Source organism: Lepidochelys kempii, chromosome 6, assembly GCF_965140285.1.
Source record: "Lepidochelys kempii isolate rLepKem1 chromosome 6, rLepKem1.hap1, whole genome shotgun sequence".
NCBI lineage: Eukaryota > Metazoa > Chordata > Testudines > Cheloniidae > Lepidochelys > Lepidochelys kempii.
This window is the reverse complement of record NC_136385.1, coordinates 95,266,809-96,403,728: the sequence shown is the minus strand read 5'-3', so window position 1 is coordinate 96,403,728 and position 1,136,920 is coordinate 95,266,809. Positions and strand designations below refer to the sequence as shown.

The 1,136,920-nt window shown below is 42.9% G+C and overlaps 5 protein-coding genes, 1 long non-coding RNA gene and 1 other non-coding gene across 14 annotated transcripts in view; 5 read left to right on the top strand and 2 right to left on the bottom strand.

Annotated features, from left to right (window-relative positions):
• STON2 (stonin 2) overlaps positions 1-57,627 on the top strand; it is a 112,639-nt gene extending 55,012 nt beyond the window's left edge. Inside the window, exons 5-7 of the mRNA XM_073349345.2 lie at positions 39,188-41,026; positions 50,274-50,476; positions 52,534-57,627. Coding sequence (XP_073205446.1) covers positions 39,188-41,026; positions 50,274-50,476; positions 52,534-52,617 — 2,126 coding nt within the window. The 3' untranslated portion in view covers positions 52,618-57,627. The remainder of the gene's footprint in view (positions 1-39,187; positions 41,027-50,273; positions 50,477-52,533) is intronic.
• Positions 57,628-70,911: 13,284 nt separating this feature from the next.
• LOC140913268 (uncharacterized) lies at positions 70,912-79,972 on the bottom strand. Its single transcript, XR_012159511.2, has 2 exons — positions 79,603-79,972; positions 70,912-71,714 (listed from the first exon to the last, which is right to left on the bottom strand). It is a non-coding gene; the product is annotated as an uncharacterized LOC140913268 (long non-coding RNA).
• Positions 78,567-114,006, top strand: GTF2A1 (general transcription factor IIA subunit 1). The gene is made up of 9 exons (XM_073349348.2): positions 78,567-78,835; positions 85,635-85,736; positions 88,156-88,357; positions 89,907-89,971; positions 95,943-96,018; positions 99,565-99,698; positions 100,148-100,465; positions 104,691-104,780; positions 109,408-114,006. The coding sequence occupies exons 1-9, from the start codon at positions 78,806-78,808 to the stop codon at positions 109,513-109,515; spliced, it is 1,125 nt and encodes a 374-aa protein (XP_073205449.1). The 5' UTR covers positions 78,567-78,805; the 3' UTR covers positions 109,516-114,006.
• LOC140913964 (small nucleolar RNA SNORA79) lies at positions 89,464-89,604 on the top strand. The gene has a single exon (XR_012159725.1). It is a non-coding gene; the product is annotated as a small nucleolar RNA SNORA79 (small nucleolar RNA).
• Positions 114,007-162,859: 48,853 nt separating the features above from the next.
• On the bottom strand, positions 162,860-371,279 carry TSHR (thyroid stimulating hormone receptor). The gene is made up of 11 exons (XM_073349347.1): positions 371,129-371,279; positions 370,240-370,580; positions 297,251-297,322; positions 269,835-269,909; positions 230,717-230,791; positions 226,321-226,395; positions 223,438-223,515; positions 209,701-209,769; positions 187,247-187,324; positions 166,034-166,222; positions 162,860-164,601 (listed from the first exon to the last, which is right to left on the bottom strand). Exons 2-11 carry the CDS (start codon positions 370,413-370,415, stop codon positions 163,200-163,202), a joined length of 2,289 nt encoding a protein of 762 aa, XP_073205448.1. The 5' UTR covers positions 370,416-370,580; positions 371,129-371,279; the 3' UTR covers positions 162,860-163,199.
• Positions 371,280-385,679: 14,400 nt separating this feature from the next.
• Positions 385,680-831,952, top strand: CEP128 (centrosomal protein 128). 7 transcript variants are annotated; one of them, XR_012159510.1, is made up of 25 exons: positions 385,680-385,857; positions 404,157-404,317; positions 406,803-406,889; positions 415,062-415,188; positions 415,872-415,993; positions 418,685-418,776; positions 419,937-420,009; positions 435,557-435,673; positions 457,183-457,269; positions 459,429-459,503; positions 462,721-462,853; positions 465,720-465,880; positions 522,440-522,790; positions 535,472-536,122; positions 540,504-540,668; positions 562,059-562,235; positions 567,127-567,186; positions 577,794-577,986; positions 733,389-733,438; positions 760,644-760,667; positions 790,572-790,649; positions 797,579-797,692; positions 804,614-804,722; positions 818,410-818,727; positions 831,238-831,952. XR_012159510.1 is itself a non-coding variant. In XM_073349335.1 (24 exons), exons 2-24 carry the CDS (start codon positions 404,171-404,173, stop codon positions 818,514-818,516), a joined length of 3,300 nt encoding a protein of 1,099 aa, XP_073205436.1. In that variant the 5' UTR covers positions 385,680-385,857; positions 404,157-404,170; the 3' UTR covers positions 818,517-818,753. The 7 variants fall into 7 exon arrangements, 6 of the variants coding, with proteins under 6 accessions (XP_073205436.1, XP_073205435.1, XP_073205440.1 ...); XM_073349335.1 differs by lacking the exon at positions 831,238-831,952 and having other exon boundaries at positions 818,410-818,753; XM_073349334.2 differs by lacking the exons at positions 818,410-818,727; positions 831,238-831,952 and adding an exon at positions 805,500-805,645.
• A 157,986-nt stretch (positions 831,953-989,938) lies between these two features.
• On the top strand, positions 989,939-1,007,218 carry DIO2 (iodothyronine deiodinase 2). 2 transcript variants are annotated; one of them, XM_073349329.2, is made up of 2 exons: positions 989,939-990,697; positions 1,001,354-1,007,218. In XM_073349329.2, exons 1-2 carry the CDS (start codon positions 990,476-990,478, stop codon positions 1,001,936-1,001,938), a joined length of 807 nt encoding a protein of 268 aa, XP_073205430.1. In that variant the 5' UTR covers positions 989,939-990,475; the 3' UTR covers positions 1,001,939-1,007,218. The 2 variants fall into 2 exon arrangements, with proteins under 2 accessions (XP_073205430.1, XP_073205431.1); XM_073349330.1 differs by having other exon boundaries at positions 1,001,354-1,001,926.
• The last annotated feature ends 129,702 nt before the right edge of the window (positions 1,007,219-1,136,920 follow it).

The window sequence follows — 1,136,920 nt, the reverse complement described above, 5'->3', positions numbered from 1 at the left end:
CTGTCCCTAACGCAGACTTGCTGGTGCGCTGATCATTACACCTCCTGCAAGATGTACTTACAACAAGCCACTGTATCCTGTATCAAACAGGTTGCCATTATGAACGCCTATTGTCCCTAGCCCTGTTCTCCATCCTTCCCCCAGGCTCTTTTCTGCTGATGGAGGGAAGTGGGGAAGGGAGAGGGAGTGCTGGGGCGGGGTGGGGGGGGGTTGTTCTGTGCAGTGACATGATTGACAGTCCAGCTGCATCCACAGAACAAAACCAGTTTGTCTTGCATATCTAAACAACCAAAGGCTGAACTAATGGAACAAACAGGTGTGAGGAGGGGAAGGAAGGGGGTGTCACGCTCAGCCAATAGCTCCCTGTCTATGCTGGTAAAAAAGAAAATCAGGTCAGTTTGAACTGACACATTCCTCACAAAGTGGGAGGGAGAGAAGCTGTTGGAGGCCTTCTTCAGTGAGGGAAGGTATTTAAGATTAACCCCTACCTTAAAAGTGGATTCCAAGTCAGATGCCATGTGACCAGATTCACTGCAGTCTTTCTGGCATGCACCTGGAAACCTCAGCACAGACGCCTTTTGATTTCTGCTTCAGCAAAGGGAGGAAATGAGAGGCAAGGCAATGAGAGTGTGGACAGGTAGGATACATTCTTTTTTCACGGTGCGCTGAAGTGGATGCAACAAATGGCTTTGTCACAGCTGACATCATGCTTATCCCTCTGTCCTACAGAAGAGTCATAAAATCGAGGTTGTGAGCATGGTGGCTTTTAAAGATCACATGGTGCTTTTTGGAGAATAAGGGTTCTAAGCAATGGCTTCCCAGTGAAATTCCATTTCAGATAGTTGCATAGGATACTCTCTTCCTAAAAGCCCTGGTAGTTTCATTTGGATTGAGGGGAAATGTGTTTTTCACTCACTGTCCTGTGCTATTGCATGTGCTGTTAAACAGCTCCTGCATTCTGTCCCAGAGGTGGCCGCATTTCAGTAGCGGGTATAGTGATCTGTTTGTGATTCAAACAGGGATGTGCCGAGGGATGTGCATGCTGCCACTTCCCGCAGCCCCCATTGGCCTGGAACAGCGAACCGCGGCCAGTGGGAGCTGCGATCGGCTGAACCTGCGGACGCAGCAGGTAAACAAACCAGCCTGGACTGCTAGGGGGCTTACCTTGGTGGGCTGTGTGCCGAAGGTTGCTGATCCCTGAATTAAAGGGATACTATCAAGATAAAAAAACTATATGCTGTTTATATTGTGACAGGGTCAGGCCAGATGGCTACAGGAGAGTAATAGAAGGCAGATATATTAGCCCCAGGTTAAGTAGGTCCCTTTTCCCTGGGTAAGGTAACAGGGAAGGTTCCAGAACAATCAGGAACCTTCTGGAGACAATTAAGACAGACAGGCTGATTAGAACACCTGCAGCCAATCAAGAAGCTGCTAGAATCAATTAAGGCAGGCTAATCAGGGCACCTGGGTTTAAAAAGGAGCTCACTTCAGTTTGTGGTGTGCGTGTAAGGCGCTGGGAGCAAGAGGCGCTAGGAGCTAAGAGTGAGAACGCAGACAGTTGGAGGACTGAGGAGTACAAGCATTATTAGACACCAGGAGGAAGGTCCTATGGTGAGGATAAAGAAGGTGTTGGGAGGAGGGCATGGGGAAGTAGCCCAGGGAGTTGTAGCTGTCGCACAGCTGTTCCAGGAGGCACTCTAGACAGCTGCATTCCACAGGGCCCTGGGCTGGAACCCGGAGTAGACGGCGGCCCGGGTTCCCCCCAAATCCTCCCAACTCCTGGTCAGACACAGGAGCTATCGACCTGGACTGTGGGCTCACAAAAATGGCCAAACTGAGGGCTGCTGTGAAGCTCCAAGGCGAGTAAATCCTCCAATAAGCGCAAGACACACCAAGGCAGAGGAGGAACTTTGTCACAATATTAATAAAACAACTTTTGCTACCGAAATGGAAAGAGTACAAAAATGTAATTTAATTTTCACCACTCGTGATATATTTTTGCACTTCACTGAAGGATGCAATTAGGCTGGCAATTTTTTAGTCAGTCACACTGTCTAGTTTTTGTGCTCTAGCCTAAAACAATTTGAGTGTTGTGTCTGGGTTTCCAGCACTTCAGGAGGACACTGTTTTACATTTAAAAATAAGTAATAAGAATAGTCATTGTCTTTTCTTATTTTTTAAACCATTACATCAATTCTGTTACCAAACCTTCTGTTCTACAAACCCTAATGGCACGATTCTAATCCGACTGAAACTGGTGTGAATTTGGAGTAACTCCATTGAAGTCGATGGAATTATATTGGATGTAATTGAGCTCAGAATCAGGCCCTAAATGTTGTGATTAAAGTGCTTCACAGAGCTCCTTCAGCAGGGCACAGAGAATATTACTAAGATTGCTGAAATTGCACCAAAAATTTAGCAACGCTGAAGTTGAGGCCTAGAGTGGGCTATTGTACCATTTCTAATCTTAACCCATTGAAGTCATGGGGAGGTAGATAATCCTCACTCTTTCACTACCACCTCCTCAAAGAGCTGAGAATGCCAAACATCATCTATGTGCCCGTGGATTTTGTTTTGAGATGGACACTATCTACTTGAAAATCACATACAGTATCTGTCTGGAAAATTTTATGTACTGTAATTGAGTAAGTTTACGTGGTACATTTAAGAGTATTTTGTGTGGGTCAGTCAGTTTTGCCTGTTTGTGTCAGTCTGTAGCATGACAACAGAGAAAACTAGCACATTAAAAGACAGGAAAATATGATTGTGAATGCACAAAAATTGTTGGGGGGAAGGAGGGGTTCTAATGCATAGGTGTCATATATGGCTGCTCTTTTAAATTTTGAATTGACTTTCAAGTTGACACCCCTATAATGTGATGGGAATGGAGGTCAATGTTTGCTTAATACGCTGATTCTGATGAAGGAGGAGAATTAACTTTCAAGAGAGTGAAGGCACTGGACTAAGATTCTGGATATTCAGATTCTGTTTCCTGCTCTGCCACAGACTACCTTTGTGATGATGGGCAGATCATTTAATCTCTCAGTTCCCCATCTGTAAATTGGGGATGATAATAATTCCCTAGCCTTTGAGACTATTGTGAGGATACAGTCATTCATCTTTGGGAGCTGCTCTGATGCCATGCTGATGTGCGCCATAGAAAAGCCTGTAAAATAAATAACACGTCAGCCCGTAGCTTCTGCTGCAGAAGTTTCTGTGTTGAAGTAGTAGCACAGGAGGGGCTGCAGCTTTGTGAACGCTTGGGAACATGGGGGATTCCTTTATCCATCAATTTTATGATGCCTCTCTCATCTCTCAACAAATTTGTTAACCTGCTTATGAATTTTAAAGTGCATCAAACATAGTCTGGGTTTGAAATTGTCATCCACTATGTCCCTCCTGAAAAATCAGAACTGCCCCTCCTTTTCAAGAGCTGGGGAGCACTTTGTTAATAAGCTTGACTGAACAAGTCTTTATTAAACTGTTCATCTTGCCAGGTTGGGGGATTTATTTGTCCCCATCCTCCATTCAGACCATGACCTGGATGAATCAACTGTAGTGCCTGAGATCTGAAAAGCTTTTGTTTGGTCTCTATAGTCCTAACTGCAATTAGCAGCTCAGCAGCTTGTTTCCTGGGGCAGGAGAAGGCCGTGGGGGTCTTCCAGTGTGTAACCACAGCTCTAAATGTCATTCACTATGAACGTCAGTCAGGTGATTCAGCAGCATGTGATTTAGCCAGTAAATCCCCAGTCCCATGAAAATCAATGAAAGTTTAGGATGGTACCTGGGGCATCGTGTTCACTGTGCCATCTCAGTAACCTGTGGTCTCTCTGTGGCACCTCTTTACAAACTGATACCACAGCCTCTGTGTCTATGGCTGTCACTCACATTACTTTTACCTACGTACTACAAGAGAGCAGGGACAAGTAGTGGGCCAAAATCTCATCTCTCATTGGTGTAAAGGGGTCAGCTGTGGTCCAGGGAAGAAACTTAGTTTCTCTCAGCTGCTAGCATTAGCATTCTTGCAGAAACTCTTGTCCAGATATAGTTCATCTCTCTTTTGATTTGGGTGACACAATTACAAGGGGCATGTGTTCCCACTAGAACATGTTAGGCTATATATTAGCCTTTGATAAAAAGTAATCTCCAAATTGAAGTTAAAGAAACACACCAATTATTTTACCTAGTATCAAAACAAAACATGAAATTGCAGTCTAGGTGATGCATCTTCCTTTCCTTTATTCTCTTCAAACTGGCTAAACAAGATTTCAAGCTTATTTCTTGTAGATTCACACCTGTCTTGCTGTGCAGTGCACTAACTCACCACGTAGACAAGCCCTTAATTCAGCAGTGACCATGGAGAGTGCCTGATATTGCTTAAGAGAAAACCTCTATGTAAACTGATCAAGAAGCAGTGTTCATAGCCTCTGAATGGAGTTTGGTCCAGGTCTCCCCTTCTGCAAGGATGGTGGCTGTTACATAAAGAATTGTGAGCAGGGCCTAAATCAGGTGTGAATGAGAATGAGGGTGTTCTGATGGAGCATGGAGGATACTAGGTTGGGAATGAGTTTATGAAAATTTGGAGAGCTCAAGGAAACCCTCAGCAAACCTTTCCTGCTACTGAGAATCCACTAGGCTGTGGAGTAGTCTCCCAAGGAAAGTGATGAAAGCTCCATCACCACGGATATTTAAAGCTAGATCGGAAAAAGCAATAGGGAACATGTAGACCAATCCTGTGCTGGCCCATAGTGGGGGTGGACTAGATACCCAATAGCTCTCCTTCATCTCCAATTGTGTACTTCTAAAATTTTTGACAAATGTCTCCTCTTCAAGGGGTGAAAGGGTTAATACAATCTGGGTGAAAATCTCTGCTTCCTATGAAGTGAGTTTGCCAGGGCCTGTCAGAGACATCCCTGCACCTAAGGGGAGTGTCATAAAAATAAAGGGAAGTAACCTTTAGGGAAATAAAATAAAATATAAAGGGAAATAACCACCTTTCTGTATACAGTGCTATAAAATCCCTCCTGGCCAGAGCAAAACCTCTAAAGGGTTAAGAAGCTAGGATAACCTCGCTGGCACCTGACCAAAATGACCAATGAGAAGACAAGATACTTTCAAAGCTGGAGGGGGGGAAACAAAGAGTCTGTCCGTGTGATGCTTTTGCCGGGAACAGATCAGGAATACAGTCTCAGAACTTCTGTTAGTTAGTAAGTAATCTAGCTAGAAATGCATTAGATTTCCTTTCGTTTAGTGGCTGGTAAAATAAGCTGTGCTGAATGGAATGTACATTCCTGTTTTTGTGTCTTTTTGTAATTTAAGGTTTTGCCTAGAGGGATTCTCTATGTTTTGAATCTGATTACCCTGTAAGGTATTTACCATCCTGATCTTACAGAGGTGATTCTTTTACCTTTTCTTTCATTAAAATACTTCTTTTAAGAACCTGATTGCTTTTTCGTTGTTTTTAAGATCCAAGGGCTTGGGTCTGTGTTCACCTATGCAAATTGGTGAGGATTTTTATCAAGCCTTCCCCAGGAAAGGGGGTGTAGGGCTTGGGGGAATTGTGGTTTTCTGTCTAACTCTCGGGTGTAAAGTTAGTTAAAAACAGAGAGGCTAGGATGACAGAAACCAAGGCACAACACAAACTGGAGTTAACCAGACTGGAGGCAGGGAAAGAGGCAGAAAAACCCCAAGAGGCTGCCCACCAGAGAGCTATGGAGGCAGAAAAAGCCCAAGAGTTTCCCCACAGAAGAGCTATGGAGGCAGCGGAGGTGGCAGAAAAAGCCCAGGAGGCTGCCCACAGGAGAGCTATGGAGGCAAGAGAAAAAGAACTGGAGGAGAAGGAAAAAGAGAGGAAGCATGCACTGGAGATGGAGAAGGCAAAGGCTCAGCAGAATATACCGGATAACCCTAACTATCCTCACCCAACAATCCACAAATGGGAGCAACTATGTCCACAGAATGATGAATCCAGTGATATTGCTGAATATTTTCTCACCGTTGAGAGACTGTGAACACTCCATAAAATTCCTGAAGCTCACAAGATGACCACATTGGTTGCAAAATTGACTGGAAGAGCTCTGGACATATTCAATAAGATGCCTATTGATGAGGTTTCTGACTATAATCAATTCAAGGATCTGGTTTTAAAGCAATTTCAAGTTGCACCTGAAACTTACAGAGTAAAATTTAGAGCCCTTAAGAGAGGACCTGGACTAAGTAATGTGGCTTATATAAACCAGATGAAGGATCTGTTAGATAAATGGATCAGAGGAAGGGGTGTAACTAGCTTTGAAGGAATGTGTGATTTGATGACTCAGGAGCAATTCCTGAATATGTCCAAGGAGGATATAAAACAGTGTTTATGGGATAAGAAAATGGACTCAGCAGAAAGTCTTGCTTCTTATTCTGATCAATATGAGCAGTCCCAGACCACCAGAGAGTGGGGCAAACCAGGAGATCCAGGGTATGCTACAGATGGGTGTAATCTGCCCCTCTGGCAGTGCATGGGCATCTCCAGTGGTTCTAGTTCCCAAACCAGATGGGGAGATATGTTTTTGCGTGGACTACTGTAAGATAAATGCTGTAACTCACCCAGACAACTATCCAATGCCACACACAGATGAACTATTGGAGAAACTGGGACGGGCCCAGATCATCTCTACCTTGGACTTAACCAAGGAGTATGGCAGGTACCACTAGATGAATCCACCAAGGAAAGGTCAGCCTTCACCACATATGTCGGGCTGTATGAATTTAATGTGCTCCCTTTCAGGCTGCGGAAGGCATCCGCCACCTTCCAAAGACTTGTAGATGGTCTCCTAGCGGGATTGGGAGAATATGCAGTTGCCTACCTTGACGATGTGGCCATATTTTTGGATTCCTGTCCCAAAGTCAAAGAAACAGGTCCAATCCTTCTTAGGTGTGGCCAGATATTACAGGCGATTTGTACTGCAATACAGCCAAATCGCCACCCCACTGACAGACCTAACCAAAAAGACACAAAAACAGGAATGTACATTCCATTCAGCACAGCTTATTTTACCAGCCATTAAACAAAAGGAAATCTAATGCATTTCTAGCTAGATTACTTACTAACTAACAGAAGTTCTGAGACTGCATTCCTGCCTGATCTGTTCCCGGCAAAAGCATCACACAGGCAGACCTTTTGTTTCCCCCCCTCCAGCTTTGAAAGTATCTTGTCTTCTCATTGGTCATTTTGGTCAGATGCCAGCGAGGTTATCTTAGCTTCTTGACCCTTTACAGGTGAAAGGGTTTTGCCTCTGGCCAGGAGGGATTTTATAGCACTGTATACAGAAAGGTGGTTGCCCTTCCCTTTATTTTTATGACGGGGGGAGGGGCTTAGTCACAATGGCCAAATTAATTATGAGCTCTAATTGGGGAGAAGAAACAAAGGAAAGAGGCTTGGGGAAGCTGATCTCATCTCTCTGGCCTCCTTGCTTTGCTGTTTCAGCCATAAAGATGAGAACCAGGGACAACAGGCAGAAAATTCTATCAAAAGGCTTTTTGTGGGTGGGTGGAGGGTTGGGCAGGGTATGGAAGGGGGTGAAGGGGCAGGATGGAGAGAGTGAGAAATGGATTGGTTACGTTTGTTTAGGAAGTCAGGGCTTCAGGCTGGAATTTTCATCCTTCCCAGCGACAGGGTTGGTTTAAGCCTCAGACTTGTCTCTAAAAGTTTTGTTTAAGCAATTTGTCCTCTGGTTGATCCTCTATCTTGTTCTGCCCTGACCTCAACCTGCCACAAGCTGGTTATTGTCTCTGTTATATAGGAGACTGTTTTTCTTCTAGCACTTATGGGTAGAGAAAATCCAGTCTGCTACATGAAGTTGATTGCTGAGGTAAATGTGGTTGAGAAGGGACTAAGAAGAGGTGTGCATAAGGGGTCTTGTGGTTAAGAGACAGACCTGAGAGTTAGGAAATGTAAATCCCAGCTCTGCTACTGACTCACTGTGTAATCCTGGCCAAGTCACTTAGGCTCAAATTTTCAAAAGACTAATTCTAGGTACCTCAGTTTTTGATTGCCCAACTTGAGAAACCAGGAGCTTGATTTTCAGGGGTGTGGAACTGAAATTGGTGGGAGCTGAAGGTTCTCGGCACCTTTGCAAATTGGGCTGTAAGATGTCTCAAACTGGACTCCCAAAATTCATAAACACTTTTGAAAATGTTGGTTTTAACCTCTCTCTGCTTTTTACTTCCCTACGTCAGAGGGTTAATTAATTTTGTAAACCCTTCTCATCACCCATGTCCTACTCATTGTTGCTTTATCTGGTCCATCTCATTGTTGGACCCAGAATCCCAAGGACCATGGCTCAGTCTTTCCTTGTGGTTTCCACATTTGGTCAGTCTGCACCATCCAGACCCTAATTCCACTTACCATGTGTACAACAAATTCATTTAAAATTATTTCGCTTTTTTGACAACTTTACTGTATCAGCGGAAAGTGGAAAATCAGTGAGATCTTTGCAAGCCAGGCACTTTCCTACATGGCCTTAAAGTCTTCCAAATAGCTCGTCTTGAAATCTCTGTTATCGTTCCTGATGCTTCAAGCTCAGTACATTCTGTCTCTCCATAACAAGGAGTGGGGAAGTGAGGAAACCCTCAGTAGCCTTTGAAATGTTATGTGAGTAGAATGATGCTGTTTTTTCTCCGGGGACACTGACAGAGGTTTTGTCCCCGTGGTCTTGAGATTGTATACCAAATTGGATTTTATATCCAAACTGTTTCAGGGGGACATCACAAGATGGGAGATTTGGAATGATCAGGGGCATGTTTTGCATCAAAGGCATTATGTTCTGTTTCATTCTAGGTACAATTAAATGGTATCAGGCTATCTTTCCCCAGTGCGCATGGCCTTTAGCTTGACAGGGACTAGGGAATGTTTATACATTTCCATCAGGGAGCGAAACAATAGCGAGGAATGGATTTTTGAAAGTGTGATGAATACCGTGAATTTAAAACGTTGATTCCTGTTTTGCCTGGTCTGGAAATAAATTCAAACTAGTTCACTTGGGAGGGGAAGAAGAATGTATCAGGCAACAGGGCTCGTATGTGAAGAGTTAACGTCAGAAAGAGATTCAGCTGCTGGCATTGGGAGGAGGCTGCTGGGCTCTAGCGCAAGGTGATCAGTTGAAATGCTTCTTGCCAGAACAAGGAGGTGTATGTATTTCCCCCATTCAAATAAATAAAAGCTTCACTTAACAAATATCCGCCTAACTTGAAATCTCCAACCACCCCCTGTCTGCTCCTGCCAAACTCTCTGCCTGTTCCCTGCCCCCTCTCTGCCTATCTCCCGCCCCTTGTCTTTCTGGGTGTGCCTGATCGCAAAGTAACCTGCAAATTTTTTTCTATCTGCCCTTCCCACACGAACAAGACGGGCCGATTGGCAGGCATGCAAACAGCCACGGGTCCTGCTCAAGCATGCAAAGTGCATACCTCCCTACACCACTGCCACACGGACGCAGCTTCTGTCTCTCTCTCTCTATCTCGCACACACACACACACACACGCCCGGCGAGCCTGAAAGCCATGGGTTGGCACAGAGGAAATTGCTGAAGTGCTCTGCCCTTCCCCCAATCCCCCTCCCCTCCGGGTAAGTGCAACAAGTGAGAGGAATAAATTCATCTGAGTGATCTGTTTCTGTTTTGTTTTAATTCCGGGGGATACAGAAGCTGCCGTGGGAGAAAGGACAACAATGATGAGGTCACTAAAGTGGAGAGATGAATGGGTAGATTGTAAAAAAGCCAGTTGCTCTGCAGAGAGAGGGAGCAGTTCGAAGAAATGTCTTAGCTGCTGAAGTCTGTGTGAACTTGTAACTGGATAGTATTGGCTTGGGAAAGGAGAGAGAGAGAGGCTGATGCTGTGAAACTGGTTAGGATGAGGCAGGATTGCCCTTTGGCCCTACAGAAGTTAACTGGAAAGCTTTTGATACCGTGTTTGTGGAAGGTGCAGCCTGCATAATGACATCAGCTTGCAGTGTTTTCCCAGGCTGAAATGCTATTTTGCCTGTTGCTGTTTTTATAATGACTTTCTTGCACTATTATGGATGTCCCAGTTTAAAAATTAAGAGGATGATGATGGGGGTGGGGGGGAAGGTTGATGCGTTAACTGTTTGTTGTGGGAGGTGATTTCTTTTCTGATGGGAGACCCCATCATCAGGCAAAGTAGATGGGATTGTACCTTGCCTGATAAAAGCTTTTAGCTGTTTCTCTGCAGTGTGAGATGAGGAAACTGAAACAAACAAAAATGAATGTATTAATTTGCTCCATGTATTGTTGAGGGGAGAATGGAAATCTGTGTGTAATACCATCTAGAAACCTTACAGGGTGTCTCCAGGAAAGAGGCAGAGGTTTCTAAACAAGTTTTGCCATGAGATTAACAGCTCAGAGGAGTTCTTTGTAGAAATTCAGTGGGTGAGTGAGCAATTCAGATTAATCAAGTGCTGCATTGTTTGGTGATTTCTGTGTTTCAACATTTGTTCTAAACACAAGAAATTCATTGCACTGGTGTGTACAGGAGTAAATAACTGAATTTACAAACAACCACAACTTTTGGGATGGGGTCCTGAAATGCAGAAAGCAAAGGTCTGTTAAAGGCAAGTTCTATGGGGAGGATAATTTGATCCCGGCTACTTTTTTTACATGCATGTTATTTTTAAACAGTGGGTTGAATTGCAACCTGATTATATTTAAGAGCATGAAATATCTGTGCAGTGCATTTCTAGACATGAGGATGGGTGAAAAAATTCACACAAATATTGATGATTCTGTGCCTGATGCACACCATCCAGGCTTTCACTTCCTTATAACTCTCGAAAATTCTTAATTCAGCAGCAACTTTCCATGCTTGATCTTGGCACAGTGGTGAATTTTTGCAGGGAAGTTGCAGCAAAATCCATCCAGCTATTTTTGAGTTAACCAAGCTTGGGGGTGGAAATTTGTTTCTGTCTTTATACAATAATTGAAGCTGTTTTTTTCTGTGCACAGGAATTGCAAATGGCTGGACTTGAAACATTTTAAAATTTACCATAATTCATTGATTTTAAGACCAGAAGGGACCATTGGCTGAGGGAACTGGGCTTATTTAGTCTGCAGAAGAGAAGGGTGAGGGGGGATTTGATAGCAGCCTTCAACTCCCTGAAGGGGGGTTCCATAGAGGATGGAGCTAGGCTGTTCTCAGTGGTGGCAGATGACAAAACAAGGAGCAATCGTCTCAAGTTGCAGTGGGGGAGGTCTAGGTTGGATATTAGGAAAAACTATTTCACTAGGAGGGTGGTGAAGCACTGGAATGGGTTACCTAGGAAGGGGGTGGAATCTCCATCCTTAGAGGTTTTTAAGGCCTGGCTTGACAAAACCCTGGCTGGGATAATTTAGTTGGGGTTGGTCCTGCTTTGAGGAAGGGGTTGGACTAGATGACCTTGTGAGATTTCTTCCAACCCTAATCTTCTATGATTCTATGACTGTGATCATTCTGTCTCACCTGTATAACACAGACCACAGGAATTCCTTGAATTAATTCCTGTTTTGAATGAGAGCCTATCTTTTAGAAAAATATGCAGTGTTGATTTTAAAATAGCCAGTAATGGAAAATCTACCATAACCCTTGGTGAATTGTTCCAATGATTACTTACCCTCACTATTAAAAATTTGTGCCTTATTTTCACTCCGATTTAACTAGCTTAACTTCCAGCCATTGGATTTTATTATATCTTTGTCTGCTACAGGGAAGAGCCCTCTGTTATCAAATTCCTGTTCCCCATGTAGATACATATAGACTGTGATCAAGTCACCTCTTAACCTTCTCTTTGATAAGCTAAATATATTGAGATCCTTGTAACTTTCACTTTAAGGCATATTTTCCAATCCTTCAATCATTCTAGTGGCTCTGCTCTGAACCGTATCCAGTTTTGAATCATGTACACTAGAACTGGACATGGTGTTTCAGTAAGGATCACACCAGTGTCAGAGACAGAGGTAATATAACCTTCCTACCTGATATTCCCTGTTTATATATCCTAGGATCACATTAGCCCTTTTGACCAGTGTTGCACTGGGCATCATGTTTCGCTGTTTGTCCACCAATACCTGTGCCCCAAAGTATTTTTCACAGTCACTGTTTTCCACGTAGAATCCCTCATTCTGTCTTTCTGGCCTACATGTATTTTGTTCCTAGATGTAAGACTTTATATTAGGCTGTATTGAAATGCATACTGTTTGCTTGTGCCCAGCTTACCACACAATCGCAATTGCTCTGTATCAGTAACCTGTTCTCATTATTTACCATTCCCCCCATCTTTGTATCTTTATTGGTAACGATTTTATGTTTTTTCCACGTCACTGCTAAAAATGTTAAGTGACATAGAGCCAAGAACTGATCCCTGTGGGACTGCACTAGTAATGCACCCACTTCATGATGATTCCCTGTTTACAATTATGTTTTGAGACCTATCATGTGAATATGGTCCTCAATGTGAATGAGTTTCCTGGCTAAAACCAAAATTTTCAAATGTACATGGTTAAATTTAGCCACTTATACGCCCACCTATGTATGGATATAAGTGTCTGAATATGAATATTGGTGCCTAAATTTAGGTGGTGTTGACATTTTTGAAAATTCTGGTTTAAATCTTTTAATAGAATATGTATACCTATAAATATATAATACACATACATAATTATAAGCTTAAATATATATAAGCTTAAACTGTAGAGCGTCATGGTTCTAACTATGGAGGTCCTGAATTCATTGTCCTAAGTGGATCATGCAAAGGAAAAGCAATTTGAGCATCTGTTTGAACCCTTCTTGGTGTTCACAGCATGAGGTGCTATCTGTTTTGCATCCTCTTGCTTTGCCCACTGCTCAGAATCTGTGGACATAGATCTCCTGACAACATTGCTGTATTCAAGACCATATTCATGACTTCTAGGTGGCCTAATATTTTGATAGTACAAATCTTAACTTCCCCCACAAGCTGTATGGTCCATCTATCCTTGCTTGAGCCACATTCAGGTATTATTCACATATTGACATTGTAGTATCTTTGGCAGTTCTGATGCCCTTATATTAGTGGTCACTGTTGGTTATTCACATTCTGAAATAATTGAATTGTTTTACAAACCTGTTGTGAACTATAAATACGCCAAAGAGAAATGACAACTTTGTGTTCATATTCAAGCGTAAGTTTAATGTGATTCTCCTTAGTATGGAAAGAGGCATGTACCCATATCACTGTATTCGTACTACTATATATATGGTTCATAGTAAAGTACATTTAACGACCAAAGATCTGTAAAGTTACTTCCAGCTGAACACAGGTCCTACTGATTTGATCCAAGGGGAGAGGCTCCCTTTTGTCTCGCCCAGAAAAGTTGCTGCCTACAAAAATGCGAGGACCTTGCTTTATATCCCATCTGTAGTAGCATGCAGGATGCACAGAACCAAACACCTACGGAGTGTTTCTACCATAGGCTCCAACTCCCTGGGTGCTCTGAGGCTCAAGGACCCACTAAAAAAATAGGAGGTACTCAGCACCTGCAGGGCTGGATTAATCTTTTGTGGACCCTGGCACCTGGAAAATGGCCCCACCCACTGCTCTGCCTGTGCTCCACCCCAAGGCCCTGCTCCCACTCAGCCTCTTTCCCCTGAGGCCCTACCCCTGCTCAGTCTCTTCCCCCTCCCCCCAAGGCCCTGTCCACATTCTGCGCCGAGGCCCCGCCCCCACCCAGCCTCTTCCCCACAAGACCCTGCCCTCCGCTCCCACAGGAGGGAGACGGGGGAGAAGAGCACCCACTGGCAAAAACAAAAGTCCGTGCCTGTGGTCTCTACTAAGTGATTAACTCTGCTCTGGCATCTGGCCACCAACTGGCAAATACAGCAATCCTTTTTCCAGGTGGTCCCTTGATAGGAAATGGGAAAAACAATGTAGCAAAAGGAACCAACTGAACTTTCTCCTCCCCAAATTTAAACTGAACCCCAAATCTTTTAAGAAGCTGGAAACTGTTCAGTTATCTTTGCTTTATTGCCTTGTTTGCAGCTGCTGCAGCATATACAGGTTCCAGCTGGGACCAGACAGAGAAACACTGAAATGTCAGGAATGCTGATCCAGCAGTATTTCTGTCCTGACCTGAAGTGCTGGAACTCTCATGAACGAGTCTATTCTCGTGAGGTTTCCACAGTGATTTCTAGACCTAAAAAGTTTAGAGAAACTTCCAAACTTTGTTGTGTTTTTCTGAACCGAGTTTTCAAACCATTTGTGTAGAGAGATAGGCTTGAACCAGAACTCTAGTTCTTCCAGTTGAACCAAAAAGAACTCTTCCCCTGTCTGAGATGGGAGCTATGTTTGCTTCTCCTGGAAGTTGCTCCTTCCACCTTTTATGAACCATAGATTTAGAGTAAACGAGGATCAGACTGACTAATGGTGGAAAGTAAAACAAGTACTATTGATCTAAGTCAGTGGTCACCAACCCATAGATCGTGATCGACTGGTCGATCCTGGAGCCTCTGCCAGTTGATCAAGATCTCTGGTCACTAAAAGTCCAGCAGGGTAGTGGGGCTAAGGCAGGCTCCCTACCTGCCCCGGGCCCACACCACTCCTCGAAGCAGACAGCACACCCCTGTGGAGGATGGGGTAGGGGTCTCCATGCATGATGCTCCTGCCTGCAAGCACCGCCCCCGCAGCTCCCATTGGCCGGAAACAGGGAATTGCGGCCAGTGGAGGCTGCAGGGGCAGTGCTTGCAGGCAGGAGCAGCATATGAAGCCTTTTTCCCCCCCCTCCCCAGAAGCTGCAGGGTCATGCTGGCTGCTTCCGGGAGTGGCATGGAGCTGGGGCAGGCAGGGAGACTGCCTTAGCCCCTCTGAGCTGCCAACCGGGAGCCGCCCAAGGTAAGTGCCGCCTGGCGGGAGCCCGCACCCCTTCCGCACCCCAACCCCAGCCCTGAGTCCCCTCCTGCATCCCAACACTCTGCCCCAGGAAAGCCCTCTCCTGTGTCCAAACTTTCCCCCATACCCTGCACCCCTTCCTGAACCCCAACACTGTGTCCTAGCCCAGAGGCCCCTCCTGCACCCAAACTCCCTCCCAGAGCTTGCATCCTCACCACCTCCTGCACCCCAACCTCCTGCCCCAGGCTCAGCAAGGAGCCACCTCCCACACTCCGAAGCCCCCAGCCCAGAGCCAGCACCCCAATCCCGAGCCCCAACCCGCTGAAAGTGAGTGAGGGTGGGGGAGAGCGAGCGACGGAGGGAGCAGGGGATGGAGTGAGCGGAGCGAGGTCTCAGGGAAGGGGCGGGGTAGATCCTGGATTGCACTTAAATTCAAAAAGTGATCTTGTGCATAAAAAGGTTGGAGACCACTCAGTTAAGATTCTTTTCTTCCTCTAAGAGTATCTGTATTAAGGTTGGATATCTTTTTAAAAGATTATGCTGTAGCTCAACCAGAAGTTATGGGCTTGATGCAGGAACTACTTGATGAAAGTCTACAGCAGGTATCGGCAACCTTTGGCATGCGGCCCACCAGGGTAAGCCCCTGGCAGGCCGGGCTGGTTTGTTTACCTGCCGCATCTGCAGGTTTGGCCGATCGCAGCTCCCACTGGCCGTGGTTCGCCGTTCCAGGCCAATGGGGGCCGCAGGAAGTGGCAGCCAGCACATCCCTTGGCCCGCGCCGCTTCCCCTAGCTCCCATTGGTCTGGAGCGGTGAACTGCGGCAGGTGGGAATTGCCAGGGGACTTACCCTGGCGGGCCGGGTGCCAAAGGTTGCCAGTCCCTGGTCTATGGTGTATATTTACGCACATCAGACTGGATGACCGCAATGGTCCTTTCTGGCCTTCAGAATTTATCGTGCTATGTGCGCCATGCCTGCATCCACTGCTTGAGACACTGCACCCAGGGTCAGGTTCATTAAATCCAGTGGAGCTCTGCCTCCCGCTGAATGGGCTGAATTTACCTGGAATGCCAGTGTGGGCTATATTTATGTTCGGGAAATGTTAACTTGGGTAATTGAATTGACTTGTCATTAACACTGAAGAATATGCTATTTTAATTGTGACTTTACATTAAAAGTGTACAGCAACTACTGGGCATTTTTAATCCACCTGGAAACCTGGCAATTCTGAGAACATTTTGAATTTTCTCCCCTTTGTTTATTTAATTGCTTCTGATGGACCCAAAAGGAAGGCAGTTCCAAACCAGTTCTGTAACAACCCCACCAGCTTCTGTTGCCCTTTGTTGGTAGTGTGCAGTAAAGAGTTAACACTTCTGCCTGCTCCTTAAGAGCTGTGCACAGCCTGTGGGCTAGGCAGTGTAGCAGGGATTTGGAATGGACATGTTCACTCACCACCACCCCATAGCCGTGGCTGCAATAATGTTGCCAGTGAATCACATTCTCCCTGCTGCTATAGCAACAGGTTGAAAATTCTTCTGTCTGAGCTGTCGTTGCCTTCGTTTAGAAATGCCTGGTTTGCAGACAGCTTTATTGTCTGTAGGACAGTTGTCTTCCCATGAACTTTCCATGAAGTAGCTTCCCCAGGACAAAGAGCCCAACACAAAGCAGGGGCTAAATGTAATGGGGAGGTTTAAAGGGGAGTCTCCCTTGATTTATGTTTTAATTGTAGGGGAGAGATGGGCAAAAGTGTTCAGACTCCTCACAAAGAGGGGAGGGAGGGTGGTTGGTTTTGCAGAGGCTTGCTAATTACCTACTGATGCCTCATGGGAATAAGATTGTACATGAGAGGACTGGTTGATTTAGAGGCTTCGTTAATGGGTGGCATAGTCTTTCATCTTTAGGCAACCATTCAAGTCAAGTCGTTACCATCTGATGGCTGTTCAGAGGCTTGTGTTAAATGAGTTTGGTGGGTCTCAGTCCAATTCATGTTGGACCAGTGTCTACATCACAAAAAAACATCACCCAAGATGTTTCTAGTGGGCAGCTTTAGTCAGTCACAACAGAGGGGCCAAACACAGAATGAGGCACGTCGTTAGAAGGTAGTTCATATTCCTCAAAGATGTTCCTTCAGTTTACTTCAGGTCAAGGATAAAGCACAGTGATGGTGCAATCGGGGAGAAACATCCTGTGTCTGTCAGTGGGTAAATAACTTAATCTCCAGGGCTGTCAGCCTTTCAGGAACCCTAAAATTCGTACACACTTGTCTCCAGTGCAGTCTACTTCCTTGACACAAACAGATATACATCTTAATTACACCTACCATTGCCCCAGTGACGTAGGTGGAGTTGAACCTGAGTAAGTGAGGGCAGAATCTGGCTTGATGAAATCAGGTGAGGAATAAGCACGTCCATCAGCAAATTATATGTGAAATGTTACTTCTAAATTAAATATTTAATTCAAAGTTTTACATGAAGAATATGTGCCTTGTCTAGTTGGCTGGCCCTTTCATGTTCCTTCTTTTGACCTTATTGTCACAGAGATGTCATTGTGAACCTATGAACTCCTGGAGTCATAGCTCTAGAGATCAAAAACTACACTGCATGCTCATATCCTGTAAGAAGTCCCTTATGGGAACAGCATTCTAAGAATACCCAGTTCAGACCTTCCTAATGGTTCAGTTTAATGTGGTCTCTGTTTCTGGCTACTTTTCTATACCTGAATGTCTCAGAGTCAAGAGAGGGGGGGAAATCACCTCCATAATGTACTGAGACAACTGTGCAATATTACTTCATGAGAGAAATTTCTTCTTGTCCCCAACCAGTGATCAGCTTATACACTGAAACATGAGACTATATTGTTGCCCTAGTCAATATAACTGCAGATGCTGTTCTTGTTCATAGAACCCTTATCCTCTTCAGAACCTTTCAATTTCCGTCAGTAATATCCTGCAACAGTGAGTTCCACAGCTTCATTATACATGGTTTTAACAAGCATTTCCTTTTACCTGTTCAATGGTTGTTGACTATTTCATTCCTGAATGGCCTTTTGATATTTTTGTATGGATAAAGAGAAATACACAACTGACTTTTTCATTCATTTTGTTCTGCCTTTACTCTTCTTTCCAAACTGAATAGTCCCAGTCCTTTTAATATCTTGTCATCTGGAATCCCCTCAGTTCTCTAATCATTGATCATAGAAGATTAGGGTTGTAAGAGACCTCAGGAGGTCATCTAGTCCAACCCCCGCTCAAAGCTGGACCACCCCCAACTAAATTATCCCAGCCAGGGTTTTGTCAAGCCAGGCCTTAAAAACCTCTAAGGATGGAGATTCCACCCCCTTCCTAGGTAACCCATTCCAGTGCTTCACCACCCTCCTAGTGAAATAGTTTTTCCTAATATCCAACCTAGACCTCCCCCACTGCAACTTGAGACGATTGCTCCTTGTTTTGTCATCTGCCACCACTGAGAACAGCCTAGCTCCATCCTCTATGGAACCCCCCTTCAGGGAGTTGAAGGCTGCTATCAAATCCCCCCTCACTCTTCTCTTCTGCAGACTAAATCAAATCCTCCCTCACTCTTCAGTTCTGCAGACTGTTTCCTGAAACTGATGTTTCCTTTCAGAGACTTCAGTTCTTTCAAGGCTCTGCTGCTAAATCGCACATGGCCCTTTAGAAAAGTTGTACTTTGTTTACAGGACAGAGGCAGCTGCTGCCCCGGTTTGTTGTCTTTCATGCCATTCACATTCTGTCCTCTACTATCTCTTCTTTCAGCCAGCCAGCCAGCAAGCTGCTCTTAGATGTCCATCAGAGTGGGGGAGGGCTACAGAACATTAAAGAAACCACTTTCCATATTAGGTAAGAGAGAAAGGTTTATTAGCACAACCTCTTCCTCAATGTAATTACTTCCCTCTCTTGTCATTCTGTCATCCTGCACCCTGAAGATGTGATAGGTCTTTTCCATTTCTGTGCACTATTATCCTATATATGTGCTAAATATTCCATCTTTTTGATCTTTTCTCTTCCCTCAATAAACATTCCTTTCCATTTGGAGTCTGTCACACGCAATGTAGGCGTTTCTATAATGCAACAGAACATTGTTCCATCCTCTCCCAGTATTCTACCTCCCTAGTAGTGACCTATAAAAGATATTCAATGACAGAAGTTCTCATCCTTCTTTTATCAACTCCCTTCGGGTTGCAGATTTCACTCCTCACCTCTTATACATGGCAATAAGCTGACTTAATGCTCCTATCAGCCTGATCTGGCTGATGTTCAGGCCCCCTGATTAATTCCCCCACAAGGCTATTTTAGTGTTCTCTGCTCCTCTTACCATTTCGCAAAGGGACATAGGACTGTTGAATGAAGCTCCTAGGTGAATTCCTGTCTCTTTGCCCAGAGTACAGAGCACCATTTGCAGGGGAAGGGGAAGACCCAGAAGACTGTAGGGCACCGAGACCAAAGCTTGGTGGAGGAAGGTGAGGATAAAAAAGAGCAGAAATCAGAACTGATATACACAACAAAGGTCTAGCAAAAGGGAACCTGGCTATTTTGGCATCATACATCTTGTGTTTAGACCACAGGCAGAAACCAAAACTGTAAGGTGTGTCAAGGTCTCCATGCCTGATGGAAATGTGACAATGTTTGTGCTGAGAGGAGAGGAAGGAAGTCTGGATTTCCTCTTCACTTCTTGCCACACAATCCCAGGGTAATAAAAAAATATTTTTATTGTATCACGGGTCACCTATTTCTGTCCTTCATCCTTGGCTATGTGGCACCATCATGGATCAGCCTCTCATTTCATACTGAGGTTTGTGCCTATTTGTCCTTTGTAAATGCTTTCCCACACAGCCCATGTGAAAGATGAGTGAGAGAGAGGAAGCTGTGGCTTGCTGGATCATTCCTGAATGGCTGCTTCTGTGGAGTGACCCCTAATAACCCTGTGTGCTGTGGCAACTCCACACACACATATATAGGAAAAAACAAAACTCCAAATGACAGAAGAAAGATAACAGCCCAGTATTTGGTTCTGTTGATTTCCTGCAATTGTGAGCAGTTGCATAGCAGCTGGGCTTTTATGACGGGGCCTGCACTGTTTGTGTGCTTGAAGGAAATGGCTGTGCTAGAGGAGTTCCAAGCCAGGAGCAAAAGGATGACTGGTCAAATCATTCTGGGTGATGAACCAGAAAAAGCAAGCTCCTGTCATCTGTCGTCCTGACCTTCTGTGTCTTTTTTTGCAAACATCCCAATGACTAGGGATGAGAAGTGAGATAGTGTTATGGGATGATAAGTCGTCTGACCTGCAATTAAACACCCACAGTTGGCCCATGCCAGGTGACTTGGGCTTGTGAGGCTAACGCTAAGGGGCTGTTTAATTACAGTGTAGCTGTTTGGGCTTGGGATGCAGCCTGAGCTTTGGGACCTTCCCACCTCACAGGGTTTCTAAGTGCAGACATACCCAAAACTGCTCTTTAAAGCCAGGCAGTCAACTCATGCTCGCTTTGACACCCACACATTCAGTTGGACCCCAGTTACCTTCAGAAACCTTTTCATCATCTGCATTTGGAAAGCAAGCAGGTGCAACTCCATCTGTCTGGGAAATGGACTGTGTTCTGAACCATCTTCAGCACTGCGTTGCTGCCAGGATGGGCAGGGTAAACCTTTATAAAATAGTGATTGGGAGAAACAACATTCTCATGACATTTAAAAAAAATAAATTGTGTCCTACCCATGGTCGCTGGCACAGCCATGCTGTCAAGAACACTTACTGTGTAGCTGAAAATGCTTTCGGACCAGGGCTATAATTTCCTGGTGTGGAAAGAGATACAGAACCCTGGCTGTCACAAAGAACTTGTAAACTTCTAGCATTTTTACCACCATGTCAGTTAACACTGCTGTTTTAATAGGCACAGTGGAAAAAATCAGACTCCATCAGAGTTGTGTCTACACTACAACTCCTACTAGTGTGGTTTATTTACAGTGTAAGCTCTTCAGGTCAGTGACTCTATCTTACTCTGTTTGTACTCTGCTTAGGACAATACAGCCCAACTTTTGGAAGGAGGCTCTTAGCGTTAGCATAATACAAGTAACGATTAAAGCTGAACTGGTGCTGCTGGTGGGAATTTTATTCTTCTTAGTCCATGGTCCCGTAGCAAATCTTGCTCAACACAGTGCTGAAACGTGACTGGAGCTTTAATATCTGCATCCTGGAAAAAGACAACAATAGGAAAACTGGTAACAACTCTTAAACAGGCTTAGAAAGAGAGTCAGGAAAAACTGGTATAAGCAGATCAAATAGAGTCTTGTATTTATACTGATATAATGAGAATATATTCCAGTATCTATTCAACCTAGGCATTTATTTCTGAAAATCTTGGTGTACTACTGAGAAGTCTAACAGTTTCTCAGTTGGGGTTTCTCTAGTAACTCTCATTCTGTGCAGAGCTTTCCTTAATTGGGTTCTATGAGCAACCTCCTATGACTTATTTTTATAGTCCCATTCCTATCTGGGTGAATACCTGCATCTCCCAGGTGCAGGTTCTGTAAGAAAGGGTGCAAACAGCCACCTCCAAGCTTATATAATCAATACTAGATGTAGAGGGCAAGCCTGCTTTCTAAGGTAAAAATCTTGGAAAAACTCCCAAATCTCTTCCTAAACTACCAAACCAATTGTCTTCCCTCCCCTATTACTTCAACAAGGGCAACAAAGTCTCTCTACTCTGCTTTTTCCTCTAGGTTACACACACTCTCGCTCCAAACCCTTTCTTTGTCCCAGTCCTGTGCCCTCTCCTTCCGTCAAGATCAGGGGTAGACAAGCTGGTAAACACGACTGTTCCCACCTAAATAATGCAGAATATTTAATTATAATCCTTTGTTCAGCTCTGGTTTGTTACAATATTACCAACTCTTCATTTTGGTCCATCAGTAAATTATGGACAAGGCAAACAGATTCAGATAAGACCAGCTCTGTAATCAATACTTCAGCTCACAATTTCCATGATAATAAGCCTGTTGGTAATGTTGCTTGATTAGGGCGTGCTGTGGAATAAACAATACTGGTTACACCATGTGTGTCTTGAAGGCTGCCACTCATAATCATGTTGTCCGTATTCAGCTTGGCCAGACTGCTACCTGGTGATTCTGTCCGTGGTGAAAAATGGTGAAAGACATGCCTTCCAGGTACCTGTAGTGAATCTTTCATCCAGCAGATTATTGTTTTAGTCAGCACAAGGAATCCTGGGACACTGAAATTGTAAAAAAGAGAATCTTGCCAGTCTAGGCAGTCTTTGTTATTGCTGTGATGTCAGTTTAGAGGAAGTTCTGCTATTGCTAAATGATACTCAGAACTTTTCATCCATAGGTCTCAAAGTTATTTATTAAAGAGAGTATTTTTGCGCCTTTTGGCTCAAACACATTAGCCATTATTCTAGGCCTTGATGGGATTCTTCCATTAGGTGGAGAAATGGATGATACAAGTCAGGGATTTCTTTGATGCAGTCCTGTTTGATTACAAAGAATGTACAAAGTCCCGTTTCCATGAACACAGCAGGAACAAACAACAGCAGGACAAATTCCTTGCTTGCAATTTTCAAGCCTGCTTTCCGGCCAGTCCTGGGCCTCAAGGAGCTCTATCTCTTCTCCCTCTCAGGGCTATGCTCAAGACTGTATTTCTGGCTTTCTCATGCTTTCTGGTTACAAACACACAGCTTTAATCAATCAATGCCCCACCCACTGCATTTACAACCAGTCTTCAGAGAAATCCCCCAGCTTCCATAGCTTAGCTTCTTCTCAGTCTGGCAATCTTGAGTGGTGGCTTCTGTTGTCTAAGCTGTGTTACTCCATAAAGGATCTTAATTGCTTCTTAAAGATAATAAAATACCGAATATATCAGTAGAGCTCAAAGCACATAACAAGAAAAGTCAGTATCATTATCTCTATTTTACAGATGGGAAAACTGAAGCACAGAGCAGTGACACAACTGGCACCAGGTCACCCAGGAACAGAACCAAGGTCTCAAAAGTCCCAGTGCTGTATCCACTAGGCCAAACTGCCTCCTCCTGTTTTGCCTGAATGAAGGATGGCTAATACACCCTGTGATGGCTTACCCCCCACCTTCGGGGTGCTACCTGATGTACTGGGGTACCACTGAGTCTGCCCATTCCACCAGCCTGGGCTCCCTTACACTGCCCCGCTGAGCCAGGCCCTCAAGCCTTCTCTAGCACACACACATGTAGGGACACACCCAGCTGCAGAAAGACACAGAAACTGAAATCAGTACTGCATGGGAAGGCTTTCAGCTAAGGAATTGCCCCGCACTCAAGTGCGTACACCCTCTGGAGTGTAAACCCAAAATTATATTGTCTTGCACTGCACAGAAAACTGTACAGTGTAAGCTCATGAAATTCGCTCCCTTCCTCAATGTGGAGGAAGATAGGCACAACTTTTTCCCAGTTATGGATTCCCAAACTGGGCTTAGAGAAAACAAAAACAAGTTTATTAACTACACAAGATAGATTTTTAAGTCATTATAAGGGATAGCAAACAGGTCAAAGCAGATTACTGAGCCAATAAAACAAATCACGCAAACTAAGCTTAATAAAGCAACTGGTTACAAGTAATAATTTCTCACTGTAAATCTTGTTTTTGGGCAGATTGCAGAGGTTCGTGAAAGCAAACTGCTCTCTCTTGCAGCTTAAAACTCCAGGTATTTCTCTTACAGGCCAGACACCTTTTCCAGCCTGAATTCAGTCCTTTCCTCCCCTTTGTCTTTGTTTCTTAGATGTTTTCAGCCATCATCCTGGACGGGGATTCAGTGAAGAAAGAACCAAGATTAACTCACTTCCCTGTCTTAAATAGGATTTACATATGGCGAGTATCCTTTGTTTCCCAGTTTGATTCCCACTCCCTATTAGTGGAAAAATACTAGTAATCCAAGATGAAATCCAGTACCAGATAACATGATCACATGACCCTGCAGTGTCAAAGCAGCCATGAGACAAGGTTGTTTGCAGCATCCCAGGAAACTACTTATGAAGATTAGCATCTTCAAAGTCCTATTGTTCTTCCTAATGGCCCATCCACGCTGATTGCATTCTGTCTGGTGGGCATTCCCCAGTTGTAAACGCACTTGTAATTGTTACATAGTCAATATTCCTAACTTCAGATACAGAAATGATACAGGCATACAAATAGGATAATCCGTAAATTATAACCTTTCCAATGATTCCTCACATGACCCATCTTGCATAAAACACATTTTAGGTATGCCGTATTCATATCATAACAATATCTCTATGAAGAATATGGGCGTAGTGTCACATGCCCATCAATTTTAATGAAGTCTGCGATTGCCTATAGATCAAAGACTTGCTTGATGGCAGCCGTTAGCACTTTGCAGTGTAACAGTATTGTCTCTGTATTACAGAAAGGGAAACTGCAGAACTGAGGTCAGTGATTTGGTCAAGGTTCCACTGACAGTGGTAGAACTGGGATTAGAACTCATGTTTTAAATCCTAATCCACTAGCCACTAGATCATTCTGCTTCTCTGATACTAATGTCACAGTATCCTTATTGTTATTGCATTTGTTGGGAGGCTGTATTTGGTGCTTATGCAAGAGAGGGACTACTAGCAGTCTGCAATGTGGGATGGCGTGGGCAGGTGCTAATCAAGCTACACACACGCACACACACAACTGAAACAAAATCTGTGTAGATCCACTGGTAGCATATAGATCATTCCCTCCAAGATTCCCTCTTTCCCTTCTCACCCCCATCTCCAACCAATCATTTAACCCTTGTGCCATGTACTACAAAGCTCCTGAAAGAATTTGAGGCAAATATTAGCTCCCTCTAGGTCATTGTGGAAGCAAGGTTCTGGTAAGGCCCCCATCACCATAATACTGAGCACCTCACAAACATTAACTTCTTCTCCCAACACCCTACAGGTCCCTGGTCCTTGGAGATGTCCTACTGCATAGAGAGCTGGGAGAAAGGAATGGCCATGCTGTTTGCAGAGGCATAGTTAAGGGGTTCTTCTACACTTGGGAAAAATGCGTATGGGACTAGTTACAGGAAAACAAAGGCATGCCAGCCTGGGCCACTAGCAAAATTGAAATGCTGTTAGCTGCTTTGATTACTAATCAAGTATTCGCAAAAAGAAAAGGAGTACTTGTGGCACCTTAGAGACTAACCAATTTATTTGAGCATGAGCTTTCGTGAGCTACAGCTCACTTCATCGAATGCATACCGTGGAAACTGCAGCAGACTTTATATATACACAGAGAATATGAAACAATACCTCCTCCCACCCCACTGTCCTGCTGGTAATAGCTTATCGTGAAGCTATTACCAGCAGGACAGTGGGGTGGGAGGAGGTATTGTTTCATATTCTCTGTGTATATATAAAGTCTGCTGCAGTTTCCACGGTATGCATCCGATGAAGTGAGCTGTAGCTCACGAAAGCTCATGCTCAAATAAATTGGTTAGTCTCTAAGGTGCCACAAGTACTCCTTTTCTTTTTGCGAATACAGACTAACACGGCTGTTACTCTGAAACTAATCAAGTATTAACTGTTGAATATGGACCCAAACCATATTTAGAGCCAACCATGTCACTAACTTAGTTACAAACTTAGCTAAAGTTCTAGTGTACACATAGATTTAAGCTAGACATTAGGAAACAGGTTCTGTAGTTGTTTTAACAGTAAGACCACTGCTCAGTGGCTCTATCTTGTAAATTACTTTGGGATCCTTGGGTTGAAAGGTACTTTATAAATATGAGATGATTATTTCTGTAATCAGCTGTAAAAGGAGAGACCATCCTTTAAGTGTTTTCGTTTCCCAAAGAAAACGGTTTCTAACACACCTCCCCATCCCTCAGACCGCTCTTGTGTGCGCAGACACAGTGAGATTTAGCAGATAGAATTTGAGCCACTGACTGTGTATGAGATAAAACTTAATTCTTGGAAATGCCCTGGGTTCAGGAAGCAGGAAGTCAGTGTTACTATTTTAAAGTGCTGTAGGGAACCAGTAAGTGTTAGGCATGTGCTGCATGCAGGTTTGCTGCATGTTTGAAAATAGAAATGTTTGTTCTTTTTCCCCCCTTTCCCTTATCTGAAGCTCTGTATTCCAGGATATAAATGTTTTACCCAAGACTGTGTTCATATATACATATAAATCTCAATTGTCAGTGTCAGTCATCAAACATGGATGCTCCCTTTTCTACTGTTCTGCCCTCCCAACTGAAGTACAGCTGTGTAATTCTTTCGAATGCTAAATAACTGACTGAGCCTCAGCAGTCAGAGAGAATTTTTTATTATTATTACTAGTGAATTCAGCTCTTGCGCCAGCCTATTTGACTATCCTGGGGACGGAATTTTCTCTTTATCCACACAACAGATACAGCATGGACAGTTGACCACAGCAATACAACTTCCCCTGCACCCCTCCCACTGCTAGGGTGCCTTGTGCTCTAGGGAGTAAGAGGCAGACGGCCCACTCAATCTCTGGACTCTCTGCTGGCATTGCCATGTAGAGCAGGGATCTCAAACACAAATCACCATGAGGGCCACATTAGGACTAGTACATTGGCCCGAGGGCCGCATCACTGACACCTTTTCAAATAAAGATACAAAAGCCCCACCCTGCCCCCACTCCATCCCCTCCATAAGGCCCCGTCCCTGACCCACCTCTTCCCACCCCTGACCCGCCCCCATTCCAATCCCTTCCCCAAAGTCCCGCCCCTGCCCGCCTCTTCTCTGCCTCCTCCCCTAAGTGTGTGCCTCCCCACTCCTCCCCCCCTCCAGCTGTTTGGCAGCGGGAAGCGCCTGGAGGTTAGCAGAGGAGCAGGGATGCGGCGCCCTGGGGGGAGGGGGGACAGTGGGTGGGGGAGCTTGGCGGCTGCAGGAAATAACCCTGTAAGCCGCGTGTTTGAGACCCCTGGCTGAAACTTTCTCCCGATGTCTGCTATTAAAGTATCTGCTAATGCAGCAGCCAGAAGGGAGCAATGAACCTCATATCTATAGCTGATTAGAATCAGACAGGAGGTGGATATTAAGCTCTTTGTGCATATGAGCTAAGTCCAAAGTCCCTGCAAAAAGGCATCCTGCATTCTTCATTTGCCTTGATAAAATATAACCTGTTTGGATCAGCTGTTTTAATGCAAGAATTGTAACATCTGTCATCCATGTTCATCTCCTTTTCCCCTTCTTGGAGTGGCTGCACAGAGACCTCCTTCCCTCCTGAATTACTTGGCATTTTCTTTTGCTTCCACCTCTGTTAGGAACAGGAGCAGCAGCTTTTGCAGTCATCAGCACTTCCTTGTCCCCATGCCCTGCAAGGGTCTTGTCAACTGTAGCAATATTAAGACCCGTAATTCAGCACCTGTGCTCCACTGATAATAGTAACAGCTGAAGCTGTAGTGCAGACTTGGTGCAGCTTTTAAAACCAGTTTGTGCAGACATGCTTAGAGCAGAGCTGGATAACATAGTGGTAAAAACCCCTGAGCCGGGGGGGGGGGCGGAGTTGGTCCCCAGAGTGAGGGGCCAGGGCACAGTAGGGGATGGGGGTCAGTCACCCTCGAGCAAGGGGCCGGGGCACAGCGGGGTGGGAGATAGGGGTCAGTCACCCAGGAGTGAGGGGCTGGACCACAGCGGGGTGGGAGATAGGGGTCAGTCACCCAGGAGTGAGGGGCCGGACCACAGCGGGGTGGTGGTGGTGTTGGGGTTGTCCCCAGAGCGAGGGGCTGGGGCAGGGGCACAGTAGGGTGGGGGCGGGGGCACAAAGGATTCCCCGCTCCCAGGCGGTGGCAGCACTGGTACCTATCTCTCTGCCAGAGAGGCTGGAGCTGGGTCTGGGAGCCAGTCACTCACTTCTCTCCCTCAGCAGATGAGCAGAGAGCAGCTCTTCCAGGCTCCAGCAGCAGCTGCTGTTCTTCCTGCCCTCTCAGCCTGGAGCCTGATTGCAGTTGCTCCAGTACTGGTGATTGGAAACTGTCTGGTCCCCTTTTCTACTGGACTTTCCGGTCGAAAAACGGACACCTGGCAACCCTAGGCCTGCCTAGGTACCATCAGGGCCTTTAGGTCAGCTAGACATGTGTGTCTCTAAATGCTTTGTTCCCAAGCACAGTGGATTCACGGGCTAGTCTGAGTGGGAGAATTGTGGAATTCTGTCCCAGGAGAGGTAAAGGCATGATGCTTGACACCTGAAGGGGTGTCCAATTCAGGGAATTGGTCCTGCTTTGAGCAGGGGGTTGGACTAGATGACCTTCTGGGGTCCCTTCCAACCCTGATATTCTATGATTCCTCAGAGAACCCAGGAAGGAGACAGAGATGCAGCTAGCCCTGTAACCCTGACGGCTTCCACCTGTGTTGAATTACAAGTCCCACTCTTGCCAGTGTAGATGCAGCAGAATGAAAGATACCTATCACTAATTAATGTCCACCCTGAGGTACAACTGATGCCATGCTAAGACAGCACCATAGAAATGAGAGGATAGGAGGGCTTTGCTTTGCTTTTTCTCTTCTGTCAGGGCCTATCAGTCATGTTCCCTCAGAGCAGCTTTCTGCCCCCACACAGTGTGAAAGCCCCAGGAAGGCTTTTGCTCAGTGACAGGCTGCAGATCCTGCACTCATAGGAGGCCCTGGTTGGGAAAGACACTCACAGGTCAATGGAGAGTATCCTCCTCTTCCTCCAAACTGCCTGTAGGATCACCGCAAAGCGAGGACAGATCGGAATGCCATTCAGTCCTGGGCTCAGCCATCCAGATTTCCAGACTGATCAGGTCTTTTAAGCTGTAACTTATGTGTCTGCAGGGAGCAGCAGTGGACAGTTGACTCTTCTTCCATCAAGGCCCATTTATGTATTTTTCTTTATCCTTGGCTCAGAGGAAAGAGAGGATTGTGCCAGCACAGAGTGCTGCCTGCTGCCTAGACCTCTGCTGCTGTCTGAATCCCCAGGAAGAACCCCAGAGTAAGGCTCCTGGCTAGAGGGAGCTAGGGCAGATGATCTCTGCTATTCTGCTATCCCTCGACCAGTGCAAAGAGAGAGAGAGAGGTGATTCCCAGTTATGGCTGGGGGAGGGGCATATGCAGGGCTTCTCCCTTCCCAAAGGGCACAGCCCTTGCCCACTCTACTTCTGCTCCCACCCTTCTTCTCTCTGGGCACTTTCTCCGTCCTTCTACCTTCCTGCCAGGACTGCTCCCCTGCCTCTAGTCAGAGTTTCTTCTGATCCTGAATCCATCCCCCCTGCCCTTACAAAACCTGCTACCACCACAACACAAAGATAAAAACACCCAGTGCTCACAGTCACGTCCCCTGGTGGGACTGCACTGGGGCTAGGTCAACAATGAGAAAAGTGCTAGTGTAGACAAGGCCTTAGCATAATAGCCCATTGGGAGCTTGAGTTCTCTTGCCATCACTCACCTGGGACCAGTCTAAGCCATACCTGAGACGAGTCAGTTGTCAGCAGCTGTCTTTGTGATTGCAGACTGTTGTGGGTGTCTCATTTAGTGGATTGGACTGCTGGAAATATTCTAGACCAAATTAGTCACCACAAGGCAGCATACATTTGATTTGAAGGATGAAGTCAGTTGTTTGAGAATTGGGTGCAAGTAACTTGACAGTGTTTGTAACTGGGCTACGTGAGCCCCAGTTGTATGGCATAACCCGAGTGGAAAGTGTTAGGTAACTTAGATTGTAAATTCTTTGGCCAGGGATTGGGCCTTACCTATGTTCTGTAAATTGCAGTGTACATTTACAGTTCAATATAAATGTTTTTGCAATAATCCTGAAAATTTCATTGTTACATTGGTCTTAATGTACCACCTTCTGGTCAGTTTATAGAAATGCACTGAGTTGATCTACAGAACAAACTGGATACTGTGCAATATGAGAGCCTGTGAACTGATCACTCACATTGCAAGATTAATAAAGAGAAACTAATAACTAGCCAGATTAACAGACAGACAGTTCTGCAAAGCTGTACACCTGAGGTGGAGTTCTGGTGTATGCAGGAGTCTTGATGAAGAAAAGAGGGAAAGCTGCTTTGGAATAGTTAGTGTCACTTACAGGTCCAAAAGAAATCACACTATTATTATTATTATACAATCTTGTCCCTGTTGTGGCACTTGACTTGGATACTTATGCTTGAGAGAGAAATTCTACCAGTACTTCAACCACTAGTTAATGTGCTAGCTGCAGAAATCACTGGGTGAAAATCTATGATGTGTGTTATGCAGGAGATCACATTAGATGTTCATAATGTTTCCTTATGGCCTGAAAATCTAGGAATCTTTTAAAAGCAATAACCACTTTGTCCCTGAACTGGGTGAACTGTGGGCTTGTGTACATGGTGAATTAGTGTGCACCAGAGGGATATAAATTCTACTGTGCACTCAATGCCCCTTCTGCCCCATGTGGACCCTGCTGGTGTGCACTAAAAGCTCTCCAGTATGTGTTTTAATGTAGTACTGTTTGAAATTGGACTACATTAATACACAACTAGGAAGCTTTCAGTGCATGCCACCAGGGTCTATATAGGTCAGTTAGTGGGTGACATGCTAGTGCATGCTAGAATTTACATCTCTTTGGTGTGGACTAATGCACTAGAAGACAAGTCCCCAGTCTCATTTGGAGTATGTAACTAAAATAGTAAATTGGATTAAAGTGTTTATTTGAGACTCTCCTTGCCATGTATCTTGATCTTTTGCTGCAGTCTCAGACAGACTGTTCTTCAGAATTATATTTCAAAGTAGTTTGTGTGTCTTTGCTGCATCATTTGCATTGGTTGATTAGTCATTGACCAAGAAGTTAATTATTTTAATTTGGTGGGTTTGGGGTTTTTTTGGCTTGGTTGGATGTTTCTGTTTCACTATAATCCATTTTGAGAACATTAGTGAAACCTCCATACATTTGTACAAAATTCATTATGAAATGTATTTGGAAAGAAAATTTGCTAAATATAAAAATCTCTTTTAGGTCTAGTTTGCTGGATTTTGTATCTTATAAATGACATTTTTGTAAGGCCAGTAAGGACCTCATCTGACCTCTTGCATAGCAAAGGCCATAGAGCTTTGTCTATTTCCTGCATCCAGCCCATTACCCTTATGCCCAGAGCATGCTCCCAGCAGCAATTTGAGATGAGGATCAACATGGGAGCAAGGTGAATATCATGGTTTATGGGTTACTGAGATGTTACTTTGTGCCCTCTATGGCTATTGCTGAATTTGGGGTTCTTTATCATGGCCCAAGGCGTACCGTCTCAATAAGCATAACATAATGCAAATATTCATCATTATTAAACTTAGATGTGTAGGAAAACTGTAAATTACAAAACCAGCTTTGCGTTCTGAAACCTTTTCTTTAACCATGGAAATATTCACTGGGTTGTAATCAAACTGTATTCTGCTCATTCACAAACCTTTGATTTTGTTAAATCAGTATCCCCAGCAGAACACAGACAAAACCCAAGCACCAGAAAGGAAGAGGAGGAGGAAAAGGAAAGAATCTCTGTTACTATCAGATGTGGGTGGGTGGTTGGTTGTAATGTTGTTTCAGGCCTGCAGCTGTGACAACTCCGTAAGGCAGTCTGATGTTGGTCTACTGAAGATAAGGTCAAGCTGTAATTCTGAATCAGAGATGAAGTCTAGTTGTTGGGAAGCAATTCACTTCTCTTTTCTGGTACCTACATGTGTCAGGTAAGAAGACCAAGATCCAATTTGGGACTGGCTAGAGTATGTTGGGAAAATCAAACAAACATCATGGCCTGCATTCTATAGGCTTTGATACCCGTTAGACCTGAATGTTTGAGCAGACAGAGAAAAAGAACAAAGAAGTAGCTCTATGCCTTGCATGACTGAGTCAAAGTGACTTCCATCTGAACCTGAGTCCCTCTGCAATCTGAAGAATACTCCACACAGACATATACTATACATTATTATTTCTATAAACGTTCTGGCTGCCTATCCCATAGGTAAGAGAGAAAAGATAGGTGAGGTAATATCTTTCACTGGACCAACTTCTGTTGGTGAGAGAGAGAGATAAGCTTTTGAGCCACATGGAGCTCTTCTTCAGGTCAGTAGCTGTGACGCTCGGAATATGGAGGATATATGATAGACGTCTATAAAATTATGAGTGGTATAGAGAAAGTAAATAAGGAAGTATGATGATACTCCTCATGATACAATAACAAGGGGCCACCAAATGAAATTAATGGGTAGCAGGTTTAACACAAACACAAGAAAGTATTTTTTCACTCAACGCACTGTCAACCTCTGGAATGCCTTGCCAGAGGGTGTTGTGAAGGCCAGTACTATAATGGGGGTCAAAAGGGAGCTAGACAGATTCATGGAAGATAGGTCCATCAATGGCTATTGGCCAGGATGGGCAGGAATGGTTTCCCTAGCCTCTGTTTGCCAGAAGCTGGGGCTGGGTGACAGGACATGGATCACTTGATGATAACCTGTCTGTTCATTCCCTTTGGGACACCTGCCATTGGCCACTGTCAGAGGACAGGATACTGGGCTTGATGGACCTTTGGTCTGACCCATTATGGCCGTTCTTATGTTGTTATGTAATACCTTTCCTAGACCTGAAGCTAAACTGTTCTAAATTGGGTGCCCAACTTAAGGTACCTACATTAGTGGCCTGGTTAAGCACAGTGGAGTTTCACACCAAACCTGCAGCAATTTTAATCTGAAATACTGAAGAGTCCGTTCCCTACACTGGGCTAATTATTACTTAAGCAAAGTTCCAATACATGGATTAATGTGAATTAATCATGACAATTCTCGATAGAAGTAAAATAGCCTAAATGGCTTTTCCAGATTAACATCAGCCCTGTTTCAAATACAGATGAATTTCATTTGCATTCAGTGAATTGAGCACTAACTTCCACAAGGATTGCTTCATTTCATTTTAACAGTAGACTCTAAACTGGAGACCAAATACAATTAAGCTTTGGGTCAACATCCCATTGCTAGATTGCAGCAGCTAAAACCCCAGGAATAACAAATCCTGTATCCATTTTACTATTTTATAAGGGGCAATTCTGCCTCAACCCTTACATGGCTTCAGAAGTTCCCTGACACACCAGAACTGGTGTGGTTCCACTGTACAGGATAGGGCATGTGGGTGGGACAGCATTTCAGATGCTGCAGAGATGCCCCGCCAATCGTTTACCCAGAGTAGAAGTTCTAGGCCTGCTCCAACTCCAAAGCTACAATAGTTGTCACAGAACAGACCTGCTGCTGCTCCGTGGCTCTCCTGTTGTGACAATGCTGACCTCACCTACTTCTAGGAGAGAAACTGTAAGAGATTTAAGGCCTATTGATTGTCACCCAGGAGTTTTGGGGAATGGCTTAAAACCACTTAAGCAATCCATGCAGGAAACCTGGTTTGAATTTTGTTTTGGGAACTAGATTTGTGTTGATATGTTCCTAGACTGTTTAAGAAATGATATGTTTCAAAACTGTAAAGGCATAACATATACTGAGATTTTTCAAGGTTGACTTGTTTTTAAATAACATTGAGTTAAAAGACTATGGAAACAGGACTGTCAACCGCACAGTAGCTTTCCATGAACTTATAAAAAACCCACAGGACTCTGAAGCGTGGGTTGTGGCTTTTGCTGACTTTGTTGGCACCTTGACCAGTAATGTCAATGAGAATAGAGGGAGCTCTGATTCTGAGGGGGTTCGGTCCTCTGTACAACGTTAATTGCTTGCAACCCACAGGTTGGGCACTTCTGGCACTAAACTGTGTTGCCTCCATTTGGAAGTTTACAGAACTTCCAGCTCACCTACTGGAGTGAATAACTGGGCACTCTCACTGATCATCTTAGTACATGGGACTTTGATCTGAAAAAGGTTACCCTGGGAAATAACCATCTACATGCAGCACATGAAAAGATAATCCCTGTCAGAAAATATCATAATGCCACTATATAAATCCATGGTGCATCCACGCCTTTAATACTGTGTCCACTTCTGGTTGCCCCATCTCAGAAATGATATAGTGGAACTGGAAGAGGTTCAGAGAAGGGCAACAAAGATGATCATGGATATGGAACAGCTTCCATATGAGGAGAGACTAAAGATTAGGACTCTTCTGCTTAGAAAAGAGACGATAAAGGAGGGATATAATAGAGATCTATAAAATCATGAATGGTGTGGAAAAAAATGAATTGAGAAGTGTTATGTACCCTTTTCCACAATACAAAAGCCAGAGATCACCCAGTGAAATTAATAGGCAGCAGGTTTAATACAAACAAGAGGAAGCACTTTTTCCACACAATACCCAATTAACCTGTGAAACTCATTACCATGAGATGTGATTGACAAAAGTATAACAGGGTTCAAAAAAGAACTAGATAAGTTCATGGAGGATAGGTCTATCTATAGCTATTAGCCAAGATGGTCAGGGATGTCAACCCCACGCTCAGAGCGACCCTAAACCTCTTGACAGCCAGAAGCTGGGAGGGGAAGACAGGTGTGGTTCATTGCAACTGCCCTATTCTGTTCACTCTAACTGAAGCTCTGATACTGGCCACTGTCAGTCTGACACAAGTATGAAAATTCTTATGTTCTTAGGCCAAACTCAAACAAATGCCCAACAATCTAATGATAGATTTCACCCCGCTCCTCTTTATCTGTACTTTTTCCCTGTCATTGCTTATGGGTAAATAGAAGCTGTCATCATTGTAACTGGCTTCCTCAATACTGAGTTGATTCACTAAGGCCAGATTTACACTAGATTTTTTCTCACTGTAATGTCAGTTAAGCGTGTGATTTTGTTTGTTTGTTTTACAACATTTCTATACTGGCAAATGCCCAAGAGTGGACATACTTATACCAGCAAAAACCAAAAAAAAAGTGTTTTTCCCAGTGTAGCTTATTTTGTTTCAGGAACTGGCATATAACTATACCAGGAAACCTTTTCTACTTTAGACTAAGCCTAAGTGATCTCCAAACCCAGCACCAATGTTCAAGGCATCCATGAGAAGCATATATTGCCATCCAAGTTTTCCAAAGCAGTCTATAGTTCCCTTGTGTATGGTACTGGCACTTAAGTTGTTTGTTATAGGCAATGAAAATCCAAGCTTTTACATTGGATTTTTTTTCAGAGCAATAATCCTATTCAGAACACTCTTCACTTCAGGTGATTTAATGCCTTCAAGAGCTTCTTCCTACCTATGTGACACTAGTGCTACCAAATCCGTGAAGAGCCGTGAAGGCATCAATTCCTCAAGCTCCTGCGAGGCAGTTATTTTTCCGAGGTAGAGGTAACATGACACTTCGTGGCTTCTAAAAGAAGAGAGTTCAGGCCCCCAAAAAATTAAAGAGAAAAATTATAAATGAAGCAATAAAGCAAATCAATGACTCCATTCCCATGTAGTGAATTATAAGAGGCTTGGCGGACACAGCGAGATGTTCCATTTGCCATCTGCTTTATTGTTTAGTACCGTGCTTAGTTTATAATGCTGAAATGTGAAACCTTTTGCTGCTGCTATTTGCTGACCTTGTAGAGTCAGTGCAATGGTAAGAAACTCGTGGAAGGTGCAGTAATACAGCAAGGGCCCTCTACCTGGACATTTAATAGCACAGTAGAGGCTTTCCCCTAGTCTGCCCAGATTTTTTAGTGGAATGGCAAGGATGTTCTACCTGGATGTATCTAGCAATATTTGGCAGCTGGGCTGGAGCTATGGCAGGATGCCTTCTGGCAAGGGAATTCAAGCAGTTAAGACATTTTAATTTTGGCTAAAGATACACCTATAAAAGTAATTTGCTTTGCAGAAACAAAGCACATTAAGCAAGAGAGACAAAGGGGCTTGATTACTTTATTTTGACTGCTTTTTATTTTCTTTAGTGCAGAACTAACCCTTCTCCTTTTGGATTCATTCTCTGTCAGGTCTTCTGCTCTCTGTCAGCAAGTCTTGATATATTTTGTGCAGTGGAAATATTAACGTGCTTAAATCAAATCCAGCTATTCCTGCAGGGTGGTTAAGTGCTGTTCTTATCTGTTCAGCGAATAGGATACTCTTTTAGCCACACCTCTCAAAGTGTCACTGTATTGATGGGTCTCTCTCATTTTCAATTTAGAAATGCTGATGTTTTGTAACTTGGAGTGAAAAAATTCCCTTTGTGTTCAAAAAAAATAGTCACACTGATTCATAAATTAATCTAAATCAGAAATGGAGACAATCCCATTCAGTCCCAACTACCCCATCCTTTGGCCTGTTCAAGGTTGTTCCCACAATATATTGGTCTAATGACTCTAGTCTAATTGTAAATGGCCCATGTACTGGAGCTTCCACACTACTTCTGTTGGGAGTCTGTTCTGCAGGCTGGCACATCCAGTTCTCAGGAAGCTTTTCCTGATATTAATCCTACCTTATCTTTTTCTTAATATTATCCCCCTCCGCTTAGTTATAACCATAGAGACCAAGCTAAACAATTTCTCTCCCTGGCCCATGTTTACATCAAATATTTGAAGACAGTGATAATATTCCCCCACCCTTTAGTCCTTATTAGCCAAGCTATGCCTGTTTAGCTCTCCTCATCAGTGTAATTCTTCCAGCCCTTAAACAATATTCATCATTCTTCTCTGAACTCCCTCCAGTTTGGCAACTGAACACTGTATTTAATTTGATTTCAGTGTAGGATAAAGACGGTTTATTGCCTCCCCTCTCCATGATGTGATCTCTTTACAGATGACCGGAATCAAATACTAATTTGCTCTGGTTTTCACCTAAAATAAAATAAACAATGAAGTCACTTAAAGTTATAAAACTACCATTTTTTAAAAAAATAATTTTTGGCTGCATTTTTAGGCTCCTGTATCACAAAAGCAGCTTTGATTTTAAAAAGGCCTGCTTATACCCTGTGGGAAAACTCTGACAGATCTTCTTTTTAGTGGGAATGCTGCCTGTATTTCTTTCGTATGAAATCAGGATCTCTGTTTGTCTACCACTCTCCACCCACCTGAAGTCCTAATCCTCTGTGGCATCACAGTTGGTTTCTGCAAGTTGATGGCTGTGATACCACAAAGGATGGATTATGACCTTAGATGAGAAATAAACCTCAGGACCAGGTGAGCTCTTTGCTCTTTCTCCAAGCAGCTATATGCTTGCTGGCTAGCCACTGAGGAGAGAAGCTACTTCGAGAGAGGTTTAGCAGTGTGGGGATGGGGACTAGAGAGCAGAAGGCCAGTTCCCAATGAGTTCAGTTTTGTACTTGGTAATTTAAAAAAAAAATGCTTTGGAGCTGGTTTGGGGGAAGGGTGTGGAAGTGAAAGTCACTCTCTCCCCCCTGTCCCCCAATTCATGTATAGACCTGGGGTGGAAGTTTATTGAGTGGGCATGCAGGATCTACCACCCTTCCCAGGAGCAGGAACTGTGGTTAGTATTTGTACAAAAGTTGCATCTTATGTGCAAATCTAAGACTAAGACCTGGTTGAGTGTGCAGGGTGAGGAGGAAATCTGATAAACTGAGATAGTGACTCTTTCTTTTATAAAGCACTTCAAGATGTATGGAAGAAAAACGTATTATTATTATTATAATTTTATTATTAAATTGGGATCTGAAAAGTTAGTTGGATACTTTCTTCTTCATACACAATCACCAGTGATCACGATAATAATGCTATATAACATGTTCCATATGTAGATCTCAAAGTATTTTACAAGGTTGGGTAAGTGTCATTATCCCTTTATACCGATGGCATAACAGAGGCCCAGAAATGTGAAGTGACCCAGGGTCACATAGTCGCACAGCCAGAACTAAAACCCAGGTCTCCTGACTTGTGTGTTCAGTTTAGTAGACAACAGTTGGAATCTGAATTTAGCTCTCAGATTTTGCTGATGTGGGTGAGGCAGATGGGAATCAAGCTCTCTCCTCCAAGGGGATGACTGCACTATAAATGCTTGTGTTTGTCTATGCAATAAGCAGATGTGACACAGCAGTTGCCCAGAGTGCAAACATAGGCGGCACATAAGTGTGGTTTTTACAGTCTCTTTTCTTGCACTTCAGAGCAATGAGTTTTGCAAAGTACATAATCTGCATTTTGATGCAAATTTAAGAGGTAAGGATGTTGACATTTCTGTATGTTAAGTATGGTGAACTCATGGTGCAGCAGCAGGTTATAATTCCAGACAGGATGCCCATTTTTGGGAGCAGCTTCTGTGATCCTGCTCTCCAAGCCAATGGAGATTAAACGCTTCAGCCTCAGAACATTCCCAGTTGTGTGTGTTCTGTATATAAACACCACCACACAATTCACCACCACTGGGAGCCTCTACTTGGGAAACATCCAGGACTGGAATAGCAGGGGGTAGTGCAGGTCCGGACTGAAGTGCATTGGCAGAGCTGTGTATGGGGACCCCAGGTCTAGAAAAATAGAAGCTGTTACAGGTGAAGAATGGTGTGCTAGACTAAGAGACTGTGGGGAAAACTTGCACAATACAGGCCTGGAATATATCTTTCTTTACCCATTCCTGCATCATTAGTTCTCAGCTTCCCTGAGAAGTATTTCACAGACCTCTTAGGGCTGACTGATAATTCTCCACAAGGCAGGCCAAGTAAACAGCCTTATTGAATGTCTCCTGTGCAATGCATGTCATTCAGGCACCTTTTCCAGTGCTTATGCTCTTTCCCCATGTGCTTTAATGCTAACAGCAATAGAGCAGCCAAAGCACATGGAGATGGAGTGGGAGTGGCAGAAAAAAGAGCTTCCACCACTTTCACTCCCTCTTCCCATTGGATTCAACAACCCAAAAGCACATGGGGGAGAGGGAGCAGAAGGGAAAGAACAGAAAGAGAAGGAACAAGAGAGAAAGGAGGAAGAGAAGGAACAAAAGAGGAAAAAGGAGAGAGAAAGAATGAAAGGAGAGAGGGAGTAAAGAAGAAAGCTGCAAGGAAAAAAAATTACAGAAAAAAATGACTGCAATATGGTAGGTGTTTGTTTTCTCCTTTTTAGTTTTTGTTTTGTTTGGGAGAGAGGAGGAAGGTACAATCCCTGCTATCATTCCTCTTTTCTTCATTTGTCTCCTGCTGCTTCTTTGTACCTTTGTTTCTCTGTCCCTTTGGAGGTGACTGGCCGGTACCGGGTCCCGCAGTAATTCTTATCAGACTCTTTGGCCTTTCAGCCAAGTTGTTTGACCAGTTGCCTTGCACAGCATGCGAATTAGCTCATTTTGTGCATGCAAACTACGGTGCCCACAAAGTTTCTCCTTTAGAGAAAAGAACTAGTTGATTTCAGACTAATGGACTGAAATTTCCCTTTTCTCTCTCTTTTTCTCTCTTTAAAGACAATTCCTCGTCTTTCCAGGAAGATGAAGAGGTAGATATGGAGGCTGTCAACTGGCAGCTGAACAGCACCCCCATGAATGGGCACTCTCCTACCCCAACCACTGCTCGTTTCCCCAGCTGGGTGACTTTCGATGACAATGAAGTCAGCTCTGCTTCCCTACAGAAGCTTTCTCCCTTGAAACCAGACACCCCACCAATAGCAACGCAGACTGCAGATGTTAACTGTAACCTTGCTGCATCCTTTAAGAAGAGGGAGCGCCCCAGGAGCACGTTGGTGGACCTCACTAAAGTTCAAAAGCTAGATCTTTCCTCCTTAAATAGGCTGCCTTCTGTTGGAACACCCCCCTGGAGTGCTACTAACCCCTTCCTGGATGAGTCTCTGAGGGATGTCCAACCCTCACCCATCAACCCGTTCAGCTCATTCTTAGAGGAACGAGATAGGCGTTCCCACAGCTCCTCTCTCTCCAGTGCTCCAGGCCAAAGCCAAAGAGACTCCCTTATTATCCTCTACCAAGAACCTGACACCATCAGCTTCGATGAGTCAAGCAAAAACTTAACCCACACAGATGCTGTCGAGCAGCTCAAGCAGCTCCGGATTGGGGATCCAGATCACCTGAGCAGCCCAACTCTACCTGATGATGACCCCCTGATGCCATTTGAGGTGGATGGCACATTGTTGAACTTGGCCTCATCTCAGCCCAAGGATGGCTGGCCAATGATGCTCAGAATACCAGAGAAGAAGAACATCATGTCATCTAGGCATTGGGGGCCAATCTACATCAAACTGACAGCGAGCGGGTATCTACAGCTTTTTTATGAGAAGGGTCTGGAGAGGCCCTTCAAGGAATTCAAACTTGAGATCAATCATGAGATTTCAGAGCCCAAACTCCAAAACTATGATGAGAATGGAAGGATACACAGTGTGCGGATAGACCGCACCATCTACAAGGAGAAAAGGAAGTATCAGCCTAAACCAGCAATCAGCCATGCAGCAGAAAGGGAACAAGTGATAAAGCTAGGCACTACTGATTATGAAGACTTCCTTAGTTTCATCAGCGCAGTTCAGGATATACTAATGGACTTGCCAGCCTCATCAACAGATCTGAGCACAGTAGGATTAAACTATCAAGAGGAAGAAATCATTGTTGATGTCAAAGATGAGTTTCATGGCATTTTGGCCAAAGGAGACCATAGGATTCTCCAGCACAGTGTGCTGACACATGTACATGTTCTCAGCTTCCTTTCTGGCCTCGCAGAATGCAGGCTGGGCCTTAATGACATACTTATAAAAGGGAATGAAATCATTGCACGGCAGGATATTATGCCTACCACTACCACGAAGTGGATTAAGTTGTATAACTGCCGGTTCCATTCATGTGTGGATGAGGAAATGTTTAACAGCTCCCAAGTTATCCAGTTTAATCCCTTGGATGCCTGCCGATTCGAGCTGATGCGGTTCAGGACTGTGTTTTCTGAGAAGACTTTGCCTTTCACTCTGAGAACAGCAGCCACTGTCAAAGGTGCTGAAGTGGAGGTCCAGAGCTGGCTGATGATGTCCACTGGGTTCTCCTCCAACTGCGACCCTCTAACTCAGGTCCCCTGTGAAAACGTGATGGTCCGCTACCCAGTGCCAAATGAGTGGGTGAAAAACTTCCGCAGGGAAAGTGTCCTGGGAGAAAAGTCTTTGAAAGCCAAGGTGAACAAGGGTGCCAGTTTTGGATCAACCAGCGTGTCTGGTTCTGAGCCGGTAATGAGAGTAACTTTGGGAACTGCCAAATATGAGCATGCCTTTAATTCCATTGTATGGAGGATAAACCGACTGCCTGACAAAAACTCAGGTGAGTAGAGAGTACTGTGTCTGAGTGGATAAACTTAAAGAAAAGGTATATTTTGGGGGCTGGGGGACATAGGAGTTACACGGTACAGTGGATAAACCGTTGTCCTTTTGGAAGGTTCAAAGGGGCATCAGTTGCATGAAATGGCTGGTTGTCTTACTCTCCCTAACAGTGATTTAATGTGTCTCACAAAGAAACACTGTTTTTGACAAAACCATTTTGGTGTAGCCACATGCAGATATGCCTTCCAACCATGATTTTTTTCAGTGCATTCTGGGACTCTTGCCTAAGCTTTCCTATAATGCACTACACTGTTTCTGAGAACAGGTACTTTTTGGGTAACTTCCAAATGTAAGGCACTGTATTGTGTGATATAAGGGGGGCCAGCTGAATCACTGTAGCTCCAGCCCTTGTGACTTCCTATCCACAATGTTGTAAATTGCACTGGTTCAGGAAGACCTGAGACAAAGATCTCACTGCATTTGTTGCAGCCAGAGTTCATACACGTACGAGGTATGGTGGTTGTGTGTGGACAAAGGGCACTGTGTAGACATTACAAGCTAAAAGTATTCCATGCAACAACTTGTGGCTACATCTTTCAACTAGTGCGGACAGGGACTAAGACCTGATTAAACATTTAAAGGGACACTGTCAAGGTAAATCATATAACTTAAAAATCTGTCCTGCCCTGTATTTTTATAGTTATACCTTTAATTATTAACATTCAAGTAATCCGTGAAATCTAATTTACTTTTTACCACCCTTACCATTTCTTCACTTTCTGCCCTTCACCCAGCTTGGGCAGTAAAATCTGACCAATCTAGTTCACTTTCTGTTTATAGTAAATTACCTTTTCTGGTTCCCATGCCCTTGGCTAATGGAGTTCTATGCATAAATGCTGTTTAAAACACTGACTTGTTCCTGTACCTGCCTCACTGGGCAGGTTTCTGCCTGTACGTTTTCCCTACAAGAAAAGTTCAATGATGCTCCAGAGCTGGTCCTTTCTGAGAACATCTGTTCTCATTTGGCAGGAGGGAAGGAAAGCATTGAACTAGGTGTTTCTCACCTTTTGGATCACTTTTTAGCTCAATAAGGCCAACACCTTAGAATACACCACAGAGTACAAACCTGGATAGACATCAGTCTGACAACAAATGAGGCTTGGAGAGTTTACTTTGGAGGAAAGACTAGAAGCAAAGAGTAGGGGGAATAAAAAGAAACATCAGGATGAAAGACTAATCTCATGTCAATAGCAGCATGCCTGGAAAAAGCCATACTGTCAGCCTGACCCTACACGCAAATAATTATGTGCTTGCTAGGAAAATCCCACTGTGCCGCCTGCATGACCCCCCAGGTCAGATTCCAGAATTCTTGACTTTTTTGCCTGCTCAAGCCATTAGCGATGCTCTCTAACCCACTTTCTTTCACCTTCTGTGAAATGTTAACCCAAGTTTCCAGTTTTGTCCTGGTCTCTGTCTGTGACCTTACATCTGCCTCCCAGAAGGGGAGGATGAAGCTGAGATGCACTCCCTGCTGTTGGAGAGTCGTCCCACACAGTACTGAGCAGTAGCGACACATGTCTGATACACCTGGGAGGAAGAGAGGTGCCCTGGCTGGAGACAGCCCCTCCTGTCAGGTCACAGTGTGATTTGAGGGAAAAGAGAGGGGAGCAAGCATTATGACATGGCCACTATATCTGTGGGAGGTGGTGTGGGAGGGAATCCTAGAGTATTGGTGGAGGCAGGCCTAGTATAGTTTGAATCCATCCCTGCCTCTCAGGGGCTATTTATATTTCTTGACAGCACTTATCCCATGCCTCTAGATGCTCAGAATATACAACAAATTTTAAAAAAATACACAGTTGCCTGAATGAAGCCACCCACAATAGTCACCCAAAATATAATAATAGAGACCCACACATCTAGCCACCCACAAACTTCAGCCCTTATCAAAGGGTGGGCTTTTTTGCATGCCCTGAATGTTGACAAATCCAAGCTCTGGTAAACCAAAAAGGGAGGGCAAATTCCACTTTCAAGGACCCCCATGGAAAATACTGTGCAGCAGCTCCCTCCAGTTTAAATTAAGGGGGATCTAGCTGCCTGTCCTTACTGACTGCCACTGAAGGTGGTATTGGGGGGAGAGAGTGGTGGGTCACTAAGGTAACCAAGTCCTAAACCATTTAACCCAGTGCTCACTTGCAGATCATAAAATCCAAGCACCAGTCTCTAAGAATTATTTCTGTAGCTTCACTGCCTTATCCTGACTTCTTGTCTTTGTGGTTCCTGATATGAACAGGCCCTATGCTCTCCAGCTTTACAACCTGCCACCAGGACCATCTGCGAAAGTGTCTGGGCCATTTGCTTGTGGCTACAAATTCAAAAGCATATGACTGAATCAATCCATGTATTTAGCCTGTGTTTTTCTCTTGGAGGCAACTAATGGCAAGATTCCACAGAGTATGTTGCTGAGCTTCTTCCCAGTACAGTTTGGTAAAGTCTATTGCTCTTCTCTGATTCACAATGAACATGTTGACACTGGCTGATAAAGGAAGCCTGTTTATAGGCCCCATGGAGCCTCAGTCACAACTGGATGTGATCCAGTACAAGAGAACTAGCATGTGTTTTTACCCTCTAAGCAGTGGAACAAAAGAATGTTAAAAAAATATCCATACAGAGGCTTCATGATAGTGGGGAAAAAGCTGTACAAACAAAGCAGAGGTGTGACCCAAACCAGAATCTTGGATCTAGATATCCTGAACTGTGGAGCAATTTGGCTATGGATCCAGTCCCAAGCATGCTGGCTGGCCCTACCTGTAAAGTGGGCCAAATTAAAACCCTAGATCTCACCACCTCTGAACTTCAGAGACAGTTGAACCAGGTCCCTTCCGAACATGGCAGCTCAAGCCCATTTCTGAAACACAGATAATTTTCAACATGGACTTTATTGTGAGGAGTGAGTCATTGAAAGTGAGAATGAGGTGTTTGTTCCTTAGGGAGGCAGGAAACCAAGAAGAGGATGAATCTGTCTGATGTCTTCTCGGTTTTACTACAAACTTTATCCTCTTTCAGACTGAGGGGTCTGATTGGGTGTGGCGGGGGAAATAAAAGTATAATGTTCTATTTTGTGACCCCTGGTCAATTAATAACTGCATGGCTTCCATGTATGTCATTATAACTTTGTGTATTTTTTGCATTCACAGACATTTCACTTAGTTAACATAAGTGCCAGACATTTGAGTGGGCACCAACAGTAAATGTTTCAGTTATGTGCACAGTGAAATCTGCATGTACTGTTACTCATTACTACTACTAGAATTGATTAAATAGTTTAAAAATAAATGACACCTTCCCCACATAATTTATGGCTCAGTTCAGTTGTGCAGAGTTCAACTGACTACAGTTCATGGGGTCATGTTATGTGTAAACCAACATAATTTAGGCTAATTTAGGGACTGATCCTGCTGTCTTTGAAGTCAGTGGGAGTTTTACCATTGACTTTGGTGGGAGTTGGCTGAGGCTCTTAGATTGCAAGTTTTTCACAGCAGACCATATTTGTTTTGTCTCAAGTGCATCAGTGGCACTCTATAAACAATCAGAAACAGTAAGTTCAAATAAATAAACATTAGGTTTGTTGTGATAGTTAAAGGCCTTGCTTATTTGTCCTGTGTTGTCAGACAAGTAGATTCAATATTTAGTTTCATTCTTATGACGCTATGCAGTGTCCAAGGTGTTTTTTGTATTATATGTGGGGCTAGTTGCACCACCTATCATTTAAATTGCTTGACATTTTCTATTACAAGACCTTGTTTTGACAAACTTTAACTGTTTGGGCTTAAATTTTTACATACCAGGCATCTTCCTCTGGCTTTTTTTTAAACTTCAGCCAGAGAGGAATCAGAGAAGGAGGCTAGGGACACATCCGTTGTTTAGCCCATGTTACAAAATTCTTGATATCTTTCTTCTGAAATGCTCTAGTGACCCCATGCTTTGAAGCAGGGATTTCAAAGTTGGCAAGGGGTGGTCTTTGTGTCAGGGATGTGCCATTTACTGTTCACATGAAAATCCACCAAAATTTGGCCAACTTATAAACCTTTGAAAAGTTGCATGCTCCATATAGATTTGTTAGAGTTTAACAGCAAAAATCTCTGACGAGCCCATCCTCACTGAGCATGCTCGAGCCTCTTACAGCTGTTAGTGCATAACAGACTGTCAGAGAAGAATAAAATGTGTTCCTTTCTCTTAGTTCCAGTGCCTGGGCCCACCCCAGCCTGGAGCAGCCATTGCATGGAAAGTGCTTCTGAGCCTGGTAGTCCTGGGCTAAAGAATGCTCAGTGGCTCTGTTTCAGTCCAAATAGTTAAAGGTTGTCAAAGTTATAAGCAACTGAAAATAGGGTCTTATAATGGGAAATGTTGGGCAACTTTAATAAGCAGTGCTCCCAGCCTTGCCTGTAACTGGTGGAACTGTCTTTCCCAGGAGGTATTATTGGCTCTTGACAGCATTTAATGTGCATGCTCATAGCTCTACTGCAGCTTAGGAAATGCCCACTTTGATAGGCAGCCAAGATCTATTTTTAAACACAGGATCAGGAGCCAGGAATTCCTGACTTTGTGTCCCAGTTCTGACACTGTAATTTTCTCTGTGGCCTTTGGCAAGTCACAGGTCTGCATTGGAGTTGGTACACAGCCATACTCTTCCCCAAGCCCCACACTCCAAGGTAGCTCCACAATGGATTGTGCCTCAAGGAGTTCCCTTGTGCCCAGGGGTAATGTACCTATTACACCATTCCTCCAGATGGTTCAGCATGCTCTGCTTTCTCTGGCTGGACAGCTCCACTGGCCATTGGAGGTGTGGATATAATGCTGCCCCCTATCCATGTTAGTCCCCCTTTCTGGGGTGTTTCTGTTGACAGAGGTTCTAGGAGAATACAGTCTCTGTGCTTAAAGGAGACTGTAATTGTACCCAGCCACGACATATATAATGTTGGGAAAGATTCCTTGTGCTCCCTCCCCTTGTGCATCCATGCTGTAGTCAGACACAGTTTGGTCCTTAACCTCTCTGTGTTTCAGTTTCCTGCACCCAAAACAGGAGAATACTTCCTTACCACACAGTGGTGGTCTGCAGATTAAATATAGATATTGGGTACAATTTTCAAAGCATTAAGTCCTGTTTTCAAAAGTCAATGGGACTTAGCCTCATGACAAAAGGCCCAGATTTTGAAATGTATTTAAAATGTATTTACATATGATTTTTATTAAGTAAAATGGTACTTAGGGTATGTGTCTACACTGCAATAGGGAGGTGTGTTTGCAGCCAGTGTAGACATACCTGAGCTACTTTGTCAAAGATAGTTTGAGTAACAATAGCAGTGAAGCCATGGCAGCACCAGCACTTGAGTATGTACTCAGGGTCTCAGGCAGGCAAGGCTATCTCATGAAGCCGGTCATGCTGCCATAGCTTCACTGCTACTGTTACTCGAGCTAGCTGTGACCTATCTGGATCAGAGCTAGTTTGGATATGTCTATGTGATGGGTTGGATCACAGAAACCCCTTTGGGGCTGCAGCTGATGTGCCAAGACTACTTCTGCCCCTGCTTTCCCAGCCCTCCCAGCTTGGGACTTCAGTGCCCTGCTTGGTTTGAGCCAGACCCGCTAGCCTGCTGCAAACCCAGACCCAGATCTGAACCACATCCCCTAACAGCTGTAGGCTTAAACTGAAAGCAGCGTAAGAATTGTTCCTGTCTTTAACACTCAGATGCTCAAGTCCCAATGGGGTCCAAACCCCAAGTAAATCCGTTTTACCCTGTATAAAGCTTATACAGGGTAAACTCATAAATTGTTCGCCCTCTATAGCACTATAGAGAGAGATGCACAGCTGTTCCCCCCCCCCCCCCGGTATTAATACATACTCTGGGTTAATTAATAAGTAAAAAGTGATTTTATTAAATACAGAAAGTAGGATTTAAGTGGTTCCAAGTAGAAACAGACAGAACAAAGTGAATTACCAAGCAAATTAAAATAGAACACACAAGTCTATGTCTAATACAGTAAGAAAACTGAATACAGATAAAACCTCACCCTCAGAGGAGTTCCAGTAAGCTTCCCTTTACAGACTAGTCTCCTTCTAGTCTGGGTCCAGCAATCACTTACACCGCTGTAGTTACTGTCCTTTGTTCCAGTTTCTTTCAGGTATCTTTGGGGGTGGAGAGGCTATCTCTTGAGCCACCTGAAGACACAATAGAGGGGTCTCCCATGGGCTTAAATAGACTTTCTCTTGCAGGTGAAGACCCCCATCCTCTCTCCTATGCAAAGTCCAGCTCCAAGCTGGAGTTTTGGAGTCACATGGGCAAGTCACATCTCCATGCATGACTCAGAACTTACAGGTAGCAGCCATGGTTCATATGCTACCTTGAACGTCCTCATGTAGACTTCTTATGTGGATTGGAGCCTTCCAAGATCCATTGTCTGTTAAGTGCTTCTTGATTGGTAACTTAATTTGCACATTCCTTTCTCAGGAAGCTGACCAAATGCATTACTAAGGCTGCTTAAAAATCAAGCAAGTACACAGCCAATATTCATAACCTCGAATACAAAAATGATACATGCATACAAATAGGATGAGTAGATTCAGTAGATCATAACCTTTACAGAGATATGTTACATGGCATATGTAGCATAAAACATATTCCAGTTATGTCATATATACATTCATAAGCATATTTCCATAAAGCCTTATGGGGTGCAATGTCACAGTCTACACTAGCTACAGTCACACCTGTGGATTGCAATGTCGACATGCCCGTAGGCTACATCTACACTGCAGCTGGGAGGTGTAGTTCCCCTCTCAGGTAGATGTATATGCGCTACTCTGATCAAGCTAGTGCACTAAAAGTAGCAACGTGGCCATGGCGGTACAGGCAGCAGCTTGGGCTCACCGTCCAAGTACATACCTGAGATCTTGGACAGGGTGGTACTTAGGCAGTAAGCCCAAGCTGCCACAATTACACTGCTGTTTTTAGCACACTAACACAAGCACGGCTCTCCGACCTGGGAATCACACCTCCCAGCTGTAGTGTAGATGTAGCCGGAGTCTCCTAAGTCATTTAGATGCTTTTTTAAAATTGTCTGTGAAATGTTTTGAAGATGAAAAGCCAGAATTAAAGTGCAGCAGTGTTTAAATTATTTATTTATTTATTTATTTTAAGTCCATTTACTGGAGAAAATAAAGTCATACTATCCTTTTCTTTGCAACACAAGGAACAAATGAGTACCATATTATTTTAACATTTTGGGGGGTTCTGTGTGCTCTTTTAAATTAAACCTTTTCCTCCTTCTCTTGAAGCATGTCTTTGATAGGCTCTTGACTTAATATGCATGGAGAAGGCACAGCCCTTAAACCTTGTGCTCAAGATGTAGACAACTGGAGTTTTCTTGGAAACCTGCTTCCAGTTGCTTTTCCATTATGGAAGAACAAAGCCATTCTGATAAGGGTCCTTGAACCTTGGTCCAAAACCTCTGTCAAGGTGTATTTGAAGTCTGTAAACGTTTAGTTAACTCCCTTGTTTTTCGTGTCTGCATACCCCCATCCAACTAAAAATGGGAACACCAATGCATTCTGAAGAGCCTGTTTGTGCAGTATTTACTCTACATTTATACAGTCCTTAGCACAATGGGACCCCAACCTTGCTGAAGCCTGTAGCCAGCAATATACAATATTTGTTATTAATAATAATATTATTATTTCTGGCCTGACCAGAAGCAGCGTTGACCTTAAACTTCATTAGGAAGCCTTTGTGCATGATTTGAGTAGTGTTTGTGAAGTGCTTTGAAAATACCAAGTGTTCTGCTGATGAAATTCACCCCTCTGAAGAAGCACTTGCACAAGGCCTATAAATCCCATTTAAGCTCTATTTTGAGGGCTGAAGTGGGACTCAGAGGTGCTTAGGCGTTGTCTAGTGCTGGCTCTCTGCACAGGGGTGAATTTCACCCTGTCAATGCTAAGAGTTAGTACTATCTTTGAAGAGACCCTGCCTTGCTTTGCAGGCTCAGGGGGCTGGATATTTTGGAATGAACTCTGGGTGTGCTCATTGTTTGGGTACTGCTGGTCTTCCAGGGCCCAATCCTGCAAGCCCATCATGTATGGTACTCCCATTCTGCTCCATGTGGAGGGCTTACAGGCTTCTTTCCACTCTTACTTCCCAAACCCAACCTCCTGCATTCCTTTTTAGCTTCTCAGTGTGCATCTTGCTAACTTGTATAAAAGGCAAATGCTCCCATAGTGACTGCAAAATGGATAGTCAGAAATTAAATATCATCATGCACAACCAGATGGCCAGAGCCTTGTTGTGTCATGCACGGATTTGTTTTACTTAGACAAAATGTAAGGATAATAATCATGCATAGGATTGATCTAACACCCTTCAGCCAAGGTTCTCAAAGCGCTTTTGAAAGATACTATCCTCATTTTGCAGAAGGAAAAATTGAGGCACGAATAGGTTAAGTGACTTGCCCAAGGTCACAATGAGTTGATGACAGCCAGGAATAGAACCCATATGTCCTGATGGTCAGCCTGTGCTCTAATGACTAGAGCACACAGCTTTCCAACAGGGCAAAGGGGACAAAAAACAAAACATAATGCTCACAGATCACTGCAATTTTAAACTATCACTTACATTGCCCTTTTTAAGGAGTGAGTATTGTGTAAGGGGATGGAATAATGAACTAGAAGTTGGAATTCCTGGGTTCTGTTCCTAGCTTTGCCATTGACTTGCTGTGTGACCTTAAAGAAATCATTTAATTTTTTTTATTTTATTTTCCTATCTATAAAATGGTTATAATACCTAGCTGAAAGTGTGATGTGATCCTCAGATGAAAGACATCATTGGACTGTGTACTGCAAGATCCTGCCTTTGGCTGTGCCCAATACCTGATGCATCAGAGGAAGTAAAAAACTGCCTTCAGTACACCAGTGCTGTACATGGAAATAGGTTGGAGAATTCCTTCCTGATCCCTGTGGTGACTGGTTTATACCCAGAATTCTCATTCACTGAAGCCAGTCTAGAATGATCAACTATCATCCCTGCAGCTTGTTTACTTTAGTCATCTCTGGAAGCTGCAGCTGCAATGTAGCTATTATGAGCTCATAAATTACTCTAGCAGATTCTCTGTTTACTCCTATTTTAAGATGCTTCTTTGTAGGTGTTGCCCTCGTTGATCCTCACAACAGTTTTAAGTTTCACCTTCTCTATTCCCAGCTTCCGGCCATCCCCACTGCTTCTTTTGCCACCTGGAGCTTGGCTCTGACCAGGAAGTGCCTTCCAGTTTCGTCCGCTATGTAGACGTGGAGTTTGACATGCCCACCACTTCGGCGTCCAAAGCCACTGTTCGGTCCATTTCTGTAGAGGACAAGACTGATGTCAGGAAATGGGTTAACTATTCAGCACACTATAGTTACAAGGTAAAGTGGGCAGCTGGCAGTCACTGTGGCTAGCATAGCTATTGCATGATTCATTTTTCTTTAGATGTATTTAATGCTGGTGAAAGAGATGATTTATCAAGGTGACACAGAGTCAGAGATGGGAGCAGAACTCTTGACTCCCGGCCCTGTGCTTAGACAACCCTAACTCATCGCACTTTGAATTCCTGTATCCATCACTGCCAAACAAGTAACTGTTGAGCGACACGGGGTTTCTTCATGCTTTTCTGTAGGAGTAGTACACACCTTTCTTTCTAGCTTCAGCAATTTTGCAGGTATTCTCTTTAGAAGTAAATATTTCAGTACTTTTAAATTGTGATGGGCTAATTTCTGAGCTGGCATAAATCAGCATAGCTCTACTTGTTTCAGTGGAACTACACCAGTTTGCACCAGCTAAAGATGTAGGGTAAAATCTTCAAAAATGCCTAAGTCCTGTTTTAGAAATGACTTTCAATGAGACTTAGGCTCCTAAAGGCCAGATTTTTGAAGGTATTTTGGCACCTAAGTATAGTTGATCGGGAATTTCTCAACACTTTATTTTTTCTTTGGCGGGGTGGGGTGGGGAGAACGGGGCAGATTTGTCAAAACCACAACTTTTTGTAGAAATGTACCAGTTTTGACACATCTTTCGTCTGGAAGTTTTCATGGGTCCAGGATGGAATTTCTGGTCAAAACTAGGAGAGATTCCAGAATTGAACCTAGGTTTTCCACATCCCAGGCAACTGCCATAACCACTGACCTATAGAGACAGAATCTGTTTGTCTTTGTTTCAAAGTAGGGAGGGACTAGAGCTTCCCCGTTAAATGGCTGTAAGACTTCTTGTTATGGGCAAAACAACATATTTTTCTATAACCTTGTTTTCAGAAATGAAAAAAATTTAACCATTTTTGCTGAAATTTTCTAAAACAAATTCAGCCTGAGGCAGATACTTGGCATGTAAGATTTCAGACAAAATGGTTACATTTAGGCAAAGTTGCAAGCAGCGGAAAATAGGGTTCTATAATGGAAAATGTTGGACAACCTTAACTAAGGTGGTGCTACCAGCTCTGCCCGTAATAAGCCAAGACGGAGTAGAAAGCTACTGGTCTCTATCATCACTACTTCTGAGAACCTAAGGGAATGGACAGCTAGAGTCTTGAGCATCCAGGACTTTACTGTTGTTTTACATCATTTTGCTGGTGCCCAGATACTACAGTGTTTGGTAAATCAGAAATACTTAGAGAGTAGGCTGTGGTGTGCCACAGAATTAGGTTTTCAAACATGTTTTAAAAGGGCTTTTTTCTCCCAAGGGTGTTCAGCCCAGCATGACTTTATTTATGACTAGACAGAGATTGAGTGTTTATACACAGATGGATCTGAATTGTTTTTATTTTACTCTTGAATGTTTTTAATGTGTTAAGATGTATATGTTTCATTGTAAAATTTCTGGGATACTGTTGTAGATTGGTGCTATTTAGAAATACAGTTACTAATTAGCAGTTATTAATTAACAATATCAGATATGATCAAAACAAGAATCTCTAATCTAAACCCCTTTGAATTTCAGGGTGGCTTGGCTTCAGATTTTATGATCAAAGTCAGCTTCTGCAATTTTAGATGATGGGTTTGGATCTAAAACCAGAAGGGGGATGATACCAGTATCAGTTTGACTGTATTCAGAGTCACTCACGGACAGTTCTTTTCATGACATTTTGATCCCAAGTTGTGAAAAATGTTACAAAATTGCTGTCCGTTTGGATGAAATGACTGAGATCTGCTGAAAAGATTAAAGCATTGTTTAATCTCTAAACTCTAGCCCTCATGTGACCTCAAACCTGAAATTGAAAACCCTGTACTAAACCTAATCCAGATCCAGAGTCCCTTCCTCATCCCATATCTAATTATAACCTGTGAGAGCAAGTAATTTCCCAGCCTCTGCGATAATCCAAAAGTTTGTGTCCTGAGGAGAACATAAAATCAGAAGCTGGTTAGAGCTTCTTGTTCTTTTCCTTCCTTTTTCAATACAGATGTTCCCCCTGTTTTTTTTTTTTTCTTGTCAGGTGGAAATAGAACAAAAAAAGAACTTGAATCTTGATCTGAAGGGAGCAGAAATTGAAAATGCCAGGGAATGTGCTGTGCAGTGAAGGAAGACTTGTCTGCAAGACCCGTGGGAGGAGCAGTAATGTCAACAGATCCAGCTAAAGAGAACTGCAACACCTAGCTTCAGCTGTAAGAAGTACAAAGCAGTACTTTTTAAAAAAATGCTCTTCAGTGTGACTGTGTCTTGAGTTTCCTGGCTCATTATGATCTGTATTTTGGCAGGAGGTTCGTTGACAGTTTGTTTAGAAGACCTTAGGGATTTGCTGGAACATTTTAAATTCATCCAGTGTATTGACAGAAAGACTTACACTACATTCAAGCCTGCCTTCATTTCTGCTTCTTCACCATTTACCTTTATGCACTGAAGTATGTTATGTCGACAACTGCAGCCAAAACAAAAAGCAACCCTGACCTCGCTTACAGTCTTCTCCTATCATTTGAATGTTTTCTTGTAAGCTGGTGGTTTGGTCATCAGCAGAGCCTTTCCTTGTGATCTGCAGAATAAAACCTTTTGAGAGCTAAGCATTGGGGGAACTGGGGAACAGCAAGGGGAAAAGTGGTACGTGAAAAGATCTTTCTTTTATGAAATAGTCTACAGAGTAAAAATTTCCCTGCATCCAGAACATAGTGAATGCCAAGGAAATGGGTGGGTGAGATTCTGTAGCCTGCCTTGTGCAGGAGGTCAGACTAGATGATCATAATGGTCCCTTCTGACCATGAATCTATGAAATAAACAACAAATAATATAGATGATTATCTGACTCTTCCCAGTCACCTTTTCTTCTCTCATCCTCTAAACCAGAACACTAAAGTAATGCACATTTTAATAGGATCTTGACTAGTCATGAGAAAAATTAATTTGTTTTTAAGGTTTTCACTTGCTGGTCAGGTTTATGCCATTAGCTTGACTGAACATGTGACAGCTGCTTGTAATAGAAAGTGTGCAGTGTATAGCAGGGGTAGAGAAGGGGCATTACTGAGATTAGACCATTCCTGCCTAGAAAGATATCTGAGGGAAATAGATTTTATTTTAACATTTTCCTGAATGGTTAAGTAGACTGATTACTGGTTCATGTTGTTTGGACAGGAGGATCTTATGTTCAGGATACTTTGGAAGGCATTATAAGAAGTAAATGCTGTGTGTTCCTGTCCTTGCAATACAATGTTGCTTTCAGATTCCATCCTAACAGTACTTCTTGTTTCAAGAAAGCCTACAGTGTAACAAATGTGTGTACTGTAGACACAATTATCTTTTAAATCACACACTAACTGGGACTAAAAACCTCTAAAAACACTTCTATCACAGTGAACTAAAGAAACCTCCTCTTAGCTGAAAATAGTAGCAAGTCCCCCCCTTATCTTTTTCCTAGACTAGACTGTAGAAGGCAAAATCACTCACTCAATACACATTGCAGTTGAGTTGTAAAATGTTTACAATACCTAATTTTTACAGTTGTGTATCTGACCTGTTTGCTCCCCTGCCCAAAAGTAATAGTTTTTGATAAAAGAATTGTAATTTGTTAAACCATTTATCTTTTTAAAGGGATACTGTTGACTTAAATATACATTTTAAAAAATCCTTATGGTATTATTAACAACATGCTAATTCATTAAAACAGAGAGACTTTTAAAATTCTAAATTTATTTTTCATTATTTGTGTGTTTTTTACATATTGCATTTCACTCCGTGTGGGTCATGACAAATAGACTTTCATTTTGGTTCCTGGTTACTTTCACTGTGACTTCCATGAACAGTGTTGCTGTGTTCAGGTTCCAAATGCCACACTGGATTATTTACATTTGGACTAAAAATTGTTTTAATTAAAATTTTTAAAAAATCATGAGACCCCTTTTAAGGCCCTCTTTTTATATACACCTAAATGTTAAGCCTACAGTAATCTGATGATGTCCTTTTAAATCAAAATTAAAAAAGAAAGGCTCATCTTTTTCTTTAGGCAGCAATAAGGCTACAGCATCTATGGCAAAAGCACATTTCAAAAAAATATTTCAGGGCCCAATCCTTCAAAGACTTATTACTGGGCACGGAGCTTTCAACTGCAGGTAGTCCTCGTGAAGCCCAAGGGACAGCTCCAGGCACTTCATTTCATAGTAAGTATTTGCAGGATCTATCTGTAAATGGGAACACTCATACCCACCTTCGTAAAGCATTTTGGGAGCTGTGGATAAAAAGCACTGTTGAAGTGCTAAGTATTTATGACATAGGGTTGCATAAAGTTAGAGAGTTGTGCCTGAACCATCCAAACAGCCCCTGACTCTGGGGTGAAGAAAAATTCAAAATCTGAACCCAGATCCAAATTTCTTGATTGACCCTTTACAATGGGCTGGCTAGGAACTTGAATTTGTGGCTCAGATCCATCTCTGTATAAAATAAGAATTTCCTCCCACTGTTCCAAAACTCAAAACAAACTGTTGTTCAAAAAAGTTTACATAACTTTTGTTCCCCTTATTTTCTATTTTCACTGTTGCCTCTAGAACACCAGTTTCTGGTAGGGTGACCAGATGTCCTGATTTTATAGGGACAGTTCAGATATTCGGGGCTTTGCCTTATATAGGTGCCTATTACCCCATGCCCCCTGTCCTGATTTTTCACACTTGCTATCTAGTCATCCTAGTTTCTGATAAGGCACAAAAAGAGAAGTAACAAAATACAAGAAGTGAATGTGTTCTCAGGATGTTATTGAGGAACTATCAGAAAGCTCATGTGAAAGAGGCTGTTCTTATTAAATTTCTAGCCCAGATTTGCAGACCCAAGACGTTTGGCTAGCTTAGATCAGTATATGAACTTTTGCATGCTTTTCCCAACCTCTGAAGATTTGGAAATGCATCCTAGTGACAGTTAAATATAAGAAATAATTAAGCAACAAGATATGACATGCCTTAAACAGTGAGGGAACTCAAACACACTTCCCCTTCTCTATTTTATTTTAAGAAGTTTAACGTGTATGGCAGTCCAGCCACAGGACAGATCCTTTCCAACAAACGGGATGATGGAGACTCAGAGGTTTCTGTTGTTGCTTCATTTCTGTCCCTCTTGCTCTCTCTTTTTAATTCAAAATAAGTTAATGAAAATAACACTATGAGACTGATTCTGATCTCACTCATACCAGTATAACTCAGGAGTAGCTCCTCAGAAGCCAATTGGAGTTCAGTGGATGAAATTGGGTCGTCTGTTCTTGAAAAACTATTTTAATCCCCTTTTGATTTCTGCAGAGCATCCTTGATACTTTTATATTTATGCAGTCGGATTTTCCAAAGTTCAGTACCAACTATCAAGGCCAGATTTTCAGAGCAACTTGCCTCCCTATTAGGCACCAGAATAAATGACCAGATTTTCAAAAGAGCATTGGGTGCTGGGCTTTTTTGAAAATCTGGCTATAAGTGTTGCAAATTGGGGGGGCTTCTAGATGGTGGGAACTCTTTAAAATCTAGCCCCATGCCTGACGGTTGAGCACTTGAACATCTGGCCTTTAGTGCCTTCAGAGGGCTACGCTGTCCTTGGGTGATGTGGCCAGTGTCAGCTTTCCTCAATGGCAGTCTGTCTTTCGATCTCATTCTTTCTGCTAGTGTGCAGTTATGCATGGACCATGTTCTCCATTTACATGGCACACAGCAGTAATTAGGATAAAGTACTGGTTGGGGGCGGGAATCAAAAATTTCATCAGACTTTAGAACAGCAGAAAGGATTTAGATGCAAGAGGTTTGTATGATAGGAATAGTTATTCCGCCTCTAGGAAGAGGTCCCTTTAAATGCCTTCCATTAGGTACACCCTTTGTGAGTGACACAGTCTCTGCCCTTTGAAGTGCTTATAGTTCTGGAGTGCAACATGCAAAAAAAGTGCCTTCCGTGCACCTGTACATTTATTTCCTGAAGCTATTTCCACTCTGACCCTCCTGTTTTCTTTTTCAGTTTCATTTTTGGAGAGTAGTGGTACTTGGGGTGCAGTGTGGTTGGTAATGTTTTTTTGGGGAAAATCCACACCACGTTTTAGAGAAACAGACAACATTTGATCAGAGTGATTGGACTAAAGTCTTCCCCTTAAAGCTAAACTCCTCTTACTGATACATATTATATTTAATAACTCTAGATATTTTGCTGATAAGAACAAAGAAAAAAAGGCAAATTCATCTGAAAAATACTCCAACAGTTTGATGATACCTGCTGCATTTGAAAATTATTCAAGATTAAAATGATAATCCTCACTAAAGACTGGGGAAATTATAGGGCTCTTCACTGCATGCTGTCATCTGAGCAGTGCTGAGATATCATGTCATTGTGACATACATTATCTTCTGGCAGGGAGTTGCCTGGAATACCTACTTGACAAGACGGTCCAAGAGTTAGAGGAGCCACGTCCTCTTGACTCACGAGCTGCCAAGAGTCCCTCCTGATTATCTCACTACTGATGAAAGGATCAGTTTCATTGCAAAAGGTCCTGAAAGTGAAAGAAGGGGCACCAGAACCAGTAACGTCCATCTCTGGAGCCCAATTACTCTGTCAGTCGCTTGCAGGAAACTCTCATTGATTTCAGTGGCACTTAGCATACAATGGCACTTGGCCCTGATGTGTTACCTTTATTCTGGGGGTTGGCAGATTTTAAAAGATGACACCGCCTAGGTCAGCTTTTACAGATTTAGCCTACATGGTTTTCATCAGTCTAGGAATTAATGGAAGTCACTGATCAGTTGTTGAAGAAATATACACCATCTGCTGCCATTTAGCCTAAAGCAACCTGCTGTGAGCCTTGAAGCCTTCTGGGACAACAAAATTTCAGTTGTTCCTAACCTTCCTTTTGCCTCATCCATCCACACAGTTCATAACCTCTTGCACTATTGTGATGGACTGATCTGATTATTTTGTAACATGTTCCTCTCTTTTTGTTTTGTAAAATAAGAAAGTCTACACACTGGCTAACTCTGTAGAGGTGGTTTAATTATGTTGTGATGTTGGGTTTTTTTTAGCAGCTCTGGAGTGGGATATAATTTTTGTTTGAACTGTGGGAAAGCTGTTAAATAAATGTAAACACAAAACAAAATCCTCACATTTTGATCGTGAAATTGAAGTTGTGTCCTGTATCTTCCATATCCTGCTGCTCTCAGCACACTGTGCTATCAACCAAGGGCTCCTTCTAGGAGAACTGTTTTGAGAGGTACAAGAGGCAACATAACCTGGAAATAATGGGGTGATACAAAGAAAGGGAATATTTCAGCTGAATAATCAATGAGATTGGTTAAACTGTGGGATAGTATCCAAGGGAAATGCTAGGCGATGTATCACTTGAGCCTTTTAATGGATGCACAAAGCTGTAATGATATACGGGAGAATCCTGCATTTGTGGGTGCAATCAGGACCGGCTGACCTGTTCTAAGTAGGTCTTTTCCATCTCTAATTTAGAAGCTGCAAATGAGTCAATATCAGATTGCCATTTCCCACACAGTGGGCTCCAGGAATTTCTAGCCCCTATAAGTAGCAAGGGCATAAATAAACATGAGGGCAGCATCTGCCTATCCAGTCCCCAGCATATTTTTAAGTGACATGAGGAGGACTGGAGGGAAGGCATGGAGGAAAGGAGTGCCTTAATCAGAACATTTGAAGCTGTAATTGAGAGTAAAGTCCTGTTTACAAAGGCCTCTGCCATAATTCTTGGGATTTTTCCAAATTTGGAGAAGCCGTATCAGTTGAGTGCTCTGCAGCTTCTGCCAAGGTCACTGCAGCTGGTGCCCCTGGCTGCCTCTCATTCCAGGTACTTCCTACATCAGACTGAAGACCTTGGCTGTTTTATAAGCCAAAGAAAACTAGTCTTCCCTCGTAAGGGCTGTTCAGCCACAAGGCAGATTTGTTGTCATCCTTCCCAGTTCCTCCAAGTATGCTGTGGTAAAATTGGGGGGGATTAAATCAATGATTTTCTAGTGTAGTGCAATAGAACCACATGTGGAATGATTCTGCACAGCTGCTCTTCAAGCAGCAAACAAGCCATTAGATGAAGTCCCGTTAGCAGGCAACAAGATGGAACGTTGGAATCAGAAAGTTCCATGGCAGTTGGAATGGCAGTTTACTTATTTATTTAGAGTTACAAAGACAGTTGGAAGTGGTAGTTTTGGGTCAGATGGTTGGCATTGGACATGGACAGGTAAGCATGGCATCCTAGTAACACGCAGGAACAATAATAAAAGAGAGAGAGAGAGACTCACAATTAGAAATGTGTGGACAGTTTTAGATGAGGCAGTGGGAAGCATAGGGAGTAATAGGCCCCTGTAACAGAGCTTTTAATAGACAGTTGAGACATGCTGAAATATCACCGTACTGGACATATTTATACAAGAGCATCATCACATCATGTGTCCAGGCAGGAGCCTATATGTAACCGGAGTGGAGCAGTGAAGTCCATAGCTGGTGAGGGAGTACAAAAAAAGCTATACCATTATCAGTAATCCTAGTTCCCTGGATCCTGGCCACATCACCTGCCTCAGCTATTTAAGATTCTGAATAAGATAAAGAACAGAAAAGGATCAAAAGCTAAATTCCAGCATCTTGTCTTGGACCCCTGTTAAATCCAAGCTGCAGTCCTGTGTCTAGGAGATTTGTCTTAGCATGATTTGACTAGCATCATTCTCAGAAAAATACCACTGTCTACTGGTCAGGGAAACTGCTATAAGTCTCTAATAGCCATTGCCATGTTTAAATGTGGTAATTGCTGGCAAGGTTTCAATTATCAGGTGCAAAAATAGCCTTATGCAATCCCAATCTGTGGTGCAGCAAAGCAGGAGGCAGGTATGCCATTGGCTGCAGATGCCCTGGTATGTTAAAATGGAGCGATAAGCACCGCAGGAATACTGGGATGCACAAATGCAAAATTTCTTTTCTGGATGTGGAGGAGGGTTCAGAGACCTTTAGTGCTTCAGGGGCCTCGCAACTGCTGCAGCCAATGACATAAGGGCTGGGAATCTACTGCTAGACTAGCAGAACCAACAGCCCTCCCTAAAGAGCTTCTGTGATGACTCTCTTCCAGCTGTAGGTCGAACTGGAAGGAGAAGTTGAAAATTGCCAAAGGCATAAGACAGTGAAAAGCAATTTTTGAGGAGAAATCCTTTGCAAAAGATTCCTCTCTCACAGAGGAAACATCCACTTGCCTCTATGGAGGTAGAGACTTGTTAGGGCATGGTCAGTTTGTCAACTATACCAACAGGGAGAATGCTCTGGTTAAAAAAATAAATAACATAACACAAATGAATTCTCTCTCCAGACTTGACAGAAATACCCATGAGTTCTGACTTCTGCCCAGAGCAGTAGATCCACTGCAGGAGAAATCAAAACTGCAGACAAGAAAACTAATGTTGACTTTCAACCTTAATGTGAATTGATCTTAACAGGACAAATATGGCTTCCTACTTGTCTGTCTCCCTGCCTTTTGAAAAAGTTTTGTTTGAATCAGACTGCCGAAAGCAGGAATAAAACCTTTTTTTTCCCAGGCGGCTAGCTATCTTTTTCACAGGAGGAGAAAATAAATGTTGGAACCCCAAGTTTTCATGGTAGTTGGGAAAGCTGTTCTGAGAGAGTGATTTAGGGGGTTTGTGGTGGCAGGGGAGTAAAGAAGAGGAAAACATGCCAGCATACTTTGAAAAAAGAAAAGGAGTACTTCTGGCACCTTAGAGACTAACATACTTTGAGGTTATAATCTCATCAGAGAAATTTGATATTGTTTCACAAAGTCCTATGACCAGGCCAGAGACTGAGTGCCCTGGAAAATGTGACTGAAGGAGCTGCAGAATCTGCCTGTCACTCAGGGATTGACACTGGGAATGAAGGACAAAGCAAGTGAAAATTCAGGGCAAAAACTACAACAAACTTGAGGATTTGTATACCAGTATGGAGTTGGACCTGCACCACATAGCCAAGACTGATTCTCGGATACTACAGTGATAACATCCCTAAAAGATATTTTAGATAGACCCAGATCCAACTTTGAGGGTTTCCAGATTCAGGGGAGTTTATCTCTGTGTTGTATAGAATGGGTTTGGAGACTGAGTACTAATTAGCAAAGGGAAAAGAAAATTAGAGTAACAGCGTTTAAATGTGTTTTTATTTTGTGTGTGTTACCCTGGGGGACCAAGGAATTGCTCCTGAGCATGAGACTGTGTGTTGGGATTCTAATCTTCAACCTACCACTTACTCAGTGAGCCAAATTCTAAGATGATTTTGCACCCTTTGATGGGGTTTCAGGAAGTATACATTAGTGCAGAATTTGGTCCTCTGTGAGACCTTGAATGTCAACTGGGCCCAAATTTTCAAAAGTGGGCATTAAATTTGGGTTACACTAACAGCCATAATGAGAAGGTTATCCTTACTAGATAAAATGGTTGAGATCATTTGGTCATAGGTCCTGGTAGGAATGCTACAATATATATTAGAAACAAATTCATTCCTGTACTGGGCATGGTTTGTTTCTGAACTATCCATCTGAGATCTCCTCCTGACACCTTGTGGCCAGATTCTAAAACTGACATTCCCTCAATGTGGAAAAGAAATGGTATTGTTATGAAGCCACAGTGAAGGTTGTAACTAGCTTCCCGTTATTAGTAGATAAATCTTTTGTGTATGATTTGCTGCCTAGAGAAGAGCTTCATTTTTATTTAAAGTTGGAGGTAATTGAACAAGACAATCCCATAATATGTCAGTTTGATACATCAGTGGTAAATCACATCTGATTGCATTTTCCTAATTGTTCTTGACAAGTGTGCGTCCTGACTTGAAGCCACATCTACTGATTCTCAGCTGTGTCCTTTAGCCACAAGATCATATTTTCCCCGCAAGGTCCCCAGCAGACTTTATAAAATTTGCAGTGGCCTTCGCATTCTTTACTCTCTGAATGTCTCTGCTCATTGGCCTTGGAGGTCTCTGCTCCTTAGCAGTCTCTGTTGACATCAAGATGAGATTTGCATGTTGGGACATGTTGTGTCTATAAGGACACATGTATTGTTTCTTTAAATTGGTAGCAGAAAGCTAGGCAGGAGGGTGCTGGGGAAAGTTCTAGGCAGACACTTTACAGAGAAGTACAGAGTGAGTACAGTACCTTGAAAAATAATGCTGTTGTGCTTATTCTAATAAGGTTCTTATTCAGGATTGGAAGAAAGTGACTCTTTCTGTGATTCTTCATAATTGTCACATGGCCGTGTCCTCCAGCCTCACTTCCACAGTCAGGTGGCTTTAGCATTGGGCAAAGGGACATGCTTTGGCCAACCTTGGTTTCATACAACTGGTTGAATGATGCAGGCAGAGACATTATCACTTCCCGTTTTAAAGGCAACTTCTGCTGCTTCACATATAAGATGTTAACCTTCTGGTCCTCTGGCAGGCAGCAGTTAAAACACTGAATGCAGCCAAGCCAGGCCCAATGTACGCATACACATTTAGATGCTGCCTGGGATATCAGTGATGGAAATGAATGCAGTTCAGGTAAAGGCACTACTAATACCTCAGAGTTATTTTCTACTGAACAGAACATCAAGGCAATACAGGTGACAAGGTTTCCAGCAGCCAGACAAATGCCAAGGCATTTATTGAAAAGAAAGGAAACTGTGGTAAGATTTTCTCCTCCCCTCACAAAGAAGTTCAGGAGGCCCAGCATGCAGCCTGTGGGGGCGGAGATAAAAAAGTGACTTTAATCTGCCTTTGCACTACCATTATTTTGGAACAGCCTGTACCTGCCCAGACCTTAATGTAACTTAGGCTGCTCTGATTTATGATCTGTATCCCAGGGTCTCCTGTGTGCCTTGGGAAGCCCAGAATAGTGATACTGTGGTGTGCATGCAGCATGTTCTCACTACATGCTCTCGCTCTCTTTCCCCTTCCTTGGCCTTCCCCTGACATACAGTCTATCCTGAAGCAAGGAGGAGGATTAATGAAGAGTCCTTATGCCAGAAAGCCCCCCATGGAAGGTTTATTCTTAGTTACTGCCCCCTTTAAGGTCCCTTTGTACGGCCAGAGCAATGTAAATGAGAACCAGACCCTATGATGACGTGATTTAGTTGGGTTTCTCCTCTTTTGAGCAGGGGGTTGGACTAGATGACCTCCTGAGGTCTCTTCCAACCCTAATCTTCTTTGATCATATGATTCTATATATGGACGCATGCCTGGGGAAACTAATAATTCTAGCAGATCATAAGTCAATTAGCTAACACTCTGTAGTGTGGCTAACACATTTGTAAATGCGGGTCTAAGCGTTCCAGAACACAAACAATTATGGAGTGTCTAAACTAGCATTTACAAAGATTTTAGTTAACTTGAGTTAACTGGAAATCAATTAAACTTGAGTGATGACAGGACCACAAACTTTAGTCTAGATTTAGCACATGAGGAATCCTGACTCATCTGGCAAGGTCCTTGTGGCAGACACATGTGGCAGACACACAAATTCAAAGGTGATGTGTAAGAGAAGGTGTAAGTTACATTTAAATAAGTAAGGACCAGATACTTCACTCACTGATGCTAGTGTAAATCAGGAGAAACTCTATAGAAGTAAATAAATTATACAGATGGCAAAAGCCTAAAGGCCCTGAGTAAATACATGTAAAGGAGCCTAAGGGCTTGTCTAGACTAGAGAAATTTGCACTGGTGTAATTACATTGTAACATCACTGCAAACCTCTAATGTACAGATGCTGAACAGAAGCAAAACAAGGCTTGCACCAATGTGATTTACCCTGGTAACTTACACTGGTGCTGCACATCTACACTGGAGATTTGCCCTGTTTAGTTACACCTAGGCAAAAATCCCAGTATAACCAGGACCTAAACAAATCTTAAGGGAATCTCAGCTGGGAAAGGATTGGTTGATTGTAACACCGATGTAACTCACTCTGCACTCTCTTAGGGCATGTCTAAACTACAAAGTTAAATCGACTTAATTTAAGTCGACATCCAGCTGCCACAGTAATTAAGTTGATTGGGCGGGTCTACACCACGCTCATTGTGTCAGTGGAGTGCATCCTCCTAGCAGCACTTGCATCGATGCAGAGAGCAGTGTGCCCTGGGCAGCTATCCCACAGTGCAACTAGCAGCAGGGGTTTTGGGGAAGGGCTTGCAATGCCTCATGGAACCAAAACATTGTTGGGGGGGAATGGGAACATAGCTTCAACCTCCCATGATGCAGTTTACTTCCTCCCTCCCTCCCCTGATATCAACAGCAAACAACCCATACTTTTTCAGGCCTTTTTTCAAAAGGCTGGCTTAGCTGCATGTACACAATACCCCAAAAAGTGAGGACCCCGCTCAGCTGTGCACTCTTGTTGTGAGCATTACAAACACCTTGCACCTTATCCTGAAGTATTTCCAGAGCCGAGACGGGAGCCACCACGTGAAACGTGATATCATTCGAGCAGCCCTCTTGCAAGCCAGAGAACAAAACAATTCCCAGTTGCTGCTGGCAGTCACGCAGCAGCTGAACACAGTGGAGTGTCATTTCTGGTCCTGGGAAACAAGCACTGACTGGTGGGATCGCAGTTATGGGATGATGAGCAATGGCTGCAGAACTTTCAAATGTGGAAGGCCACTTCCCAGGAGCTTTCCCCAGCAATACTAAAAGGAGACCTGCTCTGACAGTGGAAAAGCGAGTGGCGATCGCTGTTTGGAAGCTTGGAATGCCAGATTGCTACCGGTCAGTGGGGAATCAATCTGGAGTTGGTAAATCCACTGTGGGAGCTGTTATGGTCCAAGTGGCAGGACCATTAATCGACTTCTGCTAAGAAGAATAGTGACTCCGGGCAATGTGCAGGACATAGTGGATGGTTTTGCAATGATGGGGTTCCCTAACTGCAGTGGGGCACAGACCACCTTGGCGCCAGACCACCTTGCCAAAGAATACATAGAGTGCCAGAGGTGTTCAATATTTTGTTGAACATGTCATTGTGTTTTCTCTTTGTCCGTTTTCTAATCTGCAAAAACCTCTCCACTGGTGTGAAGGATAAGCTGAAGGCCAAGCTTTCCACTGTAAGGCATGCGCAGCACAAGGCAACCATTGTCAGTGCATACCCTGGGTCTAGTACAAAATTGCTATTTAAAAATCACTCCCCTTATTTCACTGAAGTGCAAGACGGAATATAATCAGTATCCCTAGCTGTTCAATGAACCGGTTTGCCGTTCCAGCCATGGTGAGTATGGCCCAGGGACATGGGTGATGGGCCTTGTGCTGCAACTTGTGGGCAACCTGCATGAGAAGTACATGTGGGCAGGTAGACAATGCCCCCTCCCCTTAGCAACATGGATGGTTCACAGAGACTGGGGACCAGTGTTAAGCCTCCAAAAATGCGATCTGTGGCCGAGGCAACTCTGGGGTGGGGGGTGGGGGAGAGTTTGCGGCCACAAGAGAACACAGAACCCCCCTTCCCCTTCCCTTGACACTGCTGGTAACAGTCGCCCTGGGCTTGCAGATTCTTAGGTCAATGTCGTTCCCTGCCACTCAAACCACAAGCATGTTAGGGAAACCGTGGTTGAGGGACCCGGAAATCACCATGGGTGGGAGAATGACATGCTCTGTTGTTTGTGGTACAAGCACTTGTAATGAAAACTTCCACCATTTCCTCTAGGTGATCCTATGTGATATCAGCCTCTTGAGGGTAACGGAGGTGACAGGGGAGCAGATGCTGCAAGTGTCCGGGTACAGACCTGGCCCTCATGCTGCTATGCTGTGTACCTCAGTGATGCTTCCAGAATTAATACTAGACTGACGTGAGAAAGTGGCCTACCATGGTGGAAGAAATAACAAATCTTCTGCAAAAGATTGCAGAGTACCTTCAGAAAAGTTTCCTTGAGACCTCTATGGAGGATTCCTGGGCCATCCCAGTGCACATAAACAGTCTTGTCTGAGGGGCATCCTCTGTGTAGCTGGAGCGGCCACTGGGAATCAGATACCCACTGCACCTCACTTTTTCTTCATATTAAACATAAAATATATGAGCATGTAACTCCTACAGTTTGATTGGAACAGCATACTCATCAGAGGTGCCTTCCTCAGCAACACGCTTGACCACAATGCTAGTCGTGGCTCTCAGGGAGAATGGATCCCCCTCTCGCCTGTCTCCCATTCTCCTCCTCTTCCTTGTCTAAAATCTCCTCCTCATTGTTGCCTGAGGTGGCCCAGGACTCAGACTCCTGTGAGGTATCCACGATGCATGTGGGGGTAATGGTGGGGTCGCCGCCAAGAATCACTTGCAGCTCATTGTAGAAGCAGCATGTTTATGGTGGAGAACCAGAATAACTGTTTGCCTCCCTTGTCTTCTGGTATGTCTGCCAAAATTCTTTGATTTTCACATGGCACTGCTGTGTGGCCTGGGTGTAGCCCTTCTCCTCTATGCCCCGCGCGATCTTTTTATAGATGTCTATGTTTCTACAGCTGGATCGGAGCTGTGCTTGCATACTCTTCTCCCCAGAGACAGATAAGATTCACCACCTCCTGTGTACTCAAGGCTGGAGTATGTTTGTGGCACTGAGTCGCCATGATCATAGAATCATAGAATATCAGGGTTGGAAGGGACCCCAGAAGGTCATCTAGTCCAACCCCCTGCTCGAAGCAGGACCAATTCCCAGTTAAATCATCCCAGCCAGGGCTTTGTCAAGCCTGACCTTAAAAACCTCTAAGGAAGGAGATTCTACCACCTCCCTAGGTAATGCATTCCAGTGTTTCACCACCCTCTTAGTGAAAAAGTTTTTCCTAATATCCAATCTAAACCTCCCCCACTGCAACTTGAGACCATTACTCCTCGTCCTGTCATCTGCTACCATTGAGAACAGTCTAGAGCCATCCTCTTTGGAACCCCCTTTCAGGTAGTTGAAAGCAGCTATCAAATCCCCCCTCATTCTTCTCTTCTGCAGGCTAAACAATCCCAGCTCCCTCAGCCTCTCCTCATAAGTCATGTGTTCTAGACCCCTAATCATTTTTGTTGCCCTTCGCTGGACTCTCTCCAATTTATCCACATCCTTCTTGTAGTGTGGGGCCCAAAACTGGACACAGTACTCCAGATGAGGCCTCACCAATGTCGAATAGAGGGGAACGATCACGTCCCTCGATCTGCTCGCTATGCCCCTACTTATACATCCCAAAATGCCATTGGCCTTCTTGGCAACAAGGGCACACTGCTGGCTCATATCCAGCTTCTCGTCCACTGTCACCCCTAGGTCCTTTTCCGCAGAACTGCTGCCTAGCCATTCGGTCCCTAGTCTGTAGCGGTGCATTGGATTCTTCCATCCTAAGTGCAGGACCCTGCACTTATCCTTATCAGATTTCTTTTGATCTGATGATCAGTTGGGCTGGTGAGCTCTCCACACTGATCAAACAGGAAATGGGAATTGAAAAGTTCCCAGGGCTTTTACAGCAGAGGGGCTATTTCTTGTGTACCTGGCTGCTGTGCAGCGGAGTTGAAAACAATCATCAGAGTGCTCACAGTGGAGTATTGTGTGACACCTCCTGGAGGCCATTTCAGCTTCAGTCGACTTATACAACACTGCATCTATATTGCCTCTCTGTCAGCCCGTCAACATTGAATTAAGCGCTACACTTCTCGCAGAGGTGGAGTAACTAAGTCAACGTAACAGGTGAGTTAGGGCAGCGATACTGTAGATGCAAACATTATTAGATCAACATAAGGCAGCTTCCATCAAACTAAGTTTATAGTAGAACTGTCAAGTGATTGAAAAAATTAATTGTGATTAATCACAGTTTTAATTGCACTGTTAAACAATAACAGAATACCAATTGAAATTTATTATAAATATTTTGGATGTTTTTCTACAATTTTCAAATATATTGATTTCAATTACAACACAGAATACAAAGTTTACAGTGCTTACTTGATATTATTTTTGATTAAAATATTTACACTGGAAAAAGATAAATAAAAAGTTGTATTTTTCAATCACAAGCACTGTAGTGCGATCTTTTTATCGTGAAAGTCAACTTACAACTTTTTTTTGTTATATAACTGCACTCAGAAACAAAACAATGTAAAAATTTTAGAGCCTACAAGTCTACTCCACCCTACTTCTTGTTCAGCCAAACACCAAAACAAACAAGTTTGTTTCCATTATGATTTATGGGAGATAATGCTGCCTGCTTCTTATTTACAATGTCACCTGAAAGACAGGCATTCGCCAGGCACTTTTGTAGCTGGCATTGCAAGGTATTTATGGGCCAGATATGCTAAACATGTTGGAGGTGATCACTCAAAATGAAGTGGGCAATTGAGGGTTACATGCATTGCCCCGTCTGTTTAACAATCTGTCCCAATTTGTATTTAGCTCAGCTGCTCAGACACTGCTTCCTTCCTGAGACCTGAAGAAGAGCTCTGTGTAGCTCGAAAGCTTGTCCCTTACACCAATAGAAGTTGGTCCAATAAAAGATATTACCTCACCCACCTTGTTTCTTTCATATTCTGGGACCAACACAACTACAACAACACTGCAAACTACTGTTAGTTCATACATGTTGGCTAAAATGTGCTAGCATCACACTTTAAACCCTCATCAAGCCAAGGCCTAAACTGGAGTTCCCTGCATGTTCATCTTTACTCAGATGAGTAGGCCTGTTGATTTCAGTGGGACTGAATGAGTAAGGGTGTCAGAATGGGGCCCTGAAATCCTTACTCCATTTTTACTCAGGCAAAATAGGAGTCACTGGGAATTTTGCTGAAGTATAGACTGTCAAAGTCTGTCAAACTCTGAGTATAACTTTAGGATTTTCCCCTATCTGAACAAGAATCAATTGATCCACCACTCAGATGTAGACACCACCTGTCATTATGCAAACTAAAATGCAAGAAGGACCTGCTTTTTGGGCCAGTGACCATCTTTTCATTGTGTACATGTACAGTGGCTAACACAATGGATCCTCTAGGGGTTACCGTAATACAAATAAACAATCATTCTAATTATTGTATGTGATTTCTGGATAGTGGTGGGGAGAATTCTAAAATTCTGATGGTGAAGAGCCTGCCTGTGAATGTGTGTCCTACTCCATCAGCAGCAACTCCATGACAGCACATTCCTTCGATACTGCCCAGCCTTTGTGCTGTTTAAGTGACAGAAGATTTGTCAAACACTCAGCCTCCAACTGTTCTGAATCATCACTGTTCAACTGATGATGGGGTTATGGCAACAGACAAAACGTCATTGGCTGTGATCCATGAACCCCAGCAATGAGAAACCCAGGTAATAAAATAACTGCATTTAAAAAGCAGTTAAGACTCTCACCACACACAAGACCCTGCATCAGTCGATCTGAGAAAGGATTTTGAGCTGAACAGCATGCTGATAAATGGCCTTCACTGATTACTCCAGGATGTTTCAGCCAGCAGCTACTTTATTCAGCTGTCCAAATGAGCAATCAATATGTTAGCTATTCTTAATGCATCTAACAGTGGTTTCCAGAGTTAAGGGAATATATCATGTTCCTCAAAACATCACACAGACTTCATTGGGTAACTTCACTATATGGTGGAAAGATGATGCTCTCTAAACATTGTAATCTGATCCTGTGGTTTGGTATTGGTTTCTCTTAGTTTATATAAACCCTCTGGATTTATTGTCCATTCTTCACTTTTGCAGGATGGCAAATGAGAGTAAAAGCGCTGAAAATAAAGCTTTTTTTAAAAAGGGAAATTAAAATTGAAGATAATTTAAGAGGGAGACTCTGACTTATGCCATGTTTACACTCCAAAATTATGTCAACCTAAAAAATGTCGACATACAGCCACCAGTTATTGTACTGCTTGTGTGCGGGCACACTACACTTCTTGTGTCGGCGGTGCGCATCCTCACCAGGAGCGCTTGTATCGATGCAAAATGCAGTGCACCATGGGTAACTATCCCACTGTGCAACTCACCACCATCTAGGGTGCTGTGGGAAGTTTACACAATGCCTTCTGGGGCTGGAATGAGTCATGCAGGGGTGACTGGGAGCATGAGTTCAACTTCCCACAATGCAGTGTTCTCCACCCCATAATTTCATCTGCATCCCATAATATTTGATGCCTCTTTTCAAAATCCCCACAAACCTGTGTGTCCTTCCTTGCTGTCCATCATTGCTGACAGAAGCATGGAGCCTGCACAGCTCTGCACTATTGTCATGAGCATTTCAAGCACAGGGCATCTGATCCTGCAGTGTTGCAGAGCTGCAAGAGGAGCCATAGGGAACATGACAATTTCTTGGAGGGTTGATTGCTGTGAGCCACAGAAAGAAACAATTCAAGGTTGTTGGCAGCATTCATGGAGCAGCTGTAGACAGTGGAGTGCCAGTTCTGGGCCCAAGAGACAAGCACCGACTGGTGGGATTGCAGTGTGATGCAGGTTTGGGATAACAAGCAGTGGCTGCAGAACTTTCAAATGCACAAGGCCATATTCCTGGATCTGTATGCCAAACTCCCTCAACCCTCCAGCATAGGGTCACCAAAATGAGAGCCACACTGACAGCTGAAAAGTGAGTGGCGATTGCACTGTAGAAACTTGCAATGCCAGATTGTTACCGGACAGTTGAGAATCAATTTGGAGTCGGGAAATCCACTGCAGGGGAGGCTGTCATGGAAGTGTGCTAGGCCATTAATTGACTGCTGCCATGCAGGATTGTGACTCTGGGCAATGTGCAGGGCATAGTGGATGGTTTTTCAGCAATGGGGTTCCCAAACTACATGGGGTGCTAGATGGTACACATATCCCTATTTTACCACCAGACCATCTTGCCACAGAGTATATCAACAGAAAGGGCTACTTTTCCATGGTAATACAAGTGCTGGTGGACCACCACGGATACATTACTGACATCAGTGTGGACTGGTCAGGGGCGGTGTATGACGTGCACATCTTTAAGAACCCAGGAATGTTCAGAAATCTGCAAGCAGGGACTTTCTTTCCTGACCAGCGGGGACTTTCTTTCCCCCCAGCATACCCCTAGCTCCCATGGCTCATGAAGCTGTACACCGGCAACCTCGACAGCACCAAGGAAAAATTCAACTACCAGCTCAGCAGGTGCAGCATGACAGTTGAATGTGCCTTTGGCATTATTTACTCACAAGATTAGACTTCACTGAGAAAAATATCCCAATGGTTATATCTGCCTGCTGTGTTCTGCATAATATCTGTGATGCAAAGGGGGGAAAGTTTTGCTGGGATGCAGGGCAGAGGTGGAGCAGCTGTCAGCCAGACACAAGGTTTATTCAAAGAGCTCAATGTGGAGCTATACAGCTCAGGGAGGCTTTGAAAGAACATTTTAATAGTGAGCCAGAGTAGTGTGTGGTGCTGTAGTGTGCTCTAACAAGCCTTGCTCTTTTGCAGCCCAGTATGAATCTTGCAGTGAGTGCTACGTGTAGGAATATAACACTGACAATGCACCTGTTAATACTGTCTGAGATTGATGTTATGTGTTCTGTGATAAAATAAAGTAACAGGAAATTGGTTGATGTCAGCCCTGCTCAGCACCAGTCAGCATATGTTGTGAATTAATAAAGATGACTTATGTTCCAAAAAATAGAATTGTATTCTGTAACATGAGCCAGGAAAATAAAACAACTATTTAGCACTTTATAAATCATAAAAAATTAAGGGACCAGAAATTATGAAGGGGAAAGAACAGTCATTTCCATTTCAGATACACATACACCAACCATGTCTTTCACAGGTCAGTGAATGTGCACTTGTGATTGTCTTTAATGTTCCTCGGGGTGGAGTGGTAGGGTAGTGCAGCAGCTCTTAATGGCATATGGACGCTGAGGGGAGGTGTAGGGAGGTCCGGACATTGAGTTGTCTATGGGCTGCAGAGGGAGGCCAGCACAGGACACTTGAGCGCAGGTCTACCAGAGTCTGCAGCATCTCTGTTTGCTGCCTGAGAAGCCCCATTATGTCCTGGTGCATCTCCCTCTTCTTTTCCAGCTTGGATTCCTGGCCTTCCTTCTCTCCACTCTTGCCTTCTGCATGCTGTCTGCAAGGGTCATCCTCCAGGCCCTGGTGTCATTCTCTGATGCAACACTGGCTTGCAGCATCTCCTAGAACATGTCATCCCAAGTCCTCTTCTTTCTCCTCCTTATCTGCCTCAGATGTTCCATGGGTGTGGAGGGGGAGACCCTCAAGGCCACAATGGCATCAGCTGCAGATACAACACAGAAAAGTGCCATTGTCGATGTTTTCACTACAGAAATTGAAACGTAGGATACTGAACTCACTCCCCTTGATCCCAGAAAGTTATAAGTGCTACATTCTCACTTCCCCTTGGAATTGATATAGTATGGTGCTAGAGTTGCCAGGCATCCCGGTTTTCAACCGGAATGCCTGGTCGAAAAGGGACTGTGGCAGTTCTGGTCAGCACCACTGACTGGGCCGCTAAAAGTCCGGTCAGCAGCACAGCAGCAGAGCTAAGGTAGGCTCCCTGCCTACCGTGGCTCCATTCGGCTCCCAGAAGCAGCAGCATGTCCGAGGAATTATGGCCAATGGAAGTTGCGGGGGCGGCGCCTATGGATGGGGACAGCACACAGAGCTGCCTGGCCACACCTTTGCCTAGGAGACACCCAGAGGGACATGCTGCTACTTCTGGGAGCTGCCTGAGGTAAGTACCCCAACCTCCTGCCCATCCTTGAGCCCCCTCCTGCACCCAACTCCCTCCTGGAGGCCACACCCACTCCTGCACTCCGAACCCCTCAGCCCAACCCTGGAGCCTGCACCCCCAGCCGAGAGTCCCCTCCTGCACCCAAACCCCTCATCCCTGGCCCCACCCCAGAGCTTGCACCCCCAGCCACAGCCCTCATCCCCTCCCGCACTCCAACCCCCTGCCTCAGCCTGGTGAAAATGCGCAAGTGGGGGTGGAGGAGAGTGAGCAATGGAGGGAGGGGGGAATGGAGTGAGCAGGGGGCCCTCAGAGAAGGGGTGGGGCAGGGCAAGGGTGTTTGGTTTTCTGCTGTTAGAAAGTTGGTAACTCTACCTTGGCAGTGCCAGTCACAGCACCAACCATGCTGAGTATAGTCCTCAGGTGTGGGGGTGGGAAAATGAGGGTGGAGGAATAATTCAGGCCTGGTCTACAGTGGGGGGGGATCGATCTAAGATACGCAACTTCAGCTACGAGAATAGTGTAGCTGAAGTCGACATATCTTAGATCGACTTAGAATCACTTACTTTGCGTCCTCGCGGCGCAGGATCAATGGCCGCTCCCCCGTCGACTCCACTTCTGCCTCTCGCTGTGATGTAGTTTCGGAGTCGACAGGAGAGCAATCAGGGATCGATTTATCACGTCTACTCTAGACATGATAAATCGATCCCCAATAGCTCGATGACTACTTGCCGATCCAGCGGGTAGTGTAGACAAGGCCTCAGAGGCATGAGTATATGCGTATAGAGCAGTAGAGCTGAATACTGACACCGTTTTCCACAGGCAGTGCTGATTTTAGCTGATATCTTACTCCTGAAGGTAACAAAGCCAGAGAGAGCACAGCTGCTGCTGGCATCCCGATGCTGCCTGGGCCCGTATGCTGCTAGTCTGTGTACTGCAGTGGTCCCTGCTGAAGTAATCGCTAAATGGCACAGGAAAGTGTCTTACCATAGAGGAAGAAATAAGGCAGCCCTCCCCAGTAACCTTTGGCAGAGGATTGCAGAGTACCTCCATGAAAGCTTAACTGAGATCTTTTTGGAGGATTCACAGGACATCCCGGTGCACATAAACAAACTGGTCCGCATTGCCCCCCTTCTCCGCCCCCTCCCCACCACCTAACTCTAGAGGGGAATGAAAAACAGATAGCAATTCAACCTCTCTTCGTTGTTTCACTACTTCTTCTAGCACAAGTAAAAAAGAGTAAATCAACAGATGTGTCCTGCTACTTTGGGCGTTCCATCCCTGTAATTTACAGTGAAGCCAAAAACACATCCTGGCTTGCTGTGCAGCTGTATCACCAGTAGCCTGTTCCCCATGCTCCTCATCCACCTCCTCCTCCTCACTGTTCATAGTAGGGGCCTGTGTCTCAGGCTTCTCCGAAGTATCCATGAGGCTTTGGGGATGATGGCGGGGTCTCCACTGAGGGTGGCATGCAGTTCTTTGTAAAAGCAGCAGGTCTGCAGCTCTGCACCAGATCAATTGTTGGCCTCCCTTGCCTTTTGGTATGCCTGCCACAGCTCCTTAGCTTTCACATGGCACTGTTGTTGGTCCCTGTTGTAGCCTTTCTCCCGCATGCCCAGAGCAATCTGCTTGTAGATGTCCACATTTGTATGGCTGGATCGGAACTGTGTATGTACAGCCTCTTCTCGCCACAGACCCAAGAGACCCAACCAACACCTCCTGTGCACTCCAGGCAGGAGCACGTCTGCAAGTGTAGGTGGCATGGTCAGCTGGGCAGTTGCATACAACAATGGAGAATTGCTAGGTATGCTTGCCAAGTTGAGCATCAAAGAAAAGGAATTTCAAAAATTCACAAGGCTTTAAAGGGGAGAGGCCTCTGGTCAGTGGAGTTCACAATGATGATCAGAGTGGTCACTGTGGGGCATTGTGGGACAGCTTCTGGAGGCCAGTAACAGTCGATGAAAGTAATACGGTGTCTACGCTGACACTGTGTAAACCTAAGTACATTGCCTTTGACTCCAGGCCTCTTGGGGGAGTGGTGTTGAAAAAAATCACAGTTTATAAGTACATACAACTAAAAACACAAAAAGATTAGGACTTCAATCTGAGCCACACTAATTTGCCTCCACATTCCATTGACTAATTAGTAGTGATGGGCCCAAACAAATTCTAGTCACCTCCAGCTGAACATACCGGCTAGCTCCTGTCTCCATAATGGGTCAAACTAAGACCCTGGATCAGACCACCTGAATTTTGGAAAATTTGGTTCTCATCAGATAATGATTAATTTCACACACAATTATAGCGTGCTCTGCTACAGTTAAGATTAAGAAAACGTTTGTTTAAAGGATGTTTCTTCTACATACATCTGCACTTTGCAGCTTGGGCCTAACTCTATCATATGAATATGACAAAGTTGTTAATACAGACTATCTCTATAATATTAATATGATAGAGTTGTTAATACAGAGTAAATATTAATATAAAGTATGGGCAATTTACTGATAGAATCTTACCTTTTTCATTTCCGAACTTTTTTGTGTTTAATTTTGCCATGTTAATCTTACTTTAACAAAGAAACAAGATTGACAGTTCATAATAAAACATACTTTAATATCACTTTTAATCTACTTATCCCAAGTTATAAATGCTGATTAAGAATTACAGTTTCTTCTCCTCTGTATTATACTCTTTCTACAGATGGAAAAACGCAGGCTTGGAGCTATTTTGTGACTTAATCAAGACAAAGATCCCAGTGTAGATTAGCAGCCAGAAACCACTGTGCATTAGACACATATAGTTGTATATATTGAGAGGCACTATAATCTCCTTGTGGATAGGTACTGGCCTGGATTTCAGGTGGGCCAGTTCTGTTCCTAGCTCTACTGACCTCTTGTGTAACCTTGGGCAAGTCAAATCACCTCTCTGTGCTTGTTTCCCCTCCCTCCCGTTTTGTGTCTTGTCTATTATAGCAGGGAACTTGCCACTGCTGTAGTTATAATTAATTAAGTTAAAGACAAGCTCTAAAATATGCATGGTTATTCAAATTGCCTTGAAATTTTGTGTGCCTCATGGAGGTGAGGGTTACTGATCCAGATTTGGGATCACTTAACCAAGGGGTCCCCAAGATGTAGCCCACTAACATAACTAAAGTGGTGCAATCACGCCAGGCATCATGAGGTTATCGGGGCCCAGTTAGAATATGATTTCAATTTAGAACCCATGAGGACAGAGAGACAACAGGAATGGGGGTGCCATCCCCTGTCTGGAGATGTAAGGGAACTGCACCCCTGGTTGGTGCAGTGTGTAGGACCCAAGCATCCCGGTGCCTGTATACCCACTGCCTCGAAATCTAACAGGAGTGTATACACAGATTATCCCCAGTAGATAGAACCCAGGGGTCTGGCAATCAGAACAGGGGATGGGCTGTTTGTGCTGGTGGTACAAAGGGCTGCTAGCCATGGAGGGCTCTCGGATCTAGCTACACACACGTATCCCCCTTCATGCCACTGCCAGTCCAGCAGAAGATGAGCTGTGTTGCACCACAGCAGACGGGGCTGCCAGGAGAAGTGTGCTGGCCCCCCAGGGCAGAGGGGGCTGGGCTGAGGGGCCCCTGTAGCTGGGGCAACCCTGGGCCCCAGTTGTGAGTAGCCAGCAAGGGTGTGTGGAGAAGGCACGGGGAGATCATAGTGCTGGGGAATGCATGGGAACATGGTAGAGTAGAGACAGGAAACACAGCCCCCCTAGAGACAGAGTTTAAGGCAAAAGCTTTGGCTGCTTTGTATGGAGTGGAGGAGCAGGGGGAACTGGGAGGGATTGAGGGAGAGGGAGTTTGGGGTGGAGAGGATGGAGCAGAAGTGGGTAGAGCCGGGGGGAGGGATCAGAGATGTTGAGGGTGGGAGAAGTGGGTTGGAGCACCCTTGGGGGATTTAGATCAGAGATGGGAGGATGGGGGAGTGGGGGGAGTTGGAACAGAGCTGGAGGGAACTGAGAGGAGGTCTAGGGGACGGCTTGTGGGGGCTTAAAACAGGGCTAAAAGAGTGGATCAGGAAAGGGGGGCAGGAGAGGTACTAGATTGGAGCTGGGGGACTCAAAGAGGCTGAACGGGTGTTAGGGAGACCTGAGGGGGCTGGATCAGAACTGGAGGAGAATGAGGGGGGCTGTGGGGATCTGGGGAAGCCCTGTCCTGGGTGGGGAGCTCAGAACAGGCATACGGAGAGCCATGTGTCAAGAACACACTGCTGAGATGGGGATGAAGAGTTGGGAGTGGTCATGCTTGATGTATATCCCATGCTCTCAAGCTTTCAGGAATGGGGATGGGACACCCATTGATATGAAGGGAGAAGTTCACACATCTCAGAGCTATTGTTTCAAGGTGTATTCATCTCCATGGAATGTTCTGATTCAGCAGAGACCATCACATTCAGATGAATGGGCCACTTCACATCTCTGAGCTTCCTATGTTTTCAGGATCATCCTGTGCTGGGGATCCGTATGCAATAAAGCAGTGGATAATTATTAATTTCATACACAGATATAGCAGAGCACCAGCTCTGCTACAGTTAAGATTGAGAAAACTTTTGTTATGTTTCTTCTACATACTCTTTTAATTAATTCTTCATTTTAATTTGCATGCATGCCTGGATTGTCTTGAAATGTGCTGTGACTCTGCGAGGGGGTGGGGTGGGAAGGAGGCTGGAGTTAGTGGTCTACATTTGGGATAATTTGAGCAAGAGCTTACTGAGATATAGCCCCATCCCGTCCCCCAAAGAAAAACAGATGGTGACAGGTTCTACCAACAATATTTGTGCATACCTGACTTCTAAAGTTTTAATGGGTCGGGAAGGGGAGGGTGAGACGGAAATTGTGGCAGGAAGAGAGGGGCTATATGTGGTGGTGGATGGTGGGAAGAGAGACACCAGTCTTCTCTCAGGTGCTGTTACTGTAATCAATATGACAGGTTTCAGAGTAACAGCCGTGTTAGTCTGTATTCGCAAAAAGAAAAGGAGTACTTGTGGCACCTTAGAGACTAACCAATTTATTTGAGCATGAGCTTTTGTGAGCTACAGCTCACTTCATCGGATGCATACCGTGGAAACTGCAGAAGACATTATATACACACAGAGACCATGAAACAATACCTCCTCCCACCCCACTGTCCTGCTGATCACTTTAGATAAGCTATTACCAGCAGGACAGTGGGGTGGGAGGAGGTATTGTTTCATGGTCTCTGTGTGTATATAATGTCTTCTGCAGTTTCCACGGTATGCATCCGATGAAGTGAGCTGTAGCTCACGAAAGCTCATGCTCAAATAAATTGGTTAGTCGCTAAGGTGCCACAAGTCCTCCTTTTCTTTTTGTAATCAATATGTAATAAAACTGTCAAGTTCTTGGGATACAGACCACGTCTAAGATTTCTTTCACTAGTCCTGTTAGCAACTACATGCTCCAAACATTTCAAGACATGATCATTATCCCCATTCCAGGATAATATTATTTTTTATTTGTATAACTGTAGCACTGAAGAGAACTAGTCCTGGCCCAGGACCCCACTGTACAAACAAAGAGCAAAAAAGAGCAAAAAGTCCCTGGCCCAAGGAGCTCACAAACTAAATATAAGACATGAGACAAGACATATGTTTATATCCCTTTATTGTTATCCTCTACAGAGTAACAATAAATAGCCTTGTTAACTTCTTTTTAAATCTCATTTTGCTCATAGCTTCAATAACATGTTCCGGAAGTTACATCTGTGGGTTAATTATGCCTTGTGTAAAAATGTATTTCCTCTTATCAGGTTTTTTTTTAATTTACCCCCACTCATTCTCATATAAAGAACAGGAGTACTTGTGGCACCTTAGAAACTAACCAATTTATTTGAGCATGAGCTTAATTCTCATATGTTGTTCCTATGCACTGTGGAGACAGATGTCTCAGACAAGCTAGATCCATAGATCAGCTGCTGCCTGCTGGCAGATTCTAATAGATACTGTCATGTGAGAGACGATGCTAACAATATTCAGTGTCACAGTCACAGTCAAGTCAACAGGACAGCCCCGGTTCTCTAGTGTGTTGGACTGTGTATACCTCTCGAGCTCTGCCCCGGACAACGGCAGGCCGACTCGCTGTGCGTGTCCGGAGGTCGTGGGGGGCCGGGGCTGTCCCGGATTCACCGGTAGTTCCATCTTGACCGGGCAGAGGCACTAAGAGGGCAGGAGAACCTTCCCTTCCGCCTCGGTAGGTCTGAGCGCGGGAGCATATTACGTGACCCCTCCGCCACTTCCGCCTCAGTAGGTGTCATGGCGGCGGAGCAAGCCTCACACGTGACCTCGGGCGGGCGGAGCTCTGTCCCACACGCTCTCGCGCGCAGCCTCGCTTCTCCCCCGCCCGCGTCCCCCTCTCGCCCTGGCCGCTCGCGCAGCTGCTCGGCTCTTGCTATATAAAGGGGCGAAGCGGGCAGAGCGGGCGGCTGGTGGCGGCGGCTGCAGCCCGAGGGTCGGCGAACGAGGCCGGGCCAGGCCGCGGGGCTCCCCGTGTGCCGGGGCGGGACGCGCGGGGCTCGGGGGGGACGCGCCGGGCAGGTTTATTGTTTTAGGGGCGACTCCGCCGTGGTGGGGGTGTCCCGGGGGGCTCGGGACATGGCGAGCTCGGCTAACACAAACCCCGTGGTAAGGACCGGGCCGGGGGGAAAGGGGGGCCCTGGGCGGCGACACAGGCGGGGCTCAAAGCCCCCCGCCATCCCTGGCTGGGAACGGTCGGCCTGGCCGGGGCAGCGCCCCCAGCCAGGCGCCAACTTCTGCTGATGCTCCGGTGGAGGCGAGCGCAGCCCCGAGCCGGCGGGGAGAGGCGCCGGGACCCGCCGGAGTGGGACGGGGGCTGGGGGCGGCGGCGTAGAGCCGAGCGGCGGGCAGGCAGCGTCTCTGCCAGCGAGGAGCCCCGAGGCGGGCCGAGCCTGGGGCGGGGGGAGCCGGGTAGCTCCGCCATCGGGCTGGGGGGATGGCTGGGGAGGGGGCGAGCCTCCTCGGGGGAGGCGAGGGGAGATGCTGCTGTAGAAGCTAGGCGCTGCCTCCCGCGTCGGGGTGCGGGGCGAGGTGGCGGGTTGGTGGCATGTGTGGAACCCAGCCTGGCACTGCTGGAGCCATTTTATGTAGCGTTATAAGAAAGAGGCGATGGTTGAAAAGCACTTGTCCCAGCCCTGCAGACTCGGCTGACGGAGGAGAAACCCCCCTCCAGCCTCTCCCAGTGGCAAGGAAATAATTAAAAAACAACTCACCCCTTCCTCCCCCTTGTGCTTTCTGCACTCTCAGGTGGCTTGTTTTACTTGTATTCACATAGGTGTGCAATAAGCAGTCACATAAATCTGTGTAGCCACCAAGCCCCACCGATCACTTCTTTCCCTTCCCCTCTGAAAAGAATAAACCATCCACAAGCCTACCCCCAAAAAGCTGCTGACAAACCCCGAGTCCGGGCGGTTACGGTGCAGGCTTGGCCCCCTTGTTTGTGTCTCTGTGAGATCCATCATGGCTTCCCCTGCCTTTCTGTCTCCCTGCTCCTTGTGTTCCTCCTCCCTGTGGCTGCCCTGTTTATATAGAGCCATTGCCGCTCTCTAATATAGACTCTGCCAGGATGGGAAGGTGCTTTCCAGCCCCACGTCACCGCCTCTCCATTTAAACACCACATCAGCCTTTAAATAGGGAGAGAGCTGCTGGGAGGTGCATGCACCAGAGGCAGAGACTGAAAGAGAGACAGACACGGTCTCTTTGTCACTCAGTCCCTGCTTTTTCTGCTTAGCTGTTAGCTAGAGTCCCCTCTGCACTAGTCTGCTGCTCTTAAACCCAATTACTGGAGTTGTGGGATTTGTAAACTAGCAGTTGCTTATTTCTGTTAGGTTATTTAGGGGGATGTTCCCCTCATAGATTTAATAATCTGCTGAATTAAATAGCTTTCTTTCCTTTTTTGTGTGTGTTGCTTAGGGAAAGACAACCAGTCCCCCAACCCCATTTTGAAAGTATTCTGGAGTCCTTAGCTATTGAATGTCATGCAGCAAATATCTAGTATATACATATGTCTGTCCTATTAAGTGCCTTTTTTGCTGGGGTAAAGTGGTAGTTGAACTAAAATAGTTCTTATCCAGTATTGTATAGAGAGAAGATGGGATACCTATTTTATGATACTTTGCAAAAGTTTATTTAAGGGTGGACAGACTACAGCTGTGAAGCTATACATATTTAAAATGTTTAATTTTTGGCAATAGATTGTAGGCTGGACTTCTGTAGCACTAAAATATCTGTTCTAGGTGATAAAGCTGATGGCTATACACACATGTTATTACCCTCCAGGAAGGGCTAGAATTTTTTAAAAGTTTTTCATAATTTTTGTGGAAGTAATATCAACACCAGTATTATAGGCAAATTTAAAAAAATTCATTGCTTCAAATGTTAAGTGCCAGGTAGCCCTTTATATTATAACAGAACCAGTCTTATATAAGCGTAAAGTGATTTCTGTTGCCTTCGTATTTTCTTTTTATTTTGGTTTCAGTCACTTAAGTTAGTCACTAATTCTGGACATTGCAGTTTATTGTGTGTCCCGTAAGCTGCATGCAGTGTCTGCATATGAGGATCTGAATATAAATGTCAGCAGACCCTTCAAAAAGCACAGACTGTCCTCTGATAGTTTTAGTTTTTTTTATTTTGTTACTATATAACTGAAGTAGGCCTTTTTGTATGTGTGGTGTTTCATCTCACTATATAATAAATAGGAAGCAGTATAGGAAAAATGGTATTTATTCTGAAGCATCTCTAAACTGCTTTGCAAGCCTCACTAAACTTGAATTCTCCGTTGTACAAAGATAGTTAGCTGCACCTGTCTACTAAAACAATACAGCTTTTGAAAGTTGTTAGAAAACAACCGTGTCTGGAAAGTTCAGTTTGTAGCAATAAAAGATTAATCAAATAAAACCTTAAAATGTATCTGATTGAGGTGCAGGCTAAAAAGGGGTAAAGGGCAAGTTCTCTGTTGGATTTTATTTTTTATTTAAGACTTGACCACTAAAGAGAGTTTAGACCCTGATGCAGTTAACTTTGTGGAGTTCAGGTCTGAGTCTGGTAATGGAGCCAGATATTTTAACCTTATCTAGCATACTAATATGAACAGAAATATTCTCAAAGAACATGACCAGTTTATAGCTTTAATATGTCAGTTTGGGGGCCTAAACTATTACTGTACAATAGTTTTTAATGTTTCACTGTAATTAAATCACCACTAACAGTTTTCTTTCTGCTAAAGAGAAAATACAACATTTTGGCTTACATAAACAAGCAAGGATTTGATAGTAGATTGTTATAGCTAATTTGTAATAAAAGGAATCCAACAACTTAAAACTTGGTCATTAAAAACAAACAAACTTAAATGTAGTTTCAAGTACTGTTTCTCTCCATGCACCACCTGCCAGTTCCTGTGGTTTTACAATTACATTTTACTATTTATTTTAAAAGATGTTATTTCTCTCTCCCGTTCTTAAGTAAAAGAGCCACACAGATAGGGGATATGAATTCACGAACTTCTTTTCGTATAGGAGAAATTGTGAAAGCAGCTATACGCAACATGCAGTCAAATGCACAAAGTATACAAACAAACTTGTAATTTTCTAGTTACAGGAATCTTAGTTGTTGCAAAAATAAGTGCTAAAGAAATTTTAGGTGTAATAAAGAGCATCCCTTTTAAAGTAAAAAAGTAATTTAAGAAATTTAAGGTCAAATGACTTGTAGCATTTAAAACAATTTGGTGGTATTTGTTCTTTGGATTCTAAAATGTAGCATGTGCATCCATAGCTTTCTTTTCAAATCAATTTCTGTCCCAAAGTGTGGGGGTAGAAGGGGGTTAAAATTTCTCTTACAATCAATTAGTTCCATTCCCAGCAGAGGGAGCACTAGTTTGTAAATCTTCATATAAAGTTGTGGTTATATCATCAGTTCTCATACCCAAATAAGTAAATGAGAAAATCTGAGTGGTGTTTAGTTTTTCTTAATCTGTATGTGGCAGTTAAGACTGAGCTTGTTAAACACTTGTTTATCATTCTTGTGTTTTGGGTCTGCATTCACCTATAAATGTCTGAGATTCATTATAATACAATAGTATGTTAGAAGGGAGGTACTTTCATCAATACAAAGTGGGTGAAAGCATTCTAATTTTAATTGCCAACTTGTAAGTTTCTGTTGCAAGCCATGTTTCTTTGTCTGGATTTCTCAAACTTTGTCAAGTAGTGGGACTTGCATATATATATCTAAATCATTAGTTACCCCTGTAAAAATAATGAATAATACTGTGGCAGCTGGCTGTTCCAGCAAATTACTATGGTAGAGTAGTCAGATCATTGATTTGGAGGTAAAGATACATTTTTGTGAGCTTTATAATCCATCTCTTCCTTTTTATACATACGAGTCAATTTACATAATTTAGGTCCTCTCTTGAGAATGTGTGCATCTTTATTGTTGGCATTATGCCTAACATGTATAGTCAAAGAAAAGGATGTGCATGAGAGAAGTTCTTTACAACCTGCAATCACATTTGGGACCTGAACTGGAAAGAGCAACTGAAAGGAAACAGATTTCTGTTCAAGTGTTATGTTTCCATTATCTTTCTAACTGAGCATGACAATTCAAAAAAGTTAGAAAGGGTTCTGGATGAGTAAAATTCTGTCCAGGTCTGTTCAGTACTACTATATCCAGGATTGACTTCTGAGTGAGCAAGCAGTTTTTGGAAGGAATTTTCAGATGTAATTAAAATCTGGGAATTAAAATCATGTGTACGTACACAAATGAAAATTAAGAACTCTATAAACATTTTAATTGCTAAGAGTAACTTGTTAATTTTCATACACAATGCTGATTTGAAATTAAGTTCATATTCTATGCTTCTCTGTACAGGTCAGAAGTTGAGGCTGTTGTGGATATCCTGGTCTTTAGGTTTAAAGTATTGAAGGGAACGCTTTGTGGTGTTCCTGAATGCCCCAGTATGGACAGCTCTTAAAACAGTTACTGCTGCTCTAGAGGGAATTACATTCTTCTGAGCTGGACAGTTAACAGGGTATATGCAGTGGTACTGGCACAATTTTTATTGTGGGGGTGCTGAAGGCAGAACCCATATATTTGAGTTGTTTTTACTACTTCAGGGCGGGGGTGCGGCGGCACCACCAGCACACCTAGTTCCAGTACTTATGGGTATATGTAGTGGGGACACCCCGATGAGTCCAGAGCAGTTTTTTGAATTGTTAGTGCAATGTTGAAAAATTCATGTGTCAAGGGCATGACAAAATATACAGGGGAAAACCTAAGATAACTCTTCAAAAACTATTATTTATGGTAAAGGAAGAAAATACATATTAAAACATTCCCAAGTAGGGATTGGGCTGTGAAGTTGCTGGCTATATCTGAGCATTGATGTTTTAACACATAACATTACAAAGGTTATATTTATAAAACTTCTTCAGACTTGTTAGGAGACTAAGCTGCGGGAGAAGGAGAAAATGCTGTTTAGGGCTTTCTTCTTGTCATCACCAAAGCTAATCATTTAAAGTACTCTGTTGATAGGATCAGCTATTCATTTTGTCCACTCTGAACAAGATATTTATGCCCCAGTTCTGCAACTAGTTACGTATGTTTTAACTTCAAGTGTGTCGTTAGTCCCATTGACTTAAGTGAGATTATTCATGTGCTTAAAGTTATATATGTGCATAACTGTTTGCTGGAGTGTGCCAATGTCATCTTCCAAAAAGTGACACCTCTAATATACTTAGTAATGATGTGCAGAATTGATCAAGTAGCACATCTGCACAGCTGAGATTGTCATAAGGTGAGTCCAGTTAGCTTATTGCAGAAAATGTATCTCTAATTTTTTATTATTAAATGGGATGTTTTGCTTTCCATCTGTTATGAACTAAGTCTCAAAGTAAACACAAGATCCCATTAACAGTGCTTGACATTTTTACTTGTTTTAAATTGCACACTGCTTAGAACTAAAGTACTAATGCTGTACAGTTACCTAAATTTTCAAGGTCTGTTTCAAACATTCATGTGCATAAATACATTTAACTAATATGTTAGCCTTCAGCAAAGTATAAGTACACAAGGCTCTTCAACCTTTAAAAAAAAAAAAAAAGTAGAGAAGATGACTTTAGAAGATGCTTTGGTACATATGGCATGTATCAGAGATGGAATACTGAGCTTTAAACTCATTTGCTATAAACTGGGTCTCCCAGGGCAATACAAGACAAGCTTATCCCAGTATTTCAGATCAAAACAGAGATAGGAGTAACAGAATGGTGGATTGTCATTTCTCCGCTGCTTGGTTTATAGCAATATATTTTAATATTGAAAAATGATAAATAGATGGCAAAAATATCTTTGAAATTGAAGATAGAATTAGGTGTTGATAGAATGACACTGGTGCAGCATCTTAAGAAATTAGGTGAAGAATCTTTCTCTGCAACTTCTCCCATATCCACTTAATTTTGACTTGCACCATTCCTGTCTCCGTTACTAGACATCAGCAAAGCAAAAACTGTTTATGTGGAAGTTTTGTGATATGGACAGGGAGGGATTTACTAGATCACTTATGTCACTTGAGACTGAATATAATCTGAAACTAGATCTCCATAGGTGAATTATGCATTTGTTGTAAAGAAACATGCTGTAAAACTTCAGTACAGCTTTTCCTAGTTTTTTCCCTGCATATATTAAGTGACCAAACATAGTATATCTTTTTAAATTTTTCTTTGTATTTGATCTTTGTTATGAATTAAAAGTATTGGAGTCTGTTTTTCAAAACACTTTTCCCCTTTGGTTTTTAAAGAACAGTAAATGCAGTAGAAGTTCTTTTGTACATACTATATCGTCTTCTAGCCTTCAGCTTGCACAAGGAGGCTTTTGTGCGTGTGTTTGAACATTGATCACTTAAAAGAAATCCTAGCTGACCGTTATTAATCAAAACTATGTAGTAGTGTTGGATATCTTGATGGGGATCCTCTCAAGTAGCTAATATAACCTGTTTACAGTACTGTGCTGAGCAAATATTGCAAATAAGTGTCTAAACCATAAATATATCTTTAAAAAATTAGGAGACGTTAGCACTCATAAAGGTGCCGGTTTGGAGCCTGATGTAGTCATTCTGTAAATGAAAAGAGGCCAATGCACTTAGTGGTAGTGTAGACTTCGTCCCATTGACTTGGCAGTGTGGTTCAGCCTTGAATTGGCAGTAACACCTTTGAGGATAAGAGACAGTAGTTCATCTCTTTGCTCTGTCCATCTTATGGCTTTTCTAGTAAGACTGGCTTCAAGGGTTGTTATGGTATCTGGCCTTTTGAAAGCATTCCTTCAGAGGAGTTTTTTAAAAAAATCTGTTTAGTTGCGTTAATACTAGACTATTAAGTCTCTTACGGTACAAGCAACCCTTACTAATAACTTTTTAAAGCCTAAACTGTACAGGTCCGTAATCGAAGATGTCATCAATGATGTCCGAGAAGTTTTTTTGGATGAAGGAGTAGATGAACAAGTCCTTCTGGAACTCAAAACAGTAAGTTGTAGTTGGACTCAGAGTATTTACAGCTCCATAACATACTAACCAGCCTATGACGTAGTGCTTACTGCTCCATATAGTAAAAAATTAGTGAATTTTCATTGTCTAAGCAAAGCACTCATCCCCTTGATATAGGAGTTGAGATGCTGCTATGCATGGTATAATCTTCCTCCGTACATCTTATATGTACAGCAAATTTGCTCTTTTCTCCACCTTCCTACATTATGCACTTTGCTGTATTCGTTGCACGTCAACTTATATATCAAGTTTACAATAGGGATCATGTTTCAGTGTGGGCTTTGTGGGTATTTTAAGTATCTAAGTTGTTTAAAAAGGTAAGGTCATGTGTTTGTTGTCCTCTAGCCAAGAGGTAAAGTTTTCCATGATGGTTCAGTTAGGGATCAGGTGAATTGATTTAAATCTGAATTATTGAAATTGCAGATTTTAATCATGATTTAAATCCGCAAATGGGAATGAGTTAAATAATAAATTTTAATCTTGCTTTGCATTTAATCTTTTTGGTTCTTTTCCTAAAGAAAAGTTGATTCTTAATGGTTGGTAACCATTAAAGCATGTTGATTTGTAACTAAATTCTTTAAGCTAAATTTGGTGCTTCTTTTTGCTAACCAGGAGAATACACTGTATCTATGCACATGTATTTACACAGTTATATATAGCTAATCTTACATTTATTCAGATTCTTAGTTTTTTCATATTTTATTATGTTAGAAAATGTGTGAATGATGCATTTGTAAAATACTAGACGATTAATTTTTATTTGTGATTTATGTCAAGCTATATTTGGATGAAAATTCAAATTAAATTAAAAATGCATAAACCCAGCATTTTAACATGTTGTTTATTGGTTAAATAAAACTACCTTAAATGTGTTGAATACATAAGAAAAAAAGTTTATTAAAACACTTTGCATTTAAAAATAACTGCTTTATTAAACAAAGGAAATATTATCTGTAGTTAGTGATTTTAATTAATTGCTTCTGGTTACCATGTCTTTCAAGAGTTTAGAGCTCGTTGATCTCATCCACTTATATTGAATTTTTATTCATAGATTGGCAGAGGAACACAGGCTTTCCTGCTTTTTTAATTCCCATTTTGTTAACTTTGAATGAACTAGTCATTGAACAGAACTAGTCAAATAAACGGAAATGAAGAAGATAGCCTTTTCTGCAGGTGCAGAGAGAATATCATTGTGAAAAGTTGGTTTAACACATAACATACTCTGGTTCCAGTTGCTTAGCCAGTGACTTCCACAAGTTCTGGGATTTGACTTTTCTAAAAAGCTTGGCAAGAAACGTAATGCTTGAATTTTTTAATTTAATTTAAATTATTTTAATAAATTATAATAAGTTTAAGCCTAATAAGTGGTCCTAACTTCAAATTTAATATTAAATAGGTTTATTTAAAAATAAATCTGTAATGAATTTAAATACAAAAATCCAAATATTTGTAACTATCTTTTTTTAATTCATCCTGAATAGGGGATGCTTTTCTTGTGGAAGTAATATCCACAAGAAAATAGAGTGCTCCACTTTTCCAAATCTAATGACTTTTGCTTTGCAAAAATATCCCATTTTCTGATATGGCATGTGATAAATTGCATTGTACACATCTGAGAAGGAGAATTCTGAGGGACCATCACTTCACCAGAATGCAAACTGTGTCCCGTGAACCAAAATTGTGACATGGGTTTGCTACCAGAATAAAGGATATTTTGTCTGATGCTTTTCTTGATGCCTTCTCAAATACTTTCCTGAACAAGACAAGTCCTGAGACATCAAAACAGAGAAAAGGACAGTAAAAATGGAGGAAACAGTGAAAAGCAGGGGATGGTAGAACAAGAGGCCTGAGAGACAAAGCTTTTAGATACTATGGGGATATAAATAATTAAATTGCTATATAAAACCACAATCCTCTGCACTAATGGGAGCTTCTGGTGAAGATAATGAATCTTCCTTGAGACTCTTTTTATCTGTAGAAATTCTAGAAAGAAAAATGTTGAGAGAGCTGTGGTGAAGACTACATGCTTCTGGTGAGAGGAAACTAAAATGGAGGTAGAGGGGGTGGGAACTGAAGGATAGGAGCTACCATTTTATCTCTGCCTCCCTGCTTCCGATATGTGGAGTTATAAGGATGATCTTTTACCTGTGGGAGAAGAAAGGAATGTCCATGAAAGTTAAATTTAGAATTCCCTTGGAGTATTTTTTTCTTCTGTTGCTGTGTGGTGCCTTAGGAGAGGGGCATATACCCAACCTACATATGCCCAAAGATTTTGTGACAAAGTAGAATGTACAGGATAAATAAGGACCAAGTTGAATTGCATTATTTGTAATAATTCCAATCCTACAACATTAAAATGACACCTGGAGATACCACCTTTTCTTTCTCTCAAACGCAGCTGTGGGAGAACAAGCTGATGCAGTCCAAGGCTGTAGATGGGTTTCATTCAGAAGAACAGCAACTTTTGTTGCAGGTTCAGCAGCAGCAACAGCAGCAGCAGCAGCATCACCACCACCACCATCATCATCATTCACAACCACAGCAGACTGTGCAGCAGCAATCCCAGACACAACAAGTCCTTATTCCTGCATCCCAGCAAGGTTAGACTGATTCTCTAACGTGACTACATGAAACTCTCTATGGTTTCAGCAGTTTTCGGTTAAAAAAGTAAATTCAGGAGAATTTGAGTCTTTCAAATTTAAGGTGCCCTGGTTGGTAGATCAAACTTTGGGTCTATTAACTTCTCTTTTATATATTATTTGTCTAGTCCCACATAACTTATTTTTCCAAAACAAATGTCTTTTTTTCTCTATAATGAAAATGTCAGTCTGCTAGTCATTAGTAGCCCTACAATAACAAATCAGTGTACGTGTTCAATTAAGAGAGAGTTTCATTAAGTAGGATGAAACAGGATTTTAAAAATTATACTAAACCTCTAGTCTCTTTTAAAATGACTGGGATGAGGATGCAAATACTATTTTACTACACATAATCTGTTAAACAGACATGTTTTTCATATTGGAATTAGTTCTGAGCCAAAAAAAAAAAATGTGATGGCTTGCTTGTGGCCCCAGCTGGTCACGCAGTATGTAAGTGAATGGGTTCAAGATGCATTGTCAAACTTACCCATACAAATAATCTTTTTTAAATGCAGTTATCACATTGTAGACTTTACCTTAAGAATTCCAAGGAAGCATTTCTAAACACTCTTGATTAAGCATTAAATAGAGGGAGCAAACATTTTCTGATTTTATAGAGTCCCTGTTGCATAAACAAAAACCCAACCTAATACCATGTCTGCATGAGTTGATGAGGGAATTGACAATGTGTTATCTTATAGTCATGACACACACTAGAATTATTATTTGTATTTTGACAATTTTTAGGAGCCCCAGTCATGGACCAGGACCCTATTGTTATAAATGCTGTACAAATGGAGAAGAAAAAAATGGTCCCTGCCCCCCAAAGAACTTACAACTTAAGATTCGAAATCCATGCATCTTTTTATATCTGCATCCCTGTATCTTTAGTTCATTAACAGAAGACTCTGCTTTGTATAGTCTTAACAAATGCTGTGATTCTAAATATGGTTGACTTACAGAGTAGTCCTGGGGACAAAACAAGGTTGGATGAGAACTTACACTTCATGATGTACTTGTTGCCTTGTCACTTTAATATCATGTGTCACCATCACTTTAGTCCTTGCTGTTGCCTGTTTTTTCTGTGGTTCGAAACTCATTTTCAGATTCTAGGTCATCACAGATTAATGCCAACTTATTCTGTTTAGAGGATGTTGGGATAGTGGGCCTATCCTCATGTTCCTTGAAATTTGCAGGGTCATACCCTTTTATTTAAATATCTAAACAAGGTTTGATTTAAGAAGCAGTGTCAGAAAGAGCAGGGAAGCTAAAGGAAACTGCTGAGGTCAAATCACTATGGATCCAGTTAGGATTGCCATATCACCTTCCAGGGATTCTAATGAAGGTCATCACTGCAGTAGAAACACACATATCTGTGGACTGCAGACATTTCAGAGTAAAGAACAGCTGGTACAACCACATGCTTTGAATCACTAGTCCTTTACCTGCTTCCTGTAATTTATTTTGTCCAGATCATATAGAATTGACGTTTTGTTTCTTTTGTTTGTAGCACCTCAGCAGCAGGTTATTGTGCCAGATTCAAAGTTGATACAGCACATGAATGCGTCAGGCATGGTAAGACTCAGAATTACAACTTTATGCAATGCTGTAATTTATTTAAATAGTGAAGATAAAAGTCTGATATGAGTCATATCAAATGCCAAAAAAACAAACCAAGAGTTACTGGCAGAAGATGGCTCCTGCCTCACTGATTGCTAGGCTGACAACACGTGAGCTGTTTATCCAGGGCTTGCTTCTGTCAACAGACCTAGGGTGTAGCTTGATCCTCTAGGTAAATATAAGTTAGACCAGTGATATTCAGACCTCAGTGGTTCAGGAGCCAAGTTAGCAATCAACATTACCCAAAAGAACCATAGTAGCATGAATTCATTGTTTCATTTACTATAGTGCTATACATATTTAAACAGTCTGACGGGAAATATTTAGAGTGTGTGTGTGTGTATGTATGTATGTGTGTGTGTGTGTATGTATATATATATATATATATATATATATATATATATATATATATATATATATATATATATATATATATATATATATATATATATACACACACACACACCCCTCTACCCCAATAGAACGCAACCCGATATAACACAGGTTCGCATACAATGCGGTAAAGTTCCATTAAGGGTGCCGGGCCGGGGCCGAGGGGTCGATAAGGGGCAGAGGGTCTTGGGGGTAGTCAGGGGCTCCTTCCTCTCCCCCCCCCCCAAGTCTGGGAGGCAAAAGTGGGGGGGGGCATTTTCGGGGTCCCGCAGTTCCAGAGTGGCCCGGGGAATTAGCAGGGGCCCAGGAGCAGCCCACTTCGGTTCCCTCGCTCCAGCCCCAGCCGTGTCGCTTGGTGGAGGGGGCTTGGGGGAAGGGATCCCCCCCGCACTCACTGGCAGTGGCGGAAGCGGAGCAGCCTGGCCCCAGCCCTTCCACTCCCCCAGCTCCCAGCTGTGGCGTTCTGCTTCTCGCTGCAGGTGAGTACAGGGGGCATCCTTTCCCCAACCTCCCTGCACTCACCAGCGGCGGGAAGCGGAGTGCTGCAGCTGGGAGGTGGCGGAGTGGAACGGGCTGGGGCCGCGTTGCTCCGCTTCCTGCCGCTGCCGGTGAGTGCCTGTCAGGGGGCGGGGTGTGTTGATAGGGGTCGGAGCAGTCGGGGGACAGGGAGCAGGGGGTGGGGTCCTGGGGGTGATTAGGGACGGGGGTCTCTGGAGGAGGTGGTCAGGGAGCAAGGAACGGTGGGGGCCAAAGCAAGTTTGATATAACGTGGTCTCACCCCTTAATGCGGTGAGATTTTTTGACTCCCGAGGACCACGTTATATTGGGGTAGAGGTGTGTATGTATACAAAAATTATTCTCGCAGTAAAATGACTGACCAAGTATTATTATTTTATCAACTGCAATTGGTTAATAATGTAGTAAAAGCATCCTGATTGGTTAATAATTAAATTATACAGTTTTTTAATATCATGTGCTGCAAAGAGCCACAGGAGACACATTAAAGAGCCACTTGTGGTTTGCAAGCCTCAGTCTGAATATTGCTGGATTAGTCTAAGTTTTTTTTGAGGGTCAGCTAATACTGATACAAATCTGTATGACAGCAATCCCAGGAAGGGATGACTTCACATGTGGAAAATACTGTTACCTGGTGCAAGCCTTATGTTATATTTACCAGATGATGAATGACATTCCTCAAATATTATAAATAATAAACTCATAAAAATGATACTGACTGTACAGGGATTTGAATCTGCCTTTCTGGTTATTTATTTCAATTAATTTGTTATTGCAAAAGTAAATTCACAACTTTTTATCCTAACCATTCATCCATTCCTTACAGTTTTGTCTTTGTAGTCTAACTTTGTCTCTCTTGCTTGACATCAAGTTTAGGCTATGGGAAAAACCTATTGTCCTGCAGCTCAAGACATCCAAAACACAATCTGTGCAAGTTAAATTTAGTTATTTATTTAGATTTAGAACTCCATGCTAAAGAATATCCTTCCAGAGTTTGATGTAAATTTAAAAGCACAATAAATAAAGTTGAACAATTAAGGCAGCAGCAGTTTATTTGCTCATTGTCTGTCAGATAGTTTGCTGATCTTCTCTTCAAAATCCTAGATGCACTGACTAAACATGATGCAACCAAAGGCTGAATGAAAACTAAAACTGACTTCTGCCTCACTTTCCTTGTAAATTCCACTGAATAGCAGCAGAAACCGGATTTTGCCTGCTTACCCTGCTGAGTTTCTTCTCTAGTTCTCATTCAATAGAGCCCAATGCTATACAGTAAAAAGAAAGTATGTGCAGCTATTTAAACATGTGCTGTTCCCAGAGTACAGCCTGAAGCTTTTTAAAAAAAACAAAACAAAAAACTACTTTAAGGAATCTGTCCAATTAGGGCTTTGTAAAAGAAATGTTTGACTAAAGAAAACTCTTAAATTTGTACTAAGAATGGATCAAGCAGACACAGCTTGTTTATTTTAAAGGCAAGAAAAAATTAAAACATGCTTTAGTACTGTCCTTTCCCCTATCTGTAAGAAGATGTGCGGCAAAGGGACAGCAGAAAAGCGCTAGTCTGCTTCTACTCAGTGTCACCCTCCAGGAGGTTCTGATTGGCGATTACATCAGTCTGCCAGCAAAGGAAGATCTGATTTCTTACAAACCAGAAACAGAGACACAAGGTTGGTGAGGTAATATCTTTTATTGGACCAACTTCTTGTGTGTCTACAATCCTGGGACTGACACGGCTATAACTACACTACATAAAACAAGAAATGTGCATTTTACCCAATAGTAAAATTTAAATCCATTTTGCACTTTAATTTTTCATCAATATGAAAAATGCAATAGTATCCTCCAGCATTTCAGGTATTACTGTTAACATTCTGCTTAAACTTAAACCTATAGTAGGGCTTGGTAGAATTGTCAAACTGCCCAAAGTTTGATTTGGAGAGACATTTGACTGCTAGTTGGAACTGTTTTTGACAGTCAGCATGGGTAAAATTAGTTCTGATGTCGTCATTACATTTTTATTTTTTGTACTAAGATGAGACACTGGGATCATATGGACTAAAATCCAAAGGTTCATTTGAGATCAATTTACAGTTCAAACCCAAGTGGATTCGTGTTAATTTGCAGACTTTAAGCTGTGCATCCTTTCTCTATGACTTACACAAACATCTTCACGTTTGGCCCAGAATACATTTTGGTCACTTAGTTTAAACTTTGAAATAATCCCCAAATGTTCTTAATGTCTATTTGATCCTTTTTGTTTACATGGTCAAGAGGATCTGTCATGAATTTGTTATAACAACTGTGTGTGTTTTGTTTAGTGTTTATATTACTGTGTTGCTTCATAGTAAAATCAAATCCAGTATAACACACACCTGTGTTGCTTGTTTAAGTTGTTAAAAATAGTGAATGCAAGGTATTGATGCAGACTCTCAGGCCTTAATTCTTTATGCAGACAATCATCGGAGTCAGCTTCCTCAGGGCTGATGCCTTTAGCCATAGACCTGCTTCTTGGCTGTATCCCAAGGCTAGCTAACTCTACGTCAGTGTAGTCATTCAGCCTCCTAAAATAAAGCTTCTCTCTAGCTGCCATGGCCTGTTGTGTTGAGGAATAATTCTGGTTTTAGATAGTCTTAAAGAATAACAACAAATTTGTCCATAGTTTTCTACAAATCAGGTTGTCTTTTAGATGCAATAAAAATAACTTCAAATCCAGAGTCACTGCAGAACTTACATTTCAGTGCTAGAATGCATTTCATTGCAATCCATTGCAAGAATTCTCTTGGCATCAAGAAAAGGTTGTACTACTAAAACTTTATCCCAATACTTCTCTGTTGCTGTTATTTTTGTGGAATGTTTCTTACCTGAGCAAATATCCATACTCTTTTGGTTTATTTAAAAAAAAAAAAAAATCAAAGTTCCGTGATTCTGTACATTTTACTTGACAATATTTTAGCCAAGGGTGCCGGAGCCCTCCCAAAAATGGGGGGGTCGGGAGACTGAGTCCCCCCTGACCAAGCCAGAGCAGGGCCAGTGAGCCCTCCTCACCCCATCCAGGAGGTGAGGGGGAAGTAGCCCCTGCCCGTGCCTCCACTCCGAGGGCTACTCACACAGGGCAGGTGGAAGGACCCAGGCTCCACACAGCTGCCCACGCAGCTCTGCCCAACCCAGCTTTGGCTGGTGGGGGGAGGCCCTTGGAGCCGCAGCACAGCCATGATAAGAGCTGGGCAGGCAGCTGTGGGAAGCCGCGGCAGACCCTCCACTTGCCCTGGGCCTGCGCTGCGGCTCCTCACAGTAGCCCGCATGGCTCTTACTGTGTCTGGCTGGGCTGCGGCTTTGATGCTCCCCCTGGTCGGAGCCAGGTCAGGGAGAGTCGCATGGGGAGTCGGCGCGGAGTTGTGGATCCTCCACCTGTGTTTGGCTGGGCAGGGAGTGAGAACACAGGCTGGGGACTGCTCTCAGCCGCCCCGCACTCCGGGCAGGTGGAGAGTTCGCCACAGCTGCCCAGGCTCCCTGGCAGGGCTCCATGCTGGCCTGGTGGGTGGGGTAGGGCCTTGGTGGGAAGAAGAGGGTAAGGGGGCGTGATCCGCCCCAGTGAAAAGTGGGAGGGCCTTTGCGTGCCCCTCTCCCGCCCCAAGTTCTGGTGCCACTGTTTTTAGCTTAAACTTATCATAGATGATCCAGGAAAAGATCACACATGAGCTATTCTACGAAATGATTTTGCCTAGAAAACAGAAATCATTTCACTATATTCATTGAGTATGGTGTCAATTATCAGGTGATTAAACTTCTTTGATCAGATATTTTGTCTCAGATCGGGGTGGCCAACCTGAGCCTGAGAAAGAGCTGGAATTTACCAATGTACATTGCCAAAGAGCCACAGTAATACGTTAGTAGCCCCCCATCACCTCCTCCCCCCCCCCCTGCTACCAGCACTTCCCACTAGCTGGCAGCCCCACTGATCAGCTGTTTCCTGGCACGCGGGGGGGGGGGAGGGCGGAATGAGGGCAAAGCAGACTCAAGGGAGAGGTCAGGAAGGGGTGGAGTGGGGGCAGGGCCTGTGGCAGAGCCAGGGGTTGAGCAGTGAGCACCCCCCAGCACACTGGAAAGTTTGTGCCTTTCGCTCCAACCCCAGAGTCAGTGCCTATACAAGGAACCGCATGTAGCTCCAGAACCACAGGTTGGCCACCCCGTCTCAGATGTAACTCATAGGAACTTACTTTCTTTTACCCTTGATATTGGCATTATTCCAGGATTTGAACAATTCACTTTAAGCCTTGAGTTTTTTTCTTTTCTATTAGTCAGATAACATATTCAGAGAGGCTGGTTAACTTTAACTCGGAGAGCTGGGAGTAGAGTCCTAATTTTTTAAATACTGTTTCACATCTTGTTTTTCTAAGACTAAAATAAGATCACTTATTAGAAGAATCATATACACTGTCTACTTAAGCCTTATTTTCTAAGAGAAAGATCAAGGCACAAACAGTAGTTGCCAAACTCCAATTTTGACTTTAAAAATCTCCCTCATTTGCTTTTTTAAATAATTTAGAGAATGATCAGATTTTTGGTTTAAAAAAAAAAAAAAAAGGAGCGAAGCTACCAGGGTCTTTTTATTAGTGTTATGCTCCGCTACCCAACAGCTGGCCAGCAGAGGGAGCACAGATGAGCAAAACTTATTCCCAGAGCTTTTCTGGCAAACCTGGAAATAAAGCAGAATCGAGTTGACTTGTGATGCACATAGAATGAAGGGAGCCCATCAAAGCAGGCAAATAGAAATCAGAAAGATTTCACTTCTATGATAGCTAATATATGCACATTATACTATTAGTCGTCTTCCTTTTAACATCACGGAAACTTGCTTATGAGTAAATGTTGGTTCACCATAGAAGCTATGGTGATTGTGTACATTTGTCCTACTTCACCTCAACAGATGCTTATTCTTTAATCCTCAGCTAGTGTGCCATGATGCAAAGCATTGGCAGTAATGCTGGCTGTTAAAAACAGGTTTCTTGTCTTTCAGAGTGCGGCTGCCACTGCAGCTACCTTGGCTTTGCCTGCTGGTGTTACTCCTGTTCAGCAGATACTTACAAATTCAGGTAATTACCTTAACATTAAATGGATTATAGACAAGCTATTTGATTTGCAAATGATTGTAATTTTTTACATTTCATGTGAAACATTTAAAAATCAGGAAGGAGTTTTGTAGTAAAGGGAATTTACCATACAGTTCTTGAGCTATATGTATTACAGTGCTACTTTACCACCATAAAACTTTAAAAGATTTTATTTAATACATTTTGAAAGGTATTGTTTTTCAGCTGTTTACTATTTGAAAATATATACATTATATTAAGAGACGGCTTTAAAGACTGCTATGTTTAATGGAAGTTTGCCTGAAATGGGAAGGTTGAGGTTTATAACGGTGTAGAAATCTGATTCAGAGCAGAGGTGAAACTTTCAGATCTTAATACAAGGAAAAAATTCCTCTCTTAGTTTTACAGGAAAACAAGTGTATACCATAGGATCAATCACAAATCATTTATGTCGTTGCCAGCAATCTTTCTCCACCTATGAAGTGCTGCCCTATAGTTAAGACTACGTTTTAGTCACAGGTATTTTTATTAAAAGTCGTGGACAGGTCACGGACAGTAAACAAAAATTCATTGGCCATGACCTGTCCATGACTTTTACTATATACCCCTAACTAAAACTTGGGGGGAGGGAGGGGGGGCACAGTCTGGAAGCACTGTGGGTGCTTCAGCGGGTGGCCTGAGACCCCACTGGTGCTGGGAGGGGGCGAGCAGCGGTGCATGGCCCGGGACCCCCGCTGGTGCTTGGGGGGAGGGTTGGCAGGGCTGTCGGGCTCCCTACCCAGCTCTGCATGTCCCTGCAGCTCCTAGGGGGAAGGGCAGCCAGCGGCTCTCCGCTCACTGTTTCCACCACAAGCGCCGGCTCCACAGCCAATGGGAGCTGCGGGGGTGGGACCTGCAGAGGTGGACAGCGCATGGAGTCCCCTGGCCCCTCTGCCTCGGAGCTACAGGGACATGGTGGTGGGAGCTAGGGAGTCCCCCACTGTGAGGTAAGTGCCACCCCGCACCCCTGCCCCTAGCTCATTCCCACACACCCAAACTGTTCAGGCAGCCCCATAGCCAGCACCGGAGTCTGTGGCCTCAGTGAGAGATACACAGTCGTACCTATAGTGTTTTCTCAAATGGATGTGGAAGGAGAAAGGGCACGGATTCCTAGGGAGATTGTGTTCCCAAGGTTGGGTTCTTTGCAGATGTAGATCCTGACCACTGAGTTTATGCTTTAGATGGAGTCAGGGAGCTAAACCTATTCTTAGCAGGAGATGATGGAGGTGAGGGTCATCTGGATATCACTTCAGTTCCTCCTTTGTCTTTCTGATAAGAAAGTGGAAGAGTTGAAGCTGGGGTATGTCTTGTCTGCAACTTTATATCTATTGCACAGAGCTGGTGACCATCTTTACACGCTTCTCTGCTGTAATGAGATGAAACATGGAACTATTGCATGTGCTCTGTGAATTAGGGATAAGGTGGTAGGACTGTGCCATGGGTAATGAAAGAGAGACTATAGAGATGGGGATAAAGAGAAACTGTATCACGGAAAGGAGGGATGGAGAAAGAGAATTACACAACAGTCAGACTGAAAAGAAAAAAAGACATAATACATGGAAAGAAAAGTAGTTTAGATATTATGGAGATCAGGGACATGCAAGAACCTAAATAACTGAAAGTGGCATTAGAGACAGGGAAAAGGAAGATGAAAGTGAACAGACATAATAAACTGTTACTTAAAGTAGTTGATGCTGACATTTTATAAAGAAAAATAAATGAAGTTAGTGGATCTTTCTTGCCTCTGGAACTTAGCCCTCTTTTCTGAGTACTAATCTGTCCTTGCTAGGCTTTTATCTACGGAGCATAAGGATATTTCTGAAAAACAGTTTAAATATTTTTTGCTTCAGAGTTTGTTCTCCACTTGCAAAGTTCATCGGTTTTGGCATCATGATAGTCTGGTTGCCTGTACTTAGATTGCAGTATTGATCCTATCTATAAATCCCCTGTGCTGTGGATTTATTCCAAAGGGCAGGCACAGTTAGTTTGCATTTTCCTCAGTCACCTTTAAAAATGTGAGCGGGTAACTATAATAAAAGCCAAATATAGAGTTTAAGTATATACCGAGTTTGAATTGCTCCCCCTCTGAGCATTTGCCCCTCTGACTCCTGGCACATGAAACCCCATTCCTAGCAGCCCATTCCAAAACAGTCAAGGACCAAGGGCTCAAGCTCTTCTTTACCCATTAGTGCCCTTGTCTAAAGCTGTCTCCTTACTCCAAATGTTAGGAGTAAATTTAAGAATGTAAGCTTAGAATATTCACATCACAACGCTGTCTAACAGCCCTGATGAGGTCTGCAAGGGACAACTCGAAAGCAACCAGGAAGTAAAAAATGGCTGGGAAAATTGGTTTTTTTGTTCGAAAACAAATCCAGTAGTTTTATCATGTAAAAAGACCAATCTAAATTGTGAAAACGTGTTTTCTGTCCGAAACAGCTTTTAGTGCTCACAGTCATGGTGCTTTTGTGGGGGAGATGCAGAGGAGAAGAATCTTTGAAATTGTTTTCTTTTGGAGTAAAGGCCTAGTATAAAAAGCCACTCATAACTGCCTTCTTATACCTTTTGTTTGTCCCAGTAACGGTTCAGCAAATTTTATCTCCCGTGTATCTGTTTTTCTGTCAAGCATAGTAAAGGTGGTGAAACTGGGAAACTGTAGAATAGCAAGAGAGACAACTATATTTTACAGTATTGTTTGCCATATATGCAAAAAACGGTATTCTACACAGTGCGACTGATCATCTTTTAAGGTAAAAATATTATTCCCTCACCACCACCACCCCCCAAAAAAAGTGGAATGGATTTTATCAAATTTCTAAAATCCTATAGAAGGAGTTGTTCTTCTACTGGCCTCATCTTGGCCTTGTCAGAGGACAGAAATTAAAGAATTAGCTATCCTTTAGAGCAGTCAGTGAAATTAGTAAACTCAGTGGAAAAAATGCTTGGACTTTTCACATGTTTTGTTAAAAAGAAAAACATAGTTTCCCAACACTGAAATGTACTCAATGCTGGAATACAGAGTCCGTTTAACAGCGGATCGAAGCCTACACAATAGGATAGAAAGTGTAGTTTCTTTGTGTATATCTATATTATTGGCTTCTGTCCTTTTAAACAGGGAACTTGCAAAAACATGAAATACACTCTTCATATGTAGGGAATGAATATTCAGAAGATTGCTGTGCTGCTTTATAGTGAGTTAATCTTTGGCCTCATGTGAGACCTTGTATCACCTGTTAGCAACCTGCCTGTTGACTCTTTTCTAAACTACTCTTGCATTATGCCCCTTGTAAACATATGGTTGGGTTTTAAAGACTTGTTGTTTTGAAGCTGTAGATGTGTGCCATGTTTAAAGTATTAAAAATAATAAAAATTCTCAACCTGTTATTGGTGGAAGTGTAAGATGAACTTTCTACCTTAATTATGCTCAGTCTTTTTCCAGGTGACCAACTTTGAAAGAGATGATAATTTTAGGTGTGGATTTTTACATTTTAAGTGGTTCTGTTTTCATTGCAGGCCAGATCCTGCAGGTAGTTAGAACTGCAAATGGAGCTCAGTATATCATTCAGCAACAGCAGCCAGTGGTTCTACAGCAACAGGTTATACCACAGATGCAGCCTGGTGGTGTACAAGCTCCTGTTATACAGCAGGTAAAGAGGGACATTTTGAATAAGTGGGCTCATACTTAAAACTAACCTGGTAGGAAGGTTTTCCAGTAGTTTGCATATTTAAGTACAAGGGTATGTGTTCTTTTGTTTGAATTGCATGCCAGTAATGGCTCTGAAAAATTGACAGTTGCATAAAGAAATGGGGATTTTAAAAACTTATTTGATGCCTTAGAAATTCCATATCTTTGGCTTCTGTGCAGGATCTTCCTACCTGATCTGCATCCAGTGTTACCAATTTTTTTTAAAGTTATCACAATATTAAAAGTGAAATTATAAAAATCGTTGTTTACTTTTCTGTGTTTGATAACTATGTTTGTGACTGTGTTCCTTGAAGTAGTATAAAGAAGTGACAGGTTTCAAATGTTTTTGGTAAGTAATTGCTCTGTTAGTATTGTGTATGCACGATTGCTAATATAAAATCCTTTTTTCAGGTTTTGGCTCCTATCCCTGGAGGGATCTCCCAGCAGACAGGAGTGATTATTCAGCCGCAGCAAATCCTATTTACAGGGAACAAAACACAGGTCATACCCACAACAGTGGCAGCTCCTACACCGGCACAAGCACAGATTACTGCTGCCAGTCAGCAGCAACCACAGCAACAGGCACAACCGCAAGCACCACTTGTACTCCAAGTTGATGGAGCTGGAGACACATCATCTGAAGAAGAAGAAGATGAGGAAGAAGATTATGATGATGATGAAGAGGAAGACAAAGAAAAAGATGGAGGTGAAGATGGCCAGGTTGAAGAGGTAAAATTTGATAAAATGTTTCTAAAAGATTAGAAAATATTGAGACTTTAATGTTGAACTTCCATTTTCATTTGATAGATTTTTGCGTGTCTGTGACCTTGGGCAGGTATACACTACCGCTTATGTTGATATAACTTACGTCACTTGGGGGTGTGAAAAAGCCACACACACACACACCGAGGGACGCAAGTTACAGCAACCTAAGTGCAGTCTATACTGAAGTTATGTTGCCTCTCACGGAGGTGGAATAATTATGCAGATGGGAGAGTTCTCTCCTGTCGGCATAGAGCGTTTTCACAGATGTGCCTCAGCAGTGCAGCTGCACCAAAGTAGCACTTCTATGTATTTAAATTAAACTATTGCAAACGGTTTCATAAACCTCTTCAGGAAAGAAGAGATTATAAAAGAAATAGTAGGGCCCAGAATCAAGTCGCAAGTGGCATCCAGTCTTAATATGAAGAGGCCAAAAGATGGAGATTCAGTCATTTCTCTTGTTCCACTGGTTAATCACCATTGCTATTAAAAAGTTTTGCATAACTTCTAATTTGAATTTTGTTTGGCTTTAACGTTCAGTTGTTAGTTCTTTTTATGCCTTTGTCTGCTAGATAAGAGCTCTTCAATACCTTTATTTTCTCTCTATGAAGGTACTTAGGCTCTGTAATCAAGACACCTTTCACTCTTCTTTTTGATAAACTAAACCGATTGAGCTCATGTGGCAGGAGATTTAAAGGTATTTTCTCTTGAGCTCAAATCATTTTTATCATTCTTTTCTGTGCCCCAATCCACTTTTTCAACATCCTTTTAAAAAGCATTCCAGTATCAGTCTCGTTGCTGTTATATACAGAGGTAAAATCCCCTCCCCCACTTCTGCTTTCCTCTCTTTATACCTCCAAGGATTGCATTAGCCCTTTTTGCCACAGCTTTGTACTGGGTGCTTGTGCTCAGTTGCTTGTCCACTGTTACCCCTAAATTCTTTTCAGAGTCATTGCTTCCCAGGATAGAGTCCCTCATCTGCAGGTACAGCCTATATTCTTTATTCCTAAATGCATAACTTTGCACCTGTCTTTCATAAAACACATTTTCTTTGAATGGACTCAGCTTACCAAATGATCCAGATTGTGCTGTGTGATTACCCAGTCTGCCAATCTTTGTCTGCAATGTCTTTGTCTTTACCACTCTGCCAGTCTTTGTCTGCAGTGTTTAACAGCAGTAACTTTATATTTCCTTCTAAATCACTAATGAAAATGTCAAATAGCACTGGGCTGCTGAACCCCACTACCCCCACTCAGTGATGATTTCCCATTGACAGCTATTTTTTGAGATCTCTTACTTGCCTGGTTGTTTATCCATTTAATGTGTGCTCTATTAATATTGTACAGTGTTAACTTTTAAATCAGAATGTCATACAGTGCTAAGTCAAATGCCTTTCAAAAGTTTTGTAGTACATCTACAGTTACCTATATCAACCATCAGGGTGGATTTGATTTAAATCACTAGCCAGGAATACTCAATTTAATCATGGTTTTCTACATAAAAGTGCATTCCTGTTGGTTGTTATAACCTTAATACATATTCTTCACAATTCAGAGGTAGATGTAGGTTTCATATTTAGAAGGTACACACTATATGTTTTGAAACAGTGATTTATATTGAAAACTTTTCAGATTAGTTTTACAGCTATATGAGAAAATGATTGTTTGATTATTTCATTTACCAAAGGTAATTGAAGCAGATAGTTCACCTCCCAATGACTTATAAATATCTCCAATTCAATAGGTTAATCATTAATATTTGGAGCATTTTCTTGCCATGCTGTATTAGGAGGAGATCACCAGACGGACATTTAAATTGTTTTATTTAACTAAAACAACAATGTTATGTAGTCTGGATTTTTTTCTTCAACAGAAAACATATAATATTTTAACAGAAGAAGCATATGTCCCTCACTTCCCACATTTATCTCCAGACTTTTTCTCCTTGTCCAGATCTATTCTGCCCCAAACAATCTTCTATTCATTGAACTTTTTGAAACTTTGCACTTTTAAAGAGAGGTAAGGAATTGACTCTGTGTACACAAATTTGCAGAGGGAAAATAGAGTTGAGGTCTGTTGTTTCTCACTTCTATATATTTATTTATTTTAAAAAAATTTTGCTGTTAACAAGCATGTTACCTCTGGAGATGCAAATCTACAGTTTGAGAACTGCAAAACTAAACATATCTGATGGTATCTTCGAGACTGAGCACTGAGTCTCATTGGGTAGATACAAAGATTAACCTAAGTAATCTATACAAAAGCCTGTGAAACCCCGTAAGATTGGGTCCCTAATCCATGAACTATTGGAACTCATTTACAAAACTTTTCTTAAACATTACATGAATATATTGTCTCACACTATAGAAGTAGAATTTATAATCCCTCTTCCATGATGAAATATCTTTATAATGTATCCTAATTAAAACCATCTTTAGACAGGATTTTTCCCTTCGTTTTTATTAAAAAAAAAATCGAATTTAAAGATTTTTTTTTAATCATTTATTTTTATCTACCCTGTCAACCATACGCCTAATCTCACCAAAGAATGAAATCAGCTTTGTTTGACAAGAACTGTTTTCCATAAATCCTTGTTGACTGGCATGAATTATGTTCCTGTCTTTTAATTCTTTATCAATTGACTCCTGTATCAGTGTTTCCATTCCCAGGATTCATGTCAGGCTCCCTGGAGTATAGTTACCTGGGTTATCCTGATTGCCTTTTTTTAATATTGGCAAAATATTAGCATTGTTCCAGTCTTCTGGAATTTCACTTATATTACAAGATTTATTAAATATAACCATCAGCAGGCCAGAGATCTTATCAGCAACATGTTGCTCTAGCCTCCTCTTTTCACTGTTATCAACCTGCTTTATAAGGAACTACTTCCAGTTCTGTGCATCAGGTAGGTCACTTTAATACACCCACCATCTGTGAGGGTGGAGGAGGTAGGGCATCCTCTGGTACAAAGAAGCGTGTTTTCCTTCTTGGATTGAAAATAATAGTATACCAGCTAATCAAGAGCTAATATCATGGTTGATGGGGATTTAAACTTGCCTTGCCCCAGTGCCTCTTATAATTAACCCATATAATGAGAAAGCAATGGCGAGGGACTGCATGAGACTTTTTTAGGAAAAGGATGTTTCATGTTTTCTGTAGTGATCTATCAACTAGTGATTTAAAACATATGCTGTTTACATACGATTATAAAAACCCATTGAAACGTCGCTGGAGTGTTCTCAGTATAGGCAAATGCCAAAGTCATTTTGGAAAATGGGACTTGGGCACAGTAACATTTGGAGCTGCCCTGGGATAATTTATGAATACGGGATAATGTACTGGTTATTGGGGTATTTACTGTATGACTGCATTGGTTTAGCTGAACAGGAATCTGTCTGATTAACACAGGCAGGAAGAAAAAGAATGGTTCAACATAAGCCACCCCTCAGCAACCACTACAGTTGTTAAGGGACCATGTCAGAAACATTGGTTCTGCGGACTCTTGTATAATCTCCTGCTGAGTCTAGAGGGCTGGTTTTAACCAGAAGGGCTTAAAGCCCAGAAACACAGAGGAACAAAAGAACTATAGCAGAGGGGTTGTTGTCGGGGAGCCAGACTGAGACACAGGTATCTGCTGGGGTATCTGGAGATGCTAGGCCTGCCTAGGTTACCATCAGGGAATGGGTAGCTTTTGGGCAAGATAAACATGCAGGTAGGCTATTTCTTTCTTAAAAGCTTTGTTCCAGTTGGTAAAATAAACAATACTTTTGGTTTAAGAAGGCTTTCTGCTCATTATATTCACCACTGGTCACTTGACTCCTAAAGGGAAAAAATACAGGTGCCCAAACTCAATCAGACCAATTAGGTAAGAACAGTTCGTATGTAGGATACGGTAGCCCAGGCATAGTCTGGGAGTGGGAGAATTGCAAACTGTCAATCAAAGATGGGTAAAGGCACCCTGACAAGTGAGGTGGTGCACTCTAGAGAGACTAGAAGAGGGGGACAGATGTCAAGCTAGCCCTGTAATTGTGACAGGCACATCAAGTTTTTACCTCAAAGCCTCGTTCTCCCCACACTGAAACCCTCATTCATGTTATAACCAGAGTTTATTTTCATGCAAAAGATCAAAATATCTATAATCTTAATAGATGGGAGTCAGTTTATCATAAACTATTTTCAAATGTTTCTTTTAGGAGCCCCTTAATAGTGAAGATGATGTGAGTGATGAGGAAGGACAAGAGCTGTTTGATACAGAGAATGTTGTCGTATGTCAGTATGATAAGGTAAAATCTCTAAAAACAGAATTTTTCTGAATGTCACGTTTATTTGTTCCTGTTTCTCTGCTTCCCATCAAATCATGAATTTAAGCTGTATTTGTGTGTGTGTATACATGGGGCTATATAAATGTCTTAATATTTAGTGTGATCTGATATTGTATAATGTTTTTGTATTCTATTTTAACATGTGAAATTAACTATGTTTTCTATTATTTCCAACTTGTGTGTCTACTTGCGTCTCAAAACTCTGTTATAAGCAAGGCTCAGTTAAAATTAGTGGTTGAACTTCTTTTTCTTCCAGACTATCTTACCAGTGTGCTTGAAAAAGGATCACTTCTTCGGGTTGGCCAGTGTCAAGGTTCCTTCCCCACGCTGAAGTCTAGGGTACAGATGTGGGGACCTGCATGAAAACCTTCTAAGCTTACTTTTACCAGCTTAGGTTAAAACTTCCCCAAAGTACAAACTATTTTACCTTTTTCCCTTGGACTTTCGCTGCCACCACCAAACGTCTAACCGGTATTATTATTAAGAAAGAGTCCATTTGGAAACATCTTTCCCCCAAAAAATTCCTGCCAAATCTTACACCCCCTTTCCTGGGGAAGGTTTGATAAAAATCCTCACCAATTTGCATAGGTGACCACAGACCCAAACCCTTGGATCTTAAGAACAATGAAAAAGCAATCAGGTTCTTAGAAGAAGAATTTTAATAGAAGAAAAAATAAAAAGAATCACCTCTGTAAAATCAGGATGGGAAATACCTTACAGGGTAATTAGATTCAAAACATAGAGAATCCCTCTAGGCAAAACCTTAAGTTACAAAAAGACACAAAAACAGGAATATCCATTCCATTCTGCACAGCTTATTTTCTCAGCCATTTAAACAAACAGAATCTAACACACATCTAGCTAGATTACTTACTAAGTTCTAAGACCATTCCTGTTCTGTCCCCGGCAAAAGCATCACAGAGAGAGAGAGAGAGAGAGAGAGAGAGTTTTGTTTCTCCCTCTCCCCAGCTTTTGAAAGTATCTTGTCTCCTCATTGGTCATTTTGGTCAGGTGCCAGCGAGGTTATCCTAGCTTCTTAACCCTTTACAAGTGAAAGGGTTTTTCCTCTGGCCAGGAGGAATTTAAAGGTGTTTACCCTTCCCTTTATATTTATGAGAGCAAGTCTGGGTATCAGTTGATGCCAGGTATGGAGGGTTTTGTATGATGTGGACAGTTGTCTACTGAGACAAGAGACTAAACAGCCGTCCGAAGAGAACAGTCTTTGGCTGCTATAACCCTGGATTGGAAATCACAACACACAGCCTTTCTTTTCTATATTCAGCTAGCAATCCCCTGGGTAACTAGGTTCCTGTATAGTGGCTAGCTTTTTTTAAGAGCCTTGGACTGGAAATATGAGATTGGACAAATAAAAAGAAAAAAATCAAAAGATGTAGAATCAGAAAACCCCAAACTCAGTGCAGGCTAGCAGTGGTGAGATGTTCAGGTGGATTTCCCTCCTTTGTTGTTTGGCTGAAGACTGGATTCATAGGACCACAGTGTATTGATTACATGAAAAAGGCCCTTTTTACAGTGCAAAGAACTGAAACTTGAATGAAAAAAAAATTTAGACTTTCCAAAAAACAGGAAAAACGCCTGAAGTTGTAATGTTCATTTACATCCAAACCCTAGACCCTGCTCTAAGTGCAGATTCAATATGAGGGTAGATAGGCTGGTTGAATTTTGTTCCTATATTTTCTGGTGTTTTGAAGTAGGTTTGTGCTTAATCTTCTCAGCAGTGTGGGTCTACTAGATATGTTCCAGTTTTGGTACTGCGCCGTTTAACAATTTCACAGGTGAACTACTGGTTTGGATAGCTTTATTAGATTCTTCAGAGGATGGGGCACACTTAATTAGACTAGAATGCAAATTCTCATAACTTGGCCAAGCAGGTTTCCACAAATTTACCTGCTGACATTTCAGTCTGGTGCATTTCACTTCAGCTGTCATCTTTAATGATTTTTGGCTAATCTTGTGTTAACATACTAACAGAATCCACCAGAAAGTCTGCCAAGTAAAATAAGCTCCTCTACCTGGCAAGTAGTAAACACTGGACTCTTTGAAAACGTGGAAACTTCACTTTCCTTTTGTGGAGGATAGTGACAAGCTAAGCTATTTGCGTGAGAGAGAAACTCTGGGGGTCTTGTATATTCACTACTCAGAGCTTGACACGCTTTCTCTTACATTACTTTTGTCAAAGAAAAAAATCCTTTGGGCAGCTGTGAATCTGGAAAATTGTGTGTTCAGGTGTTCTCTCATTTACTGTGTTGATGGGTAAAGTATTTTGAATGAATGATGAAAAGCCTATTTATCCCTAAAATTACTATGTATGTATGTTGAGCTAGTTGGGCAATTAATGTAATTTTTACCTTTTAAGATACATGTGGCTAAGCCCACTTGCATGGTACAGTTTGGCAAGTGACTGTACACTTAAATATCTGGGATGAAAATAGGCCTGCAGTAGAACATATCATTTTAATCAAATTTTTACAAGATACCAGATATCCTTTGTGTGGGCATATTTAATTAATCAAGTCAAAGTATACAAGAAATAAATGTATAGTTCGTGTAGCTTGCAGCCAGAATTGAATGATCAGTTCTTTTAGTTGTACTGTTCTTACTGTATTCTGGGAACGGCCGGGTGTTCAATTTTTTGTGATTCAGTTGATAATTAAATTCACCTAGTGACTCGTTTTGAAAACCTTTTTTTTACTGGTGTCCATAGTTACTAGTTTCTCTTGGAGAGTCCAGTTCATTCTATTTTTATTTTAGACTACTTTTGCCTTAGTTGTCTTTTTGTTGTTGTTACTGTTTACTAAGGGGAAGACTTTTTTCTAAGGCACAAAGGCCAGTCAGGCACCCAGCTCCCACTTGTCTTTGAAAATCTCCCCTTATTTGTATCCTATTAGCACCTGGAAGCCTCTGTAAAGAATCAGGTCAAGGCATGCTATACATCAGGGGTTCCCCTCCTTTTTCTTTGAGGCCCCTGACATGCTATAAAAACTCCACGGCCCACCTGTGTCACAACATCTGGTTTTCTGCATATAAAAGCCAGGGCTGGCGTTAAGGGATAGCAAGCAGGGGGCACCGCAAAGCTAAGTTTTGCAGGCTTCTCCTTCAGTCCCAGGTGGCAAGGCTCCGGGCTTCAGCCCCATGCTGTGATGCTTTGACTTTCTGCCCCAGACCCTAGAGAGTCTAATGCTGGTCCTGTTTGGCAGACTCCCTGAAACTGGCAGACCCTCCCTAGGGGGCCCTGGACCCTTGGTTGAAAACCATTGCTATACATGATGAAAAGAAGGCCCCGGACAGAGAGCTTACAATTGACATAACTTTAAAAAAACCCAAAAACCTAAAATAAAAGCAAACTAATCAGGCACTCCCAATACAGTAGAACCTCAGAGTTACAAACAGCAGAGTTATGAACTGACCAGTCAACTGCACATTTCATTTGGAACTGGAAGTACATAATCAAGCAGCAGCACAGACAAAAAAAGCAAATACAGTACAGTACTATTTTAAAGATAAACTACTAAAAAATAAAGGGAAAACAGCATTTTTCTTCATAGTAAAATATCAAAGCTGTATTAAGTCAATGTTCAGTTGTAAACTTCTAAAAGAACAACCATAATGTTTTATTCAGAGTTAGGAGCATTTCAGAGTTAAGAACAACCTCCATTCCTGAGATGTTAATAACTCTGAGGTTCTACTGTAAAACTCTTCTTAGGACAGAACAAAACTATCCACCACCACAAACAGCAGCTCCTATCGAGGCCCTTCCTCTTCAAAAGCCTGAGTAAATAGATAAGTCTAGCAGTGTGTCATGGAGGTCAGTTAACTCTGACCACTCAGACCAAGGAGAGCAGCAGCCTCCAAAGCTGAGGGCCCTTCAGAGAGAACACTAGTCTGGTGGCTCCCTCTCTTTTACATCCGGAGAAATCCAGCTCCGGTGTTTCTGACCTTAGCTGCAGCGCTGCGGCAGGGAGAAGCAAGTTCCAACCTTGTATTAGGCCTATTTCACTTTCCTCCTCTTTTTCTGCCAGAGATCTGCAAGCAAGGTGGGTTGTACGCAGAAGCGGGGTTAAACAAATGATGGTAAAGGGTCAGAGCTGTATTGCTGCCTCATTCACCTCTTTCATCCAGGGCTGGTCAGACAAATTGTCTCCTACCTCTTCAATATAGTGAGTAAAAGCTGGAATTGTGCTGCTTCCACATGGATTTCTACATTCCCAGTTCCAACAGGAAAAGGGTATTAATTCATGTTAGAGATGGATAAAGATTAAATTACCTTCCTCTCTCTACATAAAATGTGTTATGTGCCTTGGATTTCACAATTACTATGGATACAGGGTTTATTTATGGCTCCTGTGGGAACTTGCCCTTGGCTAGAAAATGAGCCACAAATGTTGCCAGATGTGCAATAACACTTTTTTTAGGTCAGATCCTGGGTTTAGATCTCCATGCATACATAATGATCAGTTATGTGACCAATCATTATCTGGATTTTCTTTTCCTAACTTGTCAGTTTAGTCCTGAATTTGCTACTTGTTTCTGATACAGAGTACTATTTCAGTATGTATATTTTGTTTTTTAGATCCATAGAAGTAAAAACAAGTGGAAGTTTCACCTCAAAGATGGCATAATGAATCTCAATGGAAGAGATTATGTATTTTCCAAAGCCATTGGAGATGCAGAATGGTGAAGTTTTTAAGACAAAACAAAAAACTAGAAAAAAAGAAAAATCAGAAAGGTTGAGACTTGGACATAAACTTCAACCAAAACTTACGTCTGCACATCAGAAAAGAACAGTACCAACAAAACTACCGCAACAAAGGTAGAGCGTGGCAACATAGACACTACTTCAAATGGGCAAGCCATGGGACTGTAGCAGCTAGCATTGTCTGGGATACCTTAATTATCAATTCTATATACAGGTACCTGCAGCTGGTAATTAGCATGTAAGGCTTTGTCTCCCTGTTCCTCCCCTTGGGTTAAGGTTTTAAAATTTCTTCCACTGAACTGAAGGAACTCTCCCCTTTTGATATACTCGTAGTCTGACAATGCTTATGTGTGTACAAATCTTTGTTTTGAACACTTCCTTTTGGTAGTGAGGGTGGTCAGAATATTGTTTGAACGGTGTGCAGGCTTTGTACAGAAGAGTAAGAATTAAGGTGATACATTTTAATTATCTTGTATAACAAAAATATTTTTAATTCTGCTATAGTCATGTATAATTTTAACTACAGTTAATTTTCTCAATTCTTCTCCCATAAACAAATTTTCATTCCTAGCAGTTACAAAATGTAAAATGATTACTTGTATTTTCGAGCCATTTCAATTTGACATGAATGACTCTTTTCAAAAGTGCTGAGCACCTGTAGCTCCTTCTGAAAACTCAAACCACTTACTTTATTTTTAAAAACATTCTTGGCATTTGAAGTGGTTCAGCCTCACGGAGCTCAGAGGACTCTGTGGTAGCTTTCCTTCACTTCTTTAAAAGATCAGTGTCTTGGAGACCTTGCAAATGAAAACTCCAGGTATTTTGATCTCTTAGTGTATGCATTCCTCCAACCACTTACTACATTTACAGCCCAGGCATCCATGAATACTGTTGGACAAATACTACAGGAATGGCTAAACTGGATAAGGGAAAGTATATATATATATACTTTAGTATATATATAGCCATTTATACCTTACCTGAAGTTCTGCTAATCAGGAAATAGAGCTTAATGGTAAAATACCCTGTAATTTTAAAGTATATTCTTATTGACAAGTTAAGATGTATTGCAGGGAACCTGTTTAAAATCTCCAAGTGACATGCAATTTTGGTGGTTTTTGTTTTTGTTCCTTTTAAAAGAAAGCATCAATGAGGAAATAGTTAATTTTGTTAGAGTAATGTAAGCAAAAAATTAAAATAGTGTGTGTCTTGGTAATGCAAAAATTAGGTCATCACATATGCTAAACCCTAACATAATTTCACTTGTCTGAAAATGACATGTCATGAATAGCAAAAAGCTTTTGCTGGTAAGGGCAAACACACCGTTTCTTCATGTGATGGTTCTGCTTGCAATCAGGCTTTCAGGAATGGAGTTCCTGCTGCAGCAGAGAAGAGGGAATTGGAATTCTAGATCAGACATTTCCAACGAAGGAGTGAGCATGCTTTATGTGGTTCCCCATTACAACTTAATGTTCTTACTAGCTACCTGAAAAGCAATGAAAAGAAGGCAGAGGAAGTCAAATGTAACTCAAATTAGGGAGAACTGCAGAAGCAGAAACTTTACCCACTACTTCTTGGCTTTTGTTCTTGCAAAATGAAACTTTTAAAATAGTTTTTAATGAAATCACAAGTGTATTTAATCAGCACTGTATATTAACTGCCTTCTGTCTCCCTTACCTGTCTTTCGTTACTGATCTCCAAATGCATTCATAGTCTCAGTAGTTTACAGGAAATGCACAGCACATTGCAAGGAAGAAATCTGAGCAGTTACATATGTTTTTGCACCTGTGGTGTCACTAAATAGAACGAAATTGTCCTTAATTCACATGTAGAGCCATATGTTTATTAGTAAACCACCTGATCTGCATACATTGTAAATGTCATTAAAGTTCAGTTTCTGGTGTTACTAACTCATAGGTAATTAATGCTCTACTCATTTAGGATGCAAATTTGGCTCTGGACTTCAAGGTATCTCATGCTGAGTGGCGTTTTCTTTTTCTCTGTACAAAGCAGAAATTTTGTGGGTTTTTTTTTTAATGTGCCACTATACTTTTAAAGCATATGTGATTACAATGAAATCAATTACTTATCAACTAATTATTACCCTTGCTTATCTTGTGTATCTTTGAGTAATGTTGATGGCTATCACGAGTAGATTCATAGCCTTTCAAATTACTTAAATATGGACTTAGAACAAATCCCATATAGTGCACAAATCAACCAATGAAACCCCTTTAGCTACAGATTCCTGTTTATACTACTGGAACCCAGATTACTGTACAAGATATTTAGTCTCTTCTTACATATAGGGTTCTTCACCCACATGTTTAGAGCAGACATTGCATAGCCTTTTTATTTATTTTAAGGGATACCACAGCTTTAAAGATGACTTAAATTTAGTTTCTCGAAGGACGTTTAGAAACCATCTGTACATGCACAGTGTCTTGCAAATTAATTATGGTATGCTTGGCAGATGAGGGTTTTGGTCTTTTAATACAAGTACCTGTGAAATCTTCTGAAAGCCAGTCAAATATAAACATACCAAACTGTGCTCTTATTGCTATGTCAAGTGTTCCTTTTTTAAATCAGAAAGCATGTTTTAATTTCATTTTATTGTAGCAGCTTGCTGTAAGAATGTAGTTTGCTTAATTTTATTATTGTACTTGAATTTTAATCATGGTTTTAATGTTGTAATTGAACAGACCATTTCATTAGATTCCATTCCTTTCAGAGGGCAAGGGATTCCCATGTTCATAGTTTTTAAATTATTAATTTTTTTTCTTGAAAGTAGAAAATAGATTTTTCATTTAAATAGTTCAGTATTATGAAGGCAATTAACGGTTTCAAGAGGGCTTATGTTTAGATTTGCACAGATAACAGAGCACCTTTTTTGACTTTAAGATGGAAAAAATAGGGACGATAACTTCATGGTTAAAATATTAACCTTCAGGGCTAATGGAAATTTACAGAGCAACTGGACAAAGTTGGGAGTCTTGTGCCTTCTCAATTTGCAGATATTCCTGCTTTGTCAGCATGATGATACTCGAGGTCTATTGGATTCCTGAGACAGTAGGTGTCCTGCAGTGCTTCAGTCATAAATAAACATTTTAGCTCTAATTATATTGGCTTTTTAGTGTGTGCAATCATTTAATAAAAACATCAAAGTTGAAAAGGAATAAAAATATGTTGTCTGCTAAGGAGATAATAGAGACTTAGTCACATAAGGAACTTTATATTGGACTATTTAAATAAAATTTATAACTTTATTCTCTCCTCCCCCAATGTTAGTGGCAAAATGTCTGAGGTTTCATCCACCTTTTTCCTGCATTGTAATTACAAGCTGCTTTTTGACCCGAGTATTTTCCTAGCAACAGATCATGACAAGTATAAAGATTGTGGTCGCAGGTTTATTCTCTAAGGGATTAGATTTGGTTCTAAAGCACAGTTGCTGGAAAAGAGCGAATAACATACTAAATGTGATCTAACAGTTTTGTATCAGTGTGGTTTTTTGTTTTTTTCTATTTTTAATGCAGTGTAAGTAAACTTTGCTGGGTTTCAGTTTTGTTTTGTGAAAGTAACTGTATCATCCATTAATACCCAAAAGCAATTATGTCACCATAAAACGCTACCAGGATAAAATTTTGTTATTCCAATGCAGGAGAAAAATGAGACCCTTTTCACTAGAGTTCACTTTGAAGTTTGTCTTCCATTTGAAAAAGTTCCTTTTTTGTTGTTTTGCAGGATGCAATAAAATGTTTAAGAATTAGACCTGTGGCTTTAGGGTACTGCACACTGTGGATTTTTATTGGGTCGCCTTATACAGCTTTGCAATTTTTTATAAAGATTTAATTCAAAGTTGTTTCAGATTTTGAGTTTAGTGGTTACAAAAGACGGGGGAAACTTGTATGTTGTTACATTTGTGTCTTTAGTCTTGATTTCCTATTGTTCTGAGTGTCTGGGGCATATGTACAAGCCAGGCCTTTTTTTCATGCAAATCAAGCTACTGTTGCCTACTCTTTTTCGTGGTTCACTTTTTTAAAATTTAGTTTGGATTGGATACTGAGGACAAAAAGGAACTTTTTTAAACAGGAAGAACTATTTTGGATTAGCTACATGTGTAGCCATCCAAAGTTCACTTGTTCCAGCGTGCATAGGGTACTAATAAAAATATGGGGAAGGGGAACGTCCTTTTCTGCTGTTCTGAGCTACTATTGTCAACTGCTGTTGTACATATACTGTTATGTGTAAGGGGGTAAATATATTTATTATGTTTGTAAAATTCATTCTGTACAATTGCAGATCAAGGTTGCTCTTCTGTGATATACAGGATATTATGTTTCAAAGGCCATGCTTGGAATACAATTAGAGAACTTAGTATTTTGATGTACTAAGACCTATTTTAAGTTTAATATTTTGCCTTTGCAAAAACTTTAATTAAAGATGTTATTTAAAAAATAAGCTTGCCATTTTATTTACTATTTTCTGATGCATTAAATAGTTACACATACACAATTGTTTTAACGTGGACAAGATTCTTTAAGTATTTTCATAATATAGTGAATTCAAAGCAAGAAAAACACAGGTGTTTCCCTTTTAATCACTGAGGTGAACTTGCTGCATAGTCTCTTCCATTTAACATGGCTCACAATGTTATGAGAAGTCAGCTTTTCATTTTGAGGTTGGAGGTTCAGATTTAACAGTCTTCTTTTGCTGGTTACCTAAGCAAGACTTACACCACGACCTTTAGCGAAGGAAAAAAGCAAATAAAATAGCCCAGTACACCTAGATACTTAGTCTGAAGAACTGGAAATGCAAGATGAGCTTTGGATGCAAAAGTTTTTTCTGAACATAAGCATCTAGCTTTGGCAAATGCATTTCACTAGTGAAGTCAGTATTTCCAACCTGACCAGATGACATATCTTTAGTCCTTGGTGAAATGTAAGTCTCTTAAGGCTAATTGTTATCTTGTATCAGCATCATTAAGTTTATTTTTAGATGATAGGACTCCACTCCAAAAGCAGTATTACTAGGGCTGTCAAGTGATTAAAAAAATTAATTGTATGATTAATTGCACTGTTAAACAATAATGGAATAATAACATTTAAATATTTTGGATGTTTTGTACATTTTCAAATATATTGATTTCAATTACAACACAGAATACAGAGTGTACAGTGCTCACTTTATTTTTGATTACAAATATTTTGCACTGTAAAAACAGAAATAGTATTTTTCAATTCACCTAATGCAAGTACTGTAGTGCAGTCTCTTTATTATGAAAGTTGAACTTACAAATGTAGAATTATATAAAAAACCTGACTGCATTCAAAAATAAAACAATGTAAAAGTGTAGAGCCTACAAGTCCACTCAGTCCTATTTCTTGTTCAGCCAATCGCTCAGACAAACAAGTTTGTTTACATTTGAAGGAGATAGTGCTGCCTGCTTCTTGTTCACAATGTCACCTGAAAGTGAGAACAGATATTTGCATGGCACTGTTGCAGCCAGCATCGCAAGATATTTACATGCCAGATGCGCTAAAGATTCATATGTCCCTTCATGCTTCATCCACCATTCCAGAGGACATGCGTCCAGGCTGATGACAGGTTCTGATCAATAACAATCCAAGGCAGTGCGGACCAATGCATTCATTTTCATAATCTGAGTCAGATGCCACCAGTAGAAGGTTGATTTTCTTTTTTGGTGGTTCGGGTTCTGTAGTTTCCACATCAGTGTGTTGCTCTTTTAATACATCTGAAAGAATTCTCCACATCTTGTCCCTCTCAGATTTTGGAAGGCACTTTAGAGCTTAAACCTTGGGTCGAGTGCTGTAGCTATCTTTACAAATCTCACAATTTGGACTTTCTTTGCATTTTGTCAAATCTGCAGTGAAAGTGTTCTTAAAATGAACAACGTGCCGAGTCATCATATGAGACTACTATAACATGAAACATATGGCAGAATGCAGGTAAAACAGAGCCAGAGACATACAATTCTCCCCCAAGGAGTTCAGTCACAAATTTTATTAACACATTTTTTTAACGAGCGTCGTCAGCATGGATGCATGTTCTCTGGAATGGCGGCTGAAGCATGAAGGGGCATATGAATGTTTAGCATATCTGGCAGGTAAATACATTGCAATGCCGGCTACAAAAGTGCCATGTGAACACCTGTTCCCACTTTCTGGTGACTTTTTAAATAAGTGGGCAGCATTATCTCCCGTAAATATAAACAAACTTGTTTGTCTTAGCGACTGGCTGAACAAGAAGTAGAATTGAGCGGACTTGTAGGCTCTAAAGTTTTACATTGTTTTGTTTTTGAGTGCAATTATGTAACAAAAAAATCTACATTTGTAAGTTGCATTTTCATGATAGAGATCACACTACAATACTTGTATGAGGTGAACTGAAAAATACCACTTTTGTTTATCATTTTTACAGTGCAGATATTTGTAATAAAAAAATATAAAGTGAGCACTGTACACTTTGTGTTGTACTCTGTGTTGTAATTGAAATAAATATATTTGAAAAAGTACAAAAACATCCAAGATATTTAATAAATTTCAATTGGTATTGTTTAACAGTGCAATTAAAATGGCAATTGTGATTTTTTTAATCATGATTAATTTTTTTTGAGTTAATCATGTGAGTTAAATGTGATTGACAGCCCTAAGTATTACATCTAGGAACAAAGAATGTACCCAATACCTAGAAAATGGGGGACTGTATCCTGGAAAGCAAGGACTTGGAAAAGGATTTATTGGTCACAGTGGACGAGCAACTGAAGATGAGCACCTAATGGAATGCTTTGGCAAAAAGAACTAATGATCCTTGGATGTATAAACAGGAACACAGTGTTGGTGAAGCCAAGAGAACATTACTATGTAGTGTATGTAGAAGTGTATGTTTCTGGCGTTCATGTTTTAAAAAAGTATGCTGAAAATTTGAGAGAGTGCAGAAAATAGTGACAAATTATTAAAAAGCTTGAACAAATACCTTTCCTTGTAAGGAAGGATAAGATTTTATAATGGTGAAAGTTTTTGTCTTCCCATTCTACCCCCCAGCCCCCAGAGTCTTCCTTCTCAGCTGCACTTTGGTGCACAGTCACAGGGAAAAGTAAAATACTGTGATGTTTGTTAAAATTCACACGTTTTGTTCTTCCAGGTGACTTTTTGCAAAATGCCTGTGCTGCCAACTCTCATCTTAGGCATTTATTCTCACTGTGCTGTTGCTGATTTGAAAGGCAGAAGGTTGAAGTAATGTAGGATAGAATATGCTTTGGGATTTCATGGGATAATACTTACCCATCTGGTTCAGCCCATCTCCAAGAGCAACTGGATACACTGTGGAGGTGGTAGAAAGATGATAGATAAAGGAACATTCTTTCCCTGAAGTCTTCCTGCTGGATGTTGCAAATTAGAAAGACACCTGTTGCTGAGCCTAATTATCTTTTCTGTCATTTATACTACTTGTTTTATAACAGTGTTAATGTTGCTGTTATATGTCCAAAGGCCTAGGATACTGGGGAGCTACAGTGGTGAAGCAGCTGAGGAAAGAAAAGTGAAATCTGAATGGTAAAAACTTGCACTTGCAGGCCAGGCTGTAGCTCTGTAAGGGCTAACTCTCCCATCAGCTTCTGCTTTAAACATTATTTAATGGATCAACCCTTTGTTCTTTTTCCCTTTGAGAGAAGAGAAGGAAGAAGAGAAGATAGTTATCAGCCATAATAAAAATAACCCAGTCTCATAAGGTGGAAAACAATCTATGCTCCAACCTGTAAGCTTGATCTGAGATAGTGAGTTTGAGTCTCATGTTCTGAAAGAGAAGGACCTTAAGTCTGAGACTACAAGGCTTGTGCTACTAAAATGACAGCCTTGGTTTATCTTTACTGACTGCTTCTGTGTAAGGAAAAACAGGCTAGTACAGAAGCATAATTACTAATCCCTATAATAAAGTAGGGAGTCATCAGCTCCCAAACAGCCCATCATCTACAATCATAGAATCATAGAATATCATGGTTGGAAGGGACCTCAGGAGGTCATCTAGTCCAACCCCCTGCTCAAAGCAGGACCAATCCCCAACTAAATCACCCCAGCCAGGGCTTTGTCAAGCCTGACCTTAAAAACTTCTAAGGAAGGAGATTCCACCACCTCCCTAGGTAACCCATTCCAGTGTTTCACCACCCTCCTAGTGAACTGTTTCAGAGTAACAGCCATGTTAGTCTGTATTCGCAAAAAGAAGCTCACGAAAGCTTATGCTCAAATAAACTGGTTAGTCTCTAAGGTGCCACAAGTCCTCCTTTTCTTTTTCCTCCTAGTGAAAAGGTTTTTCCTAATATCCAACCTAAATCTCCCCCACTGCAACTTGAGACCATTACTCCTCATTCTGTCATCCGCTACCACTGAGAATAGTCTGGATCCATCCTCTTTGGAACCTCCTTTCAGGTAGTTGAAAGCAGCTATCAAATCCCACCTCATTCTTCTCTTCTGCAGACTAAACAATCCCAGTTTCTTCAGCCTCTCCACATAACTCGTGTTCCAGGCCCCTAATAATTTTTGTTGCCCTCCGCTGGACGTTTTCCAATTTTTCCACATCCTTCTTGTAGTGTGGGGCCCAAAACTGGACACAGTACTCCAGATGAGGCCTTGCCAATGTCAAATAGAGGGGAACGATCACGTCCCTCAATCTGCTGGCAGTGCCCCTACTTAAAATGCCATTGGCCTTCTTGCAACAAGGGCACACTGTTGACTCATATCTAGCTTCTCGTCCACTGTAACCCCTAGGTCCTTTTCTGCAGAACTGCTGCCGAGCTATTCGGTCCCTAGTCTGTAGCGGTGCATGGGATTCTTCCATCCTAAGTGCAGGACTCTGCACTTGTCCTTGTTGAACCTCATCAGATTTCTTTTGGCCCAATCCTCTAATTTGTCTAGGTCCCTCTATATCCTATCCCTACCCTCCAGCGTATCTACCTCTCCTCCCAGTTTAGTGTCATCTGCAAACTTGCTGAGGGTGCCATCCACACCATCCTCCAGATCATTTATGAAGATATTGAACAAAACCGGTCTGAGGACCGACCCTTGGGGCACTCCACTTGATACCGGCTGCCAAGTAGACATGGAGCCATTGATCACTACCCATTGAGCCCGACAATCTAGCCAGCTTTCTATCCACCTTATCATCCATTCATCCAGCCCATACTTCTTTAACTTGGTGTCAAGAATACTGTGGGAGACCGTGTCAAAAGCTTTGCCCTCATCCACAGAGCCAGTTATCTCGTCATAGAAGGCGATTAGATTAGTCAGGCATGACTTGCCCTTGGTGAATCCATGCTGACTGTTCCTGCTCATTTTCCTCTCCTCTAAATGCTTCAGAATTGATTCCTTGAGGACCTGCTCCATGATTTTTCCGGGGACTGAGGTGAGGCTGACTGGCCTGTAGTTCCCAGGATCCTCCTCCTTCCCTTTTTTAAAGATGGGTACTACATTAGCCTTTTTCCAGTTGTCCGGGACCTCCCCCGATCGCCATGAGTTTTCAAAGATAATGGCCAATGGCTCTGCAATCACATCCGCCAACTCCTTTAGCACTCTCGGATGCAACGCATCCGGCCCCATGGACTTGTGCACGTCCAGCTTTTCTAAATAGTCCCGAACCACTTCTTTCTTCACAGAGGGCTGGTCACCTCCTCCCCATGCTGTGCTGCCGAGTGCAGTAGTCTGGGAGCTGACCTTGTTTGTGAAGACAGAGGCAAAAAAAGCATTGAGTACATTAGCTTTTTCCACTTCCTCTGTCACTAGGTTGCCTCCCTCATTCAGTAAGGGGCCCACACTTTCCTTGACTTTCTTCTTCTTGCTAACATACCTGAAGAAACACTTCTTGTTACTCTTAACATCTCTTGCTAGCTGCAACTCCAGTTGTGATTTGGTCTTCCTGATTTCACTCCTGCAAGCCCGAGCAATATTTTTATATTCTTCCCTGGTCATTTGTCCAATCTTCCACTTCTTGTCAGCTTCTTTTTTGTGTTTAAGATCAGCAAGGATTTCACTGTTAAGCCAAGCTGGTTGCCTGCCATATTTACTATTCTTTCTACACGTCAGGATGGTTTGTCCCTGTAACCTCAATAAGGATTCTTTAAAATGCAGCCAGCTCTCCTGGACTTCTTTCCCCCCTCATGTTATTCTCCCAGGGGATCCTGCGCATCAGTTCCCTGAGGTTGTCAAAGTCTGCTTTTCTGAAGTCCGGGGTCCGTATTCTGCTGCTCTCCTTTCTTCCTTGTGTCAGGATCCTGAACTCGACCATCTCATGGTCACTGCCTCCCAGGTTCCCATCCACTTTTGCTTCCCCTATTAATGATCATGGTCTTCAGACAACCCGTGCCAGATGGGGAGAGGGAGGAAACTTGAGTGCTGATAGAGGAGAATGGAAACACACACAGGGTGAAACATAACAAATTCCTCTAACTCTATGTTGAGACAGAATTAGAGGACAATAGAATCTTCCTATCAACCTCTACTAATCGCCAAATCAAGGGTAGTAAACTGCTTCAATCCTGAGTGCCTACAGACTGCATCAGAACACCCAGCACTAGGTACTCTGAAGAACTATCATCCTACTTTGCTGAAAAGATTGTGCATATACAGGAAGACTTCTCAAATAACATAGATCTGCTCCCCCATACCAAACCGTCTAGTTTTTTTTGGAGTTCAGTATACTGACTAATCAAGAACTATTGAATGCCTTAGGAGTATCGACACTAGAACAGTGAATCTGACCATGCTTTTCCTGACTTGTGAAAGTCATAAGCAACTGGTGGTACTCATGACAAATAGCCCACGCATCATTCATTCAAGTAAGGAATCTTCCCTTCCTCCAATCACGCAATAGTTCAACCAACATTGAAGAAACTCACCTCAAATACATCCATTCTAGTGAACTACTGCACAGTAACAAAAGCCACTTTTTCCTGAGCAAGCTTATAGAGAAGCTAGCCAAACGCCAACTCCAAGCTTATCCAACTGAAGCTAATATTCTAGACTGGGCTAGACCCGGATTCAGGGTAGGACAGACTGAAACCACTCCTATGCTGCCCAGCTGTGGAGGATCCTAGGCCTCCCTAGCAGGATGAGTGCCCAGTTCCCCAGGAAGTCTGGGTGATCAAGCACCTGGGCTGGCAAACTAGGCAGTGCAGGTGATTTCCAGGGAGCACATTTTGTGCTGGAAACACCTAAAATGTCCCTGCAATCAAATACTTCAGAATTTCAGTCCCATTTAAAAAACAAACAGGGTTTGTTTGGCTTTTTGTCCTAATTAGGATTAATTTTTTTCTGAAAGCTTTTTTTTTGGAGGGGATGGAAATTCCATTTTCCAGATAGCTCTGCTCTATAGAGTGTCAAGCCAAGAATCGGGTTAGGCTATGCAATAAAAATGTTTCTTTAACTTAGCCTGTAAATTCCCTGACACGCATTCTCTATATGTCATACAAGGCTCAACATGCTGTAAGCCCTGAAATAATAAATAGCAGTTTTATACTCAAAGTGTTATAATGACTGCGAGTAAAAGCACTTCAGCTTTATAGGGAGAGATGGAGCTGTTTATATAGCACTGAACCAGTGCTGCCAGGTGATGTGCTACTGAAGGTGCCATCGTTTGGATGAGAAATGTAACCATGCCCCTGACCACTGGGGGCCATTAAAAATCCCATAATTCTTCAAGTGATTGCACATGTCCACTCCACTGTAGGCAAGTGCGCAACTAGCCCACAGTTGAAGGAGTGGCTTAGGCACCCTCTGCTGCCACATGCTGCTGTATGCAGGTATAAATAGTGGAACCAACCCTGAATCCCACAGTTCCTTCTTGTTGGAGTGATTACAGCCTTGCTATTGCAAGTTATTCCCTCATTCCTTGTAAAATGTATCCAGTTTTTGGTTAGTGTAGTTCAGTGGTTCTCAATGTATTTACCATTGTGGGCCACAAAGTGAAGAGGCACAAGATCTCATCCAGGGACTTGGTACCTCACTCTGCAAGATCCCAGGTACAAAAGCTTTCTAAAGGCAAGCTTACCTGGGAGGGATACTGAAAGGAGACACTCCCCGAAACAGGCTTCAGCTAAAAAGGGGTTGTCAGCTCCAGAACCTGAGTGAGGTCCATTGAGACTGACCCCTGAACTATCTACTACAGTTTCTTCACGTTATCTCCTGGCACCGCAGGGATGAGTTGTGTTATCGGTACCATCAACACTGGAGGCATATGCAGCAGCTAGAGAACTGCTTAACCTTTTGGTGCCAGTTTCTCCAGCAGTGTAGGAAGTCTTTCGACCAATTCTACTCCAGCTGCCCTGAAGCTTGCGGTGCCTTTACCTTCTATGCTTTCCTGGCCTTGGCAGACTGTACCGCTAAGGGGCAAACCAGCTATGATTCCTCTGGAACCTCCATCCCTGGGCTCTAGCTGTCTCTCTCAATTACAGTCAGCTTCTGCCCATTATCAGAAATCTCAGATTCTTTGTCCTCTTCAGACTCAGAGACTGGGTTCTCTGTCCTAGCCTAGACAGGATATGCAACCTTCATTGGGAGCTTATGCCCCATGGTTCCTGCAGCAGCCTCAGCAGTGCCCACAAGATGAGGGACAATGGTCCAGTCAGGGTTGGGTCCCAGGACCGTATCAATGGCCTTTTTGGTTGCTGTGGGTTTCCCCCACAACTGCCACGCCTTCTCAGCCACCTCAGTCTGTCCCCTCAGGCACACATCAAAAGCATCAGCATAGAAGGAAATGTCTTCCTGTCATCAGTATTGGGGCCTGTGCCCAGCAGGTGGAAGCCACCCCAGCAGCTCCTCCAGCAGAGGAAATACAGCAAGCTCTGCTATATCATCCAGGTGCTTCCTCTTCCTCTTCACCAGATGAGGCGGTAGAGGCAGTGAGCAACTCTTCTCCTCCAGCTGATGATAGAGCTCACCAGGACTTGTTAAAAACAGTAGACTTGGTCCTGAATATCCAAGCTAAGGAGGTCTGTGAGAAATCCCACAAGCTAGTGGATATTTCGGTCTCAGCAGGGCCCACCAGCGTGGCTCTCCCGATTTAATGAGGCTATTACAGAGCTAACAAATTTCAGAGTAGCAGCCGTGTTAGTCTGTATCCACAAAAAGAAAAGGAGGACTTGTGGCACCTTAGAGACTAACAAATTTATTTGAGCATAAGCTTTCGTGAGCTACAGCTCACTTCATCAGATGCATGCAGCCGAAAGCTTATGCTCAAATAAATGTGTTAGTCTCTAAGGTGCCACAAGTACTCCTTTTTTTTTTTTTTTTAGAGCTGATAAAGGCATTATGGGAGATCCTGTCTCTGCCCTCCCCCAGCAAAAAGAATGGATGGAAGATACTATGTCCTGTCTAAGGGATTTGAGCATCTGCACACATCTGCACACACGTGCTCACTGGCCTTAGTAGTTGCCAGAGCTAATCAATGCAAGATGCAAGGACACCAGGTATGAACACCAAAAAGGACGGACTCTCAGAAATTGGATCTTTTTGTTCGGAAACTTATTCTACAGGGGGCCTGCAGCTCAGTATTGCAAATCACACGCACTCCTAAGTCACAATTACCTCACTTTATGGGATAATATATTGAAGTTCAAGGGAAGGGTATCAGATGACTGAAGACAGGAATTCACTGCAATGGTGGAGAAGGGCAAGCTAGTGTCCAGAACAACTCTTTAGGCCAGGTTGGATGCAGCTGATTCAGCAGCTCATGTCATGGCACCTGCCATAAAAACCCGTTACTTACCATTTGTAACTGCTGTTCTTTGAGATGTGTTGCTCATGTCCATTCCATTCTAGGTGTACATGGGCCCACATGCCCAGTCATAGGAGATTTTTGCCTTAGTGGTATCCATAGGGTCAGCAATGGTGCCCCCTTGAGTGCTGTGCTCGTGCGCTGGTATATCAGGAGCCGCTGACCTGACGTCCTGTCAGTTCCTTCTTGCTGGCAACTCTGACAGAGGGGCAGGAGGGCAGGTAATGGAATGGATATGAGCAACACATCTCGAAGAACAAGAGGTACAAAAGGTAGGTAATCGCTTTTTCTTCTTCAAGTGCTTGCTCATGTCAATTCCTTTCTAGGTGACTCACAAGCAGTGGCAATGGAGGTGGCTCAGAGTTCACGGTTTTGCAGATTGCAGCACTGCCGTGCCGAAGCCAGCATCATCCTGGGTCAGCGCATAATGGGATGTAAATGTGTGGACAGATGATCAGGTAGCAGCTCTACAGATCTCTTGGATCAGCACCTGAGCCAAGAAGGCCACCGATGACATTTGTGCTCTAGTCGAGTGCACTTTGGAGGCAGGCTTGTGAGCTCGTAGCAGTATCGGATGCAGGCTGTGATCCAGGACGAAATCCTCTGAGCTGACAATGGGCAACCTTTCATGTTGTCTGCCACCGCAACGAACAGTTGTGTTGACTTATGGAAAGGCCATGTCCTGTCGATATAAAAGGCCAGCACCCTTCGGACATCCAGTGCATGTAACCTGTGCTCCTCTTCGGAACTATGGGGCTTTGGAAAGAAGACCGGTAAGAAAATGTTCTGGCCAGCATGAAACTGGGAAACTACATTGGGCAGGAACAACGGGTGTGGCTGCAACTGGACCTTGTCCTTGTAGAACACCATATAGGGTGGTTCCAACGTAAGCGCCCTGAACTCAGACAATCTGCGGGCAGACATAATTGCCACCAGGAACACCACCTTCCAGGAGAAAAGGAGACTAGAGCAAGAAGCCAGAGGCTCAAATGGAGGTTCCATGAGCCTCAACAATATGAGGTTCAAATCCCGGGGAGGGACCGGATCCCCGAAGTGTGGGTAAAGACACTCCAAACCTGTCAGGAATTGGGCTATCATGTGGTGAGCGAAGATAGACCTGCCTTGGAATGGAGGGTGGAAAGCTGAAATAGCGGCCAGGTGAACCCTGACTGACAACAGTGACAATCACAAGCCTTGGAGCTTGAGGTGTAGGAGATAGTCCAGGATCACCTGCAGGGAGGCCTGCTTAGCCCAGATATGCTGATCCGAGGCCCAGCACGTAAACCGTTTCCACTTTGCCCGACAGGTCACTCTGATGGAGGGCTTTCTGCTACCCAGCAGGACCTGTTTCACTTGGGTTGAGCATTCCCATTCGTCTGCATTTAGCCACACAGCAGCCACACTCTCAAGCGCAGAACCTCCAGATTCGGGTGCAGGAGACTGCCGTGATTCTGAAACAGAAGGTCTGGCCAGAGAGGGAGTTGCAGTGGCTAGGCTACCGAAAGGTCCAGCAGCGTGCCAAACCAGTGCTGGTGAGGCCACTGGGGGTCTATCAGGATAAACCTTGCCCTGTCCTGCTTGATTTTCACTAGGACACTGTGGATCAATGGCACTGGTGGGAAGGCGTACATCAGGGCCCCTGATCAAGGAAGTAGGAAAGCATCTGACAGCAAACCCCTGTCTATCCCCTGGAGCGAACAGAACACACAGCATTTCATGTTCTGGCAGGTCGCAAACAAATCCACGTGGGGATTCCCCCACTTCCAGACTGACCACATAGGTACAGGCAGCCATGTGGCCCAACAATCACAGGCAGGTGTGAGCCATAGTGAGTGGGTAGCTCCTCACATGGGAGATCAGATCCAACATGGCCTGAAAACGTGCCTCCAGGAGGAAGGCTCTGGCTCTCATGGAGTAGAGAACCGCTCCAATGAACTCTATGCGTTGGACCAGCCTAAAGGTGGATTTTTTTCTCATTTATCAACAGACCAAGGTCGTGGCAGGTGCAACACACCAGATCGAGCCTTCTCTGCACGTGGTTACAGGACCTGCCCCGATAAGCCAGTCATCGAGGTAACCGAGGTGGACCCCTTGGCATGTGACGTAAGCGGCCACCAGCGCCATACATTTGGTAAAAACCCTTGGGGCTGATGAGAGGCCAAAGGGGAACACCATGAATTGGAAATGGCATTCACCCACTACAAACCAGAGCAAACGCCTATGACTTTAGAATATAGAGATGTAGGAATAGGCGTCCTTCAAGTCAAGGCTGGTGTACCAGTCTCCCAGATCCAGGGAGGGGATGATGGAGGCCAGGGAGACCATGCAAAACTTCAACTTTTTGAGAGACTCATTGAGGCTTCACAGGTCCAGAATGGGCCTGAGGCCTCCTTTTGCCTTTGGGATTAGGAAGTAGCAGAGGTAAAATCCCTTTCTCCTCATGTCTCAAGGGACCTCCTCTACTGCCCCCAGGTGCAGGAGATTCTCGACCTCCTAAATGAGGAGTTGCTTGTGAGAAGGGTCCCTGAAGAGGGATAGGAAGGAGGGGGTGTAGGTGGAAGGGTAGGGTGTGGGTGGGAGGGAGGGGTGGCTGAAAATTGCAGGGTGTAACCGTGAGACACTATGTCCAGCTCCCGATGGTTCAAGGTGACTTGGGACCAGGCCAAACAGAAGGGGCACAGATGGTTGAGGAAAGAGCTGGGTAGATCCTAGATGGTGACTGGGGTGTCGCTCTCGATCACACCCTCAAAATGAGTGCTTCTGGCCCCCGGAATGATTTGCCAGACTGGGCTGTGTGGGTGAGCGGGAGGAACGGGGCGACAGGAGCTGAAACTAGCATCTCTGTCCCTTTTTCTTGCAGGCCCCTGGTGAGACTGTCAAGGCTTAGGCGGCAGGGGCAGCCAGAACTGCCAAATTATTGGGCCAGCCCCTATGGAAGGGACTCCTTGAACTTCTGGTTTGTCACCTGAAACTGCAAACTGGCTGTCGAATAAATCTTTCTTTCAAACAGATCCAGCTGTTTTGCCTCTATTTTTGGGAGTCAAACTGGTATGCCCCTGCTTGTCTCTTTCATTGGCCACAGAGACCACCACCAGCATGCCTCGGGGAGGGTGAGTATAGAAGTACTTGAACCACTTGGCCAGGACAAAGCACTTCTTTTCAGCCCTCTTTGAGGTGGGAAGGATGGAGGGTGGAGTTTGCTAGAGACCGTTGGCAATCCTAAGGACACCGTCATGCACCGGTAGCGCGGCGTGGGTTGGGATGGAGGCTGACCAGAGGTCAGACAAGGTGTCCATCTGCTCAACTATTTTCTCGACCTCCGGGCCCAAGTTCTTGGCCACCCGATACAGCAGGGCCTGATGTTGTTTGAAATTGTCTGGTGGCTGGCCCTCGAGGGTCCCGCAACCACCTTACCCATGGATGAGGATGATGATTGCACCATCGGGGGAGGTTCCAGGGCATCTTCCACCACGGGGGAGGGAGACTTAGGGTTGGGCACTGTTCCTTTGCTCCAACCACGAGGTGTGCACCAAGCCTAGGGCCATTGGTGCCATCAGCTGCTGCTCTGAGGCTGTGGCTGATGAGCAGTGAGAAGGGGGCATCATCACAAACAGCATTCCCCATGCACCCCAATAAAGCCACTGCACCAGCCACTGGCAGTGCTGCCAAGTCAGCGCTGTTGACGTCAACGCAGCCTTGGGTGCCCATTCGTGCTTGTGCAAACTAGGTGAGGGGCTGAACTGGGCTTCTGTGCTGGAGGAATTCCCTTCCGGTGACCTCGCTGGGGCCATCAACACCTGGGTCTGCTTGTTGGCCGCTGCCCGGAGCAGGGTGATTGGTGGCTGGTATCGAGGGGACGCCTGGGACCTGTGCCTAGAAGATGATCTGCGAGAAGGTGAGTGGTCGGTAGTATGGTGACCGGCATCTTGCTCTAGGCGATCCATATTTAGATGGTGGCAACTGGGACCATAGTGCCAGTGACCGAAGATGAGCCTTAGAGTGTCCGGGCTGCGGCTCCGGCGACCTGCAGCACAGAGGTGGAGAGTGCTGCTTCATCTCTGGGGATGAGCAGTGCTCCACTGCCTCCTGAGAGATCTTAACCGCTGGCTTGCCCTCATGGGGAGCCTTTGCTGGTTCCTGGGGCACATGCTGCATCGGCGGGTGGCGGAGGCCTATGCTCTCTCAGTGCCGGAAGAGCCTGTGAAGGCGTCGGTGCCGCTAGGGTTTTGGGTCCCATGCCACTCCCGGGAGTCAGCGGTGGATGGGTCACAGGGCTAAGGGTCCTGGCTGGAGGGGTGCGCAGGTCTGGAGTGGCTGGGCAGCCCAAAGTGGGTCCTTTGCCCAATGGACCATGGCCCTTTTTGCTCAGTGCTGGGGTTTTAGACTCCATGAGGAGAACCCGAAGCCAAATATCCTGGGCGGGTCAGGTGTGCTCATTCCTTTATACCTGCACGCAGTGGCACATGGCAGCAGAGGGTGCTTGAACTGCCCTTACAGGTATTGCTCAGGGGGACAAAGAATTTCCAACAATCGTGTGCTGCCATGAACTCACCTACAGTGGAATGGCCATGGGCACACCTTTCAAAGAACAACAGCTGTGGAAAGGTAGGTAATAATTTCTTCTTTTAATAACAGTGGGTGTGTTAGCTTAGATAACCTGATTCAGCCTGTCAATCTAAATTCTTCTTACAGTGTTGACATAGCCTTATGCTTTATATTCTATCCTAATGTGTTGCTGTGTGCTGTTAAAGTTGCCACCTTCTGCCCTGAGGTGGCTGCATAGATGGATGGTATAAAATAATTTTAGGATGGATGGCACCAGATAAATGTTAGCATTAGTAAAGCTAAGGTAAATTAAAAATGACAGTTTTAAAAACAAATGTTGAATGATGAGGCTGAGAGAACATTTGACACTAAGCTGGGGGCCACAGAAAGATAGATACAAATAATATAGATGGATTTTTAAAAAGCTAAATAAAGAGAGACATTGTTAAGAAAACCTATTTGCAAGCAGAGCTAGGAGTAAGGCAGTGCATCAAGTGATTTATTAGGTTTCTATAGTGAGTGAGTAGGCTCACTCCCAGACCCACTTGGTCCCAATCCCTTGAGATCCCACTGCTTTACTTTTTTCATAAACTCTTTAATCTGGTCAGAGTAGTCAGTCAAAGCAGTAAAAGTGCCTAGAGTCAAGCTTAGGGTTTTTCAGACAACTTGATTGCTGATAATGTAATTATAACTGATAACTTTCATACCCTACCCCCTTAGCTCTCCTTACCCTATCAAAACACCATGAGCTTCTGGGCCCTCTAAAACTATTTACGAGACCCTGCTAAAAAGGTTCATTTGCCCATAAGACTGTTTCCATTTACCCACTGCATAGTGGATTGTGTCTTCCCACTGGAAAACACCCAACAGTTGTGATGCCACTGTTTAACGGTGGAAATCCAAAAGGCTATATTCAGTCAAAGGCCAATAGTCTTATTCAGTCCCTTGGCTGGAGATATTAGGATCCCCAGTAAAGGAATACACTGCATAATGGTTTGCTTTGTAACAATCAGATTTTTTCATTTTATTGGCATGTCATTAATGTTTAATCAGGTGAAGGTTAGGAGCATGCCGAAAGTAATTATTTTATTTACCACAAATTCTTGTAGGCAGCAGCACATAAACCATCTATAGTATTCTTATATTACTTACAAAACCAGAAGCAGAGCTGTTCAAATACCACAATGATCAGCTTTTGAACTCTCCTCTGTTTGGAGTATGAACTTGGTACAGTTTGGGAATCAGGCAGTGTCACAATTAAAAAAAAAAGAAAAGAAAAAGGGGATCCAGTCAGTGACAAGTCACAGTGAAGGTAATGTTCCTGGAGAAAGCCTGCAGAGATGTCAATTAACTATTACATTATTGGTTTTCATTTGTTGTCCCTGGGTACTAGCCATCAAAGTACTTGGGTGCCTAAATCCTACTTTTTTGGTAACTGTGCACCACAAAACTCCTGCTCAGCTGCTGTCTAACCCTGTAGGCGCCAAAGTTTTTGCCTCTGGACATGTGCACTGCAGTCACACTCCAGGTGTCAGGGCACCTATCTCCTGCCTGCACATGCACAATGCTATCCCACATTAGGCCTCCCCTTTCTCTTGCCTGAGCCTAGAGTTCTTCACAAACAAGGAAAGATGGGTGTTCAGCCACCGAAGTCAGGGGGTCGGGCGAGAGGGCTGATCTGGTAGGCTTGCTGAGAGATGACCCACCTGATCAGAGTAGTTCACACAAAACATTTGGGGCCAGTAAAAGAGTTAAAATGAATCTCTTGCCCCTTAGTTCGGGCACTCACTTGAAAGGTGGCTGATACTTGTTCAAATCCCTTGTGCTCCTCAGGAGGAGAGGAGTGTTGAAGCAGGATTTCCCACATCCTGGATAAGTCCCCTGTCCACCGCCACTACTGTTTTGTTTTGGTCCTACATTCAACTTAAGTGGCCAAATGCCTATCTACCCCCAATTCGTGGATCAAACTCAGAGCTAGGCATCTCCTGCAGTCTGGACTTAGGCATCTATCTACATGAGAGGGGTGAGGTTCAGCACGCATCCCTCTGGTTAGTGGTTCTCACTGGCTAGCTTAGGTGGCTCTCTTTCCTGCCCCCCTGCCCCTAGCGTACTGGCTTTGTGGATTGCAGTCTATCTCTCCCCATTCAATGTAGGGAACCTAGGTGCCTAACTCAGGCTTTATAGATTGCAGTGGTGTTCCTGTGATTTTCTAGGTGCCTAAAAATTGTGTGTCACAATGCTCAGCATCGCAACCCATAAGTCCCTTAGTGGATGTGGGCCTCTGTTCTTAAGGGTTTGATGGAACCCAAAGAGGAGAGATGCTGTTTGTAGTTTTCTTCACCCACATCACCTTTTCAAGTGAAGCCTGAGGAAAGCCTAGGCAGCTGTAGAAACTTTCCCAGCAAACTGGCTAATCCCTGGAACAACCAGCAGGCAGTTTCTTTAGCCAATTAAGTCTTTGGCATCTTTTTTGTCATTGCCATCAAATCAGTCAGACTACATATTTAGGTGTCTAAATAAGGACCTGTCTTATGTAACCATTTTTTTAAAAGAATTGGCTTATGCTCCTAGAATTAGGTTTTTTGCAGGAGTGATGGGTGAAATTCTGTGGTCTGCGTTGTGCAGGAGGTCAGACTAGATGATCATAATGGTCCCTTCTGACCTAAATATCTCTGAATCTATGAATTAGGTACGCACATTTAGACATCTTCAAGTGTAAAACAGAGATAATGATATGTCCCAGTTTACAGACAGGTGGTGAGAATTAATTTGTTTGTATGGTGCTGTTGAAGATGTAAAGTTCTATAAAATGGTCAAATATGGGGAGTGGGTTTCTAGTTTGGCATTCGGAACTCAGGTAGATGTATATGGAGACTGAGAAGGGACATAACAATTTTCAAGTAGATGAAAGGTTGTTACAAGGAGGAGGGAGGTAAATTGTTCTCCTTAACCTCTGAGGCTAGGACAAGAAGCAACGGGCTTAAATTGCAGCAAGGGCGGTTTAGGTTGGACATTAGGAAAATTTTCCTGTCAGGGTGGTTAAGCACTGGAATAAATTACCTGGGGAGGTTATGGAATCTCTGTCGTTGGAGATTTTTATGAGCAGGTTGGACAAACACCTTTCAGGGATGGTCTAAATAATACTTAGTCCTGCCATGAGTGCAGGGGTCTGCACTAGATGACCTCTCGAGGTCCCTTCCAGTCCTATGAGTCTCTATATAATTGGGACAACCTAGAGGCATGACATTTCATTGAATGAGCAGGCTAAAGACCAACAGGGAGGAGGAAACATGCTAGGGCCCTATTATGTGATGATTTTAAAGGCAGAAGAAATGGGAGAGCCTGTTGAGCTCAGGAGTCCCACAGAGGGGGGATAGATCCAAAAAGATTAAAGAGATCTTTGTTTTGAAATATTTAAGAACATCCCTGCCAGATTCCTTAGCTTCTGCTGCTTGCTATACCTGACCAATGTGGTCTGAACAACAAGGGGCATGCCACCTCTCTCTGTGAGATTGACAAGGGGCTAGGCAGACCCATATAATGCTGCCACCTTTTAAACTTTGTCTCCCACAACAAAGTAATCTATTCATTATTGTATACTGACCATGTAGTCTAGGCATCATAAAGTGACACAACCTTTGCCAAATCCAGGATATGAAGTTAGAACGTGGGAATTGTTCTAGAACCTCAGTGTCTGACAGTATCTCATTTTTAGTGGAAAAGTCTAGATCTAGGATAAGTATCTCCCCAAAATAGTCTCTGGTGAAGACTGATACAAATATATCATTTTGGTTTTCTTTAATGTCCTTACTCTTCTCAATTTCTCCTTTATCTTCACAACTGCATTTTCTTGCAGGTTTCCTACTTCAAGTTGATTTGTATAAGCTGCTAGTTATTTGCTTTCCAAGTTCACTTTCACCTCTCATTTCCATCTTATACTTTACCTGCCATAGTTCATGTTTTATATCAATTCCACTTGAGACAGATTTTCATTTTCTGAAGAATACTGTTTGAATCGTCTCTTGAGCTGAGCAATTTAACTTTTTTGTTGTTGGTTTTGCTTGTCTTCTTGTTTCTTATTTTGTTTGGGGGAGTTGCCTGCCCACTGTTGCTATGCATTCTTGCTGCAGGATATGGAAAGAGGACTTGTTCTGATCTGTGTCGGGAGGTAGAAGTTGTGATGGGTTTGGGCCCTTTGGGGTGTCACCTGATGTGCTGGGATGCCCCTGAGTCAGCCTATTCTGCCAGCCTGAGTCCCCTTTACCTGATCTTGCTGGGTTAGGCTCACAAGCCTCTTCCAGCCAAGCACACAGGCAGGGCCACACCCAGCTGCACAGAGAGACAGAGATCTGCTCTAGTGCTCACTCCCTGTAAGGGTTACAAACCCAAAGGTTTTATGAAATTTTCCCCCTCCCTCAATATGGAGGGAGATATGCACAACTTCTTGCCCCCCCCCCAGTTAGAAATTACATAAATTGGGTTATATTATAAACAAGAAATAAAATTAACCTTTTATAGTTAATAAACTTAAGTGAATATAAGAGATAACTGACAGAACAAAGTAGATTACTGAGCAAATAAACCAAAGTACGCAAGCTAAGCTCAAAATACTTAAGAAATAGGTTACAAAATGTAATTTCTTACCCTAAATGTTATTTTAGACCGGTTGCAAAGTTTCTGTAGTTCAGACTTCTTCTTTGAGTGCTGCATGGCTAACTCAATCTGAGCTGTGCTGCTCTTGCTTGGTTCAGCAGGTCCTTTTGGGTAGCAGGAAGCCCTCTACCAGGTCCACATACTTAGCCAAGCGGAAGCGTTTTTCCTGCTGGTGCGCTCAGAGTTATATGGCCCCCCCTACGGGCGTCAGTACCTATCATCTTGGACTACCTCCTGTCCTTAAAACAGCTGGGCTTCGCAATATCATCCATGAGAGTGCACCTGGCAGCTATTTCGGCTTTCCACCTGGGAGAAAACAGGTGTTCAGCCTTCTCCAATCCCATGGTCAGCAGATTTCTCAAGGGGTTGGAATGCCTGTTCCCACGAATTCGACAACCGCTCCCTACGTGGGATCTTAACTTGGTCCTCTCCAAACTCATGGGTGCCCTGTTCGAGCTGATGGCCACCTGCTCACTCCTGTACCTTTCCTGGAAGACAGCCTTCCTCACAGCTATCACCTCAGCGAGGCGTGTGTCTGAGCTCAGGGCACTCACATCAGAACCACCGTATACGGTGTTTCACAAGGACAAGGTACAGCTGCGACCCCACCCGACCTTCCTCCCTAAGGTGGTGTCTGCCTTCCATCTCAACCAGGACATCTTCCTCCCCGTCTTCTACCCAAAGCCACACACCTCTCAACGGGAACAACAGCTGCACTCCCTGGACATTCACAGGGCCCTCGCATTCTACATCGAGCGAACAAAACCTTTCAGGAAAATGTCGCAGCTGTTTGTTGCTGTGACAGACCAGATGAAGGGCCTTCTGGTCTCCTCCCAGCGCATCTCATCCTGGATCACATCATGCATCTGTGCGTGCTATGACTTGGCTGGTGTCCCAACTATGCACCTTACCGCCCACTCCACGCGGGCTCAGGCTTCAGCCTCTGCTTTCCTGGCACACATACCTATACAAGAGATATGTAGGACAGCGACTTGGTCATCAGTGCATACCTTCACCACCCACTATGCGATAATTCAGCAGTCCAGGGGTGATGCTGCATTTGGTTCAGCAGTCCTTCACTCCGCGACATCTCACTCTGACCCCACCACCTAGGTAAGGCTTGGGAGTCTCCTAACTGGAATCGATATGAGCAAGCACTCAAAGAAGAAAAGACGGTTACTCACCTTTGTAACTGTTGTTCTTCGAGATGTGTTGCTCATATCCATTCCAAACCAGCCCTCCTTCCTCTCTGTTGGAGTAGCTGGCAAGAAGGAACTGAGAGGGCGCTGGATCGGCTGGGGCATATATCTGGTGCCATGAAGGCGCCACTCCTGGGGCACCTCAGCCGATGCACTGAGTGTTGCTAGGATAAAAATCTTCCGACGATCATGCACGTGGTGCGCACGCACCTAATTGGAATGGATATGAGCAACACATCTTGAAGAACAACAGTTACAAAGGTGAGTAACCATCTGTTTGTCATATTTCTTTTCAGACTGGAACCCTGTCTCAGTCTGGACTCCCCCGCTGCCTTCCCTTCAGGTGGCTTTAGCAGTCTTTCTTCTTGAGCGGACAGGCCAGGGAGAGGAGGAGCCCCACTTGCCTTCCTCCCCACCTTAAATAGGATTTACATAAGACAGGAATCCTTTGTTTCCCAAACTTGACCCCCCTTCCCTTCCAGTGGAAAGTTTAAAGAAGTCCCAGGTAAGGTTTAGTATCAGGTGACAGGACCACCTGACTCTGTAGTATCACAGCGTCCATGAGTCAGTGGCAGCATGGAGCATCTGCAGGAAGGTCAAGCCTTTTCACAGTCCATTGTCCTCGCTGATGGGTCATCAACCTTTTCCATTGTTGTACCTGAAGTTTTTTTGCAGTGGGCATGACCCAAAATAGCATAGTTGAAACACAGACACATAGTCAATATTCCTAACTTGAGATACAGAAATGGCATGGCCATACAAATTGGATAATCACATTCAGTAAATTATAACCTTTCCAATGATATCTTACAAGACCCATCTTGCATAAAGTAAATCTCAGTTATGTCATATTCATAACAAAAGCAAGTTTTCATAAAGAATATGGAGTGAAACATCACAGAAGTACGTAGCCTTGCTAGCACCCAGTACTGAAAAAGTTGGATATAACAGATCCTGGATTTCCTCTTCATTCCAAGAATTCTTCCCAAGGAGAACATTAACCGATAATTAGAAATCTTTTCAAACAATTATAGTTAGCTTTAAAATCCCCATGTGTGAAGAATAAAAAGGATTGTTTCTATTAATCCTTGCACTGACCTTTCATTCTTGCAACTGGAAAAATGTTTTATGATGGGACTGTCACACACGAGGCCCTGAAGTCTGTAACAAGGCAAGTGCTGTAGCAGAATGATGCTGTTTCAGGATTAGCCACAGTCAATAAGATGCCTGCTGGTTCCACCATACTTCTTTTGATCAATTGGCAGCCTGTCTTGGAAGGTGGGTAGCACTTTTGTTGCACAAAAAGAACCGTTATGTACCTGACAGTAACTGGTTCTTTGAGATGCTGTAGTCCACATCAATCCCACTGTAGGTGTCCATGTCTGAAGAGGTCTGGATATATCCAAGATGTGGAGTTTTCCTCCCCTTTGTGGAATATGAATTTGAGAAGAACACAGGTAAGCTGACTGATTTCAAGTGGAACTCTGAAACATCTTTGGTGATGAATTTTGCATGAGGTCTCAAAATTATCTTGCCTTTATGAAAGGAGGTATATAGAGTCTTCTGGTCAAAGTGATGGCTGTCAGCAAAACCATTTTGAGAATAAGATGATGGATGGGGGACTTCATAAGCCTATGATGGATGATGAGATCCCATGCTGGAGTATGTTCTCTAACTGGTGACTGAATCTGCATGAGGTTCTTAAGAAATTCTGATCCTGCTGAATGAGCAAATCAAGAGCAACTGTTGGTGGATAATATGCTGAGCTTGCTTCCAGCTGAACTAAACGAGCCCAGAATGCTGTGACTCTGCAAGTAGTCCAGAATATTTGGTTTTGGGGCCTGCACAAGGTTCGGGGGTGTTGGACTGCCCATATCAAGAGCCTTTCACATTTAAGGCAGTAAGTTTTCTTCATGGATAGCTTCCTGCTCTGTGCCAGGATCTCTAAACATGTGAGTAGCAGTCTCTTTCTGTGGACTCAACCAGCCAACATCCAGGCTGTTGGCAGCAATTTCAGGTCTGGACGGAATACTTGACTTGGATGTTGCAACAAAAGGCCTGCGAGCTAAACTGGGGGCTGCATGGACATGTGCAGGAGGTCTGTCAGTCAAAACTGCCTTGGCCAGTTGGGATTTATGACAAGTCTCACCTGATCTTGTCTGGCCTTGGCAATCACCCCAGGGATTAGCCCTGATTCCACTGGAGAAGAAAGGTACCTGGCAAAACACCTGAGCTTATGCCTCCTCTGGCAAAGAAGTTTGGGCCCTGGGCATTATCCTTGATGGCAAACAGGTCTAACACTGGATGGAATACCAACCTGATGAAGGATTTTGCAGTGACCATTGGAGGGCGGTGATGGATTATCAGGATTCACAAAGCTGCTAAATTGTTGCTGAGTCCCAGGAGGTGTGGGGCTGTCTGCTCTTTCTCCTGGAGGTGGGGGAATGCTCAATTAAAATCTTCTTCATAGAAAACTAAAATAAAGGTGAAGAGAGGCTTTTCACAAGTTAATGAGTTTTGAAGCTCAAGGAACAGAAGTAGGTTGACCCAGCCCAGGTTCCATCGGCTGCCACTGTGCCACTGCCTGGGCTCTAGGACGCTGTAGGGTAGGGGAGGGTTCCAGAGCTCAGGCTCCAGCCCAAGCCCAGAAGTCTACATAGCAATGAAACAGTCCCACAGCCTGAGCCCGAGTTGGCTGGGACAACCCAGCCATACGTTTTTTCTTTGCTGTGTAGACACACCCTTAGAGCTAATTAAGAAGATAAAACTGGTTAAGCATACAGAGAAGTTGTAGGAGCTCTAGTTAATACAGACACACAATTGAAATAACAGAAAAAATCAATATACCTAAGTTTGAGAATAAGGTACAGTAGAACCTCAAAGATAAGAACACCAGAGTTAATGACTGATCAGTCAACTGGACATCATGTGAAACCAGAAGTAACTAATCAGGCAGCTGTGGAGACCAAAAAACAAACAAACAAAAAAGCAACTAGTGTACTAGGCCTGTATGGTATCTTAAAGGTAGGCATCTCTGGGCTGCCTGTCCCAATCCCAACCCCATTCCCAAGAGGGGGCAGCCACTTACAGCTAGGAGCTGAAGATGCTGGGGCGGCCAGCCCAAGACAGCTGAAGCTGGCAGAGCAGGAGCAGTGCTGGGGTCTCCGCTGCTTTCATACCTTCACTTCCCCAGCTGAGAGGGGGACGTGTTGTTTACACAAACACAGACACACACATCAGGAGTGGGACACAAGCTTGCAAACTCAGTCCGACCCAGGGACAGAAGCTGCCTGCCAGGAAGCTGCTGGCGCTGAGGAGGGAGCTCAGCAGCTGGAGCCTGAACTGCGCTTTGTTCAGAATTACGAGCATTTCAAAGTTATGGACAGCCTCCATTCCCGAGGTGTCTGTAACTCTGAGGTTCTATTGTAAGTACATTACAGTGGTTTCCTGCATTGTTCATTCTTAGTCTTACATGGTACACACTTACATCCTTATGGAAAGGCACAAGTTGTAAGCAGAGCCCCAACACATATTGGTGTTCAACAGATTCTGAGCTTGCATGCATGAGGCACATGTGCCCCTAAAGTGGCGCAAATGCTCACTACAATATCTCAGTGAAGCACCTTCCCCCTCCCCCCCCCAATGTTTATTGCTTATTAGGGCTGGGAAAATTAGCCACAGCCATTACTAGAGAGAACAGGACAGACTAAATAAAACAATTAGTGAATTTAGGGCAAAATGAGTAATTAATCATCAGACCGATTTATGTAGGGATATGGTAGATTCTCCCTTACCTGAAATCTTTAAATCAAGACTAGATATCTTGCTAAAAGATATACTCTAGCTCTCCCAGAGGTAATGGGCTTCATGTGGGAAGCAGGCTGTGAAATTCTGTGGCCTGTGTTATGCTGGAGGTCAGACTAGATAATTATGGTCCCTCTGGCCTTCAAATCTATGAAAAAAAAAAACACTTGACTCAATCAGCCTGACCTTTTGCATTTTGCAGAACACCTAGGTAGTTCCCAATAATGTTACCTAGCCTATCTAATTGTAAAATATAAATAGTCCTGGTGAAAGATGCTAGATTAATAGATGTGTGAAATGAAGTTCTCCCATCCACAGAAGAGGAAAGGAGGCTAAGCGATCTTTCTTATTCACTGCCTTTCAAGGTACCTCTGCCCTGACCATCTGTACTCTGAGAAGGTGGTAGTTTAGTCTGGTGGCTGTTGTGTAATGTAATCTACCCCTGAGGAACTAAACAGATTCACCACAATGCAATCAGTCTTTTGAGTCTTGAGTGCTACACCCCAATTGCAGATTTCAATCAGCAACCAAAGATGAAAGTGTATAGTCCTCATTAACAATGTCTTAAATTATCTAATCCTCCTTAGCTAAACCAGTTTTTCTGTAGCTGTGATGATTTTTTTGGGCCAGATCCTCATCTGCTACAAATGGGCATAGATCAGTTAGAGTCTGGGGAGCTGCTCTGACTTATACTAACTAAGAGTCTGGCTCTGGTTCTTGATCACCTGTGTGTGTGGTCAGTATGTTCTACTGCTTAAGTGTGTTGAGTAAAATAAAACAAAAATATTAGCTTTTTCTATTTCTTTTTCTTAAAAACAACCCCCTACACAGTGTTACTTTTACCTACTACATTTTTATCCAGAAAAATGTTATAGCCTGCTAAGCATTTATTACATGTAGATATGCAGTATTTCATTAAAGGTACGTATTTTCCACCATACCTGCAATAATTACCCAAGTGCTGTAAAGGGCAAAATCTACACGGCAGCATTTTGTTCTAATAATCCAAGGTGCTAGTAGCAAGATGCAATATGTGAACTTTTTTGGTGATTTGGATTTTGAAAATGTCCCTTTCATCCTTCACTGTGGTAGAGGCTGGTGCTACAAGTGGAAGGAAGAAAGATTAATAAAACTGTCCTCCTGCATAGTATTACCTAATTTTCTATTCTGTGAACTTGGCTACAGCTCTGATTTTTGTGGCAATTGAAGAGAAATCTGCCAATTATTTTCCTTGTATGGAATGTTGTTGTAGCCATGTTGCTCCCAGGATATTAGAGAGACAGGGTGGATGAGGTAAATTTTTCTGTTGGACCAACTTCTGTTGGTGAGAGACAAGCTTTCAGTGATCACTCTATACCTGACCTATCAGTCCTCAGCCTCAAAGAAAACCTGCACAACACTTCCAATTATGAGCCTGGGAGCTTAAATTTATAATTTTGCTAGATACTAAAAATCATGAACTGAATAGAGACACTGGATTTATGGCTTATTACAACAATCTATAACCCCCAAACCATGCTCACCCCCTTGTCCCTTCTTTCCCCCTATGACTGGAAGGATGTTAATTGGCCACTTCACCTTCCATGGTCCCTTGACATATGTTAACTATGTATAGTAAACAACCTATTCCACCTTATATTTAGCAGTGACGCTCTGTTAGGCTTGCTCTACACTACCAACTTATACTGGTTTAACTATGTCACTCAGGGGCGTGGAAAATCCACGCTGCCTCAGCGATGCCACAGCCTCTTGAGGAGGTGGAGTACCTATGCCTCAGGAGAAGCTCTCCGATTGTGCAGATAGAAGCTTCACTAAGTGCTATTGTGGCTGCAGCGCTGTAAATGTGGACAAGCCTTAGTTTCCCATGTATGCTCGACAGCGTGTCTCTCTCTCTCTCCCTTCTTCTTGAAAGTTGGCCCAATGAAAGATATTCCCTCACCTACCGTGTCTCTCTAATTGTTTTCCTTGTGCTTTCTAATGGGGCCTCTGTCTAGCTATAATTATGACATAGATGCTACTAAAAAAATACCCCAAAACTATCCATTCCTCTGCTTAGCACACTTTCAAGCTGTCCTCAGAACTTAGGAGTCCTTGGAAAACTCACTTGTGCTACAGAAAAGCCCAGAAATTCACAACACTGAGTTTTAAAAGAATTCTGTTCCAACAGAAAGGGTTTGGAGTGGTCACTTTACCACATGAAGAAGAAACATCCAGAAGAAAAAAATGACTGGGCATTTAAGCTTAAATGCATGTTTCTCAGATAGTAGAACTTGGGTTAAGAGAGATTCCCCAAAAAGCACAAGGAGAATGTTTTCCCAGAAGCCTTGCCTACTGTCAAATTGCTTTGTAAACTAAAAAAAAGTCCAATATTGTATGGGACTCTTTAGCTTTCCATCTTGGGACTGATTCCAATTTCCCAGCCTACAAGAGTATTTTTTCAATATGATCAGATTGGTTGCCAACAAGCCCAGGTTTTGAAAAATATAAGCTATTTTCAGTTCCCTCTCAGAATCATTGTAAGCAATATTCATTTTCTAATATTTTGCTTGGCAACTTATTGCAAATTGTCTGCTTTTCTCTTTTCTGCTAGCCAATAATGGCGTCAGCAATGTTGGTCCAGCTGTCAGTCTAGACATTGCAGCTGTCCTTGTGCTACTCCAATACAATTTTTTTAACACTCATAGAGCAGTTTGTGTCTCTCTCTCTCGCCTGCTTTCCCCCTTTGTGGATTTGCTCTCAGTTGTTACATCTCATAGAGACTGGAATGTATGACCGTAGTTGTCTAGGGGCTGGGTATAATCCTGCTATTGTGTGTTTGAATTACAAACCATGGTACTGCCAATCCATGAAAAGACTTATTTCCATGTGCCCCCCTCCCCAGGCTTGCCTCATGTATCTGCCATGCTGCCCTAACACTCTCTAACATCAGAGAACCACACCCGTAAACCTAGCCAGTTTTAAGCAACAGATTCACAGGGGCATAAAGTTTTTTTTGTTCTCCTGCTTTGGTGTGGCTTCCTGCCAGCATGAAATTTGTACAACCCTATTTTGATCCTACATCCTCGTCCATCCTCCCCGTGGAAGGAAAAGGCCTAGGTAGGGAGCGTCGAATCGTGGAAGTCAACGAATGGCTACGCAGGTGGTGTCGGAGAGAAGGCTTTGGTTTCTTTGACCATGGGATGGTGTTCCATGAAGGAGGAGTGCTGGGCAGAGATGGGCTCCATCTTACGAAGAGAGGGAAGAGCATCTTTGCCAGCAAGCTGGCTAACCTAGTGAGGAGGGCTTTAAACTAGGTTCACCGGGGGAAGGAGACCAAAGCCCTGAGGTAAGTGGGACAGCGGGATACCAGGAGGAAGCACAGGCAGGAATGTCTGTGAGGGGAGGGCTCCTGCCTCATACTGGGAATGAGGGGCGATCAACAGGTTATCTCAAGTGCTTATATACAAATGCACAAAGCCTTGGAAACAAGCAGGGAGAACTGGAGGTCCTGGTGATGTCAAAGAACTATGACGTGATCGGAATAACAGAGACTTGGTGGGATAACTCACATGACTGGAGTACTGTCATGGATGGTTATAAACTGTTCAGGAAGGACAGGCAGGGCAGAAAAGGTGGGGGAGTAGCCCTGTATGTAAGGGAGCAATATGACTGCTCAGAGCTCCGGTACGAAACTGCAGAAAAACCTGAGTGTCTCTGGATTAAGTTTAGAAGTGTGTGCAACAAGAGTGATGTAGTGGTGGGAGTCTGCTATAGACCACCAGACCAGGGGGATGAGGTAGATGAGGCTTTCTTCCGGCAGCTCACGGAAGCTACTAGATCGCATGCCCTGATTCTCATGGGTGACTTTAATTTTCCTGATATCTGCTGGGAGAGCAATACAGCGGCGCATAGACAATCCAGGAAGTTTTTGGAAAGCGTAGGGGACAATTTCCTGGCGCAAGTGCTAGAGGAGCCAACTAGGGGGGGCGCTTTTCTTGACCTGCTGCTCACAAACCGGGTAGAATTAGTGGGGGAAGCAAAAGTGGATGGGAATCTGGGAGGGAGTGACCATGAGTTGGTTGAGTTCAGGATCCTGACGCAGGGAAGAAAGGTAAGCAGCAGGATACGGACCCTGGACTTCAGGAAAGCAGACTTCGACTCCCTCAGGGAACAGATGGCCAGGATCCCCTGGGGGACTAACTTGAAGGGGAAAGGAGTCCAGGGGAGCTGGCTGTATTTCAAGGAATCCCTGTTGAGGTTACAGGGACAAACCATCCCGATGAGTCGAAAGAATAGTAAATATGGCAGGCGACCAGCTTGGCTTAATGGTGAAATCCTAGTGGATCTTAAACATAAAAAAGAAGCTTACAAGAAGTGGAAGGTTGGACATATGACCAGGGAAGAGTATAAAAATATTGCTCGGGTATGTAGGAATGATATCAGCAGGGCCAAATCGCACCTGGAGCTGCAGCTAGCCAGAGATGTCAAGAGTAACAAGAAGGGTTTCTTCAGGTATGTTGGCAACAAGAAGAAAGCCAAGGAATGTGTGGGCCCCTTACTGAATGAGGGGGGCAACCTAGTGACAGAGGATGTGGAAAAAGCTAATGTACTCAATGCTTTTTTTGCCTCTGTTTTCACTAACAAGGTCAGCTCCCAGACTGCTGTGCTGGGCATCACAAAATGGGGAATAGATGGCCAGCCCTCTGTGGAGATAGAGGTGGTTAGGGACTATTTAGAAAAGCTGGACGTGCACAAGTCCATGGGGCCGGACGAGTTGCATCCGAGAGTGCTGAAGGAATTGGCGGCTGTGATTGCAGAGCCATTGGCCATTATCTTTGAAAACTCGTGGCGAACCGGGGAAGTCCCAGATGACTGGAAAAAGGCTAATGTAGTGCCAATCTTTAAAAAAGGGAAGAAGGAGGATCCTGGGAACTACAGGCCAGTCAGCCTCACTTCAGTCCCTGGAAAAATCATGGAGCAGGTCCTCAAAGAATCAATCCTGAAGCACTTCCATGAGAGGAAAGTGATCAGGAACAGTCAGCATGGATTCACCAAGGGAAGGTCATGCCTGACTAATCTAATTGCCTTTTATAATGAGATTACTGGTTCTGTGGATGAAGGGAAAGCAGTGGATGTATTGTATCTTGACTTTAGCAAAGCTTTTGACACGGTCTCCCACAGTATTCTTGTCAGCAAGTTAAGGAAGTATGGGCTGGATGAATGCACTACAAGGTGGGTAGAAAGCTGGCTAGATTGTCGGGCTCAATGGGTAGTGATCAATGGCTCCATATCTAGTTGGCAGCCGGTATCAAGTGGAGTACCCCAAGGGTCGGTCCTGGGGCCGGGTTTGTTCAGTATCTTCATAAATGATCTGGAGGATGGTGTGGATTGCACTCTCAGCAAATTTGCGGATGATACTAAACTGGGAGGAGTGGTAGATACGCTGGAGGGGAGGGATAGGATACAGAAAGACCTAGACTAATTGGAGGATTGGGCCAAAAGAAATCTGATGAGGTTCAATAAGGATAAGTGCAGGGTCCTGCACTTAGGACGGAAGAACCCAATGCACAGCTACAGACTAGGGACCGAATGGCTAGGCAGCAGTTCTGCGGAAAAGGACCTAGGGGTGACAGTGGACGAGAAGCTGGATATGAGTCAGCAGTGTGCCCTTGTTGCCAAGAAGGCCAATGGCATTTTGGGATGTATAAGTAGGGGCATAGCGAGCAGATCGAGGGACGTGATCGTTCCCCTCTATTCGACATTGGTGAGGCCTCATCTGGAGTACTGTGTCCAGTTTTGGGCCCCACACTTCAAGAAGGATGTGGATAAATTGGAGAGAGTCCAGCGAAGGGCAACAAAAATGATTAGGGGACTGGAACACATGAGTTATGAGGAGAGGCTGAGGGAGCTGGGATTGTTTAGCCTGCAGAAGAGAAGAATGAGGGGGGATTTGATAGCTGCTTTCAACTACCTGAAAGGGGGTTCCAAAGAGGATGGCTCTAGACTGTTCTCAATGGTAGCAGATGACAGAACGAGGAGTAATGGTCTCAAGTTGCAGTGGGGAAGGTTTAGATTGGATATTAGGAAAAACTTTTTCACTAAGAGGGTGGTGAAACACTGGAATGCGTTACCTAGGGAGGTGGTAGAATCTCCTTCCTTAGAGGTTTTTAAGGTCAGGCTTGACAAAGCCCTGGCTGGGATGATTTAACTGGGAATTGGTCCTGCTTTGAGCAGGGGGTTGGACTAGATGACCTTCTGGGGTCCCTTCCAACCCTGATATTCTATGATCTGTAATAAGCAGCTTCATGACCTCTTGTAACTGTGAAAGGGAATTGGTTTTTGAGTTGGTTGCTCTGTAGGTTAGGCTCGGAAACTACCTAACATTTGGTGTCTCAATAAAACTGACCCAGTGCAGACTTCAGTGGTGAAGTCACAAAGAGCTGGCTTGGTGAGTGTTCATGAGCAACTGTATGAGCATCAAACTCAAGTTTTTAATGTGGAAGACACAGTAGAGCCACCACTACACAGTAAGTAACTCAACCCAACATGGATATTTTTGTGCCTGTTGGTTTGTGACTTTGTGGCTGGTTTGGGCTGTCCCGGTAGCAGCTGTAGCCATGAGCACTTTTTCACCCACAACTGGTTGGAAGAGGTGTATCTGTCATACTTCTTCTCTAAGTTACCACCAGAGCAGATTGCTGCAATGTGCTCAATGGTCTTCTCACTTGGCAGATTTTTCATCAAAGGGAATGTATGCCACTGGAGCACCAAAGTTTGAACTGATTTCCATTTTTGGGTGCAGTGCCATGGGAGTGGGTATTTGATGTCTAAAGCCCTAAAATGATTTTGTCCTGTGTATTTTCCCTGTGTGGTAATGTGGCAGTTCACGTTAGAGCAGGGGCTTGAGAGACTGGCAGTCTCGTGGTCTGAGGGGTCCTGATGGCTGGAATTCATTGCCCATAGCAGCATAACACAGAATCATAGAATCATAGAATATCAGGGTTGGAAGGGACCTCAGGAGGTCATCTAGTCCAACCCCCTGCTCAAAAGCAGGACCCATACCCAATTAAATCATCCCAGCCAGGGCTTTGTCAAGCCTGACCTTAAAAACTTCTAAGGAAGGAGATTCCACCACCTCCCTAGGCAACGCATTCCAGTGTTTCACCACCCTCCTAGTGAAAAAGTTTTTCCTAATATCCAACCTAAACCTCCCCCACTGCAACTTGAGACCATTACTCCTTGTCCTGTCCTCTTCCACCACTGAGAATAGTCTAGAACCATCCTCTCTGGAACTACCTCTCAGGTAGTTGAAAGCAGCTATCAAATCCCCCCTCATTCTTCTCTTCTGCAGACTAAACAATCCCACTTCCCTCAGCCTCTCCTCATAAGTCATGTGTTCTAGACCCCTAATCATTTTTGTTGCCCTTCGCTGGACTCTCTCCAATTTATCCACATCCTTCTTGTAGTGTGGGGTCCAAAACTGGACACAGTACTCCAGATGAGGCCTCACCAATGTCGAATAGAGGGGGACGATCACATCCCTCGATCTGCTCGCTATGCCCCTACTTATACATCCCAAAATGCCATTGGCCTTCTTGGCAACAAGGGCACACTGCTGGCTCATATCCAGCTTCTCGTCCACTGTCACCCCTAGGTCCTTTTCCGCAGAACTGCTGCCTAGCCATTCGGTCCCTAGTCTGTAGCTGTGCATTGGGTTCTTCCGTCCTAAGTGCAGGACCCTGCACTTATCCTTATTGAAACTCATCAGATTTCTTTTGGCCCAATCCTCCAATTTGTCTAGGTCCCTCTGTATCCTATCCCTGCCCTCCAGCGTATCTACCACTCCTCCCAGTTTAGTATCATCCACAAATTTGCTGAGAGTGCAATCCACACCATCCTCCAGATCATTTATGAAGATATTGAACAAAACCGGCCCCAGGACCGACCCCTGGGGCACTCCACTTGACACCGGCTGCCAACTAGACATGGAGCCATTGATCACTACCCGTTGAGCCTGACAATCTAGCCAACTTTCTACCCACCTTATAGTGCATTCATCCAGCCCATACTTCCTTAACTTGCTGACAAGAATACTGTGGGAGACCGTGTCAAAAGCTTTGCTAAAGTCAAGATACAATACATCCACTGCTTTCCCTTCATCCACAGAACCAGTAATCTCATCATAGAAGGCAATTAGATTAGTCAGGCATGACCTTCCGTTGGTGAATCCATACTGATTGTTCCTGATCACTTTCCTCTCATGTAAGTGCTTCACGATTGATTCTTTGAGGACCTGCTCCATGATTTTTCCGGGGACTGAAGTGAGGCTTACTGGCCTGTAGTTCCCAGGATCCTCCTTCTTCCCTTTTTTAAAGATTGGCACTATATTAGCCTTTTTCCAGTCATCCGGGACTTCCCCCGTTCGCCACGAGTTTTCAAAGATAATGGCCAATGGCTCTGCAATCACAGCCGCCAGTTCCTTTAGCACTCTCGGATGCAACTCATCCGGCCCCATGGACTTGTGCACGTCCAGTTTTTCTAAATAGTCCCTAACCACCTCTTTCTCCACAGAGGGCTGGCCATCTATTCCCCATGTTGTGATGCCCAGCACAGCAGTCTGGGAGCTGACCTTGTTCGTGAAAACAGAGGCAAAAAAAGCATTGAGTACATTAGCTTTTTCCACATCCTCCGTCACTAGGTTGCCTCCCTCATTCATTAAGGGGCCCACACTTTCCTTGGCTTTCTTCTTGTTGCCAACATACCTGAAGAAACCCTTCTTGTTACTCTTAACATCTCTCGCTAGCTGCAGCTCCAGTTGCGATTTGGCCCTCCTAATTTCATTCCTACATGCCCGAGCAATATTTTTATACTTTCCCCTGGTCATATGTCCAACCTTCCACTTCTTGTAAGCTTCTTTTTTATGCTTAAGATCTGCTAGGATTTCACCATTAAGCCAAGCTGGTCGCCTGCCATACTTACTATTTTTTCGACACATCGGGATGGTTTGTCCTGTAACCTCAACAGGGATTCCTTGAAATACAGCCAGCTCTCCTGGACTCCTTTCCCCTTCATGTTAGTCCCCCAGGGGATCCTACCCATCCGTTCCCTGAGGGAGTCGAAGTCTGCTTTCCTGAAGTCCAGGGTCCGTATCCTGCTGCTTACCTTTCTTCCCTGTGTCAGGATCCTGAACTCAACCAACTCATGGTCACTGCCTCCCAGATTCCCATCCACTTTTGCTTCCCCTACTAATTCTTCCCAGTTTGTGAGCAGCAGGTCAAGAAAAGCGCCCCCCCTAGTTGGCTCCTCTACCACTTGCACCAGGAAATTGTCCCCTACGCTTTCCAAAATCTTCCTGGATTGTCTATGCACCGCTGTACTGTTCTCCCAGCAGATATCAGGAAAATTAAAGTCACCCATGAGAACCAGGGCATGCGATCTAGTAGCTTCCGCGAGCTGCTGGAAGAAAGCCTCATCCACCTCATCCCCCTGGTCCGGTGGTCTATAGCAGACTCCCACCACTACATCACTCCTGTTGCTCACACTTCTAAACTTAATCAAGAGACACTCAGGTTTTTCTGCAGTATCGTACCGGAGCTCTGAGCAGTCATACTGCTCCCTTACATACAGTGCTACTCCCCCACCTTTTCTGCCCTGCCTGTCCTTCCTGAACAGTTTATAACCATCCATGACAGTACTCCAGTCATGTGAGTTATCCCACGAAGTCTCTGTTATTCCAATCACGTCATAATTTCTTGACATCACCAGGACCTCCAGTTCTCCCTGCTTGTTTCCAAGGCTTTGTGCATTCGTATATAAGCACTTGAGATAACCTGCTGATCGCCCCACAGCTTGCATTTGCTCATGTTCAGGGCACTAGCTGTGTTTCCAGGCTTTTGCTGGAAGGGGTAGAGTGAGTGAAGATGACTGGAGGAAAGGGGGAACAGAAGATTTCTTGGTTTTGGAGTTTTAATATGAACAGTTGAGCAATGTGAATCCTGGATCTACGATTTTGTAAAGAGGTCTGTAAGTGTGCGTCATTGACTGAGCCCACTTAACTGCCTTCTGTTCCAGGGCATGATGAGGGTCCTTTGGAGACTGAGTCCTAGCACCACAAAGCCTATATCAAAGCACAGTGCGATGCCATGTTTTCAAAGTCACTGTTGGAGGGGGAAGAGAAAGAGGTGCTTAGTACCTTGTAAGTCAAATTAGGCTCCTGCATCAGACAGTTCAGTTTCACTGTGAGCCAGTAAGCACTTGATTACTGAATGGCTTTGTCATACAGGCTAGCTGGCATCCCTTGGAAAAAACAAAGCTTAGATAGCTTTACTATACCTGATCAGCTCACAAGAATTACCTCCAAATCAACAACAGGGGACGAGGCTTCATTTTAATGTTTAAAAGTGGAGATTGGTTTATGCCAGACTCTACAGTTCATGAGCACCTTTCACAGCAGGATCTCAAAGAACCATGCAGGACCCTTAACAATTAAATTGTCCTGCAAGAAGAGAAGTGAGTTTGCATTTGATTTGTTTTTACATGCTTCTCATAAGCACCAAGCTCTAATTTTAACCTCAGCTCCTTTCTGCATCCACAAATTGCGGCGGGGAGGGGGGGGAAGGGGGGGATAGGGAATTGAGTACAAAGTCCAGCAGCTGTTTTTAAGATGGATAAATGCAATATGCAGCACAAATCTCTCATTTCACTTGCTGATCTCTTTTAAATTTACTCTCTATCCTTTTTCTAGCAAGTGGTTAAGAATCACCCTAATCATCCTCCTACCTCAAGTCCCAAAACCAGCAAAACCTCCTGCCATCATCTTAAAGGCCACACACTTTAACAGAAACAAATGTTTGCTTTAACAGAGAGAGATGCTTAGTTCTGCCTGTCAATCATCCCTGGTTGACCACAGACTGCAATACCCTCTTCCCCAAGGACTATTAAACTACATTTTCCTTTTTCCACTTCCATAAGTATTCCATGGGATCCTGTTTCTACTTAGTAAGCCTCCTCACAAGTCACCTGTGCTGAAAAAAATCCCCTGCCTATTTTATTTGAAATCTGATGAAGTTAAGAGCCGCTGTAACAGTGCTTTAAACGGGGATTCATCAAAAGGTGCTTTATATACGATAAAAAGCTTTTCTATTTTGCAGGCTGAGCATTAGGAAAGTTGTTCATCCCCAGGTGGATCTTATTTGGAAAATAGTTACAGTGCCAATTTTTCTGTGGCTGCTCTACCAGGAAGAAGGTGGTCTCTGGAAAGCAGAAGGTAAGATAGGTCAGATCAGCAGAGAAACAGGCTGAGATGCTTCTTGTGCTCTTATTGTGAGACACCTGTCCAACCCTCGGTTCCTGAACTCTGCTGTATTACTGTTTATATTATGGTACTTTCACAAGCCCCAAATCTGGATCAGGGCCCCATTGTGCTAGTCGCTGTACGACCACAAAAGATGAAATGACCCCTGCCTCAAATAGCTTCCAATCCAAATAGACAAAGGATGGAGACAATAAGGATACAGCACTCAGGGAGTACAGTTTGCAAAGATCCTTGGGTTCAGACATTCATTTGGGGTGCTAACTCTAAACCTGGCACTTTAACTTGCAGTAATGTTCGCTGCTGATCATGTCAGCAAAAAAAGCCCTTGTAACCTGCTTTTTCAACAATTTAAAACTGCTTCCTAGGGACTGCTAGGTGCCACAAGCTCTAAATGTCCCTTTGCTCAGCTGCCAAAAACCTTCTAGCTTCCCTGATGACAACTTTTACCACACAGTTTTGCATTTGCTTACAGCTAGTCTATTTCTTCAAATGAGGACTTACCAAATTCAGTTTGAGCTCATCATCCCAGGAGAGAGATAGAGGTGATTGGTCCACTTGTCTGAGAACATGGCATAACTCTTTTTTGTTTGATGTGGGTTTTTTACTTGTTCTTGACACCTTACCCAAATCATAGGATTGATGGTAGCAGTGGTCGATTGTCCTTGGTAGCTGCCAATGAAATACTAATGTGATGGAAAGCAATATGATGAAATTGAAGGAAAATTTAGGCTGAGGAACATGAAACAAGAGCTTGTTTCCTTGAGCAAGGGTAAAAGCACCATTGCTTGAGAAATTTTAAACTTAAATAGACAAAGTACTAGCGATATACTGGGGTCGGGGAAGCAGCCCCACACAGTGTTAAGGAAATAAACAAAATGGGCTATCATACATGGTCTCATCACAAATGTCTTAGATTCTATGGCCTTGACTGGAAGAAGCTGAAACAAGTTAGTAGCAAAGAAGGAAGAAACAAAAATAGAAGAGATGAGTCTCATGTCTTCTGGGGAGCAAAACAGAGCACTCACTAGTGGCGAACTATACAGAGATAGCAATTAATTTTCCGCCAGTTTCCTGGTTTCCAGGGCTAAATAGAGGAACTACATAGCCATGAACAAGCTGGAAAAAACAAAAGTTTCCTAGGGTCTTGATAGCAATTCAGCAAAAATGAGAGAGGAAAAATGCAATTTAAAACATGTTGCAAATTCAGAACATCAATTTTTAATAAAAATTCCATTGTACATAACATTACGAAGTCTTTTGAGAAAACTATTCGACATCTACAAGAATGAAGTAGACTGCCATATAATTAGGATTTGTGAAGCATACAGTACACCTCTACGCCTAGACAAAGAAAGGCAGTGAAACAGTTTTAACCCTCCCAACGAAGCTCCTTTTTGTGCTGCAAGATGCTCACAGACTTTTAGGCCAGAAGGGACCATCATGATCAGCTAGTCTGACCACCTGCACATTGCAGGCCACAGAACCTCACCCACCCAGTCCTGTAACAGACCCTTACCTGTGGGTGAGTTACTGAAGCCCTCAAATCATGATTTAAAGATGTCAAGTTCCAGAGAAGCCACCATTTACTCTATTTTATACCTCCAAGTGATGACCCCCATGCCCCAAACTACAGAAGAAAGCAAAAGGCCCCCAGGCTATATGCCAATCTGACCCAGGGGGAAATTCCTTCTCAAGCCCAAATATGGTGTCCAGTTGGACTCTGAGCATTTTAGTAAGACCCAACAGCCAGCCACATGGGAAAGAATTCTCTATACTAACTCAGAGCCCTCCCCATCTAGTGTCCTATCACCAGACATTGGGGATATTTGCTAATAGCTGTTGCACAGCAGCTACATGCCATTGTAGGCAGTCCAATCATAGTAGCCTGTCATAAACTTATCAAGCTCAACATAGGCAATAGGTAGTGAAGACAAAGATAGGCTAAGCCTCCCCTGACCCAGGCCGTGGTGCCTGCCCACTCGCCTCCCCGAGACCCTGCCCTCTCCTGCCCCCCGTACCCTTAAGTTGGCAGGGGGTGCTCAGCTCAACCTGGCGGCCCGATGCTTAGGCCCGCTGGTGGCCAGGGGCAGCCCAGGATGGCACCCGGGATGGCACTCAGGCTGGGGGTGGGCCAGTGGCCTGGGGTGGTGCTGGGGCTGGCCTGGTGCTTGGGGGGACCAGCGGCTTGGGGGAGGCAGTTGGGGGAGGGTGCTGGCTTGGCCCAGTGCTGGGGCTAACCTGGTGCAGGGGCTGGTGGCCCAGGGCAGCGCATGGGAGGGTGGTGATGCTTGGGGGTGCCAGCGGCTCGGCCTGGCACTTGGGGAGGGGCAGGCACGGCTGGGAACAGGGGCCAACCTGGCACTTGGGCAAGTGGGCTGGGGCTCCTCTGGCCGAGGGGTTTCTGGACGCCTCAGGTCAAGGAGAGGGTCTACAGGGCAGCGGGAAGAAGAGGCGGAGTCAGTGGGCTAGGTTCCCTGAAGGGAGGGTTTCACCTGTTTTCAGTGAAGCTCAGCCATGAAGCCAGTTAGCCTTTTTGTACCCTCTCCCCCGCACCCACCACTCCCCTACCTGGAAGGCTGTTCCAGAACTTCACACCTCTGATGGTTAGAAACCTTCATCTAATTTCAAGCCTAAACTTGTTGATGGCCAGTTTATATAATTTGTTCTTGTGTCAACACTGGCACTTAACTTCACTAACTCATTGCCCTCCCTGGTATTTATTCCTCTGATATATTTATAGAGATATATATTTTATATATATATTTATAGCAATTATATCTTCCCTCAGCCTTCATTTGGTTAGGCTAAACAAGCTGAGGTCTTTGAGTAGGTAGGTTTTTCAAGTTCTCTGCTCAGCCTAGTAGACCTTCGCTTCATCTGTTCCAGTTTGAATTCATCTTTCTTTAATATGGGAGCCCAGAATTACATACAATATTTCCGACGAGGTCTCACCAGTGCCTTGTATAATGATACTAACACTTTCCTATTGCTGCTGGAAATACCTTGCCTGATGCAGCCTTAGACTGCATTAGCCTTTTTCACAGCTGCATCACATAGGCAGCTCATAGTCATCCTGTAATCAAGCAATACACCTGGGTCTTTCTCCTCCTCTGTCACATCCAAATGGTAAATCCCCAGTTCATAGCAGAAATTCTTGTTAGTCCCTAACTGCATGACCTTGCACTTTGCACTATTAAATTTCATCTCATTTCTTTTATGCCAGTTTTCATAGTCTTCCAGATTTTCTTGTATGATATTCTGGTCCTCCTCCATACTGGCAATACCTCCCAACTTTGTGTCATCTGCAAATTTTATTAGCACACTCCCACTTTTTGTGCCAAGGTCATTAATAAAAATGTTAAATAAGACTGATCCCTGACAAACTGTATTAGCAACCACCTCTCTAATAATCTGGCACAAGAGTCAGAGTCTATGCTCTTTTCTGTGCTGGGATTTCAAGCCACTTATGTAACTGCACCTAAGGTAGACACAATTTACATTGGTATGGTATTATTTGCACGTGTATCTCTTAGTCCAGTGTCTAACTGGGATTGAGTTTTAAAATCTGAAGGGTTAATCCCCCCTTTTCAAGGGTGTGGCGCTAAGCAGTGAGACTGAGTTTATAAGTCAGTTGCCAAGCTAACTCCTAAGTTAAGGAAAACAGGAGCAGCCAACAGGCGATTTGGTCCCTTTTGTTTAGGTATGGCTCTGCACCAGGTAGTGAATATGGAGGATGAGCAAGCAACTGCTGTGACCTGCTTGGATGTCCAATGTGCTCCTTTTTGCTGGAAGACTGAAGAGATTTCTAGTGTGTGAAGTGCAAAACTGGTGGCCACACTGGAGGGGACGATACATGGCCTGAAAGAGCAAGTTTCGATACTGTGCAGAATCAGAGGGAAAAAAAGATTTCTCGGACAATTGAATTCATAAATTGTTGCTACAGAAGCCACAAGGGGAAGGATTAGTTTGGCAAATGTTAGGTAATGCGTCAAGTTAAATGTTATTTTATGTATGGTGTTGTGGGAAGTAAAATCAATGACTAAACATGACACAATGATTTAATATCCAAGGACTCTGTAAAAGCCTGTTTAGTTGCTAAGAGTCACCATGGAATATTTGTTCAAATATCAGTAGTGCATCAAGAACCATTAGAAGGGAGGGGTGAGGCTGGTGAGAGATGGGTTTTTTTGGGGATCTTGATAAAGTTGCCAGGACTGTACTCTCAATACACCAGAGACTAATCCAACAGGGACTGTAGGAGTCCAGGCTACCAGGAAGGTGGCACTGAGACCAAGTTCAGAGAAGAAGCAACTTCTGAGAAGAAAATCTGAACTGGGATCTGTAATAAGAATTTCCTGCATGCAAGGAGCTAGAAAGGGCACCTTTTGATGGACAATAACTGAATTCATTCATGGGTTTACTTGTAAGCAATAAAGGAAGAGTTCATTAAGTTTGGAGTGAAGCTGTTCAAAGCACTTACCATATTTATCAGCAAACAGCCTCCTTCTGGGAACAGCATCCTTGGAATAAAGGAGCAGAGTGAAAGGTGACACAATATAACATTTCCAAATGAGAAATTTGGTGGTGGCAGCAGTTATGTGATCCTGGGGTGCAGAACACCTGGGGTTGCCACAATTGGTGATAAGAGAACTGGAGAGAATAGAAACCGAAGAAACAGATTGGCAATTTATGACCAAGAGTGGAAAGCGAGCTAGGCATTCAACCTAGCTACAAGTATCAAGTACTTATCAGATACTCAGTAGGACAACTTTCAAGGAACATGTCTGTGGGAGAACAGAACAAAAAGCTGCAAGGGTGGTAACTGACAGACTAATGCCTATAGGGACAACCATCTAAAGTGTCTTCAGCAGCACTTGCCTCCAAACCATGGTACGTCTGGCAAGCTACTAGTACCTGAGAGGTTTGGTGAACCTTGGCACTAAGGGCTACAGTAATTACATTACCAAGCTCCCTATAGAAAAGGAACATTATGTACATAAGGAATAGGGACAAAGGGGTTTATTGAAGTCTAAAGATTTTTTGACAGAGAAAAATATAAAACCTTAAGCAACTCATTAGAAAGTTGCTTAGACCTTGACACCATACACTCAATCATTTATGAAGAAAGTATTTTATTGGGAAACAAACACTCCTTTTATAATAAAAATCCCATAGAAAAGCCACCACTAATGAAAATTGTACAGTATGGGAAATAGACCTTATGTTACATTTGAAAAAGCAGTTATCAAATCAGTACATACACTAGACCAAAAGAGCATCTGATGAAGTGGGTTTTAGCCCACGAAAGCTTATGCCCAAATAAATTTGTTAGTCTCTAAGGTGCAACAAGGACTCCTCGTTGTTTTGACTACATCAGTAACCTAAGAAGAATGGAGGAAGATATCTGAAATAGCATGAGCTTTTGTGACAATCTTTGGCAAGCTCTTATCTAAAATCCATAGCATAGACATTCCCTTATAGCTTTTAAATATCTTTCACCAAGTTACACCCAACTTATTGAAGAAATACAAAGCAGAAACACCGGACTTTGCATACACAGTAAGGCAGTATCACAGATCCACTTATACTGGACAAAAATAGGTGTCAAGACGAGCTACCTTTCAGGTATCCTATATGAAGGAGATTTTATATATATGTTTATTAGGAAGGATGGGATCCAAAAATCAATACATAGAAATGTACCCTATATTAGTAATTGCAAAGGAATTTATATTGGCTAACGGAACTTCTGTCTTCAAGCCCCAAACTATATTGTATGTGGATCTCTTCAATGAACCAGTATTTTCCTTTAGAACAAGTTATGTATTTTGTTTAAGTTAAGTAAAGTGATCTTTGGTATCTATATGTATTTTAAAATAACTGTTCACCCCTGTTTTCCTTTTCCTGTTGAAGATGAATATGACTTGAGATAATTTTTTTTATTTTTACAATTCCTAAAGTCTCCATATATTACACCTATGTAGTATTTCCCTTTGGACTAGATTGTCTTATCTTCTAGTTAGCTAATAAAAACACACACAAACATGCACAGACACAAAGGTTTGTCTGGGACCTAACTCCACACCCTTTGTGACACTTTGGTTGCACAAAGGGGCAGACAGCTGCCCTAACGGGTCAGCTGGTGAATCCCCTTACCGAGAGGATTTCCCAGGTAGGGTAAAGCTGGCATAGCCGACTGCACATTACCTGAGCCACATCGTGCTCCTAGCTGTGGCCAGAACATTTTACACTCAGAAGTCCTCAGTGGAGCTGCCCCCAGGGAACTACACTAACAGGCACAATATAAAACAGACTTAGGGCTTGGCTACACTTACATTTTAGAGCGCTCTAACTTGCTGGCTCAGGGGAGTGAAAAATCACCCCCCTGAGCGCAGCAAGTCAGAGAGCTTTAAAGCGCTAGTGTAAACAGGCTCCAAGCGCTGGGAGCTAGTCCCCGTATGGAGGTGGATTACCAGGAGCACTGGGAGACCCTTCTCCCAGTGCTTGCGTGAGACCACACTCGCGCTTCAAAGCGCTGCTGTGGAAGCACTCCCGCGACAGCGCTTTGAAGTTTCCAGTGTAGCCATGCCCTTAGGCTGCTCTAAATTAGGCCAGGGCAAGCCCAGGAATTAAAGGAGCAAGGAGGAAGCTATAAACCACCTTTCTTACAGTATTTCAGCAGTTCTGGTTTCCAAGCCTGGAAGAAACCAACAGGTGTAGGAGTGAGTAAAAATGAAAACAAAAAAAGAAGCCAAATTCATCGCTGCTACAGCACTATTGATTTTCATGGAGTTATAAGCACGATATTACAAAGACCTCTTTGCCTACATGAGAGTATGTCACAAATTCAGGTCACTCTGCCTGCCAGCCAAGGCAGCCATGATTTTATAATCAGGATCATGGAATTAGCCAAACTACTGGGGCTGGACTGGAATAAGGATACATACAGAATTTTGTACCTGAATAATTACAATGCTCCTTGAAAACTGAACAGGCACAGTAGTGGGAACTTTCCCTTATATATTTGAGTTGCATTGCTATTGCCTTGCTTTCACTGGTAGGTGTCCTACTTCTGTCTGCTAAAGTGAATAATCATCCCTCAGAGAAATGCCACAGAAATTCCCAGAAAGCGGGGAAAACTGACTTTAAAAATACCCATCCAAGGGCAAAGACCACCCTTTGTTTTCCCATTTGTGGAAGGGTGACCTTTCAATTACGTGGATCCCAGTGGCCCACGGAAAATCTGGGTCCAAATCCCATAGATGTCTCACATCATTGTACCATCCCTCCCAACATGGCAGCATAGCGGGCTCAGTCACAGGATTCCCCTTTGGTCCCGCATCACCACTGCACACTTCTTCTGCCTTTGAGAGAGCTAAATGTCAGGAGAGGGAGTAATGGATAAAATAAGCAGCTATCCACTTAGTAACTTCTGCTGTTTACCGAAAGAGCAGGTCAGGGCAGCTCTTGTGCCAGCACCAGTTACTTGCACTTGCCAATGCACAGTGCAGCACTAGACAGTTTGCTGGTAGCAAGGAGAAAGCTATATTAGCAACGCCCACCTATCCCAAATAGCTCCTTATCTGCACTTTTTTGTATAGTTGTCAAGTTTTGTGTAGCTCTGTAATAGTTCTGACCAATGAGAAAAAGGTCACTGATTTCCCCCATGTGGTACCCTTGAGCAATGAGAGCTATGCCTGAGTGTCAATACAGCCTTGTCGCTAAAAGTCAGCATCTGTAAATCCTCTTTTTCGGTACTTTGTTGGCACTTTTGCCGACAAAAATACTTACAGGCCCATGAGCAGCGTTAGCTTTGTCAGCAGGAGACTGCTCCTGCCGACAAAGTCGCATTCACATTGCCACTTGTGTCGGCAAAACTTTTGTCTTTTGCAGGGGGCGAGGGGTGCTTTTTAAAGTACCCATGAAAGACAAAAGTTTTGTCGACAACTTCACCGTGTAGACAAGCCCAAAGTGTCAGGGTACACACTGATGTTTGTTTTGTCAATATAACTAGCTTCCACCAGTATCCCACAATGCCTGCCGTGACCGCTCTGCTCACTGTTTTGATCTCTGCTGCCCTGCAGGCATGCGCCCCGCCCCTTTCAAAGCTCCAGAAAGTATCTGACAGCTGAGCACTCTGCTCTGTTTGGGGAACAAAGAGCAAATCATTAACGTGGAATGCTCCTGTTCTGCCATGCGCTAGGAGCACAGGGGCAGGCAGACTGCTGCTGGGGGAGTGTGTGTGTGTGTGTGTGGGGGGGGGGGTGTTCTGCTGTGCTGAATCGACATTCCTCAGCACGGAGAGCTCACAGACCTGCTCACAATCACCACTCCCGGCTGCTGAGGAGGCTGTGGGAGAACTTGGAGGAAATCACAGAACCATAGGCAGGCAGGCAGAGCGGGCTGTTTTGGGAGCTACTGCCATGCGGAGCAGAGTCGGGGCTGGCGTGCGGGGTTGGCCCCCTTCCCCAGGATAGGTCGATCAGCCTGCTGTCTCCCCCGTCCCAGACACACCACTCTCCTTTCCCTACCCCCGCACACTTCAGTTGAAAAAGCGGCTCACAATCTACAAGGATTGAGAAACCTGCCCCATGAGGCATTGCAAATCCTTCCCAAAGCACCCTGCGGCCAGTTGCATAGGGGGATAGTTACCATAGTGCACTGCTCGCTGTGTCAATGCAAGAGCTGTTAGTGTGGACATGCAACAGTGGTTTTAATTAAAGCGCTTTAATTAAAGCAGCATAACGTTTGCAGACAAATCTTTGTCGTGTAGACAAGGCCTTATTCCCATACTCAGGGGACTGTGTTAGTCTTTTACTTTGTGGTAAGAAATGTCACCGTATGGACTTCAAAATGTTGCCCCCAAGGAGGGGCTGCCCTTGACCCATGGGAGAGGTTTGGAGACGTGGGGGGAAGGGAGACAACAAAAATTTTGAATAGACGTTTCTGGTGGTCTTCCGTAGAAAATTTTGAAGTGTCCCCACTCCCCTCAAAGTCAATTTCTGTCATCATCTTCCTTCCAAACATCAATTAGCTGCTCTTACTCCTTTGTGGATTCCTGCTGCTCTACAGAGTGCCAGGATGTCCTCAGGATCTTCACTCCTGGCTGCTCATGCCAAGATCTTTACTCCCCCTCAGCTAGGAAGAACTGCGAGGAAGGAGAGTCTCAGAAAGGAGCCAAGTAGGCAGAGGAGAGGGCAGGTGGGGTGAAGCCTGAGATGAGCTCCCAAAGAAATGCTGCTGCTCGGGAGGGTCACAGCAGCGCTGTTCTGGGTATGTCAGTGAGCTATCAACAGGTCTCAAACCAGGACAGTGGGAAGAAGTGGAAGGGCTCAGCTGCCCAAGGCAATCAGAAGAGGCGAAATGGTGCCAGGTACAAGTCCTGTCATCCAAAAGTGGGACAAGGCAACAAGCACAGTATCTTAGCCCTTACCATGCCCTGTCAAGGGAGGAGGCAGAAGTACCCTCAAGCAGAAGAAAGACATAAGGTGAAGGGACACAGTGGCTCAGCCCTCTCTCAGGTAGTATGCAGGTGCAGCCAAAAGGCCTGGGTACTTCCTTTGATAGGTGTGGGACTTGGTAGGCCCTGCTCACAGCAGGCAGAGGAAACCTTCCAAGTTCAGGCTTCTCTTAGCAGGACAACGCCTCTATAAAAGTCAAGACACTCCGGATGGGAGCCAAATAGGCTTGTCCAGCAGGAATAGGGGCCCCCACCTTTGAAAATAAAAGGTCCCAATTTGGGGGCAGCTCCCCCAATAGGTAAGAGGCCAGTCCTGCTGGTCACTCTCAGAACGCAGGAAGGGAAGGGAGGGAAAAGGCCACCAGGCTCCCTCATATGACTCCAAAGATGAGTCCTGAGTTGTGCTGGGGCCCATTGTGAGCCTGGAGGGGCCTGGGACACTTCAGAAATCTTGGGAAGCTGGGGTGGGAGCACTTTGGAGTCTGGAGCAACATGAGTTCTGAGGGATCTGGGGCTGAAGTATTTGAAGGGGTGAGGAACTCTTAGGTCAGGGTCTGGGACAATGGAATCCTGAGCAGCGGGGAGGGAGGGGCAATCGGAGTCGGGGGGCAGGTCTTCACTGGGCTCTGGGCTTCCTCTGCTTGTTCCCTTGTGAGTGAAAAAGGGGCAGGCACATGCAATAACTGTACAGCTGGGAAGCTGCAGCTGTTCCTCCATCCAAACTCATTCCCTTAAAGCACCAGCACCATTTCCCTTTGGTGTCAGGCTGTTGGATCCTTCCCTCTCCCAGCTGTACTGTAAAGTATCATGCGTATCTCGCATGATTCCTGGCAGGCTTACTTTTGCTCTCCTCTAAGCGACGCTCTGCAGCTGCTATTCTAGTAGCAAGTTAGTTTCTTGCAACCCAGCCATTTGGCAGAATCATTAGGCATCTTCTGGTACCACTTACCTTTCTTCCATCAGTGTTCCAGTCTTTATTATTGCTCATGAGCCAGCCTCTCTCTCAGACACCTTTGAGCTTATCTCCCCCATGCTGTCCCCTGTGTATGGGAAATACACCCTGCTAAAATCTGTACAGCCTCCTTCTTAAAGATATGCGAGTGACACAATAAGGGGAGGAGTTGGTGGGAAGGGAGATAAGCAGCTGCTCCTCCCCACATTGCACATGCACAGTACATGCTAGCTTTCTCTGGTGGAAAGGGAGCAAGTAAAGATGGAGCAGCTGTGCCAGTGATGGACTCCTTATCCAAATCTTTGAGCCAACTGCTGACCCCAGATCCAGTATTTTAACTACCCCTGTTCCCCAGTGCACCAGATCCACTGTGCTCCTGATCCACCCAAAATTACCCAGAGCTCTTGCCTCCGACTCCTTCAACTCCCTGCACTGCTCAGTTATCTCATCCCACAAATTACTCCTGCTCCCCAGCCCCCTGAGAGCTAACCCTTGTTGTCTTCTTGCAGAAAAAAGGGAGGGCTGGTGGCCTTGTTCTCGCCCCACCTCTCCCATCTTCTTGGAGCAGCAGTTCCCTGTCACCCCATCTTCATTCTTTGGGGTTCTCCACTGCCCTCCCACCCCAATCCATACAGGGAGGGTGACCTTTCTCTTCCTGCTGGGCTGGTCCAGCCAACTCCCACACTGGGCTTGCTGAATGGTGGGTCTTTCCTTTTAAAGGCAGGGCAAAGCCCAAATATGGGTATGGGAATCCCTTACTACTGGGGCAGAAACTTTCCCAGGGCTGTGCCTATCAAAGGCTGGGCCAAACTCCCAGCTCTCCCTCCCCATCACCTGCCAAGTGAAGGAATTCCCCTACTGCCCTCAACCTTTCCCACTGCTGGGAGGGTGGGCGTTGCTACAAGGAAGTTCCTCTCCCGTCTTCTCTGCTTGCAGCTGTCCTTCTCCGGGGCTCCCCTCCTCCTGGAGTTGCTACTGTTTCTTCCCCCACTTGGGGCAAAGTGCAATAAATATTCCAGCACCTTTTCCTGCACCCCCCCAATCCCATCCAAGTGCTTTCTGTTGCCTAACAGAGTAGGTGGAACAGGGGCGGCAGCAGCAGGGCACATGGGTAGGGTGACCATATTTCCCTATGCTGAATACAGGACCCCTGGGAAAATGAGTCGTATTCAAGTGAGTTCAACAGCAATCAATCAGAACTATGCAGTACAAACGTTCAAATTAACATCAAGTTGACTGAGCGCCAGTTAAAAAGAAATACTGCATAACTGGATTCTTTTTATTTACCTTCTTATCTTTAAGGCTTTAGGGTTCACACAGGGAGAGATGACACACACACATTCCCATACACTTCTCATACGGGGGTGTGACCGACCAACCCGACTCTCCCTGCCCGGCATCTCCACCCTCCTGGTACCTGGTGCTTCCTGATGCAACGTGTGTGTGGGGGCGGGGGGCACACAGGGTCTCATGCTTAAGGGACAGAGCAGCCCTGTGCTCCCTGGGGCAGGACCCAGGGCGGGGAGGGGCGCGGCGAAGGAGGTGCTAAGCCCCTGCTTGGGTTGCTGCTTTAGAGCCTGCAGGGTCAGGGTGCAAACAGGCTGGAAATTGAATCCTGCCACCACTCCAGAGCTTAGCTGAGAGGTGGGGAGGCTTCCCAGTGCCAGCGCTGTGTGGGGCTTTGACACATGCAGGGCTCAGCTTCTCCTGGCCAGTGCCCTTGGCCGGACAGTCCTGGGCTTCCCGGGGTGCCAGCCCAGCCAGAGGCAGGGCGGGAAGGAAGGAGCCTGCCGGCCAAGCTGTTGGTGAGCTGAGCACTCCGACCAGGGGCTGGTTCTCCGCACAGCACTGGGAGTGGGATGTGCCACGCTGAGGGGGGATATGGAGGAGCTGTGGGGCTAGGTGGGGTGAAGGGGAAAAGCAGGAGAGGAGAGTAAGAGGGGGAGCACATAAAAAGCTGATGGGTGGGCAGCAGAGGTGACATGTAACCAGCCGCCGCCTGGCACCTGCCCTCACTCACCAGCCACCGCAGTTCGCAACGCACAACCAGTGCTGGCCAGAAACAGAACAGGAGGCGAGGTCCTGCTACCTGAGAGCCAGCACGCAGTGGGGGCTGTGCTGTCGGACCAGCAGCGGGCCTCATGCGCAGCAGGTTTGGCCAGCCGGCAGCCTGGCACACCCACCCCTATCATCGGCCACTGGACCCCCCCTCACTCACTGCTGGTGGGCGGGCGGCTGGCGAGCAGGGATCTGACTAGCACCAGGACCCATCAGTACTGGCTGGGGAGGTGGGGGAGGCGGAAGACAGAAAATATGGGACAATTTGCCCTTTTTTAAGATGAAGTAGGACACCTGCAGGAGTGCTTAAATATGGGAACTGTCCCTTTAAAAACGGGATGTCTGGTCACCCGAAACATGGGGAGGTAGGGAACGTAAATTGACTTTTGGGTGGCAGTAGGGAATAATTGCCTTTTGGGGGGAAAATGAGGGGGTGAAGTTTTATGTAGCTCCTTGTGTGACATTCCTCAGCAGTGAGAACATTGCCACCATTCCCAAATGACAGCTCTCCACCCTGAGCAGTGATAGTGGGACCATGTGGCAAAGAATGACAATTCTTTTTCATCTGTGATAAATATCACATGTGGAGCTGCAAAATACTTGGCAGCTATGACCCTTTCTTGCTGCTGTGTGACTGTATGCCAGAAAGAAGCAACAAAGGAACAAATCCACTACTACTTTTGCACATTCTCTTTAAAGTCACTGTGCAATGTGAGGGACTGTGGCTTGCAAATAGGCATCAGGGAGTGGCTATCATGATCACACTGCCCTATCCCATACTGCTGGAGGGCTTTTACTCTGTTTGCTAGCCCATTCTGAAGCCCATGCCACCACGTCTACACTGCTATTATTACTCATTCTGGCTAGATAAAAGCTAACACATATGCCTACCTGTGCTACAGTCACATCTTCACTTTTCAATGTAGACATATCCTAAAGTGCCAAACACTTATACTATACTCAGATGACTAGATAAAAGCCAAGCAATTTGCTTCCCCTAATGTTAATTTTTAGTATCAAAATTTCATTTGAGTTTCTTTCAGCTTCAAAAGCAAGTAACTATCACCATCCGTAAAACTGGGATCTGAACCCATTATTCTGAACAGACAGGTTTCAAAAGAAATATAAAATAAATCTCCCCCTAAACTCACCTAAAAAAGTCAGAATCCCCCCATTTGAGAGAGAGTCGGGAAGTTTTTCCCTACACACAAAGAAAAAAGAAGTTAAAGCCTTACTATCTGCTCTTTAACTTATTTTTAAAAATGGTTTTTACTGTTGTTTGACCTAGTGAGGCAACATGAGCAATGGGAAAGCCAGCTGGATTCTATTCTGCCTCACACATTTTAAACAAAATTGTAAATTAAATTCCAACTGCTGAATTTTTTTTACAAGTGATGATAATAGGAGCAGAAAGAACCCAGTTCATAAAACTGGCAATTAGAAAAACAAATAAATCTTTTGATTTAAAAAAAAAAAGCAAGCAAGCCAGCCTGACTAATCTGACCTAGAACCTGAAAAATTCATTATATAATTTTTATTTTTTTATTAACTCCACTTTAATTATAAATCTAAAAATCCTATTTTATTTGTACAAGTATCCCCTAAATTTATGCTGTCTCCCTTTCCCTTTAGCCAATTAGAGAAGAATGAACGTTTAAAATTTCATATAAATATGTTCACTTTCTGATTTATACTGAGTGTTCATATATGCTTCCAGTATTGTCATCATAACTGGCACCTTCTCTCTTACACTGACAGTAGTATAAGATTGGAGAGTCAAATGAATGGCTCACTCAAAAGAAAAATCACTACAGATGTTCCTCAAAAACAACTAGGAAAAATTGTATCTTATCACTGGATTTTTTTTTTGATCAGTAAATTACCATCTGATTGATTGCACTGCAGTTGTGATGCTTTCAGGTGCTATAACACAGTCAGCATATAGTCTTCCACAACTATTTGCTCTTGCATCGCAATTTCAGGGTGATAGTCATCATGTGGGTCATGGTAGTCCTGACCTGTCCCTCGGCTGCCTTTCTGGCCATAAGAACTACTGCTGTTTTTGGCTGAGACTGTCTGGCCCCGGTAGATTTGAGCCTGATGCTCACATATGCCAAATTTGCTGAGCAGGATGAAGACATCCCTTCGGAAAGCCTTGGTGAAAATAGCATAGAGGAAGGGGTTGGCACAAGAATTGAGTGGGTAGAACAGCACTAGCAGGATCTTGGAATTACTGACTGTTATCAAGGGCTTGTTCATAATGGCAGATAAAGCATAGAATGAGATAGGTGCCATGCATAGGAAGTCAGTGAAAATCAACACAGCCATCCTTTTAGCAATTTTGGTGTCTTTGTCTCCGGACTTGTACTCAGGGTTTCGCACAGTTATATAGATTTTTATGTAGCAGGCACAGATGATGATAAAGGCAATGATGTTCAAAATTAAAACAAAGACAATGTAGGCTTGAGCCAACAGTGTTTCGGTATCCATGGGCAGGCAGATACTGACTTTGATGTAGCTGCTGACTCCAACCAGGGGCAAGCAGGCGAGAAGAAAGCATGAGAGCCAACCACCCAGCATGATGACCAAAGCATGCCGAAGGCGAAGCTTCCTGTCCAGGCGCATAGCAAAGGTGATGGCATACCAGCGCTCCAGGGTGATCACAGTCAGTGTGTATACAGAAAGCTCACTGGCAAAGACAGTGAAAAAGCCAGCTGTGTTGCAGCCAGGCCCAGTCTGCCAGTCTATGGCATGGTTGTAGTATTCTGACCTAGTGTAGAGATCCACCGAAGCAATCAGGAGAAGGTACAGTCCCATGCAGAAATCAGCAAAAGCCAGGTTGCACATCAGAAAACGTGGTACAGTCAACTTGTAATGGCTGGTGAGAAGGATGAAGAGGACAAAAATGTTACCCGGGATAGCCAGCAGGTTCACAAACCACACCACAATCCTTAGAAATTTATAGCCCATTATGTCTTCACAGGGATTAAACTCATCAGGCTCTGGAGTGCACACAATGTCTTCACTGCCACCACAGACAGTATAGTCGTAATGGCTGTCAAACCCCTGGATGTTGTCCTCTTGAGGATTCTTGAGCTCTTGGCCAAACCCAACATCTCCATCCCCCTGCTCTTCAAAAAAAACGTAGTAGTGGGAGTTGCCATGAAAATCCCTGAATTTGGAGTTTTCAGCATACACTGTGTCAGTACGGTCTGCATCCTCTTCTGCATAGTCTTGGTAAAAAGGGCCATTGAAGGTACTGACGGATCTTTTCTTACGAAAGCTGTGACTGCTGGTCTGGTTACACATCATGTATTCCAGAATTCTGAAAGAGCACAGGTGTGAAATCATCACTGGAATTTGCAGTTCCGTTTTGTATACAACATGTATGATAAGGGAAACACTTTCATTTGAGTTTCTTTCAGCTTCAAAAGCAAGTAACTATCTGGCTGCTCCGTGTCATGATGATGGAGGAGAGGCCAGGCCAAATCTGAGTGGTGCTGCAATCTTACATGTCAGGTCAGAATAACCAGCGAGGGGAGCCAGGCTAAGCCCTGCAGGACAGGAGTCACTGAGATTGTCACTGCAGGGTTTTTTCATTTTACATGTTGTTTCTAGTTTTATTTTGTGTTATTCTGTAGTTGCGAAAAACATGGGGCTCTAATTATTACATTGCTCCACGATGCAATGCTTCTATGTAGCCCCAAATAGCATTAGCAATGTTCTGACTACAACAACATTCTGCAAATGTGTATTGAATTTGCTGACTGCTATCACCCTACACTTCCTTCAGTGTTTCTCATCCCAGCCGTCTCCCTCCCATTCACTGTCTTTCAGACTTTCACCAGATGTACTAGAGCTGCTTTTCTCAAAGGAGAATCTCATTTTGTTTCTTTCTGCCCATGTTTCTAATCTCTGTACATCCCTTTGTGGTAGTTCTCTGCCCTCAAAGATGTTTGAAACTCCTCCATGACCTAACATCATCTGTGAATTCCATTAATATACTATCTATGCCAATGTTTAAATATGATAGGTATCCTATAAATTCTATAAATAGGAATTATTTTCTTTTCATGTATCAGAGATTGGCCTGAGCAAGACCCTTGGCTCTGAACTTTGGAGAAGTTTGCATTTAAATCTAAACTTGAATTCTGAAATGACAGTCTCTCTCAAATTACATTAAAGTTTAAATTTTACTTATAGGAACATAGGTTTGCCAGACTGGATCAGATCTGCAGTCCATCTACTTCAGTACCCTGTCTCCAACTGTGGCCAGCACCTGTTCCTTCAGAAGAACAGGCAAGCAACCGTGCAGAAGACAATTATGGAATAACCTGGCCACAAAGAAAATGTCCTCCTCACCTTTTTGGTTAGAGTTAGAGTTAGTTAGAGGCTGACTGAAGCACAAGGTTTTATGCCCCTTCCAAGACTTTTGGTTATTTTAAAATCCTTACTACACCAACTCTGGATATTGTTGTTATCTATAAAAACATCTCATCCTGGGTTGAATCCTGCTCATCTCTTGGCCTCAAAAATATCTTGTGGCAATGAGTTCTACAAGCTAACTATGTATTCTGTGAAAAAGTATATCTTTTTATTAATTTGAAACCTGTCCCTCTGCACTACTATATAATTTTAAAAAATGGCTACAAAACCCATTAACTAGAATTATGACATTATTTATTATATATTAAAATATTAATTAATCCTTCTTTAATTATATGATTTATGATTTAATCGAAGTTGCTAACACTCACCCTTTGGTTTTCTTCCAGTTCTTAAAAGCACAGCAGTGGCTTGGATACGACAGGTCAGCTCGCATTAGATGAAGAAAAGTCTTTACAGGAGGTAGTTTCTTCAGTGTCCATGTATTTTTAGCCATCAGTTCTTTAAGGTTTTCCAGTCCTTTTGTTGGAAGGGCAGCAACGCTGGTCCGGGAGACATCACTGCGTAAAGAAAGAATAAAACCTCAGCAAATGAAATGATTGGAGTGAGACATTTAAGATCTTCAAAGCACTTTAGGAGTTGCACAGAAAGCTGCAGCACAAAAAACAAAACTAAAACACAACCAACAACACATGAGGGAGGTGAGGACAGGAGTTGGCATGCTGCCTGAAATGTGCCAACTGGGTATCACCAAACAGCATTCAGAGGGCACCCAGCATCATGATGCCAGACAACTAGTCTGGCTGCATGAATGCACAATGAAAGTGCAGTGAATGGGATGAATGAATCCAAGCTGGCACAGAGCCCAGGGCATTATTTTTTGTTGTTTATTTTAATTAATGATTGCACAGAGACACTGGGTACAACTTGTTTGAGATGACATAATCTCCCTAATTTATTCTTCGGTTTACAAACCTGAAAAATTGCTACAACTTTGAAAGAGCCTCTTTTTTCATAATTTTAAAACTGGTTTTCTATTTCAAACACATTTTTGCATAGACAGTGTTGTGATTGCCATTGGTGGCCCTCAGCTATGGTCTTCATAAGCCTTGCAGCAGAAGCAGTGCTCCAGCTTGCCTTTCTAATTGAAAATAAAGTCTTTAAAGATTCAATATCTGTGAGAACATGCTCATTTTGGAGAGACAATTGAAAACAGAAGCAGATATGATAGTATCATTTGCTCATCTAATTCACACAGGCCCTGATTTTGCAAAGGCTTTAAGCACACACATTACTTTACACACTTGACTCTATTCATGCACATGAAGTTAAGAGCATACTGAAGTATCTGCAGAATTGATGCCATCATTTGCTGCAGTTGCTGATGAGAGTTAGCTAGGTATAGCTATAATCTGAATTTGAGCAGGACAGGGATCGGGAACCTTTGGCACTCGGCGCATCAGGGAAATCCACTGGTGGGCCGGGACAGTTTGTTTACCTGCAGCGTCCGCAGGTTCGGCCGATCGCCGCTCCCACTGGCCGCTGTTCACCATTCCAGGCCTATGGGGGCTGCGGGATGCAGTGTGGGCCGAGAGATTTGCTGGCCACCGCTTGATCTTCTCCCTGCTCCCTTTAGCACATCTGTATACCATTTTTCCATCCTCAAGGTTTTAAAACTGATTACTTTGCTACCTCCTTGGGCAAACGATGAATGACAAAAACCTTTTAAAATAGGCTTTTAAGGCTCATAGTTCAAAACACACAAAAATTCAATAAAAATGTAGATTTAAACACACAAAGTTTCTCCTTCTGCTATTTTCCCTCTAGCTTCTAGTGGTGCTTCTTGAACCATATGCCAATTTAAGAGAAAACACTCTCATAGCTATAGCAATGTTCCTCACAAGCTCAACATGAGCTCATATTAAACCTGTATTATATTAAGAAAGATGGCAAATGTCAAGTGTTGCTATTTCAAGAGTTTTATTAACAAAGAACATGATTCTAATCATGTAAATAAAAGTGTATTTTCTGTGCACTGTATTCCCTAATTGACAGGTAAAGAACTAATAATGAGCTTTTGGAAAAGACATGTGGTGCAAAGCAACATTGCAAAATGCATCTCTTTCCCCTTCGCCAAAAACCTGTGCCCTGAGCCCTCACAAAAGATTTGTGCAGATGTCATCACTGGGAGAAGAGTGAATGGATGAGCAAGACAATGCAACCCCATTCCCATCTGGCAATACCCCACACAAGTGGCTCTCCATTGGGAAGAATGACCTTTTCTGTTTCTCCTTTTCGGATAAACAGTGGTGTTACTTTTAGCAGTTATCAGTAAAAGAACCACGCTCTTGGGATGTGCCTGCTCACTTGTTGTATCAACCAGGAAAGGTACTAACAAGCTTCAACAGGACTTTATTTTCAAAGTGGAAACCTCTTTACTAAGCTGCTGCTGCACCCTCTGTAGCTTTCTCCTAGCCTCTCAACTCCTCCCCACTCCTTCCTGTTTCCTGTCTTTTCAGACTCCCAACAGCCAGTGCTCCCAATTCTAATAATTACAAGCAACATCTAAACACCACATTCCCTTCTCTCTGAAGAAACTCTCCCAATTAAAATAAACATTATTGAACAAACATGAAACAAGACACTATACTGTTGGCAGAAATATTACACTGAAAATACTGTAGATACTAAATAACATAGTCTCTAGTCCAGACAGGTGGTCGTCTGGGTCTGACAGGCCATCTCTCAATCCCCAGTTCCAGTGCAATGTCTTGCTGTGTTGGTACTACGGTGAAGTCATCCAATGCAGCCTGGGTGTTGGCATAATCTCCTCTTGGTGCATAGGCAGGTGCAAGATAAGAAGCATTCCATACTTGCCCTTCAGAAAGTCAATAGGTGTAAGGTCCGTTCTTCTCTATGATTTTAAGAGGAGCTGTGAATTTATGGTCCCCTTTGCGTAAAATTCCTGGTTTTCATATTCTAACGAAGGAACCACACTCAAACTTTGGTTCCTTAGCACCCCGCCGCTAGTCTGTGAAAGCCTTAGACTTTGCTTGGTTCTGTTCAACTGCTTTTCTCACCTCATCCTCGTTTGGGGCATCAGGTCATGCCTTTAACAATCCAACAATGTTCAGTTTAGTGGTCATCTGTTTCCCATGCAGTAACTCTGTGGGTGATCTTTGCGTTATGGCATGTCGTGTAGCCTGGTATGCTTGCAAGAAATCAGCAGTGAAGGGTATCCACAATCACCCTTCCAGTTTAGCTGTTTGCAAACTCTCTTTCAAACTTCTGTTAAACCATTTGATTTCCCCATTGGCTTGAGGGTAATATAGGGATGACCTTCTGTGTAAAATGTTCCTTTGTGCTAGAAAAGTTTCAAATTCCAGAGAAGTAAATTGACTACCATTATCTGAAACCAGTTCTTTGGAGTTACCTTCCCTGCTAAAAACTGAAGAGAGGAACTTAATTACTGTAGCAGAAGAGATTTGCTATATAAACACTACCTCAGGCCATTTACTGAAATAGTCTATTAAAGTGATGACATAATGGCAGTCAATTGGAATAGTATCAAAGGGTCCAACAATGTCAATCACCACTTTTTCCCATGCAGATTCAGGAAGAGGAACAGGCTGTAGTGGAAAGGCACATGCCACTGCTGTCTTATCTGGAATTTGGCAAGTGACACAGGATTTTATGAGTACTTCAGTTTGAGAGTCCATCCCTGGCCACCAATACAGATCCCGTAGTCATTGTTTCATTCAGACAATTCCTTGATGAGTATTGTGTGCCAGGTGTATGAGTTTTGACTGTAATTCTTCTGGCACAAGGAGCCGGTGTGTACCTCGGAGCACACAGCCATCAAACAAAGAAAGTTTATCATGAACTCTAAAATAAGGCAGCAAAACTGGGTCAAGGTTTTTAGGGTGACTGGGCCATCTCTTTTTCAGAGATTCCCATAGTTTTTGTTGAATTGGACATGCTGAACAAGCAGCTTGAAATTCTTCTCTGGTAACTGCAGTGAGAGTGCTTGTAATAAGCGCAACCACTACATCCTCATTCTCCGGTGAACCATCTGGTGAAGGCAAAGGCAGGCAAGAAAGGCAATCAGTGACCACATTTTGGTTTCCAGGCTTATATTCCATTTCATAATTGAAAAAGAATAGTCTTGCAGACCATCGAGCAATATGGTATCCTGCTCTTCCCAGTCCTTTCGTGGTAAGCAACATCGTCAAAGGGCTGTGGTCTGTGTGCAACTTGAGCATGCGGCCCCACAGATAAGCTCTCCATTTTTCAGTAGCCCAGACACAAGCAAGTGCTTCTTTTTTGATTGTAGAATATTTTCTCTCAGCATTACTTAGTGTCCTTGAAGCAAATACAACAGTCCTCTCCGTGTTGTCCTCATGCAGTTGTGTGAGAACAGCCCCAAGTCCATAATCAGAAGCATCAGTAGTTACAATTGTGGGCAATGCAGGACTGAATAGTGCAAGTACTGGACTATGTACAATCACGTCTTTCACCATTTTGAAACTAACTTGTGCATCCGTTGTCCACACTAAGGTTGAACTTCTCCATAGTAATTCCTGTAATGGTTCAATGACAGAAGCATAATTGGTAATGAATTTTGCAAGCCAGGAGGTAAGACCCAAGAAGGAACGTAAGGTTTGCAAATCTGTTGGAGGAGGAGCATTTGAAATTGCCAGGATATGATCTGGATCAGGTTTTAGTCCAGCCTGTGAAATTGTATGCCCCAGAAAAAATGGTTACTCACTTTCTCGTAACTGTTGTTCTTCAAGATGTGTTGTTCATGTCCATTCCAAGCAGGTGTGTGCGCGCCGCGTGCACGCCAGCCGGAAGATTTTTCCCCTAGCAGAGTCTGTAGTGTTGTCCTGGGCGCCCCCTGGGGTGGTGCCTTCATGGCGCCCAATATCGAGCCCTGCCGACTCCCCACCCGCTCAGTTCCTTCTTGCCGACCATTCCGAGAGAGGGGTAGGAGGGTGGGTATTGGAATGGACATGAACAACACATCTCAAAGAACAACAGTTACGAGAAAGTGAGTAACCGTTTTTTCTTCTTCGAGTGATTGTTCATGTCCATTCCAAGCAGGTGATTCACAGAAAAGAGCACAGCTCTCCCAAAAGCCGCATCGTCCCTGGACTGTTGTGTAATTGCACAGTGCAACGTAAATGTATGTATTGAGGACCACGTGGCTGCCCTGCAGATTTCCTGAACAGGGACTTGTGCCAGGAATGCCACAGAGGAGGCCTGGGCCCTGGTAGAGTGAGCGGTTATCTGCAGAGTGGGCTCCTTTGCCAGGGTATAGCACTCCCTAATGCAGGACGTTATCCATGACTATATGCATTGACATGATACCAGAAGGCCCTTCATTCTGTCTGCCATGGCTACGAAGAGTTGGACGGATTTCAGGAACGACTTAGTTCTCTCTATGTAGAAGGCTAAGGCCCTACGCACATCCAGTGAGTGCAGCCTGTGCTCCCTATCAGAGGAGTGTGGCTTGAGTAGAGTCCAGGACCGTGCCTATGAACTCTATCCTCTGCACTGGGGACAGAGTTGATTTCTCCTCGTTCAGGAGGAGATCTAACTCGAGAAAGGTCCTCCTTATTAACTCGACCTGAGCTTCCACCTGGGCCATCGAGCAACCCTTGATCAGCCAGTCGTCGAGGTATGGGAAAACCTGTATTTGGTGCTTGTGCAGGAACGCCACAATGGCTGCCATGCATTTTGTGAATACTCGCAGGGCAGTTGACAGTCCGAGTGGGAGGACTGCAAACTAGTAGTGGCCTGTGTTCACCACGAATCTGAGGTAGCGTCTGTGATGTGGGACTATTGTGATATGAAAATACGCATCCTTCAAGTCGAGGGCGGCGTACCAGTCTCCTGGATCCAGTGAGGGGATAATGGAGGTTAGCGAGACCATGCAAAACTTGAGTTTCTTTATGTACTTGTTGAGTTGTTGCAGGTCCAGTATGGGTCTGAGGCCCCCTTTGGCCTTCGGTATTAGGAAGTACCGGGAGTAAAAACCCTTGCCCCTTAGCTCCTGAGGAACCTCCTCCACTGCCCCTACCGAGAGGAGGGACTGCACCTCTTGACACAGAAGTTGCTTGTGAGAGGGGTCCCTGAAGAGGGACGGGGAGGGCGTTGGGGGGGTGGGAGAGTACAGAATTGGATGGAATATCCCCTCTCTACCGTGCGCAGCACCAAGTGGTCTGAAATAATCTGAGACCTGGCACGGTAGAAAGGGGATAGACGGGACGAGAAAGTAAGATGGGAAGGATCCAAAGGCCGAACTGGCAAGCCGTCCTCGACTGTACCCTCAAAAGGGTGGTCTAGAGCCCTGTGGGGCCCTAGGCTGGCCCAAGTTTTGCCCAGAGGGGGGACGTTGCCTCCTCCGAGTGCTCCTGTTCCGCCTACATGGAGCGTCCTGTCGGTTCTGGGGTTGATAAGGACGAGAAGCAGGTTGAGGCATAAACGGTCTGCGCTGGGTAGCAGGCATGTGAAGCCCCAGCGAACGAAGGGTAGCCCTCGAGTTCTTCAAGCTGTGAAGTCTCTTATCCGTCTTCTTAGAGAAGAGAGCTACACCTTCGAAGGGAAGGTCTTGAATGGTCTGTTGGACGTCGTGGGAAAGACCAGAGACCTGTAGCCAGGAGCCTGTCCTCATAACCACCTCAGTGGCCAAAGTGCGAGAGGCCGCATCCGCCGTGTCCAGGGCCGCTTGTAAAGAGGCTCAGGAGACCAACTTCTCCTCCTCCACAAGTGCAGAGAACTCCCCCCGAGCTTCCTGGGGCAGAAGCTCCGTAAATTTTGCCATCGATGAACAGGTGTTATGTCCCTAGCGGCTTAGTATGGCCTGTTGATTGGCTATACAAAGCTGTAGACCTGCTGTGGAGTAGACCTTCTGGACAAACAGGTCTTGGCATCCCTGTTTTTAGAGGTGGAGCCTTGAAACCCCTGACGTTCTCTCTGATTGGCCACGTCGACCACCAAAGAGTCCGGAGGAGGGTGGGTATAAAGGCGTTCATACCCTTTAGAGGGAACAAAGTAGCGGCGCTCAGATTTCTTGGCCATAGGTGCCAGAAAAGCAGGGGTTTGCCACAAGTTCTTAGACGTTTCAGTTATTGACTTGATAAATGGCAGTGCAACCCTGGATGGGCCGGAGGGAGCCAGGATGTCTATGACCGGGTCTAACTCTTCTTCTACCTCCTCTGCCTGAATCCCCAGGCTTTGGGAGGCCCTCTTCAAAAGCTGTTGAAGAACCTGGGTGTCCTCCAAAGCTGGGGCCGGTGAAGTCCCCGTGACCGCTTCGTCGGGTGAAGACGAGGAAGAGAGAACCGGAGGTGATGAGTTCACTGCCTTCAGACCCCCCCCGCTCCGGGGTCCCTCAGCACGCGGTACTCAGTCTGAGGAACTGGCGCCGATGAAGAACTCTGCATCGCAGCCGGTGCCTGGACAGGTAAAACCGGTGGGACCGAGACCGTTGAGGTTGGTAGGGACGGAGCTGAGGCTTCCACTGGTGCCGTCAGTTGGGGAGCCTGTGCCGGTGCCAGCTGAGGCATCGGTGCTGAAATCATGTGAGTCGGTGGGGCCACTCTGGTCGAGGGTGGTGCCATTGTCATCGGTGCTAACTGTGGCACAAAGAACGCCGAGGACACCGACACCGTTCTGGAGCACGAACCATGGACCTTGCTCTCATGGTACACCCAGGGTGTCCAAAAGGGCATTGAGCAGGTGGTTGCCACTGTTATTGCCATGGTGCCGGGTCTGTTTGGCGACTGCGCTGGGACCGGGATCTTCTGCTGCACAGTCTGCTCAATCGAGCCGAGTCTACCTCCGACTCTGAGGTCTCCGAATAAGAAGACCATGGAGGAGCAACGTGGGTCACCAACAAACAACGACTCGACTCCGGGGAGTGGCGCGCTTCCTGTGTCTGTGCGGGCGGTGCCGGAGATGGAGACCGATGAGCCATCATGGTTGGCTTGCCCCTGGAGTGAAACAGGTGCCATACGGTTGCCGGAGACTTGTCTCTCCTTTGGGGGGAGGCCAGCACCGGGAGGCGCATCAGGTCCATTGCCACCTCGAACGCCTCCAGCGTTGATGGTGGTTGTATGTCCACCAGATGGTCCGGGGACCGGAGAGGGTTCGGACTTGACTGGATCCCGGCCGGGGCAGGAGTCAATGAGACCCTGGGTGGAAGCGAGGTGGACGTGGTCTGTGCCACTTGCGGATGGCATTGGGCCTTTAGGCTTCGGGGGGGTGATCGGCCCCTCACCAGCCTCTTCTTCTTTACCGGCACCGGAGATAGAGAACAGTGCCGAACTGATGCCGACGCCCTATGTCCCGAAGAGTGGTGGTGCCAGTGGGCTTTAGAGTCCTTAGTCTGGCCCGATTCGCGTGCCGTCGGCACCGGAGCACTGTGCACCGAAGAGGACGTGATCGGTGCCGGGTCGTTGGGTCCCGGGTTGGATTGCGGTCTCAGAGCCGCCTCCATGAGCAGGAGTTTCAATCTCTGCTCTCTGTCCCTAAGGGTTCTTGGGCAGAAACCCTTGCAAATGCAGCACTTGTGCTTTTGGTGAGTCTCACCAAGGCACCGCAGGCAGGACGAGTGAGGATCACTCTTGGGCATAAACTTGCCACAGGACTCACAGAGTTTAAACCCTGGAGACCCGGGCATACCCCTGGAGGGGAAACTAACTATGTACAGCTATAGAGAAAAACTATTTACACTAAGAACAAAGACACTGCTAAGGTGCTTGCTGCAAGAGCGAGCAAAGTTCCAGTTAGCCGTCACGGGCGGTAAGAAGGAATTAAGGGCATGGGGGGGTCAGCAGGGCTCGATATTGGGTGCCATGAAGGTGCCACCCCAGGAGGTGCCCAGATGCTGCTAGGGGAAAAATCTTCTGGCTGGCGTGCACGCGGCACGCACACACCTGCTTGGAATGGACATGAACAATCACTCGAAGAAGAAAGGAGAGTTCAGTTTGTCTAAATTTGCATTTGGACCTACTGAGCTGGAGGCCTGCTGTGTTGATGCAGTTTAGTACAGACTGCAGGTTATTATCATACTCCTCAGAAGTATTTCCAAACATGATAATATCATCCAGATAGCACTGAACTCCATGTTGATTCTTCAGAATCAATGACATCATTTTTCAAAAGGAACTTGGGGCAGATGTGAGACCGTATGGAACGCATTTAAAATGGAATAGTCCCTCATGTGTAATAAATGCTGTGAGGTCTCTGCTATCTTCATGCAACATAACCTGGTGGTATGCGCTCTGCAAATCAGGAGCAGAAAACATCTTTGCTCCACGGAGTTCTGCAAATACTTCTATGTGAGGAAGAGTATGGCTGCTAATCACAATAGCTCTATTGGATCCCTTAAGTCCACACAAAGGTGAATGCCTCCACCCTTCTTCTGCGTCATTACTATAGCTGAAACCCATTCCGAGGAGTCGATCTCTTCAATAATGTCCTTTTGAACAAGTTTTCTAAGTTCCTCTGAAACAGCTTCCCTGACTGAAAATGGTAAGTGCCATAACTTCTGTCATATAGGCATCACATTATTCCGCATTTTAACTTTATGCAGAAACCCATAAGCACAGCTGAGTTTCTCCTCAACCTGGTGTTGGGTCCCAGCTGAAACTGGTGTGTGTACTGCAAGAATGCTTTGCTGAGGAAGATCACTTCGTCCATTAACTACCCTGAGATTTAAAGCAGCCAATAAATCTCTGCCAAGGATAGGAGTGCCTTTATGGACAATGTAGAACTCTGCAGTTACACAGCAATCACCAAAAGTAACTATTACTGGCAGGCAGCCATGTACAGGAATATAGTTTTTCAAATAGCACACCAAGTGAAGTTTGGGTTCAGTAAGAGGCACATCTTTAAAGTAATGCAGATAGATGGAATCAGGTAGTATAGATACTGTTGAGCCAGTGTCCAACATTAGCTGAATAGAGTGTGATTTGCCTGAGGGTATGGCGGAAATGTTTACAGTGCACTTTATCTGTTCTGGAATATGTGCAGTAGTGATTTTGTCCATGCTCAGCACAGTAACATCTGGTATTGTAACTTCATGCACCTATTGATTGAACTGGCTACTGCGACATAGTTTAGCAAAATGTCCAATCTTTTTGCAATGATTGCATTGAGCTACTTTTGCCGGACATCCTGTGTAGCTTGCAAGGTGTTGTGGAGATCCACAGTGAAAGCATGCTTTTACTGTATTTTGAATTTGCTGATTCGGTGGTTTTTCATTAGTTTTCCTCTTGCAATTGTGTGTCTGCAGTGGTAGTGAACTTTTCTGTAAAGGAGTCAGAGCCTGGACTGTGCCTCCTGTATCCATGCTCATTATTTTGGCTTCAGCTGTAGCTGACTCAATCTGAGTAGCAATGGTTATTGCTTTTTCTAGTGTAAGTTGTGGTTCTAGAAGTAAGCGTTCTGTTACATGAAGCATGGTTGTTTTCTCAATGAGCTGGTCTCTAATAATCTCATCTGCCATATTCCCAAAGTCACAAATTATAATTAGACTCCTCAGGGAAGCAATATACTGCATTATAGTTTCCCCTGGTTTCTGCTCACACTGGCAAAATCTGTAGCGATTAGCTACTACATTCACTTTGGGCACAAAAAAATTCTTTAATGCAGAGTACAGTCTCAGAGGAAAAGTATAAAATATATGCTGCCCTTCTGCTCCAAGGCAGTGGATTAGAAGAGCACACTTTCTTACTTCAGAAATCTCTGTAGCACTGATTGCAAGCAGATAAGTCTCAAACATATGGATCCAGGTAGCAAAAGCAATTGGAGGCTCACTTGGGCTTTGCAGAAAGGGTGCAGGTGGGTTCAGAGGCAGAAGATCCATCCTCATCACCAAAATGTTGTATCAACCAGGCAAGGTACTAACAAGCTTCAACAGGACTTTATTTTCAAAGTGGAAACCTCTTTACCAAACTGCTGCTGCACCCTCTGTAGCTCTTTCCCAGCCTCTCAACTCCTCCCCCTCCTTCCTGTTTCCTGTCCTTTCAGACTCCCAACAGCCAGTGCTCCCAATTCTAATAATTACAACAAACATCTAAACATGACATCACTCCACACAAGCTAGTAACTATTTGGATAGGTCTAACCAGTGAGGAGCCACATAACTCCTCCCTCAAGCCATGGGATGCTCCATGTGAGTCTATATAAGGAAGCATGTCCCCCTTGCCCTCCCTCATTTCCATAATGGGGATTCCCCACTCTCCTCAGGAAAGTGAAGATTAATAGATCCCACTGTATTCAGGAAGATTAATAGATCAGGAAGATTAATAGATCCCACTGTATTCAGCCTAATTTCACATAATTCCTCGGGGTTATAACCCTGTACACCACCCTACACAATGTTTTTCTATTCTGAGAGACAGTAAAAGGAAATCGTTACAAAAGAGGGGAAAAAACTTCTTGGGATTATGTACAGGAAAACAGAGATTTTAATTGTGAATATTACCTTGGGGAGACAAAGGTCACCAATTTTTTTTTTAACAGAACAACAAAACTAATACAGAATCACTATACTCTCCAGAGGCTGCAGAAATGTATAAGAAAATAAGAGCTGGAAAGAGAAAAGCACAATAAAAGTGGATACCTAATGAAAACACAAACAAAAAGTATCTTTGTAAAAAGCAATATATTAAAACCTGAGGTGCCTATTAATGAAAAATGTTGCATAGGAAAATAAACATTATTGCCTATGTTTACTTTTGAGATTCCTAAAGGAGAAACATATATTTCAATGGGAAACATGCAATCTCATTTGTCACTTTGCACAAGCAACTAACCAGGTTTCCCCACCTAAAATATAAGAGGAATGGGGAAAAGCTAGCAGAGAGATTGAAGAACTAGGGCAGTGCTTGCTGATAAACACATTGATTTAATGTTAGGTTATTAAATTATAGCATTAAGTTACTCAGACAACAAAGATGAAGAACATAGTCATATTAGTTTTAAAATGAGAGAGAAAGAGAGGGGGAACCTCAAAAGGTTTGGAGTCTAGAGACATATAAGCATCCCAAGCTTTGGATGCTGATAGGAATCTTAAACCTGAGTCTGCAAAATTGGGCTGGAAAGCTCATGAAAGCAGACTCTTACAAGATTTCTGGCCCTTTCAGCTCTGATCCCTGCCTCCAAGAACAATATAATGATTGATGGGAAAGGAAGTGGGGAGAATAATGCCTGGTGGCTAAGGGCAATATATCTCAACATCCATTATATGTTTTCAAACCAAGGAGAAATAATTTTCTACTAAAAATTGAAACTTCCAGCCAATATAATTTAATTTTGTTGGGTGTTTGGGAATTTAGAGTAATTGTGAAAGTAATTATGTAAAAATACATTAATTTTTATATGCTTATAACAAAGTAAGAAGAATCTCCATTAAAAAAAATCACTACAAATGCAAAAGAGAAGACTGGAATACCAAAAGCCAAGGAAGTAAAAGTAAATAAAATAGAAAATGAGATTTTAGAAGTACCAAACAATATAGAACCATAGAAACGTAGGGCTGGAAGGGACCTCGAGAAGTCATGAAGTCCTGTCCCCTGTGCTCAGGCAAGACCAAGTAAACCTAGACCATCCCTTACAAGTGTTTGTTCAACCTGTTCTTAAAAACCTCCAATGACTGGGATTCTGCAACCTCCCTTAGAAGCCTATTCCAAAACGAAACCCTCATAGTTAGAAAGTTTTCCCTAATATCTAATCTAAATCTCCCTTGCTGAAGATTAAGCACGTTATTTCTTGTCCTACTTTCACTGAACATGGAGGACAATCAATCATAGTCCTATTTATAACAGCCCTTAACATATTTGAAGACTGTTACCAGGTTCTCCCCCGAGTCTTCCTTTCTCAAGACTAAACATTCCGGTTTTTTAACCTTTCCTCATAGGTCAGGTTTTCTAAACATTTTATCATTTTTGTTGCTCTCCTCTGGACCCTCTCCAATTAGTCCACATCTTTCCTAAAGTGTGGTGCCCAGAACTGGACACAGTAGTCCAGCTAAGGTCTAAAGATTGCCACATACAGTGGGAAAAATTCCTCCCATTTAACCATAAAATGAAGGGGGTGTGGGAAAACATCAAACTCAAATTAAATTTATAAATCATTTCATTTAATAAGGGAGATTAGTCCTTCACTCTTTATTCCTCAGCCTTTCCATCTGCTTTAAATTAGACTTTGTTTCCTGCACTGACCTTAAGCACATTTTTACACATGATGAAGCTTAGACAATCTCAAAACATTTTTGTGGGATTACAACACAGCTGGGATTCACAGTTTGTTTTAGTCAAATAATGAAAGAGACAAAATTGAAATAGTTTGCATTATCTAAAATGTTATGGTTCACCACAAAGCTGCTTTCACTGCAAATACTGGATCTGGTGTATAAGGAGTGGAATAAAACCAATTTTTGCTGAACTCCCTCACATGTGCATATTACCAAGGGGTGTTATTTCTAGGTTCAGAGGAATGTGGGGCCAGGAAATGTGGGGAGATGTGTACTGTTTATGCTGTACTTGTTTTGTGGATAAACAGGTGTCTTCATTCTCCAGGGCTGTCAATCTACCCGTCTTTCACCAGCAGTAAACTTATGTCAAACACCTAATTCTGAAGGCTAACATTACAGAATTTTCACAGTAAGTTTATGGCGATCTTCCTGACAGGATATACAGAAGGCATGGTGATGGGTTTTGCCCTGTTTCATTACTGCTCAATCCTAGTTTCAGAGACTACTACAAAAAATGTTTTAGAACGTGATTGGTACTTACACTGCTGACAATATCTAGAAAGGTTGTGAGATGCAACTACTGCTACTTATTTGATTTGTTTCCATTAAAATATAGTCTATATCTACAAATCACGTACACTGCTAGTCTATGGAAAAAAATACTCAATTTGAGTCACCCCGTTTTTGCCCTTCATTTATAGACTCATAGACTTCAAGGCCAGAAGGGACCATTGTGATTATAGTCTGATCTTCTGCACATTACAAGCCACAGAACCTCACCCATCCACTCCTATAATAGACCCATAACCTGTGGCTGAGTTACTGAAATCCTCAAATCATGATTTAAAGACTTCAAATGACTGAGAATCCACCTTTTACTCTAAATTAAGTGTCCCAAGCTGCAGAGGAAGATGAACCCCCCCCCCCCAGGGTCTATGCCAATCTGACCTAGGGGAAAATTTCTTCCCGACTCCAAATATGATGATCAGCTAGACTCTGAGCATGTTTGTGAGACCCATCAGAGAGACACTGGGGAAAGAACTGCCTCTAGTAAGGTAGAGTCTTCTGCATATAGTGTCCCTTTTCTGACTTTAGCAAAGCTTTTGACACGGTTTCCCACAGTATTCTTGCCAGCAAGTTAAAGAAGTATCGGCTGGATAAATGGAGTATAAGGTGGACAGAAAGCTGGCTAGATCATCGGGCTTAATGGGTAGTGATGAATAGCTCCATGTCTAGTTGGCAGCCGGTATCATGCGGAGTGCGCCAAGGGTCGCTCCTGCGGCCAGTTTTGTTCAATATCTTCATTAATGATCTGGAGGATGGCGTGGATTGTACCCTCAGCAAGTTTGCAGATGATGATAAACTGGGAGGAGTGGTAGATACACTGGAGGGAAGGGATAGGTTACAGAGGGACCCAGACAAATTAGAGGATTGGGCCAAAAGAAATCTGATGAGGTTCAACAAGGACAAGTGCAGAGTCCTGCACTTAGGACAGAAGAATCCCATGCACTGCTACAGACTAGAGACTGAGTGGCTAGGCAGCAGTTCTGCAGAAAAGGACCTAGGGGTTACAGTGGACAAGAAGCCTTGATATGAGTCAACAGTGTGCCCTTGCTGCCAAGAAGGCTAATGGCATTTTGGGCTGTTTAAGTAGGAGCATTGCCAGCAGATAGAGGGATCTGGAGTACTGTGTCCAGTTTTGGGCCCCACACTACAAGAAGGATGTGGAAAAATTGGAAAACATCCAGCGGAAGGCAACAAAAATGATTAGGGGGCTGGAACACATGAGTTATGAGGAGAGGCTGAGGGAACTGGGATTATTTAGTCTGCAGAAGAGAAGAATAAGGGGGGATTTGATAGCTGCTTTCAACTACCTGAAAGGGGGGGTCCAAAGAGGGTGGATTTAGACTGTTCTCAGTGGTAGCAGATGACAGAACGAGGCGTAATGGTGTCAAGTTGCAGTGGGGGAGGTTTAGGTTGGATATTAGGAAAAACTTTTTTATTAGGAGAGTGGTGAAGCACTGGAATGCGTTACCTAGGGAGGTGGTGGAATCTCCTTCCTTAGAGATTTTTAAGGTCACGCTTGACAAAGCCCTGGCTGGGATGATTTAAGTTGGGGATTGGTCCTGCTTTGAGCAGGGGGTTGGACTAGATAACCTCCTGAGTTCCCTTCCTACCCTGATATTCTATGATTCTCGCTGTTGGAGATATTTGTTAATTGCAGTCACAGATAGCTTACAATGGCATATGGCCCATCTCATCATACCAGCCCCTCCACATACTTATCAAGCTCAGTCTTGAAACCAGTTGGGTTTTTTGCCCTCACTGCTCCCCTTGAAAGCCTGTTCCAACCCTTCACTCCTCTGATGGTGTATCGATGCTGGTTCCGGTGGGACCCAACTGAGAGTGCCAATTCAGGACAAATTGCTTAAAGCAGGGCAGTTACAGCCCAAGGCTGGGGTTTCTAAGCATACTAAGTCCATGGCACAAGTCCATGGGGCCGGATGCGCTGCATCCGAGAGTGCTAAAGGAGTTGGCGGATGTGATTGCAGAGCCATTGGCCATTAACTTTGAAAACTCATGGCGATCGCAGGAAGTCCCGAACTACTGGAAAAAGGCTTATGTAGTGCCCATCTTTAAAAAAGGGAAGAAGGAGGATCCTGGGAACTACAGGCCTGTCAGCCTCACCTCAGTCCCTGGAAAAATCATGGAGCAGGTCCTCAAGGAATCAATTCTGAAGCACTTAGAGGAGAGGAAAGTGATCAGGAACAGTCAGCATGGATTCACCAAGGGCAAGTCATGCCTGACTAATCTAATTGCCTTCTATGACGAGATAACTGGCTCTGTGGATGAGGGAAAAGCAGTGGACGTGTCGCTCCTTGACTTTAGCAAAGCTTTTGACACGGTCTCCCACAGTATTCTTGCCAGTAAGTTAAAGAAGTATGGGCTGGACGAATGGACTATAAGGTGGATAGAAAGTTGGCTAGATTGTCGGGCTCAACGGGTAGTGATCAATGGCTCCATGTCTAGTTGGCAGCTGGTATCAAGTGGAGTGCCCCAAGGGTCGGTCCTCGGGCCTGTTTTGTTCAATATCTTCATAAATGATCTGGAGGATGGCGTGGATGGCACCCTCAGCAAGTTTGCAGATGACACTAAACTGGGAGGAGAGGTAGATATGCTGGAGGGTAGGGATAGGATACAGAGGGACCTAGACATATTAGAGGATTGGGCCAAAAGAAATCTGATGAGGTTCAACAAGGACAAGTGCAGAGTCCTGCACTTAGAACGGAAGAACCCCATGCACCGCGACAGACTAGGGACCGAATGGCTAGGCAGCAGTTCTGCAGAAAAGGACCTAGGGGTTACAGTGGACGAGAACCTAGATATGAGTCAACAGTGTGCCCTTGTTGCCAAGGAGGCCAATGGCATTTTGGGATGTATACGTAGGGGCATTGCCAGCAGATCGAGGGACGTGATCGTTCCCCTCTATTCGACATTGGCGAGGCCTCATCTGGAGTACTGTGTCCAGTTTTGGGCCCCACACTACAAGAAGGATGTGGAAAAATTGGAAAACATCCAGCGGAGGGCAACAAAAATTATTAGGAGACTGGAACACATGAGTTATGAGGAGAGGCTGAGGGAACTGGGATTGTTTAGTCTGCAGAAGAGAAGAATGAGGGGGGATTTGATAGCTGCTTTCAGCTACCTGAAAGGGGGTTCCAAAGAGCATGGATCTAGACTGTTCTCAGTGGTAGCTGATGACAGAACAAGGAGTAATGGTCTCAAGTTGCAGTGGGGGAGGTTTAGGTTGGATATTAGGAAAAACTTTTTCACTAGGAGGGTGGTGAAACACTGGAATGCGTTACCTAGGGAGGTGGTGGAATCTCCTTCCTTAGAGATTTTTAAGGTCACGCTTGACAAAGTCCTGGCTGGGATGATTTAGTTGGGGATTGGTCCTTCTTTGAGCAGGGGGTTGGACTAGATGACCTCCTGAGGTCCCTTCCAACCCTGATATTCTATGATTCTATGATACTAAGGCAAACCAAACCAGCCAGACACAGAATACTTTGGTTTTACCCCACTGGCTAACCACAAGTCACACAAGCAATTCCCTTAGACACTCCAGTTTCCCAGTGTCACTACTAGTGCCACTTGTTATGGGGACAGATGGTTATGAAAACCAATACCCCAGTAAAAGAAAAAAAGCTTCTCTCGATCCCAAAGGACCAAGCCCCAGACCCAGGTAAATATATAATTCAGATCTTACCCACAAATCACGCTGTTGCCAATCCTTTAGAATCTAAAATCTAAAGGTTTATTCATAAAAGGAAAAAGATATAGATGAGAGCTAGAATTGGTTAAATGGAATCTATTACATACAGTAATAGCAAAGTTCTTGGTTCAGGCTTGCAGCAGTGATGGAATAAACTGCAGGTTCAAATCAAGACTCTGGAGAACATCCACAGCTGGGATGGGTCTTTCAGTCCTTTGTTTAGAGCTTCTGTTTGTAGCAAAGTCCCTCCAGAGGTATGAAGCAGGACTGAAGACCAGATGGAGGAGCTGCAGCAGCTTTTTTTTATTCTCTTGACATGTGGTCTTTCTTTCTTTGTTCCAAAGACAAGCTGTCCATCACATGGCTTGGAAAAACCTCAGAGTTCTGTCCATAGGCATGTCCCCGCATACCTTGCTGAGTCACAAGATGTGCCTGCCTTCTCTCAGTGGGTCAATTGTATAGCTGATGGTCCTTAGTGGACCATCAAGCAGGCTAGGCAGAGCTGACACCAACTTGTCTGGGGTGTCACCCAGAAGCATAGCACGAGTTTGAAATACAGACAGTATAGAGCCAATACTTATATCTTTAAATACAAAAATGATACATGCATCTCCCCTTTCTCTGTATGGGGTGGTGGTGGAGGGGAGAGGGAATATAGGATTTGGAAGGTGGGGAAGCAGCCTCATAGGCTATGAGCTGCAGACAGCTGCTTCCTTGCCTTTGACATCCTATATACAGTACACATGCACACGCATTCAGATGCTCCTCCTGAGAGGCACTGTGAGATAGCTTGCTGCTGCAGATGCGGTCCAGATACAGATAAACGAGGGAGTGCAGATCGGATACAAGTTGATTCTTGCAGATGCGGATCATATGAAGATCCACTTTTTTATATCCGTGCAGGGCTCTACCAATTGTGTAAGGGTTACAGAAGGCCCTGAAGTTGTTACCCACAAATTAAACTTGACTGAACATCCTGCATTCCCAAAGTAGTTCATATGTGCGTGCAATGCCAGCAAATCGAAGGACCACATCACAGAAAAATGCTGTCAACTTTTAAAACAAGAAACTGGATTAGGAATAAACAGCAGATGGTACATTTATGATCACTTATCATGGCTCCTCTGTCTTCTTTCCTGGAGAAGCAATTCCGCCTTGTGCAATGTCTATTTAGCACCACCTCCATCTTTTGGTGGAAATGTTATTATGACCTGTCTATTGCACACATGCACAGTTTCTAAAGGAAGATGGAAAGCTGGCTGATTTGATTGAAAGACTCAAAACACATGCCAGTGTCCTGTGGATTAGTGACGGGTGGGTCAGCACAATAGACTACGGAACATGATGACAACTTCCAGTCACTTTGAGAACAAATCTAACCTGAAAACACAGGAGGAAAAGAAATGTCTTTTTATATGCCCTGAATTCTACTTTTCCACTATTGGTAACCACAACTCTACATTAATGTGATATCTATAAAATGCTATCTATCTGCAGCCTCAGTGATTTGATTGTTTATATAGGTATGTATTTTGACATAGTTAGGTCAACATATTAGACCAATATCTTTTTAGATGTCTATTAAATACACACAAAATATTCTGCCTAATATTCCCTTCCCCATCAATGAAACCATTTTGTAAATAATCTTCTGTCCTGTAAAGGTATTTGGGAAACCTTGTGCATTTAAAGGGATAGATCTCTAGCTGCACAGACACTGCCATTGCAAACTGCAGCAGAGAGAATAGACTTTAAGAATATCAGCTAAGAAAAACCGTCTTCTACCATTTGAGGTGAAGGAAGATCTCTTTTGGCTCTCAGTTAAAATATAGGTTTTATGTTCCATAAGCAGTCAGCAAAAAGAGGGAAACAACATAAGCAGACTGATAGAGAGACTCCCTACTTAATAGATTGCAGTACTGAGGCAAAAATCAAATTCTGGTGTAAGAAAAAGACTAATATTAAAGAATAAATACCCAAAAGTGTTAAACTACAACTGGAAGGTTTTATTTTTTAAACTGATGTGCTTTCTGGCTTTTTGTCTTGATTCTCCTGTTCCATATTCCACCTCCCTTTCTGAACTCGTGGTCACTATCAAGGAACCTTCTGATACAGGACTGAGGCCTCACATGTCAATACCATTTTATGGTTAATCAGATAGGGGTATGTTACCGCAAAGCTGTTACCCTGCCTGTTTTTCTGGCATCAGTCACATCCTGAGAGAAAGATCATGCCTCCTACAACCTGAATTACCTAGTCTAGCTAGGGAGGATTCTTATTGATCCTTAAGTAACCCAGTAGTCGAACATCATTTTGATGCAATGACACCGAATATGACACACAAAATAGAGAGTGAATCTGGCAACCTCATTTGGCGTGATCTGTGTGGCTGGCATCACTGCCATGATCACCAACAGACTAAACACTGCAATTCAGCTGCTATGCCGGAAGGAAGGAATTTCAGGATCTTCTGCAAGTAAATTAGAGGCTAGAGAAGTACCTGTTTGTTTTTAAACTCAGCACCCTCTCTCATTCTTCCAACATTTCTCAGCACCACCATTGTCCCCAGGATATCATCCATCCTCTACATTAAGGACTGGACAGACTCCCTTCTAAGTCTATCAAACCCTCTCCTTAAACCTAAACTGTAGAAAAACAAAGCACTGGGGTTGTGTCCATTCATTTGTATAGAAAAAATCTGTCATGCATTCTTCAAACTTTTTTCCTGTTTTTTACTTTAGAAACAGAAGAATATCAAACCTTGTCTTCCTTGCTTTTAATGGTAGCCTATTTGGAGGACCAGAAAACTGGACGGGGAGCCAAATTAAATAGGGAGTAACAAAAACAGCAGCAGCAACAACATAATTTCAAGTGTTGACTAAAAATCCCTTCCCATCTCAGTTTCCATTTCCTTATTACTTATACTATTACAATCCTACTAGTTCTCCAGTTATACAGTGTCTTTCAGGAGAAAGAAGGTAATGAGGAGTTGTATTTCTAATGTAAAACACTAACTTCTAAAACGTCTTTCAGCCCTTCTTTAATCATCACAGAGTATCAAAAATAAATATATTTCTAAAAGGCACAAACCCAACTATTTCCTTTTTACAGGTGACTTTTAATCAGCTAAAGCAGAGGTGGGCAAACTACGGCCCGCGGGCTACATCTGGCCAACGGGACCATCCTGCCCGCCCCCTGAGCTCCTGGCCCTGAAGGCTTTCCCCAGCCCCTCCCCCGCTGTACTCCCTCCCCTGCAGCCACGCCATCATGCGGGCAGCACTCTGGGCAGCGGGGCTGCGCACTCATGCAGGGCAGCACGACAGCGTGTCTGGCTGCGGCCAGGCGGCACGGCTGCCAGACATGCTGCTCTGAGTGGCATGGTAAGGACGCCAGGGCCGGAGGGTTGGATAAGGGGTAGGGGCCCCAGGGCAGCAGTCAGGGGACAGGGAGCAGGGGGCAGTTGGATGGGGCAGAAGTTCGGGGGGGGGTCCTGAATACAGGGAATGGGGGGGGTTGGATACACATGGGAGTCTGGGGGGCCTGTCAGGGGGTGGGGGTGGATGGGGGTAGGGTCCCAGGAGGAGGCAGTCAGGGGACAAGGAGCAGGGAGAGTTGGATGGGTCAGGAGTTCTGAGGGGGGCTATCAGGGGGTGGAAAGTGGGAGGGGGCAGGCTGTTTGGGGATGCACAGCCTTCCCTACCCGGCCCTCCATACAGTTTTGGAACCCCGATGTGGCCCTCAGGCCAAAAAGTTTGCCCACCCCTGAACTAAAGGAATAATTAAGCTATGTACATCTGCCACTGTCTAAACCCCAAGAAACAAAAGACTAAGAAAGACTGAGAATCAAACCCAAACCCAAGTCTCTTGCAACACAGAGCATTAACCCTAGGTAATATAGTCAGTTCCAGAATAACAGCTGTTATCACCAATGTTATTGTGTAAGCATATCACCCCCACTCTTGTTTTCTGTTGATAGTCCTGAGGATAGTGCAGTGCTATTGAACACCACTTTTAAAATGTTCTCCACCCTTTTGTCCTACTCACAGCAGGGTTGGTCCACTGTGCACTCCCCAAAATGCATCTTCTTCAATAACTTTCAGGTATTTGTTCTTGTGCAGGTAGCTGCAGAGAGAAAATGCACAATTATCTGGTGATAAAATTATATATCTCCCATGAGCTACCATATGTAAAGAGGAATATGAACACCCCAGTGAAAAAGAATAAGACTAGAAGCTATAGGAACCCTGAGTTACCACATGAGCCTTTTTTTTTTTCATGCTTTAAATAAATTTGACAAACAGCCAGCAGCTTAGTAGCTGTCAGTCCAATTTCTAATGGTACAAGTGTCCACATCACAAAAACTACCTCCTCAAGTGGCAACCTCAGTAGAGGCAACCAAGACTGAATAAGTTATGGATGCTGAACATCTTACCTAAACCTTAAGGATGGTCTCTCCAGAGCAGGGTTGAGGCACATTGGCTAAGTAACATGGAGGAAACTTGCCTTGCCACTGCACATATCATACCCATTCTGTGCAGACCAATTCTGTACAGGATTTTAGTCTTTGGTATGGTCAGTTGACACCTTTCTCTGGCATTTAAAAACTAGAAAAAGAACCTCTGCCACTGCTCATTGAACTTTACCTGTAACTTACGAGTTCATTTTCTGCTCCCATATTATTTATACTCTACCATGCAGTATTTGAGGCAGAGCTACAGTCACACCTTCATCTAGAGATAGTTACACATTGTGGAACTGATTGTATATATTGGTATTCTTTCACCAACTTATAAAAGGAGTCTCTCTTTAAAAATAAAAATTAAATATACATATTTTCATTTATTGTTATTCTGTCTTTATTCACAAATATTTTTAAGGTTACCTGGTCTTAATTCAAAATGATACCTATTCCACTTCTCTTCAGTTATGATAAGGAACGTGAGGAGGAAGGGGGAGGGGGGGAAAGAGGACTGGGCTTTGAGAAACAACCACTTCTTTTTAGCTGTGAATGCGGATGGAAGGCAACCAGGCCACAGGGAGCCACCACCATCTGGGGAGAGGAGGCGACATAATGCTTCCTCCCACCTAGTTTTACTAGGAGCAGAAAAGACATAAGTGTGAGGGATGGAAGGAGTTTTAAGTCCAGTAAAAAGCATTACAGTTCACCTGTTGAACCACATTTTTAAAAGTGGCCTCTGCATCTGCATGTCCACCTTATCTAATCAACATTTTAAGTACTATCAGTTATTTTGCTTTGCATAAAATGAGCCCAATTAACAAGTCTTAGGAAGAATGAATAAACTCAGTCTTACCATTCTGAACATTTTAATCTTTTTTCCTCAAAAAGCCAAGAAACATCCCCGTAAATAAAGTAAATCCTCCACCCCAAACACATATGCACACCATAAACACCAAACACTCCCCCTAAGAAAATCTGGGGGGGTGGGTGGGAGGAGGAGGGTTAAAGCTTTCGTATCCCCAACCTCAGATCTGAGGAGGCAAATGACATTTGTGGACACATCAGAGACCTGTAGGAAAACACTGCCCACGCTGGATTTGAGTGTGAGAATACATGTTTCAGGTGCCTAAGGTTTGCATAACCAAAACAGGGCCTCCTATGTACATGTAACAATTTAGAGATCAGACTGAAGCTCCTTGGAAAGAAGGAGAGAGAAAGAATGAACCTGAAAGAAAAAACAACCAAACTAAATCTCTACCATGATGTCATCAACAAAATCAATGTTCTAAAATTCTAGAGAAACAATTTCCCTCCATCATTCAGACACTTTCCTAAAGCCTGTAGCAATACAGCATTCTCTCATCCCTACACATGAGCCATGTAAACAAAGACAAGACCACCTTTCACTCCACATCACTCTGGCACTTGAAACACCAGAGAAAATACAGGTTTCAGAGTGACAGCCTTGTTAGTCTGTATTCGCAAAAAGAAAAGGAGTACTTGTGGCACCTTAGAGACTAACCAATTTATTTGAGCATAAGCTTTCATGAGCTACAGCTCACTTCATCGGATACAGATACAGATTGCAGTGCATATGCATTGCAGAGACAGGGTAGCACATTGTATAATTAAATAAATACCACAAAATGCTTATTGAACACTCAAGAAGTTACCATAATACAGCAATGGACTAATTAAAGCTACTCAACATTACAAAGAAAGTGACCAATCTACCCAGCCTGAGGCTACATCCTGGGTATCAATTGCATTCCACTGGCAAGTAGTAATGTAATCTGGAATTCAGTTTGATTAGGTCCAGTGTCCTTCAGGTTCCCAAAACTCTTTAGAGAACAACAGCTAGCTGTTTTATAGCACTTTTAATCTGAAGATCTCAGAGCACTTTGCAAAAGAGGTAACTTAGTAAGTATCCTTATCTCCTGAGGAAACTCAGGCAGAGAGATGAAATGACTTCCCTGCCGTCAGTGGCAGAGCTGTGAACACAACCCAAATCTCCCGAGCTCGACTGCTCTAATCATTAGACTACACTGGCTAGAACAGGCCAGCGTTTGGTGAAGAACTAAAGGTCCACAGGGGAGCACAGATCAAGTCTTTAGACTCGAGTCCTGAAAATGCAATTGAATCGGTTTAGCTGTAAAGTGTGCAAATTCATCTGCAATCCATAATGTTTGTGTCTTGAAAACTACAAAGAACCAAATCCTGTCCCCATTGACGTTATTGGCAAACTTGACCTCACTAGGCACAGGCCCATACTTCTCACTGTAGTCAAGTCAGAAGATGCAAATATTTCACTTGACCTATAAAACACAAGTGCACAGTGAGCACTGGAATATATTTCCTGCATATTATTTGTTAGGCATAACACATACCTAATTCCCTGCATGCCACCAAGAAAATCTCTCATAGCCTATCCTCTCATCTGCTGTCATGTGAAACAAACCCTAGTTCTGCTTTAACACTATATCAGGGATTAGTATCTCCCTTTATCTGATGCTTTATGGAGAAATATGAGAGCCATTCTTATAGCTTGTCAATGTAGACCCAGTGGCTTTAGTATCTTGAGCTACTGTTTCACTATTTGCTATTTCCCCCTTTCATTTCCTGTCTGCAAATCTAACACTGAGTATCTCTAAAAATCAAAAACAGAACAAGAGCTAAGGATTAACCAGAGCCTTCAACAGCTTCACTGTAGCTGTGACTGAAGCAAGAGAAAACCTCTTTGCCCTAAGCACTAGAAATCATTGTACATCTAAATAATTGCTTGTTCAATTTTGCAATATTTTTCTCTGACATTTAAGACACCCCTGGGAGTAATAAAGTTGAAAGACAACAGTTCAGATCTGCCAATAAAACTAGACAGACTCTCAAACCTACAGAGCCATCCAGAGACCAATGGCATGTTTATAATAATCCCTTAATGAGGAGGGGCTTCACTGTTGCCTGCCAGTTTGAGTGCACAAGAGTCAGGCCCATCAGAATGCAGGATTTCCTGATACTAATTTATTTCAATTGTTTAAGCCCTTTTTATTTTGTTTAATAGGTACCCATTTTAAATGGAAAAGGAATAGACTCTCCTTGTTAATTTCTGGTTTGACTGAAGGTGTTTATGTATGGCTGGCTTAGCCTCTTCCAACAGCTTTCTTGTCCTTCTTTACATTTCTTGTCAAAGTGTACACTAACTTTTTTCTCTCAAATTCATCATGACCCAAGACCAAATTAAAAATGTCAATGCCCTTGTTCAACTATTATCTTTTTTAAAATAGCTTTAAGTGAATGTTAATATCCAGATGACGTGAGGGACTGTGTCAAGGAAGCTTCTTCTCAAGCCCTCCATTCTTCCACTAATATCTGTCAATGTTGATAGCATAATCACCCTCCGAAGTCATGCCTCCCTATTATCTGGGTGTCATCCTTGACTCCACCCTCTCTACCTGTATACATTCAGGCTATGTCCAAATTATGCTTCTTCCTTCCTACCATTTCCAAGATCCAATCTTTTCTCTCTGTCCACACTGATTAAAAACTTTTGTCCAGATGCTTATGATTGCCCATCTTGATTACTGCAACCTATTCGTCTCTGGCCTTCCTGACCCCGATCTCCGGTCAATTTTGAATTACTCTTCTGACCTGCTGGTCTGAACATGTCATCCTAGAGCTGGCTAAAAAAACTGAAAAACAATTCTAAAGTTGTTTCTGTCTCAAAGGGTATGACTTTCTCCCCCATTTTTTAAAAAAAATTGTGAAATATTTTTTTCAAAATTTTGGTGTCTTGCTTCCTCCCAGTTTTTCCTCTCTGATACTGATTGCAATATCAGGAGTGATATCCAGGTTTTTTTCTCCCTTGCTTTTTATTTTTTTCCTTTTGGTACTTTGTAACTTTTCAAAACTTCAACTTTTGAAGAGCTATGGTTGGCAGAGTTAGAATCTCATTTTTCCTTTTGCCACTTCACAATTTTTCAGGAAATACTGAAAAGTGATAGAGTGGTAAAAGTAAAAATGCAAAAAGAAAAAGAAAAAAGAAAAAAGTGAAAATTCATTATATAGTATGCAGTGGCAAAACCGCAAACCCTGAAAATTCAAATTTTTAAAATTTGAAATGTAGATGAAAAACTGTAAAATGTAGAAAAACCAGAAGCATTTTACCAAAATGTTTTATTCTTAACAAGGCTATAATTCTGCTGGGGAAAAAAGTTTCAAAAACAAAATTTCAAGCAGTTCTATGCCACTTCTGAGTCCCTCCAATGGCTTCCCTTTTCCCACTGCATCTTATGCAAACCTCTAGCCCCTACTTTTATGGCTCTCCACATTTTCCCCAGCACCATCTTCTCTATAATGATGCCAGTCTCCATTGCCTGTTTATCCACTTCTCCCACAAGCACCTTCACATTTCTTCCATATTGCCCCAATGCATGCTATGCCCTCCCCAAATTAATCTGTAAAGCCATTACCTGCCCTCCTTTAAATATCTCAATATTCTCTTCTACCATGATGCCTGTAGTAAATAAGCAACTGATAATGGCTAGGTAAGTGATCAGTTAGGATTACTGATATCATTAATATCTTGTTTATACCCTAAAAAAAATTCATTAAAGAATAAAAAAAAGTTACTTACCTGTAGTTTTTTTTGAGATGTGTTGTGCATATATAAAAATTCCACTCACGGTGTGCAGGCACCCCGTGCACTCAATATCAGAGTTTTTTGGACAGCAGTGTCCATTGGGACTGTGCACATGCCCTGAATGTCCTTGTAACCTGCACTGAGGGCATATAAGGCAGAGAGCCCAACTGCCAGCCACTGAGTTCCTTCTCCACCACAGAATCCCAATGTCACAGGACTCCATAGCAAAGGGGAAGGAGTGTGTGTCACGGAATATATAATATGGATAGTACATCTCAAAGAACTCCAGTTACTGATTTTCTTTCTTTGAGTGCTTGCCCATATTTATATATTCCACTCATAGTGACTCACAAGCAGTGATTCCATGTAAGCTGATGTGAGCTCAGAATCTAAATGAATAAAGACCACAGCACAACTTTGCCAAAAGATACTTCCAAATTTGATGTTTCTACAATGGAGTAGTGTCTTGTGAAAGTATGACTTGATCCACAGGTGTCTGCCTTATAGATGCCCATAATAGAGATATTTTGTAAAGATACTGCTGAGGCTGTCTGAGCTCTAAAGGAATGAGCACTCATTGGTGTTAGGAGTGTTAGTGATGATAATGTAGTATTCAGGCCTGTATATTTGCCTGAGAAAGAATTTTGGGTCTTGTGTGTCCATTTGACTTTTGATATTTTTATATTCTTATTAACATGTGTGAACAAAGACACTGTGTGTTACATCTTCCCACAAGCAGATGGGATGAAAAGAGATGAGAGATAGAGCTACAGTGTTGCTTGGCAGAGTGGGAGTTTAATATATGAGCATACACTTGAAGGATAGTCCTGCCTCAACTCCTCTCCTTAGATAAGGTCAAGCAACCAGTTGGGAGGGGCGAGGAGGATGGCGGTCAGGAGAGAGAAGGTATAAGAAACACTTAAAGCTAAAGAAATGCCTATCCCTAAGCAAAGCACAACCTCACTCCTTACCCCTCCCATGGGACGCAAAACTATGGTTGTGTTTGCTTGATTAACCCCAATAAACATCACATTGCCTACACTTTGGACTTCTGGTCTTCTGTTTTCTGTCTGCATGACAAGAACCAGAAGAGGGTGAAGGCAAAGCCCTTAACAATTGGCAGCTGTCAAAAACTAGAGATCCTGGTACTGGATAAGTATAGAAAATTCTGTCCCTGCAAAGGAGCATGGTATTTAAAAACCAAAACCTTAACGTAGCAGGAGTTTGCCTCAAAATCTTTGCAGGTCCACAATAGCATCATTAATAGGGAGAGCTATTTTCCTAGATGTAGCTGAATGAAGTATGTCAATCAGTTTATGAGAGCATTCCTGAACCTCCTCAACAGGGGTTTGAAGACACTCAACCTCTCTCTTAAGTAAGTTTTGAAAATTTTTAAAATCAACCAGTTGCAATGGGGCAGCAGGAATTACAACTTGTCAGACAACAAGAATGATACAGGTGTAGGTCCCATCAAATCACCAGCTTGAGGTGGAACTTCTTCAGACATCTCCTCGGTTTGAGGAGGACCTTGAAAAGGCAATGTCAAGGAGCAGGCTGAGAAGCAGAAGCAGAAGGAGGATTTTTTTTCCCTGAGAGGTGGCACAGAGGTATGATGTTCTGGCCTATATGAACCCCATAGATTTCAGAAGGGCCATGCAGGCATATTGCAAAGGGAAGGCCCAACAGCAAAGGGAAGGCCCAATAGCAAAGAGGAAATCATGGGGCAAGACAGTGATAGTCACTGTAGAATCTCACATGAGAAGAGTCTCTTGAACATCTACAAGATTTGTAAGAGGCAAAAGGAGATGCCATTGAGGAATATGTAGATGACTCCTGCATCCTGTCTTGTGATCCTAAGGAAGATATAATGAAGCACTCTGCATCCAATGGTGGGGTGGAAGAAGCTGGACTAGTCATCTGTACCAGTAGACCCTGTGCAGTTGGACTTTGAAACACACTCAGTGCCGCAGATAAAGGTACCAGTATTGAAGAGGTGTTATTGAGAGAAGTAGAGAGAAGTCTCCTCCAACACCTGCAAGCCTCCCTGTACCACATACTTTGTCAGTACTAAATGGTGCAGTGGGTCAACAGGGGAGCGAGCATAGGAAAGAGTGGAGTCAACTGTGCTGATGTACTGAGCGGAGCATAGCAGTCATTGCTGGGACTGAAGGAATTATAACAGAGATCATTTGTGCCAAGGAAGCAATATTAGACAATATGGCAGGAGCCAGCACCAAAGAGGCATCCAATTTTATATACCACTGTGGTACTGAAACATCAACAGTGTGATGTTTTTGAGTTCCACAGCAGCCATACTAGACTGTCAAGTCTCTTTACACTAAGAACAGTGAAGGGAACCAGACCACCTGTTAAAGGAGACTTTCACTGGTGATCTGCCTCTAACTCTTCCAGAGCAGTGCTCCTTCTTTTTGTCAATTCTTTCTGAGACAGAAATTGCAGCCGTACATGACAGCTCTGGAGCTGGCAGACACTGAGTTAACAGGTGTACTACTGGAAACAGGAAGATCTTCCCCAGTGGGCTCAGAGATACCAGAGTTTGAGGCTGGAATCATGGATCAATCAAGCAAAGACATTTTCAGATGAGGTTCTTTGATGTTTAATGTTCTCTCTGAGAAAGACTTGCAGACTGTTCATTGACTGGGGATGTGGGACCTCCCTTGGCACTCAAAAAAAAGGCATCATGTATGGTCCTCATTTATGGGTAATGCACTCTCACAATAGAGGCAATACCTAAATCTGGAGGATTTAGGGTTTGACATATCTAAGCTGCAGTAACAGGAGAATTATGATGTATACCCAGTAAAAAGTTGAAAAAAGAAAAGAAAATCTATCAGAAGTATTTGCCAACAAGCAAAAAACCTAATACTAATCATTAACAATAAGTATGAAAGTAGGGATATATACACAAGGTTAGAAAAATCTAAGCTCATGAGAATGACAACAAGTAGTTTTGTCTTGCAGCCATGGGTGGTGAGCAGAAATGGAGTAACATTTGGGCTGCTCTACCCTGTATCTCTTTGGTGCAGGGCATGAAAACATTCAGGGCACATGCATGGCCACACTGGACACCACTGGACAAAAGACTCAGATTCTCAATCACACAGGGCACATGCAGACCATGAGTGGAATATATATGGACAAGCACTCAAAGAACTGCTAATTGTGCACATAACTACTCTCCATAATAGAGTTATGTGAATAACTGATTTTTTCCATTAGCAGGCAGTTCCAAAAAATAACAATAATAAAATAAATTCTTTTTATGTTGACCTAAAACAGAATATTTTTTGGAATTTTCAGCAAGTTGAAGCTTGTGAAAAAAATTAGCTTTGAGTCAAACAAAACATTTTATTCAACCCCAAACTAAACTTTTTAATTTGTGGCAACTTTTTAAAAAAAAAAAAAAAAAGCAAATGTCATTTATCCAGGAGTTAGATCACTCCACCCGGAATATGAAGACCCACATTTGAAACTCCACTCTAGTGCAGGAACTGAAACCCAGGTCTCCACCCTCTCAACTGCATGCCCTAACCACCAGGCTATAAGGTATTCTGTGATAGGTCTCTCAATCTCTCCTGTTGAAGCTGCTCCACTTTGTATAAATAATTAAATATTCATTGACCCAGGCACAAAATAAAAATGGCTCTCTAGCCTGGTGGTTAGGACACTCAACTGGAAGGTGTGGGACACCAGGGTTCCAGTCCCTGCTCCTTAGTGAGGATTCAAACTTAGATCTTCTATATCTTAGGTGAGTGCCCTAATCACTGAGCTACTTGTTATAAAAGGGGTGGTGACATCACCACTTCCTCTTCCTTCTCAGTTTTGTGAATGGCGCCTAAAAGTTGGAGTTAGGAACCTAAGCCCACGTGTGCTTCAAGCCCAAAATATCAACAACTTTAATGTAGAAATGAACTGTTTTGACATTTCTTTCTTTGACTGAAAATTTGTTGAAATTGACACAAATTCACAAAAACAACAAGGAGTCCGGTGGCACCTTAAATACTAACAGATTTATTTGGGCATAAGCTTTCATGGGTAAAAACCCCACTTCTTCAGATGCACAAAATGTCTTGGTTGTCCCAAATCAGCATTTTTCAGTGAAAAAAATTTAAGCCACACCTTTCACCAAGCTCTACTCCATAACCACATGCTCCTGTTTTTTTCTTTCCCTTCAGCCAACTTCTTGTAACCCTCTCCTCAATTTGTGTCAAGTTTGAGGCACATTGGATAGGCAGTGCAGGGGAAACTTACACTATTGCTGCTCATTCTGAGCCTGTTCTAGGAATAAAGAAAAGAATCTGCTAACTTCATCAATACAAAACTCATTATATGAAACATGAAAAAAAGAAATGGAAAAAGAAAAAGAACGTCAGACAACAACACAGAGCATTCTTATATAATAATTGCCCTCTGGGCTTTCTTTCTCAGAAAGGTTTTAAGATACAGTTTAATGTGTTGATTGCATTTCAATATTTTTCTCCAAAAGATCCTTTATGGTAAAACCCTTGTTGTTATCCAAGTACAGTTTTAACCAGGAACAGTTACTGAGCTTCCTCATGAAAATACATCATTGGATAAGTGTGTTTTCTTTTGATAGAATCACCAATTCTTTTTGTCTTCTAATTTTAGAGTAAGTCTACAGAGTTTAGTAAAGCAGAAAAAAATATGCCCCCATCAGCTACATTTTAAATATGACCATCAAATTATTAAATGAGTTTAGAGTTTCTACATAACATGCCATCAGTAATGAGACAACAAGCATGATACTGGCCCAGAACCTTGGTGCAGCTCCATAGTGGGTGCAAAAGTAGACTTTGCATTTCCCAGATCCTGGGGCTGGCTCCTTGCTGAGCTGGTTCCCTACTGTAACTTACAGTAACCTGAAGGCGGCTCTGAGTTATGCCAGCTGCCAGCAATTTCAATTAACAATATGGCAGCCAGGGATCAGTGGGTTGTAGGAAAGCCCCAGAGCCCTGTGCTCTGGACATTCCTTCTTTGTAGGCAGCAGGGGCAAAGGGTGGTGTAGCGGCTGCTATGCAGGTTGTATGCCACAAGAGTTTCCCCCTACACCAAAGTGATCCTCTTGTGTCTGGCTGTGCAGAGGTTTAGGGACAGAACCTCTCCTCAGTGTGGCAGAAAGAAGCTGCATTGTACCTCAGGATCTGAGCCAGCATGAATAAATTTCATGAAGGAACCACAGAAATAAATTCCTGAAAACAATGTCCAGAGCATGAATTGTGAAACAGATACTGTTTATCATTCATGCCTACAAAGTAAGTTTTAAAACAGATGTTAACATTCTGAAAATAGTGGTATTGTCTGTATCTTTGTTCTCAGTAATGTTTTCAATTATTAATGGCTTTCAGGGGATTTTCTCGCTCAGGAGATTGATATTGGAAATAGGATAATTTTACCTCTAGCGTTCAAATCTAGGCCAGTGACATTCAGTCCAGGTAATGACTGAACATCAATTATTCACTGAAATATGTCTGGCAACTTATCTGAAATGAGTTGGTGTTTTCAGTCCTCATTTCAGTGGACAAGTATCATTATTATTTATATGACAGTAGTGTCCAGCACCCCCTGTCAGGATTGCTGCCCCAGTGTGCTTGGTCCTGTAGATAGAATGACCAGTTGTCCATTTGGGCTCCCCAGCCTAGTAGGGAAGCATAGATGATGATGATAGTTTTGTCAGGAGAAGAGGGAAGAAGGGGGACTCCCATGTGTTTGTGATGTGGGTTTGTCCACCATAGGCGGGAGAACAGTACCTTGGCCAGGACTGGTTTCAGAGTAACAGCCGTGTTAGTCTGTATTCGCAAAAAGAAAAGGAGTACTTGTGGCACCTTAGAGACTAACCAATTTATTTGAGCATGAGCTTTCGTGAGCTACAGCTCACTTCATCGGATGCATACCGTGGAAACTGCAGCAGACGTTATATACACACAGAGATCATGAAACAATACCTCCTCCCACCCCACTGTCCTGCTGGTAATAGCTTATCTAAAGTGATCATGGATTTGTGCTGGAAATGGCCCAACTTGATGACCTGCTAGGACTGAGCCAAAGACAGTTTGCCAGCAAAGACTGGGGAAGCAATGAAGGAGCTCCTGGCAGGCTGAGGACCCTGAGTAGGGACTGAGCCTGGGGAGTGCTGCAGGAAGATAGTGTCTCCAGGGAGGAACCCCTGGGGATATGGCTCCATACTTTAAAGACCGCACACAACCAGAGGGGGGCACTCACAAGAGGTGGGTGCCAATCCCATTACAGAGCATCAGAAATCACAAATTCTGCGTGAAAAAATAAAATTCTGTGGGGACCATAAATTCTGTGTAAATTCTGCTTTGTGCAGTGGTGCAGAATTCTAGTAGGAGTAAAATGGCATTGTTGATCAGCAGGGCCACTCTGGCAGGGGCCACTGATACCACAATGTCCACCAGCTTGTGAGAGCTTTCACACACCTCCTCTGTCTGACTGTCAAGAACAGAGGCCACCCTTCTCAATAGATCTTGATGAGCTCTGTGGTCCTCTGGTGGTGGTGAATCTCTTGCCACCTGATCTGGTCAGATGCAACAGGATTCTGAGGTTGTGGCTGCTCTATGTCTTGTGGTGGAGAACCAGCCCGAGTGACTTCTGGATGCTCAGTACCAATCTTGGTACTGGAGAATGATGTCCACAGTGCTGATGCCCCTGGCCTGCCATTGAGGACAGTAAATGAGAAAGCGGAGGAAAGATCCTTGTGGGAGGAAAGACACCTCACAGTATCCAAAATGGCCAGTAATATGGGCCTGGAACCTTGACCGAGCCATTGCCCCTGAGCAGGAGGCCAGTGCTGTGACTGCTGCATGACCCATGGTCTCTGATGAAGTGTATGTTCCCAATCTTGGACATGACAAAGACAAACACACCTCTGAGTCTGAAGAAGAAGAGTCCGATACCTTTGACAACTGAGGGGAAGAACCAGTTTGGACTTGAGATAGGTAGCCAGAACCTGATAACAGCAGTACTGGGGATATCATTGGAGACTTCCTCTTGACTGCACCAGCTTTTGTGGAAGCTTGGGAGGTAACAGTATTGTTGGTTCCTGACATGGTGAGGTAGGAGCTGCAGGAATCAGTACCAATTGTAAGCCTTCCTGTACTGCCAGGGATACTGGCACTGAAAGGCGAAGCGGGTCCCTTGCATACTCCTCCAGGGTGACTGAGTGTGGCAACAACTGATGACCCTGATGCAATGATCTTTTGGAGGATGGTCTCGACAGACCTGGCACAGGTTCCAGAGGCAGCAGTCTCTTCTTCTTAACTGATAAGTGCTCTAGGGAGAGCCTCTCTCTCTCAAATGTCTCATAGAGTCTCTGCCTCTACCTGGCTTCTATACCAACAAACTCAATGAGTACCAAACCCTGGGAGGGTCTATGCCTTTTCTTCAGCACTGGCGAAAGGGATCGAGGAGCTGCAGATATCTCTGATGGGGCGCCTCCATACATGGGGTGCTTTCCCCATGTGATGACTCCGATAGAGTGCAAAGTGCTACCTCCATAAGTAAACACCTGAGCCTCGCTGTTCTTTCTTTCTTTGAGCTGGGCTTAAATCCTTCACAAATGTGACATCTGATGCTGATGTGGGATTCTCCCAAATATTTAAAGAAAGCCAGGTGCGGGTCACCGACTGGCACAGGCTTTCTGCAAGCCTTAAACTCCCAGTGAGTGAGGCTTCGTTCCAGTACCGATCCCAGTACTGAAAGATAAAATTTAATCAAAAAAGACCTAAAACTAAAACAAGTACTAAAAACCAGCTAAACTAACTTCAGCTAACTAATTTCTAACAGTAAGAGGGTATATATACCAAGGAGTGAGGGAAGCTCTTGCCACAACAAATTTGACTCCATTCCGACAACCTCCCGGGAGGTCAGAAAGAACTGAAGAAGGTCGGTGTGTGTCTGTGCTCCACTCTCTTATACTTACATGCTGCAGTGCATGATGGCAGAGGGCACTCAAGCTACCCTGACAGGTACTGTTGAGGAAAAAAGGTCTTAGACAATCGCGCACAATGCACACACACATGTACAGTGGAATGGACATGTGCAAGCATTCGAAGAAGAACACCTCATTATTGCTCTCCTACGAGTATATCTCTTCCTTCGCCCACCCTTGCCCCTTCCCTAACCTCCAACCCATAGGCAGACAGGATGCATGAAAAATACCAGAAATAGATTAATGTCACATGTCAAGAGCTGGAAGTCAGGGCCTGATCCAAATTCCACTAAAGTCACTTTCCATTGACTTAATTGGGCTTTAGATCAATCCCTCAGAGCACAAGGATAAGGAGTTACAGCACCGGATAGGTTTCAGAGTGGTAGCCGTGTTACTCTGAAACAGCAAAAACAACGAGGAGTCCTTGTGGCACCTTAGATACTAACAAATTTATTTGGGAATACGCTTTCATGGGCTAGAACCCACTTCATCAGATGCATTTGAAGCCAACTGCATAAGGTGTGAAGTTGCATCCATAAAAATAAGAAATTGTGACATGCTGCTCTAGTTCTGTAATAATTATATTTAAACTTCTTAACCCCAATCTTCTTTCCTATCCCTCAACACAAACCAAAGGACTCTATCTCATATTATCAAACACACATTTAGCCCCAGTGATCCAGGCCCTAGTGGCTGTCAGGTTGAATAATTACAACTCACTATACCTAGATATAAGCATTCTGACTTTACCACGGCTTTGCTTAGAAATTGAGTGCACAACTAGTACACCATTTTTCTTTCTATACCCATAGACATCGTCCCAATTCAACAATATAGCTGTACCTGAACACTGGAAGGCTAGGGGAATTGTTAATGGACACTTATCTCTATAGTTGTCAGTTTAAATACACAGGAATTACGATACCTTCGGGCACATATCAAGGGCCATGATGGAAAGGGGCCATGACTGGGACACCATACAGTGCAGGGTTAAAGTGAAGGAGCTGCGGAATGCCTACCACAAAGCCTGCAAGGCAAACGGCTGCTCTGGTGCTGCCCCCGTGACCTGCCATTTCTACAAAGAGCTGGATGCGATACTTGGGGGCAACCCCACCTCCACTCCAACGACCACCATGGACACTTCTGAGCCCAGCACAGCAAGGTGGGGGGAGGAGGAGGAGGAGGAGGAAAATGCAAGCGAGGGTGCTGAGGAGGGGGGAGACACCCCAGAATCCCTTGATGCATGCAGCCAGGAGCTCTTCTCGAGCCAGGAGGAAGGCAGCCAGTCACAGCGTCCGGTGCTTGGGGAAGGACAAACAACAGAGGAGGTTCCTGGTAGGCGTTTTTTTTTTTTCGGGAAGGAAGTTCTTTGGTGCAGGCTCTTTGGGCGAGGAGGGTTTGGGATACATGCATGCCTAGATGTGGAATAGCGCATTGATGTGCTCTCTCACACCACGGTAATCGGCATCGGTGATCTCTTCAAAAGTCTCAGACAGAACGTGGGCAATGCGCCTGCTCAGGTTTATTGGGAGAGCCAGCGTGGTTCTTGCCCCAGTCAGGCTAACGTGTCCATGCCACTGTGCCGTGAGGGGCGGGGGGACCATTACTGCACACAGTCAAGCTGTGTATGGGCCAGGGTGGAAGCCGCTTTGTAGTAGAAGACCCTCCCTTGCTTCCCCGGTCACCCTCAGCAGCGAAATATCTTCCAGGACGATCTCCTGTGGAGAATGTTGTGACAGTGTTCAGTGTAAATTTCCCCTGGAGCTGTTGGCTCTCCCCACGGCACAGAAATCCAGAAGACAGTACACCCATGAAACAATCAGTCCCCCTGGACCCTGTGCTTACTCACCATTTCTGGGGCTCCTGTGGCTTATGTGCGCTCGCTTTGGGGCAGGCAAAGTATGGTTTTGTTTGGACTGTGATTGCCCTCCTTAAGTGCGGGGGAATCATTGCTCTGTCTGGTGTATACAATGCTTCCTCTGTTAAGTGTTGCATTTTGCCTGTATAGGTGCAACCTTGAGATCTCAGCCACCAGTGTTATCACCGGCCGACAGAGTGAGAGCACTCAGGAAGAGGTCCCATAAAAGCAAAGAAGACATGCTGCAGGAAGTGATGCGGCAGTCTGTGGAAGAATCGAAAGGCACAGAAGTGGAGGGAGAGTGAAAGGAGGATCCACCAGAAGAATGAGGATCACCGGCAACAAAACGCGGTGCTCTGGCAGTAAAGCATGGATCAGCTGATTAGCATAATGGAGCGCCAACTGGACTCTATCCAGGCTCACCTCCAGCTTCACCATCCACCCACGAAAACTACAACCCTTGTCCACTGCACTCAATCCCCCTCAACATGCCTTATAGCCATCCTGAAGTGCAGCACTAAGTGCACAGCACTCCAGACAGGATTCCAGAGTATGAAATCAGGACATTCTCAAGTCTGTGAGTGAACTGGTCCCCTCCGACCCCATCCCCTTGCCGTTGTATTACTTTGTTTTTATTTCAATAAATGAATTTTCTTTTCAATAAATGAAGTTTTTCACTTTGAAAACATACTTTATTAGAGCATAAAGCAAAATATACCTTAGCTCAGGAAAGCAACAAGCACCACAATTCAGTGTACCAAAGACAGCCACTGCACTTAACTCCCGTGCAGAGCAACAGACATTACTGGTGGCTTTCAGCCTCAAATTGCTCCCTTAAGGCATCCCTAATCCTTGCAGCCCCACGCTGGGCCCCTCTAATAGCCCTGCTCTCTAGCTGTGCAAATTCAGCCTCCAGATGTTGACTCTCTGAGGCCCACGCCTGAGTGAAGCTTTCACCCTTCCCTTCACAAATATTATGGAGGGTACAGCATGCGGATATAACCGCAGGGATGCTGGCTTCGGCCAAGTCCAGCTTCCCATAAAGAGAGCGCCAGCGGCCCTTCAAATGGCCAAAAGCACACTCCACAGTCATTCAGCACTGGCTCAGCCTGTAGTTGAACCATTCCTGACTGCTGTCCAGGCTCCCTGTGTAGGGTTTCATGAGCCATGACATTAAAGGGTAAGCGGGGTCTCCAAGGATCAAAATGGGCATTTCGACTTCCCCTACAGTGATCCTCTGGTCTGGGAAAAAAGTTCCGGCTTGCAGCTTCCTGAACAGGCCAGTGTTCCGAAAGATGCATGCGTCATGCACCTTTCCGGGGCAGCCTGCGTTAATGACAATGAAACGCCCATGGTGATCCACAAGCGCCTGGAGAACCATGGAGAAATACCCCTTTCAGTTAACATACTCGGGAGGCTAGGTGGTCTGGTGCCAAAATAGGAATATGCTTCCCATCTATCGCGCCTCCGCAGTTAGGGAAACCCATTTGTTCAAAGCCAGCCACAATGTCATGCACGTTACCCGGAGTCACGGTTCTTCTGAGCAGGATGCGATTAATGGCCCTGCAAACTTGCATCAACACAATTCCAACTGTTGACTTTCTCACTCCAAACTGGTTAGCGACCGATCGGTAGTTGTCTGGAGTTGCCAGCTTCCAGATTGCAATAGCAACCTGTTTTTCCACCGGCAGGGCAGCTCTCAATCTCATGTCCTTGCACCGCAGGGTCGGGGTAAGTTCAGCACACAGTCCTATGAAAGTGGCTTTTCTCATCTGAAAGTTCTGCAGCCACTGCTCGTCATCCCACACTTGCAGAACGATGTGATCCCACCACTCAGTGCTTGTTTCCCAAGCCCAAAAGCGGCTTCCATGGTGGAGAGCATGCCCGTGAATGAGACAAGCAATTTCGTGTCATATGCATTACGTGACTCAATATTCTCGTCGGACTCCTCACTGTCCTCACTTTGGATCATAGAATCATAGAATCATAGAATATCAGGGTTGGAAGGGACCTCAGGAGGTCATCTAGTCCAACCCCCTGCTCAGAGCAGGACCAATCCCCAATTAAATCATCCCAGCCAGGGCTTTGTCAAGCCTGACCTTAAAAACTTCTAAGGAAGGAGATTCTACCACCTCCCTAGGTAACGCATTCCAGTGTTTCACCACCCTCCTAGTGAAAAAGTTTTTCCTAATATCCAATCTAAACCTCCCCCACTGCAACTTGAGACCATTACTCCTTGTCCTGTCCTCTTCTACCACTGAGAATAGTCTAGAACCATCCTCTCTGGAACTACCTCTCAGGTAGTTGAAAGCAGCTATCAAATCCCCCCTCATTCTTCTCTTCTGCAGACTAAACAATCCCAGTTCCCTCAGCCTCTCCTCATAAATCATGTGTTCCAGACCCCTAATAATTTTTGTTGCCCTTCTCTGGACTCTCTCCAATTTATCCACATCCTTCTTGTAGTGTGGGGCCCAAAACTGGACACAGTACTCCAGATGAGGCCTCACCATTGTCGAATAGAGGGGGACGATCACGTCCCTCGATCTGCTCACTATGCCCCTACTTATACATCCCAAAATGCCATTGGCCTTCTTGGCAACAAGGGCACACTGCTGACTTATATCCAGCTTCTCGTCCAGTGTCACCGCTAGGTCCTTTTCCGCAGAACTGCTGCCTAGCCATTCGGTCCCTAGTCTGTAGCGGTGCATTGGGTTCTTCTGTCCTAAGTGCAGGACCCTGCACTTATCCTTATTGAACCTCATCAGATTTCTTTTGGCCCAATCCTCCAATTTGTCTAGGTCCTTCTGTATCCTATCCCTGCCCTCCAGCATATCCACCACTCCTTCTAGTTTAGTATCATCTGCAAATTTGCTGAGGGTGCCATCCATGCCATCCTCCAGATCATTTATGAAGATATTGAACAAAACAGGCCACAGGACCGACCCCTGGGGACTCCACTTGACACTGGCTGCCAACTAGACATGGAGCCATTGATCACTACTCATTGAGCCCGACAATCTAGCCAACTTTCTATCCACCTTATAATCCATTCATCCAGCCTATACTTTTTTAACTTGCTGGCAAGAATACTGTGGGAGACCGTGTCAAAAGCTTTGCTAAAGTCAAGGAACAACACGTCCACCGCTTTCCCCTCATCCACAGAGCCAGTTATCTCGTCATAGAAGGCAATTAGATTAGTCAGGCAGGACTTGCCTTTGGTGAATCCATGCTGACTGTTCCTGCTCACTTTCCTCTCCTCTAAGTGCTTCAGAATTGATTCCTTGAGGGCCTGCTCCATGATTTTTCCAGGGACTGAGGTGAGGCTGACTGGCGTGTAGTTCCCAGGATCCTCCTTCTTCCCTTTTTTAAAGATGGGCACTACATTAGCCTTTTTCTAGTCGTCCGGGACTTCTCCGGATCGCCATGAGTTTTCAAAGATAATGGCCAATGGCTCTGCAATCACATCCGCCAACTCCTTTAGCACTCTCAGATGCAACACATCCGGCCCCATGGACTTGTGCTCGTCCAGCTTTTCTAAATAGTCCCGAACCTCTTCTTTCTCCACAGCGGGCTGGTCACCTCCTCCCCATGCTGTGCTGCCCAGTGCAGTAGTCTGGGAGCTGACCTTGTTCGTTAAGACAGAGGCAAAAAAAGCATTGAGTACATTAGCTTTTTCCACATCCTTTGTCACTAGGTTGCCTCCCTCATTCAGTAAGGGGCCCACACTTTCCTTGGCTTTCTTCTTGTTGCTAACATACCTGAAGAAACATTTCTTGTTACTCTTGACATCTCTTGCTAGCTGCAGCTCCAGGTGCGATTTGGCCCTCCTGATTTCATTAAAAATACATGCCCGAGCAATATTTTTATACTCTTCCCTGGTCATACGTTCAACCTTCCACTTCTTGTAAGCTTCTTTTTTATGTTTAAGTTCCGCTAGGATTTCACCGTTAAGCCAAGCTGGTCGCCTGCCATATTTACTATTCTTTCGACACATCGGGATGGTTTGTTCCTGTAACCTCAACAGGGATTCCTTGAAATACAGCCAGCTCTCCTGGACTCCTTTCCCCTTCATGTTAGTCCCCCAGGGGATCCTATCCATCCGTTCCCTGAGGGAGTCGAAGTCTGCTTTCCTGAAGTCCAGGGTCCGTATCCCTGCTGCTTACCTTACATCCCTTGGCCCGCGGCGCTTCCTGAAGCCCCCATTGGCCTGGGACAGTGAACTGTGGCCAGTGGGAGCTGTGATCGGCCAAACCTGCGGATGCAGCAGGTAAACAAACCGTCCCGGCCCGCCAGTGGGCTTATCCTGGTGGGCCGCGTGCCAAAAGTTGCCAATCTCTGAACTAAAGGATGTCTCAACAAGGACTGGTAGAGGTTTATGTAGCTTGTTACCTTTAGCTCAGTGGCCAAATGTGATCCAGTTCAAGAGTAAATAAAACTTTTTGGTATTGGCTGGGTGTGCAGTGGCCTGTGTGAAATGAGTGGCTGGCTTCTGTCCAGTTCCCAGCCCACATCACTAAAAATATAATTGCAATTGGCACTCCCTACCTAATTGTGAGATCAGATGGTAGAAAAGCCTATATGGGGAAGCAGCAGAAATTACATGGCCTAGACAAAGCACTAGAAAAATGCTGTAGGAAACAAATCTTAATGGGATGAACTAGATAACCTGATAAGACTTTTCTGTATCTAATTTCTAAGGGCCAGTCCTGGCACAGGGATAAATAAGCCCGTCTCTTCTGTCTTCCAAGTGGCCACAGGCGTGCAGAGCACATTTCATTAGGGTGTGTACCCAGGGAATTTTTTTTTTTAAAGGCGAACATTTAGCACACAATTTTTCACACTGAAAAAAACCCAGTAACCTAGTTAATAATAATAATTATTATTATTATTAATAGTAATAAAATCAACTAATAGAATGAAAAATGTGTGTATACTGTATATGAGATTATTATATGAAAAATGAAAATGAGTTTGCTTTGGGATTTTACAAGGCACTTATATCATTTAAACACATTTGGTACCCTGAGTAATGATAACACTTCTTGCAAATCACATAAATAGGGATCTCATGGTCCCCCTTCCTTCACCCCATTGCAAAGGCACAGGTTTTATTGCTGGCTGCCCTAGGGCTGCAGAAAACCCTATGGGCAAAACATACGGAAAGAAGAGGATCAATTTATACAGAGGGCTGAAGGGGGGCTCCCATAGTGCATTAATTAACAATAAATACATCAAAATTAAATACATTGCAGAGATAAGAACCTGTAACGACAACTTTACTTCATGAGAAGCTCCAGAGAAAGAAGACCCAGAGGGAATAATGGTAGGTGGAATCCTAGGGGACCAAAGGGGCTGGCAGAGGGAGCAGACAGAGAAAAAGGGTAGAGGCAGAGTGGCTGCAGGATTGGTCCAGTCTTCTGCATCTCCCCTGTGGGTGGAGAGACTGATCTCTCTCACTGTAAGAGGGAACAATAGAATGGAATGCCCAGAAGAATGAATGACTTGAGGACAATTTCCTGAGGGACCCATACCCTTGCAGAGCTTTTCTATCTCTGACATTTACATTTCTACATGGTTTGGCCCACAGAAATAAAAATCTACACATCTTCCATGTGTTTTTGGACCAATGGAAAAAAACAGTTACAATTCAAGTGACCTTTAAAATTTCCTATGAAACTGAGTTAACAAAATAAATGAGCTTATGAACAACCAGAAAATATACTTTTCAAGTGAAAAACTATAACTGGACTTCTTTGCAAAGAAATTGTAAGTTTTCTTACAAGAAAAGCCACAAACTGTCTGGAAAGGAAGAGCAGATTAAATTACTTGCCTCAGTGAAATTAAATATCCAGAGAATTGCTGTGCCTGTGATGATGATGACCGGGGTTTGTTCACCTGTGGCTCCACCTCCCTGTGCTTGGAGGCACAGCCGGGCATGTCTGCATCTGCAAGCAGGCCCCCTGCCTCAGGTGCACCTCCCATTGGCCTTGGTGGCCAACAGTCTGGGAGCCTCCTGGCCAATGAGGTGGGGGCGGGAGGGGGAAGGCAAAGGGGAAGATTGTAGGGAGCTTGGGAGCAGGGGAGGCAGGGGGAGGGGAGCTGTCTCTGGAGGCACAAAGGGGGGGCTCTCTGGAGAGGGGTGATGGGGGCACAGGGGGTGATGGGGATCTTCCAGGGGGGCAGCGGGTTGTGTGGGTCTCTGTGGGAAGGGGGGAAGTGATGGACAGAGCCAGCTGCAGCCTGGGCCTGGCCTGTAGGAGAAGGGAGTGTTACTATACCCCGCCCCCCAGGAAGCCCCGTCTTTAGTGTGTATTTTATGCTAGCCCTGGGGTGCCCATCGCTGCTCCTTTCTCCTGCCCCCGGCTCCATCTGTTTGTCTCCCCCACAATGCCCCCCCATCTGTGTCTGAAAGTGACAGACTCCTGCTGCTCTCTCTGCCTGCAGCTCCCTCCCACTCCCTGCTGGGGAGGCTTGGTCAGGCAGCTCAGGCACCACCCCCCCTACAGCTCCCATTGGCCAGGAACCTTGGCCAATGGGCTGGGAACCAGGTCAGCTCTGGGAGGGGGGACAGAGGCAGCGTGCGGAGCTGCCCTGCCTCTGCTGAGACTCTCCGCAGCACACAGGGACGCCAGGGAGTGGGGAGCTGCCCCCAGGTGAGAGCGCCCCACCTCACATTGCCGAACCATGGAGCATGGGCACCACAACCCATCTCGCTGCCTATGTATCCAACCCACCCTGCTCCCTGTCCCCTGACTGCCCCAGCCCCTTATCCAACCCCCCGGCCCCACTAACCATGAGGCTCCTAGCAGTGTTTGGCTCAGCACAGAGCCAGACACGCTCCCCCATGGGAGCAAGTAGCCCCGCCCCCACCGAGCTCTGCACTGTGTTAGGGTGTGCACACCTCGTGCGCACGCCTAAGCAAGTGGCCAGTCATTGCCTTTCCCCTAATATGCTGTGCTAGGAGAGATGGAAACTGAGCTGAGATTAACCACTTGTTCTAGGGATCAGTAGCGCCCCTGGTAGACATAATAAAAATTTCTACCTCATTCCCAATCCCTGTAAACCACCAAATCCTTTTATGCTTTTCTTTGAATGCTAAGTGTCAGGATGCATAAGCATATTCCAAACAGCCCATATAAGTATTGCCTATGGAGACATATCCTATAACATTTGCAGCTGCACAGGGGGTCTGGAAGGGTGCCAGTCAGTATCAGCTGTTTCCTAATCCTGACTTTTTATTTTTTGGACACATTTGTTACAGAAAGAAACACATGTTATTTTATTCTGGAGCCTCCAACGTGCAACTCCTCCCTCCATTTCCTGATGATGTGTTGTCTCTCACTTTGTCCAATTTTGGCATTTTCTCAGGCACAATTTTTAGTTTCCCATACAATAATTTCCTGGGTGAGGGGTGTTTTTAAAATCTTCTTTTATATATCTCAATCTCCCAAGCTGTCCAGCAAAGCCAGAGAGAGAGAGAGGCTGAATCCATGCTGAGAATTTTAGCCTCCGGTCATGTGCCTAGGCAGAAAAATGTTTCAGAGGTACTACTTACACAGCATCCAGCTTCGTCCCGTTGAAAGCGTGGCCTTGGACCCTAGTGAAGCCATTATTGTAGAGTTTGCTGCAAACAAATAAATGAAATTATCCATTTTTACAATGCAGTACGGGCTAGACTCCTGGAGAATTAGGCTTTATCTTTCCCTGGCCAGCAGCATATCAGATGGACTAATTTTAATCTCTTGGAAGTATAATATAATATAAGGGCTAATGGATGCTGAGCAGCATTCTTGACTACTGAGCGCAGAAGAATGCCAGGCAGCACTTGCAACTTGTACTAACTTTTACTTTCTTCCCAAGAAAGACAAGGTAGTTCTATTACCCAGCTCAGACCTGCCCAGAAACATTAAATGAGCTCCCATAGTTTCCCAGTTGAAACAATAACTTACTGTAACTGTAGTTCTTCAAGATGTGATGCAGATGTGTATTCCACTTAGGTGCATGTGCACAGAGCTCACTGGAGTGGGAGAATTTGCCTAGTAGTACTCGTAGGGGGATGGCACTGTGCCTCATGGCGATAGCACCTCCCTTGGCTTTATGAAGTGGCGCCACCCCAACCACTCTCAGTTTCTTCACACCAAATGCCCAGAGATGAAACTCTGATGCAGAGAGAACAGAGGGTGGGTCATGGAACACATGTCTGCATCATATCTCGAAGAACCACAGTTACAGTAAGTAACCGTTTCTTCTTCTTCGCGTGGATGCAGCTATGTACTCCATGTTAGAATATAGATATTCAGGCCTGTCTGCAAAGGCCTGTACTTTAAGAATTTAGGTGTATTCTTATCGCTTGGCTAGTTCTAGAGGTATAAAAGAAAGAAATCACTGTCTGCCGGTGTAAGGGCCTTCTCTTACTGTGACAGATTGAGGTCTTGTTCTTAGGCTAAGGCCTTTGGCTAAGCAGCAGAGGCAGCCATAAGCTAGGAAGCGACCGGTCACATCCTCACATTCCAAACTAGTCACATTGAAATAAGGTGCTATTGGGCTGTTAGGCACTATCAGGACAGGATTGTATTCCTATCACCTCCAGAGAAAGGGAAGTGCCTAGAAAATGTAAAAGGAAACTTAGTTTGATAGCATCCTGTCTGGCAAGAACTCACTTATCAATAGCTGGGATGTGAAATCCTCACTTCTGTGTTGTCTTGTCATTGTAGTTCCCACTTTGCTATTGTTTGTCTGTATAATCTCTGTCTGGTTCTGTGATTGTTCCTGTCTGCTGTATAATTAATTTTGCTGGGTGTAAACTAATTAAGGTGGTGGGATATAATTGGTTACACAATCATGTTACAATATGTTAGGATTGGTGAGTTAAATTTCAGGAAAATGATTGGTTAAGGTATAGCTAAGCAGAACTCAACTTTAACTATATAATCTGTAGTCAATGAGGAAGGGGGTGGGTGTGGGCATGGGCATGGGCATGTGAGTAAGGGAGATGGGAACAGGGAATGGGGGTAAGAAAATTGGAATCATGTTTTGCTAAAGGGGGAAATGGGAACAGGGAATGGGAGTAAGGAAGTTGGAATCATGTTTGGCTAAGGGTAGGAATGGGAACAGGGACACAGGTGTAAGGCTCTGTGGTGTCAGAGCTGGGAAGGAGGATACTAAGGAAGGAAACTGGAATCATGCTTGCTGGAAGTTCACCCCAATAAACAATCGAATTGTTTGCACCTTTGGACTTCGGGTATTGTTGCTCTCTGTTCATGCGAGAAGGACCAGGGAAGTAAGTGGGTGAAGGAATAAGCCCCCTAACACTCCACTTAGGTGACTCACAAGGGAGTATCCCACCCAGGAAGCGGGACTCTGAGTCTGTTTAAACAAGGATTGCAGCATCACCCTTCCCAAGGTTGTATCTGTCCTGGAAGATGCAGTAACAGCATAATGGTTCATAAATGTATGTATGCAAGACCACGTGGCAACCCTGAAAATGTTCAATATGGAAACATCACTGAGGAATGCTACTGATGTTGCTTGTGCTCTTGTTGAATGAGCTCCAACCCGCTGAGGGGGCGTAGCCAAAGCTATTTCATATGCAGTCTTGATACAGGATGTTATCTATCTAAAGATCATCTGTGAAGAAACCACGTGACCCTTTATACGATCTGCATATGACGCAAACAGTCAAGGTGAAGCACAAAATAGTTTATCCTGTCCAAATAGAAGACTATACATCAGCTGACTTCTAATGTATTGAGATACTATTCCTCCAGAGATTAATGCAGCTTAGGAAAGAATAAAGGTAAGTATACCACCTGGTTCAAATGAAACAGAGAAACCACTGTAAATTTTGGGTGTGGCCATAAATTCACCTTGTCTTTGGAGAACTGTGTATAAGGAGGCCCTGCCATCAGAGCCTGCAACTTAATCACTCTCCTTGCAGATGTTATCGCTATCAGGACCACAGTTTTCTGACACAAGAGCGGAAAGGGACAAGATGATAGGGGCTCGAACAGAGGTCCCATCAATATCACTAGTACCATGTTAAAGTCCACAGAGGAACTAGCTCTCAGACCAGAGGGTGTAAATGAAGAAGTCCTTTTAAGAATCTTGATACCAAAGGATTGGAGAAGACTGCTCAACTCTGAATAGGGGAATGAAATGCTGATATCACTGCGAAATGCATTTTCATGAACTAAATTCAACTCCTGATGACTAAAGGTGCAGCAGGAAGCCAGCATTGGTTGAATTCTGCAGGCCAATGAACACACAGAAAACCATTTCCATTTTGCCGAATAGGCCTTCAAGGCAGAAAGCTTTCTACTGTTCAGTTGAACCTGCTGAACAGCCACCGTTCGGCTCTTCCTCCTTATTCAGCCATGCAGCAGCCATGCTGTGAGATACAGGGAGCTGAGTGTGGGGTGCACGGTGCAGCATTCTTCTTCTTTCATATGGCTGGTGTAGAGCAGCAGCTACAATTTCTCCTGAAGTTGATCAAACCAGATGGCTACATCAGGAGTGGCAGAATTTATTGCAGTGATGTCTCCTTCATATTTATAATTTGGGCAGTAGGTGATATGTTTGATGGTCTGTCGTGGGAAGCCACTCTCACATGCTGGGGAGTCCTTGATTTTCCATTTGTGAATTGTCCACAGCTACCATGGTTGGTTTGAATTCGATTCAGAGTTGACCAAGATGTCCATGGAAGGTCGAAACCAGGAACCTTCTGCATGGGATTCAGCACAAGGTGTTTATATTTTAAGTCTTGTTTATCCCAATCTGCTTTCCAAACCTCCTTCTGATCATTACCTGATTGCATGAGGCTAAGCAAATGTTCCCAGAAAGGCTTGAGGGACTTAAGATGTTGGGGTTGATGAGGTCTCGGTGGATAGGAAACTATCTGTTTTCCTGGATTCGCTGCGCTTCATGGAGTATCGCAGAAGTTCAGCATATTGGCAGGGGAGCAATATTAGACAGAACAGGCAGCCATGGTGTTGGAGTCAACTAAAGGGTTCCAGTGATGCACCACATCACTGTATTCAGCTGGTTGTCACAAGTCATGTGTGGCTGGATCTGCTCCATACCAGTGCACAATACTCAGGTACCAAATATACAAGTGCCATTGCAGATGTTCGCAACACTGATGCTGATGCACCCCAGGTTGTACCTCCTAGTTTCTGAATTATGTTGGCTCTCGTTTTTATCTCAAAGTGCTCATGGAAGGTGAGGGTGTGGCAGAATTTCACTCCAAGGTAAGTTGGGGTGAAATCATGTAGCACATTTTTACCAAAAAAAGCTATTTTCAGTGTGTTTTTGGCACTCCTAGTATCAAGATGAAATGCACTTATGATTGTTTTTCTAGGGTTTGGTTTGAGCCTCCATTTTCTGGAAATATTGTTCCATAATTTGGAGGTCTTCAGTTAATGCTTTCTCAGTGTCATGGAGGTTTGGTGTTTGGATTGTCATGGCAAGATCATCTGCATATCCAAATTTTCGTGATTTAGTTGGAGGCATGTCACTTATATAAATATTAAAAAGGGTTGGCGGAAGTACAGAGCCTTGTGGTAGCCCATTGTTTATGGTACGGGGTGAACTGATCTTATTACCCTGGTACATCTGTAGGCATCTGTTACTCAGAATGGTCCACAGCAGACGAAGTGTTTGGTAGCAAGGTATAATTTTTGCAAGGTTCAGCAGTTTCAGACCCTTAATCCATACAGTGTCATACACAGACAATAGGTCAACAAACACTGCACCAGTCTTTAGTTTTTTCTGGTAGCCAGCCTCAGTGTGACTTGTGAGTGCCAGAACTTGGTTGCAACAACTACGTTTTTACCTGGAAGCCTGCCTGTTCAACATGGATAATTGGCTCAGTAAAAGTGTGTATTCTTTTGAGGATGATACGTTCAAGAAGTTTATAGGTTGTGCATAGTAGAGAAATCGGCCTACAGCTTTCCGCTTCATCAGGGGGCTTCCCAGGCTTTGGAATGGCAATTATCATTCCTCACACCATATTTCAGGGATCTGTACTGTCTTACGGTACAGGAGTACAATGTTGCTAGCCATTGGAGTCCTTTGGGACCAAGATAGTGGAGGGAATTCTGGCAGAATACTGTCAGGGCCTGCAGACTTCCCTTTTTTCATCGTGGCAAGTCCTTCTTTTACTTCCTCAATGTTGACAGTGGCAGGTTCTCCTCGGGGGACTGATGCAAGTGTCCGGTAGAGTTGTTGATACACTTCTCTTCATGTGTGTTTATTGAGTGGTCCTTTTGTATTCTCCACCAGCTTTGAGGCTATTGAGTTTAGCCAGATTTTTGGTGGCTGATACTCTGTGGGATTAGTGGCCCCAAGGCATTGCAGTAGTGTCCAGACTTGATGGCTTGAATGTGTAAAATCAAGTTTTTGCATACAGTCAAGCCAGCGCTGGCATCTTGCTGTATCACGGGAGGGTAGCAGGGCTTTTGAGGTGTGAGAGCTCCGGTTGTATTGCCTGAGCAACTCCCGTGTCTCTCACACCCAGCGGGGAGTCTGCTTTTTCTGAAAGTCTTGGGGAATGTTCTTCTTTCCTACTACTTTTATGAGCCCTATGAACTGTTGACAGAATTCCGCTCTCACTGGAACCTTGTGACAGTTTTCTCAATAGTGTGTTTGTAGGCATGACAGTCAGCTTTAGAAAAGTTCCATTGTGGTACCTGTTTCGGAAAAAACACAGGAATTTCAATGCCTATGTAGATCATTATGGGCCTGTGTTGGCTGTTTGGAAATGCCGGTAGTACTTCATGTGATGCAATGAGAGTGTTTCCACTTTTGTCTTTAGACTCGAATGTTAGGTCTTTTTTATACCCACATTGCCAGTGGCTTGAATGGAATGTTGATAGTTGTTTAAATTTGTAGATTAATTGTAAATCTTGTGCAGATATCCAGTCCATGAGATGTTTGCCGTCAGTTTCATTTGTTTTATAGCCCCACATAGCGTGGTGACTATTAAAATTGTCTGCATAGATGTATGGAATACGGGTGCTGGATAACATTGGTTTTAGCCATCTTATGCTGTGGTCTTTACAGACATTGATAATTTAGAGCTCCTCTACTTTGAGAGTTGTGGTAAATGTGGTCTCCACTTCGGCTGGTGGAATAACATTAAAATCTGTGATGGTGTCTTTGATGTATATTGCCAAGCCATATTTTGGATGATAGTGACTAGTCATTAGGTTATAGCCATAGATACAGTAGTGCCTAGTCTGTTGGTTGTTATTAACATGGGTCTCTTGCAACATGAGGATATTGATGTTGTGAGTCTTCAGCAGATTTCCAAGGTACTCGCATTTTGCCCATTAGAGTCCTTTGGCATTAAGTTGCAGGATTCTTGTTCCAGGGCCTATTTAGCATGTTGTGTGGCTCTGAGGAAAAAGTTTAGGATTTGTTGAGTGGCTGCTCTGATGACCAGAAAATCACTGAGCGATGTTCCGTCCCCAAGTTGATGTGGCCATGATTCTGAGTGAGTAGGTGGGAATGGAGAGGAAGCAGTAGGGGCAGCTGAACTGATAGCCAAAGAAGATTGGAGAGCTGGTACTGCCTTGGCCACACCAGGGCAATGAAGATGAGGTTGACCCAATCTGCCTTCAGCTTGAGGATTACCTGTAGGATGACTGGGATCAGGAGAAAGGCATAAAAGAGAGCAACTTGTCAGCTGAGATGGAAGGCATCAGACAGGGAGCCTGAACTGAGGCCCCTTCAAGAGCAAAACAGGTAACATTTCCTGTTGTCCTTCATGGTGAAGAGGTTGATCATCAGAATGCCGCAGGTTGCAAAGATAGTCCAGAGAATACTTGTCTTTAGAGACCACTCATGACTCAACAAAAAATTCCTGCTCAAATGGTTCATGAGGTGATTCTGAAACAGGGGCAAGTGGTTGGCTTTCACAGTGATACTCTCCTTGATGCAAACCAGTCACAACCTGATTGCATCTTGGGAGAGCATCCTGGAGTGTGCTCATAGGTGCCGACTCCATGAGTACTCTGGGGCTCAAACACCCAGAGGAAAAAAATAGTGGGTACTCAGCACCCATGAGCCAGAGCTTGAGTGTAAAATTTGATGAGTTCTATGTTGCTAACAACTTCTGCCCTTGGGGCAGGGAGTTTGTTTATAAACAGAGGCAGGGTGATTAAGATAACAAAAGGCTTGTCCTTAAATTAAGGATCGTTAGATGATCCTGAAAGCATTGCCAGGCAGTCCAGTTAAAAGATAGAAAACAAAGGGTAGGAATAAATGGTCCTTTTTCAGTTTGGTGGTGTCCCCCAGGGGCTTATACTAGGACCAGTGCTGTTCAACATATTCATAAATGATTTGCAAAAAGGGATAAACACTGAGGTGGCAAAATTTGCAGATGATACAAAATTACTCAAAATAGTTAAATCCAAAGCAGATTGCAAAGAGTTACAAAGGGATCTCACAAAACTGGGCGAGACTTGGCAACAAAATGTCAGATGAAATTCAATGTTAAATGCAAAGTAATGCACATGGCAAAATATAATTAGCCATACAAAATGATAGGGTCCAAATTAGCTGTTACCCATCAAGAAAGAGATCTCAGAGTCATTTGCAGTACTCCGGAAGCACTATGTTTCCAGAGTACTGCAAATTTATAAGAATCCTTCCCACTGTGCCTATATCATCCTGAACTCATTCTCCAGATTCAGAAGACTTAAAAATTATCTCCTGTCATCAATGGAACACACAACTGTATAATGTAGCTGTTCTTAACATGCATCAAGACAATACTAGGGAACTAGATGTAGATAAGATTGCTGACAGTTTCATCCAGAAAGCTACAGTAAGACATAATGTTTTTAAATTAGGACATTAGGGAAGACAGCTTGTAACTGATTGCAATGATTTTAACATACTGTAATTCACGATAATGTAATTATGTAGTTCATAACAATTTAATCATTAACATAGTAAAGATACCAATGCTAGACACATTCAATAACTAGAATATGAAAGAAGTATATAAATATGCTGAAAATAGCCTCCCTCCAAAACTGGCAGAGTGCCCCATCCTGCTCCCAGCCCCCAAACACACACACCTCTTCAAAAGCACCCACTGGCAAAAACAAAAGTCAGTGCCTATGAGTGTGCTCCTCCTTACTTGTTCACATAATACATCACAGTGGTATTGTCAGTAAATCTGTGAACCACTGAGTCCCTGACATGGATCCAAAAGGTGTGACATACATTGTAAAGGGTCTGTAGCTCCAACATGTTGATATGCAGAGAAGACTCCAGCTCCGACCTCAGACTTTGGACTTTCAGCAACCCCAAAGGTCCTCCCAATCCCAATAAGGAGGTGTCGGTGACAAAAGTCCTGCTTAGGAAGGGCCTGACGAAAGGAATGCCCTGACAAACATTCTCAAGACGCATCCACCACTGTAAGAAGTCCAGGACCAGTGGAGGAAGGTGGACCAATATGACCAAGGAGTGAAGAGTTGGATGGTAAACTGCCCTGAGCCACATTTGGAGGGGCGAAGATGCAGCCTTTTTGAACTGGATCACCTGCATGCAAGCAGACTTCATGGACATCACAGAAGGCTGAGACTGCAGACTGAGACAGAGGTGATGAGTTGCCTGAAAACAGTCAGTTGGCAGAAATGCTCTCAAACTCACAGAATCTATTAGGGCCCCAATTAACTATATTTTCTGAGTGGGAACCAAAGTTGACTTCCATGTGTTTAGGATGACACCCAGATAATGAGCAAGAACAGTGTGGTGTTGACATGAGAAAGGACTTCATCCCTGGATGTGCCCCTCAGTAACCAGTCATCCAGATACAGGAAGATGTGGATCCCTTTCTTCCTGAGATATGCCATGATGACAGCCATGCATTTGGTGAAAACCCAAGAGGTAGAAGAGAGGCCAAAAGGAAGCATCCCACACTGGAAATGGTGCTCTGATATGTTGAATCAAAGGAATTTTTAGGGGCTCGGCAAAATTGCTGCATGAAAGTAGGTGTCCTGAATGTCCAAGGCAGTAAACCAGCCATTCAGAGAAAAAAATGTGGGGGAAATAGTCAACAGAGAGACCGTTTAGAACCTCATGTACCTGACATATTTGTTGAGGCTGCAAAAGTTGAGAAAAAAAGGTTGCTAACCTTTTGTAACTGTTGTTCTTCAAGATGTGTTGCTCATATCCATACCATGTTAGGTGTGTGTGTGTGCTGCATGCACTGTTGCCGGATGTTTTTACTTTAGTGGTATCCATAGGGCCGGCTCTAGCACCTTCTGGAGTCGTGCACACATGCACCAGTATAAGAGCCGCAGTCCGCCCTGCACCCTCTCAGGTCCTTCTTGTCGGTAGCTCCGACAGAGGGGTAGGAGGGTGGGTCATAAAATGGACATGAGCAACACATCTCGAAGAACAACGGTTACAAAAGATTAATAACCATTATTTCTTCTTCAAGTGCTTGCTCATGTCCATTCCATCCTAGATGACCCATAAGCAGTACCCCAAGGAGGTGGGCTCAGAGTTCATGAACGTGCTGACTGTAACACTGCTCTCCCGAAAATGACATTGTCTTTGGCCTGTTGGGTGATGACATAGTGGGATGCGAAGGTATGAACCAATAACCAGGTTGCACCTCTGCAGATGTCCTGGATTGGTATTTGTGCGAGGAACACTGCTGATGAAGCCTGGGCTCTTGTGGAATGAGCGGTCACAATGGCCAGAGGCAGGACATTTACCTGCTTGTAGCAAGCCCGAATGCAGGTCGTTATCCAGGGTAAGATTCTTTGGGATGACACAGGTACCCTCTCATCCTTTCCACTATTGCTACAAAGAGTTGCATGGATTTGTGGAAGGGCTTAGCCCTTTTAATATAACAGGTCAGAGCACGCTTAAGGTCCAATGTATGAAGCTGACGTTCCACAGCAGACTTGTGAGGTTTTGGGAAGAAGACAGGTAAAAAAATGACCTAGTTGTGGAATTGTGGAATGGAAAAATGGTTGGTACGGAATTGTGACACCACCTTTGGTAGAAAGGCTGCATGGGGGTGCAGTTGAACCCTGTCCTTGAAGAACTTTGTGTAAGGAGGTTCCAACATAAGGGCTTTGATCTCAGAGACCCATCAGGCTGAGGTGATAGCCACCAGGAAAGCGACCTTCCAGGTGCGAAGCAGTAGAGAGCACGATGCTAACGACTTGAAGGGGAGCCCCATGAGCTTTGACAGGACCAGGTTTAAGTCCCATGGGGGAGGGGAGGCGGCTCACCAACCAGAGGATAAAGTCTTTCCAGCCCTTTTCCAGACCGCCATTTAATGAGAGAACACCAATCTGCCATTCACTGGAGGTGGAAGACTGAGATGGATGCCAAATGAACCTTAACAGAAGAGAGAGCCAGACCTTGCTGCTTTAAGTAGAGTAGGTAGTCCAAGATAGACTACAGAGAAGATTGGAATGGAGACAGATTCTGTTCGGAGGCCCAACAAGTGAAATATTTCCACTTGGCCACGTAGGTAGTCCTAGTGGAGGGCTTTCTACTACTCAGCAAGACTTGTTGAATCTGATCCAAGCAGGCCTGTTCTTTGGGGTTCAGCCACACAGCATCCATACAGTCAGATTCATGAAGGCAAGGTTTGGGAGAAATAACAGACCATGGTCTTGTGAGATCAAGTCTGGGCAGAATGGGAGCATGAGTAGCACTGCCACCAAGAGGTCCATGGAATAGAAACCCTGATGCCAGTGATCTGGTGGAACCTCCTCCACTGCTCTCAATGTGAGCAGAGAGCAAACCTGCTCAAGGAGCAGTATATTGGGAGAGGGATCCCCAAAGAGGAACTCTGAGGGGAGGCTGGAAGTAGGTATGGAGAAGAACTGGATGGCATAGCCCAGTCTGCCAGTGCTTAGGACCCAGCTGGTGGTGGTGATCGAGCCCCAAAACTGTGAAAGTGAGCCAGCCTATCCCCAAACGGAGGGGCTGGGGGGAGGAGTGGGGAGTGATGACTAGAACACTGCTCTGGACCAAGGAGTCAAAATGGGTGCTTGGGGGATACCAGGGAAGGTGTGTGGACTGTCCATACCTTGAACCCAACTACTTCCTCCTATGGGATCTATGCCCCTTTCTGGGGTAGTCCCGCAGTCTTGGGGAAAGAAAAGGCTGCCCAAACATGAGCTACAGATGATCCTATGGTGCTGAAGCAGAGAGTGGTGTCAGCTGTGGGGGGCATCAAAGAAGTTCCTGGTGCCAAGGAGGTACCTTGTGCCAAGTCCAGTACCAGCCCCATTTCTACTGAGTCTGGAAAGGAAACATTGGGGTGCAGCACTGACAGACCCATAGGTTCAGTTCAGGTTCAACAGGGCTATAAAGAACAAAGACACAGCAAAGTCCTCGACCAAGGAAGAGGTTGGGACAGAAAGGCAGAGGAGGTAGCATCGCTCTTGTCAGTACTGGACACAATGGATGCCCTAGGGCTGGAACAGGGGTCAACAGCACAGGATCTCTGATCTCCCTGTGCGGTGCTGGGGAGCATATGACGGGACCTGCTCCATCCTGCATACTGGCTTTCATCCTGGGCCGATGCACTCTCCTTCTGGAGGAGGAAGACAAATCCTCACAGGACCTGGAGTGGCCTTGGTTGGTCTTATGGGACCTTTTCCTCAACGACTCCTTCAACTCTTTTGAAAGGCGCTAGCTCCAAAACGCAAAGTGGCAGCACTCTCTGAACCCAAGGGTGACCTCTGATCTGACGAGGGCCTCGGTGCCTGAGTAGGCTGCATGGCCTGTTTAAGTAGATGCTGCTTCAGAAAAAGAGCCCTCATCACTTAAGTCCATTTTGTGAACCAATGAACTATATACACCTTGAAAAAAAGTAGCTGAATAGATGATTGTGAGGTTGAAAACTACATAGAGCTCCAACTCCAGCCAAGGGTGGTAAGAAGGAACTGAGGCATGATGGGAAGTCGCTGCCTCATATAGCCAGGGGAGGGGCTATGGCCATGAGGCATGAGCACCCCGCACCCCCCATGGGTACTGCTAGGCAAATTCTCTGGCTCTGATGGGCTGGATAGGCACACACCTAAGTAGAATACACAGCTTCAACTACTTGAAGAAGAACACCCTGTGCTCTTCTCTGTGGCTCAGACTGCATCTGTACCACAACAATGAACCATATTTGACACCCAAATATGGCTCATTCCAGACTCCTGTCCAGGACTCCTATCAACCAGTTTTCAAACTAATTGTACTCATGGTGTGTGACAGGGACAGCTGAGTTCAACCTATGTTATAGCAAAGTGTACTAGGTTTCAGAGTAGCAGCCGTGTTAGTCTGTATCCGCAAAAAGAAAAGGAGGACTGGTGGCACCTTAGAGACTAACAAATTTATTTGAGCATAAACTTTCATGAGCTACAGCTCACTTCATTGGATGCATACAGTGGAAAATACAGTGGGGAGATTTTATATACACAGAGAACATGAAACAATGGGTGTTACCATACAGACTGTAACAAGAGTGATCAGGAAAGGTGAGTTATTATCAGCAGGCGAGCGGGGGTCGGGGGGGGTGGGAGGGAACCTTTAGTAGTAATAATCAAGGTGGGCCATTTCCAGCAGTTGACAAGAATGTGTGAGGAACAGTGGGGGGGGGAGAGGGGGGAGGAATAAACATGGGGAAATAGTTTTACTTTGTGTAATGACACATCCACTCCCAGTCTTTATTCAAGCCTAAGTTAATTGTATCCAGTTTGCAAATTAATTCCAATTCAGCAGTCTCTCGTTGGAGTCTGTCACTCGATTACAGACCTAAAACTGGCAATTCTTCAACAAAAAAACTTCCTTGTTCATTTCCCCCCCTACTGTTCCTCACACGTTCTTGTCAAATGCTGGAAATGGCCAACCTTGATTATCACTACAAAAGGTTCCCCTCCACCCACCCACCCATCCTCCTGCTGGTAATAGCTCACCTTTCCTGATCACTCTTGTTACAGTCTGTATGGTAACACCCATTGTTTCATGTCCTCCCCCCTACTCTTGCACCCACTTACCCTTTCTCCATATAGAGCAGGGTGGAGACACGACAGGGCTCAGGACAGAAAGACGGGAGAGACCGCAGCTGCTGTCTCAACTTCCTGATCTTTTTAAAGGCAATGTAATGTACTTAGAGTCAGGTCAGCATACTTAAAGGGGCAATGCACATCTCTCTCTCTCTCTCTCTCCCACACACAGGGTGTGTGTCTCTGTCTCTGTCTGCCATGCTGTCTCCCCTTCCTCCATTTGTGTTGCCTTGTAGAGAGTGAGGCTACATTAACAACAATGCATTAACCCTTGAGGGCTCAGCCGAATGCTAGTTCATCATTTAGCAGTAAGGCATTCCCTGGGAAATATCCCATCCTCTTCCACCCTCTAACTTCATCACCTCAACCAAGCTTCACAATCATCATTGCTGTGTACAGTATTAAATTACTTGTTTAAAACTTATATTCTGTGTGTATGTATAAATATATATATATATATAGCTTTTTGTCTGGTGAAAAAAATTTCCCTGGAACCTAACCCCCCCTATTTACATTAATTCTTATGGGGAAATTGGATTCGCTTAACATCATTTCGCTTAAAGTTGCATTTTTCAGGAACATAACTAAACATTAAGTGAGGAGTTACTGTACTTGCATTGGCTCTCATCAAGCTAGCACACTAAAAATAGTAGTGTAGCCAGGCTAGCATGGACAGCAGCAAGCAGTGGATGGGCTAGCCTTGCTGAGTACATACCCCAGGTGTTCAGGCAGGTTTGTACTTGACATATCTAGCTAGTGCCACTGTTTGCAGCTGCCTGTGCTACCCCGCGCTACACTGTTTTTAGCATGCTAGCTCCATGACAGCTAACGCAAATATGTGTGCACTAGCTGGGAATCATACCCCTAGCTTCAAGTGTGTTACACACCCTTGACTATACCTGTGTTGCAGCTTTACCGAAGTAGTACTGCAAACCCTTTCCCTCTGTGCTCCTTTCTACAGCTCAGACCTTGCATAATTGCCTATTGCCCACTGTCTGTTTAATCACTTTCTTCTTGTTATTTCTGCTATTAAAATACTTTGGCAGTGTCAATTTAAAAATTGACATGATCCAAGTCACTGTGGCAAAGAAGAAAACTATGTAAATGAGACTATGAATAACATTTGTCTCTGGTGTTTTTCTTTTACAAACCACTATAGATTAGGGCTGAATTGTTATTTCACAAGTCACAGTGATTTGCTTCAGAGACACAGGGAATATAACAGTCATGTGAGTTAAACTGGTAGGACTTACAGTGTAAGGGATTCATTACACAGCCCATGGAACGCATTTGCAGGCACTGAAGTCATGTAAGGATTATCTGCAATTTCACTGCAAAAGGAGACAAAAGGCTTCACTTTGCAATAAAACATCTGCATAACAGAACAGACCTAGTTTGAATCTTCCATTGTTAATGATTCTCTGATATACAGCACAATAAAATGCAAAAAATACATAATAAAGGGTATAGTTCAACAAGTTATATGTTCCAAATGTGCTGGAAGACTAAAATGCTTCAGCTACCTAAGAAGTGTAGGTATCCAGAATACCAGTACCATTAATTGCTTGTATAAAATAGATGGGGTTTACATTATTAGCTAATAGTATCAGAGGGGTAGCCATGTTAGTCTGGATCTGTAAAAGCGGCAAAGAGGCCTGTGGCACCTTATAGACTAACAGACGTATTGGAGCATAAGCTTTCGTGGGTGAATACCCACTTCGGCGGATGCTGAGGAAGTGGGTATTTACCCACGAAAGCTTATGCTCCAATACTTCTGTTAGTCTATAAGGTGCTACAGGACTCTTTGCCGCTATTATTGGCTAATGTGTGCCCAGCCTGTGTGGTTCTTTTGAATAATAGCACAGCCAGGTTGCTCCTTTCACAAGTTAGGGAATTAGCAGATAAGTAAATAACAACAATCACCACAATGTTAACTAATTTATCCCAAGTAAAGTTAAAGATAAGATTCTAGTTTTTGTGAAGAATACTATGAAAGAAAAGATCACAAATAGACTAAGCTGTTCAAGATAAAAACTGTCTTCCTATGCGTCTGAACTACACCTAGTACAAAGGAAAGGATGAACAGTTAACCCTGAAATGCACAGAATCCTAGCAGCTGGAAAGGACCTCTAGTGGGTCATCTAGCCCAATGGCACATCTCAACTTAATGGCCCGATAATTGTCCCACAGTCCATCACATCCCCAAATCCTTTGCAACTACCATCTCCACAGCTCTCCTGTCTCAGAGCTAAGTGCTATTGGGGCAGGGAGGGGAGGAAGGATGAGGGAAAGGGTATAGTTTCACCATGATTGGGTTTGAAGGCAGGATCGAGCCGGGTGGTGATATGATGGGGAGGAGTAAGGGAGCTAATTGTTCCTTCCCTACTCTTCCATAGCTCCCACTGGGTTCTAGCTACCGCAAGATTCTGCAGGTTTTGATTTTCTTCAGCTAGTGGATGGTGTGCTCCAATGGACACCTCCTCATGGCCTACTTGAGAGTAATTCCCCATAGGCTGAGAAACCCTGGTATAGTCCATTCCGCTGTATGTGGCAGGAGTTGTTTCATTACCCCTTGAGGTATAAATACATGATACAAGATGCTAAAATTCAACTTTTATCACTACCACCTTCACTCCAAACTTTTTCCATTTTCTCACACAATATTTTGGGGCTGAAATTTTCCATGCCTGATCTCAGCCCCCAAAGTGATTACCCCTCTTTCTCATTATAAAATTTGTTTAAAATTGGTTCAGCTGGTTTTGAGTTATTCCAGCATGGATCTAAAATATGTTTTACCCACAGAGAGAAAATCAGAAAATCTGCGACTCAAGAATGGCTAACAGTAAAAACTGCAAACTTAGCTCAATTTTATAGCTTTCCAAAATCTAAGGTTCAAGCCAAGTTTGAAGAAAAGACTTTTAGTCCTTTTACAGTTATGAATCTTTAAATTTGGGAATCATGAACACATGGGGTAAAATGTTTCTGTTCTTTACATAGTGTTAATTAAGTGCTATTAGAATCAGAAAACTGACTAAGTAAAAGTGATATCTTTTACTCAGCAAATATGCTCATTGTCTTCTCTTCACAGAGAATAAATTATATTTAACATCAATTCTTTCATTTAGACTAGTGTTGAGTTATGGTAAAATTGATGCAACTCTCTAGAGAAGATGAACCCTGTATATTCTTGCTGAATCTGCCTACTTTAAAAAACATTACACATTTATTTTAATAAATTCCTGCTAGACCTGCAGAACCAACATAGGTACAGAAGAGTGAGCTGGATTCAATTCCACCTGGTTCATCATTTATAAAATTGTTTATTAAGTTCCAAGTGCAGAATTTTTCTTGTTGGTAGTGATGCATGAACCAGAAAGAATATCCCCAGTTGAATATGCAGGGCCATCAGATGGAAAAAAACATCTTTTTACTTCTAACCTGAGCACATTTTATCCAAAGTCTCTGAGAATTATAAACATGAGATCCATGGCATCACTTTTAAAAGTCACTTTTCAAAGTGGACCTGTACTTTCAAATAAGGCATCCCAGAATGATGTCTACAACCAACAGCACCTTAGCTTAGCAAGAGGAATCATTCCAGAAAAGACAGCAGACCTTGGTATAGGACACGTGCCGCCAAAAAAACCTGAGTTAAAGACTGCTGCCATTAGAAGACATGAAACCAAACTGCTTCAGAACAAGGAAGTTATAAGTTCCATTACCCTCTTTCCTAGCTTTGTTTGTTTGCTTTTTAAAAACATCTTGTACTTTTTCTAAATTAGAATGTGAATGTGGAGCAACCAGTCTGCATAAAATAAACTCCTTGCACTAAAAACTTTACTCAGAATGTGAACTGAGGCCAGGCTGCTATTTTCATTTATTTATTTAGTGGTTTGCAGGTGTTCAGTTAACGTTTTCCCTTTGTGTTTTCCATCTCTCCAGCTCTTGCATTTTGTGGGCTCTGGACCAGAAGAACAGAGAAAACAATGGAGGGAGACTGGTTTTGCTGGATTGCTAGGATACTTCTTTCTGGTAATTATTTGGCACCTCTCTCTAAAATGGGAGCCTCCACTGCGGAATTGTTTGGGACCTGACTGTAGCACTGTTCTAACCATATCTGCAGCGCAGACACTTACAGTAAAAAGTTCACATCAGCTGAATAGATTTTGGTGAGGTCAGGAAATATCGTAATTCCAGTGTTGAAAATTCCACTAAAACAGAGGACAAAATAGAAAAAGAGAAAGAATTAAATTTAATTAATCACTACACAAAAAAGACGCTATAGGTTCAGACCATTACACAGAGCTGGATGGAATATGTTTATTTTATACTCTCCACTGACTGTCAACTCACCTATGAACTATTTGTACCCAAATGTAGGGCTATGAACAACACATCATAAATCAGTGTGGGGTTTCAGAGAGATATTCTGTAAAGACTTTTCCACCTCTAACTACCAAGACTCTGTGATTACACAGGTTTGAACTAAGCCACTTATTATGTAGCTCCCTTCCTTTATTTAGCAGCATCAGCATTAAAAATGTTCCATGCCATCTCCTTCCAATTCTCCACAGGAGTGTCAAGAAGCACTTTTAGCAACTGGGTAGAGTTGAGGTGCTAAGGGCACAAACCTACTCCCACTGAAATCAATAGCAGTGTTGTCATTGACTCCAATGGATGCATGATTAAGCTCTAATACAGCAGTAAGACTGTCAATGTCAGGAAGATGTTGAGAAAGTCAGAAAGTCTTTAAGAGGAAAGGCAAGGTGGAGACTTGGAGCAAACAGAGGGAGCAAGCTTGTGAGGGTAGAAAGAAAAAAGGAGCAGAGAAAAGGGTCAGAGAGTAGGACCTTCATGCTTTTGGGACAGTATGTGGTACAGACACACAGAAGGGAGAGAAAGTGAGTGTGTGTTCTGAAAGCAAAAAGATGGGTCAACATTCAGAAAGAGATGACGAGAGATAGGGCTCTTGGAGATGGAGAACAGAGGGCCCAAATCTCTGTTCCAGCTGATATAGTCAGTGCAAGGAAATGGCAGGTAAGGGAAGGAAGAATAAATGTGGCTATTGGCCACATTTGTACCTCCTGATATTTTGGGCCTTGCTGGGGGCCAGGACCAGTCCCCAGAATAAATGAGAGAAGTCGCAGAACTAGGGTTGACAACCCTCCCGGATTGGCTGGGAGTCTTCCGGAATCGGCCTCAATCTCCTGGTGACTATTAAAGGCAATCTGGGAGATTTTAATAGGGCAAAGTCCAGTCAGCAGGGCTAAGGCAGGCTCCCTTCCTGCACTGGCTCTCCGCGGCTCCTAGAAGCAGCCAGCACATCTGGCTCCTAGGTGCAGAGGCGGCCAGGGAGTTTTAGTGTGCTGCCCCTGCCCCTAGTCCTGACTCCATAGCTCCCATTGGCTGGGAACTGTGGCCAATGGGAGCTTCAAGGGTGGTGCCTGCAGGCAGGGGCAGTGCACAGAGCCCCCTGACAGTCCCTGAGCCTAGAAGCCGGACATGCCAGCTGCTTCTAGGCCCAAGATAAGTGCCACCCAGCCGGAGTCCACACCCCTTGCCCCCTCCCACACCCCAACCTCCTGCCCCAGCCTTGAGCCCTCTCCTGAACCCAAACTCCCTCCCAGAACCCGCAACCCGTCCTGTACCCCAACCCCCTCCCCCAACCCTGAGCCCCCTCCCGCACCCAAACTCCCTCCCAGAGCCTGAACCCCACAGCCACTCCTGCACACCAACCCCCTGCCACAGCCCAAAGCCCCCTCCCACACTCCAAATGCCTCAGCCCCACCCCCCAGCCCAGAACCTGCACCCCCTCCCACTCTCCAACCCCCTGCTCAGCCCGGTGAAAGTGAGTGAAGGTGCGGGAGAGCAAGCAACGGAGGTTCATATTCATTCCCCATCAAAATGCCTTGTTTCAAAGCTTCCCCATGCCTTTAGTTGATGACACTTGGTGTCCCCAGGACCCAGGTAACATCCTTAATAAGTAGTTAATATTTATTTTTGCATGTGTTTTTTCCTTCTCCCTCCTATTATTTGTCATTTGTCTTCTGTGAGTGAGAGCTCTGCAGGGCTCACTGTGTTTGAAGAGCACTAACCCATTGTAGGCACTACTGTAAAGAAAAGAATGAAACAACAAGGCAGCCTTTCATTATCCAAGGAGGCCCTAGGAAAGAATCTTTGAATTACACAAACTGTGTGATCTTTAAACTACACACTCTCCCCTTCCCCAGTCTATGGAAGGAAAAATATGTCCTCCATGTTTTCTTTGCCTGAATTATGTAAACTGGGCTCCACATAATAAGCTGGTGACACTAAGAACTCTTGCATAATGACAGGTTTCAGAGTAACAGCCGTGTTAGTCTGTATTCGCAAAAAGAAAAGGAGGACTTGTGGCACCTTAGTGCCACAAGTCCTCCTTTTCTTTTTACTAAGAACTCTGCCATTCCTTGCGGCTAAGATTTGTTGTTCAAGTTCTGCTTTGAAGGAAAAAGATCTAGTTTTCCAGGTCTGCCCCAACTTTACAGGTATGCAGTTATTTTTCTTTAGCACTGATCCCTTTGAGAGTGAAAGTAAAGTACAAGAAAACACTACTCTGAGCTTAAAGGTGACCTGCAATGGAGACAAAATTGTGTTTGTGCCTATTTTTATAGCTTTATGGTATATAAACAAAGACATGAAATTCATGGTCCCTGCCTTCCTACGCCCCCAATCTCCTGCTCAAAATCACAAAGATTTTTTGTTGATATTTTTTCATTGTAATTTTGGGTCTCATCTACCTGGTTGGGTTTTTTTTGTTTTGTTTTTGTTTGTTTGTTTTTGAAGACTCTAGGGACAAATGGAGGAGAACGCCTCCAGACCCATTTCTGTCATAGAACTTACAGCAAATTGGGGCCTAATGATGAACTTGTCAGCTGTAGCTAATGTGTATTGTTATATGTAAACATATATATATAATTAAAGTAAAAACTACATATTTCTGTTGTATCTGTAACAGTGGGCTGGAGAGACTAGGGCCAAGCCAACCTTGATTACAGAATGAGATCTGAGGGGAATCAGGAAATTCCCTATGAAAAACGGAAGGTGGCTGCAGTAAAGGGGGATCCCAAGTCATGCTGATGGACTCTAGAGGGAGAAAAGAAGAGGGTTCCTGTAGGATCATTACACCAGGGAGTTTGGAGGATAAAGCCCAGTAAGCAGGAAGCCCCTAGGGAGTACATGACTGTGTTTGGGACTGGATATCAGAGCCTCAGTGAGGGAGAACTGGGAGATCAGACTGGGATGGAAGAAGAGCCCTGGGGGTGAAAGAGAATGCCAGAGCTAAGTTTGGACTTTCTTTGTGGTGTTGGACTTCCGTTTGGACCTCTGGGTTCTTGTAAACTGGTGCTGGTATTAAACTGGTGCCGAGAGGGGTAGTGTTAACAAAAGAAAGCCTCTGTGAGTTCTTGAACGGCCCTGAAGAAAGTAAAAACCGGAGGTGAAGAACTTAAAGAGGAACCCCTGGCCAGCACTGGGTGCTCAGTAAGCAGCAGTCTTTTTTACAGTATCCCTCTTCTCAATCTTTCCTATAGATTGTGTTCAGCATTTCCCTCTCTGGTAGTGGAACAGGCGGGGCACAAGTTGAGTAGGGGCAGGAAGAGGTGGGGCCTTGGAGGAAGCGGTGGAGTGGGGGCGGGGTCTGGGAAAGAGCCGGTGGTCGAGCACCCCCCTGCACTTTGGAAAGTCAGTGTCTGTGTACATGTCCTTAGTTGACTGGAGGTAACCCCTTTTCAGCTCATGGGAGGAAAAGAGCCTTTACCATTCTGTCACAATTCCTAGAAGGGACCATTCTAATAATCTACATAACACAGCCCACAAAATTTCACTCAGTAATTCATATCCAATAATTTGTGGTGCAATATTTGATTTCATTGATATTACTGAAAGTATAGAACAAGCAGCAAATAAAAGGAATAAAAAGCCCAAACTAAATTCCCTACCCCTCCTTCATGGCAACTTTAAAACACTTTTGCAAATACCCTCCCTCTCCCCCCACACCTCCATCAGTTTTCTGGAGGAGATGTCAAATAGAGTTCCTGATTAAGTGTGAGTATCTACCCCTTTCAGCAAGAGCAGTCCAAGTTTATTCTGGTGTAATTACTGTAATGAAAAAAGTAAATATGGAAAATGAATACATTTATTGTAATGAATAATGTAACAAAGAATTAGCTATCCAGGTTCTGGGATGAGGGCTGGGCTTTTGAGACTAATGAGAGCCAGAGTCTTGGCCTAATTCTAGCCTAACCCAACCTCCTACTCCAGAAACAAGACCAAAAGGGCATAGGCATTCCTGGGACTCCCTTATAAAACAGCTTGCAGCTCTTTTCTTGCTTGCAGAGCCTATAACTGGCCTTAGTTTAGTTGAATGCTTACAGTAAAAGAAAACAGGGAATAAATTTTCCATCCAGCTCTGAAGGGAAAAAGAAATTGTTACACTGTAGTAGGGCAACATCTACACTGAGAATAATCTCTGAAGATTAAGTGCCCAGTACTTACAGGTATTTTAACAGTGGGAGGTTCTTAAAGGCATCTGGATCTATGTAATGTAGATTTCTAGCATTGCGAATTTCTCTGTTAAAAAATAGATACAAATTAGCATATTAGCAAAAAAACAAACATTTTAATGTTCATATTTGAAATTTAAAATAAACAAAACAGCATAACACTAAAGTGAACTTTCAGAGAAACATAACTCCTCTGCTGAGCTCTTGCACTGGACTGCATCCCAGTAATACAACAAATTGACATCACTCAGTGGAAGTGAGCATGTTTGGTGTGCACTGCTACATTACAGCATCATCATCTGGACAGATCTGGTTTTGGACACTAATAAGCTTAAGTAATGGGGAGAAAGCACAGGGCTTTGGCTTGCTCATATGCACACACTGATTTGTTCAGGAAATGTCAATAAAGCTATTGAAATGTGTGTAAGGTTGAATGCTAATAACATTCCAAATCAAAGGGAGCATGGGAGGAGGTTTGCGTGTCTTGGAGGATTGGGTAATGGGTTGGAATTTTTAGTTTTGGATATGGAGGAAATAAAGAGAAAACTAAGATTATAAAATAGGATTTTATTTCATGTGAGGCCATTTTAGGGGCCCGTGAGTGCCAAAGTTTCTTTTGTTAATACTCTCAATTAGTTTCCACCTTCTCATTTAAATTTAGTAAGTATAATAATAAAAGTTAATCTATACAAAACTTAAAATATCTGAATTAATAAGTATACAGGAGGAAGCATCTCCATTGGGGCAGGACTGGAAGTTTGAACACCATCATTCTATTTTTGGTTCTGTCTGTGACATGCTGTGGCATCCTGCAGTTACTTACACCTCCATGCTGCAGTTTGCATGCACAGTAAACTGCGAATAAATACTACTATTTAGCATTTGTTTTCATATTCAAAGCGCTTTACAAACATTAAGCCTCATAATCTCTCCTGCTGTTACTACCTACACCATAATGTAAGAAAGATAGGGTATAAAATACAATTAGTTAAGCAACTGCTTAACTGATTACTTGTTCCACCTTTCTCGGGATTCTTTTAATTTTGATTGCTTAACTAAAGAAAAGGACTTGAGTTGAATTTAGTCTTAAAGTTTTATTAAATTTCCTAACAACAGCAACTAAGTGTATAGTATATAAGACAAAAATAGTACTGGATTATGATTTGGCAAACAGACTAGGAAATTGATTGATATAGCCATTCATTGATATAGATTGCAAGGCCAGAAGGGACCATTGTGATCACCTAATCTGATCTCCTGTATAACAGGCCACAAAACATCCCCCAAAATATTTCCTAGAGCATATCTTTTAGAAAAACATCCAATCTTGATTTAAAATATGTAAAATTTTCAGAATCAAATCACATAGCTACAACAGATAATAACACTTATACCTAATCAGTATATTGGAAAGGTATCTTTGTTTAAAGTTTTGACTAAGAGACCTTGAGAATAGAGCCTCACTTGTGCTAACTGGTTATTAACACACTAAAGCATAAGACAATTCAGTCACTTACATGCCAATTCACCAAGGTCTTCTTCTCAATGGATCTATAGTAGCCCACCCTTTTTAACCTATTTCCCCACAAATTACCTTAGACCCAGGATCTAACACTCCTAAATATCTGACATTTATGACAGACTGTACAGGCTGATTGCAGTTCAAGAGGCTTGTACACTTGGTCTGTTTTATGTTTTTAAGCACCTAGAACTTGAACCTAGACACCATGATAGATACATGTACAGTGTTCTAAAATTTTAGTTAACAACTGTAACTTGTTCAGTTTTAAAGCTCCTTTACAACTATCATGATTGTAATCTGTTACAAAACAAGGACACACACTAACTCCGTGACAATCTTTAAAGCACATACACAACATGTACATTTCCTTACTAATTCAGTTTCAGGAAATGGTCAATTGATTGATTTGGGTAATCACAGAAGAGAAACACTGTGTTCCTTATCATCAGATCTTTACTCAGCCATCAGCTTTCAGCTCAATTACTGTTCACAGCCAGAGCTGACACTGTAAACACAGGTGGAACAAAGGATGGACCTGACTATAGTCTTTCCCCAGTGTGCTAGTGGGCAACCCAAATTGCTGGAAGATAGAAAGAGACAGTTAAAGGAGTCAAATGTCAGGGGGTAGCAGTGTTAGTTAAAGGCGCCTATTCAAGATAGGTACTTTGTTACGAGACTAAAAAGATATCAGTATGAATGCACCTCCTTTCTTTACCTTACAGGATTGTCCATGAGGGAAACCCAGTCATTAAAGTTTACAATGTTTTGACCAAAGCTGTATCACTTACAGTTGACTTCCTTTTTACACACACAACTTCATTTAATGACAATATCACATTACATCCTGTTCCCCATTTTTCCCTCCACTGTATCTGGCAATCTCTCAGAATATTTTAATGTTGAATATCAATATATTCATTCAAAGACAGGGAAAAAAGAGAAGTCTCTTTAGCAGCACCAGTGGTACATTCTTGTAAAAGGCTGCAGCAACTCTGTTTCCTCTTACTATTGAAGTCTAGCTATTAGACCCTGAGATTTATTTTCTCAGTCCTGCATTCTATCTTTTCTAAAAGACCTTGATGCTTGGGCAATTCTTAGATGATAATAATATATAATTTTGGGGCCCTAGTTACTACAAAAGAGATGATGCAAGGTTTAGTTATGCAAAACAGGGCTCCTAGAAACCATTTGGTCTCAGCACTTGAGGAACATATCAGTGGCTTAAAGCCACCTTTGCCTCCCACCCTGATCTTGCACTGAGCAGAGTCCAGCCTGACCAGAGAATCTGACCCAGTTATTTCAATACTGTAAGATCTGGGTCATTGTCTAGAGTGAGAGCTGGGGTTGTTGTACCAATAAAATAAAAACCAGCAGGATCTTATTAAAGGGAAAAGGCAAAATGCCACATTTATTGTAAATATAATAAAGAAATATAAAACTCACACTGTCCTATCGTTACTTATTCCTTACTTAATTATATATATATATATATATATATATATATATATATATATATATATATATATATATATTCATTCATTCATTCATTCATTCATTCATACCAGTTCTGCATAGGGGTTTATAGTTACCAGCCTAGAGGTTGCTCGTGACAGGGTACTGGCCAGGTAACCTGTACACGAGAGTGGAGCGGAGTCCGTGTCAGATGCGCATCCGATGCTCCTGAAGGGTAGTGGCAGAACTGGAGACTCCAAGTTCTCAGCCCTTAGTGTCCATTTTTATAGGACTTTCTTCCTATGCCAGTCCGTGGAATTTGCTTTGTCATATCGTTAGTCATGACTGCTCCAGGACGGCTGTCAGGTGCTCATCAGCTTTCTTCATCCTTTGAATTGGTCGGGTGGATCCCAGTTTGCCCTCCGGTGGGGTTCTCTGGTTGTCTCCACCTGGCGTCTTCTTCGGCCAATCGATGTTAAATTCCTAGGCTGGCACTTCCCTGTTTATTCAAAACCCACCATTCATTCACATACATTCCTTACTTTAATAAAAAACACATTTCTTATTTCACCGAGTGTTGTTATTTTATTTGAGACTCCCTGTCTCTTGACATTCCTTCGGTATTGCCTTTCTTTTGTTATACAAAGGTGTTATTTATTTGAGACTCCCCGTTTTTTAACATTCCTGATCCAAACTATAGAAGGTGGGAGTCTCTATGTGACATTTCTATGAGCGCCAGCTCCAATTCGCGGTTCTTCATGGGTGTTACAAACAAGCATGTCAATCTCCATTACAAAGTGTCTGTTTGCAAAGTAGAGCCAATTGAACATAACGTGAAGTTAGTTAAGAAGCGTGTCAATCTCCATTACAATCAATGGAAAGAGAAAGCGGAGTCAATTAAGCCGTTTAGTCTTACAAGCGTCAATCTTAATAACAAGTGAGAAAGTATCAATTCAGAGTCAAATTGAGCAGTTTAGTCTTACAAGCGTCAATCTTAATAACAAGTGAGAAAGTATCAATTCAGAGTCAAATTGAGCAGTTTAGTCTTACAAGCGTCAATCTTAATAACAGGTTTCAGAGGAACAGCCGTGTTAGTGAGCTGTAGCTCACGAAAGCTCATGCTCAAATAAATTGGTTAGTCTCTAAGGTGCCACAAGTACTCCTTTTCTTTTTGTTAATCTTAATAACAAGTGAGAAAGTATCAATTCAGAGTCAAATTGAGCAGTTTAGTCTTACAAGCGTCAATCTTAATAACAAGTGAGAAAGTATCAATTCAGGGCCCAATTGAGCAGTTTAGTTTTACAAGCGCCATAACAAGTGAGAGAAAGTATCAATTTAGAGAACGCAAAGCCAATTGAGCAGTTTGCAAGGTACGGTTTGCAAGCTTTAATACAGGATTGTAAATCAATATTGCAGATTTACAATTATGTCAAATAGAAGAATTATAAATACAGATTTAATAAATATTATAAATCAATATTGCAGGTTTACAATTTCTTATGAAAATCAATATTGCAGGTTTACAATTATGTATTATAAATCAATATTGCAGGTTTACAATTTCTTATGAATAGAATCACAAATATTGGAATATGCCTACATAATCCCCCTTTTGACACTAAGATATACAGATAATCGTCAGTGTCACCTATTTTGTAGCCTGTTCAAGAAGAGGTACTGTGAGGCTATTTGACTCTGTGATTCTAATCGAGTGTACATTCTTCTTATCCAACAACCCATACCACACATTCCGATTATGCAGATACAATTTAATAATAAAACTATTATCAAGGGATGTAGTACTACTGACAGGATACCATTGGTGGTTGGGGACCATCCAGAGAATATATCATACCAGTGATAAGTTGTTATTTGTTTCTCTGCTGTGGCAATTCTTAACATGTCCCCATTGGTATGTATAATATGAATAGTTCGATTTCCCACCTGATCATTTGTTTGTTCCAGAAAATGTGTCACTTCTTTACTTCTTATTAGACTATCAGTAAGGTCATGCCATTGAATTCCAAGGTCAATGGAGAATTCAGCCAACCCCGCACTTAATGTCAGCTGGGACTTTTTTGGCTGTGGTAAATAGTATGTGTGGCTTTTGGTGAATATGGCACTTACATTGCACTTACATTCATCTACTGGAGGACTGCTAACACTCCCGTCTTCCCAGAATACTTCCTCCCAAGAATTAATACACACACATTGTCCATTATACAATACTTTGGTCTCATTATCCAATTCATCCCATATACATGATCCTAGTGATGTATCTTTACTACAAGGTTCTGGAGCAACAGGCAAGGTGAGGCACACCCACTGTTGAGGAGTCCATTCGGTACAACCTCTAGTGTCCAATAGCTTCCCTCCCTCCCCAGCCCACTGGCTCGAGGTTTGGGGTAGCCAGAAGGATCCCATGTGTAATATGGGAAGTGGGCTAACCTTCCATACCTTTGCCTCCAGGGACCGTTGGTGTGCAATTTTGACAACAATTTCCCCTATTAACAAGTCTGGTTTTACACTACTGGAAACGTACTGCATCCAGTCATATTGATAAGTGTCAAATAAAGATCTCTTTCTTTGTTTTACCAAATGCATCAAAACCTTAATATTTCCCGATATGACCCAGAACATTTCATGTTCCAATGTGGCAAGGGCAAGAATCTGCATTTCAGTGCATCCCATGGCTATGGCCGTGTGGTTTCCTATATCTAAACTTTTCTTGCGCACAAGCCATGTAGTAGTATTGAGCCATTGCCAGAGATTCCACTGCGCTTTTAAGTTGCCCAAACCAATTTGGACCAAGTCTACATTGGCATGTACTTGTTTTTGTATCAGGTTGTCCTGTAGTTGAGCCAGGGAGTTTAATTTGTTTTTAATAGTTTCCAAATCTACTGAGTTGGCAAGTCCTGCTCCGAACCCGCCTAGCATGGTATCCATAATGTTTCTTTTAGTTCTGGGGTGAGGGGTATCTGGAGGGGACAGTTTATGTGTCTTTATCCAGGCTAACAGTATGGGGAGAGAGAAAGGCATACACTTGGGCTCTACCTTTGATACATTTAGTCGTGTCCAATCCATGTCAATTCTTACTTTTACCAGCAGGGGGCTCACCAAGGCTTTTACCGGGGTAGTCTGGGTTTTAAATAAGGCTGGTTTTGCCATTTGTACCGGGGTGTTTCTTATAAACACATATTCTTTTTCCCAAGTCCATTCACACCCATCTGGGAATGTCATTGCATGTGTGTGACTTGGGCAGTAGACTACAATTACAGTTACAAGGTCCCCGGATTTTATAAACCCCTCCCATATATAAGGGAGCGAGGGGTAGTCTGAAAGTATGGTGGTATCTCCCACATATCCTGCCGTCCGTACCCCCACCATCCAATGTTTTTTCCTTCCTGCGGCGACTGAGATATTTACTTGTAGCCCCAGTTCCCCTTCTCCAATATATACATGTGTTTCCCCTAAAGTTGTTAATGTGAGATTAGTTTTTAAATCAACCCATCTTAAGTGAATGTCTGTCTCTTGTGGTGGAAGCCATGGTGTGTTGTTGGCTTGTGCATGTATTAGTAAGGCAGTGAGAATTGATTTACCTTGTCCCATGTATCCCGGAGCATGGATACCATTGTTATTGATGGGCGTGGAAGCGCCTGGGTGTTGTGTTTTCACCACTGTAAGTAGGGTTAACGCTTTGATCCAGAACGGGGGCTGCTGCGTCTGTTGTAGCTCTGGTTTCCATCTCCTTGGAGGCATTGTTTTGCCCTTTTGATAAGGATCAGAGCTGGCGGTTTTAAGCAGCAGTCTTTCGTGCCTGCAGGAATGAAAAATAAACGCACCACGTCTGCAGATCCTGGTTCACAACTGTTATCAGGGTGTTGTGTCTGAAAATACAATTACAGTTGTGAGAGGATTAAGTCATGAGAACAGCTTGAGTTGTGAAACGTGAACCCATTTTAATTTCCCATTCTTGTCTATGCGATAAATGAGAGGGCTGAGGCGATCAACTATGGAGTAAGGTCCAGTCCATTTCGACTCTAGTGTGTGATCCCTTTTGCCCAGCCTTAAGTACATTACCTGATCCCCTGGCTCCCATAATAGTGAGTCCCCAGGTTTTTTGTTATCCATTCTTGTATTCATGAGCTCAATGGCTTCGCTCACCCTATGCTGTAAGGTGGCTTTATCTTCCTGCAGCTGCTTTAGCCACTGCCAGTGCTCATGAGCTCCCAGCGGATTGTTTATCTCCGTATCTGATGTTTGCTCAGGGTTAATGACCAGCCTCATTGCCTGCCCGAAGAGGATTTGGTAAGGCTGTATTTTAGTTCTCAGCCTGTTGCTGCTGCGGATAGCTGCCAGTATTAGTGGAAGCTTCTCAGGCCAGTCTTTACCGGTGCGGTCCACAACTTTCCTGAGAGCTTCTTTAATAGTGTGGTTCATTCGTTCCACTTGTCCTGAGGACTGGGGTCTGTATGGAACATGAAGTTTGTGTGACACCCCCAAAGCTTTAAACATTAGGGTAAATATGTTTCCCACAAACGATCCTCCGTTGTCTGAATCAATAATCTCGGGAGTCCCATATCTGCAAACTACTTCAGAGAATAGTTTCTTAGCCGCGGTACGAGCACTATTGTCCCTAGTAGGGAAAGCTTCCACCCATCCTGAGAACGAATCTATGATTACTAGCAAGTACCGGAATCCTTCTTTACTTCGTGGTAATTTGTCAATGAAATCTATTTGGATCCTATGCCAGGGGCCCAGCCTTCTTTGATGTAGCAATTGAGGCTGGTATGGGGGTCGGGCTTTATCTCTGGCGCACTGAACACAGTTCCTGACCCATGTTTCTACATCATCTCTCATCCCCCTCCATTCTGCTACTTGCTTTAACCTTCCCAGCGTCCCCTCCACTCCTTCGTGCATGAATTGGTGAGCTATATTCACCAGTTCCTGCCTTTCAATTCTTCCTGGGACGTGGACTGATCCTAATACCTTCTGTTCCTGCCTTCGGGTTACTGCTGCTATCCCTTCATAGTCTCTGGCTATAGCATCCGCACGGTTATTCCAGATGGTTTCAGCTGCTGAGCCTTTCCCATGTGCCTTTACATGTTTGATTTTTAACTGATTGGGATGAGAGGTAACCCAGGCATAAATCCATTTCCATTCCTCTATATACGCTATTTCTTTACCATCCGCGGCTTTCCAGCCGTTCTTTTGCCAATCAAACATCCAATATTGCACTCCAATCACGCAATAGTTGCTGTCAGCATAGATGTATACAGTTTTGGGGCATTCTTCTGCTGCATACTGTTTTAAAACTTGATATATTGTGTGGAGTTCGGCATGTTGTGCCGAGCCCTGATCTAAATACCCTGTTAGCACCTCTTCTTCTAAATTTATGGCTGCATATCTGATTCTCTTTTTACCATGGATCACCATGGAACTGCCATCGGTGAACCAAATGTGTCTTTCCCGCCCCACTGTATCTAGTTCTTCAAGGGGGGGCGCTTGGGCTTGCATGATTCTCTGTTCTAGTGTAACTAGTGGACATTCATGCTTAGTCCCCCTTTCGATAAGAGCATGAGTCAGCATGTCAGGTTTAGCTACTGTGTCAGCCCGGACTCCTCTGTTTACCAGGGTTAGGGTCCATTGTGCCATCCTGGTATTAGATACCCTGCCTCCTATCAACTTTCCAGACAGGATGTATTTCAGAGGTGTATGTGTGCTCTGTATTGTAATTGGGGCACTGCCGGTAAGCGGCTCAAAGGATTGAACAGCCCATACTGCTGTCAGGCACTCCCGTTCGCAAGTGTCGAAATTTAATTCAGCTCCCTGCAATTTCTTAGATTCGTATGCTACGGGTACCAATCTCTGGTTCTCACTTTGTTGTAAGAGGGTAGCTGCCATGGCCACTTCATTAGCTGCTAACCGGATGACAAATGGTTTTGATTCATCCGGGAAGCGCAAAGCAGGGGCGGTTAGGGCTTTTTGTTTTAAGGTGTTTAAAGCGGTATCCTGGTCTGGACCCCATTCCCAATGTGTCTTTTTCTTAAGTAATTTCCATAAAGGAAGGGTGATCTCTGCATATTTATAGATATGGCGCCGTAAAAAGTTGAATCCCCCTAGCAAAACCCTTAAGGAGTGTACATCGGTAGGAGCTGGCATTTCAATTAATGCCCTCACCTTCCTTTGATCTACCTGCCTTCCCTCTTGGCCAATGATAATCCCTAGGTAACTGACCTGGGTTTGCACCAATTGTGCTTTTTCCAGGCTTACCTTGAATCCGGTGTCCTGGATTAGTGTGAGGACATCCTCTGTAAGCCTTTGTACTGCGCCTCCAGCTCCCCGAAAACCAAAATATCATCCACATAGGAAAAAACAAGTAGTCGATCTGCTGGACTTAATTGATCCAGCATATCTACCACATGTCTGTGGGCAATAGCTGGAGAGTCTTGGAATCCTTGGGGTAAGCGTTGAAATGTGTATTGCTGATCCCTTATGGTGAAGGCAAACTGGTCCTGTGAATCAGGGTGTAAGGGTATTGCAAAGAAACAGTTAGCCAGATCTATAACTGAAAAGTACCTGGAGGTGGCTTGTACTTTTTGGATAACTTGTGTCATATCTGCCACGATGGGAGCCATGGGGATGCTTCCTCTGTTGATCCTCCTGTAGTCAATAGTTAGTCGCCAGGACTGTCCATCTGCCTTTATGACTGGCCACACAGGGGAGTTAAAGGGAGAGTTAGTTTTCCTGATAACCCCCTGTTCTTCCAGGTCCTTGATGATCTGGATCAATTGTGCTTCAGCTTCTTTAGGGTACCTGTATTGTTTCTGGGGTGGTATTAGTTCCCCTACAATTTTGACACAAGCATTGATTTTACCACAATCTGTTTTCTTCTGGGTCCAGACCACGGGAAACTTTGCACGCCACTCCTCTTTCTGTTGGGCAGTGAGGGCTGCAATTGATCGGTCTCCTCTTTTGGAAACCATGTTGTTTTGGCTCTCTTTTGATAAAAAAGGGGGGAGGGCTTCCAGCTTCCACAGGGCGCTCCGGGGTAAATCGATTAGGATATTGTTTTTAAACAACCAATCCGTTCCTAGAATTACATCGTTAGTCATGTATTTTGTTTGAATTAAGTTTCCAGTTGTGCTATAGCATTGCACTGAGGACGGGAAACTTTGTACTGTGAAAGGGACTTGTGTCCATTCTTGTCCCATACTGGGTTTCCCCTGGAATGACTGCAGGATTACCTCCTGCCCCTTCCTGCCATTGTGGGGGGTTGCCTTAATTAAGGAGACTGAGGCTCCGGTATCTATTAGGGCTAGGGTAGGAGCTTGGTCTCCCTGCTGAATGTATATGTGGGGTCTCCCTCCTGGATCCCATGTTAACTTTCCTATGAATCTCCACTGCTGTGCTCCTATACCAGGTGGGGATTCTACATTCAGCGGGCTTCCCTAGAAGTATTCGTGATCCTCTGCAGGGGGAGGAAGCAAATCCATCGGAGGAGCGCTTGGGGTGGTTACCCCAGATACCCTCCTCTGCTGGCTTTGCAGTCTTAGCATTTCCCTCATGATATCAGCCATAGGAGCCTTGTCCCATTTTTCCCGATCCCCTCCCAGCTGCATTAACAATCTCCACATCATTCGACGCATATCTGGATCGAGCTTATCGGGGCATCCCTGAGATGGTCTATTCTCCTCAGTTATTCGAGCTCTGTGTGTTTCTGGATATAACCTCCCTCCTGCATGATAATTTCCCCGTCCTCGAGACCTCCCTCTCCAGGAACCTCCACGGGGTGCTAAAATTCCCTTTTCCCCACTTTCATTTGAATAGGTGACTGTTGGCTCCATGGCAGCCACATATGCCACTCTTTCTTTTTTTATGTTAGGTTTTGGTCCTGCATGTGTGGTAATTTGCTGCACCATCCCCCTTAATTCTTCTAAAGTAGCAGGATGCCCATCCTGCCAAACAGCCAGTTTCCCTGAATAATATGGTAGTAGTGACGCGGCACAATCTCTCAGGGAGGAGATGGGGAATGGTAAGGTATATAAATTGGCAATGCCAGCCACGGTTACTAGACCGGCCATCACCTGCATTAATGCCCATCGAGTAAGATAGTTCTCTGGGTCTTCGTTGGGACCCTGGGCTGAAGCTACAGCTTGGGCTATAAAATTTCTCCTGCCTATTTGTTCCCCGAAAATCGCCATTAGGGATAATTCATTGGTAGCTTCTTCTACCCTAATACGGTCCAGTGTGGCTCTTATTTCTGGAGCTGCGCATATCCCCATAAGTCGGTAGATCTCTGTAGTGGTTAATCTCTCCCTCCCGGCTAATAGGAAGGCATCGGTACACCACCGGGAAAAGGATTCCCTATTTAGTGTACCTAGGTGGTCAGCCATTGCTTTTAGGTCTGCTGCTGACACCGGGATAGTTGTGATTTGTTCATTACCCCCTCCCTCAGCGTCCGCCCTGGGGGTAGTAATGGTGCGCCGTTCTAAAGCAGCCACCGAGACTGAAGGACTTTCCTTTAGGTCGTCCACAATATCCTTCTCCCAAATTCCTTGGGGGTCCCAGTGATCCCAGGCTTCCCCCCCACAATCTGATCTTAGATTAAGGTTGGCAGGGTCCCATTCTCCTGAGCTAACAGCCGCAATTTGACGGGTGGCAAAGCCCAATTTCAATTTAAGCTGTTTGATAATAGATTCACAACGACTGTGGTTTACCGGAGTTCTGCCTTGTTCTAATGTTAGCTTTTTAACCATCCCTTGTAGGACCTGATTCTCTTTAATTAGGGCTTGGTTTTCTTTTTCTATTTGTTTAAATGCGGTAGTTTGCTCTGTCAGGAATCTTTCTTTGCTTTTGTATTCCTGCAGTGCCTCTTTTATTATTTCCATCTGGCTTTGTGAGTTTATTGCCACCACTTTCCAATTTTCTATCCCTTTTTCCAATTGGGTTAGTTTTTCCTGCAGAGAAATGTTATTTTCTTTACAGGTAGTTAGGCAGAGGTAACTGTTATTACATGCCTCCCATAATAGCCAAATAGCTGCTGCGTCTCTTTTGGCAGCACTAGAAGGTTTGTACATGAGGGTGTATTGAGCCAATCTATCCTCTAGGTCTGATATAGTACAGACATCTACAAGGACTTGTTCAGTCCATGGATTATGTCCATATCTTTGGAGGACTTGTTTGAAAGGTGTAATTTCTCTAATGAAAGCTGAGGGGGGAGCTCCCTCCGGTTTCATTCCTCCCTCCATACCTGCTTTACCCTGTTTTTTCTTTAACATTCTAACAAATTTTTAATTTTTCTATCACTCCTGATTTTGTTCAGTGCTTAATCTATGCTTGTTCTTCCCTGCTACCTTCTCGGAGGTCAGCAGGTCTGGTTAACCTGTTTCTCCCTGCTACCTTCTCGGAGGCCAGCAGGTCCGGTTAACCTGTTTCTCCCTGCTACCTTCTCGGAGGCCAGCAGGTCTCTTGCTACCTTCTCGGAGGCCAGCAGGTCTGGTTTAATCTGTTTTTCCTGCTACCTTCTCGGAGGCCAGCAGGTCCCCTGCTACCTTCTCGGAGGCCAGCAGGTCTGGTTTAATCTGTTTTTCCTGCTACCTTCTCGGAGGCCAGCAGGTCCCCTGCTACCTTCTCGGAGGCCAGCAGGTCTGGTTTAATCTGTTTTTCCTGCTACCTTCTCGGAGGCCAGCAGGTCCCCTGCTACCTTCTCGGAGGCCAGCAGGTCTGGTTAACCTAATAGAAATGCCTAGCTCACTGGAGCTGGCGGTGTGCACACCAATATTTACAATAACTGAGGTTTTTTACCAATATTCCCCCTTTCACAATTCTCCACCAAAATGTTGTACCAATAAAATAAAAACCAGCAGGATCTTATTAAAGGGAAAAGGCAAAATGCCACATTTATTGTAAATATAATAAAGAAATATAAAACTCACACTGTCCTATCGTTACTTATTCCTTACTTAATTATATATATATATATATATATATATATATATATATTCATTCATTCATTCATTCATACCAGTTCTGCATAGGGGTTTATAGTTACCAGCCTAGAGGTTGCTCGTGACAGGGTACTGGCTAGGTAACCTCTACACGAGAGTGGAGCGGAGTCCGTGTCAGATGCGCATCCGATGCTCCTGAAGGGTAGTGGCAGACCTGGAGACTCCAAGTTCTCAGCCCTTAGTGTCCATTTTTATAGGACTTTCTTCCTATGCCAGTCCGTGGAATTTGCTTTGTCATATCGTTAGTCATGACTGCTCCAGGACGGCTGTCAGGTGCTCATCAGCTTTCTTCATCCTTTGAATTGGTCGGGTGGATCCCAGTTTGCCCTCCGGTGGGGTTCTCTGGTTGTCTCCACCTGGCGTCTTCTTCGGCCAATCGATGTTAAATTCCTAGGCTGGCACTTCCCTGTTTATTCAAAACCCACCATTCATTCACATACATTCCTTACTTTAATAAAAAACACATTTCTTATTTCACCGAGTGTTGTTATTTTATTTGAGACTCCCTGTCTCTTGACATTCCTTCGGTATTGCCTTTCTTTTGTTATACAAAGGTGTTATTTATTTGAGACTCCCCGTTTTTTAACATTCCTGATCCAAACTATAGAAGGTGGGAGTCTCTATGTGACATTTCTATGAGCGCCAGCTCCAATTCGCGGTTCTTCATGGGTGTTACAAACAAGCATGTCAATCTCCATTACAAAGTGTCTGTTTGCAAAGTAGAGCCAATTGAACATAACGTGAAGTTAGTTAAGAAGCATGTCAATCTCCATTACAATCAATGGAAAGAGAAAGCAGAGTCAATTAAGCCGTTTAGTCTTACAAGCGTCAATCTTAATAACAAGTGAGAAAGTATCAATTCAGAGTCAAATTGAGCAGTTTAGTCTTACAAGCGTCAATCTTAATAACAAGTGAGAAAGTATCAATTCAGAGTCAAATTGAGCAGTTTAGTCTTACAAGCGTCAATCTTAATAACAAGTGAGAAAGTATCAATTCAGGGCCCAATTGAGCAGTTTAGTTTTACAAGCGCCATAACAAGTGAGAGAAAGTATCAATTTAGAGAACGCAAAGCCAATTGAGCAGTTTGCAAGGTACGGTTTGCAAGCTTTAATACAGGATTGTAAATCAATATTGCAGATTTACAATTATGTCAAATAGAAGAATTATAAATACAGATTTAATAAATATTATAAATCAATATTGCAGGTTTACAATTTCTTATGAAAATCAATATTGCAGGTTTACAATTATGTATTATAAATCAATATTGCAGGTTTACAATTTCTTATGAATAGAATCACAAATATTGGAATATGCCTACAGGGTAAAAGATAGTAATGGTATCACAATGCATTATTTGAATTCATAGGCTTCTCTGGAAAGTTCAAAATACAGCCAGGGCATCTTGCCAAGATGACACTGCCTTGTGTTCCCCTAACATATTATTACACAGTAGATGACTGTGTCTGGAAGTATGTAAAGACGGTACTCTGCTCACGGTGCCCCTGTCAGCTGCTGCCCTTGTCAGGCACGTCTTCAGTGACTCAGCCCTCTAGCCAAGTCACACACAGTCTGTGTGTGAAACAAGCAAACCCCTTCCAGGACACAGTCAAAAATGTCCCCTATGTCCTAACAGCCCTCCCTGGGCTCAGTCTTCTAAAACAGTCCAACAGGGCCGGTCATGCTACCCTTGGTTGGTGTGTCCTTTTCTGCAGCCCTCCCTGGACTCAATTTTTAACCAGTCCATCATGGCTCATCAGGGTACCCTTCCTTGGTCTGGTTGCAAGGTCCCTACTCCAGAATTGAGAAGCTCCCCAAGGACTTCTTCCCTGCAGACTCCTTGCCTCTACTTGAGTCCTCAGTGACCTCAGCCTTCCTGCTGAGCCACCCGTTGGACTCAGTTCGCTGACCACAGTTACTCAGTTCGGTAAACCCCCGAGTCAGTCCCAATAGTGCAGCCCCCTTCCCAGGGGTGCCACAGTTCAAATTCTCTTCCTTAGGACATAGCCACTTCCTCCAGTGGCTGGTGGGGGACTGGCGGTGGGGGGACCCGGTCCCCCCCACTGCTACTGGTCCCAACCCAAGGACCCTTTAAGTATAGCAGCCTGCTGCTCTGTACCGTTACTAATTTCTGTTCTATGTTTCCCTGGGCCACTTCCCTGTAGCCAGTCTTAGATAAGTCCCAGCAGCCAGACAAAAACACTTTCTTCACTCCCCTGGTCCCTGACAGTAACTACTGCTTAGTCCCAGCAGCCAACCACAAGCTATTCTCCAGCTCCCCGATCTCTGCCAGCAACTGATCTGTCCAGCCGTTTCAGCCAGCCAGGAGCACCTCTTGCTCCCCCAGTCCCTGCCAGCAGACTGAACTCACTCTGGTCCTGCAACTCCTTTTATATGAGCCTGCTTGTTAGGATATAGATATTCAGGCCTGTCAGTAAAGGCCTATATTCTAAGAATTTAGGTGTATTCTTATCACTTGGCTAGTGATAGAGGTATAAAAGAAAGAATCAAAATCACTGTCTGCTGGTGTAAGAGCCTTCTCTTACTGTGACAGTCTGAGGCCCTGTGCTTAGGCTAAGATCTTTGGCCAAGCAGCAGAGGCAGCCATAAGCTGGGAAGCGAATGGTCACATCCTCACATTCCAAACTAGTCACACTGAAAGAAGGTGCTATTGGGCTGTTAGGAATCCAATCCTGTCCTGATAATGCCAATCGCCTCCAGAGAAAGGGAAGTGCCTAGAAGATGTAAAAGGAAACTTAGTTTGATAGCATCCTGTCTGGCAAGAACTCACTTATCAATAGCTGGGATGTGAAATCCTCACTTCTGTATTGTTTTGTCATTATAGTTCCCACTCTCCTATTGTTTGTCTGTATAATCTCTGTCTGGTTCTGTGATTGTTTCTGTCTGCTGTATAATTAATTTTGCTGGGTGTAAACTAATTAAGGTGGTGGGATATAATTGGTTAAATAATCATGTTACAATATGTTAGGATTGGTGAGTTAAATTTCAGTAAAATGACTGGTTAAGGTATAGCTAAGCAGAACTCAAGTTTTACTATATAGTCTGCAGTCAACCAGGAAGTGGGTGCGTGGGTGGATGGGAGAAATGGGAACAGGGAATGGGGGTGGGGAAATTGGAATCATGTTTTGCTAAGGGGGAAATGGGAACAGGGAATGGGTATGGGGAAATTGGAATCATGTCCTCTGAGGGCAGGAATGGGAACAGGGCCACAGGTCAGGCTCTGTGGTGTCAGAGCTGGGAAGTGGGACACCAAGGAAGGAAATTGGAATCATGCTTGCTGGAAGTTCACCCCAATAAACATCGAATTGTTTGCACCTTTGGACTTCGGGTATTGTTGCTCTCTGTTCATGCGAGAAGGACCAGGGAAGTAAGTGGGTGAAGGAATAAGCCCCCTAACACTGCTGGACCCTGATTGGCTATGCCCTGCAGTCTCTTTCCTGGTTGGCTGCATCCTATGCCACCTCTCTTGGCAGCTTGGAGGACCCTCTCCACTTCCCTTTTCTGAGGCAGGGCATGGCACAGCAGCGAAGTCTCCAGCACGGGGCCTCAGGGCCTAGTCCACCCCATCACAGTGCCTCTTACAGAAGTTGACCATACTGCATACCACATTTGGGAATATTTGGTCTTTACTGGGAAAGAGTAGCAGAGGATGGATTGAAAACCTTATTTTGCTGGTGACACTAACAACATTGACAGGAGATATATGGTCTAGCTTTTCTGGAGGTAATTAAGTGGATCAAATACTTTAATCCAAAATTATACAAGCCAGAAATTCATCTGCTCTCGTGGATCCAAGAACGTGGCTTCTGCCTTCGCTCCCGTCAATAGACTAGTTCAGTTTTCAACATAATTCCTGTGCTTGGACTTCAATTAATTAAGGCCTTGTCTACACTCCCAAGTTTTGTCGCCAAAAACTGCCTTTTGGTGACAAAATAGCAAGAGCATACACTACAATGGGACTTTTGTCACAAAAAATGCTCAGTTTTGGTGACAAAGAACTTCCTCCCCTACGAGAGACTTTTGTCTTTTCCCCTCCCTTTATTGTCAACAAAGAGCCAGTGTAGACACTGCTGATTATTTGTCGACAGAACTGGCTTCCGCCAGTATCCCACAATATCTGCCCTGCTTGCTCTCCTCAATGTTTTGATCTGTGCTGCCCAGCAGGCATGCGCCCCTCCCCTTTCAAAGCTCTGGGAAGTATCTGTGTGCTGCTCCCTTTGGGGAACAAACAAAGAGCAAATCATTGGAATGCTCCTGTTCTGCCCTGCACTAGGAACACAGCAGCAGGCAGACTCCTGCTGCAGGGGGCGGGGGACAGACTGCTGTGCTACTTTGGCATTCCTCAGCATGGATAGCTTACAGAGCCACTCATGATGCTGCTCTCGGCAGCTGAGGGGGATGTGGGAGAACTCGCGCAGTGATCAGCTCTTCCTTCCCACAACACTGCACTGTAGGATACATGCCCACGGTGCATTGCTCACTCTGTTGATGATGGTGTCCCGAATGTGGACATGATCTGTCGACAGAGGAAGCAAGTGTGAACACCCTTTGGAGATTTTTGTTTTGTCGATTTTTGGGTGTCGACATAAGTTTTGTCAACAAAACTTGGTAGTGTAGACAAGCCCTAAGCAACATACTGTACAAGGAAGAAAAGGAAATTTACAGAGACTGGGCTGAAGTCTGAGGTCCTCCCTCAGCTTTCACTCTGGCCAATTCCTATTAACTCCAATGAGAGTTTTGCTTCAAAAAATACTGAGTAAAAACTAAGCAAGGATTTCATGATTTAGTCCAATCTCAGAGAAAACATCCCAAAAGTGAGATCTGCTCACTCAAAGTGAGATCTAAAACTACCAAAGAGTGAGACTGTGGCAATGTCTCATAAGGGATGTGAAAGAAATCCCATCACTAGAGACATTTAAAATTTGAACTAGACAAAGTACTGCAGAATGACAAAACAGTTACTAACCTTTCGTAACTGTTGTTCTTGTAGATGCATTGCACATATCCATTCCACTCTTGGTGTGCCTGTGCCCTATGCACACTGGCCAGAAATTTTTCCCTCAGTGGTACCCATCACAATGGCATGAACTCCCTCTGCTGCCACCACTAGTGGTGCTGGTATAAAGGGTCCAGCCGACCCCCAAGGTATGTCCATATTGCAATTAAAAACCCACAGCTGACCCATGCCAGCTGACTTGGGCTTGGGCTGAGGGGCTATTTAACTCTGATGTAGATGTTTGGGCTCAGGCTGGAGCTCAAGCTCTGGGACCCCCACGGGACCTACACCTTTCCAGGCTCTAAAAAAATCTGATTGTCATATCACAAGAGAAAACATGATGGGTATCCACACGAGGGTAGAAAGCTCATATTCTGCCAGGTGAACCTTGATAAAGAAACTGCTAAGCCTTGTTTTAGGTGCAGCAGATAGTCTAGTATATACTGGATGGACTCCAGTCTGACAAACCCAGACATAGAGCTGCTTCTGTTTCGACAGGTAGGCCGCCCTGGTGAAGGGCTTTCTGCTACTTTGTAAGATCTGGTGAACTTACTCTGAGCAAGCTTGCTCTCTGGGATTTAGCCTTTGAGCTTCTAGATCATTAGATGAAGGAACTGCAGGTTTCGGTGGAGCAGGTGATGTAGTTTTGGGGATCAAATTCAGGTGCAACGGGAGTGAGACTGGAGTAGCTATTGAGAGGTCCAGTAGGGTGGAGAACCAATGTTGGCGGGGCCACACTGGGGCTTTTAATATAGCCCAGGTGTGATCTGGCATGATCTTTAGTAACAGTCTGTGAAAAAGTGGGATTGGGGGAAAAGCAAAGTAAAACTATGCTGTCCAGGGTAGCAGGAAGGCACCTGTGATGTAGCCTGGACTGTGGCCTTGCAGGGAGCAGAACTGGTGACATTTTCTGTTGGACTTGTTTGCAGATAGGTCTATCTGGGGAATCCCCCACTGTTGGAAAATGCACGTGGCAACTCACTGAAATTAGAACCCACAAAGGTATCATGAGCACAGTGTCCAGATGATGGTGGCTTGGCGAGTATACTGAGGCCAGCTATGTCAGGAGGGGCCTGAGATGCAGCCTCATGTGCTGTACTACATATGTACACATGATCATGTGGCCCAGGAGTTCAGACAACTTCAGGCTGTTGTGATTGCATGAATCCCAAGAGAAGGAGGCAGGTGGTGGTGGTCGGGGACTCCCTCCTCAGGGGGACTGAGTCATCTATCTGCCGCCCCGACCAGGAAAACCGAGAAGTCTGTTGCTTGCTAGGAGCTAGGATTCACGATGTGACGGAGAGACTGCCGAGACTCATCAAGCCCTCGGATCGCTACCCCTTCCTACTTCTCCACGTGGGCACCAATGATACTGCCAAGAATGACCTTGAGTGGATCACTGCAGACTACGTGGCTCTGGGAAGAAGGATAAAGGAGTTTGAGGCGCAAGTGGTGTTCTCATCCATCCTCCCCATGCAAGGAAAAGGCCCGGATAGAGACCGTGGACTCATGGAAGTCAACAAATGGCTAGGCCGGTGGTGTCAGAGAGAAGGGTTTGGATTCTTTGACCATGGGATGGTGTTCCAAGAAGGAGGAGTGCTAGGCAGAGACGGGCTCCACCTAATGAAGAGAGGGAAGAGCATCTTCACAAGCAGGCTGGCTAACCTAGTGAGGAGGGCTTTAAACTAGGTTCACCAGGGAAGGAGACCAAAGCCCTGAGGTAAGTGGGGAAGTGGGATACCAGGAGGAAGCATGAGCAGGAGCACGCAAGACGGGAGGGCTCCTGCCTCATACTGAGAAAGAGGGACGATCAGCAAGTTATCTCAAGTGCCTATATACAAATGCAAGAAGCCTGGGAAACAAGCAGGGAGAACTGGAAGTCCTGGCACAGTCGAGGAATTATGATGTGATTGGAATAACAGAGACTTGGTGGGATAACTCACATGACTGGAGTACTGTCATGAATGGATATAAACTGTTCAGGAAGGACAGGCAGGGCAGAAAAGGTGGGGGAGTTGCATTGTATGTAAGAGAGCAGTATGACTGCTCAGAGCTCCGGTATGAAACTGCAGAAAAACCTGAGAGTCTCTGGATTAAGTTTAGAAGTGTGAGCAACAAGGGTGATGTTGTGGTGGGAGTCTGCTATAGACCACCAGACCGGGGGATGTGGTGGACGAGGCTTTCTTCTGGCAACTAACGGAAGTTACTAGATCGTACGCCCTGGTTCTCATGGGAGACTTCAATCACCCTGATATCTGCTGGGAGAGCAATACAGCAGTGCACAGACAATCCAAGAAGTTTTTGGAAAGTATAGGGGACAATTTCCTGGTGCAAGTGCTGGAGGAACCAACTACAGCTCTTCTTGACCGGCTGCTCACAAACCGGGAAGAATTAGTAGGGGAAGCAAAAGTGGATGGGAACCTGGGAGGCAGTTATCATGAGATGGTCGAGTTCAGGATCCTGACACAAGGAAGAAAGGAGAGCAGCAGAATATGGACCCTGGACTTCAGAAAAGCAGACTTTGACAACCTCAGGGAACTGATGGGCAGGATCCCCTGGGAGAATAACATGAGGGGGAACAGAGTCTAGGAGAGCTGGCTGTATTTTAAAGAATCCTTATTGAGGTTACAGGAAAAAACCATCCTGATGTATAGAAAGAATAGTAAATATGGCAAGCGACCAGCTTGGCTTAACAGTGAAATCCTTGTTGACCTTAAACACAAAAAAGAAGCTTACAAGAAGTGGAAGATTGGACAAATGACCAGGGAGGAGTATAAAAATATTGCTCAGGCATGCAGGAGTGAAATCAGGAAGGCCAAATCACACTTGGAGTTGCAGATAGCAAGAGAAGTTAAGAGTAACAAGAAGGGTTTCTTCAGGTATGTTAGCAACAAGAAGAAAGTCAAGGAAAGTGTGGGCCCCTTACTGAAAGAGTGAGGCAACCTAGTGACAGAGGATGTGGAAAAAGCGAAAGTATTCAATGCTTTTTTTGCCTCTGTCTTCACGAACAAGGTCAGCTTCCAGACTACAGCACTGGGCAGCACAGCAATGGGGAGGAGGCGACCAGCCCACTGTGGAGAAAGAAGTGGTTTGGGACTATTTAGAAAAGCTGGACGAGCAGAAGTCCATGGGGCCGGATGTGCTGCATCTGAGAGTGCTAAAGGAGTTGGCTGATGTGATTGCAGAGCCATTGGCCATTATCTTTGAAAACTCGTGGTGATTGGGGGAGGTCCCAGACGACTGGAAAAAGGCTAATGTAGTGCCCATCTTTAAAAAAGGGAAGAAGGAGGATCCTGGGAACTACAGACCAATCAGCCTCACCTCAGTCCCTGGAAAAATCATGGAGCAGGTCCTCAAGGAATCAATTCTGAAGCACTTAGAGGAGAGGAAAGTGATCAGGAGCAGTCAGCATGGATTCACCAAGGGCAAGTCATGCCTGACTAATCTAATTACCTTCTATGATGAGACAACTGGCTCTGTGGATGAGGGCAAAGCAATGGATGTATTGTTCCTTGACTTTAGCAAAGATTTGACATGGTCTCTCAAAGTATTCTTGCCAGCAAGTTAAAGAAGTATGGGCTGGACGAATGGACTATAAGGTGGATAGAAAGTTGGCTAGATTGTCAGGCTCAACGGGTAGTGATCATTGGCTCCATGTCTAGTTGGCAGCCGGTATCAGGCGGAGTGCCCCAAGGGTCGGTCCTGGGACTGGTTTTGTTCAATATCTTCATTAATGATCTGGAGGATGGCGTGGACTGCATCCTCAGCAAGTTTGCAGATGACACTAAACTGGGAGGAGAGGTAGATACGCTGGAGGGTAGGGATAGGATACAGAGGGACCTAGACAAATTAGAGGTTTGGGCCAAAAGAAATCTGATGAGGCTCAACAAGGACAAGTGCAGAGTCCTGCACTTAGGAAGGAAGAATCATATGCACCGCTACAAACTAGGGACCGAATGGCTAGGCAGCAGTTCTGCAGAAAAGGACCTAGGGGATACAGTGGACGAGAAGCTGGATATGAGTCAACAGTGTGTCCTTGTTTCCAAGAAGGCTAATGGCATTTTGGGCTGTATAAGTAGGGGTATTGCCAGCAGATCGAGGGACATGATCATTCCCCTCTATTCGACATTGGTGAGGCCTCACCTGGAGTACTCTGTCCAGTCTTGGGCCCCACACTACAAGAAGGATGTGAAAAAATTGGAAAGCATCCAGCGGAGGGCAACAAAAATGATTAGGGGACTGGAATACATGACTTATGAGGAGAGGCTGAGGGTACTGGGATTGTTTAGTCTGCAGAAGAGAAGAATGAGGGGGGATTTGATAGCTGCTTTCAATTACCTGAAAGGGGGTTCCAAAGAGGATGGATCTAGACTGTTCTCAGTGGTAACAGATGACAGAAGAAGGAGTAATGGTCTCAAGTTGCAGTGTGGGAGGTTTAGGTTGGATATTAGGAAAAACTTTTTCACTTGGAGGGTGGTAAAGTACTGGAATGTGTTACCTAGGGAGGTGGTGGAATTTCCTTCCTTTGAGGTTTTTAAGGTCAGGCCTGACAAAGCCCTGGCTGGGACGATTTAGTTGGGGATTGGTCCTCCTTTGAGCAGGGGGTTGGACTAAATGACCTCCTGTGGTCCCTTCCAACCCTGATATTCTATGATCCTATGAATCTTGAAGTCTGTCATGAGAGATTGAATAGACTGCAATCTTTACTCTGAAAGGAATGCTCTGGCCTGGCTAGAGTCCAACACAGCCCTATAAACTCTATCCTCTGTACATGGCAAATGGTAGACTTGTCCGTATTGAACAGTAGGCCTAGAGCTTTGAAAGTTGACTGAATGAGCTGAACACTGGATATAACCTGAGCTTTATATCAGCCCTTGACTAGCCATCCAGGTAAGGGTAGACTTGCACTCTTAGTCTCTTCAGGAATGCTGGCACCATGGCCATATCTTTTTGTGAACACCCCAGGAACTGCAGACAGGCCAAACAGAAGCACTGTGAACTGATATTACGAGTGCTTCACTGTGAACCTGATACACATTCTGTGACCTTGGTTTATCAACATATGAAAGCAAGAGGCTCTTAAATTGAGGGCAACTTGAGAAGTCTTCAGGATTCAGTGAGGGAATAATGGATGCCAGGGGGACGATGCAAAATTTTATTTTTTTGAGATCGTTGTTGAGCTGATGTAGGTCTAAAATAGCTCTGATGAAATAATGGGAATAGAAGCACTTTCCTCAAATTCTGTGGAACCTCCTCTATGGCTCCCACGTGAAGGAGAGATTGAATCTCTTGGACCAGAAGCTCTTCATGAAGAGGGACGGGGAGAAAGGGGATAAATAAACTGGAAGATGTATCCCACTTCCACAGTCCTCAAAACCCAATAGTCATATGGGACCAAGCACTGAGGAAATGGGAAAGGCAGTTTGTAAACACAGGAAAAAACAGGACCTGGCATCCTGGGAACTGGTACATCATCCTTGAGCATCCCATCAAAATGCCTGCTTAGAACCCCTGGATGTCTAGGTGGGGCAGGCACTGATGCAGAGGGCAGAGGAGGTTGTTTATGCCTATGGCCCCTATTCTTCTTCCTCTGCAGGTCATGTTGGAGCACTGAGCTAGAATAGCAGAGGGTTTGTTGAGGTCTAACATGCTTCCTGGAAGGGGCAGGCGTGTACAATCAGAGAGACTCCAGGGTTGCCCTTCAGTCTTTTAACCCATGGAGCTTAGCGTCAGCCTGCTCCAAAAAGAGCATGGCTCCCTCAGAAGGCAGATCCTGCACAGTTTGTTGAACCTCCTGCAGGAGCCTGGAGGACTGCAATCAGGAGCTCCTATGCATAACCACTGCTGAAGCCATGGATCTGGCAGCTGAGTAGCTGCATCCAGAGCAGTTTGCTGCGAGGCCTTTGTTACCGATTTTTCCCTCATCCACTAGTGAGGAAAACTCCTGCAGCATATCCTGGCAGCATATCTTTAAATTTTAGCATGGAATCCGTAGCCATACAGTAATCATAAGATAAAGGGGTAAGGAATTGATAGCAGAAACTCAAGAGACCTACAGGCCTAGTCTTATAAGAAATACTTACGCTAACTGCTTAAGCCTAAATTTGTATAGCCTGAGTAGGAGTAGTAATTCTGATAATACTGCCCTGATCTTGGGACAAGAACCTACCACATTTCAGTGTTAATTGGGGATTCTAAATCAATAATATAATCAACAAACCATCAATAGATCAGGCAACAAGCCCCATGCAGGTCACTCATGGGCATAGCCTTACTTCAGGTAATGCAGGGCTTGAAGCCTGGTGCAAAGGGATGCCTCAGTCACCAGGAATCAACCAAAATCCTCAATTGGTGTAAAAACCTAATTAATTATACTCAACAAACACTAAACTCTTTACAACAAAATACAAGAATACACAGTCCACTGAGAGAACTTGCAAAAGCAAGAAGAGCAGTTCCATGGACTGTCATGGATGGGCAGAAGGAATTGAGGGGGCTCAGGGTCAGCTGGACCCTTTCTACCAGTACACAGCAATAGAGGGCACTCATGTGGCTCCAATGGGTACCACAGAAGAAAAAATTTCTCGTGATTGCGTGCAGGATGCTCACATACCAAGAGTGGAATGCACATGTGCAATCACTCAAAGAAGAACTGTAGGGAGTAATTCTGGTCAAACCTGGGATGGGACAAACATTTACTAACATGTCACTTTCATCTCTAACATCTTCTATTGTAAAATAAAGCAGTTTTGTGACCTCTGCACAAGTAGGTGGCAAAACAAATGAACTACAGCTTTTATCTAACATCATGTAGGTGAGCTGCATAAGTTGTGCATCCAAGAGACTGTTATCAAAGACAGCTCACTCAGTAGAGAGTGAAGTTCAGGTGAGAAGTTCTTTCTATGAAACAGGCACTGAATCTCCACTTCTATTAAATTAGGTCATTGTCACGAAAAGTGCACTGCACCTCTTATTTTGCTAGGAAACAAACCTTCTCACTATTTTGCTTTGTATCTGAAAAGAGGACCTATTTGTATGGAAAAGAATGGAAAGTCATATTTTTAAAGAAACTTCATAACATATTGCATACAAAAATACCTTGTTAAAAGAATGATATTTAGTTTGCAAAAATCCAACAATCAAGAGCTCATAAAAGCCAGATTTATGACTGCTTGTGCACCAAATTAGGCAGGGATGGATATTCAAGGGATGGAAAAATGGTATGTGATCATGTAATTAAACTATCATAATGTGTATGCATAGGGGGTGGGAAGCACAAGCTAGCATAAATCTGGCATTTCCTAACTCTTTATTGACTTTGTGACCTAAATAATAACGCTCTTTCAACTTTGTTTTTTGCTTTCATGTGTAATTCCCCCGGCTGTTTTTTTAAAAGAAAAAAAACCCCAAAGTCTAATATAGATTAATAGATTCCAAGGCCAGAAGGGACCACTTGATCATCTCGACCTAGGATCATAGAATCATAGAATCATAGAATATCAGGGTTGGAAGGGACCCCAGAAGGTCATCTAGTCCAACCCCCTGCTCGAAGCAGGACCAATTCCCAGTTAAATCATACCAGCCAGGGCTTTGTCAAGCCTGACCTTAAAAACCTCTAAGGAAGGAGATTCTACCACCTCCCTAGGTAACGCATTCCAGTGTTTCACCACCCTCTTAGTGAAAAAGTTTTTCCTAATATCCAATCTAAACCTCCCCCACTGCAACTTGAGACCATTACTCCTCATTCTGTCATCTGCTACCATTGAGAACAGTCTAGAGCCATCCTCTTTGGAACCCCCTTTCAGGTAGTTGAAAGCAGCTATCAAATCCCCCCTCATTCTTCTCTTCTGCAGGCTAAACAATCCCAGCTCCCTCAGCCTCTCCTCATAAGTCATGTGTTCCAGACCCCTAATCATTTTTGTTGCCCTTCTCTGGACTCTCTCCAATTTATCCACATCCTTCTTGAAGTGTGGGGCCCAAAACTGGACACAGTACTCCAGATGAGGCCTCACCAATGTCGAATAGAGGGGAACGATCACGTCCCTCGATCTGCTTGCTAATGCCCCTACTTATACATCCCAAAATGCCATTGGCCTTCTTGGCAACAAGGACACACTGCTGACTCATATCCAGCTTCTCGTCCACTGTCACCCCTAGGTCCTTTTCCGCAGAACTGCTGCCTAGCCATTCGGTCCCTAGTCTGTAGCGGTGCATTGGATTCTTCCATCCTAAGTGTAGGACCCTGCACTTATCCTTATTGAACCTCATCAGATTTCTTTTGGCGCAATCCTCCAATTTGTCTAGGTCCTTCTGTATCCTATCCCTCCCCTCCAGCGTATCTACCACTCCTCCCAGTTTAGTATCATCCGCTAATTTGCTGAGAGTGCAATCCACACCATCCTCCAGATCATTTATGAAGATATTGAACAAAACCGGCCCCAGGACTGACCCTTGGGGCACTCCACTTGATACCGGCTGCCAACTAGACATGGAGCCATTGATCACTACCCGTTGAGCCCGACAATCTAGCCAGCTTTCTACCCACCTTATAGTGCATTCATCCAGCCCATACTTCCTTAACTTGCTGAGAAGAATCTCCTCAAAGGAACTGGAGATGCTGGAGAATGAACCCAGGACCTCATACACGTGAGGACAGAATCCCTGCCTCATTATGTATAACTATAACAAGCCCCCCCCCCATCATATATAATCAAGTATGGCTTAAACCATTAACCTGCAGCATTACAGTACAGACTGCAGTAGTATAAGGGCCCTACCATCAATCAAACCCTAACCCCGCCCCTTGACCAATTAAATCCTGCCCCGTGACCCCTTAAACCCTGCCCACCTATGACCGGAAGTCCCGCCCCATGGGGGTATTACTTCTGGGGTCAAGGTGGCCACATGACCGGAAGCAAGGTGTGTCATGTGACCCTCTAACAACTCCTCCCACTTCCCTCTACCAATAAGGATGGGTTTCATCCCAATAGGACCGCCCTGAGAGGAGATTTGACCAACCAGGGAGAGTTCCAGTGTAGGGTGACCTGTCTGGAAGTGGATCATGTGACCCCTCTAAGAACTCCTCCTACCACCCTCTACCAATCATGAGGGGTTTTGCCCCATAGGACCGCCCCAAGAGGAGATTTGACCCATTGGGGGGAGTTCCGGGGCAGGGTGACCCGTCCAGAAGTGATTTGTGTGACCCCTCTAAAAACTCCTTCCACATCCCTCTACCAATCAGAAGGGATTTCGGCCACATAGGACCTCCCTGAGAGCAGATTTGACCAAAATAGGGCAGGTTCTGAGACAGGGTGAACCACCCAGAAGAGGGTCATGTACCACTCTGCCAATCAGAGTGCAGCACCATTACCCCATAAGTCCCAGCGCTGGGCAGAAGAGGCCATCTTTTACCACGAATGCGTGTTTTAGAAATCATGGAAACATGGACTCCTTCACCCATGAGAACTTTGGACTTTGTTTTAGCCCCGAGGGTCTTCGCCAATCCGCGGAGAAAGCGCTACATCAGCAACAGTTCTGAGGAGGAGGAGGAGGGAGCAACCGAGGGGAGCCCTTTGGCCCAGCCGATGATGGATATGCCGGAACCTGAACCCGAAACCCAGCTGCTTGTGAGACACCCCGATGAGCATGGTGGCTTCTTGTCATCCACCCCCCTGGAGGAGGAAGGCGAACGTAGTTCGGGGGAGTCACCAGTGGAAAAGGTGAACAGAAAAGACATCGCTCAGGTAAATGAATGATTAAGAAGCGATGGTCGAGGGTGGGGGTGTAATGGGGCTAGGAACCAGGGATTGTGTAAATTTAAAAACAAGCAGTGGGAACTTACACTTGTTTCTTGTCTGAAAATCTCTCGACAGCTTGACGATGTCTTTCTAGGAGGACCCGGAGGTCCTGGACAGTGTTGCATCAAGCAGCGAAGATGAACCGGGCCCACCTTGTGTTTGCTCAACGTCGATATAAATTGTTGAAGAGGACTCCGAGGATGACGGCTTTGAGGAGTTTAGGAGGAGGCTAGGCATGGACCTAACTAAGCCTGTGCCACGTCGTGAGCGTAAAAAAGTTATGCTGACTATTGTACGCGTTGCTGTTTATGTTGTCCTTAACCTCTGTCTTAGGGAAAAGCTTTTTGAAGATTGTGAGGGCTGTGTCATAGATGTGCCAGCCCAACGGCACCATGACTGTGTGACTTGGACTTCAGTGGATATAAACTGCAAGTTCCGGGGCCTGTGTGCTGAGCTGTGTTTGGAAAGCTTATTAAACACTATTATTGCCATAGATTATGCTATGCAATGTCTGTGCCTAACCCAAGAACATTTAGTGCAAGGGGTGACCTTGATAAATGCTGTGCAATTCAGTGGAGACCCTGACTGTGTTTTAAAGAAAATGACCAAACTGGAAGATGCCTGCTTAGAGAGTTATATTGACCATCTGGTCCGCACAAAAAGTTACAGAACCCTGCTTAAGAAAAAGCCTATTTGTAAGAAATCTAAAAGGATTAAGTTAGAAAATGGTGAGGGGCCAAACGTGCGATATAAAACTTGGTAGCTATAAATTGTAAATTTTAAAAAAAATCCATTGAAAAGGGTTTTGTGTCTATCTGGATTTCTGTTAGAAGGTCTCTGGCCCTTAAGTGAGCTAAAAGTTTTTTAATGGAGCATATTGGTTTGTTTTCAAGGAGCTGTATGTCTTTTAAATAAAAAATAATTGTTTGTGAGAGCCTAGCTCTTGTGTCTTTTGTATAAGAGAGACCCATTTACAGCAAAAAGCTGAAATGTATGTTGGGAGGGAAAAAATATCATAAAAATGTGTTTACAATAAAACAAACAGGGATGGTTCAGACATGTAGTTGAGTACAATAGAACTGACTTATTCTGTTGAACTGAATGGGTTTAACCACACACACCCCTTACGACACAATTCGTTCCTCAGAATTACGTTGTAAGTTGAAACATTATAAGTCGAAACTGCTTTTCCCATAGGAATCAATGGTATGAAGGGGGGATTGGTTCCTGAACCAAGGCTTGATACACTATTTTCACCATAATAACCCAGATTTTTGTACTAAATGAATTATAGGTGACTAATACTGTACACTGTATTTTGCAAACAGCATTCAAATAAACGTATAAACTCACATATGCTGCTCTGAATCCAAGGGAGAAGGGCACACATGCTGAGCCTCAGCCAATCACTGTTCAAGCTTTCTGATTGACTGAGCCATGGGCCAGAAGCCAATCAAAAACAAGTGGCAACCCTACCCAGAAACAAGCCACTCTGCTGCCTTGAAGCCAATCAGAAGCGACCCCTTCCAGCTCCATACCAGTATAACGCAACCAAGAAGTGATTTCAAGAAAACTTTATGCAAATCGAGTGTCGTAAGGGTGAAACAAGCATGGTGGGGCAAACGGGGCAGTCAATTGAAAAGTGTCGTAAATCAGAGGACTCCCTGTACAACACAGAACCGGCTCAAGCCCCCACTCAGTAACCTGGTAAAATTACACACCACACCTGGGCGCCTTTGAGAGGCAATACTTCCCCAATCGCAAGCACAGAGTCTGAGTGTAGAAAAGAAACTTTTAATAAAAGGAGGGAAGTCACTCAACATTAATTAGGGAAAATTCCACAAGCAGGATTCACAATCATAAAACTGAGCAGGACACCCACTCCAGAATGTGTGGGGCAGTGTCTTCTGCCTCATGTTCTTGAGTTCTATAACCAAAAGTTCCTTTAGTGTACCACCCTCTGCTTCCTCACCACACCCCACTCACAGTGGTTATCCTTGGTCAGTGAGGTCCTAGGGTTCAGAGGTGTATCTGTGTGAGTTCACCTCCCACCCGGGGAAGAAGGCACCTTGCATGCTCTGCCATCTGAGCACTTGCTCTGTCTGGCCGCACCACCAGCTGCCATTTAGCTCTGCTGGCTGCCCTGTCAGCTGCTCGTTCTGCTCCACTGGCTGCCCCACCAGCCACTGTTCAACTCCGCTGGCTGCCCCACCAGCTGCTTGCCACTCCCACCAGCTACCACCAGCCTCTCTGCTGTGACCTCTGCAGGTCAGTCTCTTGAGATTCCACCCAACTCTTAGTGATTGTCACCTCTTAGTGGGGGAACCAGAAGCAGGCTGGGAGGAAACACTGTCCCATCACAAGTTATTTCAGCTCTATTAAGCACTTAAAATAACAAAAGGCTCCTAATGGAGCCTATTTAGCTCTATCTTTGGACAGTGGGGAAGAACAGGTTAAACCAGACTAGGGACCCTGAGGGAGAGTCCACACCTCCTGGCTGAGATATCTGTCCACCCTTATTTTCACAGGGGTCTGGCATTCATGACCCTGGCTTACTGAGTTTCTTTCAGCTGAGAGTGACCTCCTCATTCAGGACAGGTTAAGCACAGTTCTGCTCCCCTTTACTCATACAACAAAGACAACAACATTGATAATAACATTTCACTACCCCTGCATTCAGTACTAAAGTGATTTGTAACCCAACACAGACAAAGTTGATCACTTTGAGCAACACAACTCTATCTTCTGGATACCTAGGCAGAGTAGGCATGTTCATGAAAATACAGTTTGCTCCTGAAGTCTCTCCCCCTCCCAGGTAGCTGTTAGGGGAGAGCTCATTCAGACCCTGCTTACAAATATAAGCCTATATATCAAGGGTTCTAATACTTAACATGGTTTTGATAACTATCTACAAGGAATGGCCCTGTTTACCATTTCAATACTCTTCTAATATGTTTGTTTTCAGGTCACCTAGCCTGCTAGTTACTTAACCTTCTCTGACTCAGCATCACATGTAAGCAAGTTGTTTTTAGAAAAACAGTCTATTTATAGCAAGGAAATTATTGTTAAAATAAGGAAAAATAAATTAACAAAGTGTAAGCAGTGTCAGGATGAGCTCCACCCTGACATCTGGTGGTGAGGTGTGGCAAGTTGTGGAAAAGAACTTCAGGGGCCGATCTCATTTGCATAGGCACACCCACCCCGCCTAGAATGAGGCCATAGCTGCCCAAATGGTCACTTTGGCTGCTGTGGGATCCCCAGTTTCTCTGTTATTGGGGCAGGAAGAATAAATTGTTATTATCCTGATTATGAGAACTGTGCTTGGAACTGTACTTGGCCTTTTGTTATGATGGAGGGACTCACCATCAACTAAGTAGCACTCGCTAGGCAAGGGTCATGGGTTCCAAAACTCTGTGAATTGAGAGAGGTTGGGGACAAGTATTAATACTTGGTGGCATGGGCCCCTTGGTGAGGGCCTTACATGCTAATTGCACTTCCTCCTCTCTCCACTGTGGAATATCAGAGCTAATTTTGATTTCATTAGAAGTCTAGTGACAGGCTGCTGAGCTCACTTTGGGCTAATAGCGCACCAGCACTGAGGCTCCCTACTACAAGCTGAATTCACCAAAGAGGTGAACTGACTAAGAGCTGAAATCACTGAGCGTTGTGTTAAGTAGTGGGGGAGATTGAAGATATATTGTGGAGCAGTTTGTGGGATGGCTGGAGTGCCTTGTGGACAGGCTGGTGGAGCAGTTCATAGGACGGCGGGAGCTGCTGGTGGGATGCGGAGCAGTTCGTGGGACGGCGGGAGCTGCTTGTGGGCTGCAGAGTGGAGCTGAGCGAAGCAGTTCGTGGGGTGGTGAGCGGAGTGGAGCGAAGGGCTATGGAGCTGTGGAGCGGTCAGCTTCAGATCACGTAAGGTGCCTCTTACTTCCGCCCCCATCTCCACCCAGGTTGGGAGGTAAAGCTCTGTAGATAAACTTTTGAACTCTGGGGCTGTCCTGACCAGGGACAGAGACTTTTGGGTCATTGGACTTTTGGGACTTTGGGTGATTTGGAGTTGCTGGACTCAAGAACCAAAGGGAAAGGGCATGCCCCAATTTGCTTGGGGTGGGTTTTTTGCTCATGGGTTGTGTTATGAATCCTGTTGATGGTGTTTCCCCAACATAATGCCACATTGTTTCTCTCTGTTATTAAAAGGCTTTTGTTACACTCAGACTATGTGCTTGCGAGAGGGGAAGTATTGCCTCTTGGAGGCACTCAGTGGGGGTGGTATATATTTGTCCCAGGTCACTGGGTGGGGGCTTGAGCCGGTTTGCATTGTGTTATTGGAATGGATCCCCTAGATATTGAACCCAGCCCTTGTTGCTATCAACTCTGACGGGCAGAAGGGTTACAAAAGCAAAAAAAATATACCTCACACTAACTATGTACATGGTTAAAAATAAAAGAGGAACAGGGAAAAAGGAATTGAAAAAGTGAAGGAACAGTGCAGAGGGAAAGAAGAAAAGGAGACTGACTATATGTTCCAAATGTGAAAAAGAAAGTTGACAATTAGAAAGAAAAGAACAAGGGAAAAGCTAAGAGAGAGTTACTCATCTTGTACAGTAACTAAAGGTTCCTCAAGATGTGTGTCCATGTGGGTGCTCCACTTCAGGTGACAGTGCGTCCCGGCGCCATTGATCTGAGATTTTCGGTAGCAATACTCGGTCAGGCCACGCATGCACAGTAGCTGTCTTGCCGCACCGTTGAAGTCTCATGTAGCGCATGCCCTGACCCCCTCAGTTCCTTCTCTACTGTAGAGTCCTCGTATCAAACTACAAAGTAGAGGGGAAGAAGATGGGTAATGGAGCACCCACAGGGATACACATCTCAAATAACCTCAGTTACTGCACAAGGTGAGTAACCCTCTCTTCTTCTTCGAGTGCTGTCCCTGTGGGTGCTCCACGTCAGATGAATGTAGAGCAGTGGCCACTATGGGGATTTTGGAGTTACATGCATAGCGAAGGAGAGGACCATGAGGCCTAGTATGGCATCAGCCCTTGAGTCATGTATAATCACATAGTGATTGATGAAAGTATGCTCTGAGGCCCATGTAGCGGCTCTGCAGATTTCTGAAATGAGTACATTATTTAGGAATGCAATGGATGCTGCCATGGATCAGTAGAATGGGATCTGATCCCCACTGGAGTTCTGTCTTATATGTTTGATAACATAAGCGAATGCAGCTCGAGAGCCACTTAGATAGTCTCTGTTTGGATATAGCAGAGTCCTTGGATTATTCAGTCATCGAGACAAAGAGTCTTGGGGATTTGCAGAAAGATTTTGTTCTGTCCAGGTAAAAAGCTGTAGCTCGTCAAACATCCAGGGTATGCAATGCGGCATCCTGTGAGTTTTTGTGAGGTTTAGGATAGAATGTAGGGAGATGAATAGGTTGATTAGCAGATAAGTATTGCTTATGGACATACGTCTGCTGTTTAGTAACTTGTTTGACTTGTTCCAAACAAGTTAATTTGTGTCACTGGAACCATGCAGGAGCCATGCTTTCAGGTGGAGTTTCTCGAGGTTCAGATGGAGGATCTGACCGTTGGCTTGTGAGAGGAAATCCACTCTCAATGGGAGAGGTCATGGAGAGTGAACAGACATGTGTAGTAGGTACGGGTACCAGGTCTGTCTGAGCCATGCTGGGGCAATCAGTATGATTTTGGCCTTTTCATCCCATATCCTGAACAGGACCCTGGGGATTAGGAGGATCAGCTGGAATGCATACATGAGCATCCTGTCCCACATGACAAGACATGCATCCCCTAAAGATCAAGGTCCTAATCCTGCCCTGGAACAGAATAGAGGGCATTTGTGATTCTGAGCCATGGCAAATAAGTCAATGGAGGGAAACCCCCATTGGTGGAATATCTGTTGTAAGACTGAGGGATTCATTTCCCATTCGTGTTCCTGTGAGAACTTTCTGCTTAGAGTGTCTGCTGTGATGTTTTGGCATCCAGGAAGGCAGAAAGCTGAGATATCAATGTGGTGATAATACAGTCATAGAATATCAGGGTTGGAAGGAACCTCAGGAGGTCATCTAGTCCAACCCCCTGCTCAAAGCAGGACCAATCCCCAACTAAATCATCCCAGCCATGACTTTGTCAAACCTCACCACCTCTCGAGGTAACGCATTCCAGTGCTTCACCACCCTCCTAGTGAAAAAGTTTTTCCTAATATCCAACCTAAATCTCCCCCACTGCAACTTGAGACCATTACTCCTTGTTCTATCATCTGCTACCACTGAGAACAGTCTAGAGCCATCCTCTTTGGAACTCCCTTTCAGGGAACTGAAAGCAGCTATCAAATCCCCCCTCATTCTTCTCTTCTGCAGACTAAATAATCCCAGGTCCCTCAGCCTCTCGTCATAAGTCATGTGCTCCAATCACCTAATCATTTTTGTTGCCCTCTGCTGAACTCTTTACGATTTTTCCACATCCTTCGTGTAGTGTGGCGCCCAAGACTGGACACAGTATCCCAGATGAGGCCTCACCAATGAGGAATAGAGGGGAATGATCACGTCCCTCGATCTGCTGGCAATGCTGCTACTTATACAGCTCAAAATGCCATTAGCCTTCTTGGCAACAAGGGCACACTGTTGACTCATATCCAGCTTCTCATCCACTGTAACCCGTCGGTCCTTTTCTGCAGAACTGCTGCCTAGCCACCTGGTCCCTAATCTGTAGTAGTGCATGGGATTCTTCCTTTCTAAGTGCAGGACTCTGCACTTGTCCTTGTTGAACCTCCTCAGATTTCTTTTGGCCCATTCATCTAATTCCTCTAATGATGAATACACCAATCCCATAGTTTCATGGTCTCTGTGCATAAGAAGTGGGATTGTTCCCCCACCCCATGTCTGTTGATATAGAACATGCATGCGTTGTCTGTCATCAGTCATATTGTCTCATTCCTTATGAGTGGGAAAAAATGAAAGCAGGCATTCCATACCACTCTGAGTTCCAGTAAGTTTATATGTAGGTTTGTCTCCACTGGTGACCACCTGCCTTGTACTGTGTGATGATTCAGGTATGCTCCCCAATCCATCAAGGAGGCATCCATCATGATCATAATTGAGGGTGGTGTTTGATGAAAGGGAATCCCTGAACAGAGATTCTCTGGTCTTGTCCACCACTGTAGGGATTCTAGGACCTTGGGAGGTGGTGTGACCATCTTGTTTCGGCTGTGTTTGTTGGGTTTGTATACTGAACTCAGCCAGTCTTGGAGACAATGCATGTGTAGTCTGGCATGCTTTACCATGAATATGGTGGTGGTCATGTGTCCTAGTAGTTGTAGACCAGTTCTTGCCATGATTAGTGGGCAGATGGAAACAGTGTTGGTACTGTTTCCATGATACCTAGTTGTAGTAGACGATCTACTTCCAGACTTAACAGGTGCTCGTGAGAAGGGTCCCTGAAGAGGGATGGGAAGGGGGTAGGGTAGGAGGGCAAGAAGTAAAGGGGTTGGAATAGCCTGAGTATATGATTTCTAAGACCCAATGATCTTGCGTGATGTACTCCCAAGCCTGGTAGAAATTTCTCAGGCAGTGGCCAAATGGCCAAGTTGATGTTGGTGTAAGGGAGAGATCATTCAGACCCTCAACCAATCATTCAAAACTGTGGCTTGTTAGGAGCAGTTATGATGCTCCTTGCTTGAGGTTGAGGTGGCCTGTGTCATGGTGGTCTATTTCTCTGTCTACTAGACTCGTACGGTCTGGACTGAGGACGATTATATTATGTGTCCCTGGTGCAGTGGTAATGTTGTTAGCACTTTCTCTTAGTGGGCAGTGTTTAGATGCTCAGTCTGCAAAGAGCTGCCTGAGAACCCTTCATGGAATGGAGAACCTCATCGGTTTTCGATTAAAACAATTTTTATCTTTGTCAAAGGGGAGGTCCCTCCACCTTCATTTTCAGCTCTTTCAGAATACTGGTCAACATGAGCCAGGAGGCTCTGCACATCACGACTGTCCTCGTTGTGGTGTGAGCTGCTGTATCGGCCATGTCCAGGGAAGCCTGTAGAGTAGTCCTGGCAACTAGTTGCCCTTCAGTGAGCACAGTCTTAAATTGTGCTCTCATCTTCAGGAAGATCAGATGTAAACTCAAAGAGCTTCCTATAATTGTCTGGTTGATATTCTAAACGAACTGCAAATTAAGGTGAAGGATCTCCCCTTTGACAAAGATAAATTGGTTTGTTGCCTCGACCACTAGTGAGTTTGGTTGTGGAAGGGGAAAAAAGAAAGTCCATTCTCTTGGCTGGCATATAGTATTTTCTGTGAGCCCATTTGCATGTTGGAGGGATGGTGGCTGGTGTCTGCCACACCGTTTCTGCAAGTTCGAGGACTGCACCATTTATGGGCAGAGCAATTTTGGTGGATGAGGAAGGTTGCAAAATTTGTAGCAACTTGTGTTGGCTTTCCTGGACCTCCTCTAGAGGAATGTCCTGGCTAAGTGCTATGTGTTTAAAAAGTTCCTGAAATGATTTGAAGTCATCTGCCCATGTAGGTGGAAGTGGCATGATGGCCTCATTGGAGGAAGAAGAGTTGTGTGTTCGCAACACATCCTCAGGGCCTGTTTCTTCTTCTGGCTCCTCCATCATCTCCTCTGGGACTACCAATGTTGTAGCCACTGGAGATAAAGGGGGAGACTGAAGTTCACCTCTGGTTGGTGATGAGGTTGATGCATAGTGGGCTTCGTTTGTTGCCCACGGGTCCCATGTGGCCACCGCAAGGGGAATGCCATGTGGTGACACACCCATGGTTATCCATACCACGGGTAAGGTGGTTGTGTATGCTGGCCTTTAGGTCTCAGTGTACCTCAGCAAGTCTGAGTTGAGTCATGGGGAAGCACTGTGGGGAGAACACTTCTTCCTCCTAGTCCTCATTATCACTGTCGCTGGACATCGACAGTGCCGTGGGAGACATAGGCTGTGTAAAGACACTCCTCGCGGGCAATCCATCGGTGCCAAGGAGAAGTGATTGGGGCACCGATGCAACAGTAATATATTTCTGATTGAGCAATGGTTGCAGTGCCGGTGGATGTGGTGCTGAGGGTTTAGTTGTGGCAGGAAGGTGCACAGCCATCTTGTGGCTGGATTTTGTTGGGGCCGGTGGGCCCATCGCAGTGCTGTCAGTAGGTGCCAGTCAAGGGGTCGGTGCTGAGCAAAGCAGCATTGCTAAAGTCATGGTTGGCACCGGAGGTGGTTGCATGGTCGGTGCCGTATCCGTTGTGGGTGCCAGCATGGTTGGCACCATGGAGGAGACATGGCTTTGTCCATGTCTCGATTTGTCATAAATATAAAGGGAAGGGTAAACACCTTTAAAATCCCTCCTGGCCAGAGGAAAAACCCTTTCACCTGTAAAGGGTTAAGAAGCTAGGATAACCTTGCTGGCACCTGACCAAAATGACCAATGAGGAGACAAGATACTTTCAAAAGCTGGGGGGAGGGAGAAACAAAGCCTCTCTCTCTGTCTGTGGGATGCTTTTGCCAGGGACAGAACAGGAATGGAGTCTTAGAACTTAGTAAGTAATCTAGCTAGATATGCATTAGATTCTGATTTCTTTAAATGGCTGAGAAAATAAGCTGTGCTGAATGAAATGGATATTCCTGTTTTTGTGTCTTTTTGTAACTTAAGGTTTTGTCTAGAGGGATTCTCTATGTTTTTAATCTAATTACCCTGTAAGCTATTTACTATCCTGATTTTACTAAGGTGATTCTTTTTACTTTTTCTTCTATTAAAATTCTTCTTTTAAGAAACTGAGTGCTTTTTCATTGTTCTTAAGATCCAAGGGTTTGAGTCTGTGGTCACCTATGCAAATTGGTGAGGATTTTTATCAAACCTTCCCCAGAAAAGGGGGTGTAATGTTTGGGAGGATTTTGGGGGGAAAGACGTTTCCAAATGGACTCTTTCCTAGCAATATACCGGTTAGACGTTTGGTGGTGGCAGCGAAAGTCCAAGGGCAAAAGGTAAAATAGTTTATACCTTGGGGAAGTTTTAACCTAAGCTGGTAAAAGTAAGCTTAGGAGGTTTTCATGCAGGTCCCCATATCTGTACCCTAGAGTTCAGAGTGAGGAAGGAACCTTGACACGACTCCTTGCCCTTCGCTTTGGATTCATTGGCATGGCTGGTGCCAGGTACTAGGGGAGTCATATGTACTGGCTCTCAAGGTCATCTGCACCAATGATAACAACCTCACAGGGGACTGTTTCTTTATGCGGATCCTGCTGAGGAGAGGTCAATGCTTGCTTCCTCTTTTCCTGAGAGGATGGAAACGTGCTCTTGGTCGGTTCAGACTGGATTGGTAAGCACTTAGAGGAAGGCTTCTGTTGGTTCTTTTCTGACCCCGGTTGGAATGATTTCTCCATGAGGATCATTTTGAGGCGGAGATCCCAATCACGCTGGACTCTCACTTTCAAGATGTTACAATGAACGCATTTCTGTGGTATGAGCATTTCTCTCGGGCATCTCACACACAGAGAGTGCCCATGGGACCGCAGCATCGCTTCTCAGCAGGAGCTGCATCTCTTAAAGCCAGGGGAGAATGGCATTTCTGAGGGAATGGGGAAGCAGAGAAAACTTTTGTGGGTGGTGCTCCAAAGGGAGCAGGGAAGTAGAGAAAGAAAAACTATTTTTTTAACAACTAATCCTAACTAATAACTACAACAAACGTATCTAACAACTAAATTTCTATTTTTTTCCTATCTACAGGGGCAGAAGCTATCAGACTGCCCTGAACTCCATCTTCAGCCGAAGATGGCTGAGAAGGAACTGAGGGAGTTGGGCCGTGTGTGCGCTAAATGAGACTCCAACAGTGCTGCAAGACAGCTACTGCGCATGTGCGGCCTGACCGAGCACTGCTAGTGAAAATCTCCAATCAATGGCACCGGGATGCACGGTCACCTGAAGTGGAGCACCCACAGGGACAGCACTCAAAGAAGAAGCAGGAAACACCAACAGTGAGCTTCGTTTACAAAAAAACAAGGACAGGTCACAGTAAAGAAAAATAAAGTGAAGCAATGCAAACAACAAGCAAACAAAAACAAGGAATAAAAATATATAGCTCCATGCAATGGATGTGGGAAAGGAGTATAGCCGGAAAATGATGTGAGGTACAGAGAAGATGAGGGTAGAGTATGGAGGAGGAAGAAAGAGAGAGAGAAGTGGTAGTTAAACATTTAGCACCATATATGAGAGAATGAGAATTTAAACTTATTGAAAGAGTCTGTTATTCCACACGTTTCTCAAGGAAGTAAACTTATTTTTCCATTGTACTTACATATGAGTGACTTTACTTAAATTGTAGAAGGAATGGGCCTCCAGCCTTTGTAACGTAGCATCTATGGAGATATAGCTAAACATCAGGAAAACAGAAAAAGAAACAAGTCACATAGAAAGACAGGTTGTAAGCAATGACTAATGCTCATTGTGCTTGTTTTATTGTTCCTCCCCATTCTCTTCAGCCCCCAGTTTGTTTGTTTTGTCTTAAGGGAATGTCGTAAATGTTTGCAAAGTGCCAAGCACAAGTCCCTGATTCTGATTAGACCCCAAATACACACAATGTACAGTTAAATTAGAAAGACATGAAGAAAACATCAGAGAAGCAACTGGAGTTCACTTTGCTGAGCGAACTAAGCCCTAGTTCAGGTTCTTTCCCCCAATTCCGCTTGGCAATGAAGAGGGAGAGCTCTTGCATAGACTTAGCATTTTTTGCAAGTCTGGGAACAATAAGGAGGAGAGCAGGGATCGGCAACCTTTGGCACGCAGCCCATCAGGGAAATCCGCTGGCAGGCCGGGATGGTTTGTTTACCTGCAGCGTCCGCAGGTTCAGCCAATCTCACTGTGCCACAATTCACTGTGCCAGGCCAATGTGGTCTGCGGGAAGCGGCACGGGCCAAGGGATGTGCTGGCTTCGACTTCCCGCAGCCCGCATTGGCCTGACATGGCGAAGCGTGGCCAGTGGGAGCTGCAATAGGCCGAACCTGCAGACGCTGCAGATAAACAAACCATCCCAGCCCACCAGCAGATTTCCCTGATGGGCCGTGTGCCAAAGGTTGCCAATCACTGGAGTAGGGAAACAAAGATGGCCTGTGGGCTGTGACTGCAACAAACGCTCTTAAATTACATAGTAAGCAGACAATAAAGGCAGCCTACATTCAGAACAGCATTGAAAGAATCTATCTTTCTTGCATGAATATAAGAGAATTTTTAATTCCATGTTTCCCCCCACAATGACAGACACAGGTGATATGATAAGAAGGCGATGTGCTCCAGTGGCAGGTTATTAGACTGGGAGCATGGAGCACTGGATTTTGTTCTCATTTCTGCATCTGACTTACTAACGGGTGATCTTGCAAGTCACTTCCTCTCTTTATACCTCCATTTCCCCCTCTGTAAGTAATTGTAATGTTTTGTAAATGCTTTCAGATGTATGAATAAAAAGTGCAACATAAAAAATAGGTACACCAGATCCTCGCTAGAACGCGCATCTATATAGCGTGATTTTGCATATAATGCAGTCGTGGTCATGGATCCCAAATTTAATTATTTTAATTGCAATTAATTTTAACGCGGTCCCAATGTTAATGTGGTACTGAGCATGAATCCCAAATCCCACATTCTAGCGAGGGTCCAGTGTATTATTAAATCCCAGGTGAATTTGCTTTATTTCCATCTATTTCTCTGACTACACCCCTGGAAATACTAAATATGTTGTAAATATGCAACAAGAGAATATGAGTTTTTAAATTTATTTTTATTTAATTATTCCAATCACATGTTATTCTCTTAACTCTTAACTGAATGGATTCATTTTAAAATAGCATGTGCATTATAATATTTTCTTACTGTTAAAAATGTTGCTACAAACAGTAACTTTTGAAGCCACTTTATTTTGTTGGCATGTGTCACAGTCCAGGGCAACTGCATTCCCCCTCAGGCGTCCACCAACAGCACCCACTCTAGGCTCCTGGCTTCTCAGGCATCACCTCATTTGGGTGAAGACCCATGTCTTTCTTCCTCCTGACCAGAGTTTCTTCTCCCCAGGCTGCACAGTTCCCCATCTACACTATGACATCCCCAGCAAGCCAGCCTGCCTAAACAGGCTAGTGTCTACACTGCTGCTCTCTCTTCAAAGGCTATAAACAGCTGTAACAGAAGGCAGTCACAAGTTACCACATGTTCTTTATAAGCAAGAACATTTATTCTTAAGGTGAAAGCATTATAGAGAAAACAATAAAAGAACCTTACACACATGCAAATAAGCTTATCAGAGATCACCCCCAACTCCAACCAGGGCTCTAGTAGGAGTCAGTCCTTCAAACCCCACCAAGGGCTGTTTCTGTGCTTACAAGTTCATAACAGCTTTAGCTCAAAACAAGCATGCCAAAGGGCCAGATCAGCCTGTTTCTTGAATCAGTTTGGGCCTTTTTTCTCCAATCTTTGACAACAGGCAATCAGTTAACAATCACCCTTCTTGGGGGGTATAGCTTTAAAGGCTGGGTTTTTACATAATCAGGGGTGGGAATTTGCATTCACATCCCAGAGATTCCCCAGGAAAACACTTTATATTGTTTGTTCCAAAAGTCCATTCTTCTCTGGCACACTGATGAGCGTAGTCCTTTGAAGTTTATAACACTTCCCAGGATTCACATCCCATCTTGCACCCTAGAGAAGTTACATGCAATCCCAGCCCACAATAATATATAACTTCTGCATTTGCAATGGGGGCAAAAAACCTAACTGGCTTCAAGACTGAGCTTGGTAAGTTTATGGACGGGATGGTATGATGAGACTGCCTACAATGTCATGTAGCAGACCTGCAACTACTAGCAGCAAATATCTCCAGTGGTTGGTGATGGTGACACTAGATGGGGAGGGCTCTGAATTACTACAGATAATTCTCTCCCAAGTGTCTGACTAGTGGGTCTTGCCCAGGGTCTAACTGATCACCTTTTGGGGTTGGGAAGGAATCTTTCCCCGGGGTCAGATTGCCAGAGACCTTGGGTTTTTTTTTTTTTTGCCTTCTTCTGAAGCATGGGGCATGGGTCACGGGTCACTTGCAGGTTTAAATTACTGTAAATGGTGGAGTATCTGTGATTTGAAGTCTTTAAATCATAATTTGAGGATATCAGTAACTGAGCCCAGGATTAGGGGTTTATTTACAGGAGTGGGTGAGTGAGGTTCTGTGGCTTGCAATGTGCAGGAAGTCAGACTAGATCAGGGGTAGGCAACCTATGGCATGCGTGCCAAAGGCAGCACGCGAGCTGATTTTCAGTGGCACTCACACTGCCTGGGTCCTGGCCACCAGTCCCGGGGCTCCGCTGCTGGCCTGGGGTACCAGCCCTTGGCCACCTGCCAGCTGGGGTTCCGTCCATGGACCCGCTCAGCCCGTTGCCGGCCCTGGGTCCCAGCCACCGGTCTGGGGGACTCTGCTGCCAGCCTCGGGTCACAGCCGCAGTGAGGGGTGCAGACAGGGGTAAGAGGGAGCGCAGCTCAGCACCCCCACCTTAAAAATTGTTCCAGCACCATTGTACTGGGATATTTTAAAGTCCTGATTTGCTGCTTACATCACTATCACGCCACGTGGAACAGTGCACTGCATTTGACGTTGAGATTAGAACGAACATGCAAGAACTGGAATCAGAATTTTCTGACAGATTTCCAGATTTCCAGCGATTTGGCCCAATGCTTTCTTTTCTAAGTAAACCTGAAAAGTTCAGTGAAAGTGACTTGGATTTGTCTGTATTTCAGTGGATAGGTGTTGAAGATTTCGAAATGCAGCTCATACAGTTAAAAAGCTCAGAATTGTGGGCATCAAAGTTTGGAGATATGCGGAGTGCACTTGAAGCTACCGAGAGAGATCACAGGGCCTCTATTCTGACCTGCTGGACGTCCCTGCCAGTGAAATGTAACTGTTTGAAGAAAATTGCGTTTGCAATGCTTTCAGCATTTGGATCCACATACCTGTGTGAACAAGTATTTTCACACATAAAATCTGTCCTCTGTCCCTCTTGGAGCCGGTTAACAACTGATCACCCAGAAGCCTGTGTGCAGCTTAAAGTATCCAAATACATGCCAGACATTGGAAAACTCAGCAAAGAAAAGCAAGGGCAAGGATCACATTAAACTGATAAGATCCACATTTTAATTTAATTTTAAATGAAACTTCTTAAACATTTAAAAAACCTTATTTACTTTACATACAACAATAGTTTAGTTATATATTATAGACTTATAGAAAGAGACCTTCAAAAAATGCTAAAATGCATTACTGGCATGCAAAACCTTAAATTAGAGTGAATAAATGAAGACTTGGCACACCACTTCTGAAAGGTTGCCGACCCCTGGACTAGATGATCATGATGATCCTTTCTGGCCTTAAAGTCTATGAGTTTATGAGTAATCAAATGTACTTAAACTTAATTCAAGAAGGTTCTTAAAGGAAATTGCCAAATCTGTCACAAGATGGTCAAAATAAAATATAAAAAAATCAAACAACTATGAGTTAAGACAAAAAATTAAAACATATCTGCATACAGCTTTTTTCAAACGGTATATTATATGAGTACTTAGAAAAAACGTGTTAAAGCCTTGTTTCAGTCACTGACTCATACATCAACTGCTGACCCTTGGATTTTGAAATGCTTTACATGGTTGAGCCTCTGCCACTTGACTGCACTGTATTGTTAGTAGGTTGGACAGCACCAAATAGAAAGTGAACATGAGTAGTGTAATAGGGTCAGCCACCTTCTCAGCACCCCCTTGTGGCTTGAGGTCACTCTACAGTGGCCCAGTCACCCTACTTTTCAGGGTTCTCTTAATAAGACTACCAAAACAAACTTTTCTCTGGTTCAGCAACAGCTCGACTTGGGACGGGATTTATTAAAATAACAATCACTCCCAAAATAAAGTTCTCACATCTCCATCAAGTCCATGTTCCCAGTCTTTCCTGCTTAGGATGACCAGATAGCAAGTGTAAAAAATCGGGACAAGCGGTGGGGAGTAATAGGCTTGTGTTGCTGGTGACTGCAACTTCTTTGTGTTAAATTCCCTACCTGGAGAACTCAAGGCATGGCCTCTGGAAGTCTTATGAAAGGAATCTTGGGTCTTCCTCTTAGATGCCCTTGAAGTACAACTTGGAGACAGTTGAGATAGCTGACTTGTTCAGAGACTGGCACACAGGGAAGGTCTCCTGGCCTGGATCAGAGGCTGGGCAAAGCAAGCTCACCATCATGAGGATCCAAAGTTTGATCTCCTTGTTTTTTCTGGCTCTAGATTTTAATGCCAAACAGAAGTTGCACTTTGGGGTTATATGAAATTCCCTAAGGCAACAAATGCACTGGGAGAGTCTGTCACTCATTAGGATTGCCTCCTGGTATAAATGGCAACATTTGAATCCAGGAGAACCAGGCATGCCCTCCCAGTAATGTAAAGCTCCCAGGAGGGGAGAAACAATCTAACAGGCAACATTCCTTACAACTAAGAAAGATAACATATACAACATTTTTTGAAAAAAAGGTGTTTTTTTTAACTACTACTACTTGAACTAATACTAACTGCCACTAATAGTTCTTACAGTAGTTAGTTTATTATAGTTATGGGAACACAGCTGAGGTAAAAACTCAACATGGACAACTGCTAAAGCTTCGTCTCAGTCTGAGGCAGTTGAGAAGGAACTAGGGGCAGTTCACGTGTGCAGCAGTGTATACTGTAACAATGGTTCAGACTGAGTAACGCACGTGCGGGCTGAACAGACACTGCTACATGAAACCTTCAAAGGCACAGAGGGCACAAGCACAACTAGAGTGAAGCACCCATAGGCAGACTACTCGAACAACTTCTCTTTGTTACATCCTTGAATGGGAAACTGAGGCAGGCTGCAGCAGACATCTCTCGGCAGAACAAGGTGCTACACAATAGATATGTCTACTTGCAGGGATTTAGTGGAGAAAGCAAAAGTAGTGATAATGGTTATGGATAGTCTTACACAATCACACTTACTAGCAGAGGCAATGTGGGGGGCCTGTGGGGGTCACATTGCCCCCCCCCCGATTACTCGGTCAGATGGTGTGGCCAAGCCCTCTCCCTGCAGAGCAGATGAGCTGGCAAACTGCACCGGGCATGGAGAGGCAGAGCTGCAGGAGGCGCCGCTGCTTTAACTCTGCCGGGAGAAGGCAGAGGAACAGCTGAGAACTGCACAGAGGGGGCGCTGCTTTCCGGGAGGGGAAGGGGCATGACTCAATCCATTCTGGAGTTGTGTCCCCCCACTGTCAGGAGGCACGAGTTGTCTATGCTTACTAGATCACTAGGACTACAAGCTTAATGGTGAAATAATGGTACCAAGTACTCCTCATCCGTACTGAAACATTAGTGATTTTACTAGCTGAGTTCACCTAACTGGGAATCTCTGTACATTTTCACCCATGAGTACTGTTGATGGAATGAGACTACGGGCATGTGTGTGATGGTATGGCTGGTGCAGTAGTGATTTGCATTACGAATAGGAAACCTGTACAAAAGATTTAGTCACACAGAAAATGTCAAGGTTCTCTTCACCCACAGTTTCTAACAGAATGGTGAGGGTGAGTGGCCTATAAAATACCCCACTGTATGATGAAAACCAGTGCCTAGGACCAGTTAGGTGCAATAAAATGGAAGGAATATTTGGGAAGTAATGATGATACATCTAATGGGCAGATTGGTGATATGAGATGTAGAGCTTTAAATGTGTCTTAGTTTGGTATTCATCGGCAGAATGCATCCATCCTGTTGCTTTTGCAACAATTTGAATTTATAATTTATGTTTTGATTTGGCTGTTTCTAGTTATGCCCCAAGAACCCCTCAATGCCAAGTGGCAAGGGGGTTATAAGAATATCCTGATTCTGGTATGTACATTCTGTACAAAGAATGCCACGTGAGGTCATAAATGAAAGTCAGGGTCACACTTGTCATTGTTCGGGTCTATACATACATTTCACGTGTAAGGAGTTATATGTACATAGCAAAAGTATTTTAAAGTCTGTATCAAGCCAGAGCTGACAAGCAGGTTTTCTGTCATATGTTTCATAAACACAGGGATGTTTATTCACCTGTCTCTGCTGAAATGTGAATTAAGTGTTGTGTCATTCAGAATGGGTGTTCCATCACCAGTCTAAGCTAATTGCAGATGGAATGTTGTAAGAATTTCAGAAAGGAAGAGAAGGTTATTCACCTTGTGCAGTAACTGAGGTTATTTGAGATGGTTATCCCTGCGGGTGCTCCACTTTAAGTGTCTTGGTTCCCTGCGCTTGTAACTGGATATTTGTAGTAGCAGTGCCCAGTTGGCTGTGCACACGCAGCAGCCATCTCGTCCTGCTCTGATTGGTTACCTAGCATGCGCAGCCAACAGTCATAGAATCATAGAATCATAGAATATCAGGGTTGGAAGGGACCACAGAAGGTCATCTAGTCCAACCCCCTGCTCAAAGCAGGACCAATTCCCAGTTAAATCATCCCAGCCAGGGCTTTGTCAAGCCTGACCTTAAAAACCTCTAAGGAAGGAGATTCTACCACCTCCCTAGGTAACGCAAGTCCCCAGTTCCCTCTCTACCCCAGAGGTTTGGGATGAAACTCCGAAGTAGAGGGGAGGGGGGATAGTGGAGCACTCACAGGGACAACCATCTCGAAGAACCGCAGTTACTGCATGTAACGATGCTGCCTTTGGCGGGACACAACTGAGAGTATCAATTCAAGACAAATTGCTTAGAGCAGGGCAGTTACAGTCCAAAGCTGGGTGTCCTTTATTATTAAGGCATGCCAAACAAGCCAAACAGAGAGGACTTTGGTCTCACTCCCATGGCTAACCATAAGTCATAGAAGTAATTCCCTTAGACACTCCAGTTTCCCAGTATCATCACCAGTGCCACTCATTATGGGGGTGAATGGTTATGAAAACCAATGCCCCAGTAAAAGAAAAAAGGTTCTCCTGATCCCAAAAGACCAAGCCCCAAACCCAGGTCAAATGATAACAAGATCTTACCCAAAATCACGCTTATAGCAAATTCTTATTAACTAAACTAAAATTTATTAAAAAAGAAAAGAGAGAGAGAGTTGGTTGAAAGATCAATATACGTACAGACTCGAGCTCAGTTTCTTGAGGTCCAGATACATAGCAGAGATGGTGAGTTTGTAATTGCCAAAAGTTCTTTTAGAAATAGTCCATAGGTTATAGTCCAATGTCCATATTCAGGGTGACTCCAGTCAGTGACTGGGGATCTCAATTCTTATGGCTTAGGGTTTCCCCTTCTTGAAACCCAAAGCAGATCTGAGATGAAGAAGGATCGTGTCCCAGGGTTTTATACATTTCCAGCAGCCTCTTGGCCTGAGAAAACAATAGGCTTAACTTTCCGTCTCCCAAACATCATGGCAACTAGCATAGGGTAATTTATCCATTAAAGAGTTCAGATACAGGTTACCACAACCTTCAACGAGACATATAGATAATAATATTTCACTCAATTGTCTTCCTAAATTTTAATACTCCTTTTTTGATCTTTAAATCAAAGCCATAGTAATAGACAAGACTTGTTTGCTTACATCACAAGGCCTGAGCAAACAGCTACCCTTCTATCTCTAACAATGCAGGCTTGCATTTCAAAGCTCTATTCATTTACATATCTTCCTAACAAGTCTTTAAAGTTGGGCAATTGGCTATGACAGTCTGATTTAATTAACTCTTCTGGCCCTGTGTCACCTTTCAATGAGATATTATATTATACTCATAACGTCACACTGCACAAGGTGAGTAACCTTCTCTTCTTCTTCTTCTTCTTCTTTGAGGAGTGTCCCTGTGGGTGCTCCACTTTAGGTGACTGTTGAGCAGTGCCCCTCCATGGAGGGGAGGGGCTTCGGAGTTTGTTCATTGATGGTGGATAGCACCATGAGTCCAAACTGAGCGCCTGCAGCTGATTGCTGCTCTAAAGCATAGTGTTTAGTGAAGGTATGGGCAGATGCCCAGGTAGCTGCTTTGCAAATGTCTGTGATGGGTACATTATTGAGAAGGGCCACAGATGTTGAGAATGCTCTGGTGGAGTGTATGCGAACTCCCGGTGGAGCTTGCAGGTTGCTGTTTTGGTAGCACAAATGGATACATCTGGATATCCATTCAGATAGTCTGTTTTGAGATGGTTTGGCCCTTCAAATATTCTGTTATGGAAACAAATAGTCAAGATGATTTTCTGAATGTTTTTGTTCTTTCTATGTAGAAAGCTAATGCTCTGAGAATTTCCAGCTTGTGAACTGAGGCCTCCCTGCTGTCGGCACGCAGCTTCAGGAAAATACAGGTAAGTAAATGGGCTGATTTAACTGAAAAGGGGAGGCCACCCTGGGTATGAATTTGGGATGCGGTCATAGGATTACTTTATCCTTGAAGAATGTAATATAAGGTGGGTTTGCCATGAGGGCACCTAATTCTTCCACCCATCTTGCTGAGGTGATGGCAATTAGGAAAGCTACCTTCATCAATAAGTGTAACAAAGAGCAAGTTGTGAGGGATTCAAATGATTTCCCCAAGAGACTGCAGAGAATAAGGTTGAGATCCCATGTGGGAGTAGGGTTTCTTAGTGTGAGATACGTGTTTTCTATGTCTTTAAGGAAGCATTTAGTCATCAGATGAGCAAAGATAGTGACTCTGCCCACCTTGTCGGGAAAGGATGTGATGGCAGCCAGGTGTACTCTGATGGAGCTGAGTTTCTGAGAGGTTTGGCTTTAGTGCACGTACCTCCATGAGAACCTGCCCGCATAGGGTCTTTAGCTTCTCGGGAAGTCTCAGTACTGGATGTTCCTGGTGCCTCACGGTCCAGGGCTCTTAGTTAACTGGTGGCAGATTTTTCACTCGGAGATCGCTTTCTTTTAGGCTAATCTCATTGTGACGATTAGTGTGACCGCTTTGTGGCAGCCTTTTTGGGAGCAGGCTCCTTAGCAGCCATTTTTGAAGTAGATCCCCTGTCAGACACTGCCGCTGGTGACCATTGGCCAAGAGGCATCCTGGACTCGGGGTCAGAGGCTGGTCTGAGGGATTTCTCCATCATCAAAAATCTCAGTTGGAGATCCCTGGCCTTCCGTGTCCAAGCAATAAATTTTTTGCAGTGTGGACGCTTTTGAGTGATGTGTGTCTCGCCAAGGCAGTAGACACACTGTTCATGGCCATCTGAGACAAGTATCAAAAGTCTGTAGATCAGGCAGTGTTTAAAGTCAGGAGAGCCGGGCATGACTGAGAGGGTAATTGCTTTGGAGAAAGAAGAAGGATAACCCCATTTTTTCCCCCTCTCTTCTTGGTTTTTTTTTCAAAGCCAAGTACCCGCTGGAGAGGCGGGGTAAAAGGGAAGGGGGAAATCTATAAATTTTTTTTGAAGAAAAAAAAATAAAGCAAAATATAGGCTATAAAGAAAGAAATTTATAGCCAGCAGGGCTGAACAGTTAGCTATGTGGAACTGGAGCATAGCTGAAGAATAGGCTTTCTGCTGGAAAAGGTCTGGGAAAGTGTGGGCCTCTTACCGAATGAGGGAGGCAGCCTAGTGACAGACAATGTGGAAAAGGCTGAAGTACTCAATGATTTTTTTGCCTCGGTCTTCACAGACAAGGTCAGCTCCCAGACTGCTGCACTGGGTGGCACAGTATGGGGAGGAGGTGAGCAGCCCTCAATGGTGAAAGAACAGGTTAAGGACTATTTAGAAAAGCTGGACACGCACAAGTCCATGGGGACAGATTCAATGCATCCGAGGGTGCTGAGGGAGTTGGCTGATATGACTGCAGAGCCATTGGCCATTATCTCTGAAAACTCGTGGCAATCAGGGGAGGTCCTGGACGACTGGAAAAAGACAAATATAGTGCCCATCTTTTAAAAAGGGAAAAAGGAGAATCCGGGGAACTACAGATCAGTCAGCCTCACCTCAGTCCCCAGAAAAATCATGGAGCAGGTCCTCAAGGAATCCATTTTGAAGCACTTAGAGAAGAGGAAGGTGATCAAGAACAATTAGCATGGATTCACCAAGGGCAAGTCATGCCAGACCAACCTGATTGCCTTCTATGATGAGATAACTGGCTCTATGAATATGGGGAAAGCAGTGGACATGATATACCTTGACTTTAGCAAAGCTTTTGATATCGTCTCCCACAGTATTCTTGCCAGCAAGTTAAAGAAGTATGGATTGGATGAATGGACTATAAGGTGGATAGAAAGCTGGCTAGATCGTTGGGCTCAACGAGTAGTGATCAACGGCTCAATGTCTAGTTGGCAGCCGGTATCAAGCAGAGTGCCCCAAGGGTCGGTCCTGGGGCTGTTTTTTTTCAACATCTTCATTAATGATCTGGATGATGGGATGGATTGCACCCTCAGCAAGTTTGTGGATGACACTAAACTGGGGGGAGAGGTAGATATGCTGGAGGGTAGGGATAGGATACAGAGTGACCTACACAAATTGGAGGATTGGGCTAAAAGAAATCTGATGAGATTCAGCAAGGACAAGTGCAGAGTCCTGCATTTAGGAAGGAAGAATCCCATACACCGCTACAGGCTGGGGACCAATTCGCTAAGCGGCAGTTCTGCAGAAAAGGACCTGGAGATTACAGTGGACGAGAAGCTGGATATGAGTCAATAGTATGCCCTTGTTGCCAAGAAGGCTAATGGCATATTGGGCTGCATTAGTAGGAGCATTGCCAGCAGATCGAGGGAAGTGATTATTCCCCTCTATTCGGCACTAGTGAGGCCACATCTGGAGTACTGTGTCCAGTTTGGGGCCCCTCCACTACAGAAAGAGTATGGACAAATTGGAGAGAGTCCAGCAGAGGGCAAGAAAAAATATTAGAGGGCTGGGACACATGACTTATGAGGAGAGGCTGAGGGAACTGGGCTTATTTAGTCTGCAGAAAAGAAAAGTTGGGGGGGGGGATTTGATTGCAGTCCTCAACTACCTGAAGCGGGGTTCCAAAGAGGATGGAGCTAGGCTGTCCTCAGTGGTGGCAGATGACAGAACAAGGAGCAATGGTCTCAAGTTGCAGTTGGGGAGGTCTAGGTTGGTATTAGGAAACAATATTTCACTAGGAGGGTGGTGAAGCACTGAAGATGGTGGAATCTCTATCCTTTGAGGTTTTTAAGACCTGGCTTGACAAAGCCCTGGCTGGGACGATTTAGTTGGCGTTGGTCCTGCTTTGAGCAGGGGGTTGGACTACATGACCTCCTGAGGTCTCTTTCAACCCTAGTCTTCTTTGATTCTGTGAAATGATAGGGTAGCTAACTACAACTAAGCTAACACTATTAGGAATAACTAAAAACAATTGATCTATCTGAGGTAAGAGATGGCGCTGCTGTCGCTCCAACTCAAGCCAAAGGCGGTAGAGAAGGAACTGGGGGACAGTTGGCTGTGCATGCTAGATAACTGCTCAGAGTGGTGCAAGACTGCTGCCGTGCATGCGCGGCCAACTGGGCACTGCTACTACTCTCTGGTTACAAGAGCAGGGCACCAAGACACCTAAAGTGGAGCATCCACTTGAAGAAGAACTAACCGTTAGAGAAACACAGCAGGGAAGGAAAACCTCATCTTGAGATAAACCTCAAAGTCTTGCTGGATTATATGTGGGGAACAAAGAAGACCCTGTCATCCTGCACCTAGAAAGTAAATGGGCAGTGAGTTTACGTTAATGAAAACAGGATCATATCCAGCCTTGGTTGAAGATGCTTTGGGTGAGATAAGTTAACATCCTGTCTAATTAAGTTTAATAGTATGATTTTGTTGTGAGTACATAGAAACCTTTTGTTTCCATTATCCTCACTCACTGTTTCTTGAATCTTTGATAATAAATTTGTTTTCACTATAAATAAATCTCAGTGCTCTGGTATTAATCAAAGTTCTGATCCTGAGTTGAATCATACAAGCTGGTGTGTACATTGTTCCCTTGGGACCAGCAATCCTGGTATTTCTGTGACTATTGAGTGGATAAGGAGCTGGACACTACAGGGGAATGCTTCAAAGGAGATTGGGTCCCAGAATTCACTTATTGTTAACCTGCAAGGACCCCTCAAGCAGTAAGGCCCACAAGTGCAAGACAGGAAGAAGAGAAGACCACTTCAGACAGCCAGGATATAAGCTGCTACCCATGCAGAGGAAAAGGTCATATTAAGCGGGACTGCCCGTATATGGAATGAGGAGTGGGGGAATATTGTAGATGGAGTGGAGTTACTGGAAGCTCTCAGAAGAGAGTAAAAACAAGTCCTCTAAGAGCGGTCTGAAGATGAGATGGGGGTTAATGGTTCAGTGTCCCGGTGCTTGCTTGTGTGGAGCATGCTGGTTTAACCAGTCGTTTTGGGGGTAGGGGGTAGAGGACACTCTAGGCATACAGGGCATACATGGGGAGGGAACGTTATCCAGTGACAACAGTCCCATTAGGAGTAAGTGGGAGGTTCCAATAGAAAAGGGTTGGGATAATAGAAACTTTACCCCATCCTATGGTCTTAGGGACTTATTGGAACCCATTCCCTCTAAGTAGATGAAGGGAAGCCCAGTGGAAGGAACCTCAGTGGAGGGTAGAAAACAAGGAGCTAGGGTCACGTATGGAGGGATACAAGTAAATCCTAGACAGGCAACAACAAGCCAAAGAAAGTGAGACTCAAGGAGAAAATGCTGGGGCAAAGGAAAAATAGGATAGAGAGAACCTAGACAAATTCTAATAGACCAGGAGAGTGGAACCCAGGTGTTAAATACTGGGGTAGAGGTGAAGCTGGAGAAGGGAGTGAAGGAGCAAAGGGTTATCTGTACAAGGATAACCCAAATACCATCAGAGGAGAACCTGCCATACCCCATTTATGTGGCCCAGAGGACAGAGCAACCTAAGTGGGATCCAAGAGCCTCAGACTGCAAGATACTAGTTGGGAAAGAATCCCAGTGGGCTCTAAAAAGGACAGGATAGATTCAGAGCAAAAATCTGTGGGTTGTCCGAGGTGTGAGCCACAATGGAGTTGTGGGATAGGCCCCCACCTAAGAAGTGCTTCTCCTGTGGATGGAGAATGGGAAACCCTCACAGATGGAAAGTCAAATAAAGGTCCAGTTTTATCTATAACCTTCTAAAACACACATCATTGGTTATCATTTGACTTTGATCAAATCCCTGCTGGAAGGACAATGATTAATGCAGGTGCCCCTCCAACTATCTTTTCAAAAAGATTTCTGAAGAGCTCTAGCATGATCAGAATGTGCACAGTCTGAAGCTATTTGGATTAAATTGTATCTGAAGGAAAATTTCTTCTTATAGCTCTCACTGACAGCATTCTAATGGATGCAGTGGTTTCTATTTTAAATTGCATACGAGTTAATATAATTCTAAGTATAGCACTATCTGTCTCATAAGCTGTAGTTCTGTTGGTGACTACAACAAACACTTCATATTTAGTTAGCAAAATATTTAATATATTTTATCAGGTGAAAGACTTTTGCTTGGCAAAATAAAAAGTAAATACTGAGTGTGTATCAGGAGTGCCTGGAGAATTATTTAGTGTGGCAAAATTCCAGCATGATTTATTATAGAAAACCCTAAGTCAGCTATTTATTTTATATTTGATCCTAGGGATGAGAGAGAAAAAGGGAGGAAAATATTCTTCTTCATGTACAAAGGAACCCTATGAGATGCAACTGGCACTACAATATTCCTCAGAATCAATAGTTTGCCTATCTTTATAGGCTTAAAACAATACAAAGCCCAGTGACCAGTTAAGTCTCAACTCAGCTTCTAATTCGTGGAAGCAATTCTGTGTCTGCAAATGACTGCACTCACAACGTATTGTGGATGCAAATAGTAGCATTCAAACATCAAGGTATCTGTTTGCAACAATAAAGCAGGTAGTTAAATCCTAAAAGTTGACAAACTGAGCTTGCAACTGTGGGAGCAAAGTTGCACCTGCAAACTTAAAAGCCACAGATATTCCTATATCAATTAATAACATGAAAAAAGACTGAAATGAATTACTCAGATAGCTAAACTTGACTCTGAAGCAACGTCCCTACACCACACTTACTCCTTGTAGGACCATCAAATAACCTATCTCATGGAGATGTGGTATAATCTAGCTAATCAATGGACTCCACACTCAAGATAAGCTACAAGCACTGGATCTCATGAATTTCTATGGCCAAAATATTCAAAATAACTACCAAGTAATTCTTTTGGAATTTCCACCACATCAGGGATAATGAACATCACTAATGCCACTGCCAGTAGTTCTTTAAAGGGCTGGATGAATGCTGTGTTGTTCATGTCCATTCCAATCAGGTGTGTGCGTGCGTGCACATGCACGGTAGCTGGAAGATTTTTCCCATTGCAGCATCTATCAGGTTGGTTTGGGCGCCCCCTGGAGTTGTGCCTTCATGGCTCTCAATATAGAGCCCCTCAGTTCCTTCGGGAGGGTGGGTATTGGAATGGACATGAACAACACATCTCGAAGAACAACAGTTATGAGAAGGTAATCGTTTTTTGTTCTTTGAGTGCTTGTTCATGGCAATTCCAATCAGGTGACTCACAAGCCCAAGTTCAGGAGGCGGGGTCAGAGTTGTCCACTGATTGGAGCACTGCTTGTCCAAAGGCCGCATCGTCTCTGGCCTGCTGGGTAATCGCATAGTGTGTGGTGAAAGTGTGTATGGAGGATCACGTCGCCTCTCTGCAGATTTCCTGAGTGGGAACCTGAGCCAGGAATGCTGTTGATGAAGCCTGCACCCTGGTGGAGTGTGCAGTGATTGGAGGTGCAGAAACACCTGCCAGGTTGTAGCACTCACGAATACAGGACGCTATCCATGACAAGATGCATTATGACAACACAGGCTGACCTTTCATTCTGTTCACCACTGCCACAAATAACTAGACTGATTTTCTGAATGATTTAGTTCTCTCGATGTAAAAGGCCAGCACCCTGCGGACATCCAGAGAGTGGAGCCTCTGCTCCCTGCCACTGGAATGAGGCTTAGAGTTCAATACTGGGAGAAAGATGTCCTGGTTGATGTGAAACTGCGACACAACCTTCAGGAGGAAAGCTGGATGAGGCCTGATCTGAACCTTGTCCTTATAGAACACAGTGTAAGGAGGCTCTGATGTTAGGGCCCTGAGCTCAGACACCCTCCTGGCCGAAGTTATCGCTACCAGGAATGCCACCTTGTAAGAGAGGTAGAGCAGGGAACATATCACTAACATAGGGGGACCCTGAGCCTAGAAAGGACCAGGTTGTGGTCCCAGGCATGAACAGGCTGTGACGTTATTGACATGAACTCTGACCGTATAGATCATTGTTGCAACCAAGGTCCTATAGTTGCACCAAATCGTGTACGAAGGAGGTCAAGTAAGGTGTCTATGAAAAGGTTATGATTTTCTGGTTATGTTTATGCTATCTGTATGCATGTATAATTTATTATTTAAATTTAATGGTATTGGCTCTATACCTGTTTCAAATGTTGGCTCCTGGGGTAATGCCCACAAAGTAATCAGCCAGATATGCCATGTAAGATATCTGCAAAAATGGTATAATTTGCCAGATATGATAATCTTGTTTACATGTTTGTATCACCTTTGTATTATGAGTTATAGATATGTATGTATGTCTGTATTTCAAACTTGTGCTAAGCTTCTGCCTGGCCTGCTTGATGGCCCATTAAGGACCATCGGCTATACAACTGACCCATTGAGAGAAGGCAGATACACCTTATGACTCAGCAAGGCATGCAGGGACATGCCTATGGAGAGAACTCTAAGGCTTCCAAGCCATGGGCAGCTAGTGTTGGAAACAAAGGAAGCACAGGTCACATGACAAGAGACTATAAAAGGCAGCTGCATCTTCTCCATTTTGTCTTCAATCCTGCTTCTGACCTCTGGAGGAACTGCTTGAAACTGAAGCTCTGAACAAAGGACTGAATGACCCATCCAAGCGAGGATGTTTGTACTCCAGACACTTGATTGGTTTAAATCAGCAGTAATCTCATCAAGCCTGAAACAAGCCTGAACTAAGAACTTTGCAATTGTTGTATGTATTTGATTCCATTTAACCAATTTTAACTCTTGTCTATATTTCTTTCTTTTTATGAATAAACCTTTAGATGTTAGATTCTATGGGCGGAAAGGCTTATAGGAGAGAACAGTATGGGCAGAAAGGCTTATAGGAGAGAACCTCCCCAATGGAGGAGGAACACATCTGTGATTTTGAAAGGAGCAGAACTGCTGGCACTTCCTGTTGTGTCACGTGGCAAATAGGTCTATCTGGGGAAAGCCCCACCTCTGGAAGATCGAAATCGCGACATCCAAGCTGAGGGACCACTCGTGGCTGTGAAATGACCTGCTGAGGCGGTCCACCAACTTGTTCTGTACCCCGGGGAGGCACAACGCTTGCAGGTGTATTGAATGTTCTACACAGAAGTCCCAGAGCATGAGAGCTCCCTGTCATGGGGAGAGGAGTGTGCAGCCCCATTTGTTGATATAGAACATTGCTATTGTATTGTCCGTCATGACTGATACACATTGTCCAATTAAGTAAGGATGGAAGGTCTGGCATGCTAGGTGCACCGCTCTTAGCTCTCTAACATTGATGTGGAGACCCAGGTCTGCTTGAGACCTGGGGCCTTGAGTCCTGCAGTCTTCCAGATAAGCTCTCCAGCCCAAGCCTGATGCATCCGTCACCAGCAACAGAAATGGCTGTGGAGCAGCAACCCTGAGCACACCTCCTGAGGGTCGACACACCACAGGAGGGAGTCAAGGACCGGGTGAGGTAGGGTCATGATCCTGTCCAAGCTGTCCTGGGCTGGATGATATACTGACATGAGCCACGACTGAAGCAGTCGAAGCCTGAGTCTCGCATGCTGCACCACATAGGTACAGGAGGCCATGCATCCGAGAAGCTTTGGGCAGTTCCACGCTGTGGTGGTGGGAAACTGCCTGAGGCCTCGGATTATATTGTTCAGGGCCTGAAACCTTGCCTCTGTCAGGTTATGCCCTGGCTTGTGGTGAGTCCAGTACCACCCCTATGAACTCTATCCTCAGGTTGTCGAAGGTGTCTCTGATGAATCTGACCTGAGCTTCCACTTGGGTCCTGGAGTGGTCCCTGATCAGCCAGTCATCAAAGTATAGAAATACCTGTACCTGGTGCCTTCACAAGAACACAGTGACAACTGCCATGCACTTGGTGAAAACTCGAGGTCCTGCTGACAGGCCGAATGGAAGGACAGTAAATTGGTAGTGCGTACTGTTGACCACAAACCTGAGGTACTTCCTGTGGGGCTGAGTGATTGCGATATGAAAATATGCATCCTTCAAGTCGAGGGCAACATACCAGTCTGCTGGATCTAGTGAGGAAATGATGGAGGTCAAGGAGACCATGCAGAACCTGACTTTCTTCATGAACTTGTTGAATTCTCGTAGGTCCAAGATAGGCCTGAGGCTGCCTTTGGCTTTCAGTATTAGGAAATGCTGGGAATAAAAGCCCTCATCCCTGTGCTCCTGAGGAACATCCTCCACTGCCTCTAGCAATAGGAGTGACTGCACTTCCTGGATAAGGAGTTGCTTGTGAGAAGGGTCCCTGAAGTGGGACAGGGAAGGAGGGTGGTAGGGCAGGAGGGCACAGAACTGGATGGAGTATCCACTCTCTACCGTGCGGAACACCCAGCGGTCCAAAGTGATATGGGACCATGCATGGTAGAAAGGGGACAGTCAGGAGGAAAAGGTAAGGTGGGGTAGATCAAGTCTCTGGTCTGGTGCATCATCGTCGACTGCACCTTCAAAAGGCCAGTTTGGGGCCAGAAGGCAGTTTGGGCTGGCCAGAGCTCTGGCCTGAAGATGGGTGTTGTCGTCTCCAGCCACTCCTGGTCCTCCTCTAAGAACCATATTGGTGGTTCTGCTGAAAGAATCTTGGAGGAGGTAGTGGCCTGAAGTGTCTCTGCTGTGTGGCAGGAGAGTGCAGGCCCAAAGACTTGAGGGTGGCTCTTGAGTCTTTCAGGCTGCACAGCCTCTTGTCTGTCTTTTCAGAGGAGAGAGTCACACTCTCAAATGGGAGGTCCTGGATAATCTGTTGGACCTCATAAAGGAGCCCTGAGACTTGGAGCCAGGAGCCCCTTCTCATGGCCACCCCAGTAGCCATGACCCTAGTGGCGGCATCAGCACCATCCAATGCGGCCTGGAGGGAAGCCTGGGAGACTAGCTTCCCCTTCTCCACCAAGGCTGAGAACTCGGTTCGGGAGTCCGACAGGAGGAGCTCCGTAAATTTGGCCATCGCTGCACAGGTGTTATAAGAGTACCTGCTGACGATGACCTGCTGGTTCGAAAAATGGAGCTGAAGACCCTCTGTAGAACAGACCTTTCTCCTGACAAGGTCTAGTCGCTTAGCCTCCCCATTTTAGGGGAGGGCCCTGGAAACCCTGCCTCTCATGCTGGTTAGCAGCGTCCACAACAAGAGAGTCAGGAGATGGGTGGGAGTACAAATGTTCATACCCTTTGGAGGGCACAAAATAATGCCTCTTGTTGTGCTTGGCAATGGGTGGCAAGGAAGTTGGGGTCTGCCACAGGGTCTCGGTGGTGTCCACAATAGTCTTAATAAAGGTAGGGCAATACGAGAAGGTCCTGAGGGGGCGAGGATGTCCACCATGGGATCAGCCTCCTCGACTACCTCCTCAGCCTTAATGCCCAGACCCTGAGCAGCCCTTCAGCCTTAATGCCCAGACCCTGAGCAGCCCTGCTGTAGCACCCTGTTCTCCTCAAGCACCAGGTTTATGGTCGTGCCTGCCAATGCCTCTTCTGGCAAGGAGGAGGAGGAGGAAGTCCTTATAAGCAACGGATGCTCCCTGCCATGCACTCCCAAGAGGTCCTGCGATTCTCAGAGCAATGTCGATGCCGATGGAGCGCTCATCGGTGCTGGGACTGTCAACGCCAAACCCGGTGTTGGGACAGCCATCGGCAACACTGGTGGAACCGCCAATGGAGCCGGTGCCAAACCCGCTGCCTGCACTGAAAAAGGTGACAGGACCGTTGCCGCTATTGGCGCTGGGGTCGTCGGTGTCGGCACTGTAGTCAGTGTCGAGATCGATGCTGGCACCGAAGTCAAACGAGTCACTGGTGCTGAGGTCAGTGCTGAGGTCGGTGCCGGTGATGGCACTGCAGCCGAAGGCATTGGTGTGTGGGTAGGCACCATGGCAAGCTGCGCAGTTGATGGCAGGATGAACGTGGCTGAGACCACGGAAGACGCAGCGGAACGATGCCCTTGAATCCCTGTCTGGCTTTGGTGAAGGGCTCAAGGGGTCCAGAATGGCCACTGTGGTGGATTCTGCCACTGAGGTGGCTATGCCTGCGGCTCTTGCCTGTCTTTCCCTGACCTCGATCGTTGGCTCCTACTCCTACGAGAGCAGTAGAAGTCAGACTCTGACAGCGGGGTTTCAGAGACTGAAGACCATGGAGGAGCCTAGCTTTAGTGCCTCGAGCATCAAGAGCTTGGGGAGCAAGTACGCTCTCTGTCTGAGTGGGCCGGTGCCGAAGGACATGGAGAGGGGGACATCATTGCTGGCTTCCCTCTTGACTGCACCTGCGGGCGGGGTGGGACTGCCAGTGCCGAAGGTTCCTCCCTCCTAGGGGGCAAGAACGGTGCCGTAAGGTGTGGCAGGTCCCGAGCAGCTTTGAAAGCTTCTGGCATCAAAGGAAGTGGTGACCATGGGGGGCCTGGACTCAACTGCTTTGCCTGGGAAGGAGTCGACATGGCCCTAACAGGGGATCTGGAGCTGTGGCCCACCTGGAGTCTCACTTCTCTAGGTTTAGCCATAGGTGACCGAATATCCAGCTGCCTCTTCTTCTGAGCCACCGATGAGTGGGATCGGTGCCTGCTCTCCACTGGGCTTTGGGAGGTGCCGTGCCAGTGCCGAACATCCAGGGATGAGTCTTTTCTCAGCACCGAGCTTGATGACATTGCCGAGGTGCTCTGTGTCGACAAGGACATGTAGGAGCCAAGTCCCCAGAGCCTGGTGTGACATTGCACACCATATGATTTTATGAAAATATGCTAATGAGTGTAATAACTGGAATCTGCTTCATGCAAAAGGTCTCTTGTAAGGTATTGTTACAAAGCTTATAATCTACTGAGTGTGGTCATCCTTAAATATAACTCTGAGATCCTACTGTAATTATGCAAAGTGTGGGCCATTAATGGTGGTTTAGAATCTTGATGGCACCCATCAACTAGGACAATTGGTTGTAAATGGCTCTGTTTACTTGAAAGCCTTCCTGTGAATCAGGCCAGTAAGAATGAAGTCTTGGGGCCTCCCAGGACCTGTGACCATGTCACCTGGTACTGGAATCCATCTTAAACCTGGTGCTTTTCCATTTAGAAGGAGGGGTGGGGACCCAGAGAGATAAAAGATTCCTGCCTTGTGCCAAAGTTAATGAGGGGGTGGAACAGAACAAATCAAGTTCCAATCATGAAAAATCCCCTAGTTACCACCTGGGCTGGAGCTAACAAGAACTGTACCGGGGAAAGGATTGGGCCCAGACTAGGAAGGAGTCCAGTCTGTGAAAGAAGCTTACTGGAACATCTCTGGAGGTGAGATTTCATCTGTAATCTGTTCCTTAATGTATCAGGTTTAGACGTGCGTGTTTTGTTTAATTTTGATTGGTAATTTACTTTGTTCTCTGCTATTACTTGGAACCGCTTAAATCCTAGTTTTTATACTTAATAAAATCACTTTTGTTTATGAATTGACCCAGAGTAAGTAATTAATACTTGGGGGAGCAAACAGCTGTGCCTATCTCTCTATCAGTGTTATAGAGGGTGGACAATTTATGAGTATACCCTGTATAAACTTTATCTGTGTTGAAGCAGACTGGCATGTCTGGCTTGACAAGGCAGGGTTCTGGAGACCCAAACTGGCAGAGAAAACGGGCTCAGAGGTAGTCTCAGCACATCAGGTGACAGTCCCAAGGGGGTCTCTGTGACCGAACCTCTCACATCCGGGCCCGAATGGGGGCGTAGAGCTGCCTCCATGAATCATAGAATCATAGAATCATAGAATATCAGGGTTGGAAGGGACCCCAGAAGGTCATCTAGTCCAACCCCCTGCTCAAAGCAGGACCAATTCCCAGTTAAATCATCCCAGCCAGGGCTTTGTCAAGCCTGACCTTAAAAACCTCTAAGGAAGGAGATTCTACCACCTCCCTAGGTAACGCATTCCAGTGTTTCACCACCCTCTTAGTGAAAAAGTTTTTCCTAATATCCAATCTAAACCTCCCCCACTGCAACTTGAGACCATTACTCCTCATTCTGTCATCTGCTACCATTGAGAACAGTCTAGAGCCATCCTCTTTGGAACCCCCTTTCAGGTAGTTGAAAGCAGCTATCAAATCCCCCCTCATTCTTCTCTTCTGCAGGCTAAACAATCCCAGCTCCCTCAGCCTCTCCTCATAACTCATGTGTTCCAGTCCCCTAATCATTTTTGTTGCCCTTCGCTGGACTCTCTCCAATTTATCCACATCCTTCTTGAAGTGTGGGGCCCAAAACTGGACACAGTACTCCAGATGAGGCCTCACCAATGTCGAATAGAGGGGAACGATCACGTCCCTCGATCTGCTCGCTATGCCCCTACTTATACATCCCAAAATGCCATTGGCCTTCTTGGCAACAAGGGCACACTGCTGACTCATATCCAGCTTCTCGTCCACTGTCACCCCTAGGTCCTTTTCCGCAGAACTGCTGCCTAGCCATTTGGTCCCTAGTCTGTAGCTGTGCATTGGGTTCTTCCGTCCTAAGTGCAGGACCCTGCACTTATCCTTATTGAACCTCATCAGATTCCTTTTGGCCCAATCTTCCAATTGGTCTAGGTCCTTCTGTATCCTATCCCTCCCCTCCAGCGTATCTACCACTCCTCCCAGTTTAGTATCATCCGCAAATTTGCTGAGAGTGCAATCCACACCATCCTCCAGATCATTTATGAAGATATTGAATAAAACTGGCCCCAGGACCGACCCTTGGGGCACTCCACTTGATACCGGCTGCCAACTAGACATGGAGCCATTGATCACTACCCGTTGAGCCCGACAATCTAGCCAGCTTTCTACCCACCTTATAGTGCATTCATCCAGCCCATACTTCCTTAACTTGCTGACAAGAATACTATGGGAGACCGTGTCAAAAGCTTTGCTAAAGTCAAGAAACAATACATCCACTGCTTTCCCTTCATCCACAGAACCAGTAATCTCATCATAAAAGGCGATTAGATTAGTCAGGCATGACCTTCCCTTGGTGAATCCATGCTGGCTGTTCCTGATCACTTTCCTCTCATGCAAGTGCTTCAGGATTGATTCTTTGAGGACCTGCTCCATGATTTTTCCAGGGACTGAGGATCACTTTAAACTGATGCTCCCTTTCTTTAAGAGTTCTAGGGCGGAACTCACAGCAGATTTTACAGCGATCCTTTTGTTGACCCTCCCCTAGGCACCGTAAGCACGAGGAGTGCGGATTACTCTTTGGCATGCGCTTCGCGCAGACCACACAGTTTTTAAACCGGGGACAGTGGCATACCATGGCTCCAGGGAGTCGAAAATGGGGTGGGGACCCCCAACAACTCTCATCACTAACAACTAAGATAAACTAACTATATACAAGGAACTGTTGAACACGCTTGCTAAAGCAAGGGCTACGGGAAGTAAGGTGACCAGATGTCCCAATTTTATAGGCACAGTCTGGAAATTTGGGGCTTTGTCTTATATAGGTGTCTATTACCTCCCATCCCCTGTCCTGATTTTTCACACTTGCTATTTCATCACCCTAATGGGAAGTTCCAGCCTACCATCACTGGCGGTAAGAAGGAACTGAGGGGGTGGTGGGTCGGCAGGGCTCTATATTGAGCGCCATGAAGGTGCGACTCCAGGGGGCGCTCAGACCAACCCAACCCAACATATGCTGCAATGGGAAAAATCTTCCAGCTACCATGCACGTGCATGCGCACACATCTGATTGGAATTGATATGAACAAGCACTTGAAGAATAAATGTTACTATGAGATATGCAGTGTTGTTGTAGCCATGTTGGTCCCAGGATATTAGAAAGACAAGGTAGCTGACAGGTTTCAGAGTAGCAGCCGTGTTAGTCTGTATCCGCAAAAAGAAAAGGAGGACTTGTAGCACCTTAGAGACTAACCAATTTATTTGAGCATAAGCTTTCGTGAGCTACAGCTCACTCCGATGAAGTGAGCTGTAGCTCACGAAAGCTTATGCTCAAATAAATTGGTTAGTCTCTAAGGTGCCACAAGTCCTCCTTTTCTTTTTGAAGGTAGCTGAGGTAATATCTTTTATTGGACCAACCTTCATTGGTGAGAGAGACAAGCTTTCAGGCCAACAAACAGCTCTTCTTCAGCTCTGGGAAACTAAGGGCAAGTCTACACTTAAATGCTGCATCAGCACAGATGCACTGATGCGTGCTTTAATGAAGACTCTCTAAGACAAAGGGAAAGACCTCTCCCATTGGTGTAGTTAATCCACCTCCCTGAGAGGCAGTAGTTATGTCGGCAGGAGCTTTCCTACTGACATGGCGCTGTCTTCATGCAGGGGTTAGGTCAATATAACTATGTTGCTATGGGGTGTGGATTTTCCAAACCCTTGAGCAACATAGCTATATTGATATAGGCATGTAGTGTAGAGTAGACCTAACTCAAAGTGTCACTGCTAAATACAAGATTTGAACAGTTTGTTTTCCATAAACAGTTGTTACATATTTCAAGGGGCCAATCAAGGTGAAGTGGCCTGCTAACACTCCTCCAGTAATAGGGAGGAGAGTGAGGGGGAAAAGCAGATGGTGGGGGTGGGTCCTACATATGCCTATCAACATTGACACGGGTGGATTACAGATTGGATTACAGATTGTTATAATAAACCATAAATCCAGTGTCTTTGTTCAGTCCATGATTTTTAGTATCTATCAAAGTTATGAATTTAAACTCCCAGGCTCATCTTTTGAAAGTGTTGTGCAGGTTTCCTTTGAGGATGAGAACTGATCAGATATACAGCTCAGATATAGAGCAGGGGTAGTAAACAAACAGGCCAAATCTGGACTGCCAGATGTTTTTGAATGGACCCTGAAATATTTTTATTTATTTATTGTTGTCATTATCATTTTTTATTTTCTTCTCTGGAGTGTGGATCTTGACTATACCATGATCAAGAAATTTGGACCTTGACAAAAAATAATTGACTACACCTGGACATAGAGTGATCACTTTGTGAACAGTGTTCACCCACAGTTGACAGAGTTGTTGTCTTATCATTTTCCTGTGTGAGTTCATTCAAGGGCGTAGTGATTGTCTGGTTTCATCCACCTAGTTGCTATTGGAACATTTAGTGCACCGGATGAGGTACACCACATATTGTGATAGGTATATGTAGGACCCAGGGATCTTGAAAGGTATGTTGTGGGAGGCGTTGATCATTGTAGCAGTGGAGATGTGTCTGCACGTTTTACATCTGTTGTTCTGGCAGGGTCTGGTGCCACTTAGAATTGGTGTATCCTGGTCTGTGGATGGCTTGCTTCTGATGATGAGCTGGGAAGTGGGGGGTGTTTGCAGGCCAGAAGAGGGGTTCAGGAAAGATTTCTTTCAGTATGGGGTCCCCATCGAATATGGGTTGCAGTAGTTTGATGATACCCTGTATGCGTTTCAGTGTGGGGTGGGGTGTGACAACTAGGGGTGTGCTTTGTACAGAGAAAATACCCATTTTAGAAGCTCTCTTACACAGTGGGCTGCTATTTTTCTAAACCAGCTGTTACAGTTCTGTAAATAAGTTGTTTTAAAGCTGGATAATCCTTTTTTTAAAATAATATGGGCAAGATCCTGAGATGAGGCTGAGCTGGAGAGATGGCAGGTTATGTGTATGTTGTTAGTCCATCACTGACAGTGATGATGATATTGTTGCAGTTCTCATCTATGGCTACCACTGTTCCCTCTAAGCTGTGTGCGTGTGCGCACACACACAGATCTTAAACACCGTGCACACTCTGGCTTCGGTGGCGGATTTTTTTTTTCTTCAGTGGTGGCACAGAAGACATTTTTTGTGCACACAGCCTGTTAAAAATTAGAGGGAACATTGATGGCTACACATATGACTCTGAAGTCCAAACCCTGATGAACAGAGTCAGCCGCACTGAGGGCATGGGAAGTCTGTTTCTATGATGTTTGATGATGCAGCTCTCTGGCACCTTTCACGTGCAGCCTGGAGATGATTTTGTTGATCTTGCTCAAAACTGTTACATGCTGATCTTGTCAGAGACTGCCAGTGAGTCCTGTTCTGAGACATTTGCTCAAGTTTTTTGGGCAGGGCCGGTGCAAGGATATTTTGTGCCCTAGGTGAAACTTCCACCTTGCGCCTCCCCCCCACCCCGGCACATTGGTTCATTGAGGGGCAAATCCCAACGAGCCTTTATAGACCCCAGGGCCAGCCTGCCCAGGGGCCAGCTGTGCCCAGGGGCTGTCCCCAGACCAGGTTCCCCCCTCCCAGCCCCCTGAACTCCCCTGGAGGGTGCACAGCCCCCCCGGGAGCCCTCCCCTCCGCATGCCACCCCGGCGGCCCCCGCCCCGAGTCCACTCACTGGCTTTGCCAGGCTTGAGCCGCTGCAGCAGCTCGGCAGGGGTGAGCCGCCTTCTAGAGGCACCGGAGAGCCAGAGCATCCTGCTTGTGGCGGGTGCGAGCCCCAGACATGGAGGAGCCAGCGTGGCGTAGGGGGGCAGCAGCCCTGCAAAGGTGGCAGCGCCGCTAGCGGGGAGCAGCCGCACCTCCTGCCCAGGCTGCGGCCTGGCACCCAACCCCCTGGGGCTCCTGCAGGCTGCAGCAGATGCATGTGGGCGACCCCCGGCTCTCCCCTCACCTAGGGTTACCATATTTCAACAATCAAAAAAGAGGACCAGGGGGAAGAGCCCCGTCCTAGCCCTGGCCCCTTCCACTCCCTCCCACTTCCCACCCCCTGAAAAGAAAGTCTTTTGCCCTGACTCAGCTCCCCATACAAGATCTGTTTTGGGAGACGGCAGTCTTCCATTCTGATGACATGTCTGGTCCACCTAAGTTGTGCTCTCAGGAACATTTTCTGAATGCTGGTTGTGTTTGCTCTCTCAACGACAAAAGTGACTTAAAACTCATTTTAGTATTCTGCTGATCCTAGTGCAGCCTTTGTGAAGGTCCAGGCCCCACTATGCCATACTACAACAACCTGAAGACTAATTTACACTGGCTATAAATGGCCCCAGGGCACTGAAAATATAGCCCAAGACCAGCATGTTGACAAAACAGGATGGTGGTTATAATGGATGAAACCACCTTTTCATATACAATGAACTGTAAGAATAAACCCATTTATCACCTCTGTATCAGATTTATTACTTTATCTGGTATTGGTTTACATGCTTAAGAACAGCCAGTGCGGACTATACATATTAAAAAAGATGTGAAGATTGACTGAAATCCTCACAGCTAATAATGGTGCCAATTTTTGCTGTACAGACTCGTATGTACAAGGGAACTATATGGCCCTAGCCCTTAAAGTTTACCACTTATATCTTAAAGTATAGCCTTTGTAGCCTGATGTGAGAGAGAGTTACCCACAAGGAGAATTTTTGAGGGAAGGGAAAGAAGTGGTGCTTTTTAATACTTTATTAAAGTATAAAAAATAGAATACTTACATCCTGGAGATGTTGGGGAGATTAGAAAATGCACCACTTGGAATTGTTCTCAGATGAGTCTCCATAAACCTCCTGCAAAAACAAGTGTTTGTCAGCTAATGTCCTTCAATGAGAAGTGAAATGTAACAAAGCCTTGCATAACTCCAGCCCTTCCAACATCTCTGCTCTCATTTCTCTATATTCCCAGTCTGCCCATGTTTGCTTTGCATCATGGCTCCCTTCACACCGTTCTGTTCTATTTCATTTGTACACACTTCCATTCTAAAATAGGACTTGTCTTCTCCCACAGTATTTCAGGAACTCAATTACAGACCAAACAGACCTCGCAGGGACAAAAACATGGAAAGCCCAACAACTGAAATTAAAGTCTGACAGTTAAAATGTTACTATATTGGTAAAATGTGAAACCAAGTCCAACACAATAATGGTCATAATGCATCTTCTGACACTCCAGTGCATTACCAATTTCCTCTCTCATCACTGTATTGGCTCTGCAATGCTGTGAGCCTAAATTTGTGATTCTATCACATCAATAAGCTTGATTTGTGCTAGTAAAGTCAGCAGCTGTGACTCAAAGATACACAGGAAGCAGAGGTGTGAAGAAAAGGTGCCATTTGATTGTAGTTACCTTTCTCCAATGGAGAAAGGCAAAGCTTTTAAAAGGTCTCTGAAAAAATTTAAGTGAAAAATATAGACATCTTTCTGATTAGTACTGTTATATTGAATTAAGCAGTCCATCCCTTGCTCACTACTTGAAAACATATACCACCTTCCAGTTCTCATTTATAGGGCCCTACCAAATTCACAGTCTATTCTGGTCAATTTCACAGACATAGGATTTTAAAAATAGTAAATCTCATGATTTCAGCTATTTAAATCTGAAATTTCACAGTGTTGTAATTGTAGGGGTCCTGACCCAAAAAGTAGTGGGGGGGGGGGTCGTCGCAAGGTTATTTAGTGGGGGTTGTGGTACTGCTACCCTTACTTCTGCACTGCTGCTGGTAGCGGCACTGCCTTCAGAACTGGGTGGCCAGAGAGCAGCAGCTGCTGGCTGGGAGCCCTGTTTTGAAGGCAGAGCCACTGCCAGCAGCAACACAGAAGTAAGGATGGCATTGTATGTTACTGACACCTTTACTTCTGCACTGCTGTCTGCAGAGCTGGGCCCTCAGTCAGCAGTCACCACTCTCCAGCCACCCAGCTCTGAAGACAGTGCAGAAGTAAGGATGGCAATATCACAATGCCCCCTTAAATAACCTTGTGACCTCTCTGCAACTCCCTTTTGGGTCAGAAACTCCAATTTGAGAAATTCTGGTCTCCCCCATGAAATTGGTACAGTATATGGTAAAAGCACGCAGAAGTCCAGAATTCACGGGGGGAGACCAGATTTCATGATCCGTGACGCGTTTTTCATGGCTGTGGATTTGGTTGGGCCCTATTCATTCATGTTTTAAGACTACAAAACTAGGTTACTGCATCAAAGGCCACATTACGTTTTTTTGGCAGGGTCAAACCCAGTGCCAAGAGAATGGATTGAATACATGGCAGGCTGTACAGCCCCATCATTAAGTAATGACATTTACACAGACAAGATGTCTAATTCTTACATTTCAGAGAAAAAATGTTTTTATCAGAAAAACCAGATAACGTCTGGAATAAAAACAAATGTACAAGGATGGTGGACTCAATGGAAAAATCTTTGCCTTCTACACCTCCTCCTAGACAGCTCTCTGCTTACAGAGTTTCTGCTAGTAAGAAAGACTAACTTTTAATTGTCATTTGTGCTACATGCAATAGGTAGCCTTTCTCCATATATTTTAATCAAAAATACACCTCTCTGCCTCTAATTAGAAAGCAATCTGGGGCTTTGACCGGGGTCCCAGTGGGGACCAGCTGAGGTCACTCAATTAGTGTGAACTGCAAAGAATGGGGCAGACAATCCCCAAAGCTGGTGGATATTTCAATACTTAGATTTACCAAGTCAGCACAAAATAGCTTCTTTATTACCTCACTGGTTGCCCAGAAACCAACAATACAGTTCCCTTAAAGTAACCCAGCCTCAGGCCTACATCCAGGTACCCTAGTCAAATATGATGAATATTTCTGAAAATCTTATTTCATCATATAAAAGAAAAGGTTCTACCAATCCCAAAGGATCGGACACATTACATCCCAGGTTAATGAATATTCCAGATCTTACCTAAATACATGTTTGCAGCCAATTATTATTAACAAAACTAAAATTTATTAAAAAAGAAAAGAGAGAGTATGGTTAAAAGAGCAATGTATATACAGACATGAGTTCAATTCTTGAGCTTTTGATACCTAGAGTTGGTGAGCTTTGTAGTTGCAAAGAATTCTTTTAGAACTTAGTCCATAGGTTATGGTCCAATGTCCAATATCATATTCAGGGTGTTTCCAGCTGAACTGGGACCTCAATCTTGCAACTTAACTTCCCCTGATGAAGCTTAAGCAGATATGAGATAAAAAGGATTGGGACCCAAGAATCTTTTATACAATTCAGGCCTTCTTTGACAGGTTGGAGTGCCTCGGGGAACAATAGGTAATTAGAGCAACTTTGAAGTAGGTTCATCACCAGGACTTAGCTACATGAATTAACATAAGGCAATTGCCTGTTCCTCCACCATTCACAGATGATTTCCTATACATTTCAAAGAGAGATGAATATAGCAATATCCCATGTTTACAGTTCATTTAAATGCTAGGATGTTCTTTTTAGCTCTGAATTATCAGAATACAGCATAGACAGAGACTGTTGATTACATTGTTGACCACTACCCATATATATGTAAATACACAAAAACACAAACATTATCTTCCCAGGTGTCTTTGAATTTGAGTCATTCATTCTGCAGGATGTTTAACCCTTTCTGGTCATGCATCACAGGGGCCACTAATAGTGTCTGTGGCTTACAGCAGTACACTAGGGAAGGGAATATTCTTGCAGCAATGAAACCCAAAATGAGAACCAGGACAATAGCCTTTCTAAAGTATGAAGCAATAATGTAACCTTAAAGGTTTCCTGTGACTCAGTACTGAAGCAAGGCCCTGACCCTAGTTATAATGTTTGCTCATTAACTTATTAGCCCTTAATTATCTATTCCAATTAGTACAATTAATACACTTATGCTTTGTGTTATTTTGAAATCATTCAATTTTGGTTTATGCTATTGTGATGGACTAGTCCATCAGTGACACTGATAGCTAATTAACTAGTTTAGTGGGGGCCAGGAGTCAAGTATCAAGGGACAAGTCTACTAAGCTCAAAGTGTGCAGAGCTCTGACAATCAGCTGAGTACCGATCTCATCCCCTCCCCATCATTGTCCTTCAGTGTTGAGGAGATAAATAAGGCTCTTTCACTCACAAAAACCAAGAAAGCTGCAGGATGTGCTAATGTCTTTCCAGAATTTCTTTAAAATCTCAAGACCAAGGAATGGAAATGGCTGGCAGCACTGATTTCCAATATCCATTCCTCAGGGCTTGTCCCAAGAAGCTGAGACAAGACTATGGTTATTGCAATTGCTAAAACGGGATGCCAACCACTAATTCTTCATTTACCAGTCCATATTACTCCTCTGCGTGTCAAACACGCTCCTGGAGAGGATATTACTAGCAAGGATTATGTTGCTTGTAGAAGCAAAGTTATTGAATTAACAAGTGGATTTCTGACAAGTCTGAAGCTGCATCTTAGCCTTAAACACACACTGAGGTGGGGAATGTTCTTAAGATTTAAGAATGGGGCAACTTTCTTAGAACTATCTGCCACCTACAACACCATATGGAGGAACAGCCTCCTTTTGAAACCCAGCAATATTATCCCATGCAATACAACAATAAAACTCTGCTGAGACGTTCTGACCAATCACAAGTTTTGCATTTTCCACAGTGACCAGGTGAGCAGGCCATGCATTTTTAACTATAGCCTACCACAGAGATTAGTCCCAGCATGATTCTGTTTAATATCTAGAACTGCAATCATCTGCAAACATCATGGAAATTTGTCTGTACTAATGATATTGCTCTAACCACATAGGCACAGAATTTACCTACTATAGAACAAATCCTAACTAAGGACCTTTAAAATCATGGGAGAACATATATTATATTGGCAGCTAAAACAAAGCCCCACTATGACTGTCATGTCAGCATTTCATCTAAACAATCAAAAGGGTTGAGCAGAACTGCATGTGGGCTTTTGTGGTAAGCAGATAAGATAAGATCCCACCCCAAAATAGCTTGGTCTGACATTAGACTGAAGCCTCACATACCACCAACACCTGAAAAATATCCAAAACAAATATGCATATAAATCTCATTCAGAGATTGGGAGGAACTATGTGGGGAACCAGTGCAAAAACTCTACAAGACCTCTTCACTGGCCCTTGTCTACTCTCTGGCATAATACTGCTCATCAGTCGGGACACACAGCTCCTACACATCACTTGTACATTCTCAACACCATCATGTGGATCATTACAGGTACAATAAAACACCATAACCATGGCTTCCCATACTGGTGCACATCCACTCACCCCAAATTTGTTGTGATATGAAAATCCTTCAGGAGTTCCATCGTATTCAAAGACACAAGGATCTTCCAATATATGAAGACCTAAATAATACACCGAGACACCAACTGAAATCTAGAAAACCTTTTAGGCTCGCAGTGCAAGAACTCAAAAACATAGGGTTTTCCCTAAAAGATCAATGATGGGCAAGGTGGAAGGACAGCAACATCCCAAACACACACCTCAACGAGGACCTAACCAAAGAATCCAGTGGCTTTTCACTCCCATGAAAAGTATGACCCTCTCTGAATTGCATCCACACATCACATAGAAGACACACCAAGCTTCTTCATAAACGGGGACTGAGAAACGATCTTATACATGACTGTGTAAATTGACTTCAGACTAGGAAACACTTCAATCAATGTCCCAAGCAATCATATTCTGGTGGTATATCTGCATCTGCGCCACATCTCCTAAGTCAATTAGTAGGATGACTAACCTAAACTTGGATGTTGCTGTTTTTAAGACATACAAAAAGAATTAGTTTGGGGGCAGAGTAAAAATTATAAAGCTTACCCCAACATTCAGAATCAGTCTATCCTGAGCTTGGGAGAGACAGAGAATTGCTCAAGCTTTCACCAGGTTTGGGGCCAGGAAGGCATTTTCCCAGGTCAGATTGCCAGGGACCTTGGATTTTCTTCCACCTTCCATTGTAGGGGCTTCTGGCATCGGCAACACCTCAGCCTCTCCTTTTCTCTGTCTGTGGCAGGTTTTGTACCTCGTCAACCCCTTTGATTCTGGGAGGCGGGCGGGGGGGCTGAGGTTAACCCCACCTCCCGGCTTCTACGCTGGTTCTACAACCTCCCCGGTAGTCAGGGCTGTATGGCCCAATGGCCAGAGTCCCTCTAAATCTTCTTCCCCTAGTGGGAGAGTGCAGCCTAGTGGCCAGAGTCCCTGTAGTGCGCTCCTAAAGCAGCATGGCCCAATGGCCAGAGTCTCTTGAAACTCTCTTCCCCTGATGGGATAGAGTGGCCTAGAGGCTGGAGTCTCTATAGTGCATTCCTAAAACAGTGTGGCCTGAGGGCCAGAGTCCCTCTAAGTCCTCTTCTCCTTGTAGGATAGAGCAGCCCAGTGGCCAGAGTTCATCTATCTCCTTTGAGGTAAGAGAGGGGTCGGTGAACTATGTCATCACAAAAAAAGGGGAGGGACCCCTGATAGGGGAGCCCAGGACCACCTGCCTTCACCAGGTTCCAACCCAGGGCCCTGTCATTGATGGCATTATCCACTCCGGGTCAGCAGGGAATCCTACCGCAACACGCTGCCCTCAGAGTGGTGGGAGATACCACTCCCTTCCCTTTCCTGAGTCACTTCTTACCAGTTCTCCAAACATAACCATCCCTGTGGCATCAGAGTCTTCAGGTTCCTCAGCCCCTGGTGCTCCCTGGGGTTCCCACAGCTGCCAGTCTCTGGTCTCGCTTCCTGGCCCCTCGGCTCCCTCCTGTACCAGTCACCACTGCTCCTGGGCTGGAGCCTCCACTGCGCATCCTCCTTCCTCAGCCACCAGCCCTGACTGAGCAGCTCTGCAGGCTTGTATACTTGACTCCCTATTGGAGCATGCCCAGTTCAGGGGCATGGCTTCCTCTGCCAGCAGAGAAGTGTTGACCCTCTCAGTCCCAGTGCGGGGCCAGTCCACCCCGTCACAGTGGCACACAATGTTTTAAACTCCTGAGGATTCTAATGATTTAGTGTAACCAAAATCACTGGGCTCAGAATAGGGGTATCTGAGTGAAATTTAATGCCCTAAGATATACAAAAGGTCAGACTAGATGATCTAATGTTCCCTTCTGGCCTTAAATTCTATTAAATCTATACAATTTCATCCAGTGAAAGAATGCATTAGATCTTCCTTACTTTGATTTGGATAATCAGGTTGCACACACTACTAAAATCAACTGGTCACATTTCAGAAATGCAGGACATTCTGAATGTTGGTTTTATTTATTCTTAGAGGATTTTTTTCATACTATTCTAGACTCTCTTACCAAACACATTTCTTTCACGTAGCACATTACACTTTAGCTCTGTGACCATTTGCCTCAGGTTTAAAGCAGGTGGAAGCTGGAGACAGAGGGAGAAATCCTGGCTCCAATACAGTCAGTGACAAAACTTCCACTGATTTCAATGGGACTAGGAATTGGTCACCCAGAGTATTCTCAGAAAGGGGCCTTCAATTTTGGAACTCACTTTCCCCATTGGCCCAACATACCTTGTTGACCTTCAGATCATGCTACAAGCTTATCTGCACTTCCAAGCCTTTCCAGAAGTGAAAGTAGAGGTAAATGGATGCCAGATGATGATTGAGAGAGTTTTGGTTTTTAAATAGAGCTGTCTGAATAAATTGCAGTAAATAAATGGAAGAATTTTACCTCTCTGTTCAAATTATGTAGAAGCAAAATGGCAATTTTCTCAAATATATTTGCTGAACAACTTCTATCATTATTTCCTATTTTGTAGATTGTGAAGGTTCATTATCTGACATTTAAGCTGGTGATTAAACTTCTGAAATTTCCTGACTTTAGGAAGCTTGATCTCGCCACCTCAATACTGCATAAATGTTAGTTCCTTGTGTAATCAATGCAGAGGGGAGGTAAGTCAATTTACTTACTGAATCTGTGCTCCAGAATTCCTCTCTCTGACTTAAGGTATTTGCACAGACCATGAATGCCCATCAATGCAAGAGACTAGAGCTGAATTTTCTATAGGAACCTTTTGAAATACTAACGGTAAAAGTTATAATAGGATTCTATTTCTTTCTCTTCTTAGGAATCCAGTGCCAGTCTTTATGATAAAACAGTTATGCACATACAATTAATAATTTCAAATTCTTTTTTATAACTAACACTCCAAAGATAGCAGTTACAATGCCCCCTAGCTTGACTAATATCACTAACTAGAGATTTGTTATTTTTCCTTTAAAATGAAGAATATAACACAGGGCCTAAATCACAAATACTGTATATATATATATATATATATATATAAAGGAGTATTGTAAATACAGTGTATATATATATATATACACTGTATTTACAATATATACACACACTGTATATACACATATATATACACATATATATACACACACACTGTATTTACAATACTCCTTACAAAATCAATACAGGGACTGGGACTGCTGACAACTGGAGAGCTTCTGCTTTCATGTAGGCTCACACTGGGTATTATATTGACAATTAAATAAAACATTTAGTTGTACTACATAACTAGTTGTTTCAGCAGCCAAACTATTGAGCACATATACAACTTCAAATAAGAAAAAAAACCTTTACAATTACTGTAGCTGTTAGGTTCACATACTGTCTCTGGTTTAATGATGTAGTACACCTCCTGAAGACATTTGGTCTCCAGTCTGTTATTGCTCCTTTACGGTGTTTTCCCAAGCTCAATCCCACTGATTTCTGTAAAATTACAGGAAATTGTAATGAGATCCAACCTACACATCAGTCTGGGTTACCCCTGGCAGCTCTATTTACTAATTGGTAAAGGGTAACTGGCCTAGCAAGCCCTAATGCATATTTTTGCAAGTATAGCTTTTTGTAAAGTTGGGAATGCTTATATAATGCTACTAGTGTAGTCCCTGGTTACCAAATTATTGTCCCATATATTGATGGTTATAAGTCCAGTTCTGGTAAAGTTCTTTGTGACAGTCATGCTTGTTCTTTGTGACAGTCACTGTTGTGCATTCATTATGATAATGGTCTAGGTGCTTACTTTAGCTAGCAAATTATTGTCCCATATAGCAGTCCATTGAAAGTCAGTGTTTATCCTGATTTCACTTTTATACTTTGAAAGGCAATTTTTTGATTAATGTTCATGCAGCAGGCATTCTTGTGCTCTCTGTCTCTTGCTGGTCTTTCTGGGGGCTGGTTGTGGGGGACAGAGGGAAATGGGATTCTGCTGCTGGCAAAAGTATGCCTCTTAATCAAAAACTTAGTTAATTTTACTCTTGATTTTCTTCTGCTCCTGGAAGGTGACATTTGAAAACTTTTAATGGAGCAGGAATTCAACAATTTTTCATATTTCTTGGTAGAGAAAAATTTCTTGCTTCCCGAGTAGCTCACAACTGGCCACTCATTGATATACTGTTCAGTGACCAGTTCCCTATGTATCTCCTTTGCATATGTAACCAGGGTCTGAATGAGCTCTCCCCTGACATCTAGTAATGAGCTAGGGGAGAAGACTTCAGGAACTAACCTTGTTTGCATAAACACACCCACTCTGCCTAGGTGCTCAGCATGGTGGAGCTGCTTTTCCCAAATGATCACTTTTGGCTGGTGTTGGACTGCAAATCCCTTTGTTATTGGGTGCAGGGGTAATAAAGTGTCATCCTTGTGTGAATAAAGGTCAGCAGAACTGTGCTTAGCATGCCCTGATTGAGGTGACCAGACGTCCCAATATTATCGGGACAGTCCCGATTTTAACCCATTTGTCCCGCATCCTGACCACACATCGGTCGGGATGCCCTTTGTCCCGATATCGGGGACGGACCACTCACCATCACTGCCAAAGTCCCAGGGATGGCGTGGCAGCACTTCTTGGGGCAGCTCCCGGCTGCATGCACGCCTGCCAGCAGGAGCCTGCAGTGCAGGCAGCCCCTGGGCACAGAGGCGGAGGAGGTCTCTGCATGCTGCACTGGCTCCCTCCTGCCCAATCAGAGCTGCTGGGGTGGGGCTTGCAGGTGCCGGCAGCGGGCAGAAAGCCCTTCGCCACCCAACCCTATCCTAGGAGGCAGAGGGACCTGCTGGATGCTTCCTAGGAGCTGCCCCAGGTAAGCACCGCTGGGACTCCCCACCTTGCCCCCCGCCAGGTCCCGCTGGCTCTTAGGGTCATGGTGGGGGAGGCAGGGGGCTCTCTGCACACTGTCGGCACCTGCAAGCCCCACTCAGCAGCTCCGGCAGCTCCTATTGGCGCTTTTCCTGGCCAATGGGAACCACGGAGCTCATGCTTGTAGCAGGCACAGCACGTGGAGAGTCTGGAGACCCCCGTCACCGCTCTGAGCCTAGGAGCCAGACACCTCCCAGTAGGGCTGGTGAGTGCAGCCAGGGAAGGGGGCAGGGTGTGATGGATTGAGTGTCTGGGAGGTGTGTGTGGGGTGCTGGGCTGTGAGGGTGTGGAGGGCGCTGGGCAGTGGGGGAGGTTTTTGTGTTTTGAGGTGCTAGGCAGTGTGGGCCTGTTGGGGGGTGCTGGGCAGTGGGGGAGATCTTTGTGTGTCAGAGCACTGGGGGTCTGTGTGGGGCATTGTTTAGTTGTGGTGGTGGGGCTGTGGGGAAGAGCACTCGGAGGGAGGGAGGAGAAACCTGTGCCCCTGGCCCTGTGGCTTCTGCTGGGGGCTGGAGCTGGGGCCATGAGTCCTTGAGTCCTTGTCCCGTGGCTTGTGGTACGGGCTGCAGCAGGGGCCGTACACCCCTCTTGCAGCTTCCTAGGGCTGTGCGCCCCCTCTCATGGCTCCAGTCGAGGCTGTGCACCTGTGACTCTCTTCCCCACCCCCGCCCCCCCGCTCGCCCAACGTGTCCTGATATTTCACTTTTGCAATCTGGTCACCCTAGGCTTCACACTCAACTGAACTGCATTCACTAAGCAAGGGGTAGTGGTGCCAAAGCCCAGTGAAGATGAGAGAGGGTGGGGACAGGTGTCTGTGTCTGGTAGTGTGGGCTCTGCCTCAGGGCCCTAGACATAATTTGACCCTCCCCCTCTCCACTATTTAAGGACAGAGCTGATTAAGTCTCAGTTAAGAGTCTTTTGTTGTGGGGATCAGCAGAGCTGAAATCACTAATAACCAAGTCTAAGTGCTAAGCCTTAGATCTGCCAATGGAACAGTGTCTCTGATGAAACTGTTCAGCCTGCACTTTCAGTAAGCCCTGGTCTACACTAGGACTTTAGGTCGAATTTAGCAGCGTTAAATCGATTTAAACCTGCACCCGTCCACACGATGAAGCCCTTTTTTTCGACTTAAAGGGCTCTTAAAATCGATTTCCTTACTCCACCCCTGACAAGTGGATTAGTGTTTAAATCGGCCTTGCCAGGTCAAATTTGGGGTACTGTGGACACAATTTGACGGTATTGGCCTCCGGGAGCTATCCCAGAGTGCTTCATTGTGACCGCTCTGGACAGCACTCTCAACTCAGATGCACTGGCCAGGTAGACAGGAAAAGAACCGCGAACTTTTGAATCTCATTTCCGGAGACTGTGGGAACTGTGGGATAGTTACCCACAGTGCAACACTCCGGAAGTCGACGCTTGCCTCGGTACTGTGGAAGCGCTCCTCCGAGTTAATGCACTTAGAGCATTTTCTGTGGGGACACACACACTCGAATATATAAAAACGATTTCTAAAAAACTGACTTCTATAAATTCGACCTAATTTCATAGTGTAGACATACCCTAAGTCTTCCCCACTAACAGCTGAAATCACTGAGAGCTGTGTTAAGTGGCAGGACTACAAGACATCCTAGAGGCTGCAGTAGAGAGGGCAGTGATAGAGTAAATGACAACAAAGCAGCCAGCAGTGAACGATGGCGGAGCAGCAGCTGAGGCATTGCCTGATGCTTTCCCCTCCTTTCCCCACCCTGGCGTGGGAGGTGAACTCATCTGAACACACCTCTGAACTCTGGGTCATCACTGACAACAAGAACAACAACTGTGAGTAGGGTGAGATAGAAGGAGAGGGGGGTGGCGTGTTAAAGGGATATTTGTTTGGGAGACTTTCACACCACAAGGAGAGAGACTGAGGGAAAGGACACTGCCCAACATGCTCTGGCATGGATGTTTTGCTCATGGTTGCATGTTTTCAAATCATGCCTGTGGTGTTTTCCCAAATTAATGTTGGGTTTTCTTTTCCATACACAGACTCAGTGCTTGTGAGAGGGGAAGTATTGCTTCTTCAAAGCACCCAGGGGTAGTGTGTAGTTTTCCCAGATTACTGGGTGGAGGCTCGAGCTCTGTGTTATCAAAAGAAACCCCTAGATATTGAACCCAGCCCTTGTTGCTGACTACACCTGGTACAAGGGTTACAACATGCATAGATAGGATCCTCCCATTTGCCTGGAAAATTACTGCTTTTATCCATTCTGGTACTTTGTCTTTGATAAAAGTTCCTGAGACATTATTTCATCCCATCCTCCTTCATCTTCCTATTTTTTTTATATAAAACAATTTTACTTGAATCTCTCTCTTCCAATGCCAGAAGTGAGAATGTATGCCCATGAGAAATAGTGAAGGAGTACTATATATTTTAATTTTGTAGTGACTTCGCTAGTGCTTTTTACGTAGCCTGTTGTAAAACTAGGCAAATAACTAGATGCGTTCATGTACTCCCTGGGAGACCTCTGTGTACCCCTGGTTGAGAACCACTGGTCTGGGGTAGCTAGCTTCCAGAGGCAATTGCAACCCACTCTGTATTAGTATGGCCTCCTGCAGTGAAGCGTTCTAGTGCTGGAGGGTCAGAGCAAGTTTCTCTCTCAGCTCCAGGAATGTCTACTTCCTCATGTAGAATTTCTGGAGCCACTGCTCATTATCCATATCTGCAGGATGGTGTGGTCCCATCACACTGTGCTTTTTCTCCTGCACCAGAAATACAGGTCTAGAGATGGAAAATGAACAGTAATAGTGGCATTCATTCATTATGTCCAGTCTGCCGTGAGTGAGCCCCCCTCCAAGTTTCGTCACCTTTTTCTCAAATTGTTCCTGAAATGCCATCCAGCATCTCATCAAACTTCTGCTCTGCTGCACAAGCTATTCACCTGCACACAGGAGCAGCTGACAACAGATCCATGACTCATCTCTGGGTTGGAATGGACAGAAACAAGCAGCATGCATAGCACAAATGTCTCAGAAAAAAAAAAGTATTTAAAATGTGGCAGTCTGAACGCCCTTCCAAATAGGGGTTTGAGAAGGATAGACAAGTTCTCCCACAACACACAACAAACAAAGTACTACCACAGCTCCATGTGGCAAGGATGTTCAGGACCATGGAATAAACACCCATAAATTCAAACACAAAACACTGTGTAATAAGAGTCAATGTGGATGCGAGTACACAGGGTCTAGCTTGCGTGCGGCTCTGCAGCATGTACTCTGACAATGGGCAGGGCTTAACTAACACATAGACGCATGCATGTGAGCCTGGACATAGGTACACGTCCAGTGCAGACATAGCCTCAGAGTGAAGTTTGTTTGAATCAGAATTCCACTTGACAGCAGTTGAAAAAACTCCTACTACTTGTATCAATGTGCCTAAACCTTTTTCTTCCCGTATACTATTATACTGCAGGTATTTGGGGAGTGTTATATCTTCCCTTAAAGTTTTTCTTGTCCAGTAGTTGCTATCCATTGCTCTGTATACTAAGTGCTTTATGCTTTTGTAACTGGTATTCTAGTGTCCTCAGCAATACCTTGAATAAAAGCTTAAGTGCTGGGTGCTGCTGCTGCCTGCCTCCCCATTCACTTAGGAGTTCTCTATCCCTGCCGGGACATTTTGCTGCTCCAAATTCTATGAACACTTAAGTGCTAGGCTGGATGTGAGTAGCAGAGTCTACCAAGAGGCATTGGATGGTAAAACTAAAGTAAGTCTCAAACTGATACAGCCTAAAAATTGTATCACCATTGTTACTGGCTATTATATTAATTGCCCTCAATCTATCCCATTGTACAGTAGTTCAAATTTTTAGTCCATCATTTTAGGTAGAACTCGTTTGAACTCTTTTTGAGGTCTTAAATGGGGTATTATGAATGTATATCTGTCTCAAAACAATCCAAGTAAACCTATGCCAACAAGAGATGGGAAGAGCAAAACATTCTTCCTTCTTCTTGGTTTACTTAATTAACTTTCACATTCCTAATTCTTTCATCAAGCAGGAGCTCACAACTTATTTCCATTTTTGTAACTAGACTTAAAAAAAGTTGTTTACTGTACAATTGTCTCATACTTCTTCTGCCAAAACAAAAAAGGGGAACGTCCATGAACCAGCAATGCAGATACAGGTAAGTAACCATTTGCATGTTCTCTCCACAGGTACTAATGCGGAGAGTGGACCAGATGATACGTCTGACGGAAGGGAGCAGAAGGAGACTCCGCCGACTGGAAGGCATGAGATGCACTGTCCTAGGGTTGGGGGTTCCATGACCACCGCTCCCAAAAGAAGGAGGTGGGTGGTGGTGGTCAGGGACTCTCTCCTCAGGGGAACTGAGTCATCTATCTGCCGCCCCGACTAGGAAAACTGAGAAGTCTGCTGCTTTCCAGGAGCTAAGATTTGCGATGTGATGGAGAGACTGCCGAGACTCATCAAGCCCTCGCATCGCTACCCCTTCCTGCTTCTCCAGGTGGGCACCAATGATCTTGCCAAGAATGACCTTGAGCGGATCACTGCAGACTACGTGGCTCTGGGAAGAAGGATAAAGGAGTTTGAGGCGCAAGTGGTGTTCTCGTCCATCCTCCCCGTGGAAGAAAAAGGCCTGGGTAGAGACCGTCGAATCGTGGAAGTCAACAAATGGCTATGCAGGTGGTGTCGGAGAGAAGGCTTTGGATTCTTTGACCATGGGATGGTGTTCCAAGAAGCAGGAGTGCTAAGCAGAGATGGGCTCCACCTAACGAAGAGAGAGAAGAGCATCTTTGAAAGCAGGCTGGCTAACCTAGTGAGGAGGGCTTTAAACTAGGTTCACCGGGGGAATGAGACCAAAGCCCTGAGGTAAGTGGGGAAGTGGGATACCGGGAGGAAGCACAAGCAGGAGCACGTGAGAGGGGAGGGCTCTTGCCTCATACTGAGAAAGAGGGGTGATCAGCGGGTTATCTCAAGTGCCTATACACAAATGCACGAAGCCTGGGAAACAAGCAGGGAGAACTGGAAGTCCTGGCAAAGTCAAGGAATTATGATGTGATTGGAATAACAGAGACTTGGTGGGATAACGCACATGACTGGAGTACTGTCATGGATGGATATAAGCTGTTTAGGAAGGACAGGCAGGGCAGAAAAAGTGGGGGAGTTGCACTATATGTAAGAGAGCAGTATGACTGCTCAGAGCTCAAGTATGAAACTGCAGAAAAAAACTGAGAGTCTCTGGATTAAGTTTAGAAGTGTGAGCAACAAGGGTGATGTCGTGGTGGGAGTCTATTATAAACCACTGGACCAGGGGGATGAGGTGGACGAGGCTTTCTTCCGGCAACTCGCAGAAGTTACTAGATTGCAGGCCCTGGTTTTCATGAGAGACTTCAATCACCCTGATATCTGCTGGGAGAGCAATAAAGCGGTGCACAGACAATCCAGGAAGTTTTTGGAAAATATAGGGGACAATTTCCTGGTGCAAGTGCTGGAGGAACCAACCAGGGGCAGAGCTCTTCTTGACCTGCTGCTCACAAACCGTGAAGAATTAGTAGGGGAAGCAAAAGTGGATGGGAACCTGGGAGGCAGTGACCATGAGATGGTCGAGTTCAGGATCCTGACACAAGGAAGAAAGGAAAGCAGCAGAGTATGGACTCTGGACTTCAGAAACTCCCTCAGGGAACTGATGGGCAAGATCCCCTGGGAGAATAACATGAGGGGGAAAAGAGTCCAGGAGAGCTGGCTGTATTTTAAAGAATCCTTATTGAGGTTACAGGGACAAACCATCCCAATGTGTAGAAAGAATAGTAAATATGGCAAGCGACCAGCTTGGCTTAACAGTGAAATCCTTGCTGACCTTAAATACAAAAAAGAAGCTTACAAGAAGTGGAAGATTGGACAAATGACCAGGGATGAGTATAAAAATATTGCTCATGCATGCAGGAGTGAAATCAGGAAGGCCAAATCACACCTGGAGTTGCAGCTAGCAAGAGATGTTAAGAGTAACAAGAAAGGTTTCTTCAGGTATGTTAGCAACAAGAAGAAAGTCAAGGAAAGTGTGGACCCCTTGCTGAATGAGGGAGGCAACCTAGTGACAGAGGATGTGGAAAAAGCTAATGTACTCAATGCTTTTTTTGCCTCTGTCTTCACGAACAAGGTCAGCTCCCAGACTACTGCACTGGGCAGCACAGCGTGGGGAGGAGGTGACCAGCCCTCTGTGAAGAAAGAAGTGGTTCAGGACTATTTAGAAAAGCTGGACATGCACAAGTCCTTGGGCCCAGATGCGTTGTATCTGAGAGTGCTAAAGGAGTTGGTGGATGTGATTGCAGAGCCATTGGCCATTATCTTTGAAAACTCATGGCGATCGGGGGAAGTCCCAGACGACTGGAAAAAGGCTAATGTAGTGCCCATCTTTAAAAAAGGGAAGAAGGAGGATCCTGGGAACTACAGGCCAGTCAGCCTCACATCAGTCCCTGGAAAAATCATGGAGCAGGTCCTCAAGAAATCAATTCTGAAGCACTTAGAGGAGAGGAAAGTGATCAGGAACAGTCAGCATGGATTCACCAAGGGCAAGTCATGCCTGACTAATCTAATTGCCTTCTATGATGAGATAACTGGTTCTGTGGATGAAGGGAAAGCAGTGGAGGTGTTGTTCCTTGACTTTAGCAAAGCTTTTGACACTGTCTCCCACAGTATTCTTGCCAGCAAGTTAAAGTAGTATGGGCTGGACGAATGGACTATAAGGTGGATAGAAAGTTGGCTAGATTGTTGGGCTCAACGGGTACTGATCAATGGCTCCATATCTAGTTGGCAGCTGGTATCAAGTGGAGTGCCCCAAGGGTCGGTCCTGGGGCCGGTTTTGTTCAATATCTTCATAAATGATCTGGAGGATGGTGTGGATTCCATCCTCAGCAAGTTTGCAGATGACACTAAACTGGGAGGAGAGGTAGATACGCTGGAGGGTAGGGATAGGATACAGAGGGATCTAGACAAATTGGAGGATTGGGCCAAAAGAAAACTGATGAGGTTCAACAAGGAGAAGTGCAGAGTCCTGCACTTAGGACGGAAGAATCCAATGCACCGCTACAGACTAGGGACCGAATGGCTAGGCAGCAGATCTGCAGAAAAGGACCTAGGGGTGACAGTGGACGAGAAGCTGGATATGAATCAACAGTGCGCCCTTGTTGCCAAGAAGACCAATGGGATTTTGGGCTGTATAAGTAGGGGCATAGCGAGCAGATCGAGGGACGTGATCATTCCCCTCTATTCGACATTGGTGAGGCCTCATCTGGAGTACCGTGTCCAGTTTTGGGCCCCACACTACAAGAAGGATGTGAAAAAATTGGAAAGAGTTCAGCGGAGGGCAACAAAAATGATTAGGGGACTGGAACACATGAGTTATGAGGAGAGGCTGAGGGAACTGGGGATGTTTAGTCTACGGAAGAGAAGAATGAGGGGGGATTTGATAGCAGCTTTCAACTACCTGAAAGGGGGTTCCAAAAAGGATGGCTCTAGACTGTTCTCAGTGGTATTAGATGACAGAACAAGGAGTAATGGTCTCAAGTTGCAGTGGGGGAGATTTAGGTTGGATATTAGGAAAAACTTTTTCACTAGGGGGGTGGTGAAACACTGGAATGCGTTACCTAGGGAGGTGGTGGAATCTCCTTCCTTAAAAGTTTTTAAGGTCAGGCTTGACAAAGCTCTGGCTGGGATGATTTAGTTGGGGATTGGTCCTGTTTTGAGCAGGGGGTTGGACTAGATGACCTTCTGGGGTCCCTTCCAACCCTGATATTCTATGATTCTGTAGGCTGAGAATAGCTATCGAGAACATAGGTATCACATTACAGCACAAATTTTACAAACCAGATTTTTTTGTTTCTTTAACTCTTGGGTGTAAAGTTAGTTAAAAATAGAGAGGCTAGGATGACAGAATCCAAGGTGGAAAAAGCCAAAGAGGCTGCCCACAGGAGACCTATGGAGGTAAAGGAAAAAGAATGGAAGCATGCTGAGGAGGAAAGGGAGGCTACCCTCAGCAGAGAATTGAAGGCAGCGAAAGAGGCAGAAAAAACCAAGAGACTGCCCACAGGAGAGCTATGGAGGCAAGGGAAAAAGAACTGGAGGAAAAGGAAAGAGGAAGCATGCACTGGAAATGGAGAAGGCAAAGGCTCAGCAGAATATACTAACAAACCCTAGCAATCCTTCTCCAGGTACCGCTTCACATCCGAGGAAGTTCCCCACCTACAAGGCAGGCAATGATACTGAGGCCTTCTTCGAGAACTTCAAAAAGGCCTGCCTTGGATACTGCATCTCTACAGACCAATACATGATAGAGCTGAGGCCGCAGCTCAGTGGACCCTTAGCTGAGGTGGCGGCTGAAATGCCTAAGGAACACAAGAACAAGCATGAACTGTTTAAAACCCAGGCAAGAGTCAGAATGGGGCTAATACCCGAGCATTCCCGTCGGCGATTCAGAGCCTTAAGGTGGAAACCAGACATGTCATTTACCCGACATGCCTACCACATTGTGAAACACTGGGATGCCTGGATATCAGGAGCAAGTGTTAAATCTCCAGAAGAGTTGCCCTTCCGAATGCAAATGGTGCAGTTCTTAGAGGGTGTTCCTGAGGAAATGGAAAGATACATTCTAGATGGGAAGCCCACAACTGTAATCAAGGCAGGGGAGATTGGAGCCAAATGGGTGGAGGTGGCAGAAAAGAAAAAAAACTAGTAGCAGTTGGGGTGAATATCAGAAGGGGCAAACAGGAACAAAACGGATGGAGAGAGGAACAATCCTGGTCGCAGTTGGAGTGGAGACCAGAAGGGACAACCTCTGACCTCACCCCACTACTGGGGACAGCCCAAGGCCCCAACTACACACCAAGGAACACTCCAGACACTTTATCATCCTGCCATACCATTCTCCAGCAACCCACCTCGCTCCAGTGACCCGTCAGCTGGACGATGTTTTAAATAATGAGCCGGGGTATGTAAAGGCCAACTGCCCCAAGAACCCCAAAAGATTACAGTTCATTGCCCCGGAATCACAGCAGAGGTCCTCAGGCCCAGATGCCTCCCAGATACCCTTGGAGCAGAGGGAAACTGTGAATGTGGGCAGGAAGAAGGTCACCGCGTGGAGGGACACTGGAGCACAAGTGTCAGCTATCCATGCTTCCTTAGTGGACCCCAATTTAATTGACTGAGAGATCCAAGTGATGATTCAACCCTTCAAGTCAAACTCTTTTGACTTGCCTACAGCCAAGTTGCCAGTCCAGTACAAGGACTGGTCAGGAATGTGGACTTTTGCAGTCTATGATGATTATCCCATCTCCATGCTTTTGGGGGGAAGACTTGGCCAATCGTGTGAAGCTTGCCAAGAGGGTGGGAATGGTGACCTGCAGCCAGGCTAAGCAAGCTGTCACACCTAGCTCTATTCTGGAAACTTCTACCAGGACCCGGTCAGAGGTGATGGAACCGGACCCCATGCCAACGTCAGCAACAGCAGTAGTGGATCCAGTCCCAGAGACCCAGACAGAGCCAGTTTGAGAACCAGAACTGGCGGAACAACCAGCACCAAAACCAGTGCCCGCACTGAATCCAGTGCTTTCAACCCCAACACCAGAGGGCCCCACCGAACCTGCACCACCAGCAGCAGATAACCTTACGCAAGAGGCTCAGCCGGAGCCTGAACCCCAACATAGTGCGCCAGCAGAGAGCAGTTCACAATCAACGGAAACAGCCCTATCACCTGCATCGCTTCCAGGGGGACCAAGCCTAGGTCCACAATCCAATGAGGAACTGATGTCTCCAGCATCAAGGGAACAGTTCCAGACTGAACAGGAAGCAGATGAAAGCCTCCAGAGAGCTTGGACGGCAGCACAGAGCAACCCACCGCCTCTCAGCTCTTCTAATCGATCCAGGTTTGTTGTAGAAAGAGCACTTTTATACAAGGAAACTCTTTCTGGTGGACACCAGGAAGACTGGCATCCTCAGACAGTTGGTAGTTCCAACTAAGTACCGGGTAAAGCTCTTGAGCTTAGCCCACAATCATCCTAGTGGCCATGCTGGGGTGAACAGGACCAAAGACCGTTTGGGAAGGTCATTCCACTGGGAGGGAATGGGCAAGGATGTTTCTACCTATGTCTGGACTTGTGAGGTATGCCAAAGAGTGGAAAAACCCTAAGACCAGGTCAAAGCCCCTCTCCAGCCACTCCCCATCATTGAGGTTCCATTTCAGCAAGTAGCTGTGGATATTCTGGGTCCTCTTCTGAAAAAGACACCCAGAGGAAAGCAGTACATACTGACTTTCATGGATTTTGCCACCCGATGGCCGGAAGCAGTAGCCCTAAGCAACACCAGGGCTAAAAGTGTGTCCCAGGCACTAACAGACATTTTTGCCAGGGTAGGTTGGCCCTCCAACATCCTCACAGATGCAGGAACTAATTTCCTGGTAGGAACTATGGAAAGCCTTTGGGAAGCTCATGGGCCTGAATCACTTGGTTGCCACCCCTTACCATCATCAAACAAATGGCCTGGTGGAGAAATTTAATGGAACTTTGGGGGCCATGATAAGTAAATTCATAAATGAGCACTCCAATGATTGGGACCTAGTGTTGCAGCAGTTGCTTTTTGCCTACAGAGCTGCACCACATCCCAGTTTAGGGTTTTCACCATTTGAACTTGTATGTGGCCGTGAGGTTACGGGGCCATTACAGTTGGTGAAGCAGCAATGGGAGGGGTTTACACCTTCTCCAGGAACTAACATTCTGGACTTTGCAACCAACCTACAAAACACGCTCCGAACCTCTTTAGCCCTTGCTAGAGAACCTACAGGATGTGCAAAAAGAGCAAAAAGCCTGGTATGATAAACATGCCAGAGAGCGTTCCTTCAAAGTAGGGGACCAGGTCATGGTCTTAAAGGTGCTCCAGGCCCATAAAATGAAAGCGTCGTGGGAAGGGCCATTCACGGTCCAAGAGCGCCTGGGAGCTGTTAATTATCTCATAGCATTCCCCACCTCCAACCGAAAGCCTAAGGTGTACCATATTAATTCTCTAAAGCCCTTTTATTCCAGAGAATTAAAGGTTTGTCAGTTTACAGCCCAGGGAGGAGACGATGCTGAGTGGCCCGAAGGTGTCTACTACAAAGGAAAAAGTGATGGTGGCGTAGAAGAGGTGAAACTCTCCATGATCCTTGGGCGTATGCAGCGACAGCAGATCCAGGAGCTGTGCACTAGCTATGTGCCAATGTTCTCAGCCGCCCCAGACTGACTGAACGGGCATCCCACTCCATTGACACAGGTAATGCTCACCCAATTAAAGCCCAACCTTACTGGGTATCTCCTCAAGCTAAAACTGCTATAGAACGAGAGATCCAGGATATGTTACAGATGAGAGTAATCCACCCCTCTGGCAGTGCATGGGCATCTCCAGTGGTTCTAGTTCCCAAACCAGATAGGGAGATACGTTTTTGCGTGGACTACCATAAGCTAAATGCTGTGACTCGCCCAGACAACTATCCAATGCCATGCACAGATGAACTGTTGGAGAAACTGGGAAGGGCCCAGTTCATCTCTACCTTGGACTTAACCAAGGGGTACTGGCAGGTACCGCTAGATGAATCCGCCAAGGAAAGGTCAGCCTTCACCACACATGTCGGCCTGTATGAATTTAATGTGCTCCCTTTCGGGCTGTGGAACGCACCCGCCACCTTCCAAAGACTTGTAGATGGTCTCCTAGCGGGATTAGGAAAATATGCAGTTGCCTACCTTGACGATGTGGCCATATTTTCGGATTCCTGGGCAGAACATCTGGAACATCTACAAAAAGTCTTTGAGCGCATAAGGGAGGTAGGACTAACTGTTAAGGCTAAGAAGTGTCAAATAGGCCTAAACAGAGTGACTTACCTTGGACACCAGGTGGGTCAAGGAACTATCAACCCCCTACAGGCCAAAGTGGATGCTATCCAAAAGTGGCCTGTCCCAAAGTCAAAGAAACAGGTCCAATCCTTCTTAGGCTTGGCCGGATATTACAGGCGAATTGTACCGCAATACAGCCAAATCGCCGCCCCACTGACAGACCTAACCAAAAAGAAACAGCCAAATGCCATTCAGTGGACCGAAGAGTGTCTGAAGGCCTTTAACCAGCTTAAAGCGACACTCATGTCTGACCCTGTACTAAGGGCCCCAGACTTTGACAAACCGTTCCTAGTAACCACAGATGCATCCGAGCGTGGTGTGGGAGCAGTTTTAATGCAGAAAGGACCTGATCAAGAATTCCACCCTGTAGTGTTTCTCAGCAAGAAGCTGTCTGAGAGGGAAAGCAACTGATCAGTTAGTGAAAAAGAATGTTATGCCATTGTCTAAGCTCTGGAAAAGCTACACCCATATGTTTGGGGATGGCGTTTCCACCTGCAAACTGACCATGCTGCGCTACAGTGGCTTCAGACCACCACGGGAAATAACAAAAAACTTATTCGGTGGAGTTTAGCTCTCCAAGATTTTGATTTCAACATACAACACCTCTCAGGAGCTTCTAACAAAGTGGCTGATGTACTCTTCTGTGAAAGTTCCCAGAATCAACTGATTAAAATCATCCTTGAGATGTGGAAAATATTGTTAGTCTTTATACACTTGGTAGTATATTTAGAAGTGCATGTGTCTTATAACTCTGTTTTCTCCTAGAGCTCCAGGAAGAAATCACAGCCAGTGTTTCACCCGATCTGTGATTTGTGGGGCATGTCATATATATAAAGGGAAGGGTAACCACCTTTTTGTATACAGAACTATAAAATCCCTCCTGGCCACAGGCAAAACCCTTTCACCTGTAAAGGATTAAAAAGCTAAGATAACCTCGCTGGCACCTGACCAAAATGACCAATGAGGAGACAAGATACTTTCAAAGCTGGATGGGGGTGGGAAAACAAAGGGTCTGTCTGTGTGATGCTTTTGCTGGGACCAGGTCAGGAATGCTCTTTAGAACTTCTGTTAAGTTAGTAAGTAATCTAGCTAGAAATACTGTCTGGTAAAATAGCTGTGCTGAATGGAATGTACATTCCTGTTTTTGTGTCTTTCTGTAACTTAAGGTTTTGCCTAGAGGGATTCTCTTTGTTTTGAATCTGATTACCCTGTAAGGTATTTACCATCCTGATTTTACAGAGGTGATTCTTTTACTTTTTCTTTAACTAAAATTAAAAAATTCTTCTCTCAAGAACCTGATTGCTTTTTCATTGTTCTTAAGATCCAAGAGTTTGGGTCTGTGTTCACCAATGCAAACTGGTGAGGATTTTTATCAAGCCTTCACCAGGAAAGGGGGTGTAGGGCTTGGGGGGATATTTTGGGGGGAAGACGTCTCCAAGTGGGCTCTTTCCCTGTTCTTTGTTTAAAACACTTGGTGGTGGCAGCATAGGGTTGAAGGACAAGGCAAAGTTGTACCTTGAGGAAGTTTTTAACCTAAGCTGGTAAGAATAAGCTTAGGGGGTCTTTCATGCAGGTCCCCACATCTGTACCCTAGAGTTCAGAGTGAGGAAGGAACCTTGACAGCATGTGTAAAATCTATGAATCTTGAACAGTGTGTTATGGGGGTGGGGGGTTGATCATTATATCAGTAGAGATGTGTCTGCAGGTTTTGCATCTGTTCTGGCAGGTGCTGCTTTGAACCAGTGTGTCCTGTCTATGGGTGGCTAGGTTCGGACGATGAGCTTGGAGAGTGCGGGGGAGGGGGTTTCAGGAAAGATTTTTCAGCATGGGGTCCACATCGAATATTGGTTGTAGTTTGATCATACCCCATTTGGGTTCTAGTGTGGGGTGGTCGTTGACAACTAGGGGTGTCCAGTTGGTGGGGGGAGGGAGGGTATTTCTGTATTGAAACAGCTTCTCTCAGGGTATTTGGGTAGCCCATTCCAGAGAAATATTGCATCATGGTGGAATGTCCATGTTTGATGAAAGTGGTTTTGAGTGTGTTAAGGTATATATCCTGGACTTTCTCCTCAGAGCATATTCTGGGGTATCTGAGTGACTGTAGATAACAGATTTCTTGCTGTGTTGGGGTGGCTACTGGATCTATGAAGGATCTGTGGCTCTCTTGTATATGGCTGCCTGTAGGGTTCCATTGTCATCACCAGTGCCAACACTGCTCCTGTCTCTTCCTCCTGCACCTGTATCCAGACCACAAATGCCAGACACTGGTGTGGATTTGCAGAAATGGTAGCCTGCATATCCCACTCTGAGAAAGCCAAGCTGGCGGGACCATCCAGTGTAAAAGATGTGTGCTTGTAGAATCTCTCAGGAAGCTGGTGGGAGAGCTACAGGACAAGGTGGCTAGGCTGAGGAGCATCTGTGCCCATGAGGAATTCATTCAGAGTGCTCATAAGGAAACATCCAAGGCTGAGGAAGCTATCCATCTAGACAGGACTGCTGTTATGCCACCAGGGGAGGAGGATGTGGCTCTGTCACAGGGAGGACAGTGGCTTCTAGCAGCAGGCAATGTTCCATCCCTTACTCCCAACTCACCCACCACAGTGATGAAGAACCATTATGCTGCCCTGGCATCGAGCGATGAGGAATCATCCCCGAAGGTAGAGGAGGAAAACCCATGTACCCCCAAGGCTGGGAGGATTGCAGCCACCACTTCCAGGAGAAAATGTAGGATAGTGGTGACCAGTGTTCCCTCTAATTTTTCCCACCCATGTGCAGAATGAATTTTATGTGCACCAATATGGAGATTATTTGTGACACATCACCCGCATATTGGTGCTCATAACAAAGTTCATATGGTGGGATGGGGCTGAGGGGTTCAGAGTGTGGGAGGTGATCAGGGCTGGGACAGAGGGTTGGGGTGCGGAGGGTGAGGGCTCTGGCTGGGGATGCGGGCTCTGGGGTGTGGCTGGGGATGAGGAGCTCAGAGCTGGGGCAGAGGGTTGGAGTGCAGACGGGTGAGGGCTCTGGCTGGGGATGCCAGCTCTTTTGGATAGCATCCACTTTGGCCTGTAGGGGGTTGATAATTCTTTGACCCACCTGGTGTCCAAGGTAAGTCACTCTGTTTAGGCCTCTTTGACACTTCTTAGCCTTAACAGTTAGTCCTGCCTCCCTTACGCGCTCAAAGACTTTTTGTAGATGTTCCAGATGTTCTGCCCAGGAATCCGAAAATATGGCCACATTGTCAAGGCAGGCAACTGCATATTCTCCCAATCCTGCTAGGAGACCATCTACAAGTCTTTGGAAGGTGGTGGGTGCATTCCGCAGCCCAAAATTAAATTCATACAGGCCGACATGTGTGGTGAAGGCTGACCTTTCCTTGGCGGATTCATCTAGCGGTACCTGCCAGTACCCCTTGGTTAAGTCCAAGGTAGAGATGAACTGGGCCTTGTATCTCAGTGTGTTTTGACTCTGAGTAGCCTCAGTGAAGCATTTGGTCAGCTTCCTGAGAAAAGACTATTCTCAGTAGATGCCCAATCAAGAAACGCTTAACTAACAATGAACCTTGGGAGATGCCAATCCACATCTGAGCTTTCCTGGGAATATTCAAACTAACATGTAAACAATGGTGTTGGCCTGCAAACTGAGTCATGCATGGACATGTGACTCCAGACTCCATCTTGCTGCTGTGATTTCCCACAGTAAGAACAAAGTGTTAGGGGGCTTATTCCTTCACCCACTTACTTCCCTGGTCCTTCTCGCATGAACAGAGAGCAACAATACCCGAAGTCCAAAGGTGCAAACAATTTGATGTTTATTGGGGTGAACTTCCAGCAAGCATGATTCCAGTTTCCTTCCTTAGTATCCTCCTTCCCAGCTCTGACACCACAGAGCCTTACACCTGTGTCCCTGTTCCCATTCCTACCCTTAGCCAAACATGATTCCAACTTCCTTACTCCCATTCCCTGTTCCCATTTCCCCCTTTAGCAAAACATGATTGCAATTTCCTTACCCCCATTCCCTGTTCCCATCTCACACACCCACATGCCCACCCCCACCCACACTTCCTCATTGACTACAGATTATATAGTAAAACTTGAGTTCTGCTTAGCTATACCTTAACCAATCATTTTCCTGAAATTTAACTCACCAATCCTAACATATTGTAACATGATTATGTAACCAATTATATCCTACCACCTTAATTAGTTTACACCCAGCAAAAATTAATTATACAGCAGACAGGAACAATCACAGAACCAGACAGAGATTATACAGACAAACAACAGCAAAGTGGGAACTATAATGACAAGACAATACAGAAGTGAGGATTTCACATCCCAGCTATTGATAAGTGAGTTCCTGCCAGACAGGATGCCATCAAACCAAGCTTCCCTCCACATTTTCTAGGCACCTCCCCCTTTCTCTGGAGGTGATAGGAATACAATCCTATCCTGATAGTGCCTGACAGCCCAATAGCACCTTATTTCAATGTGACTAGTTTGGAATGTGAGGATGTGACTGTTCGCTTCCTAGCTTATGGCTGCCTCTGCTGCTTAGCCAAAGGCCTTAGCCTAAGAACAGGGCCTCAGACTGTCACAGTAAGAGAAGGCCCTTACACCAGCAGACAGTGGTTTTGATTCTTTCCTTTATACCTCTAGAACTAGCCAAGTGATAAGAATACACCTAAATTCTTAAAGTACAGGCCTTTGCAGACAGGCCTGAATATCTTTATCCTAACACAAAGGAGTGTCCTTCCACGGGCAGAGAATATAAAAGGCCCTGGAAACTCCTCCATCTTGTCTTCAATCCTGCTTCTGACCTCTGGAAGAACCTTGCTACAAACTGATGTGCCCAGCAGAAATGACCAGTAACTAAGATTAGAACCCAGATCTCCTGATTCCCAGTTCTGTGCCCTAACCTCTGCACCTGTTGATTTTCAATAACATTGTACCACATAGTGGGAAATCAGAACTTGTGAAAATGGTCTAGTAACTCGGAGTATCTTTCTGGGCTACCCTTAGAGTGAGTTCCCCAGCTTTTAAGGACAGATTTTCAATGTGACAGAGTCCAGTAGATAGCCTTGCTGGGCTGGAGGTGGCAATCTTTCTTAACTAAATTTGAAATTATTACTACCCTGTGTCCCCTTGATCTCTGTGACAATCCAGGCTCAGATACCCTAAAGGTCCACAGATACTTTGTACATGTCCTAGGGTAAGGGATTAATACATCTTCCTAACCTCATAGGCCTTTTCCATGTAAAATTTCTATAATTCACTATATGATAAAATAAAGCCTAATACACAACACTTTATGTATGGGCTAGCCATACATAAGCACAAAACCACAGATCCACTTTTTAAAGATGATATATTTGTATGTTTCTTGATAAATATTTGAGATTTTTTAAAAAAGGATAATATCAACCAGAAGCAGTAAAATATCCATGCTTCTGAGTATTATCTGCCTCTTCAAGGCTTTCCTTTCATTGTACATTTAAATAAAATATATAGTGTGACAGGGTCGGGCCAGATGACTACAGGAGAGTAATAGAAGGCAGATATATTAGCCCCAGGCTAAGTAGGTCCCTTTTCCCTGGGTAAGGGAGCAGGGAAGGTTCCAGAACAATCAGGAACCTTCTGGAGACAATTAAGACAGACAGGCTGATTAGAACACCTGCAGCCAATCAAGAAGCTGTTAGAATCAATTAAGGCAGGCTAATCAGGGCACCTGGGTTTAAAAAGGAGCTCACTTCAGTTTGTGGTGCACGTGTGAGGCGCTGGGAGCAAGAGGCACTAGGAGCTGAGCGTGAGAACGCGGACTGTTGGAGGACTGAGGAGTACAAGCATTATCAGACACCAGGAGGAAGGTCCTATGGTGAGAATAAAGAAGGTGTTGGGAGGAGGCCATGGGGAAGTAGCCCAGGGAATTGTAGCTGTTGCACAGCTGTTCCAGGAGGCACTCTAGACAGCTGCATTCCACAGGGCCCTGGGCTGGAACCTGGAGTAGAGGGCGGGCCCAGGTTCCCCCCAAATCCTCCCAACTCCTGGTCAGACACAGGAATCATTGACCTGGACTGTGGGTTCAGAAAAACGGCCAAGCTGAGGGCTGCCGTGAAGCTCCAAGGCAAGCAAAACTGCCAATAAGCGCAAGACCCACCAAGGTAGAGGAGGAACTTTGTCACAAGAGCTGACACATTAGGCCATCTCCTAGTGAACCCATATCCCTTCCGAATAGAGTAGGTAACAAAGTGCAGCTTTAGCGCCGTCTCATAATGCATATTCACAAGTGCAAGTCCCCTGTATAGTTAATATCTTTGTACTCATCACAGCCTTTTTCTGTCCACTAAATGAAGAATCTGATTCAGCTTCTACTTCTAGCTGCCTGCTTTAGGGCTTTTTCTTCTTCCTCTAAAGTGTCTGGTACTGGCCACTCTCAGACAAGAGATACTGGACTAGACTCGCCACTGGTCTGAAGCAGTATGGCAATTCCTCTGTTCCCCTGCCACTGACGACTGTATATTGCTCACTCAGGCCAAAATTTTCAAAACTGACTTCTGGTTTGTGTGCCCAGCTTGATACATCTCATGTCTGATTTTCAAAAATGCTAAGCACTTACATTTCCTATGAACTTCAATCAGAATTGTGGGTGTTCAGCACTTCTGAAAATCAGACCCTAGACATCTCAGAAAATTTGAAGCATCTTCTGAAAATTTTGTCTAACCTCTTCTGCTTCCATTTTTCAACCTCAGAGCAATGTTGTAAGGCATAATAAGTAGGGCTGTCAATTAATTGCAAGTTAACTCACACAGTTAACTCACATTAATTACAATTAAAAATTAATCTCAATCGCAGTTTTAATCACACTGTTAAACAATAGCATATCAATTGAAATTTATTCAATATTTTTGGATGTTTTTCTACATTTTCAAATATATTGATTTTAGTTACAACACAGAATACAATGTGTACAGTGCTCACTTTATATTTATTACAAATATTTGCACTATAAAAATGATAAAAGAAATAGTATTTTTCAATTCACCTCCCACTGTAGTATAATCTCTTTATCATGAAAGTGCAACTTACAAATGTAGTTTTGTTAAATAACTTCACTCAAAAACAAAACAATGTAAAACTTTAGTGCCTACAAGTCCACTCAGTCCTGTTTCTTGATCAGCCAATTGCTAAGACAAACAAGTTTATTTACATTTATAGGTGAAAGTGCTGCCCGGTTCTTAATAACAATGTCACCTGAAAGTGAGAACAGATGTTCGCATGGCACTTTTGTAGCCGGCATTGCAAGGTATTTATGTGCCAGATGGGCATATGAATGTATAGCCTCTTCATACTTCAACCACCATTCCAGAGGACGTGCTTCCATACTGGTCACATTAAATGACATAATGATGGCATTATTTAAAAAAAAGTGTTAATTAAATTTGTGATTGAACTGTTTGTGGGAGAATTGTATGTCTCCTGATCTGTGTTTTATCTGCATTCTGCCATATATTTTATGGTATAGCAGTCTCGGATGATGACACAGCACATGTTGTTCGTTGTAAGAACACTTTCACTGCAGATTTGACAAAATGCAAAGAAGGTACCAATGTGAGATTTCTAAGGATAGATACAGCACTCAACCCAAGGTTTAAGAATCTGAAATGCCTTCCAAAATCTGAAAGGGACAAGGTGTGGAGCATGCTTTCAAAACAGCAACAGTCCAATTCGGAAACTGCAGAACTCAAATCACCAAAAAAGAAAATCAACCTTCTCTTGTTGGCATCTGACTTAGACTGCCCTGTGAATGCCTGTTCTCACTTTCAGGTCACACTGTAATCAAGAAGTGGGCAGCATTATCTCCTGTAAATGTAAACAGACTTGTTTGTCTGAGCAATTTGCTGAACAAGAAGTAGGACTGAGTGGATTTGTAGGCTCTAAAGTTTTACATGTTTTTTTGAATGCAGTTATTTTTCTTTACATAATTCTACATTTGTAAGTTCAACTTTCATGATAAAGAGATTGCAATACAGCATGTGTATTAGGTGAACTGAAAAATACCAGCTTTTGTTTTTATAGTGCAAATATTTATAATCAAAAAAATATAAAGTCAGCACTGTACACTTTGTATTCTGTATTGTAATTGAAATAAATATATTTGAGAACATAGAAAACATCCATAAATATTTAAATAAATGGTATTCTATTATTGTTTAAGTGTGTGATCAACCATGATTAATTTTTGTAATTGCTTGACAACCCTAATAAGTTAAGGCTTATAAAGTTTGTTGAATAGGAGGCAGCATAGTACTGCAAAGTATAATTACATCTAAATTAGGGTAAAGTGTAAACTCAAGTCTCTAGAGGTAAAAGGCTGGTCCTTTGGCCCACTGAACCACCATAGCAGGCCTCTGTTAAATATGAAAATGAATAGACTTCTCACATTCTTATATTCTTTACTGCATAGTACTCAAAGTTTTCCTAGATATTTATATTACCTCAAGTGCTAACTTTCAAAAAAATTGTAAGGTAACTCCATACAAATCTACCACTGCATCTGGAATTAACAAGCATTCCAAATGAGCTTATGTTTATTTTGACCCTAATAGTGAAAAACTAAAATGATACAGCCAGAAACATTTTAGAGATGTTTAATTGCTTATTACTTTTTACACTGAATGGAGAACTAAACCTCTTTAAAATGTTCCCATGATCCCATCAGCTACGGCATTAAAAACATTAACCAAAAGAAAAACATTTTAATGCTGGTTGTAACTGCAGCAAATGAGGTTACCAAAAAAAAAAAAAAAAAAAAAAAAGGCGAGGGGGGAGTGATTAAAGACAAAGATCCATCACATTTTGATCAAAAGAAGGAAATGCATCTATAGAAAAAAATCTACCTGGCATCATCAATATCTCTCCCTAGATCAGTAAAGTTAACCTACTTTCTCAATGAGAAATCTGTATGATCTGTTAGTTATTCCAGCTATTGCTATTTATTATATCATAGGGCCCAAAATGCACTAGGCATGTGTGATGGGGCATCTGCCCCGCACTTTCCCTGATAGGGTTAAAACCCAGCCTGGCGGGCTGCAAGGAAACAGCCAATTAGGGCAGTAGCTGCAGTCAATTAGGGAGGAGGCTGGACCAGACAATCAGGGCCCAGCCAGCCCATTAAAAAAGGAATCTGCAGGCCAGAGCAATTCAGTCTGATACAGGAAGCTCCAGGGAGGGGACCGTCTTCCTAGAGGGCTGCAGGGACTACACTGTGAATAGGGCTTGCAGGCCTGAGGCCCTGGGAACAGGGTGAAAGAGCCAGAGGCAGGAGCCAAAGGTGCTGGGGCTGCAGGGAAGTGGCCCAGGGAATTGAGACAGACTGGTGGAGAAAGAAAGGAGGGGCAGCAGGAAACTGTTGTTCTGACTGTCCCTAGGCTAGGACCTAGAGTAGTCGGTGGGCCTGGGTCCCGCCTGCCACCCCCCACTGAAGAAGTGGCCAGGCTATGGACTGCCATGCCACTGTGAGGAGCGGCTAGACTGTTGCAGAAGGAGTCCCCTGGAAGGGGGAAAACCTGGATTGTGACACGGACGGAAGGCTATGCCAAAAAGCAGAGGCAGTGAGATTGGAATTGCAGTGGGTCTACAGGCAGAAACTAATACAGGAGAGCCACCACCCCAGAGGGCACACCTGCTGATCAGAGCTAATTCACAAAATGGCCAGCGGGAGGCGCCAGTGTGGTGAGACGCCCCATGACAGCATGTCAAAACAGACAGAGTTCCCACCTGAGAAAGATGTTAGACAATCATAGACTCACAGAAACACAGGGCTGGAAGAGACCTCAAGAGGTTATCTAGTCCAGCCCTCTGTGCTGAGGCAGGAACAAGTATACCTCGACCATCCCTGAGAGACCATCCATCGGAATAACAGAGACTTGGTGGGATAACTCACATGACTGGAGTACTGTCATGGATGGTTATAAACTGTTCAGGAAGGACAGGCAGGGCAGAAAAGGTGGGGGAGTAGCACTGTATGTAAGGGAGCAGTATGACTGCTCAGAGCGCCGGTACGAAACTGCAGAAAAACCTGAGTGTCTCTGGATTAAGTTTAGAAGTGTGTGCAACAAGAGTGATGTAGTGGTGGGAGTCTGCTATAGACCACCGGACCAGGGGGATGAGGTGGATGAGGCTTTCTTCCGGCAGCTCACGGAAGCTACTAGATCGCATGCCCTGATTCTCATGGGTGACTTTAATTTTCCTGATATCTGCTGGGAGAGCAATACAGCGGTGCATAGACAATCCAGGAAGTTTTTGGAAAGCGTAGGGGACAATTTCCTGGCGCAAGTGCTAGAGGAGCCAACTAGGGGGGGCGCTTTTCTTGACCTGCTGCTCACAAACCGGGTAGAATTAGTGGGGGAAGCAAAAGTGGATGGGAATCTGGGAGGCAGTGACCATGAGTTGGTTGAGTTCAGGATCCTGACGCAGGGAAGAAAGGTAAGCAGCAGGATACGGACCCTGGACTTCAGGAAAGCAGACTTCGACTCCCTCAGGGAATGGATGGCCAGGATCCCCTGGGGGACTAACTTGAAGGGGAAAGGAGTCCAGGAGAGCTGGCTGTATTTCAAGGAATCCCTGTTGAGGTTACAGGGACAAACCATCCCGATGAGTCGAAAGAATAGTAAATATGGCAGGCGACCAGCTTGGCTTAATGGTGAAATCCTAGCGGATCTTAAACATAAAAAAGAAGCTTACAAGAAGTGGAAGGTTGGACATATGACCAGGGAAGAGTATAAAAATATTGCTCGGGCATGTAGGAATGTTATCAGGAGGGCCAAATCGCACCTGGAGCTGCAGCTAGCCAGAGATGTCAAGAGTAACAAGAAGGGTTTCTTCATACCGTTGGCAACAAGAAGAAAGCCAAGGAATGTGTGGGCCCCTTACTGAATGAGGGAGGCAACCTAGTGACAGAGGATGTGGAAAAAGCTAATGTACTCAATGCTTTTTTTGCCTCTGTTTTCACTAACAAGGTCAGCTCCCAGACTGCTGCGCTGGGCATCACAAAATGCGGAAGAGATGGCCAGCCCTCTGTGGAGATAGAGGCGGTTAGGGACTATTTAGAAAAGCTGGATGTGCACAAGTCCATGGGGCCGGACGAGTTGCATCCGAGAGTGCTGAAGGAATTGGCGGCTGTGATTGCAGAGCCACTGGCCATTATCTTTGAAAACTCGTGGCGAACCGGGGAAGTCCCGGATGACTGGAAAAAGGCTAATGTAGTGCCAATCTTTAAAAAAGGGAAGAAGGAAGATCCTGGGAACTACAGGCCAGTCAGCCTCACCTCAGTCCCTGGAAAAATCATGGAGCAGGTCCTCAAAGAATCAATCCTGAAGCACTTGCATGAGAGGAAAGTGATCAGGAACAGCCAGCATGGATTCACCAAGGGAAGGTCATGCCTGACTAATCTAATCGCCTTTTATGATGAGATTACTGGTTCTGTGGATGAAGGGAAAGCAGTGGATTTACTGTTTCTTGACTTTAGCAAAGCTTTTGACACGGTCTCCCATAGTATTCTTGTCAGCAAGTTAAGGAAGTATGGGCTGGATGAATGCACTATAAGGTGGGTAGAAAGCTGGCTAGATTGTCGGGCTCAACGGGTAGTGATCAATGGCTCCATGTCTAGTTGGCAGCCGGTATCAAGTGGAGTGCCCCAAGGGTCGGTCCTGGGGCCGGTTTTATTCAATATCTTCATAAATGATCTGGAGGATGGTGTGGATTGCACTCTCAGCAAATTTGCGGATGATACTAAACTGGGAGGAGTGGTAGATACGCTGGAGGGGAGGGATAGGATACAGAAGGACCTAGACCAATTGGAAGATTGGGCCAAAAGGAATCTGATGAGGTTCAATAAGGATAAGTGCAGCGTCCTGCACTTAGGACGGAAGAACCCAATGCACAGCTACAGACTAGGGACCAAATGGCTAGGCAGCAGTTCTGCGGAAAAGGACCTAGGGGTGACAGTGGACGAGAAGCTGGATATGAGTCAGCAGTGTGCCCTTGTTGCCAAGAAGGCCAATGGCATTTTGGGATGTATAAGTAGGGGCATAGCGAGCAGATCGAGGGACGTGATCGTTCCCCTCTATTCGACATTGGTGAGGCCTCATCTGGAGTACTGTGTCCAGTTTTGGGCCCCACACTTCAAGAAGGATGTGGATAAATTGGAGAGAGTCCAGCGAAGGGCAACAAAAATGATTAGGGGACTGGAACACATGAGTTATGAGGAGAGGCTGAGGGAGCTGGGATTGTTTAGCCTGCAGAAGAGAAGAATGAGGGGGGATTTGATAGCTGCTTTCAACTACCTGAAAGGGGGTTCCAAAGAGGATGGCTCTAGACTGTTCTCAATGGTAGCAGATGACAGAACGAGGAGTAATGGTCTCAAGTTGCAGTGGGGGAGGTTTAGATTGGATATTAGGAAAAACTTTTTCACTAAGAGGGTGGTGAAACACTGGAATGCGTTACCTAGGGAGGTGGTAGAATCTCCTTCCTTAGAGGTTTTTAAGGTCAGGCTTGACAAAGCCCTGGCTGGGATGATTTAACTGGGAATTGGTCCTGCTTTGAGCAGGGGGTTGGACTAGATGACCTTCTGGGGTCCCTTCCAACCCTGATATTCTATGATTCTATGATAGGTGTTTGTCTAACTTGTTCTTTAAAACCTCCAGTGATGGAGACTCCACAAACGCCCTTGGAAGCATATTCCAGTGCTTAGCTATCCTTATAGTTGGAAAGCTTTTTCTAATATCTAACCTAAATCTCCCTTGCTGCAAATTAAGCCCATTAAGCTTTTGTCTTATTTTCAGTGGACCTGGAGAACAATTTATCACCATACTCCTTATAACAGCCTGTATATTTGAAGACTTGTCAGGTCCTCCCTCAGTCCTCTTTTTTTCCCCAAGACTAAATATGCCATTTTTAAAATTTTTCCTTTTAGATCCAGTTTTCTAAATCTTTTATCATTTTGCTAGCTCTCGTATGGACTCTCTCCAATTTCTCCATATCTTTTCTGAAGGGTGACACCTAGAAGCAGACACAGTACTCCAACTGAGGCCTCACCAGTGCTGAGAAGAGGACAGTTTCCTCCCATCTTACATATGACACTCCTGTTAGTAGGCCCCAGGATGTCTTTAGCATTTTTTTTACAATTGCATCACATTGCTGACTCATTCAATTTGTGATGCACTATAACCCACAGATATTTTTCTGCAATACTACTATGTAGCTTTTCTCCATTTTGTAGTTGTGAATTAGATTTTTTTTCCTTCCTAAGTGCAGTAACTTTCACTTGTTTATAGCTGCATTCCCAAAAGAAGCTTCCTATTTACTTCATAAAGATCTACATTTTTCTGAACTTTACAAAATTAATCCTGTTTGCTGACACAGAAGTTTGTGTATCCAAATGTGCCAATTAAATTTCACACAGTACTGAGAGTTATTCAGCTGCATTTCATAAATTGCTTTAAAAGCATTAAAAGACATAAGGAAAACTGCAGTGTAGTGAACAATGCTATTAGCAAACTCAGCACAGTAGGGAAGCCAAACAATGTGAATTAAGGGCTAAGTAGTGGGAAATTTAAGCTGGAGAACACCCATTCTCACCTGTTACAAGATTTAGGCTTGTAAGCACCATTAGGCATGCTATTGAAACAAGACCGATTCTTTGTTTAGCCACGGACTGGAGGCATTGAAACACATTACTCTGAAGGTCCAATCCTGCTCCCTTTGAAGTCAATAAGAAGCTTGCAATGGATTACAGTGTGTGCAGGATTGGGCCTCTGAATGTGATTCCCTGGCAACTGTCCCAGTTACCATCTGGGAGCATTTACAGTAGAGCTAATAACTTTGAGTTGAAAACCTCTGATGGTGTTTGATAGTTCGTTGGGTACGATATATGGAATAACAAGGGTTCCCAGCAATGTAATTTCCAGCACCGCATCCCATACTGGAGAAATTCTTCTATGTAACATAATAAGGCAATGTGTTTTTTTACATTCCAAAGTCAAATAATTTCTGACCATCAACTGGAAAGCATTAATTTGTATTAAAGCATAGGCTCAGAAATTTCAAGGACTGATTGGTTAAAATCAGTCACATTACCATAGCAATAAGTAGGATTATTTAAAACCCCATTGCAGTAAAATATTAAAGTGCCAAAGAAAATGTGTTTTTAATTAAGCTTCTGTTGGGCCCACTTCCTCAACCACCTGGCATTATTCTTTTTCCTGCTCCAGGTTCTCTGTTTTCCTTGCCCTTTGCCCATATGACATCCTCCCATTATCGCTAAGTCCTCCTCTCCAGCTATACTAGACTTCTTCTCCCATCTCTCTCCATTCACCCCAGCCTAATCTGTGCTGCAGGTGGCAACAGTGCAGCCAAGGGGGTGGAATGAGCAAGAGACAGGTTTATGCTAAAAATCCTGACTCTTGAAACAGAGCACCATACAATAACCCCCAACTACCCAGTTAACCCAGTCCTGAATCAACCGGAAAATGCTATCCTGAAAGCCCTGTGAACCAGATTCTGATTACTTAATTTGTATTAAGTACCTAACTTCACAAATAGTCCCATTCATTTCTGTAGTTCTTTTTCAGGAAGAAACAGGATAAATCCAGGGATTAACAGAACATGAAGTTGAAGCCCTTTCTGCATGCTTAACATTCTAGACTTCTATCTATCTATGTAGCTATTCACATACCATAACTAGTCTAGAGAACTATGTGTTTCCGACCACTGTTATTCTCTTGTCATCTTTTCCATGTCTTCCAATTATTTGTTACATCCATTTGTCGTTTTTAGTGTTATATTGTGCATTCTTTGGGTCAGCGTTTGTGCTGTGCTGAGCACAACAGGGTCCCAATTCTGACTGAGGCATTTGGGCACTACTATAATATAAATAAATAGCACTGACAGGAAAATGTATTAGCCTCCAATAAAGTCTTCTTCCCAGGCATTTGGGAACCACATTTTCTCTGTTGTAGCTCTCCTCCCTTGCCCTAAGAGGTCTGGTGAGTAAGGGATCTGGAAAATCAGGAGAAGTGTATGTTTACACTGCAATTAAAAACTCGTGGCTGACCTGTGCCATCTGACTTGGGCTCAGGCTAACAGGCTGTTTAACTGTGGTGTAGAAATTCAGCTTTGGGCTGAAGCACACACTGTAGGACCCTGCAAGGTGGGAGGGTCCAAGAGCTCAGGCTGCAGATCAAGCCTGAATGTCTATACTTCAGTTAAACTGCCCTTTATCCAGAGGTGAAAGTAAGCCGGTACGCCCCAGTACGGCGTACCGGTAAGAATCGGTGCGCTGTACTAGGACCAGCTTTCAGAGAGGACAATTTAAAGCCCTGGGGTAGTGGTGGCAGGGCTCTGGCAGGGATTTAAAGGGCCCTGGAGCTCCAGCCGCCGCTACTGCCCCGGGGCCCTTTAAATCCCCGCCAGAGCCCTGCCGCCACTACCCCGGGGCTCGGGCAGCAGGGCTCAGGCTGGGATTTAAAGGGCCCGAGGGGTGGGGGTAGCGGCGGCTGGAGCTCCAGGGCCCTTTAAATCCCCACCAGAGCCCCGCCGCCGCTACCCCAGGGCTCGGGCAGCAGGGCTCAGGAGGGGATTTAAAGGGCCCTGGAGCTCCAGCCGCCACTACTGCCCCGGGCCCTTTAAATCCCCGCCTGAGCCCTGCCGCCCGAGCCCTGGGGTAGCGGCAGTGGTGGGGCTCTGGCGGGGATTTAAAGGGCCCCGGAGCTCCAGCCCCCACTACCCTTCCGGGGCCCTTAAAATCTCTGCCTCAGCCCTGCTGCCGAAACCCTGGGGTAGCAGCAGCGGGGCTCTGGAGGGGATATAAAAGGGCCGGGGCGGTAGTGGCGGCTGGAACCCCAAGCCCTTTAAATCTCCGTCTGAGCCCTGCTGCCCAAGCCCTGGGGTAGGGGTGGGAGGGGCTCTGGAGGGGATTTAAAGAGCCCCGGAGCTCCAGCCACCCCTATTGCCCTGGCCCTTTAAATCCCCGCCAGAGCCCTGCTGCCAAAGCCCTGGGGTAGTGGTGGTGGGGCTCTGGCCGGCACTTAAAGGGCCGGGGTGGTAGCGGCAGCTGGAGCCCCGGGGCCCTTTAAATTCACGATGGAGCCCAGCCACCACTACCCCAGGGCTCGGGCAGCAGGGCTCAGGCAGGGATTTAAAGGGCTCGGGGCTACGGCAGCTGCTACCATAGCAGAGCCCCAGGCCCTTTAAAAGCTCTGCCAGAGCCCAGAGCCCCGAGGTAGCAGTGGCAGCCAGGAGACCCCAGGGCTCCTCAGTGATTTAAAGAGCCTGGGGCTCCACTGCGGTAGCGGCAGCTGGAGCCCTGGGCCCTTTAAATCGCCACCGAGCCCCGGGGCTCCCAGCTGCCTCTGCAGCTGGTAGCTCAGGGGTGATTTAAAGGGCCCCAGGCTCCCAGCCACCACTACTGCAGCTGGAGCTCTGGCCCTTCAAATCAAGATTTAAAGGGCCTGGGGATTTAAGGCCCTGCCTCTTCCGGTTGAGGCCACGCCCCCTGCTCAGGACTCCATCGTACGGGTAAGTCCTCTAACTTACTTTCACCCCTGCCTTTATCCTAAGCCCCACTAGCCTAACTCAGTTGGCATTGGCCAGCCATGGTGTCTAATTGCAATGTAGACATACTCCAGGTGCTATCCCGCCCTCTTAATTGGCCCAATTAGGCAAAGGAGAGCTGAGCCCAGTTTCATTTAATGGACTAGTTACCTCATTACAAAAGGCTATTTAGAAGATGTATATTCTTTTCCCTAGCATGGCTTGTCTTCATTCAGTTAAATACTAAACATAAGATTAAATAGGAATATTATCATTGTTTTGCAGATGTGCTGTTTATTCCCCAGAAAAAGCCACCTGAAAAATAATTAGTGCCTGAAATGTTCAAATGGTAAAGAAAATTGCCAATTATTCCTAAAATAATTATAATTTTCAAAAGATACTTCAAGTAAGGTACTTTCCAGGCTCTAGACACACATATTAAGAGGGGGACAGACTATGGTAACTTACTTCAAACTTTTCAGATCACATCAATTACGATGCAATTCAGAGTCTTTGGCAGACACTGAGTTCACTGTGCAATTAGAGTTGATTATGCTGCCTCCGATCTGAGTGCACAACTACTGTTTATGCGTGAATTCAGGGAAGTAGTTTGAGTTAAGAACATAGAGAATATTAAAACTGGCAGTAGCCATTTGTATTAGATCAATACAGATGTGTTGTTGGGTCGACCTCAAAGTATGATAGCATTATAATTATGTAGTAGTACAAATAAAGATAGACAAAAGAGTATATAGGTATTGTAAAAAGGTATAAACATCAGTTCCATGCTGTTGAATTTCACTCTGTAACAAATGCAAGGCCAAAGTGCTAATTATTTCAGGCCAGTACAGAACAAAGAGTCTGTGCTGGAAAGTGATAAGAACTTTGAGGAAACAATGCTGTTCTTTAAAACAACACCCTGATGCTCTTCCCCCGTGGGGGCCCCTTGTCATGCCTATGTAAATCTTGGTATCCAAAGAGGGAAAAATAGATAGTGGGATAAAACTTGTTAAATGAATCAAGAGTCATAGATTGTGTTGTTAAGTAAAAGAATGAATGATGAGTGCATGGAATTGAGAGCCTGAAGCAGGGAAATAATTGGTTAGTAAATGGTGCCAGCCTAATCCTAAGAATTTCAAGCTTGGTATCGATGGGTCGAAGAATATGCAAAATGGAGATAACCGGATGACCCGCGGAGGGCGAACCCGAATCCACCCAAAATGCATCAAGGAAGAACAAGATAACACCTAGCCATCATGGATGTACCACCTGCTGATTGATGGTCATCTCAGTTGTAAATTCAGCATGATGAAGCAACTTCCATAGACTTGTATTGAACCAGAGACCTATAAAAATTGGGTCTAGGGGTTGTGTTCTTTGAGTCTGGTTCTACGATCACCCTCCAGGAGCATTGGATGCACATCTGACCACAACTCGGCTCCACTCTTGTGTCCAGGCCACCTGGCCAGTGACTTGGCACAAGTAACGTCTAGGCTGGTAACTAACAACCTTTTTGCAGAACCTGTGTGTGAATGTCTCTGTGTGTGAATGGATCTATATAGAAATTGCATATAGGAATATTTTGTTGTATTTACAATAAACATGGCAATTTGCCTTGTCCCTCTTACAAGATCCTGTTGGTACCATTTTTATTAGTGTAACAGCGTTAACAGGAAGATGAAAGGGAACCACATACACAAAGTATCAAATATAACACTGAGATAGGGCCCCTTCATCAGCCACATTCCTCAGAAATGGAAGAATATTCCTCATTCTTGACAATATTTCAACAACCTATATACAACGTATTAAAGCTATGAAACTGGTGGCTTTGTTTTGTATGTACTGGACCTTTCAAATATCTAACTTTGTGTATAAAGAAAAGGAGTACTTGTGGCACCTTAGAGACTAACCAATTTATTAGAGCATAAGCTTTCGTGAGCTACAGCAGTGAGCTGTAGCTCACGAAAGCTTATGCTCTAATAAATTGGTTAGTCTCTAAGGTGCCACAAGTACTCCTTTTCTTTTTGCGAATACAGACTAACACGGCTGTTACTCTGAAACCTAACTTTGTGTATGGAGACAGCAATCACTTTATTCCCAGATCTTCTGTAGCCTTTTATAGAAGAGGCACACATTCACATACAACGCACTAAACTGAATGCTTTACTTTTGTCTTTTCTTGCTGTTTTCTTTAATCTAAAGTAGAAGTCATTTTAGACTGAAAAAAATCATTGCTCTGTACATACATGAATGCACAACATTGGATTATTTTTTTATTCCCCTCACTCTTTCATTTAGGAAAACAACACACTTTTCTTCTTAAATTTTGTTAAAAATCTTAGCTGATTTTATTCAAAGCATCACTCAAGTTTAGTTTCAGTTTTAGTTTTCAAACAAAGGTTGAAAATATAACACAATCTAATTGGCCTTTCATAAAATAACTAAATACTAGGGCTGTCAAGCAATTAAAAAATTAATGATTAATTGCACTGTTGAACAATAGAATACCATTTAAATATTTTGGATGTTTTTCTACTTTCAAATATATTGATTTCAATTACAACACAGAATAAAGTGTACAGTACTCACAAGTATTTGCACTGTAAAAAAACAAAAGAAATAGTATTTTTCAATTCACCCAATACAAGTACTGTAGTGGAATCTCTGTACCATGAAAGTTGAACTTAAATGTAGAATTATGCACAAAAAATCCTGAATTCAAAAATAAAACAATGTAAAATTTTAGAGCTTGCAAGTCCCACTCAGTCCTGCTTCTTGTTTACAATGTCACCTGACATGGCACTGTTGTAGTCAGCATCGCAAGATATTTACGTGCCAGATGCGCTAAAGATTCACGTCCCTTCATGCTTCAACCACCATTCCAGAGGACATGCATCTATGCTGATGATAGGCTCTGCTCGATAACAATCCAAAGCAGTGCAGACCGATGCATGTTCATTTTCATTATCTGAGTCAGATGCCACCAGCAGAAGGTTGATTTTCCTTTTTGGTGGTTTGAGTTCTCTAGTTTCCGCATCGGAGTGTTGCTCTTTTAAGACTTCTGAAAGCATGCTCCACACCTTGTCCCTCTCAGATTTTGGAAGGCACTTCAGATTCTTAAACCTTAGAGTGCTGTAGCTATCTTTAGAAATCTCACACTGGCACCTTTGTGTTTTGTCAAATCTGCAGTGAAAGTGTTCTTAAAATGATCAACATGTGCTGAGTCATCATCCGAGACTACTATCACATGAAATATATGTCAGAACGCGGGTAAAACAAAGCGGGGGACATACAGTTCTCCCCCAAGCAGTTCAGTCATAAACTTAATTAATGAATTATTTTTTTAACGCACATCATCAACATGAAAGCATGTCCTCTGGAATGGTGGCCGAAGCTTGAAGGGGCATCTGATTATTTAGCATATCGGGCACATAAATACCTTGCAATGCCAGCTACAAAAGTGCCATTGAAATGCTTGTTCTTACTTACAATGTCACCAGAAAGTGAGAAGAGAGCAGTATTATCTCCTGTAAATGGAAACAAACTTGTTTGTCTTAGCGATTGGCTGAAGACGAAGTAGGACTGAATGGATTTGTAGGCTCTGAAGTTTTACATTGTTTTGTTCTTGAGTGCAGTTATGTAATTTAAAAAAAATCTACATTTGTAAATTGCACTTTCACGATAAAGAGATTGCACTATAGTACTTGAATGAGGTAAACTGAAAAATACTATTTCTTTTGTTTACTAATATTTGCACTGTAAAAATGATAATCAAAATATACACTTTGATTTCAATTACAACACAGAATACAATATATATGAAAATGTAGAAAAACATCCAAAATATTTAATCAATTTCAATTGGTATTCTATTGTTTAACAGTGTGATTAAAACTACGATTAATCAAAATTAATTTCTTTTAGTTATTTGCGTGAGTTAACTGCGATTAAATGACAACTCTACTAAATACAGTTTCCAAGTTCATAAAGTGAATGTGTATTTTAGACAATTGAGCACTATTTTTTCATCCCACAAGCACTGCAACCTAAAAAGTGCTGCACTTTATAAAAATCTGTATTTTTATTTATTTTTAGTTCATTCTCAGTTTAAAATCACACACTGTCACTTTTACGAACTGACTTTTTTCGAAGTGGAACCACACTTGCAAGGGAAAAATGTTATTCTATTCCTAACATCATAGTGCAAATAAGGGCATACAGAAACTTAGCACTTAATATACCACTTTTTATCCATAGGCCTCAAAGTGTTTTACAAAGATCGGTCAGTATTATTATCCGTATTTTACAGATGGGACACTTAGGTATAGAGAGGTGAAGTGACTTGTTCAGAGTCATACAGTGAGCTACTGTCAGAGCTTGAAACAGAATTCACTCTCCAGGATCTTAAAGCACTTTATAAAGTATATGTCTGTTGCACCATTGAAATGTAAATGGCCAAAGTTGTGATCACATGAAGACATAGGAATTATTGTGGATGCAGCAAAAAGGAGGGGAGGATATAATACCCTGAGGACCAAAATATGTGCAGCAAGAAGACATGTTCCACGACGTGCTACAGCGTGATGAGAGACAGACCAGGGAATGGAAAGAGTGTTGGGAAGCTGAAAGAAAGGACAGAAAAGAGAGTGCTGCTTTTGCTAGGAAAGCAACAGAGCAAATGATAAAAGTTATGGAGGATCAGACAGAGATGCTCAAGTCTTTGATACAGCTGCAGACTGAGCAGATCTGAGCGCCTGCAACACCATGGAGAAGTATCCCTTCCTATTGATGTATTCAGAGGCAAGGTGGTCTGGCACTAAAATTGGAATGTGTGTGTGCCATCAATCGCCCCACCACAGTTAGGGAAACCCATCTCTGCAAAGCCATCCACTATTTCATGCACATTTCCAAGAGTCATGGTCCTATGCAGCAGTATGCAATTTATTGCCCTGCAAACTTGGAGTAATACAGTCCCAACAGTGGACTTTGCTACCAGCCGGTCACAAATCAATTTGGTGTAGGAGTCTGGATTCGCCAGCTTCCACACAGCGATTGCAACAGGGTTCTCTGCCAGAAGGGCAGTTCTCAATCTGGTGTCCTTGCACCACATGTCGGGGGACAGCTCAGCACATTGCTCCATGAAGGTTGCTTTATGCATCCTAAAGTTCTGTACCCACTGGTCGTCATCCCAAACCTGCATGACAATGCAATCCCACCAATGAGTGCTTGTTTTCCTAGCCCAAAAGCGACGCTCTACCATATGCAGCTGTCCTGTGAATGCACAAAGCACTGATAAGTTGCTGCCATCAATATTACACTCGGGTGCCTGTGATTCATCCTCTAACTTTGCAAGTAACTCTGTGAATAACTGTGCTGCCATGCATAATGTCGTCACAACAGCTAACAGCGCATAGGAGAGAAGTGTGGGATCCATCCTCTCTCACTGCAGATGCTGGTGTGCACTACAAAAGAATGACAGTTGGAAAAACATTGCAAAAGAAAGCCGGAGACCTTTGGAGAGGTGGGACACAAAGCGGTGCATGACAGTACATTTTGCACATCCCAGGATGCGCCATGCTCTGTTTCTGCATTCCCACAACGCCTAGCGATGGATGGTGTCACCAGGCACTGTGGGATACATACCTACTGTCCATTGCTCTCACTGTCAACAAAGGTGCCCCAAATGTGGACACTATCTGTCGACAGAGGGAGCAAATGTAGACTTGCTCTGGCAACTTTGCTTTTGTCGCTTTTTCCTTGGGAACATTAGTTTCATCGAAAAAACTTGCCAGTGTAAACAAGCCACAAGAGGAAAAGGCATTCAGGAGAGCTGGCAATTTCTCAAACAGAGAATATTAAAGGCACAATGTCAAACTATCCCGATGAGACAAAAAGACAGGAAGAATAGCAAGAGACCAATATGGTTTCATCAGGAGCTCTTTAATGATCTGAAAATCAAAAAGGAATCCACAAACAGGGGAAACACAGACCAATAGTTAAGGACGAGTACAAAAGAATAGCACAAGCACGTAGGGCAGTGGTGAGCAACCTACACCCCGTGGGTGGCCCATCAGGATAATCTGATTGTGAGCCGTGAGACATTTTGCTGACATTGACCATCTGCAGGCACGGCCCCCCGCAGCTCCCAGTGGCCGCAGTTCTCTGTTCCCGGCCAATGGGAAGTGGTGGTCAGCATGTCCCTGCAGCTTACTGCTTCCAGCAGCTCCCAGTGGTTGGGAACGGCAAACCGCAGTCACTGGGAGCTCCAGGGGGAGGAGTGGGAAGGGAGGGGGCATACTACAGACAGTCAATGTCAGCAAAATGTTTCACAACCCGCAATCAGATTACCCTGAGGGGCTGCAGGTTTTCCACCACTGATTTAGGGACAAAAATCAGAAACCTTAAGGCACGAAATGAGTTACATCTACCAAGGGATATAAAAAGCACTAAAAAAAGAGGTTCTATAAATACATTAGGAGCAAGAGAAAGATAAAGGCATGTGTAGGTCCACTACTTAGCAGGGAAGGAAAGCTAATAAGAGATCACATCAAGAAGTCTGAGGTGTTTAGTACCTATTTTCCTTCAGTCATCACTAAGACATTAATTGTGATCAGACACTTAACAAAATTAATATTAACAACAATGGGGACAGAACACAAGCCAGAACAGATTAAAGAATAGTTAAATAAATTAGATGTATTTAAATTGGCAGGACCTGATTAAATCCATCCTAAGGTACTTACAGAACTGGCTGAAGCAGTTAGCAATTATCTCTGAGAACCTGTGGAGGACATGTAATATCCCAGCTGACTGGAGAAGGGCAAACAGAGTATCTATCTTTTAAAAGGGAAATAAAGAGGAATCAGGGAACTATAGACCAGTCAGCCTAACTTCGATACCTGGAAGATACTGAAACAGATTATTAAATGTTCAATTTTTAAGCAACTAGAGGATAATAAAATTCTTAGTAGTGTCAACATAGATTTGTAAAGAATAAATCATGCCAAACCAACCCAATTTCTTTTTTTTTAAGGGTTACTGGCCTATTGGATGGGGGAAAGCTGCAGAAATGACATATCTTGATTTCACTAAGGCTTTCGACACAGCCCGATAGGACATTCTCATAAACAAACTAGTGAAATCTGGCGTAGATGAAATTACTATAGGGTGGGTGCAAAACAGGTTGAAAGATTGTACTCAAAGAGTACAACAGTTTGCTCTCAAACTGGGGAGACATATCTAGTGGGGTACTGCAGGGCTCTGACATGGGTCTGGCACTATTCAATATCTTCATTAATGACTTGAATAATGAACTGGAGAGTATGCTAATGAAATGTGCAGACCGCACCAAGTTCTGAGGGGTGGCAAGCAAATTTGAAGGACAGGATTAGAATTCAAAACAACCTTGACAAACTGTTGAATTGGTCTGAAAAAAACAAGATTAAATTCAATAAAGTACAAAGTACTACATTTAGGAAGGAAAAAAATAAAATGCACAGCTATAAAATTGGGAATAACTGGCGAAGTGATAATACTGCTGAAAAGGATCTGGAGTTCTAGTGTATTGACTATGAACCAACAATGTGATACAGTTGCAATAAAGGCTAATATAATTTTAGGGTGGATTAACATGAGTGTTGTATGGAAGACATGGGAGATAACTGTCCTGCTCTAATCAACACTGGTGAAGCCTCAGTTGGAGTACTGAAGGGGTGGCCAACCTATGGCTCTGGAGCCACATGCAGCTCCTTGTATAGGTACCGTGTTAGGGAAAAAGGGTTCCCCTCCCGTCTAGGGTTAGGAGGGTAGCCTTCCCTGGACTTCTGTATTAGCCAAACAAAACACAGAGTCTTGGCTCTTTGATAAAGTGAGGCACTTTATTGCTAGCGAATACGACAGCTGAAGGGCTCACCAATTCCTTTTCAGAGGAAAATGGTGAAGCCCCGAACAAAGAACAGGGATGAGCTTTTATAGCTTGGTTCAACATACATTGTGATATCTCTTCCAGTTCGAACCGGTTAACCCAGTCTGTTTGAAGTTCTGGGGTAGGTAAGAGCATGGAGGCTTATCTGTATAAGGAATTCTCTCCCCAAAAGCAGGGAGTGCAGGTTACACACAGTTCGCATTCTTTCTATCCATAAACAAAGTAGAAAGGACAGATAAGCATAGAAAAAAGACAGCAGCGTAGCTTTACATGATTATAGGGTCGCTTTCTGGGTTTTTTTCCTATCAGTTCCCCCCTTTGAGCCTGAAGATAATTATCTTAAATGGCTCATTATTCATTGTTTAACATGTTCATGTGTTTCTCATCTTGGTTAACACCACCCTTCTTTACATATAGTATCTTTGCTGGGCTCATGGTTTTGGTACATACCCGGTGGAAGAGAGCACAACAACTGGACGCACAGCAAAACAGCAGACCCACAATCATAAGGAATCCCACTCCATACACAAACAAGGTTTTTAGCCATCCAAAGTTAGGCAACCAGCTGGTGAGCCAGCCCCACAAGTCAAAGCCCACACTGGGAGAAATAGAGGCCTGCTTATGAAAGAAGGCTGACACGTTTGCAATTATGTTAGTATCTGTGACTATGCGTCCGCTTTGATTTACATAAAGGCAGCATGTGGCATTGAGAAATGTGCACACCCCTCCCTGTGCACTTAAAAGCTGATCCAGGGCCAACCTGTTTTGCATACTGTAGCGAGCTAGTGAGCTTATTTCTTCTTGCAAAGCTTGGATTGCATCTCGAGTGGCGTTAGTAAATATTTCCATTTCGGCTGACATATTTTTTAGCGCGTATTCAAGTTGGCCCACCCCCACCCACGGAAACAGAATACGGAAGGCGCGCATACCTGTACTGCCTTCCTCGACAATAGGATTATAACTGGTATCTCGACGGGTTCGTCGGGTTGTGTCTCTGATTTCTATTAAGTCTCTACGATGCATCCCTCCTGGCCAGGCAAAGGCCACCGTGCATCTTCCCAACCACCTTGGGGGCAAGGTCTTTCCTGCCCAAGTGCCACATACCCACCATAAGTGATGATCTCCTAATACTATGCTATAGTTGCCTTTATTGCCCCCTGAGTTCTGAGATACTTCCTGCAATCGTCCCACCAGGGATGCAGCATCATCAGGATTGGGTCCTATTCCCCCCCATTTCCATAATGTAAGGCCGGCAAATTGAGTCGCATTTTCTCTGAGAATGTACCCCACATAGCCTCCAGCACGGGCATAGTTGGCTACCTCAGTACCATTGGGATACAGGAAAAGAGTAGTACTTGCATTGTTTCCCAAAATTAGAATTTTCTCACAGTGGGTTTTCGGGTATTTTCCCAGAGTAGTTTTGCCTCGGGTGCGTAGCGACCTCTTTTCTACGCACAAGGGGGCCTTAACGAGCAAGTCTGGGCGATGGTTCGGGATCCAGGTCCTAAAATCTATGGGTCCCCTTCCCCTTTTTCCCTTTTGGCCGTACCACGCCAAACCATTTTGCCAAGAATTGAGGAGCGCTGGAACCGGCAAAATGGGGAACCCTTGCAGTGAATGGGAAGAGAAGTGGGAACACACCCAACAGTCACTAACATTCCATGCGTTGGTTAAATTTTGGGCTAATTGTAGAAACGTATTTTTATCCCAACCCCCCAGGGCAGAGGTCCAGGTTAACGCCCATAGCCATACATACATTATAAACACTACCAGCTACTAACAACTCTAAAAAAAATAATATTAATACAATATTTGTAACAGTATACTAATACTCCAGAGTTCTGTAACTGCTTCTGATTCCGCTGATTGACCGGTACCCAGTTCATGTAGAAGCGGCGGTCGTGATGGGAGTCGTTGGGGATGTTGGAGCAGGAACCTTTTTACAGTGGCTGCAGTGCACCCATCTATCGATGCCCTCGACCTTCACTGCAGTTGGAGTAGTCAGAAGGACTTGGGCCGGGGCCGACCACCTTGGTTCCAGGCAATGCTTCCTTCGATGGATTTTAACACAGACAAAGTCTCCTGGAAAAAGAGAGTGTGCACAAGTATCAAGCGGTAAAGGTTGGGCATCTTTTACTCTGGCCCATGCATCACTCAAGGCATCTTGCAACATGCGACAATAACCCGCCAACTTATCTTGCCCAGCCATTAATGAAGTTTTTGCTGGGGCAAACCCGTCTACACTGGTTAGAGGAATCGGCAAGGGTCGGCCAAATAGAATTTCGAACGGTGTCAACGAATGCTTCCTATGGGGTGTATTACGAAGATTGGTTAACACTATGGGTAACACTTCAGGCCACTTTAATCTAGTCTGCTCGCATAGCTTTGCCAATTGGGTTTTTATCAGCCCATTCACCCTTTCTACTTTTCCTGAACTTTGTGGATGATAGGGGGTATGCAAGGCTTGTTTTATGCCGAGGGCCTTTGCTAAGTGTTGAATAATTTGGGAAGTGAAATGGGGGCCTTGGTCACTTTCCAAACGAGTCATTATCCTGAAGCGGGGCACTATCTCCTTGAGGAGACACTTCGCTACGGATACTGCATCTGCCCTTCGAGTGGGGAAAGCCTCAACCCACCCTGAAAAAAGATCAACCAGGACAAGCAAGTGTTTTAGTCCTGTCACTGGTGGTAAGTCCATGAAGTCCATCTGGACCACAGCAAATGGGTACTCAGGCAGTTTGCAATGTCCCATAGCTTGTGGTTTGACTGCTCCTTGGTGATTGTACCGTTGACACAATTCACACTGTGCAGTGACGGTCTTCGCAGCTGCATGGACCCCCGGAGCAAAAAACAACTTCTCCATTTGAGCCACTAATCCCCCCTTTCCCAGGTGCGAGGCCAGGTGGAGTGCCTGGGAAACCTGAGGGAGGAATTGTCTTGGGAGAACCGGACGACCGTCCGGGCTGACGTAGAGGTTGTCCTCATTTAGGTGGCATCCAATGGATTTCCAACGGCTAACTTCGGCTGGGGGCGTCGTCTGCTGGGCAGAGAGCAAAACGGCTGGCGTCACTGGTTGCAGTAGCAGGGGTGCCAAAAAAGGAAAAGGGGCTGGAGCCCCACAGAGGGCAGCATGACGGGCCGCCGAATCGGCTGCAGCATTTCCCTTGGAAACCTCGTCCGAGGCGCGGGAGTGGCCCTTACAGTGTGTAACCGAAACAGCTGCAGGAAGTTGAATAGCCTCTAACAAGGCAGAAATCAAGGCAACATGGGAGATCTGAGAGCCGCTGGAGGTAAGGAACCCACGATGCTTCCAAAGTTGTCCAGTAGAGTGGCATACCGAAAAGGCATATTTGGAGTCAGTATAGATGGCCACAGTTTTGTTTTCAGCTAATTGACAGGCCCTAACAAGCGCCACAAGTTCTGCTGCTTGCGCTGACTTTTGTGTAGGTAAGGCATGCGCTTCAAGCGTTGCCATCAGGGTAACAATTGCATAGCCAACTCGCAAGGCCCCAAACTCGTCCCGACAGGCGGAACCATCACAAAATAATTGGAGGTCAGGATTCTGCAATGGAATATCAGAGAGGTCAGGACGAGGCGTGGAGATCAAATCCACCACGTGGAGGCAATTATGGGGTTCCCCATCCTCAGGCAGAGGCAAAAGGGTTGCAGGATTCAGGACTTCGCAGCGGCGTAGGGTAACAGCCTGATTGGCGAGCAAGGCCAATTCGTACCTGGTCAGTCTGGCTGCTGTGAGGTGCTGCGTGGATCCACGATTAAGAAGTGCTGCAACGGCATGAGGCACTTGAACTAGAAGAGGGTGGCCCAAGGTAAGCCCCGAAGCTTTCTCGACCAACACGGCGGCAGCCGCAACAGCGCGGAGACAGGGCGGAAGACCCTGAGCCACTGGGTCAAGAAGGACCGAAAAATAAGCCACCGGTCGCTGGCCAGGCCCAAAGGGCTGAGTTAGCACACCAGACGCCGTGCCAGATTGTTCATGGCAAAATAAGGTGAAAGGCTTTGCGTAATCCGGTCTGCCCAGGGCTGGTGCAGAAGTTAATGCTTGTTTGAGGGCGGTAAGGGCGTTATTGTGTAGAGTCGTCCATGGTAAGGGTTCGGGAACGGAATCCAGCAGCAAATCGGTGAGGGGGTGCACTAACTCCGCATAAGCCGGAATCCAGGCTCTACAATAGCCACTTGCTCCCAGTAACTGGCGGAGTTGCTTTTTAGTGGTAGGCCTTGGCATACTCAGAACGCTTTCAATCCTGTCCTGAGTAAGTGCAGTAGAAGCATATGAAATACGATGCCCCAAATATTCCACCTCGGGTTGGGCAAACTGTAGCTTGGAGAGTGCCACCTTGTGACCTTTTTCGGCCAATGCAAAAAGAAGGATTCGAGTGTCCTGTACACAGGCAGCCTTGGCTGTAGAGCACAATAACAGATCATCAATGTATTGAATCAAAGAAGAACCCATAGTCAACGAAATAGAGTCCAGATCTCGCTTTAAATACTGGCTGAAGATGGTAGGGCTCTCCCTGTAGCCCTGAGGGAGGCGGGTCCATACGTATTGACATCCGTCAAAGGTAAAGGCAAATAGGAACTGTGAGTCTGGGTGCACAGGGATGCTGAAAAATGCTGAAGACAGATCAATCACAGTAAAATAAGTAGCCCCTGGGGGAATAGCAGTTAAAATAGTTGCTGGATTGGGAACAACCGGAGCTCTCGGGATCACAATAGCATTAATCAGTCGGAGGTCATGCACGAAACGGTAAACCGGTTTGCCATCGGGGCCAGGCTTGGGTTTCTTAACAGGAAGAATAGGTGTATTGCAAGGGCTGGTAGCCTCCTTAATGATTCCTTGAGTTAAAAGCTGTTGTAGGACTGGCCGAATGCCCTCTATGGCCTCTTTAGGCAATGGATATTGCATTTTTCGGGGCAGAGGGACATCTGTACGGTAATTGATATACACCGGTTCTGCTGACTTTAAAAGTCCAGTTTCAGTGGACGCCGAGGCCCACAATGCTTCAGGAATATCAGATAACTCAGCAGGGACAAAGGGGGCGGTGGGTGTAGTGGCTAACAATGCCATTACCGTAGCTTCAGGGACCGAAGTAGGGACTGAGAGATATAGCCCCTCCGGGCTGCAAGTTATAGTTGCTCGTAGTTTACATAACAGATCTCTACCTAATAAATTTGCAGGACAGGAAGTTGCAATTAAAAAGCTATGATCCTCTGATAACGGGCCAAGCTGGACCGTTTGCTCCGCAGTTAGAGGAAGGGCGCACACGGTGCCACCAACGCCTATAGCTTTTACGGTTGCAGAAGTGGTAGGAAGGGTGGGGTCCTGTAGAGTACTTCTATCTGCCCCGGTGTCGATTAACATTGAATAAGTTTTTCCTCCCACCACAACTGGAAGCTCCGGGTGGTTTGCATCCAACTGCACTGTCCAAGAAGCGGAGGGGGTTCCTGGCGAGGGGGACGAAGCATTGTGGGTGGCTAGCTTTCAATCAGTACTTCCTTTTTCTCCCCCCCTTTCCTGTACCCTCTGGTAGGCTTGCATAAGAGGGTCAGCTGGCTGGAGGGGGTAATTTGGGCACTGGGCAGCCCAGTGTCCTTTTTGTCGGCACCGCCGGCACTCATCTGGCCCTGCCCTCCCGGGCCGTGGCTGGAAGCTCTGACCTTGTGATCCCCATCCCTGGGTAGAGCTGCCTCCTCTTCCGCCTCGTCCCCGAAAGCCTCCCCTCCTGCGGCTTGCATCCCGTCCCCGAGAGCCGTCTTGGAAACCTTGCAACTGCAGATTAAGGAGCTTTTCGGACCTCCTAGTGTCTAATTCCTTCCTATTCCTCCAGGCATGGGCTGCTAACCCCACCACCTCCTCCAGCGTTTTGTTTTCATAAGCTGGTTGACTACACACATACTTCCGAGCGAATGGTAATAAATTTTTTACATACTGGCCGATCACTTGTGTTTTCGCTACAGGGGAGGTTGGATCTAAGCCGCCGTGGTTTTTCAAAACCTTACAAAGGCGGTGGAAGAATTCCCCTGGGTGCTCATCGTGCTTTTGAACACATGCATCTACTTTTCCCCAATCATACACAGGCTTAGACATATCCTCTAATGCTTCTAAGATTCGCTTTCTCATTTTATCCCACTCTTGAACGGTCTCTGGAACATCCCAATCCATTTCAGGTTTCTCTTGCGGATAAGCCGCCCTGCCTTGCACCGTCTCTCTAGCTTTCTTATACACCGTTTCCTTCTCACCCTCGCTTAGCACTTGATTTAAAATAATTTCCACATCGTCATAATTACAATTATACATTGTGAAAATACCCTTTAACTTTTTAATAAATTCTTCCGGACACTGTCGAAATGAGGGAAAAGTAGATGACCAATTCATTAGATCCGTGCTGGTAAAAGGGACATACACCATCTGTGTCCCCCCCCTACCGCTCGGCAGTTGTCGCATAGGCATTTGGACTGCACTAGCTATTGCAGCTCCAAGAACTTTTGCCTTAGGGGTGCCTAGAGAACCGTGAGACCGGGTCTTTGCAGGGGTTGCATCACTGGGGTGTCGCGGATCAGGACGTGTCAACCCCCTGGTAGAGGTGCCAGCCTCCGGATCGCCCCCCCGCTCTGCGTTAATTGTGGGGGTATCGGTAGCTAGTGGGAGAGTGGGACCGCTCCTTTCCCCGGTTGGGGGAGTGGGTGCATCAGGGTCAGGCTGCGGTACCCCACCCCATAGCCAGCTACATTCTTCCAATGGTATAGGATCCCCCGCTTCTTTCAATGGGAGTTGGGGATAAATAGACTTTGACGTTTTTAGCTTCTGGTCAGCATGACTAGATTCTGGATTGTATGGTGGGGGCCGCATGGCTTTAAGTTTTTCTACCTCTGCCAGTGTAACTACTAGTTTACGTGCTCTTTTGCGCCGTTCGGCCTCCCTTATCCATACATCAGAATACTTAAGTTACCGCGGTTGTAAATCATACAATACTTTTCGTAATTGAACAATGTTATGTAACTCAAATGTTCCTTCCCCCGGCCAGCGATTTCCTGGTTCCGGGTCGTCTTGCGTCATTCCCACCCAGGGACCTTGACACAAAAATATAAACTTATACAAAGCTTTGTTGCCATCCGATTGTAAGGCCTTGATATCCCTATCATAATGTTTTAACATATAGCCCAGAGGCGTAGAAGGATCAACAGTTCTACTGGACCCCCCCCCCATCTTTTCCCAAAGACGGGACCCCCGGCTGTTGTCTAGACAATCACAAAGGAAAAATTCAGAACTCACCAAGTTCCCACCGGCCGGTGTTCACCAATAGGTCCGGACCCTAGTGCCTTCGGGATGCCTTATTTCGCCGAAGCGGCGGGTGGAAGCGAGACGGGAAGCCTTCAGGGTTAAAGCAACCCGGGTGCCGGCAAGAAGGATTCAGAGTCCCGACCGTCCACCGGTCCGGAGAAGAGGCGATCCCGGACGAGCCCCCAAATTGTTAGGGAAAAAGGGTTCCCCTCCCGTCTAGGGTTAGGAGGGTAGCCTTCCCTGGACTTCTGTATTAGCCAAACAAAACACAGAGTCTTGGCTCTTTGATAAAGTGAGGCACTTTATTGCTAGCGAATACGACAGCTGAAGGGCTCACCAATTCCTTTTCAGAGGAAAATGGTGAAGCCCCGAACAAAGAACAGGGATGAGCTTTTATAGCTTGGTTCAACATACATTGTGATATCTCTTCCAGTTCGAACCGGTTAACCCAGTCTGTTTGAAGTTCTGGGGTAGGTAAGAGCATGGAGGCTTATCTGTATAAGGAATTCTCTCCCCAAAAGCAGGGAGTGCAGGTTACACACAGTTCGCATTCTTTCTATCCATAAACAAAGTAGAAAGGACAGATAAGCATAGAAAAAAGACAGCAGCGTAGCTTTACATGATTATAGGGTCGCTTTCTGGGTTTTTTTCCTATCACCGACTCCGGGGCTGAAGCTACAGGCGCCAACTTTCCAGTGTGCCAGGTGGTGCTCACTGCTCAACCCCTGGCTCTGCCACAGGCCCTGCCCCCACTCCACCCCTTCCCGTCCCCTCTCCTGAGCCTGCCGTGTCCTCGCTTTCCCCCCCCCGCCCGAGCCTCCTGCATGCCAGGAAACAGCTGATCGGGAGGTGCGAGGATGCGCTGATCAGTGGTGGGTGGGAGGCGCTGGGAGCGGAGGGCGGGGGCTGCTGATGTATTACTGTGGCTCTTTGGCAATGTACATTGGTAAATTCTAGCTCCTCCTCAGGCTCAGGTTGCCCACCCCTGGAGTACTGTGTTCAGTTCTGGATGCCACTCTTTAAGAAAGATGTGGACAAACTGGAGAGAGTCCAGAGGAGAGTAACAAAAATGATGGAAGGTTTAGAAAACTGGACCTATTAGGAAAGGTTATAAAAAACTGGGCATGTTTAGTCTTAAGAAAAGAAGACCAAGTGAGGACCTGTAGCAGCATTCAAATTTATTAAGGTCTGTCATAAAGAGGACTGTGATCAACTGTTCTCACTGAAGGTAAGACAAGAAGCATTGGGCTTAATCTTCAGGAAGGGAGATCTACGTTAGATATTAAGAAAAACCTTCTAACTATAAGGGTACTTAAGCACAGGTATAGGCTTCCAAGAGAGTTTGTAGAATTCCTGACATTGGAGTTGTTAACAGGTTAGACAGAGTAGGTGGGTCTAAATATACCTAGATGATCCCTGACTGGTGTTTTGGATCTGCCTCAGCTCAGGGAGCTGAACTAGATGACCACTCAAGGTCCCTCAAGCCCTACATTTCTCTGATTTTATAAAATTCATTTAAGAGCCTGATCATACAAATCTTTGGTGGGAGTTCCACACATAGAAATCAATACTAGTTCAGTGCATGCAGGATTGAGCTCCTGGTCATTAAGTCCCTCCATGTTAACTTTTCCACACTGAGAAAGAATGGTTACTTACCTTACAGTAAATATGGTTCCTCAGGATATTTTTTGCACATGGGTCCCACTCTAGGTGAGCATGTTCCCTACTTGCACCCTGTATGTCCTTGTGGCCCCCATGGGGACCCAAAAGGTGGAATGGGGACAAAAGCCTCTCAGTTCCTTTGCTAATATAGTATCCCAAAGCAAAAGGACTCTGCAGTACCAGAAAGGATGGCAGGTTATGGAATCTATGTGGACAAAACATCTCAAAGAGCCACAGACACTGTATGGTCAGTAACCATCTCTCTTGTTCAAGTATTTGCTGACATAGCTAGCCAGATAGATGTATGGAGTGTATCAGTTATCGCCCTAAGGTGGTAGGTGCCAGGAATACTGGTTAAATAAAGACTGCCCTATTAAATAGGGCACCAGACTCAGCAGCTGCAACCAATGGGTAGTGCTGAATAAAAGTACACACTGAGCTCCAAGTGTCTGCACTGCATATTTCTGATATAAGGATGTTCCACGAACATGCCAAGTAGGTCACTTGCAGCCTAGTAGAATGTGCTCTAATATGAGAGGATGGAGCTAATTTATTTAGTTCATAGGAGATCTCAGTACAAATCTGATACCCATTTGGAGAGTCTCAGTTTTGCAGAAACATTCCTGTGTGAATCAGAATATTTTGCATCTTCCGGAGCAGCTTCAGGCTGTCAGATTTAGAGAAGAGAGGTCTGGGTGTAGGACCAGGGTTGTGAAACAATGTCCAGGAGATCTGGAAGAGTGATGGGCAGATATGTTAATAGGTGCATCAGTTGTGAACACCGAGAACTGATGTACCCATGCACAAAGCAAGACTTTGTCCTGCCTTACTGTTCTGAGAATTAATGGCAGAAAAGCATCCATCAGCCCTCTGTTTCACTGGATTAGGAATGCATCTGAAAGAGAGCCTGGGTTTATGTCTCTTCCGGAGCAAAATGCCTGACACTTCTTGTTCAAACTGGTGGCAAACAGGCCTGTGGAAGGAAAACTCCATTTGAGGATGACTTGATAGAGGACTGAATCTTTGAAAGTCCATTTGTGACTCAGAAAGCACTTCCTGCCAAGTTGGTCTGCTGTTTGTTCTGAACACCTGTTAAGTATAGAGGAATGAGACTGATCGGGTGATGTATGCACAGTCCCCTAGATGAATTGCCTCTTGACAGAGAGGGGATGATCTGGCTGCACCCTATTTATTAATGAAGTGAAATAAAGTGACTTCTTCAGAATGTCATAACTCCAAAGAGCCATTGGATCCAAATGTCCATTACTGAACTTTTTATACCAGTTTTACTTCTACTCCTTTTAATTTTTCTTAATATACTTCTCTCCTGCATTTTTCTAATTAATTTTCTTTTCAGTACAGGTGAAAATTACTAGCTTTACATCACTTAAGACTTATGCCCTCTATTTAACCATAGAACTGTTACAGTATTTCTAGCAATAGTGCAGGTTTCCCTTCCCAATACAGCCCTGCAAATGAATCTCAATCCTGTTATGAAGGGGTCACCTCTGTAACTGAAAGAGTCATTCATTTGCATGTTGCGTTCATTCAGCACAAAGTGTGACGGTTTTCCAGTGACGTGGGCACCTGCCTGGTAGGAACTAAACCCCTGCCAAGTCTCATCCTCACCCCCAAATTTATGTTTAAAAATCAATATGATTTATTTTGGTTTACTTCTTAATTTGTTATTACCATTGCTGATGATATAGAAATTCTGGCAATAGGGTTTGTTCGTTAACTTGTGCTCCCTCTGCTAGTCACTTTTCTATAGTAGCAGAACGAAACTACGGTCATGAAGTACCATTATAGGCCACAGGGGAAGAGGGCGAAGTGACCTCCACAATATTACTCCTGCCTGTTACAGTCCCTACAGGGAGTTCTGTATGTTTAAGGATGGGGGAGGATTCACTTTGTTACCGCTGCCCAACAAAGTAGGGAATCTGCACAAAAGATAATATAGCCTACATAAAAGTATAATTTTCTTGCAGGGCCTCTTCACATGGAAATCCCCCTCTCCCTTTCTAGGGAGATTGTAAGGTCAGCTACAGACTGGGATGAGGAACAGATATCTGTGAAGACAGATGAGAGGCAAAGGACCACCAGTGAATCCCATGACATCCACGGAATCTTCATACATCCAGAGGATTTGAGGGTCAAACCTCCTATTTCATGTTTGGGGGAAGGAAGAGTGGGAGGGGGAAGGTGAAAGGGACAAACCTCTTTCCTTCATGAAAGAATTCAGAGGAATCTCTCATAGGTTGTCTTCACTGCAAAATTTTATCATGTCCAAACCTGGTTGTACAGAATCAAGTTAGCTGATACAATACTGACCACAATTTTGAATTTAGCATTGACCAGACAAATCGCTAGCATGATTTGTCCTGGTCTACACTGACTGCTACGTCACAGTCAGCCTCTTGTCAATTATCAGAATTTTCACAACTGCGTTCAGACATGGTAAAATTTTGTGCTATAGAGCACCTCCTAGAGGGGAAGAGCCTGGCAGAGATTTCATTCCCAGTGCCAACGCAATTACCCTCCCCCACAGCCCTTTTTACTTTGTTATTGTGGTTTCTTAATTTTTCTAAACTAGATTCGTGGATTTAAAACAAAAATATTGATAATCCACAGGCCATTACCCCAGATTGTGAAAATGTTATGGTAGGTCAAATTTGGTGCACAGACTATTTGAATAGTGTCCCTTTAAAGAAATAGTTACAAAAGGAAAAACAGTATAAATAAGTTTATTTTAGAATAGGAAGGGAATTCAGTTGGAATTTGACTCGGGAAGCACGTATTAGGGAGCAACATGCTTTAGCTAGTAGGTTTTTTATATTTCTAATGTAAACTTAAAAAAATTCCTGCAATTGCATAAGTAGAAACATCTGGTTTTGTGAGACAAGAAGGGCACTTTTGGGCTGAGATCATGGATGGGGGAAAAAGGAAACAGACTGTGAAAACTACTGGGGCTTTTAAAAATAAAAAAATACATTAAAATTCAAGAAAATCTCCTGAAACTTACTTTTTTGGAGATATGACAAAAAGCAAAAGAACATCGGGAAATTCAAAAAAAAAAAAAAAAAAAAAAAAGACCACCACACTAACCCACCACCACTTATTATAATAAAACAGATACAGCACAGGAGGGTTTTTACAGATAAAATTAAAATTGTTACTAACAATTAAAAATCTAATTTTTCTCATGTCTGCACTTTGCTTATTTTTAACATTTCATTCAGCGTGGACAACATTAACTATTAAGAGCTTTTCTGCTTGAAGAAAAAAGGCCAGAGTAGCTAGTGCACACTTGCTACTCAGCATTAATGCACAATGCATTAATACAGAGTAGCTAGTGTGCTTTAAATTCACACTATCTTACTCCACACTAACTTCTGCATATAAATAAGTTCTTAGTTTCTTTAAATAGTTTGCTTCTCTTTTCTAGTGGTCATTCTGAAAAATGCTGTTGTTTGGAGTCACAAAATTAGTGAGAAATATCTACATTTTAAATTATTCTTTTTCAGCTTCATGAAAAAGGTTTCTATTCATATTATGTTTAGTAAACTAGTATATATTACACTACACACAAATTTTGCCTTTGCAACCTAAAATATTTTATTTATATCTTTGTGATATATAATGAGCATGTTAAAATGTAAAATATATTCCAGTAGGAGCTCTTCCTATATCAATTAAATTGTTCAACTATGTTGTGATTATATGAATAATGGAGACAGAAAGGATACCAGTTTTCAGATCTTGCAGTCTTGGTATTCAGAAAAATTCCTGTTTTGATCTGTAAACTAAGCATTGGAATACATAAAATACTTAGGAAAATAGACTAGAATTCATTAATGTGGGGGAAAGAGTGAACGAATCCAGGATTCATAAGGACAGATATGAGTGAGAGGAAGAGCCCAGAATTTATTTGTATGGGTGTTTGTACATAGGGGGTGATGGTGTCAGATTTTAATAGTGCATGGAGCCAAGAAAACTTAACTTATAGGTGTATGAAGATGTAATAATCTTCAGTAACAAATGCTGGCATGGAAAATTGATCAATATGCAGGGCATTTTGATTAACAACAAAAACAAAGGAGAACAAACCGGTATGTCAAAGCCCAGTTACACATGAGAGTTTAGGATAAAATTCTGAGCCTTACATGGCACAGTAAGAGGGGGTTACTGGGTTACAGATTGTTGTAATAAACCATAAATCCAGAGTGTCTGTTAAGTCCATAAAAAGAAAAGGAGTACTTGTGGCACCTTAGAGACTAACCAATTTATTTGAGCATAAGCTTTTGTGAGCTACAGCTCACTTCATCGGATGCATAAAAGTGGAAAATGCAGTGAGGATGTTTTTATACACATGGACCATGAAAAAATGGGTGTTTAGCTTATGCTCAAATAAAGTTTGAGCTTATGCTCAAATAAATTGGTTAGTCTCTAAGGTGCCACAAGTACTCCACATTGTAAGGAGAGTGATCACTTTAGATAAGCTATTACCAGCAGGAGAGTGGGGTGGGGGAAAAGAAAACCTTTTGAAGTGATAAACACCCATTTGTTCATGGTCTGTGTGTATAAGAATATCCTCACTGCATTTTCCACTTTTATGCATCCGATGAAGTGAGCTGTAGCTCACAAAAGCTTATGCTCAAATAAATTGGTTAGTCTCTAAGGTGCCACAAGTCCTCCTTTTCTTTTTGCGACTACAGACTAACACGTCTGCTACTCTGAAACCTGTTAAGTCCACGATTTTTAGTGTCTACCAGAGTAATGAATTTAAGCTCCCAGGCTCATCTTTTGAAAGTATTGTGCAGGTTTCCTTTGAGGATGAGGACTGATAGCTCCGATATAGAGCAATCTCTTTGTGAAAAGCATTCACCCACTGCTGATAAAGTGTTATCTTTTATCAATTTCCTGTGACAGTTTGAGAGCATAGTGATTGTCTGGTTTCACCCACATAGTTATTGGGGCTTTTAGTACACTGGATGAGGTATACCATATGCATGTGAAGGATCCATGGAGCTTGACAGGTGACCAGTAGTTATCTTTCAAAACCAATAGTTCTAGATTGCCATCTCATTGGCTTCCCTGAGGTAGTCCTTCAATGAAGTATCAAGTACCTTTCCTGGGTAATCCATTCTAGACAGCCGCTTTACAATAGGCTGCCCTCAAGCAAGTTTAGACGTGTTCAACAAGTCATAATTTGACACAGACATATCCCACTTTGTCATACAGCCAGACCTCAATCCCACGGAAAATAATGGAGCTAATACTTTCTTTTAATTCTTTATTAATGAAGTCCTTGTAACATAATTAATGTCAAACTAGATATCAAACTAATGTGATATTTTTCATGAGATTACAAGGTTAGTTGATAAAGGTAATAATGTTAATGTAATAGACGACTGTAAGGCATTTAACTTGGTACTGCACAAGAGGACAATCATTATGAGAGTGATCTGGATCACTTGGTAATCTGGGTGCAAGACAACAATATGCATTTCAATGTAGCCAAATGTAAAGTTATACATCTAGGAACAAAGAATGAAAGCAGTACTTACAGGACGGGGAACTCGATCCTAGGAAGCCATGCCTCTAAAAAAAAGACTTAGATGTCACGCTGGATAGTCAGCTGAACATGCACTTGCAGTGTGATGCTATGGCTAAAGGACTAATGTTATTTCTAGATGTATACATAGGGGAATATCAAGTAGGAGTAAGGAGATTGTATTACCTTTGCATTTGGTACTGGTGCAACTGTTACTGGAATATTATGTCAAGTTCTGGTATCCACAGTTCAAAGAGTATGTTGATAAATTCAACAGAATCCATAAAAGCCGTAAGAATGAATAAAGGATTGGAAAACATGCCTTACAGTGAGAGATTCAAGGAGCTCAATTCTATCTGGATCAAAGAGAAGGATAAGGAACAAATTGATCACAGTCTGTAAGTACCTAGATGCGGAAAATAAATTTGATAATACAGGGCTCTTTAGTCAAGTAGACAAAGGTATAACAAGATCTGATGGTCAAAAGCTGAAGCTAGACAAATCAAAACTAAAAATAAGGCACTTTTTTTTTTTAATAATGAGGGTAATTTATCACTGGAACAACCTACCAACTGTTGTGGTGGATTCTCCATTACAGGAAATGTTAAAAATCAAGATTGAATAAAAATCTGCTCTAGTTCAACCACAGTTATTAGGCATGAAGCAGGAATTAAATTAAAAGAAGTTCTATGGTCTGTGTTATGTAGGATGTCCAATTAGATAATCACAATGCCCCTTCTGGCCTTAAAATCTATGAATTGCCGCAAAAGAGAAATCAAATAAAGGACACAACAACCCAAACAGCAGATTAATTATCAAAGATGTAAAAAAGAAAAACAACCCCTACTATTCCAAGCTAAAAAGTACATTGGTGGCTTTTTTTAAAATAGCTGCTGGAAAGCTGGTAAGTCCTCTTTTTGTTACTACTAAATTACATTAGTAGATGAAACATTCATGACTCAGGTACCATTTTTTCAGATGGTGCAAAGAGGGCACTGGATAAAGATAAAACATCTTAATACTATGTGACGAGGCCAGTTTATAAAGGATGCCAACCTGAAAAATTGCTTTATTGACCCTTGTTATGCTCATGCAGCAAATTATAAGGTTTCTTCTTCCTAAGTGCATTTGTGAAATTCCCACATATAGTAAAGGTAATGAAATTAGTAGAGAGAGCACAACCCCATCCCTCAACAACTTTAGCCTCATCCCCACTTCCCAAAAGCACCTGGTGACAGGCCTCTGAGGAAAGCCAACAATGCTTTTTCAGCTTTTCACCCAAACAGTACATATAAACTCACCATGAGAAACAAGAGGATGTTTACCAGTAGCTACGTTACTTGAGAGCGTTGCCTCTGCATATTCACATTTGTGGGATATTTCGCTACTGGCATCAAGCTGCGGAATTCTTCTAGCAAGCCGTGTCAACTAGGGCTATGTACCCCTTTACCTTGCAAAAGATTCTGAGAGTTTAAAAGGAGGAGGGACACCAACTGCCCTCCAGTTTCTTCCCTAATTTTGGAATTCTTTACCTGACACTCCAAAGAAGTGAGGAAGGTGGGTGGGAAATGTAAATACACAGGGACAACACTCTCAAAGAACAACAGTTACTGGTAAGTAACCTCTCCTTCCTTTGAGTAGCTTCTACATATTCCCACTTGTGGGAGATCAGCAAGCAATACAAACCCCTAGGAAGTTGGGTGCAGGCACTCTAGGTGAATAGGAACTACAATACTGTCAAAGCAAGCATGAGCTGTAGGTGACAAGTCAAGTGTGTATTGAAATGACCAAAATATCACCCTCTCACATCAGACCTCAGTGAAGGGCAATTAAAAAAAATACATACAGCTTCAAGTAACAGCTTTGCAAATTCTACAAGAGAGAGAAGCATGCAATTGAGGCTGCCATCAGCTTACTGAATACCTTCTGATAAATGCAGGTGAATGAAGACCTGGATAAAGAAGAATGTAAAAGAGACTTGGGGAATGTAGAGAAGCAAAGACTCACTGGCATGGCGCCTCCCACTGGTCATCCTGGGAATTAGTTCTTTCAGCACTCAGATTGCCTCCTGCTGGCCAATGTCTCACCTGCCTCAGGCTCCGTGTCCCTCCTGGACCCCAGTGCCCTTTACCCTGGAGTTCTGCCCCAACAGTGCCCTCTCATTCTCAGTCTCCCCTTCCAGGGAATCCCCAGCCCTCTATACCCACCTTGCCTCAGTGGCTACTGCCAGTTGTCATCTAGCTCCCTCTCACTGGGGCAAACTGCAGTCTGTAAAGGCCACTCATCATTGGCAAGGGGGTCAGACCAGCTGCCTCTGCTTAACCCCAGGCTGCACCTCTGCAACCCCAGTACTTGCTCTGGCCTTTAGCAAGGCCCACAGCCTGGGGATTTGCCAGGCCAGAGTACCCCCACTCCTCTTGTCTTTCCCCTGTACTACTCTACTCCCAGTACCCTGTGCTCCCAGGCAGTCAGGTCCTTCTCTCTCCACAGCTAGAAAAAAACTGACCCAGCTCCTCCCTGATCCCTTATAACAGGGTCAGGTGTGGCCTGGTGGGGGCTGTGGCCCCAGCTGTAGCTGCCTCCCCAGTCAGCCCAGCCTTCCTCCACCAGAGGAACTGCCCCGCTACAGGGAAATACAGTCATGTTAGCAACAGTTTGAGATAGAAACAGAGATGAATTGAGACTGGAAATGGGGATGAGGGCACTGACTGACCAAATCACATTTCCCATATGGATTACAGTTTATAGAAAACAACCCATGTGGTCTGTATCTCAGTAAGTCCAAGCAGTAGCTATGGGTAGGAGCAATGTCCTCTTCTCAGGTGTACAGTACAGGTGATATTCTATCAAGTAGCAGACCAGAGGTCCAACAAATTCTGAGAAACAAGACTCCAATTCCACACCAAGAGAGATACATGCATTAGAAAAAATATCATTTGGGCAACTAAATTAATACATCCATCCCGTGACACTCACAGCACAACCAAGTATACTAATATAAAGAAATCCAGTTTCCTTCGGCACAACCCTGATGGCAAAGCAGTCATCTTAAATAACCCCAGTAGTACACAGAGCAATCCCACCAAAGGCTAGAGTATTGCAAGGTGAGTGAGAACTGTTGACTAAAGCAGGCACTGGTGGAAGCTGAAATCACTATCCATACCATCTGGGGAAAACCCGTAACACAATTCTGAAAGGTTTCAGTGCCACTAACACTGCTCTAGGCCCTCATCAGAACCTAGACCTGGAAACATTGAACAGTTCTACCAATTTCATCTGGAAAGACTTCAACAAAAGGAATGCCTAGAGCTTCAGTTAACTATCCCTACAGGCTCTGGCAATAAACTATTGGTAGATATCACCTCTCAGTAGTATTTAAGGGAGACTAGGATAGTAGACCCAGATTTTAGAGGTGCCAACCTACCAGACCCCAAAGGATCAGGGATCTATGGTGCCAGGTTCTCTGAACCAGACTCAATTGATGTAAATAGGTCCAGGGACCTATGTGCCACTTATACTTGACCTAAAGCACCATAATATGTAATTCTGCTGAACCTGTGACAAATCAGGGAATCTTGGTTACACTTATGTAGAGTATAATACTCTTTTGGCAAGTAGCACTTCAGAGACAGTGAATCATGCCAGCCTGGACCCAGTTCTCCTGTGCAAACCTGGGGATTTGAGTGTTCCTGACACTGGGCACCAAACCACTTCATCAAGAGACTTACCCAAGTTACTAGTGCTAGTTCTTGTCACTTGTCACAATTACATTGACTCAGATAGATCTGAGGTTCCTATTGCCAGTTGATTTGGGTACATAGCCACTTCAACTAAGATCAACCTTAGTGCCACTTTTACTGTGCACTGAGTCACTTCAAGTTATGCTGGATCCTTGGCACTAGACCCAGTAGGCATGGTTTTCGTTCCTCAGATTTTTCCTGGTTTAACACTACTTATACTGGTGCTCGCCAGTTTAAGTAAGTGGTACTGAAACCTTAGCACCAGATTTAGATGACCTGGAATTTGTGGTAACATTAATACTATCTATAATGGGCACCGGACCACCTAATCAAGTGGTTCACCAGGATCTATGATGCTGGATCCTAGGCAATCTTGGTCAATGCATTGGATCAATGGTGCCAAGATGCCAGGATCGAATTCAGTCATACCAATGGGAACCAGAGACCTCATCACCTTGTCAACAATGCCAGAATATCAGAACTGAAATAGGTGAACCTGGGGGAATCTGAGGCCCTTGGCATCAGGTTCTCAGAAATAAAAACAGGGAGATGGATGCCACTTAAGCCAGATACAGAGCTACCTTGGCTAGTGGATGTTCCAAGTCGATACTGGACTTACACACTGCCAGACTCAGGGTAGTCTATACTGCTCTGAGAGGTGTGACTGCAGCATTTGTTTACATACCCAAGCTAGCTTTGATTTAGTTCAGTAATTCTCAACCCTTTTTTTGCTAGGCCCCCCTTTGAAAATATTTCAGGCTGTGACGACCCTCCCCCACCCAAATACCATACCATGCCACCCTTACTTTTGCGCTGCTGCTGGTGGCAGCGCTGCCTTCAGAGCTTGATGCCTGGCCAGCAACTGCTGCTTTCTGGCCACCCAGTTCATAATCATGGACATTTATTCATATTTCAAAAATCCACCTGGATGGAGATCGGAGAATCAAAAAAGAGGTCATGTCTGGGAAAACCTGGATGTATGGTAATCTTAGTTAACTATTTAAGCACTGTAATGAAATGCAAAGGAAACAGTTGTTGCGACTCAGTCTCCCCTCTGCTGATAGAAAAGGAGTACTTGTGGCACCTTAGAGACTAACCAATTTATTTGAGCATAAGCTTTCGTGAGCTACAGCTCACTTCATCGGATGCATACTGTGGAAACTGCAGAAGACTCTGCTGACAGTTTCTCCTGGATTTTGGAGAAAGTTAGAGTACAAATGGATGGATAATAACTGAAGTATTGCAGGATATTGATGTGTTTATCAGAGCCTGTTGGCGTCTGTAAAATAGAAAAGCTAACAGCATGTTTGTTATATATCTTTGCAATTTGAATTGATGTCTGGTTTCCCAGAGCCTTTGAAGGAGTGCCTTTTTATAAATCTAAATTAATGCACATTACACTCATAAACCAGATTACAATAATGTTGTACTTCTCAACAATGTAAGTTTTGAACAGCAACTCAGGCCACAAAGTAATGGCAATTACTCCTCACACCAATCTCCTCATTCTTGATACTAGTATCTTCACTAAGTGCTGCAGCTGTGCCATTGCAGCGCTATAAGGCCTGATCTACGCTACAGGGTAGGTCAACATAAACTGTCTTGCTTCAACCTAGCTGTGGAAGTGTCTTTATTTAAATTTGGCTCCACTGAAGTGTCCCTCTATGCTGCTCAGGGAGGTGGTGTTACTAAATCGGCTATGTAATTAGGTCGACGCAGTGTCAGTGCAGACACTGCGTTGCTTATGTCAACTATTACTGGTTTTCAGTAACCGTCCCACAATGCCCCACATTGACAATACAATCAATACAAGTGCTCCTGGTGAGGATGCGCACCGTTAACACAAGGAACCAAGTGTGCACACACACAAGCGATTTAATAACTGTGGTGGCTGCATGCCAACATAAGTTTGGTTGACGTAATTTTGTACTGTAGACACGCCCTAAGTGTAGACACGCCATCAGCCGTTTCTCCCTTCCCTGCCGATTCCTACAGTTTCCACCCCGCACCAGACCCAGCTCTTGTTCCCTCTACATTTAAGTCAGACTGCAATCTTCCTCCACACTGCCTGGAAAGTCAGCATTGGGGCACAGAGAACACTGGAGATATAGGGCAGGTCTACACTTAAAAAGCTGCAGTGGTGCAACTATACTACTGTAGTGCTTTAGTGAAGATGCTACTATGCCAACTGGAGAGCTTCTTCTGTTAGCATAGTTAATGCACCTCCACAAGAGGCAGTAGCTATATCAGTGGGAGAAGCACTCCCATGAACATAGTGTTGTTCACACTGGGGGTTAGATCAGCATAACCACGTCACTCAGGTGTGTGGATTTTTCACACCCCTGAGCGACACAGTTATACCAATGTAAGTTCGCATGGTCATAGTCTCCCTATTCTCAGTTCTGGTGGTCCAGAACAACAGTTGAAGGAAAATCCTGCTCAGCCCCTTCAGCCCTGGGATGGAGCATGCTCAGAACAGATGGACTCTTAGAGAATTTAGCTCCTAAACTCTAACAAATCTCTAGTGACCATTTGCCATTTGAAACCTTTTTCAATGGTTTATAACTTGGCCAACTGTGGGCAAAAAGCATTTCCCAGACACAAACACCCACTGCCAAATTTCAAGTCCCTGAACCAAAGAGTTCTCAGAGAAATGGCTAGAAGAATTTCTTTTAACATGGGCAAAATAATGTGTTTCCATTACTGTGTTCTCAGAAACTGCTGAACCATTTTTGCTGAAAGTCTCCCAAAAAATTAAAATAAAATAATCAGCCCGAGGCAGACACCCAGCATGGAAAATTTCAGCATGAACAGTTAAAGTCTGGCAAAGTTATAAACCACTGAAAACAGGGTCTTGAAATTGTTGGGTGACAATAATAGGCAACACTACCAGCTATGCCTATAACATATATGCCAATCTCTATTTTTCTGGTTTACTCCACAGCAAAGACAAAATTCTAACATTGAAAAATAAGCTGCTCCATGAATAACTGCTGTGCAGTGGTCCATTCTGGATAAGCATCTGCACTAGTCATTTCTGGATAAGTACAGTAAGAACAGTCTAAGACAAGCAAGCTTTGCTGGCTGGATTTCATAAGACTGTTCCACCAGCTGAGTTTTGAAATAAACATTTCCTATAATTTCTTATAAGCATACACCTCACTTAAAATGCAAACAAAAAAGAGATTGTATGCTGCTCTTCTAAAGTAGGACACACAAAAGAGAACAGTCCAGATTGAAAAAGCTGGGTGATATTGCAACTAAAGTTTCAAGATTCTGCCTACTGAAAAGGGCTCACTGTCCCCAAAAGCCAGCCAGTCTACTCCCATATTTACCACAATCAATCATTCAGGTTTGCAAGTTCTACAAAACTGGTTAGCCATGTAAGAATGTTTAAAAAGTTGTATGATTTTGCTAGAGTTGTACAATTTTTTAGGCATTTATGTACTTTATTTCAAAAAGAAAAGTATATCTTGTTTTATTCTCAATTAACAACTGAAACTAAACTTCTAGAAATCTGCAGTCTGCAGAGACTGTTGCTATTTTGTGAAGCAGAGGAATTCAGTACATTAAAGAGGAGTCTGACACTCTGTGCTCTCTCATGGAGACTATTTTTGTTATTTTTTCCTTAATATAAAATAAACAGTAATACTGAAGTGTTATGGATGTTGTGTGCATGGAAAACAGAAAGGTATATATGTATTATCATTCATATTTTATAGATGGGGAAAACAAAAGAGATTAAGTAACTTGTCCAAAATCACAGAGCAGTCAGTAACAAAATCAGAACCCAAATATTTTAACTCACAATCCTATGACTCAGTTCACTAGACTTCAGCTAGACGCAAAATTGAGTCGCCAGAATGTTTTAAAGGGTTGTGAGACAAGTCCTGTCCTAAGGGGTTGGCTGGGCTCGCCTCCCTGCTCCAGGAACTACAACCTCTAGGGTCCCAGAACCACTCAGGTTTAGCCCAGCCGACATGATGAGGGGAGTCTGGTAAGCCAAATTAGAGTGAGCCAGGTCACAACTCCACTCACCCAAATTTGGTCCAGTTGTGCGGGCGGGGCCAAACCTGAGCAGTGCTACAACCCCAGAGGTTGTAATGCCTGGAGTGGAGAGCCAAGCCAAGCCAGCCCCACAGCACAGGAGCCGCCACTGTAGGGTGAGTGCCGGACAGGACAGGATCTGACCAAAACTACCCAAGGCCTCCACCCCAAGACTATTTACTGGGTTGTGACAGGCCATAAACATTTACAAACGGGCCCTGAGCCCAAAAAGGTTGAGAACCACTGGATTACACATATGACAAACTCAGTTGTAAGGGTGAAAATTTTTGCTCCTTTCCCATTAGGGGAAACTGTGAATAAAAGTAAACCACCAGGCAAATTCTTATGAGACAAAACAGTGCTTTCCCTATTACCTTAGCCCTGATTTGTTTTAAAATAAATGCAACTTCAGATAGAAACTGATAAAGATAAACACTGAACACTCTACCCTTTCCACTTTGCACAGTATAAAAATCACATTTTTCACTTGCCTAAATCTTTTCTTGTTATCTGAAGAGTAGATTAAACTAAGAATTTATTTTATAATGAGACGTTCACAAATGCCTTCTCCATTGATACAGATTATTAGACTGTACCCAAACATTCTGAAAACAATTTGTAGCTGTTTTCTACGGTTTTGATGGAATTGAAGTTTCTGCATGCTTTACTTAAATATTTTGGTGATCATCCTCATTTTCCTACAGCCCCTCATTAGAAATTGGTATTTGAAAATATTAGATTTCCACACAACACTTAGTGCTTCCTTTAGGAGGCTAGATTTTTATGTACTTCTCATTCATCATGAACTATCTCCGAAAACTCTCTCTGAAAACAATGTGATATATGCCATCATGTGTCAGCAATGCCCCTCTGCCATGTACCTTGGTCAAACTGGATAGTCTCTAAGTAAAAGAATAAATGGACACAAATCAGATGTCAAGAATTATAACATTCAAAAACCAGTTGGAGAACACTTCAATCTCTTTGGTCACTCTATTACAGACCTAAAAGTTGCAATTCTTCAACAAAAAAACTTCAGAAACAGACTCCAACGAGAGACTGCTGAATTGGAATTAATTTGCAAACTGGATACAATTAACTTAGGCTTGAATAGAGACTGGGAGTGGATAGGTCATTACAAAAAGTAAAACTATTTTTCCTTTTTTATTCCCCTTCCCACCCCCTACCCCCCCGTTCCTCAGACGTTCTTGTCAACTGCTGGAAATGGCCCACCTTGATTATCACTACAAAAGGTTCCCCCCCACCCTGCTCTCCTGCTGGTAATAGCTCACCTTAAGTGATCACTCTTGTTACAGTGTGTATGATAACACACATTGTTTCATGTTCTCTATGTATATAAATCTCCCCACTGTATTTTCCACTGAATGCATCTGATGAAGTGAGCGGTAGCTCATGAAAGCTTATGCTCAAATAAATTTGTTAGTCTCTAAGGTGCCACAAGTACTCCTTTTCTTTCTGAAAACAATGTACAGCAGCAGTCAAAAAAGCTAACAGAATGTTAGGAACCATCAGGAAAGGGATAGATAACAAGACAGAAAACATAATGTCACTGTATAAATCTACAGTATGCCACACCTCAAATACTAGTTCTGGTTGCCCCATCTCTAACAAGATATATTAGAATAGGAAAAGGTACACAAATAAGGGCAACAAAATGGTCAGGGGCATGGAATAGCCTCTATATGAGGCGAACTTAAAAAGCCTGGAACTTTTCAGCTAGAAAAGAGATGACTAATGGGGGGATATGATAGATGTCTATAAAATCATGAATGGTGTGGAGAAAGTGAATAAGGAAGTGTAAAGGGTAAATTACACAACACAAGAACCAGTGGTTCCAAATTAAATTAATAGGCAGCAGGTTTAAAACAAACAAAAGGAAGTACTTCTTCACACAATGCACAATCAACCTGTAGAACTCATTGCCAGGGGATATTGTGAAGGCCAAAAGTAAAACTGGCTTCAGAAAAAGAATTAGATAAGGTCACAGAGGATAGATCCATCAATGGCTATTAGCCAAGATGGTCAGGGATGCAACCACTTGCTCTGGGTGTCCTAGAAGCTGGAACTGCACAACAGGGAATGGATCACTTGATTACTGCCCTGTTCTGTTCTTTCCCTCTGACGCATGTGGCACTGGCCACGTGTGGAAGACAGGATACTGAAAGACATGCACACAGTATGGCCGTTCTTATGCACCCCTTTTCCAAAAAGAGTGCCTCCAATTTTAGTTGGGGATTTCAGACATTTCTGGGATTTGATTTAAATTCCTGTCTCAAGAGTTGAGAGCTATCTGTTTTTCCAGTTTGGCAGCACAGATTCCCAAGACATACAGTAAGCATTGTCTCTGTACAATATTATCATATTTATAAACTAAACCACATAAAGCCTCAAGTCCAGCATCTCCAAGAACAAATGAGTCTAATCTGAAATTCAAGAATATCCATAACAACTGGAATACTTCAACAGCTGCAGTCCAATAGTACAAAAATTACAAGGCACACATAGATAAACAATGGAAAGCATGTAAACATTTATTTAGCTGTACTTGCAGGTAAGAAGTTGGTTCTGTGACATCCTACTTCTTAAGGGTTTTAAATATTCTTGAGAAGCTCATTATTAAAATAACTTGATTATTTTAACATCCAGTCAAAATCTATAATTTTAATCAGGGTTCTCAAATAACCTGAAATGGTTTCAACTCCCAGTTTAATAAATTAGGAGTCGCTGTTTGTTAGTTTGTTTGTTTTTTTTACTGGAATATTACAAACAAACCAGGGTCTCTCTTTTGGGGTTAGAAACATTTTTAATCTTGCAAAAAAATACTGTAAAAGGAGAGGTATCTATCACTCTCACATGCCTCCAATTTACTACTATCTCAGATAATGTACTCTTTTATTACTATGAATAGGACCCTACCAAATTCACGGCCCTGAAAAATATGTCACGGACTGTGAAATCTGGTCTCCCCTGTGAAATCTGGTCTTTTGTGTGCTTTTACCCTATACTATACAGATTTCATGGTGGAAACCAGCATTTCTTAAATTGGGGGTCCTGACAAAAAAGGGAGTTGCAAGATTATTTTAGAGGTTCTCAGTATTGCCACCATTACTTCTGCGCTGCCTTCAGAGCTGGGCAGCAAGAGAGCAGTGGCTGTTCGCCAGGCACCCAGCTCTGAAGGCAGCACACTGCCAGCAGCAGTGCAGAAGTAAGAGTGGCAATACCATACTATGCCATCCTTACTTCTGTGCTGCTGCTGGTGGCAGCTCTGGCTTCAGAGCTGAGCTCCTGGCCAGCAGCCACTGCTCTCCAGCTGCCCAGCTCTGAAGGCAGCGGTGCTGCCGCCAGCAGCGGTGCAAAAGTAAGGGTAGCAGTACCGCAACTCCCTCCACAATAACCTTGCGACCCCCCACATCTGCTTTTTGGATCAAGACCCCTATAATTACAACACTGTGAAATGTCAGATTTAAATAGCTGACATCATGAAATTTACTATTTTTAAATTCCTATGATCATGAAATTGACAAAAATGGACTGTGAATTTGGTAGGGGCCTAACTATGAAGCATTTTGATTGACACCTGAAAGACTGAATTGGGAACCTGAGGTGTTAGCATATGTTATTCTACACTAAAGAACAAAAATGAATTCCATGTGCTTTTGAAATTCCTGCACAGTTATATCTTGTCTGTCAAAATGGGGCAAAAAGGAAAAGTAAATATGGTGAGGTTGTATGGAACTATTCTGTTTGGTAGTGGCACATCTGATTTATGTTCATTTTTAGGGTACAGTGTCTGACCTACCCCTGCCTTCTCCCTCCTCCCTTTCTAGGTATATTAATCATAGGATCCAAGCTTCCCATCTTCTTGCGTACAAGTACTCTCAGTGCCTGACTTTCCCACATCCCATTTAAACTCTTACAAGGTCCAAATATCCATCATATTCATCGCACTCAAATGCAAAGTAATCCATTTAGGAAGGAACAATCAGTTGCACACATACAAAGTGGGAAATGGCTGCCTAGGAAGGAGTACTGAGGAAAGGGACCTGGGGGTCATAGTGGACCACAAGCTAAACATGAATCAACAGTGTAATGCTGGAGTACTCTGTCCAGTTCTGGGTGCCACGTTTCAGGAAGGATGGGGACAAATTGGAGAGAGTCCAGAGAAGAGTGACAAAAATGATTAAAGGTCTAGAAAACATGACTTATGAGGGAATATTGAAAAAATTGTGTTTGTTTAGTCTGGAAAAGAGAAGATGGAGAGGGGACGTGATAACAGTTTTCAAGTATGTAAAAGGTTGTTACAAGGAGGAGGAAGAAAAATTGTTTTTCTTAACCTCTGAAGATAGGACAAGAAGCAATGGGCTTAAATTGCAGCAAGGGAAGTTTAGGTTGGACATTAGGAAAAACTTCCTAACTGTCAGGGTGGTTAACACTGGAATAAATTGCCTAGGGAGGTTGTGGAGATTTTTAAGAGCAGGTTAGACAAACACCTGTCAGAAATGGTCTAGATAATACTTAGTCCAGCCACGAGTGCAGGGAACTGGACTAGATGACCTATTGAGGTCCCTTGCAGTTCTATGATTCTATACTCCGCACATTATTGCGAGGTCTGAAGGTCATTGCTCTCCTCACCTGCAGTTACCTATAGCATCTGAATATCATTGTTTCCATCCCTAGGTACTCTCAGGCCTGAGTGCCAGCATTCATCACATCTCACTGCCATCTCCCTCCCCATTTGTCACAGGGTACCAGCTCTGAGTGTATCCCTCCAAGTTCTCACACAAAGCTGTTGTATGACTCCACTCCACTACTCACAGGGTTTTGGTGTCCTGTGGAAGGCTGGGAATGAAACGTGTCTCCTTGCAGGTGATTTTGTAGTGGTCCCAGTCTAAGCACTCACACTCTGATGAAGGGCACATCTCTGTGCCCGTGCTCCACAGCACCGTCTGCAGCAACAGCAGGACCTGGAAAGCTACCAGCAGCCACAGCATCTTCCACAACCTGCTGCTGGCGCTATTTCATCCACCCCTGCCTCACTCTTCTCGAGGGGAGGGGGAACAAGGCAACCAAGGATACAGATGGCACAGGATTCTTCTGTCATTCAAAGTGTGGGGCAGTAGGAAACTGCACCTTGCCAAAAACCCACCTCCTCCTCCCTAAAGGGAAGCAGAAGTAGTATCATTAAACAGAAATCCTGAGTACCCTGCCTCCCGGGTGCTGCTGCGCCTCCTCATGATACCCTGCTCCCTCTCCCCAGGCACACCACCCCCTCCCCACAACTCTCTCCAGGTATCCCACTCCACTGCCCCTGCCCCCACTCTCTCCAGGCACCCCACTCCCCCAATTTTCTCCAGTCACTCATCCCCCAGGTACACCCCCTTTCCCCCCCCCCCAAGTCTTCCCGGGCACTCCTCTCCACCCCCGCCATGCCCCCCCCCACTCCTCGGGGACTCGGCTCCCAGCCCCACAACTCTCCCCAGGTACACTATCCCCTCCAACAGACTCGTTCTTCCAGACGCCACCCCCCAGCACAGCCCGTTTACCATCCTCACCCCCAGACAAGCTTTGCCAGGCACTGCCCCGCCACAGCCCCTTCACCCACGGCCAACCCCCTCCTCCTCAGCCGCTCCCCAGCCGCTCCCCAGCGGGCTGCCCTGCCCCGCCCTGCCCTGCCCTGCCCCGCTCCTCCCCGAGCTCCCCTCACCGGGACAAACTCTGCGGCTCCCGCTGCTGGGCGCCGAGCTCCCCTCACGCCGCGTTTAGAGCCGCGACGGCGGCTCCTGGGGCCGTTCCCTCAGCCGGGCGCATCACTTCAGCGCGGGCGGTGGCGGCAGCTGCTTCTCAACTCCGAGTCTCAGCTGGGACGCCGACCAGAGCTGCGACCCTCCGCGTCACCGCTTCCAGCCGCTGTCCGCGTCGGCCACCTAGCGGCAACCGCAGGCGCTGCCTCGAGCCGAGCCGGCCCAGCCGCGGAGCGCCAGGGCCGCCTGCCGAGAGCGGCAGGGAGGGGACTGGCCTGGGGGCAAGAGGCGAAAGTGTGTGCGCGCGTGGGAGTGTGAGCGCGCACGGGGTTGTGGTGAGGGTTGTGCGAGGGAGAGGGTACCCCCGGTTTGTGTGAGAGGGTGGGTGGTTTGTTTCGTATATGGGTTGTGAGCGTATTAGCTATCATGCTGTGAGAAAGGGGACCGCGTGTCTGTAGCCAGGTCCAGCGCTCAGAAGAGGCTTTCTGATAGAAAAGGTGTTAACACAAACAGTGTTAAACCCAATAACAGGGGCACCTTCAACTTATATGTCTCTGTAAAATGGGTGTGGAATTATTTACCAGATACTCCCATCACCAGCTAACCCATTTTTAAACATAAACATGACACTGCCCTCTAATAATATTTTTGTTAGTTAACACAATTTGTAAGAGAATATGTTTTCACAGGGTAGAGGTGGCAGGTGAGAGAGTACCCAAGCAGCAAGAGCTTGGGACATGCCCTTATGATCCTTTATTATGCTGACCTACCTAATGTAAACGTGCAAAGCTAAGGCAGAATTTTGCCAAGTACAGAAACTAAGGGACACACAGGACAGTCAAAACTCAGACTAGCACACCTATTAAACCAGTGTGATAGGAGAGAGTAGGAAGTGTTCCGATTTCAATCTAATGACCAAAATATGAGGCCATACAAGAAAGATAAGCAAAGAAAAGAAACAGGGTCTAGCACCAGGGAAAAGGAGACAGAGCTCACCCATCATGTACTTCTTGTACATGGTAGGTTGCAGGCTGCTACTAGCAAAGCCGGGCTGAGCTGGCTGTAGCCCTTCTTTCCCAATACAGCAGATGTCTTCGCTAGCTAGAACATCCTTTAATGCACACAACCATGAAGGGCTATTGTGAATTTAAGCTATGTTATATATGGCTGAACAGTATAAAAGTTAACCATTCATTTACAGCATCACTCCATGTAGCAACCCAATATTGCCTCAGGAATAGATGCTAATGAAAAAATGGAGAGATGTAGGAGATCTCCTCTAGGTACCACTTCACCCTGGCCAGATCACATATGAGGGCTGTGACTCTTTTATTCTCTGGTACTATTTGTACAGCTCAGTGGATGAACCTAATTTTATAGTATTTATCTCTCTCACACACATGGGAGGTCCTGGGGGTAGGGGGTACAAATGAATAAGACGTGCAGTCTTGTTATTTATTTTAAACAGTAAACACATTAAAGTTATTTGGACAGCTTATTCAGACAAGCTCTACCTCATGTACTCCTATGTGTGTTATGTAGATGTCCATTAAATTTTCTTGCTGTGTGGGTTATTTCATTTGTGATTTTTTAGAGTATGTGTATTTAGAGTATGTGAATTTTATTTTCTTACACCGCATCTACTTTGTGTCCGTGCTTTCAAGCAGATGAGGTTCGTAGTTCCCACCCACCTACCCAGAGAGGGAACAAATGAACAAGGTAAATCATAATACCTCAGTGACGGGTTGGATCACAGAAACTCCCTTGGGAAATGCCACCTGATGTGCTGAAACTACCCCTCAGCCTGTTTCCCTTGGCAGCTTGGGACTTCAGAACCCTGCCTGGTTTGAGCCAGACACACTAGCCTGTTTCAAACCCAGACCCATGTCTGAACCACGTCCCCCACAAGCTGAAGGCTTAACTGAAAACAGCTTAAGAAGTGTTCCTGTCTCTAACACTCAGATGCCCAGATCCCAGTGGGGTCTAAACCCCAAATAAATCCATTTTACCCTGTATAAAGCTTATACAGGATAAACTCATAAATTGTTCACCCTCTATAACACTGATAGAGAGATATGCACAGCTGTTTGCCCCACCCCCCAGGTATCAATACATACTCTGGGTTAATTAATAAGTAAAAAGTGATTTTATTAAATACAAAAAGTAGGATTTAAGTGGTTCCAAGTAATAACAGACAGAACAAAGTAAATTACCAAACAAAATAAAATAAAACATGCAAGTCTATGCCTAATACAGTAAGAAAACTGAATACAGATAAAATCTTACCCTCAGAGATGTTTCAATAAGCTTCTATCACAGACTGGATGCCTTCCTAGTCTGGGCACAATTCTTTCCCCTGGTACAGCCCTTGTTCCAGCTGAGGTGGTAGCTAGGGGATTTCTCATGATTGCCTCTCTTTGTTCTTTTCCAGCTCCGTATACATCTTTTGTACAAGGCGGGAATCCTTTGTGCCTCTCTGGGTTCCCACCCCTCCTTCTAAATGGAAAAGCACCTGGTTTAAGATGGATTTCAGTACCAGGTGACCTGGTCACGTGTCCTGTGAGACCCCAAGCCTTCATTCCTCTCAGCTTGACACACAGGAAGGCCTGCCTGCAAACAGAGTCATCCACAGTCAATTGTCCTGGTTGATGGGAGCCATCAAGATTCCAAACAACCATTAATGACCCACACTTTGCATAATTACAATAGGCCCTCAGAGTTATATTTCATATTTCTAGTTTCAGATACAAGAGTGATACATTTATACAAATAGGATGACCACACTCACAAGATTATAAGCTTTGTAATGATACCTTACAAGAGACCTTTTGCATGAAGCATATTCCAGTTATATTATATTCACACTCATTAGTATATTTTCATAAAATCATACAGAGTGCAACATCACAACCTCACATTAGATTAAAAAATAAAATACACTTTACAAGATTTGTCAGTAAAATAGTTGTCCCACAGCATGTAATTTACAGCACAATATTTTGTTGTAATTCTTTAAAAGGCAGTTAAGTCACTGGAATTCAGGTGTCAGTTAATGTTTTGTCTTTACGGATTTTATGTGGCAGGGACACATTCAAAAAGACAAAAGAGACAGATGCCACTTGTAATGTTGTAAGACTTAAACTTTAACAAACAGTATACAATCAAATTACTTTAAATAGCACCTTCCACCAGAGTACATCAAAGCACATATGCATAATTAATTACTCCTCTCAGTGATGTTGTGAGGCTTAAGTAATACCATGCCCATTTTACAGAGACAAGTTTAAGGCCCCAATTTTAATAGCTCTAGTTGTGATCTCCATATCCATTGAAAGCAGGCCAAGAAGTAATTGGCTTAACCTGCAACAAGAGAGATTTAGGTTAGATATTAAGAAAAACTTACTAACTATAAGGCTAGTTAAGCACTGAAATAAGCTTCCGAAGGAGGCTGTGGAATCCCTCCTCACTGGAGGTTTTTAAGAACAGGCTAGACAAATATCTGTCAGGGATGATCTAGGTATACTTAGTCCTACCTCAGCACATGGGGCTAGACTAGATGACCTCTCAAAGTTACCCCAGTCATACATTTCTATAAGTTTTTTCAAAAAGCACAAATTTTAACAACATTTCTACAGTTCCTCTGCACTTTTTAATTTTTATTGGGGTGAAGCAGAAATACCAAATTACCACAAGAAGCTGTTCTCCTGGAGCCCAATTTACAGCTGTTCTGCAGCTGTACAGGCCCTTCAGGAAACACTCTGGCTCAAGAGACTTTCAACAGGAGCTGGCTCTGTGTACTGCATGCCCCCCTCCTGCACCCTCTCACACACATCCCAGGTGCAGGTGGAATTCAGGAGCAGTCAGTGTGCTTGCCAAGGGTGGAATGGGAAGTGGCTAGGGTCTTTTTATCCCAGTGATTCTGTGGTGCTGCAGTGGTGCAGTTTTAGGGCATCCAGGAGGCCTGGAATCAGGGAGGCACATCCACCTCCACTCTGTCCCTCCACTAAGCCTGGCACTGATAGAGGGATGAACCTCCAAAGAGGTGATCAGGATCTTAAACTGCCATGCATGAGTGGCAGATGAACCCCCCTTTGGGGAGGCTAGCCCCCCAGCTCCACCCCTTCCACCTGAGCCCCCAACCCCATGGCCAGAGGAGCCCTGAGCCACCACCCCCATCTGCGGCTGGAGGAGTCTCAGCCACCCAAGGCCCTGGCCGCTCAGCCTGACCCCTAGCCTGAGCTCTAGGCTGGAGCTGAGCCTCCATCAGCTTCAGGGAGGACGGGGAGCTAGGACAGGGCCACGGCCTGGGTTAGGGGAGGCTTAATTTACCCTGGCCTTTGATACCTGCCGCCCAGGTAAAAAGTTACAAGAATGTTTTGGTTTTTATACAGAAGAAGCTTTATAGTTCAAGGGTAGGAACCTGTTACAGCAGATTATTAACATTTGTGAGAACAGACATTCAAATCCTGTTTTCCCTACGCAAATAAAGATGGAAATGAAACAGTGTGTAACATTGTTTGTGCTTCTGACACTCTGTACCTCAGGGAAACACCCTGCACCCCCATGTTCATCCTTATAATATTATTGTGCGGTTTCCAATGCAAAATTTATTGTGTTGAGTGTTTTCGGCAGGCTCATGATGCACTGAGCGTCGTTGTTATAGTAATGTTATAGGTTGTAATTTCATGTATACAGTTATGAGGCTGAAAATGTGTGCTCATGGCTTAAAACAAGCCCAGGCAAAACCCTCCAAGAGCAGAGGGGCAGTTCACACCTGATCAGGGCATGTACAGAACAAACTCAGCCCAGCCTCACAGGAACAAAGGACAGTGGCCTAGGCAGCAACAAAGGATCCGTTGGACTCTTGAGTGAGTCACCCCCATCCCTTGGTCAGTTTGAGACTATGATGAGGTAATGCTCACCTGACTCTGAAGGGGAGACACAAAGCCAAGAGGGAAGATAGGACACGATAAAAGGGAGAGACGTTTGCCATGCTCCCTCTCTTTGCCACCTCCATCTACAGACAACACCACCAAGTGACTGAAGTGCTGATCAAAAGGGAGAGCCTGGCTGAAGGACAATCAGACAGCTTGTGGTGAGAAGCATCTAAGTTTGTAAGGGCACTGAAAGTGTTAAGATCAGCTTAGAATGCGTTTTGCTTTTATTTCATTTGACCAAATCTGATTTGTTGTGCTTTGACTTATCACTTAAAATCTATCTTTTGTAGTTAATAAATGTGTTTGTTTATTCTACCTGAAGCAGCAGTGCATTTGGTTTGAAGTGTGTCAGAGAGTCCCCTGGGGATAACAAGTCTGGTACATATCAATTTCTTTGTTAAATTGACAAACTCATATAAGCTTGCAGCATGTAGCAGGCATAACTGGACACTGCAAGATGGAGGTACCTAGGGTTGTATCTGGGACCAGAGATATTGGCTAGTGTCATTTGGTTGCACAATCCAAGCAGCAGCTGGCCAAAAGTGCTCACTCACGTGCTGGGAGCAGCTTATATGCTAGAGGCTGTGCGTGAACAGCATGGGAGTGAGGGTTCTCACAGTGAAGCAGGGTAAGGCTGGTTCCCAGAGTTGAGGATTGGAGTGACGTAGCAGATCACCAGTCCAGCTAACACCACGGGAACATCACACCGAGCGGGGTGTACGTGCAGCTTGTTACTCCAAGTGGAGTTCACACTTTAAGCACTGATATTTGTGATTTTAAGTGAGTCTTAAGTGCAGTGGCTAAGAACAGTCAGGAGGAGGTCACAGTTTTGTTATTTTCTGTTTGCTTATTTTGGGAAAGGGAAGTAAGAACAGGAAAGCAGAAAAATGACTGAAAGCAGTGAAGCAATTGCGAAGTTGGAGCTTTTTATGCTGCAGGTTGCAGGAAAGAAGAGGTAGCACCAGAGATTATTGCAACTGAAAGAACTGGAGATAAAAGAAAAAGAGAGAGAAAGAAAACACCAGCTGGACCTGCTATAAAAGCAGAACCAGAGGCCCCTGACCAGGGGCGGCTCTACCAATTTTGCCGCCCCAAGCAGTTGCCACCGAATTGCTGCCGCTGCAACAGCGCCGGAGCTGCTGCCAAATTGCAGCTGCACTCGGAAGAGGGGTGGAGCTGCTGCCGAATTGTCACCGTGGGACACGGACTGCCGCCCCGTTCTGAATGCCGCCCCAAGCACCTGCTTGGAAAGCTGCTGCCTGGAGCCGGCCCTTCCCCCGACCCCCATCACTCCAAAAATCCATAAATGGGAACACTTGTGTCCTGCATACAGTGAGGAGGATGATATTACTGAATATCTGACTCCCTTTGAAAGGCTGTGTGTAATACAATCAATACTCCCTGATAAGAGAGTTCCTACACTGGTAAATGCCTTAACAGCAAAGCTATGGGATATTCTGGATTTAGGTACTCCGTCTCTCCTTTTGAAGCTTTCCCACTTTGTATAAATACTTGTGTTCCAGCCCCTGCTCCACTGAATACTCAAGTGTCTCCCCTTTCTCAGTGCCCTAACTACTGGGCTATAAAGTCACTCTCTCATTCTCTGGCCCAATGGCTATTCAAGTATTTTACACCCAGTGAACCAGCTTTAACAGGCGAGATTAAGAAGCACTCACCCTCCAAACACTCAACAGCCTGGTGTTGAGAGTGACCACCCATGAAAGAGCAGCAACCTGGGTTCAATCACCTGCTCCAAAGTGGGGATTCAAACCTGGTTCTCCCACAACCTAGCTGAAGGTTATAAAGATGGCCCTGCCGACTCCCCTGCCAGTGTTTTTGGTTCTTAAATCCCATCTGTGAATTTAGCCTGAAAAATTAAAATGAGACATTTTGTTAGTGCTGAAATGGTTCATTTTGACATTTTTTCTTCTTCATCATCTTTTTTTTTTTTTGACTGAAATATACATACCTATCCCCAAATCCAGATTTAAGTTTGGAGATGTACTTTTTTAAGATGACCTGCAAATGCTTAAAAAATCCAGTTGATTTAGTTATTTGTTTAATGTCCTAAGCACTGTGGTCAGGGCAGAGTGGAAAATCTAGCAAATAATTGATAACAAATTCTTATATTTTATAAGTCCTGCTGTTTAGCACCACCAGCGCCTGCCCTCCATGTTTCCCGGTATGCATTATGGTGGTGACATCACACTTACTGGGGTTCCGCAATGGGGTGGAGAACAGTGGACTCAGGTACCTGCTATTTTATTTTATTTTCATAATATTGCCTATGTTTGAATAGAAATATTAATAAACTTTGCAAACATCTGCATTACCTATAGATCCCCAAAACCATCAGTGACATTTAGAAGTAAATGTGAAATTGAGAGACACCTGGCTATGCTGAGGAAGACTCTAGGCCACAAGAGAATGTTAGGCAAGCTAATGCAAGGGCAGGGTCTTTGAAACTAGAGGTCCCAGGAGCATGAGATGTAGAAACAAAAACCCAGTCTGAGGTTTGTTTCAGGAGATTATTTTGGTTAAATCATCCTTGACAATGCAAATGCCAGACTGCTACATTCCTGCCAAAAAAACAAAACAAATGAAAAAACCCCACACACTATACTGTAAGCAGACTCCACAAAACAAAAAATACAAACCAACACTTACGTATTCTCAAAGCCCAACACATTTAAGTAAATGGCTTCAGGTGTTCATTTCTGGTTAATTCTCTTCTGTGGATATATAACATTGCTCTCTGTGGGTCAAAACCCAACCTACTCAGGCATCATTTTTTGGGTCCAGCCCTTCCACTTTTTGTTTTAAATATACAAAAAACCCAACTTTTTATCATATAAAGCTTAAACTGGTTCACACTGGGGAAAAATACATTATGAAAAAAACCCACAAAATCATACCACTTCCTCCTTCATCTGAGGAAATATAAAAGTTAAGACCTCAAAAGTTAAGCTCTCCAGTATCTGAATGTGACAAAAATGGCCTCTGCCTTGGGTGCCCTCCTGCAGCAGGCTACTACCTGACACATACACTTGTCTTAGTTTCCCCTTTCTTCTGCCCATGAAAGGGGCATAGTCTCCCAGTGTCCATTACAAAGCCCCCCTTTGGGCATAATTTATTCATCTACACCAATTCAGTGACTCCCCCAAACCTTACAAAGAGATCATTCTCCATAACAAACACAAAGCAGATAAAGCAGGGATTTCCCCACATCCCCCTCTTCACAGACATCACCTTCAAGTCACCCACCCAAGAGTCAAGAGCAGCACTTTGTCCCCAGTTCCTTTTTTACCCCTGATCCAGAGTCCCACTCTCTAGGCCTACCTGCCTGAGAGTGACTGGTCTTCCCACAGTCCTTCACCCAAAGGATTCCATTCCTCCAGGCTCCCTACTAAGACATCCTACCTCTGTTCAGAAGAATCCACCCTCTTGCAACAACCCTCTTGTTTCCAGGTTCATCTCCCCTTGATCAAGATACATCTTTTCCTTTCCTAGGGGTCTCTGCCCAAGCCTTCTGCTCATCAGGAGACCCCAACTTTTGTCAATTGTCACCAACAGCTTTCCTCTAAGCTCCTCACCAGCACCTCACATTTAGTGCTTTCCTTCAAGTACTTCTTTTCCTGTTACTTCTTGGCTCTCCAAGTTTCCAGCTCACTGGATTTCCCACCTCCCCTAACTTGGGGCCCTTTCTTAAACCTAAGTGAGGGAGCTGCGGATGGCAACTAACCAGTCACAGGTGCACTGGCCTTCTGTCCCTGTCCCTCTTGAAAGGCCCATATCACCCTGGAACAATGAGGAAGTGCCCATGCAGTGAGAGTTCTTCAGTACAGAGTAGAATAAAGTCCTATTTTCTGTCTAATCAATCAACATATTTACCTATTATAGACATTTGTAAAATGCTCCTTCACCATAGAACCTAAGTGCCTCTGATCCTAATAGTTGTTTATGGGTCAATCACCATAATGACTAATTGTATTCTCACTTCTTTAATATCTTTCCAGCCAGTTTGGTCATTTGGTCATCTGTTTCCAGTTGACGCTCCATCAGGTTCAGTTAATCTGTGTGTGGATCATCAAATGATACAGTTGATGCATGTGAGCAACTGGTAGGAGCGATAGCCTTCTCTGCTCAACTTTTCAGATATAATGGGGAATGTGTATCCTTCACCAATTCCCTCCTGTTCCTACTTCAATCTCTCAGTTAATTTTTATTCTATCAAAAATACTTTACAATAGAGATGCTACTTTGGCACAGAGCTGTTCAACATGGTGTAACATGAGAAAGTGACTGACTAGAATATATGAAAGAATTAATTCCTTTGTTTCTCTAGGTCCTTGAAAACTGTACTCCCCACATGACTAAATTATCTCAAATTTCAAGAAAAGGTGATTATGCTACCAGTCACTTTAAGAAAAAACACATTGGATTTGTAGCTCTCTTGTAATGGGAAAGGGCTAGGAAAATATGGGAGAACAGAAACAGTCTCAACCTGGCAGCCAGGCTGAAGACCCAGGTGAGAGTTGCTCTTATATAAGATCTGAGGTCTGTCTCAAATTAAAAAACATCCTAAGACAATGGTTGGATATGGTTTCCCTTTTTGTGCATTTATGCCTGATCCTGAAGAGACTCAGTTGTTAGGGTTTGATTTAGAGTATTGATGAGACATCAGATAACACAGGCTCAATCTGGTTTTATTAGTCAAAACAGCATTATAGAATTAATGTTAATTAATACTTTTAATATTAATACTTTACCAATACTTTACCAATCTGGAAGGCAGCAGTGCAGCGGTCATACTATCCCGAAATTATGAGCTTCACCCTACTCACATACATACCTGACTTGTTTATAACAAACAAGCTTACCTAAGATTTACCCACCCTTTCTTACCAGTTTCTTATTTTCTTTTCAACATTATTTTCCAGAAGTTAGAAAACTCAGAGACATCTTGCACCAGCCATAGCCTGTTATAGATTGCATATTCGTCAAGTGTCATAAGAATCATCTGTCTTCTCCCTAGTATGCTGTCCAACTGTACCAAGCACACTATCATATTTGGCAAGACAAAACATACATCTCATCTCTGTCAGATTCTACAAACACATAAAACAGTTTATTGAGAGTTTACTGTACGCTTAGCATGAGTGCAAAGATGCTGAGAATCTGATTAATAGTTATACACTGTTAGCATAAGTATAAAGAATACAAAGCCTTCTCAAAATATTTATTGGCCAACAATTTATTGACTCAATAAATGGTGATTCTGTAAAGCAACTACCAATTTGGATTTGGATTTGTCTTACCTAGGATAATGACAATGAACCGTTTTTCATAGACTATAGGAAGAAACACCTTAAAAGTCACCTGGAAGCAACAAGGGATATTGTGTGTCCTATATGATGGAAATAATCTGAGAGGACTCCAGTGTAGACAACCCCAACTGCTAAAAAATCACAAGTCAGGTCCCTAAAACAAGGACATTTAAAAAGTAATACATGTTTTCAAGCTTTTCTCTGCATCTATGATAGCTAGCAATTTTCTTTTTCTTTTTAAAATTAAAGCCAAAATTCTCATGTAATCATATGAATCCAGAAGCTAGATTTTTAAGACTACATACTAGTTATCATGAGACTCACGACAAAATTGTGAGTTGGCAACAATGGAACTCCATTTTTATTAAACTAAACTGGCCCTTTAGTACATCAACTATTTAGAGCTGCTGTAGCTCCAGTTTAGCAATCCTAATCACAGGCATACAGAATTGACTTCCTTGTGCCTTCTTCAAACTTTTTCCTCCTGTAGCTCATACTCCTCCCTCCAACTTCCATGCAGGTTGCTACAATGGGGAATACAATAAGTGAGACAGCAAGAACTTTTAAAAAAGGGAACAAAGCATGCTGGCTTCTCCAAGGTACGGCCCACATGGGCATTATTGGGGCTTAAAGGCAATGGAATGATGGAAGATGTCTTGTTGAGTACTCTAGAGAAATGTTATCCAGGGGATCTTGTGGCTCATCTCAGATGGGTGCAGGAGTATATATAAGGGAGACCTCTCTCCCTAAGACAGGGATGGGGGTGCTTTAGTAATAGCAGGCAGGACCTAAGAATGTATGTGAGGGTTGGGAAGGAAGAGTGGGAGAACTGCCTGAGAAGAGGGTAGTGTGAAGGTTTAAAGAAAAATCAACTATAGTAGAAAGTAGCCTTTAAGCAAACATAGAGAGCAAAATTAACAGCTGCTTAACTTTTTAGGAACATAGTTTACAGCTCAACCAGCTGCCACTGATCTACCCCATATCTACCTTTGAAAAAAGAGTTGTATTTATGTAGGAGGGTATTTGGTGTTTTTTTTAAAGTCCCAGCATCTGGATTCATGTGATTACAAGAGTATCTCTGCTGTTGTTTTTATTTTACATGAACTTTCTAGCCTCAATGGCTGCAGATAAAAGCTTGAAAATGTAGAAGCAAATGCATTGTAATGGCTCAGAAAGGAAATAAAAAGACCTCCCTCCTCTCTTTTTTTAATCTTGTGTTTTCTGGTCTTGATTCATGATTTTGGGGTTAGCAACATTGTTAAACACTTAGTATACCCAAAACAAAATAATAAAATTATCAGCTACAAAAGCCACAAAACTACACTGTAAGCACAGTTTTAAGCCTTTCTTGTAACTTCCATTGGAGGTTTCAGAGACCCAGGCTAAGCTTCCTGTAACAATGACTTGGCATTTATACTGATTTCTATCTTCTCTCTTTCAGACTATGCTGTGTATTAGCCGTTGTATCCTGAAACTAGAAATATTTGTACTTGAACTGTTTATTGCACAAATTCATAATTTGAGCGGATACATAACACCTTTTACACTTGGTGTAAAGAGAACCAAGAGATAATTGACTCAGAAGAGGCAAGGTAGGAAGAATTAAAAGATAACTAACAGACTTTCCTGACTAGAATAATAAAAAAACCCAACAGCATTGATTAAGATTTATTTTCCTCTAAAATGTAGTTTGTATATTTTTTGCTGTAAGGTGTGGCCAGTTCTCTGGAATGCCTTGCTGCACATGAGTATTTTGATTCATACCTGCTTCAGGACAGTTGTCTTTGTATGTGACTTTACCAGCTTGCCATGTTTTTAAAGACCACATGAAATTACTTTTAGCAGTCATAGGATTTGAATATTTTTTTGTCTCAATTGAGCTCCAGTGGACATGCGACCTTATAAAATCACCAAACAGTTTAATGCTCTTGTGCTTAATTGACAGTCTCTGAAGTGGCTTGGCAGTCTAGAGTAGCAGAGATCACAGAGAAACAATTAAAAACAAAGACACCCAAAGGACTGATAAAACAAGCAAAAACACCCAACATTCTAAATGAATCAAACATAATTTTTTTTTTTTGCAGTAGTTACTATGTAAACGCAGGATCTTACTGCTTATTTTTGGTCTTCTTCCCTGACTCCCTCCTATTGTTAAGTCCCTTATGGGCTTGTCTACACTACCCGCCGGATCGGCAGGCAGTGATCAATCCAGTAGGGCTTGATTTATTGCGTCTAGTATAAATCGACTGCTGAGCGCTCCCACATCGACTCCGGTACTCCACCAGAACGAGAAGTGCAAGCGGAGTCGACGGGAGAGCGTCAAGACTGTGAAGACACTGCTGTAAGTAGATCTAAGTACGTCGACTTCAGCTACGCTATTTACGTAGCTGAAGTTGCGTATCTTAGATTGACCCTGCGTGGTAGGGTAGATAAGCCTTTACTGTATCTTAAGTTTATGCCCTGACACTTCTGACCACAACAAACTCCATCATAGACACCAGGCACTGTTTTATTGTTGTTCTACATTAACGCCTGTAGGGCACAATCAAGATAGGGACCTTACCGTGTAAGCTGCTCCATAGGGCTTGTCTACAGTACCGTGCGGAGTTGATCTAAGACAGGGATCTCAAACTCAAATCACCACGAGGGCCACATGAGGACTAGTACATTGGCCCAAGGGCTGCATCGCTAACACCTTTTCACAGTGGTGGATTTAGAGTTAGTGGGGCCCTATGCTCAGCTTCATTTTTGGGCCCCCCCCGTGGGGGGAGCATTCTTCTCTCTTCTTCCCCCCCTCGTTTTTCATTCTTTTTTTCTCCCATCTCCTCCTGGGGCTCAGGGCTGGGGGTGCAGGATCTGGGAGGGAGTTAGGGTATGGGAGGAGGCTCAGGGTGGGGATATGGGGTCTGGGAAGGAGTTAGGAACTTAGGGTGTGGGAGGGGGCACAGGGCTGGGGCAGGCAAGGGGTGCGGAGCACTTACCTTGGGCAGCTCCTGTTTGGTGCGGGAGTGGGGGGGGGCGTGCAGGTGGCTCTGTGCAGCGCAACGCCGCCCCCATGGCTGCGATTCTGGAAGCCGCCCCCTGCCAGGCAGGGCCGCCCGGATTGCAGGGGCTTTAGGGGCTGCAAGGCCCTGGACTGCAGCTCTAAAGCCCCTTTTGGAATGCGGCCCTACAAACATGGCTGGAGGACTCCGGAGGAGCAGGAGTGGCCGGAGAGAAGCGGCGGTTTCTCCTTCAAAGCGCTGCTTCTCTCCGGCCGGCTGCACAGCCACCCTGTGCTCCTCCTGAGTCCTCCAGCCCGCGTTTGCGGCGCTCCCGCTACCTCCCCTGAGCACGCTGTGTCCCCGCTCCTCCCCCTCCCTCCTGGAAAGTCCTAAGCACCGCCAAACAGCTGTTTGGACGCGGGCGGAAGAGCTGGGACGCAGCATGCTGGGGGTGGTGGAGGCGGGGGAACTATGGCGGGCTGCAGGAAATAACTCTGCGGGCCGCATGTTTGAAACCCCTGATCTAAGATATGCAACTCCAGCTACATGAATAGTGTAGCTGAAGTTGACGTACTTAGATCTACTTACCCTGGTGTCTTCACTGCAGTAAGTCGACAGCTGACGCTCTCCTGTTGACTCCGCTTGCACTTCTCGTTCCGGTGAAGTACCGGAGTCGCCGGGAGAGCGCTCAGCAATTGATTTATTGCATCTAGACGTGATAAATCGACTGGATCGATCGCTGCCTGCCAATCTGGCTGGTAGTGTAGACAAGCCCATAGACACCACATAAGATATTTTTTTCCTACCTCAAACAGATTACTGACCAGCGCCCTGATCTTGAAAGCACTAACATACATGAGTGATATTATGCAGATGAGTAGTTTGGACTGCTTCCCTGTGTTATAAATGACTCAAGTGCAAAATTGTTTGCAGTTGAAAAATTTATAGAAATTAATCACTAAAACTATAATTAAAAAGAATACTTATTCGCATTTTAATTATTTTAATACTGATTTTACAGTTACACTCCTCCCCCAGGTGTAATGTAGAGTCGCCGTCAGGATCAGGTCTTGCTGAGGATACTGTTCTTACACGTCTCCTCTCATGAATGGCCCTTTAAGCAATGGGTGTGGCCTGAGCCTCAGTGGGGCTTCCGTCGCGGATAGTGGCGCCTCATGCAAGCCCTAGCGGAGCAAGCGCAAGGACTTTTGGGAGTTGTAGTCCACTGAACCTTCTCCTATGATGGCGGCGTCGGAGCCTGAGGACTACATGTCCCACAGTGCTATGCGTCGGGGGCCCTGGCGCCTGAGATGCCGCTCTCTCTCCCTGTGGCAAGGCGGCTAGTTCAAGTTGCCATAGCGGCGAGGTGGGGAGGAAGCTGCGCAGAGTTGGGCGGTTGGAGCCGGCGGGGTGGGGGTGCCCTGATGCTGAGGTCTCTCGCGAGGTGAGGAGGGGGCTCGGCCCCCGTTAGGGGCATGTTGGGCCTGGGTGGCTCTGGAGTAGGACGCGGGGCCGAGTGGTCGGAGCCCAGGGGGGGCTACTGGCGACCACTGTAGGGGCTGGGCCCCGGGAGGGCCTGCGGGGCAGTGCATGGGGGCGATGGCTGTCCGGTGGGGGGCTCTGTGGTGCCTGGAGGGCACTGCCGCCGCTGTGGGGCCGGTGGGACTGTGGGGTGAAGGGGCTGTGCAGCTTGTACAGCTTGTACAAATAGCCCAACTTGATTGTCATGCACATTGTGTAAAGAGTTGTCACTTTGGATGGGCTATCACCAGCAGGAGAGTGAATTTGTGTGGGGGGGTGGAGGGTGAGAAAACCTGGATTTGTGCTGGAAATGGCCCACCTGATGATCACTTTAGATAAGCTATTACCAGCAGGACAGTGGGGTGGGAGGAGGTATTGTTTCATATTCTCTGTGTATATATAAAGTCTGCTGCAGTTTCCACGGTATGCATCCGATGAAGTGAGCTGTAGCTCATGAAAGCTTATGCTCAAATAAATTGGTTAGTCTCTAAGGTGCCACAAGTACTCCTTTTCTTTTTGCGAATACAGACTAACACGGCTGTTACTCTGAAACCTGTACAGAAGAGTGGTACTGCAGTGTTGTGTTTAGAAAGCTGGCCTTGAGCTAGACAGAGGAAACCACAGTTGCCAACTTTCACGTGGTAAATAAGCACCCTGATTTACAATAAGCCAAAAATAAAGCCAATCCCATTTCAAAACAAGGCCAAAACAAGCCAGTCCCTAAAGAACCTCAACCCTCTATGTGACTAGATCTCTCCGGCATGCAGTCTGAGACTGTGGTGGGCCCGCTGTGCACCCCTGCTTGTGCGTCCTGGCCCCTGCTTGCCAGGAGCTGATTTAAAAAAAAAAAATACAAGCCAAAAACTAGCTAATAATCAACTCATAAACCAAAAACCATCCCAATTTCTGCATTTTTTTTCATGGATTTGGCATGCCTGGAGGAAACCTGCTACCCTGGCGTCAAAAGGTGGTGTAGCAGTGTCTGTGTGTTGCGTAATGGAATGAAACTGGGAGAACCCAAACTCTAAGTGTTGACAACAAACTTAGCCTTGGTCAGAGCACACAAATGATAGTATCATCCACTTCTTTGCCCCAACTAAGAGTTTACAATCTCCACAGGAGACAGGAAACCTGAGGATTCCAGAGCTGGGGATTACCTAATTGGTAGGAGCTGGGAGTCCCGGGAATTTCCCTGCTTCACGGCAGACTTCCAAGCCTGACCTGGGCAAGTCACTTAGCTTGTCTGTGCCTGGGTTCCGCATCTGTAGAAATGGGGATGATACTTCCTAATCTCACAGGGGTGTTGTGAGATTAATTACATTAAATATTGTGAAGTGCTTTGAGATCTCGTGATGAAAAGTGCTATATAAGAACCTGATATTATCATTGTTGCTATTAAATGTTATCAATATACTTGTTTCTTGAGGGAATTTGTAGGGTTTCTAAGTGGCACTTGAAACATAGCTACCTCGCATTGTAGTGTAGTGTGGGAATGTGCTCTCTCAGAATAACAATAAAATGTAGTAATCTCGGGTCTCTGCCTTGAAACATGACAAAATGACAGTGAAATGTGGCATTGTCAGGGTGATGGTTCATGCTAATATCCTACCTCCCTGCTTTGAAATTTGTTTCAATATTTGTGAATAAGATAAGGGCTTGAGTGTGTAACCTTGTCAAAAAAGGAACAATACTGATAATACAGTACTGGGGTCTGTTCCACATCAGGGTCAGTCTTAAAACCTGCAGGGACTTCAAACAAGACTAGAGTAGTAAACTGTCAAATGGGGGTGTGTGTATGTGTGTGTGTGTGTCTAGCTTCAAGAAACATCTCCTTGGCAAATATCTCTTCTGGCTTTCATCCTGTTTCAGCATATATTTGTACTTTTAATTACCTTGTATTTTATTTTTCTAAGAATTTCTCCTCATTAGGAGTTGAAATTAAAGACTATCATAACCATATTAAAAATCAGGATGTCAGTTATACAAACACTGAATCTCTCTTAAGCATGAAAGTGCTTGCACTTCCTCTTAGCATGCTTATCTGAATAAAGAGGAAGCTTGAAAGCTATATGAAAATCTAGTAGAAAATTGTTTGTCAGTTGAAATGTTCTCATTCAGTCCTTTTTTGTTTATTTAACACTTTATTTACTAGCCTCCTTTCAGCACTGCAGCCACTGCATTTTTTGAGCAAAACCTTGTGTTGAACAGTTAAAAATAAACCCCTTAACCTTCTATGTGGTAAATCTTCATTTCCTTTGTGCTACTTCTAGGGTTGTTTCTTTTTTCTTGACCTCATTTGGTGGAGACATTTCTTGGAACTTTATATTGTTTTTAGCAAATCAACTTCAGTGCTGTTCAGCATTACTTCTATTTCAGTGTTTAAAAAGGTCAGTAAAAATAACTGTGATCAGAACCATGCTTTTGGAAAAAGCTTCTGTGCCAGTTTAAATATCTGAGTCAAAGAACCCAAAGGTGCCTGTCTTGGGACACTTAGGCAAAGTATGATTTCTGCTCCACACTGTCTGAGTCTCTCCTCCCTTCCCACTCAAGAAGGTACATTGCAAGAGGAAAGTCAGCTGCTATAAGGACTGGCAGGAATCAGGGCACCAAATGTTACTTTTTGTTTAGAAACAATCTTGCTTATAGAAGTTAGAGGTAGAAAAGCTCTTATTTCGAAATTAAAAATTATGCGCACAATATTTTAAAATTATGCAAAATTCTGCATATTTTATTTACCAAAATAATTGAAACTGGCACGATTATATTGTGGTGTTTTGATAATTTATTTCAAAATACCTGTCAGCAAATATGTCTCTAACAATATAGACAACAAACAAGATTCAGGATCTGGTTTTTTGACAAATAGATTCCCTACTAGGCATATTAATACAAAATTTTGAGTAACAATTCATTTAAACTACAATACAGAAATGTAAGCCCTCATGTAAGCCCTGGCTGGGATGATTTAGTTGGGGATTGGTCCTGCTTTGAACAGGGGGTTGGACTAGATGACCTCCCGAGGTCCCTTCCAACCCGGATATTCTATGATCCCTCAGAAGCAGTGCAAAGGCGTGGAGGAGTCAGGGGGTAATGGAGGACCTGAGGGAGAGTGAAGTAATTGTTGGGAGTGAATCTGGTGGTTTGTTGGGTGTGCGTGGGAGAAGTGTGGAAAAGGGGTGTTTTTTAGGGGAAAGGGATTGTTAGGCAGCTGACCTTCTCTGACCTCTAGCCTCTCCCATTCAGTCAAGCACATCTGCACCTATCATCATGTGTCCCTGCATCCCCCTTCTGTCCCATCCCCATGTGTCCTTGCACCCTGACTCAGCCACCCCTCACCCCCATTCTCATGTGGTCCAGCACCACAACTGAGCCACCCTTTGCCCCACCCCATCCCCACATGGCCCTGCACCCCCACTCCCATTTAGCCCTGCCCCAGTCTATCTGCCCCACTAGCCCTTGTGAACTCGGGTCTTTGACACCCCCACCTCCCAGCAGAACTGTGTGCCCCATTCTGTCTGTGTCCTCCCTCTTCCCCCCCACCCCATGCCTCCTCACTTGGCCGCATGGGCAGGGCACTGTGAGGAACGCACCCTCTCCTCTTCCCTATCACTGGCTGCTACTGCCGGTGAACAGGCTGCTCTCTGTTCTGGTGCCACAGCAGCCCCTGGGTGGTGAAAGGTGTAACTTCAGTGCCTCTCCGGCAGAATATATTTTCTACAGAGGGGGAAAAAAATCCGCTGGGGACATGAATTCTGCACTTGTGAAATGGTGCAGAATTCCCACAGGGGTAAGATCTATGAGAGCATACAGTCCATCTCCCTGCTAATACAATGATCGTTCCCTTTTAGTACACTTTTTAGTATTTTGTCCTGCCTCATTTTAAATATTTCAAATTATTGAACTTTTTCCTGTAGCTAGGGAAGCGTGATGTGATTATTCCCTGAGTGCTGACTCCTGACCATAGTCGGGATTCTTTGTCTTTAGCTCAGCGGTGCCCAAACCTTTCCTGTTGCACCCCATCTCCCCTTACAGTAATGAAATCTGTCCACATTCCCCCCCCCTTCCCATTACTGAGCAGTCAAGGCTTCCTCAACTTGGGGTGACGGTGGAGCTGGGGGCAGAACTGGGGATGGGGGAGGAGCTGTGGCTGGGTCCAGACCTGGTCTGGGGGTGCAGCTGGGTGCGAAGCGGAGCTGCAGCTGGGGGCAAAACAGGGCTGGGTGGCACTCCCTCCCCACACTCTGTGGGAGCTGACCCGGGTCCTGCCATGTGCCCCCCCCCCTGAACATTCCTCAGTTTGGGGACCCCAGCTTTAGCTGCTATGTTGTTGATAAACTTAAAGCCTCCCCATAGGGATTGCCATACCAATGGCCTGTCTAGTTCAGGATCCCTTCTCAGATATCTGTCTGTACCAGATACTTCAGTGGAAAATGAAGGAAACATGAAGTGGGCAATTATGGAATAACCTGCCCATGAGGGAAGTTTCTTCCTTTCTCCATCATTTTAGATGTTGGCATATGCCTTGAAGTAAGAAGGCTTATATTCCTTACAAACTTTTTTTGACATTTCTATCTAATGTATCTGTGGATGTTCTCATTAGCCATATGACTATTCGGTTCTCCTTTTTTGAATTGCCTGATATGTTGTGGCAAGAAGTGCCATGCTGGTTTCTTCTACTTATTTAGGCCATGTCTATATGTACAGTGCTGCAGTGGAGCACATGTGGTGAGGATGCTCTGTGCCGACAGGAGCAGCATAAGCTATGTCGGTGTTAGAAGTTCTCCTGCAGATATAGAGCTGTGCACACAAACCCTTATGTCAGTGTAACGTATGTCACTTGGGGGTGGAATATTCACGCTTCTGAATGACATACATTTTGCCATTGAGCTTCCACAAGTATGTGTACACCAGCAGGGTAATCAGACTCCTTGCTAATAGTGTAGTTATAGCCTAAATGAATACTGGAACATAGTTTCTCTTCATCCTCTCCCCACAGTCCCCCTTGAAGGAATGCTGTCAAATGACCTTTAAAATATTTTCTTATTTTCGCTTTGTCTCTTGATTCTTTCCAATCCACCCTGCCCTTAGATGTGCTTAAAATTAGATAGTTGCAAAGTTTTAGAAAAGTCATTTTCCCTAGTGCTGAAGATAAACAATCAGGGCTGCTATTATTTTTGGACCCAAGATATTGGAAATAATGTGGTGGTGGAGAAAGAAGGATGTGGGGCAAGAATTAGGCCCCAGTCCTACGATTGGATCTGCTAACTTGCACCTCTGCAGCCAGGAAAGCTCCACTTAGGTGAAAAGCTAATTTTTTCTGGTTATCTTATAGGATGTTTCTGTTCTGTGTAACAGTCCTTTTGAGCCAAATGGAAAACATGCTTATTTGATCTTGCATTCCCAAATAACATATAGCACTTCATCTTATGTACTAAAAATAATAAAGAAAACAATTCTAATCACATGCATCTCTTTCCCCTCTGGAGGGGAAGAGCGGATAAATTACATGTGGCAAACATGGATCAACTAGGATTTGTATTAAACAGGCAGCTGTCAGATAATGCTCTAAATTTTAGACCTGATCTTTTCACTCTTACCAGCAAGCCCCATCTATTTTTATCACTAGATGCAGAAAAAGCTTGGGGCAGAGTAAATTAGCAGTTCTTAAAAGATACTTTGGATACATTTGGCTTAGGCCCTAAATTTCAAAATTGGATTTCCATCTTATATTCCAAACCATATGCTGCTGTAAGAGTAAAAGGATATCAGAAAAATGCTACTCCTTTAGACGCACACACCAAGGATGCCCATTGTCTCCTCTTCTTTTTGCCAGATTAATGGAGTCATTCATTAAGTTGATAAGAAATAATCCTTGTATAAGGGGAATTACAAAAAGAAACAGGGAACACAAATTAGCCTTCTACAGATGATATTTGTTATGAATCTCTCTCACACTCTACTAGATCAGAAAGAGAAAACCTTAAAATTTGTCAGTGTCAGGATTTAGTATAAACTATGACAAGTGAGACCTCCTGGGTGTAGGTATGGGCTATGATCTACTGAAAGATATAAAAGATAAATACGAACAGAAATGGGTAGCTACTTCAGTAAGATATCTGGCAATCCACATTTCTAACAGATGGCAAAACTTATGCGCTTTTGATTAAAAATATCAAAAGAGATCTGAAAAATCGGTCAAAATATGAATTGCAGCAGTTAAAGTGAATATTTTACTCTCAATTAACTTCCTTTTCCAAACATTCCTGGTTTTAGTCCCTGGGAATTTGCTTAAACCTGGATTTCTTATTTCCCCAAATGAATTTGCCACTAATTTAACAATCCATGATAAACAATCTACTTTATAGAGGCTGTGGCAAAAGGAAGGATTGGCTCTACCAAACATTAAACACTGTTATCAGGCCAGTCAGATCATAAACCTGATGTACTGGATAACACCGACTGGACCGACTCCTGGGGTATCAAGCATAATGCCCCTGAGGCCTGTCAAGGTTCCTTCCCCACTCTGAACTCTAGGGTACAGATGTGGGGACCTGCATGAGAACCCCCTAAGCTTATTTTTACCAGCTTAGGTTAAAACTTCCCCAAGGTACAAACTATTTTACCTTTTGCCCTTGGACTTTATTGCTGCCACCACCAAGCGTCTAACAAATATATTACAGGGAAAGAGCCCGCTTGGAAACGTCTTTCCCCCCAAAATCCTCCCAAACCCTACACCCCCTTTCCTGGGGAAGGCTTGGTAAAAATCCTCACCAATTTGCATAGGTGAACACAGACCCAAACCCTTGGATCTTAAGAACAATGAAGAAGCAATCAGGTTATTAAAAGAATTTTAATTGAAGAAAAAGTAAAAGAATCACCTCTGTAAAATCAGGATGGTAAATACCTTACAGGGTAATCAGATTCAAAACATAGAGAATCCCTCAAGGCAAAACCTTAAGTTACAAAAAGACAAAAAGAACAGAATATACATTCCATTCAGCACAACTTATTTTATCAGCCATTTAAACAGAACAGAATCTAATGCATATCTAACTAGATTACTTACTAAGTTCTAAGACTCCATTCCTTTTCTGTTCTTGGCAAAAAAAAAAAAAGAACCACACAGACAGAGAGAACCTTTGTTTCTCCCCCCTCCAGCTTTGAAAGTATCTTGTCTCCTCATTGGTCAGGTGCCAGTGAGGTTATCCTAGCTTCTTAATCCTTTACAGGTGAAAGGGTTTTTCCTCTGGCCAGGAGGGATTTAAAGGTGTTTACCCTTCCCTTTATATTTATGACAGGGCTGGTTTTGTTCAACATCTTTATTAGTGATCTGGATGATGGGATGAATTGCACCCTCAGCAAGTTTGCAGATGACACTAAGCTGAGAGGAGACGTAGATATGCTGGAGGGTAGGGATAGGGTCCAGAGTGACCTAAACAAATTGGAGGATTGGGCCAAAAGAAATCTGATGAGGTTCAACAAGGACAAGTGCAGAGTCCTGCACTTAGGAAGGAAGAATCCCATGCACCGCTACAGGCTGGGGACCAACTGGCTAAGCAGCAGTTCCGTAGAAAAGGACCTGGGGATTACAGTGGACGAGAAGCTGGATATGAGTCAGTAGTGTGCCCTTGTTGCCAAGAAGGCTAACGGCATATTGGGCTGTATTAGGAGCATTGCCAGCAGATTGGGGGAAGTGATTATTCCCCTCTATTTGGCACTGGTGAGGCCACACTTGGAATATTGTGTCCAGTTTTGATCCCCTCACTACAGAAGGGATGTGGACAAATTGGAGAGAGTCCAGCGGAGGCAACGAAAATGATTAGGGGGCTGGGGCACATGACTTACGAGGAGAGGCTGAGGGAATTGGGCTTATTTAGTCTGCAGAAGAGAAGAGTGAGGGGGGATTTGATAGCAGCCTTCAACTACCTGAAGGAGGGTTCCAAAGAGGATGGAGCTCGGCTGTTCTCAGTGGTGGCATATGACAGAAAAAGAAGCAATGGTCTCAAGTTGCAGTGGGGGAGGTCTAGGTTGGATATTAGGAAACACTGTTTCGCCAGGAGGATGGTGAAGCACTGGAATGGGTTACCTAGGGAGGTGTTGGAATCTCCATCCTTAGAGGTTTTTAAGGTCCGGTTTGACAAAGCCCTGGCTGGGATGATTTAGTTGGTGTTGGTCCTGCTTTGAGCAGGGGGTTGGACTAAATGACCTCCTGAGGTCTCTTCCAATCCAAATCTTCTATGATTCTATGAACACCAAACCCTAATCAGGACTGGCTAGAGATATAATGATGAGCTTGTTCTGCAATCAAAGTACAAACGATTCCCCTGGATAAAGAAATCCTATGGGCCAAAATCAGTATATAGCCACCCTTTTATGAAAACAACAATAGAAACTTGGGGTAGCTTTCTAAATAATTTAAGCTCATACCCCTCATCTCTTGTAACCTCAATAAAAACCTGGAAGTGTTAACATTTGGGAACTTACATAAAAATTCAGCCAACTGTTTAGAGACAATATATTTAGATCAACTGATGAAATACAACTAGCAAAAGATACCAACATTCTAGTGTCTAAATACCTACACTTGAGACTTTTCAACCCATCCCTATGAAAAAGCAAACCTAAGCAGAAAATTGATGCAATTTGAAAAACTACTCACTACCTCCACAAAACACAAAGGTTTACTCCCCATTCTGTACAAAGTAATCTCTGGTTTCAGAGTAACAGCCGTGTTAGTCTGTATCCGCAAAAAGAACAGGAGTACTTGTGGCACCTTAGAGACTAACAAATTTATAAGAGCATAAGCTTTGGTGAGCTACAGCTCACTTCATCGGATGCATAGAATGGAACATATAGTAAGATATACAGATAAGTTGGAGGTTACCATACGAACTGTGAGTGGCTAATTAGTTAAGATGAGCTATTATCAGCAGGAGAAAAAAAACTTCTGTAGTGATAATCAAGATGGCCCATTTAGACAGCTGACAAGAAGGTGTGAGGATACTTAAGGAAATAGATTCAATATGTGTAATGACCCAGCCACTCCCAGTCTCTATTCAAACCCAAGTTAATGGTATTTTACATATTAATTCAAGCTCAGGAGTTTCTCATTGGAGTCTGTTTTTGAAGCTTTTCTGTTGCAAAATTGCCACCCTTAAATCTTTTACTGAGTGGCCACAGAGGTTGAAGTGTTCTCCTACCGGTTTTTGAACGTTATGATTCCTGATGTCAGATTTGTGTCCATTTATTCTTTTGCGTGGAGACTGTCCAGTTTGGCCAATGTAGATGGCAGAGGGGCATTGCTGGCACATGATGACATATATCACATTGGTAGATGTGCAGGTGAACGAGCCCTTGATGGCGTGGCTAATGTGATTAGGTCCTATGATGGTGTCACTTGAATAAATATGTGAACAGAGTTGGCATCGGGCTTTGTTGTAGTCTCTGTTACTTACTAGAAACAACTATGTTCATGAAAAGAAGAAAAATTGCCGTAGGAATAGACACCAAAACCGAGGAATGGGAGAACATATGAAGCAATGGTCCATAATGAACACATTAACAAAATAAAACCTTGTTACCATTTTTTATCAATGGTACCTAGCGTCTCTTTAAATTAAATGAATTTATGGTGCAGGGATGGGTAATTGCTGAAGAAAATGTAATGAAATGGAAGGATTTTTCTATATATGGTGGAAATGCCCCCAAAGTAAGGCATTTTAAAATGCAATTGGAGGCAACATAAAGGAGATAACAGGGTGTCAGCTATCAGATAACCCCTTAGTATTTTTATTAAATTGCCCTGAAAACTCTGCATCTTACAAAAGCAATGGAAAATTGATCATTTATGTACTAGTTCATGCTTTAATTACTATAGCAAGGTGATGGAAGAAGAGTGACTCTGCTAAATCTATTAATGGGGATCAAAAAATCTGGGAAATGCTGGTAATAGAAGAATTAACTCAGTTTTTACAGGGCAGAAGGAAGAAAAGAGAACTACTTAGAAACCTGCCAGAATTTTTTGGAGTTTGCTGGAAGAGGGCATTGCCTGCCACCAAACCTGATGGTTTGAGAAGTTTTTTTGACTACTAAGGAAGGGGAAAAACCCTTTCAAACATAGTAAAAGTTAAACTCAAAATAAAGGCATTAAAATAGGAAGAAGGAGAAAAGCTTAATATTGTATAGAGTTTTGATAGGACAACTGATAAATAGACATCTCAATGTCTGAAAAACAGAAGTTTGGACCTAAATATGAGATGAAAGACTTTAATTGACACTATAAAATGAAAATACAAAAGAGGAAGATGAAGAGTAGAAAAGCATCAACCAATGTATGGGATCAATATCACAAAGTTGAAGAAAATGACTAGTAGCAGGTTTTGTCAGTACAACTTTACAGATTTCTGTAGGCCAATTAAAAACTGCAATACGTGTGTGCATAATACAGTTTACCTCTTAAAATTTGTTTTACAATTTAATAAGATTTGTTATAAAAGAATGGATCTATTAATAAAATAAAAAAGAGAAGAGATTATATGTGGTAGATATAAGCTGTTATGAATTTATATTCTGTAAAATTTTACCATATTTGAATACAGTTGTGAAAAATCAAGTTTGCTGAAACAATACTGACCATGACTTTGTGATCAGTGTAGACTAGGAAATCTTTTTGAGCACTGTGTCAATTAATTGTTATCAAATCCTAAAATTTAATGTTGAATGTGATTTTGTTCTCGTGTATACTAATTGCAAAATTGTGATTAGTATAGTTTTGGTGTTAACAGTTTTCAAACAGTGAAATTTTTGTCGCAGTATGTTTATCCTTCTTTGGAAGGTGCTCAGATACTATGGTAATGGATGTGGTGTATAAAAGCCAAAATAGCACGGGGATTAGTCAATGAATTTTTTCTTCACCTACCAGAGGCAGAGATCGGATTGCCTTGTGACTTTCAGGCTGCATGAAATTGTGGCTCCTCAGGTGGTCATTTGTATTACTTATGACTAACACCAGTCCTGTAAGCAAAGCTATTAATGTGCAGTGCGGTAATTGTAGTATGTGCAGTCTTGATCCTACACCAGTTGATATCAATAGAATAAGATTGAGCCCTGTGTAAGATCTACTTAATTTACAGGATTTGCAGGAAATAACATCGTATGAGCAGATTTTTAAAAATACCTTTCTGCAAAAATTATTTGTGGGTTTTTACTCAGACTACTTTGGGTGGAATCCAGGGCTTAAAGACTATACACCTTTTAAGGTAAGTATATTTTCCAGGTTAACTTGACACATGCAGTATCTCTTGGTTAACTGTGTGCACACACTGGACAGACTTGCATTCAGCTGTCTTGAAGGCTTGTTATGAAGCTTACAGTGATTAGAGATTTGTTTTTAAATATATTATATGGTAGTGACCATAACCTACTCAGAAGAGACTAACCTTTCATGGTGGGAGAGAATTCATTCTTGTTGCTTTCTCCATCTAAGCCTCAACAGTATTGTGACCACTGTGCTACATGTTATAGATCATGCTAAGATTTTATCATGGTTACTTTTAGAAAAAGTCATGAACAGGTCATGGGCAATAAACAAAAATTCATGGAGTCTGTGACCTGTCTGTTACTTTGCTAAAAATAACCAGAGGGCAGGGTTAGATGGGGGAAAGAATGGAGTCCCATGGAGGGGGGGCCTAAGAGGCCGAGCCCCCTGCCGTGGTGAGGGACGCAGCCCATACTTCAGTGGCTGCAGAGGGGCACGCGGCCACGGGGGGCACATAGCCCCCACTTCAAAGCTGGCCCAGCTTCGTGACATGGGTTCGCGGCCCTGACTGTAGCAGGGCAGGGGCACACGGCTCTGGGAAGCCAGAAAAGGGGCGCATGGCTCCCGGTGCAGCCACTGGGCTGAGGTGCGTGACCCCAGCTGCAGCCCCTAGTGGAAGCCACGGGCTGGGGCGCATGACCCCGGCTAAAGCCCTCGGCAAGCCTGGGATGCTGTTGGGCTGGGGCGCATGGCCCCTGCCAAATCTCCATCAAGCCCAGGACTCGGGACACTGTGGGGCTGGGTTATGTGGCCCTGGCTGCAGTTCCCGCCAAGCCTGTGGGGCTGGGGCGCACGGACCCTGCCAATCCTGGGACATGGTGGGGCTGGGGTGCGCGGCCCCGGCTGCAGCCTGTAGTGGAAGTTGCGGGGCTGAGGCACAGGGCCCCAGCTGCAGCCCCTGCCAAGCCTGCGGGGAAGGGGTGCATGGACCCTGCCAAGCCCGGCATGCTGCGGGGCTAGGGCACATGGACCTGGCTACAGCCCCTGGCAGAAGCCGTGGGGCTGAGGCTCAGGGCCCCAGCTGCAGTCCTCACCAAGGCTGGGAAGCCATGGGGCTGAGGCACACAGGCCTGGCGGCAGTGCCCAGCGGAAGCCACAGTTCTGGGGTTGAGGGGTCCTGGTTCCAGCCAGCCCCAGCAGGGCAGGGGCACACAGACCTGCCTCCTCCTCATGAAGCCCCAGAAGTCACGGAGGTCCAATAATGTCACGGAATCCGTGACTGCCCTGACCTCTGTGACTAAATCGTAGCCTTAGTTATAGATTTTTTTTTTTATGTGCCTTTAATTTATTGATATCAGGTATTGCTTTAAGTCTCTTTTTTTCCTTTTTTCCCTCCATCACACTAGGTTCTTCCCTTGACCCTCTGTTTTTGGTACTGTATTTTTGCACTTTTTTGCTTCCGGTTATGCCTGCAGATTGCTTCCAAGCATTGAACAGTGGTGAAGGGCTAAGAAGGCACACTTGATTTTTTTCCCAGCAACACTGAGGAAGTATGTCTATTCGCATCCGGAGATGGGCTACTTAATTTTTTGTGCCTCAGTTTCCCCACCTGTAAAATCATCATGGCTATCTTGCTTGGCTTAATTACTGTTTTTAAAGTGCTTTGACGTGCTTGGATGAAAGATGCTGTGGAAGTACAGTGTGTTATCAGTCTCCTCCAAAAGATGTTTAGTTTTCACTGTACTTGGAAGAAGAAGAATCCTTCATGTGCCTCTTGCTTAGCAAAATATGGTCGTACTGGGCCAGCCTTGTAAAATGACTTTTGTCGTTAATAGTGACCTTAAGAGTATTAAGTACAGAAGAATCCCTTTAAAGCCAAAATCAACAAAATTATTTAATTGACGTTATTAGTTTGGAGCTGTTTGTTAGTTGGAGATAGAAAGTCACAGCATTCAAAGACCCTAAGGGTATCTCTACAGTGCAATTAATAAGCTGTGACTGGCCCGTGTCAGCTGACTCAGGCTTCTGGGATTTGGGCTAAAGGGCTGTTTAATTGCAGTGTAGACATTCAGGCTCACATAAATACATTTTGCAAGCTGGATCTGGCCCATGGGCCAAATATTTGTTTGAAATCCCTGTCATAAGTGGCTAGAATGGCTCTTTTCAGGGAAAGATCTTTGTACTCATTTGTGCCCCGGTCCTGCAAGATGCTCCATGTGAGTGCAGATGTCTGCCTGTGCAGAGCGCAATTCAGGATTGTGTCCTAACTCTCCATTGTTATTTCTTCCCTTTATTTTTGAAAAGGTATTTAACTGTAATTTCATGGATGGGGTATGAATTAAACTAATTATTGCAACACTCAATGCGTGGATGAGATGATGGTATAGGGAGGAGAGGTTTAGATTTATTAGGAACTGGGGAAACTTTTGGGGAAGGGGGAGCCTGTACAGGAAGGATGGGTTCCACTTAAACAAAAATGGAGCCAGATTGCTGGCACTTAAAATTAAAAAGGTCATACAGCAGTTTTTAAACTAAGGGCTGTGGGAAAGCCGACAGGTGCAGAGGAGCATGTAATACCAGGGTACAAAATATATCTGAAGGGCAGAATAGGTCGTGTTGGTGGGGGAGTGGTACTATATGTGAAAGAAAGCATAGAATCTAATGAAGTAAAAATCTTAAATGAACCAAACTGTACCATAGAATCTCTATGGATAGTAATTCCATGCTCTAATAATAAGAATATAGCAGTAGGGATATATTACCGACCACCTGATCAGGATGGCGATAGTGACTGTAAAAAGAAAAGGAGTACTTGTGGCACCTTAGAGACTAACCAATTTATTTGAGCATGAGCTTTCGTGACTGTGAAATACTCAGGGAGATTAGAGGCTATAAAAATAAAATACTAATGGGAGATTTCAACAGTCCCCATATTGCCTGGGTACGTGTCACCTCAGGACGGGATGCAGAGATAAAGTTTCTTGACACCTTAAATGACTGCTTCTTGAAGCAGTTAGTCCTGGAACCCACAAGAGGAGAGGCAATTCTTGATTTAGTCCTATGTGGAACAAAGGTCTGGTCTAAGAGGTGAATATAGCTGGACTGCTTGGTAATAGTGACAAAATATAATTAAATTTGACATCCCTGTGGCGGGGAAAACACCACAGCAGCCCAACACTGTAGCATTTCATTTCAGAAAGGGGGACTACACTAAAATGAGGAAGTTAGTGAAACAGAAATTAAAAGGTATAGTACCAAAAGTGAAATCCCTGCAAGCTGCATAGAAACTTAAATGCATATCCGAAATTAAAATACATAGTAAGAGAACCAAAAAAGTGCCACCGTGGCTAAATAACAAAGTAAAAGAAGCAGTGAGAGACAAAAAGGCATCCTTTAAAAAGTGGAAGTTAAATCCTTGTGAGGAAAATAAAAAGGAGCATAAATTCTGGCAAATGAAGATTGTAAAAATATAATTAGGAAGACCAAAAAAGAATTTGAAGAACAGCTAGCCAAAGACTCAAAAGTAATAGCAAATATTTTTTTAAGTACATCAGAAGCAGGAATCCTGCTAAACAACCAGTGGGGCCACTGGACGATCGAGAAGCTAAAGGCGTACTCAAGGATGACAAGGCCATTGCGGAGAAACTAAATGAATTCTCTGCATTAGTCTTCATGGCTGAGGATTTGAGGGAGATTCCTAAACTTGAGCCATTCTTTTTAGGTGACAAATCTGAGGAACTGTCCTGGATTGAGTTGTCATTAGAGCAGGTTTTGGAATAAAATGATAAACTAAACAGTAATAAGTCATCAGGACCAGATGGTACTCACTGAAGAGTTCTGAAGGAACTCAAATGTGAAACTGCAGATCTACTAACTAGGAGTAGGTAGGTAGTCTGTAGCCTATCATTTAAATCAGCTTCTGTACCAAATGACTGGGGGATAGCTAACGTGATACCAATGTTTAAAAAGGGTTCCAGAGGTGATCCTGGCAATTACAGACTGGTAAGCCTGATTTCAGTACCGGCCAAACTATTTGAAACCATAGTAAAGAACAAAATTGTCAGACACATAGATGAACATAATTTGTTGGGGAAATCATGCCTCCTACTCCACTAAAATTCTTTGAGGGGGTCAACGAGCATGTGCACAAGGGGGATCCGGTGGGATTGAACTCACAACCCTGGGTTTAGCAGGCCAATATTCAAACCATTGAGCTATCCCTCCACCCCCTTATGTTGTTAACATTCAGTTATCAAAAATACTTTCAATAATAGTCTCAAAAATTTAGGTCCCAGTCTTATGAGGTTCTGGGAACTTCCTGGGAAGTTGGTAAGAAATGAGTGTTCAGTACCTCTTAGGATTGGTTCTTATTTTGTTTCTACTGACTATTTTTTCTACATTTCAATGACACACCTCTTCCCCCTACCCAGCCTACTTAAAGTATGTTACAGTAGAAAATATTGGATTAAGGGTACTCCGCTTACGTACACAGAAATGGCTTTCAGTATATGATGTGGTGAATTTTGCCTCTCAGGATGGGAGAAGAGATGTATGTTGTTTAATTTATAATGGTATATAAATTTATAAGATTTTAAGTACAGCATTACCATATATTATAATTATTTTATTTTTTAAACCTTAAATAAAGGTGGGCATGAGCTGAAAGCTGCTTTTTTTAAATACCTGAACGTTCCCAAAGCTTGGATCTGGGAATCTGGTTTGGGGCTGGGCCGGCTAATAAGACAACATAATATAAACATTCATCTTCTGTAAATCAAAAAACTTTGCAAAGAATCCATGTAGAGAGAAATTAGAAGGATTCTGTGCATTTATGGAAGCAGTGTTTAGTATTTAGACCTATAGACTGAGAGTCAGAAGACCTGAGTTATACTCCCAGTTCTGCCACAGATTCATTATGTGACCTTTGACAAATTCTAGATTTCATTCCTGCCTTCTCAGTTTCTGCATGTATGAAATGGGGATTTATGGCTCTGTAGGAAAACCTTGGATTAAAGCTGCTGTATAAGTGCAAAATATTATCATTGGTTTTAGTAAAGCTCTTAGGCTGCTAATGTATTGCAGTTATGGAGTTAAAAAGAAGACCTTCTGAAAAGTCAGGGAGTTTGCTTGCATTAATGTATCTAGTAGTTATCACATTATTCCAAAATATTGCTATATCAGTTCTTTGTCTTCTAAAACAATGTAGATTACATGATTGACTGCTACGATGTACACAATTCTTCAACAACAGTGTTATTTTTATAAACACTATTTTTATAATCCAAAACTATGCTAGGTGCTTCACAGAAAATGTGGAAAGACACGCTTCCTGCCCAAAAGAGTGTGTAATATGAATTTAAGATGTGTAAACAGTAGTGTGGCATAAAGTGAGGAAAAACAAGATTTATAGTAGTGGTGATACTCAGTTTAAGTATATGTATATTTTAGTAGTTCAATAAAAATACATAGGGAGGGAGAAATGTGAATATAATTTAATCATTAGCCATAAACATCAAGGAAAAGATTATTCATTTTAGTTAGATTAATATAAAGGGAAGAGAGAGAGTAGGAGGCAGCCTGGAAAAAAGATGAGGTCTTCATTGAAGAAGTGGACAAAGAGGTCGTCAAAGCTGGAGGAGAAAAGTGATAGATGGGTTGATGACATAAATGGTTTTAAAAGACATTAGATATAGTAGAAGTTGCATGTACCACATTGAGAATTTATCATGAAGATGATGTCTGAATAGAAAGACTTTAAAAAAAACTATGTTGCATATTTGATATGAGGAGTCTGAAAAGATATGTCTAATGAAAATTAAATAAAGCAAAAATATTAAAATAACTCTAAAGCTTCTTTTATCTGAAGGTCTCAAAGTACTTTACCACGACTAATTAAAACTTGCAACACACTGCTTGACAGATCAGACTGAAAATTGAGGCATAGGACTTGTCTAAGTGACTTAGCAAGTGACTTGTCCAAAGTTCGTGGAAAGATGGGAAGAGAACAGAGATGTCCTGACTCCAGTAATCTGCTTCCACTAATAGAAGTTAACACTTCTCTAGATTAAACAAAAAATACTAAATATGAGTTCATGCCTCATTGAAAATTTTTGAAATCTATTTCAAGGCTGTTCTGCCTAAGAAATGCTACTTTTTCCTATATATTTTTTTCTGTCGCTTCCTTCTTAAAAATTCTTTCTCGTGATAGCTGCATTTAAAAATATATTTGTTTTGAGTCTTCTTCTCTACCTATGATCACCTGAACTCCTAATTCCTCCTTTGTGGTGTTATAATTTTGTTGCTGTAGTGACAATTATGTTAGGTTTCAGAGTAACAGCAGTGTTAGTCTGTATTCGCAAAAAGAAAAAGAGTACTTGTGGCACCTTAGAGGCTAACCAATTTATTTGAGCATAAGCTTTTGTGAGCTACAGCTCACTTCATCAGGATTATGACTTCATGTTAATCTGAAGCAGGTGAACTTGTAAGAAACAGAGATCTTGGATTTTATGTCAACTTCTATATTTAATATAGAAAGAATCTCCTTCCCACTACATCTGTTCACCTCTTCCTATAAAGAGAGAAAATAGAGGCAAAACTATTTCTATATAGAATGTTTTTCATGAGGCATCAGTTGCTTCTTTAAAGTTCTTGCGTGTATCTATAGTGCAGAGAAATGTATACTGTGTTGCATCTTAAACTATTTTCATGTGCCTGTTTTTCTTTAGTTGTTTCAGCTGGTTTATGCTTCCAGAGTTGTCAGCATTCACTGTAATAGTCATCTTCCTTCACATTATTACAATCAAAAACCCTGATTCATCATAGTTTGCACACTTCTTAATCACCACTCTGAAAAATATATATTTGTGGGCAAATAGAGATGTTCAAGTTTGTTCATATTTCAATGACTAGATTTTATAATATAAGTGTGGTTACATTCAGATCTGTCCTTTTTCCCTGTTCCCCAGATTTTAATACATCAATGGCAGATTCATCCAGTGATTCAGAGAACTTTCTTCGTGGTCGTGTAGGAAGGCGGGGCCCTCTAAGAGCCACTCACAGCAGAGCCCGAAACCATGGTGCTGGAGATGTTACAGAGAAGATCCATACCTTAGCAAGCACTTTACAGGTTGTTAGAAAATGATCAGATGCTGTGCAAACAGATAAGTTATGTTTGTTAAAAGAAAGTGCCCAATATTCTGAATGAGGTGGTCTAAAGTGCTTTGGTAATGGGAAATATTACTTGCCATTTACAAACTGTAAAAAGTATTTGGGAAATAAAGCATGACATGTCTGTGTTTACAGTGAGTATTTTACTGCTATTTCTGACAGCAACATGGAAGCATGATAAAATATTGTTAGAAATGACTCATTTAAAACATTGAAAGGTCTGATAATGTCTCATTCAGTTACAAAGTTGGCAAAATGTGAACAGAGCAATCCTTTTTTTTTTAATTAATTGGAGAATTCCAACAGGATACATTAGGTCTTTGGGGCAGCGACTGTCATTTTGTTCTGTGTTTGTACATTGCCTAGCACAATGGGGTCCTGTGAATCCTAGGTGTTATCACAATATAAATAAAAAATAAATAATTACAGATGGGTGTGAAGACAAAGATCCCTTCCCCACAGATCTGATAATCTGAATAGATACTGTTCAGATGAAGGATCATGGACAGACCAGAGTGCAAAAGAGAGTGCATGTCACTTGTTTGGATGACTTTTTGGGGCAGTGGCTTCTCTGTGGGCAAAAGTAATTCGGTACAGTTGGCATTGTGGGGTTCCATGTTTTATGTATCCCTGACTCCAGCTCAAACTTGCTCAGTTTGCAAGTTAAGACTGCTTTCCAGCTGACAGCCCTGCAGATTCAAGCTGGGTTCTTTCCTTCTTTATGCATCCATCACCAGCAATAAAAATGAGGGTGCAAGTTGGCCTGCCCTGCAGTATCTTTGCTACTGGTGATGTGTGAGAAGGAGAGAACCCACGGTGAGTCTGCGGAGTTGTAACTTTAGAAAAGAAAAATTTTAAATTGAAAACAGAGTAAACTTGAGCTGGAATAAGTGAGATACAACACTGCAGTTTTAATTCTGAGCTGAAGAAGGATCTTGATTTAGATGCACTGTGTTCATCATTTTGATTAATGAATTAAGACTCAATATTTTGGTGTGAAGTATGTATTGTCCTCATTTTGCAGATGAGGGAACTGAGGCATTGAGAGTGAAGTGAATCCCAGCACTGAATAGAATCCAGATCTCTTGACTCCAGTCTTATGCCATAACTAGAAGATCACACTTCCTTTTTACTTGACAGTGTCTTATATTTTTATGTAGCCGTTGAGCCAGACAATATAACAAAAATGCCAGTATTTATTTTCAGTTTATTCAGAGTGCCTACCTATAGCTTCAAGCTCTCTCTTCCTTGTTTGTTGAACTTGACAGGTAGCTTAAGCTGTTTGCCTCTGTAAAATACAGATAATGATTAAGGCTGCGTATCTGTCACGGAGGTAACGGAACTAATGGATTCCCTGACTTTTCATGACCTCTGTGACTTCTGATGCAGCTGGCTCTGTGGCTGCCTGAGCAGCTCAGGCAGCCCCTGGGGCAGCCGCACTGACCATTGCTGGGGCAGTCTTGGGCCACCGCACTCTCCTCCTGCCAGCAGCAGTTTGGCTGTGGGAGGGGACTCAGGGCTGGGGCAGGAGGTTGGAGTGCGGGTTGGCACTTACCTTCGGGGGGCTCCCTGGAAGTGGCCAGCATGTCCCTGCAGCTCTTAGATGGAGAGACCAGGAGGCTTGCGTGCTTCCCCTGCCTGCAGGCACAGCCCCTGCAGCTTCTATTGGCTGCAGTTCCTGGCCAATGGGAGCTGCAGAGCCAGCACTCATGGTGGGGATGGCGCATGGAGCCCTCCGGCCTTCCCTCCCCCTAGGAGCTGCACGGACATGCTGGGTGCTTCCGAGGAGCTGGGCAGAGAAGGGTAGGGAGCCTGCCATCCCTGCCAACCCTCCCCCCTGCCAGCACCAGCAGAGATTTTGGGCCTTATGCTGCTGCCTGCCTCCCAGCACTAGCAGGAGTCCTGGGCCTCACGCTGCAGCCTGCCTTCCCCCAGCACCTGCAGCACCCCCAAACTGCTGCTCCAGAGCACTCTTGGCCCTCTGGCCCAAATTTTAGTAAGGGGTATATAGTAAAAGTCATGGACAGGTCACGGGACATGAATTTTTGTTTACTGCCTGTGACCTGTCCATGACTTTTACTAAAAATACCCGTGACTACAATGTAGCCTTAATAATGATACTTTGGAATCTCAATGGGATTGCCATAATATGAGGCTAAATGATTGCTTTAAGGTCCTTTAAGGTCCAAAATTTGACTGCTTAAACTTAAGCATCTATTGAAAATGATTGATTTGATTTGTTTTCATATGTGCTCGGCATCTCTAGCTCTCACAGACTTCCGTGGGAGTAGTGGGTGCTCAGCCACATTGAAAATCAGATCACTTATTTAGATACCTAATATGAGGCAAAGTATTAATGGTAAAGCTAAAAAGTAATGCATTTTTGTTTCTTTGGAGAGAAGATTTCTAATTTAACATTCTTTTTCCTCAATTTTGTTCTTAAGGATACCAACCGAAACCTGAGACATGTTGACCAGATGCTAGGACAGTACAGAGAGTACAACAATGAGCAGACTGAAGCTATAGCAACTGTGAGCAACTTTCAATGTAACCTTAAGCCTCTTCCTCCTGTATTATTATATAACCAGTTGAAAATTGGTGTTTAGCAGTGGGCAAGCGAGAGAGAGAGAGAAGTATCGGGGGTAGCCGTGTTAGTCTGTCTCCAGAAAAACAACAAGGAGTCCGGTGGCACCTTAAAGACTAACCGATTTATTTGGGCATAAGCTTTCGTGGGTAAAAAACCCACAAGCTTATGCCCAAATAAATCTGTTAGTCTTTAAGGTTCCACCGGACTCCTTGTTTTTATATATAGAGAGAGATTTAAACAGTATAAATCAATCTTTTAATAGTCTTCTGTACTACCACCTTTTGGAAGTAATAGAGTTTCTGAATGAGATTAGAACACTTTTATTACTGGTTGGCCCAGTCTTCTTTGTGGTCCCTTTAGGAAATGGCTGAAGGGCAAAATTAACCATGGTTCAGAGGGCCCACACAAGGCCCTATACACAACTTAAACCTCTGACATGGAATGGTGCTTAAATGTGGTACACAGGCATTTTGCAAGCCTTTACCCCAGGGTGAATTTAATCAGAAATGAATGGGATGATATTTAATTGTAGAGTAAAACAGGAGATGGATAGTGTTAAGGATGAACAAATTGGTTGGTACTCTGGGAGCTGTCAAGATTCCTTCCCCACTCTGAACTCTAGGGTACAGTTGTGGGGACCCACATGAAAGACCCCCTAAGCTTATTCTTACCAGCTTAGGTTAAAACTTCCCCAAGGCACAGATTTCTTTCTTGCCTTGGAAACCAGCTTAGGTTAAAACCTGGTACACTGCCACCACCAAGTGATTTAACAAAGAATCCGGGAGGAGACCACTTGGAGAAGTCTTCCCGCAAAATATCCTCCAAAGCCCTTACACCCCCTCTCCTGGGGAGGCTTGAGAATAAACAAGATGAGCACAAACCAGCCTTGGATTTTTAAGACACTAAAAACCCAATCAGATTCTTAAAAAACAGAACTTTATTTGAAGAACAAAACAAAGATAAAAGAAACACTCTGTAAGATTAGAATGGAAGATAATTTCACAGGCAGTCAGATTCAAAACATAGAGAATCCCTCTAGGCAAAACCTTAAGTTACAAAAAGACACAAAAACAGGAATAAACATTTCCTCCAGCACAGCGAATTTACAAGCCAAAACAAAGAAAACCTAACGCATTTTCTAGCTAGATTACTTACTAACTTTACAGGAGTTGGAGGGCTTGCATCCTTGATCTGTTCCTTGCAAAGGTATCAGACGGACAGACAAAAGCCTTCTCTCCCGCACCCCTCCAGATTTGAAAGTATCTTGTCCTCTCATTGGTCATTTTGGGTCAGGTGCCAGCGAGGTTACCTTAGCTTCTTAACCCTTTACAGGTAAAAGGATTTTGCTTTTGGCCAGGAGGGATTTTATAGCACTGTATACAGAAAGGTGGTTACCCTTCCCTTTATATTTGACAGGAGCTATCAAGTTTGAGATGTTACAGTCAGAGATGTATTGAAACTGAATCCTGTAATATGAAAGGAAATGTGGAAAATGTACTGTTTTGCTTGAAAATTGGCCTAATATTTGAGCACTCTAGTATATATTCATTGAATTCAATAATACAACTTCTGTAAGTTGTGTAAATTCTAGTGAAATATGCCCCTCAGTGCTCCATTGTACTATTACCAAGTACAACTGCACAATACAGATAAGTAGAATATTTAAAGAAATTAAACTTAAATATTTAAATTATGTAGAATTTCCATACTTCTACATTGTAATGTTGAATTACCTGCTATTTTTCTTCTGAAAAAGCAGTAGGAAAATTTTATTCTATCCTAGTAATTAGGAATATAACTATCCCAGTTGGGAAGCGTAGATGTCTTCAATACTAATACAGTACTCTGATTTAGAAGATAAACTTGAGTACTTGTGCCTTTGCTGATATATATAATTTAATTGCTGATTTTTACTCTTAACATTTCTCTTGGACATGGGAGACTCAAATGTAGGTTCACAGTTGGGTTTTATTAGTTTTCACTGTTTTACTAATGGAATTTATTCAGTTTTTTTTTTTTTTTTTTTTAGAGAGACACTAACTTTGCAGAGTATAGAAAAACATGATTGGCTTATTTACTCTCAATATACTGGTAGGTGTTCTTTTCAGGCAGCTAGAAGTTGAACTGGGTTTTGGCTGAGCATGGCTGTGTCAGAATTTTATTTTGATTCAGGACCTTCTCTTTTAGCATCTGGATGACTGATATCTTTCTGACTGATATCTTTCTGACTTGATTTCTCTTCAAGTTGAGCAATAAAGTTTTAGGACACCTCTTGTTGGAGACTTAGAATACTAAAGTATAGTCTCCACCCTCTATTAATAAAAAACTTCATCTTCCAAACAGCTCCTGTTCACTTCCCTGAACATAAAAAAGTCATCTTCCATTACCTTCACATCCATATTCTACTTCTTGTGTACCAATGGTCTTATGCTTTCTTCCTGCCTGCTAGCAGTCTCACTTGCTTATTTTGACATGCTGCTGATTTGCTACTATTTATTTCTCATCCCTGGCTGCCGGAACCCTTGATACAATTGTCCCCTCTTATATGGTTCCAAGCCTGCTGGAACAGTGAGGAAGTTTTTGTTGGGTGATGGGAGGCCATACAAGGGAATTAAACATAGGTGTATTGTGTTGAGACTGTGTCCTCACAAGAGTCTTGCTCTGAATCCTAACAGCCAGAAATCTACCTTCTAACTCCACAATTACATGTTACCTCCAGGGAATGATCTAGTTTTCAAAATATCTAAGCTGATCTAGGACTCTGCCGTCTCTTGTTGAAACTAGAGCAAAGAGTAAAAAATATGGTTTTAACAGTTCTTTCCATTCCTGGATGCTTCTATGAGGAAGGTCAGTCCACTTGGAGGAAGGCAGTGTAGCCTATTGGCCGGAGCATGCAGCAGGCCTTGTGGTTGGGTTCAGAGCCATAGTCAGTCATTAAGAGCCAAAACCAACGGTCAAAATCGGAAGTCAGGATCTGGATGCCAGAGGGTCGAGACAGGAGCTGGAGTCAAGGGTCAAACTGGAGGTTAGGAACTGGAGCAAGCAGGAAAGGAGGGGTTCAAGGTAGGGGGAAGTACAGAGGCAAGGCTCGATGCAAGCAGGAGCAGCATGAACAAGGTAATGCAAGAGCAGGCCACAGTGATGGGGATGAGTGTTGAGAAGCCAGCAAGCTGCAGCTGCTGGCCTCTGCAGCCAATCAGGTTGGATGGCTAATCAGTCTGCAGCCCAGATATACTAATGAGGCTGCCTGGAGACTAGCTCTGCTGCAGGCCCTGATTCCTGACAGAGAAATTAGAAGAAGATTATTACAGCATCCTGCTTTGCATAAAAATACTGTAGTCTACATCCTTCTATTTTGCCTGTCGTCAGTTGCTCAGGGGAAGTTTGACTATCAACAATTAGCTTAATCATAATATAGCCATGTCTTGATTGTGAGCTGCTCCTACAATGAATGAATTTTAATCCTGGTTTTCACTTTACTTCAAAAGGAATCTTTGTTTCTTCCCCTTCATTCTCGTCCCTATGTATAAAACATTTAGGTGGGTGAATGAAGGGGGAAATGATGTCTTTTCCTTCCTATGAAGTATTAAGATGTTGGTTACTCTTTGATGCAGGGTAATAGGCTTGATGGCACAGTGATCCAGTGCAGCAAATCCTATGTTATGATAGATTTGTATTTTGCAGTGTTCTGCAGTATCCACCAAATGTAGTTTCATTATGTAAACCTTATTTACAGCTCATTGGTTTTGTTTAGTTTTTAACAAAGTCAGTCCAGAGTTGTTCTTGCACAACTGACTGTACTTCCATGCCCATCTCTTTAAACTCAACAGTTTGCGGTCTATTTGGAAAGAACTCCATATGCTTGTCAGTGACTGAGAGGAGTGAAGGCAAAAGGAAGCCACAGTGCACTACCTAGATGATTGTACTAAATATATTTCAGAAACAGAATTTGTCTGTCAGCTCAGGATGCTCAACTTGACTACGAAAATGCATGTTAGTGGCTCCCCAAGATGCTTCTTTCGTAGCTGTAGTGAAGAAGATAGCCAGGAAGGATTAGATCAGTTCTGGATGCAAGACACATATAGCAAAGACAAAGCTAACCAGGAACAATTAAATGAGGAAAAGGGAGACTCTGTAAAAACCCTAGTTCTTTCCTGTCTCTAATTTCCTTAGCCTGATTGAATCTGGTTCCTTCTAGCTAGTGAAAACATTAGACCTCATGTCCCTATCGTCACATAAGAGGAGGCAGTGTGGTTCACTGGCAGGTAGGAGACTTGGATTTCATTCCTGGTTCTAACCCTACTTGCTGTGTGGCCTCTAGCTAGACCAGGGATGTGTTTGCCTACCCTTGTGTGTCTAATAGCCACTGGAGTTTTCATTATTCTTTTGTGAAAGTCTGCCTTTGTCTTTTCTTAGCTATCAAGTTCCAATTCTTGCCTCTTTCTCTTTGGCCTGGGTAGAATTCAGATGTTTGTAACTTAAACAAACACTCCTGCTTTAAGTATCAGGGGTAGCCGTGTTAGTGTATATCCACAAAAACAACCAGGAGTTCTGTGGCACCTGAAAGACTAACAGATTTATTTGGGCATAAGCTTTCATGGGCTAGAACCCAAATAAATCTGTTAGTCTTTAAGGCACCACCAGACTCCTTGTTGTTTTCACTCCTGCTTTGAATCTCATGTGAGAACCAATGTGTTTGTCTCAGGACAGTCTTAAAATAAGTTTGCTTTTCTTGTAAAGATATGTTTAAAGGTTTTTGTTCCTGCTACTACTATCACTTTGCAAAAAGAAAAGGAGTACTTGTGGCACCTTAGAGACTAACCAATTTATTTGAGCATAAGCTTTCGTGAGCTACACCGCCTGGCCCGCTGGAGCATGCTGCAGCCATGCCACCTGGCCCAGCCTGCTGGAACATGCTGCAGCCACGCCACCTGGTCTGGCCCGCCGGAGCAGGCTGCAACTGTGCTGCCCAGCCTGCTGGAGCAGCTCCAGCCAGGCCAGAGACATCCTCCCCTCGCCCTCCCCAGATAAGGTGGGAAGGGATGGGATGGGGAGAGTGTGGGGATCCTGGGCTAGGGGTGGGGTTAGGTGGGGGGTGGTCACAGGGGTTACTCCTGTAACCCCCAGCTTCTCCCCCTCCCCCCCCCAAATTTCCCCACCAGTTGCTGTCCCTGCCCATCAGGATAAGCAGCTGGCATGCCAGGACACTTTGTTTACTTAGGTTTACCTCCGTGCCTGCAGACGCTCGAGGTAAACAAACTATCTTGGCACGCCAGCAACTTATCCTGATGGCCCGGGAGCCACAGTTTGCTGACCCCTGAATTACAGGGTCGGTTTACGAATGGGTCATAAAATTTTTCCATTTTTATTTATTCATCTTTGGGGGGTCGGCTTATAAACGAACCGGCTTATGATCGAGTATATGCGGGTAAGTTCTACTGCATCAAGATTTCTCAGTCTGACACATACAATTTACAACAAAATTTTTTTAAAACCCATATCTTATTTGGATGTCCAGTTGTTCCATGACAAGTATTGTACCCAGGTCTTCATCTAACAAATCACCAGAATACAAATAGTGTTGTTTTTACCCTTGTCTTGCAAAAACAGCCATTCTATCTGCTAAAGTGAGGCAATTGATTAAGAGTATGAACAGATATTAGCTATTAGCCTAATAAATGAGTGACTGGATGAATGTACCACTTGTGTTCTACACCTCCTCTAATAATGTGTGTGTAACTTACTAATGTGTGATTATCTTCATGCCTCTTATGACATCTGGTTTCTTTCAGCATTTAACATAGACTAAGTTGATGTTAAACAGAACATTTTTAGGAGTCTCTCTTTAATTCTTTCTGTAGTTATTTCTAAAGGGATTTTGCTTCTTGTTGCTGTGTTGTTGTCCCTGGAGTACTTACATTACCACCTCAATTTCTCTATAGAAACAGTAAAATTAATTTTAATTGGGTGGGGGACTTCCTTTAAAGGTATTCTAAACTCATGCCCCACTTTGACTTGGGATCTTTGACTTTGTGGGACCAGAGCAGGAGCACTGAAGCCAGGTGCACCACACTATTTCATCCCATTGGCATAGTTTTCTGTATGTGCTTTTTTTTTTTTTTTTTTTTTTGGCAGTTTGCTGAGTTACTTCTTGTGTGGTATGCAACTCTGTTCATATTTGAAATATATTGATTGATGATTACTCCATCCCAGCTTCCAGCAGTCGGAGGTTTAGGGATACCCACAGCATGAGATTGTGTCCCTGACCATCTTGGCTAATAGCTTCCTGCCTGTCCTGGCACCATGGACCACTCTGCACCCCAGAAGCGGCCAGCAGCAGGTCTGGCTCCCAGGTGGAGGAGCACAAGTGGCTCCATGCGGCTCTTGTCAAGAGACACCGAGCCTTCCAGGTCCCATTGGCTGGTTCCCGGCCAATGGGAGTGTGGAGCCGGTGCTCAGGGCGGGGGCAGCGTGCACCTAGGAGCTGGACCTGCCCCCGGCCACCCCTCTGCCTAGGAGCCGGATGTGCTGCTGGCTGCTTCCGGGATGCAGTGTGGTGTCAGAACAGGTAGGAACTAGTCTGCCTTAGCTGGCCAACACCGCCGACGGGACTTTTAACGGCCCGGTCAGCGGTGCAGACCAGAGCCACCGTGACCCAGGGCCTTACATTCTGCGACCTGGTATTGGAAACCACTGGTTTAAGTACTTCCTTGTGTTTGCTGCCTATTAATTTCATTGGGTGACCTCTGGTTCTTGTGATAAGTAAAAGGTGTTTTGAGATGGATGACCAGAACTGCATGCAGTATTCAAGGTGTGGTGTACTATGGATTTATATAATAGTAGTAGTATATTTTCTGTCTTAATGTTCTGTTAGCTTTATAACTGCTGCTGCATCTTGAACAGATGTTTTCAGAGAACTATCCATGATGACTCCAAGATCTGTCTTGAGTGGTAACAGCTAACTTAGACCCCATTGTTTTGTATGTATAGTTGAGATTCATGTTTTCCAGAGTGCTTTACTTTGATCTTATAACATTATATTTCATCTGCCATTTTGTTGCCCAGTCAGCTAGTTTTGTGAGATGCCTTTGTAACTCTTCACAGTCGGGTTTGGATTTAACTGTCTTGAGCCACTGTCATTTGATCAGTGTCTATAAATAGCTACCTACATGGGAGAGACTTCCTTTTAACAGAAACTCTTTAATCTAGCATAACAGGATCCAATGGCTGGACGCTTAAGTTAGATAAATTCATCTTAAAATAAGGTGAACATTTTAACAGTGAGAATAATAAACCATTGGAACAACTTACTTAGGTATTCAATGAATTCACCATCACTTGAACTCTTTAAATCAAAATTGGATGCCTTTCTAAAGGATATACTCTAACTCAACTAGAACATACAGGTTTGATGCAGGAATCACATGGTGAAATTCTATGGCCTGGGTTATACAGGAAGTCAGACTAACTGAGCATAATAGTCTAGTCTGGCCTTTAAATTCTGTGAAATTTGAAATAATTGATATTTTTCATTTCCTTCTCAATTCATTTCAAGTTGGTGAGAGTTCTTTGGTCTTGCTGAGACTTTCTCCATTGTCTGATTAGGTTGTGGTGCAGAACAGTCCTTTGTGGTCCTGCTGCACTGCACTTTTTTGTGTGTCCTTTTATTTTAAAGATACTGTACTTAAAATGCTATGAGGCTATCACTCCTGTCTTCTTCAGACCAGTTCTACCTCTTGCCAGCAGGGTTGGAGGACTATTGACCTGTCTCCAAAACTTTCACTTCAGCAAATGTGACGTGAAGTGTATTATGATGTGGAGACATCAAAATATGATGCCTCTTTGTTGCATAGACACTGTATGCAACAAGTTTTGTCATGTCACAATGAAATTACTCTTCAGCTCTAACTGCAAAAACTGGTGTTCCTAGACTGCAACTCTACTTGTGTTTTTAGTCAATTTTCCAGATTTTTCTTTTTTTGGTTTTCAAAGCAAAACCTATTTATTTATTTTATTTATATGCTCATGCGTGTGTGCACATGCACACACTTTTTACATTCATACTTTCTTGCATGTCTGTATACACACCTTTTAACATTTTGTCATTTTACTGCAGTTAAAAGAGACACTGGAACAATCTATAGGCCAATTAAGGAGCCAACGATTGTTCAGAAATTCTGGAATGAGAAGTGCCTCTCTTTCAAGTTTATACACAAGTGACCTGGAGGGTGAAGCAGCCACAGGTAAGTGTTAAGAAGCTCTAGAATGTCACTGCATTGTAACGTTGCTTTAAGGCTAGAGAGTGAATTTACATTAAAAAGAAAAACAAACATGGTTCTACTCCATTTAAAGAAAAGTCATGATTTTAAAAATCCAATGTTTTGGGCCTATTCAGGGCTGGTAGTAAGTGCTATGTGTCTCATTGGGAAGCTGGGAATCTTCCTTTTCCTTTAATATAAATTTGCTTTTTCTAGCCTGAGAGAGCTCTGAAATACTGGACTTTAAAATTGTGATATTTTTATGTATAGGAAAACCTGACATTGCCCAGTATTGAATTTTTTCCTCCCTAGGACTTGGACAGGTGTAATTTTGGGGACAAATGCTTCACTTTTGGGATGAGAAGGAAATATTTCTTTAGGAGGTTGATTTTAAAGAAACAAAACTGTTTGAAATGTTAGACTAAATCCTGGGAAGATGGGTTAGTGGGCAGATGGCAGGTGTTTTGGGGGGAAACTTGAGAGATGAAATGCACAAGCACACAATAAATGTATTTATTGGTTATCTGTGAAATTTATCACATTGTGTCTTTGATTCCTCATATGCCTATATATGTATGTGTGTGTGTGTGTGAAGTTTTTTTTAAATTTTCCCTTTCTGCAGTGTTGTCTTTCCATTTATTTCTTTTTTTACCCCTTATCTTGTAAAGGGAGTCGCCATTTCCAGCCTACCTCACCTTTCAAGGATTATGGAGACTCTCGGAGCACTAGACGTCAGAGGTCTAAATCTGCTAATGTCCGGTTTGTCGATGAGGCTGATAATTTGGACCAGGTACTCAATACTAGTAGGAGATGTGTTCTCAAACTTCCCTTTTGGTTGTTTATTTTAAAAAAAAAAATCTGTGAAATGAGAGCAGATGGACTTGTATTTTGGCTGCTGACACGAAAGTCCTTTCTAGAGTTTCTCTAAGTATTCTTTATGCATAGTGCACTCATGTCACTTGTGAGCACAGCATATTGTGCATGTTTTTGAGGAAGGTCCTCTAAGATTCCCCTTGCTGTAGTTCGTTCACTCTCACCTCTCACTCAAAATACTAACCATGTGGGAACCGTCCTCCTGGCTAAGGTGGGCTCCTTCCAAAACTTGATCGTTTATTTATATAAAGAGTGACAGAGGCTGTGACATGCTGTATATATCCTAAAAGGTACTATTTGAAAATATCTTGATATAGGATTGACATGTAATAAATTAGCTTTTGTAATCATGAGAAAAAGATCTAAAGACTACAGCTCTTAGTGCTTTACAATTCACAATTATTTAAATAAACATCAACACAGAATTAAAACACTAGTCTTGTCCCATGCTTAATTCACCTATGCTTATCTCAAACATGCTGGGACTTCCAGTTCTCAGTCCATCATTCATCTTCATCCCAAATGTCTGCTTAAAGCAGGTCTTGTAGCTAACAGTTTTTAACTTTCACGGGCTTATGAGGAAGCAAGCTCTGGATTCAAGAGCTCCTCTGTGGGATGCCCTAGACCAGCACCATCTCTTTTAAATTAAGGGAGCTCACCTTGAGCTTTTTTAATGACTACAACTGTAGTGAATAGCCCAGGGGGAGAATCTGCTCCATGTGATTGGCCACAATTTTCATATGGTTTCATAATGTACTACACATAAAGCTACATATATGGCAATCCAAACTCATGGTGACAAAGGCATGGTGTATAGTGATATCAGAGTCTTCAATCTTGTTTGGATTAACTTCAGCCAGCTTGCCCTCATTTTCACCCTCTTACATGTAGACATTGAGTTATTTGTCCCATTGCACCAGGCAGGTGAAATGAGATGAAGATTTTGGTGTCAGTTGGTCTGTTGCAGACACCTCAGCCCATCTCTACTCATTAACTCTCCAAACAGCCTGATATACACTTTGAATGGGTAGTATAATAGGATGGATTTCTATTGTACTTCCTATGTGAGAGGCTTCAGCGCATATGAGCATGTACCCCAAATTACTCTCTGGGCTCCCCCGGGTAGATATGAATGGAGCTACTTGAGCGAGTCCCTCTACCTCTGCAGTAAACCACAGTTATGCCAACAGAACCTCACCATAATTAGTATTAAAGACAGCCGATAGATCTAACAAATCAGCATGAGCTCTTTATCTTCATTAGATGCTAGACGATCAGTTGATGTAAAAATGCAACTTTGGTACTGTAATCCAATCTAAATCTTTATTACACGGGATTAAGAGAGCCTGAGGACCCCAGAAACTACCAGAGTTGTTCCACCGTAATCTTTGTAATGACCTTTCCCCTAAAAGAAGAGTTAGTTAATCTTTTCAACAATAAAATATCTGTAATAATAAGCTCTTTGGAAAAACACTGTTTTTGTTGTGTGTATAGACAGCACTTTGTCTTTTTATGGTGCTTTCCAGAATACAAATAAGATTTTTGCATGTATAGTTAAATATCTTTCTGAAATATTTTTGTTTGTTTTGATGGTGTGTGTACATGTGTACACACACACATAGAGTGTCCTTATATGCCAATGTAAGTACTGCTTTGCTTATTTTTATAAAACTACTTAAATATTAACCATATCCTCTTATTTCAGTAAAAACATAGATAAGTTGTTGTTCTCTGGGATGGTTTTTATTGACTATGGCCATAGGCTGAATTTGATTTTTGGGATGAGATGATGCTCAAATCTCACTTACCACATCTTGAATCTTAGTATTCTCCCCTTGCCACGTTCACAATCGCAGCATTCACATTCCCTATGTTTACCTTGCCAGGTCTTCCCATATTTCTTAGATATGACAAGTCATGAAACATATTAATAATTCCACAATCATTTAAATCTGTATAAGTCTAGACTCATTTATAAATAGTGTTTTCTCAGTAGATTTACTTCCTCTCCCCCAGCAGTTTCCTACTCCACCATGCTGCTCTACACTGTAACTATACTGCTCCACGTGCTCAGAGTGGAGAACCAAAGTGAAATTTACAAGAATGCCTTAGAAAGGTAATACAAATGGTTCAGAGAGTTTAATTTCTCCACCTGTCCAGATCTGCTGATTGATTTGGAGCAGGGAGACCAGGATTGGATTGTGAAAGGGTCAGGTAACTGAAATCCATGCGCTGTAAAGCACTAGAATAACCGTGGATTAGAATCTTGTTACTTCATTTTCAGTTGCACAGCTGAGAAGTGTGGTGGTGAGATATGGCTGCTGGGAGAAAAGCTTTAGTGCTGTACTAGCACACCTGCCTAATCCAGCCTTGTACTATCAGTAAATGTTAAATTAGATATGAAATAATATAGTTGTAGTATTTAGAACCGGAAGCAGACCATAGGACCCTCAGGTCTGGAATTGTTTGACACATTTGTCATCTTTAACCTATATGTTTTGTTTAAATGTTTCTTTAAAAAGTTTTAAAATATGTTTTTCCTTTTGAAATGACACTGAAGAAAGACATTTCAAACTTTTGAGCTTAATTTGTTTGTTCTCATTTGCAGCTGCATTCCTTACACCGCTCCCTTCGAGACCTTAGCAGTGAACAGGTTCGCCTAGGAGATGATATCAGCAGAGAGCTTTCAAGAAGAAACCGGTATAAGTAGTATCCATTTCCACATCAGGCAGAAAAGATGAGCTGTTTAAAGAATAAATTAGGAAATGTAATTTAAGGGCTGTTTATAAATATAGAAATTAACTTTTGTTCCATGTTTGCTTTTTTTATATTTTGTTCCATTAACAGTCACAGGAGTACAAAATGGACAATATGCATCCTATTATAATTTTAATAGGAGGAGAGTTTTAGAACTTCCTTCCAAAATGTGCGGGAATCAAAATCTGCATGATAATAAATTATCTAAGTCGCATCATCTTCCTATTCAGTATATAATAAACACAATCCTTCTCAAAGGTAGCGTTTTTCATTGGCTAATCCAGTGGGTTAAGAGTTGGGAACCATTTGTTCTCTTCTCAACTCTTCCACTGGTGGATTGTGTTTAGGACCTGATCAGCAGCCCCCTGAAGTCACTGGAAAGACTACCATTGACTTCAATGAGCTTTGATTGAAGCCTTTAAGGTTTTCTGTAGTATCCAAAAAAAAAAAACCAAAAACCAACAGATGGACCTTGAGCAGGTCACTTATGTTTTCTGTGCCTCATCGTATAGTTCTGTGAAATGGGCATAATCTGCAAAAAGGTGTAGAAAGGATTGTTAATTGTTTGCAAGGTGCTGTCAGATCTCTAAATGAATGACAAAGCAAATATTAGCACTATCTTATTGCAAGTGTATGGGCAGCTAAAACTCAGGAATATGACTTTCTCACTACATAGAATAGCTACTATGTAATGGCTGTGTCCTCCTCAAAATCTGAATCCTAGAACAAAATTATTGCTGAAAGTAACTTGAGAAATGATTTGCATTCTGGATTCTCTTGTTGCTGATTTTTTTACATGTTAGTCATACATTTTATAGTTTGAGTGGTGGTATGTCTCACAAATTAGCTCCCCATTATCTGCACTCAAAGTGTGGATACATTTTAGTATGTGGTTTTGCCACCTGAGTCTGACCGCTGCTTTTTCTAGGAATTGGCAGACAGAGAAGATCTGTTTTTAAAAACTGCCCTAACATGCAGGCATTGCAAAAGCTTAAAACCCCAAATAAATAAATGTTTGTTAAAGGCATATAATTGCTGCTCAGTTTAAATTAACCTATGCTATTAAAATTTAAAATTAATCTTTGCATTTTTTTCCTTCTAAGGACTGATGCAGAAACCAAAAAGATCTTGGCAGACTTGTCTGAAAAGCTCACTGAATCCCAAAGACAAGAAACTGTGAGTGTGTTTTCAGCATAGCTAACTGGGATGGGGAGAAAGGAGAACAGATGTGTTACGTAGCTAGTTCAACATGCATCTTGCCAATCAACTTAACACCGACATGTTAATGCGTTCTTAAAACATAGTGAAGTCTGGGTCAGGGGGCTTGAGTGCTTTCACTGTGTAGCAAAAATGTAGCATTTCATCCCTCAGATCCTTGCTAGTTGAACTAAATGGGGGCTGTGATGTTATTAACATAACCTGTGACCATATAGATGATTGGTGCAACCACTGTTATATATTTGCAGCAAATATTGTACAAAGGTTGTTGTGTAAGGTGTCTATGATTTGCTGATTATGATTATGCTAGTTGTATAAATGTATCACTCTTGTATCTGAAACTAGAAATATGAAATATAACTGAGAACCTATTGTAATTATGCAAAGTGTGGGCCATTAATGATGGTTTGGAATCTTGATGGCTCCCATCAACTAGGACAACTGACTGACTGTAGATGGCTCTGTTTACTTGTAAGTCTTCCTGTCCACCTGTGTGCTGGCAAGTGGATAATGAAGTCTTACAGTGATGTGATCATGTCACCTGAACTGGAATCCATCTTTAACTTGGTGCTTTTCCATTTAGAAGGAGGGGTGAGAACCCAGAGAGGGACAAAGAATTCCCGCCTTGTGCAAAAGATATATAAGGGGGAGGAACAGAACAAAGGGGACTGCACTATGAGAAATCCCGTAGCTACCACCTGAGCTTGAACAAGGACTGTTCCAGGGGAAAGGATTGTGCCCAGACTGGGAAGGTGTCCAGTCTGTGATAGAAGCTTATTGAAACATGTCTGAGGGTGAGATTTTTATCTGTATTCAGTTTTCTTACTGTACTAGGCTTAGACTTGCATGTTTTATTTTACTTTGCTTGCTAATTCACTTTGTTCTGTCTGTTATTACTTGGAACCACTTAAATCCTACTTTTTGTATTTAGTAAAATCACTTTTTACTTATTAATTAACCCAGAGTATGTATTAATACCTGGGGGGGGGGTAAACAGCTGTGCATTTCTCTCTATCAGTGTATAGAGGGCGAACAATTTATGAGTTTACCCTGTATAAACTTTATACAGGGTAAAACGGATTTATTTGGAGTTTGGACCCCATTGGGAGCTGGGTATCTGAGTGCTGGAGACGGGAGCACTTCTTAAGCTGTTTTCAGTTAAGCCTGCAGCTTGTGGGGGACGTGGTTCAGACTTGGATGTGTGTTTGCAGCAGGCAAGCATGTCTGGCTCAAACCAGGCAAGGGACTGAAGTCCCAAGCTGGCAGGGAAAACAGGCTCAGAGGTAGTCGAGGCACATCAGGTGGCAGTCCCAAAGGGGTTTCTGTGACCCAACCTGTCACAGGGGCATTTTACAATTGTTTGGGGTATTTTTTTCTGTTAATTCACAATAAATTATCCTGGGGAAAGCTGGCAGTGCTGTAGTTTGAGCATTAGTAGCAGCATTTTTTAGCAAACAAAATATTCTTCTAAAGCTCTAAAAATATTTTTTTATGATTAAAAGTGCATTTTCCTTTCTCCAGAGTCAACTTGTGTGTCAGTTACCCTTTTTAACTGAGCTGTCCTTTCAAAATAATCATTTAATGTGCTTAGGATGTTGCTGTTATAAGGATTTTATGCCTTACAGTATGTGGTAATAAATAATCCAATATTGCAAAGGTGTAACATCACAGGGAGACTTTGAGATCGTTAGCTGCCTTGATACTGTCCAATTGAGTGTGATACAAAAGCATATTAAACTTAATTATTATGAGGGGAGAAAATGATTTTTTTTTAGCTTATTTCAGAAGGATCACAACCTAAATAAAAGATGCAAAAATAACCTCTGGTTTGTGGAAGGGTCATTCATTTGTAAGGCCCTGATTGGATGCTCCTCACAGCTCCTTTCCTATTGGCTGCTTTTAACACAGCTCCCCTAGGGTTCTGTTAACTCCTAACAGGCCAGTGTGGGGCAGGTGCCCCATCATACACCCTCCCCATTAAGACCAACTGTCACAGGGGGGATATTACCTTCCCTGCTTCCCACACAGCTGTGCCGACAGGATGTCCCTCTCCTGCCTCAGGCTCTTCAGTAGGAGGAGCAATCTGCCTCCCTCCTTTAGGGTCTGAGTCCCTATCGTAGCCTGTTCTGCTCCAGTGTGGGTTCCCTTGTCCGTCTGGGTCCTCTTCATCCATACCTCTATTTCAGTACCTCCATACTACCCCCTGCTGGCAGCTGGCTCCCCACCAGGTCCATGGTCATCACTACCACATCCATCTGGGCAGTCTCTGACCCAGACTGGCTCCCAGACATCCCTTTTCTACCCTGTTTTCTTCTATGGGAGCCTCTATATATGGCCCTCCTTGTGGCACTGAAAGCAACCTCTTTGCCTCCCCTGGGTCAGGGGTCTCCCATTGTCCTTCTCTTGCTCAGCCCTTCCCCTGGGTTAGCTTTGATCCTGTACATGCGGTCCGGGCACTCCCTCTGCAGGTGCCCTTGCTGCCCACAGGTCCGACACACCCATTTCCTTCCTGTTCTCCTCACAGGTGGGACTCTCTTGGGCTTTTGCTTCTTCCCAATCTCTGGGAGAGGCTTCTGTCTCCCATCCTGGTAGGGTCATTCTCCCTTCCAGTGTCCTTGCTGCCTACTGGCATAACAGTCACTTGGCTCAGCCACAGGTCTCCTGGCCCTGGTGTGTTGCTTCCCCTTTCGTTCGCTGCGGCCTCTGTGGACCCGCTCCCCCAGGAGCTTAAGTATATAGAGCTGCTGCTCAGCTAGCTGGATCATGTAGGCCTGCAAGCACTCCTGTGTCTCCCACTGTCTCTGTTGCATCTGGAGTACCTGCAGCAGCAGGGCCTGAAGCTGGCCTTGCTGCTTGTCAGCTCCTTTTCACAGGGTCACTGACTCTGGAGTCCAGTCTGGGAGGGTGTATGAGCTCTTGGCAAAACATGCCCAGTGCGGATCCATTGTCTCTCCACCTTTACTGTCTCTCAGATAGTCTTTCAAATTCCCCTTGTATCAGGGGTAGCGGTCAAACAGTCTCTGAGTCCCTCACTCAGTCCCCTTCCCTCAAGGGCAACTGAATACAGGTGTTTTCCACCATATGTGATGGGGTGCACTCACCACTGCGGCTCCTCCTGCTGGCTGTCCCAGGGATTAGCTCTGCTAGCCAGTGCACCCCCTCTTCTGGTGGTGTCTCGCGGCTGTCACTTCTGCTCCTGGACCTGTGTCGCTCTAAAGACTGTGGTGTCTTCTTCAGGACACAGCCCTCCGGCTGTGCCACACTCTCTGTACCTCCTTCTGGGGGACAGTATCACAGTCCCTCAGTCCAGCCACTTCCTCAGTGGTGAGTGGGGGCGGGGGAGACCTGAGCCCCCCCCACTACTCTGGGTCCCAGCCCAGAGACCCTGCAGGTGGCCACCACTTGCTGCGTCCCCTCCGACTCCTCAGTTCATTTCCCTGGGCCACTTCCCTGCAGCCCCCAGCACCTTCTTCGCCCTTACCTCAGGGCTTCAGCCTGCCAGTCTTAGCAGCTAGCCAGGAGCTCTCTCTAGCTTCCCTGATCCCTGCAGGCAGCACAGCTCTGATCAGGGTGCTGGCGTTTCTTCCTCCTGCTAGGAGCCTCGTCCTCCCTCCTTGAGTTCCAGGCAGCTACTGAATTTATTCTGCCCTGCAGCTCTTGTTATATGGGCCTTCCCAGCCCTGACTGGGTGCTCCTTGAGGACTTTTTCCTCTTGGCTCTGTTTAACACAGCCGTTTCAGGGCTGTATTTACCCCAACCGGCCAATGTGGGGCAGGTGCCCCATCAAAACCATCTCCCCACCACACAAAGGTTAGACTCATACTGGTCTATTTGCACCTAAAATCATCCAGCCTTTCAGATGGCCTACCTGGCTTCCATATCTGCTCTTCATCTGCCAGTGGATGGATTTTCCATTTTATCTCACCCCTCTGGTTTCCAAATTTCTGAAGGGTCTAGTCAACATCTACAGATTATTTACAGATGCTACATCTACCCATCTGTGTCCGATTTGCAGATGATACAAAACTACTCAAGATAGTTAAGTCCAAAGCAGACTGCGAAAGGTTACAAAGGGCTCTCTCAAAACTGGGTGACTGGGCAACAAAATGGCAGATGAAATTCACTGTTGATAAATGCAAAGTAATGCACACTGGAAAACATAATCCCAACTATACATATAAAATGATGGGGTCTAAATTAGCTGTTACCACTCAAGAAAGAGATCATGGAGTCACTGTGGATAGTTCTCTGAAAACATCCACTCAATGTACAGCGGTAATCAAAAAAGTTAACAATGTTGGGAATCATTAAGAAAGGGATAGATAATAAGACAAACAATATCATATTGCCTCTTTATAAGTCCATCTGAATGACCACATTTGAATACTGCAAGCAGATGTGGTCACCCCATCTCAAAAAATATATATTGGAATTGGAAAAGGTAAAGAAAAGGGCAAAAAAAAAATGATAGGGGTATGGAACAGCTTCCATATGAGGAATTAGACTGGGCCTTTTCAGATTCGAAAAGAGATGACTGCGGGGGAGATATGTAAAGGTCTATAAAATCATGACTGGTCTGGAGCAAGTAAATAAGGAAGTGTTATATACTTCTTATCATAACACAAGACCTAGGGATCACAAAATGAAATTAAGAGGCAGCAGGATTAAAACAAACAAAAGGAAGTATTTCTTCACACAACGCACAATCAACCTGTGGAACTCTTTGCCAGAGGATGTTGTGAAGGCCAAGACTATAACAGGGTTAAAAAAAAAAAACTAGATAACTTTCCTGTTCTGTTCATTACCTCTGACGCATCTGGCATTTGCCACTGTCGGAAGACAAGATACTGGGCTAGATGGATCTTTGGTCAGACCCAGCATGGCCCTTCTTATGTTCTTATGATCCAGTACTGTTATGGGACCTCAACCTAGTCCTCTCTAGATTAATCAGTTATCCCTTTGAACTTGTAGTGAGAATGTCACTGTCTTCATTGTCTATGAAAATAGTGTTTCTGGTGGCAATCTCTTCTGCAAGGACAGTTTTAGAACTTTGGTTTTTTTTTAGTGGATCCTCCTTTCACAGTCTTTCAAAGACACAATTTCTTTTAGGCCAAACCCAAAGTTTATGCCCAAGATAATAGCTTTCCACCTGACTCTCGCTATTCATATTTTTTCCAAAGCTGAAGACAAGGTCTGCACTTTAAACATTCACGGGGCTTTGGCATTCTATTTGGATCATATTAAGTCCTTTTAGAGCCTCTCTTAGGCTTTTTGTTGCCTACACTGGAAGATTTAGCGATCAAGCGGTAACAGTTCGGTGTATTTCTCACTGGATTACTGACTACATTAAGCTGTGCTATGACCATGCTAAAGTCTCTCCTGCACCAAGGATAGCAACTCACTGTACCAGAGCTCAGTGTACTTCATCAGCTTTTCTGAGGGCTTGTCTACACTTATTGGAGGATTGACGCTGTGGCGATTGATGCATTGGCTATCGATTTAGTGGGTCTAGTGAAGACCCATTAAATTGACTGCTAATCGCTCTCCCATCGACTCCTGTACTCCACCTGATCGAGAAGAGTAAGGGGAGTCGACGGGAGAGCATCTCCCGTCGACGTCGTATAGTGTGGACCCTAAGTAGATCTAAGCTACGTTGATTTGAGTTATGCTATTCATGTAACTCTCATTGCATAGCTTAGATTGACTTTTCTCTTGAGCGTAGACAAGACCTGCAACATCCATGTAGTGGATATCTTCAAATCAGCAATGTGGTCATCTGTACATAACTTTTCCAGACATTTTACCATCACTCAAGCCTCTAGATTCTTGTCCAAGTCAACAACTTGGTTTTACAATCTCTGTTCAGATGATTAGCAGCTCCCTTCAAGTGGAGGGACTTCAGATGAGTCACCTGCAATGGCATGAATATGTGCACAATCAGTTGAAGAGAAAAAACTGTTCCTTACCTGTACTGTAACTGTGGTTCTTAGAGATGTGTTGTACATATATACATTCCACTACCTACTCACCTTCCCTTCTACTTTGGACATTAAATAAAGCAGTGTGAAGGAATGGAGAGAGAAGTGGCAGATGTGACCCTTCTATGCTCTCACCCAAGAGCACAAGTTGAGCAGGGGTGCATGCTGGCAAAAGTCTTAGTCTCGAGTGCATTTGGGTGCAACTACACTTGCAGTGGAACATATATATGCACAATACATCTCATTTATCAACAGTTACTGTATGGGTAAGTGACTTACTGTTTTTTTCACGGGAAATGGAGTGGAACCATGACATTTGCTGCTAAATGAAATAAGAATAACCACTAACTTCACTGCATTCAGAACTAAATGCAAAACCTGCCCTTTGACTTGAGGTGACTTTTCTGCAGTAGCCCTCAGCAATAACTAATGATACATTAGAATACTCCCTTCATATTTTTTTAAAACAGTCTAACAACTTGAAGCTTTTTTCCCTTGGCTGGGCTGGAATAGAGAATTTGATGTTCACTTCTTGTGGAAAGTGCTAGGATGCCACAGTAATGGTTGACATTATAAAAACTTATTTGGGGTTAGAAGTGATGTATATTCTCCCTAGTGACATCATGTTCAAAGGGCTGGAAAGACATCAGACCAACCTTTTGACCAGTGGAAGACTAAATTTCTTTTATCATTAATGGGTCCTCAGAATAAGATTCCTGGATCTCTTTGTTTAATACACAGGTTTTCTTTGTTCTCATAATTTAATGTCTTGCTTCAGTGGATCTTAAATATTTATTGCAACATTCCCATTAGAAAACACCTCAAGTTTCCCTTCCAGAGAAATTTCTACTATTGTGCACAGTAACTTTTCCTTTAAAGAGGAACTTACACTTAAATGGAAAATATCTTGTTTTGAAACAGTTGATGCTTCTAGTCCAAAGCTTTCTTTTCTCACTTTATATTTCTTTTATTAAGAAATATTTGCATGAAAACAAGCTTTCATTTTTTTCCAAATTCCCCTTACTTTTGCTGTTTCATCCTTATGTGGAGTAATCAGTTTGTTGTTCTCGCTTTCCTATGCTTAGCAAGCAACTCATTTAATGAGGACAGGGTTTCAACTGTAATAGGGAATAAATAGGAGTGGATGAAATCTTCAAAATAGCAAACTCCATTCCATGAAAATCTCCTTAAAGATAAAGCAAAAGGGAAGAGAAGTGCAGAGAATATGAATGAACTGAGATACATGAATTGAGTTTTCTGATGGAATGTTTTTCAAAGTGTTCCATGAGATGAAAGCTGCTTTTTAATGGTGCGAGGATAACAGATAAATTTTCTGATTGTACTTATAGCCTCCGTCGTCTTGGTATCCGAGCCGCTGACAAACATTACTGAGTTTATCCTTCAATACCCTGGGAGGTATAGAAGTAATATTATTCCCATGTTACAGATGTGGATTTGAGGTAGAAGGAGATTGAATGATTTCACCCCAAGTCTCACAGGAAGTTGGTGGCAAAATTAAGAATTGGTCTCTTGAGTCTCATGGCAGTACATAAGTCCACAAATCACCTTTAATTTCTTAGTTATCTGAGAGTTGAACACTATTTTATTCAAAGGTGCTAATACAGGGGAGCCTCTCACTCACCCCAAATCCTATGTTTTTTTCCCCTATAAACTTAGTTCTCTTGCAAGGTATAATATAGAGAAGAGATGGGGTGGCAGCTTCAGAAAGGTGCTTCCTGCTTTAGATGGTATCCACAAGCTAATTTTTTAACTTTTTAATTTTTAAAAAGTACTAAAACAAGCTTCTTATCTCTGTGCCGGGTTCCCCCCGGCGTGCCATGTGGAACTGGGGTACCACTGAGCACCCTGATCCACCATCCTGGGCTCCCTCTCATACTGTACTGCTGTGACAAACTGCAAAGCCCTCTGGCCTGCACTCTCACCAGCACACATACAGGTAGGAACATACCCATCTGCAGTTACATGCAGGCTTGCTGACCAGCCCCTGCATAGGAAGGCTACAGTTAAGGCAACTCCCAGCTCCCCAGGTGTGCACCCCTCTGAAGTATAAACCCAAAATTATACTGTCATGCGCTACACAAGGAACTGTATAATTCATAAAATTTGCCCCCTCCCTCAATGTGGAGAGGAATATGCAACAGCCTTTGCCCTGAATTATGATTGTCACACACTTCACTCCAACTCACTGGTTGAAAAAACTAGTTTATTTAGTACAAAAGATAGATTTTACATGGTTATAAGTTATAGAAAACCGATGAAAGCAGATTACCTAGCAAATAAACAAAAAACGCAAACTAAGCTTAATATACTAAATAGATTGGTTAAGAATAGCAGATTCTCACCCTAAGAGATGATACAAGGGGCAAGCTGCACTTGCTTTACAGCTTGGACTCTCCAGGTGTTTTCAGTCACAGGCTAGAAATCCCTTTCGCTTGGGTCCAGCACTTCCCTCAGTTCAGTCTTTGTTCCTCGGGTGTTTTCAGGAGTCTTCTTGTGTGGGGAGTGAAGAACCCCAGATGAGATCACTCCCTGCCTTATATAGCTTTTTGCATATGGCTCAAAAGCTTGTTCCCAAAGCTTGGTTCCCAGACTGGTCTATGGAAAAATACTGACATCCCAAGATGGAGTCTAGAGACATGTGGTCTCATCACAAGTCCTTGTAGAGTCATAGCAGCCATTACTTAGAGGCTATCTGTAGCATTTTCTGGAAGGCTCCCCAGGTGGGATTTAAGCTTCTCCTAAGGTCTATGTTTTTTCCTAATGGCCCATTGCCCTGAATAGGCCCTTCCCTACCCACTATCTAGACTGAAAGCATCTTGTCTAGTGGGCATTACCCAGGTGTAACTACATTTGAAATATAGTTACATTGGCAGTGTCAGGGTTCCCTCCCTACTCTGAACTCTAGGGGACCCGCATGAAAGACCCCCCCTAAGTTTACTTTTACCAGCTTAGGTTAAAAACTTTCCCAAGGCACAAACTTTGCCTTGTCTTTGAACAGTATGCTGCCACCACCAAGTGATTTAGACAAAGAACAGGGAAAGGACCACTTTGAATTCCTATTTCCCCCAAATATTCCCCCAAGCCCTTACACCCCCTTTCCTGGGGAGGCTTGAGAATAAACAAGATAAGCACAAATCAGCCTTGGATTTTTAAGACCCAAAAAACCCAATGAGATTCTTAAACAGACCTTTATTAGAAGAGAACAACTCTGTAAGATCAGAATGGAAGATAATCTTACAGGCAGTCAGATTCAAAACATAGAGAATCCCTCTAGGCAAAACCTTAAGTTACAAAAAGACACAAAAACAGGAATACGCATTTCCTCCAGCACAGTGAATTTACAAGCCAAAACAAAGAAAACCTAACTCATTTTCTAGCTAGATTACTTACTAACTTTACAGGAGTTGGAGAGCTTGCAACCTTGATCTGTTCCCTGCAAAGGTATCAGACAGACAGACAAAAGCCTTCTCCCCCGCACCCCTCCAGATTTGAAAGTATCTTGTCCCCTCATTGGTCATTTTGGGTCAGGTGCCAGCCAGATTACCTGAGTTTCTTAACCCTTTACAGGTAAAAGGACTTTGCCTTTGGTCAGGAGGGATTTTATAGCACTGTGTACCAAAAGTTGGTTACCTTTCCCTTTATATTTATGAGAGGCAGTATTCATAACTTCTGATACAAAAATGATGCATGCATAAAATAGGATAATCATATTCAGCAAATCATAACTTTTCCAATGATACCTCACATGACTTATTTGGCATAAATAGGGTTGCCAACTGTCTAATGAGACAAACCCAAACACCCTTGCCCCACCCCCTACCCTTCTCTGAGGCCCTGCCCTGCTCACTCCATCCCCCCTCCCTCCATCACTTGCTGTTTCCCACCCTAACTCATTTTCACCTGGTTGGGAGGGGGTGCGGGCTTTGGGCTGGGGCCGAGAGGTTCAGAGTGTGGGAGAGGGCTTCAGTCTGAGCCTGAGGCAGCGGGTTCGGGTGCAGGAGGGGGTGCGAGGTGCAAGCCCTGGGAGGGAGGTTGGGTGCAGGAGAGAGCTCAGGGCTGGGGTAGGGTGTTGGGGTGCGGGCTCTTGGAGAGAGTTTGGGTGCAGAAGGGGGTGCAGGCTCTGGGAGAGAGTTTAGGTGCAAGAGAGGGCTCAGGACTGGGGCAGGGGGTTGAGGTGTGAGGGGTACGGGCTCTGGCCGGGTGGTGATTAGCTTGGGCGGCTCCTGGACAGCGGCGCAGCAGGGCTAAGGCAGGGTCCCTGCCTGCCCTGGCCCTGTGCCGCTCCTAGAAGCGGCCGTCATGTCTCTGCGGCCCCTGGGGAGGGTAAGGGGCTCCATGTGCTGCCCCTGCCTGGAGGCTCCACCCCTGCAGCTACCATTGGCCACAGTTCCTGGCCAATGGGAGCTGTGGACTTGGTGATCGGGGTGCGGGCAGTGTGTGGAGACCCCCCGCAACCCTCCCACTCCTGGGGCTGCAGGGACAAGCCAGCTGCTTCCAGGAGCAGTGCGGGGCCAGGGCAGGCAGGGAGCCTGCCTTAGCCCCGCTGTACCACCAGACTTTTAGCAGCCTAAAATCTCCTGGTTTGGCTTCAGTAGCCTCCAAGAGATAGAGCCTGATTCCAGAAGACTCCCAGCAAACCTGGAGGGTTGGCAACCCTATGCATAAAATGAATCATAATTAGGTAATAATCGTATCATAAAAAATCACTAGGAAGAATATGGGGTGCAGTGTCACAACCTTGTTAATTTGCACACTTTATAAACCATTCTAAAAAAGAGCATTCATTCCCCAGTTCCCAGCAAGGATAATGCTGAACTGAGGTGTCTCATAAATACTGTAAGCCTTCATTATTTTTGCAAACTATATTACAGAACATTTATTAGCATATTGTGAAGTAGTATAAATATAATTAAAACTAAGCTGCAGTTGTCAAAATAAAAACTGAAACATTGTGTAACACATGGTTCTTTTAATTTTTGTTTGTACTTGCTAATTTGTAGTAATTAATCATTCTTGATTAAGTCTATGGGTGTTGTATGTACCTGAGGACAGAATCTGGCTCTGTGTATTATGCTTTACCTTGCGTTCATGGATAGTATTTTTTTTTTTGAAAGAACATATCCAGGCTCTGTAAATTAACCATTATTATTATTATTATTATTATCATTATCATCATCATCATCATAATAAACCCAAAGCAAAAACAAACTGTAGAAGTCACATTTCCTCTTACAGAATTCAATAGGGCCTTTCACTAGAATGGGCCTTTAAAGTATTACAGAATTCTGCTGACCAAGAATATAAATAAATCCAGCAGTCAGACCTTTTATCAGTATGCTTAGCTATCTAATCTGTCTAATTACACAGCAAATATTTTCATAGATTCATAGATTCATAGATATTTAGGTCAGAAGGGACCATTATGATCATCTAGTCTGACCTCCTGCACAATGCAGGCCACAGAATTTCACCCACCACTCCTAAAAAAGACCTCACACCTATATCTGTGCTATTGAAGTCCTCAAATTGTAGTTTGAAGACCTCAAGGAGCAGAGAATCCTCCAGCAAGTGACCCGTGCCCCATGCTACAGAGGAAGGCGAAAAACCTCCAGGGCCTTCCAATCTGCCCTGGAGGAAAATTCCTTCCCGACCCCAAATATGGCGATCAGCTAAACCCTGAGCATATGGGCAAGATTCATCAGCCAGATACTACAGAAAATTCTTTCCCGGGTAACTTGGATCTTACCCCATCTAAAAACCCATCACAGGCCATTGGGCCTATTTACCATGAATATTTAATTACCAAAACCATGTTATCCCATCATACCATCTCCTCCATAAACTTATCGAGTTTAATCTTAAAGCAAGATAGATCTTTTGCCCCCACTACTTCCCTCGGAAGGCTATTCCAAAACTTCACTCCTCTGATGGTTAGAAACCTTCGTCTAATTTCTAATCTAAATTTCCTAGTGGCCAGTTTATATCCATTTGTTCTTGTGTCCACATTGGTATTGAGTTTAAATAATTCCTTTCCCTCTCTGGTATTTATCCCTCTGATATATTTATAGAGAGCAATCATATCTCCCCTCAACCTTCTTTTAGTTAGGCTAAACAAGCCAAGCTCCCTGAGTCTCCTTTCATAAGACAAGTTTTCCATTCCTCGGATCATCCTAGTAGCCCTTCTCTGTACCTGTTCCAGTTTGAATTCATCCTTCTTAAACATGGGAGACCAGAACTGCACACAGTATTCCAGGTGAGGTCTCACCAGTGCCTTATATAACGGTACTAAAACCTCCTTATCCCTACTGGAAATACCTCTCCTGATGCATCCCAAGACGACATTAGCTTTTTTCACAGCCATATCACATTGGCAGCTCATAGTCAACCTATGATCAACCAATACTCCAAGGTCCTTTTCCTCCTCCGTTACTTCTAGTTGATGCGTCCCTAGCTTATAACTAAAATTCTTGTTATTAATCCCTAAATGCATGACCTTACACTTCTCACTATTAAATTTCATCCTATTCCTATTACTCCAGTTTACAAGGTCATCCAGATCCTCCTGTAGGGTATCCCTGTCCTTCTCTAAATTAGCAATACCTCCCAGCTTTGTATCATCTGCAAACTTTATTAGCACACTCCCACTTTTTGTGCCCAGGTCAGTAATAAAAAGATTAAATAAGATTGGTCCCAAAACTGATCCTTGAGGAACTCCACTGGTAACCTCCCTCCAACTTGACAGTTCACCTTTCAGTAGGACCCGTTGTAGTCTCCCCTTTAACCAATTCCCTATCCACCTTTCAATTTTCCTATTGAAATTAATTTTCATGTATATGTATTGTATAACATTCAACACATGGGAGGTAGCACTGGTTTAGTGGTTAAAGGACTGGGACTCAAACCTTGGTTCTTTTCCTGGATGTGTCACACACTAGCTGTTTGATATTGTGATATTGGACACGTCTTTTTCCCTCTCATCAGCTCTTCGTGAGGGGGAAAAACTTGGGGACAATTCAGAGATATTTCAAGGACTAGTATAAACTTTGAGACTTTGAGCAAGAGACATGCAAATATTACAAGTACATTCCTACATCTGGATTTTCCTACTTTCAGTAAATTTGTAGCAGAAGTTTAGCGTGCCAAAAAAAAAAGGCAGCAGCTAGCTAGCTCCATTTACTAATGGTAACACTGCAAAGTAAATTCTGAAGACAGAGCACGTTGGGATCTTCTCTGGCAGAATATGACCAGGTCAGTGCATCTAAATCAGAGGTGGTCAAACTACGGCCCGCGGAACTGTCCTGCCCAGCCCTTGAGCTCCAGGCCGGGGAGGCTAGCCCCGGCTCCTCCCCTTCTGTCTCATTTCCCCCACCGTGGCAGCCTCAGCTTGCCGTGCCACCAGCACTCTGGCTTGCCGCTGCTGCCGGGCAGTGCGGTGGTGTGGCTGGCTCCGGCCGGCCGATGGGGCTGTGAGTTCCTGCTGCTCTGAGCGGCATGGTAAGGGGGGGAGTGGAAGGGAGGGTTGGATAAGGGGCAGGGGGTCCTGGGGGGGGCAGTCAGGGGACAGGAAGCAGGGGGCGGAGGTTCGGGGGGGGCGGTGAGGGGATGGGGAGCAGGCGTGGGAGTCCCGGGGGGCCTGTCAGGGGGCGGGGGTGTGGCTAAAGGGTGTGTGTGTGAGGGTTGGATGGGGTGGGGGTGGTCAGGGGACAAGGAGCAGGGGGGGTTGGATGGGGTGGGGGTTCTGAGGGGGCAGTCCGGGGGCAGGACATGGGTGGGGGCGGATAGGGGGTGAGGGCCAGGCTGTTTGCGGGGGCACAGCCTTCCCTACCCAGCCCTCCATACAGTTTCACAACCCTGATGTGGCCCTTGATCTAAATCCTCTGACCCAGGAGCTTGCAAATAATCTCATCCTAATAGTGGAAGCACTTTTGTTAGCAATATACCATGTCAGAGGGAGAACAAATGAAAATTACTGAATGTATTCTCTGCAACTTCTATGCAGGAGACAACAGTAATCCCTAGGACCTGTATAATTTAAATATTGGAGTCAGCTCGTAATTCCACAACACATGCTTCTCCAAAAACAAAATTAGTAGTCTTAATCCAGAACCAATAAAGCCCTCAAATAGAAAATATTCTGTTAATAAAGTAGCTAATCTGTTACATCTTTATTTAAAAAAAGAAGACATTTTTGGAGTTCACTTTAAGAGTAAGTACATAGGGCCAGTTAATGAATGAAACCTTAACACGTAGTGTTACTGTATATGTCATTTGGAGTCTTCAGAGCTTTCAAGAGCTACTTTAATCTTATATTTTTTTTTTTTGGTGAGGGTGAATGTTATTGCTTCCATAGTTTCTAAAACTATATCATTTTCTCTCCCATACTGATGGAGAATATCCTATCAATCTCAGCATCTGTGTCCTTGCGACAAAATTCTTTAAAAGATGAAGCTTTTCTTGACTTTATTCTTAGCTGATTAACTTTTAGCTGTATGCCATATAGTTTTAGCCATGTTGGTCCCAGGATATTGGAGAGAAAAGGTGGGTGAGGTACTAGCTTTTATTGAACCAACATCATTCTCTCACCAACAGAAGTTGGCCCAATAAAAGATATTACCTTACCCACCTTGTCTAACCTTTAGCTGATCACTTAACAGGAAATTGATAATTACAGAGTAGTATTTTGTTAATCTGGTGCTTGTAAAACACATTTTTAAGCCTTATGTTCTGTATTCACTACAATTATAGAGAATAAAAAAATAAACTATGTAGTCATGACATCAAATTTCATTGCAGATTGAATCCACGTAGCTCACTAGAGGGTGCTCTCTGCTAGTGGATTCAATTGAAGATACCATAAAATTATTCTATTTTAGTTACTGCACCTGTGATCCAAGAGGGAAGCCAGTTGTTGTAGCAAATCATTTGTGTATTCATATTAGTGCTGACCTAGTAAAGTTTAATAAACTCTGATATTCAGTGATGGTTTAATAAACTCTGATATTCAGTGATGATGAGACCTACCTCTTCTACAGAGCTTTTCAGCAGTAGATCTCAAAGCACTTTACAAAGGAGATTAGTATCATCGACATTTTACAGGTGAAGAAATTGAGGCACAGAGGTTAGGTGACTTGCACAAGTTTAATTCAGTGCCCTGTTGTCTGGACCATGCTGAAAAAGGTGGAAGCTCCATCACTAGAGATATTTAACACTTGACTGGTCAAAGCATAGGTACATATACTACAGAGACAAATTCTGCAGTGATCAGAATAGGGTAGACTGGAAAGATAACGGGTCTCATTCCATTTTGAATCTTTGTGATTTTGAGTAAGAATGCTCCTCAAAGCAGTTTATTTTCCATCAACTTTCAAATCCTATTTTATAAACTGTCTTCCTTTTCTTCTCCTACACCCCTCCACTCAAAAAAAAAAAAATCCTTTTGATATGTGGAAGAAATGTCTAATTTCCAATTTTTTTTTGTGTGTGTGTGTGTGTGTGTGTGTGTGAAGGTGTCAGAGCGGGTAGAGAGAAGACTTCAAGAAATAGAACAAGAAATGCGCACAGAAAGGCAGCTGGTAGAAAGACGCCAGGACCAACTAGGACATATGTCTGTGCAGTTGCAGGAGGTATGGAAGATAGTTACGTTAATTTCTTGCTGTACTTGCGAGCCTGGCTCAGACAAGGAAGAAAGGGGTCAGGTGTCGCTTTTCCATGGTTAAAAGTACGTACATTAACTAGCTCTGCTGGATATACCACTGACAGTGATAAGCTATAGAGTCTGTCATTCCCTGATGCAGTGTTGCTAGTGTTAAATGTTTCTTGTTAGTGGCACACAGATCCTAAGAAAAAGTCTGGTTCCTGGGTTTGATCCATTTAAAAGTGTTTATACTGTGTTTTTTATTCTAAAATTGAACTATTTAGTAATAGTGAGCAATCACTTTTTGAGTACTGTTCTATGGGCCAATTAAATATAACGTACTCCACCTTTCCAGTGCTGTGAAATCATCTGCACTCAAAGTGAATTAAATTTGGTGAGCCACAAGAATAGTGCTGAGGAGATGACCTCAATTACTGTTCATTTTAGAAAAGAAAATTAGGAGAATTTTTTTCCCTGACTTTTTTTCCCCCTCTTTCTTTAAAAAATGTACAAAATACACAAAAGAGAGGCAAGGAGCTTGCTTCCAAAACTAATACATGAGAAACCAGGAAGACTGAATATTTTGCATTCTAATTTTTGATTTGACTAAGAGTTTGAGCTATGATTTGGAATACGATTTTTGACTGTACAATGGGGATCACTGCTGATATGAAATATTTAATATTTTGTCACTTTAAGGGGCGACCTGTATGCTTTTAAAAAGGCAACTGTGGATTATACACTGCAGTGGAAACTGAAGTGGATTAATTTATATTGACACTTTCTGTTTTGTAGAGGGCTAGAAATTCTCCTTAATGATCATATTTAAGAAGATAACATACTCTTTTAATAGGGAAAAAAATTATGCTTATCAAAACGTTTGTAGTACTTTGCCGATTGGAAGTCAGTAACAGCTTTACATTTCTACCTCCTCTTCCTGCCTTGTAGATAATGAGAGGTGGGTGAGAGTGCTTCATTAGGATGGGCAGGAATGCTGTCCCTAGCCTCTATTTGCCAGAAGCTGGGAATGAGCGACAGGGAATGGATCACTTAATGATTACCTGTTCTGTTCATTCCCTCTGGGGCACTTGGTACTGGCCACTGTCGGAAGATAGGATACTGGGCTCGATGGACCCTTGGTCTGACCCAGTAGGGCCATTCTTATGCTCTCAGAAGAGGAAAGTATTTCATAGGATTTTCTGAGAGAAAAATTCTTCAAATATTTATACATCAGTGTTCAGACTTTGTTAGTGTCCATTTTGTGGACATACGTTTAATGAGAACTGTTTGATGTATGATTTGGTACTGTTACCTGCTGACATAAATACATTTCCTTTTTTGCCCTTTATAAGGAGTAATGATTTACCTTAAGGACATTTTTGACAGTTGGGAATTAATTTTCAAATTGAAGACTGATGTTTTGCTAATGATGAATATGTTCTGTGTGTATGTTTCCCAAGAAAGATGTATGCTTCCATAATCTTTGTTGCAGCACTTTGGAACAATATTTTGCACTTTTAATGGCTGATGTTAAATTTTATGCTATTGCATCTTCTGGTGAAGGTAGAACAATATAATCTCTAAACACTTTGCTGAGTTAAACAGCAGTTTGGACAAAATGCATTCGAGAATAATTTTGAAAAAGAGCATTTTAGTACTTTAATCCTACTTCATGCTTTGAAATAGTGGTTAGATGGATCATTGGTAGTGGCTCATTGTCAAAGGCCCCAATCCTGAAATGATCTTTGTATGGGTGTAGTCCCCACGGAAGTGTGTAGGATTCTGGACAGGCCAAGGGGTCTCCCTGTATGGAGCTCACTGAAGATTGCCCCTAAGGTGGAAACTGAGAATTCTTCTTTCTCAGATTACTCAAGGGAAAACAGTGGACAGAATAGGCAGCAATATTTCAAGCTTCCATACACTGCCTCCTGGAGAAATTGCCTCACTCATTCTTTGGCTTTTTTGTTGAGACTGACAACAAGACGGCTGATTAAGGACAGTATTAAAGTGGTAGGTTTTGTGATGGACATCTGTCAGCTGGAAATTGTACTGAGATCCCCAATTTATTTCCTAAACTAGACCACAGAATATCCAGCAGATGGTGCTGACTTTTTGCTACTGCTGACCAGGGCTGGACTTGAAGTGAGAGGCTCTTTATCTTGTTACCAGTACTGGAAGAGCCATCCCCCCTAATTGCATATAAAACCTTAACCATCTGTCACAAGGTAGCTGGTCCCTGTAGATAGATGAAGCCCAGTGACCTTGGCCCAAAGCAGGTGAGCCCAATCTAGCTAATTAAAGATGGCTGGGCTATACCTGGGTCTATAAAGGGCTGCTAGTAGACAGCTGGAAGAGGAAGGACCGAGACAGGTTGAGCCCTAGGAAGGCAAAGCCACACGGGAGTGAAGCTAGCTCCTCTAGTGTGTCCTTAGAGCAAGGGGCCAGAAAAGCAGTCCTGTGGCTGCTACTCCACACAAGGAGCGGAGCTGATTGCATCTGGGAACCTCCCAGGATCTGGAGTGCTAGAAACGGCTGGGAGGGGTGGCCCTGAGGCCAAGGATTGAGTTAAGATTGTTTTCTGTTTGTTTGTTAACTATTGTTAAGAAAATAAACCTCCTTGACTGAGACTGGGTATGGCAGCGCATGCTTTGGAGCTGGGGTGAAGCTCCTGCCTGGTGAGATCAGCCTTTATAGGGAGAAATTTCCTTTTGGTGTTGTGTATATTGGTTTCAAAGGGTCAGGCAGGTAATAGTGGGAATGTTTTAGTTTTTTAAGATGTCAGGGATCAGCACTTTTCCACCTGGTCACTGCCAGTTCAGGGCTAGCTCATGAGAAGACTTATTAGTTCCCAAAGTCTTTTTATTGAGTTGCCAATAAACATTTTACAGTAGCCTCTCCAAAATGTCAATTTTAGCAGAATCTGCTATTATTATATATTAATACTTCATAATATGCTTATAAAGTATTGGTGTCCAGTCCTGCAGGAGGGTAACAGAACTATATCACTCTTTTTGCTATATCCTTAGTTTGGTGTCAGAGTAACAGCCGTGTTAGTCTGTATTCGCAAAAAGAAAAGGAGTACTTGTGGCATCTTAGAGACTAACCAATTTATTTGAGCATAAGCTTTCGTGAGCTACAGCTCACTTCATCAGATGCATACTGTGGAAAGTGTAGAAGATCTTTTTATATACACACAAAGCATGAAAAAATACCTCCTCCCACCCCACTCTCCTGCTGGTAATAGCTTATCTAAAGTGATCACTCTCCTTACAATGTGTATGATAATCAAGGTGGGCCATTTCCAGCACAAATCCAGGGTTTAACAAGAATGTTGGGGGGGGGAGGGGTAGGAAAAAACAAGGGGAAATAGGTTACCTTGCATAATGACTTAGCCACTCCCAGTTTCTATTCAAGCCTAAATTAATTGTATCCAATTTGCAAATGAATTCCAATTCAACAGTGTCTCGCTGGAGTCTGGATTTGAAGTTTTTTTTGTTGTAATTTAGCAACTTTCATGTCTGTGATTGCGTGACCAGAGAGATTGAAGTGTTCTCCGACTGGTTTATGAATGTTATAATTCTTGACATCTGATTTGTGTCCATTTATTCTTTTACGTAGAGACTGTCCAGTTTGACCAATGTACATGGCAGAGGGGCATTGCTGGCACATGATGGCATATATCACATTGGTGGATGTGCAGGTGAACGAGCCTCTGATATTGTGGCTGATGTGATTAGGCCCTGTGATGGTGTCCCCTGAATAGATATGTGGGCACAGTTGGCAACGGGCTTTGTTGCAAGGATAGGTTCCTGGGTTAGTGGTTCTGTTGCGTGGTATGTGGTTGCTGGTGAGTATTTGCTTCAGGTTGGGGGGCTGTCTGTAGGGAAGGACTGGCCTGTCTCCCAAGATTTGTGAGAGTGTTGGGTCATCCTTCAGGATAGGTTGTAGATCCTTAATAATTCATTGGAGGGGTTTTAGTTGGGGGCTGAAGGTGATGGCTAGTGGCGTTCTGTTATTTTCTTTGTTAGGCCTGTCCTGTAGTAGGAGACTTCTGGGAACTCTTCTGGCTCTATCAATCTGTTTCTTCACTTCCGCAGGTGGGTATTGTAGTTGTAAGAATGCTTGATAGAGCTCTTATAGGTGTTTGTCTCTGTCTGAGGGGTTGGAGCAAATGCAGTTGTATCGCAGAGCTTGACATTGGGTCCAGCACAGAATATAGCAAGTCCCAGATCTCATAGCTGTGATTTGTGCATTTAGATATGAGAATTCAATACACGCTTTCAGGCACAATAGACTTAGTAATTTCACTAAGGAGTTTTAAATGTTCTTATTTATCTGATTAACCTGCTCGAAAGGTTGAGATATAGAATATCAATATGACTCTTTGGTTGAAATCCTGGCTCTGTTGAAGTCCATGGTAAAACTTCCATTGACTTCAGTAGGATCAGAATTTTTCCCATCATCTTTTGTAAAACAGCATGAAAAACATATAGGAAGTTTTTAAAAAGTTTGTCTCTCAGATGAATAAAAGAAAAAGTCCTTTTTGTTTTCCAAGACACTTTTCAAAATATTGCTATTAAAAATAGAGCCTAGAAATGGGAAATATTAATTGTCCCAAAATGTCTCCATTCAATATTGGGTCTGAATGGTTTTTAAAGGTATGTTACTAAACTAGTTGCAACTGTATAATTTAGGTATTGATATTAGTTCATTCATTAAATTCATTAAATCAAACCAGTTCAAATATGCCTTTCAGCTTTTGTAATTGAGACATCATTTTAAGATTTAAATGTTGATTCTGGTAAATATTGAAGAAAATGCAATGAAGGCAACTGGCCACTACTTGTCAGTGTTTCACCGTCCTACAAAAGCCATCATACTAAATTTAACAAATGCAATTGCACACTTGCAGAGCCTAGCTGAACATGACTAACTTCTTTTCTCAGTGATTGTTTTCCATTTTTGAATGTTCAAATTTATTATTTTTATTCTACCATGTTGCTGTCATTAAATTGTTTTTTTTTTTAAATGACATGACTGTGTGTTATGTAGAATGTATTAGGAATATTTGTCCATCTTCAAATTTAACAGTTAACCCATATTTTTGAGTTTCTTTGTATATGATGTTGTGGCTGGTATGATTAAAATTTATTTTTCTAGTAGTATTTGTTTCCTTTGTTTCTGAGCTACCATGATTACTAATAGTATTTAAACATTTTGTGCATGTGAAGCAGGGTAGATGAAAATTGATGATTTTTTAAAATTTAAATACAGGTTTATTTTTAAAAATCTATTTAAAATTGAATTTGAAATTAACAGCCATTAAGACCTAAATTTATAATCTATTAAAATCATTTAGATTAAACACAAAATATTTTGTACTAGGTTTTAAAAATGTCTAGGTGCCTAAGCACCTAGAACCAGAGTCTGCTGAAGTACTAAATCAGCTTTTCACAGAAGTAGCCTCTTCTGCAAATGCAGCAACAATATTTTTTTCATTTCAGTTTATTCAACTAGTTTAGTTCAATCACTCGTTCATTCAAAGTTAAAAAACCAATTGGGAGTTGAAAAAGAAGAAAAGCTTGTTTTCTTCTACCAATCTGATTAAAAACTCAGTGGGGGAGGATGAGATCTACTAGTTTTAAAATCTTGAAAGACACAGTGACTAGAAATAATCAGTTCAATTACCTAACTACAGGTAATACTTCATTTGTTTAATAAATCAATTAGTTTTAAATGCAAAACATGTTTTGATAAACTTTTGATACTTTTTTCCTTAGGTTACTACTACATTTAAGGTAGTTTTATTTAATACAAAAATGCTGGTTTTGTGCATTTTAGCTGAATTTGTATTTCTATCCAAATAGAGCTTGATGCAAATTACAAGTAAAAAATTAACTATCATCTAGTATATGCTTCATACATGCTTCATACACCATTTTCTAAAATAATAAATATAAAATGAATCAGAATAAATGTAAATAAAGCAACAATTGCTTAAACAAAGTCTTATAGATATCATCTATACTCCTGGTTAGCAAAAAGAAGCACCAAATTTAGCTTATAGGGATATCTAGTTGTAAATCAACTTGTTTTAATGGTTACCAACAAATGAGAATCTACCATCCCTAGGAAAAGAACTAAAAAGTACAAATTCAAAAAATGATCAAAATCAATGGCTTAAATCAAGGTTTCCTGCTTGCTGATTTAACTCATGATTAAAATCCATCCTTGAAAACTTTTTTCCAAACTGTCTTCTTTAGTTAGAAAGAGAAACATAAATATGCACAACTAGTTTTTAGCATTAAGACGATGCATATGCAACTTATATTAAAAATCATATGATCTTTGTTTGGCTGATCTTGTGAGTCCTTACAAACAGAGAAATGCTGTCAAGCTGTTTGTCTAAATGGGAGGGGGGAAGAGAGAAATGGAAGACTTCGGGAGTGGAGGAAAGGAGGAAATAGGGTGCATACAGAGGCCCTGACATGAGGGAGGATATGGGGATGATGCAGGGAGTCCTTGAAGTAGAGGGGGATGGGATGATGGGACACAGGGCATTTGTGGATGAGAATGGAGGAACGCAAGGAGTCCCTGGAGTGTTCAGTGAGCTCGGCCTACAGCAGCAACTAAATGTGCAGTCCTCTAGCAGTTCTTCTTCCCACTCCCACACCACTTGTCCATCTTCACTTACTACTTGCTGCCTTATTGAGAATACAAGCTCTTGGGCAAAAAGACTTGTCTGTTTATATTTTGTTAAAATGCTGTGTGCATCAGTGGCACTGTATGAACCAAAATAGTTCTTCGAGTGCTTGCTCATGTTCGTTCCATGCTAGGTGTGTGCACGCTGCTTGCACTGTTGCTGGTGATTTTTCCCTTAGTGGTATCCGTTGGGTCAGCTCTAGCGCCCTCTGGATCTGCATGTGTGTGCACTGGTGTAACACTCTGTACCCCAAAGCAACACCCTGGCACCCCATATTTGCCATGGTGATATGATTATGATATGTTTTGTACAAAGCATGCCTTGTGAAATATCATTTTAAGTCTTGATCTGTAGAACGTTAATATCCTGTTGGATTGTATGTGCTATCATTGTATGGGAAGTTACGAAGTTTTGCTATGTGTATGTTACTGAAATATGTTGTAAATTGGAAACACCCAAAACCAGCCTTTGAGGTACAACAATGGGGTAGACAGAGATGATGGCCCATTAAGCAGAATACACACACTCAAAGACTACCTCAGGAACTGTATACAATGGAGACCTCTCAGAGAGAGCCCATAGACAATGGAGACTGCTTGACTCATATCATAGCAAAAGTTCTTTCCAGCAAGCTGGAAGAACCTATAAAGGATGGGAAGTACATAATCATTTGTCCTCTCTCCCCTCACAACACCTGGAAACACATCTGGAGAACAAAGACTTTGAACGGGAGAGGTGGTCCCAGGCTGAAGAGGAAAATTCCAGACTGTGTATTAAGGAACGATACCATGAGGGTGAGACACTACTTGATTCAGATCCTGTCTAGTTTATTGAATTCAGATTGCAATTTTACTTTTATTTCTTAGGTAACCAACTTTGAGCTGTATGCTTATTACTTATAATTACTTAAAATCTATCTTTCTGTGGTTAATAAATCTGTTTTATATTTTACCTAAAAGTGTGTTTTGCTTGAAGGGCTGGGAAATCTGCTCAGGAACAAGAACTGATGCATGTCTTCTTTGCAATGAGGGAGGGGAGGACTGGGTGATAAACATACACTGGTTAGGCTTCTGACCAGGGCAAGACAGTACAGCTCTGGGGTCCTAGGCTGGGGAGCTGTGGGGAATTGGAGCCTCTCTATTGTTGGTTCATGAGTGGCAGAGAGATCGTTCATGTAACTCAGTTGGGTGTGTCCCTGCCTGTGGATGTCTGTGTAAGTGCAATACCTGGAGAGGTTTGCAGCTTGTCACAGCATCAAAGTGTAAGAGGGAGCCCAGGTTGGTATGCCAGAAGGCTCAATGGTACCCCAGTTCCAGGTTGCAACCTGGAGAACCCGTCACGGATCGTATAAAGGGCAGTGCTGGCCTTGTACCCTCTCAATTCCGGCATCCGGAAGCAGGAGGGAACAAGTTGTGTCAGGCACCTTCCTAGCACCAGGTCCCCTGGCACCATCCAGGGGCAGGCCTACCTGATCCCGGCATCCCACTCCCCGGCATGCCACTAGTCCCTAGAACCCCAACACCATATGGAAGCGTATGCAGGTAGAGCTGCACCATGGTCCCTGAGAGAGGAATCCTCTTTGGGGTCCAAAGGGGAACCCTATGTACTGCCAAAAGCCCACTACCTGTACCCAGCCTACTCCCCACCAAACTTCACTGCTGGTCCCCCTGTGGGCATCTGGCCAGTGCGTCACTGGCTGATGCAGTGGCCCTACTGGAACCCCTGGGGGTTCCCCCAGAACTGGGGCCTGCTTCCCACCGCTCCTACTCGGTGGCCTCGGAGAGATGGGTTACTGATCTTTCCTGCTCGGCACCAGATCTAGACTCCAGTACTGGCCCCGGTACTGAAATCCAGGAGATGCCGCCAGTGGACATAGCTGAGGAAGAGGAAGGAGCCCCTCCTGTGGTGCAAGCAGCCTCCTCCTCCTCCCCAGATGAGGCTGTTGCAGGTCCCAGTAGCCTACTTCCCCAGGGCTTCAGGGCCCTTCAGGACCTTCTGAAGTGGATCACTTGAAACCTGGGTTTGGAGATAGAAGAGCTCAGTGACATCGCACAGCTTCATTGATGTCCCGATTGCAGCAGCTCCATTCAGAGTGGCCCTGCCCATCAATGAGGCGGTGATGAGACCAGTCAAGGCCCTATGGAAAACTCCTCCTTCTCTGGTTTTCACTTCAAAGAGGCAGAGAAAAAGTATTATGTTCCAGCAAGTGGATCTAATTACCTGTACTTGCACCCTCCCCCGGGGTCCCTGAGGGTGTCTGCAGCTAACAAAGGGGCCAGGCAGGGCCAGTCGAGTGCTACCCTGAAACAAAAAGACACTAAGAAACTGGATCTTTTCAGAAGAAAGGTTTATTCCATGTGTAGCCTACAACTGCATATGCCAATCAGTAAGCTTTACTGGGGAGATACCATTTTAATCTATGGGCCTCCCTCAATAAGTTCAAAGACTTTCTGCCTCAAGAGTCAAAACAGGAGTTTGCAGGTAAGAACAGGCCAGGACCTCTCCTTAGGCGGTTCTGGATGCTGCTGATTTGGTGGCTAAGATAATGGCCTCTGTGGTCACCATGAGGCGCTCTTCCTGGTTCCAGTCCTCCAGCCATCCCCACAATTCAGGACCTCCCATTTGAAGGCTCCTCCCTTTTCTCGGAGCAGACGAGACTTCATGTACTGAAGGACTCAAGGGCCACCCTTTGATCCTTAGGCTTGTACGCTCTGTCTGCCTCCAGAAAAACTTCAGCTCGCAGCAGCCTCCTGGGTTCTCTGGATCTCCAAAACAGGAGCCCTACAAAAGAAAAGGCAGAGGTTATAAATGGCTTCAACCACTCCTGCCTACCTCAGGCTCCCAGTCAGGGCCTCAGAGATACTTTTGTAGCAGGCCTTTTGAAGGTGCGTGTGAGGGTGCTGTACCAGTTGCCGCTTCAGATCTGCCCCCCGCTTTCATTTTTGGAGAGTCTGTCTCTCTTTGACCCTGCTTGGGCATCCATAACATCGGAATGATGGTTCCTGAGTACAGTGACAGTCGGATATATCCTTCAGTTTTTATCCACCACTCCCTGCCACTTTCCACCCCCCATCTTGGACCTGTATCACCTCAATGGATATCTCAAGAAACTGAGGTTCTGCATGGGCTCCCTGGCTTCTATCATTCCCTCCCTGGACCCAGAAAACTGGTATACTGCCCTTGACTTAAAGAAAACATGCTTTCACATTTCTATCTCCTGTGGCCACAAAATTTCTTAGGTTTGTAGTGTGTCATTGCCACTACCAATTCCCTTCCCATCAGCCTATTGGCTCAATCCTTTACCCTGTGTCAGGAGGCCATTGGTCTATGAGACTTGTGTGTGAAACACTCCATTCATCTTGAGGTGTCTCATCTCCCAAGAGCTTGGAATGTATTAGTGATCATTTCAGCTGGTCCTTCTCCTCTCACCACAAGTGGTGTCTTCACCCAGAGTTCATCAGTGTCATCTTCCAAAAGTTGGGGTCTTCCCAGGTGGACCTGTTTGCCACCAGTTCTGTTTTCTGTGCAGTCTCCCTCTCTGACACCTTCCTGCTCTTGTGGGCAGATTATCTACTATATGCCTTTCTCCCAATCCCCTTGGTTCACAGGGTTCTTCTGAAAATCAAATGGGACAAGCCAAGAATCTTCCTAATAGCCCCAGAGTAGCCATGCTGGCATTGATTTGGCATGCTTCTGGACCTCTTGGTGGCAGTGCCACTCTCACTCCTACTCCACCTAGACTTGATTTCACAAGACCATGACCGCTTACTTCACCTGAACCTTGCGTCCCTGCACTTGACTGCACGGATGCTTCGTGGCTGAACCCTGAAGAATAGGCCTGCTTGGAACAAGTTCAACATGTCTTGCTAGTTAGTAGTAGCCTTCCACCAGGGCTATCTACTTGGCCAAGTGTAAACGTTTCACTTGTTGGGCCTCCAAACGGGATCTCTCTCCATCTCGATCTTCTCTTCAGTTGATCTTGGATTATTTGCTCTACCTAAAGCAGCAAGGTCTAGCACACTCGTCTATTAAGGTCCATTTGGCAGCCATCTCAGCCTTCCACCCTGCAGTAAATGGCATATCGATGTTCTCTCACAAAATGATAGTCTGGTTTCTCCAGGGGATTGGAAAGACTCTGTCCTCAAGTTTGCAAACCACCCCTCTCCATGGGACTTAAACCTGGTCCTGTCAAGGCTTACTTGAGCAGTTACCATTGTGCTCACTACTACTTCTCTCCTGCAAGGTTGCCTTCCTGGTAGCGATTACCTCAGCCAGAAGGGTCTCTGAGATCAGGGCCTTACGTCAGAACCAGCTTATCCGGTGTTCTTCAAGGACAAGGGCCAACTGAGCCCTTCCTGCCAAAGGTGGTGTCACAATTCCATAACAACCAAGTCATCTTTCAGCCTGTCTTCTTCTCAAAACCTCAAAAAAGCTCTGAGGAACAACTGCTTCATATGTTGGATGTTAGGCAAGCCCTCACCTTTTATATTGAGAAGACTAAGCCCTTCCACAAATCCACACAACTCTTTTGTAGCTATAGCAGAAAGGATGAGAGAGATACCTGTGTCAACCCAAAGAATCTCATCCTGGATAACCGCCTATATTTGGGCTTGCTACGAGCAGGCAAGCATCCCGCCTCTGGCCATCGTGACCACTCATTCCACAAGAGCCCAGGCATCATCATCAGTGTTTCTTGTGCAGATACCCATCCAGGACATCTGCAGAGCCACAGCCTGGTCGTCTGTTCATACCTTCGTATCCCACTACACCATTACCCAACAGGCCCAAGACGATGCCAGTTTTGGGAGAGCAGTGTTGCAGTCAGCACATCCATGAAGTGCAAGCCCAGCTCCTGGGGTATTGATTGTGGATCACTTAGGATGGACTGGACATGAGCAAGCACTTGAAGGAAAAAATGGTTACTAACCTTTTGTTACTATTCTTTGAGATATCTTGCTCACATTCATTCCATGACCCACTCTCTTACCCCTCTGTCAGAGTTTCTGGCAAAAAGGAACTGAGAAGATGTGGGTTTGACAGTGCCCCTTATACCGGTGCATACACATGCAGCTCCAGAGGGTGCTAGAGCCAGCCCAATGGATACTACTAAGGGAAAAATCTCTGGCAGCAGTGCATTCAGCGTACACACACCTGGCATGGAATGGACATGAGCAACACATCTTGAAGCACAATCGTTTCAAAAGGGTAGTAACCATTTTTTGCTACCTATTCTAGCCCAGGCTAGAGATAGAGGCATGTTTTTATACCACAAAGCCAGGAGTACAGTTTTGGGGCAATGGTCAGAGTCTTCTCTGTTCTTCTAATAAGTGCAGTGGCGTAGGAGGCACAATGGCATATTCATTTGGTAGCAACTTGCATGGTTGATTTTCTTCAGTCCCTTGTAAATAATTGTAATACTCTTTTGGTTATTCCAGACATTTCTTTTTTTCTCACCTAGCTTTAAATTTATGTAAATATTCTGAGTTATAACAGAGTATTTTATTTGGCCCAAATGATAAGTGGTTTACCTACTCATTGTGATAATCTCTTCTCAAATTGGGTTCCGATAGATGATTTATAAGAACTTTCTAAACTAATTCCACCAACTCTGCCTCAAGGAATTCTTTCACAAGAAAAATGTCACCAACCACAACTATCACATCTCCACCAACAGTTATATAAGAAAAAAGAATCATCTGCCTGGACATCTCCAGTGGACAAAACCACACATTGGATCATTACATCGGTTGCGTCAGCGCAAAAAAAAAAAAAAAAAAGATTGTGAAATCCTCAACCAACATTACATTCACCACAATCTCTGCACCACCAAAAAGATTTCTATTCAGCCCCTGAAATTCAGCCACCAGGTAGTGATTGAAGCAACAGACAATACAGACACCATCATAGTCCTCAAAATTCATCCATCTCCTTGTCACCCACCACAACTTTACATTTTACAACAAATATTGTCCAAACCATGGGAAGAGCCGTGGATATTAGGATGGCTCCCCAGTATGACACTCTCTTCATGCCACCTCAAGGAAGAACTTCTGGAAAAATGCACACAAAACCAGCAATATACAGGAGGCACATCAATGATATTTTCTTCTTCTGGACAGATGACATAAACTACCTCAGAGATTTCCACCACTATATCAACAACCACTGCCTATCCATCAGATTCTTTCTAGAACACTCTTATACCAGCATCAACTGGACACCATGATCAGCTTCAACAATGGAACCTACAAATGACTATACAAAAGAAACCCATGTATTACCTTCAGAGATCCAGTAATCAGCCCAGCCACACTAATAAATCTGTTATCTACAGCCAGGCACTCAGATACCATAGAATTTGCTAAGTAGAGAAAGTCTGGGATACATACCTAACCACACTTAAAACTTCCTTCACTAAACAAGGACTCACCATCAGAAAAGTAAATTGCATCATGGAATGGGCCACCCAAATAACTGGAAGAATCTGCTTCAATAGAGGGGGAAAAGAATCCCTAGTGATTGTACACCACTAGTTGTCACCTACCACCCCACACTAGAACCCGTATGAGGTATCCTCAAACAATTACAACTCATGCTTGATGAAGACCACAACCTTAAAAAAATCTTTCCCAAACCCCTCTTCTGGCTTCAAGCAACCCCCACAACCTCACCATCAGAAGCAAGCTCTCCACAGATAAGAGCACACCAACTCAAAGTGATACCAGCTCTTGCCATAACAACAGATGCAAAATCTTCAGTCATATCTCCATTGCTATGATGATCCATACTCACCCTCCCCCCAAAAATACACCTTTTAAGATCCATGGGTCCTACACATGCTTATCACAACGTATGGTGTAACTCATCCAGTGCATCAGATGCCCCAACAACTGTTATGAGACTAAACTGAGACACAAGGCCATCCTTAGGCATATGCAGCATACGCAGCTGCGTAGGGCACCCGAAAATTTGGGGCACCCTGGGTCTTAGTGTCCACCCACCCGCCTCTTCCTATCCTTGTTCTGACCCTTCCTGCAATCTTCAAACACAGCTGGCTGCTGCAGCCTGGTGAGGCTTCCTCCAGAGGGGATCTAGTTCTTAAAAATAAAAAAGCCTTCCTGCCTGCAGACCTATTAGCACAACATTGAAACTGTTAAAGAGCCATTCAAGTGATAATGAAGCCATTTAACAGGCATTTGCTAACAGTCAGGTATATACTGTCAGTTTCTGAATTTACTGACCAAAACAGTTGTGCATTACTGTAATATTTACTCAGAATATGTTAGTCTACAGGACCTTACTTTAAATTTTGTTTTAAAAATATTTCATTAGTGTGTTGCTGAAGATTATAAAATCACATCTTTAAAAAATCTTTGTATAGCTTTTTAGATGAACAATCTGAGTATTCATCTTTAGCCTTAAATGCTTGGATCTTGAGACATATAGTTTGTTTTTAAAAATAAATCCTTCAAAATAAACAGAAATAAACCTAATTGCATCTTTCTAAACATTCCAAATAAGTTCCAAATGAGTAGTTCTAGGTATGATCTGATGATTTATGATCATACCTGACTTAAAGCTTCTCATAGCATAACTGCCCCCTATTCCCCTCTTTCCCAGAGAACACAACAGACACAAAAGGGAAGATTTTTTTCCCCCCATTTTAAAAAGTTCTAGCCTTCCCATTGGCTCTTTTGGTCAGGTGCCCACTCCCTTTACCTGGGGACTTTTTTACCCCTTTACAGGTAAAGCAAGCAGAGAACAGCCACCAACAAGGACTTTATAGCTAACTGGTTTCAGAGCAGCAGCTGTGTTAGTCTGTATTCGCAAAAAGAAAAGGAGTACTTGTGGCACCTTAGAGACTAACCAATTTATTGGAGCATAAGCTTTCATGAGCTACAGCTCACTTCATCGGATGCATTCAGAGCTGTAGCTCACGAAAGATTATGCTCAAATACATTTGTTAGTCTCTAAGGTGCCACAATAATCCTTTTCTTATAGCTAACTGGCGGCTAGGTGTCCATAAAAGGGGGCTACGCCCCTTCATTTATCACAGTATGTTTTGGTAAATTGAGATGGCATATTGATTTCTAGGTTGTCTTCTGTGGATTAAGGTGCACTGCTGACGTAAAGACACATACTATCCACTCTCTAACCCCAGATCAGTGTTCCTGGCATTAGCAGTGTTGGGAGCCCTAGTGTAGACTTACTGTGAACAGACATGTTTTCAGCAGACTACTGATAATTGATACAGTGTTGACAGGCATCAGGCTGCATACACCAACTTCTAATGTTGCTAACACAGATGAAGCTGATTTGGGGTTAGTGATGGTAGGAGGTAAGCAGACAAATATTCAAAATGCACAGTAATGGATATAACTAAAAAGGAGGGATTTCCCCCCTTGAATTCGTCAGAAAAGGGTCAAATTTTGAAGATTACCTTAAAAAGATTTTAAAATGTTGGGCCTTTGTTCTTTATACTATATAAAGATGATGTCAGAGCTTTTCTTTTTTAACCTTTTTTTTTTTGGAAACCTTAATACCAGGAATGTCAGCTCTGTTCTTCCCTAGTTTTGCTGGAGAACCTCTTTGGGGCAAGGTGGGAAGAGGGGAGTCATAGAGCATGTGTGTAGTGAACTTCTGCACTTTCAGTTGAAAGGCTTGGGATGTTGAACCTTTAACAAAGGTATTTGTCCAGTGATTCATTAGTCAGTGGAATTGATGTTAATACTCGCACAGTTTTACAGTAGCTGATTAAACTTCAATTTCAGTCCTTTGATTCTTGTTATGGCATAATTTCCTCAGTTTTCCAGTCATCATAACTTTATTCCAGCATCTGAATTTTTAATATATATTTTTTAAAACAGGAAAATACACCAATCTATTTTGATTAAAAACCAAAAACATAACTTCCAAGATTTTGTATATATCATTTGGAGGAAAGGGGGAAGGGGTTTAACACAATCCCAGTTTTTTCCCTCTCTTTCAAGTTACCTTTTTAAAGTCAAAATGTAAAAGGAAAAGTTTTAAGAATGAAAACCAGGCTCAATTGAAGTCCATTGTAATTTTTCCATTGGCTTGGATGAGGCCAGGATTTCACACCAAAGGTATAGTGAGGAAAATAGCGTTTCAGGCGATTGGCTGCAGTCCACAATAATCAGAGTGGGTGGGTCCCAAAAGCTAAACAAATATTTATGGATCAGGAGAGATTCCTTAAATTGGGAAATAATAGTGTGGCCCAAGAAGAACTAAAACAGGGTTGGAAGGGTTGTTTACTGCTGGAAGGGCTCTCCGCTCTTGGAAGCGGCTGGGAAATGGATGTTTTGTACTGGAAGGGCTGTCTGTTCCTGGAATCTGTGGTGGATTCAGTAAAGATAGTTGGGAAGATGACAGATGTATGAAATCTAATAGAACCCTGGATGTTGGAAGAGTATAATGGGGAGTTATTTTGGAGCTGTAATAAGCCAGCTAGCTTGGTGACAATGCAGGGTGAAGAAACACTGGTTTACAGCAAAGGAGCAAACAATTATTGATTTAAGACTTGATTCAGAGCAAGTCATATCAGTATAGTTAATTGATCTACCGAGCAGAGTCCCCAGGCAATATGTAGGGTGGGAGGGTGGGTGACATCAGTGGGGTTGCAGAGGATGGAATTTGGATATGAATATGTGTGGCAAAATGTGTGCACTAGTGTAAATAGTATCTATGATGTATACTGACATGCATGCTTGTTTTACTGTGATTCTGATCTCATACCATAGGCTCAGAGTTAAAGGTAGGAAAGATCTATTCGATAACTGAGTGTGTTCTCTTGAAGGACAGATATAGTCCCCTGATAGTCCCTATTTCCTCACAAAATTAAAAAGACATCACAACCACCATTTCAGGCACCTGCAGTCTTGTAAAACACTTTCCCTAAATTTTCAAAAGTGATAAAAGAATTTTGAGTACACAATTTGACATACCTTAGAGATCTGATTTCCTCCCCCTGCCCTGAGGTGGGTGCTCATCAGTTTCTGAAAATCAAGTCTCCTTAAGATATTTCAAGTTGGAGATTCAAAAATCAAGACACCCAAAATCAGTAATCACTTCTGAAAATTTAGGCCATGCATGTTTACACACAGATGTTTCTAACATCGTTCATTTTGGACAAGAAATACAGGTGTTGCAGCCAGTCCTTTCAGTTCAGTCTCAACCCTCCTGTAACCGCACTGATGTCTGCTCACTGAGAATCTTCGCTATTCCTCTGTACACACAACAGGCCTTAGAACAGCCCGGTCTATGCCTGGGTGATCTTCGCTCTACCCTCTTATCCCTGTGCTCTCTCTGGGTATCAGTGAGAGTTTTACTAGAAAAAGATAATGGGTTTGGGTGTGCAAATAAGTTACATATAAAATATAATATTTACGTGGAGATAGCTGTATGATAAACCGCACTTATTATACACCTGACTGCACATAGTCCACTATTTTATCTCCTCAAGCACTACAATAATTCTACATCAAACCTGAGTTTCAAACAGCTGCCATCTTTTTTTAATCAACCTGTGATAAAAATGTTTCCTTCTTTCTCCAAATATAGACTTTCTCCCCTTTGCCTTTCTAAGACAGCCAATATTCAGTTTTTCACTAGCGACAGGTTTAATATTTGATATCTTGTGATCATGCAGGATTAGAAATGGGAGCCTTACGCCACTGGAAAAGTGAGTCTCAGTTTGAACATTTTTTTGGATGAAAGGTGTTTTATATATTTATAAATTATTACAGTATACTTCTCATTGGTATACAACCAGTCAGGACTTTAAAATACCATTTATCTGGGATCATAATTTTAGTACTGCTGATATAGTACATGTGTACTGGCAAATTAATTTGCATTATTTTAGAGGGAAGAGAACTTTATACAAAGGGAAAGTCAATAAAGATAAATGTTGGATGATTATGAAAATAGAATAAGTGACAGTTGTGGGGACACAACAAAATGCTACATAGGTAATTAAGCAAAACTGTATTAAGTAATTGAGACATTATAGGGGCAGAATGAAGTTTACATATTCAGCTTTAGCTGAGACATTTCTTAACATTTGAATACTTACATTGCATTAACTTAGCCTTTTGTCTTCAAAGTCTATGTGCAGATACATCATTATGGCAGCATTTGAAGCAGTTATCTGAAAGTGGTCGATCTGGAAATTAATTTTTTAAAATTGTAATTTAAAACAAAATTAGAAGAAAAGTATTTTTAGAGAATATGTAAATGTGAGATTTCAGATTCATCAACCTTATGTTTACATTAGTGTAATATTCAACAATTTGAGTTGTTTATAATGGAAATATGCAAATTTAGAGAAAAACTGTCATTAAATATTTAAATATGCCCCAGGGGCCTTGCATTAAGGCTCTAAGCTGTTGCTGTAATTTAAAGGATTTTAAAGACAACATGCATATCAGATCAGGGCACACATTGCTTTATATCTTAACCACTTTAAAGTAAAAACAAACTCTAAAGGGAAAAATAATACATAAACTCCTATTTTGCTTTTGCTTTGTTTTGTACTTACTATGAGTTTGTGGGATCAGTATGCAAATAAATAGTATCATATAAATGAGTGTTATCCATATTAGCTGCATTTTTATGAAATGCCTTGAATTGCACAATATCTAAGGCTTTACAGTAGCATAATTTTCAGGATCCTAGTTCTCTTGTAGATCAGTCAATTATATTTTTCTATCAGTTTTAGTATCTGATGTCTTATGCTTAACTATCTGTCCCACCTTGTATTTAGCTGTGACACTCTGATTACTTTTTCCAGACCTGAAGAAGAGCTCTGTGCAGCTTGAAAGCTTATCTCTTCCATTAATGAAAGTTAGTCCATGAAAAGATATTACCTCACCCACTTTGTCTCCAATATACTGGGACACCACAGCTACAATAACACTGCAAACAACATATCTAGTTTCTTGTCATTTTACTTTCAGAGGAAATGGAGAGGAGGAAGTTTTGGACTATAACCAATGGGTAGACGGAGTTCAATGACACACACAACCATATTTTGAATGTTCTAGGAAAAACAGTTGTCCCTTTTTATAGTGAAACTCCCCACAGGAAAACTTAAGTTTCTCTTTTAGAAACAAACCAAACATACACATATGCGCGCACACACACATACTTGTCTCTGAAAAGGCAAGAGTTTGCCCTTAAAACTTTTCAGTTTTCTGCAATGAAAATTAGGGAGTTGTTGGTAGTGTTCCGAGTAGCCTCTGGGGAGGGAGTTGCAACCTCTGCTCCTCTCTCATGTTGACTTCTCCATTAACATAGCTTTTAGTATTTAATTTTTATTTTTAAAAAATACAAAAAACATACCCACAGTTCAGTGATTGAACATTAAAATGAACACAGCGATGCAAGATTCAGAATGCACTTGAAACATGATCAGGAAACAAACCCTTTATGTACAATAGAAAATAAAGACTGTTTCTTTAAAACTTTTGTAATAATTGATACTATTTCTAATAATACTTTACACTTATATTGTATCTTTTCCCTAGGATGGATTTTTAATACCTTCTGAATCTCACAGTGTGTAATTTAACCTTTGCTTTTTGAAAATATAAAATGCAAAAGCTATATTGTTGCAATGTTATATTTGACCAAACTCTGTAAATATAAATAAATCCATATGTTACAGGGTATGCTTCCCCTCTAGTGACCCCGGCTTGCCTAGGGTGGGGAGGAGCCTTGCAGGTACTCCCTTCCTCTCTCCCTCCGTTTCCCTTCTTTCAGGGCTCCTTAAGAGCTCCACTGAGGTTCAACAAGAATTCCCCTGCTGGGATTCTACTTTATTAAATACAAATAAACTTAAAATAAAGTCTCTGTCCTAGGACTCAGGGATTGCACAGCCTTCCTCCTCAGGCTTGTGATTCTCTGGGAGCTCCTCTCTAGTAGGAGAGCTACTCTCTCTGTGAACACTTCCCTGTGGGGGGAGGGATAGCTCAGTGGTTTGAGCATTGCCCTTCTAAACGCAGGGTTGTGAGTTCAATCCTTGAGGGGGTCATTTAGGGATCTGGGGCAAAAAAAAATTGGGGATTGTGCCTGCTTTGAGCCGGGGGTTGGACTAGATGATCTTCTGAGGTCCCTTCCAACTCTGATAGTCTGAGTCCATAGCTGAGCCTGATGGTCATTTTCAGGCTGAGGTGCTTGTTATTCAGTTAGATACCTAGATAGGCTTGTTCCCCTTAAATTAACTTGTCATGGGTAACCTCTGCTGGGACTCACCTTTAAAGGAGCCATCGACCCTGTGACACCATAGTTGTAGATACTGAAGCTATAATAATTATGTCTTGCTGTGTGTGCACTCATGCATGTCTGTATTTGTGTGTGTAACAGCATATACAGTCTGAAGTAATGCACATTCACAAGGGAGTTGGGTTATAACTGCTGTGGAAACCTTAGCTTTGAACACCTAACTCTTGTGTGGATTTGAACTCTTAAGTAGATTGCATGAACATATTTTTTGAATTGATATACTGCTCAGTATTTGTCAACACTGATCCGGTCACCATTGTACCTAAGTATCTTTTTAATTTAAATACAACAAACTTAGTCTCCTTTTCTCAGCCAGTAAAATAAATAGCTTGATTAACTCTCAGAATTGTTTTTATTTGTCATTGTGTGAATGGGCTTTTTTGTGTGAATGAAGAACTTTTTGAGGGAAAACTAAGTTGAAGAAATGAATTCTTAAAGTGGTAAAGTGTGTGATAATTCTTCTATCTTGTTGGAACGAGTTTCATAGTCTAGATCCAGCTGCTGTGAAAATTTTCTTTCCACACGCTCAAGCGTTCTACTGGTGGTCATCAGTTTCATTGTTCTGGTTGTACACAGCTATTGTAGGAGTTCATGGTCACCTTAGAAAGGCTTTGAATATGAAGATAGAGACCTTGAAATGACCTTTTCATTAGTTCCACAATGAATTCAGAAAGCAGATGTTTGTGGTAAACTGTTACTAAGCAGAATAGCTACTGTATCTTTGGATTTTGTAGGAGGTAGAGCTTTAGATTGGGTGTCTTCATTCCAAGGTACAAGTTGAAATTATCAACCTTTGAAGTAATGAATATGTGGAACATTGTGGCTGGGTCTGTATTTGATAGAATAAAATGCAGGCATCTGCCCAGTTACAGATAGAATTGGGTATCTTGCCATGATTCAGGTTCAGCTTTGGTATCTAATAATGACAGGTTTCAGAGTAACAGCCGTGTTAGTCTGTATTCGCAAAAAGAAAAGGAGGACTTGTGGCACCTTAGAGACTAACCAATTTATTAGAGCATAAGCTTTCGTATCTAATAATGTTTTCCTTAGTACTGGTCATAATTAATGCAGGTACATAGTTCTTGCTACTATCAGCATATTTTGGTGGGGTAGTAGATTTTCCATGTCAAAGAAAGTCTTAATATTTGCAGGAGAACCGTGCTTCTATTCTTTTTCCATGCACGAAAGGCCAGGGTCAAACTTTGGAGTCTGGAAGTTTATAGATTAGAAGAATGCCAAGGTTAATCTGGTCTCTGCACTCATAAATATTTGGCACAGCTGTGTGAGAGAGAGAGGAAAAAATAAATCTCTCCCAGCAAGAGAGATTATATTGTTTTTGTTTAGAAATATTAAGCATAGACAAAATACTTACAACATATTTTTTTTCTTAATACATGTACCAGGTGATATTTTATTTGATATTTCAGCAGATTTTATAAATGAGGATTCGGTAACTCTGCTGTAATTTCACAATATTTTCCCCCTCTAAGGCTTTAAGGAAACGAGATGCTAAAGCTGATGAAATGGAAGGACTAATGCAAAATAAACTTTTGAAATCTGAAAATGAAAAGAGCAAAGTAAGAATTTAATTTTCTGTTTTTTAATTATTTTTTTAAAAACAGTTTGTAATCTTTTTCTGTTTTGATGGTTTCCAACTGCTTGTGGTCTAGAACAATGTTTCTCAACTCATTTGTTACCAGGGACTGGCTTGCTGCCTTCCTAACCTATGTCAGGGAGATCTCAGGGACCGGTGCCGGTTCACAGACTGTCATTGAAAAACACTGGTCTAGAATGTCCAGTTTCTTATGTTTTGTTTAAGGCCACGTCTTGTAAGAGGAATTAACAGCGTGAAACCCTGTGTTTTTAGTTTTTAAAATGGCAAGGTACTTTTTAGCACCATACACTGCAAACAGCCAAAACTGAACTCCTTATCTTCCCTACAAAGCCCTCACTTCTACCCTTTTTTGTCATTGTTGACAAAACCAGTAACCTCCCAGTCAGTCAAGGCTGTAGCTTAGGGATTACTTTGACACTTCCCTTCACCTTGCCCCACACAGCTAAACCATGTGGAAAGTTATTGGCTTCCTACTTCACGGCATCTCTAAGATCTAACATATTCTTTACATCCTTGCAGCTCACTCTCTCATCTGGATTTTTTCCCATTTTAATTATTATAATCTCCTCTTCCTGGCCTCTCTGACGCCCATATAACTCTCCTATAGTCCATAGAAATGCTGTTCTAAGATTAGCTTCCTTGCTAGTAGTTTTGACCATGCCGCCCCTTTTTGTATCTCTCCACTGGCTACCCTTTCTCCACTGCATAAAGTTCAGATTTGTTGTCAATGCCTTCAAAGTTTTTGCTCTTCCCTGCTATATCCACGCATTTATTGTTTCACATTCTCCTACCTACTCTGCTCTGCCATTGATACCAGGCTTGTTGCCTATTTATCAGCTTCTCTGATTAACCTTTCTGTGCCACCCTCCCTGCTGCCATTTATGCAAATACAGTGTTCTCTATCCAAAAATAACTTTGTCCCCAGAGAGGGTCTCAATAGAGTAGTTGCAGGGATGAATTAACTGAACCATACACAGACGATTAAATGCATTAATACTGATGGAAATTGAACATCCATTTGATAATGATTTCTGGTAGTGCCCATAAAGCGCTGGCTTCCACTTCCTATCATCCTATTTACAGTAGATATTTTAATTGCATAGAAGTCTGGACACTTAAATTTAAATTTTCAGGCTATTATTTTTTTTTCTCTTCTGTATTTGAAACATTAGGAGCAGAATTACAAGAGTAATTTAAACCCAGGTTTCCCTCAGAACCCTGCAGAGCACTGTCAGTAGGCCATCAGGCGAAGCATCAACTAGATTCAGTCTTTAAAGTTTTTACAAGTGAAGCATGCAGCAACAAGAATTTTCATTTTTAAAAGTCATTTTCAGATCATATCACACTATCAGTCTATTACCTTTCAGTCTAAAATGTTACACATTTCTTCTTGGCCCTGGAGCAATACTTTTTTTTAAAGCTTGACTAAAAACAATTCAGCGTTCTCTTGTTATCTACCGGATAGTATGGAATTGCACAGTCAAGGTAACAAAACAGTTTAATGACAACATGAGGAGAAAAAAATGGAACCCATCCTCCCAAGCCTGGCCTTTCTTTAAAAATGAGTATCATATTATCTTGGACCAAGTTCTGTAATATATCAGTCATTATTCCATAGTTATTGTGTGGTATGGCTGAAAGGCAGAACTGAAGTGGTTTGAGTGCCTTACCTGTGTATTTTCATATTTTAACATGTTTGGATGTCTTTTAAACAATCTTTTATTTTGAATTTCCTGAATTTTTAATGCTTATTTTTTTGGACAATTGCATCATCTTTGTAAGGCAATTTACCCTAAATTAGCGATATGTGCTCTGAGTTTTAACTTCCATTTTAATGCTGTTTTGGTTTGGGAATGCATATGCCATTTTGTAGCCACTGGTGGTAGTACAGAGGTAAATGATTATATGATGCATGATAAAATTATAAATTTATTTTAATAATTGTAGATATGTTTGTAGCATCTTATATTACAGTTTGCTTTACATGTTCAGGGTTAGAGGTATAAGAAATTATTTTTATTTTATTTTTTAAATATAAGTTGTTAGTTTTAAATAGTTAAAATATTTTAGTACCAGGATGAATGCATAACTTTGTTTCTTCATCCTTAATCAAATTATAAGCTTGAGCAGGAGTTGAAGCGGTCCCAGAGGAAGTTAGATCAGTCAGAAGGCAGTCGAGAAGCTCTTCTGCATCAGGTAACAACTTTCATGCCATGAAAATCCTCCTCCTTTCATATTAAGCTAGGCTCAAGCCTGTCTCTTTAATCTTGCTGTCAGTTACTCTAATAACAACATTTTGTTTGGGAGAGCAAGGAAGGAAATGTACAAAGCAATGCCTACTAGACTGATCTACATAAGATCATATAAAAATGGGAGCTTCTCAGCATTAAAAATAGTCACTAAAGCCATTCCTTCAATGGCATTGTGTCATGTTGATATCTACCAAAGCTCCTTCAGATGTGTGCTGTAAAAATAGACTGGATCAAGAAGACAAACTGTTCCCGAGAGCTTCATTTGTTGCAGACATCCAGCTGGGGGATGAAGAAATATATATAATACATAATGTAGGCATTTGCATTTGTAAGTGTCTCTAAATGCATTAGTGTCTCAAACACACTTTTGTGTGTGTGTACTTTTTATCCTCCAACTTTTCAAATTAGTTGACTTTACATTGGATAAACACATGCACTGTTCTAGCTGCATTTCATAGTGTGTTTTTGCATATTGTGTATTTGTAACTGTTCTGTGATATGTGGTACATAGTATTGTTGATAGTCAGTGACTCCAGACATCCAGAGTGGTATAGAAACACTTGCTACAATAGAAATATAGTAAAAGTACTATGCAAACTGTCTATATTTGGGCCTGAACAAGGCACACTGAAACTGTTGAATCTGAAAGACCCGGGAATCCAGTATAACATCAGAAACAACGAGGAGTCCGGTGGCGCCTTAAAGACTAACAGATTTATTTGGGCATAAGCTTTCGTGTCCTCACCCAGAACCATTTCAGATTTGGGGACAATTTATACCTTCAAGTCAGCGGTACTGCTATGGGTACCTGCGCGGCCACACAGTATGCCAACATTTTTATGGCTGACTTAGAACAACGCTTCCTCAGCTCTCATCCCCAAGCGCCCCTCCTCTACTTGCGCTACATTGATGACATCTACATCATCATATGGACCCACGGGAAGGAGGCCCTTGAAGAGTTCCACCATGATTTCAACAATTTCCACCCCACCATCAACATTAGCCTGGACCAGTCCATACAAGAGATCCACTTTCTGGACACTACAGTTCAAATAAGTGATGGTCACGTAAACACCACCCTATATCAGAAACCTACTGACCACATGCCTCCAGCTTCCATCCAGGACACATCACACAATCCATCCTCTACAGCCAAGCTCTAAGATATGACCGGATTTGCTCCAATCCCTCAGACAAACACCTACAAGATCTCTATCAAGCATTCTTAAAACTACAATACCCACCTGGGGAAGTGAGGAAACAGATTGACAGAGCGAGACAGGTACCCAGAAGTCATCTACTACAGGACCGGCCCAACAAGGAAAATAACAGAACACCACTTGTCATCACGTACAGCCCCTGGCTAAAACCTCTCAAGCGCATCATCAACGATCTACAACCTATACTGGAAAAAGATCCCCCTCTCTCACAGGCCTTGGGAGGCAGGCCAATCCTCACTTACAGACAGACCGCCAACATGAAGCAAATACTCACCAGCAACCATACACCATACCAAAGAAACACTAACCCAGGAACCAAACCCTGTAAGAAATTCTGTTGCCTTCTCTGTCCCCATATCTACTCTAGCGACACCATCATAGGACCCAGCCATACCATTAGGGGCTCATTCACCTGCACTTCTACTAATGTGATATATGTCATCATTTGCCAGCAATGCCCCTCTGCCACGTACATTGGCCAAATTGGACAGTCCTCTACCTAAAAGGATAAATGGACACAAATCACACATCAGGAATGGTAACATACAAAAGCCAGTAGGAGAACACTTCAATCTCCCTGGACATTCAATAACAGATTTAAAAGTAGCTATTCTTCAACAAAAAAACTTCAAAAACAGACTTCAAAGAGAAACTGCAGAGCTACAATTCATTTGCAAACTTAACAACATTAATTTGGGCTTGAATAGGGACTGGGAGTGGCTGGCTCACTACAAAAGCAATTTTCCTTCTCTTGGTATTGATACCTCCTTCTCAATTATTTGGAGTGGACCACATCCACCCTGATTGAATTGGCTTTCAACACTGGTTCTCCACTTGTAAGGTAACGCCCTCTCTTCATGTGCCAATATATATTTATGCCTGTATCTGCAATTTTCAATCCATGCATCTGAAGAAGTGGTTTTTTTAACCCACGAAAGCTTATGCGCAAATAAATCTTTTAGTCTTTAAGGTGCCACTGCAATTTTCAATCCATGCATCTGAAGAAGTGGTTTTTTTAACCCACGAAAGCTTATGCGCAAATAAATCTTTTAGTCTTTAAGGTGCCACCAGACTCCTCGTTAGTCTGTATCCACAGAAACAACACAGCTACCCCTCTAATTCTTTATAGCATCAGAAACTCTCCCTATTTACTCAGTGCTTTTTCTCTTTTTTTTTGGAGAGCTAGAAAAAAAGATGAAATTGGTTGAGGGGGACTTGGGGCTCAGTTCCATTAGCATTCATTGTTTGAATTTGTTAACAGTACAGATTTCTGAGTTGAAAATGCTGTTTTATTTTGAATTCACCCCATTGTGTGTAGGTACCTCAGAAGACGTTATGTCTCATACATGCTGAAATACCTAGGCACAGTGGGGTGGATTAAGAATATTTTTTGCTTTAATTCTGGTTCTGTGCTTGCCTTGTTTTAACATACACATTAATGGTGCTCTATCAAATGTTCTTTGTATTGTTAATATTGTACAGTATTGTTAATATGTGACATACAATATATTCAGAAAGAAAATGAAAGCGAGCTGCAGAATCCTCTTATACTAAAGAAGTATTGATTTGTACATATCACACTTCTGATGACTGCAATCTTTATTTTCCCCCCACCCAGAATCAGATATAGAGATAAAATAAGCCAATTACAGGATGTGAAAATGATTAGAACATGGCTTGGTTTAGATTAAAGCCTTTCCTTGCAACTGGCAATGTAAATGATTTATACTAGCTCACATAGTATTTTGGTCATCCCTTTCTGACCATATCTAGGAATGAACTTTCGTTTAGTTTATGCTTGCCCTCTCTGAGCACTAAGGGATCTGCTAAAGAATATCAAGACTATATCAAGTCTTTTAATGTTTATGGTGTTTGGTAGAATTGAATTGTTTGCATTTTTGTTTTGTTTTATTAAATGTTTGGTACTTGTCTATTTGTTAGATTGAGGATCTCCATTCCCAATTACTGAGAACGGAAGCGGACCGCATGGATTTGCAGCATCAAGTTTCACAGGTTGCCCTGCACCGCCAAAGCTGCCATGATGAGCAAGAGGACAACAGGAGAATTAGATCAGGTACAGCCTTTTCCTGTTTTTCGGGACATAAATTTATGACTTTGCAAGAGAATGATCTCTGTCTTTTGAGTTGTAATCTAGATCCTCTGTTGGTTGAACTAAATACAGCTAGTTATCGTCTTGGCTCAATTAACTTTTGTTCGTATTGGTGTCAGATGTTAGTAGCTAAGTAGTTAAGAGAAACAAAAGTTATGAGAAGACTGAAATACATTATCTTCATACTGGTTATTTTTTAAAAAATCCAAAATGTATAGGATTATTCAGCTGAGCAGCATCAATGGTTTCTTCATTGAAGAGAAATTTTGAACCGTTTTTATAGTATCAAAAGATTTACTGTAAAAATTTTGATAGTATTTTTCTGAAATGTTGGTATTTCTACCTATCATGAGATTAACTCTTGCCACATTGCAGCGCAGTGCAAGATTCACCTGCCTGTGTAGATTTTTCCTTAATTAAGAAGGTTGCTAAACTGCCTGTTAAACCTCCAAATTATCCTTCAGAAATGACAACTTATTCTAGGGAGAAGTAGAGAATATAGTCTCAATCACATTCAGTTAATGCTTGTATTTGTGACACCTTACAAATGTGAAAATAGGTCATGGTATTCAGAATTTAAAAAATACATTTAAAATCTGAAGAGGTAATTGCATAGTAGGCTATAATGTCTCTAAAATATTTTTGGATAAAAAATTACAAATTGATCTGTACTTGAGCTCTCTAAATGCATCTTGACTTGTGTGTTTTTAAAAAAGTCAATATCTTCTGGAATCACTATGGTCTATCATTTATAGTGACACACTTCTGTGTGATTTAGGTGGTATGTAGGCTAGGTTCAATATCCCAATGAATCTTTCATCAGCTTGCTTAAGTCCTACTATCTATTTTTGTAACTTCATATTACAGCTGCTTAATTCCTCTTACATCCAGACAGAGTCTCATGGTCATTAAAATGGAATTGTGATTCCATGTTTTATAAAAATCTTCCCTTCCTCAGAAAACTGAAGACTCTATAGTCCTGTATCAAATACTTTGTTTTTTCAGAAGACGGTGAATTGTTAGCCATTTTTCAACCACCTGATAAGGTGACCATTTTGCTTAAAATTGAACTTATTTGTGACAATAGTATGAGAGCTTTATATTGCACATTTAAAATTCCTTTTCCACCACTTGTTTTGCAATTATAATAAGTATGCTTGTCAAGGTTCCTCCCCCACTCTGAACTCTAGGGTACAGATGTGGGGACCTGCATGAAAAACCTCCTAAGCTTATCTTTACCAGCTTAGGTCAAAACTTCCCCAAGGTACAAAATATTCCACCCGTTGTCCTTGGACTGGCCGCTACCACCACCAAACTAATACTGGTTACTGGGGAAGAGCTGTTTGGACGCGTCCTTCCCCCCAAAATACTTCCCAAAACCTTGCACCCCACTTCCTGGACAAGGTTTGGTAAAAAGCCTCACCAATTTGCCTAGGTGACTACAGACCCAGACCCTTGGATCTTAAGAACAATGAACAATCCTCCCAACGCTTGTACCCCCCTTTCCTGGGAAATGTTGGATAAAAAGCCTCACCAATTTGCATAGGTGACCACAGACCCAAACCCTTGGATCTGAGAACAATGAAAAAGCATTCAGTTTTTTACAAGAAGACTTTTAATAAAAAATAGAAGTAAATAGAAATAAAGAAATCCCCCCTGTAAAATCAGGATGGTAGATATCTTACAGGGTAGTTAGATTCAAAAACATAGAGAACCCCTCTAGGCAAAACCTTAAGTTACAAAAAAGATAGACAGAAATAGTTATTCTATTCAGCACAATTCTTTTCTCAGCCATTTAAAGAAATCATAATCTAACACATACCTAGCTAGATTACTTACTAAAAGTTCTAAGACTCCATTCCTGGTCTATCCCCGGCAAAGACCCAGCATACAGACCCTTTGTTTCTCTCCCTCCTCCCAGCTTTTGAAAGTATCTTGTCTCCTCATTGGTCATTTTGGTCAGGTGCCAGCGAGGTTACCTTTAGCTTCTTAACCCTTTACAGGTGAGAGGAGCTTTCCCCTGGCCAGGAGGGATTTCAAAGGGGTTTACCCTTCCCTTTATATTTATGACAATGCTATAAAATGTTTCTGTAAAAAATGCAAAGAAAGAAACAAAACCTATCCTGGAGCAATTTTACCAAAAAGAGGAATAGAGCTTTAAGCAAATGTTTCAACAGTAAGTAGTCTGGGGATAGAACAGAGAGTCATGCAAAGGGTTAGGGACTGAGGTTTTCTGAATTTCTATTGAGTTATAAACCGAAGAACCTTGATTGTCAGCTGAGGAACTGCTGATATAATTACTGCAATTTTTAGATAGAAATTTACCTTACAAGTTCTGGATAAGAATGGAAACTTCACATACTTACCTAGATATAGTAAAAAGTGATACATCCTGACAATTTTTTATAAAGTACTCTTCACTAATGGTATAGCATCCAGATCTTGCAACTGTGCCTTAATGTGGTTAAATTTTGGCTCTGTTGAAGTCAGTGGTAAAACTCCCATTTCATCCATGTTTTTTTCACTCCTATATGAAAACTGCCTACAAAGGAGGAAGAGAACATGAAATGGCTTGGCTGCAGTGAATAGAAGGCTAATATTTCCCTAGCTATGAAATCATACTTTTAACTTTTAGTATCTTCCAGTTGTATACTGATAAAATCAATAGCTGTGGGATATTCATATGTTCCCATTAATACCCCATAATTTATATGGGAAGAAGAAAATAGTACTGCAAAGATAGGAATGAGAAATTTAATTTCTAGATTTTAGTGCTTTCACTTGGCATATCAATTCTGTTTGTTCACAAATGGCTCACACTATTTCGTAGTTGTTGAAAGGTCTGAGCGGGAGAAGCAAGAGTTGGAGAAACAGATCCTGGAGTTAAGAGCAAAGCTGAATCATAGTGCTGTCATGTCAGAGGTAGAGGAGCTGAAGCAATGCATAGAGCACAAGGACAAGGAGAAAGCACAACTTGCAATGCACATAGAGGTAACCTTTTTCTTTATAAGTGGTTTCCCATGTGTTGTGATTGGTGATGGCCTAGGTTCGGTGGTGATGTAAATCTCCAAAACAAATATTTCCAGTGATACTCGGACCTTAGTGGTTCAGGAGCCATATTAGTGGTCAACGTTACACAAAAGAGTCACAGTAATGTGAATTCATTGTTTCATTTACTATTTTTATGTATATACAGGGCTGGCCCTAGAACAGATGGTGGCCCCCCTCCCCTCCATTTGTTAAACTTTTGAATACCTTATTTTTTATTGCATTTGTAGCCCATTTCACGACTTTGATACATGATTTGCATGCATGATTTATCCCTGTCTCATAAGATGATAAATTTGTACGCTAGGATCTGTAAGTTATGCCCTATGTAAGCAAATAAAAATAATTGTTTATAGAAACTTTTTTTAATTTTAAGAATAACTGAAATATTCTAACATGAAGAAATTGAACTGTGCACCAACATTGGGTGGACCAATATTAAATAGTGTTACAGAAGGTGACAGCCTTAGAATGTTAACCCTATCCTTCAGTTCAAAAAGTTGCTCTTCTCACCTTTTGCCCTCCCAAACTGAAGCACAGCATTAGAGATCCAAAGACTGGCCAATGCCATTTTCAAGCAATAGAATAGCAAACAATGTCAGTTTTTTCATTGGCCATCGTCAATTGAATATGTTTTTATGAGCCTGAGCTTCAAAAAGCTGCGCTCACCTCTTGTGACTATGACCAGCAGCGTGAGCAGAATCCTCAAAGTATCCGCACATTAGGAAAAGTGTTCTCCGGCTCTGCATCATGACAAAATAGGAGAACTTGAAGTGGAGAGTGCTTCCTGTATTGCAAAATGTGATTGCTGTTGTCCAGTTCAACACAGAGGTTTTCATCATTGACATCTGAACATTCTCCATGTGTCAGAGTCTGGTGAAGGTCCGTACAACTGTTCAAGTGTTTTCCTGCTTACTAAGGTCATACAAAATCCTCTAGGTCTTTTCATGGTGCTTCATTTATCCAGACCTTTCTTTGATGGACACTTGAGCAGTGTCAATGAGCAACCAAAAAACCTCCTCCTTGAATTTTTCGTCCAAGCTTCTGTGATAGACGCAGGCCAGTTGGGTACAGCAGAGTAGTAGAAGGCAGATAGTAGAAGGCCACTGGATAAACAGTTTTCTGTTCCCTGACTGACCAGAGCAGGGCTTCTCCAGGCTAGGGTGGACACATGACTCCAGTTAGCCTGCAAAGAATCAGGTGAGGCTGTTAAGCTAATGTGAACACCTGACTCTAATTAAGGCCCCTCTGATACTATAAAAGGGCTCACTCCGGTCAGGCCAAGGAGAGCCAGGGAGCCAGAGGAGAGGAAGTGTGACTGAAGGGCTGGGTAATGAAGACACCCTCAAGCCACTGGAAACGCAAAGTAAGGGTGAAGAAGGCGTTAACAGAGAGAAGCAGGAGAGCGGTAGGGAAGTGGCCCAGGGAAATGTATCAACTCTGGCAGTGAAAGGTCGGCTGCCAACAGTTGCTGCCATTAGGGTTCCTGGGCCGGAACCTAGAGTAGAGGACAGGCCTGGGTTCTCCCCAGCCCACCACTACAGAAACACCTCCTGGGAGGGGAAGACAGGCCCCTGTCAGGACAGGAGGCTAAACTGTTCTGGAATAAGCCTGTAGGGACAACAGAGGCTGTGGGAGTTCTCTCACCAACCTCCTTGCTGGCTTATGATGAAAAAACTGTAACCCTGGCATTAGAGAGAGAAGGGCTACGTGGAGGGTCCAAGTGAGCCTCTGATGCTAGCATAAACCTCCTGGAAGCACAGGACCCACGGGGACAAGGTCGGAGCTCTGCCACACTTCCTATCACCATATCTCTGACCTTGTAACCAAGCTATTTCCTCTTATGATGAATATGAGTTTTTTTAAAGTCAGGCTCAACTCCTAAGTTTTCTGTCATTTCTTTGGCAGCTGTGATGGCATGTTCAAATCCATTGTTTCTGTAGGCCACAATGAAATCAAGTCAACTTCTAATCAAAGTAGCAGTGGTCGCAATGTCCATCTACTGAGTGTGTAATGCCTTACAACATTGACTTGGAACGGGATATCATGCCAAACCACAATTGAGAGCAGAAATTTGAAGTCAGCGATCTGGTTTACCGGGCTTTGTGTCTCGTGTCAGATTCTGGCCTCTACTCAACTGTGCCAGTTCCATCAGGGCGTCATAAACAACAGTCACATGGTACCTCACTGACCTTATGTTGTCAATGCAGCTCTCTCAGCAGTGGCTTCATGGTCAGATTTACCTTGACCTTATGTTTTCAATGCAGCTCTCTCTTAGTGGCTTCATAGTCAGGTTTGTGACATTGACTGTGATATCTTCCACCTGATAGTTGATGCTGAAAACAAGACATATATCCTTTGCAGTACTCTGAAGAGAGATACTGAATCTAAAGAAGAGGACACTGCATCTGACACAACTAGGTTGAAGGAATAGCAGCCACAAGGCATAAAAAAAGCTCTTGGATTCAAGGCAAGCATCCTTGCGTGGACACCACTGTTTCTTCCTTTCATGTTTGTGCCATTGTGGTAGCCTTGGCCATGGAAATCCTGAAGCTTTATTTTTTTCTCGTTCAAAATATTCATAAACAGTTCTGGTAGGCCTTTTCCAGTAGAGTTGTCCAGACTGGAAACAGATCAAGTGTTCCCTTACTTGGATACACCCATCCTTGTCAACAAATCTTACTGTAAATGACATCTTTTACTGTGACTACTGTCAGGAGTGCAGTCCATTATTACAGTGTAGTACTTTGCTTTGCTGAGCTGCATCAATATGTTGTTAAGCACTTTCCTTGCCATAAGGTTAATCAATTCATTTTGAATTGTTTTGCTGCAGTAATGGTCCATAGCTTCTTTACAAACTAGTTGACGTAGGTGCTTAACATGATATTGTCATATTTCCCAAGGAGCTCTACAAAACCAAGGAAATGACCTTTATGTTCAGTGAACAATGTATCAGACGAGCCCCAGAAAGCCAAATTATTCTTTGCAAGGAAAAAGGTAATTCAGAACAGATGCTTGAACACGTTCCTCCAATGCTCAGTTTCTACACTGGATAATGTACTGTTTTTCTGCATCTTTGCATTTATTCAGCTTGAGCGTGGACTTGACTCATGTCCATTTGGATTGGGCTGTAAAATGGCCAAGTGACTTTTCATGTTGCTTCAGAGCATCAGCTAAGTTATGCCAGCATTTGTACCCAGAAAGCACAAGCCATAATTTGCATTCTTGTCAAATATTTTACAAGAAAAATAGATCAGTTTGTCGGTTGATTTTGAATAAACTAGCCAATGCCCATTCTGTATCTCACTCTTCTTGAGCACTCTTTTGCAGTGTGACTTTGAGAAGAGTCGCTTCTGCTCATTTACTGGAAACGTCATATTCTCGATTTTGCCTGTCTTGTTCAAAATTGTATGATTAATATTGGCAGAGTTTAGGATCACTGGCCATAAAGCAGGATCTGATGTATCAATTTGTGGTGTGCAGTTTTTCTCATTGTTGTTTCTGTCATCATGTGTGGCTGATTCTTCATCATTTCTCTCCTTTTCATGTAAACCAGATTTTTCTTTGTCATTTCTCTCCTTTTCATGTGAGCCAATTCTTCCCTATCATCACTCTCCTTTATGCCACCAGGACGATGGACGATTCTCCATCACTTTCTTTACATTTCCATTCTTTATCATCAGGAAAATCTGCTAATTCCTTAATAATAGGAATTCCATCATTTACGCTTCACTCCTCAGTTTTTTCTGCACTGGGATGATCGCTACTGCCTAAAGCTGGTCTATGTTGTTCTGTTTCAGATATTTTCCCCTTGCTGCAAACTAGATTGCAACTGAGTTTTTCGTTTCCTACTGAGCTCCTGAAGGCTTCTTTGGGGGAAAACAGACTGTATTAGGGACAGCAAAAGTCTGTTCCACAGTGTTAGAAAGTAATCAAACATTATGTATTGCACATGCCAAAAGAAGTAACAGTATTTCTTTTATATTGTTGCGTAGATAGGGGTTCATTAGATATCTCTGATGTCTCATTAAAAATGTCCTTCATTAGTCACTACTTACATTCTTTAAGTCTTAAAACACAAATACACTTTCACAATTACACAATAAAAAAAGGTTTAGAATATCGAGCGCCTTATATATTCATGAGGGCATGGCTGACAACATTCTAGGAGGTTCAAGAAAAATGTCTGGAAGGTTCCATGAGATTCTACAAAGGTCCAGAACATTTTCGGGGGTTAGTGAAAAATGAATGCATGTACAGAACACATAAAACATTTTACTTCAAATGTTCTATTTTTCCTTTTGTCGCTAACAACAAAAACAGCACCCTGTGCCCGGCATTCCCCAAGCCCGGCACCCCAGGTGGTCGCTGGGGTCATCTGCCCCTAAATCCAGCCGTGTGTGTGTGTGTATTTCTATTATTCTCGCAGCAAAATGACTGACCAAGTATTATTTTATCAGCTACAATTGTTAACATAGTAAAAAGCATCCTGATTAGTTAATAAATTAGATTGGTTAATAATTAAATCACAGTGTTTTAATATGTGCTGTAAAAAGCCACAGGATGCACATTGAAGAGGCACTTGCGGCTTGCGAGCCTCAGTCTGAATATCACTGAAATAGTCACTCTGACCCAACTCTGATATCCATTCTCTAAACCCCTTTGAACAGTGTTTTGACCTTGCAGAGTTTTCACCTGTCTTATTCTCCTTCTTTTGGCAACTGAGTCTGCGCCATTGCCCTTGCTTTCATTATCTGGTTTTCTCCTTCTCTTCCCCCTTTTTTTGCTCCTATGGTTAACACCTATTACAGTGACACATCTTTGTGCAAATATAGATCTGACATTCTCAAAGGCTGCTATCGTTGCTCTGGGGAATGATTCTTGGGCGTGTTTAGAGATCTACTGCTTCTCCCATTTCTCAGACCAAAAGCATCACGCCCAGCTCCATAATATTTTTGACCTAAAACTGGACTCCTGAGGTACCTTGTTATCTGAGATGGTACCTTCTACTACTGCTGTACTTCTGCTGAACTATAACTACAATTAACCTTTTAAGAATTAAAGAGTAGAAATTCAAATTTGTCTTTCAAACCGTAATTCTATGTATGGAAAGTATCAGTGCAATTATTAATCATCTGTATATAGTGTTTTATGTGTGCATGGTTTCTTGCTAAAGAATGAAGACACATTTCAGAGTAGCAGCCGTGTTAGTCTGTATTCGCAAAAAGAAAAGGAGTACTAGTGGCATCTTAGAGACTAACCAATTTATTTATTGTAGCTCACGAGAGCTTATGCTCAAATAAATTGGTTAGTCTCTAAGGTGCCACTAGTACTCCTTTTCTTTTAATGAAGACACAGTCCTTCTGTCAAGGAGTCTACATCTAAGTAGAAATTTGCAATCTATGAATTGAAAGTTTTATATTGATTGATTACTAACTGAAATCTCCATCCTTAGAGGTTTTAAAGGCCCGGCTTGACAAAGCCTGGGCTGGGATGATTTAATTGGTGTTGGTCCTGCTTTGAGCAGAGGATTGGACTAGATGACCTCCTGAGGTCTCTTCCAACCCTAATATTCTATGATTCTATGAAATGTCATGATATCATAAATTTTTAGATCCTGAGATCTGTATTTTTGAACTTACTCCAATTTTGTCACTTCTGGTAAAGTCCCTGAAGGATAAACTGTGTCTGTTATGCCAATCAGGAGAAATAAGGGGTACATTTTAAAAACATTACAAAGGCTTTTAGTAGTCACTTGACATTCATTGACTTAAATGAGAGTCAGTCTTGGGGCTAAAAATCCCTGCAGTGTTTTTTGGAATTTAGAAAAGTATCTTTTAATAGGTATTATTTTATCTAGCATGTAAGCCATAAAGGGACATAATGTATGTAAATTCACTGACAGTAAATTAAGATCTTTATTAGTGAGAGAATTTGGAAAACAGTATCAGACAATCTCATTTTAAATGGAGAACATAAGATTGCAAAATATAAAATCTTCTTATCTAGGAACTTAGCTGCTATTAGTGATTTCATGTGGAAGGTGTTCAGATGTTATGGTGATGGGTGGCAGCTAGCGTATCTGAAATATATTGAGATGTACTGAATTATTAAATTCTGTATAAAAATAATTTCATTCTATTCTTCGGACTCCTGGGTCTGGTACATCTATTAACTGAAAGCTAAGCCATATTGCCCAGCTACCAACTATCAGCATCAGGTCTCACCTCTCCCACCTACAAACAATCAGCTTCCATTTGCACAGAAGGGTCGGTAGACACAAGGAGCTAAATGGTTATGAGGTAACAGGGCAGAACAGGAAAATATTCATAGTTATGAGGGACATTCTAATGATGAGTTTTCTGCTCAGAGGTAGAATTCTCTCCATGGATCTACTACTGGTCTGTTTCAGACTGACAATTAGGGCAACCAACAAGGACAACCTACTCGTTTTTACACTATATGAAGGGGGTGGCCAACCTGAGCCTGAGAAGGAGCCAGAATTTACCAGTGTACATTGCCAAAGAGCCACAGTAATACGTCAGCAGTCCCGCATCAGCTCCCCGCCGCCAATCCATTCCAGCGCCTCCCGGCAGCCCTGCCAATCAGTGCCTCCCCCTCCCTCCCCACACCTCCTGATCAGCTGTTTCATGGTGTGTAGGAGGCTCTGGGGAGGGGGAGGAGCGAGGGCATGGCAGGCTCAGAGGAGGGGGTGGGAAGGGGTGGAGTAGGGGAAGGGCCTGTGGCAGAGCCAGGGGTTGAGCAGTGAGCACCCCCCGGCACATTGGAAAGTTGGCGCCTGTAGCCCCAGCCCCGGAGTCTGTGCCTATGCAAGGAGCCTCATATTAACTTCTGAAGAGCCGCATGTGGCTCCGGAGCCACAGGTTGAACACTCCTGCTATATGAAGTTACAATTTATCCTCCAGGCTGAAAGTACTCATGTCCTATATCATTAAGGACTTTGATATATCAATAATGAGTAACCAGTTAGATCCAGAAGTATATAACACTTTCAGAAAGCTAGATAACAAAGTATAAAAATAACTTGGTTCAGTTCTTTAAAAAATACTTTAAAAACCTGTCTATTGCTCTTTGAAGTGCCATACACAAGTGCTTATATTAATCAAGTTTAGATAGCATAAATGGGAAATAATAAGAGCTGCAGGATTAAAATCAATATAGGATTGTATCTGAAATAAACTGCTTAATTTCCATTATTATTGTGTAATCAAATTATATCAAATATGGATGCCCTTCTCAGAAAAATAAAACTTCCATTTTTCCCAGGACCTGTTTTTAGTAATGAATTTGTCATCTGTAATTAGAAGAAGTACTAGGTTGAGGGCTTCTCTAAGCTAAAATGGGATGGTAAGATATCTTGAGGCTCAACTGAATGTTCAAAATGCTTATATTTATAAAACCAGATGAGAAATATTTATTTTTTGTTGCTTGTGTTAACATATTTCTGGATCTCACTCAAATAGGTGCTAGCAAAATTTGCTTTAGAGTGCTGTATTTAGGATAAAATTCCCAGGCTAATGAATGATACATCCCTCACCCAGGTGCCTCAGGTTCTGGGAAGAGATTATTTCCAGTAAAAAATACTGCTTTTCAGATCTGTGGCTCCATAGGTATTCTCAAAAGTCCTTGCAGTGGTAGCCACTCACCTCCACAGACAAGGTATCAGAATCTTCTTCTTGGAGTGCTTGCTCATGTCCATTCCATTCTAGAAGTGTGCACACCCATGTGCACAGTCGTCGGAGATTTTTGCCTTAGTGGTATCTGTGGGGCCAGTCATGGTGCCCTCTGGAGTGCCGTGCTAATGCGTCTGTATATTAGGCACCACCGGCCTTACTCCCTCTCAGTTCCTTCTTACCGCCCATAACAGTTGGTCGGAGCTCCTTCCTCTTGCTTTGTAAGTGGTCAGCGGTTTTTCCTAGTGCTACTCTGCCTTCTTTTGTGTATATAGTTGTTAACACCTGATTACTAACTAGCTACTGTAAAGTGTAACAGTTAGTTAATAAGTTAGAGTCCCCATTGTGACTTTGCCCAGAGGTGGGGCATGCCCCAGTCTCCAGGTTTTAAGCAATAGACCTGTGCCTGTTAGTGACCCCCCCCAGAGCAGCTGCTTAAAGTGCTTGGGAGAGTCGCACGTAAAAGGTAAGTGCCACGTTTGTAAGAACTTTTGACCAAGAACTCAAAAGGAGCGGGATATTCATTTATGAGGCTGTGCTTTGCCCTGCGTCGGAGCCTTCCTGCTCGGATCCTACTCTCGGCACTGGAGAGGAACACGTCGGAACCGAGCTTCATCTGGCACGGATCCCCTTCACCGACGCCCAAGAAGTGTTTAAAGAAGCGAATCCCTCTGGAACCGAGCAAGGAAGGGCAGGGGGCTTTGGGCAAAGGACCAAGTACAGGCCATCTGCCCACACCAGAGCTGCATGGGGGTGCATCACCGCTTGGATGACTCAGCCCTCCTAGGGATCCGCCTTTGACTCCTGGGAATGGTAGGGGATGCAGGCACCCGATATTGCCTCCTGCGACTGAGGTGGCTAACGATCAGCGAGCCCCCCTAGCCCTGGTGCCACATACATTGTTGGAAGTGACAAAGGCTCCCCACTCTAAGGCCAAGCCGAGTTCAGGGCCATCTCAGAGGGCAGTAGTTTCCAGACCAGAGGCAGGCTCCGCATCGTAGGTCCCCGGTTAGAGAGCTTAGGATGCCGGCACTGCGATCCCAGTCTCCGTGGGCACGACGGAGGTCACCTGCAATGAGACGTAGGTCCCCCTACATCCAGCATGGTTTGCCCTCCCACCTGCTGACGCTGTGGCACAGGTCTCGTTCCCCACCATCATGAGACTGCTTCTTCTCACGGCACCGGTCTCCACGTTCCCAGCATCGGTTCCCTGCAGGCATCGCTTGCCCCACTCAAGGCAGTGTTCCCTTACGCCGAGGGTCAGCCGCCACACTCAGGCATTCACAGCCCTGCCCTGGTCAACGGAAGGGGACTCTTTGGAGTCGGAGCGGGACTTTAGCCCCTCGCCAAGGTAGCTCCAACCTCAGTGGGCCCCGGAAACCATCTCAGCTACTACAGTGCCGGCATGGCAGCAGGGCCAGTGGCCAGCCCAATGGCCCTATTGGAATGCATGGGGCATGCCAATGATTCTGGTACTGTTCTCACATTAGTGTTTCTTTGTTGCTTTGGAGAGGCATCGACGGTACCGGATTTGGTACGTGGAGCAGACTCTGACATTTGAGGAGAGGAGCAGGTGCCCACTGTGAAGTAGTGGGAGACTGCCTCAGTCCCTCCCCCAGTAGTATAATCATCATCCTCATCACAGAAGAGGCAGTTGCGGGACCCTCAGTGGCCAGCTCTCCCAATGACTTTAGGGAGCCCCAAGCCCTGCTGAGGAGGGTGGCTTCAAATTTGGGCTTGGAGGTGGAGGAAATGGCAGATGTTCAATATTCTTGTGGCATCTGCCCCCTCACAAGTCGCATTGCCCATGCATGAAGGGGTTCTCAAGATTGCCATTTCCCTCTAGCAAACCCCATTCTCCATCCCACCAACCTCCAAGCGAGCCAAAAAGAAGTATTTCATACCTGCTAAGGGTTTTGAATGTCTATATACCCACCCCCCTCTTGGTTCGCTTGTCGTTTCTGCAGCTAATGAAAGGGACAGGCGAGTTCCACACCCCAAAAATAAAGATGCCCAGAAGCTGGACCTATTTGGGAGGAAATTTATTCAACCACCAGCCTCGAGTTTCAGATGTCAAATCTTCAAGCCCTAGTGGGCAGATGCAACTTGAATTTGAGGGACTCCCTAAAGGACCTGTGCCAGGAGTTTGCCACCATTTTGGAGGAGGGTACTGCTGTGGCGAGGAGTTCCTTCCAGATGGCCTGGGATGCAGCTGATTCAGCTGCCAGGGTCGTCGCCTTGGCTGTGGTGATGAGGCGCAGTTCCTGATTTCAATCCATGGGCCTGTCCCAAGAGATGCAGTCTTCCATCCAGGATTGCCCCTTTGGGAGTGGGTTCTTCTTTTAGCAAACGGATTCGAGGCTGCATGGACTCAAGGACACTCGGGTGACCCTCCTCTCACTAGGGCTGCATATGCTGCAAGCGGCAAGAAAACCTGCCTCCTAGGCCTTGGGCTCCTCAGCAGAGCTTATCTAGGAGAAGAGACCAAAACTGTGGGTTTAGCCATCGCTCCTCTGCCTCCCACTCGCCTGCCCAGCTAGGCCCTTCGAAACACCAAGGGGGCCAGAAGCGCTCATTTTGAAGGTGCACCTGAGGACGGCACCCCAGTCAATCCTCAGGATCCACCCCCCTACTCATTCCTCAACTGTCTGAGTCCCTTCAGATGGGCTTGGTTGCAAGTAACCTCAGACCGCTGGGTACTCGACATAATATCTCAGGGCTACCCCCTGCAGTTTTTGGACTTCTCTTCCTCTTCAGGGACCCTTCTCACAAGTGATTCCTCGCTCAGGAAGTGGAAAACCCCCTATGGCTGGGAGTGGTGGAGGAGGGTCCTCGAGAGATGAGGGGAAGAGGGTTCTACTGCCGCTATTTCTTAATCCAGGGGTTCTCTAACTTCATTGCACCATGACTCCCTTCTGACAGCAAAAATTACTACGTGACCCTAGGAGTGGGGACTGAAGCCTGAACCTATTCAAGCCCTGCTGCCCTGGGCGGGTGGCCAGAGCCAAAGCCCAAGTCCGCCTGCACTGTGCGGGGCCAAAGCCGGTGGTGCCTTATATACTGACAGATGAGCGCGGCACTCCAGAGGGCGCCATGACTGGCCCCACGGATAGCGCTAAGGCAAAATTCTCCGACTGCGCACGTGGGCACGCACCCACCTAGAATCGAATGGACACGAGCAACATATCTCAAAGAACAATAGTTACGAAAAGGTAGGTAACTGTTTTCCCCCTATCTGGATGGTTGCTTAGTCAAAGCATCGACTCGAGAAGAGGCACTAGAAGCTCCCCAAAAGACAGTAGCTCTCTTCACACAGCTAGGTCTACAAATAAACTAATACAAAGCAGCATTCACACCTGTGCGGAGACTGGAGTTCATTGGGGCCTACCTTGACTGTCTGGAAGCTATAGCCTGCCTGCCCCAACACAGATTTATCACTGTAACCAATCTAATCACCATAATGCGAGTTAGTTCACAGACACTGGCCAGGACCTGTCTCCAATTGTTAGGCCATATATCAACAATGACATTTGTCATCAAACACACCAGACTGCACATGAAATGCTTGCAGAGCTGGCTCAGGACAGTATATGTTCCATGCAAACGTCTTATGATGCCAACCAAAGTAAAAAATTATCTATATTAACTACACGGTGTTTGCACAGGAGTTCCCTTCACACAGACCCCACCATCAATTATACTCACAATGGACAGGGGCACACCTGCCCAACCACACGATCCAAGACCACACATAAATATATTGGAGCTGTGGGCAGTCCACAATGTATGCTCACACTTCCTACCCAGGATCAGGCACAAGGCCATAAAGGTGCTGACAGATGTCACTTGTATGTTTTATATAAACTGATGGGAGCGGGAGGGGATGTTCACACTCCCTAATGCACAGAAGCCATACACCTATGGAACTGGTGCATCTGCTACAACATCGACATCTCAGCCTCCTACCTGTCAGGATGCCAAACACCAGTGCAGATGCACGGAGCAGAAAATTTTCCCAGGATCACAAGTGGGAAATGAACACCAGGGTACTATAGAACATACTCATACACTGGGAGTTCCTTTCCTACTATATATCTCTTTGAGACAACCCAGAATGCCAAGTGCCCATACTTTTGCTCCAGAGTGGGACTGGGACCCCGTTCTCTACACAATATTTTTCTCCTCTAATGGGATGCACATCTATTGTAGGCTTGTCTCCTGACCCCTCTCCTAGTCAGGCTCATACAGAAGATAAGGATCAACAACTCCAGATTCATCTTGTTAGCCCCCACGTGGCTCAGACAAACATGGTTTCCTTACCTCTTGAAGATGGCTGCATGCCCACCACACACACTTCCATTTCTACCACATCTCTTGCATCAAGATGCATGCCAGGTCTACCACCAGAAGCTGGCAAGACTGCACCTGAGGACACAACTACTTCATGGCCTTGAGAACAATTAAATGACCTGTTCAGAGGAGGTAAGGGACATCTTTTAAACAGCAGAAGGTCTACTACACGGCATACCTTCCTGTGCAAATGGAAGAGATTCCATTTATGGAGCCAGAGTAAGCAAACAATGGCAACTACTTCTCCTTTACCAGTGGTATTGGATTACATATTGGAACTCAAGAAATCTGGTCTCTTAATGAGCTTGATCAGAGTATACCTAATGGTAATCATGGTGTTCCATCATGAAGTGGACGAGTTCTTGATCTTCGCCCACCCTACCACTAGACGCTTCCTCAAGGGTCTCCATAACTTTTACTCTGAAATATGAGCCCTTCCCCAGCATGGGACCTCAATCTGGTGCTTCGATGTCTTATGGGGCCCCCTTTTGAACCATTAGTAACATGTTCACTTTGCCACCATTCAAGGAAGGTGAGTTTCCTTGTCGCTGTCACATCTGCCCGATATGTAGGCGAACTGGGGGCCCTCATGGCACCCCCCCAACACAATATTTTTTTTAAAAAAGTTACTCTAAGACCACATCTCAAATTCCTATCTAAAATAGTTTCATCATTCCATTTGAATCAACCCATCCATCTCCCATCATTCTTCCCAAAACCTCATGGGAACAAACAAGAAGCAACCTGGATATCTGAAGGGCACTAGCTTTTTATACTGAAAGGACAAAGTCACCACAGGTATTTGTTTCCCTTACGGAACGATCTAAGGGAGATGCCGTATTCAAACAAAGGCTGTTGCAATGGATCTCCGGCTGCATTGACTTTTGTTATCGCCATAAACTGCTACACTCCCCCCACTGGGGACCCACATGCACACACTCCACCAGAGCACTATCTACATGGATAGACTTCCTCAACAATGTGTCTGTTATGAACACTGTAAAGCCACAACCTGGGCGTCTGCCCATACGTTCACACAAAACACTGTGCCATAGAGCAGCACTCATTACATGTTCTACTGGGACTTGCGGTTTTCTCATTCACCATGACTGCAACTCTGAAGCCCATTCCTTCCACAGCGGGGAAACTGCACTACAGTCACCTAAAGTGGAGCACCCGCAGGGACGCTCTTCAAACAAGAAGAGAAGGTTACTCACCCTGTTCAATGATAGAGGTTCTTAGAGATGGCTGTCCCTGTTGGTGCTCCACTACCCTCTCTCTTCCCCTTTACTTTGGAGTTTTTTCGCATAGACTCTGCAGTAGAGAAGGAACTGAGGGAGTGTTGGTTGCACAGTGCTATGTAACCGCCTGAAATAGTGCGAGATGGAGACAGTGCTTGTGTGACCCAATCAGGCACTGCTACTAAAAATCTCAGATTACAAGCACAGGGGTGCAGATTCACCTAAAATGGAGCACTCACAAGGACAGCCATCTTGAAGAACCTCAGTTACTGCATAGGATGAGTAACCTTCTTTTTTGTTTATTATATCTGCCTGAGTCCCCTTGCTAGTTGTTATGGCTTGTTAGAGTTCAGTTTAGATTATTGATTGAGATACTAGCAGAGATTAATTGGGTTTTATTAAGTAAAACTAGATCAGTACAATACAGAAAGGGTTAATAACTTAATTAGTCCAGGGGCTCAGATTTACAGCTTTATGTCTGTTCTGAATTGGTTATAATTGAATGGGTTTTTATACATTATTTGTTAATCTCTTTCTACAGTTTGCATTTAGCTGCACACCTAGCGCCATCCACTCACCAGCAAATGTTCAACCTTGCTAGTAATGGTCTAAAGTAGACAGCTGCATATTAAGTCATAGATTCCATTACACTTTAAGTTGACAGCTTGACATCCCTGAAAAAGATTGTAATAGTTTTGCCTGTTTAACAAGAAAGTTTATGATTGTGGTTAGCAGCATAATGCTTCTTAACCAGTAATTTTGCTGTGCCCCGTGCAGTTGGTTTTCGTACTTGCTGTCACAGTATATGGCAACTGGACCTGTATTTTCTCTCCATGGTCCAGCAATGGCATCCACTCTTAGGCTTCTGGCTCGCCCAGCTGTCACCTCTCTTGGGTGGAGACATGTCTCTTTCCCTCCTGACCAGGGTATTTCCAGGCTGCACAGTTCCAGGCTAATACAGTGAATTCCCCAGCAAGTCAGATTGCCTAAGCAGACCTGCTTTATATTCTATAAACAGCATAATTGTCCACAGTTAAGTTACCACACAGTTCTTTGTAAGCAAGCATATTTGTTCTTAAATTAAAAGTATTACAGAGAAAACATTAGAAACAATAAAAGAAGCTGTGTACATGTTAACAAGTTGACCAGAGATTTTACTCCACCTCCAGCAAGACTTCTGGCAGGTGAACAGTCCTTTAAACCCTACACAGGTTTTTCTGTGGTTACAAGTTCATAACACCTTTGCTCACAACAAATACCACCATAAATAGGTCAAGTCCTTCCAATCCTTCCCAGGAAGGGTTGGGGCTTCCTTTGGACAGAAAGGCCTTTCCATTTGCTGGATTAAAAAGAAGGCCTTGAGTCAGTTTAAATTCAGCCTATTTATCCAAAAGTGCTTCCTTCATTTGTTTGGTTTTTCTAGAGAATCCAGTCTGAACCAGTATATGCAAGCTTTTCCAGGTGAGGGTACTTTGCAGGAGGTGTAACAAGTTGAGTGAATTTGCTTAATCATCCCCCTCTATTCTTAGTTCCTGGAGGGTGGTAGTCCCTCTCCCCCAAGGAATTGCATACAATCCCTGGTCCACAATGATACATAAAATTAATTCAGTAAGGTTTGTGCAGGACATTACCATATCTGTTATACTTGCGTTATCCTGTAGTTTTTTTAAATTTAAATTGAATGTAATAATTTAGTAATTAAAGTACCATGGGTTCAGCTCTTGTTGCTATAGTTTCAAGCTCAAGCTCAACAGAGCTTCTGGTGCTTTTCTCAAATTTGGAGACTCCAGGAACATACAAAGTCCAAGGATAGTGACCGCAGACAGTCATAAATACGAAATCTTATCTGTACTACAAGTTGTTTTAAAGCAATAAGTAAAGTTACAATTACCTATGCATCTAATCGTACAATCTGTATAGCATACATTAATTATATATGAAATATCATATAAATTGACCATAATACCACATAAAACAATGATAAATGGATGATAAAATGAACTAATTGGCTACAATTCATTCATATATGAATGTCATATTTGTGGTTAACATTTCCTATACATGGGCAGGGTGAATCATGTTCCCTCATAGATGTCCATTCTGTACACAATAAAAAGCTCATTTGAAGTAATTTTTCATTTTTTCTATGCAAAGTTTCAGGTTTAGTAGTTAATTCAATTCCTCCAAAGTTGTCCACCTACTTAATCCTTTTTTGTGATTTAGATTACAATTTCATAACTTGTTGTTCATGTAGCAGAACCAATCACATTTCTTATCTGCTGCAGTTGCTAGCATGTATGTTGTTAAAAATTACCCTATGCAGTTGTGTAAAAGTTGGTTATGAAAATAGATCATGACAGAAATAAATTTCCATTTTTTTTAAGGCACATCCTATATAAGCTGAAAGCAAAATTTATCTTTTAGTTCCCTTGACATAACTGTGAGAGATTCTGGCAGCACTAAGTTGTATGGCAACGGGCTTTGTTAACCAAATTTAAATACATATTCTTAAACTGTCTTTATTTTCCTCCATGGACCCTCACAAAAATAAGGGAAACCTCATTTACTGTCTGTGGACAACAGTGAAACTGACTATCCACAAAATATACCAATTGGAAAAATATTTCTCTAATCTTTTAGTTGTAGTAAACTTGTGTGCTACTTTTAAAAGTAGTAGGTGAATGAATTCATAGAGATGTGACTTTCCAAAATTTAAATTACTCTCTTGCAAATCAGGGATCATTAGAATGTGTCTGGAGCTTAGTATTCCATTGTAAAAACTGTTCATCATCACAGAAGAATTGCTTTTGCACTGAAGGTCACTTGGTAACCCTATGAAAGAATGTATGGTTCATACGCACAGTGGATGAAATTACTTGATTGACTGAAGGTTCCTAACTCTCTAATCTTGAAAAAAATGGGCCTGTTGAACAGTGTAACACTGTTGAACATTGGACCATTCCACTATGACTGTATTGGGTTTTGGAGGGGAAGGGGGAAGGTTAGATTGCTGTACTTTTGTTCTAGGATTGCCTCTTTGGGTATGTCTACACAGCAGTTAAACATCTTTGTCTGGTCCGTGTCAGCTGACTTAGATTTGCAAGGCTGTAAAATTGCAGTGTAGACTTTCGGGCTGGAGCCTGGGCTCTGGGATTCTCCTCTCCTTCACAATTTTCCAGCCTGAGCTCCACAAGCCTGAGTCAGCTGACAAGTGCTAGCTGCGGGTGTTTAATTGCTATGTAGACTTATTGTTTGTTAATATCCATGTTTTCAAACTTAAGAGAAATTTGTAGCTTCTGAATTAATTTTGTCCTCAGCTAAAATTCAGTTAATGGCCTTCCCTTTTACTCATAAGAGGGTGGCATTCAAATAGAGAATAATTGACAACTAATATAGATCAATTAAGAGGTCTAAAAATCCACAAACATAGTTATTTTAAAATTGCTTGCATCAAAGAAAGATAGCAAGTGGAAAATCCATTTATAATCACTGACCAGCAGGCACTGCAGGAACTGTATTTGACTAGGTCTTAAACATTGAATTAGTGTTCTATAATAGTGCATTTTGATAAGGTTTATATATATTTTTCTTATGATATTTGCTTAAAAACACAAATTATTCCTGGGAAGTTGAAATCTTTTAATGGATATTAGCTCTGTCTTTGTTACTGCATAAGCTTTTGCCCAATAGTACAAGCAATAGTTTAATGCTGGAGAAAAATCGAGAAGGTAGTGTTTTCAACCGAAATTAGAAGAAGCTAACTTGAGTTTTCATAATGTACCTTTCAAAACTTACCAAAGACCTTAAATCCCCATATATACTGGCCATACAAAATAAATTCTTCTGTTCTTTTAATGTCAAGTTGAATCTCACTAACTTTGGTTAGGGATTTTTTATTCATAAGAATACCAAGCATCCTTGATCAGTGGTTCTCTCTTTTCTCTTAGCTTGGAGTTAGTCTTACTGAAATAAACTAATATTTGAATTTTGCATTCACTGAAGAAACTTAAGGAGAGAAATAATAAGATACAGAATTTTAGATTAAATGGTGATAGAGTGACAAGCCATAACATTTTCACTAGAAACTGGTGACTATTGCCAAGATACTTGTGCAGGAAGAGAAAATAACATAGAGGAAATTCCTTAGATGACTAATATAATGGATGAAATGGGGTGAGATACGCCTCATTATGATTGTGTCAGCATAGAATGTTTTTGCTTACAGTAGCTAACTCTGGTATAAGGAACTAGGTTTGATTTTTATAGTAAATTGTACCAGATGATTTATCCTTATGCCCACTCCAACTTCAAATGTTCATAAGTATTTTGAAGAGTGATGCATTATAGTTGAATTTTATATACCTAAAATTTATTTTTTGATTTCAAGTTTTATGGTCATGTTGGTGGGTTTTTTTTAAAGTGAGGGTCTGGAAGTACAGAGCAGGAAGGAAAATGTACTATGTCCCATAAACCAGTATCTAAATTTAATAGTTCCTTATAGATGCTCCAAATATTTTTAGTTGAAATCTTCTGCACAGAAACCTGGATTAAAATGATGGATGTTATTTTGGTGACATAAGAGTTAAGATCAATATTCCAGTGCCTTTTCCCCAGTTTTGTTAAGAGTACTACACTGTGAAACTGTTTAAAAAAAGTAATAATAAAAATGAATGTGATTAGAGAAATTGGGACACAATGTAATGTACTGTAAAGTTTTATAGGCTGAATATGTCTCTAATTCCAGTGTTCCAGAACAGGCTGACCAGTTACTGTGTAAAATATGAAAGGGATAATGTAGACTTGGCTTAATAGGCTTTAGATAAGATTACAGAGGTTACAGGGTTTGGTTCTAAAATAAAACTAATAAGTATAGGAATATTTAGCTTTATTTATTAATAGTTAAAACTATTGTTAATTGTTAAGACCATTGTTACACATGGAAATAGTGAAATATACATATTCTTATGAACAAAGATGAAATTACTCATTCACTCATATTAAATGTTGTGGAATTGAATTGAAACTATTGTAAATTAAGTCCTTAGTGGAAATACAGTAGATAAGTGCACTGTCCTTTTTGCTTTGTTTGGGTTCAACTCTTGACTTGGGTTTCAAATTAAAACACAGCTAAAAGAATGTAATGACAATGTGTCTAAACTCTGCTCTGACATTCGCTGTTATTCCATATAGATCAAGGGGATCCCTACAGATAAAAAGGGATTGAAGAAGAAAGTAATAAATATGGAGCCAATTATAAGTACAGTAACTCCTCACTTAACGTCATCCCGGTTAATGTTTCATTGTTATGTTGCTGATCTATTAGAGAACGTACTCATTTAAAGTTGCCCAATGTTAATTTATAATGTTTGGCTTCCGCCTGCTAGTACAGTACTTTGTCCACTACTTGCGGGATTCTCTGGAAGAGCAGCCCGTTGGAGCTAGCGGGTTGCTGCATGGAACCAGGGTGGGCCAGCAGCCCCCTGCAAGCTCCCCTCCACCCTCCCTTGCCTCCTGCCCACTGGCAGGCCCCGCAGATCAGCACCTCCCCTCTCCTTCCCCGCACCTGCAGCAATCAGCTGTTTCACAGCATTCAGGAGGCTGTGGGGAGGAGGATTGGGAGAAGCGCGGACGCGGCGCGCAGCATTCTCTCCCCCCACCACGCCTCCTGTCCACAACAATCAGCTGTTTCGCAGCATTCAGGAGGCTTGGGGCGGGGGCAGAAGTGAGGACGTGATGCGCAGCCTACCCCCTCCCTCCCCACGCCTCCTGTCTGCAGCAATCACCTGTTTTACAGTGTTCAGGGGGGAGGAGCGAGGATGCGGCGCGCTTAGGGGGCAGGGGTGGGAAGAGGTGGAGTGGGGGCGGGACAGGGGTGGGGCCTTTGGGGCAGGAGTGGAGTGGGGGTGGGCCTGGGGCAGAGCTGGGGGTTAAGCATCCCCGGCACTTTGGAAAGAACAGCAAGAGGAGCAGCCGGATGATCCACCCTCTTTTACCCTCCGAATCCACCACCTCAACCAAGCTTCACACTCACCATTGCTGAGTACAGGATTAAATTGTTTGTTTAAAACTTTATACCTGTATTACATTGTTTAAAATTGTTTAAAACTTATACTGTATATGTATATAATGTCTTCTGTCTGACAAAATTTTTTTCCCTGGAACCTAACGCCCCCTATTTACATGAATTCTTATGTGGAAATTGGATTCGCTTAAAATCATTTTGCTTAAAGTTGCATTTTTCAAGAACATAAGTACAACGTTAAGCGAGGAGTTACTATAATTTTTTAAAAAATCTGTTGTGGGAGGAGGTATGTGTCTAGGCATGACTATGTTTTAAGGTGTTTTTTTAAAAGTTTAGAGTGTGCAGACTAGGGAGTTATTATTGGCAGAAGATGAGCTCCATATTCGTGGACCACCAGAGCAAAGAGTATCACTTGCCTGCTGACTTAACCCACACTGGTGGGATCCCTAAAAAGGCAGGTGGTGTGTGAATACAGATTATCATAAGGGCGGAATTTAAGGAAGAGGTCTCAGATGTAGCCAGGATTGCCACTAAGATTTTATAACCTAGAAGTGCTAACATAAAATCAGTGAAGGAAGCCAATATAAAGAATTCAGGATATGAGTGTTGTGATTGTGTGCCAAAACCTGTAAGCAAACAGGCTGCAATTACCAGAAATCTTGCTGAGAGCCCTTGTAAAAGGATTACCATATGGGCAGTAGGTCATTGTGTTGGTGCCAGTCATGGAATCTTCAAGGGCCCCTGTCAAAAGAAGATTGAGGTAGGAATCCTATCCATTAGGGATGCTATGTTTGTTAGCCTATATTAGGCCAGTAGAATCTCTCATTCTATTTTAGCTATATTTATGGCCCCCCATCACTGTAGTATCTGAGTGCCTCACACTTTTTGATGTAATTATCCTCACAACACCCTGGTGAAGAAGGGAAGTACTATTATTCTGTCAGAAACTGGGATGGAGATGGTCCTGCCTAGTGGTCAGAGCTGGAATCAGTCTGGGGTGGGGTTGGAGCGATGCTGGAGCAGGGCAGCAGCAACAGTAGGGCTGAAGCAGGACTAGGAACAGAGCTGGAGTGAGAGCAAGGCTGGAGTATGCTAATGCTTGGGGAGTCTGTTGCCACCCTAAAGCAGAAGAGAGTTCAAAGCGCTGGGGTGATGTTGAGCAGACTGAGCTGATGTTCCTCTGTGGGTCTTATGTACCTGGTTGGGGAATCACATGACTTGTGGGATTGGCTGGAGCCTGTCACTACAATCCATTGGTGATCTTCCTGATAACACCATCCTGGCCACTATGGATGTAGAAGCCCTCTACACCAGCATTCCACAGAAAGATAGACTACAAGCCGTCAAGAACACTATCCCCGATAATGTCACGGCTAACCTGGTGGCTGAACTTTGTGACTTTGTCCTTACTCATAACTATTTTACATTTGGGGACAATGTATACCTTCAGATCAGTGGCACTGCTGTGGGTACCCGCATGGCCCCACAGTATGCCAACATTTTTATGGCTGACTTAGAACAGCGCTTCCTCAGCTCTCATCCCCTAGCGTCCCTACTCTACTTGCGCTATATTGATGACATCATCATCATCATCTGGACCCATGGAAAAGAAGCCCTTGAGGAATTCCACTACGATTTCAACAATTTCCACCCCACCATCAACCTCAGCCTGGTCCAGTCCACGCAAGAGATCCACTTCCTGGACACTACAGTGCTAATAAACGATGGTCACATAAACACCACCCTATACCGGAAACCTACTGACCGCTATTCCTACCTACATGCCTCCAGCTTTCACCCTGACCACACCACACGATCCATCGTCTACAGCCATGCTCTGCGATACAACCACATTTGCTCCTACCCCTCAGACAGAGACAAACACCTACAAGAGCTCTATCAAGCATTCTTACAACTACAATACCCACCTGCGGAAGTGAAGAAACAGATTGATAGAGCTAGAAGAGTTCCCAGAAGTCTCCTACTACAGGACAGGCCTAACAAAGAAAATAACAGAACGCCACTAGCCATCACCTTCAGCCCCCAACTAAAACCCCTCCAACGCATTATTAAGGATCTACAACCTATCCTAAAGGATGACCCAACACTCTCACAAATCTTGGGAGACAGGCCAGTCCTTGCCTACAGACAGCCCCCCAACCTGAAGCAAATACTCATCAGCAACCACACACCACACAACAGAACCACTAACCCAGGAACCTATCCTTGCAACAAAGCCCGTTGCCAATTGTGCCCACATATCTATTCAGGGGACACCATCACAGGGCCTAATCACATCAGCCACACTATCAGAGGCTCGTTCACCTGCACATCCACCAATGTGATATATGCCATCATGTGCCAGCAATGCCCCTCTGCCATGTACATTGGTCAAACTGGACAGTCTCTACGTAAAAGAATAAATGGACACAAATCAGATGTCAAGAATTATAACATTCATAAACCAGTTGGAGAACACTTCAATCTCTCTGGTCACGCGATTACAGACATGAAAGTTGTGATATTACAACAGAAAAACTTCAAATCCAGACTCCAGCAAGAAACTGTTGAATTGGAATTCATTTGCAAATTAGATACAATTAACTCAGGCTTGAATAGAGACTGGGAGTGGCTAAGTCATTATGCAAGGTAACCTATTTCCCCTTGTTTTTTCCTACCTCCCCCCCTCCTCAGACGTTCTTGTTAAACCCTGGATTTGTGCTGGAAATGGCCCACCTTGATCATCATACACATTGTAAAGAGAGTGGTCATTTTAGATAAGCTATTAGCAGCAGGAGAGTGGGGTGAGAGGAGGTATTTTTTCATGCTTTGTGTGTATATAAAAAGATCTTCTACACTTTCCACAGTATGCATCCGATGAAGTGAGCTGTAGCTCACGAAAGCTTATGCTCACATAAATTGGTTAGTCTCTAAGGTGCCACAAGTACTCCTTTTCTTTTTGCGAATACAGACTAACACGGCTGTTACTCTGAAACCTGTCACAGGAGTGACTCATCACCTCACATATTCTTATTTTACAGATAGGGAGTTGAGGCACAGAGAGACTAAGTGACTTGCTTTAGAACACACAGGAAGTCTGTGACAGAGTAAGGAATTGAGCCTAGGTCTCCTGAATCCCTGGCTAGTGCCCTAACTACTGGACCATTCTTTCTTCCCAGAGTGCATAAATGCACTTCAGACCATTGACATGAAGAAAATGGCAGACAACTCAAATTTTTTCTCTCGAAGACAATTGAGGAAAAAGTGTGTTCTCCTCTGTGGATGTTTCTGCCACAGTCTCCACCTTTCCTATGAGAGCTGAGTATCTAAGACACTGATGGCTAGCAGGAAAACTAGCCAGTGTTATTGTACGCTGTTCTCCTGAAGAGCTGGGATTCATTCAGTTGAAAGATTTATCAGCTCCCTCTGTAACCCCTCATTCCTCTTTGAATACACTTGGTATAAAATATTCTTTTGGGGTTCTGTTTGACATAAGCTAAAACCCTTAAAAAGTGCACCCAACTTAATTCATTTAACACTGTTTCCCTGGGCAATGTTGTCATTAAGATGACCCTGTCTAAATGGCTGATTGCATTTCAGACTGTCATGGTAAGGCTGGTTTAAAATTAGAAGACCATATCAAAGCTTATTCCATCCAAGGCATTATGGCATGTTTTTATCTTCGATATATGCAAGATGGTTACATTGTCCTCACTCCAAACAGTTACAAAATTATTGCTTAGATTCAATTTCTGGGATTTTGAAGATGTGGGTTCTGTTTTCAGCTTTGCTTCAACTCCCACTGTGACCTTGTATAAGTAATTACTCTCTTGGATCTTCACTCCTCATATGGAAAATGGGGATAATAGTACGTCCTTCCTCCCACCCTTTTTCTGGCTTTAGATTGTAAACTCTCTGAAGCTGGGATTGTTTCTACCTATGTGATTTCACAGTTTCTAGCAGAATAGAGTCTTGATCTTGGTTGTCGCCTCAGGACGATACTGTCATATAAATAGTCAAGGAAGGAATCCTGCTTTTGGGTCCTTGGTCCTGCAGGATCTATTTCCAAAGTAGGGGAGCCTGAGCTCTCCTGCTTTCTGGAGTTTTATTTTTATACTATTTTACACTTTTTGTTAGAGTTGGCCATATTTTTTTTTTTTTTTAAGTTTTTTGGGCAGTATCTTCTAAAATGCTCACCTCCCTGGCTGGGGTGTGACTTTGGGGATAGGAGTAGTGGAAGCACTGCTGGGTCTGAGAGGGAGAGCTCTTAACTGGGAGCCACTGAGGCAGTTTCCAGGTGCCCCTTCTGCTTTCTTTTCACTCTCCTCCCTGCATTTTTTTCCTTTCTTTCAGCATGTGGGACCTGCTGATTCTCTCTACCCCATTGCCTCCATCTGTTCTCATGCCCAGTGTGTGGAGGCTGTGTGTTTTTCACATGCTTCATCTGGGGTCTGGGCCCTGGATTCGGGACCTGTCCCACCCACTGTTTTTGCCATTGGTTGGTGTGGATAGAGCTTTGGCTGAATGATTTGCTCTCAGTTTGGTGGTAGAGTGTAAGGGGAGGTGGCTGTAGTTTGCTGCCATTTTGGGCTCCCTGTTCAGCCCCACCCTTCCCATCCTTAATCTAGTTGCTGGATCTCTGGTGACGCCAGGCGATAGGATAGGTTGATCCTCATTTTGGAATCTGGAAGGGATTTTGCCCATAAAGCAGAATTGGTAAATTGCTATGTAGGTTTCCCCTCCATCCATCCAGCATCTTGGAAATTTGGTTTTGGGGGATTTAAATTACAATGGGTGAGTCAGAAAAGATGCAGTTGAAGTCCTTGTAACCCAGTGGACTTCCTGGACATTGGTTCTGGGCATGACAATACATAGTGAGGGTGTAAGCCTCCATATCTTGTGCAACTTGTAGCTCCTCTCTTCTTTCCCACATCCTGCATGGGAGAGAGGAGCAGGTCAGGATTCTGGCTTTGAGTAAGAGTCCCTTGGAAGGCCTGAGTGTGTAGTAAAGGCCTGACCTTCATACTCACCCTTAGGTTCATAGCCCGCCAGGCCCATTCATGACCATTGACAACCACAATGCAAGCAAGATCCCTACCAGGTAGTTTGGGGTGGTTAACTAAGGTAAGTAGTAGTTTTAAATAAACTGCATTTAACCATATTATAATGTCTCTGTCTCATAGTTTCTGTGTCCACATCAACAGCATGTTGCTGGTAGCTAGATTTACTTGTGGAGGAGCCTAAAATTCCAGGAGAGCAAGACAGATTCTTACTCTTACATATTTTCCTAAAATGAGACGGGATTGGGGAAAGAAAATCTAAAGGTCATTTAAAAGGCACCAAAAAACGCAAGCTTTATATTACAAAGCTTTGCCTCTGAAAGTAGGAGCTTTAACAAGTAATAACCACAAAGCATCTAAAAAGATAAATTTCACTTGAGTTGAAAATGTCTTTAAAAAAAGTTTCACATTTAATTGATTTGTCTGCAGCTTTTGCTCTATGCTAAAATAATAAAAATCTGTGTTCTGTTTAGTCTTCTTGTGTATTTAAAGTAATTATAAAGATGACTAATATCTTTGTGTAAAAGCTTGAGGCACAAAGCCAGGGAATAGTTGTGTTCTTATAGTATCAGTCGCTCTGATAATGACTTAGTCATTTCTTGACTACCACAAATAACATTATGAAGGGAAATAAGCAAAGATTTTGGAATAAAAAAGTTTAATTGTTCATGCATAATTTCAGCAAAGTTTACAGCTAACTTGTCACATGATTTTAATTTGACAGCATATCTTCTTAAATGGCAAATAATTCTTTCCTAGGTAGTATTTGCTTTAAGGCAGCCTTCCCATAATACATTTAAAAAAAAAAGATTTTATTTGGCCTAAAAAGAGTGGAGAAATAAAAAATATTTTTAAAAAATGCTGAAATCAAAATAAACTAAATTTGCAGACAGCATTTTAATCTTAACATCCATTGTCAGAACATTTTTTAGTTAAATAACTTACGACTATCTAACTCCAAAGAGAAAATTGAACTTCTTATAAGATTTTGTATAAAATGTGTAATATACTTTGTATAATGATTGTGGACTATAATTTTGCATATATGATGCAGGGTGTGCAGGAAATTGCTTTTTCTTGTACACATATACCATTTACAGCAGGTGATACAATACATTAAGTGACAAATATTTATTTCTGTGCACAATTTAGATATATGTTCATTGATTCCAATGCCAGAAGGGACCATTGTGATTGTCTTGTCTAACCTCCTGTAGAACACAGGCCATACAACTTCCTCAAAATAATTCCTGGAGCATATTTTTTTAGAACAAACATACAAACTTGATTGAAAAATTGGCAGTGATGAAGAATTCACCATGACCCTTACTAAATTGTTCCAGTGGTTAATTAACCTCAGTGTTAAAAATGTATGTCTTATTTCCAGTCTGAATTTGTCTAGCTTCAACTTCCAGCCATTGTATTGCATTGTACCTTTTTCTGCTAGATTGAAGAGCCCAATATTAAATATTTGTTCACTTTGTATTGTGGCAGAACTCCAACCTTATCCCCATAGGTCCTGCGCTTCCAGGTGGTTTATGCTAGCTTCAGAGGCTCACTGCAACCCTCCACGTAGCCCTTCTCTCTCTAGAGCCAGGGATACAGTCTACTGAGCCCTTTTCATCATAAGCCAGCAATGGAGGTTGGTGAGAGAGTTCCCACAGTCTCTGTTGCTCCTACGGCCTCAAGCCAAAACGGTATAGCCTCCTGTCCTGACAGGGACCTGTTTTCCCCTCCCAGGAAGTGTTTCTATAGTGGTGGGTTGGGGAGAACCCAGGTCCGTCCTCTACTCCGGGTTCCGGGTAGCAGCCAACCTTTTACTGCCTGAGTTGCTACATTTCCCTGGGCCACTTCCCCACAGCTCTCCTGCTTCTCCCTTACCAATGATTTGAGGGTGTCTTCATTAACCAGCCCTTCAGCCACACTTCCTCTCCTCTCTGCCTGACTGGAGTGAGCCCTTTTATATTATCAGAGGGGCCTTAATTAGAGTCAGGTGGTCACATTAGCGTAATGGCCTCACCTGGCTCTTTGCAGGTTAATTGGAGTCAGGTGTTCTCATTAGCCTGAAGCAGCCCCTGTCAGGAAACAGAAAACTGTTAATCCAGTGGCCAGTATATCTGCCTTCTGCTACTCTGCTGTACCCAACTGGCCTGGGTCTATCACAGTATATACTTATAGACTGTAATCATGTCATCTCTTCACCTTCTCTTTGTTAAGATAACTAGACCGAGCTCTTCAAGTCTATCACATTAGGGCATGTTTTCTAATCCTTTAATTATCTTGTGGCTCTTTTCTGAACCCTCTCAAATTTATCTGCATCCTTCTTGTATTGTGGGAACCAGAACTGGACATGGTATTCTAATGCCAAATACAGAGGGAAAATAACTTCTCTACTCCTGCTTGAGATTCCCCTGTTTATACATCTCAGGATCGCATTTGCTAATTTGGCCACAGAGTCAGTGGAAACTCATGCTCAGCTGATTATCTACCATGACCCCCAAATCTTTTTCAGAGTCACTGCTACTCTGGATATAGTCCCCCATCATGTAATTATGGCCTACATTCTTTAACCTAGATGTTTACATTTAATCATATTACAATGGATATTGTTTGTTTGTGCTCAGTTTATCAAGCAGTCCTGATTGCTCTGAATCAGTGACCTGTCTTCTTTTTTGTTTACCACTCCCCCAATTTTTGTGTCATCTGCAAAGTTTATCAGTGATGATACTATGTTTTCTTCCAGGTCATTGATAAAAATATTAAATAGTGTAGAGCCAAGAACTGATCCCTGCAGGACCCCACTGGAAACAACCCCCCACTTAATGACAATTCCCCATTTACAATTACATTTTGAGATCCGACAGTGAGTCAGTTTTTAATCCATTTAATGTGTGCCATGTTAATTTTATATCATTTTAGTTTTTTAATCAAAACGTTACAGAAGCCTAAGTATAAGCCTTACAGAAGTCTAAGTATATTACATCAACACTATTACCTTTATCAATCAAACTTGCAATTTCATGAAAAAAAATATCAAATTAGTTAGACAGGTTCTGTTTTCCGTAAACCTATGTTGATTTGCATTATTTACATAACGTCCTTCAGTTCTTTATTAATCTAGATCTGTAACAGCTGCTCTTTTGTCTTGTTTGAGATTGATGTCAGACTGACAGGGCTGTAATTATGTGAGGGCTTGTCTTCACTACTGTGCTAAATCGGCACTGCTGCGATCAATGCAGCGGCATCGATTTAGTGGGTCTGGTGAAGATGCGATGAACATAATTACTCCACCTCAATGAAAGGTGGAAATTATGTCAACGGGAGAGCATTTCCCACCTACGTAGCATGGTGTAGACACGGCGTTAAGTCAATGTACATTATATTGCTCAGGGGAGTGGAGATTTTTACTCCCCTAAATGACTTAACTTATGTCAACTTAGGCAATAGTGTAGACAAGGCCCCAGTCATCCTGTTTACCTTTTTAAAAACTGGTACAGCATTACCTGTCTTCCAATCTTCTGGAACTTCTGCAGTGCTCCAAGATGTATTGAAAATCAGCATTCAGCCAGTTCTTTTAAAACTCTTGGATGCAAGTTACCTAAATCTGCTGGTTTTAAAAATGTCTGACTTCAGTAGTTTCTGTTTAATTTCCTCCTGAAACAATGGTGGAATGGAAACACTATTATCACAGTCTGATGAGTCTGTACCATCTGTTTATTTTTCTTAAATACAGAACACTGTGTTTTCTGCATTATTATTGAAAATTCTACCATTTTTATCTACTAATGGACCAATATGATTGGTGGGATTCTTTTTTAGTTCTTAAAAAATTCCTTCTTATTGTCCTTAACTCTGCTAACCGTAGAGTTTTCCTTGTGTCCCTTTTACTTCTCATATTAATTTTCTACCAGTCCCATCTTCTGATGTATAGTCATTACTATCAACTTCCCCTTTCTTCCATTTGTTGTTATTTTTTAAATTTATTATAGCTGCTTTCACTTGCCCTCTAATCCAGGTCAGGTTTTTTTAAACCAGTATGGCCTATCTTGTGCATAATCTGTTATGACGTTAATCCATAAGCATTCAAGATCATTTTTTTTTTCTGATTTATCAGTGACTCAGAAACACATAATGCCATTTTGGACATATGTCATAATCATACAGCGAAGGGTAGCCTAGAATTCCTCCTTACTGTAAGGGGTTAAGAAGCTCAAATAACCTGGTTGGCACCTGACTAAAAGGACCAATGGGGAAAGAAGATACTTTCAAATCTGAGGGTCGGGGGGGGGGGGGAAGGCTTTGTTGGTGCTCTTTGTGTGTGTTCCCTGGGGAAGCAGAGAAGCATCAGGTCTGAAAATTCCTTCTCTTAAAATCATCCTAAAATGAGTCTCAATATTGCAAAAAGAGTAAGTAAATAAGGCAAGGCACGTTAGATTATCTTTTGTTTTTAGCTTGTGAATTTTCTCTGTGCTAACAGGGAGGTTTATCCCTGTTTTTTTGTAACAAAGTTTTGTCTAGAGGGGAATCCTTTGTGTTTTGAATCTGATTACCCTGTAAAGTTAACTTCCATCCTGATTTTCTTTTACTTTTTTTTTCTTTATAATAAAGTTCTGTTTTTTAAGAATCTGGTTTACCTATGTGGTTGGTAGATTATTTTCAAGCCTCCCCAGGAAAGGGGGTGAAGAGGCTTGGGCGGATATTTTAGGGAAACAAGAACTCCAAGGGTTCTTTTCCTGAACCTTTGTCTAAAACTCACTTGGTGGTGGCAGCAGTACCCATCCAAAGACAAGGAAGGATTTGTGCCTCGGGGAAGTTTTTAACCTAAGCTGGTAGAAATAAGCTTAGGGGGTCTTTCATGCACGTCCCCACATCTGTACCCTAGAGTTCAGAGTGCGGAGGGAACCCTGACAACATAGAGTGCCGCTCCTCCTCCCCTTTTGTCCATTCTGTCCTTCCTAAATAGGTTATAACCACTGATTTTTAACATTCCAGTATTGTGACTCATCCCACCAGCTTTCAGTAATACAACTTGATCAAATTTATGCTCATAAATGAGCAATTTCAGTTCTTCTTGTTTACCCAGGCTACTAGCATTGGTTTAGAGAAGTAGTCTCCAAACTTTTCATGGTCATGCCCCCTCCCCTAGGGAGCTGGGGCTGGGAGTGGGGCCACAGGTTTGGCAGGGATGAGGCTGGGGTGGCGGATGGGAGTGGGTCTGGGGCCAGGAACGGAGCCATGGCCAGGGGTCAAGGCTGGGGGCGGAACTGGGAATGGAAGCTGCAGCTGGGCCACAGGTGGGCCAAGGCTGGGGGTGGAGCTGAGGCTAGAGCAAGGGGCTGGGCCGCAGCAGAGCTGGGGGCAGACTGAGGCTGGGTGGTGGTCCCTCCCCACCCGCCGTGGGGCTTGCCCGGGTCCTGCCATGCCTCCCCCCGAACATTCCTTTGTGCCTCCTTAAGGGGCTGTGCCCCACAGTTTGGGGAGATCTGAGGTAGAATTTCTTCCCTTTGTGTCCTTCTGGTTCCTTGATTAATTTTATTCTCAACATCTTGATTTTGTGCTGAATGCTCATATCTTCCCTCTTCCATCCTCTTTTGAAATTAGTTTAGCCCCCTCCTATCTATGCTAGCCAGCCTGTTCCCAAGGAAATTGGTCCTCCATATACTGAGGTGGAGGCCATTCACACTACACCGTTCCCCACAGAAGGTAGACCAATGTTCCAAAAAACCAAAACCGTCTATTCTATGCCACTTACCTAGCCAGCAGTTTATTTCAAGTATCTTCTGCCTTCCTTTACTTGTGAAACAGGAAAGAAAGCTGAGAAGACTGCTTGGACATTCTTCTTCAGCATGCTTCCAAGTTTCCTGAAATCATCTATTATCTGCGAGATATCCTCTGACATAGTGTCATTAGTGCCAATATGAATGATGACCAGTGGATCCTTGCCAATTGATTTCAGGAGCCTGTCTGATCTCAGATTGACATTTTGTGTCTTGGCTGCGGGAAGGCAGCACTCCATTCTGTTCTCCACTTATCCCTTGCAAAATGTTCTTTCGAGTCTTCTGAATATTGAATCTCCGACAAGGATCATGTATCTTCCTTGGACAGTTGGAGAACTCTTTGTGAGCAAGCTTACACCTGTATGTCGCGTGCATCTCTCTGTTTCCTTGGACCTGCTGTATCTCGAGAGGTGTCTTCCATAGTTTCCAGATTGAGTACCTAGTATCAATTTGAAACTTCTAGCTGTGTGGAATTCCTCCTCCTTCTCTTCTTTCTGGTTGACACAGTCTGTGTGTTTTCCTCCAGCCATGTAGAATGCAACTGTGACCTCTTGTGGTTTCAAACTGCCAGACCTCCTCTCTGATTTTCTTTGTCTCTCTGATTTCTTGCTGGCCAGCTCCATACTTCCTTGGATCTGGAGTACTGGTGTTTCTTGAACCTGGGCATCTGAGAACCCCTCAACTTCTTTGATTGTCAGTAATGTCTCAACTTGCCCCTCCAATGCAAGAATCTTTTCTTCCAGCGCCGCCACCAATTTGGACTTCATGCACAGAAAACACCTTTCTGGCTTCAGGCAGGAAGGAGAACATGGCACATCTACTGCAGGTCACCACAGTGGACAATAAAGGGAAGGGATGCCGATTGGGATAAGTAAAGAACACATCAAGGATCTTCAGACCAATTTAAATTCATATCAGTGGGGCCAGATGCTATTCACCCAAGGATACTGAAGGAATTATTTGAAGAAATCTCAGAGCCACTGGCAATATTTACAAACTCATGGATGATGGGAGAGATCCCAGAAGACTGGAGAAGGGCTAATATAGTGCCCATCTTTAAAAAAGGGGAAAAGGAGGAACTATAGACCAGTCAGCCTGACTCTGATCCTGCAAAGCTACTAGAGCAATGTATAGAACATTCAATTTGTGAATACCTGGAAGATGAAGTGGTAATTATGAGTAGCCACTATGGATTTACTAAGAAATCATGCCAAACCAGCTTGATTTCCTTCTTTGACAGGGTAGCTGATTTGGTGGATGGGGGTATGCGGTGGACACAATATACCTGGACTTCAGCAAGGTTTTTGCCACAGTCCCACATGACATTCTGATAAGTACGCTGGAGAAATGCTGGCTTGCCAAAACTACCATTAAGTGGATACAAAATTGGTTAAACAGCTGCCAACAAAAAACTAACTATAATGGAATGATGTTGGATTGGAGGGAGGTCTCAAATGGGGTTCAACAGGGATCTGTTTGGATCAGGTGCTGTTTAATATCTTTATTAATGACCTGGATGTAGGAGTAGAGAGCATACTGATTAAGTTTGCGATGCCACAAAGCTAGGGGGGGTTGCCAACACTTTGGAGGATAGAGCTAAAATTGACAGGAATATTGAAAATCTGGAGAACTGGGCTATATGGGCAACAAAATTAAATTAAATGAAAACAAATGTAAGGTTCTACGTTTAGGGAAGAAAAACCAAACGCACAAGTATAAAATGAGGGATAACTGGCTTGGCAGCCGCACTGTTAAGAAGGATCTGAGAGTTGTAGTGGATCACTTCAACATGAGTCAGCAATGTGATGCTGTTGCCAAAAAAAAAAAGCAAATGTAATTTTAGGTTGTATTAACAGAGGTATAGCTTGCAAGTCATGGGAGGTGATAGTACTGCTCATATTTGGTGCTTGTTCAGCATCAGCTGGAGTGCTGTGTTCAATTTTGGTCAGCAATTTATAGAAAGGATGTAGAGGAAACTGGATCCAGAGGCGAGAGACAAAGATGATCAAAGGGATGGAATGCAAGCCAGATGAGCAAAGGCTGGGTATGTTTAGTTTGGAAAAGAGGAGATTAAGGGGGGATATGATAGCAGTCTTGAAAGTCTGCCATAATAAAAGATGGAGAAAAGTTGTTCTCTCACCACAGAGGGCAGGACAAGAGGCAATGGGTTCAAACTACAGCATAACCGATTTAGATTAAATATCGGGGAAAAAATTTCTAGCTGTAAGAATTGTAGGACAATGGAACAGACTGCCTAGGGAGGTTGTAGAAGCTCCTTCACTGCAGGTTTTCAAAAGGAAGCTGGATAACCATCTGTCTGGGATGGTTTAGACACTGCAAATTGTGCATCTTGGCAAGGGGTTAGACTAATGACCCTTGTGATCCCTTCTAACCCTATGGCTCTGTGATTCTATGAAATTGTCACTGTAAAATTTAAATTAAAAAAATAAGGATGCTAAACTAGTATGTGTAATTTCATACAAAAATATCAGAAGACTGCTAAGATTTCGTGGTCAAACACTTACATATCAGAGTGAGTGCTTGGGCTGTTTCCTATGTAAATATGTTGTAAGACAATCTTTAATTACATAGTAATATGTTATTTCCTAATACAGTGTGTCAAGGTTCCTCCCCCACGCTGAACTCTAGGGTACAGATGTGGGGACCTGCATGAAAAACCTCCTAAGCTTATCTTTACCAGCTTAGGTCAAAACTTCCCCAAAGTTAAGTCAAAACTTCCCCAAGGTACAAAATATTCCACCCTTTGTCCTTGGATTGGCCGCTACCACCACCAAACTAATACTGGTTACTGGGGAAGAGCTGTTTGGACGCGTCTTTCCCCCCCAAATACTTCCCAAAACCTTGCACCCCACTTTCTGGACAAGGTTTGGTAAAAAGCCTCACCAATTTGCCTAGGTGACTACAGACCCAGACCCTTGGAGCTTAAGAACAATGAACAATCCTCCCAACGCTTGCACCCCCCTTTCCAGGGAAATGTTGGATAAAAAGCCTCACCAATTTGCATAGGTGACCACAGACTCAAACCCTTGGATCTGAGAACAATGAAAAAGCATTCAGTTTTCTTACAAGAAGACTTTTAATAAAAATAGAAGTAAATAGAAATAAAGAAATTCCCCCTGTAAAATCAGGATGGTAGATACCTTACAGGGTAATTAGATTCAAAACATAGAGAACCCCTCTAGGCAAAACCTTAAGTTACAAAAAAGATAGACAGAAATAGTTATTCTATTCAGCACAGTTCTTTTCTCAGCCATTTAAAGAAATCATAATCTAACACGTACCTAGCTAGATTACTTACTAAAAGTTCTAAGACTCCATTCCTGGTCTATCCCCGGCAAAGACAGAATATAGACAGACACACAGACCCTTTGTTTCTCTCCCTCCTCCCAGCTTTTGAAAGTATCTTGTCTCCTCATTGGTCATTTTGGTCAGGTGCCAGCAAGGTTACCTTTAGCTTCTTAACCCTTTACAGGTGAGAGGAGCTTTCCCCTGGCCAGGAGGGATTTCAAAGGGGTTTACCCTTCCCTTTATATTTATGACACAGTGTTATATCATAAAAATTGTTCTGCAACCTTACAAAAAGTGTACTTGGGCTGAGGTGTGTTGTTTGTTTTTACAGGGGATGGATCACTTGATGATTACCTGTTGTATTAATTCCCTCTGAAGCACCTGGAATTGGCACTGTTGGAAGACAGGATACTGGGCTAGATGGACTTTTGGTCTGACCCAGTATGGCTGTTCTTATGTACTTTATCCTCTGTGCACCTTAAAAATGGTGTGTGTACTCTTCTGTGTTTACACATGCACACAGTATTCTTCCTTCGGTTTTTACTTAAGAAAATGAGCAAGAATACACACCTTTTTCAGGAGAGTTCTGGAAGTGCATGTGTTTAAGTACAGGGGAGTCTGATAAGTCTCCATTGTGCCCAGGAGATAGGCAGCTGGACAGTGGGTTCCACAAAGGGGTGCCAAGTAAAAGTTCTGCACCTGAGAGTATACTTAAAGGCCCCAAGATTGGGGCAATGGCTGGACTCCATTCAGGCTCTGTAAGCTTAAAACACCAGCGGGTATCCAGATACACAAAGGATTGGATTCCCCTCATAGCAGTCCGGTGGGTAGATGCAAGGGGGCACTGAGCTGGATGTGTGACGTCATCTCCTTCCACATCCCTTTGTATGGATCCTTCTCACAAGAGCCTCTTGTAAACAGAAAGAAAAGGAGTACTTGGGGCACCTTAGAGACTAACCAATTTATAATAAATTGGTTAGTCTCTAAGGTGCCCCAAGTACTCCTTTTCTTTTTGCGAATACAGGCTAACATGGCTGTTACTCTGAAACTTGTAAACAGAAGTGTCCTTGTTACTTCATCTAGAAGCCATAGAAGAGGTTCCACAGGATTAGAAGAAGAGGTTTTTGCGCCCTATATTAGAATCATAGAATCATAGAATATCAGGGTTGGAAGGGACCCCAGAAGGTCATCTAGTCCAACCCCCTGCTCAAAGCAGGACCAATTCCCAGTTAAATCATCCCAGCCAGGGCTTTGTCAAGCCTGACCTTAAAAACCTCTAAGGAAGGAGATTCTACCACCTCCCTAGGTAACGCATTCCAGTGTTTCACCACCCTCTTAGTGAAAAAGTTTTTCCTAATATCCAATCTAAACCTCCCCCACTGCAACTTGAGACCATTACTCCTCGTTCTGCCATCTGCTACCATTGAGAACAGTCTAGAGCCATCCTCTTTGGAACCCCCTTTCAGGTAGTTGAAAGCAGCTATCAAATCCCCCCTCATTCTTCTCTTCTGCAGGCTAAACAATCCCAGCTCCCTCAGCCTCTCCTCATAACTCATGTGTTCCAGTCCCCTAATCATTTTTGTTGCCCTTCGCTGGACTCTCTCCAATTTATCCACATCCTTCTTGAAGTGTGGGGCCCAAAACTGGACACAGTACTCCAGATGAGGCCTCACCAATGTCGAATAGAGGGGAACGATCACGTCCCTCGATCTGCTCGCTATGCCCCTACTTATACATCCCAAAATGCCATTGGCCTTCTTGGCAACAAGGGCACACTGCTGACTCATATCCAGCTTCTCGTCCACTGTCACCCCAGGTCCTTTTCTGCAGAACTGCTGCCTAGCCATTCGGTCCCTAGTCTGTAGCTGTGCATTGGGTTCTTCCGTCCTAAGTGCAGGACCCTGCACTTATCCTTATTGAACCTCATCAGATTCCTTTTGGCCCAATCTTCTAATTGGTCTAGGTCCTTCTGTATCCTATCCCTCCCCTCCAGCGTATCTACCACTCCTCCCAGTTTAGTATCATCCGCAAATTTGCTGAGAGTGCAATCCACACCATCCTCCAGATCATTTATGAAGATATTGAATAAAACCGGCCCCAGGACCGACCCCTGGGGCACTCCACTTGATACCGGCTGCCAACTAGACATGGAGCCATTGATCACTACCCGTTGAGCCCGACAATTTAGCCAGCTTTCTACCCACCTTATGGTGCATTCATCCAGCCCATACTTCCTTAACTTGCTGACAAGAATACTATGGGAGACCGTGTCAAAAGCTTTGCTAAAGTCAAGAAACAATACATCCACTGCTTTCCCTTCATCCACAGAACCAGTAATCTCATCATAAAAGGCGATTAGATTAGTCAGGCATGACCTTCCCTTGGTGAATCCATGCTGGCTGTTCCTGATCACTTTCCTCTCATGCAAGTGCTTCAGGATTGATTCTTTGAGGACCTGCTCCATGATTTTTCCAGGGACTGAGGTGAGGCTGACTGGCCTGTAGTTCCCAGGATCTTCCTTCTTCCCTTTTTTAAAGATTGGCACTACATTAGCCTTTTTCCAGTCATCCGGGACTTCCCCGGTTCGCCACGAGTTTTCAAAGATAATGGCCAATGGCTCTGCAATCACAGCCGCCAATTCCTTCAGCACTCTTGGATGCAACTCGTCCGGCCCCATGGACTTGTGCACGTCCAGCTTTTCTAAATAGTCCCTAACCGCTTCTATCTCCACAGAGGGCTGGCCATCTCTTCCGCATTTTGTGATGCCCAGCGCAGCAGTCTGGGAGCTGACCTTGTTAGTGAAAACAGAGGCAAAAAAAGCATTGAGTACATTAGCTTTTTCCACATCCTCTGTCACTAGGTTGCCTCCCTCATTCAGTAAGGGGCCCACACATTCCTTGGCTTTCTTCTTGTTGCCAACATACCTGAAGAAACCCTTCTTGTTACTCTTGACATCTCTGGCTAGCTGCAGCTCCAGGTGCGATTTGGCCCTCCTGATAACATTCCTACATGCCCGAGCAATATTTTTATACTCTTCCCTGGTCATATGTCCAACCTTCCACTTCTTGTAAGCTTCTTTTTTATGTTTAAGATCCGCTAGGATTTCACCATTAAGCCAAGTTGGTCGCCTGCCATATTTACTATTCTTTCGACTCATCGGGATGGTTTGTCCCTGTAACCTCAACAGGGATTCCTTGAAATACAGCCAGCTCTCCTGGACTCCTTTCCCCTTCAAGTTAGTCCCCCAGGGGATCCTGGCCATCCGTTCCCTGAGGGAGTCGAAGTCTGCTTTCCTGAAGTCCAGGGTCCGTATCCTGCTGCTTACCTTTGTTCCCTGCGTCAGGATCCTGAACTCAACCAACTCATGGTCACTGCCTCCCAGATTCCCATCCACTTTTGCTTCCCCCACTAATTCTACCCGGTTTGTGAGCAGCAGGTCAAGAAAAGCACCCCCCCTAGTTGGCTCCTCTAGCACTTGCGCCAGGAAATTGTCCCCTACGCTTTCCAAAAACTTCCTGGATTGTCTATGCACCGCTGTATTGCTCTCCCAGCAGATATCAGGAAAATTAAAATCACCCATGAGAATCAGGGCATGCGATCTAGTAGCTTCCGTGAGCTGCCGGAAGAAAGCCTCATCCACCTCATCCCCCTGGTCCGGTGGTCTATAGCAGACTCCCACCACTACATCACTCTTGTTGCACACACTTCTAAACTTAATCCAGAGACACTCAGGTTTTTCTGCAGTTTCGTACCGGAGCTCTGAGCAGTCATACTGCTCCCTTACATACATATTTTATCATTCTGAAGAAGAAAGGAGCCTTTGTCCTATCCTAGACATGAGGTAATGATAAAAAAAAACATATGCCATCTCAGATTCAGGATAGTAATGCTTGCCTCCATGCTCAGGACTGGTTTGTAACTTTCGCCTTACAGGATGCATTCTTCCACCCAGCCCATAGAAGTACCTGAGATTCACAGTGAGGCTGAACCATTATCAGTACAGGGTGCTGCCCTTCAGAGGCAGTCATGAAAAGCCAAGCCATTGTGGCAATGCATCTAAAGAAGGACATGCACCTCTATTTGTATCTGGACAACTGGCTGATCAAAGGAAGATCACATCAGGAAAGCTCTGACAGGCCTCAAATGTGTCTTCTCCTTGTTTTTGCGGCTGCGCTTTTTGGTGAACTCTGAGAAGTTGTCTGTCACTGAATCCCAGATGATAGAGTTAATAGGAGCCAAGACAGATTCCACCATAGCAAGGGCTTAGTCACCTCAAGGTAGATTCATTGTTCTTCAGTCATTACTGAATGCAGCGATTTCACACACAGCAATGGCAATATGGAGCTGCCTTATGTTAGGCCGTATGTCCACGTATACATATGTGGTGCCACTTGTCAGACTTTGCTTGAAGACTCTATAGCTCTGGTTCAGGTCAGTCTACTCTCCTGCAAAACATTAGGTGACCAAGTCAGTTGTGGTTCCACCCCACACATCTTACACTGACCTGGTGGTCGCTTCCTGACAATGTTCAAAAGGGGTGCCATTTGTGACTCCATCACCATTTACAGCATTAATAACAGACACACATGGAAAGAGTTGGAAAGCCCACCTGGATCATACAAGGGACTTGGTCCTTAGAAGAAATGAAACTACACAAACACCTTAGAACTCAGAGCCATGTGACTGGGATGTATGTCATTCTTCCCTGTCTTGTGACACTCAGTAGTGCAGATCCTAAGAGATAATACATCCATGCTGTACTACATAAGCAAACAAGGGGACACCCACGCTTCCCCAGCACCCCTCTGCAAGGAAGCAATTGTGCTGTGGAACTAGTGTTCCCTACTTAGCATAATTCCGACAGTCCTGCACCTTCCAGGGGACAACAATGACATAGCAGACTTTCTGAGCAGATGATCGGCCACAAACCACGAGTGGTCACTGCTGAAGTCCATCACTAAGTCAGTATTCCATCAGTGAGGAAATCCAGGGTTGGGATGGTAAAACCTGTTTGCCACCAAAGATCTAAGTGCCCAAACTTCTGTTTCAGAGGAGGCACGAGCCCAGAATCTTTACCAGGTGCCTTCCTTCTTGATTGTAATCAGGGCATTGTTTTACGCCTTCCCACTGATCCCCAGGATGATTGCCAAAGCCATACTAAATCGGGTGAGGCTCATCCTCATAGCTCCCTACTGCTTGACACATTTCTGGCTGATGGACTTGCTATAGATGTCCACACAATCACCAATTCTGCTCCTGGACTGCCCAGACCTATTGCAAAACCAGGGTCAAGGATTGTCATCTAGAGCTGAAGCTGCTGCTGCTGACAGCCTGGATGTTGGCTGGCTGAACACCATGGAAAGGGACTGCTCCTTGTGTTCAGGAGATACTGCGGCAAGAAGAAAATTATCCATGAGGAAAACGTAATCCTCTAAATCAGGGGTTCTCACACTTCATTGAACCGTGACCCCATTTGGACAATAAGAATTGCTACATGACTTCAGGAGGGTGTACTGAACCCTGAGCCAACCCAAGCCCGAGGTGTGGGGGCCAAAGCTGAAGCCCAAGGACTTTAGCTCCAGGCAGGGTGCCTGTAACCTGAGACCTGATGCCCAGGGCTGAAGCCCTTGGGCTTTGGTCCCGGACCCCAGCAAGTGTAAGCCAGCCCTGGAGACCCCATTAAAATGGGGTCATGACCCACTTTAGGGTCCCGACCCACAGTTTGAGAATCGCTGCAATAAAACGGTTCTTGATGTGGGTGACCTAACATGACCTAGACATGTGCAGCCCCTGCTATCAAAGATTCTGGGTTACTTGCTTCAGTTGCAACACTCTGACTCACAAATTGATTTAAGGTAATTTTGGCAGCAGTATCAGCATAACATTCACCACTACTGTTGTTTTTGGTCTTCTCTCACCCCACAGTATCCAAATTTCTTAAGAACCTTATGCACACTTACCCATTGTCTAGAGACAGTGCTTCAGCATGGGACATCAATATTGTCCTTCACAGACTTATGAAGTCTTGTTTGAGCCCCAGAATTCCCATTGCCATCACTTCAGCTAAAAGAGTCGGTGAGCTCCAGAGGCTCATGACAGAACCTCCATATACCTTCTTTCATAGAAATAAAGTGGTACTGAGACTTCATACAAAATTCCTCCCAAAAAATGTTTTCAGAAATCCATTTGAATCAGTAAATCAATCATTTTACCTGTGTTCCACATTCAGCACAAAGGAAGAAGCAGTTGCAAACATTGGATTTTCCAAGAGTTTTCAGATTCTGCAGTGATAGGGCCAAATCTTTCAGGGCCTGTGATGGGGTGCTTCACTCACCGCTAGTCTGGTGCCGCCTCCTGGACATTCTGGGGATTAGCTGATAAGATTGATGCCCCTTCTCACAGTTGCACACCATCACTCCATTTCTTTCACTGGTGTGCAGCCCCTTTCTCTCCTCCCTCTCTCCAGGGAGTGATGGCTACCCCAGCCTGTAGCCAGGTTCCTGGGTTTATAAGACCTGCCTCTTCCTTCTCAACAGAGCTTGCTTGCAAGCAATCCCTGGCTCTTCCTCCAGGTTCAGCTTGTGGAGTTAATAGGCCTATCTGGCCACCTTAACCCCTTCCAGCTCTTTGTGGGGTGGACACCCCATCACAGGCTCCATGTGTGTTTGTGGCTACAGTTGGGATTTTCAAAGGCCTAGCCATTTCATCTCACAGACTTTCAAAATAACACATCTCGCTATGCTACCATCTGCCTGATGTCCCTCTCCTATCACAAGCACATATTCTATCAGAGCGCAAGCAGCATCTTCAGTATGCTTTTGCAATGCACCAATATCTGAAATCTACAAGGCTATTGTGTAGAGCAGCTTTCTCATGTTTGTCAAGCACGATGCACTGGACTTGGTTGGTCGATCTGGTGCAAAGTTTGGGAGGGCTTGTACTCCAGTCTTTGTTAGACTGATGAGGATACTGCTTGCTAGTCACCTACAGTGTGAATCCACACTGACACATACTCAAAAGACTGTATGGGTATTTAGCCTGCAGTAACTGCATTGAACTGTGAAGAACTGTGTTCTTTTAGATGTTCTTGTTGGTGTGAATCTCGTGACCCACCCTCCATCCCTGCTTTTGGAGTCTTCAGGTAACATGGGTTTTGAGTTGCAGGGGAACTGAGGGAGGATCAAGGCCATTTTGCCTTTTAGGCCCTTGCATGAGGAGGCACAGGGTGTAAGCACAGTCATGACGGACGCTGCTATTTAAAAGACTCCAATCTTGCATCAGTGAGGCTCATGTGCACCTATAGTGGGATCCACACTGACAATAGTGTTTCAAACACTGTTACTGTATGGTAGGTAACTGTTCTTTTCTACCTCATGTCCACTGTGCAGCAGTTGGAAATAAATTGTTGCTGTTTTTCAAAGTTCTTCAGGGCAGGTGCTATCTCTGTTTGTGTCTAATACTGCATTTGGCATGATGGCACCCAAATCTTACGATCATAATAAAAAAATAGTAGGGAAAGTGGTGGAATTGTTTTGTGGTGGTGGGGGGGTGGTTCCCTCTCTTCCCCCTTCTCCTCCCAAACTTTCAAATAATGTTTCTCTTCAGGCAGAATCAAAGTCTTGACAAATGGAGTTTGAAAGGTCTATATTTTTTTGTTTTTTGTTTTTTATTTTTGAGCTACCTTAAATGGAAGGATAGACACAGTTAACTCTGCCACAACTTAACTCTAGTAGTTGCTCTGCTTCTGCCATAATAAAATATACCTTTGGTTTGTATAATGCTTTTGTTACAAACCGTCAAATATTGTAGAGTTAGATAATAGCAGAAGGCCAGAGCCTGAGAGGTTCTTATGTGCTTACTTCAAGCTTTAGTCCTGTGAAGCTGCTAAGCTCTGTCGGAACAGAGCATCAGGCTGAAGTGCAGCAGAATTCTGGGTCGCCACATGGTTGAAATGACAACGGAGATCTTGACATCTGTAGATAAATTGAAATGACAATTTTTATAATACTTTAAAATCCTAAAACTAGAAAATTAAAAGAGAAAACAGCAAAAGTTCTGTTTGAAAAGTACAATACTATGTTTCCAACTTAAATACCAACTATTCTTTGTTTAAAAAAAAAAGTTAAAGTAAGGAAATGGAAAACTAAGAGTATACGCACTGCCATAAAATAAAATACACTCTTCCAATGATAGCAGTCATCAACATAATCATTTTCACATTCACATTATCAAAACAAGCTTAACTCACATAAAAATAAAAATTAAGGATAAAAACATTACATTATCATTTAGCTTTAGTAACACCACATTATACACATCATAGTTCTTATATGCTCTATCTACCTAAATAGCTTTCTGTTTAAAATTCTTTAAATGCAGCCTATTAACAGGCCTACAATAAGCATAGACATTACAACATACCTTGCTAAATAGGATACCCCATTCAAGCAATCACTCCTCAGAAAATGAGTACTATGACTTGTTTCACATAACATTTCCGATCAATAAATCAAAATTACATCAGATTTAAGATTGTTTTGATAACATGAATGTGAAAATAATTTTGTAGTTGTTTGCTGTCATTGGACTTTGGTAGTCTGTTTTATTTGATGGCAGTATTTATGTCCTTAAATTGTCAGTTGCTTAGTTTTTAACTTTTTTTAAAAAAAATGTGGACTAGTTATTTATGTTGGAGATGTAGCATTGTACTCTTCAAAACTTGAAGTTTTAAAAGTGTTTCGTTGCTTTTCTTTTCTGGATTTAAATGGGTGTTACATATTTTTAATTATTTTTATATATTTTTAGCTTTGGATTCAGGATGCAAAAATGATAATTAAGGGTTTGTATTATTGCTGGAAAAATTATAGTCACAAGCTATATTACTGTAACAACCTATTAGTATATTCCAGTTAACTGGTTTGTTGGATAATTCTAAAAAAAAAAAAAATGGTCAGGAGTACAAAACCATTGGCCGTGATACATTATCATATGAAAAAACAGACCATAGAACAAAAACAAGTTTAAACCGTACAGTTGAGAATACTGTCCACTTTATATAATTTCTCTCAAGGACCCTCTGGTTAACTTGTATATCTTTCAGCTGAACAATATTCAAATATCACGAGGGAAGACAATGCTAGTAACAAAGAACCCTATAAACATATGAAGTTCAATTTTAGCTTGAACAGAGCCTATCAAATTGAAAATTGTAGTTTTATAGCCAGTAATGTAGAGTCAGATTCTATCATACAGACCGATCAGATGTTACGTTGGTATTCAAATGCTCTATTAGTTTCTCAGCAGATCCTGATAAAGTGGTTTCCCATATTATTTTACTTTGTGTTTTGTAGGTTTTGGATCACTTCCTCCATTTCTTTCCTGGAAACCCCCCTTTAGCTGAAGAAAAGTGTCCCATCTTCCTTATTTCTAAGGACATGGTATTCTGCAAAATCAAGATTTTCTGTTCATTTCAGTTCAGGTCTTTAGATAGAAATCTTTTATCACAAAAGTCTGTCAAGTGCATGATCGTGGGTTGGTTAGCCTCGCCCATTCAGGTGAGGCATCTTGGGTGCTATATAGTAAGCCACATGCACACCAGAAGTCATACTACCCTTCCCCAGGGGCTTCAAAGTCCATTAATTCACTCTGTTCTCTAGTTTCAGAGTAACAGCCGTGTTAGTCTGTATTCGCAAAAAGAAAAGGAGTACTTGTGGCACCTTAGAGACTAACCAATTTATTTGAGCATGAGCTTTCGTGAGCTACAGCTCACTTCATCGGATGCATGCCGTGGAAACTGCAGCAGGCTTTATTTATACACAGAGAATATGAAAAAATACCTCCTCCCACCCCACTGTCCTGCTGGTAATAGCTTATCTAAAGTGATCATCAGGTGGGCCATTTCCAGCACAAATCCAGGTTTTCTCACCCTCCACCCCCCCACACAAATTCACTCTCCTGCTGGTGATAGCCCATCCAAAGTGACAACTCTTTACACAATGTGCATGATAATAAAGTTGGGCCATTTCCTGCACAAATCCAGGTTCCCTCACCCCCCTCCCAAAAACCACAAACACAAACTCACTCTCCTGCTGGTAATAGCTCATCCAAAGTGACCATTCTCCCTACAATGTGCATAATTAAGGTGGGCCATTTCCAGCACAAATCCAGGTTTTCTCACATCCCCCCCACCCCCATACACACACAAACTCACTCTCCTGCTGGTAATAGCTCATCCAAACTGACCACTCTCCAAGTTTAAATCCAAGTTAAACCAGAACATCGGGGGGGGGGGGGGGGTAGGAAAAAACAAGAGGAAATAGGCTACCTTGCATAATGACTTAGCCACTCCCAGTCTCTATTTAAGCCTAAATTAATAGTATCCAATTTGCAAATGAATTCCAATTCAGCAGTTTCTCGCTGGAGTCTGGATTTGAAGTTTTTTTGTTTTAAGATAGCGACCTTCATGTCTGTGATTGCGTGACCAGAGAGATTGAAGTGTTCTCCGACTGGTTTATGAATGTTATAATTCTTGACATCTGATTTGTGTCCATTTATTCTTTTACGTAGAGACTGTCCAGTTTGACCAATGTACATGGCAGAGGGGCATTGCTGGCACATGATGGCATATATCAAATTGGTGGATGTGCAGGTGAACGAGCCTCTGATAGTGTGGCTGATGTTATTAGGCCCTGTGATGGTGTCCCCTGAATAGATATGTGGGCACAATTGGCAACGGGCTTTGTTGCAAGGATAAGTTCCTGGGTTAGTGGTTCTGTTGTGTGGTATGTGGTTGTTGGTGAGTATTTGCTTCAGGTTGCGGGGCTGTCTGTAGGCAAGGACTGGCCTGTCTCCCAAGATTTGTGAGAGTGTTGGGTCATCCTTTAGGATAGGTTGTAGATCCTTAATAATGCGTTGGAGGGGTTTTAGTTGGGGGCTGAAGGTGACGGCTAGTGGCGTTCTGTTATTTAGAGCCAGAAGAGTTCCCAGAAGTTACCTACTACAGGACAGGCCTAACAAAGAAAATAACAGAACGCCACTAGCCGTCACCTTCAGCCAACCTTCACCCAACTAAAACCCCTCCAACGCATTATTAAGGATCTACAACCTATCCTGAAGGATGACCCAACACTCCCACAAATCTTGGGAGACAGGCCAGTCCTTGCCTACAGACAGCCACGCAACCTGAAGCAAATACTCACCAACAACCACATACCACACAACAGAACCACTAACCCAGGAACTTATCCTTGCAACAAAGCCCGTTGCCAACTGTGCCCACGTATCTATTCAGGGGACACCATCACAGGGCCTAATAACATCAGCCACACTATCAGAGGCTCGTTCACCTGCACATCCACCAATTTGATATATGCCATCATGTGCCAGCAATGCCCCTCTGCCATGTACATTGGTCAAACTGGACAGTCTCTACGTAAAAGAATAAATGGACACAAATCAGATGTCAAGAATTATAACATTCATAAACCAGTCGGAGAACACTTCAATCTCTCTGGTCACGCAATCACAGACATGAAGGTCGCTATCTTAAAACAAAAAAACTTCAAATCCAGACTCCAGCGAGAAACTGCTGAATTGGAATTCATTTGCAAATTGGATACTATTAATTTAGGCTTAAATAGAGACTGGGAGTGGCTAAGTCATTATGCAAGGTAGCCTATTTCCTCTTGTTTTTTTCTAACCCCCCCCCCCCCCCCAGATGTTCTGGTTTAACTTGGATTTAAACTTGGAGAGTGGTCAGTTTGGATGAGCTATTACCAGCAGGAGAGTGAGTTTGTGTGTGTATGGGGGTGGGGGGGATGTGAGAAAACCTGGATTTGTGCTGGAAATGGCCCACCTTAATTATGCACATTGTAGGGAGAATGGTCACTTTGGATGAGCTATTACCAGCAGGAGAGTGAGTTTGTGTGTGTGGTTTTTGGGAGGAGGGTGAGGGGGTGAGAGAACCTGGATTTGTGCAGGAAATGGCCCAACTTTATTATCATGCACATTGTGTAAAGAGTTGTCACTTTGGATGGGCTATCACCAGCAGGAGAGTGAATTTGTGTGAGGGGGTGGAGGGTGAGAAAACCTGGATTTGTGCTGGAAATGGCCCACCTGATGATCACTTTAGATAAGCTATTACCAGCAGGACAGTGGGGTGGGAGGAGGTATTTTTTCATATTCTCTGTGTATAAATAAAGCCTGCTGCAGTTTCCACGGCATGCATCCGATGAAGTGAGCTGTAGCTCACGAAAGCTCATGCTCAAATAAATTGGTTAGTCTCTAAGGTGCCACAAGTACTCCTTTTCTTTCTGTTCTCTAGTGAACAACATATCTACTGCATCTTACCCTATATTTTCCTGTTTCAGGCTTTCTGGTGTTTTGGATTGGCTTCTGGCTTCAAGATAAATCAATCTGGTTCTGTCTTGATCTACTGTCTGGCTTTTCCTCCATGTAATGTAACCCTTCTGCCCGTCAGAGTTGGCAGCAACAAGGGCCGGGTTCAATATCTAGGGGTTCCATTCCAATAACACAATGCAAACCGGCTCGAGCCCCCACCCAGTGACCTGGGACAAATATATACCACCCCCGCTGGGCGCCTCCAAGAGGCAATACTTCCCCTCTCGCAAGCACATAGTCTGAGTGTAGCAAAAGTCTTTTAATAACAGAGAGAAACAATGTGGCATTATGTTGGGGAAACACCACCAACCGGATTCATAACACAACCCATGAGCAAAAACAACCCCACCCCAGGCAAATTGGGGCATGCCCTTTTCCCTTTGGTTCTTGAGTCCAGCAACCCCAAAAGTCCAATGCCCCAAAAGTCTCTGTCCCTGGTCAGGGCAGCCCCAGAGTTCGGAAGTTTATCGGCGGAGCTTTACCTCCCAACCTGGGTGGAAATGGGACGGGGGTAAGAGGCACCTTACGTGATCTGAAGCTGACCGCCCCATAGCTCCATAGCGGCACTCCGCTCCGCCAGCCGCCCCACAAAACTCCTTCGCGCAGCTGCACTCCGCTCCACCAGCCGCCCCACGAACTCCTTCGCTCAGCTGCGCTCCGCTCCGCCAGCCGCCCCACGAACTCCTTCGCTCAGCTGCGCTCTGCTCCGCCAGCCGCCCCACGAACTCCTTCACTCAGCTCCACGGCCCACAAGCAGCTCCTGCCATCCACACACTGCTCCGTGTCGAACTGCTTCACCAGCCGTCCCGCAAACTGCTCCACAATATATCTTCAGGCTCCCCCACTACTTAACACAACACTCAGTGATTTCAGCTCTTAGGTGAATTCAGCTTATAGTAGGGGAGCCCCAGTGCTGGTGCACTGTCAGCCCAAAGTGAGCTCAGCAGCCTATAACTAGACTTCTAATGAAATCAAAATTAGCTCTGATATTTCACAGTGGAGAGAGGAGGAAGTGCAATCAGCATGTAAGGCCCTCACCAAGGGGCCCATGCCACCAAGTATTAATACTTGTCCCCAGCCTCTCTCCCTTCACACAGTTTTGGAACCCATGACCCTTGCCTAGCGAGTGCTACTTAGATGATGGTGAATCCCTCCATCGTAACAAAAGGCCACGTACAGTTCCAAGCACAGTTCCCATAATCAGGGTAATAACAATTTATTCTTCCTGCCCCAATAACAGAGACACTGGGGATCCCACAGCAGCCAAAGTGACCATTTGGGCAGCTATGGTCTCATTCTAGGCGTGGTGGGTGTGCCTATGCAAATGAGATCGGCCCCTGAAGTTCTTTTCCACAACTTGCCACACCTCACCACCAGATGTCAGGGTGGAGCTCATCCTGACACTGCTTACATAATAAGCTGGCCTTCTCCCCCTCTCACAAAGGACCCACTGCCACACCCAGAGTCTCTTTCCAGGCAATTTTATTTATTGAAACACAAGCGAAACAGAGAAAATCAGTTCCTCAACCCATCCTAGGCTATAGCTCCCAGTGTTTTCGCCCCTTCAACTCTGTCCTTCCTGCTTTTGGGCTTCTTGCAGGAATCTTCTTTATGTTCACTGAGCACTGCCAGCTAGGGCTTTCTGCCTGGAGGGCCACTTTTTCCTGGCAGATTCCTACTGCCTTGTCTCCCAAGGGACTCTGGCAGCCTCTTCTAGGAGCTTCCTGCTGTGCCTGCTTTTTTCAGCTCTCTGGCTCTGACTCTCTGGGTTTCTCTCAGCAGGTTCCCACTGCCTTCCCTCATAGGGGACTTTGGCAGTCACTCCCAGAGAACTTCCTGATTCAGGTCTGTCTGCCTATTCCCAGGGAGCTATCAGTGAGAGCCCTATGGGTATACCTACACTGCAATTAGATACCCACAGCTGGCTGATGTCAGCTGATTCAGGCTTCTGGGGCTTGGCTAAGGGGCTGTTTAATTGTGGTGAAGATGTTCGAGCTTGGGCTGGAGCCCGGGCCCTAGGACCTTGCAAGGTGGGAGGGTCCCAGAGCCCTGGTTGTTTCCTGAGCTTGCAAGTCTACACTGCAATTAAACAGCCCCTTAGCCTGAGCCCTGAGAGCCTGAGTCAGCTGACATGGGCCAGCAGTTGGTTTTTAAATGCAATATAGACATACCCTATGTCTGCTGTCTTTGCCCCTTTTCAGACTGACTCTCCAGCCTGATTCATTCATGCTTCACCCCTCTAAGGCCCAGGTGTCTTCTCTTGTAGCCCAGTTGGGGTCTGCTGACCAGGCATAGGTGCACTTGCCTTGCTCCCTCATAAAGGGCCAATGTCACCTTGTGTCACCCTCAATGTATTCAATAGCTCTAATGGTAAATATGCAAAGCTAATTCTTCCCCTCAGGCAGTTCCTATTGTGCTGAATGTGGGGATGGGTTGAATGACTATCTTGGCAGAACCACAAAAATAAATATAAAAAAATGAAGTAAAGCAAGACTGGTTTATTTATTTCTAGATAGAAAGTTCTATTTCACTTGCAGGAATTGTTAAGTAAAATGTAAGAACATATGTTTGAATTAATTCTTTAGATCCACAGGCCAGATTTTCCCTGGTAGAAATCAAACTGGTTGCTGGTGTCTATAAGATAAATATGTCTCTTTGTGCATAAGGATAAATAATCCAAAGAAATGTTTCCCCACAGTGAATATTATTATTTATAAAATGGAGGTTAACATTTTACTTCTCCACAGTGAGATGAGTGTCTTCAATTAATTGAACATTGTTTTCTCTACTTTGCTTAAGCTTAGAATAATGTTTCATTAACAAGTACATGGAAAATGTAGTTATATGAACAAGATGTGTTCTCTTATGGTTTGTGGAGAAATAATTATTTTTAATGACCCAGAAAGTTTGGAGAACCTATTATTTTGGACTCGCATCCCTTATGCTGTCACCAGAGTCAGTAAATGGAAAGCGATAACAGCATATGTAATCAAATATTGTTTGGTACATGAATCAAAAGGTTAGCCATTGTATAAAAGCTGTGGAAGGGTAGGCGTAATGATTTCTGATGTTTTATTTGGCTGCTTTAATTTCTACCGTGTTCCAAATTTGAATCCATAGCCTTCAAAGGTTACGTTTAATATGCATCTTCCCTTGAAATTAAACTCATTTGGGTATATAAATATTGCTGCTTAAGTATCTTTTTTTTTAAAATTCTCTTCTCAGGCAGATTTTACAAGTTTAAACAGTTACTTTTCTTGATGAGCCAAAAATCATTTGTGTAATAGGATAGTAGAGCAAGTTTGTGATCATTCTCTATATTTACACTTTTACCAGTAGACACATTCCCATTTTACTTTGTTGATATAGCTGTAAGATTTAGTTTGGTATTCTTATTTATTATTTTAATATTTGTACAACAGTTGTGCCTAAGGGTCCCAACTGAGATATGAGTCTCATTTTTCTCATCTTTGTACAAATACATAATGAGAGACAGTCACTGTCCAGAAGAGCTTGCAATCTAAGCTGACAACACAGACAGTGAGTGCAAAGAGAAAAACTGGTACAGAGAAGGAAGTGACTTGTTGAAGGTCACACAGCAGGTCATTTGTAAAGTTGGGATTAGAACCCAGGTTGACTTTCAGTGTAGTGTCCTATTTACTAAATCACCCTGCCTCTTCATACTCATTACAAGGAATGCCCAGAGAACAATGCAAAAAGTAATGTAATCTTGTTTAGTTGTCAGTCAATTGTAAAATAAGGGTGACAACTTTGTTTTGATGGTGAAGGAGGGATTCTAGGGCTTTCCCCATTTTTACCCACTTATCATTTTGCTCCTCTCCCAAGGCCTTGCATTAGGCTAGCTCTTGCTTCTGGCAAAGGAAGACTGAATGCTGCTTCCTCTGAAATCTAACACTATTATTTTTAGATTAGCCCGAAGGAGTTGCTCAATAGTTATATGAGGTACTCTGCCAAAAGAGGTTAAGTACATTGCCTCTAACTTGGTACTTGCCCTGTGCTAAAGACAGGAGTTAAAACCATTCATGCTTATTGTTTTGTAAATTATTAACCTGAGTAGACAATGACATTAACAAATCATTGCCTGTCTCATTCATTATTCTTAAAGCATCTCATGAGTAGAAAACTGCTACTTCATAATCCATACCTTGCCTAGTTCTGGGTTGTTCAGGGTCTCTAACTCTTACTAAGGTTAATTGTATGTGGATGCAGTGAGGGAAAAATTCTGTTTGAGAAAGGCAGGACTATAGTAAAGAGATGTTGCTGTTAGCACCTGCCCTCCTCCTCTTAATGACTGGTTAACCAATATTTATATATTTAGGATTTTTCTTTTTTTTTCTTTTTACAAACTACAATAAAAGAGCATACATTCAATGCTCTGTGCACTCTTGGCAATCACTTTTTAAAATACACTAATAAGGAAAAAGACCCGTCAGTTACCGGCAATCAAATCAAGTAATGCAGCAAGAGTATAAATATAAAAAGAACTTATCAACCTGCCCACACAATCTGGAGTCCCATACCACCACTAACCAGCCCTACTGAACGCTCCTCTCCTCACAGGTGAGGGAGTAAAAAACATGTGCCCTGAAGGCTAACAAACCGGGCTATCAGAGGCCTGTGGAAGAAACAAGTTAGTGGTCTGGGGCCTTAGTGTAGAATGCCCTGCTAGCAACCCTCTCTTTCTTCACAGTGGGGCTTCCTCTGAGATGCCTTCACTGACTACAGCTGTGGCAGGATGTCATGAGGAGAGAGGATTTCTCTTAACCCTGGTCTACACTACAAGTTTAGGTCGAATTTAGCAGTGTAAGGTCGATTTAACCCTGCACCCATCCACACGACCAAGCCTGTTTTGTCGACTTAAAGGGCTCTTAAAATTGATTTCTGTACTCCTCCCTGGCGAGGGGATTAGTGCTAAAATTGACCTCGCTGGGTTGAATTTGGGGTTGTGTGTATGCAATTCGATGTTGTTGGTTTCCAGGAGCTATCCCAGAGTGCTCCATTGTGACCACTCTGGACAGCACTTTGAACTCCGATACACGAGCCAGGTACACAGGAAAAGCCTCGGGAACTTTTGAATTTCATTTCCTGTTTGGTCAGCATGGCGAACTCAGCAGCACAGGTGACCATGGAGTCCCCCCAGAATCATAGAGCGTAGAATGTGACTACGCTCCCCCTGTCATCTCCGTCCCTAAGGTTATCGCAGATTAGAAGGCGAAAAAACTGCACTGGCGATGACATGTTTTCTGAGCTCATGCAGTCCTCCCGCACTGATAGGGCACAGCTTAATGCAGGGATCGGCAACCTTTGGCATGTGACCCGCCAGGGAAAGCCCCCTGGCGGGCTGGGCTGGTTTGTTTACCTGCCGTGTCCACAGGTTTGGCTGATCGCGGATCCCACTGGCCCTGGTTCACTGCTCCAGGCCAATGGGAGCTGCGGGAAGTGGTGGCCAGCACAGCCCTCTGCCCACACCGCTTCCTGCAGCCCCCATTGGCCTGGATCGGCGAACCATGGCCAGTGAGAGCTGCGATTGGCCAAATCTGAAGACGTAGCAGGTAAACAAACTGGCCCGGCCTGCCAGGCAGCTTCCCCTGGCCTGCCGCGTGCCAAAGGTTGCTGATCCCTGGTAATGCATGGAGGCATTCAGTGGTAGAGGCCAGGAAAGAATTAAGTGAGCATGAAGACCGGAGGCAGGACACGATGCTGAGGCTAATGGGGGAGCAAACTGACATGATGAAGTGTCTGTTGGAGCTGCAGGAAAGCCAACAAGAGCACAGACCCCTGTAGCATCCACTGTATAACTGCCTACCCTCCTCCCCATGTTCCATAGCCTCCTCACCCAGACGCCCAAGAACGCAGTGGGGGAGGCTCCGGGCACCCAGCCACTCCACTCCAGAGGATGGCCCAAGCAACAGAAGGCTATCATTCAAACAGTTTGATTTTTAGTGTGGCTAAAATAAGCAATGTGGTCTTGTCCTTCCCTCCTCCCCCACCTCACCTGGGTTACTTTGTCCGTTATCTCATTTTTTTTAATTAATAAAGAAAGAATGCATGGTTTCAAAACAATAGTTACTTTATTTCGAAGCGGGCAGGGTGGTTGGCTTACAGGGAATTAAAATCAACAAAGGGGGCGGGTTTGCCTCAAGGAGAAGCACACACCACTGTCACACCGTAGCCTGGCCAGTCATGAAACTGGTTTTCGAAGCCTCTCTGATGCACAGTGTGCCTTGCTGTGCTCTTCTAATCGCCCTGGTGTCTGGCTGCTCAAAATCGGATGCCAGGCGATTTGCGTCAACCTCCCACCTGCCATAAATGTCTCCCCCTTACTCTCACAGATGTTATGGATCACACAGCAAGCAGCAGTAACAATGGGAATGTTGGTTGCGCTGAGGTCTAACCAACAGTGCCAGCGAGCTTTTAAATGTCCAAAGGCACATTCTACCACCATTCTGCACCTGCTCAGCCTATAGTTGAACTGCTCCTTACTACTGTCCAGGCTTCATGAGCCATGGGAGCAAGGGGTAGGAGCGACCACATGGTGCTGCCGGCTGAGAGAGCAGCCTGAGGCAGAAGCCTCCAGCTCGCAGGAGAGCAGAGTTGCGGCAGAAGTGGTGGAGCTGTACACCATGCCATGGAGGTTGCTAGGTGCTGGGCAGGGAAGTTGTTCCAAGAACCCCTGGCCAAGCTACATGTCCGACGAGGACGGCTACCAGTCCTACTGCACTGTCTGTTGCAGAGTTGCAGGAGAGCAGAGTTGCAGTGTAAGCTAGCCATGGTATGGCGTCTGCACGGGTAACCCAGGAAAAAAGGCACGAAACGATAGTCTGCCGTTGCTTTCATGGAGAGAGGGAGGGACGACTGACGACATGTACCCAAAACCACCTGCGACAATGTTTTTGCCCCATCAGGCATTGGCGCTTAACCCAGAATTCCAATTGGTGGCGGAGACTGTGGGATAGCTACCCATAGTGCACCGCTCTGTAAGTCGATGCTAGCGCGGTAGTGAGAATGCACTCTGCCAACTTAATGTGCTTAGTGTGGACATATGCAATTGACTGTATAAAATCGATTTCTATAAAATCGACCTAATTTCGTAGTGTAGACATACCCTTAGGTAGGTTCCAAGCCACTTAGGACTTTTTATAGGTCAAATAGTCATAAAATTTAATCCAGAAATAGACAATTACTTTGTTCAGTGATCTCAGAGTGTGTTGTTGGGAAAGCCTGGAATCCAAGAGTGGCTTCATCTACGCTTTAAACTCAGGATTTTACCAAGATAAAATAGCACTGTGTGCTTCTTTTTCTTTGTCTAGTTAATCTTGAGAATAAGCACCAAGATAATGATGCTTTGTCAACAATATTATGAGATCATCCACTTAATAAGTGCCCTGTGCTTTGCTTGTGGCCTTTGCTGGATTGGTATATCAATAAGATATAGACAGACTGTGTTTACTTGAATTCAGATGGAAATAAGTTATAAAGTCTTAGTATTGGTGGGTAGAGAATTTACATTATTAGATGATTGATAATTAATAGTAATATTTAATTAAAAGGTATAGTTGTTTATATATCTCCGTAGCCCCATGTTGATGCCTCTCCCACCTCTGAAGATTAGCCCTTCACATCACAGAACCATACAATTTGACATACCAAAGCAGATGAATAATCCATCAAATCTGGTATCCAGCCTCTGGTATCAGCCAATGCCTAAAGTTTTGTAGAAAGGCAAGTGCGCTATTCTAATGTGCTTGGTCAATAGTATAACAGTGTACATGGAGGAAAGCAGGGAAATTCCTTCTTGGTGTCCTGAAGCATAGGAGATGACATACGCACATTACTCTGAGAACCCTTAAGGATAATCCTTTTCTTTTTACCCATCCTCATGCCCTTTTTGCATGGCAATCATCCTTCCTGCTGACAGCATGGGAAGACTCTTACAGCTCTTGAACATCTCCCTTTCGTCATCTGTAATAGAACATGGCTTCTTCTGGAGGCTCAGTGTTGCAACTGTATTGGCTAGTGGGGTTAACTGTAGAGTCATAACAGTCAGATTTCTCTTTCTAGAAGCTGAGCCTATTGCCTCCCCGTGCTCTTTCAGCATCTGCTGTTCTCTGAAAAAGAGGTGAAGGTCTCAAAATCCGATGTCAAACATTCTAGAACATAAAGTTGCCTCTGGACCCATGAAGGCAGCCAGATTGGGTGAACACTAAAAATCAAGTTTCTACAAACATCACTGAAATGGGGGAAACAAAGATTACATGATACATAAGCAAAATTATTGCTAATAAATAGAACATATGAACGGCCATACTCTGTAAAACCAAAGGTCCATCGTGGCCAATGCCAGGTGCCCCACAGGGAATGAACAGAACAGGTAATCATTAAGCGATCCATCTCCTGTCACACCATCCCTGCCTATCCTGGCTAATAGTCATTGATGGACCTATCCTCCATGAATTTATCTAATTCTTCTTTGAACCCTGTTATAGTCTTGGCCTTCACAACATCCTCTGGCAAAGAGTTCCAGAGGTTGACTGTGTGTTGTGTGGAAAAAATACTTCCTTTTGTTTGTTTTAAACCTGCTGCCCATTAATTTCATTTGATGACCCCTACTTCATGTGATATGAGAAGGAGTAAATAACATTTCCTTATTTACTTTCTCCATGCCAGTCACGATTTTATAGACCTCCTTACTCGTCTCTTTTCCAAGCTGAAAAGTCCCAGTCTTATTAATCTCTGTTCGTATAGAATCTGTTCCATACCCCTAATCATTTTGTTGCCCTTTTCTGTATCTTTTCCCAATTCTATAAAATATCTTTTTTGGGATGGGCCGACCAAATCTGCATGCAGTATTCAAGATGTGGATGTACCATAGATTTATATAGAGGCTATGTGAAATTTTCTGTTGTCTTATCTATCCCATTCCTAATGATTCCCAACATTCTGTTAGCTTTTTTGACTGCCACTGCACATTGAGTGGATATTTTCAGAGAACTATCCACAATGACTCCAAGATCTCTCTCATGAGTGATTACAGCTAATTTAGATCCCATCATTTTATATGTATAGGTGGGATTAGGCTTTTCAATGTGCATTATTTTGCATTTATCAACATTAAATTTCATCTGCCATTTTGTTGCCCATGCTATTTCATGAAGCATTTGTGGAGCTTTAATATACAGAAAGATGGTTGTATAAATTGGAGAGGCTGCAGACTCATTTATGTAGAGAGCGATGAATGTCAGAATATGTAAGAAGTTTAAAATTACATTTCCTTTTGACCTTTCTATATTAAAATTAAAATAGAAGGAAAGCATAGATCAGGGATCGGCAACCTTTGCCATGCGGCCTGTCAGGGAAATCTGCTGTCAGGCCGTGCCAGTTTGTTTACCTGCAGCATCCGCAGGTTTGGCTGATCACAGCTCCCACTCGCCGCAGTTCACTGTTCCCAGCCAATGGGGGCTGCAGAAAGCGGCGTGGGCCGAGGGATGTTCTGGTCACTGCTTTTTTAATAAAACCCTTGTAACGGGGTGCAGACTTACCCAGCAGCGCCTCCTACTGGCTGTCTGGGAATTAGCTCTTTTTACCAGCTCCGGAGTGCCCTCTGACAGTGTCTTGCCATCACTGGCCCCTGTGTCCCTCCCGGACCCCGGTGTCCTTTTACCTGGGGTGCTGCCCCTCCAGGCAATACCCCACAGATCTGGGTCGCCCCTCCCCGGGAAACCCCCCACCTTCTATCGCCACCTTGCCTCAGCCTATGGACTACTGCCAGTCACCATCTAGCCCCCTTTCACTCGGGCCGACTGCAATCTGTATAAGCCAGTCGTCATGGGGTTTGGACCTGATGCCTCCGCCTACTCTTGGGCTGCCCTGTTACAACCTCAGTACCCTGTCTTAGGCCGTCTGCCAGTCCTGCAGCCTGGGGCTTTTCCAGTCTGGAGCCTCCCCACCCCTCTGGCCTTCCCCAGCCCTGCTTCACCTCAGGTACCCTGGTATGCTCCCCAGGAGCCAGGCCTGTCTCCCCCACAGCTAGAGGAGACTCTGTGTGCTCCAAGCAGGGCCCTGATAAAGCCAGCCGTGGCCTGACTGGGGCATGGCCCCCAGCTGAGGCTGCTTCTCCCAATCAGCCCTGCTCTTCCTTCCCTGCCACAGCCCTCTCCCTGGGCTGTTTTAAGCCTTTTAAGGCAGGAGCGGGTGACCACCCCGCTACAACCCTTTTAAAATTTTTTTGTCTGCTTATGAAACATTCAGGAACAGGTGGTTGAGTGAGGGAATATTTGACTTGTGATTAAGTATTAGATATTGGCCTCAGTCACAAAACTTAAGCCAGGATTTTAAGCACCAAAAGGGGACTATTTGGATTCCAGGTACTTACAGTAAAATTCAAGATAATATAAATGTACTGTTTGTGCCCTCTGTTGGAGCACTAAGAGTTGCCATTATAGGGAGATGTATTCTGTGATATAACAGGTTTTTCTATCTTTAGTTATAATGATCTTCTAAGTTGTTGCACATCATCTATAAATTGGAAAGTGATTTATTCATAAGCTACACTGTATGTTGCTTTACTACTATTTCATATTGTGTATCTCTAAGGACTGTACTTTTATAATACAATATGTTTGTATACAGGTGTTAACATCTGACTTGGAAAACAGGGAGAAGCAGCAGCAAAGGATGCTGGACCAGCTGAAGGAGATACAGAGCTGCTACAAGGCCTGTGAGAGTGAACGTAGGCAAACTGAACTCCAAACTGCTGAGCTGGCCAAGCAACTTGAAGAGTCTACTAAGGAAGCAGATCGGTACCTTGCTGAATTCAGGAAGTCTGAGACCCTTAGGCTAGAGACTGAGAAGAAGAAAGAAGAGTTGAAAGTGAAAGCTCAGGAATCCATTCGACACTGGAAGCTAAAATATAAGAAACTGGAACGTGATATGGTGAAACAGAATGAAACCATCAATCAGCTGATGGACAAGAGCAATCAGGTAAGAGCAGAGCCTTTATTTTTCCTCTCCTTTCCCTTTTTATTTTAGAAGTGGAGAGGAGGATGTGACATATGCACCTGCCATCTAACCACTGCACTGTGACTTTACATAGGCCACAAACCAAAAACCGGTATATCAATAAGATATAGACAGACTGTGTTTACTTGAATTCAGATTGAAATAAGTTATAAAGTCTTAGTATTGGTGGGTAGAGAATTTACATTATTAGATGATTGATAATTAATAGTAATATTTAATTAAAAGGTATAGTTGTTTATATATCTCCGTAGCCCCATGTAGATGCCTCTCCCACCTCTGAAGATTAGCCCTTCACATCACAGTACCATACAATTTGACATACCAAAGCAGATGAATAATCCATCAAATCTGGTATCCAGCCTCTGGTATCAGCCAATGTCTAAAGTTTTGGAGAAAGGCAAGTGCGCTATTCTAATATGCTTGGTCAGTAGTATAACAGTGTACATGGAGGAAAGCAGGGAAATTCCTTCTTGGTGTCCTGAAGCATAGGAGATGACATGCGCACATTACTCTGAGAACCCTTAAGGATAATCCTTTTCTTTCTACCCATCCTTATGCCCTTTTTGCATGGCAATCATCCTTCATGGCAGATACTAATGACTTTCTGTTGACCTATGCTGGATTCATACTGTCAGCCTAGAAGGAAAAGGAGGGGTTTAGATTTAATAGGAACTGGGCAAACTTTTGGGAAAAGGGGAGCTTGCACAGGAAGGATTGGCTCCACCTAAAGCAAAATGGAACCAGGTTGTTGGCACTTAAAAAAGTTGTTGAACAGTTTTTAAACTAAGGACTGGGGGAAAGCTGATGGGGCAGAGGAGCATGTGGTTCAGACAGAGGCATCCCTTAGGGGAGGAGCTATTAATGGAGATTCTCTATGTCCTAGTAAGGGGGAAAGGATGGAAGATGATAAAATACGGATAGGATCTGATGAGAAACAGCAAATGAAAAAGAGTCCCATTCAATTACATCGTGTAATGGCAAACAGCTAAAAAGTGACAAGTTTTAAAAGTGCTTATATACCTATAATGCTAGAAGTCTAAATAATATGGGTGAACAAGAGTCCCTTGTATTAAATGAGGATATTGATATAATAGGCATCACAGAAACTTGGTGGAATGAGGATAATCAATGGGACACAGTAATACCAGGGTAAGAAATATATTGGAAGGACAAAACAAGTCGTGCTGGTGGATGAATGGCACTATATGTGAAAGTAAGATTTTTACTTCATTTGATTCTGTGCTTTAATGAACCAAACTGTACCATAGAATCTCTATAGATAGTAATTCCATGCTCAAATAAGAAGAATATAGCAGTAGAGATATATTACTGACTACCTGACCAGGATGGTGATGGTGACTGTGAAATGCTCCAGTAGATTAGAGAGGCTACAAAAATAAATAACACAATAATAATGGTGAATTTCAGCTATCCCCATATTGCCTGGGTACATGTCACCTCAGGACGGGATGTAGAGATAAAGTTTCTTGACACCTTAAATGACTGCTTCTTGGAGCAGCTAGTCCTGGAACCCACAAGAGGAGAGGCAATTCTTGATTTAGTCCTAAGTGGAGCACAGGATCTGGTCTAAGAGGTGAATATAGCTGGACTGCTTGGTAATAGTGACCATAATATAATTAAATTTAACATCCCTGTGGTGGAGAAAACATCACAGCAGCCCAGCTGTACCATATCATGTCAGAAAAGGGAACTACATAAAAATGAGGAAGTTAGTGAAACAGAAATTAAAAGGTACAGCACCAAAAGTGAAATCCCTGCAAGCTGCATGGAAACTTTTGAAAGACACCATAATAGAGGCTCAACTTAAATGTATACGCCAAACACAGTAAGAGAACAAAAAAGTGCCACTGTGGCTAAACAACAAAGTAAAAGAAGCAGTGAGAGGCAAAAAGGAAGTTAAATCCTAGTAAGGAAAATAGAAAGGAGCATAAACTCTGACAAATGAGGTGTAAAAATATAATTAGGAAGGCCAAAAAAGAATTTGAAGAATAGCTAGCCAAAGACTCAAAAGTAATAGCAAATATTTTTTTAAGTACATCAGAAGCAGGAACCCACGGGGCCACTGGACGATCAAGATGCTAAAGGAGCCCTCCAGGACAATAAGGCCATTTCAGAGAAATTAAATTAATTCTTTGCATGGGTCTTCACGGCTGAGGATGTGAGAGCGATTACCTTGGAACGGGTCCCATATGAGGAGAGATTAAAGAGGCTAGGACTTTTCAGCTTGGAAAAGAAGAGACTAAGGGGAGATATGATAGAGGTATATAAAATTATGAGTGGTGTGGAGAAAGTGAATAAGGAAAAGTTATTTACTTGTTCCCATTATATAAGAACTAGGGGCCATGAAATGAAATTAATGGGCAGCAGGTTTAAAACAAATAAAAGGAAGTTCTTCTTCACACAGCGCACAGTCAACCTGTGGAACTCCTTGCCTGAGGAGGTTGTGAAGTCTAGGACTATAAGAGTCTTTCAAAGAGAACTGGATGAATTCATGGAGGTTAAGTCCATTAATGGATATTAGCCAGGATGGGTAAGGAATGGTGTCCCTAGCCTCTGTTTGTCAGAGGGTGGAGATGGATGGCAGGAGAGAGATCACTTGATCATTACGTGTTAGATTCGCTCCCTCTGGGGTACCTGGCATCCCGTTGGTAGACGGGATGCGGGGCTGGATGGACCTTTGGTCTGATCCAGTTTGGCCATTCTTATGTTCTTATGAGGTTTTGGAACAAATTGATAAACTAAATTGTGATAAGTCACCAGGACCAGATGGTATTCACCCAAGAGTTCTGAAGGAACCCAAATGTGAAATTTCAGTACTATAGTTTGTAACCTATCATTTAAATTCACTTCTGTACCAAATGACTGGAGGATAGCTAATGTGACACCAATGTTTTAAAAAGAGCTCCAGAAGTGATCCTGGCAATTACAGGCCGGTAAGTCTGACTTCAGTACCAGGTAAACTGGTTGAAACTATAGTAAAGAACAAAATTGTCGGACACATAGATGAACATAATTTGTTGGGGAAGAGTCAACATGGTTTTGTAAAGGGAAATCATGCCTCACAAATCTACTAGAATTCTTTCAGGGGGTCAACAAGCACGTGGACAAGGGGGATCCAGTGGATATAGTGTACTTAGCTTTTCAGAAAGCCTTTGACAAGATCCCTCACCAAAGGCCCTTAAGCAAAGTAAGCTGTCATGGAATAAGAGGGAAGATCCTATCATGGATTGGTAACTGGTTAAAAGATAGGAATCAAAGGGTAGGAATAAATGGTCAGTTTTCAGAATGCAGAGCAGTAAATAGTGGTGTCCCCCGGGGTCTGTACTGGAACCAGTCCTATTCAATATATTCATAAATGATCTGGAAAAAATAGTAAGCAGTGAGGTGGCAAAATTTGCAGATGATACAAAACTACTCAAGATAGTTAAGTCCCAGGCAGACTGTGTTGAGCTACAAAAGGATCTCTCAAAACTAGGTGACTGGATAACAAAATGGCAGATGAAATTCAGTGTTGAGAAATTACAAGTAATGCACATTGGAAAACCTAATCCCAACTATATATATAATATGATGGCACCTAAATTAGCTGTTACCACTCAAGAAAGAGATCTCCGAGTCACTGTGGATAGTTCTCTGAAAACATCCACTCAATGTGCAGCAGCAGTCAAAAAAGTGAACAGAATGTTGGGCATTGTTAAGAAGGGGATAGATAGTAAAACAGAAAATATCATATTGCCTCTATGTACATCCATGGTATGCCCACATCTTGAATACTGCATGCAGATGTGGTCGCTCCATCTCAAAAAAGATATATTGGAATTGGAAAAGGTTCAGAAAAGGGCAACAAAAATGATTAGGGGTATGGAATCGCTTCCGTATGAGGAGAGATTAATAAGACTGGGACTTTTCATCTTGGCAAAGAGACGACTAAAGGGGCATATGATTGAGGTCTATAAAATCATGACTGGTGTGGAGAAAGTACATAAGGAAGTGTTATTTACTCCTTCTTATAATGCATGAACTAGAGGTCACCAAATGAAATGAATAGGCAACAGGTTTAAAAGAAACAAAAGGAAGTCTTCACACAACACACGGTCAACCTGTGGAATTCCTTGCCAGAAGAAGGTATGAAGGCCAAGACGTAACGGGGTTCAAAAAATAATTAGATAAGTTCATGGAGGATAGGTCCATCAATGTCTATTAGCCAGAATGGGCATGGGTGGTGTCCCTAGCCTTTGTTTGCAAGAAGTTGGGAATGGGTGACGGGATTGATCACTTGATAAATACCTTTTCTGTTCATTCCCTCTGGGGCACCTGGTATTGGCCACTGTCGGAAGATAGGATACTGGGCTAGATGGATCTTTAGTCTGACCCAGTATGGCCCTTCTTATGAGTCCATATTAATTACTTGTACTCTAAGCTTTTCAGTCTCCTTTCTAAATTGGTATGATTTGTTAACAACACTTTAGCTTGTGAAAGCAAAAAAAAAAAAAAATTACTTTTCACCATTAATACTGTTTTTCCTTTTGCACTTCTGTGCACAGCTTAGATGGGGAAAAGGAACTAATCAGTTTCACTTTTTGACTGGTGTAAATTAGCTTCTGCTCCAATATTTGGGTTGCTAACACTGCAGAAAAATGTTTAAACCCAACCCCCCCGCAAAAAAAGTCAGTGTACATCATTAACATAATGCAGTATTTTAGTGGGACGGGAGATGGAGAATGATTTAAACTAAAACTACAAGGGGAGTTTTTTAATCAAGGCAGAATGTAACTTAAAAGATGGTTTTGGTAATTGCTTATCTGCTCTGAGGGCTGTATTGTTCTTTGAAGTTCTGTTTTGTCATCCCTTCTGCTCATAGAATCATGGAATATCAGGGTTGGAAGGGACCTCAGGAGGTCATCTAGTCCAACCCCCTGCTCAAAGCAGGACCAATCCCCAACTAAATCATCCCAGCCAGGGCTTTGTCAAGCCTGACCTTAAAAACCTCAAAGGAAGGAGATTCCACCACCTCCCTAGGTAACGCATTCCTGTACTTCACCACCCTCCAAGTCAAAAAGTTTTTCCTAATATCCAACCTAAACCTTCCCCACTGCAACTTGAGACCATTACTCCTTGTTCTGTCATCTGCTACCACTGAGAACAGTCTAGATCCATCCTCTTTGGAACCCCCCTTTCAGGTAGTTGAAAGCAGCTATCAAATCCCCCCTCATTCTTCTCTTCTGCAGACTAAATAATCCCAGTTCCCTCAGCCTCTCCTCATAAGTCATGTGTTCCAGTCGCCTAATCATTTTTGTTGCCCTCTACTGGACGCTTTCCAATTTTTCCACATCCTTCTTGTAGTGTGGGGCCCAAAACTGGACAGAGTACTCCAGATGAGGCCTCACCAATGTCAAACAGAGGGGAACGATCACATCCCTCGATCTGTTGGCAATGTCCCTACTTATACATCCCAAAATGCCATTGGCCTTTTTGGCAACACTGTTGACTCATATCCAGCTTCTCATCCACTGTAACCCCTAGGTCCTTGTCAAGGTTCCTCCCCCACTCTGAACTCTAGGGTACAGATGTGGGGACCTGCATGAAAAACCTCCTAAGCTTATCTTTACCAGCTTAGGTCAAAACTTCCCCAAGGTACAAAATATTCCACCCGTTGTCCTTGGACTGGCCGCTACCACCACCAAACTAATACTGGTTACTGGGGAAGAGCTGTTTGGACGCGTCCTTCCCCCAAAAATACTTCCCAAAACCTTGCACCCCACTTCCTGGACAAGGTTTGGTAAAAAGCCTCACCAATTTGCCTAGGTGACTACAGACCCAGACCCTTGGATCTGAGAACAATGAAAAAGCATTCAGTTTTTTACAAGAAGACTTTTAATAAAAAATAGAAGTAAATAGAAATAAAGAAATCCCCCCTGTAAAATCAGGATGGTAGATATCTTACAGGGTAATTAGATTCAAAAACATAGAGAACCCCTCTAGGCAAAACCTTAAGTTACAAAAAAGATACACAGACAGAAATAGTTATTCTATTCAGCACAATTCTTTTCTCAGCCATTTAAAGAAATCATAATCTAACACATACCTAGCTAGATTACTTACTAAAAGTTCTAAGACTCCATTCCTGTTCTGTCCCTGGCAAAGACGACTACAGACAGACCCAGACCCTTTGTTTCTCTCCCTCCTCCCAGCTTTTGAAAGTATCTTGTCTCCTCATTGGTCATTTTGGTCAGGTGCCAGCGAGGTTACCTTTAGCTTCTTAACCCTTTACAGGTGAGAGGAGCTTTCCCCTGGCCAGGAGGGATTTCAAAGGGGTTTACCCTTCCCTTTATATTTATGACAGTCCTTTTCTGCAGATCTGCTGCCTAGCCATTTGGTCCCTAGTCTGTAGAGGTGCATGGAATTCTTCCATCCTAAGTGCAGGACCCTGCACTTGTCCTTGTTGAACCTCATCAGATTTCTTTTGGCCCAATCCTCTAATTTGTATAGGGCCCTCTGTATCCTATCCCTACCCTCCAGCATATCTACCTCTCCTCCCAGTTTAGTATCATCTGCAAACTTGCTGAGGGTGCAATCCACGCCATCCTCCAGATCATTAATGAAGATACTGAACAAAATCGGCCTCAGGACCGACCCTTGGGGCACTCCGCTTGATACCGGCTGCCAAGTAGACATGGAGCCATTGATCACTGTGTGATTCTTCTAGAGAAGATACAAGACCAAATGGGCTGTGGTGCAACGAGCCATGTGCATTACATTCAGCTCTGTGTTGTGTCTTTGTCAGAGGTGAGTGGTATAGTGTGGGCTTTTTCAATGTCTAACTAACACTAGGATCTGTATAAGGCCATACTGACTGAAACTCTGGAGGTGATGGGTAGTGGGCTTTGGTTGGCTATGTCACAGGTAATTTTTTTCACTGTTTTTAGTGGGTTTGAACATCCTTTATTCAGGAAGTTTGGAGAGAGGATTGAATACTCTGTTTCTGAAATATCAACTGGTGGTGCTGGACAAGAATGCTCTGAGCAGAGTTAGGTGACACTGATTATAATAGTGGTGGCTGGTCTTCATTGGAGCTCCTACTGGTGGTAGTGATAGTAAGAAATTCTCCTCTAAAACAGAGCAGCATAGCTTTCCTTATTTTCACTTTGCGGGATTGGTGGCTGATTTAGAAGGAACAGCACTACCTCTTCAGTCGTCAACACAATTCCTTGCAGCACTTGGGATTTTTTTTTGGAGTTCTCCCTTCCAAGTTTTCATTATCATCTCACTCTATGCAATTTTTCAGTGCTGGTGGAATTACAACCCAAGGAGGGTGTGGTTACATGCTTAGAGTGGTATGATTAATGAAATTTTCATCTTTCAGTAATTGGCTGAAAAAATTAGCATTGTAATTGCAATTATAGAGTCATAGATTTTAAGGCCAGAAGGGACCACGAGGTCATCTAGTCTGACCTCCTGTGTATCACAGGCCACCCAGGATTCTCACATTAACCCCCAAACCAAAATTAAACCAAAGTATTACAGCTCACAGAAACGTAGACTGTTATGTGCCGGGGGCAGAGAATAAGAGGGACTGAGGTGCACTAGTGCCCGAGGTCCCCCCCCATGACAGGCAAATGATTATGAGATACACCCAAATAATCCTGGCAAGTGACCCACAACCACACAAGACCAAAAGAGGAAGACCAAAACCTCCCAAAATCACTGCCAGTCTGTCCTGGGAGAAGCCTCCTTCTTGACCCCCCATATGGATATCAATTAGACCCTGAGCTTGTGAGCAGAAACCAGCCAACCAAGTACTTGAGACAGAGAATGCTCAGTGCTACCTCAGAGCCCAATTTTGGTCAGTATAATAGGCCTTGGTCTCAGTAAAATGTGTTTTGAATAATAAAAGTTTAAAAAACAAACACGTAACCTGAAATAATTGAAATGTGATCAAACCGCATTTGTCCATCAGCAAACCGCTTTAACAGAACGTTACGGTTGGATGGGTTCAGCCTAAGATTTAAAGCTGAGGAAAAGCCAGATCAAAGATTGCACATAGAACTTTAACTCTTCCCTGTTGTATGTGTGCATTACAGTATAATCATTAATATGAACACTGTGGCAAATGGCTGACACTATTGTGGTGGGTCCCATGCTTTTCCTTGGTGTGGTGGGTCAGTGTGCTGCCCCTTGCCCTTATTCTTGGGCATTGATGCCTCCACTAGTGCCCTGGTGAGGGAGAGAAGGGGAACGGGGAAGGGACCCGGGTCCGTCCCCTACTCCAGGTCCCAGCCCCTTCAGTTTCACTGGCTCCTTACCGTCTTTCCCCTTGGGCAGGGTTTCTCTTGGTCCTCTGTGTGGGAGAGTCCCTCTGCTCTGCTTGGGCAGCGTTTGTCTTCCCCTGGTACTCCTCCAAACTACAGTCAGTTCTCTTTCCCTTCTCTTGTCTGACTGAATAGGGTTTTTTAAATTAGGTCTCTGGCTTGGTCTTAATTGGCTCCAGGTGCTCTAATTAACCTGTAGTAACCTCTCCTCAATCCATGGGAATAAGGCCCTGATCATCCTGGGGCTTATATAGCTCCCATCGAACTTATATAGCTCTCCTGCTGCCCTTTGGTCTTTATCACAACACACACACTTTCTGTGTTGTACGATTTGCCCACAACCATAGACACATATATTACATGTGTATTGTATTGTCTGTGCTAGAAAGACCTATGAAAGCCCTGTGCACTATACAAGATGAAACTTACGAAGTTGTAAATACTTTTAAAGCTGTTTTGGAGGTTTTGAGAAATAGTATGAGATGGAGCTTTTGTGCATGTACATACATCATTAAAGACAGTAATGTAATCTATATAGCTAGAGTAAAGGTTCTTCATGCAATCTTAACAGGCATTTCCTGGCTGTTTTTTAGTAGTGGTTCTGAGGATGAATAAGTTGAAAAAATTTCCATACTTTCCAAAACTTTCCATAGAACAGTAAGGCAACCTTCTCTGAAGAGAGGTATCTCCTGTTAAAATGTCAGCATTTTGTCCAAAATTAAAAAAACAAAAAACAACATACTACCTAAAGTTAGGCTCTGAAATGCATATGTAGGTATCTACATAAATAGCTAGATTTTCAAAAACTGATGGGCACCTGTCATAAAAATAAAGAAAAGGGTAGCCACCTTTCTGTATACAGTGCTATAAAATCCCTTCTGGCCAGACGCAAAACTCTTTCACCTGTAAAGGGTTAAGAAGCTAAGATAACCTCGCTGGCTCCTGACCCAAAATGACCAATGAGGGGACAAGATACTTTCAAATCTGAAGTGGGGCGGGGGGAGAAACAAAGGGTTCGTCTGTCTGTGTGATTCTTTTGCCGGGAACAGATCAGGAATGCAGCCTTACAACTCCTGTTAAGTTAGTAAGTAATCTGGCTAGAACATGAGTTAGATTTCCGTTTGTTTAATGGCTGGTAAAATAAGCTGTGCTGGATGGAATGTATATTCTCGTTTTTGTGTCTTTTTGTAATTTAAGGTTTTGCCTAGAGGGATTCTCTATGTTTCGAATCTGATTACCCTGTAAGATATTTACCATCCTGATTTTACAGAGGTGATTCTTTTACCTTTTCTTTAATTAAAATTCTTCTATTAAGAACCTGATTGGATCTTAAGAACAATGAAAAATCAAGGGTTTGGGTCTGTGTTCACCTGTACAAATTGGTGAGGATTCTTATTAAGCCTTCCCCAGGAAAGGGGGTGTAGGGCTTGGGGGGATATTTTGGGGGAAGATGTCTCCAAGTGGGCTCTTTCCCTGTTCTTTGTTTAACACGGGTGGTGGTGGCAGCTTAGGGTTCAAGGACAAGGCAAAGTTTGTACCTTGGGGAAGTTTTTAACCTAAGCTGGTAAGAATAAGCTTAGGGGGTCTTTCATGCAGGTCCCCACATCTGTACCCTAGAGTTCAGAGGGGGGAAGGAACCTTGACAGCACCCAACAGCTCTCACTTACTTCACTCTCCTTGCACTAAAAGCAGCCTAGCCTTTCCAAATGGTCCAAAAAAGCCCTACACCTTTGGGCTGAAACCAGACCTAGAAAATTTCTGTGAAGGTTTTAAAGCTCCTTTATACGTGCTAATCAACAGCTCTGTCAGGAAAGTAGTATCCCAATTTTATAGTTGGAGAAAATTTGTGACCTAGAAAGGCTAAATGAATTGCTCAGGGTCACAAGTCAATTGGCGAATGAGGGAATCAAACTACCAGTTCCCCACTGTAACCATTAGACCAGAGTCCTGATGCCATGTCTTTGTACAAAATAGCATCATAGGGTGTGGTATAGAGGATAGAGCAGTGGATTTGGACTCAGGAAATCTGATTTCTATTCCTGGCTCTGCTGCTCACCTGCTGGGTGACCTTGGGCAAGTCATTAACCTGCGTGCTTTAGTTTTCCCATCTGTAAAAAGGGTATAATGATATTTCCCTCCTTTGTAAAACACTGAGATCTGTTGAGGAACAGCAATAACTAGGTATTACAATTATTATTCACATTTATAAAGCACAATAGGATAGGGCTTTACTCAAATTTTAAAAAAATTCCCCTACCCTGAGAAGCTTAAAAATTTAAATGAAATCAATGTAGAACACTTAATCTAGACAAAGGAAAACAATAGAGAAAGGAAGGATGAGGGTTAAAACAAAGATAACATGAGTTGTATCGAAAGTGAATAATGTATGTTTTGATATTTTAAAATAAAGATGGAGATAGAGCAAACAGTGAAGAACAGTATGGGAGTTGAATACATGAAAAAGAAAAAGGAAAGAAGGAGGTTTGAAGCTCAGTTACAAGCCCACAAAACTAGTTTTTGTATAAAAGGATAGAGAAGCACAATCTTTGTGATGGCAACTCAAATAGTGCTGTAATGAGATTGAATCTTCCTACAGATATTGTATTTAAGGTTGTCTGACTTGGATTTTTCTCTTTTAAGTTTTAAATTTTCCCCATTAAAGGTGCGTAAAAATGCTAAATGGTACTGGTATGGTTTTATCCTTATTTAAAAATCGGTTTAAATCTTGTTTTCCACATTAGAGGTTATCAGCACTTTGTTAACAAGTTTGACAGATGTGTGTGACATCTGAAAAAAACTTTTTACTAGTAGATCTATAATATAAAATAAACTGCATGTCATTATGGGGACAAAACACAAATATCTTGTATGTTTTTTTTTTTTTAAATAGTGACACACACACACTTTGCATCTGAGGGTTTTAGAAACTTAGATACAGCATTTATCATGAGCTTCAGGGAACTAGTTGAAAATCATTTGGGCATCTTTAAAAATTTACAAACATAATGATCTAGTGTCTCAGATAAACTGGGATTTTTTTTAAAATACAGCATGAAGTCCTTGCTTTTGATACATTTGTTGAAAGTGATGATTGAAAAATATCAAACTTGAATTCTGAACATAATTTACAGTTATCTGAGTTTTTCCAAATATTTGCAAGCTTCATTTGCACATTGGTTGTAGCAGGCTTCCCTAGATGTAATTTTCTGCTGAGTTATCAGGATAGTTTAACAACGTCTTGGCCATGTGGTTAGCCTTCCACAGGATGTTGTTTCATTTTCTAGAATTTTTAAATTGTTATTCCTTTTCTTCTTAGCTTTCATATATTGTCTCGACAACGAGAAAGTGTATAATACATATAAAACATAGAAATATAAGTACACATTTTTAAAGTTAATGCAATCAATCACCATTTTAAATACTTGAAAAGGATTTAGGATAAGTGCTAAATTATTGTTCTTGAATACAGTCCTGCAGTCAACATGCAGTTTTAGAAAGGCTAGAACACTGATGCACTCCCAGATAAAAGTTGCTATGGTTGCTACTCTATTTTTAAATCCATATTTAACATATGTTTTATTTATAAGTAGACTCTTGTATTGATATTTGATAGCCTCTCAGTATAGTTTACTGTCAAACATAAACAAATCTCCTTCACTACTTTTAAGAATTAAAAAATCCAGTAGTGGATCTAATGTAATATAGGGAAATCTCATGCAGGCCCTTATCATTGTCTCATCTTGGTCCATGAATGTAGTGACACTCCTGATTAATAGCAGAAAGTATCGTAAGTTCCCATATACTTTGGGAAAGGAATTTTTAAAAATTATTTTATAATGCAAACAGATACTGGAAGAAGAAACAGGGGCGGTGTAAAATTATTGATCAAACAGCATCCCTGGCAAGCCAAAATACTGAAGGATAAATATTCAGGTGCCCATAAGGTAGTTTCTCTGCCTTGTTGCTGTTTATTTCTTTTTCTTCCATAGTACTATCCCGTAGAAAGCAGTATATTTCAGACTGCAAAGAGGGTGGGAAAAATGGAAGATTGACTCAAATTGGCCCCTATTCAGTGAGTTACTTAAGCACGTGCCTATCCTCAGGCTTTCGATTAGTCCCATTGACTCAGCGCAACTACTTGCAAGTTTAAAGTTAGCTAAACTCCCAAGTGCCTTTGAATCAGGGCCATAATCTGTAAACATTTTCTCGTCTTACAGTATAAAGTTTGTTTCTTGCTTCCAAACAGCATAGTTTGCACCAAATTTTGATCTAATAAATTTTTAGGTAATAATCTTTTTTTCATATTACCTAGGTCCTTAAAGAAAAGGATGACTTGAAGGCTCAGCTTCTCTCTGCTATACATCAAATAGAAAACCTTCGGAAGGAGCTGAGTGATGTGCTTACAAAGAGGGCCCAGCAAGAAGAGGAACTCCACTGTAAGGAGGTGAAGCTCAGTGAAACCAAGTCTCAACAGATAGTTCTTGAGCAAGAGATCAGGGAAGTCCAAGATACAGCAAATAAACTGGAGAGTGAGTTGCAAAAGCAGATTCTGGTACAGAACCAGATGAGAAATGAAAAAGAACGTTTAGAGGAAGAGCTTGAAACAGCTAACACGATCAATGAAAAAGACCAGGAAAGATTCTTAGAGATGCAAAAAGATATAAAAAACTTAAGTGCTATTCGAGCAGAGCTGACAAACAGAATAGCAGAGGAAGAGAAAGCCAAGAAAGAGATTCTCAAGAACTTTTCAGACCTTCAGAAACATCAGGAGTCTAAGCAAGAAGAGATGACTACAACTAGTTGGCAGCTGAAGACGGAGAGAGATGTTCACCAACAGGAGCTGGCAGATCTTAGATCAGAGTTGCAGAATGTGAAAACAAAGCATGAGAGAAATGTTCAAGAGCTGATAAAGCTCTTTAGGCAAGAAAAGGATGAGGCAGAGAACCACATTAGGAGGCTGAAGGTAACTTTTGTTGAATTCTGCTGTTGATTTTTTTTTCTATTAGGCCATGAACTTAACAAAGCATGAACTTTTAAAGATTTTTATGTATTTCTGAACACTGCAGAAAAGATAAAGCTAACAATAAAGGGGTTCATACATATTTAGTCTGGTTGAAATGGATTATAGCAAATTAGGGACTGCTTCTGCATGATCACTGAAGCCTTTTAAGAAGAATTCTGGAGTTCCAGTAAAGGTAGTGTGACAGGGTCAGGCCAGATGGCTATAGGAGAGTAATAGAAGGCAGATATATTAGCCCCAGGCTAAGTAGGTCCCTTTTCCCTGGGTAAGCTAACAAGGAAGGTTCCAGAAGAATTAGGAACCTTCTGGAGACAATTAAGACAGGCTGATTAGAACACCTGTAGCCAATCAAGAAGCTGCTAGAATCAATTAAGGCAGGCTAATCAGGGCATCTGGGTTTAAAAAGGAGCTCACTTCAGTTTGTGGTGTGCATGTGAGGAGCTGAGAGTAAGAGGCACTAGGAGCTGAGAGTGAGAATGTGGACGGTTGGAGGACTGAGGTGTACAAGCATTATCAGACACCAGAAGGAAGGTCCTATGGTGAGGATAAAGAAGGTGTTGGGAGGAGGCCATGGGGAAGTAGCCCAGGGAGTTTCCAGGAGGCACTCTAGACAGCTGTATTCCACAGGGCCCTGGGCTGGAACCTGGACTAGAGGACGGACCCGGGTTCCTCCCAAATCCTCCCAACTCCTGGTCAGACACAGGAGGAGTTGACCTGGACTGTGGGTTCAGAAAAACGGCCAAGCTGAGGGCTGCCGTGAAGCTCCAAGGCAAGCAAATCCGCCAATAAGCGCAAGACCCACCAAGGTAGAGCAGGAACTTTGTCACAGTAGATATGGGATAGATAACCTAAAACAGGACATATTTCAGAGGTATAGAGGTTGAAAGATCTGGGTGAAGCCCTATTGTGTCCATAGTAGCTTTAAGACAAAAGCCCTCATTAGTACAAAAGTAACTTTGGTAAATTAGATTGTTGGCTGCGTAGAACGCATTGGAGTTCTAACACTTTGATACTAACCTCTCTGACTACTGTCTTTATCACTGTTACCCCTGCTATACTGTGGACCTATCATGTCCCAGAGATGCTGCATTTCTGGAAGTGTGTGTATTGCACAATAGCTGAAACAGTATCACAGGCACTCCAGGAACAGTTTCTGAATATGAATCACAGTAGCATGTCGAATTTGCAAAGGTTAGTTTGAATGACTCCTTGTATTTTAAAGCATTTCCAGAGTGTACGATTTCCATATCATTTACCTAAAAAACCACCCAATAACTACCGTAAAAATATTTTATGAAGCAGATTGTTACATTTATTTAGAAATAAGTTCACATTTTTAGTGCAACTCATTTGCTGCTGACTCCAGGCTATATGACTAAAAAGGAAGAAAACAAAAGCATTTTATATTTCATAAGGCTGATCTGAATAAAACCTAAGAGTATTTAAACTGAAATGGATACTCGAAACAGCCTTATTAATTTTCAACATTTGACTTTGCAGCCGTATGATCAGTCATCTATTACATTTTTTATTGGTGTAAACTAGTGTAGGATAAGAATAATTTGTATTTATTAATAAGCATTTCCGAAGTGCTACCAGTGTACACAGTGGTTTACAAAATAGTTTGTAGAAAGTAAGCTGTTTTGGGTAAGGGATATGTCTGAAACATGTAGTACATTAAACTTAAACATACTCTTCCCAAACTGAATATTTTTTTTGTTAAAAAAACAAAAACAGGCCTCTTAAATGAATATTCTATCAATGCAACCATAAAAAAGCCAGGACATTCCTAGTTAAATCTTCAGCTATCTTTTGCAACCTACAACCCTGATTTTGCCTACTCCAAGTAACCTTATCCTCATCAACCTCCTGTAACTTGCATGGTTCCTTCTTTCTTTATACACAATGTGCAACTTCTAACTTTAGCCATGTGGAGTAGTTAGAAATGGATATTTTTTTCCTTGCTTAGAAATTTGAATTGGTGGTAATTTGAAGTATATGGTTAATGCTTGCTGTGCCAAATTTTGAAAGTTATGCTTAAGTGTTGGTTGATATGGAAGGTGTTCAGATATTAGTGATAGATAGCAGTATAAAACCTTAAAATAGGTAGATGACTGTTAATGGAGGGAGCAGAGGGAAGAGGTGTGTGTGTGTTCTAGGTGCTAAATTCCTCAGAATGGAGCTCCTGGTGACTGTTTTCCTCAATCCAGGCAGTTCAAACCCGCAGTGCAGATCCTGCAGTAAGAGGCTTGGTATAAGAACCTGAATAGAACAGAAACTTAATTTTTTCATGCTGCCTCTGCAGAATCCAGTTTTACCAGCACTCTTCACATTCTTGCTGTTCCCTCCCATGTTCCCTCTACTTAACCACTGACTTCTTCCTCCTTTCCCCCTCCTCCATCCTCTTTGGCTTCCATGGAGCTGCTGCATGGTGTGTTAGATAAATGGGGAGTGAGTAGCAGGAGTAGTGAGTAGTAGTGTGTGTGTAGCAGGAGAGGCACTGGTGCATGGGAAATGTTGTGTGTGTTTATATGAGGGAACCTGGCATGGGGCAGGCTGGAGTGTGTGTGTGTGTGTGAGAGAGAGAGAGAGAGAGACTTGTGCTTGGGAGGAGCCCTCTGTCTCTGCACTGAGGCATCAGTTCTTGAAGGGCTCCTGTGCTGCAGAAGCAGTAGGCTTTTAGTTCTATTTTAAATAGAAATTGCAATGCTACCTTAATCATGTAGTCACTACCAGTGTCTCCATTCTAAACACAAGTAAGCCGAGGCCCAGGGATTTAAGTGGCTTGCTCAGAAGTCCCTTGGTGAGTCTATTACACACTCAGAAATAGAGCCCAGGAGTCTCGACTCTGTCCTCAGTCAGTTCTTATCCCTCCCGTCCCCTTTCTGCTTCTAAAATAATTATTGTACTTTTAGAATAACAACATGTAGCTTGCATACATAAGACATTCTCAGTGATAACTACTTAAAGAATATACACAGTGTAATTTACATACACACCACACAGATATGGCTTTTGGCTTTTTTTCCCCTCCTCCAGTTACTGTTATGGGGTCATCTCAGGTCTGGTAAATTGACATCATACCTGCTTTTTCAGTCTCAGAAATGATTGAAAATGTTGATTTTTCTTCTCTAGAGTCTTTGTGTCTCCTTGTTCTCTGATACTCTCACATTTAGTAGAATGCAGAAAACCAAGTTGATGTTGGAAGGGATTGTCTCCTTGATTGTCTCCAGCTGTATAAATCTTTAATACAGTTGCCATGTAGGGAACATAAGAGGTTGACACCATGTTGTGCTTGCACGTAAAATGGAATTGGATTCTTGCTTTCTCTGATGGGATAATTTACTTTTCAAGTTTGTTGTGTGCCTGAATCCCAGGCTCCATGAAAATATAACTCTTCCCCGAGTAGAGTGGCAATATGGAACAAGTGTGGTTTCCTTGTTAGCTTTGCATTTTTTTTTGTAATGTAGATTTTTCTCTGCAGAATTTTTCAAACCCCTCAGTGCCAGTCAAGTTGCTATTATCTTTATTGCATGCATCAACTCTACTTATTTCAGGAAGGAGAAGTCTCAATATTTTTACACTAAAGGATAACCCATTTTATTCAATCTGCCCCACCTAAAAAAATCTATTAATCTTAAAGCTAAAGTTAAAGGGGCTAAAGTTATGTCTCTATTTGTACAATAGCTTTCAAATCACAGAATTCTAGAAATTCTAGGTGAAAAAGACCATTAAATCATCTAATTCATTTCCCTTTAAGCATAGGAGTAATCTGTGTCATTGATCCTGATAAAGGAAATAATACATTTTTAGTGATTTAGTAGTGGAATGAATTTCAGTAATAGAATGTTAATTTGTTTAAACATTGAGCTTTTCATACAGAGCTATCAAATTGTACAGGATCTTGCAAGATCTTACCGAATCCCACGAAGTACACTGCAGGCATCAGCATTTTTTTTTTAGCTGATTGAACTGGTTTTGCTGTTACTCTTGTGTCGTGGATAAACAGCATGACAGATCCACTTTGTAATGGAAAAACCTTCTTTATGTTTTAACTGTTATGCGGCCAGTGTTGAAATCATATCATTATGAGTAGAGAAGCATTGCTTAGTGGTCCAGTTTCTATGTTATATATTTATATATGTACAATGCTGATGCTTATTTTTAGAAATTTAATTCCAATAAAAGTGTAACAAAGTCTTATTGATTAAATATTGGTATCTTCCCCTAATCTTTTCTGCATGGATCTGGGGCTATGCAATCTGGGAATGTTCATAAAGAACTTCTATACTGATTGTGTCTTCTGTTTTCCTACTACCATCAGACAGAACTTATAGATGAGAAAAATGTAGTAAAAGCTCAGCGTCGACAGGTGGAGAAGATGAAAACTGAATGTGATAAGCTAACAGAAGAGTTAACCCAGGGTGAAGAGGAAAACACAAAACTTAGATGGAAATATGAGTTTGTGAAACAGGAACTGGAGGAAAAGGTAAACAGGCATCCTAATCTTATTGGGCATCTGATATATAAGGGCCAGAATCCATCCAATTTCACTAGATGGTTTAGACTGCCAAATAATATATGTACGCTTTGGGAGAGCACTTGCAGCCATGCTACTTTAGGCTATGATTGTGTTAGATCAAATAAGGTAAATAAGGCTGCATGAGATAAATACTTTCATAGCACATCTCCAAGAGAAGTGTTGGTGATTTCAATAGGGAACTGCCTTCTCTTAGTCAAAATTGTACCAATCCCTGGCTTGGTATTAGTGTGCACTATACAATGGTGCTGACAGTACTGTCTTTCAAATACACCTCTAACCGGATATAACGCGGTCCTCGGGAGCCAAAAAATCTTACCGTGTTATAGGTGAAACCGCGTTATATCGAACTTTCTTTAACCTCGAGCATTTCTGTTATATAGTCACTTCCCTCCCCTGACTGACCCCTCAGAACTCCCAACCCATCCAACCCCCCTACCCCCCGCTCTCTGTCCTCGACCGTTCCCCCAAGACCCTCTGCCCCTTATCCAACCCCTTGGCCCCAGCCCGGCACCCATAACACGCCGCTCAGAGCAGCTTGTCGGAGCCAGATACGCTGATGCGCTGATCCACTGGAGCGTGCAGCCCCGCCCCCCAGAGCACTGCTTTACCGCGTTCTATCTGAATTTGTGTTATATCTGGTCGCATTATATCGGGGTAGAGGTGTATGTTAAAGTGAGTTCCTGACCATAAGTGGCCATCAAAGATGGCATTCTGCAAGAGTAGAGATATCTGTCATCGCATCCTCCCAGATTCTGATGTGGATAACTAACAGCTCTGTGTCTAACTCTTCTATTGCTTTGAGTGGATAATTTATTCTTCTTCACTTTGTCCTTAAATTGTTGTATAATGCTAAGAAGTCCAGGGAAAGTTTAAAAGTTTTATAAATATAAAGTTATCTGAGCACAATAAAAGGAATTAAAAATAACTTGGTTAAAATATTTTCATGCTTGACTATTTGAAGCATGACAAATGGAATTTTGCTCAACTTTATAAGAAAAACTCACTTTTGAGTTCAGAAAGAAACAGGAGGAAATTCAATTCAAAGGATAACTTTCTTGAAAAGCTGTAAGTGTCTGAAAATGTGAACTTTGTAGTGGGAGTAACTTCTCAACCATAATGGTGATTTCACCAAATGGAAAAGGTTAGTATGTGGCAAAGGATGTGTTTTTAAGTGGTTGAGCATCAAGTATTTTTTTCAAAATTACTAAAAACTGGTAGTTTAAAGAAACAAGAAATGACAGGTTAAGTCTTAATTGTCTCTCTTAATGCCAATTCAGTAATGTGACTTCCACTATTTTAGAGAACCCTGGGGGTTCACAAAATGTTACAGGGGGGTTCTCGGGGGAAAAAAATCCCTAATGGGAGACATAGCTGTCCCTAGGGACTCTGGGTGGAATGGGGCCAACAGCCCAGAGCCCCTGGACTTCCAAGAGCTAAGCAGATCAAAGCAAGCATATCTATCACGCTGAGGATATTTAAACTTCAAGACTCCTTATAAGGAATGGAAAGGGAGGTGGATATTTTTTGCTGTTTTTAAAATTAAATAGGTAGCTAGTATTGTTTTTAAAATTATTATGAAGAACAAGTTTAAATTTTGTTGTAATGTGTGTTGTTTGCCTGGACTGCTCAAGACCTCAATGCTTGTGTAGGAGGAACTCTTTGAGTTGGTTTCTTAAATATCTTCATGATGTTTCACATCTGATACTCCTTGATGAAACGTAGGAGCCTTGTCTTATAACAGGTTTATTCAAAGTGATACAAACTATGAAAGTGAGATCTTGGAAGAGTGTTGTCATTTTCATAATGTAATAAAAATACTGTAATTATCAATAATAATTAGTAATAAATAGTGTGTAATAAGCATGTCATAAAAACAAATTGTATATTTCCAATATCATTGCTTTTATAATTTATACTCGGATAAAGGAGAAAATCCCTAGAAATAATCATTTTTAGGAGGGGGTTCGCGAGACTTGACATTTTAGTGAAAAGGGTTCACAGGTTGTTAAAGTTTCAGAACCACTGAATTAGAAGTAACAAAGGTCTTCTATAGAATGTTTTCCAACCTTAAATATTCTCCTTAACATTTGAAGAATATTGACTTCAGAGTGTTTATGAAAGAAACAGTTCCAATAAGAATATGCCTAAATTTTTTGAGGTTTAAACTAAGATTTTGCTCTATTAAGGGGGAAGAAGGCCCATTTTGATGATTTGTTTTATTTCTCTGAGAACACATCCTGATTTTTACTCCTCTTCAATAGAGAATAGCCTTAACGTTCTTTTAAAGTCAGGATTCTGAAAGATATTTATGTCTATAAGGGGAGGGGAAGGCTGTTTTCTTGAGATAAGATCATCTCAATACAAAACAAACTTCTTGTACAAGGGGAATAGCCTGATTTCTGATAAGACAATCTCATTGGTTTGTTTGCCTGTAGACCAAATGGTTTCTTGATTTACGACCCACCCTTTATAGGATTTACAAGTTAGGATTAGACTCCTGGTAAACACTCTATACAAAGCATGAGACACAATTACTAACAGTGATATACACCTTTCAGAACATATATAAAGGAGAATAGCATAGAATGTTACAGCAAAATAGAAGTTAAAGTTGTATTTCAGAGCTTGTGTAAACACGTGTGGACTTGTATGACTGAGGAGGTGGTATTTTCCTTAGCTTGAAGATTTCATTTAATGAGAGAACTCACAAAATTACAGTTTTGGTTACTTATCTGATTCTCCAAACATCATGTGAGCTGTAGCTCACGAAAGCTCATGCTCAAATAAATTGGTTAGTCTCTAAGGTGCCACAAGTACTCCTTCTCTTTTTGCGAATACAGACTAACACGGCTGTTACTCTGAAACCTGTATTTAGGTTGTAATATCTTCAGAGAAGGGATTTCCTACTACCGTGTTTGTATAGTGCCTAGGACTGTAGGGCCCCATTCTTGGTTGGTTCTTATACACTATCATAATAAAGAAGATAAAAATAATGTATATGAAAGTAATTGCAGGTATCTCCTAAAATTCAGTAAAGATGGAGGCAAGTTTGTAATAATCTAAATAAGAATAAATTACAATTTTGTTAACAACTTTTGCAATAGCATTTAGATTTACACCTACATTAATGTGTAGACTTGTGTTCAGTTTAGCAAACTGGAGTTGATGTTTGAGAGTCAGAAAAGGCTTCAAGTTATGCTAAAGAAACTTATCTTGAATCACTTTTGGCCTTCTTTTATTTTTGTATCTTTCATTTGGGGTTTTGGCTCTGTATCATGTCCCACATTTGAGCTGTAGAAGGTTAAAGATGTACTGAAGGTTAAAGTATTAACAGCAAAAATCTGAAGAGGACATAGGAGAAAGCAGTCTTTAAAAATAAGGCTCCAGTTCTGCAATGCACTGAAATATGTGCTTAAGTACATGAAGAGTCTATTTTGACCATGTCACCCCTCCTTTTGCATCCCTCCACTGAGTCCTTGTTCTCTAGCATATCAAACTTAAGCTACCTGTCTTCACTTTCAAGGCCCTTCATGGTCTATCCACACCCCACTTATTATCTCCCATTCAGTATCAAAAAGTCAGCTCCACTCTCTAGTCAGCCCTTGATGCCAGCTGACCACTTGCTAAATTTTCAAACAAGCACCTTCTGGGTTTCTCCCATATGCCCCTCATGCTTGGAAGGCGCTCTCTATAAACCTCCATAAAACGAATTCCTCCTCGTCCTCCTGATTCCTCCTTAAAACTCTTGTTTGTCAAGAAAACTAAAAAAAACTTGACAATGATTAGATTGATGGTGTGATGAGACCACAGACTATTCTGTTGACCAATGTTGTCTCCTTGTTTCCTTGCACTTTCCCATCTGCCTGTCTGTATCCATCTGTTATCTTATATTTAGATTGTAAGATCTTCGGAATGGGGACCTTTTTTTTCTATCTTTTTCATAAGTTTTTTTTTATAGTGCCTAATATAATGGTGTCCAGGGCCAAGACTGCAGCCCCTAAGCACTATCCTAATACTCATAATAAAAGTCAGTGTTAGTTTCCAGTAAGAAAGAACTGAGTGGGATCAGGGTGGCACCATCCTTTATACTATTGCATAGCAGCATGACGCAGCAAAGGGCAGATGTGCCATCATGGTAGATACCATTAAGAGAGAAATTTTCAACACTAGTGCACTGGGTGCATACATACCTGAAGTAGGATGGATGTGAGCAACACATCTCAAAGAACAACAATTTTAGAGCCAGGGTAGTAACTATTTTTTTCACGCAATTGTCCAAAACAATAAAGGTGAGGAAGAAAATGTGATCAAATAGATTTTTTCTGAATTAAATATTTTTCATTTTCCCAAATAAAATTGATAGCTTTTTATTTTTTGGACTGACAAGGTTTTATTTTATTAAAATATTGTATAAAGTTTTCCTGATCAAGGAAATAAGGGATTCGTAATTCTGGGCAATATTACGAAGCATAACGTGAGCTAGTCCTGTGCAAGTGTTCTTGATTCAGCTCTTTTGATCTGCCTGAATTCTGACCTGCTGCATCCCCTGTTGTTTCAGTTTTAGGCTACACAGTGTATGTCTCCAGTTAAACACCTGCAGCTGGCCCATGTCAGCAGACTCAGGCTTGCAGGGCTCAGGCTGTGGGTCTATAAAACTGCAGTATAGACATCCAGGCTTGGGCTGGAGCCCAGGCTCTGAGACCTCTCCCCACCTCGCGAGGTTCCAGAGCTCTACACTGCAGTATTATAGCTCTACAGACTGAGCCTGACTCAGATGACGCAGGCCAGCCTTGGGTGTTTAATAACAATGTAGACATAGCCACACAGTTCTGCCAATGAAACTGAATCCTAACTTGCAAAGGTGAGAGAGCACCACACGCACAATTTTGAAATGGATTTGCCATTTATTACACTGGTCTACCATAAAACTATTCTTACAAATGGTGTCTCTTTTCAGTAAGAAGTCAAATACCAACTGTAGGCTTGTAAATGTTAATTTAATTTTAAAACTTTTTTCAGATGCAGTTCATACGTTAAACACAAGGATGATCACTTTGTTTCAAGGCAAAATTATGTTCTTGATACTGGGTTAGCGTTGAAGTAGATTATTCTACGCTTCTTTCTTCTGTGATTTTTAAATATTTTTAAATATTACTTAAGTCAAGTGAATGTAAATTGTTTGGTGATGAACTAGTTCCTGGTAGACATTGTAAAGTGGCTTCTCAGTGAGGATATTTAAATTTCATTGCTGGGTTCTATATCAAGAGCTGAAGATTAGAATCAGGGCATGTTGAGACTGATATGGAGAGAACTATTAGTCCTGCAGATCTTTGTCACTGATCATCATTTTATGATGATGACATTCAAAAAATAACTTGTTCTCTAGTCTCTGAAAAGATGTTAGGGTGCTGTAGGCTTTTTCAGAAGTTTCTTATGGACTACTATGACTTGAAGACACTGTGAGAGGCAAGGCAGGTGAGGTAATATCTTTTATTAGCCCAATGTCTGTTGATGAGAGAGACAACCTTTCGAGCTTACACAGAACTCTTCAAGTTCTTTTTGACAAGCTCTGTGTAAGTTTGAAAAGTTGTCTCTCATCAGCAGAAGTTGGTTCAATAAAAGGTATTACCTCACCTGCCTTATATCTTTAATATCCTGCGACCAACACAGCTACAACAGTACTGCACTGAAGACACAGTGTTAGTTTCTATCGATTTACACTTCAACAACAAATGACAACTCATCCTAAGTTCTGAGTGTCCTTGGCTGTCTTTAAAAATGTAGCATGTAAGTAATAGACTTCTTCAACTGCTTCAGAGCACAATACACCAACCATAGCAAAAATATACAAAACATAAACCCTCAACCAAACACCCATCATAGTTACGTCACACTAGCCAGGCTCACTGGTCTCCCAGTTTTCATGAGCCAGGAAGAAAAGATGGGCCTTGATGTTCTCCCTGAATCTAATTAACTTTGGCTGTTATGGGCCAAAGGATGGAAGGAATTCTCAAGGTTTGAGGATCTAACAGAGAATGCTGTGCCAGAGTTACCAGCAGAAGTCCAGCTCAGGCTCCCCTGCGGAGTACAAACATATCAGTATCTCATGGGGGGCAAGGTGATCTCTGAGGTAAGTAAAGCCCTAAATGGCCTGAGACCAAAGTTAAACACAACCAGGAAACCAGTAGATAGCCAGTGTAGCTCAAGGATCACAGGTGTCATGTGCTCAAAACAAAAACTAAAACAGCGCTTGAAGAAATGACGTTTAACAGACATTGTCAAATTTTACACGAGCTTCAGTTTCTGGGTGGACATAAGATTAAACCATAAATTGACTTCCTGGATTCTTTGTGGTTGTGTACAACTTTTTCCTCCTCAAAGAATCTGATTGTTTTCTCTTTTGGTGTATCTGAATGATATTGAATGGAAAGCAGGACATTTATCTTCCTGTTCTGCGGTTTCTCTGTTGAACTGGCATTGTAAATCCAGAAGTACTCCTGACCACCGTCAACAACAGGTTAATGTTTAGTTTGTGCATGTATACTATTAAATATTCACATGCGTTTGGACTGTTTTAACATTTTATCACCATTCTTTTGTAAGTCTATGAAGTTTTTTCTGTACTTTCCAGAGTTTTTTCAAACACATAATTGTCAGTCTTCAGCTTCTAAAGTCTTTTATTACATTGTCTTCTGATTTCTCCATTTTGGCTTCCAATTTCCTCTTCACACTATCATGGCTTTTTAATGTATTCTTCAGCAACAAGTATATTCCAGTCAATGCTGTTGGTATACCATGAGAGAGATTTCTCTCCTTGTTCTCATTCCAGGACACTGTATCTTCAAAGAGAGATTTCGTTGCACAGATGGTGATTGAATTTATCTTGACCAGTGCCAAGTACTTTGTCAGAACTTAAATTAATATTATGTTCTAATGGCAAAATTGTAAATGGAAGACTTTGTTCCTAATTTTTATGACATAAAAGTTAATCTCATGTATTAAGATTCACAAAAAGTTAAAAGGAAATAAAGTAGCATCCCACAGGAAATTACTTAGGATTTCGAATAGTCTCCAGCCCATTATGCAACTAAAATGATGCTAAAATCATTGGCTTACAAGTCTCATGTCTTATTGTTTCATGAGAGTAACTTTCAAATCTTGTTATGGCAATGTTTGTTTGGACTGCAAATGTTAATGACAGACACAACTCTGTTTGCCACATGGACGTAATTAAGAAAGAAAGAAAGAAAGAAAGAAAGAAAAAGAAAACATGAGAACTCCAAATTGACCTTTACCAACCTAAAAGATTTCCCAGGGGGAAAAAGTTGATTTTTATCCTTACTGCTGTGTTCTTTGGATCAAATCTGACCAGCTGTTCAGGATTGCTAATCCTTTTACAATGTTAAAAAAATATCAGTGTGTCAAATGTCCTTTTCTGTGTACAGGACATTCACTTCACTACAGAATCAGAATCGAGTTCACTGTGATCAAGAGTTGTCTAACTCTCGTTAGATGAATTTTACCATAGTCTAGTCAAAACTGTAGGAATGAAAAAAAAGTTCACTAGCAAAAAGGAAGAAAGAAAAAGAAATGAACCATTGACCCCCCTCCCCACCCAACAAGAACATGAAAGCCAAGGTCTTTGGGCTTTTTTCCTTTGGGCTGGACTGTACTACTTGTCCCTTTCACACAGTTCCGTACAGACAAAACAGCATGTAAAAGCAATGAGCAAATGTTACCACAAATGTATTTGTCTGGAATCAATTTTAGGTCATCTTTTCCATCCCGCATTAGCTTCTACTAAAATTTTTTAACATTGTCCAATATGTGATAATTACAAATCTCTAAGTCTCCATTTTGAGTAAGGCTGATAAATGCTATAGAATTCCTCTATGTCTTAATTCAGGCTCTCACACACATCTTTATAGACAATGTGATACAGGAGGGCCAGGGAGCAGTGGGAGAGGGGAAATATATAAACCCTAGGCTAATTAAGGTGTAGTTCCCTGTAGACTAGGGAGGGTTGCTACAAGTTAATTGGAGCAACTGTAGTCAATAAAGGCCCTGCCAGGAACCTAATAAAAAAACCCTGCTTCAGGCAGACAGGAGGAGGCCCCATCAAGGAAACCGCAAGGTAGCACGGACCAGTGGAGACCCAGAGACTGCCCCCAGTAAGAACGGAAGCACCCCAAGGGAAGGAGGGGAGACCGATCCAATAGAATCAGGCCAGATCGGTCCTGCACATGAGTGTTTTAGGGAGGACCAAGCCTATGAGCCACTGTATGGGAATGTGAGGGAGGAGGTAGTAGAGGTAAATGGCGTGCCAGTAGAAGGGAAAACCAGAGGCCCAGGGCTATACTATATAATCAAACAGTATCTGTGTTGTACTGGGTAGTGCCAATACGGGGGCAGGTGGTAGAACAGCTCTTGGTGCCTCGGCAGTACACAAGGGCTGTATTAGAGTTAGCTCACAGTCGTTTGTTCGGGGGACATTTAGGAGCAGATAAGACCCTGGATAGAGTCCTAAGGAGGTTCTACTGGCTGGGGGTAAGGGCAGAAGTCCAGCACTATTGCACCTCCTGCCCAGAGTGCCAGCTGCATAGCCCCCAACCTCAGTTCAGGGCCCCGTTGGTACCCTTGCCTGTAATTGAAGTCCCTTTTGAAAGGATAGCCATGGATCTAGTGAGCCCACTAGAAAGATCGGCCCGGAGCCACCGAAGCATACTTAAAAAAAGAAAAGGAGTACTCGTGGCACCTTAGAGACTAACAACTTTATTTGAGCATAAGCTTTCATGAGCTACAGCTCACTTCATTGGATGCATTCAGTGGAAAATACAGTGGGGAGATTTGTCTACACAGAGAACATGAAACAATGGGTATTACCATACAGACTGTAACAAGAGTGATCAGGTAAGATGAGCTATTACCAGCAGGAGAGCGGTCGGGGGTGGGAGAACCTTTTGTAGTGATAATCAAGGTGGGGCCATTTCCAGCAGTTGACAAGAACATGTGAGGAACAGTGGGGCGGCAGGGGAATAAACATGGGGAAATAGTTTTACTTTGTGTAAACATACAAGCATACTTGTCATCCTGGACTAGGCTACATGGTACCCCAAAGCCATTCCTCTAAGAAACCCCTTGTCCAAGGTGATTGCAAAAGAACAAGTCCAGGTTTTTGCTAGGGTAGGCATGCCTAAGGAGATCCTGACAGACCAAGGGACTCCCTTCATATCGAGAGTAATGAAAGACTAATGTACCCTGCTCTGCATCCAAGCCTTGCGGACCTCCGTCTATCATCCCTGCTCTGCATCCAAGCCTTGCGGACCTCCGTCTATCATCCCCAAAAAGATGGTCTGGTTGAGCGATTTAACCACACACAAGCATGATCCGAAAGGTGGTGACCCAAGACGGAAAAGACTGGGATGCCCTCCTACCGTACCTGATTGTGAAACAAGATGTTCCGCAGGCAGCTACTGGATTCTCCCCCTTCGAGCTACTGTATGGATGCCACCCACGTGGTATATTAGACATTGCAAAGGAGGAATAGGAGGAACAACCCAACCCGGGGAAGAACGTCATTGCACACGTGGCTCAGATGAGAGAACAAATAGCCCAAGTGACCCCCATACTACGAAAGCATTTGGAGAAAGCACAACAGGCCCAGTGAACCTATTACAACTGCTGGGCAAAAACACGGAAATTTCAACCAGGATAACGGGTGCTGATGCTGGTACCAGCAACAGAACTCAAACTCCTGGCCAGCAGGTGTGGACCCTATGAGATCGTGAAAGCCATTGGGAAGATGAAGCGGCCAGAGTGCCGAAGGCCAGAGCAGATCTACCATGTCAACTTACTGAAACTGTGGCTCCAGTGGGAGACGTGCCTGGCTGTCCTGCCGGCTCCACCCCAGGCAGATGGCCCACTAGGGCAGGTAAGGCTATCCTCCGAATTGGCCCCAGAACAACAAACAGAGGTCGTTGAGATGATCCAGAGGAATCAAGACGTGTTCTTCACAAAACCAGGCCGTACAACACTGATCCAGCACCACATCATCACCTGTCCTGGAGCAAGGATGACAATAAAACTATATCGCATACCAGAGGCAAAAAGAGAAGAACTTAGGGCAGAAGTAAGGAAGATGCTGGAACTTGGGATGATTGAGAAATCCCACAGCCTGTGATCCAACCCTATTGTGTTGGTCCCCAAGCCTGACGGCACCCTGAGGTTTTGTAATGACTTCTGGAAGTTAAACGAGGTATCCTAATTTGGTGTCTACCTGATACCACGTATCGATGAGCTGGTAGATCAGTTAGGCAAGGCCCAATTCTTGACCACCTTGGACTTGACAAAGAACTACTGGCAGATCCCTGTTGCTGAGGACACCAAGGAAAAAAACGCTTTCTGTACACCCGACAGCCTCTTCCAATATACCATCCTCCCTTTTGGGCTCCATGGGGCCCCCGCGACTTTCCAGCAATTGATGGACAGATTACTTCGACCCCATGCCAAGTATGCTGCTGCCTATTTAGACAATGTGGTAATCCATAGCCCTGACTGGGAGATGCGGCTGGGGAAAATGGAAGTGGTACTAGATGCTCTTAGACATGCTGGCCTCACCACTAACCTATCCAAATGTGCAATAGGGCTAGCTGAGGCCAGATACCTTGGGTATGTAGTCGGAAGGGGCCTGGTGAAACCGCAATGTAACAAAGTGGAGGCAATACAGGAATGGCCCTGCTGGATTCGCAAGAAGCAAGTCAGAATGTTCTTAGGGATCGTGAGATACTAATGCTGGTTCATCCCGCACTTTGCCACGAGGGCAGTGCCTCTGACGGACCTGATAAGAGCTTGGGGCCCGGAGATAGTTAAGTGGACCAAGGCAATGGAAGAAGCTTTCACAGATCTAAGGATGGCCTTTTGCAATCATCCAGTGCTCATAGCCCCAGATTTCAAGAAAGAATTAATCCTACAAACAGACGCCTCAGAGGTAGGACTTGGGTCCATCCTTTCACAGATGGCAGGGGAGGAGAAGCACCCGATCCTTTACTTCATCCAGAAGCTCCTGCCCCGGGAGCAACAGTATGGCATAGTAGAAAAGGAATGCCTAGCGTTTAAATGGGCCATGGAGATTTTACAGTACTACCTACTTGGGCGCCGGTTCACTCTTGTGATGGACCACTCCCCACTCCAATGGATGCACACAAACAAGGAGAGGAGTGCATGAGTGACTAGATCCTATGTCTACAACCTTTCTACTTCCGGATACAGCATAATGCCGGAAGCCAACATGGCAACGTGGATGGCCTGTCACGACACCCCGGTCTCTCGCCCAAGTAGCCCAACCCCAGGGTGTTGAGGGCGGGGGAGATATGTGGTACAGCAGGGCCAGGGAGAGTGGTAGAGGGGAAATATATAAACCCTAGGCTAATTAAGACGTGGTTCCCTATAGACTAGAGAGGGTTGCTATAGGTTAATTGGAGCACCTGTAGTCAATTAAGGCCCTGTCGGGAACCTAATAAAAACCCCTGTTTCAGGCAGACAGGGTGTGCGAGGAAGGAGAGAGGACTGGAGTTTGGAGTTGTGTTGCTGACAATTGAAAGACCAGAGAACCGGAGGAAGGAAGACCCTGCTCTAGCAGGGCAGGGAAACTCCCTTCTCCAGTGTCAAGGACCAAGAGTAACCCTGCCCAAGTGGAAGAGAGTAAGAAACCTACAGTGGTTGAGAGGGGCTGGGGCTCAGAGTGAGGAGCAAACCCAGACCCCTTCCCTGCTTCCCTCCTCTACCACCTTCCTGGGCCACTAGCGGGGCCCTTGGTGCCCCAATAGCAGGGGCAAGGGGTGTCATCCTAGACCCCCGCCAAGAAAAGCGTGGGATCCACCATACCAACATTGGCCATTTTGCCACAACAAATAAATAAGCTTTTTAAAAAATTGTGTATTGTCATTATTGATTTGTGGAGTTATTGGAGAAGCTCTCATTTTCCCATGTAGTCCTTCACTTTACTTTCATTTGCTTGAATATGCTGTAGCATTAGTTCTGATATCTCATTTCTGAAGCTGATTCTTGGACTTTTAACTTCTCATTGTGGACAATTTTCCGTTCAGCTCATGTGTCTAATATGTATCTCTTTATTAATATATTATACAGATTTAAGAATGTGTGATATAATCTGAATCCAGATTATTTCTAGACTGCTGCATTCAGTCTTTGTCCTCGTTAGACTGTCATTTCACTTTATAAAATAATGTTTTTAAATTTTTCAAACCGTTAATAAATCTCATGAATTCTAGATAAAATTTACATAGTCGCCGGGCAGAGTCAGCCATGGAGGCAGCATCACTTTTCCCCACAATGAATAAAAACAAGTCAAAATACCAAACACAACTATTTGATGCACACCTTGCTGCAATCCTGAAGGTTTCAACTGTTCAGTCACTGAGGCCAAACATCAACAAACTGACAGAACTGAAGCGTTACCGGGTATCTGGCAAACACTAAAAACTCTCTGGCAGGCAAAGAATTGTATAAAGTTGTATGGCAGTTTTATTATTTCTAAGAAATTCGAAATAAAAAATACAATATAAATGTTTTCTTTTCTGAACACCATCTTCAGTGACATTATTGGCCCTCTGGGAGAATTTGAGGACTGGCACTGGCCCTAAGGTAAATTGAGTTTATAGACCCCTGGTCTAATGTATCCATTTTCCCTGTCGGAATAGTATATGTGTGCCTGAATTCTGTGCATAAACGACAGCGTGGAAGAAGTAATGGAAATGTCAGTGGGAGAGAGTTAAAGGAAGTGGTTAGGTGTGAGCTGTAGGCAGAGTGAGGGGCAGGTAGTAGAGAGAAAGTAGAGCAGAGATGTAGTCTAGAGCAGAGCTATACAGTGTCTTGAGAATGGGAACCAATATCTTAAACATGATATGGAAGGAAAAAGGGGAGTCAATGGAGGGTTTGAAAAGGAGGCAAGAGAGGTAACAGGTTCGCAGTGGGTTTGCAGAAGACTTCCATGGATTTTGGACAGACTATAGAGAAGCAAGGTGGGAATTGGGGTGGTTAGAAGAGGGGAAGATTGAAGTAATCTAGTCTAGAATAGAGGTAACCAGATAAAAGTTACTGCCATTAACTAGCAAAATGTATAGTTTATTTGATATGTGAATTTTTACTTTAGATATTGCTATGCAACAGAAATCAGTGGGTATAAATGAGAACAGTTAATATTTTCATTTGGTAAATAGATTTAAAGTAATTATGAAAACTTCAGCTCAGGTATTAAATCATGCCATCAAAAATAAATGAATCCATACATTTATCTTAAATTTGCATTTAGCTTTGAAATGTGAGTGAATATCTCCAACAGATTCTTGCCAGTACATGTGCCATTCTTGCTTTTCACTAGTAGTTCTTTTTTGGACATTCAGTCCCACCAAACTATGTCTCAGCAAAATGGAGATACACATCAACGGGGGTGGGGAGGAAGGAGTTGGAAAAGGGGGGAACAAAGAACCCTTTTTTTGTTTGTGAATGCTCATGAAATTAAAGTATGACAAAATCGGCTAGAGTCCAGGCACTGTACAGGCTAGTACTCTGTAGGATTCTCCAAATAGCTTTGTCAATTTGCATCAGTCTTGGTTTGCATTCTTCTTTCTATTTCAGACCTGGGCCTCTCCTGATCACTGCTGACATTGATTCAATTTGTGCACTTTTTTTGTGTGTGGACAATTATTCGTACCACCAAATAGACTTTCACTTACAACTTGAAGCAGGATTTCAAGCCATGTTTTCAGAAGCAAAACTGGAGTACTGATGTAGGAAAAATAGGGTGGTGTTTTAAGTTTTTAAAATGGTAGGATGGGTTCAGAAATTTTTAATTATTCCACCTTTTTCTTCTTCATAAGTTACTTTGTGTTGAAGTTTTGAGAGATACACTGAACTGGTTTATCTTTTATAAATGAATTAAAAGATTAAGCAAGCTGTTGTAAAACAAATAAGTGAAATATGTTACTAGCTAATTTATAGTTTTTCTAACCTAATGTATAAAGATGCAAGTCAAATCAAGGTTATAATCGAAATATAATCAAAAAGGCAATGGTTCAATTCATCTGGCTTACCAATTACTACAATAAGTAATTAAATAAATTACTACGAACTAGTTAAGGAAAACAGTTGTCTTAACATTGTACAAGAAGGTTAAGAGGAGAAGCTGTTTCCTTTGATTTAAGCAATTTAGCTAAGAGTCTGTTAAAGACAGAGGCTATTCCTTGCCTTGGTTTTAAGGAAGTACAGCTCTTAAAATGATTTCCTGGTAACTTCTTTCTTTTGGCTGCTTCCTTCCATTAAGCTTCACTATTCACAAAAATCACACCAAGCTTTTCTTTATCTAGTCTATATCCCCATCTTTCTGGCAGTTTGACACAGATATAAAATAATTTCCAGAGTCCCATGCTTATCCCTATTTTAGAATGGCACTAGTTTAACACAGATGTGTCTTACTATTTAGATAACAGATTTAGGGTTTTACTGTCTATGCGGAACAGTTAGAGACACACACACACAGAGGCATTGGAGTGATTTGAGCATCCTCGAATTGCTATACAGAAGGATTTTCATGCCTCCTTCTTCTCCAAAGTCTTTAGCTCTTGTGATTGGTCTTAGTTTGGAGCTATGTCAATGTTTGTTGGTATTTCTATTGATGGTAGAATGAACTTGTAGCTTTTTGTATCAAAGGAGGAGTCTGGTTTTTTCTCTCTCAGTTGTAGACTTCAGGCTCAGTTGAGCTGATGGTGAGAACCTTTCACCTCTCCTTCTTTCGAGGGCTGGTCTCGGAAAGACAATAGGATACGATTCAGGTGTGGTCAGTGTTGTGAGAGAGCCCCTGCCACCTTCTGGATGGTGAAGGTGTTTTGTAGGTGTCAGTGTCCCCTTATGCTGCCTCAGAGGACACCCTCACGTCTTCAAAGGCCAAAAAAGGATTACAGTCTTGTAGTCATTGGGTAAGGAATGGTGTCCCTAGCCTCTGTTTGTCAGAGGATGGAGATGAATGGCAGGAGAGAGATCACTTGATCATTACCTGTTAGTTTCACTCCTTCTGGGGCACCTGACATTGGCCACTGTCAGTAGACAGGATACTAGGCTGGGTGGACCTTTGGTCTGACCCAGTATGGCCATTCTTGTGTTCTTATGGGGGCAGAGTCTAGGGCAAGCAAGTAACCTCACCCTATAATAGCCTTTTGTCTCCAAGCCAGAAAGCTGCTTCTAATATCCTTTTAATACTATATTTCATTAAACATTTGGCCAAGCAAAGTTAATCTGCTCTACCTCCAAATATGGTCAATATTTCCTAAGTTGATGTAAATATCTCTCTGTTTTTTTGGACTTCCTCTCAAACAAACTAAGTAGTTTTGATCCTTTTTACCCCTTACATGTTGTCATTGATTATACTTTTCTTCTGAAGTTGGATTTCCTTGTGCTGCACTGAAATATGTGAAATGTGATCGTGTCCAACTGCTGCCCATGGTTTTTACAAAAATTAAATGTGTATTTCCTAATAACATTTCACTGGAAAAAATAAAAGTAAATTAAAAAATGTGTGCAATTTAACGTAGATCCGTGGTCTGATTCTGCTTCATTGAAATCTGCAATGAAGTTGACTTCACTTGGAAAAGAATTTGGCTTATACTTTAAAACATCAATCACCTAGAGAAGTTTGACTTGAACTGGATTTCATAGCATGCTGTTTAACAGGCTAAAATGTTGTTGTTACAGCCCATCATGTTCTCTAATAATTATTTTCTTATGAGCAAATCAAAAATTGCACCCTATGCATTCATGGCTATTATGTGAACTGTATAACAGAGCAATTGTTTTGTTTTTTATAATAACACTGTAATTAGGTTTAGGGGGAAAATAATTCTGCCTTTTTAATCATTTTTAAGCTCTCATAGCCTCTTCCATCAGTATAAAAATTGTGCTCTGAGCTAAGCTCTCATGTGACTGGGAGGAGGCACTTTTCAAGTGGAAGATGTCACCAGTTGAAAACATACCTTGGTAATTAAGCATAAAATGATGTGTTAAGTGATTGTGATTTTCTTTCTTTGGTTCTAATTCAACAGACTTTGAGTTTGGTTCACTGCCTGAGTTCTGTTGTCTTGTACGGTAGAAAGTTTGCAGTGAAAGTTGGGGATTGCGGCTGTGACAGCCGCTGGGGGGGAGGAGGGGGCAGGAACCTTCCCCAAAAACAATATAAAACAAAAAAAAAACCACCCCACCTTGTTACAGTGGAGGTGGGAGCTGTTCTGATGCTGTCCAGATAGTGGATGAGAATTAAGGAGAGAGCAAGGCCAAGGTATCTAGAAGATGTACTGGTTCAGCACGCTCCTAGAAGCAGCCACTAAAAGGAATCTTAGCTATAAATTAAAGTTGCACTTACTTTGGTGGAACCCTGGCCAATGGCGGAGACTGTGCTGCCGCCTGTTCTTCCCGTGGGTTGAACTTCATTTTGGCACAACTTCCCTTTGTGAGTGCAGAGAATGCAAATTGCACTTCGTGCACCTACAGGGTTGACTCAAACCTACAAGCTTACTACTTTTACTTAAAAGTCAGTGTAAATGGCAACACTTGTAAGTGCAAGTGTATTTTCTACAGAAAACAATTAATCATACACTCTGTATGAAGAGTCATACACTCTGAGTTTGCATTCAATCTTTTGGATAAGAATTGTGCAAACATCTGTCCCTTCTACTTCAGTATCATGCCTAAAACCTAATCTGGAGAGATCAGATCATTCTAGGGATAATGGGGTTGTTGAGTTTTCATACTCATTGAGTTCTTTGACTCTATTGGGACCGCCAACAGAGTACCAGCTGTAAAGACTATGCTTTTTGTGATGTAGACACTTAACCTCTTATACTGCAACTCACAACACACTGGCCATTGAATAATCATTGGATAACTCTTGGTTGCTACATACAAGTTAAAGCTACATTTAAGTTGCTGCATAAAAAGTTAAAAAAAAAAACTTAGACAAGATAGATGTCTTGAAGTCACCAGGGCCTGATGAAACACGCTCAAGGAGGTGACTGAAGAGGTATTTGAGCCATTAGCGATTATCTTTGAAAAGTCATGGAATACTGGAGAGATTCCAGAGGAATGGAAAAGGGCAAATATAGTGCCCATCTGTAAAAAGGGAAATAAGGACAACCTGAGGAATTACAGTCAGTCACCTTAACTTCAGTACTCGGAAAGGTAATGGAGCAAATAATTAAGTAATCAATTTGCAAATACCTAGAAGATAATAAGGTGATAAGTAACAGTCAGCATGGATTTGTCAAGAACAAATAGTGTCAAACCAACCAAATAGCTTTCTTTGACAGGGTAACAAGTGGTAGATGTGGTATATCTTGACTTTAGTAAGGCTTTTGATACTATCTTGCATGACTGTGTCATAAACAAACTAGGGAAATACAACTTAGATGGAGCTACTATAAGGGAGGTGCATAACTGGTTGGAAAACTGTTCCCAGAGAGTAGTTATCAGTGGTTCACAGTCAAGCTGCAAGGGCGTGTCGAGTGGGGTCCCACAGTGATCCAGTTCTGTTCAATATCTTCATTAATGAAGTAGGTAATGGCATAGAGAGTATGTACACTTACAAAGTTTGCAGATGATACCAAGTTGGGAGGGGTTGCAAATGCTTTGGAGGATAGGATTAAAAATCAAAATGATCTAGAGAAATGGTCTGAAGAAAATAGGATGAAATTCAATACAGACAGATGCAAAGTACTGCGCTTAGGAAGGAACAATCAGTTGCACTCATACAAAATGAGAAATGACTGCCTAGGAAGGAGTACTGTGGGAAGGGATCTGGGGGTCATAGTGGGTCACAAGCTAAATATGAGTCTATGGTGTAACACTATTGCAAACAAAGCAAAACACATCCCAGAATGATTTTAGCAGGAGCGTTGTAAGGAAGACATGAGAAGTAATTCTTACACTCTACTCCAGACAGGCTAAAATTAGTGTAATGGGCTGAAACATCTCTCCTTGCTTGCTGGCGTTGATCCTGCTGGGAAAGGGTTAAGTGTCTTCTGGTTAAACATTGAGGCAGTTGCTTACCCCAACTTGAGATAAGGCTGTGTATGCAAGTGGCTTTCCAGAGAAAGACTAAGGCAGTGGACTGAGTAATCAAGCCTGGACAGAGTGTTTGGGCTAGATTTTGTTTAATTTTGAGTTCCTTATGACTAAAGCGAAAAACCAAGAAGGGTGTCAGTTGTGACCAACTGCAGTTCTGTGGATTACCACACTATCTTAGTCTTCCAGTATATCCTTTCCTCCCCCACTTCTTGTCTTTTAAATTGTCTTTATTATGTTTCATGTTAATGGGACTCAGAGGGCCCACCTGGGAAGATCCAATTGCAGGATCATGCCTTAGTTGACAGACCCCATACCTCACTATCAGTGCCTTGCTTTTTATTTTGGTTTCATTCCAACCAAGAGAAAGAGTCTGTTCAAAATCTTATACCTTAGGACTCCAGTGAGACTCGGAACAGATGTATAGATCTGCCTAAGGAGATCTCTTTGGAGGATTGGGGCTTATTTTATTAATTTTGGACCATTGTTCTTTCTTTGATATTTTAAATCCCATCTACTTGATTTTTGGGGAAAAAGTCTATTTAAACCTGGTCTAATTTTTTTAAAGTAATATCTTTTGCTCATCTGTTTTATATTATCTGTCTCCGCATTCCCACCAGACAAGAATCAGTGAGTTCAATTTGGATAAGTAATTGCAACATCACCAAACCATTGACTTTGTGAAGGCTGCTTCCAGAGACTTTTTTCAAAAGGATTTGTCCATGAATTTCCTGCTTTATGTGGGCTTTTGGGAAATTGGACTGGTGGTGAGGCACTGGGACCCAGTGTGTCCTGCTGGGTCCTAGTGCAGGATTGCTAGGGGGACAAAAAGAGGAAAGGGAGAGCTAGAATGCCCTCTGTTATTATATCATTGTCTTTTCATTATAACTGGCTCTCATTTTAATAAGACTATTATGCTGTCCATGCTTAAAAATGAGATAACATTTTTACAGCCACTATGACATCTATTTTTATCAGCACTGAGTCTTTTGAAAAGGAAATATATTATTTTTCCTTGATACTGTAATGTGATAAATATCCTGCTGCACATGTGCAGTAGCTGCTTATATTTTAGTAGCACCATTTATCCAGAAGGATCCCAAAGTGGTATTCCATAAAATATGGGAATTATTTCGTCCAGCACTGAAATGCAGTCTATGCGTGGAGAAGCACAAGACACCTGTTTAACAGTGCACAACATCACAGCAAGAAGTGTAAAGTACTGTATCCAGTTGAAACTGCAGGAGAAATTAAATAGGTAAAATGCAAGGGCACCAGAGGTAACATTTCTACTTTCACACAAAAAAATAAAAATGCTGTAAGATCTCTTTAATGACCATGCATGGTTAGGTTGTTGGATTCGTTGATTATGTAGCTCACGTGCATAGGGTGTTTCAAAGGTGGAAAATACTAATATAAGTGCTACATATTATTTCATATCTCACCTTGAAAGACTGTGGCTTGAACAACTACACAGTGTATCCTGACACCTGACTAGGGCATTGATTCAGTACAGGTAAGAGTATCACTTTCTGAATCACCCACAACATTTACTGCAACTCATAGTTCCTCCCCTCCCGCATGGCTGGAGTTCTCTGAAAGTGTTTGTATAGGAGGAAAAGGGTGATTTATTAATAGTAACACTCTTGATTTTGACAATTATAAATCCAGATAAGATGATGCAATTAATATTGCTGGTATTTGTGTATTGGATCCTCTATACTCTGCATTTGGAGTAAGCCAAATATTGCAAGAACTCCACAGCTAATATTAATTGTCATCATTATACATCTTCAGAAATGTGACGCGCAAATACATAAAGTAAAGCACCTTGTGTCTTTTTCTTTAGTGAAAGCCATTTTTTCTATAATTCTTGAAGAAATATTTATTAATTTTCTACCTTTTCTCCATCTGAGTGTAAATTTCAGTGTAAAGAGGTATGGCATATATATACATAAATAGCTTGGTTATTTTTGAAGGTGAGGATGAGATGATAGAAATCTCTGAACAATCTTTGTCCTTTTCCTTTTCCCTTCATGCATATCCCAGTTAACCATGACTACTTCCTTCCCCTTTAGTCCCTGAAGATATTAGAAGATGGGGAACTGCTGGCTGCTTGATCAAAAACAAATAGATAAAGGAAATGTAAAGTAAAATTTCAAATTAAGGAGTCATTTCTTTAAACAGGTTGGATTTTTTGGAGTGTAGTGTGATGTTCCATATTCACTCTATACTGAGGTGGCAGAGGGTACTGCTATTATAAAGCTAAATAATGCAACCCTATTACCTGCATTCATAGTAACATAGATCATAACAGTACAATCAACACTGCTGTGCTGGTAGTATGTAATACACAAAGACTAGTAACTCTGCATAGTAAAATCCTTGTGATGATTTTGATTTAAAGTAGCTGCTGTTTGTTTAATTTGGATATTTCTATATTACAAAAAGTCAGGCTTCTCTGCGGGACACCTGTCAAATTTGTTAGCTCATCTTAATTTCATAAAACTGTTGTAATTTTTTTAATTCTGAAAGTATAATGTGTAGTGTAATACATGAACATATGTGTGTATACTGCATACTACATCTAAGTCCTATGTATATATGTGGATATTCTGTTTAGAGGTTGCCTGAGATTACGGGAATCCCTGTTAAACATAGTGTGTGAACAACTCCCCTTGCTTCCTCTCACGGGTTTTGCTGAAATTGAATTGGCAGTAGCTGTTATTTTTCTGGATTGGGTGCAAGAAAATACCAATTTATTGGTCATAATAATTTGCCACATTCTATATGCTCCCTTGACTTAGAAGGTTTAGTGAGCTTTATATGCTCAAACTGCATATTGAAAGGCAGATTTGCTATGGTCTGTTAACAGAAATGTGTTTTAGCATGAAAGTATTTTTCCCCATTTTTCCTAATTATTTGGTTAAATTATTTCAAGTCTCCCATCTAATATGGCAATAACTTGCCAAGGACATAGGTCATTAAGGCAAGCTGCTTTATTTGCTAAAAATCTTCACATTTCCTGCCTATTTACTATGAAAGTTATCCTTTTATGTTTTTTTTAATAAAGTTCTGAGAGCTATCTGGGGAAATGCCCCTTTGCATTCTGAAAGCACAATCTTTAATAAAAAAAAAAAGGATACTGGAGTTATATTAATTTAATAGTAAATCTTTTTTTTTTATTGTCGTTTCATTCTTTTGCCCCAGGATAAACAGATAAGCAGTGAAGAAGATCATTTGAGGAGGATGGAGGAGTCCAGATTACAGTTTAGGGATCAGCTGCGTTGTCTAGAGACAGAACAAGAATCCATTCTCACCATGATAGGAAGTGAAATTGATGCAGCTTGTGAAATCCTTTCCAGGGACTCTGTGGAGAAATTCAAAGTAATTATTAGTTTTCAATCTGCCTTAGATTTTTAGTTTGCTACCTAATGGATAACTATAAGGGAATTTTTATGCATGACTGCTTGTATTCACATATCCAGATAGTTTCTTAAGTAAAATATTTCAAATATGACAGGTGACACTATTTAAGAAAATATGGTATTAAGCGTATTATGGAATTGTGGAGTAACGCATGTTGCTGTGTATCTTATAAAGAGATAACATAAGCCCCCTCCCGTGCATCACCAGAAGTTATTTTCAGTTGCCAGTCTTTTTCTTCATAAATAATGGTTTCCGATTATTAGTGGTTGATGTGAAATGACGTCCCTAGTTGCAAACTGCATCACATTGGCTCATTGTTTGACACTCAACATTAACTTCCTTACTGTTTTGCTTGGAAACGATGTTCAAATCTTAAAATTGTGGGTCATACCGGTAATTCATATTGTGTCTCGTCTCTCTCATATGACAAGTGGTTAAAAGAGAAAGTGTCAGTATATTTCAACCCCTAGGGTATTTATTAATAGACCTCAGCATGCTGCTCTAGCAAATAATGAAGATAATCTTTGGTAAAAAATCTATAGTTTCTGAACAAAGATTCAGAAACTCAGTTTAATAAAGTATTCTTTCTTAAATTCAAACTAATTTTTTATTTTAAAAATTCAGTTTGTTTAATAAGATTGGTAGTACAACAGAAAAAATGTCTTATGTTTATTCTTGTGAACAATGTGTTTCAAATTTAAGTCATATTTTCTAGTATTACAAAAATGGAGAATGGAGATAGTTATACTTTATATGCTTTATACTTTAACACACATTCTTTTATCACTTAACACTATGGTTTTTGAGGAGTGTAAATGTTGCTACTGCTGTAGTGTACTTTCTTAAAAAAAGGGAAAATAGACATTTTTTCAACATGGAAATTTCTCTAAATATTTTAATGCTATTCAGACTCTGGAGTAATGAACTGAGTGTGACATCCTGGCAGACAGACATCGATCTGTTTAAATGTTTCACCACATAATAAAGAGCAAATTTCCTAACTTTCCTCCTTTTCTGAACTCCCAAGTTTTGATTTCTAAAGTCTACTGAGCAGCACAGATGGAATTATTGTTTAAATTTACATGGTTCCTAGAAATTACAGTTAACTTGGAATTTAAAAGTAATGCCAAAGTATGGAGGTTTTGTTTTCATTTTAAAAGAAAAGTTTGCATGTCAGCTTCTCCTGGCTCATCCAGTTTCATCAAACCCCTTAAGTTGCATGCCATTGGCAAGTTTAAAACATATTTGAGCCACTTGACCTTTGCTTTAGCCCATGAAGGGGACATCATTTTTATTACAGCAAAATAATTTCTTGCTCTCTTCCCATGGGTACTGAGTAGAGGTGTTGTATGGAGGCAGTGCAGTTGGCCTTGGGAGAAGTAGGGAAAACATGGCTCTCATTGGACTTCAGTGATGCTCCTCTCTCCAGCACTATGGGTTCTGTCAAGGGCTCTGGAAAAGTTTAACTCAAGTCCTTTTCTTCTACGAGTATCACTGCAATCTTGTTGTCTTGTGAGGGTTTAAGAGGAAGATAATGGTGCTATTGGAGGAAGCTAGAGAATCTCTAGTCTTCATCCATTGAATTCTCCTGAAAGCAAAAATCTGACCAGATTTGCTAGTTGTCCCAAAGTGGAGTTTTAACTTAAAGAATTCTAGATAAACAGTTGGGATTTTTTTTTCAAGCAGTCTTTTGCTGCCACATGAATTCCCCTCTGCTTCCTCTGCAAAAAAACCCCCCAAAACCCTTAAGTATTTTGACTTTCTCAATATACAAATCAGTACAAGAAGTACTGCTTGTGATCTTTTCATTTTGGCATCAGTAGTAGAACCCACTTAATAGTGTTAAAGGAATAGATTTCTTACAAAAACATAACTTGACTTGCACAAAAGAAGACCCAAAAAGGCCTTTTTGCATGAATATCAGATAAAAGTATCCCAGTCCAACAAGTATTGTAAATTAAACAATAAATAAAGTCATACCACTTTGAGATGGAAAAGAGCAGGATATATAAGGCATGATACAGGATTGTTCTCTACAAAAGAGGATATATCAGATGTTAAATGGACATTGAACTTAACTAGACTTCCATTAAAAATACAGATCTGTGCAAAACACAGATTTTTCTTCTACTTCTTTAAAAAGAAGTAATGAAAAACAACCCACTAAAAGGAATAGATTCATTAAATAAAAAATATAGAGATTAGGTATAATAATTCCTTTTTAACACATTTTAATTTGTGGTGTAGTTGGCTTTAAAAGGGATTGGTGGAAGAGAGGCCTGGCAGACCATCTGATGTATGATTTGCTAATGAAATACACAGTACAGATTTATCTTCTGTCTTAATTAGTAATTTTATTACCTTAATATTCAAGAAGGGATATGTAAGAACTTGAAATCATCAATCTCAAATACCTGAAGTAAGTATGGTATTTTCTTATAGCTGGAATGGAAGATACCATCATCACAATAGAATAGCAAATATTGAGTTTTTATTGGTGCCCACTGTACATTTCTCTCACTCTTTGATAAAGCGAGAAAAGTGTAATTAAATAAAGCAGTCAAAATCTCATGTTCTATTCCAGAAGAAAAGCCAAATTGCTAACAATGAAATCACAAGTAAGAATAGCCTGTACTACTTCTGTGCTACACGATGTGGTGCCATACAGTCTGGAGGAAATGAGGTTGGATGACTCTGAACCTAGTCTTTTTAAAAAACAAACAAACAAGTGAAGGACATAAATGTAGAGGTCAAACATAGGAGTTTATTATGTACAGTGCTGACGGAGTGTCACCTCGCTTATTAGGCTCAGAGACACTGTCAATCAATATTTTCCATGGGCAGGGAAAGTGATGGGGTAGGCAGTCCCACACCCCCAGATAGGTTTAGCTGCAAGGCATGATAGCACAGTAGCCAATGGTCAAAAGGTTACATAATGTCTCCGCCCATGGTCTCAAGTTAACAAATTAACATTTAGCATTTAATTAGTACTTTAATAAATGTATTAGTATAGAATATATGTTGGATTCAGTTTGGGGTCCATAGGAATGAAGTAGCTCCTTTGTCCAACAGATACATATCTAGGGGTAAAAGCAAAGAAGCAGTGAAAGTAAATGGCAATAAAGATTGTCTTTCAAGTTGCTTATTTGGGTTTTAAGGCAGGTATTGGTTCCTGGGAAAGGGAGGTGGGAGGAGGCCATATCTTATACTAACATGCTTGAACCTTTCATAAACTCAAGGTTGGATGTGTGGGAAGAACATCTCCCTACAGAAGAAACTAACGGAACAGAAACAGGGCTTCTTTGTTCTGTTTGCAACTTTGAATAAGACACAATTATTGCCCCCAACATCTGGCATTTTGCTGACCAGGCATATCTTAACAAAAACAAGGTTATCTTTGGTTATTCTGCTTTCTCTTAGCTAATCACTATTTGCTAGGCCTCTGACCTCTTGACCAAACTCTGGACTTTGGGTCTGTACACAAATCCATATACCAGGTTATTACATCAGCAATGGATTTTAACCCTTCAACAGGCATTTTAACATGTGATTCAGATCAATAGTTGTAAATTGCATTTCCCTGTAAATTAAACATAATTTTCACAAAGGGGCACCCAGAATATAGAATCATAGATCATAGAATCATAGAATATCAGGGTTGGAAGGGACCCCAGAAGGTCATCTAGTCCAACCCCCTGCTCGAAGCAGGACCAATTCCCAGTTAAATCATCCCAGCCAGGGCTTTGTCAAGCCTGACCTTAAAAACCTCTAAGGAAGGAGATTCTACCACCTCCCTAGGTAACGCATTCCAGTGTTTCACCACCCTCTTAGTGAAAAAGTTTTTCCTAATATCCAATCTAAACCTCCCCCACTGCAACTTGAGACCATTACTCCTCGTTCTGTCATCTGCTACCATTGAGAACAGTCTAGAGCCATCCTCTTTGGAACCCCCTTTCAGGTAGTTGAAAGCAGCTATCAAATCCCCCCTCATTCTTCTCTTCTGCAGGCTAAACAGTCCCAGCTCCCTCAGCCTCTCCTCATAAGTCATGTGTTCCAGATCCCTAATCATTTTTGTTGCCCTTCACTGGACTCTCTCCAGTTTATCCACATCCTTCTTGAAGTGTGGGGCCCAAAACTGGACACAGTACTCCAGATGACGCCTCACCAATGTCGAATAGAGGGGAATGATCACGTCCCTCGATCTGCTCGCTATGCCCCTACTTATACAATATATCTTAGACTCATAAACTCATAGCTATTAAGGTCAGAAGGGACTATTATGATCATCTAGTCTGACCACAATGCAGGCCACAGAATCTCACCCACCCACTCCTGCAATAAACCTCTCACCTATGTCTGAGCTATTGAAGTCCTCAAATCATGGTTTAAAGACTTCAAGGTGCAGAGAATCCTCCGGCAAGTGACCTGTGCCCCATGCTACAGAAAAAGGCAAAAAAACCCCAGGGCCTCTTCCAATCTGCCTTGGAGGAGAATTCCTTCCCAACTCCAAATATGCATTGTTGTTGATACAGTAAACTGCAATCTAATAATAAAACATTTAAGCATTTTGAGGATGTTCTAATCACATAGTGTTGTAGTGATCATATGGATAAAGCAGGAAAAATAACAGAATTACTATGTACCTGAGTTGCATTTTAAACAAGAATTATACTGATGGCACTGCATTCCTTATCCTTTAGTGTGACCGATATAAAATTAACAGCTCTTTAAAATATTTAGGAATAAACCTTCCAATACTGATCTTTAGTCATGATTTTTTGAATTAGTGTGCTCATTTTGTTCAGTAAATAAGAAAAAATTTCCCTCTGTGTCTAAATTTTTTTTCCAGGCAATATCACTTACACCTGGGTTAAAGAATGACCCTCATCGCTGGTTAGCAGAAACAAAGGTAACTTCATCTGTTGGATATTATTGGATAAAATAATAATAAGCTGGTTTTGGTCACTAAAAATGGTATTTGAAAATTGCAGTTAAAAAGGGGTTGAGAGAGAGAAAAAGAAAAAGTTAAAAATCTGTAACATTTCTCTGATAGGTATATTGATATTTCCAGCGTGGTGACTGGCCTTTCAAGCCAATAGATGGTAATGATTTTTTTCAGCTGAAGGTCTTTGGCAATCTCTTGCTGCGTAGCAGTAGGGGATTTCCAGTGTGAAGTGTCACCATATTTCTGAAGAGTATCAGATTTTAGCCTTTTTATTGGCCCTTTTATTGGCAGTTATGGTACTTAGCATCAATAAGCGATAGATATTTGTAGAGCCAAATTTACAGCATTTCTCCCTTAATTGTGCTCACTAAATTTGAGCACACCCAAATTCTGAGCACCCAGCAAAACGAGTGCATTTGTGGGTGAAATGATGGAAGCCTGCTGCAAATATGACCCTTTGGTCCTGGATTGCCTTTTCTCTTTTATCAATTCTTTTGGAGTAAAACAAGGTAAGTTTATAGTCCACAGGCATGCTTCTTTCTATAGGGTTATAAGAAAAGCCAAGACATGTTTTGTTTTAAGCAGTTTTGGTTTATATCTAAAGGCTTTTAGACTGGATTCTTGAAAAATGTGCTATTTTCCTTTTACCCTTCTTCTAAAGCCTATGACCCACATCATGTGAGTACACACATACTTGGAAATCTCTCATGAGCCTGCCAACCCTGGCATGTGAGCATACTGTAAGCTTTCATTTCTGTGCCTCAGCTTAATGGTTCAAAGAGATGACTGGTAACTTCTAACCCTTGCTTTTTACTTTGCAAGCTCTGTAAGCAGTCTTATCCAGTATCTTTTAATAGGATTAAGCTTCTCATGATTAAAAATAGCTTTTATACTGCATGAAACAAACCTTTTCCTCTGCAGTGTAAAAGGGTCATGACAGGGGAAGAAAAGTTGACCAATTGACTGAGGAGAAGTTGAATCTGTTTGCTAGCAAGGTGGCTTGAGGTTATTGATGGGCTAGCATGTAATATACATAGATCAAGAGTGAATATCACTATAAATAACAGAGATAAGATTTTGAATCAGAGAACAAGAACTTTATAGGAAACAGTCTCCTATTCAGATAGGTGCTGCTGACATCCTAGGCAATATTAGAAGGACCTTCCAAAGGGCATTTAGTAATTGTTTTCATAAATCTGCCAAATGAGTTTCTTTACTTATTGGTAGAGAAGACCTGAAATGAAAGGAATAGAAATACTGCAGTTCTGTAGATTTGCACGTTATATATAAAAGATTATATTTCTGGGCTGAATCTCTGATCACCTGGAATCACTTCAATTCTACTTCCAAGTCACTGCAATTGCTGTTGAATATTGTAAAGATGGGGACTTTGGTTTCTAGCATTTCTGAAATCCAAATTTTGTGTTTCCTGGTTGTTCTTTGAATGATTGCATATATGTATTCCACTCTTAGTATCAGTGCACCCAGTGCATGGCTGTCAGAAACTTTTTCCCTCAGTGGTATCTGTTGGGTGGTATGTAGTTATAAAGGGAAGAACTGCCTTTAGCCCGTCAGTTCCTTCTTACCACCCCTAACGGTCATTAGAACTCTGTTTTCTACCAGAACTGTTATTTCTCTCAGCCTTTTTGAATGTAGTGTAAGTCTAGTCTTAGTAATGTTATGAAAGTAAGTTTTAATAGTATTATAGATATTTTTTTAAAAAAATTTTTTGACTTCTTGTTTTCCCTGTTCAGGGTTTTTTTCTATGTATGACGCTGAGGTATGCCCTGGTCATCAGATTTCAAGCCATGTGTTTCTGGCTCCAGGCCTATGCCCATGAGTGACCTGCACAACAGCTGCCTAAAGTGCTTGGGAGAAGCACATATGAGGGACTGGTGCCAGGCTTGCAGGGGGTTCAAACCTAGGGTGAAGAAGGATAAGGAGGCTAGGCTGAAATTCCTGTTGATGAAGGCAGTGGTCAGGCCACTGTTGCCACTGTCCTGATCTGACTCGGTGCTGAGTGCTGCGATTTCAGAAAGCGGTGCACCTCCAGCTTTAGCAGGATCCTGGCACTGTTCTCCCTCACTCATACCGAGGAAGAAATACAGTGCTTCCACAGAGGCACTGGCCAGGGGAAAGTCTCCACCCTCTAAGTTTGGTAAGAGGGTCAAGGAGGAGTCAAGTAGAGTGCACCTGAAACCTCAGCATCCTCCTCCAACTTGATGCCTAAATCAGCACAGTCAGCTCTGGCTCCACAAGGAGAACTGTTGAGTGCGGTGTTGGAAGTAGCACCGCCAACTTCCTCAGCACCGCAACAAGCGGCCATCTATGTGCCTCCTACCTAGAGGCATTTGCAGCAGTAAGAAACCCGCTCTGCCTCTCAGTGCTTTTGACTCCTTCCTTACAGGAGTCTGGTCCCTTGGCACCACTGCCACTTTTGCCAGCAATTCAACCTCTTGTACTCCAGTTGCCTTCTTCACAGATAAGCCCCAAGGGGAAGTGGGCTTTGATGGTGTTGCTCCATCCACCAGTAGGCCCTCGGCACTGTTCCCTGGCACTGACTGGATCAGCCCCACCATGGTCAAAGGAAGGGAATTCTCATTGTCTAACTCAGAGGGGGATTTAATATATCACAGTGCTGAAGCAGGACATGCCGGTCTCTGCAGAGATCCTTTCTTTCCACCTACTGCCGTGACCCTTGAATGGGACCTGACAATTGGACCCTGCCCTGGTTCAGTGGCCATTTTGGAACTCTTGAGGGTTTCCCCCAGCTTCCAGACCTTCCCAACACTGTGCATACTCAGTGCACTCCTCTAGAAAGGCTGAGTCTACACACAGAGTGGCTCTGTTTCAAGAGGCCAGCACCAAGACTGGTATCAAGCATTAAGAGGAGGTTCCAGATCCAGAGCAACAGCTGGTAGACGAGATTCTATCCCCCCCGGTCTTGGCTTCCTCTTCAGATGAGGGCATTTGATCTGGCACAACTTCTCCTCCTCTTGATGATTTTAAGGTTTGTCAGGAGTTATTGAAAAGCGTTGTTGCAGGCTTAGGTGCACAGGTCAAAGAGGTCAGGGAGCCCTCGAGTTGTCCTTTTATCATCGGTGGGGCCCTCCACAGTATCTCTGCCAATTAACAAGATGATATTAGAGCCAATAAAGGCTTTTGGGGCAGAGTCTATCCTCTTTGCCTTGAACCTCTAAAAAGGTGGAAAGAAAGTACTATGTACCCTCCCAAGGGTTTGAGTATATTCACCCACCTTTGGGCTCATTAGTTGTCACAGCAGCTAATGAGAGAGAATGAGAGGGATACCAGGCTGCCACCTCCAAATCAAAAGATGCCAGAAGGCTGGACTTATTTGGCAGAAAGATTCATTCGACAGGGTGTTTGGAGCTACATATTGCTAACTAACAAGCTTTGTTGGGACTTCGTTTGTGCAAATTTGTTCCATGCAAAAGTTAAAGGAGCTCCTTCCAGAGAACGCTAGGCAGGAGTTCTCTTCCCTGGTCTGTGAGGGCAGACTTATCATGGGAACTTCGCTGCAGGGGGGGCTGGACGCAGCAGACTCTGCACGTAGAACCATGGCCTCTGCAGGGGCCATGTGTAGATCATCCTGGCTGCAGTTTTCTGGTCTTCACTATGAAGTCCAGACTACTATCCAGGACTTGCCATTTGAGGTTTCCTTCACTATTCTTGGACTAGATAGCCCATTCCACTCCTCTTCCGCAGGACCTATCAAAAAAGAGTTGTAGGCGTACGCCTCCCTCTCCTGCTGATTTGGCACTCGGCCCCTCAAGACACCCAGGAATCACAAAACAGGTATTTTTATGAGCCAGTTGAGGTTGTCATACCAGTCTCTATCTTTCCAGGCCTGAACCCTGTCTCTCCTACTTTTGCAGTGCTTGGTCCTGGATTACTTGGGACAAGTGGATCTTGAGCATGGTGGAAGTGGGATATATTCTCTAGTTTGCTTCTACTAATCCCTCCCACCATCCCTCCCTTTCCCTCTTCAGGGACCATTTTCATGAAAAACTCCTTATCCAGGGAGCCATAGAGGAGGTTCCATGTGGTATCAGAGGGAAGGGGTTTTATTCCCCATATTTCCTAATCCCCAAAATGAAGGGGGTCTCAGGTCAATTTTAGACTTGTGTCATCTCAACAATCCTTAAAAAGGATAAAGTTTTGCATGTTCACCCTAGCTTCTATTATCCCTTCCCTGGATCCCAGGGACTGGTATGCTGCCCTCAATTTAAAAAATCCCTACTTCCTTGTGGCAATCATTGAAGCTCATAGGAAGTACCTCTGATTTCTGGTAAATCAAAATCATTAGTTCATCATAGTACCTTTCAGCCTGTCCGCAGCTCCCAGGGTCTCTTATAAAGGTCATGGCGGTAGTAGCTTTACCCCTACTTTGTCAAAATCCAGTCCAAACTGCAAGTGCAGAGCAGTGTTGCCCCTAGCCAGTCAACATTCAATCCTCTGGAGCTGTTAATCAACAAAGAAAAAATATGCCCTCAAGTACAAGACCTCGTTTCATCGTGGGATCTAAGCTTAATATTGTCAAGATGTATGGGTCCCCCATTTGAATCATTGACTACTGCTCACTGCTGCATCTATCAATGAAGTTGGCCTTTTTGGTAGCTATTAGCTTGGCCAGAAGAGTAAGGGAGCTGTGGGCATTAATATCGGGATCTCGACATACAATCTTTGTTTAAGGACAAGATTTACCTACATCCTCATCTGAAGTTCGTCCCAAGGGTGGCTTCCTCTTTCCACATCTACCAGCCAAATTATTTGCCTGTATTCTACCAGAACCACATATGACCAGGGAAGAAGAGCATTTGCATGGCTTGAACATCAGAAGAACCTTGGAGTTTTACCTGAATAGAACTACACACTTTTGTAAATCCTCACAGCTGTTCGTAGCTGTGACAGGCAGAGTAAGAGGTCAATCAGTCTCCACCAGAGAATTTCTTCCTGGACCGCATCCTGCATACACATGTGCTATGACTTGGCTAATGTTGCTCCACCTGACAGAATCACAGCTCGTTTGTTGAGGTCACAGTTGATCTTGGCAGCCTTTCTGGCACAAGTTCCAACTGCAGACATTTGTAGAGCAGTACCCTGGTCTTTGGTCCACACATTTGCCTCTCACTATGCTGTGGCTCGAGACTCCAGAGATGATGCTAGAGTGGGACAAATTGTTCTCCAATCTCTATTGAAGTAGACTCCGATCGCACCTCCTGTCTGAAAGTGTGTAAGTCACCAAGATTTGAACGCACATGTGCAATCACTTGAAGAAAAAAATATTTACTAACCTGTTCCATAACTGTTGTTCTTTGAGAAGTGTTCCCATGTCTATTCCACAACCCGCTCTCCTGCCCCTTTGTATCAGAGTTACGACAAGAAGGGAGGGGCTAGGGATGGCTCTGCTCTTTATACCTGTGTGAGGACAACAGGGAGAGCCTGAGCCACACAACAGGTACTGTCTTGCGAAAAAGTTTCTGATGGCTGTGTGCTGGACGCACCAACACCAAGAGTGGAGTGAACATGTGTAATGCATCTCAAAGAACAACAGTTATGGAACAGATTAGTAACCATTTTTTTCATAGCTAGCTGAGGAGAAAATAGATAAAAATTGTCTGGGTTCTGGGGGTGTGTGAGTGTTTGAATGACAGAGCAACTATTCAATAATTGAGGTTACATCAAGATTTTCCCTTAGAGCAGGACTAAAAATTGACTCTGTTTCATACTGCAGTGGTTGAATTTAGATTCCACATTTGGCACAGTAATTCTTCGTTGGACAGTTGAATTTTCCATGCAATTTTTTCCACGTTTTTTTAACTAACTTTTGCAGAGGCACTGTTTTAAAATGCTCCCTTTTTGAAATTTGGTTTTGTTTTCCTCATGTATCATTAGGTTTCTGAAGCTCAATAGTCCCCACAAACTACTCCCCCACAGACATACTAATAACTTCTCAGATATAGATTGCTTTTTGAACTTTTAAAATGAAATACACAGTTTATTTCCCTTATTTGTCATAACCTAGATGATCTTCCTTTCCTGACTACAGGTGTATTGATGAGAAACAACAAATTTCAAATATATTAGGAAAGTTTATTTTAATTTTTCATTGAAACTTTGTTTTAATGGATGTTTTTAACTATTTCTCTCCCCAGTTGTGGTCTGTACATACCTCTGGTAAGGTCTGTTCATACCTCTGGGCAGCAGAGGTATATGGGGGTGGACTCTGGGGGAGGTGGTGGTGCTCTGGAGATGCATGTGGGGTGAGTAGAAATGTTGAAGATAGAGCAGGGAGTGGCGGGAAGCCGGAGAGAAATGTACTTGGATCCATGTGTGCTTCAGAAGGGCATTTGGAAGAAAGGGGATTTAACAGAGGTATTTGGGACATGTGTGAGGGAGAAGCTTTTGCATCAGGAGTGAGATATGTGGGTGTATATAGGGGCCATGGGCTGGGCAGATGAGGTTCAGTGTCCCTATGCTGCAGCCTTGCCACTTGTTCAGGGGCTCTTCTTGATACTACTGCTCTAGCTCCGTGGTGCCCCAAAGCAGCATCACTGAGGAGATCTCTTCAAGCACTGACTGATGCCTCGCTTGAAGAGACTCTGCATCCTCTGGCACTGCTGCTTTGGATCTCTGGAGCACCAGGGAAAACAAGAGTCTCACAGCCAAAACCCTGTATTCCTAGTTAAACCGCAACTTGGTCCCTCAATAACCCCAATCGCTCAAGTGAACTGAAACGCAAGTGGTTAAAATATATTCAAGTCCTGGGCTTTTCTTATTTTTAAAGTGGTTGACACCTTAAATATTTAGCTATTAGCATAAAAGCTGGTTGTTTTTAATGCTTTAAAAGTCATCTCTCAGATCACATCTTAGTTCTGAAATGATATTTTTGCTAACTGCAAATGGGATTTCTGCTTTTTCTGTTCAGTTTTATTTAAATTATGTGTATATATATTGTGACGGGGCAAGGCCAGATGGCTATAGAAAAGTAGTGGGAGATAGATATATTAGCTCCAGGCTAAACAAATCCCTAGTACCAGGTTAAGTGGAATGGAAGCTGCTCCAGGTGAATTAAGACACCTGGGGGCAATTAAGAACTTTCCAGAAGGCAGGGAGAATGCTAGGTTGATTGGGACACCTGAAGCCAATCAGGGGCTGGCTGAAACTAGTTAAAAGCCTCCCAGTCAGTCAGGTGGGTGTGGATGTCAGGAGCTGTGGAAGGAAGTTGTGCCATTGGAGAGGCTGAGTAGTACACACCATATCAGGCACAAGGAAGGAGGCCTTGAGGTAAGGGTGAAGTGGAGCTTGAGGAAGTGAGGGAAGTAGCCCAGGGAATTGTACATGTCATGTTTCTAAAAGGTCAGCTACCATAGCTGATAGTATTAGGGTCCCTGGGCTGGAGCCCGGAGTAGGGGGTGGGCCTGGGCTCCCCCCCCCCCCCAGCTTTGCCCCCTGATTAATCACTGAGACTGGGAGACAACAGAGACTGTGCAAGGAAGGATAACTTCTCCTCACCTCCCTTGCTGGATTATGATGAAAATGGCTCAGTAGACTGTGACCCTTTTCTCTAGAGAAAGAAGGGTTACGTGGAGGGTCACAGTGAGCCTCTGAGGCTAGCGAAATCCGCCAGGAAACATGGAACCCACGGAGGCAAGCACAGAGCTTTGTCACAATATGTATGTATTATGTACAGCATTCTGTAAAACCTCACACATTTTCACTTTACTAATATGCAAATCTGATGATACTCTCACAAAACCCAGCAGTCTCATCCCATTTCACAGCAAAGATTGTAATGTAGTCTCAGCTGCTGCAGCATCAGGGACTCAGGTATGGGGACATATCTCTTGACCGCAGTCAAGGGAGGGGTAGATGGGAAATGATTTTGTGGTTCATGTGGCTGACACTGAAGGGAATGTGGTTAGAGCTGCAAGTGTTGGAGTTAGTTTTCACAGTCCTTCTATAATCATGACATTGTCATCTTTGTATAGGCTGTGCCTGAAATTGGTGATTTTTGGCTCATTCAATGGAGTGGCTCAAATTCCATTTTTAATTATGACCTGAGGCTGGAGTATGAATTCTGGACATGTTATCCTCAATCCCCATGTATGAGGACAGAATTAAACTAGTCTTTAGGTACTGAATAAAGTACTGCAGTACCTACAATTTTAAATTATTTGTTCTGCATCCTGTTGTCACATTCACTATCATTCAAGGTGGAATCTACTCCCCTTTAGAATCATCACTTTTTCTGTCCTATGTGTCTCTTCCTTCCCCATCTTCTTCTCTCTGTTTCTTCCCTTCTTCTTTAGTTCTGGGAATTTATGAGTGTAGAAATGGTTTTGTTCAGGTTTAACTCTTAAAAAATCAGCTCTTAATTGGAGTGGAGACTGTGGGAATAGGCCTTTTTTTAATTATTATTATTGTAGTTTAATCCATATACTTTAATGGATTCTTTATGTGAGGCAGGTTGGGGAGTAAATATTTTTTCACTGGACAATGCATTATGTGGTTTTCAATTAAATGTTTTTTTCACCCAAAGCTATAGGCTGACACACGTACATAGAGGTGAAATGGTTTCTGACCTCAAATTGTGAGTGGTGAAATGGTGACTTGAAACTATTACAGTCACCCCAAACCTACCTCTCCATTTGTGGTGTCCAGACCCTGGTCTGTAAGTGGTAGACCATAGGTCCACTCTTAGTATTTTGAGTTTCATAAATTTTAAAATAATAGATTTCTTGTTAGATACTTGAACTCGCCCACGGCAATGATGTGGGTGCTGTATCGATCTGTGGTACATTGCGCCATCTTGAGCTTAGTAAAAGCACAAGAGTTATTGGAACTTGCAATCTCCATACGCCCCAATTTAATACAAAGATTTAATAATTTTTTTTAAATGTACTGGGAGATATAGAAAGGTTCAGGCCAAAGCTGTATTTGCGAGTTCAATAGCTCATGTGTTCCTTCTACTGTTGGGACAACCAAACCATTTGAGTTTGGGTCAGTTTAGAGCTGGGCATTTTTTGCTTAGAAGCTCTGGTTTCAATGTTAGAGCCAGATTTTGGCAGGGCATTTTGTGTAGGTACCCTTCCCAAAAATCAGTGCCTCTGCGATGGAAATATGGGGCAGAAGTCATGCATCCCATTTGTTGTTTCCCTTAAATTTGTTCAGAGAATATTTTGGAAGTTGAGAGAGACTTAATCAAGCAAGGTGAATGAACAACATGATGGTAATTGAAATTTAATGTCAATAAATGCAAAGTAATGGAAATTGGAGGGGAAAATTAAATGGCTTATACACATTACAGAGTTCTAAATTAGCTGTATAATTTCAAGAAGGGGACCTGGGCTTCATTGAAGACATCTCAGTGAAGACCTCTGCCTGGTGCAACTGCAGTCAAAAAACCAAAAAAGATGCTAGGTTTCATAAGGAATGAGGAATATGGGAATAATATAAGACCTTAGATAAATTAGTGGCATGACCTCATCTTGAATATGGTGTGCAGTACGGTTATCCCATCTCAAAAGGATATTGCAGGACGAGAGGGAGTTTAGGAAAGTGTGAGAAGAATGCTTAAGTACCTGGAAAAGAACCGAAGACAAATTGAAAAGATTGGGATTATTTTCCTTAGGAGATAATAGAGGACATGATAAAAGTGGATAAAATAATAAATGACTTAGAGAAGGTAGATGGGGAAACTTCAGCTCACCCTGTCTCATAACTCAAGAACAAAGACATTTAATGAGTGAATGGTGGTAAATTCATAACTCATAAAAGGAAATACTTTTTCACACAATATGTAACTAACCTGTGGAATTATCTGCCACAGGAAGACATTTAGGCCATTAACATAATAAAATTCAAAAAGGGATTAGACATTTATATGGATAACAAGATTATTGAAAGTTGTTATAATTAATTATAACAATGTTGTGGAAGAGCTATTAAACCTCATGCTTCAGGGGATAATCCAGTCTCTAACTGCTAGAGATCAGGAGACCTTATGTGGGAGGCAGATTTTCCCACGTTTACCTATTGCTTGTTTCTTACCCCTTCCTCTGAAGCATGGCCATGTTGCTGGCCGCTGTCAGATAGAGGTTCCTGGACTAGATAGCTCTTGGGTCAGATCCACTATGGCAGTGCCTATGTTCCTCTGCAAACCAAGTGTTGCAGGAATCATGCCATCGCATTCCAGGGTAGGGCCTGTTCACCAGGCTGCCTGTATACCCTCTGAACCAGCAATGGCCAATAGACTCTCAGCCTACAGGATTATTCTCCTGGAAAAAATAATTTACATGTTTGGCTTGAGCATGCAGTTGCTGCCAACCAAAATATATGTGCACATTTTGAGTCCATTTGCATGTTAAGTCAGAATTTGTCCTTTAATATATTTTTAATATTTCTTTTTAAACTTGTATAGCAATAGCTATTATAAATCAATAGGGTGATTCCAAATGTTCTTGTTTGTTCAGTATAGAATTTAAGTCCTAGTATTTTTATTAGAATGCTCTCTCCTTTTAGTGTTATATAAATTTGTTCTTCTCTAGACTAAACTTCAATGGATGTGTGAAGAGGTGAAAGAGAGAGAAAGCAAGGAAAGGAAGCTGCGGCGCCACCTATTGCAGAGTCGAGAGCAGCTTGAGCACTTGACACTGAGCACGGAGTGTGAGCGTCAATCTCTCTTTGAACAAATAAAAAATCAAGAACATGTCCTGGAGGAAGTTAACAGAGAAAAGAGAGGTAAGTTGACCAGTTCATTTTTGTTAATGAAGGAAGAGAAAGAAGGGAGAAATGCTGATCTTGAGAATTACCAAAGTACATCCAAATCTGCTTTATCTGGTAGTCATTAAGAAATCCAGTTGGTGGTTGCTAGTGCTAACTAGGGAAACAGATTTTTGTTTCCCCTTGGTTAAGTTGGCTTATTTTGCCAACAGCTATATTTCAGTTCAGTAAATGTCTGAAGAACACATGGGTTTGTGAAATGGGAAGTAGACATGCCAATTAGTCTTTCAGTTCTCATATTTAAGGCATATCATGACCAAAAACATTACTAGAAATTATAGAGGAGAGATAGGAGACAGCATTGCTAGGAGCTTACATTGTCTTTGCCTTCATCCTGCTTTTATCTGTAAAATAAATTATTCTCAAGTAATCTCTTTTTTGTTATACAAAAATATGAAGAACCTGTTTTGGAATTTTCCCATTTTTTATTTTAATGGTCATAACTACTTTTTGCTGTCATGAACCACATAAATAGTATTGTTGTTTGTCATAATGATGGCCTATTAAGAAGAATGGAAAATACAAAAATGGTAAATGTCAGAGGATGTCCTGAATTCCTTTTATGATGGTCTAATGAAGCCTGATTACAAGATTTATTGGTAAATGTCTTGTCTCTTACACATGTTAAAATACTGAAGAAAATAAGCTTTGCATTATATAAAATGAGTTTTAACCAGTCACATGTGGGATGAAAAAATACAAAAATAAAACGGGAGAATGTATTTTTTTAAATTAACTTTGCATGTTGGAAAATAGGCATTTAACCTAATTTAAACCAGGACATTTTTTTAATGGAAAAGAGTCTAAGGAGCCCATCTAGTCAAATGCCTGATTGTGCTGTTATATTATTAGCATTATTGTTGGTACCCTTCTTATTCCATTTTCTTAGGCCTATGATGTCAAGCACATTTGAGGGCTATTATCTCTCTTCTCTTTGAGCTTTTTCTGTGTTTACATACAGATACCAAAGAAACAGCCAATGAGGTACCTCATTACTTTTGGGGGGTTTACCTTGTATTATGATTACATTGTTTATATGTTTTCTCTCTGGCTAATTAATATTTCTTTCTGGTTCAATAATCTTATTTCAGTTGCCTCTTTCTTTTTAGAAGATTCTGTGTTGGATTTTTTGCCAAGTTATTGGTGAGTGAAGCTGGTAAAAATAGTTTGGAAGGATGGTCTTGTGATTAAGGCCTTAGAATGGAACATTGAAGATTTTGGTTCTGTTTCTGTCACAGACTTACGTGACCTTTTGCAAAACACTTCATGTCTTGGTGCTTCCATTGTTCATCTGTAGCATGGAGTTAATACTTTGTTATTATATCACAAGGATTTTGTGAGGATAAATTCACTAATGAATGTGAGGTCCTCAGGTCCTGTGGTTCTGTCACTGAAAAAACAATATGCAAAAATGCCAAACACAGGCAAGAAGAAAAGGAAACCAACACCAGGACCTAAAGAAATGTATATTTTATTTTTTGGATCTGTATTACTAACGTTTGTTCAATATTTTTGAGAGAGATCTTTATTAAAAAGATCTTGCATTTATATAGCACCTTTAATCCTGAAGGGTCCAAAAGCAACGTATAACACTGAAAAAAGCAGCAACCTCGGGGTTAGAGAGTAACAGAAAAGAGCTACTCAACAATATGTGGCAGGAACTTTTTTGGCAAAGGATACCAGACCTATGCCAACAAAAAATATCTTTACATTTTTAAAGTCTATGAAGAAATTGTGTTTTTTAAGGTGTTGACCACAATAAATTGCATAATACTCAATCTGGCTACTTCAGAAAGATGAATCACACAACTGACCATGCTTGGATTTGGCCCTTCTGTGATTTTTAACCTGTGAACACTAGCAATTTGAAACTTGAAAACGGAGAGGTATATTAGCTGAGTTGAACTATTAGAATGGGAGGATGAGTGGTTGCATTTCAGTTTTGTACGTTGCTTTGGGATCTCAGGATGAAAGGTACTATATGAAAGTAAGATATTATTTACATGATATTTCTCAGCAATAATAAACAAAAAAAATATTGTTACATAAGCTTTAGCGGTATTGGAATGATAGTGCTTACAGCTCACTTAGGAAGGACCAGATGGTACATGGCCGTCTAAAAGTCTGTCTTGTTTTTGAGTAGGTGCATTTTGTTCATGCTGGAACAAAGTTGAAGGAACAATTTAAGGCCCCAAGTAAACCGGTCCAGAGTCCAGTTTCAGTAGGTCTAATAAATAACTTTGTCAATGTGAATGAACAGATTGAGAAGAGAGGAACTAATCAACAGAGATGTAAATCGCCCAGATAATTTGTATATAGTGCCACATATTCAGAATTGAGATTTGAATACTTTTTTTGTGGGTGAAAGACAAGCACCCATTAATCTCACAAAGGCCAATCCATTTTTATTCCTATTTTTTTAAAATAAAATCCAAGATATTCCACCATGGTAAGTTCAAGTGATCAGAACTGAACCAGAACTTTGTGTTTTATCAGGCATATGCCATCCACTACTTTAAAGTTGCTCCTACAGCTTTCTGTTCTTTCATCTCATAATATTCTCATAACTTTTGGATTGTTAACCTTTGCATAGGAATCATGTCTTGTGTGTTATGTTCATGTTCCTGAAAATTCTCCTGTTCACACCAATTTCCAGCTATTCAAATCTGTTCTTAATATGTGGCTGATTCCATTTTGTCCTAAGGAAAGATGAGTTAGAAATCTCACAATTCAGTACTTTTACTCAGATTTGTTTCTTTGTAAGTTAATGGTTCCAGAGTAGACCAAAACTATTTCAGTAGCTTGTTCTCTTGTGCCATTATGTTGTGTCCTGACACACTGAAGTCGAAATATTCACAGGACTCAACCACATCATACTATGTAAAATTGAATTCCAGATCGCTTCATGTGTCCCTTCCTGTGCCCAGTTGTTCTTTCCTTATCATGAGTAACATGATGCTATGCTTCTTAATGCTTTACTTTGCCTTATCTTTGGACCCTTACAGGATAAGGAGATGTTTATTGCCAAAGTGTGTGATATTTATTACCAAACTAACGGACCTCTTATTTACCATACTTTGTTTTATACCCTGTACTATAGATATTGCCTTTCGTGATGTGGTAATCTCTCAAAATGGCCATATTTTTCATGTGGGTGCCTAAATTAGGTCTCTGCCAAATGGGCAGTTTTAGCCGCAATTATTTGTTTTGTGTTTATTGCTTTAAAAGTCTGCCTTCAACATCCACGTTAGAAAATGTAGACTTAATGTCTTCTCTATTAATTTGGCTGAACTTATTAGAAATCTTGCATTTTTGATTTGCTCAATTTCTGTATTATGTGAGTTTTCCTGGGGGCTGTTTTCATTGAAGAATTTAGGTAAATTCATTCATTCTGTAATTAGTCACCCCAAGTTTCATGGCAGGTATTTAAGTGTTTCACATGTGTGTTGAAGAATAGCTCTCTTAAAAGCACACTTTTTTACGGTACCCATTAATCTTTCTTTAAAAGTTCATTAAACTATATATAATAGCAACCTCAGATTAAATCTGGAAATAGGGAGTGTGTTCTTCATTTCTTTGTGTTCTTCTATCTGTAGAAATATATGCCTAAACTGGGCCTTGGTGAACTATGGTTTTAAATTGAGTTTGGATATTGAACAATAGGCCCAAAGCGTGTAACCAAAAAGAATAAGATCATGAGAAAGAGGGATTGTTTGTGTTAAACTTGTAGTGACCCTTGAAATACCAGCATTATCTTATTTAAGGTTTGAGCTGAATAATTCCTAAGCCAGGGATCAAATAAAGAAAAAATGGTTAATTGGTTACCAGGTACAGTAAATAATTAGTTATATAAGTTTGCTTTAAAAAAATCTTTGTGTAATAATTAAAGAGAAATATAGTAAAGTAAGATGAGATGAAAACCTTGAGAAGAGTAGGGTTCAGCCCTAAACTTCCTCATCTGGCTTTGGCTAAAGTCTAACAACCAGGAATGACATCACTTTTTTTGTTATAGCATATAAAAAAAGAGACACTTTTTTTTTTTGTGGAGGTTCTTTCTCAGAGCTTTCCCCAACCCCCTCGGAGTCACGCCATGATGGGAAGCTTCTTCTCAGGCCTGGTCCTGTTGTGAGTACTTTGGCTAGTATTTTTAACTTATGCACTTCTTTAATGACGGGTTTCAGAGTAGTAGCCATGTTAGTCTGTATCCCCAAAAAGAAAAGGAGGACTATTTTCCACTGAATGCATCCGACGAAGTGAGCTGTAGCTCACGAAAGCTTATGCTCAAATAAATTTGTTAGTCTCTAAGGTGCCACGAGTCCTCCTTTTCTTTTTACGCTTCTTGAAGTATCCTCTGCATATTTCCACTCTTGGGGTTGGCCAGCCAGGTGCAGCTAGGACAGTGGAACCTTCTAGTAGCAGGGTGGATAGGGGTGCCTCGCCCCTCCCTTCCTTGCCTCCAGTGTTTGAGTGCATTAGGATGGCATGCCTATGAAAAGGGCGTAGAGCCCATTGCTGCCTCAGTTCCTTCCAGCCACAGCTATGATAAGACATGAACCTCTCTAGCTCCTCAGATCCATAGTTAAGTGCCTTTAGATTAGTTGTTGTTTGAAGTTAGTGTAGTTAATAGGATAAGTTCATTTTAGATAGTAGTTATAGTTGTTAAGTAAAACACTGAGCAGTTCTGACATGGCAGATCCCAATGCAAAGATGCATGATTTTAAGAGGTGCGTGTCACGTCCATTGGTTTTCCCAGCATCTGACATACACATTCAGTACCTGAAGTGCTTAGCCAAGAATCATTCACTGGCACATGGTGTTACCTGCAGCACATTTACTCCTTGAGCCTGGAAGGAGAGACAGAATAAACTTCAGGCTCTTCTGTTACAAGCGGCCTTGTCAGACAAGCTTCAGGGATCTGATAGTTCTAAAGGATCTGAAAATAATGAGAGGAGACTTCAGTTGGCTCTGATTATGTCCAGATCCAAACAAGCATAGACAGCAAAGGCTTTAGATTCAGCATCATGCTCCTGTTCCAAGTTAACTGACCCTTTGCTAGCCAAGTTCTCAGATCCAGTTCAAAATGGGGTACAGTCCTAAGTGGGACCAATACCAGAAAGACAGTCTGAGACTCCTCAAGACTTACCAGAACCAGCTATCTTGGTTCTGAGGAAGAAATAAGCACATCTCGAGTGGCTCCTCGGATTATTCACATTATATGGATCCAAGAACTTTGGATTTAGGACCTCCAGATTGCTGCGAGAATATGCATCTGAAGAAAAGATCATCAGATCCAGTCATGCCAACCCAACCACATAGAATAATAGTTACAGCCCAAATTCTTTTGGATCCACACCTGTTAACGGATCTGATTTAACCACAGTGCTTGCCTGGTAACAGAGGATCATGAGGGCTCTCCTCAGTCAATATCCTCCCGCCTAAGACTCCAGCTGGCTCACTGGTCTCTATTTTTCAGATCCTGCATCAGTTAGCTCACCTATTGCTTCAGGATTGGATCTGCAATTGGATGTTGAGCCTGATCTGAGGCTCTTACCAAAACCCAAATAATTCCTAAGCCAGGGATTGGCAACTTTTGGCACGTGGCCTGCCAGGGTAAGCCCCCTGGCGGGCTGGGCCGGTTTGTTTATCTGCCGCGTCTGCAGATTCGGCTGATAGCAGCTCCCACTGGCTGTGGTTTGCCGCTCCAGGCCAATGGGGGCTGCAGGAGGCGACAGTCAGCACATCCCTTGGCCCACGCCGCTTCCTGCAGTCCCCCTGGCCTGGAGGAGAGAACCGTGGCCAGTGGGAGCTGCTATCGGCCGAACCTGTGGATGCTCCAGCTAAACAAACCAGCCCAGCGCACCGGGGGCTTACCCTGGTGGGCCATGTGCCAAAAGTTGCTGATCCTGTCCTAAGCAAAGTCTTCCACTTGAAGTAATACTTCTGTATCAAGTAGATGACGTTGCCAGACTGGGGAATTTGGCAAGACTGATTCATGCCATCTTTGGTGCCATGGCCATATTGGCTATCTCCTACTTACCACTACCATGTGATAATCTGGTGCTGGATTCATCTTCCACTGGAACCTACAGATCTGAGGTGTACGGATCTGAGAGGTAGGAAATGTTCCCCTTCTTTGGCACAGGATGCTCTTTTGGAAGAGAAGTACTGGGAAGGATCTCCACTTGATGAATCCCAAGATTTCATGAAACCAGAAAGTGGTTCATGTCCTGATGGCAATGTGAGAGTAACAACAGCATTGTCTTCTTCAGAAGATGCAATTCAGTTTCATGAACTAGTTGATAGAATATCCATTTTAAAAATACCATCAGTGGCTTTGGAGGAGGCCACACATCCAGTTTTTAACATTTTTGGGTCTACTGCAAAGGATTAAATTTTGTTGCCTATATTAGAAGGGCTCTGGCAACCAGATAAATCCATTTGGTCTAATCTGTCATTGTGCCAACCAGTTTCAAAAAAGGCTAAATTACACCAAATACCAAAATAAACTCAGGAGTCATACCCTATGACTGGAGAATTGTTTACCTATTTTTAAGAAAGGGGGAAAAATTGATCCTGGAAACTACAGGCCTGTTAGTTTGACCTCAATTGTATGCAAGGGTCTTAGAACAAATTTTGAAAGAGAAAGTAGTTAAGGACATAGAGGTAAATGGTAATTGAGATAAAATACAACATCGTTTTATAAATGGTAGATTGTGCCAGCCCAATGTGATCTCTTTGAGAATATAACTGATTTTTGACACAGGAAATGCAGCAGATCTAATCTAGCTGGATTTCAGTAAGGCATTTGATACAGTTCCACCCTAAGAAATTATTAGTTAAATTGGAGAAGATGGGGATTAATATGATGATTAAAAGGTGAATAAGGAGCTGGTTAAAGGGGAGACTACCACAGGTCATACTGAAAGGTGAACTGTCGGCCTGGAAGGAGACTACTAGTGGAGTTTCTCAGGGATCAGTCTTGGGACTCATCTTATTTAACATTTTTATTCATGACCTTGGCACAAAAAGTGGGAGTGTGCTAATAAAATTTGCGGATGACACAAAGTTGGGTGGTATTCCAGTACAGAGAAGGACTGGAATATCATACAAGAAGATCTGGATGACTTTGAAAACTGGAGTGATAGAAATGGGATGAAATTTAATAGTGAAAAGTGCAAAGCCATTCATTTAGGGACTAACAACAAGAATTTTTGCTGTAAGATGGGGACTTAATCACTTGGAAGTGATAGAGGAGGAGAAAGACCATAGTGTATTGGTTTATCATAGGATGACTTAGAACTGCCAATGTGATGCAGCTGTGGGAAAAGGTTAATGCAGTCCTAGGGTGCGTCAGGTGAAGTATTTCTAACAGAGATAGGGAACTGGTAGTGCTAGTATACAAGGCACTGGTGAGACCCCATCTGGAATACTGTGCCCAATTCTGGTCTCCCATGTCTAAGAAAGATAAATGCAAACTGGAAGAGGTACAGAGAAGAGCTACTAGGATGATCAGAGGAATGGAAAACCTACCTTATGAGAAGAGACTCTAAGAGCTTGGCTTGTTTAGCCTAACCAAAAGAAGGCTGAGGAGAGAGATGATTGCTCTCTGTAAATACATCAGAAGGATAAATACCAAAGAGGCAGAAGAATTATTTAAGTTAAGCACCAATATTGACAAAAGAAAAATGGATATAAACTGGCCGTCAATAAATTTAGGCTTGAAATTAGATTAAGGTTGCTAACCATCAATGGAGTGAAATTTTGGAATAGCCTTCCAAGGGGAGCAGTGGGAGGAAAAACCAAACTGGCTTCAAGACTCATCTTGGTAAATTTATAAAGGGGATGGTATGATGAGACGGCCTACGATGGCATGTAGCAGATCTGCGACTGCTAGTAGCAAATATCCCCAATGGCTGGTGATGAGACACTAGATGGGGAGGGCTCTGAGGTATTACAGAAAATTCTTTCCTATGTGTCTGACTGTTGGGTCTTGCTGAAATGCTCAGGGTCCAACTGACTGCCATATTTCAAGTCAGGAAAGAATTTTCCCGCAGCTCAGATTAGCAGAGACCTAATGGAGGGGCTTTCACTTGCAGGTTTAAACTAGAGCAAATGGTGGATTCTCTGTAACTTGAAGTCTTTAAATCATGATTTGAGGACTTCAGTAACCCAGTCAAAGATTGCGGGTCTATTATAGGAGTGGGTAGGTAAGGTTCTGTGGTCTGCAATGTGTAGGAACTCAAACTAGATGACCATGATGGTCCCTTTTGGCCTTAAAATCTGAGTCTATCACCTCAAAGATGGGGTTTTGACACAGTAAAGGAATGTTATGTTATCCAGTTCAAATCCCTTCTTTCATGCATCCTCTCTTTCCCCTCCCTTTCCAGTGACCCTTCCTAGGAGAGATTATTAAGAGTGGAAACACAGATTCTGCTGCATGCAGTGGCTGTAGAAGTAGTACCATTAATTCACAGAAACAAAGGATTCTACTGTCATTACTTTTTAATCCTAAAAAAGAATGGAGGTGTTCAATTTTAGATCTCAGAGCTCTAAACAGATATGTCAGGTTTAAATTCAGAATGCTGTCTCTGGCTTTGATCATTCCCTCCCTGTCTATTCTGGATTTATTTGCTGATCTTGATCTCAAGGATTCATATTTCCATATCTCAATAATATAATCTCCCTGAAAATATCTACATTTTGTTCTTGATTCAGAGCATTTCCAGAGCTTACCCTTTGGCCTCTCCACTGCACCCAGGGTTTTTACTAAACTCCTGGTTTTGGTAGCAGCTCATTTGAAGAGGCAAGGGATTTTCATCTTCCCTTATTTAAATGACTGGGTGCAGAAAACTCCGTCCAAAAAGGAATTAGAGCCATTTAGATTACCTGTTTTCTGTCTGAGAACTTTACTCTTCTCATAAACAAAGTCTTCTGATTCCATCTCAAAAGGTTTAATTGGGGTGATCTTCAACTCCATAAAAGAAAGGGCTTTCCTGCTGGAAAAGAGGTTTTTGAAAATATCCATCACCATACAGACACTCCTTTTACAACCCCCTTAAAGAGTGATGTATTTTCTGGCATTATTAAGCCTCATGGCATCTATAACATACATGACTCATTAATAGTCACCACAGATTTATCTGACACATCTCTACACCTTTTCATCTGAGGTCTGTTGGGCTACAGAGATTTCCTGTTACACATGAATATGTGAGAACTGAGGGCCATCCATCTGGGTCTCAACATGTTTCTTCCACAGATACAGGATGCAGTAATTCAGGGAGGCATGGACAACATGTCTGCAGTATATTATTAGAATAAACAATCATCCCAGCTATTCAGTGAAGTGATAAAGCTTTGGGACTGGTACATCCTATACGACATTTACCCAATTGCCTTGAATGTCATGGAGAACCCAACAAGGTCAGAGATCTTCTGGACAGGGACTCCTACCAGATGCACTAGTGATCTCTCAAGGAGTCATTGATTGGGGTTGTACTGTATGACTGGAGAATTGCTAACATAGTTCCTATTTTTAAGAAAGGTAAAAAAAGTAATCCAGGTAATAGGATGAAATTTAATAATGAAAAGTGCAAGGTCATGTATTTAGGGATTAATAACAAGAATTTCTGTTATAAACTGGGGACGCATTACTTGGAAGTAACAGAGGAGGAGAAGGACCTCGGAGTATTGGTCGATCACAGGATAACTATGAGCCACCAATGTGATATGGCCATCAAAAAAGCTAATGCAGTCTTGGGATTCATCAGGCGAGGTATTTCCAGTAGAGATAAGGAGGTGTTAGTACCATTATGCAAAGCACTGGTGAGACCTCATGTGGAATATTGTGTGCAGTTCTGGTCTCCCATGTTTAAGAAGGATGAATTAAAACTGGAACAGGTACAGAGAAGGGCTACTAGGATGATCCGAGGAATGGAAAACCTGTCTTATGAAAGGAGACTCAATGAGCTTGGCTTGTTTAGCCTAACTAAAAGTAGGCTGGGAGGAGATATGGTTGCTATGTATAAATATATTAGAGGGATAAATACCATGGAGGGAGAGGAATTATTTAAGCTCAATACCAATGTGGACACGAAAACAAATGGATATTAACCTGTCATCAGGAAGTTTAGACTTGAAATTAGACGAAGCTTTCTAACCATCAGAGGAGTGAAGTTCTGGAACAGCCTTCCAAAGAAAGCAGTGGGGGAAAACCACATATCTGGCTTCAAGACAAAGCTTGATACGTTTATGGAGGGGATGATATGATAGGATATCCTAATTTTGACAATTAATTGATCTTCGACTACTAGTGGTAGATATGCCCAATGGCCTGTGATGGGATGTTAGACGGGGTGGGATCTGAGTTACTACAGAGAATTCTTTCCTGGGTGTCTGGCTGGTGAGTCTTGCCGACATGCTCAGGGTTTAGCTGACTGCCATATTTGGGGTCGGGAAGGAATTTTCCTCCAGGGCAGAATGGCAGAGGCCCTGGGGGTTTTTCACCTTCCTCTGCAGCGTGGGACACAGGTCATTTGCTGGAGAATTTTCTGCACCTTGAAGTCTTTAAACCACGATTTGAGGACTTCACTAGCTCAGACATAAGTTAGGGGTTTGTTACAGGAGTTGGTGGGTGAGATTCCGTGTCCTGCGTTGTGCAGGAGGTCAGACTAGATGATCATAATGGTCTCTTCTGACCTTAAAGTCTATGATTCAGAACTTCTTCAGCCTTTGGGGGTTTCCGGCAATAGATCTGTTTGTCACCGGATTCAATATGAAATGAAATATGATTTTGCTCAAGAGCGGCCTTGAACAGTCTATCATTGAGGGATGCATTTCTCCTAGATTGGGAAACAGGTTTGATGTATTGCATTTCCCACATTCCCTCTAATCCTCAAAGTTTTAAAGAAAATGAAACAAGATTTGGCCAGGGTAATTTTGGTTATTCCAGCATGACTGAAACAACAGTGGTACACTGAATTACTCTGTTTATCCAACAGCAAATACAAGATGCTTCCATTATTGACAAACTTACTACTCCAGCAGGAGGGGAAGGTTTTCCACTCGGATTTCCAATCATTACACCTAATAGCTTGGGTGATAGGAATTTAACAGATTTAGAAAGATCATGCTTTGTTGTTGTGGTGCAGCAAATTCTTATTAATGTTTAAAAAGCATCTACCAGAAAAAGCTACAATTTTAAATGGAAAAGATTTGTTATCTGGGCAAATGATAGGAATGTTGACCCAATCTCAGTCCCTATAACGCTTGTTTTAGAAACAAGGGGTTTGTCTCTCTCCATTAAAGTCTACTTAGCAGCAGTAGCAGCATTCCATATTCACATTATGGAAAACCCATTTTCTTGCACAAGTTGATGAGAATTTTTTTTTTTAAAGCTGATTGCATTTGTATTTCCTGGTATAGGATTTGGCCCCTCTATGGAATTTTAACTTAGTTTTAACACAGTTTATTGCTCCCCCATTTGAATCTCTAGCGAGAACTGATCATTGTTTTGTTCTTCTATAAGGACAGGTTTTATAATAGCAATCACTTCCACTAGAAGAATAGTGAGTGGCATGCATTGAGTGAACCTCCCCTCCCCCATGCTACTTTTCAAAAAGTCAAAGTTCTTAGACCATACCCTAAATTCCTTCCCAAGGTGGTTTCAGAATTTCATGTTACTCATAGAATCAGTTTAACTGTATCTTTTCCTAAACCTCAACAAGTAAAGGGGAAACAAGTTTCATTCCTTAGAATGCCATTGTATTATTTGGACAGAATGAGGGACTTCAGGTTGTCTCCTAACTTATTTATCTTGTATGCTGGTACTTTTAAGGGTTAGGACATTTTAGCATAGTCCCTGTCCAGATGTGTATTGACAAAAGTGTTACAGAGGACACCCTCTCCTCCTGTTCCTCTTAGAGCCCATTCTACTGAAGTGGTTGCTAAATCTGTAGCATTCGCTAAACATATTTCCCTGATTGAGATATGCTGGGCTGCTAAGACATTATGATTTGGATGTGGCAACCAGAGCTGAGGTTCAATTTGACAGAGCGGTACTTCAGTCATTGTTTATTTAGTAATCTGCTCCCTCCTTCCAATTCATGATACTGCTTCCAAATTATCCTAGGAGTGGGAATATGCAGAGCAGTCTCAAAGAAGATAAAAAGGTTGCCTACTTGTAACTGGAGTTCTTCAAGATAGACTCTGCTTATTCACAGTTCCTACCTGTCTTCTCTGTGTCTGCAAAGTTCTACTTTTAGGGTTAATTGGCATTCCACTTTAGCTTTTGGAAAAAACCTGAGATAGTCACTAGCTCCATGCCCTGTTTATAACCACGCCTTCAGAATGTGCTCAACTGTTTGGAGAGAGTGAGAGGCAAGGAGCCCTAACTAGACTAGAAGGTTCCACCATCCTGGCTGCACCTGGTCAGCACGTCCCAAGAGTGTGAATATGCAGAGTCCATCTAGAAGTCCATCTAGTTACAAGTATGTAATCTTCATTTGCTAGGATGTAGTATATAGATGTGTGCACATTCTTATATTTGTAATTTGGATTTTACCAACAGTAAGTGGCCTTTGGACTAATAAAGGAATGCTTGTGTGGAAATTCAGTCATAATAAACCTTAATAAAATTATTATTACAATTATTTCCAACATTATCATTCTGCCTTCCGTATATGCACAATTTCACTCCCAGATTCCAATGAGAAACTGCTGAGCTTGAATTAGTATGCAAGCTAGATACCATTATCTTGGGTTTGAATAGAGACTGGGAGTGGCTGGGTCGTTACACATATTGAATCTATTTCCTTAAGTTAAGTATCCTCACACCTTCTTGTCATCTGTCTAAATGGGCCATCTTGATTATCACTACAAAATTTTTTTTCTCCTGCTGATAATAGCTCATCTTAACTAATTAGCCTCTCACAGTTTGTATGGTAACTTCCAACTTATCTGTATGTATATATATAATCTTCTTACTATATGTTCCATTCTGTGCATCCGATGAAGTGGGCTATAGCCCACGAAAGCTTATGCTCTAATAAATTTGTTAGTCTCTAAGGTGCCACAAGTACTCCTGTTCTTTAATCTAATGTTTGTTGTTAGTGCTTGTGCTCTGGTGCTCTGACTACAGGAGTGCTTGTGCTCTGACTACGGGAAATGGCTTCACCAATATGGTCAGATGTGTTTTGTTGAAGATAATCTGTCATTTGAATAATATGATACCAAAATTATCAGCCTCCAAAAGCTGTCCCTTGTTCCAAGTTTCCATTTCCCAGCAATAGAAATTTCTTGCTGCACCTACAGACATCCTTTAACATGTTAATACAGCAAGAATTCACAGGAGCGAGACTGGGTATTTTATTGCTACTAATTGCATTTTACTTATGGTGCACTAGACATATGCAAATATATTGTTTTTCTAATAACCACACATGCTATTTAACATAAGAAGAGTAGTATTTACATTAGTTGTTTTTCTTCTTGTAATCCTCTCATTCAAGAATCTTCTACTCTAGGTCTAATGCTCACTGCTGATCTTTCTTCCTCTCTCTTCTTGTCCCTGTTCAACTTTTCTATTGATTCTAGATGACAAGACTTAGAATATATATATTTTAAAAGAAGCAAGTAGTACGATGGATAGTTGTTTGTTTTAGTATTCCCATACAGACTGAGCCTAGAGAATGAAAGCTACTTATTGAATGGGTAATAGTATAAGTGATACTGACAGACTGAGAAAAGCATACAGCTCTTCTTAGTGGTTAGGAGTAAAGCAAACAGTAAATATCTCAGATTAATCTTCTAAATAATGGGATACATATGAATACTTCCACCCCAGGAAGGAGTGGATGGATGCTTTCTGACTGTGGTGCATTGTATTTTAATGACGTAATATCTACTCTTGTTACTGGGAAATACATTTTTTACTGTGTTTTTATTTCTACTGTACACACAACTGTTTTAAGCAGTTTGCAGAACATATAAAAAGGCATGTTTCCTGTCCCAAAGAGTTTATAATCTATATGTAAACATGGTGATGGGTGAAATCTTCACGTAAAAGTGATAATGGGTGAGAGCCTATAGTAGGGGAAAGGATGGGGAGAGGAAGGACAAGTGTGAGAAAGTGACTTTCCCACCTGCTCTAAAACAGTTTCTTTGTAGAGTGGCGTTGGACTTTATTAGTATTGTTGTTAATTAGGTAAAGTCGATGAATTTCTGTTCTTGTGCACAAAGTTCTTATTTTGTTTCTAAAAGTTTAAATATTTAAAGCTTGCCCAAAAGATGTATTGCCATAACTGCAAAGTTAGGTGATATAGAAGGAGATGCTTTTTTGGCCTGGTTGGAAAAAGCAATCAGATCCCAGAGACACTTGTGAAAAGGATGTTGGCAGAAATAGAAACAGCAGCTTTCAACAGATGCTCTCATAACAATTGCAACTAATTTTCCAACTGAGATATCACTGTAATGTAAAAGCATATTAGTAGAATAAAAAGCATAATGCAAGTGATGGTGCCAAGGATAATGAGAAAGTTTGTGTGCTTAGATTTTGAAAGTTTTAAGTTCTTTTTTTAATCAGCTAAACACCTCATTTTGTTAGTGGCATCAGGTTGCTAAGTGGTATTAATTTTTACAGATACAAAACCAGTAATTTAAAACTACAAATTAAAGGAAATCTAATTCCTTTAAAAAATAAATCAAAACATCCTTGTCAAATAAAATTGCATTTAGATGTATTATGTTGTGCAGCTTTTAGAGATTTTTCTGGCCAAATGACTTTCCCTCTTACAGATTTCCCATCTTCAAGTGAACTTTCCAGGTCAAACAAAAGTCTATTCTTAAATAACAATTTAGCTCTCAAGTTCCAATAGTTCAGTTGCTACTCGTGCATCTTTCCTTCTATTTTCTTTATATTTATTAGTTTGTATGATTATATTGTTTCTTCCCCATGTCTATCTCCAGTTCATATTGGGCTCAGGTCAATAGTAACCAGAAAGTATTGTCATGTGATAGATGCTTGCTGCTTTTTGTGAAATAAATTGGTGGTCTCAGTTCAGTTTCTAGTACATAGTTGTTCCTATCACAGAAACTGCCAAAGTAGTTTATAGTAGTTGGAGGTGTCTTCGCTGAGGTTAAAGAACATGACGTAGAGTGGGGTATGTGTGGTAGAGGTAGGAGAGATTCCACGCAAAATCAGATTTGTTGCCTTTTGGTGGAAGGTATTTTTAAAAAATATACGTTGTCACTACCCATGTTGTACCCCTTCTTTCGATAAAGAGAGGTGGTTGTTCACTGCTGTAAATTATGCACCTTTTCTCAACACTAAATAGACTTTTTGAGGAAGCAAATATATATGACATTAAAGCATAATTTTTTTTAAATCCTAGGGCACTGTGTGCCACGTGAAATTGTCATACTCACAATGGTCAATGTAACTGACCTGATGGTCAATGTAAAACAATCCAGTTTTCTGCGCACAATTATTATTTAACTCCAGCAGTGTACTTAGCATTTTATAGAATAGGGGTGGCCAAACCACGGCTTGAGAGCCACATGCAGTCTTTTACAATTAAAGGACAGCTTATGGAGCACCCCGCTCTCCCATTCTCTACTTACCAGACTAGGGTGGTGGGGCTTAGGGCTTCAGCAGGTGCGGGGCACACCTGCCGGGGCTTGGGACTTCAGCAGGAGCAGGGCTGAAGCCCCAGCAGGTGCACCTCGTGGGGCTGAAGCCCAAAGACTCTCCTCGCCACAGGGCAGAAGCCCTGAGCCCCACCACCCCGCTGCAGGACTGCAGCCTCGTTCTGGCAGATCTCCCCCACTCTCAAACTCTGAAGATTGTCTTATGCAGCTTGGAGGGTCAGTATATTTGATCACTTCTGTTATAGAACATAGATCTAAGCTACATTCCATGAATGAAAGGTTCTGAAATTCCTCCTAAGACAGTAATGTTTCAAAATAGGGAAGAAGGGAATTATGTTGAAAAGCATACAAATAATGCTGAAATCAAGTCTTAAAAACTCCAGTGCCATTTAGCAAAAAGAAAAGGAGTACTTGTGGCACCTTAGAGACTAACCAATTTATTTGAGCATGAGCTTTCGTGAGCTACAGCTCACTTCATCGGATGCATACTTGCTTGTCATGGTTTAGAACGGTTTGTCAGTTGGGGTGGTCAATAATTTTCCATTAAAGTTGTTTGTTGAGGCAAAATTGTTTTTTTGGAATTTTCACAAACTTTTTTTTTTCCAAAAAGAGTTTTCTTTCCATGATTATTATTATTATTTTTTTTTACTTTTTTGGATGAAAACATTAGTTTTTTTAAAAACAAATTGAAAATTTCTGTGGGCGGGGAGGATTTCTGCCTAACTTTACTATCGGGGTTCACTTTCGCTAAATAAATTTTCACTGATGGAAAGCAACATGATCTAGTGGGCTCAGAACAAATGAGGGAGCCAGAAACTTCATGAGTTCTAATGTTAGCTCAGATTCTGGTTCACTCTGTGATTTTTGGATGATCGCTTACTCTCTGTGTGCCTTAGTATTTTCATCTGTAAAACGAGGATGATAATTGCATACCTCAAAGTGGTGGTGTGAGGATTAAAGTTAAGAAAGCAGTTTGAAAATGCTAAGTAAAATTATTTATTTGTAAACTTGAGAGGAATTTGAATTAAATTTGTTTTTTTTCCTACTATTTTTCCTCTTTCATTGTTAGAACACTTATTATTGTTCATGTAATTGTTAGCCAGCTTGTGAGTGCAAAGTTGTTGGTATAAATTTATTTTTTACTTGACTGTGTAACCATGGTAAGATTAAGGCTTTTCTTGCTTTTTTCAATGGAGCTCCCTACCATACCTTTGTTGGGGACACTGGGGCATGGCCACTAGGTAACTCGAGGAAATAAAAAACCACGAGTGTCAATGAAGCCCCCTCGCACTAGGCCCCGGTGTCCTTGGCCCCCCCGTCCTGCCTGGAGGCACTTGCAGCAGCTCTGCGTGCTAGGCTCAAGTGTCCTTGGCCCCCCCGCCTGGAGGCACACACAGCAGTTATGCTGAAAATCTGCAACAGTATGCTGCAAAATCAAACTGCCTAAAACTAAGCAAAGCCAAACTAAAAAAACAATGCTAAATAAAGCAGCTTTATATATAGTTTAACAAATAATACAAAAAATCAAAAAACTAGCTAAAAACTAAATTGGCTGGCTATATAAATACTTAAAGCAGCTTGCTATTAAATAAATATGCTAAAAAAAATATATATATAAAAGCCTATGTAACTTTCTGCTCTGTTGTACAGGATTTGAAATTCAAATCTCCCTGTACCTTTTTGAAGCTTCAAATAAACTTTTCTGCTTCTCCACCCCGTTGTAATTATTGGGTGCAGCACACCGGGTAACGAACCAACTCAAGCTGTTGTTCAGCCTCTCGGCACTGGGTGCCGGCAACAGCTTTTGGCGTCCCTGGGTGGGCTCGAGGCTGCAATTTAGCCTTGCCCGGACCCCTCCTGGAGGTCGAGGATTGCGGCGAGAACTGACGCCCAGCGCGCACCGGTGAGTTCATCAGGGGCCTCGGAGGAGACGCGATTTGATTGACCCCAGAGGGCACAACGGTGCAACGCACTCATATAGTGGAGAAGCACCTTTTTTTTTTTTTTTTTTTCCCTTAACAGCAGCTTTTTTATCTTCACATCGCGAGGAGATCTTCCATACCCTTGCAGTACTTGCGGGATTCCCTTGAAGGGGAGACGCAAACTTCTACCACTGGCTTTCCCACAACTAGCTAACTGCCTCACTCAGTTGCTCACTGCCTCTTTTAACAAGTTGATCACTCTCCTCTTCTGAAGAACATAGCAGACACTGTTGTCAGCCTGCTTTCTTGTAGGTCAGGGTCAGATGAAGAAGATTCCTCCAATTTCAGCTTTAGAGCACAATGTAAATCTGAGAAATATACATATATATCACAAATACCTGCCATTCCCTATAGCAGTCCTGTTCTTTTCATGGTAGTTCCATAGTAGCAGCAGTGGAAGTTTCTAGAATGGAATTTCCTTGGATATAGTTATGCCCTGTTTTAAAAGAACATGTAAAACACATTTAGAAATAATATGAACACTCAACCAGATATAAGAAAAAAAAAGTTTGGAACTGCTATCTTCTACAGTGTCTGTTTTAATCTGCATATTCTTGTAAGTGTATTTTTACCAGAACAAAGGGGTCTCATAGTTAACCTTCATTTTGCAAAAGATCATTGCTCTGTTTGACTTAAATTTATAATAGGAATGTTGCTGCCATAATGTCTGTTATGAGCATCTGTTAATTATATAGTTGTCTCATTCTGGTTTCAAAAATTTCAAATATCTAAAACATTCCTCATACCACATTAATTCATTTTACAGCGGAGCCTGATGTGCAGCAAGGTTAAGAAATTTTTTGGGTTGTTTTTGACCTTCAAAATTCAGTCAGTTGTGGTGTATAGGATATAATATGCGGATCTTTCAAACATGCCTTTTAAATTTTCAATCTTCCATAGCGAGCCTTGAAGTGGAATTGTCAATTCATTTTGTATTCAATTTAAAACAAGTAAAAGCAACATTAAAGAAAAATAAATCTTCCAAGCTATGTAACTTTTAAAAGCAGCTTAGTACTAAAAAAAGGAAATATAAAAATAAAAAAGGAAAAGGAATAGTAAATATTCTCTTACTTGATAACCAAAATGAAGAATAATTTTTGACTACTAATAATTCACTAATTGGGTTAGAGTCTTCTGTTCAAAGGGGATTTTCAATAGCTGTAGCACCATTTTCTCTTTCATTTCATCCAGCCCCATCATTGAAGGGCAATTTTCTCTTTTTGAGTCTGTAATGTGGATATCTTTCTTGTTCTGAATGGAATTCTTATTGATGCCAACTGTATGTGGAACAACTATAGATAGATAGATCCAAAGTGAATTAGTTAAGAGAATTTGGCCCTCCAACATCTTTCAGGATTAGTTAATCTGATTTTGTTAATTGTTGAACAAGTCCTGTGCAGTCATTGTTGTCTTGTTTTTTTTTTAAAAAAATCCTATAAATTTCTGGTGATCAGAGGAAACCTTACTACACTGCACCAGTGACAGAAATTTGGGGCTTGTTTACACAGCAAGCTACTGTGCATCAGTTTGTGACTTGTAAAATTAAAAAGGTCATAGAGCAATTTTTAAATTAAGGGCTGGGGAAAAGCCAACAGGTATGAAGGAGCACGTGGTTCGGATAGAGACATCCCTTAGGGGAGGATCTATGAATGGAGATTCTCTATATCCCAGTAAGGAAGAGAGGATAGAAGATGATAAAACACGGGTAGGATCTGATGAGAAGCAGTCAAATAGAATCCCAGTCAATTACTTTACATAATGGCAGACAGCTAAAAAGTGACATTTTTTTAAAGTGCTCATATACAAATGCTAGAAGTCTAAATAATAAAATGGGTGAATGTGAGTGCCTCGTATTAAATGAAGATAATACTGTAAAAAGGCATCAAAGAAACTTGGTGAAACAAATATAATCAACGGGGCATGATAATACCAGAGTACAAAATACATCGGAAAGATAGAATAGGTTGTGCTGGTGGGAGAGTGGCATTATATGTGAAAGAAAGCATAGAGTCAAATGAAGTAAAAATCTTAAATGAATCCAGCTGTGCCATAGAATCTCTAGGAATAGAAATTCCATGCTCTGGTAATAAGAATATAGCAGTAGGGACACACTAACAACCACCTGACCAGGATGGTGATGGTGACTGTGAAATGCTCTGGTAGATTAGAGAGGCTATACAAATAAAAAGTTCAGTAATAATGAGGGATTTCAACTATCCCCATATTGACTGGGTACATGTCAGGATGGGATGCAGAGATAACGTTTCTTGACATCTTAAATGATTGCTTCTTGGAGCAGCTAGTCCTGCACCCCACAAGAGGGGAGGCAATTCTTGATTTTCGTCCTAAGTGGAGCACAGGATCTGGTTCAAGAAGTGAATATAGATTAACTGCTTGGTAATAGTGACCATAACATAATAAAATTTAACATCCCTGTGGTGGAGAAAATACCAAAGCAGCCCACAATGGTAGCATTTAATTTCAGAAAGGGGAACTACAGAAATATGAGGAACTTAGTTAAACAGAAATTAAAAGGTACAGTGCCAAAAGTGAAATCCCTGCAAGCTGCATGGAAACTTTTAAAAGACACCATAATAGAGGCTCAATTTAAATGTATATCCCAAATTTAAAAACACAGAGACCCAAAAAAGTGCCACCGTGTGTAAACAACAAAATAAGAGAAGTAGTTAGAGGCAAAAAAGCATCCTTTAAAAAGTGGAATGTAAGGAAATTTTCCACGAACATGTGGACAAGGATGATCCAGTGGATATAGTGTACCTAGATTTTCAGAAAGCCTTTGACAGGGTCCCTCACCAAAGGCTCTTAAGCATATAAACTGTCATGATATAAGAGGGAAGGTCCTCTCATAGATCAGGAACTGGTTAAAAGATAGGAAATAAAGGATAGGAATAAGTAATCAGTTTTCAGAATGGAGAGAGGTAAATAGTGGTGTATCCCAGGGATCTCTACTGGGACCGGTACTGTTCAGCATATTCATAAATGATCTGGAAAATGGGTAAATATCTGGCAAAATTTGCAGATGACAGAAAACTACTCAAGATAGTTAAATCCAAACTTGACTACAAAGAGTTACAAAAAGGTCTCTCAAAACTGGATGACTGAGCAACGAAATGACAGATGAAATTCAATGTTGATGAATGCAAAATAATGCACCTTAGCAAATATAACCCCTACTATATGTATGAAATGATGGGATTTAAATTAGCTGTTACCATTCAAGAAAAAGATCTTGGAGTCATTGTGGATAGTTCTCTGAAAACATCCACTCAATGTGTAGTGGCAGTCAAAAAAGCTAACAGAATGTTGGGAATCATTAGGAAAGGGATAGATAATAAGATAGAAAATATCATTTTGCCTATATATAAATCCATGATACACCGACATCTTCAATACTGCATGCAGATCTGGTCACCCCATCTGAAGAAATGTATATCGGAATTGGAAAAGGGCAACAAAAATGATTAGGGGTATGGAACAGCTTCCATATGAGGAGAGGTTAATAAGACTGGGACTTTTCAGTTTGGAAAAGAGATGACTAAGGGAGGGATATGATGGAGGTCTGTAAAATCATGACTAGTGTGGGAGAGTAAATAAAGAAGTGTTATTTACTCCTTCTCATAACAAATAACTGGAAGTCCATAAATAGCTATTAGCCAGGATGGGCAGAACCATGCTCTGAAGTGTCCCTAGCCTCTGCCAGAAGCTGGGAGTGGGTGACATGGGATGGATCACTTGATGATTATCTGTTCTGTTAATTCCCTCTGAAGCACCTGGCATTGGCACTGTCAAAAGACAGGATGCTGAGCTAGACGGACTATTGGTCTGACCCAGCGTGACCATTCTTACGTTCATCAAGGCAGTGTGTGAATCTACCACTCACCAGCTTGCCATGTAATAACATCCCATGGCTACACTGCAGTGAAAGTCCATGCAGTAACTTACTATGGAGACAAGCTGTTAGCTAATAAAATCATTACTGTGTAGTATCTTTACACTTTTTCTCTAAAGAATCTGCAGGTGTTCATTGTGTTAGTTTTCTTCAGAAAAAATATTTTTATTGAAATGTTGAGATGTGAAATATAGAAACCTAAATTGTTCTTTGATTGGACTTTCATTCTTGTGGCTTTTACTATATGTGCCTGAGTGCCCAAGGGCGTCTGCCTTTTTAAAGCCTGCTAAGAAAGAAATAATTGCTTTTGAATTTGAGATACAGGCAAAGTAGGGAAGAAAGAGTTCTGTTTCTCAGAGTAAAACTGATATCAGTTTTGGCAATAGCATTAGGCAACATAGGTTAAATTCAAATCTTATCTTTGCTGGGTTTATATTCATTAAAGCTTTGTATAGTTACTTCACGTCAGAATTCTGAGCAGCGGTTGAATAACATTCAATTAAACTGATGTTTTAGAGGGAAATTATTCCTGCTAGTGTTTGTTCTGTATTTTGCCATGCTATGGCATATAATGCACTCAATTGGTATTTCTAGTAGTTCGCTCTAGTAAGGTGAAACTTCAACTACAGAGATACTCTCCACATGATGAAGCTCATATGATGGCATGAGAAAAAAGCAATACAGCAGGAGGCTGAAAAGACGTATGATTAATTTCTTTAATATAATATTTCCTGTTATAGCTTTTTATTTTTCAAAATTACTTACAAAACATGAGTGAAGCTAAAACATCATAAACTCCTTGGAGTTGGGACAGTATTTTTTTGTTCTGTGTTTGTACAGCACCTAGCACAATGCGGTCCAGGTCTGTGACTGGGGCTCCTAAGCGTTTATGGTAATGCCAATAATAATAAATATGTAAATCAGTGTGATATTTTCTATTGCAAAGAGTTATGAAGTCAGTATTTCACTTTCTTGCTTTGTATCTGATAGTATTAGTTAGTCAGATACAGTCTTTGGGCCTTATTCCACAAGCTGATTCTCACAAGCAGACCCCTGAACCTGTGTGAAATCTACTGATTTCAAGATACAGTCCCTCCTACAAACCCCATCCAGGGCCTTCGAAAACTCCATCTACAGTGCATGACTTTCATTTTCATGTATTAATGGGGCAGTGGGTAGGAAGAGTTATACAATGATTTAGGAAGTGCTCTGTTAGTAGACATTTGGACGGCTTTCCAAGAGGGTGACAGAGAAAGGATATGTACAGTGGAGCAGGAGACATTATTACTGAGTGCTGGAGTTGGGCATATTGTGTGGCCTCATATCAACGATCATTCATATAGTCTTGTTTCCACACCACACAGCAGAAATGCCTGATGGCCCTGGAGAACGTCTCTCCAGCTAATCTCTTCTTGATAAACCATTCGTGGTTCCTCCATTGGAGACTTTCAGACAATGATCCACAGGGAGCTTGGCAAAGTTGGCTGCTGTCAAAGTTGCCAAACAGATAGCTGCACTGCTCAAAGCTCTTCAACTCCCTCTCTCCTGTTAGGTTTGTCAGAGAGAGACTGGGATGTGATAAGAGTGTGAAGTTGTGCTGCTTTCAATCAATGGTAAAAGAGAATGTATGATAAAAATCTGTGTAGCTTATTTGTGTGTGGATGAGAGAAATAAGTGAAAACCTTGCTTTCAGTTGCTCCAGTCATCTCTTAGACCATGGAAATGAATAAGTTTAGCTAAAATAGTACGGTTTCAGAGTAGCACCCATGTTAGTCTGTATTCGCAAAAAGAAAAGGAGTACTTGTGGCACCTTAGAGACTAACAAATTTATTTGAGCATAAGCTTTCATGAGCTTCATCGAATGCATCCGATGAAGTGAGCTGTATCTCATGAAAGCTTATGCTCAAATAAATTTGTTAGTCTCTAAGGTGCCACAAGTATTCCTTTTCTTTTTGCTAAAATAGTACCTATCCCTTTGTCCTTGGAAATTTTCAGACCTATCAAATGTTGGTTCCAGTATGCAGTCATTGTTCCCATCTTTAACAAGTTCACCATCTCTTTACCTAGCTAGAACCTTAAAGAAGGTTTAGAAGAATTCTTTTCTAGATTAGAAATGTATATGGACCCTGTGGTAACTGTTTTTTGCCATTAAGTTTTCTTTTTAAAGTTTGTTTTCATAGTCTTTTACTTGTTCCTTCACTTTAAACACCACATTCTAGAGAAATCAGTAATACCTTTTCTTTTTTTCTTGATGTTGAAGCAAATTATATCTGCAGAGTCCTTAAGGAATCCTCTTGTCTCATTCTAAAGTTCATGTAAGAGGTTAATAGTAGGTACTTTTTTTTTAAAATTCAGCTAAGGCCGTTCATTGGATTACAGCATTAACATCCATAATTGTTAATTGTAATAACTTCTGTCAAATAAGGTGCTCAATTATATATTATGATGCATCTGTTGGTGTTATGGAGGCACTGGTTGCAAATTCAGTTAAGGTTCACTTCCATTTTGCACTTAATACAAAGGTTGAATTCCCTGCTTTATGAGAGGCAACATACAGTGCATCTCCCTCAAACTTAAAGCACTTACTCTGAATAAATTCACTAACTAGTTTCAATTAAAATTAAACTGGGTCTTTTAAGCTGTACAAAGAGGGAAAATCATCTCCTTATATTAAAATTTGAGGTTGAGAATGAGCAGCGAAAGCAGCTAAACTCTTAAGAAACAAAGATCCTATTTGCAGACTTATGTCTCTGATTAAAAAAAAAAAAATCCTAAAAACCGTGGAGAGAGAAATACAGAAAATTTGACATGTATTGAGAACTACTTCTTGCTAGAGTTAGATTATAAATTTTCCATTTCTTCACTTTATCCTTTGTGTCAAATTATGATTTGGAATCTTTGATTTGTTCTGGTTGTCAAACTTTGCACAGAACTTTGCATCCATCTTTCTCCGGGTCATCTCAATTATTTCCCTTACCTGTTCCCAAACAGAATACCTCTAGAGTTAAGAAATGCAACCTATATTTAAAGAACAAAAGCTTTAATTTTCAAAAGCACTTTGAGAATAATAGTTAGGAAGCAAAATACATTACAGTTATCTCTGGACCCCAGGATCTCAGTTAAATAAATGTGTTTTCATAGAATGTAAATAATAAATGTATTTTCATCTTCAAAAAAGAACTAGATAAATTCATGTAGGATATGTCAATGGCTATTAGCCATATGGGCAAGGAGGGTGTCCCAAGCCTGTGTTTGCCAGAAACTGGGAATGGGCGACAGGGGATGGATCACTTGACAATTACCTGTTCTGTTCATTCCCTGTGGGGCACCTGGCATTGGCCGCTGTCGGAAGATAGGTTTTGTGGAAAAATTAACCACGCCTTGTGTTTGGATCAGAACAAAGCCTGAGGGCCTCTTTATTTAAGCATGCACATACAGAGAGAGTCAGCCGGAGCTGCTCTGCCGTAAACAGAAAATACAGGAGCTTATATAGCTGAAAACCACAATCTGTTAAGCACACTTCCTTTAACAGCATTTTCTTTATTTGGCAAATAGTGCAAGCTTCAACAGTAGCTTTGCCTTATTTGGAATATAGCAAAACAAGTTTTACCTGTTACTGACAGGTGCTTCCTTTGTGGTTAACAGTCTTTTCTAACTTCTAGCGGTTGTGGTTACATTTTTAAGCTGAGCTGTTGCTATTTGCCTCTTAATGGAATTTTCCTTACCCTCTTCTTATGCTTTATACACACAGTTAGCTTGACCAAAGTTTTAGGCCTATTAGTTTAGGCCTAGTAGATTTTCCTCCACATTCCCCCCTTTGATGTCTTTTTTGGCACCACTAGTTGGGCCTAAACTTCCATACCCATGGGCCTGTTAATTTCCTCCTTTTAGTTCTCATATTCTTCTGCCCAAACTGTGTCATACATTTCATTTACCATCATTAGTGCCACCTGCTTCCTTGCACCGAGGCTGGCAGGTTTAGGGCTGGACAGGCAATGGTAAATATATATTTTTATAGCAACAATAACACAATCCTATGCTAAACAGCAGTAAAAGCAACAACATTCCCATGGCGATAATATGATGTGGTTGGGATTGCCGAATAGCTTTAGTCACAAAGCACAATACATCAGTTTTGGTACACAAAGGAGACATTCTGTAGGCAGTATAAAAGGCGTTCTTTTCAGCGTGTTATATGTTTTGAAGCATGTGAATTTGCCCCTGTTGTTCGGAAATTTTTTGAACCTCCAATAGCAGTGAACGCAGATTTTGGAATCTGTCAGATACTAGAGTAGTCCAGTTAAAGGGTATCTGGAACCTTAGGGCAAATTGTAGAGCTTTATCTGCAGGCCAATACATTTTATGATTGCCTGCAGCTGTGGTATGTATGTCATTTAAGGTGGTGGTCTCAACATGCACACAGCTATTATTAGCTTGGAAAAGTAAGCATCCTGTCAGGGTAGTCCCGTGTCCCATACCCTCCCAACAAATCTTGTCATGAACAGTGACAACCTCTCCTTGTTTTAGTTTACGTACACACTGAAGTTGAGGAGGTTCTAACGGCCAAAGTGTCCATTGGCTTCCAACCCCTAGCCAAATGTCGGGCGTTATTCCAGGAGCACTGACTATGAATCGGTTGGGCAGACCAGGTAGTTTAAGTTCCCAAATGTTTCGGTGAACTATCCAATCCCACATGTATCCTCGCCATGGACCCAGCAGGATTTGGTAGGTGGAAGTCCATACCCCTCCGACCAGCACATATGCTTGGAAGGAGCACTGTGAATGTCTGCATCTCCACTCAGAAAATCTCCAAGTATGTTTCCACAGCCACAGATTAGATGGAACTCCTGAGGTATTTGTAAGGGCAATAGGCCACACCTGATGCTCAAGATCCTTCTGAATGGCCGTGAGCTGGTCATTCAGAAAATCCTGAACCTCCGAACAAGCTAGATCCCACTGCAATGCCTCTCCATCGTTGGTGATACCCAGTATCATCTCTGTTAACAGCTTTTTGGTCATTGAACTAAGGGCAGAGATAACATATAATTCACCAACACCAGCCTGAACCTGGGTTAGCTGTGCTCCAGTAATAAGACCTGTGGCTTTTTCCAACTGTCCCAATTTTTCCTCATGCTGCTGACCTTTATAGATATTACAGATTGCAGCCACGCTATTTGCACCATCCAATAGGTGTCCAGTCAAGTGCCTTTTTTTTTTTCTAGCGGAAGCCTAGGCCTGCTGCTGTGCCAACCTAATGGCAGCTCCCTTTGAACAATTAGGATATAAGAGGTAATCTGAAAACTAGATAAGGGCAGTGTAAATTTTATAGTCCGTTGTCCAGGTTCATTCCCCACTCTTAACTCCAGGGTACAGATATGGGGACCTGCATGAAAACCCCCTAAGTTTATATTTACTAGCTTAGGTTAAAACTTCCACAAGGCACAAACTATTTTACCCTTTGCCCTTGGACTTTATTGCTGCCACCACCAAGCGTCTAACAAATATATAACTGGCAAAGAGCCCACTTGGGAAACGTCTTTCCCCCCAAAATCCTCCCAAATCCTACATCCCCTTTCCTGGGGAAGGCTTGATAAAAATCCTCACCAATTTGCATAGGTGAACACAGACCCAAACCCTTGGATCTTAAGAACAATGAAAAAGCAATCAGGTTCTTAGAAGAAGAATTTTAATGGAAGAAAAAGTAAAAAGAATCACCTCTGTAAAATCAGGATGATAAATACCTTACAGGGTAATCAGATTCAAAACATAGAGAATCCCTCTAGGCAAAATCTGAAGTTACAAAAAGCCACAAAAACAGGAATATCCATTCTATTCAGCTCAGCTTATTTTCTGAGCCATTTAAAGAAATCATAATCTAACGCATATCTAGCTAGATTATTTACTAAGTTCTAAAACTCCATTCCTTTTCTGTTCCTGGCAAAAGCATCACACAGACAGAGAGAACCTTTGTGTCTCCCCCCACATATAGCTTTGAAAGTATTTTGTCTCCTCATTGGTCATTTTGGTCAGATGCCAGTGAGGTTATCCTAGCTTCTTAACCTTTACAGGTGAAAGGGTTTTTCCTCTGGCCAGGAGGGATTTAAAGGTGTTCACCCTTCCCTTTATATTACAATTACCTGAAAGGGGGTTCCAAAGAGGATGGATTTAGACTGTTCTCAGTGGTAGCTGATGACAGAACAAGGAGTAATGGTCTCAAGTTGCAGTGGGGGAGGTTTAGGTTGGATATTAGGAAATACTTTTTCACTAGGAGGGTGGTGAAATAGTGGAATGCATTACCTAGGGAGGTGGTGGAATCTCCTTCCTTAGATATTTTTAAGGTCAGGCTTGACAAAGCCCTGGCTGGGATGATTTAGTTGGGGATTGGTCCTGCTTTGAGCAGGGGGTTGGACTAGATGACGTCCTGAGGTCCCTTCCAACCCTGATATTCTATGAATCTATGACATCCCTAGTGTAGCATTAATTATAGTCCATCGAAATTCCAACTCATTTTTCTCTGATGAAGTATAGTACCACAATTGATGGCTGAACACCTTTATATGCTTTTGAGAGGCCTCAGCATCAATAGCATAGGACGGGGCGTACTGCAATGTGGTACAGTTTAAATTATTAGTTATTTGGACATTTTCAGTACAGGAAATTTTTTCAGCAGCAGAGCAGACTTTTTGGGTACTTGTTTGATTTACCAGTTGGGTGACCAGATAACAATGGGGGCCTTTTTGATTTATCATGCTACAAACTCCGGGAATGGCCATCATATCTGTCCTGCTACGAGCCCCATCAATTTCAATTTCTGACTTTTGGGGCTTCGTAGCAGTGATATGATATATTTCTATTTCCACCACCCCGTCTGTTCTCCACTCAATCATTTGCTCATATGAACGGTCCTGAACCTTAAAAAATAATTTCTCCGAGCAAAATTTCCATAAATCACTTAAATGTGAAGGTTTTGGCCATTGGGCTTCATTTGAATATACGGTATCGTCTACATTTGGGTAGGTTGTGGGGGCGGTGGTGAGGCCAATGGAGGAAAGGATGTTGGATTTGGTGGTTATGGTAGCAAGGCATTTTTGATATTCATTGTCTGGAAGCCAATTAGGGAGAGCAAGGTGAAGGCACTTGTCCAGAAACACAGGGTGCAGCTTGTGGAATAAACCCCAATACCTAATCAATACCACATTCCCAAGAATGGTACCCACAAGTTCCTCCTTGCCAGTTTACAACACTCCGTCTTTCCACCAGGGCCAGTTCTTAATGTCTTTTGTGGTCAGAAATTCTTGTACCTTGGCTTCAGTAGAGTGGATGTTCCTTTTCCTTTCTTGGAACGTCGCTGGTTTAACATTATACAAGGGAGAGGTTACTGGCACTGCATCCACTTCCTCAAAGGGGCCTTTCATTGGAGCATCTTCGCAAGCAGGCTGGCTAACCTAGTGAGGAGGGCTTTAAACTAGGTTCACTGGGGGAAGGAGACCAAAGCCCTGAGGTAAGTGGGGAAGTGGGATACTGGGAGGAAGCACGAGCAGGAGCGCGTGAGCGGGGAGGGCTCCTGCCTCATACTGAGAAAGAGGGAGGATCTTTCTCAGTATGTGAGAAGTGACTAGTGAGTTATCTCAAGTGCCTATACACAAATGCAGGAAGCCTGGGAAACAAGCAGGGAGAATTGGAAGTCCTGGCACAGTCAAGGAATTATGATGCGATTGGAATAACAGAGACTTGGTGGGATAACTCGCATGACTGGAGTACTGTCATGGATGGATATAAGCTGTTCAAGGAGGACAGGCAGGGCAGAAAAGGTGGGGGGAGTTGCATTGTATGTAAGAGAGCAGTATGACTGCTCAGAGCTCAAGTATGAAACTGCAGAAAAACCTGAGAGTCTCTGGATTAAGTTTAGAAGTGTGAGCAACAAGGGTGATGTTGTGGTGGGAGTCTGCTATAGACCACCGGACCAGGGGGATGAGATGGATGAGGCTTTCTTCCGGCAACTCGCGGAAGTTACTAGGTCGCAGGCCCTGGTTCTCATGGGAGACTTCAATCACCCTGATGTCTGCTGGGAGAGCAATACGGTGGTGCACAGACAATCCAGGAAGTTTTTGGAAAGTGTAGGGGACAATTTCCTAGTGCAAGTGCTGGAGGAACCAACTAGGGGCAGAGCTCTTCTTGACCTGCTGCTCACAAACCAGGAAGAATTAGTAGGGGAAGCTAAAGTAGATGGGAACCTGGGAGGCAGTGACCATGAGATGGTCGAGTTCAGGATCCTGACACAGGGAAGAAAGGAGAGCAGCAGAATATGGACCCTGGACTTCAGAAAAGCAGACTTTGACTCCCTCAGGGAACTGATGGGCAGGATCCCATGGGAGAATAACATGAGGGGGAAAAGAGTCCAGGAGAGCTGGCTGTATTTTAAAGAATCCTTATTGAGATTACAGGAACAACCCACCCCGACATGTAGAAAGAATAGTATATATGGCAGGCGACTAGCTTGGCTTAACAGTGAATTCCTTACTGATCTTAAACACAAAAAAGAAGCTTACAAGAAGTGGAAGATTGGACAAATGACCAGGGAAGAGTATAAAAATATTGCTCGGGGATGCAGGAGTGAAATCAGGAAGGCCAAATCACACCTGGAGTTGCAGCTAGCAAAAGATGTTAAGAGTAACAAGAAAGGTTTCTTCAGGTATGTTAGCAACAAGAAGAAAGTCAAGGAAAGTGTGAGCCCCTTACTGAATGAGGGAGGCAACCTAGTGACAGAGGATGTGGAAAAAGCTAATGTACTCAATGCTTTTTTTGTCTCTGTCTTCACGAACAAGATCAGCTTCCAGACTGCTGCCCTGGGCAGCACAGCATGGGGAGGAGGCGACCAGCCCTCTGTGAAGAACTTACACTTACACGAGAGGAAAGTGATCAGGAACAGTCAGCATGGATTCACCAAGGGAAGGTCATGCCTGACTAATCTAATCGCCTTCTATGATGAGATTACTGGTTCTGTGGATGAAGGGAAAGCAGTGGGTGTATTGTTTCTTGACTTTAGCAAAGCTTTTGACACGGTCTCCCACAGTATTCTTGTCAGCAAGTTAAAGAAGTATGGGCTGGATGAATGCACTATAAGGTGGGTAGAAAGTTGGCTAGATTGTCGGGCTCAACGGGTAGTGATCAATGGCTCCATGTCTAATTGGCAGCCAGTGTCAAGTGGAGCGCCCCAGGGGTCGGTCCTGGGGCCGGTTTTGTTCACTATCTTCATAAATGATCTGGAGGATGGTGTGGATTGCACTCTCAGCAAATTTGCGGATGATACTAAACTGGGAGGAGTGGTAGACACGCTGGAGGGCAGGGATAGGATACAGAGGGACCTAGACAAATCGGAGGATTGGTCCAAAAGAAATCTGATGAGGTTCAACAAGGATAAGTGCAGGGTCCTGCATTTAGGACAGAAGAACCCAATGCACCGCTACAGATTAGGGACCGAATGGCTCGGCAGCAGTTCTGCAGAAAAGGACCTAGGGGTGACAGTGGACGAGAAGCTGGATATGAGCCAGCAGTGTGCCCTTGTTGCCAAGAAGGCCAATGGCATTTTGGGATGTATAAGTAGGGGCATAGCGAGCAGATCGAGGGACGTGATCGTCCCCCTCTATTCGACATTGGTGAGGCCTCATCTGGAGTACTGTGTCCAGTTTTGGGCCCCACACTACAAGAAGGATGTGGATAAATTGGAGAGAGTCCAGCGAAGGGCAACAAAAATGATTAGGGGTCTGGAACACATGAGTTATGAGGAGAGGCTGAGGGAACTGGGATTGTTTAGTCTGCAGAAGAGAAGAATGAGGGGGGTTTGATAGCTGCTTTCAACTACCTGAGAGGTGGTTCCAAAGAAGATGGTTCTAGACTATTCTCAGTGGTAGAAGAGGACAGGACAAGGAGTAATGGTCTCAAGTTGCAGTGGGGGAGGTTTAGGTTGGATATTAGGAAAACTTTTTCACTAGGAGATGAAACACTGGAATACGTTAGGTGAAACACTAGGTGAAACACTGGAATGCGTTACCTAGGGAGGTGGTGGAATCTCCTTCCTTAGAAGTTTTTAAGGTCAGGCTTGACAAAGCCCTGGCTGGGATGATTTAGTTGGGGATTGGTCCTGGTTTGAGCAGGGGGTTGGACTAGATGACGTCCTGAGGTCCCTTCCAACCCTGATATTCTATGATTCTAACTGGTGGTGGCTTTGTGCATCCGAAAGAACATAACAGTATCATGAAAATTCAACAATAGTAGGAAGAACATGATAGGTTTCAGAGTAGCAGCTGTGTTTGTCTGTATCCGCAAAAATAAAAGGTGTACTTGTGGCACTTTAGAGACTAACACATTTATTTCAGCATAAGCTTTCGTGAGCTACAGTTCACTTCATTAACACCCGCATTTTACCTGTAAGGAAACCTGGCAAGCAGACTTGGTGCTTTGTCCAGGAGTTGTCAATGCTGCTGTTCTCCCTACCTACCCAGTTGTCCCAAACCCTGCTACTGTTCTCTCCTATATTCCTTCCTCTGCTGTTTATTTCACAGTTGTTGACCTCTGCTTGGCTTTCTTCTCTATCCACAGAGATTGTTAATATCTGTTTGCTTTCACCTACCAGGGGTGTCAATACACTTGAACCAGGTTACCCCAGTGTTACATCGAATCGCCCACCTTGTTCTTGCAGATCCTCAAAAGAAATCGAGTTCAAAATGGGGTCCACTCTATTCCAGTACGTAGACGACCTGCTATTGGCATCGCCGTCTTTAAAGGCCTCTAAAACTGATTCCCTTACGCTATTGCAAGCTCTAGCCGAGAAGGGTCGTAAAGCCTCCAAGTCTAAACTGCAGTTCTGTCTGCCAGGGTCCACTATTTGGAACATGATATTTCAGCTGGAGAGAGACACTTGTCCTCTGCGCGAATACAAGCCATCCTCCAGGTCCCGAAACCAACCACTAAGAAACAAATGCGTGGCTTCCTAGGTATGGCCAGGTATTGCCGACAGTGGATCCTTGGGTATACAGCTATTGTTAGGCCTCTGCAAGAATTAACCATTGACAAGGTCCCTGAACCCCTTCCATGGACCCCAAAAGCCGAAAAACCATTTAGTAAGATTAAGGAGGCTCTTACCAGGTCCCCTGCCTTGAGCTTACCTGACTACCAGAAGCCCTTCACCCTTTACTGCCATGAGAAGGAGGGACTAGCCTTAGGGGTCCTTACTCAAACTCACGGTGACAAACGACGCCCCATAGCATATTATAGCTCACCTTTGGACTGTGTAGCAGCTGAACTCCCTCCTTCTCTGTTGGCGATAGCTGCAGCCACTTCCCTTGTGGAGGCTTCTGCTACTCTCATTTTGGGTTCCCCCTTACATGTTGCTGTCCCACATGCTGTGGCCGCCCTGCTTCTAAAAAGCAAACCCAGCATCTCTCTAACTTCAGATTAGCTAAGTATGAAATGCTGCTTTTAAATGCTTCAAATGTAACTCTTACTCACTGTCCTGTCCTTAACCCCGCTTCCCTACTTCCCACAGCAGCTGAAGGAGAACCCCATGACTGTTTAGTCGAGACAACAGAACTCTCCACTCCTAGGATTGATCTAAAGGACACCCCGCTTCATAATCCTGATCTACTATTCTATGTAGATGGGTCCTGCCTCAGAAATCCTGCCGGCCTGCTTGTGGCCGGCTGTGCTGTTTGTTCCCAACACGAGCCTGTGGAGGCCCACTGCCTCCCGGGAGCACGCTCAGCCCAAGTCGCAGAGCTTGTCGCCCTTACCCATACTTGTACTTTAGCCAAGGCCAAGTCTGTTACCATCTACACAGACTCTCAATATGCCTTCAGGGTGGTTCATGATTATGGGCAACTATGGAAACATTGAGGATTTCTCACTTCGGGGGGTGGGGGGAGATTAGTAATGGGCCTTTTGTTGATGCTCTTCTCTCTGCCCTTCAACTCCCCTCTGCCATCGCCATTGTAAAATGTACTGCTCACCAGAAACCTTATGATGATGTTACCAGAGGAAATGCACTGGCAGATGCTACTGCCAGACAGCCCTTTCTGAGTCTCCAGCTCCATTTGATTTTATTTTCTTCAATTCACAGTTCCCCCCCATGCCTGCTTCTCTCCACGATTTAGCTCTTATGCAAGATTCGTCCCCAGAACCAGAGAAGGACAGATGGAGGCGGGATGGATGTACTTTGCATCCGGATGCCTTGTGGCACTCCCTAGACGGCCGCTTGGTGGCGCCCAACGCTGTGCTCCCCTATCTCGCCCATGCGTCCCATGGATTGGCGCATGTGAGCAAAGGGGGGATGATTGCTTCAGTACTGCGTCATTGGTATGCCCCAAATTTCTCCATTATGGCACAGCAGTACTGCCATTCTTGTCCGATCTGCCTAGCCCACAATAGCGGCAGACCAGTTCAGACAAAACCCGCTGCGCACCGTACTCTGTGGGGACCTTTTGTAAATATGCAAATTGATTTTATCAACATGCTGAAATGTTGTGCTTATGAATATGTTCTTGTTTGTGTCTGTATGTATTCTGGTTGGATAAAGGCCTACCCTTGCGCCAAGGCCAATTCCCTCACCGTAGCAAAAAAAATTGTTACAAGGATTTTATTCCTCGGTTTAGTCTACCTCTCTCTATTAACAGTGACCGAGGTACCCATTTCACAGGCCAAATCATGCAACAGATTTGCAAGGCTCTTAACATCACCCAACACTTGCATTGTGCTCATCACCCCCAGAGTGCAAGGGCGGTTGAGAGCAAAAATGGGGAACTAAAGAACAAAATCTCGAAGATCTGTGCTGAAACCAACCTTAAAAGGCCTGATGTCCTACCCCTTGCTCTCATGTATATGAGGAGCACACCTACATGCAAACATGGCCTATCCCCATATAAAATCCTTATAGCCAGACCCATGCGTATGCCGGCATCCCCTCCCCCACTCCCTTGCCCATTGGACCTGCAACTAAACAATGATACTGTTATGACGTACTGTCAGACGCTAATTCGTTGCATTAGGTCTATCCACTCACAGGTCAAAAGTGCCCTGGTGGAATCAGCGGACACACCATGCCACACTCTTCAGCCTGGAGATTGGGTTGATAATAAGGTATATCAAAGAAAGACTTTGATGTAGTTTGCATCCAGATGCCTTGTGGCGCTCCCCAGACGGCCGCTTGGTGGCGCCCAAGGCTGTGTTTCTCTATCTCGCCCGTGCGTCCCATGGATTGGCGCATGTGACCAAAGCGGGGGGATGATCGCTTCAGTACTGCAATTCTTGTCCGATCTGCCTAGCCCACAATAGCGGCAGACCAGTTCGGACTGTAGGAATAATAACTCCTCGCCGAATTAGGGAGGTAATCACTGGGCGGATTCCCTCTTCAGCCTCCCTTGAGAGAGGGTATTGCTGAACTCTAGGAAGAGGTTTTGCCGGATCTAGGCGAATTTGAACTGGTTGGGCAGTCCTGATGCACCCTACCTGGTCGGCATGCTCGGCCCACAAACAGGGAGGAACCTTGGCCAGCAATTCCTGTTGCAACAAGGAAGGGCTGGGGTCGGTCTCCTCCTCTGGAGCACCCAATTGCAGGACTGCCAGGACCTCATTTTGACTGGGATCAGGAACATCCAAATACACACTGTCTGGGGTACAATAAATAGTACAATTTAATTTGCACAAAATTAAGTCTCTTCCCAAAAGTCTCTTCCCAAAAGGTTAACAGGTGAGCAGGGGCTGAGGAGGAAAGCGTGTTGCTCAGAGAGAGGACCGATAGAGACAGTCAGAGGTGAGGAGACAGGATGGGGAATAGGAGTGTTGCTCACTCCTACTGCGTTTACTATTTCTGAGGTTACTGGAAGGGAAGGGAAGTCGCTCGCGCGGAGGGTGGACCGCGAGGCACTGGTATCTAGCAGGCAAGAGGTAGGTGTGCCATTAATTATACAGTTTACATATGGTCCTGTTTGGTTTAAAGGGACAAGCGGAGAGATGGTGTTACCTGTCTCCTGGCTATCCTAATGGCTTTGAGGGCACAAGGGAACAGGGGAAGAATATTGCGGTGCAAGGGCACGGTCGATTGACTGGTCAGGGCGATTGGGACAATTGTTTTTCCAATGGCCTACTTGTCCACAATTGAAACAGGTATTATTAATTTTTCCCTGGGTAGGGAGACAGTAGGGACCTCTGTTGCGTCTTTCTCCTCTTCCCCTTAATGGGCAGTTGCTGTGGGGTTTCTGTATATTCTGGATCTGGAGGGTCATTAATTTAGTTTTGATGTCGTCCTTTTTCTTTTCTAACTAATGGTAGTAATGCTGGGTGACTGCCAGAATTTCATCTGGGTTTTTTCCTTCCCAATCTACGATACCAATTTTTAATTGGTATTCCAATCGTGGATTGAATCCTTGGACAAAACTGACCACTATGGCTTGTTTAGCATCTTCCTCTGCATTATTTATGCCAGAATATCTCTCAAAAAGCTGTTTAATGCACTGCATATAATCAGCAGGGTTTTCTCCTTTATTTTGTTTACAAGAACTAATTTTAGTCCAATCCGCCTTTTTGGGGCAGATTTTAAGAACTGCATCCAGCAGGTTGTTCCTGTCTGTGTTCAAGTTCCTATTATGGCCTTGGTCATCGTTGGGACACTGGGCCTCTTGTAGGAGGCGATTTAATGTTTCCCTGGGCAGGACTCCTCTTAGGAGTTGATTTAAATCTGCCCAGTTAGGGTTGTAACAGCTTATGACTGTCCTTAATTCTTCTTGAAATTTGATGGGGTCGTCCCTTATTTTATGAAATTTTTCAATCAAATTATACAAATCCGTGGGAGACCAAGAGGAATGTACAGTCACCAGGTTGCCTGACCCAAATCATCAACACTTGGGCCTGGGAGTTGGTGCAAGGGGAACTTTGTTTCATGATGGGGAGACAGGGGCTGAGGGCTGAACATGAAGGACCCCTGGGATCATAACTTCTGTTGTCTAGTATTCCCTGCTGGCGGTCTGGATGAATTTTCCGGCAGTCCATCTAATCGGTCACATAGGTATTGGTCCGAGTCTGCTTCGGTAGTGATTGGTCTTTTTATGGGATTTGAGGGTGACTCAGGGGAAGGGTTGAAGTAAATGCTGACATTGGTGTTACTGCTTGGAGCGGGAGTCCCTGGATAGTGGAGTCAGCCTCCAGACTGCAGCCTGGTGGAGACATGTAGTCTGGTGGAGATGTGTGGGGTCCTCTGCCTGCTTGATTTGTTCTGCCCTGAGTGGATGGACCTGCACTCGCCTGTCTAGGTGTTGTAGGGGCAGTTAGCTGTCTGCATTCTAAGTATAACTCTATAAGATCTGCGGATGGGGCCTAGGCGATTTTTTGAAGAGATCTTGAAGGCTAAAGGGGTATTTGCTGGCCAGGTGAGGTTTGGGGAAGAGTTAATTTCTCCTTTGCCTCTTTAAATTGTGTTTTAAGTTTCTCCTCAGAGTCCTTGAGACTCCTCATTTGAGATTCACAACACTGTTTTTCTGTTTCCCCATACCAATCGAAATATGCATCAAACTGACCTTGTCCGACATTATTGGCAAGAGGTGTGCCTCTGAGGTGCACAGTCTTGTCAAGGTTGAAGCTTCCCTCTAAGGGAAACTGCAATTTCGAATCATCCCTAGTATACCCGTTCAATTTCTCTAAAATCTTGCAAGTGAAAGGACTATAATTTGCGCACATGTAGTACGCCGGGGTGCCTTTTGGTGTGGCGGTGATCCTTTTTGGCTCACCGGCCCCCATCTTTTTCTGGCAAGTGCGGGAATCCCTTTTTGGACCCCCTGGCTCCCAGAATCCCTATGGATCTTTCATACTCGTCACATTCACACAGGGAAGGTTTTGTTTAGGGTCTCCATGACTGTCTTACAGCCTTCCTTCAGCAAAGAGCATCGGCTGGTGCCGCATACTCTGTCGCTTCAGGCGAGGTGATCAGATCAGTCAGTGGCTTGTCAAACCGCCTTTGGGGCGGGAACTAGAGATGGGAGGAAAGAGAGTACGGAAACAGACCGTCTGAGGATGGAAGGGATGGGATCACACACACCTCGACCCAGACAGGCCCCTCGCTGGTCATGCCATGCAGAGGGAAACTGCCAAGGTCTGGGCATTTATTGCGATGCCCATTAGATGGAGTCCCAGGGCTTGCGTTAGGGAGTCCTCTGCTGTGCAGGGAGCTCTGGGCATCTTCTTGTGACTCACATTCACACCAGTTTACTGACCTTCACTTTCACACTGGCACACGGAACCAGGTCTATCCATGACCTGCCCAGCCACACCCAGTGGCTCTTCCCAGCGAAACCAAACCTGGATGGGACTCTAACCCATCCCAAGGGCGTCAGGCGTGTCTGGCAGCAAAAGTCCGGATAGAGTGTACAACTCACCCATTCCCAGAGCCTACGGGCAGTCCTCCACTAGAAACCCAATATAGAGATTTCAAAAGGTCTCTTACCTTTCTGATGGGCCTGGGGTCTGGTGGGGAACAGCTTGCGGTCGTCCGGCTCTCGGGGGGTCACCGTCTATCCGAGTCATGGCACCAAGAATTGTGGTGGAAAAATTAACCATGCCTTGTGTTTGGATCAGAACAAAGCCTGAGGTCCTCTTTATTTAAGTATGCGCATATAGAGAGAGTCAACCGGAGCTGCTCTGCCGTAAACAGAAAATAGAAGAGCTTATATAGCTGAAAACCACAATCTGTTAAGCACACTTCCTTTAACAGCATTTTCTTTATTTGGCATATAGTGCAAACTTCAACGGTAGCTTTGCCTTATTTGGAATATAGCAAAACAAGTTTTACCTGTTACTGACAGGTGCTTCCTTTGTGGTTAACGGTCTTCTCTAACTTCTAGCGGTTGTGGTTACATTTTTAAGCTGAGCTGTTGCTATTTGCCTCTTAATGGAATTTTCCTTACCCTCTTCTTATGCTTTATACACACAGTTAGCTTGACCAAAGTTTTAGGCCTATTAGTTTAGGCCTAGTAGATTTTCCTCCACACAGGGTACTGTGCTAGCTGGACCTTTGGTCTGACCCAGTATGGCTGTTCTTATGTTCTTAAGTCGTTAAAATTTTTTGTTTTGAATCGAGCATGCAGTTGTACCATGTGTTTTCTGGCAAAAGAAAATGCAATTTAATAATAATTCATGGTATTTGCTATCTTTTCTTTTTTGGTGGTGTATGTTTGACTTTGATATCTGACAAAAACTGAATTGGAAATCTATACTTTATCCTGGGCTGAGGCTGCTGCACACAAAACTTATTCTAAAAAAGCTTTTATATAAATAACCTTTTTTCATTTTAAAACAGTGTGTTGTCCTGCTTAAAAAAAATATCTGTTGGGGAAGTTGAGATAAATTAGAACCTTTTTTCTTTTTTCAGTTTTGGGAAAACTAAGGCAAATTCTAGACAGGACATAAATACCGCTTGGCTCAGCATGCCTATTCTCTTATAAATTGATCTAGACTCCATCACCATGACACTGGGCTCTTCATTCTCCATCCCTCCTTAAGTGTCCAGCTGATTTAACATCATATTCTGTGCTTTTATTGGCTTGTCAGTGAAATAAGTCTGCCTGAATCCCCTGTTTACTGTTAGCTTGGTAATTTTAGGGTTCATTCCCCTCTTCCTCCCCCCCTTTTTTTAATATTTCTGCTAGGATATCTTGCAATTTTCTGTTCTATGCAAATAAATTCAGTTTCAGTACCTTAACTATCTCAGACCTGAGTAATAGAAATTAGAGATGTGAAAAAGATTTACTAGAAGGTCAGATCTAGTCAATATATGGTGACCAGGTGTCTGGGTTTTGACTGGAACACCCGGTCACAAAGGGACCCTGCAGCTCGGGTCAGCACTACTGACTGGGCCATTAGAACTCTGGTCAGCGGTGCTGCAGCACTAAGACAGGCTATACCCTAGCTCCATGGCTGGCACCACGCTGCACCCCGGAAGCGGCCAGCCAGTCTGGCTCCTAGGTGTGGGGCCACAGGGCTCCGCACGCTGCCCCCGCCCCAGCACCGGCTCCGCACTCTCATTGGCTGGAAACTGGCCAATGGGAGCTGGGGGAGAGGGGTGCCTGTTGGTGAGAGCTGCCCGTGGAGCCTCCTGGCCCTTCTGCCTAGGACCCGGACCTGCTGGCTCTTTCTGGGGTGTGCAGAGCTCAGGGCAGTGCCAGGACAGGCAGGTAGCCTACCTTAGACTGCCCACTGTGCCGCTGATTGGGAGCTGCCTAAGGTAAGCCTGTGCCCCAACCCCCTGCCCCATCCCTGAGCCCCCCCAAATGTGGAGCTCCCTCCTGCACCCCAACTGCCTGCCTCAACCCTCAGCAGCTTCCTGCACTCTGAATCCCTCGGCCCCACCCCCAGTCTGGAGCCCCCTCCTGCACCCTAAACCGCTCATCCCGGGCCCCACCTCAGAGCAAGCATCCCCTGCCCAGAGCCCTCACACCCCAACCCCCAATTTGCAGCCCCCTTCTGCACTCCGAATCCCTCAGCCACATCCCTCCTGTACCCCAACTCCTCATCCCCAGCCCCACCCAAGAGTCCACACCCCAAGTCAGAGCCTGCACCCCCAACTCCCTGCCCCAGCCCGGAGCCCCCTCCCACACCCTGAATCCCTCATTTCTGGCCCCACCCCGGAGCCTGCACCCCCAGTTAGAGCCCTCACCCCCTCCTGCACTCCAACCCCCAGCCCAGTGAAAGTGAGTGAGGGTGGGGGAGAGCGAGCCATCGAGGGAGGGGGAATGTAGTGGGCGGGGCCTTGGGGCAGAGGCAGGGCTAGGGTGTTCAGTGTTGTGCAACTAGAAAGTTGCCAACCCTAAGTCCATCCCCTCACCTTTCTAAGGGAATAGCAGCCTCCCAATGGAAATACTATTAGGACCAAGACTGTTAAAACATATTAACCAGTGACTGACTTGTTATTAATAGGTTATAATATTAATATAGCACCCAGAAGCCTCATGGGACACAGTTGCACTGGGTGTTAAACTCATAGGGAGTGAAACACATATTCTGCTGACAAGTACATTAACAATATTACTTATGGACTGAAACACACCTTTTTATAGTTGTACCTATATCTTTTTTTACTGCAATTTTACAGTATGTAGATGGTTTCATATATTTTGTGCATTGCATTGTATACACTTTGAGTTTGACCCCAGATTTATTTTTTAAAATTGGGCACCTTTAAACATCTTTTTCACTTCCCTGGTTACTTAAAATGCCTAAATCCTGTTAAATGTGGTTATACTGTTCCTCTTCATTTGCTGTGTCACAGATTGAGAAATAAACAGTGAATTTACATATTTTACATTTGACTTTTTTATTCCAATTACTGTGGTATAAATAGGAGCAGTTCAAACTAACAATTGCCTCATTTTGTCTGTTGTTTCCAAGAGGAGAGTTATGATTTGCACTGAACTACCTGTTTTTCTGTTTAGGGGTTGGGGGTCAGGGCTGAGTTTCTTCAAGTACTGAATTTCTTTTGCATAGGTTGTCTTCCTATGGCTGGAGTAATCAGTGAGGCTGGCACAGAGGGAAACTAAGTTCTGTTGATATTTAACATTTTGGCTAATTGAGCAAGGGAAAAATAAAATAAAATTTAGCTTTTCTAGTATCGATCTTTTTCTGGCCCGGCTATTTGTAGATACAAACTGAACAAGTTAGTAAAGGTAAAATAAACACACACTGATTCTCAGAGACCCATTTGCAAGGCTGGCATTGTGGTATTGACCCATTGTCTCCACGCACAGTGAATGCTATTTTAGCTGCCTGTAAGTTGCCAATATCCATTTGTCCTTGTGAAATGGTTTCCTTGTGTAACATACTGATATCTTTTTGTGGACAACTGAGCATACAATTAATTCCCATTCCAAGCCACTTTTATGGGGCATTGGCAGGAGAACTACTACTTAACCAAACATGTCCAGCCTTTTTGGCTGGCTGGGCTTTTGTCCCATTCATTTAGGAAAAAGCAGAATATAATTTTACAGAAAGACTTGGTATATTTTTAGTCTTCTCTTCCAAATAAGTATATAAGACAGATTTTGAATTTATACTCCATTAATCCTGTTAAAGTGTAATTGTCTTTAAAATAAATAAAAAAAAGGCAATTAACATTTGTAGAAATCCCATGCAAAAATATCACTGCATATGATCTTTTCTTTGTGGTTATCAAAAAGTGAGGTCAAGTGACCTCTGCTAACATAGAGCCTCTGGGGGGATTAGAATACTTACTTGTGTCAGTGGAGTGAAGTATAGGAATTGAGTGAGGATGGGAAACTCTTATGGTGGTTCAAGCAAGTGTGACAGGCATGAGCCTTTGTTATTGTTCTGGGAAACCTTTTCCTTTATTTCTGCTCCTACAATTGTCTATTGTGTTAGAGGTCTAGTCAAGCCTAATCTTAAAGCCCAACTCAAACCTGACTAGACCACAGCCGATCTGAGCCCAAAAATGTCAAGTCATTGTAGTTGGGTCTCATTGGGTTCTTGTCAAGTTGCAGGGTCAGGTGTAGAAGTGCAGAGCTGGAGCCTGCGGAGCAGCATGACCAGGGCGCTGCAAACAGACCCACGTGCTTCTGCCTTTCACAAACTTGCCCTACTCATGCTCCCCACCCTGCATCCTCTCCAAGAAGTCTGGGGCTGCCCACATCCCAGTGGGGCCACAGCCCACTAGACCAACAGCCGGGGCAGCCAGGTGGCAGGCAACCTCATTGCCATATGGTCAAAGGCTAGTCTTCCTCCTCCTTCCCCTCCACCACCACCTCCCATCAGGCCCTATTGCAGGGCTGTGGGTGTGGGTGGTGTAGGCCCAGCAGGGCAGAGCATCACAGGGTCATGTCGACCTGCAGAGCCTCCCATCACCTGTTTTTCGGATTTCATGAAGTGCTTCACTGAGGGCACCTTTTGCACAGGCAGCATGCTAGGAGGAGTACAGGAAAGAGGGTGCCCGATGCAATATCCCAGCTGGTTGCACCATTCTGCTTATAACTGAGCCATGCTGTGTGTGTCTCAAGGCAGGAAACAGCTGGTGTGAGCGCAGTACTTGCTTCCCCAGTGACATAGCCTGCACCAGCCACTGGCCCATGTAAATAATGGACTATTTGTTGCTGCCCCAGCCTCTCTGCCTGTGACCCCATGTTCACCCCCACCTATCTTTAAAGCCTGACCTGAACATGTTGCACATTTTCATGCCTGATCTGAACCCAATGCTTCTAGTTCAGTCCTGCTGTGTGCAGGCCCGGGTTGTAACAAAGCTCTCTGCTGCTATTTTATGGCCTCTTTGTTTCCAAGGAGTGGAGAGAGATTGATGAGCTCTTTTCTCACTGCCTTAAATAGAAAAATCAGTATTTTGGTTGTCTGTGCTGGGGAGTAACTCCTAAGCATTACCATTATTAATTTTATCTGGATTTCCAATAGTAGATTTTTCTTGCCTTCCCTTTTCTTCACATGGTCACTTTAAAGGTCTTGCATCAACTTTACACCTCTAGATTTCTGCATAGCTTGGGAGATAAAACTCTACTACTCTGGCATGTGCAGATCCTTCTCGTTGCAGAGGCAATTGTAGGCTCCCAGGCAAATGTCCCTGTCTTCCTGTAAAGGACTTCTTGGGTCCAGTGCTGCCACTGGTCAATTATCAACTGCAGTGTTCTAGTAAGATTCACTTGAGTTAATATATTATCTGTCTAAAATTCTGTCACCTTAATTGGATAATGTATTTTTGTTTCCTGACTCATAGGTGGCTTTGGTGCCATTGTAATGACTACTGTGTTCCACCCCAGAGATAACTGCATCTTGGTGGTCAATGTAATATATAGGTTTTTTATACACAGACATACACCAGGCTAAAAGAACATTATTACAGTTGGGAAGTCAATCACTCAAAAGTTAGGAAATGCCAGAATCAAAGTTGTCAGTGCAATCTTAATTCAACAGTTTTTGCATGTACATTATGATAGAGTCTTTAATTACATGATCAGATACTGTTTTTTCCCCCACGGGGCTCCTGCCTCATTCAGTGCCTGGGATGGACTGTGCTCATGTAATGACCAGCTACTCAATATTTTGTCTTATTCTCATTGTTCAATTGGTGGACTCATGCCTTATTGACTATACTCTATTTAAACACAGCTCTGAAAACAGAGTTTTTCTCTGGAGATGAATCATGGTTGTGTAATAAAGGAGACTTGCCTGTAGGATCCCTGCCTTATTTGTCATGTATAGTGTATGAGGCAAAAGATTGCAGGAAGAGAAAAAATAATCTCATAGTTAAGGCAATTGAGCGCTGCTCTGGACAACTAGATTCTATCTCTGCCTCTGTCACAGAGTTCCTATGTGATGCTAGACAAGTCATTTAAACCAAACTTTTCACAGGTAATTGTGTAAAAAGAAAAGGAGTACTTGTGGCACCTTAGAGACTAACCAATTTATTTGAGCATAAGCTTTCGTGAGCTACAGCTCACTTAATCGGATGCATACTGTGGAAAGTGTAGAAGATCTTTTTATACACACAAAGGATGAAAAAATACTTCCCCCCACCCCACTCTCCTGCTGGTAATAGCTTATCTAAAGTGATCACTCTCCTTACAATGTGTATGATAATCAAGTTGGGCCATTTCCAGCACAAATCCAGGTTTTCTCAACCCCCCTCCCCCCACAAACCCACTCTCCTGCTGGTAATAGCTTATCTAAAGTAACCACTCTCCTTACAATGTGTATGATAATCAAGGTGGGCCATTTCCAGCACAAATCCGGCGTTTAACAAGAACGTCTGGGGCGGGGGGGGGGGGTAGGAGAAAACAAGGGGAAACATAGGTTATCTTGCATAATGACTTAGCCGTGTGTTCTCCCTCAAGTATATTCCACTCAGATGTGTGCGTGCCCAACTTGCTGGAGCCCCAGAGACTTTTTTTGCAGCAGTACTCATTAGGGCAGCACACACATCCTACACATTGTTGTGGCCTCTCTCAAGGTTATATAAGGGTGGCACCACTCAGCTCCCCACAGTTATTTCTCACAGCCTATGTCCTGAGTTGGAGCTCTCCATGAGGTTTACTTCGTGGTTTTCCTCTGTGTCACTAGTGCTAGTTTAGCTTTCTCCTTATCTGTAAATAGTTAGAAGTATAGTTCTTGTTTTATTTTTTAAAGCTTGTTTTATTATTGTAGTCACTTTTCTGTGCTGGGCACTGTTGGTATGCAGCGCTCTCTGGGCTTTAAGCACTGCTCATCATGAGAGGTGTCTATCCCAAATAGAAGCGCCCATACGCAGTGCCTTTTGTGCCTTGGTGAGGAGCATGTTACGGAGAAGTGCAGTCTCTGCTGCTCTTTCAATAAAAGAATGCAGATTTCTGGAGTCCTGTGATTCAGACATCATCTCCTGGAGCAGGTGATGAGGACTGCTGCAGCTCTGGGCCCCTCCTGTACTCAGGGTACAAGTATGTCTGAGGTTGTATCAGACATACCTTGGACTCTGTTTCTTTCCATGAAGAAAGAGGGGTCAGTCTTCTTTTCTAGGATGTCCCCAGAGAAGGACACACAAGACAGACCGTGATCACTCAGAGTCTGAGAAGAGTTCCTTGTCTTGGAAAATGAAGCCAGAATGTCATTAATACTCACCTGGGACTCAGGAAAGAGGTGGGTCATCAACCCATGATATTCCAGTACTGCCTTAGGAGGACTTCAGTATTCTAGAATATCTCCAGCACCATCTGCAAGACAATAATAGAATCTGGTACCAATGGATGCTGTTTCATTGCCAGCCTTTTCAGTAACAACAACACTGGAAGTTTATAGGACAGTAGGGGGTTTGCTTTGTTTCTCTGTTCCAAGACACTCCTGTAGTCAGGAGACAATTGCTTTGTCAGCACCTCCGTTGGTACTGGGTCCATCTGTCTCTTCAGCTCTGATGCAGAAGCAGTTAGTGATCCAATGTCAGGACCACCTAAGAAGTATGGCAGGGGCTTAGCTCATTCTTCAGTACTGTCTTTGACACTGGTGCTCACTATGTCCGCATCGGTACAGTTCTAGGCCTGTGTTTTGATGTTGGACTCTTTTTTGGCACTGACTGTTTCGGTACAGTAGTGAACATCTACTTGTGTACTGACTCCAGTTTCTACCATGTTACCGACCATGAGGCCTTTCCCAGCACCATCTTAAGACAATATACCATCAACGTCTCATGAAACCTTTACAGTATTATCATACCTACCTTGATACTAATGTTGACCTCTTCACAATGGGTTAGAGATTGATCAGGTTGTGTAGTGGACTTATCAGATTTTGCACGCTTGATGCCTGATTCTGGTAACTCCTTGCAATCTGGCTTGATGTCTTCCAACAGTTCACCATCCCCTCCCAGACACAAATGGCCTAGCAGATCATCCAGGCTGCCTCCAGAAAGGGAGTATTAGTCCCAAAAGCAGGACAGATCATACAGGACAGATTCATGTTACTTTCTGATTCACAGATTAAAAGGAGGTCTGAGACTGGTTCTGGAGTTTTGAGATCTTATCCAGTCCATCATATACATATGGTTTTGCATGGTCTGTCTATCATCGATTATTTCTTTCCTAGATCACAAGAACAGTTTTGCTGCTCTCAATTTGATTATTTCCATGTAGCAGTTTTGCCAAGTCACAGAAGTTTCTAATGTTTGTGACGTCAGGACAACATTATTGGTACAAAGTACTTTCCTTTGGCCTGTTGTTGGCCCTGCAGGCATTCACAAAGTGCACAACAGTGGTGGTGGCCTACCTGAGAAGGAAAGAAATTCACGTTTTCCCTTACCTGGATGATTGGTTAGTTTGAGGAAGATCTGAACAACAGATTCTTCACAACATCCAGTACATTCTTCATCTCTTGGATCATCTGGGACTCATACTGAACAGGGGAAAATCTGTTTTAATTCAAATGCAGAAGATCGAGTTCATTGGGGCCCCACCACAAATTAGACTGCCTATCTCCCTTATGCGAGATTTCAAACCATTCTCCATTCTGTGTGTGTCTGACAAGTGATACCACCACCACCACCACAGTTTGGTCCTATCTAAAATTAGTAGGCCATATGGCATCATGTACTTACATGACTCAACATACCAGGCTTCCCTTGTGCATCCTCCATAGGTGGCTGAAGTCAGTCTATCAAATGATTAGACCCCCCCTTAGACAAGTTGGTCAACAAGCCTTCTACAGTTCTAGCATCTTTTAAATGGATGGACCAGAATAACCTGAGCAGGGATGCTCCATTTTCTTGTCCCTTTCCATCCAAGACAGTTATCACTGATGCATCCATGTTAGGGTGGGTGGCTCCATGGAAGGGTTTACGCATACAAGTGTTATGGACAGAACAAGAAGCGTCCCTTCACATCATTGTTGTCAAACTTTGGGCAATTCGCAAGGCCTGTTATTCTTTTCTCCCTCACATCAAGGGATTGTAGGTCCAGATGCTGACTAACAATACAATCACAATGTACTGCCTAAACAGACAGAGAGGGGCACCATCCAATCAGCTTTGTTAAGATGTGATGAAATTCTGGGACTTTTGTATGGAGGAGGGCATTACTCTCATTGCCTTCCTCTTACTGGGCTCCTTAGAACCTGTTGGCCAGTCATCTCATCAGGAGATTTTCCCAGAACCATAAGTGGTCTCTGAAGAGTAGTACGCTCAGAACCATTTTCCAAACCTGGGTTATACCTTCAGTTGATGTATTTGCAACAAAATGACAACAGGAAATGTCAGTTCTGCTCTCAAGTAGGTCACAGCCCAGGCTTGTTGACCAAACAAAGCCTCATATATGCCTTTCCTTCATCCCCCTCATCCCACAAGTGATCCTCAAGTTGAAGCAAGACCATACCAAAATTATTATTCTGGCTCCAGTATGGTTGTGACAGTACTGTCCTCAGATCTTCACAGCCTCTCTGTTAGACCTCTATGGATATTCCCTCCACTCCCAGATTTACTGTCCCAATAGCCCGGGCAGCTGTTCTATCCAGAGCAAACAACCTGCACCTAACAGCATGCCTAGTGAGTGGCCTGATGAAGCAGGGAAGGTGTCAAGACAGCTGGGTGACTGGCCCTGGCTGGAGTAGAGGCAAGAACAACCACAGGGTGGAGGAGGCAGAGTCCAGGCAGCTGGGGATTATCCCAGACCAAGGTACTGATGTTCAGCAGACTGCCTTCATTAGGTGCCTATATACCTGCCTTGGGTGGTCACTTGATCAGAACCATGCTTGTTCATTAGCTGGACCTTTGGACTCGCAGGTAATTAGCTGAGATGTCTCATCAGGCTCAGAACACTCAGGTTTAGGGATGACTCATTACAGAAGCACTGTTCAGTGTCAGTTCAGAAGATATTAATTAATAGGAGGAAGCAGTTCACTAGTTCTGCATATTTAACCTAGTGAAAACCGTTTTCAATCTGGTCCATTCTCCATAGTGTATCTCTAGCAGAAGCTTGGATTCAGGACATTTTAAAGCACCATTTTTAATCTTTGGGTCTTTCTTTAGCTTCCCTGCAAGTCCATTTAGCAGCAATTTCAGCAATTCACCCACCAGTCCAGGGAAGATTGTTGTTTTCCTAACCTGATGGTTTCCAGTTTTTTTAAAAGAACTGTATGGCTTTTTCCTTTTGGAGAATGATGCATTGCCTCCTTGGAATTGTAACATTGTGTTAGCTTCATTAATGTCCATATGAGCCAATGTCTACCTGTTCCTTGTCTCACCTGTTAGAGAAGACATCATTTCTCATAGCAATCACATCTGCCAGAAGAAGGGGTGAGCTTCAAGCTCTCATGGCAGGACCAGTTTATCAAGTCTTTTTCAAAGGCAAACTCTCTCTGAGGCCACACCCAAAATTCATGACTAAAGTTGTATCTGCTTTCTATGTGAATCAGATGATATACTTACCCAAAACAAGACCCACACAATGTCAAAGAATGCCTACATACTTTAGATGCAAGATGAGCATTAACTTTTTATTTGGTTAGGACTAAAGCTTTCAGATTGTCATCTTGTGTATTTATTTCATATGCTGAGAGAAAGAAAAGACAAGCACCTATAGCCTAATTTCTAGATGGATTAATTCCTATATTACCACAGTTTATGGGATGACAATCATCCTTTCTCCACAAGGGCTGCTGGCTCATTCAACGAGAACTCAAGCTACTTTGGTGGTTTTTCTCAAGAATGTTTCCGTAGTGGAAATTTGTAGGGCTGCCACCTGATCCTCTGTATGAACCTTCGCTCATCATCATGCCATCATGATTTCCTTGAGATCTGATGCAAACTTTGGGGAGTCCGTGTTGCAGTCACTATTGCAGCAGAGTTCAGTCCCCACCTCCTTATGATACTGCTAGGGAATCACCTGAGTGGGATACATGCATGCAGTACTTGAAGGAAACAAAAATGCTTGCTTACATGTATTGTATCTTTTGCTCTTTGAGGTATTGTTGTACATGTATTGCATGATCCATCCTTCATTCCCTCTGGGCTGGAGTCCTTTTTGCCATGTTTCTGGTGCGAAGGAACTGATGGGGGTTGGGATCAGTGTAGCATCGGGAGTAGCTCTGAGGATGCACAAGTCTATCCTTTGGCCTGATGGGTACTGTTGTGAAAACGCTCCAGCATCCTGGGTGCGCACATACACTTGTGTGGAATACACTTGTGCAATATCATCTTGAAGAACAGCAGATACAATATAGGTAAGTAACTTTTTTCCTCATTTTCTGGGTGCCCAATTTAATATCCTGAGGTATGATTTTCAGGAGTTCTGAGCACGCAGTTGCATCTGAAGTCAATGGGACCTGTGCTTTGAAGGTATGAAGTGCTGTAATAATGCTACTTTGAAAAACTAGATTTGCTTGTCTCAAATTGGGCACTCTAAATTAGTGGATATTTTGTCTTAACCTCTCTTTGATTCAGTTCTCTATCTATAAAATGGGGATACCACCACCCCAGGAGCTCACAGCGATATTCTGAAAACAAATTAATATCTGTGAAGCAATCAGATATTACAATGATGAGCACCATAGAAAATCCCAGGAGGAAATTAGTAAATTGGTATGCAGAGCAATTTTTGAATAGTGTGCAGTAAATGTCGCTACACACTGAACAATAAGCATAAAGCTAAATATTGAGTAGTGGCTCAATAAGAAATGCTGATTTAAAAAAAAAAAAGCTCCAAAGGCAATCATGGCAATTACAAGCTGGTAAACCTAGCTTCAGTACCAGGCAAATTGATCAAAATTATAATAAAGAACAGAATTGTCACAAACATAGATTAACATGATTATGATGAGATCCCCAGGGTATAACTTGGAACTGTGGGACACTGTGCCCCCTTAACTCTACAGCCAGGGCTGTCTCTCATGATGCTTTGCTAGTGACAAGCAGCAAACCCCTCCAGGTGCTGTTATCACTCAGCCATCAGCATCACACACCCAGCTAAATTGCATGAATGCTCTCTAAGCCACTCATGGACCATACTCAGGAAAACACCAACAAATCCCTCCAGCCCCCAACCTTGTCCCCCAGAAATATACCGTTTTACGCTGCTCAAGACCTTCTCTTGAACAATGTAAGTTCATTAATTAGTTTGCCACTTCATCAAAGGATAGTGGACATGCACCAGCCTTTATAATCTGAGCAGATTCCCCAAGCACTATAGACAAACTCACTGGTAAAGATAAAACATTACAATAAGTTTATTGACTATAGAAAGATAGATTTTAAGTGATTATAAGCGGTAGGCATAAAGGCCCTAGCGAATTACCTAAGAAATAAAAGTAAACATGCATTCTGAATCCGAATCTTTATCAGACTCAGTAAGATTTGAATCAAACAGCTTTTCTCACTCCATGGGATGTTGCTGGCGGGTTACACTTCTTAATACACAGGCTGAATTCCCTTCTCAGCCTGGGACCAATCTCAGTTCAAAATCTTTGTCTTCCCAGCAGATTTTGGGAGGAGGGAGGATTGGGGGAGGAGAGAGGTGGTCTCTTGATGCCACTGTCTCTTATTTTATACTCTCAGTTCATGTCCCTGGAAAAATACTGGTCCAGACATGTCCTGGTGGGTCTTGCTGAGTCACAGAATTGAGCAATCCCAATTATGCTGTGTTTGTGCAACTGTCTCCTATAGAACTGTAAATCTCTTGATTACAGTTCCCCTACTGGTCAATAGCTGGTGATGGTTGTTTAATGCCCACCTGGGTACGGGTCTCCTCCTTTGTTGCTAGCTGTGGGCATCTCCTAGCCTCACAACATACTTTAATAATAACCATATAGCAAACTCTCATAACTTCATACACAATAACGATATACATACTTTGACAAAACAATGAGTTTCAGCAGATAAAGACCTTTCATATGTTACCTTCAAGGCATGCTTTATAGGAAATACCACAACCATATACACATGATTAATATGGGGGTTACAGAGTGCTATTTTGAGGTACAGTGCATAACAATAATATGGTCAGGAACAGTCAATGTGGCTTTTGTAAAGGGAAATTATACCCCACCAATCTACTAGCATTTTTTTGAGGGTGTCAACAAGTTTGTGCACTAGGGTGATCCAATTGATATAATGTACTTGGACTTTCAGAAAGCCTCTGACAAGTTCACACACCAGGGGCCCTTAGGTAAAGTAAGCAGTCCTGGGATAAGAGGGAAGGTCCTCTTATGAATCATTAGCTGATTAAAAGATAAGAAATAAAGGTTAGGAATAAATGGCCAGTTTTCACAAGGATCTGTACTGGGACTTAGACCATTCAAAATATTAATAAATTGTCTTGAAAATGGGGTAAGCAGTAAGGAGGCCGAGTTTGCAGATGATATTAAATTAGTCAAGATAGTTAAATCCAAAGCTGACTACAAAGAGTTCCAAAGGAATCTCACATAACTGGGTGATGAGGCAAGACCATGGCAGATGAAATTCATTGTTGATAAGTATAAAATAATGAAACTGAAAAAAATAATCCTAACTATACAAAGTGATGGATTCTAAAGAAAGATTTTGAAGTCATCATGGATAGTTCTCTGAAAACATCTGCTCAGTATGCGGCTGCAGTCAAAAAACCTAACAGAATGTTGGAAGCATTAGGAAAGGGATAGATAATAAAACAGAAAACATCATAATGCTACTCTGTAAATCCATGTACACCTACACCTGAAATACTGCATGCAGTTCTGGTCGTCCCATCTCCAAAAACATATATTAAAATGGGAAAAGGTACAGAGAAGGGCAACATAAATGATAGCACTCCCAGCTATCTTCGAGGCACCACTGACTTCCAGAGGAAACTACAGTCCATCGGTGATCTTCCTGAAAATGCCATCCTAGCCACTATGGATGTAGAAGCCCTCTACACCAACATTCCACTCAAAGATGGACTACAAGCCGTCAGGAACAGTATCCCCGATAATGTCATGGCAAACCTGGCTGAACTTTGTGACTTTGTCCTCACCCATAACTATTTCACATTTAGGGACAAAATATACCTTCAAATCAGCGTCAGTGCTATGGGTACCCGCATGGCCCCACAGTATGCCAACATTTTTATGGCTGACTTAGAACAACGCTTCCTCAGCTTTCGTCCCCTAATGCCCCTACTCTACTTGTGCTACATTGATGACATCATCATCATCTGGACCCATGGAAAAGAAGCCCTTGAGGAATTCCACCATGATTTCAACAACTTCCATCCCACCATCAACCTCAGTCTGGACCAGTCCACACAAGAGATCCACTTCCTGGACACTACGGTGCTAATAAGCGATGGTCACATAAACACCACAAACCTACTGACCTCTATACCTACCTACATGCCTCCAGCTTTCATCCAGACCACACCACACGATCCATTGTCTACAGCCAAGCTCTTTGATACAATCGCATTTGCTCCAACCCCTCAGACAGAGACAAACACCTACAAGATCTCTATCAAGCGTTCTTACAACTACAATACCCACCTGCTGAAGTGAAGAAACAGATTGACAGAGCCAGAAGAGTACCCAGAAGTTACCTACTACGGGACAGGCCCAACAAAGAAAATAACAGAACGCCACTAGCCATCACCTTCAGCCCCCAACTAAAACCTCTCCAACGCATTATCAAGGATCTACAACCTATCCTGAAGGATGACCCATCACTCTCACAGATCTTGGGAGACAGACCAGTCCTTGCTTACAGACAGCCCCTCAACCTGAAGCAAATGCTCACCAGCAACCACACAACAGAACCACTAACCCAGGAACCTATCCTTGCAACAAAGCCCGTTGCCAACTGTGTCCACATATCTATTCAGGGGACACCACTATAGGGCCTAATCACATCAGCCACACTATCAGGGGTTCATTCACCTACGCATCTACCAATGTGATATATGCCATCATGTGCCAGCAATGCCCCTCTGCCATGTACATTGGTCAGACCGGACAGTCTCTACGTAAAAGAATAAATGGACACAAATCAGACGTCAAGAATTATAACATTCAAAAACCAGTTGGAGAACACTTCAATCTCTTTGGTCACTTGATTAGAGACCTCAAAGTTGCAATTCTTCAACAAAAAAACTTCAGAAACAGACTCCATCGAGAGACTGATGAATTGGAATTAATTTACAAACTGGATACAATTAACTTAGGCTTGAATAAAGACTGGGAGTGGTTGTGTCATTGCACAAAGTAACACTATTTCCCCATGTTTATTCTCCCCCACTGTTCCTCAGATGTTCTTGTCAACTGCTGGAAATGGCCCACCTTGATTATCACTACAAAAGGTTCCCCCCCACCCAGTCTCCTGCTGGTAATAGCTCACCTTACCTGATCACTCTCATTACAGTGTGTATGGTAACACCCATTGTTTCATGTTCTCTGTGTATATAAATCTCCCCACTGTATTTTCCACTGAATGCATCCGATGAAGTGAGCTGTAGCTCACGAAAGCTTATGCTCAAATAAATGTTAGTCTTTTAGGTGCCACAAGTACTCCTTTTTCTTTTTGCGGATGCAGACTAACACAGCTGCTACTCTGAAACCAATAAATGATTATAGGTATGAAATAGCTTCCATATGAGCAGAGATTAAAAAGGCTGAGACTGTCCATCTAAGAAATGAAAGAACTAAGGGTGAATATGATAGAAGTCTATAAAATCATGAATAGTGTGGAAAAAGTGAATGAGGAAGTGTTATTTATAACACAAGCACTAGAGGTCACCCAATTAAATTCATAGGCAGCAGGTTTAAAACAAACATAAGGAAGTACTTCTTCACACAATGCAGTCAATCTGTGAAAGTAATTGCCAGGGGCTCCAAAAGAGCTAGCTTCTGAAGGCGTCCAGAAACTGCTGAAAATAGGTGAAACTTTACCAGATAGAGTTAGAAAGGAGATCATTGGGGGAGACAGAAGATGACAAGAGGGAGGATCAGAGATGCCAGAAAGAGGAGCAATACTATATAAAGCAAAAATGTGAAGATGGTCAAGGCCAGAGACATGTCTAAGTGGCAAACAACAGGTATTTAAGACCAGAGATTCCAATATTCATAGAGCTCCTTCTGACAAAGTTATCTGTAAAAGAAATAGGCTTAGTTGACGAAGTATGAGACAGCAGGGATGGCCTGCCAGTTGCTTGAGATTCAGTCGATAATCCAGCTGTATGCTACCTGTTGGGGAAGGCACAAAAGGCCAATGGTAGCCTGACTATACCGCAGGCAGATAATTTCTTGTGAGGAAAGGAAGTAATCTTGTTTTCAAAACAACATTTAAAAAAATATTTTGTAGATGGTTCCAAATATATTGCTACTAGCAGGCAAATGGACCTTGAGAAGTTGGGACATACCTTATTGAAGTAATAAATGGATGCAGCATACAAGCAAGGCACTGCTACAGTCTATTTTGAATCTCTTTATGGTAGCACATTGGGCTACTTCTTAGACATCTCAGATTGTCATTGCTCTTATTGAATCTGGGCAGCAACAGTAAGTTGGTTGTGATTTTTTAACTTGTAAAGGCCAATAACTTAGTAGGATTCACAAAATAATTATACATTTATATAGTTAATGAGAACATCCATAATTGCATTAGTTAGGATAAATTTTTATGAGGGATGTACCATTTGGGATTTGGAAGAAGAAATTTCCCTACAGGGTTTTTTCCCTTTTCACTGAAACATGTCGTACTGGCTAGTGCTTAGGGTACTGGACATGATGGACCTCTAGTCAATTTAATCAGATTACAACAATTGCTATTTTCTAAACATGATGGCATTAACTGTGTTGGACACAATTGGTGTGCATTCAGACTGGACCTTGGATTCACGTGTACGTTATTTGTCACAGCCTCAGGTGGCTCACTTTTTAAATTTCTTAATTATTTTAATAGCAGTCTGTGTTGCTGAAAATATGTGTATAAAACAACCCAGATTATTTTCTTTACAGGAACAGAGAGATCTTAAATTCCGGTCAGGATTTTCTACTTACCCTTTTGTATAAAGAGCTTTGACAGAGAACACAGCTTAATCCTTCAAGCTTGAATGTTCCCATTGTGATCCTTTATTTGTCCAAAACGACGGATGGATGCTGAGACCTTGATGTAATCTTAGTAATAAGTTTTAATGATCTTGAATTACACAAGGCCTTTTTCAAATGATCTCCCAGAGTCCCTTGCTGCCCTTTTAAATTTAATTGTAAGAAGCAAATTAGGCTTTTTGTTTTGTTTCATGTTATAGCAGCACATGCTTTGGTTAAGGCTTTGTCAGAGTTTCACATCATAACTCCTTTTTATTTCAGGAGTTATAGCTACCTTGGAAAGTTTCTGTGGGGGAAATACTAAACCCCTCCCACAAAGAATGGTTTTCCCTGTGATTGGTATATCTGTTAAGAAAGATTAATTGGTTTTCGCTGTTGACCAGGACATATGTCTCATGTTTTCTGTACTTATGTGGAACATTTAGTTTGCTTTTTTCAAATTTGGCTGATATTTTGCATACAAATGATGCCCTGTATGTGGCAGCATAGAAGAAACAACAAGGAAGATGGGTGGGGAGGTTTAGGTTGGATTGTGGAGGAGGTTTAGGTTGGATATTAGGAAAAACTTTTTCACTAGGAGGGTGGTGAAGCACTGGAATGCATTACCTAGGGAGGTGGTGGAATCTCCTTCCTTTGAGGTTTTTAAGGTCAGGCTTGGCAAAGCCCTGGCTGGGATGATTTAGTTGGGGATTGGTCCTGCTTTGAGCAGATGGTTGGACTAGATGACGTCCTGAGGTCCCTTCCAACCCTGATATTCTATGGTTCAATGAATGGGGTATTGAGACTAGCATAATTTTCATAATGGAGGGTATGGAATGTGAGACAAAAAGCGAAACATTTATATATTTATTTACATTTAAATAATAAATGTACAGGCACCTTAACACCATAAATATGGTAATAAAATAATATATAATTCCAGCAACATTAAAGTAATCTTTTCAACATGAACTCAGTCCACTATCTACAGAAATGGCCTTCTGCCTCTTTCATCATTGTGGGAAGCATACTCTCAACTCTCTCCAAAGATCCTATCAAACAGCAAAGTGTATCTGTGAATGGGGTGGGGCAGAATTGCTATAATCCACCTTCCAAGTAGATTTTCCTCCACCAGTGGCCCTGCACCCAGAGTTACTTAAGAATTCACTGATTATGTAAGAAAATATATTTGCTGCCAGCAATTCTATTTATCTTTATTTGTTGGGGAGAGGGAGGGCGCGGGGTGGGGTGGTGTTGGCAGGAAAGAAGCAGTTTAGTCCTTGATCCTGCAATTGAATCCATCCAGGTGAAAGTCTTTCTGAGTGGATCCAATTACAGGGTCAGGGCATAAAATATATTACTAGAAAATCTATTGTTTAGATTTCTGTTTTTAATAATTGCTGTTAATGCAGCTTCATAGATTTTTGTATTTCTGTGGGAGTAGGAAAGGGGCAAAAGTGTTCATACTTATCATACGTTTCGCAGCCAATCAGTTCTTCAGTTCTAGTCCATCTGTAATGTTGTCTTACCAGGTCACCCAGTGGCTACATATAGGTGTTGAATAATGTAGGGGAGAGGACTGAGACTAGTAGAACTCTGCCGGTAAGAATTTTGGGGAGTGGAGGAATAGGTGACCATAATCACCTATTGGTTCAGGTTGAGAGGAAGGACCAAAGCCATTTCATGACATTTCCATTCATCCCTGCAGTTTCCTGGAAGTGGGACAGTTTTATTTGTGATTTCCAGTATCAAATACTGCATAAAGAGCCAGAAGGCTGAGTATGAGGTGTAATCCCCTTGTTGCTGGACCGGGGATGGTCACTCACTAGAACAATAAGAACTGTCTCATTACTATGCCCTGGCCTGAAGATTAATAGGTGCTGTTGGGAACTTTATTTCTTTGTAAGCTTCTTGATTAGCTTGCTTAGAAAAGGGAAGGCTGGCTAGATGATGGATAGTAGTTTTGTATAACATTGAATGGAAAGATATTGCACATAGTAGAACATGTTAAAATATTGAATTTTTTTAAATCTGAATTTCATCTGCATGTTCTACAGTGTTTTTAATACTTTTATTTCGGGGGGGAAACAATGACTAGACTACAAATCAGATCAATATTTGTATTTGTGAGCTTGTGAGATTCAAGTGGAAAGAAATGAGTAAATGCATGGCTGCTAGTATGTGAGATTCAGAAATTAACTAGGCTTTTCGTTTTCCAAGAGATGGACATTTTGTAATATTTCCCTTCTGTACACATTTTGAATGTTTCAAATTATTTTCTTTCAAAGGTATAGAAATAGCAGAATCTCTGTACAGACAAAAGGATTTAAATGGAGCATTGCAAGAGCACTTTAGGTCTCTCAAGTGAGCATTTTTTATGAAGAAATCTTCACTATAAATATTGTTTGTTCTCAGACATCTGCTATTCAATTTCCTGAGAAAATACTCTTACAAAAGACTTGACACTTAAAATTTTCTTTTTATAAAATGCCACTAAAAATCAACCACAAAGTCTCTTTAGGACAAGCCCAGGAAAATACCAGCAATGTAAATAAACACTTTTTAAAATTAGTGATAAGTGACTTCAAAATGAAACTTGAGAAAGATTAGTGAAATTAGAGCACCAAATACACAGTAGAAATTTTGAAAAGGGTAAGGCTGTGTGGTCTAACTTTCTGTCAAGAACAAGCTGCCAAGCTAATAAATATAGCTAAACAACTCAAATTAAGGATGCTTTAAAAAAAAGTAGCATGTATAATTTTGTTACAGAACCATCAGGAGTTTACATTATCTATTATGGATAAAGCCCAAGTACAGAATCAAAGCAATTAAAGATGGGACAGATCAATTATAATTAATGCTGTCAAGCGATTAATCGCACAGTTAAACAATAATAGAATACCCATTTATTTTAATATTTTTGGAAGCTTTCTACATTTTCACATATATTGATTTCAATTACAACACAGAATACAAAGTGTACAGTGCTCACTTTTTATTTATTTTTGATTACAAGTATTTGCACTGTAAAAAAACAAAAGAAATAGTATTTTTCAGTTCACGTAACACAAGTATATAGTGCAATCTCTTTATTATGAAAGTTGAACTTACAAATGTAGAATTACGTACAAAAAATAACTGCATTCAAAAATAAAACAATTAAAAATTTTAGAGCCTGCAAGTCCACTCAGTGCTACTTCAGCCAATTGCTCAGACAAACAAGTTTGGTTATAATTTGCAGGAGATAATGCTGCCCACTTCTTGTTTACAATGTCACCTGAAAGTGAGAACAGGCGTTCACATGGCACTGTTGTAATTGGTGCTGCAAGATATTTACGTGCCAGTTGTGCTACAGATTCGTATGTCCCTTCATGCTTCAACCACCATTCCAGAGGATGTGTCCATGCTGAGGACGGTTCTGCTCGATAACTATCCGAAGCAGAGTGGACTGACACATGTTCATTTTCATCATCTGAGTTAGATGCCACCAGCAGAAGGTTAATTTTCTTTTTTGGTGGTTTGGGTTCTGTAGTTTTTGTATATGAGTGTTGCTCTTTTAAGCCTTCTGCAAGCATGCTCCATACCTCGTCCCTCTCAGATTTTGGATAGCACTTCAGAGTCTTAAACCTTGGGTCAAGTGCTGTAGCTATTTTTAGAAATCTAACATTGGTACATTCTTTGCATTTTATCAAATGTGCTGTGAAAGTGTTCCTAAAACGAACATGTGCTGAGTCTTCATCCGAGATTGCTATGACATGAAATATATGGCACAATGCAGGTAAAACAGAACATGATATTATACAATTCTCCCCCAAGCAGTTCAGTCATAAATTTTAATTAATGCATTATTTTTTTTAACAAGCATCATCAGCATGGAAGCATGTCCTCTGGAATGGTGGCCGAAGAATGGAGGAGCATATGAATGTTTAGCATATCTGGCATGTAAATACCTTGCAATGTCAGCTACAAAAGTGCCATGTGTACGCCTGTTCTCACTTTCAGGTGACGTAAACAAGAAGTGGGCAGCATTATCGCCTGCAAATTTTAACCAAACTTGTTTGACTGAGTGATTGGCTAAAGTAGGGTTGAGTGGATTTGTAGGCTCTAACGTTTTACATTGTCGTACTTTTGAATGCAGTGTTTTTTTGTACATAATTCTACATTTGTAAGTTCAACTTTCATGATAAAGATATTGCACTACAGTACTTGTATTAGGTGAATTGAAAAATACTATTTCTTTGGTTTTTCGCAGTGCAAATATTTGTAATAAATATAAAGTGAGCACTGTACACTTTGTATTCTGTGTTGTAATTGAAATCAATATATTTGAAAATGTAGAAAACATCAAAAAATATTTAATAAATTTCAATTGCTATAACAGTGCGATTAATCACAATTAATTTTTTAATCACGATTAATGTTTTTGAGTTAATCATGAGTTAACTGCGATTAATTGACAGCCCTAATTATAATAGATGAGAATCAATCTTTCACAGAATCACAGAATATCAGGGTTGGAAGGGACCTCAAGAGGTCATCTAGTCCAACCCCCTGCTCAAAGCACGACCAATCCCCAACTAAATCATCCCAGCCAGGGCTTTGTCAAGCCTGACCTTAAAAACTTCTAAGGAAGGAGATTCCATCACCTCCCTAGGTAACGCATTCCACTGTTTCACCACCCTCCTAGTGAAAAAGCTTTTCCTAATATCCAACCTAAACCTCCCCCACTGCAACTTGAGACCATTACTCCTTGTTCTGTCATCAGCTACCACTGAGAACAGTCTAGATCCATCCTCTTTGGAACCCCCTTTCAGGTATCTGAAAACAGCTATCAAATCCCCCCTCATTCTTCTCTTCCGCAGACTAAACAATCCCAGTTCCCTCAGCCTCTCCTCATCAGTTATGTGATCCAGTCCCCTAATTATTTTTGTTGCCCTCTGCTGGACTCTTTCCAATTTGTCCACATCCTTCTTGTAGTGTGGGGCCCAGAACTGGACACAGTACTCCAGATGAGGCCTCACCAATGTCGAATAGAGGGGAATGATCACGTCCCTCCATCTGCTGGCAATGCCCCTACATATACATCCCAAAATGCCATTGGCCTTCTTGGCAACAAGGGCACACTATTGACTCATATCCAGCTTCTCATCCATTGTAACCCCTAGGTCCTTTTCTGCAGAACTACTGCCTAGCCATTCGGTCCCTAGTCTGTAGCGGTGCATGGGATTCTTCCATCCTAAGTGCAGGACTCTGCACTTGTCCTTGTTGAGCCTCATCAGATTTCTTTTGGCCCAATCCTCTAATTTGTCTAGGTCCCTCTGTATCCTATCCTGACCCTCCAGCGTATCTACCTCTCCTCCCAGTTTAGTGTCATCTGCAAACTTGCTGAGGGTGCAATCCACACCATCTTCCAGATCATTTATGAAGATATTGAACAAAACCGGCCCGAGGACCGACCCTTGGGGCACTCCACTTGATACTGGCTGCCAACTAGACATGGAGCTGTTAATCACTACCCGTTGAGCCCAACAATCTAGCCAACTTTCTATCCACCTTATCGTCCATTCATCCAGCCCATACTTCTTTAACTTGCTGGCAAGAATACTGTGGGAGACGGTGTCAAAAGCTTTGCTAAAGTCAAGGAATAACACATCCACCGCTTTCCCCTCATCCACAGAGCCAGTTATGTCGTCATAGAAGGCAATTAGATTAGTCAGGCATGACTTGCCCTTGGTGAATCCATGCTGACTGTTCCCGATCACTTTCCTCTCCTCTAAGTGCTTCAGAATTGATTCCTTGAGGACCTGCTCCATGATTTTTCCAGGGACTGAGGTAAGGCTGACGGGCCTGTAGTTCCCAGGATCCTCCTTCTTCCCTTTTTTAAAAGATGGGCACTACATTAGCCTTTTTCCAGTCGTTCAGGACTTCCCCCGATCGCCATGAGTTTTCAAAGGTAATGGCCAATGGCTCTGCAGTCACATCTAGCATTCTCGGATGCAGCGCATCCGGCCCCATGGACTTGTGCTCATCCAGCAGGTCAAGAAGAGCTCTGCCCCTAGTTGGTTCCTCCAGCACTTGCACCAGGATATTGTCCCCTACACTTTCCAAAAACTTCCTGGATTGTCTGTGCACCGTCGTATTGCTCTCCCAGCAGATATCAGGGTGATTGAAGTCTCCCATGAGAACCAGGGCCTGTGATCTAGTAACTTCCATGAGTTGCTGGAAGAAAGCCTCGTCCACCTCATCCCCCGGTCCGGTGGTCTATAGCAGACTCCCACCACGACATCACCCTTGTTGCTCACACTTCTAAACTTAATCCAGAGACACTCAGGTTTTTCTGCAGTTTCATACCAGAGCTCTGAGCAGTCATACTGCTCTCTTACATACAATGCAACTCCCCCACCTTTGCTGCCCTGCCTGTCCTTCCTGAACAGTTTATATCCATCCGTGACAGTACTCCAGTCATGTGAATTATCCCACCAAGTCTCTGTTATTCCAATCACATCATAATTTCTTGACTGTGCCAGGACTTCCAGTTCTCCTTGCTTGTTTCCCAGACTTCTTGCATATGTGTATAGGCACTTGAGATAACTCACTGATCATCCCTCTGTCTCAGTGTGAGGCAGGAGCCCTGCCCTCTTGCACGCTCCTGCTCGTGCTTCCTCCCAGTATCCCACTTCCCCACTTACCTCAGGGCTTTGGTCTCCTTCCCCCGGTGAACCTAGTTTAAAGCCCTCCTCACTAGGTTAGCCAGCCTGTTTTCGAAGATGCTCTTTCCTCTCTTTGTTAGGTTCCGTCTCTGCCTAGCACTCCTCCTTCTTGGAACACCATCCCATGGTCAAAGAATCCAAAGCCTTCTCTCTGACACCACCTGCGTAGCCATTCGTTGACTTCCATGATTTGACAGTCTCTACCCAGGCCTTTTCCTTCCACGAGGAGGATGGACGAGAACACCGCTTGTGCCTCAAACTCCTTTATCCTTCTTCCCAGAGCCACATAGTCTGCAGTGCTCCATTCAAGGTCATTCTTGGCAGGATCATTGGTGCCCACGTGGAGAAGCAGGAAGGGGTAACGATCCGAGGGCTTGATGAGTCTCGGGAGTCTCTCTGTCACATCGTGAATCCTAGCTCCTGGCAAGCAGCAGACTTCTCAGTTTTCCCGGTCAGGGCAGCAGATAGATGACTCAGTCCCCCTGAGGAGAGAGTCCCCGACCATCACCACCCGCCTCCTTCTCTTGGGAGCCATGGTCGTGGAACGCCCCACCCTAGGACAGTGCATCTCATGCCTTCCAATCGGCAGAGTCTCCTTCTGTTCCCTTCCCACAGATGTATCATCTAGTCCACTCTCCGCATTAGTACCTGTGGAGAGAACATGAAAATGGTTACTTACGTGTATCTGCGTTGCTGGTACATGGACGCTCCCCTTTCTCCTTCTGGAGGTCACATGCTGCCAAATTTCTTCACCGTTGTCCTGTCCCTGCTGCGCAGCCTGCTCTGAATCTTCAGAACGTTGTGCCCGTAGAAGCATATTCTGACATCTGTTCAGGAAATCTTCAATTTCTCTTATGCAATGCAGGGTCGATACCTGTTGCTCTAGACCTTGAACCTTCTCTTCCAGTATGGAGACCAGCTTGCACTTTGTACAGACAAAGTCGCTTCTGTCCTGTGGAAGAAAGACAAACATGGCACATCCAGTGCAGGTCACAACAGCTGAATACTCCCCATCCATATTACCTTCCTTCTACGAGCTTCCTCAGGAGTTGTTGTAACTACTCAGAGAAGCCGGCAAGATGTAAGCCTCAGCAGGCTCTCCCCAGGCAAACTCCCTCAGCTGGTTCGCAGCTGACTGGCTTTTTATACAGTCAGGCCCACTCAAGGCTCACCTGGAACAAAGCACTCCCAATTCACACTTTTCAAACCACCAATCAAGCACACGGTCAAACTGTCCCCACAACAGACAGTGATAGACGGTGTGGTTTATTAGGAAGGTTTATTTATATCTCTGTAGATAAAGATGATGGTATTCAACAAATAAATCACTTAAAGTGAAACACTTATCCTAACACATAACAAGATACAATGTAAAATGAGTCCTTGGGTTTAAATTCACTTGGAAGCAGATAAAAGATAAAAAACAAGATGGGAAAAATTTACTACTTTAACAATTAATTTGTTGATGCCTCTCCTAAAATTGTTAAATATTCCAGTGGTGTTTTTGTGGGAAAGAGAAGAAAGAGGAAGCAAGGTTCATGGTGGAAATATATGAGCTAGGTAGTAGTATTATTTAGTGTCAAACTGCTGCATTGAGGGCCGTAGCCACATTCCAGGAACCTTTACCAAATTTAATACTGTGAACTTAATTGCTGTGTACTCTTCCTGCGTTTCCTTCCCCATCTTGATTCCTTTCCAAAGTTTCTGTGAGTAAAGAGAAGCCTTTTCATTTCTGATCTGCTGGCTCCTCTTTATGAATTTCTTCACATAAGAACATAAGGGCAGCCATGCTGGGTCAGACCAAAGATCCATCTAGCCCAATGTCCTCTCTTCCAACAGTGGTCAATGCCAGGTGCCCCAGAGGGAATGAACAGAAGAGGTAATCATCCCTCATCCCCTGTTGCCCATTCCCAGCTTCTAGCAAACAGAGGCTAGGGATACTAACCCTGTCCATCCGAGCTAATAGTCATTGATGGACCTATCCTCCCTGAACTTATCTAGTTCTCTTTTTAATCCTGTTATAGTCTTGACCTTCACAACATCCTCTGGAAAAGAGTTCCACAGACTGACTGTGCGTTGTGTGAAAAATACTTCCTTTTTGTTTGTTTTAAATCTGCTGACTATTAATTTCATTTGGTGACCCCCTAGTTCTTGTGTTACGAGAAGGAGTAAATAACACTTCCTTATTTACTTTCTCCACACCAGTCATGATTTTATAGACTTCAATCATATCCCCCCTTAGTCGTCTCTTTTCCAACTTGAAAAGTCCCAGTCTTATTGATCTCTCCTCATACAGAAGCTGTTCCATACCCCAATCATTTTTGTTGCCCTTTTCTGAACTTTTTCCTATTCCAATATATGTTTTTTGAGATGGGGCGACCATCTGCATGCAGTATTCAAGATGTGGGCGTATCAGGTTATTTTCTAGAGGCAATATGATATTTTTGTCGTCTTATCTATCCATTTCTTTATTGTTCCCAACATTCTGTTCGCTATTTTGACTGCCTCTGCACATCGAGTGGATGTTTTCAGAGAACTATCCACAATGGCTCCAAGATCTCTTTCTTGAGTGGTAATACTAATTTAGACCCCATCATTTTATATGTATAGATGGGATTATGTTTTCCAATGTGCATTATTTTGCATTTATCAACACTGAATTTCATCTGCCATTTTGTTGCCCAGTCACCCAGTTTTGTGAGATTCCTTGGTAAATCTTTGCAGTCTGCTTTGTACTGAACTGTCTTGAGTAATTCAGTATCAGCTGCAAATTTTGCCTCACTGTTTACCCCTTTTTCCAGATCATTTATGAATATGTTGAATAGGAGTGGTCTCAGTACCAACTCCTGCAGGACACCACTATTTACATCTCTCTATTCCGAAAATTGACCATTTATACCTACTCTTCGTTTCCTATCTTTTAACCAATCCATGACAGCACCTCCCCTCTTATCCCATGACAGCTTACTTTGCTTAAGAGCCTTTGGTGAGGGACCTTGTCAAAGGCTTTCTGAAAATCTAAGTACACTATATCCACTGGATTCCCCTTGTCCACGTGCTTGTTGGCCCCCTCAAAGCATTCTAGTAGATTGGTGAGGCATGATTTCCCTTTACAAAACCAATATTGACTCTTTCCCAACAAATTATGCTCATCTATGTGTCCAACAATTTTGTTCTTTACTATAGCTTCAACCAGTTTACCTGGTACTGAAGTTAGACTTACCAGCCTGTAATTGCCGGGATCACTTCTGGAGCTCTTTTTAAACATTGGCGTCACATTAGCTATCCTCCAGTCATTTGATACAAAGCTGATTTAAATGTTAGTAGTTCTGCAATTTCACCTTTGAGTTCCTTCAGAATGCTTGGGTGAATACCATCTGGTCCTGGTGACTTATCACTGTTTAGTTTATCAATTTGTTCCAAAACCTCCTCTAAATACACCTCAATTTGGGACAGTTCCTCATATTTGTCACCTAAAAAGAATGGCTCAGGTTTGGGAATCTCCCTCACCTTTTCACCTGTGAAGACCAATGGAAATAATCCATTTAGTTTCTCCACAATGGCCTTATTTTCCTTGAGTCCTCCTTTCACATCTTGATTGTCCAGTGGCCCCACTGGTTATTTATCAGGCTTCCTGCTTCTGATGTACTTAAAATTTTTTTTGCTATTACTTTTGAGTCTTTGGCTTGCTGTTCTTCAGATTCTTTATTGGCCTTCCGAATTATATTTTTACATGTCATTTGCCAGAGTTTATGCTCCTTTCTATTTTCCTCACTAAGATTTAACTTCCACTTTTTAAAGGATGCCTTTTTGCCTCTCACTGCTTCTTTTACTTTGCTGTTTAACCACGGTTGTACGTTTTGGTTCTCTTACTATGTGTTTTAATTTGGGGTATACATTTAAGTTGAGCCTCTATTATGGTATCTTTAAAAAGTTTCCATGCAGTTTGCAGGGATTTCACTTTTGGCAGTGTACCTTTTTAATTTCTGTTTCACTAACTTCCTCATTTTTGTGTAGTCCCCCTTAATTAAATGTTACAGTGTTGGGCTGATGTGGTGTTTTCCTCACCACAGAGATGTTAAACTTATTTGTATTATGGTCACTATTACCAAGCGGTCCAGCTATATTCACCTCTTGGACCAGATTCAATGCTCCACTTAGGACTAAATCAAGCATTGCCTCTCCTCTTGTGGGTTCTAGGACATTTTAAGGTATCAAGAAATCATAATCTCATCTATGGTGGAGAACTGACAAAGAGGCTGAAAAATGGAGGGGAAAGAAAATAAAGAAAAATACATTTAAGTTTACTGTGGGGACTCAGAACTGTTTGCAAAGTACGTGATCTGTAACTAATGATTTCTTAACAGTAAATGTGACATGGGTTAAGGAATTTCTTGGCTAAGCCTGCATTCCTTGCTTGCATGTTACGTTGCCCCTGAAGGATTAATTGAGACACTTAAGGTGCATAGCAAGATGGAACTCTGAGGGAACATGTTTAGACACGTGGAGGCTCAAGTGTGTTTCATTCACAAAGAAAGAAACTGAACCACTTTGAATTGAACAAGTGGAACTTTATTAAACCCTGTTCAGTGTTCTGTCCATGTAGGTGAATTACTTTCAGTTTAACTCTCTACATTCCTAGTTCTACTGCTGTCCAATCAATAATAGTACCTCTAGGGAACATGGGCCCTCTGACTCCAGTTTCACTGATCATAACATATCTTCTGTATTTTACAAACATTTTAATATAAACATTAAAAACAAATAATTGATGTGCAGACCCCCACCCTGTATTCCTTTGGTCAGAGATTGCTAGCACATAGGCAATTTGGAGTCTCGTCTTTACCACTGACTTAGCTGGTGACATATTCTGTTTGATAACCTACTCCTCAGGTTATTCTGTGCCACAGCATGCGTGCAGAATTAATGTTCCCCCACAGATTTCTTTTCTTCCCCACAGAAAAAATGTCTTCGGACATGGAAGTAAAGGGAATCCACAAGGGCGGTCACGCGCTCCTCCCTGGCAGCACAGCCATGTCAGTTCAGGATCCCAGAGGAGACATATATCACTGCCGGAGAAGAGCTGGACATGCATGCATGGGGAGATGTCTGTCACCACTGGGGAGGGGACAACTGGGCAGGTATGCATGCGAGTGAGAGGAACTCTGTCCCTCTCTCTCGCTATTGCGGCATGCCCTGTGTGGAGGCGCACGGCTTTGGGGTTGTCATAAGTATAAAGAGAAGGGTAAACACCTTTAAATCCCTCCTGGCCAGAGGAAAAACCCTTTCACCTGTAAAGGGTTAAGAAGCTAGGATAACTTCGCTGGCACCTGACCACAATGACCAATGAGGAGACAAGATACTTTCAAAAGCTGGGGGGAGGGAGAAACAATGTCTGTCTGTGTGATGCTTTTGCCAGGGACAGAACAGGAATGGAGTCTTAGAATTTAGTAAATAATCTAGCTAGATATGCGTTAGATTATGATTTCTTTAAATGGCTGAGAAAATAAGCTGTGCAGAATGGAATGGATATTCCTGTCTTTGTGGCTTTTTGTAACTTAAAGTTTTGCCTAGAGGGAGTCTCTATGTTTTGAATCTAATTACCCTGTAAGCTATTTACCATCCTGATTTTACAGAGGTGATTCTTTTTACTGTTTCTTCTATTAAAATTCTTCTTGTAAGAAACTGAATGCTTTTTTCATTGTTCTGAAGATCCAAGGGTTTGGGCCTGTGGTCACCTATGCAAATTGGTGAGGATTTTTATCAAACCTTCCCCAGGAAGCGGGGTGCAAGATTTTGGTGAGGATTTTGGGGGGGGGGGGAAGACGTTTCCAAACAGTGCTTTCTGAAAAATAAACCTGGTTAGACGTTTGGTGGTGGCAATGGAAGTTCAAGGGCAAAAGGTAAAATAATTTGAACCTTGCGGAAGTTTTAACCTAAGCTGGTAAAAGTAAGCTTAGGAGGTTTTCATGCAGGTTCCCCACATCTGTACCTTAGACTTCAGAGTGGGGAAGGAACCTTGACAGGGGTGCTTTATGAGGAGATAGACATAGGAGGTTCTGTACCCTCAAGCAGAGCAGAATGTAGCCGTCTGCCCTCTTGGTGAATTGTTCCCATTGTTCTTAGTGAATTCCCCCAGGAGTATAAAACAGGTGTAAAAGTTTTAAGGCTCTTTTACATTTCCAGAGTGGTGTAAAGGAGCCTTATTGTAAATGACAGTATGGCCTCATAAATGCTTATGGTGCTTTAGTGATTAGAACTGGCCTCATTTTTTGGACTGAAAAATTTGCCTATCAAAATGTGTTCCATGAACTATTCACTACTGACTTTTCTAGAGATATAGATTGTGAGTTTGATTCCCCAGTCATCACATATTCTTCAGTTGCCTATGAGGTAATAGTAAGCATATGGCTGCATATATTTGTTGACTAATAAGTAGAAATAAAGGTCAAACCTAGCTTTATTATTATTAGACAAAGGGGGTTTGGGGATTTCCTCTAGTGCTCCCCACTGCCATTCTCTATCCATTGTATTATAGTTTAAATAAATTAGCAAACTAATTTAAACTGGTGTGATTATATTCATTATTTTGACAAATAAAATGTACAAAATTGTGCAGAATTTTAAAATGTAGTGTGCATACTTTTTAATTTTTTGGTGCAGAATTCCCCCAGGAGTAGAGGTAGTTTGGTATCCTCAACGGATGACCATACTGGGAGTTACCTGTCTCCATCTCCCTGGCACTTGTCTCTGAGTCTAGGAAACTCTTTGCAGAGTCAGTCTTCCTGTGGCTGGCATCTGGCTGATTTTCTGCCTCTTTGTTTTGTGATGATCTCTGTACTCCACCTACGTGTTGTGTTTGCCAGTTTGTAAAATGTCTCCAGTTCCTTCAGATCACTTGTCCCTCTTGCATAGTTACCTTGTATGACCCACATGCCACTGCACCCCTCGTGATTTCTTTAGTCTGGTCCTACTGTTTCTCCAATGGCTGGATCCCCTCAGATAGCTCTTTGGCTGCCTGACATAAATCTAGTGCCTGCTTTCTCTCTACTCTCAATGGTGTCCCCATCCTCCTATCCGTAACAGGCCTCCCTCACTGGTAACAGGGGTTTGGCCCTTTGTCCTATCTGTGCCTACACTGGACTATTTCAGTACTCCTATGATTTGGTATTCATATGTGCCAAAAATGCTAACACAAGGGTTTTGAATCAGAAGAAGCAGTCTTGTGTAACAATCTCTTAGCTGGTTTCAGAGCAGCAGCCGTGTTAGTCAGTATTCGCAAAAAGAAAAGGAGTACTTGTGGCACCTTAGAGACTAACAAATTTATTTGAGCGTAAGCTTTCGTGAGCTACAGCTCACTTTATCGGATGCATTCAGCTGTTTAGCATTTAGCTGTTTTCATGGCTAATTCCAACTTAACATTACTCTGTGGGTATGCTGGCGAGGAGGATGGTAGTCAAACTCCCCTTTCACGTGCAAATACCTGGAACTCTTTGGTGTCAAATTGGAGTCTGTCACCAGTGAATACAGTGTCCAGAATGCCATATCTGACAAAGTGGGCCTTCAGTTTGCCTATCAGTGACTTGCTTCTTGTATCAGGCAGGGCATCGACCTCCCCAAATTTTGAGTAGTAGTTCATTGTAATCAAGTGCTGCTTTTTCTTCAAGGTAAATAAGTCCGCTCCCATCTTTTCCCATGGTCGGGTGGGCAGCTCTTGTGGTAACAGTGTCTGTTTCTGCTGGTGGTTATTAGATGGTATGTCACCTTTCTGTCAAGGAGTGGAATTGTGTATTCATTACTGTTCAATAATCTCACTCTTGAGCCTGTCTGAGACAGCTGTGTGCCCAGATATGAGGTATATATTTTTCGCATGACATCCATAGGTAATGAGCTTTCTGTCCTCAAAATATTATTTCATCCTGCACACTCATCTTAATTTGAAAATATGTTTCTGCTCCTGCCACAACTTGGCTTTTGTCTTCTGGCCACCCTCTCTTTCTCTTGAATGCCTGTTGTTGGATGTTCTTTTCTGTAGCCTCCCTGACTTCCATCAGCTTCACTGTTGAAATGGTGAGATTGAATCCATTAATATGTTGCACTATGGTCTGATCCCCTTCCCCCAACTCAATGATGCTGGGCGTACATGCCCTGCTTAGGGTGTCAGCTAACACCAGTAGTCATCCTGTACAATATCTGATCTCTACCTGCTAGTGCTGAAGGTGCATCAATATCTGCTGCAATCTTTTTGGAGCACTAAGAAAGGGCGTTGCCATGATTGTCTCTAGTGTTGTGTGGGTCAGTTGCATTATTTCTGGGTGGCCAAAGGTGTGCCGCTGGAATTGCTCTACTCCAAATACCGCACCCAGAGGCTCTTTTTTAATTTGGGCATACCCCTGTCCAGTATCTGACAGGGCTCTGCTGGCATAAGCAACTGGCTGCTCCTGCAGAAGAGCGACACCCAGTCCTTTCTCTGATGCATCATACAGGTGTGTCAGTGGTAGTACTTCAAGACGGTGGCATCCATTATCATTTGTTTCAAATGCTTACTGTTGGGGTCCTTCCCAGTCCCACTCAGTGTCCTGCCTTGTGAGCTGACGTATGGGTTTTGCTACTGCAGTCAGGTGTAGGCAGAACTTGGACAGAAAATTTATCATTCTTACGAAGCATTCTACCCCTTTCAGGTCTCTTAGAGCAGTGGTTCTCAAAGCCGGTCCACCGCTTGTTCAGGGAAAGCCCCTAGCGTGCCGGATCGGTTTGTTTACCTGCCGCGTCCGCAGGTTTGGCCGATTGTGGCTCCCACGGGCCACGGTTCGCCGCTCCAGGCCAATGGAGGCTGCGGGAAGGGCGGCCAGCATTTCCCTTGGTCTGGAGCAGTGAATCGCGGCCCGTGGGAATCACGGCCGAACCTGCAGTTGCGGCAGGTAAACAAACTGGTCCGGCGCACCAGGAGCTTTCCCTGAACAAGCGGCGGACCGGCTTTGAGAACCACTGCCCTAGAGCAGGTATGTCTCTGACTGCTTTGATCTTGTTGGGATCTGCTTTCAGTCCCTCTGTTGTGAACAGATGTCTAATAATATATGTCACCTCACGCTGTTTGAGTCAGATTTTTTCTGGGTTGAGTTTTATGTTCTTGTCCCTGCATCACAGTAGATGAGCTTGTAGTTTTCTATTCTGGTCTCATTCAGCTTCTGTATCACTGCTCCTTTCATCTGCAATTTACTTTCAACCCAGGCAGTCATTCCAGCGCTTGGATGAGTCTTCTCTACAACACCTCCCATGCTGGGTTTATGTCCATTGGCATGCACAGTCATCTATAGTGACCAAATGGTATCACAAAATTATCAGCATTCTGGGCTCTTCATCCAGTTTTATGTACCAAAACCCATTCTTCACATCACAGACTGTGAGGATTCTGGCTTTGGAAAGTTCCGTCAAAGTCATCAATTGTGGCCACAGGCTAGTGGCATCTTTCCAATGCCTAGTTCATTTTGGGTCTGTGCAGATGTGTAACTTGCCTGCTGGCTTCTTCACCACTTCCATGCTGCTCATCCAAATCGTATTGGCCTCTACAGGTGCTTTGATATCCTTGCTCTGCAGACATTCAAGCTCCTTGAGATTATGTAGTGCCACTGGTAAGCACATGAGTTCCATTTACAGCTTTCCTTTAAGGCACCCATTGCCATATGTTTTAAAATAATCTCCTTTTTCCCTGGGACTCCTCATTTGCTTCTTGCACTATAGCTATAAAATTCTAATCAAATCTGTATGACTGTATTCTCCAAGAGGGGTCTGTCATGCTTACCGTCTGCCACCACAAACTTAGTATCATCTTATTTTTCGGGGTAATTACTAAGAGGTCACTTTGTCCTATGGGCTCCATTATGCTCTCATAGATTGCACCTGCTCTTTGTAATGAGTGCATCAGAGCACATAAGATCCAATGGTTGGGTCCACTCAAACAATCTCTGTCATCTGTTGGGGGATGAGCTAGGTTGTGACAGTAACATTATCTGGAATAACTTGTGTAGGACTATCTATCTTTCTAGCTCTGTATCCAATCTATCTATTTTACTTATATGTCTCTCATTACTGTAGTATCTGAGCACCTCACAATCTTTTCTGTAATTATCCTCATCACCCTTGACTAAGAGCCAATTATTTTAAAGGTATGTAGATGCCTAAATACAGAGACTGGCACCTACCTGCATTGATATGTACTTTGATAAAGTTCCTCCTCTATCTTGGAGGGTCTTGCACTTATTGGTGGACTTGCTCACCTTGGAGCTTCACGGCAGCCCTCAGTATGGCCGTTTTCGTGAACCCACAGTCCAGGTCAACTCCTCCTGTGTCTGACCAGGAGTTGGGAGGTTTGGGGAGAACCCGGGCCCACCCTCTACTCCGGGTTCCAGCCCAGGGCCCTGTGGAATGCAGCTGTCTAGAGTGCCTCCTGGAACAGCTGTGCGACAGCTACAACTCTCCATGGCCTCCTCCCAACACCTTCTTTATCCTCACCATAGGACCTTCCTCCTGGTGTCTGATAATGCTTGTACTCCTCAGTCCTCCAACAGTATGCGTTCTTGCTCTCAGCTCCTAGCCCCTCTTGCTCCCGCTCCTTACATGCGCACCACAAACTGAAGTGAGCTCCTTTTTAAACCCAGATGCCCTCATTAGCCTGCCTTAATTGATTCTATCGGCTTCTTGATTGGCTGCAGATGTTCTAATCAGCCTGTCTGTCTTAATTGTCTCCAGAAGGTTCCTGATTGTTTTGGAACCTTCCCTGTTACCTTACCCAGGGAAAAGGGACCTACTTAAGCTGGGGCTATTATATCTGCCTTCTGTTACTCTCCTGTAGCCATCTGGCCCGACCCTGTCACAGTACCTAAATACCTTTAAAAGCTGACTCTAAGTGATTTGCCTAAGGTCATATAAGAAGTTTATGGTGGAGCAGGAAATTTAACTTGGGTCTCAAGTCCCAGGCTACCATCCTAATCAGTGGTATTGCAAAATTATAAAGGGTTCAGAGAAGAGCAATACAAATGAAGTAGGACCATAGAAAAACTCATATGAAGAGGGATTAAAAAGTTTGGGATGGTTCTTTTAGAAAAGAGAGGAGAAAAAAGGGATATTCTAGAAGTATATGAAATGAAGTATATGAAGCCTTTGAGGCCAAAAATGTAGTAAGAAATGAAAAAAAAGGATGGGATAATTTATGTGGATAACAAAATTATCCAGCGTTTGTATAGCATGCTAACAAATTTTTGGGAAGTGATCTTAAACGACATGCTCCAGGATTTAGCCAACATCTTACTACTAGGGATTAGGAGGTTTCTTGCACCTTACTCTGAAGTATCTGGTGCTGGCCACTGTTGGAGACAGGGTACTGGATTAGATAGATCACTGATCTGATCCAGTGTAGCAATTCTTAAATATGAGCTGGTTAAATTAAATATGGTGAACCACAATTCAGATTATTTTTCACCTTTAGATAGAGGTGAAACAGATACAGTATAATATAAAATAGTGTTTTTTCATATTTTATTTTCAAAGAGGCATGAACAAACACAATTGTGAAGACTCGTTTATAGATATTGCTGCAATGAAGGGACATCTGTATCTATTAGTATTGCTTTTGTGTGAGACTCTATAATTTCTCATTTTATTTAAAGAATCTGCCTTTAAAACTGTGGACTCATAGCAGCTATGTGATGTCTGACCCTCTGTAGAATCTAAACAGTTTTTTAATTGCTGAGCTGCAGATGATGAATCTTTCATTTCAATCTAAGTTCCAGACTTAAATTGTATAGTAGCCAGCCTTTTGTTGGAATCCTCATTTGAAGTGAAAAATATTTCTACACATGTAACTTCTATCAAATACGATTATAAAGATGATTGGAGAAAACAATTGACTTTATTATAGACCTGAGCCATTTAATTTAAACATCTTGTTTTCTATTACACATTGAGTTAATTGGCATTCTTTGTATATTTACAGATTTTGATTTTACTTGTCCCATTCATGTTAGGGTCATATTTATCTGGTACATGAATGACTGTAGATGTCAGTAGCATAACCTGATTGCTCAATTGTATAATGTGCTCCAAAATGAAGTATTTTTCAGCTTTGCATTTTGAGCCCACTTTTAAGAATCAATATAAGTTAAATGTCTTCTGTTCCCCTTCTAATCTGTTTGGTGTTTATGTGAGTACCTGTTTTTCTCTAGTAGTTGTAGACTTCTTGGATACTCTGTATATCACATTATGTCATTGTTGAAATATCCTGTTTGATTTGTTCATATCTAAAAATGTAGATCCTGTTTAACTTAACTAAAAATGTGAGGAAGGCTCCTTTGCAAGTAAATTCACCACTCTGTTTTATGGCGGGAGTGCATTATAATGAATAGCACACACAGCTGGAAGTCTACGTTCTACTCTTGCTTCTGACATTATTGTGATCTTGAGCTATGCCTTACTATGTCTTCTTTTCACCATGGAAAAGGGGATAATTAGTCTAATTCTCCTTTGTAAATGCTTTGGGATCTGTGGATGAAAAGCATTGCATAAATGCAGAGTAGTAGTACTATTTGTGTCTTTCATATGAACTATATCACAGAATCACAGAAGATTAGGGTTTGAAGAGTTGACCTCAGGAGGTCATCTAGTCCAACTCCCTGCTCAAAGCAGGACCAACAGCAACTAAACCATCCCAACCTGGGCTTTGTCAAGCCAGGCCTTAAAAACGTCTAAGGATGGAGATTCCACCACCTCCCTGGGTAACCCAATCCAGTGCTTCACCACACTCTCCCAGTGAAATTGTGTTTCCTAATATCCAATCTGGACCTCCCGCACTGCAACTTGAAACCATTACTCCTTGTTCTGTCATCTGCCACCACTGAGAACAGCCTAGCTCCATCCTCTTTGGAACCTCCCTTCAGGTAGTTGAAGGCTGCTATCAAATCCCCCCCTCACTCTTCTCTTCTGCAGACTAAACAAACCTAGTTCCCTCAACCTCTCCTCATAAGTCATGTGCCCCATCCGCCTGATCATTTTCATTGCCCTCTGCTGGACTCTCTCCAATTAATCCACATTCTTTCTGTAGTGGGGGGCCCAAATCTGGATGCAGTACTCCAGGTGTGGCCTCACCAGTGCCGAATAGAGGGGCATAATCACTTCCCCCGATCTGCTGGCAATACTCCTACTAATGCAGGCCAATATGCCATTAGCCTTCTTGGCAACAAGGGCAAACTGCTGACTCATATCTAGCTTCTCATTCACTGTAATCCCCAGGTCCTTTTCTGCAGAACTGCTGCTTAGCCAGTCAGTCCCCAGCCTGTAGCGGTACATGGGATTCTTCCGTCCAAAGTGCAGGACTCTGCACTTGTCCTTGTTGAACCTCATCAGATTTCTTTTAGCCCAATCCTCCAATTTGTCTAGGTCACTCTGGACCCTATCCCTACCCTCCAGCATATCTACTCTCCCCCCAGCTTAGGGTCATCTGCGAACTTGCTGAGGGTGCAATCCATCCCATCATCCGGATACTTAATAGAGATGTTGAACAAAACCGGTCCCAGAACTGACCCCTGGGGCACTCCACTTGATACTGGCTGCCAACTAGACATTGAGCAGTTGATCACTACCCGTTGAGGCCGACAATCTAGCCAGCTTTCTCTCTACCTTATAGTCCATTCATCTAATGCATACTTTTTTAACTTGCTGGCAAGAATACTGTGGGAGACCAGTACCTTAAAATGCTTTACAGAATTCAAGAATACAGTGAAATGATAAATTATAGCACTCTGTAAGAAACTGAGTGAGTGGTGTACAATCCTTACTATTTATTTAAAATGTGGACATTAAAGTGTTTCTTCAGATTGGGAAACTGGTTTATATCTTAAGTATTGTAAAGTATTTTATTTTCATCTTATTCATGGTAAGGACTGTTTTCTACCTTTTTAAATATCTATATTGTTGGGCTGAGTTAAAAAGATGGAAATTTCCTTTCAAGACAGGAAGTGAAAGTTCCTGTCTTAAAATTAGGATTGTATAGAAGGTGTTTTCTCAGACTTTTAGGTAGCTCATATAGTAGACGATGTAGATAGCATTTCTTGTCTTTTTCTGCAGTCCTGCTGAGTTCCTTCAATGTTAGCTTCGAATGAAAACATGTTTTATGCTGACTGCGCTGTATACATGCTATTCCATTTCATTTTAATTAGTATTCTCTCCCCTCTCCCCCCCCCGCTCCCTCAAAAATCACCTGCAGAAATTTTGTATTTAGTTTATGGTCAGTTCTTGTGAGTTTATATTGCTCATTAAAAATATGGGAGATATCTGTATTATTTTAATGAACATTATATTTACCTCTGTTTGTTTGATTGTTGTCTGCCATGCGGTGACTAGAAGGTTAATTCCTGCAGGAGTTACCCAGATATCCCTAGGAAAGGAATTCAGTGTCTTTACATATCCAGTCATCTACCAGCACTTACAAGACAGTAACTGGACTGTTCTCTTCAATAGTCTACCTCCCTCCACCCCCTCCAGTATGCTCAGCAGATGAGTTTGGCAAGAGGAAGGAGGGCCCAACTTATGGACAGAGAACAAAGGTGCCTGCTTGGTTTTAAAAAGAAGCTCTTTCTTATGCTCAGGGAAGACTATCACAGAGGCAACATCTGCAGGGAGACAGATTGGAATCTCAGGTCTCAGAAACGGGATAAGTTCAACCTGCCCAAGCTTTGAGGGAAATGCTAAGCTTTACATAAGAAATATGCATATAGGCCTTTTGTTGTGTTAACCTTTTTCTCATTCCTATGGGTAAATAAATAGTACTTTGTTTTGAAGAAGTTACCTGCTGCTCCTGAAAGGAAGTTTCTTTCAAGTTCCAAACCCAGTTGTACCTGCTCAAGAAACATGGTTAGTAAATGAATGCTGCAGTCCGGTACCCAACCAGAGAATGGAGGAATTCCAAGATTCCACCCAGAGAAGAGTGAAAGCACAGGGCTTGTCACTCACTGGAAAGGGTTCACTAAGTTAGGGAGATATTTAAGAGGGTCAAAGATGCAGCTTGCCCTGTAATTGTGACACTGCTATATACTTTTCTGTTGAAGGTATCTTTTTTAGCATGTCATTCTCCCAAGAGTTTCTGTGCTGAAACCTATTTATTATTATTTATATTACACTAGCACCTAGAGGTTCCAAACGAGATCAGATCCTCGTTGTGCTAGGCACTGTAAAGGTGCATAGAAAAGAGAAGTCCCTGCCCCCAAAAGCTTACAATATAAATAGACAAGTTACACAAAGGGTAGGAGGAAAAACCGAGGCACAGAGAGGTGAAGTAACTTTCCCAAGGTTGCAGAACTAGGAACAGAGCTCACATTTCTTGGGTCCCACTCCAGTGAACTACATTGCATGTCCTAAACATGCAACAGATAGCAATCAGTTTATTTAGAGTATGTTAGTAAAAGGAAGCCAGAAAATGATAAACTTTTTGTAGTCTTCTGACTTGCTGTGTTAGATCTCACAATGTTTATCCTTGAAAATGTAAAAGTTATAATAGAACAATTTCCTTATGTTCCCTGGGAAAAAATAGTTTCCTTTGCTGCCCAGTGCCCTTAAATCACTTTCCATTTTCATTCCTTTCTAATTCTGAAATTAGTAAGCAATAATATCAAACTATCCTTTGTGTGTAAGCAATGCTGGTTTATTTTTCTTTGTCTTTGTTGTATATTTAAATCCTTAACTTCTGATTATAATCAGGCTTAGCAATGTTTAGCTTGTCTTAGATGTGAGCTGTGGTTCAAATAGCCTTGGGAGCCATTGTCCTGGAACATCTCATGTTTCCAAAAAAAAAAGAGAGAAAGAGAGAGAGAAGTCTGGTAAGTGTTTTAAAAACACTGTTTTACTGAGTTCAGGCCACGACCTTATTTATCAGTGCCCTCTCTTGATCCTTTCACCTCACTTTGCTTTTGTAGGACTTTACCAGCTTTAGACATGCACTGTCTGTGTCCCAGAATGTTTGTAATCTGCAATTTTGTTCTTGAGACAACTGATCCTGCAAACAGAGAGCAGTTAAAGTAGATGCTGATTGCTTAATTAAAAGAAACAGTGAGATGAGACACTGAAATATGCCGGAAAGCTTGGTATGATATCACTTAGACATGTTTAAAATGTTGCATTTGATTTGATTTGACCAATGTGATTTAAAAAAAAGGGTTAGTCATGTGGTATTGGTCAGATAACAAGCATGAAATGCTTACATATAAACCTGCTTTTAAACTCACAAATATGGGCCATAGTCTTATTTATACTAAGGACTGTACACTGCCAGAATGGAGTGTAGGGAACTTAGTGTAAAAAAGACTCAGGCCCATAGTCCTGTTTAAGATCACATTTTGAACATATTGGTGAAAAAAATCTACAAAAAATACTGATCAAAGTTGTAGTATTTTTATACTTTCAAATGGAATAAAGGATAAATGGATAAATTGCCTGAACAAAAATAATTGTTAGGCTTTCATAAAAGTATTTTACCTAGTCCTTTAGTACAATTTAAACAGTTCTTTCCCGTTCATGCTAACTTCAGAAAAAGCTGCTTTAGAAAAGATTTGGACCCTCACCCAAGGTTTCCCTGTGTGTTAATGGAGACCTTTTCTGCACTGATTTTTTTTTAAACCAATGTTGTTCTACCAATCCAAAACTCTATAGTGAATTTGCTTTTTTCTAGTGCAGCACAACCTGCCCTGATGTTGCTTACACCAAATCTGTAGCATAGACTTGATGCGAACGGTGCAGCTTACATACAACCGCAGGTAAACTATACTTTATATCCGTTCAGTGCATATACAATAGTAGTTTGCACCTGTGCAACTATCACTGTGTTGCTACTCTAGTGCAAATAATTCTGTTTTAGCTGAGGCCTAAGGCTGCTAGTGATTTCAGTCATGATCTGGAGAATTGGTTCTTTAGACATTTTTACATGCCAATTGAGTTTGTGGCCCTTTTCTCTTAGCGTTGTATTTATCATTCATTGTATTTTACTTGTCCCAAAGCAAGGGGTTGGAAAAGGCAGAACTCCTCACATTGTCATCCACCAAACTGACCAATATTTTCAAATTAATTTTAGGGAGATTTGTCGTGGTACTCTGTCATGGTGGAGGGGCAGCCGGGCCAAACCTGAGCAATGTTGAGAACCCATGCACCAGGTCGTAATGCCACTCGCTCAGATTTGGCACAGCCACCCCCCATTGTGATGTCAGTATTATTACTTTCCTCATGAGCTTGTGTCTGGGGGTGAATCATGGTTGTGTAAAGCAGACTTGTCTGTAGGACCTCTGCCTCATTTGTTGTGCATAGTGTATGGGGCAAAAGATTGTGGGAAGAGACAGGATGGTCTCATGGTTAAGGCAGTTGAATAGTGCCCTGGAGAACTGAATTCTATCCCTGCCTCTGCCACAGGGTTTCTGTGTGATGCTAGGCAACGCCCTTAAACCAAACTTTTCACAGGTGGTTCCTAATTGTGTGGTGTTCTTCAAATGGATGCATATGTGTATTCCATTCAAATGTGTGCACACCTAACTTGCTGGAGCCAGAGTTTTCTGCAGCAGTATCTCTGTGGGCAGCACATGTGCCCCCAGACATTAACCTGCTCCTCCCACAGTTACTTTTCACTGTCTGTGGCCTAAGTTGGAATTCCCCAGGTGGTTTATCTCATGGTTTTCATCTGTGTCATCAGCTAGTTTAGCTTTCCCTTTATCTGTAAATAGTTAGTTACCAGTTAGTACCTGTCAATTAAAGTTTTTTTTTATTTTTTAAAGTTTGTTTTATTGTTCAGTGATTTTTCTGTGCTAGGCACAATTGATATGCAGCGCTTTCTGGAGTTTAAGCACTGTACGTCATGTGAGATCTCTTTCCTGAATAGTGATGCCCATACGCAGTGCTATTTATGTCTTGGTGAGGGGCACATTAAGGAGAGGTGAAGCCTCTGTCACTCTTTCTTTCAAGAGAAGAATGCAAATTTCTAGAGATACCAGATTCAGGCACCATCTCATGGAGGTAGGTGATGTGGTCTGCCTCAGCTCTGAGCCCCTCAGGACACCACCCAGCCTTCCATACATAGGCTACAAGTATGTCTGTGGTTGTCTTGGACAGACCCCTGAACTCATTTTCATTTTCATGAGAAAAAAGGTTGGTCTTCTCCAGGGCCTCCTCAAGAAAAGGACATAACAAGAGAGATGGCTCACTCACAGCTGAAGAAGAGTTCTTCTTTGTGAAAGGAATCACAACATCATTGGTAGTCATCCAGTACCCAGGGTAGAGGTGAGCCATCAACCCGTGGCTCCCCGGTACTACCTCTGGTACTGAAGTACTCCATGCTGTTGACTCCAATACCATCTGCAGGATGATCATTGAGTCCAGTAGCAATGGATGCTGTTTCATTGCCGGCCTTTTTGGTACCAACAACCCTGCAAGTTTGTAGGGCAGTACAGGGTTTGCTTTGTCTCTCATGCGTTCAGGAGATGATTGCTTTGTCAGCCCCTCCTTTGGTACTGGGTCCGTCTGTCTCTTCAGCTCCAGTGCAGAAGCAGGTTGTGGTACAATGCTAGGACCAGCTAAGAAGTATTGCAGATGCTCGACTCATTCTCCAGTACTGTCTTTGATACCGGCACTCACTGTAAGCATCAGTGCAGTCATAGGCCTCTGTTTTGGTGTTGGACTCTTGTTCTTCACTAACAGTGTCAGTATTGTGGCAATCATCCACTTTGTTACCAATTCCATGGTACTGAGTACAAGGTCTTTCCTAGCACCATCTCAAGACATTGTACCATTGTCTTCTTGTGAGGTGTTTACAGTACTGACTGTCATACCTGCCTCGGTACTGATGTTGATGTCTTCACAATGGGTTCAAAATTGATCAGGTCATCTAGTGGACCAATCAGACTTTGTACCACTGGTGCCTGATTCTGGTGACTCATTGAAATCTAGCTTGGTGTCTTCCAGGAGTTTGCCATCCCCCCACAGACACAGATGGTCTAACAGATCATCCAGACTGCCTCCAGACAGGGAGTATCAGTCCCAGGAATAGGACAGAACATACAACAGGGAAAGATCACTCTGGCCAGATTCTTACTGGCCCCTGATACTTTATACTCTTCCTAAGTGGCCAATTTGGAATGCTTGGGGTGTCTTTCATCCCCACCCAGAACACATGATGACAAAACTTCCAGAGGCATCTGTTTTTGAAGTACGGAAAGATACTGTTTCCCCCAGAGCAGCCAGTGTACCAGGTGGATCCCTTGCCTGGGGAGTAGAATTTATCACAGGAGGATCCATTTGCTCCCGTAAACCTGTCTTCTTCCTTGCCTGATGACTTGGTGATCTCAGAATCTTCTTCACTTCTAGATGATTGTCACTTCTGAGAAGAATGGCTGCATCTTTGGGCATCCAGGCAGAGCTTAAGAAAGAAAACACTCACGAGTTTTTAGAAATTTTTGGGTTTCTGTCCTTGCAAAGGTAGCCATCCCAAATAATGAGGCTCTTCTAGAACTGAAGACTTGTAGTCAATCTGACATGTATTGCAGCACTGTAGCAATGACAGCCAGAAAGTGCAATAATTATAAACTCTGTGAAAATGATGAGTGTGTTTTCATTATCCAAATTCACAGAAATGCAAAAAGAAAACAAACTGCATAAGTAGTGAAAAATAAAATATTTTAAAATATTTCAAGTTTAATAAGCTATTATGATTAATAGTAAAGCAGGTGAGCTACTTTAGAATATAATTTTAACCTGGTAGTGTCCCTTTAAGATTATTTGATTTTTTTTTTGCATGTGACCTCATGTTACCTTTTTAAAATGTCAACACAATCCTTTCCATGCCAACAAATGGGATGGCATAGACACATTCTGAGATTCCATATTATTGAATTGCTGTTGGAAGCATCCAGTGAGAAAAGGTCTCAGTCTGTGTGGAATAAATAAATAAATAAAATCGATGAGACTCTAAGGAAACTGAATAAACACTCCATAATAAGTACTACTGATGCTGATCCACAAACACATCAGAGGTAAATGTAATTTCTGTTCAAACAACCTATTAATTTTTATAGTGGGCTTGCTCTTTAAAAGTGTGTGTGTGTGTGTTTTGCTTTGTTTTTGTTGTTGGGGTGTTAGGATTTTTTTTTTTGGCTCTTTTTGTTTGTTTTTATTGTGACTTCTGAGTTATTTTAAAGTTTGCTGAAAAGAACCTAGATTCAGAGTATTAGGGGAGTGGAAATCAACCCAAACCATTTGGAAATCTCTAATGTTGATGTAGTGGAAGAGTAGAGAGATCAGTTCTTGGATGCACTAGCCTAATATTTATACAGTTTTGTCTTTGCTTGCCATTGTTTTTATGCAAACGTAAAAGTATGAAAGCCAGGGTGAAAAATGAAAGGTAAGATGTTTGATCAAATTATATCTTACATACTGCTTTAAAACCTAAGTTGATTTTCTTTCTTTCCTGAACCTGTTTTATAATTAATGATTATCTCAAAAATATGGACTTATGATAAGCTAAGGAGGCATGATGTGTTCTTTCAGTTTTCTATGTACATTAATACCAAGGGGATATCATAATTAATTTTTATCACTTGGTTTAAATACACTTGCAAGAAACTAGATCAAAATGAACAAGAAAAATTTGGAAGAGGGGAATTTAATGTCTAATATTTTACTAGTTCTCCTTTTGTGAATTGGGACTTGTTTTAAACCAAGCTAAAAAATTAATGATCTAAGAAATATTGTTTCATTTAAAACTGTTGAAATGGTGTTGGGACGTATGTGTATGTATATGGAGTTATATACACAGTGCATAAGGATATTTGGTTTTTCTTCTGCCTAACGAGGAAGATCTTGTAAACAACCATGGTACTTTATCAGAAAAGAAGACTTGCAGGGCACAAACGTTTCCACACTTTGAGGAAGTAATGAGGGAAAAATCACTGATTTACAGAAGAGAAGAAATTGCAGGCACACTTTTTACAACTTTTCTATTCTGAAATTTGAATTATTTGCCTGAACTGTGTTTAAAGGAAATATGTCACCTTTGACTTAGCCTTCATGAGATGAAAATACTTATTCTTCATATGTAACTGTCTAACCAGTGATAAAATGTCCGTTTCATTAAATATACTCTACCCTTTTTGAAATTAAATTAATAAAATGGCTCCATGATCTTCCCATTACAGATGGGGTGTTAGACACATTTGTATAAGAGAATAACAAGTAACATTGTAAATTTGGCTAGAATAAACAAGAAAATCATGTATCTAATAGGATTTGTAAGTGTAAAAGATGAAGTAAAGGCTTGAAACAGTGAAAAAAAATTATGTTCTGAATACTGTTTGTTACATTAACATCTTTAAATTTTAGTTACTGTATCTTCTTTTCTTACCTAGCTAGGGGATTGTCAGGCCCTATTATAATACATGTAACTCATTGTAATTTCTCTATATGTGTATCTGACAGCTTTAATATCCTATTAACTGACATCCTTGTTCGGTTGAAAACTCTCTTTTTGTAAAAGGAGTGCTCAGATACAGAGTTTTGCAGCATATTCTGGGAATTGAAGTTTTAGTGCTTTGTCTGGTACCAGAGCATTTTTGTCTTTGCTACAAACATCAGCACCAGGAAAGCCTATGCTCAATGTTGATTGTGTAGTACAGTATACTTTTAATTATAGTTTCAAGAATATAAGCTGAATTCCTAGAAAATGATGAAAGGGCAGCTGTTTTTCTTTACGAATATTATTTTTAACAAAATAAGCTTCAGCTGGCTTGGCTTATTTTCCTTCCAGTTTTGGAGATGCACAAGTTTAAATCTGGCAAATTGCATAGACCTCTAATTAATGTAGTCAAAGTTAAATAAAGCTGTAAACCTCTTATTCATAATTGGTAAATTGCTGTACTTCAAAATCAGATTTTATCAGTGGCACCTCTTTGGATTGGATCTGCTATCTTTGCATTTATCAAATGGGGAACTGTGAAGGGTGATTTTGAACCTCAAACACCTATCAGTTTTGATATGTGGGAATAATTTTGAGGATTTTTTCCATAAAACCAATCAGGGCAAACAGATAACTGTACAGATAATACAATAAGGGATTAGTGGTTGTGAACAATAAGCCACAAAGTGATATCCCATATAGTCAATCAATCCTTCTTCATAGTTAATAGAATTAAAAGATCCAGTTGTCCTCTGCTTGCGAAAGGAGTAATACATTCTAGTGAAGCCTGTTCATGTATTCAAATATTAATTTGTTTACTATGGAAAGGAGAGTGTTAGTGTAGTTTTTACTCCCACTACATCAGTTTAACCTTTAGGTTAATATGATAGCTGTTTTGGTCCTTTTGTATGTGTATACTCTCTTACCTTGTACATTAAAGGAGCACAGTTGCTAGTTTTGTGAGAGACAGTGGTGTTGAATGGTGTTAATACAACACACAAGTCCATTTCTGAGGTCAGATTATGTATTTAAATTATGTATTGGCTTTTCGATGCTGCTTATTGCCCTAATATCTGAGCAGCTTACAAATAGCAAGAGATTTATTCTCATAACATCCCTGTGAAATAGGGAAGTGTTTTCCTTACTGTACAGATGGGTTAACTGAGGCACAGAGAGATTGATTTACCTACAGTCATACAGGAAGACTGTGGGAGAACTGGGAATAGAATCCAGGTCTCCTGAGTCCTGGTCTAATGCCTTAAGCAGGAGACTGTCCTTTATTTTCCAAACTATGTATGAACTGTTTTAGAAATCTGTGAGTTTCTATTTGTCCATCCCTATGGTATCTCAGCACCAGAGTGGCCTTTTCTTGCTTTGAACAACAGGTGTACTAACTGTGACTAAACATGATTTAACACAAGCCCTTTAATGTACAAGATATTTGCCACATTAGATACTGTAACTTCTCACTATGCGTCTTTCAAATAAGACTCCATTTTAGGTGTTCTGAAATATAGACTATAAGTCATTGTATCTAGCAATAAATTAAGTATAAAAACCAGGCAAACTCACTTTGTTTAAAATGAAACAAATACATGCTCAACTGTTTATTAAATGTCTGAACAAAAAACAGTGCCTTTCTGAGCCCAACTGGTGGTGACTTACTGCCTGTAAAATATTACTATCTATATGATTCTCAGGCTATAGGCTATAGCGTTTTCTGGAGTGAAAATTTAGTAAGGCCCTGTCTACAATGGCAAGTTTCTGCACAGTAAAGCAGCTTTTTGCGCTGTAACTCCTGAGGTGTACACGCTGCCAAGCCACTTAGTGCGTAGAAACTGCTCAGTTGTAGCACTTTAAAAAACCACCCCAAGGAGAGACGTACAGCTTTCTGCACCGGGGCTAGAGCGCTGCACTGCCAGTATAGACTCCGAGGCGATTACAGTGCTGCAATTGGCCTCCGGGAGGTGTCCTGCAGTGCCTTTTGTCACCTCTCTGATCATTAGTTTGAACTCTACTGTCCTGCGCTCAGGTGACCAACTGTCATCCCCATCCTGTAAATTCTTTTGGAAATTTGAAAGTCCCCTTCCTGTTTGCTCAGTGATGCACTCAGTGGTCTCAGCGCATCTTTCCAGGTCACCGTGCCTGCTCCACACACCAGGCGATCCCCCCTGGATGCCCCCTTAGAGCAATGCCGAGCTGCTGGACCTCATCAGCATTTGGGGAGAGGAGGCCGTCCAGTCCCAGCTGCGCTCCAGCTGTAGGAATTATGATACCTTCAGACAGATTTCACGATGCATGACAGAAAGGGTCCAAGACCGGGACGCATTTCAGTGCAGGGTCAAAGTGAAGGAGCTGCAGAACACCTATCACAAGGTGCAGAAGACAAACCGCGGCTCCGGTGCTGCACCCACAAGCTGCCAGCTCTACAAAGAGGTGGACAAAATACTCAGTGGCAACCCCACCTCCACTGTGAAGGCCCCTGTGGATAATTGGGTGGCTTGTGTGCCAGTTGACAGTGGCCCAAGCCAGGAGGACGAAATTGTGAATGAGGATGTGGAGGGGAAGAGGGACCCAGAGGCAGAGGGATGACTTGGAGGCCAGAGATGCATGCAGCCAGAAGCTCTTTTCTATCCCGGAGGAGGGTAGCCAGTCACAGCTGTCGGAGCTTGACAAAGCACAAACAGGAGAGGAGGCCCCTGGTAAGTGGCTTTGATTTTGGGAATCGCTGAAGCGAGTTGTTGGGGACAGGAGGGTTGCAGAAAGCAATCTTGTCTCCCACCGCATGCCTAGTCTGAGCGGCGGAACAGACTGTTGATTGACTCCCTCACTTCATGGGAATCTCCCTCAGAGATTTCCAGGAAACTCTCATAGAGATATCGGGCAATCTGCTGCTGCAGGTTCTTCGGCAGAGCTGCTTTGTTTCTTGCCCCATTGATGGTAACTTTCCTGCACCACTGTGCCATCACAGGGGCAGAAGGGGGGATCATTGCTGCACACAGGCGAGACGCATAGGGGCCAGGGCGGAAGCCACAGGCTTGGAGAAGACCCTCCCTTGATTCCCTGCTCACCCTCAGCAGTGAAATATCTTCCATAATGATCACATTCTATGGAAAGTGTGGGGGCAGGAATGATTGTCAGCCCCCTTCTCCCACTGCCTACAGTGCTAGCTCTCCCCAAGAGCAATGTGTCCAGTGTACAGCAGGATCCAGGAAGAGAGATTTACCCTGCCTATGCGGCTACTCACCATTTTGGGGTCCTGTGGCTCATTTGTGCTTGCCTGGGGTCAGCCAGTTAGTGACAGGTGTGTGAGCATTGGCTGTGTTTTAAGTCACTGAATCAGTGTTATCTGTGTTGCAAACAATACTGCTTCTGTTTAAATGTTGCATTTAAACTTCACAGAGATGACCGCTTTGTTATCGGCGGCTGGACGGCTGCACAGAATTAGAAAGTGGCCAAGAAGAGCTAAGGAGGACTTTCTGCATGATGTTATGATGCACTCCGCTGCCAAGAAACAGGAATTGAAGGAATGGCGGGACAGTGAGAAGAGGGACCGAAAGGAGAATGTGGCATACCAGAATTAAGCCACGGAGCGGCTCTTAAAGGTTAGGTAGCGCCAAGCAGACACAATACAGGCGATACTAGCTCTTCAAACCGAGCAGCTCCATGCCTGCCCTTCCCTGCAGCCTCTGTCACAAAACTCTTTCCCATGCACCCTCCAGACACCGCCAATACACTCTTATCAACCTCCTGGCTCCAGTCTATACCATGGCATTCCACTTCTCCTCCCTCACAGTCCAGCATTGTGGACTCCCACTGCACTCAACACCCATCCCTCTGCAGTTTGGTTCTGCTGAAGTACAGTACCTGCTGCAGTGTACTCTAAAGGAGAAGGTTGGATATGATCCCTGGACATATACAAATCTTTAGCTGTCCCAGGACCACTCCTCCTCCTGGGACCTTCCCTTCCCCCATTCCCATCCCTGCTGACATTTTTTTTGTTTGACTCTCTCCTCTGGTTGTTGTCTTTTAATAAAAGAATTGTGTTGCTTTGCAGGGCTCTTTTTGCTTTTAATTAATAGACCAAAGATTGCTTTCAAACCAACATACAATTACGTTAATCTCTCTTATTGCATCATATGCACCAGTCACCTCCTAGCATTACAAGCACTGCAATCCCGAGCATAGCAACAAATATTAGTGGTTTTCAGCTTCAAATAGCAGTTTCCCCATGCTGTGCACCTGTAATAGCCCTGGTCTTTGGCTGTTCAAACTCAGCTTCAGGCGCTGAGCCTCTGTGGTCCGGCGCTGAGTGAAGTTTTCACCCTTCCCTTCACAAATATTATGGAGCGTACAGCATGCAGCTATAAGCATAGGAATATTGTCAGTGGCCAGGTCCAGCTTCCTATCGAGGCAGCGCAAGCGGGCTTTTAAACAGCCAAAAGCACACTCAACAGTCATTTTGCATTTGCTCAGTCTATTGTTGAACCACTCCTTGCTGCTGTCAAGTTGCCTCGTGTCAAGGTTCCTTCCCCACTCTGAACTCTAGGGTACAGATGTGGGGACCTGCATGAAAACCTCCTAAGCTTACTTTCACCAGCTTAGGTTAAAACTTCCCCAAGGTACAAATTAATTTTACCCTTTGCCCTTGGAATTTCCACTGCCACCACCAAACTTTAACTGGGTTTACTGGGAAACGTAGTTTGGACACGTCTTTCCCCCCAAAATCCTCCCAACCCTTGCACCCCACTTCCAGGGGAAGGTTTGGTAAAAATCCTCACCAATTTGCATAGGTGACCACAGACCCAAACCCTTGGATCTTAGAACAATGAAAAAGCATTCAGTTTTCTTACAAGAAGACTTTTAATAGAAGTAAAGGAATCACCTCTGTAAAATCAGGATGGTAGATACCTTGCAGGGTAATTAGATTCAAAACACAGAGAATCCCTCTAGGCAAAACCTTAAGTTACAAAAAAGACACACAGACAGGGATAGTCATTCTATTCAGCACAGTTCTTTTCTCAGCCATTTAAAGAAATCATAATCTAACACATACCTAGCTAGATTACTTACTAAAAGTTCTAAGACTCCATTCCTGTTCTGTCCCTGGCAAAAGCAGCATAGAGACAGCCACAGACCCTTTGTTTCTCTCCCTCCTCCCAGGTTTCAAAAGTATCTTGTCTCCTCATTGGTCATTTTGGTCAGGTGCCAGCGAGGTTACCTTTAGCTTCTTAACCCTTTACAGGTGAGAGGATTTTTCCTCTGGCCAGGAGGGATTTTAAAGGGGTTTACCCTTCCCTTTATATTTATGACACCCCGTGTATAGTTTCATAAGCCACGGCATTAAGGAGTAGGCGGGGTCTCCCAGGATCACAATGGGCATTTCGACTTCCCATCTTCTGGTGATCTTCTGGTCCAGGAAGAAAGTCCCTGCTTGCAGCTTCCTGAACAGGCCAGTGTTCCAAAAGATGCATGCATCATGCACCTTTCCAGACCAGCCTGTGTTAATGTCAGTGAAATGGCCACGGTGATCCACAACCGCCTGGAGAACCATTGAGAAATACCACTTGCGATTAGTGTATTTGGTGGGTAGATGGGCTGGTATTAGAATTGGAATATGCATGCCATCTATCGTCCCTACACAGTTAGAGAAGCCCATTTGTGCAAAGCCATCCACAATGTCTTGCACGTTGCCAAGAGTCATGGTCTTTCAGAGCAGGATGCAATTAATGGCCCTGTGCACTTCCATCAATATGAGTTCAATGGTTGACTTTCCTACTCTGAGCTGGTTAGCAACCGATTGGTAGCAGTCTGGAATAGCCAGCTTCCACAGTGCAATCGCCATGTGCTTCTCAATGTTGCACTTCTCTTGCCTTTGTAGTCTAAGGAATAACTCCACTGCCACTTGTGACGTGTTATTCAGAGCAAGCAGCATACTGGTGAACAGTGCAGGGTCCATTCCTGCAGCCCGAAGAGGCTGGGCACGCAGTACACAAACCGTTGAAAGATGGAGCCACATGTGGACAGAAGCACAGGGATTGCTAGGATACGAAGCGTTACGTCATGGGGCATTGGGACAGGACCCAGAATGCCCTGTGACCCCCTCCGCCTTCCCACAAGTCTTAGCAGCGGAAGAGAAAGAGGTGCTCTGTGGAGTAGCTGCCCAGAGTGCACCGCTCCAAATACCGCTGCAAGTGCCACAAGTGTGAACACGCTATTGCGCAGGACAACAGCAGTTTCCGTTCAGCACTCTCTGAGAGGTGCTGTTGCCAGCACTGTAACTTTGCCAGTGTAGATGTGCCCTAAGTTAAATGCCCAAATGACTCTCCTTTCTTAAGGTGCTACATCAGATACAAAATGCTTTTGCCTCTACCAAAATGTGCTCAAGCAAACTTAGAGTACATGTTTGGATAGACAGCTGCTAAGGTTGTAACGTCCATACTCCTGCTTCAGCACAATCTGTGGTATACTATCAACATTTCTTTAAGTTACGCTGTGAAACTTGGAATGTTCAGATTCTTAAACTCATAGGGAAGCTTTTCATATTTTAAGCTAAGTGGAAATTGTCCTTTCTCTAACAGCTTATGTTCCATAGAAGAAATGCTATGGTTGTAGTTGTGCATTTATAGTGGGTTACTCAACATAGTAATTAGGCCCCCATTACATAATTCAGAAATACAGTTCCTCACAAAAGGTGATTGTGAAACACAACTTTTGTCTCCATATTGTGATAAGGCAATCTCAAGTTGATAATACTATGGGTAGTCGATTATAGAATTTCAAAAGGCCAGAACATATCTGAGTCTTGCATTGTTCCCTAGGGGAGGGATGACAGTGACTGAGGAGGATCTTCAGAAGCAGTAAATTCCACAGCCCTCCACAAAAACTATCCTCTCCCTATAAGTTCCATGCTGGAGACAATCAACAAAAGTATGCCTTATTGATTACAGCAGCAGCCTGTTGATTGAGAAGATATCTTTGCAATAGTCAGATCTTAGCGCATTTAGGACTTTGAATAGATAAATATTAGAGCCTTCAAAGCCAGTGCAGGTAATGGTGCTTTTAAAGTGTTTGACCTATTGGCCTGTCTAGAAGGTCACCTACTCCACTCAGAACCTGCTGCAGTTTCTGAGTGGATTACAAGTGCAACAGTAGGTTTAAACACTTTCTGCCTGGATGTGGACAAAGGCAGTTGTATAGATTAGTATCCAAGATGAAGGAGTAGTCTTACTCTTAAAAAAAAAATTCTTATTTTTTTTTTATTTTCTTCATCCTTTTGTGGTTCCCATATTTTTAGTCCATGTCATTGAGAATTCTGGTTTATCATTGGTTCAGAGATCTGGATCTATCCTTGTTACCCATTTATCTTCATATCAGAAGAAATGGAAATTTTCAAGAGCTTGAACCCGAAACTTAAAGTGAACCGTAAGGGCAAGAGTGGGGGGGGGGGTAAGGGAAGTTTAACTAACTTTTTCCCGACACCCTTTAAATTTTGTCTGTGAGACAAACTTGTAGTGCTCAGTTTGCATAGTGTTTTGCTACCTGTCAGTTAATTTTCAGGAGCACTAAAGAGACTATGGTATGTATTTTTAAAAAGTAGCTTCTTAAATAAGAGTGGAATATGAGTAACTTATTACAGAAAAATCCCCCTTAAGTGTTGAAGTCAAGTTAAAAATGTATTCTTTATTCTTTCACAACTACATATACACAGACAGACTCCCTGCTCATGACATTGCAGCGTAGATTACAATGGAATTCATGCTGCTAGGAAAGGAGAAAAAATAAGAATTTACCAAGAACTTACTTGGAATCTTTAACATTTCTTGGAACAAATATTCTGAGTCAGGAATCAAAACATTCCATCTCTCTTTGCCATATATGAAAGAGGGAGAGAAAAAGCACTCTCATGGCATGATAGGAGATCTAACTGAAGGAAGATGAGACTCTAAAACCTAAAATTTATTCTTGGTTGATTTAGTTGTGCTTAAAACAAATCCATTTTAGTATTTTATATGCTTACTATGCACTACAGCTGAAACTTTTATTGCTGATGTAGACTTCAGCACCTTGACTCCTAACTTATGTAAATGCTATTACCATGTAAAATATCTCAGTAGTCTTGTTGAAGGTAACAGATTAATTTTATTAGATTTAATCAGATTATTTTTTCAGAGTAATGAATTCCAGTAACATACAATATTACTTCTTAAAAATGAGAATCAGTGTTAGTTTGCAGATCATTCAGCAACATTGAGTACTCTCCAATTTTTTCTTTGATAGTCCTGTCCTCAGTGTATAGGTGTCATTATGGTATTCAATTTGAGAGCTAAAGAACAGGAGTTAGAGTAAATAGAGCTTGGAGTGTCCCCAAAATACAATACCTTATTGCCTTAAATCATAGATTACAAAGTAAGTGTACCTTAATTTGTTTGATTATATAACTCATTTTTGTTCCCACATCCAGTTTGAACAAATTTTTGCAATTAACTTTTCTTTATTAAAATTAAAAATCAATCATTAATTTAACTTCTTGGTGAGTTTATCCAAAGAGATCTAAATTGCTGTTTGTTAATCACTTGAAGTGGTAATTTGCCATCCTTCAGTAATGTAATTTATATATTATATGATTGATATAATTGAATAGCATTAGAATATTGGGCCAGGTCCTGGGGACCAGTTATGTTGCATGCATCCTAGTTCTGGAGGGAAAGAGCCGGGGAGCTGGTAAGCCAAAGTAGGCTGCTGGTAAATCACACTGGTATTGGGACCAATTATACGGTCCCTGACACAAAACAAAGCAGTCTCAGGACTCTTTTGTCTTATTATTGGCTGCCTATGACCCCTTTCTTCCTCCCCTATCCCTCCATGAGTTGTGTGGCAGTTGGGGATTGGATGGAAGTTGTAGCTCCCTAGCCACTATCCCTTTCCTAGCCACATCTCATATTGTGGGGACAATAAAAAGAGACTATGCTTGCTCTATGCCTCCTGAGCATTGCTTAGGAAGCCAGTTAAACTGGTTTTAAGTCTACCTTGCACTGCCAGAGCAGTGCAAACAAGCCTCAGTAAGTCCAGAATCTAGCCCAGTGTTGTAACCATGGGTCAAATGCCATTAACCTTCAATCTGAATTTACCATAGTTAGCAGGTATACAAGATCAGCCCCTACCTTGATGACTTTACAGTCATTAAGACAATAGACAAGACAAGATAAAACAGTAGGTGAGCTGATTCAGAACACAGGTGAAAATATGTATTTTAATAACTGAAGAGGATTAGAGTTTGTGTTTTGTGTGGTAGAACTGAGTGAGCCTTTACAACATTGAATGTGGATGAGTGGGTATTTGTTGCACTGGGATTGGAAGATTATTCTAAGCGTAAAAGGCAGCATTGGAAAAGGCACAGTATTTAGGTAGCTTTGACTCCATTTTATAAACATAACTTCTGCAATTTCAAAGGTAACGTCTGCTAAATGGCTGTCTTTGATATTTAGGTTCGGTATCTTGATTGTTAATTGGTAGTTGTTCACACAGAAAAAAAATTTCTTCCACATGTTAAATAAGATCCCTTATGAAATAAGTGTGCAGGCACCAACGTCACCATGTCATAATTACATGAAGTTACACCAGATACAAGTACTGGAATTAAATTACAGAATGCATGCAAAGGGATATGGTCTTTTGGAGAACAGCCAGAAGACAAGTATATAAAGCAAAATCAGCTTTTCACTCTGGTTATTTCCTTGTTTGCTGAAAGAAAGGTAGTGAGGTGCAAGACCTCATTTCTCAGGTTTGCTGTATACCTACCCTGTAAATTCCCATTACAGAGTTGAAAAAAATTCCCAATTAGAACTGTTTTAGGAACAGAAAAGCTCTCAAATTGGCTGATTCACCAGTTTGGCTGCCTATAATTCTCTTGCTGATGAAATAGGGTGTCAGACTCTCAGCGATCTTTTGGGTAATTAGTACCAGAGTCCTGCTTAGTGTTCAATACCCATGGCAATGTTTTTTTTATATGCTCGTTTGTTAGCATAGAAATAGTTTTCTGATATGTTACTGTGGGGCACACAAATACAAATGTACTGTATAGAGTACAGTATTTCCATAAACCATACAGGGAAGTAAGATCCTTGTTCCATAACTGTGATTAATTGTCCTGTTTACCCACTTGCTTGTTCCGCTCCATGCAATAAAATATGACCATCTCCTTCCACTGATCTTCTGTCTTTGATCTGATGTTAGCTATCCTGTCCATAATGCAAATCTAGTGGATATCTGCAAATCACAATACGTTAGCGGCCCACACAGCCCCCTTTATAATTTGTAGGTTTCTTTCTTTACAAAATTCTCCACATCTGAGGGTGAGGAATTTTCCTTTTATCCCCAAAGCTTGCATATTAAAACATATAGGCTGGTCCTGGAAAAGCGAGTCTTCATATATTGTAATCATAGGACTGGAACGGACCTCGAGAGGTCATCTAGTTCAGTCCCCTGCACTCACGGTAGGACTAAGTATTATCTAGACCAGCGGTTTTCAACCCGTGGGCCACATGAGGCCCAATTAGCATACAGCTGTGGCCCATCTCAGCTGTGTGCTAAAGGCCCCAGGTGTGCCCGGATTCCCAGGTTCCCAACTGCCCGGGGGGAGGGGTCTGGGCTGCCCCGCTGCCTAGTTCAAGGGATTGGGCTCCCAATGGGACCTGCAGGGTTGGGGGCTCAGGGCTCCCTGCTGACCCTGGGGGTTTACAAGTTCTGGGGTCCAGGGCAGCCACCTGGCCCTGCAAGTGCCGGAGGCCAGGGCAGCTTCGTGGCTGGGGACTGGGCCAGGCAGCCGGACCGCCCTGTGTGGCAGGAGTCCCACGCGCTCTGAGATCTGGAGCATCTGCACAGAGGGGGACCGGGGCGGGCAGTCAGCCGGCTCCCGGGTTGGCGGCAGCGGCCCATGCGGAAAGCGTCTGGGGCTATAGGGTCGGGGTCTGGGCTGCCACTGCCCGGCCCCTGCGGCCCATGTTACACATTGTGGGCCGCATATGTGGCCCACAATGTGTAATATGTTGAGAACCACTGATCTAGACCATCCCTGACAGGTGTTTGTCTAACCTGCTCTTAAAAATCTCCAGTGATGCAGATTCCACAATCTCCCTAGGCAATATATTTCAGTGTTTAGCTACCCTGACAGTTAGGAAGTTTTTCCTACTGTCCAACCTAAAGCTCCCTTGTTGCAATTTAAGTCCATTGCTTCTTGTCCTATCCTCAGAGGTTAAGCAGAATAATTTTTCTCCCTCCTCCTTGTAACAACCTTCTATGTTCTTGAAAACTGTTATCATGTCCCCTCTCAGTCTTCTCTTTTCCAAACTAAACAAACCCAATTTTTTCAGTCTTCCCTTATAGGTCATGTTTTCTGAACCTTTAATCATTTTTGTTGCTCTTCTCTGGACTTTCTCCAATTTGTCCATATCTTTCCTGTAATGTGGTGCCCAGAACTGGACACAATACTCCAGTTGACGCCTAATCAGCGCTGAGTAGAGCGAAATAATTAATTCTCATGTCTTGCTTAAAACAGTCCTGCCAATACATCCCAGAATGATGTCTGCTTTTTTTGCAACAATGTTACACTGTTGATACATATTTAGCTTGTGGTCCACTATGACCCCCCAGATCCCTTTCCGCAGTACTCCTTCCTAGGCAGTATATAAAGTCTGCTGCAGTTTCCACGGTAAACATCTGATGAAGTGAGCTGTAGCTCACGAAAGCTCATGCTCAAATAAATTGGTTAGTCTCTAAGGTGCCACAAGTACTCCTTTTCTTTTTGCGAATACAGACTAACACGGCTGTTCCTCTGAAACCTGTCATTTCCCATTTTGTATGTGTGAAACTGATTATTCCTTCCTAAATGGGGTACTTTGCATTTGTCCTTATTGACTTTCATCCTGTTTACTTCAGACCAATTCTCCAGTTTGTCCAGATCATTTTGAATTTTAATCCTATCCTCCAAAGCACTTGCAACCCCTCCCAGCTTGGTATCGTCCGCAAACTTTATGTGTGCTCTCTATGCCATTATCTAAATCATTGATATAGATATTGAACAGAAATGGACCCAGAATCGATCCCTGTGAGACCCCATTCATTATGCCCTTCCAGCATGACTGTGAACCACTGATAACTACTCTCTGGGAATGGTTTTCCAGCCTGTTTTGTACCCACCTTATAGTAGCTCTATCTAGGTTGCATTTCCCTAGTTTGTTTATGAGAAGGTCATGCGAGACAGTATCAAAAGCTTTACTAAAGTCAAGATACACCACATCTACTGCTTCCCCGCTATTCTCAAGGCTTGTTACCCTGTCAAAGAAAGCTAAAAGATTGGTTTGACATGATTTATTCTTGACAAATCAATGCTGACTGTTACTTATCACCTTATCTTCTAGATGTTTGCAAATTGATTGCTTAATTATTTGCTCCATTATCTTTCTGGGTACAGAACTTATTTGGTTTTTGGCAGTAAGGAGATGGAAGTCAAAGAAGCAAAATATAAAACCAGTTGGAATATAGCAAGCTTCCGGGATGCCTATTGAGTGTTCTAAATGGAAGATACAAGTAGCTCTTCTTAGATTGTAAGCTCCTTAGAGTAGAGACTTGGTATCCTGTGTGTTTAAATTGACACCTCCTCATCTATTGTTGGGAGTGGACTACATCCACCCTGATAGAATTGGCCCGGTCAACACTGGTTCTCCACTTGTGAGGTAACTCCCTTCTCTTCATGTGTCAGTATATTTATGTCTGCATCTGTAACTTTCACTCCATGCATCTGAAGAAGTGAGGTTTTTACCCATGAAAGATTATGCTCAAATAAATCTGTTAGTCTTTGAGGTGCCACTGGACTCCTTGTTATAAAAGGACTATGATACTTATTCGGGCTTTTAGATACTACTCTAATACAAATGTTTAATCTATATTCCTCTATTGATTCCTCAAAGAATCAATCCTGAAGCACTTACGTGAGAGGAAAATGATCAGGAACAGTCAGCATGGATTCACCAAGAGAACGTCATGCCTGACTAATCTAATCGCCTTCTATGATGAGATTACTGGTTCTGTGGATGAAGGGAAAGCAGTGGATGTATTGTTTCTTGACTTTAGCAAAGCTTTTGACACGGTCTCCCACAGTATTCTTGTCAGCAAGTTAAAGAAGTATGGGCTGGATGAATGCACTATAAGGTGGGTAAAAAGTTGGCTAGATTGTCGGGCTCAACGGGTAGTGATCAATGGCTCCATGTCTAGTTGGCAGCCGGTGTCAAGTGGAGTGCCCCAGGGGTTGGTCCTGGGGCCGGTTTTGTTCAATATCTTCATAAACAATCTGGAGGATGGTGTGGATTGCACTCTCAGCAAATTTGCGGATGATACTAAACTGGGAGGAGTGGTAGATATGCTGGCGGGCAGGGATAGGATACAGAGGGACCTAGACAAATTGGAGGATTGGATCAAAAGAAATCTGATGAGGTTCAATAAGGATAAGTGCAGGACCCTGCACTTAGGATGGAAGAACCCAATGCACAGCTACAGACTAGGGACCGAATGGCTAGGCAGCAGTTCTGCGGAAAAGGACCTAGGGGTGACAATGGACGAGAAGCTGGATGTGAGTCAGCAGTGTGCCCTTGTTGCCAAGAAGGCCAATGGCATTTTAGGATGTATAAGTAGGGGCATAGCGAGCAGATCGAGGGACGTGATTGTTCCCCTCTATTTGACATTGGTGAGGCCTCATCTGGAGTACTGTGTCCAGTTTTGGGCCCCACACTACAAGAAGGATGTGGATAAATTGGAGAGAGTCCAGCGAAGGGCAACAAAAATGATTAGGGGTCTAGAACACATGACTTATGAGGAGAGGCTGAGGGAACTGGGATTGTTTAGTCTGCAGAAGAGAAGAATGAGGGGGGATTTGATAGCTGCTTTCAACTACCTGAGAAGTGGTTCCAGAGAGGATGGTTCTAGACTATTCTCAGTGGTAGAAGAGGACAGGACAAGGAGTAATGGTCTCAAGTTGCAGTGGGGGAGGTTTGGATTGGATATTAGGAAAAACTTTTTCACTAGGAGGGTGGTGAAACCCTGGAATGCGTTACCTAGGGAGGTGATAGAATCTCCTTCCTTAGAAGTTTTTAAGGTCAGGCTTGACAAAGCCCTGGCTGGGATGATTTAGTTGGGGATTGGTCCTGCTTTGAGCAGGGGGTTGGACTAGATGACCTCCTGAGGTCCCTTCCAACCCTGATATTCTATGATTCTATATGAATTGTCCAATCCTGCTGATTGTAGAAGGGGGAATCTCAGTGATAAATCATCACAGTGTCAGTTTTAAGGCCTGATACTGTAACTCTTACTCATAGTTATGCAGGTTTCCTTTGAGGATGAGAACTGATAGGTCAGATATAAAGTGACCGTTTTGTGAAGTGTTCACCTACAGGTGATGTGGTGGTTTTGTCTTTTATCATTTTCCTGTGTGAGTTCATCTGAGAGAATAGTGATAGTCTGGTTTCACCCACATAATTGTTGTTGGGCATTTTGTGCACTTATCCTCAAAGGAAATTTGCATAGTACTTTCAAAAGACAAGCCTGGAAGCTTAAATTCATAACTTTGCTTGACACTAAAAATTAGGGTCTTAATAAGGACACTAGACTTATGGCTTATTACAATAATCTGTAACCTACTAACCCTCCTTTTTATTTTATGACTACCGGGATGTTAACGGGTCACTTCACTTTGAATGGTTCCTTGTAATATGTGCTAACTACTTATGCTAAACTATGTGTTTGATCTTGTATTTAGCTATGACACTCAGAATACCTTGCTCAGACCTGAAGAAGAGCTCTGTGTAGCTTGAAAGCTTGTCTCTCTCACCAACAGAAGTTGGTCCAATAAAAGATATTATGTCACCCACCTTGTCTCTCTAATATCATGGGACTGACACTGCTACAACATTAGAATGGGCCATTTCCTGTGGAGCACACTTGTTTTTCCCTTCAGTGGTCTCTGAAAGGAAAAAGGTAGTATTCTTCCACCAGTTTTGTCTGGAAACGTTAACTAGATGTCTGTGAATGTGCAAAATTATATATTGTTTGGATAGTGACAATAGCAGATTTATTAAAAAAAACTTAGGGTACTTCAAGGCTCTGATAACTCTTATCATAGAAATTCTAATGCCTGTGAATAGCAAAGCCAATTTTATGTTGTGAATATGTAAACTGCCCAGTTGCTCTTGGATGTGAATCTCTCCATGTATCCTCTATTACATTTGTGACAAAAATCCTTTATTACCCTGTTTCACACTGAAGGCAACATAGTTCCTCTGGTTATGTGTCTGTCAGTTCCTGCTTGCATTTTAGGAACTAGAATTGTATTATCAGACCTATAAAATGTCTGTAATAAACAGAAAATGGATTACATACAACAGCAGAAGAGGAAGAGACTGGTGGTACTGTGATGCTGAAGTTGCAAAATCTCTCCTATACAAAAATTTCTGAAATGCAGAAATTCCTCTGCAATGTGCAGTAGGGCACATTTTTGTATAGCATCTTTCATGCAAAAGTTTCTTCATATGCAGCCCAGCCAATTAGTCTTCACCTGTGTGTACGAGCAGAGTGTGGACTTCACAACATCAAATATATTATCTAATAATATATTATTAGGATTTTAAAAATAATTGTTTATGATGTGCAATAGAGCTGATCCAGTTCCAAGAAACCTTCGTGTCCTTAAGGCAAAAAGTTCACTTTCTCATTTGAGAGTAGGGAATTTGGATAGGATTATAATATAACTAAGAAGTTAACGATTACATATTCTTGATGATAATCTTTATATAGCTCATATCTAGTGGCTGCGTAATCAGCTGTTGACCAGAATTTGCCACAAAGTTTGAATCTGTGATCTCTGATATGCACTCAATAAACACAGTCTTTATCATATGCTGTGTGGCTTGGGAACGTTGCAATTAAAAGAGACTCTATTCTGGCTATGTCGGGTATTGTACTTCAGTCAAGACCTCTGAGACAACCTGATACAGCACATATGGTAGTCTGAGTGCATTGCTGTAATTGGGAGATACTGGGGTGCTGATTTGTCATATAATTACACATCCAACTTTGGAAATATGTGTTACTATTACTTAGAATGACTATACATTTTACTATAATAAACCAAGTGCCACTAATGTCTATCTGTTTGCTGTTGCTTATAATGCAGTGTCTAGTGAAAAGGTTGTGATATTGGTATTGTTCCTTTCAATGAAAAAATACATTTTCAGAATAACAAGGTTAGCTAATGTTTAATTGCCTTGTGCATTCATCACATTATTTAACTTTAATGTTTGATATTCTTCTTTTTTTTTAATCTTTCTCTTTTCTTTTGTGCTCGGAGGGAATCTTTCCTTACTACTAAGTTTAGTATTGTAAATCTGGTTTGTATATGATATTCTGCATATTTTACTTGGACTGTTATGTTGTGGTTGTTCCACAAGATTAGAAAAAAAAATCTGGTTAAGTTAATTGGGCTGCCAATCACCGCACACCTTAATATTTGAGAACACAAGCCAACCTCTATCTGAGGCAGTTCACAAGAAACATGTATTATGATAGTTTTTCGTAATTGCCCACTTTGGTTTCTTGCATTTTTTCCCCAAAGCATGTGGATGCTGACCACAGTTGGGAGATAGGATACTGCACTCCCTCTAGTCTGATTTGGTATGTCAGTTCCTAAGCACTGGCAGTTAATGGCTAGCTAACAATTATGGGAAAACTTCTATTAGCGGTGGCTTCTATCTATGTGACTAGACCTAGAGTGCCATTTGGGGAGGGGAATATAAAGAAGAAAGCAAGGACTTTGAGAGAAAAGAAGGGGAACAAAAGAAAAGACTATAGTTCAGAAATAGTTCTTTATTCTTTCTCACTGTAGTTGCAAAACTGTTGGTTTGGGTGTTTTGGGATATTTTGTATGTAATTTGGCCAACTTGTATGTATGCATTATGATACTATCTTCATAATCACATACTACATTTTCCATAGGACCTTTGCTTCCTTCAGTGACGGGATGGATGGTGTTCACTATTCAGTATTTCTTTTATCCTCATCATTCAGCATGTGGCTTCAGGCATTATTAACTACTTGTTATTGAAACCCTGCACAGAATTAAGTACCATTTATTTCTTCTTGGACCTTTCCATTGGGCTGTCATTGTAGTACCATAGTTCTTTACAAACATTAAAGAATTTATCTTCACAACATCACTGTTTAATTGAATTGGTATTATCCTTATTTTTCAACTAAGGAACTGTGGCACAGAGATTAAACCCACAACTATTAAGTATCCACTAATTTTGGGTGCCCAATTTGAGATGTATGTGATCTGATTTTTCAAAATACTTAGTATTTTTATAGCACTCTGTGTTCACAGCAGAGTAGCAATTGACCTGGAGGAGCTCTTCAGACACTAGGTGTCTCAAGTTAAGTACCCCCCAAATGAGGAAAGTACAGTGGCTATGTATGAAATATTTTGCTTCTATGACTTGTGCAAGATCACATAGAAACTCTGTGGCAGAGGCAGGGATAGAATACCATTTTCCAGGGTGATATTCAATTGGCTTAAACAGGAGACCATCCTTTCACTTCCTGCATTTCCTTGTCTTATTTTCCACACTCCTTTCAACTTCTGCAGTAATTGAGACAGGAGTCCTACAGACAGCCTCCTTCAGTGCACAACTCTGATTCATTCCTGTGCACTGAACAAGGTGGGGTCCAGTGGAGAAAACAGTATGTGATCATGTAATTAAAGACTGTGTCAAAATGCATAGGCACAAAGATGCCAAATTAAGGCTGACCATGCATACTTCTGGCATTTCCAAACTTCTGAGCATTTGATTTTGCAACCTCAACATTCTTTTAACATAGTTATTTGGATGTAATTTCCTATGTCTTTTAAAAACGAAAAACTGAAAAAATTCCATCATATAGAGCCATAACAACTCCTAACTTGGCTCATCAGCAGAACTGGGATCTTTAGATCCACAGCACAATCCTCTACTGCATCAATTCTCAAACCGTGGGTCGAGACCCCAAAGTTGGTCGTGATCCCATTTTAATGAGGTCGCCAAGGCTGATTTTACACTTGCTGGGGGCTGAAGCTGAAGCCTGAGGGCTTTAGCTCTGGGTGGTAGGGCTTAAGCTTCAGTTTCAGCCCTGGGCAGCGGGGCTCACGTTACAGGCCGCCTGCCCGGGGCTGAAGCCCTTGGGCTTTGGCTTTGGCCCTCCTGCCCGGGGCAGTGGAACTCGGGCTTTGTCTCCCCTCTCCCCGGCCTGAGGCAATGGGGCTCAGGCAGCCTCAGGCTTTGGTCCCCCATCCAGGGGTCATATAGTAATTTTTGTTGTCAAAAGGGGGTCACGGCGCAATGAAGTTTGAGAACTGTTGCTCTACTACTTGAGGTAACAGAGTAGAAATCTTCTATGTGAATATGCTGCTAAAGAGGAACAGGGAGACACTTTGCCAGTGGATTTCACAGCTTCTTGCTGCACAGCAAAGTAATGTTGACTCAGGAATCCTTAGTTCAATTTCAGATTCTGTAGGGGAGTGTTCCCCTCTCCCATTTCCGGCCCTAGCTCCTCTAGGCTTCTATCCCCACCCTGGATCTCTTTTCCCTCCCTGACCTGTTTCTCACCACTCTGCATTTGAGTTAGGCACATTCCTCCTTCCCCTTCTTCTCACTGCCTGGGCACCACCAGGGCAGCACTGAGAGCAGAGGAGAGAGAGTCTCCCAGCTCTGAGTTCCTGTGTCTGTGTTGTTTCCCCCACAATCTAGAGCAGCCATTACGGGAAAGTCCAGCTTCGTTCTTGTAGCCTTGGGCTGGAGCATGCTTTTGTTCTGTGCAGATGGTTCATATGAAGTTCAGTCAGCACATAGGAGTTGTGAAGGAATGGAGCATGTTCAATGTAGATGGAATTTTCTGAATATTTAGCTGTTCAACTCTGCAAGTCTGTACTGAGTATGTACAAACTGAGTTGTTGGGATTTGTTTTGTTTCGTTTTTAAGAGGCTCAGAACTTGGCCAAAATAGGACAGTTTTTCACTGGTAAAGCAAAAGGCACTTTTATAATATCAGAGTGCCCCCTTGCAATATTTCAAGTCCATACTCTAAAGTGTGCGGTCAATAGCGATGCTTAATGAGACAGTTGCAAGACTTTCTTTTACACGGGCAAAACAATGCATTTTTCCCTAATCTTGTTATCAGAAGTAGCTGTACCATTTTAGCTGAAACATCCCCCTAAAAATCAGCTAGAGGGAGACACTTGGCATGAAAAATTTCAGCCGAAACAGGTTGCTTGGAAAAGTTTCATAATACCCTGTTTTCAGTTGCTTATAATAAAGTGTTGGGCAACTTCAACTGTAGGTGTCATTACCTTCTCTGCCTATGGGGGGTGTGTGTGTGTGTGTGTGTACCTCACTTACATGTGCATGATGGGGAGAAGATGACTAGGGGAAAGAAGCAAACTCCTCAGGAGAATGTTTACAACCCAAACATTATAGTGTTCTGCAAATGCTTGAAAACAAAATAGACTAGAATAGAGGATGAAACTATTTGGTCAGTTTTCATTATCCAAGATGGATAAAATGCAACATGGAAACAAATCCCCTAAATGATGACAAATAAATTAATCTCCAAATTATTTGTTTTATATATCCAACATTTGAATATTAACCTTACATTCAAAATCATCCATTTTCTTGCCTATGTATTAATTTTAACCTGATGGTGTCCCTTTAACTCATGAACTTGTGTTCACTTTAACATATTAACCTATCTGTAGCACTGAACATGGGGTTTCCAACACAACTTCCAAGTGCTGTGGGGAATGTTTTTCTTGCTAGTATTGACAGTGAGCCAAGTTCAATCTTTTTAACAGTATGGTTGACCCTAATAAGGGTCAACCATGGCTTCTTACAACAGATGTGGAACAAAACCTAGCCTATCTGTGGCAACAGAACAACTGTTTTCAGCACTGGCTGTAGGGTGGTGGTAGAAAGAAATCATGTTTGACACTTGATATAAAAATCAGCTGATTAAGTTCTGGAACAGCCCCAGATAAGAAATAACTTCTTTTACTCCTTTCAAACTATATTTTGCTCTGCTGAAAGATACCAGAGTATCATCCCCAGGAAACTAAAGTCCTTTCTTTAACATTATGGAACAACTAGAAAATGGGCAGCAGCGGTGCTACTATATGGATGTGATGTACTGACCACTTCTGTTTTCAAGCCAATGCAATCAACCCCTTTGGAATGGTTGGTTCCTACAAGCCTTGTTTGTGCTAAGTGGTAACATTTAATTTATTTTTAAAATGTTGACTCTTTCCAAGAAACAATAAAAATAGACTCTTAAAGGAAGGGAACTAGAAACCAGGTCTGGCCCTAGGCATTTATCAAGTGGACAGCCCCACAGAGCCCTATGCTTTTGGGTTCTTTGTTCCTTAAGTACTTTCTCAGAGCACACAACCTATTGCATTACTTTCTTTCCTTGTCTGGTGTGACCCTCCTTCTCATGGAATGATTTATGTGTGGGCCCAGAACCTTCCAACTTCTCGCAACAAATGCCCCAGTCCAGCTGTTTATACTCTAGGCTGAGTGTGTTGCAAATGGATTACTTTGCAGTGATTGGCAGCCCAATTAACTGCTGAGCTCCAGAGAAGTTATTCGTCCAAAAGTATGAAATGCCCCTAACCAGAAAAGCCTCCTGTATCCCCCAAATGATAATCTTCTTCAACAAGCCCAGTTATGAAGCTCTTCTCCTCCAGATAAACTGCATTGGTTACTGAAGTGTGTTTTTTGGTGCCAAAACAAAGGCCAGCTGATAACAAGTCTCCTAGAAAGCAGCCCTTGCTGCTGAGCCCAGGACGAGCTTTGGTATATTCTTGGGAGTAGAGATAAACAGCTGCCATTATGTAGCCAAGAGGAAATTTGCTGATGTATAAATATGGATAGGGCAATAAAGCATGCAGACAAAACAAAACACTATGATATTAAGACAGAAAACTTATGACAGAATGTAGCATTCAATTTCCTGTCATGTCATTTTATATAAACCATACCGAAATTCTTATATAACAGCCATGCCCATAAGCAATATCATCATCATTTTCTAAAACCAGAAATGACAAATTACCTTTTTAAACTTATACTAGGTGAATTAAAACAAATTAAGTTTTAATTTCTTTCTCCTTGTGCTTGGAGGATTTAAATCATCTGGAAAGGAAATTTAGCTCCATTTGGAAGAGAGCTTTTTAAAAATTATACTATGTGCAGATTCACAAAATAGGATGCTTAACTAGACTTTCTACTTAAAATGTAGGCTATTTCAGAAGTATAGCTTTGAAAACCGTCCTTGGTATATTTAATTATCCTACTTAATGTTAATTCACTAGTTTTCCTTCTTGGTTACAAGTTCTTTCATGTTACTATGAATCATATACATAGCAGAAAACACCAGCGGCCAGTTAGACTCTTAATGAAAGAGGCTCCTGACTTCTCTTTCCCCCACCCTCACGTAAACTTTTTGTTTATTTTCAAGCAGTATGAGGAATTATTTGTTTAAACTTCATGTACTGAGACTTTGTCTGCAATAGGAACATTTTTACTTGTGTTCTAGCAGTGGCTGACAGTGTTGCTGCTTTGCTGCTGCTAAGCAATGGTATAAATAATAGTGCATGGCAGACAGGATATAATCATTTTTACTCTTATCTCATGAAAACTTGTTATAAGCTGCACTTTTGCTGATATCCATTGGAATATAGGTACAATCTTTTTTTTTAGAATGGATGTGTCATGAAAATTTATGCTTTTAAACATGCCTTGCTTGAATTATAGCAAAAATGATTTCCATTAGCTACTACTATAACAAAATTATAGAAATAGATTTCTTGTTTCATAGATAAACAAGGAGCATTCATTATTTTTCTATTTCGATCTGTTCTTGGTTAATAGATAGGTAAAAACATGCCAGCATTTTCCAAAGTAGTTTCCAATTTTTGGCATCTCAGGCTTGGGTGCCTAACTTAAAACACCTAGAGTCTGATTTTTTTCAGGATTACCATGCACCTTTGATAAGTCCCTTGGCATCCAAAAATTGAGGGACCTCAAATTAAATGGTGCTTATGAAAATTTGGCACTAAACATTTAGGTTTTGATCTAGTCCAACTTGACTGAACTTGCTCTTTAGACTAGAGAACCTAATTTGGTTCTTTTAATTCTTAAGAAAAGTTCAATTTTAGGCTGAGATGAGGGCAGCTGAGAACAGGGAATTTCTGTCAGTGTCTTCGTGACTTGGGCCAATCTAAAATGAATGAAAATCTGCCCTTTCATGTTAACTGCAGATAAGAGAAAATCAGCAACATAGAATATTGTTGTCTTGCAGGTTTGGTCATGAAGAACAAAAAACTATGTTTACCATTTTTTAAAAGCAAAAGTAGCCTTGGTTTCCAGTTTCCATACTGAATCCAGGTATAGATGTGTTTAGGGCACTATGTATAGGGCAGGTAAATTTTGAAATAAATCATTTGCACAACTAGTAAATAGAGGTCAATGCCTTCCTTCTTAAGATATATTTTCAGGGTATCCTTATACAGAGGAAATGCTACAAGGACACCCTGAAAGTATATCTTAAGAAGGGAGGCATTGACCTCATGAATTGGGAAGAGCTGGCTGGCAATAGACTGCAATGGCATTGCATCATACAACAAGCCTTAGCCCATTTTGAAGAGAATCACCCTACTCAAGAGGCTGAGAAATGGCAGAGGGGGAAGGAAAGGGTACAGCATCCTGGCCAGTAGTTGTGCTCTTTCCAAGCAACCACCTGTCACATATATGGAAAAACCTAAATTACGAATTGGACTCCTTAGCCATCATAAGTCTCACCAATGACTTTTCCCCCAGCAGACATCAGCCTTGTATTGAGGGATAGCCGATGAAATGGAGGTGTACAGATAGTTCAGGGGTCTGGGTTGAATGGAATCCACTGACTCTTCCCCCCCACCCCACCCCACAGGCTAGAAAACCTCTACATCAGTGGTTACCAAACTTTAACAACCTGTGAACCCCTTTCACTAAAATGTCAAGTCTCGCAAACCCCCTCCTAAAAATGATTATTTCTAGGGATTTTCTCTTTATCTGAGTATAAATTATAAAAGCAGTGATCTTGGAAATATACAATTTGTTTTTATGACATGCTTATTACACGCTATTTATTTTTAATTATTATTTTTAATTACAGTATTTTTATTACATTATGAAAACAGCAACACTCTTCCAGGATCTCACTTTCATAGTTTGTATCACTTTGGATAAGCCTGTCATAAGACCAGGCTTCTATGTTTCATCAAGAAGTATCAGATGTGAAACAGCATGAAGGTATTTAAGAAGCCAACTCAAAGAGTTCCTCCTACATAAGCATTCAGGTCTTGAGCAGTCCAGGCAAACAACGCATGTTACAACAAAGCTTAAATTTGTTCTTCATAATAATTTTAAAAACAATACTAGCTGCCTATTTAATTTTAAAAACAGCAAAAAAATCCACCTCTCTTTCCATTTCTTATAAGAAGTCTTGAAGTTTAAATCTCCTCAGTGTGATAGATATGCTTTGATCTGCTTAGCTCTTGGAAGTCCAGGGGCTACGGGCTGCTGGCCTTGTACTGCCCAGGGTCCCTAGGGACAGCTCTGTCCGCCATTAGGGAATTTTTTCCCGAGAACCCCCTGCAACATTTTGCTAACCCCAGTTTCGGAACCACTGCTCTACATGGATGCTGCTCCCTCTTGTGGCAGCTGTGATCCATGGGTGACAGCCCTGCACTCCATTACCTCCACAAATACCTTCCTAGAAGTGGAGTTGTGCAAAACACAGCTTCATAACCAGTAGGGGTTGTGCTCCTTCTGCTTTAGCTCTGTGCAGCCTGCATGCCTTCTCCACACAGGTGAACTGCTCCAATTCTTCTTCCATTTGGGCAACAAAGCCCTGTGGACAAGGGGTGAACTGAACAGAAGTATTTGGGTCTAATTTTCTAAATAAGAAGGGAGGGAATATATTTCAGTGAATATAAAGATCAGCATTCTAGAGCCAGGCTGTCTCTGTTGACTTCAGCTCTTCTTAGACTGTGGTGTTCAATTGTACATCAACAAATATCATATGCGTGCTATACTGATGCATAATATTCAGGTGCTGGGAAGATGAGGGCCAAAATAGCTGTCTTCCAGGATTGAGCATCTGCTCCCCAACTGGTCCTGGATAGCTTGTGGAATATATTGTTCTTAGCCTTTATCTTAGCAGCAGTCTTTGTGGGATGTTGGCAACATGTGAGGCTGTGTTCTAGGATCACTGCAAGAAATCCTTTTGCCTGAGTTTCATGTTGCAGAAGGTGACATATAGGTACTTTTTTACATGTTGGTTGCTCAGGTGACATGCGGAAACAGCTATTTTTTGAGGGTGTGATTGGAGTTGACATAACCAGTGGTGGTACTCTAGTTTTTTCAGCTCTTCTGTTGGGATGCATTCCACCTGGGTGAAATTGGTTGCTTGGATGTTGAGCATAAGATCATCCACTTATCTAAATTTCCATGGCTAGGTCAATGGCATGTCACTGTTATAAATATTAAATAGTAAAGGTGCCAACTCAAATCCCTGTGGGAGCTCATTGTTCAGCAGGTGAAGTCTGCTGGCCTGTTTCATTAGATGTACATGAAATTTATGATTTGTGAGCATAACAGGACAATGGCAACCTTCACGCATTCTTCCCTGCTAAGAGCTTTGGCATGACCACTGCCATCAACATGGTGACTGAACATTAACTGATGGCCTTGCAATCAAAAAATTAACTCAAACAATGATTCAGGTGATGAATGGATCTCTTGTGCCCTTCCTATTTTGTACTACTTTAATCTGTCAACTGCTATAGGGATATTTCTTATGTAACCAGACAAGCCCTCCCTTAGCTCTTACTAATCAATTGACAGCTGCTGTTGACGTTTCAGGTATGTCCAGTTAAAATGTATTTACTGTACCACTGTGAATATACCAGATATTATACAATTTCATACTGTGAAAACTACAGTGTTGCAAATTTCAGTCTTAGGTTTATCTACAGTCTTTCCTAAATCTAACTGGAGAGAACTGAGCGCTACACATTCTACATTTTAATCAAATTCAGTGCATGCAAATTCAGCACAGCCCTTTGGCTATGGGCATGTTGCCAAAGTGGCTCTGGGCTGGACAAATGTGTATGCCACTGACTCATCACGACCTTTCCTGATAAAAGAAATAATAAAGGCTAAAATAGCTGAGGAAGGAAAAAGTGTATAACAGAGATAGTACAAGAATGCAGACTAAAGCCTTTAACTGAGCATATTATACAAAGAAATTCTCTGTTACACCAATACACACACACTACATTCAATATCAAATTGTTGCTTCTGCAAACTTCCGTGGCACGTATATGAAACTAGCTGAAAGCATTTAATTTTCTGATGCACTCTGAGTGCATATGATCACACACCAGCTGACTTCCACACCTTCCAAGATGCTTTGATAGATGAATGTGTCAGAGGAAATGTTTTAACATTTGCTCATCCTTTCACACTTCACTGGAATGGACATTGGCAATGATGCATTCTCAGAGGGTGGTATTATAGTTTAGCACCTCATTAGAGATCTGTTTTGTTTTTTTAATCTTGGGTCCAGCTGTGACCCACTTTTATAACTCAGGCTGCCTCTAGCCTACATTACATGTGACAGAAACATATATTACAAATTGTATAGGTATTCATATGGTGTATTTTTTGTCAAACTCCCCTTTTTGCTTTATTACAATAGATGATGAAGCACTTGATACTGTAAGAGTAATCAAAGAAGGCACTGTCAATTTATGTGGGCTTTTATTATTACAAATGAAAATGTTAAACAAGTGATTTCTTATTGTGAGTTTTGGGAGATCTGAGGTAAAGGAATCTGATGTCATGTCAAAAGCTTAGAAATATGTCACTTGTTTTGTAACTTTCATAAGAGGATCTCTGCACTGTACAAACTTTAATGAATTAAGTCTTTAAGTCCTGTGATGTAAATCAAGTATTATCCCCAGCTCTCAGACAGAAAGATTACAATGCTCACCCAAGATCACAGAGGAAACGTGGCAGACCTGGAAATAGAATCCAAGTCTCCTGCTGCACAGTCCTGCACATTAAGAACAAGATTATCCTTCCAATATGTACTGAATATCCACTTTATTTTTCTCAAGCCATACAAAGGCCTACTTGTCCTATGTTGTTTGCTAACGTCTCTGAATGATGGACCAGCATGCACTCTGTGCTGCCATGACATCCATCAAAGAATGCTGTTGGAGCCAGCCTAAAACAGTCTTGCAAGTGTCAGGTCTTTTCAATATGGAACATGTTTGCACCAAAATATTCTTTAGAACTTGTGTGGTATGCAGTAATGCTAAGATCTTTGCAAAAATGCAGGCTATTATGTAAATAGTCAAATAAAACTTAATTGCTTTAGAGATTGCTTCCAGGCATCAGCTGGACACTAGGTTCTGTGACTGATGTCACATCGCTATGGTGGGAGACAGCAAGCGTCAGTGGATACACGAACACAGCACGTGGCATCAAGTCTCCAAGCCCAGGTCAATAGGCTCAGGCTCATGCTACTGCGCTAAAAATAGCTGCATAGGCATTCTGGCTCAGGCTCTGAAGGGTAGACACAGGCATGGGCTTCAAAGCCCAAGTTCCAGCCTGAGCCACAACTTACAGGCACCGTCTACACAGCTGCTGTTAGCGTGGTAGCATGAGCCTGACTCTGTTGATCATGGGCTGCCACTGTCGGTGTAGACATACCCAATGGGACTAGATATTATATCTAAAAGACGAAAAATGAGGTTGTTTTAATTATGAGTACCCATCCTAACCTTGTATTAAATTACTTGATGAATACTAGTATTATAGATTTATGTGCAGTAATTATATTTATAGCTCAGTATTCCCCCTCCCTCAATCAGATCATAAGTCCCCCAAGTATAGCATCTGCCTTTAATAGGGGCTTGATGATTTAGATGGGTACTTCCTCTCCTTCCCTCCACACCACTCCAAGTAAATGCATCTTTGGAATTATGGAATTCATTGCATGAGTGAAAAAAAATGTCAGCAGAATGAGTAAATAACTTTATTATCTGAAGTATAAGATTTCATTCCCTTACCTTAAAATGCATAAGTAGGGCCAGCTCTAGGCACCAGCAAAACAAGCAGGTGCTTGGGGTAGCACATTTCTAGGGGCGTCATTCCGGCACCGGCCCTGCTGCCCCAAGAAATGTGCCCCTGCTCGCCTCTGCCTGCTCCCCTGAGTGCGCTGCTGCCACTCCGTTTCTCCTCTACACCCCCCAGGCTTGCTGCGTGCCAAACAGCTATTTTGCGCATCAAGCCTGGGAGGGAGGAGAAGCCGAGCGGTGGCGCGCTCGGTGGAGGCAGCGGTGGTGGAGCGGAGGGGAGCTGGGGTGAGGAGCGGTTTCTCTACCCCGCCCCACATTATTTCTTGCACTCCCCCCCACCCTCACTCACCTCCGCTCCGCCTACTCCCCTGAACGCGCTGTCTCTCCCTCGCCTGAGAGGGACGGGGGAGAAGCGGAGCGGTGGCACGTTCAGGGGAGCAGGCGGAGCGGAGGTGAGCGAGGGCGGGGGGTTGCTGTGCGGGGAGCCACAGGAAGCAATGCGGGGGGGGGAATGCGGCACACCTGGTGGAGGAGGCAGAGCCGGGGATTTGGGAAAGGGGTGGGGAAGGGGCGGAGCTGGGGGCACAAAAAAAAGCGGGGGCGGCCAAAATTTTTTTGCTTGGGGCGGCAAAAATCCTAGAGCCAGCCCTGTGCATAAGCTACACATGTCCATTCTGATCGTAAAATGTATCCTGTCCATCTTTTAAATCTAGCTGCAGTATTTGATTCTATGACAAAACACTGCATTAACTTCTACACGAGTTACAGGTGCTAGCATTTTTGTAAATCAGACTGCTTTTATTTAGATGCTTAAGTTTATGCCATTACACTGGAAATTTATGGACAACATTTAGTAAGTAGTAAATCCATAGCCTACAACTGCTAGGGTGAAATCCTGGCCCCACTCCAGTCAATGGGAGACTTGCTTTTTACTTCAGTTGGGTCCAAGTTTTCATCCATAGGTTTTAAAATTATGTATTAATCTGGAGTAAAATTTGCTAAAGCAGTTTAGAGAAGGTGAACCTTGAAAAAAGAGAGGTTCTGACATTGATGTTTCTAAGATGATGGCTGTGAGGAGTGAAGGAAAAACTGCTTTCCAAACTGTTCTGGTATTTCATGCTGCTTTGTACTATGAAACTATTCTTATGCACGGAATTTTATGCTGTTATGTCCTAGTGCTTCTCAGTGTATTATGTCTGTGTAGCAAAAATATAAATTAGAAACAAAATTATAATGTGATATCTGCAATCCTATGTGACGTGATAAGGTTTATGTTCTTCAATTCAGAACTGTTTGGCAAGACAGCTGGGTATTTTTTTTCTTCTGGTTTTCTTTTTGACTATACCATTGAGGATGTATATTCTCCTTTGAAAGAAGGTATACTGCCCAACCAATTAAAACATAAGAATGCCCATACTTGGTCAGACCAATAGTCCATCTAGACCAGTATCCTATCTTCCAGCAGTGGCCAGTGCCAAATGCTTCAGAGGGAATCAACAAAACAGGGCAATTATCCATCCCCTGTCATCCAGTCCCAGCTTCTGGCAGTCAGAGGTTGAGGGGCACCCAGCTGTGTCCCTGACCATCTTGGCTAATAGTCATTGATGGACCTATCCTCCAGAACTTATCTAAGGCCAGGTCTACACTATTAATTTATATCGATATAGTACATCACTCAGGGGAGAAAAATCAATGGCCCCTGAACAGCACAGTTATACTGACCTAAACCAGGGTGTAGACATCACTATGTTGACAGGAGGCCTTCTCCCAACGACAGAGCTACCGTGTCTTTCAGATGTGGATTAACTGTGCCGACGGGAGAAGCTCTTCCGTCGACATACGAGCATCTTCACTAAAGCACTACAGCAGCACAGCTGGAGTGTTTTAGGTGTAGACCTGTCCTAAATTTTTTAACCCAATTATTCTTTTGGCCTTCACAACATTTAGCAATCAGTTCCACAGGTTGATTGGGTGTTGTGTGAAAAAAGTACTTCCTTATGTTTATTTTAAATCTGCTGCCTATTTGTTTTATTGGATGACCCTTTATCCTTGTATTTTGGAAGAGGTAAATAACACTTCCCTATTCACTTTCTCCATACCATTCATGATTTAATAGATCTTTATTATATCCCCCTTCAGTCATCTCTTTTCTAAGCTGAACAGTCCTAGTCTTTTAAATCTCTCCTCACATGGAAGCTGTACCATACCTATAATCATTTTTCTTGCCCTTCTCTGTACCTTTTCCAATTCTAATATATCTTTTTTGAGATAGGATGACCAGAACTGCATACAGTATTCAAGATGCTGGTAAACCATGGATTTATTATGATGTTTTCAGTCTTATTATCTGTCTCTTTCCTAAGAGTTCCTAAGATTGTTAGCTTTTTTGGCTGTTGCTGCACACTGAGCAGTTGTTTTCAGAGAACTATCCATGATGATGCCAAGATCTTTCTTGAATGGTAACAGCAAATTTAGAGCCCATCATTTTTTATGTATAATTGGGATTATGTTTTCCAATTTGTATTACTCCATAGTTATTGGTTTCAGAGTAGCAGCCATGTTAGTCTGTATCTGCAAAAAGAAAAGGAGTACTTGTGGCACCTTAGAGACTAACAAATTTATTTGAGCATAAGCTTTCGTGAGCTACAGCTCACTTCATCGGATGCCATCACCTTCAGCCACCAACTAAAACCTCTCCAATGCATCATCAAGGATCTACAACCTCTCCTGAAGGATGACCAATCACTCTCACAGATCTTGGGAGACAGGCCAGTCCTTGCTTACAGACAGCCCCCCAACCTGAAGCAAATACTCCACCACACAATACAGCAACCACACACCACACAACAGAACCATTAACCCAGGAACCTATCCTTGCAACAAAGCCCGTTGCCAACTGTGTCCACATATCTATTCAGAGGACACCGTCATAGGGCCTAATCACATCAGCCACGCTATCAGAGGCTCGTTCACCTGCACATCTACCAATGTGATATATGCCAACATGTGCCAGCAATGCCCCTCTGCCATGTATATTGGTCAAACTGGACAGTCTCTACGTAAAAGAATAAATGGACACAAATCAGATGTCAAGAATTATAACATTCAAAAGCCAGTCGGAGAACACTTCAGTCTCTTTGGTCACTCGATTACAGACCTAAAAGTCACAATATTACAACAAAAAAACTTCAGAAACAGACTCCAACAAGAGACTGCTGAATTGGAATTAATTTGCAAACTGGATACAATTAACTTAGGCTTGAATAAAGACTGAGAGTGGATGTGTCATTACACAAAGTAAAGCTATTTCCCCATGTTTATTCCCTGCTCTCCCCCCCCACTGTTCCTCAGATGTTCTTGTCAACTGCTGGAAATGGCCCATCTTGATTATCACTACAAAAGGTTCCCCTCCCCCGCTCTCCTGCTGGTAATGGCCCACCTTACCTAATCACTCTTGTTACAGTGTGTATGGTAACACCCATTGTTTCATGTTCTCTGTGTATATAAATCTCCCCACTGTATTTTCCACTGAATGCATCCAATGAAGTGAGCTGTAGCTCGTGAAAGCTTATGCTCAAATAAATTTGTTAGTCTCTAAGGTGCCACAAGTACTCCTTTTCTTTTTATAGTTATCGACATTGAATTTCATCTGCCATTTTGTTGCCTAGTCACCCAGTTTTGTGTGGTCTCTTTGGAACTCTTTACAGTCAGCTTTGGACTTAATTATCTTTGACACATTTAGTATTGTCTGCAAACTTTGCCACCTAACTGTTTAGCTCTTTTTCCTGATAATTTATTAATAGGTTGAACAGCTTGGGTCCCACTACAGATCCTTGTGGGACCCCCCCCCCGCCATTTACCTCTTTCCATTGTGAAAACAGACCATTTATTCCTACCTGTTATTTCCTATCTTTTAACCAATTATTGATTCATGAGAGGACCTTCTCTGTTATCCTAGGACTGCATACTTTGTCTAAGAACTTCTCGTGTGTGATGTTGTCAAAAGCATTATGAAAATTGCAGTACACTATATAAACTGGACCCCCCCCCGCCCCGTCCACAAACTTGTTGACAATCTCAAAGAATGCTAATAGATCGGTGAGGCATGATTTCCCTTTACAAAAGCCATGCTAACTGTTCCCCAACATATTGTGTTCATCTATGTCTCTGGCAATTCTGTTCTTTACAATAGTTTCTGCTAATTTGCCTGGTACCGAAGTTGAGGTTACCAGCCTGTAATTGCCAGGATTGCTTCTGGAGCCTTTTTAAAAAATCAACATTACATTAGCTGCCCTCCAATCGTGTGGTACAGAGGCTGATTTAAGCAATAGGTTACATACCGCACTTAGTAGTTCTTCAGTTTCATATTTGAGTTCCTTCAGAAGTCTTGGGTGAATTTCTTCTGGTCTTGGTGATTTATTACTGTTTAATTTATCAATTTGTTCCAAAACCACCTATACTGATACCTCAGTCTGGGACAGTTCCTCAAATCTGTTACCTCTAATTTACCTCAGGCTTCCTTATCAATGTACTGTAACATCGGGTTAAAGGAAGTTCGCTCTCTATGCTCATCGATTTGCAGGCCTTTCTACTGGCATGACCAGTAAAATGCCAATTGTTATCGTGGTTTGTCCACTGACAACTGGACTTAGATAACCAACTCACTTGACGTAGACCACTGAACAGTCTACAGAGTGACACATCTTTGCTGTTATTAACCTGAATTGAATTCGAACCAGATACATATTGCATTACTAATTAGTTCTCTGAACTATCTTGTGCTCTACTAATGTGCTCTTCAGGAACTGTAGGTTAAAATAATATTAAGAACCTTAGTAGCTAATTGTTTCTGTTAACTGTTTCACTGCTGATCATTTTAACACTGATGTTTAAATTTAAAACTCTGAGATGAATGTGGCTGTTAAATGTGGCTCTCAGGACTATTAGGTCAAATCTTAGTATAACTCCACAAGTATCAATTGAGTATTTCCATCTGCAGACTCAGTTCAGAAGGTTAAACTTCACAACCAAAAGGTCTAGAAAACCTAGGGCTCACTTATGCAAAGTTCTGAGGCTTTCTTAAGAGGTATTGAATTTTCAACTCAGAGCCAACTTCATTGGAGCTAAGAGTGCTCCTTAACTTTATTGAGGTTCTCAGCATTTCACAGAATTGGACCCTTAGGGTTTTTTTTTTTTTAATTTTCAAAGAAAGCGTAAATTCTTCCAGGAAGAATTAGGGCCACCAGAGCAGTGCTGGCACTCTACTACTGAGTGCAGTCTGACTTCTGGCCTATAACATGATAGACAAGTTTCAGAGTAGCAGCCGTGTTAGTCTGTATTCGCAAAAAGAAAAGGAGGACTTGTGGCACCTTAGAGACTAACCAATTTATTTGAGCATGAGCTTTCGTGAGCTACAGCTCACTTCATCGGATGCATACCGTGGAAACTGCAGAAGACATTATATACACACAGAGACCATGAAACAATACCTCCTCCCACCCCACTGTCCTGCTGGTGACCAGCAGGTCAGTGGGGTGGGAGGAGGTATTGTTTCATGGTCTCTGTGTGTATATAATGTCTTCTGCAGTTTCCACGGTATGCATCCGATGAAGTGAGCTGTAGCTCACGAAAGCTCATGCTCAAATAAATTGGTTAGTCTCTAAGGTGCCACAAGTCCTCCTTTTTATGATAGACAAGGAATATACTGGGAATACCTCTTCAGGGATCATGCAATGTTCAAGTTATGGACAAATTGGTAAGTAATAAAAATGTCTTTTCACTTCGCTACTACCATCCTTTTGAACGTTGCAGAGCACTTTGCACATATTACCAAATTAAGTCTCTCAGAAACCCTGTTAGATAGGTAAGTATCATATATTAGCATTTTAGAGATAAATTGAAGAAGAGGTATTTGCTCAAGACCGCACAGTTTAGCCTTTAGTAGAGTTTTGTTTAAAAGCCAGATTTCTTGACAGATTGAATCTGACTTTTCTTGTTTTTCTCATGTTAAGTCTGTCACTTAATTTTTGTACACAAAATTAGTTTTTTTCTGTTGCAATGTAATAATTGCTAGACCAGTCTGGTGGATAATATGAGTTACACACATCATGAGCCCTAATTTGCTTGCTTGAAAGATCTTAACCAATGTATTAAAAATTGAGTTAGGATGCTTTACAGCTTTGGCATTATTGGGTGATGGGAGGGAATTCAGTTACGCAAATGCTTATATTCCTAGGTGAAACATGAGTGCACCCACTACTTGTCTTAACTTGCCCCTCATCTTTCACTCCAAACCTTCTATTTAGTTGTTATCTAGAAGCACATCATCTTCTCTTGAACATTTTGCTATTGCTTGCTTCAGTGACTCTTTTTGATAACATATCTGCACGTTTGTCCTCTATAAAATATTGCTTTGTCTGAACTCTTCTTCTGAACCACACCTTTTGAGTGTTTCTGCAATAATGAAGAGATGATTTGGATTACATTTGTATAGTAACTTCAGTTAAGTATTGAAAAAAGCCTTTATTTCAGTGAGAATAATTTGAAGTTGGATCTTATTACTTGATAAAATGCAGAAAAGTAGAATTTGGATTTAGATTTTGCTTTTGAAAAAGGTACATAATGTGATTTACAAATGGTCATGGTGGATTCTCCATCACTGGCAATTTTCAAATCAAGATTGGATATTTTTCTAAAAGATCTGCTTTAGGAATTATTTTGGGGAAGTACTATGGCCTGTATTATACAGGAGGTGAGACTAGTTCAGCAGTTCTCAAATGTATTTGATTGGGCCCCCATTCTTTATGTCTGTTGTTTTTTTACATTCCCTTCCCCACAAGTACATATACTGCCACCCAGATCTAAAGGCAGAGTGGAGAGCAGCGGCTGCTGGCTGGGTGCTCAGCTTTGAAGGCAGCTCTGTGCCAGCAGCAGATCAGAAATAAGGGTGGCAATGTGAAAGTTATCAATATCACTTTTCACAGCAGTCTGAGTACCCCCATTTCCACCTTTACTTTTGCGCTGCTGCTGCCACCCTGGAGCTGACAGCCAGAGCCCTGCTGCCTCCCAGTGAGGGATTTGTGGGGAGGAAGGAAGGAGAGCCTGAGCCTGGATTGCCTTCCAGTGAGGGACTGAGGAGGAGGAAGGAGAGCCCAATCCCAGGTGGTGAGGCTCTGGCTGTCCCTTTTATCCCTGCCTCCCAGGTGAACACGGCCCTTCAGCGTGTACCCCAGCCACCTGGGGTTAATATTAACCCCAGCCACCTGGGGCTAACAGCCAGAGCGCATGCACTCTCTCTCTCTCACGCACACACACTCGCCATCCTTGGGAGGCCTGCCCCATAGTTGGAGAACTGCTGGACTAGATGATTACAATTGTCCCTTCCAGCCTTGGACTTTATGAATCAATGTTAAATATTGGGAGGGCTGCCCTGAATGTAGTAGTAATACTAATAAATTAACTTTTAGGATGTTAAATGCTTTATCAGTGATTTATGATGACTCATGGTTACTAGCTATTGTGAGATTTGGCGTTTTACTTAAAGCCTCAGCCTCTGAGACAAGTGATTACATGAGAATCTCAGCTTTCATTTAAAAAAAGAAAAGTTTCTGTCCTTTATGGTTGTGGAGAGAAGTTTGAAAATGTGACCCAAGTTCACCCTAAAACCCAGAAAGTAAATGAAAAGAACCCAAAACTTGAAAAACAAACAAACAAAACCGCTCATGATTTCTCATTATCTGGGTCCTGACTCATGATTTTTGAATGTTTGGGATTGGCAATATTGATATTATGTATTGTTCATCACACTTCTGTGAAAAGTCATGCCCCCTAGTGAATCATTGCCTTTTTTGGAAACCATTGTGTTCTAATAGTCTCATATTGCTATTTACACATCTGATAACTTGGAGGCACAGATCTGTAATTCCAGACTTTGGTGACCCACATAAACAGCTGCAGGTAAAGGGCTTGCTGTATGCCTCCAAGGAGGACAGCTTTTGCTGCCCAGCCCATGCTGAGTAGCCTCTACTGTCATCTTCCTTCATTTGAATCTGCCTTCTATCAATAGAAACTTAAAACCATCTTTTTCAAAAATAGTAAGTGTAATTAACTGTAATACACATGATTGTATGGTCACCATGCACACTCATATGAACTACAGACTGATAAAATTGATGCTGAACTAGTTATTGAAATGTTATCTTTACTTTAGCTTAACTGTTCATTCACTTTGGTGGCTTTTTCAAATTATAGGTAGGCATCCGCTTCCTTCAGCTTGTTTTGAGATATGGAGTGTTTCTAAGCAAGTTTTTTTTTCTCTTCTCCTTGTTCCACAAAGAGAAGATTCAGTTTTCCTGCTTCTTTCTCCCACAAAGATAAATTAGAGATCTCTAATTCTAACTCTTGAGATTATATGATGAATTTTTGCCTCTGCCTTGATGTGTAAAATGTCTATTTGTAAATGATGATTAGTAAGTATAGGCCAATACTGTCAACAGCATTGTAAATGATCTGTTAGCTAGTGTCCTTACACATAAGTGTGCCACATCTTTTGATGTAACAGTGCCACCCAGCACTTTCTGTACTTTATTACAGCTTTGAGAATAGGTTGAGAATAGTTTTACCGATACCTAGGAATACTATTTTCTGGCCAGTATGCCTCAACCATATTGTTACACAATGGAAAAAAACCTTGAATTAACCTTCTTTGGAGGTACTCAAAAATCTGTTACACCATGATTTATTAGGAACTGTTTAATGATAAAGCACCCTTATTGAGGGTGATATGCTGAATAATAAAAATTTTCAATGCATTTTAAAATATCAAATAAAAGGGCACACTAACATTTGTAAACAACCGGAAGGTAATAAATATGGGCCAACATTCTTCATACAGCACCAGAAACACCTTTGGAATAAAAAAGTTTAAGAATTTTTTTTAGCAATTATCTATAATGCAATGAGTTTAGGTATTTAGATTTTCCAACTGAACTATCAAAATATGTAGCTCACAAATATCAGAAGAAGTCTTTTATCCATCCTTAAACTATGTCACCCATAATCACACTTCTGAGGCAAAAGCCTACAAGAAAAAAGTATGCTCCGGAAGCCAACAAGACCGCCTCTCCTGGTGCAGTGAGAAGCAAATTCCAAATCAGTGGACTTTTCAGTGAAAATGCCCTGTCGACAACCCCTACTCAAATGCCCTAGGCTATTTCAGCTGCTGCAGTTGTAAGCTGGGAAAGAGGCAAACTCTCAAGCAACCAGTATGCAAACTATGCAAAGCTTTACAGAACAAATACCATACATTTCTACAGCCCAGCATCTCCCACAAATTTGGATATCTTGGTTGTTCTCCTTCTCTGCAGCTCACAGAAGCAAATCAATGTTCTGTTAAAGCACGATCAGGCCATGCCCCTCTGTTCCTGTTGGGTTCCAGATTCTCTGCCTTTGCTCCCACCCTTACTCCTCCTCCCTAGATTGTTAATCCTTTGAGAGTTTAACTAGGGTGACCCATATGTCCCATTTTGGCTGGGACAGTCCCTTTTTTAGGCCCAGTCCTGGCCGACCCATCTTTTTTGGCAAAACTGGGCATTTGTGCTGTTTGCTCTTGCCAGCTGATCATCAGTTGTCAAGAGCAAATGGGACAAATGCCCAGTTTTGCCAGAAAAGTGGAGTGGGACCCTTAGAGGTGCATGGAGGAACATGCGGGTGTGGGGGAGTGGCAACACCAGCCCTGCGCTGGAGGGAGGGCTAGAGAGAACATCTCAGGCCAGCCTGAGCAGGGAGAACAGCCAAGAAAGCACCAGCTCAAATCCAAGTGCTGTTCTTTTTGTTAGGCAGCCTTCCCAGGCTTCGCTGACTGCAAGTTGAGCCCACCCTGCACCCAGCCTTCAATCCCTAACTCTGTTAGGGATGGGGTTATGAGCAGTGTTCCCTCTAATTTTTGACAGGCTGTGTGCACAAAAAATTTCTTCTGTACAAATTGTTGTGCTTCTGTGCAAATTTCTGTGCGCGCGGTGTTTCGCCATGTGCGTTGGCTTTAGGATCTGTGTGCGCGTACACACGCGCACAGCTTAGAGGGAACAGTGGTTATGAGTCAGACAAGAAGGTGGGGTCCCCTACCTATTGAGGCAGCTGTAAATTCAATGAGGGAAAAATGGATCTTGAACCTCAGTGCAGAGCAAGTAGAGGTTCCAAAAGCAGGGTGAACCCTGCCCACTTGACTCAAGGGACCTCTGCAGAACAAAGAGGGAAGACTTGTGGGGCCATAAGTCTACACCACCCCAGCGTGGGTCCTGACTGTCCTCAGGACAGAAGCAGAGGTTCTAATCAGACCCTTCCCTCCCAAGTTGGCCAAGAGGGCTCTGACAACAAGTCCACCCCTCCCAGGAGGAATGGGACGCAGTAGGAGAGGATCCTGAGACAGACCCCTTGAGAGGGCTCCCATCCCAAAGGAAGGCATGCTTCTATGCTCCCAAAGCATGCCACAAAGGTTTAAAAATTTCAAGAGTAAAAATGGACAGTAAATGCACAAAAAATCCAGGTGATATGAATCCTCTGACTCCTTTTCCTCCTCCTCAGAAAGCAATGTTTTTGCCATTTCAGTGAAAACTGTTTAAGAATTATCCGGGAAGACAGACACATTCTGAAACCCACAGCATGTCTAATGGCCAGTGTAATGGAGTATACCAGACCCTCTGAGGCTCTCTGCTGGAGCCCTCGTACCCCTGCCACACCCTACCCAACCCCCAAAAAGGGCAGTGGAGAGGGTCCTCCAAGTTGCCTAGAGTGGCTGTGTGGGACACAGCAAATCAGGTCCCAGCAGCCTAATGTAAGAAGAGCTGCAGGGTCAGAGGCAGTTCAGTTCTTTGCTGGAGCTGTAGAAATGTGGCTGGTGTACGGCTCGTTGACTCAGATACAAAATCCTGGACAGGGCAGTGCTGCCAGAAGCCGGGGAGAGCAAGAAGGAGCCCTGAGCTGGTTGCTGGGACTCCATTAGGACAAGGCCCTGAGGGAAGTGGCCCTGCGGGGAAGTGGCCCAGGGAATTGGAGAAGCCATGTGACATAGTTAAAGGGTCCCAGAAGACACTTCTATCTACAGGGTCCCTGGGCTGAGACCTAGAGTAGTGGGCGGGCCCATGTCTCCCAACCCCCCATTACCCACTGGGGACATTGAGGCACCCCAGAGGGGGAACTGAACTATAGTGGCCCACCTGGAGAGCTGTAGACAGGAAGTCCAAGAGAGTGAAGACATTGTCTCCAGGGGGCGAGCTGCTCTGTCCCGGGGCGAGCTGCTCTGTCCCAGAGCAGGGACAATCTGAGAAAGAGTGTGCAGGCACACGCAGTTGGCGAAGGGGCTGCTCATGAGAAGTGAGGGCACCCCATTACAACCAGTTCTCCTGACCAGAGAAATAAGGCTCTCTTGATGGAAACCTGTGATACCACTTCCCAATATGGCCTTTGACTGTACATTTGTAACATTTTCCACCTAGGGACATTTTTTTATTCTGATACCATGGAGAGTCCTAAGGGGAATTTTTCATTGTGCTATCCAGGCCAGTAAAAATGTACTACAAGAGTAAGCTCTCTGATTACCTCTCTTTTTACTGTCTTCTTGAAAGGATGTGACACTTGCAGTACTATGAGCACCAAGCCTACTTGAGAATGAGAAGACGGAAGCAGAAGAGAGGAAAGCTGAAGAAAAAAGGGTAGCCAAGCAAATTCTTTCTGTGGTAGACAAGCACACATTTTGTTAGACTTAACACACACTTTAGGCATTACACTTTTTGGTATACAGAGAACAGAAAGGAGTGCAGAATAGCCAGACATTACGAAAGTGGTTCCCAATTTTTTCAGGTACATTGCATTAGTTTGCGGGACTACATTCATATATCTCTGAGGTGCACTTTACAAGAATTATGCGTGTTGCCTTTGCAACTTCCGGATTGGATTATTAACTTCCAAGTTGGATTTGCAACTTCCAGATTGGATTACTTCCGGACTGGAAAAAGGCTAATGTAGTGCCAATCTTTAAAAAAGGGAAGAAGGAGGATCCTGGGAACTACAGGCCAGTCAGCCTCACCTCAGTCCCTGGAAAAATCATGGAGCAGGTCCTCAAAGAATCAATCCTGAAGCACTTGCATGAGAGGAAAGTGATCAGGAACAGCCAGCATGGATTCACTAAGGGAAGGTCATGCCTGACTAATCTAATCGCCTTTTATGATGAGATTACTGGTTCTGTGGATGAAGGGAAAGCAGTGGATGTATTGTTTCTTGACTTTAGCAAAGCTTTTGACACGGTCTCCCACAGTATTCTTGTCAGCAAGTTAAGGAAGTATGGGCTGGATGAATGCACTATAAGGTGGGTAGAAAGCTGGCTAGATTGTCGGGCTCAACGGGTAGTGATCAATGGCTCCATGTCTAGTTGGCAAGCGGTATCAAGTGGAGTGCCCCAAGGGTCGGTCCTGGGGCCGGTTTTGTTCAATATCTTCATAAATGATCTGGAGGATGGTGTGGATTGCACTCTCAGCAAATTTGCGGATGATACTAAACTAGGAGGAGTGGTAGATACGCTGGAGGGGAGGGATAGGATACAGAAGGACCTAGACAAATTGGAGGATTGGGCCAAAAGAAATCTGATGAGGTTCAATAAGGATAAGTGCAGGGTCCTGCACTTAGGACGGAAGAACCCAATGCACAGCTACAGACTAGGGACCGAATGGCTAGGCAGCAGTTCTGCGGAAAAGGACCTAGGGGTGACAGTGGACGAGAAGCTGGATATGAGTCAGCAGTGTGCCCTTGTTGCCAAGAAGGCCAATGGCATTTTGGGATGTATAAGTAGGGGCATAGCGAGCAGATCGAGGGACATGATCGTTCCCCTCTATTCGACATTGGTGAGGCCTCATCTGGAGTACTGTGTCCAGTTTTGGGCCCCACACTTTAAGAAGGATGTGGATAAATTGGAGAGAGTCCAGCGAAGGGCAACAAAAATGATTAGGGGTCTGGAACACATGACTTATGAGGAGAGGCTGAGGGAGCTGGGATTGTTTAGCCTGCAGAAGAGAAGAATGAGGGGGGATTTGATAGCTGCTTTCAACTACCTGAAAGGGGGTTCCAAAGAGGATGGCTCTAGACTGTTCTCAATGGTAGCAGATGACAGAACGAGGAGTAATGGTCTCAAGTTGCAGTGGGGGAGGTTTAGATTGGATATTAGGAAAAACTTTTTCGCTAAGAGGGTGGTGAAACACTGGAATGCGTTACCTAGGGAGGTGGTAGAATCTCCTTCCTTAGAGGTTTTTAAGGTCAGGCTTGACAAAGCCCTGGCTGGGATGATTTAACTGGGAATTGGTCCTGCTTCGAGCAGGGGGTTGGACTAGATGACCTTCTGGGGTCCCTTCCAATCCTGATATTCTATGATTCTATGAATACACTGTACATGGGGCTCGTCATGGAAGATACAGCTAGAGTAGAATGTAGCAGGGTGGTAGTGTGAACCACTGGGATTATATTACACCCACTCTTTAAGAATGATGGTGCACCCCAGAGGTGGTATTTGATTACAAGGGAACAGAAAATTTCTTACTGATGATTTCCTTTCTAGAAACATCTCCCACAATTCTAGTTGTCTGGGCTGGTCTCCTCTCTCTGCAGCTCATAGAGGAGAATAAGCATTTTGGTACTGCCCAGTTTTGCCAGGCCTCCCCTGCTCCCACTTGCTGTCAAATGAGTTATTCCCAACCTGTAAAATTCACAAAACATCATTATTAATAAATATTCCAGAAAACAAAATAGCTATGTACATTAGACCAAGGAAAACAGTCATATGATAACAATTCTGCTTAATATCTGACCCTTGATTCATAAGCCATGCAGGGTGGGTAGAATTATGGGAGACACTGCTAGCAAAAGGAAATTATTGGTAAGAAATTTTCCATTCTGTAGCCCAGAGTTTCCCACAATTCTGGGTGTCTGGTTGTCCATAGGGGTTCCCTTCATTATCATGCCACCCATAAAGATAGTAGGGATGCCTTTCTGATGGGAGAGTACCTGGATAGCCATACACCTTAGATTCCCTGGACTCTACAAGACTTGAGATTACATATCAATCTTCTCAAGCTTCAGGCCATACACAAGGCATGCAAGATATTCCTACCCTTCATCCAGTTAAAGATCTTGTCCAGGTCAAGTTAGATGACATGACTACTAGTTATTCTATAAACAAATAAAGGGGAGCAAGGTCTGCCCCATGCTGCAGAGAAACAATTGAGCTCTGGCACTGGTGCATCCAACATCATAGTACCCACTCAGCAGTAATGAACTCCCTGGCGGACAGTGTCAGCAGGCATTTTCACAAGGATCATTAATGGGAGCTTCGCTCTTTGGTGATTCAGTATATTTTCTGGCAGAGGGGATTTTCCTCAGACATCTTTGAAATCAAAGAAACAAGAAGTCCCCATGTTATTGCTCTCAAGTCAGCTCAGGCACAATTCCAGGGGTGATGACTTCCTGGTACAGTGGTTGGACCCAGAGATTGAAGTTTTCCCACCCACTCCTCTACTACCTCAATACTCAGAAAAATCAAGCAAAGCAAGGTAACAGTAATTCTCATAACGCTGTGGTGGTCAAGGCAGTTCGGGTTCACCGCTGTCCTAAAGGTGGCCTCTTTCCCCTACATACACCTCCAACTGAACTAACTGTCTCAGAATGGAGGCAGAACCATCCATCTCAGCCCAGCATCCCTCTATTTGTAGTCTGCTTTTTGGATGGACAACAAATTTAGAGAGGTCATGCTCACAAGAGTTATGATCCATTCTTAACAATAGCAGGAACCCTCAACAAGGAAGTGCAAAGTGGAAGCAATTCTCCAGTTGGTGTCAGCAGCATCATTTACCTCTGAGGAGTCTGGGATCCTTCTTATCCTGGATTATCTTCTCTCCTTGAAGACACCAAGCCTATCTGTCTGTTCTATGTGTTCATTTAGCAGCTGTTAATGGCTTTCAGTCTTTGGTGGAGAACTGCTCAGTTTTCATCCAGCCGACAACCATGAAATTCCTGAAAGGCATTATCAGAACATTCCCTCCAGCATGAAAACCTGCTTCTATCTAGGATCTGAGCCTGGTGGTATTGGCACTTATAAACTTGCCATTTGAGCCTTTGGCCTCCTGCTCCCTCCTACACGTCTATGAAGGTGGCCTTCCTTATGGCAATAACCTCGGATAGGAGAGTGGGTGAGCTCTGTGCTCTCATTACATGGTGTATCACAGGGATAAAGGATCTGTGAGGTTGCATCCCAAGCTCCTCACAAAGTTACCTTCTGAATTTCACCTAAGCCAGATTGTTAATCTGCCCATCTTCTACCAGAAGACTCATGATAACAGGGAGGACAGGAAGCACCACTTCCTGGATGCACATAGGGCCTTGATCTTCTATTTGCACGGGACAAAGTCCTTTAGGAAATCTATGAGATTATTTATTTCCATAACCAAAATGTTGACCAGGAAAGTAATTGCTTTCCAAAGACTCTCTAGATGTATTTTCAGCCGCATCCTCCTTTGCTATAAGTTTATGGAAGTGTGTCCTCCTCAGTATGTCAAGGTTCAATCAACCATACCCCCAGCTGCCTTGGTGATGTCCCTACAAGGAATCTCACTCTTCAAGATCTGCAGGGAAGCAGCTTGGGGCTCCATTCACACTTTCACTAATTATGCCTTAGTTCATGCTTCTGCCCAGAATGCTTCGTTTGGTTCAGTAGTCCGGGGATCTGTGGTCCAGAATATTTCCACGCACCTTCCTCCTGAATGAGCATAGGGACCAGTGCTCAAAAAAGAAAGGAAGGTTACTTACCTTATAGTAGCTGGAGTTCTTTGAGATATGTGGTCTTTATGGGTATTCTATAACCCGCCCTCCTTCCCCTCTGCTCAGATCCTCCCTTGATTTGCAATAGAGTAGGAACTGGTCAGGTGATCGGTCTACACTGCCCTTTATACCCTCGGTTCAGAGCACGAGGAAGTATAGGGCACAGGTGCTGACCAACAGACACTGCTATTGCAGAATCTTCTGGTCCCACAAGCACGGAGCGTATGTACGCACACAGTGAATCCCATAGGGACCAAACATCTTGAAGAACTTTGGTTACTATCAGGTAACTAACCTTCCTTTGAGATGTTGTCAGTGTGCATCCCATGACTCTCCCTCCATCCCATGCTGTTGGAATCCTCAGCAAACACAGGTTTTGAATAGCGAAGGAACTGAGGGATGGTCGCTGCTGCTCCACCTTGCATACTCTTACACAGGAGCATGAGGAGTCACAGGATGTAGCTGCGTCCCCAGTGGGCACTGCTGTTCAGTTGATTCTGATGTTGTATGGATGAGGCTTGTGTGTAAATACAGTGGGTTCCATGCTGACACAGCATGTCAAAGAACCACAGTTACTGCAGGGTGAGTAACCATTTCTCCCTAATGCAGTAGTCTCTGACAGACTATTGCTGAATGATTTTCTTACACTTAGTAGGAATAGGGCTGTAGTGTATACTACACGTATTGCTTCTGTTGCTCCTGGCATTGGCCTACACACATAACTGTAGGATGCCTACTGGGTGGGAGGTTTCCAGTAGCACACTTGTCATTGTCTTCAGTGAATGTTGTGCTTCTATTAGTGCCTTTAGGTTTCTTGAATGTTTTAAGTTTAATTATATTTTTAAAAAGCCTTTGAGCTCAGTATCTCCCTTGTGCATCTCCCTCATTTTAACTACTTTTCTTTTTATGATATTAATCCTTAGTTTCTATCACTTATCTTTTTGCTTTAAGGTAATTGGAATTGATTTTGTAGATGATTCAGTCAGGTTAATTGCTTTTGAGATTTTTGCAGAGGAAGAACTTGAACACACACACACCCAGGAGACCTAGTCATTAGTCAGGTAAAGACTAAGCAAGCATCAAAAGCCAAGGGCTGCAGATCTATGGACATAACCTTTCTAAGGGCTATTTTGAAGGGTTTCTGGACTCTCAGGATGCTGGCAGTTTCCAGATTACAATCCAGAGGAACACTGAGAGTTTGTATACACAGGATATTAGTGCATGGTAAACCAGGGTGTGAGTCTGAAGTGTACTAGTTTGATGTCCAGTTGTGTCTCATGTAGACACTATTATAGCACACTAAAAGTTATGTAGTTCACTTTAACATACTTCCATTTCAAAGTATGTCAAAGTGCAGTATTGAACTTTTAGTGCACTTGTATCACAAGACATTACTGCACTGCAACCTAGAGCACTGTAGTTTCACATCCTGGTTTGGTGCACACTAATGTTCTATGTAGACAAGCCCTATGTGTTTAAATGGATTGTAATCTGGAAAATGAGAGCATTCTGAGAGTCCAGATATGCTTCAAAATAGCAAAAGGATAAATGTTTCAATTTTTTTTAATTGTATATTTTAACTTTCCCGGTGTGCTGTTTTTGTCTGATGTGTCATACTATATTTTAAAATAGACAAGGTGGATGAGGTAATATCTTTTATTGGACCAATTTGTTGTTGGCGAGAGAAAAAAACTTTTGAGTTTACAGAGCTCTTCTTTCAGTTTGGGAAACTATATATTTTAAGATGGCAGAAGTTAGGGCATTCAGAAAAACTCTCAACTTACTGAGGCTATTTCCTATAAATCTACTATTGTTTTGATTTCATGTACCATATTTATTTCTGTTTTTATCTTTCACCAGGGACATTTCTTCTTTCTACTAGAATAATTCTTGAATTACAAACATATATTTATATGCTATATTAATTTATAAACTCATTGAAGTGAAGATGCTAAGACAGAAAGATAGTTGGTAGCACAGTATTGGTTTACTTTGGAAAACCTAGATTTAAAATCCAGTTAGTGCTCAATTAAAAACTGACTTGATGGTCTCATCCTAGTACATTAACAGACAGTAGAAGGCCACAACGTCATTTGCAGTATCTCATAGTCTCTGTCCAGGATTGGAATAGCAGGCCAGGTGGCAGGTCAGGATTGAGGTTCATTGACTAAACTGTTTGGGAATGCAGAACTGGAATACCAGGGGTCTTATTTGACATGATTTAGATACTTTTGCATCTTTGTTGGAGAAGGTTTACTTTGTACTTTGTGAGCATTGCTCTGTCTCTTGAAATTGCTGTTAATTTCTTACTTTCCTCAACACTAACTTCTGTTTTGAGCAAATCTGAACCAAAAAATCTGATGTCTTTCTTTGTCTTTCTTTCGAGTAATCATTCTGATTGATTGTTTGATTTTTATTGTCAGAGGAAATAAAGATATCTTTTCTAAAATCTCAATTTATCAGTACTATTTTACAAAATTACCCTTTTTTCTTGTTTTCAAATAGTTGTAATGATACAGATTAGACTTAATGGCTTCCATCCCGTTTTCTAAGATCACTAGCCATTATCTCACTAGCAGCAGGTGCTTTAATTAATTTCTAAGCTTTTAAGAACAATGTTTACTGGCTTCTACATACTTTACTATGCTCAATGTTCTACTAATATTTAACAATTTTCTCCCAGAGCAATGCTTTAAATGAAGCTGTCATTTTGTCAAGATGTTAATTTATTTAAGGAAATCACTATACATCATATACCATACTGAAGTTCATGTTACTTTGAATCATCCATGCAATTTACATTAGGTTTCACTGCTGATTTGTTTGGCCAGAATCCATAATTTGTAATTATTTTTTCTTCTAAATTCATAGCTCACATGCATGTTGAATGCTATGGAAGTCTGCAAGTCATTTACACTTTCATTTGGTTGAGGCATTACTTGGTACTAGGATTTGATTGAAGTGGTAAATGTTGTGGGTTTTGTTTCATCTCCAGCGTTGCTTCTCACGTTAACTTAAGCCTTACAACAACTCTATGAAGATAGGGAAATATTTCCCTGGTTCTTTTTTACAGAAGAATAAAATGAAGCATAAAGACTTAGTGATTTGCCCTGAGTGATGCACTGAGACAGCGTCAGAGCCAGGAATAGAATCAATGAGTCCTGTTCGACTACTAAAAAATAACCATTTTCCTCTGGATGAAGGCCTTTTTTTCAAAATATCACAAGAAATTCATTACTCTATAGTTGTTGGTCAGCTGTTTTGTAATAAGTAATGCCTTTCTTTTCTTTTTTTCTTTTCTTTCTAAGTAAAATTTTCTCTTTACTTAATTTACCATATTCCAAATACACAGTATTCCAGGGCAAGCACATTTAAGGCTAGTCTACATTAGAAGCGCTACATTGGCGCAACTGCTCTGCTGTAGCGTATCTAGTGAAGATACTCTATGCCGATGGGAGAGAGCTCTCTCGGTGACATAATAAATCCACTTCTGCGAGTGGTGGTAGCTTTGTCGGTGGAGAAGCTCTCCTGCCAACAGCACTGTCCACACCGGCACTTAGGTGAGTGTAATTTATGTCATTCCGGGGATGACTTATTCACACCCCGAACGACGTACATTGTACCAAAGTAAGTGGTAGTGTAGACCTGGTCTAAGGATGTAGGTACTGCATGTAAACATATTGTGCACTGAAATTGTGCATACTCAAAAGTAAATTTGTGTTCACTTCAGGGTGTAGAATATGGTGCCATGCTCTGTGCCAAAAGCTTGTGAAATTTCATTTTGGACATCTCTGTATCATGAAGTATAATTAATTTTGATGTGGATTTTCACAGCACTGTCTTATATGTGTAAACTTGCTCCATATTTTGTAGAATTTACAATCTAAGGCAAATAAAATAACAGTTCCGGTAAGGACAGTAGAGCGATTAATGGTGAGGATGGCAAATTAGGAAGGATTCTTGGAAGAAGTGGGCTTGAAGATGACAGAGAGGATACTTAATAAACAGGGAATGGGAGACTAAGTATAATTGGCTGTGTGAAACAGGTGTGAAGCTGAATGGGAGCTTAAAGGAACAGTGCAGAGCATAAGGAACAAGAGGGGAAAAAGAAGAAAGGTGGTCCAAAGTTGTAGGTGGAAATGAGTTTGTGGCAGAGAGCCAGTAAAAGTGGGAAGGAAAGATGACTTTAGGAACAGCGGTCTTGAAGGGATAGAGAAAGAAATGTGGAAGCCATCAGTGTGAAACATGACCAAGTCATGGCCATGGGTTTTAACAGTAGAGATAGTGAGAAAAGAAAGTTAGAGACAGAGCTGGACAAGATGAGGAAGGGGAAAAGTTCGATGAAAAGGAGTGGGAGATAATGGAAGAAATCCCCTACTAGTCAGGTTTATGATTTTTATGTTTGTTTTTTGAGATAACTTAAACTATTCCAGGTCGTCTCCCTACGACCATCTCAGTCATAGCTTAGCTAAGCTATATGTAGTTAAATTATATGTGATGAATTGCAGCTATATTTGTACAAAATGTGAATTTTGATTAATATTGTCAAATTGTATTATGAAAATCTGTCCCTGTTCCAAGAAGTGTTAACAGACTGAGAGTCAGTGCCCAGGAAGTGTGCCAGAAGGGCTAAGGGAGGAACCTGTGCTACTGCCTGCCGGGGATGTAGAAGCTTAACACTCCCCAGGAATCCAGAGCACAGAGACTTGGATTACCCTTTCAGCAGTCCTAGTGGGTGGTTAGAGGGGGGAGCTCACTAGGATCTGTGGCACTCTACATAAAGGAAAAAGAGATTTATGTGTATATTAAATTTGCCTGTTCTGTGTTACTTTTGTTTTTTTCTCCAAAAAAACTGATTTAGTTGCTTTTCATATGAGGGAGATATAGAGTAGGATGGCATTCGAGATGTGAAACTTTAAAGGTCTGTGTTTAAAAACTGTCAAACCTACCTAAGCCTGAGGGATTAGAGAGCAAGTACAGTACATTCTGGTTCCTGAACAAAGATAAGTTTCTTCTTTGGGGAATCCAAACAATGACTGTTGTCCGTTTCTATCCCCAGATTGAGAGTTTAAACTCCTCCTTTTCTGTTTGTCTGTTATGGTTATATGTGCTTCTTCAAGTTAATGCAAACAAAGCACATTGCTATAGAACAGTGGTTCCCAAACTTGTTCCACCGCTTGTGCAGGAAAAGCCCCTGGGGGGCTGGGCCGGTTTGTTTACCTGCCGCATCCGCAGGTTCGGCCGATCGCGGCTCCCAGTGGCTGCGGTTGTCTGCTCCAGGCTGATGGGAGCTGCTGGAAGCGGTGGCCAGTACGTCCCTCGGCCCTCGCCGCTTCCAGCAGCTCCCATTGGCCTGGAGCAGCGAACCGCAGCCACTGGGAGCTGGGATCGGCCGAACCTGCGGATGCGGCAGGTAAACAAACCGTCCCAGCCCCCCAGGGGCTTTCCCTGCACAAGCGGCAGAACAAGTTTGGGAACAACTGGTATAGAAGGTTGGTTTCAAGAGTCTGGCAAAACTAAGCATTGTTGGTCTATAAAAACACACTTTTAGTCTGTAAAGCATAAAACTCCTTGAATGTTGAACATGCAGCTGAATGGTATATGACAGAATCTAATACACTGCTACATTTTATGTTAAACTTTGGGGATTTTGTGGGGAGTGGGGTAAAGGGTTACTTTTCTGACACAATTCTGCGTATGTGTGTATTATTCCTGTGCACTGATGGGAATGCTATAGGCTCAGCCTCAAATAAACTGAACTATTTCTTTCCTCAGTGCTGTCACTGCTTACAATGATGAACACTAGGGGGGAAAAGTTAATTAAAATCTATGAAATAGAGCCAAGGAAACCTTTAAAGATAGGCAGTGCAAGGTGGGCAGTGTTAATACAACAATTTGTTAATGGACTAGACAGCTGTAATCAGTATTAAAAATTACTTGAGGCTTTTTATGTTTAGCAAAAGCTACTAATTAAAGAGAGCAACGACCTGTGAGATTGGCCATGAAAACCATTAGCCATCTGAATATTACTCCAAAGAAAACATTAGCTTTGGAGGCTTCTCCCAGCTGTATCTTTCATACACACATTGGAAATTGTTTCACTTTTCTTTGCTTTCTCTGAACAGCAGTTGCACATTTTTTAATTCTTAATGCTTAAATGAAAAATGAATTTGTAATTCTCATTAATAAGAAAGGATGAATGCAGCACAAATTGCAATCCTTCTTTATATTCATTCATGAGCTGTTACAGTTTGGAAAGCTGATATGAATTTGTGTCTGGCTTCAGGAATAGCTCATCTACTTTTTTTACTTATTACTATTTATTTGTATTGTAATTATGCTTAGACATCCTAAGACAGTCCCTGCCTCAAATAGCTTACAGTCTAAATAGGGAGAAGGACTATGACAGGTAGGTGTATAACACAATGAGGTGAGAGGACAAGGACGAATGTAATAGGAATGTAAGGCTCCATATACAATTTGGAGGCCTCCTGAATAGTTTTTTCTCTTAATAACTGAACAACCAAATGAGGAAAGAAATCCTGTTACATAATGTACTGTGTAAAGGAATATTGGATAAAATTCACTTCCACTGGAAATAATTGATTGAGATAGTTTAGAGGGATTTTAAAGGAGTTTAGATCAATGTTGTGGAACTTTTAGATTATTTTTAAGTTAATTAAGCTTCACAACCCACATACAGTAGGTGAGAAATTGTTTCCCTATTTTACACACACAGAAAGATGGCCACTCACAAGACGATACAGTGAGGCGATGGCAGATTCTAGTCTCTTAACAATACAGTGCTATTTCTAGGTCTCTCCTAATTTGAGCCTTGTCTACACTAGAGAAACTTACCATTCTAATAACTATTTGTTCCTACTAGGTCCCTGTAAAATGCTTCATGTCTACATGCAAAAGTGTTCTAAATAGTTTACGTGCATGCTAAATACTGTTTGGATTAAACTTTATAGAATCATAGAAGATTAGGGTTGGAAGAGACCTCAGGAGGTCATCTAGTCCAACCCCTGCTCAAAGCAGGACCAACGCCAACTAAATCATCCCAGCCAGGACTTTGTCAAACCGGGCCTTAAAAACCTCTAAGGATGGAGATTCCAGCACCTCCCTAGGTAACCCATTCCAGTGCTTCACCACCCTCCTAGTGAAATAGTTTTTCCTAATATCCAACTTAGACCTGTCCCACTGCAACTTGAGACCATTGCTCCTCAGTGGTGGCAGATGACAGAACAAGAACAGTTGAGCTCCATCTTCTTTGGAACCCCCTTTCAGGTGGTTGAAGGCTGCTATCAAATCCCCCCTCACTCTTCTCTTCTGCAGACTAAATGAGCCCAGTTCTCTCAGCCTCTCCTCATAAGTCATGTGCCCCAGCATGCTGATCATTTTCGTTGCCCACCACTGGACTCTCTCCAATTTGTCCACATCCTTTCTGTAGTGGGGAGCCCAAAACTGGATTCAGTACTCCAGATGTGGCCTCACCAGTGCTGAATAGAGGGGAATAAACACTTCCCTCGATCTGCTGGCAATGCTCCTACTAATGCAGCCCAATATGCCGTTAGCCTTCTTGCAACAAGAGCACACTGTTGACTCATATCCAACTTCTCATCCACTGTAATCCCAGGTCCCTTTCTGCACAATTGCCGCTTAGCCAGTTGGTCCCCAGCCTGTATCAGTGCATGGGATTCTTTCTTCCTAAGTGCAGGACCCTTCACTTGTCCTTGCTGAACCTCATCAGATTTCTTTTAGCCCAATCCTCCAATTTGTTTAGGTTACTCTTGATCCTATCCCTACCTTCCAGCGTATCACTCTCTCATTGTAAGGAGAGTGATCACTTTAGATAAGCTATTACCAGCAGGAGAGTGGGATGGGAGGAGGTATTGTTTCATGGTCTCTGTGTATATAATGTCTTCTGCAGTTTCCACAGTATGCATCCGATGAAGTGAGCTGTAGCTCACGAAAACTTATGCTCAAATAAATTGGTTAGTCTCTAAGGTGCCACAAGTACTCCTTTTCTTTTTATCTCTCCCCACCGCTTAGTGTCCTCCATGAACATGACATGGGTGCAGTCCATCCCATTATCCAGACCATCAATGAAGATGTTGAACAAAACCAGCCCCAAGACCGACTCTTAAGACACTCTGCTTGATACCAACTGCCAACTAGACATCGAGCCATTAATCAATACCGGTTGAGCCTGACGATCTAGCCAGCTTTCTAGCCAGCTTATAGTCCATTCATTCAATCCATACTTTTTTAACTTGCTGGCAAGAATACTGTGGGAGACGGTATAAAAAGCTTTGCTAAAGTCAAGATATATCACATCCACCACTTTCCCCATATCCACAGAGGCAGTTATCTCAGCATAGAAGGCAATCAGGTTGGCCAGGCATGACTTTCCCTTGGTGAATCCATGTTGAGTGTTCTTCATAACCTTCCTTTTCTCCAAGTGCTTCAAAATGGATTCCTTGAGGACCTGCTCCATAATTTTTCCAGGGACTGAGGTGAGGATGACTGGTCTGTAGTTCCCCGGATCCTCCTTCCCTTTTTTAAAGATAAACATTAGATTTGCCTTTTTCCAATTGTCCCGGACCTCCCCCGATCGCCACGAGTTTTCAAAGATAATGGCCAATGGCTCTGCAATCACATCAGCCAACTCCCTCTGCACCCTCAGATGCATTAGATCCAGCCCCATGGACTTGTGCATGTCCAGCTTTTCAAAATAGTCCTTAACCTGTTCTTTTACCACTGAGAGCTGCTCACCTCCTCCTCATAACTGTGCTGCCCAGTGCAGCAGTCTGAGAGCTGACCTTGTTTGTGAAGACTGAGGCAAAAAAAGCTTTTTCCACATCATCTGTCACTAGGTTGCCTCCCCCATTCAGTAAGGGTCCCACACTTTCCCTGACCTTTTTGTTGCTAACATATCTGTAGAAACCCTTCTTGTTACCCTTCATATTCCTTACTAGCTGCAATTCCAATTGTGCTTTGACCTTCCTGATTACACCCCTGCATGCTTGAGCAACATCTTTGTAGTCCTCCCTAGTTATCTGTCCAAGTTTCCACTTCTTGAAAGCTTCCTTTTTGTGTTTAAGCTCACCGAAGATTTCTCTGTTAAGCCAAGCCATATTTACTATTCTTTCTGCACATCGGAATGGTATGTTCCTGCACCCTCAATAAGGTTTCTTTAAAATACAGCCAGCTCTCCTGGACTCCTTTCCCCCTCATATTAGCTCCCAGGAGATCCTGCCCAACAGTTCCCTGAAAGAGTCAAAGTCTGCTTTTCTGAAGTCCAAGGTCTGTATTCTGCTGCTCTTCTTTCTTCCTTTTGTCAGGATCCTGAACTCGACCATCTCACGGTCACTGCTGCCCAGGTTGCCACCCACTTCTACTTCCCCTACCAATTCTTCCCTGTTTGTGAGAAGCAGGTTAAGAGGAGCACAGCCCCAGTTGATTCCTCCAGCATTCGCACCAGGAAGTTGTCCCCAATACGCTCCAAAAACTTCCTGGATTGTCTGTGCACTGCTGTGTTGCTCTGCCAGCAGATGTCCCTATATTCTTTCATTTTCAACCATTTTAGTGCCAGTGTGGATTGTGGTTGCTTGCATAATATTTCAGACTGTTCAAATTCTCCTCCTGTTGTTTTCTCACAGTGTATCTGTGGCCTTTCAAAGTCTACCAGAAGCCACTGCAAGATCTCTGGTATAGATATTCAGAGGGCATTGCAACAGAACAGCACTAATGTGGATACATGGTAAAACTGCAGTGGCACAGAATGAGTATGGCTAGTGTAGACATACTAAACTGTTTGTGCTTAAACTGGTTTGTCATACTGGTTCAATTAGGAATGGCTTAGTTCTTTAAGGTAGACAGGGCCTTAATGTTAGAGTGACAATGTGAAAGGGAAAATGTACAATTGGCATAACATATGATTCAACTCTGCTCTGCAGATTTACACAGGATGGTTAATTGCTAGCTGTGAGAAACTAGTTTATTCAGCTGCTTGGAAATTCCAGGACAAATGCACTTCCAACACGATGGAAAAACCTGCTTGGCTGCCTTGGGAACCTACAGGAACTCTTCACAAACTGCTTGGAAAATTTGTAGGCTGCATATCAAAGTAACAATTCAAAACTGCAGAAGTATGATGTATGTCTGAAGCTAAAATGATTAAACCTGAGGTAACCTATTGACCTACAGCAATTTGTGATCAAAACAAATTTAAAATTAAAATGGTCAGAGAATCTAGTCAGGTGTTTCCTAATGAAACAGTTTGTGCCAAGTAATTGCATAAAATGTAAGTTTCTCATTTTCTTCATATTGAAAATATGGAGGTCAAGAGGTCATCTCTGTCTTGGTTCAGTGATGGATAGAGTATACCATTACTATTCTCTGATTGTGCCAGTCATGTCAGGGAGGGGTAGGAGCCAACATCAGAACTTCTTGTTTGTAATAGCATGATGTGTAATAGGATTGTGGTGCTCTGTCTTTGTGAACCATGGGGAAAACTTGCAGAGCTTCTAGCTGGTACTAGGAGTCCTTCTTTTTTTTAGCACTGAAATTATAGAATTGTTATCTATTAATACATAACACAGATATATAACTCACATATACTATAAAAATATGTTCAAAGCACTGTATAAACATTAATTATGCCTGATCACCCCTTGTGAAGTAGGTAATTAAGTACTTTTCATTTTACAGATGTAAAAATTGAGACACAGGACCGAAGCAATCCCTAATATAACTCTATTACCTTTATTGTAGTTACATCAAACCCAGGAAGGTTAAGTGACTATGTTCATATAATCTGTGATAGAGCCAGGGATAGAGCTCAAGAAGTTTTGGCTCCCAAATCCTTGGTTGGTCCACCCGGCCATGCTACTTCTAAGTACTCACCATCTGTACACTCTGGGTGCTACACAGACCATATTAAACATACAGTTATCACAGTACCTTAACAGTATTGATTAAAACACGTTATAATGTGGTAAATAAGAACAAGTACCAAGATCCTAAATCCAAATTGAACACCATCATTGAGTAAAGGGAAGGGGCAAGGATTGCTACATATGATCTTAGAGTGCTATGATTTTTTAAATGGATATTTTCTGAGAAAAATACTTAACATTAATTAATACTGACAAAATGTTGATTGCCTTACTTTGGGTACAGTTTCATATCGCTTTAAGCTCATATGTAGGAACCCCTACTCCACCTTTTATTCCCTTTGTTGTAGTTTCTGTTACTCAATTGATAAAGGGATACAGATATGCAGAGCACCTGCCCAAGGTATATTCTATCTTCCATTTTTAGTTTCTAAAGAGGAAAATCATCATGCAAATAGTGACCCTATAATCTTAAAGTGAGAGTTTTGAATCCAGCCCCAGGTGGACAATGATTGAAAGTTGGGTGTCCCATCTGAAGTGAGCGGGTGGTTTCAGTTCAGGTCCCATGGGCAGCTGTTCCACTTCACAGAGAATACTATCACAGTTGACTTCCTTGTCAATAGCCTCAGCATAGTGACCATGGACTGAACTGCCTTTTCAATACTCCAGAACTGAAGTATGGAATATTAATGAAGTAGCCAGTGTAGATAAGCCTGGACTGCTGCTGTCTGTTTTATATGTAAAGGATGTTAGTCTGACACTGTTCACCAACAGTGAATTCACTGAAAATAGAAACTCAAGAGAAGGAAAAGCAACCACTCTGAATAACTATACAATTGTTTTTCACACACACAAGATGTATGATCAGCTATAAAATCCTCATTTATTGGGTAGCGTGGAATTTGTCTGCAGACTGCCATGTTGTTTCAGTGTCAAAAACAAACCACAGAGGGTATCCATTCTTCTGGAACGTTGTTTTAAATTTTAACGTGCACATTTTCTGCAGTGACTTCTGATCAGGGACATCTAAGCTACTGTGTTATAATATCTAGCATACCCAGCTGTGCACCAGTGGGTGGCAGTAGACTGAGACATAAGCTTAGATTATTTAGTTATGCACAGTAGTTAAGCGCTCTTTGAAGGCAATACATTAGGCCTAGGTCCAACATACTTCTTTTTTTTTTTTTACAAGTTTTAAAATATGATCCCTTATTTTTCCACACAGTATCCTGAATTTGCTATTGATTTTGGTTGATATTAAAAAACACCTGAAACTCGTGATTGTTTGGAATAATTTGGGCTTAAGCAGGGGTTTATTATAATAGTGTTTGATTTTTATTGGTCTAATAAAGAGAAGAAAAATGTGCTAACGAATGTTTTATTTTTAAAACTCAGATCAGTTGCCAATCCTTTTAACTCTTACCAATGTGTGTCCTTTTCTGAATGTTAATCTTATACTGTGGGAGAAGCAAGCCATATGTGAAAGTGCCCTCATGATGGCTTTCCACTAATGCAAACTCTCCTTTAAAAGTAGTGAATTGATGTGTATTTCACAGTGCATGAGTGTCACAGCCGGCTCATAGGCAGACAGTGGTCAGAGACAGAAACTACGGTTGACAGGAGTCAAGAGTCAGGCCAAGTCAGGGTACCAAGGGGTCAGAGGCAGGAGACAAACTGGAGGTCAGGAACCACAAGCCAGACACCAGGAGTCAAGCTGGGTTGCAGTGCCAGGAAGCCAAGCTGGGGGATGGGGAGCGGGAGCAGGAAGCCCAAGGCACACAGTCCCGTGCAGAGTAGAGTCTAGTTGTTTTGACAGCTTTCTATTCCTGCTGCTGGCTTCAGTAGGGGCCAGCGGGCCAATCAGCTGCTCTGGGACTCTGCCAGTTAGGACCTCTGGGGTAGAACCTCAAACTGGGACTGGGCTTCATGGGTCCTAGATAAACAGTTGTCAGCAAGCTGCCAGGTGGAGAGTTGGAGTATGGCCACTCCCCTGAATCCTAAGGACGTGAGTTTAAGGTCTGTGGGTCATGACAGCTGTTCCTCCCCTAGGGGATCTCTCAGGGCAATGTAGGTCAAGGTTTCTCAGGGTGGCTCCTGTGGAAGGCCCAAACCAGGGCAGGAGCATGAACATTTTCAGCTGGCTCCCAAGTGCTTTCCTCCAGGCCATAACCTTCCCAGTCAGTCAGGTACCATAATTTACCCCTCTTGATCTTGGAATCAAGGACTTTGTGAACAATATATTCCTCCTGATCTTGTACTTGCACTGGCGGGAGTGATGATTGGGTTGTACGGGCCAATGTGTTCTCAGTGTAGGGTTTTAGAAGTGAGACATGGAATACAGGGTGGACTCCAAGGGATTCAGGGAGCTGGAGCTCGAAGGTGAGTGGGTTGATTTTTCATGAAATCTGGTACAAGCCAAAGGTACTGGTATTCTAATTTCTGAGAGGGTGTGGAGGTGTTCAATAGACAGCCATACCTTTTGTTCTGTGAAGTACATGGGCCCTCGTTGCTTACGCTTCTCTACCTGCTTTTTGTAGTCCTCCTTTCCCTTCTCAAGGTGGTCCTTCACCTCCTCCGGGAATGTGATGGATGCATTGTACTAGGTCCAAGGCCAATGGGTTGGGGGAGGATGTGGGTAGTTCTGAGTGAAACTGGGGATAGTATCCGTAGTTGACAAAAAAGGGGCTGTGGCCCGTGGATGCATGGTCTGGATTATAATGTGAGAATTCAGCATATGGTAATCGGGAAGACCAGTTGTCCTGGTGATGGTTGATGTAGCATCAGAAGTATTGCTGTAGGATCTGATTGATTCTTTCCCTTTGGCCATTTGACTGAGGGAGGTATGCAGAAGACAGGTGCACGGAGACCGCTAATAAACATAGGGCTTTGTGCCAGAAATGAACAGTAAGCTGGGCCCCCGGTCAGAGGTGATGTAACCCAGGGGGCCAGGAAGACTGATTATATTGTTTATCCAGAGCCAGGTGGTTTCCCCTGTGTAAGGTAAATCATGCAGGGAATGAAGTGGGCCATTTTAGAAAAGTGATCCACCATGGTCAGAATGGTTATGAAACCACTTGATTCTGGTAGTTCCACCACAAGGTCCAAGGAAATGGCCTGCCAGGACTGAACAGGGTGTTCAGAGGCTGGAGGAGATCACAGGGTTTTTGGCCTGGGATCTTAGTGTGGGCACACATCTGGCAGGAAGTGACAAAAGTCTTTATAGTGGTGCACATAAGGGATCACTAAAAGTACCAGGACATTAATCATTAGGTTTTATATCTCCCCAAGTGTCCTGCACTGTGGAGTTGTGCCACCTTCTAATTCATCTTCTCTCAGCAGTCTTATTACCAAGACCCTTGCACTGGTCAGAGGCCTAGATTTTGGGATTCATCAGAAACAGAAGGTAGCATTGGTTCGTGAAGCCCCAGAACCACTAGTGGTTCCCATTGAATTGTTTGGGCAAGGGTACTGCTCCTCTGTGTTCGGGGCAAGGTGCTGTAGGCTTTGTGTGCAGCAAGGTGTTCTTGGCGCTGAGCTGCCTCACTTGCTCCTGCAGCCACTGGTTTCCCCAATGAGCTGCACAACTTGGGCCTGCAGTGTTTGATTATCCTCCTGGAGGCAGAGGGCCTATTTGGACGAGTCTGATGCTTATGGTGGCTGTGGTGATGCTACTGGGTCCATCTTTCTCACACCTGTCTTGGTCCCACATGGATATTGTGATCCAAACAAGCTGTCACAGTCTGATCATGGGCAGTGGTCAGAGCCAGAGTCCACAATTACAAGACAGGAATCAACAGTAAGCTGGGTCAGGATGCCAGGAGATCAGAAGCAGAAGATAAACTTGAGATCAGAACCACAAGTTAGGAGCCAGAGTCAGGCCGAATCAGGATACCAAAGGGTCAGAGGCAGGAGACAAACTGAAGGTCAGGAACCACAAGTCAGACACCAGGAGTCAAGCTGGGTTGCAGTGCCAGGAAGTCAAGCCAGGGGATGGGGAACGGGAGCAGCACCAGGAAGTACAAGGCACACAGTCCAGATCAGAGTGGAGCCCAGTTGTTTGACAACCTCCTGCTGCTAGCTTAAGTAGGGAGCCTCAAACTGGGGCTGGGCTTCATGGGTCCTCGGTAAACAGTTGTCAGCAAGCTGCCAGGTGGAGGGCTGGACCTCTCCCAAGAAACACTGTGGACCCAGGTTTGTGACCCATAAGTCATGACAATGAGAGTTCTGATATAGCACCTTTTTAACCATTAGATTACATCAGGCCTTGAAAATAAGTGATGGTTTACTAGGGTCTGAAATCTGGGAATTCATAATATTGGGCATCTTCCTTTCAGCAAAAGTGTTGTTAGAGCAATACTGACATTGTTCACACAGGAAGTGGGAGATAGGGGAGAAGGGGGCACAGAGAGCTTTCTCTATTGGCTCTCTGCAGGATGTCCTTGTTTGACTCTTGATCCAGTTGTTAACTCCTCAGACTCGTGGTAGCTTGAAGTTCTACTCAGCCAGTGTCTTTGTGAGGAGGATGTGCTGAACACCACCACAGTAAATAAACTGAGTTGATTTATTTTACAATTTATAAAATATTCCCATGCCTAAGTAATTGGGCAAATATACACATCTATAAATCTGCCCAGAAAAAAACTATGTTAAAATGGATTGAAGGTTGAGAATACGTCTATCAGTAATTTAGGGTAAAATACATTACAGGGATGTTCCGATATTAATATCATCCAGGATCCTGCTTTTGAGCAGGGGGTTGGACTAGATGACCTCCTGAGGTCCCTTCCAACCCTGATATTCTATGATTCTATGATTGCTATTGTCTGATACCAGGTGCTATATTTCTTAAAGGACCAATTTTTAAATTAATTTTAAACATATTTTTTACAAAATTTACTAAATTTAATTCAATTTAACCAAATGAAAAAGATATTTGTAAATTTTTGGAAAATTCATTGTGTTAAAAATTACAACACTTGCTCTTTGAGATCACATTCTGTATTTTTCCTACATAACAGAGGCTGAATCACCACTTTAAGTGCAAAAGTCAACTCCATCTTAACTATGGAGCTGCAAGTTGCACCTCCATAATGTAGATATATAAAATACAACAAAAAATCATATTGACCATGGTCAGCGAAACTAAATTTCTTTAGTACAAGAAAGAAAGAAAACTTTACACAGTGTCCTAGGGTCAACCAACTTGGACTTTGGATTGACAAAGGGAGTAAATTCCAGACTTCTCTCACTTCAGGCACACACAATTCCGATCCAGAGGCTGTTAGCAGAAGCTTGCCTCAGCTACCATAATGATTTGGAGGACTCTACAGGGGTTCTCATTAAGTGTGTTTTATCTAGAAAGGTGGAGTCTGTTTCATGAAGTCTCAAGTGGTTCAATATAGTTAAAACAGCATTAAGTGGAGCATAGTGGGAACCTGAGGGCTCCAGTGAATATGTGGAAGAATCCTCTCACCTTCTCCCCCTTTTCTCCAATAAAGATTTTAAAACAGAGCCAGTATTCCATAATCATTTTGTACCACCTCAATTACAACACTAGATAACACCAACAAAAACATGCAAGTCAGATACTCTCCAAACCCCAAATTTTCTCGTTAACTAATGTTGATGGAAGTGCATTTAGCTACAGTAATTTGCATGGCAGTTGAATCATTGTATTGAACAGCATACCTAAGTATAATCAAGAAAACCATGAATATGCCAATAAAGAGTGGGAATGAAGAGACAAGCGTCAGCTCTTTCAATGCAAAGGAGGTGCAAGGTCATGAAGAATGAACAGCAACTAAATTGGTCTTTGTAACAAGTGATATTAATTCATTTCTGTTATAGACTCAGCTCTGTATACCCATACGCCACCTGAATTGTATCCCCTTCTCCTCCTAAGTTATGCATTAGTGTTTCAGGTAGGTCTGTAGCTGTACTTTTACATCACTTCATTAGTGTACATGTGGTCTTCTATTCCATAAGCATATTCCAGAACAAAGCAGCTAACAAATATATGTAGTGGAAACAAACTTCTGTAACCCAATTATTGGGAGAAAACAGTGTCATTAATGTGCCTTGCCATGAACTGTCCACATAAAAGTATAGAAACCCTTATGGGGAAACTTCCTGGCATTTTTCCCTAATACTTGTCAATGGGGAAATTCTATTCAAATCTCTGTGTGATTGGGTGGAAGGATCATCTAGTGTTTGGCAGAAAGAGTTTTAAAGCCTTATCCCTGAAAAGGGAACTGACAAAAGACTGTCTGCTGGGGAAACTAGTCAGTGAGAAATGGAATAGGGTCCGGTTAAAAACTGTTACGCACATGGAACAGGAAAACTGACTATGAGAAGGGGGAAAGGTATGACTCATTCTCTTGCTGGGAGTTGAACTTAACAGATCATAAGGACTGGACTCCCCAAGAAACAGGGAAGCAGGAATATTAAGACACCTGTTGAAGGTACCACACCACTTTCTCTGGTTCAAAGACTCTGGCTGTTTCATTTGTGTTTTAAAAACCCAGCTATAGGAAGCCAAATTTCCCCTCCAAATATGAGGCTTCTGGAATCCTAATTCTTTTCTTGATTGTCTTTTCAAAGGCCCTCACTTTCTGTTCAGACTCTTTGCATAGAAGAGACCATTTTCACTTGCATTGGCTGTCTGAGGAAGAGCTGATTACTTCCATGGACTGTTAGGGGACTGGTCATGGTTATTTATTACTTGTGCCACTGACTTCAGTCAGGTTTTGTGGAATTTCTGATTGTTCTAAATGAATTCTCCATGACTATGTCAAACTGCTGGCCATGAATGAGTTAAACCTAGTAAAAGGTAATAAGAGGAGGTTCTATAAATACGTTAGGAATAATGCATTATATGCAAACAGAATAAAGTCCAAGCCAGTAATATATATGTTTGATGCTTCAGTAGGACCAATTTTACAAAGCTGAAAACCATTATTAGCCAAATCAGCTCGGAGAAAGAAATTAATCAGAAAAATTTGAATGATAATTGAGAATCATTTAACACCTTACTAGATGTTCCAAAAAAAGCCATAATTAAGGGGGGAAAGTCATACTGGTTTAAAAAACTGACTAGGTTTAGAGAGGAGGAGAAGGCAGCTGTTTTTACTTATACACACACATGCACACAAATAGAAGAATGCATAAATTGATAATGAATATAAATCAGAATTGTGGAAAATTGATAAGGGAAGCAAAGGCATATGAGGAGAAATCTCTGGTCAGAGAAGTTAAGGACAATAAGGAGCAGGTTTTTACATTGTATTGGGTCAGGAGGAGGGGTAGATTCCCGACAATGGTATTGATCCATTACTCAATGGAATAGTAAAATTATCAATAATAATGCAGATAAAGCAGAAGCTTTCAATAAATATTTGTTCTATATTAGACAGCAAACCTCTCCAGATGCTGTTATAATTCAGCCACCAGCATACAGAGCTAAATTGCATGAATGCTCTTTAAGCCACTCCTGAACCATACACAGGGAAACACGAGCAAATCCCCCCAGCCTTGCATCCCAGAAATGTACTGTCTTATACCGCTCAAGACCGCCTCTTGAACAATGCAAGCTCATTAATTAGTTTGCCACTTTGTCAAAGGATAGTGGACATGCACCAGCTTTTGTAATCTAAACAGGTTACCCACGCACTTAGACAAACTCACTTGGTTAAGATAAAACATTAAAATAAGTTTATTAACTACAGAAAGATAGATTTTAAGTGATTATAAGTGGTAGGCATATAGGACAAAGATGGTTACAAAAGAAATAAAAGTAAAAATGCAGTCTAAATTCTAAACTTTATCAGACTAAGCAAGATTTGAATCAGTTTTTCTCACCGTAATAGATGTTACAGGCAACTGACAGTTCTTAATACACAGTCTAAATTTCCTTCTCAGCCTGGGACCAATCTCCTCAGTTCAAGTCTTTGTCTTCCCAGCATTCTTGTTGCCTTCAGCATGGGTGAGGGAGGCGAGACGTGGTCTGATGATGCTGCTGTCCCTTGTTTTATACTCTCAGTTCATGTCCCAGGAAAGATACTGGCCCAAATATGTTCTGGCGAGGCTTGCTGAGTCACAGAGTTAAATAATTTCCATTGTGTGGTGCTTGTGCAATTGTCTCTTTTTGAACTGTATATCCCTTATTTACAGTTCCCCCACTGGTCAATGACTCGTGACGGTTGCTTAACACCCATTTGGGTGTGGGTCATCACCTTTGTTGTCACTGGAGAGCTAGCAGTGGGCATCTCCCAAATTCACAACACATTTCAATAACAACCTTATAGCAAAATCTCGTAACTTCATACATAATAATGATATATATATATATTTTGACAGAACATTGAGTTTCATATAGTATCTTAAACCTGGCATGCTTTTGTATGAAATATTGCAACCATATGATGAATTTGGGGATTACAGGGTGCTAGTTTGAGGTTCAGAGTGTCACACACATGTTTATGGAAAATAGATCCTCTCAAACTAACGTGATATGTTATTGATGAGATGAAAAGTTTGGTTGATAAAGGTAACAGTGTTGATGTAATATACTTAGGGTCTGTTTACACTGCAATAAAAAACCCACAGCACTGACTGTCAGAGCCCAGGTCAGCCTACTCTGGCTTGTGGGTCCTGGGCTGCGGGGCTTAAAAATTGCAGTGTAGATGTTTGGGCTTGGGCTGCAGCCCGGGATCAGAAACTCCATGATGGTGAAGAATCTCAGAGCCCTGTCTCCAGCCCAAGCCCAGTGTCTACACTGCAATTTCTAGTCCTGGAGCCTGAGCCAGTTGACTCAGCCTCTGAGACTTGCTGCCGCAGGTCTTTTTTGGAGTGTATACATACCCTTAGATATCTGTAAAGCATTTGACTTGGTACTGCATGACATTCTGATTATAAAATCTAGAATGATAAAAAAGTCACACATTAAATGGATTAAAAACTGGCTAATGGATAGGTCTCAGAATGTAATTGTAAATGGGGAATCGTCGTAGAACATGTGTTTTTAGTGGGGTCCCACAGGCATTGGTTCTTGGCCCTGTGCTATTTGACATTGTTATCAGTAACCTGGAAGAAAACACAAAATCCTCACTGGTAAAGTTTGCAGATTACACAAAAATTGGGGGAGTGGTAAATAATGAAGAGGACAGGTCACTAGTAAAGAGCAATTTGGATCACTTGGTAAACTGGGTGCAAGCAAACAATATGCATTTTATAATGGCTAAATGTAAATGTATACATTTAGGAGCAAAAAATGTAGGCCGTGCTTATGGGAGGGGAACCCCTACTCTACAAATCAGTAACTTTGAAAAAGATTTGGATGTGGTGGTGGATAATCAGTTAAACAAATATCACATTGTGCCCAAAAGAGCTAAAGCAATTTTTGGATGCGTAAACAGGGGAATCTCCAGGAGGAGTAGAGAGGTTACTTTATCACTATAGCTGGCACTGGTTCAACTGTGGCCAGAATACTGCATCCAGTTCAGGTGCCCATAATTCAAGAAGGCTGTTGATAGATTGGAGAGGGTTTAAAAAAGAGCCACAAGAATGATTAAAGGATTAGAAAACATGCCATACAGTGATAGACTCAAAGAGCCAAATCTGTTTAGCTTAACAAAGAGAAGGTTATGGGGAGCCTTGATTAAGTTCTATGACTATCTACATGGAGAACAAATATTTAATAATGTGCTCTTCAATCTAGCAGAAAAAGTTCTAACACCGTCCATTTATAACACAATCCAGCGTTGAAGCAAGACAAATTCAGACTAGAAATAAGGTGCAGTTTTTTAATGGTAAGGGTAATTAACCATTGGAACAATTTATCAATTATTGTAGTGAATTTTCCATCACTAGTAATTTTTAAATCATGATTGGATGTTTATTCTAAAAAATATGCTCTAGGAATTATTTTGGGGACGTTTTATGACGTGTGTTACACAGGAGGTCAGTCTAGATGATCACAATGGTCCCTTCTAGCCTTGGAATCTATGAATCTATAAATGAGAGAAAGATGAAGGCAAGTGTAGGTTCACTACTTAGGGCGGAATGAGAGCTAATAACAGATGATATTAAGAAGGCTGAGGTGTTTAATGCCTTCATTTTAATACCTTTAATTTTGTTGGTCTCAGTCTTCACTAAAAAGTTTTTTTTTAACTAGCTACTTAACACAATTAAATTAGCAAGGGGGGAGGAACAGGTTAAAGAATATTTAAATAAATTAGATGTATTCAAGTTGGCAGGTCCCGATGAAATTCACCCTTGGGTATATAAGGAATTAGCTGAAGCAATTTTGAAACTGTTAGCAATTATCTCTGAGAACTCATGGAGGATGGGTGAGCTCCCAGAGGACTGAAGAAGGGCAAACATAGTACCTATCTTTAAAAAGGAGAATAAAGAGAACCCAGGGAATTATAGACCAATTAGCCTAATTTTGATACCTGGAAAGATACTGGAACAAATTATTAAACAATCAGTTTGTAACCACCTAGAGGATAATCAGGTGATAAGTAATACCAGTATGGATTGGTCAAGAACAAATCATGCCATACCAACCTAATTTCCTTTTTTGACTCGGTTACGGGCCTAGTAAATAGGGTGGAAACTGTAAACATTATATAGTTTGATTTTATTAAGGCTTTGATACCATCCCACATGACATTCTCTTAAGCAAATTAGGGAAATATGGTCAAGATGAAATTACTATAAGGTGGGTGCACAACTGGTTGAAAAAATATATTTAAGGAGTCATCATCAATGGTTCCCTGTCAAACTGGGAGGACGTATATTTTAAGATCATAGAATCATAGACTATCAGGGTTGGAAGGGACCCCAGAAGGTCATCTAGTCCAACCCCCTGCTCGAAGCAGGACCAATTCCCAGTTAAATCATACCAGCCAGGGCTTTGTCAAGCCTGACCTTAAAAACCTCTAAGGAAGGAGATTCTACCACCTCCCTAGGTAACACATTCCAGTGTTTCACCACCCTCTTAGTGAAAAAGTTTTTCCTAATATCCAACCTAAACCTCCCCCACTGCAACTTGAGACCATTACTCCTTGTCCTGTCCTCTTCTACCACTGAGAATAGTCTAGAACCATCCTCTCTGGAACCACCTCTCAGGTAGTTGAAAGCAGCTATCAAATCCCCCCTCATTCTTCTCTTCTGCAGACTAAACAATCCCAGTTCCCTCAGCCTCTCCTCATAACTCGTGTTCCAGACCCCTACTCATTTTTGTTGCCCTTCGCTGGACTCTCCCCAATTTATCCACATCCTTCTTGTAGTGTGGGGCCCAAAACTGGACACAGTACTCCAGATGAGGCCTCACCAATGTCGAATAGAGGGGAACGATCACGTCCCTCGATCTGCTCGCTATGCCCCTACTTATACATCCCAAAATGCCATTGGCCTTCTTGGCAACAAGGGCACACTGCTGACTCATATCCAGCTGCTCGTCCACTGTCACCCCTAGGTCCTTTTCCGCAGAACTGCTGCCTAGCCATTCGGTCCCTAGTCTGTAGCTGTGCATTAGGTTCTTCTGTCCTAAGTGCAGGACCCTGCACTTATCCTTATTGAATCTCATCAGATTTCTTTTGGCCCGTCCTCCAATTTGTCTAGGTCTCTCTGTATCCTATCCCTGCCCTCCAGTGTATCTACCACTCCTCCTAGTTTAGTATCATCCGCAAATTTGCTGAGAGTGCAATTCACACCATCCTCCAGATCATTTATGAAGATATTGAACAAAACCGGCCCCAGGACCGACCCCTGGGGCACTCCACTTGACACCTGCTGCCAACTAGACATGGAGCCATTGATCACTACCCGTTGAGCTCGACAATCTAGCCAACTTTCTACCCACCTTATAGTGCATTCATCCAGCCCATACTTCTTTAACTTGCTGACAAGAATACTGTGGGAGACAGTGTCAAAAGCTTTGCTAAAGTCAAGAAACAATACGTCCACTGCTTTCCCTTCATCCACAGAACCAGTAATCTCATCATAGAAAGCGATTAGATTAGTCAGGCATGACCTTCCCTTGGTGAATCCATGCTGACTGTTCCCGATCACTTTCCTCTCATGTAAGTGCTTCAGGATTGATTCTTTGAGGACCTGCTCCATGATTTTTCCGGGGACTGAGGTGAGGCTGACTGGCCTGTAGTTCCCAGGATCCTCCTCCTTCCCTTTTTTAAAGATTGGCACTACATTAGCCTTTTTCCAGTCATCTGGGACTTCCCCCGTTCGCCACGAGTTTTCAAAGATAATGGCCAATGGCTCTGCAATCACAGCCGCCAATTCCTTTAACACTCTCGGATGCAACTCGTCCGGCCCCATGGTCTTGTGCACGTCCAGCGTTTCTAAATAGTCCCTAACCACCTCTTTCTCCACAGAGGGCTGGCCATCTACTCCTCATGTTATGATGCCCAGCGCAGCAGTCTGGAAGCTGACCTTGTTAGTGAAGGCAGAGGCAAAAAAAGCATTGAGTACATTAGCTTTTTCCACATCCTCTGTCACTAGGTTGCCTCCCTCATTCATGAAGGGGCCCACACTTTCCTTGGCTTTCTTCTTGTTGCCAACATACCTGAAGAAACCCTTCTTGTTACTCTTGACATCTCTTGCTAGCTGCAGATTCAGGTGCGATTTGGCCCTCCTGATTTCATTCCTACATGCCCGAGCAATATTTTTATACTCTTCCCTGGTCATATGTCCAACCTTCCACTTCTTGTAAGCTTTTTTATGTCTAAGATCCGCTAGGATTTCACCGTTAAGCCAAGCTGGTCACCTGCCATATTTACTATTCTTTCGACTCATTGGGATGGTTTGTCCCTGTAACCTCAACAGGGATTCCTTGAAATACAGCCAGCTCTCCTGGACTCCTTTCCCCTTCATGTTAGTCCCCCAGGGGATCCTACCCATCCGTTCCCTGAGGGAGTTGAAGTCTGCTTTCCTGAAGTCCAGGGTCCGTATCCTGCTGCTTACCTTTCTTCCCTGTGTCAGAATCCTGAACTCAACCAACTCATGGTCACTGCCTCCCAGATTCCCATCCACTTTTGCTTCCCCCACTAATTCTTCCCGGTTTGTGAGCAGCAGGTCAAGAAAAGCTCCCCCCCCAGTTGGCTCCTCTAGCACTTGCACCAGGAAATTGTCCCCTACGCTTTCCAAAAACTTCCTGGATTGTCTATGCATCGCTGTATTGCTCTCCCAGCAGATATCAGGAAAATTAAAGTCACCCATGAGAACCAGGGCATGCGATCTAGTAGCTTCTGCGAGTTGCCGGAAGAAAGCCTCATCCACCTCATCCCCCTGGTCCGGTGGTCTATAGCAGACTCCCACCACTACATCACTCTTGTTGCTCACACTTCTAAACTTAATCCAGAGACACTCAGGTTTTTCTGCAGTTTCATACCGGAGCTCTGAGCAGTCATACTGCTCCCTTACATACAGTGCTACTCCCCCACCTTTTCTGCCCTGTCTGTCCTTCCTGAACAGTTTATAACCATCTAGATCCCGCAGGGGTCTGTCCTGGGTCTGGTACTATTCAATATTTTCATTAATGATGTGGATAATGCAGAGGAGAGTATGCATATAAAATTTGTGGATGGAGTTGCAAGCACTTTGGTGGACAGGATTAGAATTCAAAATGACAGATTGGAGAAATAGTCTGAAATCAACAAAAATTCATTAAATCAAGGGCAAAGTACTACACTCAGGAAGAAAAAATCAAATGCACAAAAAGTGGATCATAACTGGCTAGGCAGTAGTACTGCTGAAAAAGATCTGGGGTCATAGCAGATCACAAATTAAAAATGAGTTGTCAATATGATGCAGCTGCAAAAAAGGCTAATATCATTCTGGGACATATTAACAGGAGTGTCATATGTAAGCCAGGAGGTAATTGTTCTGCTCCACTTGTCACTGGTGAGATCTTAGCTGGATTCCTTTCTCCATTTTTGGGCACCACACTTGAAGAACGGTATGGACAAACTGGAGAGCATCCAGAGGAGAGAAACAAAAATGATAAAAGATTTAGAAAACTTGATCTATAAGCTAAGGTTAAAAAAACTGGTCATGTTTAATTTTGAAAACATAAGACTGAGGGAGGACCTGTTAAGCGCTGTTATAAGAGGACTGTGATTGTTCTGCAATATCCACTGAAGGTAGGAGAAGTAAGGAGTGTAACCTGCACCAAAGGAGATTTTGGTTAGATGTTAGGGAAAACTCTCTAAATATAAGAATGGTTAAGCACTGAAATAGGCTTCCAAGAGAGTTTGTGGAATCCCTGTCATTGGGTGTTTTCAAGAACAGATTAGATAAACACCCACCAGGGATGGTCTCGATATACTTAGTCCTGCCTCCATGCAAGGGGCTGGGCTAGATGATCTCTTGAGGGCCCTTCCAGCCCTATGTTTCTATGTTTCTCCAAGGGTCTAAGCAAGGAAACTCCCAGAGGAAAATATTCTTTAAGTCTTTAGACCCTTGTATGTTTAGGTGGAAGAGGATATCACCAGAGCACCACTGCGGTCTGCCTTTTCTTGGCTAACACAATAGCCATGCTGCTCTAAATTATGGAGGAGACAAAAATAACCCAAGAATATGGGGTGGTGAAAAAGTGGAATAAAACCACCTTTGCCCTTCACTTCTTTTCCTGCACCAAGTAGGATGTTAAATAGAGCCCTTGGCTTTGTCTCTGTCTGGAGTTATTACCAAGGTGTTGCAGCCTATGTCAGGATTGGATGGCTTGAATCTAGTTTTCCACATACTTGCTTTTATAGGAATGATTTGGGTGTTTGTTTCTTGAATGGCCTTTTTCTTAAGAAAGCTTGGATTAGCAGGTTGTATAGGAATGAGTAGAAGGACTGTTACTAAAACCATTGGTATTTTGGTAAAATACCTCAAGACTGTCATTAGGACAAAAGAGAAGGCTTTTTGCTGGAAGAGTCCCTTGTAATAGTAGAAGCATATCTACTGCTAGTGATGCTCCGGTATGGGTATGTTGAGAGAGACTTGCTATTATGGGTTTTAGAGATTCCATCTGAAATCTTGCCTTCGTGTGTATTTTCTGAATGATGTTAGTCCTGTCCAATTTTCTCATCCCTTTTTTGATTTTGGACAGCAACGGTCTCTGTGGTGTTATCAGAAACCCCATCTGAACTGTGTGAAGCACCCCATCGATACCAGAAATTCATCTCCCTCTCCTCTAGTGTGACCCTTTCCCTAAAGGTTGTCCTCCCAGAGTCATGCAGTGGTTTGATTGTTCTTTGATTGGTCTGGAATACTACTCTCTGTAGTATCTTCTTCTGCAGAATCTATTTCATCAGGCCATCCCAAGGGGGTAATCATGGTTTTGGGTTGGAGGTGGGTGATGGCCACCAAAAAGTCTTCTGTTCCAAGAAGGCTTTTTCCACGTCCCTTTGTGTTCAGTGTAACAGTAGTATGTAGCAAGGACAAATTACTGTTATACTCATTCTCTCCTGGATTATGATTCCTCGTAACTCTCAAGAAACAGTGGCAAAGGGGGAAATTGAGAAACTTTTACTATGTGTAATACTAAATACTGTGGACTGAGTAAGAAAAATAAGAGTACCAAGAAAAGAAGGAAAGCTCTGTTGCATACAGGAAAAATAATTAAAATAGCTCTCACTATGGATGCTTTTGGTTCCTTGTTGCCCAGTGAACTATGTGCAAATGAAGCTCTAAGCACATAAACTCCGCCCTATACTGGAAACCTACTGACCGATAGACTTACCTACATGTCTACAACCTCATTTGCTCCAATCCCTCAGACAGAGACAAACACCTACAAAGTCTCTATCAAGCATTCTTAAAATTACAATACCCACCTGCTGAAGTGAAAAAATAGATTGACAGAGCCAGAAGAGTTCCCAGAAGTCACCTACTACAGGACAGGCCCAACAAAGAAAATAACAGAATGCCACTAGCCATCACCTTCAGCCCCCAACTAAAACCTCTCCAACACATCATCAAAGATCTACAACCTATCCTGAAAAAGATCCCTCACTCTCACAGATCTTGGGAGACAGACCAGTTCTTGCTTACAGACAGCCCCCCAACCTGAATCAAATACTCTCCAGCAACCACACACCACACAACAAAAACACTAACCCAGGAACCTATCCTTGCAACAAAGCCCAATGCCAACTCTGTCCACACATTTATTCAAGTGACACCATCATAGGACCTAATCACATTAGCCACGCCATCAGGGGTTCATTCACCTGCACATCTACCAATGTGATATATGCCATCACGTGCCAGCAATGCCCCTCTGCCATGTACATTGCCAAACTGGACAGTCTCTACACAAAAGAATAAATGGACACAAATCTGACATCTGGAATCATAACATTCAAAAACTGGTAGAAGAGCAATTCAACCTCTGTGGCCACTCAGTAAAAGATTTAAGGGTGACAATTTTGCAACAGAAAAGCTTCAAAAACAGAATCCAACGAGAAACTGCTGAGTTTGAATTAATATGCAAACTAGATACCATTAACTTGGGTTTGAAGAGAGACTGGGAGTGGCTGGGTCATTACACATATTGAATCTATTTCCCCATGTTAAGTATCCTCACACCTTCTTGTCAACTGTCTAAATGGGTCATCTTGGTTATCACTACGAACGTTTTTTTTCTCCTGCTGATAATAGCTCATCTTAATTAATTAGCCTCTTACTCCACCTTTTCGTGTTCTCTGTATGTATATATATGTATATATATATGTATATATATATATATATAATATAAAATCTTCTTACTATATGTTCCATTCTGTGTATCCGATGAAGTGGTCTGTAGCCCATGAAAGCTTATGCTCAAATAAATTTGTTAGTCTCTACGGTGCTACAAGTACTCCTGTTCTTTTTGCTGATACAGACTAACATGGCTGCTACTCTGAAAATTGTATGAATGGACTCTTTCTCCCACTAAGTCTGCATAGGTGCTTTTGGAGATCTGACAATCCACTGCTCCTTCCCTGAGCGGTATCAGGGGGGAGCTGTGCATCTTGAGACTCCATTCGTACTTTCCCACAAAGCTATTGTGGCAGTTGAAGTTCTCTCAAACTAACTTATTTCCTCATCCCAGCATATTGGAGCACAACTATCTCTGACTTTGTTGGGATACTCTTTCTGTTTGATGCCAGACTCTGAACTGAGATTTTTGTCAGTTACAGTAGTTAGAAAGAAAAATGTGTTAGAATAGTCAATTCTGTTTTTCTTGAGGACTTTGTGAGGTCACCTGTCAAGCTTTCCCAGATAGAACTGTGAACATCACACACTATATCCTGAGTTTAATTGTATTCCCAGAGTATGTGAGTGAAACCAAGAGTAGTGCAACTCATGTGACAAATCCTATATGGAGCTGCAATTGGCAAGTGCACAACAACATGAACTGTCGAGTATATTTTGGTGGTTGTTACATAAGTGAATATCAAAATGTAAGGTGTCATGGTGCATAGACTGCAAGAGAGTGAGTTCTCCTCTGGTGAGTACTTTTCCTGTCAGGCGCTGATCTTTCAGGGAGATTGTCATTTGCATGATCAAATGTTTTTTTCACTCCCTCCTGGTGAAAGGTGATAATTATTGTGACTGTGATTAAGACTGCACTTCTATTAATAAGTGTCCTTTTCTTCAAGGGGTTGTAACTTGGCCATAAAAATTTACTCCAGAGTGAATGATGACATGTAATTGAATGTCTTTGATCTCTTTCCTATTTTTAATCAGTTTTCAGAAAAGATCTCTTTGGTCGTTTCCGATACAAGTGTTAAAATAAAGAAAAATTAGAAGTAAATATATCTTTTTGTCTGAATTAAACTCTATCCCATTCAGTGGCTTTCTGAGTCAAATTGCCTTCTTATATATAGTTTTTAATCACTTCAGCAGCCCATGCTTGGCAGCATTCTTATCAGTGACACATTTCAGTTTCACAGGGCACATTTTTATGACATTTCATACAAAAACTTGACATCTTTATTACAGGTTTTCTTTATCAGGCGCTAACATTTCAAGTTGAGCTTAATAACAAGTAACTCAGTTCTCATTGCTTTGTGTTTTGTGTCTTTCTTACAGATCTGCTGGAGAAGACTCACAGGAGAGAGGAAGAAATGAGAGCTCTACAGGTATATCTACTAATTAGACTGAAGAAGCTTTATTTTTTGGTAACCTTCCTCCTTAATGTCTTTCTCCTAAATCCACATAGAGGAAACCCACAGCCACACAGTGACTGCTCATCAGTAAGACCACACTGCTGCGTTGCTTCCGGCCAGCCAATAGCTAGACTGATAATAAAGCAGACTTAACTGGCTAGCAGTCTTCCATCTGGTGGTTGTACTTCCGGCTGTCTATTCTATTCATGTTACTATAGCCACCAGTGAGATTCAACCCAATTACTCTTGTGTTCTGTAGGTGGCAAATGCAGTTCATCAGCAAAACAAGTGCTTTCCCTTTGGAGTGAGCCAAGCTGTACTGAATTTGTCTCAGTTGGCAGTTGCTCTGTTTATATTATATGTTTGGCCCCTCTCCATGTGGGCACATATATAAGGACAATGCAAGTGCCGGGGGAAATGTATGAAAGCACTTCTCAATTTTCTTTGCCAGGAAAGCAAATTCCATTATTTAGAAAAGTTCCTTGAAAGACCAGATGTTTCAGAAGAAAATTATAGAGCTATGCACACATATGTGATGTAATATGTATATATGTGTGTATATATTTTTGTGTTTTTACTCTAGTTCATTAGGTTGATTCATCTTCTTGGAATATATTTGTTTTTCCCATAACACTGAGTAAAATCTCAAATTTAGGTACAATTTTCATCCCAGCTAGCTTTGGAAATCTCCATGCGGCTACTGCATGTGTGTGTGTTCTGGCAGCAATTTCCAATGAAATGTCCATTCAAATAAATGAAGCATTGGAGTGTGCCAGGTATGGTTGAATTTCCTATGGCAAACCCTTGCTAGATGTACAGAATTTAGTATGTCATCCAGCAGTGAAGTGGTTAACTTTATTAGCACTTAGTGGTTTACATTAGTCTTCAAAGCTCACATTTTTTAACCTTAGACCCAGCACTGGAATACTATTGAAGCATACTGTAACAGTCACAGAAGGCATGCATTCCTTTGAACTCAAAAGGAATAGGAAGGCAAGAAATAAACTAGTATGGCTAAATGATGAGGTTCAAGAGGTTTATTCAAGCAAAGCAGGTGTCTTTCAGAAAATAAAAATCAAACCCATATGAAAACATTTGAGAGGAGCAAAAAGTACACCAGGCAACATGTAGTATGGAAGTTAAAGGGCTAAAATAAAACGTGAAAAGCAAATAGTCATAAATATAAAAAACAAATAAGACATAATTAACTATGTTAGAAACAGGAATATTGTGAAAGAAGCTCTAGGTCTGTTGCATTAAAAGGTAGTAAAAGGAGCAATGAAGAAGAATAAGGCTATTGTGGAGAAGCTAAAGACTTCTCTGCATAAATTTTTCCCACGGGGTAGTTAAGATATCTACTCTTTTTGGATTGCAAAGATGAGGTACAGTCAGAGGTTGAGAAGTCAAAAGTAGTAGTACAGAATCAAATTGTTAAATTAAGCAACAAGGTACCAGGCCCATATAGTACACCCAAGAGTTCTGAAGGATTTATGAATTAAGTGTCTGAACTCCAAAATTATCTTTTGACTCTTGAGCTTTACTAAGTTTTATACTTTTGTTGTTAACTTTATTCAGTGGCTCACAGTAAACAGGATAGTACCAGTGCTGGTCCTTTTCAGATTTTGTGACAGGTACACTAGCCTCTTCACGTTTTACCTTGATGCCAAGCTACTGTGCTGTGCCTTCATGATTCTCCTGCCCACTTATTTTTCATTTTCATTTTCTTGGACTGCAATAGATACTCCAAACTGTAGTGTCTTTTGAACAAGTCAAGTTCCATTGTGCGTAGGAGAATGCACAGTTAAAAGGGAGGTTTTGGACAATAAAGCCAAGATCTTTAGAAGGTGGTATTTTTATTGATAAACTGGAACAGTTGCCTGAAGAGATTGGGAAACAATAAAAATGTAAAATAATAATAAATTGTAACAACACATGTCAGGGTGTCTTTAAAACACAACCGTACAATTATTAAACTCTTCATTGCAGCTTGGGATTCTTGTTCATTTTTTGTGTCATTAGTTTTATCCCCGGTGTTTCGTTTCTTGCATCTACAATAGTTGTCTATTCTCTTTAGTAGTAAGAAGAAAAGGAGTACTTGTGGCACCTTAGAGACTAACCAATTTATTTTGAAAGCTCATGCTCAAATAAATTGGTTAGTCTCTAAGGTGCCACAAGTACTCCTTTTCTTTTTGCGAATACAGACTAACACGGCTGTTACTCTGAAACCTCTCTTTAGTAGTGTTATTGTTTTTAAATTTAAATGTTTTGTAAAGTATCATAGTTCCATTTGCTTAAGGGTTTATGAACTAATCAAACAGCTAAATCCCTTCTCCAACCCACTTCAGATCAACTGGGGCATTGAAAAAATGACTTGAGGGGAGCATTTCCTAATTCAGCATAGCAGCATGAGTGCAAATGGACCCTTGGAGTTGCTTTTCCTTTTCAGACAGATCAAGGCAATGAAAACTTCCTACAGAATCTTCCAGTCTGACTGCATGTCTGATCTTGATTTACAATATTTATCTTTGCAAAGTCAGTGCCTGGGAAGCACTGCTGAGGGGTCATAGTGCTGCCTAATTGTTAAAGAAGCCAAGCCATTGGTGGTACTCAGCAGTTGTTTACTAAATGTCTGGAAAAATCTATTCATGTTTAAAAAAGGTTTGTTAATCCTTTGTGCTGGTGGAGATCTTTGTTCTAACTTTATTTGATATAGCAACATGACTTTTTTAAAATGCATATTTTTCCCATAAACATACAACAAAATAGAAATGTACAAAAAGAGCAGATTAGACAAAGCACTTTGTGTTGTGAAAACAATTTTCCTCCTCTTCCTTTTCCTCCTGGGCTAGAATCCAACCTCTAATGTCAGGCTCGGCCCATACTACCAGGATTTTTTTATCCACTCTGAACAATTTATTCATGTAGAGACCATAGAGAATTAACCATTAATTACATATAGGAAGGCCACCATGGATTTCTCAGAATTCAGGTTCTAGTTTCCAGCCCTCAGTCTAGCTTTGTAGCTTCATTTGCAGGAATTGGCATGTTATATTAAATTATTACTGAGCCAGGCAAGATAACAAGGTGTCCTGTGCTTTTAAAAAAAAAAGAAAGAAAGAAAGAAACATGCATTCCTAGTAGCTGACTGATAATGAAGTTATAAAGCCTCGGTTTTTTCACCTTGCTATAAAAATGAAGACCATAAGCTCTAGGGATGGGGCAAATATTGAGATAAACTAGCTGACTGAGATCATGAGACTATTATTTTATCCCCACTAGTATAGAGAGTGGAAGTATTGCAGATGCAATGGTCTTAATTTTTTGAGAGACCGACACAAGCCCAGGCTGTTCTCATCATTCCTTCATAACCATCCAAGATACAACAACATTATGGGAGCCTTTGGAGAACTGACAGGAGGATATGTGTCATGTAGGCAGAGTTCGGAAAGGGCTGAAACTTAGAGGGAAAAAAGCTGGGTGAAAAATTAATGATCTCATTTTAATAGTTTACAGAGAAGCTCACTAGACTTGGGCTCTGGATTGTGAAGGAGAGCAAATTCCAGAAACAGGGTCAATTCTATCTGGCCTTGGAAAGTTTTACTTTAGAATCTGGTTTCAGAGTAGCAGCCGTGTTAGTCTGTATTCGCAAAAAGAAAAGGAGTACTTGTGGCACCTTAGAGACTAACAAATTTCTTTGAGCATAAGCTTTCGTGAGCTACAGCTCACTTCATGGGATGCATTCAGTGGAAAATACAGTGGGGAGATTTATATACATAGAGAACATGAAACAATGGGTGTTACCATACACACTGTAAGGAGAGTTATCACTTAAGGTGAGCTATTACCAGCAGGAGAGCGGGGGGAACCTTTTGTAGTGATAATCAAGGTGGGCCATTTCCAGCAGTTGACGAGAACGTCTGAGGAACAGTGGGTGGTGCGGGGGGAATAAACATGGGGAAATAGTTTTACTTTGTGTAATGACCCATCCACTCCCAGTCTCTATTCAAGCCTAAGTTAATTGTATCCAGTTTGCAAATTAATTCCAATTCAGCAGTCTCTCGTTGGAGTCTGTTTCTGAAGTTTTTTTGTTGAAGAATTGCAACTTTTAGGTCTGTAATCGAGTGACCAAAGAGATTGAAGTGTTCTCCAACTGTTTTTCGAATGTTATAATGCTTGACGTCTGATTTGTGTCCGTTTATTCTTTTACGTAGCGACTGTCTGGTTTGACCAATGTACATGGCAGAGGGGCATTGCTGGCACATGATGGCATATATCACATTGGTAGATGTGCAGGTGAACGAGCCTCTGACGGTGTGGCTGATGTGATTAGGCCTACGATGGTGTCCTCTAAATAGATATGTGGACACAGTTGGCAACGGGCTTTGTTGCCAACTAGACCATTTGCTCAAGAAACTCCCTGAAAAAGCACAAGAACAAATCCGCACAGACACACCCCTGGAACCTCGACCAGGGGTATTCTATCTGCTACCCAAGATCCATAAACCTGGAAATCCTGGATGCCCGATCATCTCAGGCATTGGCACCCTGAAAACAGGATTGTCTGGCTGTGTAGACTCCCTCCTCAGGCCCTACGCTACCAGCACTCCCAGCTATCTTCGAGACACCACTGACTGCCTGAGGAAACTACAATCCATCGGTGATCTTCCTGAAAACACCATCCTAGCCACTATGGATGTAGAAGCCCTCTGCACCAACATTCCACACAAAGATGGACTACAAGCCATCAGGAACAGTATCCCCGATAATGTCACGGCAAACCTGGTGGCTGAACTTTGTGACTTTGTCCTCACCCATAACTATTTCACATTTGGGGACAATGTATACCTTCAAATCAGCGGCACTGCTATGGGTACCCGCATGGCCCCACAGTATGCCAACATTTTTATGGCTGACTTAGAACAATGCTTCATCAGCTCTCGTCCCCTAAGGCCCCTACTCTACTTGTGCTACACTGATAACATCTTCATCATTTGGACCCATGGAAAAGAAGCCCTTGAGGAATTCCACCATGATTTCAACAATTTCCATCCCACCATCAATCTCAGCCTGGACCAGTCCACACAAGAGATACACTTCCTGGACACTATGGTGCTAATAAGCGATGGTCACATAAACACCACCCTAAACCGGAAACCTACTGACCGCTATTCCTACCTACATCCCTCCAGCTTTCACCCTGACCACACCACACGATCCATTGTCTACAGCCAAGCTCTACGATACAACCGCATTTGCTCCAACCCCTCAGACAGAGACAAACACCTACCAGATCTCTATCAAGCATTCTTACAACTACAATACCCACCTGCTGAAGTGAAGAAACAGATTGACAGAGCCAAAAGAGTAACCAGAAGTCACCTACTACAGGATAGGCCCAACAAAGAAAATAACAGAACGCCACTCGCCATCACCTTCAGCCCCCAACTAAAACCTCTCCAACGCATCATCAAGGATATACAACCTATCCTGAAGGACGACCCATCACTCTCATAGATCTTGGGAGACAGGCCAGTCCTTGCTTACAGACAGCCCCTCTACCTGAAGTAAATACTCACCAGCAACCATACACCAGAACCACTAACCCAGGAACCTATCCTTGTAACAAAGCCCGTTGCCAACTGTGTCCACATATCTATTCAGGGGACACCATCATAGGACCTAATCACATCAGCCACACTATCAGAGGCTTGTTCACCTGCACATCTACCAATGTGTTCCTCAGATGTTCTCGTCAACTGCTGGAAATGGCCCACCTTGATTATCACTACAAAAGGTTCCCCCTTCCCCCTCCCCACCCCCCCTCTGCCCTCGTGCTGGTAATAGCTCACCTTAAGTGATCACTCTCCTTACAGTGTGTGTGGTAACACCCATTGTTTCATGTTCTCTATGTATATAAATCTCCCCACTGTATTTTCCACTGAATGCATCCCATGAAGTGAGCTGTATCTCACGAAAGCTTATGCTCAAAGAAATTTGTTAGTCTCTAAGGTGCCACAAGTACTCCTTTACTTTAGGATCTGATCCTCTAGCCTAGTCATTTTAATTGTGTATGTTGTTATTCACGTCCTCTCTTAGACTCTGGTGTAGAGTTTGTTTGTGCTATTAAATAGTTGCTCTAGTTTCACAAAAGATATGACTGTCCTTTAGAGATAGATGGAGTGATTTCCATATAGTACATGATTTGTGAAGGGCTCATGGATCCTTTGTAATGATGGGTGCTATATTATCAATAACAAAATGGTTACCATCTACAAGTGTTTAAAAGGTATAGACAGAGAGAAGGCAGTGAAATAATTTAGGGTAGCATAAAGGAACAGAACTAAAAATATTTGAATGATATTAAGCAAAAGTAAATTTGAACAAAATCCTGGGGAAAAATTCTAAACACTGAGATCTAGGAGACTGTGGCACAGTCTGTCGAGGCTGGTGGTAGGTTCCCTGTTATTTGTAATTTAAAATTGAACTAGACAAAGTTATGGGGAACATACTGAGGAAATAAACTTTCATTGGTTTGGAGGTGGACTAGATGTCCTAATAGGTCTCTTAATCTCCAATTTTGATGAAGGTGAAAAGGCTAAATCTAACTTTAGGATGTAATCTTTACCCAAGACTGAAACCTCATCATTTTGCAACATGGTCAAATAGCGCCTCAGCCAACTAGAACTGTACTTCTCAATTTACTGTGCTGGGAGATCTCAGGAGCGCAGAGAGATGAGGATAGTAAAACACCTTTTCACTTTAAGTTTTAGTGGTGGTTAAATTTTATCACTCTATTTTACCTGAAGTTTGTAGCTTAATTTTGAACCCAAATTTATTACAAATAAGCCTGAAAATAAGATGCCCTGAGAATAATGTATCCTTCAGCTAATAATACTGAAGTTCAGCAACTGAATCATCTTCTGTGAAAGTATCAAACAGAAGCTCAATTTCAATGTCTCTTTGACTCATCAGAATAACAGATGATAGTAGAGGGTGTCTCCCTGGATAGTGACAGGATGTCTTCAATAAATGATAAATTACAGGGTTCCCCTGCTGCTTAGGGGAAATATTATTCTGTTATAGTATGGATTACTCTGCATATGAATAGTGAATTTTTTAAGCTAAACATTTACTTGGAGAATTAGTACAGTTGTCCTAATATTTACTCTCAGAACCATCCTTGTATTTCAGAAGTAGATGGAACGCACCTATATCTCCAGATATTATCGTGTGCACACTTGAAGGACGTTGAACTATATTGATAGGTTTCAGAGTAGCAGCCATGTTAGTCTGTAGCCACAAAAAGAACAGGAGAACTTGTGGCACTTTAGAGACTAACAAATTTATTAGAGCATAAGCTTTCGTGAGCTACAGCTCACTTCATCGGATGCGTAGAATGGAACATACAGTAAGATATAGATATATACACATACACACACACACACACACACACACACACACACACACACACATACAGATAAGTTGGAAGTTACCATACAAACTGTGAGAGGCTAATTAGTTAAGATGAGCTATTATCAGCAGGAGAAAAAAACTTTTGTAGTGATAATCAAGATGACCCATTTAGACAGTTGACAAGAAGGTGTGAGGATACTTAACATGGGAAAATAGATTCAATATGTGTAATGACCCAGCCACTCCCAGTCTCTATTCAAACCCAAGTTAATGGTATCTAGTTTGCATATTAATTCAAGCTCAGCAATTTCTCCTCAGAATCTGATTTTGAAGCTTTGTCCTCACCCACAACTATTTCACATTTGGGAACAATATATACCCTCAAGTCAGCGGCACTGCTATGGGTACCTACGTGGCCCCACAGTATGCTAACATTTTTATTGTTGACTTAGAACAACACTTCCTTAGCTCTCGTACCCTAACACCCCTAGTCTACTTGCACTACATTGATGACATCTTCATCATCTGGACCCATGGAAAAGAAGCCCTTGAGGAATTCCACCATGATTTCAACAATTTCGATCCCATCATCAACCTCAGCCTAGACCAATCCACACAGGTGGTCCATTTCCTGGACACTATATATCTTACTATATGTTTCATTCTGTTCATCCGATGAAGGGAGCTGTAGCTCACGAAAGCTTATGCTCTAATAAATTTGTTAGTCTCTAAGGTGCCACAAATATTGAACTATACTGTTTGTTGATGCTGATTAATAGAGCAATATGGAATGTCATCCATTTTAAGGACCAATCCAGCAAACACTCATGCATGTGCTTAACATGTGAGTTGTTTCCTTGAAGTCAAATGCTGGACTGTGGTGTTCATACATCATCCTAGCTGTTCATAACTCTTCCAGACAAAAGATACAGTCTCTGCCCAAAGAGTTTAGAACCTTGGGACCAGATCCTGCAAAGAGTTATGACCCTATTCATTTAGTGCCTGGTACAGTGGCCGTTTAAATCAATGAGACAACTGACTTCAATTGACAGTGTGTCAGTTTGATAGTTGTTGTTTATTATTTGTATTACAGTAGCATCTACAGTCCCCAACTGAGATTGGGTTTTTGTTGTACTAGGCACCTTACAAAGAATAAGTGTCAGTCTCTGCCCCAGATTGTTTGCCATCTAAATAGACAAGACAGACAAAGGGTGGGAGGGGAAATAGAGTCACAAAGAGGTGAAGTGACTTGCTCAAGGTTACATAGCAAGTTAGTGGCAGAGCTGGGAATAGTAGAACCCAGGTCTCCTGACTACCAATGCTTTATTCACTAGCTCACACTTCCTTCCTCTCATAATATGAATCCCATTGATATCTGTGGGACAGCATGAAGGTAACTGGATCATTCCTTAAGCTAGATGTGATACAAAAAGAGACAACAACAAATAAGTGAGTTAGGCAAGGGAGGGAAAAGGTTTAAACAGAATAGAACTGTGATATTATCTGTGTTTACAGGACGTGCATAAAAATAATTCTACTGGGTAGTGTTTCCTTAGTTAAAATTTTAAAATATTTTAAATTCTGTTTGTATTAATTTGGCAAAGAAATATGGGTCAGCCTTGGATAGAGGCTCAAAAGAAGAACGCTGGAATATGCAGCATGGAAGTATAGACAAGAAACGTCCTACATAAATTATACAGGTCTACAAAAGCAAATATTATTCATGTCATAATGACTTTCTGTTCTAGAAATTTCTTGTTTGGTGTATAATTCTGGGTTGCTTTTGGAGAGCGAACATAGTCATTGTCTCTAATCTAGAACATGTTCATATTCAAACTGCTCTCTTCAGCAGGTAGAAAAGGTTCTATATCAAATTTGTAGATGTTTGAAAAAAACAAACATGGAATAATCCTAATAGTCTCAGCTTAAAGTGTTCTTGAAAGGCTCTGTCCCCCTTCACTACACGGGATAGGAGGAAGTTAACTCTGTGACGTTAATACTGTGCTTCTCTTCTGCTTAATCCTGCAGAAGTTCCTCTGCCCGCTTTCTGTGAGGTCAGCGCTTAGTTGTTGTTAGGTGGGCATGCCACAGAGCATCCTTGTGGAGGGAGGCACTTGCCCCACCTCTGTTCCCCAACCATTGAGCATTTCTTCACTGAATATAATGCTGACTAGTCAACATTATCTCTCATGGGTTCTTCCTCCATATGGGTAAACTCCATCTTAAAGGTGGGTGGCCTCAGAGCAGCCAGTGACAAGGGAGGACTGTGCAGCACAGATCCAGAAATCACTGTACTGCTATGGAGGAGGGAAGTCAGGGAGGCCCTGGGATTCTATGCTAGTGCTGCTACCCCAAGTGGAAGTTTCATGATCATGTGGTTGGAAGAGACCTTCAGGAGGTCATCTAGTCCAGTCCCCTGCTCAAAGCAGGACAAATCCCCAAGTAAATCATCCCAGCCAGTGCTGTGTCAAGCCTGACCTTAAAAACCTCTAAGGTCGGAGATTCCACCACCTCCCTAGGTAACCCATTCCAGTGCTTCACCACCCTCCTAGTGAAACAGTTTTTCCTAATATCCAACATAAAGCTCCCCCACTGCAACTTGAGACCATTACTCCTTGTTCTGTCATCTGCTGCCACTGACAACAGTCTAGTTCCATCCTCTTTGGAAACCCCTTTCAGGTAGTTGAAAGCAGCTATCAGATCCCTGTGATGGTGCACCCCATAAGGCTTTATGGAAATATGCTTATGAAGGTATATATGACATAACTGAAATATGTTTTATGCTCCATATGCCATTGTGACATATCTCTGTAAAGGTTATGATCTACTGAATCTATTCATCCTATTTGTATTTAGGTATCATTTTTGTATTCAAAGTTATGAATATTGGCTCTGTACTTGCTTGATTTGTAAGTAGCCTTAGTAAGCATTTGGTCAGCTTCTTGAGAAAGCAATGTGCAAGTTAAATGCCCAATCAAGAAGCACTTAACGGACAATGGATCTTGAAGATGCTAATCCACATATGAGCTTTCCCAGGAATGTGACTTGGCTGGTAAGAAACTCAGTCATACATGGACATGTGACTTGCCCATGTGACTCCAAAACTCCATTTTGTAGCTGGATTCTACACGGGGGAAGGAGGGGTGTCCACCCACAGGAAAAAGTCTATTTAAACCCCTGGGAGACCCGTCCATTTTGTCTTCAGCTTGCTCAAGAGATAGCCTCTCCACCCGCAAGGATACCTGAAGGAAACTGGAACAAAGGACAGTAACTACAGGGGGTGTGAGTGATTGCTGGTCTCAGACTAGAAGGAGACTAGTTTGTAAAAGGAAGCTTGCTGGGTGAGGTTTTTATCTGTATTCAGTTTTCTTGGACATAGACTTGCGTGTTCTACTTTATTTTGCTTGGTAATTCACTTTGTTCTGTCTGTCACTACTTGGAACCTCTTGAATCCTACTTTCTGTATTTAATAAAATGAGTTTTTACTTAATTAATTAACCCAGAGTATGTATTAATACCTGCAGGGGAGGGGGCAAACAGCTGTGCATATCTCTCTATCAGTGTTATAGAGGGCGAACAATTTATGAGTTTACCCTGTATAAGCTTTATACAGAGTAAAACAGATTTATTTGGGGTTTGGACCCCAATGGGAGTTGGGCAGCTGAGTGTTAAAGATGGGAACACTTCTTAAGTTGCTTTCAGTTAAGTCTGCAGTTTTGGGGCATGTGGTTCAGACCCTGGGTCTGTCGGAGCAGACTGGCATGTCTGGCTTAGCAAGACAGGGTGCTGGAGTCCCAAGCTGGCAGGGAAAGCAGGGGCAGAAGTAGTCTTGGAACATCAGTTGGCAACCCCAAGAGGGTTTCTATGATCCAATCCGTCACAATCCCCCCTCATTCTTCTTTTCTGCAGATTAAATAATCCCAGTTCCCTCAGCCTCTCCTTTTAAGTGATGTGCTCCAGCCCCCTAATCATTTTTGTTTCCCTCCGCTGGACTCTTTCCAATTTTTCCACATCCTTCTTGTAGTGTGGAGGAGTATTCCCCATAGACCTAAGGAAATCAATGGATTTTAGTGGGCCTTGACTTCTGCTCATTCTGCTATGGTGAGATGGGCATGAGGAGGTAAACACCACCCCATTGTCAAAAAATTTGCAGGAAATGGAATGAGTTGAAACTAAGGTTTTTTTTATCCCCCAGCAAAGTTCTTCCCATTTAGGGAATGATTTGTTTACAAGTACTCAGCTGAGAGAATCAGAAGGTAACCAATATTCCTGCTGTAAATACAAATAGTTACACTTCGTGCTTTTTATGTTTACTAATCTACAAGGCCATCAGCTGAAAAGTATGAAGGACAGAGGAAAAATAGTTTGCAGTGTTGTAGGTGTGTTATACCCAGAATATTCGAGAGACAAGGTGGGTGAGGTAATATCTTTTATTGGACCAGCTTCTATTGGTGGAAATGATGGGCTTTAGAGCTATACAGAACTCTTCTTCAGTTAGCCCAGTTTTGTTGGGGCCATCGCATGAAATTTGCATCTGTTAGGTTGGATTTGCTCCACTAGGAAAGGAAAATATCATCCTGTGTGTTTGGACTGTGACTAACATGATAGGGCCAAAAGTCTGTTATTCGTAATAGTTTGCTTAGCAGATGAAGTGAATCTTTGCAGGCACATATCACTATTTGAATCCAAGAAGCACATTGAAGAATTGCCTAGTTCTTCAAGAGTTTGCTCATGTTGATGCCATGTTAGGCGTGTGCATGTGCCATGTGCACCATCGCCGGAGATTTTCCCCCTAGTAGTATCCGTAGGGCCGGATAGTGCCCCCTGGAGGCCTGCGCTCATGTACCGGTATAAGGGCTGCCTCCAGTCCCGTGCCCTTTCAGTTCCTTCTTATCACCCTTGACGGTTGCTGGAACAGCCTTCTCTTCCTTGCGTTTTCAAGCCTTCTCTGATGGTTTACAGATTCAGATGTGGCTTGCATTGGTCTACTCACCGAGCAAGCACCATTTGGACTCAATTCTCAGCATTCCAGAATCAGTTCTGGCTTCTTGACATGGTGGTTAGACCCAGTCTCGGTTCTATCCAGAGTGCCTTTTGAGTTCCTGCAGCCATCGATAATGTTGGTGTCCAACGCATCAGACCTGGGGTGGGAAGCCCACCTTGGCAAACTCAGGACCCAAGGTCTCTGGTCAGAGGACGAACTATCCTTACACATAAATGTGAAGGAACTCAGGGCAATTCTGGTGGCCTGTGAAGTATTCCTTGCCCAGTTCTCAGGCAAAAGTGTGCAAGTATTTCCGGACAAAACAGTATCAATGTTTTATGTCAACAAATAGGGAGGTGCCTGCTCCATGGTCCTCTGCCCAGAGCCCTCGGGCTGTGGGATTTCTGCATGAAGCATTCCATTCACCGAGAGGCATTGCATCTCCCTGGGAAGTTGAACGTTTTAGTGGATTGCCTCAGCAGGTCCTTCTCCTCTTCTCCTCTTGGATTCAAATAGTGATATGTGCCTGCAAAGATTCACTTCATCTGCTAACCAGTCCACCCAGAGGTCATCAGTGTCATCTTCCAGAGGTTGGGAATGCTCTAGGTGGACCTGTTCACCACCACAGAGAGCAGGAAGTATCGCTGCTTTTCCTGAGGCTCTCTCTCCGATGCCTTCCTACGGTCATGTCGGACAGCCTTCTGTATGCTTTCCCTCTGATCCCCCTGGTTCACAAGGTCCTCCTGAAGATTAAAGGGGATAAGGCGAAGGTCATCCTGATGTCCCCAGCATGGTGTCAGCAGCATTGGTTCGGCATGCTCCTAGACTTCTCAGTCGCAGCCCGGTGGACGCTCCCTCTCAGACCAGACTTGATCTTGCAGGATGATGGGCGACTCCTCCATCTGAACTTCACAGGTCTACACTTGTGATAAATGAACGGGGGAGGTAGCTCCCTTTTATGGACAGCCAGCCAGTTAGCTATAAAGTCCCTCTTGGTGGCTGTTCTCTGCTTGCTTTACCTGTAAAGGGTTTAAAAAGTCCCCCAGTAAAGGAAAGGGAGTGGGCACCTGACCAAAAGAGCCAATGGGAGGGCTAGAACTTTTTTAAATTGGGGAAAAAAAACTTCCCTTTGTCTGTTGTTGTTGTGGTTCTCTGGAGAGAGGAGAACAGGGAGCATTTATGCTGTGAGAAGCTTAAGCCAGATATGAAAAATCATCAGATCATACCTAGAAATTGCTTACCTGAAACCCCAGATATGTAAGTAAATTTGGTAATGTCTAGAAAGACACGATTAGGTTTATTTCTGTTTATCTCGAATTGGCTTGTGGACTCCTCTGTGCTAACCCAAAATGCTTTTTGATTTGCTTGTAACCTTTAAGCTGGACCTCAAGAAGGTTATTCTTGATGTTTAAATTTTGTAAGTGGGTTTTTTAAATCTAGCAAAAGCCTAAGTTCCAGTTGTATTTTCTTTCTTTTTGTTTTTAATAAAATTTACCTTTTTTAAGAATAGGATTGAATTTTTGGTGTCCTAAGAGGTTTGTGCATATGCTGTGAAATTAGCTGGTGACAACAGCTGATATCCTTTGTTTTTCTTTCTCAGCTCTTCCCCAAAGTAGGGGTGAAAGGGCTTGAGGGGACCCCACAGGAAGGAATTCACAAGTGTGCCTTTCTGGTTTCAAAAGGGTTTTTTGCGTTTGGGTGGTGGCAGCAAAAATGTAACCTTGGGAGTTTAATACAAGCCTGGAATGGCCAGTATTACTTTTAGAAACCTTGAGGACCCCCACCTTCTGCACTCGAAATACCAGAGTGGGGAATCAGCCTTGACAGCACTTGACAGCATGGTTGCTGCATGGCTAAATCCCGAGAAGAGAGCATTCCCGGAGCAGGTCCAGCAGGTTTTGCTAGGTAGCAGAAAGTCCTCTACACGGCCAAGTGGAAACACTTCACTTGCTGGGCAACCAAGTGGGGCCTTTGCCTGGTGCAGGTGTCCATGCAGTCCATCCTAGAGTATCTCCTTCATCTGAAGCACCAAGGTCTTTCACTGTCTTCAGTTAAGGTCCACTTGGCAGCTATCTCAGTGTTCCATCGCCCGATCCAAGGCAGATCTTCATCCAGCAGCTGATGAGCAGATTCATTAAAGGGTTGGAGAGGCTCTAACCACAGGTTTGTGACCCAATCCCACTTTGGGATTTAAATCTGGTCCTGTCCAGGCTCACGGGGCCACCTTTCGAGTCCTTGGCATCTTTCTCCCTGCTGCTGCTCTTGTGGAAGGTTGCTTTCCTGGTAGCTATCACTTTAGCCAGAAGTGTTTCAGAACTTCAAGCTTTGACCTCGGAACCTCCCTATACTGTTTTCTTCAAAGATAAGGTCCAACTGCGTCCCAACCTAGCCGTTCTATCCAAAGTGGTGTCGCAGTTTCACATCAATCAAGACATCTTTCTGCCTGTCTTCTTCCTGAAACTGCCCAAAACGGAAGAATGGTGTCTGCATTCTCTGGATGTTAGAAGGGCCCTACCTGTTTTTATTGGCAGGACAAGACCCTTCCACAAATCAGCGTAGCTTTTTGTTGCTGTCGTGGATAGAATGAAAGGTCTCCCCAGAGGATCTTGTCCTGGATCATGGCCAGCATCCAGACCTGCTATGAACAGGCAAAGGCCCCTCCTCTGGCCATCGTGAAGATCCATTCAATGAGAGCACAAGCGTATTCAGCAGTTTTCCTGGTGCAAATACCAATGCCAGGCATCTGCAGGGCAGCGACATAGTCATCAAGCCACACATTCACATCCCATTATTTGGTCACCCAACAGGCCAGAGATTATGCCAGTTTCGAGAGCTGTGTTACAATCAGCATGCCCCTGAACTCCTAGCCCACCTCCGGGTGTATTGCTTGTGGGTCACCTAACATGGAATAGACATGAGCAAGCACTCAAAAAGAAAAAAAACGGTTACCTACCTTTTGTACCTACCATTTGTTCTTCGAGATGTGTTGCTCATGTACATTCCATGACCCACCCTCCTATCTCCCCATCAGAATTGACGGCAAGAAGGAAATGGAAGGGAGCGAGGCCAGTGGCGCCCCTTATACCAGTGCACGAGTGCAGGCCTTTAGGAGACACTCAAGCCGGCCCTCCAGATACCACTAGGGGAAGAATCTCTGGCAATGCTGTACGTGGCATGCGCACACACTTAACATGGAATGGACATGAGCAACACATCTCGAAGAACAACAATTACGAACGGTAGATAACTGTTTTTTCCTAGGTGGCAGCTGTGTGTAGTATGTGCAGTGCTTTGATGCAAAATAAAATAAAATGAATACATAGAAGAGAAAAACTGATAACTGTTACATAAGAGTTGTGGTTCCTCTAAATCGTTATGATACACAATACATGGTTCAGCTTGCCACCAAATGCAACATATTTTGGGGGTGGTATAGATACAGTTGGAGCAGTTTCCAGCTTGGAAAGCCAGGATATGATGTTTGCACAGGTGTCAAGGAATCAGCCCTAGAGGTGTTGAGGAGCTGCCATCTGCTCTGTCATTGAGAAAATTATAGGAATATTTTTAGATGTAATTTTGTGTTAATGTAAAAGGTGAGTTTGTCAATTTGAATATGTGAAACACCTGTACTGCTCATGCCCAAGTCCTCTGTGTCAAATCTCTTCATAAATTACACCGTAATCATTGAAAAATTATGTTTGAAGAAATTTTCAAAGATTATTCAACAGCCAAATACCTCGTAGTTCAAAACTAGAGGCATACATCTAATTTTAAAATGTAAATCCTTTTGAAAATATTGTTTATTTTCCAATATTGGGGTCATCCTACTACCACTGTCCCCATGCAAAAGCTACTTTTTGCTTGGCAGTCCTCATTTTAAATTAGACCATGTCTAAGCTACAGAGTTAAGTCCACTTAAGTTACGTCAGCTATCATAAACCACTGTAATTACAACGCTTGTGCGTGTTCACACAATGTTCCTTATGGCAGCGGAGCACATCCACAGTCGGTGCTTTAGCACCAACAGAGAGAGCAGTGCACCGAGGGTAGCTAGCCCACTGTACAAATCACGATCTTTTGCTTCTAGGAGTTCTGGGAATGGATTGCAGTGTATCATGAGGGCAGAGGTGCTCCGCCGGTATGTAGGAGCTGGCCCTCAAAGGCACATCTGCAGAAGCAAAAGAAACAATACAAAGAGTCAGTACTGTGAGTGCACTCACAGCCTTGAATCATAAAAGTTACATTTACCTCTTTCTCACTTTCCCTTGGCAAGCACGGAGCACGGTGAAAGCCATAAATATGGTGAGTTTGGCCCAGGCGGGGAAGGTGCAAAATAGAACAAAGGGTGTGGGTGATTTCAGAGGGGGATCACAACAAGCGTCTCGTGACACTATTCTGAATACTTGCACTGTTTTCCATAGGTGAGTGTGATCAAAGCTGATATCTCATTACTGAGGGTAAACAAGGATGCAAAGGTGCATCTCTGCATGCATGCGGCTTCAGATCGGGTCCATTTGATTCCTACTTTGATTCCTGCAGAAGTAGTTGCCGATTGACACAGCAATGTTTCCTACAGCAGGGAAGAAAAAAAGCAGCTCTTCCAAGGAACCTTTGGCAGAGGATTGCAGAGTACTTTTAAGAAAGTTTCCTAGAGATCTCTGTGGAGGATCCTGGGAGAGCCCAGTGTGCATTAACAAACTTTACCGCAGCGTCCCCATTGCAGAGCTGCACAGGGGAATGTGAAGCAGATGCAAACAGTACCCAGTGTTATTTTCTGTCCCTTCTCCCACTTGTACCATGTAACAAAATAAAGGACACTTCTCCCTCATGTCACCGTGCAGTATTGAAGCAAAATGAGTACTTACCGGAGCTCCCTTCTCCTAGTTCAGGTGGGCAAGAGCTGGAGTACTGGGACTGGCTAGACCCCTCTGCTCACTGTGCGCCAGATGACCCTGTCGCCTGTCCCACAAACTCTTCCAACTCAACTTCCTCATCTGCCACTTCGTATTCAGGGTTGACTCCACTGACTGCTGCCTCCAGTCCTCCCAAAGTATCCCTGGGGCTCTTGGTGGTGGGAGTGGGGTTGCCGCTGAGGATGGCGTGTAGTTCCTTGTAAAAGTGGCATGTCTTTGGCACTGCACCAGAGAGATGGTTGGCCTCCTTGGCCTTCTGGTATGCCTGCCTCAGCAACTTGATCTTAGCATGGCATTGCTGTGTGTCCCTTTCATGCCCCTTCTCCTCCATGCTATGAACAATCTGCTTGTAGGTATCCGAGCTCCTACAACTGCGGCTACACTGCCTCGTCTCTCCACGGACCCAACAGATCCAACAATTCCGGTATACTCCAGGTAGGAGCATGTTTGCTGCAGAAAGCCAGCATGGTCAGCTGGGAAGAAGCAATGTGAGCTCTCCACACTGAGCAAACAGGAAGTGGAATTGCAAAAATTTCCATGGTTTTAAAGAGGGGGAAGTGCATGCCTGTGTACTTGGCTGCATGGTAGTGGAGTTGAAATTGCTGACCAAAGTGGTCATGATGGGCATTGTGGAACATTTCCCGGAGGCCACTTAGGGAGACATAAACAAACGCAGTGACTACGCTGACACTGCATCGCTCTACCTTGGTCGCAAAAAGCTCTATGCTTCTTGTCAAGGTGGTTTTATTATGTCAGTGTAGCAGGAGAGTTAAATTGGTGGGAGAAGCATTGTAGTGTGTACACCTCCACTATTTTGTCAACGAAAACTGACTTTTGTCGACAAAGCTTGTATAATGTAGACAAGGCCTTACAGAAATTGTCATCTGGATTGCCACAAACCACTCTCACAGCCTTTATTAGATATGTAAATATTCTCTTGGTGTTCCCAATCGAGATGTGGCTCATTGATGAGAAAGCTCTTGAACAAGTGTGTGCTTGTAACTACCACTGCAACTTCATAGAGGAAGTGGGCATTTCGAAATGGATGTTGTATCTTTTTTTACATTATATTTTGTTTAACTGATTTTTGTGTCACAAGTTCAAATACTAATCAGATGTCTCAGACATGCTTGCAAACCACAACCAAGACTCTGTTTAGACTAAAGTCCCAAAGGTATTAAGGCAACTTGTAAGATTCTTTTATTATTATTTGTATTATAGTGGTACCTTGATGCCTTAACTCAGTTTAGGGTCCCTTTGTCCTAGGTGCTGTATAAACAACACATAGTAAGAGGCAGTACCAGCTCTACAGAACCAAACAAGCTCAGTGTGGAAGAAATTTAGTCTTATTGTTCTGCTGATGAGCTGAAATACAGAAAGATTAAGTGACTTGCTCAAGGAAGTCGGTAGCAAACCTGAATGTCCTGAATGTCCATCCAGTGTTTTAAACACAAAACCATCCTTTCTGTTTTCAAAGGATAGCAACTTAATAATTACACTTCTGGTTTTTTTATCAACTATTATCAAAGGTAAAACCTAAGATTCCTATACCTGAAACAAAGGAGAGACATTTTTCTCTATTTTCTCAGGGTTTTTTTTTTCTTTCAGCATTTGACAGCAGTTTGTGTCGATTTCACCATTTTACTACTGTAGTTAGTAGTGTCTATTTGTTGTGGGCATTTCACACAGCTTCAAGGGAGAGAAAAATATTCTAAATTGGAAAATGTAATTCTAAAACTACAAAAATTGAGAAACACAGTAAACTTGAAATGTACTAGATTTCAAGTTTACTGTGTTTCTCTATTTTGTTCAGCCATACTGTTCGTATGGTTTCAATGTCAGCCAGTCTTACTGATATCCATTTTTACTGGCAGGAAATCAGCTATAATTTTTACACAGTTGTATTGTAATACTGTGTTTTGGATCTCAAATATGCTAATTTGCACACTTTTTTGTGCCAGTTTTCTTTTTCCTAGCTTCTTGAATATGTTTATACACATTCACTCTCTCCAGTCTTCTATGAGCAATTCTGGCATGGTTTGCACGTTTTCAAAACCACATGTCACTTGATTTTCTTGGATTTTTCACTTTAATTTGATAAAGCTGTTTTTACTGGAATATGTTGTCTATTTTTCTTTCTGCCCCTTGAAGATGTCCAAAGGAGCTATGATTGTGGTTTAAGGCAACCTGCCGACAAAAATACATGTCAGTACTGTAATGAAGGGTGCAACTACTGTACAGTGCTGATGCAAGTTAACTTTATTTCAACCCCAACATCATATAGTGGGTGTATGTGACAGGTTGGATCACAGTAACCCCCTGGGGGCTGCCACCTGATGTGCCAAGACTACTTCTGTCCTTGCTTTCCTGCCGTGGCAGCTTGGGACTTCAGTGCCCTGCCTGGTTTGAGCCAGACCCTCTAGTCTGCTGCAAATCCAGACCCAAGTCTGAACCACGTCCCCTAACAGCTGTAGGCTTAAACTGAATGCAGCTTCAGAAGTGTTCCTGTCTTTAACACTCAGATGCCCAACTCCCAATGGGGTCCAAACCCCAAATAAATCTGTTTTACCCTGTATAAAAGCTTATACAGGGTAAACTCATAAATTGTTCACCCTCTATAACACTGATAGAGAGATATGCACAGCTTCCCCCCCCCCCCCCGGTATTAATACATACTCTGGGTTAATAAGTAAAAAGTGATTTTATTAAATACAGAAAGTAGGATTTAGGTGGTTCCAAGTAACAGCAGACAGAACACAGTGAATTACCAGCAAAATAAAATAGAACATGCAAGTCTGTGTCTAATACAGTACGAAAACTGGATACAGCTAAAAACCTTACCCTCAGAGGAATTCCAGTAAGCTTCCTTTTGCAGACTAATCTCCTTCTAGTCTGGGTCCAGCAATCACACCCCTGTTGTTACTGTCCTTTGTTCCAGTGTCTTTCAGGTATCCTTGGGGGTGGAGAGGCTATATTTTGAGCCAGCTGAAGACAAAATGGAGGGGGTCTCCCAGGGGTTTGAATAGACTTTCGCTTGTGGGTGGATACCCCCTCCTCTCTCCTATGCAAAGTCCAGCTCCAAGATGGAGTTTTGGAGTCACATGGGCAAGTCACATGTCCATGCATGACTCAGTCTTTACAGGCAGCAGCCATTGTCCACATGCTACCTTGAAGAAGTCATGTAGACTTCTTATGTGGATTGGAGCCTTCCAAGATCCATTGTGCTTCTTCATTGGGCACTTAACTTGCAAAATCCTTTCTAAAGAAGCTGACCAAATGCCTTACTAAGGTTATTTAAAATCAAACAAGTATACAGCCAATATTCATAACTTTGAATACAATAATGACACATGCATACAAATAGGATGAATAGATTCACTAGATCATAACCTTTACAGAGATATGTTACATGGCATATGTAGCATAAAACATATTCCAGTTATGTCATGTATACATTCAGAAGCATATTTCCATAAAGCCTTATGGGGGGCACCGTCACAGTGTATTTCAGATGTTTTCAATGATAATAAAGGCATATAGTGCTCTGATCCCACGGAAAGATTAAAATACATTAATCTTAGTATTGTTTGATAACATCAGTGGCAACTGATATCTAGTCTTACACACTGATTTGCTAATTGATTCAGCTGTTCAGTCAATACAAATAGCCATTCCTATTAGGTTTCCTGATACAATAATTAAAAATTCTTGATGAGCTCTTTCTGCTCACTGTCATCCTGACGTAAAAAGAAATTGCTTTGATAGCAACACATACAGCAAGATCAGTTTTTGGATCCTGATCTCTTACCTTTGTTGAAGACAAATGAGCAGCATCTCTGTTCCTGCAAATACTGGGGGCCCTTCAGTCTTGTCTATGTGTCTCTGGGTATGTCTACAAATGCAGTTAAAAACATGCAGCTGGCCCATGCCAGCTGACTCGGTCTTGTGGTGCGTGAGCTAAGGAGCTGTTTAACTGCTGTGTAGATGTTCGGGCTGGTGCTGCAAACTGAGCTCTGGGACCCCAGGGCTGTCCCAGCTGCTGCTCCTGCCTCGGTGACTGTCCCAGCCTCGGCCGCTGCTCCTGCCCCAGGAATTGACCCAGCCTCGGCCGCTGTTCCTGCCCCAGGGATTGACCCAGCCCCAGGCTGCTGCTCCAGTCCCGGGCAGTGACTGCTGCTGCTGTCCTGCTGCTGCAACTGGGTGGGGGCTGACAGCTGCTCCAGCCCCACCACTGTAGCATGCTGATGCCACAGATGTCATGGAGGTCCATTCAAGTCACGGTATCTGTGACAGTATCGAATCCTTATTCATGATCTATCTGGTTAAACCAAGAACATCCAGCTCCCTGTATCTCTTTTCTGGTCACAGTCACATTGGCAAAGAGAGTCTTTGAAATCTCTGTTCTTAATAATACTTAGCTCTTATATAGTACATTTTCCAGAAGGACAAGATATGTCTGAATCATTCATAGCCAAGGTTAACTCTTCCTCTTGTACCTCAGAGGAGGAGAAATTCTTCATTCCTTTAGCCCAAAACTTTGTTTCTTTCAATTTTAACTTCATGGGCCTGAAACCATCCAAATACCACATAGTTAGGATCAAGTGCTGCATCACTTGAGCACATTCAGCTGCAGATAATCAGTTTCCAGAAAGGACCAGAGCCCACCCAGTGTGGCACGTGACAGCCTTGTGGGCAGAGAGGGCATCGCTGACTATCCGGCCACCTGTTCATCTACCAACACTTTTATAAAGCACTTCATCTTGAATTTCATTCCTCTGAGAAAAACATCCTTCAGACATCCACATGGACGCACCCTCAAAGCCCCGACCAGAGGTAGTCTATCTGCTACCCAAGATCCATAAACCTGGAAACCCTGGACGCCCCCTCATCTCAGGCATCGGCACACTTACAGCAGAATTATCTGGCTATTTGGACTCTCTCCTCAGACCCTATGCTACTAGCACTCCTAGCTTTCTTCGAGACAGCACCGACTTCCTGAGGAAACTACAATGCATTGGTGATCTTCCTGAAAACACCATCCTGGCCACCATGCATGTAGAAGCTCTTTACACCAATATTCCACATGAGGATGGACTACAAGCTGTCACAAAACAGTATCCCTGATGAGGCCACGGCACCCCTGGTGGCTGAGCTTTGTGACTTTGTCCTCACCCACAACCGTTTCAGATTTGGAGACAACTTATACCTTCAAGTCAGTGGCACTGCTATGGGTACCCTCATGGCCCCGCTGTATGCCAATATTTTTATGGCTGACTTGGAACAACGCTTCCTCAGCTCTCGTCCCCTAGCGCCCCTCCTCTACTTGCACTACATTCATGACATCTTCATCATATGGACCCACAGGAAGCAGGCCCTTGAAGAATTCCACCTGGATTTCAACAACTTCCACCCCACCATCAACCTCAGCCTGGACCAGTCCACACAAGAGATTCACTTCCTGGACACTACAGTGCAAATAAGTGATGGTCACATAAACACCACCTATACCAGAAACCTACGGACCGCTGTACTTACCTACATGCCTCCAGCTTCCATGCAGGACACATCACATGATCCATTGTCTACAGCCAAGCCCTAAGATACAACCGAATTTGCTCCAATCCCTCAGACAGAGACAAACACCTACAAGATGTTTATCAAGCATTCTTGAAACTACAATACCCACCTGGGGAAGAGAGGAAACAGATTGAAAGAGCAAGATGGGTAGCCAGAAATCACCTACTACAGGACAGGCCCAACAAGGAAAATATCAGAACACCACTGGCCATCACGTACAGCCCCCAGCTAAAACCTCCCCAGCACATTAACAACGATCTACAACCTATCCTGGAAAACGATCCCTCACTCTCACAGACCTTGGGAGGCAGGCCAGACCTCGCTTACAGACAGACCCCCAACCTGAAGCAAATACTCACCAGCAACTACACACCACACCACAGAAACACTAACCCAGGAACCAATCCCTGTAGCAAACCTTGTTGCCTATTCTGTCCCTATATCTACTCTAGCGACACCATCAGTGGACCTAACCACATCAGCCACACCATCAGAGGCTCATTCACCTGCACATCTACTAATAAGAAAAGGAGTACTTGTGGCACCTTAGAGACTAACCAATTTATTTGAGCATAAGCTTTCATGAGCTACAGCTCACTTCATCGGATGCATACTGTGGAAACTGCAGAAGACATATACACAGAGACCATGAAACAATACCTCCTCCCACCCCACTCTCCTGCTGGTAATAGCTTATCTAAAGTGATCACTCTCCTTACAATGTGTATGATAATCAAGTTGGGCCATTTCCAGCACAAATCCAGGTTTTCTCACCCTCCGCCCCCCACACACAAACTCACTCTCCTGCTGGTAATAGCCCATCCAAAGTGACCACGCTCCTTACAATGTGTATGAAAATCAAGGTGGGCCATTTCCAGCACAACCTGGATTTGTTGTGGACTACATCCACCTTGATCAAATTGGCCCTGTCAACACTGGTTCTCCACTTCTGAGGTAACTCCCTTCTCTTCATGTGTCAGTATAATAATGCCTGCGTCTGTAATTTTCACTCCATGCATCCGATGAAATGAGTTCTAGCCCACGAACGCTTATGCCCAAATAAATCTATTAGTCTTTAAGGTGCCACCGGACTCCTTGTTGTTTTTGTGGATACAGACTAACACGGCTACCCCCTGATCCTTCAGAAGGAAAGTGCTCCAACAGTAGTCCCAAAATAGATTAATTCTACCAATTTTAGGGATGGAGCAAGTTTTTCCTCTGCCTTACTTATTTCTCCTCAGAACTAATTTTTCCATGCTGCTTCCTACCTCCCAGTTTGAGATTGGAAGACAAAAACAGAACCAAAATAGAAAATTTGTTACTTGATTACTTCCTTTCTGGACTGACCTGTCCCCATTCCTTCTCCACCTGAAAAAAATTCTGTGTGTGTGTGTGTAGCTTCTTTAGTCTCTGTGTATAAAGAGAGTACAGTTAGCGCATAATTTATAAATTATGCTTAATCTACTTATAAGAATTAAGTGTTTCCTTACAACTTTGGAAACATTGATCTCGCACAGGAGCAGAAGAGGGCATAGCCAAGCCCCAGAGCGTTCATGGATGAGTCTGAACTGCTCCAGTATTTGCTAGATGAGAAGCACAGCTCATTTGTCTTGGACTAGAGGAGAGGTCAGTCCCAGAAAGAAAATCATGAGGAAACAAATATTCCATTGCATATATTATCAGTGTACTAATAGTAGATAATATCAGGGGACAAATTTAGAAAGTTCAGTGTCAAAGGTGTGTCACAAATGTTTTTCTTTTCCAAGATCATATCCAGTAGATCTTTATGGTGTCCTGGGGGTACTAATTTTCAGGGTGTCTTGTTTTATAAAGTGTTCTGGTTTGATCTATATAGTATGATAAAGTGAAGCTGTGTGGATTTTTCCCAGATAAATGGTGGTACATGAGAGACACAATAATATAGACAGAAAAACCCTCTAGGCACCTTATACAATTTTATAATTCCAAAAAACTCAAACCTCTGTCAAAACCAGTTAAGGTTGCTAAGTGAGAACAGTGTAGTTATCTATCACATCATTTATAAAATCCAAGCACTTGAAGCAGCAAATAAATAGTTACAGTAATCGTAAATATTGCACAATCCATATAATGAGAACATATTATTTAGTAATAAAGAAATGCATATTCCATCACAGCACAACAAACGTGGATCAAGGGACTGTTGGCTTCTTTTTAAAAAAGAAGTATTTGTGGCACCTTAGAGACTAACAAATTTATTTGAGCATAAGCTTTCGTCAGCTACAGCTCACTTCATCGGATGCATTCAGTGGAAAATCTTCCACTTTTTGGCTTCTTTTATATTTTATATTTTATGTTTTGTTTTTGCACTATCCAAACATTATTTTCGTAAGGATACTCTTAAGTGGGAAAATTTCAGTTGACTTATTTATCACTAGACAGGATTTTCAGGTAAAGTTCTTAACTGTTTTTGTTGATCAAAATTAGAATGTCTCTTGTGCAAATCTGCCTTATACAATGCACACCTGAAAAGATGCACATTCCTGAAATAGTGAAATTAGCCGTGCATGCAAGTGAAGCAGGCCTACTGTCTTACTCTGAATGTGCTAAGATGTGCTAAAAGAAAAACACAGCAAATGGTGTCAAACACTACACTAGAAGCTGTGTCTTTTGGTTTCACAGCTAGTGCCCAGACTGCTAGGTCACAGTGCCTGTACCAGCCTCTGAACCTCATTGTGTCTTACTTATCCATCTTAAAAATATGGTAATTATGTAGTGGTGATAAAGCTTTGTGCGTACCTAACACTTTTTTCTCTGTAGATCTCAAAGCACTTTACAAAGGTGAGTATTACCCCCATTTTACAGTTACCCTACCTAAGTATAAAGATTTGAGTGAACTTCGGAGGCAGTGTGCTTAAACAAGAAGGCACTGGACTTAAACTCAGGAGGCTCAGGTTCCATTCCCCACTCTGACACTGGCAACAAGTGTCTTTGGGCAAGTCACTTCCCCTCCCTGGGCCTCAGCTTCCCCATCTGTAAAATGGGATAATGACACTGACCTTCTTCATAAGGAGCTTTGAGATCTACAAATAAAAAGCACTATATAACAGCTAGGGTTTTTTTCTTAATGTATCAGAGGCAATGTGGTCTACTACCTCAGTTATCAGGTTTCTGTTCGTAGCTGTGCCACGTATGTCCTATATAACTTTTGTCAAGTCACTTAAACCACCAGTTTTTCAGTTACTCATCTGAAAGATGGACCCATGCACATTATCTGTAGAACAAGGGGGCACTTTAGTTGGAAATGCAGGAGGAAGAATAATTTTTAACAAATGTTGAGATTTCTTTTCTCTTTTTGAAAACAAGCCCTGGCTAGTTCAGAGGCCAATGATGAAAATATTTTTTCTCTGTGTGTGTGTGTGTGTGTTTGTTTTTTACCAGCAGCTTCATTTGACAGAGAATGATGTCTACATGCAGCAATGGTCAAAAAAGCAGACAAAATGTCAGGATGCGTAAGAAATACGGTAGAGAGTACTGAAAATATAACACCACCATATGAAATCAGGAGTACACACTCACTTGGAATTTGTGTTCTGATAACCCCATCCCAAGAAGGACATTAACAGAAATGCAGTGGGGTGCTTGAGGCTATAAAAATGGGTTGGTGCATGGAGAAACTCTCACATGAAGAGTTTTGAATGATTGAAACAATTCATCTTAGAGAAGAGAGGAATAAGAAAGTGCACAATAAATATATATATAATATAAAATAATGAATGGTACAGATAATGTAGATAGGAACTTCTTTTTACAATTTCATATGATGCAAGGACAAGAACAAGAAGGCATCCATTAAAATTAAAAGATGGCAAAAAGGAAATATTTAATGTAACACTCAGACAATGGAACTCATTGCCATGGAGGCCAAGAATTTATCAGGATTCAAAAAAGGATTGGACATTTACATAGTTAAAAAAATATTCAAAGTCATGATAATAAATACTTCAAAAAATTTCTATCATCTCTCCTGCTTCAGGGCAGAAGCCAGCCTCTAATGGGGGTTAAGAAGAAACCTTTATTTTTTGCAAGTTCTTTCATAACTGTTTTCTTCCACCTTCACTAAAGCAACTGCTAAAGACGGGATCCTGAACTAAATGGGCCACTGGCCTGATCAAGTATGGCAATTCTTGTGTTCCTATATAATAAGTTTTTGTACAAAATGTTGTATGTGCTAATACAGCAAAGACAAAATGAAGCCCTTTCATCATGGTCAACTTGTTTTTTCTAATTATGTATTCTCCTTTATTTGCAGGAGCGTATCATGGCCTTAGAAACAGTAAGTTTCTCTTGTTCCTTTTCAAACCCAATTCTAGTTCTTAAACAGATTTTCATATAGTCTCAAAAGGGAAAAGGTCCAGGATGTGTGAAAGCAATTTTCCAAACACTAACCCAATTTCCAAGAGGTTTTTGTTTGCGAGTTGACAAAAATGAACCAAAGAATAGGTGAAATTATCAACTAGCAGTGAGTTGGCATGAGGTCATTTAATGGACATATGTCGGTAAAGTCTAGCATATTTTAAAGGTCAAAGCTCTATAAATACTAATTAGACGAACACTGCCATTTATTGAATTTGTTTAATTTGCTTAAGTTTAATGTAAAGTATATATTAGTATCTCTTTACCAGCAGTTTCGCACTTGGACAGATGAAGTGAGCAAGTAAATTACAATTAATACTTCTGGGGAAATTCTGCACAAAAAAAATAAGAATTCTGCAGGCAATATTTTAAAATTCTGCAAAATTCTTCATATTTCATTTGTCAAAATAACACTATATAATCATGCCAGTTTCAATCATTTTGGTGATTTATTTCAAAATACCTGTCAGCAGCTATGTCTGTAGCAATACAGAGACACAAAAAGTCCCCAAAAGTAGAGAGTTAAAGAAACCTCTACGACAACCTAGTTCCTGTTTTTCTGCCCCCCTCCCCCGCCCCTGAGCCTAACCGGGGGGTAGGGGGGGAGACATCCATGCCCCCTTCCCCCGGAGCCCAGCCACGAGGCACCCTCCAGCCCGGACACCTGCACCTCCTACCCCCCAGACCTCAGCCACATCAAGCCCAACCCCCACCCCAGATCCCAGCCACGGGGCACCCCATGAAAATCACCATGAAAATCTGCCCAAATTTGGCCAAGTTATAAGCCTTTAAAAAAACACATTTTGTTCAGTAGAACAGTGGTTCACGGGCCGCACAGCTGCAGCCCAGCTGTGTGCTAAAGTGTGGTGGGGTCCAGGACTGCCAGGGGCTGCCACGCAGAGAGGTCCAGGCCACCCAGCCCCACACATCAGCATCCAGGGTCAGGGCTGCTGCACAGCCCTGCACAGCAAGGGGCTGGGTCAGGGTTGGTGGCAAGGTTGGGTCAGGGCTGACGCCTGGCCCCATACAACCGGGTAAAAGTTCCCTGCTGCCCAACCCCACCACCAGGGCTCCGCTCCTGGCCCCACTCTGTGGAGGAGTCTCTGGCCTGGGGGTGCTGGACATAGCAGGTTGGAGGGGTTTGGGGGAGTGCTGCGGTTCTCAACCTGCAGCCCAGGTAGCACATTGTGGCCACATGTGCGGCCCACAACGATTAGTTGGTTGAGAACCACTGCAGTAGAGAGTTGGTAGAGCTTTGCAACTAAATTCTCCAAAAATTCCATCTGCACAAATATTTGATAGCAATATTCTCTAATCAAAAAGATCCAATAACAAATTGACTAATGTGTCAGTTTATTCCAGGTAAACCCATGGTAACAGTTTCCATATACCTTGTTGATTGTAAGAATAAATTAAAAATACCTTTTTCTCTGCTATGCGGGACAATCATGTTAATCAATAGCCACACTTGTGTTTGCCATGGCACTTCCTCCTCCTTCTAAGAAAAATAACCAGATAAACACATCCTCTACCTGCATGCCTGCTAGAGATCTTTTCTTCTGTGCTGGGTGCCATTTGAGACAAATCTCTTGATTATTCACTGTCCCTAATTTAAAAAAAAAATCTTTCAAATGTGATTTAAAAAGCAAGCAGTAAATGTGCCAAATAATAAATTTCCGAGCATCAGCCATTATATTTTGTTCATTCATAAAAAATCTGCATGCTAAAATATACTGTTGCATACAAAATAGTGTATGTCAAACAATTTAGTCCTTTCTTAAGCAAAACTATCATTAAAAAGCTATAGGATTTGGCCCTATGTTACCTTAACACAATCATTCTGACTTAAATGAAAGACCAGAAAATTCTATTTGAGATTAACTCTTCATTAGTTTACCCCATTGGGCCAATGTGTTACATCTCCTTTGATGTCTATTATAGCCTGCTGTTCTCATGCTCATCAACAGAAAACACGGAAGTTGAGGAAAAAGTTACTCTGAATTCTTGGCTCTTGTTAGATAGGTTCAGACTCCTAGGAACGGTTTCTTCTCTCTTTACAGTAGTGTAAATCTAGAGTAACTCTGTAGATTTATGCCAGTATCATTGACTGGTCCTGAATGTTATGAAATGGTTTTATATATTTTTCAGTATTAGTGTTTTTTGTGTTTTGTTTTAAATCATATTGCATGTGCATGAAAGTTAAGGCTTTAAGCATCAGTAAGGCAAGTTTCTCCCTGAGGCCTTGAACAGACACAGAAACTGAAGAGATTCTCTACTCTTCTTCTCCATTAGGAGGACCAGAGTAGAGTCAATTCTCTGTTCAATCTCCCCTTCCAGCAGTTACACTGCAAGGGAGACAAGGATCACAGTGCATCAGAGAAGGGTCTTGTGACCATCTCCGACCCCTGAAATTTAGAGGGGCCGGCAATATTTTTAAAACTTGGGGTGTCATATAGTACTAGGCAATTCACTCTCATGCCTGTTTCTTGGCTGTCGTTCTATGTGTCTTTGAGCATTTAGGAACTCTTTAATCTAAGAGTTTATAGTCCCCTCCCTTTTTGGTATGCTACTGTAGTGTCATGCCAGAACTGCTCTCACATCAAAGGGTTTGGAATGCTTCTGGAACCAAGCAGTCTTTTGATGTTACAAAAATGACCAGGGAAGGGAACTCAAAGCTCCTCCACCCTGCCTGCCTTACCCCTTCCTTTCCTTTCATCAACTAGCTAGCATACCACTTCCTCTAGCCAGTGATACGACCCTTGCCCAAGATTCCCTGCTTCCTTCCTTTCTCCCCAAACCCAAGACCTTTGGTGGGCAACTACTGCAGCTACCACTGCCAGAAGCATTCCCAGTTACGTTTCCCTTCAGTTTGGGCTCCCACCTGCCTCTTTCTTCCAGGTTCTTACCTTCCTCCTCAGCTACTTATTTACATTCTTTACTCCTGTCTGCTTCTCTCATATAGGCTATTGCTCTTGCCCAAATCCCCTTATGGTTCTCTAGCCTCTTCTATGTCTCTTCCCTTGTCCTTCAGTTCGCTACTAACCTAGCCCCCTTAATAGTTTCCCCCACCCCCCACCCTGTTTTGATGTTCCTCCTCCTTTTATTGCTCAGTGACACACATTTGCCTCCAGCACCTTCCGATGGCCCTTTGTCCCAGCTATCTCATATTTCCTGTTCCTTACCCCATTGCTGCATTTAAAAAAAAATAGGATTGAAAAGGTTACCGTAATAGATTTATAAGGATACTTTAAACTGTACTCATCTATAGTATCTAGTTTACATACATAGACTCTGCAAAATAAAACTTTTGTATTCAAAGTTTGTCCCCCAACTCTATTTCCCTTAAACGTTGCACATCATCATAAAATTCTATACAAATTTGTATTCCTTATTCTGGAGTAGTGTATTGCTAGTTTTCTGTTCTTAAAATGTAGATCCATTTTAGTATTTTAAAATAATGTGAAATAATCAGTTAATATTTTTAATGGGAAAAATGAATATGCTTGTGTTGAGACCTTGAAGGCCAAATATGTGGCCCAGCATAATCTGAGAAAAGTAGTGTTCTACCTTGCATGTAATAAAAAATGTTTGAAGACAGTGGCACTAGAAGACATTATATAGAATCATATAAATGTACAGCTGGAAGGGACCTCAAGAGGTCATCTAGTCCAGTCCCCGATACAGAGGCAAGACCAAGTATTCCTAGTCTAACCTGTTCTTAAGATCCATCAATGACAGGGATTCCACAGCCTCTCTTGGAAGCCTATTCCAGTGCTTAGCTATCCTTACAGTTAGAAAGTTTTTTGTAATACCTACCCTAAACCTCCCTTGCTTCAAGTTAAGCCCATTTTCAACCAGTTATGTATCCATCATATAGTAATTTCATCTAGACCACATTTCACTAGTTTGTTGAGGAGAACATCAATTGGGACTATGTCAAAAACCTTACTAAAATCAAGATATCATCTATACAGCTTCCCCCCATCCACTAGGCCAATACCCTATTAAAGAAGAAAATTAGTTTGGTATGGCAAGAGTTGTTCTTGACAAATCCATGTTGGCTATTACTTATCCTCTTATCGTCTAGGTGGTTATGTAGACTGATGGTTAATAATTTGATCCGGTATCTTTCCAGGTATTGAAGTTAGGCTGACTGGTCTATAATTCCATGGGTCCTCTTTGTGACCCTTTTAAAAGGTAGATACTGTGGTTGCCCTCCTTCGAGTGATTGCACATGTGCATTCTACTCTTGGAGTGTGCGCCCCCATGCACAGTCACCAGAAATTTTTCCCTTAGTGATACCCATCGGGGTGGCTTGAGTGCCTGCTGCTGGGATCAGTATAAAGTGCCCAGCCAACTCGAGTCCCCTCAGTTCCTTCTTACTGTATCTGATGGTCACTGGGACTGCTCTCGTTGCTTCTGCAAGTACTCTCAGTGGACTGGTTTCAGAGTGGTAGCTTGTGTTAGTCTGAATCAGCAAAAAGAACAAGGAGTACTTGTGGCACCTTAGAGACTAACAAATTTATCTGAGCATAAGCTTTCGTGGGCTAAAACCCACTTCATTGGATGCAGGCAGTGGAAAATACAGTAGGAAGATATATATATACACACAGAGAACATGAAAAAATGTGTGTTGCCATACACACTATAATGAGAGTGATCAATTAAGGTGAGCTATTATGAGGGGCGGGGAGAACACCAGTCAGAGAACACTTCAATCTCCCTGGTCACTCGATTACAGACCTAAAAGTCACAATATTACAACAAAAAAACTTAAAAAACACTCCAATGGGAGACTGCTGAAGTGGAATTAATTTGCAGACTGGATACAATTAACTTAGGCTTGAATAAAAACTGGGAGTGGATGGGTCATTACACAAAGTAAAACTATTTCCCCATGCTTATTCCCCCCACACACACACACTGCTACTCTCACCTTCTTGTCAACTGCTGGAAATGGGCCATCCTGATTACCACTACAAAAGGTTTTTTTTCTCCTGCTGATAATAGCTCACTTTAATTGATCACTCTCTTTAGAGTGTGTATGGCAACACCCATTTTTTCATGTTCTCTCTGTGTGTGTATATATTATAATAGTATATATTATATATTATACTTTCTTATATATAACTTCCTACTGTATTTTCCACTACATGTGTCCGATGAAGTGAGTTTAGCCCACGAAAACTTATGCTCAAATAAATGTGTTAGTCTTGAAGGTGCCACAAATACTCCTTGTTCTCAGTGGACTGTATTCACTTGTAATTTATTTTGAATAATTTAGTGTAAGTAAGTTTATTAGTGTTTAGTTAGCTAGGTTTTTACTTCATCTGATGGTTTCACTTGGTTCCGAGTGCCAAGGTATGCCTCTGTCATCGGGCTTCAAGCCCTACATTTCCTGCAGTAAGGCTTTGGCTGTGAGCTATCTGTGCTCAAGTTGCTTTAAATGCCTCAGGAAAGCTCAGATCAGAGATCATTGTCAAATTTTCAGAGACTTTAAGCCCCTCATGAGGAAAGATTGTGAAGCCAGGCTAAAGTTTCTACTCTTAGAGCGTTCCTCGGACCTCTATCTGAGGTCGATCAGACTCAGCACTGGGTGTCTCGGCCTCAGTAAGGACTGTGTCTCCTACCATGCCTGAGTCCTGTCACCGTTCACCATCCGCAGTGCCCAAGAAGAGGCATAAGAAGCAGAGTGCAGAAAGGGGGAGATCCCGGCACCAAAGACTGCTAGTTACGGGGTTAAGAGTAGTTTAAGTCTAATCGCACCACTGCTTCAGTATTGCAGAAGAAAGCACCATTGACCCCAACTTGTAGGAAAGTACCATTGACTGAGTAGCCAGAAGAAGCACCTTCCACATCTGTGGTACTGCACCGTACCAACCCGATCTCAGTACCAACTATGCCATAGGTATTTGCAGCTGCTAGGGACATCCTGACCTTAGTGTTGATGCTCTTGGTGCTGGAGGGCATGGGAGAACCAACAAGATTGCTACAGCTCTCAGTACCTTGCCAGTCTCATGTACTCCGGATAGCTCACTCTTTGGTACTGTCAAAGGGAAAACCCATGATGCTTACTTCTCTGCAGGCTTCTCCACATAGGCATCATACGGAATTGCGCCTCCTTGGTGAATAGGAGAGTCATCTTCTTCTGAACAGGAGGTTGGGTTCTACATTTCCCATGCTCAGAGCTGCCCTTGCTAACCCACCTCCAGATGTTTCCACCCTTCCACAGATCCTGTCACAGAAATGCCATAGAGTGGTTGGCCAGGAGGTCACTGGTACCTGTCCCATAGCCTTTTGGAAATCCCTCTTTCCCCCTGTTTCCAGATCTGATTCCAAGCTCTTCTATTTGATTGCCCTGGAGAGGCGTGCAGCTCTTACTCACCAGACAGCATCTGTTCCTGATTCTGGTACCAACCTCATATCGGACATCAGGAGCTGGCTCATCAGGACCTGGCAGATCAAGAAATGAAAGAAGAGCATCTTCAGCCAGTTCTGGCCTCCTCTTCCTCTTCCCTTGATGAGGTAGTCTCAGAAGGGGTCATATCGCCTCCTCCAGATGACGATAAGGCACACCAAGAACAGTTAAAGATGGTTGCCTTAAGTTTGGGCCAAACACAAGTATTGTGCACCTGACCAAGGTTATTAGTTCTTTTACTCCCATCCTGCCCCCTGGGGTTCCTGGCAGTTTTGGGCACTAATGATAGGAAAAGGCAGGGGCATCAAGTCACAACCCCAAAATCAAAAGACTCAAAAAAGCTAAACCAGTCTGATAGGAAAATTTATTCTACCTGAGGGGTTGCAACTCAGGGTTGCAAACCAGCATGCACTTTGGGGCAGGTATGACTTTAACATATGGGACTCTGTGCTAAAATTTAAAGAAATGCTGTCAGCAGATGGTAGGCAGGAGTTCTCCTCACTAGTGAGTGAGGGAATCTCGGTGGCGAGGGCCTCGATGCAAGCTGCCCTGGATGTGGCTGACTTGGCTGCCATGTCTGTGGCCATTCATAGGGTTCTGGTTACAGTTCTCTGGGCTCTCGCAGGAGGTCCAACAGACTGTGCAGGATCTGCCCTTTGAGGAATCCTCCTCCTTTTTGGAGCAGACTGACCCTAAGCTCTGTGGGTTAAAGAACTCAAGGGAAACCTTAAAGTCCCTTGGGTTGCACACCCCAGCCCCTTCCAGGAATCACTTCAGGCCTCCATAATCCCTCTGGTATTCTGCTCCAGTTGTCCAACAGGACCTGCAGAGGAAACTGAGTAGAGGTGATTGGAGTAGGCTTCATCCTTCTTCTACCTCTGTATCAATGCCTGTTCCACCTAGACATCTAGGGAGTTCTAAGCTGGCATTTTGATGGGATGCTTGAGGATGTCATACCAGTTCCCAGGTTGCCAAACCCCATTTTCCTCTATTTGCAAACTGCCTTTCCCATTTCCTCAGTGCTTGGTCCTGTATCACCACAGACCTTTGGGTGCTGAGCACTGTAGAAGTGGGATACATTATCTGGTTTATTCCTACACTTTATTCCCACCCTCCCTCCCTGTCCCTCTTCAGGACCCCCTCTCATGAAGAACTTCTGGTTCCAGACATTTAATCTCTCCTTCAGGTGAGAGCCATAGAGGTGGTTTACCAGAATTTAAGAGGGAAGAGTTTCTGCTCCCAGTATTTCCTAATCCCAGAAGCAAAGGGAGGTCTCAGACGTATCCTAGACCTGTGTCAGCTCAACAACTATCTGAAAAAGATAAAGTTTTGCATCATTCCCTCTCTGGATCCAGGGTATGTCAACCTTGATTTTAGAGACGCTTACTTTCATGTGTCAATATATGAAGGACACAAAAAGTTCCTCAGGCTTGTAGTGAAGCATTCACATTACCAGATCACAGTGCTTCTGTTTGGCCTCTCTGCAGCATCTCAGGTGTTCACACAATGCATGGCTGTGTAACAGCATTCCTGAGGAGACTAGCAGCGCAGGTCTACCCTTATCTGGACAACTGGCTAATCATGGGCTGGTCCAAGTTATATCCAGTGTTGTACTCATTTTACTCAACATTCAAGATCCTAAGGCCTATTGATCCATGCAGACAAGTCTACCCTTTGCCCGTTACAGAGGATAGAGTTTATAGGGGCAGTGTTGGACTCTACCCAGGTCACAGCGTTTCTCCCAGAGTCAAGGTTCCAATTTGTCTGATCGTTAGTGACACACCTCAAGTTTCATCCAATCACAACAGCCCAAAACTATATGAGGTTCCTAGGGCACATTTCTTCATGTCCATATGTAATACAACATGTGAGACTGCACCTCAGATCCCCCAGTGTACTAGCAAGCCGTCTTCATCTGGACACTGTGCTCACGGTACCTTCTTAAGTTCTGGTTTCACTGAATTGGTGGTTAGATCCTCTCAATGATTCTGTGAGCGTTCCCTTCATCTGCCCTCAACCATAAATTAGTCTGGTCTCAGACACATCGCTTTAGGATTGGGGCTCACCTGGGACCCCTCTGAATTCAGCGTCTTTGGTCCTTAAGGGAGCTCTCTCTTCATATCAGTGTCCAAGAGCTACGTGTGATTCATCTTGCCTGTGAGTCTTTTCTACCTCATGTCAGAGGGAGAAACCTGTTTGTTCTTACAAAAAACACTGCAGCTATGTTTTATCTCAACAGACATGGAAGAGCTCACTCATCGCTCCTTTGTCAGGAAGTGGTTCACCTATGGGACTTTTCTAGCCCATTCAATCAACATCAAGGCCTCTTATCTTTCAGGGGTGCAGAAAAAGCTATCAGACTGCCTGAGCAGGTCATTTTCAAGTCACCACAAGTGGTCTCTTTGTCCGGATGTAGCCAGATGCATTTTCCAGCAGGGGAAGGAGGGGGAATTCCTCAAATAAACCTATTTCCAAACAAGTTCAACAGAAAATGTCACCAGTTCTGCTCTCTGCACGGCCACAGTCTGGGCTCAATCACTGTTGCCTTCCTGCTACCCTGGACAGAAAAGCTTTGCTACAATTTCCACCAATCCCAGTCAGACACCGAGTGCTACTGAAAATCAAGCGGGATCACACCCAGGTTATATTAATAGCCCCAGCATGACCCTGCCAACACTGGTTCTCCACGATACTGGACTACTTAGTGACATCTCCAATTTCAATACCATTGCACCTGGCTCTCATCTCCCAAATCCACGGTTGGCTGCTCCACCCGAACCTGCAGTCCCTTTATCTAATGTCCTGGAAACTCCACAGCTAAATCCCAGAAAACAGGCTTGCTTGGAGCAAGTTTGCCAAGTCTTATTAAGTAGCAGAAAGCCCTCCACCGGGGCCTCCTACATGTCAAAATAGAAGCGGTTCTCTGTCTGGGTCTGTCAAACTGGAGTCTCACCAATGCGTTCATCCATTCAACACCTACTTAACTATGTGCTGCACCTGAAACAGCAAGGCTTAGCAATTTCCTCTATCAAGGTTCCCCTGGCAGCAATATCAGCTTTCCACTGTTGGGTGGATAACTGTTCTGTTTTTTCTAATGACATGACAATCAGACACCTTAAAGTCCTGGAAAGGTTTTATCCTCAATTAAGCGAGCCTGTTTCCCTTTGGGATGTGAACTTGGTCTTGTTTAAACTGATGGGACAACCATTTGAGCCTTTAGCAATGTGCTCCTTACTATACATTTCCTGGAAAGTGATTTTCCTAATTGCCATAATTTCTTCCATAAGGGTCACTGAACTGTGTGCCCTCACATCTGAACCACTGTGTACAGTCTTCTTTAAAGATAAGGTTTACTTACACCTTCATCCAAGTTTTCTCTCAAGTGGTTTCAAATTTTCATAACAATCAATTAATTTACTTTTCTGTTTTCCACCCGAAACCACGCGCAAAGAGGGACAAGCAATGGCTACACACGCTGGCCGTTAGATGAGCACTAGCATTCTACTTAGACAGGACCAAACCATTTCCACAATCCATCCAACTGTTCATTGCAATAGCATACAGAATGAAAGATCTTCTAATCTTCTCACAAAGAATTTTGTCTTAGATAACTTACTGCATCTGTGCTTGTTATGATTTGGCAGGCATTTCACCACAAGTCAAATTGACTGCTCACTCCACAAGATCATAAGCATCCTCAACAACGTTCCTAGCTCAGATTCCTATCTAGGATATTTGAAAAGCAGCAACCTGGTTATCAGTGCATATTTTCTTCTCCCAGTATGCCGTCACCCATTATTCTAGAGATGATGCCAAATTTGATCAAACTGTTCTACAGTCTGTTTGTACAGGAACTCTGATCCCTCTGCCTATACTAGTGCTTGGGAGTCACCAAGGGTGGAATACACATGTGCAATCATTCAAAGAAGAAAAACAGTGACTAATCTTTCTTAACTGTTGTTCTTCGAGATGTGTTGCTCGTGTCCATTCCATGAGCTACCCTTGTACCCCTTTATACTGGAGTTTCTGGAAAGAAGGAACTGAGGGACTTTAGGGTCAGCTGGGCCCTTTATACCAATGCCAGCAGCACGCTGCAGCAGAGGACGCTCAAGCCCCCAGTGGGTACCACTGAGGGGAAAATTTCCGGCGACTGTGAATGGGGCATACACACACCAAGAGTGGAATGTACATGTGCAACACATCTCGAAAAACAACACTTATGAAAGATTAGTAACCACTTTTTCTCTAGTCCTCTGGGACCACCCCCATCCTTCATGAGTTCTTGACGTTCATTGCTAACCATTCTGCGATTGCTTCAGCTAGTTCCTTAAATACCCGAGGATGAATTTCATCAGGTCCTGTTGACTTAAACACTTCTAACTTATATAAATATTCTTTAATCTTTTCTGTTCCTGTTCTGGGTTGTGTTCCTTGACCCTAGATATTAATATTAATTGTGTTAAGTATCTGGTCACAGTTAACCTTTTTAATGAAGAGTGAAATAAAATAGATGTTAAACACCTCAGCCTTCCTGATGTTATCCATTATTAGCTCTCTTTCCCTGCTAAGCAGTGGACCTAAAGTTTCTTTCATCTTTCTCTTGCTCCTAATGTATTTATAGTACTTCTTCTTATTGCCTTTTATTTCTTTTGCTGGGTGCCTTAACCTTTCCGATTTTGACCTTATATGCTTGTGCTATTCTTTTATACTCCTTCTTAGCTTTTTCTCCATGTCTCCACTTTTAGTAGGATTCCTTTTTGATTTTCAGGTCAGTAAAGAATTCCCCAAGGAGCCATATTGGCCTCTTACTTCTCTTCCTATCTTTCTTTAACATCAGGACTGGTTGCTTTTGTGCCATTAATATTCTCTGCCTAAGTAACTGCCGACTCTCCTGAACTCCTTTTTTCTTTAGATTTTCTTCCCAGGGCATCTAACTTACCAGTTCTCTGAGTTTGCTGAATTCTGCTTTTTTTCAAGTCCGTTGTCCTTTTTCTGCTCTGCTCACTCCTTCCTTTTCTTGGAACCATTACATTTACTATTTTATTATCATTTTCACCCAAATTTTCTTCATCCTACAGAGTCACAACTAAGTCTTCCCTGTTAGTCAGAATCAAGTCTAAAATGGCAGCCTCCCTGGTTACTCTCCCCATCTTCTGAAACAAGATGTCACCAATACATTCCAAGAACTTATTTGGATATAGTGTGTTTTGCTGTATTACTTTTCCAGCAGATGTCTGGATAGTTAAAGACCCCCATTACTACCAGGTCTTATGTTTTGGATAATTCTCTTATTTAATATAGAAGTGCCTCATCCACCTGCTCCCCCTAATTTGGTGGTCTATAGTGAACCCCTACCATGATGTTACCCCAGTTTTTCCTTCACCAGAGACTTTCAGCTGCTCTGCCTCTCACTTTCTCCTGGACCGCAGAACAAGTGTATATATTCATGATGCATAATGCAACACTTCCTTTCTTTTTATCCTACCTGTTCTTCCTGAAGAATCTATAACCCTCTATACTAATATTCCAGTCATAAGATTTATCCCGCCAAGTCTCTGTGATGCCAATTAAGTCATAATTTAGTTTATGTATTAATACTTCCAGTTTTCCTATTTATTCCCGAAAACCTTGCATTTGTTTATAGACATCTAAGATGTTGATCAGATTACTCCACTGTTTTCCTCTTGTTGCTCCTATGACCCAATTGTAACTTTTCATTCTCTCTCTTTCTCTCACTCACACTCACACACACCTAGTCCTCGGTTAAGGTCCACGTTTTTTATACATACCTATGGGCTTTTGTCACCTGCACCCTTTGAACCCCTTGCTGAACTTCTTATGGAAAAGACATTACTAATGAAGGTAGATCTGCCCAAAGAAGGGTTAAACTTTATTAAATCAGTCCGTGTTTGGAGGTCAGAATGACAGCTTCATATTTGGTTGCTGATAAGTAGTCATCCGGTTTGTCTAACTGCCTGGCTTGATAATGTGTTTTATAGTCTGGCTCAGAATGCTATCAGTACATAGTGCATTCTCCAGGTAAGAAGCTGTCCTTTGATTTTGTGAAGATAATGTGAGCTTGTTCTGCAGAGTGTAAGGGACTGAACCCTGCTGCAAGATTTTAATATACAGAAATGTTCTTGGTTTCCTTCCAGGGAGAGTGGAAATCTACAAATCTCCAATGTCAGGGGCTATAATTTTTTCTAGATATCATCTTTCATTTCTCAGAGACCAAGCACAAGTGCTGATATACAATGATCCTCAGTGAGGCAGTTTATTGGGCACGGCACATACTATAGAACTGCTTAAAGGGGTTGATCTGTATTCAGTCCATAGGATTTTCTTCAGGAATATTACTTTTTCTGTATGTGAAATGTTTTTCTGCATATTTCCATACACAGTAGTAAAATATGCCAATAAACTTTGTAAATAGGCCATTCATATGTTTTTGTAAGCATTTTATTTGAAATAACCACCCCATAAGGAGGTTTTGTCAAAGTTTAAAAAAACATAGTTTTAATGAAATCTAATAATAAAGGAAGTTTCTAATGTGTTGATAGTTTTCACTGTAGTATCCCATACATTAAGATTAACTCTTTACAATCAAATCCATAACCCTAAGGAGTACACAAATACCAACTGCATTAAATGGTGAAACTGCAGACACTTTTCATGCTACGTAGTAGTTAAGATGGAAGAAACTTTGAGTCGGGACTTCTGAGTTCTCCTCCTAGCTCTGCCCCTGATTTGCTGTGTAACCTTGGGTTAATCACATAGCTGCTCTGTGTTTCAGTTTCCATTATCCTTAAATTGTGGGTAATGATGCTTTCCTCCCTCTCTATGAGAGCCAGTTAATTAATGCTTATAATGCTCTTTGAGAGTCACTGTTAAATTATTTTAGAGTACAAAATGTTAATTTAAATCATAAGTGAAAGATTTCAGCCTGTAACAACCCAGAAAAATTGATTGTCCCTCATGATTGGAAATCCTTGTTAAACCTGTAGTATGTGTATTGAGTCAGGCTCTTTCCACACATGCTTTCAAATAATTATTTCCAAAAGTATTTTCATTGACTGCAGTGGGCATTGGATCAGATCTTAGTAAATTATGTTAAACTGAGTTTCCCAAATGTGTGGCCCATGGACCACTAGTGGGCCCACAGAGCACTAGCTAGTGAATTATAGAGAACTGGTTGGCTAATACAGTGCTGCTGCCTCCTCAAGTCCAGCTGCTAGTTTGCATTAAAACAGCTCAAAATGCCTGAAATACATTCATAATATTACTTTTTCCATGTAAACAATTCCTGTCGTTACCACAGGGATGTTATGTGATCATGAATGTGAGGGGAGTTGGTCCATGCAATTGCAAATAGGAGGGGAAGTGTCCATCAGACAATATCTTAATTACAATGTGGTCCACCCCATGCTAAACATCTGGTGTCTAGATTGAAAGTTCATTTTTTTGGCACGTCCAGTTATTTCTCATTCAGATCCCCATGTTAACAAAGATCCATTGTTTTTAATGTGTATGAATACAGTTTTTGCGTAACAAAAGTTCCAAGTCATTTAAGCATCAGTGAAAACAATCCATTGTGACAAATGCCAGTTGAACTCATACATTGTGTAACTTCACAAGTTTCTATGGAGAGTTGTTTATCTTCACTTTCTTGCTCTTTCTTTCACTTATTTTAAAGGTAAACTGCACTTTTCAAAATCAATTGTACTATTTTGTGCTGAAATGCACAATTAAGATGAGTAAGAGGGGCTATTAAAGTGTAGTGAACTATATTTTATTTCCATCGTGGGCTCCTCCTAAACTCATGGGTCACTGGGTCATAGCATGTCTCAGCTACCATGGAACTTGTCTGGTGCATGAGCTAGCCTATAAGCAGTCAGGTACCTTAAGTGTAAGTTTTTACATTGTGTGGTGTATTTTTGCAAAATCCCGTCTTTCCTATCCCCATTGTTAATTAGACTCTTTGTGATCTGAAGCAATGGGAAAGCTACAAAACCACATCATATAGTAAAACACCATTTACCTGGCATATTTTATACTGGGTCTATGATCCAGACAAGTTCCATAGTGGATCTGAGACATCATCATCCTAGTGCTAGCTTAGGTGTTGGATCTGGCACTCTACAATTTTAGGGGTCTTTAAATGGAAAGAAAAAGAGACCTTCAAAATCACACGTGTGTTAGGTGCATTTTGCTAGTCGGGTATTCAACATGCAACTTTACACTTAGTTCATTTTAACAAAAAACTCCTGTGGGTCACCTTTTACATTATGTCTTCCAGATGAGTTATAAGTAATTGCCTGCTGAAATACATGGTGTCACTTAAAATTATGCATACATTTAATCTTTTTTATGGATAGTCTTTGGGGATTAACTAACTGGTGCTTAAATTGTCTCTAATTTTTTTTAAAAAAACTCTAATTCTACTGATTGGTCATTTGTTTTACCTATCTCAGGAAAGAAAGCAACACTAAACATGACAGTCAGTAAAGTTTTATTGTGTGTGTGTATTCAGTGTATTAGCTATTAAACCAAACTTTAGGTGGAATATATACAAACCTGATTTGATTTATTTTTATGTTTATCACTGTGGCTTTGAGACTAAAAATAAAATAGAGTGTCTGATTTTGATTTAGATCTGTCCCTGGGGACAGCACACAGCTGCCTATCACCGAGGATACATCAGTGTAGGAGGATTAACTGTTCACATGCACTTTAAACATCAAAGTGTTTATATGAAGTCATGGAAAATGAGTAATTCGTTTTATCATACTCTGTCTGAACTTAATGCCTCTTAAAAAATAAATAAACTTTTATTTTAAAAACAGAAACGATTAATATCATTAACTGAATGGAACAGTGTGTTTTTAAGTAAATTAACATGGATGCTGCTTCTATCAGTACAATTGGAGTTCTTTCCACTTATCAGTACCATCAGTGCACTGTATCAGTACCCTCTGTTCCCTGCTAAATAATGAGCAGACAGACATGATTGCTCTCTTCAGGATTACTTGTATGCATTATGGCACATAGTTTGCTGCTTTCTGGAAAATAATTAGCAGCATTTAATTGCCCTCTGTGTCAGGTGTTTCCACCATTCTTTTTAGCATTTTGTTCTGTGTGGCTAAACTCTAAACTCTTTTAATAGAGAAGAGTGTAGTCATTAATGATATAAATGCAGCACTTAATCCATATTATGGAGGTTACTGTGCATATTATTAAATCATTGTCACACCACTTCTATGGGTCAGCTAAAAGCTTAGCCTTCTTTTCTTCTTTCCCTCCCTCTCTTTGACTTGTTCTTTGTGCTGCCTCCCTCTTTATTGCAGTTCTCCCTCTCTTTGGTTTGTTTATTTTGCTTTTTCCATTCCCCCATCCCCAAAATGTCTTCCTAGGGTCTTGTGGGACATATGTTATGTGCCTTCTGTGCCTCAAAATGAGATACATTTGGGAGTGTACAAGTTATCCTATGCAACTCAGATCATAAATTACTCTGTGGAGTTTGAACTTCTTTTTAAATTAACATATATAAATTGAATGCTGTCTTGAGGGCTTTTAAAATGAGAATCTGAGTTTTCATTTTTTTTAAAAGTATAAAACCGTTGTGGATGCAAAGTAAAGCTTTAAAACATGAAGAGAGTATAACTGCTGCCTGCCTGAGTCTGCAAACAGTCTGAAACATGAGATCCAAGACGTGTGAACTGCCCTTTCTAAAACTTGCTGCCACTCCAAAGAGGTGCAGGATAATGGCATAGGCCTGATGTTAAGGGGGCTCCATGTGAGCTGTGCCTAGGACCCCCAGTGAGCTTTAATTCAGCCCCACATGAAAGTTAAATCTCAAATGAAAGCTGCTTCGCTGTTTGGAAGTCTAGTACTTCAGGAAGATAAAGGAGTTAACGTATACAGTAAACTAAAGCTTTTTAAAGTTTGATTTGGCTTGTAAACCAAGAAAACAAAAGATGTTTAATTTTGTAAGGTGTTTTTGTTCAAAGTCAGTAGTTTTACAGTCCTTTTCATGTGATGGGATGTTCCTGAAAGGTATTGTTCCTCTAAGGGCTTGTCTACACTGGCAAGTTTCTGTGCAGTAAAGCAGCTTTTTGCGCTCAAACTGCAGGCGTGTACACCCTGCCAAGCCACTTTGTGCGCAGAAGCTCCTCAGTTGCAACGCTGCAAAACAACCCACCTCGATGAGAGTCATAAGGCTATTTGCGTAGAGGCTCCAGCACTCTGTTGCCAGTATAGACACTAGATTGCTTTCTGCACTGTAATTGGCCTCCGGAGCTGTCCCATAATGCTTCAAGTGACTGCTCTGCTCATTGTTTTGAACTTATCTGCCCTGGAGACATGCGCCCCTCCTCTTTCAAAGCACCGTTTCTGACAACTGTTGAGTGCTGTGCTGATATGCTCCAGAACACAAAGCAAACCACTAATGTGGAATGCTTGTGCTGTTGAACACAGAGGGGTGTGTGTGTGCGAGAGAGAGAGAGAGAGAGAGAGAGAGAGAGAGGTGGGGGCCGATGTCTGGGTTTCCCCCACCCCCTACTTCAGGACTGGTTGCTTCCTGCCGCTGTCTGAACTTACAGCATGCTGACACACACTTTGTCCCCCAAAACACACTGTCTCTCTCCTCCTCCCTCCATATACAAACACACTCTCTGTCACACACCAACACCCACCCACACACACACACACTTCAATTGAAAAGCAGCTGGCAATGTAGTAGGATGCCCATGGAACAATGGGATTGGGAAACCTGCATCATGTGACACTGTGCCTGCCCCATGAGACATTGCAAACCCTTCCCAAAGCACCCTATGGCCAGTTGCACAGTGGGATAGCTACCACAATGTACTGCTGTGTTTGCCGTTGCAAGAGCTGCTAATGTGGATGCGCTCCAGCGTCACAAGGAGCACAATGTGGACATGTAACAGCAGTTTAATTACATCATTTTAATAAAAGTGGTATAACTTATGGTGCAGAAACTTGCCAGTGTAGACATACCCTAGGATGACTGCTGAGCAGTAGGGGCTGATGTTTTGTTTCACACATAGTTAACTTTTCCATTCATGAAAGCTGGCAGATAGATGGCTGGTGAGAATCTGCTGTGTCTTTCACATATCCCTCCACCTTTCAAACCCACATACAGACCAGGACCACAAACTACTCTGGGAAGAAGTAGCAAACCATGCAACTCATCGTAAATTAATGGAGTGGAAAATCAAGGCTTTGATGAACATAAGGCTACTGTAAATGAAGCATGCAGTATGAATGAGTACAGTTTCATTGTGGGAGAGGAGCAATTGTGGGCAGTTTAATGAGGGAGATGCTTAGAGATTGATAGATACTTCTGGGCAATTTTAACCTGAAACAGAAAGGTATAGTCAGACCCAGTTTGAAAAACTTGATTTAGGTATTTTACAGATATAAAAACAGTTCTACATTAAAATCTGTGGAAAGCACTTAATCAGGATGTGATTACCATATCATTGTTTGCAGGGTGGAGGTATAGAGAACAGAGTGTGCTTTTGATTAATTTAATTTTTGCAAATTATAAGAGTTTGAGCAGTAAAGAACCAGATGTGGTGTATGAGGAAATAATTCCTTTATTTCTTTAACGTGTTCTTAACGTGAACTTTGAAGGTAAATCAATAATTTGACTTTAAAACATTTTCAATAGGACTTAATAAATTAAATTACAAGACATTCATCTGAAAATAAGAAATATACAATCCAGTTTTGTCTAGGCTTAGATAAGCCTTGCAAAATTATCATGAAAATTTACCAGCCAGGTTCAAAATCTGCTCACTCACCATTCCCATTTTGGTGACGATAAAGAAAGAAATGTTTCACTTGTTATCAAAAATATTTCTCACTTTGGGTTTGAATTTTGCAAGACCAACTTTTATTAGCTCACTGTTCAAAGATAATTAGAATCAGGGTTTAAATTCAGCCAGAGCTGTCCAGGGCAGAGCTCCAGTAAATATTTTCAACCCCCCTGGAGTTTTTATAGCATGTTGTGGGAGGAGAGGGGCACCTCCGGGAAATATTCAGTAAGAATTTTACACCTGATTAGAATGAATATACACTTAACTTTCCTTTCCATCTCTTTGGTATTATCTCTTCTAAACAATTTGTTATGGTAAGTTTTCAGTCTCACAGTTCACCACTTTTCTTTGTATTGTATGTCCTCAAATTCTTCCAGCTTCAAGAAGTGGCTCACTTATCTGAGAGCATTTTTTCTTGTATAGGTTTTTCCATATCTGTACCCATGGTGCCTTTCAAATAAGATTTTGAAACTCAGGCAAAATAATGCAACAGTAATATCAGGTGAAAAGACAAAATCCATGGTTTTAAATTAAAATGTATCAGATTTACTCTGAGCAATTCAATTATATTGATTTTAGCAGTTACTTAGATTTCTTGCTGGAACAAGTTAATGTGCATCATCAACTGCATCTTCATGCATGTTCCATCCTGCAGCTTAATTCAGAGGTCTACAAGTGATAGAAACAGAAGAGGGAGTATTCCACTTTTATTTGACATGTTGAGTTGCAACAAGCATGTTTTCTGCAAATGTTTGGCCCACTTTCAGCAAATTTGTTATATAACTTTATTGAAACATCTCCCTGGTGAATTTTATACAACTGCATTTGCCTCTAATCACTGCAAACTGAAAAGGTACATATACCATAATGATTTCATCCTACTTCACCATGGATAATTATGAATGTAGGTCCTTTATTATTCTTTGTCCACTTCTAAGGTATAATTTATATCTGGTCTTCTTTACAAATAAGCTCAAATCCTTTAAAAAATTAAATGAATACACCACTTAAGATCCCAAATCATTTACAGATTGTTTGTAGATTAAACACTTACAGATACATTTTGTGATTTGGAGTCAGCAAAACGACAGTGTTTTTAGCATAAAATGTGTAGATTCAATGTATGAATGAAAACACCCTCTGATGTGCCCATTTATTGATACTAATAAAAACAAATGCTGTATGTGTAAAGTCAAAATATGGACTTTACAGTCTGAACTCACTCTGATTACTTAAAGAGTCTATGCTTAGTCTTCCCCAGACAGTGGTCCCCAAATTTGCTCTGCAGAATCATGTAACACCTTAAACATATTAAAAATATATAGTAGTAAAGTAGTTTATTTTTATTATTTTTACTGATATTTTTTAGTTTTTTAAGAGCCCACTGTATTTTGGAAAACCTGCACCAAGACTTGATAAAACATCTTTAATTAAGCAGTTTATCTAGATTTATATTGTAAACATTTACGTACCTTATTTAAAAAAAACAAACACCCTTTTTAGGCCTATAGCAGACAGGTTATTTTTCACATGTTGATATTTCTCCTCAAAGCACTGCCTTTCAAAGGGCTACTCATCCTCACCCTCACCAGTTTACTCCTTCTCATCGGCATTGAGCAGAGATGCCTCTCCCTTGCCTTCAGAGGGGGACACCTGGAACAGTATTGATGGTTCCTTGCCAAGAGTGCTGCCCCAGGCTAAATAGGAATGGCACTGGGCCAGATTCCTAAAGCGTGCCATCTTGACCATACCCACCTTACTGGGGACCATCATTGTACATGCCCTAGAGCAGATCTCTCTCTCACGTATCCAGAAAAAGGGTGAGATCCTACTGTCCATCAGCTTTCCTGGACAGATCTGTAATACCAGAGCCTGATGTTACCCTCCAGCAGATGGAGTTAATGGAAAGCCAGCAGTGATCCTCAGCTCCACCCAGAGTTGTCATCTTCATCACCTGATGAGGTAATGACACCAGTCCCTACCCTGCCGGGTGATGACTTCAAAGCCTTCCAGGAGTTTCTATCCTATATAGCAGAGACCCTGTGCATCAACAGAGTTACCCAAGAGAAGTCCCACCAACTGTTTGGTATTCTCAGCTGCACTACTTGGGCCAGGATTGCCCTGCCCATCAATGAGGGCGTAATGGAGCCAACTAAGGCACTGTGGCAAACCCTGGCCACTCTTCCTCCGACCTCTGAATGCCTGCAAAAAGGGATATCAGGAGACTCTAAAAGGCTTCAAACATCTTTATGTCCACTCAAACACAAAGTCCTCACTAGTATCTAGAGTCCAGCAGAAATCCAGATCTTCATAAGATACTCCTAAGGGCACAGACTCAAATAAATTAGACTTGTTTGTGTGCAAAGCATACTCCTTGGCCTCATTTCATCTCCAGGTGGTGAACTACCAGGCCTTGTTCATGAAATATAACTTCCTCATGTGGGAGAGGTCTCTCCCTTCCTGACAAAGGTCCCACCTCAGTACAGGGAGGAGTTTAAAAAAAAAAAGGTCAAATAGTTGCAAGCATGGCACCGCAAACAGCCATGGATGACATGGCTATGAGGTTGATGGCCACAGATACCATGATGACATGGATGCTTGGCTGCTAGTGTCAGCGATACCCAAAAGGAACAATCCACCATTGAGTTCCTGCCTTTTGAGATCAAAGAACAATGAGGTGCTCCATTCCTGAAAGACTCAAAGGCTATGTTAAGGTCCTTAGGGATTTACACTCCAGCTCTCTACCTGAGATCTTATAAATATCAGCCCCAACAGAGACAAAGGTCACAGTCATACTCTATGGGCCTACAACCTGAATGTCAGCCTCCTGAAAGATCCCAGTACTTTCGCAGACATCCATCCTTGACTTTCTCTGTTACTTACCTGACAGTCATAGAGGCAGCTGCTTTGATAAGAGTGTTTAGAGACACACCAGAGCTGATCGAAACCCTCTCTTTACCCTCCAGAGCCATCTTGCCCCTTTCCACTGAGCTTGGTCCACTGTGATATCAGACACATGGGTTAGAGACATCATCAACAAGGCAATGCTGTTCATTTCCACTTTACCTACTACCCACCTCCCTTCCCCTTTCCTCTTCAGAGACCCTTTTGTGATGCTCAGATGTTCAACCCAGACAGTAAGAGGTTGTGTCACCACCTGCCCTGCAACTCTTGGTTCCTTAAATGTAATGCAGCTGTGGCTCACACCCTGACACTAACAGCCAGCATACAAGCATGCAGGTCACATCCTGGCTTCTACTGCCCAGTCACTTTTTACAGGGTGACCGCAACACCCGCCAGTCCCAAATTTCCCCAAAACCATCTGCCCTGGAGTGTCCAGCTCTCTCGCTGAACGCGTGCAGAAGTTAAGTTCGCTGCTCCCGTAAAAAGAGAGCACCCCCTGGCTGATTACCTTAACTAGGGTTAACAAATAGTCTGTTTTAATCAAAGCACTGAATTGGTTTATAGAAAACATAAAGCAAGTTTATTAAACAAAAGGTCATAGGTTTAAGTGATAACTAATAAAAGGAATAAATATAGAAAGTGTTAAAAGAAAACAAAAGTAAAAATACACTTCTAAGAGTAAAACTTAATTATATGATCCTTGTTCACGATGGTTTCCCTACTTACAGCAACTTTTCCAGCATGACTAGCTGTTGCATCCAGGATCCACCCTTACAGAACCAGAGTGCTGGTTTCTTTGTTCCTTCAAGAGATGGATGCCAAAATGGCTTTCTGTCCTTGTTTATATCTTCCCAAAGTCATTGACCCTGCTTCAAGAGGCAGGGAAGGCTTCCTGGAGTTGCAGTCTCCATCCCCATCAAGATTATTAGGTGGTCAGTTTTTCCCGCTTGCTCTCATGATGGCTTTGTCTACCTTGATTGTAAATGTGCTTTCATGGTCTGTGCCTGATGACCAGGTTGGTCAGACAAGTAAATATGCATTCCTATGTCTAGGGCAGATGGGGCTTATGCATTGCTTGTCAAACACATTTAAAGAACATAATTCTATCACATATTTATAATTCATTGTGCACATCCTTCACATATATTACACAAATATTAAGGATCAGTGAGTTAGTTTTCCAGTGAGATATTACATGCCACTTTTTGGGTATATATCATGACAACAACGTGTTAAGTGTAATGAGTATGTCAGGCCTGACAACAGTTGCTGACACAGAGTAGTGAACCACCAATGGGCCTCTTGTTTCACACCTCACGACAATCCAATTACATACAGAAGTGGCCTCATTGCTTTATCTCAGCACTTTACAGGTATCACAGGAGTACAAGGGAAAAGGCTTCTAACTCCTGATACTTCATCGTCCCATCCTCAAACAACTCCAAAGCAAATACATATGCCTCCTCAGGTTCAGGATGGTAACACTTGCTTCTGTCATTCCATCTCTCCAGGGTCAGATTGGTTATTGGCTCTCACCTTACAGGAAGCATCCTTCCACATTCACTTGGCCCGCAGGAAGTACTTGAGATTCATACTGGGGCCAAATCATTATCAGTACAAGGTACTGCCATTTGGACTCTTCAGAACACTGAGAGTCTTTACAAAATATTTAGTCATGGTAACACCCCACTTGATAAGACACTTCCTAAGCAAACAACCAGTGACCAATCATGCATGGTCCCTGTGGAGATCCATCATAAAGTTGAAATTCCGTATTTGTGAGATTTCCATGATAGACCAAGGATAATGCCAGAATATCTTTTCCAGGGGGGGACAGGAGCCAGAGCTCATTGCCTGATGCCTTCCTTCTGCAGTGGAACCTAGGCCTTCTTTATAACTTTCCACTGATTCCCTTGATTCATCGGGTGATTTCCAAAATCAAAAGAGAACAAACCACAATCATTCTTGTGGCTTCATACCAAGAGAGATGGCTTTGGATAATACACCTGCTACAGATATCCTGTCAGCTGCCAATGCATCTCCCCCACTCCCTGGATTTGCTTGCACAGCACCAGCCTGATAGCCTATCCAGACGCAAAGTCACTGCATCTGATTAATTTGCCCAGATGTTAGCTGGGTAAGTAACATAGACAGGACTGTTCTAGAGAAGTCCAGGAGATCCTGTTATAGAGCAGGAAGACATCCACCAAAAGGACTTGTGCATCAAAATGGAAGAGATTCTTGATTTGGACCTCTCCATAGGGCATGGACCTTAGGCAGGCTACAGTACCAAAGATCTTCCATTGCTTGCTGCATCTGAAACACTCTGGCCTTATGGTCCACCTTCCAGCAATCTTTGCTTACCATATGCCAGTACAGTCATGCTTGTTCTTCTTATACCCCAGAGCACTGAAGTTCCTCAAGGTCCTGCTACATACTTATCCACTAATAAGAGAACCTTCTCTTGCCTGGAATCTCAACATTGTCCTCTTGAGATTCATGTGCTTTCCCTGTGATCCTCTGTCAGAATACATCTTACTTCAGCTCACTCTGAAGATGGTCACCCTTGATGCTGTCACTTCAGCTAGGTGAGTGATTGAGCTCCAAGCACTTCTGGCTGACCCCCTCTACATGATATTTCATAGATACAAATTGATGTTGTATCCTCACCCTAACGTCATCCCCAAGATGGGGTCTCACAGTTCCATCTCAATTAATCAATCAATTTGCCTGTCTTCTTCCCAATACCCAATTAACATTGAGAGAGAAGTTACAGATGCTCGACGTTTCCAGAGTCTTACTTTACTACATGGACAGAACCAAACTAATCATATTGTCTCCCCATTTATTTCTCGCTATAGCCATCCATTCCAAAGGCCAGGCCACCTTATCACATCTAATATCTAAGTGGATAATGCAACATATCTTTCTGTGTTGCCAGCTGGCTGCTGTACCTCTCCCACTGAACATCAAGGGTCATACCACCAGAGCTCAAGCAACATCCTCTGCCTGCATCAGAAATGTGCCAAATTCTGAAATCTGCAAGGTGGCAACACATAGTAACCCACTGACCTTTGTCAAACATTATGGATTGGACTTAGCCACAAGGGCAGATGCCAAGTTTGGGAAAGCAGTACAACAATCATGGTTCAGCTGATGCAGCTGATAATGCTTCATCCCACCATCCAGTGAGGGTGCTACTTGCCTATCACATACAGTGGGATCCATGCTGGCATACACTCAAAGGAGAAAGAACACTTACTTACTCTATAGTAATTGCGGTTATTTGACCAGCCCTCCATTTCCTGCTTTCAGAGACCTCAGTGAACATGGGCTTTGAATTGCAGGGGAACTGATGGAGGATTGCAGCTGCTCCAACTTTGATGTCCTTGCATTGGAGCATGAGAAGCCATGCAGTGCTTGCAAAGCCCCAATGGATACTGCTATTCAATAGACTCTGATCTCATGCTTGTGAGACTTATATGCACTTACAGTGCGATTCGCACTGACAGCAACATCTCAAAGAACCACAGTTACTGTAGGGTAAGTAATCATTCTTTTCTCTGTTTCGGATAAGTTTTGAATATGGCTTTAGTTGAATTATACAGTTGCTGATCTCCTGTTTGGCTGACACCAATACACTGATGAGGGTCACAGAAGACACTTTGTTTTTCTGAGGGAGAGCTATTACTAGTGTGCTTTCTATGAGCTGAGCAGATGAACATCCTGGACTTTTTTCCAGATTTTTTTAAATTGAGCAAAAAATAATAATTTTATACCCTGAAGACTGTTGTTATTAGACCTAGAAAGTGAGTTTTTGAGCATATACCACACTTTGTTTTTATTTGTTATATGCAGTTTCACAAAGAGAAACAGTACTCTGAAAAAGATGAGACAGGCCTGCTTCCCTTTAGAATATTGCCTTGTTAAATCTTTTTATCTGTATAGTTAGGAAACTGTTGCACATTCTATTTTTTGATGTTTTCGTCTTCACATTATAGTAAGGTTTGGTACTACTGAGATTTTAAACTGTCTGGGACAGGAACTGTCTTTTGTTGTGGGTGTACGGTGCAATGCAAATAGCAACTGCTTTCGGGCTGCCATCTGAGTGTGTCTTCCATTGCTCCTTTGTCATTAGAGACCCTTTTATCTCTGTTAGGTGATTGAGGTTTGACTCCAACTATGCTGTTGAAGAACTGCACCTTTTGCTATATTTCAGTCTGATACAGATTGATTCTCTTTGGGAATAAAGGAGGCTTGTAAAGCCATATTAAATCTCTGTTTGACCAAGGAAGTGTACCTTTTCCTTCCTAATGCTGACCATATAAAGTTTTTATGCATTAGTTATTTTGCTTCTATGACTTTTTGGGTGACCTTTCATCTGATGTAGATTGTTGCCTTCTGGGGCAGGCTGCACTAAACATGTAATAGCCCTGCTTAGAGCTATCCACTTGTTTCTTTCTTTGTATCTTGGTAAAATTAAAGGTGTCACTGTCACTCTAAAAGCTTGGTCTGGGACCTAGATAGGATGGTCTTGCCGTCTGGTGAGCTGAACTCTCCAGGATGAGCAGCAGAGCTTCCTTAGTTGAAGGCCTTTTGCCCAGTTTGCACAGATTTCAGAGCATGTTGTCATTTGACTTTGTAATTGATTAATTTTGTGTGGCTTGTGGGGTTTTACTTAGTTTTGGTTTATACTTCAGCTTGCAGCAGCAGTAATAAGGTTTATGGTTCTTTGCAGATTAGGAACTAGAGTAAAAGAACCCGATGCAGAGTAATGTACCGGTAATTTATACCTCCATGTGCCAGTGAGACCTCTTCTGCCAAAGGAAGTATTCACTCAAAAAGCAATGTTGCTTCTACGTGTCCTTCAGCAAGTAGTGAAGGGACAGCCTTTGAACTTCCAGAGGAACCTGGTCAGTAGGAAGGCTGAGGAGATGCTCAGTATTATTGCATGCACCATCTAACCTAGCCACACGCCTTCCCTGGATCTTACCACCCACTTGTTTTCAATTGTGCTCAACTTGCTATAGGTTAGATTTGAACCATTGACGTAGAGATGAAATGCTGCCTATGTATCCTGCTATTGATTCACTGCCCGAAACTTTCTGCAATATTTAGTAGATATATTTCTACTGCAAAAAATATAAAATTTTGACTATACATATTCTTTGCATAATTCTTAACTGTAAATGTTTCTATTTATGAAAAATGACTGTGATTCATTCCTCTTGGGGGTGGGGGTGTACATACACACACACTTCTGTTGCAGATATACAAAATAATATTTTTGTTAAATCCACTTCACTATTATAATTACAATACAAAGAAATTGTAGCTTCTTTCTGCATAATATCACTAAGATATGGCCTATTCTATCCAGCCACACATCAAGTGCTTAAAGAGCTCCGAAAAAAGTGGGAGGGGATCATGATCCCCACATCTGCCCATCTCCCTGCCCAGTGCTCAATTCTGACCCCAGTGCCCAAATCAATCCTGTCCCTTCAGCCCTCCCATCTGTTCTGCCCCCTCCAGCCTCATCTCTGCTCCTCCTGCAGCCCATGGATTTTTTCACATCCATCTTCTAGGCCTAGTGGGGGGCCTGCAGCAGGGATCCCTTCTGACCCTTCCAGGCTGGGGGGGCAGCTCCAAGAATTCTTCATCCTCCTCTGCCCTTTCCAAGCCTCATGTTGCAGGGAAGAAGAGGGGAGGAGCAGAGGAGCCATCCAGTTGTTCCCAGGAGAGGCTGGGGAGGTGGGAGCGTAGCTGCTCTGAGCTACTGTGCTCTTTCTGCTCTTCCCCTCCTCCATCAGAATGGTGTGGGCTTTTGAGGGGAGGGGCAGCGAGCTCTGCCTGCTTTCTGCACTAGCTCTGATTCACTGCTGTACTCCAGGAGGTGGGCAAGTAAGTGGTGAAGGCAGCTAGTCATAGAGGGTTTTCTCCAGTTTGTACTAAAAATGTGCACCCTTCAGCAACCCATAAAAAGAATAGGAGGACTTGTGGCACCTTAGAGACTAACAAATTTATTTGAGCATAAGCTTTCATGAGCTACAGCTCACTTCATTGGATACATTCAATGGAAAATATAGCGGGGAGATTTTATATACACAGAGAACATGAAACAATGGGTGTTACCATACAGACTATAACAAGAGTGATCAGGAAAGGTGAGCTATTACCAGCAGGAGGGGGTGGGGTCGGGGGAACCTTTTGTAGTGATAATCAAGTTGGGCCATTTCCAGCAGTTGACAAGAACAGTAGGAGGGGAAATAAACAAGGGGAAATAGTTTTACTTTGTGTAATGACACATCCACTCTCAGTCTTTATTCAAGCCTAAGTTAATTGTATCCAGTTTGCAATTTAATTCCAATTCAGCAGTCTCTTGTTGGAGCCTGTTTTTGAAGTGTTTTGTTCAAGAATTGCCACTTTTAGGTCTGTAATTGAGTGACCAAAGAAATTGAAGTGTTCTCCAGCTGGTTTTTGAATGTTATAATTCTTGACGTCTGATTTGTGTCCATTTATTCTTTTACGTAGAGACTGTCCAGTTTGACCAATGTACATGGCAGAGGGGCATTGCTGGCACATGATGGCATATATCACATTGGTAGATGCGCAGGTGAACGAGCCTCTGATAGTGTGGCTCATTGTGGATGTTATTAGGCCCTATGATGGTGTCCCCTGAATAGATATGTGGACACAGTTGGAAATGGGCTTTGTTGCAAGGATAGGTTCCTGGGTTAGTGGTTCTGTTGTGTGGTGTGTGGTTGCTGGTAAGTATTTGCTTCAGGTTGGGGGGCTGTCTGTAAGCAAGGACTGTGCTGTCTCCCAAGATCTGTGAGAGTGATGGGTCATCCTTCAGGATAGGTTGTAGATCCTTGATGATGTGCTGGAGAGATTTTAGTTGGGGGCTGAAGGTGATGGCTAGTGGCGTTCTGTTATTTTCTTTGTTGGGCCTGTCCTGTAGTAGGTAACTTCTGGATACTCTTCTGGCTCTGTCAATCTGTTTCTTCACTTCAGCAGGTGGGTATTGTAGTTGTAAGAACGCTTGATAGAGATCTTGTAGGTGTTTGTCTCTGTCTGAGGGGTTGGAGCAAATGCGGTTGTATCGTAGAGGTTGGCTGTAGACAATAGATTGTGTGATGTGGTCTGGATGAAAGCTGGAGGCATGTAGGTAAGTATAGCGGTCAGTAGGTTTCCAGTATAGGGTGGTGTTTATGTGACCATTGCTTATTAGCACCGTAGTGTCCAGGAAGTGGATCTCTTGTGTGGACTGGTCCAAGCTGAGGTTGATGGTGGGATGGAAATTGTTGAAATCATGGTGGAATTCCTCAAGGGCTTCTTTTCCATGGGTCCAGATGATGATGATGTCATCAACGTAGCACAAGTAGAGTAGGGGCATTAGGGGACGAGAGCTGACGAAGCGTTGTTCTAAGTCAGCCATAAAAATGTTGGCATACTGTGGGGCCACGCGGGTACCCATAGCAATGCCACTGATTTGAAAGTATACATTGTCCCCAAATGTGAAATAGTTATGGGTGAGGACAAAATCCAGCCACCAGGTTTGCAGTGTCATTATCGGGGATACTGTTCCTGACGGCTTGTAGTCCATCTTTGTGTGGAATGTTGGTGTAGAGGGCTTCTACAAAACTAACACTCTCATCCAGGTTCTTATCATCTCACATCTCAGTTAGTGCAATGTCCTTTTCTTGCCTCACTCATACCCAGTCAGAATGCTTCTGCAGGGATCATTTTCCTAGCATGTTGCTTTAACCTCATCACCGTTCTCCTTGCTTCCTCCTTCTGGCTCCCTCCTCTCTGTCACATCAAACAAGCTAGTTGTTTGCGCTTTCAGGACCCATCCCAACCCATCCCTACCCTGCCTATCATCTCTCATTCTGTATCAAAAGATTGACTCGCACCTCATTTGGTCTATGATGCCAGTCTCCATTGTCTGCTTGTTAAATTTTTAAACAAGCTCCGTCATGCTTTCTCCATGCAGCCCCTCATGCTTGACAGGAGCTCCCTGTAAACTTCCATAGAGCTATTACATTCTCCTCTTTCAAAACCCCCTTAAAACTTTCCTTTGTTAGGATGCCTACAAAAGCTGTACCGTGTTTTCAGCTGTTGGGGTCCTGAGACCACAACCTATCATGCTGACCAATATTGTCTCATTGTTTTCTTGTATTTGTCAGTATTAATCTATTGTCTCTTGTCTTAAAATTAGCTTTTAAGGTCTTTGGGGCAGGGACTGTCTTCTGTTTGTACAGAATCTAACACAATGGGGTCTGGGTCTATGTCTGCTAAATGCTATGGCTATGATGATGGTGATGGTGATGATGATGATAATTAATAATAAGATGAAAATCAGAAATTACAGCCCTTGTGAATAAGAATCATTGCAATCAAGAAATTGATGAAAAATTATTTATAGATGCTCATGATAACAGAGCAATTTGTTGACAATTGCATTACTGTTGTCATTTTTAGCTGTAAGTAGACATTATTTTTACACTGAGTAGTTTAATGACACAAACACAGATATTTACATAAATCCTGGAGGCTACAACATGTAAAGGGAATTTTAGTGTTTCAGACTTCAGAATAGGGTTGAAAGCATTTATCAAACTTTTATAATGCTTCTTTTTTCTTGTGTTCTATTCTTCAGAGTACCCGAATGGCCTTGGACCATCTAGAGTCTGTTCCTGAGAAACTGAGCCTTTTGGAAGATTTCAGAGATTTTGGAGTGAGAAAGTTTTCACTTGTCTCTCAGTATTTCTGAATTGTTGAGAATAATTGACAACTTCCTGATGTGCAAAGAGAAATCTATCACCTAAAGGACATACAATGAAATCTAAACTACAGTATTCCAATTTTAACTCATATAGTAATAATGGGGTTTATTTCCTACTCTTGAGGAATTAGTTGAAAATCGTGGAATTAGTTTAACTTTATACTGGTAAGGAAATACTGGAATAAGAACAGATTTAAAAATTTTATTAAAGCTAACATTAAAAAAATTATATAATACGTAGGTTGGGAAAAGAGTGTTTGTACATTGGGGTATAGTGCTTAGATTAGCCACAAATATAAAGTTAGTTTTTAAGTTATATGACTACATTATGAAACTTTCAGTTTAGGCAAGCCAAGATAATTGAGTAAACTATTTCAAGGACTGTTGCTATAGTCTTTACTGACTTGTTCAAAATAGGTTGATGTGGTGCCTTTTTTATTAGTGATTATAACTTCTGCATCAATAATTAGAAAGAGGCAGGTTATTGTTTGATTTTTGTATAGACATAACATCCTGCTGAGTGCCTGTGCTTTCATAACTCAGGTCATTTATTGATAAGCCTGTGAAAACTGCATAATAAGCATAAAAGCTGTTTGAGAGTCAAGTTTGTTCATTATGTTAGGTAGATACATCCTCATATATTGAGGGGAAAATCAAGCACGAAGTTCAGTATGCCAAATTGATGAACATTGTCACATCATCTTGAACATCAAATGCTATCATTACTTTCTATTAATGTATACTCCAATGTTTAGGAGTGCAACTCTTACATGCAAAGTGCGTTCTTTGGAAGGTTACAATATGTGTTCCAGATCTTCCACATTCTGTTTGACAGTTCCAAGGTTCAAGAATGACTTAGGTCACAAGGCACCAATTCAGCAAAACACTTAAGCATGTGCATAAGTTCCACAGAAGCTGATGAGCTTTGCAGAATCAGGTCCCAGCAGAATGAATGTAGTGGTCTCAGTCTCATCCTTAGACTGTTTGCAGCATTGTGCTATTCGTTTTTCCGGCTTAGTGGTGTATTAACAGAGAGATTGTTGTGCATGATGAAGGGAAATGCATTAGTAATACAGAACAATGCAATTTAATGGCCAAAACCTGTTTGCTGTACTCAGGCAAGTAGTCCCACTGATTTTAATAAGACTACTCTTTTGAGAGAGGTAAGCAGAATTTCACTTTATTTTATGTACTTCACTTTTTATCTCAGACAAAACATTTCCTAAAGCACTTTACAGAGTTAAATTGTAGCACAAAAGGGAGAGAGAAGGGAGTTTAGAAATTATATTTGAAGGTTGAAGAGCAATTGGTAATTGATTAGCTGTAACGATACGGAGAGGCTGAGTGGAGTTGTAATGCTTACATGCTAACCTGGCATACAGCCTGGGTTATAAATTCTTTGGCTTACACAGCCCTTGCCATCATCTTTTGCATGTGAAGCACTACACAACTTTTTGGCATTGTAGGAATAATAATGGGTCAAATCATAAAGTCCTTCAGATTTTACTCAGTTACTTGATGATTTCAATAAGAATTTTGATTGTGTAAGGACTTTAGGATTTCAACAAATAATAACAACAACAGTAATACAGTTAGCTCTTATTTAACCATCATCTGTAATAATTCACTTTGAATTATTAAATCCATTCATCCCAGTTTTTAACATATCTTCCCAACAAATCCAGAAAAGTGAGTAGAAATAGCTGATGTTTGCAGTAAATTTCCTGTATAGTTTCTATACTTGGTTTCTGACCCAATACCTAGAAAAGTGTGTTTTTTTTCACAGCACAGCTGTCAAATAAAGATATATGGTTGTCTTGACTCATGGGGACATACTGACATTGTTAAGAGAGAGCCTGTCAAGGCTGGTAAGCCTACAATTAGATCTTTTGGGGCTTAATGGCTAAATTGCTGTGCTGTAATTCTTTTACATTCATGAGAGCCACACAAAATTAGGAAGTTCTATTCTGAAAACCTGTTGTTGTTTTCGAAAGTAGAGTTGGGAACCCAATAGCTCAAACAAACTTTCAAATCTGAATTATTTAAAACATCCATCAGTGAAAATGCATATTAATTTTCATTTATTTTCTATATAGAATCTTTCATACTGAGAGATCCACAAGCACTGCACACATTATGTTTATGGGGGACACTGTATTCTGGTCTTTAAAGCACAAGGCTGTGAGTTAGGAGACCTTGGGGCTGATTCAGACTTCATCTTGGTTTTACATCAGTGTATGTCTGTTGTCTTCAGTCGAGCTCTGATTAGAGCTGGGTGAATAACTGATTTTTTTGGTTCATTGGCAGTTCCTCCTTCTGATGTGGAACAGGAATTTGAACTTGGGTTTCATGCATTGCAGGAGAGCACCCTAGCCACTGAACTATAGGATATTCTGGTCTTTCTTAGTCTCTCCCTGTTGAAGTTCTTCCACTTTTGATGAATAATTAACTAGTAATTGGAGTAGGGACTTGAACTAGAGTCTTCTATATCTTAGGGGAGTGTCCTAACCACCAAGCTATAGAGTAATTCTCACATTTTTTCACTGGCCCAATGACTATTCATTGTTATTCATAGTAGCAATTCATAGTATTTCATAATTTGTTTATAAAAAGTGGAACACCTTCAGTGGGAGAGAGTGAGAGACCCACAACAGAATATCCCATAGCCTAATGGTTAGGCTGTCTCTTGCAAGTTGGGGCTACTCTAGTTAAAATCCCTTCTCCACATTAGGTGGAGGGGGGGAATTGAACCTGGGGCCACATCTCACATGATTGTACTAACCACTGGGCTAAAAATTATGAAGAAGTGCACCAGCAACACCACAACCACCACCTCCTCTGGTAGTTTTGTGAATGGCACCTTACGCTCCAAATATATTTGGCAAATTCAAATCAAATTTGCAAATAGTTTCGGTTCAGCCCAAACTGTATTTTTTGGTGAATAAACTATTTGCTCTGAAAATTTTGCTCTAGCTCTAGTTCTGATATACCCCAGCATGAGTAAGATCAGCATCAGACTCCTGAGCTCTAATCCTGGCAATGTGATTTGGGGCAAGAAACTGCACCTCTCTGTGCCTCACTTTCCTTGTCTGTTAAGTGAAGCTGATGATACCTATCTCACAGAGGAGTTGGAGTGGTTGGGCAATTAGTATTTGTAAAGCACTGTGAGATTACCAAAGGGAAAAGCATTCATTCCAATTATTGTTTCTGATATTTACTCACATCAGCACTGAAATGTAGCCAGTGTTGGGGTGGGGGAGCAAACCCTTCTGCACAAAATGTGAAGAGGGAAAATTTTAGGGAGAGTCACCAGGGCAGACTTTTCAGACAAGTGAAATAAGTTGGGTAATATCCACATAGAACAGTCAGGACCTCCATTTTTAAGGTCCTTTCTGAAGAACCTCTACCCAGTAAACTTGGTGGAACTCATGTGGTCCAGGAAAAATTAGTTTGTTTTTTTTTTTAAAGTGTAGCTGTGCTCTGAAAAGTGACATTATAAAAATGGCTTTGTGGGGTTCTATGTATGTTGTTTCTCAGTCACTTCATAACAAATTTACCGAGTTTACAAATCTGATTTTTTTTTTGTAACTACCAGCTTTGAAAATTAAACCTGTGTTCTGAATGTGAAATTGAGTTCCTTCTGACTCGTATAATCATCATCATAAGTACTGAAGGTTCTGAGACTGGAACTTAGTTAATAAATCTTTGGGTGAAATGTGTGCCTGATTAGACCCTAGCTTACTCTTCAGTAGCTGTGTTGACTCTGCAAATTCACCTGTGAGTAAAGGTGGGGAAAACTTTGCTTTTTTCAGTCAAGTATGTAGAGAAATGATGAACTTGTGGTGAAATCACTGAATAAGGATTCAAAAGATCTGATTTCACTCAATGCTTTGTCACAAACATCTTGTGTAATTGTGGGCAAGTCATTTAATCTCTATGTGCTTCAGCTCCCCATTGGTAAAATGCGGGCAGCATTACTTAATTTCTCCTTCCCTTTGTCTGTTAGATTTTAAGATATTTGGGGCTGAGGCTGTCTCACTATGGATTTGTAGAGCACCTAGCACAATGAAGCCACTAGCTTTGGTGAGGATGTATAGTCATGCAAATAATAAATAGTTATAATGATATCATAATTAAGGCTACGATTTAGTCATGGGTACTTTTAGTAAAAGTAAATGGACAGGTCACCGGCAATAAACAAAAACTCACGGCCTGTGACTTCTCTATGACATATACGCATGACTAAATCTTAGCGAGGGGGGGGGTGGCAGCGGCACTGCTTGGGGGAGGGACCCCGGGAGGGGCCCGGGGCCAGCTGTACCAGCTGCTTGGCTGCTGTAGCCGCCCCCAGAGCCACCCACTCACCGCTGCTTCATCCGTCCTGAGACCGCTGCTGGGGGCTGCAAAGAAGTAGCTGCTCCAGCCGCCCAGGACCGCTGCTCAGGCAGTCCCCAAGGTCAGCCGCACTGGCCACTGCTTGGGGCTGCCCAAACAGTGGCTGGTGCGTCTGGCCCAGGGGCCGCTGCAGCAGTGACTGGTGCAACTGGCTGCAGAGCCGCTCCAGCACCAGCCATTGGGCTGTCCCCAGAGCCACCTGAGCAACTGGCCCTGGGGTCAGCCACGCTGGCCACTGCAGAAGTCACAGAGGTTGTGGAAAATCAATGAATCCATGACAGACACGGAGCCTTAATCATAATAGATGGACTTTAATTCAAGGAGAACCTCGGCTGAGTAAGCATTTTTGTGTAGCCGTTTTTCTGACCATAAATATCCACCCTTATTTCCCTGACCCAACACCTCAAGAAAGAATGGTTACAAATACTGGATTTTTAAGAAAAAGCCTCACATATTTACTAAGAGTGCATTTTCCAAGACAGAGAAGTGCTCTCAAAGGGATATTTCTGCTGTACTACAACTTTATCAGATCCTACAAGCTAAGCAGTGTCGTTTCTGATTTGTATTTGAATGGAGACCTCCAAAAAACACCAAAGTACTGTAGAAAATGGTGGTCGTGGGTCTGTATATAGAATTCTTCCTTCCAAGTCAATCTGCCATGGATTGCAGATACGTAATTTAGATCTGCTACTCAGGGTTCAGTCCATATCCAGATTTTTAGTTCCGGCCTATCTCTAGTACTGTATGTCTATATAACCCTGTTTGAAAACTTGCCACTTGGTACAATTTGAAGTACAAATTTCAAATATGAATTTGGCAGTATTTGGTCCCTTATGCTGGAGGTTTTTGATTATTTTATATAGGAAGACAAAATTATATTTATTAAATGTGAGTTCTGTCATGTTTCCTACTTGGTATGCCATGTAGGTGGTGGTTGTCATTTAAATGCTTGAAAATTGTGCTTTTATTGAGTGTTTTCCGACATTAAGCCACAATAACTATCTGACTGCAGTATTATAGAGAGCTAGATTTTTATCCCTTTGCTGTGAAGGTAGGGTTTGATTTGAGGTTCTGTTCGTATTTCAGTTTGAAATGATACATTTGAAAATGATGCTTCCATACTATGGGGAAGAATCTCTCTTCTAGATCCTGCTAAGTACAGCAGAGTCCTAGAATATTACAGCACACTTCCAGCAAATTTCACTTTGCTGTAGGATGAACAAGTTAAGCGCTTCAACACTGTTTTTCTCCTTCCAAGGTTAATGTTAGTTGTCCCCCATATGTCAGTGGGAGGGTGGGGTTGGGCAAAAGTAGGCACTTCTCTTTGTAATTACGGTTCACAGCCTCTGTTGCACCCCACTACACGGACTCATTTACGTAGTGCATTGGCTGATTTATCACGTCTGTGTTGCTTTTTTTTTTTCTTTTCATTTCCAAGGCATTGTAAGATAGTACCCTCAGAACATCTTTCTTATTTTTTTATGTATTAAGGGAAAGTTACAATAAAACATTAACATATGACATTGTACTTTACTTATTCAGGATCAGGGTAATATTCAAGGAATTTGACTAAAGATTATGGCTTGCTGGCAGGGGAGCCCTCCTCCTCTGAATACTCTAAAAAGGGTGACCACATTTCTAAATACCTATCCTCTTTTTGGAGCTTCTCTTGTGTACATACTTTCTGTGAAAGTTTTTCCATTATAAGGACACTCCATATTTTACTATACCACAATTCCCTAGAAGGAGAAGTCACATTTTTCCAATATTGTGCAATACGAAGTCTAACAATAAAAAATAAATTAATTTATTGTTCCATTTAAAATGTAGATCCTTTACTGGAGCATTAGGTAAACAGATATGGGGATCTCTAGGAAGCTGGCATTTTGACATGAAGTGAATCTCTTCAATAATTTCCTCTCCAAACTGTCTAATTCCTGGACACAACCACCACATGTGCAAGTATGTTCCCTTTTCCCCACAACCTCTCCAACAGAGCTCCTCCCTAGCAGCAAAAATATGATGGATCTTAACTGGAGTCGTATGCAATCAGTACCGTAATTTATAAAAAAAAAATTCTTTCTGAGCTACACAAAAGCAGCTTTATCTAAATACCCCTAACTAATTTTGTTTTTCCCCCATGAAAGAAATAAATTGAATTCCATGATATGATTTAGTGTTTGGGGAAAGTTGTAAGGAATCATTGATTAATCAATATTTATTAGCAAGGGGGAAAAAGCCTTTTATTTTTTAATTTGATTGTTTTCATCTTAACATCCGGGTTCTGTAGAGAGTCTCTTACACCTTTATCACCAGCAGTGCAATAAAGTTCCTATATTTCTAGCCCTGAATGCCAGTATTTAATCAGCCTTTACTGTTTTGAATGTCTATTAGCGATACTCTTATTTACACGAGTAGACTGGGTTTCTTTCTTTAGGTACTCTTTCACCTTACAAAAACAGTCAGACCTTTTTATGTGTTTCCAGGAATCTCATCGTCAGAAGGAGATAATTGAAGAGAGATACACTAAATACAAGGAAATTGTGGGCTCTCTACAGCAGCAGCTGGAGGATTCAAAGCGCAGAATCAAAAACTTCAAAGTATGTCTGTCTCCTTTCTCTTGTGTTGTTCCCTCTTGCATTCAGTTACCAGCAGATGCACATTTTATGGAGATTAGCTCAAGTTTCAGGCATTGACTAAAATCCTATATGAGCAATGTTTCTGCTTCAGTTATCAGGCCTCGCCTGCCAAGTGTGCAGCCAAATGGGCCCCAGCTCTGTCAGCATTTATTCCCTAGAAACACCCCTTTGCACTTTTTCTATTTGCTTTCCTTCTGGTCCTCTAACTTAAAAGGTAAATTTAGAGATCTAATTTTCCCCAATTCCCCAAGTGAAAAGTACCCTGATCCCAGAGGTGAAAGTAAGCCGGTACGCAAGAGCTGGTGCACCATACCGGAGCAGCCCGGCTTCCCCAGGGGGCAATTTAAAGGGCTTGGGGCTCCCAGCAGTGGCCTCCAGAGCCCCGCTGCTGGAACCCTGTGGTAGCGGCTGTGGGGCTCTGGCGGCTATTTAAAGGACCGGAGCAGGAGAAGCAGGGGAGCCCTGGGCCCTTTAAATAGCCCCCGGAGCCCCGGTTGCTGCTGCTATCCCGGTGGGGGAGGGGAGAAGGGGGAGGAGAAAGAGTGGGGGGGGCACTTACCTCACAGGGTGGGCTGGGGCTGGCTCCGACCCACTCAGCCCCTCCCCTTCCATCCTAGGCCCCACCCCTTCCAGGGGCCTGAGCTGGCCCCAGCGTACCGATAAGTCACTCGATTTACTTTCACCCCTGCCTGATCCCCTCTCTCAGCTACCAATCTTATCTACTTACAGCAAAGTGCTTATTCATAATGTCACTTCTCACTGGTTACACTGCTAATAGCTGCTTCCTTTAATTGGAAATTGAGAATTTCTTGTGGCACAGTGTGTCAGGGCAGCTTCCTGCGCCAGTGAAGGAGTTAAAGAGCTCATAAATCTTTTAAGGATGGATCCTCAAAAGGAGGGATCCAGGCTCATGCTGGGTGGCATCTGGTAAAAAAACTGCACTAGAGTACAGCGCTCCCTGGTCCCAGGCAACAGGCTGTCTACTGAGAAAACTGCTTGAGAGCACCAGCCACACTGAGCCCTCTGCTGAAAAAGAGGGACCAGCTTTTCCTTTCTTTTCTTTGTGAATCCCTGGGATTCAGCCAGGGTTGTTCGGACATGCAAGGGATAAGGAGCCCAGATCTTCCTCCCAAGGACTATTGGGCTTTACCCTACATGAGGCTGCAAGGACCCGGCCCATTTGTGAGCCATGGATATCTTTTGCCTTTTTCTTTTGGATTATTTTAGCCCCAGCCAGAAGAGGGCAGACTCCCTAAGAGTTATGTATCCCAAGTACATAACACAGACTACAGTCATGCTGCCATCCAGAGAAGGATATCCAAGATAAGAGAGGGGCACCTCCCCCGCTTAACCCAGGGGGCAGTCAGAGAGATACAACTTATCACACACAGAAACAGGCAACAGATGATGGCAAAGACCAAAATAAAACAAAAGGTCCTTACCAATATTCTCACAAAACAACAGAGACAAAGTGAAACTCCCTTTCTTTCAACTATTTTTCAGGCCAGTGGTCAAACTCTAGTCAAGTTGCCCATGCTCCTCTTGACCTGCTGCTCACAAACAGGGAAGAACTGGTAGGGGAAGTAGAAGTGGGTGGCAACCGGGCAGCAGTGACTGTGTGATGGTCAAGTTCAGGATCCTGACAAAAGGAAGAAAGGAGAGCAGCAGAATATAGACCCTGGACTTCAGAAAAGCAGACTTTGCCCATCAGTCCCCTAAGGGAGTCAGAGTCCCCTGGGAGGCTAATATGAGGGGGAAAGGAGTCCAGGAGAGCTGGCTGTATTTCAAAGAAGCATTATTAAGGGTGCAGGAACAAACTATCCCGATGTATAGAAAGAATAGTAAATATGGCAGGCAACCAGTTTGGCTCAACAGAGAAATCTTCAGTGACCTTAAACACAAAAAGGAAGCTTACAAGAAGTGGAAACTTGGACAGATGACTAGGGAGGAGGATAAAAATATTGTTCGAGTATGCAGGGGTTTAATCAGGAAGGCCAAAGGACAATTGGAGTTGCAGCTAGCAACGGATGTGAAGGGTAAAAAGAAGGGTTTCTACAGATATGTTAGCAACAAGAAGAAGGTCCGGGAAAGTGTGTGAACCTTACTGCATGGGGGAGGCAACCTAGTGACAGATGATGTGGAAAAAGCTGAAGTACTCAATGCTTTTTTTGCCTTGGTCTTCACAGACAAGGTTAGCTCCCAGACTGCTGCACTGGGTAGCACAGTATTGGGGGGAGGTGAGCAGCCCTGGTGAAAGAACAGGTTAGGGACTATTTAGTAAAGCTGGACATGCATAAGTCCCTGGGGCTGGATGCAATGCATTGGAGGGTGCAGAAGGAGTTGGCTGATGTGATTGCAGAGCTATTGGCCACTATCTTTGAAAACTCGTGGCAATTGGGGGAGGTCCAGGATGATTAGAAAAAAGCAAATATAATGCCCATATTTAAAAAAAGGAAGAAGGAGATTCTGGGGAACTACAGACGGGTCATCCTCACCTCAGTCAGTGGAAAAATCATGGAGCAGGTCCTCAATCCATTTTGAAGCACTTAGAGGAGAGGAAGGTGATTAGGAACAATCAACATGGATTCACCAAGGGCAAGTCATGCCTGACCAACCTGATTGCCTTCTATGATGAGATAACTGGCTCTGTGGACAGGGGGAAAGCGGTGGATGTGATATATCTTGACTTTAGCAAAGCTTTTTATACGGTCTCCCACAGTATTCTTGCCAGCAAGTTAAAGAAGTATGGATTGGATGAATGGACAATAAGGTGGAAAGAAAGTTGGGTAGATCGTCGGGCTCAATGGGTTGTGATCAACGACTTGATGTCTAGTTGGCAGCCAGTATCAAGCGGAGTGTCCCAGCGGTTGGTCCTGGGGCCGGTTTTGTTCAACATCTTCATTAATGATCTGGATGATGGGATGGATTGCACCCTCAGCAAATTTACAGATGACACTAAGCTGGGGGGAGAGGTAGATATGTTGGAGGGTAGGAATAGGGTCCAGAGTGACCTCGACAAATTGGAGGATTGGGGCAAAAGAAATCTGATGAGGTTCAGCAAGGGCAAGTGCAGAGTCCTACTCTTAGGATGGAAGAATGCCCTGCACTGCTCCAGGCTGGGGTCCAACTGGCTAAGCGGCAGTTCTGCAGAAAAGCACGGGGCGATTACAGTGGATGAGGACCTGGATATGAGTCAACAGTGTGCCCTTTTTGTCACAAAGGCTAATGACATATCGGGCTGCATTAGTAGGAGCGTTGCCAGCAAATCAAGGGAAGTGATTATTCCCCTCTATTCGGCACTGGTGAGGCCACATCTGGAGTATTTCATCCCATTTTGCCCCCACCCCCCACTACAGAAAGGATGTGGGCAAATTGGAGGGAGTCCAATGGAGGGCAACGAATATGGTTAGGGGGCTGGGGCACATGACTTACCAAGAGAAGCTGAGGGAACTGGGCTTATGTAGTCTGCAAAAGAGAAGAGTGAGGGGGGATTTGATAGCAGCCTTCAACTACCTGAAGGGGAGTTCCAAAGAGGATGGAGCTAGGCTGTTCTCAGTGGTTGCAGATGACAGAACAAGGACCAATGGTCTCAAGTTGCAGTGGGGGAGTCTAGGTTGGATATTAGGAAACACTATTTCACTAGAAGGGTGGTGAAGCACTGAAATGTGTTACCTAGAAAGGTGGTGGAATCTCCATCCTTAGAGGTTTTAAGGCCCATCTTGACAAAGCCCTGGCTGGGATGATTTAGTTGGTGTTGGTCCTGCTTTGAGCAGGGGGTTGGACTAGATGACCTCCTGAGGTCTCTTCCAATCCTAATCTTCTATTACTCTATGAAGATTCCAAGCTACGTTCAATGATTTAGTTGTATTTGGGGGGCTTAGTTTTGTTTTGGGGTAGTATGTAATGTCTAATGTCTACAGATTCTGAGCACATAAGCATGGAATTATTTATCTATTTCCTCCGGCAGAAAAATAAGAGAGGTGTTCTGGGCATTGACTTTGCAGCTGACAGTGTTGCTATAGTAAGAAGCCCATGACTTCCCTGACATGTCCAAGCTATACTTCTTGCACACTAACAGGAAGTATGCAAGGCAGCATTCATTTCAGTTCAAGTGCTGGAGATAACCTTCAACTTCCCCCACTTCTCATGTCCCTCCACAGCAGTTACCATCAGCAATTACCAGATTTCAAAACCTGTTGAAATGTTGGCTGGCAGCAAGGCCTGCATCAGCTGAGAGTGTAATGCAATATTGCACTAAGATGACCAAGCTCACTGTGCTGGCTTGATCTGAACTTATATTAAGAACCCAATACTTGGATTATTCCAAAATAATAATTTCCCCTTTCTTTAGACAACAGGAAACATTTAATGGCTTCCCTTTAGTCATTAGGCCTAATTTGGTTTTTGCACAATATAGAGTCTTCTTTGCTGTCACAGCTGTTCCAAATAGAACAGAATATTCAAAGCAGGTAACAGAAGGGTGCTAATCTGATTTCAGTGATCAGCGTGGCTTAGTTCAAGAAATCGCTCTTTATTGCTTGCATTTCTTACCATGCACTGAATTGTCTTATCTGCCTCAAATACACTATTGTTTTGCTTCTTTATGTTATTGTTACAATTTATCATTAGCAATTCTATCACTCAGCCTTATGGAAGAGAGGGAGATCGAGAGAGATCAAAGTTCCTGCTTGCTAACCGTTTCAATTCACACTTTATATACAGTGCAGTACTCTCACTGTATAAAGTAGCCAAGTATTTGTTAAGTGATAAACAAGTGTATGTTAAAAGAGAGTTTTTATAAAGAGCTTCTGTGGTGTGCAGTAGCCTTATATCAACCTTTTTACATACAGCTTCTTGCCTGAGTCAGCCTCCCTCCTCCTGTACAACCTTCAACCCCTTCCTCACCGAACGTACTTCTTTCAGCTTGCTTTCTCACATTAATCTCAGAGAAGGCTCTATTTGGTCTCACTTTATGACCTGATTATTTTATTTTAAGCAACAAAAATAAAAACAAACACAAACCAGAAAGTTCATGATCACTCTTTGTAGACTGCTATCCCAAGATCAATTTTGCCCTGTCCCTTTGTTTTCAGTTGGCTCCTCTCCTTCTCACCTCCCTCCCATACTCTCTGATTTCATCTGTTGAATTTAGGCTCATGACAGGCTCTAAAAACCTGATTGCTTAGAAGAGCAGGACAAGTTAGTTATAAGTACTATCTGGACAGATTAAAATGTCAGATTTCCTGCAATGGGGGAGGTGGGGAGTGGGCTGAGTAACATTATGCATAATACTGAGCTGTCAGTCAGGGGGCTGAAAGATAGTGGAGAAAAGAGAACTGAGGGTAGGGGAAGGGAGCAGGAGGAAGGGCAGAACACAGGAATAGAACTGATGATAAAACAATATGTAGAATAACAAAATGAAATAAGAGAGAGAAAATTTACAGTGATGGGCACTATGCTACATAGAACTGAACGTTTTAAGAAAAGTTCCCTGCCCTGAACAGCTTACAACCTAAATATGCGAACAACACCAACAAAAAGCAAAACCATGAAGAATGTGGGGAAGGGTGTAACAGAGAAGCTGCCAACTCTGCAAATGGAGAGGCTTCTTGCAATGCAGAGATTGCAGGTGAAGTATTGGCCCCAAGTACTGCTTGTTAATAGGTTCTGTTTTAAGATGGGATTTTTGGAGGGAGTGAAGATGAAGGAAGAACAGCTTTACAGTTCCATATTCAGGGAAAAATCCTGAAATTTGGTTTTCCTTTTAAAGTTTATTACTGTAGGGTGTATATTGTAGGTACCAAGTCCCTCGTTGACACACGAGGGGATTAATGTGTGTAATTCCCATTAGTATTAATAGGAGCAAATCCCCTGTACATTAATGGGACAAAAGCTCCCTTTTAGTCTCTAAATTAATGCGGGGGGGACAGTTTCCAAAGTGTAATACAAGAATGATAAATTGCAGGATGCTTTTAAGAAAATCCCCTGATGCTGTTTGTGAGGAAATTGAATAGCAAAATATAATATTCTATGAACTAATACATGCGTGTTATCATCCCTTCTCATCTGAAGAAATAAAGTAATTTAGAAACTAAGCCAACCTGTTAATCTTGTTTTGGTGAGCAATATATCTAAAGACCCCTTGCTTCAATGCTAAAACAGATTTCCAGATATTTTTGGTTAAATTGCATTGTTTAAATGTTCTACTCTAGCCGCTCAACCAAGTGCCTCCTCTCAACAAAGTAATATGTTGTATGCACATATCCAGATGCTCTTTACTGTATAAATAAGAACAGCATATATGGGATTTTACTTTATTTTAAAATTGGGAGGAAAAATGGAAAAGCAATTTCAGGTTTTCATAGGTGAAATATCAAACCTGTATTTAAAAGATAAAAGTTTTGGATTTAATTCATGGGAGGGGAAAATGGATTTGAGTTTTGCAGTTACTTAGATTTCTTGTTGGAACAAGTTGATGTGGATCAGTGTTCAGTTGTGTCATCAATGCATGCATGCTCTGTCCTTCTGTTTCATTCTGGGGTCTACATGTGATTATACAGGAAAGGAACCATGCCACATTTATACAGCTTGTTATAGTGGCAAGAAGCAGCCAAGCTCCCTGGGCAAAGCAGGGAAAGTAGCTTCTTTCCAGGAGTTACGAATGTTGACAAGGACAAGAAATTTGGGACAAAATCAGATTTAAACCTAACTACAAGATTTATGTTCTGTGGATTGGAATCAGAGTTTATTAGTTTAATGCTAAAAAATACCATCTCTGTGTATAACCAAACTGGAGGCTGTTTTTAATCTCAGTAAATAAGGAGATATATAACTTAAGTACTGCACATTTTTCACAGAAAGCATGTTCATTGCCTTTCTTAGGATGAGAAAATGGATGCTGATGTTTCTGACATACAAGCGGCAGCTTTCTCCTCCAACTGGCGGACTAAAACCAGCTTTATGTCCAGCTCACTGCTTTCAGATTCAGGCTGTAAGTATTGGGTATCCTCTGTTTTTAAAACTATTTTAGTGGAATGATCGAGACCCCATTGAAATCATCATAGGATTCTTGCTGGCTTTCAGCTTCAGGCACTGAATTTATCCTGTAGTTAGTGCTATGTCACACTGGGATTTTTTCCATTTGGAAATACTGCATTTTGTCAGCAAAGTCCAGAAGAAAGAAAATTACATGCATTGTAATATGAATCCTGGAAGTGGGAACCTTAGCTTTAAAAGACACTGCATTTCCAGGCCACATGCAAAATACCCAACCAAAGCACCCCATGCAGATTCCTATTAATTATTCTGTCTGACATTAGAGCCAGTGGAGTGTAACAGCAGAAGTAGAATTCCCTATCCATGACCTCCTTTTTGGAAAGTTGCTGTTTGGTTGCAACTTCTAGCCCACGAGTCTATGCATAACGGGTCACAAGAGGCTGCAGCGGTCTCTCAAAAAGGTAGTGATGTGATGAATGGGAGACTCTGAAGGGATCTTAAGCTCCAACTCTGATGAAGTTGCTTCTTTTTTGAACACTACTAAACCATCTCTGCCACAACTGACTTACAAAAATACCTCTGAAGAGATTTTTTGTTCTCTGGAACAGGCCAGTTTGCAGCAGGCATCAGATATTTTTTTTAAAAATCCTGAAACACAATACTACCCCTGCAATTTTGTCACACACACACCCCCCAAATAATTTCAACATATACAGGTTGAATGCTGTACTATATATTTGCAACATTGTACTCTGTATTTTTTCTGAAACAGTGTCACAGTTCAGTGTTACCTGCACCTTTCATCCCTCTTTGGTCTCTCTGAGTGGCCCCAACACAGGTGTCAGAACAACGCTTCCTCAGCTCTCGTCCCCTAATGCCCCTACTCTATTTGCGCTATATTGATGACATCTTCATCATCTGGACCCATGAAAAAGAAGCCCTTAAGGAATTCCACCATGATTTCAACAATTTCCATCCCACCATTAACCTCAGCCTGGACCAGTCCACACAAGAGATACACTTCCTGGACACTACAGTGCTAATAAGCGATGGTCACATAAACACCACCCTATACCTGAAGCCTACTGACCGCTATACTTACCTACATGCCTCCAGCTTTCATCCAGACCACACCACACAATCTATTGTCTACAGCCAAGCTCTACGATACAACCGCATTTGCTCCAACCCCTCAGACAGAGACAAACACCTACAAGATCTCTATCAAGCGTTCTTACAACTACAATACCCACCTGCTGAAGTGAAGAAACAGATTGACAGAGCCAGAAGAGTATCCAGAAGTTACCTACTACAGGACAGGCCCAACAAAGAAAATAACAGAACGCCACTAGCCATCACCTTCAGCCCCCAACTAAAACCTCTCCAGCACATCATCAAGGATCTATAACCTATCCTGAAGGACGACCCATCACTCTCATGGATCTTGGGAGACAGGACAGTCCTTGCTTACAGACAGCCCCCCAACCTGAAGCAAATACTTACCAGCAACCACACACCACACAACAGAACCACTAACCCAGGAACCTATCCTTGCAACAAAGCCCATTTCCAACTGTGTCCACATATCTATTCAGGGGACACCATCATAGGGCCTAATCACATCAGCCACACTGTCAGAGGCTCGTTCACCTGCACATCTACCAATGTGATATATGCCATCATGTGCCAGCAATGCCTCTCTGCCATGTACATTGGCCAAACTGGACAGTCTCTACGTAAAAGAATAAAGGGACACAAATCAGACGTCAAGAATTATAACATTCAAAAACCAGCTGGAGAACACTTCAATCTCTCTGGTCACTCGATTACAGACCTAAACGTGGCAATTTTTCAACAAAAAAACTTCAAAAACAGACTCCAACGAGAGACTGCTGAATTGGAATTAATTTGCAAATTGGACACCATTAAATTAGGCTTGAATAAAGAATGCGAGTGGATGTGTTATTACACAAAGTAAAACTATTTCCCCATGTTTATTTTCCCCCCCTACTGTTCCTCACACATTCTTGTCAACTGCTGGAAATGGCCCATCTTGATTATCACTACAAAAGTTTTTTTTTTCTCTCATGCTGCTATTAGTTCACCTTACCTGATCACTCTCATTACAGTGTGTGTGGTAACACCCATGGTTTCATGTTCTCTGTGTATATAAAATCTCCCCACTGTATTTTCCACTGCATGCATCCGATGAAGTGAGCTGTAGCTCACAAAAGCTTATGCTCCAAATAAATTTTTTAGTCTCTAAGGTGCCATAAGTACTCCTTTTCTTTCAACATAGGTGACAGGCCTTGAGTCCTCACCTCCTCTATGTGGAATCCTGTCGTTCTGTCACTCTTAAACTGTCACACAGGGGTGCTGCACTCTCTGTACCAACTATGATTGCTCAGCAGACACAATGTGTTTGGCTACCTTGGTTCTTCCCTTCTGAGCCATGACCAGTGGTAAATAGTTACCCAAAACAACCTTTTTAAAACCAAGTATTGTTTAATCACAACAGTAGATATACAGCATGTCATGACAATAGGTTTTGAAACACAATAAGAGGTCTACACACATATCTGTTTTGTCTGTAGGCTTAGGTAGGCAAGCTTATCCCAGATACCCCAATCTCTGGGAACTTGAAGTTCAGTCTGCTCCCCAGAGGAGTTATTTAAGTTAAGCACCAGTGTGAACACAAGAACAAATGGCTATAAACAGGCTATCAACAAGTTTAGGCTCAAAATTAGGTGACAGTTTCTAACCATCAGAGGAGTGAAGTTCTGGAATAGCCTTCCAAGGGGAGCAGTGGGGGCAAAAAACCTAATTGGCTTCAAGACTAAACTTCATAAGTTGATCGAGGGGATGGTATGATAGGACTGCCTACAGTGGTATGAGGCCCATCAGCGACTGCCAGTAGCAAAAATCCCCAGCAGCCAAAGATGGGACAGTAGATGGGGAGGGCTCTGAGTTACTACAGATAATTCCTTCCCAGGTATCTGCCTGGTGGGTCTTGCCAACATGCTCAGGGTCCAACTGATCACCATGTTTGGGGTCAGGAAGGAAATTTTCCCCCAGTCAGATTGACAGAGACCCTGGAGCGGGGGGGTTCACCTTCCTCTGCAGCATGGGCACAGGTCATTTGCAGGTTTAAAATAGTGTAAATGGTGAATTCTCTAACTTGAAGTCTTTAAACCATGATTGGAGGACTTCAGAAACTCAGCCAGAGGTTAGGGGTCTATTACAGAAGTGGGTGGGTGAGGTTCTGTGGCCTGCAATATGCAGGAGGTCAGACTAGATGATCACAATGGTCCCTTCTGACCTTAAAGTGTATGAGGTAAATGACCCCAATATTATCTTTTAAGTACCAGCAAGTGGAGCTATCTGAAGCTATTGTTCTCTTTCCTGCACATGTGCAAATAACCCCTGCCTGAATTAACCTCTTGCAATCCTATAGCATGAAACACAATACCAATCAACCACAATATATAATATTCATAAAATATTACAGGCATCCCCATGTCCTTCATACAGAGTAGAGATATTCTCTGAGTGGCATTTATAGGAGTTTATTAGCCAAGTAATTTTTACCTACTTCAGCAGTTGTGGTTCTGAAAAACAATTTTGGAAAGTAAACAAATAGATTTACCAATCCCTTATTCTTCCTCTCTGACCCTAGACAGGGCTTCCTGCAGACTAATATAAATACAATGTTTTGGTTGGAACCCTTTGTTAAAATATTGGCAGACTGAAGGTTGCCAGACCCTGAGTGAGGATTATAGGCAGGCAGAAAGTGATGAGGGGATGGGAAACAATTTTATATTCCATCCCTCTGTGTGTGGAGTGGGGGTAAAATAGCTATGTAGAGAGGGAATTGGATTGCATCCACTTATGTTACCTGACAAAGGGCCTTGCAAAACTATGGGCCATCTCTGATCCTGTAAAGTGGTAATTAGTGCTTCCATAGCAATCTTCAATTTTATAGCACTTAGAAATGATATTGATTGTATAGGTTTCAGAGTAACAGCCGTGTTAGTCTGTATTCGCAAAAAGAAAAGGAGTACTTGTGGCACCTTAGAGACTAACCAATTTATTTGAGCATAAGCTTTCGTGAGCTACAGCTCACTTCATCGGATGTATGGGATTATCATCTTCCTTTCATCATACTACTTCTGTTACAGTCCTTGGTTATGAATCCTTGACAGTCACCTCTTAATTTAGTATCAATCAGATGACACTATAATATACTTCTGTGAAACCCTACAGAAAAGCTAACAATTTATTCCCCCTTGGTCTGCTGCTCCAGCACATCTGAGCTCTTATATCTACACAGCACAAGGAATCTCGCCACAGAATCAGCAGAGATACTCTTTTTTTTTTTTTTTAGGTGGAAGTCCTGACACAGTCTGTCTTGCAGTGCAATCTAGTAACTACCTCTGACATTCTATCAACTATCTCAGTGTTGTAATTGAAATCAATATATTTGAAAATGTAGAAAAAAATCCAAAAATATTTACAATAAATTTAAATTTGTATTCTATTATTGTTTAACAGTGTGATTAAAACTGTGATTAATCAAAACTATTTTTAATCTAGTTGATTTGTTTTGCATTAATCACTTGAGTTAACTGATTAATTGACAGCCCTACTTTGCAGTGATGGGAATAAATACAAACGTGGAGTCTGTGTTTGTGTATTATTACATCTATCCTTGATTAAATTTGATTTTCTTCCAAATAAGAACTGGAATCACAATTAGCAACAATCATTTTTATAACATTAATGGATTTCTGTATGGGAAGTAGCAGTGGTCTACCTGATTCAGGGGACTGGTAATGGGATAAAAATTCTATCACCTCTAGATCACTGGTTCAAGTCTACGTCAATAATGGTGAACACCATGAGGTCCTGGACTTCTGTCCAGTGCCTAGTGAAAAGGGGCCATATCAAAATATCACAACCACATGAGGCAAAGAGAGCAAAAATTGAATGGGTCCTTGAAATGGAATTCTTCTTCAACCATTAGAGGAGTGGTTCCACCAGGGTAGAGCAAAATGATGGTGTAATGTGGGGTAAGCTTGAATGGCCACTCCCCACAGTGTACATGTTTTTTGGATGAACAGTGAAATTCATTTTCTAGAGCTAATCAAAAGACCTTTCAGCGAAACTAAATGCTCTGGAGGGGAAAAAAAAAAAGCAGCTGCTTGATAAGAGCATTGATCCCACTGTAATCGTTATGGTATATCTGCATTCAACATCATATGGGGAAAGTTCCTTTCTAAGTACATAAATGTGGCTGAAAGATTGTTGCTTACTGAGTTTTTCTTAACTTTTATAATTGATTGGGGTGGCATTTCCCATATGGTCATTTTGGCTAACAACCCATCCTTGTAGATCTGGTGGTAATCCTCTCATGAACCTGTCCAGCACTATGAATCTTTTCTTTTTGTGCTCCTTTTTTGCTAGTTGATTCTGAAGGAATACATTGGAGCTGCTCAGCGACCAGCTTTGGTTGCGGGGGGCGCAGCTCCCCAGACCCGCCACTGGCAGGCCCCCCACAACTCCTAGCCCTGCAGGTTGTGGGGAACCCTCCCAGCCACTGGGCAATGGGGTCACTGTAGCTCCTAGCTGCTGCCGGGGGGACAGGGTGCTGTATCCTCCTCCCTCCCTATTTTGTCAGGGATGTTTTTAGTAATTTTTGTTTAATGCCCGTCATCTGTCCATGGCTCCATGACAAAATCATGGGCTTAGCCATCACCATTGAAAGGCAGGTAGTAAATCAGTCATTGGAGTCACCTCAGTGGCATACACTCCATGCACTTCTAATTTCAAGCAGTGATATTTATCAGCACTAATTTAAGGTTTTGACAATCATATCGGATTTTCTTTTCCTGAGCCCTAGGGTATTTAATAAAATTGACAATGAGTCTCTCTTATTTTGTCACTCATTACCTGTGGCTAATTTATCTCCTTGCTTGTTCAGAAACAGAAGACTAGACTTTAGCCATATGAACCAATAATATTTTCGATCAGTCACTCGCAGTAGCTGTGTGCTAGACCTTATAACATTATATTTTTCTTCCTATATTCTGATGAAATATAGACAGATTGACAACATGGGAACTGAGGTCTTCTACAGAACAAAAACAGTATAGCCAGTAGCACTACAAGCTTCCCCTATGTTTCCCTGCCAGTGTGGTTCAGCCCTGACTTGGAGAGATCATTGTAGGGAGGAGAAAAGACAATTTTGATATAATTTAGAAATGAAGGAGACTCTGGAATTGAATTCAACCTTGATCTATGTAAAATTGTTGGAGGGAAAGAGAAGAAAAGAAACGATAAAAAGTGAATAAACTGCAATCTGTGTATTTATAGATATATTTAGTATGGAGATGCTAATTACAGCAGTCACTGAAAGGGATAGCAATTAGTCATCTGCTTCATGGCTGGTCTTCATGTTTTTGTTATAATTTCTACAATTATAATATCTTTTCCATAACCAGCTATTTTATAGAGTGCTAGTTTTGCTTACTATACGCATGTTCTTAGAAAGGAAGAGGTTTAACTGAGAGCATAATTTAGACAAGAAGGCATTCATTAGATACATAGTTTACAGTCCATATTATTTTCAGCTGCGACTGAAAAAAGATTAGTCTAAAAAAAATCAGCTACTGGCTGTTATCTATAGAATAATCCTCAGAAATTGCTTTTTTCATGGCCACTGTGTTTTTCTGCAGTTTTATATTACTAAGCTTCTAACAATTGCAGATGCTTTGCATTAGTTCTGTAAATTGATTCCTGTCCTTCTGTTTGTACAGTTTATCATTTCAAGGTTTTGACCTGGAATATTTCCCAGAAGTCATATTGCTTCTCGGCTTTATATTGTTGATCGGTGTCTCTATCCCAGGCTTTCGTACCCTAAGCCTGCAGAGAGAGGAAAATAGTGGTTAGTCTTCCTGATCTCATAAAACTGGGATCACAGCATTCCATTACCCATTGGTTTTGCGGATACATAGCACTCTTATGTCACCATGGTATATAGTAGGGATGGACTAACCACTGGGCAAAATAAGTAATCCTGAAACATTGTCCTTTCCACTATAACACATACACGCTCACCCCACTGTAGTGTTGGCTTTCTCTATTCCTCTAGTCACAGGCCATACCTAAGCATTGCCAGACAGTAGTGATTTGTTTGCATCATAGCAAAGATAGGTTTTAAGGAGGGATGTAAAAGAGAATAAAGTGGGAAATTTGCCAATTTTGATGGAGAGTTCTTATCAAATATAAGGGACAGCATGGCAGAAAGCACAAAGGCACATGTGAGGAAAGTAGGCAAGCTGTGATCAAGACAGACGTCATGGGCAGACCAAAGTCAGGGGATGACGTTTCAGTAAGAAATTAGATTTGAAGACAAGTTAGGACTAAATGGTGAAAGGCCTTATATGGTGTAAAATTGGGGATGGGGGATGGAGAGAGAGTGGGGTGAAAAGATGGGAGTGAAGTGGTTTGAACAATGTGCCAGGAAGATGAGCCTAGAGACCACATTTTGAAAGAACATCTCAAGCACATGGTGATAGCTGTTAACATTTTTATCTTAAAAAGAAAAGGAGTACTTGTGTACTTGTAAGGAGTACACCTTAGAGACGAACAAATTTATTTGTCCAGTTTTGGGCCCCACACTACAAGAAGAATGTGGAAAAATTGGAGAGAGTCCAGCGGAGGGCAAAAATGATTAGGGGACTGGAACACATGACTTATGAGGAGAGGCTGAGGGAACTGGGATTGTTTATTCTACAGAAGAGAAGAATGAGGGGAGATTTGATAGCTGCTTTCAACTACCTGAAAGGGGGTTCCAAAGAGGATGGATCTAGACTATTCTCAGTGGTAGCGGATGACAGGACAAGGAGTAATGGTCTCAAGTTGCAGTGGGGGAGACTTAGGTTGGATATTAGGAAAAACTTTTTCACTAGGAGGGTGGTGAAACACTGGAATGCGTTACCTAGGGAGGTGGTGGAATCTCCTTCCTTAGAAGTTTTTAAGATCAGGCTTGACAAAGCCCTGGCTGGGATGATTTAATTGGGGATCGGTCCTGCTTTGAGCAGGGGGTTGGACTAGATGACCTCCTAAGGTCCCTTCCAACCCTGATATTCTATGATTCTATGATTCTATTTGAGCATAAGCTTTCATGAGCTACAGCTCACTTCATCGGATGCATGCAGTGGAAAATACAGTGAGGAGATTTTATATACACAGAGAACATGAAACAATGGGTGTTACCATACAAACTGTAACAAGAGTGATCAGATAAGGTGAGCTATTACCAGCAGGAGAGGAAAAAAAAAAACCTTTTGTAGTGATAATCAAGATGGGCCATTTCCAGCAGTTGACAAGAATGTGTGAGGAACAGTGGGGGTGGGGAGCGGAATAAAGATGGGGAAATAGTTTTACTTTGTATAATGATACAATAATTAATTTGCAAACTGGACACCATTAAATTAGGCTTGAATAAAGACTGGGAGTGGATGTGTCATTACACAAAGTAAAACTATTTCCCCATGTTTATTTTCCCTCCCTACTGTTCCTCACACATTCTTGTCAACTGCTGGAAATGGCCCACCTTGATTATCACTACAAAAGGTTGTTTTTCTCTCCTGCTGGTAATAGCTCAACTTACCTGATCAATCTTGTTACAGCGTGTATGGTAACACCCATTGTTTCATGTTCTCTGTGTACATAAAATTTCCCCAATGTATTTCCCACTGTATGCATCCGATGAAGTGAGCTGTAGCTCACGAAAGCTTATGCTCAAATAAATGTGTTAGTCGCTAAGGTGCCACAAGTCCTCCTTTTCTTTTTGCGGATACAGACTAACACGACTGCTACTCTGAAACCTATTTTTATCTTAGTTACTTCAACTGTAGACTCAACTCTTAGTCATAGGTGTCTAATCCTTTTTAAATTTTTGCTGAACTTTTTGTCTCAATATCCTATGGCAACAAATTCCACAGGTTAATTATACATTGGATTAAAAGAGGATTTGTTTTATGTGTTTTAAATTTTTTGCCTCTAATTTTATCAGGAGCCTTCTAGTTCTTGTATTACTGGAAAGGCAAACAGAAACTGTCTACTGTTACATCTGTATAAGTCTATATACCAATTCCTTTGTACTGGTTACCAGCTGGTAGTGAAAATAATGTGTATTGCAAATCCCTGCTTTTAAGACCACCTTAGCTTTCTGGAAAAACACACCTGAAACATTCTGTTAAGCCATTTTTATCTGTGGGGTGATGAAAAAAGAATAGACTTTTTCAACTGTAAAATAAAAGTTTACTATATTTTTATCAACCAGACAACTCAAAAGTGGCTGAACTCTGAAATCTGGTGTGTCAGTAATACTCTGCTAAATGGTTGAAATTAACAAAGACAGGAACATTTTGAAAATTGCATACTGAGGGCAGGTCTATGCCACAGATTTCTGCCGACAAAGCTATGTCAGCCACAGATGTGATGAGGAGTTATCTCTCATAAAATTGGGGGAACCGTGCCGCAGAAGCCCCTACTGTAGATACAGCTATGCTGGCAAAACTGCTCGTTTGCTAGTATAACTTGCTTTGCTCAGGTGTGGTGGAATATGCTATACTGGTAAGAGTTCCTGGTATAAGTATAAGCTGTGTCTACTCTCGGAGCACTTTGCTAGTATCATATACCTATATCTAATCTTGTAAAGTGTTCCCTATGTAGACGTGGCTTGAGTTTGTAGAAAATGTCATCAACTTTGCAAGTATGTAGTTCCAGAGAGATGAACTGTGTTTGCAGGAAGAGTGCTGGAAGTGTACTCTCTTTCTTACAAACCAAAGGAGACGTACTCGGCAGTGTGTCTATGCTCAGATACCACTCACTGTGTGTTTTCCCCTAGTATTCAGGTTTTTGCTGTAGAAGATTCTTAGTGTCTGAAACTTACTGCTCCCTGAAATCCATCTGAGTCTATCACTTCCTGCTGTTAATAAACCAAAACAAAAAAGCCCCAAAGTGTTGCCCATATATTTATTATCTTTCCCATTTTCTTTCTTTTTCTGCTCAGCTTGTAGTGCTCATGGTGTGGTAGACAGAATGGTTTACATGTTTCCCACATTAGTGGGAAAGATGGAAAAATCATCGTTTTATTTAACTCTTCCTTATTGCAGATTATTATTTTATTTTATTATTTATATTATGATTGCCCCAAAAGGTTCCAACAAAGACTGGGCTAACCTCTATTCAAACACAGTGACATAGACTCTGTCCCAAATTGCTTACTGTCTAAATAGACAAGACAAAGAGTGGAATAAAAGAAATAGTATTATCTCCATTTGGGTGACAGACATGAAGATTAAGGGTGAAATTCTGGCCCGATTGAAGTCAGTGGGACTAAGTGACTTTCAAGGTCACACAGGAAATATGTGGCAGAGCCCAGTTGAACCCAGATTTACTAAGGTCCAGTGCCTTAACCACTATACCATTCCTCCCTCCTAAAAAATGAAATTAGCTTTAATGTGAAGAGACCAGTGAGACAAAGCCCTGAATGTGATGAGCATTAGAAAATGGTCAGTTTTCAGAATGGTGAGAGGTAAATAGTGGTGTCCCTCGTGGATCTGTACTGGGACTAGTGCTGTTCAACATATTCATAAATGATGTGGAAAAAGGGATAAACAACAGGATGGCAAAATTTGCAGGCAATACAAAATTACTCAAGATAGTTAAATCCAAAGCAGACTGTGAAGCGTTACAAAGGGATCTCATAAAACTGTGTGACTGAGCAACAAAATGGCAGATGAAAATCAATGTTGATAAATGCAAAGTAATGCACACTGGAAAACATAATCCCCACTATACATACAAAATGATGGGGCCTAAATGAGTTGTTACCACTCACGAAAGAGATCTAGGAGTCATTGTGGATAGTTCTCTGAAAACATCTGCTCAATGTGCTGCAACAGTCAAAAAAGCTAACAGAATGTTGGGAACCATTAAGCAAGGAAACAGAAAATGTTGTAATGCTACAATATAAATCCAAGGTTTGCCCACACCTTGAATACTGCGTGCTGTTCTGGTTACCCCACCTCAAAAGAGATATATTAGAATTGGCCAAGATACAGAGAAGGGCAACAAAAATGATTAGGCTGAACAGCTTCTGTAGGAGGAGAGATTAAAAAGACAGAGACTTTCAACCTTGGAAAAGAGAAGACGAAGAGAGAATATGATAGAGGTCTATAAAATCATGACTGGTGTGGAGAAAGTGAATAAGTAAGTGTTTTTTACTCCTTTACATAACCCAAGACCCAGGGTTCACCCAATGAAATTAATAGACACCAGGTTTAAAACAAACCAAAGGAAGTATTTCTTCACACAATGCACAGCAAACATGTGGAACTTGTTGCTAGAAGATGTTGTGAAGGCCAAAACTATAATAGCATTCAAAAAAGAATTAGATAAGTTCATGGAGAATAGGTCCATCAATGGATATTAGCCAAGATGGTCAGGGATGCAATCCTATGCTCTGGGTGTCCCTAGCCTCTTATTCCCAAAATCTGGGAGTGGATGACAGGGGATGGATCATTCGACAATTGTATGTTCTGTTCACTCCCTCTGAAGCACCTGGCATTAGCCAGTCAGAAGACAAGATACTGGGATAGATGGACCATTGGTCTGACCCAGTGTAGCTGTTCTTGTGTTCTTAGGTCTTATGGGAGGAACTTGATACGTGTTTTATTTTTATTTTCCCCAGACAGCTGCAAAAAATGACATTGCAAAAATTTGTTTAATTTTACCAGCAGGCTCTCTGTAATAGCTTTTCTCTTTATTTGCCAAAAGAAATTGCATAATGAATTAGGCATTTCTAGTTTTCTTAGGAGATGAGCATTGTAAATGTTCAGAGAATAAATAGTACCATGACTGAGAGATTAGTGAAAAATGTGCTCTTCATGTTTCCTGCCAACCTCTCTTAGCCTCACACTGAGGGGGGGCGGGGGGGCGCTGTGTTTCTATCCAAAACAGCCCTTAGGTTTTTCAATATTATCATTACTCCTTTGAATTGTCTAGCACCAAGGGGCCTCTTAATTTTATGTTCTGCAATGGGAGTCATATCACAGATTTGGGACTCCTTAGCTTACAAAACTGAATACATTGTAGTACTTACCTTTTGCTTTTCGTCTGCAAAGCCCTTTTACAAACAACAAAGCCTCATAACCTTGCTATGAGGTAAGTAGTATTATCCCCATTTCATTGATGTGCATCCAGTAGTAGTTAACTTATGACTAGCCTATGGTCACTGGGAGACAGCAGCAGAGCCAGGATTAGAATTCAAGAATTCCTGTCTTCAGTCTTGTGCTCAGATTGCTAGACTGTGCTTCTCTAATATGGTCTATGGAAATTTTCCAGATCTACCTGGGAGTGGAAGAGAAGAGGGTGTGCATTCAGAAAAGAAGTTTGTGGCAAATAATGATGGTTTCACGCTTAGAAAGCTAACACTGTATAATTCTTGAGAGAATTCTAGTTTCTTTGGTGCAGAAAAATGATAATTCAAGGATTTATTAAGGGCTAAGGAATCAAGATAGTGATTTTACTTTCACTTTTGGAAATTGAAGAATTCTACATTAAAGAGTGAAGATTTGTTCCTTGGTACATGGTTCCCAGATGGGAGCTGCTAAGTTATTACAGTACCGTTTGTAAAAAGTACACTAAGCATATTTATAACAAACTGCCCGGTATGCCCAGCATTCTGACACTTTCGTGATGCATGTGTGGACAGTACAAGAATGACATTTTGTAGAACTAGAAGCCTGATGACTGATTCTGTTTCATGACTTGGTGCCTCTGCCTCTTGTCAAGTCCTTATCATCCAATTAGTGTTCTTTTTACCAATGGATAATTACTAGATGCTGCATCTAGTTCATATTTACTTTGGGGCTTTGTGCTATATCATGCACTCAAGCTAAGTTTGTGGAACTACCCAGAACCAAGAATTTAAAAAATTACACATGCACGCCTAAAGTGCATATACATTAATTCTGATGTCATAAAAACACTGGGGACAATACAATTTGTTCCTCTAGAATGTTCCACTAAGAAGGGTATTTTCTTTGGGGATTTTCTGGGTTTTTTCCCCTTATTAAAAAAACTACAAAATTAAATGCAAGCGAAGTGTAAATACAATATAAAGGGCACATAATTACAATTCTTAAATGTCAGGTAAAGTAGAAGTTAAGGCTTCCTCTGTGTAACAAAGCTGACTCAGGCAGGTTAATCATCGATGGACTTAAAAAATCTGTTTTTCTTGACCAATAAGCACTTATATTACTCTCTGTGTTGATAAATGTATACCATAGTATGTTGCTGTATGAGCACCATCATTACTCGCATTTTCTGACTTTAATATTTTAAATGTGTAACCAAAATGTTGTATTTAACATAGCTTTTTGCATGTAGTACTATATCAGGCAAGTATGTACAAATTCTGACTGTGAAGAACAGCACAATAGTGAGATTACTGTAATATAATATGATTTAGCACACCAGCTAAATTGACCAAGGTCAAACTTATGGTAGCTGCCCCTAGCAAATCTATGTACACTACTAGCTATTGATAGTATTTCTTTGCAGATGGTTGATTGGTCCCTCACACTCCTTTGTTCTTTCCTTTCCAGCATTTATGAGAAGAATGGTTCCTTTCGATTTAAATACAACCAAGGAAGATCCCATTAGTATTACTATCAATGAAATGAAGTCACACGCAGAAAAAGAGAAGCACTAGAGCAGCTAAAAAATTATGCAAAAACATGGCAGCTTTACTTGCTGGAGGTTCAATTCTGCTCCATTGTTTTAAAACAGTAATTCTGTCTGCAATCAAGCACAGCTGCACTTATAGGAGTGATGCAGCTTCAGTAACTCATCAATTGCCAAATATTGACTGAAAGTTCATAGTTGTTTCAGGGGAGTGAGCCTTTTTAAATCTGAAGATAACGGTATGTATCACATCTGCGAAAGGGTTTCATGGCATAAAGCTTTGTCCTCTTTGCATTCGTTTCTGTAGTTCGCCTGACTAAAGTTCATTCTTGCTTATAGCATACATGGATTCTAGAGATTACTATCTGAAAAACTAGTACACAAACTTTTACTATGAGCAAAATTACAAGTGTAAGGAACTTTGGGTGACACTTAAATTTAGGCATCATTTAATAATGATTAATAATCAAGAAACAATTACTAGAAATGACTTTTGTCCCAATACATTATAAGAGGCTTTATAATATGTTGCAGCGAAATGTATACATGATTTTAGGTATTTCAGTTTATAAAAACCATGTAACAGGTCATTAACTATTAGAAAAGAATCCAATCAGCAAAGTTTAAAACTTATAACCAAAGTTCCCCAAAGTTGGAGAGAATTTAGATCATAGTTTGGTGCAGCCTATCTCTGTTGTCGGGGTTTAGAATTATTTCTAAAATATAATATTTTATAATCCGATGGTATGGCAAAAAGGCATTATTATCTAATGGTTAGAGAATGGCAGTCAGAAGACTGGTTCTCAGCTCTTCTCCTAAGTCACTGTGTGACTTTTTGCAAATAACTTAACCTCTCTGTGCCTCAGTTTCCTCACCTGCAAAATGACCTGATGATGCCGATCTTTGTTAAGCACTTTGAAAACCTTCGATGAAAGGTGATATATGAGCATGAAACATTGTTCATTTTTAAAAGCAACTTCTAATAACCACTTAGTTATTCTTTTTTATTTTATATTAAGTATTTTGAAATTTCACCTTAATTTTAAATTGTTACTGATTATTCATAATTCTGGATGTCCTTCTTGCTTCTGATGATCCCATTCCATTCAAATCTGATACATTTCCTAGCTTACTAAAGTCCCCAACAAACCACTATTGTAGCATCTTCCACTATCTCAAGAATCTTAAATATTTGCACAAGTCCTGGTTCAGTTTTATGATACATGCCTATCTTTAGTGTTCCAGGTTGAGTTTCCACTAAAGTGCCTTACTGGCCAAACACACCAGGGAGTATCAGAGTAATATGAATTACATTGCAATGGTTCATTTATGTCAGCCTTTTCTTGTATAGAGAGCCCTCTCCTTCTTTGAAAGACTGTGGCACTTTTACCAGCAATGTCAGTAGAGATGGAACCTTTAGTAGCAGTTTCCAGGTCATTATGTGCCAACTAAGAAACAGGCAGGCAGTGCTTTTAAGGAGTTTACTGCAGACAGATTCTGCTCACAGCTGGGACAATGGGGAGTCTGTTGGAGCAAGCCCTTTATACTCAGCATTGTTCCAAGCATACCTTATTGCTGAGAGTATTAACAGCATAGACTCCACAGAAAGGGAGATGAGAAGATACACTCGATTATTGCTTTGCATTAATTTTATGTGCGTATGGTAACTTCTTTGTATGAAAACAGCTATTGACTATTTTTCTTATGTCTCATAAAAGACTGGCTTAGCCTTTCTGAAGACATTCTCTTTGCCTTCTAGATGTGCATAGTGTAGGCTGTAGCTGTGCTGGCATTAGCCCTTTACAGATTGCGGGCGCATTTCCTACCTCGAAGGCCCAGAAAAGCATAACAGGGTCATCCATCTCTTCCAATCCCAATGGCTGTGTCAGAGCCAGAATAAAAAAAACTACACAAAAGAACCCTCTCTACTAGTGAAAATAAGGTTAATGAAAACTTGTTTCTGTCATAGAGTAGGAAGGAGCATGGACATCATGAAATATGGGATTAACTCAGTCCATAGTTGCCCTAAACTAAACCAACTGTAAATGTATTCAGCATTTGTAATTTATTTTTTTAGTTAAATCAGGTAACAGCTGGAAATTGGTGTTTAAAACACTTCAGCCAGTTTGCCTGGTGAAATGTTGGAAAATCAGAAAATAAAATATTCCCAGTTTCCAGAGTTTATGGTGCATACAGATAATGGTTAAAAGAAATATTGGACGGTCAATTTAAAATAAAAACTGTTGTTTTGCAACACAGTAAATTGTGACCTTAAAATAGACCACATTGCAAGATCTTTTTTAAAAGAACCCCCTACAGTTTGAATTGCTGGATAGATAGATGTGTATCAACCACCTTTTACTGAATCTGGAACAACTTCCATGGTAAATGCCTTTTTGTAAGTGGACTAGGCTGAAACCTGGCAACTGAGAGCCTCATTTCAGGAGCAAAATTATTATTTTTGTAAAAATAAAAATCTCTTCGCTTTTCCTAAGGAATGTGAAAAAAGCTGGATATTCATTGCTTCTGGCTCTCTTGGCTTGTATTTATTATTTCTTACTTGTGTTTACTAAAAGTAGTTTAGTTAGTTTTAATAATTGTGTTTTTCCATTCTCTGACTACTACATTTAAGCAGTCTAAGCTCCAGGACATGCTTTCAAAATGCTCTATAAATACATTCACACAATAGAATGAAAATGACTATAGGGTGAATTATACTGGCTTTAAAACTCCTTAAATATGTTAATTCTTTACAAATTGGGCCATGTGATATCTTCTCCCAAGCAATTTATTTCCTTTTTGTAATTTATCAAGAGGGTTGGGAGAAAGAAATTAAACCACAAAAACATTAAAGGAACTTTTTAATGGGTTGGTGTAAGCTTTCCAAACCCAGGAAATTCTTTCCTAAACTTACCCTCTTGGCATTGCAGCCCAGATAATGTATAACATCGGCCTGAATTCTGCCTTAGATAGAGGATCATATTTCCTGCAATACCTCAGTTGTAATACAGTGAATTAATTTCCTTCCTAATGAGGGTTAAAGTCTCTTTCCTGACACTATTTAAAAATGTCCTTTTGTGGTTTAATAAATGATAGTTTTTCATCTTGGCAAAAATATTATTCCTCCTGACCAGTTTCTGATTCTAAAGTAGAAAATCAGATTGTTCATTTGAAACATTTTGTGCATTCACTATCCTAAAATTACTAGCCATTTCATTCATCATAGATCCTCTGTATATTATTTAATTAATTAATGGTCTAATCCTTGCACACATGAGCGCTTTCAGTATGCAAGAAAAACACCACATGTTGTGGTATCCAAGCATCTTCAGTTGAATTACTTCAGTTTTACATTGTCCCGCAGTTCTCTAGAGCTTCATCTGGAACCTTATATATTTTCAAGCTTTGGCAGCCATGTAATCCAGTGATGCCTGCTTAATGGTAAACTTTCTTCTACTTGAATGGGCAAGTCAGACTCCTAGTACACCTATATTTAAAAACCTTGCCTATTGGATGTAATCATTAATTAGTCAAACAGCTGATTTTTATGCTCAAATTAGGTTCTTCTAGAAACAACTGCAAAGAAAAAAATAGAGCTAGGCACAGAGCACCATGTCTCCCTCTTGTGGAGCGAAGAGTAGAGAGGGCAGGGATAGATCGCCACATGGAGAAGCAATGCAGCCTTTTTTCTCCTCAAATTTTTCATGGAAATGAGAGGTTTCAACAGGAACGGTACTGAAGTTTTATGCATTCATCCATCACCCACATCTCTTCTACTCCTTCCAGCTTTTCCTCAAAACAGATTTGAATGGATTAGAATACCCAGGCCCTAAGAAAATACAGTCATCTTGTTCCCTACAGTCCTCTTTTGGGTGGGAGAGTGTTTGTTCCCACATCCCATGTTTTTCTCGTGGACATGTTTCCACAACATGGCCTCTTAAGTGACCCTGCACTAGATCAGGGATTCTCAAAGCCAGTCCGCCGCTTGTTCAGGGCAAGCCCCTGGCAGGCCGGACCGGTTTGTCTACCTGCCGCGTCTGCAGGTTCACCTGATCGCGGCTCCCACTGGCCGTGGTTCGCTGCTCCAGGCCAATGGGGGCTGCAGGAAGGGCAACCAGCACATTCCTCGGCCCGCATCGCATCCCAGAGCCCCCATTGGCCTGGAGCGGCGAACCATGGCCAGTGGGAGCCGTGATCGGCCGAACCTGCAGACACGGCAGGTAAACAAACCAGTCCAGTGCGCCAGGGGCTTTCCCTGAACAAGCGGCGGACCGGCTTTGAGAACCACTGCACTAGATAACTGTGTTTCCCTGGAAAAACTGGCTTTTCTGCATGAAAATGACAATATTTTGGCCCAGCAGTGTATTCAGGTATTTTTATAACAATGATCTTAGTCTTTATTCCTAAAGGAAAAAATGGAGAATTTTTCACATCTGTAGCTGTTGCAAGAATATAGCCATAGACTTAAATTGCCTCTTTTTGTGTCCTCTGCTTTGTGTGTTGTAAACAAGAGAGTTAAATCTTACCCCCTTTTTGTAAAACTCTGACCCTTTGGTCTACAAGTCTATCATCTATAGTGTTAGTAACCTTGTCCCCTCTCAGCTGGGCCCTGTTCTGCCCCCACAGGTGCAATTCTCAATGAAGTCTATAGGAGCTGCACCCATGTGTCTAGGGGCATAGGCAGGTCCAAATGAGTATAATGTTGCAAGAACAAATTCCTGTGTCTTTTAATCTGGTGGAGGTGCTGATGATGAAGAAGATATGATAAAAAAAAATTTAGAACCAAGGATAATATGGAGGAGAAGGGTCCCTCTTCAGGGAATAGTTGTGCCATTTTATCTGAGATCTGTCACCAGGATGAATTTCCAGGTGCTGCATATTTTTGCTATTGTGTTTAGCTCTTATCAGCATTTAAACAGAACGGTAATTCAATGAGTAAAACCCGTGGATTAACAATGAATCTTCAGAACACCTTCATCATTAATTCAAAAATCTCTACGGGGATTTGAGCACATTTTCATGCAACAATTGTGGGTTTGAACTTTACTGCATTACTGTGTGGAGGCATAAATCAAATTTTAAAACTTAGCAAAACGTGTATTATAGTTGGAAGTACAGCAGAAGCAAAGTATAATTTGGCAAACTGGGTCTTGCAAAATCTGGAACCCAGTTTTTCTGAGAATGTTGGTAGCAAAACTGAAAGCGAAAAGAAAGTAATTGCTACTGTGATTAAAATACAGAGACATCCACCATATATCATCTGTACTAGCAACAATAAATAGTCATATTTCTAAAGTTTCAAGTTACTAACCTGCCATGCCTCAGCCTGCAAGAATGAGACTCTGGTTATTGGTTTTTTTGTTTTGTTTTGTTTTTGTTTTTGTTTTGTTTTCACTTGGCAGATGTAAAATTTTAATGTCACGCACGCATAACTTGAGAAAATAGTCAGTGGTTTGGATTTCAATATAACAAATATAAAGCAAACCCACTTGTTTCATCGACTGAGATTTCTTGACACCCTATACTGCAGGTTATTTCCAAGGGAAATTTCTGATTAGCCTTTTAATTTAAACAAACAAAAGAAAGTGAGTGGGGGACAATGTATATTTATTAAGTGCAATTTTCTGTCATGTCAGCACAGATATTTTACTGAAATAGAAAACTAAATGTGGGCCTGAAGCAAAATAAGTTTCAACTGTTCGAATGGATATTAAAATTACTAATAAGTCAAGCTTATAATTAAAAATCAAACAAAGGCCAATTCTCCTGTGATTTGGTAGCAAGGGAGGAAAAATTAGGCTCATTAATTACTCTCAGGGTGTTTGTATCTTTTTGTAAAAAAATTCCTGCCTTTATTTTTAATGAAGGACTTGACTCGGGGGGCAAACAGAAACTATACAAAAAGCAGTCAACTTTGTCAGCAATTATTGTCTCTCTCTTCTCTGTGCTGTTACTGTTAAAGGTATTTGTATTTTGAAGTAGTCTAGTGGCTGCACCATGAGCCGGTTGCCATGAAAAGATAATATCCTACGCTCATCAGTGTGCTTTCATTGCAAGACCAAATAAAGAAAAAAGAAGGAAATCCACTCATCATTCCCTGTTGTGTGATGAATGGATCTTAGAGCAATTAGAAATAGGTATATAGCAGGCCAGCTTTTTCCAAAGTGCTCAGTACCCAACATATCCTGTTTTCAACAAAAGTACTGATTACTTTTGAAAGTCCGGCTACTTCATTTCAGTGCCTAATAGGAACTATTAAGGGCTAAGTTCTACTGAATATCTGGTCTTTCACGTGATTAAATATTGTATAAAAATAACTCATTACGGATCAGATCTTGCCATCCTTACTCAGGCAAAACACCCATTGAAGTCATTAGCTTCATTCAGGGGTGAAAGTAAGTTAGAGGACTTACCGGTTCGCCGGAGTCCTGAACAGGGGGCGTGGCCTCAACTGGAAGAGGCGTGGCCTCAACCAGAAGAGGCAGGGCCTTATATCCCCAGGCCCTTTAAATCTTCCAGCTGCGGTAGTGGCGGCTGGGAGCCCAGGGCTCTTTCATCTCTGGCGTCAGTGGGAGCTTTGCCTGAGTAAGGACTACAGGATTTTAGCCCTCTCTCTTTACACTGGAGTTGTTTTGATCTCAAGCTGCTTTATTTGTTGCACTTGTATATCAGGAGAAATCATTCAGCTGTTCTACCATCACCACATCATTTAGCTCATGGGATCAATTTCAATAGCTGATTTGCCTGTAGGGTGGTAGCATCATAAAAGGGAATGCTTTCTTATAATCTCTTTTCACGAGGATTTTGTAACTCCAGTTGTTTGCTAAAATAAAAGCCATACTGTAAACAGGCTAACATCAGATCACATGCTGCTTAATTTTAAAGATCATCTCCTGAGCAGGAGCAAGTACATCTGAATGTGGTGTTGTTGAGTTATTATACTGAGTTATTATCCAGATGTGCTGAGTGCTACAATTTTCCCCCCAATCATGAGTGGACTAGTGGAAAGGAGGAAGGGGGTGGAGGTGCTCAGAGATAGTATAATCAGTGTTGAGTACAGTACGTAAGTCATGTCTGGAAAATAAAAGATGGAGACTGTTTACTTAAGAGAACTGCACCCCTGTTGCTCAGTACAGAGTTCTAAAAGCTCATACCCTGAAAGGTAATTTTTGAACATGTGTCAGTTTCAAATTATCATCTCTGTAGCCATTTGCTAACAAATAAAATACTGCTGAAAAGTTATACTGATACTTGCTAAACACAGTCCCAGTGTCAGTTTGCACATTTGAGTTTTGATGTTGCTTGTGTCATTATTAAACAAGCATTAAATTGGGATGTGAGCCTAGTTTTTGTTCTGGCATTGAGCCCCTCACGTGTTCCACCAGTGTCCCAAAAGATGTCAGTTGCCTTACTGCAAAAACATGGTTATTAATTAAAAACCATAAAGACTGGGTATGCTTTGCAGATGGCCCGTAGAACTGTATGCTGTACTGAGCACGATGGGTGCATCATTTTTAATGAGGCTTTTGCTGCCACTGGCAACCCTGGCAACACCACCTCATTCAAACAGCTGCAGATTTGAAAACATCAGGTGGTCGGCAAAGTTTGTTCATTCTGTGTTTTGACTGATAGAGTAGCCAATAAATCCAGTGTGTACGGTGGATTTGTTTTTTCTTTTTTCGACTGGAGAAGTCTTTAGTGAAGTCATCAGACCGTAAGAACAAGAAGCCGTAGTCAGAGTGAGCACCGGAGAGTGCAGAGTGCTATGTAGGGGTATAGCAGTGGTGATGTTCACCAGTGGCAAAATATGCATCTGTTAGCATGCCATATGTTGTTTCTTGAGAGAGTTATATGTGCAAGTGAGAGCTTTTAGCTAGCCCACCATCAGATAAATAAATAAAGGTTTGCTAGCACCATATCAGGTGACCAAAACGCCTTCTCTTCGTTGGTAACAAAATCTTTTTCTCACTCAGCTCAATTGGGTCTCAGGTGTAATTATGTCAGAGCAGGATATGACAAATCATCTTCAAGAAGAGTCAGGAAACACTTTCCTCATAGTGTTTCCTTTCCTGTGTTCAAGTAATTTCTTAATCCCATCTTGAGTTGCTACCTTTTGTAAATCATCTTATGTTGCGTCTTTACAACAAAATTGTACGTCATTTCTCAAATTTTTGAAAGCTTCAGGGAAACAAAACCGGTCAGTCTCCATGTGTTGTAAAATGCTCACTTGTCTTAATGTATACATAGAATCATAGAATATCAGGGTTGGAAGGGACCCCAGAAGGTCATCTAGTCCAACCCCCTGCTCAAAGCAGGACCAATTCCCAGTTAAATCATCCCAGCCAGGGCTTTGTCAAGCCTGACCTTAAAAACCTCTAAGGAAGGAGATTCTACCACCTCCCTAGGTAACGCATTCCAGTGTTTCACCACCCTCTTAGTGAAAAAGTTTTTCCTAATATCCAATCTAAACCTCCCCCACTGCAACTTGAGACCATTACTCCTCGTTCTGTCATCTGCTACCATTGAGAACAGTCTAGAGCCATCCTCTTTGGAACCCCCTTTCAGGTAGTTGAAAGCAGCTATCAAATCCCCCCTCATTCTTCTCTTCTGCAGGCTAAACAATCCCAGCTCCCTCAGCCTCTCCTCATAACTCATGTGTTCCAGTCCCCTAATCATTTTTGTTGCCCTTCGCTGGACTCTCTCCAATTTATCCACATCCTTCTTGAAGTGTGGGGCCCAAAACTGGGCACAGTACTCCAGATGAGGCCTCACCAATGTCGAATAGAGGGGAACGATCACGTCCCTCGATCTGCTCGCTATGCCCCTACTTATACATCCCAAAATGCCATTGGCCTTCTTGGCAACAAGGGCACACTGCTGACTCATATCCAGCTTCTCATCCACTGTCACCCCTAGGTCCTTTTCCACAGAACTGCTGCCTAGCCATTCGGTCCCTTGTCTGTAGCTGTGCATTGGGTTCTTCCGTCCTAAGTGCAGGACCCTGCACTTATCCTTATTGAACCTCATCAGATTTCTTTTGGCCCAATCCTCCAATTTGTCTAGGTCTTTCTGTATCCTATCCCTCCCCTCCAGCGTATCTACCACTCCTCCCAGTTTAGTATCATCCGCAAATTTGCTGAGAGTGCAATCCACACCATCCTCCAGATCATTTATGAAGATATTGAACAAAACCGGCCCCAGGACCGACCCTTGGGGTACTCCACTTGATACCGGCTGCCAACTAGATATGGAGCCATTGATCACTACCCGTTGAGCCCGACAATCTAGCCAGCTTTCTACCCACCTTGTAGTGCATTCATCCAGCCCATACTTCCTTAACTTGCTGACAAGAATACTGTGGGAGACCGTGTCAAAAGCTTTGCTAAAGTCAAGAAACAATACATCCACTGCTTTCCCTTCATCCACAGAACCAGTAATCTCATCATAAAAGGCGATTAGATTAGTCAGGCATGACCTTCCCTTGGTGAATCCATGCTGGCTGTTCCTGATCACTTTCCTCTCATGCAAGTGCTTCAGGATTGATTCTTTGAGGACCTGCTCCATGATTTTTCCAGGGACTGAAGTGAGGCTGACTGGCCTGTAGTTCCCAGGATCCTCCTTCTTTCCTTTTTTAAAGATTGGCACTACATTAGCCTTTTTCCAGTCATCCGGGACTTCCCCGGTTTGCCACGAGTTTTCAAAGATAATGGCCAATGGCTCTGCAATCACAGCCGCCAATTCCTTCAGCACTCTCGGATGCAACTCGTCCGGCCCCATGGACTTGTGCACGTCCAGCTTTTCTAAATATCCACATCCATGCACTTCGGAAAATTCTGATGTGCATAGTGGTATATACAGTATTTAGGGCTTGATCCTGTGTGTCCTCTGTGAAGAAATTCCATTGATGATGTGGGTGTTCTGCGCATGGAGGACTTGCAGGAATAGACTCTGTGCATTTTCTGTGACTTGTCACATGTTGAAATTTCAGCCTTAACATTACAGTAGCATAAGTTTTTAAAAAATTTATTAGAGGATGGAGGGAGACAGAGAAAATAGATAAGCAACATTTATGCTGTAGGTAATGTTGCAAGATAGTTTACATTCTATATCTCAATTTCCTCAAACATTCAGAAACTTCCATGATTGATGGCTGCAAAAAGTTGATTTTTTTGAGTACTTGAGTAAAATCCATTTAGCCATTTTTGAGTTCATGGCAAGTGAAGCAAATACATTTTTCTAAATTTTCAAATAACATTCTGGCCACTTACTTTCTTTTTAATTTTGGGTTAATTAAAAACTGGCTAAATTTTAAGAACTTGAAACCTCAGTTTTGAGGTGAAATCCTGGCCCTGTTGAAATCAGTGATAAAGTTGCCATACATTTCAATGGGGCCAAGAGTTCACACTTGATTGTAATTAGACCTTAATGAGCAGCACGGGCTTTCTGTTTGAAATAACCCTTTTTTGAACATGTTGACTGAGCATGTATAGCAGACAATATGTGCAGTTATCAACAGCTCACTTTAGATCTGATTCTGCAAGGGGCTTAGTGCAATCTTTGAGGTACCAATTGACTTCAGTGTGAGTTTTGGAGACCCACTACCTTAAAATAGGTAATCAGCTCTTTACCAGATTAGTCCCTTAAAGCTGGACAAGTCACAGTCATGTATGTCTAGTCAAGTGTGCACTTGCATTTCACAGAAATTACAAACACAGCTCATAAAACTAACTGTTGCATGAGATACTTTACCTTCTGATTTTGTGTCTACTTAATAAGAAAAAAAAAAGTAAGAAGCTAAATGCAAAAAAAACCCTAGCATTGATGCAGAGTGAATCTTATGCACTTACAGCAGGAAATTACAAAAATCAAGGTTTGTCTAGCAGTATTATATTGACAGTGTTACACTTATTGGGCAAGATTCTCCAATCCACTAATGCCACTTTGCACTGCTTATGTAGTGCAAAATGGTTTTAAAGCATCCAGAGAAGGCAAGTAGAGAATTCCCCCTGTGCAGAAGGACTGGTGTGAAGTTGTCAGAGGTGGTTCCACCACCTCCTAAAACAGCCCCTCCCACAGCATATGGGGAAGAGTCTGGCAGAATGAAATTAAGCTATGCTTGGTTCTTCAGTAGCATAAAGTCCCTTAGGGACCTTATGTTTGTGATGTATGTTAGGGCTGCCTTTTTGCAGCTCTAATCTGCACTGAGGCTGAGTTGCCTCTTATCAAGGTGCTTCCTGTGCCACCCTGTTCACTACAACTGAGCTTTGCTCTCAGTGGATAATCTGGGGCCACTGTGTAGAACTTTCCATTCCTCTTTCCTTTGTAAAATATTTTATCCTCCCTCATAGGGTTTTTGTGGAGATTAATTAGATAATGCTTACAAAGCACTAGGAACATGCAAAGTGCTATATTAATGTCTCTATACTATAAAATATATAGAACATGCAACACAGCCAAGCTAACATTCCTGAAGCAATCTTCACTCTTGCAATTTCCTTTACATTAGAGTGATTGATTTCATAATTTTTTAAGGTTGTATTAAAATATTTTAATTTAATATGTACATTTTGTATGTTGATATAGATACATTTATCTCTTTTATATTCACTCATGTGCATGAACATGAACACACATGCATCATTAAGCTTTATGTTTCAAAGAAAATATTATGCTTTAGGGGTGAAGTCCTGACCACATTGAAATCAATGGGTTTTTTTCCCATTGCTTTAGAAGGAACCAGGATTTCATCGCAGGCTATTCTAAATGTTTTCTAAACACAGATTTATGTGGTAATTTTTTGTTGGCTCCACATTTTTGCAAGACCATAAATAACTGTCAGACTGATGGGCAAACAAATACGTATTCAAAAGAACATGGTTTCATCTATATATTTTCACGACAGACCATAATGACTCAGAATAATTCAAAGTTACCTAACTTTGCCACGTAGGCTGTGTTTTGAAAATACAATAACTGGATATTTACACAGTATGGTTTCATTATGGGCCATTGTTAGACCTTAATCCTATTTTTTTCAAGAGATTAAAAGGAAACTTAAATACACAATCAAACCCACTGTACGTTTACATATCATTAATACAAACCAACAAAAGTCAGGAAGTTTAGACATATAACTACCCTGTCTTTGTTCCCTCTGTTGTATGATGCTATTATAGGGCTCTCAGAATAGTGCATCCCTGCTACAGCAGGGGGTGGAGAGTGGATTTCAATTGTAAAAATATACTCAAGGAAATGGGGGTCAAAAAGAAACCCTGCATTTCACACTGTATGTTGAATTTTCTGTTTCATGCTGTTTTGCACAACAAAATTAACCAGAGACATAGAGAGTGTGTTTGCACGTGTGTGCTAATTTACAAGTAGTCAGGATCTAATTACACTCTAAATCTAAATACTTACATATTGATGGGATTATACATTTGAAGAGGATATTAACTAGTTAAGACCACTGTGTAGTGAGATTCTCTTGTGATTTATCTTATTCTGTCAAAGATCACCCAGCTTCTGTGATGAGACTCTTGCTTTGTTTGTCAATTGATGGTTTTATTCCAAAGTAGTCTCATCATAGGATATTTTCCCATTAGACACTGTCTTCAAATAATATCCTTATAGGGCTGACATTGAGATTTGTGAAATTAAATTACTGCTATACATAAATTAACCTTCACTCCTCTTATCTTCCTGAAGTTTACAGTTAAAAATTTTTAAAAACATGTCTTTTCTCTTTCTAGGAACAAAAGGTTTGCTAGGGAAGTATAAAGGCAGGAACTTGGTAATGTGGATATTCCTAACCATGGACCATTCACAATCTGTGGAGTTTGTGATAGTCACATTGGGCCTGATTCCAATCTCACAGCTGCTTTTCCAGGGCGTAACTTCATTGGCTTTAATTAAGGTATACCTGATCTACACCAGCATGAGATCAGAATCAGTCCTGCTGTTACCTTACCTACTAAGTGCAATGTCTGAACCTAGGCAGAACACAGTTATGATCATTACAACAGGAACTTTAAGATGGAAGTTTTTGAAATCTCTAGTATCATGCCCCTGAATATGTTGATACAAACTAAATGCCTCATCCAAAGTCCATTGAAGTCAGTGGGAGTCTTTTTATTAATTTCAGTGGGATTTGGATCAGGCCCTAAATGAAATGTCTGTAATAATGTCTGTAATTCACATAATGCCAACATTTATACCTCTGTAGTAGTCAAAATGTGGAGGTCTTTATCATATGTTAACTATGCTGACTTTGGGCCTAGTACAGCAAGGCACTGAGTGCCCTCAACTCCTACTGAAGTCAGTGTGAGTTGGAAGTGCTCCTCACAGTTCAGGAGGTGCCTAATACCTAGCAGGATCAAAGCTACCAGCTTTTATTCACCACTTTAGTGTAACACAAAACTTTACGAAAATTTTTGTAACTTGGAAAATTAAATACTTTTTTTTCAAATAAGGCTTGATATTGTATACACATGTTTTTTAACAAATACATCTGTCTTATACTTTTCAAAAGAGTTTTGATATCTTTTAAGTTTGTGTGTGTTTAGATCAGTTGATTTCCTTATGCTTTGTGTGAAATCTTGAGGCATCTGATATGGATTTATATTAACTGTTTTGTTTTTTGTTTTTTATTTTGACACTGGAAGAAAAAAAGCCTTTTGGTCTTCTTGTGTTTAATTTTAAAAATGTTTATTTGAAATGTTTTTAAATCTGTTAAATATTCAATTGTGATGTGTGTTTTGATACAGTTACGAGCCCTAAATAGGCTTCCTCAAAAAGTGTTTATTGCCATTTATTTAAGAAAAAATATACTTGCATTACTAATGGAGGAAGAATGGAGCATTTTCCCACTGCAACATGTTACTGTGTTTGGCCCCAAACCTGTGACCAAATCAATACAAACAGACCCTTACACTTGCTGTGAGTCCCACTGAAGTCAGTGGAGGCTCCACAAGTGTGTGACTGTACAGATCAGATTGGAGGATCAAGGCCTTTGTGTGTACAGCCAGGTAAGCTTACACATCATCCTTCATGGAAATGTGGGACCAAATTCTTAATTGATGTAAATGGCAAAACTCCACTGAAGTCAATGGGAGCTGTACACATATAAACCTTCAGATAGTTTGGCACATTGTGTAAAGTTTCTAATCATTCTAAAATAAATTGTTGCTGAAAATTCACATAGAACTAGAGACATTTCAAACAGAAGCAGAGCCTTGTATTATGTTCAGAAAAATAACAAAATTCTTACACATGCAGCAATGCAATAACAAAGAAACTTGCACATTTGGGTTCTTGTGGAAAACTGCCCAGGCTCTGTTTTCATAATGCCATGAGAATTCTTCACTGAAAACCCATAATTATATCACTAGCTCTGTTGTCCTCTATTACATTGTTCTCTGTTGGGTTTGACATTTTTTATAACCCTGTGTCAACCCAGCTGTCTCATGCAAGTGTCTCTTACATGACCCCATCCCTGCCAATATGTGGTCTGTCATTAGTATCAGACAGCTGAAGTCAGTTCTAGTCCCTCCCTCATAATTCAAGTCATGCAAAAACCATGACTAAGAAAGTTTAAAAAACAGCTGATACTTTGTTCAGTGCCTGAGGCTTGTATCACCCTAGACTACTATCCCTTCATATATCACAAGCTAAACAGCATCAATCTGGATCACTGTTTGGCGAGGAAGACTCCAGAAGGAATACATAGGATTTGCTAGGCTGAGCCAATGGAAACAGTACAGAGGACAAAACTTCACAGTGAATGTTTTGTTGCTGTGGATAGATACTGTTTTACAGAAATATACTTTAAACATGAAACTTCCTGCATTAAAAATAAAGTTTTTTAAACCTACAGTCTAATAAAGCACACCGAGTGAAGATTTCATCTCTTTTTAATGGGGCTTAAGTAGTGACCTTTGGCCATTGCCACCCACTGTTGATCCCTTTTGTTTGAGTGGGTTGCAAGGAACCCACAAAGCAATAATTTTGCCTGTCTTTCAGCTGAGTCTAAAAATGAGGATCTTGACCACATGTGTTTATCGGAGATCTCCTGGCACTTTTCACCAGAGTCTGGGATTGAGCCCAGATGTCCTGGACAGGTTCCAGTTTGGGTTATTACATACATTCTGCCTACCCTGTGCAATTCCAGTTGGATATGGGCTTCCTCTTCATTTCCTGCCTTAAACTGTTGTAGCATTTCTATGCAGTGTTAAACAACTGCTGGCTTTTTTTAGAGGGGAATGGTGCAGAAAGATTAGAGAACATAGGCAAGTGGGGCATGTGGCATGTGGAGCCATACTATCTCCACACCCTACAAATCTATTCCCACACCTGTGGGTAAACCAGTCTGTAGATTATTGAAAGCTGCCTGCTTTCCTATTTCTGTAGTTGCGCCTAACATATCTCACAACAAGAGCAGCTTACAATACAGGGCCATAAGCTTTTCATCAGTCTGTTGGTCTAAGTTTTGCATCTTTGCTTTCACAAGGAAGCTCATCTACAAGAGCATGTGTGCTCCTGTTTCACAGGGCCACCAAAGGTTCTAGAGCAGTATGTAAGTCCTAATGAATGGGAAGCAACCAACAACAGCCAGCAAAAAGGCAAAGGAGCCTCAAAATGAAATTTTTTAAAAGGGAAGAAAAAAGAGAGGAAGAAGACAGAAAAGAAACTTTGAGCAGGAAAAAACAATTTAGGGAGCAAAGGAGAGAGAAAATGGGTTGAAGAAAGAAGAGATTTAGCAGTATTGCAGGGCCTAGTGTGGAAGAATATGTGTTGAGGGGTGTATATCTGCCAGTGCATGATCAGAGGTTTCCCACAAACATAGCTGGGAATCTCTGCCAAAGAAGCAGCAAGTTTAGGAGCAGCTGTTGGGTAGAATGAGTTCCATTAGGGTTTACATAAAGCACTTATTAGACAAAACGTGCCATGTGAACCCAAGAGCTTATGATATAATTATATTATTACTGCAAGTCCACACACTTTTCCCTATTTATATTATGCAGATAGATAATTATCTGTGGCAGTACATAGTGAACTTATTTGTGTTTTTTCACAAGATAAGAAAGAACCATTCAGTGATCACAGGTTTTTGTAATGATTTTCCCTCAGGTAAGTTTGCAGTTGGTATGGTGTGAGTATGAACATGTTTTCTAGAGGTTCTAAGAAAAAGAAAAAAAATACACCCGAACAGATTATCATTTTCAAAATCTTTCCACTGCTGAAGGTCAGATTTTAAGTACAAATCAATTTTTTTGTTTTTTATAATTTGTGTTGGCTGGTATTTTCATATTGCAATGGAGTAGGGAAAAGTTTTAGCTCAAAGATGTCTGCCTTTGCCAGATTTTTAAAGAGGCGGAAATAAAAATAGTGAATTTTTTTATGTGTCTGTACAATGTATCATTAAAAAGACTATAGACTTTCATATGCTACTTTTGTCAACTTATTTGTGTTGATTGCTTACTTTCAACTGGTGTCACATGCACATGTGTAAGCAACTTACTAAAGTATTTCTTGGTTCCCTTGGAGACTTGGAGTAGAGGAATTAAAATTTTATTTTTTTTAATTGTTCAACGGCCGATACTTGACTACAATCTCAGACCTTCTTGGCTACAATCTTAGACCCGCTTTAGGGAAAGATAATGAATGTTGCTGATAGCTAAATCTAATTTATGAAGAGCTAAAAGGAAACAGACATGAGAAAATGTAATAAATAATCCTAGGACAAGCAATATACAGGTCCAGTGGAACATAGAGTAGATGCCTTTAAAAAGTCAGTATTTGTCAGCTGCTATCACAGATCTCTCCTATTTTAATTATAGGATAAATCTGTGCTAATCTCAGAAACCACTCTGTTGTAAGGTTGGCAAATGCAAACTTTTAGAGGTAAACACTATTACAGAAACTGATCCAGTAGTCTGGAAGAACTATTTTGTCCCCTTTCAGAATCCAAAAGAATTCAGAATGAAAGCACTTAGATATTGCAAAGTTCCTCTATTTCCTGCCTTTTCAACAAGGCAGGAAGATGCAAACATTCTCGCACTGGTTTTCCCATTGCCAGTTGAACAGGGTTTTGGTGGCAGTTCCTTGTCCATCATGTGTGTGCTTTAATGTGGATTTTGTTTTCACCAATAACAGACTGAGTCCCTCTTTCTTGGTCATCATATGGATTGCATTTGGTCTTCTAAAGTTGTTGGATCTTCATTTGTATCGATGGATAGTATCTCAAGGGTCTCTAAACTCATTACAATTCTTCTGAGATTCTGGGAGTTCAAGAGAAAGGTATTCTGAGGGAGCTAATGATTCCTCTCTGCATTTACCAGCTGCAAATTCTGAGATGGTGACAACACTATACTCCAGTGGTTCTTAACCTGGGGTGCGCACACCCCTTGGGGATGCGAGATGCCCATTCTGGGGTGCAAGACATCCCAGATCCTTGTGCCATTTGCGACTACATACATGTGTGAGATAGGATTTTCATCACTCTTATACATCAAAACAAAGGCCAGAAACCGCCTAAATGCGAGCGATGACATGCGTGTGGCTATTTCAAAAAAAGTTCCTCGTTTCTCAAATATCATTGAACAAAAGCAACAGCAGAAGAGTCACTGAGCCGGTAAATTTTTAAAAAAGTGTGTAATTTTTCATGTATTACTGCAAAATTAAAATAAATATATAATTCTATCTCTTTCATTCTATAGTTATGATATATGTAGGTTTAAAGAACTGACCTACTTCAACGATTTTTGATAAGCAGTGCAAGAACGTAATTTGAGAACCAAAGGGGTGCAGGCTGCAGTAAAGGTTAGAACCACTGCTATACTCTAACAACCATAATAAATTGCTGCAGTGAACAGATGTGTAATGAGCTGGGTTAAAAATTCACTCCTCTGTTTTAACTTAAGCTTTAGGGCATACTTGTGGGGCTTAGAAGCAAATTTCCTTCCATGTTAAAAGTATTACATAACTACTGTTTCTCTCCTCTTTTCTCTTTATAGGTATTTTGGATAGGCTACTTCCAGATGCAGGAGACTAAACAGACAATCCGTCTGTAGTAATTTAACAGCTGTTGTATTACTGTTAATGTCACAGTTTTTAACATATAAACCCTGAACTCTTAACTGACTCACTGTGTGACCTCAGGCAATACACTTAGGGCTGAACGCTTTACATCTTCAAAACACTGTACAAATATAAACTAATTAACTCTCCCAACATTCTGGGAGGTAGTTCAGGAGAACATATGGAGAACTGAGGCAGAGACTCATTTTCAAAAGCATCCACTAAATTTGGCTACCTCCACTTTTGGTTTTCTAATTTGAGACACCTCTGCTTTGATTTTCAGAGATGCTTAGCAGTCATTGACTCCCAAAGTCAAAGGAGAATATGAATGCGTATCACTCTAAAAATCAGGCCCTACATGTTCTATTGCGCACCTAGAGCCAGAGGCCAGTTTTTAAAATATGGCCCTAAGGGTATGTCTACACTACGAAATTAGGTCGAATTTATAGGTCGTTTTTTTAGAAATCGGTTTTATATATTCGAGTGTGTGTGTCCCCACAGAAAATGCTCTAAGTGCATTAACTCGACGGAGTGCTTCCACAGTACCGCGGCTAGAGTCGACTTCCGGAGTGTTGCACTGTGGGTAGCTATCCCACAGTTCCCACAGTCTCCACTGCCCATTGGAATTCTGGGTTGAGATCCCAATGCCTGATGGGGCTAAAACATTGTCGCATGTGGTTCTGGATACATATCGTCAGGCCCCCGTTCCCTCCCTCCCTCTGTGAAAGCAAGGGCAGACAATCATTTCACGCCTTTTTTCCTGAGTTACCTGTGCAGACGCCATACCACGGCAAGCATGGAGCCCGCTCAGCTCGCTGTCACCATATGTCTCCTGGGTGCTGGCAGACGTGGTACTGCATTGCTACACAGCAGCAGCAACCCATTGCCTTGTGGCAGCAGACGGTGCAATAGGACTGGTAGCAGTCATCGTCATGTCCAAGGTGCTCCTGGTTGCCTCTGTGAGGTCGATCAGGAGCGCCTGGGCAGACATGGGCACAGGAACTAAAGTTGGAGTGACTTGATCAGGTCATTCTCTTTAGTCCTGCAGTCAGTCCTATTGAACCATCTTATGGTGAGCAGGCAAGAGATGAGGATGGCTAGCAGTCCTATTGTACCATCTTCTGCCGAGCAGCCATGAGCTGTGGATGGCATGCAGTCCTTCTGCACCGTCTGCTGCCCGCCAAAGATGTAAAAGATAGATGAAGTGTATCAAAACAAAAAATAGACCAGATTTGTTTTGTACTCATTTGCAACCCCCCCCCCCCATCTAGGGGACTCATTCCTCTAGGTCACACTGCAGTCACTCACAGAGAAGGTGCAGCAAGGTAAATCTAGCCATGTATCAATCAGAGGCCAGACTAACCTCCTTGTTCCAATAAGAACAATAACTTAGATGCACCATTTCTTATTGGAACTCTCCGTGAAGTCCTGCCTGAAATACTCCTTGATGTAAAGCCACCCCCTTTGTTGATTTTAACTCCCTGTGAGCCAACCCTGTAAGCCATGTCGTCAGTCGCCCCTCCCTGCGTCAGAGCAATGGCAAACAATCGTGCATCTGAGTTGAGAGTGCTGTCCAGAGCAGTCACAATGGAGCACTCTGGGATAGCTCCCGGAGGCCAATACCGTCGAATTGTGTCCACAGTACCCCAAATTCGACCCGGCAAGGCCGATTTAAGTGCTAATCCACTTGTCAGGGGTGGAGTAAGGAAATCAATTTTAAGAGCCCTTTAAGTCAAAATAAAGGGCTTCATCGCGTGGACGGGTGCAGGTTTACGTCGATTTAACGCTGCTAAATTCGACCTAAAGTCCTAGTGTAGACCAGGGCTAAGTGTATTGCCTGAGGTCACACAGTGAGTCAGTGGTAGAAGTGGGATTAGAACTCATGGAGCTATGAGAGTTTTTCTTTTTGAAATAAGCAGAGTGGGGAGAGGGTTGTCCTTAGACTCTTCTATTCCAAAAGAGAGACTCAATTCATGTTCATATAGTCAGATAAAAAATATTCCAGGTAATGTGGTTTTCATCCACACCCCAGTAGTGTCTATGTTACAAAAAGCCTTTACTTTAATTGGCATATTTGTCAGCAGTCTCAGTAGTGAAGCAAAGGAGGGAATTGTTCATGGAGATTTGAATTACCTCAGTCATCTCCAAAAACAGTCCCTCCAAGTCATAATTGAGACTTGTTGGCAGAGCAGTATGGAGAACTTCACACTGCCACTGTCCAGACTGTTTCCCCACAGATAATCAAAAATGTCAGTTCTCTAGAGTGGTCAACATTTTTGTTCTGAAAATGTTAAGGATTTCAGAGAATTCTTCGTGATGACAAAAATATCATTGACATGCTGAGCCAGATTTGTGAGTGCTGTAAGTAAGAGTGGTGTTTCTCTATTGAAGTAAGTGAAACTAAGCTGATTTTCATCATTAGAGGATCTGGTCCAATATTTCGACCAAGGATGGCAGAGTTTGTAGTTTAACACCTTTCAGACCAGCCATGAATTTTTTTGCAGAAATTGCAAAAACAGCTGATTCTCTATCATTTCCCACATACCACAGTAGTGTTTAATAATATATGCAAAATAAGAGGTTACTAAAATTTTGAACTTAGAGCAGCTTTTTTGTTTTGTTAATAGAATTTATATTTAATTTCTTGATTTAAATTTTTTTAAAAGTAGCAGGAGACTCAGAGAAATTTCTTCAGTGGTTGATTTATTTTAATATATTGTGTACCTCTGCAGTAGTCCTGCTCACCAAATCATGTTTATGTATTTATTTAAGAAGAATTTGTTTACTAGGGTTGGGTAGCATTGCTTACATTCCTGCAGGACTGTCATGGAAGGAAAACGTATCTGTGGTCTTATGCCCATAGTCATTCATCAGGTATTGATACAGGTTTGTCTGAATAGTGCTAGCCACTACTGTAATAGAATGGCAGATTGATTTAACTCTAGTCTCCCTCCAGCCAAAAGCATCCATTGTGTTGTCTAACTCTGAGAGATGCAAAAGATTGCAACCAATAATTGTGATAATGATTTCTGAAGCAATCAGTTGATTTTTGTTATCTACTGGGTGCTCTTCCCTAAGAGTCAGTACTGATCCCAGGCCCTAGCATGCTGCTAGCAGTATCTGTACTAAAGAGAGTGGTGTGGGTGATACAGTAGGAGCTGCTCTTCCCTCAAATCCGTGCCAATAACAATGCCCCAGCATATTGCTAGGAGGTCGTGTGCCAGAAGGAGTGATGCAGGTGACTCAGTAGGGACTGCTCTACCATTTGAATCAGAGCTGAAACTATGCCCCAGCATGATGCAGGAAGCGGTGTCTTGGATGAGACGTAAAAACCTCCTTTTCAGTGCTCTGTTTACTGTTTGTGTTTTTCTTTTGTACATCTTATGAAGTCTTAATATGTTTATTATGTTTTTTATTTCTGTGCTGCATGCCAAGTACTCTGGGCTGGGGTGAAAAATACTTAATGCTAATTATTTTATTCATAATGTATAAGATTCATGAGTATAACAACTGGCATTTTACAAACTGAGTCATCTCACTGGGTTAGTACATATACAAAATCTTGTATTATTCATCTTACTTCCATAGCTTCCCCCATTAGAATGCAGTAGTTAATTAGCCCTTATGCTTCCTATGAAGCAGGTAAGTAATGTTATCCCCATTTTACAAATGTGGAAACTGAGACAAAGAAATTAAATGACTTGACCAAAGTGGTGCTGAGTCAATGGGTAAACCAGGAAGAGAACCTAGGAGACCTTTATCTCAGTCCCCTTGCTCTAACCATAAGACTCTCTATCTACAATGTAATCTACATAAGATACTTATAGCCAAAATATTTTAGAGAACTAAAAATCACATTTATACTATAACAAGTTGCCTTTGTGAATGGACTAAGAGGCATGAGAGAATGTCTATTGAAGACTTTGCCTGACTGATTTTGAGTCCTGTGCCTGAGCACTGGGAAAGCACAATAGTACCAAACCCAGAGGAGATCTGGACATATGGCAGGCGGTAGCGAGCTAATCAACACACGCCAAGCTTTGAAAGGAAATGCACAAGTCAGGGGGAGGAAAAATACTTCAAAAGCCAGGAGTCAAATGACTGGTCACAGCTGTCAGGAAACATCAGTCCTGCTCCCAATCTTCTTAGCTATTTCAGGAAAGAAAATAAATCTAAAGAATTTAATTTTAATTTTATAAAATAACATGCTAGGGAAGTTGAGCATGCCAGAGCCTACCTCATATCTAATGTCTCACATAAGTTGCCTGCTGCTCTGGCAGAGAGCTCCCATGCATGCCTATCATGTGAATTGCAGTCCCCCAAAGCTTTGGGATTATTCTGCTTTTGTGCCATAACACTCTGTTCCTGTTGCTTTAACCCTGATTAATTAATCGGAAGTTGGGTTGATTAGCACTTCAGGTATCGGCTCAGAATTAATTCTCATAATAGCTTTCACAAATCCTCTTGCTGTCCTCCTATTTCCTCAGAAGGGGAAGGGGAAAAGTAGGTCAAACTTGGGGAAGGCTTTGTATGTTTTAATAACCCTACAAACTAGGTGCATAGTGTGCAGCCAGTGCTAATAAGGTCTGGGGAAGGGAAAACTGGAACAAGTCAATCCTCCAGTTGAATTCTCCTGGCCATGCCAGGGCAAGTTCCATAGCTGCTGAGCCATGCCAAGCATGCCAAGGCATAGGTCTTGGCAAGAGAGACTGCAATGGCAGGATACAATTTATTGTTTAAAAAAAAAAACACCAAATACATAGGGGTGTCTTTGATACTTCCAGATGTGATCTTTATGCAGCATAAGATCTTTCTTGTCCACCTCTTACATTAAAAAAAAAAAAAAGTCTTATAAAGACATTCATTCACAAATGTACCGTAACCTAACCTGGTTGCGCAACAGTGAGAGTGATTTAGAAAAGCCATAATGATTAAATCATCTTTCCCTGCTGTTTCCAGGTGAAGTTTATTTTCATGGGGACACTGTAAATGGAGCAGTCGAAAAGCTGCACCTTGGCATTTTCTAGATACATAGATTGCACTAAGTCTTTCTAAATGGATTGTCATATTTGAATGAATGGGGAGAAATATCCGATCTCACTGAGAAACAAAAGAGTTAAGGGCGTGAAAGCACTTAGAGAGATGAAGAATGGTATACATGAAGAATGACTATGAAAGAAGATGCTAATTACCATTGCTTCATCCCTCCCTTTCCCCTGGGTCAGTATACAGAAAGAACCAGAATGATATAAACACTAAACAGATTGGATGTTTCAGAAGTTGTTATTTTTAAAAAGACATTTTAAAATATAAATCTCAGAATTCCAGGAGAGTTGTCTCCTTTTCAAACAGTCTTTTTACTCCTGTTTTAGACACTGCATGCACCTGAACAACAATTTATCAACTCTAATGGAGAGAGGCTGGATGTTCCATTCACTAAGCAATGTCTGGCCATAAACATTGATCAAAACTGAGGCAGCTCTCCTTGGAAACAAGTTTAAGACAGGCATGGCTGGCTAGTGATTAGAACAAGGAAATAGGTTCCATTCACAACTCTGCCGCTGATTCACTACGTGACCTTTTTCAGGGAATCATGCGCTGAGGTAAAGTGGTCCAGAAGGTGTGGCCACACTTCAGGATTTTGTGCCTCATAATTGGGAGGGCCCTCCAGCATACATTAGGTGTAATGTGCTGTACAGGACACTTAACTTTCTTGTGCTAAAGTATTCCCCATCTATATAATGTAGTAATAGTACCCATGTTTGGAAAGCACTTTGAGTTAATCAGATAGAAGGTAACATTTAAGTGCAAACTACCATTTGAATTAAAAAATAAAATAATTCAACTCAAATTGTGTGTGTGTCTATGTGTTTTAAAAATGCATGTGTGTGCTTAAGGGCCATTACTTTCTACTGTATATACATTTAAACCAGATACAGTGTGTCCTAGGCTGTTTGTTCAGACTCTGTGGTCATTTCTCCATAAAAGCTTCAGACTACATTACAGCTCCATATAATGTCAAGTGTGTAGCTTCTGCCAGCAAGCTAGGCATAAACACATAGACCTGAAAAGTAAAAGGGTGTGTGGGGGTGGTGTTGGGTAGGCAGTGCCACATTTCTGGAGTTTGTGCCTCATAATTCAGAGATCCTACAGCATAATTTAGGTGTAATGCACTGCATAAGATACGGCACCTTGAGCATAATTGTCAACTGTACATCTTGTTTGACCATTTTATAGCCAGAGCATGCTTCCTTGCCTGCCTCTGATCCTGTATCTCATGGGGCCAGTGCACTGTGAATATAGCTGCTCTAAACTGCTTTCCTGGACTCTGAGAGGTGGTATCAGAAACACCAAATGCATCCAATGAAGTGAGCTGTAGCTCACGAAAGCTTATGCCCAAATAAATTTGTTAGTCTCTAAGATGTCACAAGTACTCCTTTTCTTTTTGCGAATACAGACTAACACAGCTGCTACTCTAAAAACTGTCAGAGAGTTCATCCTCTCTAAGCCCTGGCCAAAGGCAGAATCTTCAAAGTAGCATCTCTGTTCTACTTCCTGGTAACTCAGCAAGGGTCTGATCCTGTGCCTACTTAAGTCAATGGGAATCTTTCTGTTGATTTCAGTTGGTGCTGTATCAGGCTACAGATCAGGCTCTTTATGCATCAGTTTCACTCTACACATTAAGAAGGAAAAAAGAAAGGAGGCAAAGATGAAACTAAGGTTGAAAGTCTGGGTGGGTGGGAGAGAAGTGGGTGAATAATTATAACCACAGGTTATGACATGCTAAACTGTTAACTATGATGCATCAAAGAGATGAGCTCTTGGGCAGATGGTGAAAGATCCCAGACAGAGAAGTACGGTAGATGTCCACAGAGATATCACAGTAGAGCACAGAGGAAGAAGAAGGAGAAGGATCCTAATCTGGAATCCTGGGGTCTCCAATAGTGATGAGGGAAAGAGTTGGTGGAGGAAGCCCAAAAGTAATGCTGAAGGACTGATTAGTCAATGAAGCCAGAAGAGACCCAGGAGTAAGCAACACCTTGCAAATGTCAGTAAGGAGGCAATAGGGTATATAGTCATGACAGTGCCAGCACATAGTTCAAGGAGAACAAGAGTGCAGAATGGGCCTTGTTCAGGAGAAATGTCTTCAAAACATTGAGAACTGTTTCAGTGGAATGCAGGATACAAAATCCAGATAGCAGGGGATTAAAGAGATAAAGAAGTTGGAAGAATAGTTAATTCTTCAAGGTGAGTTTATAGGCAAAGAGGAGGAAGGAAATGGGTCGTCAGTGGTTGGAGAGCCAAAAAGAGTCAAGGGAGAGGTCTTTCAGGATAGAAGGTGGGGGGATACTTAAAAGCCCTTTGACCTCACAAAGAGAGGAAGACATCTGAGGGAGAGGAAGGTGGTGGGAGGTACAAGATAAAATATTCAGGTTATGGGGTGAGATGAGGACAGGAAAAAGTAGATTTGAGAATTGGAGTTGGGAAAGAAGCAGCAGCACAAAGTGAGTCAGACAGTGTCATCTTTGCTTTTGAAAATCCTGCACACTGTTTCTTAGAAAGGGTGACCACAGGAATACAGGGAAACAGCAAGAGAGCTTAGGGGATAATGAAGAAATACTGCAGGTTAGAAGTGTCAAAGTTGTTGAGGGGAGGGCAAGTAAATTTGTTTAGTGAGGCAGCTGATACAGGGAAGAACAAGCTTGTACTACTATCCCTTTCTTCAGAGATATGCAAAGTTTTGGGTCTAAGTGGCAAAGGAGAAGACAGAGCCAAAGTTGAAGGTTAGATGGGAGGGTAGAACTCCAATAGAGCAGTAAAGGTATCAAGTACTGAGAAAGGAGAAGAGTTATGGAGAAACTGGAATCAACAGAGTGAAGTGCAAGTTGCGGGGAGCCAAGAGCAAGAGAGCGGTTGCGGGAGGTTAGTGAACTGGAGATCATGAGAGGCAGGGAGAATGAACAATGTTAAACAAGAGATAATGATGAATGAGGAGAGAAAATTTACAGATGGAAAAGACAATAGGAGAGAGAGAAAAAGTACATCTTGTATTAATATCTACAACAAAAGTGTGTGAGAGACGGGGGATATAGGAATTGGTGCACTGTTTGTGATCAAAGGAGAGAAGTAGAAGCAATAGGGTCTGGGGTTGGATCCAGGATCAAGATGGAGTAAGAAGTAAATGAGAGAGGCAGGCATTGATCAGAGGAGGTGGACAGAGGAGATCAAAGGAGACAATAGATAACAGCAACTCAAAGGAAAACCAGACAGAGCAGATCTCAAAGCAATATGCTGTGTGAGAGGCAGGAAGAAGGGCTGAAAGTAACAGAAAGGGAAGGGAGGCACCAAATGTAGTCATGTCTTCTTGGGTGGTCAGTCAGAGGATAGCTAGGTTTTGATGCAAGTGGGTAGAGGGAGCAAGATATAAAGAAGTCATGAACAACACTTAGTTTATTGGAGTAGCAGGAGCAAGTTCCAGTGGGATCAGAAGTAAAAGATACCTCCAGAAAATTAAAACTGCACTGGCATGTTATAGCATATTCCTACCTACTCTCATGCCACCATCATAACCCAATATCTCCCAGATTTACCCACAAGGAAACAAAGTGGGCAGAACTCCTGCATAAATGTCATGGGTCTCTTAGCAACTTAATCCCTCTATATGAGTGCAATTTTTGTTCATGAAATGTTACATCTTAAGTGGTGCTCAAGAAAGAATAGATAAGACTGGTCCAGATCCTCAGCTTCACTGGAGGAGTGCCCATTTGCACCAGTTGAGGATCCGGCCCAACAGTGACCAGAGAGAAAAGAACCTGCAGGTGTTAAATATTTTGTTTTTATTTTTACATTTTCTTTGACGGTGCCAAATACCCTCAGAAGTTTTGGCAGCTTAGTCTAACCAGGCCGTGGACGCTTGCATAGGCACTGAACAAACAGAGCAAGATGGAGAGGACTGTACATTATGTTCAGACATTATTAAACACAAAGGGCTGCCAAGCTGAGCAAATGTTAGTTTTCCAGATTAATGAACAAAACTTGACATGCTTAAATGAAGTTGATTAGACAGTGCTTAAGCTTGCACCTTTGGGTAACTGCTTTATTTAGGTAGTTTTGCTGGGTGTTATTCTTAATTCCCACCACTTCTGTTGTTCAGTTGCAGGATGATGAAATGAGATTGGGGAGGGAGTGGAGAGGAGTCCTGACAAGTTTGCATATCAGCAGTTTCAGCAAAACCTCCACTTCTTCAGCCAAACAAGTAGAAGAGATATTCAACTTAACTTAACCCTCTGCAACCTGAGAGGAAGTGTGACCTTACGGTTAAGGCATTAGATTGGGTTTTGAGGGAGCTGGGTTCAATTCCTGGCTGTCTTAGATGAACTGTGGTTGAAATCCTAGCCTCATTCAAGTCAATTGCAAAGTTCCCATTGAGTAGGACCAGGAGTTCACACTGGACAAATAACTTAGTTTCCATGTGCCTCTGATGAGACTTCCTATCACTCAACTTTTGTCTGATTAGATGGTAAGCTCTTTGGGACAGAGAGACTCTCGAAACATGTTTGTAATAGCATCCCACAGTACAACTAGTTCCTGATCTCACTATTGCAATAGTAATAACCCAAAATACTATTATAGAAGTAGGAACTGAGAATAATATTTCTTCCTGCCTTTTGATACATACTTACGGATAGACCGGGACTACAAAATTTGGAGCTTAGTTCAGATTTTGACCACCCCAAAGCTATGGGGCTCTTGGATCTGGTGTTTTGGCTTGGGCCTTTCTCTCATTCAAACACAGAGGAGTTCAGTCTTGACTGTACACTTGCAAGTAGCTTAATAGTCTTATTGCTATTCCATTTTATATAGAACATGCCTTTACAGTCCTGTAGGTAAATAACTTCCCTACTCCAAAGGCCTTAAATCTAAATAGAGGTAGTGGGGTGGATAGTTTATTAGGGATGGGTGACCTAATTTGTGTAACTTGTGTTTTGGGGAGGCTTGTGAATCTTCTTTAGCTGAAATCACATTAAAGTAATTATGTTTTAATGTGTGAGTTTTATAAACTGAATACCTATGGATAGTATTCTTCCTATTTAACGTTTATTTTGAGATAGAAACCAACCAAATTGGGGCACCATTGTTCAAGGTACTGTACAAACACACAAAATGACCCGTCCCAAAAGGCTTATAGTCTGAAAGACAAGGTATAACAGATGGATGAGACTAAAAAGTGGATAGGCAGATGGGAAAACAAAATAAAATGAGACTTTAATACAGACTAGCGATGCACACAATTTCTTAGCCAAACAGTAATCAGAACTTACCACTTGTCTAGCTGTTGTCAGATGGCAGTTTTCTATATTTACTGTTACAAAGGTGAGTTTTGAGGGGGGACTTGAAGGTATTACTATACAAAATAATAAAGGTGCCCATCAAAGTAACATTTGGGCACATTACATTGCAGATGGTTTAGATTAAGAGAAAAGATCACCTCCAAAATATAGGGAACATATGCTCTCTGACCCACAGCAACATCTGAAAGGAGCAGAGTTAGGGTAACTCGGCCAGCCGGCTAAATAGAAGGGGGGTTCTGTCCTATAGTTAGCCTGTAGAAAGAGATCCATTTTAACACATGGCCCTGTTTGTGCTCAGACATACTGTGTATCCACTAAGAATTTGTTCCAGAAGCCAAGGTCTACTACTGAGAATGGCTAGCTCCCAGCTCCATGTGTTTAGAGACTGCAATAGATACCTCTTATAAACTGAAAAAATAAATAAAGATTGACCTAAACCTTCACTCTCGACTTTGACTCACTTGAACTTTGGATTGAAATAAGTTCAATTAACTTCTTAAAACAATAAAGTTTCATTTTCACATGCGTTTGCACTTCCTGGTCCAGCCAGGATTGGAACTAGAAGCTCTAAGATTCCATGAGAAAGGCTTTTCTCCTGATTTTTCTAACCTCAGCAGAAGTAGGGAGCACTGGAAATCTCTTTGCAAGATTTCCAGTTCAGTTTTGCTGGTTTGCATGAAAATACTAAATTCTGAGTTGGCGATTTCAATAAATATCCAATTCTTCTGAGATGTGTGTATCACTAGCAATTATGGAATTAATAGCATTGTAAAATATTCTCCCCCTAGATGTAGGATACTGCTCAAATACTCAAAATAGACGCCAGCTTATCATGAATTTACCATGGAACATACATGATGCTTAGATTAAAGGCTTGCTCTAGCTTAAGCTTCCCAGCATGAGTTCTACCCTTGAACTAAATCAACATGGACTTGATTCTCCATTGTTTTGCAGTGGAAAATGTAAATGAAAACAAAAGAGAGAGGGCAGTGAAGAATCAGGCTCCATAAATCAAAATTACACAGGATCTTATGTCTGATTTAGTGCTTTCCTCTCATGCCGGGATCTGAAAGAATTTGTGGTTTTGTTCGGCTGTTTTTTCCCATATCAGAGATGCCCTCCTGGATAGGGCTGGTGGCTGGCTTAGGAGATGACAGACCTTTTTATTTTTTGGACTGAACTTGGCTTCATTGTTACCTAAATGTATTAGTATCTGATGAGTGTTTGGCTAATATCAAATGGTTTCCTCTGTGCCCCGCTGGGGGTCACACCCTACTTTTTGGCAAAACTGGGCAAAAAAGTGGTGGTATTGATGGTCAAACAGGGACATTAAAGATACAGGGCTTTTTGGACATTGCCACCAGTGTGAGAGGGACTGGCTATGTGTGATGATCCCATTCTGTAGAATAAATGTGCATCCCAGGGGCTGAAGGTGAAGTAGCTGGAATTTCATGACTGAACACAAGTCTCTAGGCTAAATGTTTCTTAAGATGCATGGGTTTGACCTCTGCCTTTTTGTTTTTCTTTTGGATGGGGAAATCTCATACAAAATTACAACACTGTTTGTGTGTATTGTAGCTAAGGGCCGTGCTAACTGATGTGTGAAGTACAGATCCACAAACACAGCAACTCAAACCACAATTTTTGCTTCCTCACTTAGAAATGGAAATTAGGAGCTGAAAATAGCATTTGTCAAGTCACCAATTGATGGGTCTAATCCTGGCTGTGAGAAATTTTTTAATCAGTGTTGTTTACACTCAGTAATGGAAACAAATGTGTATCATCTCTGAATTTTTGACCACACTGTCTGCTTTCATTGTTGCAGAACGCAGTCATATGGGAGACAAACAGTTGTCTTCTCTACTTAAGTTTCAGCCTGTGTTGTACACTGACATTTTATAACTGCTGGGAGAGTGTTGAGCTGTGATGTATAAGTTAGATCCATGTCTCTCCTGGCAGGTAAAAGTCAGCAGGGAGCTGTTGGAACCATTGTTTGGATGTTATTTTTGAACACCTCCCATCTGGGGCGCAAGGTGCCAGGTTCCTATCAGGAAGCAATTGTTAGACTGTTGCTCAAAAAGCCACCTCTTGATGCTGACAAACTCTCCGATTACCATGCTGTTCTGAATCTTCTATCTTTATGGATCATGAATGTGAAGGTTATGATGGGATAGCTCCAGGAACACCTGGATCCCTTTGGTCTCCTCAGCACAATCAACCAGAGTTTAGACTACGTATGTGTCACAGGGCTGGCTCTTTAAGGGAGTCAGCCTCCCAACTACCTGTGACAGGCTCCACTGAAGAGAATGAGCCAACCCAGGTCCACTTGGGGATCATTAGCTGCCTAAGTAGCTGGAAGTATGCAATATTGTTGTAGCCATGTTGGTCCCAGAACATTAAAGAGACAAGATACGTGAGGTATTACCTTTTACAAGATCAACTTCTGTTGGTGAGAGGGATAAGCTTTCGAGCTACACCAAGCTCTTCTTCAGGTAGCTAGAAGGCAGTTAATTAAGTAAGGAGAACCTGGGCCTGATAAAAGGCTAAGAGTGCTCAGTTGAAAAAGGCTCCTGAGGAGAAAAGAAGCTCTAGAGGAGGGGAGCCCAAGCTAGGCTAAAGCTTCCCAGGCTGTGAGGCCTGGGAGAGACCGTGAGCCAATGGGAGAGACTGCAGAGCTCTCTGGGTGGTGGAGAAGCCTGAAGGTTTACAGCAGAAGTAGCTGCTGCTGGAACATAGACACTTTTGTTGTGGGACTTTTAAGTTTTATCTGGGCTCGGAGGAAAAAGCTTTTAGACCCTTGTATACTGGGGTCCTTTCAGAAGGCTTTATTAAAGAGAGATATACTACTGGAAAGTATAGTGTTTGACTTCTACGTGACCAAGCTGTTTTAGTGACCTCATTGTTAACTCATTAAGGAGGCAAAACTGAGGAAGGCCACAGCAGAGACACACTCAGCCGCAAAGGGTCCTGGGGAGGTAATGGTGCCCCTTCTGTTACAGACATTGTGCAGGATACGCTCACTAGTGAACTGTCAGCTGCCTTCAACACCATTGACCACAAGGTGGCATTGGCCCACCTACAGACCCTCATATAGTGTGAATGGCGTCACTCCTGAATAGCTCCATACTTTCCTTGTGAGTGTTCCCAGATGGTAGTACTGAGCAATTGCCCAGATTGGGATAGTTGATTCCGTATTTATGATGTGCACAAAAATTGTCTCCTCTCTGGTTGCTTCCCTTACATTTCATATGCCACTTGTCTTCCTAGCCTGTAAACTGTCTCAAGCAGTGAGCATGTGTCTGTACATGTTGGGGGCTACTTTAACATAAATGATAAATATTAAGAAATTGGTAAGATTTTAATTATCTTTACTCATGCACCTAGAGCAGACGGTTAAGCACATTTAAATATCCAAATAATAAATCAAGATGGGGAACAGTCTGCTGGCTCTTTTTACTAGAAAACGGAGTCACTTGCTAATATAGTCAGTCAGACTCTGGCTGCTGAAGTCACTCTTAGCTTCCTTGCTTTCACCTTTATCTAGCAGATGCTATCAAAGTTTTCTATAAATATGTCAAGGGAACTGTATGAGTGCTATCTGTACCTGGTTTAATAAATAATAATGACTGACATTTATAATAGCAACTGAAGATCCTACACCTACAACCTTCTACAAACAGGATATCATACAAATGAATTTACCTTTTAACTCCTTCCCCCACTAAAATGCAGCCACCTCTGGGATTAAAGGCATCAGTAATTTTCAAGCACACAGCAACATCATACAGCAGTGCAGAATAGGATATGAAGATTCCTCTAACCCACTGAAACTGCAGGGGGAGGCAGAATGTAATGACCTGGATTGGGATTAGCTATGATTTCACTCTGACTCTCCTCTATTATTTTTATTACAGTGGCACTGAGAGGTCCCTAAGGCATAATACATGTGTACAAGGAGAGACCCAAAGAATTTACAATCTAAACAGACTGAACAGTCAAAGGGTGGGAGAATGGAAGTGATATCATCTGCATTTTACATATGGGGAACTGAGGGGCAGAGAAATTGTGGCTCGCCCAGAAGGACACTGGAAGTGTGGGCAGAGCTAGAAATTGAACCCTACTCGCCTGAGCCCCAGGCCTGGTCTACACTGCCACTTAAATTGATGTGAATTACATCACTCAGGGGGTGAAAAAATGACCCCTCTGAGCAATGTAGTTTACATTGACCTAACATGGTGTCTACATTGCGCTATGTTGGTGGGAGATGCTTTCCCGCTGACTTAGCTTCCACCTCTCGGGGAGGTGGAGTAATGAAGTCGATGGGAGAGCGCTCTTATCATGTCTTCACCAGACCCGCAAATTCACACCGCTGCATCAATCGCAGCAGCACTGATTTAGCGGGCTAGTGTAGACAAGCCCCCAGTCTGCTGCCTTAGCCATGAGACCCTCCTATCTCTTTCATTCTTATGAAAAGTGCTACATCCAGGCAAGCTCAAAGCCTTTTGTACACAATGCTTTTTTTTTACCTGTGTCTTCACGAACAAGGTCAGCTCCCAGACTACTGCACTGGGCAGCACAGCATGGGGAGGAGGTGACCAGCCCTCTGTGGAGAAAGAAGTGGTTCGGGACTGTTTAGAAAAGCTGGACCAGCACAAGTCCATGGGGCGGAACGTGCTGCAGCTGAGAGTGCTAAAGGAGTTGGCAGATGTGATTGCAGAGCCATTGGCCATTATCTTTGAAAACTCATGGCGATTGGGAGAAGTCCCGGACGACTGGAAAAAGGCTAATGTAGTGCCCATCTTTAAAAAAGGGAAGAAGGAGGATCCTGGGAACTACAGGCCAATCAGCCTCACCTCAGTCCCTAGAAAAATCATGGAGCAGGTCCTCAAGGAATTAATTCTGAAGCACTTAGAGGAGAGGAAAGTGATCAGGAACAGTCAGCATGGATTCACCAAGGGCAAGTCATGCCTGACCAACCTGATTGCCTTCTATGATGAGATAACTGGCTCTGTAGATATGGGGAAAGTGGTGGATGTGATATATCTTGACTTTAGCAAAGCTTTTGACACGGTCTCCCACAGTATTCTTGCCAGCAAGTTAAAGAAGTATGGGCTGGATGAATGGACTATAAGGTGGATAGAAAGTTGGCTAGATTGTCAGGCTCAACAGGTAGTGATCAATGGCTCCATGTCTAGTTGGCAGCTGGTATCAAGTGGAGTGCCCCAAGGGTCGGTCCTCGGGCTGGTTTTGTTCAATATCTTCATAAATGATCTGGAGGATGGTGTGGATTGCACCCTCAGCAAGTTTGCAGAAGACACTAACCTGGGAGGAGAGGTAGATACGCTGTAGGGTAGGGATAGGATACAGAGAGCCCTAGACAAATTAGAGGATTGGGCCAAAAGAAATCTGATGAGGTTCAATAAGGACAAGTGCAGAGTCCTGCACTTAGGACGGAAGAATCCCATGCACCTCTACAGACTAGGGACCGAATGGCTAGGCAGAAGTTCTGCAGAAAAGGACCTAGGGGTTACAGTGGACGAGAAGCTGGATATGAGTCAGCAGTGTGCCCTTGTTGCCAAGAAGGCCAATGGCATTTTGGGGTGTATAAGTAGGGGCATTGCCAACAGATGGAGGGACGTGATCATTCCCCTCTATTCGACATTGGTGAGGCCTCATCTGGAGTACTGTGTCCAGTTTTGGGCCCCATACTACAAGAAGGATGTGGACAAATTGGAAAGAGTCCAGCAGAGGGCAACAAAAATAATTAGGGGACTGGAACACATAACTAATGAGGAGAGGCTGAGGGAACTGGGATTGTTTAGTCTGCGGAAGAGAAGAATGAGGGGGGATTTGATAGCTGCTTTCAACTACCTGAAAGGAGGTTCCAAAGAGGATAGATCTAGACTGTTCTCAGTGGTAGCAGATGACAGAACAAGGAGTAATGGTCTCAAGTTGCAGTGGGGGAGGTTTAGGTTGGATATTAGGAAAAACTTTTTCACTAGGAGGGTGGTGAAACACTGGAATGCGTTACCTAGGAAGGTGGTGAAATCTCCTTCCTTAGAAGTTTTTAAGGTCAGGCTTGACAAAAGCCCTGGCTGGGATGATTTAGTTGGGGACTGGTCCTGCTTTGAGCAGGGGGTTGGACTAGATGACCTCCTGTGGTCCCTTCCAACCCTGATATTCTATGATTCTATGATTCTTCTTCTCATCAGCAAGACAGCATCTTCATTAGGGCCATGTCCTTTGCAGCACTGGGAGTAAAACGTGGTTGAAATAGATCAGAGCAATGCTGATGGCCTTCAAAGGGCATTCTGTGAAGTCCTTTTTAACCAATGTGGAGTTGAGAGAGAGAATGATTAAATGGAGGAGAGTGTTACAGTTCCAGCTGCAATGTGCAGGGCCTCTGTCAAGAATGAAAGCAGTAACGTGAGTGGGAGTGTATGACATAGGGATAGCACTCTGTTTTTCTACTTTAAAAGAGACAGATCTCATCACTTTTGTATTAGTGAGGATTCCACACCACCAGATGCAAGTAGTAGTGGAGGTTTAGAAAGGGAACGCTAATGGGTTGTGAGAAGATATACTCACCTGTCCTAGTTAACCAACTCCGTGCAATCTCTGGGAATGCTGTTTGAAGAAAACGCAGAAAACCAAGCAAACAAAAACTGTTTATCCTAAATTATTACAATAACAATGCCTCTTACAGACTTACTGAACAAATAAGACTCTGTTATCCCCTAGTTAAAACAGAACTCCTGGGTTCTGTTCCTTGCTCTGCCCCTGACCAGCTGTGCTGCCCTGGATAAGTTACTTCACATTTCTGTGTCTCAGTTTGCCCATCTGTAGAACTGGGGTAATATTACCCACCTCATGAGTGGTTCTTGTTCTTTAATTAATGTTTACAACATGCTTTGAGATCCTCAGACTTACAGTCTTATAGACATGAAAAGTATTAATACTTTAGCGTGTTCTCCATTGCACATATCTAGTTTCCTTCTTTTTAAGATACAAAGCTAGCTGTTGGTCACACTCATATTTGACCTTTCTGGTCTATTTCTGACAGTAATAGGCAAACTGCTAAGTAAATGTTAAATTCACACTGGTTATGTAAATTTGTGTTCTGTGCTCCTGGGAAACATTCAATGCCTTCCCACTGTTTGTAAACTCCACTGTGTGGAGTTCATCTGTTTTTTGTGTTAATTTATACATTTTAAGGAAAAAACATATTCTTACATGCATATGTTATTAAAAAACTGTGAACATTAAAAAAAAGTTAAGTGATGGCACTTTCATTCATTTTCTGAACTATTCTCTATGTGCTTGAGCCTTTGTGGTTTTTTGATACAGTACAAAGGACACAGATTCACCCCCAGATCCTAGTCATGCTCTGTAAGTGGTAAGTGAGTGCTGTGAAACTTAGAAATTTGAGCTTTTACCAGATAAAATAAGAGACCTTCAACTCTTTGAATAGTCAGAAGCTGAATCTATTTTAAATCCATTCTAGTTAATGTTAAAAAAAAAAAGTCAAAAATCTATACTACCTGGAAGCCAGTGCAAAGGTTTGGAAGAGCAGCAGAGATAAGATAAGTTTCTTCTGTGTGAAACCCTTTCACCTTTGTGGAGTTTCATTTATATCATGCATTTCCAATGTAAAGTGTAGCAGCAGCTGATGTAATGTTCTGAGTGGGTGAAGTGGCTTCCCTTCTCCACTCCTCTTTCACGTGGCGGCCTATTGTACTCTGCTGTCCAGTATGCCAAAGATCAGAGAGCTATGAATCTAAAGTGAAGAAAATAAGGATTATATTCCAGGCGCTCTAGACATAGAAGGCCAGAACAGATGCATGTCCTTACCACTAGTAGAAGTCGGGACATAACCCCCACAATTTAATGTTGATCAACTGTCCAATGCAATATGAAAGTGTTTTTCTTTCTTGGACATCTAGTGTAGGACCCTGCTGGGCTAGATAGACCATTGTTCTGTTATGATGTGGAAACTCCTATGAGAAGACATAGTACTAGTGATGAAATAAGGGAACACATTAAATAAATATATAACCTAGCACCTGTGAGTTGGAAGGGATTTTGCTGTTTGCTTTTTGGATGAGCTTTCAACAGAATAGACTAATATTTAATCTTGTCTGTAGTTATTTATCAGGATAAACTGTTACATCACCTGTACGTTGCTTCCAAATGCTTAAAAAAGCTCAGCAGTTTGCCCTGAAACTTGAGTGCTGTCCAAATGTTAAAATAAGTCTCTAAAAGCACTGTTAATTCTAAAAGGCCATTCCCTGTGGGACAAGTACCAAGGCACCCAGTGCCCTACATTATGATTATCTGCTGGCTGTGGGTTCTGGGCAAAAGGTTACAGAATCATTGTTCTGTGGCACCATGGGGGAGCTGAGTATAAGCCAGGTTGGTCAGTGGTAGGGAGGCAAGGGATTGGAAAGGGAAAAGCAAAACAGAGAATGAAAATAATGATATGATTATTGAATAACACTTCATAAGCCAATCCTCATAAAGCATCCCCCAAACTTCTGATGCTAAGAGTATAGAAAAGGGTCCTCATTAGATGGTGGTGAGGAAAGTGTACTGTGCTCTGTAGAAGAACATTGCTATACAGTATTAAGCATTTACTTCCTGGGGCCCCCAACCCCCCTGTGGGTTATTAACCTCATTCTACAGAGGGGAAATTGAGGCACAGAAAAGTGGAATGATTTGTCCAAAGTAACACAGAGTAAGTGGCAGAGTTGGGAATAGAACTTGGAAATTCCTGTCTGCTAGGTCAGTACTCAGTGCCCCAGAAACCACGGTCTGTTCGGCACTCTCACTGCCCACACTGGAAAACAGAAGGAATGATATATTGATACATGATGGATTTTGTTTATGTGAGGGGGCAGGGAGGAAGTAGGCAGGAAACACTGCCTTTTATGGTAAGAGTGTCATTTCTTTCTCTGGTGACTGATCCACTTAGTCAACTTGACCCACTCAAGAGACAGAGCTGTTGTACCACAGAGACACTCCAGGGGGCATGTGTGTACCAATAGACTGCATGTGGGGGGGTTCTAAATGATAGAAAATTTCTCCTGGGTGAAGGCACTGATATGGTGCCCCAGAAGAGCGGTGCATTTTCATGGAATAAGTTGTGTGAATTTATTTTAACCTGTCTATTCTTCCTATTCCTCCACCAAAGAGACCATCTTGCTAAGCCCTTTTCAGTTTTACTTTCATGGTAACCTTTTTACAGGGAACATACAAATGAAAAGAATCAGTTAATATGCAGGAGAAATGCAGTTATAGAAATAAAAGTTCTAACAGTGATGGTAGGGAACCTAAGTCAAGTTTCTTTTCTGTCAGTGCATGACAGAAAGCAGTTCCCAGCAATGCTCATGAAAGGTATACCTAGTCCAATCTACGTGAGATATATACAGCATCTATCACCACAGTAGCTAAACACTGAACCCTGAATATGCTGAATGCATAACAACCCAAGAAAGAACCCTCTCATTTTCCAAAGACCTTTGAAACCAATTTCTCTTCAGGCGTCTTTGGAAACAGATGATAAACACAAGGTTCTTTCTGCTTATCAAAAGGAGAAACAGATTGACTTTTGGTTCAAGTGCAGGAATAGGTGTTGGGGTATCTGGGTTCTACTCTGGACTGTGACACAAACATGCCATGTGACCTAGGGCAAGTCACTTTACTTCTCCGTAACTCTGTTTCCTCCTCTGTCAAATGGGGATAATAATGTTAACCTGCCTCACGGGAGAACCTGATGATTGAAATTCATTATGTTTGAGGTCCTTGGATGAAAGGTGTTAGAGAAGGATGGTGCATCAGGAATCCAGATACTAAGGCAATGGGACAACAAAAGTACTTCGGCTAGAAATGCATTGATAGACTGATAGACATCCATAGTAGCTATTGTCCAAATGAGATTTAAGGATCCTGGGGCACTTTGTTGAGAAGAGGATTACTACTGGTGCCCTGGCTAATGTTCTTTTCCTCTCACTAAGTCACCATTCAGCATCCAAAATTATGAGTTACTGTTAAGCTCATCATGGTTGCAGTTTTGTGATCCTGCCATTACTAACTCATTTTGGAAAGTGCTTTTAGAGAGCTTGGAAAAGAAAAATGAAATTCAAAACCTACTTCTATTCTTCAGCCCATGCTCAAGCAGACAAAATTAATGCAGAGAGTTCTCAGAGAGGTACTCTAAACTGTGCTCTGATATAATATCATCCAGGCTTCTGAAGTTAAGGAAGAAAGACCCTGATAATGATCAAGGCCCTATATTGCTCGGTTCTGTACAAACACATAGTAAAAGATGGTCCCTGCCCTAAAGAACTTACAATCTAATTTGAAAGAAGAAACAGTGAATATATTAAATAATAGGAAGAAAGAGGGGGCAAGGACCAGGTTAAAGTGCATATCATCACAAGGCTTCATAGGATGTGCTCATTCTGATGGTTCAAAACATAAAAGTAGTTCTTAGCTAGAATATGTTAGAGCATCTATCTGAAGGCTGGGTAGCTATGTGAATTGGTAACAGACTGATGGAGTCTTTCTCAACTAGTTTGCCAGTTGGCAATGGCTGAAAGTTACCACCGCCTGACTGCTGGTTGGTAGCCTTTGTGAAATGAGTTGGTGATCTCAGTCCAGTTCCTAGTGGACAGGTGGACCTAGTGGACCACCATAGTTTGCACCTTGGTTGGCAATCTACGCAGATAGCCCAGCAAATGGAAGAGCACAGAGTAATCCACTCATCCATAGAAAAATAGGAATTACTCCACTGGATCAGACCGATGGTCCATCCAGTCCAGTATCCTCTCTCAGACCATGGCCAGCGCCAGAGACTTGAGAAGAAAATGCATAAAAAACCCAAACAACCAAACCAAACCCACCAACAATCCTATACTCATAAATAAAGTTTCTTACTAACCGTTGCCAGTTAGTGGTTGAGCTGTGCCCTGAAATGTTAAGGTTTATATCCTTTATACAGTAGATAAGAAATTATACAGTTATCTGTATAAGTTATCCTATCTTTCATATAAATGTCTAATCATGGAGATGTTTCTCCCAAGGCAAGGCTGAGACATTGGCTGGCGAGAACATGGGAAAAGCTTGCACTGCAATTTCCTGTGCTGTATCTGTTCTGTGGATAAATAAAGGACTTCACTCTCCAAGGTTGACACCTTTCACCAGCACTAAATTTATTTTAAACCATTCCCAACCCTGGTTTTCCTTGGGAGGGTTAAATCAGATTAAATCAAATTAATCCAGTTTGAAAATGGTTGCCTACACATGATACAATCCATTATAGCACATTGATTCCACATTTATCAAACTCTGGAGTCTTCTTCAATAATGAATTAACAAATTGAGTTAGTTTGGTATATTGTTCATGGACATGTGCAATGCTGCTGTGCTGTCCCACACTGCTTTGCAGGCAACCATCATTACTGACTTGTCTGTTCACCTGTGTGCCTCCCCTGCTCTGGTGTCAACTTCAACAGGTGCCCCCTCCCCCATTTAAAAGCTGGCAAGGGGCTAGATTTTGCCCATTTGCTCCTAGATTTGAGTATATCACAATTGCTGCGATATTAGTCAAGAAGCCCTACTATATGCCCCAAGCAGCTGCTTAGAGCCACGCTGTGATCTTGAATCTCATCGCCATCTGGGGAGAGGCGTCAGTGCAGGAAGCTCTTGTGGCCAGCCACTGGAATAAAGATCTTTGTGTGGATGTTGCTAAGCAGCTGCCCATAATGGGTCATAAAAGGGATGCAAACCAGTGCAGGGTAAAGAGCAAACAGCCCAAGATGACCTTTATTAAAAGCAGCGATGCCAGGAAAAAATTGAGCAGGGGTCATGTAACCTGTCCATGTTTTGAAGAGCTGGATGAGATTTTGCACAGCTACATTGACCACCAAGCTCAGGAAGGCTGCAGACTTTGCTGCCCAGTCTCTCCCTCCCTCCCCCGCCCACCTGCAAGGATGATCAGAAAGACTCTTCAGAGGATGAGCATGAGGAAGCCAGTGAAGAGTTCTCCCCAGAAGCCAGGATCTCTTTGGGACTCAAGATCCTGATGCCATCCAGGTAGAAGGTAAGTCCAATTCCTGTCTTGGAGCAACTGAGCCCATTTCCCAAGCAGTAAACCCAGGCTGGGACTGAGGAGGCAGATCTTATGGAGGGAACCTCAGCATATAAGTATCTATCATTACAATTTATTAGTATGCTATACTGCTTGGTGGATGTGACTTAGCACAGGGGCACCATAACAGGGGAGGCCAGGGGGCCATGACCCCACCACTTTAAAAGTGGAAGGAGTATGCCCTCCCACTTTTTATCAGCTGTAAGGGTGAGCGACACGGGGAGGGGGCTGAGAGGAGCAGGAGAAAAAGTGGCATGAGGGCGGAGCCTCAGCGAGAAGGGATGACACGAGGGTGGGGCCTCAGGGGAAGGGGTGGCATGAGGGGGGCGCAGGGATGGTTCAGGCACTGGTATCCCCTACACTTTTAGGAAGCTTTCACCACTCCTGACCTAGCAGCCTTTCCAAGCCCGAAGGCCTGCCCTCAAACCATGTTGTCTGTTCCTCTCCCCATCCATTCACATTTCCAAAATGGTGGCGGCTCTGGCTGGGCAATTGACCTCTGTCTCATGCTAAAGCCCTGGCTATCGACTGTTTTTAGGCCCATGCCACAGAGGACACATGCTAATCTACTTATTTTGCTTTCCCCTTCCTTCATCTGTTCAGCCTGGCAAACAGCCCACCCCCGAGCTGCATTCGCCAGCTCAAAATGGTGGCCAGCAGCTGCAGCTTCTAAACCCCTCCCCGCAGCAGATTTTAATAATATAAACATTATTTTGTGCAAAATGCTAAAGTTTATTGAGACGGTGATTATAGGAAAAGACGTTTGGTTGGTATTCTCAGTTTACCTGAGGTAAACCTGGACATTGCATGCCTGTAAAGTTACAAAGACTACAGCTCCCCATTGAGGTATAAAAGCATTTTCAGGGGCTTACATAGAGAAACATGGGTGTAGCTCTAGCGCACTCGGGGCCAAGATGGAGTCTGCTCTGCAGGCAACTCCTGCCAAGAAAAGGGGTGCACAGGAACACAGCAGGTAAGTTCCCTTCTGCCCCAGAGGCACCAGTTCCACACCCCTGGAGTAAACACACACAATGAATATAGGGAAAGGGAAATATTTATGTACAGAGGGATGGATAGAGAAAGACAACAGGGGGTAAGATATGGGGGAGTGGTAAAACAGGGTTACACTCAACACAAGGCCCCACAGGCCCAGTGAACTTTCCCCCAACAAACCCTTCTGGTGCCCTCTTCGGCCACAGAAAGCGCCAACCTCCCCACTTAGTAAGCTACAGCCTCCCTCCTTATTCCCAAGGCAAGGTCACAAGGCCCAGTACTTACAGCCCTATACAGCGCTGGGCAGCCGTGATACTGGGTCCAGCTCCGGTTTGGCCTTCTTGGGTGACTCCTCCTTGGCATAGTGCTCCTCCTGGCTCCTGTTCTGGGGTGTCCCCAGTCGGCCACCACTTGCTCCTCTCGTCCCACCTGCTGGCTGGCTGAGGGGCGGGCTGGCTTCTCTCCACCCCCTGGGAGATCAACAAGGTAGGAGCTGGCATGGGGCAGTGGGTGCTGGGAGGGATTGGGAGCTGTGGCCCAGGGCTCCCCCAGCCAATTTGGGGCCCCTGAAAAAATGGGCACCCCAGCAGACAGACAACCGAAGCTGCAGGGCAGAAGAAGCCCCAAGCTCGTCTGGGTGCTCCGATAGAAGCCATGCCAGGCAGGTAGGTGAGGGGGGGCAGGTGGGGGAAAGCCCCGGCCCAGGCAGATGCCATGGGGCGGGGGGGCGGAGGGAAGCCCTGAGCCCTAGTAGAAGCCATGCCAGGCAGGGAGCCCCAGGAGAAGCTGCGGGGTGGGCAGGGGGAAACAGGTTCCAGGACAAACAACTCCCATAGATTTCAAAGGAGATTTGGCCCTGAGTAAAGAATGCAGGCTTGAGGGAAACAGATTAGTTCTAGCCTCACTGCTTTTTCTTTGGCTGGGGGAGGAAGGTGTTGAATATGAAACTAGAAGAGAGGTTATGAGGAAGAGATGGCATTTGTCAGTCCTCTCCTGTTTCTGCTTCCTAGCAATTGTCCTAATAATTGGCTCTTAGGCTGTACCTGAATTCAGCAAAGGATACATGGGGCGTGTAGACGTTCCACTTCTTTATGTGGGCAGCCATTTTCTAAGAGCTCAGTTGTGAGCTGCCTACACTGTGCCCACAGTGAGAAGTAAGAGATCAGAAAGGCATCACCTTACAATTCTGCACATGGAGAGAAAGGAAGGGGAGTACAGGGAAGACAGCATGTTTGGGGGGAGTAAATTGTGCCAGAAAAGAGGCTGGTGCAGGTTACTTCCCCTGCGGAGCAAGAGGGAGGGGAGGAAGAGACCAAATAGTGATTGAGTCACAATTCAGTACCTGCTATGAACATGAGGACTCAGGGTGGCTTGTAAGGTGGTGTTATTAACTAAGTGACATTATTAATGTCACTAAGGTGCAAGTGTATGAAACCTGGACCTGCAGATCTTCCTCTGGAAAATATAAATAGTGCAAGGACCTCATGGGAAGCAGTTGTTTTAAGTTCAAGTGAACAGGAAGAAGCAGGTGTGTGTGTGTGTGTAGTGACACAGAGACTCACATCTCTATGCTGTGGGGCGTTGTGTTTCCATCTTGGTGCCCCATGTAGCCTGGTCAGTGTAGGTGCTCCTTGTGGTGTTAAGCACAGAGGTTGTGGGGGGCCTGGAGCAAAATCTGAAACTGAAGCTTCTCACCCTTCCAAAACGCCTACCTCCACCCCAGCCCATGGGCCTGTAAACCCACTTCCTGCCTCCCCCACCCTATTCCTTGCATTACCTCTCCCTGCTGGTGACCCTCATGGTGGAGGGGCCAGGACTCACCATAGCAGCCTGGGCTCTGTGGGCAGCTCTTACTACAGCCCAGATCTGTGTCTGTTGGGTTACTAGGGAGTGGGGGTTCTGTGTGGGGTGCTGGGCAGTTGTGGTGGGGCTTTAGGGGATTCTGGGCAGTTGTGGTGGGGCTGTGGGTAGGAGGGGCTCTGGGCAAAAGAGGTCATGTGCAGGGTCCAGTGTGCATCTGGCGGCTGCTGGTTTGTAAACAGTGCCCTCGCACTGGGCTGGGTGGAGCTGGGCTGGCCCCACCATGCCATGCCCTGCCCCATTGCACCTGGCCCACCCCTGACTCCGGGTACTGATCTCCTCGTGCCATGCTCCATTGCCCCCATGAGGGGCCCACAAATATGTTCCCACAAAAGGTTAATCCAGCCCTGGCCGGAAGAGCATGCCCAGCAGTGTTGACCAGACAGCACAGGTGCAGTACCGCCCAAATATCAGGCAGACCACATCTGCGTGGGCACAGCTTATGCATGCGTGCACCAGCTGCCACACGTGGTCCAGCTCCACACCCACGTGGCAAAACTACGCCGGGCCCTCCCTTTCTAGGGGACCCATTGACTGTTCTGCCTTGGAGCCCGGAATTGCTATCTGCGGGCCTGCCCTCACGTCTAGAGCTCCAGCATGTCACTCTCCCTCTCTCCATGCCCGGGGAACAACCAGCACTACTTCTTCCTGGACCTATCAGTACTGCCTCTGACTCAGGACAAGGCTTTAAAGGGGCCATGCTCTCTAAACCCCAAGGGGTTACACTGGTAACAATGAATGTTTCAGACAATCAGTGTGAACTCGATCTTGTTTCTCTGTAATTTCATCATGTCTGCAGGGAGATCAAGAAAAATCTAAGACCAAGAAAATGCTCTGTTTTTTGTCTGGACATTATGAGAAATAGCTGTACGGTCTTCCCCCCTGTATAGATCACAACTTCCTTCCACTCCTGCAGCACTTCTGAGGGGACCATCTTGGTGAATAACTTCACAGAATATCTCACTGCTCTGCCCTTTGTCTTTTTTAATAAGGCCATTCTGTGCCTCCTAGTCACGTGCCTCAGTGCAACATCATCTGGAGTCAGGAGAGCCTAAAGGGGATGTTGAGGCAATTACTATCTAGTTCACTCCCAGATGCCCCCCAAGACCCCATCCCCCACTTGCCCCTCTCTGCCCCCTGCCTCCCCTGTTGCTTGCCCTTACGACCAGTAAAAAGTGGGAGGGCCATGCCCATTCCAGTGCTCCTGTTCCCAACCTGTGGCCCAACTACCACCCGGGCCTCCAAGGCACTGCAGCCAAACAGCATATAAAAAATCCCAAGGCACGCAGCATTTACCGTGTCTGAGGTTCTCCCAAGACTGGGAAGAATCTCAGGGAGGTAAAGTCAGAAATTCATATTAAAGAAATGTTACCACATCCTCTGTAGAATATGAACAATAACCTCTTGTGGTTTTTTTAATACTTCCATAGCCAGAGCATCTGCACCAGCCAGATCCTCCAGGACAGGACCTTTACCAAAGGCTGAGCCGCTAGCCAATCTGAGGGGGAGGAAATGTAAAACTTGTAATGAAAATGTTCACAGACATCCTTGCAGAGTCCACCCCCAAATCCCAGCCTCAGAAAAATAGGAGCAAGATAGAGGCAGTATGGAAGGCCAGAAAGAGAAATAGACAAGGAGATTGTGGGAGCAGGAAGGATGGTGTAGCAGTTCCCAAGGATATCTTTGTCATTTTCAAAGACAGGAAGATACAGAGGCAACTGCTGGAGGTAATACAGAGCCAAACTGCTTTGCTGCAGCATATGTTGCTGTTAGGGCACTAGGCACTGCAATGTTGTAAACAGGGACAGCCATGCTCTGCAGCCGTTGGACAATAGAAGCATACCTGGAACACCAGCAACTTCTCCTTGCTGTACCCCTGCGACAAGTGCTCCCAGAGGCCATTCCCTTCACAGAACCAAGCTCAGGGTACTGAGAACAGTTGCATCTGGGAACCCAACATCCTTGAACCCTCCGCTGCCCATGGTAACTTTGAGCCTCGCCATTCAGCACCAGAAGGCTCATGAACAGGAAGAGGCAGAGGTAAGACATACAGTCCCCTGTGACTTTAAACCCTTCACTGCAATGTACTGTTGCCCTTTGACGTTTTGTTTGACTATTGTTTTAATTAAAGGTTGCTTTATAGCTGTTGGACAATTGATTGTTTAATATATCTTTTCATAATTAAAAAACTGTTTCATTATTGGTTCATTTAGAGGTTTATTTTTGCTTGTTACATAATAGATTATTTAATAATAAAAACATTGAAAAATGCATTCATAAGGAGTCAACAACACATTTAACAGAAATCCATTCAGTTCTATATAGTTAATAAGGTTTTAAAAAGTATCTATGCAAAGCCATGAGGTAAAATCAGGATTACCACAATGTTGCACCTCCACCACCCCTCAATAACACTGAAAAACTCACTACCCCCCCCACACCCCTCCACAAGTTAACAGCTGGATATACAGCTGCACAGATTCAGGCCTGAGACTCAAAATAGGAGCAACAGGTATCCCTAATAATATTTCCCCAGCTGTTTCTGTTTTATATTGGACGCCTTGCTGGTTACTCAAACTGGTGAACAAGTCTCTCCATCTCAGCCTCCGACCCATTCTTAAGCATTTCTCTGTTACTTTCCCAAATATTGTGCAAAATACAATATGCTGCTATAATCTTTGGAACCCTTTTTTCCGCTGCTCCCAACCTATTCCACACATAACGCCATCTTCCTTTCAAATGGCCAAATGCACCCTCCACTACCATTCTGCAGCTTCTGAAGTGGTAGTTAAAGAGTTCCTTCCTTTTGTCCAAGTGGCCTGAGACTGGTTTCTTGAACCTGGGAAGCAGGGGATAAGCCACATCTCCCAGGATAACCGGAGCAACACCATTAATGTCCACTCTGTTCCTAGGGGCAAACAGTCCTTTCTCCATTAGGGTAAATTTAGCTGAGTTCCAAAAGATCCTAGCATCCTGGATGCTCTAGACTACCCAGCATTTTTATGTCTGTAAACCTGTCATGGTGGTCAACCAGCCCTTGGAGCACAATGGAGAAATTCTTCTATCTGGTTATAAATTCTGAACCCTGATAGAGTGTGGGGGGCAAATAATAGGCAGATGGGTCCCTTCAATTGCACTAATATTGTTTGGGAACCTTGTGCACGCAAAGTCATCAATGATCTCCTGATCATTACCAAGCTTTAAAACGCAGAGCAACAGTACCTTTTCCATGGCATCACACACCTGCATGACAATGGCCCCAATAGTCGACCTCCTCATGCCAAATTGGTTGGCTACACATCACTAGCATTTGAGGGCAATCAGCTTCCAGATGGCATTGGCGACCTGCTTGTCCACAGGGATGGGGCATTGCCTGTTGGTATGCTGCTGCGGCAGCTCCAGAACTAGTTCAGGACAGATCTCTAAAACTGTTGTATTCACCACCTGGAAATTCTCTTGCCCCTGCTGCTCATCCCAGGTGTGCAAAATGACCATTTCCCACCAGTTGATGCTGATTTCCCAAGTACAGAATGGCACTGCATGGTGTGAAGCTGCTCCAGGAACTGGTCCTGTATTATCAGTGGCTCAGTGCCCTCTTCTTCCTTGTCTCGCTTCCTCTGCTGCCGAAACTCCTGCTGCTGCTGGGGGAGCTGCTGCCACATCATCTGCTTCATGGTGTGATGGGCAGAGTCCAAAGCTGAATTCACCCACTTTTGAGAGCTGAAACACAGCCCAAGCAGCCTCTGTATCTTTGTGGTTGCCAGCATAGCTGGGTCCATGCTAGCCAACAGCAATTTGAAAATGGCGCTAGCTCACCCAGAAAGGAAGTATGCGAGAGAGAGAGATGAAACATGATATTTTTTAAAAAAATTGAATTCACGTGACTTCTGCTATGCATCCCACAATGCACAGTGAGAAAAATCCCAGAATGCCCGATGCTCAACAGAGAAAGCCAAGTACCATGGGATACCTTCCGAGAATGCCATGCCCTTAGTACACAGCAAGCTGCTGCTGTGTGTGTACACTGGTGTACATTGAAAGAAAGCACACTGTCTTGTGTACATGCTATTAGTATGGCCTGCGTGCTGCGCGTTACCTGCAATGCATCAAAAAGCTGTGGATTAAACTCTCTATGTAGACAAGCAATCAAATGCATATAGCAGATGATGCTGGGGAAAAGTGTTATGAAACAGAACCTGGAAAAATCTTGTATGAGTTGGTCTCACCCACACTATTCTAACTCTATCCTTTATTAATACACTAGGGGTGTGACTCTATGGAGTAATCACACCCTCTGGCACTTAAACTGAATGCTGTTAATCATCTCAAGGTGTCTTTATCTTGTAATCACTCCTCAGCTCAGTATTACATAAATGCTGTTAGACCACAGCCTTTATGTGTTGGTAGGAGGAAAGAAATAATTTTAAAAAATGACGGTGAGGAAACTGGAAGTCCTGATGCAACAGAACTGTGTTAGAGTTGTGATGGTAAATATGAGGAATTCACTGGACTATTCCTTTTCTCTTTCAGTTCCCTCTTTTATAAAGACTCGGGTCAACTCAGATTATTGTTTGTATGGAAGTAGAAATGTGATGGAACCTGAATCTATTTATCTGTCTATGTATTTACATGGTCCATGTGACTGGGGCATCTGCTGGATTTCTGGGAATCCATGGCCTTGAATGTACTTCAAGACTCTTCACAACATTTGTCCTCCCTGCTTATCCATTCTTGTCCCTTACCTGTAAGTATCTGACTGTATCCTTCTCCCCACTACCCTCCATATGTTACTAACTTTTGTTGAGCCACATCCAAAAGGCATTGAAGTATGTGGGAAGGCTCTATTAGTTTTAACAGGCCTTGGATCATGCCCTGAGATTGCAAGCTCTTTCTGTTTGCATAGTGCCTCTCCCAGTGGGGCCTAGTTCTGGCTGGGGCCCCAGATAGTTCTGTAATACTAACATTAAATACTATGAATAATTTACACAGGATATAGGTCAGCTCACAATTTTCTCTGATCTTTGTTTTTTAAATTGACTCAAATTAATTCATACTGCACTAGGTTCAAAAAGACAGATCTTTATTTTACAGTCAACTAAAAACTGTAGCTTTAAAGTAGAGAAGTAAAACACTCAAGTCAGAAATTTCCCAAAGCTAAGTTTCTTGTATTACCTCAGCCATTCTGCACATCTTGGGCACGATTTACATTGACACTAAAGCTACTTTACACCACTTTGGCAGTGTAAAGAGGCCCTAGTGTGGGGGTATATTACATTTACTCACTTTCAGGTCCCTTTACATAGCTAGAGTGCTGCAAGGTGGCCTTTGTGTAAATAAAAATTAGGCCCTTGCTTATTTTATGGTACAAATCAAGTAGCAAGCATTCTATTCATTAAAATTTACACAGAACAGGGGGAACGGGAATACAAAAATAATACAATGTATTATTGTGCAATGTATCTAACACTGAAGTCCTAATCTTTAGATTAAGAAATTCCTGATTTTGGGAGGTAATTTCACAAATATAGGCTCCAATTCTGCAAACACTTGTGCATGTACATAACTTTGCACACATTTGCATGAAGTTAATCATGTGCATAAAAGTTTGCAGGCTCAGGGCCTTCATGTGTATTCACACTAGTTGTTGCATTTAATTTCCCTGGATTGTTGTTTTTAAGAAACAAGGAGAGGGAGAAAAATATCTCAGTTCTTCTAAAATGCATTAGGCACCTGATCCAAAGCCCACTGCGGTCACCAAAAGATTCCCTTTGACTTCAATGAGTTTTGGATCAGAAACCAATTGTATCTCACCACAGCTGTGATAGACATTTTTAAGCCACCACAGTACTGCTAAATAGCTGCAGCAGCACATAGTTAAGGAAAGCATACTTAACTGAGGGTTTTTTAACTCAGCTGTCAATAACAAACATGCTAAACTGAGGACATCCTTAAACGGTATCACAGGTAGTCTTAAATCAGGCAGCTTAATTGCAGGGAAGTGCTAAGAAATGCATCAGACAAAATCTAGTGGAGTTTCTAAAGCCCATGTGTGAAAGTCAGGCATAATTTAAAAATATTGAACTGGTTTTCTTCAAACTCGAATTGTTTTCCCATCTTCAGCGAGGCTATAAAGGAAGTGGAGTTTAACATTTCTTCCTTCAGGCATTATGGTTTAGTTAGGCATGCACAAAATTTCCTTTGGAACATCTGACTTTTTTTTCCAGTCTCACATTTATTATTTATTTGTTTGCCGAGTGCCAGCATTGTGCTCATCACTTTACAAGATGTGTCTTGGTCCCACTGAAGTCAATGGGAGCTTTGTCGCTGATTTCAAAGGGTCCAGGATTTTACCCTTGGGTCCTTGCCTGAAGAACTTAGAATCCAAGTAACTCTCACAGTGGTTTTTACCTATTTTGTTTAAATTAAAACAGAAACAAAAACAACCCCTAACCCACTATTCACCTCACTGCTAAAGCCAAGCTTAGGAAATTACAGCCCCAAAGGAATTTCTCTGGCAAAGATATGAGCTATTGAAAAAGGGGATTGCAATGGAAACCACATCTCAGCTTTTTCTATAGCATTCATCATCAGCAGCAAACAGAATGAACTTGATTGTCCACTACGATTATAGTAATTTTGTAGCACTGCCCTAGTTCAGTGCTTCCTTAAACTGGGAAGACCCAGCCATTGGAAGATGCTGCCCTTATCACAGAAACAGTGGTGTAGTGCCATTCTAGGGAATTCTACTCTTCCTCCTTTCCAGCCGTTGGTGCAGGAAACATGGCCAGGGCTCCATCACACACTGGTAATCCCTGACTCTCAGAATAGCCCCTTTTGGGGTCACTGGTAGCAGGTATAAATTAAAACAGCCTGCAGGCTGCTCTAATATCCTGGAGCCTAAATCCATCTATATGCATTTGCTCCCATCTCCCTTCCGGAGCTGGTCACAGCCCAGGATCTGGGCCTATAGGGTATGTCTACACAGCAATTAAACACCCATGGCTGGCACGTGTCAGCTAACTTGGGCTCACGGGGATCAGGCTACAGGGCTGTAAAATTCCGGTGTAGATGTTTGGGCTTGGGCTGGACCCTGAGCTCTGGGACCTCGGAAGGTGGAAGGGACCCAAAGCCCTGTAATTATTCCAGAGGCTTTGACATTTCCCATTTCAGCCTTCATCTTTTTTCTCCTTGTACAGGGTTTTACCTAGACAAAGAGAGTTTGTGTTTACAAGTGAAGACATAGAACAGGGAATGATTTATTCTCCACCCCACCCCATCCCATGACTGGGTTTCTTTAAAGCTATCCAAGGTTACATCTCCACTTGGAGCTCGGGGTGTGATTCCCAGCTTGCACTAGCTCTCATCATGCTAGCATGCTACAAATAGTTGTATAGCCACAGGAGTATGGGCAGCAGCAGCAAGGGACAGTACAGGCTCGCCACCCCAAGTACAAACCTGCCCAGACCCCACCCTTCGGGCAGCGAGCCCATGTTGCCACTTGCTGCTGCTGTGCTCCTGCAGCTACACTATTGTTTTTAGCAAGGATGTCTACGCGAGCTGGGAATCACACCCTTATCTCCCAGTGTAGACGCAGCCCGAAAGAGCCTGCCCATCTTCACCCAGTAATAGTCAGCCTATACTTGTGTTATTTGATGTGGTTTGATTGGAGTAGGTGAATGAGACCGGAGAGACTGAAGGTAAATGTGATTCATTTAGGCCCTTACTGCAGCTAGGCTACCTAGGCATTTCTCATTTGCTGTACATTGTGGTGTCTAGACACCATGCATGTAATTAAGAAAAGCAGCATTTCATGTCAGAGGACCATGCTTTCTATTCCTCACAGATCTTATCAATTTCTTAGCAGGGTTTTTTTGGATCACTTACGTGTAACTAGCCATTCTGCAGTCATAGCTGTTGCAGGGAGGTAGGTGAACAGAAGTATCTTGAATTATATCTTAAAGAGGAAAAGATTTGGCCTTATTCTGGTATCTGGTGGTAGGGAGTTCCACAAGATGAGCATATGTAGGTGGCTGAGGGTCTAGTTTTGAGGGTCTAGTCTCGCATTTCACTTTAGTCTTCATCAGCAGCAACATCTCTACTGATCACAACTGTTGAGGTGAGTCAAGGATAGAGAGAGGTGGGGTTAGACATCGGTAGGACCCAGCTGGACCTCTAAATATCAGCACCAAAACCTGAAGTCAATCTGGCTAAGGGGCCAGTGTGGAACGTGGACTGTTAGTGTGATACACTCTCAGTGCTTTGTTTTTTATTGCTTAGTAGGTAAGAATTGCTGAAGATCCCCAATGGCCTTTGTGGGCAAGCCCGGGTAGTCTCGTTTTACAGTTGTTCAGTGGTAATAGATTATGGTCCCTTATCTTAAATCACATCCATAGATTAATGAGACAATATTCCATTTTCTGTGCAGATATTTCAGGGTATTAAGAGATAGCAGCATTTCTGTTTTTCAGTTACACTTTCCCCTTTCCCTCCACTATATAACAGAACTGAAAGCACCCCCAAGTAGTTCTAAACTTTCTGGCTCAGAGTTCTGTGGAAAAAAGTCCAAGAACATAGCTGCACCTTTTAAATAATGTGCTGGGAATAAAATGTTGCTGACAAGTCCTTAGCTAAGGTTACATTGACCTTGCTCTAATAACAAAGAGAAAGGCATCATAATGTTACATATTCTGAGTGCCAGAAATATTGTGATGCAAATGCCTTGATGTAAACGGCAGCAAATGGACTATCCTTGTGGTCTACAGTTTTGACATGGGAACTTGGTGTGTGAAGATTCTCACAATATCCTCCAGCGTCTGCCAGTGAATTTCTTGACATCACTGAAAACACAGAGCCCATTGAAATGCTGTTTGGCTTGGGAAACAGTGGAACTGGGCATGAATTGGGAACTTATTTTAAAATAGAGATTTTATATATCTATGTCTCTATTACAGAGTGTGAGTGAAAAAGAAATAATTTAGCTTTCAGACCCACTGTGGCTTCCCTGTCCTAATCTGTGTCAAATCAATGGGATAGAAACATAAAGTGCTTTGCTTCATTGATGCCAGACTTGGTATACAGTTTTTCTTCAATTACTTACAAGTGTCATAGGGGAGAAAAGAGGGCGTGGGAGCCAGGAGACATGGGTTCTAAGACCATCTCTGCCACAAACTCACTGTGTGACCTTGGGCATGTCTCTTAATTGTACTGTGTCTCAATATCCCAATCTATAAAACATAGGTAATCATGCCTGCCTCACAGGGAGGATGCAAGTAGAACAGGTAAATAAATGTCAAATATTTTTACAGGAAATTTTGTGTTTAAAAAGTCAAAAAATGCATGGCTCCTGAAAACCATTTTCAGTAAAATCTTTCAAGGTAGAGTCAAAACTTTTTGGTTTTGATAACTGATTCTTTTTATAACCAAAACCTCAAAATTTTTGCTGAAAAATTTCAGTTTTTGGTTTCTGTCAAAACAGAAAAAGAACCCAGAATTTTTACCCTACCGAACATTTTTTGTGAAAATTTATTTTTTGTTGGAAAAAATGTTTTCATTAAAAACTTTCAATCAACTTTAGTATGAGGCTCAGCTCATTGTCCACAAAATGCTTGGAGAGTCTCAGATGGAAGGTACCATATAAGTGCAAAGTCAGCTTTTTAATTCTATTTTTCTCTTGTAAATAAGAAACCTTAACATTTTCTTCTAGATTATGTTGTTTTGAACTCCCCTGCTTATTCTTGAAATTACAGTTTAAAAATGACTTTAGCGCTGCTGAAAGGCACCAAGCTGACTGCTGTGGAGACTGAAGGCTTGCTTTTATCCACTGAAAGATCCAGGATACACCATTGACAGTAGAAGAGCAGTGGGTCTCAGTGCCTGTCAATGGGCCTCAGCCCTGACCCAGTCAGTCTTTGGCCTTTCAGCTATGACTGTCAATCCTGATGGTAGTTTTCGTGTTTCAGATACCTGTCTACTGGGTCCCAAAAACCTATTACATCCAAACTTCCGAACAGCCATTGTATAGTTACAACTTTTGGTCAGTTCCAGGCCACATTTAATCTGGCAGCCTGGAGGTGAAAGGCACCCTACCTTGTTTCCAGTTCCGAGAGCCCTCCTCCACTCCCTTTAACTCAGTTATAACTAATATTGTTCACTTTTGACTCAAGAAAGCTATTCCCTGGTGACACACAAGGGGATCACTGTGCCATCTTACTCCAGCTGATACTGTATGCCATCCTCAGGAATGGAAAGGAACTAACTAAACTACTGCACAAAACTTGCTTTATTTCTTACTGGCTAAAAGTTCATTGCCCTTGAGGTTGGCATTTTTTCTTCTTTTTTTTTCCCCTTGTGGTGTGTGAGCTATTGAGCTGCTCTTACAGTGTGTGAGTATAGCAAGCTGCAAATCCTGAATTCTGTGTGGATTTGCAGGCTTGCTCCACTAAACAGGCAACAATGGTTGTACTGTAAGTGGGTTAACTAGAACTTGGCAACTGGCTATCAGAGGAAGGTTGTATGCTCCTCTTCCCTCCCCCTGCCCTTCCAAAGTGATCTTTTAGTTGTGGAGCTGGGGCATCCATGAGCCACAATCATAAGCCACATTTTAAATAAATTAAATAATTTAAATTGGTCAAATGGCACTAAAACAACGCCACAAACACACAGATATCTTTATGCTCTTTTAAAATTTGTAAATATTTCCTAAAATCCTGTTATAAATGATGCCTCACATAACAAGCACAAAAACTTTTGAGAAGGGAAGGCCTTGACATGTCCTTTCCCCAAAAAATATTTGTATTAATACTGCATTATCTCATTAACCCTTTATAGGCTATTATCAAAGATCATTGTATTAATAACAGGCACATTTGGTAATAACAGACAAATCTGGTGACAGAGTTCCTTCCCCACTCTGAACTCTAGGGTACAGATGTGGGGACCTGCATGAAAGACCCCCTAAGCTTATTCTTACCAGCTTAGGTTAAAAACTTCCCCAAGGTACAAACTTTGCCTTGTCCTTGAACAGTATGTTGTCACCACCAAGCGTTTTAAACAAAGAACAGGGAAAGAGACCACTTGGAGACATCTTCCCCCACAATATCCCCCCAAGCCCTACACCCCCTTTCCTGGGGAGGCCTGAGAATAATATCCTAACCAATTTGTTTCAAAATCATCAAAGACCCAAACCCCTGGATCTTGGAACAATGGAAAAATCAGTCAAGTTCTTAAAAGAAGGATTTTATTAAAAAAAAAAAAGGTAAAAATCATCTCTGTAAAATCAGGATGGAAAATACTTTACAGGATATTCAGATTCAAAACACAGAGGATCCCCCTCTGGGCAAAACCTTAAAGTTACAGAAAACAGGAATAAACCTCCCTCTTAACACAGGGAAAATTCACATAAAACAAAAGATAAACTAATCCACCTTGCCTGGCTTACCTATCCTGGTTACAATATTGGAGACTTGGATTAGGATGGGTTGAAGAAGATGGATTTCTGTCTGGCCTCTCTCAGTCCCAAGAGAGAACAACCCCATAAACAAAGAGCACAAACAAAAGCCTTCCCCGCCCCCAAGATTTGAAAGTATCTTGTCCCCTTATTGGTCCTTTGGGTCAGGTGCCAGCCAGGTTAGCTGAGCTTCTTAACCCTTTACAGGTAACAGGATGTTGCCTCTGGCCAGGAGGGATTTTATAGCACTGTATACAGAAAGGTGGCTACCCTTCCCTTTATGACATCTGGTATGTTTAGAGACTTGTAGGGCTCAGTGCTGATCTCCATGCCCTTTGTGTGACTCCTGTGGCAGGAAGCAGCCAGATCTCCCAAACAGACTGTCCCCCCTGTATGTGGGAATCAGAGGCATGTAGGCACAGAAGCAGCATACCCTCCTCCAAAGTCACCTATTCCTGCAACCCAAAGTGTACGGGACATGTCAGGAGAGGGGAAGGGGACTGCATGGAGTATGCTGTGCTCCAGCAATCCCCAACTGGCAGATGACCTCGTAGGGACTGTAATTAGCTGGCATAAATTATAGCAGTCCTGACATTGTTCTAATCTGCATCAGAGCTGGCACCAGCAAAGTGCTGGTCCCAGGGTAAGGACAAGGGAGCCCCACTGGCTCCTTTGTGGGCCCCACCAGTTGTAACCAGTGGAAGTGGGCGCAACTGAGGATGAGGCCACGGACTGCATAGCTCCTTTTCTGTAACTAGAACTTGGGGAAGTTCTCTCTCCAATACAGAATTTCATGTATTTTCTTTCTGAGGCTTAAAAAGAAATCAAAGAAACCTAGATCTGCCACTGTAATGTTTCTAATGTGTCGGTAAATCCTACAGGCAGCAACTCTGCATCTTTATCTCTCTGCCTAAGTTCATCATCGTAGCATCTATATGTATTTAGGAGTGGTTCTTCTGAGTCAAGGTTGAGGCACCTGAGTGGGCTTGTACTGTCAGGATACACCTTTTCTTTCTATAAATAGGCCTTCAGAACTGACCTAATGATTCTTGGAGTCTTTCTTTAGGAGACCTGATAATAATGCTATGACACCCAGAGTAAGTGCAATCACAGAACATTCAGCATATGTTTCCTACTGTTTCTTGGGCTGAGTGAATGCCAAAGGGTAGAATCATAGAAGATTAGGGTTGGAAGGGACCTCAGGAGGTCATCTATTCCAATCCCCTGCTCAAAGCAGGACCAACACCAACTAAATCATCCCAACCAGGGCTTTGTCAAGCTGGGCCTTAAAAACCTCTAAAGATGGAGATTCCACCACTTCCCTAGGTAACCCATTCCAGTGCATCACCACTCTCCCAGTGAAATTGTGTTTCCTAATATCCAACCTAGACCTCCGCCACTGCAACTTGAGACCATTGGCCCTTGTTCTGTCATATGCCACCACTGAGAACAGCCGAGCTCCATCCTCTTTGGAACCCCCCTTCAGGTAGTTGAAGGCTGCTATCAAATCCCCCCTCGCTCTTCTCTTCTGCAGACTAAATAACCCCAGTTCCCTCAGCCTCTCCTCGTAAATCATGTGCCCCAGCCCCCTAATCATTTTTGTTGCTCTCCGCTGGACTCTCTCCAATTTGCCCACATCCCTTCTGTAGTGGGGGGGACCAAAACTGGACACAATACTCGAGGTGTGGCCTCACCAGCGGTGAATAGAGGGGAATAATGACTTCCCTCGATCTGCTGGCAATGCTCCTGCTAATACAGCCCAATAACCCATTGGCCTTCTTAACAACAAGGGCACATTGCTGACTCATATCCAGCTTCTCATCCACTGTAATCCCCAGGTCCTTTTCTGCAGAACTGCTGCTTAGCCAGTCGGTACCCAGCCTGTAGCAGTACACGGGATTCTTCCTTCCTAAGTGCAGGACTCATAGAATCATAGAATATCAGGGTTGGGAGGGACCTCAGGAGGTCAGCTAGTCCAACCCCCTGCTGAAAGCAGGACCAATTCCCACTTGTCCCACTTGTTGAACCTCATCTGATTTCTTTTGGCCCAATACTCCAATTTGTCTAGGCCACTCCGGACCCTATCTCTACCCTCCAGCTTATCTACCTCTCCCCCCAGCTTAGTGTCATCTGCGAACTTGATGATGGTGCAATTCATCCCATCATGCAGATCATTAATGAAGATGTTGAACAAAACCGACCTGTGGGGCACTCCGCTTGATACCGGCTGCCAACTAGACATCAAGCTGTTGTTCACTACCTGTTGAGCCCAACAATCTAGCCAGCTTTGTATCCACCTTATAGTCCATTCATCCAATCCATACTTCTTTAACTTGCTGGCAAGAATACTGTGGGAGACCATATCAAAAGCTTTGCTAAAGTCAAGATATATCACATCCACCGCTTTCCCCATATCTACAGAGCCAGTTATCTCATCATAGAAGGCAATCAGGTTGGTCAGGCATGACTTGCCCTTGGTGAATCCATGTTCACTGTTCCTGATCACCTTCCTCTCCACCAAGTGCTTCAAAATGGATTCCTTGAGGACCTGCTCCATGATTTTGCCGGGGATTGAAGTGAGGCTGACCGGTCTGTAGTTCCCAGGATTCTCTTTCTTCCCTTTTTTAAATATGGGCATTATATTTGCCTTTTTCCAATCGTCCTGGACCTCTCCCGATCACCACAAATTTTCAAAGATAATGGCCAATGGCTCTGCAATCACATCAGCCAACTCCCTCAGCCTCTTTGGATGCATTAGATCCAGATCTATGGACTTATGCATGTCCAGCTTTTCTAAATAGTCTTTAACCAGATTAACTCACACGTCCCTTGTGAGATATTTTTATTTTATCTGCCAATCCCCAGATTTGCCATCCAATACACTGCATCAGCCAATTTACTTATTACATCATCAGATTAGGTATCTGGTAATGTTGATTACTTTTTCTTGTGGACTTAGAGCCTCAGTTCTCAAGTTCATGTTTTTCTCACTATCAGCATGGAGTTTACCATCCCTGTCAGATCATCCACTTTGACAATTACCCCTAAAATTTCTAATCTCAAAATGTCTTTGCCCACTTGGTTTTGGAGCACCAATAACATTTTTTATGGGGTTGTTGGGTTTTTTTGGTGATGTTATGTGCTCTACTAACTATCCAAGTACAAGTATTGTATCTTAATATATACAAAAGGGTGACAATGCCAAATGTAATTCATATCTTTGTAAGACAGCTAGGCTCACTGTACAAATGAAATTTCAGCAGCAAATTAGAAAGAAAGTGAGGAACTAGTAGGCAAAGTGGGTGTTTCAACATAAGGACTTCTGAGATCTCTTCTCAGCTCTGCCACTGACTTTTGACAAGTCACTTCACCTTCTGTGTGCCTCATTTGACCCCTCTGTAAAATGAGGATAGTGATACTTATCTGTATCACAAGGATTTTTTGTGGCTAAATAAGTGCTATGTATTAGACAAAAGAAGGGCAGGGATGGAGGGAGATTTCACAGGACACAACTGAGAATGTGTGGGCACACATTAGGGATAACTAACTAGCAGGTCAGAACCACATTCCTTTTCCTGTCCATGTATGCAGAGCACTGGTCACATCTCCTTCCAGAGAAGAAAGGCTGCCAACGGCTGCAACATTTAATCATTCATTGAATGTGTTTGCAGGATGTCTAAATGTCTAAATTAACGTCCCGCTATGATATCTGTGGCTTGACTTTGGTTTGTGCTCCATGACCTGATGAAGAGCACGAATGTCCAACACTTCCTCATTTTTATTTGTGGTTAGGCCAGTAAAAGAGATCACACCTCCAAATAATTATTTCAAAATTACTTTTTAAAAATATTTTAAAAGTGATGTAATGTGGAGGATTGACTTAGAAATATTTGGTCAGAATTTAAAAACATATTGGGTACCAAAAATGCAATCTGTAAGTTGACTGTCAGTTTCAGGAGCTACTAGAGACTCCCCAGAGAGAGAGAGTAAATGAGGAATAGATAGTATATGTGCAAACGTACATACACATCTCAACAGTACTTGATTATAAGGTAAGTCACTCATTTTTAGACCCCATTTTACCACTGTTCCACTCAAACCTGCCGTTATCTAGACTTTAAATACTTGCTGGGAAAACTGAGTCTTGAAAATGAGGTTATAGAATTCTTACACACGTTGCAGAAATGAATTCTATATTGATATATAAACATTTTTTTAAAAACCCACATGGAACTCAAATTCATTCAGCTCTCGACACGCTAACATTGTGCTAGTTGCCTGACTCGTCTGAAGTACTGAGTCCTCCCTTTAATGTTTTTAGATACGTTCAGATGAATGGTGGCCTCTTCACAGCCATGCCATTTCCTCCAAAGCTTATGTTTGAGCTGCTGCAGACAATGTTAAAAGATTGGGTGAACAGGCTGAAGGTTGGTGATCACAGGGAAAAAGTTCTGAAGTCCTTGCTGAGGCCCTTATTAAAGAAAAGGGGCCATTGCATTGTAATTTGCAGACTATGGAAAATAGCTTTCAGTATTTTGGCTTTCTAATATTGGGTCTGGGAGAGAGGCTGCAAGTGGGAGGACCCTGGTAACACATTACTCTGTCCTTATAACATGTTGTAGTACTTTGCTCCTCACTAGCACCATCAATCTGTGCAGCACAGAAGGCTTTACAAATATTGAGTTAAGTCTATCCACAGCCCCTGTGAAACAGCACAGCATTGTTGCCTCTATGTTGCTGCAGAAGAAACTGAGGCACAGAGAGGTGAACGGCGTGCTGACATTCATACAGGACATCCATGACGCAGCCAGAATCTCCTTTTGTCCATTCCTTGTGCTTTAACCACAAGACCAGAACCCACCTTTCCACTGTCGCTGCTAATTAAAGGTTTGATGCAAAACCCTTAAACTCAATGGGAAGCTTTCTGATTTACTTCGATCAGGCTCCGTACCCTTTGAAGTACAGTGATATTATTGCCAATTTGGTAATAAAATGAAGCGGATATTTTATGCCAGCAATAATCTGACAGGATAGGGCTAGGTTTACCACGATAGTCCAGGCCTAATTGCTGTGAGTACTGGAGTGGCTGCAAGTGCTTTCCCTTGTCTGACTGGAGATTCCCAGAAAAGCTGACTCCAGCAGGACTGAACTACCCTTTGTGGTGGGAACAAAAGGGATCATGTGGCACGGGGAGATCTGACTTTGAGCTGTGAGTGTTTCAAGGCCAAAGTTTAGGAGCCAGCATGTTGGAAGTCCTAGGTGAGACACAGAAATTGCTTTACAAAGGGCTTGTACATAGTCTTCTATGTTCACTTCCAAATGGTGCACTTCCTCCTTGAGACTTTGTGGCTGTCTTTTTCTTTTCTTTGAGGAAGATGGGCAGAACTTCTGTACATATTGGGTAAAATTCTTCCATGTACAGAAGGCCAGCACAGCTTTAAGGTTTTTATGAAGCCCTCAAACTAGGGGCTTGCATGGTACATAAGCCTTGTACCATGTCTCTCCACATGGGTGAATTTCACTTACTGTAAATAAAATTAATTAGGGAGGGATATCCAGTGTTGTTTGTTTTTCTTCTAATCAGAAAACAAGCTACTCTAAAGTCTCAAAACCTACTGATAATTTTTCAGACAGAACAATACCCTGGAAACTTCTGTCCACTTATAAAACTCCAGTTTGAACATCCAAATGATGACTATTATTTATTACTTGAATTGCGGTACTGCCCAGGAACCCAAGTCATGAGCCAGAATCCCATTGTACTAGGTGCTGTACAAACACAGAATGAAAAGACAGTCCCTGCCCCAAAGCTGGTTATATAATTAGGACAGTGCTAGACTTTTGTTATTGACTGAATCCAAGAAAAATGAACATTTGGATGAGGACAGCTTGTGTGGTTCAGATGATGTTGTTGAACTCTCTCTTTCCTGATTTTGAATGACGTTAGTTTTTATTGAGAATGATACTGTATTAGAACTCCTTCCCATCAGCTGAATTCCCCATTAATGAGAATCTTGCTTAATAGAGCCAAATTCAACACTTGTATAACTCCAGGGATGAATTTGGTTCATTCCAATATCGGCAAATAGTTTTACATGTACTTTTAATGAGGTTTCTTCTAGCTTTAGTTTTTGCTTGACCTTTCTTCTTGGATTCTGCTTTATTATTCTCGTATTATAATTTCATGTTCAAGTAATCCTTCCAAAACACTTCTCCTTTCTGGTTCTGTTGGTTTTGACTTTGCAAAACAAAGAATTTATATAGTGAGCTTTTATCATTCTATTCATAGTTGTTGTACTAATAAGGGCTGATTATTTCATTAACTAATCAATAGAAGGTCATATTTAGTGCCTTTATCTAGATTGTCCTGGGATCAAAACAAAAAAAAAAATCTCAGAAGTAATAAAATCCAACAGCTTTCTTTCGAGAAGCACATGAAGAAATATAGCTAAAGTTTTGGCCCAAGGCCTTTGTCAGGGCTTGTAAATTTTGTTCCTCCTTTTCCTCACCCGGGAAGTGCTATCAAACTTTTGGTTTTAACAGTAATACCTTAATTACCAGCAGCTATACCAACATTTAACAACCAAATGTTGTTAATGCTGCTCCAATTAGGAACTATCCCTTGTTTAACAAAGTGTTCATTTTTAACCTTGCATTTGTGTTTAAAAAAAAGTTAAATAAACAAATGACAAGAGCATAACATGGTGCATAAGCCTTGTACCGTGTCTCCCCACAGGGGTGAATTTCACTTACTGTAAATAAAATTAACTAGGGAGGGATATCCAGTGTTATATATCCCTCCCTAGTTAATTTTATTTACAGTAAGTGAAATTCACCCCTGTCAGGAGACATAGTACAAGGTTTATGCACCATGTAATGCTCTTGTCATTAGTTTAATGATCCCAGATTGTTGCTGGGATCTTGCTGCAAAGTACTCCTCTCATTTTGAATAAGATCTTCAACTTCTAGAGAGCCACCAGAGTGGAGAGGGACATTTACCTAATGTCTTCTTTAGAGGATGGCACCTCTAGGAATACGTTATCTTCCCCACTCACTACTGTTGCTGGGCTTGGGCACAATTTCTTGAGACAGATGGCGTTGTGTTCACTTCTTCCAGGACTTAATTTGGTCCTTAACATGGAGCTTGGCCCTTCTTGCAGAGAGCCAATTGTGCTACATATTATGCCATCCCAAAGTGCTATCGTTTGTGTGGTGTGTTATGTGATATAACTGTGTGCTGCCTTTATTTTCTGCACACTGCACCTGTACCTTTCAAAGAACTCTGCCTATCTGGTGAGACTGCAGCCATTGCGGTCCCAGAGTTGATTCTGACTGTCACAGAAGAGATACACACTGTGTTCTTTCCTGGAGATTTTACTTTTGTTTGCTTTTGTTGTTTTCCTGATCTGGCACAAAAGGTTCTTTAAGACTAAAAGTAAATGGTACAGCTGAGAAAGAGCAGTGCCTCATTTTCTATTTGGCACTTCTTGCCTAGTCTGTTTTGTGATTTCCATTCCCTCTCCTCACTGAAATGTACAGCACAGTCCTCAACCCTGTCATTTGCCATTATGATTTGCAATCCACATATTTTTAACTTTCTGTTTATGGAATGGATATTTGTCATAGCATACAGTTTCCACGCCGAGCAGAGAGAGCTACGCTACAGAAACATAGCGTGCAGGAGAGTAAATATTCCATCTCCAAATATACAAATCCCTGGAGAAGAATAATCCAAATACGGCATACACATGCCCTCAGACCAAGACCCTACATGTAGAACCGTTTCCATACTCTGATAGGGAAGGGCTCAGTAAGAGAGAGTGGCTCCCATGTGCTACTGAATATGTTTGGGTCTGGCTCTTTACAGCTGCTATTTCAGAAAATCAGAAGCCCATGACGAAAGGGCTCTTCGAAGCACAGGCAATGTGCATTTGAAAGAGAAGGCTGGCTGTGTGTGTGCAGAACTTTGAAGAATGGTATCCCTTCCAAAACTCCTAACCTGCCCTGTCACTTTAGCCAGGAACCCCGGCCTTCTCCTACACACAGCAACCACCAGAGGATCAGGCAATACTTTTGAAACAAAGGGCCAGATTCAGAGGTGGTATGTAAGGTGGCATAAGTTAGGTTCCCAGATACTGAGCTACACTCCCTTACCAATGTGTAAGGGAGTTTAAATTACAGATGAGCTCGGAGAAGGTGTACATTAAAGCAGGGCTCTGGTTACTTGATTACTTGACGTGATCGTTCCCCTCTATTCGACATTGGTGAGGCCTCATCTGGAGTACTGTGTCCAGTTTTGGGCCCCACACTTCAAGAAGGATGTGGATAAATTGGAGAGAGTCCAGCGAAGGGCAACAAAAATGATTAGGGGACTGGAACACATGAGTTATGAGGAGAGGCTGAGGGAGCTGGGATTGTTTAGCCTGCAGAAGAGAAGAATGAGGGGGGATTTGATAGCTGCTTTCAACTACCTGAAAGGGGGTTCCAAAGAGGATGGCTCTAGACTGTTCTCAATGGTAGCAGATGACAGAACGAGGAGTAATGGTCTCAAGTTGCAGTGGGGGAGGTTTAGATTGGATATTAGGAAAAACTTTTTCACTAAGAGGGTGGTGAAACACTGGAATGCGTTACCTAGGGAGGTGGTAGAATCTCCTTCCTTAGAGGTTTTTAAGGTCAGGCTTGACAAAGCCCTGGCTGGGATGATTTAACTGGGAATTGGTCCTGCTTTGAGCAGGGGGTTGGACTAGATGACCTTCTGGGGTCCCTTCCAACCCTGATATTCTATGATTCTATGATTCTATGATTCTACTTTAACCTAATACCTTCTTACTTTGGCCTGCAAGTGGCTTTTTTCTTTTTTTACTACATTCCTCTCTTCTTGCCTCTTAGAGTATGTCTACACTGCAATTAGACACCTGTGGTTGGCCCGTGCCAGCTGCCTTGGGCTCATGAGGCTTGAGCTAAGGGGCTGTTTAATTGTGGTGTCGACATCTGGACTTGGACTGCAGCCCGAGCTCTTGGACCCACCCACCTCACAGGGTCCTAGAGCCTGGGCTCCAGCCCAAGCCCAAACATCTGCACTGCAATAAAACAGCCCCTTGTCCAAGCCCGCAAGTCCGAGTCAGCTGGCATGGGTCAGCCACAGGTGTCTAATTGTAGTGTAGACATACCCTTAATTAGACTCCCTCATACTGTGTAAGGGTGGAGTAAATTACAGATCAGCCAGTGAACTTGAGTCTAAGCTAGGGTGGTATCTAGCTTTGTGTATTGGACACGTTAAAAGGGGCAGGAGAAGGTGTAAATTACATCAATTTATATTCTTTCTAGATCAGTGGTGGGCAACCTGCATCCAGTGGACCTCACAAGGCTCATCAGGGTAATCTGCTGGCGGGCCGCAAGACAGTTTGTTTACGTTGACCGTCTGCAGGCACGCAGCTCCCAGTGTCCACGGGCCCACGGCTCACCGTTCCTGGCCAATCAGAGCTGCGGGAAGCGGCGTGGGCTACAGGAACGTGCTGGCCGCTGTTTCCCTCAGCTCCCACTGGCCGGGAACGGCGAACCGCAGCCACCGGAGCAATGTGGGGCCGTGCCTGTGGACTGTCAATGTCAGCAACATGTCTTGCGGCCTGCAATCAGATTACCCTGATGGGCGAGCTGCAGGTTGTCCACCACTGTTCTAGACTCACTTGGAATTGCCTCCAGATTGGGCCATGGTGTTAAACATCTTGGATAAAATTCTGTTCTCCAGTATAAATCCAGAGTAACTGAAGCCAGTGGAATTACTGTGGATTTACACCAGTGTAACAGAGGGAAGAGTGTGGCCCCTCTGCTTAGAAAGTGTCATAAGAGTGAATTCATACTGTCATTTTTATTTAGTGATTCCCATGTTAGTTCATTGCAGATGCTGCTCTGTATTTGCCAGGCATAACTTCCCTTAAGTATTTCCTGTAGTGAAGTCTTTGGCCATTTGTTATTAGTATGAGATTCTTAGTACCAATATTGCTTAAGTGTACATTTTTTTCACAGTGATTCATCACTGTATTTTACTTTTACTCTCTATTTCTCTAAGTCTGGAAACAGTTGGGATCACTCTGTGCCCTGCATACCTCTGTTGTTTGATGCACCTAGATAACCTTGCTGTAATGTGCTTACAAAAGAGCCAATGCTGAATTTTAGAGGGGTACCGTGTACCTTTTTAAGTGTAGGTCTTTGGTCAAATTACTGTGAACTCTAGAGTTCAGGGTCACTGATTGGATAACACAGTCGAGTACTTTTTTATGCAACATTTGCCTGGTGGGTATGTGTTGTAAAATTTCATGTTTACAGCATGAAACAGGAAGTCTCAAACTCTATACCATCTGGTCTGACTGTTATAAAAGCAAATGAGCTCAGGCCCCAATTCCATGTGTGCCAGATGAGACTCATATATCATTTATTAATGGAAGACTACAGCATATAGAGTAAGAATAGCCTGTCCTTAGTATGTGCCCATGGCATGGATGAGTCTGGGGCAACCTAGGGACTGTATTAGGGCAGATGGAGCACATAGGACCACCTATGGTGAGCTGCTGAGGGACAATGAAAGTGTGGTGCCTTGATGTTTTTTTTGTGGGGGGATCCTGCAGCTATATCACTGCTTTCCATTACCTCCCTTGAGATGCCTGTCACCCCAGCCCCCATTGAGCCCCTCTTCCCTCCCATCATGGACCCTCCTTCCATTCTTTTCCCTGCACCTCCCTGTAGGGTGACCAGACAGCAAGTGAGAAAAATTGGGACACAGGGTGGGGGGCAATAGGAGCCTATATAAGAAAAAAACCCAAAAATCAGGACTTTCCCTATAAAATCGGGACATCTGGTCACCCTGCCTTCCTGCCAGCAAGCCCTGAGGCAGCAGGTATGGCTGCCTCCCTTTCGCTAATGGCTCCACTCTGGCAAGGTACCATCCAGGTAGCATTGAGATTAGAACAGGTGAGAGCATCTCCCTGCCTTCAGGGCTAGCATCAGAGCAACCCCACAAAGGAGTCACTGCAGGGGGAACCCTGCTCCGTGCAGCCCTGCTGGATGCGTGAGAGAGACTGGAGGTAGGGCAGGAACATAGGAATCCAACAGGAAATCCCACACAGTCATGTGCCTTTTCTTAATTCCAAGACTAAATAAAAGCAAATACAAGTTTTCAGGCCCCACCCAGACAGTGTCCAGGCCCTCACCAGTGAGGCCAGGTCCCAGGCTCCAGAGGGCCTGGCATGAGATCTATGTATAAAGCAACATTTCCTGCAGAGAGTTTTTTTGGCTGGTGACATTTGTCTTTGTCCAAATAAAAATGAAATCTCTTCCTACGCTGTGCAATCTCTGGTTAGGTTCAGACAGTTAGTTCACAATGAGGTGATATTACATATCAACATCTGTTTCGATGGCCTCAATTGCCAGAATCTTGTGCGTCTTGCTGTGTGTATAACTTTTCATTTCTCTCTCTCTTGCTCCTGCTTCCATCCCCCCACCCTTTCCTTCTCACCTCTCTTGTCTTTTTTTGTACTCCCTCTCCTCCTGTCTTTCTCTTACTCCCTCTCTCTCTTTCTCTCAGTGCTGCGATGAAGTGGAGGTTGTTCTGTGTGAGTATGAGTTACCTTTGCTGGGAGAGGACCTCTGTGATTTTGTGTTGACTTTGTCAGAGTACAAGAGCTGCAGTGGGCTCCAAAGTAAATGAGTTTGAATGTTTGAGCAGAAAATGTGGCTTTAAATGTGTGCCTGGTAGGAATGTGTCAGGGGAGCACTGTTTAGATGCAATCAGGAAGAATGTTGGCTATGAAAACATTAACTTCACATCGAGAATGAATAAAGCTATAGTATGAAAAATTAGCAAAGCAAATTCAAGTGGGAGACTTGTGGATAGAAGAGATCTTTTTTCCTCTATTATCTCCTTTAATCTAACCTTTAAATTAATTCTTATTTCCAGTAGTCCTCTTCCTTGGAAAATGCTGAGCTTGCAGAGGTCCTCTCCATGTAATAAACTTTAACTTCAGCTATTATTTCATTGATCTGCCTCTGGAGTGTACATTCTCAAAGTTAAACATAACATTCAGACTACAAGCATACAGTGTGTGATTTGAAGATAGCTTTTAAAAACCCTCTATGGTAAATTCAGGAATTGACAATAGCGTTTAGCTGTGACACTTGGAGTAGCTTTCCCAGACCTGAAGAAGAGCTCTGTGTGGCTCAAAACTTGTCTGTCACCAGCAGAATTTGGTCCAATAAAAGATATAGCTTCACCCACCTTGTCTCGCTAGATAATAACACTTACGGTCACCTACCCTAGGTGGTGTTTTAAATATTGGTCATTTAAGGGGGAGTTTTAAGAGTGAAACTATTATGCAGAGCAGTTCTGATTTACCCACAAATCTGTTTACCTTTGAAGTGTTTTTTTTTTTACTTTGACACACTTCTTGCATACAAGTTTTTTCTGCTCATCTTTTTCTTCCTCTTGTAGTGAAGTCATTAATAACCAGTTTATGACATCAGTTGTTTCTATAGAATCTGCTTGTGAGTTTATAAATATAGATTTATGACTTCATTTCAGGATGAAGCAGAAGAGAGAACTCTCTTATTTCAACCTCTTGTTGAACCTTCCACGACTATAGGGGGAAGAAGAGAAGGATAATGCACTAGTCAATTGATTGTAGCTAGTTATCCCTCCAGGGCAAGGGATAGTTTCTTTAATTGTGTTTTTATAGAAGAGAGAAAAATAAGGACCCAATTTTGAGTGGGACCTTTGGGCACTATCATAAGATAAATATTTAATAATAAATACACTGTAGGACACAGTCCTGCACTGATAGTAAGATAGACTGGGTAGAACCTGATGTCCTTTCCAGCTCAGGTTCATATGATTCCAAGGCAAAATTACTTCTTAGGGAGATAGGTTTAGGGTACATTAGATTAGATAAAAGTACTCAGAAAGCACAGGCTGAGTGGGTTAGAGAGGGTCAGGAAGAATTACAGCCCTGCACTCAGATGATTTGTAAGGGCCTTATGTTAGCACGTTGTTAAATGAATGGCTTTTAGGCATAGCTAGAAATGTATAGAAAGTCATTTAATAATAAAACTTAACTGATAGAAGCCGATTGCTAAGGTTGATCCTATGGGAGCCCTGAGCTTGGGACATAAAGCTGAGGCAGTAATGAAGAAAATGACTGTTCTGCTTAATGTGAGAAGACAAGTGCAGGGGCCCTCAAAATATGGAATGACCCTGAGTATGGGCCCCTTAGTAAAATACTAGAGTGACAGCCAGGCGGGCAGCACTGCACTCAACAATAATCCTAATTTTGCCATACTGGGGAACAAGGCAGAGAGGTCTGCACCACTCTGATGCTCACAACTGCTTCAAGCGTCATTGCAGTCTTGGGAGCCCTGGTGACCTCTTGCTCCCCAAAGCAGAGTGAAACTGTGGAGTAACACAGGTTTTTCACTAGAGACCAGGCTGAAGGGAAGGGGATAGAACTCTGTGGCATTGGCTTATGCACACTGGCTGTTACATGCAATCCTGGGGACTTGACGGATTCCCTGATTTAGGAAAGGGTAGTCTGCAGCATTTGGGATCCCCACCTGCAGGAGTGGCTGCTCCAGGGTGGTGTTAAACCAATGCTGAGGCATGAGACATGCAGCAGAAGCATGAGGAGAAAGAATGAATGTTCTAGGAAGCACAGCACCACCCTCCCCCCCCACCCCCGGCCACACACACAATACACCAAAGTACATTTAATCAGAGAACAGCAAAGAAGAGCCGGTGGCCTGGGTTCCATACCCATAGAGAGATGCATTTACAGTAAGGGAGCGAGTAAAGGAGAAGTGCCTCCACTAGGACAGCATTACAAGGAATGTGCAGATTGAACCATTTATCAGAGTCTGCAAGAGCAGAGGAAGGTCTCAGAAAGATTCAACCAGATTTGTATACGAGTGGCATTGTACATCAGACAACGGTGAATACAACAGGACACCGTCCTTGTTTCAGAGAGCATATCAGGTTCAGGCTGTCAAGAAAGGAAAGCAACATGGGGCAATGCCACTGTCATGGGGCATGCAACAATATTAATAAGGAAATGCCCTGTGCATTTTCAATTGGATAGTGGAGCCTACTGCAGTGCGATACCTCGGGGTGAATTGAACTCAAACACACACACTCCAAAGGGCAGATGCAATTAATAAGGTACAATGAGAGCATAATGCAGTCCACAGAAAAATGTTACCGTGAGGGATTGGATCCCCCTTCCAGGGTGTCCCCTGATGTATTGGGGTCCCCCTGAGCCTGCCCATTCCACCAGCCTAGCCTCACCCTGTCCTGCTGCACACACACACACAGAGGTAGGGACACACCCAGCTATAGAATCACACAGAGTCTGCAATCAGTTCTGTGTGGGAAGACTCAGCTCGGGGAATTGCCCAGCACCCAGGTGCGTGCAAACCCAAAATCATATTGTCTTGTACTGTATAGAGCTTTATAAAGCGTAAGCTCATGAAATTCGCTCAATGCCTGGAAGCAATTCTGCCACATGGACAGAGCAGTCTACAGGGTTTAATAAAGTTTCATTTCTTCATATTAAACTGCATTCAGCTTCCTATTTTGTGAGTGAAACAAGAATCACCTCACTGACTTTCCCTATAGGCCTCAAATTACCCTCGTACAGTGTTGTGAGAATGATGGGCAGAAATCAGTGATGTTCTGGGGACAGAACATGGGAACACATTTTACAGGCTCGTGTGAGAACACAAAGGTTGCCCTGCTTGTGAAAATGTTCATGCCCCTCTGAGGCTGGGACTCAGCAAGGTGCTATCTGCAAAAGTTCTAGGTGGCCACGGATTTGTTTTAATATGTATATTCATTCAGAAAGCCCAAATGATAGAATCGTATTCTCTCTCCCCGCCAGTATTGCAGAGGCCTCATCTGTCCAAATGGGCACAGAGACAAATTTGGCAGTGGTGTTAATGTTTTTCATGTTAGTGATGCTCTTCTCTGGGAGATGCATGTGTGGAAATTTGTGAGTACCTGTGATCGAGTGATTGGAAGAAGGAATCATTTCTAAGTGCTGGTGTGACTGAGAGCGCTGGCGTAGCAATTCTACTCTCACAAAGCCTAGCAATGCCAAGTCTGGCTATTCAAGAGATTGTAAAAGGAAAACTGCCTATTGTGTAAGTGGCGGTGCTGGCATTCGTAGTTGTACTTTTATTAACATATGTGCACCTACTATTGGCTGAACTCTATTGCATTTTAAAAACAGCTTGCAGATGCTGTTTTGAGGATCTTAAACCTGTGTTTGTGATTTCTTTCTTTCTTTTTTCCTTTTTTTTTTAAAGCAGCAGGAGATTTTAATCATGCTGCAGATTTCACACTTGACAGAAATCACAAAGCATCCCATCTTCAGTCAGCTAAAGAGCTAGAAATGCAGTTTGGCTAAGCTGGTCTAGTTTTAAAGGAGGGATTTCCATCCAGCTGACAAACAGTGGCACACCGGGATAAAAAGCCACTTCAAATCAATAGGGGGATTGGAATAGATTTTTAGATCCCACATCATCATTCTAATCATGTCACTACTAGGGCCCTGTACAACAGTAGGGATCCAACCTTCTGGAGGGATTAGAAAGTAAATTGCCTTCACCTTCATGTTCCTCTCTGTGGGAAAGTATTTTGTTTAATTTCTGTTAAATTTAATTTCTGTTAAATTTACCTGCCACTATTTTCATAGCATGACCCTTTGTTCTCAAACTACAGAACAAGGTAAAAATGAGAGATTGATGAGCCTTACCTTTATCCTTTGTAATTTGAAGTATATTAGAATTACATGCATGAAACTTACATTGAAAGTTCCAGGTCTCTCACATTCACGCTTTCTCTCGCTTAGTCCTGGTCTACACTACGAGTTTAGGTCTAATTTAGCAGCATTAGATTGATTTAATCCTGCACCTGTCCACATGATGAAGCCATTTTTGTCAACTTAAAGGGCTCTTAAAATCAATTTCTGTACTCCTCCTCAACAAGGGGATTAGCGCTGAAATTGTCATCACCGGGTCGAATTTGGGGTAGTGTGGATGCAATTCGATGGTATTGGCCTCCAGGAGCTATCCCAGAGTGTTCCATTGTGACTGCTCTGGTAACAGCACTTTCAACTCAGACGCACTAGCCAAGTACACAGGAAAAACACCGGGAACTTTTGAATTTCATTTCCTGTTTGGCCAGCGTGGCGAGGTCATCAACAGAGGTGACCATGCAGAACTCATCAGCACAGGTGACCATGCAGTCCCAGAATCACAAAAGAGCTCCAGCATGGGCTGAACAGGAGGTACTGGATCTGATCACTGTATGGGGAGATGAATCCTAACTCCGTTCCAAAAGACGAAATGCCAAAATATTTGAAAAAATCTCCAAGGGCATGAAGGACAGAGGCTATAACAGGGACCCGCAGCAGTGCCATGTCAAACTTAAGGAGTTTAGGCAAGCCTACCAAAAATCCAAAGAGGCAAACAGCTGTTCCGGGTCAGGCCACTTCTATGATGAGCTGCATGCAATTCTAGGAGGTGCCCCTACTAATACACCATCCCTGTACGTGGACTCCTACAAGGGGGTAGTCTCATGCAACAGGGATGAGGATTTTGGGGAAGATGAGGAAGAGGAGGTGGATGAAACCGTTCTCCCTGACAGCCAGGAACTGTTTATCACCCTGGAGCCAATACCCTCCCAAGGAGGGCTCCCTGACCCTGAAGGCAGAGAAGGCACCTCTGGTGAGTGTATTTTTGTAAATATAATATATGGTTTAAAAGCAAGCATGTTTAATGATTAATTTTCCCTGAAGACTCGGGATGCATTCATCTGTTAATGTGTCTGGGCATGGAACGGAAATCCTCCAGGGACATCTCAGTGAAGCTCTCCTGAAGGTACTCCCAAAGCCTTATTCTGTCCTCCGTGGTAGGACACTTTACCACGCCAGGTCAGTAGCACGTAGTCTGGAATCATTGCATAACAAAGCATGGCAGCGTATGGTCCCAGAGTTTGCTTTCATTCAAGCAACATCCATTCTTTATCTCTCTGTGTTATCCTCAGGAGAGTGATATCATTCATGGTCACCTGGTTGAAATAGTGGAATTTTATTAAGGGGACATTCAGAGGTGGCTGTTCCTGCTGGGCTGTTTGCCTGTGACTGAAAAGAAATCATCCCCACTGTTAGTCATGCAGTGTGGGGAGGGGGGAAGCAATCATCCCAGAGAATTCGGGGGTGGCGGGGGGTGGCAGCGCTCTTGTACCGAAAGCACATGTGCTATGTAATGTTAACAGCTTGGTTCACTGTGCAAGCGTCTACCCATTGTTCTCTAAAATGTGTCTTTTTAAATACTACTCTCCCTTTTTTTCCTTCCGCAACTGCAAATGTTTCAATGCTCCCCCTATCATCTCCGTCCCATAGGCCAACCCAGATAAGAAGGCAGTCGCAATGAAATGTTCTCTGAGCTCATGCAGTCCTCCCGCACTGAAAGAGCTCAGCAGAATGCGTGGGGGCAAGCAATGTCAGAGTCCAGGAAAGCACAAAATGAATGTGAGGACAGGAGGGACGCATGAGAGGAGAGGTGGTGGGATCAAGATGATAGATGGTGGCAGCGTGATGAGAGGAGGCAGGATGCAATGCTGAGGCTACTGGAGGATCAAACTGATATGCTCCAGCATATGATTGAGCTGCAGGAAAGGCAGCAGGAGCACAGACTGCCGCTGCAGCCCCTGTGTAACCAACCGTCCTCCTCCCCAAGTTCCATAGCCTTCTCACCCAGACGCACAAGAATGCTGCGGGGGGCGGAGAGGACCTACGGGCACTCAACCACTCCACCCCAGAGGACTGCCCAAGCAACAGAAGGATGGCATTCAATAAGTTTTGAAGTGCAATGTGGCCTCATCCTTCCCTCCTCCACCACCCTACCCGGTGCTTCCCTCCTCCCCCACTCCTCCCGGGCTACCTTGGCAGTTACCCCCCTATTTGTGTGACAAATTAATAAAGAATGCATGAATTTGAAACAACAATGACTTTATTGCCTTTGCAAGTGGTGATCGAAGGGGAGAGGTTGGTTGGCTTACAGGGAAATAGAGTGAACCAAGGGGGCGGGTTTTCATCAAGGAGAAACAAACAAAACTGTCACACCATAGCCTGGCCAGTCATGAAACTGGTTTTCAAAGCTTCTCTGATGCGCAGCACTCCCTGCTGTGCTCTTCTAACTGCCCTGATGTCTGGCTGTGCATAAACAGCTGCCAGGTAATTTGCCTCAACCTCTCACCCCACTATAAACGTCTCTCCCTTACTCTCACAGATATTGTGGAGCACACAGCAAGCAGTAATAACAATGTTAATATTGGTTTCGCTGAGGTCTAACTGAGTCAGTAAACTGCACCAGCGTGCTTTTAAACATCCAAATGCACATTCTACCACCATTCTGCACTTGCTCATCCTATAGTTGAACAGCTCCTGACTACTGTCCATGGTGCCTGTGTACGGCTTCATGAGCCATGGCATTCAGGCGAAGGCTGGGTCCCCAAGGATAACTATAGGCATTTCAACATCCCCAATGGTTATTTTCTGATCTGGAAAGTAAGTCCCTTCCTGCAGCTGTTCAAAAAGACCAGAGTTCCTGAAGATGCAAGTGTCATGTACCTTTCCTGGTCATTCCACGTTGATGTTGGTGAAATGTCCCTTGTGATCCACCAGTGCTTGCAGCACCATTGAAAAGTACCCCTTTCGGTTTATGTACTGGCTGCCAAGGTGGTCCGGTCCCAAGATAGGGGTATGTGTTCCGTCTATCGCTCCACCACAGTTAGGGAATCCCATTGCAGCAAAGCCATCCACTATGACCTGCACATTTCCCAGAGTCACTACTCTTGATAGCAGCAGCTCAGTGATTGCATTGGCTACTTGGATCACAGCAGCCCCCACAGTAGATTTGCCCACTCCAAATTGATTCCCGACTGACCGGTAGCTGTCTGGCATTGCAAGCTTCCAGAGGCCTATTGCCACTCGCTTGTGAACTGTGAGGGCTGCTCTCATCTTGGTATTCTTGTGCTTCAGGGCAGGGGAAAGCAAGTCACAAAGTTCCATGAAAGTGCCCTTACGCAAAAATTTTGCAGCCACTGGGAATTATCCCAGACGTGCAACACTATGCAGTCCCACCAGTCTGTGCTTGTTTCCCGGGCCCAGAATCAGTGTTCCACGGCATGAGCCTGCCCCATTGCCACCAGGATGTCCAAATTTCCGGGGCCTGTACTTTGAGAAAAGTCTGTGTCCATGTCCTCATCACTCTCTTCACCACACTGCTGTCGCCTCCTTACCTGCTTTTGCAGGTTCTGGTTCTGAACATACTGCAGGATAATGTGCAAGGTGTTTACAATGCTCATAACTGCTGCGGTGATCTAAGCGTGCTCCATGCTTGCCGTGGTATGGCGTCTGCAGGAGAGCAGAGTTGCAGTGGAAGCGGTGGCTGACGATGGATGCCACGAGAACAGATATTTATAGAGAACGATGAGAGGACCTGCGAGGTGTATTCAGGAGAGCAGAGTTGCAGCCAAAGCGAGAGCCCATGACAGCCAACATGGAGAAATTTGCTATCGAGACAAGAGCAGGAGGGCAGAGTTGCAGCAGAAGCGGTTGTTCGAGGACGACGGTTAGCAGTCCTACTGCACTGTCTGCTGAAAGCAGTATGGTGTCCGCACGGAAAAAAGGCGCGAAACGATTGTCTGCCATTGCTTTCATGGAGGGAGGGAGGGGCAACTGACAACATGTACCCAAAACCAACCGCAACAATGTTTTTGCTCCATCAGGTATTGGGAGCTTAACCCAGAATTCCAATGGGCACTGGAGACTGCTGGAACTGTGGGATAGCTACCCACAGTGCAACGCTCCGAAAGTCTATGCTAGCCACGGTACTGTGGACGCATTCTGCCGACTTAATGTGCTTAGTGGGGACACACACACAATCGACTGTATAAAATTGCTTCCTAAAAAATCGACTTCTATAAATTCAACCTAATTTCATAGTGTAGACATACCCTTAGACTGTGAAACCCAGTCCATTTACTGAGACAGGTATTTCCTATTGGCCTTAGGCCATCATATGATCTCAACAAGAGCTGCTACTTTTAGCTCTGGATAAGTGATGCTCAGGCATGTTGAGGATGAACTCACCATTTTTTGAGAAGTTCAGACATGTCTCACACCTAATGCAGCATTTGTGGCATGTTCCCTGGCTAATCTGCTTCTTTGTAGGTGCCAGCCAGACTGCAGGAGAAAAAGCAAAATCAGTGTGCAAAATGGTAAAATACTATAAAATATTCCCTTGCACCAGGATTTGTGGCAACGTGCTAAATGAAAACTCTCCCACTTTGCTCTCTCTCTCTTCATTGTTCTCTTTGCCACCTCCTCCTATTCTTGGCTTTGCACCTTCTTCCATGCTGTCCTCTTGAACCTGGAACAACCACCCATTTCCATGTGACATGTGCCCTCCCTCTTCAAACTTCTTTTCTGAAACTGCCTATGTTGGTGCCTTCCCTCTTGATGTCTCCCCCTTGTGTCTCAACAGGCTTAAGGTGGGTTTAGCTTTCACAGTTTTGGGGAGGATACTAGGGCCCTTGTTACCATATTTGCAGACAGTCAAAGAAAAGCAGCCTGGTATAGGGTGGCTGGGGGCACTGGTCAGGGAGTCAGGTGACCTGAGATCTAGTCTTAGCTCTGCTGTTGACTCACTGTGTTTGATCTTCAATGAGTCACTTCATCTCGTTGTGCCTGATTTTCTCCATCTGTGAGATAGGGATCATTTATGCTTGCCCACCTTTACAAATTGCTTTGAGATCTACGTGGGGGTGGAATGCACATGCCAGCCCTGACTTCAGCAGGAATTAAGTGAAGCACAGTGTGGGAAAGGGCATTTTTAAAGGATCTAATAAAAACTATAGCTTGACACTGCAGAACCATGCACTCACCTGGTGTAAATTAGCACTGCTCCGCTGAAGTCAGTAGAACTATACTGATTTACAACAGCTGAGGATCTGGTCCACTATTTATAGTGACCACTTATTACTCCTTTAGTTGAAAAAAAGGACCTCCAGTGGACAATAATGCCCTCAGCCTCTGCCTATCATATCTGACTGTTAGTCAAGTGTTCAATCTCCTCAGAGCAATAACTTTTCTAGAAGCGATCCTGGCTCCATTCACCAAATGATAAGTATGATGCTGAGATCATGAAAACCTGGCTGCAGTCAGAACTCTGTCATCTTTGCAGAGTCTTGAGCCCTTTCGTAATAGTGCTTCAGGGCTGGATGCAATAACAGATTTAAATATGTCTTAATCCTCTTATGTAATTGGTTAAACACCTCTGTACGGAATGGGTATTAGGGTTAAATTATTCATTACACTGAGAGTTGTATCATGTGGCGCCAGATGCCGCTTTCCTTGAGATTTTTGATTGTGTCGGGCCCTGAACTAAATTCAGTGACTCCATCAAATTTGATCAGGCTGTAAAAAGGGACCCTGCTGTGTATTAAAATGCATCAGAACACATCCTAGGTTCTGCTAAGCACCTATAAAAGGTTCCCTGAACGTGACTTTATCAGCCATGCTACACCTGACATTTTTCCCTTTCTCAATATTGCTCTTGACTTTTTATACACCATTACTCATCCTACAGGCAAATACTCAACTGATTTCAGTGTGTGTGGGGAAATGAGAGGGAGTTACACAGCAATGTGTAAAGGCTGAGGGCTCGCCAATGCTTAATTTGTGCCAAGGCTTGCCAGGGCTGTGCCCCAGCACCTCTAGACTTGGCAGTACAGAGCTTGCCGCATCAGTTTTGAATGTAAAAAAATTGCTTGAGCCTCGGCACTTCTTTCATTACAAATTAAGCACTGGGGCTCTCCCCTTTTATCACTGAATTTTGCAGAAAGATGTCTAAATTAGAGAGAATGTGATCCTGAAGGGACTAAATGCTTTTCTCTGAGGGTTATTCAAAGGCAACAGGGTGTATGAAAATTATTATTGTTACTACTGTGTATTATATATTCCTTCTTAATTTAGTGTATTCTCAAAAGAAAATATATATACTCCATAATTCTACATGGTGCTTTGCAAAGGTGGGGTCCAGTCCTGTATTCCTTCAGTTGCATACCAAGAATTCCCCTTGATTTCAATGGGAGTTTTAAGTTTGCTAAAAATTCAGGATCAGACATACTGATAACACATGTGCTGTGCTGCAAAGAGCTTCCAATCTTGATAAGACCAAACTTGACTCAGGATGACACTTCAAGTGGAAAAGTGAGTGTAAGAAATCATTATATGCATAACATTTCACCCATTCTTCAAATCCCTCTTTAAAACATTTCTTCCTAACTGTCTTTCACGTATGAGCTCTCTGAGATCTGTCCTGCTTCACATTTGAGCCACCACCGTCTACAGTGTGTGTCTGAACTGTATTGTCTGTCTTAATTACACTGTTAGTGCCTGAGGAAGAGGCTTTGTATGTTCGTGCAGCATGTAGCTGCCATGCTCTGTAGTTACCTAACAGAGTCATTACCGCATTAATATCCCATGTAAGATAAATGTGTAGCTTTCTGTAACTGTCTGCCAGGTGCTAATGGTAACCACAAGGGCTGGGTTCAATCTGCCTAAGGATTGTTTTCTAAAAGGAATGAAATTATGACTCAAGCCCCCACCAAGAGTTGTACCTCTACTTCTGTCTCTGGGAAATTAAAATACACCCTCCCTGGACACCTCGGCAGGTACTTCTTCCCCACTTGCAAGAACTGAGGAGTCCTTGGGAACAAATAAACCTCACGTACCTTTTATGTGGGGGGGAAAGGGAAAAAACAAAAGCAGCATTTATGTATTTACACTTATACCCATTTCTGCATATGCATACACTGGGTTTTGCCCAGTTTATTGTATCAGGTGTTTGGCCAACCCCACGGATTAGGTCCAGAACTGTTAGTTACAAAGCAATCCCCATCCACCTAAAATCCCACTGATGGATCCAGTCGGATTTAGTGTTAGTCAGTTTTGACAGGGGGTGGCTATTCCCAACTTGTCTGCTCCAGTCCAGAGAAGTTCACACCAGGCATGGCAGATTCTTCCCAAAGTGGGGAGGCCACAAAGCCCTGCTCACTCCGTGGCCCTGCCCCTACTCTTACCCTTACCCTTACCCCTCCTCCTCTTTTCTGGTCCAAGCTGAAAGCTGGACCAGGGAGCCTGGGCCCCTCCACCTGACTGGGTGCGGAGTCCCGGTAGCAGCCCCTGGCCCATCTCCCTGTGCCTTGGGCACCCTGCCCAGGGCAAGTAGAGGGTCCATGGCTCTCCACAGCTGCCCGCGTGGCTCTTACCCTGATCCGGCTCTGGCTTCTTGCCTGGCTGGGGGGTGAGGTAGCGGGGGTCTAAGAGCCACAGCCTGACCATAGTAAGATCCATCCAGGCAGCTGTGGGGAGCCGCAGACTCTCCACCTTCCCTGGATGGGGGACCTGAGGTGTGGGGACACGGACCGGCCTGTTCTTGAGCCCCCCACCCTGGGCAGGTGAAGGGTCCGCAGCTGCCCAGGTTCCCCAGGCCAGGCTCCAGCTTCTAGCCTGGCTGGGAAGTAGGGCCTCAGGAGGAAGAGGAAGGGCAGGGGTCCAGCCCAGTGGTGAAAAGTGGGAGGGCATGGCCCCTTGGCCACCCTGTTCCAGCGCCCCTGGTTCACTCATTAGGTCCCACTTTGATGCAACTAGTTGGTCCAGATCTGTGACATTGGATCTGCGACTGCTGATCTGGTCAGGCCTTGTTGGGAACATTAGCTCTGTACCGCCACCATCTGCCTTGGCGCTGTGAAGTCAGTTCTCCACTGCTGGTCCAGGCAAAACATTGTTGCCACTGTTGGGCTGGTTGGACCTTGCTGCAAAGCCAGTTCTTCTCTTCTTTGCTGCTGCCAGTTTGGTTTGGTCCAGTCCCACAGAATCTCCAGATGGGGAACCCTGAGCGAAAAAGGACTTGGACAGAGTCCCTGGGATAGAGCTCCTGGTCTCTGAACAGAACCCTTTGCTCTCTCTTCTTTGAACCCAAATCCCATTCCCCAACCAGAGTCCATTCTCTGTAAACTCAGGGTGACCCATTTATTCCCGGGCATATCTTGCACAATTCTTTTGCCCTTTCATAAGTACTGACACAGTAACAATTATCATTTATTATTGGCATAATCATAGCACCTAGGAGACGTAGTGAGGGACCAGAACCTCATTGTGCTAGGTGCTGTATAAACAAAGAACAAAAAGACCATTCCTTCCTCAAATAGCTTACAGTGTAACTATAAGACAAGATAAGGTAGAGGGATGCAGACATATATCTGGGGAGTCTAAGGAAACTAAGACAATATTAGTCAGTATGATTGGCCATGGTATTTATCACCAGTTATACAATCATAATAGACAAATCTCAACTAAAGCAACAAAACACTGTATCTGGAACTATGGATAAACAACATAATTTATGTAATAAGGCTAGCTAGATTAAAACAAGTGTGAGTATGCCTACCCAAGCTGCAAAGCACAACTCCAACTGCAGTGTATCCATACCCTTGGAAATGAAGACGTTACTGCTGCTGAGAGAGTGCTCTCCAGAACTTTGGTGGTCCATGGACCACTGTTTGAGAAGCACTGCTTTAAAGCACCTACTGTACTGAATTGTATTGTCTCTTTGAACTAAGCCCTTAAACATCCATGGAGTTTTATAACAATGTTTATAACCACATGGAGCTCAGTCAGATGCATCTGGAGCCAATCAAACGCTTCCCTAATGAACTATATAATGGTAACCCTAGAATGAGATTTAAAAATACACACATATTTTGGCCAATTTCTTTGATGGAAGGCTAGAGTCCTGAGGACTGGAAAGTGACAAATATTACACTATTATTCTTAAAGTGGCCACAGGACTCAGTAAGCAATAAAACACGCATGATCAACTGTGTCGGAAATAGTATAGTCAATGCTGCAGGATTTAATGGAGGTTGGGGGGGTGGAAGGAAGGGGCATTTCTGTAATGTGTAATTTGATTAAAGACGAGAACAAGTTTAATGGATTTTTGGCACAGGGGAGGTCTTGTTCAAATGAATTCCTCAGAATTCTTTGAAGGTTTTGGGCCTCACCCTGTTCCCATTGAAGTCAAGGGGAAATTTGCAATTTATCTCAACAGGAGCAAGGCTGAGTTAATTGTTTATTGCGTCATAGGAAACAAATAGGACACAGTTACTGATATTTCTTTAGACTGCAGATGGAAAGGTAAGGGTTGTTTTTCTTCTTGCTTTTTACTATGTCTATGCCTGCTAGTGCAGCAGGAAAGGGGTGAAAACTGGCTCCATGGAAGTCAATGGTATCCCTTATTTTTAGAGGCTTATGGCTCACCCATAAACATTTTGCCCCCAAATGAAAGCTGGAGTGGAAAGGCTGTTTGTCCATTGTTGAACTGCTTTGGTGCTAGACTTCTGTGGCATGTTAGATTGTAATGACATTAATTACAGTGCAGACATTTCATTGAAATATCAGACATATTAGATACAGGTGTCACCATTCTTGGAGGCAACTTTTGCCTCATATGCCAGTTTCTTTAGGCAGCAATGAAGAAGTGCAGTTACATCTGTGTAAAGGGAAACACAAAATACATGACAGTGCTGGGAGTACAAACACACAAAGCCCTTTCCTCAGGCACAAGCATCCTCAGTCTAAAGTCCTGCTTGTTATCCATATCTTTTCCTAAAAACACTTTTTTCAGTAAATATAGAGCCAATGAAAGCCCCAGCTTGAAGGCCCTGGAATAGAAGGTGTGTATCCCTAAAACATGCGTAGCATCAGTAGGAGCATGGCTAGATTCCCCCACAGGGCCTGTTGCCAGTGTGCCCCAACTCTGGTCAGGTAGGCTTGCCCTTGGGTATGTCCAGATACCTTAGTCTCCAGGGTCTTCTCAGTATCTGAGCTGGCTGTTGAACACTTAACATGAGACATCTTAAAGAGGCATGATTTTCAGAAAAAGCTGAGAAACCACCCACTGACGAAAAGTGGGCACCTTTACAGGGGCCTCAAGTTGGACACCCAAAAACCACCAGTCACTTTTGAAAATCTTGGCCAGAGAGGTAAAGTGACACCTAAAGTAAAACAGCAAGTCAATGGCAATATCAGGAGAAGAGCCCACAAGTCCCCCAGGCCTTTTTCCCAACACAATTAAATATAACTTTTTTGTCTGTTGCTAAAATACAGTCCATAAATTATGTGAATTAAACTATTGCATTTAAGATGTTGAGGTGTGGGTCATAATATCATGACTGGTGGTATAGACAATGAAAAAGAACAATGATAATAGGGTCTTTGGTATGTGGATGTTTAGTGGGATTGGCAACCAGACAAGGACAAAGTAAAGTAGCCTTCATGGAGTAATAAGCATGAGGGAAAAGAAAAAAAAAAGTGGGGTATACACTGTAACTATATAATATACTAGAACATGTGCTCAGTAGGGAGGTTTTCTGTGAAGAAAATCTCTGAATCCATTAATCTGGTATATAGCTGTAGAAAAAGAAGGCAAATGGTATATGGAGATGCAGGAACAGATGAGGGAAAAGCACAAATGCCAGAGGGTGACACTATTCTAGTGTAAGACACTGGTGGATGAGTCTTCCCTTGATCACTACATTCAGGACTGGTTCACATTTCAAAGAACAGTACCAGTGATAGGTGAATATCTCAAACACATTGGGAAAGAGGTGCTAGGACAGTGAGGCCTATAGCAATGTAGAAGGGGGAAGTTGAACATGAGCAGGCTTCATGTGTCAATGACCTTCTCCATCTGCTAATTTTTTTATCCTTATAAATAATCACAGGGTGGGATGAGTGCTAGAATTCCTGCTTCCATCACCAAACAAACAAATTAACAAACAAAAAGCAATCCTTTTAGCAGTCCCTGGACTTAACCTAGACTCAGGTGCATTTGGGATGAGATGTAAAACCGAAGTCCTGATCTCTTGTGATCACCACAGTTCTCATGGCACTTTTTTTTTTTAATAGGAGTGTTGTCCCATATGTCCCGGGACACATTCGGTGTGAATAATTACATTCTGCCAACCTAAAAATTCTCAATATGTTTTCATTTTGATACGGTATTCCTCACCTGTCAGACCCGGGGTCAGTGTTGCTGTGTGCTGTTAAATAGCTGTAGTGTGAGTTGAGATGATTTCTTAGACAGTAGAACTTTCATTAACATCTAACAGAGAAAACAGAATATGGAATTTGAGGATCCTGAAAGATGAATTTTGTCCTTTGGCATGAAAAACATAAGAACATAAGAATGGCCATACTGGGTCAGACCAAAGGTCCATCTAGCCCAGTATCCTGTCCTCTGACAGTGGCCAATGCCAAGTGCCCAGAGGAAATGAACAGAACAGGTAATCATCAAGTGATCCATCCCCTGTCTCCCATTCCCAGCTTCTGGAAAACAGAGGCTAGGGACACCATCCCTGCCCATCCTGGCTAATAGCCATTGATGGACCTATCCTCCATGAATTTATCTAGTTCTTTTTTGAACCCTGTTATAAATCTAAGGTTATCATGATGATTTTATTATTTGTTTTACATGGATGGCACGTAGAAACTTGGTGTAAAATCTTGGCTTCCATTGAAGTCTGTAACAAAACTACCATTGACTTAAATGGGGCCAGGATTTCATTTCTAGTGCTTGATCCTGAGCCCATTGAAGTCAATGGCAAAGCTGCCTTTGATTTTAATGGCGCAGGACCTTGGCCTTCATCGGTTAAAAACACACAAGCCCCTATTAATTTCCTTTCTCCTACAGCTTTTTTTTTTTTTTTTTCAGGAAGGGCCCTCTAAAGAGAAAACATTCTGTCTATTATGTTACTTAGTCCTAGCTGCTGAGATAAGTATAGGGTTAGATTAAATCATAAGCACTATAAGGCCTCTGCCTAGGGTCCCAGCTGCTGGAGTCATGTGATTGCATCAGAAGACAAGATTTCCTTTTTATTTAAAAAAAGCAGCAGCAGCAAGTGTCTGGCCCTCCTGTTTGGGAAGAAAAGTCTGAAAACATGACTGCAGAGTAACTGATGCAAAAGCATCTGCCTGAAAATACAGACATCCTGGAAAAATAGCTCTGAAATGTGTGAGCTGCCCCGTGCATCTTAACAGGGTGCTAAATTCAAGTCTCTCTGCTTATTCTGGTAGCCAGCAGGAGATTCTGTGTGGTAGGACTGGGGAAGTGCAGGAGGCCAGGTCTACTCACCCGATCAGATATAACCCAGCATCTGTACAGATACACCTCATTACTGTGACCCCTGCCTCTCTGGAGGGAAGAGTAGACCCCTGCTGCTCCTCAGGGGAACCCCTGCTGCCACGCCTTGATGAGAAAGGAGCCTGTGCCACTTCCCCTGCCTCTAACATATGGATGGGAGAAGGGCCCCCTGCCAACACGACTCCAATTGAGGGAGTGGGGATGCTTTTGGTGACATTTCTAGGGCAGCAGATTGGCTTGATCCAGGCCTGCTCCTTCATTACTCTTAATGGAGATTCCTCCTCATCACTTAAACCAAAGAGTTACGATGTGGGCCTGCCTGCGTGGAGCTCATTGCAGGATCATAGGCTAAATCACACCCATTTCTTGGCTGGGAAGGTTTGTCTGTGGCTGTTTCTACACTACAGAGCCAATACCAGCATAGCTGTTCTGTGTAGCTATGCTGACATAACCCTATAGTGCAGACACAGTCTGTACTGATGGAAGGGGTTTTGCCATCTGTGTAGGAACGCTGCCTCCCCAAACTAAATTAGCTACGTTGAGGGAAGCACTCTTCTATTGACAGAGCTGCATCTACACCGTGGGTTAGCTCAGCATAGCTATGTCAGTCGGGGTGTAGACTTTTCACCCACCCCTGACTGACATAGCTTTGTCAACCTAACTTTTAAGTATAGGCCAAGCCTGTGTACCTGTGTTTGTATAGTATGGTTAGTATCCTGCTCTGCAGTTAAAAAAGTTAAGATCAGGTCGAATGTTCCAAGGTAGCTATTTTTATCCCACTGTCTCTATCTCTGTTGCAAAGAGTGCACATGCTAGATGATTATCAAATGAGCTTTCAGCACAAATAACAGTAGTGCCACCCTCAAGAGATAAAAAATCATGAGTCAGACACCCAAAAATCATGAGTGGTCCCAAAACTCATGAGATTTTTTAAAAAAAAACTTCAAATCATGTTTTTTTACTCAGTCGTGTGACTTTTAAACTCCCACGTCAATGTATGCCTGATGATTTCAGACTGAAAAGTCAACCTTTCATGAACATAAAACACCTAGCCACACAGATGGAGACTCCACTTATTCTCTCTTCACCCCTAAGATAACAGAACTGCCATCCATATCCTATTACTGTCTTCACTCTCTCCCCTCCTAATGTATTTCCTTTGATAAAAGAAGGGCTGGAAGGCAAATGGTTTGCAAACCACTGATCTAATTCATGCATCATGATCCCCACTTGCATATAGAATTTATATTTCTTTTTTGGGTTGGTAAGTTACAGATAAGACATATTGTAGAACTTTAAACTTATATCAATCATTCATATAAGCGATAATGTCACAGTAAAACTTAATATGCGATTGGTTTAGCCTTTTGTGAGAAACAACACTTCCCTCACTCCTCAACACAAACGCACACACTCTCTCTCTCTCTCCTCCTTTCCCGCCCCACCTCAGCTGAGACTAGGCATCACTCTGCTGCCGTCCTGCCTCCCCTTGCTCCAGACCCTCCCCCTCTGCTCCCCTCCTCACCCTGTCCTGCCTCCCCCTGTTCCAGACCCTCCCCCATGCTTCTCTCCCCACCCTATCCTGCCTCCCTTTCCTTCAGACCCTCCCGCTCTGCTCCCATCCCCAGCCTGTCCTGTCTCCCCCTGCTATGGAACCACTTCCACACCTCACAGTCCCCTACAACTCCTAAATCTGGATCCTGCTCTCCCAGTGCCTTGCTCCCCCTCATTCTTCCCACCCATCTTTCACCGAGTCTCTGCTGCTTCTCACAATTCCAGTCTCCTGTTTACCTCCCCCCACCCCGAACCACAGTGTGGGAGCCATTTTGCCTGTAGGCATCGCCTCAAACTCAATGAAGACTGTGGGAGGTAGCAGCCAACTTTATTAAGGTCAGCCTCACTTCCACATGCAGATAGCCTGGCTTCATCCCCACTGACAGTAATAGGAGATGGTCACCATTTTGAATAAGGGGAAGTTCATAAATTGGCAGCCTTTCATTACGTTTCATCAGTAATCTCTCTGGAGTCCAGGGAGATTACTGATGAACCCGGGAAGCTGAATAGCACATACCACTTTCTCAGCCACCCCAGAACCTGCATGGGGCATAATAAAGCCAAAACGTCCCCTGCCAAACCCTCAACCGGGTGGCCGGTGGCAGCAGCAGTGCCAGGGGAGGCTGAGTCTTCCCTGGGCTACTATACCCACTGCCCAGGATAACACATTTAATTCTTTTAGATAAATTCATATTGGCTCCTTCCCCCCAAAAGGGGGAAGGGACAATGTCTTAACGATTTCAAAGTGGCGGGCACATGACTGAGGTGCAAGTAATAACAAATCAGGCTTTTTGAGAAATGTTCACTATGAAATTTACAAATGTCTGTATTTGAGGCTTTCAAATTTAGTTTCAAATTCACTGAAGTGGCCTGATTTCTTTTTTCTTTTCTTTGATTTTTTTTTGGAGCGGGGGAAACGGATTTTCTGATATTAGGAACTAGTTCTGTTTTTGAGTGAAAAACTTTTAATTTCAGAATTTGACATTTCATTTGGACTGAGATGAACTTTTGCAATAAAACCTGAAAGGAGCTTTTGCTCAGTATATGGTATCGTAATATTTTAGTCAAATAAGGGATGGCTACACACTACTTCTGTCTTCATTTAGCTCAGTAAGCTATCGCTCTCTTTCTTTTTTGTATGGAGGATGAAATTATCTCCATGTGAACTCTATGGGTAAGTGTGATGGGGTTTTCAAACCCCACCCTGGGCTAGAAGGGGTTAAAGAACAGTACTGGTCCCAGGTAGCCCCACCTTTGCCCACCTACACAGCAGTTAAACACTTGTGTCTGGCCTGATTTAGCTGACTCAGGCTCACAGGGCTTGGGCTGCAAAATTGCTGTGTAGACCAGGGATTGGCAACCTTTGACATGCGGCCTGTCAGGGAAAGCCGCTGGGGGCTGGGATGTTTTGTTTACCTGCAGCGTCCACAGGTTCGGCCGATCGCAGCTCCCACTGGCTGAGGTTCGCCGTCCCAGGCCAAGGGGGGCTGCGAGAAGTGGTGACCAGCACATCCCTCGGCCCACACTGCTTCCCACAGCCCCCATTGGCCTGGGATGGCAAAGCCCAGCCAGTAGGAGCTGCGATCGGCCGAACCTGTGGATGCTGCAGGTAAACAAACCGCCCCAGCCTGCCAGCGGCTTTCCCTGACGGGCCACGGGCCAAAGGTTGCTGATTCCTAATGTAGATGTTTTGGAGCCTGAGCTCTGGATCTCTGCGAGGCAGGCGGTTCCTAGAGTCCAGTTCCAGCCGAAACGCAAATGTCTGCATAGCATATTTTAGCCCCATGAGCCCTATAAGCCTGAGTCAGCTGACTTGGGTCATCCATGGCCATGCCGTGGGTCTTTTATTCCAGTGTAGATACATCCTTTGTGGGTGGAGTGTAGAAGGGTTATCGAGCTGAAATTCAGCCTCTAGCCAAGCATCAGGTTTTGCATAGGTTATGTGCCTCTTTGCTTGCAGCTTTGCTTCCTGCTGGGTGGAATGCAGGCTACAACCCCCCGCCACCAATTGCGCAGGTTGTTGGGGCCACTCTGGAGCCATATAAATGTGGCTCTGTGGCGCACCACTGGCCCACCTTGGGGCAATTCCATTGTGGGCTTCCATACCAGCCTAGTTGGGTCTGGCACTAAGGCCCTTTCCATGTTATTTAGCAGGTATAGCTGCTTTTCCTGTGGCTCCCCCTACCCACTCATTCCCAAGGAGTGGGAGAGCTTTGCATTTGCTCTCTACACTGCAGGTGAATTTCACCCTAAGAGCAGCAGTTCTGTATTTCCTTTTATTGTTTTGAAATTTCCCTCCAGTGAATGCAATTCTAACTCTAATCCCTTTCATATCTCCCTGTTTGGAAATTGGATGTCAGATCAAACGATTTTTATATTAAACTCAGAGATCTTACCTGACACAAGTTTCAGAAAACACGCTTTGAAATCCTCCTTCTGAGAGCTTAGAAATTTTGAGCCACTTAGTGTCAAATCAAGAAGTGATTCTGAGTTGAGATTTCCAATATCTTGGTGACTAGCCCAGGAGGGTTCCTGCTTTTCAAATACAGATAGACCCATTACCGTGATTTTCTTTTGGAACTGTAAAATTCAAAGTGACAGTCTGAAATTAGGTGTCATACTCGTAGATGTTTCCAAAGAGAGGCCACTTAGGGTCTGAAGCCAGTGAAATACAAATGCTTTTTTCTTGTCTCAGGTCTGTGTGGTACAATTCGTTATATGAACAGAGTAGAAGTATAATTCTGGTAAACAATTGATGGCGCAGAGATTTACTGAAACAAATCTTGATTCCTCAGAGCCTGACTTTGATTTTGGTTATGTGTATGTTGCAGTAATGCTCAGGGACCCCAATCACAATTGGGGCACTTCAAGCTAGTTGTGTATAAATACATATAAAGACACAAATTGAAATCCTGGCCCCACTGAAGTCAAAGGCAAAATTCCCGTTGACTTCACTGGGGCCAAGATTCACCCACAGTTCTTATCCTAAAGAGCTTACAATATTCAGTCAAAGGAAGTACCAGGCACTCAGCATTTTGCAGAACTGGGTCCTTATTTAACATAATGAATAAATAGGTGTCCAAATATATGGGTGAATAATCCCTACTTTCTTTTCTGACTTATGGACTATATGGAATTTTAGGCTTGTAATAATAATACTTTGCACTTATATTGATCTGGATCTATCTTTTTAACCATAGATCTCAAGTCACTTTAAAAATTGGATATCATCAATTTACATTGAAGATAAGTGAGGCACAGAGAGTTTACATGACTTCTCCACAGCCATACAGCAAATCTATAGAAGACTAGACTAGAACCCACCTCTTATTATTCACAGTCCTGTGTTGTAGTTTCCCTTGTAATGTACCCACCATATAGTGTCAGTTTTTGAAGATGTTATTTTACATGTGAATGTATAAAGTCAGGGACTAAAATCCCATCTGATAATATTCTATACTTAGAATCATAGGACTGGTAGGGACCTCAAGAGGTCATCTAGTCCAGTCCCCTGCACTCATGGCAGGACTAAGTATTATCTAGACCATCCCTATTGCAATAGAAATCTTCACATATACAAGCAATGTGTATGTTACTGAGAGCAATGCAGTGCGTGGTGGATGAATTTCAAATGATTTGGAGGTTCATTTTGGGGTAGATAAGTACCAGAAATGGGCCCAAAACACAAAGTTCAGATCTGGATACAAACATCTTCAGTGTTCAGGGGGGTTAGAGGTTTGGAACCCATCTCAAATATCCCCTCCTCGCCCCTCTCAGATTTTAGATCCATGTTCCCTCGATACCTAATGTTAAAAGTTTCATGTGAATGGCTTACATTATAATGTTTTTACTGAGAGTGAAGCCCCAAGTGTTTTGAGAGGAAGGGCACACTTTATAAATATCTAAAATTACTTTGTTTTATAATTACCCATACCTCCTGTGTCTGGAAAACCCATGAGAACAATCTATTCAGTGAGGTTTCCGATGCTTCCTGCCAAAATACTGCAAGAGCATCATTTCTCATGGTATTTTTTCAATTCTGTTTCCAGACTCATCTGTAATCCAGAAGTACAGAGGCAGCATGGAAATGAGAAATAGTTGGAAAAAGGAAGAGTTCACCAAACAGCTCAGAACCTTCAGAATAAATTGGTGCTGTTTCAGTTCTTGAAAAGCAAAAAGTTTAGGTGGGGTTTGATTTTCTTTCCCAAACTTTTCCCTCTCTAAAGCAAACTTTATTAGGACTCATGACTATGAAGACTTCCAGTTTGAATTTTTATATAAGTGACAGATTCTCCTTTTGGAGATTCAGCTTAAAGGATGGCCCCGTCAGAAAAATGGCCATACAAATAGCAGTGTGGGTTCCCACATTTATTGTCTCTGTGACTCTAAAGAAAATGTGCTCACTTGACAAGTAAAAATGTGTCTTCTAAATACCATCCCTGCCCCACTCATGTTGGGATCAGAAAGACAAGCTGGGTTCTTTCCTTCTTATGCATCCTCACCAGTGATAAAGGTTCAGCGGGTCAATACCTGTATAACTTCAGGGGGTCAGGCTTTGAGTTAGTCTAATCTCCTCTGAGAACTCATTCCATAGACAAACCTCTTCATCCAAGAGCTCTTTATTTCCAGCTCTCGAATGCTTCATTCTGGGCTATTATTTCAGGGAAGCACAGCTATCTATGAGAGTCATACAGATGCAGTTGCTGATGTAGAGCCATTGTAATGCTGTGATCTCCACTTCACCTATGTCATTTAAATGTATATAGTTCCCACAATGTGTAGGAAAAAAGCTGCATAAACATGAGGGACTTCAATTTGGTGACATATGCTGGAAGTCTCATACTGCTAGTACTGAAACATCTTGGAATTTCTAAATATTATAGAATACAATTTCCTAACTCAAAATGCAAAGAATATAAGAACAGCCATATTGGGTCAGACCAAAGGTCCATCTAGCTCAGTATCCTGTCTTCCGACAGTGGCCAATGCCAAGTGCCCAGAGGAAATGAACAGAACAGGTAATCATCAAGTGATCCATCCCCTGTCGCCCATTCCCAGCTTCTGGCAAACAGAGGCTAGGGACACCATCCCTGCCCATCCTGGCTAATAGCCATTGATGGACCTATCCTCCATGAACTTATCTAATTCTTTTTTGAACCCCGTTATAGTCTTGGCCTTCATAACATCCTCTGGCAAGGAATTCCACAGATTGACCATGCGTTGTGTGAAGAAAGACTTCCTTTTGTTTCTTTTAAACCTGCTGCCTATTAATTTTATTTGGTGACCCCTAGTTCTTGTATTATAAGAAGGAGTAAATAACACTTCCTTATCTACTTTGTCCACACCAGTCATTATTTTATAGACCTCAATCATTTGCCCTCTTAGTCATCTCTTTTCCAAGATGAAAAGACCCAGTCTTATTAATCTCTCCTCATATGGAAGCCGTTCTGTACCCCTAATAATTTTTGTTGCCCTTTTCTGAACCTTTTCCAATTGCAATATATCTTTTTTCCGACCACATCTGCATGCAGTATTCAAGATATGGACGTATCATGGATTTATATAGAAGCAATATGATACTTTCTGTCTTCTTAATGGTTCCCAACATTCTGTTTACTTTTTTGACTGCTGCTGCACATTGAGTGGATATTTTCAGAGAACTAGCCACCATGACTCCAAGATCTCTTTCTTGAGTGGTAACAGCTAATTTAGACCCCATCATTTTATGTGTATAGTTGGGATTATGTTTTCCAGTGTGCATTACTTTGCATTTATCAACATTGAATTTCATCTGCCATTTTCTTGCCCAGTCACCCAGTTTTGAGAGATCCTTTTGTAGCTCTTCACAGTCTGCCTCGGACTGAACTATCTTGAGTAGTTTTGTATCATCTGCAAATTTTGCCACCTCACTGTTTACCGCTTTTTCCAGATCATTTATGAATATGTTAAATAGGACTGGTTCCAGTACAGACCCTGGGGGACACCACTATTTACCTCTCTCCATTCTGAAAATTGACCATTTATTACTACCCTTTGTTTCCTATCTTTTAATCCATGAGAGGACTTCCCTCTTATCCCCTGACAGCTTACTTTGCTTAAGAGCCTTTGCTGAAGGACCTTGTCAAAGGCTTTCTGAATATCTAAGTTCATTATATCCACTGGATCCCCCTTGTCCACATTATTGTTGACCCTTTCAAAGAATTCTAGTAGATTGATGATGCATGATTTCCCTTTACAAAAAACACGTTGACTCTTTCCCAACAAATTATGTTCATCTATATGTCTGACAATTTTGTTCTTTACTATAGTTTCAACCAGTTTGCCCGGTACTGAAGACAGACTTACCGGCCTATAATTGCCGGGATCACCTGTGGAGCCCTTTTTAAAAATTGGTGTCATATTAGCTATCCTCCATCATTTGGTACAGAAGCTGATTTAAATGATAGGTTACAAACTACAGTTAGTAGTACTGAAATTTCACATTTGAGTTCCTTCAGAACTCTTGGGTGAATACCATCTGGTCCTGGTGACTTCTTATTGTTTATTCTATCAATTTGTTCAAAAACCTCCTCTAATGACACCTCAATCTGGGACAGTTCCTCAGATTTGTTACCTAAAACGAATGGCTCAGATTTGGGAATCTCCCTCACTTCCTCAGCTGTGAAGACCAATGCAAAGAATTCATTTAGTTTCTCCCCCGTGGCCTTATCATCTCTGAGTGCAGCTTTAGCATCTTGATCACCCAGTGGCCCCACTGGTTGTTTAGCAGGCTTCCTGCTTCTGATGTACTTAAAAAAAATTGCTATTGCTTTTTGAGTCTTTGGCTAGCTGTTCTTCAAATCCTTTTTTGGCCTTCCTAATTATATTTTTACAGTCTTAATTTTCCAGAGTCTATGTTCCTTTCAATTTTCTCACTAGCATTTAACTTCCACTTTTCAAAGGATGCCTTTTTGTCTCTCACTGCCTTTTTTACTTTGTTGTTTAGCCACGTTGGCACTTTTTTGGTTCTCTTACTATGGTTTTTATTTTGGGGTATATATTTAAGTTGAGCCTCTGTTATGGTGTCATTAAAAAGTTTCCATGCAGCTTGCAGGGATTTCACTTTTGGCACTGTACCTTTTAATTTCTGTTTAAATAACCGCCTCATTTTTGTGTAGTTCCCCTTTCTGAAATTAAATGCTACAGTGTTGGGCTGCTGTGATGTTTTCCCCACCACAGAGATGTTAAATTCTATTATATTGTGATATTATATATCACAATTACCAAGTGGTCCAGCTATATTCCCCTCTTGGACCAGATCCTGTGCTCCACTTAGGACTAAAGCAATAATTGCCTCTCCTCTGCCTCTTCCAGGACTAGCTGCTCCAAGAAGCAGTCATTTAAGGTGTCAAGAAACTTTACCTCTGCATCCTGTCCTGAGATGTCATGTGCACAGGCAATATGGGGATATTTGAAATCCCCCATTACTATTGAGTTTTTAATTTTTATAGCCTCTCTGATCTCCCTGAGCATTTCACAATCATTACCACCATCCTGGTCAGGTGATCGGTAATATATCCCTACTGCTATATTCTTCTTATTTGAGCATGGAATTACTATCCATAGAGATTCTATGATACAGGTTGGTTCATTTAAGATTTCTACTTCATTTGATTCTGTGCTTTCTTTCTCATATAGTGCCACTCCCCCACCAGCATGACCTGTTCTGTCCTTCTGATATATTTTGTACCTTGTTATTACTGGGTCCCATTGATTATCCTCATTCCACCAAGTTTCTGTGGTGCCTATTATATCCTCATTTAATATGAGGCACCCTAGTTAACCCATCTTATTATTTAGACTTCTAGCATTTCTATATAAGCACTTTAAAAACTTGTCCCTTTTTAGCTGTCTGCCATTATATGATGTAATTGAATGGGACTCTCTTTCATTTGACTGTGTCTCATCAGATCCTACCCGTATTTTATCATCTTCCATTCTCTCCTCCTTACTAGGACACAGAGAATCTCCATTAATAGATCCTTCCCTAAGGGATATGTCTGTCCAAACCATGTGCTCCTCCATACCTGTTGGCTTTTTCCCAGCCCTTAGTTTAAAAACCGTTCTATGACCTTTTTAATTTTAAGTGCCGGCAATCTAGTTCCATTTTGGTTTAGGTGGAGCCCATCCTTCCTGTATAGGCTCCCCCTTTCTCAAAAGTTTCCCCAGTTCCTAATAAATCTAAACCCCTCCTCCCTACACTATCATCTCATCCACACATTGAAACCCTGCAGTTCTGCCTGTCCAACTGGCCCTGCACATGGAACTAGAAGCATTTCAGAGAATGCTACCATGGAGGTCCTGCACTTCAATCTCTTACCTAGCAGCATAAATTTGGCCTCCAGGACCTCTCTCCTATCCTTCCCTATGTGGTTGGTACCTACATGTACCACAACCACCGCCTCCTCCCCAGCACTACATGTAAGTCTATCTAGATGTCTTGAGAGATCTGCAACCTTCACATCAGGCAGGCAAGTCACCATGCGGTTCTCCCTGTCATTGCAAACCCAGCTATGTATTTTTCTAATGATTGAATCCCCTATAACTATTACCTGTCTCTTCCTAATAACTGGAGTTCCCTACCCTGGAGAGATATCCTCAGTGCAAGAGGATACCACAACATCATCTGGAAGGAGGGTTCCAACTGCTCCAGTTGGATGTTCTCCTTCCCTGAGACTTCCATTCTCCACAACAACACAGAGGCTGTCAGACTGGGGGTCAGATCATTCTACTGTATCCCGGAAAGTCTCATCTATGTACCGCTCAAACACAGGGGAATTCTATACTAGACCTTGTCTTGATAGATAAAGAGGAACTGATCACACAACTAAAAATTAATGGTAATTTAGGTACAAGTGATCATGACTCGATCACATTTATAATGTGCAAACAGAATAAAGTCCAGACCAGTGATACATATACTTTGTCCTTTAAAAGGTCCACTTTCACAAAGCTGAAAACAGTTATGAGTCAAATCACCTGGGAAGAAGAAATTAATCAGAAAAATGTGAAAGATATTTTAGGAATTGTTTAAGAACACTTTACTAGTGCCCCAAAAGTCACAATCAAGGAAGAAGGCTGTATTAGATAAAAACTGACCTGGTTTAGAGGGAAATTGACCGCATTTATAAAAAATATATAACAAATCAAAGAAAGGGGAAGTTGATAGTAATAAATATAAATCAGAAGCTAGGAAATGTAAGAAATTGATAAGGAAAGCCAAGAGACACAAGGAGAAATCTACAGTCAGCACAGTTAAGGACAGTAAGAAGTAGTTTTAAAAGTATATTGAGAACGAAAAGAATCCTAACAATGGTATTGGTCTGTTACTGGATGTAAATGGTAGAATTATCAATAATAATGCAGAAAAGGCAGAAATGCTCAGTAAATATTTCTGTTCTGTATTTGGGGAAAGAATAGATGATGTAGTTATCTCATATGATAACACACGTTCTATTCCACTATAGCGCAGTAGGATGTTAAACAGTAGCTAGTAAAGTTAGACATTTTTAAATCAGAAAGTCAGGATAACTTGCATCCAAAAGATTTAAAAGAGCTGGCTGAGGAGCTTGCTGGACCTTTAATGTTGATTTTTAATAAGTCTTGAAATTCTGGGAAGTTCCAAAAGTTTGGGGAAAGCTAATGTGCCTATATTTAATAAGTGTAAACAGGATGACACAGGTAATTATAAGCCTGTCAGTCTGACATTGATCCCAGACAAGGTAACTGATATGGGACTTGATTGATAAAATATTAAAGAAGGTGATATAATTAATACCAATCAACATGGGTTTATGGAAAATAGATCCTGTTAGACTAACATGATACCTTTTTTGATAAGATTATAAATTGTGTTGATAAAGGTAAAGGTGTTGATGTAATATACTTAGACATCTGTAAGGCATTTGACTTGGTATCTCATAACATTTTGTTAATTTTATATCTTTCTGGCTTTATTTAATACGGCACATATTAAATGGATTAAAAACTGGCTAACTGATAGGTCTCAAAATGTAATTGTGAATGGGGAGTCATCATCAAATCGGTGTGATTCTAGTAGGATACTGCAGGGATCAGCTCTTGGCCTTGTGCTATTTAACATTTTTATTAATGACCTGGAAGAAAACATAAAATCATTGCTGATAAAGTTTGCAGATGACACAAAAATTGTGGGCATGTGGTAAATAATGAAGAGAACAGGCAGGTCACTAATACAAAGAGATGTGGATCACTTGGTAAGCTGGGCACAAACAATCAATATGTGTTTTAATATGGCTAAATGTAAATGTGTACATCTAGGAACAAAGAATGTAGGCCATGCTTATTTGATGGAGGACTCTATCCTGGGAAGTAGTGACTCTGAAAAAGATTTGGGGGTCATGGTGGATAATCCACTGAACATAAGCTCCAGTATTATGCTGTGGCCATAAGGGCTAATGCAGTCCTTGGATACATAAGCAGCTGGATCTTGAGTAAGAATAGAGAGGTTATTTTACCTCTGTATTTGGCACTGTTGCTGGAATATTGTGTCTAATTCTAGTGTCCACAATTGAAGAAGAATGTTGATAAATTGGAGAGGGTTCAGAGAAGAGACATGAGAATGATTAAAGGATTAGAAAACATGTATGATAGTGATCGACTCAAGAAGCTCAATCTATTTATCTTAACGAACAGAAGGTCAAGGGGTGACATGATTATATGGGGAATAAATATTTAATAATGGGCTCTTTAATCTACCAGGGAAAGATGTAACATGATCCTTTGGCTGGAACAAATTCAGACTGGAAATATGTCTAAACAAATTCAGACTGGAAATAAGCTGTACATTTTTAACAGTGAGTAATTAACCGCTAGAAAAACTTACCAAAGGTCATGGTGGATTCTCCATCACTAACTATTTTAAAATCAAGTATGGATGTTGTTCTAAAAGATATACTCTTGGAATTATTTGGGGAATTCTATGGCCTGTGTTATTCAGGAGATCAGACTTGATGATCACAATGGTCCCTTCTTGCATTCGAATCTATGTAATGCTCTCCAGTCCCTTGTGACTGACTTCGTCAAATACTGCATAGAGGTCAAATCACCCCTAGTTATTGACATGATGTAGTCCTGTTTTAGTGCCCCTATGGCCACCTCTATGCTGTGATCTGGTCTGAAGCCTGATCGTGAAATATCCAAGATGATGGCAGATGCCTCATGTGGGTAGTTGTCTGTCATTACCTTCTCAGTGATTTTTGCCTAAGAATGGGAAGTTGGAGATTGGCTGTAATTGGAGCATTTTTCTGCATCCAGGGAAGATGACTTCTTTGAAGGAGGCATTGATAAATTCCATTAGCAGCGGGACAGTTGGTCATTGTTCTTTAGCTTCCACCAGCCAAAGCAGAGAAGGTTCTCTTTTGCAAGTGATGGCTCAGATATGTCTCAATGCTTCTTCAGCTCTCAGGCAAAGAAACAAACATATCTATCTATCCATGGTGCAAATGGAATGGAGATATTGGAATGCCAGTGTAAGAGATGGCTGTCTCTCCATACCTACTTAGAACTGAACCTTTTTATGGTCAACGGGAATAATAAGAATAATGTTATTGTGTGCAAATGTAAAATAAGATGCATTTTAATTTTTGAAGGGAGGCTGTTTAGGTAGGATGGTAACTTAATTTGTCCCATGGAGGTTAACGGAGTATTAGCAGCAGCAATGGACAAACCTTAAACTGTTCAAGTTCAGTTCCACATTATAGTTTGGATACATTTTCAAACTCTTTGAACCGCCTGAAAGTTGAAAAATTAGACTTTTGAGATATGCCCAAAAATATAACAAGGAGAGCATTTCCTGTGATATTTTGGTAGTTCTGCTTTGATCCCAGCTGGAATCAAGAAATGCAGAGGAAATTGCAAACATGAGACGTAGTAATAACATTTTGCATTTATAAAGTGGTTCAGATACTAACATTTCAAAGTGCTTTACAAACATTAATGGCTTGTGGTTTAAATTAATAATGTAAAATGGCTCAGTCACACGTTCATTGCTTCTTCTTAAGTGGTGAGGAATGGGGAGAGAGATATTAATTTTGTCAGGGCTGGAATAGATAAACCAAAGGTGCAACTGCCTGCAAGTCTGAAAAGGCCTTTAAATCAATCCAGTCCAATCCTACCCTGTGGTATCATTGAACAAGAAGCAGTGACTGAGTGTAATTAAATTTTTAAATGAAACCAGTAGAGTAAACCTGAATTACTTGGAGCTTCTCAGAGAAGAGAGAAGGATGAGAAGTCTGCCCTGTCCTGTCTCATCCTGTCCTGTCCCATCCTGCACTATCTATCATGGTTGAGATTTTCCAAGACAAGCAGGGGATTTGGACACAGAACTCCCATTCATTTAAATGACAGTTGTGGGGTTAAATCCCTTATTCAGCTTTGTAAATCTCAACCCATATTTCTAAGGCTCCTAAACTGGAGATTCAAACACAAAATGATCGATATTCTCATTAGTTTTTATTGAATAAAGAAAAATTACCAGTTTTATCACTTACTAATGGTGGGTTGTTCCGGAACTATATGGCATGACTTGTCTTTATTGTTAAAAAATTAATACACACTAGCAAGTTCATGAAGAACAATCAGATGTTTGCACATCCATCCAAAACCCATGAAAGAGCTCACTGAATGTTTCTGGATCTTGGTCCATAGTTATATACTATGTGGCCCAGCCCTTGATCAGATAAATTATGGAATATAAAGAAATTAGTTCATTGTCCAAGTCCCAGACCCATGAAGAGTGACCACTGTTTGCATATTTGTCACATGGGGTATCTGAGATATCTCTGTGTTGGTCCTGTGCATAGAACAGAAAATAACTGTGGAACCTCCAATATTACTGAGTGGGAACTCTATTTTCATTATTACTCATTACTTCTATTGCAGTAGCACCCAGAGGAGCTAATCATAATTGGGGTCCTATTGCATTAGGTACTGTAAAAACACATAGGATGACACAGTGCATGCCTTGAAAATCGTATAGGCTAAAATGACAAATGTAGATGAACATGGACTCTCTTATTGGTGATCACTGTGCTTGTGTCCCAGTAAAAGCAAACAACATTCACATAACAGTTATAAATCTGTGGAACACAAACCTGAGCTGAACAAATTTCACTCAGCATGAAACACCAATCGTGCAATACATCCAGCAAAATTTCACAATCTACCTGTGGAACCTGATATGCAACGTACAAAGAATAGGAATACCCCAGTGAGGGCAAGTAAAAATTCTTCCAACACACACAACACAAATTCTACAGGATACATGAAAAACAAGTTCAATAATATGTATGTGAGGGCTCAGAACATAAATAGAATATCCTGATAGTTCTTTAAACCTGAAATGACACAAATGTCTCAGCTATTGTACTTGTGTTTGTTTTATTATCGGCTTTCAGTGCCTCAGGGATCCATTTATGAGGCTGAGATGATGTGAGAGCTGGTCTTTCAAATGGATTTTCACATCCATGACCTTAAATACTACAGAAGGCTCAGATCTCACCTGTTATTGGCCACATAAATGGCTCCCCGAGGCACTAAAAAAGCTCTGAAAAACAGAAATGCAAATAGAAAGGAATACAACCACTTGAAATGTAAATACAAATACTATATGCTGTGCACTCCTGTAATGTGTATAATACAAACTCAGGACTATACACAGCTCAAATTCATTACAGGCAGGCAGAATGGGTTCTGGAGCAGAAGTGAATTCAAAATTCACCACACACAAAATAAATGTTGCAATGAACACCATAAACAGTTCATAAAGATGTATGCCCAGCTTGAAATGAGGCTAATATGGCACATCTGCACTTTGGTGTCCCATGCTGGTGCATACAGGGGTCCCAAGTTTTCCCTCTTCTAGCCTCCTCCTCTCTGCACTCCCTTTACTATAGGTGTTCTTTTGTCGGTGTTAGGCTGGCTGGCTGAGTTTCTAATTCTCCTGCCTGGTTCTTCTATCCCAACATTCCTCATGGTCTTCACACAGGAGAAGAGGAGTGAGATAACTTCTGAGGGGGAAGAGCCTTGTTGGGGTGAAGCAGAGATTAAGGAGCCTTAAAGGAAGGGAGGACTATGGGATCTTAAGAAAAATAATAAAGAACTGAGAGGAAGGGGAACGAAAAGAGCTGGCTAGGCAACAGAAGAGAAGAGGGGAAATTTAGTGTGTTTGATTGTTATCAATTGTTTAATGAGTGATCCATCCCTTGTCATCCACTCCCAGCTTCTGGCAGTCAAGAGGCTAGTGATGGCCAGAATAGAGAAAAGGAAAAAAGATGGTGCTAGAGAAAGATGCAGGAGGTGAAGTTGGGGAAAGACATCACTGAGTCCAAGAATTTAGCAAGAGTCAGGAAAGGATTAAATATTAATAGGCATGAGAACATCCACAGCTACCTTAAATAGGATGAAAAACAAAAGGGATATATATATACCTTTTTCCATCAGGGGATAAGCTGACCATTGATGGTTTGGGGTGAGGAAGAAACTTCCCCTGTGGGTTAGTTATTCCATGTCAGGCGTAAGGCTTCTTGCACCTTTCTCAGAAGAGTCTGATTCTGGCCACTGATGGAGACAAGATACTGGATTGGGAAGGCCAATAATTTGATATCGCAAGGCAATTACTGTGTTTCCATGACATCTGGACCCTCTGGAAATGCATAATGACACAAAACTGGGGATGGGAGAAAGGTGCAAAAGAGTGAGAGGGAGAAGGGAGAGCTGTGCATATATTTAAGAGAACAATAGCGAGATATGGTAGAAAGATTAAAGAAAAGAAAATGGTTGGCAATGATGGAAGGGAGAGAGAGACAGGAGTAAAGAAAATGAGCAGAAACAAAGCTCCACTGTTTTTAGCAAAGCTTATTTAAGTGCCTAAATGTTATTGTGTGCTCCTGGCACACACAAGGGGAACTGTAAAGAAGTGCAAGGGCTGATTTCTGTTTGGGAATGGGTGCATAGTGGAGAACTGTCTATCTGTAGCTTTGGTGAGAAAAGAATAGTGCCAGTATTTACACTTCCCAGTTTGAGCACTTCTCATATGCTAGGACACATATTGCATATGCAAGGCACAGAGCATAACACAGCCACTAACAAGCCCCATGGATACAATGCATGCACTAGTACAAGCAGAATTGTGTTACATTGTAGGCCAGTGGGAATCTACAGCAGCCAGTAGCACCCCCCATTATCAAGCTTTGCTATAAATACAAATGCAAGAAAGATCTGAAGGAATTTGGAATTGGTCCTGACTGATGGGAAACCTTGGCAAGTTATCATAACAAGTGGTGCCATTGTCCCCATCAGGGTATCAAAGTCCCTGACAGAAGCTGACTCCTACAGCTGGAAGAGAAAGGAGCTCATAGGAAGCAAGCAGCTCCCCACCAAGATACGTAAATTTGCAATAACTGCCAAAGATCACGCAAATCTCGGATTGGACTCGTCAATTACATGAGACTTTGAAAACCATCTACATCATAGGTTACAATTCCCACCGTCTCTCGCAAATGAAAGGATGCCAACAAAAATGGTGATAATAATATTAGTTGGCCCATTGATATTCTCTAGTAATGTGCCAGTCATAAATTCCCATTCATTATACAAGATACTGATTCTCTCAAGTTCTGTTGAGACTGCTAATACCATGGAATTGCTTATTGAATCATAGGCTTTGTCCTCTAATTTTTATCCAGTCTAGTCCTTCCTCAGCAGCCAGTGGAGGATTATTATCTACAAGTTATAATTCCACTGATGTTTAATACAGAGACTGTGCTGGTTAAAACACGTTAGTAGTTGGATAAGGGACAAATCTCATGAGTAGTTCAGTTCACATGTGCTATCTAAAGATCTTTGCACCTGGAACCTCCAATAATACTGAGTGGGAACTCTATTTTCATTATTACTCATTACTTCTATTGCAGTGGCACCCAGAGGAGCCAATCATAATTGGGGTCCTATTGCATTAGGTACTGTAAAAACACATAGGATGACACAGTGTATGCCTTCAAAATCGTATAGGCTAAAATGACAAAAGCAGATGATCATGGACTATCTTATTGACAGATAATCAAGCCAAACTCTTACCCCATGGGCCCAATCCAGAAAAGCATCTAAGCACAAGCATAGAATCATAGAAGAGTAAAGATGGAAGAGACTTCAGGAGGTCATCTAATCCAATCCCCTGCTCAAAGCAGGACCAACACCAACTATATCATCCCAGATAAGGCTTTGTCAAACTGGGCCTTAAAAACCTCTAAGATTCCACCACCTCCCTAGCTAATCCATTCCAATGTTTCACCACAGTCCTAGTGAAATAGTTTTTCCTAATATCCAATCTAGACCTCCCCCACTGCAACTTGAGACCATTACTCCTTTTTCTGTCATCTGCTATCACTGAGAACAGTCTAGATCCATCCTCTTTGGAACCCCCTTCAGGTAGTTGAACACTGCTATCAAATCCCCCCCTCACTCTTTTTTTTTTTTGCAGACGAAATAAGCCCAGTTCCCTCAGCCTCTCCTCATAAATCATGTGCCCCAGCCCTCTAATCATTTTCGTTGCCCTCCACTGGACAGTCTCCAATTTGTCCATATCCTTTTTGTAGTGGGGGGGCCCAAAACTGGATGCAGTACTCCAGATGTGGCTTCACCAGTGCCGAACAGAGGAGAATGATCACATCCCTCAATCTGCTGGCAAGGCTCCTACTGATACAGCCCAAAATGCCGTTAGCTTTCTTGGCAACAAGAGCACACTGTTGACTCATATCCAGCTTCTCATCCACTGTAATCCCCAGGTCCTTTTCTGCAGAACTGCCACTTAACCAGTCAGTCCCCAGCCTGTAGCAGTGCATGGGATTCTTCCTTCCTAAGTGCAGGACTCTGCACTTGTCCTTGTTGAGCCTCATCAGATTTCTTTTGTCCCAATCGTCCAATTTGTCAAGGTCACTCTGGACCCTATCCCTACCCTCTGGCATATCTACCTCTCTCCTCAATTTAGTGTCATCCACAAACTTGCTGAGGGTGCAATCCATCCCATCATCCAGATCATTAATAAAGATGTTGAAGAAAAACGGCCCCAGGACCAGCCCCCTGGGGCACTCCACTTGATACTGGCTGCCAACTAGACATTGAGCCATTGATCACCACCCATTGAGCACAACGATCTAGCCAGCTTTCTATCCACCTTATCGTCCATTTATCCAGCCCATACTTCTTTAACTTGCTGGCAAGAATACTGTGGGAGACTATATCAGAAGCTTTGCTAAAGTTAAGATATATCATGTCCATCTCTTTCCCCATATCCACAGAGCCAGTTATCTCATCATAGAAGGCAATCAGGTTTGTCAGGCATGACTTGCCCTTGGTGAATCCATGTAAACTGTTCCTGATCACCTTCCTCTCCTCCAAGTGCTTCAAAATGGATTCCCTGAGGACCTGCTCCATGAATTTTCTGGGGACTGAGGTGCGGCTGTATTTCTCTGGATACTCTTTCTTCCTTTTAAAAGATGGGCACTATATTTGCCTTTTTCCAGTTGTCCGGGACCTCCCCCAATCACCAGGAGTTTTCAAAGATAATGGCCAATGGCTCTGCAATCACATCAGCCAACTCCCTCAGCACCCTCAAATGCATTGCATCTGGCCCTTGGGACTTGTGCATGTCCAGCTTTTCGAAATAGTATTTAACATCTTCTTTCACCACTGAGGGCTGCTCACCTCCTCTCCATACTGTGTGCCCAGTGCAGTAGCCTGGGAGCTGACCTTGTCTGTGAAGACCGAGGCAAAAAAAGCATTGAGTACTTCAGCTTTTTCCACATCATCTGTCACCAGGTTCCCTCCCCCATTCAATAAGGGTCCCACACTTTCCCTGACCTTCTTATTGCTAACATACCTTTAGAAACCCTTCTTGTTACCTTTCACATCCCTTGCTAGCTGCAATTCCAATTGTGTTTTGACCTTCCTGATTATGCCCCTGCATGCTCGGGCAATATTTTTATACTCCTCCCTAGTCGTCTGTCCAAGTTTCCACTTCTTGTAAGCTTTCTTTTTGTGTTTAAGCTCACCGAAGATTTCTCTCTTAAGCCAAGCTGGTCACCTGCCATATTTGCTATTCTTTCTGCACATCAGGATAGTTTGTTCCTGCACCCTCAATAAGGCTTCTTTAAAATACAGCCAGCTCTCCTGGACTCCTTTCCCCCTCCTATTAGCCTTCCTAGGGATCCTACCCATCAGTTCCCTGAGGGAGTCAAAGTCTGGTTTTCTGAAGTCCAGAGTCCGTATTCTGCTGCTCTTCTTTCTTCCTTTTGTCAGGATCCTGAACTCGACCATCTCATGATCACTGCTGCACAGGTGGCCACCTACTTCTACTTCCCGTACCAATTCTTCCCTGTTTGTGAGAAGCAGGTCAAGGGGAGCATGGCCTCTAGTTAGTTCCTCCAGCACTTCCATCAGGAAGTTGTCCCCAACACGCTCCAAAAACTTCCTGGATTTTCTGTGTACTGCTGTATTGCTCTCCCAGCAGATGTCAGGGTAACTGAAGTCTTCCATGAGAACCAGGGCCTGTGATCTGGAAACTTCTGTTAGTTGTCCAAAAAAGCCTCGGGTACCTCATCCTCCTGGTCTAGTGGTCTATAGCAGATGCCCACAATGACATCACCCTTGTTGCTCTTGCCTATAAACTTAACCCAAAGACTCTCAACAGGCTTTTCTCCAGTTTTATATTGGAGCACTGAGCAATCATACTGCTCTCTTATATACAGTGCAACTCCTCCATCTTTTCTCTCCCGCCTGTCCTTCCTGAACATTTTATACCCATCCATGACAGTGCTCCAGTCATGTGAGTTATCCCACCAACTCTCTCTTATTCCAATCATGTTGTAGTTCCTTGACTGTGCCAGGACTTCCAGTTCTTCCTGCTTGTTTCCCGGGCTTCTTGCGTTCGTGTACAGGCACCCAAGGTAACTAGTTGATTGCCCTGCTTTCTCAGTATGAATCAGGAGGCCTTCCCCATTGCACCATCGTCCTTGTGTTTCCTCCTGGTATTCCACTTCCCCACTTAACTCGGCTTCGGTTTCCATTGCCCCAGCAAACCTAATTTAAAGCCCTCCTCCCTAGGTTAGCAAGCCTGCTGCGAAGATGCTCTTCCCTCTCTTCATTAGGTGGATCCCATCTCTTCCTAGCAATCCTTCTTCCTGGAACAATATCCCATGGTTGAAGAATCCAAAGCCCTCTCTCTGACACCACCTGCATAACCACGCATTACTTCCACAATTTGATGGTCCCTACCTGGGCCTTTTTCTTCAACAGCGAGGATGGACGAGAACATGACTCGTGCCTCAAACTCCTTTATCCTTCTTCCCAGAGCCACATAATCTGCAGTGACTTGCTCAAGGTCATTCTTGGCAGTATCATTGGTGCCCACATGGAGAAGTAGGAAGGGGTAGTGGTCTGAGGGCTTGATCAGTCTTGGCGGACAGTCCATCACATCCTGAATTCTAGCTCCAGGCAAGCAGCATACTTCTCGAGTTTCTTGATCTGGATAGAAGATGGATGACTCTGACCCCCTTTAGGAGGGAGTCCCCGACCACCACTACCTATCTCCTCCTCTTGGGAGTGGTGCCCATGGAACCCCCATCGCTAGGACAATGCATCCCATGCCTTCCAGCTGATGGGGTCTCCTTCTGATCTCTTCCCTCAAATGACTCTTCCAAACCATTCTCTGCCGTAGTACCTGTGCAGAGAGCCTGAAAACAGTTTCTTACCTCTGTCTACATTGGGGTACATGGGTTCTCCTTTCTTCTGGAGGTCACATGCTGCCAATTTTTTTCCCCGTTCTGCACTGCCCTCTCTGATTCTTCTGCATGCTGTGCCTGCAGTACCAAATGCTGACTTCTATCCAGACAGTCTTCATTTTCTCTGATGCAACGCAGGGTTGATACTTGGGTCTCTAGCCCTTTGCCCTTCTTTTCCAATAAGGAGACCAGCTGGCACTTCATATAGACGAAGTCACTTCTATTCTCTGGGAGAAAGACAAACCTGGCACAACAGCTGATTGCTCACTATCCATATTGCCATATTGTCTTCCTTCTCAGAGCCTCTTGAGATGTTATATTTACTGCTCAGGGAAGCCTGAAAGGCAAAAACTCTGTGGGAACTTGCCACAGGTGAACTCCCAGGCAAACTCCCTCTGTTGCCTTCAATTTTAATTTTAAGCATGAGCATATTCCCATTGAAATTAATGGGATCCATGTTCTTAAAGTTATGCATACTCTTAAGTGTTTTACTTGTGAGATTTCTTCATTTCTGGAGGGGATTGTTTAGTTGTCTAAGCATTATGTTAGTCTGGCAGGAAACTCAACTCTGAATCCTGGGTAGAGCTGATTGAACTTTCTTCCCTCTTCCAAAGTGAACAACTCAAGTACCATGCAGTTTATAGTGTACAGAATATTATTAGACAGAAGGAAAACACAGGAAAGAGATGGGAGGAATAAAATAAGGGTTGGAAACTGACCCAGTAAGGTGGGAGAGGAGGAACCTTAGTGTCACACCTCATGTTTTTCTTAGGACACAAGCATGGAGCTGGTGGTATTGTCTGATTCCTTCTTCTCATCTGGTCAGTTCATAACATCTTCCAAGATAAGGAAAGTGAAGGCCCAGCAGTGTGAGGGTGAAAAATCTTGGTGCCAGCAGGTGTTAATGGTCATGTTGTGGATGGTGATTACAGTAAGGATGGTGCTGCACAGAAGCTCCCTGCCATGCTGTGTAAATCATGAAGTTGGGCTCAAGAAAAGATGTCCAAAAAGGTGGCAAGCTTTCTGATCATCTAGGCCTGCACACTTCTTCCTATTCAAAGCAGAGTCTGGTCTTTTGCTATGAGAATTTTGTAACCTCATCAGAAGCTTTGAAAGCATCTATCAATAATGAGGACTTCAATAGCTCAGACATAGGTGAGAGGTTTTACGCAGAAGTGGGTGGGTGAGATTCTGTGGCCTGCGTTGTGCAGGAGGTCGGACTAGATGATCATAATGGTCCCTTCTGACCTTAGTATCTATGAGTAATGTTCTGTCTCTTTGATGCCATTTGTGTTCTTTCTTTATAACCCACTCTTATTTTCTTTGAATGTATTCATTACTCATAAGTACTAACTAAACAGTTTGGATGAAGAAAATCTCATCCTATGGGTAGTCTGCAAACTGTGGGTCACTTTGACTATTCATTAATTGTTTGTGTTGGATGATTGGCCACTTAAGTCATATGGTATTGTTCACATTCCCTGATTGGGTGACTGAAATACTTAATAGTAAATAAATAAATAGTTTTTCACTCTTTGGACACAAATATTTGTGCTTAAATTTATGGAACTTTTGGGGCTTGTGAATACTTCCACAAATACTTGTCATTTGTCCCAGTTCTAGAGAATGATAAATAATCTGACTCATGAATCACAGCCTACCACAGCTATTATCTGTTTAATTACTGGATCAGCTCCCATGTGTATCGATTTTGATGTGCTTTGGGATCGTTTGTGATGATAGGTGCTATATCAATGTAAAGTAACTGTATTACTGGTTCTGTTTTAGAAAGTGAGTCCCAGCTTGTATTAGCCTGTTATGGAATGGAAGGGTGTTAGAATCTAGACTCTTTGCAAACTGGTTTCTTCTCTTCAGAGCAGCTATTTTAAGTTGTTTGTCTGTCAACACTCAAAACTGGAAAATACATTGGTGCTGTATGAATAAAGAGAGAATGCCAGTGACATGGTTTGTATAACATCACAAGGTCCATCAGTTGGGCATTAACTGATTATTAGCTGGGATCAGGAAGAAATGATGCTCCCTCCCATGTTTTAGAATTGTCCAGTTAGATGCATTATGGGACATTTTATAACTTCCTCAGAAGTATTCACCCCTAGACACTTCATGAGACATGATAGCAGATGGTCTGTTCCATCATGGAAACTCCTGTATCCCAAGCTTTTTGGTTCATTTTGGTTTTTTGGTGTTCAAATAATGCTCCATCCTTGATACATTTGACATGGCTCACAAACTCTTTATATCCTACTGCGGCTGCTTCCCCTTTCTCTTTCCCACATTTTCTCCTTCTTTGAGGGTGACTCTATTTCCCTTTTCTCTCCAAATATCTTTCAGCTGCCATTCCCCTGGATCCTTCTCCTTCTCCTTCTCAGACTTTGGTGCCTGCTTCTCCCCGTTCCTCCTCCCCTCCACTCTGAACTGGGGTAAATTTTGCTTCTACCAGCATGATCCCTCTACATCCAGAGGCTTTCTTTCATCACCTCATTTGGACTCCAATATTAGACCAATCCCTGTATTCACTGACAGAGTTACACGCTGGTTGTAGTGTTTACCTTGAACTGTTTCGTGTTTGACTTTTCCATCTCTGAACTGCTTCTTTCTGCCAACTTTCTTGTCACAACCTCAGTGACTCATTTGATGCCTCTCAGTTTCTCTGTTTACCTGCAGGCCTTTGACAAATCCTTCCACTTCTTTTTATACAATATCCACAATGTTGACTGCATCCTCCCTAACAGCGAAGACTATAGTCTGTATCCTTATTTCCTAGTTTGACTACAGCAACCTCCCAATTTCCTGCCCTCTCATCTACACTTCAGCCTATATTCTCTTTCCATTCTGGCCATGTCTCCCACCTACCTTTCTCTTGTATTTCTGCCCTCTCTGCATTAAGTCCATTCTTCACCTCCTCACTTTCAAAGCTCTACATTATTAGGCTCCTGCCTATATCTGTTCTTAACTTCTATATCTTTTGGCTGCTCCATCTGTTTCCCCTAGCCACTCCCAGATTTGTCTATTCTTTCATGTTCTCTAGGGTGACCATACCTCCCATTTTGGCCGGGACAGTCCCCTTTTTAAGCCCTGTCCTAGGCATCCCAGTTTTGGGGGGAAAAACTGGCATTTGTCCCAGTTGTCCAGTTTTGCCCCAAAAAAGTGGGGCATGCCCACCTACTGGAGCACAGAGGAAAGTTGTGTGGATGGATAGTGAGTGGCTCGGGTGAGCAGCTTGTGCCAGCCCTGCACGCGGGAGGGATTTCAGGTGAGTGGCTCGGGCCAGCCCCACGCATGACATGGGACTTAGGTGAGCCCTGCACAGTCTCCCATTTTCCCTTTGGGAAATATGGTCACCCTAATGTTATCCCATACATTTGGAGCAGCCCTAGCCAGTATGCCAAGTCTTTCTCTGAGCAGAGGCCGGCTTCCCTTTGCTCTTACAAAGCCCTCCTGAAATCCTATCTGTTCAGTGTAGCATTCCATCGGGAATGACCACGTGCTACTCTATGTTTGTTCTGAACGTATTTCTCTGTATTGTACCTGCTCATGCTTCTGGACAGTAAACCCTTTGGGTGAGGAATTCCACTCTGCCTGGCTCTCTGTCTCTATTGTGAAATCCTTTGTATATTTACAGAACTCTATAAATGACAGAAATGCTGGTAAAGATCTCAGATAGAGGAGGAGATCATCCCAGGAAGAGGGTGAATAAAGTAGCTGTTCTCTGAGTGTTGATTCAGACTGAAATGATTAGGTTGTTGGTATGAGGCATGTTAAAAAAATGCACTGTGAATGCATTTGAAACACCTCTGTTTGCCAGTGTGAGTGAGTGCACTTGCCGAGACAGGTTGGTCCAGGATTTCATGGTGTTTTTCTAAGAATTGAGGGCTTGCCTGCTGTGCACCTGGAATACTGCCAGCAATGGATCAGAGTGTCATGAAAGTTTAATCTGCTATTCTCTGCCTCCTTCACACTTCCCCCTCACGTCCAACTATTTTTTGAATGTCTCATAATCTAGTATTCGTGGAAATACTAGAACAAAGATTACAGATATCTGAAATTTCAGCGAAGAATAAAGTCTGTCAATAAATTTTACCTGGAAAAAATGCTTTTAAAAAAAGAAAAAGATAAGGAATAATCTTTGTTTTAATCCAGCATTGCACAAATTAATTGGCTGCTGTGAAGCATAGTTATTTGGCATGATGTATTTATCTGGAAGCTGTCTCCAGGTACAATACAAAGCAGATCAAGCCTTTTCTTGTTTCTGGGAGTTTCCTGTGCTTCCATGGAGTTGCATTAAGCAGTTAGAATGCTGCGGTCAGCGGCAAGTTTGGGTCCAGCCAATGAGATGGATTGGAGGTGAACTAATCAGGGGTAAGGGGAAAGGGAGAGGGCTCTGGAAAGAAGGCATAGTTGGGGCTGAATATGAAAAATTCAACAGTCTTGGATGAACTTCAGAAATTTCAGAGGAGACTCACAACCCCTCACCTACCTCCAAAAATCTGGATTATATACATTTTATCGTTCAAACTTGAGGGTTACACTTTAAACCCTTCCCTTTCACTCCAAAATAATAGTGACCCTTGCCTGGTTCTGTTTCCACTTACTTGGATACCCTTTCATCCCGTACCTCTAGGATGACCCACTTCCATGAGAGAAAACACCCATCCAGTGACTGAGTTTTCTTCCCTGCACCTAGGCTGTAGGGTACTTTATAGGGTCTAAGGAAGAGAAGATGGTCATAGAAAGAAGTGAGAGAGAGAGACAAGAAAATGGATCTGGTCGGAGAGCCCCACTCCCAGTTGCGGAAGGTGTCAGTGATGGGTATGAGACAGGAAGGGATTGATAAATGGGTGGGACATCAGCTTTCTGTTTGAGAAGGTGTCTGAGCTTCTGGTGCCAGGATCAGTTAAATTTGGGGTAGGAAGTAGACTTAGGACACGTTTTCATAGCACTTCCATTATTTTCCAAACCAAAGAACCTCCTGTGCAATGCAATTGGGACTAGTGGTTAGAGCAAGGACTGGCAGTCATTCCCAGTCCTACCTCTGATTCTGTGCCATTTTAGACCCATCATTCCAACTCTCTGGACCTGTTTCTCCATCTGCAAAATGGGCTACAATAATAATGTTACTTTATTATGGTGTTCATGGACTTTAGTTCTTTGAAAAACGCTTTGAGCTTCAAACTATTTTGTAGGCATTCCTATACTCCCAAAAAGCTTACTGCAGTGACTTGAGAATGTTGCCCCTTTGGCTGGAGTGGTTAGCCTGTTTTTGGTGCCTTGCTGAGTTGTTTCTCTGAGGAAGAGAAATTAATGGTGGAGTTAGGTATGTCTTTGGAGTAATCCTCTTTCATTACAAAGAATGTACACACATTCCTGCTTCCCCAAACACAGTATGAACAAACAAAAACAAGCAGATTCCTTGCTCACCATTTCCAAGCCTGAGTCTCCAGCAAATCCTGTACCTCAGGGAGCCATATCTCCCTCAGGGCCATCCTCACAACTGCTTCTCACTGTCTGCTGGCTTTCTGGTTGCTTTCTGCTCTCTCACGCAGAGCTGTTACCAATGAATCTCTCCTTCCAGCCAGTTCTAGATAAACCCCTCAGCTCACATATCGTGGGGTATGTCTACACTACAAAATTTGGTTGATGTAAATTACATTGGCATACAGTTACCTACTTTTGTGTATTGCTTGGGCACGCACATACTTAGTTGCTTGTGTCTGAGCTGTGTGTCCTCACCACAAGTGGTTGCGTTGATGGAAAATGCAGTGCACCACAGGTAGATATTCCAGTGTGCTCCATACCACTGTCCAACACAATGCCTTGTGGGAACATTTTTGCAGTGTTTTATGGGATACCAGCAGTTTGTCTAGGGATGTCTGGAAACTAGGGTCAAGTTCTCACAATGGCACTTTCTCTGTACCATAATTTTTGTGCTATTTTTAAAACTCCCACAGTCCTGTGCACCACTTTTAGGTCTTAGACATCTCTCTGGCAGAAGCAAGGATGCTGCAGAGTTCAATGCATTTCTAAGGACTTTTGCTAATGAGTCTACTGTAATGGGGGAAATTCAGTGAGGACTACTACAACTGGTTTTGTGAAGAGGAAGAGAAGATGTTTGATGACAATCACTGGATGCTGATGGACATAGTGAATAAAAATGTCAGGTGGCTGCTGGCATTCATGGAGCAGTTCCACATGGTGGACTGGTGCTTCTGCACCTGAGAAATGAGCACTGATGGGTGGCATTGCATTGTAAGGCAGATTTGGGATGACAAGAAGTGGCCGCAGAACTTTTGGATGCGAAAGGTTGTATTTCTTTATCTGTGTGCCAAACTTGCCCCAGCCTTCCAGCTCAGGGACACCAGAATGACAGCTTCATTGACAGAGAAGAAGTGAGTGCCAATCATGCTCTGGAAGCTTGCAATGCCAGGTTGCTATTGGTGAGTGGCCAATCAGTTTGGAGCTGGAAAATCTACAGTAGGAACTGTTGTCATGCAAGTGTGCCAGGCCATTAAGCATATCCTGCTGCACACTCTTAGCAATGTGCAGGAAATAGTAGATGGATCTGAAGCAATGGGGTTCCTGAATTGTGGTGGGGTGATAGGTCACACATCTCTATTCTGGAACCACCCCACCATGCCAGTGAGTACGTAAAGAGAAATGGGACTTTCCCATGGTTATGCAAATACTGGTGGCTCCCAGGAATGCTTCACTGACATCAGGTGCGTGATGCTCAAATCTTAAGAACACAGGACTGTTTGGAAAGCTGAAAGTGGGGACATTCTTTCCCAATTGGCAGATTAACATTGGTGATGTTGAAATGCCAGTAGTGATTCTGGGGCTCCCAGCCTACGCCTTGCTCTTCTGGCTCATGAAGCCAAAAATCAGCCACTTCAACAGCACTAAGGAAAGATTCAGCGACTGGCTCAGCAGGTGCAGAATGACTATTAAATGTGCTTTTGGTAGATTAAAAGGTTGCTGGCAATGTTTACTGACTAGATTGGATCTCAGTGAGGCAGACATTCCCATAATAATAGTTGCATGTTGTGTACTACATAATATCACTGAGGCAAAGAGGGAAAGGCTACTGACGGGGTGGAGGGATGAGGACTGGCCATCTGATGAATTTGAAAAGCCAGACACAAGGGCTATTAGAAAAGCCAACTGTGGAGGCATTGGGCTGATGGAGGCCTTAAAAGAACATTTTAACAGTCAGCCATAGTAGTGTTGTATGATTCTTTTATGAACTAGTGTGCCTTTGTGTGTACAGTGTTTAAATATGGGTGGGTTACTGACTCCTGCTATTAATTTTGCAACGTTTCATTTATGCTTGCTGTAAAAAATATATGCTGAGTTTCAGAAAATAGAACTTTATCGTGTGCAAAGAAACAGGAAACTAAGTTAAAATGCAAATACCCAAGATACACAAGTTAAAAACATTTTAGCAGTCACCCTCTTATCCAAATTTTAACAATAACATATATGTTTACATATTAAAAACATTACAGTGTTTCATTCCAATTGCAAAACATGTAGTGCACTGTGCTTGGTGGCTGATCCTCTGACTAGCACAGGTCGGTGAAGGTGTAGCCATTGTTCTCCTTCTTCTCCTCTGGTGTGCAGTGGTAGGGGTAAGTGTTCATGCCATGCTGCCACCTGTTGTGTTGGAGTAGGGGAGTTAGGGAGCAGTGGCCACTGAGTTTTCTGTGGATTGGAAAGGCTGCTGTGTCCAGGTCTTTGGGCGCATGGGTCAGTAATGTTCTCCAACATCTGCATTTGTTGCCTGAGCAAAGCCCTTATGTCCTGGTGCACTTACTGCTGCACATGTCTGTCCCTTTGCCTCTCCTGCAGCAACCACTCTCTCCAGGGCCAGCCTTAGGGAAAATGGCACCCTGGGCAAACTTGTATTTTGGCGCCCTCTTTCCCCCACCATCACTCCGGCCCCCATGGGCTCCCTGGGCTTCTCCACCCCCATCACTTCTGGGCCCCACTGCCTCCCACAGTGTTTAATTTGTATTGAAAGAGATGCCAGAGCTCAGCCCTGGCACAAATTAAACACTGGCAGGGCGGCCTGAAACTGGCAGGTGCTGACCGGGCACCCAGCTCTGAAGGCAACACCACTGCCAGCAGCAGCAGTGCAAAAGTAAGAGTGGCCTGGTATATGGTGTATTGCCACCCTTCTGCGCTGCTGCTGTGGCTTGTGGTGCCTGATGCTTGGCATGTGGCTCAAGGCGGGCTTCGCGCTGTCACATGGCGAGTGCATCTTGCCACAGACCATGGCCCTCCTGCAGACCTCTGGCCATGCCTGGCTCACCCAGAGTGCCATTTCAGACAGGTAGGGGTGGGGGAGGAAACTTTAGCCATGATTCCAGGGACTACTTAGGCACCTGAAAACTTAGGAATTAGCTGACAGGAGCACTGTATCTAATTGTTATATGAAGAAAGAAAAAAATGTGCCAACTGCAATTAACACCACGTTTAAAGTTTATATGTAAATTTAGAACAATTAGGAGATAATACAGCAATATATTCCCCATCCCAACCCTTGAGGTATTAGTTCTGGAGCTTTAACACAGATATCACAAACACACTTTTGATACTTTGTACACTATCTTTAGTAGAGATAAATAAAAGTTAATAAAACCTGCTTGCTTTCTCTAACAGACACACTATGTGTTACTGCCATTATCTACTCTATTTTAGTCAATTGTTTTTTTTTTTTACTAAAAACATAATTTTAACATATGTGATTAAGGTTTTTCCTCTTTCATTAAGAAAGGGAATTTATTTTTCTAATTATTTTGGCATTTATGTTTACCGATCACAATCATGTATGTGACTCACTAACATTTGACTCCATCATTGCTATTGGTATCATAGTTCATGCAAATTTTAAGTTATTTTACAGATATTACTAAAAATACAATCTGAAAATAAGCGACCTTCATCTGCCCAGTGTCTAAAGTTATGTGTTTAGTTAATGGTTTTTAATCTGGCACTGCTAAGGTTAGGACAAGCTAAAGTTACATTCTAGGAGGATACTATTATTTGATTGTACCACTTTAAATAATGAATGACAAAGCACAAAATGATAATAAAAGTAATAATGATAATTACTCCAGCCAGGACATATTAGGCATTTTAGAACTCACTACTCAAAGAATTAAATGTAAGCATAAGAGAGAAAATTATGAAATGTACAGACCAGTCAAGAACCTAAAATAACAGCCCTTTGAAAGAATAAACATGCAGAGAATATATGTGCATTGCAGGAAGTATCAAGAAGTAACACCAATGATAATACAAGTATGTGTTGGGCGGTGAGTGTGAAAGACACAGTGTGTGTGTGTGTGAGACAGAGAGACACTGTGTGTGTGTGTGTGTGTGTGTGTGTGTGTGTGTTTGTGTGAGTGAGAGAGAGAGAGAGAGAGAGAGAGACTTGCTGACCCTTTAAGTAGATCAGCACTCACCAGTCTGAAGCTTGGTTGTTCAGACACATTAGCAGCTGTCAGCAAGCTCTGTCCCATGTCCCAGTCTTCAGCCCGGTCGTGTCCCCCCAGCCCCAGCTCTAGCTCTGTGAAGATGGGGTACAGGGACAGGGGAGGCAGGGGCAGGGAGACATCCTGACATCAGCATGTCCCCCCTCACTCTGCACAGCAAGCAGAAGTCTCCTAGGAGCAGCTGGCCAGCAAGGCAGAGGGCAAGAGCAGCGTGGCAATGCGGGGAAGGGCACTTGAAGTGCACAGCACTTGATAAACAGCTGGGTGGCCATACAGCTTAGAGGGTACTTAGCTCCTGGCTTGCCACATGGTTTCAATCTCCCTCCTATCCCCTCTCCCCCATTGTTGTGTACTGCAGGGGTCTCCATGTCAGACTCTCACAAGTGTACACACTCACATTTGGGGTACTGTTGGGGTCCCCGCCAAGTGTGGCATGCAGGTCTGAGGAATGGTCCAAGATTTGTTGTTTCCTCCCTTCCCTTCTGATATGCCTGCCAAAGTTCCTTTGCTTTCACACTGCCTTGCTGCTCATCCGTCTCATGCCCCAGCTTTAGCATCCCCAGTGCAATCTGCACGAAGATCTCTCTATGTCTTCAGCAGCTCCTTAGCTGCGCTTGCTCAGCCTCTTATCCCTGAGACTGAGATCCATGACTCCTTTCCTGCTCCGGGCAGGAGCACATCTCTTAGCTCTCTGTATGCTTGGAGCCAGCATGGTCGGATGCTTGCAAAGATGAGCTAGTTGATGTGCGCACCAACTTGGGCAATCAGGAAAAGGCATTTCAAAAGCACAATGGAGGTTTTAAAAGGGGAGGGTGGGTTTCCAGTGTCTGTGGTCCTTGGGAAGTGGACTTCAAAATTGTGACTGGAGTGACCACTGTCACGGGGACATGAGCATTTTGGGACAGCAGTTGGAGGACTGTTGGGGTTGACACAGATAATGCAGTGTCTACACTTGCACTTAAATGACTTAAGAAGATCTACTGCAGCTCTCTATCCTTTGGGAGAGGTGGTACAATTGTGTTGATGTAATGGGCTGCTTAATCTTTCCTTGTTTGCTGTATAGGATGTTGATCAGGTGATTCTGCAGTTTCTTTGAGAGTGTTACAGGTGAGGACCTAATGCCCCTACTCTACTTGCACTACATTGATGACATCTTCATCATCTGGATCCATGGAAAAGAAGCCCTTGAGGAATTCCACCATGATTTCAACAATTTCCATCCCACCATCAACCTCAGCCTGTACCAGTCCACAGAAGAGATCCACTCTCAAAGAAACTGCGGAACCAATTGATCAACACCCTATACAGCAAACAGGGAAAGATTAAGAATGAGCTCTCAAAACTCGATACTCTCATAAAAAACCAACCTTCCACACAAACTTCCTCATGGCTGGACTTTACAAAAACTAGACAAGCCATTTACAACACACACTTTGCTTCTCTACAAAGGAAAAAGGACACTAAACTATCAAAACAACTACATGCCACAAGGGGCCACAACAGTGGTTCCCTTAACCCACCCAGCAATATTGTTAATCTATCCAGCTATACTCTTAGCCCAGAAGAATATGTCCTACCTCAGGGCCTCTCCTTCTGCCCCTCCACCCCCACGAACATGATACAGTTCTGTGGTGACCTAGAATCCTATTTTTGACATCTCCAACTCAAGGAATATTTCCAACACACCTCTGAACAGCATACTAACCCACAGAGACCTTCCTGCCAACACTACAAAAAGAAGGATTCTGGATGGACTCCTCCTGAAGGTCGAAACAACAGATTGGACTTCTACATAGAGTGCTTCCACTGATGTACACGGGCTGCAATTGTGGAAAAGCAATATCACTTGCCCCATAACCTCAGCCGTGCAGAACACAATGCCAACCACAGCCTCAGAAACAACTCTGACGTCATAATCAAAAAGGCTGACAAAGGACGTGCTGTCGTCATCATGAATAGGTTGGAATATGAACAAGAGGCTGCTCGGCAGCTCTCCAACACCACTTTCTACAAGCCATTACCCTCTGATCCCACTGAGGGTTACCAAAAGAAACTACACCATCTGCTCAAGAAACTCCCTGAAAAAGCACAAGAACAAATCCTCACAGACACACCCCTGGAACCCCGACCAGGGGTATTCTATCTGCTACCCAAGATTCATAAACCTGGAAAACCTGGATGCCCCATCATCTCAGGCATTGGCACCCTAACAGCAGGATTGTCTGGCTATGTAGACTCTCTCCTCAGGCCCTACACTCCCAGCACTCCCAGCTATCTTCAAGACACCACTTACTTCCTGAGGAAACTACAGTCCATCGGTGATCTTCCTGAAAACACCATCCTAGCCACTATGGATGTAGAAGCCCTCTACACCAACATTCCACACAAAGATGGACTACAAGCCGTCAGGAACAATATCCCCGATAATGTCACGGCAAACCTGGTGGCTGAACTTTGTGACTTTGTCCTTACCCATAACTATTTCACATTTGGGGACAATGTATACCTTCAAATCAGTGGCACTGCTATGGGTACCCGCGTGGCCCCACAGTATGCCAACATTTTTATGGCTGACTTAGAACAACGCTTCGTCAGCTCTCATCCCCTAATGCCCCTACTCTACTTGTGCTACATTGATGACATCTTCATCATCTGGACCCATGGAAAAGAAGCCCTTGAGGATTTCCACCATGATTTCAACAATTTCCATCCCACCATCAACCTCATCCTGGACCAGTCCACACAAGAGATACGCTTCCTGGACACTACTGTGCTAATAAGCGATGGTCACATAAACACCACCCTATACTGCAAACCTACTGACCTCTATACCTACCTACATGCCTCCAGCTTTCATCCAGACCGCACCACATGATCCGTTGTCTACAGCCAAGCTCTACGATACAACTGCATTTGCTCCAACCCCTCAGACAGAGACAAACACCTACAAGATCTCTATCAAGCGTTCTTACAACTACAATACCCACCTGCTGAAGTGAAGAAACAGATTGACAGAGCCAGAAGAGTATCCAGAAGTTACCTACTACAGGACAGGCCCAACAAAGAAAATAACAGAACGCCACTAGCCATCACCTTCAGCCCCCAACTAAAACCTCTCCAGCACATCATCAAGGATCTACAACCTATCCTGAAGGATGACCCATCACTCTCACAGATCTTGGGAGACAGGTCAGTCCTTGCTTACAGACAGCCCCCCAACCTGAAGCAAATACTCACCAGCAATCACATGCCACACAACAAAAACACTAACCCAAGAACCTATCCTTGCAACAAAGCCCGTTGCCAACTCTGTCCACATATCTATTCAGGGGACACCATCATAGGGCCTAATCACATCAGCCACACTATCAGAGGCTCATTCACCTGCGCATCTACCAATGTGATATATGCCATCATGTGCCAGCAATGCCCCTCTGCCATGTACACTGGTCAGACCGGACAGTCTCTACGTAAAAGAATAAATGGACACAAATCAGATGTCAAGAATTATAACATTCAAAAACCAGTTGGAGAACACTTCAATCTCTTTGGTCACTCGATTACAGACCTAAAAGTTGCAATATTACAACAAAAAAACTTCAAAAACATACTCCAACGAGCAATTGCTGAATTGGAATTAAATTGCATACTGGATACAATTAACTTAGGCTTGAATAAAGACTGGGAGTGGATGTGTCATTACACAAAATAAAACTATTTCCCCATGTTTATTCATCCCCCCACTGTTCCTCACACGTTCTTGTCAACTGCTGGAAATGGCCCACCTTGATTATCACTACAAATGGTTGTTTTGTTTTGTTTTTTCTCTCCTGTTGGCAATAGCTCACCTTAACTGATCACTCTCATTACAGTGTGTATGGCAACACCCATTGTTTCATGTTCTCTGTGTATGTACAGTATATCTTCCTACTGTATTTTCCACTGCATGCATCCGATGAAGTGGGTTTTAGCCCACAAAAGTTTATGCTCAAATAAATGTGTTAGTCTCTAAGGTGCCACAAGGACTCCTGTTCTAAATGTGTATGTCATTGCTTTTTCCCTTGAACCTGTGTGTATGGGGGTGGGGGGGTTGTGAGAAAATCTGGATTTGTGCAGGAAATAGCCCAACTTGATTGTCATGCACATTGTGTAAAGAGTTGTCACTTTGGATGGGCTATCACCAGCAGGAGAGTGAATTTGTGTGGGGGGGTGGAGGGTGAGAAAACCTGGATTTGTGCTGGAAATGGCCCACCTGATGATCACTTTAGATAAGCTATTACCAGCAGGACAGTGGGATGGGAAGAGGTATTGGTTCATATTCTCTCTGTATATATAAAGTCTGCTGCAGTTTCCACGATATGCATCTGATGAAGTGAGCTGTAGCTCACAAAAGCTTATGCTCTAATAAATTGGTTAGTCTCTAAGGTGCCACAAGTACTCCTTTTCTTTTTGAAAGAAAAGTGCTTCACATTCCCATCAGCTTTAACCAGGCCTGTGATTGTCTACAGATCAAAGTCCTGCTTAGCACATTCCAGCACAACAGACATGCTCACTGACTGTCTCTGTCACCATTGTGGAACAGCTGGATTGTTAGAGAAAGACCATGCAAGTCCAGGAGGGGAAAAGGTGACAGTGTGCACGTGGATACAAATACGGCAGAGTCGTGGTCTAATGCCAACAAATGACTTTTTCATCAGCTCAAACACTGATGCAATTTTCAGCTCAAGGAACAGACTGAAAACAGTCTGTGTGCACTTACAGCTGGCACTGAAGGTACTCCAGAGTGGGTTGGATTGATGCAATTTAACTAATGAACTGGAGTCAGATTTGACAGCATCATGCAGCTAATGATCTGTGAATCAAATGAAAGTGCCTGAGTAAGGGAAAAATAAAACCAGCTTATCATTTGTTAGCTTTTAATGTATGTTAGTGGTAACTCCGCTGCCCTAGCTAGTAGAAACACCCTTAGATTTTCTCATAGATAGGGTGACCATATTTTCCCAAAGGGAAAATGGGATACCGCAAGGGGCTAGCCCAAGGGGGTTCCCCCTCACCCCCTGGTGAGAACCCCCACCCCTCCAAAGCCCTCCCTGCATCCTGCCTGCGGGGCTGGCCCAAGGCTCCGCTTCATCCCCCATGTGTGAGGTTGACACGATCCCCATCCACGCCCCCACAGGGCCCGCCTGAGCCCTTCCTCCCGCACAGGGCTGGTGTTGCTGCTCGTCCCCCCTCCACACGTTCCTCTGCGCCCTGCTAAGGATTACACACACACCCCTTTTTATCTTTGCAACTAGCAAATGGGACAAATGCCCAGTTTTGCCAAAAAAGTCAGGACAGCCAGGACAGAGCTTAAAAAGGGACTGTCCCAGCCAAAAGGGGACGTATGGTCACTACTCATAGAAATATGATACAGTTTATAGCAGAATAATTAAGGCAGGGCTGTGAGTAACAGTGCTAGTGGAATTGTGCAGACAAACTACCTTTTGGGTGGAGTTTGTGGAGAACTTTTCTTAGGTATGGACTTGGCAGTGAATCAGAGATGCCTTAATAGCACAACATCTGAGATCCTTACTCATTTTTCACTCAGAATGTTAATGACAGTTTTCACAGTAAGGACTGAGAATGGGAGAAGTGAATTACTGAAATGTGCAAGATTATATGAGATATTTAAAACTGGACTGAACCAAATTCTGGAGGATAAACTGAAAGGAGCAGTTCTAGACTAGATGTGCTCTGATACAACTTATTTATTTTCAACTCTGATGATTCCATGAAGATACAAAATATGCCCATTCTGTAAGGGAAGCCATAATTACATATTAATTATGCGTACAATACATGTGACAAAGAGATGGGCCTGAACCATGAAGTTCTGATCTTGATACAAACTTTCCTCAACTTTCTCCAAAGTTCAGGGATATGCCTGTCTATTTTTCTTTGGACTGATATAGTCTCCATCACTGCTGTGTATGAGTGCCTAACAGACATTAAGGAATCATCACAATACCCCTGTGTAGCAGGAAAGTATTACTTCCCAATTTGGGGTACTGTTGTGGTCCCTGCCAATAGGTCCATCAATGGCTATTAGCTAGGATGGGCAGGGATGGTGTCCCTAGCCTCTGTTTGCCAGAAGCTGGGAATGGGTGACAGGAGATGGATCACTTGATGATTACCTGTTCTGTTCATTCCCTCTGGGGTACCTGGCCTTGGCCACTGTCAGAAGACGAGATACTGGGCTGGATGGACCTTTGGTCTGATCCAGTAGGAACATTCTTATGTTCTTATTTCGTGGAATTGGGACAAAGAAAGATTCGGTGAAGTGATTTGCCCGGGGTCATACAAAAAGTAGGTGGCAGAACCAAGAATTGAACACAAGTTTCCAGAATCCCAGGCCAGTGCTGAAACCACAATTTCTTTTTTCTATATGCATGTGGAATACAGGAAGGTGGGGCTGTGAAGTAAACATTTTATTGAAAGCAGTCTGGGATGTTTGATGAAACCATGAGTAAGTACATGGAATTATGTAGCATTATAGGAGCACTTCTAGGTGGGGGAGTAGCCCTGTATATAAGGGAGCAGTATGACTGCTCAGAGCTCCGGTATGAAACTGCAGAAAAACCTGAGTGTCTCTGGATTAAGTTTAGAAGTGTGTGCAACAAGAGTGATGTAGTGGTGGGAGTCTGCTATAGACCACCGGACCAGGGGGATGAGGTAGATGAGGCTTTCTTCCGGCAGCTCACGGAAGCTACTAGATCGCATGCCCTGATTCTCATGGGTGACTTTAATTTTCCTGATATCTGCTGGGAGAGCAATACAGCGGCGCATAGACAATCCAGGAAGTTTTTGGAAAGCGTAGGGGACAATTTCCTGGCGCAAGTGCTAGAGGAGCCAACAAGGGGGGGCGCTTTTCTTGACCTGCTGCTCACAAACCGGGTAGAATTAGTGGGGGAAGCAAAAGTGGATGGGAATCTGGGAGGCAGTGACCATGAGTTGGTTGAGTTCAGGATCCTGACGCAGGGAAGAAAGGTAAGCAGCAGGATACGGACCCTGGACTTCAGGAAAGCAGACTTCGACTCCCTCAGGGAACAGATGGCCAGGATCCCCTGGGGGACTAACTTGAAGGGGAAAGGAGTCCAGGAGAGCTGGCTGTATTTCAAGGAATCCCTGTTGAGGTTACAGGGACAAACCATCCCGATGAGTCGAAAGAATAGTAAATATGGCAGGCGACCAGCTTGGCTTAATGGTGAAATCCTAGCGGATCTTAAACATAAAAAAGAAGCTTACAAGAAGTGGAAGGTTGGACATATGACCAGGGAAGAGTATAAAAATATTGCTCGGGCATGTAGGAATGTTATCAGGAGGGCCAAATCGCACCTGGAGCTGCAGCTAACCAGAGATGTCAAGAGTAACAAGAAGGGTTTCTTCAGGTATGTTGGCAACAAGAAGAAAGCCAAGGAATGTGTGGGCCCCTTACTGAATGAGGGAGGCAACCTAGTGACAGAGGATGTGGAAAAAGCTAATGTACTAAATGCTTTTTTTGCCTCTGTTTTCACTAACAAGGTCAGCTCCCAGACTGCTGCGCTGGGCATCACAAAATGGGGAAGAGATGGCCAGCCCTCTGTGGAGATAGAGGTGGTTAGGGACTATTTAGAAAAGCTGGACGTGCACAAGTCCATGGGGCCGGACGAGTTGCATCCGAGAGTGCTGAAGGAATTGGCGGCTGTGATTGCAGAGCCATTGGCCATTATCTTTGAAAACTCGTGGCGAACCGGGGAAGTCCCGGATGACTGGAAAAAGGCTAATGTAGTGCCAATCTTTAAAAAAGGGAAGAAGGAGGATCCTGGGAACTACAGGCCAGTCAGCCTCACTTCAGTCCCTGGAAAAATCATGGAGCAGGTCCTCAAAGAATGAATCCTGAAGCACTTGCATGAGAGGAAAGTGATCAGGAACAGTCAGCATGGATTCACCAAGGGAAGGTCATGCCTGACTAATCTAATTGCCTTTTATGATGAGATTACTGGTTCTGTGGATGAAGGGAAAGCAGTGGATGTATTGTTTCTTGACTTTAGCAAAGCTTTTGACACGGTCTCCCACAGTATTCTTGTCAGCAAGTTAAGGAAGTATGGGCTGGATGAATGCACTACAAGGTGGGTAGAAAGCTGGCTAGATTGTCGGGCTCAACGGGTAGTGATCAATGGCTCCATATCTAGTTGGCAGCCGGTATCAAGTGGAGTACCCCAAGGGTCGGTCCTGGGGCCGGTTTTGTTCAATATCTTCATAAATGATCTGGAGGATGGTGTGGATTGCACTCTCAGCAAATTTGCGGATGATACTAAACTGGGAGGAGTGGTAGATACGCTGGAGGGGAGGGATAGGATACAGAAAGACCTAGACAAATTGGAGGATTGGGCCAAAAGAAATCTGATGAGGTTCAATAAGGATAAGTGCAGGGTCCTGCACTTAGGACGGAAGAACCCAATGCACCGCTACAGACTAGGGACCGAATGGCTAGGCAGCAGTTCTGCGGAAAAGGACCTAGGGGTGACAGTGGACGACAAGCTGGATATGAGTCAGCAGTGTGCCCTTGTTGCCAAGAAGGCCAATGGCATTTTGGGATGTATAAGTAGGGGCATAGCGAGCAGATCAAGGGACGTGATCGTTCCCCTCTATTCGACATTGGTGAGGCCTCATCTGGAGTACTGTGTCCAGTTTTGGGCCCCACACTTCAAGAAGGATGTGGATAAATTGGAGAGAGTCCAGCGAAGGGCAACAAAAATGATTAGGGGTCTGGAACACATGAGTTATGAGGAGAGGCTGAGGGAGCTGGGATTGTTTAGCCTGCAGAAGAGAAGAATGAGGGGGGATTTGATAGCTGCTTTCAACTACCTGAAAGGGGGTTCCAAAGAGGATGGCTCTAGACTGTTCTCAATGGTAGCAGATGACAGAACGAGGAGTAATGGTCTCAAGTTGCAGTGGGGGAGGTTTAGATTGGATATTAGGAAAAACTTTTTCACTAAGAGGGTGGTGAAACACTGGAATGCGTTACCTAGGGAGGTGGTAGAATCTCCTTCCTTAGAGGTTTTTAAGGTCAGGCTTGACAAAGCCCTGGCTGGGATGATTTAACTGGGAATTGGTCCTGCTTTGAGCAGGGAGTTGGACTAGATGACCTTCTGGGGTCCCTTCCAACCCTGATATTCTATGATTCTATGATTCTTGGACAAGCATACACAAACCCTTACTTTCCTGGAGTTCATTTCAGTATTCTGGTATATCTGGAGATGGGATAGTAGGTAACAGCTCTGGAGTCAAGAGGATAACACCAGTCGTTCCTCTCTCAACAAAGATGGTTGTGATGTCTGTGTGTGTTGACTAAATGCCCAGTGCACACTTCTGTTATATATGAATCTTGCCTGCCTAGCAAATGGTTCCCGGCAATGTCTTTGACTGCTATTAGAGAGACAAGGTGGGTGAGGTAATATCTTTTACTGCAGGGGTTCTCAACCTTTTACTTTCTGAGCTCTGCTCCCCCGCCCCCACATGCTATAAAAACTCCAGGGCCCAGTGGGAGCAGCGGGTGGCTCTGGGCTCTGAATTTCAGCGGCCAGAGCAGGGGACTTGGGGCTCCCAGATTCAGCCATGGGGGGCTTTAGCCCTGCAGGGCTGGGGCTCGGGGCTTCAGCCACGGAGCCAGGGAGAGCCCTTAGTGCTTCAGCTGAGGGGGAGGACTCGGGGCTCTGGACTTCAGCCACCAAATAGGAGGGCTTGGGGCTTTAGCCCTTTGGAACTGGGGGCTTCAGCAATGAGGTAGGAGGGCTCAGGGCTTCTGCCCTGTGTGGCTTGGGGTTTGGGTCTCAGGGCTCCCAGCTTTAGCCCCATGAGGTGGGGGACTCATGGTTTCTGCTCCATGGGGGCACTGAGGCTTGTGGCTCTGGGTTTCAGCCCCGGGGCTCTGGGCTTCAGTCCCACGGGGGCACCAGGACTCTGAGCTTTAGACGCCCGGGGTGCTGGGACTTGGGGCTCCAGGCTTCAGCCCTGAAGCTCTGGGCTTTAGCCCTGCAGGGAGTGCCAGGGTTCAGAACTCCAGGCTTCAGCCTCACAGGGCACAGGGACTTGAACCTTTGGGCTGCAGCTGCAGGGCCCTGCGGACCCCTGAAACTGGCTCATGGCCCCCCAGGGGGCCACAGATCCCTGGTTGAGAACCGCTGTTTTATTGGACCAACTTCTGTTGGTGAGAGAGACAAGCTTTTGAGCTTACACAGAGCTTTTCTTCAGGTCTGGAAAACTTAATCAGAGTGTCACAGTTAAATACAAGGTGGAACAGGTTGTTTAGCATAAATAGTTAACACAAATTTCTCATGACACATAGTTGTCACCTACCACTTCACACTGGAACCCATACAAGATATCATCAAACAACTACAGCCCATACTCGAGAGGGACCCCAACCTAAAAGAAATCTTTCCTAAATCCCCACTTCTGGCATTCAAATAACCCCCCTGGCCCTCCAAGCTCATCATCAGAAGTAAGCTCCCTACAGACCAGGACGCATCAACTCAGAGCGGCACCAGACCCTGCCAAAACAACAGATGCAAAACTTGCAGACATATCTCCACTGCTACAATGATCAACACCCCCACAACACACCTTTCAGGATTCATGGGTTCTACACATGCCTATCACAACATATGGCAGGGATCAGCAATCAGGGTAGGCCCCCTGGTGGGCCGGGCTGGGCTAGTTTGTTTACCTGCCGCGTCCGCAGGTTCGGCCAATCGCAGCTCCCACTGGCCGCGGTTTGCTGCTCCAGGTCAATGGGGGCTGTGGGAAGCGGCGGCCAGCACATCCCTCAGCCCGCGCCACTTCCTGTAGCCCCCATTGGCCTGGAACGGTGAACCGCGGCCAGTGGGAGCTGCGATTGGCTGAACCTGTGGATGCGGCAGGTAAACAAACCGGCCCGGCCCGTCGGGGGCTTACCCTGGCAGGCCGCATACCAAAGGTTGCCGATCCCTGACATATGGTGTATTTCATCCAGTGCACTAAATGCCTCAATAACAACTATGTGGGTGAAACCACACAGTCACTACACTCTTGAATGAATTCACACAGGAAAACGATAAAAAATAAAAACACCCTATCACCTGTGTACGAACACTTTTCACAAAGTGATCGGTCTATATCTGACCTATCAGTCCTCATCCTCAAAGGAAACCTGCAAAACACCTTCAGAAGACGAGCCTGGGAGCTTAAATTCATAACTTTGCTAAACACTAAAAGTCATGGACTGAATAGAAACTCTGGATTTATGGCTTATTACAACAATCTGTAACCCACTAACAACCACCCCAGATGCCCTTCCGACCCTGCCCTTCCTCTCCTTTCTATGACTGAAGGGGTGTTAATGGGCCACTTAACCTTGATTGGTGCCTTGGAATATGTCAGGTTTCAGAGTAACAGCTGTGTTAGTCTGTATTCGCAAAAAGAAAAGGAGTACTTCTGGCACCTTAGAGACTAACCAATTTATTTGAATGTGTGTTAACTACTTATGCTAAACTATCCGTTCCACTTTATATTTAGCTGTGACACTCTGAGTACCTTTCCCAGATCTACAAAAACAACAAGGAGCTTTAGATAAGCTATTACCAGCAGGACAGTGGGGTGGGAGGAGGTATTGTTTCATGATTTCTGTGTGTATATAAAGTCTGCTGCAGTTTCCACGGTAAACATCTGATGAAGTGAGCTGTAGCTCACGAAAGCTCATGCTCAAATAAATTGGTTAGTCTCTAAGGTGCCACAAGTCCTCCTTTTCTTTTTGCGAATACAGACTAACACGGCTGTTCCTCTGAAACCTGTCAACAAGGAGTCCAGTGGCACCTTAAAGACTAACAGATTTATTTGGGCATAAACTTTAAGAAGCGGGTTTTTTAGCCACGAAAGCTTATGCCCAAATAAACCTGTTAGTTTTTAAGGTGCCACTGGACTCTCTTGTTGTTTTTGTGGATACAGACTAGCACGGCTACCCCCTGATACTTTCCCAGATCTGAAGAAGAGCTCTGTGTAAGCTGAAAGCTTGTCTCTCTCATGAACAGAAGTTGGTCCAATAAATATTACCTCACCCACCTTGTCTCTCTAATATCCTGGGACTGCCATGGCTACAACAACATTGCATACAGCTATTGTTATTTATTTGTATTGTGGTAGTGCCTAGAGGCCCCCGTCATAGATCAAGGTCACATTGTGTTAGGCACTGTACAAACACATATCAAGAAGATCACAAGATCTTTGTCCAAGATCTCACAGCGAGTCAGGGACAAAGCTGGGAATGGAACCTTCATGAATCGTGACTCTCAGTGCCAGCCTGTAACCAATCTGCAGTACTCCCTCACTTACTGGCTGTGGCATTATCCTGGCACCATTATTTTAACCCTTTACTCCCTCTTCATGCAGCCCAGTTTTTCTACAATGAAAACATATATCAAACACTGTATTTGTCACTCTCTCTATGGGGAAATGGTTAGTCAGTGACTGACAGGCACACCCAGGAGATCTAATCTTACAAGGTCCTGCCAGTGTTGCTGGATTCTTCCATCTTTGGCTCATGGCATCCCCTGGTGTGTTTGGCTATAGCAGCTAAAGCACATGCTGATACATCAGTGAGACCTCTTGAAAATCATCCTTTTCTGCGGATGTGTCCGATGTGTTCAATAGTTCCCTTCCCTCACATGTCATTGCTGGAGGTATTTGCGTAACAACAGGATTTTTGCTCCTTAGGCATTCATCAGCTGCTGGCACTTGAAGTCACATTCCTTTCTATAGCACATCACATTTAGTTGCTGTGGATACCATTGTGCTGCCACAAACAGAGGATTAGAACTCACGATAGCCCTTCCTCTCCCTGGACGAGAAGTTCTGCTTCTGAAAGTTGCTTCAGCAGGACAGACAAGTGGACTACCTGCTGTAGGGGCAACACTAGTAATAGTGTTGGTTGATGAATGGTGGGCACTATATTAGACCATTTCAAGTTCTTTCAACCCATCTAACAGTGATGTGAACGTCTTACTTGCTGGATAAAAAAAGTAGGACATATAGTTTGAGACTGTGAAGGAATAGCCTTCTCAAAAGATCTGGGTCTTTCATTAGGTTCCCGTCCTCTAATTGTGTAAAAACAGTCTTTCTTACAGTATTTCAGCACTTTGGCTTCTTGTTTTTCCTGTCTGAAAACTAGAAGAGCAAAGGATTGTAGGAAGAGAGGGAAGTGTTTGCTGAACGTCTCACAACCCTGAAAAAGGTCAAAGGTTCCTTCTAATCAGAAGATAAGATTTGGGATCTAGGGAAAAGAAATCTTTATTTCCAAACTGCTTTGCCCATACTTTGTACTGGGATCAAATCCATCCACAGGTGCTGAGTTTTTCTTTGCCCCTTGAGGGCTCAGGTGCTAAGCATCCACCAGCAGCTCCCCCAGTCAGCTTCTCCTCCTCTCCCCAGTGCCTCCCACCTGCCAACATCCCTGCCAATCAGCACCTCCCCCTCCCTCCCAGCGCCTCCCACCTGCCGCAATCAGCTGTTCTGTGGCATGCAGGAAGCACTGGGGGGGAAGGAGAGGAGCAAGGGCGGGGTGTTCCAGGGAGGAGGCAGGACTGGGCGGGAAGAGGCGGGGGGTGGAGTGGGGGTGGGAAGAGGCAGGGCACAGGTGGGGCTTTGGGAGAAGGTGTAGAGTGGGGGCGGGGCCTGGGGGAGAGTGGGGGTTGAGCACATCCCAGCTCATTAGAAAGTCAGCTCCTCTGGCTCTACCCCCACTCTGCCTCGAAGCCCAGCCCTTGCTCTGTCCCCTCTCCCAAACCCCACCCTCACTCCCCAAGGCCCAGCCCTCATCCCGCCTCTTCCCTCCCTGATCAGCTAATTGGGTGCTGTCAAACAGCTGTGGCTGGTGGAGGCTAAGCATCCACTATTTTTTTCCATCGGTGCTCCAGCCCTAGAGCACCCACAAAGTCAAAGCTAATCTAATTGTAGTAAGTCACAGGGTATGTCTACACTGCACAGTTAACCCAGCCTCTTACTGAAGTTTTAAACGCTATCTGTGGAGAAAAACCTCATACCTGCATTTGAAGGTGCTTTAAGCTCAGGTCAGCTTCCTGGATGGGGTTGTGGGTTAGAACCTGGGCTTCACTTTAACTCAGGTTAGGACCCACCCATGTTGCAGTGAGGAGACAGGCTAAATCACTTGAGTGCTGATAGTCCTCCAATTCCCTTCCCACAATTCCTACTGAAGGATAGTGAAGTTCTCCCACAATTGATAGAGAAAATCCTAGAGCACTTCAAAGAACCATGGGATATACCCTCAGATGCACCCAGACAAGTGCAGAAACAGTGAGGACACAGTAAAGCACGTATAGCTTTCATTGGCGATGTTCACCCTGGCCACACTCAGCTGCTCAAACCTGAGTGCCAATCACCCAGGTTAAAGGTGCAGAGTAAACATAGCCACAGACAGATAGATGGGTCCAAACTCTATCACCAGATCCAAGCACTTTTGAATTTTGGGAAAGTTCAGATAAAGAGCTATGCTCAAACTTCACAGCTGTCCTAAACTAAAAAGCAGACATAAGCTTCTCTCAATTGCGGATACATTCTAGTTTGGAGCCTTGTGTAATCTTTGTCCTTGTCTATGCTTGTAACAGAATGTAGGGCACTTGTAGCTACATGTTGCAGTACAAGGCAGTCTGTGTCCATACTGTATTGTGTTGCTACATGTGGCAATGAAAGGCTCTGGCAGGGCAAGGCGGTGGGGAAAGGCTTCGGCAGTGTAGTACTGCCTCCCGCATGCTGCTTCCCTTGCTACCTCCCCGATGCCAGACCCTTTTCCTGATGCTGGAGTCTTTCACTGAGATGGGGAGAGGCTTTGGTAGCAGGGAGGCAGTACTACACTGCTAAAAATAGCAGTGTAGACATGGGAGGCATTACTTGGGGGTGCAGAGAGCCATGTAGGGTATATACTCTAGGGAAGTATTTCTTCACAAAATGCATAATCAACCTGTGGAACTCATTGCCAGGGGATGCAGCGAAGGCCAAAACTATAACGGGTTCAAAAACAAATTAGATAAGTTCATAGAGGATAGGTTCTTCAATGGCTATTAGCCGAGATGGTCAGGGATGCAACCCCATGCTCTGTGTGTCCCTAGCCTCTGATAACCAGCAGCTGGGAGTGGACAACAGGAAATGGGTCACTCAATGATTGCCTGTTCTGTTCATTCCCTCTGAAGCACCTGGCATTGGCCACTGTTGGAAGACAGGATAGTGGGCTAGATGGACCATTGGTCTGATCCAATATGGCCATTCTTTTGTTCTGATTTGTCTCTATTCTACTCACCTAAGCAGTGCCACACCATCTGCACTGCTATTTATATCCTTGGTAGCTGTGTGTGCAGTTTCTATACTTTGCACAATGCCACAAGTGTTGACTTGCTCTTCATGTATCAGTTTACTTTCTAATAACTGCTCTAGGCACAATAATATGTAAAAGAAAGTAAAGAATCTTTACAGGCCTTTTCCCTCTCCCTGAAGATGTATTTTTATTTTTGCTTCTGAGCATTGAAGAAATCTATAAATCAGTGAGTGATCAGATTGAAAATGTCCCGTAAAACACATTTGCTAAAGGAAAGTGGAAAACACTCTTGTTTTTGGTAACATAATAACATTAGGAATTATGGAAACCTTTAAAAGGAATTCAGCTTTGGGACCCCAGTATATCTTAGCTAATTCTATTCATATGCTGATGAATTTAATACTTTTATGATTCATTTTATAGGTGAACTTTGTTGGATTCTTTGGATGCTGGAAATAAAAATTAAATTTGTAGAGTGTTTGATTCAGTACATTGGCAATGTGCACATTTCACTACATTTCCCTTTGATGGATTAAAAAAACAGAAGGATGCACATTTCTTTGAGGAAATCTAGTCTTTTTTGTCTGAGATGCATTTTACTCTTTTGCAGCAAAGTAAGCATAGTAAGACTTTTGTCTCTCTTTACATGCTCATAAATGATTATGTTCATATATGTATAACCAGATGAACATTCCACAGCGCGCACACACATATATTCATTTCCTCCTTCTTTTGGGATAATGGCTCATAATTAAATACATGTAGCTGAACAATGGAAACACTGAGTTGAAACTACAGTACTGTAGGGATAAGGCATGGGCGATTAAACTTCACAGGATAGGAAGGATGGTCTAGCAAATAGGGTACTGACTAGGGACTAGAGACTTGGTGTGATGCTTCCCGGGGTGCCCAGGGTTATGAGGCACCTTGATACCATCTGCCCTTAGCATGAAGAAGCCTTGTCTGTGCCTGCCATGGGTCAGCTCCCTGAATCCACTGGCCATGGGCAATACAAGCACTCCCCTCTAGTCCTTGTAGTTACTCTACAAGTTAGCAACTGGCACGCCCCAACCCTCCAGCCCTGTGAGGGTCTCTCTGGTGTATTCAGCCCTGATCCACTGGACACTTACAATATGTGCAGGTTCAATACTTTCAGAGAAACAGTACACCCCCAGCTTACAATTTCCATCTCAGATCACCACTCCGCTGCATGCACAGCACTTGGATGTGTTTATAGTGAAATTAAGTATAAGTTTGTTTAACAAAACCTAGAGACTCAAGTAGTAGCAAGTAGAAGTATTGGAAATTAATGTTTACATATGAAATGAAATCATAACATGCATTCTAGAGCCTAGGCTTAATTAACTAGACACTTTTATGTCGTGTAGAACAGTGCTCACCCAAAATCTTTGCAATGCATTACAACCCATGCTCACTAGCTAAAGCATTCAGTGTGTTTCTTTGACCCTCAAGATATGCTAGTCCCATTCCTTGCCTTTATTCAGAAATGGGACATCTCTTACAGATTTTCTTTTTTGCAGGATTCACCATCTCTTAGTTCACCTGCGGCTCAGTATGCAAATATGCATACATTGTGAGGCATATGGTACACAAATGACCAGACAGGGAGATAGGTGTCTGTTATTTCCTGTCTGAAAGGAACATATCTGAGATATGTCATCTCCTGGTGACCTGCCTTAATGCCAAGATCTTAAGAACATAATTTTGTGTATAGATACAGATATTATGTAAGGAGTTATGTATCTGTGGAATGTTCATCTGATTATATATATATTTCACAATGATTATGTCAATCAGTGGGCTACTGGTTCTTGTTAGAGACTTCACATGCCACACTTTGGTGAACTATTATACATATTTCTGACCCCAGAGGATCGCCATAAAACCTTATGCACCCCCCATGCCTTCTGTCAGTTGGCAGCAGGGGGTACCAATTCCTCAGCCACAGATTTCCTGCTTGATCCATAGTTAGTCATTTAATATACCTGAGCCTCAGTTCCCCATTTGGAAAGTGAAAATACTAGTATTTTCTTACCACACTGGGTTTTGTGAGGCCTGCAAGCAAACAGAGACGTGTAAAAGTTAACAGTTAAGAACAGCTCATTTAATGTTTTGATTTAGATTTGCACTATTTGTTTTAAAAAAAATCAACTTAACCAGTTTGAAATTAGATAATATAAAGGACAATATATACAATATCAATTGTCCTGGTTGATGGGAGCCATCAAGATTCCAAATCACCATTAATGGCCCACACTTTGCATAACTACAATTGGATCTCATAAGTTATATTTCATATTTCTAGTTCCAGATACAAGTGTGTTACATTTATACAAATAGGATGACCACACTCAGTAGATTATAAGCTTTGTAATGATACCTTACAAGAGACCTTTTGCATGAAGCATATTCCAGTTTCATTATATTCACACTCATTAGCATATTTTCATAAAGTCATATAGAGTGCAACGTCACAGCAGAAAATGTATTCTTGTATGTGTTTGTATTGCACCTATCACTATGTGTCTGATTGGGGTCTGTGGGTGCTACTGTAAGATATTAAATAATAATAAAATCCCCATCTCAATAATATGGGCTCTTGTATACAGGGCTGTTTTGGAGCTGATGCTGTGCTTCCCTTTCAGTTATTGCACTGATGGTATCTACTTTACTGTTGTGTAAAGCCCTTGGAGGAAAGACGGTCTTGTGGGAGTCAGAAGACCCAGATTTTATTCCTGACTGTGCCACAGTTGTCTTGTATGGTCATGGACAAGTCACAGTGGGGCAGGTTATCAGACCTGCATGCTTATTTTGTTTGTGAGAAAGATGGCTGCCATCTTGGCCAACTTGAAAGAAACCTCCAGAGTTAAAAGCATAAACTACCATAGCTAGAGCTAAATATCCATGGTTCTGTAAGAATTCACATCCTTTGTGGATTGGGCCAGAGATGACCCTTATATATATATACTACTGAATATGCGTGATGAATTGATTACTGAACATCAAGCCCTTTACTTCTCTATCAGTATCCTCATTTTTAAACTTGTGATAATGATACTGATCTGGTAAGGAAGTTAAATTACATTAATGTTTGTAAAGTCTTTGAGAACCACAGATGGAATACTCAATATAAGTGAAAAGTTGTATGAGTGAAATGAACCCAAATTTATCAGAATGGCATTTTACATGCACCTTGCAACATTTTCTCTGATTAAATTAAGTTGCTGAATCAATGAAGAGAAGTATCCCCTTACATCAAAAGAGAATACTATAGTGCAATGTGTTATTTTTAAACTGATGGCATGGGAGTGGTAAGGAGATAAAACTGGTTGATATTTGGGTATGGTGATTGTTCTTAGAGTACATGTCAGCCAATGACATGATCACGGTTCTGACTCTGTATTCTCTGCACTGCACCTTTAAATTTCTAAGGGTTTGTCTCTCAGCAGAAAGCAACTGCCATTTTGTGTCTTATTTCTGCTTCAGAAAGTGAATCTCTTGCTCAAGGAGATTTTTCTGTTTTTATTTCTTTAATCTCAAAACAGAAGTAAAATCTGTGAAAAATACAAGGTTTTCTTTTTCTTTATAGGAAAAACAGCATGTCTCTAGTACTGACAGTCATGAATCTTCATCTCCTCCTTGAAATAAATTTGAACTAAAATTTTGGAGGTGCAAAAAAGTTTAGATAACTTTTCCCGCTACTCTATGGGGCTAGAATGTGACCCTCTTGCTCCCATTGGGGAACAATTCCTCACAATTATTACTTGTGCTCCTCAATGGGAGTAAAGGGTTTTCAGTTTGGTCCATGGTAGTTTTGACCTGAACAGAAATAGGGAAGAAAACAGAAATCTCATGGGAATGTCTATTATGATGATGATCATCAAATATTTGCATATTGTGGTACCACCTAAAAGGTATAGACAAGATTGTGTCCTGATTGTATCAAATGTTGTCCACAGAAATATGGTCCCTACCCTGAATGGCTTACAGTCTAAATAACAAATTTGGATGCCGTTATTCACATTCAATAACACTTTACTCTTTGAGTAGTCCCACTGGAATTCATGTGATCAATTATGCAGTGTTAGATGTTAGTGTGAAATAAGGCTATCAGAAGCTTGTTCTAAGAAGACAAAGGCAGATAGAGAGTTATAGACAAACAACTTCAAGGTAAAATGTCCAACGTACCTTTTTTGTTGCTTTTAACTTCAGCCTGTTTCCTATTTTTTGTAAGATTTTCTAACTCAGGGCAAAACTGTGGTTACTCACTCTGGTTACTCACCTGAGTAGTCTCATTGACTTCAATGGGCATGCTCACATAAGTAAGGGTTCCACATTCTGGCCTATTTTTGCTCACTTAAAGAAGCATGGAAATTTCCTAGAGGCCTCCAGACTTCTGGGTACTAATTTAAACTAAACCCAAAGTCTGAAATGTTGGAGGTTTCTCTATCCCAAGAAAAACCACAGGTTTCTCAGATTACAAATGTCACTGGAATCTGCAAGTAGAAGTTACAGTAAAATATGCTTCCACTGTTACCAAAGATCTGTTTGGATGTGTGGTCATTATTTGTATGGGAGTTTTTAATCATAAGCAGTGTCCTTTCTGTGGCAGCGTATCTAATTATACACTGCAATAAATGAAAGAAACATACCAGGGCACACGTCTAACATGCTAAATGAAATATTTGGAGCAAGAGATGCATTTCTGAAATGGCTTTTCCATACTCTTCATCATTTAGTTCAGAAGTGCTCAGGACACACAGCCATCTGTCAGCTTAAACAGAGAAAGGAGAGCATTATGCCATTCCTGAAATATTTCAATGCCCACACATCTTCAGTTCTCATGACTCTCTTTTTGTTCAGCCATTTGTGTCAAGGATGTTAGCTATTCATCAGAGTATTGGGCAATACTGCAGAATTTTAAATTCTATAGTGCCTTTCATTCAAAGTGTATCCCAAACAAACACTTCACAGAGTTAAATAATATAACTACACAGTTAAAATATTCCAAGGCGGAGAAAAATTGGAAGAGGCAAGGGAAAAAAACCAGCATTCTCAGATGGGATTGGAAGAGTGATGGTGAGTATATGAGGGGTTGGGATGCTATTCCAGAATGCAGACGTAAAAGGTTCTTATAACCCCAATTTCTGAATTTATGTTAAGCAGAGATTGATCCAAAGTGGAACCTCCAAGTCTAAACTTCACACTGTTTCAGAAAGAAAGGGTGAAATTTGGATTTCAGATCCCAGATCCAAACCTGCTCCTATGAACTTGGTTCTGGGTTGGATCCAAAACTGGAAAAGAGCCTGTTTTCCAGATCATGGACAGAGCTCAGGTGGTATAAATTGATTTAATTCATTAATTTTATGGATCTGATTTACATCAGCTAGCGATGTGGCCCCCGGTTCAAATGTCGCTTTGGTGGAAATCTTGGGAGACCACTTGATCTTGTGAAATTTCTATAATTTTGGGCTGAAATCTTGGAAGAACACCTTGGGAGATTTTGGTGCTATCAAATCTGAACCTAAACTCAACTCCTGGTTTAGCCTCCCCGCAAAAGTCTGAACTTTATCCTAACCCTCATCCAGATGTGAACTCCACCTCCTCAATACATGAGGCCCCTTCTAAAGTATAAGTAAAACATAAAAATATTTGACCAGCAATGTATTATTGATGAATGATTGACAAAATATAAGCATATATGAAAGGAAAGGTGAGATAAAAATACATAATTACATAAAATTAAAGCCCTTGGTAAATTTCAAGTGAATACTATCATTAAAAAGACAAGTAGGAAAAAGACCACATTGCTTTAGCATATATTTCACTGGTAAACAAGACCAATATTGCCATCAATTTACAACATTTTCAACTGAAAGATATCTATAACCAAATTGCAGGCCTCTTTAAAAACAAAGCAGGAAGATATAATGACAAATATCCATGCTACTGTCCTCACAGAAATGAAACAAGTCACAGTCAGAAAGTATGGAATCAGATATGTCATCCTCATGAGAGAGATTCATGTCACCATCAAGCACCCCATTGCTTGTTTATATTTGATGTTCATTTTAAAAAGTCACATTATCTGCGTACTCAAAATATATATATTGATTGGCTTTGATAATACCATGGAATTCAGCTGGAAAAAGTACGGAAGCCTTGATGCCAAATGAAAAGAACGTGCCAAAGGAAAACAATTATTTGGGTGTGATTGAATAGGTCTGATCTGATCCAGAAGAATTTGAATTCCCAAGCCTCTCGTATATTAGAATAGATTTGAAATTCCACATTGTTTGTATAATGCAGTAATGGATGTAAAAGTTGTACATGAAATATAAGAGTTAGGTGTTGCAATGGATGGGTTATTCTTAAAAAGAATTCTGAAATATTTTAAGAAGCATTAGGGATTGAATAAATACGATATGCAAAATTACATATAAAAATTTAATAAATTTAACAGAAGAATATAATTCCAAATCTTCAGGAAATCGTAACACAAGACTGTTACATACCTGGGCATTGTTTTCCAATAACTTAGCGCTGCTCTGTATTGTAAAGTTATCTATAATGGTAACAGAAGTTAAAGTATTTAAGCCTTACTCTGTGCTTGAAGTTCAGCGGTGCTGCTCAATTTATTTATATTTGTCAATTGATTCTAGTTTTTAATCAAAGTCAAGAATTTCTGAATTAAGGGGATCAATCTTGGATACCACTCAATCAAACCCGAATTGCAATGTCCGCAGCGCAGTAATGACAGCATCTGGTATGAATTGAGATGATGATTTTTAAAGAAATTTGATGTAGTATTGGCAGCCAGCCAGAGTGGATGACCTCAATAGCAGTGGCTGCTGGAGGGAAATGCAAGGGGAGAGGTAAAACAAGACAATGTTTCCCACCACCTTACCCAGTAATATTTGCAGCAAGTGCTGATATTACATAATATCCATTCCTTTCTTTTCTTTGTTCTTCATTCATCTCTGAGGAGACGTTTAAAAGAAGGGAAGAAAAGGAAAAGTGAGTCTCATCTAAGATTAACATGATGCATTTAATTCATAGTTAAGTGACAGAAGACAAGAACTCAGTCCCTGGGATGGGCCAATAACCTCTCCAAATATATAGGAGAGGAAGCACCAGGATATCCAGAGCATCGTATTTGGCCAAGTCAGAAAACCAGAACCCTGTGATGGGTTGATAATCTCCTCACATATAAAGGGCAGAGACATCTTAAAGCTGCCTTTGACACCAATCTGTGAGTACGTGAAATAAGAACAACAATGAACAATCCCCTCTATGTGGCCTCAGAGGGTTTTCCTATTAGCTGTTCACAGAATTAATGAAATTTAAAATTAGACACAGCCTCAACAACTGTCAAAAAGCGACGTTATAATTCTCAAAAAGTTTGAAACATCCTCCTCAAGCGGGAGGTGGAGAATGGGAAGCCACTCAACAGAGGGACAACCTCCTCTGGCCACCCCAAATATTAGTCCTCTCACACTGTACACAGACAGACATCTCCATTCACCGCACAGCTGCACAATGCTAATATGTTCAGAATCAGGAATGATTTAATGGTATAGTTAAAGGAACGTCTTCTTCTTAGCACATGAGTGTTTGGATCTAGTAATCCAAAGCCCTTCTGGTATTTTGCTCTGTTGAGCTATCCTGGTGTAACAGCTGATGCTCTATAACTCCACTGGAGATGCCATTAACATCCCCTACAGCTTAATTTGCTATCAAGAGAATAATGTGCAAGGACAGGGTTTCTGCCCCGCTTCAACCACTAGCCACTTGACTGACATTATTTTGCTGCAGAAATCGCAGACCTGCTTGGAACTTGTTTCATTCCTCACAATTGTTCTCCTACAGAAAATGGCATTGTTTATTTCAGGCCCTAATGCAGTGCCTCACACTGCAGTATGTGGGTGCTGTATTGTCTAATAGATGGTGAAACTAGACAAATACACACACTGGGATCGGTTGGTTATTCCTATACTGGCAGAGCTTCAGCACTCTTGTACAGGCTCTTACTGCTCTTGTTGTAAATTAAATAAAGATAGCTGCTTTCAACTACCTGAAAGGGGGTTCCAAAGAAGATGGCTCTAGACTGTTCTCAATGGTAGCAGATGACAGAACGAGGAGTAATGGTCTCAAGTTGCAGTGGGGGAGGTTTAGATTGGATATTAGGAAAAACTTTTTCACTAAGAGGGTGGTGAAACACTGGAATGCGTTACCTAGGGAGGTGGTAGAATCTCCTTCCTTAGAGGTTTTTAAGGTCAGGCTTGACAAAGCCCTGGCTGGGATGATTTAACTGGGAATTGGTCCTGCTTCGAGCAGGGGGTTGGACTAGATGACCTTCTGGGGTCCCTTCCAACCCTGATATTCTATGATTCTAAATTACCAGGAGTGCTCAGGAGCTCAGGTTACAACAGTATGGTGGCCTGAAAGAGACACATCACAGCAATACACTCTAGAAAGTTTAGATTTAACAGCAAACAGTATTCACTTTTGCCAATGCCAAACATTCAAAAACCAAGTCAGATCTAAAAATCATTAATTTGCCTTAAAGCTCATGAGATTTGATTCTAAAAAGTAAGACATTTTGAGTATTTTTTATTTGCCTTCTTGGTTTTGAGTCACTTGGGTCATATTTTCAAGTTTTTCTCTGAAGTCACAAAGGCTAGGAAGTTACTTTTTCCTTTAAATGAGAGCTAATATGTTCACATATTTATCTGTCTGAGTAAGCTGGGACTTAAGCAACACACCAATTATCATGAGAATTGGCACTACGTCATTGTTTGAGATTTGAAAAACTTCAGTTAAACTTTCACCCTCACTAGAACATTTCTTTTTCATGTAGCTCCATAACGAAAAGGAAGGGCTGAAATATTTTTTTTGCCACTGTAGGAAGTACTTATGGAAATTTCACAGGAGTGTTCCTATTCTTTTAGATTTCTTGCTGACTTTTGCAGACCTGTGACAACTGGAGACTTTACTTAAGGTTCAGGGAAGCAGATTCACAACCTTTGGATGAGCTCCCCTGATGGGAAGCACAATACAAATGCAAAATATTATTTATTGCTATTTTGTTATTTGCTAAGTGACAGATATGAGCTCAATGCTCTGAAAGACACAAATGAAGACACAGTACCTGCCCCAGGACAGGCAAAGATCAGGCAAAGGTGCACAGGGATACTGACAACACAGAGGACAAAGATAACATAGATTATGTGTTATAAAATGAGGGTGATGATGGCATTATACTGACAGGCATTGAATTTCATGAATTTCAGGAGGAGGTTCAAAAGGAGTTCAGGAACATGGGTGCCTGGTGCATGGTGACTGGGAGGACATACCAGGCATAGAGGGTGTCATGAAAGAAGTCCAGAGACAGAAGTGAGGGAAGGATTTGAAGGGAGCAGTGAGGCTGGTATTGTTTGAATGAAGGGTGTGAGGTCAGATAGGACAAGAGAAGAAATGTGGGGGAACTAAGCCTTTTTACTAATTTAAATGACATTTTCTACACAAAGTGTCATTAATTAGTGAGCACAATAGAGAAGAAACAGTGACGACTATTTCTAAGGAGGCAAAGTGGACTGAATTAAGCTTCTGGAATGTTAATGGATGCCAGGTGCCTGCTCACCTGTGTTCTATGTGAAATCAAAGATGGATGAGCATTCACAGGTCACCTTGTCCATCCCCTCTCTGCTGGGGCAGGTTTGTGCCCTCCAGACTATAGATGGTTCTCTCTGCACTAGGATGACAGAAGAACATTAGGAGTGTGTGTGTCTGAGGGGGGGGGGGATCATCAGAGGGAGCAGTCTTAAATACTATAGTTTTTCACAACTTCTTAGCTGAAAACAAATTTACTGATTTGTGCTAGCTATTGGAACTGGAAATAAAATAGTCAGGCTAGCTTTTGTTATACTTTGGCTAGGATTAAATCCAGAACTGCCCCAGTTGCTTTTTATAAAGGAGGTTGGTGATGGTGGTGATCTTCATATTAGAAATCCTGAAATGCCTGCAGACAGCCTGCATTAACCACGGACTTCCGGAACAGGCTGGCAGAGCTATAGGAAAACATTGTATCTTTGTTCTGCCCAGCTTTACTCTGCCCAGTCTAGCACTGGCTTTGGCAGTGGAAGGAGTCACGTTGAGCAGGTACAGTAGTATACAGGTTAGCCAGGCTTAACCTCAGTTCTTCCATGGTTCAATTGCAGAGTCCTGTGAAATGATAAAGTGAACCCAGTTAGGGAGGGAGGAAACCTGGTGTAGTTATGAAATCACTTCTCTGTAGACAAAGAATATTTGGTGGTGCAGCAGTGAGGGTGGGAGCTTGAATAAAATGGGCAAGGCTTGAAGCAGGCTGGCAAGTCCAGCCCACATTTCTGAGGTAGATCTGAGCTGGAGATTGGCCAGTGGGATGATGCAGCAGAGTCTGGAGCAGTATTATTGAACCTGCTCAGTGTGTGTCTCTCCTGTGCCAAATGCGCATGCAAGGCACAAGGATACTTGCACTGGGAATGGGTTTTGTTTGCATTTCAGGCTAGAAATAGATCTCAGGAGTTTATTTTGCTTTGTCCTTGGATTTGGCAATATTGTCTCTTGCCAAGCAAGGGGCATCATTTCAGAGCTGCTGCTTTGCTTCTCTGGACCCATCCGTGATATAACTCTGTTGGGCTGATGCAATCACACAGCCCCATTTCATTTGGCTTTCCACTCTGCTTCTGTGATCTAGTATTAATGCCACTTCTTGCCACCCACTAAAGAAGGAACAGCAATATAAAAGTAGAAGTTGCGCCTATGTTGAAAACGAATGGAATTCCCTCACTGGTTGGTGAGAGGACTGGATCCACATGAGATATCCTTAAGCCCTAGGAGTGGGGTTATATGATATACGGCTGTGTAAAATGTTTGAAATGAAATTAAAAAGCCTTGAAATCTGATGCAAAAAAATGCAGATTTTGCATTTTGAATTTGCTTTAAATGATCTGCATGTTTACAGGTTTGGTTTAAAAGCAGGACCAGGTTTTAATATAAATGGGGGCCCATTTTCACATGAGAATTGTTGTTTTCAAGGAAAAGCATCAACATTTTAGAAATGTAGGTTTTAAAAAATGTGGGGTTGATCAGGTTTTATTCATGGAAACCCGCAAAAATAGAATTTTCACATGTTTTGATGAAGAACTCTCCATTTCGTGGAATTTTGTGGGAACAGTTAATATTTGCAGATGTGAAACTTCCTGAAATAAAGTAGTGAACATCTTCATGAAAAAAATTCCTGAAACATTTTTCACAATTTCCTACATCTGTAATATAAACAGATTGACTTACATCCAGAAAACAACCATCTGCTCTCAGTTATTTTTTTTTTTATATAACAGACTGTGGAGATGAGGTGGCTTTGATTTTAGCCAAGTATAAAAGCAGCAAAAGTACCTGCAGTGTATTAAATATCAGATAACATAGAAATGAAAGAGAATTACAAACAGATCCCATTTCTTCATACACAGATATGCACACATTACATATACGTACTCAGAAAGGCCCCGATCTTGCAGTCACAATTCTCTATGTGCTTAACGGTAAACAAGTAATCCCACTGAAGTCAATGAAACTACTTGCATGCTTAAAGTTAAGCACATGCATATGTGAGCCAAATCCTGCAAACCCTTCCCAAGTGAATAGTCTTTATTCATGGGAATAGTCCATGGAACTACTTACGTGAGTAAGGACCGCTCATGTGCAGAACCAGTTCAGATAATACTGCCAATCTTGCAACTCCAGGGGGATCCTGTGGGCTTGGAGGCACCAGTCTATAGGGACAGATTGAGATGTTGTGCCATTTACTGCTGATGCTCCAAAACTATGTGGTGTGGATTATAAACAGCTTCATGCTGGCTGAGATCTCTCTGATGACATCTAGAGCCTCTTGGGGTTTGTCATTTATCCTGGCCTGGCTGGGACATATTGAAGATTATTCCCGTCCTCTTGTGTTGGGCAGGTGTGGTGGACACCTTGCCACTAGAAACAGTAAATTTGTTTTACGTTGGCTACTGAAATTAGGTGGCAACTTTTAATTATTACTGACTGATTTGGGCCAGACATAAACACAGTGAAACCGTGTCCTGGAGGTGTAAGTGCATTATCAGACCCTGGGCCCAGCTAGTCCTCATCTTCCCAATTTGGCTCAGTTCTAATGTCTGGTCTTCTCTTTCTGTCCACACTACTAAAATATGTCACTTCATTTTATTTCAAATCTTTTTTCTGTGACCTCCTCCTTCTCTCTATCCTCATAAGTACATAACCACCCTCCTCCAGAACATTAAAAACGAAGCTGCTAAAATCACCTTCTTTGCCTGTTGTTTGGGATCATGTCACACCTTCTTTGACTCCCTTCACTGGCTTCTCTTGCCCAACTATTTCAAATTCAAGGTTCTTGACCTCACTGTCAAGGCCCTTCACAGTTCTGCCTCTCCCTACTGTGTGGAGTAGCTGTAGCTCTTATGTAGGGGTGTGGGAAGGTGGCCAGAGAGTTCAAAGAACAACACACCTATTTATCCACTCCTTGTATCTTGTCTTGTTGCCAACCTGTTCCCTCCCCTTGGCCACTCACTTGTGCACTTCTCCCACAACTGTTTCTGTGACTTCTTCCATGCTGCCTCTGACACACAGAATGCCTTCCCTGAACAGATCCAAAAGGCCACGTTACCCTTTCCTCTGTCAAATCCCTTCTTCTTCTGCTTAGAAGAATTTGTCCAACTAGTAACTGGGATGCTAAGGGGGAACTGGGTATCTGAGTACTTTGGTAAACATTCTACATATGCTGTTGGTTGCATACCTCAGCTTGGCCCTTTGGATGTTGCTTGTCACAGTGTTGACAATTCTTGCAGTTTCAACTGGGGATGTTCTCCCCATAAGGCAAGAGGGTACAGCCCTCTTGTGAATATCGGCTCTGCCTGAGGGGGAGTAACTGATTGTGGGGGAGGAACTGAGGGGGAGGCATTTGATTGGCTGCTTTCTCCACTGCCCCACATCTGGGGGAAGAGCAGCTAATCAGAGCTGTTGCAGGAAGCAAGCAGAGCTCTCCTCTCCCTGACTTGGGAGCTGACACCCCTCTCACAGGGTGTGGTGGGAGGAGGGAGTAGAAAGAGCCCAGCAATTGGGGGCTCTCCACTCCCTCCACCCTTCCCTCCTGTGAGCAACTGGGATGGCTCTTCTGCTCATCCCCTTCCCCTCTCCCTCCCAGCAGCCCTGGCCCAGGAAGGGGAAGAGGGGGATGAAAAGCCCCTGGAGCTGCCCCCCTCCAGCTGGGAAGGGGGAGAAGAGGACCCTGCTGCAGCCCTCCCACTCTCGGGGGGGTGAAGAGCCCCAACAGAAGCAGAGGTGAGGCTAGAGGGCTGAACTGATGTGGGGGCAGAATTAATTGCTGGGTAGTTGTGCAATGAGAACTCCTGCAGCGGGAGCCAAAACCATCTTAGTACATTTGGAAACACTGGCAACACCATTACACGTGCACACATGGACAGCGGGCGTTCAAAATAAAAAGACCCAAAACACAATACAGTTTTTTTTAATCTCAGGATTTTGGGGCCAGTCTCATAATTTCTGGGTCTGATTTATGATTTTTTTGAACCTTTGGGGTGGGCATTGCTGGATATCTTCCTGGGCTACAGCCACAGCTAGAGCTAGGGGTGTGATTCCCAGCTGCCGTGGATGTACTGGCGCTAATTCCGATCCAGCTCCTGTGACAAAATAGTCGGGTAGCCATGGTAGCACAGGCAGTGGCAGCGGTGGAACGGGCTTGCTGCATCGAGTACAAACCCCCCTGAACCCTGCGTGTATGTACTCGGGGTACCGAGCCCATGCCACCGCTGCCGGTGCTCCTGGGGCTACACTACTGTTTTTAGCTCGATGAGAGCTAGTGCAAATATATATATATGTGAGCTGGCAATCACACCCCTAACTCATAGTGTAAACATACTCGTAGATGGTAAGCTCTTCAAGGCAAGGCCCATGTCTTCCTGTGTGTGTGAACAATACACAGCACAATGTGGGTGCTCCTATAAAGCACATAAGTGAATATTAATGACACTAGACAGACAAGAGAATGAATTCACACAGCTTTGGTCTCTTGCTGCAGGAAATTATAGTAATGTTCAGCCTCTTCATAATGTAACGAGACAAAGAAGGGAGGGAGGGAGAGGAGAAGAGTCTTTCTTCCTTACCTTCACCATATTCTCCATTGCAACCATTCCCTGCTGGAGGAGACAGATTTATTTTCTTGAAACAATCACATTTACTAATGCCCTGCACACCTTTTTCTGAGGAAAGAAATCACTATAAGGTTATGTACTGAATACTCCAAATAGCACAGGGGGGTTCAGCAAATAACTGCATGTAAACATATCATATTTCTATTTCAGGTGGATCCACCCAAGATACTCCAGAAGCTGGGGTGTCCCAGAATGCAGCATGCTGTGACATCAGACATATCCCACATTTCTCTGGGGGCATGCAGCACATAAAACACTTGTTCCCTTTGTCGCTAAGGTAAGAGACTGAGCTGTGGGGCTGAGAGCCACCAGGAATTCTTAAGTTCTGATCCCTGCTTGGTTACTAAGTCATTGTGTGGCTTTGGGCAAGTTGCTTCATTTTCTCTGAGTCTACTTTCATGGAGGTAGTGTGAAGATGGATTGATTAGTTATTGTACACCTATTTTTAAAGTGCTAATAAAGAATAAATATTATTTTATTATCTTAGGTTTATTATTTTAGCTTTGCAATGTGTTTCAGTGAGTTTAATAGTTTCCTATTTAGTCTTGAGCATAAGCTTTCGTGGGTAAAAAACTCACTTCTTCAGATGCAAGTCTTGGCACTAAAGTGAAAGGTAGGTAGACAGGTGTGTGTTTTGTGGGAATTTGTGAAGGAGGAGATGGTGTGTGAGACTTTCCCTGAGTAACTGTTGCAAATATTGGCCAGATGTTTCAAAAGGCAGAATAAAAAAACTGGTTTGGTCAGTGAGAGCAGAGCACACAATCATTTTTAACTGGCATGACCTGCTCTTAGGCGGCAGGTCACTTTATGTCACTCTGACCGGGACAGTGGGAGGGGAGAAGAGTCTTTCTTCCTTACCTTCACCATATTCTCCATTGCAACCATTCCCTGCTGGAGGAGACAGATTTATTTTCTTGAAACAATCACATTTACTAATGCCCTGCACACCTTTTTCTGAGGAAAGAAATCACTGTAAGGTTATGTACTGAATACTCCAAATAGCACAGGGGGGTTCAGCAAATAACTGCATGTAAACATATCATATTTCTATTTCAGGTGGATCCACCCAAGATACTCCAGAAGCTGGGGTGTCCCAGAATGCAGCATGCTGTGACATCAGACATATCCCACATTTCTCTGGGGGCATGCAGCACATTTTAAAGGGTCCAGGTAAGGGGAATATTATTTTTTTTTAAATAATATTGGATTGTATTTAATGAATTACACAAACCAAATCCTCTTTACTTTTCAGTTCTCAAAGTCTAAAGACCCATACCTGTTTGTATGGAAGAGAACTCTTTATGGACCCTGAGTTTTATTCAACCCTAGAACATTGTCCTCGCTTTTAAAAAAGTGAGAGTTTTTAATGTTTGAAGGGCTGATTACCATGCAGGGCACTCCCATATTGAGTTACAGAGATATGAAGTGGGGAAAAAAGAAGGTACACGCATGCCCGAATTATCGCTCATTACAGACTCAAGTTTACTTGTGTTCTACACTGTAGTGCATGTAGCTAAAATTCTGTTTTCTGTGTATGGCATTTTTAAATGTGAGAAAGCTGTCTGCAGTCTGGGATTTGGTCTAGGTACTGCTGTGGATCCCCTCACCTTAGTAACTGAAGGCCTCACAAACACTGAAACCCCTAACCTGCCAGTATGGTAGGGAAGTACTATTATCACTGTTTTCAGGTGGGGAACCGAGGCACAGAGCAAGTGTGTCTATAGTATCTGGCTGGTGAATCTTGCCCATATGCTCAGGGTTCAGCTGATCGCCATATTTGGGGTCGGGAAGGAATTTTCCTCCAGGGCAGATTGGAAGAGGCCCTGGAGGTTTTTCGCCTTCCTTTGTAGCATGGGGCACGGGTCACTTGCTGGAGGATTCTCTGCTCCTTGAAGTCTTTAAACCATGATTTGAGGACTTCAATAGCTCAGACATAGGTGAGGTTTTTCAGAGGAGTGGGTGGGTGAGATTCTGTGGCCTGCGTTGTGCAGGAGGTCAGACTAGATGATCATAATGGTCCCTTCTGACCTTAGTATCTATGAATCTATGTGTGACTTGTCCATGGTCACAAAGTGTGTCTGTGGCAGAGCCAGGAATTACATCCAGATTCCCTAAGTCCCAGTACAGTCAGTTTCTATCACCAAAAGATTATCATCCACTCTGTCAGAGATGGAGAACAGAGATTTCTCTCTCAGGGAGATTTAATATTTGTACATTTGTGGTTTTTTTTCTTTAATCTAAAATGAAATACTTAATTGTGGAAAGTACATAGTTTTCTCTTTATATCTGGGCACAAAACACACGCACACATTTCAGCGCTGATCCTCAGCTGATATGAATTGTCGTAGCTCCATTGAAATCATATAGTGCTATGATAGTTTACAACAGCTAAGGATCTCTCCCCTAGGATCTTTTTATGTTTGTTTGCATAAATAATTCACCTTGGGTCTACAGAATGACAAAACTGACTTTACAGGAAATCTTATTCATGTTAAAGAATGAATCCTATGTCATCTTTAGCTTTCTGGGTATATTTTTTCCTTGTGTTCTTTGTATTGGCTCTGACTTACATTTGGCTCCTTCTGTACCTTAGTCCTACCTTTCTTCTCCTCTGTGTTTTTTACCTGTAGATAATCTTGTGGTTAAGTCTTGTGGAACTTAGGAGATCTGGGTTTAATTCCTGGCTCTGCCCCAGACCTTCTTTATGCCCTTGAGACAATAACTCACGCTCCCTGGGCCAAATCATGGTTCCATTGAAGTCAATGGCAATTTTGTGTGCATAACCAGGATTCGGCCCTCTGTGCCTACATTTCCCTAATTGTAATATGGGGATAATGACACTTCCTTACCTCATACCGGTGCTGTGAGGTTAAATTAATTGCTATCTGTGAGGCTCCAATACTACAGTGGCAGGAACCATTGAAAAAAACTATAAATAATACTATATTATATACAATTTTTAAAAAAATCTCACCCTTACTTGTGTCACATCTTGGGCACTTGAAACAACAGTACATCATAATAATTGTTTATAATTTGGGACTTGGAAGGCTATGTTTGTGTAATCACAAGAAGTCAGCATGAAGCCCCTATGCAGGGAAGGGATGGTGCCCTGAAGCATGTTATTTCTTTTGCTGTATTTTTCTGTCCCTGTTCACTCCACTGCAAAAATTCTCTTAACCTTCCTGCCACTGATCAGCGTGCATGGAAGTGATTTAATTAAAAAGACTTTTATCTATTATACCAAAAACAAGGAATTAACAATATCCATTAAAATTACTGTTATTGTTCACATCAAATAGATTTCAGCATCAGACAAAAAATATATGGAGCCAGCAGAACATGGCGTATAAAATTAACAACAACAAAAATTTCAAAATGCTTTTAATCTCACAATGTAATTATTTTACCTGCCAGTCAAACTGTCTCGTAAGCCTCCCTTCTATTGAACCTAAAGAATTAAATTCAATTAAAATGCAAATGAATTCAAGCTGTGGAAACGATAGTTAACCCACAAAGGTCTATTGTTGTTATTATTTTATGTACAGCTTATTACATGTATTGGAGTAGCACACAAAGCCCCTAATCAAAATCTGGACTCCATGGTGTAGGGTGCTGTACACACATTGGTGTTAGCAGTGATGGAATATTTCCCTACAGTAGGCAAAGGCTCCTGCACATATAGTAGTACTTAGATATGGATGCAAAAATCTGCCTGCAAGGTGTATATTATTTCCCTCATTGTACAGATGGGGAAACTGAGACACAAAGAGGCTGAGTGACTTGGCAGAGGCAATACAGGGAGTAAAGATCAAGGATGGGATTAGAACTCAGGTCTCCTGGTACTTATTGTAACTACACTGTGCTGCATCTCTTATAGCTAATAAATGTATTCTGTAATCATTTGTTCTCATCCATTTTACCCTCCTCCACTGCATCAACATGAAGACTTCCAAATCCACTTAAAATATGCAGCTAATCGTGCCTCCTTGCATATGAAACTCTATTGTTCAGAGTCTGAAACCAAACTTAGAGTCATCCTATGAACATGGTCCTATATGCTTTTTTAAAAAAAATTAAGTAGTAAAATATATATTGAACACCTATAGGCTTTCCGATTTGCAGCATCTGGCTGGTCAGCCCACAGCAGAAGCCTGTGCATTCATAGTAAAGCCAGCGTTCCTGCACAATGCAAGAAAACAGACGGTGCCTATTGACAGCAATTACATCAAATGTTTTCTATCAGCCTCTGCATGCCCGTTCTTTCTGAGCAGATGGCATCAGCTTCACATTATTTCTCCATGATGCCTTTTTAAAAATTCAGTTTATCCTTGGTGCCTCATTCACTTTTGCCAAAGAGGCTTTTTAATTTTTCATTTCTCACAATGGGATATGGAATAGTGTTGAAAGGTATTGTGGTTGGCATAGTTTCCAGGCTTTGTGATGCTAGGTAAAGTACTTCAGCTCTTTCTCACTGCTTCATCTTGTCTTGAAATTATATCAACTTATTAAAAACAGGAAAAGAAAACTCTCAACCCATCTAAATCTCTGTGCTTCATTTTATGATGCAAAAAGGTTAGGTACCAGGAAGACACCTGGTTGGATTGGAAATGCTGAGCTCTAGCATCGATAGATTTTTTTTAATGCCCAGGCCTGCATTTTGAGCTCCGATTCTCATGTGTCTATCTCAAAATGAAACAAAAGTACACACAGTTTTGTTTTAATTGCTCATTCTCAAGATTGCTAGATGATGACAAGCATGCACATTTGTTTTATAATCCAACTGAAGGTTTGAACTCCTCCTAATCATTTCGTCACCATACTCCACAAGCTTAATTTTTCTTATTTTTGCAATGGGGTTTCAGATTGCTATCTATCTATCTGTCAGAGCTGAATGACCTTGAAGAGCTAGACATGATTCTACTCCATTAGGGGCTGAAGCTCTGGCCATATGTTCTTATTGGTAATTGTTATTCCCTGTTGTGCAGTGAGTGTATTGAGCACTGCACAGAACACAATGTATACAAGGTTCCACTGTGATCTTGAAATGGGATCTTCTGTCATGAACCCTTACACCTCTGCATAGGCCTGCATATATAAGGTCTGCACTAGTGGTATACACTGCAGGATCAGGCCCTTAGGTTGTAAACTCCTTTGGGCAGGGACCTTGTTCTGTCCCACACTATAAATTCCCTTGGAATATAGAGTAAAAGAAAATATTTCAAAGACGCTTAACTTTCAGGGGTGGGATTCCCTTTAACCATTCCCAGAGGGGCATCAAAGACAGACCATCAAACTGGAGTCAGTTCCTCAGGTGATGAGATTTAAAATCCAGACTCCAGTGAACTCAGCTGTTGCCTCTGTTTAAGTTGGAGTAACTGCTTCTCACCTGCTTTTGAAGTTAAGCTAATTTTAAAGTTAATGGTATTCATGAAGATCAGTGGCTTGATCAGAGCCACAGAGTGAGCCAGTCACTCAGCCCACCTTAGGAACCCAGCATTTTCCTGGTTTCTGGTTTTTGCTCTAGCCTCTGGAAAAATGGTCTCCTTTTAAAAAACCAGTTTGTCTCGTTTTTATTTCCCACTTGTGTGTTACTTTCATATAAAGGACTTTTTACCTCAAGCAAACAAAACACTTGTCCCTTCTTTGATAGGAGATGTGTGTGCACACCACTGCAGGGATCCCCATCTGGGTCTAGCACACCTGTGAAGTCTCATAGACTCAAAGACTTTAAGGGCAGAAGGGGACCATCATGATCATCTAGTCTGACCTCCTGCACATCACAGGCCACAGAGCCTCACCCACCCACTCCTGTAACAGACTCATATCCTCTGACTGAGATACTGAAGTCCTCAAGTCCTTCCCTTGAGGAATTCTTTTGGCATCAGTGGAGCAGGGCAGCCCAAACTCATCCATCGTGTCACGCTACTGAACTCACCGGAATTATACCAGGGATTAATTTGGCCCAATATGTATTGATTCCCTAAGAAAGGATGAAATGGGGATGGAACAGTTCATAGATGTTTGAATAGCATAAACATGATGGAGGGGAATTATTTAGGATTGGATATGGGATGTAACTAGTATCAATGGGATGAAATTAGGAAAGAAAGCATCTAGACTGAAAACCTTCCTAACAGTGAGATCTGTGGACTCATTTCCCCAACAGAAGTGATAGAAGATCCATCTCATGGAACTTTTACTAGTCTAGACAAACCATGAGACAAACCTGTAGGGAACAAAAAGAAAAGGAGTACTTGTGTCACCTTAGAGACTAACCAATTTATTTGAGCATAAGCTTTCATGAGCTACAGCTCACTGCATCCGATGAAACCTGTAGGGAACGGTCCTACATTGGCATGGAGATGGACTGAATGATCTACTAGGTCTTTGTCTGTGCAGGCAAACTTCTGTGAGTCAGACATTGCAACACCAAGTAACACACTTGTAGCTAAAAGCATGTTATTTGCATATACTTGTATCTTGCATGACATTGGTTCAACATTATTTATTTAAATTTCCCAGCTATTAAAAAACCTGCAAGTCACTCACTTTGTCCTCATCCTTTACTGTTGTCATGGAGAGAAGTTCAAGTCACTATCTAGCATTTTAGATGCTCTGATGGGTACATGTAGGCAGCCCCACTGTGAAGGGCATAGACAAAGGGAAATGGATTTTATGAAGCAGTGGTTAATTTGATTGTTCCTACAGGTGAACTGAAATGTTTTTTAGAATAAATAAATAAAACTGTTCATTCAAGATCTCTAATCATGAAGATAATCACTGTGCAAAATTCACATGAAATATCTAAACATCAGTTCCTCTTTTTTACTGATCTGCTGAGACCTGAGTTCAAGGTTCTGTGTTTTCCTGACTACAGTTTTTGCTCTCCTGGATACCTAAAGTTCAGAAAAGAGAGAGGGAGCAACAATGCTTGTATAGCATTTGTTGTGAGTGCTCTCAGCAACTGCTGCCTGAAGAAAGACAAGGGGACTCTGAACTCAGGTCTTAACAGTAAAGGAGTGTTTCAGTTCACCTGCAAGGTAAATAGTTACCTTCCACTGCAAGGCCGCCCCTTATTTCTCATGAGTGACTAATCAGCTTGCCAGTTCAGGCTACTCAAGTTAATGAAAAAAGTGATAATGTATAATACAGCAACAGTCCCTGCTTTTGTACTTATTAATATACATGAGTGGAGTCAACTTAATGCACACCTGTCCTTGTGGTTTGGTATGACCTGTGGAAACCTGCTGCTGTATCATTGCTTCTCGGAAGTAGCACCCACAGTGAAGTCTTGCTATTTCTTGTTGGTGGCTGACAGGGACACGTGATTTTAGCACTGGCAAAACATTCTACATTGCTCAGAATAGCTTGGGATGAGATGGCCTGAGACAGCTGTAACTTACCCATGGCCCAATTTATCTCTCTACTTTATGGCCCCCATCACTGTAATATTTGAGCGCCTCATAAATATGAATGATTTATTCCCCCAACACCATGTGACGTAGATCAGTGTTATCATCCTCATTTTAGTGATGGTGAACTAAGGCAGAATTCAATGCAGTGGACCAGCACAGGCTGGACTTAAGTGATGCATAGGCTGTGAGCTTTCCCTCTGCACAGGGGTCAGTTTCATCTACCCAGAGGTATTCTCTTGTCTTGCTCAAGGTCACACATGAAATCTGTGACAGAGAAAGGAGCTGATCCCAGCCTTGACCACAAGACCACCTTAGAAGAAATCAGATGTTAAACCCATACCACACTTGACCTTAGCCAAAAGGCCGAGAGTAAGTGATTATATACAAGATATTGTAAATTATATGCAATAACATACAGTAGACGTAGCTGTCAAATTTAAGTAGCTCCTTAAGAGACATTTTTGCAGATGTGAGAGTGTGAAGTGGACAAAAAGAAAAGGAGTACTTGTGGCACTTTATAGACTAACAAATTTATTTGAGCATAAGCTTTCGTGAGCTACAGCTCACTTCATCGGATGCATTCAGTGGAAAATACAGTGGGGAGATTTATATACATAGAGAACATGAAACAATGGGTGTTACCATACACACTGTAATGAGAGTGATCAGGTAAGGTAAGCTATTACCAGCAAGGGGGGGGAACCTTTTGTAGTGATAATCAAGGTAGGCCATTTCCAGCAGTTGACAAGAACATCTGAGGAACAGTGGGGGTGGGGGGGAATAAACATGGGGAAATAGTTTTACTTTGTGTAATGACCCATCCACTCCAAGTTTTTATTCAAGCCTAAGTTAATTGTATCCAGTTTGCAAATTAATTCCAATTCAGCAGTCTCTGGTTGGAGTCTGCTTTTGAAGTTTTTGTTGTTGAAGAATTGCCACTTTTAGGTCTGTAATTGAGTGACCAAAGAGATTGAAGTGTTCTCTGACTGGTTTTTGAATGTTATAATTCTTGATGTCTGATTTGTGTCCATTTACTCTTTTACGTAGAGACTGTCCAGTTTGACCAATGTACATGGCAGAGGGGCATTGCTGGCACATGATGGCATATATCACATTGGTAGATGTGCAGGTGAACAAGCCTCTGATAGTGTGGCTGATGTGATTAGGCCTTATGATAGTGTCCCCTGAATAGATATGTGGACAGAGTTGGCAATGGGCTTTGTTGCAAGGATAGGTTCCTGGGTTAGTGGTTCTGTTGTGTGGTGTGTGGTTGCTGGTGAGTATTTGCTTCAGGTTGGGGGGCTGTCTGTAAGCGAGGACTGGCCTGTCTCCCACGATCTGTGAGAGTGATGGGTCATCCTTCAGGATAGGTTGTAGATCTTTGATGATGCGTTGGAGAGGTTTTAGTTGGGGGCTGAAGGTGATGGCTAGTGGCTTTCTGTAATTTTCTTTGTTGGGCCTGTCCTGTAGTAGGTAACTTCTGGGTACTCTTCTGGCTCTGTCAATCTGTTTCTTCACTTCAGCAGGTGGGTATTGTAGTTGTAAGAATGCTTGAAGTGGACAAGCTTCTTTTGATTTGGTCCATCTTTCCCCTGCATCTGATGATAATAAATTAATGCTAATACTTACATCCCAGCATCTTAAGGTGCTTTAATGTACTTCTGATGTAAGTTAGTATTATCACTATCTCTATTGTATGGGTGGGGAAACTGAGGCACATAGAAGTTGGGTAAAGTCAGCCAGCAGATCAGTAGCAGAGCTGGGAATGGAACCCAGGCATCCTGATTTCTGTCCTGCATATTAGGTATAAGAACATCTCCTCTCCCCTCCTTTTATCCCTGCAGTGTTTTCTTTGCTACCTTTTCCTCTCTCAGTCATAATCTTTCTCCCATCTATTACTGATTCACCCTTATCTCTTTCTTTGACTTCCTCCTGGACTTTTCGCTGCTCCCTTCCCACAATGGCCCAATCTCACCCTCCTCATTTCTCTCCTTCAGTCTTTTCTCGCTAAATTTTTCTGTAATCCTTCTGCTTCTGTCATCTTCCCTCACACCACAGAGAGAAAAGAGCTTCTGCTCAGAGCCAGGAAGTAGCAGTACTGGCCACCAGTTCCACTCCAAGTCCTGCCCTGAGAGTTACAGTAGCAAAGAGGGAATCAGCAGGCGAAAAAGTGTAAAGGGGTATGTGGAGAGAGAGGAAGAATGCTTGGCTATCTGCTCAGAAGCCCCAGGAGTAGTCTCTCTCTAGTGAGGAGGAACTGAAGTGGAAATCTTGCTCACTGCCTCCAGCCCTGACATGTCAGCTAGCATGACTGAAGTGCAGCAGCAAGAGCAAATGTGTGACTTTTAGAGATATGCATGGCCCTTTACAGGCAAATAAGAAGACAAACTCTTTGCCCAAAAGAACATAAGTAAAGCCTCCATGAGTGACCACAATTGAATGGGAGTAGGTCAAAGCACACTATTAGGTTCCACACAGCCAGTTAGTGCATGACATGTTAGGAAGTTTTTCCTACAGTGCACTAACTGTTAGAGTGGTTAAGCACTGGAACAAATTGCCCAGGGAGATTGTGGAATATCCATCATTGGAGGTTTTTAAGAACAGGTTAGACAAACACCTGCCAGGAATGGTGTCATAAATATAAAGGGAAGGGTAAACCCCTTTGAAATCCCTCCTGGCCAGGGGAAAGCTCCTCTCACCTGTAAAGGGTTAAGAAGCTAAAGGTAACCTCACTGGCACCTGACCAAAATGACCAATAAGGAGACAAGATACTTTCAAAAGCTGGGAGGAGGGAGAGAAACAAAGGATCTGTGTGTCTGTCTATAGTCTGTCTTTGTCGGGGATAGACCAGGAATGGAGTCTTAGAACTTTTAGTAAGTAATCTAGCTAGGTACATGTTAGATTATGATTTCTTTAAATGGCTGAGAAAAGAATTGTGCTGAATAGAATAACTATTTCTGTCTGTGTATCTTTTTTGTAACTTAAGGTTTTGCCTAGAGGGGTTCTCTATGTTTTTGAATCTAATTACCCTGTAAGATATCTACCATCCTGATTTTACAGGGGGGATTTCTTTATTTCTATTTACTTCTATTTTTATTAAAAGTCTTCTTGTAAGAAAACTGAATGCTTTTTCATTGTTCTCAGATCCAAGGGTTTGGGTCTGTGGTCACCTATGCAAATTGGTGAGGCTTTTTATCCAACATTTCCCAGGAAAGGGGGGGTGCAAGTGTTGGGAGGATTGTTCATTGTTCTTAAGATCCAAGGGTCTGGGTCTGTAGTCACCTAGGCAAATTGGTGAGGCTTTTTACCAAACCTTGTCCAGGAAGTGGGGTGCAAGGTTTTGGGAAGTATTTTGGGGGGAAAGACGCGTCCAAACAGCTCTTCCCCAGTAACCAGTATTAGTTTGGTGGTGGTAGCGGCCAGTCCAAGGACAACGGGTGGAATATTTTGTACCTTGGGGAAGTTTTGACCTAAGCTGGTAAAGATAAGCTTAGGAGGTTTTTCATGCAGGTCCCCACATCTAGAGTTCAGAGTGGGGGAGGAACCTTGACAAATGGTCTAGTTATTATGTAGTCCTGCCTTGAGTGCAGGGGACTGGAGGTCCCTTCCAGTTCTATACTTCTATGATTTACACTCCAGCTTGCCATATACTAACTTGTCATCTAGACAAGCCCTTAGTCTCTTTTGTAACAGGCTTCAGCAAATTGGAAACAAAATGTTCCTGTCTCTGTAGACAAGCGATGTTCTTAGAAATTTAAAGGTGCACTGCATAGAAAATCCCAATGTCATAGCTACATGCACCAAAACTAACATCTAAAATTAAGCTGATGACGTCAATGGGAATTCTTGCCATTTAATTGAGCATGATGAGCCCAGATGAATTAAAGGGATCAGTATTGAAGGATAAAGAGTTGAATGAAAAGGAAAAAAGATGCAAGCATAGGGCCTCATTTACAACCCTTACTCATACAGGTAGCTCCATTGACTTTGTTATGGTTACATACTTGCTTAAGAACTATTCGTCTGAGTCAAGGGTGCAGGACTGGGTCCTTACACTTTTCCAAACATTAATGCTTTTAGGCCAGATCCTGCTCCATTGAAGTAAAGAGCAAAACTCCCGCTAACTTCAAGGGACCTTTTAATTTCTTTAAGGTCTCTTTAATTAGGATGAATTATTTAGTGATTTTACAGTGCTTTCAAGATGTACAGAGATATAAGTGTGAAATTTTATTTATTATTGTTATTTTATTATTATTTGCTGTTACTATTAAGCTCATTATTGTTTTATGTCTCTCATAAAGCTGGATATGATCTAACATTGAGCGCTTTAGTACTTGAACAAAGCAAAAAGGAAGAAGATGATGAGGATAATTTATTATTTACTGAGCACCAACTTTGGGATGATTGCTAAAGATAGGACCCACTCCTGCCCACACTGACTCCCATTAGGAAATGTACTCCTGTCAACCCTGCCACCTGTATTTGCAGGATTGGGCCCATAGAGACAGCTGTGAGACCTGATTCATCATTGTCCTGCATCTTGTACAGACACTATACAGTACCAGTACACAGTGAGTATAAGATATTTCCAAACTGGAGTGATAGCAGTTTATACCCATTTTGTGCTGGTGGGAATGACTGCACTAGATGCAGGATAGTGATTAAGCAAGCCAGTAGTCCTGGCTCCGAGGAGCTTACATTCAAAGAGCCCTATTCGGAAAACAGTTACACACATGAATAATTTTACTGATGTGAGTTGTCCCATTGAAGTTACTCCTGTGCATAAATATTTGCAGGATCAGGCCATTCATCTGACAGAGACATAGGAAATCGACTTCTGGGCCTGTGTGTTCACAACTGCATTTGAAAATCTATACATTTTAGGTCCTCTGGTTTGCCCCAATTCAGCCAGGGACTACTCTGATGCTTAAAGTTAGGGCATGTGCTTAAATATCTTGCTAAAACATTTGCCAGGCCCTTATTAGCTTCTCTCTTGATAATTACAGGAGGAACTTTGTGTGACCAGGGCTATAAGTTACACAGCAACAGGGCTGCCTCTACAGCAGTACACTGTATTTCTTGGGGCAAGGGAGGGAGTTTTTGTTTGTTTTTAATAAGGGATGCACAGCTACAGATTGTATATGGCCTATTTTTTTTTAATTTCTTAAATGAACTCAGTGTTAATTCACATACTAACCTTGTACATAGAAAGGACAAGGGTTCTTCTTTTTACCTGTAATGAGACTGCATAAACCAAATCCCATAAAACCTTGGATTTGTGGTATCTTGGGTACTGGGAAATAATGGCTTGCTGCCTAGTTAGCTCACAGTAAGTAGCACAAGATATTCCATAATTAAATCTTACAACTAGAGTGGCACTAATTTGTGTCATTGCTGTATTATTATTATTATTACTACTGTAACTAATACTTGGTTCTTAATTAGTGTCTTCCACCTGTAGATGTTAAAAAAAGCACTTTACAAACCTTAATTAATTACACATCACAAGACCTCAGTGAGATACAATACAGGTCAATAGTGTTATAGATGGGGAAGCTGAGGCACAAAGAGTTCAAGTGACTTGCCTGAGGTCACAGTGAATCAGTGGCAAAACTTGGAAAAGAACCCAGGAGACCTGACCCTCAGCCTCCTCCTCCAGTCATTAGAACACACTTCTTCCCTTCCCTTTGATGACCTCCCTTATGAGAAGGATATGATACTCATCTTGCTAAGCTGCTGCTTGTTTCTTTTGAGGAAGTTCATAAATCGAGCTGGACAGAGAGATTTCAAATTAATGTGTTGTTCAGACCTTACCAGCAGAAAATCAAAATAAATAGTCTCAGACCCCTGCTCATTGCAGTTATTGATAGGACCTGCCAAACTGAAGCTCTAAACAAGCTGCTTTCATTGTCTATAATGACTTTACCTTTCCCAAAAGGAGGCTATCTGCTTGGATAGTCTTCGTCTCATAAGGTCAGGAAGGTGCCATGACAAGCCCCTTTACAGAGATTCATGCAACTTTAAACTACTGAGCATAAAATAAAAAACCAAACCACAAAACCCTGAACCTATTGTTTTAAATTTCACTGCAACACAAAACTTTCCAATGCGTTTTTCATGGTTGGTTAGTTAACCTGTCTTTTTCTCTGTCCCTTGCTTTATTCTTTCCTTTCCTTCCCTCAGCCTCAATCCCACACAGATCCTAAAACTCTTCCTCAGTTTTCCTTAATCTTGACAGAGGATGGATCACTTGATGATTACCTGTTCTGTTCATTCCTTCGGGGGCATTGGCCACTGTCGGAAGACAGGATACTGAGCTAGATCGACCTTTGGTCTGACCCAGTATGGCCATTTTTATATTTACTCAGCCAAAGCACCTGATGGAGTCAGGTGAGTAAGGTCCCAGGGCCTGGCCTGCCATTTTGCTCTGTATCTTGAGCAGTATGCTTCTTTGGGCTGGTAAGGATAGCAGAGATGATTTTCTGGCTAAGGCACTGGATTAGGACTCTGGAGATTGGTGTTCAATTTTTAGCTCCTGTGTGACTGTGGTAAAATGGTGATAACACTTTCTTCCTCCCATTCTGTACCTGTCTTTTCTATATTGATTGTAAGGACAGGGTCTGTCTCTTACTATACGTACAGTGCATAGCATAATGACCCCAATCTCTGCTAAGTCATTTAGGCAATACTATAATGCATATACTGTAATACAGATGGGTCTGAATCAAATCCCCAGGCTGAACAGCCCAAAAACTTCAGGGATTTTCAAAAATTGAGACCAGATCTTTATCTCAATGTTTTAAATCTCCCCAATCTTTATGATGAATTGAACAAAAACCCTGATCTCAGCACCCCAACTTTGATCCGGTAGGACATTTTGCGGTATGCTTCTATAACTGACTCCTAGTAGGAACATTTCAGTGGAACAAAGATAAAATAATTAATAGAAACGGGAGGCTTTCTAAAGGCTTAAGCTTCAACACTCCCAATTTCCAAGGCTTTGATTCAGACCCATGGATGAGTGAGTTTGTGTATGCAGTTTCCAACCTCTTGCTCCGCAGGGGCGGGAGGGAGCAGCTGCTCTGGAGAAGTGATTCACCAGTGGGAGAAGGCAGGTTGCGATACCACAGCTGGATGGGAGTAGCTTTAAGTTGCCTTCCTGATGTAGGAGGACCCCATAGGACCTCGGCTTGTGGAAGCTACCTGGGAAATGTGCTGAATCAGCATGTCTCCCAGGCACCCTTGCCCCATTCCCTGTCAAGGCAAGCCAGCCTTTCTAGGCTGCACTGGCTGACTCCAAGCCCCCATAAGCAGGGACTGTGGTCGGTTGGCACTGCTGTCTGCTTTCATCCTGCTGGATGTTTTGTCACCAAGGACCTTCAGCCTGGGTTGTCAGTGAGGTCAATCACAATGTTTATCTGAACTAGCTCAGCTTCTTGGTTTGAGAAAAGAGAGCTGGAGATCTCCAGGGAACAGGATTTGCTGGAACTCCCTGCTTCTGGCTGAACCAGAAATACAATAAAAAGAGCCTTTCTTGTGGCACTTCAGCATTTCTGCAAATTACACAGGGTGGAGCTTAAAAATGATTCAGGATGGGGGCGGGGGGCAATCAAAAGCTTGGGTCACGCACAACTACCAGTATCTGAATTTACAAACAGGAACACCTGAGTAGACATACCAGGACACACACCCTTTTAACTCCATTGAAATACACTGGATTAGGAGAGCTTTCAGAAGGGATGCTCTGAGGGGGAAAAAGGCCAATATTTTTCAGGGGAAATGGGGACTCCATCTTCTAAGTAGAGATAGTTGTGGATTAGAGTGATTGCCTAAAAGCCTGAATTGAGACAAAATAAAGTTGTATTCTAGGGTTTAGGATAGTTACACAGATTTTATTCAGTCCTTACCCAATCAAAATGCTCACTGAAGCCAGTAGGAGTTTGCCTGAGAATGAATTGGGTTAAGGACATCAGGAAGGGCAACTTAGAGATTCTGAACTCTGACAGTGTGGGAAAAGAAGTCTTATGTAGCAGTTTGAGTGCAGGATGGTTTGATGTTTACTTTCCGCAGTGGTGGCACAGGGAGGATGGCAAGAGCCAATTGTATCACAGGGACAGTCATATGATCTGAAGGTCTAAGATCACATCCCAGTTCCCCTTGGAGGTTTGGGTAGCTAGAATCAGAACCTCCATGCAGGAAGGGGTGTCTTGTTGCCATGCCTATGAACCAAACCTGTAGAGTTCTTTCACCCTCTCTTGCCATGTATTCAGAAGGTTTGGCTTTGTTTTCCTCTGAAGGGATTTTCCCATTGTCCTTAATATAATTATAAAAAAAGTCTCTGTTTTTTGTAGAAGAGACTGCCTTTTCTATTGGGTTGGGCAGGGTAATTAGTATTGTTCAAACTCAGATCTGACTCACCCAGGTATGTTTTATCATCAGGTTTGTTCACTCAACTTTATTTACTGTCTCCCCTCCACACATGCACATGTCAACTACCTGGCTTTATTTTCATACAGTGAATGTAGGGCTCATGAAAGGTGCCAGATATACAGCTCTGAAGTGCACAGAACAGGTTTTGTGAAGGAAGCAACAATTCCAGCCAGTGGTGAATTAATGATTTTGCCGCCCCCAGGCCCAGAAATAATTGCCGCCCCCCAGCTCACCTCCGCTCTGACTCCGCCTCCGCCTCCTCCCCTGAGTGTGCCGCTGGTTCCTGCTTCTCCCCCATCCCTGCCAGTGCTTGTGCGCAAAACAGCTTCGTGAAGGAGAGGGGGAAGGGGGGGAACACGGCGTGCTCAGGAGAGGAGGCGGGGCTGGGGTGGGGATTTGGGGAAGGGGACCAATAGGGGCAGGCAGGGGGTGTGGAATGGGAGCGGGGAAGGGGTGGAGATGGGGTGGGGCTGGGGGCAGAGGGCACAAACCGGCACTGGGGGAAGCAGCCTCTGGCTGCTATTATAAATTTGCCGCCCCTGCAAATTTGCCGCCCTAGGCCTAGGCCTTATTGGCCTAGGCATTAATATGCCGCTGATCCCAGCTCCCACACACTGCCATCTCCACCGTGTTTTAGCTGTAATGGCAGGCAAATACATTAGACAAGACGCTCCCATGCAGTGTAACACATGAGGGAACCCAACCTTTCCACCTCCATCTGTCTAATGCCACGTTTCTTGCTCCATTGTAGTCATGTTTTTTTATATGTAATCTGTTGTCCTCCTCAGTTCTGTCTTCCACCCACCGGCATCCAGTCAAAGGCTTCTGTAGGAACACAGTTTTTTTTTACGTCCATACATGTTTAAACCACTTTAGCCTTTCTTCTCGAATCATTGTCTCTGTAATCTGCACATCAGCGTTAGTTACTCTTCCCACAGGCAGTCACCAAGTATTCTGCATCATTATCTCTGATGGAATGTGTAAAGTTTCATGTTGTGGGCATTTCAGAAACATGTTGGTATTACAATTACACTGTATAACTTTATCTTCTTGTGTGAATTTCCTTATTTTTCCAAATATTTACCAATCTCATAAGCTCCACTTGCCTTCTGAGTTCTTGCATTCACTTCCTTATGGCATTGGCCATCAGCACTGATTGCGTTTCCAAGATATACAAACATTGTTAACCATTCTGTCAATTCACTGTCAATCGCATACACGCCATCATTGCTAACTCCTCTGTACAACTATCATAACTTTCATTTTCTTTTGAAAAAAGAAAAGGAGGACTTGTGGCACCTTAGAGACTAACCAATTTATTTGAGCATAAACTTTCGTGAGCTACAGCTCACATCATCGGATGCATACTGTGGAAACTGCAGAAGACATTATATACGCAGAGACCATGAAACAATACCTCCTTCCACCCCACTCTCCTGCTGGTAATAGCTTATCTAAAGTGATCACTCTCCTTACAATGTGTATGATAATCAAGTTGGGCCATTTCCAGCACAAATCCAGGTTTTCTCACTCTCCGCGCCCCCCCCCCCCAGACAAACTCACTCTCCTGATGGTAATAGCCCATCCAAAGTGACCACTCTCTTTACAATGTGTATGATAATCAAGGTGGGCCATTTCCAGCACAAATCCAAGTTTTACCAGAATGTCTGGGGGTGGGGGAGTAGGAAAAAACAAGGGGAAATAGGCTACCTTGCCTAATGACTTAGCCACTCCCAGTCTCTATTTAAGCCTAAATTAATAGTATCCAATTTGCAAATGAATTCCAATTCAGCAGTTTCTCACTGAAGTCTGGATTTGAAGTTTTTTGTTTTAAGATAGAGACCTTCATGTCTGTAATCGCGTGACCAGAGAGATTGAAGTGTTCTCCGACTGGTTTATGAATGTTATTATTCTTGACATCTGATTTGTGTCCATTTATTCTTTTACGTAGGGACTGTCCAGTTTGACTAATGTACATGGCAGAGCGGCATTGCTGGCACATGATGGCATATATCACATTGGTGGATGTGCAGGTGAACGAGCCTCTGATAGTGTGGCTGATGTTATTAGGCCCTGTGATGGTGTCCCCTGAATAGATATGTGGGCACAGTTGGCAACGGGCTTTGTTGCAAGGATAGGTTCCTGGGTTAGTGGTTCTGTTGTGTGGTATGTGGTTGTTGGTGAGTATTTGCTTCAGGTTGGGGGGCTGTCTGTAGGCAAGGACTGGTCTGTCTCCCAAGATTTGTGAGAGTGTTGGGTCATCCTTCAGGATAGGTTGTAGATCCTTAATAATGCGTTGGAGGGGTTTTAGTTGGGGGCTGAAGGTGACGGCTCGTGGCGTTCTATTATTTTCTTTGTTAGGCCTGTCCTGTAGTAGGTGACGTCTGGGAACTCTTCTGGCTCTATCAATCTGTTTCTTCACTTCCGCAGGTGGGTATTGTAGTTGTAAGAATGCTTGATAGAGATCTTGCAGGTGTTTGTCTCTGTCTGAGGGGTTGGAGCAAATGCGGTTGTATCGCAGAGCTTGGCTGTAGACGATGGATCATGTGGTGTGGTCAGGGTGAAAGCTGGAGGCGTGTAGGTAGGAATAGCGGTCAGTAGGTTTCCGGTATAGGGTGGTGTTTATGTGACCATTGTTTATTAGCACTGTAGTGTCCAGGAAGTGGATCTCTTGTGTGGACTGGACCAGGCTGAGGTTGATGGTGGGATGGAAATTGTTGAAATCATGGTGGAATTCCCCTCTAGGGCTTCTTTTCCATGGGTCCAGATGATGAAGATGTCATCAATATAGCGCAAGTAGAGTAGGGGCGTTAGGGGACGAGAGCTGAGGAAGCGTTGTTCTAAGTCAGCCATAAAAATGTTGGCATACTGTGGGGCCATGCAGGTACCCATAGCAGTGCCACTGATCTGAAGGTATACATTGTCCCCAAATGTAAAATAGTTATGGGTAAGGACAAAGTCATAAAGTTCAGCCACCAGGTTAGCCGTGACATTATCGGGGATAGTGTTCTTGACGGCTTGTAGTCCATCTTTCTGTGGAATGTTGGTGTAGAGGGCTTCTACATCCATAGTGGCCAGGATGGTGTTATCAGGAAGATCACCGATGGATTGTAGTTTCCTCAGGAAGTCAGTGGTGTTTCGAAGGTAGCTTGGAGTGCTGGTAGCATAGGGCCTGAGGAGGGAGTCTACATAGCCAGACAATCCTTCTGTCAGGGTGCCAATGCCTGAGATGATGGGGCGCCCAGGATTTCCAGGTTTATGGATCTTAGGTAGTAGATAGAATATCCCAGGTCGGGGTTCCGGGGTGTGTGTGTGCGGATTTGATATTGTGCTTTTTCAGGAAGTTTCTTGAGCAAATGCTGTAGTTGCTTTTGGTAACTCTCAGTGGGATCATAGGGTAATGGCTTGTAGAAAGTGGTGCTGGAGAGCTGCCGAGCAGCCTCTTGTTCATATTCTGACCTATTCATGATGACGACAGCACCTCCTTTGTCAGCCTTTTTGATTATGATGTCAGAGTTGTTTCTGAGGCTGTGGATGGCATTGTGCTCTATCCTGAAGGATGACCCAACACTCTCACAAATCTTGGGAGACAGGCCAGTCCTTGCCTACAGACAGCCCCCCAACCTGAAGCAAATACTCACCAACAACCACATACCACACAACAGAACCACTAACCCAGGAACCTATCCTTGCAACAAAGCCCGTTGCCAACTGTGCCCACATATCTATTCAGGGGACACCATCAAAGGGCCTAATAACATCAGCCACGCTATCAGAGGCTCGTTCACCTGCACATCCACCAATGTGATATATGCCATCATGTGCCAGCAATGCCCCTCTGCCATGTACCTTGGTCAAACTGGACAGTCTCTACGTAAAAGAATAAATGGACACAAATCAGATGTCAAGAATTATAACAGTCATAAACCAGTCGGAGAACACTTCAATCTCTCTGGTCACGCGATTACAGACATGAAGGTCTCTATCTTAAAACAAAAAAACTTCAAATCCAGACTCCAGCGAGAAACTGCTGAATTGGAATTCATTTACAAATTGGATACTATTAATTTAGGCTTAAATAGAGACTGGGAGTGGCTAAGTCATTAGGCAAGGTAGCCTATTTCCCCTTGTTTTTTCCTACTCCCCCACCCCCAGACGTTGTGGTAAAACTTGGATTTGTGCTGGAAATGGCCCACCTTGATTATCATACACATTGTAAAGAGAGTGGTCACTTTGGATGGGCTATTACCAGCAGGAGAGTGAGTTTGTGTGGGGGGGGGGGCGGGGCGGAGGGTGAGAAAACCTGGATTTGTGCTGGAAATGGCCCAACTTGACTATCATACACTTTAGATAAGCTATTACCAGCAGGAGAGTGGGGTGGGAGGAGGTATTGTTTCATGGTCTCTGTGTATATAATGTCTTCTGCAGTTTCCACAGTATGCATCCGATGATGTGAGCTGTAGCTCACGAAAGCTTATGCTCAAATAAATTGGTTAGTCTCTAAGGTGCCACAAGTACTCCTTTTCTTTTTGCGAATACAGACTAACACGGCTGTTACTCTGAAACCTGTCATTTTTTTTTGATTGAGCTATAATATATGATGACGCAAAAAAGAAGAGGTGATGATATCAAACCAACTGGTCTTTCAACTTTCTGTCTTTCCATAGCATTTTGAACCTTCATACAGCATCTTGACCAATAATACTATCTTTCTAGGAGACCCATATTATTGCAAGATCTTCCATAGTGACTCTTTGTGAACGCAGTTGAAAGCTTTGGTGAAATCTATGAAGTTCAAGACTAATCTCCTCTGGTATGTGAGCCCTTTCTCAACAAATTGTCTGAGGATAAAGATGTGACCTACACAAGATCTTTTCGGTCTAAAGCTTGCTTGCTCATTATGCAGTTTTTCATTTTTGACCAATTTGATTCAGTTCAATAGTTTATACTGCAGAACACTTTCCTACGTACTGAAAGTAATGTTATTCCTTGCCAGTTATCTCACACCAATTGGTTCCCTTTCTTTGGTAATTTTCAGATCACACCTTTGTTCCTATCCTCTGAACAGAGTTCTTTCTCCCAAACAATAAACACAGTACATGTACTACCCCATCCTCACCAGCTTTAAGCATTTCAGCAGTGATCTTATCTTGACCAAGCACTTTGCTGATTTTTAGCTGCTTGATTGCTTTCTCTACTTCTGTTTCTGAAATTTCTAGCAGTGAAAGGTTCGATCCTTATCTACTTCACATCCATTGATTTGAATTGTCGGCTCTTCTTGGCTGAGTTCTTCATTAAAATGTCCTCACCATCATTTCTTTTGTTCTACTTCTGTTTTTAACGATCTTTCATCTTTCGTTTTTACAATACCACTGTGACTCCGCAACCAGGATGGCAATTGCATATGTAACCCAGCCCTAAGGCACAGCGGCTGCTTTTTCCTTTTTCTCCTCAGGGTTATAGGCCCTGGATTCACCTATAAGGGTACCTGGTGCCTCCAGCCAAGTAAATGCCTCCTAATTCAGAGAACACAAAGAACCTATCCATTGGGAAAATATTCAACACCCAATCTCATACAGAAGAGTGTCAGTCAAAGCAATCAATCAATCAATCAATAAAAATAGCTGTCACAATACCCAGAGAAATAAAACAGTAACTGGGGTTTTATTAGGTAACTGGGGAACTCAGAATAGGGAACAATGGAAAAGGGATCACAATAATAAAAGACAAAATTAACAATAAATAAACTCTACCCTTTCCAACATTTACAGACAGTGCATACTACCCTGCTTCTTCCCAGCACCCATCTAAACAGATAGTGAGTATTGGCTCAGTCTTTGGTGGGTACAGCACTGAAATCAGTGGCCAGCTGAAAACACAATATCAAAATAAACAAACCAGAGTGTTCTTACAAAGTATCCACACCAAGGATAGTATGATTGTCCTTGTGGCTCTCTAGTCTGGATTCAGATGTGCAGTTAGACTAGCTCTTGGTAGCCTAACCCTGACTCTTTCCTCAGCCTCCTGGGTTTCTGGTCTCTGCTGTGATGACACTATTCAGCATCCCAGAAATCCCCAAAAGGCTCAAAGTCTTCCCTCGGATAGGAATGTGGAGGGTAGAAAGGTCCTTCCTGGCTGTGTAGCTTTCCCTGCTATACTCTTAACACAGTCAACTGAAAGTAAAGTCAGCCCCTTTTCTCTCAGTCTTGGCTCATGAGTGGTCCCACATAGTGTAGCTAGCTGATTCTATCTCCCTCCCCTAGACTCTAGGAACTTAGGAAACAGCAACCTAGGAAACAGATTCCTGAGCCTCTGCCACCATTACAGCTGTAGAGCAGGGGTGACTCCCCTAGAGCCTCAGTGTGTTACTTCAGGAGCACGCACTCCAAAGGGGTTACACTTATGCATCTGCAACATTTTCTTAGAGTCACCTTTGACTGATGCATGTTTGGCTTCTCTTGCTTTTTTGTCAAGCCATTCTCTCTTATCTTGCTGACATAACTCCTTTACTTCTTTGCCTTTCTCTACATACACTATCACAGCTTGTATTCTTGTCATGTCGCTTGAGGGCTGTAATACTTTGGTTTAATTTCAGTTGTAGGGTTTAGTGGAGGGGCTAGGTGGTGCTGGTAGCCTGTAATATACAGGAGGTCAGACTAGATCATCTGGTGGTCCTTTCTGGCGCTGAACTCTATGATTCTGTGAGACCTGCACTTGCCTCTTTTGGTTTTTTTACAGCTTTTTTTTCCTCAGTCACATTCCATTCCATGGCTACGTCCACAGTTTTCTTTCCTTGATCCAAGTGAAATTGTGGCTGCTTCCAAGCAGACATCTCTAAGGGAAGCCCATTGCTCTTCTATATCATCATTCATTCATTACCTACCACTCTTTAAATCAATTTGAGAGCTGGATTGTAAAATCCCTCCTGATTTCTGGCAGGCCTGGCTCTAGGGATGAGGATTTGGGGACTCACTTGCCATATTGTATAACTTTTTATTCCCTCTGTCCACAGGCATCCTTAGTATTGGTCTTTTTCTCTTCTGATGTATTTTCCAAGTTCCTATTGGACAAAGTGTCTGCATCATAAAATCAGCCCCAGTTGTCTCCTCAGAGAGTCCAAGGACTGATTGGGCCATTGAGACTGTACTTCCCTCACAGCCCTAGCTGATTTTCCTCCAGGCGATGCTGGAGGCAACCAGGCAAGGTTGTGTGTTGGAAGCTTGCATTCTTGCTGCCTGTACTCTGTGTGCATAAATAAAGGAGTCCAGTGCTGGGGCTGTCAAGTCAGCACTTTTCACTGGTGCCAAAATCTCTGTATTTTGCCTTTTTAAATACATTTTTTAAAAAAAATCGCTTTTCCCAGAAAATCTGTTGCTTCCCCCAACCAGAATTAGGAGACAGATAATCAGTCAGCATCTTGATAATCCTTGAAGCAAGAGGATTGGTGATAAGGAGCTAAGAGGTTTTCTCTCAGTTGCAAAGAAAAACTGGGACATACCAAGAGACCAAATTCCTGTACTTGTGTAAAACTTTAGTAAGGAGGTTTTGCACAGAGGCAGGGAAGGCAGAAGGGAAGCTAGGCAAATCCCTCCCCCTGCCAATCTCGCTGCATTGCCTCTCCAGGAAGGATACATCAAGCTCCCAGGCTGTAGTAGTACTGGGGACCACATGGGGGTTAAGGTCAGAAGATCCTGGGAGTTTGTGGGCCCACTGGCCAGCCCCCAACCCCCAAACTTCCCTCTGTATTGCTGCAGCCAGAGCACAGTGAAGCAGTGTTGTGTGGCATACCGGTAGTGTGAAGATCCCCCTGGCCTGGCCACTCTGCAGAAACTCAAAGCACACCTCCCACGAGCAAAACCATAGCAGTAGAGCTGGGTATCTCTTGCTGTGAGGAGTTCTTGTCCTGCTGTGTGGAAAAGATAAACTAATTTTCAAATGGTCCTGCTAGGGCCTGAGGAAACCAAGTCAGAGCAATGTACAGCAATCAAGTTTCTTGATGGAATTCAAGGCTCTTCCATATAGGTGACCAGATACTATGGTGATGGGAGTCACTGTGAAAAAAAAATCTAGATAGATAGTTCATCCCTGTCTCACAAGTCAAGGCCCTGAAAGCAGTGAAGGGTTCTGGACATGTAAAGCAGACCCTTGTCCTTTTAAGCTGAAGAAAGCCAGTATGGACCTAGAACATCAATGCCTCTATCAGAGAAAGTGATCTGCCAGCTGCCCTGCAGTGAATAATAATCCAGCTGGCTCTCAAAGAAACATGCATTTGAGGTCAACTATCTCAGCAGCAATCACTCCATCTTCAACCTCTTGTGCCTGGGCAAAGTTATCAAGAGAATGGTGGGGAATAAACTTCAGAACTTAATGAATGTCAGTACCCTAGTGGTCTTGCTAGTGGGGTTCAAACCAGGACATGGCATAGAGATGGTTTTAATGTGTGATCTTCCTATGGCAATTAACAGAGCACAGACATGTATGCTGATACTGTTTATCCACATATAAGATCCAGTAGGAGTGGAAGGTGCAGCACTATGTTGGCTCTACTCATTTCTCTTAGACAAATCTCACTGTGGCATTTTTATCTTTCCCCTTACTGTGGTATCTGAACACCTCACAACAACCCTGTGAGGTTGGGAAGTACTGTTATCCCCATTTTACAGATGGAGGAACTTAAGCACAGAGAGGCTAGATGACTTGCCTAAGGTCATGTAGGAAGTCTGTGGCAAAGCAGGGGAATTGAACTTAGGTCTCCCAAGTCCTAAGCTAGCACTTCAATCAGTGGCCACCTTTCCCCCCCCAGAGAGTCAAATCCAAGAGATTCAAAAAGGCAGTTAGTCCTTTTCCCAAAGAGTTCTTGCATGCTGCGGTCTGCAAGGCTGTCTTTCCTCCTCTTCTTTTCAACTTGATGGGAGACCTCTAGGGGAGGTAGTGAGATGCCACAGATCCATATTACTAATGTGATGCTGAAGATAACCATTTCCACATCTGTTTCTCGGTAGATACAAGAAAAGGAGTACTTGTGGTACCTTAGAGACTAACAAATTTATTTGAGCATAGATTTGTTAGTCTCTAAGGTACCACAAATACTCCTTTTCTTTTTGTGGATACAGACTAACACGGCTGCTACTCTGAAACCTGTCAGTAGATACAGGCAGTGCTAACCCCCAGATATTGCAGTGCCTGAGAGAAATAAGGACATGGGTGAATGGCAGATGACTCAGGCTCAGCCCAGGGAACACAGAGCTGATGGTAAGAAGAGGGAGATACTTAGGGAAGCAGATGGGGATATTAACCTAATTATCTACCGAGAGCATTTATCCTCAGACTGTCAAGGTGATGTGCAGTCTCTGAGTTCTGTCTGTCTCATCACTGCTCCTGAGAACACAGATAGCCACAGTCTCAAGAAGCGCCTTCTATCATCTCCATCTAGTCAAAAACTCTTCAGAACAGGTGGCCACAGTGATTCACACATTTGTCACCTCCTGGTTAGAGTTTTGCAACACCCACTACCTGGGGCGAATGTCATGGCCACCTGGAAGCACCAGCTAGTACAAACTCCCTTAATCCACCTTCTAGCAAGAAAGATCAACAAAAACATTTCATGTCATGTTCGATTGGCTCCCCATTCAGCTCCAGCTCCACTTTACAGGTCCTTAAGGAGCTAGAGTCTAACTGTGTTACAGACATCCTCTCCATCTGTAAATCACTGATGCAATTGCACTCAGTGGGTAGGTGAGGGTATGGCTGAGTGATCACAGGATTCAGGATGTTCTCAGTGCAGGTCCCTGGCTATGGATTTCCTTACTGCCAGAGAACAGGAAAAGCCCCAGCCAGACTGACTTGTATGCAAACCCTTCCCAATAATGATGATTGACGGTTGATTTGGAACTCCCCATGCCCCAAACTCTCTTTTAATATCATTTGGCAGTAGAGTGACCAGACAGCAAGTGTGAGAAATTGGGAGAGGGGCTGGGGGGGTAATAGGCACCTGTATAAGACAAAGCCCCAAATATCGGGACTGTCCCTTTAAAATCGGGACATCTGGTCACCCTATTTGGCAGAATAAAGAAAGGGTATAGACAATGGGGTCCTTCACAAACAGAATAATGTAATTTTGGATGGTATATCTACTGGTGAGATAATGCATGATGGCTGTTTTTAAAAGGCCTGCAATCGAGAGATTAGGTATCCCTGCCCACGGCCACATAGTGAGTAAGTGTGAGAGCCAGGATTAGTACTCAGGAGACCCTTGTGCCTAGCATTGAGCTCACATCACAAGAACATGCTGACTTGTACACATTTGGAGATATAGAAATGCTTGTTAATAACTTGTTTTTGCAAGTTGGAGTTATACAGCTGAATCAGTGACACTGCAAACATTTCTATGGCAACAGAGTGATGTCACCAACAGCATTTTGACTTTACAACTGATTTCATTTGAAGGAAAAACTGAGCTTAGCCCCAGGTCATTTCAGCATTTGAAATGGAAACACAGAAAGTCACTGTTGTGCATGTGGGGGAGGGGGGTCCTAGTGACTTCTGTGGGTCCTGCACCTGTGCCTAAGGGCAGAATTTGTGCCAAATATACATATTCTTTTCCCCCAAAGGGGTCTGAAAGTTGTTCCTGGGATGGTTGCAACACATTGGCGAGATGGTGTGAAGGAAGGTTTCACTGCTGCTGCCTATATGTCTGATCAGTGGGTAAACAGAGGAGCGAGGTGTGCCATTCAACCGATAACTTTGATCCCTGAGATGTGTGGTGATGGGGGCTTATACAAGCACCCTAATAAACAGATAAATTAACTCAAAAACAAAAAATGTAAAAGTGAATATAAAATACAGGAAATATTTCCCATGGGAGGTTTGAACCCTGTTAAAAATAGCTCAGAGGTACCCACTGATTTTAAAAGAAAAGTTAAAAGAAAATTAACAGTGCAAAGAAAAAAAATCATTTTCTTCAATATGGGGCTCCAAGGTGGGATTTTCGCTTTCAAGCCACACATGGATCTTCCAAGAGATAATGAGTTCTCTGAGAGACTTTGAACTAAAAAAAGAGTTATTGACATTGGGCCAAATCCTTAGCTGATGTAAATGTGCCCCCATTTTAAGTCAATGGCTCTATGCTGATTTACACCAGCTGTGGATCTGGCCCATTATCTTTTCAGTCAGGAACTTCAACTTCAACAAAACTCATCGGAAAGCATATTCTCTCTCTCTCTCTATCTTACACACTAGCAGATGAAGTCAGTCCTGGGTGTTTTCTTATGTTTCCTTAAATACCGAGAAGACAACAAAAGATATTTAAAACACCATACACATTGTACTCAATGGGAGTGGAAGGGAAATATACAGAAATATCCCCTTTCTAGGGATGCATCAACTCACACACCTTCCTGGAAAAGACAAAAGGGCAAGGCGGGGGAGGGGGGGGGGGGAGAAACTCAAGAGAAAACAACAGCAGAAGCCTGTGTAGCTGGATTATCTTCCATGTCATATGAAAATACTTTTTCCAAAGTTTGAAAGCGTTTCTTAAGAGCAGCCAGCAGCATATTGCGATTTCCCTCCTCTCCTTTTCAACAACAAAGCAAAGTTCCACCCTCCCTCCCTCTCTCTCTCTTTTCTCTTCTCTTAAAAAAAAAAGTTTTGAGAATTTCACTTTTCTATTCACAGCAGCCCTGGCCAAAGTAAAGCCCTCTTTTACATTGACGTCAAGATCTTTACCAAGATTAGGGTTTCATTTCTGTATTGCAGCAATTAGCCAGGGAATGTATAAAAGGCTTCAGGGAAGCAGGCTAGGACTCCAGAGGGAAAGCACTTTGCACCACAGACAGATAGCGAGAGAGAGGAGGGAGACAGGGGCACACGGAGAGAGGAACAGAAAGTTTGTGTACAAAGACCTTAAAAAAAAAAAAAGTAGCGTTGCACCTGGTAACACCGGTGACACAGAAATTAGAGGTCTGCTTAGTGCTTAAATAGCTGAGAAACAATGGGACAGGAGAGGAAAGTGAACGATCTCTGCTTAAATTGTATAACTGCAGGGAAGTGGAAGCACAGCTGTCTCTGTCTTTAACGGGCTCAAAAGGGCTATTGCATAAGGGAAACATTTTAGTCTCTGAAAAAGGAAAAGCAGCTCAGAACTGAATGAATTTCACGCTGAGTTATGGTTTTGACCAGCTTGAGTATATTTAATCATCCCTGCGGCCGCTGAGAGAAAGAGGCGGGAGGTGGAGGGGGCTGATGAGTTTTTAAAAAATGCCTTTGATTTTATTTTATCTTATTTTTTAAATGAGTGTTCAGGGCAAACAAGGGAGCTGAAGGGAACCCGTTGGGGAGCAGCAGCAGGGAAGATGGGTCTGTTAAGCGTGGATTTGCTGATCGCGCTTCAGATCTTGCCGGTTTTTTTCTCCAATTGCCTCTTTCTTGCACTCTACGACTCTGTGATCCTCTTGAAGCACATGGTGCTGCTGCTGAGTCGGTCTAAAGCGGCGCGTGGCGAGTGGCGAAGAATGCTGACCTCGGAGGGGCTCCGCTGCGTCTGGAATAGCTTCCTTCTGGATGCCTACAAACAGGTGGGTAGGTGGGAAGGGGGACGGAGAGGAGGTAAGAAAAGGCACCCCCGTTCCGGGGGGCGGGGGGGAGCTGTGCGCTCTGCACGATGTTTCCCCTTTGTGCCCTGCCAAAGCTAGAGTTTGGTTTGGCATTAGGGGGAGTGGAAAACAGCTGTTCTTCAGGAGGGCAGGGGACTGGGATTTAACAGACCTTGGTTCTGTGTCCTCCTCTGCCACTGTCTCCCTGTGCAATTTAGGGCCAAGTCATTTAACTTTTCCCTGCCTCCCTTTTTCTAGCTGTACCGGGAGGATAATGGTACTTATCTTTGTAAAGTGCTTTGAGGGTGTTGGATGAAACATATTATATAAGCGCTGAACATTATTAAATACTTTTGTCAACCATTTAACCAGTGCAATATCTTCAGAAGTTATACAAAATTAGGTCTTTAAATAACATCTCAAGGTGATCTGAATGCCCAAGATAGCAAAGGATTAAACATAACCCTATATCATTGTATCATCACTTTTATTCAGCTCATCTGTTAATTTTTGTATTGGGAAGGAGGGCACAGTGACAGTGTGAGTAGGTTTTTAAAAAGAGAGTCCCTTTTCTCTTATGAAAGTGGTGAAAACAGGACATGACAAAGCTTAAAAATAAACCTGTAACCAGCTGAGGGACAGTTGCCTGGTCTTCTTCTTAGCCACATGCACAATGTGCCTCAAGTGGCACGTGACCAGGATTCATCACTGAATTTGGTCCGCTGGTGATTTTGGTTAATAATGCTAATAGCAGTTACACAACACATGCTCTTTCCAAGTTCCACACAAACATTAACTAATGAGTCTGGATAAAACCCCTGAAAGTAACTGTATCCCCACTTGATAGATTGGGAAACTGAGGCACTGAGACATTAAGGATTTTGCTCCAGATTATCCAGCAGGTAAGGGCTTGTCTATGCAAATGCCTTGTTTGCAGCAAACTGGGGCGTGAATATACCCTGCACTAGCCTACTTAGCACCAAGAATCCATGTGGACCCAGCTACCATGTACTAAAAGTTCCCCAGTGCTCTGTAATCTGCTTCCATTTCAAAGAGGGATAGACCAAAGTGCACTAGGGAAATTTTAGTGTGTGGCAGGAGTGTTCAGGTGGACACTTAGCTTGCATCAGGCTAGTGCAGAGTAAATTCACACCATGACTTGCTGTGAACTAAGTATTAATTTAGACAAGGTCTACGAAGCAAAGCTGGGATTAGAAACCAGAAGTTGCTGTCTCGCAGCCTTGTGATCAGTTTATTGGAATGTGCTGTTTTATTAAGATTATTTAAAAACAGAAACCCATTTGATGGACTTAGGTTAATTATCTCTTGTATCCTGTCTGAACCATAGCTATATATCTGCTGAAAATATTTCTTGTTGTGTTACTTCTCCTCCCCCTACAATAGCATTATATATTTACTCTTAAGTAGAGCTGTCGGGAGCTGCTGACAGTGGTGCTTAGTTACTGATTTAGTTTGATATATAGCACCAATTGCATGTCCTGAAACTCATGTACATAATTTTCTATATATAAAACATACAAATTATTTTAGCTATCTCAACCGCAATCAACTCCTTAACTCACCACAATACAAATCAAATATTTGTAAAATATAAGAATTCTAATAACTTCTATCACACTTTAATCTCCAAAACACTTCAGATATTAACTAAATAAATGTCTCCGTGCCCTTGTGAAGTAGGCTGCTAAACGTCATTATTCCCATTTTGCTGCTTGGGGAAGTGAGACAGAAAGATGAACATGCGACTTGATCATGAGTACAGAGGAAACCAGTAGCCGAGCTGTGATTAGCACTCATGTATTCCCAGCTCCTAGGCCTGGGCTCTGAACATTGTGCCTCACATTGGGAGAAGGCTCACACTTTCACTAGCTTCCTGAAGGTGAATGGAAATGTTTTAAAAGTCTCCAAAAAGCCTTATATATATGAAAACTCTTTAACTTCTGTAGTAAGTTACATCAACGTTCAAATGATGCATAATGCACTTTAAAAGAAAGCCATTAAATTGCTTCCGTCTTTCCATTCCTGCCAAGAGCTGAGTTCATGATTCAGTGTTTCCTCATCTTCTACTGATGGCATCACTGACACCTGAAGGAGTGGGTAGCTCTTCACTGGTGTTAGCAAAGAGACTCAAATCTTAACTTCAGGGCTTAGAAGGTAATAAAAAGCCTTTTATTTTACCTTTAAACTGCCTAGAACATGTCAAGCATATCATGTAGGGCGATATCCTGGTCCCAGTGAAGTCAATGGCAAAATTCATATTGACTTCAATAGGGCCAGTATTTTACCCCGCCCCCCCCCGTCTCAAAAGGGGGCAGCGGGTGTGGGGTGGGGATTCCTTCACAGCAGTGACTCTTAAGGAAAGGCTCACAGTGCCTTCACAAAGCACCTGATTGAGTAACGATAGATATCATTGGAAAGATTCCTGTTGACTTCAGTGATGAGGCCCAAAGAACACTGAAGATTCCTGACTGTTGTAGAGGCAGAGGTGAGTATGAGAGCCAAGTTTTAGAGGAGACACGATACATTGAAGGTCAGTATTAAGAATGGAAGAGGAGTAGGTTGTAAATTGCTTGCATATGAATCTCTGGGAGTCTCCTGCCACTTCTGCAGGGGAAGGGAGAAAAAAAGCTAGTTAAATTGAAAGCTAATTTGCTCTGATAAAGTCCACAGGAGACCAAACGTCTGCAGCTCTGTGGCATAAATGTGAACAAACAATGCAAAACAGCGAAATGCATGAACCTAAAGAGTGTTCACCAGGAACTCTCCACAAATGTATAGTTTTCCAAGTCCTGAAACGGATTTTACATGTCAGAACCACTTAACTGCTGTATTCCCAAATCCAGCTGGGCAGAGGGGGTAGATGTCAATCAGATTTAAATATATGCCTAACATTTGGCATGTGCTTAACTGCCTTTCTGAATAAGGGCCTTCTTCACTAGTAATAATACTTTGCAGTTACATAGCGCGTGTCAAATGAGCATCTCAGAGCATTTTACGAATAGTAAGTAAACGCACAAACTCTCTGTGAGGTATGTAAACCCCATTTTACAGATGGGAAAACTGAGGCACAGCTAGTTGAAGTAGACCAAAGCCACACAAAAAGACAGTGGAAGAACCTGGAATGAAACCAAGAGCACCCAGTCCCAGCACCCAGTCTAGTAATAATACTACCTAGCTGTAATGTAGTGCTGTTCTTCATCCGTAAATTTCAAAGCACTTTACAAAGGTATTATTTTACAAAGGGGGAAACTGAGTCAGAAAGAGGTGAAGTAACTTGCTCAAGGTCACCCAGCAGGCCACTGGTGGAGTTGAGACTAGAACTCAGGTCTCCTGTCTCCCAACCCAGTACTCTAGCCACTAGACACACTACCTCTCCAAACAAATTAGTTACCTTTGAAATTTTTAAAAAGAATTTACAGGGGAAAATTGACTAGCATGGATATTGTGAAATAAACTAGTCCGTAATAGCTATTCTGGAATAATTCCATGTGTGGATACTATTCCAGAACAAAAATGATTTTATTCCAGAATAATTACTCTGGCTTGGAAGTGCACTAATGATTGCAGAATAAAGTGACTTTTATTTCAGAACAGTGCCTGCACGGGGAGCTATTCTGGTCAATCGCCATGTAGACAAGCACATAGTACAGGGGTGGGCAAACTACGGCCCGGGGGCTGCATCCGGCCCTTCATATGTTTTAATCCAGCACTCTCCTGCTGGGGAGTGGGCTCTGGGGCTTGCGCTGCTCCAGTGCTCCAGCTGGGGGCTTGCTCCGCTCCATGTGTGCCATGGCTCCGCGTGGCTCCCGGAAGCAGTGGCATGTCCCCACTCTGGCTCCTATGCATAGGGGCAGCCAGGAGCTCTGCATGCTGCCCCTGCCCCAAGTGCCACCCCCGCAGCTCCCACTGGCTGCAGGGGCAGCGCCTGCGGATGGGGCAGTGCACTGAGCCACCTGGCTGTGCCTCTGTGTAGGAGCCGGAGGGGGAACATGCTGCTGCTTCTGGGAGCTGCTTCAAGTAAGTGCCACCTGGATCTTGAACCCTGCCCTGATCCCCCTCCTGCCCTCTGAACCCCTTGGCCCCAGCCCGGAGCACCCTCCTGTACCCCCAACCCTTCATCCCCAGTTCCACCCCAAAACCCATACCCCCAGCCGGAGCCCCCTCCCACACCATACCCCAACCCCCTGCCCCAGCCCAGAGCCCCCTCCCACACCCTGAACTCCTCATTTCTTGTCCCACCCAAGAGCCTGCACCCCCAGCTGGAGCCTTTACTCACCCCCCACACTCCAACCTCCAATTTTGTAAGCATTCATGGCCCGCTATACAATTTCCATCCCCAGATGTGGCCCTCGGGCCAAGAAGTTTGCCCCCCCTGACATAGTACATTACACCCAGATTTGTACTTGTTATTCCTATCTTTCTGATGGGACTTGCTTCTAGTTCTGGAAGATCCCAAATGTTGGACCTCAAAACTGTAAACCTTTTATGTATAAGAAAGCTATTTTAGGTTATTTTAAAAGTGTTTTAAATATGTTAGTTAACATTTTAATCTCCTTTTGTGGACGCTAAACAGCTGAATTCATCATGATGCTAAGGCATATGCCCTTACCAACAGAAGAGTTAAATATTGTTCCAATAACATTTTTCAATCCTTCTATAACAGGCTTTCTGCATTTCTGTAAAATATGAGGCACATAGAGTATACTTGATGTGATGTGAAATAAATGCTTTATTGTCACTCATATGGATGACCTATATAATTAATTCAGAAGCAATATAAATATCCCCCAAACTCTCTCTTTCTCTCTGTGTATGCATGCAGAGAGATATACATGTTTTCCTAGTAATCATTTCACTCACCGTTTCTATGGGGGAACACAGCTGTTTGTAAACAGCACACAGCAACACTACAGAACAGTTAAGAGTAGAAAGCAGTGTCCAAATAATAAAAAGCACCCTCAGCTTTCTCTGAGATGAAGCCTAGTCTGCTAGCTCTGTTAACTCCCATTATAATAGTTAGCCTTATTCTAAAGAACCTCTCTTTGCAACACATCTTGTACGTGCAGTCCATAATTAGGGGTGGTGTAGAGCCATGTTTGACTCATAAGGCTATTACACCCCGTGGCCCTGCTTCCTCGTTGGAGGAGAATAAGGAGGGTGTTATATAAATCGTCAAGCGGGAACAGCGTAGTCACTATCAACAATTAATCTGGCAGATGTTCAAATCAGAAACCAGAACTCAGGAAGTTGTAAGAAATATTCTAATCACAGATAAAATGTGCATGAGAAAATAAACAAACAAACAAACATCAGAGAATTACTCAGTTGTTCCTATTTTTCTGGGGGGAGAGGGTGGAGGGAGGAGGGAAATGAGATCTTATGTAAAATGTTCCAGTGTAAGAGAATGCTGTACATTTGCTAAACAAATAAATCAAAGTATCTATTGTTTGCCCACTGAGGATGTTAAAGTCTTTTATTTTTGCTACTAGATCCTCCCTGGTGATAATGTCCTAACCAAAAGGCTGCCTCAAGTTTCTGCTGCTGCATGCAATAATAGTTTATAACAAGAGGACAATGGAAAAATTCCATTGCAAAGTTAAGAATGGGTATTCCATTAGAAAGCTATGAAGCTCACTGTCCAGTGATTTATAGTTTTCATTTCTAGTCCTCAAAGGGTAGCAGGAAGTAGGGTCTTAAACCTGTCACTTGTCCAAGATTGAATATTGCCTATTCTGCACCTCCGCACCAGTGTAATTTTGAGGGATAATTCTATATTTGGATTGTGTTTTAAATGGAATTTGATTGAAGCAGCTATATTATTTGGAATGTCAGAAGACATTCTCTCTCTCTCTCTCCCCAATACTACAGTGATCAGAATGATATAAATAGTTTGATTGATGGATTGATAGCTAAGTTTATGTGTGCAGTTCTTTCCTGTCTCTAAAAAGGGTTGAACCAAAAGCAAGCTCTCACATAAAGACTCCAGAATTTAGAGAAAGTTTGGATCTGGATCCAATCTTCAGGGGACGGGCCCATCTCTTGATTTAATAGTAGATTAAACCAGTGCTATGAGCTCTGATGGAAGCTCAGTTAAATCATCAGACATACCATCAAACCCATGGCCCTCTTCCCATGTAATAGGTGTACTCATTCCTAGAAGCACCAGCATGCAGCTCAACATCTGGAAGGGTATGACAGCTTCTGACAACATGGATTGCTCAATGGTGTTCTGCAACATTGCAGTGCAATATTTGCAAAGGTAGTATAAAGAGCAAGTGCCCCATTTCCTATTGGTCAGCTTTTCAGCAAAGCACTGGGTTACAATGCTACTTTGGGAGGCTTTTCAGACAGTAGAGCAAAGACCTCTTAGCCCGAACCCTTATTTACTCATCATCTTTGTTTATTTTGACCTGGAGAGTAAGGAAGTGTCTTTCTTTGAATTTTATGGCAATAAGAGGAACTTATGAAATAAGCCCTGTACTAAAAAGGAATTGTCAAATAGTTTTAGGTCCCAAATGTAAGCATTGTGTAGTGTTTAAAAATATTTGTCCCCCCAAACCTGTATTAATAGCACTGATTTTACAAAATGTAACATTAGCAAAATTATTTTCACTGAAATTTTCAAGCACAAATGATGATAAAAGAAACTTAAAACTACTACTACTACTAATAATAACTAAACCTTCCCCTCAGTATTGGGAACCCAAACTCTACAGGGCTTGGGCTTGAACTCCAGAATCGGGAAGTCGGGCTGCCAACTCTTCCCCAAATGCCCCTTTACCTGGACAATATTGTTAACAAATAATAATAATGAAGACCTCAGTCACATCTTGTACATACAGCCCAAAATTAGGGGTGGTGCAGAGCCGTGTTTGACTCACAAGGCCACTACACTCCATGGTCCTGCTTCCCCATGGTTTACTCTCACCTGTCTTTGGAGCATTATGTGCCCCTAGGGGAATATAGAGGGAGTAGAAGTGGAATTCTGCCAGGTCCTTATGTGGGAAGCGAGGACTCCTTATGTGATTCCCCCTGCAGTGTATTCTCATATATGGGCCAGTCATAGTTTGTCCCTAAGTGAGTAAGGAGGGGAGGGTTTGGCCAATGATTTTTATTAGGACTGTCATTTTAATTCTTCTTCTCCCCCATTCCTCTCTCAGCCTCACAGACCTGAACCTAAATAAAGAGCAAGAGCACTGATGAAATCCAGCGTCCCCTGTTCTCCCCATCTTGTACACACTGTTCTAAAAGCAAATGCCCTCTTCCCTGTGGTGAATGAACAGTGGACATTAATGTATACTCTTCCAGGAAGGGACCTTAGGTGATTTATATGCAGTGTGGGATTCCTACACAACTTTGGGTCTTGTAAAAAAGCAAATAATACTAATACTGAATAACCCTGCTGCCAGAGCCTGACAAACATCTGGATGAGGCTCTGAGAAATGACAGGCTCTTCTGGGGCAGCATTTTACTGAATAGAATCAAAGCAAAGAGAAGAACTTGAAATGGAGTTAAGAGCTCAGGGGGTTCTGTCCATAGCCAGTAACTGGGCTCCAATTCCTAATACAGCGTGTCCATATTTAAATGACTAATTAATTATCTGGCAACACCTATATTCTTTAGGGAGCTGATGTAGCCTGATGAGCCTGGCCAGTGGTTCGAAAATCCCTGATGTGGGGCACAAAAGCAATTTTTCAGTGCGCAGGATCCCAAGAGGGATACGTTAGATCTGTTAAAAAGCAAAGCAAAAAGAAAATAAATGAGGAGATGATGTTTTGTCTATGGGGCTTTTCCCAGGCCGTGCGTAAAATGTACAACAAAGTTGGTAGTATGTTCTGTTTCCAGCTTGTGGTTTATGAATAGGTCTTTCTTTTCCTCCCCTTCCCCTTCATTTTGCAGTCGACATGCTAAAGCAGCACTAGTGTTGCTCCCCCTTTCCACTGCACACAACACTCCAGAACAAGATGCCCCGTATCAGAGCAGTCAAATGAGTGCACGTTATTGCTTTGAGGTGGGGAGATCCCTTTGCTTGTGGAGATGGGGGGGGGCTCACCGTTCATGGGCTAGCTTGCTGTCCTCTGAAAGCAGGATCATCCACCTCAGCTTGGGACCCATAAGGCCAGCGTTGACTGACTAAATAGTCAGCACAGAAGTGCGTGATTATATGAATGCTGGAGCCAGAGTTATTGCATGTGAGAGAAGTTCTGCTGGTTTGTTTCTTAGAACATATCTTTTGCCAGCTTTTGTGTAAGATTTCAAAAGCAGTTCGGCTGACTATTATGTGGCTTTTTTGATAGGCATTTTCATTGCGTCAATTTTTTTCCAATAGCTATTTTTTTCCTTTCTGTAATAAATAATGACAACAAAGAGAACAGAAAAGTCCCACAATGCAGATGATCAGTGAGGATGATATTGTCATCCTGTGTCAATCCCGTTCCTGAGTTTGGTGAAATGAAGAGGCCCTTTGGGAACGTCAGAACTTCATCAAGACCAATTAGCGGAGATGTTGCTGCTTGTGTTTAAGCATTAATGACTGGGCAGGGTTGGGTTTTTGGAGTGGCTAACATTGGCATGGAATGAGGCACCGACCTAATTACTCCTCTGCAGGAGGAGAAAATGCCTTGTGAATGCCTGCTTGGCAAGGATGTCTCATTAAAGACAAAGCGGCAAACACAAGCTCTCCTTGAAGCAAAAATTAACATGATAGGTACCCCATTGCCGTTAGACTTTCTTGTGGCTGTGGGAAATAAAATGAGGTTAGCCACACCGGGGAATATCTTGGCTGCTTTTTTGTCTACAGGGTGTCATGGAACCAGTTTTTATTTTGTCTCTAAACCTCATCTTTTTGGTTTGCAAGGAATACTCTTCCTGTGGGAGGCACAGAGAACACCCTTGCATTGTTGGAGAACAGTCACACATGCTAACACCCTTGGCACCAATGTGAAGTAATAATTGAAGGGCACTATTATACTAATGTCCAATTGAAACAATTTTGATTTTTCCCTCCAGGCTTTAGGAATCTATACATTGAAAGTGGCATTTGGTAGAGCTGAATGCAGAGTTGGGAAAGAGGAATTTACTCAGTGAATATAGCCTCTTTTTCCGCCCACATAATATTCATAAGCAGATTGTGGTTTTCCTCAAATGTATTGATGAGTATAAAGCTGGTCAAAAAATGTTCATTCATAATATTTTTCCAAAGTAAAACTGGAAAAATTTGGGCAAAATGAGGCCCATCTACCTCACAGGCACGTTGGGAACTTCTTTAATTAGCTATATGTTCCAGTAGCATTAAATACAACAGTAAAAATTCCCATAAAATCTGTTGGCTTGAAGAGAGAGTCAATGGTCCACCTTGATTATCATTACAAAAGGTTTTCTCCCCTCCGCTCTCCTGCTGGTAATAGCTCATCTTAAGTGATCACTCTCCTTACAGTGTGTATGATAACACCCATTTTTTCATGTTCTGTGTGTATATAAATCTCCTCACTGTATTTTCCACTGAATGCATCCGATGAAGTGAGCTGTAGCTCACGAAAGCTTATGCTCAAATAAATTGGTTAGTCTCTAAGGTGCTACTAATACTCCTTTTCTTTTTAGGGGAAAGGAAGAACAGGTTCAGTGTCAATTACCCTTTGAGAAAGTGGAACTGAACCATGAATGATCATATAATTATGAGGGACAGTTAGGTTTCAGGTGAAGAGGTGGACATCCCTGTACCTACAATGTGCTCATTGCTGGATTTTAGCTGTAATGGAGAAGATTTTTCCCCACATCAGCTGAGCATTCTGCTTTCAACTCTGGTTCTTACTGGTTCTGGCTTTTCAGGAGGCAACGCTTGGTAGTAAAATCTGTGATGACCTCTGTGGGCCAAATTCAGAAGTCCTTAGAGTTCTTACTCAATTGAAACTCCCGCTAGCTTCAGTAAGAGTGTATTTTCTGAATACAGTCTGGATTAGGACCTCAGGATTTGGCCCTATATGAATTCAATCAAAACAGTATTTATTTCTGAACATCATGAGATAGGCAGGAGATGAGAAGAGAGAAACATTGGCAGGGAAATAAAAAGACAATTACGGTGTTGTTATAGAGCTTGATGCCAAGGAGAGATGTGCAGGAGTTGCAGTGCCTGGACTTATTAATTGTCTTTTATAGTATAGTATAGTACTTTGTAATTCCATAACATCTTTCAGAGCACCTTTTAGTCTTTAGTCAATCTTCACAACACCCTTGTGTGATACATACATATTACCTCCATTTTATAGATGGGAAAACTGAGGCACTGATGTGTGCAAGGACTTTCCCACAATCACACAGTGAGTCAGAGTCAGATCTAGCGATAAGGCCATGAACACCTAACTACCATCCACCTCCTTCAGACACTAGACACTCTCTTCTCTCCTCATGCTGCTTCAGGAGAAACACAGCAATGGGAGAAGACACTGGTCTTATACAGATCATTTGCTTAAAACCAGGATCTTTGCAGCATTTTCTGTGTAGGGAGTACACTGTGTTGTCTGAACAGCTGACTGTGTTTGTTTAGTGAGAGCGAACATGAAAGACACTGTGGAAGCAAGTCACAGTAACTCGTCATGTCTTTATTTGTTTTGCCATCAGGTGAAATTGGGAGGAGAAGCCCCAAACTCCAATGTGATCCACATAGCTAATGGCTGCAGCAGCAGCAGTATCAGAAGGAAAAGTGTTGGCGGGAAATATGGAACCAAGTGCCACCTTCTGGATTTTGTCAATTCAGAGCGCCCGCTGGTGGTTAACTTTGGTTCAGCCACCTGACCCCCATTCACGAGCCAGCTGTCGGCCTTCGGCAAGCTGGTGGAGGAGTTCTCAGGTGTGGCTGATTTCCTGTTGGTCTACATTGATGAGGCTCACCCATCGGATGGCTGGGCCGCCCCTGGGATCTCTTCCTCCTCGTTTGAGGTGAGGAAACACAGGAACCAGGAAGACCGATGTGCTGCTGCTCACCAGCTTCTGGAACGGTTTTCCTTGCCACCCCAGTGCCAAGTGGTAGCTGACTGCATGGACAATAATGCCAATGTGGCCTATGGGGTCTCCTTCGAGCGAGTGTGCATTGTGCAGAGACAGAAAATTGCCTACCTGGGGGGCAAGGGCCCCTTTTTCTACAACCTCCAGGAAGTCCGGCTTTGGCTGGAGCAAAACTTCAGCAAGAGATGAAATCCAGCCTAAGATGAGCGAAGTGTGTCAAGAGCCTTGTCCCTTTAAAGTGATATAAAAGGGAAAAAAACACACAGTTTTACAATAGGTCTTTTTGGGCCTGTTGCAGGAGAACAGGTTCAATAATAAGGTCAAATGAATGCAAGCTAGGAAAAAAATAAATAAATAAACCCAGCACATAAAAAGAGAATTGTGTGAGACAACCCTACTCCTGCCTTGTTAACAGGACAGAAAAGGCCACTGTGAAAAGTGCTGTGAAAAGTGCTTTTCATACTGTGAAAAGTGCATGAAAGGTGGTGGGATGAGATTTCTCTCCCACCCTTTTCACAACATGTTGACTTTAGGTTGAGAAGAAAGCATTGCTTCCTGGAAGGCGATTTTGCGGAGAGGCAACCTCATGTATTTGATCAGGGACCATCTCATTTTTCCATTGAGGCCTGTGTAGGAAGCTTGCCAGCAGCCTGAGACCTTCAATTAATTTGCAAAAAATGGAGTGGATTATGGCTGCCTTCCTGTTTTGATACAGAGGTATGACCCAGCAGAGAGTGCAAGATCCACCATGCAGTGCAAACTGCCTGCTCAGTACAAGATGAAACATTGTATGTGGTTCTTGGTACTCTCTACAGGTAGCTTCTCTCAATTGTGTGTGTGTACAGTACACACACACATACACACACTCTTAGGCCTCTGTATGTTAACAATTATATTGGCAGCAGGCCACACCATAAAACTCCATAGGCTGCATTTGGCTCTCAGGCTGCACATTGGTCACCACTGTGAGAGAGAGAGTGAAGGAAAGAGGTGATGGGTGGGGGGGGAGAAGAAGGATACAGAGGAAAGAGGCTGCAAGATCCTAAGATCAAAGGAGTGAGGGAGAAAGAAACAGAGATTGTGTAATAAAACTATAACTTTTGCCTTTGAAAATTCAGAAAGTGGGATGGTTTGTCACGAACACACACACACACATATACACACGCATAGTTCATGCCCAGGGCAAGAAAGAAGAGTTCAGCTGATGCCAGCCTTCAATATGTGGAACTGAAAAAATGTATTTATCAGTGCTTTCTTCTTTTTCTTTCTTAAACAGAAACAGCAGAGAGAGAGAATTAGGGGTTATTTTGTGTTTATTTTAGTAAAAGTAATTTATTTCTTTTGACATAGCAGGCATATTTTTGAGCAGGGGGGACTTACACACCAGTTTACCTCATTGGAATTGAAACCTGTCCAGTTGATTACCCTGTTAAAGTGCTCAAGTTGATTTTTGCTATCCTAAATGCCTGCATTTAGTTTACAGCCATATTAGTTCATTGGAAAGTTAAACAGTCTTTAGCCTCAGTAACTGCAATTCTGTTGGGCAGGATAGCATTTTGTTCATGTTTCATTCTTCTTCTCAGAAGCCTTTCGGGGGAAAAAAAAAAACCCACCACGCTGGTCTCACAGTCACCACCTTATTTCTCTGAAGAGGTTAAGGATGAACTGAGTGAATTATCAAGAACAATTGTAACAAATGGCTGGGTTTCTCAAGAATGGCTGAGGGGAATATTCCGAAGTATATTTAAAGAGACACTGTCAACTTAGTCTAGGCCTTAAATATGTTGAGGTTTTGTAAAAAATTAAAGGATTTTACAAAACCTAACACAAATGGACATGCTTCCATTGTGCTAGTACATGAAAATTGGGAAGTGAAACTGACTAATTACAAGAGTGAACCTGACCAGCCTAGTTTCACAGTCCAAGCTGAGAGAAATGCAAAACAAGCAAACAGCATAAAGTGGGGAAAATTAAAGAAGAATATTAAATCTCTTACCCTGCCAATCATCTGAGATGTTAGTACAGACACAGGGATGAACTGAAAAAAAAAAAAAAAAGAGAAATTTCTATTTTACAGTGTCCCTTTAATCACACATGGCATATTTCCTTTTGTTTTGGTGTGAGTCAATTCAGCTAATTCACATGGCATTTTTTTAAAAATCTGGCTCTTTGAAGCACAGACATGACATTTTGACAGCTGTGTGAGTGTGATTTCTTATGCATCCAGGTTCATGCCTCCCCCCGGATGCATACACAAACCTTGGTAATGCATCCCAGAGAAACTGGCGGGGAATGGACTTCAGAGAGCCAAGTTCAGCTGGGTGGACGGAAGAGCATGGTACTCCTGTATTTCAAGATTTCATAACTGCTCTAAGTAATTTGTGATGAGGGGGGGAAAAAGGGAAGATGACATACACCGTTGTCGTCTTTAGGGTGGGCCAAGGGTATTTAGTAAGAGGTAAGAAGAAAAAAACGAATAATGGAAAATGTAGGCTGAATATTCATCTCCTCCAATGTCCACCTTCTGGTATCGAAGCCTGACTTTTCAGACCATTCAGTGAAGTGGTCATGACTTACCAATTATTACGGTAGATTGCTACACATTTGTATGACTGTGTGGGAGAGCCACCTTAAACCTATGAACACAGAAACATAGGAATTTCCTACTGGATCAGATAACTAGTTCATCTAGTGCAGTATCCTATCTCCAATAGCGTCCAGATGCTTTAAAAGAAGGTGCAAGAATCCCTATGCTGGACCATTCTGAAGTAACCTGTCCACAGGAGTTACTTGTTCGTAACCACAGACAGTTAATGATTGGCTTGTGCCCTTATAAGTTTTATCCTTCCTAGTAAAAAAAAAAAAGAAAAAAAAAAAAAGAGGAGTCCTTGTGGCATCCAAATACATGTGTTAGTCTCTAAGGTGCCACAAGGACTACTCATTCTTTTTGCTGATACAGACTAACATGGCTACCATTCTGAAACCTGTCATCCTTTCGAGTGTGACTGCAGATGTCCTCATTATCCATATATATGCCCGGTCCTTTTTGGGAATTCTATGAAGAATTTGAGCTCAATTATGTCTTGTGGCAGTGAACCGGATGATCAAAATACATCCTGTGTTTTATTTTGCTTTAAATCCTTTTATCAAATTTGTTGCCTTTCAATTTAATTGAATTTCCCCTTGATCTTGTATTATGAGACAGAGTAAATAGGGGCACCCAATTTTCCTTCTGTGTGCCATTTATTATTTTGTATACTTTTGATGCAAGTCTTATTTGTGTCCTTTCTAAACAAAACAAGCCTAATCTTTCAATTCCCTCATATGGGTCCATATCTCTTATCATTTCCTCCCATTTCTGGACTCCTTCTGTTTTTGCTTAACTATACCTTTTTCAGGTAGGGTGACCAGAGCTGAAAATAGTATTCCAGATGAAGACATGCAGTGGGTATATATAATAATGTAATATTTTCAATGTTATTTTCTATCCCATTCTTCAGATATCATTCCATAACTGCTTCAGGCTATAACCCGATGTGCCTTGTAAAGCTTAAACTTTTCTTTCTTTCTTTCTTTCTTTCTTTCTTTCTTTCTTTCTTTCTTTCTTTCTTTCTTTCTTTCTTTCTTTCTTTCTTTCTTTCTTTCTTTCTTTTTCTTCAATCTGGGGCTTTTAGCATTGTCTATGTTGTCTGTCTGTGAAATGCCAACCCAAGTGTCTAATATGACTGTTGAAACATATCTTAAAATCACAAGAAGGAGTCTGAATTAATAACTCTAATACTCCTTTGCATAGCTAAAGTCACCGTAATTTCGCATAGCTTTTTTTCTCCTTTTTGGATTTCTACTATTTTGTCACTCTCTCATGTGCAGTATCTTGTTATTCATAGATGGGTTTTCATTGCACAGCAAGGGGATTATAAAACTGGCTTCTGTAAATAGACAATCCTCAAGGATCAGAACTTTCTTTCTTGGCAACATGAATTTCTGACCCTGGCCAAAATGCAAAGATGCTGGCAACCTCTGTGGTTATCATTACAGGGATACATTTTGTAAATTGGTTTGATCCCTCCAGAAGACATATGGCCAAAAAGCAGAGGGGGATATTTTCAATAGAAAATAAATTAGCTTAAGAGAAGAAGGTGTTTTCTCTTTTATAAGTGATTAATAGAAACATTGAATACAATTCCTTTAATTTTTTGGTGATATAAAAGGGCACAACTTTTAGAAAAGGTTTAAAAATTGATGAAATAATGTCACCATTAATGATACAAATAGACACATATGGGTAAGATTAACTTCTGAAGTTATGTTAGCAGGATTAAAAAAAATTAAAAGTCATTAGGCTGTAAACTGATTGCTAGGTAGAGTCAGGAAGGAATTTTGTTACTAACTTGGGATAATTGGCATAATTATGCATAATTGGCCAGGTGCATTGTGAGGTTGGGTTTGCCTTTGTCTGTACCTTTAAACAAGGCATCTGCTGGACCAGAATAACTATTGTTTATTCCAGTATGGCAAATTTTATATTCTGAAGTTGAATAGAATTCACAGAAGAGGCTGGTGCCTGAAAATATTCCAGAAAGTCACTGCACAGAATAGGGAATTCAGTGCTATCTCTTGACAGTAGCTGGGGATTGTTAATTGTTTTTAAAAATATCCTAGCATGCCTGCAGAGTCACTTTGGACCTGATTCTCAACAGACGTTTGCCTTGTATCATTGCAAAATAAGTGTAAGTGACACCACCAGAATTATAGCTTTTTGCTCCTCCTTTGTACTTGTGTAAATGATGACACAAGGTGAAAGGCAGTGGAGGATCAGGCCCGGCACATTTAAAAAGGAAAAATGCATGGCAAAATGTATGTCACTGAACAGCTGTGCTAAGGACTTCGAAAGGCTAAAGGCGATTATTCTTCTGAAGGTTGACTAGATGGAGAAATCCACGAAGCTTCTTAAAAATGTCTCAGTGGTGTGTGTGAGATCTTTATATGTTGTTGGGTGTAGGATTAAGATTTTTAACACATTCAGTACTATAACCAAAGCAATAAAAGAGGTATCAGGTAGGGAATAATGGCCAGTTTTGTTCGACTCTACACCATATCAATGCACGACCCATATGCAGCAAACTACAGGCCTGAATTCTGGGCTGTACAGATGGGGGATGAAGGCAAGGTAGGGATGCTAGTGTGCTCATGAAGACCGCTAACAAAAGAGTAACTAACTCCGTTGGCGTTCAGATGCTATCACACTGGTATTTCTTTCTGCGTTTTGCTGTCTCTGTTTGGAGGGTCTGCTTGATGTCCATTCATTTGAGTGCTGTGGGTAGAGACGTGTTTGTGTGTGCATCATTGTTTAGATGTCAGAAATATACTTCATAGGAGAACCAGCAAAAATGTGTTATAATATTGGTGCTCTGTGGAATGTGTGCTTTTTAGATTTGTTTTTTTTTTCTTGTATTTTAATAAAATCTAAAGGCAAAAATATTCTGTCTTCTTTGGTCTTTTTTTATTTTTAAATATAGAGTGCTACAGGTCAGTGAAAGTATGAATGATTGTTTTTTTGATAGAACGGCCTGTCCTGCAATGGTTAGATCTCGACCTATATGGACAAAACATAAATGTCAGGATCTGTGTTTTTCTTTGTTTAATCTCTGACTAGAGCTTTTTCTGAGAAAGATAAGACAGAGCAATTTGAAAACACCTAGGATGATGTTTAATATGCACAGTACAAGCAACATTTCCAAAAATATGAGCTTGAGGAAAGCACACAAAACACTACATTGCATGTGAAAATTTTCATATGCATCTTGCATTTGTGTGTGCAATGTAATATGCATCCAGTATGTATACATGCAGCTATATTTTCAAAGGGTAGCATTAAAGAGCAAAAATCTACTGCACACCAAAATGAGTGAGCAAAACTCAGTGCTTGATTGAGAAGTTATCCCATGAACAGAACGGCTTAAAATGAGATTGCTCAGCACCTTACAGGATCGGGACCAACATTACTTGGGGATATATTTGATTTTTAGCTTTTTCCAACTACATGTTAACATGTTACAGCAAGTTTTGAAAATCTCAGTCACTGTACCCAAAACCAAATGTGAAAATACACCTAGAATGAAAAAGGACAAAACAAGTTACTGAAAAAGAAAAGTAGTAACAATGTAAATCCTACAAAAAGAAAAGAAGTACTAGTGGCACCTTAGAGACGAACCAATTTATTTGAGCATAAGCTTTTGTGAGCTACAATAAATAAATAAATTGGTTCGTCTCTAAGGTGCCACAAGTACTCCTTTTCTTTTTGCGAATACAGACTAACACGGCTGCTACTCTGAAATGTTAATCCTACCTAACTGCACTGTCCTTCGACATTGGTGAGGCCTCATCTGGAGTACTGTGTCCAGTTTTGGGCCCCACACTACAAGAAGGATGTGGATAAATTGGAGAGAGTCCAGCGAAGGGCAACAAAAATGATTAGGGGTCTGGAACACATGACTTATGAGGAGAGGCTGAGGGAACTGGGATTGTTTAGTCTGCAGAAGAGAAGAATGAGGGGGGATTTGATAGCTGCTTTCAACTACCTGAGAGGTGGTTCCAGAGAGGATGGTTCTAGACTATTCTCAGTGGTAGAAGAGGACAGGATAAGGAGTAATGGTCTCAAGTTGCAGTGGGGGAGGTTTAGGTTGGATATTAGGAAAAACTTTTTCACTAGGAGGGTGGTGAAACACTGGAATGCGTTGCCTAGGGAGGTGGTAGAATCTCCTTCCTTAGAAGTTTTTAAGGTCAGGCTTGACAAAGCCTTGGCTGGGATGATTTAATTGGGGATTGGTCCTGCTTTGAGCAGGGGGTTGGACTAGATGACCTTCTGAGGTCCTTTCCAACCCTGATATTCTATGATTCTATGATTCCTGAGGACATCCACTCTAATATCCTGACCATGGCTTTGGAACAACCAAAGAAGAAACTATTCCTAGAAAATCCACCCCAGGTTTTTTAAAACAATCCTGTAAACATTAGGAGAGGACTTGGCATGCTTATTCACAGAGCTCCCATTGTGAGCATTATTGAGAAAGCCCATAGTTTACCTACTCTCATTATCAAGTCTCAGTGCTTTGATTTAAGGTGCTTCTCTTCAAGCCTGGGACATAAGAGTAACAAACACAATAATAGTAGAAATGCCTTAAAAGGTCTGATTCATCTCACACTAGTGTAAGACAGGTGCAGCTCTGCAGAAGTAAATGGCCTTTTACTGGGGTAAAACCAACATACATCAGAGGAGAAACAGGCTCCTTGTACGTATCGACTAACATATACTTTTATTTATTTTAAAACAACTTATTCTTGCACATATTTGCAGGGATCTTTTGAACAATAGTTTTGTTTTCTGGGAGGGACATTATCCACTACGGACAAGAGAAAAGAGTTCTACACCACACAATTAGAGTAAAGCCTCTTTATAAACCCAAATATTTCCAGAGCAGTATCTCGGTGGATTGACCAGTGCTCAAGAACAATTTTTTAATTTTTTTTTTTGACCAAGACTAGAAAAATTCTTCTGGCATAATAAATCTTCCCCAAGTATAAACGTCAAACAAAGGACCTAATTGCTGGCTAAAGACTTTGATCACAGACAAGTGATCAATTTTAGCTAAAGTCAGTATCTCCTCCATGGTTCAATGCATTAATGGACTCACTACATTTTGCCTGTCTGTTGCTAATTCGCCAGTCACATTAATGACCCAATGGCTTACATATATTTTAAAGAGACTAATGTGCAGCAAGACATTCTGAGAACACCTAGTGTTCAAGTCCCCAACTCCTGAAAGGTGCTTATCACATCATTTAATTTGAAAAACAAAAAAAAACACATAATCTATTTTAGGTTGTAAACATAATGATTTCAGCTCAGTCTCCAAGCTAGTGGTGTATTTACCCGTGGTCTGTAGCTAGGGGAAAACTAAAAAGAAAAAGTAATATGCGTAAGTCATTCCATGTGTCCTTTATTTATTCTTGTTCATTTTGCTGTAGGCCCCACTGGAAATTGTTTGATAACTTGAGCGCTGGGTCCATTTTCACATATACTATGATGTGTGATTGTCTGTTGAGTTAAGCTCCAATGTCCTATACAGCCCACCAAGGCATAGGTGTGTTTCTAACTTCCTGTAGACTGCAGGGGGAAGACGAGATGCATTTTTAGTCTCATCCCAGGGCACCAGAGTTAATCTGTCCCTGCCCTAGCAGCTGTTTGTCAAAACCAGTCTAATTTAGCACAGAATAGAGGGTGTTGTCTGGGAGGAATCCAGCACTGAAATGCAGATGCACTGTGGGTCAGAAGTGGTCAGATATCTCAAGAGAAAATCTTTGAGGTTCATTCAGAGATTCACTGGAGATGCAGACCAGAAATCAGTAGAATATGTTTGTAAATGAAAAGCACTTGCCTCCTGAGAAAAGATTCCTGTGGCTGATTATATGATGCAAATGACAGCTGATTTGCATCAACTGAAGCGTCCCTAGTGTCCTTAAGGAAATCCCCAGGTAGAATGAATTGCAATACCACAAAATGTGGAGGTCATAGAATATCAGGGTTGGAAGGGACCTCAGGAGGTCATCTAGTCCAACCCCCTGCTCAAAGCAGGACCGATCCCCAATTAAATCATCCCAGCCAGGGCTTTGTCAAGCCTGACCTTAAAAACCTCTAAGGAAGGAGATTCCACCACCGCCCTAGATAACACATTCCAATACTTTACCACCCTCTAAGTGAAAAAGTTTTTCCTACTATCCAACCAAAACCACCCCCACTGCAACTTGAGACCATTACTCCTCATTCTGTCATCTGCTACCACTGAGAACAGTCTAGATCCATCCTCTTTGGAACCCCCTTTCAGGTAGTTGAAAGCGGCTATCAAATCCCCCCTCATTCTTCTCTTCCACAGACTAAACAATCCCAGTTCCCTCAGCCGCTCCTCATAAGTCATGTGTTCCAGTCCCCTAATCATTTTTGTTGCCTTCTGCTGGACTCTTTCCAATTTTTCCACATCCTTCTTGTAGTGTGGGGCCCAAAACTGGACACAGTACTCCAGATGAGGCCTCACCAATGTCGAATAGAGGGAAAGATCACATCCCTCGATCTGCTGGCAATACCCCTACATATACATCCCAAAATGCCATTGGCCTTCTTGGCAACAAGGGCACACTGTTGACTTATATCCAGCTTCTCGTCCACTGTAACCCCTAGGTCCTTTTCTGCAGAACTGCCGCCTAGCCATTCAGTTCCTAGTCTGTAGCGGTGCATGGGATTCTTCCGTCCTAAGTGCAGGACTCTGCACTTGTCCTTGTTGAACCTCATCAGTTTTCTTTTGGCCCAATCCTCTAATTTGTCTAGGGCCCTCTGTATCCTATCCCTACCCTACAGCGTATCTACCTCTCCTCCCAGTTTAGTGTCGTTTGCAAACTTTCTGAGGATGCAATCCACGCCATCCTCCAGATCATTTATGAAGATATTGAACAAAACCGGTCCGAGGACCGACGCTTGAGGCACTCCACTTGATACCGGCTGCCAACTAGACATGGAGCCATTGATCACTACCCGTTGAGCCCAACAATCTAGCCAGCTTTCTATCCACCTTATTCCATCACCCACCTTATCATCCATACTTCTTTAACTTGTTGGCAAGAATACTGGGGCAGACCATGTCAAAAACTTTGCTAAAGTCAAGGAAAAACACGTCCACCGCTTTCCCCTCATCCACAGAGCCAGTTATCTCGTCATAGAAGGCAATTAGATTAGTCAGGCATGACTTGCCCTTGGGGAATCCATGCTGACTGTTCCTGATCACTTTCCTCTCCTCTAAGTGCTTCAGAATTGATTCCTTGAGGACCTGCTCCATGATTTTTCCAGGGACTGAGGTGAGGCTGACTGGCCTGTAGTTCCCAGGATCCTCCTTCTTCCCTTTTTTAAAGATGGGCACTACATTAGCCTTTTTCCAGTCATCCGGGACCTCCCCCGATCACCATGAGTTTTCAAAGATAATGGCCAATGGCTCTGCAATCACATCCGCCAACTCCTTTAGCACTCTCGGATGCAGCGCATCCGGCCCCATGGACTTGTTCTCGTTCAGCTTTTCTAAATAGTCCTGAACCACTTCTTTCTTCACAGAGGGCTGGTCACCTCCTCCCCATGCTGTGCTGCCCAGTGCAGCAGTCTGGGAGCTGACCTTGTTCGTGAAGACAGAGGCAAAAAAGCATTGAGTACATTAGCTTTTTCCACATCTTGTTGCTAACAATCCTGAAGAAACCCTTCTTGTTACTCTTGACATCTCTTGCTAGCTGCAACTCCAGGTGTGATTTGGCCTTCCTGATTTCACTCCTGCATGCCCGAGCAATATTTTTATACTCTTCCCTGGTCATTTGTCCCATCTTCCACTTCTTGTAACCTTCTTTTTTGTGTTTAAGATCAGCAAGGATTTCACTGTTAAGCCAAGCTGGGTCTCCTGCCATATTTACTATTCTTTCTACACATCGGAATGGTTTGTCCCTGTAACCTCAATAAGGATTCTTTAAAATACAGCCAGCTGGACTCCTGGACTCCTTTCCCCCTCATGTTATTCTCCCACGGGATCCTGCCCATCAGTTCCCTGAGATAGTCAAAGTCTGCTTTTCTGAAGTCCGGGGTCCGTATTCTGCTGCTCTCCTTTCTTCCTTGTGTCAGGATCCTGAATTCGACCATCTCATGGTCACTGCCTCCGAGGTTCCCATCCACTTTTGCTTCCCCTACTAATTCTTCACAGTTTGTGAGCAGCAAGTCAAGAAGAGCTCTGCCACTAGTTGATTCCTCCAGCACTTGCACCAGGAAATTGTCCCCTACACTTTCCAAAAACTTCCTGGATTGTCTGTGCACAGCTGTATTGCTCTCCCAGCAGATATCAGGGTGATTGAAGTCTCCCATGAGAACCAGGGCCTGCGATCTAGTGACTTCCATTAGTTGCCAGAAGAAAGCCTCGTCCACCTCATCCCCCTGGTCTGGTGGTCTATAGCAGACTCCCACCATGACATCACCCTTGTTGCTCACGCTTCTAAACTTAATTCAGAGACACTCAGGTTTTTCTGCAGTTTCATACCGGAGCTCTGAGCAGTCATACTGCTCTCTTACATACAATGCAACTCCCCCACCTTTTCTGCCCTGCCTGTCCTTCCTGAACTGTTTATATCCATCCATGACGGTACTCCAGTCATGTGAGTTATCCCACCAAGTCTCTGTTATTCCAATCACATCATAATTCCTTGACTGTGCCAGGACTTCCAGTTCTCCCTGCGTGTTTCCCAGGCTTCTTGCATTTGTGCATAGGCACTTGAGATAACTTGCTGTTTGTCCTGCTTTCTTAATATGAGGCAGGAGCCCTCCCCTTTCACGTTCTCATGCTCATGCTTCCTCCCTGTATCCCACATCCCCACTTACCTCAGGGCTTTGGTCTCCTTTCCCCAGTGAACCTAGTTTAAAGCCCTCCTCACTAGGTTAGCCAGCCTGCTTGTGAAGATGCTCTTCCCTCTCTTCGTTAGGTGGAGCCCGTCTCTGCCTAGCACTCCTTCTTGGAACACCATCCCATGGTCAAAGAATCCAAAGCCTTCTCTCCGACACCACCTGCGTAGCCATTCGTTGACTTCCACGATTCGACGGTCTGTACCCAGGCCTTTTCCTTCCACGGGGAGGATGGACGAAAACACGACTTGCGTCATGAAGGCCTGGATGGTGGAGGCAAGATTCACAACCGAAAAACAATTCACACTTGTCAGTCTAAATTCAAGTGGAAAAGAGTGTATTAGCCATTGATAATGCCTGAGAATCTAGGAGTAACTGGGGATCCAGAAGTATCTCCATATGAGAAACCTCTCTGACAAAGGTTGGGCACATTACCTCAGTCGTAGGGGCACATCAACAGTAGTCAGCCCTGCTCTTCAGATGTTTCTCCTGCTTACCAGCAGCACCTCTTTTTCTAGGTATAAGGTCCTCCAGTAGCACTAGACAATATAGTGGTATCATTATATGATGCAAAGAGCAGCAGATTGCATCAGCTGAAGTTTCCTTAGTGTCTTTAATGGAAACTCCATCATATAATGATACAGACCTACTATATCATACCATAGTACTGGAGAACTGTCCAGCTAGAGAATCAGAATTATAGAAATGATAGGGATCTCATGAGTTCATTTAGTCCACCCCACGTGCTGAGGCAGTATTCAGTACCCCAGACCATCTCTGATGTATGTTTATATAAACTGGTCTCAAGCAAGCATAGCCTGTTGAACAGATTGGGATGAACCCTTTCATTTATTATATGTGAATCTGGTGTTGGGAAAGGTGCTGATTGACAGCCTTAAAGACTGAATTGCTTTGTTTAGCCATGTGGAAGATATGGCAGGGGAAGTACAATCTTCCCACCCACCCCCTACTCACTGTCTCAGCAATAAGCATTAATCCTGATCTGAAAGAAACCATTTCACCTAGGGATGGAGGAGACTTGTTCAGTCTTTGGTCAGGAGACTGCCCTTGTTCAGTCTTTTGTCAGCCTGCTGCATTTAGTGTCAATTATGATAGTGGTCTCCAGGATGTGGACACCTATCCATGATAAACAGCTGTCAGATGATAACTTCCATTGGACTATCAGTTTTTGAAATTACATATAAAGCTTCCAGTAATTGTTTTGCTGTAAAAAGATCAAGGGAGTGCTTCCCCAGGTACTCATTGCAGATGGCTGGCTACGTTTCCAAGATGAGAGTTGCCAAGGCAAATAAATGAAAGGGAAACCATGCACCACAAGGACTACAACATGGCCCATGTCAATGGGAAGTTGATAGACGTACTGAGGGCACAAGATGGTCCTTAGAGACTGTAAACTGTTTCTCTCTTCCTTTCTCCTTTGTTTGTAGAGGGAGATCACAAACTCTTGAGATACCTGAGAAGAGGGCTGTGGTCCAGGGCACATCCATGGAGTAAGCTCTCCTTTGCTTGCGCCACAGATGTTCACTTGTAGGGGACATTTCAGAGCAAAACCAGCAGAAATCAGGGAGCAGGACAAGGTAAGTTTCAACTGTCTGCCAGGCTGCAGAGGAGGATGTTTTTAGTTTTATGTTTCAAATGTTTTAATCAATTTCACATTCTCTCCCCCTACAGAGGTGAACAGGCTGTTTCAGTGATTTAAACATTTATAACTCCAGAACAATCTAATCCAGATGAACTATTTGAGCTTTATTTTTTTGTGCTTTGTTTGAGTCCAGGTAAATAGATAAGACAAGTCATTACTGAAATCATTATGGCCTGGATCATTACCCAGAATACCATCTGCTGGTATTTTATCAAGCCTCCTTCTATTAAAGTGCCATTAAATTGCTTCTGATGTTCACTTACGGGCACCAGATAAATCAGCCCACTTGACAGATAAATAGGAAGCCAAGTAACTATATTTTAATTGTCTCGACTACCATCCAGTGTTACTCATGATCTATTTAATCACTGATAGGACTTTAATTAAATATATCCTAAATCTGATCGTCTTGTCAACAGGGGGAAAAACAGGCTTCAACACTTGATGAGCCTTTGGGTGGCTATGGTCTCATTTTTACATTGACAGGAAATTAATAGCATGATTTTAAAATTTACGCATGCTGTTACGGGGGAAAGGGTGGGGGCTTACTTCTTGTAGCATCAGACTGGCAGCTCGTGAGGGAGGTGCGCGATAGAACTCTGAAGTGAAGTTAAGCAGTTCTGGCAACTTTATTGCTAACAAGAAGGTATTCGTCTACTGCCTGGAGGCCTGTTGTATTAATTTATTTGTGTATGTGTGTATTTTAAATGTAGTGAGCACCTAATGCTGCAAAACAAATTTAGGAAGATCCATTTTAAGTGTGTTACTGTAGCAATTGCAGGGGAATGAAAGAAAAACAGTTCAATACAATAAATGCTGTTTTATTTTACTATCTTTCTTTTTCATATTTTAGTGATGTTAAAAAAAATGTCTGGCGTGCCCTAAGGATAAGTCTACTGGAGTTTCAATAATAGGTCATACGAGAGCATACTACTCAGCTTTCTTTTATAAATCTGGCAGCCTGAACCAGAGATGTTCGTGAGTCATAATAGAATGCAACAATCAGTGGCTCCTTCAGGGCACCATATAAATTTACCAACAACTCCATCATGTCATTAATGTTGCTTAAGGATTTATGTGCTAAAACACATTTTAAATGTGGTTAACCTAATTGCAGTGGCTATACAGAACTTTACAGTTAACACATTCCACTATTCAGCGTCCTCTTTTCAGATAGTTATAACCTTACGCAAAATTTTCCCTTTTTTTTTTTTTTTTTTTTTTTTGAAAACTTCTAGGCTTGGACTCATCCCAAAGTTGCTTTTTAAAAAAAAAATTTGGTGGAAAATTTCAAGAAATTGTATTCAGCTGTTTCAGAGTTTGGTGGAAACTGGAAAAAATACATTTTCCTATTTAAAAAATTAAAATCTAACCACATGCTATGCTTTTTTTTTTTTAAAGGGTGGTTGCAGCAAGAATGGCTGAAGTTTGGGGCTTGAAATTGTATGCAAGTATTTGTTAATGAGGACTAGGCTGCAGCTTACTGGAGGACTGTGTTGCTATCAGGGTTGGATTTAGGGGCAGGGAACCCAGGTGACCACCTGGAGTGCCGAGCTTGGGGCGCGCCAGGCTAGGGGTGCTGTTTTTGTTGTTATCGACAAAAGGGAAAATAGAATGTTTGGAGTAAAATGTTTCAGGTACTCTGTACATGGATTCCTTTTTCACTAACCTCCTAGAATGTTCTGGACATGAAATGGGCGACAAATGCAATAAAAAATAAGGTATTCAAAAGTTTAACAAATGGAAGGGAGGGGGTGCCAAAGACTTGGGGTGCAGTTTCTCAGCAGTGTCTCCAGCAGAGACAGACATTCCTTAATGTAGCCAGGACCTAAACCATTTAGATCTTCACACTTTCTCTTATGCCATCACCTAAACTTAGAACAGCCTCCAAATTCCCATATTCCAAGCACTATCCTCCTTCAACTGCTGCTTAAAATCCACTTATTGACACCTATAGCTAATACATATTAAAAAACAAGTAGGGCTGTCAAACGATGAAAAAAAACCACAATTAATCATTAGATTTTAAAAAAAATAGCTATTAATCACAGTTTTAATCGCACTGTTAAACAATAATAAAATATCAATTTAAATTTATTATATATTTTTGGATGTTTTTCTACATTTTCAAATATATTGATTTCAATTACACCATAGAATGCAAAGTGTACACTGCTCACTTTATATTATTATTTTTGATTACAAATATTTTAACTGTAAAAAAGATAAACAAAAGAAATAGTATTTTTCAGTTCACCTGATACAAATACTGGAGTGCAATCTCTTTGTCATGAAAGTGCAACTTACAAGTGTAGAATCCTTTGTTTTTTTTACATAACAGCAATAAAAAAAATGTAAAACTTTAGAGCCTACAAGTCCACTCAGTCCTACTTCTTGTTCAGCCAATCGTTGAGACAAACCAGTTTGTCTATATATTTACAGGAGATAATGGTCCCCGCTTCTTATTTACAACACCTGAGTGTGAGAACAAGCGTTTGCATGGCACTGTTGTGGTATAAAGTGAGCACTGTACTCTTTGTATTCTGTGTTGGAATTGAAATCAATATATTTGAAATGATAGAAAAACATCCAAAAATATTCATAATAATTATAAATTGGTATTCAATTATTGTTTAACAGTGTGATTAAAATGGTGATTAATTGTGACTATTGTTTTAATCTAGTTAATTTGTTTTGTGTTAATCACTTGAGTTAACTGCAATTAATTGATAGCTCTAAAAAACTCCCAAACATTTATGGAATGTAAAATAGTTTTTCAGTTGCCATTTAGAGGGAAAATATGTCATGGTTATGGCCTGCAATTCACCTTGTTTTCCTACATACCAAGAAAGGCTAAATATCTCTGGCAGCCAAAAGGGCCATTATTGTACTTTTAAGAATCAAGGCACTTTCTGAAAAGCTTGGACTTCTTTCCTTAAATTAGTTTTCCTCATATCATTCCTGGCAGAAAGTGCTGATTTAAACATTATTTTTCTTCTTATATTGTTTGCAAGGCAGATGGAATTAGAAATCCCTTGTTTGGTCTTTACAATTAATGATTACTAAGGCAGGTAAATGTTAATAGACTTTTTAGTGTGGGGATATGTTTTTCCTTTTCCTTTTCCTTTTATGACAGCACTATTTTCTTCTGTTTTATTTTCCCAGGTTTGTTTGTAATATGATACACAGTTTGGTTTTGTAATGGAGCTAGGACATAGAGGATGTGAACATATTTCTGCAAAACTCATGCTGTAGTCGTGTTCTCGTTCACACTTCACTATCCAAATATCTCATTGCTCGAATGCAGCTTCAGGAAAAGATGAAATAGGAGCACATATCCTGCTGAGTCTGAGCCCATGCTCTCACCTGGTGCAAGGGTCACTGTCCTGCAGAAGTTGCTATCTTTTACACACAACATAAAATGGAGGTCCTGACCACTTAGAACAATTAAAAATCCCTTTGCATTTTCCGCAAGATTCAAGGTATTAGCTCTAGAGACCAGGGCAAATTCCACTCTTGGCCAAAAAAAGAATATTATATTTACCTCCTATACAGGGGTATTGTGAATTCATTAATGTTTGTAAAGCAGGTTGGGTTGAGATGAGATCCTCAGATGGAAAGGACTGTAAAAAGCCTAAATGATTATTATTCATTTGAAAGGAAAGTTTCACAAGCAGGACACAATAACTTCCTAATGTCCTCGCTCCCAAGGTTATAAATATGGCAAGCTATGTAACCTGATGATCCAACCTCAACGAGCAACATGGGATATATGAGTGATGACAAAAGATCTGTCAGGCACACTGGCTCACATTCGTTAAATGCTTTATTATGTGAATGATAAAACTTTTAGTGCTGATTTTATTTTCTGGGAAACCAGTATGAGGATTTTTAAATGGGACTGAGATTTTGAGACTACTGAGCCTTGTTCAGGGTAGAAAGTGCCCGCATGCCATCTGCAGTGCCCAGTCATTACCTTAGTCGTCTCCTTGAAAGTGGCTTCTCCAGGGTTTTGTTGTTTTATATTTCGTAGGCGAACTGAGCCTGAGAGAGGATGAAAGTGGAGAGACGGTTTCAGCAGAGACGTCTAGGTATCTACCACAGCAGCCCTTTCTCTATCACAAATAATTGGATGTCTCATTCCCTACATCTTATTTATGTTGTCTGAGTCCTGCACTGGATTTTTGGTGTGTCTCTTATTTTTTTAATTCATTGCCTTTAATTAACCTCTTGGGTCACCTCTCAAGCCTTCTTAAAAAAGTGGTTAATATGCATTAGACCCTTCTATGAAGACGAATAGCTCCTGCACGTGCACTAGCTAGGAAAACAATTACATGAGCTATCAGGCCTTGGGGCTTAAACAGCAGGGTGGGCTCAGGAAAAAATAGTATCAGACATAGGATAGTTTTGGATAACTTTCCAGGCACCATAGGCATTTTTCACAATCTTCGGAAGCATTGCTTTGTATCAGCGAGGGAGGATAACCACACTCAATAGATCACTGATCAGTTCTTGTCCAAGGCAATTCTTATACTGTATTCCTATGATCATAGAGGGAAAGGCCCCATCAACTCTTCTAGTCCATCTCTCTGTGGGCCGATGCGGGATTGTTCTCTACAGTATATTCTCTAGGGTTTTTTCCAGTCCAATTTTAAGTGACAGGACTTTCACCACTTCCTTGAGAGTTTAGTTTAGTCTCAGATTATAGTCAGGTCCCGCCAAATTAAGGTCTTAAAAAACTACCCCCAAAACAGGAAAAAAAAGAAAAAAAAGGGTTCTATTTCACCCATTACCAGTTTTCTGAGCCATGTGAACTCCCTTGGTATTAATTTAAAAACAGTCAAACAAACCCACGCATATTTATCCAGGCCATCATCCAATCTCATAATCCTCATTACCTTCCTGTTTCCCAGCCCTTTTCTATAAGCCTTAGACCACACTGCCTGTTTCTATTAAAAAGTCTTTCATGTGTAGTTAACAACTCATAAGGGTTAGAGGAGTGATGGGATAAATACACAAAATACAATATAGCTTTGAACACCCCAGATATAGGAGGGTCCATATCTAGGGTTTTGATTTGGCCCTTTATAAAGACAGGAGCCACTTGCTAAATTCGGATCCAGATTTGGGTTTTGGAAATCCCTAAATGAGGGAATTGGATCTAGCATTTTGATTTGAGGCCATCTTTTGTTTAAATTGTATGAAAAAGGATAATGTTAAAGCTGACATGGTGTATAACCAGAGAAGAGGAGTGTGATTGTGTTTGGGATATTGTACAGCAAATGCACTTTAAGGGCTAGTTCCACAAAGGCACAGTTAAGTGCCTAACTGCCACTTTAGGTACCTACTGCCAAAATTTAGATCTTCAAACCTCCCACTCAACTGCCACCCAACCCTGCAGTCATCTAAGGTCCCTTGGTGCCTGTTTCTACAGGTAAAGTCCCCAAGCATTTACATTTCTGCCTGTGGTGTGTGGACACCTGCCCAAGTCTTGATGCCACCAAGCTTGTAAGCACCTGAATCCTCAAGCGAGGCATTCCTCCACCCGTCTCACTATGGGGCCCAATCCAGCAAACATTTTCAGAGGGTGCCCACTGCTTTGGGCCCTGCACAAAATAGCGGAGGTGTTCCCCTTGTATCACTGCTTTGGGCCCAGTGGTTAGGGGGGTGGGAGCCACAGGTTCACATCTTGCCTGCTGTGGAGCAGGGACATGAACCAGGCTTTCCCACCTCCTAAGTGAGTACCCTAGCCACTGGACTCCATGGTATTCTGAAGGTCTCAATCTCTGTTGAAGCTGTTACACGTTGCATGACATACTTAAATAGTGATTGGGCCAGCGAGAGAGAGCGTGCGAATGCCTCTAGCTCAGTGGTGAGGGTACTCCCCTGGGAGACCTACTGTAATGAATAGTTAAGTATTTTATACAAAGCAACATTGCTTAGACAGAAGAGAGAAGTATGTCGGCACAGCTGCTGGGTGGTGTAATTCCCAGCTCAGCTGTACAGACATGTGCGAGCTCTGTTTGAGCTTCTGTGCTAGAAGTAGCAGGGTGGCCATGGCTACAAGGGCAGCAGCACAAGCGAGCCACCTGAATACAAGCCTGCCTAGTTCCCTGGGTGTGTGCTCAGGTGCTGTGCTGCTCCAGCCTTCCTGTTATTTATAGTGTGGTCGCTTGAGCAGTATTAGCATGTGGCTGTCTGAGCTGGGACTGACACCTGACAGAAGAGTTATTTGAGCCTGGATTTCCTACATCCGAGGTAAATGCTCTAACCCCTTGGCTACAGGGACAACACCCCCACCTCTTTCTTTGTTTGTTTTTTGAGAGAGAAAGGGCTGCCCTGGTTTAGGTGCCTAACTCCAGGAGAGGGTTTATGGCTGGGAATGCCAAACAGAGATGGGTGCCTCCCTCCAGTCCAGACTTAGGCACCTAACTCCCTTTGAGGGGCAGTGCTTCGGTATTTCCTCTTCGCTAGCTTACGTGGTTTATTGCTCAGCTTGCTGGCTTCTGTGAATCCCATTCCAGGGTGCCTAACTCTCTCCCCAGTTCCAGGTGGCACCCTGGGGGGAGCCCATCACAAAGTGCCCTTCATCATTTTTGTTAGTAAAATCTGCATTTGCGTTCTAAAGAATCCACCACTTGTACTATACTGAGCAAAGACAGTCTTCATTAGCTAAGCAGCATCAAACCTAGTTGGTATTTGTTCGGGAGACCTCCAGAAAACCCAGACCCCTGCGTTAAGTAGTGGCGTCAGTGATCCCAGATGGAACTGAGTTAGAGCATGTCTTCACTGTGCACACATGCACGCGTGCACACACACACACACACACACAAAAGTGTTCTTTACTCACATTAACTTGGGTTAAAGCAGCAGTGAAGACATGGCAGCTCAGCTTTTAATTCAGCTTAGCAGCTTATGAGCAAACCCAGGCACCCTTATATACTTTAACTCAAACCATTAACTCGCATTACAAAATTGCTGTGTCTTCATTGCTATTTTAATCTGAGTTAGCTCTCACTGAGTTAAGAACACCTTTGTTTTTATTTTTTTTTCCGGTAAAGTCATACCCTTACCATTGAACTAATACTCCAGCTTAGTGCTAGGAGGTACCATCTTTCAGATCAGCTGTAAAACTGAGGCTCTGATGATTTGTGGTCACTAGAGAACCACTTTCATCTATCCACATGAGTAGAGGTCCTACTAAATTCTTATGGATAGCTACACTCTGCCTCCCAAAATTCCACCTGCATTTTCATTTGGACATACTATTGCTCTTTATGCCCATCCTAAACCATTGTGTAGTGTTGATGTGGGCTGCTAAACACCTGACATGTTCTACCCCAGAGATAGCTGTATTTTAGTGTTCGGTGAGCTCCAGAAGTCTGTATCATTGAACCTGTTCTCCTTTCATGGACTTTTACATGAAATATTGGGACTCCTAGGTGGCAGGGCCAGAACTTGGTGTAATTCCATTATATGTGCCTAGCTGGGAGTTCTCAATTCAATGTCATCAGCAGTAAATCCTGTGATATTTGTGTGGGAAAAACTCATATTTCCATGGGAACTAATAGTCCCCAATTCCCGCTCCCTCCTCATGTCAGTGAAGTCCTGTTATACAAGGCAGGAAGCTCAAAGTTAAGGCAAAGTTTTAACAAAATATAAGTTTTGCGCTTTTAAAAATCAGAGACCCTTCGTCCTGAAGTCCCTCTGCCCGCCCAGTATTTCTGCTGCTGCAGATCTTTGCTAAATCACGACGACTCTTAGTTTCGCCTGTTGCTGTATGAAACAGAGATTGAGGCAAAAATCACAAACACTGATTGCATCCAAACTTTGGGGACAAAGATAAAAGGGACCCCGGCCGAACTGAGATACAACTACAGCAGGGCAAATAACTGATTGTTCTGTTCACTGGTAGTTGTGGAAAAATTGGGTCAAACTGACACCAAATTTCTTTGGAGTTTTTGGCAAATTGAAAAAGTTAGAAAAATGTCTTTACTCCAGAAAGAGCATGTAAGAATGACTCTAGAGCATGGGGGATAGGGTATACACCTGGGAGGGGAGACCCTTGGATTTCACACAACATGGAACAGCTTTAAAAGGAGAGATTGAGAACTGTCCCTAACTCAGAATATCTGCTAGCCTGGTGGTTAAGGCAATCACTTGAAAGGAGACGGCATTCAAGTCTCTGCACAAGAGTGGGGATTTGAACCTGAGTTGTCTCCCTTCTAGGTAAGTACCCTAACTACTGGGTACAAAAAGGAGCACCACCTCTTGCTTGATTTTGTGCTTGGCACCTTACTAGCCTTGTAAATTTAGCCCCCAAACCCTTCACTGACATTTCAGAATTGTCTTTTTCTTTTTTGTTTCAACCAGAACAATTCACTGAAATTGACACAAATTTGCAAAATGTTTTAGTGGATACAAATATTCTTTTTTGTGGAAAAATGTTTCAGCTGAAACATTCCACCTGGCTCTAGATACAACAACAATACTACAGAAAGGAAGGAAGTGCTAGATGGGAACTAAGCCTGGGTTCAACTCCCTGCTCTGCCGCAGACTTAACGTGACCGTGGGCAAATCCTTTAGTCTTTCTGGGTGCTCCTACACTGACCTGGAGGTGTAAATTTCAGCTTGAGGAGACATATGCAAGCTAGATCTGATCCCGTGCTGGATTAAAGAATTTTGGGGCCCTGTGCACTATGGGAACTTGCTCTCCCCTTGCCCCCCCACCCTTTGGTTGGGAGCTCCTGGGGGGACACTTTGGTAGGAGGCCCCATGGTGTGGTGTTGGAGAGCAAGTCCACCTGCATTCACGCTGTAGCAGCTCCTATCCAGCATGGCTGGACCAGTTCCCCCTTGCTGGTGTAACCCGCACACCTCCTGGGTGTGGTGCTCTGTCCCATCTGGGGGCCCTGAGACCACTTAGAGAGAGTTTAATGAGTCTTCTCTGCAGCCTTAGTTAACAGCCACATGGCTTTTAGCTCATGCAGTAGAGGCTCATGTATTTAGCTCCAGAGGCCCCAGGCTCGATCCCGCCTACCAACAACCAGGGTCTGAGTGTTACACTGGCTGTCACCACAGCATGCAAGCAGGGCCCTCCATCCACAATGCCTCTTCCTGGCTCTGGATTGGTGTTTGGTGTGTGTTTGGTTTCCCTGGCCACCCTGCCCAAGAGTCCTGTGCAAGTGCAGTGACGTGGGCATGGGTATCTTGCCTCTCTTTGAGCTTGCTCCAAAGCCCATTTAGCTCAATGGACTTTGGATCTGGCCCTTTCACATGTAATATATTCCCAACCCTCTCTTCATTACTTCCAGAGCTGCAGCTCAGAATATATGGGGATCTTATCAAACGTGCTAAGACTTTGCCTCTCCTGGGAGGTCATTATTTAGTAAATGCCCCTCCTGTTGAGCCCTCACTCATTTCTAATTGCCTTGTTCAGGACAGAGACACTTGCCTTGAGGTTAGATTTTACTGAGGGGAGGATGTGACTCACATTTATTCAACAGAGAGAAATCTCCTCTAATAACCAGGATCTGATCTGCCTTCATCTTCTGATGGTTTTAATAAGTAAAAGAGAGCAATGTGTATTACTTTGATTGTATGACTCATCCCCAAGTCCCAGTGCTTTAAGGTTATGTTTTATTACATTGGGCTGTTTGCCACAGAGGAACAGCACACTGTACATTGTCTGCTTTACACTCAGGCAGGGAGGAATTATTGGTGGCTGGATGTTGTTAGTGACTGGACTGACTATTATTCTTTTTTAGAGGCAGGCAGAAAGTCTCAGAAATAATGGGGATTTGTTCAGCAAAATCTCAACAATGCTGCTAATCAAAAGGTGTCCAGGAAAATCCTAACAGGACAAGACTGAAACATTCTGCTCTGTAAGCTAGGAACAAAATAAAATAAAACACAAAAACACACACAATCTCCACAGCTTGGATTCTACCTCATCCTGGTCTGTGCAAGGAAAGAGAGAGCGTGAAGATGAAATGCTAAATTCACACAGGGTCCAGTTTGCCTCTTGGTTACACTGGCTTTGCATTAGGATAACTCCCTTGACTTCACTGGAATTACTCCTGATTTGAAGCTGCATGAGATCTGAATCAGGCACCTGAGTCTACATCTGCTTCTGATAGCATAGACCCTGGCATCGGGATTAAAGTGATCACTCTAGTGATAGTGAGCCTACCTGAGGTCATGGGCAGCTATTCAGTAACTATGGGTTGGATTGTGGGCCAGCCCACACAGAAGCATAAGGAGAAGTAAGAATTATCCATACTCCTGAATGTTATCCTAGGACCATAGGTCTGGATGCAGAAGAAGAAACTGGTGCTGTGCACTTGCTACTTGTACCTGACCCAGTGGGTGGGGAGTAGCCAGAGCTTTGGCTCCCCTTCCGGCAGCATTAGCTGGTGTTGCTGAGAAAGCAGGAAGAGTGGTGATTTGTTGTGGGTAAGGACCAGGAGAACATTGCAAGAGGGCAGCAGGGAACGAACTGAATCCCTGAGGCATGGTTCCTTCTCTTGAGGCTCCTGGCACAGCATGACTAGGTATCACACGTCACACAAGGCAGATCGTATAAACACAAACTTGCCTGATGAGATCAAGAAAACTAAAAAGAGCAGGAACTTCAAATCTGAATTTATAAAGAGATAGGAAGGAGAAGCTTCATGACTCGTTTCTTCCCTATAGACTTCCATTGCAGGCTGTAAACTGTTGATCTGGCCTCGGTGATCAATGGATGGTGGAGTCTTCAGGCTTGACTATCTCCAGTGGCCCATCAATGTGCGTGAACATGACAGCCTTGGAAAGAACTGTAGCTGTTTATTACTGCAGGAACTCCCCTACTTAGCAACAAAGGTCCTCACAGATAAGGTCCTCCCATGCTCCAAACCCTATGTTAGCTCTCTTCAAACTCATATTCAAGGTTCTTGATCCCAGGCCCAGTCTTAAGTTGACTGCATGTGGGATACCTCAGAGAATGCCTGTCTCTATAACTAGGATTATTGACAACTGTGCCACATAGGAACAATGGCACGGCCAATAGCAACGGTGAGACTCTTAGGGCGGGATACAGCTTTCCTGGTAACTGGCACACAAAGCTTTGGAAGTCCTTACTAGGAGAATAGAGTAGGAGCACTAATGTGAGCACAATTACACCAAAACGGTTTTGCCATAACCTCTGACAATAAGTATCCCAAATGATAAGCTGCTTACTCTGGGAGATAGCTCATCTTTTGGCTTTAGAGACTTTCAGAGGTCTTCAGATAGCTGGAGATCAGTGTGACAAAGAACAGATAAATTGCACAGTAATCCCATTTTGCAAAATGGGAATAACTAGGCACAGTGTAGCTAGGTCCCTCCACCCAGGATTAAATAGTGAATTAGTGGCAGAGCTAGGAATTGAAGTCAGGACTCCTGACTTCTAGTTCTGGAACCACTAGAGAAAGCTGCCTCTTTACAGTAATTATTAGAGCTGATTATTTCAACTAATTGGAGCAGATGGCCATGTAACATAATACCCACCTTTTCTCTCTTTCCCCAGTACTTTCCTCCAAGTCCTTCTGCATGCTCAAGGCTGGACATGCTGTTTCTTGGCTGGAGTCAAGTCCTTCAAGCTCTGAACAGCCAGCTGTGTGTTTGATTATTGGAGCTGTTCTCAGGCAGTCTACCGGCTCTTTAGCCTGGAGAGCCAAATCACTCTGGGACAAAGTAATTGTTCTCTATGCATGGTTTGCTACTAATTGTGGAACAGAAGAGGCCTGGAGCACCTGGTGTCTCTTCCCAGTATGCTCTTCAATAGAAAAATTTGTGATATGCAAAAAATTAGGATGCATTTGCTACATGCCACTTGATTTCTTAACTCTTGAGAGCCCACATGTTCCTCCTGATAAATGTTACAGCAGGTTAGAACGTCCAGGCTTCCCCTTGTGGTCCAGTACTCATGTTTATAAAGAGCTGAGCAGAAACTAATTAATCACCACATCATCCCTTTGCAACAGAGAAGTAAAATTATTATTTCCATTCTACAGATAGAGAAACAATCCCCCATGACATTCTGATAAGTGAGCTGGAGAAATGAGGGCTTGGCAGAACTACTATTAACTGGATAAATAACTGGTTAAACAACCGGAAACAAAGAGTAACTATTAGTGGAATGATGTCAGATTGGAGGGAGGTCTCAAATGGGGTTCCACAGGGATCTGTTTTGTGTCTGGTGTTTAACATCTTTCTTAATAACTTGGATGTAGGAATAGAGAGCATACTGATCAAATTTGCAGAGTTGGGGGTTGCCAACACTTTGGAGGATAGAGATAAAATTCAAAGGAATCTTGATAAATTGGAGAACTACAGACAACAAAATGAAATTCAACAAAGACAAATGTAAGGTGCTACACTTAGGGAAGAAAAGCCAAATGCACAAAAACAGAATGGGGGATAACTGGCTTGGCAGCAGCACTACTAACAATCTGAGAGTTGCAGTGGATCACAACCTCAACATGAGTCAGCAATGTGATGCTGTTGCAAAAAACCCAAATGCCATTTAGGTTGCATTAACAGAGGCATAGCGTGCAAGTCACGGGAGGTGATAACACTGCTCTACTTGGCGCTTCTTAGGCCTCAGCGGGAGTACTGTGTCCAGTTTTGGTCACCAATGTATAGAAAGTATGTAGAGAAGTTTGAAAGGATCCAGAGGCAAGAGACAAAGATGATCAAAGGGATGGAATGCAGGCCAGGTGAGGACACGCTGAAGGAACTGGTATGTTTAATTTGGAAAAGAGGAGATTAAGGGGGGGGACATGATAGCCGTCTTGAAAGCCTGCCAGAAAAAAGATGGAGAAAAGTTGTTCTCTTTGTCCACAGAGGGCAGGACAAGAGGAAATGGGTTCAACCTACAGCACAACAGATTTAGATTAAATCTGAAGAAAAACTTCCTAATTGTAAGAGCAATACGACAATGGAACAGACAGTCTAAGGAGGTTGTGGAAGCTCCTTCACTGGAGGTTTTCAAAAGGAGGCTGGGTAGCCATCTGTCTTGGATGCTTTAGACACTACGCATCCTGCATCTTGTCAGGGTGTTAGATTGGATGACCCTTGTGGTCTCTTGTAACCCTTTGAGTCCATGATTCTATGAAACAAAGGCAGAGAAGTTAAGGCCATTACTTTCAAATGTCAGCGTCCAAAGTTAGGCCTTGTGAATTCTATTTAGGCACTTAAATGAAAGGACTGATTTTTCAGAGTTGCTCAGGACCAGTTTGTTTTGTCATATTTTCAAGGCTATCTTCTCAAGAAAAAAGGCTAGGATCTTATTTTAAAAAATAAATTGAAATTGTTCCTTACAACTGTAGTTCCCCCAATTCCAAGGGGACCTAGGGCTGCAGGCTTTTCACACGCACCCAAAACCAGCTCTGTGACAAGACCACTTTTAGGGAACTTACCTTTAAGGAGAGACGAGAGTTCAGATACCTTAGGTGTGATTTATGGTGGAAGATTAAGGGAGCTAAATCTAACAGATCCCCAAATGGAAGAACAACAGTCAGCAAATACTTGAAAATACTTAAGTGGCAGAATTATTTGGGGTGGTGGATGGGGTGTAAATATGAGTAAATGAAAATTCAGACAATGTCAGGAAGTTATCCTGACAGTAAGATATATTCATAAAATTTCAAGTGTAGTGGTGTAATCCTCATTGCTTAGAACATTCAAAATTAGATTGAAGAAGATGCTAGAAATGTAGTATCTGTCTGTCTATCCTCCATCTATTCTTCTCTCTCTCTGGTATTTCTGTCATTGTCGTATCTGCAGGTACTCTAGGGATCAATCCTGAATTATAGGAAGATGCCTTGTCTGACCGGAAAGGTCATTTCCATATATAAATTCTATGATTCCGCAAGCAGGCCAGTAGTTCATTATATGGACAGTTCTCTTTCTTTCTCAAATCTATAATGGGTGAATTCCATCAGCACAGGTTAGTTCCCTACGGATAAATCCTTCCTAAAATCCTCCCTTCTCTCCCTCAGTCAATGTTTCTTTGTAGCCTGAGAGCCAGTCAGACCCAGCGGTGCCTATGCTACAGTCTGAGGGTCCTGTGTCTCAGTTGTGTATGACTAAGGAGCAAGGGGGCATCACCACTTCTTACTCTGCCATGTTGTTAAGTTCCTGGTATGTCATTAGGCATTTACAAAGCCCAGCATCCCACCTTGTGTTCCTGTGTGGCTACTTATCCAGCTGTCTCTTTTATAATGATGGAGGTTTGGATTTTATGTATTTAGTCTAATGGGGGTAATAGAATTTCAGGAGGTCTCAGTTAATATCAACACTGGGATATTTTTGGTTGTCTTCTTCAAAGTTCTGGCTTCAAACATAGGACAGAAGGTAAATCTGGGTCCATTCCAGCTGTTGAGTGCCAGCAGATTTCCTAGACTTGTGTAATCATTTTTCTGTTATTAAAGCTGGCAGGCAGGGCTTGGCCATTATCAAGAATATATATTATATTTACTCCCTTCCATATTGTTATTTGCTAGCAGCACATCGAGTAAATCCTAGGTGACAAGGTTCCTGGAATCAGCAGGCTGCATGTGTTGAAAAGGACATTAGACACATTTCCCAAAATGACTTTGTGAAGCTCTTTTGATGGTAAGGAATCCTGCAGCTTAAAATTAGAAATGAGCCCAAACAAAGATTCTAGAACTTGGGAGGAAATTCAGGTACAAGCTTTTGAGACTCAGGCCCATCTCTGTTCAAGAGCTTTTTTTATGGAAAATCATTTTTTTCCAACATGCTACTTTTGTGTATTTATTTTGGGTTCACAAATTAATTATGTGGTAAGAAGAGGGGAACTGGATGACTCAGGGGACAGGAAGTAGGATAACTGAAGGCTTCATCTCTAAGTGATATAGCACATTTGTGGCAAGTGAAGGTTATTACCACAGGTCAATTGCGTATGATGTGTGAAATGGGCTGGTGGATCTCACCCCAGTTCTAAGTTGAACTGGTGCTCATATCACCAATACTGAGAGCACAAATGCCACTAAATGGTCCTTGCTAGGTAGTCTAAGGAGAAAGACCAAGGACTAAATGAATACTAGTGTCACGCTGTCTGGAATGACTCAGAATGGTGAGTGCCTACCTCAGGGCAGACTGTTAGAAAACTGGGCAGATACCCCAAATTGGTGGTGTGTTCTATAATTAGATTGCTCCAAGCCAGTGATAATAATGTTGCCAGGTGTCTGGTTTTCAACTGGAACACCCTGTCGAAAAGGGACCTGGCGATTCTGGTCGGCACTGCTGACCGGGCCGTTAAAAGTCCAGTCAGCGGTGCCATGGGGGCCAGGGCTAAGGCAGGCTCCCTACCTGTCCTGGCTCCCTGCGGCTCCCGGAAGCAGTGGCATGTCCTCCCTCCAGCTCCTACATGTGGGGCAACTAGGGGGCTCTGCACACTGCCCCGCCCCAAATACCAGCTCCTGTTGATTGGGATCCATGGCCAATTGGAGCTGTGGGGGTGGCGCCTGCAGACGGGGCAGCGCCAGAGCTGCCTGGCCACACTTCCACGTAGGACCCAGAGTGGGGACATGCTGCTGCTTCCAGGAGCTGTGTGAGGTAAGTGCCTCCCGGAGCCTGCACCCCAGCCCTGATCCCCATCCTGCTGTCTGAACCCCTCTGTCCCAGCCCAGAGCATCCTCCTGCATCCCAAATCCCTCAACCCCACACCAGAGCCCACACCCCCAGCTGGAGCCATCACCCCCGCAAACACCCCAACCCTGCCCCAGCCCAGAGTCCCCTCCTGCACCCTGAATCCCTCATTTCTGGCCCTACCCTGGAACCCTCACCCCCTGCCCAGAGCCTGCATCCCCCTCCTGCACCCCAACCCTCTGCCTCAGCCCAGACCCCCCTCCCATATTCCAAACTCCTCGGCTCCACCCCCCAGCCCAGAGCCCCCGCCTGCACCCCAACCCCTCATCCCCAGCCCCATTCCAGAGCCCGCACCTCCAGCCAGAGCCCTCACTCCCTCCTGCATCCCAATGCACTGCCTTAGCCCGGAGCTCCCTCCCACACCCTGAACTCCTCATTTCTGGCCCCACCCCCAACAGAGCCCTCACCCCTCCCAGCCCCGAGCCAGCTGGTGAAAATGAGCAAGTGAGTGAGGGTGGGGAGAGCAAGCAACAGAGGGAGGGGAGGATGAAATGAGCAGGGGCAGGACCTCAGAGAAGGGGTGGGCCTCAGAGGAGGGGCAGGGCAAGGGTGTTCAGTTTTGTGCGAGTAGAAAGTTGGCAACCCTAACTGATAAATGTGAACTCCTGGAGCACTGTACCAGTCTTACCATGGAGTCACAGACAGTCCCATTAGACTCTCCAGTCTATCTTACCAACCAGACAAACGGGACTTTGTGATCAAAGGTCACCCAAACCTAAAATTACACCAGAGCAGGTTGCTCTCAGGCCCAAGAGACAAGTCACTTACCCCAGATCAACTAGTACTCTAGAGCTTACACCAAAGACAACGCTGGTAGCCAATTGTATAGTAAACTAACTAAAGGTTTATTAGTTAAGAAAAGGAAATGAGAGTTATTGAGAGGTTTTTAAAGCAGGTAAATTATATGTACTGGTGAGTCACAGTTTGTAATTCCAGATTATGGCAATGCTGTAATAAGCTGCTGGTTTCCCTAACGTCTTGTCTGGGATACCCCCCAGACTACTGTATTTGGGCCCCACATGCTGCACCATTATACTTTTGATCTGCACAGGCTCTGGTACTTGTCTCTTTCTTTGGCCTCTCTGGCCCCCTTCCTAGGCACAGAGTGTCAGTTACCCCTTCACAGAAGCGGGACCTTATGATCCAACTGCCTTAGGCCCCTCAGGACAAGGGCTCACCCCTCTTCCCAAAGCACCACAGGTGCTTTCACATATTTTTTCCCAGAGCTCCAATCTTGTGGGCACTCTGGGTTTACTGTTGACTTTCCATGAAACACAAGATAGTTGAAGCCCATAACACACAGGCTTTGTACAGGTTTCTAATAATTACCCTTTACTTTAGACTTCACAAGAAACCTCTAGATCTAGACAAAACAATAACACAAACACACTGGTACACATTTCTCTGCTTCTGCTTCCTCACCACTCTGGAGTGTTCTTTGCACTTAGGCCAGAGTTCTGTAAGGCATCCAAGATGCGTCCTCTCCCCCTGCTCTCCTGCACAAGGCTTCTCCTCCTGAACACGGCGTCTCCTCTCACTGCTGCAGCCAGCCTTCTGCTTCTGGCCTCTTCTCCATCTGTCTGAAATGGCCCAGGGGAGACCCTTTCTGTTATAACCTCCAGTCCCATTTGTCAGGTGACCTCCTGAGTAGCCTCATCAGGTGATCAAAGTACCCCATCAGGTGGTCACTAAGTTACCAGTCCAGCTGGGCAGCATGGTTCTTTTGGGTGGTAGTTAACTCTTTTTGTCCAAGGGTAGTTCTGTTTGAATGGAGGACTGTAACAGGGCAGGCACCACTCCTGTGTTTCGTACCACAGAAACCGGCTCAGACGCTACTCATTACCACACTATTTATTTGAGTTCCCTCCACCAACATCTTTACGGTCCCATACAATGGTAGCATTTACAATGTGTCCTATGTTTTAGGCCCTCTTCCCGTTTGTCACAAAAATAACCTCATCTTGTTGTAATCCTATTTCATAACCTGTTTCTCACTGCCCAGTCTCATTGTGGACTGGATTTTCTTTCTTCCCAGCACCCATTCTGCCCCCTTCCACATATGTGTCTTCTCTTTCTCATGTGTATCCATATTCTCTTTCTCACACACACACAAACACACAAAATAAAAATTTTCCTTTCATTGTCTTTGATGTGGGAAAAACCAAAAAACTCAAAGAAAACCAGAGACGGCAGTAAAATCTTTGTGGTCTGCAGGCCCAATTGAGGGAAATGTGGTGTTAATTTTTTCTTATTTTAAGATCCACTGATGCCTCCCACAAAACTTGAAACATGGGGTTTATTTCTTTCCATTTTTTTGTTAGTAGGAATATTTGCATGAAAACAGGCTATTTCTCTCTAAGAGCTGGTTTGTGCCCGCTGCTTATTCTCCATCTGAACTTCCTGCTGCTGCTTCAAAGACTGATGTCCTCCTTTACCTGTGCTCAGGTCTCTTGACTCCACTATCATGCTCTTTACCTTTGCTTCCAGAATATGGACTTCAGATTTCCTTTATCCTCTGACATCTCTTCTAATCAATTTTGCAGCACCTATATGCCTCTAAATTTGTCCAGATTTCCCCTCTCCAGACTGGCCATACTGGGTCAGACCAATGGTCCAGCTAGCTCTGTATCCTGTCTTCCAACTGTGGTCAAAGCCAGAGGCTTCAAAGGGAATGAATAAAACAGAGCAATTATCAAGTGATCAATTCCCCTGTCATCCAGTCCCAACACCACCTTGCCTTCTCTTTCCCTCCACTTAAATCATCATAATCATTTCCTAGTGCGTCTATTACAATTCTCCCATTTTTGATTTTTCCCATACTCCTACACATGTAAGGTCAGGAGATCCAGAATTTAGCTATGGCCTGACTGCTCCCTCACTGCATCCTTGGCCACTTTCACTGACTTCCCATCCATCAATGAAAGTGAAAGCCTCCCTGTAGGTTTTCAAATTTTCCCCATAGGCTTTCTTTCCTATTCCTCTCTGACCTTACATTCACCTATTCCTCTCCTATTATCTCTGTACCTGTAATCATAGGTGTCTCTATCATAATCACCTTCATCATCATCACATTAAATCTCCTATCATAACTTCCCTTTTCTCTTTTGTTTATGATAACCCACTCTCTGTGAAGAGTGGTGATGCAGGGCAAGATCCTGATCCTCCTGAAGTCAATGACCAAGCTCCATTGGCTACAATAGCCACAAGATTTGCTTCACTGCATATTAAGGGCACTATATAAAATCTTCATAAAGACATTGTTCAGTTTTGAAGACAGTGATTTTTTTTTCAAAGTCCTGCTGATGCATTGATTGCATTGATTAACCCTTATGTGATAAGGACATTCCCTTTGGCCACTGCACCATTGACAATTCCAGACCTTGGCTTAGATCAGCTCTCCTCCCCCATCTCCCAGTATTCTGGTTGAATGTGCTTGGATTTCTTTGTAACATTCCCGGTCAATAAACTCTAGTGTACTCAAACAAAGCAAGGAGTTCCAGCCATGTGTAAAGCTGGCCCCTCTGCCTGCAGCTGGAAAGGTGAACTCCTATCAGGGAAAAGCAAGTGGTTTCCAAGACCCATAGCAGATACTGTTTTAGTGGGCCTATGATGAAGGTGAGCTGTTCCTTCCCAACAGTAGCATGATTTCCTCTCCTGCTTCATAGTTTGTATAAGTGTCTGTTAAGATCTTTACTACCTGGGCAGAAGTTCAGTTCAGGCTAATATCCTGGGAATCTGGATGTGATTTGAGGAAAAACGCTAATCAGACAAAATGCAAACTTTTCTATTTGTTCTGCTTTGGATGAATGCTTTTCCTGGGCATTTACAGCAGCAATGACTTTTGCCATTTTCTTATCCCATTCCTATTGGAAGGACTCAAAGATCAAAGCTTAGTGCAATGTGATGAGACACTTGGCAGTGGAAGCACTATGACAGACTCAAAATGGCCATATGACCGTAATATAGAACGACCAGCCCTTTCTCACTTAGGTTTCAAAGAGCTCTATAAGGAAGGTACATAGCCTCAACTGGGCATGTGCTGGCTGCTAGGAAAGTCTCTGAGAGACTGTGTGCTGTCTCTTCAAGGCACTCACTCACTACCCAGAAGGCTCGTTCAGACCTCAGACCACAGCAGCTCTCCTGCTCCTGAGCCCTGTCTGCCCTCCCCTGCTCTTCACAGCCAACAGAAGGGTCCTGGGAACAGTTGGCCAGGGGCTCCAAGGCCGAGGTCAGGAGCAACTCGGCTGTAAAGCAGCAGGGGAAGGGGCACCTGAACACATGCTGCCAGATGTGCGCGGCTCTGCTAATCAAATGCGCAGCACTTGAATCACTCCTGGGTGGCCGCCCAACCGCGCAGCTTAGAGGGAACACAGATCCTGACAGTTAGGAAGTTTTAACTAATGTCCAACCTAAACCTCCCTTGCTGCATGGTAAGCCCATTGCTTCTTGTCCTATCCTCAGAGTTAAGGAGAACAATTTTTCTCCCTGCTCCTTGAAACAACCCTTTATGTACTTGAAAACTATTATTATGCCCCCCCTCAGTCTTCTCTTCTCCAGACTAAACAAACCCAATTTTTTCAATCCTCTTTCATAGGACATGTTTTCTAGACCTTTAATCATTTATGTTGCTCTTCTCTGGCCTTTCTCCAACTTCTCCACCTCTTTCCTGAAATGTGGCACCCAGAACTGGGCACAATACTCCAGTTGAGGCCTAATCGGCATGTAGTAGAGCAGAAGAATTACTACTTGTCTTGCTTACAATGCTGCTGCTAATACAGCCCAGAATGATGTTTGCTTTTTTTGCAACAGTGTTACACTGTTGACTCATATTTAGCTTGTGATCCACTCTGACCCCCAGATCTCTTTCCACAGTACTCCTTCCTAGGCAGTCATTTCCCATTTTGTATTTGTGCAGAGTACTCCTAAGTAGAGTACTTTGCATTTCTCTTTATCAAATTTCATCCTATTTACTTCAGACCATTTCTCTAGTTTGTCAAGATCATTTTGAATTTTAATCCTATCTGCCAAAGCACTTGCAACCTCCCTCCCCCAGCTTGGTATCATCTGCAAACTTTATAAGTGTGCTCTCTATGCCATTATCTAAATCATTGATGAAGATATTGAATAGAACTGGACCCAGAACTGATCACTGCAGAACCCCACTTAATATGCCCTTCCAGCTTGACTGATAACTACTCTCTGGAAATGGTTTTCCAACCAGTTGTGCACCCACCTTATAGTAGCTCCATCTAGGTTGTATTTCCCTAGTTTGTTTGTGAGAAGGTCATGTGAGAAGTATCAAAAGCCTTACTAAAGTCAAGATATACCACATCTACCACTCCCCCCCCCATCTAGGTGTTTGCAAATTGATTAATTGCTTAATGATTTGCTCCATTATCTTTCTGGGTACAGAAGCTAAGCTGACTGCTCTGTAATTGACGGGGTTGTCCTTATTTCCCTTTTTATAGATGAGCTCTATATTTGCCCTTTTCCAGTCTTCTGGAATCTCTCCTGTCTGCCATGGCTTTTCAAATATAATTGCTAATGTCTCAAATATCTGCTCAGTCAGTTCCTTGAGTATTCTAAGATGTATTTCATCACGCCCTGGTGATCTGAAGACCTCTAACTCACCTAAGTAATTTTTAACTTGTTCTTTCCCTATTTTAGCCTCTGATCTTACCTCATTTTCACTGGCATTCACTATGTTTGACATCCAGTCACTACTAACCTTTTTGGTGAAAACTGAAACAAAAAAGTCATTTAGCACTTCTGCCATTTCCACATTTTCTGTTATTGTCCCGTCCCCCGTCCCCCTCGCTATTGAGTAACGGGCCTACCCTATGCTTGGTCTTCCTCTTGCTTCTAATATATTTGTAGAGTGTCTAGCTAGTTTAATCTCATTTTGTGCCTTGGTCTTTCTAATTTTGTCCCTACAGGCATGTCAGCAGCATGATGCTCTCTTCCCCAGGGCTGGCTATATTTCAGCAGCGCTGTATGTTCGGCAGCTGTAAGGCAGTGGGGATTCTTTGGGATGAAAGGGGTTCTTCTAAGATAATAATAATCTTGAGACTGTCAGTATAATAAACAAAACAACAACAAGTCTGAGACGATTTGACTCAGACAATTTTTTTCAGTTAATTCTTTGTAGGAGATGATCACCATGCTATAGCATCAAAGAGGGACTCCATGTGTGTCCAATGCTAACTAATGGAGCTATACTAATGGATCTAACTAATGAAGCTAAACCTGGAGACCATTTGGAAAGTGAAGTTAGTGCAGGCTCTGGCAGCTCCCTTATTAAGCTGTGCCTCACACAGGGAGCCCTCTACGCCGGTGATCTGCTATCTGCGCTGCCTGCCCATAAGTTTCTGGGTGGAGTGCCAAGTGTCAGTGTCAACATATAAAACCCTAAATATTTTAGGAGCTGTTTGCCTCAGAGATGTTCTTCAACCACTGTGCCACAGCTGAAACCAGCAGAGGCACTTAATCTGGAGCCTCCTCAAATGGGAGGAAGTTGCTGGTAGGGCAATCTCTGCCAGAGAAGAGATTTGTTAGCTTCTTGGGCACCTTGCGAACCCTATGTTTCTTCTCAGGTGCTTGGGGAGGAACTGAGCTGATGTTCTGATGAGCTGGGACACAGGAGCTGGGATCATTATTCTGATGATGAATTGGCTGTTTGATCACATGTTAAAAACCTGAATTTGCATATTGCACATATTATTTTAATATGTGTTAAGCTCCTGGAAGTCTAAGATTGGTGCTACAGAAGCTAAATGTATAGCTATCTAATCCTATAGTACCAAAACTTCCCTTTCTTAGGCAGAGGATAGAGAAAGAAATGAACTCTAAAGTACTCTAAAGTACAGCAGCTAGACTGTAAGCTCTCTGGGGCAGGGACTGTCTTCAGCAGGAGATCCTGCTGCTGAAGGAACAAGTTGCGAGTACTAATCTTGTGGTGAGTGAGTTTGTTGGCTGTTTGTGTTTTTTCTTTCTCTTTCAGGTTATTTCAGCTACAGGGTCAGTTGTGTGTCTGGGGACTGTTTGAGCTTTTGTTCCCTTGATCATCCTTGATCATCTTTGATCAGTCTAAATCAGCCTTGGGATCACCCTCCCCCTGTGTGATTAACGAGGGACTAGGGCTGACATAGGTGAGAGATGGTCTTAAAAGCCAGAGGGATCACAAGCTCCCAGAGGGGAGCTTGAGAGGGAGTTTGTGGGAGGAAGATGTAATATAATCGCTATGATTAGGAAGGACCACTTCGCCAGTGTCAATGCTGCTCCCGTCTCCTCCACCTGCGCCTGTATCCAGACAGACATCCTAACTTGGGATGCCTCTGTCCAGATCCTGGTGTGGATTTGCACAGACTGTGGCCTGCATTTCCCACTTACAGAAAGCCAGGCGGTGGGGAACCATCCAGTGTGAAAGGTGGCTGCTGGTGGAATCTCTTAGGAAGCAGGTGGGGCAGCTACAGCAGGAGGTGGCTAGGCTGAGGAGCATCTGTGCCTATGAGGAATTCCTTGAGAGTATGCATATGGAGGCATCCAAGGCTGAGGAAGCTATCCACCTACAGACGATTGCTGTCACACCACCGGGGAGGAGGATATGGCTCTGTCACGGGGAGAACACTGGTTGCCGGTTACTTCTGGCAGCAGGCAGTGTTCCATCCCTACTCCCAAACCACCCACCACGGTGATGGAAAACTGTTATGCTGCCCTGGCAATAAAGAATTACCATGAAAGGTGAAGGAGGAGAAGCCATGTGCCCACAAGGCTGGGAGGATCACAGCCACCACTCCCCGGAGGAAATGTAGGGTAGTGGTGGTTGGTGACTCTCTTCTGAGGGGGATGGAGGCACTCATCTGTCACCCTGACATGGCACCCCAGGAGGTATTCTGCCTGCCTGGGGCCCGTAGCCAAGATATTGTCAAGGGAGGGATTGTCAAGGATCATCAGGCCCTCTGACTACTACCCCATGCTACTATGTAGGCACTAATGATGCCGTGAGGTATGACCCTCAGCAGATCAGAAGTGACTACAGGGCTCTGGGAGTCAGGATGGAGGAGTTGGGAGCACAGTGGTGTTCTCTTCAATCCTTCCTGTCAAAGGTAGAGGCCCAGTCAGAGACAGATGCATCCTGGAGGTGAATGCCTAGCTGCGAGGATGGTGTTGCCAGGAGGGCTTCGGCTTTCTTGACCATGGGATGCTGTTCCAGGAAGAAGGAATGCTTAACCAGAAGATCTTCAATGATCTGAAACGCAAAAAAGAGTCCCACAAAAGTGGAAAGTAGGTCAAATTACAAAGGATCAATATAAACAAATAATGCAAGTATGTAGGGGCAAAATTAGAAAGGCCAAGGCACAAAACAGGATCAAACTAGCTAGAGACATAAAGGGTAACACGAAAACATTCTACAAATACATTAGAAGCAAGAGGAAGACCAAGGACAGGTTAGGCCCGTTGCTCAGTGAAAGGGGGAAAAAACAATAACAGAAAATGAGGAAATGGCAGAGGTGCTTAATGACTTCTTTGTTTTGGTTTTCACCAAGAAGCTTGGTGGTGATTGGACATCTCACATAGTGAATGCCAGTGAAAATGAGGTAGGATCAGAGGCTAAAATAGGCAAAGAACAAATTAAAAATTGCTTAGATGAGTTAGACGTCTTCAAGTCACCAGGGCCTGATGAAATGCTTCCTAGAATACTCAATGAGCTGACTGAGGAGTGAGATATCTGAGCCATTAGTGATTATCTTTGAAAAGTCATGGAGGATGGGAAAGATTCCAGAGGACAGGAGAAGGGCAAATATTGTGCCCATCTATAAAAAGGGAAATAAGGACAACCCGGGGAATTGCAGACCAGTCAGCTTAACTTCTGTACCCGGAAAGATAATGGAGCAAATAATTAAGCAATCAAATTGCAAACATCTAAAAGATAATAGGGTGGTAAGTAACAGCATGGATTTGTCAAGAACAAATGATGTCAAAACAACCTGATAGCTTTCTTTGACAGGGTAACAAGTCTTGAGGATGTGGGGAAGCGGTACCCGTGGTATATCTTGATTTTAATAAAGCTTTTGTTACTGTCTCGCATGATCTTCTCATAAACAAACTAGGTAAATGAAACCTAGATGGAGCCACTATAAGATGAGTACATAACTGGTTGGAAAACTGTTCTCAGAGAGTAGTTGTCAGTGGTTCGTAGTCATGCTGGAAGGGCATAATGAATGGGGTCCTGCAGAGATCAGTTCTGGGTCTGTTCAATATAGATCATAGAATATCAGGGTTGGAAGGGATCTCAAGATGTCATCTAGTCCAACCCCCTGACCAATGCAGGGCAATCCTCAATTTTTGCCCCAGATCCCTAAATGGCCCCCTCAAGGATTGAACTCATAACCCTGGATTTAGCAGGCCAATACTCAAACCACTGAGCTATCGCTCACCCCAATAGCTTCATCAATGATTTAGATAATGGTATAGAGAGTACATTTATAAAGTTTGCGGACAATACCAAGCTGGGAGGGGTTGCAAGTGCTTTGGAGGATAGGATTATAATTCAAAATGATCTGGACAAACTGGAGAAATGGTCTGAAGTAAATAGGACAAAATTCAATAAGGACAAATGCAAAGTACTCCACTAAGGAAGGAACAATCAGTTGCTCACAAACAAAATGGGAAATGACTGCCTAGGAAGGAGCACCATGGAAAGGGATCGGGGGGTCATAGTGGGCCTCACTAGTGTAACACTATTGCAAAAAAAAGCGAACATCATTCTGGGATGTATTAGCAAGACTGTTGTAAGCAAGACATGAGAAATAATTCTTCCACTCTACTCTGCAATGATTAGGCCTCGACTGGAGTACTGTGTCCAGTTCTGGGCACTACATTTCAGGAAAGATGTGAACAAATTGGAGAAAGTCCAGAGAAGAGCAACACAAATGATCAAAGGTCTAGAAAACATGACCCTGTGAAAGAAGATTGAAAAAATTGGGTTTGTTTAGTCTGGAGAAGAGAAAACTGAGTGAGGACATGGTAGTAGCTTTCAAGTACATAAAAGGTTGTTTCAAGGAGGAGGGAGAAAAATTGTTCTTTTAACCTCTGAGGAGAGGAGAAGAAGCAATGGGTTTAACTTGCAGCAAGGGAGGTTTAGGTTGGACATTAGGAAAAACTTCCTGACTGTCAGGGTGGTTTAGCACTAGAATAAATTGACTAGGGAGATTGTGGAATCTCCCATCACTGGAGATTTTTAAGAGCAGGTTAAACAAATACGTGTCAGGGATGGTTTAGAATAGATAATACTGCAGGGGACTGGACTAGATGACCACTCAAGGTCCCTTCCAGTCCTATGATTCTTTGTTGCTTGTCAATTCAGTGTGTAGGACAGTGGGATCTTGATCCTTGATAGGGGTTCCTTGGTGGTGCTGCAATGTAATAATAATTAATAATAATATGATTATGAGGATCCTCTCTTTGCCCTCAGTGTACATATGGGTAGACCCAAGAGAAGCTCTCAGTGACAAAGAATAATAACTAACATTTTATATGGTACTTTTCAAACACAGATCCCAACCAGCTCTATAAACTATGGCAAATCCTATCCCTTCCTTAGCAGATGCAGTGGGCTCTGCTTATGGCATAATTGGGCATGATTCTTCTGCATAGGGTTAAGGGGGAGCAGGATGTGAAGAGGTCAGATCATAAGCACCGACTCCGTGGGTGTTCCAGGGCTGGAGCACCCATGGGGAAAAATGGTGGATGCTGAGCATCCACCAGCAGCCACCCATCAGCTCCCCCCAGCGCCTTCCGCCCACCGTGGGCCCCATGGATCAGCGCCTTCCCCTCCCACCTGCGGCAATCAGCTGTTTATTTTGTGGTGTGCAGGAGGCTGGGAAAGGAGGGGCAGAGTGAGGACGTGGTGCACTCAGGTGCAGGGGGCAGAACTGGGCGGGAAGAGGCAGGGTGGAGCAGGGACGGGACGAGGTGGGGTGGGGGTGGGGCAGGAAGAGGCGGGGCACTGATGGGGCAGAGCCAGGGGTCGAGCACCCCCCAACACTTTGGAAAGTTGGTGCCTGTGGTCAGACTAGATGATCACAATGATCCCATCTGGCCTTGGAATCTATGATATGGAGACCTGAATACTGCAGAACCCAGCTTTGTGGGGGGTATCCTCAGCATAGGTGCCAACTCCGTGAGTGCTCCAGGGCTGAAGCAACCATGGGGAAAAATTGGTGGGTGCCCTGCACCCACTAGCAGTTCCCGGTCCCACCCCCCAGCCCTCCTCCACCTCCTCCCCTGAGCGTGCCGCTGCGTCCTGCATCTCCCTGCTCCCTCCCAGCGCTTGCGCCGCGAAACAGCTGTTTCACATGGCAAGCGCTGGGAGGGAGGGGGGAGGAGGAGGAGAGCGGCACACTGGGGGAAGAGGCGGGGCCAGGGCACGGATTTAGGGAGGGGTCCAATAGGGGCAGGGAGAGGGAGGAGTCGGAGCGGGGCTGGGGGCAGGGGTGGGGGGCGCGAGCACCCACCGGGGCCAACAAAAGTTGGTGCCTGTAATCCTCAGTGCCTGCATGCAGGAGAGGTAGGGGACTGCATCAGGGTGGGAGTGGGGATAGGGCATGTTGATCAGACACTCGATGAATTCACTGGTCATTGTCCCCTAACAGCATAATGGTTTAGCCGATACTATTGCCACCTCCGGCTGTAGTAGTGACTGGTTGGCAATCTTGTACAGGAAGAGGATTCCTTCTCATCCTTTACCCTCATGGAATCCCTCTGTAGAAGTGCATCTACTCAGGCTTGTTTCAGTAGGGGTAAAGATTTGTTGTTATGCATAAAAGGGTCACTACACCCATCACTGAAATGCAGCTACTTCTGGGGTGGAAGGTAGCAGCCTTTAAATAATACACAGCAAAATTACACAATATCTGCCCATCTAGAATTAAAGAAATGCCCCTGGTAAACAGTTATAGGATTTTACCAGGTGTCTGTTTTATATGTCTTCTGAAAGATGGTGCCTCTTGCATCAGAATGGCCTCACCACCAATATTCAGAACTGAAGAGGTGAGAAGAGCACCACCAACTGGCTCAGTCACATCACAGTATCCTAGCGGGTCGCCACTTACTGTCTTATCTTCTTGTGTTTTTCATCCTTCTCAACAGCAGCTGGTCTGGTACAGTGGTAGCAAAATGATTCGAATCTGAGCTTTTGTAGTTAATTTGCAAACTTCAGTTTTCATTCTTCAAGTGATGAACTCAGTCATTTGGACTTTGTCTCTGACTCTCATGTGACGGATTAGGTGTCTCAATCATAATTATGACCAGACATCCTCTTTTCCTTAGGACAATCATGGGTCTTTCTTACTGCTGTCAGGAAGGGTTCAGTGAGTAGCAGAGAGAGTTAATACTTTTGCCACTTATTTGCCTTGGATCTGGCTTTTGATAACATGTGAAATGAGTTTGTGCGAGTTCAACCTTATTTTAGTGGTGTTCCAAATAATCAGAGAGGGGCATGGCACGTAATAGAGCAAATGGAAAATAAAGTTCTTGCCCCAAGCAGTACACCACGTAATAGAATCAAGGGTTGGACTTGGACAATGACCCCATATCTAAATAATCCTGGACTTTGGGGAAGTTCACATCCAGATGTAGATGCTCAGCATGGACCCATCTCTAGATGCATTATAACCCTTTGTGACTGGCTTGGCACATCAGCCACATGCTTTCTTCACTGAGCTGGGAGATCCTGATTTCCAGTAACAAAAAGTCATATCATGATTTGAGCTGGGGCACTGGCAGTGTTGTACGGCAGAGAACCAAGAAATAATTCTCCAGTATGCTATGCTGTACCTAGTGTTATTGTTCTCCATCTTTTCCAGGTAAGTTTGTATTACTGATGGACAAATCTAAGATGATCCTGGATAAACATTCAAGTATTTGGCTAATCTATTGAATGATCAATCAACTGATATGATTGCCATCACCATAGCAGCTGAATACCTATTTAGGCTTTGCTTTCACTGCAGAGTTAAACTGAGTTATCTACATTCATGTTATCTATACTCAAGTTAGGGTTGCTCGTGTGGCCAGATTGCAAAATAACACTCAAGCTACACAGAGCTATTGATTGTGTTAGCAGCTGACAATTTGTGCTAACACAAACTGTGGCCTAGTACCTCGAGTCTGTCTCCCTTGGCTAGAAGGCTCACTCCCAGCTGCAGTGTAGATGTGCCCTAATGGGACTTCCCACTTGAGTTCAGGGTTTCTCTGTGTGGTTGGGAGTCAACTTAGCGGCAACACTTGTGTTACAACTCAAGTTATCTCTGCAATGCAGACAAGCCATCACTACATCTTTGTACAGCACCCAGCACCGTGGGGCTCTGATCCTGATTGCTGCCTCCAGGTGCTACCAAAACATAAATTATTATAAATATTATGATTACTATAATAATAAATAATTACAACAAGGAGGGTGCAGGAAACCTAGCTGGCTAGTTGGCTGACTTGCATGATCCCATGTCAGACCACCTGACAAACTTCCAGCAGGTGTGCTGGCTTCTTCATGCTGCTGAAGGGGGTGCCCTGGCCTTGAGAGGGAGGAACGTTATAGGTGTATTAACAGGAGTGCTGTATGTAAGACAAGGGAGGTAACAGTCCTGCTCTACTCAGCACTGGTGAGTCCACTGGAGTATTGTGTCCAGTTCTGGGGGGCCAGATATTAGGAAAGATGTGGACAAACTGGAGATAATCCAGAGGAGAGCAACAAATATGACAGGTTCAGGTTTTCTAAACCTTCTATGAGGAAAGATTTTAAAAAACTAAGCATGTTTCTTCTTGATTAGAGAAGATGGAGGGAGAACCTGGTAAGTCTTCAACTATGTTAAGGGCTGTTACAAAGAGAACTGTGATCAGTAGTTCTCCATGTCCACAAAAAGCAGTAGACTTAATCTGCACAAGGGAGATTTAGGTACGGTATTAGGGAAAACTTTCTAACTAAAAGAATAGTTCAGCACTGGAATAAGCTTCCAAGGCAGGCTGTAGAATCCCTATCATTGTGGTTTTTAAGAACAGGTTGGACAAATTCCTGTAGGCTTACTTGGTCCCGACGCAGCACATGGGGCTGGATAAGGTGACCTTTTGAAGTCCATTACAGCCCTACATTTTATGATTCTATGACTATTTAATTCCTCCATGCAATGTGTGCTCCTCTAGCACCTTAAAATGTCAAAGTAATAAGCACGAATCATAACCTTTTAGGAGGTAGGTAAGTATTAGTATCCCTATTTTACAGATGGAGAAACCGAGGCAGAAAAAGGTGATGTGACTTGCTCAAGATCATATAATGAGTCAGCAGCACAGCTTGGTCTAGAATCTAGAACTCCCCAGTCTGTAGTTTAGCCACAAGCCCATCCAGTCTCTCCTAGCAGACAGGTTTTTTTTAGGGGAATCATTTTAGCCTTCAAATTAGAAAGGGGAGGGGCAGAGGGCTCAATACTTGGCACACAGCGAGGCAAAATGGCAACCAGTAGTCTAGCACTAGCTCTCTGCTGGTGTATATATAACCTCACATTGCTGTGAGGGCCTCGACAGTGTGGGAGAAAGAAGATAGTTTGGGCTTTGAGGGCTTACACGGAAGGGGAAGAAAATGTTGGCACATAATGAAGGGTGTGAAACTCAGGGAATTTTGCCATTGACTTCAGTGAGATAAGGATTGGGCACTTAATTAGGGAAGATTTCAATTACTTGAGTCACTGGCCCTGTGTGGAGTCAAGAGCCTATTTTAACTAGGCCCTCAAGGTGGATGAGCTCATTCTCAAGACAAGACATTGGGATAGATGAGAAATGAATTAAACCCATCGCGGGTGTAGATTCTGTGAAGCACCATTGGGATTCCTGCCAATGGGATGGCGCAGCTCTTAAATAGAGAGCTGATGCTGCTTATTCTGAAATCCACAGTGCTGAAAGGGATTGGTTTGTCTTTGGACAGATACAGACAGGAATAGAGGAATGAACTTGAACCCAACCCCCGCAGTCCTGGAGGGCCTCTTTTCCGCCTAGCCAAATGCTGATGTCGCTGCCAAGACAGCGTTTTGCATAGCCTCTTAAAAAAAAGCATTGACCTGATCTTTGCATAGATCAAGGTTTGTTTAATAGCCTAAACCTCCCAATTTAGATTTGCTGAGTCTCCTTGCCCTGCTATCGCCAGTGTTCCTGTAGTAGATGATGCCAGCTGATGGAAAGAGCAGCAACAGCATCAATTTGAGTAGGAAATGCTTGTTCACCTTTGTCCTGAAAAAGCCGCTGTGCAGAATAACTGAGCTGGGTGTGGAGTCGGAGGAGTAACCAGGGGATTAGGTTTGGGAAAGGTAATGAATATGTTTGCATTCAGCCTTACGTAAGTTTGAGTGTGTTAATGCCTAGACAGTGCTTGGAAAATATCAAACAGGAGCTGTGTAAGTGATGAACATTATTACTGAATGTGACCAACTACTGCTTATGAAGGGAATCCCAGGCCTTAGTTTCTCAGTGCTGCCTTGGAAAGGAACAGAACTGCTCTCTACCCTGTTTGCACTAGAAGACTGAGCTGTTGCAAAGTTAAATGTTGCAACTAAGATGTTTCTAGCACCATTTCTTACCACAGTGGCTCAGTGTGTTCCATATCTGGGACCTTCCTACTTGAGAGACTGCCTCTCTCCTCCTGACATGCTGCCACAGTGGCAATCAGCAGATGTACAAAAGCTAAATTACCCTTGATTTGAAAGAGAAGAGGCTGATGATAGGACCCACAGCCTGGGAACTAGCTGCCTTCCCCAGATCTGTTGATCTTCAGGGCTGTGGTGGCTGGCTAATTTTATTTATTTATTTATTTTTTTGCTGTAGTCTATGGCATGTACATCTGGAGCCTAGGATCAGAACCCGTTTGTAGGGGCATATAAATCCAAATACATAAATAAATAACAAGACCATTTTGGCACACAGTAGTATAAATAGCAAAATAAAATAACTGGTGCAGTGCACACACAATCCTTCCAACTATTCCTGAATCCGTGTATTGTACCAACTCCCCCATAATTCCAAACACAGCTCCCTGGAAAGGAGAATTGTATGTGCTTAGCATGGCAGTAGGTGCCTACTAGGATGCATAATTGCTGCATTACATCTGTCCAATCCAGATCTGGAAACAATGTTTTGTATATTTACTACACCCAGGCTGCTCCATCTCATGGATGAGCCGTGCAATGTGAAATGCTTAAATGCCAATCTTTGCATCTTTTCATACAGTGCTTTACTCTGTTTCTCCAGTGGTTTCTTGGTTCCAGTTATTATTTTCCAGTGGTTTTGTCCTGTCTGCAGCTTCACATGTGCATTGTGAGGGGCTGGGATACCCTCACACTCCTGCATGCAGATACGGTGGTGGAAGGCCATCAGATGCCACAGCATCAACTACCAGACAGGCTCTGGATGGGCATCCTGAAATCTATGACAAGCACCGGCAACTTTGGGCATCCGTGCTTGAAGGCATAATGGGCTTGAGGGGGTAAGATGCTTACTTTCATCCTTTTTGTAATTTTATTTGGTAATTCATACTTATGTATGTCTTGTGGTGCCATCTTAAACTAATAGGGCCAAATCCTGGTCCCCTTTCCAGCCTGTTTGTACCACTGCAGCAGCACAAAAGGGATGGAAAGCAGGCTTAATAAGGCACCTGGGGATTCCCCTTGTGTGAGGTAATCCCCAGGTAGTGTAGAGAAAGCACACCCTGTGCCACACATCTCCTCATAGCCTGCAAGTGATGTGTTGGGTTGTGGCTGATGGGAAGGGTGAAGGCGGAGTGCTGCTGAGCTCGTGCAGTCCCCAGCCAGTATTGTAGTGTCAGGTGCCAAATCAGTCTGCTGTTGGCCCCACAATCAAGGAGCTGCAAAGGTGTCTTATCCCTGCCCTTCCCCCACCTTCCCTTCAGCTGCGTCCAGTAGAACTTAGCTACGTCTGAGGATTGATACTGGACACTGGACCATAGTGCTTCCTAATGACCCCTACTCATGTGCCCCCAGGGTTAAACTGATCACCAAATTGTGCTCACTGGGAATATTGGCAGGTACCCTAGGGCAGTGCTTCTCAAGCTATCTGATGTGGGGGACCAGCAATTTTTTTTTCCAATGTGCGCGCAGACCAGCAGCCGATGGCTCGCAGACCGGCACCGATCCACGGACCACCACTTTGAGTAGCACTTCCCTAGGGAATGTTCTTCTCTCTGTAGCACTGAGCAGCGATCATTGTTTAGGATCAGGTAAGCATCTCTCACACAGTTTCCTGCCATGGCTGGAGCAGTGTGGCCTGTAGTGAACCGTACTCCTTCCTAGTCTGTTTCTAACAACAAAGATCCTGCTTTCAGTTAAATAAAAATAATATCCTTGGTAATAACAAAAAGAGGGACAAACCCCAGCAGAAAATATAATGATATATCACAAGAACTGCGTATGCGTTAAAAGCCCTACTCGGTTTTCTAGAAGGCATCAGAATCTCATTACAAAGAGTTTTCATTTTCATGTGGTTGTGGTTTTCATTTTCTCTTTTCTTAAAGCAGAGCTTCTGTCCCAGACAAAACACTTTCTTTGGTGTTTTCAAGCTTATATTTCCTAGCAGCCATGCTAATGCCATCACAGGAGGGAAGCATATAACTATTGCTATTTCACCTCTGCCTCGGCAGTGAGCAATTTTTCTTGCAATTGCTGTTGATTAGCACTTTGGCTGCTAAGAAATGTGGCCACAACACTGCTCTGCACTTAAAAATAAAAACAATCTGATGATTAGTTTTTGCACAATTCAACTTCATTCTGTTGCTTCTTTCATACCAATCTTATACCAAAATGCTTTTAAACACTAGAGGTGGGCCCAGCATTCAGTTCAGACCTGGGATTTCATTTTCCAACTATTGTAGAGACATGACTGGGCTGTGGCTCAGAACTTCCTCCAAGCATGGGGGAGTGTGGAGGAGGCCAGTTCATTACATCTGCAACACATCTGCAGAGAACTGCACTGTCTAGGCGCCAGTCTGTAATGAATTCATGTACCATAGACAACAGACAGTTGCTGTATAAGAGCCTGATCCAAAACAGTTTCAAGTCCATGCAAAAACTCTCATTTGACTCTAATGGACTCTGGGTCAGGCCCTAAATCATGCAGAGCCAGGACTATAATTCTAGTCCTCCTGTGCTGCTGTCACGCAACCTAAAGGAGAACCTTCCTTAGCTGCTAGTAGAAGTAAGTTCCTTATCTCTATTGGCCAGTCATCAGAGGGCATTATCAGGTCCTGATTCAGCAAGGTACTTAAGAACACACCTAACTTAAGTAGGTAAGTAGTCCCATTGAAGTCAATGACATTGATCATGTATTTGAAGTTAGATGCATGCTGAATCAAGGCCTCATACACATGAAGCCCTTATAATTACACTCATGACTATTAAATAGTCATAGAGGTTAATAATAATATTATTGGGTAGGAAATATTTAAGTGTATGTTTCGGTTCAGATGGGAAATGAGATTCTTGTTGTTAATTACTAATCTTACAGTGCTGCAAGTGTGCATGGTGCTTTACAGACAAATCAAACGGCAGGTTTTTGTTTCAAGAACCATGCAGTCTATATACCCAAATCAAGAGGGGGAGACACACAGAAAGCCAAGCTAGAAGTCAGGTGCAAACAATACTGGACAGACAGTGTGGAGGAACAGAGAGAAGGTTAGTGCCTTCATAAGGAGAAGATGTGGGGTTGGAAGAGCCAGAAACTGAGCAAGTGCATATGCATGGAAGACTTTGAAAGCAGAGGTCAGACTGAGCTGGACCCTGAAATGAGTGGGGAGCCACAGAAGGTGTTTGAGGATGCAGTGAAGGAGGGCAGCAGCATTCTGAGCACATGCTAAAGGAACTGAGACTTGGGGAGACCATGGGAGTTGCCATGGTGAAGGCAAGAGTGGTGAATTGCAAAGCTGAGTTCAGCGGAGGTGGAGTTGAGGCCATGGCATACAAAGGGCATGTTGCAAAGGTGGGGGACAAGCAAATTTTGCCCACAAAGGAAAGGGGAAAGGGGGTCTGTGGGTTTCAGAGTCAATGGTGACACTAAGATTAAGGAAAATGTGGCAGAAAATAGAGGGAGAGAGAGAAGAGATGGGGTGGATTTGAGGAAGCTCTTCTTGTCCATAAGAGACAGTTTGGTTTCTGCGACATTTCGCTGAAGGAGCTGAGACAAACCCAGATGTTAACTTGACCAAGGAAGGCAGAAAAAGTGGGCAGGAGAAAATCAGTGAAGAAGTGACAGTGTGAGGAGCATTGCATTGTAGCATTGTAAAGGTAGTGCCTAGAGTTAAAGGTTGAAATAAGATGATAAAAGGACCAGAGGGCTAAGAACAGAAACTCAGAGAAGCACAAAACCCAGGCCTGTACTACTGTAATGGATGCAATGTTTTGACTGGAAACTGTGGGATTATAGGATTAAAATTCACTCCCGCTGCCGGGTGTGTGTGTGTGTGTATGTGTGTGTGCGTGTGCGTGCGCATACAAACTGCATCTCCCTGAGTGGATCCTTATTTAGTTGTTACCTTGCAGTGCTCCTGATTAGTTTCCCTGGTAAAGGGACGCTGAAAGTGACAGCCTGGACTCCATAAGAGCTCTTCCAGCAGAAGCTGCTTGGGGTATTCTCTGAGTCTGAGCACCTTGCAAGCACCCTAGGCTTGCCTCCTCCCTGGCCAGCGCTGCCTGTTTTTGGATCAGGGCTGGCTGGCTTAGCCCCCTTTGCCAAGTGGGATTCATGGCACCTCTCCATCACTATCTTAAAATATGCCTGTGTATTTTTACTTCTCCATCTGGATGGCATTGTGGAAGGAGTCAGCATGCTCTGAGTTGAAGAAGTAATTCAATTAGTTGTCTGTACACAGGATGAGGGTTGGTGCAGCAAATGGGACTAGTCAGAGAGAAAGGAAGGATCTGAGCTGAGGGCAGGGAGCCAGGAATTCGAGTTCTTCCTGGCTGATATTGGGTATGTCCACACTGCATTTTAAAACCCGCAGCAGCAAGTCTCAGAGCCCAGTCTACAGACTGATGCCAGCGGGGCTCGTACTCCGGCACTAACCAGCTGTGTAGACATTTGGGTTTAAGCTCTGAAGCCTGTGGTGGTGGGTGGGTTTCAGAGCTTAAGCTCCAGCCCAAGCCACATTGTGTACACTGTTGTTTTTAGCACCGTAGTGTGAGCCTGAGTCTGTAGACCCAGGATCTGAGACTCGCTTTAAAATGCAGTGTAGACATACTCACTGACTCCCTTTGTGGCCTTGGCCCAAGTCACTTGTGCCTCAGTTGCCTCCTCTTTAAAATGGGCATGATGATAGGAGTGTTGTGAGGCTCAATTGGTTCGTGTTTCTGAAATGCTTTGAAGCTGAAACATGCTAAGTTATTAGCTATTATCCTTCCAGTATGAAGCAGCTACTCTGATTTTAAAAGTGACACTGGAATATTGTAATGACTGGAAGAGTAATGATCCAAAACATCCTTATGAGGTTGTTGTTGAAGCAAAGTGCTATATTTTGTGTTTATGTTGAACACACAAACCAGATTTCTTATTCTCAGCATTTATTTCTCAAAAGAATCTGGCCCGGATCCTCAGCTGGTGTAAACTGGTGTCACTGTATTGAAGTCAATGGAGCAACATGCTAGCTGAGGATCTGGCTCTCTTGAGCTTTCTCTCCACCTCAGTGCGTTTTTACTTGTTGCAGTGAAGTAACATTGTACTTTAGTTAATCAGCAGCACTATTCCCTACCTCTCCAGAGCTAGGTTTGCATTCCCCACCGAACCTCTGTCAGGCCCTGATCTCAAGGCTAGATGGCATCCTTTGCCTTTGTCAAAGGCAGAGAAGCAGGGTGAGGGTAGGGAAATGTCCTGGTTTGTCTTTGGGATCCAGCAGCTACTAGTGTTTAATTCAAAGTGCAGTTACAGTAAGAAAAGTGACTATGCAAAAATGGCCTTTTCTTACTCAGCATATTAGCTCCTTGTGCAGACTTGAGATGTCCTTACAGACTCTGCTGACATACACATTTTTACCTTGACATGTTTAATTTAAACTGGAGAGAAGAAACTCTTCTTTACAAAACAGCCTTGCCACAATTGTTTCAAGGAGCATGAGGAGGATGAAAAAAAGCAGGAACCAACAGTAGCGCCCATCAAGCTGCTGCTTCTCCTTTTGTGAGCCTTTTCCCACAAAAATGTTAGCTTCTCCTGCCCTCTAGTGGTGGGCATTGCATACTGTCAGCAGTTTCCTCTGCAAAGATACCTTTTGGAGAAACAGCAGCAAAAATTTAAATAAATCTAAGAATTTGTTGTGCTCGTTTATGTCAAGCTAAATATTGCTTTGCAGTGCAAAGTGCTCTTTTCGATAGCCAGTGTAGGACAGCTGCCTAAGCAGGCCTTGGACAGTCAGACAGACACTAGAGTACATGAGATGCTTCCTGAAGACTTGGTTCTCCAGACTGGTGGAGGCCACCTGCATACTGAAGGCAGCAGCCTCTGTAGAATTCCCAACTCCCTCAAGCAGCATCATTTTGTCATGGAACTATCTATCTGGTGTTCACCTTTGTGTTTTGTTTTGTTTAGTTAAGTTTAGTTTGAAGGTTGATACAGTATGTTGACCAGATATTAGATTCAGAAAAGATCACATAAGTCGTCCAGGCTGACTCTTGTTGTCTTTGCAGGACTGTTCAGAGCAATGCTCCCATTACCCATCTTGTAACCTCCCCCCGCTCTTCATACGTGCCTTTGTTTGTAGGTCCCATCCAGGTTTTCTTCACAAGTTCCTGACTTGGTGTTCTCTGCTGGTGTCTCAGACCCCTCCTTTGGAATCTGTTTCACTTGCCAATTCCTTTTCCTGGTCCCTTTTCTTTCTGGAATTCCCCTAACTGAAAAGATTTATTAACTGAGAAGACTATCAGCCAGAGTCCCCTTAGGAAGCATGGACCATGTCAAAGTGGTCAGGATGGGAGGCCTTTGTGGAATAGCTGGGTCCTGCATTGATGTTTCAGTGCAGGATTTTACTGGGTCCATTCAGATATAGGACCAAATCCTGAAGTCTTGGCTCAATTTTTACTCAGGCCTTACTGAGGCAAAACTTCTATTGAAGTTAATGGGAATTTGTCTGAGTAAGGACTGAATAAAACCAGCATAAGGACTTTAGGATTTGGTCCACTTTTTTTCTACTATAGGAACAACATGCTGACAATGGGATGATATGGGACATCACCTGGTTATATAGGTAGGGCCCTCTCTTCCTCTGAAGCCAACTGATAGAATGTGAGGTGGGATTTACAAGGGAAGGGGGCCTACTATACATAGAAAGTATGTATTGCACATGGTCTCCAGAAACAGGTTAACACTGGTTGTCTGTGGAAGAACTGCCATCGGGGTAGAAATGTTTGGTGGAAAAGAAGGAAAAAAACCCAGAATGGATTTGTCAGATCCACATTTTAAAAAATTCAACCTAGAATAATAGTGTTGTTGTGTTGTGGGGTTTTTTCAAGGCTTCAATTAGGCCTTGAGAAAGGAGCCAGTGCACCTTTAAAACTTTCTGCTTAATCAACTATAGCGAATGCTCATTTAATGATTGTCTTTTTGTACCAACAAGAAGTAACAACGCTTTTAGCAAAAGAAGTGGAATGAGAGAGAAATTGCCTAATCAGCCCTACTCATACAGTGCTTTGTGAGAGAGATTATTGAATTTTCAGTCTCTGCAGAATTTTAATGAAGCTCCGTCTTGCTGGAAAATCCAGCCCTTTGTCAATAGAGTTCGACCACCCATGTAATAAGATGTACTGGCTGAAATCCTTCACTTGCCAAAAGCCAGAGCCCTGCTGGAAGCTCCCCTGAAAATTAGAAGTACCTATTTGTGTGGTGTGTGTTTGCTAGAATGCACACATGCATTGGAACTTGTATAGACTGTAGTGAAACGCTGTTCATACTGAAGTAGAGTGAAAATGCCAGATTGTGCCAACGGATTTCAATATGGCAGTTGCAATTCTAATAAGAGTGTAGTCCTGCTGAAAGGGAATACAATCGACCTATGTGGGTTGCATCTGTCATGCAAATTGTAAACCAAACTGCTTCACGGAGTTAAGAAATAAATAACATGAGGCAGTGAGAAATTCAGAAGTATAAGCAAGGAAGATCAAAGACCTTGCATGTGAGATTTTAAATGAGATGGAGCATAGATGGGGCAGAAAAATACAGAAAGTAGCTGTAGAGGACAAAGCTCTTGCACCAGCCTTGATGAGTGGGTGTGAAGGGGCAAAAGGAGGCCAGTGTTAGAGGGGAGGAGAGAAAGATGAGGTCCACAAAACTGGCGGGAGCAAATCCACAAAAGTATCCACAACAAGGAAAACAAATTTTGGACTGGACCTTGAAATGAGCATGGAGTAAATGAAAATATCTGATGACGGGAATTTGTGAGAAGGTGGGCAGTAGCCTTCTGACTATTTAGACATATGGAGAGCTGGGATTTGGGAAAGCCAATGAGAAGGGGGTGCAGTAGTTAAGGTGAGAAGACATGAATGTGGTATATGAGAATTTCAGCGGAAATGGATTCAGAGCAGTGACATACACAGATAGGCAGATTCCTGGCATCAGGAGAAGAGTTCAGAATCAAGGCTGATCTAAGTCGTGGAGGGAAACAGCAGTGTGTTTGAGGATGCTCCTCTTATCCAAGAGACACACTTGTGTCTTTGAGACAATTTGCTGAAGGAAGCTAAAATGAAATCTCAGGTTAGGTGGAAAGAATAGACAGGGGAAAGTAATGAAATATATATGGAGAGTTGAGGCCTGTCAGTGTAAAAGTGTTTAGTTAAAGATAGAGGTAAAATGATCAAGAAAAAGACCAGATGTCTAAGAATAAATCCTTCGGGAACATCATAAAGATTGTGGGGACTTTATGCAGAGGAAGAAACAGGGATGGGAGGTTGTGTGGTGTGTGTGTGTGTGGGGAGAGAGAGAGAGGGGAAAAGAAAAGACTCTGGAAGGAACCAGAGATGACTGGCTAGCTAAACAGGTGGTTTAGGAGAATGAAGTTGTCCATCATGGTGAAGGCTAATCTGAGATCAAAGAGAACAAGGGAGGTGAAGGATCCATCACCACCAACAGCAAAAAGAAGGAGGCTAAGTACATGCAAAACAATTGTTGCCATGTTACAGACAAACTGAAACCTGGACTGGGGTCAGTCCTGGATTATTTTACTTTGAAAAGATGAAGGAGCTGCTTTTTCATGCATTTGCTGAGAAAGTGAAGGTTAGACATGAAGCAATAGTTGGTGTGTCAGGGTGAAGGGAGTGTCTTTTAAGCAGGGAATGCAAAGTGATAGACTTTAGAGGGTGCAGGAAGGTACATTGGCAATGGTGGTAATATAAGGAGCTGAGTGAAAGGAGGAGGTGGATTTCTTAATAGATGGATAATATCAGAAAGAACCTGGTGAACAAATCGTGGAGAGGAAAAAGAAGGAAAAGCATCATAAGAAGAAGTGGATGAGAGTGAGCTGTTTGAGGCACAGGATAAGGCATTTATGAGACTGAAGAGTGAGAGAAGATTACCAGCACATCTGGAAACTGGGAGGGACAATGAAAAAAATAAATCACTCAACGGACTTGTATACACCAGACGTTTTTATCCAGAATTAATTGACTGCTAAGAATCAAAGTTTGACCTACAACAAACATTTGAGGGGTGTCCAGACTAGTGTTTACAAACATGCTAAATAGCTCAAGTAAACTGGCAATTAATTAACTTGAGGTAAAAACTCTTGTGTAGACATACTCTGAGTTGTCCACTGTATCTACTACCAGAGACTCATTCTAGTTAGGAGTAACTTTTTGATTACATAAACTGCCACATATACACATTCATAGAATCATAGAATATCAGGGTTGCAAGGGACCTCAGGAGGTCATCTAGTCCAACCCCCTGCTCAAAGCAGGACCAATCCCCAACTAAATAATCCCAGCCAGGGCCTTGTCAAGCCTGACCTTAAAAACTTCTAAGGAACTCCCGAGGTAATGCATTCCAGTGTTTCACCACTCTCCTAGTGAAAAAGTTTTTCCTAATATCCAACCTAAACCTCACCCCACTGCAACCTGAGACCATTACTCCTCGTTCTGTCATCTGCTACCACTGAGAACAGTCTAGATCCATCCTCTTTGGAACCTCCTTTCAGGTAGTTGAAAGCAGCTATCAAATCCCCCCTCATTCTTCTCTTCCACAGACTAAACAATCCCAGTTCCCTCAGCCTCTCCTCATAACTCATGTGTTCCAGACCCCTAATCATTTTTGTTGCCCTCTGCTGGACTCTTTCCAATTTTTCCACATCCTTCTTGTCGTGTGGGCCCCAAAACTAGACACAGTACTCCAGATGAGGCCTCACCAATGTCGAATAGAGGGGACGATCACGACCCTCGATCTGCTGGCAATGCCCCTACTTATACATCCAAAAATGCCATTGGCCTTCTTGGCAACAACGGCACACTGTTGACTCATATCCAGCTTCTCATCCACTGTAACCCCTTGTTCCTTTTCTGCAGAAATGCTGCCTAGCCATTCAGTCCCTGGTCTGTAGCGGTGCATGGGATTCTTCCGTCCTAAGTGCAGGACTCTGCACTTGTCCTTTTTGAACCTCATCAGATTTCTTTTGGCCCAATCCTCTAATTTATCTAGGTCCCTCTGTATCCTATCCTGACCCTCCAGTGTATCTACCTCTCCTCCCAGTTTAGTGTCATCTGCAAACTTGCTGAGGGTGCAATCCACACCATCCTCCAGGTCATTTATGAAGATATTGAACAAAACCAGCCTGAGGGCCGACCCTTGAGGCACTCCACTTGATACCGGCTGCCAACTAGACATGGAGCCATTGATCACTACCTGTTGAGCCCGACAAACTAGCCAGCTTTCTATCCACCTTATCGTCCATTCATCCAGCCCATACTTCTTTAACTTGCTGGCAAGAATACTGTGGGAGACCGTGTGAAAAGCTTTGCTAAAGTCAAGGAACAATACGTCCACTGCTTTCCCCTCATCCACAGAGCCAGTTATCTCATCACAGCTAATAAAAATGGTGCTCTGGGTAGGGGAGAAGTGAGAATCTAAAGGGTATATATCCCTGGAGAACTGGTTCCTAAAAAATGAAAATGCATTTGGTGATCTGTTCCTAGGGTGGAATTTTCAAAAGCACCTCAGGGAATTCAGAACACAAATCCCACTAAAAATCGAGTTTTTCCTAATATCCAACCTAAACCTCCCCCACTGCAACTTGAGACCATTACTCCTTGTTCTGTCATCTGCTACCACCTAATTTCTCTAGATAGTTGCAAATCCTATCCCCGAGTGTTTAGTGAATATTTGTATTCACATCAATAATGAATTATACTGTAACTGAGTTACTATGCTGGCTGAATGGACGTCAGGATATGCTTCTACGGACACAGTGCTCTGAAGATTCAGAGCAGGCTGCACAGCTGGGACAGGAGGACGGTGAAAAAATTCGGCAGCATGTGACCTTCAGAAGAAGAAAGGGGAGCATCCATGTACCGGCAACGCAGATACAGGTAAGCAACCGTTTTCATGTCCTCTCCACAGGTACTAATGCGGAGAGTGGACCAGATGATACATCTGAGGGAAGGGAACAGAAGGAGACTCTGCCGATTGGAAGGCTTGAGATGCACTATCCAAGGGATGAGGGTTCCACCACCACCACCCGCCTCCTTCTCTTGGGAGCGGTGGTCGTGGAACCCTCATCCCTTGGATAGTGCATCTCAAGCCTTCCAATCGGCAGAGTCTCCTTCTGTTCCCTTCCCTCAGATGTATCATCTGGTCCACTCTCCGCATTAGTACCTGTGGAGAGGACATGAAAACGGTTGCTTACCTGTATCTGCGTTGCCGGTACATGGATGCTCCCCTTTCTTCTTCTGAAGGTCACATGCTGCCGAATTTTTTCACCGTCCTCCTGTCCCAGCTGTGCAGCCTGCTCTGAATCTTCAGAGCACTGTGTCCGTAGAAGCATATCCTGACGTCCATTCAGCCAGCATAGTAACTCAGTTACAGTATAATTCATCTTACAGGTAATATTTCTCACTGTCCCTTTCACACTGAGTTGACCTTCTGCTGTCTTGCATCCACAGCTAATAAAAATGGTGCTCTGGGTAGGGGAGAAGTGAGAATCTAAAGGGTATATATCCCTGGAGAACTGGTTCCTAAAAAATGAAAATGCATTTGGTGATCTGTTCCTAGGGTGGAATTTTCAAAAGCACCTCAGGGAATTCAGAACACAAATCCCACTAAAAATCAATCACAGAATCATAGAATATCAGGGTTGGAAGGGACCTCAGGAGGTCATCTAGTCCAACGCCCTACTCAAAGCAGGACCAATCCCCAACTAAATCATCCCAACCAGGGCTTTGTCAAGCCTGACCTTAAAAACTTCTAAGGAAGGAGATTCCACGACCTCCCTAGGTAACGCATTCCAGTGTTTCACCACTCTTCTAGTGAAAAAGTTTTTCCTAATATCCAACCTAAACCTCCCCCACTGCAACTTGAGACCATTACTCCTTGTTCTGTCATCTGCTACCACCTAATTTCTCTAGATAGTTGCAAATCCTATCCCCGAGTGTTTAGTGAATATTTGTATTCACATCAATAAGTTTAATACAGGTTGCAACAATTTTGTACAATTCTCCATTTTGATGTAGGAAATACCCAGGCTGGGTGCATGTGTACGCGTGAACACTGCAGTCCAGGCGTGATGTACATCAGCAGAATGAGGTGATAACTCAAGACTAGAATAGCAGAAGGTCTGTGCTTCAGGACTGACATGGAGTGACACATCTGTGTGTGAGATGGGGAGGCGGGGGAGGGAGTCTTTTTTGTGTGTGTGTAAACTTATACAGCAGCTAACTGCACTATGTTGGGCATAAATGAGCACTATCCGGTCCTGTTTTTCCCAGGCACCAAAATCACATAAAATGCTAATGGTGTGCCCTTAGCTTTGCTTTCCCCATAGTGATGACCTGAATTCCCTACAGATCTAGCTCTATCAACCCCTTGATCCCACATCCCCTTGAGATACTGTCAGCAGTGGCTGTGATGATTTGGGAAATGTACAACTTATGAACCTAGCATGCATGAAGAATGTGGGTGTCTACACACCGCTGCTGTGGCATGGTCCCATATCCATGCTACAGTGCAGTGTGGGTGGGGAAAGGCATGTGTTCTCACTGACAGTGGACTTCCTAACCCCAAACTGGTTTGCAACTCACTGGTAGTTAGATAGAAAGATGGAAAAATCAGGGTGGGGTGGGGGTAATAGGCACCAATATAAGAAAAAGCCCCAAATATTTGGATCATTCCTATAAAATCAGGACATCTGGTCCCCCTACTGGTAGCTGTTAGGTGTTGCCACTTTTCAAAGGGCAACAACCACCTGCTTCTGCACCAGAGGGGATCCAAAAACAAGTGGTCTGCTGCTGGAGGGTTGGTGCAAGCTCCTCCCATAGGAAGACTTCCAGGAAGGTCTGTTTCCTCATTCAGAAATTCTGAAGGCCCTGGTCATCGTCCCATGTTTCCAAAATGATGTGATCCCACCACACGGAGCTATTTTTCCTGAATCAGGAGCAGTGGTCCACACACAGGCATTAAATTACTATAGATTATTATAAAAAGGGTACACAAGTGATTGAAAGACCGTACTCAAAGTCAAACTGGGAGGGCATATCTAGTGGGGTGCTGCAGAGGTCAGTCCTGGGTCCGACACCATTCAGAATTTTCATTAATGACTTGGATAATGGAAGAGGAGAGTATGCTCATAAAATTTGCGGATGACACCACGTTTGGGGTGGGTTGCAAGCACTTTAGTGGGCAGAATTGGAATTCAAAATGACCTTGACAAATTGGAAAATTTGCCTGAATTCAACAAGATAAAATTCAATAAAGATAAGTGAAAAGTACTTTACCTAGGATGGCAAAATCAAAATGCATAACTATAAAATGGGGACTCATGGACTAGGTGGTCCAGAAAAGATCTGGAGTGATAGCAGATCAAAAATTGAATATGTCAATAATGTGTTGCAATTGCAAAAAAGGCTAATATCATTCTGGGTTGTATTAACAGAAGTGATTTATATAAGGCACAGAAGTAACTTTCCCGCTCTACTTGGCATTGGCAAGATCTCAGCTTGAGCACTCTGGCCAAAATCTGGGCATCACACTTTAGAAAAGATGTGGACAAATTGGAGAGAGTCTGAAGAAGAGCAACAAAATGATAAAAGGGCTAGAAAACCTGACCTTTGACAAAAGGTTAAAAAAACTGGGTATGTTTCATCTTGAGGAATGAAGACTGATGGGGGGACCTTATGACAGTCTTCAAATATGTTAAGGGATGTTATAAAGGGGTGGTGATCAATTCTTCTCCATGTCCAATGAAGGTAGGACAAGAAGTAATGGGTTTAATCTGCAACAAGGAGGATTTAGGTTAGATTTTTGGAAAATCTTTCTAACTATAAAGGGTAGTGAAACTCTGGAATAGGCTTCTAAGTAGGGCTGTCAATCACGATTAATAGTCCTGTTAATAATAGAATAGCATTTATTTCAATATTTTTGGATGTTTTCTACATTTTCAAATATGTTTATTTAAATTACAACACAGAATACGAAGTGTACAGTGCTCACTTTATATTTATTTTTATTACAAATATTTTCACTGTAAAAACAAAAGAAATAGTATTTTTTCAGTTCACCTAATACAAGTACTGTAGTGCGATCTCTTTATCATGAAAGTTGAACTTACAAATTTAGAATAATGTACAAAAAAACTGCATTCAAAAATAAAACAATGTAAAACTTTAGAGCCTACAAGTCCAGTCAGTCCTACTTCTTGTTCAGGCAATCACTCAGACAAACAAGTTTGTTTATATTTGCAGGCGATAATGCTGCCTGCTTCTTGTTTACAATGTCACCTGAAAGTGAGAACAGGTATTTGCCGGGCACTATTGTAGCCAGTGTCACAAGATATTTACATGCCAGATACGCTAAAGATTCATACGTCCCTCGATGGTTCAACCACCATTCTAGAGGACATGTGTCCATGCTGATGACGGGTTCTGCTCAATAATGATCCAAAGCAGTGCGGATTGACGCATGTTCATTTTCATCGTCTGAGTCAGATGCCACCAGCAGAAGGTTGACTTTCTCTTTTGGTGGTTTGGGTTCTGGAGTTTCTGCATCAGTGTTGCTCTTTTAAGATGTCTGAAAGCATGCTCCGTACTTCGTCCCTCTCAGATTTTGGAAGGCATTTCAGATTCTTAAATCTTGGGTCGAGTCCTATAGCTATCTTTAGAAATTTCACATTGGTATCTTCTTTGCATTTTGTCAAATTTGTAGTGACCATGTTCTTAAAATGAACAACATGTGCTGGGTCATCATCCGAGACTACTATAACATGAAATATGTGGCAGAATGTGGGTAAAATAGAGCCAGAGACGTACAATTCTGCCCCAAGGAGTTCAGTCACAAATTTAACTAAAGCATTAGTTTTTTTTTTTATAATGCCTCATCTGCATGGAAGCATGTCCTTTGGAATGACAGCCGAAGCATAGGAATCTTCAGTGCATGTGGTACATAAATATCTTGCGACGCCAGCAACAACAGTGCCATCTGAATGCCTGTTCTCACTTTCAGGTGACATTGTAATTAAGAAGTGGGCAGCATTATCTTCCGTAAATGTAAACAAACTTGTTTGTCTGAGCGATTGGCTGAACAAGAAGTAGGACTGAGTGGACTTGTAGGCTCTAAAGTTTTACATTGTTTTGTTTTTGAGTACAGTTATGTAGCCAAAAAAAATCTACATTTGTAAGTTGCACTTTCAGGATAAAGAGATTGGACTGCAGTACTTTGTATGAAGTGAATTGAAAAATACTATTTTATCATTTTTACAGTGAAAATATTTGTAATCAAAAATAATATAAAGTGAACACTGTACACTTTGTATACTGTGTTGTAATTGAAATCGATATATTTGAAAATGTAGAAAAACATCCAAAATATTTGATACATTTCAATTGGTATTCTATTGTTTAAGTGTGATTAATCGCGATTAATTTTTTTGAGTTAACCATGTGAGTTAACTGCAATTTATTGACAGCCCTCTTCTAAGGGAGGATGTGGAATCCCTGTCATTGGATGTTCTTACAAGCAGGTTGGACAAACACCTGTCAGCGATGATCTAGGTTTACTTGGGCCTGTCCCTGTGGGGGACTGAGTGTGATGAATCTCTAGGTCTCTTTCAGCCCTACCTTTATATAATTCTATAATTGGTCCAGATGCACTACTTAAGCCAGAAGGAGGCACAGGAAGTTGTTTGAGCAAGGGAGTTAATTCCTGACCTGTACTGGATCCTGACTGATCCTGGTGTTGTTTCCTGACTCCACTTTGACCTTTGGTACTGCTATCTGCCTCTGACTTCAGCTTCACCCTGGTACTGTTCCCTGGTTCCTGACTCCGGCTTGACCCTTGTCACGACAGTCTGACTGTGACTCCAGTCTTGACCCTCAGAGTGACTCGTGACTGTTTCGAGCTCAACCGTGAGCATGACTTCTAACCCCAAATCTGACCTTGACCTTTGTTGTGATCCTGGTTCTGACCCTAGCTTTGATTCCTGGGTTCTGACCCTGGCTCCAACCACTAGGCGTAACTGCCACAGTCCCTACACTGATTCCATCCGTGTCTAGTATGTATACACATGTACATAACGTGTGCCTGTGCCTAAAATAGCATGTGTGGAGACTCATCGCAGTTATGGGGTACGCGTTACCTAGGGAGGCGGTGGAATCTCCTTCCTTAGAAGTTTTTAAGGTCAGGCTTGACAAAGCCCTGGCTGGGATGATTTAATTGGGGATCGGTCCTGCTTTGAGCAGGGGGTTGGACTAGATGACCTCCTGAGGTCCCTTCCAACCCTGATATTCTATGATCCTATGTGGGGTACATAGCAGTAAACAGACAACTACATGAACACATTCACAAGTATAGATGTAGCCTAAGTGTATGCAATCCACCATATGCTGTCCAGGCTGTTTTACTGTATCTCCCAGACCAGGAACAATGGAAGGTCATTAAACATTGATGGCTCCCATTCAAGTAGAAGCACCTCGGGGCAATGGGAAAGCAGTCTGATCAGATTTGTCTGAAGGGGCTGGAGGCTGGAGAGTGGAAAATTCCCAAACAGAAGAGAGAAACTAGGTGTTAATGCTGGGTTTCAAGGGATCTTTGAGGGAACTGAGAGGGACTCACAGGCAGAAGCTTGGGCAGGAGAGAGGGAAAGAAAGGCATTATTTCATAGAAGGGGGGTTCTTTTTAACTGTAAGACCAGCTGGGGGAGAAGGAAACAGGCTGCACAAGAGAGAGAGACTCTGTGATTTGTGGGAGCAGCAATGTGCAGGAGGGAGGATCCTGGGCTCCTTTGAGGACTCCGAACTAAGCCCAAATAATACTCCAGAGTGGTGAGGAAACTGAGACAGAGAAATGGTCTGTGTGTCTTAGTGTTTTATCTAGATCTATAGATATTTTGTGCTAGCTAAAATAAAGAGTGATTGGTTTATGGAACCCTTACAAAGACTATGTGTATGTTTGTCCCTGAAGAGGTGAGCTACAAACCCAGGGAGCTCACAAAGTTGGAGCTCTGGGAATGGGTGTGTACTGGAGAGTACTGCTTCCCCTGGTCACCTTGGGGGAAAATCACATAGGTCCAAATTTTGACACTCTTGCTCCCGCTGAGTAGTGCCTGGCTTCAGGAACTGCTGGTGAAGTAAGGTACTACTCACTGGGTGGAAGGGAGGCATGACTGTAGGGTGTGTCTAGAACTCAAGATGGAAGATTGTTAATATAACGGCCACAGAAAAACAAGAACGATGACTTTGCAAAATCCTTAGTGCTTAGAAAAAAATATAGACAAAATAGACTTGCTAAACTGAAACAAAAGATCAAAAAAACATTCCAGAATTGGAACAAGTTCCTTCCCTGTTATACTGAATGGCCCAAATAGGTATCATACTACAGGGGAGCATATATTGTCAAAGGATTTGCAGGTCACCTTTAAGTCCACTGGTTTGCTTACACTGAGGTTTTTTTCCACAGGTGTCACTACAGTGGCATAGCTGCAGTTTGACACAGGGCAAAGCTACACCAATGCATGCCACGTCATACGCTGATGCAGCACATCTACACGAGGGGTTTGCACTGCTCCAACTTCATCAGTGTAGCTCTGCTGGTGAAAATATCCTCCGTGTAGGAAAACCCTAAGAAGCAAAGCTGACCTTTACGGATTAATATTTCTTGCCTTGCTTCATTTATTTTCAGCTTCAGAAAAAAAGTGTTTCAATTTAATGGGACTCAGGTGGCATGATCAGGAAACACCCAGAACGGATCCAGTGACTATTCCTCAGAGCTGTTTCCATTTTAATTTTCATTACCTTGTGTGAAAGGCCATTCTGTATTCTCACGGGGTGAGGGGTGGGGGACAGAGGAATACTTTTGGCAACCTGTTCCTGTCTTCCTGTCATCTTCCTCCTCTGTTTTGAACAGAGGGGAACCTTCACCACACCAGCTCTCTCTCGGCTGGCCCTGTGACGCAAAGCCAGTTGAATCCAGGATTGCTGACAAAAAGCTCCGTTAGTGAAGATGCTAGGAGTAGTTTTAAGTACCAACCAAGGGCTTTGATAATCCCCAGTAAGTACTGGCCCTCATCAAGTATGCTATTTCACATGTGTGCATTTTCTTCCTTTCCATGGTTATTAGAGATTCCTTGCTTGGAGGAAGGATGTTAGCTCTGGAGTCCTGGCTAGATTCCAAATGGCAAATTCCATTCTGCCTGAGTCTCCCCTGTATGGGGAAATGTTCTTCATTGTCTGTGCTGAACCTGTGTGCAGTGTCGCCTTACTTCACCCCAGAGGTGGCAGCACTTCACTGAGTACCTCACCATGACTGTCAGGAGGGTCGGCAGCCTGTTACTCACCCAGTCGGAACTGTATTTTTATTTCCTCCAGTGATGATAGAGCCATGCTGCATGAAACTTCCCAGGAGTCTTGATGGCCTGGAATTCAATACCCCTACTGTATTCTTCAGAAAGGCAACCCATTAGCTATCATGGTCATAAGTCATGTCTGAAATATGTTGGGTACAATTTTAAATATTGTCAGGCTTGCATCTAGCCACTGTTAAGGGTTTTTATAAGACTCCTCTCTTTAAGTAGATTTTTCCCTAACGATGGAGCAGCATAGCCACCTGGAAATGACAATCATTATGTTTGAGCTGCTGTGGCTAGCCAATTAATATGGTGGCAGGGAGGTGAAGTTTCAGACAGAAAGGATGACCAGGGAGGGAGGTTGACCTTCTGGTTAAACCTCAGACATGGAAATTTCCTATTTCTGCACAAGCTTCCTTGTATGACCTTGATCAAGTCTCTTCCCCATTCCCCACTCTTTGCCTCACATTCCCCAGCTGTATAATGGAGATAACGTTATAAATGTTTATTTTTCTTTCTTGCATCCATCCGGTGCTCCAGCATGTCCTTCACTAAGATACTGCTGAAATTCTAAACTCCCATTGGGTTATATATTTCAGGAGCTGCCCTCTATTTTTTATTCCTTTTAAATTTTTACCTCGTGGCTATCTCTGATCACCCATCTACTCCCTGTTTTTTTCCTCTTACACGTGCAATCTCTTTGTCCTTCCTGCCTGACCAATGTTTACAGGCTAGATTAGACTGGAGGGAGTGGGGAGAAGTGCAGAGTTTAAGCAAAGCAATTCTGCTCAAAGGGCTGCTATCTATCCTGCTTTGTCCCGCCCAATTATTGCTTTTTCAAAGTATCTTAAGTACTTCCTCCCCTGCCCTTGCTATCCCAGGATTTTCTCCTTTTGGAAATTGATCGTGGATCTTAAGTAATATGCAATTTTCTTTAAGGTTTCATTGCCTTTTCTTAATTTGTTCCTGTATGCGGTATCTATTGGACAATATTTCCAAACCTGAGAACTCTGTGTCTCAGTCTTTCTACCCTAACAAGTTGTGGAGGATAAGGCAGCTGCATCACAACCCTAGAAAATGTGCACACAGGTGCTGGGAATTTCCTGTATGAAAGGTGCACATGCCAACATAAAGTGGGTAACTGCCCATGAAGAATATCCACTGGTATGTGTGCAGAGCCCCATTGTCCGTATGCAAGCGTAGGGTTGGTGTGCACAATTTCCTGAGCACGTGCATTAACTTGATTCTTGGGACCTATGTTTTGAAAATTTTGCTTATACTCTTTGACATTTTAAAAAAAAATTGAGGCTGGGTTACTTTTTTTCCCCGAGTAGAGATTCAATTTGCAGCTTAAAGATAAGGAGTACTTGTGGCACCTTAGAGACTAACCAATTTATTTGAGCATGAGCTTTCGTGAGCTACAGCTCACTTCATCAGATGTTTACCGTGGAAACTGCAGCAGACTTTATATACACACAGAAATCATGAAACAATACCTCCTCCCACCCCACTGTCCTGCTGGTAATAGCTTATCTAAAGTGATCAACAGGTGGGCCATTTCCAGCACAAATCCAGGTTTTCTCACCCTCCACCCCCCCACACAAATTCACTCTCCTGCTGGTGCTGGTTAGTCTCTAAGGTGCCACAAGTACTCCTTTTCTTTTTGCGAATACAGACTAACACGGCTGTTCCTCTGAAGCTTAAAGATAGAGGCCATATTCAGAGCTGGAGCTGCAGAGAGCAACAGCATCTTTCCTGGTGGCCCGGGCCGGCTCCAGACACCAGCATTCCAAGCAGGTGCTCGGGGCGGCACTGTGAAAGGGGCGGCAGTCCGTGTGCCGTCAGGGCGGCTCTCGTCTTTCCGCGGCAGCGGCAATTCGACGGCAGCTTTACTAAATCAGCTGCGCCACGGCAGCAATTCGGCAGCAGCTTCAGTCTTCTGGCTGCCGCGGCAGCACTTCGGCAGCAGCTTCCTGCTTGTGGTGGCAAAAATGGTAGAGCCGGCCCTGCTGGTAGTAGGCGGTACAAAGAGTGACATCGCAACTTCTGGGGAGCTGGCAGGAGAAGGTGTACAGAGCAAGCCTTTACAGAAAAGCAACAGTTGAGGTATGGCCAGCTGTGGCCAAGGTATGTCCACTTTGCAATAAAAGAGGTGTTCTTAACTCGGCTTAGCAAAACTTTGTTAGCTAATTCAGGTTTTAATAGCGGTGATGACACAGAAATATGGCTCTGAACTCAGGTTAGCAGCTCAAATTCAACCCCTGGTTCCAGGATAGGCTTTTATTTGAGCTGCTAACCTGAGTTAACAGCCAAGTTGCCATGTCTTCACTGTTATTTTAACCCAAGTGAATGTGAATTAGCTAACCTGAGTTAAGACCACACCTTTTTTTTGCAGCGTAGACATATCCTCAGTGATGTTAGAAGATGCTGTGAAGCAAAAGGAGGTAATGTAATTTAAAGTCAGGAGTCTCTCTCTTTCTTGTGTGTGTGTGTGTGTATATATGGGCTGTCGATTAATCACAGTTAACTCATGCGATTAACTCAGAAAAAGCTCTGTAAAAATGATAAACAAAATAAATAGTATTTTTCAATTCACCTCATACAAGTACTGTTGTGCAAGCTCTTTATCCTGAAACTGCAACTTACAAATGTAGATTTTTTTTTGTTACATAACTGCATTCAAAAACAAAACAATGTAGAACTTCAGAGCCTACACGTCCACTTAGTCCTACTTCTTGTTCAGCCAATTGCTAAGAGAAATGTTTGTTTACATTTATGGGATATAATGCTGTCCTCTTCTTACTTATAATGTCACCTGAAAGTGAGAAAAGGCATTCACATGGCACCTTTGTAGCTGGCATTGAAAGGTATTTAAATGCCAGATATGCTAAACATTCGTATGCCTCTTCATCCTTCCGCCACCATTCCAGAGGACATGCTTCCATGCTGATGAAGCTTGTTTAAAAAAATAATGCATTAATTAAATTTATGATTGAACTCCTTGGGGGGGGGGGGGAATTGTATGTTTCCTGCTGTTTTACCCACATTCTGCCATATATTTCATGTTATAGCAGTTGTTAGGATATAGATATTCAGGCCTGTCTGTAAAGGCCTATACTCTAAGAATTTAGGTGTATTCTTATCGCTTGGCTAGTTCTAGAGGTATAAAAGAAAGAAATCACTGTCTGCCGGTGTAAGGGCCTTCTCTTACTGTGTCAGTTTTTGGCCCTGTGCTTAGGCTCAGGCCTTTGGCTAAGCAGCAGAGGCAGCCATAAGCTGGGAAGCGAACAGTCACATCCTCACATTCCAAACTAGTCACATTGAAATAAGGTGCTATTGGGCTGTTAGGCACTATCAGGACAGGATTGTGTTCCTATCACCTCCAGAGAAAGGGAAGTGCCTAGAAAATGTAAAAGGAAACTTAGTTTGATAGCATCCTGTCTGGCAAGAACTCACTTATCAATAGCTGGGATGTGAAATCCTCACTTCTGTGTTGTCTTGTCATTGTAGTTCCCACTTTGCTATTGTTTGTCTGTATAATCTCTGTCTGGTTCTGTGATTGTTCCTGTCTGCTGTATAATTAATTTTGCTGGGTGTAAACTAATTAAGGTGGTGGGATATAATTGGTTACATAATCATGTTACAATATGTTAGGATTGGTTAGTTAAATTTCAGGAAAATGATTGGTTAAGGTATAGCTAAGCAGAACTCAAGTTTTACTATATAATCTGTAGTCAATGAGGAAGTGTGGGTGGGGGTGGGCATGTGGGTGTGTGAGATGGGAACAGGGAATGGGGGTAAGAAAATTGGAATCATGTTTTGCTAAAGGGGGAGATGGGAACAGGGAATGGGGGTAAGAAAATTGGAATCATGTTTTGCTAAAGGGGGAAATGGGAACAGGGAATGGGAGTAAGGAAGTTGGAATCATATTTGGCTAAGGGTAGGAATGGGAACAGGGACACAGGTGTAAGGCTCTGTGGTGTCAGAGTTGGGAGGAAGGATACTAAGGAAGGAAACTGGAATCATGCTTGCTGGAAGTTCACCCCAATAAACATCGAATTGTTTGCACCTTTGGACTTCGGGTATTGTTGCTCTCTGTTCATGCGAGAAGGACCAGGGAAGTAAGTGGGTGAAGGAATAAGCCCCCTAACAGCAGTCTCAGATGATGACCCAGCACATGTTATTCATTTTAAGAACATGTTCACTGCAGGCGTGGGGGGGACATGAAGTCACATGGACTGCTGGGGGAATAGGAGGGAGTCTCTTAAATTCCTCTGTAGCAGTGAAAAATGCAGCTTTGGGGGCAGGATGATGGTAACCAGTTCCTGTAACCCCAGGGCTCAAGGCAAGTCTCAGAGGGAGGGGCTGGACAAAGCCAACTCCTGTCCCATGATCATCTCCCAGGGGGGAGGGGAATGTTCCACCTTGTAGCAGGGGGACCACCCCAGGAACTTGCAGGTCAGCAGGGGGCAGGGCCTGCACTGGGGTGCACAGAGACATATGTCCCGAAGGTGGAAGTTAGGGTCCTGGTGACTGCTGCAGTGGGAACAGACCCCAAGGACTCTGTAGCTGGGAAAGGGGGGGGAATTTTGCTGGCCAGTGAAGGGTCTGTCATAGCTGGTAGTTGTGAGCCCACAGCTGGACTAGGGTCACCTTCCCTTCTGGGGGACACAGGAGTATCTGACCCAGAGGGGAGCCCAGAGTGGGAAGCCCAGACAGAAGGTGAGGAGGGAACGGAGAGTCCATCCACCTTTTGTTGGGAGGGTCTTCCCAGCAGGAGGGTGAAAAATATGCATTTAAAATGCCAGACCCCTCTCCTGTGAATCATGTTTTAAGGGAAAACTGAGGGTCAGATCTCCTGGAGGGGGGAGTCCACCCAGCTAATCTTTTGGGAACTGAAAGTGGGGTGTCCAAAGGGATCTTGCCAATCCAAGGCACCCCATTTAAAGATGTTGTTCTTGCTACGCTTGTAAGAGCTAAAACTGTGTCTTCAAGGCAGGAGGGAAAAAATCTCTGCATGGGTGAAGCTTCACAAGGGAGTGGGGTCCAGCCAAGAGAAATTCCGGGGGGGGGGGGCGCGGCGCCAATGGCAGGCATGGGTGCAGCACACCCTTTCCTTGCCAAAGCCTCAAACACAGGCCTGAATTAAAAGCCTTCTCCAAAAAGGCAGAAGAATCTGCATCAGAGTGCCTACCAGGGGGCACAAAGAAATGGGAAAATGCAGTAGACACTAGACAAGCTAAATCATGTGAACAAAGCCTGTCCACCGTAGATTTGCTGTTCATCTGGTGTCTTTTGCTAATTCATCTGTGGGTTAAAGCAAAGGAGTTAATACTAGTGGTAAACCCTTTAAACCCTTTAGTGGGACAGACCTGATTTGTGGAAGAAACTGTTGTACATGCTAGGGATGGTGACAAGACAGTCCCACAAGCATGTTACCCTTCAACTTATATCTGTAAACAAATCTTGGCACAGCAGCAAAAGCATAACAGGCCCATGCTGTGTGTAGAAGGGGAAACTGAGGCACACCGCCTCATGGCATTGGTGACTAAATGCCAAGACACTTACACTTTAACAGATATTGCTGTCTGCATTCTGTTAGCAACACTACACCCCAACCTGATTTCAGGCACCCGGGGACCAGGAACCCCAAAACTTGCTAGAACACTTATGAATGACATCATATGGTTTAAAGGTACTGAAAGGGAGTGTGACCAAAGATAAACAGGGACTTTACATGTACTGCTTCCGCCATGGACAGTGTCCAAATCTCTGGCAGTAAGTTCAGGAGGAGGGTGTGACATTGCCCCCCATAAGTCTTTATGGAAACATGCTTATGAATGTATATATGACATAACTGGAATATGTTTTATGCTACATATGCCATGTAACATATCTCTGTAAAGGTTATGATCTACTGAATCTACTCATCCTATTTGTATGCAGGTATCATTTCTGTGATCAAAGTTATGAATATTGGCTGTGTACTTGCTTGATTTCTAAGTAGCCTTAGTAAAGCATTTGGTCAGCTTCTTGAGAAAGGAACATGCAAGTTAAGTGCCCAGTCAAGAAACACTCGATGAACAATGGATCTTGGAAGACTCCAATCCACATAAGAAGGCTACTTGAGGACATTCAAGGTAGCATGTGAACCATGGCTGCTACCTGTAAGCTCTGAGTCATGCATGGACATGTGACTTGCCCATGTGTCTCCAAAACTCCATCTTGTAGCTGGGTTTCTACACAGGGGGAGGGAGGGGTGTCCACCCACAAGAGAAAGTCTATTTAAACTGCTGGGAGACCCCTCCATTTTGTCTTCAGCTGGCTCAAGAGATAGCCTCTCCACCCACAAAGGATACCTGAAAGAAAGTGGAACAAAGGACAGTAACTACAGGGGGTGTGAGTGATTGCTGGACCCAGACTAGGAGGAGACTAGTCTGCAAAAGGAAGCTTACTGGAACACCTCTGAGGGTGAGGTTTTATCTATATTCAGTTTTCTTACTGTATCAGGCATAGACTTGCGTGTTTTATTTTATTTTGCTTGGTAATTCACTTTGTTCTGTCTGCTATTACTTGAAAACACTTAAATCCTACTTTCTGTATTTAATAAAATCACGTTTTACTTATTAATTAACCCAGAGTATGTATTAATACCTGGGGGGTGGCAAACAGCTATGCATATCTCTCTATCAGTGTTATAGAGGGCGAACAATTTATGAGTTTACATAACAATTTATAAAGCTTATACAGGGTAAAATGGATTTATTTGGGGTTTGGACCCCACTGGGAGTTGGGTATCTGAGTGTTAAAGACAGGAACACTTCTTAAGCTGCTTTCAAGTAAGCTTGCAGTGTGTGGGATGTAATTCCGACCTGGGTCTGTGTTTGTGGCCGGCAAGCATGTCTGACACAGCCAGGCAGGGATCTGGAGTCCCAAGCTGGCAGGGAAAGCAGGGGCAAAAGTAGTCTTGGCACATCAGTTGGCAGCCCCAAAGGGTTTCTGTGATCCAACCCGTCACAGTACCAATGTGAAATTTCCAAAGAAAGATACAGCACTCGGCCCAAGGTTTAAGAATCTGAGGTGCCTTCAAAAATCTGAGAGGGACGAAGTGTGGAGCATGCTTTCAGAAGCCTTCAAAGCACAACACTCTGATGTGGAAACTACAGAACCCAAACTGCCAAAAAGGAAAATCAACCTTCTGCTGGTGGCATCTGACTCAGATGATGAAAATGAACATGTCAGTCTGCACTGCTTTGGATCACTGTGATAAATAAAGGGGGGATAGCTCCCTTTGATGGACACCCACCCAGCCAGTTAGCTGTAAAATCCCTCTTGGTAGCTGTTCTCTACTTGCTGTACCTGTAAAGGGTTAAAAAGTCCCCCAGGTTAAAAAAAAAAAGTGGGCACCTGACCAAAAGAGCCAATTGGAAGGCTAGAACTTTTTAAAATTGGGAAAGAAACTTTCCCTTTCTTTGTTGTTCTGTCTGGGCTGCAGGGACACGGTGCAGCAATGCTATAAGTGGGAATGCTGTGTAAGGTTTGAACCAGGTATGAAAAATTATCTTCCATACCTAGAAGGAATAATTTGGATATGGAATGTTTAGATAAACACAATCAGGTTTATTTCTTTATTTTGGCTTGTGGATCTCCTCTGTGCTAACCCCAGATGCTTTTGTTTGCTTGTAACCTTGAAGCTAAACCCCCAAGAAAGCTATTTTGGATGCTTAATTTTTGGAATTGCTCTTTTAAAATTTAGCAAAAGCCTAAGTTCCAGACATATTTCTTTCTTTTTGTTTTTAATAAAATTTACTTTTTTCAAGAACAGGATTTGGATTGTTGTGTCCTAAGAGGTTTGTGCCTATGCTGTTTGATTTGCTGGTGGCAACAACTAATTTCCTTTGTTTTCTTCTCCACTCTTCCCTGGAGGGGGCAGATGAAAGGGCTGAGGGTACCCGACAGGGAGAAATTCCCAAGTGCTCCTTCCTGGGTCAAAGGGGTTTTTGGGTTTTTTTTTTTTGCATTTGGGTGGTGGCAGCGTTTACCAAGCCAAGGTCAGAGCAAAGCTGAAGTGGCAAGTATACAGAATACTAGCCTGGAGTGACAAGTATTAATTTTTAGAATCCTTACAGGTCACCACCTTCTGTACTCGAAGTAGTAGAGTGGGGATTTAGCCTGGACAATCATTATCTAGCAGAATCTGTCATCAGCATAGATGCATGTCCTCTGTAATGGTGGTTGAAGCATGAAGGGACATATGAATCTTTAGCATATCTGGCATGTAAATATCTTGTGACGCCGGCTATAACAGTGCCATACGAATATGCATTCTCATTTTCAGATGACACTGTAAACAAGAAGAGGGCAGCATTATCTTCTGCAAATGTAAACAAACTTATTTGTCTGAGAAATTGGCTGTACAAGAAGTAGGCTTCAGTGGACTTTCTAGGCTCTAAAATTTTACATTGTTTTATTTTTGAATGCAGTTATTTTTTTGTATATAATTCTACATTTGTACTTTCAACTTTCATGATAAAGATATTGCACTACAGTACTTGTCTTACGTGAATTGAAAATTACTATTTTGTTTTTTACAGTGCAACTATTTGTAATAAAAAATAAAGTGAGCACTGTACACTTTGTATTCTGTGTTGTAATTAAAATCAAAATATTTGAAAATGTAGAAAACATCCAAAATATTTAAATAAATTGTTTTCTATTATTGTTTAACAACACGATTAGTCGCAATTAATTTTTTAAATTGCTTGACAGCCCTAATATAAATATATATATATACAGTACACACACACACACACACACACCCATTGTTTAAAGTCTCCCAGGATCAGTTTCTCTGGACATATATGAAAGTGTTAGATGCTTGACCAAAGCATAGGGGGTGGAAGTAGCAGCAGAATCATGTTATCATCTTTATTGCATTATATACCCAGCTTTTATTGATTAAACCTGCACTGAAGGCAGAGAAAGATCTCTTTATTTGCCTCAGCTGAGTTCCTCATTCTAAAAAAGCACTCTGATTTGTATTGAAGTAATTGCAATGGAAAGATTACATAGAAAGGGATTTATTTGAGTGGAAGCTGATTGATAAAGCACCTCTTTTAAAGGGCTGGGTCTTTTAGATTTGTATTATAAATTAAATGAGTTCCCTACTCTTCCCTGTTATACTTCTGTGCTTTTGCTGTGACAGAAAAAATGTAAAATGAAATCTCTCACACATCTCCTCCAAGAGTTTGGTTTAAAAGAAAGGAGGATAGAACTGAGGAGGGACTGGATGGCTCTGGTTTAGTTATCTTAGGATACAGTGAATTTTGCCTCTTGATCACTGGTACAGATCCCATCCTAGTATTGGAATGACCAAAAATCATTACTGGTAAGTGCCCAAATGGCACCCACATGGTCCAGTTGGGGTCTGGGAAAGGGCTAGAAAGCCTAAACTCTATGCTCTTAAAAGCAACAGCAGTGAAGCAGGTGTGAGTGGGGTGAAGGCGGGGTGAACAAAATGGAATAGTTGCTCTCAAACCAAATTGTTGGTGTGCAGATTCAACCCATCCCCAGGGAAATAGCGTGTATTGGCAATAACTGAATCCAATGTATGAATAGCAGGGAGGAGACCATAATGATGAAATGAGATAAATCATTTTCAGATGGAAAATGTAAAGGTCATTTGTGACTTGAAATGCAGAGAAGCTCTAGGGAGACTGTCCATTAATCACAGAGGACCCAGTATTACGAAGCTTAATTATTTGCAAAGATTAGAAGATGCAGAAATTCTCCATCTCCCACTGTCTATTGTATGGAATGCAGGATTTTTTATGTTTAACAGAGCAAGCTACAGACTCGACTCATTCTAATTCCTTCTCAAGAATCACCTCTTCTCCGATACACCCAGCGAGTAACTAGCTGCCCTCTCCACTCCTTTTATTATGTAATGGACAGAGGTAGATGGAAGGAAAGTGGATGAACAGAAAATAAATGATCAAAGCAAATATGTAATTGATTTAATGCAATGTGTGTTTTCATATAAAGGGCACCAGCCTGAAGGTACTGAATTGCTTCATGAAGTGGGAGTGGCAGGTGTATAGCACCTCGTTGGATATGGGCCAGAAAGGACCCAATCAATGCATAACCTATTAGACCAACCTTCTCAAACATGGATGCCCAGGGTCAGACCCCTCTATCCATAGTTGCAGCCCTAAATAAATACCCTGATTTAAATAACAGTGAGCAGTCAACAGCTCCCACTGAAATCAGTGGAGTTGTACAGGACTGAATCTGGACCGTCATGTTCTGTTCTATTCTAGCCTACCTACCAGACATGCCAAACCTGTGAAAAAAACGTAGAAATTGGGCTTGTTTTTGGCTTAATTGGCTAGTTTTTTGCTTGTAGGTTGTTTGTTGCTTGTAGCATTTTGCTGCTTCTTTTTTTGATCGGCTCCCAGCAAGCAGGGGCAAGGACGGGAGAGAGTCAGGGGTGCACAGCAGACCCACTACAGTCCCAGACTGCACGCCAGGGGATCTAGTCACAGAGAGTGTTGGGATTCTTAGGGATTGACTTGTTTTCGCCTAGTTTTGAAATGGGATTAGCTTGATTTCTTGCTTATTGTGAAAGTTGGGGTGCTTGGTTACCGCATGAAAGTTGGCAACTAGATTCTTATTCTGGTGCCTGTTTCCATAGAATGGCATCTAAAAGCCTCCACAGAATAAAGATGTCAACAATAGTAACTCTCCAGTCCTGCCCAGTCCCAGTGGGATGGACTGGGTTTGTAGGCTAGTTTTAAAAATACAATATGAGAATAAAGATCTTGCTGGACAACTTACGTGACGTTGATCCAAGTGTTGTGTGCTGTCCAGTGACTTGATCACTTGCCTACATCGAGACTACTTAGGGCACAAATTATGACTATACCAATTTCATCTCTGGTGAAAAGAAGTTAATACAGTGTATGCATAATTGGGCACTGTAGTGAGCATTTCATTTGCATATGATTGTGCAAATACGCCCCAAGGTGGGGGTTTTTTCTATACTGATATTTGAGCATGCAAAATGTAGGCCGTTTCAAAGGCTCTGTTTGAAGGTGGCTGAAAGTGTGACTTATTGTGTGTGTCTGGTGCCATCAAACACCCTTTGAGCTTTGCACTCAAGGCTCTGACAGTCATCTTCAATGGAATCAAAATTGCTTTCCGGTGTCTGCTTGTCTCCTTCTCAGTTTCTCTGGATATGTGGCTCTGCTTGGGAAGCATGTGTGAGAAATGAGCATGCATGCCCTTATTTCATTCTGTTGCTGCCTCTTGCACTTTGGAAGGTGTATAGGGCATGTGACTATGCAGCTGCCATGCTAATGTGCCTCAAGTTTCAATTTCCATACTGCCCAATGCTATTCCATTATCAGTTCATTCTCTCTCTCTCTCTCTCTCTCTCTCGTGTCACCCCTTGGAGTGATAGTATCAACCAACCAACTCAGGACTAATCAAACAGGTCTTAAAGAGTAAAATTTAACTGTCCTAGGGGCTAAGGATCATTGGCATTCAGAAGGCAGGGAGTAGAGCTGGACAATTTTTTTTTTTAAGTTTTAAGGCAAAAAAGCTTTGATAATTTGAAGTCAGATAATTAAAAAACCCAGGAAAAATAATCTCAGAAAATACAATATTTTTAACCAGCTCTAATAAGGAGTCCTATGCACAGGGAGCATAACAAAGGATACTTCTCTCGCCCGTCATGACACTAAACCAGTACATCTGCAAAATCTGCTGCCCGGAGGTGGTGGAGGAAATTAACCACTTGTGTAATTCCATGGAAGTAAAATGTTAGTGAACACCTGCCCTGTTACCAGGGCTGGCTCTAGGGTGACCAGACGTCCTGATAAAATTGGGACTGTCCCGATTTTTAGTTCTTTGTCCCGTGTACCACAGCAATGACCTCCAGAAACAAAAGCACAAATTCTGGTCCAGTGAGAAGAAAGGCAAAAGAACATTCAAATAACCCAGGCTACCGACAGGGTCTTCCAGGTTAACAGACAGTATTCACTCCCCTCAGTAAAGGCCGGTGTGTTGCACATCTAATGCTCCCATGCAGGGAAGAAAGGGGTCATATTACAGGTAGCACTGTGATAGGGAAACTTCCTCTGCCGGGCTGCTATTCCCCCCTCCTGCTCAGGTGGATAGGGTTGGGAAGTGGGCAGAGCTTTGGCATCACCAGGAGACCAAGCCAAGGGTCAGAGCTAGAATCTGAGAGTAAGACAAGAGGGAGGTCCATTACCACAGCTGACAGAGAAGTCTACCTTGTTGCATAGACACATCCTGGCACTGCTCCTGAGGGAAGCTGTCCGGCCGGCCTCCTGAGGTGATACGTCCTGCAGTATTGATCTTCACAGGGTCTATGCAATAATATATGCAGCCCTATGATAGGTAGTGGTGTTGTGGCATCAGATGTCTGGCAGCCCGCAATTCGAGGTTCTGGTCCCATCCCTGCAGAACCTTGCACCAGTTAGGTACAGGAAGGGAAGTGGGAAGCAGTTTCTTCCTCTGAGTCAGACTATGTTTTGGGCAGCACAATGATATGTGGCTCATTACTCAGGGCTTGTGGCAAAGCCATGATTTAACTCCAAAATGAGTGCCATAAATCACTCTGCTGAGGCATGTTTTTATTTCTGTAGAATGAAAAAACTTGACAATTGAGCCTTATTTCAAGGTCCCACAGAAGGGCTCTCATCCCTTTTAATTCAGCGCGCTCTATGCACATATGTGCACTGTGTATGAAATGAGTGTGGTGTGAAATGTGAATAGCACACTCAGTGAAATACATATACATTTGATCACACAATGGGGTGAGTAACAAGAAAGCAGTTCTGATCTCACTGACTGAATGTAAAATCCATTTGTCAGCTATTCAATAAGATGAGTGCTGGAGATATTTAACAATTTGCTTTGGTGGTGTGCATTTTCTAATTTATTGGATGCTTGCTTCTTTCATGAAAGTAAATTATGTATCATTAATCTTTCTAGGAGACTGGTGTCATAGAGTTAATTTAGTGATTATTTTCTCAGATAATATACCTGCTATGAAAGTACTGTTTGATCAATATAGGAAATTAATCAGGTATGCCAATGAATTTATGTGTGTATATATCTAATATGCACCCCTCCAAACTTCACCTCCACTCCTAAGGGCATTCAAATATATTTTGGGGTGAAATCTTTAATTTAAACATCTTCCAGAATTAAATGTTGGTAGAAGTTGAGATTTACAGTGGGATAGAAGCTGAGCTGATTGATCACTCACTCCATGCCCGGCAAATGGTTGGGGCTGGACACTGATCACTCTTCCACCACACAGCCTTCTAAATGGTGGGAATTAGGCCCTGATTGCTCCCTTACCACCAACACCACAGAACAATAGGTACTGAGCTCCAAGAAGCTGGATTCTTGAACCTGTGTGGAGCTCAGTATAGGATCAGGGCTTTTGTTACTACACAAGGGTGTAAAGCCCCCAGTTCGGTAAAGTTTTTAAGTACACGTTTTAACCCTTTTCAAGTCAATGAGACTCAGTTACATGCTTCAAGTTTAAAGGCACATGTAAATGCTTTCCTAAATAGAGAGAGACTTAAGCACACACTTAAGTGCTACCTGGCATCAGGGCCCGACATAGTAGACTCACCTGGGCTCAGTGACTCCCAGGCCTCTGAGGAATATTTGTCCTTCAATCTTGGTCTACATGTACTAGCAATGAAGAGGAAGTGGGAAGTCTAGGGGAGTCTTATGGAAGCCAGTATTTACTGAGAGGCTAGCGGTGGCTTAGATAAAGTAAGCCCCCACCCCGATCTTTCACCCTTCCTAAACTTGAAGATTTTTTTGAGATTTAAAAAAAGACTTGTTCATCTTATGTTTTTCTTCCCACTTTCACTGCTGCCTCTACACATGCTGGTTCCAAGTGGGACTGGACAAGAAACTAACAAAGTTTTCCAAGCGATGCTGCCTTTACCATGTTTCTAGACTAATGGGATGTTTTGCTTAAAAATCTGCTGTCCGGAGGTGGTGGAGGAAATTAACCACTTGTGTAATTCCATGGAAGTAAAATGTTAGTGAACACCTGCCCTGTTACCAGGGCTGGCTCTAGGGTGACCAGACATCCTGATAAAATTGGGACTGTCCCAATTTTTAGTTCTTTGTCCCATGTACCGACCGATGCACGGTTGGGACCCATTTGTCCCAATGTTGCAGCTTCGGCCACTCCGGCAGGTTTTTTTTTTTTTTTTTGCTTCCCCCATGTGTCCTGATATTTTGTCCCTTACATCTGGTCACGCTAGCCGACTGTAGGATTTTTGCTGCCCCAAGCAAAAAAATTTTTGGCCGCCCCCACTTTTTATTCGTGCCCCCTCCTGCCCCTGGCTCCACCCCTTCCACAAATCCCCCCCTCCCCCGGGCGTGCTGCATTTCCCATCCCCATTGCTTCCTGCAGCTCCCCTCCCCCCCGTAACCTCCTGCCCTAGCTCACCTCCGCTCTGCCTGCTCCCCTGCTCCCTGGAGCCGCCGCTCCGCTTCTCCCCCCTCCCGCTCAGGCGAGGGAGAGGCAGCGCGTTCGGGGGAGCAGGTGGAGCGGAGGTGGGGAGCGCAGGAAGCAACGTGGGGGGGCGGGGTAGAGGAACCGCTCCCCGCCCCAGCTCACCTCCACCTCCACCTCTGCTGCCGCCTCCCCTGGGCGCGCCGCCTCTCGGCTTCTCCTCCCTCCCACCAAGGGGGAAGAAGCGGAGCTGCGGCGGCGCGCTCAGGCGAGCTGGGGTGGCGGGGTCTCATTTCTAGGGGCGACATGGCCGGCACCGGAATGCCGCCCCTAGAAATGTGCCGCCCCAAGCACCTGCTTGTTTTGCTGGTGCCTAGAGCCGGCCCTGCCTATTACCCTGCTTTATACCGGTGCTCCTACTAGTGTTAGTAAGAGCAGAAGCTGTCCAGTGGGTTTATGTCATTGAATAATTTGGTCCAAGAAGTTCAGAAAGTGTCTTAATGTTTGGGTTGTCATATGAAGCTGATTTTTGAACTTTTGAGGTTCGCCCATTACTAAAGCTAATATGTCCCAGAGAAAGCTGCCCCCTCTGTGACCTTGTGTGAGTTTACAATGTCTGATATTCTATTTTGATTCTTACATCACTTTGGTGTTTGGGTGTCTTTGGCCTGGACACCCTAAAGAAGTGACTCCAACTTTCTTCTCTAACTTTAATTTTACAGAAACCTATTTTTCGCTCCAACTAGCTGGCCTCTTGTAGATTGCTTTCTAACAGTAACCTGGGATCACTGTAGCCTATTATCCTAGAGGATCAGAAGACATGTTTTATGTGATAGTTTTTTTAAATCTTATATCATCCATGGTAATCAGATAATCTACACAGAGAGCTGTAGTGCAGAGGGTTATTTCATTATTCAAGCCTAGCTTAAAACTTGGTTTAACTCACATGAGAAATGACAGAGGATAAAAAAAAACTTGTGTATGACATTGAGATCTGTAGGTTACAGGTGCTATGTACCTGCCACCTGTCAATCACATCTAGCCAGGAAGGAGGAAGACTTTGGAATGGATATATGTGAGACAGTCAGTAATTAGCTCCAGGTGGGGCCTACCCTCCCTCCTGCCATGTGGCCTTGATGGAAGTCTGCAGAGAGGAACCAGCTGGTGGCGGCAGAAGCAGTCAAAGCAGGGACCTTTGGATCTCTGGACATTCTCTGTCAAAATGGTAAAATGTTCTCTGACTTTCTCTGCCCTGTGCTGATAGGCTGTTTGCTCCAATCTTTCCCCCTCCCTTTGCCCAGTCTCTTCACCTCAGCTTCACATCTGCCCTTTCCACCCTTTCCTTTCCTGCGATGCTCCATTACTCTCCTCTTCCCTTTTCTTCCATTTGGCTGATCCCTACCTAAGTAACCTTCCCCACCTTCCCTCTGCAAAATCAGGAAACTAACCTGCCATTTGCAGTCATCACATAGTCCATCCCGCTTCTGTGTTACATGTAAACCCTGTGAAACTCTTCTCCTTTTTTACACTTTTTTGTTTTATTATGCGGGAATTTAGTTTGATTTTGTTTTATCACCCAGGGGAAAATCGGAGGGTCCTGCCTCCAGCGGGGATAAAATGAAATAAAACTAAGTTCCTGAAAAATTCCAACGAGGAGGGGAAGGGGGGACTGGAGATTGAACCTGCCCCAACCCACTGCAGAGGTGAGGTGCTGGGGTGTTGGAGAGCAAGCCCACCCTGGCCGGGTCAGGAGGTGAGGCCCCGGGGGGATGGAGATTTGGAGACTGAGCCCACACTACAGTTACCCCACAACAGCAGTTGCTGTCCTGTGGGGCTGGCCGGCCCCAGCTCTGGGTGTTGCAACCTGGCACATGAAGTTTCAGTGCCTGTCAGGTTTGGCCTGCCCAGGCCTCTGTTGTAATGGCAGTGCAATTCTGTGTGACAGGTTGCAACGCCTGGAGCAGGGAGCCAAGCCCAGCCAGCAGGAGCCACCACCACTTTTAGTTTTATATAATGCTGTGATATTTCACAAGTGCAAAATATACGGGTCTGTAGTTGTACCCCTCCCCCATCTTGCATCTGCCTTGTCTATTTAGACAATATTGTCTCATTATTTTCTTGTGTTCCTTCATCTGCCTGTATTCACCTGTTGTCTCTTCTCTTATGTTAGATTGTAAGCATTTTGGAGCAGGGCTTCTGTTTGTTCTGTATGTACAGTGCCTAGCACAATGCGACCCTGGTCCCTGCCTGGGGCTCTAGACACTACAAAAATACAAATAATTAATCATAATTTTAACTTTCTCTTCCCGTCCCTTAGTTGAGTGGTTGGTAGTTGAGGATTTAATCATCACGAATGTATAGCCATGTTTCCCCAGACATTAGTCTGTCCTTTATGTACTCGCCCTGTCCAGCTACATGTATTCTGGTGACAAGGGAAGATTTGATGAAGAGAAGGATACAGCTTGCAAAACATGTATTCAGCCATTTCCAAAGACTTCTGTGTTGTCAAAAGTTAGATTGGTGACGTGCTACATAAGGTCAACTCTCCTGTATGAATTTGAGAGCTAGACACTTTTTAAAAAAACACCGAGAGAAGACTCGGAGCATTCCAGTTTTGGTGTTAGAGAAGAAGGTTAAAAATTAGTTGGATAGCCAAAACTATGACTGGAAAGAAGATGAGAAGGATGAATTTAAAAAGAGCACAATTACTTTGAGAACCTAGGTTAAACAATAACCTCTTTTTGTGGACACATAGCTTGCCAATCACGGAGCATCTTGCTTCCAGAACTCATATTCTCAGGCAAGATCGCAGGCAACCCAGGAAGTGGAAGAAAAAGAAACAGTTATGTTGGAAATACCAGCAAGACTGGAATTCAGAGGAGAGCGGAAGTTTACAACTCTGTCATGACTGCAAAAGATGGAAGGTGGCAGGTGACAACATGCTCATTGGAACTGCCACTTGTAGAAGAATCATAGAATCATAGAATATCAGGGTTGGAAGGGACCCCAGAAGGTCATCTAGTCCAACCCCCTGCTCGAAGCAGGACCAATTCCCAGTTAAATCATCCCAGCCAGGGCTTTGTCAAGCCTGACCTTAAAGACCTCTAAGGAAGGAGATTCTACCACCTCCCTAGGTAACGCATTCCAGTGTTTCACCACCCTCTTAGTGAAAAAGTTTTTCCTAATATCCAATCTAAACCTCCCCCACTGCAACTTGAGACCATTACTCCTCGTTCTGTCATCTGCTACCATTGAGAACAGTCTAGAGCCATCCTCTTTGGAACCCCCTTTCAGGTAGTTGAAAGCAGCTATCAAATCCCCCCTCATTCTTCTCTTCTGCAGGCTAAACAATCCCAGCTCCCTCAGCCTCTCCTCATAACTCATGTGTTCCAGACCCCTAATCATTTTTGTTGCCCTTCGCTGGACTCTCTCCAATTTATCCACATCCTTCTTGAAGTGTGTGGCCCAAAACTGGACACAGTACTCCAGATGAGGCCTCACCAATGTCGAATAGAGGGGAACGATCACGTCCCTCGATCTGCTCGCTATGCCCCTACTTATACATCCCAAAATGCCATTGGCCTTCTTGGCAACAAGGGCGCACTGCTGGCTCATATCCAGCTTCTCGTCCACTGTCACCCCTAGGTCCTTTTCCGCAGAACTGCTGCCTAGCCATTCGGTCCCTAGTCTGTAGCTGTGCATTGGGTTCTTCCGTCCTAAGTGCAGGACCCTGCACTTATCCTTATTGAACCTCATCAGATTTCTTTTGGCCCAATCCTCCAATTTGTCTAGGTCCTTCTGTATCCTATCCCTCCCCTCCAGCGTATCTACCACTCCTCCCAGTTTAGTATCATCCGCAAATTTGCTGAGAGTGCAATCTACACCATCCTCCAGATCATTTATGAAGATATTGAACAAAACCGGCCCCAGGACCGACCCTTGGGGCACTCCACTTGATACCGGCTGCCAACTAGACATGGAGCCATTGATCACTACCCTTTGAGCCCGACAATCTAGCCAGCTTTCTACCCACCTTATAGTGCATTCATCCAGCCCATACTTCCTTAACTTGCTGACAAGAATACTGTGGGAGACCGTGTCAAAAGCTTTGCTAAAGTCAAGAAACAATACATCCACTGCTTTCCCTTCATCCACAGAACCAGTAATCTCATCATAAAAGGCGATTAGATTAGTCAGGCATGACCTTCCCTTGGTGAATCCATGCTGAATGGAAGAAGAATGGAACCATAGCACTACCATCACTAAGATCTAGGAGACCTTTGTTTCCCATGTTTATAAGTAATAAAGTCGCATTCCATTCATGGCATCATGACATGGAGCCAAATTCTCTGCTGCTACAACTCCACTGAAGTCGACAGTGTTACATCAGCACAAAGTTTGGCCCATTATAGTTAGAGGCCTGTAAACCTTGCTCCACACTTCCATGATCAGGCCCCTATGGTTCAGTCTAGACAGGAAAAGTGTGAAGGAAAATGTATATCAATTTAGTAGTTCAAAGCCTGATCCTGTGCCCGATAGAGTAAATATGAATTTTACCCTTGACTTTGTCAGCATCAAGCTTTTATTAAGACACTGCCATTTAGATATTTTAAAAACCCTTCATACTTCCTTTATACCTATACTTTATACCTGAATCACATTTAATTTTGTCTATAATACAGCTGGGGGGGGGGGTGTCATAAAATGTAGAAATTAGAGATTAAAAGGCCTATTAAGTCTAGCGATGGACCTAACCCAATAATCTCAGATCCAAAGCCCCAGATCTGTGTGTTATGTATGGGTAGGGGTGTTGAAATCTGTGTCAGAACTTTGTGACTTGATCTCATTTCTAAGTAAGCTCTTTTTTGGGGTGCAGTATATATACTTCAATACAGACTCCAGGATTCTGAACCAGCATAAGTTTAAATGTCTCAAGCTATTGGGCTTCCACTACTTACAAATAGGAAAAATCTATATTCAAAGCCATACACATTTAACCAGGTTTAAAGCTAGCAAAGCAGAGGGAATATAAAGAAACAACCTCAAACATGGTTTATGTCTAGTTAATCACATAGCTCTAGGAATAGAGACCCATGTCTTTTCAAACTCCCCAGCCTTCCCCCTCAGGCAGTATGAGATCTCCTCTAAATTTGCTATTTCACTCACACGGGAGTTACCATTATTCAGCTTAGATTCAATTTACAGGCAAGCTTCCAATTTTTCAAAATAATCCTTTCAGCAACTGCAGAAATGCTCTTGGCAACAGCTGTTTCTGGGGCTTAGTTAAATTTGTGGTATTTGGTATTAGCTCCAGAATAAGAAAACTCCACAAGTCACCTGGGACAACTTCATCTAAAATCGGGTTCAGCCATCAGCTAACATCTCCCTGATGATGATACCTTTCTCCTAAAGGATCTCAGAGCGTTTTACCTGGGTGGAAAATGAGTGTGAGATCAGATTCAAGCCATTAGACATGTAGTGTTGCTGTTTCCTTTTAGTCAACTGATGTCTGTATCAAAAACAGATGTACAGTTTGATTTTAATTTCATCACTGACTCTAACACATGGAGCACAGTGCTCCAACCCAACTTTATCTTGTTATGCCAATTTCTGCCTGTTTAGTAAAGGACCATTTCCTTCTGTATCAATTAATTGTAACTGCAAACAAGTACCCTTGTATTTTTCAGGGACCTGTAGGCATCCTATAATGTTTATCTATCCTTACCATGCCTGTAGTTTTGAAAAATTACACCCATTTCTATTTATATTAGCAATTCTGTATATCCCAAATTTCTGATACTATATCACCTGTCTCAGTTTCTATCATCATGTTTACATTAACCCAGCATGGAGCAATAGGTGCTCAGATCCCATGGTGCCAGACAATCTTACAGAAACCTGGAAGGTTAGATTTGATTACTAGTGTTTTGGTTGTGTGCTACGAACAGTTCTGAGGGGTGGTGGTATGGGAGAATTAAATTTGACATTACTGCAGTCAACCATTTTGTGTGCCCAGCCACTGCTAGCTGAAAACCATGTACCACATAGCTAGAAAAAAACGTTAGGGCTCTGAGAGGCAAGGCCAAATAGCTGCATGATTGCAGTTTTACTAGTCAGAATGGGAGGACGAGACAGTGAGTTTAAGAATTCCATAAGAATGTAAGGGGGTGTTTGGGTAGCCAATGTTAGTTTTAAAGTGCCCCTGACATATACGTTTTATAGTTCTTATGACTAAAAATACTAGAAATGCTTTGGTGATAAAATTGAGTAATATGCTGATACTAGAAGAATTGGAGACCCTCTAGGAGTCACCTTGAGTTATAGCTAACTTAAACAAAGCACATAAAAGCGTAAGCAAAAGAATACACACTGTGGGGCAATCCGAGGGAGCTTTTCTTCAGGCAAGGAGCTGACACCTAAACTTCCCATCATCTGGACAGAAGGAGGGCCCCCGGGAGCATGGGTGGTAATCACTCAAAACCATCTCATACTTTTTGGGTAACTATAATGTTTGGGGTGCTCTGAACTTATTGCTATAGAATATATGTGTGTGTGCTTGAGACATAATAAAAGTTTTAGGTGAAAGCACTCTGGTTTGTATCAATCGTTTATCAAATGGAAGAGCTGTGTTCCCATTGATTTCTTCCTGACACTACCTGGAGAGAAACAGTGAAGTTACCACTGCTTTGGGGTCAGAAAACCCTGGGTAACAGTGGTATAAACTTCCAGCAATCACATTATGAATTGCCACAGTGTTTGTGAGAGGTTTCTCCATATTCACGTTTCTGGTACCATGCTTTATACTCTTAGGGGAAAATGGCTTCCTCTAATTGAATTGCATTCTCTACTCTGCTGCATATCCTGTCTTACCACAGCTCCTGCACTTCCATTCTTGGATTTGCTAGATGCTCTGCTCTTCCCGAGCAATAGAAACACAGATCCCTCTTGATTTCTGAGTTCCTCTTGGATGTAAAGACCCCTGTGTCTTTCTTGGCTCTGGACTGGGCATTCCTTTTTGCATGCGGCATGGTGGAAGGGTGCTCCCTCGAACTGCTGGATCTTTCTCTTGGGGGATACAAATATTGACACAATAGCCTCTGATGCACATTAGGGTTCTAGTTTGTCAGTGATACTCACCTGCCCCTCTGATCCCATGTGCAAAATAATCCCTGAAGGCTTCTCACAAATGCTTACCAAAATAACAAGCCACAGGCAGCTTTTTGGACCTGAACCAACCATCTGAAGTGAATGGGAGTCTTTCCATTAACTTCAGTGGGCTTTGGATCAGGCCCTTTAAGATTAGCATGGAAATCTATGTGCTGCTGCTTCTTATTTCATTGCTTTTAAAAGTGAAAGTTACATTTTTTCTCAGACAGGAAATTTGATGATGGGTGCAGTGCTGTTTTGGCACTTCTGTCAAATCCTCATAGTTTATTTAATCCATTCCTTGAAGGAGACCAGTGGGCCTGATTCAAAGTCCACTGAAGTCAGTTGAAAGATTCCCATTGAATTCAATGACTGTGGGATCAGGAGGACTGAGTTAGGAAAATGGATCTTTCCTTGTGAATGTCTTCGGTACCATTAGTGTAAATATACTGCTGTGGCATTGTCCACAGTTGTCAAAATCCTCACCTCTCTCATACATTTTCCCATGAGTGGCCAGTTTGACCTTTCTCTTCTGTTCATTTTTTTAACTATAGGTCTCATCCTTTACTGCAGCTGTACTGCTGTTTTCAAAAGGGTCTCATTCTCATGCCTTGTGGTTTTCTTGTCACAGCTCCGTAAATCCAGTCAGCTGATCATGCATTTATGATATTGCAATGACTTCAATGAGCTCAGAATAACAACAAAAAGAAAATAACCACCAAAATCATCCAGTTCAAGCAGAGGTTCTGCCACTGACTTACTTTGGGAAAGTGGCTTAACCCCACTGCGGCTCAGTTTCCTTATATGTAAATGAGTAAAACATTTGCCTACCTCCCATGCAAGGTTATACAGCTTCGAAGTTAGAGGTGGACAAGTCCAGGTATGCTGTATTGTTTATCCCCTTCTAGCCAGTTCTCCTTACATTATATTCTCAATATTCTCTTGAAATTACTCAAATGATAGGGCTTCTACGTATCCCTTGAAGAAACTATCCCATGGTTTAATAGACTCTCATTATTTGGATATTTTCCTCAGAGTCAGCCTACATTTTCCTAAAATTAAGGTACTATTGCCCGTAATAACTTTAGTATCATTAGTAGATCGTTAGTATCAAAGATCCTTGCATCCAGGAGGGAATCCCTGCATAAACTGTTCTGACCCCAATGTACTCAAAATTAGACATGGGTCAAACGGAAACCTCCAGACCCTGAACACCCCAAAACTTTAGATGGATGTTGGGATTTAGAGGGGGTTTGAAATCTAGATCAGAATTTTGTGGGTCAAGCCATTTCTGCTCAAAATTCTTTACACCTTTCTGCTCTTTTAATCTTCAATGGACTTGACTGCAAACACAGTCAGCTTATTACAGGTGACTGACCTTCAGGGAAAATTTTCCCTGGGCATTTTGCTGGGAAATAATGTTAAATTCACTCTTCCAGCGCATAAAGTGAGGTGACATCTGTGTCTGCAAGACTGGGTGATGATTTCCACCAGGCAACACGGCAATATGGAAGCTGCTGCTCAGCTGAGTGGCTTTTAATTGTTCTGAATGGAGCAGCTGTGTGTGCTACAGAGGCTGAGGAAAATGGCCTCTGTAGTGTGTGTTACTGCAAACCTTTCTAAAGCCTCCCAGCATTGCTGGGATTTAGAGTCTGAATTGTGTTCTCGGTGCCTCCTACAATCACTCTCATGCCCTGTGTTTTGCCCAGGCCTCTTTATTTAATGCTCCATCTGCCCCTGTGGCTTTTGTCATGTTATCACTCATTACAATAGGCTTCAGTTTCCAATGTTCTAAGCATCTAAGAATCTTTCCTGAAAACTCTTCAGCCTCCACTTCCATCACTTATTGACTATGAGCAGTGTTTACAACCTGCCTTATGCCAGATTCTTTACTTTTGTAGCTATGTGGTTTAGTTGGTAAACTCTGTGTGTCAGGTGCAGAGCTGGCCAGGAATTTTCCCTTGGAATTATTTTCCAGAGGGAAATGAAATACCATAACATTGAAATTTGCTGCCAGAAAATCTTGACCTTGCCAAAAAAATGTGGATTTTTTTGTTGGTAAAATCTAAATGAGATATTTAGTTTCAGGACACATCTATCCCAATTTGAATATTTCATTTTGTTGAACAGACCCAGAATGTTTAATTTTGAATGAGTTCTATAAAACATTAAACTGCATTTCTTTATCAGCTTACTGCCTTATAGGAGTTGTAGTTCAGGCCCCCATTTTCTCCTACAGGCCAAGCTCCCTGGAGGACTAAATCTCCCATAATACAGTCTAGGTTTCCCTCAGACCAAAGTCTGTGTGGTGCATCATGGATGTAATCTATCATGGATGTCACTGGGGAGATGTAATCCTGTCAATGAATTTGACTTATAGGGAAGAAAGGGAGCATCAGACACCTGAAATATAACTCCCATGAGGCAGCGGTCATGACAAAAAATACAGTTTAATGTTTAAATGAAGTTCTGGGTCACTCCAACAAACTGAAATTAAACATTTTAATTTTGAGAATGTCTGTTAGATTGTTTCATTTCAATTGAAAAACAAAATGTTTTGCCATTTTCTAATATAATTGTTTTTCTTTTCTGTAAAAAATGTAGGAATTTCAACTTTGTCCCAATTTGGGTTGAAATGTCAGAATTTCCTGTGGAAAGGAAGTTGAAAGTTTTGCTCAATTCTAATCAGGGCTGCCTAACCTATGTGCTTTGATAAAACTCCATGCACACTGTGGTGCTGTATAGAAGTGGGTGAATTATCACTTTAAAATGGGGAGACATTGATGTTGTAGCAAATCTGAGCATTTAGGCCCAGATATTGGATATCTCCAAGGGGAAGGAATTCTCATCTCTATTCCATGTCTGCTTCGGAGGCACCTTCCCTTTGTAGGTGATAACGGCTGGTAAATTGACATAGCAGCAAATCCCCACTGGAAGACAATATGCCAATTCCCTCTGGGAAGTGGCCCCTGCAGTGTGAAAGTGGGAAGGGTATTTATACCATGTGGGGGTATATTACAGAACCTATGTAGAGTAGTGTAGCAAAACTGCATTGATTCTGCTGTTTGCAGAAATCTCTATATTCACACCTCTCTGGGGATGGGAGGCAGGCTTTGCTTCTTGTAGTAGAAGAAAAGTACTTGGCCATATTTTTTCCTCCCTATGCTGCAGTCTGTGCATTTAATATCTTCTTTCCTCCCAGATTGTCTTCTTCAGAGCTGCTGAGAGGTTTGTAAGGCATAGGGCAGCTAGATGCAATTGTAGGTGTCCTTGGTGGGTTATAAACATTGCAGTCATTGCCAGAGTTTGAAGGAGAAAATCTTTAACCTGTTCTTTTGCTGAATATTGTTTTATGGCCATTTAAAAATAGATTGTAATGAGGATAAGGATTCTTCAGCAAGCAGGCTAAGCTGTAGCTCAGGGTTGTACGTGTTACAGCTGTGCAGATTTGTTAATTTGTTAATTATACTTCCATAATTAATACATTCATAAAGCCAACATTCATGTGCAAAGTTGAGGGAGTTGTATGCGTTTACATGGCCAATGACAATTTCACAGTGTGTGTAACAGCTGATTTGTAAGTTACTGATGTTCAAAGTGTGTATGTTATAAAGCTTCATTGTGGGAATTTATTAACACATTAAAGCTTATGATTCGGGCTGTCAATCGATTAAAAAAATTAATCACATGATTAATCACGCTGTTAATAATAGAATAGCATTTATTTAAATATTTTTGCATGTTTTCTACATTTTCAAATACATTGATTACAATTACAACACAATACAAAGTGCACAGTGCTCACTTTATATTTTTTATTACAAACATTTGCACTGTAAAAAAGAAACTTCAATTCACCTCACTGAAGTACTGTAGTGCAATCTCTTTATCATGCAAGTTGAACTTACAAATGTAGAATATGTAAAAAAGAATAACTGCACTTAACAATAAAACAATGGAAAACTTTAGCGCCTACAAGTCCACTCAGTTCTACTTCTTGTTCAGCCAGTCACTCGGACAAACAAGCATTCAGTATTGGGGGATGAAAGGGGCGGGGGGAAGTAAGCAATGACTTTTGCAGGAGGAGAGTCTGGGAGGACAGGGGGTGACAGTGGGGAGGAGCAAGCAATAACTTGTGCAGGAGGAGGGTGAGGGAGGTGTCTTGCTCCTGGTTCTGGAAGAATGGTTTCTGATACTGGACTCGCCTCCTTTCACTGAGCTAGGTGGGCTCCCTTCAGCTGAGTGTGCACTTGTTTGCAAAGGAGGGTGGATTTTTACCTCAGGGACTCATCATACTGCAGGGGAGGAGAGGGCTGGTGCAGGGACACTGAGCTTGTCAGGCCCATGTTCTCTGTGGGGTTCCCCCTGAGGGGCCAGCTGGGAACAATAGAGCGTGGGCCGGCTAGGATGACGATATGTCCCATTTTGGTCAGGACAGTGCCCTTTTTCAGCTCTCTACTGGCCGTCCCTGCTTTTTCGCCAAAACTGGGCATTTGTCCCAGCTGCAAGGCAGAGCAGAGAGTGGCGGCTGCTGCCCAGGGGTCAGTTGAAGGCAGCACTGCCCACCAGCAGGAAACCAGAGAAATTTGCTGCTGGCCAGAAGTGCTTGCTTCAGAACTGACCCCTGGGCAGAACAGAACTTGGCGAGGGAGGGGGGAGGGAAATCAGCCTCAGATGGGGGAAGTATAGAGCTGTGGGGGAATCAGGCTCAGCCGGGGGAGGTGTGGAGCTGGGGGAGAGGGAATCAGACTCAGCTGGGGGAGATGCGGAGCTGGGGGAAGCAGTTCAGCCCCAGCTGTGGGTGGCATGGAGTTCAGGGGTGGGGGTCAGCCCCGGAGCTTGGGGGTCAGCCCCAGCTGTGAGCAGCACAGGGTGCGGAGCCTCAGGTGAGTCCCTGGCTGTCCTGTTTTTACTTTAAGAAATATGGTCACCCTGGGACAGGGGATGTCAAGATCTTTACTTCTCCACTGGAGCCAGGATGAGAACCATGTCTTTCTCAACCCAGGGTTTGGCAACCCTTGGCACTCAGCCCATCAGGGTAAGCTCCCTGGAGGGCCGGGCCGGTTTGTTTACCTGCTGCATCCTCAGGTTCGGCTGATCGCAGCTCCCACTGGCTGCAGTTTGCTGTTCCAGGCCAATGGGGGCTGCGGGAAGCAGCGGCCAGCACATCCCTCAGCCCGTGCCACTTCCCACAGTCCCCGTTGGCCTGGAGCAGCGAATCGCGGCCAGTGGAAGCTGCGATCAGCTGAACCTGCAGACGCAGCAGGTAAACAAACCGGCCCGGCCAGCCAGGCAGCTTACCCTGGCGGGCTGCATGCCAAAAGTTGCCAATCCCTGCTCTAGCCTCTTCTCTTCCAGCCCTCCGGTGGTGGCTTGCATTACTGCGCCTGACCGGACATAGGTTCTCTACAGCAGCTGATGCTGCCCTCCTACTCAGAGGGTCTGCGATTAGTGCACATAAAAAAATATTAACACGTTAATTGTGTTGTGTGTTAATCGCACACGTTAACGGTGTTTAATTAACAGCCCTACTTATGATGCAAAAATCTGTGTTTGATCGTGCAATCACATGTGTATTCTTAAAGTACACAGGTCAAACTTAACTGACAGTCATATAAAATTCCTACTCCCCAAGTTTTAATACCCACCTTAAAAATCATAAGGGGATTGTAACAGACTTATGGGCAGAGTGGACATTGTGTGTGTGTATGTGTGTGTGTTTGTGGGTCTGACCTTTCCCATTTAGAAGGTGGGGACCAATTATCTTCCATGGCTCCATATCTCCCCCACCTCAAATATCACAGAACACTCTTTGTGAAAACGCTCAGAAGCTTAATACAGCTGGAGTATGCACTAAGTGTAATATAGAGTCCCCTTCACTCTGGGCAGACCCCCTAAGCTGAGGACAGCCACAGAACTGTGTGAATAACTCACTTTTTTGGTTTGCTGACCAAGCAGAAAAAGCATATAATTTTGTTTGGGCTGAACAAAATACTTCATTTTGTTTCAATTTTTAACCTCACAGCAATTTTATTTAAAAAGTAAAATTCTAAATGGAATCATTTGAATAAAAAAAATCAAAACATTTGATTTTTTTTTCTGAATGTTTTTTCCAATGAAACCAATTAATCAAATTCAGCATCAAGCTGTGACAGGTTTTGGTGCATTCGTCAGTTAAAAAGTTTTTTGTCAGAAAAATGTCACCCAGTTCTAGCCACTTGCTCTCATGGTACCAGTCCATAAGAATTGTGCTCTTGAACTTGAGGCAGGGCTGTAGTGGGTCAGGGGCTCTGTGCCTCAGGAGGGATATGCATGGATCATGTGACATCTGTGGGTCTAAAGATCCATTTTTCCATTGAAAAGCAAATCTCACCCTCTAAAGAAAGAATATGGAGAACATTCTCCAAGGGGAACATCATGCAGCCCACCCATTCTCCACCCTCCGGCCCATGGGAGGATTCAAATGGGTTCTATAATATGTATTGTATTTGTGAGTTTGGTTTAGATAAAAGCAGCTTTAAATCCCAGATTGCAGCCCCTCTGCCAGCAGAACTCCATTTGACTTCAATGGGAACTTAATGCAGAGAGCACTACACAATCATGCCTGCAGTTGGCAAACAAATGAGAGTTGTATATGAAATGTGACTGGTAAATGGCTATGGATTTAATATGGATTTCAAGGCTTGAAAAATGGAAGGAAGTTCTTGCAGTTAAGGGACTGGTCTACAACTCAGGAAAATTTGGATTCAATTACCTACTCTGGTGCAGGCGTTCTGTGTTAGTCACTTACCATCAGTGTGACTGTCACATTTGGGGTTAAACCCAGAACAGGGAGAGTTTGTGTCACCACTTGTCCTGTAACCCTGAGTGCCTTTAAAATGCTTTGCTGCTGTAGTTCCCTGTGTGGATGTTCCCAGCCATCATGCAAGCATGCACTGAGTGTCTGTGTTAAGCCACCCTGGTTCAGCAACTGACTTCAGCAGCCTGCTTGCTACTCCACAGCCATATTCTGGTCTCCACTAGACTTGTCTAGTAGTAACCAAGTGACCCAATATACCCTCAGCTCTGAATTTCCCCAAAATCATCTACCTTGAAATGTCCAGCCCTCTCCTGGAACGTTCAGAGAAATAATAATTGTCCTTAAAGACAAATAATTTTGTCTTTAAAGAGACAAAAGCACAGCAGCTTGTTGCTTTAACTGCAGTTAATAATCACTTTCATTCAAACACAGCACTAGGTTGATTTAGAATAAAAATAAAACATTTATTTAATCAAAAAGAGAGAACATAAGAATGGACCTACTGGGTCAGACCGAAGGTCCATCTCGCCCGTATCCTGTCTTCCAACAGTGGCCAGTGCCAGGTGCTCCAGAGGGAATGAACAGAGCAGGTAATAATTAAGTGATCCATCCCCTGTTGCTCATTTCCAGCTTCTGGCAAACAGAGGCTAGGGACACCATTCCTGCCCATCCTGATTAATAGCCATTGATAGACCTATCCTCCATGAACTTATCTAGTTTTTTTTTAACCTTGTTATAGTCTTGGCCTTCACAACATCCTCTGGCAAGGAGGTCCACAGGTTGACTGTGCGTTGTGTGAAGAAATACTTCCTTTTATTTGTTTTAAACTTGCTGCCTATTAATTTCATTTGTGACCCCTAGTTCTTGTGTTATGAGAAGTAGTAAACAACACTTCCTTATCTACTTTCTCTACACCAGTCATGATTTTATAGACCTCAATCATATCTCCCCTTAGCCATCTCTTTTCCAAGCTGAAAAGTCCCAGTCTTATTAATCTCTCCTTATATGGAAGCCATTCCATACCCCTAATAATTTTTGTTGACCTTTTCTGAACCCTTTCCAATTCCAATAGATCTTTTTTGAGATGGGGTGACCACATCTGCACACAGTATTCAAGATGTGGGTGTACCATGGACTTATATAGAGGCAATATGATATTTTCTGTCCTATTATTTATCCCTTTCTTAATTATACCCAGCATTCTGTTTGCTTTTTTGACTGCTGCTGCACATTGAGTGGATGTTTTCAGAGAACTATCCACAATGAGTCTAAGATCTCTCTCTTGAGTGGTAACAGCTAATTTAGACCTCATTGTTTTATATGTATAGTTGGGATTATGCTTTTCAATGTGCATTACTTTGCATTTATCAACATTAAATTTCATCTGCCATTTTGTTGCCCAGTCACCCCTTTTTAAGAGATCTTTTTGTAGCTCTTTGTAGTCTGCCTGGGCCTTAACTATCTTTAGTAGTTTTGTATCATCTGCAAATCTTGCCATGTCACTGTTTATCCCTTTTTCCAGATCATTTATCAATATGTTGAATAGGACTGGTCCCAGAACAGACTCCTGGGGGACACCACTATTTACCTCTCTCCATTCTGAAAACTGACCATTTATACCTACGTTCCTATCTTTTATCCAGTAACCAACCCATGAGAGCACCTTCCCTCTAATCCTCTGGCAGCTTACTTTGCATAAGAGCCTTTGGTGAGGGACCTTGTCAAAGGGTTTCTGAAAATCTAAGTACAATATGTCCACTGGATCCCCTTGGTCCACATGCTTCTTGACTCCCTCAAAGAATTCTAGTAGATTGGTGAAGCATGATTTCCCTTTACTAAAACCATGTTGACTCCTCTTCAGCTAATTATGTTAATCTATATGTCTAGCAATATGCTTCTTTATTATAGTTTCAACCAGTTTGCCCAGTACTGAAGTCAGGCTTCCAGGCCTGTAAATAAAAGAGAGGTTTTAAGTGAGTTGAAGTATAAGAGCTAAAGTCAGAAATGGTTACAAACATATAAAAGAGAAAACATGCATCAAAAAGTCAAAAAAATTATCTAGCAAGATACAGTCTTTGTTCAGGATGGTTGTTCTCTTGCTCACCATCGTCTTTCCAGCTTTCTACTGATTGGGCTGGCCAGGACCCATCACCGAGACCAAATCACTTGGTTTCTTTGTCTCCTTAAGGTGAGGGATCCCTTGAGGTTCTTTCCACCCTCTCTTTATAGTTCAGTGAAATGTATTCTTCTGAAGAGTACCGCTAAATAAAGTACATTAGTTCCTGCTAAGTAAAGGAGCCATGAGAGCTGGAAGATAAGGCTCCATGCTGGTTCCTCCCGCACTGATGGTTGGTACTATGCTGATGATCTCTTCCTGCTGCAACCTCAGATACAAATTAATAGCCTGGTGAATTTGGGCCACACCTGGTATGAGGTGTCAAGTTCTTTCCTTTGTCTGGAGAAAACCTATTTATCAACTCCACTTGACATTCCCCATAGAAACACCTTTTAGTCATAGATTTGTTAAAGCATGAAATTACTGAGTATCCATAATTTCACATACAGCATTGTAACATGTATTTTCCAATTATATTAGTGACACTGACCAGGGTGGTGGTAGTTTTCAAAGGCATATTTTGTATGAAAATCTTTGCAGTAATGTGTAGGGTGGAAACACAGGGGTTCCTAGGGTCACAGTACCCTATTTCTAAAATTGAGATATTATGTTCTCCTGCCATTTAGGGTGTGAAAATGAATTAATATTTGGGAGGTGTTCAGATTCTATGGTGGTGAAAGTCACAGAAATACCATGACAGGTAGAAGTTATGGTACAGTTGACACACATATTGGCCAAAAAAGAGAGTCAGATCCCCATAAAACGTTATATGTTTTGAGATTTATAACTATTTACAACTTCAAAAAGAAAAGTGACTTAGATAATCTTTGGTTATCTGACCTTGTGTACGTGCCACTAGTTAAACTTGCAAGGATAAACATACAAAGATGATCCATCCTCATGTTCCAGAACGTGAACCAATTAAAAGATGAGAGATTTTCCCTCAGGACATAGTACTGGACAGTTATGCACATTATGGAAGTTTTAGGCCTCCTTCTGAAGCATTGATGACTGTGGGAGACAGGATGCTGGACTAGATGCGATCTGTTGCAATATGGCAAGTCCTATGTAGAGCTGAAATAAATATTAGTGTGTAAAATAAATCAGCAGCCCTGATCTGAATTGTTTATGTCAGGTTAAAGAAATCCTTCTTTTCAGTTCTGTATTATTATTATTTTATTTTATTATTATTTATTATTAGATTATTATTATAAGAAAGTAATGCATTTTAGAGAATGAAAAATAGGAACTGAGCTTCTGAATTCATCCTTTTACTGCTCACATTATCTAAAGATAGGTTTCAGAGTAGCAGCCGTGTTAGTCTATATTCGCAAAAAGAAAAGGAGTACGTGTGGCACCTTAGAGACTAACAAATTTATTTGAGCATAAGCTTTTGTGAGCTACAGCTCACTTCATTGGATGCATTCAGTGGACTAAGTTGTCACTGAGGCTAAGGTTCATGTGAAATCTGGGTTCGGGTCTCGTAGCTCACAGCTGAAATGAGTTTGTTCTCTCTAATCCCAGTGACCATTTCACTGTTTCTCAAACCTCCTGGGAATGTAACAGATTGGTAATGTCCAGCCTAAAAATGCAATAGCAGGGGGTAGTGGAGGTCATGTTTGAGGAGCTTTGCTTTCTGGATCTAATCCAGTTTGTCCTAAGTGTACTGAGATTTAAGACTGAGGAGCAATAGCAGACCATGGGGAAGAGGAATCCAGCTATGTAGGTCAGGCATGAAATGCATTAACACAGCTGTTAACAGAGGCACAGAACTGGAAGAGCAGGTGATGATGTAGATCCAGAATGAGGTGTTAGCAGAGTAGTGTAGGAGATTGTTGAATAGTACCAGCCCATACTACATGTGCCCTTAGCCAGTGCTACACTTTTCATATGCAATAAACATAAACACCTTCTACAATTATTTGCAATGAGACGGTTCACATTCACCAGGGGATCTCAAAGTGTTTTACAGACATTAGTTAGGTAATCATCATAACCACCCCAAGAGGAAAGTGTTAAAACCATTTTGCATACACAGGGCTCGATCTTTCATAAGGCAAGCGCAGAGTTTTGTATGTTTAAGTGCAAGGTAGAAAGTGCTGAGCAGGTCAGGGAATGCATGGCATGTTGATCCTCCTTCAGTAAAAGTGAGGTTACTGAGTGGTGTAACAATTATCAGGGCCAAACGTAGCTCAAGTCTCTACAGATATCTCCATTCCCTGGCCCTTTTTTTATCCTGTGGTCTTGAGAACAAAAGCAGATGCTCAAAGTGCTTAAGACGCTCTGGTGCTCAGCACAGAGGATACATCTAGCACTTAACCTTACTTGCACACATGTGTATTCTCCATTCACACCTAACCTGGAGTGCAACAGGCTTTCAGTACCTGCCATGCAGAGTGCAAGGACTTGTCAGGTCAGCACCAGAGAAGTTAAATAATTTGCTCATAGTCACACAAGGAAACAGCAGCAGAGTCAAGAACAGAATCCAATAGTCCTGACACCCCCGCCCCCCATTAACCGCTAAACAACATTCCCTTTAACAGAAACAGCCTGACTGTTGCAGGTTCTCCTGACTCTTAGGAGAAGAGCTTCCTGACAGACTGAAAGAAGGGAAATTAAAAAACGAAGACAGTCAATTCTTCATGAGTTCTTGAATTTTCTTACTTGTGTAGCTGAAACTGGTTAACTTTACTACATATATAACAAAAAATCAAGAGCTTGACAATAATGAGACATTCATTTTATTTATCATTTTACAAGGCAGACCAATTAGTAATGTTATGGTTGGAGAAACTCATTTTTAAGCCTTGTGTGAGGATATTATCACCAGACCCAGTCTAGCACCACCTTTATTATAGAATTAAATGTAACTTGCAGCAAATCTGTTCCCTTCAGGGCTGGGAGTGGTAATCAAAGAAGCAAGCAAAATGGGAAACTTGTTTCAGATTTACAGTCTTGGAAATTTGATCTTTAAATTAATCACACAGAGAGGAAACTGGACCCTCCTGCTGGGTTTGTGCTTCACATGGACTATCTTTTTTGTGAAATTGCCTTCTTCCTATCCACTTCAGTGAGATGAAAGGATGAAAGTCTCTTTAGCTGGTAAGACTGTATGTAACAATGTTCTTCAAAAACCACTTTACCAGGAGCCATGTCACCCTGGGCTGCAATCAGATCACTATTTACAAACAATGCAGGATTACTCTGGCTTGGTAGCTGAATTGGCAATTCAGGTGCTACAGAAAAAGGTGTTGGTGATTTAGGAGGTGGTGCTCTTCCTTCCAAGTCCATACCAGACCAAATCTCTGTCTGGTGTCACAGATCCTGCCCTACAGTGGCCTGAGACCCACAATACATTAGAGTAGCCTGGGAGCTGCTCTAAGATATGCCTGCTGGTTGTGGCCCTTGCAAAAAGGCCATCTGCTGAGGATAGTAGAAGGACAGTATGCTCTGGCCACATCCCTGTACTGCTTCTCATGCCCATCTGTGCTATGGGAAGGTGGCACAGGAGCTAGCTCAACCCTAAATCCACTGGGAACTGTCCATGTTTGAGGAAATCTGGCTGCTTTCCAGGCCCTGTGTGCCACTGGTTCAGTGCTAATGGAGTGGAGAGGATGACATAATCTTGGAATCAGCAAAGGCCTCAATAGCTACTGCTGCCTTGGTAACACAGAAGTATGTTTAATAGCAGAGTTTTGGACCAGGGCGGGGGCTGATGTTTACATAGTGTTGCAGTGGGAATCATTCCCACATGTAGTCCTGGTAAAAGTCTAAGTACACTGACTGAGCCTGTCTCTGATCTCAGTTTGGTATAAATCAGGAGAAATCTTTTTGAAGTCAACAGAATGACTGCTGGAATAAAACTGGTGTGGGGTCAAAATCAGGCGGTTAATAGTGCTCACTACCTCCTCATATGCACCTCAGTGGCAGGAATCTAGTGTAGAATCCCTCCCTAGAGCGGTTTTGCATAAGAAAATGTTATGTAATAATACCCAAAATAACCTTCAAGGAGGCACTTTCACTCACATCAACTGGCTATATAAATCCATTTTCCTTGCTTTTGCTTTTCTCATACCATTCTAGTTAGAGATTTTTGTGCTGAACTTTAAATATTTAGAAACATCTTCCAGATGTGTCCTAAAATACAGATGGTTCTAGCAAGAGGATAGTCAGCAGCCAACTTTTGCAAGAAGTCTGAATCTGGCAGACAAATCTCTTCAGAACTGCCTATGGAAAATAACAGTGGATAAATCTTGAAATCCTTAGCTGCTTTTGACACCATTCTTACTCAAACACCACTAAATGACTGCTCTGCCCAAGTAAGTACTTTCGGATTTGGCACAAGAATAGCATTTGGTTCCCATTCCCATACTCTGGACACCTGTAGGAACAGCTGGAAACAAAGAGAAGTCAACACCATAACACTGTCCGGACCAGCATCAAGTGTTGTGAGGACCACCCGTGGCCTACAGAGCAGTTTGGTATCCACTGCCATCCCCCATATCAGGGGAATGTACTTAATTAGCTAAATTGAAAGTTGCCCTGGATGATACATCTAACACCCTGATCTTTAGAGAAGTCCCAAGGGATCTTGAATGATCATGAGCGACAACATCTCGCCTGGAAAATGGCACCTCTAGAACCAGCACAATTAACACTATGATTACTCATTACTGAGTCAGAGATGAGTGCAGTATGAATCCCTAGCACCATTGCATGAACCACCTGTATTTTCCTTCATGGATTCCCATCCATATACTAGCTAGGTTTAACCTAGCTTAGCTTGTGAAATCTGAGCTCACCACCCTATGTGTCTGCTCCCCCATTGACCAAGTCAGCTTATATCTAGCTTCTCCTGCTAGCTTGAACCAACTTGCTTTAGCACCTTATGACTGAGAAAGTGCTGACCTTATCACTAAGCCCTCTGATGTGATCTTTGAATAGTATGTACCACTTGCCTGCTCTTACCTTGATTCAGTATCTGAGTGTTGCCTCTTTTTAATAACTCCAGTTAACCTCAAAATAGTTTTGAAGCTCCTGATCTTGGAGCACTGGGTCAGTATGCAGACAGGTATTTGTATTTCCAAGCCCTTAGAATAATATTGCAAGAGATGAAACAATTGCAATAGTGATGCAAAACCACTCAGTTCACAGGGTCTCACATGCAACTTTCAGAAACTTCTGCCTTCTGATTGTTGTTCATTGGGATGTTCAGTGGAAATCCAGGCTGTAATATAACTGTCTGTTTTGTGTCCCAACAGATGGCTGCATGCTCCTGTCTGTGCCAAGCAGTCTTTAGGATTTCAGAACTGACAAAGGATACAGAAAGAACAAATATTTATTGAAATCACCATTTTGCAAATTGGATGTGGTTTAATAGCCTTCCAGAGCTTGTTGACTTGTGTCTTACGGTTCCTCTTGCCAAAGGAAAGGAAAATTTGCTAGTTTATCAACTGCTTGTCAACTCCTAGCTGTCACATTCCATGAAGTGAAAGAAGGCAGGTTCAGTCATGCAGATAGTGCTGCTGGAAGGTCTATATCTAAGGCAAGCATCTCTGGTAGGATTTGAACCAAGAATTCTGTGATCGCAAAGCAGTGGCTCTCGAGCATGAGCTGAAGGTGAGTCTCTCTTAACACTTTGCAGTAGTAGCCTTTGTAGTCTCTTGCTGAGCATCCTCCAGCCACTAGAATTTGAGGGTCAGATACTGATTTAAATTTCATTGCTGTAAATCCATTAGCTTCAGTGGAGTTACTCTGGATTTACACTGCTCAAAATCCAACCTAGCAACAACTGCATACTTTTCCCACCCTAACACAGTGCCCAAAGTTGTTGTAGGACTGCAGCTTTTGTCCTGTGCCCTTCAGGTACTGCACATAAAGTACATGCCACAGATGCCACTCCAGCATAGCATGCACTTGTCAAATACACTGCTCCAATGGGTCAACAGTGTGCTTCATTAGATTCATAGATATTTAGGTCAGAAGGGACCATTATGATCATCTAGTCTGACCTCCTGCACAACACAGGCCACAGAATTTCACCCACCACTCCTGCAAAAAACCTCACACCTATATCTGTGCTATTGAAGTCCTCAAATCGTAGTTTAAAGACTTCAAGGAGCAGAGAATCCTCCAGCAAGTGACCCGTGCCCCATGCTACAGACGAAGGCGAAAAACCTCCAGGGCTTCTTCCAATCTGCCCTGGAGGAAAATTCCTTCCCGACCCCAAATATGGCGATCAGCTAAACCCTGAGCATATGGGCAAGATTCATGAGCCAGATACTACAGAAAATTCTTTCCTGGGTAACTTGGATCCCACCCCATCTAATATCCCATTACAGGCCATTGGGCCTATTTACCATGAATATTTAATTACCAAAACCATGTTATCCCATCATACCATCTCCTCCATAAACTTATTGAGTTTAATCTTAAAGCCAGATAGATCTTTTGCTCCCACTGCTTCCCTTGGAAAGCTATTCCAAAACTTCACTCCTCTGATGGTTAGAAACCTTCGTTTAATTTCTAGTCTAAATTTCCTGGTGGCCAGTTTATATCCATTTGTTCTTGTGTCCACATTGGTACTGAGCTTAAATAATTCCTCTCCCTCTCCGGTATTTATCCCTCTGATATATTTATAGAGAGCAATCATATCTCCCCTCAACCTTCTTTTAGTTAGGCTAAACAAGCCAAGCTCCTTGAGTCTCCTTTCATAAGTCAGGTTTTCCATTCCTCGGATCATCCTAGTAGCCCTTCTCTGTACCTGTTCCAGTTTGAATTCATCCTTCTTAAACTTGGGAGACCAGAACTGCACACAGTATTCCAGGTGAGGTCTCACCAGTGCCTTGTATAACGGTACTAAAACCTCCTTATCCCTACTGGAAATACCTCTCCTGATGCATCCCAAGACCGCATTAGCTTTTTTCACGGCCATATCACATTGGCAGCTCATAGTCATCCTATGATCAAACAATACTCCAAGGTCCTTTTCGTCCTCCGTTACTTCTAATTGATGTGTCCCTAGCTTATAACTAAAATTCTTGTTATTAATCCCTAAATGCATGACCTTACACTTCTCACTATTAAATTTCATCCTATTACTATTACTCCAGTTTACAAGGTCATCCAGATCCTCCTGTAGGATATCCCGGTCCTTCTCTAAATTGGCAATACCTCCCAGCTTTGTATCATCCGCAAACTTTATTAGCACACTCCCACTTTTTGTGCCAAGGTCAGTAATAATAAGATTAAATAAGATTAAATAAGATTGGTCCCAAAACCGATCCTTGAGGAACTCCACTGGTAACCTCCCTCATTAGACTCAGCATAGGAGGATTTGAACCATCCATTGAGTACGTACGTGAAGATTCTGCCCCTGATAGGAACTGAGCTGAGAAGCAGCAGGTCTAGAATTTAAGGAGTTCATCTCTATTTGTGGTCAGTAAGTAGCAGCAGTTTTGCATACAATTCTGTAGATATATTACAAACTAAAATTCAGCAAGTTTTGCTTAACAATTTGCTGCATGAGCTTCATTATCTCACCAATGAACTCAGGCTGGGTTTTAAGCAAACTGGAGCCAACTATCTAAACGATCTGGGTGATTTAGGGTTGTCAGTGAAAACAAGCAGAAATAATCATAGTTGTAGCACCATCTATTCAAAAATCTCAAAGTGGCTAATAAATATAACCGTGCTTTATAGGTGTTCATGTAGCCTTCACATGCCCCTGTGAGGTAGGGAAGTATTATTTTTTCCAGTGAGGACACTGAGGTACAAAGAGATTAGTAGATTTGATTTTGAACACTAGGACCTTCTATAAACCAGAATTTCTCTAGTCCACTTTTGAAGTGTCTACCACTAAACTCAGAGAAGACGCTCCATTAATGTAGCTCTGGGCAGTAATTGTGTGAATCATGTTTCCAAAGCCTGCAATCACTAGTGGACTAGACCATTAGAGTGGGAATAAAGATTGCAAAAAAAAGGGAGGGTTTATGAGAAGCAGGTCAAACAGTGTTCCCTATCTGGGATGATTCAAACAAAAAGGATGAGGTGTTTGGACAATCATATGTCTAAGCTCTTGACTGTGGTGAAGGTTTCTGTGATTACCTAGATTAAGCTGAAATGTGGCACGTTTCAGCTCTTCAGAGCTTGGCCAGGCCTTAAAAATACCGGAGATAGAACTTGTTCTATCACCAGAGTAGTCTGGCTGTATGAGGAGGATTTGAAACAAGTCCTTTGGGTACAGTTGAGATGATTTTAAGATCATGGATATCAGCTTCTAGTAGCCCTGTAGAATGAATGTTGGAACTTTCAAGATTTGTCTTTTAATGTTGCCTGATAGCCTTTTTCCAGAGGTACCTGCCCCATGCCAGGTTGCTACACTGGTAACTAATCAGCTGATACAAAGAGAACTCAATGTACACTTGTCCATGCACACCACCTGTCCTGAGAAAACCCTGATTTGGGTTTTATTTTAAAAACTCTTCCATGTGTCAATTCTAGAAACAAATCTCTATGGGACAAATCATGAGGTCATTTTTTATTAGTTTTTACCCATGTAAAATTCCCAGCTGACCACAGGATTTAACTAACATACATAGACACACTGACTTTCCAGACCTTTGGGTATGGTCTCTTAGCTTGGAAATTGCACCATTATAAAATACCTGTGCGTTGGGAAGGCATTTAAGTGTGGTGTTGCAAGCTCTGTGAACACACACAGGTTGGAAATCCTTGTATCTATGTACACTGGACCAAATCTGATAGTCAACTTTTGCCTTGTCTTTATGTGTAGGTGTTCAGAGTATTTAGTGTATAATTTCACAGGGGGAAAGGTGTCGTGGGGAAGGCACGGATCCACTTGTCACCTCCTGAAATAGTACGTTTGTTTTTCTTTTAAAAGTACCTCTCTGGTGTTGGCAAGCCAAAGTCAGCTAGTACGTGAGGATTGGAAAATGAAACTAAATATTCAGTATCAGACACATGATGCAGACCAGTCAAGTTTCATTGTCCAGCTAAATAAAATAAAAAATTTAAAGAGATAAAAGGAGAGATGAACATTAGATTTAATAATCTCTATCTACCTGTGGCACTTATACAGCGTCAATGACCTATCTCGGTGCTATGTAAATTATTTAGTTTGAATGATCTAAAAGATTATAACTCAGGCAAAGAATTACATTTTAAATATTTGAGGCCAATTTTTGATCTCTGTTACATTGGTGTAAGCCTAGAGTAGCCCCATTGATTTTATTGGATTTACTCCAGCTTTACACAGGTGTTTCTTTAAGCGTAGACTGTAGCCCCTGATTTTTCACTTGAACAGTGTCCCTTTAAATGAAGTCTTTGGCTACACCTGAGTGAAGCAGCTCTAATCACAGAGCGCTTAGCATGGAAATGAAAAAGCATAATATTTGTTGCGTGGGCTGCCGTATGCACAAGCACCATAGTCTCTGAGTAACGGCCCATGCTGTGCTTGTTAAGTGTCTAACAGTGCCAAGGATTGGTGATGGGGTTGTAGAGTACAAACTAATTATCTCCAACAATTGCCTCTGCTTATTTCTCGCATGAAGGGGCAGCATCTTCACTGGAACTGGTTACATATCGTAGCTCAGGTTTAAGGGCCGTTGATTGGATATGGGATATTTTGTGGTTGTCCATAAAGAGGAAAAGTAAAAATATGGCAGTTTCACATTTTATAGCACCGAGTCTGCAGTTCTGGGTAATTACCTAGTAAATACACTTTTGAAATCCCTTCTAGGTGCAGTGGGTGGAAAGTGCAAAAAGTTGGAGGATACAGAATAGTGTCTCTTTATTTGATGGAGATTCTGGTGCCTCTATATGTGTTTGTAGAAGCTTGCCTTCAGCAGGCGAGGTCTGAGGATCTAATCCTGCAAGGTGCTGAGTGACTCCTACAACATGCTCAATGTCCTCAACTTCCATGGAATTTACTGGGCCTGATGCTACAAGATGGTGAGTGATCTCAACTCCTGTGGAGGACTCAATGGCACTCAGCACCTTTCAGGTTCAGGCTCGAATGGCTTGAGGTATGTCAGCATGGGCCAAATCCTAAAGTGTCCTGAGTACCCCCAAATCTCATTGACTTCATGATGAGTTGCTGCTGAGTGCTCAGCTCCTTTTATGATTTTAGGCCTGATCTAAAAGCCATTAAAACCAACAGAAAGACTCCGTTAACTTCAATGGGATTTGGATCAGGCCCTTGGCTTTGTGCTTTTTGTTTTCTTTGTGAATTTAGCAAAGGTTCTGGATTAACAGGCCCTAGAATGGAGCACTCTGTAATTCAGAGCGGGTACAGCACAGGCAGGGCAAGCTTCCCCTACACAGCCCCACCGATTGGCCTCAACCCCAACATCAATATTGCAATGCCAGTGCAGGAGGAGGTGGGGCTTAGATCTGCTTTCTGGTCCTCTACTTGCTGCCCCTGCCTTCTTACCCCCAGAATAGACAAGGCCCTGCGGGTTCTAGATGCTTCTTTCCCTACCATGACCCAGCTAGCTTATTTGTATCAGTTTGTCCTGAAAAGCTCCATTGGGAGCATTGAATTAATCCCCTGTAAAGCTGTTCATCATTGTTTCCATAAACCAAAGAAGGTGGGTTATAAATGAGGAGGCAGGGAATTGGAATTGAGTTAGGTACAATGTAAATTCTGCAGATGACTATATTTAACTAAGCATAGAGCCAAGGAGACTTATATCCACATGAGAGAGACTGACATTTCCTGCTTGTACAATATTAGAGGGGGCTTCCACAGCACATCCTAGCTTGCGGGTAGAGAACACACATAGAAGAGGGGAGGGTGTCAGATCAGTGGCATGCTCCCTCTTCTCCCAGATACTCTTCTCCTGGTGTTCTGTGAGTATTTAAAGAACAGGTCTGTTGACTGCAAAGGGTGAGGGGTGAGCACCTTGATGGCCTTTATATCCTGTTAACCTTGAGCTTTTACACTTCTCTAATAAAGTCACGTAGTGGCCTGTCTTAAAAATGGCTCTATGCAGCCACCACAAACATTATAAGGTATAAGTATCCTTCCTGTAGCGAAGCTTCCATGTGGTAATGGGCGGGGCAGAGGGTCAGGTTCCAAGAGCTTCCTTCCTCATATCACCATGTCCTCCTGGCTTAGGATGTCACCTTCAAACCCCTCCACCTAAGGGGACAATTTCAGGAAAACTGGGTATCTGCCCTTCAGGATATATATTTGACTTGTTACACACAAATGCATATATATGTGTGCCTGTATACATACATGTATATAAGCACGCACGCTTGCTCGCTCACACTAGCATTTCTCCTAAAGTAAGGGATGGAGGTGGGGAGCAGAGCATGATGGAGTTGGAGGAGACGTCAGCACTGAGTCACAGTGTGTAAAAAGCTGATTCTAAGTGTAACAAAGGCAATTCTTCCTAGCCAGTGAGGAGAAGACAGGATATAATGGACTTAAACTGCAGGGTACCAATGATACTGCCAAGAATGACCTTGAGCAGATCACTGCAGACTACATGGCTCTGGGAAGAAGGATAAAGGAGTTTGAGGCGCAAGTGGTGTTCTCGTCCATCCTCCCCGTGGAAGGAAAAGGCCTAGGTAGGGACCGTCGAATCGTGGAAGTCAATGAATGGCTACGCAGGTGGTGTCGGAGAGAAGGCTTTGGATTCTTTGACCATGGGATGGTCTTCCATGAAGGAGGAGTGCTGGGCAGAGACGGGCTCCACCTTACGAAGAGAGGGAAGAGCATCTTTGCGAGCAGGCTGGCTAACCTAGTGAGGAGAGCTTTAAACTAGGTTCACCGGGGGAAGGAGACCAAAGCCCTGAGGTAAGTGGGAAAGCGGGATACCGGGAGGAAGCACAGGCAGGAATGTCTGTGAGGGGAGGGCTCCTGCCTCATACTGAGAATGAGGGGCGATCAGCAGGTTATCTCAAGTGCTTATATACGAATGCACAAAGCCTTGGAAACAAGCAGGGAGAACTGGAGGTCCTGGTGATGTCAAGGAATTATGACGTGATTGGAATAACAGAGACTTGGTGGGATAACTCACATGACTGGAGTACTGTCATGGATGGTTATAAACTGTTCAGGAAGGACAGGCAGGGCAGAAAAGGTGGGGGAGTAGCCCTGTATGTAAGGGAGCAGTATGACTGCTCAGAGCTCCGGTATGAAACTGCAGAAAAACCTGAGTGTCTCTGGATTAAGTTTAGAAGTGTGAGCAACAAGAGTGATGTAGTGGTGGGAGTCTGCTATAGACCACCGGACCAGGGGGATGAGGTGGATGAGTCTTTCTTCCGGCAGCTCGCAGAAGCTACTAGATCGCACGCCCTGGTTCTCATGGGTGACTTTAATTTTCCTGATATCTGCTGGGAGAGCAATACAGCAGTGCATAGACAATCCAGGAAGTTTTTGGAAAGCGTAGGGGACAATTTCCTGGTGCAAGTGCTAGAGGAGCCAACTAGGGGGGGAGCTTTTCTTGACCTGCTGCTCACAAACCGGGAAGAATTAGTGGGGGAAGCAAAAATGGATGGGAATCTGGGAGGCAGTGACCATGAGTTGGTTGAGTTCAGGATCCTGACACAGGGAAGAAAGGTAAGCAGCAGGATACGGACCCTGGACTTCAGGAAAGCAGACTTCGACTCCCTCAGGGAACGGATGGGTAGGATCCCCTGGGAGACTAACATGAAGGGGAAAGGAGTCCAGGATAGCTGGCTGTATTTCAAGGAATCCCTGTTGAGGTTACAGGGACAAACCATCCCGATGTGTCGAAAGAATAGTAAATATGGCAGGCGACCAGCTTGGCTTAATGGTGAAATCCTAGCGGATCTTAAACATAAAAAAGAAGCTTACAAGAAGTGGAAGGTTGGACATATGACCAGGGAAGAGTATAAAAATATTGCTCGGGCATGTAGGAATGAAATCAGGAGGGCCAAATCACACCTGGAGCTGCAGCTAGTGAGAGATGTCAAGAGTAACAAGAAGGGTTTCTTCAGGTATGTTGGCAACAAGAAGAAAGCCAAGGAAGGTGTGGGCCCCTTAATGAATGAGGGAGGCAACCTAGTGACAGAGGATGTGGAAAAAGCTAATGTACTTAATACTTTTTTTGCCTCTGTCTTCACGAACAAGGTCAGCTCCCAGACTGCTGCGCTGGGCATCACAACATGGGGAAGAGATGGCCAGCCCTCTGTGGAGAAAGAGGTGGTTAGGCACTATTTAGAAAAGCTAGACGTGCACAAGTCCAGGGGGCCGGACGAGTTGCATCCGAGAGTGCTAAAGGAATTGGCGGATGTGATTGCAGAGCCATTGGCCATTATCTTTGAAAACTCGTGGCGAACGGGGGAAGTCCCGGATGACTGAAAAAGGCTAATGTAGTGCCAATCTTTAAAAAAGGGAAGAAGGAGGATCCTGGGAACTACAGGCCAGTCAGCCTCACCTCAGTCCCTGGAAAAATCATGAAGCAGGTCCTTAAAGAATCAATCCTGAAGCACTTACATGAGAGGAAAGTGATCAGGAACAGTCAGCATGGATTCACCAAGGGAAGGTCATGCCTGACTAATCTAATCGCCTTCTAGGATGAGATTACTGGTTCTGTGGATGAAGGGAAAGCAGTGGATGTATTGTTTCTTGACTTTAGCAAAGCTTTTGGCAAGGTCTCCCACAGTATTCTTGTCAGCAAGTTAAAGAAGTATGGGCTGGATGAATGCACTATAAGATGGGTAGAAAGTTGGCTAGATTGTCGGGCTCAACAGGTAGTGATCAATGGCTCCATATCTAGTTGGCAGCCGGTGTCAAGTGGAGTGCCCAGGGGTCGGTCCTGAGGCCGGTTTTGTTCAATATCTTCATAAATGATCTGGAGGATGGTGTGGTTTGCACTCTCAGCAAATTTGCGGATGATACTAAACTGGGAGGAGTGGTAGATACGCTGGAGGGCAGGGATAGGATACAGAGGGACCTAGACAAATTGGAGGATTGGGCCAAAAGAAATCTGATGAGGTTCAATAAGGATAAGTGCAGGGTCCTGCACTTAGGACGGAAGAACCCAATGCACAGCTACAGACTAGGGACCGAATGGCTAGGCAGCAGTTCTGCGGAAAAGGACCTAGGGGTGACAGTGGACAAGAAGCTGGATATGAGTCAGCAGTGTGCCCTTGTTGCCAAGGAGGCCAATGGCATTTTGGAATGTATAAGTAGGGGCATAGCGAGCAGATCGAGGGACGTGATCGTTCCCCTCTATTCGACATTGGTGAGGCCTCATCTGGAGTACTGTGTCCAGTTTTGGGCCCCACACTACAAGAAGGATGTGGATAAATTGGAGAGAGTCCAGCGAAGGGCAACAAAAATGATTAGGGGTCTGGAACACATGAGTTATGAGGAGAGGCTGAGGGAACTGGGATTGTTTAGTCTGCAGAAGAGAAGAATGAGGGGGGATTCGATAGCTGCTTTCAACTACCTGAGAGGTGGTTCCAGAGAGGATGGTTCTAGACTATTCTCAGTGGTAGAAGAGAACAGGACAAGGAGTAATGGTCTCAAGTTGCAGTGGGGGAGGTTTAGGTTGGATATTAGGAAAAACTTTTTCACTAGGAGGGTGGTGAAACACTGGAATGCGTTACCTAGGGAGGTGGTAGAATCTCCTTCCTTAGAAGTTTTTAAGGTCAGGCTTGACAAAGCACTGGCTGGGATGATTTAAGTGGGGATTGGTCCTGCTTTGAGCAGGAGGTTGGACTAGATGACCTCCTGAGGTCCCTTCCAACCCTGATATTCTATGATTCTATGATTCTATGCAGCCGTGGAGACACGAGTTAGATTTTAAAAAATGCGTATGTCTGAGAACGTATGTGTATGTCATAGCCTGTCTTGGATGCATTATTGGTACCATTGTCACAAAGATCCTCAAGGCTTGGCCCAGGCACCCATCTACTGTGGATAATTAAATTGAGAAGTTGGTTATTTGAAAGAGAGAGAAAAACATCTTCAGTGAATGCAGGTTTCATTTTAAAAAGAGAAGCCGAGTTTTAGCAGGGATTTAAACACTGTAACCCTAGCTGCTCAAGCTCCCAGTCTATTTTCTAATCTCCATTCTCTCTGTATTCCTTCATGATGCCTCCTAGCACATTACCAGAGCACTACATCATACAGAGGATGCTGGAGGGCTGGTTTCCCCCCAATTCTTAGTAATAAAGCCATTCTCCTTTCAAGCAGCCCCTTGGCCATTGATTGATCCACTCAATGGGGAAGGGAAATCAGCTTGGATGAAATAAGCATCACTCATCCCGAACCTTTTCTGTAGGTCAGGGTTCCTTCACTTTTGTGTTGGGACACCGTGATGCAAATGTCATGATGATGTGACGCAATCTGGGGTTTTCCAAACATTGTGGACAGTGTGGGCAACTGTGCCTTTTAAGACGCTTTGGAACCAGCCCGCTGGAACCAGTTCTAATGTTAGGCTCACATTAGGCAACACTGATTAGTTAGAACTCAGATACTGAATGAAGTAGACCCGGGCTTTGAGTGATCACTGAACACCACATGGTACCAGCAGTAAAACAAACTAAGAAAATCCCCTGAGTGGAAGAATAGAGCAATTAAAAGCCCCACTGGAGCTGAAACTCTCTGGAAATGTATAAGACAACAGCAGGTGGTTAAAACAGTGCTTCACACTCTGCATTTGCAAGCGATGGGTGCCAGCAAAAAGGAAGACAGGCAAAAGGTAGCCATATTTCTGACAATAGCTGTTTCTGAAGCATTTGCTATGTGTAATAGTGTTCGGTTAACTCAGGCAAGGGAGGCTACATATTAAACTGTGTTGCAGAAATTTCAGGAGAACTGTATTCCATGGAAAAATGAAACATATGAGAAATATATTTTTGCACAAGGTACAAAAAGGTGAAACTATAGAAGAGTTTGTGACTGATCTAGGGTTGAAGAGCCAATCTTACAATTAAGAGAGAGCTCTCAGTACTGGATGGGAGTTTGTTTCAAGATATCAGGATTGTGATTCCTAAGGTGTTACAGAAAAAAATGTTTTAAAAGGATACACTGTCATTTAGGGCTTGAAAAATCTAAGAGAAGGGCCAGGGATGTTTTATACAGGCCTCAAATGAACAGCAACATTGAGGAAGCTGTTAAGGTTATTTGGCCTGTATTTTTGGCATGCACAAGTCAAGCAAAAGAGCCCGTGTCGGTGCACAGAAAAACTGAGATTTGTTTCCATTGGCTGGAAAAAAACGTACTGAACTCAATTCCCTGAAGTAGCCTTATTAGATGATACCGTAGCTAAACAAGTGATTGTGCATATCAAATCTGTTTTTGCTAGACATGATATAGTAATGTCTGATGATGGGCCACAGTTTAGCGGATATGAGTTTAAGTGGTTGCACTGAAGAATGGGTTTAGACATGTATCCACTAATCCTCATTAATCCCCAATCCATCAGCTTGCTGGAAAGCAGTGCCAACATAATAAAACGCCAACTGAACAAGGCCGTGGAATCAGGCTCTGGTCTGTATTTAGCACTTTTAAATTACATAATGACACCAATGAAGTATGGGTTGTCACCTGCCAACATTTTGATCAAAAATGCCTGCAATATTAGAAACTGACATCAGAGTCACGGGGGACTTGTGGATAGTGACCAATAAGGCAAAACCACCAAAAAAAAATCTGTATGATTTGGAGTCCCAGCAGCTGCCACTACTTAATGATAACGATCCAAAACAATGGTTGCAAGCAACAGTGGTGTCACCCAAAGGCTGCCCTGCTGTATGAGGTTATCACCCCAGATGGACACACACAATGTGGAGGAACAGGGAACACCTTCTCCAAATTCTAGAAGTGAGGGAGATAAGGGGCACCATCTTGCGGAGAAGGTCTCAGACAGGCATAGAAAGCTGAAAGGGCTGGCCAGGCCCTTTCACAACCAGAAGTAAGGGACTCACTGCTGCTGGACAACAGTGGTGCTGATATCTTGGGGAAGACCCAAAGGGCACCTCAGAGACTAATTAAACATTGCTACTTAGTTTAGTTAAGTTGATTATAAGTATTTGAAATTCTGTACTATGTTAATGTTGCTTGTTAATTGTTGTTTTTATGTTCAGCTGGGGAAGGAAGATGTGGAGAACTGTGCTTTTATGAGGCTCTGGCATGACCCATTTGCAACCAGTTCTCATGTTACGCAGAATCTCATGTTAGTCAGTCCTGATCAGATGGAACTCAGACACCGAATGAAGCAGATCTCTGTCAGAGTCCCTGGCTCTGAGTGATCACTGAACATTTCATAGAACCTGACTGCCAGCTGCTTTGAAGTCTCCTGGCCCTTCCTCTCCGCTCTTAATCCCCTCTCTGTCTCTGGTATGCTCAGAAATCTATTTAGATATTTCTTGAGCACGCACTGCTGCTTGTTTCTTGGAATGGCCCCTGCTGTTGATTCAGTGAGTGGCACTGATAGATGGTGCTCCCTGCCCTCCTAGCGGGAGGAGTCACAATGATGGAATGTCAGGAGGGAAGGGGAATGGTGAAAACACTGGTGCTTTGGTGGTCAGTGAAAAGCAGAACAAAAGAGAAAACAACAGGGACTTTCTCTCCTGAAAAGCATGGCTCTCGTCTTGACACAAAAAGCTATGATTTTCCTGGTGTCCCTCCAGCTGTCACCCCAACCTGAGCTCTAAAAATAATACCTCAAAATTAGGTCCACAACAAATGATCACAAGTCCCCAAGCCCCTCTTTAACTAATGCCTTACACAGGGGATGGAGGGAAGAGTTGAGAAGCAGGTGGACTCAGCCATGGAGGAACTCTGGAATTTTACTTTTAGCTCTGCCACTCACTGTGTGGCCTTGGGCAGATCAATTAACCTCTCTGGGCCTGATTTTTACCCATGCAGTTGCTGTGTACACTCACCGGTGCATACTTTTCCTGTGTGCACACACCTGCATGTACACTTTGTGATTCACTGCTGCTTGTGCATGGGGGATGAACTTTTCATACACAAAACTCAGCTATCCAAGCACAGCACTCACTTGAATAACAGAGCGTGTGCTCCGGGGAAAGGATTCAGATTAGCGGTAGTTTCCAAACACATAGCATGAGAGAAAGAGTCACATGACATGCCAATCTTAAGTCACAAGACAGGATGAGGCGCAAGTGTCCAAAGCAAAAAGTTTATAAAATCAACGCAGGGCTCTCAATTAAATCAAAGAGTAATGAAGATTGAGGTAAATGGGTAGAACACTCTGTAGATACATAAGAAACTTGAGCAAACAGCCCCAACAGTCAAAACTGGCCATTAAGGGGCATGTGCAGGATGTTAGTGACAGACTACGCTGATGTTATTGAGAGCCTGTAGGAATTTTTTATCTCAGTGTTTGTATTTGGTGCTGAAGGTCATATTCTTTCAGCAACTAGATAAATGTTCCTTGTGGGCAAGGGAAAGGAGAGCGAAATTTACAAGGTCTGATTATGGCAGAACAGTGGATTAGTCAGTTAAAGAGCTTGGCAGAGATTTCTGGTGGTTCACTAAGGAAAGAAATTAATTACTGGAGGATGGCTAATAAATACTACTGTTCCTATACAACCATGGACTAAATGCATATGTGCATGAAAGAGGGTGATTTTCACTGATTAGAGCAAAAGACTGGGAGCTAGGATTGTTAGGTAAAGTTAGGAGATGTGTTCCCTCCCCCGGCCCCTATAAAAATTCTAATGAACACACAATTTTTCGACTGGAAAAAATATTTTGATGGAAAATTTCCATCCAGCTCAACTCTCAGATTTTATTTTTGGCCTTACCACTTTCCTGTTATATGACTTTGGGCAAGTCATTTTCTGTGCCTCAGTTTCCCTGCCTCTAGAATTATTATAATAACAGGGATGTGGAAAGCATTGATAAAGGTTGGTAAACACTGTGAAAGCCTCAGAGCTTGGTATTTCCAACTGAGGTTTGCTTTGAGGTTTAAGGGTTGGCACCTGAAATCCAAAAGCAGAAATTTGCGGAGCCTGAAAACCCCTATGGATTGAGGTCAAAGCAAATTTGTTTTTGAACTGTGGCAAATGAAATTATAGAGTATTGCATAACAGCAATTATTACATAATACAGCAGTTACAACAACACTTTGTACTAGAGCTGACTGAAAAATGCTGACAAAAATTTTGATGAAAAATTTTCATGAAAATTTTGAAATTTTGAATTTTTTTTTTTGGCCTGTACTATTTTGCCTGTCTCTAACATCTTTTATCCAAGCTTCTTAAAGTGCTATAAAAATATTAATTATAATGACACTAGAGAGCATTCCTACTGAAGCAGGGAAGTCTAGTATTATTGGCCAGATTTTGAAAAACTACTTGTGATTTTGGGTGCCTCATTTTTGGGGTATACGATTTAAAACTTGTTAAAGGGGCCTAATTTTCCAAATATGCTGATCACATGTCCTCTGAAAATCAAGCCCCTTTAAGATGAATCAAGTCAGTCACTCAAAATTTCTTGCTATTTTTGAAAATCTTGGCCATTATCTCCATTGTGTGAAATAGTAAACTGAGGCAAGGGGTTGATTGACTTCCCGAAGTTCACACAGCTAGTCAATGGCAGACCCAGACACAGGTCTGATTTCCAGTCCCTTGTTTCAAACAGGCAAAACTCTCAGATATATGACTTACAAAAAGCAGGAAGCAGAAGTTCATATAAGGAATACCAGATATGACACCTCTGCTTGAGGTCCTTTAAACACCTTACTGAATCAGAAGACAATGGTGAAGCTTTGGAAGATAGTTATCTAGCTTTCTGAGGGTGCAACAGAGAAAGGGGAATGAAAAAAAAAATTGATCAACAAAGTTAGTGAGCGTGACATGAGGGGAGAACTTCTGAAATGGATTAAAGATTGGTTTAGAGACTTAGATAGGACATCGGGAATGTCAGTAAACGATGCCAGTTAAGAGTGGAAAGAGGCAGCAAACTGGGCGCAACACTTTACCTTGGCTATAAATGATCCTAGGAAACATATCAGTTCAAAGTGATGAAATTTGCAGACAACTGGTAAATTTCAGGGAGGGGAGACATTGGGAAAGTTTCTACAACAGGGTGGAATGGAAGACCCAACTTCCTAATGCTTCAACCTAATCAGATTTATGGTTGGGATACAAATTCAGTGTCAGATGAGGAGACAAGCAGCCAAGAGCTAAAGCAACCCACAAAAAGCAAAACACACCAAAGGATAATAGAAAGACAGGGTGGGTGACGTAATATCTTTTATTGGACCAACTTCTGTTGGTGAAAGAGACAAGCATAAAAGATATTTACCTTACCCGCATTCTCTCGCTAAGATCCTAGGTCTCACAGAGCTACAAAAACACTGCATACACTGCAGTTCTGTGATGGTAATGATTCTCTTGTATTGTTATAACACTGCACCCAAATAGATGACAAAGCACATTGTAAGCCATTTCTAAAACACAGTAGTCCCATCTGGGTGGGACGGGGCAACTGTTTAACAGCACACACCCATGTTTTTTTGACAGGAATAAAAGATTTCTGCATCCAATTATAACTACAGTGGGAGATAACTCACCAAAATGGAACTAACTAAGCTAGAATCATGGAAAGTGCTATCCAGGGCTGCTGGGAGTGCAGGAGGACCCCCTGGCTTGAAGTGGTTTCCATCATATACAGGATTTACAGTTTTGTTCAGTGGCTTTCAGCACCCCCACTATACAAATTGTTCCAACACCCCTGGTGCTATTAGATCTTTAATTACCACAAGTGATGAGGACATCAATTTTTACATCCCACCCAAAAGAAAGAGGGCCTGGTTCTGATTTCAGTTATACTTGTGCAAACCAGGAGTAACTCAATTAAAGTGAAGGGAGTCACGCAGCTATAAGTGGGAATCCACTCCTGTCATAAATATAAAGGGAAGGGTAAACACCTTTAAATCCCTCCTGGCCAGAGGAAAAACCCTTTCACCTGTAAAGAGTTAAGAAGCTAGGATAACCTCGCTGGCACCTGACCAAAATGACCAATGAGGAGACAAGATACTTTCAAAGCTGGAGGCGGGGGAGAAACAAAAGGTTCTCTTGGTCTATGTGTTGCTTTTGCCGGGACCAGAGCAGGAATGCAGGTCAGAACTCCTGTAAAGGGCTAATAAGCAATCTAGTTAGATATGCGTTAGATTCTGTTTTGTTTAAACAGCTGATAAAGTAAGCTGTGCTGAATGGAATGGATATTCCTGTTTTTGTATCTTTTTGTAACTTAAGGTTTTGCCTAGAGGGAGTCTCTGTGTTTTGAATCTGATTACCCAGTAAGGTATTTCCCATCCTGATTTTACAAAGGTGATTCTTTTACTTTTTCTTCAATTAAAATTCTTCTTTTAAGAACCTGATTGCTTCTTCATTGTTCTTGAGATCCAAGGGTTTGGGTCTGTGTCCACCTATGCAAATTGGTGAGGATTTTTATCAAGCCTTCCCCAGGAAAGGGGGTGTAGGGTTTGGGAGGATTTTGGCGGGAAAGATGTTTCCAAGTGGGCTCTTTCCCTGTTATATATTTGTTAGATGCTTGGTGGTGGCAGCAATAAATAGTTTGTACCTTTGGGAAGTTTTAACCTAAGCTGGTAAAAATAAGCTTAGGGGGGTTTTCATGCAGGTCCCCACATCTGTACCCTAGAGTTCAGAGTGGGGAAGGAACTTTGACAGCTCCAGACAGACAGACCCAAGACATACTCCTACCATCACCTGGAGGCATTAGTTTAGTATGTGCTCTAAGGGGAGAACCTCACCTACTGAGTCGCTAACACCACTTCCTGTGGTTTCTCCTCTAAGTACTGTCCCCCTCCTGGGGCTGCTGAGCTTATGCCTCTGCCCAAAGCACAGGGTGAGGTGGCAGTTCTGAGTGAGCACACTATGTAATTTTTATGTGCTTGCTGTTATGTGGGTTTTTCTCTCCACTGCAGTGTATAATCTCTTCACTTCATCCAATGCCAGCGCTATCTCAGTATTCTGTGTGCATTCTAAATCCTGTTCAATCTAAATGTGCCCCTACTTTCCTTGTGATACCTTTATTCCTAGGCTAATCTTGAATTTATCTTGAATGTGGAGGGCTGTAATCGTTGCAAGCTTTTTGTTTCTTAATGGAATCTGATCACTGTAAAGATCTTTGCTTTTCCATTAACAGTTATTGGTTTACTAATCACTCCATCTCTTGAGTCACAAGCACAAAATTAACCATTTATGTAATCACCATTACGCCCTGATCAGGATCCTTTATGTGTATAGGCTGCTGCTTGCTAAGAAGGCGAGGCATGTGAAAGCAAATACAGTGTCGCAGTCAGAGCATCCCTTGGTGATATGACTGAGCTCACTCACATGAATGTCTGATCAAGAAATAAATCTGTTAACACAGGGAAATAAAAAGAGCCATGCTGGAACAGACCCATCTAGTCTGGTGTCTTATCCTAGACAGTGGCCAGTGCTGAATGCTTCAGAAGAAGGCTTAAAACTCCCATAATGCACCTAATTGCACAGTTGTGCAATATGAAAAGAAGTCTCTTACTGACCCAAGCTGGTAATCAACTTATGCACTGAAGCACGAGGACTAATAGGCTTTGTAATATATTCTGCAATAACGTTAGCTAAGATAACCTTTTTCATTCACCAAACCAAAACATATTCATAAATATGGTGCAGGCCCTTCAAATGAAAACAAATAGCCATGTTTAGCCCAAACTCAGACCTAAAATGCGACTGACAGGGGTTTATGATTTATGTTGTGGCAAAGGAATAAAGGTTGCTTTACGGACAGTAAGTAGAGAAGGGGCTGGATCCATAAAGGTACTTATGGGCCTAACTATCTGTGTCATTCAGAACAGCCCAAGGGCAGAGGGCAAGGGACAGTCTGATATTTAGCAGTGAGTTTCATCTGACCTGACCAGCCCAGTGTACCCCAACTCATTGTTGTTATAATGTATATCTAAAAGGTGTCATATGATATGTCATTGGAAAACTCATAACTCACTGGTTATTAATATCATTGTGTAATGTACGTGCAAGCAGCTGATGGAAAGTTATGGACATAAACTGAACTTACAATACTTAAAATGTGTTTGCCAGTCAAACAAAGGAATGTGGTTTCTCCACCAGGCAGTTACATCCAAAGGACCTTGAAGGACAATGAGAATGCATTGACATATCAGATAAATAAAGCTGTTAAGTTAACAAGTGTGTGTTTGGGGGTGGGGTGGAGAGACAGCATGGCTACATCCCAGCAGGGAAGAGAAACTTTATTTGAGCTATGGCGACAGAGGTGTCTAAATCTCAAATAACAAGCAATTGAATCAAAGGATTGAATACAATAGTAATGAATTATGTAAGGTCTTTTATCAATGCCTGTAACATGCTGGTGACTAATATCATTGTAAAATGGCTATATACACACTATAGAAGGAATTATGAATACTCATTGATACTATGTTTTAAAATGTTTGGCCAAGCAAAGGAAGGAATAGTTCTCACCCTGATAGGAAGGCATCAGATGAACTTTGGAGATATAAGGAGGGCCCTACCAAATTCACAGACCATTCTGGTCAGTTTCACAGCCATAGGATTTCAAAATTAGTCAATTTCATGTTTTCAGATGTTCACACCTGAAATGTTAGGGTGTTGTAACCATGGGGATCTTGGCCCAAAAGAGGGCCATGGGAAGGTTGCAAAGCTGTTGTGGGGGCTTGTGGGCTGCCACCCTCACTTCTGTGCTGCCTTCAGACCTGGGCGCTGAAGGCAGCAGCCACAGAGCTTCCTGCACCTGGAGAAGGCTCCCAGAAGTGGAAGTGAGTCTGATCTCCCTGTGTTGCTGGGAGCTCCTAGCTGGTAGTCCCGGCCAGCTAGTGGGAGACAGGGCTTGCTCTTACCCTGCATGGCCTCTCTTGGTGGAAGATCAGACCCACCTCCAGGTACCTCTCCTGGCTGCAGGAAGCTCTGCAGCTGGGCAGCAGCCCCGGACCTTCTTGCAACTGGAGGAGGTTCCGATCCGTGCTGCTGACAGTGAGGTCATGCTTTCAGGAGCCTAACTTTAGTACCCTAACTTCAAAAACGTTGTCCAAAATGTACTAAGAATTCAGTCCTGCTCCCATTGAGCTCAATGGCAAAACTCCTATTAACAGCACAGATTCAAGAGCAGGATTGATTATTCTAATTTGATTGATGGGAAAATTCAGACATAGAGAGGTTAGCAGTGAGCATTGGCCTAAATCTTCTTCCATTGATGTCCCTGGCAATTTTACCATTGACTTTACTGGAGGCAGGTGCTGAGTGTTTTTGAAAACCCCACCCTAAATGCCTTGTCCAAGATCAGACAACAAATCAGTGACATGTAGAACCCAGAATTCGTGAATCCTAGTCTCTTGCTCCAACCCTGAGGCAGCACCCCCTCTATTTGTCCTCACTTGTGTAACACTTACATCTCCATCCATCTTGTGATATGCATTCTGAAATGTACTGATACAATATCCCATGCTAGAGGACAGACAGTTGAGGATGGGGAGTAAACTGTGAGCAGGCAGAATTGAGGCTTATTTCAAAGGTAATTCTTCTGGCCAATGCAAAATAGGAAAAAATAGATTGGATGTGATTGTGAACAAGGTCACTGAAAGACTGAGAAATGACATTATTAATTAAATGAGAAATATAAAAGAATTGTTTATAGACTACATATGTGCTGATGTGTTTTACCCAGCAGAATTGAATGGCTCCTTTGGAGCAATAACAATCCAGTGCAGATGACTATATATTTAGACAATTGTAAAACTGTGTGTTATTCACCTAGTGCAGTAATAAAGAATAATGGCTATAGGGTAATATATGTAGAGTGTGTGTGTCCATCCATCCCCATCTACAGAAGCTAACATGTATGCAGAGGGAAATATTTATTGCTGTCTGCAGACCTGGGACACCTTTTGTTTTTTCCACCGAATTAAATTGCTGTTGACAGTTTCAGGCTGTTATTGCTTCAGATCTTCCTAGGTAAACAGGGCAAGGCTTAATCAATATCTCGATGAGAGACCTACAGCAGAAACTAGGGGGGCCAAGGAAAGCATTGTTAGTTGCACGTTTCCTTCTCAGTCAATATGAAGCCCTGTGTGCCAATGTCAGGATGGTGTAAGGGGGCACGGTGCTACCTTTTGGAAGAGATCTAGAACCAAAGTCTTAAGCACATGTGGTCATTACAGATCCCATGACATTTTTTGTAGTATAGAAGTGGTAACCTCAGTTTTCTGGCTAAATGCCAACTTGGCTAACTACACTCTGCCTACTTCAGCCTATCAGCATTTCTTAAAACATTTTCACTGTAGTGCCTTCATGAAACTGCCCTCGCAGATCCATTTACAAACAGTATTCATCTTCCCTTTTCATCCTGAATCATGGTGTAATATTGCTGGACGCAGTATAATGATGCCTGTGTCCCAACCCAGAGTCAGCTGCAAAACATGTAACTGGAAAAATCATTTTAATACCCCGAGACACTGAGGCTTCCCAAGGAAAGGGCCTGGCTTAAAGTGAAATTCCTTCCCTTTGTGCCTCCCTCCAGAGGAGTCCCAGAGCTGATGATGGGGAAGCTCTGACACATCCTGCTGGCAATGTCATCCAAACGTTCCTCCAGTGCAGTGGCTCTCAATCTTCCCAGACTACTGTACCCCTTTCAGGAGTCTGATTTGTCTTGCGTACCCCACGTTTCACCTCACTTAAAAACTACTTACTTCCAAAATCAGTCATAAAAATACAAAAGTATCACCACACACTATTAATGAAAACTTGCTTAGTCTCATTTTTACCGTATAATTATAAAATCAATCAATTGGAATATAAACATTATACTTGCATTGCAGTGTATAGTACATAGAGCAGTATAGACAAGTCATTGTATGAAATTTCAGTTTGTACTGACTTCGCTAGTGCTTTCTACGTAGCCTGTTGTAAAACTAGGCAATTATATAGCTGAGTTGATGTACCCCTTGGAAGACCTCTGCATACTCCCAGGGGTACATGTACCCCTGGCTGAGAACCACTGCTCTAGTGCTGAGACAGAACTTGCAGGGTCCAAGTGGTGAGAGAGGTACGACTGCATCATCCACATGCTGATGTTTGGGAATGAGCACACCAAGGTGATCCATATGCTACAGCAACATGGGAGAGCGGATTGATCTTGAGGGGGTGCCATATTTCCGATTACTCGGCACGGATGTGCCATCACCTCCAACTGACTCCTATCTGCTGGATATGATGGGAACTACTGGAAAGGAGGTCTGGAAGCACCAGCAATGTCTCTTTTCCTGGTCACCGAAACAAGCACATCAAAAGCTGTGAGCTCCAGCATGACCAAATCCAAATCCCTGACCCCCGATAGGAGTGAAGGCCATTGGGAAGGAAGGCTGGAGCCCAAGCCTGAACCTACACAGGCTGTTACTTAGTCTGAGTGTAGCTGGAACTGGAAAGGTAGAGCTTTCTCAATTGAGATGATTCGAGTTGGGTGTGAGAGTCAGATCCTAAGTGATTTTGTGAAATGTTAAAAACTAAAAATGTTGATTCTTTGGGAACTTTTAGTGCCGCACTATCAACCAGCGGGAAATTGCACAAGAGCAATGCACATGACGGCCTTGGATGGAAGGGAGAGAGCGAGGGTACGAATTAGGACATAATCTTTTGGGGGCTGTCAAATCTCATTGAAGTAGCTGGCATGATTCCCGTTGACCTCAGCGATCTTTGGATGAGACACTAGATTCCTGCTCTCGGTGGTTGAATTAGATTTTCAGATAGTTTTATTCGATTATTGACGTCCATGTGAGTCAAGGGAGCTATGCTGCTGTAAGCAGGAGGAGACGCCGCCTGTGCACTCTAGACACGAGGGGATGCAGAAAAGCCGGGGGAGATGTTGGAGAAGATGGCACTGCTGCTGCCTGCATTGCGCTGGCTCTGCAGATAAAGCAAGACCCTGAGTCTCCAGGGCTGGCACCTCCCAAAAGTGCTGCATTAGCCTTCCCCCTAAAAATAAAGTAAATGTTTTGAATAATTTAGCTTTGGTCCCTGCCGCTGTTGTGGTTTCTCAGGGTTTGTTTGTGGGGTTGTTTAATATGGTGCCAAGTCGGTTTCTACCCTGTGCTGCAGTGGAATTTATCTCCAGTGCTCATGATGAAATGTTAAAAGAGTATGACACGGGTGTGCATGTGGAAATCATCTGTAATCTTTAGCCTGCAATAGCAGAGCTCTCTTATCTTGTAAAGGGGAGGGAGGAAATGAAATTGGATTTCTTGCTCCTCATGACAGCCTCCTCTAGCTCTACTGTGGTAGCCCCTTTGGGTACTGTACAGCACAGCTAACCTAAGCTGCTTTTCTAATTGGGGGCAGCTGGCAGATGTTCAGTTTTCCCTCAAGGGTGAGGGGCAAAGCTAAAATATTTGATACAAAATCTACAGTTTCCATTTTGTCTTTGTTTCCAGACTTACAGCATTCGGCGCTTTTATAATACTTGGGTCTTAAAAGAACAGACCGCAGGCAATGTGAAAACGAAAAGGCCATTTTAAAAAGAACCATCTGAAGAAGTACAGCATCATCATGACCCGTTGCAATAGGCTGGAGGGGTAAATCAAGAGTTGATGACACACTTGAGAATTACTAGCAGCAAATTAGTAATTCACAAGGTGTACGTAATATGGTGTAATACACAAGAGAGAAATTATCCACTGTTAACACACAAGATTGCAATAACATGATGTAATTCACAATGCCAGTGACAAAGTGCAATATACCTGTCAAAGAGCATGACAGGATATACGTTAATCATGCTCACCTGCTCCACAAGGATATGGTGAAGATTAATTGGTGCACTAGCTGGGGGTCTGATTCCCCTCACCTACTGGTTTTGCACCAGTGCAATTCACTTTCTTTTAGTGGCATTGCACCTACTTTGTCTAGGTGTAAATGAATGCATTCAGGCTCTCAGAAGGGAATTCAGCCCTGCGTTGACCCTAGCTCTGGTGCAAGGACAGAGGGTACAGCGACGGAGCAGCTGTGGGCATCTACACAGCAGCTGTAACTCCCAGCTCGGTTGGATGTACATGTTCTAGCTTTGCTAGAATTAGCATTGTTGCTGTTGGCAGCACAGGTGGCGGCTTGGGTTAGCCACCTCAGTACATACCTAGGGTATTAGACAGGGCTGTACTCAGGTGGCTAGCCTGAGCCATCACCCCGGCTGCCTGGCCACACTACTAATTTTAGCATGCCCGCTCAAGCCGAGCTAGTGCACATATATCTACCTGAGCTGGGAATTACACCTCCCAGTTGCTGTTTAGCTGTATACAGAGAGGAATCATTTTGCACTTCTGCTCAGAGGTTGCTGGCAGCAAATTCATCAAACCTGCACAGGCTAATGGAGTCTGAGGGTCACCATAATTTGTTTTTCCTGCTCCCATGGCCCCTAGAGGGGCTTGCAGCAATGGGAAACTAAGTAGGCACTGGACCATGCTGGCCATGTGTCTCGACTGTGATCTACCCCTCCCTCTTCCTGCCTGCCCCGATTCACCCCTCCTTTCTCTTGCCTGCCCCTGATCTGAGTCTGGCTCCCCTGGAATGCCAGTGTTACTCGTTGAAGGGCTGGGGGCTCTATGTCTTCCCTACTGTCCATTTTTGTTGCCATAGCAATGGTGAACCTGTCCCTTCATGTCTAGTTAAATGGACTTTTCACTTCTTAAATAAATGTGCTTTGAAAATGTAACGGGAGCACTACGTGCTATGGTTCTTATGTAACATCACGTGCAATTATGGGTTGTGAAAAGAAATATTAACTGGCTCTCATTGCCATACAGTGTGGAGCAGTGTGATTTGTCAGTGCTGCTAGATGAGTTAGTAATTCAGTCTGTGTCACTCCGACCCTTGAACCAACACCCCAGCATGATGCCGTGGTGGTGCTATGCTGTGGAAGGTGCTGAATGAGATGGGCACTTCCATCCATGGCAAATGGCTGGAGCAGGATCCTAGCTGTAGTATCCTGGTCAGTTTGATGGGTTTTATTATATACTTTGCACAGGGCCCTGTGTAGGGGGCAGTGTGGAGCTGTCCCACCTTAGCAGGAGCACCTGTAAAGCACAATCTCGTCCAGTGTGGAGGATGAAGAGGGATAGGATTCCATATTGCTTCATCCAGGAAGTTGTCCCTCTTGTTTCAATGCTGAATCAGGCAAAATGCCTATTGGAGTATGCTCCAGCAGGGCAATTGCCTGAGATCCTTGGTCATGCAAAGAAGGGCAGTGGGAGTAAGAGCAGGGAGGTCATTTTACCTCCATATAGGGCATTGGTGAGACCAGTACTGCATATGGTTCTGATGTACACATGTTAAAAAGGATGTTAAAAAAAACTGGAGAGGGTGCAGAGAAGAATCACAAAAATGATTTGGGGGCTGGAGAAAATGTCCCTGAGTGAGAAAGATAAAGAGCTCAATCCGTTTCGTTTATTAAAAAGAGGACTGAGCAGAGATTTGGACATGGTGTATAAGCACCTTCAAGGGGGAGAACACTGGGTACTAAAGGGCTCTTTAACCCAGCAGAGAAAAATCAAATAAATTAGAAATAATAAAGGAAAAAGTATAAAATGAAAACCAAAAAAATAACACCTGAGTATAAAGTGTGTTTATTTATTATACCATTTAAAGTGTGTGAGAGACTTTTCCACTGCCTCACAAGCAAAGAGTCCTGAGCTGTGCACCAGATTTAGCTCTCCATGATGACACTTTTCAGTTGCTCTGCATGGTGGCTTCTCTAGGACCATCTCCTCAGTGAATGGTGGTAGTCAGTCATATGTGGTATCCATAAGTCCTGATCATTCTCCCTTTATTACATTGTGGTGTTAGGTGACCCTCAGCACAAGGGAGAAGGGACCAGTGTGACATCACTGCACAAACTGTGTTGGTTTTTAGTATCACAGCTCTCTCCATTAGGCAGAAATCCAGACCTGCGCCTGCTCATTCTTGGAACACCCACTCAGCTATCAGATCCCTGAAAAGGTGTGTGGAAGAACAACTGCACCAAATTGTTCTTTTGGTCATCTCTCATCTTCACTCCCGTAATCTGCTCCTCTCTCGCCTCTTCCCTCTCCAGTCTGTTTAAAGCACCAAAAGCTAAAATTTCTTGCTCCAGTCATATCACCCTCCCCGTGAAACATCTTCAGAGACTGACTCTCCTTTTCTGCAGCCAGTTCAAGCTGCTCATCTTTTTTGAGGCTGTACAAAGCTCTGCCCTTTCCTATGTCTCAGACATAGTTTATGTGCTGTTTCCTGTTCCTTTCTGCTTAATGGTCCTTTAGTTTGCTCCTCCCACTCTTAACTTCGTACCCTCTTTCATTCTACTTCCTGTGCTTAGAGCATCCTCACACTTCCCCTGAGCAAAGTATCCCACCTCTTCTATTTCACATCTTCCATGGCTGAGTGACTGTAAATCTGCTTGTTCCCACCCTCACACCACCTGCTTTAATAGTTTGTAGCATATCTGGCCAAAATAGGCGTGTTAGAGCACTTGGCTTTTCGGAGGCAACATGGATTAGTGTAGAAAGTTGGCTTCTGTTTCCAGCTCCTTCAACCAACCTACTGTGTCACTGTGGGCAAGTCACTGCTCCTCTCTGTGCCTTGCTTTCCCTGTGAAATTGGGATAATGATACTCTGCTTGGTAAAGTGCTATGATATGTATATGTACAAAGGCATACTGCAGAGAAAATTATTTATTATTAATACAGCTTGGAGTGATTGTAGGATGTAGTTTTCAAAAAAAGGCAAAATGGGAAAGGCCCCTCTCTTGGATCCAGCTAGAACTGGTCAGAAAATCTTCTTTGTTCCTATGAAAGTTTTCAATGAAAAAGATTTTTTGTTATAAAATTTCTTCTAATGTTTCCAAGTGTGACAGGTCTGGGCCCTTTTGGGTGTCACCTGATTTGCTGGGATGCCACTGAGTCAGCCTATTCTGCCAGCCTGGGTCCCCTTTACCTGGCCTTGCTGGGCTAGGCTCACAAGCCTCTTCCAGCCAAGCACACAGACAGGGCCACACCCAGCTGCACAGAGACAGAGATCTGCTCTGGAAAGATTCAACCTTAGGGACACACTCCAACACTCTGGTGCCCACTTCCTTTAAGGGATACAAACCCAAAGGTTTTATGAAATTCTCTCCCTCCCTCAATATGGAGGGAGATATGCACAATTTCTTGCCCCTTTCCCCAGTTAGAAAATACATAAACTTGGTTATATTATAAACAAGAAATAAGTTTATTAACTACAAAAGGTGAATTTTAAATGAATATAAGAGATAACAGACAGAACAAAGCAGATTACTGAATAAATAAAGCAAAATACACAAACTAAGCTCAATATACCTAAGAAACAGGTTACAAACTGTAATTTCTTACCCTAAATGTTATTTCAGGAAGGTTGCAAAGTTTCTGTGGTTCAGAGTTCCAGTTATATTTCTTTTCAGACTGGACTCTCCCCGCCACCCCACCTTCCCTTCAGGTGGCTTTAGCAGTCTTTCTTCTTGGGCAGACAGGCCAGGGAGAGGAGGAGCCCCATTTGCCATACTCCCCACCCTTAAATAGGCTTTACATAAGGCAGGGAATCCTTTGTTTCCCAAACTTGACCCCCCCTTCCCTTCCAGTGGAAAGTTACAAGGAGTCCCAGGTAATGTTTAGTATCAGGTGACAAGACCACCTGACTCTGTAGTATCACAGCATCCATGAGTCAGTGGCAGCATGGAGCATCTGCAGGAAGGTCAAGCCTTTTCACAGTCCAGTGTCCTCGCTGATGGGTCATCAACCCTGCATGGCTTTTCTACTGTTGTACTTGAAATGTTAGCAGTGGGCGTCACCCAAAGTAGCATAGTTGAAATACAGATACATAGTCAATATTCCTAACTTGAGATACAGAAATGATAGAGGCATACAAATTGGATAATCACATTCAGTAAATTATAACCTTTCCAATGATATCTTACAAGACTCATCTTGCATAAAGTACATCTCAGTTATGTCATATTCATATTATAAGCCTATTTTCATAAAGAATATGGAGTGAAACATCATACTAAGTATTGTTGAAAAATTGAAAACCGAAAATGTTTCAGTGCTGGGATTTTCAGGTGTGTTATTTTTTTTTAATAAAAACTCATTTTTTAAAAATCAAAAATAGACATTTCCTGCATGTTATTTTTCATAGAAAAAGCATTTAGAAGAAAATATATAGACCAGCTCTGCAACGACAGGTTCCTATAGAGGTGCCTAAGAGACACATTTTCCATTGAAGCTTTTCATGTTGGCAAGATGGTCTTTTTGTCTGTTGATTTTCATGGTTGAGCCAATTTGAAGGGCTTTGTGCTATCGAACTTAGAGCACTCACCCAGATGCCCGGTTATGCTAAAGTTTCATAAGTCTCTGGATGATGCAGGCTGCTGGTAGTGCAATGTGATGCCTTTCAGTGGGTTAGTGCAATATGATGCCTTTCAAATCCAGACCAAGATAGTGACCAGATCATTACTGTTTGGTGGCCTCTGTGAAATGAGTTGGTGAGTCTCAGACCAATTCATAGTGGACAGTGCCCAAGTCACAAACCCACCAACACAATTGACATTAATTGCCTCTTAGCAGAGCAGAGCAGAACGAAATAGGTAGTGGAGACTATACTCTGCTCTCCGCCCCACAGAGGTCCCTCTGGAGCAAGACTACAGAACATACATGCAAAGGCGCTGACTCCGTGGGTGCTCCAGCCCTGCTGTTTGGCAGCATTAGCATGCTCTGGGGAGTGGTGGGGGGGAACGTGGCGCACATAGGGGAGGAGGCGGGGCTGGGGCAGGGATTTGGGGAAGGGTTGGAATGAGGGCAGGGCCTCATGGAAGAGGTGGAGTGGAGGTGGGGCTGAGGGCAGAGGGGGCGTCAAGCACCCAGAGGAAAGAGGGGAAGTTGGCGCCTATGCGTGAGTGGGGTATTCAGTGCAGTTTCTGCGGTGTTTTGTCAATAAATAGAAGATTCCAGTCTCCAGTACAAATGGCATTAACTTCAATAACAGTACAAATTAAATTAAAATTGTCTTAAGCCCTTATGGACTGGGTGCAATTTTGCTTGACCGCTGTCATGTATTTTCATGTATTTCTGTGACAGTTACTCTTCCCATTTCTTCCCGTCATAAATGGTCATGGTGCAGTGACTGCCTCATTCTTAGGTCTCTGTGGGCACCTCCCTTTCACTGAAAGCAGGACGGTTTTCTTTCTCCCCTCTAAACCATCTTAATAAATAAACGAGTAGATGAAGTGTTGCTCCTAATTGGAATGGACATTAATATCTTCCGATGCAAATTACCACTTCTGGATGTCTCCGTGCAAGTCACTCCAATCTACCATCAAACTGGGCTGTTGAGACTCCTGTTGCTAAGCAGTGTTGCTAAGCAGTAGTACAGAGACAAGCACTGTGGTTTGCTCCACAGCAAGATTGTTTTAAGTAAGTGTGTGGGGGGGGGGGGAGTTGCAAAGCAAATGTACATCAATCTTTTGTATCCCAAATGTACTTTGTATTTGTTTGTTTAAAAGAAATATACTGTAAAGGCGTGGTCAGTAGCAATATTTCACTCTTCTGGTGCAAGCACAACCCCTCATGGTGTGTCTGCATGGTAAGAACTGACAGCATCTGGCCCTGCATCACCCCATTAAAGAACACCCGAAGCGCTACATGAAATGGTGTTGGGGATTCCAACTGGGGGATCGTCCCTCTGAGTCAATGTTGAACCACTTCCCCATTGCTAGAGGCCATTGTGACGCATAAAGCACTGTCTTTTTCACAAGAAGTAAAACTAAGAGCCTGACAACAGATAGTTATTAAAAATCTCAGTGTACATTTGTCTGCGTGAGGGATAGTGTCTTGACTAAAACTGATTTAGAGACATAATATGTTGCCTTTCTAAACTCCCCTGGTGGTTTAGTTGGATGGATATATATATAAAATATACCTCCTGTCCAAAATTGTCACGTTGCGTTTAGAAAAGACTCCAAACCAGAACCTCCAATCAGAATTCCTCTGAATTTCAGAGGTGGGAGTGGTTCAGATACAAATCTAAACTTGCTCTTGTGAACTTGTGTGGGGATCTGAGCAATACCAGAGAGGCTCTGTTTTCCTCTTCTGATCTATATGTGGCCAAAATCTCATGAGACTGATGGACGCTTTGAAGTTTTCTCCATTCAATATGATACAAATCTTGTGAAAGCAGTTTCTGGATTTTGGCACCTTTGAATCTAAATCACATCTTGACCTGATTCAGCCTTGAACCAGAACCTCAGACTTGAACCTAACCTTAATGTGGATGTGAACATGGTTTGGTTGGTTCAACTCAAACAGGGTTGCTGTGCATTGTTAAATAGTTACTGTTCTGCACTGCGGGGTGAATTGTACATGTACAGCAACATATAAATGAAAGGTACTGTATTGTTATGTGAATTGTCTTTTGGAAAAAGTCTGAACCCTCACACACCTCATCATCAGTGAGTCAGTAGCAGCAAGTCCGAGACAGGACCTGTTAGTGATATCATTGGGTTCTTAGTGGAAGATTAAATAGTGGCCAGGTAAGCTTGGATAAGCATAACTGCCCTTGCTGACTCACATGGGCACAATCATAATGATGTCCCAGGTAAATCTATCAGCCTGTCATCAAGGGTAGTGTTTAAAAAGTTCTTTACTGGGCTGAGAGTGTCTAATAGGGAAGGTTATGGCTGGTGCAGGAAGTTGAATGATTTTTTCATATGCATAGCAAGTTAGGAAAATAAAGACAGAATTAGTTCATAGCAAAGGCGAAGGTAAGGAGTGGTGATGCCCTTCTTAATAGGTCCTGTCTCAAATGTTTCCATGGTAAAACCAACAAGACATAGTTACAAATGTTTCTGTCTGTTTTACCCAGGACCGTGTATTTAAGTTGTGGATCTCGCTCAGCTGTCCCTTCGTTGAGATCCAAATGGATGTCTGAACCACCATGTAACCTGGGGTATTTGCTCTTTTTTGATACTCCACAATGCTGCCATCTGCTACATTGTACCAGGAAAATGATGGGAGAGAGAGTGTTATTTGTGCTAAAACCAAAAACATTTTCCACTTAATTTTAGCTCCCCGAAGCAAATTCCTTGCTTTATGTCTTTCTTTGACCCACTTTTAGTCACTCATCAGGTTTCATATGCTGTGGAATCGTAGAACTCAGAGATGGAAAAGACTTACATTTAATCACCCTCCCCCCCCCCCCCGTCCCGTGGCAAGTAGGGGATTGTTTCCTATAACATGATCTCCAATACTTTTTTGAGGCCAATTTTAAATACTGCTAAGTAATCAGGCCTCTGTCACGTCTCTTGGAGGTACAGCCACATGCAAAGTGCATCACAGTCTTTTAATCTGAAGGTGACCACGGCGTGGATTATAGTAGCAAGGCTGCCATCCAAAACGGTTGCAAGTTGTGAAGACGAATCACTGGTCACTGTAGCTATATGATTATCCAACAGCAGCTTGGGTGTGTCCATCAGACCCCTTAGACTTTTGTAACAATTGATGGGCACATGTACTTAATTAAAATATAATCCTATCCACATCGTCTGGCTGCTTCCGCCCTCACCACTTTAGTCTTCCTGAATGGAGTTTGTTACCTTGCTCTCAACCATGTCATGTTCTAATCCAGCTACTGAACAAAGCAGTTGAGAGTACTGGTTGAGTCAGATGAAACAGAGACAGCCATCTTCTATGTACTGAAAACATCATAACTGCCAGGCCACCTCACTTATCACACTTAGGACTTCCTGGGCTTAGGACAGAAGAATCTCATGCAGCTCTACAGACTAGGAATCGAGCAGCGAGGCAGCAGTTCTGTAGAAAAGGACCTAGGGGTTACAGTGGATGAGAAACTGGATATGAGTCAACAGTGTGCCCTTATTGCCAAGAAGGCTAAAGGCATTTTGGGCTGTATAAGTAGGAGCATTGACAGCAGATCGAGGGACTTGATCATTCCCCTCTATTCGGCATTGGAGAGGCCTCATCTGGAGTACTGTGTCCAGTTTTGGGCCCCACACTACAAGAAGGATGTGGAAAAATTGGAAAGAGTCCAGTGGAGGGCAACAAAAATGATTAGGGGGAGCACATGATTTATGAGGAGAGGCTGAGGGAACTGGGATTATTTAGTCTACAGAAGAGAAGAATGAGATAGCTGCTTTCAACTACCTGAAAGGGGGTTCCAAAGAGGATGGATCTAGACTGTTCTCAGTGGTACCAGATGATAGAACAAGGAGTAATGGTCTCAAGTTGCAGTGGGGGAGGTTTAGGTTGAATATTAGGAAAAACTTTTTCACTAGGAGGGTGGGTTACCCCACTGGAATGGGTTACCTAGGGAAGTGGTGGAATCTCCTTCCTTAGAGGTTTTTAAGGTCAGGCTTGACAAAGCCCTGGCTGGGCTGATTTAGCTGGGGATTAGGTCCTGCTTTGTGCAGGGGGTTGGACTAGATGACCTCCTGAGGTCCCTTCCAATCCTGATATGCTATGATACACGCGGCACAAGATGGAGCCCTGAGACGTGCCACATTACAAGTTACCTACAGGAGAACTGCTAACACACCCCAAGGAAAAAATATTTTTGTTTTGAATGTGCAAAAATAACTTTTACTGCAAAATTGACAATTTTTATAACATATGAAGAGTTTTGTACTTGCTCCTATATGTGAAAATAATACTACTGGTTCTGCCTTTTATTGTGAGGATCTCAAAGCACTTTACCAACAGTTATTAAGTAACAATATCCCTGTGAAGCAGGGAAATATTATATTTTCATTTTCCAGGAGACATTGAGATTTAAATGGCTTCCTTGAGGCCACACAGGAAGGTTTGATGCAGAGTCAGGAGCAGACCTCAGATTGCCTGATTCCCCAGCCTGTATTTTATCCACAGGATCAGCCTTCCCTTAGCCCATTGTGCGCTATTCACCCATGTTTATAGAAATGGCCTTCATATCAAACCTGAGGTACTAATCACTGGCAGAGAGTGCTGCAATCTGAACTCCAACAAAAGCTTTTTAGGGCAATCCCAGCTACATAATCATAGCAAGATGTCTTTGGCAATTCCACTTGGTTACAGAAAATAGGACAGCATAGGAATCCAGGAAAAGGACTTCAGGGAATGGGAAAAAGAGGCGTTGTGTGGTGTGTAGGTGTGTGTGTGTGAGAGAGAGAGAGTTGGGGGATGGGGGATGCACACACAGGGAAATAAGCTTCTTTCTGTATTTTAATGTGAATGAATAAACAGCACTATAATAGATTTCCAATGCATTTGATCCCAATAAACCATGTTAATCCTTAGGGCTATTCTGGCAGTGAGAGATAACTGCACAGAAGCTGAAAGGTTCTTCGCATCAAACTCACATTTCTGTGTTTATGGTGCATGTCCATTTCCTCCCCCCCTTAGAAGAAAATAAATAAATAGAAGGTTTCAAACTCTTCCCCCTCCTGCCCCCGAAAGCAGAGCCTCATCTGCATGGTATGCCAGCTGCTTGCTGTGCTAAGAAGAGCTTTTTAATTTGGATTTTATTATTGACGGTGTGGGCTGAGGCGAAATCAAACCAGTTAACAACACAAAGGTCTGAATCATCCCCGGTATAATTCCCACTGGTTGGGTGGCATTCCACGAGGCAGGAGGCTGCCGGGCGGGGTGGGGGGGGCGAAGCATCGTTGGCACCAGCTGTGCATGTGCGGCTGTGCTCTGTGGGAGTGGGCACTGCCAAACCACCCTCCATGCCACACAGTGTCTGCTTTGCATGCGTTCATCGCTATTCCTGCCTCGCCTCCTCCTGTCCGCGTCATCATCGCGCTGCATTGCGGGCAAAGGCGCATGGCTCAGAAATGCAGAGCCTGTATTTGTTGACACGTTGAAGAGGTGTGACTGCACATCTACCGATGTGATATATGCCATCATGTGCCAGCAATGCCCCTCTGCCATGTACATTGGCCAAACCGGACGGTCTCTACGCAAAAGAACAAGTGGACACAAATCTGACATCAGGAATCATAACATGCAAAAACCAGTCGGAGAACACTTCAGACTCCCTGGTCACTCAATAACAGACCTAAAAATGGCAATTCTTCAACAAAAAAACTTCAAAACCAGGCTCCAATTTGAAACTGCAGAACTGGAATTCATTTGCAAACTGGACGCCATCAGATTAGGCCTGAACAAAGACCGGGAGTGGTTGGCTCATTACAAAACCTAAACCCAATTTCCCCAATACTAATTTCCCCCTCCTGTTATTCACACCTTCTTGTCAACTGTCTGAAATGGGCCACGCTCATTACCACTACAAAAGTTATTTTCCCTCCCTTGGTATCCTGCTGTCAATTGAATTGTCTCGTTAGACTAACCTCACACTTGGTAAGGCAACTCCCATCTTTTCATGGATTTTCCTGCGCGTGAATTTTCCGCTCCATGTATCTGAAGTGGTTTCTAGCCCACGAACGCTTATACCCAAATAAATGTGTTAGTCTCTAAGGTGCCACAAGGACTCCTTGTCGTTTTTGCTGCTACAGACTAACACGGCTGCCCCTCTGAAACCTGTACGTAATTTGTAACCACTCTTAAAGGCTGACTTTGGTGCATATGGACATGATTGCTAGAGCTGACTCGGTCCAGTATAAAATGGGCAGCTGCTGTGCCAGCGTCTTCCAACCACTGCCATTGCTGTTCCCACACCTCTGCGCTGGACTCCTCACACAGCTTAACGAATCCTGACCTGTAGTACCCTGGCTAGTCATGTCTGCGCAGCCCTTACTCAGGTCTCCTGGTGCACTTTAACCCAGATCTAAAGAAACATCTGCTATGTCAGTCCTGGTGCGGTTCTGACTGCGGTTCTACCAATGCAATGTCAGTCCTCACCTGCAGTTACTTTGGAAGCCCATACAGTCTGCCAGTGCATCTCAACTCAGATGTACCATACCATCTGCTATCCTAGTGCTAGGGTGCTTTGTCGCTCAGTCCTGGCCTGAAGCATACGCTATTATACACGCTTTTGGGATTCTCCTGAACAGAGACTAACAAATTGTGTGGGTTATGGTTTTTTGCACAGATGAATGAATGTCCATTAGGGACTAAGGCAGGACCCAGCTCAGTTTGACTTACCACTTGAGGATTTGTAGTCAGATTTTCACAGCTGGATCTTACACTCCAAACATCTTTCACTTTATGGCTAACATTTTACCCTCTTTTCCCAGACAATGACAGCTAAGAAGGAATATTCCTTTATCTAGTCTACCAACCTTTAGTTTATGAAGTGCATTAGGACCTTTTAGGCTTGCTTTGTCAACATTATAAATGTGAGGCAGATGGATTTAAATTGCAGCAACCAGATGTGTGGCCAGATTTGGAGAATCCCAAAACTTGTATTTGGGGTTTTGGGGAGGCCTATTATAAACATAGGTGGCATCCAGCTCAGGAATACAAACCCTGCTTCAGTGGCCTAAATTCAGGGGAGGGTGTGAGATTTCAGAATCAGGATTACACTGGCCCCAGCCTGTATAGCTTTCCAATCAGTAGGGCCATTCCTGCTAAGTATTCTGTGAAAGCTCTGTGTTGACAGAATAAAACCCTGATGACTAGCTGGAAGCAGTGTGCTTTAGAAGTGGCCATCAGGAGAACAACTACTCCTTTGATCTTCCTAATCAGAGGGGAGATGATGCAGGAGCTGATATAAAGACGGGAGAGAGCGAGAGAGAGGCTGAAGAACTGGTTGCTTAAATAAAATATTTTGTGTTAATGTCCTGCATGTCCCCCAGCCAACAAATACAAACCTTTTGCCTTGGCCTTGAGATCATTAATCTTTGCTCTTTTGGAGAGTTCAATACTCCAGTCTTTAAAGGCATCTAATCCTTCTGCTGATGAGCATGTTCCTCGCTCCATGAACCTTTCACAATCATGGTGCTGCCGGCATTTCATTATGAGCCTGAGCCTGTTCCTGCTTAAAGTCAGAGGCAAAGCTCCCACCTGTACAGGGCCAGGTGCTACTGGTTCATGGAGCTCAGTGGACTGTTCAGATGTCCCTGGTGCATTCAACAGCACAGGAGAGGCATTCAGCCTGTGCACACATAGTACATTCAATAGCCTAGCCGGTGGAGCGTGCCTGGAACATGCCGGACATTGTAGTGCTGGCTATGTATTTTACTTAAGTTTATTGTACCCGGACCAATCAGCACTATTCAAAGAGGCCGGGGGGGGGGGGGCAGTAATAGCAATTACATTTAGTGGTGAGAGAGAAGACCATTCAGCCCACTTGCAGGCCCAATGGCATCAGAAAAATCGGTGTATGCTGTACAGAGACGATCGCTTTGAGAACGGCATCTGAGGAGCTCAGAAAGCAATGGAAGAACCCAGACTTCTCCACCAGTACCAGTGACAGGAACGCATTTAGTTGGGCAGCAGATGCAGCATGGCTTACTCTACTCTCAACGCTTACTTTTATTGAGAGTCTTTAAGTAAGTGATTGAAACAACCCTGTGAAATTTCTCTCCATACGTAGTAGTCAAAAAAGGAAACTAGGATTCTCAAAACATGGTTTAAGGATGCAGCAGTATTTGTTTTGGCAGCTCGTGGCACAGTAATGAACAGACCAGCCTGACTGCTGCCAGAACAGCTGTAGCTCTGAAGGGGGGCATTGGAAGAAAGCCAAACAAGGTTCCTTCCATGCTCCCCTCAGGCATGGGCGGCGTGTAAATCCTGCATTTGGGGTGGCTGGGCATGAGCTAGAAGTGTGTGTAGCGGGGGGGCACCATTGCCCGGACTGTGGCCCTGTCCTTGCTTCCCCTGAAGGCTGCCCCCCCCCGCCCACTCGGCTGCCTCCCCGCAAGGTCCTGCCCATGCTCCAGCCCTGGCTTCTTCCCCTGCCCACTGCTCACACCTCTTCGCTCCCCCACTCCTCCGAGATTCCCCCAGCCTGCCACTCGCGCCTCTTCATCCCTTCCCACTGCATTTGCCTCTTTGCCCCCTCCTCCAAGACCACCCCGCCCCCCTGCCTGCCACTTGCACTGCTCTGTCCCAAGCAGCGGGTGGTGATGGTGGGGGTCTTTGGGGAGAAGAGGCAGAGCGAGGGCCGGACTTCCAGGGAAACAGGGGCGGGAAGAGGAGCAGCATGGACAGGGCCACAGGGGAAGAGGACAAGAGGATGGGAGGCCTCGGGGTGGAGCACAGGCAGGGCTACTGCCCAGATGCCCTTTCTGTGGCAGCACTTTGAAGGCGGCAGGCCGGCTCGCCTCCACAAAGAGGTGCGCCACATCCTGTTTGGGGAGGCTCTGTCTCCCCTGGCCTCTTATACCCGCTGCCCAGGCACTCAGGCGTCAGCATATGTCCCCAGTGGCCCATCAGCTTGGCTGGGGACACCACATGTGGCAGGAGCTCCCCTCACATGGGGTTGTGGGGGAGTGAGAGAGCATGTCAGGCCAGGCTCCCCTAGCCTCAGCACATGGCCCTGCTCACCCATTTCTCCCTCCAGCCTTCTCCTGCTATTATCTAGCATGGTAAATCCTGTAGCTCAAAAATGCAGTACAAGCCAATACACAAGGTTCAAAACCCACTGAAGGTACCTGATGGCAAGGGCTGTTACAGTTGCAAATAACAGAATTTATTCTTGTCGCTTTCCTATTTAAATAAACCCTTGGACACTCCATACA

What these genes read in the sequence shown, in the direction of transcription:
- CEP128 (XM_073349334.2), top strand. Translation starts at nt 404,171, where the DNA reads ATGGCAGATTCATCCAGTGATTCAGAGAACTTTCTTCGTGGTCGTGTA. An exon ending in CAACAGGAGAATTAGATCAG is followed by an intron (nt 462,854 to 465,719) that starts GTACAGCCTTTT and finishes ACTATTTCGTAG; the next exon opens with TTGTTGAAAGGTCTGAGCGG. An exon ending in ACTGCTTTCAGATTCAGGCT is followed by an intron (nt 804,723 to 805,499) that starts GTAAGTATTGGG and finishes TTTCTGAAACAG; the next exon opens with TGTCACAGTTCAGTGTTACC.
- GTF2A1 (XM_073349348.2), top strand. Translation starts at nt 78,806, where the DNA reads ATGGCGAGCTCGGCTAACACAAACCCCGTG. An exon ending in CGGCTAACACAAACCCCGTG is followed by an intron (nt 78,836 to 85,634) that starts GTAAGGACCGGG and finishes AACTTTTTAAAG; the next exon opens with CCTAAACTGTACAGGTCCGT. An exon ending in AAGCTCCTGTTATACAGCAG is followed by an intron (nt 99,699 to 100,147) that starts GTAAAGAGGGAC and finishes TCCTTTTTTCAG; the next exon opens with GTTTTGGCTCCTATCCCTGG.
- TSHR (XM_073349347.1), bottom strand. Translation starts at nt 370,415, where the DNA reads ATGCTGTGGCTGCTGGTAGCTTTCCAGGTCCTGCTGTTGCTGCAGACG. An exon ending in CCACAGGACACCAAAACCCT is followed by an intron (nt 297,323 to 370,239) that starts GTGAGTAGTGGA and finishes TTGTTTTTGCAG; the next exon opens with GAGGTTTATGGAGACTCATC. An exon ending in TTAAGTAAAGTCACTCATAT is followed by an intron (nt 230,792 to 269,834) that starts GTAAGTACAATG and finishes ATTTTTTAACAG; the next exon opens with AGAAATTCGCAATGCTAGAA.